We start from the raw sequence: 1,153,433 nt of genomic DNA on the forward strand, positions 1-1,153,433 counted from the left end.
CCAGCCACTTGTGGAGAAGAGGTACCCACAACCAGCTGCTCTGGGACAAAAGAAAGGCAGGTGCTTTGAAAGACTTCCCAACAGTGAGAGGGCTGCTAAAGGGGAAAGTAGTATGCAGAGCTCACTGCTGAGGAGAAAGGACAGGTGGACAAACTCATCCCAGCACACACAACCCAGCAGGTTGGGAACTTTCAGGAGCTCAAACAACCTGGCTGGCAACACAGCCTTCAGCCCCCCACAGCAATACGCAGCCTACTGTTCCATATTCCTGACTGGCAACAGCTTGCAAACATGCTGCCCCCACCATCATGCCAGGCCAGCTAGAGGGCAGCCCCAGATAATGCAGCTAAGAGGACATATCCAAGAGGATGCTCCATGAACGCTCAGCTCACTGCCCTGGAAGTGAAGGCAGGCACTGTGGCCGGGAAGCAGAAAAGAGCTCTTTCCTCGCAGCAGGCACTGGCACTGCACAACTGTGACTCCCACCATCACTCCAGGTGCTGGGTATCTCCAGAGAGTAGAGCTTCTGAGCACTAGGGGGCATCACCTACACAAATAAATTATTCCACACTATTCCACATGATTATGAAAAGGCAGAAAAACCTTGTACAATTCAAAATCACTCAAACACCTGAAAGAGGGTTCAGTGAAACTGAAATCACCAATCTTCCTGGTAAAAATTTCAAAATAAAAATCATAAACATGCTCATGAAGCTACAGAAAAATATTCAAGACCTCAGGGAGTAATTCAAGAAAGAGATAGAAACTTTGAAAGATACAGCACCTGAAATGAAACATACAATGGAGGGATTTAAAAGCAGATTAGATGAGGTACAGGAGATGGAAACTGAAATAGAAATTAGGAAACAGGAATAAAAAGAAGCTGAGGCACAAAGAGAAAAAGGATCTGTAGGAATGAAAGAATAATAAGACAACTCGGTGACCAATTCAAAAAGAAAAATATTCACATTATAGGGGTACCAGAAGAAAAAAAGAAAGAAAAAGTGATAGAAAGTGTCTTTGAAGAAATAATAGCTGAAAATTTCCCCAAATCAGGGGAAGGAAATAGTCTCTTGGTTCATGGAACTACACAGATCTCCCAACACAAGGGACCCAAGGAAGACAAAACCAAGATATATAATAATAAAAATGGAAAAGATCTAGGACAAAGACAGAATATAAAAAGCAGCCAGAGAGAGAAAAAAGATCACATACAACGGAGAACCCATGAGGCAATCATCAGACTTCTCAGCAGAAAACTTACAGGCCAGAAGAGACTGGCATGATATATTCACTGCAATGAAACAGAAAGGCCTCGAACGAAGAATACTCTACCGAGTAAGATTACCATTTAAATTTGAAGGGGGGATTAAACAATTTCCAGATAAGCAAAAGTTGAGGGAATTTACCTCCCACAAAACAACTTTACAATGTATTTTGGACGGACTGCTCTAGATGGAAGTGTTCCAAAGGCTAAATACCTGTAAAAAGAGAAAATAAAACCACAGTAAAGAAGCAGACCAAATAATTACTAAGCAAATGTAGAATTAAATCAGCTACCCACAAAGTCAGTGGTGGGATACACAAAAAGTACAGAATGTGCCACCTAACATATAAAGAGTGGAGGAAGAAGAAAAAGACGGGAGAAAAAAACAACCATTACATTGTATTTGTAATAGCATAATAAGTGAGTTAAGTTAGATAGACTATTAGATAATAAAGAAGCTGCCCTTGAACCTTTGGTAACCACAAGTCCAAAGCCTGCAATGACAATAAGTACATATCTATCGACAACCACCCTAAATGTAAACAGACTGAATCCACCAATCAAAAGACATACAGTTAGAGAATAGATGAAGAAGCAAGACTCATCAATACATTGCCTACAAGAGGCTCACTTCAAACCCAAACACATACACACACTAAAAGTGAAGATGGAAAAAGATAATTTATGCAAACTATAGGGAGAAAAAAGCAGGTGTTGCAGTACTTGCATCAGATAAAACAGAATTCAAACCAAAGAAAGTAACAAGAGACATAGAAGGACATTATATTATGATAACAGGGACATTCCAACAAGAGGATATAACCATTATAAATATCTATGCACCCAAATATGTGCAACAAATACTAACAGAATTAAAGGGGGAAATAGAATGAATGCATTCATTTTAGCAGTCTTCAATATGCCACTCACTCCAAAAGACAGATCAGCCAGTCAGAAAATAAGGAGTCAGAGGCAGTGACAAACACATAAGAACAGATGAACCTAACAGACATCTACAGAACACTCCACCCAAAACAAACAAGAAACAAATTCTTCTCAATTGCACATGGAACATTTTCCAGAATAGATCACATACAAGGTCACAAAAAGAGCCTCAATAAATTCAAAAAGATTGAAATTGTACCAATCAACTTCTCAGACCACAAAGGTATGAAACAAGAAATAAATTATGCAAAGGAAACAAAGAAGCCCACAAACACATGGAGGCTTAACAACAACATGGTCCTAAATAATAAATGGATCAATGACCAAATAAAAACAGAAATCCAGCAATATATGGAGACTAATGAAAACAATAACTCAACATCTCAAAATCTTTGGGACACAGAGAAAGCCTTGCTAAAAGGGAAGTATATTGCAGTAAAGGGTTACCTTATGAAAGAAGAACAATCCAATATGAACAGTTTAAACTAACAATTAATGAAACTATGGAAAGAAGAACAAATGAGGCCCTAAGTCAGTAGAAGGAGGGACATAATAAAGTTCAGAGAAGAAATCAATAAAATTAAGAAGAATAAAACAATATAAAGAATCAATGAAAGCAGGAGCTCGTTCTTCGAGAAAATAAACAAATTAGATAAACCCCAAGCCAGATATACCAAGAAAAAAAAGAGTGTACACACATAAACAGAATCAGAAGTGAGAAAGGAAAAATCACTGTAGACACCACAGAAATACAAAGAATTATTAGAGAATACTATGAAAAATTATATTCTAACAAACTGGATAACATAGAAGAAATGGACAACTTTCTAGAAAAATACAATGTCCCAAGACAGACCCAGGATGAAACAGAATATCTGAACAGACCAATTACCAGCAATGAAATTGAACTGGTAATCAAAAAATTACCTAAGAAAAAAATTCCTTGACCAGATGACTTCACTGCTGAATTTTATCAAACATTTAGTGAAGACCTAATGCCCATCCTCCTTAAAGTTTTTTGAAAAGTAGAAGAGGAGGGAATATCTCTAAACTCATTCTATGAGGCCAGCATCACTCTAATACCAAAACCAGGCAAAGACACCACAAAAAAAGAAAATTACAGATCAATATCTCTGCTGAACATAGATGAAAAAATACTCAACAAAACAGTAGCAAACTAAGTTCTAAAATACCTCAAAATGATCATCCATCATGGTCAAGTGGGATTTCTTCCAGGAATGCAAGGATGGTGCAATATTTGAAAATCCATCAACATCATCCACCACATCAACAAAAAGAAGGACTAAAACCACATTATCATCTCCATAGATGCTGAAAAGGCATTCAACAAAATTCAACATCCATTCATGATAAAAATGGTATATCAACAAAATGGGTATAGAGGGCAAATACCTCAACATAATAAAGGCCATATATGACAAACCTGCAGCCAACATCATACTTAGCAGTGAAAAGCTGAAAGCTTTTCCACTAAGATCAGGAACAAGACAAGGGTGCCCATGCTCCATAATTATTTTCAACATAAAATAAATACGGATGTCCTAGCCATGCCAGTCAGACAACAGAAAGAAATAAAAGGCATCCAGCTTGGTAAGGAACAAGTTAAACTGTCACCGTTGGCAGATGACATGACATTGTACATAAAAAAACCCTAAAGAATCCACCCCTAAACTACTAGAACTAATTACTGGATTCAGCCAAGTTGCAGTATAGAAAATTAACACACAGAAACCTGTGGCATTCCCATATACTAATGATGAACTAGCTGAAAGAGAAATCAGCAAAATGATTCCATTTACAACTGCATAAAAAAGAATAAAATACCTAGGAATAAACCTAACCAAGGAAGTGAAAGACTTATACCCTGAAAACTACAAGACACTCATGAGATAAATTAAAGAAGACATCAATAAATGGAAATACATCCCATGCTCATGGATAGGAAGAATTAATATTGTCAAAATGGCCAGCCTGCCTAAAGCAATCTACAGATGCAATGCAATACCTATCAAAATACTGACAGCATTCTTTAACTAACTAGAGCAAATAATTCTAAAATTCATATGGAACCACAAAATACCCCAAATAATCAAAGCAATCCTGAGAAGAAGGATAAAGCTGTGGGGATTATGCTCCCTGACTTCAAGCTCTACTATAAAACCACAGTAATGAACACAATTTGGTACTGGCATGGGAACAGACCCACAGATCAATGGATAGAATAGAGAGTCCAGATGTAAACCCACACATATATGGCCAATTAATATACAATAAAGGAGCCATGGATATACAATGGGGAAATGACAGCCTCTTCAACGACTGGTGTTGGCAAAACTGAACAGCTACATGCAAGAGAATGAAACTGGATTATTGTCTAACCCCATACACAAAAGTAATCTCAAAATGGATCAAGGTCCTGAATGTAAGTCATGAAACCATAAAACTCTTGGAAGAAAATATAGGCAAAAGTCTTCGGAATCTAAACATGAGCAACTTTTTCCTGAACACATCTCCTCAGGCAAGGGAAACAAAAGCAAAAATGAACAAGTGGGACTACATCAAACTAAGAAGCTTCTGTACATTAAAGGACACAATGAGCAGAAGAAAGAGGCTTCCTACAGTATGGGAGAATCGTAAAGAACATATCTGATAAGGGGTCAACATCCAAATTATATAAATAACTCACATGCCTCAACACCCAAAAATCAAACAACCCTTTTAAAATCAAATAACCCTATTAAAAAATGGGGGGAACATGTGAGCTGACACTCTCCAAAGAAGAAGTTCAGATGGCCAACAGGCACATGAAAAGATGCTCCATATTGCTAATCATCAGTGAAATGCAAATTAAAACCACAATGAGATATCACCTCATACCAGTTAGGATGGCCAACATTGAAAAGCTAGGAACAGCAAATGCTGGTGAGGATGTAGAGAAAGGGGAACCCTCCTACACTGCTGGTAGAAATGTAAAGTAGTTCAACCATTGTAGAAAGCAGTATGGAGGTTCCTCAAAAAACTAAAAATAGAAATACCATTTGACCCAGGAATTCCACTCCTAGGAATTTACCCAAAGAATACAGGATCCCATTTCAAAAAGACATATGCACCCCTATGTTTATCACAGCACTATTTACAATAGCCAATACATGGAAGCAACCTAAGTGTCCATCAGTAGATGAATGGATTTAGAAGATGTACATAGACAGAATAAAATATTATTCAGCCATAAGAAGAAAACAAATCCTACCATTTGCAACAACATGGATGGAGCTAGAGGGTATTATGCTCAGCGAATTATAAGCCAGGTGGAGAAAGACAAGTGCCAAATGATTTCACTCATTTGTGGAGTATAACAACAGAGCCTAAACTGAAGGAACAAAACAGCAGCAGACTCACAGACTCCAAGAAGGGAAGAGCAGTTACCAAAGGGAAATTGTGTGGGGAGGGAGGGCAGGAAGAGAAGAAGGGGATTAAGGGATATTATGATTAGCATACATAATGTAGGTGGGGCATGGGGAAGGCTGTATAGCACAGAGAAGACAAGTAATGACTTCATAGCATCTTAATATGCTGATCAGCAGTGACTGTAATGTGGTATGTGGGGGCACTTGATAATATGAGTGAATGTAGTAACCACAACGTTGCTCATGTGAAACCTTCATAAGATTATACATCAATGATACCTTAATAAAAAAGTAAATTAAAATAAGAATACATAACCCAGGTTGAATCCCTGAAAAAGAGTTATCTAATTTTAATGATTATGCCAAGTAAGATTCTAAAAGCATATCTCATTTTATTTTCCAGAAATATTACACTGCTGATCAAGGGATTAGTAGAGCATCATATCATGAACATAATGCTCTCCTTCATGACATGTTATAGAAAAGGTACAGAAATATTAAGTATATTAAACATCCATCAATATTAATGGCTAGATAATGTTAGGTTATCAATGAACTCTGGCTCCAAATTGAATAATTTCTGTCTTCGAAATTTTTAAATTCATTTTTCCTGCTAACCAGTGTTATAATAGAACACTTATATATTTTTTGTCTTTGGAAAAATGTGTACTCCTATAAAAACCTGGAGAATAAGTAAATGTGTCTTTTCTAAAATAAAATGCATCTGGTAGTTTTTAAGGATAAAGTAATTAATTTGTATCTCATATTTCTTGGTAGCTGAAAGGAAAATGCCAAGACTCTTAGAACATTGGCTCATTTGTATGTAAGAGTGAATTTCCCAATGAAATTGATACAACCCTTAACAGATTTTTTTTCTGAACCTTCTGTTCTTTGCCAAATATCTTTATGCTCATGGCAATACTCTAAAGCCTTAATACAATTAAGAAGACAACTTAAAATTTTCTTCTGAATTTACAATCTACTACAGTGTATCAATTCAAATTTAAAAGTTCCTAGGCCAAGTAGTCCTTACTTGTGGTAAATTACATAAATGCAAATAATATGAAGATTATACATTAACACAGATTGAATAAAATTTAGTCAGCACTAATTATTATAATCTAACAAGAACATCAGAAGGAGCATAAGTTTCCCAAGACAATAAACAAAACCATTCTTAGATTTATGGGCTTGATGTGATTAGTAATACACACAAGTACAAAAAATTCCTGGTACCAGTAGGAGAAATACTTCTATTTTCCCAGGGTTATTCCACAGCACAAGAAGATCTTATACACGGTCCCTTAGAGCTCCATAAACTCCCCCTCTTTCAATACAAAATTTCACCATTTGAATTTTAGGAATGTCTATTTTGCATCAAAGAGAGAGGAAAGATGTATTCATTCAGTCAGCCATTCAAGAAATAGTTTTAGTGCATCTACTATGACAGGAAATAGACAAATATATATGTAGTTATTTAGTAAATTAAAAGTTGGTAGATGGTATGCAAAAGGATAAAGAAAAGAAATAAGAAGTGATATAGTGGAGAAAGTGGAGGGGTTGCCTCACAGCCAGAATGCTTCATGGGGCATACAGTCAGGGATAGGATGATCTAAAATTCTAGGAATTCTAGACTTCTTTCAGGGACTAATATAAACAGGACAGAGGATATCATGGGATTCATTCAGAGAGTGTCAGAACACATAATAGAGATGAAGTTGGGACACTGAGGGGTCCAGAAGGGTGGTCGGTCAATGTCCTGTCCCCTGCCCTGCCCCACTGCTTCAGTCTTGCCAATGATTTCTGGGAAAGAAGGAAATCTTATCCTGCACTAATGGAGCTCTGGAACTCCCTCTTGACACTTCCTGAATGCAATGTACAGAATTTCACATGATAAAATAGAACATGTGTTTTTTTAACATCTTAGAAATAGCCAACAATCTATTCAATGAAAACCAAAGGAAATATTTCTGTAACTATAAATAAAGCCTCACACACACTATTTGAGAGATTGCAAATGTTAGTGGCACAATGACAGACTATTGATGGAATTCTTATCTTGAAAAACTGTCTAAGTTCATGGGGCTAGAAACTGCAGATAGAATTTACTTCATGTCTTATAGATATTTTGTTGGATAGCACCATATAAAGCAAAGTACAGTAACATGTTTGGTTCACATTTATTCTTGAGTTTCTACAATATTTTACTGTCCACCAACATAAAATCAAGTAATCTGAGACATTGGAAAGACTTTATTGTGGTATCTTCAGTAACTTTTATATACTGTTTCCTTTCATAATTTGCGATGCAATAATGATTTTTGTTATAAATTTCTTTATAAATATTCTTACTGATGGATGATGCATGTATTTAAGCATCAATAGACAAGTAAAGTTATCCACGGGTGACTAACAACCTTGAATAAACACCACTTCACTCGGTTGCTATCCATAGTACCTAAGAAATGCAATTACATGCTGGGACCTATTATCCCAATTAATGGACTGTTTTATATTCACTGTGCATTATATTTGAAACACTTTAGAGGCCTGGCCTTCACTTAGCTACAGGCAAAGTAAAATTTATAACAAATAAGCAAGAAAAGGCTTTCATTTACTTACCAAGATATGTAGCGTGTAATTATACTTTAAGCATAACTAGGCAGGGCTCAAAAATGCCCTTTGATTTAAACCACAATAAAAGTATATTTTTAAAACCATAACAAATATAACTTTGTAATGAACAAGCATTGTGGATTGCTGCAGCACTTGAGGTTTCATTATCAAGTATGTCTATCTTTCCCTTCTTGTAATGATGTGGCCAAAGGTTAAACTTGATTATTATTTATTATATTCAGAGAGACTCATTATTCCAGACATATGAACTAAAATTTAGAGTAGCAGTACATGGAGGTCTTCCAATAGCTGGATAGATGAACAAATAAAAGTAGTCTGCTAAGAAGTACACAAACCCTTGTTGTGTTGCTGCTTTGTAAAATGTCAGCCTGAGGCTACGTGTTACCACAACGGCATTTGACCACTGAAGTTTAACTCTACTCCCTCTGGTGGTTTCCAAAGCTGTATTACCAAAGCTATAAAATAAAACACAGTTGTAATTCTTCTCCTTATTGTAAGAAGCATTGATCGCCACTGATTGTATATTATAGCAAAGGGGCAGTCTATTACATAAATTTATTGCATTTTCTTCCTGATAATTACTGGAAGTTATTGAACAAGGCAGGGAGTTATAGCCAGTAAGTTCCTGCTCTAGCTGAGGAAGCAAATCTACAGATATTTAGTGGATCTTAACAGCTGTAAACAAAACATCCTCTTTACAGTGTTCTAGAAATTTAAAATTTACAGTACCTTTGAGGTTAAGAATTATACTCTCAATACCAAAAGTTTAGAATTGAAATATGAACTGCAGCAAAATATCATACTAACTGTATCATATTTGTTTTATGAAACTGCTTGGACACACTTAAAATGTCAAAAGTCAAACCATGTGGACTTGTTATTTCACTTCTGTTAATTTTCATTTAAATTCTTCATTATAGTGAGCATTTCAACTTTCATCATACTTATTTTTGCACTTGAAATTATCGTTATTTATGTATCTAAATGTATCCTTCCTTAATAGAAAAACTGTCCAATAATAAAAAATATAGCCAAATTTAACCTCAAGTTCACTGAAAAAAAAGATACAAGCTAAAATACAATACTTAATTTCTTTCTGCAAAATACACAACAAAAAAGGGGCAAACATAAGAAATCAGGAGACGTTTTAGTAAATAAATAAGCTATACTAAGTCTGAAGTAAGATTATATTTGTACAGCAGTAAACAGTATACAGATTGGGAGTCAGCCAGCACTATTTACTATCTTATCTATATATTCTAAAATCACTAGCATGGATGACCCTTCTCTTTAATGGAGAATTAACTATTATAAGACCAACACTCCTACAAATAACAGCTTGGGAGGGGAAAATGCCTGAAGACACTAAAAAGCAAGCAGAATCCAGCAGATACTTCAGGGACATTCCACTTGGAAGAAAGAAAGAGCAATGGTTGAATTTCCATATTTTAGAGTTTTTTGCCTGAAGGCAGGCTCTAGGCAGTCTCACCTGAGCTAGATAAAACTGAATAGAAAACCCAAAACCACATTGACTTGAAACAAAAAGGGGATTTAGGAGCAATGATAGCAGCTGGAAAGTGAAGCAGGATCTCATAAAGAGGAGCTGAAGAGGGGGGGCCCTAAACTCAAAGTGTAAGATCTTTCTGTATATCTACCTGACTTCTGAATTATGAAAGTGTGGGACAGATTGTAAGCACCCCAGCTATGGCTAAAAGAACTAAAGAGATTTCAGCTCCAGGTCACCACAGAGGAGACAAGAGTTAAGGGTATGAAACCAGCAAAGTTAACTGCCTGTTAGAACAAAAATAACAAATTCAGTACCAATATAACAGAATTCAAATTTCTGGATTGTATCATTTATAAGGTCCAGTATATAATCTAAGACAACTAGACATAAAGAAGCAGGAAATGTAACCCATATTCAAATGAAAAGGGAATCAATGAACACTATATCAAAATGACCCAGATGTTGGAATTAGCACAGAAGAATTCGTAAGTAACTATTTTAACTGTGCGCAAAAACAAAGGAAGCTATGCTTATAAGAAATCACATAAGAGAAGATCTCAGCAAAGCAACAGAATTATTTTTAGAAGCCAAAGGGAAATTGAAAAAAGAACACATTTCTGAAAAATTCATTTGGTGGATTTATTATTAGATGGGATATGCAGAAGAAATGAACATGCAAATAGATCAGTAGAAATTATCCAAACTGAAAACAGAGAGAAAAATGAGTAGAATCTCAACCTGAGGGTTAATATAAAAAAGTTAAACATGCATGTAAATGGGTACCAGAAGGAGAAGAAAGAGAAAAAATGGGTTAGGAAGTCAAACATTTGAAGACAAAAATAACTAAAATTTTCTCAACTTTGGTGAAAAACATAAATGTAAATACTCACAAATTCAGCAAACCTCACACAAATTAATACAAGAAAAACCATACCAAGGCATATCATGTCATTTTGCTAAAAAGCAGGTGTAAAAAGAAAATCCTGGGAACCAAAGAAAAATGATAAATTATATATAGAGGAACAGTTATACAAACTATTCCTAATTTTTCATGAGAAATAATGAAGCCAGAAGATAGTATAATAACATTTTGAGATTAAAAATAAATCTACCTTGTAAAGAAAATTCTTCAGGTTGAAGGGAATAGATACCAGACAGAAATTTAAATCTTCAAAAGTAATAGAGAGCACCAGAAAGGAAAATATATGAATAAATGTAAAAGATTGTTTTTACCTCTTAATTATTTTAAAATCTATATGACTGTTTAAAACAAAATTGTAGTATTATACTGTGGGATTTGTAACATATATAGATGTAATACATATGATAACCATAGCACAAAGGGTTACTACAACTAAATAGTAAATTAAGCCTGGTTTCAGGGTGTAAGGCTAATGCACAAAAATCAGTTTCATTTTTACAGACTAGTAGAATTTAGAAAATTAAAAATTTTTAAAGCAATCTCATTCAGTCATAAAACACTTTTGGAAAAAATTGAACAAAAGATGCAAAACCTCTGTGTTGAAACTATAAAACATTGCTTAGAGAAATTAATGAATCTTTAAAAACAGATAGATGTACTACGCTCATGGATTGGAAAGACAACATATTCTTTAACATGCCAAGTCCTCCAAAGTTTTATATATATTTATATATATATATACACACACAAATATCTATAATTAAACATATAATTATAGTTTTATATATACTTATATATTTTATGTATATTATATCTATATACATAAGACTGAAGTCATATATACAACTCTGTATCTCACTATATATAATATATATCCATACATCATCTATTTGTTTATATACATATATATGTATGTATCATCTCATATCTCTGTCTCTGTCTCTGTCTCTCTTTCTCTTTCTTTCTTGCATAACCCCAGGCCTTTTGTAGACTTTGATAAGTTGATTCTAAAATTTATGTGAAGTTACAAAAGATCTAGAATATCTAAAATAATCTTGCAAAAGAATAAAATTGGAAGACTTATACTACCTGATTTCAATATTTATTATAAAACTACAGGAATCAAGACAATATGGTATTGGAAAATGATAGACAAATATATGGAGAGAACAGAATAGAGGGCCCAGAAATAGACCCACATTATGTGGTCTATTGATTTTTGACAAAAGCACTGAAACAATCCAATAAATGTTGCTAGAACAACCTATCCCACATCACACACAAAAATTAAGATGGGCCATAGCCCCACTGTAAAAAACAAAACTATAAAGTTTCTAGTAGAAAACATAAAAGAAAATTTTTGTGACTTGGGGCTTAGCAAGGTTTTTTTTAGACATGACACAAAAGTCAGTAATGATAAAAGAAAACTGATTAATTTGCCTTCATTTAAAGTAAAACCTCTGCTCACTGATAGTCACAATTTAGGAAATGAGTGGTGAAACACAAGCTGGTAAAAAATATTTGCAAAGCAGTTTGATAAAAGATCATCCAGAATATATAAAATCCTATAACTCAATAATAAAAGGCAAAAAGCATTTTCAAAAGGCAAAAGACTTGAACTGACATTTTACCAAGGAAGATGTGCAAATAGTCAATAAGAACATGAAACAATGCTCAACATCATCAACCATTAAGCAAATGCAAGTTGAGCCACAATGATACACCATTACACACCCTCCAGAATAGTTACAATTGAAAGACTGATATCACATGTTGACAATGATGTAAAGTAATAAGAACCCTCATACATTGATGTTAGGTATGTAGATGATAATAACGACTTTGAAAAAGCATTGGGAAGTTTCTTATAAAAGTAAACTTACACTTACACTATCACCCAGCATTTACTCCTAGATATAAAAGAAATGAAAGTATACGTTCACAAAAAGACTTATAAGAAAATGTTCAAAGCAGGTTTATTCATTGTAACTAAAATCTGTCATCAATTCAGGTATTTAGATGGTGGAATATGGGTACTCACTGCATAATTCTTGTAGTGTTCTGTATGTTTGAAATTTTTGTATAAAGTGTTGAAAAAATATATGGTTGAAGAGACTCGATGTTTTAGTTATCTATTACTAATTAAGAAACTATCCCAGAACTTGGTAGTTTGAAATGACGACCATTTTATTTTACCTCACAACTTGGGGAGTCAGGAATACAGAGAGGGTTTGGCTTGACAGTTCTTCTATTCCACATGTTGTTGACTGGGATCACTATGTAAAATTCAGTAAGCAGCTGGACTGATCTGGAGGGTAAAAGAGGGTTTCACTCATATGCCTGGTGCCTTGGCAGGAATGGCTGGAAGGCTGGGAATAGCTGGGTCCCTCTTCCTTTCTATGTTTCCAAGGCTCTCCCATTGGTCTTTCCAGCCATATAGTTGGACTTCTTACATGACAATTCAGGGTCCTGAGAAATGATCCTGGGAGCTCTATAAACCAGCCCAGATTTAAGGAAAGAATGTCAAATAATTTGTAGCTACCTTTAATCTGACAAATTTAGCATAAGTATTTAAATGGAAGCAATGTTGGTATTTACATTTTTGAACTACTTAATACATTTTCACTGACTGCCCATTATAAATGGTCAGAATTTAGTGACACATGGTTTGAAAACGTGGATGTTACCCTCAATGAGCTCACAGTTTAAGTTGATGAGGGGGCCGAGAAATATAAATTTACAATATAATTACTTTAATAGAGGTATGTACAGGGCAGCTGAGAACATAGAAGTGAGGGAGTTAGAGAAATTTTCCTAGAAGAGAGAAAGACTCAGATGACCCTAAGAAGAGTAGTGCAAATCTGTCAGACAGACAAAAACAAGATGGAATTCCATAGAGAAGGGAAAAGCGCTAACTTGGAAATCCTTTCCTGCCCTCTTTATCCTCCACCTAGATAGTTCCTTCCACTACCCTCTTTGTGTTCTACTATACCTATAGGTATTTCTATCATAGCGCTTAGATCATCCACTGTATTTATTTACCTCCTCAGAGCAAAAGCCCCTTGATAGCAGAGAAGATGACTTACTTATTTCTGTATCTTTGATGAGTGAATAAAAGAGCTCAATTAATAAATTTTTATGAAAGAAAAGAAGAATAATCTGCTAAAAGTTCCTCTGAATTATTCTGGGGTCCAACTTGTGGGAATACTTTAGCATGCAATTTCATAAATTTGTCAAGCTTGTGACTGGCACAGAGCTAGAAACTTGCAGTCTACCTCTAAGTGGGAACAGAGATGCATTTTAGTATTATAAAAGTGCCTATGTAAATAGAGCCAAAGGGGAAGAGGTTTCGTTTGGAGCTCTACTCCTTATATGGGCACTTTCTCTTCACCATTCATAAAAACATGAAAATTAAGTTGTTAGAAACACTTCTATAAATGAAAGAGTAAATGCAAATATAAAGCAAATGTTAAAGTAACTAAATGATAACATTAATTCCAATATGATAACATCATTTCCATTATAGTAAGGAGGGACACTAAGAACTAAGCAAAGCCCTATGTCTTTATAAAAAAAAATTATCAAATAAAAAGCTAACAAATGTCCTTACAGCTGAGGTAAAAAAAAAAAGAAAAAGAAAAAGCTTTTTTCCCTCTGATCCTCTGGTTTGAAGAACAAAGTCAGAGAATGAAAAACCTTTTCAAAGTTCCCCAGTGAAACAGCCAAGAGCAGAGAGTCCTTTTCTCAACAGAGGCTTGATCAGATGCTTTCATATTAGATTGCCACATTGAGTAGGACAGCCTTAGCCATTTCCCTGTCTTGTCAACAACGTCAAAACCTATGACAGACCCTTCGCTCTCTTCACAAAGTTTCAGCTTTGCTTGATATCAAAGACCTAGTATTAAATTATTACTAAAGAGAGAAAAATGATCACTACTTTGCTCAGGATGTTTCATCAAGGCTATTCTGATGATTCTGATTATGGGAAGAGCCCAGATTGAGAAAGCAAGTGTGCATTTCATACTGTAGTTAAGAAACTCTGTTGGCCACTGATAGCATTTAATGCTGTAATAAACAAGGAGACCTGTGATGGGCAAGTAAGAATTGTGGTAAACAAAAGAAAAATAAATATAAACATAATTCATAAGTTTATAATTGCTCTCTGTTTAATGAGCCCCAATTTCTTCTTTAGCTATGGGTCTTCCATTTCTCTTTCTCCCCTATGTATACAATTTACATGCACACTTCCCCTAGCTACGAATATTTCTTTTATATTGACACAATTGCATTTTCATACGAATGAACATTTATCTATATAACACACAAGCTTAGGACTAAAACTGAAGAAAAACAGAAAAGAATTTTGATGGTTTTCCAAATTTATTTTGTCTATAATGGAAATTATTAAAATTGTTTATGCATGGCAAGCTTCCCTAAACGTTGTTTGCTAAACAAATATGTATGCCATTTTTACTTTATGCTTATTGACACATCATATTACTTTGGAGAAGATAAAGGATTTATCTCTAGCAGAAATCCATTATTGCCATAATATTTCACAAGTGACTTGCCAATTTCCTCCATTATCATAAAATCCAAATCATCACTGATGATCACCGAAGTCAGAAGTAAAGACAGAATAAAAGGCACCATATTAAAGGAAAATTTAAAACTATTCATCATTATCCCAGTGTGACTTTTTAAATATAAACTTTAGATAAAATATTTAGAATTGTGCCCTTTTAATCTTTGTTTTTAAATAAAAAGGGCCTATAACACTTTAAGATCTTGTATCTCCAAAAATCTTTCCTCTCCAATTATTTACATTTATTTTCTGCTCAATGCATATTTTGTTATTTATCAGATACAAGAGATTACTGTTACTTATATGAGACAACTAGAGTCCCTATAATGCAGCAGGCACTTTTAATTGTTTTATATAATAATACTAACAATAACATTAATAGTGCCAGATAACATTTAACAAGTGCTTACTGTATGTTAGGTATTATTCTCAGTACTTACATTCATTTAATTATAACAGCCCTATGAGATACCATAATCATTACAATTTTACAGATAAAGATACTGAAGTAACTCATGACACCAAAAGCATGAGCAACAAAAAACCCACTTTTGTTCTTTAAAGGACATCATCAAGAAAGTAAAAAGATAACCAACAATATGGGAGAAACTATTTGCATATCTGTATGGGACTTGTAGCTTGAATATATAAGGAATACTTACAATTCAATAATAACTCAATTAAAAAATGGGGGAAGATTTTGAACAGACATTTCTCTAAGGAAGACATAAAAATAACATCATTAGTCATCATGGAAATCAACTCAAAACCACAATGAAATACCATTTCATATCTATTAGAACGGCTAGAATAAAAGAAGTCAGATAAAAAGTGTTAATAAGGTTGTAGAAAATTAAAAGCCTCATGTACTTCTGGTGTATCATGTAAAATGGTGCAGTTACTTTGGAAAACAGTCTGGCAGTTCCTCAAATAATTTAATATAAAGTTATTATATGACCCAGCAATTTTACTCCCTAGGTATATACCCAAGAGAAATGAAAGAGTATGTCCACAAAAAGTTGTATACAAATGTTTATACATGTATTATTCAAAATTGCCAAACGATGTAAGCAACCATAGTGTTCATCATCTAACAAATGTATCAATAATATCTAATATAGCCACACAATGGAATATTACTCAGACATAAAAGGAATGAAGTTATGATCCATACTAAAACATGGATCTTGAAAACATTATGCTAAATAAAAGAAGTCAGTCACAAAATACCACATATTATATGATTTCATTCATATGAAATGTCCAGAACAGAGAAGTCTACAGAGACAGGGAATGACGAGATGATAACTAGAAGTTATGGGAGTTTCTTTTTGTGGCAATGAAAATGTTCTAAAATTTGCTATGGTGTGGCTGCACATATCCATGAATATATACTAAAAACAACTGAACAGTAAACCTTAAATGGGTGAATTGTATGATATGAATTATATTTCAATAAAAGTTGTTTTTTAAAAAGATTAACTTCTTCATTATTTCACATCTGGTAAGTGACAAGACTGGAATTCAAACTCATGCGGTTGGGTCCCTGAGTTCAAACTTTTAACCATTATACCCTTAGCCTCTCATGCATTTTCTTTGGTCTAATCTTTATAATAACCCAGAGATGTGGGTTAAATTCATGGTATAGATAAATGACCAATGGATACATATAGACATGGTCTTTACCATTAGGAAACTTCTAATCTAGCATGAAGATACATGTATAAAGAAAAGTAAGTATAATAGAAGGCAAAATAAAATGATTATTGTAATAGAGGTATGGAATGTTGATATAAAGTGCAGAGAAGAAGTCAAAGCATTTGTTGTATAAAACTGTGGCTGCAGAACATTCAAAAAACTTAGTCCATAAAGCACTATTACTTTGAAGTGACCAAAATGGACTTAAAGACATAACATTTTTAAAAACTACTCAAAAACCTTCCTTACTCTTGCTGTCTCACTCAGAGATCATCACATCTCCTATAGAATGAAATTCAAACTTCCTTCCAATGATACTTAGGGTTAGTCATCATATTGTCTTAAATGAACCTCCTACCTTCATACATGCTATGCTCTAGGCACATAGTAAGCAGTCTTTCCGGCCTTATCCTTTCTGTCATGATTCTAGTACGGAATACCCATTTCTCTCTTCTCTTTTAATCAAAAAGGCTATCTTCGTGGCTTAACTGAAATTTCACCCCTTCCACAAAGCTTTTCCCATTCACTTGGTATTAATCATTCAAAACTCTGCACTCTACATCACCTTTTTGTACCGCCATTATAAAATTTACTTCAACCTATTTTATTCCATCTGGTATTATACTTAGTTTTTTAAACAAGTGTCTCCTCCTCAACCCCCACTACATTACACAGTCTGACTGTGTCTCATATGTCTTTCCATGCTTTCTAGAACTTTAAACATCATAAATGTTCGTTGGATGGATGCTTGCCAGTTCTCAGTAGCAATTCTACATTGTTACCTCTAATTCTCTTATTCTTATTTAGATATTAGTGTCAAAAGCCTGTTAAAGACTTCATTATCAAATTGTCACTTGCAACATTTAGCTTATACATGAACTTGCCTCTAGATCAAGTGCCTTGAGGACTCAACTTTTTATTTTGCTTTGTATCACTAATATTGTGCCTGGTATACATTAGGCCTATAGCAAAGTGTTATTGAATGAATGGACAAATATCCAGACAAGACTGTTTCTCCTGGTGATATGAAAGAGGCACACATTATCATAGGGATCATATCTGAACAATATAAATAACAGACATAGCTTAAAAATTGCATAAGTGATGATCAGTACTTAATGGTGCAAATATTGCTTTGCCATTCTATCATTTCTCTTAAATTGTGTTGCCAAGAATTAGTTTCAGGACATTTATTATCACAGCTGTTTCTTAGATAACTCAAGAGTCTGGTTATAAAAGGGAATTCACATAAAAACACTTAAATGTATGTCATGTCAGAAAATAAAGTGTCACCATGAATGCTATAATTAAAGCTAAAAAGGCAACATATGTATGTAATTGTAAGGCTTTTATTTTTCACAGAAAGGTTTATGAAGGTAAGTTTTCATGGTTGTTCTTAGCCTAACTATCCATTTTATTTTAGAAAGTTTTGAAAAAATGTGTTACTGTTTTGTGATGATTTTGACCTAAAATAAATATTCTAGTCACTCAGAAATTATTTATATGACTTTCTCACTAAATGATTCAAAACAATTTTGTTTTAAAATGTCAAACTTGTCATGTGTTCAGTACTCAATGGTGATGGGTAACATTGCTATAATCAAGTGAATTTGATTTTCCAAACTGAAAAAAATATTCATGGAAATTTTAAGGAGCATATTTAAAATAGTATGCACTACAGGGATTTCTATTTCACTACAAAAGAGACAAGCCTGATGTTTGCTGTATTCTCTGCAGTTGTAGATATTAAAGGTCCTGGTAGCCAGAGAGAGATTGGGTGAGAGAGATTCAGCTATCTTTTTATTTTAAACTGCTGGTGTTCTAAGAGCATTTATATGACAGAAACATTCTTCACTTATTTAAAGAGTCAGGAAGAAGAAATAATGCTCCATCCCACTAATTGATCCATGCAAGCCTCATTTTATTGTTGCTATTATGAATAATAATAAAAACATGACATGAGATCTTCCCTCTTCAATTTGTAAGCATAAAATACAGTATTATTAACTGTAAGCAGTGTTGTACAGCATATCTCTAGAATTTTTCATTTTGCATGACTGAAAGTTTATACTCATTGAAAAATACTTCCCATTTCATCCTCCCCCAAATCACTAACAACCACCATTCCACTTTCTGCTTCAATGAGTTTAACTACTTTAGATACCTTATTTAAATGGAATCATGCAATATTTGTCCTTCTGTGACTAGCTTATTTCACTTAGTAAAATGTCCTTGAGGTTCATCCGTGCTGTAGCATATGACAAAATTTCCTTCCTTTTTAAGGCTGAATAATATTCTGTGATATGTATGTACCACATTTTCTTTATTCATGTTGATGATATTTAGGTTGTTTCCTCCTCTTGGCTATTGTGAATACTACTGTACAATGAACATGGGAGTGCAAATAACTCCTCAAGATTCCTATTTCAATTTTTTAAAAATACCCAGGAATGGAATAATTGCTGGCTAACGTGGTAGTTGTTTTTAATTTTTTTGAGGAAACTCCATACTATTTTCCACAGCAACTGCACCATTTTACATCCCCTCCAACAGTATACAAGAGTTCCAATTTCTCCACATCCTCACCAACATCTGTTATTTTTTTATAATGGCCATTCTAATAGGTATGACTCAATAATATTACTTTGATTTGCATTTCCCTGATGATTTGTGATGTTGTGCATCCTTTTATATGTCTGCTAGTTATTTGTGTCTCTTCTTTAGAGAAGTGTATATTGAAGTTTTTTTGCCCATTTTTTAATCAGGTTGTGTCTATGCTATTGAGTTGTAGGGGTTCCCTATATATTTCAGATATTAACCCCTTACCAAATATGTTTTGCAAATATTTTCTCCCATTCATAGGCTGCCTTTTACACTGTTTATTGTTTCTTTGTCTCTGCAGAAGCTTTTTAATTTGATAGAGTCCCACTCGTTTATTTTTGCTCTTGTCACTTGTGAATTTTGGTGTCATAATCAAGTAAACATGACAAGACCCATGTCATAAAGTTTTCCCCCATGTTTTCTTCTAGGAGTTCTACAGCTTCACATCTTACATTTAAGTCTTTAGTCCATTTCAAATTGACTTTTGTGTATAGTGTAAGATAAGGAGCCAATTTCATTCTTTTATATGTGGATATCTAGTTTTTCTAGCCCCATTTGTTGAAGAGACTTATCTTTCCCCACTGTGTATTCTTAGCAACCTTCTTGAAGATGATTCGATGCTATTTGTTTGGCTTTATTTCTAGGCTCTATATTTTGTTCCACTGGTCTGTATGTCTGTCTTTCTGTCAATGCCTTTCTATCTTAATTACTGTACCTTTCTAATATATTTTGAAATCAGGGTGTATGAGACCTCCAGCTTTGCTCTTATTTCTCAGGATTGATTTGACTACTCAGAATTCTTTGTGGTTCCCTATGTATTTTAGGATTATTTTCTCTCTTTCTGTAAAAAGGCCATTGGGATTTGATAGGGAATGCATTGATCTATAGATCTACTTGGATATTATGGGCATTTTGACAATATTAACTTTCTAATCCATGAACACATGATGTATTCCCACTTTTGCCTGCTTTAATTTCTGTTATCAATATTTTAGTTTTCAGTATTTTATTCTTTTTGATACCACTGTAAATTAGATTTTCTTAACTTCCTATTCTGTTCATTGTCAGTGTATAGAAGCACAACTAATTTTTATGTTGATTTTATATCATGTAACTTTACTAAATTTATTAGTTATAACATTTGTTGGTAGAATCTAGGGATTTCTACATACAAGATCATGTCATCTATGAGGAGATATAATTTTACTATTTCTTTTGCAATTTGGAAAACTGGAAATAACTTTCTTTCTTGCCTAATTGTTCTGGCTAAGATGTCTAGTACTGTAATGAATCAAAGTAGTGAGACTGAGTATTCTTGCCTTGTTCTTGATATTAGATGAAAAGTTTTCAGTTTTTCACCATTGAGCATGATGTTAGCTATATGGGGTCTTCATATATGGCCTTTGTTATGATGAGGCAATTTCCTTCCATTCCTAGTTTGTTGAATGTTTTTGTCTTGAAAGGGTTTTGAATGTCAAATGCCTTTTTTGCATGTGTTTTGATTATCATGTAATTGTAATGCTTCGTTCTGTTAATGTGGTATATCACCTTCATGGATGCTTTGTATTCTTTCATGAGATCTTCAGCCACAAGAGATGACAGAAGAGAGGCACAGGAAAAGAAAATGTATTATGCTGACAGGTCCACAGGTTCTAGAAAGACACATTCACTACATTCCACAAGGAAACACATAGGGCAAGCAACAAGGGAACAGGCTCAGCCAAGCAGGTAGGAGCTGAGAGAAAGAGCTAGAACTCATGCACAAATACCTTTACTGGGGGTCTGAATGGAGTACACAAGCAAAAGTTACACGGTGATGTTAGTGATATGTTTGAATTTTACTAAGTCACAGTCAGAGGAGGACAAAAAGTGGATCTTGTGGCAGAGGCCAGCATTATCACACTGGTGCACATGGTCACCTGTATAGGGTACTATTCCCCACAGCCTGGTTCTGGGGATATTGAGACAGAAGGAAATTATGAAGTTTTAAAATTTACTATAAAATGTCTTTGTGTATATTAAACCATCATTACCATCACAGGGGTAAATCCCACTTGGTCATGTATGATCCTTTTAATGTACTGTTGAATTCAGTTTGCTAATATTTTGTTGAGAACTATTGAATCTATGTTCATAAGGGATACTGGCCTGCAATATTTTCTTAGTGTTTTTTTTTCCCTAGCTTTGGTAGCAGGGTTATACTGGCCTCATAAAATGTGTTTGGAAGTATTCCTTCCTCTTCACTTTTTTGGAAGAGTTTGAGAAGGACTGGCATGAATTCATCTTTAAATGTTTGATAGAATTCATTCACCAGTGAAGCCATCTGGTACTGACATTTTAGGGGTTTTGTGGTTGGAAGATATTTGATTACTGATTCAATCTCCTCACTAGTTTTACAAAGGTTCAAATTTTCTATTTCTTCATGATTCAATCTTGGTAAGTTGTATGTTTCTAGGAATTTTTCCATTTCTCCTAGGTTGTCCCGTTTTTTGGTGTATAATTGTTCATCACAATCTCTTTTAATGCTTTTTATCTCTGTGGCATCAATAGTACTGTCTTTTTTTATTTCTGGTTTTGAGTTTTCTCTTGTTTTTCTTAGTCTGATTAGTGTCAATTTTATTTTTGAAAAAAGAATCAATTTTTAAAATTTTTTCTATTGTTTTTCTATTCTCTGTTTATTTCTGCTCTGCTCTCTCTAATATGTCTTTTCTTTTGCCAGCTTTGGGCTTAGTTTGTTCTTTTTCTTCTAGTTCCCTGAGGTGTAGAGTAAGGTTGAGATTTTTCTTCTTTTCTATTGTAGCGTATATCACTATAAACTTACTGTTACATTATCACTTATGCTGTAGCCCATAAGATTTGATATGTTGTTTTTTTATTTCATGTATCCCAAGAAATTTTCTAATTTTCCTTTTGATTTCTTCTTTGACCTATTGGTTGTTCAAGAGTGTCATTTTAAATTTTCACTATTCCTGAATTTTTCAGTTTTTCTTATGCTATTAATTTCTAGTTTTAATTCCATTATAGTTATAAAAGGTAGTTGGTATGATTTCAATCTTCTTAAATTTTTTAAGACTTGTTTTGTGATATGTGGTTTATCCTGGAGAAATGTTCTATGTGCGTTTGAGAGTGTGTATTCTGCTGTTGGGTGGAATTTTCATTATGTTTATTAGGTCTATTTTGGTCTTTAGTATTGTTCAGTCTAGTGTGTCCTTATTGACCATCTGTATGTTCTATCCATTATGAAAGGGGAGTATTGAAATCTTCTATTATTGTGTTGTTGTCTATTTCTCCCTTCAGTTCTGTTAATGTTCACTTAGTATAGTTCAGGACTCTGATGTTGAGTGCATATATATATATATATGTATATATATATACATATATTTATTATATCTTTCTGGTGAATTGACCCTTTTTCATTATGTAATATCCTTATCTCTTGAAGTGGTTTTTGACTTAAAGTCTCTTTAGTTTGATATAAGTGTGGCCACCTCTGCTCTCTTTTGGTTGCCATATTCATGGAATACCATTTTCCATCCTTTTCACTTTCAACTATGGATGTTCTTAAATCTAAATTGAGTGTCCTGTAGACAATATAAAGTCGGATCTTGTTTTTTATTCATTCAGCCACTCCATGTCTTTTGACTATGGAGTTTTATCTATTCACATCTAAAGTAATTATTGACAGAGGACTATTTACTGTTACTACTTACTACTGCCATTTTGTTGTGTTCTGTCATTCTTGTCATCGTTTTGTCTGTCTTCCTCTCTTGCTGGTCTTTCTTTGCATTTCATTGATTTTTTTTGTAGTGACATTTCTTATTCCTTTCTTTCTTTTATGTATTTTCTATAGGTATTTTCTTTGTGGTTATCATAGGGGTTAAATAAAACATCTTATAGTTATGTTAATTACAATCTATTTAAGTCAATAACAATTTAAATTCAACTGTATACACAAATTCTACTTTTATTTCTCCTCTCCAACATTTTGTTAGCAATGTCACAAATTATACCTTTTTATATTGTGTATAAACATGTTATAGTTAATTTTTATATTTTTAACTTCTATGACAAAATTGTTTTACACACCACTGTTACAATATTATATTTGTCTATATTTGTATGCTGCATTTGTCTATATATTTACATTTACCAGTGAGCTTTGTACTTTCATATGCTTTTGTGTTGCTGTCTAGCATATTTTTATTCCAACTTGAATGACTCTTTACCATTTTTTGTAAGGCAGTTCTAGTGGTGATGAACTCTCTCAGCTCTTGTTTGCGAATGTCTTTATCTCTCCTGCATTTTTAAAACATTTTGCCAAATATAATATTCTTTGTTGACAGGTATTTTTCTTTTAGTACTTTGAAAATATATATCATCCTACTCCCTTCTGGCCTGCCAGGTTTTTGCTGAGAAATCCACTGATAGTCTTATGGGGATTCCCTTTACATGATAAGTCACTTTTCACTTGCTGTTTGTAAACCTCGCTGTCTTTGTATTTTGATACTGCAATTATAATGTGTTTCAGTGTGCTCATTTTTTTAAGGTATTCTTGAATCTAAATGTCCATTTCCTTCCCTAGATTTGAGAGGTTTTCAGCTGTTCTTTAATTAAGCTTTCTACTCCTTCTCTCTCTCTTGTCCTTCTGGGACTTCTATAATGTGGTGTCTTATAATTCTCTTAGGCTTTCTTCACTTTTTTTTAACTTTTTTGCTGACTGGATAATTTCAAATGACTTGTCTTCAAGTTCACTGATTCTTTCTTCTGCTTAATAAACTCAGTTCCTGAACCCCTCTAGTGAAATGCTCAGTACGTTATTGCATTCTTAACTCCAAAATATTTTGGTTCTTCTGGATATTTCTATTTCTTTGTTGAAATTCTTATTTTTTTCATGCAGTGTTACCCTGTCGATAATGTACATCTTCATGATGGCTATTTTTACCTTTTTGTAGGTAATTCATATACCTCTGTTTCTTCAGAGCTAGTTTTTGGAAATTGATTTTGTTCTTTTGTTTGGACAATTTTTCCCTGTTTGTGTTCCTTGAAACTTTGTGTGTTAGTATCCATGCCTTTGAAAATACAGCCACTTCTCACAGAATTTACAGACTTTGTACAGGAAAAGACCTTCATCAATAATCTTGGTTTGAGATTCTAAGGACCTCTTAAAATCTTTCCTGTGGATGTGTCTTCTCTAGCCTTATATGTATAGATTCCTCATTAGAGAGATTTGCTCTTTTCTTTTTTTAGAAGCGTGTAAATCTCCTGCTCTTTCTGATGGCTGTCTGCTGTAATGTAGCTCCTTTGGACCATGTATCAGCAATACACCATCCACCTCTTTTTTGTTCTCAGTGGCTCTCAGGCATCTAGAGTATACAAGACCCATCTATATCGTGAGTTGGTTAAGACAGAAACCAGTTGCTTGTGCAGCTCTCTAAAATGTTAGAACATTGTATAGTTTCTCCACTCTTCTCTTTCCCACCCTGAGGAAAGGCCACTGAACTATACTATCCTCTGTCTGAGCCCTACTGTTAGATGCATGTTCTACTCTTATCTTTCCCCCTAAGGGAACGGATGTTGAACTGTATCAGCCTTCACTGTAGTGCAGGTCCTCTGGAGCAGCAGCATGCTGGCCAGACTTTTTTTTTTTTTTTTGGTCTCAAGGCCCTCAATGCAACTAAAGCATGACAGATCCCATTAGTGCTCCAAGACAGGTTAGACAAAAGGCATTTGCTTGGGCAGCTCCCTAAAATGTCAGAATGTTCAACATGTGGTCCAGTCTCCTCTTTTCTTCCCCAGGAAGAAGCCAGGAGTGGGAGTTTCTCCCCAATGGTATGAGACTGTGCCACAAAGAGAGAGTGTGGTGAGAATATGCCATGAATTTTCCTACTCACTTCAATACAGCCGGTTTTGCCCTCGCCTGAGTGCAGGAGCCTCTTAATTGGTTTCTGATTTCTCACAAAGGGAATTGGTATGTGTATTTTTGAAGTGGTGTCTCTGAAAGGAAGAAGGGTCTGGTGCTTACTATTCTGCTGTCATGCTGATGTTACTTCCATTCAAGTCCCATCTTGACCGGGAGGATATAGACAGAATTATCTGACAATATTATTTTACTTCCAGTGGAATTTAAAGAGATTTCAAAGTACTATGTTAAATTAGATTTTTCTAGGATCAAAATGCTAATTTGTCATATACTTTTCAACAGAAATCAATCAGTGCACCTAAACTTTGCCTTTCTATTTTAACCAACCAACTTCACTATAGAATGTCCTAGCTATATATCCTTTAATTTCATTCTAGTTTAATAATTTATTTAACCATTCATTCATCCATCCATCCATTAATTAATTTATTCTGCAATTTAGTTAGGGGCTTAGGAGGAACCCAGATCCAAATCAACTCACCAGCTGTTTTTATTCAAGTGTTGTTCAAATACAGCCACACGTATTGTTACTATCTAGGCCTGCTTTCATGGTACAATGGCAGAGCTGAGTAGCTGTTACCAAGACTGAATGGCCTGCAAAAGCTATAATATTTGCTATCTGGTCCTTTATAGAAAAACTTTGCCTACCCCTCTTCTACACAAAAGTTAATTCTCTTTATTAGCTTGGATAGACTTACTTCTCTATATAAAATAGTGGTATTTCTAAATGTTTGCGTTCAAATTATATTTTCGTAAATAGGAACCCCATCTCTAACTTCTGTCATCCATGAAGGAATCCCTTTGTAGTACAAATAGTGCATTGCCCATGTTCTACTGGATTTAAATTCAAATTAACTTTTTTATAGTAGCTACCAGATATGGCGGCTTGGTGTGCCAGCAGAATTGAATCAACCAGCATTTTGTTCTTAAAAACAGAAAATACATCTTTTATAATCCACTATTAAAAATTTCTGTTTTGAAAATAGAATATACATAGAAATAACATACACCAGAAGCTGAGATTGTTAACTATGACTGTGTACTTTTAAATAGTAGAATATTTAGTGTTCATTTGAAACCTGATTGTGATTATGTCTTAATTTCCTGCCCTATTTCTTTTAAACATATTTTTTATATAACAGGATATTTTAAACTAAGTTACAATTTTACCTTTATTTAGAATATATTTGCACACAGAGTGTAGTTTATGCATATATTTTTTGTAACTACTAGTCAGTACACTATTTCTAATGTGTGTATTATTTTATTATTTTACCTAAGAACCTTCCAAAATCATTCTATAGCTATATCATTTTTTAATTTTCTAAAGTGCAGTCATTTTAAGTGAAGATATCCTTATGAGTTATAAAATGCATTTTATTCAGTTGTGTGTATATTTTAAATAGAAGAGATAATTTCAATAACCAAACAAGATGTTATTCAGCAGTGACTGTAGTAGAAATCATTTGACATATTTCTTTATCCATTTTCTGGTCCTCTGGTTAGAATGGGGAAAAAAACAGAATTCAATATTTCTCAGAACTTACACATCATTACAGATTTATAAATAAATATCCAACCTTTATGTTAACAAAATTAATCAGCTTCTTTTGATTTTTATTAAAGTAATTAGCTCATAGAATAAGTTGTCTCCATGATTTAAAAACACATAATTAGTATTCCAAATGAAAGATAAGTATTCTAGGATTTAAAAATGTGTGATGATGATTAACAATCTCAGCTTCTGGTATACAATGCTTATCTGTATATCCTAATTTCAAAACATAGAATATGTCATTTTTTCTTTACCTTTCCCAACACCCTGTTTACCTGAATATGTCAATTTTAATAGCTAATTTTAAAATACATATTTTATCCTTTAAAAGAGCGAATTCTTCTTCGATATCATTTTCCTGGCACACCAAGCCACCTCTAGCTGTGTGCTGCTATAAAGTATTTCTCTTTTTAGTATCCTAAGCCTCCAGAATGTGTCATTACACTAAAACATATATTCTTTTTGCTTAAATAAAGGGTGGATGCTTCCAATCTTCCCATTTCTTTAGTTTGCCAAGCAAAATAATAAAGTAGACTCAAGTGACCATGGAAATCTTTTATTTTAAAAAGGAATGTTTCTTTGATAGAGTTTTTGTGTACTTTGGCAATGATTCTCATGAACAAAGGCTATCAGTAGCAAACCATTAATTTAGTGCCTATTCTGCTTTTATCAAGCTCAGCTAATTCAGGTAAGTACAAGGGTTGGTCTCAATCTGAAGCTATTGAACCTACTTAAGAAATTATTATGAGAGTAAGTCAAAAGTTGTCTACTTTTTAAGATGGTTCATTCATCATTTTCATTCTAACATCACAAGATTTAACTTGCTTTAATTTAAGCAATCAATAAATAATAATGAGGGCCTCTCTATATATTATGTAAAAGATATTGTATTGGCCACTACTGGTCATAGATAAATAAAAAGCAATCTCTGCTGTCAATTAACTTGACTTTTAGAAAATGATGAAGGGCAAATGTACAAACAGCTCTAATATAAGGCAAATCATACCACCAGCCATTTGAGTGGTACAGAGTACTCGAGGGGTTCAGAGAAGGAAGAAAAAGCATCTGACTGAAGAATCCAGAGACATTTTATGATTGAGGTATTTTTAAGAATAAGCCCTATCTCATTAACATTATAATTAAATAATGTGTTACAGAAATAGACATTTAATGTCTGTTTCCCTAAGTAAAATTTAAATTTCATGAGGGCTGTGTTCATATCTGTCTTGTACCTAGCACAGTGCCTACAACATAGTAGGCATTCAGTAAATGTTCGATGAATGATATATAATTTAAAAGACAAATAATAAGATTAAAGTAATATGATACATTCTAGTGATATTAGAAGGAATTAATGGAACTTTACATAATTATTGAAGGGAATTTTCTTTAAGAGAAACCATATAATAGGGGGAGCCTAAGCTCTAGAGCCAGACTGCCTGGGCTTAAATCCTGACTCTCATTTACAAGCTGTATGACTTTAAGAGAGTTATCTAATTTCTCTGTGCCTGTGTTTCTTCAAATGTAAAATGAGAATACTAGTCGTACAGACCCCCATGTCTGTTGTGAGATTAAATGAGCTAATACCAGTATAACACCTATAAGAGGGCCTGGCATATAAGCACTCTATAAATGTGAATTGTTTTTATTACTGCTGCTGTTACTAATAACCACTACCACTATTAAGCACATAAACTGTTCTTAAGGGTCAAGGATCCAAAGATGGACAATGTGGCTCTACGTTTTCCTAAAAAACAGACAAGGAAGCAAGTTATTAGAATAAATATTAATTTATTTTTTGAATGACTAAAGGAGAGGATATTCATATTCATCATTTTGATTAATACAATCTTGCCATATATGCCATACACAGATCAACAATCTTCAAAGACTTTAGCTCTAATAAAATATGCTTGATACTGAAAATAAAAACACATAGTTTACCTCTTCTTTGACAGTTCAAAAGCAGCCCTATATTTTCTATTTTTTCAGGGTCATAATTCAATGATCAGATATCAAGTATGGAAACACCTGTTAATAGATATTCTGGTTGTTCAAAACTAGAGGAAACTAAAATTGATATTTATACAAAGATAATCTGTTGTAGAAATAATTTATTATCAATCTATTATTTGAATACATAGTTAATTCTTAAAATGCTAGTGATTAAGTCTACTCACCTTGGGTATAACTAACTTGAACCTGAATGAACTGAAAAAAAACTGGTGTAATGGATAAATATTACATTATTTTACAAAGCTAACACTAAAGAGACTTCAGGGAGAGCTATAATTATTAAATTGCATTTAATGAAACTATTATAAATAAATGGGATTATTTGTCAAAAGCATTATATATCCATTGTTATTCCTTTACTCATTTCAGGAGAGAGAAAAAATGAAACACTATATAGCATATGTTTGTATGTAGTATGTGTGTGTGCATGTATATATATATATGTGTGTGTGTGTGTGTGTATGACATAATATGGAAATAAAGACTTACATGCTCTTTATTCTTGACCTTGTTCTTTTAAAACTAATAAATGGAAATTCATCCCATTATTTGACAAGAAATTAAGACTATATTCAAGATTTTAGTTAGTTGAGCACATGCGTTTATCTGCTTTCAGTTATTCCTTCCAACACAAGACTTTAAGCTTTTTATCAGTAAACCCGGTCACAAAATCCTACCACTGTCAGGGAAAAACACAGTGTTCTTCTGCACTGAAAGAAAGCTAAAAACATTGGCAGGAAGAAAAAGAAATCCTAGCACACCACATTATAGAATTTGGAACACTTCCTTATGACACACGTTTCTTTATTGATTCTATTATGGAAATAAAGTAGCAAGCCTTGTGTTGCCTTTTGGATAAAAACATTGAAATAGCCGAGGAAATGTGGCCTCAGGAGAAAATAAAGTGGTCTGTTTAATAATTCCACTCCATATCCAGGAACCTCTTGATTATTTATTGGAATAGGAGACTTAGATTGGCTGCTTCTGTTGGGGATCTTGGGATCTTGGAACATTTGGTCACTGACTGGGGCAAACAGAGGGAAATAAGCCAAAAGGAGAAAGAGGTTACCATGCTCAGAAAATCTGTCTAGCTCTAAATTCAGGCTGTTCTCCCAATTTGGTGTGGAAATTCACTAACCACATATTTATTTTTTTACTTCTGATTTTGAAATAATTTTAGACTTACAGGAAAGTTGCAAAAACTGTACATAGTTCTATGTAATGAATTTGCCCAGCTTGCTAATATCTTAAATATTAAAATTAACAAAAAACTAAGAAATTAACTTTGATACACTACTATTAGCTGAACTACAAAAACTGAATTTCACATTGTTCCAATAATGCCATTTTAAATCTTTTAATTTAAAATCTTGTAACTGTGGCAAAATACACATAATATAAAATTTATCATCTTAACCACAATGATGTGCAGAGGTATTAAATATATTCCCATTGTATAACCAAACTCCAGAACTTCTTCATCTTGTAAAACTGAAACTCTTTACTAATTATAAACCACATCTCCCATATCTCTTTTTCCCCAGCCTCTGGCAACCACCATTCCTTCTTTTCCTGAGTTGTCTACTCTAGATATCTTATATAAATGGAGTAATACAGAATTAGTTTTTTATGATTGGCTTATTTCACTTAGCTTAGTGTAGTCAGGGTTCATCCACATTTTAGCATGTAGCAGAATTTTCTTTCTTTTTGGGGCTAAATAATACCCAATTGATGTATATACTACATTTTGTTTATTCCTTCATCCATCAATGGACATTTAGATTGCTTCAACCTTTTGGATATTGTGCAGAATGCTATGAGGATAGATGTGCAAATATCTCTTTGAGACTCTGTTTTCAATTCTTTTGGAACAGTACCCAAAGTTGAATTGCTCTATTTTTATTAATTTTTTATTGTGAAGTATAATACCCCTAGCAAAGAGTGCACAAAATAGAAATGAACTCAGATGACATTTTCACAAAGTGAACATTTATGTAACTCCTACCCAGTCAAGACCACTGTCCCAAAACACTCTCCAAATCTTATTCCACCCCAAACACTACTCTTGCATTCTTCTCTGAATTCAACCATTCTAATTCCTAACCATTATAGTTCAGATTTGCCTATTTTGGGACTTTTAATAAAGTGACTCAAACAATCTATATTCTTTTGTGCCTGACATTTCATTCATACATATTTTTTTAAGATTCACCTGTGTGATTGCTTACATGTACATGTAATTCATTCATTTTCATTATTACATACTATTGATTGCGTGACTACAACAAAATTTCTTCGTCCATTCTACTCTTGATGGACATTTGGATTCTTTTGAGTTTAGGGATATACCTAGTAATGCTGCTATGAACATTTGTATATATCCTTCTTGGTGCAAATGTAGACATATTTCTTTAGGGTACTTACCCAATAATGAAAACCTTGGGTTATATAAATGAGTATGTACAAATTTAGGTATACTGCCAAACTATTTTCCAAAGGGTTTGTACCCATTTACAGTTCAATAAGCAGAGTACTAGTTGCTCCACATTCTTGCCAATATTTGGTATTTTTCATCATTTTCATTTTAATCATTCTGGTGGTAAAATCTTGTGGTGCCTTCAATTTTCATTTTCCTAATTAATAATACAGAACAGTACATTTGCATATTTTTAGGGCTATTACATACATTTTTTTGTATTTTTTCTTTATTTTGGTATCCTTAATATAAAACCACATGAGCAACATTGTGGTTACTAGATTCCCCCATTATCAACTCCCCACCACATACCCCATTACAGTCACTGTCCATCAGCATAGTAAGATGCTATAGAATCACTACTTGTCTTCTCTGTGCTATACTGCCTTCCCCATGCCCCTCACCCTACATTATGTTTGCTAATCATAATGCTCCTTATTCCCCTTCTCCCTCCCTTACTACCCACCCTCCCCAGTCCCTTTCCCTTCAGTAACTGTTAGTCCCTTCCTGGGTTCTGCGAGCCTGCTGCTGTTTCGTTCCTTCAGTTTTGCTTTCTTCTTATGCTCCACAGATGAGTGAAATCATTGGTACTTGTCTTTCTCTGCCTGGCTTATTTCACTGAGCATTAAGTTTTAAGAATCTTTATATATTCTGAATACAAATCCCTTCTCAGATAAATCATGAGCTCCATCCATGTTGTTGCAAATGGTAGGATTTGTTTTCTTCTTATGGCTGAATAATATTCCATTGTGTATATGTACCACCTCTTCTTTAACCACTCATCTACTGATGGACACCTAGGTTGCTTCCATTTCTTGGCTATTGTAAATAGTGATGCAATAAACATAGGGGAGCATATGTCTTTTTCAAACTGGGCTCCTGCATTCTTAGGGTGAATTCGTAGGGGTAGAATTCCTGGATCAAATGGTATTTCTATTTTGAATTTTTTGAGGAACCTCTATACTGCTTTCCACAATGGTTGAACTAATTTACATTCCCACCAGCAGTGTAGGAGGGTTCCCCTTTCTCCACATCCTAACCAGCATTTGTTGTTCCTTGTCTTTTTGACATTGGCCATCCTAACTGGTCTGAGGTGATATCTCATTGTGGTTTTTTTTTTTGCATTTCCCTGATAATTAGCAGTGTGGAGCATCTTTTCATGTGTCTGTTAACCATCTGAATTTCTTCTTTGGAAAAGTGTCTCTTCAGATCCTGTGCCCATTTTTTAATAGTGTTATTTGCTTTTTGGGTGTTGAGGCTCGTGATTTCTTTATATATTTTGGATGTTAACCCCTTATCAGATCTGTCATTTACAAATATATTCTCCCATACTGTAGGATGCCTTTTTGTTCTACTGATGATGTCTTTTGCTGTACAGAAGCTTTTTAGCCATTTACAGATTTTTATTAATCATTTGGATGACTTCTATGTGAAGTTCTAGTTTAAATCCCCACGTATTTTTTTAGGTTGTTTATATTTTTCTTATTATGTACACAAGTTCTTTATATGTTCTGGACAGAAGCCTTTTGTCAGTTATGTGTGTTATAAATGACTTTTTTCCACTGTCTGTCATGACTATTTATTAATGGGTATATTTATCAACCTTTTCTTTTATATTAGTGCTTTTCAATCCTCTCTAATAAATCGTCTCATACTTGAAGTTCCTTACTCTTGTGTTATCCCATAAACATTTTACTGTTTTGCCTTTGATTTTTAGATGTGGAATTTGATTTTGCATATGGTGTGAAGGACCAAGTTTACTTTATTTTCCATACAAATGTCCAATTGACCCAGCAACAGTTACTGAAATGATTATCTTTTCCTCACTGTTCTACACATCTCCTTTGTCCACATAAATGCAAGTTTGTTTTTTACTCTATTCTCTTTCTTTTGCCTATTTGTCCAACATAGTGCCAATACTATACTATTTTCATTATTGTAGCTTTAAAAGAGACACTGATGTCAAGTAGATCAAGTCCACTGAACTTCTTCAACACTGTTGTGCTATTCTTGGCCCTTACTATTTCAATATAAATCTTAGAGTTCATCACGTTCCACTAAAATATATGTTATTATTTAATTGGAATTGCATTAACTATTTTTTAATTATATTTTTTATTGATCCATAATGCACATCATAAAAGTCACCATTTTAAGGTGTACACTTTAGTGATTTTTAGTAACTCATAAATGTTGCACAACTACCATCACTATTTAATTCCAGAATATTTTTATCACCCCAAACTGAAACTTCACATTTATAGTCATTTCCAATTCTCTCTCTCCCAACTACCTAGCAGCTAATCTACTTTCTGTATTTATGGATTTGCCTATTCTGGATGCCATATAAGTAGAATCATATATTTATCCTTTTGTGGCTGGCTTTATTCACTTAACATGTTTTCCAAGGTTGATCCATCTTGTAGTATGTATGTAGTATGTATGTATTTCATCCCTTTTTATGGCTAACTAACATCCTGTTCTTTGTATATATAACATTCTGTCTACCCATTCATCAACTGATGGACAGTAGGTTGTTTCCACATTTTGGCTATTATGAATAATGTTGCTACAATATTCATGTAAAACTTTGTGTGTGGACATAATGACTTCATTTCTCTTGCGTATATAACTAGAAGTGGAATTGTTGGATCACAGAGGGTAACTCTATGTTAACCTTTAAGAAACTGTCAGACTATTTTCCATAGACCTGCATCACCTTCCATTTCCACCAGCAATGTATGAGGGCTAAACTTCTGCCACATCCTCACAAACACTTCTTACCTTTCTTTTTTTTTTTTAAATCTAGATTCCCCTTAACAGCTAATGATGGTGCACATCTTTTCACATGTTTATTGGCCATTTGTATATCTTCTTTGGAGAAAAATCTATCTGGATTCTTTGTCCATTTTATAATTGTGTTGCTTATATTTTTGTGGTTAAGTTTTAAGAATCTTTATATATTCTGGATACAAATCCCTTCTCAGATAAATCATGAGCAAGTATTTGCCCCCATTCTGTAGGTTGTCTTCACTTTGTAGATAATGTCCTTTGAAGCACACAAATTTTTAACCTTTTTTTTTTCTTTTGTTGATTGTACCTTTGATGTTGTAACTAAAAAACTGAGAGCCAATCCATGCTCATGAATATTTACCTCTTTTTCTTCCTAATAATTTTATAGTTTCACCTCTTGCATTTAGGTCTACATTGAGTTAGCTTATATCTATGGTATAAGATATGAGTCAAAATTCATTCTTACGCATGTGGATATCAACTTGTCCCAGCATCATTTGTTGAGAAGACAATTCTTACCCCATTTAATGATCTCTGTACACTTGTCAAAAATCAATTGATCATAAATGTATGGGTTTATTTACAGATGCTCAATTCCATTTATCTATATGTCTACCCTTCTGCTAGTAACAACTTAAGTTTGCAGTAAATTTTGAAATTGGAAAGTGTGAATCCTTAAACTTAGCTCTTTTTTGGTTTTTGGCAAAATTTTTCTGACTATTCAGGACCCCTTGCATTTCCATTTGAATTTTAAGATCAGCTTGTTCATTTCTGCAAATCATTGACTCCTCAGATTAATTTTAGGAGTATTTGCACATTTAAAATATTCAGTCTTCCAGTCCATGAACATAATGTATTACTTCCTTTTCCTCTGTTGGCTTCTCAGATTTTCTCTCTCCTGTTGCTTTTGAGCAGTTTTAAGAACTGCCTGAGTGTGCATTTGTCAGGGTCTTCCAAAAAAAGAGTATATAAACACACATATAGATATATTTTAAATAGCTATGTATGTCTATATCTAGGTATATGTCTATCTACATAGAGATGGACAGAGACAGAAAGAAAGAGAGAAAGGAGAGAGATTTATTTTATGGAATTGGCTCATGTGATTACAGAGGCTGATAAGTCTGAAATCTTCAGGGCTGGCTAGCCGGCTAGAAATTCCAGGAAGTGTATGTATGACATTGTTGCCTGGGGTATGAAGGCTTAGAAACTCAGGCAAAATTTCCTTGCTGTGGTCTGAAGGCAGAATTCCTTCCTCTTCAGAAGACTTCAGTCTTTGCTCGTAAGGCCCTCAGTTGATTGAATGAGACCCACCCACATTATGAAATATAATCTGCTTTACTCAAAGTCTACTTATTTAAACGTTAATCATATCTAAAAAATACCTTCACAGCAACATTTAGACTGATTTTTGGCAAAATAACTGGATGCTATAGGCTAGCCAAGTTGACATACAAAATTTACCATTACATTGTAAATGTCTCTTATTTTGTTTGGCATTTCACTGGGCTTTTAAAATCTATGACTTGATGCTTTTCATGAGTTTTTGAAAATCCTCAGCTTATTACTGCTTCAAAAATTGCTTCTGCTTCACTTTCTTTCTCAGTATAAAACTATGTGTGAATTTCTATATCTCTTATGCCCCTTATATTCTTTCTGTGTGTTTTTAAAGTTATTTTGACTCTCTGTTCTTCAATCTAAATATTTACTCTAACATAGTCCATTTTTCAAAGCACTCTTCAGCCGAGTTTATTCTCTTAAACCTATACATTGAGTTCTTAATTTTGTTCACTGTATCTTTCAATTTTAAAATTTTTATTTGTTTCTCTTTCATAGTTTCTACTTTTTTATTCATGTTTTCTGTTTATACGCCTTGATCTTAAGAGGCAGTTATTTTTTATGTGTATTTTATTGAAATACAGTTGATATACAATGTTACAATGGTTTCAAGTATACAACACAGTGGTTCAACAGTTACCTGTATTACTAAATCCTCACCTTAACTAGTGCAGTTATAGTTACTATCTGTCAACATAGGAAGATGTTACAGAATCACTGGCTATATTCTCCATTCTGTACTATATCCCCATGACCAACTTATATTATAATTGAGAATTTTGTGCCTCTTTATCCCCCTCACCCTCCAATGCTTCTCCCATGGTAACCACGAGTCACTTCTCAATCTATGAGTCTACCGCTGTTTGTTCATTTTGTTTTGCTGTGTTTTTTGATTCCACATATAAGTGAAATCCTTTGGTATTTGTCTTTCTCTGCCCGGCTTATTTCATTTAGCATAATACCTTCTAGGTCCATCCATTGTTGTTGCAAATGACAGGATTTCTTCCTTTTTTAGGAATGAATTATATTCCATTGTATATATGTACCACATCTTCTTTATCCATTAATATGCAGTTAATTTAAAATTTGGCTTTCATAATCCTATGGTAGAATTTTCTGTGTATCTTTGTTGTGTATTGTTCTTTTTGCTCATTTGTTTGGTTTTGGTCACTTTGTCTCATTGTCTTCATGTTCCCGGTTTTTATGGAGGGATGGCTGTTGTATATTAACATCATAAAAATATTTTGAGGCCTGAGATGATGTGGTCTTCCTCCATAGAGGTTTGCATTTGCTTCTAGGAAAAGGGTTAGGATATTAATAATGCAAATCAATGTAATCCAATTGTAGATTTTGAAATTATTTGAAGCATACCTTTAGTCCCTGAGAATGCCAGAGTATTTGTGACTCACCCTTAACCTAAATTATAATCCTAAATCTAAACCCAAAGCATAAAGGCTTTGTAAACACAAGGCTTCCCCCCTTAGTGAACTCTAGATAGTCCTATACACTGTGCTCAGCTTCTCCAGCTCTCGACAGCCTCTTCAAATATCAGCAGATATCCCTCGGAGAAGAGCTGCCCCAAAGCAGAACTGATTTGCGTGTTTCCTTGTCCTCCCCAGTTTCTGACTCAATAATCCTTCAATGCCAGCCAGCTTTCTTATGTCTTCAAATAGATTTTTAAAAATACTTTGTTCAGGTGTTCTACTTGTTCTCAGTAGAAGAGTTTATCAGCATTACTTAGTCTGCCACAGGAAGTGGAAGTTTTCCTGAAAATAACTTTAATTTAAAATTTCAAACTTCTTCCAACCACTGTTTTGGAACTTATCTTCTCCTTTCCCTGCCCTAAAGTTCAAATGTTACCCAAAAATAGGCCAAGAGGGAAAAATAATGCACAACCTGGATAAGGCCTCTGAACTATCAAGAACTGAATAGTTTTACATTAATAACATGTACATTAATATAAACACAAATTATTTCTGAAACTGTTCTATTCCCAAACTTTTTGATTAGTCCTTCCTTTCCCCTCAATCTAAATGCCATTTCTGTCATATACTGATTTCTTATTTTTGTGTAGTTTGTTCTACTGGTTCATTCCTCTTCTCTCCTCCCCTGTCTCCACCCCAAAATCACACTTTTTGTTTGTACCTTTATAATATGCCTAAGAAACCGTTGGTTAAAATGGATCCTTCTTTTTCCTCAAATTGTTTTGATAATACTTCACCATTTTTTTCCATGGATCTGTGAAAACACTAGTTGTCATTTGGAGTGTAATTATGCTGAATTTGTTTGTAAGTAAATTTTACAAGAATTGATACCTTGACAATATTGAATCCTTGCCTTCCACCATTTGCATATATTTAATTTATACTATACTTTAGACACTTACTAAAGTTATAAATATCATTTCCTCCAATTAGGTCTTACACATCATTTGTTAGATTAATAACTAGTAATTTTTTTGAGAATATGATCTTTTTCATTTCAGTTGCATTTTCTAGTTGCTGATGCTGGGTCTAGGATCACTACTGGCTCTTATATATATTGACATTAGGTCCAACAATATTGCTGATGGGTTTCAATATTCCGCCTGAATATTTGCTTAGATTTTATACCTAGATACTTAAATCATCGTTGAATGAAAACAATTTTTGTTCCCTTCTATATTTGCCTTTTCATTTTGCACTTGGTAGAACCACTACTGCAATGTTGAAAAGATGAAAAATGTACCTAATAGTTTACTATGGTGTCTAAACTGGTTTTTGGTAGACACCATTGATGGGATTAAAGAAGTTTATAGTTTTCTATGATTAAATATTAATTTTATTAAAAGTTTTTTCTGTATTAAGATGATAGTATTTTATTTCTCTTAACTTCTATTAATTTTATTTTATTAATAGATCTTCTAATATCAAACCATTCTTAATTTCAAAAATAAAACACACCTGAGTTACTTTTTTAAAACATGTTGCTGGATACTGTTTGTGAATGCACTGCTCAATAGTTTTGCATCTGTGTTTCTGATATTGGCGAATTACTGTCCTTTACTATTCCTACCAATACTGTACATCAGAGTTAAAAAATTCTCAAAAAATGAAGAGAAACACTCTCTTTCTATTCTCTGGAACTGTCTGAATAAGGAAAGGAATTATCCTTACCTGGAGGGTTTGCAAAACATATCTTTTTATACCCTCTGGATTTAGTACTTTGAGGAAGGAGGAACTTCATAATATGAATTCAGCATATTTAATGTTTGTAGGACTATTCTAAATAACTAATTAAGTAAATTGATCTAATTTTTCTTAATACATACTTACTTGGAAAGTTTCTCATTCCATCTTATTTTTCTCATTTAGAGGAATATAGTTATTCATAATATTCTGTTCTAACTTCAAAAGTTCCTATCCAAGCAATACAATCCAAGCCTGTTTTTCATGCTAATACTATTGAATTGTGCCTCTGTTTAACAGTATTGCTAGAAGTTCCCTAATAATTATTTCAATATTTAGTATTTGAGTTTATCCTATTGTTCTTTCTTCGAATTAATATCTGCTTTTCTACATATGATATTCTTTCATTCTTTTTTTTTTTTTTGGCCTAATCTAACATTCTAACTTTTCACAGTGAATGCTTGCCTCAATAATTTTCAATCTTTCTTCTGTACAAATACATTCATTTTAGGCTTTATATGCTCTTCTAAATACTGCTTTCTCTGCATTCTACAAGTTTTGATTTCTAGTAGTTCACTGTTCTTCAATTATAAGTACTTAATAATCTCCACTATAATATCTTATTTGGATCTCTGCTTGTTCAGAAATTTCTTCATTTAGGTGTTTCTAATTCCCACATATGGCAGTGGCACGTGCAAGCTTTATATGGGTGACACACTGACAGGCTTGCTTGCATGCATGCAGGGGAGTCCCTCACAGCATGAGACTGCCCAAAGACTTTGGTACTGGTATGTGGCTACCATCCAGAAGGGGATGAAGGCAAGGGAACTCCACGAGTAGGGGGATCAGATATGGGGCTCATGTGTCTAGGTGATGTGCCTCAGCAGCACTGCAGGAAGTTCTTGGGTCAGAGAGCTCCAAAGGGCAACAGTGGCTAGGAGTCTTCATAGCTGGAAGGTTTATCTTGTCTATGGCTAACACATGTCTTGCAGTTTCACAATGTATGCAAAGCTGGCAGACTCTAAATGGCTAAAAATCTGCTTATTTGCAGTAGGTTTAAAACAATCTGATGGGTAAGATTTTGAGTTTCATGCCAGAGGACATTTGGGCTAATGGATCTCAGCCTGCTGTTTAGGAATAAACAACCTAGGGGCCAACCTACAGAGGCATCTTTGGTTCATTTATATAACAAGTAAAAAAAAGGGCATGTGCACTAGTTCAACACCATGTTGCCTGAACTGCTGTACTTAGCATTTTACCAGTGGCACATCATGCTGAAAATAGTTTATATTTCAAGTATAGTGGGCTAATTCTTAAGGAACTCTTTTAAGCTCTAGTAATTTTCACAATGAAAGGTAATTGATGAGTATGTGGCTGGCTATGGCAAGAACTGATCTTCTTATATGAGCCAAAGGCATTGAAATATAAGATGTTCAAAGGGAATGAAACTTGGAGCTACATCATCTGATCCAATGTTTTATCGTAAAGATGAAGATGTTGAGTAGCGCAAACACTAAATGAACTATTTACAGTCAAATAACTAATTTGCTCAGAGAACCACAATTAGAATCCAGATCTCTTGGTTCTTAGTCTAGTACTTTTCCCAGTGTACCATAACAGACCTATTGGTCATTTCAACAGGTGTTTTTGCAAATACAAACAAGTTTCTGCTTGCTCCTTAACCCAAGAGAGGGTGTATATGACATATGAGAGGTATACATAGTAGATTTTATTTGCTGTGCTCATTATGGTTTTGTGCTTCAGACAAAGTATATTAAAATAGGGAGCATTTACCATGTACTCTTATTACTAACTCTTGTGACCCAGTCTGTTAAACATGTTAGCCTTTGTGGAAGTGTGTTTGTTTACTGTCTTAATTTACGAAATTGAAATCGGAAAGGCTTCAATGTTCATTTCAAGTTGAGGCATGTTTTCCTCTTCAAATAATGAGTGACATCTTTAAAGCTAATTTTGGTTTCCTCTAATTAAAAATAAAAAACCTAGTACACAGCAAGCACAAAATTGACATCTATATGCAGATATGAGAAAAGCAAGAGAATCTGCTATGAAAGGTGAGTATTTCAGAAATATTTGGAGTATTCATATTTCAAAGTAAGTTATGCTGATAACCTGTCAATCTTGGAACACAGATCATCTGTAACTAAAGCACATCACCTGAGTCGTGTTAATTTTATAGAATAAGATATTCTCCTTCTAGTTTATTAGTTTTTATGTTTAGTACAAAGTGCTCGCTAAGAAAAGTAACACTGATGACCAGACAACAGCATTTCATAAAAGTCTGGCATTAATCAGTGTGCTCAAATCCAAGGAGCTATTATTTTAGCCACATTTAAATCCTGATTGCATTTTATTCTGCCTTGGCAATGCTCACAATCTCATCTTCATTAGAATGTATTTTAAGCTTTCACATGCTGGCATGGCCATTATTTGTATCCTGATCTGTGAGCAGTAAATCATGTGGAAGATGCCTAGATGCAGAGTTCCAGGCTCCAAAATTCACCTTCTTTTTCTTTTTGTTTTGTTCTTAGTGCTTCTCAAAGACTGAAAGGAGGTTTGGAATATAATTATCTCTGGAAACGAAGCACATTAACTGGAGAATCTCAGATCCCTACCATTTTCAAAGAAATTTAAAGATGTCTGCCCAGTTCCTCTAGTACCTTCACTCTAGTGAGTAAACATAAAGAAGATTGAGTGTATCCAGGTATCCTGGTCCGTGTCAGAACTCTGAAGAATTACTTCAAAATGCTTTGGATAATTGGAGCAAAAAGCCTGGTGTCCTGAAGCTCTTCCCACACCACTTGCACATTTCTGTCCCTGCTCTGCAGCCTCCTTTAATGTACTCAGAAGGGCCTCAAGCCCTCACACTTGTTACGTTCCTCTTAGCAGTGTGAAGCTCTAATAGGAGAAAGCTATTTATGATGAATTTTCCAGTAATTGTGAGTTAGGTCCAGTTTGGCATCCAGACCTGACTTTCCATAACATGTACCCTTTTACTCTGCTTGCCAGCCAGGGCTTATCTATGTCATATTTGATAGGGACTGTTGCACATCATGTTAAAAATAACAGCATTCTGTATCAAGTATTCTTGAATTTGGACCCTACCTGCCCACCTTATGAGCTCATGATCTAAGGCAGTGGTTCTCAACAGGAGGTAATTTTATATCCTGTTCTGCCATACTTAGAATATTTGGCAATGTCTAGAGATATCTGTTATCGTAGCTAGCGAGGGCAACTGGCATCTGCCAGGTAGAGAGCAGGAATATTGTCAAACACGGACATGCACAGGACATATTGTCAAACACGGACATGCACAAGACAGCCCCATAAAACAAAGAATTGTCTTGGTCAAAATGTCAATAACGCCCAGGTTGAGAAACTCTACTATAAGGCAAATTATTTAACCTTTTTGAGCTTCCTCATATTTAAAATGGAAATACAGTCAACTCTCAATTATATGGGTCAAACTTACTTTTGGGGCATTAATTTTGATTAGGGCTCTGTGAGTGACCCAAGATGTACACACAAGTGGTGGGGGATGCTAATTTTGCCTCTGGAAGTATAGAAGCAGAGGAGGCGAACAGCAGCCCTGTGGCTGAAGCCCGGTTAGAGGCAGAGGGGCCACAATTACTCTGGCTAGGCCTCTCCATCTTGACACCAGTCCACAGTTTCATCAGAACTATTTAAGTCTGGCTAATGTCAGAAAACAAGAGAGTAAGTTCCTGGTAGCTTTAGTTCCTAGGTCCTTCTGGAGATAGTGCCCCCTCCTTCCTTACTGTGTTTCCCATTAGTGACTCTAATGGCTAGGATTTCAGACCAAGTAGGAAGGAACACTATGAAAGTACATTATAAGGAACAGATTTCTCCCAGTTGGTCCCTTCAGTATTTCACATAGCATACTGTGGAGGCAGCTAGCTATTCTTCTGAAACAAAAAATACCTCGTAGGTAAGTATGTAGCACATTTACAATAACTAAGAGTTATTTAGCACTATGTGCAAGACACCATACCCTCTAAATGCTTTACATTATTTACTCATTTTAATCCTCACACAAACCCTGTGAAGGAGCCACTAATATCTCCTTTTTATAGATGAGGAAATTTGGGCACTGAGAGGCTAAATAACTTGCTCAAATTTACACAGCTAACAAAGTGGGAGGGCCAAGATTCGAGCCCGAGATGTCTGGCTCCAGAGTCTCCAGAGTTTGTGCTATTAACCACTATATACACAAAGTTTAAAAGAAGGAATGCAGAAGGGACTTGAAATATAATCTGTATTTCAGAGGAGAAATCATCCTAGAGAGGCAATTGGAGTTCTATGAATTGGGTGAGAAGAAAGGTACAGTTCAAATGCATTTAAAAAATGTCAGATTTTAAAGTGGAAGTTAATGCAGCATCGTGGAATATACATGGGCTTTGAAGTCAGAAGGACTGTGGGCCTAAGTGCAGGTTTTTTAGAAAAAGTAACTTAGTGACCTTGGGCAGATTATTATAGTCTGAGATCCTCACATAATTAACCAAATTTGAAAAATGACATAAACAGTCCCTGGTACGTAATAAGCACCTTAAAAGTGTTAGGTTGCATCCTTGCCCCTAACATTCCAGGTATGTCTTTCTATACCTAAAGGAGACTAGACCAATAAATGTTCTCCTTAGAGTGCCCTAATCGACAAAGAGCCATATTCTAGACCACACAGAGGAGACAGTGGCCTAGACAATAAGGAGGGCTGTAAATCTTTACTGTGCTTAGACTGGGAATGTATCTCTGCTACCTTTGAGTATATGTCTCCTTACCTCAAGAATACAGATAACATGGCAGACCCACTATCATCAGAGATTCCACCTTAGAACAGTCACAGACTATTAGTGGATCAGAAAAAGCAATTCCGTAGTCAGCAAATAAAAAGTTTTAATAAAATAGAATAGACAAATTTAGAAAACCCAGCAATGAGGGCAAATATTGTATTGTAAAATATTTGTTTTGACATTATGTATACACATATGCACATATGATTATATACAAATGCTTCTATACTTATGTGTGTAGATATATATACAATACATTTATGTTTATTAATATATATATATACCTATATGCACATACATATATAAATAGGCCTTCATGTAAAATTCATTTATGTTATGATTAAAACCTGAAAAGCACTATATTAGAGTTTGGGATTAGGGCCAAACTCAAATTGAATTCTAAGGTGACTAGCCAACAATGGGGGAGGGTGATCTGTAACCATGAAAACACAAGTAAGCTCATCAGTAAAAAGGATCATATAGTTTTGCATGGTGTCCTACTTGCCTATCACAGTACTCTCAATAGAGTAAGCAGTCAGTAATACTGGTTCATTTGATTTCATGAAGCAATGCAGTAACAGGTGAAACACCACCTAGAGGCTTTCAGAACCAATGTCCTAAAGCCAAAGAACTTTAATGCTGGCTCAACAAATTTTGCAAAACAAGAGTAAAAAAAAAAACCCCAAACCCTCCATTTTCATTTTCATTTTCTCTTCTAGAAGCGTCAATAATTAGTAGACCAAGGATATACCCCAAAATAGTGACTCTAAGATATTAGATTTTTGCAGATTTCAACAGGATAGAGAAATGTGGGCCAGATGGTACTGAAATTAAAGGAATGTATAACTAGTTCAATAACTAAAACAAAGGATGCAAATTATCAGAATAATGTCAATCTGAAATGGAATAATGTTAACCTAAAAGATCAGAGATCTCCAACAACATGCCAAAGAAGTTCTCTGGCCTCTGGCCTGTTTAATAACTTGGCTAATGAGTTCTCTGAAAATACGAATGGTGTATCTAGCAAATTGGCAGGTGCCACAAATCTAGATGGAGGAGAAAATGCTTTCGATGACAAAAACAGGATCACTGTGGATTATCACAGGGTTGCAAATGAAAGGTGAAATCTAACAAGATGAATTATACTTACCCCTGTAAGTATAATGTCCTGGATTTGGATTCAAAAACCCATACACAAGTACAGCATGGGAAAAACATGACTTAGCAACAATATATATTTTAAAAAGAAAAGAAAAAGACTTAGATATTTTAAAGTGAATACAAAATGAATTTCCTTTCAAAAAGTGGATTGCAATTTAGAGTATAGTAATAGAAGCATGTTCTTTTAAATACGGGAGTCAATAATCTTGTTCAGATCACACCTGAGTATAGTGTTCACTTCTGAGAGCCATATTTTAAGAATTTGTTTATGTGAAAACAGTCAAACTGATGACAGAACTTGAAACCATTTTATATGAAGACTAAGTAATGTTTCATTTGAAAAATAAAAATCAACAGAAGGATACTAAATTACTTTTGTGAACTCCCAAAAGAAGAAATTGGGACTGACCACATGTCAGCTTTCAGCTCAGGATAAGGAAAAACTTTGCTGCCTCCTGAGGTTATAAATTCCTGGATGGAATGAGAGAGTAAAGTATTCACTTGGAAACCAATCACTTTGCAGGAATGTTGCAAAGAGGATTAACATATTGGAATTTCTGATGTCCAATGACTTTTAAGATCCTTTCCAACTTTCAAAGTAAATAATTTTAAAATAAATACTGTATACGTTATACATCATTTTGTGACCATAGGATTGCCCCTAAGTAAAAATAATAGGATATAATATTAAAACTTCACAGGGTTGCAAATCCTTACTTAAACCTTTTACAAGGTACATATTAGCTGACATTGCTCTGGCACAAAGCAAATTTCAAACTTATGGTAGAAATATATATTTTAAAAAGACAAGCATAATAAACTCCATGACAAACTTCAGGTTGTTAGATGAAAATTAATATATCTTTCTGATAGCTAACAAAATTTCAAATGAATATTTTTGAAATATCTGAATAGTTGTTCTTACACTTTATTAAAAAAACCTAAGGTACAGCAGTTTTTTTTCACTTTTTATTTTGTTGTTGGGTAAATAGAACCTGAATCCCCAAATGCAGACTGATTGGCTGGGAGCAAATTTGAGTTGGCTGCAGACATCCAGATGTTCTATTCATTCGGTAGCTGGCAAACAGCACAATTAGTTCAAACACTGCCCACTTTGGCAAACTGCTTTTTTAATTGTAAAGAAAAATCCCCTTAGGAACATTCCTAATAAGATAACAGTCTTTAGATTATTCAATCACTAGAACAATCTAGTAACAATATGTAACAATAGAACAACAGAAACAATATGTAAATCATTAAAAAGTTGGATTACCAAAGCATAGCTGAATTTTTACCATTTGTTTACAAATTCCCCTGAACAGGCTCTTTCTTGCCAGTTTTCTGTTTTGGAAGGGCACTCGTCAAACGGTTTTAAAAAGCACCCCACATAAAATGACTCGTTCCACTAATCATGTCACCAATGGCATTAATCACTATTACATGCCTAAGCATGTTTACCACTGCTTCTGGAAACCAACTATACAGCCACTGGGCAGTAAGGGATCCTTTAATGTATCATGGCATAGTTTGGTATAGCAAAGCATATCAAAACATATGATCATCATGAAACACAGATATTTAAAATATTACTTGACCAAAATGGGAATTTTATCCACATGAATGTGCATATTTATAAATAAATCAATGATTTCCAGGAATGATGTGCTTTGTGCAGTTTAAAGCCTCAGCTATAAACACCACAAGTTAACTGAAAATGGTAGCAATGAGTAAAAACAAATAGTCCAACATATATATATATTTACCTTATCTTGATCATCTTATGCATGTTTGCATTTGATTATTTTAAAGGTTACAAAAAAAGTAGTCCTACAACATATACCTTCTCTCATGCTATAGAGGATAAACATAGCTGCAAATATCCCTTCAGTCACTTTCTCATCATTATTATTGGGTGCTATTAATTTTACTTTGATCTTATAACATCTCGCAGAATATTACATGTGCAAACAACAGGGATCAAGAAAACAATGGATGTTATATGCACATTTGTAAAATGCCACAGCAGATAAAGTCATTTGTTTATTTGGTCACCTTTTCTCTGGCCAGGAAACACTATGACTTTAAGCTTCAGAGAAAAATTGGTCTCTCATCTATTTTACACACATGAGAGATCACAGACACACAATTACAAATTACTTTAATCAAACATAAACCATTCAATGTGTAAAACCCAACTGCAGGCAGAAGAAAAGGTGAGTTACTCACTCCAGTCTAATAATGTATACTGTATCTTTCTTTTTAAAGTGTGAAGTATAATATAGGGCTGTGTTGTGAATATACTTTATCCAAATAACAACGTTTTTCTTTTCATATTGTCGTAGCTCAAAGCAGCCTTATACAGCACTCCATTTTTCCCAGGGATGGAATGCGATTATATGTGAATTATTCTTTGCTAGCATTTTAGCTGGTCATGTAACCCATTATTATAAAGAAATCAAATCAATATGCTAACTTTGTTTTTCTTATAAAGCCAAAAGGATGTCCGATTTGAATCACTGTTAAGTCGTCATTTTTTTCAGAGAATGCTCAGAGCTTATCCTTCACTCTCCGTGTTCCTCATTACAAATCTTACTCCTAACAAATCAGGGGAAAACTGGTTTCTCAGTGCAGACTTGGAATATCCAGGGGAATGATAAACTCCAAAAGTAATAGCTGAAAGTCTTATAGGCATGTAAGACATTTGTGTGTATGGTTTTTATAAGAATCAGCTTATTTCAAAGTTCTGTTGCTATGTATCCCTCATAAGAGGTTAGGAAAGATTTCTGTATTTTCACAATAAATTTTTATTCATTCTAAGTCCTGTAATTAGTTTTCCAGTGAAACCGATGATCAACTTATTCAGCAATGAAAAACAGTGTTGTGGTGCATGGTCAATGAATACAGAATATGACTTTGTATTCAACAAAAGGTAAGTTAAGAACTCAATGCACATATCAAAATTAATGTGGGGCATTCATAAATACAGCAGTTTGATCTTTTAACTTTTCAAATAGTTTCATAGTTAATTTTGATTTTATATCTATACATATATATGTGTGTGCATGTGTGTGTATGTATCATGCACATTGCAAAATTTTAAAAGAACAGTAACATTTTAAAGAAAGTACCTCTTGAAATCCCTCCACCAGAGATCACAACATTTAATATTTTGTTCACTTTCTCTTTATATTTCTATATATCCACATATATACATTTAAAATATCTTTTAAAAGAAATTACAGAAGAAAACTAAAGTAATAACAGTGAGCTAGCAGGAAGCCTCCTGATTTTAAGCCTGAGGGAAATGTACTGTATCAGTACGTGTGGCAGGCAGCTTCCAACACAGCCCCTAATGATCCCTGTCTCCTGGAATTCACAGCCTTGTGTAATCCCCTCTCCTCCATTGTGGGCTGGACCTAATGACTTGCTTTTAACAAACAGAATACACCAAAAGTGATGAGGTGTCACTTCTGTAGCTAGGTTACAAAACATTGTGACTTCCATCTTTCTAGCACCCTGTCTTGCCAATGAGTTTCAGCCCTGGGCAAGTTCGCTATGGATTCAATGTGACCGAAGAAATTGACAGCAAAACGTTCTTGGGGTGAAAGGGTTATACCCAACTTTATTTCCACGGTGGCAGGTCAGTCACTAGAATCCCGTCCACTCAGAGCGAGTCTGCATGGGCCCCTCTGTCTGCATGGCCGTCCTCTGGGCCTCTCTGTCCACACAGCCATTCTCTGGGCCTCTCTGCACAGCTGTCCCACACAGCCATACTCTGGGCCTCTGTCCTCTGTCCTCTGCTCTCCTGCAGCCTTGCAGCCCTGCCATGGTATTGCACGCAGAGCACTGGGCGGAGCTCTTTATATAGAGTCAACAGCCATGTATTGCCCACAGATGTGCAGTGAGCTAGTCAACCAGGGCCAGGTGAAAATCCTGGCCACAGGAACTGTGCCTCTCTCTCTCATTCTTGCTCTTTCTCAGCGTTTGCTCTGATAAAGCAAGCTGGAGAACTTCACATTGCAAGGGACCGAGGATGGCCTCCAGCCAACCACCAGCAAGAAACTGAGGCACTCATGCCAATTTCCCTTGAAGAACTGAATCCTGCTGCATTAGTTTTCCATTGCTGCAGTAACAAATTATCACAAACTTCATAGTTTAAAACAACACAAATCTATTATCTTACAGTTCTGGAATTCAGATGTTTGAAATTAACTCATTGGGCCAACTCACTGGAAATCAGAAGTTTGAAATTAACTTACTGGGGTAAAATCAAGCATAAGCAATGCTGCCTTCCTTTCTGGAGGTTCTAGAAATAATCTGTTTCCCTGCCTTTTCCAGCTTCTAAAGGCTGCCCACATTCCTTGGCTCACATGCCACCCCTTCTATCTTCAAAGCCAGCAATAGCCAGCTAAGTCTTTCTCACACTGCATCATCCTCACACTGATTCCTCTTTTGCCTCCCACTTCTCTTTAATGCCCCATGATTACACTGGGCTCACCCAAATGATCTAGGATGACCTCCCTCTTTTAAGGTTGGCTCATTAGCCACCTTAATTCCATCTGCAATTTTAATTCCCTTCTGCCATGTAACACAACATGTTCATGTGTTACAGAGATTAGGACACAGACCTCTTTAGGGAACCATTATTCTGCCTACCACATCTGCCAATAATCAGGTAAGTGACCTTAGAAGTGGGTCCTTCCACAGTGGAGCCTTCATATGAGCCCCTTAGCCCTGATTGATACCTTGATCGGAGGCTTGTAAGAGACTCTGAAGCAGAGGACCCAGCTTAACGACGTCTGGATTCCTGACCCACAGAAACAATGAGATAAAAAAGGTACCTTGCTATAAACTGCCAAATTCTGGGTAATCTGTTACATAGCAATAGGTAACCATACAGGACTCAAAACTAAATTATTGTTTTTATTTGCACATCTTCCCTAGATTTTATTTTGGCAACTATTTAATTAAAAATAAATGTATTCCACTGATTTCAAGTTGTGGAAATTACAGGTTACATTTAAGTTACCCTAACCAATCGCTAAAATGATCAATTATGATAGTGCCTATAATGAAAAGCTCCAATTTGCTACACTCACAGTAACTCTATTATAACAATACAAATCACTATTCTTTTAGCTACAGACCAATCTTCTAAATATGATTACAGTATAGGAAGATGATCAGTAAAAAGAAAAGGCATGGTAGCCCAGCTACACCACAATGCTTGTAATTGTGAAGTAATTGTGGTGCACTCAACTGAAATTTTAGCTGCTGGAATCAAATTAATGTGTTATTAGTTACATTTTTTTCTTCTTCAGGAATTAAGGATGCTTTCTCTTCTTTGTAAAATAAGGAGCACCAAGAGATGAAAGTATTGTAAAAACTGAAGAGCTGATTTATTTCTTAAAGCTTTTGGTATCTTCAGTGGGTTACATCTATGCTAATTGATCTGTAACTGATTCATTCAATTAAACCATGGAAATAATGGGTGAAGCCAATTGCCCTAGAAAGAATAGAATTTAAGACTTTATTTCTTCAGCACTATGTTCCCATCAGCTAAATGAACACTTTAAAAAAGTCATTATGAATATTATAGGGAGCTTCATCTCTCACTAGTAAGAAAATTTTAAATTGTATACTTCCAAAAGTAAACAAGTGGGACTATCTCAAACTGAAAAGTTTCTGCACAGCAAAGGAAACCATCAACAAAACAAAATGACAACCTACTGAATGGGAGAAGATATTTGTAAATGATATAACAGATGAAGGACTAATATCCAAAATATATAGGAAAGTCATGCAACTCAATGCCAAAAAAAAACACAATAATCCAGTTAAAAAATGGGCAGAGGACCTGTATAGACACTTTTCCAAAGAAGGCATACAGGTGGCCAACAGACATGAAAAGATGCTCAACATCACTAATCATCAGGGAAATGCAAATCAAAACCACAATGCGGTATCATCTCCCACATCAGAATGACTAATACCAACAAAAAAAGAAACAGGAAGTGTTGGAAAGAATGTGGAGAAAAGGAAACCTTCCTACCCTGTTATTGGGAATGTAAACTGGTGCAGACACTATGGAAAATTGTATGGAGGTTCCTCAAAAAATAAAAAATAGAACTACCATATGACCCAGCAATTCTACTTCTGCAAATTTACCTAAAGAAAACAAAATCACTAGTTCAAAAAAATATATGCATGCTTATGTCTATTGCAGCATTACTTTCAATAGCCAAGATATGGAAGCAACCTAAGTGTCCATCAAAAGGTGAATGGATAAAGACACACACACACACACACACACACACACACACACACACACACACAGAATATTACTCAGCCATAAAAAATGAATGAAATCTTGCCATTTGTGACAATATGGATGGATCTAACGGGTATTATGGTATGTTAAATAAGTCAGAGAAAGACAAATATGATATTTTATTTCCATGTGTAATCTAAAAAAAACAAATAAACAAAACATAAATATAGACTCATGAATACAGAGAACAAACTGGTGGCTGCTATAGGGGCGGATGGGTGCAGGTGACAGGTCAAACAAGTGAAGGGAATAAAAAGGTACGAACTTCCAATTATAAAATAAGTCACAGAGATGAAAGTATAGCATAGTGAATATAATCAATAATATTGTAATATCTTTGTGTGGTGACAGAGGGTAAGTACACTTATTATGGTAAGCATTTTGTGATGTATATAATTGTCCAATCAGTATGTTATACACCTGAAACCAATATAATATTGTATATCAACTATACTTCAATAAAAATAAAATAAAAATGTAAATTTCATATGCTTGCATTTTATTTGGTAACTATTCAGACATTGCCCTGTCAATGAGTATCAGTTGGGCTTCATTGTTTCTTCGAAGGAAAAAAATAATATTAATTATTTTATAAACCAAAGCTGGTACTGTTATGTTTTCATTTATTACTACATTTAATCCTCACAACATCCCAATTCAGTAGGTATTATTATTTCCATGTTATAGATGGGAAAACCCTGGCATGGAAAGGATAAACAACTTGCTTAGTATCACACAGCTAGCAATTACCAGTGCTAGGATTCAAAACCAGTTTACTCCCTATACTAAAAGAGTTCCAAGAGATATGATAGTCTTAATTGTTCTTAAATTCAGATATCTAAGTAGAAAAACCTACCTTTCAGGAGTCTTATGGGTTAAATTGTGTCCTTTAAATATTGACATGCAGAAATTCTAAATTTCAGCACTTCAGAGTGTGAACTTACTGAAAAATTAGGTCATATCACATGTAATTAGTTAAGGTGAGGTCATTGGGGTGGACCCTAATCCAGTATGACTGGTGTCCATATAAAAGAGGAAATATGAGCACAGAGACAGACACACACACAGGGGGAAGATAATTTGAGGAGATACTGGTAGAAAATGGCCATCTACGAGGCTAGAACAGATCCTTCCCTCATATCCCAACTCTGCTAATACCTTGATTTTGGACTTCTAGCCTCCAGAACTGCAAGAAAGCAAGCTGCTTTTCTTTGAAGGGCACACAAAAACAACAGACTGAGCTTTGAGATGTTAGAAAAGCTCTGTGAACCATTGCCTACTTCTGAAATTTCAGGACAACTAATTTCACCTAAAAATGAGTAACAGAAAATGATAGAAGAAAAATCCCAAAGTTATAAAGGAAAAGTATAATAAGGAACAGAATGCCATCTCTTCACTCAGCTTTGAGGAGCTCTGGTTGCAGTTCTGGGGGTTCATAAGACCTGGATGATCCAACCCCTTCAACCTAACCACATATCCCTTGCACCCATTCTAGTTGCACTTGCTTTTCTACAATTAGTCTTCTGTGTTTTCCAGTCAGAACGTGTATTTTGGTTCGTAGAGTATTTTAGAGGTTTCCTATTTTTTGCTCTATTGGATGATCATTTCCCTACGCTTACTCCATCACAGATCGCTTGGGTCTTGCAGCTGGGATTTGCCCCAAGCCTCTTGTACTTAGGGTCCATGAGGATATTTTATCATTTACATTTCTGCAGATGCCGTCCATGGATTAACTGATTAGTTAATTAATTAATATATTACATGTGCAGTTCGCTCACCCATTCTAGGCTCCGCGGTCCCACCCTGCACAGCCTCTGGGCCAGAGCCCAGTCCGACACCTGGCCTCGGCCCCTGGGGTGAGGCGTAGCACACCTAGGGAGGGATGAAGTTGGATTGGGATTTGCTTGAAATGTAGCCTCAGCCAGACTCCTTAGATATGAGTCTGGAAATTTGGCCACTCACACGTTTCTCATCTCAGGACCACCCTGCGAGCCACCGTAGAAGTCCTGAGATCACGCAAGATCAAACTTCCTTTGGGAAGTGGCGGCGGCTTCTGCCACCTAATTCCACTGTCCTCTGTGCTGTTTGTGACGTTCAGAGCAACCCAGCCTATCCTTCCCCTGCACCTCCATCCAGATCTGCATTTATACCCCTACGCATATTGGAACCCACAAAGCAGACCCTGCGGGCTCCAACTGCACCCTCTGTGCCTTCCGGGAAAAACCCACACTCACCCATCGGAACCAGGCCCCAGCTGGCCTGGCCCATAGGCTTAACACGTGGTGCTCAGATGTGGAGATCATTTCCTAATGGAAGCTCCTGGGCAAAGGGCCCAGCTCTCCCGTCACAGCAGGCTGGCAGTTGGGCTGGTTCAGAAGGAGAAATCAGTGTCCTGAGGAGAGGCTGGACGTACAAGCAGCCATGGTGTCTTGGAATGACTTCTAGACAGGTTGCTACTACAAGAAGGAACAACTGACCCCAAAGATATGCATTGGAACGGTGTGATTGGGTTGCTTCAGCCTTAGACCTTGGCAAATATCAGATTGGGGCCCCAGGGCTCCACACTGAAGGCCGAATTGCTGCTCTGGGTCCGTCTGTCTCCTGGAAGACCTGGAATGCACTTTCTGTACTTGAGCAATTCACTCCCATTCTGGTCTCAGCTGCTCCGTGCACATCCTCTGGGCCAAAGCCTGGTCCCTGACACCTGGCTACGGGTCTCTGGGAAGAGGTGAAGCTGCACTGTGACTCTGGATGGGGGGAGGAGAGGTGGCATTGACAAGGATTGCAGTTTGCTCAGTAGGTGGTGTGAGCCAGACTCCTTACAGATGAGTCTAAGACAAGAGCCCACCAGCACCTAGGGCACTAAGGTGTAAAAGAAAACAAAATTAATATATTAATTTAAAGTAACGCTATAGGTATAAAGTTTCAGTTATGAAAGATGAAGAAATTCTAGAGATCTACTCTACAACATTGTGTTTATTAACAATGTAGTTAAATTTTATAGTTAAAATTTATGGAGGGTAGATCTCGTTTTTCTACCACAATAAAAAAATAAGACTGTAAAATATATACCTTCCATGTAAAGAATGTTTTTAAAAATTTTATTCTTATCTCTGTGTATGTACATGTATGGAATTAAATACATAAAAATATAAACAGTGGTACCTCTCCCTTGTGGTGGGATTATGGTTAAATCTTTTTTCTTTTTCTGTGTTTTCTAATTTTTCTAAGGTGATATTAAGCTGCATTTGTTATCAGAGATGTACTCAGAAAATTGATTTATTTTGCTTCAGATCTCCTTGGTTCCTCTTTCATTTTTGAAGTCAAAGAGGACTGGACCCATCAGAAAACAAAGCTTCTGAATCCAGGATCAGAAATCTCCTTCGTTTGAAGCATGCTTTTATCCCCAAAATAACCAATTTGAGTATTTTGTGTGTTTTTTACTGCTTTCACCATTCCAGTCCCTTGGTCTTTACCAGGTACAATTCTCTCATCCCTAAGGGATGTTGAGGAATGCTGAGCCCTCTGTTCCTGTCCTTTGTGCCACCAAGGCTACTGCCTCCTCTTACCTACCACAGGAACTTTCTCCATACCCTGCACCTGTGGATATGTTAGCCACAGATGCTCCCACAGGAAGTACTCTTATTTGAGCATTTAATCAAACTGTTTTTCTGATTATGCTTTTGATAGTGGGAGTAGGAGGTTAAATGATAGGTGGTATACTGATTGTGGAAATGGCAATGGGAGTATGAAGCTACTGGTCATGCATACAGTCCAGTAGCAGATATGAAGGAATGGGCAAGGAGGTAGTGTAGAGAATATTGCTATGATCTTCTACTTTCTACACAGAATTTTTCCTGTCTTGCTCTACAGCTCCCACAGGATCTAAAAGGCCTCTCCGCACCTCCCCTGTACTCTCCTGCTTAGAGAAATACCCATATCCCTTCTCCATCACCACTACCTCAAGTGCCTGCAAGGCAGCAGTATCAGGCATCTTTACGCTTTCTATCACGATTTGTACTCCTCTGTTGCACCAGCATTGAATTTAGACCCAGCAAGAAAAATATCCACATATGACCATCTTCCTAAATGTGCAAGTCATTAGGATCCACAAAAATACCATACGATTGGGTGAATTATGCCAAACGGGAGACAAGGACTTGGAGAACAGAGAAATGAAGGAGAATACTGCTTATGATACCTAAGCCCTATTTGCTTCCTGCCAGAGTGGAAGGAAGAAGAAAGGCTAGGGAGAAAGCAAGGCTCCAGAGGATTATGGCTACACTGTGCATGAAGGGGGGCTGGACACTAGGCATCAGGACCTCCAACACTGACAGACACATTCAACCCCCACTGGTCTTGGAGAAACAGAGAAACCCACCTTCATGGGGCTATGTGGACATGGAGCAGTAAGACTACCAGGGACGATCACAGTGGACTGAAATCCCCATAGGGTGAAGCCCCTCACCCCTGCCATTCTTGTATAACTCACAGGAAGAGGGAGGGCCCTGTAGTAATGAGATTCAATATTCCTTCTCCTCAGTGGGATGGAGAGAAGAAGCAGATTTAAGCTGCCACCTCTAACCAATCTGCCCCAAGATACTCATCACGCAGAAGACACAGCAGGTGAGCACACACTCTTTATTAATGGTTATGGCCAGAAAAGCCGACAAACGTTGAGCTTGGTGAGCTGGGATCTCTCAGGGGGGCACTCAAGGACTGTTTTTCTTCAGAATGGAGACCATCTAACTCCATCCCCCCACTCCCCCTGCCTCAGAGGAGTGGAGAGCTCAGAGAATACACCCAGGGGATGAGAAGGGCCCAGGGGCATTCACAAGGGGACCTGTTCCAGTCCAGTTGGTCCACCGGAGAGAAGCACCATCTGCAGAGCATTGTCTGTCACTGGAATCCATTTTGTTCTCCAGCCTCTGTGGCAGGAAAGGGGCTTGAACTGGTGGTGGCCCAAGGCTGAGGGCTCACTCCCCGAAACACTGCCCTTTTAAACAGTCACCCAGTGGTCTTTCAGGCAACCAGGACAATCACTGTCCCTCTCAAAGGAGGAAGTCAGCAGAGTATCACAAAAGTCCTGCCTGTACTCGTATGTGCCACTTTCTCAAACTTGGCTACTGCTCACTTGTCTTATCCGGACCAACTAGATAAGCAGTTTGGTCACTCAAGTCCTTTTGATGTAACCCCCAACAACAGCAAAAATAACTGGATGTTATTTCAGTTGGGTTTCCCCAAAGACCGCACTACATGCAAGGCAAAGGCCTCCTGATATAATTTGTATCCTAAATTAGGCTCTTTCCTGTTACCTGACCAAACTCACCAAAGCAGGTTATGATGTGTGCACCAGATGTTAACATGGAAGTGTAGCTCCCAACACAATTAATTAAATTTGTCGTATTTGCTCTTCATCTATAGAATTTAACACCATATCTCCCCCAGTTCTTCCAAATTAATTCCCTGTCCCAACAGAGAAATTAAATTCTAACCAAATCGTTCTACCCTCCTTCCCCCCTAGTGATTGCCAAAGCAGCTCTTTCACCCTAACTTCTCTCTCTCTCTCCTCGGCTCAGCCAGTGCGGGTCTCACTGAGGTGCGGGTCAGTATGAATCAAGGGTGATTTCTTTTAAGCTCTTGGGAGGTCTAATGGGACAGGTTCAGGTTCTTAGGCAACAAACAAGTTCTGTGGGGCTGAGAGATAGAAAACCAGGCCCTCAGCTATAAAACTTAAAAACAGGAAGCAAATATGAACACTGCAGTAGGAACAATAGCAGTGTCAAGGAAAAGCAGTGCCCTAAAATTCAATATAGTTTACAACTCTAAATATGCATGGCTGCTCCCAGCCAAGGACATGGCATTTGCAGGAAAAGGAGGTTAATAAGAAAACAAACAAGTGAACAAAAAAAAAGAAAGTCTTCATGACTTCAGCTCCTCCAGGGTGTCAACCAGTCAGCATCAGCCATCTGGAATCCACCACCTGCAAACTTAAATACAGTAAGGAGAAATCCTTTATTTAGAAAGTATGATACTCAAAAGTAGTCTATCTTTGTTAAAATAAGTGTATAAAATAAGAATATAAATATGTATATATTTGTACCCAGAATAATAAGTGGTTAAGTTAGGTAATGGAATAAGGGATTAATTTTCTCTTTGATAATTTTGATTTTCAAATTTTTGTGTGAAGTGAGTTACTTTTTGATTAGAAGAGGTCTTAGGAAATTAGTTTTCTTGGGAATGTTTCCATTCTTCCTTACCTTTTAGAAATTAGTGAGTTTCTCCAGGGTCTAGGCCTCTACTTCTTCCAACTACCATACAGACTTTCTTGCATTTATAGCAGGATTTACGCCATGAGAAATTAATTGCTTTACACCATAAGCAGTCCCAGTTCCCTGGACTGCTGCCTGGGACCAAGTTCTCCTGGTACTGGGAATCTGAGGCTTTTTTCCCTTTTAGTTGCTTGGCCTTTTGCCTCTGAGGCTGCTTATTCTCTGTTTTTTTTCTCCCAACAAGGGTCTTGCTGCCTGGCATGAGAATGATTTCCTGGGGCCTCTCTGGACTTTCTTGGCTGTGGCTCTCACTGTTACCCAGGGGTAACTTCTCCATGGGCATTGCTAGACATTCCTCTGGCCAGAACTTTCTTCCAGAGGGACTACCACTTGGGGCCTCTCTAGATCTTTCTGGTTGTGGCTTTTTATGTCCTCGGGGCAAGTAACCCATTGGGGACCACACAGGACCTTCCTCTTGACTGTGGCTTCTGTTGTTCCCCAGGGCATGTGCCCCCTGGAGGGTATCAGGATATTGCTCCTGGCCACAGTAGCTCTGCTCACACAGTGGGGGGGCCTTCTCCTCCTGGGTCCCCACTGCACAGATACCTAAAGAGAGCATCTGAGGTACAACTGCTGTGGTTGCGGTTGTGGTTAACGCTGCAGCACTGGTTACGGTGGCGGCTGTGGTTACAGTTGTAGTTGTGGCTGCAGTTGTGGTTGCAGCTGTGGCTATGGCTGCGGTTTCAGTTGCTGTTTCTACTTCCGTGACTATTGAGGGTAGTAGAGGTGTCGAGTATGACACTCCCATTGGGAATGATGCATGGACTGGGAATGTATACGGCACAAGCATTGGCAGAGAGGTTTGCATGGCCTAGGCCCAGGGGTCTGGGGCTCCTGGCATATAAATCACAGCTCCTGAGGCTGCCATCTGGGCCTTGAAATGCTGCATGCCCTGTGCCCCCGAATGCTGCATGCCCTGTGCCCCCATAGCAACCACCTTGCCCTGCTCCTGCACAACCATGGGCCATGCTGTGGCTCCCAGCTGTTCGGCTCCTCCCACAGGCACAACCTCCTGAGGCAATATATTGACCTGGGCCCACACAGTCTCCTGCGTAACACTTCACGCACATCCATTACCTGCTGCAGGGTGGACCACACACATCGTAGCTGCACAGCAGTCTGATGATGCTCCTTACGTAACCACTGCAACTCGGACACCAGGGCCCAGGTGGCCTCCTCGCGCTCTTCTACCTGCCCTTGCAGCTGCTGGACTTGGTGTGCATGTTGCTTGTGCTGCTTCACACACACACGTATACTTAAGGCCAGCACGCTCCAGGCATGGGTCCTCTTCATGGCATAGGACACCTGTGGGTCATTTATGATGGCCAGAAGCTAGTCCTCCACCTCATTCCAGGACCGCGAGCGAAAGGTCACGTAGAAATCTGGACCGCCCCTATTCACGAGGACTTCATTGTTGATAAATCTGATCAAGTCAGCGTGACGGAACCCGCTAACAGGGTCATTAATGTCAGCCAACATGGTCGCCATGCCTAGTCAACCAACCACTTCACAGGCAATGCCGCCCCTACTGCCACTGGTAAAGGCTGCAGCCGCCAACAGTTCTGCCCCTCACCTCCCTGCTCAGTCCTACTTCAGTCCTTGCTCAGTTTTGGCCTCCTCTGTAGCCCCTCTCCTCACTGACAACCTCATTTTCCTCACAAACAGCAAAAGCAGCTTCCCTTACCACACCACCGCCACTGGAAAATGGTGCCGTGCCTCCAGGAAACGCTGAGTCAAGTACACCGCAAAGCCTGCTGGGACCCTCCATCTTCAGCAGAGCTCCTCTGCAGGGAGAATAGGCAAGCTGCATGCACGGGGTGCCACAATGAGGCCAGAGAGGAAGGGGGAGCAATGGATCCCTTCTAGACTTAATATTGCCCACCCACAGACCCAGGGGCTGGGATGGCTTTCAAACATGCACACAGACACACGTGCTCCTGGTCTAAAGGGAAGGGTGGGTCAGAGGGGATCAATGAACTAATGGGAGAGAGCTGAGGTGGAGGAGACTGGAGTTGCAGAACCTAACGTTCAGGGAGGTAAACAGCGTGCAAACCCGGGGTCTATGTAAACCCAGAAAGGGGACAGGACAGTGTTGAGAAAGACCTGAGAGAGAAGAATATGCTTAAACTACTGCTGTGGGGAAGTGGGTGAGGCTGCAAGTTGGGGCATCAGTGGGAACCAGGTGAAGGAGAGTAGAGTATGTCACATCAAAATATGCCACTTTATCATATTATTTTGAATTAAAGTAGCTTAAGAAAACAGCTGATACAAGACCACCTTGACCCTTCTTTGTTCCCCTGAAAACAGGAAATAAGTCTGCCGTGTGATTGATACCCTCCCTGTACCAGGAGGGTTGAAGGCAACTCTAGCACCAGAAATAAGGGATTTACGGCTGAGAATGCTGTATAAATAAACTTTGTTAGTTCACTAATTTACTACCCCAAACTCAAACGTCTTTGTCTTGTCAATTATTCACAAGTTTATTGTTTTTCTCTCTCTAAAAGGTACAAAAGCTGCCCTGTTTTGGTCATTTTTTTGTCTCATGTTTTTATGGGGCCCCTGTGTGTATGAAATTAAGTTTGTTTTTTCCTGTTAATCTGTCTTATGTCTATTAAGCCAGGCAAAGAACCTAGAAAGGAAAAGTTTTCCACTAGTACAGTTTTGGATCCCAGTGTGGGGCCCTTCCCTGGCTGGACATTGCTCACTGTGGGGCTGCTACAACTGAAGGACCCCAAGATTTCTGACAAGAGTAGGCAGAAGGTAAGAATTCTTTCTTCAGTCTCCTGGATCTCTGCCTCCAGGGACTGGGGGACGTGAGTGGTGAGAGGTATTTTCTTTTTCTAAATTTAAGCAGGAGAAAATATTTGTGGGAACTAGTTCCTTGGGTATAGCAACTCTGGTAATGATTTGTTAGAAGTACTCTTATTTTCTATTGATCTCTTTCCTCCTAGAAATGGTCAGTGTTTTCTTTCATCTCTGTCTTTTCTGTCATTTGTCAGAAGGAAGAAAACCATAGGGTAAAATTCAAGCATATGTCCTATAAGCTTGTTCAAACTGGCCCCACAGACTGATGAGTTCATAATTCTCACCAGACGGGTGTCTGTTTAGATAGTCTTTGCCTTGGATCCCCTATGTAAAAAGCAGGTGAAGTTTTCCTTCCATCTTGTTCTATGTCCTCAGATCTTGGCATTGTGACCACTGAGAATATTCTCTCCTGTCTCTGCCAGCCAGAAGGTGCAAGTACTGACTAGCTTCTGATGGCCAGCCAAATAGGCTGGAAATCTGAGACAAAAAGTCACACACAGCATTCTCTTTGTCCAACTGTGCCAGCTCTCATGGAGTTTGTCATAAGGTGTCCCAGCTGATAAGGAGCCTTTGTTGTCTAAACTTCTAGTGTCTTATTACTGCTGGAAAAGTCTCATTCCAGTAGTTCCAGCCAAGTGTCAGAGATTAGCAAGTGTGTGACTGGAGGCTCCTCACATTCTCATGGGAAACCAGAGACACTGTTGTCACTATACTGTTCTTTTTTTTATTGAAGTATAATTGAAGTTCAACATCCTCTTAGTTTCAGGTGTATATCACAGTGATTCAGTATTTCTGTACATTACACCATCAAACCACTTGTGACAATTAAGATTTTTGCTTTCTTAGGCTAACTGTGGAATGAACTTTCTGGATGTTGTGAAAGCTGCATCTTTTGTACTCTTTTGTGATGTCTCTCATGTCCATGATTAAGCCATAAAAAGGCTTATTGAACCAGAATGAGATATCACCTCACACCAGTTAGGATGCCACCATCCAAAATACAAACAACAACAAATGTTGCCAAGGATGTGGAGAAAGGGGAACCCTCCTGCACTGCTGTGGGAATGTAAATTAGTTCAACCATTGTGGAAAGCAGTATGGAGGTTCCTCAAAAAACTCAAAACAGACTTACCATTTGACCCAGGAATTCCACTCCTAGGAATTTACCCTAAGAATGCAGCAGCCCAATTTGAAAAAGACATATGCACCCCTATGTTTATTGCAGCACTATTTACAATAGCCAAGAAATGGAAGCAACCTAAGTGTCCATCAGTAATGAATGGATAAAGAAGAGGTGGTACATGTACACAATGGAATATTATTCAGCCATAAGAAGAAAACAAATCCTACCATTTGCAACAACATGGATGGAACTAGAGGGTATTATGCTCAGTGAAATAAGACAGGCAGAGGAAGACAAGTATCCAATTATTTCACTCATCTGTGGAGTATAAAAACAAAGCAAAAACTGAAGGAACAAAACAGCAGCAGACTCACAGAACCCAAGAATGGACTAACAGTTACCAAAGGGAAAGGGACTGGGGAGGGTGGGTGGGAAGGGAGGGATAAGGGGAAAAAGGAGTATTACAATTAGCACACATAATGTAGGGGGTGGGGCATGGGGAAGGCAGTGCAACACAGAGAAGACAAGTAGTGACTGTAGCATCTTACTATGCTGATGAACTGTGACTATAATGGGGTATGTGGGGGGGACTTGATAATGGGGGGAGTCTAGCAACCATAATGTTGCTCATGTAATTGTACATTAATGATACCAAAATTTTTTTAAAAGGCTTATTGGTCTGAGTTTCTGTATTGAAATTATTGTAAGATCCCACTCATCAATGGCCAGACAATGGGTCCTTTGAGATGGAAAAACTTATATACTTGAAAAAAAAAATGTTCAAGGTTCTGTTTCTTAATTGTCTTGTTGGTACCTATGGAAAGACCAATTAAAAAGTGGATCAAAGGAGTATAATGACTAGCCTTAGGGACTCCCTTAAGAAGATGAAAGAGCATAAATTAGAACAAAAATTTAAGTCCCCATCCAACTGAATTTGCCTTCTTAAAATCCAGCCCCAATTCCTCAGCAAATTCCCTTAGCTCCTAAAATACTTCTGCCTTACCCAGAAAATCTCTAAACATCCAGCTGCCTGTTTTAACTTCCCTTTCCCTACAAGACTTACCAAGAACATTCTGGCCTGATATCCAGGCCCAGGATATACAGATTACTTATGTAAATTCTAAAAGCCAGGAATTCAATTTAGCAGAAGTACCAGGACAAGTAGTAGAGCTCATTTTGCTCTATTCCTTACAACTCCTACTTTCCAGGGTTTAATAACCAGGCTCTGCCAGCTTTGGGCCTTCCTACACAATGTCCTTTGCAGCTGTATCTAGAACCCACTTTGCCCACTGCAAAGAATTCATGGACCCTGAACAGTAACAGATCCACTAAATTATAAAGACTTTTCACCTCCACTTTCAGAATATCCTACCAAATTTAGAGATATTAGAAAGAATAATGGCCATTCACAATGTCACTCACAGGCACCTTGACTGGCAGCTGATGTGTGTTCTGTATTATACTGTAATTAGCAGACAAGCCAGATGGATCTCTCTTTAAAAAAAAAAAAAAACGTTCATAGAGATATAGTTGACCAGGATTTCTCCCAGGCCCTCCTAAGGAATGTCCAGGAGGTGACTCAGATGGAGGCCAATGTTCAGGGGCTAATAGGAACAATAGTACAGGCTTTTCTACCTAAGGTAAATTGGTCCAAGATTAAATTATGAACTCAGAAAAAAGGAGAGCATTTGAAGACCTTTGATGAACACCTTACACAGACTTTTTAAAGGCATACTGCACTAAACACTGAATCTCCAGACATACATATCTTTTGATTTCCATCCTAGCTGGAAATCTTCTCCCTAATAATTGACATTAAAAAACAAAAGAGCCAGGTATTTTACCAGCAAAATGAATTTATTTAGCAATAGCAGAGGAATTACAATTTGGGACATACAAAATATGGCAAGCCATAGGCAAGTCCAGAAAACAGAGGAGAGGGGCTTACTTTCATAAGGGAAAGGGGAATACTCGCGGAGGCAGTTTTGATGAGTTTTCATTGGTTGGGCTGTTGCTGGGTTAGAAGAAACTTTCCTTCTTCCTGCTATGGTGTGTAAAGTAAGCCTCATCCTCTTGGGGAATGTGGGGTATGCAGCTCTAGAAGTAATTCAAAGTCTGCCTAACTTTTCCAATCCCCAATCTCCCCTATTCATTACAAAATGCTTGTAGATATTGAAAAATCTACAAATGAAGGAAATTCTTAAATAGTTATTACCCTAGACTTTTGATAATAGAGAAATATACCCCAAAACTCCTAGGAGAAACCATACATTCTCTGTCTCTTAAAGATGTAGATTTTACTATGTAAGATGCAAGTATTTGAAATGTAAACACCCCAGGAGTTAAAATGTAAATATTCTGGACTTACTAGTCAAATAAGCACATGTTATCTCTGTTACAAAATTTGTCAACAAGAAAAATAATTTTAAATGATGACTGTTTTAATGTCATGAATATTCATGAGTGATCTAAATATGATTGTTAAAAACAAGTAATTTAAAATAGCTGTAATGAGATAAAAGTCTGTAAGTAAAGTTTTCAAAAATAATGATTTTTATAATATGTCTATCTAAATAGTTTCCAACATCTTTTTGGTAACTTGAAACCTTAACATTCTGATAAAGTAATTTAAATGATAGATATGCATTGATACCTAGATCATTTCCAAATAAGATAAAATACTGAACGTAGATTTATCCATTTTTGGATTCTTATTACAGAGAAACTAAAGATATGTGGATCTGTCTATAAATAATGCCCTGTGCCCATTGAAAAATTGTATAATAAAAAAGCGAAGCATATGTTTCTAGAAATTATGAAATATATTCATAAATTTGTCAATATAAAGAATGTTGATATAACAGTTCACAATTGCTTACTTCTTAGTTTTTACTAGAAACTAAAGTTTCAAAGGGTTAAAAATTCTAATTAATAATTCATTGATTAATTATTTAAGTTAATAAGTGTAATAAAAAACTACCAGAAATGGTAAGGGAAACATCTCTATGCAAAGAGAGTAGAATGTATTTTTGGATAATAAAAGGTATGAGGTATGGAGATGTTTTATTAAAGGAAAAAGTAATTTTTTCTAAAGTAAAACATCTGGTTATTTCTGAATGAGAAAGAAGAGAATGAAGTAAACAAGGAGTAAAGAGAGGTTTTCCTTACCTTTTAATTAATCTGCCTAGAAAAAAAAGATTACATGCTTTATTAAAGAAATTTACTGTGCTTCACACTGTCTTCACAGGTCTTTACTTAAAATTGAGTCTTCTCCAAATACCATATGATTTCACTTATATGTAGAATCTAAAAACAAAATAAAACAAAATGAACAAAACAGCAATAAACTCATAGACACGGAGAAGTGATTGGTGGTTACTGTGGGGGAGGGGTTAGGGTGGGTGAGAGAAGTAGATGAAGGGAATAAAGAGGCACAAAATCTCAATCATAATATAAATTAGTCACAGGGATGAAAGTAAAGCATAGAAAATATAGTCAATAGTTCTGTAATACCTTTCTATGTTGACAGTAACTACACTAGTTGGGGTAAGCATTTAATAATGTATATAACTGTCAAATCACTATGTTGTATGCTTGAAACAAAAATAATATTGTATATAAACTATACTTCAATAAAATGTTTTTTTTAATGTTTAAACACCGAGTCTTCTCAATATTAAAAGAACTTGAGTTTTGCTCATAACAATGTAAACTATGTCTGCTTTTAAATTGTTTGTCACTTTGGTTAAATGGATAAGTATCATTTCACAGTGACTTATAATCCTGTTTAATCAAGTGTTTTTAAACCTTTTGATATTTTTGACAGACTTCACCCAAATAAAATTCTAAATGATTTATTTTTTACCTCAAACTAAGTTTGGGATTTTTCAGAGGGTCTTGGAACATTTCAAAAGATTTGTTCTTTCTTCTTATAAAAAGAGATGTTAAACATACTAGGCTTATTTGATATGTTAACATACATGGATAGTATTGTCAAATAATAAGTGATGTTTTACCTTTTTAGATTACATTTGTATGTGTATATGTTATTAATATAAGTGGTCTAAAAATTGTATAAAATTCCTAAAAATATGACATGTAATGTTAGTCATAACTCCATTTATCATCTTAAAACATGTGTCACAGAAATAGCAAAATTTCCTTGTCAATTGCATCATGAGCTCTCATCAGATCTTTAGCCATGGCCATTTTTAAATCTTTTGCCATTTTAGACAGTTACTGTTTTACTCTGATGCTTTTGCAAAAATGTTCCTGCAAAAGTGTTTCATTTTCCAGGAGACTCATGGAAAGGACTCTAACAAGTACAGATTTCTGATGACTCATATAATACCACTAAACTGGGTAATATTGCAGAACTCTAACAGAGAAACTGATGGCCTCATAAAACTACTGACAAAAGATAAAGACAAGAATTAATTACCTGAGCTCAAAAGAAGTGATAAGGACAATCATAATTTTTATGACTTTTTGTTTGAAGTATTGTTGATTCTTTAATGCTCTTTTCTTCCAGATTTAAGGAAACTTTTTTCTCATTTCCCTTAAGCTTAGTAAAGTATACCTTAGGGAGCAAAGATGAAACAATTAGTTTTCTCCCTATCTGATCCCAACCAGAATTTAGAAACTCTTAGTGACTATTCTTATTTTCATGGCAATATAATTATTTGTATAAATTGAATAATAATCTGTTTTCCTTGTAACAGGAAAAAATAGGAAACATTGATTATATTACCAAGACTTTGACTGGAATTTCATATTTGTAAGAGATGTACATAGAATCATATATGAACAGACAACTTTAAGGAACTAAGACTGACTTTATGGAGTCAGTAAGACCCACTGGGAAGACAGCCTGGTACTTGCTTACAAGTAAGGAAGATCATTTCCTGGCAGGCTTAGGAACCTCAAGATGTTTGGGAGACCTCAAGAAAGGAGGAATTAACCCAAACTTATAGGTATTGCAGATCTGATGGTGAGTCCTTGGCTTGGCTTGGCTTCCTAACCTCAAGAGTTCAATCTGAGATTCCTTATGAAAAATGCCAGAAAAGCTGGCATAAAAGAGCCTATATGATCAACCACTATTCCTGCTGTACTTTTAAAAATAATCAGGCCAAGTTTAATGAGACTAGACTTATTTCACTAACAAATTAGTCTCACGTTATCTCTAATAGAAGTGGGATTGATTGTAGAGAGAAAAATTATTTCAGTAAAATCTATAACATACCTTTGTGGATATTAGACTTTAGTCCTATTAATTGTCTGTGAGGTTTTGTTATCTACCTATAAATGATTAGATCCTAAATTCTTTTAGTTTCCTCCAATATATGACCACACCTCTCCAAACTAATATTTCTAGTTATTCTCCCACCCTTCTGACTTGGAATCATTGAGAAATAAAACTGACCTTTCCCAGAGCCATGCAAGCTAAAGCTGGACAACTTGATACAAACTTCAGAAAAATCACAACCCCTCATGTATGGACAGTCTTCATGCCTATTTCTATGTGGGCCCCTCAGAAATAGTACCAGAAAAATTCAAACTACAAACCAGAAAAATCTAACATATTACCACTGGCTGCCCTCACTCCATCTGAAAATGTTTTGAGCCTGACATCTACAAATCTTGACTGGCTTCCCTCAAGACACAGACTGTGTTTATAACCTGCTCCAAACATCAGCTATTGCTTTACTTTTGTCTCCATAGACCTGCCTCTTATTAAATACCTTATACAGATATTTGCACCATGTAAGCCTAACTTTGAGAGCCTACCCCCAACACTGCCTTCTGAAATGAGACACAACTGTTTATCTGAACTGACCTATTTCGAAGACTAAGAGACTAGTTCAGGTAAATGATGGAGCAATCTAACAACTCAACTTCTGAATTGTGAAACTTAAATTGCAAAGGCAGGACCAAAGGAGAGCAGAATATGCCACCCAAAACATGACACTTTGGCATATTGATTATCTTGAATTAAAGTTACTTAAGAAACAGCTGGTGCAAGAAAGACATTTTGATTCTCCTTTGCATCCTGAAGCTGATAAATAAATCTCCCATGTGAAAGGTACCTTCCCTGTGCCAAGAGGGTAGAAGGCATCCTTACTACCAGAAATAGGGGATTTATGATCAAGAAGACTATGAAAACAAACTTTGTTACTTCTTCACTAATTTTGTACCCCAAACCTTAACTTCTTTATCTTTTCAATTCTCTAAATGGTATTAAAGCTGCTTGTCTTGGTCACTTCCCATATATATGAAGCTAAATTTGTTTTACATCTGTTTATCTCTCTTATATCAATTATTAGTTCAGCCAAAGAACCCAGAAGGGAAGAAAGGAAATGTTTTCCACCCCCTACACAGGCTCAATTTTGTACCCTGTACATGAGTAAAGGGAGGGCCTGGCAGCTGTGGGGAATTGCAAAGCTCAAACCATTGGTGAAGGCTGGTAGGCTCTAGAAAGAGGATTGCTATGATAACTGAGTGAATAAAAAGGAAAGGGAAGACAGACTAAGATGTTCTGGGACAATAGGGAGCTCTCAAGAACAGGAGGCCACAGTGAGGATGAGCGACCTGATTCAGTGAAGAGGAGGGAAGGACATTTCAGATTCCTGCATTGCAAAAAGGAGTACACTGATGTATAAAGAGACAGTGTTTGCAAATACGTATAGGAGAAATGAATCTTAGTGAAGATACTGGATCTCAGTATTTCCAGGAGTTTCCAGAGGATACCACAAGCCAGTCATGTAAAGCAGTCTTCGATCATGGACTGGGAGGAAGGGAGCTGCCCTTTGCTCAAATTCTTCTCTTATCTCTTGTTGTCATACTGTCCTCAAACCTCCTGCATAGTTCCCACCTCACTTGCTCTCACAGAAGAATTTCCTCTTCTCAACTTTAAAGCTAAATCCTTGACCCATGATTTGGATCCCAGCCTCTCCTATCTCCTCAAGGAGTTCAATGAGTTGTAATCTCTCCACTCTCTTCTTTATTTCAGCCTCTCTCAGTACTAGCTCCTTCCCCTTCATGGTATGGGGTATGTCCAAGCTTCTTCCATGCTTTATAATATTCTTATCTACACTTCCTGCACCTTAATTTTCACCCATAAAACTACCTAAAATATTTGAAGGGCACAACCAGTGATTCTCTTCCCTTGGAAATAATCCAAATTTCTTTTAACTTGATCTTTCTATGCCCTTTGACTCTGTTGATGGATTCCACTTTGAAATTTAACCCTCTCTTTTCTTCTGTGATGCCAAACTCTATTGATTTTTCTCCTGTCTTTATGGTTGCTCCTTCCTAGTTTCTTTCTGCTGTCTTCTATGTTTCTGTTCACCCCTTAAATAATGGTATCTCCCAAGTTTTGTCCTCAGACCCCTTATTTTTTTCAGACACCCTTCCTCAGTGCAGACACTCTCTCTATGTTACCCTATCTATTGTTCTCAACTACCATCATTAATTGCTAAAGACTCCCAAAACTTTATATCCAGCTCTGCTCCATGTCCCAAACTTCAGACTCACCTAACCAACAACTTCTAGAAGCCTTCACCTGATCTAGAAGATCACCTTCTAGAAGATCTTCCATAGGCATCTTATACTCCACAAGTCCTAGACTCATCAACAGTACTTCAGACAAATGGTTTGCCAAATTTCCTAACATTTCTGAGGATCCACTTCTTCAGAGTTGTTGCAAGGATGAAATGAGAACATATATTTATAAAGTAATTGACACTTTCATCATATCATCCTCATTACTATTGAATAAGTCTTCATGCAGAAGGTGGAACTTTATCTCGGATTTGAACAATGGGTAGAATTTAGATGAAGACAGTGAAGGAGCAGACAAACCTGAAATTGACAAGATGTTTCTCTGTAATTTAGCAATCAACTGCTTGGCCAAGTTTTGTACCAGGTCACCTATTCTGCCACATCCAGTTGAATTATATTGTTGAATTCACATAACAATTGCCTCTTGTGTTTCACTCCTTATGTTTTTAGAAGCTGGCATCTGGTTCCTACCTACCTGCCTTCTACATTTCAGCTATTTCCATGGATGCTCTTTGCTAGAGCTACACATATGATAACCACCATGGAGGTACCATGTTTGTACTGGCATTTGTGATATTTCCAGGATCTATGTTTCCTTCTGGATGCTGAAGGCATCATCTGCCACTGACCAGAAACAAAATGTATACTGTATATGGACGTAGAAACAATAGAGTTGTTGAGGAGTAGGACAACACTTGGAATATACAGAAAAATGAAAACACATACTAAAAGGGTATAATTATGGGGGTAAATAATTTTATATATAATTATCAAATTTTCTTAGGTCAGTAATAGAAAAAAAAATGGAAAATTCTGATATGACCCTGAAATATTAAAAAGCTACTTTCAATGTGTTTATCTAACACTATATGTAGATAACCAGGTAGGTAATAGTTTTTTCTAAAAATAAAATGATTTCATGCTTGGACCAGTTCAACTTGCCAAGTGTTGAGTAAATATTTAAGTAGCAGTGCTGTTTTACTAGCTTTATAAAAAAGCATTTGGGTATAAGAGGCACAATCATCAATATTACCTGCTCTAATTTCCAAATTGGCACTAATAATTGTTGCATATTAAATGAAGATAGAAGTAATTCCATTTAAGCTAAAACTAAAATTGTTCACTGATGATCTTTTCAATAGTCTTTTGCATATTTATGTTATATACAATAATAATGCTGCTAATAAAAATTTCTTTTCTGATCTTTCTATACAGTAATAAATAATAGATAACTTTTTAGTATTTACTATGTGTTGTTTGCTATGCATACTTTGTGTGCTCTATCATATGCCATCATCGTCACAACCATGTGAGTTAAATAACAGTATTACCTCCATTTTTTGAGTCAGTAAATTGGAGCTTAAGAAAGCTAAATAAATTTACAAGGACACACAGCTAGTACATGGAGAAGTCAGAACTAATACAGTGATCTGAGTACAAAACCCATGCTCTTAACAGTACACTCTACTTCCTGCAATAACACATTTCCCCAGAACTCTGAGACCCAAATGAATCAAATCAACATGGGATAGATGTGATAGTACATGTGCAAAGGTTATACAAAAAGAGAAAATGTATTTCAGTCCAAAAGCAAGAACAAAGCTTGCTTACAACCCATTAGGAGGCCTAAACATATTTTTGAAATCAGTCAGATGGAGAAGAATGAACAATTTGAAACAGGAAAGCAGGAATCAGAGTATAAAGAGAAATTGACTTAAAACCTGTCCAATGTAGAGGGTGTTCTAACCAATAGGTAGGAATATTTCAGTCCCCTTGCCTGATTTATCACTGTACTGGAGCCAAGTATCAGACCACAAGAGTTCCATGACAAAGGTCTATGAAAATCATCTAAACAATTCCAGTTGTTCTTCTTACATGTTTACCTATCACCTGTTGATAATATTTGGACTTCCAATATAACTTACAACTATGGAGAAGACTATCAACCTAAGTGTTACAGTCTGCTTGATGGTTATACGCATCATTGTAAACAAATAAACCAGCACTCAGATTTTAAACATTTATTCCTTTTGAATTAAACTAATGCAATCTTGTCTTTGAGAAATTGGCAACATTTGGGTCCCTGACATATTGAGCATCTGAACTGCAAAGCTTAGAATCATATCCTAGAATAAGGTATCCCCACAAAGGTACATCCATCCTAGGTGACAACTCTATGCCATGATTCATATAGACACAGGTTCACCTACTTGATCTAGACTGATCAAGATAATCATAATTTCAGGGAGAATCAGATATATGGAGCCATTTGTCATGTTTCCCATTGTCTGAAAGCCCTAGAAAATAGTTGAAATTACAATTAGTAGGGTCCAAGATGGCAGAAAAGGAAGACCATGAACTTGCCTCCTCTCTCACACTGACTCTACACCCACATGAAAAGCAATTTCTCCTGAGGAAGAACTGAGGGATGAGTGGACAGCTTCTATAAAAAAAATGATAGAGGGACCACATAGAGAATGGTAGGAGGGACAGATACATGGTAATGATGGGAGTTCTACCCCCAACATGGTGACCTACTGTAGGAAGGGATATCGCTGAGAGGCCCACATGCAGACTCACCCATCCTGGGGCAAAGCAAAAAGACAGTGGGAAACCAAACTACAGACAGTGAAGGAAATCCATTTACTAGCCCAAGAGAGTCCACCAACCAGTTAGGGAACTTCTAGAACACTGGGTTTGGAGGCACTGGAAAGTGCCATTGCTTATATTCCCCCTCCACCTTGATAGTATAGAAAAGAACAAGGTTCAGCCCCGCTAGCTGGCCTGCTAGGGCCACCAGAGTTAGCTTCAAACCCATATCCCACACTGGCTCCAGCCATCCCCTCAAGCCCATGCTTGCCCAAGTCCAGCCATACCACCAAGGTGGCCCTGGCATGGAAAGTTCCAGGAATACTCCCACCAGATCTACACATAAAGCCAGGATTACCCTAGTTCAATGCCTACCAGGACACCCCTTTTCCATGCCCACTCCAGCTTCAGCTGTCCTGCCAAGGTGGCCCAGGTGCAGTGCACCCCAGGACATCCCTAGCCCACACTGATTCCAACTCCAGTTACACAACAGGGTAGCCCTAGCCCAAAGTGCCCCCAGGAGACCCCAAGCCCTCACCACTCCAGCTCCAGATGCCCTGGCAGGATGGACATGACACAGAGTGACCCAAGACCCCCTGACCTATTTCTACTCCAGCTCCAGCTATTCTACCAGGGTGGCACATAACATGGGCCCTCTTGTCAGAGCAGCTGCAGCTTAGTGTATCCTGACACCCCCAGCCCACACCCTCTCCAGCTCCAGCCAGCCAGACAAAGCCACCAGGCACACGCAGTCTACATAGGACATGTTCCTATGCAAGTCTACTCCTTCAAGAGCAGGAGAGGTAACTGTTCCTCATAATTCAAAGGAACAACACAGAAAGCCCAACTCAGTGTGGAGAAAGAGGCATATGTTCCAAATCAAAAAAGATAAAAACCCAGAAAAAAATAATGAAATAGAGATAAGTAATTTACCTCATAGAGTTCAAAATAATGGTTATAAAGATGCTCGTTGAACTCAGAAGAATGGAGGGACACAGTGAGAACTTCAACAAAGAGAAAACAAGAAAGTACTAAACACAAATCATAGAGATGAAGAACGAAATAAGTGAACTGAAAAGTAAACTAGAGGAAATCAACAGCAGATTAGATGAAGTGAAGAAAGAAGAATGGATCAATGATCTGGAAGACAGAATAGTGGAAATCACCCAATCAGAACAAAAAAGTGTAGAAAGAATTTTTTAAATGAGAATAGGGTACCGTAGAGACAACATCAAGCATGCTGATATTTGCATTATAGGGTTCTTTAAAGGAGAAGAAAGAGAAAGCAGCAGAAAACTTATCTGAGGAAATAATTTTCCTAAACTGAAAAATTTCCTAATCTGTGGAAAGAAACAGGCATGCACATCCAAGAAGCATAGAGAATCTCAAACAAGATAAACTAAAGAGAACCACACCAAGACATAATTAAAATGGCAAAAGTTAAATTTAAGAGAAAATCTTAAGGGTAGCAAGAGAAAAACAAATAGCCACAAGGCCAGAAGGAAATGGCAACATGCTAAAAGGAAAAAGTTTACAACCAAGAATATTCTACCTATCAAGGATATCATTTAGAATTGAAGACAGATGAAGAGTTCCTCAGATAAGGAGAAGTTAGAGGAGTAAACACCACTAAACTGTCCTTACAAGAAATGTAAAATGCTAAAGGGTCTTCTTTAAGCAGAAAAGAAAACACTGTAAGTTGAAATAAGAAAATATGTGAAAGAAAAAATCACTGGTAAAAGCAAATATATAGTACAGGCAGTAAATTGGCCACTTAAGAAGTTAGTATGAAGATTAAAAGACAAAAAGTATAAAATCAACTATAACTACAATAAATAGTTAAGGGATACACAGGATTAAAAAGATGTAAAATAAGACTTCAAAAACATAAAACATTGAGGGAGAGTAAAATATAGTGCTTTTAGAATGTGTCTGAACTTAAGCAACTATCAGCTTAAAATAGGTCAATATATATGAACCTTGCTAACCAAAAACCAAAAACCTAAAATAGACACATAACAAATAACGAGGAAAGAACCCAAACATAACACTAAAGCAAGCCATCCAACCATAAGGGAAGACACCAAGAAAATAAGAAAGGAACAGAGAATTACAAAAACATCCATAAAACAATTAACAAAATTGCAATAAATATATACCTATCAATAATTGCCTTAAATGTAAATGGACTAAATATTTGATCAAAAGACAAAAGGTGGCTAAATGGATATAAAAAGCAAGACCAATCTATGTTGCTTATAAGAGACTCACTTCAGGAATAAAAATACATACAGACTGAAAGTAAAGAGATGGAAAAAGATATTCCATGCAAAAGGAAATGAATATAAAGCTGATGTGGTACTACTCATCTCAGAAAAAATAGATTTTAAAATCAAGACTAACAAAAGACAATGAAGGGCATTATATAATGATAAAGGGGTCAATCCAGGAAGATGATATATTCATAAATATTTATTCACTCAACATAGCAGCACAAAAATTTATAAAAGCAAATATACAGATATAAAGGAAGAAATCAACAGTAATACAATACAGTAGGGGACTTTAACACCTCACATCAGTGGATAGATCATCCAGACAGCAAATTAATAAGAAAACACTGGACTTAAATGACACATTAGACCAGATGGACTTAATATATAGAGAACATTTCATCCAAAACTACTGAATACACGTTCTTTTTCAAGTGCTTATGGAACATTCTCCAGAATAGATCACATGTTAGACCAGAAAAATAACTCAATAAATTCGAGAAGATTGAAATCATGTCAAGCACATTTTTTTAACCACAACAGTATGAAAGTAGAAGTTCCAAAAAGAAAACTGGAAAACACACAAACACACGGCAACTAAACAACATGCTCTTATAGAACCAATGGGTTGATGAAGAAATCAAAGAAGAAATTTAAAAAAATAAACCTTGAAACAAATGAAAATGGAAATACAACTTTCCAAACTGTATAGGATGCAGCAAAAGCAGTTCTAAGAAGGAAGTTCATAGTGATACAGGAATACCTCAGGAAACAAGAAAAATTCCAAATAAACCATAAAGCCTTACACCTAAGGGAACTACAAAAAGTGAACAAAGTCCAAATTTAGTAAAAAGAAATAATAAAGACCAAGGCAAAAATAAATGAAAGAGACTAAAGAAATATAGAAATACAGATGAAAGTAAATCTGGTTCTTTGAAAAAAATTTTAAAAATTGACAAACCTCTAGCCAGACTCATGAAGAAAAAAAAGAGAGGGCACAAAGAAACAAAATGAGAAATGAAAAAAAAAGTTACAACTGACACCACAGAAATACAAAGGATCATTAGAGATTACTATGGACCATTATACATCAACAAACTGGAAAACCTAGAAGAAATTGATTAATTCCTGGAAACACATAACCTTCCAAGACTGAATCACAAAGAAAGATAACATCTCAATAGACCAATTAGAAGTCATCAAATTTAATCAGTAATTTAAAAACTCCTAATAAACAAATCTCCAAAACCAGAAGTCTTCACAGGTAAATTCTACTAAAAATTTAAAGAAGTTGGTACTTACCCTCAAATTTACTTCAAAAAACTGAAGAGGAAGAAATGCTTCCCAACTCATTTTACAATGCAAACGTTACTATGATACCAAAACCAAAGACACCACAAAAAAAGAAAATTACAGGCCAATATCACTGATAACAAAGATGTAAAAATATTAGCAAACCAAATGCAAAAATACTTCAAAAGCATCATCCATCATGACCAAGTGGGATTTATTCCAGGGATGAAGGATGGTATAATATTTGTGAATCATATTAGCAAATTGAATTCAACAATATATTAAAAGGAACATATACCATGATCAAGTGGGGTTTAGTTTTAGTATGCAAAGATGTTTTAATATCCACAAAACAACTAATGAGATATACCACATTAAGAAAACAGAGGATAAAATCATATAATTGTGTAAATGGATGCAGAAAAAGCATCCAACAAAATCCATTTATGAAAAAACTCTCAATAAAGTGGGTATAGAAGGAAGTTAATTCAACATAATAAAGGCCATATATGACAAACCCACAGCTAACATCATACTTAATGATAAAAACCTGAAAGCTTTTCTTCAAAAATCAGGAAAAAGACAGACACCACTCTTGCCACAAGTTCTAGCCACTGCAGCTAGGCAAGAAAAGGAAATAAAAGGGATCTAAATTGGAAAGGAAGCATTAAAACTGTCATTATTTGCAGATTACAATATTATATATAAAAAACCCTAAGACTCCACCTAAAAACTATTAGAACTAATGAATTCAGTAAAGTCACAGAATATAAAATTAACATACAGAAATTGGTTGCATTTCTGTACACTAATAGTGAGCTACCACAAAGAGAAATTAAGAAAATAATCCCATTTTCAACAGCATTAAAACAATAAAATACCTAGGAATAAATTTAACCATCGGAGATAAAAGACCTGTAATCAGAAAACTATAAGACACTGATGACAGAAATTGAAGGTGATGCAAATAAATGGAAAGACATTCCATGCTGACGCATTGGAAGAATTAATATTGTTAAAATGTCCAGACTACCCAAAGCAATTTACAGGTTCACAATACCTATCAAAGTATCAACATTTTTCACAGAACTAGAACACAGAATCCTAAGTGGGTATGGAAACACAAAAGACCCCAAAGAGCCAAAGCAATCCTGAGAAAGAAGAACAAAGCTGGAGGTATCATGCTCCCTGAGTTCAAGCTATACTACAAAGCTATAGTAATCAAAACAGTATGGTTCTAGCATGAAAACAGACACATAGGTCAAAGGAAAAGAATAGAGGGCCCAGAAAAAAAAACACATTTATATGGTCAATTAATATATATATTGGGGGGTCAAATAATATATATACAAAAATGTATAATGGGGAAAAGACAGTCTCTTTAATAAATTATGTTGGGAAACCTGGACAGCTACATACAAAGAATGAAACTAGACCAGTATCTTACACAATACACAAAAATAAATTCAAAGTCGATTAAAGACTTGAATGTAAAAACTGAAACTATAAAAGTCCTAGAAGAAAACATAGGCAGTAAACTCTTTGACATCTGTCTTAGCAATATTTTTTTGACCAGTGTCCTCAGGAAAGGGCATTAAAAGCTAAAATAAATAGGATTACATCAAACTAAAAAAGTACTTGCACAGCAAAGAAAATCATCAACAAAATGAAAAGGCAACCTAATGAATGGGAGAAAATATGTGCAAATCACACATCCAATAAGGTGTTAATAGCCAAAATATATAAAGAACATACAAATTAATAACAAAAACAGAAATCCATTAAAAAATAAGCAAGGGACTTGAATACACATTTTTCCAAAGAAGACATACCTTTCACCAGCAGGCACATGAAGAGATGTTCAACATCACTAATCATCAGGGTAATGCAAATCCAAGCCACAATGAGATATCATCTCATACCGAATAGATTGTCTGTTATCAAAAGGACAAAAATAACAAGTGTTTGTGAGGATATGGAAAGAGGACTCTTATACACTGTTGATGGGACTGTAAATTGGTAAAGCCACTATGGAAAACATTAGGGATGTTCCTCAAAAAATTAAAAGTAAAACTACCATATGATCCAGCAATTCCACTTCTGGTTATTTATCCAAGAAAACAAAAACACCAATCTAAAAAGATATATACTCCTATGTTTACTGAAGCATTATTTACAATAGCCAAGATATGGAAGCAACATAAGTGTCCACCCATTGATAGATGAATGGACAAAGAAGTGGCATATATACTATATTATATTATATTATAGTATTTATATATACACAATAGAAATTACTTGGGCATAATAAAGAATGAAATATTGACACTTGTGACAACATGGATAGACCTAGAGTGTATTATGCTAAATTAAATAAGTCTGACAGAAAAAGACAAATACCACATGGTTTCACTTCCATGTGGAATATAAAAAACAGAACAAATGAACAAACAAATAGGAACAAATTCATAGATACAGGAAACAATCTGTTGGTTACCAAAGTGGGGAGAATGTGGGAGACAGGCAAAATAGGTAAAGAAGATTAAGAGGCACAAACTTCCAGTTATAAAATAAGTAAGTCATGGAGATGTAACGTACACACAGGGAATATTGGCAACAATATTGCAATAACTTTGTATGGTGATAGATGGTAACAAGACTTATCATGGGGATCATTTCATGATAAATAAAATTATCAAATCACTATGAAGTATACCTGAAACTAATAGGCTATTGTATTTTACTTTAGTAAAAAATAAATTACATTTTTTTAAATTTCAAATAATAGCATTTGTAAAAATAAACAAATAAAAGTTTGGTTACATGCTATAGTAACTGCCAACATTTGACTAAAGCAACACTGCTTCCTAATGTTCTACTTCAAGAACTGACCTTCTATAGCTAATGAGAATTCCAATTAATTTTAGATGGCTCTAATAGAATACTATTGTTTTTGATATACCAATTTGGGTCAGCATTGTTCATATTTATAGTGGCGAGCTTAGTGTATTATATCTCCCAGGAGAGTTCTATCCCACTCTACCCCTGTGGACTTGATTCTGTTGTTTTTCTCTCAATATTCTTTGTCAGAAAGCTAAAAATGTTGCATTACCCTTCTCAGATTGCATTTTAGGTTCACAGGAAAATTAGGATGCAGTCATATGTTCCCACCCCTGCTCTTACAGTTGTATGTCAGTAGAGCAAATAAACCCAGGAGTGACAGTAATTCATTTGGAATAAATCCAGACCACATTACAAATGGTCCTGTGGAGGAATGCTATGATAAAAACATAAATGACTTCTGTGTCTATCCACTTCACAGATCAATAAGTACCATGGATCTGCAATTCACAAAATTGTTTTTTAAATTTTAAAAGTTTTTTCAGTCTGAATCATGTCTTGGAAGTTAGAAATTCTAATGCTCTTCTACCTGCCCTATGTAAAAGAAAAAGACAGCAGCATCTTTTTATTAGTCTTAAATATTGTCTTCTTAGTTTCCTACTCAATCATCAATTGCCTGGATTCTGGGTCTTATACCCACTACCCTATCATAACTGATCTTGCTAACGTCACAAATGGTTTCCTAATTGTAAGATGCAAGGGAGATTTTTCAACCCTTATTTTACTAGACCTCTTTACTATATTTGTTAATGACAACTCCCTCTTTCCTGCAATTCCTAACTCTTGACCAACAGGACACCAAATTCTCCAACTATTTTTTTTTCTTTTGTGGGTTCCTATTCTTGCAGCTGCTCAGCAAATATTGATGTTTCCCAGAGTCTGTATCATTCTTATCTTCTCCCTTTACACTTTTCCCCAGACGATCAAATTCACGCTCAAGTTCTCAAATATTATCTATATACTCATAACTCCTATATCTATATCTCTGACCTATATCACTCATTTAGGCTTAAGATTTAAGTACTAAACTGCATGTTAAAAGTCTTATAGAAACCTTAATATCACACCTGAACTTATCCTTAAATCCCATATCACATTCTCTCCTCCAACTATAATTATTTGGTATCTATTGTCATCATCTACTCAATCACTAAAACTAGAACTTTTAAAGTCCTAGATTCCTCTCCCTCTTTCCCTCCTCCTATAACCAATTGGTGGCTTTGTCCTTACACCTTGGGTCTGTCATCACTATAACATCCACACTACCATTACCTAAGGCAACACAACCTGTTATATACTCCCCTTCCAGTACTCTTCCAAAAAACTTCAGGCCAACCTATTTAAAATTTTACGTATAAACACCATGCTTAAAAATCACTCAGTGCCACATTTCCTACACAATAATGCCCAGACTTCTTAATTTGCTATTTAAGTTCTTCATGATTGTCCCTATCGGTCTTGCACCCATTTTCTTATCCAGTGCTTCATTCAAGCAATGCTGAGCTGCTTATAGTCCCTCACACATGCCTTCTTGCTTCTCATGCATTTCCTTTGTTTCTGCTGTCTTCTCTGCCTTGTTCTGAACACTCTTCACTTGTTTAACTTTTAATCACATTTTAATGTTCAAAATAGGTATCACCTTATCCAGAAAGCTTGCCTGACATCCCCACATCAGGTTTTTTCCCACTATCCTATGAACTATTTTATTTTATTTGTCTTTGTGTCTCCAGCATCTAGCATGGTACCTGTTATACAATGTATGTCTATCGAATGAAGGAATCCCAAAGGGTAACCCCCAGCTATTAAATATGGAGACTTAAGGAACAGATCTAAACCCATCCGTTCCCTTACAATGTCTAACCTTCAGCTTCCATCTTCTTTAATTATAGAAGCACACTCTTTATAGTCTACTCTTGAAGATCTTCCTCCTCAGTTATTCTGACTACTTGTCATTTATATTTAGAACTTCTCCAGTTCAAATACATGTAGATGTGGGAGCAAATCTTTTTTTTCATACAAAGTAGAATATTGTATTTTTTTATTTTTAATATCCACCATGGTTGTGCTCATAATATTCTTGATCTTTTGGCCACAGCAACCTAAGTAGATGCCTTCAGGATATTTATGCACTCAAGAAACATTTAATGAGTGCCTATTTTGTGCCAAGACTTAATGATTAGCATAACAAACAATAACAACTAAAAACAAGGTCCCCACTCTCATGGAGCCTGCATCTTGTTTTAGGGGTAGGAGGAGTCAACACAGACAGTGAAAACATAAGTAAGGAATAAACAGTAAAATATACATAGCAAGTGCTATAGAGAAAATAAAACAGATGAATGTGATGAGCATAATTAGGTGCCCAGAGAGGCTACTTTAGACAGACTCCCAACTCTTTTCTAAACATGTAACTGATAACTAGGAACCCATTAGCCAATGAACATCATTTGGACTATTTCCCTCCAATGCATGCTGTGTACCACACTAACTCTCACCACTTTCCTGCCCAGTCGCCTTTACAAGTCATACCTACTTTCTTTAATCAGTATGCCATATCTTCCAATTCTTTTGAGTCAGGGAAATGTCATAAGTGGTTCCACAGAGTCACTGGCTAGATTTACCTCTTTGCATTGCAGAGAATTAGTCCAGACCCAGAGAATGGCTTTTCCTTTTTTACAACCTCCAACTTAGCATCTGACTACATAAAAGACTTTGATGTTAACTGCCAACTTGGCAAACGTATTGTGGACTTATTCTTCCACATAGTTCTAGTCAACAAACATGTAACATATATTATATTATAAATTTATGAAAAATAAGGTTAGTCTCAGCATTTATATCTATGAGACATCCTAGTTTCCACTTGTCTACTCAGAGAAGTACATGCTTGGCGTCAGTGTGTCTCTGTAGTACCTTTCTCCTCATGTGCTCAGTAACTCCCTTCAAAGTGACAAAACTTTGGTTTCTTTACCTCAAAAGGTATTGGGTGATGTTGGCGATAGAAATGAAGAAGAAAATGAGAAGACTCAGGAAAGTGATGGCTCTTAGCCAGCAAAACATAACTTTTATGTAGGAAATTACAGTGATAATAGTGATATTTACAATATAGAGAATTTCCAAAAGTCTCTGGATATGTCCTTTGTGAACATTAAGAGTCTATAGCAGTGTTCCCTAAAATTGTCTGGGCATCAAAATTACCTGGATCACATTCAAAAGATACAGATTATCAGGCTCCTTCCTCTGAAGATTATCATTTATGAGGTAAGCTGAGGACAAAGTATCTGTATCTTTAACAGTTGCACTAGATGAATATAATGATCTGACAGGACTGGGAAACACTGGTCTATATTACTTCCCTCATAGGATAAAGAACTTATGCAAATGGATTGTAAAAGTTTTCACAAATAGGAAGTTAATACATGTTTTTATCCTTTTCCCTTTCTTCCTTGTTTTTATGGCCCTTTTATGAAATTGTGATATTTAAGGAAGTTTGACTTCTAAAGCTCTGTGTGAAAGGGAAATCAAATTCTTACTATTATTCTGGTGTTTTCCCACAATTTTGCCATATAATTCCAATAGGTTTTACTCACCCAAATGCCATATCACCTATCATGTCAAACATTCTTGGTAGCTGAAGTTTATTTAAGCACTTTGTCTAGGCCATTCATCAGTGTTATTTTACATTTATCATGTTTTCCATTTAAGCAGCTTTCAAATCTCAATATTTTTCTTAGGCTGAGAGTAATGATGATTTTTATCCAATTTGTCATAACTTGGGAAGAATAGATTGGTATTACTATGATAGTATTGTAATCAGAACAATCATAGAACTAATTAAGGGCAGAAATAAAACTGGAAAAAATTTCTGAATTCTCATTTCAGTACTCTTTCCACTACACTACACTGCATCTCAGTATGTATCAATGTAAATTACTATAAATGCGAATTTCATAATAATAAACAGATTGTTAGCTATTATTCTAGAACATCTTTACTCTGATGTTCTATAAACCATTTGTACTCAAACTGAATAATAATTGGAGTAAATGTTAATTTAATTATTGAATTATCAAATAGAATTAGTGGCATTGTTATTCATTTCTAACCCTTTTACCCTTTTACATAGCAGAACATATGTCATGTTTAACCATAAGGGGGAAAAACATTCTCAAATGCATTCATTCCTGTTGACCTAAGTTTCTCAGAAACTACATCATTAGGAAAACTTCCAGTAAGAGCTTTTTAAATGTGCTGCATCACCTAATATGACTCAACAGAAGTTTATGAACTAATCATAGGTTATCTCTGCACTTATATTCTCCCTTACATTGTTAGTGTCCCATGGTTCTGTCTGTCCTGTTATCCCAAACTAGATGATCAGCTCCTAGAGAGCAGAAACTATATGGTAAATCTGTTTTTTTACACAGAACCTAATAAATTGCCATTAAATGCATGCTATTTGGTTGATCACTTCAGTATCATGAAGCCCAAGGGGACCTCCTGGGAGCATCTAACTTCTTCCTACCTTCCTAAAACTAAAACTAGGTAAATGACTAAACCATATTTCACATACACTGGCCGTCTCCAAGTGGAATCTAGCCTTCATAAAATAGTTGTCACCAGATTTTTTTAAAAAACGGCTCAATAGTCCTCCAGCCACACCTCTCTTCAGTTTGTTATCTGTTTGTTATCTGCCTGTTATAAAGTGCCCACTAATGCCATTGGCTTCATGGAAATCTCTAGAGATAAAGATTTTAAATATAAAAACCCTCACACAGATGATCAAGAGGGCTTGTTGGGTAACTCCTCAAACATCTTCGCTTTTAGCCCTTGCTTTCCTCTTTTGAACTTCTCAGTGATCAGAGACTAGACAAAATACTTCACATCGCAAATCTTATGCTGGAAGATCAGGACTAGGCCACCCATTAGCCGTCGATTCTTCAGGAATAATAAGATTCATTTGTTTCACTTTTCTTCACAAGTCTAGTTTATCTATCTTTCATTCTATCTCCCTGCCACCAATCTCACCCTCTCTAATCCCTACCACCACCAGTGATTTGAAGCAAATGTAAACAGAACCCTGTTAATTCCCCTACCTTAAGCTCTTCCCTGGTTCCTATAGGATATATTTGAATCTCATTAGCATGGTATACAAGTCCCTGAGGACCTAACTTCTTTCAAATTCTTCCACGTAAACTCTTGCTACTTCCCATTTTGCATTCTATGCTCCAGCAACTCCTTACCTGCATTTCCCCACCGTTTACTGGGAAGGTGATCAACCAAATGCCTGTGGTCGAGATGCCCTCCTTACTTGAGATAACCTTCCCAAGTTGTCTCCTACACCTTATTCATTAAGGTTCCAGCTCTCCACTGTTAGTCCACTCATTCTCTACTGATGTCCACAGTGAAGTGTGCACACTGGTGGCAATACACAAAATGATGCATTGGAGTGTGGAAAATATTAGAACTTTTATGTGTATATTTTCTTACCTCATCTTTTTAATATTTCCATTTTGGTGGTATCTGTAGTAAAATATTGATAAAATATATACACATACAATTAAGCTAACACCCACACATGCATAGAGGCCAAACATTTTTATGGATGAAATACATTGCCAATACAATTTGGAGTCTATTGCTTTTCTCCTTTCACTTTTCATGATTTCTCTAAATGATAGTGTCCAGTCCTGTGGCATCAATTAACATGTAAATAAAAATGTCTCCCAATTCTAAATTTTCCACCTAAACTACTCCTAATCTTCACATTTAAATTTCTAGCCAGCTGCTGAATATTTCCATCTATGTTCTGGAGTTATTTCTAAGTCAATTTGTCTAAATTGGAACAAATTATTTTTTCTTCCCTATTACTCCAATCTATTTTTCATCATGTTTCCTGCTTTATTTGATTATAACATTTTCTAAGCTAGAAACTTATGACTTTATTGACTCTGTAGGGGCCAAGGGTAGGCCCCCTCCAAGTGTGCCACTATGGCAGGCAGATTATGTCAGAGCTGAAAATAATTAAGGCCCAAAAGACTCAGAACAAAACTTGACCTTTCCCCCTAACTGCATAAAAAGGATTTAGGTGGAGTAACTGCTCCAAGAGGAAAGCTATCACCACAGATAACTATATTATTACATGAACTAGATGTAGACAGGGAAGAACATGGCTAGGTCTGTTAAAATTTCTCTCTACATACCATTGTTTCTGTGTGGCCCAGAAAGCATTTGTTTACCAAACATTTATTCTTTCACTTCCCTGTGAATTACTCCCTTTCCCTTTGAAGTCCCAAACTCCTAACCCCTTTTCCTTGGTTCAGGATGATATATGTATCTCCTTGTCCCTGACATCTTTGGGATCTCATGCCTATGGTTCCCTCTATGTACATAATTAGAGGGTTTTTTTCTCCTGTTAATCTCTCATGTCAATTTGATTTTTAAACCAGTTAGAAGAACCTTGAAAGGTAGATGAAATTTTTTCTTCCCCAATAACTCCTCCTTAATTTCATTCAAATATATTTCTTATTGTATATACCTACAACCGTCTTTATTTGAATCTTTCAGTTTATCACACTGGACTGTTGCAAGTCTCCTAACTAGTTTCTCTACCTCCAGTTCTATCTCCTTTCAGTTCCTCCTTCGCCTACTTAAAGGATGCTTATAGATTACAAATGAGATTAGTCATTTTTCCTTCTTAAAACTGTTTGTCAGTCATCACTGACTTCAGGATAAAATGCATGGTATTTTAACGTGGGCTGGAAGGCATGGAAGGCCCTTAATGATGATAGGGCCCCAGCTATCTCTCTAGTGTCATCTAACCTAGCCCTCTCACAAGATGTAGACAACAACTTGCTGTTTTCCTAGTGCATCATGCCTCATTGCTCAGTGCATTGACTCGTGTCATTTTTTTGTCTAGTGTCCTCTTCCCTTAGAGTCCTTGCAAGACTCAGTTGGAGAATAATCACTTAAATTCAATTTAATTCTAATTTAAATTCCTCCTCTAGAAATCTTTTGCAGATAGCAATTTCTTCCAAGATTGATTTTGTCCATCAATTGTTAACAAAGAAATGATTAATTGTTAATTCTCCAGGTGCACTGTTCTCTTGTGTGTGGAGTGTGGGTAGAGATTATTTTTAAATGATTTGGTTTGAAGTTGTTCTATGAAAAATCTCCAAGTTATCCATATATCATTAAAAATTCAAAGGAAATTCACCATGTAAGAATTTGTTCGTTATGCTTCAGAAGATTGGAGACTGATGAGAATTGGGCTTGAGATGGATTAATGATTATGCATTGAGCATTGACCCCCCTATACAGAATTTTATTGTTGTTAACAACCATTTGATCAATAAATATGAGAGATGCCCTCTCAAAAAAAAAAAAAGTTATCTTTACCTGTTAGGCCATCTCCAGTTTAGGTGGGCAGTCACCCTGATTTAACTGGCAAGGTGGCTATCATAAGGAAGGCTGTTTTTCTTCAGTGTAGCAGGGTCACCTGCAGGTTCCTCCTATAGATGGTCTTTACATAGTCAAGAAGCACCAGCAGGATCTCTCTCTGCAACTCCACCCTATTTTGCTCCAGAGATAGAAGATGCTAGGGCTTTTCTCCTGGGGACTGCTCCACATGCCAACCAGAGACAGTCTTCCCACACGTCAGACCAGTCACATATTGGCTGGCCTTCCCAGAAACTCTATCTGCTCTTCTCAGCACTTTAACTCTCAGAATCTACTCGGTATCTCTGGCATATGGGCAGCAGAAGTGGGAAATCAAAACAACCTCTTCCGTCTTTCTTTTTAGTGTTGTTTTTTCCCCACTAAACTGGAAGTTCTTGATTCTTTTTGTGCTATAGACCCCCTCTGATGGTATGGTGAAGCTTATGAACTTCTCAAAATAATGCTTTTAGAAAAATAAAATACACAGGATTACAAAGAAACTAAATATATTGAAGTAAGAGTTATCAGACTACTTGAAAATTGTGACATGGTAAAATACATGTTCATTAAGTAACAAGATCTATTAACAGGCTTAATAATTATGCTAGACATAAAAATAGATATGAGCAGAGTGGAGACAGAATAAAGCCAGTAAAGCCAACTAAATGGGAGTCAAAGAGTTAACCAGGTAAAATCAGAAAGCCAGAAAGAACTCATAGAGTTGACGAGTTAATTAGTTGAAGCTCCAAAGGCCAGGAGTAACTTAGAATGTCCAGATATTCCCCAGATAAATAAAAGTATCCAAGTGCAGCCCACATCTTCATTGTTATCAATTAGATAATGCCATTGCAAAATCTGCAAATCCTGCAAAAAGTCCCACCCTATTCTTTAACTTAAACCTTATGCTGTTTTTTCCTCCTCCTCCAGCTCCTTAATAAAGTTTGTAACCAGGGCAGGAGGCAGACGTCCAAAGTGTAAATAAACCTATGTTGACAAAGAATGCTGGGATCTGGACCAAAACAGTCATCTAAATAATTCTATTCTTAAAACAAAACTTCAAATGAATTATGAATCATCTGTATACATAATACCTTATGCTGATCCTTCCCCAAAAAGCCCTATAAAGCCACAGAACCCATACCCTTAAGTGCACCTCCTTTCTGAGTTGCCCACACTCACCTTTCTTCAAGTATGTCCCTCTCTGTGTCCTCCTTCAGATAAGTAGGGAGGGGCCACTGAGAGCTCTGATCTGGGGCTTGCAAGTTCCTGTCACTGAGTGACCCAGAAGGAACTGCAGCTAGATGACCATGCTCCTTTGCAGCCTGCCTAAAAATCTCCTTTCTTTCTTTTGGGAAGTTCTCAGAACAGAGTCCATCCAGTACTCTGTGGCTCCCCCAAAACCTGGGGTGATAGGGACTTGGTTCCCACACCATGCAGATTCAACTGAACACTGTATCCCAAGTGACACTGGCTTTAGGAGTTGGCAGGGGATCTGCCCTAGGCAGAGTAGGAGTTCAATGGGCTTTCCTTTCCTCCCTCTGTTTTTCTTTCCTTTCTGCTTTATTCAAGTAAACCTGCCCTTGTCTGCCTTGACTCTGGCCTGCTCCTCCCTTGGAGTGCATTCAAATAAAACCTTAACTCTGCTTCACTACATTGTCTGCCCTTCAATTCTTTGTTGTGGCAGGGACAAGAACAGAGGAGAGCAAATGCAACCCCCAACAATTATTCTAATTTTGAAGTCCAAAGTAATGTTCAAAAATGTTATTTTGAGATATCTGAAAGAGCTATAATGTGATTGCTATTGATGAAAAAGTCATGGGTATTGTTAGTACTACTTGTGGGAAGGGTTTGTTGTTTTTTGAACCTACATTGAAGGAAGTGCTACTTTTAAGTAATCAAGTAGTGGAAATAAAGAAGTAATTATTTCCCCACAAAAATTCACAGACACCAGATATTTGAACCTACACAAATGATAAAATTATGTAGAACTAACCACACATGCACACACACATACACAAACACAAACACACATTTATAAAACTGCAGAAATCTGAATGGGATCAGTAGATTATATAAATATTAATAGCCTAACTGTGATATTATGCTATAGTTTTGCAAGATATTGCCTTTGGGAGAAAGAAACTTGACAACAGGGTTCATAGGATCTCTCTATATTTCACAACTGCATGTGAGTCTACAATGACCTTACAATTTTCCATTGTAAAATTCAAACTTCATGTTAAGAACACCTGCACCATCAAAATCTTGATGTATTGTTTCCCAAAGTATTCTTGAAGATATGTTCTAAGGCATGTGAAAGGTAGTGAGAAATCGAGAAACATTTTTTAAAAAGCCCTAACTCAGATTTATTCGAGAGCATTTGCCCAGAAAACCTTACTTTATGGAATATTGAGTATCTGAAATCGACTTGAATTACACAAACCCCACTTTGAATGTACTGCCTTTATTCATCACAGGATCATATCAGCTCTTATCACAATAGCCTATGAAAAGCATTCAAGATAGCATTTGAATTAAGATATTGGAGCAGATTGTTATCACTGTTCTTTCATCATTATTTTTGAGCAACATGGTTTACTTTGGGGTGGTGTCTGTTTGAAAGGATAAGGCAACCAGGTGGAAAGGCTATGTGGGTGTACTGTAACACTTTCACACTCATTATTTTCCCTTGCAATTCAGTGAGCTGTACTGAATTTAAAATAAATCTGTCAACAAACAAAGAAAAAGAAAAAATTAGAAAGTTCTGAGGGACAGAAGAATCAATTTAAGGGAACATAGCAAAAAAATTAAAAAATAAAAATATACTTACCATGAGACATGTACAGAACTCTCTTCACAAATTTATGCACCTAAACTCACATTTGAAGAAATTAAGGCCTGCTCTTCTTTATATCCTTAGAGAAGGTACTTCTAGGTTGAGTTTTGTTCAGTATATCAGTATTTTTTTAAATCTTTCTGAAGATATCTGAAGGGCTACTATTGGGGGTTGCATTTATTCTCCTTGTTTCTTGTCCCCACCGCAATAAAGAATTAAAGGGCAGAGATACAGTAGTGAAGAAGAGTTAAGGTTTTGTTTGAAAACACAGGAAGAGCAAGTCAGAGTCAAGGTAGACAAGGGCAGGTTTACTTGAACAAAGTAGAGAGGAAAGTAAAACAGAGGGGGGAAAGGGAAGCTCATTGAACTCCGACTCTGCATAGGGCAGATCCCCTGCCAACTCCTAAAGCCAGTGTCACTTGGGATACAGTGTTCAGTTGAATCTGCGTGGTGTGGGAACCAAGTCCCTATCACCCCAGGTTTTGGGGGAGCCTCAGAGCACTGGATGGAGTGAGATTATGTTCTGAGAACTTCCCAAAGGTGAAGAAAAGAGATTTTCAGGCAGGCTACTAAAGAGCATGATCGTACAGCTGCACTCTTGTCATGTTCAAATCAGAGCTCTCAGAAGCCCCTCCCTACTTATCTGAAGTAGGACCCAGAGAGGGACACACCTGAAGAAAAGCCAATCTCAGAGAGGAGGCATGTTTAAGGATTTAGGATCTGGGGTTTTATAGGGTATTTTGAGTAAAGGTCAGCATAAGGCATGATGTATACAGGTGGTTCATAATCCCTTTGAAGTTTGTCCTAAGAATAGGGTTACTTAGGTGACTGTGTTGGTTTGTGACTTCAGCATTCTTGGTCCATGTAGGTTTCTTTATACTTTGGAGGTCTGTCTCCTGCCCTGGTTACAAAGTAAGTTGATTAAGGGGCTGGAGGAAGAGGGAAAAACAGCATATAGGTAAATTTAAAGAATAAACTGGGCCTTTTTTGCAGGCTAAGTAGATTTAACAATGGCATGATCAAATTGATACAATGAAGACATGGGTTGCACTTGGATACTTTTGTTTATCTGGGGAATATCCTGACATTCGAAGTTACTTCTGGCCTTTGGAACTTCAACTAATTAACTCATCAACTCTGTGAGTCCTTTCTTTCCCTCCAGTTTTGCCTGGTTAACTCTTTGACTCCCATTCAGTGGGCTTTACTGCCTTTATCCTCTCTCCACCCCACTCATATCTATTTTTTTGCCTAATAGTACTACTTTTGAATAATTATAAGTTGCATTCAACTTAATGCAGCACAATGTGGTGAAAAGAGCACTTGGCTTGGAAACCTGCTGTCTTGCCAATGGGTTTCAGCCCCAGGCAAGTTCACTATGTATTCAGTGAGATTGAGGAATGACAATGGTGGCAGGTCAATCACTAGAATCCCATCCACTCAGAGCAAGTCTGCATGCAACAAGCGGGTCTCTGCCTCTGGGCCTCTCTACTCCTGCAGCCATCTCAGTGTCTGTCCTTGGCACTACCACCACTCCAGCCTCTGCTCTCCTGCAGCCTTGCAGCCATGCAACAGCCCTGCCACCATGTCGCCCAGAGCACTGAGCAGAGCTCTTTATATAGAGTCAATAACGACGTATTGCCCACCAGTGTGTAGTGAGCTAGCCGACTAGGGCCAGGTGAGAATCCTGGCCATAGGAACCTTCAGTTTACCCACACTTGCAATGAAGATGCCAGTCACAATTATGCCATTCACTGTGTGACCTTAGGCAAGTCATTTTGCTTGCCTTAGACTTCTGTATGTGGTTTGTTGCCTCCATTCATAACTGGAAGAAAATAAAGTTTAGACTAGCTGATCTTAAAGGAAACTTTTAGTTATATAGACGCAATTGTCTTGAGCTACTATATGCAACATGCATTATGCTCAAATTAAAAGTGTAATTGCCAACATTTAATGGATCTTACTATGCATCAATTTTTTGTGTGTTTTACATATACTATTTACTTGGATCCACATGAACCCCTATTACATAAATATTACTATTATTACTATTTTATAATAGATGAAAAAACAGACTAGAGAGGCCAAGTAACTTGCCCAATGTCTTGCAACTAATGAGTGAAAGAGCAAAAATTTGAATCTAGATAGTCTGACTTCAGAGGCTCTGAGATTAACTAAGATATTAAAGGGGAGCAAAATTTGCCTCCCCAAAACATGACTCTTTGGCATAAGGATTATTTTAAGTTGGTTATTTTTAAGAAACAGCAGATACAGGAGAAGCTCTGAAAACCAAGTAGAAGTTACCTTTCTGTAAGGGACATTTATGTGCATAAAGGAAATCTCCACTTGTATGTGTATCTCCCTCCACGTCACAATTGGCTTGGAAACTTGCTGTCTTGCCAATGGGTTTGTTGCAGGAAGAGGATGACTACATCTTTAGAACATATTGGTAGAGAAGGCAATGACCTAAATCTTCATAAAAATTATACCCCTGTTTACTGTGCTTTTCCTGATAGCCTTCCATAACTGGCTCATCCACCTCTCTACATCTTTTGTCTTTAGCTGGAGATGTATTTAAGGTGGTGGCTTGGGCCGTGTTGGGGAGTTACTCAGTTTTCCTAGATCTCTCCCATGTATACAGAAGATATACATGCTATTAAACTTCTGTTTGTTTTTCTCCTGTTAATATATCTTTGATTATGGTGGGTGGTGGAAGGTATCTCAACTAAGAACCTGGAAGGGTAAAGGGAAAATTCTTTTTCCTCTCTTTACAGAATGAAACTGAAGAAATAAATGCCCATGCAAAGTGAGGAAGATGGGACCAAAAAAAGAAAAAAACAAAAAAGAAAGTGCTGTAACTTAAATAGTTGCATATTCCATATGTATGTCAAGAACTTAAGTGGTATTACACAGATGGAACAATGTGAAACACTTAGGAAGCTGTTTTGCTGTTCTGAAAGTTATCCAATAAAAGAAAGACAATAATAAAAAATAAAGCTTTCGTGGTCCCAAATCCTCATTCCCTAGACTTATTTCTGCACTCAAGAATATAGATTAATGTGTTGTTGTAACAGTTTATGGATATAGTGTTTTCCTTTTAGTGTATTCTGTTTGTACCATGTAAAATAAAGTGTGTGTGCTCCATAGATAAAGAATGCTAGCCTGTGTGCACATAAGAAATCTTAATAGTTTCCAGTTTGTTGAAGAATAGTTGTATAATAAAGAATTTGGCTGGCCTTTGTTCTGTTTCTGGGAGTAACTTCTAAATTATTGGAATTTCTCAAATGATGAGTATCCTTGTTATTCATGATATGCTCTGATAGTTCATGTTCATGAGCTGAGTCATGGTTTGCTCCTGTATAGTTTAAGCTAACTGAGATGACTTAGGGTAGGAGCTGGCTGTGACAGAAGGACCAATTTAGGGGATTAGATGGTGTGGGCTTTGAGCCATGTAACCTCTGATTAGGGAAGGGAAGCTGGAGATTGAGCTCCATCACCTGGCCAGTGGTTCTTCTGGGGATTGAGTTTACTCTCCTCGGTTCTTGCCCCCACCACAACAAAGAATTGAAGGGTAGACAACAGTAATGAAGCAGAGTTAAGGTTTTATTTGAATGCACTCCAAGGGAGGAGCAGGCCAGAGTCAAGGCAGATAAGGGCAGGTTTACTTGAATAAAGCAGAGAGGAAAGAAAAACAGAGGGAAGAAAGGGAAGTTCATTGAACTCCTACTCTGCATAGGGCACATTCTCTGCCAATTCCTAAAGCCAATGTCACCTGGCATCCAGTGTCTGCTTGAATCTGCACGGTGTGAGAATTAAGTCTTTACCACCAGTATTTGAGGGAGCTGCAGAGTACTGGATGGAGTGAAATTACGTTCTGAGGACTTCCCAAAAGAAAGATTTTCAGGCAGGCTATTAAGGAGCATGATGGTATAGCTGCAGTCTTGTCAAGCTCAAATCAGCTCTCAGAAGCCCCTCCCTACTTATCTGAAGTAGGACAGAGAAATAGTGAAGACTTGTGCTTAAGTCTGGAAAATGGAATGAAATAACAAAGTAACAAAGACACCACTGGAAGAGTGCAGTCCCAATACTTAAGTTGAGCAGTGAGAAGTTTTTATTTAAGGCTAAAAGTGCACAATCGAAGAAAGGGGAGTGTGGGCCACCTCAGAGAAATACCCAGAGCAGGATTTAGGGTCTGGGGTTTTTACAGCTTTTTGGGTAGACGTCAGCATAAAGCATAATGTATATAGGTGATTTATAATTCCTTTGAAGTTTTGCCTTAGGAATAGGGTTATTTAGGTGAATGTGTTGGTCCAGATCCCAGCATTCTTTGTCCACATAGGTTTATTTATACTTCCAAGGTCTGTTTCCTACCCTGGTTACAAAGTTACTTGATTAAGAGGCAGGAAGAAGAGGAAAAAACAGCCACGTAGGTTAAGTTGAAGAATAGGCTGGGCCTTTTAGCAGGCTAAGTAGATTTTACAATGAAGACATGGGCTGTACTTGGATACTTTTGTTTATCTGGGAAACTTCCAAATATTATAAGTTACTCCTGGCCTTTGAAACTTCAGCTAATTAACTCATTAATTCTGTGAATCTTTTCTGGCTCTCTAGTTTTATCTGGTTAACTCTTTGACTCCCATTTATTGGGCTTTCCTGGCTTTATTTTCTCTCCACCCTGCTCATGTCTATTTTGTTGCCTAACTAACTGTTCAATCAATCCTGCCTATATAATCATATTAAAATAAAAATTCTGGACAGTGAAGTTCAGGTGAGCTTCCCTGGTTAACAGTAATACTCTTTGCACATTGTCACATATCAGTATGCCAGGAAGGTAATGCATCCTGAGTCCACTGGGAGAGAATACTGGAAGCTTCACACTTGGGACCCTCCCAATTTTGCTATATGCATCTCTTCTTTTGGCTGGTCTTGAATTGTATCCTTTTTTCTGTTATAAAATTGTAATCATAATTATAGCACTTTCCTGAGTTTTGTGAGTCATTCTAATGAATTCATTGAACCTGATAGGGTAGTAGGAAATCCTGAAATTTATTATAGCCAGTTGGGCAGAAATGTGCATGGTCTCAGAATCCACAATCAGGTGGTTGATGTCTGAAGTGAGAGCAGTCTGGGGAGGATTGTGCCCTTAACCTGGGAAGCTTGGCCTAACACCAGGTGTTTAGCATCAGGAGTTGTTGTAATAATACAGTTAGAACTAACTTCAAATATGACATAAGAAATGTTTAAGAGCAGTTGACCACTGCAAATTTTCATAATGCAGCAGGATTATACAAACAACTCTTCATATAATACATATTTAATTTTTTTCAACACCATAAATCATAACAATGTTGGACTCTGAAAGAACACTTCTATGATCAGTCATTAAACCAAACTCATAATCTATAATATCACACATTTCAGTGCACAAAACTGAACTTCTTGGGTAAACCAAGACATTCACTATTTCTTTTTCTTTAATAAAATCAAAGCTTTTAAACCAAGATATTTTCTTCACACTAGATAAACTGATTATATCCATCAGTCTTAAATCAGCATTAGGTAATTTGCAAACAAAACTTTCTCTTTCACTGAGTCTAAATCCAGACTTTCATATTCTATCTCTGTTCTTCAACTTCAACCTACAGTAGCATCAATATAGTTAGGAAAAAATCTTACTGTGTAATATGCAGTTAATAGTGTTGAATTTTTTCAGTAACATTACAGTTCTACAACTTTGACCAGTGATACTGAAACTTGTTATCAAAACAAAAGAAAGCCATTTGGTTTGCTGACTGTAACGGATTTCCTATATTCAGGTTAAAGAAAACACATCCCATTAAGTGAAAGATGGTAGAGTAAAATAAGGAATGTAGTAAATAAGGAATTAATTGAACTCATTCCCAACATTTAGACGGTGGTCAATTTGTTCAGTGTTACTGAAGGAAGCTAAGATTGCCCAATGTGGTTTTCGAACTAAGTGAAGGATTATTGACCGGTACTACTTCGTTCAGTTTCCCAATCCTCATGATAAAGAGCAGTTTTAGATTCAGTGCTTCACTCATCTTTTCAATAAATGTATATTGATTACTTGTTATGTACCTAGCACTATGTTAGACACAAGGAAAACAGAAATGAAAGAAAACAAACTTATATCCTGCCCTTAGAGGAAGAGCCTGCCCAAGAGCCTAAGGAGCTCTTGTGTAATGGAAGAAACAACCAAGAGAACAACTGTGATAAATTCTGTGAAAGTCATAGTGATACTCAGTGTTTTACTGGAGTACTTCTGCCTGGAAGTGTCAGAAACAGTTTCACAGAGGAGATGAAGGGCTTAGGCCCAACCTTCAAGCTGCAGTTTAAAAACAAGTCAAGGCAAGGAAGGGAGGTTGAGGCATAGAATAGACACATGGAGGCAGGGTGACCATACATCTTACTTTTGCCAAATTTGAGGGGACACAGGGCTTCCAGTACTAAAACCAGGAAAGTCCCAGGCAAACTAGGATGAGTTGGTCAAATTTCAAGGACATTGTATTCTTTTAGTGGATCAGGGCCAGCATTTCTAAAAAGAAGAGTGCCTCACACGTAGCAAGTTTGAGCAGTGTTTCATGACAGCTTTGTTTCACAGATGTGGCATTTGTGTATGTGTGTGTGCACATGTATATAAGTAAATCTAGGAATTTTTCATGTCTTTCTTCTCAAAATTTTTTAGCACTTTTGAACAACTTTTCAGAGAATAAACAATGGTTTTTTCTTCCCCAGTGAGCAATCTTGCTAGCAAGATAGCATGAGCAGACCTGTGTAGTAAAGGGGTACTGATCTCAGAAGGGGACCCACACTTCATTTAATTTTCTGCTGTCACCATCATGAAATTCTTGATACTTTTGCCTTTGAGTTTGTGTTTTTCAGGTCAAATCTAATGGCACAATGGAGTATGGGAATAAGCAGAAGAGATATGCCTGGTGACAGCATGCATACCACAAGCTTAGGCTCAGGAGTCAGTGAGCACTGAACTTGGATGCCTTAGACCCACTTACTAGCTTAGGGCAGTTTGGAGTTTTGCAGAGCCCTAAGGGAGTGATGAGACCAAGACCTCTACCCAGGTAGGCTGTAGTGATGGCACAAGCAGTAGAAGCAGAAGCAGGGGTGACATCCTGTTCTTGCAGCATCTATATAAATATTAAATGTCTCAGCAGAAGCTGTAGAAGCTCAGGCACTAAACTTTGTTAGTTAATTATTACAAAATAAAAGCATACACATGGACACTGCAATAAAACATATGAAGGAATTATTACAATTTTTAAAGCGCTTAGAATTTCTGAATTTGAAAAATTGCTGCAACACTGCAAAATCCACAGACTTAGTAATAGAAATTAAATTTAAAGAACAGCATTTTCATTTGACACTTACCATGAATCAATTAATGGGGAAGAGAAATTTTAAATTAATTTCCTTATAATTGAAGATAAAGCGATAGAATGCATAAACAGGCATGTTGAATTAGATACAAATTATGAAAACACAGTTTCTTCTACAACCTTAAGCTACAAAATGTCCTACAAGTTAGAAAATGTCAGGAAACATTAAGATGTCATCATATAAACTTACATTTAAAATTAAATTCAGACTTCCATGAAACATATTTCTATAAAGAGTTAAATCTTTTTCAGAAAATTGTTCTGCATAAAAGATCAGTTTTAGAGATACTCAAATTTGTATTTAGAACCAAGTTATCAGAAATTATCCCAATGTTGTCGTGGCCTATGTAATACTCTTAAAAGTTGCATCAGCAGAAAAATTATCAAGAATCATTTGCAGTCTTGCATTTGCCAAGAGTAACTGCTGTCATTTTCAACTACAGCAATTACAATTAAAGTGGCTAAAACTATACATGTTAATGACCTAATAAATGAATACAGGAATTTAAAGAAAGTGAGCCAGAAAAATATTTTGATGGATCTATATATCACATTAATAAAGTGTTATCACTTATTATATTATATAAAATTAATACATCAAAAATATTATTTGTTTGCAATCTGCAAGGTTGTGTTGTTAGTCACATTTTGCTATTACCCATATTATGTTTCATAAATGATAAAATATTTTAAAGAAAAAGTTTTATATTTTACAAACTGTCTACACATTTTCCTTGGTTTTTGAATGAGGGACCCCACATCTTCATTTTGCACTAGGCCTTGCAAATTATGTAGCCCACTCTTATTGCAAGTACTACCATAGAGTAAGAGAAAGAGAGAGAATCAGCTTTCCTAGAAAGAAAGTTGTATTTTTAATAAATATAGTATTAAACAAATGAAGCTACGGTACTGTAGTAATTACTGCCTCTGTATGCGCAGGGTATTTCCCCACACCTATTTCTTGTAAAAGTGAGTGAGCATGTGACTCAGGCCCGGAGCATCATAGCAACCCAACTGTATGACCCTAGTGATTGGCCCAGCATGAGCAGGCAATCCTTGCATACAATTAAGAGTCCTTCGTCAGAATTTTTCAGCTGAAAGTCGTAATGAAGTGTCTCTCTTACCTCTAGACAAGGAACTGTAAGGATATCACAGAACTATAAGGATCTGGCCATAGGGGTGCCAGAGGCAATTTTCTCTATCAAGTAAAGAAGCCTGAGAAGAAACTAGTACTCAAAGGAGCCAGTGAGAGAAAGGGGAGGGGAAAAAAGAGACCCAAGGCATTGAGATGCCCCTACTTTACATACCTGAGATTCTTAGAGCTGCCCTACCCTTGAATTTTTTTTTTTCTTTCCTGATTCAGAGTTACCCTATAGGCTTTCAATACATTCATTTCCCCCTTAAACTAGTTGGAGTTTGATTTCAATCTCCTCTAACCAAAATAAAGCAGACTAATAGATGGATAACAACTTTATATGATCAAAAGTATAATGCTAATCTTGGTAAAATATTTTTTATATGTAAAATACGTGCAGTGCTCATTTGACATTCGCAGCAATTCTGTGAGCAAGGTAAAATAAGTATTAATACTGGTGTGTCTTTCATACATTCATTGGAAAGCTTCATGAGGGAAAATATCTGTATCTTTGTCAAGTTTTATAATCATCCAGCAACCAACTATATTTTAGAAATAATAAAACTGAGTTGCAGGGGATATGATTGTCCTAAGGTTCTACAAATGGTAAGTGGCTGTTCAACAACTCATTCCCCTTGATATCTAGCATTTTCTTTCTTATGACAGGCCTTGTATCTAGCATTGGAGATATAAAGGTGAGCAAGATTCTAGTCCCTACTCGCAAAGAGTTCTGAGTCTAGTGCAATGGTTCACAAAGTCTTACTCCTGAATTCTCATAGGCCCCATTAGATTCTGTTGAAATGACTGGCCTAATGGTAGGTTTTATTAACTGTATTTACAAAAGAGGGCCTTGAAGTGCACCTTGTTGATATATTTCATCATATTTTAATTTCTATCAAATGAATAATTTCCTGGATAAAAACCCCTTCCGTGGGAAATTCGCCATATCCAGTGCAGTAGTAAAACCTGGCCCTTGATGGACACTTAATTAACCAGTTCACATCCTGCACTCCCCACCCCCTCCTCTAATAGTCTTTCTCAGACCTGATAGAGTATTTAAAACATTGAGATACCAAGACAAATAGAACTTGGTCCAGTCTTAGTTCTGCCACTAATGAGCTCTGTTACTACTACAAAGTTTCATAATCTTTTTGTGCTTTACTCTCCTTATCTGTAGTGTGGGGATAATGAACAGTACTTATCTCACAGGATTACATTAGAGGACTAAGTGTAGTGTTGCAAAGTAAAGCACTTGGCCTATATGTCACAATGTAGCATATTTTAAATTAGGGTTTTTTTCCCCCTAATTCTAAGTTAAAATAAAGTATAAGAAGTATGGGTGGGTGATTAAATAACCCAAATAGCATGATCTATAGTAAATAAAAGCATGAACAATGCTATGACAGTGCACTTTCATAATAAAATAAATAAGAAGGGCATACAGATGACATTTCTTACGACTTTACTACTAAATATCCTTACTTACTTTTTTTTGGTATCATTAATATACAATCACATGAGCAACATTGTGTTTACTAGATTCCCCCCATTATCAAGTCCCCACCTTATACCCCATTACAGTCACTGTCCATCAGTGTAGTAAGATGCTATAGAGTCACTACTGGTCTTCTCTGTGCTATACTGCATTCCCCATGCCCCCCCTTATGTTATGTGTGCTAATTGTAATGCCCCTCTTTCCCCTTATCCCTCCCTTCCCACCCATCCTCCCCAGTCCCTTTCCCTTTGGTAACTGTTAGTTCATTCTTGCATTCTGTGAGTATGCTGCTGTTTTGTTCCTTCAGTTTTTGCTTTGTTCTTATACTCCACATATGAGTGAAATCATTTGGTACTTGTCTTTCTCTGCCTGGCTTATTTCACTGAGCGTAATATCCTCTAGCTCCATCCATGTTATTGCAAATGGTAGGATTTGTTTTCTTCTTATGGATGAATAACATTCCATTGTGTATATGTACCACATCTTCTTTATTCATTCATCTACTGATGGACACTTAGGCTGCTTCCATTTCTTGGCTATTTTAAATAGTGCTACGATAAACATAGGGGTGCATATGTCTTTTTGAATCTGAGAACTTGTTTTCTTTGGGTAAATTCCTAGGAGTGAAGTTTCTGGGTCAAATGATATTTCTATTTTTAGTTTTTTTAGGAACCTCCATACTGCTTTCCACAATGGTTGAACTACTTTACATTCCCACCAGCAGTGTAGGGGGGTTCCCCTTTCTCCACATCCTCACCAACATTTGTTGTTCTTAGTCTTTTCTATGTTGGCCATCCTAAGTGGTGTGAGGTGATATCTCATTGTGGTTTTAATTTGCATTTCTCTGATGATTTAATGATGTGGAGCATCTTTTCATGTGCCCATTGGCCATCTGAATTTCTTCTTTGGAGAAGTGTCTGTTCAGATCTTCTGCCCATTTTTTAAGTGGGTTATTTGCGTTTTGTTTGTTGAGGCACATGAGCTCTTTATATATTTTGGATGTCAATCCCTTATGGGATATGTCATTTATGAATATATTCTCCCATACTGTAGGATGCCTTTTTGTTCTACTGATGGTATCCTTTGCTGTACAGAAGCCTTTCAGTTTGATATAGTCCCTCTTATTCATTTTTGCTTTTGTTTCCCTTGCCTGGGGAGACATGTTCATGAAAAAGTTGCTCATGTTTTTATTCAAGAGATTTTTGCCTATGTTTTCTTCTAAGAGTTTTACAGTTTCATGACTTGCATTCAGGTCTTTGATCCATTTCAAGTTTATCTTTACTTACTTCTGCTTTGACATTAATACTGATACCACAACCATATTAGTTTCGAGCATTTGGTTTATGAAATGTACATGGTTCATAGATTTATCAAACTTAAAATGCATTACAAAGTAACCTGTTTATTCTATAGTTGAGGTTGACAAGACATACCCTTTGCAACATCCTTTTATTCTCCCATTTACTTACATTTGGAGAATAACACTAGCAAAAGTTCTTTTGGGGACTAATATTACTTAAGTCTGACTGTGAATTTAGAAGTATTAAATGTATTAATTTAAGTATCTTGTTAATTTGTTGTAATTACCTTAACTTTTTTCTAATTTTCAAGAGATTTGAATAGCTAAGTAGGATGCATTGATTAAAATTCTAAATTGACAAAGGCTATTAATTTTAGAAGCATAAATGTTATGCAGAATATGGTGTCACACAAAGACTTATTTATTTCACTCTGGGTAATCCACTAGGGCAATCAACATGAATGCACATCAGGGACCAACTTCAGCCCTGTAATATTTTTCTTTGGGGAGAAATAAAGAGCTGCCTTTAGGTGCTGCAAATTTCAGGTACTCTTCATCAGTGCTTTGAATAGTTGCTCAGTTTTACTAATTTTATTTAATGTCAACAACTATTCTGAATATTTTGGCCTGTATTGGGGAGAAAAAAATCTTTCTCTACTCTCCAGAGGTTCTTCTGGACTGTCTAGGAATTAAATTGACTTGAGACAGATTAACAGTAGAAAATCAAATTTAATTTGTATTAATTGTCAGAACCCCACATACATGAGAGGTTGAAAGACAGAAAGGTAAAATGAAGTATATATGCCATCCTGAGCCAAGGTGATAGGGGCCTTACTTCAAAGAGGAGGGTAACTGACAGGACAATAAGAAGAGGTAGTTAGACGTTTTCCCTGACATGCAGATGGGTCACTCAGATAAAATTTATTCCTGGTAATAATAACGGTTTTTCTGGAAAAGACACCCAATTTAGATTCTTCTAGGTAATAAGGGAAGAAGCAAAAGTTTCTCTTGAGCTTGCAGGGTCTTCATTACCTTCAGCTCAAAATAGTCTATACGCCAAAGTGGCACATTTTGGGAGATTGCTGCTGAATCCTTTCACTTGTTAAAGACTTCTTTTGTTTCATATTATATGCTTAGTATAAATCAGGAGTTTTCCAACTGCAGCCCATGGTGCCAAACCAGCCTGCAATCTAATTTTGTAAATAATTTTTTTGGAACTCATCCACTCATGCCCAATCGTTTATGTACTGGCTGCTTCTTTGGCTTTACAATGGCAGAATTATAACAGAGACAAGAGGACCCTTTACAGAAAAGATTTGCTCACCTCTGGTCTAAATCATTGAAGCCATTGCATCATTTCTCTAATCTCTTGAATCTGTCCCACTTCACCGAGCTTCACTAAACCAAGTTTGATTTGGAAGCTCCCTTTAATTATGATAGCATATTTTCACTGTCTTTTCTCAAATTCCTTTAGATTTAGTACAGACCCATTGGTCACATCTAATATATGTCATATTTCCACTTAAAGTTTTCCAAACTTCTTTTAAATAATTTTAGCAATCTACTTTTAATCCTTACCAACCTAAACCCCTCATACATGACACTTATGATCCCCTCTTACCAAGAAAGAAGCCCTCTTTCATTTCTTGGCCCTGATATATGATAAAATTCTATTTCTCGTATCTTTCTGTAGTCTTCTGTAGCTCATCTTCCTTTCACCCTCTGTGAATGTTCTGCTGGCCATCTTCTGGTCTCATGCCGTGTATAGTCTTAAAAACTCATTCTCATTACTTTAACCATCACATCTATGAATGCTGGCTCCAAGGAACACCACCAACAGAAATCTGTTGATCAAACAAAGCTGAATGCATTCCTTGTTGTACTAAGGGAAAATTCCACCTTGATGGGTTCTTAGTAGTATCTTGAAATGGGGAGTCAAAGGTAGATACTTAAAAAGTTTGAGGGTTTCATAGCAGGCATCCGATTGGAATTGGACAAAATTTATGATACAGATCTTTAGACTGGTGAATACAGTAAGGCAAGAGTTGGAAGTAAGTCTTATTGAGTTGGTAAGTGAGCAATTTGCCAACTGAGTGCTCTATCAATCTGAGAATGGGGATATTTACCCTGATGAAAAACCTTTTGGCTTGAGAAGAACTGCTAGTTGAGCCAGCTTATTGTTTAGACATATAACTTCTCAGAAAGTTCCTGAAACAAACAATAAAGTTCTTTGCTACTTAATTTTCCTAGGAAAGAATTTCCTGGAATAGTTATATTAATATTGACAACCTTACTTCTTAAGTTTATTAAGCAAATGCTTGCAGGAAGTTTGTTCTCATTTCTATTGCAATAATTTTCAAACAGCATCTACTAAACACAGTCCCATTTACTCTGGCTCTACTATACCAGCTCCTGTTTCTAGTTTCCATTTAATTGATGGTGCTAATATGTTTCAGGAATCTCAGGTTTGAAGCCTAAGCACTGTATCTAATTCCTCTTTCAAAATGGCTCTGAATGATTCAGGAGCTGAATTTGCCATCCCAAAATATGCATTTTGTGTGCAAGAATTACCTTGAGCTTGTTGTTTTTAAGTAACAGCAGACAGAGGAGAAGCTTTGACAGCCAAGTAGATGTTACCCTTTTGTCAGGGACATTTCTTTTATAAGGGAAATCTCCATTTGTAAGGGTGTCTCCTTCTATTTAACAGGAAGAGAAGGATGACTAATTCTTTAGAAACACTTAACAGTGGAAGAGGCAATGACCTAAATCTTGGCAACCCATTTAGATATAAAAGAGGTCCTTTTCTTGATCCTCAAATCCACCTTGGAAGAAAGACTCATTTAAAACAAACGCAGCTGCGTTTGTTTTATGGCATTTATATGCCATTTATCCTAAATGGCAGGATGTGGAAGCCTTGTAGTCATACCAAGTGGTAAGATTTTCAGTGAAGGTAAGGTGCAGTGTCGATGAGCTTCAGACAAAGAGCACTGTGCCTAAGACATAGACTTCTGGGCTTGCCAGTTTCTAACATCTCATTCATATAAAGAAGGTTTGGCCTCTTGGACAATTTCTAACCAATCACATACCTTAACACTGTTATATTTTCCAATCAAAATTTATTTTTAACGTTCCCTGTGCAAATAGGCCAACCCTAAGGTGATGGTTTCATTTAAGATACTTCACCTGTTAATTAGCTAGCCCCCAAGTGTTGCTTCAGATAAAGACACTTCATGTCATAATTAGTCACCCCTTGGATTTTAACTAGAGTTAACTTTTTCTTCTTTTTCATCACACTTCTCATACAGTCCTGAAGTTTTTAAAATAAATTCCCACTCAGACAATACAACTCAGTGATTCCTGCAGGCCCAAATATGCAGAAGAGTCAACAAATCTCTCCTCAACCTCTCTAACCTGGCTGCCAGACTGTGGGAGAGCTACCTTTCACAGACAAGTGGGGGTGGACCCAGCTTGACTCTTATACCCTTCAGTGTATAATTATTTATGGCCAATGCCCCTGATTTAGGGTGGGGACATGGGACACGCATCATGATTCACTCTTCCTATGATGAAAAATGCCAAGATATAAACAGTATAGTAAGAACAAGAGGAACCCCATCTTAAGGCTGATTCCATTTTAAAAACCAGGGAAGTAAGATTCCTAACGTATTTAGGAATCAGCCAACAACCTATCTTAGGGCAGGGGAAGCAGTCCTAAATGACATGCCCCCACTGCTTGAGGGTAACCATGGTCTTGGAGAAGAACAGGATCAATAAATCCCTTGTGTCAAGTTTATCTTACAGAATTATCTAGAGGACTGGCTATAGATAAGGACAAAGTATCTTCATTGGAGAGAGACATCATGAGTCCACATGTCAAGCCTACACCCCCCCTCACCCCACTGCCCTTTGCCCCATTCTGAAAGCCTTAAAGGACAGAATCCCCAGCCTTTCAGTGTGCCTCTTTCTCTGAGGATGCCTGCACTTTTTCTTTCTTTAAGTGTGTACCTTTAAATAAAGCTTTCTCACTTCTCAAATTATTGCATTTTATCTCATTGCTATTTCATTTTATTTCAAAGTCTTCACTCTGTCTCCACTTTACTCCTGATAAGTAGGGAGTGACTGCTGAGAGCTCTGATTTGGGCCTGCAAGTTCCCATCAGCTGGATGATATGGATGAACTGCAGCTGCACCATCTGCTCTTAGTAGCCTGCCTGAAAATCTCCTTTCTTTGGGAAGTTCTCAGAACATAATCTCACTCTATCCCATGCTCCACAGCTCCCCCAAATCCTGGGGTGGTAGGGGCTTAGTTCCCATGCTGTGCAGATCCAAGCAGACATAGGATGCTGGGTGACCCTGGCTTTAGGAGTTGGCAAGGAAATCTGCCCTAGGCCAAGAAGGAGTTCAGTGAACTTACCCTCTGCACATTGCTGTTCTCTGCTGCCTACAAGGAAGCTGCCATCCCCTGCTAACTCTCGCTTTAATGAATTCCTAGGTTACCTAAACTCGTTCAAACTCCTCGAGAATTCTTTCTCATTCAGAGTCAAGAAATGGGGTTGAGGTTTCACCTGGTGTGCAGGGAGATACCTCCCAGACACAGCCGCTTGGCAACACCCCTACTAGAATTCCAAATGCAGTACCATTGTCTCTTTCTCTGAAATATCATAGCACTTCTGGATGTCTTATAAGATACTTAAGGCAGGGTCTGGTTTGTCTTGATTTCTTCTCTATTCATGGTTCATAGAACAGTTTCTGATGAATGAATGTGCCAATGAATGAACACATTAATGAATGAGCTGAGTGATCCCAGAGTATTTCTGAATCTCTCTGAACCTCTGAAGTTTCCTTACACAGAAAGTAGAAATAATATTACCTACTTTATACTACTAATTTGATATCCTTGATTCAAGAGTACAAAGTGCTACCACATTAATTTTCTTAAAACACCATTTTATACAACCCTACCACTGACTGCACTTATGATATTGTTGTGTAATATTATTTCTTTCCTTGTCTGATTTTCCCTCTGGGTTGTGCATTTCTTGAAGGCTGAGACTTGACATTTTAAACTGTATCCTCAGATCTAGCACTGTGAAAAGCACATAGGAAGCCTTGATGAAAGTTTGTTGAATGAATAAATCTACCAGAGTCATTGAAATTATTGAAATGAAACAAACCATAAGTGCCCTCAAATATCTGAGTATCAAATTTAATATTATCCTGACTTTCAAAGTTTGCCCACTCTGAAGATTTCCACTTTATTATTAAATTATATTATGTAAAAAGTTTTTCATAGTAAATGAATTCCTGGAAGTAAGTTAACTGAGCCAGTTGATTCGTGGTTGTGTGTACAAAGGCAAATGAAATAGGAAGTTGAGTAATTGCTCTGTCAATTTAGTTAATATTAACAACCACTCAGGAGCACCCAGACAATTCGCCTTTCACTTAAGTAGTACAGATAATGGTCTCAAACCTAAAAAGAATTTGTTCCCCACATGACATAAAACTGGTTTCTGTGAAATGGAAAGTTAAAACTCATACAAAAATACTAGTACAAGGCTACTAGTTCTGTAAGAATCAGAAGTAAATAGTTTTAAAGTAGATTTCCCTATAAAACACCTACATGGCACAGACTTTGAGGAGAACACCACTGGGGCTATATAGCTTTCAAGAAAGGGTATCAAGGAGTTGAAATTTTTATTCCACCATAAATTCATTATTTACAATTGCACACTAACAAACATACTTAACCCTTATTTAGAAACATTTGTCCTACAAGAAAAAGGATAAAATTACTAGAGCCTTGACATTTCCAATTATTTTGGCATTACTCTAAAATAACAAGAGAACTTTAAATTACGCATTCTGAGTTTGTTAAATATAAAAAGGCATTTGAAAAGAAACAGTTATATGTCCATGTATACTTGAAAATTCAAATCATTTTCTCTCCATTCTTGTTTTCATATTATTTTTTGCTCAAAATATGAAAATTATTCCAAGGGGTTTAATATATTTTATTCTATTTTATTTTGTTTTATTAAGGTATCATTGATATACAATCTTATAAAGGTTTCTCATGAACATTGTTGTTATTACATTCTTGCATGTTATCAAGTCCCCCCACACTCCATGGCAGTCACTGTCCATCAGTATAGTCAGATGCTACAGAATCACTACTTGTATTCTCTCTACTGTACTGCCTGCCCCATGACCACCCTACATTATGTGTGCTAATCATAATGCCCCTTAATCCCCTTATGCCTCCCTCCAACCCACCCTCCCTACCCCCTTCTCTTTGGTAACACCTAGTCCCTTCTTGGACTTTGTGAGTCTGCTGCTGTTTTGTTCCTTCAGTTTTGCTTTGTTGTTATACTCCACAAATGAGGGAAATCATTTGATATTTCTCTTTCTCTGCCTGACTTATTTCACTGAGCATAATACTTTCTAGCTCCATCTATCTTGTTACAAATGGTAGGATTTATTTATTTCTTATGGCTGAATAACATTCCGTTGTGTATATGTACCACCTCTTCTTTATCCATTCATCTACTGATGAACACTTAGGTTACTTCCATTTCTTGGCTATTGCAAATAGTGCTGTGATAAACATAGGGGTGCATATGTCTTTTTAAAACTGGGCTGCTGCATTCTTAGGGTAAATTCCTAGGAGTGGAATTCCTAGGTCAAACTGTATTTCTATTTTTAGTTTTTTAGGAATCTCCATACTGCTTTCCACAATGGTTGAACAATTTTACATTCCCACAAGCAGTGTAAGAAGGTTCCCCTTTCTCCACATCCTCGCCAATTTTGTTGTTGTTTGTCTTTGTTTTCTTTTTTTGGTATCATTAATATACACTAACAACATTGTGGTTACTAGATTCCCACCATTATCAAGTCCCCACCACATACCCCATAACAGTCACTGTCCATTGTGTAGTAAGATGCTATAGAATCACTACTTGTCTTCTCTGTGCTATACAGCCTTCCCCGTGCACACCCCCTACATTATGTGTGCTAATCATAATTCCCCCTTTTCCCCTTATCCCTCCCTTCCCACCCATCCTCCCCAGTCCCTTTCCTTTTGGTAACTGTTAGTTCATTCTTGCATTCTGTGAGTCTGCTGCTGTTTTGTTCCTTCAGTTTTTGCTTTATTCTTATACTCCACATATGAGTGAAATCATTTGATACTTGTCTTTCTCTGCCTGGCTTATTTCACTGAGCAAAATAACCTCTAGCTTCATCCATGTTATTGCAAATATTAGGATTTGTTTCTTTCTTATGGCTGAATAACATTCAATTGTGTATATGTACCACATCTTCTTTGTCCATTCATCTACTGATGGACATTTAGGTTGCTTCCATTTCTTGGCTATTGTAAATAGCACTGTGAAAAACATAGGGGTGCATGTGTCTTTTTGAATCAGGGATCTTGTTTTCTTTGGGTAAATTCTTAGGAGTGGAATTCCTGGGTCAAATGGTATTTCTATTTTTAGTTTTTTGAGGAACCTACATGCTGCTTTCCACAATGGCTGAACTAACATACATTCCCAAAAGCAGTGTAGGAGGGATGCCCTTTCTCCACATCCTCACCAGCATTTGTTGTTCCTTGTATTTTTTACATTGGCTATCCTAACTGGTGTGAGGTGATATCTCATTGTGGTTTTAATTTGCATTTCTCTGATGATTAATGATGTGGAGCATCTTTTCAAGTGCCTGTTGGCCATCTGAATTTCTTCTTTGGAGAAGTGTCTGTTCAGATCTTCTGCCCATTTTTTAAGTGGGTTATTTGCTTTTTGTTTGTTGAGGCACATGAGCTCTTTATATATTTTGGATGTCAATCCCTTATTGGATATGTCATTTATGAATATATTCTCCCATACTGTAGGATGCCTTTTTGTTCTACTGATGGTATCCTTTGCTGTACAGAAGCCTTTCAGTTTGATATAGTCCCACTTATTTATTTTTGCTTTTGTTTCCCTTGCCTGGGGAGACATGTTTATGAAAAAGTTGCTCATGTTTTTATTCAAGAGATTTTTGCCTGTTTTCTTCTAAGAGTTTTACAGTTTCATGACTTACGTTCAGGTCAAATACCTCAAGCTCCCATTCTCTCTATTGTGAAAGTTTGTCACCACATCCCAGCCTCCAATATTTCCAATGGTTTCTTAAATGTGATATGAAAAGCTCAAACAACCAAAGGAAAAATAGGTAAATTGAACTTTAGCAAATTTTAAAATGTTTGTGATTCAAAGGACACCATCAAGAAAATAAAGAGATCACCCACAGAATGGGACAGAACATTTGCAAATACTGTGTTTGGTAAGGGTCCAGAATCCAGAGTATATAAAAATTCTTACAACTCAACAACAGAAAGACAAATCTCCTAAATAAAAATGGTAAAAAGATCTGAATAGACATTTCTCCAAAGAAGATATACAATGGCCAGTAAGCATATGAAATAATATTAAGCATTATTAGTCATTAAGGAATTACAAATCAAAACCACAAAGAAATACCATTTTATATGCACAAGAATGGTTGTAATGAAAAAGATAGACAAAAACAAGTGTCGATCAGAATATGGAAATACTGGAATCCTTATACACTGCTGGTAGTAAGGTAAAATGGCATATCCACTTCAAAAAACAGTTTTGCAGTTCCCTAATAAATTACACATATGATTTCTCTATGACCCAGAAATTCCACTCTAAGGGCTACCCAAAATAACCAAAAACAGATGTTCAAACAAAAACTTGTAAGTAAATATTCATAGTGATGCTGACAATAGCCAAAAGGCAGAAAGAACCCAAATTTCCATCAACTGATGAGTGGATAAACACAGGGTGGAATATGCATAAATGGAATATTACTCATCCATGAGCAAAATGAAGTACTGATTAATGCTACAATATGGATGAAAAATGTCATACTAGATGGAAGAAGCCAGACACAGAAGACCACATATTGTGTGATTCCATTTAAATGAAATGTCGAGAATAAGCCAATCCATAGGGACAGAAAGTGGATTAGTGGTTGCTAGAAACTGGGGGCATTAAGAGTGACTACTAATGGATATGAGTTCCTCTTTGAAGTGATGAAAATGTTCTGGAATTAGATAATGGTGAATGACACATAACTTTGAGGTTATTCTGAAAAAAAACACTGAGCTGTATACTTTAAAATGGTAGTTTTCATAGTATGTGAATTGTATCTCAATAAAATTTTTATTTAATAGTTATTTAAGTATATTATTACATAAAATAATTGTACCTGGGCATGCCACATGAAAATTAATAAAAACACATAAAAATATTAAAATGATTTTATCAGACCATAAGGCACATCTTTGCAGGTGTGTTTTGAGGGAAAGTATTTGCTAATATGAGAGCAAATATCAAAGTATTTTCCCTTCTTTGTTCCACATTTTATCATTTGTAATTTATTTTATTATTTATTCATCATTTAGCTGGAAATGCTTTCAGCTCTACCTCACCAAAGTCTCTGACCAACAGTGGCTTAAATATAGAATTTAATTATATTTCATAATGAAAAGTCTGGAATCAGACTGTCTCAGACTTGGTTTGGGAGTTCAGAATTGGTTTTGGGAGTTGTAAGTCATGTTTATCTCACAACACAGCTCCAATTTTGCAACTTCATGTTGTAGGCATAGAAGGTGATAAAATCATTGCTGGAAGCCACTCCTACCCTGGAAACACTATTAATCACTATGACATAAAAGTGACTGTGAACCTCATAGACAAATTCTACTAAAGCCAAATTAGATAATCTCCAACTTGACCTACTCTTAGTCAGATCCCTCTTGTGCCTGTAGCTACTCTGATCCCAATATGTACAAAGCAAAGGGAGTGGGGAGAAAAAGGTGAAATGTGCAGATGGCTTTGGAACTGGTTAATGGTGGAGACCAGAAGAGTTTTGAAGTACATGTTAGAAAAAGCCCAGACTGCACTGAAGGAACTGTTGGCAAAAATACGGATGTTAAAGGCAACTCTGGTGACGACTCAGAAAGAAAACAGGAGAGTTATAGAGAAAGCTTCTATAATATTAGATATACATATATCATCATGAACAGAATATTGGTAGAAATATGAAGGCTAAAGGTGTTTCTGTTGAGGTCTTAGGTAGAAATGAGGAACATGCTACTAAAAATCAGAGAAAAGGAGATCCTTGTTACGACATGACAGAGAACGTGGCCAAATTGTGTTCTAGTGTTTTGTGGAAATCAGAACTTTTAAGGGATGATATCGGAATATTTAGTTAAGGAGATTTGTAAGCAATGGCTTGGTTTCCCTTTGCTTCTTTTAGTATAGGGCATAGCTTGGTTTCCCTTTGCTGCTTGTAGTAAAATACAAAAGAAGAGAGATAAATTGAGGAAGGAATTGTTAAGCACAAAGGAACCTGAACTTGAAGACTTGGAAAATTCTCAGCCTTTCTATACTGCAAAAAACTATTATGGAGAGAATATTGACGTGTAGCTGGACAACCATTTGCTAAAGAGCTTATGGCATATGACTTAAGCATCCAATCAACCATTTCAGCAGAAACCAGGTATAGGGATGAGGTTATACCAGTAGAAACAATGCCAGATAAGAAGACTGAGGGATGATTAAAGATGGTGGTGTGAGAGGTGAGACAGTGGCTTCCTCCTAAAACTGCATATAATACAAAAATATAATTAATACAACTAATCCTGAAAGTGCAGCAGGAAAGAGGACTGCGCTAGACTGCATACACCTGGATAAAAGCACAGACCTCACAGAACAGGGTAATGTACCAAAGCTGTGGCCCAGCAGGACCCAAGCCCTTCCCCCACCCCAGCTCACTGACTGGAGGAAGAGAAGCAGAGCAGGGAGGGAGTGGAGGCCTGGGACTGCTGAATACCTAACTCTGGAGATCTGCTCTGGGAGCACAAATCTATATTTCATAGTGCTTTCATGATACTCTCATGACTGGGGGATTGGAAAGCTAAGACAGGCAGAATTCCTGGAGACACTAAGATTCCAGCCACTTGTGGAAAGCATGGATCCATATCTGGCTGCTCTGAAACAAAAGAAAAGCAGGCAGTCTGAGAGACTTCCTAACAAGGAAGCCCTTAGCAAGAGGGTTACCAAAGGGGCAAGGATTACACAGAGCTTACTGCTCAGGAGAAAGGACAGGTGGACAAAATTTTCCGGGTGCACTCAGCACAACAGGTTGGGAGCTTTCACAATTTCCAGGTGCTCCAGCTCTCTTGCTGACTACACAACTCCAAGCACCTGCTCCTTGATAGGCAGCCTACTGAGCCTTTCTCTCAGCCAGCCCCACCTGGCTCGAAAACCGGCAAGCCTTGCCCTGGTGTTAGGCCAGCCAGAGGGAAGAGCTGTCTACAGCAACTAGAAACACAAAGCATAGACACCTATACCTGTGTGCTTGGTCTACTGGTTCAGGCAGTGGAGACAGACACAGCAGCCGGGAAGCAGGAAACAGCACTTTCCTCCCCCCAGGCACCAATACCACTCCCCTGCAACCCCTGACATCGCTTCAGGGGCTGAGCACCTCCAGACACTAGAGCTTCTGGACACTGGAGGGTGCCATACACAAATATGAAATGCCAAAGGAACCTGGTCCAGGGTAAAATTATTAATACAACTCCCGAGAAAGATTTAAATGACATGGACCTCATGACTCTTCCTGAAAGGGAGTTCAAAATAAAAAAACATGCTCATGGAGGTACGGAAAGACATTCAAGAACTCAGGAATGAATTCTGGTTGGAGATCCAATCGTTGAAGAGCACAATGGAGGGTATTAAAAGCAGCTTGGATATGGTGGAGGAGATGATAAATGAAATAGAAGCTAGAGAAGAGGAATACTAAGAAGCTGAGGCACAGAGAGAAAAACCGATCTCTAAGAATGAAAGAATATTGAGAGAACTGTGTGACCAATCCAAACACAAATATATTCACATTATAGGGGTAGCTGAAGAAGAAGAGAGAGGAAAAGGGGTAGAAAGTGTCTTTGAGGAGGTAATTGCTGAAAAATTCCCCAATATGGGAAAGGAGATAGTCTCTCAGGCCATGGAGATCTACAGATCTCCCAACACAAGGGACCCAAGGAAGGCAACACAAAGACATATAGTAATAAAAATGGCAAAGATAAAGGATGAGGACAGACTATTAAAAACAGCCAGAGAGAGAAATAGGATCACATACAAAGGAAAGCCCATCAGGCTAACATCAGACTTCTCAGCAGAAACCTTACAGGCCAGAAGGGAGTGGCATGATGTATTTAATGCCATGAAGCAGAAGGGCCTGGAACCAAGATTTCTTTATCCAGCAAGGTTATCATTTAAATTTGAAGGAGGGATTGAACAATTTCCAGATAAGCAAAAGCTGAGAGAATTTACCTCCCACAATCCATGTATACAGTATATTTTGGAGGGACTGCTATAGATGGAAGTGTTCCTAAGGTTGAGTAGCTGTCACCAGAGGAAATAAAACCACAGTAAAGAAAGTAGAACAGCTAATTACTAAGCAAATGCAAAATTTAATTAACTATCCCCAAAGTCAATCAAGGGATAGACAAAGAATACAGAATATGATACCTAATATATAAAGAATGGAGGAAGAAGAAAAAGGAGGAGAAAAAGAAAAGAACCTTTAGATTGTGCTTGTAACAGCGTATTAAGTGAGTTAAGTTAGACTCTTAGATACTAAGGAAGTTAACCTTGAACCTTTGGTAACCATGAATCTAAAGCCTGCAATGGCAATAAGTACATACCTCTCGATAATCTCCCTCAATATAAATGGACTGAATCCACCAATCAAAAGACATAGAGTCACTGAATGGATAAAAAAACAAGACCTATCTGTATGCTGCCTACGAGAGACTCACCTCAAACCCAAAGACATGCACAGACTAAAAGTGAAGGGATGGAAAAAGATATTTCCTGCAACTAATAGAGAGAAAAAAGCATGAGTTGCAGTACTTGTGTCAGAAAAAATAGACTTCAAAACAAAGAAAGTCACAAGAGACAAAGAAGGATATTACATAATGATAAAGGGGTCAATCCAAAAAGAAGATATAACTGTTACAAATATCTATGTGCCCAACACAGGATCATCTACATATGTGAAACAAATGCTAATAGAATTAAAGGGGGAAATAAAATGCAATGTATTCATTTTAGAAGACATCAACACAGCACTCACTCCAAAGAACAGATCAACCAGACACAAAATAAGTAAAGAGACAGAGGCACTGAACAACATATTAGAACAGATGGACCTAACAAACATCTACAGAACTCTATACCCAAAAGCAGCAGAATACACATTCTTCTCAAGTGCACATGGAACATTTTCAAGAATAGATCATATACTAGGTCACAAAAAGAGAGTCAGTACATTCAAAAAGATTGAAATTGTACCAACAAGTTTCTCAGACCACAAAGGTATGAAACTAGAAATAAATTACGCAAAGAAAATGAAAAATCCCACAAACACAACATGCTCATAAATAACCAATGGATCAATGAACAAATAAAAACATAGATCTAGCAATATATGGAGACAAATGACAGCAATAATTCAACACCGCAAAACCTGTGAGACACAGCCAAGGCCATGCTAAGAGGAAAGTATATTGCAATACAGGCCTACCTCAAGAAAGAAGAAAAATTCCATATAAGCAGTCTAAACTCACAATTAATAAAACTAGAAAAAGAACAACAAATGAGGCCCAAACTCAGTAGAAGGAGGGACATAATAAAGATTAGAGCAGAAATAAATAAAATTGAGAAGAATAAAACAATGGAAAGAATCAATGAAAGCAAGAGCTGGTTCTTCGAGAAAATAAACAAAATAGTTAAACCCTTAACCAGACTTAACAAGAAAAAAAGAGTGTACACACATAATCAGAATCAGAAATGAGAAAGGAAAAATCATTACAGACACCACAGAAATATAAAGAATTATTAGAGAACACTATGAAAAATTATATGCTAACAAACTGGATAACCTAGAAGAAATGGACAACATTCTAAAAAAATACAACCTTCCAAGGCTGACCAAGGAAAAAACAGAAAATCTGAACACACCTATTACCAGCAACGAAATTGAACTGGTAATCAAAAACCTACCTAAGAACAAAACTCCTGGACCAGATGGCTTCACTACTGAATTTTATTAAACATTTAGTCAGGACCTAATACCCGTTCTCCTTAAAGTTTTCCAAAAAATAGAAGAGGAGGGAATAATTCCAAACACATTCTATGAGGCCAGCATCACTCTAATACCAAAACCAGGCAAAGACACCACAAAAAAAAAAAAAAAATTACAGACCAATATCCCTGACAAACATAGTTGCAAAAATACTCAACAAAATATTAGCAAACTGAACTCAAAAATACATCAAAAAGATCATGTCATGATCAAGTAGGATTTATTCCACAAATGCAAGGATGGTACAACATTCGAAAATCCATCAACATCATCCACCACATCAACAAAAAGGACAAAAGCCACATGATCATCTCCATAGATGCTGAAAAAGCATTTGACAAAATTCAACATCCATTCATGATAAAAATTCAACAAAATGAGTATAGAGGGCAAGTACCACAACATAATAAAGCCCATATATGACAAACCCACAGCCAACATTATACTTAACAGCGAGAAGCTGAAAGCTTTTCCTTTAAGATTGGGAACAAGACAAGGATGCCCACTGCCCCCACTTCTATTCAACATAGTACTGGAGGTCCTAGCCATGGCAATCAGACAACACAAAGAAATAACAGGCATCCAGATTGGTAAAGATGGAGTTAAACTGTCCTGTTGCAGATGACATGATATTGTACATAGAAAAAACCTAAAGAATCCACTCCAAAACACTAGATCTAATACCTGAATTCAGCAAAGTTACAGGATACAAAATTAATAGAAATCTGTGGCATTTCTATACACTAACAATGAACTAGCAGAGAGAGAAATCAGGAAAACAATTCCATTCACAATTGCATCAAAAAGAATAAAATACCTAGGAATAAACCTAACCAAGAAAGTGAAAGACCTAAACTCTGAAAACTAAAAGACACTCATGAGAGAAATTAAAGAAGATACCAATAAATGGAAACACATCCTGTGCTCAGTGATAGGAAGAATTAGTATTGTCAAAATGGCCATCCTGTCTAAAGCAATCTATAGATTCAATGCAATTCCTATCAAAATACCAACAGCATTCTTCAATGAACTAGAGAAAATCATCCTAATATTCATATGGAACCACAAAACTTCTCAAATAGCCAAAACTATCCTGAGAAGGAAGAATAGAGCAGGGGGAATTATGCTCCCCAATTTCAAGCTCTACTACAAAGCCACAGTAATCAAGACAATTTGGTACTGGCACAAGAACAGAGCCATGGACCAATGGAACAGACTAGAGAGGCCTGATATAAACCCAACCATATATGGTCAATTAATATATGATACAGGAGCCATGGACATACAGTGAGGAAATGACAGCCTCTTCAACAGCTGGTATTGGCAAAACTGGACAGCTACATGCAAGAGAATGAAACTGGATTATTGTCTAACCCCATACACAAATGTAAACTCAAAATGGATTAAAGACTTGAATGTAAGTCATGAAACCATAAAACTCTTAGAAGACAACATAGACAAACATCTCCTGAATATAAGCATGAGCAACTTCTTCCTAAACCCATCTCCTCGAGAAAGGGAAACAAAAGCAAAAATGAACTCATGGGACTACATCAAACTAAAGTTTTTGTACAGCAAAGGACATCATCATCAAAAAGAAAAGGCATCCTACAGTATGGGAGAATATGTTTGTAAATGAAATATCCGACAAGGGGTTAACACCCAAAATATATAAAGAAATTACACTCCTCAACACCCAAAAAGCAAATAACCAGATTAACAAATGGGCAGAGGATATGAAAAGACAGTTGTCCAAAGAAGAAATTCAGATGGCCAACAGACACATGAAAAGATGCTCCACATCACTAATCATCAGGGAAATGCAAATTAAAACCACAAAGAGATATCACTTCATACCTGTAAGGATGTCCAGCATGGAAAAGACTAAGAACAATAAATGCTGGTGAGGTTGCGGAGAAAGGGGTATCCTCCTATGCTGCTGGTGGGAATGTTAGCTAGTTCAACCATTGTGGAAAGCAATATGGAGGTTCCTCAAAAAACTAAAAATAGAAATACCTTTTGACCTGGGAATCCCACTCCTTGGAATTTACCCAAAGAATGCAACTTCTGAGATTCAAAAAGACATATGCACCCCTGTTTATTGCAGCACTTTTTACAATAGCCAAGGTATGGAAGCAACCTAAGTGTCCACCAGAAGATGAATGGATAAAGAAGATGTGGTACATATATAAAATGGAATAGTGTTCATTCATAAGTAAGAAACAAATCCTACCATTTGCAACAACATGGACATTATGCTCAGTGAAATAAGCCAGGAGGAGGAAGACAAATGCCAAATGATTTCCCTCATTTGTGGAGTATAACAATGAAGAAAACTGAAGGAACAAAATGGCAGCAGACTCACAGACTCCAAGAATGAACTAGTGGTTACCAAAGGGGAGGGGCATGGGAGAGCGGTTGGGGAGGGAGAAGGGGATTGAGGGGTATTATGTTTTGTGCACATCGTGTGGGGGATCAAGGGGAGAACAGTGTATTACAGAGGAGGCACATAGTGGATCTCTGGCATCTTGCTGCACTGATGGACAGTGACTGCATTGGGGTATGGGTGGGCACTTGATAATATGGGTAAATGTAGTAACCACATTGTTTTTTCATGTGAAACCTTCATAAGAGTGTATATCAATCGTACCTTAATAAAAAATTTTAAAAAAAGAAAAAAAAAGAAACATTGCCAGTTTGGCCTGAAGGGGGCAAAGATGGGATAAATGAAGGAAGGCTGTCAGGCTTCTGGGATTCCACAGGATGGACCAATAGAGCTATCTGTCTGTGAACCTGCTTTTACCTTCAAGTAAAGGGGAGAATGAACCTGAAGGTGGGTCAGTGGTCAGAAGGGCTGCCACTGTTACCATAGGCCCAAGGAGCACAAGCCCCGGGGACAGAGCCCTCCCCTTCTCAAGAAGACACGGAAAGCCAAAGGGCCGAGCCACCTTTGTGGCTGTCACACTGGTGGATCAAGAGCATAGAGCATCAAGTCAAAGGTTTCAGACTTGCTTGGGACCATGATCCCTTTCTTGTATTTTATTTATTCCTTGTGGTATAGGAATGTCTATCCTATGCCTGTCCTACTACTGTATTTTAGAAGCACATAATTTGTCTGGTTTCATAGGCTCCAAGCTGGAAAGCAATTTTGCCTCAGAATGAAGCAGACCTGGAGTCTCACCTGTATCTGATTTAGATGACATTTAGATAAGACTTTGGAAGTAGAGTTGATGTTGGAATGGATTAAGACTTTTCTGGCTGTTGGGATGGGGTGAATACAATTTGCATGTGGCAAAAACACGACTTCTGGGGGCCAGAGAGCAGAATATTACAGGCTGAATTTTGTCCCCCCTAAATTCAAATGTTTAAGTCCTGATCCCTAGTAACTAAAAATGTGACAGTATTTGAAGATAACCTCTTTTATCTTTGAAAGAAGTAATTAAGTAAAAATGAAGTGGAATGGTAACCAAATTTGATGTGATTGGTATCTTTATAAAGAGACGAAAACAAAGACCCTATGTGAAAACACAAGGAGAAGATGACCGTCTTCAAGGCAAAGAGAGGCCTCAGATGAAACCAACCTGTTTTGATCTTAGACTTCTATCTACAGAATTGTGAGAAAATAAACTTCTGTTAAGTCAGCATTACTTTGTTATGACAACCCCAGGGAACTAATACCTTCTCCCTTAAGACCTTGCAAGGGACACATTATACTAAGGGTCTCTGAAGCTTAAGTTTCATTAGCTTCATGATATATCCATCTCTGTACCTTATAATGTATCACTTAATTTGGTTTTATCCTGTATCATTCATTCATCATTCTATCCAGTTCTGTTGGAAGTGACTTGAGGACACAGACAGTTTTCTGAGTCTTCAACATCCACCCCATTCATGTCTTGCCCTTTTTCTGTCCAGAGATAGAATTGAATACAGTAGGTATCTACCAGATAACTTTTATTAATTTATTTTTCACACCTATATGTAATCTCAACTGGAGTTTTAAAAGTTTATTAAGCAGTTCATTTGCTATGTCCCCAAGATTAACTTCTCTCTGAGTCATGGTTATTGTTGCAGTACAGATTTTCAAGTAATACTTTTGTCGAAAACCAGTATAATATTTTAGTATACTAGTAAATACTATCATAGGCTGAAATTATAATATACAGAATGCTTAATTCCAGGTATCAAATATTCATTAATAACTAACAATAAGAAAACTTATTTATATCTAGGAAGCATATAAATGTCATGAAAAGAGAACTTCAGTAAGTGGTCAAATGAGTGTAGAGAATCATTAACTTCATGTTTGTTGAGGCAAAAACCTACTTAAATTAATAAATTGTTAATAGAGTTTTGCAAAAGTTTACACCTACTCCACCTCCTTTTTGGAATCATGATCTGAAAACTATTTTTATATATGCACCATCCTAGTTTCACTTTTTCATATTTTATGATTTTGGTGAGTGTGTGTAAATAAAGATTGAATTTAAAAAGTAAACTAATGCCAGTTTAAATCTAAAAGGAACTACAAACATCCTAAATCCTGTCTATTTATAATGTATTGCTTCAGATTCTGTCCTTTTTATTGATGGATTCTTAAAATTGGCTTGACTTCTATTTGCTGTTCTTAAAAATTACTATTGATTTAATTTTTTCCTGGTTAATAATTTAATAGGCTCTACTCTCCAAATTCAATAAAAGAAAACATCTAGGGCTGAAAAACACAATTATTATTATTTTCATAATGATGTATTTCACTACACTGATTGTTTCCTCAGTGTTGTCTTGAAAATGGAATTAAGGATATCTGAATCCATACTAAAATTTTGACTTCTCAAGGCAAGCCCCAGAAAGACTCTCCTATTGATAAATAAATAAGTAAATAGAATCCCACAACTGAGCAAGCCAATCTATTTCTTCAGAAACCGAACCTTTGTTTTACCTGTCAGTCATATGGGAAAAATGCTGGACATGGCCCCGGTGACAGAGTAATAAAATGCTACTAGGTCTCATCCAGAAGGAGGAATAAAAATTTAAGTAAGTCCTATATCATCAAAGGTATTACAATGTAAAGAAAAATTATAACCATATTATAATGTAAGAAAAAAGATGTTAAATTGGATTTTAAAAAATCATAAAGTAGAATGAAAGGTACAATGAACTTAATGTACAATGTACAGTGTATTTTAGTCGATGGGAAGCAGACTATTTAAGTTTTATCTGTGCAAACCCAGTCTCCTTTCCAGTCCTTGGTCAATGTTTTTGTATGTGACAAATATCAAAGTTCATGGGCATCTCAACAAAATGGTTATGGTGCTAAGAGCTGCTTGCTTGTTTAGCCAACAGCAAATTACAGTTGATGGTTTCAGCTAATAACTGTACAAAGCAACAAAATCTTACTTCTGTTTAACCTGCCATGCTGAAGGCTAAAATATGTCTTATAAAGGACTTCTGCCTTGATTAGCAACATCAACATATAAAAGGGTAGATAATGAATGCATTTTCTAAGTTGGGCTCCATGATGTGATATGCTAAAATAATAAATTATACTTGCATAGAGTCTTAAGACAAACAAAATAGATGTTCTACCCTAGTTTGGTTATTGACTATGATTCCATTAAATAAATATTTTTCCTGACTTTAAAACTAATAGATGCTCCTCATAGAAAATTGAGAAAATGGAAGAGTTTAAAGCTAATACTCTATATACAGCCTACTTTCTATTTTTTCTCTCATACTTTGCATATCATGTCTTTTCCCAAGTACTTTATAATTCTTTGTAAACATCATTTTTAAAGTTTCATTTCAATGGTAACTTAAAATAATAGACTAAATGAAAAGTTATACTCCAAAATATATTAGACATATTTAACACTGAATATACCATGTTGAGATAGAATATATGTAACCAGAGACTGTTATTTGTTGCTGATTGGATAATACTACATTTTGAAACAACTATCTTTTCCAGTGTTCATTTAAATAAATGTGTCTAAAGCATAGAAGGAAATCATGTCATTAATACTTCCTCAGAAGGACTTTTTAAAATTCAGACTTCCCCTAATTGATAATTATAGCCTCTAGTAAAATTGATGTAAACATACAATATTTCAAACACTCAGCCACGTGACTTTTTAGCATCTTAAATTACATCTTCCCTAATTAAGGAACTCACTAAGCTAAAGTTTCAGGTAACATATATATTCCCAGCACTTCACTGAACTTAAGTCCGTTACTTAGTTTTATTTTAGTCAGTGTCTATTCTGGGATGTTCCAGACCATTTTTTTTCAAATGTTATGGGAAAGGCTATAACAAATTAGTGAACTGTCTGTCCATGAACTTGTCCAAAGTCTTTACCAATAATTAAGAAAAATACAGTACTTTGCTCTTGATGTAGTTTGCTTAGAACAGAGAATAGTCAGAATCTTGAGCTTATTTTTAACAAAACAATGGCTAAAGAGAGAGAGAACAGGTGGCTTCAAGAGAAAAAGAATTTTAACTTGGGAAAGTGACTAAATCTTTCTAAATCCATAAATAGTATCCATTCCTCCAGTTGTTCAATTCTTAATATTTAAATGCTTTTGGCTATAAAAATATTACATCTAATAATTTTGAAGTTTGCCTTCAGTAATTCATTTTTTATTTAAAAATGTCTTAATACCATGAATGTCATTATGAATTATGAAACTTTTCTACATTTACTTTTATTTGGTGCCAAGGGCTGTGAGGACAAGATTTTAGTGAAATAAAGGCTAATAATCACTTCACTTTAAACTTAATTATTTTTCTTTATTTATTTTTTCTTTTTTTATTAGCTAATCATAATTGAATGCCCTTTAAATCAGGACACCAATGACACTTTGTTTCCAATTAACAGTAAAAACCTTCTTTGATCCTTTGACTTTCTTATGAGATGAATTTATATTTTCCAGACTAACATGCATGACAACATAATTCTCTATACTCATTAATATTCAACTTTGCTGCTTTAATGAGAGAAACCAGGAGAGATGTAATGTCATCTGCTTATCTCAGGCATTGGTAACTTTTGCTAATATAAAGAGACCAAAACTGCTTTTGAAAAATAATAGCCAACATTAACTGAGCACTTTCTGTACATCAGACACTAAGTGCTGAATGTCTATTAATTCATTTAATACTCAAAACAGTCTTAAGAGGTAGGAACTATTGAATAGTGAACAGAAATAAATATGCCTAACCTACTTTTAGTTTAGTCTTTTATTTATTCGATGGTTCTTGGTTACCATTAAAATGAAACTCAAAGAGAACAAACTGATGATTGCCAGAGGGCAGGGGGTTTGGAGGGGAATGGACAAAACAGGTGAAGGGGACTAAGAGGTACAGTCTTCCAGTTACAAAATAAGTAAAGTAACTCATGGAATGTTGTGGCTCTGGGAGTAATGGGGGTTCTCCACCTGGGACAAGTTCTCTATGAATTTGCTGAAACTGAAGTAAGACAAGAGGAAGGGCAGGTTGGGTTAAAAGGGGTTTATTTCTCACAGCTTTCTTGGGTTCATTAGCCAGGCCCCCTGCCATTGATCCCCTCCAGCCAGTGGCATGTGCTCTCCTCTCCCCCACCCCGCCCCTTCCAGGAGGAACTCCATGGGCAGGTTAACTGATTACATGCCAGGAATGGAGGGGAGGAGAGAATGGCTATTTTCTCTCCACCCTTTGCCCCAGATCTACCGAAGGCTCTGCCATGGTAAACATCTACTGGCATATAAATGGGCTAAGGCAGGTGGGAGATTCAGGAAATTCTATTTACCCGACAAATGTCATGTACATACAGCATTGGTAACATCATCAATAATGTTGTATGAACTTTATATGATCAACTTTGTATCAACTTTCCTATGCCAGAGGGTAACTAGACTTATGTGGTGACCATTTTTGAATGTATGTATAAATATGAAATCACCATGTTGTATATAAAAAACTGATAAATATTGTACCTTAATTATTCTTTAATAAAAAAAGAAACTCCAAAAATGATGACTAAAGCAAACATATAATGACATGGAAAAGTGCATGTGATTTAATGCTTGAATTCTACATATAGTGTTATGCCAACTCTGTTATATATATGTATATATTATATATATATATGATTATTCATGTGTATATATGGAAAGAAGGTTCACCAATATTCTTCCCTTTAGCTAATGGAATTTCAGGTGATTTTCATTTTCTTCTTTATACATTCTGTATGATTTTAACCCAGACAGCACCCACAAATTTAGTCTGACAATAAAATATTAACAAAATCACAAGAAGGATGTAGACTGGACTAATCAAAAAGTATGTCATATGTTAGTTATTAATACACCAAAGCAGAAGAACTAGTTTATAAGAATTGTTGATCCAGTTTCAGCTAATATTCTGGTGATCTGGGAGATATATCTGGTTCATAGTAAAATATGCAGCAGGCAACTCAAGCATTTTACTTTATTTTAATGAGCCAAATGATCATACATGTATTCTGATCGATTTCTATTCTTCTAAAATTAGATTGAATTATCCAATGTTAAGGATACAAAATAGAATCCAAAAGTACTTTTTAACTTTGTACTATGTAAATCCTAAGAAACCCACTTAATTCTGAGCTGTACTTAAAAAGATTTGAATGAAGTATAATGAATTTGAAAGGTTATTGTATTTTTGTAAGAATTTGAACAATCACTAAAAATATTAGTTCGAAAATATTTGTATGTACAGTAAAGGCAACATATTTAAGTTGACATAGAAAGCTGCCTAGATTATGCATATCAGAATTATGTATTTACTTAAGGATGCAGAATCCTGGAAGCCCCTTCCAAACTAATGGCAAAAATCTCTTGGAGTGGGGACCATGTTAGCACACTGAAGTCTGATAATCACTGCCCTAGAGGTAAGATTTAGTCTCTAACAATGAGATACTGTTTATATTCACAGTACAGAACCATAATGGAGGACGCAGTTTCCTGCAAAACTCAAAATTAAGGATGCAATTTTCTCTGAAAAACACAGTACTGAGGACAAATGCTTCCATGTATACCTTTCCTGGTAACTAAGACTAACGTATCATGAATCTTGTTGATTTAAGAATTTCCTGGGAAGATTTTAAAACCACAGATTCTCATTTTCCACCCCACATCTACCACATCAGATCTCTGGGGACAGGACCTGGGAATCTAATTGTTTAAGCTTTCCAGGGGATTTTGATGATCAACTATGTTTGGAAACCACTGATCTAGACCACATGGTAGGCCAATGATTTCATACTGAACTACTTTTCCTGTCTACCTAAAAGCTCATCTCTCTAGGCCCCTGAGTCTGCTATAGAATGAAACTGAATGCTTTTTAGTTTGTTTTGTTTTTGAGGAAATTGATCAAAATGCTCTTCACCTATGACATCTTGTAGAAACTTGCTCGGGGGTGTACCTATGTATCATTAGCTCCACTGACACTGATTTCTGTTAATTGCACTGGGCAAGTAAACTGTAGCCCACTGTTTGACTAAGCATGAATGGCTAACACGAGTGAGCAACGGTAAGTAGCTTATACGTGCATAAAACCAAAAGATTGAAAACAAAAACTTAAATTGATTAAATTAATTTCCCACCCAATTGAGAGGTGGGATTGAGGCTCATGAACCTTAATTATAATCAAATGTCCTGTGTTTTTTTGTTTTTGTTTTTCGCTGATAGATGAAATCATGAAAACTGGCAGTTCCTTCAAATTAGGGAAGTATAAAAGCAAGTACACAAGAAACCTTTTAATAAATATGCCTAACCTCTGTCTGGCTCTTTATGGTTTTCAAAAATCTTTCACATGCATTACTTTATTTTATTTAACCCTCGGGGGAATTGTGTGGGGTAGGAATGGTTGATATTAGCTTTCCGATTTTACAGATGTGCAAGTTAAGGTCTAGATCTTGAGTACTTAATGTGTAGTGTCATCTAAGCTAGTATAATCATAGAACCTACCCAGAAACCAAGGTCTTCTATGTCTTAGTGTTTCTCCCCAATGGCATGATGTGACCTCCTTCATTAAACCCATTCAAAGTGGCAAAAACTGCACAGATAGATTTTTTTCTCTTTTAGAGGAAAGAAAAAGGGAAGAAAAATGTCTTTAATTGCAGGTTGGTTTTTTTTTAATGAACTCCACCTTCACTGAATGCTGCCTTATTAGAGCAACTCTTTTTCAGAAGGGTTTATTTAGTTCAACCCCCTTGCAGATAATGCAGTCACTTAAGCTACAAATCAAAGTGAGCAACAGTTCCACACTAGTGTATTCATGGTATTAAAATAGGCAATAATCTTCATCGAGAAACAGAGTCTTAAACCCCTAATACGTTACTTCATAAAAACATAAAAACATGGAATGCTGTGTCAAACTGCTCCAGAGAGTCCCATTAACAGGCAGCCAACAAAAAGAAACCAAACTGTCATGACTGTATTAAGGGCATGATTATAAGGAAAACAAACATCAGTACTCAGATGGAAACTTTTGGAAGAAAAGAAGATTGTTTAAGATGTTATTAAATAAGGAATTGAAAAGTTAGGTCATACTGACCTCATCGAGATATTATTAAGTTACTGACAAAAACACAAAACAAAAACAGAAAAAATGATAGGATTTTGGGAAAAAACCTAGGTCAGAACAGTGACGTAGAATGTAACTAATTGTTTTTACTTTGGGAGGTATCCCTTTAGATTCTGCCTGTTTTGTGACAGTTTACAGTGACACTGAATACGCAAATACAGATCAACCTTTTCAGACCAAAGGAGACTTCTTGATATCACGTGAAATGGCACATTGGTACGAATTAAAGAAGTTCATCCCATTTAAATCAAGGACTTCCACTGGACCTTAAAACATCATTTCAGTTGCTGAAGAACAAGTTCTTTATCTCATTCTATAACTGTCATCTCTTAGCTCAGCAGAGGTTTCAAAGTAGAGGAGCTAGATCTTAACAAAAAAGTGTAAGCAGTTTTTGAACCTTATCTGCAAACCTTTTCTTGATCAAAGCTGACTTTATCCAAACCAGATTTTTGTACAGTATTTATATGTGCCCAGAGGGTAATACGCACTATAAACTCAATGAATAAAATAAAATACATTGGGCATATTCTCTCCTGTGCCTAAGTCTCTCCCTGGGAAGTGAGCAAGGTGGTTAAAGAGGTGCATTAATGATTTTAGGCTACTTACTGCATAGCTGCTAGAAGGGGTTAGTACCTTAGTGGGCTCCCGAACCCGCTAACTTACTCCCAAGGAGAGATTTACTCAGAATATTAACTTCCAAATTACATAAAAAGCTTGCTTGATCAAGTGCTAATAGTAAAAAGGGAAGTGTATTTCTAGATATGGAGGGCATAGGGTCAGCATGACATAACTTTTAGCCTAGTTGGAAAAAATTGCTCCAGAAACTGTGGTGGGCCAGGCTTCCCAAGGGAAGAAATGAGAGCTAAACTCCCTGGAAAAAGTGAGTGTTCTTATTTTCTTGCACAGGAAGCATTATTTAATAGCCCAGCAAAGCACAGTTCCCCCTTGCACTGTCATATGGTTATATAAGAAAAAATCAACTATAACAAGGATACCAACTACTGATCTGGGAGAAGTGTGTGTGTGTGTGTCTGTGTGTGTGTGGTTATATATAGAGAGAGAGACACACACACACACATACATCTTCCTAGATCAGTATTTAGTATCCAGTATGTGGTACCTTTGTTGTGTTTGATTTTCAATTGTTATTATATATTTATAGTATAGTATTAAAATGAAAATACTGTGTTTTTAAGTGGATTTTGTTGTTTTTCCCTTGATTTTTTTCTTATTGAAATAGCAATATGTCTTCTATTTAGAAAAATAACCAAGCAAAAGGAAAAATAGTAACTCCTCAAGTCCTGCCACCTAGAAACAACCAGTATTAACTCTTACTGCCCTTCCATTCACATTACAGTGTAGGTAGAAATATTTTGTTAAAAATATAACTTTTGATACTAATTGCTATGACTGAATCATTTCCTCTACCTCAGTAAATCAAATGGTTTTACATGTTAGTTCTCCCTCATATACCAAGATCATCTCTCTTCTTTGATATATATGGAGAGCGGTGCATATAAATGTTCAGGTGGGCATTAATGTATACATATAATCCTATTATTTTATATCTGAGATGCATAGTTAATCTGGTATTCAAAGATTTTCTTTAATTCTATCAATTAATTGATGGATGATTTCTAAGACAGACCCATCTTATCTGAAATATAATAGTGCTTATAACAGTGTCTTTCACAAGAGTTAGGATTCAGTGTTCACTGTGGATTGACATTTGAATTAGGATTTTATCGTTTATGTTTAAAGAATTCAAAAAGGAGGAAAGAAAGAAAAAAAAGAAGTATTTTTTTACCTCTAACATGAGGAAATCCTTATTATTTAGAATTTATAATAATATACCTGTGGCAAAATATAACCTGACTTATTTACTACATAAAACAATTGTGAGAACTAGACATGACACATCAAAGCAGTGGGCATCTGACTAAAATCTGAAAAAGACACAGTCGAGTGGAAATGCCTGTATATGTTTAATTAAAGGTAGAAAAATAACTTAGGCATTGGTGTTCAATAGAAAAAAATACACTTAAAGTACTGTGTTCTATAAAGAGAATTTGAGTATGCACCAATATGCATGCATTATTATTTTTTATTTACTAAGTAAGAAAACTAAATTCTATGGAACCTATTCTTCCACTGAGGCATGAAGAAATTATATAGGGAAGTAACTCTAAAATGAATCAATGAAAGAGTAAGCCACTTAGCATTTTACAATTCTCTTTATTCATTCATCCCATTTCCCACATGAATATGCCCCAAACCTCAGAACCAGAATCTATAAAATTACAACCTACGGTAACATGCACTTTCCAGGAAAGCTCTATATGCTAGCACTCTGTGTATCTAGATATGCTTATCTTTGAGATTTTGGAATATTTAAAATGCATTATGCTTATAAAGCATCCTGTTTGAGATACCCACACTGAGAACAATGTTTTAAGACAATACTTGCCCTGCACTCTATTTTCTTCAGTTATAAGCCACATTCTTCCCCATAGTATTTTGCAGGGCTTTTACTGGCAAAGAATTTCTCACTGCTTTCATTATTTCAGATATTGGTTTACAGGAAATTCATACACCCTTGGAAAGTTCTGGGAAAGGATAGCACACATTTGTTCAACTCTTTTTTTAATTAAATATGTGTTCATGATATCAAGCAAGTTCAACATGTTGCATACAAAACACTGCTCCAAGTTGAAAGGTGTTACAAGGATGTGGGAATGCAGCTAATAAAAACATTTATAAAATCACAAATGTCAGGTGAACTGTCAAGATTTTATTATTGATCCTTTGCATAGCAGAGCAAACAAAAACATTTAGATAAATCTATAATCATAAAGTATAAAACTGTTTCATCAAGGTTCTTTAACACAAAAGATCCTTAGAAATTCCCAATGGAGATAAAAATCAGCAACACAGGACCAGGGGGATCTGAAGAGGTTAAGGTGCCTAGCCTCAGGCTCCTAAAAGAAATTATACTCATCTAAGATAGAACTTTTGCCCTATCATTATCAGAAGCATTAACAACTCATTCATCTGCAAATCCCTAATTCGGAATTTCGGATGATCAAAATGGGTTTGGGACTGAAGTTTGCCTTTGTAATACCTGTGAAAGAAAGATTTTCTATGCAATTAAGGGTCTGAATCGAATAGCAGAGGAAATGTTCAATTTGATAAGCAAGCCCTCCTTAAAAACTACTTTGTTTTATTTCTCATCATAACAGCACTGTGGAAAACTTGGGAAAAAAATACAAGGCAGAAAGAGAAAAATCAGAATCAAAATTTTCCATAATCCAATAACTCAGAGACACCCATAATTAATATTTTAGACAACAGGGGTTAGCAAACCTTTCCTGTAAAAGGCCAAATAACAAATATTTTAGTCTTTGTGAGCCACATAAGTTTTCTGCCACTGACCAGTTTTTGTTTTTGTTTTGTTTTCAGCAACCCTTTTAAAATGTAAAAACTCTTTTTTAGGTAGTGCAGAAACAGATCCTAGACTGGATCCAGGCCACGGGCTGTAGTTCATCAACCCCTTTCTAGTCTATATCCCTAAAAGTCATTTTATTAAGAATTATTATTTTTTGTATAAAATATTTTAAATAATCAAAAATAATATTTACAGTATTAATATTTTTATATTACCAATTTTCAATATTACATTTTGTCATATTTTATTTTAATTCTTCCTTCAAAAACAACTCAGTATCACACATACATCTAACATCTCACTCCTTCTAAAAACTTCTGGAGGTTTCTTTATCCTGAAGTTACATATGCATTATTCCTGCATATGATTATTAGGCTTTTACTATTTATATATGTGCCTAAAATGATGTTGTTTTGTGTGATTTTTAAATTTACACAAAACAATTGTATTATAGGGACCTTGTGTTTTACATTCAACTTTATGTTTTGAGATGTCTCCAAGTGTTCTTCCCTTTATTTAAGTCCCCTTGGTAATGCTATGTGCATATGTACAAGTTGTTATAAGTCATTCTAGCTTATTTGAGAGAGCTTGTATTTGGCAATATTCTGTTAACAATTAGAGTTCCTTACTGAATGCATTAACCTCACATCTTATATATCATAGTTTAGAGCTGAGGGGACTAAGAGACTATCTTACCCAAATCCCTCATATTGCAAATGAGTAAACAGGCCCAATGATAGTCACTGGCATGTCCAAGATCATACAGCAAATTTGTATCATATTCAGAACTAGAACCTACTCTTCATACGTGCCACTTCTTAAAATCAATAAAGCTATTACTGCCCATGTGCTCCCAAGACCCTACTAAACCTTGCATTATAATCAGAGCACAATAACAGTAACAAAATATTTCTCTGGTATTACTGGAACTTGCTCCAATGCAGTGAGTCCCTGAGGACCATCTCATGTGAATTTGAACGTGTGCATTGCTTGATTATCACATGGTGTCAACCATGTTCCTGTCAGATGTCCTCTAGACTGCAGTCCTCTAGAGGGCAATCTTCTTGGATATGGGCTTCCATTTTCTTCCCCTGGCTGCTGTAAATGATAGCCCTCACCTACCATTACCAGTACTCGAATGGATGATCCCCGATTTGGCTTCCTCTGTACGCCCTTTGGAGGCCAGTGTGCTTTGCTGTGCAGGGGGCTGTGCACATTTTACATGGTAGCAGTGCCCACGATTGAAGAACATGGCTATCACATTACTTGTTCTATTTAAGACCTAAGGAAATTTAGTGAGACAGAGTTTTAAGAATTTATTGCAACTCTTCTCATTAGGACTCTGGCACAAGAACATGAGGACTGGACAGCAGGACAAATAAAAGGGACAAAATCACTCTACGTGAACTACGAAATATGAAACTGAGTGCTGCCCCTTGAATAACGCTTATTTGCCACAATTTTCTCCATGTTAATGATGAGCCCCACCCCATTCCAGTCCTGGGGGTGGAGGGTGGGGGGTGGTCCATGATCCTTCATGAAAATAGTTTCCTTGCAAATCTATTCCACTAACCCTTCAGATACACCCAGATAGTGTAGCTCCTAGGATGATCAGTCTATTTCCCCAGCTAAGATTTCCTGATACCCTACATTTTAAAATTCTATAGAATGAATTTTTAAATTTATTCCAGCCTTTTCTATATCCTTCTTATTCTGGTATTAAAGATTTATAAGAGCAAATTTTCTTCCTCTAATCCAAGCACTGCAAATTTTCTTTCCTCCAGCTTTACTGAGGTATCATTGACATATAACATTGTATAAGTTAAGGTGCACAATGTGGTGATTTGATGCACATATATATTGTGAAAGGTTTACTACAATTAGATTAGTTTACTCCCTTACATGGCACAAGGGACTCTGCAGATTTGATTCAGGCTAAGAACCCTGAGATGGGAGATTATCCTGGGTTATCTGGGTGGGCCCAGAGTAATCACAAGGGTCCTCAAAGGTGTAGAAATTTTCCAGGATGCAGTGAGATGGAGATGTGCCAACCAAAGAATTGTCACCTAGATGTGGCGTTGCTTACTTTAAAGATAGAAAAACGAGCCATGCAGGCAGTCTCTAGAGGTTGGAAAAGGGAAGGAAATGAATCCTCACCTAGAGTCTCCAGAGAGGAATGCAGCCCTGCTAATGTTTTGAGTTTATCCCAGTGAGACCTGTGTTGCACTTCTGACCCATAGAACTATAAGGTAAGACATTTATATTGCTTAAGCCATTACACAAACTTGTTATGGCATCTGTTATAGCAGCAAGAGTGAACCAATCCACTTAACAACCCATTTATAGACTATGTTTATTTATAACCTGCTTATAACCTTTTATATAACCTCTTTTATATAGCCTAAAAGACTATGTAGCATAGAAAGATGCATAACATAAAACAAGACAGTATAAATAATGTGTAACAAGACAAAATAAATGAAGTGTAGGCACAAAAGGGGAAAAAGGCAAATCAAGAATAGCAACATGAAATGAAAGTTAAGAAAGAGGTTAATACAAAAATGCATACTGTAAATACATACACTATAGGAGAGCTCTAGCTTTCTAGTAGTCAATATAAAGAAGGAAATCTGATCAATCATAATGCAAGTTATCATAACATTCATTTTATAACAATGGAACATTTGCTCAGAAGTTCAATTTCATTTGAGACTTATCAGATGGGAAGTTACCTTGAGAGACTTTATATTATGCAGTGATAATGTCCCCATGAAAATCCATATGATAGGCACCAAGTCTAACTATGCTAAATTATACCATTAGTGCTATATTTTGATGAATACAATTTGGCTTACAATTTGCCCGAAACAGCTTAACAATGATCCAAGTCACAAATCTCCCCAAGCTTTCTTTCTAATACTTGAATCACTTTAGAATTCTAATTCCTAAAAATCAAGGAATTTTAGAGCTTGATGTTAAATATCATCTGATTTGACTCTATACCTCTACAGAGGAAGGGCTGGAGACTCAGGGTGACATATCCAGAATCACACCACAAATCCCTGTTGGAGCTGAGAATAGAATGCAAGTGTTTCCACACGTGTTGGTTCCTCCCAAATCCCTCTATAAACTTCCTTAAAAATGAGGCACACTTTCTTTAAATGAAGGCATAACTTCCTTATTTTGACATATCCTTCATCATAATTCCAAAGAGTACATTGTCTTCCTCCAATCTAAGCACTGAATTCTTGACTCATAGGCAACACAAATACTACCTCTGGCACTTTTGGGACAGGCAGTTAATTGGGGAATGAATTCTGTTCTTTTAGTAGAGTTAGTTGCTTCCCGTAGCTGGATTCCTTTCTTCTCCTTGGAACTGAATTTCTTTCTCCCTGTATACTTTTAAAAGTAGAAAATTCAGTGTAATACAGGTAGAGGAGGCTCTTAGCAGAGGAATAAAAAAGGAAAGATGGGTCAACACTAAAGAAACATTAGCTACTTAGAATTTGTTGAGAAAAATGCCTTTTAGGTCAGAAGAACCATAGTGCAGCTTCATTTAGTCACACAATTCTGTCTCAAATCTTCCTGGTAAGATAGTGACAATAACAGATTGGGTTCCACCAGAATTCAGAAAGATCTTTTGATCTTATCTCACATATTATTTCCCATCTGAATGCACAGGTCCATCCTTTCAAAGACAAGAAGAGCTTAATACATGGTAGAGAAAAATGATTGACAGAGCAACAAAAGAATTTAAAGAGTTGCTATTAATTTATATTACTGAATCTCATACGATTATTTTTCTTATGGTATTTGATGGATAAAAATTCATTTTTATTGAATATTTAAATTCTGGTTGTACATTGTCTATTACAATATTGTAAACCATTGGGATTTTTAAATGTTGGGTATTGATAAATAAAAGTTAGGAATAAAGTATCTTTTAAAATAAGGAGCTATGTTTTTATACTTAGGGAATTTCTATTCTTTGTAACTAAAACAATACATTCCACTGTTTAACATTTTAGAATCAGAAACATTGTATCAGCCATGCAGATGGGGAAAGCACTAGACTTTACAATGAAATTTCAAAAGAGAAAGTAGTTACCAAAGAGAGCTGTAGGGATGAATGCACACAAAAGGGACGGAAATGCCAGATCAGAATTGACAGATTGTTGAGAATAAAAATGAGCAACAGCAATAAGGCAATATTCTTTTTCAATACTTTTGCAAGGCATATTTGTACTTATGGACTACGACGTGTTTTCAATAAATACTTAGTCAATTTCTAAGCGTGTCAAGTACCAAAGAACCTAGAAACTAGAGTCCTATTTAGGGTGAGATGACTGTCACAAAGCAGGTCAAATAAATCTATGGAAGAGTAGGATACTTGGCAAAATTTACAGGTACCCAAGGTGCAGTGTCTTTTCAAGAGAAAAGTGGGGGAAAGGATGTAGATTCTCTCTAGCCAACTCAAACAATTAGCCTTCTGAGGATATCCTGCCTTGTTTCTTACCAGATAACTAAAGTTCTCTTCTATTATCTTTTGTTTTTTGGCCAAAGGTTCTCAGTCCTGTCCTGAAGGACTTACCTCTTTTTGTTTTCTTGGTTTGTTAAGAAGCTCTGAATGGGATCTGGGGATCCTGCAGGGGTATGTGGATAGTTTCAGACAGATGGTTCTTAAACTCCCTGAAACTGTCTGCAAAAGGTATGGGAATGTACATTTCTCTGGGAAAGTGGTCTATAGCTTTTATCAGACTCTTGAAGGAATATATTACCCTCAAAACTTAAACATCTTTGATTAATTGAGTGTCCATATATATCCAGTGACTTGTTCTTGGCTTTAAAGATCTAAAAGCATAGAATAATGATGATTATATTATTTACAATGCCTTATATACACATTATATATCTTACAAACTACTTTCATACAAGAGTTTGTCCTGAAAGAGCTTTTATCTCAGTTGGGTCAAAAACATACACCTCAGTTGTTTAATAGATATTTATTAAGTTTCTACTATGTGCCATGTTTTGTTCTAAGCACTTGAGAAACACCAGTCAAAAAAACAAAGATCTGTATCCTGGAAGATCATCTTGCCTTTTGTGTTTAATAAATGTAAAACATATGAGTTTGAAAGCAATATGTACTCTAATGCAAAGTGAATGGCCAAATGCGTACAGGTTACAGAGTAAAAATCTTCTACTTAAAGCTCTGCTCTTAAAAAGAGCACTGTACTATATATCAGAAATTCCTGTCTTGCACACAGCTTCTTACTTTCAAATAATGTTAAGGAATTGAGTTAGAAAACTGCCTGATCCTAAATCCTAGATTAGCCTTAATAAATTTGAATTTTTTTTATTATGCATCTTCTCTTTCACGTCATTTATAGAAACATCTGGTGTATTTCAACACAAAGCCTAGAGGTAAAAGTGATGATGATTTATTTTTTTCTTGCCTCTTTCCTAGAATAATACATTATTTCATAGTGGTACAAACTTAGACCATGTCTATTGTGGTCTATCTCTTTCTCTTTCAGCTTTATGCCCTGCTGGCACTTGCCTCATACAAGTAATAAACAAAGCAATATTATTTTTTCCTTCTAATTAATAAGAAGGTAGCAATTTATTTTTAGGAGCACAGAAAATAGAATAAGTTGTGAATAATACCAAGAAAAAAAATAATTCATTGGCAAAGTCTTAAAAATATGGATGGTGATGCATATTAAACCATGGAGATGAAAGAAATTTTAGTCAAACATTAATTATTCAATATGTAGTTTCTGTGTTCTTAAAAGAAATTCATGCTTAGAAGGAAAAAACTGATATGGTAAAATATTATGATATGTTTAATTATAAAAATAATATTACTAAATATGCTTCCAAGTGGACTTCCTATCTCTTAGTCTGGACTAGTTAGTTGGTATAGATAAGATAGAGTATGGAAATAGCAGTTTGTTCCTTTTCTAGGGTGTTTGGTAATCAGAGAGAAAATCTCTTTTTCCTTGTCACAGGCTTTACCCCTTACAGGCACTGTGCAAATGCTTGTACTTAGGGGGCTGTGGAGGGCTCAAAACAGTATTCCCTTTTCTATGAGAGAAACAACACTTCTGATAAATGAGCCACAAATACCAGCCTCATATACAAAGGACAGTATGTATTGTCTTTGAATCATGCTCATGACTTTGATATTGCCAGAACCCTGACCATTTTAATTTTTCCCACCCACCCAGCTCTCTTCTACATAGAGTATGTATTCTTTTATCCCTGAATTGTCAATTCCTGATATTGCAGAAGGTGTTAATCTTTTCTCTAAGGGTCAGACTGGGTTCTGGTAAATCATAAAACTGATGTTCTGGGAAGGCTTGCTGTAATTGCTGTTCTAACAGAGTTCTTTGTGCCTTTGTATCTAAGGAGGGAAGGAAATTTTTTCCCTTTGCTAATTGTCTTTTCTTCTCCTTAGAGTGCCAATTTCATTTAGTGGGACTATTTTAAAATTCTTGTTCAGAAAATGATTTCTGTCATTCTTTATAATATCTAATTCTTATGGGGCTCATTATATGGGTTCTCCAGTGCCGCTTTCTGTCTGTGTGACACACAAACAACATTTTCTCTTCTCCATTTCACATCCACAATCATTCTACTTTTGCTTTAATCCCCATCACTTTATCTGTTGTTACCTTTAGGTCTATCATGAAATCACTTTAAATCCAATAAATAAAAACTTATTTTTAAAGTGCTCCGTTCTCAGAGTTAGAGGAAAACTATTACTAAGCAAGTGGCTCTCAGAACCTGCTCATGCAGCCTTGAGGCACCTCAGTCTCAATACACCAGAAGAGACAGAGGTAAGAGCCCCCAGTCAGTGCTTCACATGAGTTCACCACCAGACTCAGCGGTCACTCTGGCTCCTCTCCAGCTGCTCAGGTTCATGGGGCAGTCAGCTCAGGCTGCCATAACACAACGCCACAGACTGGGTGACTTAAATAACAAAAATATATTTTCTCACAATCTGGAGTCTGAGTCCAAGATCAAGGTAACAGCAGTGTTGATTCCTATGAAGAGCTCTCTTTCTGGCTTGTAGGTGGCAACTTTCTCCCCATGTTCTCATGTGGCCCTTCCTCTGTGCAGAGATTGAGATCTTTGGTATCTTATTCTTTTTTCTAAAAGGCCGCCAGTTCTATCATATAAGGGCCCGACTTATGGCAGTCTTTAATCATAATTACCTCCTTAAAGGCCTATCTCCAAGTAGAGTTGCAATGGGTTTAAGGGCTTCCACTAATAAAGTTTGGTCCATAAAAGTACTACTGTCCTCTATCCTTAAACTATTCTGAGGATTCATTTCCAATCTGCCGCCCCCAAAGTATAACTTGTTTGGCATACCTCTTGAGTGACTGTCTTGCCAATGGGCTTCTGCCCCAGACAAGTTCACTATGGATTCAATATGACCAAAGAAATGACAGAAGAACATTCTTGGGATGAAAGGGCTTATACCCAACTTTATTCCCATGGTGGCAGGTCAGTCACTAGAAACCCATCCACTCAGAGTGAGTCTGCATGGCATGCAGCAAGCTGGTCTCTGCCTCTGGGCCTCAGTGCCCCTGTGGCCATCTCATTTCTGCTCTCCTGTAACCTTGCAGCCATGCCACCGTGCAGCCCAGATTACCAGGCGGAGCTCTCTGTATAGAGTCAGTAACACATATTGCACATACATGTGTAGTGAGCTAGCTAACCAGGGCCAGGTGAGAATCCTGGCCACAGGAAACTTCACTCTATCCACAGTGACCTTAACTGTATTTGACTTTTCACCCAGTTGTCTCTGTATTCCTGGTTCTTGGTTCCTTTGCCTCCATGTTTCAGATGCTATTTCTATAGATCTGTATATTTAGACTACTCAATGAGTTGTCTCCATAGCTCTTTCCTCAGAAGAGAATCTTTCCTAAGAAATGATGGAGTGATCTTCATTTGATGGTAACATTCTATTGAATTGCCTTAGACATTGGAGAACCTCTCCTACTACTTACCTCCTACACACCTACCCACTCCCACACAGACACACAGCCTGCTTCTCCTTATCCAGGCTACAATCAGTTGCTGTAACACTTAACTCCAGTCAGCAGGTCCTGCCCTATCATGCCTAACTTCTTAGAATACCATATAACAAACCATATACCCTCTAATTTTATTTGTTTTTAATAATAACCAAAGTACCACTGCCATTCAGTGGTGACCCATAAAAATTACAAGTTCAGGTTTTAGAAGGATAAAATAAAGTTATTTTTAACATTGAACCTGAACTTGAAGAGCTGAAGTCAATATCTGACAATGCTATGATGAGATTGCTTTATTAATTGACTTGCTAATGTCATTTATTAAATTTTAACATGTCATTGTGCCCACCTCCCATCAATTATGTTTTCTTTATATTGAGCCATATATATCAGATGATACATCTTCACACTGTGAACTCATATAACAAAAGAATGTCTCTTTGGTTTTGTGATGCAGTTTCTTCCATAATAGTTTTGAACTCTCTTCACTATCAAGTTTTATGAAAGTTCCAGGTAAATGGCTTAAATTTCTAAGGGGTAAAAGGGTAGGCTGGGTAAAGGATAGAAAATATTTCTAGTGAGAAAAAGAATTCTCTGAAGAACTTTGTACATCAGTGAATCCCAAAGAGAGAATTGAAACTGATGTCTCTGGGGCAAAACAGCTCATATAGCCATAGGCAAAATTCTACCAACCTATCTGAGTACATCTAGCTTATGAGAGACTACGTGGATTGAGATTCTTCTGTATTCCCAAATGTGCTTAACTTAGATTTCTATATCCTTTGTGCTTTCAGTGGAAATGCTCCAGACAGAACTGCAGTGATTTAAAAATAGATAACCTGCCACACTTTGCTTTCCATATTTTGGTGGTAACTGACTGAAGACTACTTGAGGGGTTCAAATTCCAAAATATCTTAAACCTGCATTGAAAGCAAACACATAAAAATCTATGAGCTCTGTATGTATATTGCTAAGGGGCAACTCCTGAAAACTGGAATTTCATATGTGTCTGTCACAAAATCCAGAAAAAACATCAGTGATTGCTGCTTCAGTGTCTAAATGATTGCTAATGATTAAGGATGAAAAAAATTTATCTTCAGAATTATTATTTCTTTATAGCATATTATTCTTTAATTGGAAAGATTTTTAAGATTACACCTATGTTACAAGAACATCACTTTGCCAAACCCTTTTTTGTATGATTATTTTCTTTTTTCAATGTTTTCCACATTGGTTATCAAAGTAATACATACTCATTTTGTAAATTTAGTAAAAAAATGTATAAGGAAAATGAAATGGTCTTTTCATAAACCTGCCATCTTGAAATGAGCACGAACATTTCAACAAACATTTTCTAAATATTTCTATAAATTTATGTTGTTGAAATATATGAGTTTTGTATCACTTTAACTTACATTTATACTAGTATCTTCTTACATCATTAAAAAGGTTTTTTAAATATGATATTAAATGACTATGTAATATTCTATCATTCAGACATTCCACAGATTTTTAAGCATCCTTTAATGTTGAGAATTTAGGTTGCTTTTCATTTTTCATTATTATAAATAACACTGAATAAACATCTTGACACTAAAATTTCTGTACAGTTTTCTCATTATTTCACTAGGATAAATTCCTAGGTGTGGGACTATTGGATGAATAAAAATTAATGCTGAAATTGCTAATCGCTTTGGGCTTACAAATACCTCTGAGAAGCTGATATAAATTTTACCCTCCTTCCAGAAAATGGTGATATTATATTGTTACATTTACATAATAAGCATAGTATAATTTTTTTCTCTTTCACTCATGAAAACACAAATTCTGAAAATAAAATGAAAAGCAAATTTAATTTTTCTTAAAAGTAAATTTTCAGTGAGAATGTTTTTGTTTCCAATAAGAGTTTAAAATTTAGATAACAGAATATGCAATTTGAGTCACCAAATGATTTTTGATAAGCAGAACTTCTAAAAACTCTGACTCACAAAAGTATGTAGAGTAACAAGTTGAATCACTTAGCTTTGCCAGATTAAAGTAAATTTGTGTAAAAGAGCATCATAATCTTCCAAGATTCTTCCAACTGAAATTATGTCCCAACATGTTCTGTGTTTTCAAGTGAGTAAAGCCATCTTTTGTCTGAATTTACTTTGTTGATGCTGTCCATTTTCTAAGGGGAGGGCTGATAAATCAATGCTTCAATTTCAACACTATCTGAAAAGAAATTTTAAAAGAATTTGGTAATGGTTTTAGGTATGCACAATTTTCTGCCTGTAGAAAAAGTAACCAAGCTTTGTAATCTTGGCTTCACCCAGCAGAAGGAATCTGTACAAGTTTACAAAAGTTTTTAGAGTTGCTTCCTTCCAATCCCTTCTTCCAGAATAGCAAGTTTGGAGAAAAAAAAAAAAAAAACAACAACAAAACTTGTAAATTTTTTTCACGGCAACTGTACAGAAAATGGAAATTTTTGACCAGGATACTCACCTGGCTTTGATATCACCCATTGTATACCTGAAAGAGCCTGTTTGTATAACTATGGAGTGTTTACAGGGGACAGAGTAGCTGGTTAGTTACAGGAGTACTGGCCCAGGGGACGGGTGGAGAGGATTAATACCCATTTTGCCCTCTCTTCTGTTCTGGGGATATTATTTGTGGGTGTCTGCCGGTCACCACAGGGACCCGCCCACAGAATTTCTCCCTGTGCTATGGGTGGGGAAGGTGAGAGCAGTAGGAGTGAGAGAGCAGAGAGCTTGGAGGGCAGAGAAGGGAAGCCTGGAGGGAGAACTAGGAGAGAATGGAGGCTGGTGGAGGGAAGCTGTGGAGCCCCTGTGCTAGGAGAGGATTAAGCCTGTGCTAGGGAACAAGAGGGAGCAGCGCTAGAGCCAGGAAAGACTGAGGCCTGCTGCCGTGAGAATAAATGTGGCATTAACTCCTTCTAAAACCCCCAACTTCTTTCCCTAGTCTTTATTCGGTCTCACTAAATTCATAAAGAACTTACACCGGCCAGGGAACCCCCTTCTCCTGGAGCAACAGCAACTATAATGGTGATTGCAGGAACTGGAATAAAAAGATTGCTTTTAACCGTATGGTCAAAAATCATCAAATAAGCCAAACCATTGTTCCATAAGTAAGAAATAACTAACTAAATAAACAAATAAATAAATAAATGTAACTTCTTCATATATTTCAATCAAGTACTTTAGTCAAGGACTTGTTTTTTAGATAGCCAGTAAAATTCTATGTAGTCAAAAGTTTCAAATCCGTTTGCATTTCTTCACAAAGCCTCTTGAAAAAAAAGTGATTCAAGGTTCAGGCTTTCAGGAAATTGACAAATTCCATAATACCATAGGTCTAGTAGAAAAAGGACAGAAGGGGACAAGTCTGGTGCCAATCTATGGGGCACTACAAAGGTACCAATTCAGCTTGTCTGTGACAGAGTATTTAGAGACTGGGCTTGCTATAGAGTGAATGTGTCCTTCCAAAATTCATTTGCTGAAATTCAATCTCTGATGTGATGGTATTTGAAGGTGGGGCCACTGGGAGGTGATTAGGTCATGAGAGCAAAGCCCTTATAAATGGGATTAGTGCCCTTATGAAAGCCATCCCAGAGAGTTTCCTTTCCCCTTCTGCCACATGGGGGCGCAGTGAGAAGATGTCCATCGGTGAATCAGGTAGCAGGCTCTCACCAGACACCCAAACCTCATCAGACATAGAATTTGCCAGTGGCTTGATCTTGACTTTCCAGTCTCTAAAATTGTGAGAAATAAATTTCTGTTGCTTATAAATCACCCAGTCTATGGTACCTTGGAAAACCAACTATATGGTCAAGCACTGCAGATACTCTGTCTAAAAGACTACCAAGAGTTTTTTCCCTATTAGTTTTGCTTGGCAGATAACTTTTCAACAACATTAGAGTTTCTAAAAAGTGCTCACAAAACAGGAATTCTTTTATGGCATTAGCTTACATAGAACATATAAATACTAGATGTAGTCTACACTGAGAGATGTAAGTGGTGCTATCCAATTCCAGTTCTTGCTGGAGGCAAATGTTTTAGCTGCCTATTTCTCCATGTTGCAATTCAAAATATTAGAAGAAAAGTCATCAATTATGGAGTCCATGGATTTGAAAGAAGCACTGTCTGTATTTTCTGTTTCCTCTAAGTCACAATCCAGTTCAACATTTTCTAGAGCACGTGGCTTCACCAAATCCCTCAACATACATGTGGCTTCTTTTGGCTGGTAATGTAATAAGCCATCTTATAGGAAAATTCTAGAAAAACTTTTGTGTTGAGGCATATTCAAGTCTTGGTTATTTCCTTGTCTTTTCAATTGAGCTATCTTTTTAAAAATCATCATTGGCTTCTAGTTTCTGTTGGCAAAATATTTCACATATAGGAAGCATTATAGCTTTGTGTCACATAATGAAAGTGAAACCGAAGTATATCTTAAGTATTTTAATACATCATTTTAATTTTTTTGCATTTTTCTACTTAAGCTTAAGCAGATATAAACTGTCAGTATGTCTTTTGTTGTAAACTAAGTTTTCTTTAATTTGAAACAACATTAAATTATATGAAAAGTCATAACATTGTAATATTACCTGATAGAGACATTTCATTCCACCCCATGGTTAATAACATAATTTGGAGAAAATATAGCAATACAGTTTTCAATATGAAGGGAAAATAGATATACACACACACAGGTAAGTATACACATCTATTGACATACAGATATATTTCATGCCTCATCACGCTTAATAAGATAATTTGAATGCAATTTTTTTTCAGTTTCTAAAGTAATGGGAAAAACATTGAGGTGACATGGATATTTATACATTTATGTTCATGTATGCATGTGTGTGTGTATATGTGCCTGTGTGTGGACTCACATATAATTTCACCCAGTTAACAGTTAATGATAACAGCTATGTAGCTGAATAGCTCCCATGAGTATGACTACATAACAGAGATCACAAAATATGAGTGTTCCTAGTGAGAACCTAGACTCATTACCTAAATTTCAATTATATTCAGTAGACCCTATGAATTCAGAGGATGAGTAATCCTGTCTATAAATATTTCCATCAAAAATAAATTATGGATGTACAGATATGCTCCTTCAGATTCCACTCGCTACAGCCATGTAACCTTAGAAGTGTCACAGTGTTTATATTTTATCATGTCCAGCATTGAAAGGAAATCAATGTATACTTATACATTGTTGGGCTTTCTTACTTTGCAAGTTTTCTAACTTAAGCTAGGTTCACTGTAAACAAAAGTAATCATCCACGATCATAAATAGCTGGATACATTTTCTTTTATTTTTAACATGGGAAATAATTCTAGATGTCATAATGTGGCAGTAATAAGGATCATATACTGATGGTGCTCATTTAGCATGCCATGCCATCTACATTAATCAGAATAGGCTAGGTTGATGTTGCAGTAATAAACTAACACAGAAACTGTTTAGGTTTCATTCCCCAGAATTCCATGTGAGTGACAGCATTTCTCCAGGACACTTTTCCACCATGTCACAGTGATTCCTATAATGATTAGACTCCTGCAATAATTTGACTTGACCATTTTAATAGAAGTTTCAACAACTGCCAAAGTGACAGCTGAAGAATTATACACTATGCCAAAAGTGTTTCAACCCAGAAATAACACATACCTGATCAGCTCTTTGACCAGAAATAAGAACATGACTCCACCTACATGTGAGTCTAGTATAGGATAGTCTTGAAATGACTCAGAGGAGAATAGAACTGGATATTGATGAGCAGGAATAATGTCTACTACACCATTTTAGACTCACTTAGAATAAAGAAATACCTTAATAGTATTCTTCCAAGAAGTAGGAAAGACACCAAAGATATAGTGACATCTTTTGGATTCTAGTTAAGGACTCTTGATTTACTTCCTAAATGTTATGAATCCAATTTCACTCAACTGATTCCAGAAAGAAGCAGAATCATTTAATGGATTTACCATATGTGGGGAAGTTGGGGTTCCTATGGCCAGGATCCTCATTGAACTTAAACCACCTAATGATGTAACTGGCCTGCTGCTAGGCTACCGCTTCCACACCTTTAGGCAATAAGCTATTATTGTGCTATATAGAGAGCTCGGCCCAGTGTTCTGGGTGGAGGTAGAGATGCTAGTGCTCGACCTACTGCAGGGAGAACAAGCCGGGTAATAAACCCTTTCACCCCAAAGAACGTTTTGCTATCAGTTTGCTTTGTCACACTGAATCCGTAGTGAACTTGCCCAGGGCTGAAACCCATTAGCAAGACACCATGAATTTTGTGTTCAATTCTCAACACCATTTACTAACTCTGAGAGCTTGTGTTCTTGGACAAATAACTTAATATCTTTAATCTTTGATTTTTCTCATCCTTACATGATGATAATGCCCAGTTCCCATGGTAGTTTTGAAGAGTAAGGAGAAAATATGGAAAATGAACTAGCACTATCTCTGGCACACACCAGATTCTTAATATTAGTTTCTTTCTCTATTTCCTCTTCCTTCTTCCCATCACCTTTCTAAATATTAGCACTTTCCAAGGAAAAGAAAGAACTCTTGTGGTTATGAGATTGAACTCTGAGAATACAGAGCTTGCACCTTACCTGCCACTCATTAGTGTACAATCTTGGGAAAATTATTTAAATCTCCTTGAGCTTCAATGTCCTTGTCTTACCAATGGGTTTCAGCCCCGGGCAAGTTCACTATGGATTCAGTGTGACCAAAGAAAATGACAGCAAAACGTTCTTGGGGTGAAAGGGTTATACCCAACTTTATTTCTAGGTGTCAGGTTAGTCACTGAAATCCCATTCACTCAGAACGAATCTGCATGCAGCAAGCCAGTCTCTGCCTCTGGGCTCCTCCGTTTGCACAGCCATCCTCTGGGCCTCTGTCCTCAGCACTGCTACCACTCCAGCCTCTGCTCTGCTCTGCTCTCCTGCAGCCTTGCAGCCCTGCCACCGTGTTATGCCCAGAGCACTGGGCAGAGATCTTTATATAGAGTCAACAGCCATGTATTGCTTACAGGTGTGCAGTGAGCTAGTCAACCAGGGCCAGGTGAGCATCCTGACCACAGGAACTCTCATTTTATCCACAGTCCTCATCTGTAAGATAAGACTAAATATAGTACATCTCTCATACGATTTTTGGAAGGATTAAATTATATAATGTGTATAGAATATGTAAGAGATTTCTCAGTACAGGTTAGCAGTTATTATTATTATCATTATTAACATTGCAAAATGTTTGCAGATTCATGTTAGAAGTTGGGCCTGTTTAAGCCAAACTTTGGAGAATGCATTAATAAAATTTAATCCACGGACCAGTAGAATTAGCATGAATTAGGAGCTTGTTACAAATGCAGACCTGAGTCCCTGCTCCAAACTTGCAAAATCAGAATCTATAGTTAACAAGATTTGCAGGTGATTCCTATACACACTGAAGTGTGAGAAGCACTCCCCTAATATGCGGGGTGGTTGAGTGTTTTCATGTGATGTGCATATTATCAGAGTGGTGACAAATAAGACAACATCCAAGAAGATAAGACAGTGTTTTGGAAAGGACATCATATTGGGAGTCAGAAAATCAATGTTTAAATTCTGACTCTTCCACTGACAAGCTGATTCACCTTATACAAGTCATTTAATTCATTTTAGTGCTTTCCCTCATTTATAAAATGAAAAAGTTAAGCCCTACCTATGGTTCTTAATCAGGAAGATGCATCAGAATTAGTAAAGGGAGTTATTACAAAATATCTGACCAGCCAGGGACACATGAAGATTCTGATTCATTAGGTCTATTGTGGCGTCAAAACTAGGGGCAGCTGCCTTGGTATGGAAACAGTGGAAGAGCAATAAACTATAGAGGAGACACCTGTAAGATTGCCTCAGAGAGGAGCAGAGTGGGGGAACCTGGAAGCCAACATGCATTATACAGCAGATGTTAACACGTATTCTGGTGCAAGGACAAAATCCTATGAATGGGACAGTCTGGAGAGCTGCTATGATCAGTGTCTTTGTGGATGTGGATAAAATGAGAGTTCCTGTGGCCAAATTTCTCACCTGGTCATGGCTGACTGGCTCACTGCACACCTGTGGGAAATACGTGGCTGTTGACACTATAAAAATAGCTCCGCCCAGTGCTGTGGGCACGACGTGGTGGCAGGGCTGCAAGGCTGCAGGAGAGCAGAGCAGAGGCTGGAGTGGTGGCAGTGCCAAGGACAGAGGCCCAGAGGATGGCTGTGCAGGACGACTGTGCAGACAGAGGGGCCCAGAGGCAGAGACCGGCTTGCTGCATACAGATTTGCTCTCAGTGAATGGGATTTTAGTGACTGACCTGCCCCCTGGAAATAAAGTTGGGTATAACCCTTTCACCCCAAGAACGTTTTGCTGTCATTTTCTTTGGTCACACTAAATCCATAGTGAACTTGCCCCAGGCTGAAACCTATTGGCAAGACAGTGGGAATCAAAGAAATTATGTGGGGAAAGTGTTTAGCATAGAGTCTGACCCAAAATAGACTCAATACATTTTCCTTCTCTTTCATATTTCTCTCCTAAAGAAATTCCCAATTGATTTCAGACAGATCTGATTTCTGAATGGTACACTCTACTCCAAATTTTAGGTGCAACAAACCAGATATTCGTAAAAACAAACAAAAACACCTGGTAAGTAATTTTGGCAAATAGAACAATAAACACAAAGTCTCACTTTTTTAAGCAATAGAGTTTTGATGTTACAATACCAAGACTGCAGACCAGCCATATACTCTGATGGGGCCAGTGCAAAACGAAAATGTGGGGATGCCTTTATCAAAAAGTACTAAGAATTTTAAATCAAGTGTAAAAATCAAATGAATAATCATATCTGACTTGATTGTTTATAGTTCATGATGCGTGATCAAAACCAAAAGTTTCTGTGATATGACTGCCCTTGCACTGTTCACCATGTAGAACTTATTCACTATGTAAGAACTTGTTCACCATGTAAGAACTTGTTTGTAATGCTTCAGAAGATTGGAAACTGTTGAGAATTAGGCTTGGTGTTGATTAATGATTGTGCATTGAGTCCCCTATACAGAATTTTACTGTTGTTAACAACCATTTGATCAATAAATATGAGAGATGCCCTCTCAAAAAAAAAAATAATAATAATACATTGAAAGCACCATAAAAAAAAGTACTAAGAATTTCACAACAGTGACGGTAGATCATTAAACTAAGTGTAGGTCCCTTCTGCACACTGGACCCTGTGTTGAATGCTATGGGGAAGTCGGCATTCCTATGGCCAGGAACATCACTGAACTTAAACCACTTGATGATGTAACTGGCCTGTTGCTGGGCTACTGCTTCCACACCCATAGGCAATGAGCTATTATTGTATTATATAGAGAGCTCGGCCCAGTGCTCTGGGCAGGGGCAGAGACAACAAACAGTGCTAGACCTACCACCGGGAGATAATAAACCCTTTCACCCCAAAGAAACGTTCTACTGTCATTTCTTTGGTCACACTTAATCCATAGAGATCTTGCTGGGAGCTGAAACTCATTGGCAAGACAATGCACAGGTCACATGCCCTACAGGACTATAGGAACCCCGGCCTTAAAGTCTGAAGGCCTGGAAAATATGCTAGATTGGCAACTTTTTCACTGGTTGATCTGAAGCCCGTCACTTCATTTCTCTGGGCCTTAATTTCCACACCAGGAAAAGTAGTTCTGATATTCCATGAATTGAAGGCATGCATTGTAATTTCATAGAAAACACATTGCTTAATTTTTCATTTCATTCAAAAAATTTTTAAATGCCCTTGGGACCCTGAATTCATTCACATTTTTGTTCCCCCCTCTGACCTTTTATTCAATTTCTGCTACTCACCATAGAAGCAAGGTAATATGGGGGTAATGTAACTAACAAAAAGATAAGTATTTTCTCCAATATCAGAGAATCCATATTTTCAGGAAATAGCGGTAATTGGAGTAGCCATGCAAGTAGTTGCAACACTCCACTGAGGGAAGGATACAGATTTGCATAGAAAAACAGTTGAGATAAACTCCAAGGTCTGATGGTAATATGCATGCATTATTTCTCATCTCAATTATCTGAGGTATTTAGTCTTACTATCAGCTTTGTTCCCATTATATTCAGTTCACTATACAGTAAAACAGTGACTCCTTCAAAAATACAAGGCTATGCAAATTTTTATCCTCCTCCTTGTTATCAAAGACCTTCACTCCATAGACTAATCAAAGAGGAGAATTTGGAAAAACACCAGTGAGACACAAGCTTAGCATGTGTGACCAACATTAACTCAAAATTACTAGAAGGGAGACAGGAGAGAAATAAATTCATCCATACCTCCTGCAAGGAATTTAAAAAATGAGCAAAAAGCTTAATTTAAAAAAATCGAGTCAAAAAGACTATTTGAACAAAGACAGCACTTGAACAAGATGAAACAGAATATGCCAGACAGAATAGAAATGGTATCCACTGGAAAGCTGATGTTCCCCAAAGAAAGAAACTTCCCAGAAATTAAAAACAAAGATAAAGGCAAAAAGAATCAAAGGACACATTAAGAATATTAAATTCTACTAAGTGAACAAAGTGCTTGATTCATAAACAAGCGCAGTAAGGAAGCTGTCTACCACATATTGTGTTCTGCCTGAAAATGCAGGCAGAGTGCAAACAGGCATGCATGGCCACACAGAGACCAACACCTTACTGTGATGTTGTCTTTGGTGATCATTGCATGGCACCACATTGTAAATGAAATGGTCTCACCATGGGCTTGCTATGAAATGAATTGTGTTCCCCCCAAAATTATATGTGTAGGCCCTAATCCCCAATGTGATGGTTTTTGAAGATGGGCCTTTGGAGGTCATTAGATTTAGATGAGATCATGAGGGTGGAGGCTCCATAACTGTGATTATAAGCACACATCAAGGACACATCAAGAAGGCACCAAGGGCAAGCTGGAAGAGGGCCCTCACCCAACACCCGTACTGCCAGCACCTTGAGATGGGCCTCCCAGCCTCCAGAATGGTGAGAAATAAATGTACATGGTTTAACCTCCCCAGTCCCTGGCATTTGTCATAGCATCCAGAGCTGATGAAGACAGGGGTTCTTTTCATATTCTCAGAAATAACATCCACCCTCTGGCCATGGAAGTCAGGAGACATCAAGATTGAACTAACTTGAGCTGCTCTGTATGGTTTCTACAAGTTTTGCTGAATAGCATTACTTTTTATGTTTGCTTCTATTTATCAAATATTTATTGATCACTGAGTATCTTCCAGGCTCTATGCTAAATGTGGAGGATAGAGAGATAAATTAGTTTTATGGTCCTTGTCTTAAAGTGCCTATGCAATAGGCCAATTACATCATCAATTAGTTTAGGGTCAGGTGAAGATCCTGGCCACAGGAACTTCCTTTTTCCCTTCATCACTACAACATCCACAGCTTCTAGTATGACACAGTAGTTGTTTAGTTAATTAATTCATATTCGTTCTTTCACTTAGTCATCAATTCAAGAAATTTTAAGAGCCATGCACTGTTCTAGGCACTGGAAATGCAATGGTGAACAAGACAGATATTGTCTTTGCCCTCAGGGTTATAGAATAACTAGACATGATAAATTTCTAAGTCTAAGATTTTACTTAGAGTATACAACAATGGCTCTTTCTGTCTACATATATATTACAGGCAAAGGTGTTCTTACAGACTTGTTATAAAATAACTTAAATCACACTGAAGACATGCTTAGTTTTCCTGTTAAGAGGAAGAATTTAATTTAAAAAATCTACAAGGAAGTAATGTGAATTAAATCATTCTTCTGCAATGAATTATTTTTTGAGTGAGCAACTTTGGAGAATGCTCACATCAATATAGTTTATTGGGTCCTGTGAATGTGGAAGAGCAAATTGACTGGATTATGTTAGAAAAATAAGGGCACTACTTCCCCACTTCTTGATAAACTCTAAAATACACATCCCTTATTTAAAGATGAGCAAAGGGACAGATAGTTTCCAAGTCATCCAGCATTTAAATGGATCAATCTCACTGAAAACCATTGAGATTCAAAGATATTAAATGTTAAAGCAAGCATATTGTTGAATGCAAAGCTTACAGTAACAGATCTGTAGCAATACATTAAGACTTCTTTGACACATTGCTTTTCAGTAGATGCCCTTTTCTGGAGACCACTTAACTCTGTCCATTTAACAATCCATTCTTTGCCTTTTGCTTTTGAAAGTGCAGTGACATTTGCCCTCCTTATTTCTGTAAGCAGTGTCATAAAGCTTAATTTCAATCACAAGGTTCAGCAGCTCAGAAAATTTGTACCCTTCCATTCCTCTTGTGATGAAAAGAAATATGTTTTTTTCTATCAGAGAAAGGGGTAATGAGGTAAAGATTTAGTGTTTCTGATTATGAATGGTTTCTGCAGTTAATTAACTTAAGTCTTTTTAAAAAGTGTTTTGGGCTATATGTTGCAGATATAATTGATGTTGATGTAGGTATATTTTTGAGATTATGTCAATTTTAGGTAAAATTTTATCATTGGCTAATTAGTATTAACAAAATATGGGTGCTACCTCCTCATTTTACCATAATTCATGTTAATTTCAAGCACAATGATGTTTTTGTTTTAGTTAAATATTATAAATGGATCATTAGTGTTTATTATCCTTCATCCTTATATTTTTCTTTTCCCATACAAATGGAAAAATGTATTTAAGGAGTGAACAAGTTCAAATGAAAATTGAACACCCTTTGTATCAGTTTCCTATAGCTGTTGTAACAAATAACTGCAAGCTTGATGACTTAAAACAGCACACATTTGTTGTCTTACAGTTTGGGAGGCTAGAGTTGTGCAGAGTGTCACTGGGCCTAAATGAAGGTGTTGGCAGACCCATGCTACCTCTACAGGCTCTTGTAGAGAATCCAATCCTTGCCTCTTCCAGCTCCTGATGGTTGCCCACATTCTTTGGCTTGTGGCCTCCTCACTCTAATCTCTCCCTCCATGGTCATACTGCCTTCTCCTCTTTGGTGTGTCTAATTTTCCTCCGCCTCCCTCTTATCAGGCTACATTTAGGGTCTACATAGATAATCCAGTGTGGTCTCTTCAGATCAAGATTCTTAAGCATGCCTGTAAAGTTCTTTTTTGCCTGGAAAATTCACAGGTTCCATGGATTGACATGGATATATCTTTTGGGAGGCCATTATTCAGCCTACCACACCATCCTGAAGTACATCCAGGCCCATATTATGACTTCCATGGGCTCTAGACACTTTTATCTTTGTGGCCCTTTCCTCCAAAAAGAAATAAAAAATTATATTTTGACTATAGTGATATAAAGATAAATATTTATGTACTCATCATTATTAATATATATGAATCATTATTATATTCTTTTCTTCTGATATTAAAATAAATGGAAATTAAAACATTTTTGTGGCCCTCTAAAAGTGTTGTGGGCCCTGGGCTGTATGCCTAATGAAAGTCAGCCCAGCATATAGAAAACACATAAAGTCTCTGAATCTCAGCAGCTGATAACATTTTCAAAGTACACAAGCTCAGGAAAGAATTATAACATAGACACAGGTTTCTTAATTGCACTTGGGTTTTCAATGTCCACTGGATTTCTGCTCTAGTTTAGGTAAGTGCTCCATTTTCTAAGCTCTATCATTTGTCTATCATGTAATCTGTAAAAAGGGAAAGACAAGATATTTATAAGAAGGTCTATTTCTTTAATACCTCACTGACAGAAAAATAATGTCCAAGATCTTTTAAAATGTGACAAAAAATGGTCTCATTCTGTGTCATCTTACTACTGCAGATTCTCTGTACAACAACACATAGCCCATTACATATGTTTCCTTTTTAATTTTTAAAGGTTGGGTATAAGAAACAAGTAACACTAATAATATTGAAATAAATCACAGGTTCATTGTGACCTGATTGGACATCACCCAATTCATGCCTTGTCCAAATTAGGTTTCTCAACAATAATGTTGTTCTACTGTCAAATGGTTCATAATTGTTAACACGGTTCATTTGTGGTGTGCAGAACTGCATTTCCTTTGGCAATACAAGGAGAGTGAGAAATCATACAAATTTTTATTTTTAGTGTGTTATGAAAAATTATGTTAATCAAAGAAATCACAGCTTGGATATCTAACAGCAAATCAAAGTTTGTTTTTTTTCCTTTGGTACGAAAATGCTTTTATTATTGTACACTGCTTTTCAAACTAGGAATTTAACAACCGTACATCTTCTAACAAGTAAACTTTGTTTCACAAACTCAGTTCATTAGTTTTAATAAACTCTTCTGGTTTACATGATGCAACAGATGATATTTTATATTACATTTTATTACCTCCAGGACAGTTTTAGCTACACCTAAACTAAAATGTATGATTGCTGTATTTATTCATTGCTTTCTTTGGAAGAACAGAATGAATATTTATATATGAAAAGAATATATGAATATATTTTAAAATACACTTACTAAAGACTATTCCTATGTTTACTGTCAAATTGAATTAAATGGTTATGTTATTGTATGGTATACAACATTTTCAGTCTCACATTGTTGTGAAGTCAGTAATAGTAACAATAGATAAAGTTTTGGCTTTACATGTATTATTCATTGCTCAAAACAGACATTTGAAACAGGTTTATTATTTCATTTTATAGGTGAAGACCCTGATACACAGAGCAGTTAAATAATTTGTCCAAGATCACAGAGCTAGTAAGCAATGAGGTTGAGATTTAAACCTTAGCCACATCTGTCTGGCTACAGAGCCTATACACTTAGTCACCATATTATACTGGCTCCATATAGACTATTTTTCCATGTACAATATCTGAATACTCTACTTTTTGATGACTGCAAAGTACAATCAAATTCAGTTAGTAAGATACATGTATGCCATGAATCAAATGCAGATTATACTCAGAAAGTTAAGTAGAGTTTGCACTGGATAATGTGCATCCAGGCTAGTGGACTAGAGAATGGGATTACAAATGTCAAAGGTTTGGTGTCCTTGTGGATGAAGCTGTTAGTTTTACTCTGTTACAAAGTTAACAGATTTGACCAGTAATCCCAGTCAGTTTCATAAATATATGGAAGGCACGAAGAGGATTTGAGCTGAGGAAATGAATAACTCATGACAAATCTGTTGTTTCTACTGAAAAGGAAACCAATCAGAGTAAGTCAGAGACTAAGAGAAAGTCCCACTGAGGAGGGAACAGCAGGGCCACATTATATACAAAGGACAACATTAAAACACAGAGCACTTATTGGCTTTAACTGAAAGGACTTTGCGATGGTGCATTGCTGATTTAAAGACTGAGTTATTTCTGTTACTACGTGATGCCAGAAGAAGTAAAATAATAATAATAATATATGTATGAATGTTCACAAAACTTACTTCCTCATGCTGCCCAATTCACAGATCATTTTGATACCACAGAATCTAGGACTTGGGAGGGATTGTAGGAGTTCCCCAGCACAGTTGGTGAGCAGTGCAGTTTCCCTCTATGCTTCACCTGGTAGGTGGACACCCAGACTCTACTTAACTCTGCCAGTGATAAGCAGCATGAAAAGTAGTCATCCATTATTGTACAGTAATAATTTTTACATTTTGTCATCTTACCAGACTGTCTATACTTCCATTTATTAGGCCTAGTTGGCTTTTTGAAGAGGACAGAATTAGACTTAATCTGTTCCTCACATGACAGTATTTTAAGGTAGCAATTATCTTTTTCTCTTCCTTTGACTAATCACTATAGATTCTTTTAAGCATTCTTCACATGAAATATTTTTGTAAAATGAACATTCAACTCTTACTTTATTAGCTAATTTGTTGTACGTTGAAGATCACAAGATGAACTTTGTAAATTTTAAGTGAGGAATGAGTCACTTGTTTCCTATCTGCAACTGTCCTTCAATTTTGAAGTTATCTGTTCTTTTCCTGAAGCACATCTCATGAGAGCAACATCTTCCTCTAATATTTCACTATGCCTGTTCTTAAGCAATCTGAAAGGGAATGCCTTTGCCAAAACCGTTGTTTGATTCAGAGGCACTTGAACTTGTTGTATCTGATCATACATCCATACAGTTTAAAAGGCTTTCTTTCCATTTCATGGGCACGCTTTCTTTTGACAATATTTATATTGGCCTTTTGCCTGTCCTATCAGTTTTATCCATGTACTGGCATCAGTCACAGTCCTTAGGATGTCATAAATGAGAGGATATTTTTTCCACTGTGTGACTTCGCCAAGACAAGGTGGGGAGCAGGCATGAGAGCCAAGCATTCAAAAGTTAACGAGAGCCTATGTTTTATCCCTTTCCATCTTTCTCATATACACATTAATACCTCAACAACCTGACCCAACATTCTATTCAGAAACCTGAAGCCATTAAGTGTTAATTTGTCTCTACTCTTTTCATCACATATGCTTTTTCAAACTCTCAAGCCTCTATTGCCTTGAATATCCTCCTTCCTCCCATTTCTCCAGTGGGAATAGGGTACCCCCTCCATCCTTCCAAAGTCTTCCTTCTTTACAATGCTTTCCACTGTGCCAGTCTGTTTCATGATAATCAGTCTAGCTCTTCTTTTCATGAAACATAGCCTTTGCTCTCTCTCAAGGACAAAGAAGTTTCCTTCCAGAAATCTCCAGGAGAAAAACTCCTCCTCATTATACTTTGGGTAAGAGGAGAGGAGAGGGTGTTCCTGGGAATAAATACTAGCTAACTCGCCTTTACTGCTTTCAAAGCCTCATTTGCATACGGATGCTTTTTCTGGGGTAGAAGACAGTTATATTTGGAAGCTAAGAGGAAACAAAAATTTATAAGATTGATGTCAGAATCTATTGCCACCTGCTACTGCCTGTCCTGATTTTTAGAGTATATCCACCCATTGTCTTCATTTCTGCTTCCTTGCCTCCCTTTGGTAAACTGTCCTAGACTACAACCAGGGTTTTGTCCAACAATGGCAAGTGTTCTCACTAAGGTCCTCAGTGTCTCATGGTTGGCAAATCCACTGGATACATTTATTTGACATACCAACCAAAGACTGTCAGCCATTCTTAAGTGATTTCTTAGTTTGTCTCCCATAATACTCTTTTTCTCTAGGTTGTCCTTCGATCTCTTCAACTCCTCTGACTATCCCTTACACATTGATGTTCCTCCAAATTCTGTCCTAGGATCTCTGCTGATTTTACTTTATACCCTCTCTTTGGAAACAAAATCATTCTTCTCATCTCACTCCATTAACCACCATAACCCTGATCCTGGACCTGTCTAATTCTTTCTGGTCCTTCAAGGTTCAGTCCAGGAATCTTTCCTCTGAGGGGTCTTGCTTGATTCATTTCTCTCCTGCTTCTTAGAACCTCCCACACTTCTTCACTTTTAGAAAATATATTTATTATATCTTTCCTTTGCCTTAATTTTCCGAATGTTACTTTCCTTAAGCCTATGGTATATTGGCCATCTACTTTGTTTCTTGTTTATTACAGGTTTAAAAGGGGTCATCCTCTGCATACTTCTATTGCTATCATCTCCTCAATCAGTTCTATATTGTTAGTAAATATAAAACCCAAAGCAATGTTCCCCATTGGTGCATTCTCTTTCCTTTGAAGAATTAAATTGTCAGCAACATTAAGGCAAGAACATGCAAGTGTTTCTTCCTTTAGCAGAAAGAATTCTAAGTATGTACATAGGTGAAGTTTTTATCCCTATAGTGGCTTGCCTATGTAAGAATTGGGGTATTTTAAAACAGGTATCTGCCATATCCTTTATTTGGGTAATGTATATATGCCTTAAGAATCATACAATTTCTCTCTCCTCCTTTAAGCTGATAGAGTATCCTCATCACATTTCTACACTAAGATTCTTGGATTTTCATATAGGTGCCCATTTTAATGAACTGTCATTCTACAATCCTTATTTTTTTATTTCCATCATTGTATTCCAATTATGAATCACATTTACAGCAGGAAGCATTCTAAGATGGCCCCAAAGATTCCCTCACTCTGATGTATAGGCTTTGTATAAGCTCTGACTCTTACATGAATATGATGAAATAGCACACCTGTGATTAGGTCACTAATCAGTTGACTGAGTTAATCGAAAGGCAGTGGGCCTGGCATAATTAGGTCAGCTCTTTTTTTTGATACATAGTTGATATACAATATTATATTGGTTTCCAGTATATACATAGTGATTCAACAGTTATATACATGATTAAGTCCTCACCCCAACTAGTGTACTTACTGTCTATCAACACAGAAAGATGTTATATAACTATTGACTATATTCTCTATGCTGTACTTTCATCCTTGTGACCAATTTATATTATGATTGAGATTTTGTGCCTCTTTATCCCCTTCACCTATTCCCCAACCCCTCCCCCATGGTATCCACTAGTCATTTCTCAGTTTCTGGGAGTCTACTGCTATTTTGTTCATTCTGATTTTAGATTCCACATGTAAGTGAAATCATACAGTATTAGTTTTTCTCCACCTGGCTTATTTCACTTAGCATAATAGCCTCTGGGTCCATCCATGTTGTCACAAATTGCAGGATTTCTTTCTTTTTATGGCCAAATAATATTCCATTATGCATATGTACCACATCATCTTTATCCATTCATCTATTGATGGACACTTTGGTTGCCTCCATATCTTGGCCATTGTAAATAATGTGGAAATAAACATAAGGGTATATATATCTTTTCAAATCAGAGATTTTGTTTTCTACAGGTAAATTCCTAGAAGTAGAGTTACTGGGTCATATGGTATTTTTATTTTTTAGTTTTTTGAGGAACCACCATACTGCTTTCCATAGTGGCAGGTCAGCTCTTTAAAAGAAGATGAAGAGTCAGAGAGACACTTCTGCTGGGTTGGAAAAAAAGCAAACACCCATGTTATGAACTGCCTATGGAAATCACGTAACAAGGAAATGTGGGCAGCCTTGAGGACATCATAGAGGTCCTTAGCCAAAAGCCATTAAGAAAATGGGAATGTCAGGCATAAAACTGAAGGAACTAAATTCTGCCAATGGCCAATGGGCTTTTATTTTAGGCCCTAGGAAATGCACTTTCTCCACTGTTCTGAGCCTATTACTACTATAGTTTAACAGTGTTTCCCAAATTTCCCTGATGAAAATCACTGAGGTACTTGATAAAAATGAACAAAACAATTTACCCAACCCCACCCCACACCCACGGAAAGAATCTTCAGGAGGAGGGGCTAAGTTACCTGTTTTGTCAATAATTCCTTCTAGTGAACCTTACGCAGGAAATTGGGGAAATTCTGGTTTATACCAAGGTTCAGAAAACCAACTGACCTTATTTGACGCCAGCTCTGGAACCACCTGATAAATCACTATCTTTTCAATGTTACCAAAATCATGATCTTCAACTGGAAAAAATGAAAATTCCACTTGTGTCCCAACTCCTTCTATTTCCTACTCTGAATTGAAAACTTACTGGAGATTTATTATTGTTTAGTTCTGGTGATAAAACATATTCTCCAGTGCCTTACTAGGTTTGGACTGTCTCCTCTTCAGCCTATTTGTGAGGGAGGTATTCTCTCCCTAGGATTATGGTGATGGCTGAGCACATGACACCCAACACTGGACAGATGAGAAAAGCAGCAGTTTATTAACTAACACTCACAGTCTGGGGGAGGAGGACACCGCATGCCATGCATGCCACACTGAGTGGGGGAGGGGGTGTGCTCAGGAAGCAGAGAAGAAGCAGGGGCTGTAGGAAGCAGACTTTGTAGTGTCTGTAGGGTGGGGTGACCCTTGGTGCCCTCAGGAGAATGTGACTGATTTGTTTGAATAATTCCGCAGGCTAACGGAGAACTGAGACTGGCTACTCTGGAAAGGAGGAACTATGCCTGTCTCCTTGATAAGGAGGGTTAATAGACTAGGGGACCTTGTCCACGGCAGCAGAGTGAGGATGAATATGTATGGTTAGGCTATTTGAGGCTGTCTGGGTTCCACCAGAGGCCAAGGTAGCACATAACTTGGGGTCTTTATTTTAGGCCTTATATCACACACCAGCTCTGATGAACAGTGGCAGGCAAGCCCCTGAGCATATTCTGAATATGTGTACTGGGAAGATAGCTTATGCGCCACTTAACCATGCTGGATGAGTGAATCTTTAGTATATATTTACATGTAGCCGTTTTTTTATTTGTGGTATTTATAATCATAAATCAGGTTCCTGGATTCGCAGCTGAATGCATGTCATGCATTTGTTTCCTGTTAAAATATCAAATTTTCAAGATTATTAATAGACGAGGGATATTGAACTATGTTATTATGAAGTTAGTTTAAGTCTGCTTTCAAGGTAACTCATTTCAATTGTGTTTAAAATATCTTCCAGAATGGAAACATTCAGAAGAACATCATGCTGTAAATCAAATAAATGTGTGAGTCCTTTTTATTTCTAGGAAGCTGTTAAAGGATATATTTGTTTAGATTAACCCCTGGCTTCAACTTCAGAAACAAAGAGCACAGAGCCATTAGGGCTACTGTTTTGTTTTTCTAATAAGAAGAAAACCGACAATTCTTTCTATATGAAAAAAAACAATTCAGTCAGAAAACTTTTCTCACCTGTTATATCACTGGGAAAACTTTTTCAAACCTGACACATATACCCTCTTTTCATCCCTTCTGTCCCACCATATGATATTGCTCCTGGTAGAGAATCATTGCCGTAGCCTGCAGTATACCCAGGAGTGTGACTGTAGGCAAGGAAGTTGATAACCATTGTCCAGCAGTCTAATATTTTCCTTCCTTCCCCTTCCACTTACCTCCTCTTTTTTCCCCCTCTTTCAAACCTTACTACTGTTGTCAAGTTAACTGAAACTTTGAGAAGGACTTCAGCTACATGTTATCAAGAGAGGCTGTAAGATAAACAGGTCTTTAAGCCAAAGTCCTCATGGCCCAGAGATGCAAGAAGCTTCAAAGTCTGAAGTCTTAGAGCTGTAGGACTCTCTAGGGTGGATATAATTCAAAAGCATAATTCAGGGTGATCTAGTGAGTAGTCTAATCAAAATAATCAAAGTGAGGATTGAGAACAGGGTTAGATTGAAGTGTTATTTATGATAAAGATTTCTGGAATGTTCTGGGTATTTCTTCCTAAAAAACTTGCTTCATAAGCATAATCTTTAAATATTTTATTTTAAAAGCATATTGACATGTAACATAAAAAAGAAAAATAAAGGTTTATCTATGTAAGACTCAGTCCAAACCTGTAATTTACTTCTGTGTATTGGGCTATTTGAGGCTCTCCGGTTTCACCAGATGTCAAGGCAGCACATAATTTGGAGTCTTAATTTTAGGCCTTACACCACACCACAGCTCCGATGAACAGTGGCAGTCAAGTCCTTTGTATTCCTATCCATAGTAACTTTGCTAACTGGGGGTAGTGATCATATCTGCAATAACAGCAACTAGATGAAAAAAATCAACTTCAGTGAGCTGAACTTGCAAATCTCAACTTACGCAGTAATTGCAAGCATCAGGTATATCAATGTAATAGTTGCAAATGTGAAACATGATCTAGTTTAAATCATAATTAATCAGAGATGGGCAATGGTTTAGAAATGTAATGTTTCTGTTTTAAAGATGTTAAAATTCATTACTATATTAGCTTCATGTTTTTAAAACTTTTTGGACACTGGGTTTAGGCCCAGAGGAATTTCAAAAACCAAAATTGACAATACATACTTAACTATCACAACCACGTGGTTATTATGCTTAGCTGCTATAGTCTTATCCAATAACTCCACAATCTAGGAACTTCTGTGCATATTGAGATTCCTATGGAAGTTACAGCATTAATGAAATTGAGTTTTAAATTTCCCTAGGCTCAACCTAGACATTAAGAATATAAATGTAAATTAACAGAGAGGAACTAGCAGCCATGAATACTAACACTCAAATCACATTCATTTTCATTTAAATTTTACGCAGACATCAGGGAAACAATTTCTATTCCTTTCCTCCGAATAAATTATATTAATAATTTTGGCAGTCTTCCTGTGAAGGAACAATATGTAACATCTTTACATTACTTAGAAACCAGGCATACCGAACACTAGCAGTTAATAGATCATATTTGCTTTGCTTGTGGGACAATTTTAGAGCATGAACCTAAATAGGCTACACTAGCATTTCAGGAGATTCTAAAGTTTAAAAGTATGAGTTGAATACGCTTAATAACCAATAGCCTGTTAATGGTATATAGTACTACCAAGTATAATAAAAGAAAACATAAATAGGTAAAATAACAAAAACCCTGCAGAAAGATATAACTCGTAGCCCCTTCCATCTTTCTAAATTGTGCCATAATTAGAGGGCTTTGTGTCTCTCACATGACTTTACTTGTCCTTTTTTCTTCTTCCTTTCCTTCAGAGGTGGTGGAGAAAAGGAGCAGGGCAAAGAGTAAAAACTACTAGTTGTTTAATGTTTGGTTTACTTGACATTCGCTAAAGGAAGGAGTCTCCTGAATGTGGAAGGACAAGTCCAAGTAGTCTGGAGCTCTGGGGTAGAAAGCAGGATACCAAGGTCAGTCCCTGCTGAGGAGCTAAAGTGAAAGTTGTCCAATGAGTGGCTCTATTCCAAGGTTGTTTATTTGAAACGTGTATTTATTCAGTTAGGTATGGTTAGGTAGGACAATGAAAGTAAGAAGCTTAGCTTACGTGTCCTAGCTCTTAGGCCCTTCACTCAAGATAAGGATTTCATCCTCCTCTATGCCTCATGGGGACTTGCTAACTAATTTCTCTGTGAATTTTTTATATGGACTCTCTTTTCTGACAGAAAGTTATTCCTTGGTGTTACAGATAATTTTCCACTGGGAAATACACTCTAAAATTTAAAATTTTTATCTAACAATAATCCAAGGTCATAATCCATTATCCACAGTATTCCTGACAGATAGGTGGGATCATTATTTTTTAAAAAAAACTGTGGAGCAGAAAAATCTTCTTGAAAGTTCTTATAGGTGAAAAACATACAAAAATATTCCTTTTTTTCCAACCAAAAAAATAAAGAAAGAAAGAAGAAAATTGAGAGGAAAGAGAATGCCACGCTGGAGTGATGTCAAAATATACTACAAATCAATGTTAATATAGCATGATATTAGTTGAGGGAAAGTCATTCAAGTCAGTGGAACAAAACTGAGAATTTTAAAAAAGATCTATAAAAGTATGTTAATTCAATTTATAAAAAACTTCAGATTACTGGAAAAGGATGGATCTATTATAAAAGGTTTTGGGACGAGTGGCCAATCAAATTGAGGGAAAAAATAGGCTATACCTTAATAGAAACCAGTAACAAAAAATAAATTTTTAGAGTTATGATTTTTAAAACATACTGAAAATAACAGAATAAAAGAATGCCTACTGTAAGAAACTGTGAATGGTAGTTTTCCTAACAAAATGTGAGACTCAGATGCCATGAACAAAAAGGCTGACAGATTTGACAACATCAAGTGATAGACTGAGAGAAGATATCGGCAACATATACAACAAAAAAGTAACATATAGAATATATCAGAATTCCAACAAATCCATGAGCAAAAAGGAAAACTGTCCATTAGAAAAATGAGAAAATGACACAGGCACTTTACAAAAAGAATAATAAAAGGCAATAACCATATGAAAAAAGTCATACCTTATGAGCAATCAAGCCAATGTATATTAAAGCATCAGTGAGATATTTTTGTTCATCAAATTAAAATGTGTTATGGTGTACAATGTTGTTGAATACAGGGAAAATGGACACTTTCATGCACTCCTGCTACAGCCTTTTTGAAGGGATTATTTGGCAGTAAATTGCTCACTCTTTAATCCATGAAATCCACTCTAGAAATCTAGTCTAAGGAAATTCTCATAGGCAGGTGCAGGGACTTAAAATGGAAAAAATGAATTCAAGCATGTTTATTGTAGCAGTATTTGTGAAAGAAAATCATTGGAAACTTGAGTGTCCATCAATAGAAAATGGTTAAGTAATTGTAGTATATCCATGAAATGAAATACTATGTAGCTGTTACAAAAATGAGGTAGATCTGTAGGTACCTACCTATCACTTTGTTATATTTTTAAGTAGAAAAAGCAAGTTTAAGAATCCTGCATATAATGTGATCTAATGCTGGTAAGGGAAAGGCATATGAACATATCTGTAAACATACATATGTAGAACTAGGACTAAGGAAACACACACCAAATTGCTGACAGTGAGGGTGGGAACAAGACTAAGGAGAGATATAGCAGAGTAGTTAAGAGCACAGGCTCTGCAGTCAGAGAAGTTGGTGGCTCTGCCACCTCTTAGGTATGTAACCTTAACAAGTTTCTAAACCTCCCCATGCCTCAGTTTCTGTATATACAACAGTGGTGCTATTGCTTATCTCAAAGACTTGTGAAGGCTGAATGAGGCAATATATGTAAAACACTTCAATAAAGCTTGCCACATGGTATAAGGTGACTGTATAAGAGTTTGCTATATTCTATTCCTTAAATATTTCGCAATGAAAATGAATTCATGGATTTCCTGTGGAACAATAAAGAAAAAAGCAAGAGAAACAAAAATGAGAATGCGGCCAAAATGCTTCCAAATAAAGAAGAGAAAAGGAAAAAGTAGTATCACCTACATTGTATCTACACTGTAATCTCAGCTATGACACAACCCAGTAGAACATTGAATTTATAATAATTCATATCTTAAATTGTGCCTTTGATACAAAGAAAAGCTTGGCCACTCTATTTTGTAGCTCTTCTTAGCAATAGATGAACAGTCTATTTCTAAGGTCCTGTGATTTTCTTTGAACAGCTGAACACAGCAGAGGTAACATCACATGTATTATGGAGCCCAGGCCTTTCTGGGCGTTGTGTCTTCTACCTATGCCGTGGTGGGATGCTGCCCTGACACCAGTATATGAGGCAGCTAATGTAGCCTACCTGAGAATGAGAGATCATGTGCAGAAGAACTAATAATTGAGACATCCAGACAACGCCCAGCACCTATTGCCAGATACGTGATTGAAGCCACCTCACACCTTCCAGCCCTGCCAACCCTCCAGCTGAATGCAGCTGCATGAATATGTCAAGGAAAAAGCAGCGGAGTAAGGTTGTAGTTAACCCAGAGAATCATGAGAAATGATAAATCGCTGTTGTTTTAAGCCACAAAGTTTTAAGGTCCTTTGTTATACAACAATAGTTAACTGATACAGAGGATATTAGGTTTCATGGGCACAAGCCACATGGAGGGAAAGGTCCAGACACCTCAGTAGTTGCAGCCCCAGCTGAATCACACTAGACATGTGAGTAAGAAAGGCAGTGTGGAATGAACCTAATCCTAGGCGACTGTTAACTGACTGCAGCTAGTTGAGTGAGCACAAACAGGACCAGCAGAAAAAATTCCCATCTAAGCCACAAAATTGTGAGAAATAGTCAAATAATGTTTTCAGCTATGAAGTTTTGGGGTAATTTGTTACATAGCAGTAGAGAATTGACACTGTATCCAAGAAGTCTAATTTACCACACACGTAGACAGAATCTCTTTCAAACACAATATTACCTCTTAGACATTCTCATGGCGAGGACCAAGTAAGGATGGTGGTAAATCAAGGCATCAGATCTTAAAGAAAGTTTCCTGTGGGACATAAGAAACTTGAAAATTCTAATTAAACTTGATCAAATACAACATATACTTCTCTTAATTCTTCTCATTTTCTGATCCATTGTTTTAGAAATAGTTGTTAAATTAAAAACTTGTCCCCAGTTATTTCTAGAGGGCCTACTATATATAACCAAGATATGTAGAAGGATATTTCCCTGCCCTCAAAGAAATAAAAGTACAGTAGGAGAAATTAGCATCTCAATAAAAGTAACACAACGGAGAATGGGAGAAGCAGTGAGAAAGGAAAAGTGGTTTAGTAGTTCAGAGGACAGAAAGCATCTAAGGATGGAAAGTCACAGAGGGCTTCCTGGAAAAGGTAGTAATGGATATAAGTCTGATAAATATGAATTGACAGCGAGGCATGGAGAAGGAAGGGCATCCTGGGCACATACAGGAGCATTTCAAACAATAGAGTTTGTAGGCTTTGTTTACAAAAGCGTTTGAACAAAAGGATAGACTGTCCCCACTTTAACTAAGTGTCCATCTGATGGCCTGTGGGATAAACTGTACTTCATACAATCTTGAGACAGACAGAGAGGTCTGCAGCCTCTGAAACTTCAACCAAGGTCTCAGGTATCCTAGAAAATGAACCTGCTTTGTGGTTGTAGGTGACTCCTGCCTATGCAAGTCCTGTGATTGGAATTCCTTTGGTGATAAAGTGGTCCCAGAGGATTCTGCATTATTAAAATGATTATTACTAAAAAAGTGTGTTTATAGCAAATCTTGAGATAAATAGAATCATACATTTAAAACAGAAAGCAAGAATAGATGTAGGACTTGTAAGGAAGATTAGTTCTACATTTATATCTTCAATAATAGCTTTCTGATTATGAATGAATATGTATTTAGTATGGAAAATAAAATATAGAAAATACAGAAAATTAAAATCACTAGAAATCCCACGAATCACTATGAATATTATGATTTATCTTTCATAGTCCTTTCTCTATGCATCTATTCATAAATATTTTAGTTTTAGTCAATTCATATAAACATGAGATGATATGCTTTTGTAATCTCCCATTTTTCCTATTTAAAAATATATTGGGGAACAGTTCAGTTTTAAGCAAGTTGACTTTGAGGTAATTGTGAAATATGATGGGGGAAATATGCAGCCAGCTGTTAGAGAATGGAGCCCAGGAGGAATGTGGGGACAGGGAATATCACCTGGAAGATATTAGACCAAAAGTAATTATGGAAACCTGGAAATGGGGTGAGGTCGTGCACACTTTTTCAAAGTGTGAGTTACTGGGTTAAGAAAGCAATTGATTTGGTTGGAGTAGGATAAATAATTTGAAAACGCATCACATAGTAGTTGTAAGTAATCAGTCCGGATTGCAATGCAAAAATCAATTTCTTATTGTGAATCTAAGGACCGAACCTTTAGCAGCAGTAAAAGACACTGATAGGAGGGAAACCACAATCAGTTTTAAGAAAAGAAGATCAATGGTTAGTATTAGATTCTGGACCCCTTTACACTTCCCAAAATTTTTGAAGATCCCCAAAGCACTGTTGTCCTTGTGGATTATCTCTATTGGTATTTATGTATCAGAAATTAAAACAGACAGAAACTAAATATTTATGTATTGATGCACTTAACAGTAAAAAACTCATTACATGTTAACATAAATAAGATTTTCATGAAAAAATACTATATTTTTCCAAACAAAAAAATACTGAGAAGAGTTGCATTGTTATATTTAATGTCTGGCTTAACAGAACACAGCTAAATTCTCCTATGTGCTTTTGCATTCAATTGATATACATTTGTTAAGAGACTGTGAGTGAAAGGCAAATAATGTCTTAGTATTATTATGAAAATAATTTTGAGTATATAGATACCCAAAAAGTCACTAAGGAACCCCCCAGGAGTCTCTGGACCACAGACAGGTCAGGAAGAATAAGGATAGAAGGTGTGTAATCTGAGAATTGGCAAATACAAGGATTTGATTGACCCAGGTAAAGATTCACTGAACTGTAAATCAGATCCTATCCATTGTCCTTAGGGCAAAATCCCAAATCCTTATCAAGACCTCTAAACCCTTTTGTGATTTGGTTCCTTTCTTCCTCTCCTGCCTCATCTATGTCACTCCCCGCACCCGGCTTCCACCACACTTCAGATGCATGGGCTGCCCTGGCTTCCTTGACGCTGCCAAGCTATTTCTCATGTCAAATACCATAGCTTCTTTTCTCTGTGCCTGGAATGCTAACCATCACACATTTTCCAGGACTCAGATTAGCAGCCACTGCCTCAGGGAAGCCCTACCTAGCCACTCCAATCCCAGTCTACACGAGTCTCCTCTGTTGTTCCCCTGCTAATACTGCCTTTTTTTCAGGCAGGAACAGGTATGTTTTGTTTACCATGCTCTTGGCAGTATTTAGCACTGAATAGGCACATAGCAGGTATTTTATAATTCTTCGCTTAATGAAAGTATGAATGAGAGAACGAAGATACATATGGGGATCCTGTTTCCTTAGTCTGAGAAGAAATTATTCATGTTTATTGCATTACATGGAAAATGATATCCTAGTTCCCAATTTTCATATACAATGCATTTAAAATCAGTTTATGATAGACTCTCCTAATAATTGTTAGCATCTAATAGCAATTGTTAACGTATGTGGCTATAAAAGTCTTCTTACGGCCATTATTAAGCATGCGTTTTAGAAGCACTAAATGCTTTAGTTATTTCAATTCAAAATAATAGTTACCCGTAAGTCAATCATGATAATAATTCACTTAAAAGGTTATGATTATGAGGTCACAAAGTTAGAGAGAAGTTCAGGTGCATTTAAATGCCAGCAGAACAATCCTAATTGTTCAATACTCTTTTCTTTTTAAGTTCTTTTTCAGGAGTGCAATTTCAACTCTCAAACAGAAATCGTGGTACATTCTGAAATCAATATTTCCCCTTTTCAACAACTGCGATAGTTAAAAAATGCCAAAAAGTAATACTCTTAAAAGTATTTCCAATAAAAAGACAAACACTTGCATAAAGCCAGCTTCAGATCTGCAAGGGGAGGCACTATTTTATCTTTGAGGGTACAAATTATTATTATTGCCATATTTTTATGTATATGCATATTAAGTATAAGTAAATTTCATATAAATTAAAGACCAAGGTGCCATTCTTTTAAATGTCTATAATTTTAAATTTAGGCAATTATTGGAATCTATTATAGCAATAACACAAATGGATTGCCACTGCATCCTACTGAGAAGCCTTGGTTTTACAAGGTTATGATTAACCTGTATGAGAGATACACTTTATTGTGAGTAAGGTGCATTGATGGAGCCTTTCCAATGAGATATTGTGTACCAATGTATACTGCCATGAACAGGGCTTGCTATGTGGAATACAAAGTGACTTGGTAAAGCCCAAAGTTAAAAAAAAAAAAAGCGTGTGTGTGTGTGATTTGTTTCCCCTTGGAAGTCTAACCAGAAAAGTGGATCCACAGGATCTATTTGTACATTAAACAGGAAGAGGTAAAGCGAAGACCTTAACTGACTTGTCAGTTGTTCTCCTGAGCCTTGCTTGGGTGTGTGAAAAATAACGTGTCAGACTCTGTTCTGAACAGATGGAGGCAGAATCCTGGCCACCAACTGTTCACATCCAGGCTTAAGCAAACTTCCTCCAATGTGGCTGCTTTTCCCAAAGGGACCCACAGAGGGCCAGAAATGGGCACTCTCTAGCTGCAAGCTGGTGAATGCAATTTTACAGCTCTTGTTTATGGAAACTGAGTAGAAAATTATTATGCTACCTTTCCTGCTTCCAAACACTGTAGTCAAAAGTTAAAGTGCCAGCACCATTCATAGTCTCCCGTAGCTGATCTCTAGATGACATTGTTTTCAGTTGCAATAGGAAATAATGGTTCACCAAAACAAATACATATTAAAAGTGTGTCTTTGAAAATCTCTTCCCATTACACAAGCAACCAAACAAAACTCCTTCATTTCAGATGGTTCACATTGATTTTCTTTATGTAATTGTTATTGACTTTACTCTTCTAATATTATTGTACTTACACTCTTACTTATGAGGGTACTTAGAAACAAGATTGAAATGTGATATTTCCCATTATGCATTTTTTGCAGAGAATGCAACCTACGGATTAAACAAATATGTTTTTTAAAAAATCAAGGCGAGAACACCTAAATATCGTTCTCTAAGACTGAATTGTTCTAGGTATGTGGTAACAGCCACTCAATGTAGGATTGTTGATTAGTGAATTGCTCACAAATTTTGGAACATTTCTTAGCTTCTTTGAATTTCAATTTCTTTACCTATTCCCAGAGCTGGCACAATTCTTGGAACATAGTAGATGCTTCATAATCATTTGCTGAATTTTTATGTAATTACATTAGTTCTGGAGTAACTGTATAAGGCTATATGCATGCATGTGTATGGTCTTTCTTAATGAAAATACACATCTGTTAAATTCCTAGCAAATTATTTGAATAGTATAATCTAGACAACTAACTGCCCTATACAGATGATTGTATGCTCCATTACAATTGGTTATATTTTCCTTTACATTGGCCATTCTGAAACTGGCAATTTAGTGTGCCTTCTTCCTGATAGCCGCATTTGAAATAGAAATTCTTGGTCCCATGAGCAAAATGACTGGAAAATTCTGCAACTTCCTGTTGCTTAAATGTGTCTAGGGAAATCTCTAAAGTTGAATAAGTGCTTTAGGAAATCCACCTACACTGTCAGGCTATGGACCTCCAGAAACAGTAAATCAGTTGTTCGGAAAGAGAAAAAAGTGACAGAGCTCTCTGTACTTTGGAATTAGAAAGGGAAACAGTATTTTGAAGGAACTAAAAGGAGACAGCTGCGGAGCAAATGAATTAAGGACTCCAGGGAGCTGTGGAAGAGGGATAAGGAAAATGAGAGGGAAGAATGTGAGGGAAAATATATAAAGAGGAGGCTGCAGAGGAGAGAGTTTTTAAAAAATGATTAAACAGACTGTTGAATTGCCAGGAGAGAAGCAAGCTGAGTTTCCTTTCATGAACTCCCTAGGCATCAACTGTCCCTTCCTCCCTGTGTCTTCAGAAAGCCTAACAAAGAGACAGTGACTTTAAGTGAGATGATCATGGTTATAAATTCTGGAGTCCATTCCCATGGCTCTTCTGGTTTGCCCATGTCCCATTCTGCCCGAATTCCCTTTTCATAATGAGGAGCTCTTTCAGTAATCGTTGGTTACACAATTTCCTTATACTCAGTGTGTTTCGAGTCACTGGAGAAGTGACTGGCCGAATGTTTCTTTTTCGTGCTTCCAGAACCCTTAGGTGGGAATTAAGGAGGTATCTTGAAAGTCTTTTCCCTGCAGCTCAGGCTCAGGGTTCTGGGAGGTCTTAATGAGGAACCGATATATATATATATCTTTTTGTTTTGTTTCAGAAGAGGGTAGTGAGTTTTAGGAAGGTTCGTTTACATACTGATGGCAAGACACAGATTTTATAGCCATCCCTTCCCCACTGCTTTTTCAACAGCCCAAAAGAGATAGTTCTGAAAGCAGTTGCTATTCCCCTACAGAGTAGGATTGTCATCTTTTCTTTGTTGGCGGAGCGGTCGGCTCGGGGCGGGGGTTGGGGGGGTGGGGTGATGATGAGCGGCAGAGAGCCAAACGATTCCTGCCCGGAGCTGAAGGCGGTGTTGGAAAAGGGACGATGGGAATAAAGGTGCTCTTGATTCCCCGATTCTTCCCGAGAGTGCTCAGCTCAGTATATGTCCTCCCCTCCGTGGTGTGAGGGGCTTGCAAGGCTCCCTCCTTGCAAAATACCTTATCAAAAGCCAGGGAGATGGGAACACAAGGTTCCGAGATCTCCCCCTGGCGTCGCCCTATACTACCTTCCTTTCGGAAACCGAATTCGGTGCCCGACTCTGGAGAGCAGAGACTCTACAGCCCGGAAACCGTCCTCACGCAGCTGCCACCACACAGGGTGGAGAACAGCTGGAAGCTTTGGTGCGCGCCCACCGCGCCGGGAGCAACTCTTCCCGGTAATTGGCGCCAGCCAAGGCTCCAAATGTGCCTTATTGCAACCCCTAGCGGGCTCTCAACTCAGCAATAGCTTCTCGCTTATTTTGTCCCTGCACTTGCGGAGAAAAATTACAAACGTGCGTGCACACATACACATTCACACACGCCCTTCTTTCTTCACTCAAGAAAACCATCAATAAACGTCTCCTCCCAAAGAAGATTCGAGTCTTCGCGCTCTCAGTTCTTTACCAAGAGGCCAGTCGCCCCCGCGAACAAACGCGGGGCTCTCTCGGCTGCTCTGCGCGCCCCCTACCTCCCTACGGCGAGGGTGGCGTTCGGGGTAAAGGGGTCTAGGAGTACGCACGACTCCGGGTTCCCCAGCTGATGCAGCTCCCCCAGCTTGGCACTTGGTATCTCCCACGGTCTTGCTCCCGCTGGGAAACCGGGAAGGAGAAGACGACTGTGGGCGTCGCCGCTGTCCTTCCCGGAACCGGCGCCAAACTCCTATCGGGGGACCAACGCCTCCCCACTTCACACTCACATCTGGCCCAGCCGTGCAGATGCTGGTGGCTGGAGCGTTCCTCCACGCGAGGCGCCCAAGTTCTGAGCATGCCCAGTAGGCTCTTAAGGCTCCCGAAGCGAGTTTCTCCACACGCAGATTCCGCTTTTCCGCTTTTTCGAGGAAGCTGAAAAGGGTGGGAAGGGAGGGATCCTGGGTTTGGGGCAGCGCGCTGGGATCCTTCGGGTACGTGTCCTCTGGCCCAGCTGGGTGAGGGGCGGAGCCGGTTGGGGAGCCCAGGGACCTGGGCGGCCCGGCAGGGCCAGAGCGGAGCGCTGGGCCCCCCTCCAGGGGGACACTGTCAGTGCTGACCGCCAGGAGGCTGCGTGTGGTCGGCCTTGGCGCGCTGGGGTCACACTGTCAGCCGGAGGCGGCCTACGGTGCTCTCACACTGACGGACCCAAGAGATCCTGCCGGTCACTTAAGCACTGCACTAACAGGCTTAGCTTTTTTTCTGGGAGGCGGGGGTGAGGGGAAGAGGAGAAAGTCAATTTCTCTCTTTCTGTCTCGCTTTTTTCTTTTCTTTTCTGCCAAAGTTATACTGGCAAGAGACTTCGCATTCGCATTCTTTCTAAGTCGGTCGTTTACTTGGAGGCTAAAACACATGGAAGCAGTGATTCTGCTCCTCTGTGTGTGTGTGTCTGTCTGTCTGTCTGTGTCTGTGTGTACTCGTGTTTGTGCATGTTATGACTATGAAACACTGTCCCAGGTTGATCTTGGGAATGACAAACACTGCTATGAACCCCTCCCCACCACCTCACCTAACCGTCGGGAAAAAAATAATAAAAGCTGGTCCTTAGAGTCCCTTGGCCAGGAATTCATTGTGGTACGAATCTAAATTTTGTTGAGCCGTATTTCCTTCCTCCGCTCGCATCCCCAGTTTTCTCCTTGCCTCTCTCCACCCTCTAGCACCCTGATCTTTCTCATCTCGACTTCCCTTCCTCTGCCCGCTACCTGCTCCTTCAGCCCTCCTCCTGCTCCTGCTCCTCCTCCCTCCCCCCTTCTCAGCTGCGGCTAAAACCTGGAGTCTTGGGGAAAAGGGGAAAAAAAAAAAAACCCTCGGCTGTGGAGCTGTCAAACCGGGCATGCTCAGTAGACAGGGCAGGTTTTTTGGTCTCGAGTAGCGGAGAAACATTTTTTGCACCACAGCGACCAGCCTTAGAGCGCGGCGGCGGCGGCCAAGGCAACATCAGCGTAGCCAGCAGCCGTGCAGACGCCCAGTACCCGGCAGCGCGGAGGGCTCCGGCTTAGCCCGGAGTTCACCTCCGAGTGCCCCGGGGGCTGAGCTCACCCCTTGTGCTTGCACACACACGCACACTCGTTCACGGACACATACGCGTACACACTCTCGCACTCACAGACGACCCCGGGCAGAAGCACCCTCTTGGCAGCGATCGTCCGCTGGCGCGGCAGTAGCCAGGTTCGGTCCCTGCCCCCGGCGGCTGCCGACTGAGAGCACCGCCACCGCCAGCCAGAGGAAAGCGATGCGGGGGCCCGAGCGGCAGCTCCAACAGTAATGTGGATTTACAGTCGTTTCCCGCAGGAACCGGCTGAGACGCCCGAAGTCCCAGGCACCAGCAGCTCCCGGCGGGGCTGAGCACCTGGCGAGGGGGCGGAGGACCGCACCTGGAGACGCCACCGAAACTTGTGCTTGGACTAGGTAGGTACGTTTCTCCCGGCCCCCACCTCCTTCCCTCTGGTTCGCACCCCCCACCCCAACCTCTCACCCTGAGGACTCCGGGCAAACTTCACCCCGAGGCTGCAGGCGGCGGATGGCGGCTCTTGGCCGTGAGCGGCGGGCTGCGCCCGCTCTAGGACACCTGCCCGAGGTGGCAGGACCTCGGCTCCTTCTTCTCAGGGTCTCCGCCGGCCCTGGGCTGTGGACCACCTCGGGGCAGGTGGGAGGTCGGCGTTGTTTGCAGTTCAAGCTTCCAGTGTGCCCTGGGGGCGCTGCTTTCGAGGGCTCCCTGGGCTTCTCAGGCGACACTTTTTTTTGTCAGCCAACTCCTCGGGTTCTAAAAGGGGGCTCTCGCCCCGGCTTGTGCACAGAGCCCCAGTGCTCTAACAAGTGGACCTAGAAGCGGGGAAGGGGTCCTTGGTCGGAGAAGAGATAAGAGGACCCCTCTTCTCGCATAGCTCCCACCTGGAACGCCCACCCGGGTCCCCCTCCTGCCATCTCTCTGAAAGAAGATGCCCAGGGGCTAGGACTCACTTTAGTACCTGTTTGCTTTAGAATTTCTCGTGGAACCTCACTCGGACAGCGGGGATTCCGGGAGGAACTCCAGGACCTCCTTCTAACCGACGTCGTCTGGGGCCCCACCCGATGCTTCTTCCCTATACCCCAATCTTGTCAAAGGAGACAGTCATTACGCAGCCATCGGTGCTCTGGGAGCCGTCGATGTTGGCTTTAACCACGAGTTCAGCGGCGCGGGTTTGTGTATTTGGCATTTTGTCCTGAGAGGTGGTCCCGGGAACCTAGCAGCGGCCAGCACATCTGCTGAGCGCCTAGTACCCTTTAAGCATGCCAGAGGAAGTGTAACCTCACTTTCTTCCACTCCACAACGGGCGAATTGCCAATTCAGTTCTAGGATACTTTTCCTAGAGGTGGAGAAGGGGAGACTGTTAGCGTGACTTGGTGAGTGAATGTGTTTGCAGTCGGGAGGGTATTTAAACATTTCAGCAAACCTAGTGCAGCCGGTTGTTTACAATTGCGAAGACCAGACGATCTCACTCCACTAGTAGATGTCGTCTCGACATCTATTTCGCCACCGGGAGAGCAGGGGCGGGGACGGGGGCTGGTTTGCAGCTAGTGCCTGCCGTTGGTAGCTTCGGTTTTAGCAGATCTGCGTCCCTGCTACTGGTGATATGCTAATGTGAGTAGAAAAACTCTTACATCTTCAATATGAAACAACTGGTAAGGAGACACCCTGAACTTTCCAGTTTTTTTTTTCTGGCATGTTAATCAGGAGGTGTATTTGAGGTGGCCCAAAGGAGTACAAAAAGAAGTTCCTGGTGCCATAGAGGGGAAATTAGCCATTCGGTTCCAGAAACCAAAAGGAAACGAACACCCCAGTGGACTCTAATAGATACTGTTAGATTAGCATTTAATTGATCGCGTTTGTGGTAAAGGTCATAGACAGATTCCTTGAATTTTTGATTGTTGTTCTATGATTGTAATTAACTAGTACAGTGTGAGTATCAATCGCTACTCTTAACCTGTGTAGAGAAGACATTGCAAATGTCTGCTCTATTATTATCTTTTGGCTGAAATATCCTGGTCCATCTTCTTAGTCCAAAGATTCTCAGTTTGAAGCATAGGGTGCTCCAATGCTTCCAAGAACGGGTACAGTCTAAGAAGGAGAGGCTTTTTAAAAAATTATTGAAAGGAGACCCACAGCTTTACATTCTGTTCCATGATTACCAAGCATTTGCTTGTTTGCTCACCACCCCCACCCCACCCCCATAGCTGCAATGTGGGGGGGAAAAAAGAATTTTCATAAGGTGTAACATGATCCTTTAGGTCAGTAATTGGAAAAGCAGAATCCCAGTTTTTTCCATTTTTGTCCAAGTTCATAAGACTCTTTTTTGGAGATGTGTGAAATAATTTACTACCACAAATTTTTTTTGGGGGGGGTATAGTTAAAAGCTTTCAAGCGTGCCAAAGTAATGTTGGAACCTTTTCATGATAAAAGAAGAAAGTCACAGGATGCACTTGAAAAGGGGTTTGGGTAATTTCTCAAATTAATCTGTGCCCTCAATGTTATTTAAAAAGTTTTCAGATTGTTTCTCATGCTGTTTTTGAAAAACAGGTGTTTCTGGAAAACAACTCTTTAAAGAAATGTTAGTATTTGCATAACAAAACGAATAGAGTCTACTCCACAGACACGATGCCACACACTTAGTAAAAAATAAGTATTTTTTGAATACATGATTTAGTGTTTAGTTCTAGGTCCCAATTATGAGTTAAGAACAGTCATGTCATTTGACAAAATATACAATGGGGCTGATAGAAAGAAAGCTTCATAGAGTCATTGTGCTGTAAGGTGATTGAGGCTCCAAGTATTCAAACATATAGATGTGCTAAAAAAAAAAAAAAAAGTAAAATCAGATTATATGTAATTACCATTTCATTCAAAAGCCTTAATTGGAAGTCTGAATACTCTAAAAGTCTCAGTGTTTTAATTCAGCTGTCATATGTGTAAATAACACTGACATGATCATAGCTTCCTGATCTTTCTGATGCAGCTAATGCAGAGATTCTTGCTGAGGCAGAACTGCCCAACATTCAAGTTTATTCTGTACAACTTTAAATTGTCAAGCTGCATAATATGCTTTTGGTATGTTGCCTCTGAAGACAGAAGGCTTAGTGGTACTTTATTTTCTGTGACACCCTAAAAAAAACTTGGAAGTGGTAAGAAGGCTCAGTATTAATTACCTAACAACATTTTTTTCCATTCTATGTTAGACATAGCAAATTAGAATACATGTAATTTTTGCTTAAAGCTTGCTCTTTCTGAAAGGCCATCAGTTTCAGCTTTAAGCAGAGGTATCAAGTGCTTGGTATAGATTATGGTTAATAAATTCCCTAAGGTTTCCCAAACAAGTGATTGACTTATTTATTTATTTACCTGCTTACTTACTTATCTGAGGTCAAAAGAAGACCAGTACTTTGAATACTTGATTCAATGATTACTTATTTTTAATGAAAGCAAATTTTCTTATAGTACTCACATACTTGTTCTCTCTTTCACACACACACACACACACACACACACACACACACATTTAGAAGCAATCTTATGAGTATGCCATTTGTTGGACATAAAAATATATACAGTAATTTTATTAAATTATATGTATATATTTCTTCAAATTCCTGTCAACTTACCCTCAGAAGTAGTAATCTGTACATACTTAATAAAAGCTTCCCATCATTTACCATTTGGAAGAAAGGTTTGAACTGGATTACTACACAACTACAGACATTAAATAATGAAGAATATTTTAAGGGATAATATTTGGGGATTCCGATCAACAGCATACTGTATATATCCATAGCTGGAAATGTAGTTGCTGATTATAAAAAATTAAAAGGAGTCAGATTTCAGAACTGTTCCCATAACTGCTTTAAATTATTTGCAGATTCTGAGTATTAGACTAAATCACTATTTTGGATGGACATTTACCATAATTTTTCCGTTCCTTAAAAGGTAAAACATTCTGAATTTTGGCTTAATGTATTATTTCTATTCCTTCTGTTTCCCATTGGTTTTTAAATAACTGAGCAAAGTAAATGTTAAATAGAACCAGCTAGAACTGTGCTTAGTTTGAGTGAGTGAATGCTATAAAAGGTTTCACACAGCTTTTGATTATTCCTAACAACCTTGATGGTCCAAACATAGGTGTCTCTTCGGTATGTGGTGCTCCATTATGACAATTTATATAATGTATAGAAATTCTGTAGTTTGCTAGGTGTACTATGGTACAATGTAGCAAGTCCAACAAAGCTGCTTACACTGCGAACCCATGGAAAATAAGGCTCAGGAAATTGGAATATGATGGCATAAACTGAAAATTATTGTATAACAAATATCAATTGCATTGCTAATGTTTCTGAATGTAATCAAGAAAAAGTAGTTTTAATTGGAGATAGTAAACATTTTTACAGTTGATGCTGGATCTCTAATATTTTAAGAATAATTATTTTGAATCTGATAAATAAATTCTGTTAAATTCTTACATAATTTTAGGACTCATTTCTAAACCTGAAGTATAATCTTGGATAATTTACAACTAAAAAAAGACCCTGACTTTTACTTCCTGTCCAAGCTTCCACTTTAGGTAAACAATAGCATATGGTGAAACATGCATATATGCCAACTAACCACTACCTCTTGGATGATGTTTTCAATGTGATGTAATGATTCTGAAATACTGGGTTCTCCATTCCCACCTACTCTAATTGTATGAGTGGAGAATTTTATAGGAAAATGGACACAGGAAAATGTGTTAATCTTTTTTCAGATCAGTGGCTCACCCCCTGTGAGGCTCTTACTCAGAGCCTTCATATCTGTGTTTATGGTAGGTATGTGCAAAGATTCATTTTTTTTTCCTGGGTACTTATGACAGGTCTCTGTGGCTGTGTCTCAGTGAAAAGTTCCGTCAACCATCCAGCTGTTTGAGATGATGCAAGCAAACATCTGGCTAGTTGAGAGAATTTTTTACTTAGTCTCTGGATGTTTTGGAGTCATTTAACAGGCTGATAAATCTTAATATCTATATCAAAAGAGAAAAACAAAAGTAAAAATACACATAGAAGACCTTAAACACCTCTTGGGTTACTGTAAAATACAGAATGTTAAATGAACTAAATGCCATCCTAAACCTACAGCCTTCTATGGAATACATAAGGAGATGTTGCTTGCATCCCTCAGTTATTACAAAAACAGAAACACACTGGCCTTTTCAAAGAGCCAGGAAATTAAAAACTTAAACTTCAATTCTGCCTCCCCTCTCCACCCCCAGTACTGATTCATCAGTTTAAAGAAATTGACTTAAAGAGTTTGATATGTTGGCTTCTTACAATTTCCTGCACCTCATTTTCCACCAATTCTTCTACTGCCATGGAAACTAGACGGGACAGACAGCTGGGAGTCACTAATTCAGGATGGGAACCTGCTTGTTAATTTAATTTCATGCCAGCCTGTTGGTCCCTGAGAGTAACTGTAAAAAGCTGGGGAATTGAATTTGCGAGCAATAAATGGTTCAGCAGAACAAAAATCAGTGCCATCTCGGTCATTTTCCTGAAGATCTTATTGCTACCCTCTTTATCCATACTCCAGCAGTTCTTTAAAAATAATCACAGAAACAGGTTTGATCTGTGCGTTCCTATTGGTATTTATGTATGCTACAGAGCATTTTGTTCTATGAGGACATTCACAGCTATAAAATAGTTTCATAATAACTATTTCATTGAAAAAAGTATGTTCTTTCAAATTTTGATTTTGTAGACTTTGAAGAAGCCTAGTTAACAATCACAGTGAAGTTAAATATAAATAGTATTTGAATTTTCCAGTAGGATTGGTTATTTTTCCTTTTCAAATATAAAAATAATTTTATTAAAATATCTGTGCCCACTTTTTATTTTATTACAGAAGCCACATGGATTTGAATACATTTATCTGAAATCTGTGAAACACTCATTTTACCCATCACCATAAAGCATACTGATTGTTTTAATTTTAATTGACTAAGTTGTCAGTTGATAAGTAGTCAACAATGAGGCAATTGCCTTTTAATGTTTCTCATATTCTGTTGTAACATTTTTGTGGCTGCTTATGATTTACAAAATTGAATTTTGGAATCACAAACCTAGTATGAGCTGAACTGCAATCCATGTAAAGCCTTTTGCAATATTATCAGCTATGGATCCTGATAAACTAGTATTTTTTTTTCTGTGAATTTATAGCTGTACCCAAATTTCTATATTATGGCTCAGAAAGAGTGGTTCCCAATGAGGATTTTGGTAATGACAAAAAGAATGGAGATCTAAGTCTATATCTATATCTGTATCTGTAGTTCACAGGTATTTTTGTTTAAAGTGACTAGAATTTCAAAAGATAAATATCCCAGACAGAATTATTAATGGTAGAATGAAGTAGTGACTTACAAATTTAGAAAAAATAATATTTGCATTTCTGCATTTTAGCAAATGTTGGCAATATCAGTATCTAGTTGTTGGGTATTAAATTGCATATCTTTTGTTAAGTGGTATATTTTTGTTACTTGAACTATATCTGTGTGATACTACAGTATCTGAGTAAAACATGAAAAATTCAATCATCATCATTAAACATGTAATGTACACTTCTTCTTAGTATCTACCTGTTTTGTGTCTTCTGTGTCATGTCTATTTCTTGTAGCCTTTCAGCAGATGCTTGGCATTTGGATGTTACACCAGTCAATCATCTGGATGGTTCCAAATACCCGATCAATGAATTTTGACTGTTCATCCAAATGATGTTCTGGAGTTATAGGCTCAGTTTCCCTTTTTAAATTACTGTATATTTTTCAAAAATTTTTCCTACTTAGATAATAGGTATTGTAAATATTCAGGATGCTGATGCATGTTTTGTGTGTGTGTGTGTGTGTGTGTGTGTGTGTATAAAATTTTCAGTACAATCCCTATATGGTTATATCAAAAGAAATCCATCTTCATTTTAATGTTTGGAATTACAGTTGAGTAGTTTTCAGCTACCCAGATGAATGAGGGTTTCTAAAGCAGCCAAAATAAAAGTACATTGATGTCAGTTTGCATACTTCAGGGGAAATCTAGTCACTGGCTAAGGTCAAGGAGAAAATTTCCCCATTGAGTGGTTTTTCATAATTGGTGGATTGTAAGTATTTATATTACTTTTAATGCCTCTGTCTGGTTTAGACACCTGTCAAAGAGAAGGTGCCAGATTAGATGGACAAGTGGTTAGATATTACAACCCGTATGTCCCAGCTGTATACAGACATTTTGAGAGAACTCTTCAGTGGTTCCGAGAAATTAGAAAAAGATACTGCAGATGGACTATCTCAATAATCCAGTTTTTTTTTCAGGTACATTTAAAATTAAATGTCCTAAGAGATGATTAATTCAGGAAAGTTATTGATAATGAACTCATCTTATGCTACACATCCTTTGCACCTATGATGATGCCTTATTAAAGGTGTCTCAATCTTGCTAATTACCACCTGTGTTTAAATATAGAGGTGTATAAATATACTACTACCACACAGTGACTGGAAGCCTTCTAAATCTGAAATGTTCCTAGCTAACTCAATTCCTATCAGCAAGATGTCTCTGATGAACGTTTTGAATTTATACTCTACGCATTACCCCCCTTTAGCATTAATGATTTTCTTTTTTTAAAGCTGCTCTGCTTAATTGCAAGCATTTGAGTGATATTGATGCGTGATCTCCTGCTCTATTCACTAGCCCCCAAGTATGCTTGTGTTTATGTATGTGGGGATGGAATTTTTTTCTAAAAGAACATTAAAAAGTATATGTACATTTTTAGCATGGAATTTGCAAGCCTCGTTTACAGAAACATACATCACCTATTTACTTACTCTATGCTCAAAATGAATATATTTTTGTGATTGTGACTCATGATATGTTTAGAGCTTTAAGTAACGTAGGGAGGCATGGACAGCATTGCTAAGCAAGTCAAACAAGAAACTCTTTTTGAAAGGATAGTATTAATTTCACTAATGAGATCTAGCGGCCTCTGAGGAAGAAGACTATTCAGTTGATTGGCCAATTGATACCTTCATCTAAGTCTATTGCTTAGACTTGAGAAAACTCTTATCTTCCCCCCTCAGTCCTTTCCTTTCTTTCTCTTTTTCTTTCTTTCAACAATTTCCAAGAATTGAGATAATATATAGGTCTAAGAGAAAGGGAGTTCTGGAACATTCACTGAAGTACTGGTAGTGATTTATCTTTCTTTTCTTTTTCTACATCTGACCAATTCTTTATGTATATCCTAGAGAATTATAACTATAATGTGAAATATTATTCTTTATATTGTTCTTGGCTCATACAATCTTTCAGTCATCTTGGGTAGGAGCTAAAATAACATACCAACATCCTGGATTGGTATTCTTTATTACAGATTTATCCTGTGTATGTATCCATATGTTGTTAGTGCATTTGTGATTTATCTTTCGTGGTTAGTGTAATAAAATGTCAACACTTAGGTGTGACACCATTTATTTTTGGTTTAGAATCCATGAAGTGTTAACACAAGGGTGCTATATTTTTTTTCATTGTTTTGTTCTTTTACCCTATTTGAGATATTGCCTTGATGAAACGTTGGACAACTTGTGAAAGTGAGGTAATTTTAATGTAAACAGTTAGAATTCAGTGCAAGGAAAATATTTTAAGGGTAATCTAATATGAAATAAAGAAAATTTTAACAATATATTTCTGTAAAACATAGATTAAACATGTTTAAGAAAATGTGTAAAACAGCAGTAGGTGTAATGGGAGAGCACTGGTCTCAGACATTTAGCGAAATACTTGGGACTGCATTTTTTTTGAAAAGGCACAAAAAGGATCAAATTTTACACAGAGCTCTGGGACAGTGAGTCTTGAAGTCTCAAGTTTTTTCCACACTGTTCAAACCTCATGGACTGGCCTATTCTTTTACTGAAGATTTCAGTATTACATGATTTTACTTATACATCATAAAGCAATCTTCATGATGAAAAACCTTCATGTGTTCTTTCATTCATTCATTAAAATGTTTTAAATGCCTCTGTTTACCTAGTGATACAAAGACATTAAAAAACTTACCATCTAGGGAGGGAGACAGACATATAAACATTTCTTTTCATGTAACAGATGATCTAGAAGAGGAATAATTCAAATGCTCTGAAAGCACAAAGGTATATAGGGTTTTATAAAGGATATGTCATTTCAATTGGCATTTAAAGAACAGTTGGGAATTTTTTAGTCAGAGAATATGGAGAACCATATTACACATGGGGCAAAGGATTGAAAAGGCACAAGGCTAATTTAGCAATGGAGAATACCAACCCAGGATAAGAGTGCCATTTTATTTCCTATCCAGATCTGGGGAACAGAGGTCAGAGATTGTCTTATTTTATTTCCTTCTATGTGCCTGACACACAAAAGGTGCTTAGTACATATTTGTTGAATGAATGAATGAATGTGTTAGATTTTCCTGCATGAAAAATAGTGTTTTTTTCTGATGTTTATCCAAAATCATGCAATGTACTACATTGTAGCAGAATCTACTGAATTAGAAGAAGACCTTTAAAGTGAAGGTGGTGGGTATGTGTCACCAACTTTGAGTTTTAGACAGATGGCATCTGCATGAAGAATGGATTATAGTGGATTAAGAGTAGTAGCAGTGAGACCAATTAAAAGGCTGTGTTGCAACTGTGAACAATTATGAGGGTATGAGCCAGGGTACTCACAGCAAAGATGGAGAGGAGGGGAAAAATTTGAGAGCCATTCTTAAGGTAAGCATCAATGGGTCTTAGAAATTGAATACATTTAGAAGGTGAGGGAGAGAGAGAGACTCTGAGCCTTTTGGCTTGGGTAGTTAGGTAATGCCATTAAGCAACAATGGGAGTATAGAAGAAAAAGTTATTTTGGATGGGGATAATGAGGTCAGGTTCGAATTTAGTTAATGTGAGTCACCATCTAGACATGCAGATGTAGATGGTTTGTGATAGCTGTAATTTACAGACCTGAAGATCACATCTGGAGGTAAAGATTTGTGTGTCATCCGTCAATGTCATAGTTAAAATCATAGGAATAGGTGAATTCTCCTGGGGATTATGTAGAGAGTAAGGAGAGAAGCAAGAATGATACCTTGAGAAACACTCAAGAGGTTGGTGAAATAAGAAGAGCCTTCAAGAGAGATCAAGTCAGAATATGATTGGAGAAATAGGAGGCAAACCAGAAAATAATTAAATCGAAGCTAAGGGAGAAAAGGATTTTATAATGCTGTCTGGGCATGAAAAGATTATTCATACAAGGAATTAAAAATGGCCGCTAAATGGGGGAAAAAAGCTCAATCTTTAATAATCAAAATAAATGCAAACTAGAAACAATATAAACAAGGGTTTTTTGGTTGGTTTTGTTAAGATAATGCTCCGTGCAATTGTTCAAGTCCCAAACCTTAGTCTTTCTTGATTCCTCTTGTTTTACACCTGACATCCCACCAGTTAACAAATGTTGCTGACTCTATTTTCAAACTATGTTCTTTGCCTGAATCATTTTCTTGCCATTTATCACTAACACTTAGACCAATCACCATCATCTCTCATCTAGACAACTGAAATAGCCACCTAATTGATGTCCCTATGTACATTTTTTACCTCATATAGTTTTCCATACAGCAACCAGGATGATCCTTTTAAAACTTAAATAAGACCTTGTGACGTGCCCACTTTCTGCCCTCTAATGGCTGGCTTCTTATCACATTTAAAATTAAATATTAAAAATAATTTAAAAATCTTTAGCAACACTTACAAGGCCCCATGAATTGGTCCCTGACTATTTGCTGGGCCACACATCTTACTATTCTCCCCACCAAATCTTGCTCAGACATTCTAGGCACATTGCCCTCCATTTTGTTGCTTAAACATACCATGCATTTTTGTTTCTCAGGACCTTTGCAGTTGCTATTTCCTCTTCCTGAAATAAATTTTCTCCAAGATTCCTATAGGCATACTTTCTCACTTCATTCATATCTGTGATCAAATGTTCCTTAACTGTAGAGGCCTTCCTTGGTTGACCTAGGCAATGAGCCCTATTGTGATTCTTCATTTTGTATGTATTATCTACTTCTATTTTTCTTCATATTACTCATCACTACCTGGTATCACATTGTATTTTTGTTTATCATTTATCAAATCTATTAGCAGATTAGTTCCATGAGTGTGTGGACTTTTGTCTGTTTGTTCACTACTGCTTCCATATCACCTAGCACAGGGCCTGATACATAGCAGGTTTTTAATAAGTATTGGTCAAATGAATGCATAATAAGAACATGATGAAACGTTAGCTGGTTGGTATAGATTTGGCAATTTGCAACAAAAGCCTTAAAAAGGCTCATACCAGTTGACCTAGTAATTCTACTTTTGGGAATTTGTCTTAAATAAATAATGTAAAGTACAGGAAAAGTTTTATTTGCAAAGATTTTCACCAAGCATTACTCATAATAGTGGAAAAAATGAAGGAAACTAAATGTTCAACAAGGTACTTGTTAAGTGATTTATGGTATATGTAGACAATGTAATAATTTATGGCTATTAATGGTGATGTTTATAAATATTTTATGATAAAAGGAATATATTTAAGTTATGAAGTAATAAAGCAGAATACAAAATTATATATGTCCAATATGTAAGAAGGAAAAACAGACTGGAAAAAGATGCACAGAAGTGCTAAAACAGATGATCACTTTTTGGGGGCAGTGAGTAATAGGTGATTTTTTTTTCTTTATACCTTCAGTCTTTTCCAAATTTTCTGTAAGTCTATGTAGCTTTCATTATGGAAAAAATATATTTACAAAGCAAAGAAAAAATCCAATGAAATAAATATTTCTACCTTTGAAGTGAAGTTTAGGTAGTAAATACCATGGAGGATAAACCTCCTCATGAGAGATGGTGCTGGAGAGAGAAGCATATACCAGTTGTAACTGGGGCCAACTGTTCTCTGGCTGTTTTGTTTTCAAGAGGTCTACAGACAGGGAAGATAATTGGGATCCACTGAACCAATCTAGCCTTCACACAGTGGAGAACCAAGGAAGCCAGAGTTTCTCCTGTCAGAATTGGAACAGGATATTCAAGGGAGATTATGCAAGTCAAGTCTTCTTCATATTGCTGTGCAAAGCACTAGCAATTTGCTTCATGTAAAACAGGAGTGATTACTCACTATATTTCTTTATGTCATGTACAGAAATTAAGTGAAGTTAGACTATAGATTACTTGGCTTTTCAGCCACAGTCCCCCTAATGGAAAAGAAGAAAAATACGACTGACAAGCTTTGGCAGGTCTCATCATTAGAAATGCCCAAATTGCCAAAAAAAAAAAAAAAAAAAAAAAGAGGCAGCTGCAGCCAGTAATGTAAACCTAGAGGTTCTCTAGGCTCTGAGGAAGAAGGTGACAGTCTGGAGTATTGCAGCATTAATTGTCTGAGAGCACTGATCACTGCAATGGGGAAACTGTCCCTGTTATTAGCACAATTATTTTCTACAAGGTCTTTGAGTAAACGTCTCATTAGAAAAATAGCATCTGGGCTTTCAAAGCATGTAGAGCAATATGTAAAGACATACTCATCAGCAAAATAAAGTGTGACCTATATGCAGCCCAAAGTCCCTTGAAAATAGAAAAAGTGTTAATATAGGTGTTAAAGTTACAGTTAGTATATAATTGAGTCATTTTTGAAAAACAGGTAAAAAAAAGGTTAAGGAAACAGGTAAAAACAGATTTAAAAAATCCCATTTCCCAAATGGACAGAAATCATGCTTTTTTAAATCCATCTGAGAAATATGCCTATCCATTCACACATATATGCATATTTGTATATATGCATATTCATATACATATGTGTATTTTTTGAACCAGACTTTTAGACTTTTCTTCTGCTCACCTCCTATGCATTTCATCTGCATAGTCCATCTCAGATGGCAGTTTCATTTTAGGAGGTTGAGAAGTGAAAGATGTAGAATATTATTCTCTATGTAGGACCAAACAAGAGGCAGTGGCACTAATTAAAGTCTGGATGAGATGATCTCTTAAGGAGCTGTTCAGATTTGGATTTAGGACTCTGCTTGCAGGCTCCAGTCTGTCTCCAAATCCAATAGTCAGTTCTGTGAGATGCATTTCTAACAGTTGTGCCTCCTGCTGTTTTTTGCCTCTGGTATGCATTATTTGGTTCTGTTCAAGGATGGTCCTATTAAACACTTTTTTTTCCTGAAAGGGTAGCTAGCCCACACACAGTATTAAGACAATCCACAGTTTCTTTTTTGTTTATGAATTCTTGAATGGAATAAAGAGGTAAAAGGTGAGGGCAGTGGTACATGTTGGGAACTGGTAAGTGATGGCAAGTAACCTGGGGTATCTTATATACAGATCAACGTATGAACTTGGTCTTCTCTAATCATAAATGGGCAAGATAGACTTCTAAAGCCTTCAGTTTGCAGGCAGCTAAGGAGTGAGCAGAGAACTGTATCATTTTAAAGCCCTCTTGCTTCCCAGTTCTCTGTGTATCTCACTAAGGCAAAATGCTGCATATAGGACAGTGTATTTGTTACAGCATTTTTGCTAGCTTCCTTGCAGAATCAGCCTGATGGGTGTGAAGCCAGTTTCTACAGACTTGCTCTGGATATGTGGCAGAAGAGCCAGAAATATGTTTTGTAATCTAGATCTAAGTGTTTTCTGAAATGTCTTCCCTTGAAAGATTCTAACATAGCACTCTTATGGAACCCCATGAACACTTGAGCAGAACTATATCTTTTTTAGAGAAACATTAACAGTAATAAAAAATGCACATTGGAATTAGATTGCAACTAATCAAGAGTACAACTTCAGTTCATTGTGAATGATTTATATATAGTGTATTGGATATGGATATCATTAGTAATAATATAATATTCTATTATCATTACAAGGTCACCTTGGTGATCTTTGTCAAAGGTGACAATGATGTTATTGACCTACATTTTAAAAAATTGCATTTAGATATTATCTTCTGTCTTGATTTACTGTGCAAAAATTTTAAGTTGTTTGCCCTTACTACTGAGATTTTGCCTCAAATATTAAAAAAATAGGTTTTGGGATTACTTGATTGATAACTTGGGACCATAAGGTTAATTAAGTGCCAATCGTAAAATATTGGAAGTTTAAACTTCTTGTTTTCCTTTTTTCTTTTGCTTTAATTAACTGCACTGCCTTTTCTAAAATGGATTTTTGAAGAATTTAAAACATAGCTCTTTAATATAGTCATTATAGAAAAATTAGAAAGGATACGTACACAGAAAGAAGAAAATCATATGTTTTACATACATATGTATCTTTTTCTAAGCTGGACTCACATTGTAAATACTTTATAATGTGCTTTTTTGTTTATCAGTGTATTGTTAATGTATTTCTATGCTAATAAAATATATATCTGTGCATACATACATGTATATATAGAGACAGAGACCCAGAGAGGTGAAAAAACAACCAAATATGTAAAGAAAAATATTTATGATTCTCCCCTCCCCCAACTCATCTATAGAGTATGATTTAAAAGCAGCAAATTAAAAACAGAGGTAGAAATTAATGTGAAATGACAATGAATATCTTAACAGTCCTGTATTATTTCTAATGACTATTTAGTAATCCATCATATGGTTGTTTCTTAATTTATTTACCAAACTCTAGTTATTGGGCATTTAGGTAATTCCCAATATTTATTATTATTAAAAAATAATGAAAAAATTCTTATACATACGTCTTTGCATACATCTGTCATAATTGCCTCATAAATGTGTAATTGTAGAATAAGCCAAATGAGAGTGCATTTTTAAGGCTCTGGTACCTATTGACAGGTTGCCTTCCATAAATATTGTACCAATTTACACTACTGAAGGATTTTTTAAAGTTCGTATGTTAAACAGCATATTGGGTACTATCCAAATCGGAGGGAGAAGTTCATCTTTCAAGTAGAGTAAAATAGTCGGGATCCTTTAGAGGGCACTGTTCCTGCCCTGTTGCCCAGTGCCATATGGAAACATATAGTCAATTTTATAACTGTTGAATAAAGGAAGTCCTGTGGGACATTAGAAAGATGACTAAACCAAAACAGAACACGGATTCTAGTCCTGGCTCTGCCACTAACCATATATGTGACTTTGCGCAAACCATTTAACCTCTTTGGGCCTGTTTTCTAATCTTGTAACAGTTATTTTGAGGATTAAATGAAATTTGTATATGAAAGTTTGTTGTAAACTGTAAAGGATTATTTTAATATAAGAATTACAATTACTATAAACTGCTTACATTGGTGAAAACTCATTGAAGTTGTAGGTATTTCATTTCAAAATGAGTAACATATTGAACAAAAATTATGTAGTGATAAGTTGGGACTGTCTTGGATGAGAACTCCATGGCCCTCTAGGTCTACTCATCTCTAATTAAGAAATTCTTCATTAGCAGCATAGTTAATATAATTGTTTTAAGTTTCAAGCAGACCTTTTAAGAAACTGATCCATTTATCCCATTGAATTGCAAAATGAAGTCTTACAACCCCCACACTTGCCATCACCCCAACCCCACATGTGTCTTTTCCTTTCCCTCATATAAAGACTGTTTTGGACCTGCTTGTATATATGTTTGAAGGATAATTTGGCCTAATTTGTTTACAGGAATTACAAGGGTGACCTTTATTCAGCTATCTCCTTTCTGGTTCCCACAACTTCTGGAACTATCAAGGTATGTGCATTCTACACTGAAATTACTTTGGGAATTGAACACATAGCTATATAATGTGAAAAGAGTGGAATGTTCCACTGATATAATCAGTTATATTTATTGAGTGCCATGTAAATGAAATGCATTGTTTTAAACTTTGAAAAACCTATTTGGTCATCATATAGATGAGCATGTGTATGTACTCCATAATTGTCAGAAAGTCTTTGCCAAACCAAATATGCAAGCTGTCTTAATGTGTTTGAATGATTCTGTGACCTTTTTTACATGCAGCTACTAAAACCAAGAGACTCCTGGACTAATGGGAATATTTGAAAAGTATGAGGGAACAGTCATGGCCAGTGAGGATATTTGCAGAACCACTTAATAGTTCTCACTGACTGTAAATAAACATGGCATTTCTCCATATCAATGGAAAAAAAGTTCCACTCAGATAATTTTCCTAACAAAAACAAACATTTGTCTCCTGAAATAACTATTTTAATTTTTTAAGAAAGTTTCAAGTAAAATATCTATTGAAACGATATTGCATTAATTAATTTTTCCTTCCCATCCTCCATTCTTTTCATCTATTCATCAGTCAATCTGTATGCTCAATAAGCAATAATTGAGCAGCTACTGGGCAAAAGTTATTGTGCCTTTTCCTTTGGTAAATGTGCCAATACAGATAGAATTTACCTGAAATATTGAGAAAGTGATTAGAATATGTGAGAAAATGCAGCAAGATGGGGGACACTATCAGATTAATCAAACTATTCAGTTACCTAAATGACTTCTTCCCTTGTTCTTCCTCCTTATGAAAAAAAATATTGGCCAGTGTTAAGTACTTAGTAAGCAGGGAATAGAAAACATTGATTTTTTTTTCCCCCTTCAGTACCTCTAGCTGGCAGTGCTATGCATTATTATTCAAATATGAATTCTCATGCGTGTAAAAATTCAAAAGGATGATCTGAATTTGTGGTTAAGTCCTTGGAATCACTTGATACTCTCTTTAAAGTACGTAAAAGAGTGAAATGACATAAAAAAATGAAATCCTTAAACTCTTGAAACTTCCATTGCCTTTTGAAAAATACAGTACAAGTACATCAGGGCTTTGTGTGTTTTTTTTAATTGGTTCCAGTTTATTGAGATTAGTCCGTAATGGGAATTTAAAATGGATTTGTCAGTTCTAACTATGCATATTATTTTGTTTGCCATTCTCTTCTAAAGGTACTGCCATTAAAGGAATACTATTGCCAAAAAGTTCAGATCACTATAGGGAAAAAAACAACTAAGATCAGAAAACAAAATGATTAAAAAAAGAAATTTACTGGGGAAAGAAGCTGAGATTTTTGCATATTATATCATTTATGAAAATGATTTTCTTAATTTGGGAATTGTGAGTATGCCAATTGCATAATATTAACTGAAAGGTATTTTTTCATACTAAGAACGTTTAAATGTGTGAATAGTCTTCCTAACTTAATGTGAATGAATAGATCTGAATGGAGGAAAAATGCCTAATAGGCCAAAAGGATGCACACTTATGAAAATAATTGGCACTAAGTATTTTAAAGGTTCAGAGAGCAGCTAGTTTTCCTCTTGGACAGATACAACAAGGTACAATAGAAAAGCCCTTGTGCGTCAATCAGAACATCCGGGCTCTACTTCCAGTCATGGTGTAGTGATATGGCCCTCCTCCTGTCAGTACTCCATGCTGAGCCTTGGTTTTCTCATCTCTGTAATAAAAACTTTGGGCTGGATAGCTTCTGCTTTCTTCTGCTCAGTCTCTGATTTTTAGAAAATTAAGGACTCTTCAAGTATTCAAAATGAAATCGAGATTGGCCATATACACACCAGTTAGTAAAAAAGATTATTACTTGTATAAGTGATTTACTGCATTGGTAATAGGGCATTTATTTATTTTTCATCTTAATGTAATTGTGTATCCTAACATGACTACCTGCCCTCCTCCCCCTGCACACCAGGACTGGCATTACAGTAAATAGATGCAAGTAAAAGTTTAGTCAGTAGTCTCATTTTTCTCCTTGATAAAATGCTTAACTTTGGGATGCTGCTAGGCTGCCTCTCTGTCAGTCTCTTGAAGTTCAGCAAAACTGTATGTTTTTTCCCTCTTGCGAGGTGGTCATTCAAGGTCAGGCATCTCTCTAACTTGGAACCAGCCAAGTGCATAATCCGATGACTTCAGACTCCAATGCTTTCAATCTGGCACCCTTCATGAGCATTGAGTTCATATTAAAGCATTTAAAATATATTCTCCTTCATCTACATATCACAGCAATAACAACCTGGGCACAGGACAGTGCCTGGGAGCAAATAACCCTTGGAGTTAATGATCTGAGGGGCAGCTGAAGGACCATTGACTCTTCCCAGTCAGCCTTTCATCCCTATAAAATGCCTATTCCTAAAATGCCAGGCCTTCAATAATTTTTCTGTCTCACATCAGATTAAGTAGTGGCCATAAATAATAGCATTTAATACATAATAATGAGATGTGGTAATGCAGTAAAATATCAACAATTCTAGTACTATATAAAGATGGCTATTCTGATCAAACCAAAAGAAGGGGCGGTAAATGAAGTTCATGAATCATAATATTTTAGAAGTGACTTTCCTCTTATTGATTTGAAATGAAATATAAGTAAGGTGAATTCATATACTTTAGGGGAGCAGTTCCCTTTCCTTTGATCCTTATTCCACTGAGGAATGATCCATTTTAGAAATAATAGAGAAGCACCCCTGACATCTGTTTTAAATGGATTTTTAAAATAGTGTATGTTCAGCTTCCCTCTCCCTTTTTAGCACTAGATTCAGCTTTCAAGGTATGTATAGCTCTAAACTAAGTAACAAATACAGCTCTACAAATGTTTTTCTCCAGAAGAAGCATTTTTCATTTACTTATTATGGTGAAAAACAATACATTTCTACAATGAGCCATGCTAGGTGCTGGGGAAACAAATATCAGTGAGGGACATGGTCCCCAATCACAAGCTCATGGCAGACAGGTGAGGATTGTGTATATACAGAGAAATAAAATAATCAAGTGTTGTAGTGGAAATGCATATGAATTTATTTGCTCATGGCATTCATATTATTATTCTAAATACAAAAAGATTCACATATCAGAACCTACTCAGTAGGGCAATGAGATAGATAATCTGAAATAGCCTCCCATGCCCCCCAAAATCTATAGGAATGACTGGTCACAGTAGGCAGAATATCCTTCCAAAGATGTCCATGTCCTAAGCCCTGGCACCTGTGAATATGTTGCATCATATGGAAAGGGGGAATTAAGATTGCAGATGGAATTAAGGTTGTTATTCAGCTGACCTTAAGATGGTGAGATAATCCTGGTTAACTGGCTGAACTCAATGTAATCACAAGCGTCCTTAACAGTGGAAGGAGGCGGAAGAGAGAGAACCAGAGAGATGGCAGCATGAGAGCTCGGCCTGACATTGCTGGCTTTGAAAACAGCCACCAGCCAAGGAATGGGGGTAGCTTCTAGAAGCTGGAAAGGGTAAGGAAAAGGATTATCTCTTAGAGCCTCTAGAAAAGAATGTAGGCCTGTCAACATGTACTTTGATTTTACGCATCAAGACCCATTTCAAACTTCTGATTTCCAGAACGTAGGATAAGTCCATGTTGTTTTATGCCACTAAGTCTGTAGTATTTTATTACAGTGGCAAGAGAGAACTAGTGCAGAGGTGCCCAGTACAGAAAATTCAGGGAGCAGTATCTAGTTGTTAGCAGTTGTGATTGCTGAAAGGTATAGTTTATGCTGGTCTTGGTGCACAGGGATATTCATCTAGGGACCATTTTCCATGGCTATCCGCATCAGTCCCTTCCAGTACAAGTACAACCATTTGTGAGATCCCTGAAGTGCCTGACTATTCTCTGTTGCTCCTACCCCCAGTCTCGGGGAGAAAGTAGCCCACTTTCCCTTGTCTTCTATGGACCACTTGGGTCCTCTTACTCCCATCCCCTTTCCCCCATTTTTCTGCCTGGATGGCCAGGATGCAAGGTTTGTGGATAGGTGAAAAGTGGAAAATTATCTTTTTTTCATGTGGCATCTACAGCAGTGAGAATGATATAGGCACTACTCCCCTAATAAATTATCCTATCCTGGCATGTGTTTTATGATAAGCATCAGTTAGGAATTGAGTATAATATGAAATAAGAATCCCAAGCTAATGGCCTACTGCTCAGGAGCAGTCCTCAGAAATGTTTTGTTTGCAACCCAGGGGTCTTCTTTTCCTCTCTTCCCTCCTCTCCCCACTCTCTTCTTTCTCTAATGCTTATAGCTTGAGAGTATGCTCTTCAGTTCCTTAGTGTCTGCTACCCCCTATTGTTTTACTCCTTGCTTACTTGACTTGTGTGTGTTGTGTGGCTAGTCCCTGTGCTGATAAGGTTAAGTACATACACTTTGAGGTTTAAAGAGATGAGATAATCCAATTTTGCCACATACTAGCTGTACAACTTGGGCAAATAGATTACATATAATCTTTCTAAACAGTCCTCTCATCTCTACAATGGGGATAATAATTCTACTTCATACCTGACATATAAAGCAATTTGCACAATGTCTGGCATACAACATAATACCTGTGCAATAAATACTAACTACCCCTCCCACTACTGTTATTGCCACTGTGAGGCCACAAATCAATTCCATCTAGTAGTGGAATGAGAAGCAGCATCCTAAAAGGCTTCATGGAGAATATAATGCTAATAAGACTAGGACCATTCTGCAAGTGTGGACCCGTAGAGGGTAGGAAACAGCAATTTGGTATTACTTGATGAACAAATGGTGTTGAAGGGCAGGTGTTCCAAGCAAAAGAAGGGGTGGCACAGAAACATCAAATAGCTTGGTCTCCTAGGGGAATTGCAATAATTTTGTACAGCAAAAGGGTGATGTGGAAGGTAGGCCTGAGAAGAGCTCATGAGGCTGGAGAGCCAAATGAAAAGGGACTTCTAGGTCTCAAGGGCATCTCCTTTTTCTTGTAGGTCAGTGGTTCTCTCATGCTACTTGTGAAATTTGAAGTTTCATGGATTACCCACTGAGCCTCTGTCTTGCCTGAAGAAAACCCTTGAAACAGATTAACCTAGGAATATGATTTAAAAACCACTTGTATAGGCATGGAGGAACTAAGGAAGGGTTTTAATAGTCACATTTGTGGTATAAAGGATTCACCCTGGAGGCAGCAATACTGGAGGCCAAGAAACCAGTTAGGAGACTACTGCTGTAGGCCTGATGAGAGATGATGAGGGTCAGGTGGCAATTGACAATGGGAACCATGAGAAAGGGATAGATTTATACAGTGGTTCTCAAATTTGAGTGTGTAGCAGAATTACTCAGAGGGCTTGTTAAATTGCAGATTGTCAATCCCTATCCCTGAGTTTCTCTTTCAGCTGGGTCTGAGGTGGGGCCCAAGAATATGCATTTCTAACAATTTCCCTGGGGATGCTGATACCACTGGTCCAGGGACTACACATTGAGAACCATGACATTTAAGATACACTGTGTAGAAATGACATGCATGGGCCTTTCATTAGATACAGGAGGTAAAGGAAAGGTTTCTGGCTTGGGAGGCTGGGCAGATGGTGAAACCGTACAGTGTTACTGCAAGTTTAAGCTGAGTTGAAAAACAATTTTCATGATCCTATCTGGCAAGGGAAGGTCAGATAAAAATCTTTGACTTATAATCAGATCCTGCGCCCTCTTCTGAATATCCTGACCCTGTGCTTTTTACCAGTTTCTCAACACCCCTCCCTCTCTCTCACCCCATCCAGATTCCTTGACCTTGGTACCATTCGCTTTCATGAAGTGAGAATACAGGTTGGGGGTGGGTAGGATAATGAGTTCCATTTTATACCTGCTGAGTTTGAGGAGCCTATGGAACATTTAAATGGGATAATCTCAGAAAAATAATTTAGGCTTTAGTTTTTGTTTGTTAGTTGATGTAAGCAGAGTTTGTCTCCTTATTTCATTTTGGTCACCATCTCTTCTTTAAGCAAAATAGGAATAGTCAAGCTATAGGTGCAGATATAGTTTGAGGTTTCATCTGGTGACTTCCTATATATTTGCAGTCAATCCTTTAAGGATTTCTTGAGTGTTAAATTTGCTCATGGCTGACAGTCATCCTTTTTATAGTATAGATCAGTGAATCCAAAACATGTTCATTTTTAAATTCCCCTTGAACATTCCTGTGACCTAGCTTTCTCTATGTTACCACTTCACCAAAAAGGGAAATCAAAGTGTGGCAGAATATCCATGCTGTTAAGCAGGGGAGGAGAGTAAGAGAATATCATGTAGGTTGCCTCTTTTTCTTCTTTTTTCTTTTTTTTGTGTGTGGCCTATTTCAGTAATGGTCAGATTTTTCACCAAAGCAACAAGGTCTCTCTCTAAGGTTAACAATAGGAAAAGAAAAGATCTTACAGTAGCATTAAATACCTACATGCAATGGTGAGGTGAGGAATAAAACAAAGCCTACGAACAGTGGAAATGGACACTAAGCAAGAGGAATTAAACTGATAGACTTGATTTTATTGAAGTTATGTGGGTGAGTCAAACTTTTCTGGCACACGGTATAGCCTTAAGGATTAGATACATAGATACATAGATAGATAGATAGATAGATAGATAGATAGATAGATAGATAGATAGATAATAGATAGATAGATAGATAGATAGATAGATAGATAGATAGATAGATAGATAGAGATTCTCAGTTTGGTTGCCAGTTTATAGTTCCATGAAACTGTAGAATCCTCTTAATGTGGGGGCAGAAATATGGTGAGATGGTCACTTAAAACCATTCTTTCATAAAATTTCTTAAAAAGATACATTTAACTGTGCTGTCATTCTCCTTTGGAGTCCACTCATCTTAGTGACTAATTACCTGCATTTTGTGGATAGGACAGCGACTCATATACTTCTATTCACAAGGCACATAATGAGCCTTAACATGTAGATTCAATTCATTTTCTTTTATCATTTAGCTTTGATCTTTTAAGAAAAATGGAAGCATTGCTCAGTTGGTACTCATTCTCCCACCCTAGGGGGAAAAAAAAACGCACAGGAAAGACAGTCATAAAGCTGAAAACAAAGCCTTAAGTTTTTGCTAAGTGTTCATACATAAGCCACAATCTGAAATGCATCTATGTTTGCTAACAGGAAGTCCAACATTGGATGTTTAGGGATCAGAGTTCGTAGAAATGGCTTTTGTGTTTTCTGGAAAATCTTTCTGAGCAGACCTTCCTTAGGAGGGTTATTTCAACTGCATGATATTGCTAACCTGACAGCTGAATGCAGCCAAGTGTGTTTTGGGCGAGGCAAAGTCCAGCCCTCCAACTCACCTTAATAAATTTGAAATCACTATTTCTTCAGCCTAACATACTTTCGAAGTATATTGAGAATCACTATATATTATTTAGAAGAAAAGATAAAGAAAAATAAAAAAACAATGAGAAAAATTCTGAAATAACTATAAAGAGGCAATGTAATCCCATGCTATGTGGCACACTATCTGAAGTATCAGGGTCTGATCTATGGGATAGACATTGCATTGGTGACCTTCAGATATTGTCCTACTTTCACTAGATGTCTGACAAATGTCAGATGAAACTATTCAAATTATATGATTTTAAATGTCTCTTTTCTGAGAACATATCAGCTACCAATTTTGCCCCAGACTGATCTGTACCATTGCATGTGAATTTTAATTTTAAAAGATGCATTTTAAAAGTGACTTGGCATTCTGTAACATCTTTTTACATTGATAGATAGTACCTGCACTAGAGGGGGTGAGGTAATAATATGGGTAACTGTTCAACCACTGTAATACATTTGAAACTGACATAAGATCGTGTATCAGTGATACCTAAAAAAGAGGTAACAATTAGAAAAACAAAGTTACTTGGTTATCACTGAGTGTAATAGATGACTGATTTTCTTCTCATTTGCAAAATTCTTTGGTTAAATTGAATGGGTATAATTCAGAGTATATAATGCAAATCACCCATGATAAGATCATATCAACAATAAAGATTTTCAATGCCCTTCTTCATAGTCTTTAATTTTACACGTATTTGTTCAAAAACATCTTGACTGATGCACAACTATTTTGGGTACTGTGTATGAACGCAAAATGGAAGACACACTTAGGTGTATGCCCCACCGATCTGAGCTTACACTCACATCCTGTATGAGGTGAGTGCCACCCATGAGGACTGATTTGCACCAAGCTTATAGTTTTAACCATAAGAGAGAACATGAAGTTAATTCATTTTAATTGTCGACAGTAGTTTAAGGAGGCAGAGGAAGCTGCTCCAAGAAACTGTTCCATAATTCTAAGAAAGGCCAACTTCCAGTTAAGTACATTTTTTTCTTCAATATTTTATTAAGGTATGATTTATATACACTCTTATGAAGGTTTCACTGAAAAAACAATGTGGTTACTACATTCATCCATATTATCAAGTGTCCACCCATACCCCAATGCAGTCACTGTCCATCAGTGCAGCAAGATGCCACTGTGTGCCTTCTCTATGCTACACTGTTCTCTCTGTGATCCCCCACACCATGTGTACTAAACATATTACCCGTGCATCCCCTTCTCCCTCCCTACCCACCCGTGCTCCCACACCCCTCTGCTTTGGTAACCACTAGTTCATTCTTGGAGTCTCTGAGTCTGCTGCCATTTTGTTCCTTCAGTTTTGCTTCATTGTTATACTCCACAAATGAGGGAAATGACTTGGCATTTGTCTTTCTCCACTTGACTTATTTCACTGAGCATAATCTCCTCCAGCTCCATCGATGTTGTTGCAAATTGTAGGATTTGTTTCTTTCTTATGGCCGAATAGTATTCCATTGTGTATATGTACCACATCTTCTTTATCCATTCATCTACTGAAGGACAGTTAGGTTGCTTCCACATCTTGGCTATTGTAAAAAGCGCTGCGATAAACATAGGGTTGCATATGTCTTTCTCAACCTGGACTCCTGCATTCTTTGGGTAAATTCCTAGAAGTGGAATTCCTGGCTCAAATGGTATTTCTATTTTGAGCTTTTTGAGGAACCTCCATACTGCTTTCCACAATGGTTGAGCTAATTTACATTCCCACCAGCAGTGTAGGAGGTTCCCCTTTCTCCGCATCCTCGCCAGCATTTGTTGCTCACTTTTCGATGCTGGCCATCCTTACTGGTGTGAGGTGATATCTCATTGTGGTTTTAATTTGCATTTCCCTGATGATTAGTGATGAGGAGCATCTTTTCATGTGTCTGTTGGCCATCTGAATTTCTTCTTTGGAGAACTGTCTCTTCATATCCTCTGCCCATTTTTGAATTGGGTTATTTGCTTTCTGGGTGTTGAGGAATGTACATTCTTTATATATTTTGGATGTTAACCCCTTGTCGGATATGTCATTTACCAGTTAAGTACATTTTTGTAAGTCATTTTGTCATGTGGTAAACAGAATGATCATTCCATCAGACAGATGAAATATTCATTAGAAGGTGAAATAAGGAAATCATAGTATGACTAAAGAATAAGGAGGGAGGGAGCAGCCTGTCAAGAATCTTCTGACCCCAAGAAAAAGAAATCAGAATTGCCATAGAGAAGGACCACAAAATGCAAACTTTTTAAAAGGTTATTTCCATAAAGTCTGAAGAAATCTTGGCCTCCATTAAGATTTCTGTCCCCGAGAGCCTAAACTGTAAGTAAGGTATCTGCTTTGTCTGCAGAATAAAAAAGGAGATCTTTGCTTAATCATTATCCTGGGAGCTGAACATCCTGCTGCCTTTGAATAAAAATGCCTACTTCATTACTGATGGGAACACAGAGTTCAGTGCACCCAGTGATTTACAGTGGAGCTAACTGACAGGACTACCTTATAAACGAATGGGCAGTTAGAAGAATACCAGTTGTTAATGTGTTTACTATGAAATGAAGTATGTAATGCCCACAAATTCTCAAAAAATTTACCAAAGGAGTGCTGTCGACATTAAGAAAGTTCTATTATACAGTTAGGTAAAATGGCATATAGTGATGTAGAAAACAGATTTCTGATGTGTCAACAATACCATCAGGTTTTTTACTCTAGTGAAATCTCTCAAAATGATGGGAAAGGTTGAGCTAGGAAATCACAGAGTTGCTGAGGACCTCGAGACATCATTTGCTCTAGGCTTCTGCCTTCAAGCAGGTGAATGTATGCACAAAGGGTCAGAGAGTCGTGGTGTCAGCGTTATGAGTGCAGAATTCTTTAGTTAACAAATAGAGCATTTATGTGTCTCACACTGTTCAAAGCACTTTACACATACTAACTGGGTGGATTTATCATGGTGTCATGGTGCTGCTTTTCCCCTCCTTTGACTCTTTCTTTTTCTTTCCTCTTACTTTTTTCTCTATACACCCTTTCCTGTTTACCTTTTCCACTACTTGTTTTGACATTGGCCGTCCTTTCCACTGTTCCAGGGTTGTCAGGATCCTCCAGTACAATGAGGTTACTGAAATCTAGGGTCTTTTTATTTTTTCTCGTGGTTTTTAAGAATGTCATGAATTTATGTCAAGTTTCTTATAAAAATAAAAACATTTTATTATTTTGTCTTCATCACTGTGATTTGTCATTTTATGATGGAAGGAAATAAAATGGGCCTAGAACAATTTGATATTCACAAAGCATTGAGAGTTACTTCCAGTGTCTTAAGATCATTTTTTAAATGATAAAATGTTTGAGTAAGACTAGAATTGGAAAGGGACTGCATATAGACTAGTCCTTAAATAATAATTTCCCTTTAAAAATTTCCAGTTTGCCTAACCACATGAGAATCTTTCCTTTTGTTCCCATCCTTGACATTTGGCAAAAGAGGGTGAATATGCTTTTGTCATTTAAAATTTTCTCTTTTCATTCTTGAGTTTGTGTTTTTTCTTTTATAAACTTCATAGGTCTTTATAAATGATTTCTCTCCTTTTTCTTTCACTTTTCAGTCAAGGATGTAGAAAATCCTGTGTAACTGACATACTTGAAATTTAAATAATAGAAAATTCACTTTTTAACCTACTTTTTAAAAAATTATGTACACTTTTCTATGTGTTGCTTATTGATCAATGTGTGTGTGTGTCTGTGAGATCTATCAAGTTATGAACAATTGTTTTATGTCGGGAACTTTTCAATTCTTTTTATACTTGTTATCTCATTTAATCTTCACAATACCTTTATGAAACCTGTATTATTTTCATCTCTAATTTTAAAGTTTAGAAGACTGAGGCCAAGCAAAGTTAAGTAATTTGGCTGAGGTTACATAAAAGTAAGTGGTATGGCCAGTATTCAAATAGGGTGTAGGCTCCTATTTTCTCTTTTTTTTAAGATTATTTATTTATTTATTTTTATTAAGATATCATTGATATACACTCTAATGAAGGTTTCCCATGAAAAACATTGTGGTTACTACATTCACCCACATGATCAACTCCCCCCCAATACCCCATTGAAGTCACTGTCCATCAACGGAGCAAGATGCTACAGAGTCACTGCTTGTCCTCTCTGTGCTACACTGTCTTCCCAGTGATCCTCCACACACCATGTGTACTAGTCATAATACCCCTCAGTCGCCTTCTACCTCCCACCCCACCAACCCTCCCCGACCCATCCCCTTTGGTAACTTCTTGGAGTCCCTTCTTGGAGTCTGTGAGTCTGCTGCTGTTTTGTTCCTTCAGTTTTTGCTTTGTTCTTATACTACACAGATGAGTGAAATCACTTGGTACTTGTCTTTCTCCGCCTGGCTTATTTCACTGAGCATAATACCTTCTACTCCATCCATGTTGTTGCAAATGGTCGGATTTTTTCTCTTCTTATGGCTGAATAATATCCCATTGTGTATATGTGTCACATCTTCTTTATCTATTCATCTACTGATGGGCACTTAGGTTGCTTCCATATCTTGGCTATTGTAAATAGTGCTGCGATAAATGCAGGGGTGCATATGTCTTTTTGAAACTGGGCTCCTGCATTTTTAGGGTAAATTCCTAGGAGTGGAATTCCTGGGTCAAATGGTATTTCAATTTTTAGCTTTTTAAGGAACCTCCATATTGCTTTCCACAATGATTGAACTAGCTTACCTTCCCACCAGCAGTGTAGGAGGGTTCCCCTTTCTCTGCATCCTTCCCAGCATTTGTTGTTCTTAGTCTTTTTGATGCTGGACATCCTAACTGACATGAGGTGATACATCATTGTGGTTTTAATTTGCATTTCCCTGATAATTAGCGATGTGGAGCATCTTTCCATGTGCCTGTTGGTCATCTGAATTTCTTCTTTGGAAAATTGTTCAGATCCTTCGCCCATTTTTCAATCAGGTTATTTGCTATTTGGTTGTTGAGGCATGTGAGTTCTTTATATATTTTGGATGTTAACCCTTTGTCAGATATGTCATTTACAAATACATTCTCCCATACTGTAGGATGACTTTTTGTTCTACTCATGGTGTCCTTTGCCATACAGAAGCTTTTTAGTTTGATGTTGTCCCACTTGTTCATTTTTGCTTTTGTTTCCCTTGCCCAAGGAGATGAGTTCAGAAAAAAGTTGCTCATGTTTATATTCAAGAAATTTTGGCCTCTGTTTTCTCTAAGAGTTTTATGGTTTCATGACTTACATTCAGGTCTTTGATACATTTCGAGTTTACTTTCGCTTATGGACTTAGACAGTAATCCAGTTTCATTCTCTTACATGTAGCTGTCCAGTTTTGCCAACACCAGCTGTTGAAGAGGCTGTCATTTCCCCATTGTATGTCCATGGCTCCTTTATCATATATTAATTGGCCACATATGTGTTGGTTTATATCTGGGCTGTCTATTCTATTCCATTGATCTGTGGGTCTGTTCTTGTGCCAGTACCAAATTGTCTTGATTATTGTGGCATTGTAGTAGAAAACCTATTTTCTTATATCTCCATTTGTAACTAAATCCATTAAGAGAAGAATTTTGGTTTTTAAACGTCCTGCTTTTCTTATTTGGGTGCCCAAATTTAGAATTTCTAACTTAAGGTATCTGAATCTTGGACTGGATCTTTTGATACAGCAGAAGAACCTGCACAGAGAGTCCTCTTGTTGTGAAATACTTCAAGTAAAGATCCTAATGTGACCCCTCTAAAGTATGATTTTAGTAGTTATATTCTGAAATAATCTTAAAATGCTCACAGTAACTAAAGTAGATGGATAGATAGGAGAGTAAGCAGCTATCCCCTAATCCTTCATGTACCTAGATCATCATTCTGAGAAGTTTTCTTATCTTTGTCAGATATCAAAGTGTTGTTCATTCCCCATGTATGTTTCTTTCCTTGAGTAAAGAAAACAGAGATTTCTTCCTGGATCATTTTCTGTTTCCTGTACACAAACTATGAGTATATTCAAGATCCATTATTTGTTTTTCTCTCTCTATCTTTTCTTCCTTGGGAATTCCTTCTACCTTTATGACTCCAGCTGTTGTTTCTTGCACTATGGCCCCATTATCTCCAACTTCTGGTCATTGTGTATACTTGGATATTCTGCAGTTTTCTGAGACTCATCGTGTTTCCAAAGGAGAGTACATCATGTTTCCAAGGCTGGATCTCTTGACTACCTTCTCAGTTTCTGTCAGTGTACTATCATTCTTATGGCTGCCTGGGCTTAAATCTCTGAGATTTTCTTTGTCCCCTTCTTGTACTTTACTTCCATATATAATTAGTCATTATGTCCCATTGGTGCTTCATAATGTTTGTCACTTCCCTCCTTTCTTTTCTGGACCATTGCCATGAGCCTCACCTCTAGTTTAGACAGTTTAACATCTTGCTTATTAATCCCCTACTAAAACTTCATATATTTCCTTGTCCCTAGCAGGAACTCAGTGTATTTGGTTTTGTGATTGACTGAGGTTACCTCCTACCTGCAAAAACAATTAGCAAGTCACTTTTGGAACTAGATTTTTTAAGTCCATGTGTGTTTTTCTTGCATGTGTGTGATATCCTTATTGTAGCCAGGTGTATATATTTTATCAGGGTCAGTATTATATATTTGTCTTTTGTGAGCTACTAGGAAAAAGGGATTTAGGTTGATCCTGAATTAATGAGTTCCAGTGCAGTAGAAGGACGATCAGTACACTTTATCCAGTGAGGGTGATTTTATAAGCTCCATGATGATGGGCAGTATATAGATTTTATTCACTGTCAGAACCCTAGCACCTTGCTCTGTACCTAGCAGCTAGTAGGTATTAACAAGTATGCATTGGATGAATTAATGGATAAATGCCAATGATAGTGATAACTATGCTGTCTCAAGACAGGAAAACAAAAGTCTACTGATGACTTGCCTCATTCACTCTAATATATTAGCCTGTGGGGAATGTACCCAACATACTGAGATTTTTCCACATAGTCATATATTTAAGGCAATAATTGAATCTTTGAGTAAAATTTATGTCCATGCTAAATTATGCTTCTTGTGGGATAGCATGGCATGATTCTACTTGGGCACTACAAATTATATTGATGGGGTGAAATGTGTTTTCATGTCTGTTTGTAAAATGTGGAATATTATTGAATTACTTTAAGTGTCATGTTGAGATGAGTTTAGGTTGGTTTCTTTGGGTTTGACACATTTCAGTCTGTCATCCTGTCCTTAGAGATGTTGAAAATTAAATGGGGATCCTTAAATAATTTAATTTATAAGCTTGCTTAGAGCTGTGTGGTTTATCAAGCCAGATGTCAGTAGCCTCACTTTCTTGCAGCTCAGATGTTGCCAGAACATAAATTAAAATTGTTTCTGCATGTCAGGGATTAGCATACAAAAAAAGAAGAAACTTCTTTTGATAGCCAATCTCCGTGTAGGCTGCACTAGGCAGTCCATTTCTTTTTTTTAACCATCGCCTAATTTTGAAAAAAGAAAAAAGAGTGTAATTCATTCATAAAACAAGCTCAGTTATATTTCTGGGGAAATCTGTTGCCTGTGTATGTGATAACTTCACTCACATCTCTGTAACAGAGAAAGTCTGCAACAGAGATGTTACTTTAGTTTCACGCCTCCCTCACCCCAGGAGCTGTTGTTGAAATACAATAGATTTACTCATGTTTTTATGGTTACACTGTCAGCATTTTCAGTTTCCCTTTTAAAAACTGGTCTAGACAGTGTTTTAACAGGGTGTTTTTCCTAGTGAGAAAGTACGCATCTGAGCTATCCTTGCCCCTCATATATAGAAAACAAGCAGCCTCCGTGTAACTTAAGCAAGGGTACAGGAGATGACTTGAGGTGATAGAAACAGCAAAGTCTTTCCTGGCCCTGCAGCATAGCCACCGCGGGACCTGGGGTAAGTCAGTTGTTCTGTCTGGGCTATTTCTTCTCATGTAATATGAGGAGTTTAGGCTGAATAATCTCTCAGTTTCTATGCCTACTCTAGAATTCTTTGAGAAGTTAAAGTCTTAGCCTTTATTTCAGATCTTTTTGCATTATTAAATTCTCTCCATACTTTAAGGTCCAATGAAATATTCCAAGCTGCATGACTGTAATGTGACTTTCCTATTTTTTGAATTCCTACAGCAGTTACATAGTCTGGATGCAGAATTTTCCATGTTTGTAGAGTCATATTTTGTTATATAAATCTTTTTTGTGCTTTAAAGTTATTACCCCCCAACTATATTGCAAGAATCTTGAACATAAGAACTAAGTTGTCTAACTCTCCTATTTCCTTTATTAATTCTGTTACATTATGAAGTCCATAAAATTATTAACTGCTTTGGATGAAATGCAAATCACTTAACCACCCGGATTGAAAGAACTGGAATATGAATAAAGGTAGCCTCTTTTCTCCCTGAGAATGATTCATTGATTTGGTAGCATTATAAAAAGGGTATAGAGGCCCCCTGAAATTACTGCTCTAGAGGCCTTAAATGGAAATAATATTCTAATCAAAAAGAATATTTTCTCGGTCTTTAGATCTGGGGATTTCATTTGTGAGAAATAAGTCCCTGTTTGGCAGGAAAGAGATATTTTGATAATTTTTCTTTTTTGGACCTCTAGCGTCAATTTTCTAATCCAATCCAGCCAACATAAATTGAGCTCACACTATGTGTCATGTACCATGATAGACACTGTGATGGGTTGGAGGAAGATTGGTACATGCAAAGATTCAAAGGACATAATTTTTTCCCTCAAGCATTCACAGTGTAGAAGTTGAGGTATAATCAGCATTAAAACAAACACTCCTACAATATAATGTAAGAAAAACAGTAATAAAGGTATATATGAAGTGATTTGGAATCACAGACAAGGAAGCTTCTTACTGTGCCTCATGTTTTATGTTTGGGAATATACTACAGAAAGGTGACATTTATGTAGACTTTAGACAATGGCTAGGAACTTGGCTGTTAGAAAAGGTAGGGAAGTGAATCTGAGGTGGATATATTAAAACAAGCAAAAGCATAAAGGCATGCAGTCTCTAGTATGTCTACAGGATTATCTGATATGGCTGAATTGTAGGATGTTTGTGGAAAAGCATTTTAAAAGAAAGGAATGGAATAGCAGGCCAGTTTCCTAGCTTAGCAGTGATTTTTCAAGTTCACTTAATTCCCTAGAGGGTATACATCCTGGGCCTTTTCTAAAAGTAATGAAGGCTATGGGGTAGGGTAACAGTATACAAGAGGAACTTGTGAATATGTACTCCTTTCTGCCATGAAATTCTCAGAATCAGCTTCTTCAATTGTCCTGTGTATTTAAGACAGTCATTTTTTGTCCTTTTCTCTTGCATGTGTGTATTAGGAGTGATGAGATTATCTTAATTCATTCTATGACTAATTAAAATAGAAAAAACCCTAAGTTATTCATCTGAAACTGAAATCTTTCAACTCATAGGAGCAGGCAGCAGAACAGAAGGCCAATACTATATTGCATTCAAGCTCCAGTGCCAGAAATTTCTGCAAGTTTGGAAGGGGGACCTTGCTTTCCTGTGTTACTTTTTCAAGCCTCACCAGTGAATTTCTCCTATTCCTTCAGGCAACCAGGGAATTTACATTTACCCTCTTCCTTTTCTGTCTACTCCCTGGAAAACACAAAGCCTTCTGGGAAAGGAATCTGACAAACTTAGTCAACTGGAGCCCTGAGCGAATTAAGGCTCTGGGGGTTGGCCTCCCAGTGGTGGTGGTTACACTTTTAACAAGGGGGTAAAGGCCTTGCTTAACTTAAATAAAAGACTTTAGAACTCCCTGGTAGCTACTCCCTCAGCCCTGAACACAAGCTACTGGTAACACTTGATGTTCTTTTCTGCTGTTCAAAATCACTAATGTACTTGAAGTTTGTTATTTTTCACAACTGAAATGAGACTACATAGCTAGATTTTTATAATAAAAACAGTATGAGGGATTTGATTCTCCAGGCAATTTCTCACACTTACTGTTTCCTCATACAGTAATGAATAAACAATATTTTAGCGAGAGGAAAAAAGCTTTGAGAGTGAAAGACAAAAATAAGACTGACCGAAGAAATGCCTTTTGGAGCCTTGGGGTCTTTCCTATGGGAACTGAATTTCTGTGTCTCCTGCAGGTTGTTGAGTTTAAGAAACTGATTTTTGATTGGCAAGGAGAGTGTTAAGATTTTGAATAGAATCTTAGCTATTAAAATAACTGTTTTACGTAAGTGAATTAGCATGGGCTCAGGATGTTTAGTTTGGAGATAAAACTAAATCTATTAAAACTATCTGAGGGTCAGATTACTTCTCCGTTCCTTTAAAAGCAAAGCCAGAGCCTGACTGAGAAGCAAATTAAGAAAGAGGAAAATAATTCTGATTTATACCAGCCATGTGTGGCCACCATAACCAGTTTGTTAGTCAGTTCATTGTAATTGGATTTCTGAATTATTTTTCTTCATCCTACATTACTGCCATCTTTAAAAGGAATGTGGCCGTTTTTCAGTTTCATGCATTAATAAGTAGGTATACAACTCCTACTGTTTTACATGTGTGTCTAATTTTTGCCACTCTGCTGAAAAATATGTGACAAAATACCAGTCAGTATATTGCGTTTTACTTCCTTAGAAGAAAACTGTTTCAGCAGGAGGTACAGCATAATATCTAGTGCTCATAAGGAGAAGTGATGTATTTTAGCTGGCAGGTATACCTGTGGTGTATTTGCCTGGGTACTAGAGACAGAGAGAGGCCAAACAAAAGATGTGTCTTCCTCCCTCAAAGTGCTTGTGCTCTAGGATGAGAAACATGATCTTTACACATGCAGAATGTAGTGTTTCTGATGGCTCTTTAACAAATTACCACAAACTGGGTGGCTTGAAACAACACTGATGTATTATCTCAGAATTTCTACAAGTTAGAAGTCTGGGCATGACTTAGATGATTTCTGTGCTCAGAGTCTCACAAAGCTGCAGTCAAGGTGTTAGCTGGGCTCTTTCTCATCTGAAGGCTAGACTGGGGAAGAACCCACTTCCAACTCCCTAGGTTGTTGGTAGAAGTAATTACTTTGTGACTGAAGAATTCATGGTTCTTCAAAGCCAGCCATGGCGAGAAAGAGAGTCTCTGCTCCTTCAAATCTCTAACTTCAGAGATGGCCTTAGCCCTCTTTAAAAAAGGGGTCCTTCTGACTATGCCAGGCCCACACAGGATAATCTCCCTTTTTTAATTTTTTTATTTTGGTATCATTAATCTACAATTACATGAGCAACACTGTGGTTACTAGACTCCCCCTATTATCAAGTCCCCACCACATACCCCATTACAGTCACTGTCCATCAGCGTAGGAAGATGCTATAGAATCACTATTTGTTTTATGTGTTTTACTGCCTTCCCTGTGCCCCCCACTACATTATGTCTGCTAATAGTAATGCCCCCTTTTTTCCCTTATCCCTTCCTTCCCACCCATCCTCCCCAGTCCCTTTCCCTTTGGTAACTGTTAGTCCATTCTTGGGTTCTGTGAGTCTGCTGCTGTTTGTTCCTTCAGTTTTTGCTTTGTTCTTATACTCCACAGATGAGTGAAATCATGTGATACTTGTCTTTTCTGCCAGGATTATTTCACTGAGCATAATACCCTCTAGCTCCATCCATGTTGTTGCAAATGTTAGGATTTGTTTTCTTCTTATCTCCACCCATTTTTTAATCGGGTTATTTGCTTTTTGGGTGTTGAGGCATGTGAATTCTTTATATATTTTGGCTGTTAACCCCTTGTCAGAGATGTCATTTACAAATATATTCTCCCATACTGTAGGATGCCTTTTTGTTCTGCTGATAGTGTCCTTTGCTGTACAGAAGCATTTTAGCATGATGTAGTCCCATTTGTTCCTTTTTGATTTTGTTTCACTTGCCTGAGGAGATGCATTCAGGAAAAAGTTGCTCATGTTTATATTCAAGAGATTTTTGCATATATGTTTTTTTCTAAGAGTTTTATGGTTTCATGACTTACATTCAGGTCTCTGATCCATTTTGAATTTACTTTTGTGTATGGGGTTAGACAGTGATCCAGTTTCATTCTCTTGCATGTAGCTGTCCAATTTTGCCAATACCAGCTGTTGAAAAGGCTGTCATTTCCCCATTGTATATCCATGGCTTCTTTGTCATATATTAATTGACCATATATGTTTGGGTTAATATCTGGACTCTCTATTCTGTTCCACTGGTCTGTGGGTCTGTTCTTGTACCAGTACCAAATTGTCTTGATTACTGTGGCTTTGTAGTAGAGCTTGAAGTTGCAAAGCGACATCCTCCCTGCTTTATTCTTCCTTCTCAAGATTGCTTTGGCTATTCAGGGTCTTTTGTGGTTCTATATGAATTTCAGAACTATTTGTTCCAATTCATTGAAGAATGCTGTTGGTATTTTGATAGGGATTGCATTGAATCTGTACATTGCTTTGGGCAGGATGGCCATTTTGACAATATTAATTCTTCCTAGCCAAGAGCATGGGATGAGTTTCCATTTGTTAGTGTTCTCTTTAATTTCTCTAAGTAGTGTCTTATAGTTTTCAGGGTATAGGTCTTTCACTTCCTTGGTTAGGTGTATTCCTAGGTATTTTAATCTTTTTGATGCAGTTGTGAATATAATTGTTTTTATGATTTCTCTTTCTTCTAGTTCATCATTAGTGTATAGGAAAGCCACAGATTTCTGTGTATTAATTTTGTATCCTCCAACTTTGCTGAATTCAGATATTAGTTCTAGTAGTTTTGGAGTGGAGTCTTTAGGGTTTTTATGTACAATGTCATGTCATCTGCAAATAGTGACATTTTGACTTCTTCTTTGCCAATCTGGATGCCTTTTATTTCTTTGTGTTGTCTGATTGCCATGGCTGGGACCTCTAGTACTATGTTGAATAACAGTGGGGACAGTGGGCATCCCTGTCTTGTTACTGATTTTAGGTGAAAAGCTTTTCAGCTTCTCACTGTTAAGTATAATATTGACTGTGGGTTTGTCATATATGGCCTTTATTATGTTGAGGTACTTGTCCTCTATACCCATTTGGTTGAGAGTTTTTATCATGAATGGATGTTGAATTTTGTTGATTGCTTTTTCAGCATCTATGGAGATGATCATCTGCATCCCACAGGCATTTGGGCTTTATGCTGTTGTTGTCATTTGTCTCCATATATTGCTTGATCTCTGTTTTAATTTTGTCCTTGATCCATTGATTAGTTAGGAGCATGTTGTTAAGCCTCCATGTGTTTGTAAGCCTTTTTGTTTTCTTTGTACAGTTTATTTTTAGTTTTATAATAACCTTTGTGATCTGAGAAGTTGGTTGGTAGAATTTCAATCTTTTTGAATTTACTGAGGCTCTTTTTGTGGCCTAGTATGTGGTCTATTCTGGATAATGTTCCATGTGCACTTGAGAAGAATGTGTATCCTGCTGCTTTTGGGTGTAGAGTTCTGTAGATGTCTGTTAGGTCCATCTGTTCTAATGTGTTGTTCAGTGCCTCTGTTTCCTTACTTATTTTCTGTCTGGTTGATCTGTCCTTTGGAGTGAGTGGTGTGTTGAAGTCTCCTAAAATGAATGCATTGCAGTCTATTTCCTCCTTTAATTGTGTGAGTATTTGTTTCACATATGTCTGTGTTCCTATGTTGGGTGCATATATATTTATAATGGTTATATCCTCTTGTTGGACTGCCTCCTTTATCATTATGTGATATCCTTCTTTATCTCTTGTTACTTTCTTTGTTTTGAATTCTATTTTGTCTGATACAAGTACTGCAATACCTGCTTTTTTCTCCCTATTGTTTGCATGAAGTATCTTTTTCCATCCCTTGACTTTTAGTCTGTGTATATTTTTGGATTTGAGGTGAGTCTCTTGTAAGCAGTATGTAAATGGGTCTTGCTTTTTTATCCATTCTATTACTCTGTGCCTTTTGATTGGTACATTCAGTCCACTTACATTTAGAATCATTACTGATAAATATGTACTTACTGCTATTGCAGGCTTTGGTTTCATGGTTACCAAAGGTTCAAGGGTAGCTTCTTTACTATATAACCTTCTAACATAACTCTCGTATTGAGATATTATGAACAGAGTCTGATGATTCTTTATTTCTCTCCCTTATTATTCTTCCTCCTCCATTCTTCATATGTTAGGTGTTTTATTCAGTACTCTTTTATGTTTCCTTTGAGTGCTTTTGTGGGTAGCTGATTTTATTTTTTGCCTTTAGTTAGTATTTGGTTGGTCTGCTTTTTGGTGTGATTTTATTTTCTCTGGTGACATCTTTTTAGCCTTAAGATTGCTTCCATCTAGAGCAGTCCCTTTAAAATATCCTGTAGAGCTGGTTTGTGGGAGGCAAATTCTCTCAACTCTTCTTGTCTGGAAATTGTTTAATCCCTCCTTCTAATTTTAAATAAAATCTTGCTGGATACAGTATTCTTGGTTCAAGGCCCTTCTGTTTCATTGCATATAATATATCATGCCATTCTCTTCTGGCCTGTAAGCTTTCTGTTAAGAAGTCTGATGACAACCTGATGGGTTTTCCTTTATAGGTGATCTTTTTTCTCTCTCTGGCCGCCTTCCATACTCTGTCCTTGTCTTTGATCTTTGCCATTTTAATTATTATATGTCTTGGTGTTGTCCTCCTTGGGTTCCTTGTGTTGGTAGATCTGTGGGCTTCCATGGTCTGAGAGTCTATTTCCTTCCCCAGCTTGGGGAAATTTTAAGCAGGTATTTCTTCAAAGACACTTTCTATCCCTTTATCTCTCTCTTCTTCTTCTGGTACCTGTATAGTGCGAATATTGTTCTGTTTGGATTGGTCACACAGTTCTCTTAATATTCTTTCATGCGTAGAGATCCTTTTGTCTCTCACTGCCTCAGCTTCTCTGTATTCCTGCTCTCTGATTTATATTCCATTAACAGTCTCTTGCACCTCATCCTGTCTGCTCTTAAGACCTTCTATTGATTGTTTCATTTCTCTTATCTCCCTCCAGACTTCATCCCTTAGCTCTTGCATCTTTCTCTACAGGTCCATTAGCATGGTTATGACCTTCATTTTGAATTATTTTTCAGAAAGATTGGTTATATCTATCTCACCAGGCCCTCTCTCTGGGGTTGTCTGAGTGATTTTTGGCTGGACCAGATTCTTCTGCCTTTTCATGGTGATAGAAGCGGTTGCAGACAGGTGGTGCATGTGTCAGCTCAGAGAACAAACTCTGGGATAATCTCCTGAGCTGCTGTGGGTGGGGAGGCCTTCAGGATAGCCTAGGGCACTGCGGGGGGTCGCCGACACGCCGGGTGTGTTCTCCTGTGAGAACGGCACCCCTTCATGACTTCTGGACCTTGCTCTGGCTTCCGCTACATGTGCCATTTGCCCACACACTGGGAGCAGTCTTTGGGATAATCTCCTGAGCTGCAATGAGTGAGGTGTCCCTCAGGATACAGTAGCACACTGTGGGGGGTGGCAGACATGCCTGGTGTGTTTTCCTGCAAGAATGGCGCACCTTCATGACTTCCGGACCTTGCCCCGGCTTTCTCTGTCTGCGCTGGGCTGCTGCACACCAGCAGCAACCTCTGGGTCTGTCCCAGTTAGCTGCATGCTTGGAAAAGACTGTGTGGTTGCTGTGGCTGGGGTTGTTCTCTGGCTGCTCTGCAGCTATGGTGGTTCAGCCAGTTTGCTTGCAGAGCCAGCCAGGGGGAATTAATGGCAGGCTGCTTATCACCGTGAGGGGCTTCAGGGCTGCATTAACCCCAGGGGGTTAGGGTGCCTGAAGTTCCCTAAGATTCCCAGCCTGCTCGGCTGAGTGTGCTGGGACAATTTTGTCCAGCTGTTAAGCCCTTATCCCTTTAAGACTTTTAAAAAACACCCACTTTTCTTTTGTCACAGGGGAGCCAGCTGTGGGGACCTGCTCACTGTCTCTGTCTTGGATTTTACTTTTCCTTTTCTCTAATATCTGGTACACCATGCGATGTGTGTCTGTGCTACCAGTGCAGATTACTAGGGCTGGTTATTTAGCAGTCCTGTGCTTCTACAACCTCCTCATTCTGATTCTTTTCCTCCCGCTGGTGAGCTGGGGTTGGGGGAGTGCTTGGGTCCTGCCGGGTCACGGCTTTGTATCTTACCCTTTTCATGATTTGCTGAGTTCTCGCAGATGTAGGTGTAGCCTGGCTGCTGTACTGTATCTTCTGGTCTCTCTTTTAGGAATAGTTGTATTTGTTGTATTTTCAAAAATATATATGGTTTTGGGAGGAGATTTCTGCCACCCTACTCATGCCGCCATCTTGAGCCCCTCCCGGGTTATCTCTCTTGATTAAAATAAAGCCAACTCATTTAGGGGCCCTAATTGCACCTGAAAAATCCCCTTGCCTTTTCTATATATTTTTATTCTTCCCAGACTCAAGAGGGAGGGGTTACATAGGGACCTGATTTATTGGGTGTTACAGGGGGATGTGTTTTGCCATGTTCACAAACACTAAATACAAGCACTGACAATACCAGTACTGTGGTACAGAAAACAAATTCAAGTGGAAAGGATGCATAGGGACTGAAAGAACACAGACTAAAGGGTGATCCCTGCCTGGGAGTGACTCATTATTCAGCAACAGCTTACTGTGCACTTACCATGAACTAGGCCCCACATTAAGCTCTGAGGTTGAAGTAAATTCTAAATGACATGTTCCTTAGGTTACTTCAGAAGACATACAATGTTCAATTCCAGAAGACTCCAGAACGCTATTGCATGTATTTGTCTGAAGAACAGATACCAAAGAAAGAGATGATAACAGATATGTTTATTTACAGCCATGAGTTCCTTATATCTTGCTGTGGGGGTACAATTTATACACACACATGCACACATAAACACAGCATGTCTACAAAGCAATGTAAGTGAGTTTGATTGAATGTAACAATCTGCAAATATATCTCCTGACACAGAATTGTGAATGCTTTATTCTGGCCTCTTTATTTACTTTGTGAGGCAGGTAGAAAATTATAATATCATGGCTAGGGTTTGGAGATCTCACAATTGAGTCTACTTACATAATGTATGTGGTGGCGAAGATGTTTCTCCAATCAGTGCATTTAATGTATCACTTACTGTTTGTCTGAATCTTTTTCTATTTATCACCTGACTTGATCTGAACACCAGCCCTATCACGGAGCAAAGTTCTATTCCCACTTAACAGAGGAATTCTTTGCCCAGAGTTACATAAGCATGAGAGTGGAAAACAAGGACTAAAACTTATGTCTTTTCATTCCAAATCCAGACTTTTGTAGGAAGTAGGACAGAGGAAGAAATGATATAGAAAATCAAAGTGTCCAGCTTCTCCAGTTCTGCCTTGTAATATAAGATTTTCCCTTTTATTCTGTATTTGGTAGGCCATTTTCTTTCTTGTTTATTTTTAAGCCCCAAATCATAAACACTGGAGTTCTTTATGGAGTCACAGTATTTATACTCAAGAGTTTATGAAAACGACAGTTGTCCCTAAAAAGTATCCTTGGACTCACCTAAAGGGACCACTTCCTATGAATAGGTTCTCCATGGCCTGTAAGTTTCTTGATCTCTCTACTGAGAGTGCAAACAAGCTTACTATTTTCACAATGATTGTAATGATGTGAACGAAACTGAAATTGCCAAGTCATTTCATATAAGCTATTGCACAACTGACAGGTACAATAATAAATTTCAGGATACTGCTATCTGCTTGTTCCAATGCACTTTGGGATATTTACGGATCATCCAATTTTGCCCTAGATTTAATGCACTTACTATTATTCAGGCTACTTTAGTCTAAATATTTAGTCACTTTTTCATTTTGTGTTCTTACTGTCTGTATCCAGGCTTTACATTTTATACTGCTTGGTCACCTAAAGCTGCTATGTCCTATGGGTGCAGCACTCTGTTGGGCACTAAATCCTGAGAGAAATGGGCATTTGCTTCCTACAAGTGCCTTGCAAGTTAATTGCAAAGGCCCTCTCAGCAGTCTGTTGCAATGTTTGTTTTCTGCAGGTGAAACTCAAAGATTAAACAACACTGTCATATCTGCCAGAAGCTAACAGCCTCAAACCAAACTAGTTATGGGGATTTAGTTACGCAAAGTGGAATTTATGATTCCATAGTCATTTAGATACCACCTAATATGCAATTTCTCTGTCTTCAATTATCTCTATCTCATTTCAGAAACACTGTAAAGATAAACCTACCCTCACATCCAGCCATTCTTGGTAGCCTCTTTCTCCAAAAATCTCTTTATAAGATTAAATTTGAATTTTTCTAGTATCTCAATATTTAATAAGTTACAGCATAAACATCATGAGCCTATCATTTTTACACTCTAGGTACATTCGACTAGTAACCTGGATCCTTGAATTTTAATTGCCAACTTTGTTACTAACTAGTTGTATGACATTGAGAAAGTCATATAACCTCTTTAGGTGTTGGTTTTCTAATTTATTCCCAAAGGCTATTGTGATGAAAAATCAAGATAGTGTCTACAAAAAAATATAGAAAATGAAGGGCAGTGGACAGAGTAGGTGTTAATAATAGCAAATGTTGGCAACTTGGTTGGCATTGCTATTTGAATTCATCATATGGTTAAAACTGTTGTAAATGCTTGTTCACTCTGTAGTGTGAATATGGGCAGTCTTAAATTAGCATTGGTTTCATTTGGACATAATGTTGTTTCATAGTTATGATGTTTTATAGTTATCAGATGTAAATGAAGAGTGCCAGGTTTTCCAAAGAGCCATAATAATATCTTTTATACATAAGGCATTATATGTTATTAGATTCTACTTCCTAACAAGTAGAGTATAAAATGAGGAACAGATACCAATTTGTTCTTCTTGCAATACTATTATGCATTCATATGTATTTTCAAAATGTGCTCTCCCTCAGTACATATCACATGTGCAAAACTTGAGTGCCATTGGCATCCAATCATTTCAGTTCTCCTTTACTAAGATTATTTTTCTCCCTCATGGTAAGAATTGTGGCTCTTGAAGCACCCAGAAAGTAATTCAGGCAAATCATCATGGCTGAAAAATGTGATTACTTTATTAGTTTATGGCAGTGATAAAATATATGATGAACAGGGAGAAAACAGAATGTTTCCCAAATAAATGTCTATGTAATTTTCACCACCTGAGTTCTCTGTTGAAGACAAGTTATGGAGTTAGAATAATGCTCTCCTTAAATGGCAGGCCTGGTGGCACCAGTCTTTCAAAAGTTGAGCAGAGAAGCAGCTCAGCTTTTGTCTTCCTACTGTCATTAAAAGCATTTCTGCTTCTATTCCCCCTCCCTGTATCCATGGGAGTCTCATGATATCAAGGAACATTACCTGTCATTGTGATGCCTTTATGATGCAGGTGTGTAAGGTTTTCTTTTTCCACTTTTTATTTCATGCAGTGTAGTGAAGTCAATTTAGGTTTCCTATGGAGAGGTTATCTTAAAAATGAAATACTGTTTCAGATCTGCATACATATTTCTCTACGTTAGTGTCTAATGCTTTTGTTTTGAGCCATGGATATATTGGCTATTAATAGAGCCAGAGAATATGGCAAAAATCCAACTTCCTCCACATTTCTGTTTAATATGCAAAACCGATCCTTCTCCATTCTGTTCTTTCCCGCCTTCTCCTCCTATGTCTCTTCCATCCTCATAATGGTGTTAAGAATTGGTATAATTTCATTAACTAGAGGTTATGCAAATTAATATAGAAGGTTTCTTTTGATGGCCTAGATAATGTGAATGAGAATCATTTTCTCACTGTAAACTAATTTGTAATGACACACAATCAATGTCATTTGTGTCACTGACAGCTTTTTGTGCCAGCTTTAGCAACCCTTGCCCTACTGAATTGAGTTTTTTTTTTTTTAGTTTAAACATGATAGTCAGTCATGAATACCTTTTTGGTATAAATTCAATAGAGGAGGTAGTTGGTATTGGAAGTAAGCCAAACTCCTTTTCCAGAAACTTTTTTTTTTTAATTTTATTTTTTTATTTTTTTGAGAGGGCATCTCTCATATTTATTGATCAAATGGTTGTTAACAACAATAAAATTCAGTATAGGGGGGTCAATGCTCAATGTACAGTCATTAATCCATCTCAAGCCTAATTCTCGTCAGTCTCCAATCTTCTTCCAGAAACTTTTTATACTTAGATGCAATGCAGGTTGACTTTGCTCCGTTATGTCTTCAGTGACAGAACAACGCTTACAACTATGATATACTTTTACAAATTAACATTGATTCAGTGGAGAATTAAAGATACACAGGAAAGGAGCTTTTCACTGTTATTTACTCAGTGAAGTATACTTTGGAAGGCTGTTATCACACCTTAGTGCATTCTTAGTCCAGTGGAAGAAGTCAGTGTGGCAGGTTTACAAGTGTTCGCAAGTGTTCATAGAGTGTCTCCTATGTGCTAGCTACTCTGTTAGGTACTCTGCCAGGTACATAGCAATAATTTTGACATTTCAACTGTTAACTTTATGTTCTTTCTATTTTAAGTGCAATACAAATTCAGAGAAGATAAACCGTACAGATTGTAGTATTTATGGCTCCCTTTGTAGAGGAGTTGAGACACTGGGACTTGAGGAAAATCTACAGTATGGAGAGATTGGAAAAGGGAGTGAAAATATTGCACTTGGACAGAATGACACAATCAAAGGCTCAGACTTTATTTCATAGGCAAGAAAAATTATTTGAGGATTTTGAGCAGGTATGTGATCTGATAAAATGGTATTATGGGAGGGATTGAAAGTAGCATGAGAGGATGGGGGTTTATCATTTAGAAGGGTATCATAATAAGCTATGTCTATATATTACTTAATCAAATGGCCAGTTCAGGCTTTGTGTACACACATGACTGAAATCAAGGAAGTAGTCTGGAAATGAACTGACTTGAAAGTGTTGTGAAAACAACCAGTTTGATTGAATTCAGTTGTTTTTCTCCAAATCAACTCATTATTATAGAAGCACTATGTGTTAATTACACGCAGAAAAAAAAATCACTTAAGCTTGTTGTTTCATGGCTTACAGGCACACTGGCTTGTAGATTACCTAAAAATTTGGCTTTTCAGCCGGAAGTTTCAGTGTTGTGTCAATACAGCCGTTTAAGAGTTGCATAGATATTGGCAGGCAGTACTAGGATATGTTAGAATTACTAGGTGTTAGAAAATAGACTTAAGTTATCACCCATAGCAAAACAAATCCTTGAGCAAAGAAGTGACAGAAACCCATATGGTATACTTATTAAATTGTTTTCAGGGGGTTAGAATTTATTCACTTATAAATTAAAATTTACAGAATAGGGAATGGATGAGAAGAAAAAGTGACCAAAAGGCAAAGTATATATCATATTTAAAATCATTTACATTGAAGAAAATGCTATTTTTAGGAAATGGGCTTTTCTAAGGAGAAGGAGTTCATTTATCAAAACCATATTCCAAGGGATTAGTACCAGGCTAAACATCAATCAGAGGACATGAATTTTTTTAATATACAATTTCTTTTACTAAGGTATTATTGATATACATGCTTATCAAGGTTTCACATGAAAAACAATGTGGTTACTACATTCACCCATATGATCAAGTCCCCCCCATAACCCATTGCAGTCACTGTCCATCAGTGTAATAAGATGTCACAGAGTCACTACTTGTTTTCTCTGTGCTACACTGTCTTCCCCTTGACCCCACCACCACACCATGTGTACTAGTAATCATACCCCTCAATCCCCTTCTCCCTCCCTCACCACCCTCACTCCCCCACCCGACCCCTTTGGTAACCACTAGTCCCTTCTTGGATTCTGTGAGTCTGATGCTATTTTCTTCCTTCAGTTATGCTTCATTGTTATACTCCACAAATGAGGGAAATCATTTGGTACTTGTCTTTCTCTGCCTGGCTTATTTCACTGAACATAATACCCTCTAGCTCCACCCATGTGTTGCAAATGGTAGGATTTGTTTTCTTCTTATGTCTGAATAACATTCCATTGTGTATATGTACCACCACTTCTTTATGCATTCATCTACTGATGGACACTTATTAGGTTGCTTCCATTTCTTGGCTATTGAAGTAGTGCTGTGATTAACATAGGGGTGCATGTGTCTTTTTCAATCTGGGATCCTGCATTCTTAGGGAAAATTCAGAGAAGTGGAATTCCTGGGTCAAATGGTATTTCTATTTTGAGTTTTTTGAGGAACCTCCATACTGCTTTCCACAATGGTTGAACTAATTTACATTCCCACCAGCAGTGTAAGAGGGTTCCCCTTTCTCCACATCCTCACCAGCATTTGTTGTTGTTTCTATTTTGGATGTTGGCCATTCTAACTGGTGTGAAGTGATATCTCATTGTGGTTTTAATTTGCATTTCTCTGATGATTAGCGATATGGTGCATCTTTTCACATGCCTGTTGGCCCTCTGAATTTCTTCTTTGGAGAAGTGTCTGTTCATATCCTCCACTGATTTTTAATCAGCTTATTTGCTTTTTCAGTGTTGAGGCATGTGAGGTCTTTATATAATTTGGATGTTACTCCCTTGTCGAATATGTCATTTACAAATATATTCTCCCATACTGTAGGATGCCTTTTTGTTCTGTTGATGGTGTCCTTTGCTGTACAGAAGCTTTTTAGCATGATGTCCTCTCATTTGTTCAATTTTTCTTTTGTTTCCCTTGCCTGAGGAGATGCATTCAGGAAAAAGTTGCTCATGTTTATATTCAAGAGATGTTTGCCTATGTTTTCTACTATGAATTTTATGGTTTCATGACTTACATTCAGGTCTTTGATACATTTAGAGTTTACTTTTGTACCTGGAGTTAGACAGTAATCCAGTTTCATTCTCTTGCATGTAACTGCCCAGTTTTGACAACACCAGTTGTTGAAGAGGCTGTCATTTCCCCACTGTATGTCCATGGCTCCTTTATCATATATTAACTGACCATATATTATTGGGTTTATATCTGGGCTCTCTAGTCTGTTCCATTGGTCTATGGGTCTGTTCTTGTGCCAGTACCAAATTGTCTTGATTACTGTGGCTTTGTAGGAGAGCTTGAAGTCCAGGAGAGCAATGCCCCCCACTTTATTCATCCTTCTCAGGATTTCTTTGGCTATTCAGGGTCTTTTGTGGTTCTATATGAATTTTAGAACTATTTGCTCTAGTTTGTTGAAGAATGATGTTGGTATTTTGATAGGGATTGCATTGAATCTGTATATTGCTATAGGCAAGATGGCCATTTTGACAATATTAATTCTTCCTAGCCAAGAGCATGGGATGTGTTTCCATTTTTTGGTATCTTCTTTAAATTCTCTCATGAGTGTCTTGTGTTTTCAGAGTATAGGTCTTTCACTTCCTTCGTTAGGTTTATTCCTAGGTATTTTATTCTTTTTGATGCAATTGTGAATGTAATTGTTTTTCTGATTTCTCTTTCTGCTAGTTTATCATAAGTGTATAGGAATGCAACAGATTTCTGTGTATTAATTTTGTATCCTGCAACTTTTCTGAATTCAGGTACTAGATCTTGTAGTTTTGGAATGGATTCCTTAGGGTATTTTACATACAATATCATGTCATATGTAAATAACAACAGTTTAACTTCTTCCTTCCCAGTCTGGATGCCTTTTATTTCTTTGTGTTGTCTAATTGCCATGACTAGGACCTCCAAAACTATGCTGAATAAAAGTAGGGACAGTGGGCATTCTTGTCTTGTTCCTGATCTTAAAGGAAAAGCTTTCAGTTTCTCACTATTGTGTATAATGTTGGCTGTGGGTGTGTCATATATGGCCTTTATTATGTTGAGGTACTTGCCCTCTATACCCATGTTGTTGAGAGTTTTTATCATGAATGGTTGTTGAATTTTGTCAAATGCTTTTTCAGTGTCTATGGAGATGATCATGTGTTTTTTGTCTTTCTTTTTGTTGATGTGGTGGATGATGTTGATGGATTTTCAAATGTTGTACCATCCTTGCGTCACTGGAATAAATCTTACTTGATCATGATGGATGATTTTTTTAATGTATTTTTGAATTCAGTTTGCTAATATTTTGTTGAGTATTTTTGCATCTATGTTCATCAGGGATACTGGTCTGTAATTTTCTTTTTTTGTGGTGTCTTTGCCTGGTTTTGCTATTAGAGTGATGCTGGCCTCATAGAATGAGTTTGGGAGTACTCCTTCCTCTTCTACTTTTTGGAAAACTTTATGGAGGATGGGTATTAGGTTTTCACTATATGTTTGATAAAATTCAGCCTGAAGCCATCTGTTACAGGAGTTTTGTTCTTAGGTAGTTTTTTGATTACCAGTTCAATTTCCTTCCTTGTAATTGGTCTATTCAGATTTTATGTTTCTTCCTGGGTCACCCTTGGAGGGTTGTATTTTTCTAGAAAGTTGTCCATTTCTTCTACATTATCCAGTTTGCTCGCATATAATTTTTCATAGTACTCCCTAATAATTCTTTGTATTCCTGTAGTGTCTGTAGTGATTTTTCCTTTCTCATTTCTGATTCTGTTTGTGTGTGTAGACTCTTTTTTCTTGGTACGTCTGGCTAGGGGTTTATCTGTTTTGTTAATTTTCTTGAAGAACCAACTCTTGCTTTCTTTGATTCTTTATATTTTTTTATACTTCATGATTTTATTTATGTCTGCTCTCATCATGGTTATGTCCTTTCTTCTAGTGACTTTGGGGCTCATTTGTTCTTCTTTTTCTAGTTTCTTTAATTGTGAGTTTATACTGTTCATATGGAATAGTTCTTTCCTGAGGTAGGCCTGTACTGCAATATACTTCCCTCTTAGCATGGCCTTCACTGCATCCCACAGATTTTGTGGTATTGAATTATTGTTTTCATATATGTCCATATATTGCTTGATCTCTGTTTTTATTTGGTCATTGATCCATTGGTTATTTAGGAGTATGTTGTGAAACCTCCATGTGTTTGTGGGATTTTTCATTTCCTTGGTGTAATTTATTTCTAGTTTCATACCTTTGTCATCTGAGAAGCTGATTGTTATAATTTCAATATTTTTTAATTTACTGAAGCTCTTCTTGTGGCCTAGTATGTGGTCTATTCTTGAAAATGTTCCATGTGCACTTTAGAAGAATGTGTATCCTGCTGCTTTAGGGTGGAGTGTTCTGCAGATGTCTATTAAGTCCATCTGTTCTAATGTGTTGTTTAGTGCCTCTGTCACCTTACTTATTTTCTGTCTGGTTGATCTGTCCTTTGGAGTGAGTGGCATGTTGAAGTCTCCTAGAATGAATGCATTGCATTCTATTTCCCCCTTCAATTCTCTTAGTACTTTTTTCACATATGTATGTGATCCTGTTTCAGGTGCATAGATATTTACAATGGTTATATCCTCTTGTTGGACTGACCCCTTTTTCATTATGTCTGTATTTGTCTCTTGTGACTTTCTTTGTTTTGAAGTCTATTTTGTCTGATACAAGTACTGCAATTCCTGCTTTTTTCTTCCTGTTAGTTGCATGAAATATCTTTTTCCATCCTTTCACTTTTAGTCTGTGTATGTCTTTGTGTTTGAAGCAAGTCTCTTGTAGGCAGCAAATAGACAGTTTTTATTTATTATCCATTCAGTGACTCTATGTCTTTTGATTGGTGCATTCAGAACATTTACATTTATGGTGATTATCAATAGGTATGTACTTATTGCCATTGCACACTTTAGATTTGTGATTACCAAAGGTTCAAAGTTAAGTTCCTTACTATCTTATAGTCTAAGTAAACTCAATTAGCATGCTATTACAAACAAAATCTAAAGGTTCTTTTTTTTTCCTCCTTTATCTTCCTCCTCTATTCTTTATATATTAGGTATCATATTCTATACCCTTTGTCTATCCCTTGATTGACCTCGGGGGTAGTTGGTTTAATTTTGCATTTGCTTAGTAATTCATTGTTCTACTTTCTTTTCTGTGGCTTTATTTCCTTTGGTGACAACTATTCAGCCTTAGGAACACTTCCATCTGTAGCATTCCCTCCAAAATACACTGTAGAGATGGTTTGGGGGAGGTAAGTTCTCTCTGTTTTTGCTTATCTGGAAATTATTTAATCCCTCCTTCATATTTAAATGATAATATTGCCAGATAGAGTATTCTTGGTTCTATGCCCTTCTGCTTTATTGCATTAAATATATTATGCCACTCCTTTCTGGTCTGTAAGGTTTCTGCTGAGAAGTCTGCTGATAGCCTGGTGGGTTTTCCTTTGTATGTGATCTTTTTTCTCTCTCTGGCTGCTTTTAATACTCTGTCTTTATCCTTGATCTTTGCCATTTAGTTATTATGTCTTGGTGTTGTCTTCTTTGGGTCCCTTGTGTTGGGCGTTCTGTCCACCTCCATGGCCTGAGAGACAATCTCCTTCCTCATATTGGGGAAATTTTCAGCAAATACCTCCTCAAAGACACTTTCTATCCCTTTTTCTCTCTCTTCTTCTTCTGGTACCCTTATAATGCAAATATTGTTCTGTTCACATTGGTCACTGATTTCTCTCCATATTCTTTCATTCCTAGAGATCCCTTTTTCTCTCTGATTCTCAGCTTCTTTGTATTCCTCTTCTCTAATTACTATTCCATTTACCATCTCCTCCACTGTATCTAATCTGCTTTTAAATCCCTCCATTCTATGTTTTATTTCTGATGCTATATTTCATAATGATTGAATCTCCAACCTAAATTCGTCCCTGAGTTCTTGAATATTTTTTGTACCTCCATGAGCATGTTTATGATTTTTATTTTGAAATGTCTTTAGGGAAGATTGATGAGTTCAGTTTCACTTGGCCCTTTTTCTGGTGTTTGTGTGATTCTGGTTTGAACCAGGATCCTTTGATGCTTCATATTTGTGTGTGGCTCCCTCTAGTGCCCAAAAGCTCTACTCTCTGGAGCTGCCCTGCCTCTGGAGCTATGTTGGAGGTCACAGAGGAGTGGCGCTGATGCCTGGGTGGAGGAAAGAGTTGTTTCCTGCTTCCCGGCTGTTCTGTCTGTATCCACTGCCAGCACCAGTGGGCCAAGTACACAGGTGTAAGCCTCTATGGTCTGCATTTGTAGCTGCCATAGGCAGGACTTCCCTCTGGCTGGCCTGCCACCAGGGCAGGGGCTGCCAGTTTGCAAGCCATGTGCATGCCAGGTGGGAGGAAGGTGCAACAGGCTGCATATCACTGTGTGGGGCCTTGGAACTCTGTAGCCAGCCAGGGGGATGGAGCACCTCAAGTTCCTGACAGTTCTCAACCTGCTGGGCATAGTGTGCCTGGACAATTTTGTCCACCTGTCCTTTCTTCTGAGCAGCAAGCTCTGTGCAGTCCTTGCTCCTTTAGCAGCCCTCTCCCTGTTACTAAGTCTCTCAGACTGCCCACCCAGATCAGCCTTAAATGAATCCCTGTTTGCTACAAGCAGCTAGAATCTCAGTCTCTCCAGGTATTCTGCCTGTCTTAGCTTTTCAACCCCACTAATCACCAGAGCACCATTTAATGTAGGTTTATGCTCCCAGAGCAGATCTCCAGAGCTAGGTGTTCAGCAGTCCCAGCCCTTCACTCCCTCCCCACTCCATTTCTATTCCTCCCAACAGTGAGCTGGGGTGGTGGAAAGGCTTGGGTCCCACCGGATCATGGCTTTGGTATGTTACCCTGTTCCATGAGGTCTCCTCTTTTCTCCAGGTGTATGCAGTCTGGTGCAGTCTTCTCTCCAGTTGCTATTTCAGGATTAGTTGTATTAATTTTATTTTCATATTATATGTGGTTTTGGGAGGAGGCCTCTGTCTTGCCTCTCACGTTTCCATCTTCAATCCTGTATCCGACATGAATATTTTTTAAACCCTTATTTTCTCAGATCTTAATATGACTTCCAACTTACTTTTCCCAAAGGAGCACCAACACTCTATCCTTCATTATATCCTGGGACATCTTTATTTTTGCTTCTCTCATAAGCAACCTAAATATAAAAATTATATCAATCTCCCTTGAACATCAGCTATTGGTGCTTTCTAGATGGCTATTATGATGACAACTGTGGCAATATTACTCACTGGCTAATGACACCCAACCTAGGGTAAGTGGAGCAATATGAGGCAAGAAAGTCCCTTTGAAAAAAAAATCCGTGGCAGTTCTTACCCAGTGACCACATACCACCACCACCAATTTCTTTCCAGCTTCCAATTTATAACTATATCAGTAATACAGTATCCATAGAGACTAGAGACAGGCATACTAGTTAAGAAGCCATTGACACAGCCCAGAAAATAGTTGATGGTGGTCTGAATTAAAGTAGTGGCAATGGAAGTAGTAAGAGATAGACATATGGTACCAACATTATAACAGTTGTATTTTCAAACTTTGGTAACTCTGGGAGGAGAGAATATTAAGATAGAGGGAAACAAGAATGATTCCAAAGTTTCAGTCTCAAGCAAATGGGAGTGTGGTACTGTTAAATGAAATTTGATATTCAGGAAATGGCATAGATTTGTGATGGGGAAAGATGTTCCATTCTGCATATGTTGTCTCTGAGGTGTCCAAGGGGGTGATAGTCAATTGACTCTTGGGATTATGAGATTAGTATTTAAGTAAGAGATTGGGGCTGGAGATGTGGATGTGAGGGTCATCAGTATATTCAGAATTTAGGTGTTCCTTGAAGCTGTGGCAATAGACACAATTGCCCATGGAGAGAATGTAGAGAGCAAACAAAATAAAACAAAATAAAGTGGACTGAGAAGAAGACCTGAGGTGCTGGTAGAGGAGGAATAGCCAATGAAAGAGTTAGTGAAGGGTAGGGAGAGAGAATGAGAACTAGGGTAATGCAGTGTTTTGGATTCTAAAGGAAATGAGGGAATCAAGAGATGTGAGGTCACCACTATCAAATGTTACAGAAAAGTTGAAGAGGCTGAACATTTCAAAAAAGGCACCTGACACTTAGACACTTTGGTGACCTTTATTTAAAGAGAAATTCCAGTGGAGTGGAAAGAGCAGATAACAGTTTACAATGAGTTAATGAGGAAGCAGAAGTAGTAAATGCATGCTAGGTCTCACCATTAGTGATAGGAACTATGGTAATAAAAAGAAATATGAAAATTGCCTTAAGTTTATGGATTTTAATTTTGATGATGCACAAATGCTTCATTAAGTTGTATCCACAGCCCATACGTTTATGCCCCATGAATCCAGTATAGCACTGTGAAATTCTGTCAGCAGCCATTATCATTTTCATGGCCCAAATAGGGAGCAACAGAAGTGGAGTCAAAGAAGCCTTTCTCTTACTGAGTTGTTTTCTAAGTTCCTCTGAGTCTCCACAGTGCCTGGCACATAGTAGGCACTTAAGAACTGTTAGTTGAATCAAATACCTTGAGAATCTCTATTTTAACACACTTGCCTCATAAATAGACAACCAAATTAAAACTTTTCCAGTGCCCACATATGGTACCATGCCTTTTGGGAAAGGAGAAGTTGAAATTTTAATTCATCAGTGCCAATGTTTGGCACTGGGCTTGTGGTAAAATACCCCCAGTTTCTTTGTTTTTCAAAGCAATTTTTATAAGTAAGGACTTCATATATATTAGCAAATGATCTTAACAGAAACTTCCAGAAATTCCTCATCTAAATACACATGCACACACGTACGCTGCCTTAAAGTCTATTGTGAAAATAAGCATTTTCGGTCTAGAACAGAGAATGATTTAAAGTTTTGTTTCATTAAACATTTACCTAATTGGTTTATCATTCAGACTTAAGCATCTGCATCACATCTACTTGACTTGGTTGTTGTGATTAGAAATACTTGTTAATATACAAAATTATAAACATTTGTAGTGCATAAACTTCATACCACCAGTGTTTTTGCATCTTTTTATCATATTAAGATTTTTCACATCAGTTTATAAACATGGAAGAACTTTTTGGGAGTTAGAGAGAAACTTAGGAAATTATGTGTTCATTCTCCAAAAAGTCTACTAGTGACTTAAATAATTATTTCTGATAATGGGGCACAAGGGCTCATGGTAAAATAGGGCTAATGACCTCATAAGGACTTTTTAAACTTTTAACTTTACAGGATTATTTAATCACTTCAAGTCATTTTGGTATAAGATGGAATATGAACAAATAAATTTTATTATGTAGGATGTTCTTGACTGCAAATTTTAAAAAATGCAACTCAGAGTGACATTAACAATAAAGAGATTTGTTATCTTACATAACAAGAACTCTTAAGGTAAGGTTGATCACTTCTGTGGCTTAAAGACATCATTTTATTTCCTGTTCTTCCATCCACAGTATGTAGGGTAGCATGTTTCTCATAATATCAGTATGGCTGCCAACAGTTCCAGGCATCATATCCTCATACAACAATGCAGAAAGTGACAGAAAAACAAATTATTTGTTTCTTGTAACTTTAACTGCTAAGAAATCTTTCTCATCTTTCGTCCCTTCAAGAATCCTTACCCTTACACTCCATTGGCCAAAACAGGACACATGAATCTTCCTTAGCCAAAGAGAATGGAATTATAATCCACTTACACTAATCAAGATTGACACTTTGTGATGGAGTCTGGGTTTGGGCCTGGGCCTGGGCCTGATGTTACAGCTGGTACTAGAGCTAGGGCTGTGGATAGATTTTTTAACAGCTTTACTGAAATGCAACTCACATACAATAAAATTCATGCATTTAATATCTAAAACTCAGTGTCTTTCAGTCTGTTCACAGAGTTGTGCAACCATCAAACCACAGTCAGTTTTGAAACATTTTTGTCACCCCCAAAGGGAATCTTATACCTTTTAAGTAGTCACTTTTTATTACCCCTTCTCCCTAGCCCCCAGCAACCACTACTCCACTTTCTGTCTCTATGTATTTGCCTATTCTGAATACTTCATATAAAGGAAATCATATATTATGTGACCTTTTATGACTGGTTTCTTTCACTTAGCATCATGTTTTAAAATTTATCCACATTATAGCATATATCAGCATTTCATCTCTATTTATGACCAAATAATATTCTATTTTATATATACACCACATTTTGCTTATCCATTTATCAGTTGGTGGACATTTGGGTTTTTTCTACCTTTTGGCTATTGTGAAAATGCTACTGTGAACATTCATATACTAGTATGCATGTGAACATTTATTTTCACTTGTTAGATATATATATATATACATGTACCTAATAGTGACATTGCTGGGTCATATAGTAACTATGTTTGACTTTTTGAGGAACTACCAAACCCTTTTCCACAATGGTTGGGCAATTTTTCCCAAATTCTTCACATCCTCTATAATACTTATAATTATGTATTTTTTATTATAATTTTCCTAGTGGGTGTGAAGTGGCATCTCACTGTGGTTTTGTAGTCTTCCTTAAAGCATATGGACAAGGAGAAGAACAAGGATACCTGAGTAAATCTGGGATCATGTTAATAAGTAAGAAAGGAGAGGGAATTGGCTTATATAGACCAATAATAGATTCTGATCACAAATAAATTTAAAAAATATTACTTAAACTAATTAGATGGCTTTATTCATTTTATTTCAATTTTACATTTCTTATGTTTTTTTTGAATTCTCAGAATTTCTCATTTCTGAGTTACTGACTCAAGATTCAGTATAATAAGCAAACATGTCTGGATATATCATCACTTCTATAATTAAATAAAACATAAAAAATATAACTCTTTAAATTAATTTGGGATGATGTATTAATTACCACAATAGATATGGATTGTACAACAGATGATCAATGTTACATCAAATTTCAGAAGACCACAGTATTTGCCAGGCCCATTTATTTAGTCAAGACTGGAGTTGGGTTGGGTGAAAAAACACTTTCACAATTTTAAAAACATTTTTTAGAAACATGAACCTGCACATAAGGAGACTTATTTAGGAAATGGGTGTGTGAGTGCTGTAAATCCATAAGCCAAAGCTAAATTCAATTTGAGAGTTTCAAGGTGCTAGCATGAGAACTTATGGGCTTTAAAACCAAAAGAGAGTCTACAGCTTCTTTCTTGTGATTAACAATAATATGCCCATAGTGCTTTGTGTGGACCTGCCTGATCATTCGTAGGTCATTGTACCCAGTTTCTTTTTTGACTGGACTTGGTTTCCTACTGCCCTTTTTGGATCTCAAAATCTCACCTCTTCATGTGCTCATTGGCCGTTTGTGCTTTTGCACTCCTACACAGCTTTGATCTCTAGAAGCTGCCTCCAACTCTCCTTGTTTAAGTACATTTTTTTTGCAATCAGATCTGCTATTTGCCTATGCAACAACCAGTTCCTCATCCTTTGTTAACATAACATCAGATTTTTTTCACGTATCCTAGAATCGTAGTCATAATCATACTTAATATTAAATAAATGGAAGGGAACTTGGAAGTCATTTAGCCCTCATTTTCTAACTGGAAACTGCCTTCAAGTCTATATCCTCCAGTTGGGCCTGGCACCTCAAACACTGACCTCCATTAATTCTCACATATACAAATGCGTAGTGGTTCCTTGACGCTGGTCTGAGCAGCAGTGGAGGTGATTTTGCCTACTAACACCACATGGGCTCTTGTTCTCTTAGAAACCTATTAAATCAGAAGCTCTAGGAACAGAACCCAAAATTGGTACTTTATGAGCTCCCCAAAATGATATAAAATATGTATCTGGAGCTGACAGCTGCTGGCTAGTCTAACTTCCAAAAACCTTGCTTTGAGAACTATGGATGTTAATGCCATAAAGAGCTAGGCTTGGGTACAACCCTAAGTTTTTCTGGTTGATATGTAGACAGCTATGACCCTTCATCCCTGCTCAAGATACCTTGCCAAAGGCCATTTCGACTGCTAAGACCATAATTCATCCAGTTTGGTATTTTCCATGAATTTTAAGAATATATTTTATCTGTGTCAGGACGTAGGTAATAATATATCCAAAAAATATTCTTTCCCCTCTATAAATTCCATGTCTTCATTTTTGGCTTAGGGATGTGTGTCTTAGAAAGTTCAATTGCTTCACATTGATGTGGTATGTACTACATACACTGGGTTTAAAAGATGGATTTTAGGAATACTAAAGCATATTGAATATTCTGCTCATTTACCTTTTATCAGCTAGTGCATTGATTCAAATGATGACACTCCTCCCCTGGTTTAGTAAGATTATTGCTCTGATATATGTTCACGGGAAGTGTTCTGGGGAACATATTTAGGCATTTCCAAGTTTTCTACTGTGAGTTGTACCCTAATTAGCTCTGAATAACATATGGTTGTATTTTTATACCAAGGTTTTGGACTCCTTTCACTTTAGAAATGCATTCCAAACATGGCCATCAGTGTTGAATTCATAATGCAAAGTTATCTGGAAATCACGGCATGTTAGTTGGTTAACCAAATAGACTTGTTGGGAGGTCAGCCATTCTTGGAAATTGCTCCCAGAGAAACCAATCATCATCAAGTTTTATTACATGTGCATGGTATAAAGTGCTTCAAAATCTGTAACAGCGATGAAAACATGGTATCAGTTGATGAGTACAGCATTACATGTAATGTATAAATGTCTGTATGCCTGCAGCCTGTGCTGAGCACTTGGATTGTGACCTCATGTTGGTATTTATATTTTCAAGCTGTATTGCATATTGGGGTGATTGCTGTGACAAGCTAGTTAAACAGAAGCAGAGAATTTTCCCAGAGTTTCTAATATAAGGCAAACAGCCTATTGTCTACATGTATGACGATGAACCATTTCCTAAGTGATGAAGTAAAAAGGAACATCAGTGGTTCTCAACTCTGGCTGCATATTGAATCACCTAGGGAGATTTTATTAAAAAATAACGACACCTAGTCTCTACTTGCCCAGATTCTCATTTAATCTGGAGTGGGATCCAGGTGTTCATATTTTTTTAAGTGCCCCAGGTGATTTGAATGTGTAACCAAAGTTGAGAATTATTGGACTTGACTGTATTGCCTTGTGAGGCTAGGCCAGTGCCTGACCACCACAGTTCAATAGCTGTTTGTTTCACTCAGTGTTACCAGTGCTAGAGTTAGTACAAAGCTGATCATTTAGATTCAGGTTTCTCAGGCATTTAAATAGCAATATTCACTAAATGTTTAGAGTAATCAGAGGGATGGGTACAAAGAATATGATCTTACAAAAGCCCTCATTAGGAGGGTTTCTTGACCAAAGATGCAAAAGTATCAAGACAAAAATAAGCAGGCTCTGACCTCAAGGTGTAATCTGCAGAGACTCTGCTAATTTCCCATGTTCTCCTCCTTGTGTGGTATCTTTCCTGCTCTTAAGTGCCTAAAGAAATGTGGACAAATACTGTTTCAGGTGGGTATGTTTTTTCTTGTCATAACAATGTGAAAAGAAGGAAGGCAAAAATATGGTGAATGAACAGAGTTAAGAGAGCACTGTGGAATTTTTAAGATAGCTCCCAAATCTGTTAGTGCAGCGGTGTTTCTGGGTTATGTTCTTGTGGTAACTTCCTACTTTGAGATCCTAGCTTACTATTAATTGCATGTCAAAAACTTTTCCAAACAAATTTTCAAACTAGATTCCATATCTTATTCTTTCTCATAACTTCATTGACTTCAGAGTCTTATCCCAAATCCCAGGGTTATGACTCCAATTTAAATATGTAAATTTAAGAAATGTAATGCCAGTGCCCTTTCTTTTTAGTGTAGATTGGCTCCAAAAATGCCAGCATAGCTGGGATTTGATAATTACATACTGTGGCCTATAGTAAATCTAGTTGAGTAGTGAATCAGGTAACATTTAACTAATTGATTGTATTTTCTTTTTATTAATTCCATGTTTGCAATTGAGTTGAGTTATGTATAAAGCAGTAAAAACATCCTACTGTTCTTTAAAAATGGTGTTATATTTTATCACACAGTGTCTTAAGTATACTAATGTTTAAGGAGATGATGTGAGGCTTAAAATATACTTTAACTTGTGGAAAAAATACCTCTCAGCAATAGTCGATGCCACATACATGTAGTGAAAATGACAATTAACCCATCTATTAAGTGTGGAGACAGATGTCGTATGTAAAAGATTTCTATGTCATTGCAGGGAGCTGTGTGTGTGCATTATTCATCTCTGCTCAAGCACTACATTCAAATCCTTTCCAAGTGTTCCTTTTTGAAGCACTTTCATGCTGAATTGCTGTCTGTGAATTTGTGCTTTACGTTTAACACCCAATTTGACTTTTCACAGACTTGCACTAGCAAAATAGGGTAGAAACTAAGGGTCAAAGAAGAGCTTAATCTGAAAATCCCAGCTTTATGTAGATACAGTTGGTATAAGAGGACTCCAGTGAGGAAGTGCTCTGTGAAAATGAAAGCTCTACAAATGTTAGATGGGATTATTGTTCTCAAATTTGCTTGGCATTAAAACACTCTCTGTTTTGCTGATTAGTAAACTTTCTCTAATTACCTATCAAGAAAATGGAAAAAAAAATAACCTTCAATGCTGTTTTAGTCATCGCACCTGAAGAATTTAAACCTGTCAGAATTTCTTTCTTATTTTCTTTTTTCTTTTTTTACTCAGGGGATTAATTCCGCTTACATCTAAGAGTGGGAAAGACCTTTTTCTTACAGGGTTGGACAACTGTAGAAAGGCCTGTAATTCATGCAGAAAGTGTTTCTGGAAATTGCATTTGAACAGAACCTCCTGCCCCCTGGTCGTACACCCCAAGGGCATTCTAACAGTTGAAACTCATGGAGAGAGCTCTGCTTGCTTTACCTTTTCTGTGTTAAAAGAGAACACTGGGTGGCAGTCCTTCTTAAATGCCAAATTTCCTTGATTTAGCTCTTTCTTGGGGGAAACAAAAGAGTTTCCCTCAAGCTTTTCTTGGGCTCCTGACAGATTCCTTTCCCCTTTATGTGTTAACTGAATTACTAAAACATTCCCTCCAGTGAGGCAACAGCAGCTGGGGGACTCTAGCCTTATGATTGCTTTTTCATTTGAGACTCAGCTTGTTCAGGAAGAAATTGTTTCTTTGGGATTTTAAGACACCCCTCCATTCTTTGTATTATCACTCACTTAATTGTTCTCTATTCCATCTCTCCTCTCTGTTTTCTCAAGCAGCTCTTCTCGGTGAGTGTGATTTGGATTAAGCTTATACTGTCTTCTTCAGTAGCATCTTGACCATATCACACCTCTTGAATCCAGAAGGTGTTTTTGGTTGGCAATAATCTTGGTCTTCACAAACTTCCTTCTTTGTAACATCATTGTTGGCACGAACTTTTCAGACTGATCTGGCTGTTTGTGTTCCTCTAGCTCTCCTCTTAGAAATTTCCTTATGGTATAATGGCTCCTAAGTTGTACTGGAAAGCTTTCTATGAATACCACTGTTGTTCCAGGAGGAGGGGGTTCTCTGCTGCAGGCAAGTTCACTATGAATTCGCTGAGACCAAATAACAACAATGGAACATCGCAGGTAAAAAGGGACTCATACCAATATTTACTCTCAGAGCAGTAGGTACAGTGCTAGATTCCACCCCCACCCCCCACCCCAGGCCCCCACCGTACCGTCTCAGTCTCTGGCCCAGGCTCCAGTCTCTGCTCCAGGTGTTGCCTCCACTGGTGGCTCCATTTCTGCTCCCTCCTGCTTGCCTCTGCCATTCCCTCTTGGCTCTCTGCCTCCTAGCACGGGGCTCCATGGCTTCTCTCTGGTGACTGGTAGACATTGGGCCCAATTATGTTCTGGGCTTGTGTATTTCCTCTCCACCCCTCCCTCAGTATCTGTAACTGACAGTTTGCTCTGGGTAGAGCTCTATCAGCCCTCAACAGCATACTGCCAGTGGGCATCCAAGCAGGCTTCTGTATGAATACAATGGGTGATAGTTAAATCAGGGTGAGAATTCTGGCCATAAAATTTCCATTTTCCCTATATTCTGAATACCATGAATGGAGAATCTAACTACATCTCTTATTTTTGACCAAATGAACAGAAGTCATCATTTTTCTAAAATGCATGTTCTCTTCTTGCACTGCAGTTAAGTAGTCTTCCACACTTGTGACCTTTTCTCTTCAACCACATCTGCATTGTGTGGAAGAGAAAAAATAATTTTCCTTCCACCCATCTAGGTTCTTGGCTGAGACCCTCTTGTAAAAAAAGACAAATTAATAGGAGAAAAACAAAGAGAAACTTAGTAACATGTACATGTTGTGCATACATGGGAGATGCACAGGAAAACTGAGTAACTTCCTGAAATGGCCCAAGCTCACACCTTAAAATCCATCTCCAGGTAAAGACAAAGAAGATGTTGGGGTGGGAGGTACAGTAATGGGAGGCTATAAGGAAAAGCACACTGGAAAAGGGGGTGGTTGTTATGCAGATTTAAGTCCTTGCTTTCTCTGTTGAGGAGAGTTTCTAGAGATTAGAGTCATCCTTCTCTTCCTGGTACAGATACTGGTGACACTCTTAAAAATGGCCATTTCCTTGGAAATGTAAATGTTTCTTACAAAAGGGTAACTTCTACTCGTTTTCAGTGCTTTTCCTATGTCTGCTGTTTCTTAAATGTTATTAGCCTAAAATAATCTTTATGCCAAAGAGGCAAACTTTGGGAGGCAATATTCTGGTCCCTTTCAGTTGATCAAGTCATGTCTTACCTTCTAAAACCCACACACATTCAGACACACATTCCTCTGCACATTCACACTACTTCTTACTCTTAACTGCCTTCCATGGTATACACTGCCCTACTAGATGAATACTCGGAGTTGCTTTAGCACAATGCTTTCTAGGAAATCCTGTAAATTAAAAGTAAAATAAACTTCTAGGTAACAGTATCTTTTAATATGTTCTATACAGTGCTTGGATATGGGATCCAAGATGATATTCTTTATAACAAATTTCAGGCTACGTTAGCTTTAGTTGTGGGGTCTCAGTGTATTCATTTAGGCCAGGGTTTCTCCACAAAGGCACTATGGACATTTGGGGTTGGGTTCACTGTAAGGGGAGGTCATGTGCACTGCAGGATGTTTGTCAGCATGCCTGGCCTCTACCTACTGCATGCCAGTAGCATCCTCCCCATCAACTGTGACAATCAAAAATACCTCGACATTGTCAGATGTCCCTGGGTGGGCTAGGAACAAAATCGCTCCCAGATGATAACTTACTGGATTAGAGTATGTGGGACCTGGTGTTTCACTGAAAAAGATACAATCATTTTCAATATGAACCATATACACAATTTTCAATTAATGCCAGTTATACTATTTGGTCCCTTTGTGACCCTTGTGACCTTCAATATACTTCCTATATTTGAAGAGTTAAAAATAGCCTCATCTGCCTTCTGTGATTGTGACATGGTTATCCAAGTAATTTATAATATCGTTACCCAAGCCCCATTTTCAAGTACTTCCTCTTACAAAGCAATAATCTATAATATACCACAAACAGTTCATTTGTGTCGTGTTCTGCATTGGTCTCTGAGTGTGTTATGCTGACTTGCCATTATTTTTAAAGTAGTTGATGCTAAACTATTTTGGATAAATACTTTCACTGCTTTGTAACTTTGCTGGAAAGATTAAAGATACTTTATTTTAATATTTTGGGGGATTTCTTTTCTACTAAGGATTTTTAGCTGGTATTGCTTTTTAAGATACATTTTGATGATTTATTTGTCAAGTTTACCCTTTCAGCATAGTGCTGCTATAAGCTAGAGATGCATCATACATTTTCAAGACCGGCCGACCCACTAGAATTTCGATTTTTTTCGCCTCACATTCACAGGAATTTTATACAGACAGATTTCCTATTTAAAGATAACTTTGATTTTGTATAAACTTAACTGTGCCGTTTAAGTAATAAATATTGGTGCATGAACTGGTTTGACTTTCTGCTGAGAACTGCTAAAAGCCTTTTAATAGAAAACAATAGGGAATGTCAAACACTGAATCACAATCTCACTGAAGCAATTTTTCTTAGAAAGACTTCCATCACACAGAAGTTTTATCCTTGCTCAAATTTTGCCAGAAATTATGTCCAGTTAAAATCTATTGTGGCGCTTTGTGCAGCTTGTTTGTATGAATGTATATATGTTCATATGAATAAAAAACTTTTAATATCTTGCTAGCTTTTGACTTATTTAATTTCTATCTATAAATATATTTAGAGACAAAATGAGACTATGACTTCATTTTAGATTAAGTGTTCACCAGGAGATGTGATGTAGTAGCCACATGCATGTTTAATAGTATATAATTGGTTGCCTTGAAGCAAATAAGCTAGAATTCCCCCAAATGAGCCTCTTATTTTCCCTCTCTCTTCTTGCCAGTCTGTGGCCCCTAAACCAGGCCAGCTGTCTCACTACAGATACCTTGTCACCACTACAGAAAATTTGCTAGAATGATATAAATTACTAGGTTTATTTATTTTTGTATTTTTCAAACGAATATGCTCTCTGGGAGTTTTGACTAGGCCTTCATTTTTGTAATCACATAGTTCTATTTAGAACAGTTGAGAAGGGGAAGTAGAAATGAAAACCAAGTTATAACACAAATTTCCTGTTTTATTTTCATGTAAACACAGCCTGGGTATGTGAAATGTGAGAAGTCCCCCTTCCCAGCTAACCACCAGTTTGGACTTTTCTTTATCTTCTTCCCTCCTTCCTAGTCTCCCTTCTTACCTCTTTTCCTTCCTTTCTTTTCTGATAGAAATGTTTAGTTGGTGATGGTCCTCACACATACTAAAAACATGTTTCAATGATGAAATAATAATCTAATTAGGCTAAAAAATGTCACCTGTGTTGGAATCTAGAGGAGGTGGGTCCTAAGATACCTAAAAGATGTAAGAGATGGTTAGATTATGTCTTAAATTCCCTCATTGCACTCTCTTAGTTCAGTGCCTCACATATGGAAGGTACTTAATCTTACTTTTTTCTCTGATCAAAGTATCCTTACATTAGAAGTGAAGAGTGATCCTGTTTTTTCCTATTTTTAATTTTTTCAATGATCACAGTTACTTCCTTTTCCCAGATGGGTACAGAAAATGCTTTTTTAACAACATTACCATACCATATGATGAGGTCCATGACACTTGAAGTATTGTAATTTATCCTTTGTTGCATGGAAGTTATTTTTCTAATAATGAAATATATTCATTCATTTACTACCTACAAGTTCACTGAGAACTAAATATTTACTATACACCATGCTAGGCACTGGGGATGCAAATGGATGAGAAGTCATTCTCGTCTGCAGGAACTATCTAGTGGAAGAGAAGCAGACACAAATAACTATGGTCTTGTGGAGCAAGGGCTATAATATAGATCTGTACAATATGCCATGGCAAACATTTGATTTTATTAATGGAGACACACAGTGGGCTATAGAGGGAGAATGTAACATTTAAGCTGGTCTTACAAATGGTTAGGAGTTACCAGTTAAAGAAGTCAGAGTGTATATTGAGGGTGAGGAGTGGGGTGGGGTGGGATCCATTCCAAGCTGCTGGAAGAGCATGACCTAAGGCATGGAAGTATATAACTTGTTTGACATGTGTGTCACATGTTCCAGTGTGGTTGGAGAATAAGTTGTATTTGGACAACTTAAAGTATATAATACTAGATGAAACTTTGAATGCCAATTAGTGAATTTAGACTTTATCCTGGAGGTAAAAAGAGCCACTGAAGTGTTTAAGCAGGGTTCTGGCATGAATTGGTTTCCATATTCTCTGGAGAGAACTTTGGTAGCAGTATGAATTTGAGGATGAATTAGAGGAAGAGGATATGGGATACGAAGGAACCAGTTAGGTGTTTACTATTATCCAGGTAAAAAATAGTAAGTGCTTGACTTAGGACATGGGCAGTGTAAATGGAAAGGAAGAAATATTTTGTAGGTATGATAAACAGAACTTAGTAACCAGTTGTGTATGGGGCATAAGGAGCAATAGATAGGAAGGGTCCCAAGGCTTCAGCTACCACGTAGGGGAATACAGGAGGAAGAGGAGAAGTAGTTTTGATTAGGAAAAGTGATGTTGAACATATGTATTAAAAGATTTTTGTAGAACAGTAGGCATTCAGAACTATGCAACTGGAGCCCAATAATTCAGAGCTGGAGACATAGATCTGAGCGTCATCATCATATATGGGGTAGTTAAACCATGACCTGAGTGAAAATGAGAGCATATAGAATGAGAAGAGAACAGGGGAAGAGGATGTACTCAGGGAAAAGATAGGTTTTAAAGAGCTGGTAGAGAAAAGGACCAAGTAATTGGATTGGAGTTGTAGTAATTAGACTAGAGGAGAACTAGGACACGGTGCTCTTGAGGAACTGAAAGAATGAGAAGGAACAAAAGGAAGGAGAAGAGAGAACTTAAGAAAGGGAGAAAGATTGAGAGACTGAGAGATTAAGAAAGAGGCTGAATGATGGAGAGAGCAAGAGAGATTGACAAGGGAGAGAGAGAGAGAAAGAGTGAGAGACAGAATTTTGAGAGGGAATAGAATTGACAGCAAATTTTCAGAAGAGATAGTACAAGGGAGGTGAAAGTAGAAGAAGAAATGAAGATTCTTGGAAAATTGGGAGGACATTTCTTCCTTTGATGCAGATGAGAAAGGGGTAAGAACAGATGAACATATATTTTGAAGGTATAGGTAAGGAAAGTTGAGAGTGCAGACCGATTGCTTTTGATTTCTCTAAGAATACAACTCATCCATGACCAAGAGAGTGAAGTAGAACTGAGTGGAACTGAGTAGGACTGAGTGAAGTAGGACTGTATAGTTCATCCTTAAATTCAAAGTATTTAAAGTATATAATACTAGAAAAACAGGAGATACACACACACATATATATATTAATATTTATTATATATGTAGTATATATTTTATTATATAGTTTTTCTTTCAGTCTATTTCAAACAAGAAAAGCTTGAAAAAATTTGATGAATCTGCGGGGGAACTAATCAGCAAGAAGATGTGGGTTTTCTCTTGCTTTCTGCTGCCTATGAGCAGGAAGAGAGAAAAAAAAAGGAGGGATGGAAGCAGGGCTGTGAATTGGCTGGTCTCATGTGGTAACAGGTTAGGGGTACAGAGGACCTATGATCACTGATGAAGGTCAGGTACACATGTAAGGGGAGTTAGGAAGGGGCTGATAAACTTAGAGACAACGAATGTGAAGAATGTGATCGGAAGTTTCATTGAGGTTGAAGAACAGATTAAGTGGGAGTGAAGAAGTCTATTTTAAAGTCTAATTATAAGGTTAGAGTTTTGAAGATTTGAACAGAATGTCTATTAGGGCTCAACTAATTTTTATAACTAAAAAGTAATGTTGAGTAAAACATAAAAAGAATCTTTAAACTCCTGTGAAGCATGTGCATGTGATTAAAGCTGTGGACGCTTATGGGAGTAAGATCAGAAAAACTGAGCTGGAAATGAAATGCTGTGTGTATATGTGTGTGTGTGTGTGTGTGTATGGGTGTATAGATATGAGCTAGGACATGGAAGTACATGACTTGTTTGACATGTATGTTGTATGTTCCACTGTGGCTGTAGCATAAGTTTTACTGGGACAATTTAAAGTATATAATACTAGAAAAATAGGAGATACACACACACATATTGTGTATATATTAATATTTATTATATATGTAGTATATATTTTATTAGATAGTTTTTCTTTCAGCCTATTTGAAACAAGAAAAGCTTGAAAAATTTTGATGAATCTGCATTTAAATCAAAAGGAAAAGATTGGACCTGAGGGAGCTAATAGAAATTTTTAGGGGCTATGGTCAAATTGTTGGCATGTGGGCTTAGACTTCGAAGTGACTTTAATATATTGAAGAAACGGTTAGAAATCAACCAGATTCAATTAGGGCATGTTATGGGGTACTTGGGAGGCAAAAACAAATCATGGGTGAGGAAGGCCTGGCTTGCTAATCATGAGCCCTTTAACTGTTTGTTTCATGTCTCACTAAATTTGTGTTGCATTAGCTTAAAAGGTGGATAAAAACTTGTTAATAGAGAAAAACTGCCCATTAAATCCACCCTTCACTCTTTTTACCCTTAATGCCCTCTCTCTCCTCCCTCTCCAGTGGGTCCCTAGTTATGGATGGTTTTACCTCAGAAGTACTTTCTTGAATAGGTCTTTATACCTCTGTGTTGATGTGTTGACCTTGTGTTTGCATGACATTCACATACCTTGCCTAGTAAATTTTGTTGGTCATTTGTGCCAATTAAAAGGTAATACACTGGGTGTAATAGCATCTTCTGAAAAGGGACAGAGTTCTAGTTAGTTTTGCTGTCATAGCGCCCTGACTCAATGTGGTTTCTATGATTAAGAATGTTAGAAAGCTTTCTACCTTTATCTTGCATCTACCTACCACTTCAGCATTTTATTAAAAATAATAACAATAATAATAAGGGAGAAATGTGGGATTCACATATAAATCAAGTATAAAAATCAAATGAATATTCATATTTGACCTGATTGTTTATAGTTCATAATGTGTGATCAAAACCGAAAGTTTCTGTAATGACTGCCCTTGCACTGTTCACCATGTAAGAACTTATTCACTATGTAAGAATTTGTTCACCATGTAAGAACTTGTTCATTATGCTTCAGAAGATTGGAGACTGTTGAGAACTAGGCTTAGGGTTGATTAATGATTGTGCATTGAGTCCCCTATACAGAATTTTATTGTTGTTAACAACCATTTGATCAATAAATATGAGAGATGCCTTCTCAAAAAAAAAAGAAAAAAAGAATGTTAGAAAGCAAGTTGTGAAGATTTAGCTTTGTCCTGTGCCAGTGAACCCAACCTTGATCAAGCCAAACTCGAATTCTCAGCTCCCAGAGGGCATTTGTTCTCACTGATTTCTGCTTGATTTCCTTTAGTTGAAGTGAAATGGATGAAGAATTTTAATTTGTCTTTTTTGCATTCAAATCTAAAAAGTCATTGGGTGTTAGTTGAAAATTTATGAAGTGACAGTCTTGCTAATAAAGATAAATGAGATGGCTTGTTTTATTAATATTAATGTTGCACATAATGTAGCTTTGCTAAGTACATATAGGGTTACATTTTGCAAATTTTGCAAACTAAGAATCTATAGCAATTGTAGAGCTTAAGTCCAGACTGTCATTTTTGGGTACATTTTAGTTGTTGGTAAATTATAAAAATTGGAGAATCACTTGGATTTATTTGAATATTTGTGAGGAGATGCAGTTATAGCCTTATTGACTTCCAGTATTTTCAGTGATGTCTCAGTCATCACACTTGCAAAGATGAGGATGCATGTAAAACATATAGTTCCTGGTAACTGAGAAGCAGAAACCTCTATGATCTAATACAAGTCAGGTCCATCACTATGAACTCCATAGGAGAGCCAGATGTTCTGGCTGCAGTGAAATGCTTGTAGTCTCAAAGAAGGAATCCCACCCAGATTTTCTGTGGGAGATGGGGATTAAATTAATAGGGGGTAATGGAAAATGGGGGAGAAGGACTTGTACCTGTCTGCATTTCACTCACTCATTCAATGCTTACTGAGTACATATTACGTACTGGTCTCATGCTAGTGCTGTGAAGAAGACAGATAACGTCGTTGCCCTTGTGGATATTTATCATTTTACTTCTCAGATGTGGTGCTCATGTGCTTCTGTGGTGTTATGAGTTGTTTGGAGAATTTGACTGGGTGTTCCTGGTCAAAGTCCTAACTTAGTAAAGACAATTAAGATGAGGTGGAGAGAAGGGAGGAGAACTGTAGCTGAACAAAATTGATGTGAACAGCTTAGCTGTTCTCCCCTCACCTCTTTCCCTTTTGAGTGTCTGCCTAACTTTCACAATGGATTAGCAACTGTGATACGTTCTATAGGCAATACATGACTCCATTTCAATTGTTTCATGATCATTTTGGGAAATAACAAGGATTAGAAGCCCAGTATTGGCAGCACAGGAGGTAGGGGTGACATTTATTGACCATATTTTTTCTCTTTTTAGTTTTATAGCATAACCTGTGATTACAAGTGTAACTATTATTCAGTGTTTTAATTTTATATTATTCCAGAACAAGTATTAATGTTCTGAGAGAGGAACACAATGTAAAAATTGAGCCACATTTTTGCATTTATTGGAAGGCTACTTTTCCTAACTTGTAAAGGACCCAGGATTATTGATACAATGCTCATGAATTTGACCAAACATCATCGTCAGAATGATCCTCAGACCTTGTGTGCATTTGGATTTAGTAACACACCATTCTGCACTTCCATGGGCAAAAAAAATATTTAAAAACCATTGTTTTGAGGAATTTAGTTATTGCTTGCTTTCTTAAAAAAAGGATTTTCATTATGATTCAATATTGCCCTGTGTCAAGGGGACACCAGAAATACCCATGAAAAATAAAAATCTATGAATTATCCAGATGTTTTTAAAACATCTAGGTGTTTAATTTCATGGTATAGGAAAGTTAAACTCTCGATTGGCTATTTTTCTGACAAATAAAATACCTGGAATTGATATTTTAGAAAACAAAGGGAGAAAAAGTAAATGCTATGTTAGTCTCTTTTCCAAGAAGACTTGTGGCTTTTTTTCTAGTTTCTTTCTTCACGGGATTAATCATCCTAGTATTGGAAACATTCTTGTTTCACCATCTAGACTGTTATGTGCCTTTGTATAGAAAACAATTAATTCTTCTTTGACAGAACTCATTTCTAATACCCCTATGTTAGCATGTAGTTATTTTTGTGATTGGTACTTTAAAGGAAAGTTACAAATAGTTGTTCTACTTTTACCTAGTAGCTAACATTAGTTTCCATGGCAGAAGACTTTTAAGTTATTGTCAGTCTTGACAATATAGAAATAAGATCAGCTTTGCTCAAGAAAGTTTTCATTTAGGTTAATAATATTAGAGTACAATACCAGCTGAATCTTTATATCAGGAAATCTTGTATGCTTTGATATCATTACACATTCAAGAATAACAACTGTTCCTTAAAATAAAATTTGAGGGACTTGGTTCAAGGCTGAATAAAAAAATATATTGGAAAACCGTGTATAGTGGAGATATATATTCTTGCTCTTTTGGGAACCCATTTATCTCTGATTCTGAGACTAATCATACTATTAATAGTCATACACACTATGCACAACTTGAAAAACAATTTTGTTCATTTCCAGAAGGACCCTCTGAGACAGTTCCTCTTCTCTTGGCTGAAAAACACTCACTTTGACTTCATCTCTTTATGAGATTATTAAATATCTCTCTACATTATTATGTATCTCATGATGGTGCTTCACACTTAACAGTCTTTATTGTTCATATTCCTTTGTCTCATTTTTTCTCTATGGTAGACCCTGTAGATTAAGTATATACTGATCACTAACATGTTCTCTGGGTAACACCAGTTTGAGGGCCTACATCTTCATTAGGTCTTACATACCACTGGTCTGGTGAATCCAAACCCCCACTGCTACTTCCTTTGGAGAAGTTCACTCTTGACTGTTTATGAGCAGTATACACCTACGACAATACACTGAAGATTGGTTATATTTTCACATGGCAGTTCTGATTGGGGGTAAGAATGACCTTGAAGCTGTATGGTTATAGCTATAGTAGAGGAGGTGACTAACAGTATGGAAGAGTCAGGCCCAAGTAGAGTTACAGCCCAGGCCTGGCTGTCCATGCCACAAGGAAAAGAGGCCATGTGGTATAACAGTGGGATTTTGCAGGTTTTTTTCTTAGTGAAGTACAACCATCTTTTAAAGTAAAATCCTATGTGGAACCCCAATAGCTAAACTAATTAAGAAAATGGAATTGCCTAGATTAGAGAGAGGGGTTAGGCCCAGTCTCTCATCTGCTCTGCTTTCTACTTGGCCCCCTGGTCACCCCATACCATGACCCTTAAAGAATCTCTTTGGAGTTCTAGAGCTCTGAGGACTGAAATTAAAAAACACTGGGGTAATAATAAATTTTCTTAAAATCATTGATCATTGACTTGGGGATGTTTTTAAAACATTTTTTACATTTCAGAATTGGGGCGTCAGCTACTTAGGAAAGTCACATCAGTTCACATAAAAATCATAGTCCTACTATGCAAACTGGAATCAAGAAGAATTGAGAACCTGTCCATTCTTACCGTCTTAACAAAAGATTATCCAAACACAAAACGAGATGACATTTCAAGTAATGTGAAACCCCATCCCCAAATCCACTCTGCTGAAAGGAGGGGAACTAATATTTGTTAAGCATCTACTACCTGCCAAATGCCCTGCCATATGCATTATTTTCTCTAATTTAATTCCCACAACAACCCTGGGAGATAGAGACTATTCCTATTTTACCAATAATGAACATTTGGCTTGTAAAGATAAAGAAACTTACCTAATGTCACATAGCTAGGAATTAGAGTATCTGGATTCTGAAGTCTGATCTGGCTGGTTTAAATGCCCATACTTTTCCCCTAGTGTTATGCTACCTTCCCGATAATGTAATGATGGGAGGCCAGGATCACACGATAGGTGAATACAAGAGAGTTCTGGAAAATCTGCATAGAGATGCCTTAGACCACAAATGCAGTTTTTTTTTCATTTGCTACCTATGTACTACTTTGTTTTGGCCTCTTCCTTGTATTTGCAATATAATTAGTATATTCTTCCTTCACAACCCTCTTCTTCCATGCCTCTCCATTCCTTTCTCCATCCCCTTCTTTCTCTACTGACACCTTCACAGCTGCATGGTCTTGGGAGGGCTGAGCCCCTTCTCTTCTTATCAAGGTCCTGTTTGGTTGCAAAAGATGGAAACTCATTAAGATAGTAAGGTGGGAAGGCTATTGAAAGAAGATCTCTCTCACAGAATACAATGGTAAGATGTGACTACTGTATCAGAAATTGTATCATTTCTCTATCAGTGTATTGTTTTTCTTATGTCTGCTTCTTTCTTAGGGCTTCTCTTTGAACATCTGCCTTTTCTACCTTCCCACCTCTGTTCCCCTTAATTGACTTCCTCTACTAAGTTATCTTGAGAATTGCTCAATGTGGAGGTCCAGGCCCTAACTCAGCATGAGCTTTCAGATCTAGTATGTCAATCTTTCTGCTACATCTCTAGGTTTAAGTTCCTGATAGCATATGATTGGCTCAGCCTGGTCATGATATAGGCCCTCCTTCTTGCATAAGTGTATAACTCTGGTCCACTCAGCTGTACTGGTGTGGTAGGTCACTGGTTCAAATATGGCCCCTTCAGTAGAGACTACAGGTAGGGTCTGAACCCAAAGACATGTCAAGTATACTTTCCTTTATACTGGCCTTTGCTTTCTAGTCTAATTACTCTAGGAGGGACCCTTGTGGTAGCAGAACTTTCTCCTACAAAGAAGGTCAGGTTGTTCACTTAGGATTTGTGGTGGGAGACATATTTATTAGCTCAATCAGTCCTGGGCATCCTAGAGTGTAGCAGAAAGCTCATGGAATGAATAAGATGTACCAAATGCTTTGTTTCTAATGGGTTCATCCATACTGGGAAGAAGTACCTATGATGCTGCTACCATTTAAGGCATGGTAATAAGCTATAAGATTGCTCAAAGAACATCCTCAAGCAGCCCTGTTATATTGTGATGTGCGTGTGTGTTGAGGATGCAGAATTGCTGTGAATCTGGGGTAGTGCTTGCATTACAGGTTGATAAAGTTATATCAAACTTTGGCTTTAGGAATTACGATTTGAGTAGATAAGAGTCATGGTATACAAGGACTTGATTAAGAGAAGCCCAGGTGCACGAGTCTAGTCTTGATGTATGTAACATGTGAGGTTACAACTCTTTAATTTTCTAAAAAAACCCAAAAAGGCTTCCCTGGTACTCCTCAGCCATCTTTCATTAGGACCATTTAACTAAGGAAGTGTTAATAAAACAAATTTCAACTGAGTGAGTTTTAAAGGTCTTATTGGCTTTATTCAGTGATTCATGAATTGGGCAGCATCCCATCTAGCACATAGAAAGGAGCTCCATGGAGCTGTACAAAATTAAAGACTTTTATAGGCAGCAGGGAGTGGGACAAAGAAGTTACACTGCAAGAAGTGGTTGGCTGTGGCAAGGTTGCCTTCCTTTAGCAGTCAGCAGGAGTCCAACAGGAAGATTACTGCACGGGTGCTGACCAGGTGATTCCAGATTGGCTTGTTTAGGATTCCATTCCTGGGAGAGACTGACTCGGTAATTAGGCATTAAATCTTGGTTTGGTGGAGCTTAGCATAAGTGACTCCATTTTGGGCCTGTTGTCTCTTTTTTAGCAGAAGTGCAGAGGACAGTCATAATCAATGAGTCCTCAAACCTGGAAGCCTATGCTTTCAGGTTTGAGAGTTTTTTCAGGGAATGGTTTGCCTCTAGATAGCACCTCTTACATTCCACACAATCTCCAGCAGGTTTAGTGGTAGCTTAGGGAGGCTTGCCACTCTGGTTGCTCAAGTTTTCCTACCTCAGGGCCTTCATATATGGTGACTTCCTTAAGCTTCATGGATGATGACTTCACTTCAGGTAGGCCCTCCCTGACCATCCTACCTAAAACAGGCCTCCTCATCCCTCCTACTCTCTCACTTTATGCTCTGTTTTATTTCCTACATTTTAATTATCACAATCTGGAATTATTGTCTTTAATCGTTTTAAGCTTTAGAATGTCTTCTTCATCAGACTGTAAGCTGGGAGAGGGTAAGGACCACCCGTATATCAGTCACGGTTGGCATCCCTAGTGCTTTATACAGTGCCTAGCACATAAAAGGTGCTCAGTAAGTATTTGATGGATAGATGGATGAAGAAAGCAGTCAAACACTGTCATCCTTGATTACAGAAGAGCTACATAAGCTACATGTGAAAAACATATTTCACTTTAAAAAATCATATTAAGAAACCTATTGGCGCACTGGCTATGTCTCTTATGCCCACTTGGTTAGTGTGAGTATCGTCTATGGAGAAAGGGATGAAGGATTTTTGCAAATCACATTTCAGATGCAAAGTCTCTACACCTACCTTTTGAAAATAGTATTTGTCAAAGTTTAAGATACATACAGAAAAGTGCCCTTATTATAAGTGTGCAGGCTGATGATTTTTTCCTACCCTGAACATACTGTTGTAGCCAGCACATAGAACAAGAAACTGAACATCCCCCATACCCCGGAATCTCCCTTCTTGCCTGCTGCCTGTCACTGTCCCTTCAAGGTTAACCACCATCTTGTCTTCAAACAGCACACATTAGTTCTGCCCACTGTTACTTTGTATAAATGGAATCATAGTTTGTACTCTTTCAATGTTATGTCTGTGAGATTCATCCATCAGTCATATAGTTGCATGTCCACACTTAATGCTTTTAAACAAGTGGAAATGAATCCCAAGACACAATGAGAGGCCAGGGTAATGGGAGAAGCAGGTTAGTCCTGTAGAGTGAAGATTGGAGATTTATGTGCTGAAGCAAGCCATGTTCTATTAAATTCATTTTCCTTTTTTGCTTCCTCTAGCCTTGCTTCCCAAATCTTAAACATGTAGCTTACAAATATCTGCCCTTGGGAAAAAATACTGATCCACTGAAAATCCATCTATGCTTCTGCAAAAAATTAAAAAATAAAAAATCATTTGAGCCAGCCTCTCTCCCTGAGGTGTGTCAGTAGTACCATTTCTTTATACAAGGGGCAGCATTTAATTATTGATTCTTAATACATATGTCCTGAAGGTGTTTATTAAACTGAGTTTAGGGACATTGTTCTTTCCATCTCAATGCATGAGGTTATGGGAAGACCTACAGGAGGAGGGGTGAAGAAAAAACTGATTAAGTCTCTGGACTTTACACAGAGGCAGATAAAAATAGGATACTATGTGTGATTTAAAACTGGCAAGACCGGCCTTCAGTATGAAGAAATCTCTTTGAGTTATTAATCATGAGTTTTATATTTTTGTGACAGTGAAAAGTAGAAGCTTTAATTAAACACACCTTAACAACCTTCCCTCAGAAAATCTCTTTTTAAAAATAAATGTGGCATCAAATAATCTATGGAAGGTGTGGAGTAACTCTTCTAGAGTCCTATATAATGAGAAAGCACTCTGACAGAGAAGGTTGCCAAGTACTTGCACAAATTACTAAAAGAAGGCTGGGGAATCGATGGCCATCTGTTCAGCATGGTTTTCATGCAAGCGTGTCTGGAGCCAGGGGGCTGGTTGACATAATCTTAGAAGGAAAAGACCTTTTTGTTTTTCATTTGATGATTATTAGGCTTCTTCAAGCCTAAGAAATGTCTTAAAACTTAAGAAATGTAATAAGGTGTTCCTTTGGCTCATGCAGTATGTCTGTCTGTCTCTCAGACATTCTCACACTTTGTGCCAGAGACCACTTGGAGGCAAAAGACGCCATTTATTTCACTCCTTCCACTCTTCATACCGCACATTAAGGAAAAAAGTATTGTGCTGTTGCTTAGGTAAAGAGCTATTATTTACTGGGTCTCATTTTAAAATGTTTTTATTGCTTTTTAAAATGGTCAAAATGACACTTTTAAAACCCACAATTTTGTGTGACCTGCATATTGAACCAGCCCAGACACCACTTGAAAGGTCTTTGCAGGCTCCCATGGCTCCATACACAATAATAATCAATACCACTTAGACTACTTATTGGGTACATACTAGATGCCAGGAACCAGTAGGCACTTTACACATATTATCTCATCTAATTCTCTCAATGATCTGATAAGACAGGTATCATTATCACCCCACTTATAAATGAGGGAAGTATGTCTTGGCCAAGTCAGATAACTAGCCCTTGGTTACATAGCTAGCTTTCTCAAGCACTGAATTATGAACTCAGGTCTGTCTGATTCCAACGGCCACATTTCATTTCTACTATACTTCCTAATACTTTGAGAACTATGGCCTGTTTAAAATAAGACTCTGAAACAAATGTAACTTCTGATTTAGATATATTTCGAGGTTCAATTGATTTGTTTCCTAGTTATTAGTTATTTTTGACTTATTAATACATTTGGGTTTTAGAATTGCATAGGCCTAGGTTTGAACCCTGCCTTTTCCACTTGTCACCTATGTGACCTGTGGCAAGTTACTCAACCTCTTTGGACTTCAGGTTCTTCGGTGAAATAGATCAAATAATAGAGCCAACTTCACAGAGCTGTTTTAAGGGTTAAAGGAGATGAGGCAAGTGAAAGCATACATCAAAATAATAAAGAGCACATAGTAAGTGTTCAGGAAATACTAATAGCATTGATACTAGAATGGGTTTTGAACTTAAAGGACACTGGCAGTCTCTCCTCCCCTGGTCAATATTAAACTTGTTTGCCTCCCTCAGAAGCCTTTCCAGTTTTATCAGGGCCAAAAAATGTTTCCTGTCATCCACAGTTTAGGTTCACCAATTGAATGGAGGCTGTCATTACAAAAGAATCTTGTTTCTCAAACTTAGATTTTTAAGCAGCCTGTCTTCCCATACCTAAGATCCAAAGAAAAACCAGAAAAATATAAACTAACCCCAATTAAATTAAATTATATGTATCCTAGAATCTCAAATCTCTAAAATGCTATAGCAGCAGGATTTGTGCCTATTTACCTAACTCTATGATTCTCATGTATTCCAAACCAAAGATTAGGAGACATGGTCTGAAAAAGTTTTTCTCTTTTAGATTTGTAGTCTGATTTATAGGATAAGATTTAAGGAGGCATAAAAATTAAATTGCATTTAGGTATACATTTTATGAATCACTTTTATGGAGAAGAATATAGGAATTCCATAGAATTGAACTCCCTCAAAGATCAGGGTCATGTGCTAGTCCACACTCTTCTTTTGAGTAAAAGGCTGCCGGCAATCTTTGCAATATCCTTGAAAAGTACCAAGGTGTAGAAGGTCATTAGCATCCATCACAATGCTAATAACTTCATTGCAGAATTTCCTTTGGTTTCTGTTGTATAGCTTTACTCATGGAACTCTTATTAATGCAATGCTAAGCTTACAGAAACATGTGCTTTTTCTAATTTTTGGTGTCAGTATAAGTGATGCATATTCAGAGAAAGAAAAAAGATAATTAGCCCCAGGGTTTGATAGACATCATTTAGTAGTCGTCCAGTTAATCTAAAATCCTGCATATAACCAATTACCATTGTAATGAGAACTTTAAATTTTAAACTTCCTATCCAATTTCTTTCAATCACTGCCACAAAACATTTGAGAGCCAACAATGCCGAGTTACTTTATAGGCCTGTGTTAGAAATGGCCAGATCCCCAGGAAGCTAAAACACAGATCATGCATGTAGAACGATCTTATTACTCTTGAGCATTTTGTAATATAGGCTTTGAGGAAAGTTGTATTAAGAAGGGAAATCCAGCAACTTTTAGTGATAAAAATCCTTTTGTAGCCATGTTCATAGAATACCCACCCAATGCCATTTTTTTTCTCCTGATCTTTTGAAAGAAATTGTACTATCTGAAGTGAATCTAGATAAAGAATGTTGAAGATAGTGGGTTTAAGATTCTTGTTTGGTTTCTTCAGGTCTGTGTGGCTTTTGCTATTCAGGGCCTTTTCTTCTTCTCTTCCCCCATCCACTTTCCTCTTCTACCTGTTCGTAAACAGACTGCCCAGTTAGGTGAGGGTGATTCATTTCTGCTAGTGGTGAAAAGGCATTTTCATCCACCAACTGATGTAGTATTAATCTGCTAGGCCTTCATAAATTTCATTGTTAAGGGACTTAATTTGTTTCCATTATGAGAACTTTTGAGCACATCAGTTATCATAATCAAAAAGCACTTAGCTGCATGTGTGCTATGCCAAGAGAATTACAGAGACACATATTCTGCCCTCTGAGTGTTCAAGTTTAAGAGTAAGTGCCAGGTTTTGTAGATCACTTTGTGGAAGGACAAGATGATGCATGACCTTGGCAGCAAACTTGGGGTCAGGGTGTGTAGCTCTGGGAGTAAGGGGATTCCCCTCATGGGACAAATTTCCTATTAATCTGGTGAAACCAAAGGCGCACAAGGGAAAGGGTAGGTTGGGAGAAAGACATTTATTTCTTACAGCTTGCTCGGGATCACTAACCAGTCCTGGCTCCATCTGTCTCCTCCAGCTGCAGCTCACACTCTCCTCCCTGCCCACCCTTCTGGGAGGAACTTCTTGTACGGTGCCATGGTGACTGACTGGTGCCAGACCAACTAGGTACCAGAAACGAAGGGAAGGAGAGAATGGCCATTTTCTCCCCACCCCTTGCCCTGGATCAACTGCAGGGCTCTGCAGTGGTAAACACCTATTGATATGTAAATGGACTAAGGCTAGGCTGAAGATTCTGGAAATTCTGCCATTACCTGATATAGGGTATCAGTCCAAACCAAAGAACCTGTGTCACTGTTGGGAATTTCAGGGGGAGCTGGGAGGCAATATGAGAAGTCCAGCTATGATAGGAACACAAACAGAAGCCTAGTTAGTTTGTGCCAATTGGAGAAGTGTATCCAGAGAATCAAGCAGAGCAAGAGGGTACAGGCAGAAGTGCAGTCCAAGCCTATAGGCAAGCTGGTCAGGATTCATGTCAGGCCAGAAGAACTAGAGTTTTGGCTCAAAGTCAAAATAAATAGGCATGTCCACTTACTAACACAGCCGTGGTGGGAATCTATAATCTTTCCCTTGTCCTGTGTACAACAACCTTTCTGATGTATTTTCTTTAGGAATACTGGTTTGGGCTACTTCTTCAGGTGAGCCAGGCTGCTACAGATGTTGGATTTGCAACACAAACTGAGATCCTGGAGTGGGCTCTTGTTGTTTTACCTTTGCAACCACATTAATATGAATAAGCATTCATTTGAAGGTCAAATGATATCTAGTATCTCAGGGTTGCTGTGTAACTGGACCTTTTCACAGGATTCCCTCTTTCTTGGCAATGAAATACAGAATGTAGACTGACTCCCATCAAAGAAGCCTTTAACATTTAGAACTGAGGAAACCAATTGGCACCTGAATAGAATTTTTTTTTCAATCTCCTAATTCTTAAGGGCAATAGATTTCACAGAAAGGGATCTTACACTGTAAATTCCCTATGATCTGTGAATCTAAGTACCAAATTCATCCCTGTCTTAAAGATTTTTTAAATGTTTATTTTTAATTTTTCTTGAGGAAAAGTAGTCATCCCTTTAGTTGCAGGACTTCACCTTGGACCTCTCGTCATCATTTAGTTTGATGTATATTGGACACTAAACGGTTTCGACTCAGACAATGATACTATTTCTGCAGTGTCACTGTGATTTGATAAACAGATACTAGTGCCCTTTCTGGAATAAAGGCAAACAGAAGCCCTTGGGTGAGTGAAAAGGGAGGAGGCAAGGACTTTAACAGATGCTTAACAAGCTACTAATCACTCTTGATGGCTTTATGCCCCTGTGCATATAATAAGGATTATCCTGATCTTGGAGCAATGAGCCAGAGAGTATCTTTTGGAACCCTGAGGGCAGGGGTGAGGTGGCGGGGGAGATTGTTCTAAAGAACTTGGTGGCAATCAGTTCAAGAAAGTTAGGGCTCCCCTGGAATCTGACAAAGATAAGTTCTCTGTGTTACCCAAAGAATTGATCAGTCTCCTAGGTTCCTAAGAAAGGGAAAGGGAGAAATGGGAGAGAAAGGCACCCAGCGTTTGTGTATTTGGTCCTCAATAACATTATGAGGAAGTATATATTATCTTTGTTTTACAGTTGAGTAAACTGAAGCTCAGAGAGGCTAAGTAACTCATTTAAGCATTGTAAGAATTAGGGCTCTGGAGGTGGAGGAAGCTGAGTTTGAATTCTGGCTTTGGCTAATTTCTAGCAGTATGACCTTGGGGTCCATACTTAAACTCCCTGTGCCTTGGCTTTACCATCTATAAAAGAAAGATAATAATAGTACCTTTTATCAAAGGATTTTTATGGATATTTAATGACAAAATGTGTATAATCACTTAACACTGTCCCATATTCTTAATAAGTGCTCAAAAAGAATATCTATTTGTAGCCATTATCATCATCACCACCCCACCACTGCCACCACCCAAACATGTAAGGAATCGAAGTTCATGCTGTTTCCACACCATATGCCTCCAAGTGGTGGTAAGAAGAGCCAGGGAAAGTCAATGGATACAAGTAGAAGATGAAAAGATAAGTCAGTAAGAAAAAGAAAGGGCAAAATTTAGGATAAAGGGAACTTTATGCTAAGAAGTGGTCACTAGAAGGCCACTGGCTAGCAATTGTGTCAGGTGCCATGCTCAGTATGTCCTACAGTAGAACAACCCTTCCTTTATGAAGCCCTAAATTCTCTAGATTATGAAGAAAAAAAATCCATGGGTTTAATGAATAAAATTGATCAACAGGCCTTCATTAAGCTGAGAAACAACTATGGAAAATTCATCTACTAGATCTGGTCCCAACTGAAAGGAGGCCATGCACATGCAATGAAGAACCATCATCAGCCCAACGTGTTTAACCGTCCTAATGACTGAACTGAATGAGCTCCATGATCTGTCAGATACAAGGAATGGTCATTAATTAATTAATTAATGAATTAGTTAGTTAAATTTTTGGAGCTCCCAAAGTCATGGATTTTTTTTTGTGTGTGTGTGCGTACCAGGAATTACTCAGATTATGGAAAAGCTGTGTGAAACTGTTACTATGTTGGGCCATTTTAATTCAATTTAAAATTATTTGCATGAACTTTGATGTTGCTTCTTATGGATATTCATCAGAGCAGCACTCAAAAAAGTCATGAACTATGTGTGGTCCTTGGAAGAAGAAAAATTTTATATGTCTAGCTGTGAAGGAAAGCTAACTTCTTGTAAGCCAGATAGAGGTAAATTAACCTGAAGAGTTCATCTTCCCTGTGATTGGTGGTGTGACCTTCATTTTAATATAAACATGAGAATAAATAGGATCCTTTTTACTTGTTCCTCTAGTAATTGATCACCACTTTTACTAATTCACTCTCAGTCTCTACCCCATTCTCCAAGGGGGGACCAGCCAGATGTCTTCTACCTGAGAAATCCCTGGTTCCAAACTTGAGTGACTTCCATGTGTATTGACGTTGGACAATAGCTGATGAAGATTTAACCCTTTTTGGCCAGGTGGGACTTTTAAGTTCTGGGTAGAAAATTCCTACATTCTGAGACTTGGACTTTTGACCTGGTGGAGCAGCTACCTTAAACCAAAGTAGTATTGTCTTTATTCACTAGGTGGCAGGAGCTCCTTAGTATAAATGTGAGGGATTTCTATATGCACGTTCGGACCAATGCATCAGTAAAGCTGTCATTTTAGACAAAGAAGAATCCATGAAAATGAGAGCCCATGCAATATTAAAGCAGAGCCTATGAAGAAAGAAATCCTTTTGTGTTAAACACAACAGTCTAGGATTTAATAATAGTAATACCAGGTTATTGTTTCTTTGCATAATGCCATTTTGAAGAAATTCCAGTAAAAAGTTAACCAAAATGGAGGGAATTAATACAAGTATTTAATCCTATGTGTTTTGCTCTTTGAAAGTTTACTTCCTGCAGATCTCTGCTGAAATGTCATTTTATCAGTGGGACCTTAACTCCTCATGCACTTTAACTCCCCATGTTGCTTTGTTTTTCTCCACAGCACCTATTGTGTTTTGACATACTTCCTTTTTTACTTGCTTATTCATTTACTGTATGTCTTCCCTACCTCCTCTTGAATGAAAGCTCCTTGTGGGTAGGGACTTTGTTTTATTCACTGTTGCATTCCCAGTACCCAGAATAGTGACTGGTACATAATGGGCACTCAATATATGTTTATTGAATGAATGAATGAATGAATGACAACAAGCGAATGTAAAGTCATGCTGATTTTAAAGTTGAATTTAAAATGATCTTTTTAGAAAAATAATTTCAATTAAATATGATCGAAGTAAACATTTTATAGTATATGTGTTTTAATTTTATTTTTCTATAATAAAAAATATAAAATACTATCATCTGAGGGGACTAGTCTTCATGTTAACACTTGATGGCATCTAAGGTAATGAATTTTTAAGTAATTATGCCAAATTTGTTAACTGTTCTCATATCATTAATCAAGATAATGAACCTTGTCATAGATAACACTATGATTTACTAGCCTTTTACTCTTTGATTTCAGTTTTTATTTGTTTTGAGCAATTGTGCACTATTTTAGAAAAAAGAAGGATTAAAATGGTGAGACAAGTGAATTTAGAGGATGTGTGTATTGTTATTTTTTACATAGTCAAACTTCCTCTGCAAGTATATCTTCAAAGTTTTTCTTGTGGTAAAGGGAGTCGGGGCCTGAGCACTTAAAGACTTGGGTTGAGTTCTCTTGACTTTGCTATTTACCATCTAGATGACAAAGCACTGAGTATTTCCAAGCCTCAAATTCCTTGTATATCAACTTGGGATAATAACTTCTGCCCTGCCGTTCATAGGATTATTGATAATATATCAGAAATTCCTGTGAAATGTTTTACTCAACTATAGGAAGTTTTGTGATACTAGTAAGTAATTTCATTTGTCAAGAGATTTTGCCTTTAGAATTAGTGGGGTTTGCTTTTTTTTTTTTTTTTTTTTTTACAAATGTGCAATATTCTCATCTGATTCTTTAGAATAAAATAAAAGTGAGTTGGGGAGGATGTTCATGTTAAAAGAAATTTAGTAACAAAGAAGGTGTTGTAGACCAGGCCTACTTTGTTAAGGAAGGAAGTGGTCATTACTGTCAGCTCGTTTTTCAGTCAGATAAGGAAAGTTGGACTTGTCTTTTCAGTGGTCATTGCTTTCAGTAGTGTGGTTCTGGGAACTAAATTTCAGAGGTTCAAAGAAAAGGTGGAAATAGAGAAATGAATGGAAAGCACTTGATTATGTGGTTTGATGGTATACAAAATGTGGGACTTGCTGGTGAGCCTGGGATAACCTTGACACTGGATGATTGAAATGGGGGAAGGGAGCTTCTAATCCCATATAATGAAGGGTGGTCTGTGAAGAGAGATCAAGTCAAGTCGCTAGTATCTAAAATACCATGTGTGTGTTTGTGAACCCCTCTAAGGCAGGGTGGAGAAGGATAATGTAAGCATAAAGGGGAGCCAGTGTGAGAGGCCTAAGAGACAAGGTTCTCAGTAAAAGCAGCAGGTGATAAGGTTATTAGCCTAAAGCTAAAAAACTGAAGGAGAACCTCAGGGTGTAGCTGGTGATATCATAGAGTTTTAAGATCCACAACAGCACGTGGTGAGCTGTTGCTTTTATGTGAGTCTAGTGCATTTTGCAAGATTATGGGCATCTCTTCAAATTGCTAAACCAAGGTAGATAGGCAGCAGGGATGAAGAGAAGTTTCAGTTTCATCCCATCTTGATCTTAGAAATTTTTTCTAATGGCAAAGGGCTAGTGTACATGACAGTGACTAACTTTGAAAGGTATCTCAAGTTTCCTGTGGCATATTCAGCATAGATGGTCCTTACTGAAATTTCTCTTCAATAGTACAAAATCTTTCAAATACTGTTTCTAATACCTTCATGTAGTACTTTGGATATGCGCAGGCTGCCATAACAAAATACCATATGTCTTGCCAATGGGTTTCAGCCCCAGAGTAGTTCACTATGGATTCAATGAGACCAAAGAAATGACAGTGGAACGTTCTTGTGAAAGGGTTTATACCTACTTGATTCCCATGGGTGCAGGTCAATCACTAGAATCCCGTCCCCTCAGAGCAAGTCTGCATGCAGCAAGCGGGTCTCCGCCTCTGGGCCCCTCTGCCCCCACAGCCCTCTCAGTCTGTTCTCGGCACAGCGACCACTCCAGTCTCTGCTCTCCTGCAACCTTGCATCCATGCCACCATGTTGCCCAGAGCACCGGGTGGAGCTCTTTATATAGAGTCAGTAACGATGCATTGCCCACATGTGTGCAGTGAGCTAGCTGAGCAGGGCCAGGTGAGAATACTGGCCATATGAACCTTCCCTTTATCCACACCATAGACTGGGTAACTTAAACAACATGAACTTATTTTCTCACAATTCTGGAGGCTAGAAGTCTAAGATCAGGGTTCTGGCTCATTCAGTTTCTGGTGAGAACTTTTCCTGGCTTGCATGTGGCTACCATCTCGTTGTGTAGTCACTTGATCTCTTCTTTGTGTGCATGTGAGGCAGGGCTAGCTCTCTGGTGTCTCTTTTGATAAGGATGCCAGTCCTATGGGATCAGCCTCTCTCTTATGACTTCATTTAACCTTAATTACTTCCTTAGAGGCCTGTGGATAAAGGTTCCTGTGGCCAGGATCCTCATCTTTGGACCTAAACTACTTGATGATGTAACTGGCCTGCTGCTGGGCTACTGCTTCCACATCTGTAGGCAGTAAGCTAGTATTGACTGAGTCACTATATAAAGAGCTCGCCTAGTGCTCTGGCAGAGGCAGAGACGAAGGAGGATTACAGATCTGCAGACTGTTGGAGGCAGAGGTAATTCTAGTGCTCAACCTATCACGAGGAGAACAAGCCGGGTAATAAACCCTTTCACCCCAAGAACATTCCATTGTCATTCCTCATTCTCACTGAATCCACAATGAACTTGCCTGAGGCTGAAACCCATTGGCAAGGCAAGGCCCCATCTCCATATGCAGTCACATTGGGGGTTTGAGTTTCAACATAATAATTTGGGAGGGACACAAACATTCTGTCCATAACCCCAACGGCATGATCACAATAATATTTATAATAACTAACTTTTACTGAATACTTTTTTGGGTTAGTGCCAGGTACTGTTATAGGTACTTTGAATGAATTATCTCATTGTATTAGTCAAATATTTTGGTGACTAATCACAACAAATGCTTATTTGCCATTCACATCACTATCCCTGAGCGTCAGTGAGAGTGTAGCTCTTTTCCATGTAATTATTGAAGGCCCAGGCTTTTCCCATCTTGTGGCTGTGGCCTCCTTCAAGTCCTAAGAGTCTCATCATGTAGCCAGTGGATGATGAAAAAGAGTGTGGAACTGCATAAGGCAGCTTTTTATAGTCTGTGCCTGAAGGTGGGACATGACCACCTTTCATTAGCAGGAACTTAATCACATGGCGTTACCTAAAGGCTGGGAAATGCAGGCCACCTGTGTGTTGAGGACGAGGCGAACCAGGAAATGCGGATATTGGTGAGCTTCAGCAGCCTCTAGCACACTCATTGAATCTTCGTGGAAACCCACCAAGGTGGGTACCATCATTGCCCCAATTTTACCAGTGAAGAAAGGGTGAGTCATTTGGTCAAAGTAACACAACTAGTAAATTGAAGCTGAACTCAGTCTAGCTTCACAGGTTTTCTTTTAACCACTGTGCTGTCCTTTCTGAACCTAGGGATAAGAATATTACTTCATTATTATAGTGAGTGTATGAAGTGTTTGAACCATCCCTCAAAGATGTTTTAGCAAAGGACTATGTTTAGCTAAGTAATAGATCAAACAGTTTGTTTCATTTTAACCTGTCTTGTTGCTAAGGGAAGGAAGGAAGGACGGAAGGACAGGAGGAAGGAGGGAGGGAGAATGAGCATAAAAAGCTTTTTGTGGAGGTGTTGGAGGTTGTTATATTCAACCTTACCTGTACTAGTTCCTGCTAGCTTATTCACCATTAGGGTTTTTTTCCCTCGTTGGCAAAAATTATGGAGATATTTTGAATGTGTTTATGGTATGATTGCGATGTCTAAGTATATGGAGTGTTTTGTTTGTCCCTGCGTAACAACCTCTTCACAAAGGAAGTTGTACTACACAGAGACAACCACGTTAAACTCATCTCAGAATTTAAATACATTTGTCCACATTGAGCACAAATTGTAAGGTGAGGGCCTAGGATATTGCTTCCCATGGAGCAAGGGCGTTTCTGCCATGTTCCAGGATAGGAGGGATAGGAGATCCCCATTCCCTTTTATCTAAGTTAGTACAGTGCCACTCGTTATTTGGTTCGGGGTGACCTTAGAGCCACCTGGATTTGGCTTCCTTTGCATTGTACCACATCAAATGGTGTGCAGGTTGGTTTGCAATATTCAATAAACATGTATTTTTTTCCATTCTTACACATGGTAGCTGAGAGTTCATTTTCTTTTGATAGATAATACAATACTATCCTAATTCTAGCTAAATTGCACTAACTACAGAATATGAAATTCTAAGTTTCTAAAAGTAATTTTCCTACCATTCAGATGGCATGTTTCTTAAAATGCCAACATATCTTAAAGACAATTTAATTCAGCCTTCTTGAGGCACAAGAAGGAAGTATTTCTCTAGCAAAGCTGTTCTTCTACCATATTAAGTGAAATTTCTCCAATACTATAATAGTCCTGGTAGCTTTTGAAGGTGGTGGGGGACAAACTGTTTAGACAGAGTGTGAAAGAGCTTAAATGTTTCCTTCCTATAACAAGGAGAATAGCACTCTGGGATGTTTTCATCTTAAAATAAATTTGTGCTCTCTTGTTGTCTGTAAAGAGGCAAGGAAGTACACTGGACTGGTCTGTTACGTTATTAAAAACCATGTCAAGATTTCTGCCCATGCATATATATGTGGTCAAATGAGAGTTCAAAGACAATGACAGTAGAACATTAGGCTTTCATCTGGTGCTGTTAATAGGAACAGTAATATGGACCAGGCCTGTCTTCCCAATTCTGAAACACACTATAATCTGAGGAAACATTGAAATCAGACTTGTAGAACTGAATTAGAGACATGTGGGTATTAAAACACTCCATCCAACCCATTTCCACATGTACCATCTGTTGTTTCCAGATGTACTGCTTCCTAGAGGCGGTATTCATGGGCATGGTATTATAACACCAACAAATCGACATTCCTAGTTCTGGGACTTAATTCCCAGAAACGCCAGTTTTCATTGGCTGCACTTCAGGGAATTGGACTCCTCTGTGGCTAGGGACATGCCATTACAACCATGGTAACGGAAATAGACCAATTCCAAGTTTATAAGGCATCAGGGAGCCTTCAAGTTGGGAGCAGTACAAAGTTTCTCTTATGTGCCTGTAACTCAAGGTAAGTTGAGCAACACTATTCATGCTCCCTGCGCCCCCACCTTGGTGATTAGACATGCCCAGCTCATTGTAGATAAGGAGTTAGAGGTATCTCTTCTATGTGAAGTTTGATAAGGGAAGTTATAAAATGGTCCAAAGACGCTGCAGTGTATGCTTAAAGCCTCATAGATAGTCCAGCACCTTAATCTGGTGCTGTATGTAAAGCAATGGGCTGTCACCTCCCTCAAGACCACTGCTTGCCTCATTAATACCACTGGAACAAATTATCACTTCACAGCCCAGAAATCTTCTATAGCAGTTGTGGTGATTGATGTAACAAGGCTAAAAAATAATGATGAAATGCATGTTCCAGAAGACAGATTCAAATGGCAGGAGCTTCAAAGGCAATTAAATGTGACACAGGAGTCTTCCTGGAATAAAGTATTTTCAAATAAATGGTAAGATAAGTGCGATAATCTCCTAGACTCACATTACACATAAATTAGTTTGCTTTGAATAATTATTTCTGAAGGTTTACTGTGCATTGAAGTCAAAGTTTGCAAACAGCCAGTTTGGGCCATTTAAAAAACATGTATTTTGGTTTAAGATGGGGGGAAAAAAAGCAGTGCTTTGGGACTGGCATATATGCTCAGGATGGGATTTATTTATTTGTAGCCATAGCATTTGAATGACATCTTCTGATACGCTTTAAAGTTTCCTGTTGGTTGGGAAGTAAAGAGTCTGACTACAGATGTCAAGTTTAACTGCCTTCCTCCAAAGTGAGTCAAACTGTTCTTATGATGTATTGATTCTCTACCACTAAGTTACTAACTATGCTGTGGGAGGAACCTGCCTGCTCAGGAGAGTGCAGCTGTATGTTAGACAGACATATCAAGGTCATTGCGAAGGGGAAATCTAAGACCTGTGAATAACTGGATAGCTGGGCAGTGTTAAAGCACTCTGGCATCTAAAGGCTTGGAAAAGGTAAACCTCACGCGGTCATTTTGCATCTGTAAGTGCTACTCCCTTGTTTTCTTGAAATTTGAACGTAGGACAGATAGAAATACTGTCTCAGGTGTAGCAAGAGAAAGCCATTTTTATAGGGATTCTCCGCTAAAAGGTTAATTACTTGTAGGACTGGACTTCCAAAGAGATTTAATAATAAATTCTAAATAGTAATTCTCAAAAATCATGTTTTTTTGCATTAGGTATAAAATCTGGGGCTATACTGGATATTTGTTTAAAGTTATTTCTTCACTAACCTACTCTTAGTCAGACCTGATGAGATCATCTGTCGATTTCTTGGCAGGATCAGAGGAACACATTTATTAAGGTTGATGATATGTCAGTCTCACCCAGAATTATCTAGGTATGATACAATGCAATTCAACAACCATTCATCACATGTTAATGACCAGTTTGATATTTATTTTTTATAATATCTTGACCACCCTTTACAGAGACATAATCGAGTGATTCAGAAATTTGTTTCTAATTGTACGTGCTATCATTAACACCGTTGTTTACCCTGAGGGGCTTGAAGTGTCTTTTTGCAAGAAAAATTAAGAACTATTTTGACCCAATTCTTTAAAATAAGTAACACTTTTATGCCGTGTGGACACTGGTTAATATGTAGAACACAGAAATATTCACCAACTGTCAAAAGAGGCTGAGAAATTATTTATTTGCACTCTAAGTTGCCTCCAATTCACTAGGTTAAACAAAGAGACATATACATGAATCAAGTGATTTGTTTTTTTTAAATGGCTTTAACAAATTGCATTAACCTCTTAAAAACTTAGAGCTAGGACTTGGGAAATTCTGCCTTTTACTTTTACTAACCTGGCTTGTTAACTGGTCAGAAATACTGAAAATACATACTTACGTATCACAGAAAACACATATGACTAATATGACAGCTGCTAGAAATAGAAAAAGCTATAAAATGACTGTACTTTTATGACACATTTAGAGACTTGTAATAAAGTTCCCTCCTAATTTCATTCTCTCATCACAGCACCCAAGTGATTTGTGTAATTATTATTTTATCTATCTTTTTAAACAATGGAAAAGTCAGAAGATGAACCTAATGACCCAGCATTCATTTTTATTATTACCATCCTTCAACTACGTGCACACTCATGGTCATTTTTAAGAAAACCATGGTATTTTTAGTCTTATGCAAAAAGCATGTCACTAAATTCTCATATCTTCTGAGCAATTGACAAGGAATAGCTAGAGTGTATTTTTTACACTAACTGATTTTACACACTGTTGAGAATTGGTCGCTTATATGGGGTAGTTAAATCAAAACACACAGATAAGCCTTTTTGACGGAGTACTTGGAACCACCCAACTCCAAATTAGATATGTAATATTTCAAGAAAAGAAGTATGCATACATGCATTGAGTGCCTTCTATGGGCCAAACACTGTCACATGTAGACTTATTTAATAGCATCTTCACAACAACATTGTGTGGTAGTTATTTTTAACCCTATTTTTATGGAAGAAGAAACCCAACCTCAGAGACATTTCTCCAGTGACACAACACTAGCTACTCAGTGGCACAGCCAATATTCATATGTATATCTGCCTGGTTCTAACTACTACATTACATATCTTTTAAGTAAATGTGAAGAATATGTTTGATAATAATGGCTAAATCAAAATACATTGGAGTAAATCTATGTAATACTGCTCATCAAGGTAAAAGTATGTGTTTAGTTTGTTAAACTGCTTTATCCAAGAATCTGGAATAAATTACATGCATGAATGATACCAGCATTTACAGAATTACATTTATTATATTAATGCTGTTTTATAAATTATGGTAATGATTTACATCTAGGAACAGTTTACACAATATTTAGTGGAAAAAACAAAGTTAAGTGATTTACACCTACACGCATCATACAATTAAAGCTGGAATTTCTATTTTCCACAACCTGGTATATAAAATAAGGCAACTACCAATAGTGAAGAATTACATTGCTTCAGATTTGAACTAAACCTATTGCTAGGTATGAGGACTGTTAAAGATATTCTGGTGCAAATTACTATTTAAAAAGAGGGTTTAAATTAAATATGTTCAGCTCTATAATACACTTTTGGCTTTAGGTTGTAATATGATCAATTATTTCACTGTGATTTAATATTGACATACTTCTGCTGAAGAAAATACCCAATTACTATGGAGAGCAAACTGTATGATTGTACATGTGTAGAAATCTTACAATATAATTAATTGCATTCCTGTTATTTTTTCTACTAATCATCTATGAATGTTTAAGACTTTTTATTTTCTTCACTTTCAATCCAATTGACAGCTTTCTTCTGCAGGATTCCAGAAAGAAGAGGTCCACCCTAGAAATGACTGTATTGTTAATTAGAAATAGTAATTATTGCAGAAAATATAGCAGAATAAGTTCCTATTTTTTCACCAATAAGTCAATGCTAAATACCTATGATAACTCTTTAAGTCCATATGACCCTGTAGTTCTATAACATCTCTGAGCCCAAAGCTTTCTTATCTACGAAATGGGATAATAACTACTCTGAGTTGCTATGGTAATTACATAATACAGTATTTGGAAAGGGTAATGAACAGTGCCTGGCAATGAGTAGCTATCTAATTGTTACTGAATCAATTAATGTATTGTGCACATAATTCAGCATTTTGAATTATGGTTTAGGAACATCTTATAATCTGATGCAGAAATTGATTTTAAAAATGAATGAAATCTCAAGGACAGTGCAGCTGCTTATCAGATCCCTTTGATAGCTTCCCTAACATGGATCAAATTGATACAGACCTCTCAGGATCATGCCTCCTTTGCCACATCTTACCCTACACTCTCCCTCTTGTGTTTCACTAGCTTCCCTCTCAAAGCAGAGCGTTTTGATACGGCTTTGCTTGACATGACAGTTTTTATGGAGGCCTACTGACATAACCACATCCAAATAATCCTTTCAAACATCAAGTCCTTGTTTTATTTTCTTCCAAGGATTTTAGATCCTATGAGACATGTCTGATTCTAGTTCTATCACTAAACTACCACCCACACTACATGATTCTTTCTTGACTTACTTTATTCACATTTGAATGGACTTTTTTCATTAAAATGTATTGCTTTTATAGTCATAAAAATCACAACTATTCAAAAATTCATGCAATTGAGTTAACCTCCAAGGGGAGAGGTGATTTTGTCTCTCCCTCCAACCATCATTGTAAAAGGGTACTGCCGCATAATATACGTATATCACTGTGGAAATCGTTAGAGGAATTATTCTCATACCTCATTAACAGTGTCTTACAGAGTCATTAACAAAATAAAGAAAACTACTAAAAACAAGTAGCCACTTAAAAAATATTTTCTACTGGAAAACAAGGCAAAATACGATTACAGTGCTAAAGCTGTGCATCACTAGAAATTAAATAAATGTTACCATTGTAACTAGGAGGTCAGAAAATTTGAAATGGTGACAATTCAACAACCAATATGAATTATGACTGATACTCCTTTCTGAGAAAGGCTTATGTAATAAGCATGTGGCTCCTAGTTTTATACTGTGTGGATGCCATATGGTGCCTAATCCCGACCTCATCTTTTACCCCATTTCTGAGCTTATCATCTCACACTGTCCCAGCATATAGATCAAGGATGGAGTGAGGTTCAAAGATAGGATGAGGATTATTGCTTCACATACCACTTCAGTTAAAATAATCTGAGCATTTAATTATTTTGTTGTTTAAACCTTGTCACATCATCAAAATACCAAGAACACTCTTCCTTTCTTTTCTTTTCTTTCTTTTTTCTTTCCTTTCCTTACCTTTCCTTTCCTTTCCTTTACTTTTCTTTTCTTTTCTTTTCTTTTCTTTTCTTTTTTCTTTTCTTTTCTTTCTTTTTTTCTTTTATTTTTTATTTTTTTATTTTGGTATCATTAATCTACAATTACATGAGCAACATTGTGGTTACTAGACTCCCCCTATTACTAAGTCCCCACCACATATCCCATTACAGTCACTGTCCATCATCATAGTAAGATGCTATAGTCACTACTTGTCTTCTCTGTACTACACTACCTTCCCTGTGACTCCCGCCCTACATTTTATGTGTGCTGATCATAATACCTTTTAATTCCCCTCTTCCTTTCTTTTCTATATTCGTGTTTCCTCTCTCCATCAAAATACCAAGTGGTAGATAGTTGTGCTCCAGTGCAGGGTTCTATGTCTGCATGTGTGTCTATTGGTGGATGGGATGGGGTATAGCATGTTATATGCTGTTGGCATAAGAGGCTGGGTATCATCTTACTTGTTTTGTATTTTTTCCATTTTGATTCCTTACTTCTGTGTCATGAAACAAGTAAGAATTCTAAAATTTTATAATAAAAGTACTAGAAGTCATTGCTAAACAATAAAGCAAAGCTATTTTAAAATGTGCTTTCAAACTGAAAGTTAGTCCCTATTCAAAGATGATGTTTTGGAAAATGCAGTGGAAAGGCCAGAACAATCTGCAAAAGATACAATTTACTCCTGTTATTATGAGATAGAAGTGACAGATTTGAAGACATATTTGCATGCAAAAACAAGCCCTATTTTTGTAAGCAACCTACCTGACTATAGTTATATGGTAATAGACAAAGATTTGAGTGAGTTAGGTTGATAATAGAAAACACTACTGTGGAATAAGATGGTGATAAACTCTATAAGGCCATGTTAGCCATGGCATGTCTCTGAACAGGCAGATGTTAAAATAGTGTCAATAATTATGCATTTGTTGAGCAATTATGAGCAGTGTGTTTTTATAATATAATGGATGAAGCAGTCTAGAGGGCATTGTATAACATGCCAACATACAGCAGATTGTACAGGACAGATTTTAAAATGTTGCTTGGCAGATATTTAAATATTGTTAGTTTATAGAACTGATATAATCTGGGTTAATCCAGAAAAGGTCTCTGAACCACTTGAACCTTAAGATGAAATTTCTAGAAAAGGGTTTTTACTCAGCCTTATTTTTGAATTAAAGGAATTGAAGACTGCTCAAGGAAACTTGCAATATTTATATTATTTTCTAAGCCTAGAGAGGGAGGGTCCTGTCATAAGAAGAAGTTCATGAAGAAAGACTGATGGAGGCTCTGGTTTGGTTTAGTACATGCTGATTTTATGGTATCAGAATGTCATTGACCAGTACTATAAAAGACTATTACATATTCCTTACACAATTAGAAGATGGCAGCCATTCATTTCCATTTTGATCATCTTCCTTTTTTGCTAGGATATTTGTAGCTTATAAAATAGGATAACCTGATTAAATTTAGTCCATTGAATCACAAGGAATTCTAGATTATTTCCTTTTTAATTCCAGGAGAACTTAAGCCATCTGTTGCCTCAAAGCAGAGATTTAGTAATCAGGCACATCAGAAAGAAGATATTTGTCTGGGGATGCTATTAATTAACAAACTTGGAAAGCATTCTGCATTTCTTACCTTAAAGTCAAAGCACCCCTAACAAGTATATTGGACAATTAGATGAGAAAACCTGTCTTGGGTCAGATGCTCTTTATGTTCTGCTTTGGATAGTGCAGAAGAAAATGTGAATAGAAAGTGCTGGATCCAGTACCATGCAGGAAAATATCAGTAACTGACAAGAACTGTTGATGGTGAGACCCAAATAAGAAAACCCCAATGTTTCTAAACAAGTATCATGATATATTTACATAATCCTTTTTCACTTAAAGGAGCTCTCCTGAAGTTCCTTCTAATTAACTCCTAAATTTAAATTATAAAATTTGAGTAGCAAATTTTGAGGGAACCAGAAAACATTTCATTGCTTCTTTCAAAATCAAATTTGTTTAGGTTATAATTATACCTAAACATAACTACTGTACAGTACAATTCATCCATTTTAAGTGCATACATTGATGAATTTTGACATATATATGTGCATAGGATCACCACTGCTGCTCAGGACTTAGGATGTTTTTGTCACCTTTTCAAACAGATACTCTTTTGCCCTTTCCCAGTCAGTTCTCCCAGTCTCAGAGATGCACCAATCTGCTTTCTGTCACTATAGATTAGATTTGTCTTTTCCAAAATTTCATATTAATGGAATCATACAGTATTTACTCTTTTATGTATGACTTTTTTCCACTTAGAATAAGCACTTGTTTTTTTGTTTGTTTGATTTTGTTTTTTAATCTTTATTGCAGTATAATTGACAAATAAAAAATTGTATATATTTAAGGTGTACAACTTAATGTCTTGACATTGTATACGTGTATACATTGTAAAATAAAATAGTCACCCAGATCAAGCTATTTAACCTATCCATCACCTCACATAGTTACCATTTTTTCTTCTCTTTTATTTTTTGTGCCAAGAACACAACATCTAACCTCTAAGCAAATTTCAAGTAAATAATACAATATTTTAAACTATCTTCACATTGTTGTATATTAAATCTCCAGTTGTTCATCTTGCATAACTGAAACTTTGTATACCTTGAGCAACATCACCCATTTCTTCCTCCGCCAATCCTCTGGGCACCACCATTCTACTCTCTGCTTCTGTGAATTCGACTATTTTAGATTCCACATGTAAGTGAGATTATGCAGTATTTGTCTTTCTGTATCTGGCTTATTTTACTTAACTGAAGGTCCTCCAGGTTCATCCATCTTGTTGCAAGTAGTAGAATTTTCTTCTTTTTGGAGGCAGAATAATATTCCACTGTATATATATATCACATTTTCTGTATCCATTCCTCCATCAACAAACACCTAAGTTGTTCCCGTGTCTTGGAATAGTATGAATAATGCTGCAGTGAACATGAGAGTGCAGATACCTCTTTTGTGATACTGATTTCTTTCCTTTGGATTTATACCCAGAAGTGAGATTGCTGGATCATAAGGTAGTGCTATTTTTTAATTTTTTGAGAAACCTGTATACTATTTTCCATAAAGTTTATACCAATTTACATTCCCACCAGTAGTGTACAAGCATTCCCTTTTCTCCACATCCTCACCAACACCTGTTATTTCTTGTCTTTTGGATAGTGTCTCTTCTGACTGGTGTGATGTGATCTCTCATTGTTTTTTGATCTGTGTTTCCCTGATGATTAGTGATGTTGAGCACCTTTTCATATACCCATTGGCCATTTGTATGTCTTTTTTGGACAAATGATTATTCAGGTTCTTTTCCCATTTTTTAGTCAGGTTATTTGTTTGTTTGCTATTGATTTGTATGAGTTCCTTATATATTCTGGATATTAACTCCGTATCAGATAAATGGTTGGCAAATCATTTCTCCCATTCTGTGTATTACCTTTTCATTTTGTTGAAATCTGTCCTCAAATGATTCCAGTGTACATTAGTTAGGTTGAGAATACCCAATCTAGACTTTGACATCATTCAGACCTGCATTTGAATCCCAGCTCTTTCATTTACTACCATTTTACTTTTGGCAAGTTATTTAATCTCTCTAAATCATTGCTTCCTCAATTCAGAGTTAACAAGAATACTTTATGGATATGATTATTGGTAGGATTGAATGACATAATGTATGTAAAGTGCTTTTACAACAGTGATTGCCACATAGGTTCCCACAAATGTTTGTCTCCTCCTCCTTCCCTTCTGTCCCTCTAAGAATTGGCTTTATTCTTCAGTAAATTCCTTATGTCCCATCTTTCCCCAGTGCTAGTTATCCTACATGCTGTAGCCATAGGAATCCCCTACATGTACCTTTTGAATCATGCTGTGCCTTGCCAAAAAATCTCCAATAGTACTCTATTATCTACTGGGTGAAGTTCAAAGTTCTTGGCCCAATATTTAGGGTCCCTCACAATCTGACCCCAGTTATTTCCTCCCTGCCACTCCACATGGACATTTCATTCAAGGTCAGTGAGACACCAGTGTTTCTCTAGGAGGTCGGAGGCCTTGTTGTTTAAAGATGGGAAGTTTGATATTGTAGGGGAGGCCAGTGGTGGGATAATGGAGGTTCTGATAGCATTTCAGACAGGGAAGGGCAGGACCAGAGGAAAAACTATTTTTCCTCCTCCCACTAAAATATCCTTTCATGAAGTATCCCTGGGTTATCTTAGCCAGGAAGGTTACTTTAAAAGACTAGTTACTGATCACCAACTGTGCAAGATATTACCTTAGGCTTGAAGACTACAGTAACCCTCTCCTCAATGAGTTCATCACAAATAATAGGAGACAGACATGAAACCAAATAATTTTAAAAACTGTAATATGATGTGATTGACACTGCCCTTTAGGTGTATATGCATATGGGTATGTGTGTGAGTGTGTGTGTCCTGTAGAAACACAGAGGGAAGTATGACAAATTGATGTAAGTAATCACTCACTAAGAAGTAACATTTCAGTGTGAACTTTTGAGTAACATTTGAGGTATGTAAAATTTCAATGTGAGCAAGAGCATTGAGTAATGGTAAGACAGAGCACATTTGCTAAGAGGGAACAGGTGGCACAGAAGATAGATGTGAAATGGTTTGATGTGTTCAGGGAATCACACAAAGTCTAATGAGGCTTCAGTGTAGAGTTGGGGTGGGGTGGGAGTGGGAAATAATGAGAAATGAGTTTCTGAAGGTAGCTGGGAGCCAGTTTGTGGATTATATTACAACAGTAATTGCCATTATAATTTATTGAACACCTACTATGTGCCAGGCCCTGTGTAAAATGCTGTACATGCATTACCTTTTTCAAAGATTTCTGTCAGCCATATGAGGCATAAAGAATATTATTATCCCCATTTTATAGATTAGGAAACTGAGACAGAGATCAGTAGTTCAAAGTCACCAACTAGAAATGGCAGAGCCAAGACTCAAACCTAGGTTTGTATGAGCACTAGAGTCCACAAACATGAGTGAAGGAGGTCGTGATGGTAGTGAGGTGGATATAGAGAAAAGTGAGTAGCCTCTAAGGCATCCTGTGAGGTAGAAAGATAATATTAATGTGGCTTGGCAACTGGTTTAGTGTTGAGGCATAAAGGTAGAGTGAGGCATGGGAGATAACTCTAAGGTTTCTAGCTCAGGAGATATAGTTTTGAGGATGTGGTAAACCCTTTAGCAGAGATGGAGAATTTAGGAGGGAGAGGAGCAGTGGGGGGTATTAATGAATTTGGGTTTGTGTGTTTCATAAACTTCAAGATCTTCCAGTGGACTGAAGGTAGTCGCTAGCCAGTTATAAATAACAGGTTGAGAGATCAGGACTGGGCATAGAGATCCAGAGCCATCAGCATAGTGGCCGTAATAGGAGGTTTAATAATGGATAAAATTACTCAGGGGGATTGTGTAAAGGTAAAAGAGAAGAGCAACCAAGGTGGAATATTCTTTCCTTTGAAGTTTTTAACATTTTCCTTGCTAAAATAGCATAGTCTTCCTACTGTTAATGTAGTTTTCTGTTTCTTTTTTTTTTTTAACTTCTCTGATGTCTCTTGGATTATCAGCTACTTGAGGACAGAGACCTCTCTGAAGAATTTATACATTTACCAACATTTAGCAGAGATCTTCGTGCACAGTGTGAGTTCATTATACTGGATTGTCCTAAACCATGGAATTATGTTAGGGATGAGACTCAGAGACCATTAATGAGAGCCTTTGGGCTGTCAACTAGGAGCCAGTGTGAGCTGAGCATCAAAGCAATGAAGGTGAGGACACAGTGTGTACTGCTTTAGTCTTACCAGGGGTTGGGCTGTTCCCCTCATTTAAAGATGGAAATGTAGTCACGTCCAAAAGCATACATTCTGTGTCTTATTAGGTAAATATCCTCAGGCTTGGTGTTTCATAGAATTTAGTGAGGGCAGAGAAAATTACTCCAACTTGAGCTTTCACATTCTGAAGAAAACTTCTGATTGTAGTAAATGATAAGCTGAGTTTTTCATGTGTTTTAAAATTTAGGAATAATATTTCAACTATGCATCACAATACAGCTGTTTAAATGAACTAGTCACTGATTATTGTGGCATTTGAGAAGGCACAGGGCACATAATAAAAGCCAACTAGTGTTATTTCATTGTTGCTGAAAGACAAAATCGATACTTGATTATTCTGAATTAGTATATCCAGCCATGCAAATCTTTAACCTCAGATTAAATAAAAGTAGGACCATGACCCAACGTACATTTATGGCAAAATTTATAAAGAGAATTAACTAATTCAGAGCCCATTTGTAAAACATGGAGATGCACTGCTGCCCAGGCTAGTTTTCTGACTAATTCTGTCTAACATAGTTGCATAATTATGACAAGGAGAATTTCAACTAATTGGCATTTCTGAGGTCCATTCCCTTTTCCCTATCTCTATTACCCATTGTATAAATCCACTCATAAATGAAGTCTTCCTACCCCCAGTGACAGTTTGTGTCACAGTAAAGGCTGTTTCCTCTGTTAATAGTCCATATAGCTCTAAAAATTGCTATTTCTTATATTCCTAAATATTCGTGAAAGTGTACACAATTTAACAGTTATGTACTGAAGGCCTGCTATGTGTTAGGTAGTATAGTAGTATACTAGGCATTGAAGCTGTAGTGGTGAGCAAAGCAGTCAAGGAGCCTGTCGATACATTCTATAATAGAAGAGACAGATAATATACAAACAAATACATAAGTAAACTAGATAATTTCAGATAGTGATTAGTGCCATGTAGACATTAAAACAGGATAATGAGATAGAGTGATTTGGTGGTAGAGGTAGTAGAAAGCTGAGAAACATTAACTAAGATTGTTACCAGAGAAGGCCTCCCTAGAGGAAGTGACCTTAGACCTGAAAGCTGAGTGATAGGAAGGACTCAGCCAAGCAAAGACATTCGAGAAGAGGGTCCCAGACAGAAGGAACGGCAGGTGCTAAGACTCAGAGCTGAGAATCAGTTGGCAGGACTAAAGAACAGAAAGAAGGCCAGTGTGTGTGGAGTGGAGTGGAGTGTCTGGGGAGGGGCTGAGTATATGAAATGAAGTTGAAGAAGCAGGCAGAGTCTGGGCCCCTTGAGGCCTCATGGACCATGGTGCACAATCTGGATTGGATTCCAGGGACAATAGGAAGTCCAGTCGGGTTTACCACTCTGATTTCTGAACTTTGCCTTTGGGCCCCTTGTTTCCTCATGCCCTCTCTTTTCCTACAATGAATGATGCCTGTGTTTCATGGTCTCAGAGAACGATTTGCTCTCTGCTGGTTGAGAATCATCCATTCTGTGCTGTCACTGCTCCTCCCCAGTTTCACCTCTCCCTGCCCGGGTTCTGGGCATTCCTCATTGTTCTCAGCAGACGGGCACCCCCACAACTGGGGCAACCCCACAACTGGGGCATCAGGTAGGGAAAGGACTCCCCCGATGTGGAAGCAGCACGTGCCTTCCTGGAGTCGATGGAGGCAGTTGTGTGCAGCAGCACCCCTAAGATAGATGGGTGAAGGTGCAGCTGCTGAGGTGGGGGTGTGTCTAAATGCCAGGCAGGGAAAGGTCCCCAGGAAGGTATCCATCTCAGAGGGAATTCATGGAGACACCCTACTGTAGCACCAATTTCAGCATGTGCTTCAGGAAGAGATGTCAGGATGATGGAAGCTTTTGATGTCTGATAAGGAATTTTGAAAAAGGTGAGTTAGAGATCTGGAATTTTTCCATGTGCCCAAGGGACAGAGACTATGTGTGGTGGCTCTGAGTCCTTAGAAGGGCAGTCTCTAGTGCAGTGTGGATAATGTTTTGGGTTCCACCAGAGTGGGGGTAACACTGCCTATAGAACTCGCTAGTTCCCCTTTCTCAGATACTGTGTGCACCAGACTGCCTTCTTATTGCCATAAATAACCTCTTCTATTTGTACTATGCTTATAAATCTTGCCATATTTATCATCTAATTTAGTCCTTAAACCAACCCTATGAGGTAGGTTTTATTCTATGTCAAAGATCACGAAACTAGGACCCATATAAATACCCCCAGAAAAATATCAGTCTTTACATAAAATGTATGGAAATGAATGAATGTGGCGAAAATCTTGAAAATAGAGCCAAAAGGATTTTTTCATGGATTACATATGGAAGATAAATAACAGAAGCACCTTTGTCATTGCTACAGATAGAAAAATTCCATTAGTTAAGTTTCATCTATAGTTGTCAGAAGCAGCTATTAATTCTTCCAACACATTGTTGTGTTGGGGTTTCTAAAAACTAAGATCAAAACTTTTAGAAAGGTTTTTTTCTTTCTTTATTTTTTCTTTCTAATTATTTCATCCTTAGGGTAGCTCTAGATTAAGTCATGCAATTGTGAATACTGTTTGCTGATATTAAGTACTCTGTTTAATTATGTAAAACTTTCATTTTTTTTCACATGAGGAGACTGCTTCCTTTGGTGGGTCAGGAGATATGGCTGGGGATGGAAGGAGCTGGACTTTTAAAGTGGAGAAGATGCTCTTACTAATGAAAAGTAGGTTCCAGCTATACAGAGACAGATGGGATCCAAGGAGGTGGGGAATTTTGTGAAGGAAATATGACAGTGTCTTAAATGGAAGGATGAAATTAGAGATAGATCTCGGTTTCCCTAGGCTTTTGCAATCAGTGATGTGCTACACATAAATCACTTACTTTTCACAGGGTTGTTGGTCTTCAGGAAAAGGTTTGAAGTAACTGGAAAGGAGGAATTGAACTTAGATTTATATGTGCCAGGAACTGTGGCAAGACTTTTCTGAATATTATCCCATCCACATTCCACAAAAACACTGGGAGGAAGTATTAAGCCCTTTTCACAGATGACAGGAGGCCACTGACCCTTAAAGAGGTTAAGTAACTTGCTCAAGTGACAAAGCTAGTAAGCGGCAGGTTCAAGATTCAAACCCATGTGACTCCACAGCCTACCTTCTCTTTTCACTACAGCCCTTGTGGTGACATGAATGAACTGCCTTAATTAGAACTGCTGATTTATTCATGTTTTTAAATGTGCATCATAACCAAGCTTCTGACTGTAGTTAAGGTTTAATTTTACATTAAGCAAGCAAGATTGACCTCCCTAATTTTGGAAATCAGATGGCTGAGTTATGGAAAGATGCTCCATTGAAGCACTTTATATGACCCTTGATTTTGCTGTCAAGTTTAGGAGAGCAGTCTCCCTTAATATCATGGTTTTTGGCTATTTGATTAGCTTCTTCTTGGGATTTTCAAAATATCTAAAGGATGTTAATGAAAACAGAGCTCTAAAAAAATGTGATGTGAAAAAATCACCCTAAGGGCCGAAGAGAACTCAAAACCCTAGCCAGCATGGGAAGCAGGGCACCTGATTACGTACCGAGGTACCATTAAGACCTGCAGTGCTAGCTTCAAGTGAGAGCAAAATGGGACTAGAAACATTCACAACTTTCATGATGAATTTATATTATTGAAACCAGATTAACTTAGGGTACCATGTTATAGTACCTATGTCAAGAAGAAAATTACTAGAGCTGGGAGAATCTAGGAAAAACCAGTAAGAGCTGAAAAGGGAAATGCTTATAATTGGATTTTTTAAAATTAAGAGCATATAAATTCACACACATACCTACCTTTTGCATTAAAGCTGTAAAAATGTTTGATTACAAAGGAAAATATATTTTCAATGTCAAGTCTGTTACCTCAACAGAAATAATTTATTCAGAGTCAAAACGTGGAATTTAAAAACCATTTCAGATTAGAATTATTTTCATTGTAGACATTTGTGAGTTTGTTTCTTATATTTCAGCAGAATTTTCCTCACTATTTTGGCTTAAGTTTCCATCTCCAGGACACAATCTTGCAAGATCACCTCTCACCCTATCTGGGTACTGAGATGGGACATTATGAACCTGATCTGACAACTTAATAAGATGTAATAAGACCTGAAATAGGGGCAGTGCCCTCTCAACTGAGAAGATCTAGATAGGTACAGATCTTTTCAAGGGTATGTCTAACTGAATTCCCTTTAAGACTTCCCTTTAAATCATTAAATGTCTTTTCCTGTTTCAAACTAGGATATGATCAGTTGGAATATTGGCTAAGAACAGGTCATTAGCGAAAACTCCAATGAAGACAACTGGCTTTGGGTTTGATTTTCCTGTTTTTGCGGTTAGCTTAGCACCAGATGGTGCCCTAGTGAGTTTTGTATAAATAATACGATCATAGGGTTGAGTGATTCTCTACCAGTCACAGTCTCAAGCAGAAAAATAGCACTTGTCTTTCCACCAAGCCCATGTAGATTCTCTTATTGCTGCATTCTTATGCAGCTCTAAGCTTTACGTTGTTGTTATGGTTGATGGGTTTTTTCCCTCTTTCTTTATTGGGCAGCAAGTAGCCAGATTCTCACTGTGACCCAGAGGGAAAGGCTACTTGATTTGAGGATCTTTAGCTGATACATCCATCCACTGCAGAGAGGAGGAGAGGCAGAGAAGCATAAATCTCTGCATTCCCTCTCTTGTTCCTGAAAGGGAATAGTGGCCCCCACACTCCCTTGGCAGTTGGTGCACATTAGGGGGTAATGGAACTGGCTTTGCTTACAGAAGTCCTGTAGCAACCCCTTATAGGCTTTCAAGGTCCTGCTCAAGTGCCAGCTCCAGCCCATGATGCTCAGTGATCTTTCCTTTTCCTCTGGGTTTGTGTGACAGTTGCAGTTTACACCTAACGTCTAGCTCTTATTATGTACTGTTTGCTATTATACTTTTCCTGAGCCTCCCCTTTGGATATAAGTCTTGTCTCACAAGGATTCTAAGTTGCTCAAGCCTATTTTTTTTATAACCTGAGCTACTTAACACAGATTTGGGCATTTAATAACTGTCGGTGACTTGATAACAAATATGTGGGTCACAGCTCCCACACACTGGAGCACAGTTTTAATGATCAGCACCCCGTGCAGTGAACAGAGTTCATCCGTTGTGACACAAAGAATTCTCATCTCTTAAGCATTGTAAAGAAAAAGTGAAAAGCTTCCCTTGCTCTTCCCTTTCTATTTACTGTCCTGAGGGTTTGACCCATATGGTAGCAAACCACAGAAAAAGTGATGTAGCACATTGAGGGAAGATAGGCAGAATCACTAAGAACCTTTCTTCTTTTGAAAGCAGCCTCGGTTTTTACTATAGAAGCACCAATAGCCATACAATGTATCCAACCTTCCCATAGACCTACAATAAATCTGACCCACTCAAGTGTTTCTGAGCAAGCTTGGGGCTCCATTCCCAAGGGATTGTAACTTCCTATTCATTAGATGTTTTGGGTGACTACAAAAAAGTCATTAGGCTAGTCATATGAGGTCATTTCAGCCAGTAATCTGTTAAATATATTCAAATGACTCATTTCACATATTTCTCAAAATATTTCATGGTCTTAAGCAGAGTTCTCAAAGTGTGTCCTGTGGAATATTAGTATTCCATGAGATAGGAATTGACACTTCTTGAAAAAATATTGGTTGTTTGGTTGTTCAGAAAAATGTTATATGTTCTGTTTGCTTCTTGGAGCATCACATAGCATATTAAAAGGCTCCAAGGGGGTCCTGCAGCAGAAAGATCTGGTTAATTTGTTTAACTTGGCATGTAGAAAGCATATTTGACCTTAGGAAGAAAAATAATATTTAGTGAGTATTCTGTGCCAGGTATATAATAGCTTATCAAATTTTCATAATGAGGCTTTAAATTACATATTATTGTCTATATTTAAAGATGGAGGAATTAGGTTCTACGATATGAAAAGGTTTGTTACAGGCCACACAGTGACAGAGTGTTATGTAGTGAGTTCTCATGTTGTCTCTGACACCAGTTAGCTAGTATGACCATGTTGGACAAGTAAGTCAATCTTGTCTTAGTTTCCTTATCTATGAGTCATGTTAAAGTCATAAGGTTGGTTTGAAGATGAAAGGAGTCGCATTTGTTACCATATTTTGAAAAAAAAGTGCCGCACCAATCATATTTGTACTGTACTAAAATAGGAAGAGGGAGAAGAGAGCAACAACTAGCTCCAGGAAACATGTTCACTCTTAATGTGTAATGCTAAGTGCTATACTTTTAAGAGCAAAAGCAAAAAAAAGAAAGTTGTAGCTGTACCAAAAGCTCATCAGAACATATACATTTTCATGTATAAGTACTGAATTGTGGGGACAGTCAGACTCTCAGACTCACGGATTGACCAAATTGGGTAATGTACGACATTAAGGCACCCAGTGGTACTGTCCTGAAATGTTAAGACTAGAAATACGTTATGACTAGACACTGGAGCATTGATCCTTAACTGCAGCTTTCCTTGCTTCTATGGCTTTATGCCAGAAGCTGAGCTTCTTTCAATTTATTTTTGTATCATTCATTAAGTAGGCATTCTGTAAACCACTTGTGGCTATGCCTCACTCCACCGGTTCCACCATATGGTATCTAATTCTTAGGACTCCATTGTCTGTCTGAGTGTCAAATTTGCCATATGAGGTAAAACCATTTCTATTTGGCCCCTTTGCAAGCTTAATTTTGAGTGATTTTGAAGTAGGTGCATTTCCCTCCTCATTTTTGTGAGTCTTTTTAAAATTGTTCTACCTGTAAATTCTATAAGTAACACAATGTATACTGTAACACACAGTTCCAGTTCTTTCTAAACCTATTCTACATATTGACCTGTATATGGTGACAGGCTCATGACAAAGGGGAAGAGGACTGCTAATAAGACGTCTATCTTGCCAAATCGGAAACTGATTTCCTCGTTACCTAAGTTGAACTGAATCCCATTTTCAATCTAGAAGTAATTACCAAGGCAGTGCACAACTGAACGGGAGGCAGACTGTATTTTGCATTCTGCATCCCTGAACTATCATTAGCTGATATCATAAATATTGATATATAGTGTAATACTCCACCAAGTTTATTCAAAGAATAATTTAGAAATTCATAGTGGCTTTATCATCCAGGGTTCTACCATTCTCAAAAGTGTGATGAGTGTTTCCGTGGTTTTCCTGGATTTTGTATTTATGAGTTGTTTATGGCTCTGACATTATTTTATGACAGAATTCATTAACCTTTAAAAAGTTTCTGATATGGTTAGGCACTATTGTCACCTCCGGTTTCTAGACACACAGAATGCATCCTAAAAAGAGAAGGTGGAAACTGATAGCATTCAGATTCGCTGGAAGCTGCTTTCTTTGGTCATTAGGTCTCTGAGGTGTAGTCCTAGATGTACTGGAGAGGGCACAATTGCCTTTGATGTGATGACATTCCAGTTCTTTTGTTAGAGCCCCAAATTACAAGCTTCATTCTCTGATAACTGATTTCTTGAAAGGTGTACACCCATATCTATAAGAAAGAAAGAAGAGAAATAATGCCACTGTTAAAGAATGGTTTCAATATATAAAAAGGGTACCTACCTGTAATCTGTGTATAACCTAAACAAGTTAATACTCTGACAAAAGGATTTCTCTAAAGGCAACTCCATGGGTAGATGAATGCTACAGTCTGGGTTCTGTTCAACAAAGCTTACGGAACTAAATAGGATGGACAATAAAAAACAGACAGGCATAAAAACAAAAACCTCTTCCACTCCTTTCTAAATACTTTGGTCTTTATATAGCACATAAGATGAAGCAAATATCAGAAGTACTTCTTAACACTTACTAAATCCTGAGCCTTCTGCAGTGACTTAGGAAGGACTGAGGCTGAAGTTAGATCTGCTTTTATATTGATTCTGGCCTAAAATAAATGTTTATGTCCTTGAAATAATTCGCTGGTGGTAGTTTATTCATTATTTCCTTTATATATTACATAGGAAGTCCTTTGGTCTCCTTTAAGTTCTGGATGGGCTAATTAGCCACTTTGTAAACCAATATAGTACAGTATTTCATCAGGATAAATTAATTTATGGTCTTGCATTGAAATGTAATTAAAATGTTGTTGCAACTAGTTTTTACTCCCTAATCAGCAATTGCTGTTATCTGTACATGAATTGGATGGTAAATTTCATTAGCTTGTTTTCCTGGGCAAAAGATAGTGTCTAATCACAGTCTCTGATCCACAGAGCTGCAGAGTAAACACTTGACTTGAGCTTGCTAAGTGAAAGTTGTCCACACCCCTCTTGAAAAATATAAGGATAAAGATGCTCTTTTTTGTTTGGACAATATGTTTTTCATTTCCTCAATGTTGTCTTTGTGCTTGACAATACCTACCATATAAACTTGAAGAGAAATAAGGCTATTAATTTTGCTGCAGATTAAGCCAACGTTCACTTACTTTTTTCTTATATAAGTGCCAAGCACAATTGCAATCAGTCCATCAGTTTATCTGTCAATGCTATTTAAAAGTAAATTTTAACACCAAAGTTCATCTATTCACTCATTTATTCTGTCACTCAACAAATACTTAGGTCTGGCTACACTGTTCAGTGTATTGTGCTAAATAGATCCTATGATGTTTTTGGCAAACATAGAATATTTCTTAGGTTTAAAATTCGAAGTTAAGTCACATTGAAATTTTAAAATACCATGTTTTTAGCAGAATGAGGCCATGTTGGTAACAATTTTATCAGTAACCATAATGCATTTTCACAACTTTAATATTTAGTAACTAATTGTGTAAAGAGCAACATATTTTCTGAATTAGTGACTTTTTGGAATTCTAAATTGCTTGACTGGTGGCCCTTTAAGAAAACACTGGCAGACTCTTCTGTAATAATGGTCTGTGCAATCATGTGATTCATATTGCTAAACTTTTTTCCTGGGAAGACATATTACCTCAGGATCAAAATAAGAAATATTGTACTAGGCTTGTGTCACAGACCTCAATTTTAACACATTAGTAAATCTGAATGAATTAAAAATCAGTGGGGCTTTTGAGTTGTGAGAAGGTTATTTAAAATTTTTGGTAACACCTTAGGTGAGATTTTTCAAAATGCTCGGTGTTGCTATACAACATTGCTTGAATTCATGGAAATGAGGTTTTGTGATTGTTTCTACAAACGCATGCATGCACACACACACACACACACACACACACATTAATTGAAACCTCAGTTGAGAAAAGAAAGTTGGACTTAGTCAAATCTAGTAGACAAACATAGTTAATGAATCTGCTTGTCAATCAAGGTATCCCTTCCTAATTAGTTAGGAGATAGGTCAGCAAAATACTCTGGAGTTGGAGCTAGTTTACATTATCCTGAAAGGAATAAAGAAAGAACAGAAAGCACACTCTCACCTAAACTTGTTCTCAGATATCAGGGTACAACTACCATTCAGGAGGAGAAGCCCAGGCTTCAGTAGGTAAGTCTGAGTGGGTATCCAGCCTCCTAACAGGAGAGTAGTAATGGTGGTTGGTGAGCATGGAGGCCCCACAGCGCTGGGGCCTGGGGCTGCACGCTTCTGTGGTGGCTAAGCGTTCAAAACAGGGTGCCACTCTTTGACTAGCTTCACTGTATCTTACTAGGTTCTTGTTTTCACACTGCTATATCTAGCATCTTTCACCGAAGGTTTAATAATCCTTCAGCCAATGTTCTACCATTAAAATCGTTGGAAAGACAGCCCTTTGGAAGCACGTACTTGTTAGAGGAACTGTTTCCCATCGCTCTGCTACAGTGGTAGTTCTCTAGAGTAGTTTCCCTCACTAAATACTCTGCTCCATGTGTCAGGAAATTAGGGCTGTTTATTTGATCTAGTCAATCAAGTATCAGAGACTCCTAGAGAAGGAGGAAACTATTGTTATTTAGGCCAACATTCATCTGATGTTTGGATCTCTCCTGTTTTTAAGAAGAGTCTCACTTACAAGGAACTCATTATCCCTGAGATAGTCCTCATTCAGTGTTTCCTCAGTGGTGTTGTCTCTAACGCCAGTCCCAGGGGGTACTTTACAAAGAGAAGTGTTCTGTGGTCAAAAAGTCTGAGAAGCAGTAGTTACCATTTAGGCACTGAGTATTCCTACAGAAAAATTGCTTAAATTATCTTGGGGTTTCCCTCAACTGGTATGGTCACAAAACCTGTTTCTCTCACATAACAACATGTTTTAATGTCCCATTCCACAGAAAAGACTTCAGTATGTTTTTTGAGATAATACATGTTTATTGAAGGAGCTTGAAATTGCACTGGCTTTTTGGATTCATATCAAGCTGACCTTTGACTCTTTGAGTCTTATTCTTTAGCGCAACTTGCTGTTTAGCCACATCTTCATGTTTCACTGTGATTGGCTTTTGGACTCAAGTATTGGTCTCCTTTTTTACATTTCATCTTGTTGGATCCACCTCACCTCTGCAGCCTGCCATTTTGGATCCTGACTGTGTCATTCTGTACATTCATCAGTAGCCTGAGATCTGTGCTATTCACTGATGGCATGAGGATGCCATTACAACTTTATTCAGTTTGATTAGAAATGGTGAACAGGACTGGGCAAGGTTGGTATCATTCTGTAAACCATCATCCTTTGGTGCCAATCACTAATCTCCCAAGTTAATAACAAATCCTTCAGAAGAGTTTCCAATAACCCATGCCTCTAGTCTTTGCGGTTTGCAAACCTTTTTTTTTTCAAGAGGCAAATCATCTTTTCTAATTTTTATCTCCCCCAATTTTTCCAAAGCAAAACTGGTAATAATTTTGTTTCAAAATACACTGGTGCATCAACTTCATAAAACTGATGCTCCCTCTTTTGAAGTAGTAATGATGGTCAAAATGTTGCTTTATATTTTGCAGAAAATATTTCTGGGATGTCTTGTAATACCCATGGTGTCTTTTTGGGCCTAGATAATTTAGTTTGTGTAGTTTCAGGATATTTGTATTAGAATTTCCTAATAGTCCCTTGAAATTGTATGCACTAATTAATGTAGTTTGTAAAATGATACATACTTTTGAATGTGTGGGAGGGAAGGCTTTCAAATGCAGAATTTTAATATAATCCTGTTTAAACATTATTTTACTTAAAAGATATGTATTAATTAATTTTTCTTATAACTTCCTGCTTGGGATGGTCTATTGTTAATTACTCTCTGTGCAAAGCAGAAAAAAAAAATCCAGTGTGTTTCCCAAACTTGCCCCAAACATCCTATTTTAATGTAGTTTATTTATATTACGTGAGTATATTTACAAAGGTTCAGCCCCAAAATATTTCCACTAAATTGAATCATGGAGAGTTTTTGCTTTGTTTGCATATCATTACAGTAGTATTGTTGAGATTTTTAATCTACATTTCAATGTCAGGGCATCTTTAAATTTTCATTGTTAGGATCAGCTTAGAAAGGAGTATATCAGAAGCAGTAGAGAGCTCAAGTTCTGTAGCTTAAGAGATGGTGTGTTTATAACTGATGCCATGTGATTACCTTGATTAAGTAATTCAGTGTATCTAAAACTCAGTTCCTCATTTATAAAATGGTGATGGGGATGATGATTATACCTACCTCATAGGATTGCTTTAAAGATTATATGAGGGCTATTCAAATAAAATACCACATTGTCTTACACACATTGAGAACTGGGTAAGTGATATCAGTCTCTTACATTTCATCTATAAGCAAAACCCTTAAAATGTCCAGAAAATGTTGGCATATTATAAGTCAAACTTTTATTTGCACAGGGCTCTGAAAATCAAAACATTGTATTTCTCAAAAGTCTTCAATTTTCATGATGAGTATGGATTATATTATCTGATTCACAGTCATACGACATGACAGCATATTTGAAATTCACACTGTTTCAGACTATCTAAATCATATAGCTACGATCCAGTAGTACCCCAAACGTATATCAGTCTAGCACTTACCACAGTGCACTCCAGTGTATATTGTACGTAGGATAGGGTATACTGCCCTTGCATGGCCCAGACATGTTCCAAGCAGCCTGTACAAAAAACAAAATAAAACAGCACTCCCTTTCCCTTGGGCCTCTATTCTGAATTTGTCTGGGTATTTTTCATTTCTTAAGAACAGCTTAAGTTACAAAAATACACTGGGTTTTGCAGTGGCTCAGAGCAAAATGCATTTGGGTGGAGTATATCCCAGTTTGATATTAAAGGAACAATGAGGTTTAACGATGATGCTGTAAGGACCCAGGTGAAGAGACCAGCCAACAGCTGGAGTCCTCTGAAGTGCCAGTCCAGAGAATAAAACCCACAGATGCTCTCAGGCAGTCTGCAGGGCCTCAGGGATGTGTGTGTAACTTGTTTGCTGCACAAGAATGCCCTACTGAAGGGACCTAAGTTTGGGCTGAAATATAGTATGCACTCCACTCACTGTGGGTCCTTTGCAGTTGTTATGAGATGGCACCCTGTGGAAATTCTTCCAACCAGCAGGGGTGTCTTGTTCTATTTGGCACAAAGGTACTTCACAGAGGGTACAGATCTAGCAATCAGTCTCCACTCAGCCTTGGGTTCTGCTGCCATGTGTCTTCTGAGAACCTTGAAGGGACAGAACTCTTTTATAGATAATTTGCCCTGTGGTAGGGACTGAGAAAGCATAACCTGGTCCCTCTCAGAACAATGCTCTGGGTTTCTTCAATATCGTAATGATTAAGGAAAATATACATATGGTCATTCAGATGACCAAATATGTATTTCCTGATATATATTTATTTCTGATATATATTTGGTCTTTATCCAAGGTTTCCTAGCTCACAGCTCCCAAAATTCTTGGAATTTTCTGTGATAAGATCCATAAAGGTGTTTTTTGTTGTGTTATTAATGAGGTGACTTTTGGAAAGCTCTTCAATAACCTAAGGCTGGGGGCTGGTTGTCAGGGAGCCGACTGTATGATCAGAGGGTGGAACTTTCAGTGCCCACCCCCAAGCTCTAAGGAGGGGAAAGGAGTTGAAAGTTGACTTAATCACCAGTGACCAATGATTTAGTCAATCATGACTATGTAATGAAGCCTCCATAAAATTTTTTTTAAAAGCAGTGATCAGAGAGGTTCTGGGTTGGTGAACTTGTGGAAACTTGGGGAGAGTGGCCACTCAGAGAAGGCCTAGAAGCCCCGCACCCTTTCCCCATACCTTGTCCTATGCTTCTCTCTATCTGTCAATTCCTGACTTATATCCTTTTATAATAAACCAGCAACCTAGTAAGTAAAATATTTCTCAGGTAATAGCCTGGACTTGTGACTGGCATCTGAAGTTTGGGGTAAGGGGGAGTCTTGTGGGATGAGCGCTTAGCCTGTGGGATCTGATGCTATCTTCTGGTAGATAGTGTCAGAATTGATTATAGGACACCAAGTCGGTTTCCCTAGGATTGCTTGTTGATGTGGGGACCCCCGCCCCACCCCATATTGGAAATTGTGTCTCAGAACACCAAGAATTCCACAATGTTGCTACAAGTGATACGAGGATCACCTTAGTCATAAAATAGAAAGAACTGAGACTTTAGCCTGAAAGCTCAAGATCTGAATCCTAATTTCAACACTTACTGACTTTATGACCTTGGTCAGCTTAAGGGAAAATGTGGGATATACAATACATCATCAGATTGACTATAACATTTTAAATACTCATATGATGTGATTTTTACTAATTGTCAATGAAATTTGATACGTAAGTAGAAAGAAATGAATGATTTTTGAGACAAAGAAATGACTCTGTTGTTTTGAAGCAAAATAATCATCCTGCCTACAATATTTACTATAGGTAAAAATTTACCTCTGGTCCACACAGACTTATAGAATATATTCTTACAAATGGATGAAATCTGGAATTTAGAGAACCATCTCTTCTATAATGATTGCCTCTGAGATTTGGAGGCAGTGACTCCTCATGTGGTAATCTGGCCCACTGGGGTTTGAGCGGTAGAGGGGAGATGCCTCACACACTGTATTTTGAATAGCTTGAAATTTGAGAGCAACAAACCAGACAGATGATAGAAATCAATCGTGGCAGTGTCCATTGTGCCAGCCTTACAAGTGTATTTCAGAAATTAATAGGTGGTCTGCAAGAATCCTATTCTGCTAACAAAAGGTTTTTTTTATTTGCTTTAATTTTCCAAGTAGAAATAGACATGTGGGGAAGATCCCTTTGTGTATAGAATATATTTACAGTAGTAATATCCCAGGATTGTTATTTACACAGGAATGGAAAAAACTAATGGGAAGTTCTAGGTAGATTTGTTGTTAAAATATGCAGTATATATATAGATTCTGCAGTTGTCAGTCAGGCACAAATTGATTTACAGGAATCCTGAAGTGTAATTTAAGTATATATAACAACAAAATCAAACTCTAGTAATATCCTTATAATCCTTACTAGGTGCAGGAATATGGAAAGAAGCCCTTCAGAAAATGATTTCCTTTCATGTAAATATTTTCAGAAACAACTTTGAATCATACACAACATTCTGTGTGTTGTTTGTTAGTTGCTTTTATAATCTGATCTGTGATTCACATATTTAATCTGTTCCACATCTGTTCCTCATTATTTGCTAGTGGTGCTTTGGGTCAGAACCCAAATGAATCTGTGGTTTCCCTGGTTCAGAAATTCCTACTTCTCTGGAGCACTTCACTTCCATATTAGAGCAGCGAATTAAGCTTTATCTCCAAATCAGTTTTTCTAGCACCCACATTCCTTGAAATCACATCTGCTGTTGGATTTTACTTTCCTGAAGAATGTTGTCTTTATATGATTTCTTTAATGTGTCTTTGTTTTTTGTTGTTGTCGCTTTCATTAACATTTTTTGGGGAAACGTTGTTAGTTCTCTAACTTTTTTTGGCTGCTATAAAGTGTAAATTGCCTTAACTGTAAACTAACAAAATCTTATAATGCATAAAATACTTATTCAAGTTTAGTATGGCCTTCCCCCTTTCTTTTCTTGATTGAATAGCTTCCTTCTGTTACAATCCTTAGATTGACAAGCTAGTTAAGCAGGGAGTGTGTTTGGTAGATTGTTTGAGTTGTCACATTCTAGACAGTTTTGCTTTAATTAAAAGAAATTTATATGCAAGGGTGGGACATGAGTTTAGCAGTTGGTAGAGATTATTTGGAAATTTCTTTTCTACTTCCATGGAAGTATCTTTCTGTTCAAAATATCAGATCACATTGGCAGATATTGGTGTGAATCTATCCCAAGCCAAAACAAAAAGTGTTTTAACCATCCATTGTCCTAATTACTTAAAAATCATCCATTTCTCCCCTTAAAAATACTATTCATGGTTTAAATTATGGCTCTACAATTGGTGAAAAGCACACTTTCCCTTCTGTATTATTTCAGTTTATATGTTAAGTTCCCTAGCTGATAGATTTGGAGTTTATGAACCTATATTGCGCATGAACACTGGACTAGTCCTCCGGATCCCTGAATGGACTTCTTGGTACTCTGCCTACCTGGGGGCAGGTCTCTGGCTACCTGTCCTGTACTCCACCATTGGTCAATTCTCCTGACACGCTGGTGTCATTTGCTTGGCACACTCAACCTATCTGGTCTTCTGTTAATTAACTATACTACAATTTAAGGTTTCCAATCTTAGCTGAGCCCTCAGCATTTCTTTATAAGACAATCTTTGTATCTCTCTGCAGTAAGCTTCTTTTTCCGCTCTGTTCAATAGCTTTCTCCAGCCATGTCTGCCTCCCTCACAGTAGATGATCAGGCCTTCTAATCTTATTGGGAAAATGGAGTTCATCAAGCATGAACTCTCTCAACTTTTCTCATCTCCATCTTCAAAATATTGTCAAGCATTTTTTACTCTTTCCCCTTGTTTTTGAGTAACAAGCCTGTTTTGCCAATATTATTTTGTCTGTCGTTTTGCTTTCTACTTTCTCGCTGTAAACCCGTAATTCAGGCTGCCATCATCTGTCATCTTCTAACTACCATTGTCTCCAGGTTTATTCCCCAACATGCCAATCCATTCTCCATAGTATAACCAAAGCAATTTACTATTCTAAGCATGTCACTCCCCTATTTCCAGTTCTTCATTCCTTAAAGATTTTAATCTAAAAATATTTAACATAGTGAACAAAATCTTCCCTAATCTGGCATATTATAATCCCACTTTCCACTATTCCCTTTGCTGGATTCATAGTCACTGTTTCCTGACCACATGATGCAAGTTTTTATTTCTGTACTTTGTCCATGTATCTGTCTTTGTTCCCTTTACCTAGGATGTCTTACCCACTTTCTGGATACAGTGAGCTCCTACTCATCCTACAAGACCTACTTGAAATATTGTCTCCATGTGAAGCCTTTTCCAGCCCACCCCTAGGCAGCAATAATTCCTATATATTTCCATGGCTCTCTTTGCATACTTCTACTATAGTATCTCCACATTGCCTTCCAATTATCAGTTTATGTGCCTTTCTATCCTTACTACTCTTGTGAGCATTGTGTCTTAATCATTTTTGTTTTTTAAGCTTTCAGTGTAGTGTTTGACATGCAGCAGACACTCCATATTGTTGAATGACAAGTAGCACAGGTTTCACTTTGGATAGTCAGGCATAACTTGAAGCCTCAAAATCCAGACACTTGACAAGATAAACAGCATTACAACAAAACTGGCAAAAATCAAAGAGGGAGATGACATGGATAGTGGCAGAGATAATTACTGGGTCTTTGCAGTGGTGGTGGGAAAGTAGGAGAGTCAGGGCTAGAAAGAGAAGTAGAGAGGCAGAAGGAGTGGCTGACAGTGATGGGTCCCTTCTCCATCCCATGGCCTTGACACACACCTTCAGATTTTCTATCTGATACCACCCATAATCCTCTCACATAAATATAGGAAGTCAGTATCTTCTATTTTTCTCCAGTACTTTCCCAAAGGGCCATGTTAACCAGTCATCTGTGTTCCTGAATGCCCTTCCCTATACTCCTCCATGGCAGAAACACTAACGGGAGGATGGTTCAGTTTACTCCCTTCCTTAACAACTACCATCCTCAGACTCCTCCCATTTGGCTCTATCCCATACATCATGACAGGTATTTTTATTTAGCTCTGTCTCAAAAAGATCTAAATAGATCTACCTGCTCACAAGAGGCAGACATAACTTTAAATTATGAGTTTCTAAACCAAATACTTTGAAAGACTGCCTCATTTATCGATTTGTTCATTAGTTCAGCAAGATTATGAATGCCTACTGTCTGTCAGACCATAGAGAACTCAGAATAATGTTCATCATGCCGTCTGGGGATGGTATATTCTCCTATATTAATTGAAATGATGCATTCCGCCTGCTTTTTAATTTGTAGCTCGTTTTTTGGAGTTTAGTTACCAGTCGCATATAAGGATAAATAAAGTTAGATGGTATTAATCAATAATCTTAAACCCAACAATCTTAAAATGATCTGATTGCAAGTAGCTCCAGAAAAATTTTGACAAAATAGGGTCTTACAAAATAACTGGTTTTGGCAACCACTTTGGTAAAACCGTGACAGAGGGATCTTTAACTATGAGAATGACTCTGAAAATTTAATGACCATCCTCTGGACGTCCTTATAAGAGACCAAAACCCCACTAAAATGTTATAGACAATCATAGACTTGGATCAGTTAATTTTTTTGAGGTCTTTTGAGCTCCTAAGATTGTGTAGTTAGAATCTATGCTTGATATCACAGATTCAAGGATAAATTTCTGTTCAGCTCTTTGATCCTTTTTGGCATCCTGTTTAAAAAATTGAACTAAAGTGAGCAGTCTTTGGGTTAATTTGGAATATAGCAAGTCCTCTTTACATCACTTGTGGGCTAATCTGGAATACAGCTAGTTGTCTTTACATCACTGGTGTTGGGAAAAGAACAGTGTTATATCAAGATTTTACTATATGTAGGCATTTTTTAAATTAAGGTATCATTGATAAACAATCTTATGAAGGTTTCACATGAGCAACATTGTGGTTACTACATTCACTCTTATTAACAAGTCCCCCAAACTCCATTGCAGTCACTGTCCATCAGAGTAGTAAGATGCTATAGAGTCACTTATATGTAAGTAGTTTTGAAGCTATGATTTGACTCATGGTATATATTATTTCCTATTGTAATGACCTATGTTGTAACATTGACATTATCAACATTTAGATAAAATGGATTTGATGTTAGGAAATCTTGTCTGGTGTTTGTCTTTATACCCATTTTCCTCCAAGAGATCAATTTTTCCTCTTCTTTCACTGTAATCCTCTAATTTTTCTGACCTCTTTGCTCTTTTTAAAAATAAGCTAAAGATTAATAAACTATTTTTAGAACCGTTTTAGGTTTACAGAAAAATTAAGCAGATAGTATAGAGATTTGCCATTATCATCTCCCTCTATACCCCCAGCAGAGAGTTTCCCCTATTATTATTCTGGCACATTTGCTACAGTTAATGAACAAATACTGATTTGTTATTACTAACCAAATTCCATGGTTTATTCAGATTTCCTTCATTTTTACCTGATGTCCTCTTTCTGTTCCAGGACCCCATCTAGATTACTATATTACAGTTAATTGTCATCCCTCCCTAGGGGCTCCTTTTAGCTGTGACAGTTTCTCAGATTCTTTGTTTTTGATGACTTTGGCAGTTTTGAGGAGTACAGGTCAGACATTTTTGTAGAATGGACTTCTAATGGAATATGGCTATGGTTTTCTCATGATTAGACTACAGTTGTGGGGTTTGAGGAGAAAGATCATAGATACAAATAAAATGCCATTTTTTTCACAAAAATATTAAGTGTAAATATTAGTAACAAGACTTACCTCTGTTGATATTGGTCATGAATCACCTGAGATAGTGTTTGTTAGGTTTCTCCACTGTAAGCTTATTCTCTCCACCCCCACCCCCCACTTTATGCAGTGTCCTCTTTGGAAGGAAGTCATTTTATGTGCAGCCCACATTTAATGATCTAGGAGTTGGACTCTACCTCCTTGAAGGCAGAATATCTACATAAATTATTTGGGATACTGCATGCACAGTATATTTCTCTCTTATCCCCCATTCGTTTATTTATTCAATCATTTATATCAGAATGGACTCACAGATATTTATTTTATACTTTGAGTTATAATCCAATACACTTTAGTCTGTTGCTCAAATTGTTCCACCTTTATCCATTAGGAGATCTTCCACTTGGTTCCTGTGTCCCTTTGACATACCCCCATCAACATAGGGTATTTTTTCCAGCATATACTTACTTTTTGGAGCAACAGGATGCCCCTGTTTTTCATTTCCATTTCATTTTGTGTATCTCCCTCTTTGCTTTTAATGTCATTGATCTTTGTAGAAGCTGCTAGAAGATCACAGATGACCAGAAAAAGTTGACTAATGGTTGAGAAAAATATCTTTACTATCTCTTATCTGTGACTTCAGATTGTAGTTAACCAGAATTCTTCTTGTGCTTTTACATTGATTCCCCCCAAATTTAACTGTTTTTCTATACTAGAAAACTGAAATTTGTGGGAGATGACTTTAATAGATTTACAAAGCCTTCTATGGATTTTAGATTCACTGAATTAACCTTGGTCTTTAGAAGAAAGTAGCTGATATGTTTGTGCCCAGACATCATAGACATTAGTTATAATTCATGCATTAGAAGAGAATGCTTTTCTATATAAAATATTGAAAATATTATTTATTGTTTAAATAACTGAAAAAACTATGTAAATTATGTCCTAATAGTAACTTAAAGGGAGGCAATGGACATTGAATAAAATAAAGCCAATAATATTAAGAAAAAAAGACCCTTAGTCAGTTTACATATACTTTCTGTGTACACAAATGTTGTCACACCTAAGTGACATCAGAGGTGCTCATGATACTATGAATCTTTTCTTGTAAGGTCTGTTAGCATTTTCATTATAAGCCTACTTTTCAAGGGCATATAACATCTCCTCTAAAATTTCATTTAGAATTTAAACTTGCCAAACACAATTGCACACAGTGAAACTATTTTAGGGGAAAATTTAATCAGAGTCATTGTTTTTGTACCAGTGCTTCGACTTGTGTGATAGCTACTTTCTTTCTTCCTGTGTCTTGATAAATGGTTTCTCATTCATCTGAGAATGATGACAGTTGAATGAGAACATGGCCTTAAATTCTCTGAGTTTGATGGGTAGTGTATAATATCGTAACTCTTTGATTCTACAGCAGGCAACTTCCAGCAGAGAATACGTGTCCTAAATGGCAGTAAGTGTTCTTTTTTTAAATGGCCTATTAATGCACTCCTGATGGTTGTGCTGTGTACTTCTCTGTTGATGTACCAGCAATAAGTAGTTAGAAATTACAAATATGAAAAAAGAGTTTATTGGAAATACTTAAAAACTAGTATCTTCAAATTCTAAGAACAACTTTAACAAGAAAAATATAAGGCCTATATTTTCTCCAAAACCACCAAATTTTCTGGAGAAATATAAAGTAAAATTTGAATAAATGGAGAGGTGCACCATGTTCTTGGCTGGGATTTCTGAATGTTTAAAATATATAAATTTTTCCAATGTAATTGATTTATAGGTTTATTGGTATAGGAAATTCAAAATTAATTTATAGGTTTCATATAAATTCAACAAAAATTTCTTTTTGGTTTTCAGACAGTGACTCTAGGTTCATTTTGGAAAAATAAGCATATTGTCATAGTTAAAACATGTTTTAAAAACATAGGTAAGCAATATTAAAATGTGTCACAGAATTATAAAAATTACTAGGATGGTAAGGTTGTAAGAATGGAGACTTGGATAAAATGAACTAACTGGCCTTGAAAAATAGTATTTTTATGGTTTAAAAAGCCCATTATAAACAATGGGGAAAAGGATCATTCAATAAATAGTCCTTGGAAAATATGCTGTTTGGAAGGCTAGGGAATTTGCCGTTAAATCTCAGGTTAGAGCCTCACTTCACACTATATGCCTAAATACATTTTTGAAACATTTAAGAGTTAAATGTTTGAAAAGTTTAAAAATAGAAACAAATAGAGTTGAAGAGTTAGCTGATTTTGTGATGGGAAGAAATCACAAAAGGGTGATGGGTTTAAATCTATAACATCCATTATTTTTTCTTAAAATGATCATTAACAGAATGAAAAGGCAAATCATGAACATGAAAAATATACACAGTGTATATAAGAAAGGCCTAAAGTCTCTTCTATATAAATATCTCTTATAAATCAATAAGAAAATGATGAACACCCACCCCTATAGGACAATGGCAAAGAAATGAATGGAAATAAAAGGAATGCACATAGACAATAAACATTTGGAAAATAACAAATACAAATAAAAAGCATATTTACTATTGCCAATCATATTAATAGAGTTTAGAAATAATACTAAATTCTTCTAAAGGTGGCATGAGATAGGCACTTTGGTCGATTTTTACAGGAGTGTAAATTTGTATAATCTTACTGGGAAGCAGGTGTCAATATGTACAAAGAACCTTAAAAGTTATTAAGCTTTAACACAAGAATTTTGTATCTAGAACACAATCAAGAGAAAATAACCAGGATGTGGACAAATATATGCAGAGAAAATCATTTTATTATTATTACTAATGATGAAAGACTGGAAAAAATCTCTATGCCAACAACATGGAATCATTAGAAACATTATGGTACATCTATGATGATAGGATAATGTACAGGCATTTATAAGCATATTGTAGACATGATTTCAGTTGTCATTTGAGTAGGTAACTTTTTTATTCTGCACATTTTATCCTTGAGCCTGATCAAATTAAAGTAGATTAGTATTTGAACCAAGGAAAGTTTGCAGAATTCCTAAAATTCTACACAGTCACTATTCACGGGTTTCCAGTTGGATTTTTTGGCCTGGTTAGGATGGTGCTTTTCTGTAAATAAAACTTGCAACTTGCTTGGATGACCTAACCCTGAAAAAACTGCAGAAACTATGTCCTCGTGAAGAACTCAGCTTCTGCTCCCAAGTAGGCACATTGAAAGACTGACCATTAACTTTCATATAACTGTCTCCTCTCTTCTGCTGGGTCGCCAAGCTCTCCTGGTTGTTCACCCATATTTCTAATTGTTCCCTTGCCATCCCCTTCATATGACTAGGGGATGTACCATGTAGGTGGTTCAAACACCTCTCTGTCATTCAATGTCTGTGCTTTAGGTTAAGACCCTTAATCCATCATGAAATAGAATGATGAGCATGGGATTTGGGGTCAGACAGGCCCCAGCTTTGCTACCAGTTAGTGACTTTGGACAAATGACTTAACCTCTCTGAGCCTCAGTTGTGGATTAAGAGATAAAATGTATATGAAACTCTTAGTTTTATATGCCTGGGGTATAGAAGACAATTAAAATGGTGGCAATTATTATTACTATTAGAGACTGCAGGAGACCAATGAATTTCTAAAGAACATACTGATGATTTTAAGGAAAGGTATATTATTGTTACCACTCACAGCTAATGCTACCAGAAGGACAGAATCTTAGCTGAGCTGCCAATCTAAGTACTTAAGATATAAAGGAAAGAAGTAGCTCTTAGGAAATGCTCTAAGCAAGTGGCACTTAGACACCATGCTTCACCAGGATGTTGACAAATACATGCAAGGATAAGCATTTTGTTATTATTACTGATGACGAAAGAGTGGAAAATATCTAAATGCCAACAAGGTGAAAACATTAAAAATATTATGGTATATTTACTATGCAGTCTCCATCCCCAGCACATAGCCCAGGTTCCAAAGCCAGACAGACATGGCTTTGTATTTACCACCTTTAGCTATGTGACTTAGGCAGTATACTCTTTCTGAGTCCCAGTTTTCTCATCTGTAAAACAGGGAAGAAAAGTACTGACCTCCTATGGTAGATGGGAGGATTAAAGTGATAATGTATAGAAACTATCTAGCAAGATGCCTGGTATATAATAGATACTGAATAAATGCTAGCTTATGATAATCCTGATTCTGATTTTAATTAAGGTTGACAGTCTTCTACAGCTGAACTCATATTGATTTCCATCAGGTTGCTATTTCCCCCCAGCAAAGAAATGGGGTTCATGAGGCTCATAGGGAGGTAAGCCATGTCGGTGCTTAGTAAATATGTCTGTTTTTGTACTTCTGTGATTTTCTTTTGAATTTCACCCTTTAATTTTTCATTGCTTATTGTTCAGGATCTTTTCATATGTTCCCCCTCCGCTGTCTTCTATTTTCTTTAACTGGTCATCTTATCTCTACAGCAGTGCCTCTCAAACTTCAATGTGCATGGGAGTCACCAGGAGATCTTGTTACAGTACAAACCCCCCATTCAGAAGGTCTGGGATGGTGCTTGAGATTCTGCATTTCTAACAAGTTTCCAGATGATGCTGATGCTGGTGCTACTTTCCATGACCCAAATTTTATGTAGCATTGAGCTAGGAAACCTATCTGGAAAACACTAGGAAACATAGTAGAGCTGGGGTAATCAGTGATCTGAGTCTCAGCTAGGAGAGGCAAGCCAGCCACGATCACGCCTATTTCTCACCTCAGCCTTAAGTGGTTCTTTTAGGTTACAGCTGGTATAAAGAGATGGTATGGAGGTGGCAAATGGGGTTACAGAAAACAGGAATGCTGTACATGATCCCGTACAGCCTTAAGCCTTCATGCTGTCCTGAAACAGATGTGTGTACAGCTGTCTCCTACAAAGAGAGCTTCTGAGAAAAGTCTCCATAGAACAATATATCTTACTTTAATCATTTTCCTCTTTATGATGTTTTCTCTTCTCAATCCCATGAAAAAGCACATAATGGGATTTGATTGTAGCCTGTTTGAATGGATAGGACAATGGAGAAATAATGTCAAGAAAGTGTTCCCACAACTAAAAGAAGTTTATCTGAGAAGTGTTTGTGGCAGAACACAGCAACCATTAGCAGTGAAATTTGGGCAAGATGAAAAATCATTCAATATTATTGCATATTGTTTATCAGAAATACTTGAAATATATAGAAAGATTTTCATTATGATTACTGAGATAAAAATGTGGCTTTCAACTATATTGTCCCAATTTGACCAACATATTTTATTGCAAAAACAGTCCTTCCTCAAGAAAGGCCTCTGATAAAATGGGGATTGAAATAGGCAGTATATTCAGATGCTACTGAATATCCTCAGATATCTTGCTTTTCAGCAAGTAAAACAGAAACTGATGGTGACATCATTCCTGGTTTGTGGGCCGTTTCAACGTGACCCACCCTTTTAATGAATGAAATGTTGAGTCTTATTCCGTTATTTTAGATGCATTTATTATCTTTGCATATTGTTCAATCTTTCTTTGTTGTTTAAGATCATTCAGTTTTCAACTCACAACTCTAAGTATTTTTTCTGTACCTGGTCGAATGATGTTAGAGGCAGCAGAGTGAGGTTTAAGAGCATGGACTATAGAGATACGTTTGAATCCTGCCCCTGCCACTTATTACCTGTGTGACTTTGGAGAACTAACTTAAGCTCCTGGTGTTAGTTTCTTCATCTCTAAAATGGGACTGATAACAGGCCTTAATTGATAGAGTTTTTGTGGGTAATGAGTTAACACATGTAAAAAAACAGCCAAAACTGTGACCAGCATAGTTTTGAACACTTACTAAGCATTCAACATATTTTGGATAATCTTATGATGTTACCTGATAAACCATTTCATGTTGATGCTTTTCATGTTTTATCTCAGCCAGACTACAAACACATTTTAAGTAAAGGGGCAAACACTTTTATTTTCTACTTATTTCCTTCAATGCATTACTATTTCTGTATGTTTGTCATCATCATTCTAGATTTTGGTTTGCAGGTGAAACTTCCAGGAGGTGCATTATAAATTTAAAAAATGACAACTGCAATTAGGAAACACTGCCATCAATAAACAATAGGTAATGAGGTGGGGTAAATGGAAAGCACATATTTTCTCACTAACAATTTGGACTAATTATAGTAAACCCATTTATCAAGTATGTCAAGTAGACACTTTATGTCATCTCTTTTATTCTTTACAATAATTCTATGAATTGGAGAACTGAAGCTCATAGAGGTTTAGCAATCAGTTTCAGGTCACTCACCTAGGATGCAAACTGATTACTCTGTAATTGCAAGCACTCATTGCCTCATCCCTTTTGTAAAAATCTGAAAAATGATTCTTGGCTAAAAAAGCTAAATGGAGTGCACGTAGCAGTTCTGCTTCTCACTAAACACATGACAACTTGGAACTCAGAACCCATGTTTGTACAGGAAGATGAAGACGTTCTAAATCTAAAGCTTTGTAAACGACTTCATCCTCTGCCATTTGCCTGCCAGGCTGCTGCTCCTGTATCCAGAACCACACGAGCTGATCATTTCTTCCAAATTCCCTGGTTATTGCCAACCCAAGACTGCACATCCCCTGTTATCATGTCCCAGGGTTTGTCCTCCCTTTCTTTGTAGGTATAAGTCATGATAGTGCATTTCTGATTTTCCATTCAGTGAGAATAACCTAAATAGGAAAACACTGTATTTCTCCATCTGTTTCAACACTTGGGCTAGCTATCACTTTTTAATTAGTAAGTACTACTCTGAGGCAGTGGTCCAGAACATAAAGAGAATGATCAATATTGCTGGTTCAGGTCCAGATGTGCTATAATGAGCTTCTTGGACATAAACAGGATTACTTCAGTTGAGTTATAGTCCTGGTATTGGAAGATTATTAAACCACTAATAATCTCCTACTTCTGCTTTGCCTGAGGGTAATCAGTTCAAGGGATTTTTCCTTCTGTCCTGATCACTTCTGTTTCCTACTATTCTTATGGAGTATGGGTTGGATGGGGACCTGGTCAAGGCTAGGAGTAGAGATGGCACTAGATCATAAAGGAGGAGGATCTGTGAATGTATTCTCTTATTTCCAAGAGTCCCTAGTATGAGAATATATTTTGCCTTAAATTGATTCAGTCACCTGAATAATATGTGTCTTTAAGGTTTTGATTACAGTTCCCTCATCATTTTCTTTTCTTTCAATTTGAGTATCATTTGCAAACCAGGAAATGTTTCCAATATCCTCATCCAAATAATTACATTCGTATAAAAAATCTGTTAATGAAACATTAGAGCTAAGGGCTTAATTGCTGAAAAATCAACTCTCAGAGCTAGAAAATTCAGTTAAGGTTCCATGGCAACAAGATCTATTATTAACTGTATAAATGTTATCTAATAACATTTTGTAATTAACATGCTATTTTAGGTACTTTCAGGACTATATATAAGGTAAGGTGCTGTTTAAAAATAAAATGCTCTCTGCTTAAATACTTCCTCTTCATGAATATTATGGAAAACTTCCTTTTCCTACCAATTATTTTATTCCTTATCGAATTTTATGCTCATTTTTCTTTCCATTAATGAGAAAACACTCTATTTTTTTTTGAAATATGGTGGCATTTAATGTCCATGAGTCATACTTCTGTCTCACTTTCTTCTAAAGAAAAAACTAGCAGAAAAGGAAAATGCAAACACAAAGTTAATGAAGTAGGAAAGGTGCTAAAGGGTGTATCCTGAGAAGGGAATTTAGGAGAGCAGAATGTCCTTTGAAGGAAAGAGTTCTAGACGTGAAAAGATATTTTTGAAAATATAAAGTATGGTAAAGGCGACACAGATGTCTCAAGTTGAATGAAAGATAGTACATACTTAGTTGCCACAAAAAGGTGAAAACTGACACAAATGAAAGTGAGTGCGGGAAGATGGTAAGAGTGAGTAAAATAAACCCAGTGTTAATATCAAGGTAAAAATGATTGAATGTTGGAACTACTGAAGGTCTGACTGAGAACTTCATAGTAAGTTAAGCATACTGAAAGTAAATAGCAAACATACTGAAAGATGATTCAGGAGTGGAACACTCTGCTGAGATTTTCTCATTCAAACAATGCCCCTGCTACATCTGGCAAAATGGCCCAAGGCTGAACCAAAAGGCATAGTATTTTCCCATGAGAAGCTTTTTATCAATTGGGGAAGACAAGATCTAACATATTTACATTAACACCTAGAGGACAAGTCCAAATTCAGGTGAAACATAAGGAGCTAAAAGACTACATGGTATAGACTATATACATGTTGCTGGACCAACTCCAAGTGAAGTTAGATTTTTAGGAGGTGACGTGACTCTAAAAAGTGATGCTACTTTTCTGCTGCTGATGCTATATTGATACTAAAGGAAAAGACTGAAATTGACCTTAATAAGAATATATATTTAGGTTAATAATAAGAAATAACTTTCATTAATTAAAAAAATTGAGCTCTTTTTCCAGTCTTTTTGGGGACTGAGTAGAAGTCAAAGGAAATACAGTACATACTTCTTGCTCTATATAAGCTTATGCTTTAGTTGTAGATGTAAGGTACCAATTTTGAGGTGTAAGACGTAGATAAGGGAGTTGATACATACTAAAGGGGAGGTGTAAGCAGGAAATCAAATGAGCATTCTGGTGGGATCTCAGAAAAGAGAGCTCTGAAGATTAGTGACCACATGGTGATGTGGACATATGGTAAATTATGGAGTCAGATAGACTGAGTTCAAATGTAGGCTCTGATACTTACCAGGTTTGCACCTTTCCTGAGCCTCTGTTTTCTTTGTCTGTAAAACTAGGGATATAATTCCTAACTTGCAGGAACCTGCTAAGATTGTCAATAATAGATACAAGGGTATGGGGCTTCTTTTTGGGGTAGTGAAAATGTTCAAAAATTAATTATGGTGATGGTTGCACAACCCTGTGAATGTACTAAAATCCACTGAATTGTCCACTTTAAGTGGGTGAATTATGATATATACCTGTTACCAAAAAAAGTTAAACATAAATTTACCTTTTGAAAAAGTTTACCTTATTATCCAACCATTGTACTCTTGGGCATATACACAAGAATAATAAAAGCATATGTTAACATGAAAACTTATATATGAATGTTCATAACAGTATTATCCCTAATAGCTAAAGGGCAGATACACACCCAAATGTTCATCATCTGGTGTCTGGGTGAGTAAAATGTGGTACATCCATATACTGGAATATTATTCAGCCATAAAAAGAGATGAAGTTCTGGTACATGCTGCAACATAGATAAATCTCAAAAACATTATGCTAAATGAAAGAATCCAGATACAAAAGACCACATATTGCATGATTCCATTCATACATAATGATCTAAAAGGCAAATCTAAAGAGGCAAATGATAAATAGCCAGTTGCCAAGGGCTAGAGGTGAGAACAGGGAGTGACTGAAAATGGGCACAAGGGATGTTTTAGGGTGATGTAAATATTTGAAAATTGGTTTGTGGGGATGGTTGCATAACTCAGTAGGTTAACTAAAAATCATTGAATTCTAAACAGGTGTATTTTATGGTATGTAAATTATATCTCAATAATACTATTATGGGTTCAAAGTGTCAAGTAATACATGATTAATAAATGGTAGCTTTTATTGTTGAAGCCTTCAGGGAAGGTCTTCTGAAGAAAGGGGACCTTTTATGGTGTGTAAGGGATAAGGTTTAACTGGATGCTCAGGAAGGGAGGAGGGAAATATAGGGAAATAATGAGCAGTGGCCTGTAGTGAGAATAGGCCTAGTGTAGTTAGTGTTGCTATAGAGTTAACTAGAGTAGGGAGTCTATACTAGGAGATATTGGTAGATAAGGAACTGTTCGAATCAGACCTGAGACTGAAAAAGAACTGTAGTGCCTAACCAACAGATACCATTGATAAGTAGATAGAAATGAAGTGGCTCAAATGGTAGAGGCTCCAGGTGATAGAGAAAGTTTATCAGTGGGATGATACTGATCCAAAATATTTAGAGGCTGAGTCACAAAGAGCTTAGATGATAGGATGTGATATGGTGGTGTGATGTGGTATGGTATGATAGGTGCCTAAGCAGTAACTTACATAAGACCAATTTTGTGTCTGAGCCAGAATAGCCAACCTGAAGAGCCAGGTCCAGAATAACTAGCTGGGGAGCAGGTAAGGTAAAGATAGTGTTGTGGAGACATACAGGTAAAAAATAAAAGTCGGGGATGGGGTTAAGTAGGGTAAGCCAGCTGGCTATCTTCTGTCTTCTCTCTGACTGCTCATGGAATCACATAAGCACTGACTAAACTCCCTTCTAGTCTTATGAGTTATTTAAGTAAGCAACCCTGTCAACATTATGCCCTCCAACTTTCCAACAAATTCAGTAAGGTGGCTGGGGGAGACATCTCTGAATGTCTTCTTGAGGTGGTCTAGAATTTTAAAGATTTCTCAACCAACTTGAAGCAAATCCTTAAGGTATTTAATCTAAGTGATGTGATAAGATCACGACCTTTTCAGAAATGCCTTTGATGTCAATCCTAATTTCACTAAATTTTACCTGACAGGGTGAGAATGAAACAGTATGAGCTAGTTTGTCAAGCATCTCAGTAATCTGTTGTGGCAATAATCTGCTACAACTCAGATTTGCAGTGATGGGGTCTGGTGAGTGATGTTCCTTGACTTGGAAGGAACTTATTAAGTGTTTGGCCATTGATTAATGAAATAAAAATGCACTAGGTAGACCTTGAAGTGATAAACTGAACAGGAACCTTGGCAGCCATTAGTCCCTCCTGTCCACTAACCATACTGTGATTTATTTTGAAAATGATGACTGCTCATTTTCTTACCCATATACCTACAATGACTCAGAAAAACCAGCATTGACAAGCAACAGATACAGAAATGAAAAATAGTGCAGTTAACTCATTTTGAGTTTTAATCACCATTATAAAAATGAAAAAAGAAGTGCCATAAAGGATTAGAGTTGTGAAAGCCCATTTTTCCTCAAACGGCCTTTCTGATGTGTAAATTAAAAAACTGTGCTATCATTTTTGATAATATAAACATAAAAGATTGAGGAAATTGAAATTGCATTTTTATTTTTTCAGGTATACTTTATGATTGGCCATAAGAGCAAAATAAGTATGTGATATTTTTTAGCTGATCATCCATTAAGTTTTAGAATGCTTTTAGTCTCTTCTTCATCAATGTATCCCATTTTCCCAAACATAGAAACTATAGTTCACAAACCAAAGAAATGGGATTATTTTTGTTTTTATTGCTTCTCTTAATATTTTCATAAGTTATATGGTTTCTTTCTGTTAAAATTTTCCTCCATGTCCACATAGATTATTGAGTGCTTGAAGGATTGACAGCGTATAGCATACTAATTTTCTTGCCCTCTGCTTTGTGCCTCAGTGTGATGTAAGAGATTAGATCTGCAGTATTTGATACTTCTATAGACTAGCAGCTTATGAATCCCTATTGAGGCTTTGCAATGAGTAACTTTATTTTTATTATCCAGTTTAGATTTTAGCTTGTCATTCTATACTATAGTCTTCAGAGCTTCTTTCTAGAGATATCTCTCCATATGATCATAAGGTAAATGACCCCCAAACGTCCCCCTTTATTATAAAAAGACCTTACATCACACTAAGAGTATAACATCACATTCAAATTGTTCAGAACCAAGTGAGATAGGAAACTAAGGTGGCATGGAAAATTCCATGAGACATGGAAGCTTTACCAGTGTTGCCTTGCAATTTCTTCGGAGGGCTTCTAAAGGTTTTGTTCATTACATCCCCTCAAAACATTGAATACTACAGCCCCAAATCTTGCTTCATGCCAGTCTCTGTGTAAACAATTCATTTACCAAGAATTATGAAATTTCTTAAATATGAAGTGAAGTTATTAGTTTGATAACAAAGCAACTCTTCATGATGCCCAACAGATACTCTTAGAAATTACTGACAAATAACAGTAGATGGCAATTCCTGCATTGCTGCCACTGATAGGTAAATCTATGCTATATTATTCCAACTTTTATTGTATCTTCAAACATCATCAGATTGGTTTTTGAGGAGCCGGGATATAAAATAAAAACACAAGATACCTTTCTAATAAAGGAGAGGAAAACCAACCTTCTTTGTGCCTGAGAATTCTAGTGTGAAAGGACATTTCTGAGCCACTTCTTGTCTTAGCACAAAAAATACATATCTGTTTACAACTTTAAAAAATGCAGAGCCAGCGACTTCCCTGGCCCGTGGATACGCTGACCGGTGAACCTCGCCCGGGATTGCACTAATAAATTTTTTTGGGCTCCTTTAAAAAAAAAAAAAAAAAAAAAAAAAAAAAATGCAGAGCCAGTTTATTGTAGAAGAAAAATCACACGACTGAGGAAAAGAAAAGCCTGTTTGAGTCTTGCCTCTGTCACTAACAAGCTGTATGACCTTTCATAAGTCACTTAAATTCTCTACACCTTAGTTTCCACCTTGGTAAAATTATATGGTTAAATTAGATGACCTTCAAATCTTTTGGTTTTTATATCCTATAGTCTAGTATGATGAATACCCATAATACCATATGTACCATGTTTATAATTATGTACCTTATTTGTTTGACCTGACAGCAGCATATGACTACAGAATTAGCAACTTTTTGAACATAAAAAGAGAGATAATGTGGCTACTAAGGCAGACTAAATAATAAATACATATGTATTATTAATTCACCCAAAAAATTTAGTGAACACCTAAGTGCCCACATTAGTGGCAGGTATAGAGGTGAAAATGAAATATTCCCTTTCCTTTCATATATGATAGGGATGGACATGGTTCTGTAACATAGAAAAATCTTGACGAACTGCATGCTTAGGGAAGGAGATGTTAATTGAGGCTTTTAAAAAATTAAGTAGCACAGCTATCTTTTATTTCAGTCTTTGGGGTTCAAATGTTTTATGAAACTGTAGTCCATTTTACTACCTTAATAAGTAAAGTTTAGTGAATATAGTTGAGTTTTACTTTAGTATTTGGAATATTGTTTCAGGGTCTTTAAGTTCTTCATTCTGAAATTAGTTCTTATTTTACAGGAAGAGTAGGACTGTGTGATGAATTTATATTGGACTAGACCACTTCTTGGGAGCTGAGTTTATTTTTCTCAGCAAATTTCAGATATCTGCTTGCTTAGTCACCATGTTTCTTTTTCTCATAAAAGTTGAGTATAGAGCATGAAATAAAATGTATCATTAGTTGGGCTTTAGTTAATTAACGTTTTACTGTACATACAATCCTAATTAGTAATAGGGATCTGCTTGCCTTTTTGGGAGTATGCTCAGGGTTTGGTGCCAGATTTGGTTAGGGACATGGGTTGACTACATGATAGTATCCAGAAGAGATCAACCAGAAAGCTGGAGGTAAAGCATGCTGTGATTCCTATTTTTCCCAGCTTTATTGAGATACAATTGACACATAATACTGCCTAAGTTTAAGATATATTTTGCAAAATGGATAAAGGACATTAAAGTGCTTGGGGTGAAGGAAGAAGAGCAGGATATATCGATATATCTATCTTCCATCTTTTTGAAGAGCTCTCTTTTGGAAGAGTGAGTAGAATCCCCCTTGGAAAGGATCTGAAAGGTTGTCTATCCAATACTAACCTTTATATATATAATATTTGAATCCCTTCTACAGCATTTCATTAGGTGGCTGAGAACATCTGGAGAACTTCTGAAGCAGCCCATTCCCCCATGACTGCTCCTGTTAGCTTTACTTCATACTGAGCTCAGACAGGTCTAACCACTGGTTTGAGCCATGCAGAATACATCTAAATCCTTCCCATACCATACCCCCTCAGATAATTGAAAGCAGGTAAGCATGTCCTCCTACTGGATCTAATTTTTGCTCTCCCAGATCTTAACAAGTAGACTTGTTCTCCAAAAGGTGAAGCTAGCACCAAGAACAGTCCCCTGCTTAAAAACTGCTGTTGGCTCTCTGTTGCCCACAAGATACTGGCCCTAATTGTGGCATTTAAGGCTCTGCCTACTTTTGGCCTTAATTATCATTATTTCTCACATGTAGGTTATGCTCCAACCTCTCTGGACCTTTCTCTGTTTCATTACAAGTTATGTACTTGTCTCCATTCATGCTTTTGCTGTTGCTTTCCCTTTTCTGGAATAGCCTTCTTTCCCTTCTGAGACCAATGAACTTTCAAGTACTTGTTCAAGGCCCTGGTCAATGTCTACTCTTTTGTCAAATCTTCCACACTCCTGTTCATACTCACCTCCTTCCCTCAGAAAACTAAAACCTAGTAGGGTTTTATACTCATCACCCATATCTCTTTTAGATCATTTATAATATTTTATCATGTTTAGGCTTTATGTATTTGCCCAGCTAGAATATGAACTCTTGAGGTTAAATACCATGTCTTCTTCCTATTTCTTTCCTCTAGATTGAATGTATTTGAAAAAATTCATGTATGAATGATATATAAAGTAGTATTTTATTTCGTTGGTCATAAACTTCATTCATCAATTTCATGGGATGTTACCTAATTTTACCTTTCTGAAATGTGATTCATTCAATCCCTAACTTCGTTTGTTAGATTTCCACCATATACCTTTCTTCTGAGCCTTTGTTTTTCCAGATAAAAGAAGCTTAAGACCTTTTGTCTGTTCTTTATTCCATTAATTAAGTGTTTTTCTGTATCTTTCCCATATCAATCATGGAGCAGAACACTGAACAGGTTCTAATGGGGGAGAGGGGGAATGGGGATTTACATGGAAAGTGATAGCACCAATCATCCTAGGTAAAAATCCTGAATGCTGTTAGACTACCATCACCACTTCTTTTCATTCTAGCTTGCTTCCCCCAGGACAGCTTCTAATTCTCACTGAATCACATAGCACTTGTGTTTATTTCCAAGTCAGTGGCTTATTATGACTTTGTCTTTCTTTGCTCAGTAATGCAAATCAGAGGGTGTTTTCCTTAAAATAATGTGCATTTTAGCAATTGGAACTAAAATGTTAGTTCTTGCTCTTCCTTTGCACATGTCTCTTCTAAAGCATTACAGGTCAATTCTGAAGCAGCTTTTCACTAGAATTTATTTATAGCAAGTTAACAGGACATTTCAAAATCAACTTTTATTCTCTCCAAAAAGGACAAGAAGGATGAGGAGGAAAAGAATAAAGGGTTGAACGGGAGCGTGAAATCAGTTTCCTTAGGTAGAAGTTTGAAAACAATACATCCTTATGCAGCAAAAACAAAAAACAAAAAACAAAACAAAAACAAAAACAACCACTTAGAGAACCCATTTCACACTTCAGCATTAAGAAAGTTATGGCTTGCTACCTAGTTCAGACATGAGAGGTTTGTCTGCCTCACCACCAGTCTTTGAATAAGCATTCCTTGTGAAGACTGAACTTGAGTTACTGAAAGCCCAGATAAGTAGTACAATAGATCAAGCGGAACCCAAGCAGTGATGAGCAGAGAGGAATGCTTTTCAAAATAGAGGGGAGCTATAGGACAAGCTTTCATCAGAAAAACTGTATATTTCCCCCTCCCTGTCAATAAGTCACATTTCAGAAGCTTTCCCCTAGAGTCTCTAGCAAAATGTCCCTTACCTAGAAGGCCACAATATAATAAACTGAAATCTCTTTGAACACCAATGTTATTTTGGGAATAAATAGTCTAAAATGCTTGGGAAGTACTCATGTCCCTGGAGCTTTGATGAGATTGGATTTTTACTAAGACCCTTTGACTTGGATTTTAAGGAACCTTAACCCTTTCTTTGGGGCTGTTGAGGCAAGAATGAGCTGTTAACATTTGCTGTGCACCTCTGCAAACCAATGTACTGTTACGATGAGAAGTGAGCATTGATTCTCTGAGCTGCCATTTCTGTTTCTGAGAAAAACTACATTCAAAAGTCACTGAAAGTGTAGCATTTATGCCTTAAATTCTGCATCTATAAATACTATGTGGTTGGGCCTTTTACTTTTTCCTTATGCCAGATACTTCCACTTTTAAATAAATGGCATATTTAGGCTCAAATATGAATCAAAACCTAGAAGTCATTCTGAATTGAAGGAACCCCACTCAGGGAGATTCATAGCAGAGGGTCCCAGGCTCACTGCTCTTCTGTGGTCTTAAAGGGCCTCTGATCTTCTCTCCCAAGCACTGCATTTTAGCTACAAGTTGTTTTTTTGCTTAATCTAGCATTTGCTGTGCTAGGAGGCAGCTCTTTAAAGAAGGATTGTGTGAAACTGGGCTAACATTTTTTTTTAAGAAATGTACTTAAGTTTAAACAAACTAACCAAACACCAAACAAGAGATCATTTAAAGGAATTAGAACTTGAAATAGAACTGTGTTTGTCTGAATCTCTCCATTTAAAGTTCTTACTGTTCTCTGAACTGAATATGTAGCATGGTAATATGTCATTCAGTTTAATTCATTAAGTCAAATAATGGCTTATTTTCATGCTTTGTTACTGACTTTGAAAAAACCCCACAAAATATTATTGAAAAATTAACACAATAGCGATAGAATTATAGTATACTTTCAGTCTGAAAGTGGTTTTAGAGACCATTTAATCTGGCTGCCTCTTTTCTCAGATGACAGAATTGAGACCCAGAGAAAATGGACTAATGCAGGCCTTATATAATCTTTGTGCTTGCTCAGTTCAGTGATCTTTCCAATACTACAAGATGTTCCCTATGCAGTCAACTCTTTGGGGAGTGTAACTTGAAGAGAACAGTAATGAAGGGCATTAAAAATTGCCACTAATTTTCTGCCTCCCTTCATTAGTATAAGTAACTAGGCTCAGACTCAGGCTTATTGGGGAGAGGGACTCTGGGCTAGAAGCCAGTAGTAGATGGAATTGGGGAACATAGTCCCAGACCATATGAGTTTCAGAGAAAAGCTGACCCAGAAAAAAAATGTATCTATGGAATACCCTTAATCCTATAGCAACCCTACATTCCTTGGTTCCCAAGTCCTACCAGTGTGCCCTCTTTAGTCATAGACTTAGGCTTGGGAGAATCCTTATACATAATTCATCTTTTCCTGTTTGAATCCTTCCCACAACATTCTGGATAAGTGGCCATTAAACACGTGCAGGGATGACACATCTTTATGCCATTTAACTATCCTAGTTACTTTCTTCTCAACAGGCTCCATTTGACCCATGACCTTTTTACGGTGAGGAGCCCATAGTTGATTAAAACACTCTAGGGACAGTTTGGGTAGGCCAGATCACATCAAGAATACCATATTTTTCTTTCTAGAGTCTACGTTTCCATTCATGCACCCTATGTTCACACCAACCACATTATCTTGCCAACTCATTGTACTTACAGGCAACTAGAACCTCTTAGTCTTTATATACATGTTATTTTAAAGCCAATTTCCTCCCATGATATACTTACATAGTAGACATATTTTTAATGCAAATGCAGGATTTTATATATCTGTCTATAAAATTAGGACATGATACATTTGCTCATAGTTCCATCCTGGCATGAATCTGGGTCATCATGATTGTATCATTCAACAGGTTAGCTATTCTAACTAGTTCTGTGTCATTTCAAATTATTTCCTCACCCATGTTGTGCATAAAAATGTTTAGTAGGATGAGGGAAAGAAGATAACTAGAGACAGATTAGCCAAACTGAACACTGGCATGGTTGTTTATCATTTGTGTGTCAACTTAGTTGCACCATCGTTTATCTCATATATTGCTTAAACTCTCCCAATAGTATATCATGAAAGACTTTGCAAATTGCTTTGCTGTATATGAAGCGCTTACTTCTGCCCATTTCCCTGTCAGCCTGCTAGTAAAGAACATGAAGTTAGTCTGTCAGGACACATTTGGAGTATGCCTGTGTTGACTGTTGGTACTGGCTGCTTTCTAGTCTCAGTGCTAAGTCAGTACTCTTAGAAAGCTTTCACAAAGGCTGAGAAAGTTAAGTGTTTTTAACCCTATCTTCACATAAAGCCTGAACTTCAATTTATTCTTCCTAATGATTCTGTTATTCTTTCTAGTCCTAAAAATAGGTCTCTTTGACAGAAAAGACATTTACAGAATAGGGATTATCTACTTATTGATTCCAGGATTTGTTTGACAACTATCATCATTACACCGCTGACTCTAGCAGTGTTCATCGTCACTCATTTTTAATCCTGCCCTAGATCTGCCTCCAGATCCTCCACTCCTGAACGTTAGGACTTCCACATCTTTCACAAGTTGTGTTAGGTTTAGTGAGTTGAACCCTACTCTTGGTTGTATGCTACTATTTTCATCTTTTAGTATCACTTTTTAAAGAAATCTGACTGTTTCAAAAAGTTCCCAGTTGTACCCATATCGTAATCTTATGGAAATTTCCCCCTTATCTCCTGTGAATATTATGAGGATAATGATGATGAAGGTTGTGAAAATGACAATGACGTAACAAAACTATTCTAAAGAGCTAACAGGTCTTAAACACTTACTGTGAGCCAGGAACTATTCTGTCTTAGTCCATTCAGGCTGCTCTAACAAAGGACCATAGCTCAGGTGGCTTAGAAATAACAGAAACATATTTTTTACATTTCTGGGGTCTGAGAAGTCCCATACCAAGGCACCAGAATATTTGGGTTCTGCTAACAGCCTGCTTCTTGCTGTGTCTCAGATGGCAGAGGGGGCAAGAGAGTTCTCTGGGGTCTCTTATATGGGCACTAATCCTATTTCATGAGGGTTCCACCCAAACGATCTAATCTCCCAAAGACCCCACCTCCTAACATTGTTACTTTGAGGGTTAGGATTTCAACATAGGAGTTTTGGGAGGACACAATTAATCTATACATATTCAGAGTGCTTTTCCTATGTCAACTCTTAAATTTTACAACAGCCCTTTGAGATAGATTCTATTATCTCTGTTTTGCATATGATCATATGAGGGCATAGAGAGGTTAAGTAGCTTTTCCCAAATCCCATGGTTAGTAAGTCTCAGAGCTGGAAGCCTCGCATTCTGATTTTATAGCCTAGGATTTAAACCTTTCCTCTGTGGTTTGAGAACATAGGTCAGACACTGAAAGACTGAATTGTTAAGAGAATCATGGTGCAGTCTCCAAACATCGTATAGGCAAACTTATGGAGTATACAGAATTAGTTATTGGCATGCCTCATCTCCTCTCCTGCACATTTAACTACCTTTATTGCTTCTTGTTGCCAACCTTTAGGTTTCCTGTACTTGTAAGCTATCCTTAGCACTTCAGCTAAACTGTAGAGTTCCTAGAGAGTATGGTTTATGTTATAGCACTTCTTTGTTTCGCACATACTGTAGCCAAGCACAATGTTGAATATGGGCTGTATGTGAAGTCCCTGTGGAATTATATAAGTGGAAAACTTTGGAATTCATTGCTTTAAAAAGATGAGTTTTTTTCTTCAAGAGGAGGTATGTGTGTACACACACATTCAGGAGCTCAAACACATTCTCAGATCAATTGTGCATAGTGAGGGGAGACCATGATACCTGGCATAGGGCATTGCTCATGACTATCTGTTAAATGAATAAATGATTGAGGCAGAAAGAGTTTCCCTGGATCAAGATCAATACCAATTGTCCCCATGCCTTATTTCTGCAAAATATATGCTCTTTTGAACCAGTAACTAATTGACATGGTGTGCTAAAGCCTTTTATTCAGATCTGAATCATAGCAATTATGCCAGCAGTTTACAGTACTATTTCATTACAAGTTCTATTAAAACGTGAGTGTGGATCTGTATGGGAAGTATGTGTGTGTGTGTGTGTGTGTGTGTGTGTGTGTGTGTGTGTGTGTGTGTGTGTATGTAAGTGTATAATATCCAAGGAGAGTTAAGGATATTGTGTTTTTTCTTTGGGTAAACAGATCAACTCTTAGTGTCTTTCAGCTAAGTGAATACAGTTTATTACCTTAGTATCTGGGTAAATCTTGAGGTGCAAATTGACTCAGACCTATTCAAATTTAATATCAGACTTTAGACAAATCCTTTCATAACAAAAAATAAATGGAGAACATATGATGGCTTAGGTCTTTTATATATAATTATATGGTTCCCAGAGGGGAGCTATAATTGAATTATAAGCTACCTCATGAGTATTCTAGCTGGTGTTTAGAGAACCGCGAAGCAAAGCTGAGCAATTTTTTTCACCAGCTAGAATGTGAACAAGACACCCTATAATTCAATTATAACTAGCCTCCGGGAACCATATAATTATATTATAAAGTAGTTTAGGCAAACTTGGAAACCAAATATTTTTCAACACATTATATATGTTTAGATGATATATAATAATTTTACTGTACATGTCACCTTTCCTAATCACACAGGTATGGGGACATTTTTTGTGACCTTATTCCCATGTACATTTCAAAACTTTTAGAATAAGTTATCATCCAGTAAGTCCTTTGCTTACTCTCCTATGATTGTAGGGCTGTCTGTACATACATATACATCACTTGACCTGTATGGTCCTCAATTTTCCTACCTATAAAATGATGGGATTTGATTTAGATGATCTGTAAAGTACTAACAGCAGCACTCAGTCTTGTATTGGTTAGAGTTCTTCAGAAAAGCTGAACCAATAGGATCCATCAGTCTCTCTATTTATCTATCTATGATGCATGCTGCAGACTGGCAGGCTGGAGACCCAAGGAAGAGATAATGTTACAGCTTGAGTCAGAAGGCAGTCTGGAAACAGAATTCCTTCTTCCTTAGGGCACCTCAGTCTTTTCTCTTAAGACATTCAACTGATTAGATGAGGCCCACTCACATTATGGAAGATAATCTGCTTTACTCAAAGTCTGCTGATTTAAATGTTAATCACATCCAAAAAAAAAAAGTTCTCAGCAACATCTAGACTGGTATTTCACTAATAAGTGAGTACCATGGCCTAGGCATGCACATAAAATCAACTATCACAAGTCTGTAGAACTAGAGAATTTGTACTATTCAGGGTTCACTTATATTTTGGGAACATGTATGTAAATTGGGAAGGTGAAACTTTACCTTTGAAGCTTTGGTATGATTCAATAATGTCATGAACACAATATATTAAAGTAGATGTTTTTATTTGTAACAAACTTGTCCTAAGAAATTTACTTTCAGATAAGGAAAGTGTCATGTTTTTAATTTTTTTTCTTATTTTGTTCATTGAAATATAATTGATACACAATATTATATTGGTTTAAGGTATACAACATAGTGATTTGACAGTTATATATATTTCTAAATTCACACCACAATAAGTGTAGTTGCCATCTGTCAAAATACTAAGATACTGTATTATTGACTTAATTTCCTATGCTGTTCTTTCATCCCTGTGACTAATGTATTATAACTGGATGTCTGTACCTCTTTATCCCCTTCACCTAGTTCACCCCCTCTACCCACCATGGCAAACCAATAGTCCATTCTCTGTGTTTATGAATGTACTTCTGTTTTGTTTATTTATTTGGTTTATTTTTTTAGATTGAACATATAAGTGAAATCATATGGTATTTGTCTTTCACTGTCTAATTTATTTCACTTAGCATAATACCCTCTAGGTCTATCATGTTGTTGCAAATGACAAGGTTTCATTCATTTTTTATAGCTGAGTAGTATTTCATTGTATATATGTACCACATCTTCTTTATCCATTCCTCTATAGATGGACACTTAGGTTGCTTCCATATCTTAGCTATTGTAAGTAATGCTGTGATAAACATAGGGGTGTGTATATCTTTTTGAACAGTAACTTTGTTTTCTTTAGGTAAATTTCCAGAAATGGAATTGCTAGATTGTATGGTAGCTCTATTTTCAGTTTTATGAGAGACATTCCTACTGTTTTCCATAGTGGCTGCAGAGATTTACATTACCACCAACAGTCTACAAGGGTTCTCCTTTCTCCACATTCTTGCCAACCCTTGATATTTCTTGTCTTAATTGATATTAGCCACTCTGACTGGTGTGAGGTGATATCCCACTGTGGTTTTGATTTGTATTTCCCTGATGACATTGAGCGTCTTTTCGAAAATGACATATTTAAATCTATTTTCTATTGAAGACTTCCTCAAAGTTTTCATTCTATTAATAACTGATAGTATAATAACTGTCCATAGAAAACCCACCCTATCTACTTTTCTACCATCTTACCATCTTACAGAGATTTCCTCTAAGAAACTGATAGTTGTGGAAGCTAAAATAAACTTTAAAATTTGAACTACTTTTTGTTATAAACTAATGCTCATGCTCATAGCAGTACTATTCATAATAGCTAAAAAATAGAAACAGCCCAAATGGCCATCAGTTGGTCAAGGATAAACAAAATGTAGTGTATTCATACAATGGAATATTATTCAGTCATAAAAGTGAATGAGGTTCTGATTCATGCTGCTGTAATGATGAACATTATCCTAAGTGAAATAAGACAGTCACAAAAGGCCACATGTTGTATGATTCCATGTATATGAAGTATCATGAACAGGTAAATCCATAGAGCAGAAAGTAGATTGGTAGTTATTAGGGACTGAGGGGGAAACTGTGAAATAGGTATAGGGTTTCTTTTTTGATGTAATGAAAATACTTGTAACTCAATTGTGATGGTTGTACAACCCTATGACTATGCTAAAACATTAAATTGTATGTATTAAAAATAGGTGAATTGTATGGTATGTGAAATGTATTTAAAAAAAGCTGTTAAAATGTAATGTACACATAGGAAAAGATTCAATGTTGAGTTTATTTTGGGAGGTTAAAGTCTTCCTCTCTCCCAACCCTCTCTGCACTCACCTCCAACCCACTCCCTACTAGTAACTTCTGTTAATGTGTATTCCAAACACTGTTAAGTCCATTGCTTTTTCAGTCAGTGATGTTTTGTATTGGCATATATAATCTTTGACATTCTTTTGAACAATTGTCTAGTACACATTCATGTGGCTACATGAGAATCTACTTAAACATTTCCCTCTTGAGGAATTCTTATTTCTTTCCAGTGCTTGCAAAAATGCTGCATAGACATTCTTTCATATCTTACGTAGTCACAAGACAGTGCAGAAATATATTTGTAGGATATATTTTCAGATATGAAATTGTCTAGTCAAAAGGAATGTGCATTTTAGATTTTGATAGGTATTGATTGCTCCATTGCCCTATGAAATAATTGGACCAATTTAGACTATCATTGACAGAACTTGGGAGTGCTGGTTTCTTCAGACTAACACTGGATATTATCAAACTCACTCATCTTTGTCAATATGATGGGTAAAAATAATCGCATTTCAATTTTTAATTGTGAAGAAAGTTGAACATCTTATAGCTTGTTATATGTATTTTTTTCCGTAAATTTGCTGTGTGCTTTCTTCACATTTCCATCAGGTCATTGGTCTTTTTTGTTATTGATTTGTAAGAGCTCTCAAACGTTAAGGAAATTAGCCCCTTGTCTGTCATAAATGCTGCCAAGATTCCCTTCTTTTTTATTTGTCTTTATTTTGTGTTTGTGGTACTCGTTGGATGGATGCTTTTTGAAAGTGTTCATTTTGTTACTTTCAAATAGATTGGAATCTACAATGAAAAACATAACCCAAACTGAAATCACACCTTTATATGACTTAGTTTTTTTAATGAGGCTATTAAACCCCCTCTGGAGGAAACCCTCAAATTACCAATGGTGTCAATACCCCACTTCACAGACCTTTGTTCTCATGGATATTGGATCTCCCTTTATTCTCATTCTGAAGTTTGCTTTTAGATAAGGGCATTTTTGGTTGTTTATTTTTTAATTGGTCACAGATTGATCAATAAAAACATGATAACATTGAACAGATTTCAGCTCTTTTCTCCTTTGCCAGGGCATTCTCACTTCACTCAATACAACAGCTGCCACAGTGCCTACATTATTTGCTAATTTAACTCTATTACTCCTTTCTCACATACCACATAAGAGTCTTTATAACACAGGATTTTAACAGGGAGACAAAAAGTCACATAAAATAGTTTAACATAGAAAATGCAGTTAAAAACATGAAAGAGCTGACAGTAGGGTGTTAGCTGATGGGACTACTTTTCTTTTTCCTTCCCTTCCTCCTCCCTCCACCTTTCCCTCATTTCTAGTTTAGTTCTTTTTTTCATCTTTGAATGTGTTCTCTCCTTCCTCTCTCTTTCTTTGCATTCTCCCTTCCTACCCCCTCCCCCTTGTTTTGAAAGTAGGACACATTCACAGTAAAATTTGTATGTGTGTATGTATATAGGTGGACAGATATAGATATGGATATAGACACAGCATTACAAACAAGGTATATGAAGTAACACTTCACTTACCCTTCCAACTCCATTCACACGCCACAGAAGATACCAATTTTCTCTTTTCTATGGAAAAAGAAATGTGTGTGCAGTATATTATTTTGCAAGGACACATGCATACAACTGAGTGTCATACCTTTAGGAATAATCATCTCAAGCTCTACCCTGATTCCCATGAAAACTGTGTTAGGGTTTCTTTTTTGGCTATTGCTTTTAGTCCTTGGGAATTACCACAAAATGTTCTCTGGTAGAATTAAGTTATCTCTGAAGATGAATTTTGTATTTGGCAACAACCAAATGCTATTTGGAGCCACGTCTGTTGAATATGAGTGTTGAAAGTATGTAGTATGACCTTTGATCAAAAATTCTAGAATAGTAAAGTGGATTTTTTTAAGGAGATCGTAAACAAGCATCATCAATGAGGAATTCTAAAAATGTCTTAAATAATGACAGTGCTGTTTGTATGTTTACGGCAGCACAAGGTGACAGAATCAACAAAGGCTGTATGAATTCTGCTGTGCTAGTTTTTGGATGTCAGAGTTCTGCTTACAAAATTTGCCTTAGTTCCCTTTCTTAAGAGCCAAGAAGCCTCATTCTAGCTCAGCACTGTGGTAGAACAGAACAGACTTGGGCTTCTGCCAGTAGCCCTGAGGGGTATCATGACTATGTCTGACACAGGGAAGAGCCCTCTGGATTTTTTTTTTTTGGCGGTCTTTAATAACTTGATGTACAATGGTTCTTTCTTTTAAAAAAAAACTATTTTTTTAAAAGTCGGATTACTGTCTGTTTCTGGGCCAGATATGTTGTCTCAGTTCATCTTAGATTCATTTCTCATCTCTTCAGAAAAGCAAGGTATACATCTTATGACATTCTCTGTCATCATTTACCATGAGACACTTTTTTTAACTTTTAAAAAGCTGTCACTTGAAGAAATCATTATTATGTCCTAATGTTCAAGAATTCCTTGCTTAAAGGCAGCTCCTATTTACATTGGCTTTGATGGTTAGTGTAGAAGCTTAGACTTTCAATTAATGAAGGGTATAATAATACTTTAGGGTAAATCCAGCCTAGTTTGGGTAAAAATTGTGGCACAAATAATTTTTTTTTCATTCTTTAATGTGCAAATGCTAGATGCAACAGAACTAGGAAGAACATTGCACTGTGATTATAAAGAGGATTTGTGGTACTCTGTGTGGGTCATGAAAGAAAGTCATTATACAAGCTATTCGTAAGAAGTGAGCCTTGGTTTCTAAATACGATAGGGTAGGTACAAGGACGCTAATGATTTGGACTCTTAATAAGAATCCTGACTTTTAGAGTGAAGAATAGTGCTCTAAATTAACTGCATAGTTCCTTCAACATTTTTTCAGATAAAAAGTGATGGGGCAATCCTATGTTCATTAACTGCTTTAAATACCTAACTGTTCAAGTGTACAATGAAGCCCTTTGTCAGGCAGCCCTGCATCTTGTTAAATAAGGACATCTATGCTCCTATTCACTGGTTTGGTCCTTCTTGGAGTGTGGCCTGTCATTGTAACTGAATGGGTAAAATCTGGGTGGAAGTGTCTTCAAATGATTTTCTTGAGTTTACATTGACAAAATGTCATCCTTCATTTGAAAAGCATGTGTTGAATACCTACTCTGTGCCAGTCACTATGGTAGGTATTAGTGGTCGTTATTAGGAATATAGAAATAAAGAAGATGGCATCAGCCCTTGAGGAACTGATAGTCTGAGGCTGGAAGTTGGAGTAAGGGGGAGATCTGATAATGGGGCAATAAAATATAAAAGGTACTGGGAAATCAGTATCTTCATGGCACTGACTGACTACTATACTAAAGGCTTTCTCAACCTTCTCCTCCATTAAAACAATGAATAAAAGGCAAACTGGAGTTCAAATCTCAGCACTGCCACTTGGTAGCTACAAAACCTGCTGTAAGTTCTCCAAATTCCATGAGCCTCTGTTTTCTCTTTGTCAAGTTGAGATAGTAATAATTACCTTATGGAATTTGGGTGAGTTTTATAATATACACATATAGTAGAGTCAATAAATGGCAATTAGTAATCATGATTATTAATGCATAATTTGCTGATATGGACGGCATGATGTGTGACTGAGTTCTTTTTTTTCTTTTCTGAAACAAGGCTTTTCCAATTTAAAAAGTGACAAACGTTAGAAAAGAAAATGACTGTATTTTCCCAAAGCCCTACAAGTACTTGTAGATCACGCCAAGCCTGCTTTTATGGTATTGCATTTTGTATCTGTCCAGCATGGCATGCATATTATGCTTGCCTTAAACACAATAATTTTATTTGCCACTTAACTTCTGTCTCACACATTTTTCCTTCATATTTGCCTTGTAAGGGTCATGCCAAGAAAACCTATGCACAGAAAAATATTATCCTCCCCTCCTTCACATGTCTCCTTTCTATTCACGGATATTGTCCCTGTCAAACTGAAGCCTTAAAATTGGACTCTCTTTAGGACATGAACAGCCAGCATTGACTAAAGAAACAAAAATACTTCAACCTGACTTATGGCAGAAACTTCGATGTGCTGTTTTCCTGTCTCTGTCCTTTATGATGCTGGTTTCAAGCCTTCTCTGCTTAATGTTAAAATATTTAATCATTGGGAAAAATCATCCAAATGAGTTGGCCATTTATAGACATATTTTTTTTAACTGACTGCACTTCTGGAGCTTTTTGACTTTATGATATGTTGATACAGACTTAAATGTATCTTTCAAATGAGATAATATTTGCTTTGGAGAAGGAGTGTCAACTTAATCACATTTTTTTGGTTAACTGACTATTAAGTCTAAATTCATTTTTAGTTTATTACTAGTTAAAAACCCAGTAAGCAATTTTATTTCCTTGGTAAATCCAATAAGGATGTGGATAGCAAATTGCATATGTGTATATTAAGAAGTATGTGTCTATCATGTGCCAGCTATTGTGGTATGTACTAAGATGTTCCATCTTTCCCACATCTTGAAGAAAGGCTACAACATAAACAGAAACTTACTCTAGAAATTTGTGTGCTATGATAGAAGTGTGAAGTGAGAGAATAGGGCAGTTAACTTTCATTCATTCACTTAAGAAATATTTCTTGAGCACCTACTCTATGCTAGTTAACTAGGCAAAGCACTAGGTATTTTGCAATGAAATAGACTCAGTCTTTGCTTTTATGGAATTTAAAGTTGAGACAGACAAGAAATAGCTATAAAATGTACATTGTGATAACTCTGCTGACAGATAATTACCAAATGCCTTGGTAACTGTATCAGGGGCCCTAAACCTTCTGGTAGACAGGGGAAGCTTTCCTAGGTAAGTGACATTGAAGTTGAAGGGTGATAGAAGGGCAGCAGTGACCAATGCACAGAAAGTAGAACAGCAATTTGTTGCATTAGAACAATAGTTCTCAACTGGGGGTGATTCTGCCCCTCAGGGGACATTTGGATACTCCTAGAGATATATTTGATTGTCACAACTTGGGGGAAAGTGTTAATAGCATTCATTCAGTGGACAGAGGCCAAGGATGCTGCTAAGTATTTAACAGTGCACAGGGCACCTCTCCAAAGAATTATCCAGCCTCAAGTGTCAATAGTGCTGAGGCTGAGAACCCTTGCATTAGATTCCAGAAGAAGTGAAGGTCAGGGTACTGGGAAAAAGTTCAGAAATGGCATGAAAGAAACCTGTGTTCAATTCCACATACTTTATTGAGTACTTATTATGTACTAGGTATGGCAGGATGAGACATCATTCCTCTCCTCAATGAAATAATCTAGTAGGGAAAATGTAGGTAAACTCCAGAAATAATGCAAGTAATACAAATAACCATACTGTACTAAGGAAGCATTGAGAAGGGATGCCTAACCCATTTGAAGAGGTCAGGAAAAGCTTTCTTATAGATTTTAACTTGCATAGATTTTAAATTGTGAATGGGAATGAATCTTTCTGAAACTTTTGGAATCATTGATGACAGAGAGTTAGAAATGCACTGTGGAGAGTTGGAAATGGCCTAGGTAGAAAAAATAAGGTTTGAGGACACAAAGCAAGAGAACGGCCTTCCATAGCCAGCGAGCAGACTCATCTCAGTGGGTCCTGGAACAGAAATACAATTGGAGACTCAGGCCTGCATTCTGACCCCCTTCATTACTATTCCCAGCGTTGTATAGACCATTTGGAATTGTGGGGCACAGCATAGTCTGGATGAAGGGAAAGAGCAGGCTTGGTGTGTGTATCATTGCCTGTCTCTGGAAAATTCTCATTCTGTTGGCAGGGGCGCATCTACATAAGAACCAAATCAGGATCCTCTAGCTTGGGGTCCAGGGCAGGGCTGTCAGCAGCTCCAAACCAGGAAAGGGAGGTTTGGAGGCAGATGAGTAGATAAAAGTCAGGGCAGAGAAAACACTCACAGATTAATTTTATGTAATTGATATAAGTCTGGATTTAGGATAGCTTCAGGATGGTAAACACAAGACACCCTTAGCAAGGACATCTTTTTCTGAGGCCCCAACCTCTGAGACATCTGTCTCCATCAGAAGCTTCTTGTATATCTCCTGCTGGTGAAGGAATCAGTGCATAAGGATAAGCAGGTAAGTGCATATTTATTCAAAATCAGTAAAAAATTTGGGTATCCAATATTAACTCTTCCCAAATGTTCTTTTTGACTGTACAGGACTGTAGCTAGGAATGGTATGGGAGACTAAGTTGATTTTTATCTTGACCATTGGGCCTATGTGACTACATTTTGATATTCATTTAATTACCTTGTTGTAAAACTATTAAATTTTTTTTATATCTATACTTTTTTATTAAGGTATCATTGATATACAATCACATGAGCAACATTGTGCTTACTAGATTCCCCCCATTATCAAGTCCCCACCACATACCTCATTACAATCACTGTCCATCAGCGTAGTAAGATGCTATAGAGTCACTATTTGTCTTCTCTGTGCTATACTTCCTTCCCCATGGCACCCCATATACTATGTGTGCTAATCATAACGCCCTTTTTAATCCCCTTCTCTCTCCCTTCCCACTCACCCTCTCCAGTTCCTTTCCGTTTGGTAACTGTTAGTCCATTCTTGGGTTCTGTGATTCTGCTGCTGTTTTGTTCCTTCAATTTTTGCTTTGTTCTTATACTCCACACATGAGTGAAATCATTTGGTACGTGTCTTTCTCCACCTGGCTTATTTCACTGAGCATAATACCCTCTAGCTCCATCCATGTTGTTGCAAATGGTAGGATTTGTTTTCTTTTTATGGCTGAATAATATTCCATTGTGTATGTGTACCACATCTTCTTTATCCCTTCATCTACTGATGGACACCTAGGTTGCTTCCATTTCTTGACTTTTGTAAATAGTGCTACAATTAGCATAGGGGCGCATATGTCTTTTTCAAACTGGCTGCTGCATTCTTAGGGTAAATTCCTAGGATTGGAATTCCTGGGTCAAATGGTATTTCTATTTTTAGTTTTTTGAGGAACCTCAATATTGCTTTCCACAATGGTTGAACCAGTTTACATTCCCACCAGCAGTGTAGGAGGGTTCCCCTTTCTCTGCATCCTCACCAGCATTTGTTGCTCCTAGTCTATTGGATGGTGGCCATCCTAACTGGTGTGAGGTGATATCTCATTGTGGTTTTAATTTGCATTTCCCTGATAATTAGTGATGTGGAGCATCTTTTCATGTGCCTGTTGGCCATCTGAATTTCTTCTTTGGAGGATTGTCTGTTCATATCCTGTGCTCATTTTTTAATTGGGTTATTTGCTTTTGGGTTTTAAGGCATGTGAGGTCTTTATATATTTTGGATGTTAACCTCTTGCCAGATGTGTCATTTACAGGTAAATTCTCCCATACTGTAGGGTGCCTTTTTGTTCTGCTGCTGGTGTCCTTTGCTATACAGAAGCTTTTTAGTTTGATGTAGTCCCATTTGTTCATTTTTGCTGAACATGGGCAATTTACTTAACTTTTCTGAGTCTTGATTCTTTCATCTGGAAAATGGGGATCATTTGAAAAGTAAATCATAAAAAGGTAATACATAAAAAGCTCTTAGAGCACTGCTGGGCACAATGAAAGTGTCATTTAAGCACTTAATATTCTCCAAAGTAATGGCTTACAGAGCCCAAACCTATAGAGTAGGCAAAAGAAGAGGTGCTCTGGGTGCATTGGAGAGGGTGGCAGAAGTGACAGTGCAGGCCAGCCACATGGCACCCTGCAGCCACTATCAGTGTGGACCCCATTTCATTTTCCTCCAGTAAAGGCAGCCTGGGAAGACCTTGAAAACCCAGCAATAATTTGGAAACCACTGATCTAAGCCAACCACCTATTTTTGCAAATGGGAAAATGGCTTTTGGTGTATTAACTCATTTAAGCCTCACGAAATTTCATATTTTTCAAAGATAGGGTTCAATAACATGCTTAAGGTCAAGCTGTTAGTAAACTGTAGAGGTAGGTTTTGAACCCATGCAGAAAAGCTAGTCAAAATATGGATATTTTTTGCATGTTGGCTCCCACATCTGCCAACAGCAAACAACATGGTAACCTTCCTTCAGGATGGTAAGATGACTCTGTCAACCATGGATTAGATATTTGCTTTGGCAGTCATCTCTTACCTGTGTTTAATCTCAGTTGAATTAGAGCATAGTAAATTAGAATATGGTAAATTTTCAATGTTAGCTATTATTTTCTTCCCCAAGATTTTCACAGTCACCTTCTACTGGTTTTTATAGTAGGCTTAGCAACTATTATGTCAACATACCACCTTAAAATTTTTTTTTGGAAAATGTGTTTGGGGGGACAACCATTTCTCTGCTTCTGCTTTCTGTTGGCATAGCCAAAACGTTTGTATTGTGTTCATAAAAATATTTGGTGCTGATGATTAAAGGGAGTGGAGGTCATGTTATCTGTTTTATTTGAAGATCTGTCCATTGGGTTGTAGTTTTGCATATTTTAACATTATTGGTCTTCATGTGCAAAATGAATTCATTACCCCTTTCGCATTGTTATTAGTTATTAGTTATTAGTTATTAGTGTGTTATTAGTGTGTCTTTAAAGGAGGTAAGAAATCTGGGTGCTTCCTTTGATGAGATGTTTGGAAATACATGGTTGTGTGGCACTATGGTAGGAGTCGAGCTTGCTCCTGCAGGAAGGCAAGGAAGGTTTTGGTGACAGGTTTGGGCTCTCTCCAGTGTAAAGTGTCTTCAGTTAAAACCGAATACATTAAATTTCTCTGCTGCATCCAATTACTGTGGTAATTGAAAAAGACAGCATTCCACTTTAATTATGTGTTCTTGTTTCTGCGTTTCTTTTAATTTATGGAACGATGAAAAGTGAAGCAATGCAAAAAACAACCATTCGAAGAGCCATTTGGTACCTTTGCTGTTTGACCCTGTCCCCTTGAGATGTCCAGATTTTCTGTAATTTTGGTCTGTTTCCGTAAGCATGGTTTGTTAGCTTCACTGGTTATTTTCAACAGCACATTAAATGTCCCCTGACACTCTGCTTTTTGGCTGACATTTGTTATTGTTTCTGCTGTCACTTTTAAGATTCTGTCCTTTTCCAGCTGTTGAGTTCTGGAGTACTCTGCCTGTTTCTTAAATCAGAATCATGTAGAAATTACGAGGAAACATGAATGTGGATGTGATTGTGTCAGTATGTCGAATGAGCACTTACTTCCTACAGTTAGAGTCATCCTCCTCCTCCTCATAAGAATAATAAAAAGCAAGAGGAGGGAGGCCGAGGAGGGGGAAGGGGAGGTCACCATCAAGCAAGTGAGGTGACAATCCCGTAGAATGAGAAAAATATTTGCAAGCCATGTATCTAAGGAACTTGCATCCAGAATCTATAAAGAACTCTTATAAATGAGTAATATAAAAATAAATAACCCAATTTAAAAATGGACAGACATCAGCAAGACAGTGTACTAGAAGGCATCACAGTCTCATGCACCCCTCAGGAACAAACATTTGACAGCCCTCCACAGACAACAGCAGTTTGTGAGAGCCTTGAGCTCCAGGTAGGAGACTGTGAAACCATGGTGGAATCCAAGACTGAGGAGAGCCATTTTGAGAAGTCAGGAGGTGGCAGATTCCCCAACCATGGTCTTGCAGAAACAGTGCTGTTCCCTTGTGGACTCAGCTATAGCCCTGTTTGGCTTTGGTCCTGCCCCCAGCACCATCTGCCAAAGAACTGGGCAGGAGTCTTGCCTGCCCATGCCCCATATAACAGGCCTGCTGAACTTAATCCTGGCCATGGACCACAAAGTGGCTGGGACCCAGCATCAGCTCCTGTTAGCTGCCAGTCCTGCCTGCCTAAGAACAGGGCAGGAGACATGTCTGGCTGTGCCCCTGAGACAGGCCTTCTGACCTTGGTCCTCCTGCAAATCCTGAAATGGCCCTATAACTTGTTTCCACCTGTTCTCAGCCATGGTTTGGCAATATTCCTGCCTGCCCAGGGACCATGTGGGACTCATACCCTTCCATGACTCTGAAGCAGGTCCTGTGGCATCAGTCTAACTGCAGATCTAAAAATGGCTCTGTAACTCAGCTTAAGCCCCTTTCAGCCACAAGCCAGGAAGACTACTACCCACCCAGGAACATACTAGGAAACATGCCCATGTGGAGGTAGGCCCACTGATTTTGGTCCTAATGTGGTCCTTGAAGCAGCTCCATATGCTGGCTCCAGCCCCTTACAGCTGTGGCCCAGGAATGGTCCTGCCTGTCCAGGACCAGAGGGAGGTATGCCAGACTGTGCCTTCTGCGGCAGGGCTGCTGACATCAGTCCAACTGCAGGACCTTAAGGAGCCCTGTGATGCAACTCTTCTCTACTAGGCCACACTCTGTGGGCAGTCCTGCCTAACCAGGAGCCTGGCAGAAAGCATGCCCATTTGTACCCCTGGAGGCAGGTCTGGAATCCTTGGTTCCAACTGTGGACCCTGAGGCATCCCTGTTGCTCAGTTTCAGCCCCTCTCAGCCATAGTCTGAGGCCAATCCCACCTGCCCCAGGACCCACCCACTGACCTGTTGGGAGCCTTCCCAGGGTCTTAGAGAATGCTACAACTATCTGCACACCCAGTAACAGACCTGCCATCTGCAGACACTGAAAAGAACCCATGTCACATTGCCAGCCCTAGTGACCAAGGTCCTGGAGGCAGTCCTGTCCACCCAGGGACTAGACAGAATCCACATCCAGCTGATACCCTGTTAACAGGCCTGTTGACCACTTGGTCCACTGCAGACCCAACAGCACTCACATGACCTAGCTCCATATGGCTTGACTGTGATCCTGGAGACAATACTGTCAGACTAGGGACCCCACAGGACTTTACCAGCCAAAACTACTCTTTAAAGACTTGAAGAGGTGTTTGCTCCTTCAAATGCACAAACACCAGTGCAAGGCTACATGAGTCATGGCTAATCAGGCAAACATGACAAGGCTTCAGTAACTGACCCCCAAATAATGGAGATCTATAAACTGTCTGACAAGGAATTCATATCATCTTTGTAAAAAAGCTCAATGAAATGCAAGAGAACACAGATTGACAACTGAAAAAAAAAATCAGGAGAAGTGTGCATTAAAAAAATGAGAAGTTTAATAAAGAAATAGCAACCATAAAAGAGCCAAAAAGAAATTCTGGAGCTGAAAAATTCAACAGCTTCAACAGCAGGCTCAGTGATGCAGGAAGAAGAATCACCAAACTCAAAGGGAAGTCATTTGAAACTGGCCAATTAGAGGAACAAAAAGAAAAAAAAGAATGAAAACCATATGTATATGGTCAGCTAATCTTTGACATGGGTGTCAAAAATAAAGATGTGCAATGGAGAATGGACAGTCTCTTCAATAAATGGCGTTGGGAAAATTGGATATTCACATGCAAGAGAATAAAATTAGATCCTCATCTTATACCATACACAAAAATTAACTTGAAATAGATTAAAGACTCAAGTGTAAGACTGGAAACGGTATAACTTCTTAAAGAAACATAGGGTAGAATCTTCTTAATACAGACCTTGGCAATGATTTTTTTGAATGTATAATGCTTTTGGATATGACACCATGAGCACAGGCAACAAAAGCAAAAATAAAAGTGTGTAACTACATCAAAACTAAGAAGCTCTGTGCAGCAAAGGTAACAATCTACAAAATGAAAAGGCAACCTAGGGAATGGAAGAAAATATTTGCAAACCATTTATCTGATAAGGGGCTAATATCCAAAATATATAAGAATCTCCTGCAACTTAATAGCAAAAAAACAAATAACTCTATTTTAAAAGTGGGCAAATGACCTGAATAGACATTTTCCCAAACCACCATAAGAGATCACCTCATACCTGTTAGAATGGCTATTATAAAAAATACAAGAGATAACACTTATTAGTGAGGGTGTGGAGAAAATGGTACCCTTGTGCTCTGCTGGTGGGAGTGTAAACTGGTACAGCCATTATGGAAAACAGTATGGAGGTTCCTCAAAAAATAAAAAATAAAACTATGACATATTCCACTTCTGGGTATTCAAAAAAAAGGAAAACATTAATTTGAAAATATACTTTCACTCCCACATTCATTACAGCATTATTTACAATAACCAAGACATGGAAACAACTTAAGTGTCCACCGATAGATGGATAAAGAAAATGTGATCTGTGTGCATATATATATGTGGTGTGAGTATACATATATATATATACATCTTTACATATAATGGAAGATTATTCAGCATTAAAAAGAATGAAATCTTGCCATTTGTGACAACATGGATAGAGTTCGACAGCATTGCACTAAGTGAAATAAGTAAGGAAAACACAAATATCATATGATCTCACTTATGTGTGGAATCTAAAAAAAAGAAGTCATAGGTACAGAGAATAAATTGGTGGATGCCAAAAGGTGGAAGGTGTGGGGTGAGCAAACAGGTGAAGGGGGGTCAAAAGGTACAAACTTCTAGTTGTAAAATAAATAAGTCATTGGGATGTAATGTACAGCATGGTGACTATAGTTAATGTTGTATTACATATATGAAAGTTGCTGAGAGCAAATTTTAAAAGTTCTTATCACAAGAAATTTTTGTAATTATGTATGTGATGGATGTTAATGAGACTTATTGTTGTGATCATTTTGCAATAATACAAATAAATCAATACATTGTGCATCTGGAACTAAGATATTATATGTCAATTACACTTCAATTAAAAAAATAAGATATAAGTAGATACTTTCCCCTTTCATAATTTAAAAAGATGCTTTCATTTACTTTTATATTATATCAGTTGTGAACATTTAAAATATTGTCATTTTATCCTGCACACATATGTTGAACATCAAGACCTTTTATAATAATATGGAATGGCGAGTAGGAAGGTAAACTGGAATTTTGATTTCCCTTCTTGATAAAAACCAAACAGAGAACATGTGTCCATTTTACTCTAGTACTCATACCAGCTCATGACAGCAAAAAGTAGAAATCCCCAGAATGTTCATCATGTGATGAATGGATAAACAAAATGTGAAATGTCATTATGAGGGATTATTATTATTCAGCTCTAAAAAGGAATGAAGTTCTGGAACATGCTATAACTTGGATAAACTTTGAGAGTATTATGCTAATTGGAAAAACCATACACAAAAAGCCACATATTGTATGATTCCATTTATATGAAATGTCCAGAATTGCCAAATCCATAGAGATGGAAAGTAGATTAGTGGCTGCAACTGAAGAGAGAGGGGATTAGGAGTGACTGCTAATGAGTATGGGGTTTTTGGGGGGTGCTGGGAATATTCTGGATTTAGATGGTGGTGATGATTCCACAAGTATGTGGTTATACTAAAAACCATTGAATTGTACACTTTAAAAGGGTGAATCTCATAGTATATAAATTAGATCTCAATAAAGCTGTTATTTTTTTTAAAGAAGGAGAATAATAGCCAACATTGGGCACTTTTTGGATTCCAAGCATCAGGCTAAGAACTTTTCCACACACTACGATATTTAATGTTCACAACTATGTGTGCATAGGTACTGTATCATTTCCTCCATTTTACAGATGTGAAAATTGAAGCTTAGTCATGATATTCAAGTTACTTTGTAGTTTGCCCAAGGTTCCAGATGCTAAAGAATCCAAGAATCCAATTTAGAATCTCAATAGCTATCCTGCGCTCTTGACTACTACAGTTTCTTCCTGCCTACATTTCTTTATAATAGCTTTAAGGTGTAATTAACACACCATGTAATTCATTCATTGAAATGAACCACCCAGTCAATGTTATTGTTGTTGTTGTTGTCTTAGCATATTCACAGATATATATATATGCAGCTATCACAGTGGTCACTTATAGGACATTTTCACCATCTTATGAGTCCCTCCACCATAAGTAACCACTAACCTATTACTGTGGTGGCCCATGAATACTGCCAGCATTAGCCATTTCCATCATTGTATTAATATGTTAAAATTTGTGCTAGTTGATGTAAATACAGCCAAGGACTTATGAGATAGCAGGTTTCCTTTTAAAAATGGGTTGGAAACGTCCATTGTTAGAAAAGAGAGTAACTGAATATGATTTAAATGAACTGAAAGCAAAGGAGGGGCATTACAGGTCTTGATTTGCCCTGTTTCTGGAATTACCTGCATGTTTTACTGAGGAGGTTCTACTCTAAAGGAAGGGGGAAAGAGAAAGGAAATCTTGACTGCAGAAAGTATATTTTGCTTCGAGAAAGAATACAGAGATGGTCAGGAACTTTCTTTGCCTTTGAAATTGGCACAATGCCCTCTAGCTAAATGGTTTTGTTAAGTGGCTTTGCTAGAAACCTTTCCTACCCTACTTGTCCTGAAGCTACTGCTTTTCCTCCTGACCCTCTTGACTTCAGTTTGCGTATACGTCTTCCAGTTAACAAGTAATTTGGGTGAGTGTCAAAAGGTAACTAGTGTCTCCTGGGTTACAATTAACCTAAAAATTAAAAGGTGGAGTTTAAAATCCTCATTAAGTATAACAAAAACATAAAAGGGAGTTTCTGAATTGGAGTTGGATTTAGAAACTCACCTTCGCATAATGAAGCTAACTATACTTGACTATGAACCAAGCTAGGTATTTGAGAGAGGATATATCTTTGAGGAAGGATATTTATTTTGAGAGAGGGTAGATAGTATAGTTTAGTGGCGATTAGTGCTTTAGGCAAAATGAGTAGAAAGAAATTCTTTCTAGGAGCCTTTTTCTGTGATCCCACTCACAGTGTACATACTAATGCCCTTAATTTTAGTTGCTACTAATTTCTGAACTATGCTAATGAGTGTTACATTATTTGGATTAAGAGTTAATGTTTTCTCATTTATCCTGGCCAGATATTTGGCCACATCCTATTTCCTGAGAAATTGTCTTGATTTATTTTTAAAGGTACCATAATAAAAACAGCTGGGGTCTCTAAAAATGATTTATAATGAACTCTTACAGCTTAGTAGTAAATTCTAACTGATCTGTGTTACTCAGAATGGGTGCCTATAGCTTGTCAACACTGAGCTAAAACTGGGAAACAAAATTGTTATTGTTCTTATTATATACACCTTAAGCACCCATTTTGTGATTGGTATACTCATAGCATGATGAATGCTTAAAATATTGAGTATTTCAGATATGTCAATGTTTATTTTTAAATAATTCTAAAAATTGATTCTAAAACCATAAGGTTCTTACTCCAAAATAGCATTTAGAATCCCATTTTATGGAAGTCAGTTTGTGATCTGTAGAAGCAGAAGTACATAAATATCATAGTCATCTACTGAACAGGAAACATTTCAGAGGGATTGAAAAACATCACTGCTTTTTTGCAATATTTAAAACTGAATTCCCACAGATGGGTATCGCTTCTCTGGGGTATTTCTATTAAGTGATGCTTGGATAGTAATAAGACTCATTTACCTATTTAAATGTATTCCTCTTACCACATTCCCCAACACACACACACACACACACACACACTTGCATGAGCAAATATGGTGTGGGTTCCATTGTCTTAACATTCTCAGTTGCCTGGCTTTTAGGGAAGTTAATTTGGGGGCATGGAAGGATTTAGAGGTGAAATGAAGATGACTTCACTGACCCACACTCAGCAGGACATGTCCCTTGAGTTTAGAAATACAGATGGCTTTGCCAGGTCCTCCGTAACCTGTGGCACACATTTCTGCGGCAGCTGGTTGGGGTTAGGCTTTCTTCTGATCCATGGAATAGAGAAAAGATACCTGGCCCATCTGAAGATCAAACCCCCACCTCCGCCTCATTAGTGCTGGGCTTCAACCAACAGATACAGAATGACAAAAGGAACAAATAGCAAAGGGCAACTAGGAATTTTGTGGCTCTATGACAGAGATACAGTGCCAGTGTCCAGGGCATTTTCTTCTTCATTAGGAATGCCTCTGAAGGCTCACACACTTCACTTCTTCCAAAAGCCATTTAAGATATCTCAAGTTGTAAGGTTACCACTGGATTCAAACAGACTGGAGGTTTTATGACTGAGGTCAAGAAAAGATTTAGTTGGTGTGAGAACATGAGCAAGCTTGACTCTTTAAAATAAGTGCATACAGATAAAAATAACACCTTCTAAAAGGGTAGTGTTTTTGTACTTATTTTCTTCATCCATCAGTGCATCTGTAAAAAGTAAGCACATTTGGTTACATTGTGGACCTCCTCTCAATTTAGTTTATATCACCAGAAATTAATTGGCAGTATTTAGAATTTGCTTTTTGTTCCTGTTTTTAGTAGTACTCCTCCAATATTTGTTTTTATCCAAATGACCTCCAAATCAGGAGTGCAAATATAAGAACTGGTTGCTCTGCTTCTTCAGGAGAAAAAAAAATGTTTCTTCAGAATAAAAAAATGTTTCTAGTGTTTATAAATGAAAAATGGTATAATAATGTATATGGAGGGTTTTTTTAGTTTAAATTATATTGAAATCGATTGATAAAACTGTTTTGGCTTAAGCTGAATTGAATGAGTCATTGATGTGCTCTAACCTTTTACAATAAATGAAGAATCTGGCAGTAGAAAACAATCTGAAGCTGACGGGTGATGATAATTCACTGCCTTGTCTCTTGGGAAGCGACTATTTTCTAGTTGCACTGAAGTCACAATAATGGTCAGAATTTCCATTGACAAGGGTTGTGCCTAACTGGCTTAGTCATTAAGGAATGTGGGTTTTCTGAATCCTGAATGTAGATTTCATAATTTCCCTGCATTTAATACTGATCAGCTATAACCTCAGGTAGTAAAGCATTCAGGAGTAAAGGAAAGTGGAAAAACAAACAGGTTTCTGACACCCCACATGGATATATGCATAGGACTGGAATATGGCCACAAAACCAGAGACTGCTATATAGCTAGAGATTAAGTAAAATATTAGTTTTAAGTCTATGTCAGAAATAAATTTATAAAACCCAATCATTAAGAAATCAATCACTAGTAGAATACTAACACTAGTGTTAAGATAATTTTAAAAGTAGTTGTCATATTGTTTAACAAATTTGAAATTATACAAGATTGGGTAGTATGCTAGCTTTCTATTCCCCCAAAGGGTTCAGGTGCCATTTAATATAAAAGATCCTTGTATGAGGACTTGGATTTAATGGAAAGATGTGAATGTTTCCTAGGCTGATAATACGTCACAACCTGGGATTTATATAGTCTCCATTGTGGTTAGTGGTGGATACTTAAGCTAGAGATGTATTTCTATTTTAATTTGGGCTTATTAATGAAGATTCCATATGATATGATGACTTTATAATTTTTAAATCTCTGTAATTTGATAGATACCTACTTACCTCTAAAGATGAAGGTCAAATTAACCTGTTCCTAAACTTTCTACAGATATGATTTTCTTGCCTGTAATACCCTAATTTGTATAGTATGCTGACCAACCAGTTGTTAATCTCTAGACCTGTACCTGACTTTTGACACCTATCATCCCTCCAGATGTTTCTTAAAGGTTAGTGTCTAGTCAGGGTCCTGAACTTTGTTTACCTAATGATATCTCTTCTAATTGGTCAATCATACTTCTTTTACCAGGCCCATTTGGAATATATTATAGAAGAGGAGGGATTTCAGATCAGTGCCCTCTCCCCTGGTACCTACATATTTTTCTTTTCTTTGCTCCCCAAACAGCTCTGACCTACCCTACTATGGGAATTGCATGCCAAATTGCAGTTAACTGTGTTGACATATTTTGTCTGATTAGTTTATCTGGTCATTTTTCTGGTTTCTCATTTAACAGCAAAGTTGTACAAGGAAGGTTAAGTTTTAGGTTGGCTCAGGAGTGAGAGGAGAAAGTCTGAAAATGATATTATTGTCCATTTTGCTATTAAATGAGAAGATCATGTAAAATTACTGGCGTTACCTGCTAAGATAAACAAGGAGAAAGGTGCAGAAGTAGGGAAACAGGACTTAGAAGGAACAGCAGGTCTATGAAGATCAACATCACCTACTTACTGTTCTGCCTGAGCCTAACTCAAACATCTAGAAGTAACTTGGCTCATTACTGCCATTCGCGTCAAGGTATATTGCCCTTTGAAACTTAAACTGTGTCTAATTCCATAATGTAGAGAAATTAATGAACAACCTCAGCCTTCAAGTATTCTTTTCTCTAAGAGCACTGAAGTCATACTTAAAGCTGTTGAAAAGAAAGTGCCTATTAGTTGAAGTACAGGATGTGTCCAGATATGAGAGGTTTTATTATCCTGTGAAAAGTACAATGAATAAGATAATCTTTAAAAGTCATTAAAGCACACACATTCTACTTAACCCGCTATATTTACATTAGCTTTGCCAGCATTAACCCATGTGGTTATAGCCTCTTCAGTTTTTTTCTTCTACTCTTTTTCCCTTTTATCCTTCTTACTTTTCCTACATGCTTCCTTCAGATGTTCTCAACACTGCCAAGCTAAAGAAATGTATTCTCTTAGGTGCCATTTGAGGGATGCCATGAGATTTCCTTGCTTAAGAATGACTCCCCCACTGTCCTGCACCTAGTGCCTGGAATTCCCAGCATTTTGGTTATGGTTTGTGGCTAAGGTACTAGCCTCAAAAATAAAACATAAACAAGGCTCTGTAAGGATAGTATGTATGTCCAAAGCAAGAACATCCACATTTATTCCTGAGAAGGCAAAGGAAAGACAAAATGTTCCATTTCCTTAAGACCTATACAGAGTTGAAGGATCTTTGAGGTCATCCCCAGTTTTTAATTCAAGTTGGATTTATTTTTGTTTCTTTTTTGTTTTGTTTTAGAATCCTTTCATTAAATGATATTTGATATGAAGTTTCATGAATAAAATAGATGAGTGCGAGAATATTAGGGCTCACCTTCTCTGCTGGTTATCAGTTTTATGGAAGCTTGGTGGTTCCATGGAGTTTAAAATGAACTCACAGTCCCAGAGCTCTTTTATTGAGAAAACATTACTAGGAGCAAAATCTTCTGATTCCTAATCCTGTACTTGCCATCCGCTGAACAGTCCCGGTGATTACTCTGTCCTTGCACTCACCCAAATTTCTTCTACTCTGTGGAAACCCTTTTATTAACATGCTACAAAAATAATACTGCCTTAGTACTAAAGAGTTAAATGGCAACCATAGAGAAAATTATCCAAAGGGAAAGGAAGGGTGATTCTGAAACAGAAACCTTCCTGGCAGGGTCTACAGTTTCTAAGAAAATCTCTGAAATACAGTTGACTATGAAGACTGGGTAAAGGTGCTGTACGTATTATTGGTAATTTTTATTGTTTTAATGACTCCTCATTTGACATTTAAGCAATATCCAAGTAAAGTGGCCTTTAATAGAAAGGGGAATGAATTGTAGGTCACGATTCTCCCAACTCCAGAAGATTACTTGTGGAAAACAAATAGCAATATCTGGTGAAAACCAGTTTACTGAGGTCATGAGCCTAAATTTTATTGCAAAACTCCAAATGATGAATAGCATCAATTTTTTTCCTTCAGGTCAGATTTTTAACATCAGAGGACAGGATGTAATATACGGTAAAATAGATGTAATCAGTGAATCCAAGTAGAACATTTAGTGTGCAGCGAAACACTGGATTCAAATGGAATCTCATTAATCAGAATATGCTAATTAAGAGGACAGTTGATATCACAACATGCAGCTAGTGATGTCTTAAAGTATTGTAACTGATGCGAGTTGCCTGTATTGAGCACTTGAAAGGGTTTTTGCAATGGATGGACTTTTTCAATTTCCCAGTTTGTGGGACCTGCAGTGTGAGTATTAGAGAGGTCCAGACCATGAGACAGAGAAAGAAATATAGTATCATAACATTTTATGGTCCTAACTATCATAGAGTTCCAATTATTTGATCTTTGTTGTCCTAAGCTTCTACAGCTTTTCCTTCCTTCTCTTTCTGGAAGACATGCAGGCAGGTGAAGATCCAGATTTTGTTGGGGCCTGAGGTTTATACAACTTGGGGGCCCCTCTTCAAAAAAAGAATACAAGATCACAAATGCAAAATTTGGTATGAAAGTGAATATTGAGAAGGGGCCTATGCAAATGAAGTGCCCTGAGGCTTAAGCTTCAAGGTAAATTCACTCAGGCATGCAGAACACACCCCTAAATAATTTAGTAGTTGATCAGTGAAGGAGAGGGAAATTCTTCAAAAGCGGCAACCCTTTGATATTGGAAGGGTTTTTGATATGTTAATGACATGTATAAATACAAGTGATAAGATCGCAATCATTTGGTCAAAGACAGAATTATAATGCACAGTTTGATAAGATGAGATCTAAATGAGATCAATTAAACTTTGATAGGGCTGTGACAATCTGGAATGTCTTTACACAGTGCATCTTGAGGAATTTAGTTGCTATTATTTTAAATCACTAATAGTACATTTTATACCAATGAAAGGGGAATTAGCAAGAAATACACTCAGTCTGATCAAGGTTAATAAGAAAAGCTCAACATTTTCATAAATGCCCTCTTAGACAGATGGTCTTGTGTAACATGTAAAATGAAATCTAGGATTAAAATAATGATTCATTTTTAAATCTGTGATATAAACTATAATTTAATCTAGAATTGCTATACTTTTAGGCATCTGATTTGATTGGGTAGTTCATGAAATAATAGCATCTAGTTATCTTCAGACTCACTAAGAACTTTTGTGCACACACTTTTTATCCATCAGTTTCAGGTTTAACTATGTCTGTTTTTAATTCATTGGAAGCTTAATTTAAGGCCTGTGTCATGACTAGCAAAAATTAGAATGTATACTGATTGCTACTAATGGTGGATGAACACAATTAACTCATGCTTTTGGGACCAGCCGTATAGCTTAGGGAAGCATTTGGCTACCTGAGTGGTACTATTTGAAGGGCACTACAGGATCTGTTTGCAAGAGTGTCTCCCCGCTCTGTCTTGCACGGGTGCTGCAAATTTTCACTATTTTGGTTTTGGTTTGGGGTCAAAAATCTGCTAGAAAAACAGCTGGCCTCATCTGATAGCTATCCATGCCAAATATAAAAAACTGACAAAGGCTTGATTATAAATCTGCTTAAGGTATATAGTCAGGAGGAAGACGATGAGTGTTAGTGGAATGCATTCATAGGCACACAACTTGAATGCAGGGATAGTACAAGTGTGATACATTGGCTTATTAGAAAAGAGATCTTAGTTCTACCCCTTCCTGACTTGGATATTAGGTATGACTTCAGCAAAGTTCTGAATTCTGTAAGCAGTCCCTCTCTGCACATGTAGGAATTGGTTCCTCCCTATAGCAAAAGTCTGTTTATTTACATACATGGAGAGCATCAACTTTTTTTCTCACTTAGCCTTCTGGAACATTAACCCAGAGTTCTTTAAACTGAGGTCTGTAAGCCACTGATGATCCTAGCAGTCATCATTTGCTGCTGTACTACTACATTCATATTCCCTTTCCCTTTTTTACCATTTGCTTTTGGCAAAGAGGTCTAGTTCAATTACAATTGTATTGTGAGATGAAAAAAAAATGGAAAAATGGAAACTTTATCGGCTGCCTTAAAATTTTAACTTGAAAATTGCCTACAGTAGAATGTGTGGCGTAATTCGAAACAGGTGTGTGTGGCCATGTGCCTGTGACATCTATTGCATATAGTTGCATGTGGCCCTCAGAAAGAAAATATAGTAGAGGTCTCAGTTTAAATAGCAGAGTGTGTCATTTGCCAATAATAGCTGTTAAAAGCAATAAGGTGATTTTATAAAGCAAATATATTTATGTAGCACTTACTAGGAGTTGGCACTGTTTGAGTGCTTTAAGATTTACCTATTTAATCTTGATAGCACATCAGTGAGGTTTGGCACTATTATCTCCATTTTACAGATGATAGAATTGAGACACAGAGATGCTAAGTAACCTGCCTAAGATCACAGAGCTCCAAGTGGCAGATGGGAGAGTTCAACTGTCTGATGCCAGAGTCATAATGAATAAAGTAGGCATAATAAGGAAAAGCAAAGGAAAGCTAAACTATCAAAGGGCATAGAAACATCTCTGTAAGTAGCCAAGCAAGGCTATTTCACACCTAGAAAAATGTACTCTAAAGCATATATAGTTATGAAGAGCCACTTACAGTGATAATCTACAACAGCAGCTAGAATGAGACAAAGGAAATGTGAGACAAACATGGCTGGGCAAAACTGAAAAACAGGACCATGAGGTTCTATTGTCTTACTGGCTCGGCTTGCTGCCCTGGGAAAACGATCACAGCCCTTGCAGAAGTACCCCTGTGAATGTGGCGGTCCATATGCCACTGTGAAACAGATTAAGTCTTTCCCCATTTGATTCTTTGGATGGCATGTGGAATACAAGGTACCTGATCACAGAAGCCTGGGAAAACGTAGTGCACAGTACTAAGAACATTCCAAGGCCCAGAAAGACTAATTTATGAGGACAAATTAGAAGGATCAGTTATGTACAGCTTGGCTAAGTAATGACTAATGAGAAAAATGAGGACTGTCTGTAAGTATCTGAAGAACAAAAATACCAAGGAAAAGGGATTTACTTGGTTGGGTATGAATAGATGAAACTAGAAACTGGTTGAAATTACAAAAAGGATCATTTTGGCATAATAATTATAAAACTTCTTGACAGGTGATATCTAATATACTGTAAAATAAACTCAGAAAATAAAAAAGGGCCCAGTGTAGCCTTTAAAAATATCAGCAGCGTTTATGGGAAGGTGCTGTGATGTATGTTAAGAAGTATGGTCTAGGTTAATAAATGCTGTGGTTCTCCAGTAGGATATCCCTTAGAGTTGGGAGAGTCACTGCCCATCCTGCCCAGAACAGCACAAATTCAGGTTGTTATGTTTGACATCCTGTTGCCATGTGGCATGCCCAGTAGTTTCTGTGCCTGGTTCTCTGGATAGATGTCACTACAGGAAGAGAGGAGACACAAAGTGAGAATCAAAACCTGTTCTCTTGAGGGAGGAAGTATTGTTTCCCACAGAGACCAGATGCTGGAGCCCAGGAGATTAGACATTGCAAATTGGGCATTTTACTTCATCTAATAGGTGTTCACTTACTATTCATGGAATGAATAAACAGATGGATGAATAAACCTTACTGATCTATAAAATATGGTTAGCAACAAATAGATCCCCATTAGCTGTATTTTAAAAATTAACGAATGTATGTGAAGCCTGACGAAAGGTACATACTCCATAAATGGAAGCTAGTATTATCTGGTGCTCAGCGAACTGGTACAGAATGATGTTTAAACGCTTACTTTGATGACTCCCTGTACTTGCACCTGGGATTTTACCCACCTCAGTAGGAGGGTGTTGACAGAGGTCATAATACTTAAACATAATGCTTCAAGCTGAGGGAAGCCAGGACTGCGGAATGAATCGCTACTGAAGCATTTGCTTCTGGATCCAAATTACGTCATTCTGTACAGAGTGGAAGCCTGCTGATACCACGGAAAAGGAAAATAAATCACCGTGTTTCACAACATTATTCTGATAAAAGAAATTAAGATTATTTTATACTGTAGGTAGCCAAAGCATTTTCCTATCTTTTTGATGCTCTGTCACAAGAGACCATCCAGGTTCATTAAATCGAATGTCCCAGCTGGCCATGGAGATATTCCCATAGACACTCTAAGTGTCGGTGGGCATTGCTATACAGGTATTCCCACTTTTCAAAAGTTGGTGTTACACCGCTTTATTTTTTTTTTTTCTTTTTACTGCCTTATAAATAGGAAGTAGTATAAGAAAAAGAACAATTTAATGATGAAATCCAGTACATCTAGATTAATATTTAACAATCACAACTTTCAGTGAGAACACTCTGCCTACATTTTATATATATGCATATATGCAAAATCATTGTATGTGCATAAATGGGTTTTTATTCTTTATTTAAAAACTTTTTTCTCTTTTTTTTTTTTTTGAGAGGGCATCTCTCATATTTATTGATCAAATGTTTGTTAACAACAATAAAATTCAGTATAGGGGGGTCAATGCTCAATGTACAATCATTAATCCATCTCAAGCGTAATTCTCGTCAGTCTCCAATCTTCTGAAGCATAACGAAGAAGTTCTTACATGGTGAACGAATTCTTACATAGTGAATAAATTCTTACATGGTGAACAGTACAAGGGCATTCATCACAGAAACTTTCGGTTTTGATCACGCATTATGAACTATAAACAATCAGGTCAAATATGAATATTTGTTTGATTTTTGTACTTGATTTATATGTTGATCCCACATTTCTCCCTCTATTATTATTATTATTATTTTTATTTTTAATAAAATGCTGAAGTGGTAGGTAGATGCAAGATAAAGGTAGAAAACATAGTTTAGTGCTGTAAGAGGGCAAATGTAGATGATCAGATGATCAGATGTGTTCCTATGGACTAAGTATTAATCCAAGCTAGACAAGGGCAGCAAGACATCCACGGATGCAGAAGATTTCTCTCAAAGCAGGGGGGATGAGGTTCTGAGCCTCAGCTCTGTTGATCCCCAAATTCTCGCCTGATGGCCCCCCTGCGACTGTGCCTGTCTTAGGTTGTTCCTCCCTTGAGGAATCTTACCCGTCTCTGACTAACCAGTCATCTTCTGGGGCCATACAGGGAAATGTAAAGTTGGTAAGTGAGAGAGAAGCCATATTGTTTGAAAAGGTTAGCTTTTTACTTCTTTTCAGATTTATGCCCTGTGGCTTCTATGCCCAGCACTTGTCTCGAGGTATCTTTACCACCTGGAGGAATTATGATACTCAGTAAATTCGATATGAGGCACGAATTCTATTTAAGGGTTGTAATTAGGAAGGAAGAAGAAAAGCTATAGATGTAGCATATGGAAGGAAACATGGGAGGATTGATTATTTCTTTGACATATCTTCTTGCAGAGTACCTTAAGTATGTATAGGTTTTAAACTACTAACTAATTTGCACACACATATTAACATAATAGGAATACGGTGACATAAACAAAGCAAATCTATAATTACCATCCATCTCCAGTGAAGCCAAGAAAACCATTTAGGCACCCTAGGCATTTGTGAAAATTTATCTATGATATGATGGATATGGTCCAACTGTACTTGAACAATCAGACAAATTAAAGCAGCCCATTTCTGGGATCTGTTCACATCCCATATGTTCTTTTAACCATAGATAGTCTATAGTCATGAGATTTTGGAGTGCTACAACTTGCACCCCTCCCAACTCCTGGTTGAGTTCCAACAGTACAGATCCGGTCAAATTCATTGTCTCACTGTATGCACATGCCAGCCTAGACATCTCCCTCCTCATTCTTATGGCAAGTCAAGGAGACGGTGGGCTGGATGCAGCCACAACCGCAGCATCATCCGGATCCCTGTGGAGGCTTTTTGATGATCATCCCCCGGCACAAGTCCTCCAGAGAGTGCTGATGCCGGAAGCTCCTCCTCATATTGTACCTTAGTTCATTTTCTGGGTATCCAAGCTAGGCCTTGATCTTCTGCATAGAAACAAACAGACCCTTTGCCCACACTTTGACATGCCCTCTATACCACTGTGCAGAACTCATTGGAGGTCAGCACACAGTAACTGCTTTTTTTTTTTTTTAATTAAGAGAAAGGAATATTATCAGAAAAGAGCACCTCCATAGCTGATCATCTGACACCCTTTAAGTGATCAACATTAAGGATATTTAAAGCATGCGTTGATCTTTGACTTACCAATAGTTTTATCCTATCAAGGAGTAATCCCCCTTTTCTTTCTTTCTTTCTTTCTTTTTTTTTAAATTTTTAATCTACACTTAGATTAAATCTACACTTAGAAGAATACTATGTTTACTATGCTCTCCCCTATATCAGGTCCCCCCTAACAACCACATTACGGTTACTGTCCATCAGCTTAGCAAAATGTTGTAGAGTCACTACTTGTCCTCTGTGTTGTGCAGCCCACCCTCCCCTTTCTCCCTCCCCCCCATGCATGCTAGTCTTAATACCCCCCTTCTTCTTCCCCCCCCTTATCCCTCCCTGCCCACCCATCCTCCCCAGTTCCTTTCCCTTTGGTACCTGTTAGTCCATTTTTGGGTTCTGTAATTCTGCTGCTCTTTTGTTCCTTCAGTTTTTCCTTTGTTCTTATACTCCTCAGATTAGTGAAATCATTTGGTATTTCTCTTTCTCTGCTTGGCTTATTTCACTGAGCATAATACTCTCCAGCTCCATCCATGTTGCTGCAAATGGTTGGATTTTTCCACTTCTTATAGCTGAGTAGTATTCCATTGTGTATATGCACCACATCTTCTTTATCCATTCATCTACCGATGGACATTTAGGTTGCTTCCAATTCTTGGCTATTGTAAATAGTGCTGCGATAAACATAGGGGTGCATCTGTCTTTCTCAAACTTGATTGCTGCGTTCTTAGGGTAAATTCCTAGGAGTGGAATTACTGGGTCAAATGGTAGGTCTGTTTTGAGCATTTTGATGAACCTCCATACTGCTTTCCACAATGGTTAAACTAATTTACATTCCCACCAGTAGTGTAGGAGGGTTCCCCTTTCTCCACAGCCTCGCCAACATTTGTTGTTGTTTGTCTTTTGGATGGCAGCTGTCCTTACTGGTGTGAGGTGATACCTCATTGTAGTTTTAATTTGCATTTCTCTGATAATTAGCGATGCGGAGCATCTTTTCATGTGTCTCTTGGCCATCTGTATTTCTTTTTTGGAGAACTGTCTGTTCAGTTCCTCTGCCCATTTTTTAATTGGGTTATTTGTGTTTTGTTTGTTGAGACGTGTGAGCTCTTTATATATTCTGGACGTCAAGCCTTTATCGGATCTGTCATTTGCAAATATATTCTCCCATACTGTAGGGTTCCTTTTTGTTCTACTGATGGTGTCTTTCCCTGTACAGAAGATTTTCAGCTTAATGTAGTCCCACTTGCTCATTTTTGCTGTTGTTTTCCTTGCCCGGGGAGATATGTTCAAGAAGAGGTAACTCATGTTTATGTCTAAGAGGTTTTTGCCTATGTTTTTTTCCAAGAGTTTAATAGTTTCATGACTTACATTCAGGTCTTTGATCCATTTTGAGTTTACCTTTGTATATGGGGTTAGACAATGGTCCAATTTCATTCTCCTACATGTAGCTGTCCAGTTTTGCCAGCACCATCTGTTGAAGAGACTGTCATTTTGCCATTGTATGTCCATGGCTCCTTTATCAAATATTAATTGACCATATATGTTTGGGTTAATTTCTGGAGTATCTAATCTGTTCCACTGGTCTATGGCTCTGTTCTTGTGCCAGTACCAAATTGTCTTGATTACTATGGCTTTGTAGTAGAGCTTGAAGTTGGAGAGTGAGATCCCCCCTACTTTATTCTTCTTTTTCAGGATTGCTTTGGCTATTCGGGGTCTTTGGTGTTTCCATATGAATTTTTGAATTATTTGTTCCAATTCATTAAAGAATGTTGCTGGTAATTTGAGAGGGATTGCATCAAATCTGTATATTGCTTTGGGCAGGATGGCCATTTTGACGATATTAATTCTTCCTAGCCATGAGCATGGGATGAGTTTCCATTTATTAGTGTCCCCTTTAATTTCTCTTAAGAGTGACTTGTAGTTTTCAGAGTGTAAGTCTTTCACTTCTTTGGTTAGGTTTATTCCTAGGTATTTTATTCTTTTTGATGCAATGGTGAATGGAATTGTTTTCTTGATTTCTCTTTCTATTGATTCATTGTTAGTGTATAGGAAAGCTACAGATTTCTGTGTGTTAATTTTGTATCCTGCAACTTTGCTGTATTCCGATATCAGTTCTAGTAGTTTTGGAGTGGAGTCTTTAGGGTTTTTTATGTACAGTATCATATCATCTGCAAATAGTGACAGTTTAACTTCTTCTTTACCAATCTGGATTCCTTGTATTTCTTTGTTTTGTCTGATTGCCGTGGCTAGGACCTCCAGTACTATGTTAAATAACAGTGAGGAGAGTGGGCATCCCTGTCTGGTTCCCGATCTCAGAGGAAATGCTTTCAGCTTCTCGCTGTTCAGTATAATGCTGGCTGTGGGTTTATCATATATGGCCTTTATTATGTTGAGGTGCTTGCCCTCTATTCCCATTTTGCTGAGAGTTTTTATCATGAATGGATGTTGAATTTTGTCAAATGCTTTTTCAGCATCTATGGAGATGATCATGTGGTTTTTGTCTTTCTTTTTGTTGATGTGGTGGATGATGTTGATGGATTTTCGAATGTTGTACCATCCTTGCATCCCTGGGATGAACCCCACTTGGTCATGGTGTATGATCCTTTTGATATACTGTTGAATTCTGTTTGCTAATATTTTATTGAGTATTTTTGCATCTCCATTCATCAGAGATATTGGTCTGTAATTTTCTTTTTTGGTGGGGTCTTTGCCTGGTTTTGGTATTAGGGTGATGTTGGCTTCATAGAATGAGTTTGGGAGTATTCCCTCTTCTTCTATTTTTTGGAACACTTTAAGGAGAATGGGTATTATGTCTTCTCTGTGTGTCTGATAAAATTCTGAGGTAAATCCGTCCGGCCCCGGGGTTTTGTTCTTGGGTAGTTTTTTGATTACTGTTTCAATTTCTTTGCTCATAATTGGTTTGTTTAACTTTTGTGTTTCTTCCTTGGTCAGTCTTGGGAGGTTGTATTTTTCTAGGAAGTTGTCCATTTCTTCTAGGTGTTCCAGCTTGTTGGCATATAGGTTTTCATAGTAGTCTTTAATAATTCTTTGTATTTCTGTGGAGTCTGTCGTGATTTTTCCATTCTCATTTCTGATTATGTTGATTTGTGTTAATTCTCTTTTTCTCTTAATAAGTTGGGCTAGAGGCTTATCTATTTTGTTTATTTTCTCGAAGAACCAGCTCTTGGTTTCGTTGATTTTTGCTATTGTTTTATTCTTCTCAATTTTGTTTATTTCTTCTCTGATCTTTATTATGTCCCTCCTTCTGCTGACTTTAGGCCTCATTTGTTCTTCTTTTTCCAGTTTTGATAATTGTGATGTTAGACTATTCATTTGGGATTGTTCTTCCTTCTTCAAGTGTGCCTGGATTGCTATATACTTTCCTCTTAAGACTGCTTTCACTGCATCCCACAGAAGTTGGGGCTTAGTGTTGTTGTTGTCATTTGTTTCTATATATTTCTTGATCTCTATTTTGATTTGTTCATTGATCCATTGATTATTTAGTAGCATGTTGTTAAGCCTCCATGTGTTTGTGAGCCTTTTTGTTTTCTTTGTAGAATTTATTTCTACTTTTATACCTTTGTAGTCTGAAAAATTGGTTGGTAGAATTTCAATATTTTGGAATTTACTGAGGCTCTTTTTGTGAGCTAGTATGTGGTCTATTCTGGAGAATGTTCCATGTGCACTTGAGAAGAATGTATATCCTGTTGCTTTTGGATGTAGAGTTCTATAGATGTCTATTAGGTCCATCTGTTCTAGTGTGTTGTTCAGTGCCTGTGTGTCTTTACTTATTTTCTGCCCGTACACCGCTTTACTTTTATGAAAGACCTACACTAGTACCTGTTTTCACTAGCCAGAAAGAAATCTCAAGAGGATTTCCACTTTCACGAAAAAAGGCGAAAAGTGACAACAGCGTTCAGCATTGGTTTTAATGCAAGCCTTTAAAAAGGAGGCGTGAACCCAGAGCAGTGAGAGGGGAGCTGCCAAGTTCCATCCCCAGAAACTGTGCTCAGCATCTCAGCCTCAAGCCGCCTGAGCTTTGAAATGTGTCCGTGAGAAGTTGTGCTTTATCTAGATTTCTTTTGTGCATCCGTTAGCAAGATGTGTCCTAAGGTATCAGAAAAGTGTAAGAGAGGCTCTTTTTTGGGTCTGGGAACCCTCAAAAAGGTTTCCATATAAATTCGTGGTAATTGCTTCTTCCCTATACGCCGTTAAGGTTTACAAAAGGTTTCATAGGAATGCTCTACTTTCAGGTAGCTGGGGAGAGCTGTCCAGGTGAATAGAAATGTATTGTGTCCTAATCTCTCCCCAGCACCCTGTATTATAGTTGAAATCTATGTCGTCTTTGTCTTTCCGGTTCCCCTTTACAGTTCTTTGTACATTTTTACACCTTAACTCACAAGCATTTCTAACTTAAGTATGTTTTAATTCTCAGATGTTTAAAATCAACACAAGTATGTTGCAAAACCATGATGCTTTATTTAGGGTGAAAATCATTTTTTTTAAAGATACACCAGTGGAGCCTTCAACAAACGCATCCTTAAAATGAGTATAACAAAAGCAGTACCAAGCCCAAGTTACACTCAAAGATAAATCAGGGGTCAATAAAAAATTTTGACTAAGTGCCTACTTGTGTATGATGTTGCTAAGACTTAAAAGAATACATTTGCATTTACTTAGTGAAGATTAAAGGCATCTCTGTTTGTGGAATGTCAATTAATAAGGACCTGCCATCTTAAAGTGAGCCCGCATTTTAATTGTTGGTGTGGAATTTTAATAATGATCCAATTGTCCTTGTAACCGGATTACTAGCCCTTCATCTCCAGAGTAGCCTGAGAGATAATACATAAAATAGTTCTGCAGTATTTTTTATAAATTAATCCATTGAGAGTGACATGCTATTGTTTCTAACAACACACCTTCTCCATTCACAAGGGATAGGCCCTGAGACCTTCTTGACACCCCACATCCTCAAATATCACTCTGGCATATAATTTCCCTCATAAAATGCAGTAAAGTATAACTGAAAAATTTAGCAGACCCTTTTCGAACCATTAATGATTCTATAAATACAAGACTAAAGTCATTTACAAAGCCATTCTCTGGCTAAAACTAGTACTTTCTTTTCACTGCCAGTATTAGCACTATCAGTTGTTTTTCTTTTCAGGGCCATGTTTCAAGAACTAAAGTTAACTTTTATCACTTCAGTAGAGTTGCTGCATATACCCCAACACACAGAGAAGGGCACAGAGTTTAGATGCTGAGCAGTTGGCCAGCTCACCCACTAGCTATACCAGCTTCAGTATACCAGCTCTCAGTACCAGAGATCCAAATTCATGTGTCAGCAACATTACAAGTTACTACACGTCGTGGACTCAAGGAGTCACTTCATTGGAGTTGAAAGTGCAAATGTTAAACCCATAAATTCCCATGGTCTGCTATACTTACCAGTTTCATGGGCTTGGAAGTTGCTTTTCACTGGTAGTTATAGCAGAGTATCAAAAGCACCTGAGTTTTATTTTTTTTCCTTGGTCTTTCATTTGTAATTACATATTTTTTATATTAATACTGTTTTTATTTTTTTATTGGAATATAGTTGATATACAATATTGGTTTCAGATGTACAACACAGTGATTTGATAATTATATACACTCCTAAATGCTCAACACAGTAAGTGTAGTCCCCTGTTACCATACTGAGATAATACATTATTGGTTCTCCTCTCTGTGTTGTATTTCCATTCCTATGACTAATTTATTTTATACTTTGAAGTTTGTACCTCTTTATCCCCTTCACCTGTTTCACCCAACCCCCATCCTCCTCCCTATGGTACCCAATAGTCTCTTGTCAATATTTATGGGTGCATTTTTTTTAAATCCCACATGTAAGTGAAATCATATGGTATTTGTCTTTCCCTGTCTAACTTTTAAGTTAGCACAGTACCCTCCACATCCATTCATTGTCAAAAAAGTCAATGGTTCCTTTTTCATGGCTCAGTAATATTCCATTACCTGTATGTACCACTTCTTCCTTATCTGCTCACCCATTAATGGGCACTTGGGTTTCTTCTGTATCTTGGCTATTGAACATAATGCCACAGTGAAATAGGTGTGCACATATCTTTTCCTATTAGTGAAATACTCTTTATTTTTTATTTTTTATTAAGAGATCATTGATAGACACTCTTGTGAAGGTTTCACAAGAAAAATGATGTGGTTATTACATTCACCCGTATTATCAAGTCACCCTGCAAATCCCATTGCAGTCACTGTCCATCAGTGTAGTAAAATACCACAGAGTTCTTCTCTGAGCTACACTGTCTTCCCCATTGTGATATATTTTTTAATTAAGCTATCATTGATACAGAGTCTTGTGAAGGTTTCACATGAGCAACATTGTGGTTTCAACATTCACCCATATTATCAACACACCCCATTGCAGTCACTGCCTATCAGTGTAGTAAGATGCTATAGAGTCACTACTTGTCTTCTCTGTGCTGTACTGCCTTCCCCATGACCCCCTATATTATGTGTGCTAATCATAATGCCCCTTAATCCCCTTCTCCCTCTCTCCCTCCCCACCCACCCTCCCCAGCCCTTTCCCTTTGGTAACCTCTAGTCCCTTCTTGGAGTCTGAAAAGCACCTGAGTCTTAATGGGCTCTTGGTGCTGTTAGCAACTCTTTAAAGAAATCTAGAAGAATGTGTTATGTGACAAGTACTAAAGACCAACACTGGCCTGTATACTGCTATCATGCTCACTTCTTGATACTCCCAAATATAGTATACTGTTTCTACTAAATTTTATTTTACTATTAAGAATTTAGAAAGCATTCTGTTTATCTGAAAATTAGATGCTAAATAGTCGTACATATAAGCACTACCTATCTACTATACCCAAAAACTGCTTGGCACTATAGTGAATAAAATATTAACATAAAAGCTTTCATTTATTGGTCACTCACCATATGTCAGACATTAAGTAATCCCTTTACATGCGTTATCCTGCTACTCCTAATGGTGAGCCTATGAGGAAATCTCCTTGCCTTTAGGGAGTCTGTAATATTTTGAAGGAAATGGTAAGTCACAAGTGCTACATATGGTTAGTTCCTTAGGATGGCCTGAGAGGCATACTGGGTTTTACCCCAAAATATTCTAGAAGTCCAACATCCAGCTTTTTAAGTCAACTGTGTTTTCTCTTTTCACAAACCGACCAACTTCAAATTTCTGTTAATTCAAGTAGATAACTCTGAAGTTTATCTACCTTTGTATATCTACTTTTAAAGGATTTGTCAAGAATATTAAGATATTATAGTAAAGACTTAATCTTCACTGAACCAATACACTTTGGTGCTTTTTATTCCAAAGATTTCCATTGCACATAACAGGATCTATACTTTGTATTAAAGTAGATCATACAATCCTGTTGGACTGGTGGTAGTCTGTGAGTCTACTGTAATCCTGCCACAGGTCTTTGATCAAAATTTTCATTATTTTCCTTGGGAGCTGCAAGCATGAGACAGTTCCAAGCTTGTTCCTTTAGAGCAAGTTCAACTTACAGAGTTAGAATTTGTTGATCAGTGCAGATTGATGCCAATTCTTGCAAATGACAACTTTTGGTCTCCTGCGTCCTCTGGTGTATAGTTAACTAAGAACAGTATAACATAGAAAATCCTGCAAAACCAAACAGATTGCAGAAGTCTAGCATCTCGGATGGTATGTAGATTTGTTGCTTTTCCTGGAGGACTCTTCTTATCTGTGAAGCAGTGAGGCAGATAAATCAAGTCGTCTAAGTAATACATTGTCTAGGGAGTCAAGAGCTTTGACTTTTAGTCTAGGCCTTGGCACAGACTATGTGACTTCCACCAAGTTACTTTATCTCTGGGGGTCATGGTTTCTACAGCTATTAAATGGGATGATGATGTCTATCTCATAGTGCTATTATAAGGTTAAATGAAAAAAAATGTGTTCCCTTCAGAAGAAAGGCACAATACACATCCAAAGTCATGTTGTAAGATATGCACACATGTGTTTTTTCATTGTTGACATGTATAATATTTGTCATTTTATTTAACTTTGCAGCTCAACAAGAGGTATAAATGAATAAAATTTGGTTATAAACAGAGGGAGAATATTGTGCAGATGAGCTGAGTAATGTTTTCTTCTGCAGTGTAGGCAGTTTATGATTGTTACAGTCAGGAAAAGGGTATAAAAAAGGAAAGAAAATCTGCAGTTATTCAGCACCAATCTATATAAGGCAAATTGTTCTATAGCAAACTCCTGGTTCAAGAGAAGGAATTGTGGCTTCAATGCTTTACCAACCCTTTTTTGTTCCCTGTCCCCTACTACTTACTGCCAGAGGCCTACTTTTTTCACTCCAAAATGTCAGAGCTAGCCCTAAGGAGGTTTAGTAGGCTCTATTGTCATAGCTTTGTCTTCTTCATTGATTTCAAAATGCAGCGAGGGTAACATGATGGCTATCGAATTATCCCTCCCCTGGATGATATAGTATACATTGAACTTTAGGGTTTTTAAAAAAAATATGTCTGAAGTCAGTAGATATTTACCTAGTACTTCCATGTTATCTGGATAAGTATTCGATACCACAAGAGACTGATAGAATATAACCAATGTGTTCCTGACACGAAAGAGTTTACAGGTTGAGATAAAACATTTTTATGCATGACACTTAATGCCATCTTACCTTTGAACAAATAAGCTCATTGAGGCCACAGACTATGTCTGATTCATCTTGGGGTCTTCTCAACTCACATTCTGGGAGAGAGAACTCTTCATGTTATGGGACTGCCCCACGCTTTGCATGGTAATTATTATCCCTGGCCCCTATATACTAAATGGTAGTGGCATCTCTCCGTCACTGTAACAACCAAAACCACTCCCACACTTTTCAAAATTTGGGACTACCATTCCTCCAACTGAGAGTCACTGTTTTATAGCCTCATAGATGTTACCTTGCACATGATAGGAACTCTGTTAATACTTTCTGAAGGAAGGGAGTCATAAGACACACCACTGAGGAATAATTCAGCAGAGCACAGTCACATGTAAGCATCTTTGAAACAGAATACTAGTACATTAGGGTGCTGGGAAATGAGACTGGGTTATGTTGCGCTGTGTGAATTATTATTTTTGGCTGTGCCTTAAAGGAGAGGTAGGCCTTCAAAACTGAATGGGAGAGGAGCAACCTCTGTAAGAGTAACAGAATTAAATAAAAACAGGTTTTGGAAGGAACCATGCTTATTGGGTTAGAAGACTTGCAGGGCAGTATAAAGAATGTTGGGCTATGGAGGAGTGGACAGACTGTAGACAAATGCAGAGTCTCAACTTGATCTTGTAATCAATAGATTGCTCCCAAAAGTTTTTTGTACAAGGTTATAACAAGATGGAAGTCTTACTTTATGAGGATGAATTTGGTATTTGAATATATGTTGGATATAAGAAGGCACATACGAGAGACTGGTGACTAGTTAGGAAGTTATTACTACAGTCTACTTGAACAATATGTCATTCCCTCTTCTTTTATTATTTGTTTTCCCATCCACAGTTTTCTTGCATTGTTTCTTCCTCTCTTTTCAGGTAGTGGAATATTATTTTGACAACAAAATTTGTTAATGTTTTCTTCCATTTCTCCTTACCCTTCTAGTACCAATGGGATACATTCTATTACTTTTATAATTTAAAAAAATCTTTACTTTTATCTTCCATCCCTTATTTCACAATTTAAAAGCCTTAAACTTAAGGTACTGGAAGATGGAAACAAGAATGAACTCAGTGATCAATCTGCTCTGCTCCTAGGTGAAATGGGAGAATAAGAGGAAACATTTAACTCTAAATCTGAAGGTTCTTAAATATGAATGGATGAAGTTCACAGAGGAGCAATGCCTTCTAGTTTCTGAAAAGAAAAACTTGATCATGAATGGGATTATATTAACTCCTGTTTTTTTTTTTTGCAGATTATTCATTTGTTAATATTTTAAAATGTCAGTTGGAACCGGGTTAGAACAAGGAATGATGTATGTCCTTCTCAGAGTAATTGTTATTTACTTAAGATAACCAGAAAAGGGATAATATAGTTAATATAGCAACATAATATGTCAACAACTCATTAATTTACATTAATTCATAAAACAATTCAAATTAATATACTAATTCAAGATTCCTAGGCTGGTTATTTAAACTTTTAAAGGAATCCATTTCCAAAACATATTTTTACTGAAGCACCTATTTACATAAAATCAATATACTAGTTTCAAATCGTTTTTATCTACTCATTAAATGTCCTAAGGGACCACCACTAGTAATACTTAGCAGTTAGCAAGAATCATTGTACACAAATTAATGAAATTATTGCATTAATTAAAATATTTTAAAATTTAGACCTTTAAAAAAATTCACAATTTTTCTCATGCAACTAAGGTTTTACTCTCTGTATTATATATGTTTTAACCTATAACATTAGGCAGAATGACAGACTGTTTAGGTAGATAGAAATGAACTTTTGGTATTTGTCATACATAGTTTGAAAGAGCATTCTGGGGAAAAGGAAAGGTAAGGTTAAACATTCTTCATGAACAAGTGACTTTCTTATGCTATAGGAAGCCATTCTGGTAGCTCTAAACTAGAGAAAATAGATTAGTGGCTTTTTACCTTGATTATTAAATTTCCTTTGACATCTTTTTGAACTGAAGTCTTTTGATAGGCCAACCAAAGAACCGAGTAAATACATTTATGGAGCAAAGTAAACAATGTAGTTAAGAATGAGAAATGTATTTTTCCTATAAGTAAGTCTATTTGAGTTTCAGGAGTTTTTTCATGCCAACCTTCTTTGAATTTCTCAAGATTTAAATTTGGTAACATTTAGCCATTTGTGATTCTGTTTTGAAGAGAAGGAAAAAAGGCCTCATACTGCCTGTGAACTCCTTCAAACATTAATTTGATTAATCAAATGATATGCCACATAAATATATTTAAAATGCCTCGAAATATGTATTAAATAAAAAATAGCAATACATTGTAGATAGTCACTTACCAACTTGAATCCCTTAGAAAATACAGATAACACAGACAGAATTCTCAAGCAAATCTCTTTCTTTTAGTTGTGCCAGTAAGTGGGCCAGGATATATGATCTCTAATCCTATTTCAAATATACACCATGGCCAAAGTCTCCCTGATTAGTAACCTTGGTTCTAAATTCGGATCGGTGCCCTACCCTGGTGAACTGGGTTGGACTATGTGTCAATTGCAAGGACCCTTTTTGCCTCAGCTGTGGACTGACTACAGGGATACGCAACACCACTTGTTTCCTCTTGGCTTTAAAAAGAGGCCTGTGGCAAACTTGGGTCTGTGTTCGTTGAGGAAGGACTCCCTGGCTCTTCTTATTACATGGACTGCATGAGTTCCAAAAAAAAAAAAAAGAGCAGAGCAGTATTATACCTTTAAGGTTTGCTAAGTTACCTTAAGTATAGGAGAAGAACATGGACTTTGTAATCATTACCAACCTAAATTCGAATCCCAGGTCTGACAAACGTGAACTTGGCCATATGACCCCAGCAAATTGCTAGACCACCCTGAATCTAGGTCCCCCATCTGTAAAATGGCCAAAAGCATACCTACAACCTGCTAGGACATTTTGATTTTAAAGGGCAGCAAGACATGAGAAGAGATGGGGGATCTTCTTCTGGATATTGGAAGAGTTGAAATGATATACACGGATCCTACGAAACAGTGGTTAATACCTGTTGTTGAGATTTAGCCTGAGGATAAACAAGAACTCGATTTAACATCTGGTTTATGAATAAATTTAAGGAAAATCAAATAGGACATAGACCAGGATAAATGCAAGACTTCAAGGGAAAGGAACCATGTTGCTTTCCAGAAGAAGGGTAAAGGACCTACCTTAAGTTCAGTGTCGGGCAGCTTGAAGACCAGTCTGACTCAAGTGCCATCATTATTCAGTATGCACCAAGCAGGATCAGTAGTGCTCAAGGTAGCCCCAGAGTAGAAATTCAGACTATTTCAGGTCCAGCATGAATGAAAAGGGGAACTATACCAGGAAAACAGGAGTGATGCCTTTTATCTAAGGCCAATAGGCTACAAAGCCCTTCTGCATCCATTAAGTCGGTTAATTCTCACTACAACTCTATGAGATAGGCATGACAGCTATTTTCATCTGTGTTTTTAAAGAACCTTTTTAATAGATTAGAAGCAGGTTTGGGAGAAGCAGGAAAAGAAAAGGATAAAAGACCAAGCCAGGTCCACTCCTAACATTTGCCAGGCCTCAGGGTATGAGTGCACATATATGGTGGTTGATTTATTATATGACAAAAAATGTAAAAGCTATATATTAAATTGACACACTTTCAAATAAAGTGTACTATACCATCCTACCTTGACAAATATACCTTCATAAGAACCTAGAGGGCCATGTTCAAATTTGGTAAACTTGGATACCTCTCAGTGTCCTAACATCTGTATAGTTGACATCCCAGCCAATGTATGAACTCTGACCACATCTCCTGCCAAGAGCCACGTCTTTACCCTGTTGAACCTGGGGAAGTGTACATAGAAGTCGTGTCGGCCCTTAGGTGTAAGGATCTGTGGCAAAAGCCCTTACAAATCTTGGAAATGGGTTGAGCTATTTGGGTGAGCACCTGGAGCATGGCTTCTCCCCTCCTACCTTCCTCCCTCTCCCTCACTCCCACTCCCTCTCTCTCAATTGTCTTCTATATGTGAATTGTAGGTAATCATTCTGTAAGATTTTGACATCTAAAGCCAAACATCATTAAAAGGAATCTGTAACTTAGCAGCAATTCGTAAGAAATTTTGAAATTTCCACTCAGTTCACAATTGTAAGTTCCTTTGGTTTCTCTTCTAACTGCTACAGTTTCTTGAGGTAGGGGGTGGCATTAAGGTACATTAATATATATTTAAATCAGTTTCTCTGGCCATTTATATCAGTTGATATTAATAGAATTTAATATCTTTGGAGTTAATACTTGGCAGTCTTTAGTGGCGTGTGAAGTCAGCATATAGCTGCTAAATGCCAACTTTAATACCTCAGTCAAAACTTTTAATTCTGGATAAGTTTATTCTGGGTTTTTAACGCTAGGCTGGTTCCTAAACTGGAAAGAAATTTTCAGGGACCTTTGATGAAACAGTTTTTATTTTGCTCTAAGTATTTTTTTTATTAGTGATGAAATATGTCAAATGTGCTGAGATTTCACAGAGCAAATATTCACATGCCCATCACTCTTTTGCTCAGCTGAAATCTAACATGTTACCGTATTCTTCAGGAATTAAAACATTTCAGACAAAATTGAAACTTATGTTCCCCACCCCCTATCCCATTTCCTTACCTCTCAAATATAATTCTCAGATGTGACTGGTATCCTGAATTTGATATTTATCATTCCCATGTATGCTTTCTTTTTTTTACAACATCCACATAGGTTTTCATTAAATACATATCCTCCATGGTTCTTTTGTCACTTAACATTGTTTCTGTGATTTCACTATGCTGGTATGTAAGGCTCTGTTTCCTTCTGGTGATTTATAAAGTGGATGAATATGCTAAACCTCCCTTGTTAATAGACATTTAGACTGTTTCTAAAATTTAATTTTAAAAATAGTGCTGCTGAAAATATTCTTGTGTGTATTTTTGTATGTGAGAGTATTTTAGAGTATGCACCTAGAAATGGGATTTCTGATTCAAAAACATGAATATCCTCAACTTTACTACATATTGCCAAATTTCTCTCCAAAGCGCATGAGATGAGACTCCCACCATCAGTACATGAAATTCCTTATTTTCCTTATACTTACCAACATCTGTTATTGTGAAATTTTTGCCCATCTGCATGCATATTATGAGTCCTCACTGATTTAAATTACATGCCACTGACTGCTTATGAGATAAAGGGCTTTTTCATATGTCTACTGTCCATTCTAGTTTTCTTGTCTGAGAATTGCCTGTTGATATCACTTGTTCTCTTTTCTACATTTGGTTTAGTTGAGTTAAAAAAAAATAAGTCCTAGATACTAATCTTCATAAATGTCTTCTCCAAGTCTGTGACTTGTTTTTTCAGTTCATTTCTTGTGTCTTTGATTGACTGGCATTGCATCAAATTTATAGATAATTGGAATACAATTCATGTCTTTATGATATTGAGTCATCCAATTCATGAACATATTTAATTTCTCCATTCATTATCATCTTTTATGTCCTTCAACAATTTTTGCAGCTTACTCCATAAAAGTTTTTGTACAGCTTTTGCTAGATTTATTCTTAGGTTCTTTTTAGCTTTTAATAGTATAAATAGGATCTTACTTTTTCTTCTATTGAATTATCTAATTGGTTATTACTTGTATAAGGTATTTGCTATTGATTTTAGCTTATTGATTTTGTTTCCAGCAGCCTTGCTTAACTTAGTTCTGATAGTGTATACTCACTCTTGGATTTTTCTGTATAGACAGTTATATTTGCAAATAATAACAGTTTTGTCTCATCGAATCCATTTTTATACCTGATTTATTTTCCTTGTTTCATTGCATTGTCTAAAACCTTCACTGAAATGTTAAATAGAAGTGGTAAGAGTGGGTATCTTTGTTGTGACTTTAATGGGAACATTGTTAAAATCACACCATTGCTTATGATGTTTATTCTAGGCTTTTAACAGATACCCTCTAAGAAGTCAAGAGACTACTGCTGTAATCCTAATTTGCTGTATAAAAATAGACTTTAAACGTGAATAGATGGTGATTTTTGTGTAATGTTATTTCTTCATTGCTTCAGCCCGCATATGTTTTTGTTTCTTTATTTTGTTAATTGAGCTAATTCCATTAATTAATTTTTCTAATGTTCAACCAGCTCTTCTTTTCTTGGGTAAACTCAGCTTGGACGTGATATATTATCTTTTTTACACATTCCTGGATTTGGTTTGCTATTCTTCGAAGCATTTTTGCTTAAGTAAGATCAGTTTGTAATTCTCCTTTTTCAAACTGCCCTTGTCAAGCTTTTGTATCATGAATGAGTTGGATAGTTTTCACTCTTTTTTTAGTCTCCGAAACAGTTTATATAGACAGAGGTTATCTATTCCTTAAAAGTCTGATAAATTTTGCATTTTAAATTATGTGAGCCTCTTGTATCTTAAAGTGGGAGACTTTGATTACATATTCTGTTCCTTTAATGGTTATTGTTTATTTTTATTTTTTATTTCTTCCTTAGAGTGTTTTAGCAATTTTATTTTCCTAAAAATATTCCTTTTATCTAATTTTTTGAATGTATTGCTTGGAGATGTTTATAGTTAAACTGTACATTTTTGTCTTTTATGTATCTGTATTTTCTGTTTTTGATTTTAGTTTTTTGCCTTTTCTCCTTTTCTATCAGTTTTTCCAAAGGACTTCATTTTGTTTTTTTTTTATTGTTGTTTTTTTTAAAGAACAATCTTTCAGGTTTTTTGTTCCCTTTTCTGCTTTCTTTTTCTATTACAATAATTTCTGTCCTTATTTTTATTTTCCCTTCCTTTTACTTTCTCTAAATTTAGTCTGAGGTTTTATAACTTCTTGAAATAAATATTTAACTCACTTATTTTTCCACCTTTCTTGTTAATTAATAAAGGTATTTAGTGCTGTCTGTTTCCTTTGCTGTATACCTTTAGGTGTATACCACAAATGTTGATATGTGGTACTTTTTGCTGTCTCTAATTTCTAAATATATATATTGTAAATTTCCATTATGATTTCATCTTTAAGTCATTAGGTATTCAGCATTGCTGTTAAAATTCCCATACATCTAGGGATTGGGGACTCTCATTTTAGTGTTGATTTCTTAGTGCTCATCATTGTGTTTTAAAGCTCTCAATAATCTGTCCCTGAGCCAGCTCAGTACTGGAGTGTGAGCTGGTGCCTTACTCTTTCCTCTCCCTAGGGCAACAGTTTCTTATAATCTGTAACCCTGTACAGAAGGCCTTGCCTGCCTTAGAGCACTTTTATTACTCACATCCCCGTGGAACTGAAGTCTTGGGTAGTACTACATATTTCTGGACTCAGACCCCACTACATCATTTGCTTCACACTACTTGGCAGTTTCTCTTCTGTTCCTCATCCAAGATGTTAATCTTGTCTTTGAATCCAGCCAATTTGTTTTGTTTCCTTTCCTCTTTTTCTGAATAATCTATCATTTATATGTATTTAGAGTAGAGGTACTTTGACTCCCATTATTTTTCATAGTGCTAAAGCATTTGCTCCTCTGTGAAGGTGAAGAACTGATGTAACATTCTCACTTTTCACTCCCACTCCCCAAATAATAGTATGTGTACTTATGGTCTCAACCAGTCTTTTATTTTGACTTAACACCTCTCTTCATGCAATATTGAAAATTCCTCTTTGCTTTATGCAGCATAGTACTTACAGGAACTTTGCCCTTCATTTTTTGGATCTTTCAGAAGTGATTATTCCCAAATAAAATAATAATTTTGCTTGCGTTGAATAATCTCAATATAGCATTTCATAAATTTCAACTTTTTAGTATAAAAGTGAAAGTCAGTTTCAAAAACTGCCTCTTGATAACTAGCTCACTCAAATAACAGTATATCATAAGGCCAAACAGAATTGATTAGGAATTGGCAGGACTCTGCATTCTCAGGACTTACCAGGAGATTGAGTGAAAGCTAATCACTTCACTATAAAAACAGCTAAAAATGTAAAGATCCCCTCTGCATTTGATAAAGCATATTGATAGTAATGAGGTAACAATAATAAAGCTAATTAACTCCATTATTCTAGGTATATTTTAATGGGTAGTGAGAAGATAGGGCTTGGCTTAAGGGATGCATTAAAGAATGCATCTTCTCTACCAGTGACCATGACTAAGAATAGTGGCTATATGCTTTATAGCGAACCATCCTGGAGCATTATTTATACCATGATGTATCCACTAACTTTATTTTAGATTCTTCTCTCCTTATTCATGAAGTACAAGCCACTCATATATGCACGTCATCAAAATCATCATCCAGTGTTACTTTTCTGGAGCATTATCCACTCCAGAAGCTTAACCTTCTAGGTTGACAAAGAGCCGTGACACACTGGTCAGTCTTTGAAATATAACGTCATTCCATGTTCATGTCTAAAACTTAGCCAAATAGTGAATTCTACAGCTTGATACTTGCAACTTTCAGAACTGATGTGGCTCAAAACTTAGTGGACTACCTTGTTCCTTTAATCCTGCATATTATTTCTATACATTCCACATGCAGACTGTATGATTTATAATAAATCGACATTAGAAAGGGTGATAACACAAGAAAGAAGGTTATAAAATTAAGTTGTATTTCTTAGGGAACCCTCAGAGAATATATATACATTTAACATAGACCTAAGTTTCTCAGGTATAAAATCAGTTGTATTTTAACTCATACCTTGGAGGGATAAATGGTCTAATGTTTTAGTAGGAACTGCTGAGCTCTAAATTAATCAGGCCCCATGATGCTTGGTATGCTAAACAGAAAATTTTAAAAGTAATCTTGTAGTCATAGAAATGCCCTCAGAAAGGTTCACTAAATATATATGAGACTGGGGCTTTTAGAGCACTGAGCTAATACTGAAGTTCCTAAGACCAAGGATCAAACTCTATTTACAGCAATAATTTTGCTCCTTACTCCTCCTATCATAATGCACCTGAATCTCTGAGGAGTTAACCAAATACTAGATCATAGATTTTGTACATTTTGACCTGGACATCTTCATGTTGTTTTCAGTCTAATTTTACTGAACCCTGAACACCACTTTTCCTTTTTTATTTCTCCTGCAGTTTTAGTTTCTTTGAAAAATCCTTATGGGTCTTTCAGGTGCTGAGTGTAGAGTCACTAACCTCTAAAGCAAGGCCTTTTTCCTTGTGGAGCAACTTATTTGACCTGTGGGGGTGAGGCACATATTAATATTTGAATGGGGGGGCTTGATGTGACATGCAAGTTAGCAACATTCATTTCTAGCCCAATTGGCTCTCAACAAATAATTTGCTGAATGAACAAATGGCCATAAATTTTTCTAGAAGTCAATACAGGTTCCTCAACTTTTTAGTGCTATATCTGTCATCATCAGGAAAAAAGGATAATACTTTCTGCCATGTACAAGTGTCATGGGACAACTTAAAGCAGGGGCTGGCAAACTACTATCCTCAGCCAAGTGCAGCCTGCTTCCTGTTTTTGTATGGCTCGTGAACTAAGAATGAATGTTATATTTTTGAATGGTGGAAACAAAATCAAAATAAGGGTAATATTTTGTGACATGTGAAAATTATATGAAATTCCAGTTTCTGTGCCTATAAACAAAGCTTTATTGAAACACAGCCACATTCATTTATTTACATACTGTTTTGCACTACAAGGGAAGAGCTGTATAGTTATGACAGAATCTAAATGAACTGTAAAGCCTAGTAAATTTACTGTCTGGCTCTGTACAGAAAAAAAGAGTGTTTGCCAACCCCTGACTTATAGGACTGATGAAATGGTTTTCATAAAGAAACCTACTAGGGGAAAAACAGTGCTAATAAGCACAAAAGTGTTATGACTATTTCATTTCTAAATCTGTTGCTATTATTTCTGAGCTATTTGCTTGCAGGCCTTATAATGGTAACAGGTGCTAATGCACAAGAATAGAACAATAACTCCTACCATAATTGTCCACATTCATAGAAAACTGCAGGTATAGCTGCAGCCAGATGTTTAAAGAATGGGAACTGAAATGAAAATGTAAAAGTCTTTACTGGGAAAAAAGGGATAAGTGATGCAGGAATTGTACCTAAGACCTGGTAAGAAGCACAGGCAAAAGAATTATTTGTTTTTAATTCATGTCTATAATCCCTGGGATGGATTTTTAATAGACAGCCTCACAAAAAGCTCAAGAAATTATACATGACCATAAAACAGTTTTCTCTTCTAAGGCAAAAGCTTACTTTCCTTGAAATTTACATAGCGTCAATCACTTCAAGTACAGTTACCTTTTATTTTATTAACAATGAACTCTGTAGAAAAATTTGGCTGTTTATTTAAATAATAATATAAAGTTGGTGAGATGTTTATATCCCTATGGGGTAAGTATGTAGAGTCTTAATTCAGTGGCAGAGGGGAAAAAAGAATGCAGTATCAAAATTTGAATAATATAAGGAAAATTGAGCAGATTTTAGAACTAGAGTCATTTTTTAAGGCTAAAAGCTTAAAACATGGGCTATCTTAAAACAGCACAAATGGAAGTGAAATTTAACTAATGGAGTTCATTTAACTAATGTAGACAATAAAACCAGATATTTCACTTCCCAAATGGGATTACATTTTGGCAGTTACCTAGTTAATTTGATTCATGGGGATTTGTAAATTGGATCATTCAGAGTCCAGAGTGAAATGGTGATTTAAATGCAGCCCAATGGCCTCTGGAGAAATAATCAATTCCTTAGAATTCATCTGAAGAATTAAGTTTTATCCTAATTACTCACCTGGAGAATTAACTTGAATTTTGAAGCGTTTGACTAGGATGAAAATAAACCTGGACCTTTCATTTACAGAAAATCTCCAGGGAACAACTTTGGAAAAAGTTGAGCCCAGTAATGACAGGCCTGAAGCCTACTTTTCTTGATCGAAAAAAAAGAAAGAAAAAAAGATCAATTATATCGCTTCGTGGAGTTAGCAGATACATTCGCTTGTTTATTTAGTAAATAAGCAGTCCGTCTATGTGCCAAGTACTTGGGTAACCACTGGGAATACAGTGAACATGTTGGACAAGACAAATAGGATCTCTGCCTTCCTGGGGCTCCCATACTTGTGGGGGAAGATGGATGATACTTATGTTTTAAAAAATTAATTTCAGGTAGTAACATATTCCCTGTAATAAAATAAAACAAGGTAACTTGATAGAGACTGAGAACAGAGGCACTATTCTAGCTAGTATGGCTAGGGACTGCCTCCCAGAGGAGGTAGCTTTTGAGCTGAGACCTGAATGATGAGAGGGGGTCAGCTGTGAGGAGTTATTAGAGAAGATACATGGAAATATGTGAAATTAACCTCAGCGTGGAGGCAGATTTCATTCCACAGACTATTTGGTTTTGCTTAACATTGAAACCCAACCTGTGCTTTCCAGTCAATACACGGAAACACTTTTGAGGGATAATTATGATATGGATTTATTAGTGTCATTATTCTTGTTATATTTATCATTTTATAGCTTTTAAAAGTTAAGAGAGGTTTGCACACATACCATTCCATTTGAACCTTATACAGTGTGGGTACTAATCATATCCTCATTCTGTAGAAAAGAAGACTTGGGATTCAGGGAGATCAAGTAGCCTGCTCAAAACTGCTCTGAGAACACTTTAGTAATGTGGAGATGAGGCCTTGAAGCCATACTTTTTGTTCCAAATTTCCAAATTGTTCATTTTACTACACCATTCTACCGTAAGCTATACTTGTAATTATAAGAGTCTGAATACTAATTAATATCCACAGCAGACAAATTCTGCCTGATAAAGTAAAATCCTTCATATGTGCTACTTTAGGCAGAGTCATCAGAACAAAATTTTCCATCTGAAAATTTATGATGGTTTATGATCAAAATAGAGGATATGGTTGATTTTATATACTATCACACATGATTACTCATATTTAGTTTTTTTGCTTCCTCTTTTCAGAGTAACTCAGTGTGTGTAAATATAAATGTTATTGTTTAATTTTAAAAGGGGATTGCTGTTTGAACATAAAATTAGAGTGTAAGTTTGTGATTCGGTGGGGGTTTGGTTTATTTTTTGTTGTGGTTTGGTTTGGTTTTTGAGCCGTGGCACTAAAGCTCAAATGCCTATCTTCCCTGGCCTGGGTTTGTGGGTTACTCATTGACTTTATGTTCATAGTAAAGTAGTGCACATTGTCTTATGTGCAAAACACATTTGGCTATGGTTGACGGGATTTTCATTTTCCATTCACAGAAATAAAGCATTTACAATATAACACAAGCCTCAGCATAACGAAGTCAGCAATTTATGAGAGGCGCACAGCTCTGCTTACCTTTCATTTGTCAAAGGATGATGGGAAACATCTATATTGCTTGTTCAATCTGTTAATTGTATGTTTTCGTCCAAGCTGAACTGACAAGCACAGATCTGTCCACTCGTATTAGTCTGTAGAGAGGTACTTGTCAATGAGGCCGATAAACTGCTTTATATGTGACCTATAACTGAAGTAATTCTTAATGAAACAATGTTCCATAGGTTATCTACACATTAACATTACATTCGTGACACATTCTGAGGAATAGGAGACAAACTTCAGAGACTGCAGCTTCATTATCTCTAAAGTTTGTACTGAAGTTAATTTTAGATAAGTTAATACTAACTTTTGAGGAAGGAGCTAGGACATTTACCATTGAAAATACTATGCTTGTAATTTTTTCTTAATTAAGGTATCATTGATATATAATCTTATAAAGGTTTCACATGAGCAACATCATTCACCCTTATTATCAAGTCCCCGCCATAGCCCATTGAAGTCACTGTCCATCTCTGTAGTAAGATGCCAGTCACTGCTTGTCTTCTCTGTGCAATACTGTCTTCCCCATGATCCCCCACACAACATGTATGCCAATCATAATACCCCTTAAGCCCCTTCTCCCTCCTTCTCCCCCACCCTTGCCCACCCATCCCCCTTGGCAACCACTAGTCCCTTCTTGGAGTCTGTGCGTTTGCTGCTGTTTTGTTCCTTCAGTTTTGCTTCGCTGTTATACTCCACAAATGAGAGAAATCATTTGGTACTTGTCTTTCTCTGCCTGGCTTATGTCACTGAGCACAATACCCTCTAGTTCCATCCATGTTGTTGCAAACAGTAGGATTTGTTTTCTTCTTATGGCTGAGTAATATTCCATTGTGTATATGTACCACCTCTTCTTTATCCATTCATCTACTGATGGACACTTCTTGGCTATTGTAAATAGTGCTGCAATAAACATAGGGGTGTATATGTCTTTTTGCATCTGAGAACTTGTTTTCTTTAGGTAAATTCCTAGGAGTGGAATTTCTGGGTCAAATGGTATTTCTATTTTGATTTTTTTGAGGGACCTCCATTATGCTTTCCACAATGGTTGAACTAGTTTGCATTCCCAATAGCAGGGTAGGAGGGTTCCCCTTTCTCCGCATCATTGCCAGCATTTGTTGCTCCTAGTCTTTTGGATGTTGGCCATCCTAACCTGTGTGAGGTGATATCTCACTGTGGTTTTAATTTGCATTTCCCTAATAATTAGTGATATGGAGCATCTTTTCATATGTCTCTGGGACATCTGAATTTCTGCTATTGTTTCCCTTGCCTGAAGAGATGTATTCAGAAAAAAATTGCTCATATTTATATTCAAGATATTTTTGCCTATGTTTTCTTCTAAGAGTTTTAGGGTTTCATGACTTACATTCAGGTCTTCGATCCATTTCAAGTTTACTTTTGTGTATGGAGTTAGACAATGATCCAGTTTTATTCTCTTGCATGTAGCTGTCCAGTTTTGCCAACAACAGTTGTTGAAGAGGCTGTCATTTCCCCATTGTATATTCATGGCTCCTTTATCATATATTAATTGACCATATATGCTTGGATTTATATCTGGGCTCTCTATTCTGTTCCATTGATCTATGGGTCTGTTCTTGTACCAATATCAAATTGTTTTGATTACTGTGGCTTTGTAGTAGAGCTTGAAGTCGGGGAGCATTATCCCCCCAGCTTTATACTGCCTTCTCAGGATTGCTTTGGCTATTCCGGATCTTTTGTGGTTCCATATGAATTTTAGAACTATTTGTTCTAGCTGATTGAAGAATGCTGTTGGTATTATGATAGGAATTGCTTTGAATCTGTAGAGTGCTTTAGGCAGGATGGCCATTTCAACAATATTAATTCTTCCTATCCATAAACATGGGATGTATTTATATTTATTGTTGTCTTCTTTAATGTGTGTCATGAGTGTTGTAGTTTTCAGGGTGTAGGTCTTTCACCTCCTTGGTTAGGTTTATTCCTAGGTATTTTATTCTTTTTGATGCAAATGTGAATGGAATTGTTTTCCTTATTTCTCTTTGTGCTAGTTCATCATTAGTATATAGGAAGGTAACAGATTTCTGTGTTTTAATTTTGTATCCTACAACTTTGCTGCATTCAGTTATTAGACCTAGTAGTTTTGTGGTGGATTCTTTAGGGTATTTTATGTACAATATCATATCATCTGCAAACAGTGACAGTTTAAGTTATTCCATATGAAACTGAATGCCTTTTAGTTCTTTGTGGTGTCTGAATGCCATGACTGGGACCTCCAGAACTATGTTGAATGAAAGTGGGGAGAGTGGGCATCCTTGTATTGTTCCCGATCTTAAAGGAAAAGCTTTCAGCTTTTTGATGTTAAGTATGATGTTGGATGTGAGTTTTTCATATATGGCCTTAGTTATGTTGAGGTGCATGCCCTCTATACCCATTTTGTTGAGAGTTTTTATTGTGAATGGATGTTGAATTTTGTTGAATCATTTTTCAGCATCTGTGGAGATGATCATGTGATTTTTGTCCTACTTTTTTGTTGATGTGGTGGATGATGTTGATGGATTTTCTAATATTGTACCATCCTTGCATCCCTGGAATAAATCCTACTTGATCATGATGGATGATCTTTTTGATATATTTTTGAATTCAGTTTGCTAATATTATGTTGAGTATTATTGCATCTGTGTTCATCAGGGGTATTGGTATATAATTTTCTTTTTTTGTGGTGTCTTTACCTGGTTTTGGTATTAGAATGTTGCTGCCCTCAGAGAATGAGTTTGGAAGTATTCCCTCCTCTTCTACTTTTTGGAAAACTTTAAGGAGGATGGGTATTAGGTCTTCTCTAAATGTTTGGTAAAATTCAGTGGTGAAGCCATCTGGTCCAGGAATTTTGTTCTTAGGTAGTATTTTGATTACCAATTCAATTTCATTGCTGGTAATTGGTCTATTCAGATATTCTATTTCTTCCAGGGTCACTCTTGGAAGGTTGTTATTTTATATAAAGTTGTCCATTTCTTCTAGGTTACCCAATTTCTTAGCACATAATTTTTCATAGTATTCTCTAATAATTCTTTATATTCCTGTGCTGTCCATAGTGATGTTTCTTTTTTCACTTCTGATTTTGTTTGTGTGTAGACTCTCTTTTTTTCTTGATAAATCTGACTAGGGGTTTATCTATTTTGCTTATTTTCTTGAAGAACCAGCTCCTCCTTTCACTGATTCTTTTGTTTTATTCATTTCAATTTTATTCATTTCTGCTCTAATCTTTATTATGTGCCTTCTTCTGACTTTGGGACTCATTTGTTCTTCTTTTTCTAATTTCATTAATTGTGAGTTTAGACTGTTCATTTGGATTTTTCTTCTTTCCTTCAGTAAGCCTGTATTGCAATATACTTCTCTTTTAGCACGGCCTTTGCTGTGTCCCACAGTTTTTGTGGTGTTGAGTTGTTTCCATTTGTCTCCAAAGATTGCTTGATATCTGTTTTTATTTGGTCATTGATCCACTGATTGTTTGGAAGCATGTTTTTAAACTTTCATGTGTTTGTGGGCTTTTTTGTTTTCTTTGCACAATTTATTTCTACTTACATACTTTTGTGGTCTGGGGAGCTGGTTGGTATAATTTCAATCCTTCTGAATTCACTGAGGCTATTTTTGTGGCCTAGTATATGGTCTGTTCTGGAAAATGTTCCATGTGCACTTGAGAAGAATGTGTATCCTGCTGCTTTTGGGTGGAGTGTTATGTAGATGTCTGTTAAGTCCATTTGTTCTAATGTGTTGTTCAGTGCTTCTGTGTCCTTACTTATTTTCTTTCTGGTTGATCTGTCCTTTGAAGTGAGTGGTGTGTTGAAGTCTCCTAGAATGAATGCATTACATTCTATTTCCCCCTTTAATTCTGTTAGTGTTTGCTTCACATATGTGGGTGCTCCTGTGTTGGGTGCATAGGTATTTATAATGGTTATATCCTCTTGTTGGACTGACCCCTTTATCATTATGTAATGTCTTTCTTTGTCTCTTGTTACTTTCTTTTTTTTGAAGTCTGTTTTTTCTGTTACAGTACTACAACTCCTGCTTTTTTCTCCCTATCATTTCTATGAAATATTTTTTTCCATCCTTTCACTTTTAGTCTGTGTATGTCTTTAGGATTGAAGTGAGTCTCTTATAGGGAGCATATGGATGGGTCTTGCTTTTTTTATCAATTCAGTAACTCTATGTCTTTTTATTCATGCATTCAGTCCATTTAATCAGTCCAATTAATATTTAGGGTGATTATCAGTAAATATGTAATTATTGCTATTGCAGGCTTTAAATTAGTGGTTACCAAAGGTTCAAAGCTAGCTTCTTTACTATCTAACAGTCTAAGTTAACACACTTAGTATGCTATTTCAGACAAAATCTAAAGGTTCTTTTTTTTCCTCCCTTCTTTTTCTTCCTTCTCCACTCTTTATATATTAGGGGTCATATTCTGTACTCTATGTTTCCTTTGATTGACTTTGTGGATAGTTGATTTAATTTTGCATTTTCTTAGTAATTAATTAGTCTACTTCCTTCACTGTGGCTTTTTTAAATCTGGTAACAGCTATTTAGCCTTAGGAGCACTTCCATATATAGCAGTCCCTCCAAAATACACTGTAAAGACAGTTTGAGGGAAGTGAATTCCCTCAACTTTTGCTTATTTGGAAATTGTTTAATCCCTGCTTCAAATTTAAATGATAATCTTCTTGGGCAGAGTATTCTTAGGTTATGCCTATCTGCTTCATTGCATTGAATATATCATGCCACTCCCTTCTTGCCTGTAAGGTTTCTGCTGATAAGTCTGATGATAGCCTGATGGGTTTTCCTTTGTGTGTGATCTTTTTTCTCTCTCTGGCTGATTTTAATACTCTGTCCTTGTCCTTGATCTTTGCCATTTTAATTATTATTTGTCATGGTGTGGTCTTCCTTGGGTCCCTTGTATTGGGAGATTTGTGCACTTTCATGGCCTGAGAAACTATTTCCCTCCCCAGATTATGGACGTTTTCAGCAATTATTTCCACAGACACTTTCTATCCCTTTTTCTTTCTCTTATTCTTCTGGTACCCCTATAATGCATATATTGTTTCATTTGGTTTGGTTGCATTGTTCTCTTAATATTCTTTCATTCCTAGAGATCCTTTTTTCTCTGTGCCTCAACTTCTTTGCCTTCCAGTTCTCTAATTTCTATTTTATTTACCATCTCCTCTACATCATCTAATCTGCTTTTAAGTCCCTCCATTGTATATTTCATTTTGGTTACTGTATTTTCAGTTTCTGTATCCTTCTTGAATTCCTCCCTGAGGTCTTGAATACATTTCTGTAGCTCCTTTAGCATGTTTATGATTTTTATTTTGAAATCTTTATCAGGGAGTTTGGTGATTTCAGTTTCACTTGTCTGTCTTTTTCGTGTTTTGGGGATTTTAGTTTGTACCAGAATTTTTTGCCGTTTTACATTTGTAATGAATAATATGGAATAATAGCTTTATGTAGGTGTTGCCATCTAGTGCCCAGAAGCTCTACTCTCTTGAGCTGCTCATCACCTGGAGGGATGGTAGGGGTCATGGGCGAGCAGCGCTGGTGCCTGCTGGGAGGAATGAGCTCTTTCCTGATTCCCAGCTGCAGTGCCTGCCTCCACTGCCAGGGCCAGTGGGTGGAGCATTTAGGGAGGAGCCTCTGCATTAGGCCCCTGTACCTGCTGTAGGTAGGGCCACCCTTTGGTGACCTGGTGCAATGGCAGGGGCAGCAGCTTTGTGAACCAATGCAGTCTGGGAGGAAGGAACAACAGGCTGCATATTGCAGTGGGGCACCTCAGAGGGCTTTGCCAGCCAGAGGGGTGGTGTGCCCGAAGCTCCTGAAAGTTCCCAACCTGCTGGACTGAGTGTGCCGGGATGGTTTTGTCCACCTGTCCTTTCTCCTGAGTAGCAAGCTCTGTGTAATCCTTGCCCCTTTAGCAGCCCTCTCACTGTTGGGGAGTCTTTCAAAGTGGGACAAAGTCTTTCTTTTGTCCCAGAGTGGCCAGTTGTGGTTACCTGTTCTCCACACATGGCTGGAATCTCAGTCTTTCTGAGTATTCCACCTGTCTTTGCTTTCCAACCCCACTTATCTCCAGAGCACCATGTAGGTTCTTGCTTTCAGAGCAGATGTCCAGGGCTGGGTGTTCAGCAGTCCTAGGCCTCCACCCCCTCCCCTCTCCATTTCTCTTCTTCCTCTGGTGAGCTGGGGTGGGGGAAGGGCTTGAGTCCACCCAGATCATGGCTTTGGTACTTTACCCTTTTCCTTGAGGTCTGCTGTTTTCTCCTGGTGTAGGCAGTCTGCTGTAGCCTTCTTTGCTGTTGCTCTTTCAGCATTAGATGTATTTGCTATATCTTCATATTATATGTTGTTTTGGGAGGAGATTTTTGTCTCACTTCTCAGGCCACATCTTTAGGCCCTCTCTGTGCTTGTAATTTTTAAATCACTTGTACTTTTACAGAGAATTTGGGGAACTTTGGGTAAGTAACATAGTGAGTTTGAGAGATTTTTCTCCCCAAATAAGTTGTGAAAAATCATTTCAAAATCCAGATTGTAACATATTTGACTTAGAGGCATAGTGGACTATGAGCCCCTTGAAAGGAGTATCTCAACTGCTGAGCTCTGGATCTAACATATAAAGGATGCTCAGTAATCAATTGATGAGTAAATCACCAGTCTAACTTACTCATTTTACTCTTATTGAACCTGAGGCCCAAAGAAGTGAAATGCCTTTTCAATGACAACCCCACAAGTTAATGGTAGAAGAGGAAACAGAACTCTGGTCTTTTGAATGACAGTCCACTCACTGCCTTTTCCTCTACAGCACCATGTTTCTTCTGATTTACTTACCTTGCTTCCTCAATCCTAATTTTCAATGAACTGGGATGAGTGTGCGAATGGTTCTTTAAACTGTGTCCCAATAGAAGGCTGCACTTTCCAAACAAAGGGTAGGCACATTCATATACATAAATATATACAGTGTATCAAACATTTCAGGTTCATAATGATTCTTTTATAAGGGATCAGTTTTTATTTGGTGCATCTAACATAGGTTTGAGTTTCAGCAGTGACAGCTGCAACTTGTGTGCAGCACAGACTTTTCTCATTAAAGAGCTATTGGGCAATGTTGGGAGCAGAACATTTTCTGAATAAATGATCAAGTTGAATTGCTTGCTCTGATACATTGCATATATGCTGCTATGATATGTTGCATAATCCATTGGGAAGTGTTATGTTATTGATGGACTGGAGGAAAGGTTTCCAATGAGATACAAGATGCCCAGTTAAATTTTAACTTCAGATAAACAATTACTATTTCTTTTTAGTGTATGTCCCAAATGGGATTTATTTGCTAAATCTGGCAATCCTAAATTATCCATCATGCACAAACTCCCAAGGATGTCTCAGTTTGCTGTCAGCCTGCTCTGCGTTGCTTGGTTTTAATAGTTGCAGAGAGTTCTTTGCCTACCATCCTCTTTACTGTGTGTTAGTGACTCTGCAGAGCATTGCTGTGGTCCAGGAGCTAATGCTGACAATTTACATGACCTCTTAGCAGATTAGTGATCCAGGCAAAACAGAAACCTCTCCCCAGAGCCTTTTGGAAGTTGGGACTAAACCTTTGAAACTATCTTTTGACCTATGCAAACACCTATCTCCACATAAAAACTTATGTCACTGAACACCACTGAGTGTTATTTTCTGTAGATTCTTTTATGAAAATATTTTCTTTTGCATTTTACAAATATAAAATTATATTATGATAGTAAGTACGCTTTTCATGTTACACTCCATATAACATTGCTCTAGAGATTTTGAAATTCACCCCTAGAGAACAAAGCCCCCAAGTGGAATCAGTGGTCTATAAGAAGCCAGAACTAATCAGTGAAAGGTCAAGAGTCAAACTACCCATTTAAAATGTTCTCTTAATTTTTTCTAAATCAGCGTTTCTCAAAGAATAATTTTAACAAAGGCTAAACAATAATATATAATTATTTTAACATATATTAGGAAATATGGTTTTCTATTCTGTTGTAAAGATAGAACGCTTCAGTTTGGAAGCCATTGGTTCATATAAAAGTAAAGAAATAGTTTGTCTTTTAAAAAATTCTGTTACCTTACACTTTTTCCCCTTAAATTGACCATCTGTTTGGGCCTCTTGTAGGTAAGCAAAAGACTGGTGCCTTTAAAGATGGCAGGTCACATACAAATGTGAAAAGCCTTTTATTGTTAACAACTGTAACATTATAATGCCTTGTGCTTGTTCTCATTTATCTTTCAACACAGGGCTATGATTATATCATTCACATTTTGCGGATGAAGAAGCTAAAGCTCAGAGTACCTGGTTTGACTAATCTTTATTATAAACCATAGCTTGTTTTTTATTTCTATTGAATTAGTTTTAAAAATTACATTATTGCACATTTCTGTGCTTCAAGTGTCTATTGATACATGAACTATTCAGTTTAAAGGAGGAAGTTTTTATGAGAAGATAATATCTAGGCAATTACAGCCCTAGGAGAGAAGCTGAGAGGTATGTATTAATTTTCCTTATAGATATTTGATTTATTTTCAACCAAATGATAGGTTTAGCATCATGCAAAGATGTAATACCAATGCTTTGTGTTGTATCATCCGCTTGTGGATTAAGCTTGCTGAGCTGCTGTAGCAGCTCTGGGTTCACACACTTAATCTGGTCAGGCTCTTGCCTGTCGATTAACGAGGACTTCCTGATTTTTTTCCAATTGGAGAGTGCCGTGACTCAGAAATCTTTACCTCCTGATTTCATCAACCTAAAGTAAATACCAAAGTTAAACTGATTTCTGAGTTTATCATATAATATCACTCAAGTGTAGACCTTCATTTATCACTGTGGCATATCCTGGCCTCCTAAATAAAGGAAAACACGAATTACCAAGTGAAATTTTTTGGTGGAAAGGTATGAAAACACCATTTTGCTAATTAATTAGACATCCAATATTAGTTCTTCATGCTAACAAAAGACAGAAATGAATGAATCATCAGGATCTTAGTGGTTACTCTAATATGAATTATGTATTTTAAGGTTATTGCAGATTAAAGTATTAAGCACTGATCACTATTAAAATTAAACACTAAGATATTTATCAGGCTTACTTGAAAATGCATAGCCTATCTTGAAGCAAAATTTCTACAGCAATAAAATTTAGATAATGTCTAAAATCCTAACCTAAAGCAACCATTTTGTAGTTATTCTTCGTTTATGACTACCCACCCCCATTGTGTAGATGTCTTGACTTTTGAGACAACCAGCTTCTTCTTTTCTGTTTATCATCACAGAACATCTAAACTAGTTACTAGCTACTTTGGAAATGAGGACAATGAGGTGAAAGGAAATTTGTAATTTCATAGAAGGTTTTCTAAAGCTTCTTCCTCAGCCAGACCTAGACAGAATTGTAGATACTGAATGTTTTGGGGCTCTGTCTCCCTGATGAAAAAAATATTCATAGGGAAAGTGAAATATTGTCCATTAACTAGGTAGTTGAGGATACAATACCCAATTTTTAGATATTTTGAAAATATCTGGTTGATTATTTTCACTTGTAAGTCAGATTCTTGACAACTTTGTCTACCTAGCCATCTTGTTTTATTTACAGAAAGCTAAAATACCTGATAGTGAATCAACTAGACACCAAATGGCCTCACCTAATACCCATGAATTGTTTTGATCTCATGCACACCCATCTTTGTTCTTGTGCTGTATGTTTTAATGCTTCCTGCCTTTAGCCTTCATTTAAATTGATTTTAGGCAGTGTTAACAAGGTATAATTCATGTTAAATATAATACTCACTTGATTTAAAGTGTTTTTCTACAAATATAATTATTATACTATTCTGTGAATATTTAAGTCACTTTCAATTGACTATAATGAGATTATAAAGATATATAGCAAAGAGAATACTTTAATTAAATTATTACAACCTTAAAAAACTGTCTCTGGATATAATGATGTGATTATTGCAATTATATGATGCTTTTATTTTAAAGTACAGTTATAAATATATTTAATTTGAAAATCTAATACTTTAAAGTTGTAAGGAGCCAATTCACTTCTTCATGGGCAGTTTCATTTTAATATTTGAAAGTGGACAGAAATCTGTTTTTAGTTTCTATCACTGGACTATTACAGCATTTTTCCTTGAAAGTTTTCTTGAACATGTAAAGCAAACCCTGGATTCTCCTAGTCAGGCACTTTTTCTAAAGATGCCCCTTAAACATCAAAAACAACACATACACACAGAAAAAAATGACAACAAAAAGTTTGTTGTTTAAAGCAATGGAGACATAGTGCATGCTTATTGTAGCATCATCTTGGAGCTTCCCAATGTATATTAGTTTAATAGAGGCTCTAAAAAGTTCTGTGATGAAGAAGCCTGTTTATTTAACCCAGAATTTCCCAAACGTTTTTGACCATAGAACTCTTTCTGTGGGCATATGTAAAAACACCTGTTAGCATCCTAAAGAATGAGTATTAGGTGGAACATACTTTGGCTAATGCTAGCCTAGTCTATTTCACTATTCTTTTGGACTGAATTTTGAACAGCAACTTAGTTTCCTTGAAAGAGCATAGAGTTCAAAGGCAGGAAACTTTCATTACCACATTCCTAGTGGCTAGCAAGCTGTCTTGACACAGAAAAGGGATACATCATTTTCTATTCTGTTGCCAACTTGCTCTGGTATCTTGGGCCAGTCTGTTGAATATTTGATTCTTAAATTTTTTTGTCTTAAAAAAACGATCACTTGCCCCACATACTTAATAGATGTTGAGAAAATAATAGAAATTAAAATAAGTTGAAAATAAACATACAATATAAAAGGTTATGTTCTTTTTATATACAGAAATATTTAGGAGAGAAATATATCTGGGATTCATTTTAAAGTATCCCAGCTAAAAAAATAAATGAAGGACATTTAGCAAAATGTTCATATTATTCAATCTAGGTGACAGAGGTGATAGGAATGTGGGTGTTTACTATTCTGTTTTTATGTATGTTTGAAAATTTTGAATACAAATTTTGATTAAAATAAAGTAGGATGAATTTTGAAAATAGGAAGTTTCGAAAATCCAAAAAAAAAACGGTATGCTTTTTGTTTATAAAGCTGCAATCACTAATTCAGACATGTTTGCACGATTTTACAGAACAGGGTATGCAGTTGGTCCTTCTGTAAGCAAGGGCAGATATTTGTTGAACTGTCAAGTCTGGTTAGGGTAGTCACATCAAAATTTTTCTCTATATAAAACCAACTGACTAAAATAAGATTTGAACTAAAAACTTTTGGCTCATTGTGACCACGCATTAGCAAGTAATTCTCAAACTGTGTTCCTTGAACCAGCAGCATTGACATTGCCTGGGAACTTACCCCAAATGTAAACCCATATAGGTCCTATCCCAGACTTCCGTAATCAGAAACCCTGGGTGTGGAGTCTAGAAACTGGTGTAGTAACAAGTGCCCCACATCGTTTTGATGCACACTCAGGTTTTAAAAATCAGGGCCCTAACCTATTGTGGTAATCTACATAGACTGAAGGGCAATGTGAAAATTCCATTTCTATCTTCAACATTGTGCATACTCTCTCTTAACTCTAGTAGCAGGTATTCATCAGTTAACGTGCTGCTACTCCATCTTTAGAGCATTGTTTACACAGGTTGAGTAGATTGCCTTAAGCACTGAGAATGCATCTACTATTTCAATGACCTGTGAACCTTGCTGCATGCCGCAGTGGTCCCATCCACACAAGGCATGCTTACGGGGTGCAATGAGAACCTTTCATTGGTCAGGTGTATTTAGACATATCATTCTAGTTATTGTTGATGGCTTATTATTTTTGTTTTTGTGAACAAGGATATCCTCTGCTTATCTGTGTGGTGGTGGATGGCAGTGTATCTCCATGCCTACAGCATACATAAAAGCACATACGTTACTGGATTATAGAGGTAGAGCTCAATTGCTACTTAACTAGGTCACTGAAGTGGAAACGTCCCTCTCAGTTTTGGTAGAAAGCCAAAGGAACCCACGGTCATCAGGCTGAGGCTTCCAAAAGTTATAAAATGGCCCAAACTCTTCTTGAAGCTTTATGATAGAGGTTGCTAACATGTTATACCTTGAAAATAAAATCCTAAATCAAGCTTTTTTGGAGGAATTCATAAAGCTTTGTATTCCACTATTAATTTGTTGAATTAGAGAAGGGGAGAATTATTTCTATACAGGGGGAGATTGAGGAAATGTGAGTTTGAAAACTTTTCTCTAATTTGCATACTTTGCATTATATATGTATTGTAAATGCAAAGCAATATAGCCCTCTATTCTTACATTTTTTAATGAGGAAGGCCATTTTGTTCATTATATTTCATGTTTTATGCTACCATTTGGCAAAAGTTCTTCTTCAAGGTTCACGAAAACACAGGATCAGGCATAGCATCACAGGTGATTTCTTTAAACCCTCTGCCCATTTTGGTTTCCCTGTCAAAAGGTGGCAGAAGTTTTCACCTTCATAGAGACCATGGCCATTTCTAATCATGACAGCTGTAGTGTGAGATCTACTAGCACTGTCCTGCTGGCAAATCAAGGGCATGTTCTCACTTTATATACTGAATCAGTATTGCAAAAAGTTTTACCACTTACAATTTTTCCTTCCCCACCTACTTTTAATTTATTCAGTTCTAGGGCAATTAGGACTGTGAAAAATTCCCAGTGCAATTTATCAAATCTCTTGCAACAGTCAAGAGTTAAGTCAATTTGTGAAGGAGTGAGTTGCAGGAACCAGAGGGCCTTTTAATTAGTTAATAGAATCACATGGGTTTGTAGAAGAGGGACCCATTTTCTAGGTCTTTATCTGGCAGCTGCTATAACAAAATCTAGTAAGGAGGAAAAAGTGAGAGGGCCAGTCTTGCGGAAGTGGTCCATTGTCTTCTTTTGCTTGATTCTCATATAAATCTGTAGGAAACATTTGAACTGAAACCCATTTAGAAAGGGCTTCATTTTGTGAGTCAATGTATAGCAATACATGTTGAGGCTATTTTTTAGCTTTATTGAGGCATAATTAACAAAATTATATATATAATTAAGGTGTGAATTTGTGATTTGATATACATTGAGAAATGATTACCACAGTCAAACTAATAACACATCCATCATCTCACATAGTTACCTTGTTTGTGCAGTAAGAACACTTAAGATTTATTCTTAGGAAATTTCAGGTATACCATAGAGTATTGTTAACCTTTGTCACCATGCTATACATTCAGTCTCCAGAATTTATTCATCTTGTAACTGAAATTTTGTACCCTATGACCAACATCTCCCCCATTTCCCCCAACCCCAGCCCTTGGCCACCACTATTCTTTTGATATTTGTGACTCTGGCAGGAACCCAGGCTTTCAGTGTAGGACAGATTAAAGGCAAGTTTGTGATGAACAGGGACAAGGTTCAGGAGGTTCCAGGGGTACCAGGACACTTTTGAGCTTTGGCTTAAGCAGGAGAGGATGCTCAAACAGGAGAGGATAAAGAAACTTAAAAGAACAGGTGTGACTGAGGGCCTTTATGTACACAACCCAACAACTCTCTTGTTGGCCCCTGGCATCCTCCCCTTACAGTATTAAAAAAATTCACCAAGTTCAAACCTCAATTAAACAAATATTTATTGAACATCTTGTTCTCTAAAGAAGGAGACAGACAATATATATAATTACAATGTAAGGTGATAGGCACAATGGTAGTGCAAGGACAGTGTGCTCTAGAAGCCCAGGTGAGAAGCATTATGTAGTTTAAGCCCTTATCCATTCACTAAACAAATATTTACTGGGCACCTACTATGTTCTGGGCACTAGATGCTGAGAATGCAGTGGTGAGTAAAAGAGAATTGACCCTTGCTTTCCAGGGGCTTATAGTCTGGGAGAGAAGAAAACTACACAGCTATACTTCCCAGGTGTGATCAGTTTAGTTATTCTGGCATCATAGATACCTTCCTAATAGGAAGTAAAGCTTCATCTTTTGACCTGTATTGGTTGTGTTGTGTGTGTGCATGTAAAATCTCTCTAGACAGAGGTAGAAGTGAAAGTACAGGTAGAGGTAGAGATAGATGTATATATACACAAAGTTAGACAGGGTGAGTAATGCACACTGTTGTAACAAACAACCCTCAAATCACAGTGGTTAAACACAATAGCAGTTTAGTTTTTGTGAACTTCATAGTCCAATATGGATTGATGGGGGTCAGTGTTTACAGATTCCACTCTATGCACCCATGCCTCTCATTTTGGTACATAGCCTTTTCCTATCCTGCATTGTTTTTTATCCTTGCTTGGACATACCTTATCCCCCTAAGTATGTTTCTAGCCTTCTTTAGAATCTTAGACCTCTGTGTTTCCCCAGGGCTTGTCATATGTTTGTTGAAGATAATTTTCTAGATGTGTGAATATTATTAAATCACATAATGGAGAAGGTTCAAAGTGAGTTAAATCATAGGTGGTTAAAGCAAGGAAAAGAATTTGGAGATCGTTTAGTCCCAACTACCTCATTTTACAGATGAGGAAACTGAGAAACTGAAAAATAATCTGAAAACTATTCTTTCTCTCATGGAATCTCACCCAACATAGTCAGCCAAGTGGAAGCCCTGTGTCATATAGAAAGGGCATTGTGGGACCAGAGGATATAATCAACTATGATGTTCCCTGCTTCCTATTACCTTGCAAGGTAGACCAGAGTAGTGTTGCAGTGAATCCACATTATTCAGTGTTTCTGGTGTTTGGACCCTCTCCCTCATTCCATAAACTGATATGTACAAGGATCCTTTCAAATATATAGCAGGATTTATAAAGAAATGAAGTTAAGCCAAAAAATAAACATAAAAACAAGGTCATGCATACAGTTAAGGGATGTCTGGAGTACACGTTCTTAGGATACTGGGCAAATCTTTGGCAGGCTAGTTGTAATCAAAGTCTCCTCTGGAAGTTAATCAAGACACTAATTTGAATCGAAACAAGTGGGGGAAAAAATGAACTCATCTGACTGCAGTAAATTGAATTCCAGAGGAGTCACACTCTGGTTGTGATTAGAAACCTTTGGAAGTCTCAAAATCTCGAAGCAAACCTCAACCTCATAGAGTTCAAGCAGCTCAAGATGAGTTTGGGAAAGGTTTTATTTCAGACTATACCTCTCAGAAGACTGGGGTTGCTAGACAGTCAAAAACCATGTCATTGCAATGAATACAATATGTACGTAGTCATTACTTATTTTACATGAAAAACAGACTCAAACTGGGTTTAGAATTTCCCATACAATTTATCACTTGCTGCAATAAAAGAGACTTATTATTTTAATATTAAGGCAAACAGTTTTCTGTTTGTGCCAGAATTCTACTTGATGTATATTAACATATCTCCTTCTGTATTTGTCACATTTGCATTTTGGAAATATGATGCTTTTAAAGGAGTTCTGGAAACATAAATCCCACAAAACAATATAATTTCTTCTGTTCATTTACTAGTTTTTCTATCCTGACATAAATGAAAAGATGGCCCCAGTGTTCAGAGACTTCTGTTATTCTCAACCATGAATTTCAGATGAACTTTCAAGTTTCAACATTTTCCTTCCTCTAGGTCAGATAGTATTTTCAATTATTAAAACCATAATCTTGAAGACAAGCATACTTTTTGTAGCTTACTTGTAAATTTGTAACTTTAATGACTTAGTTTATGCTGAACATGAATAATAAACTATCACCTATTAAACCTGGAGAGCACCAGAAGTTACTAATATGATTTACAATGCACTGCAAAATGGGATTCATTATTATCTTGCATTTTAAAGATTTGCAGTAGAGTAGTGTAAACAAGTATTTACTTTAATTAAGGAAATAGTAAGGATTTTTTAGGGCTGTATTTCATATAGAAAATAATTATCTAATAACCAGAAAGCTCATAGTTGCTAAAAAGAATTCTCTACTTTTACTGAATTCTACCAGAAAATCTGTTCTTCCTTTTGAAAGACAGTAAGGCATTTTCTAAAAGCTGATACACACGCTACTGATGGCCCCTTTCAGTTCTTGACAGCTCACCCTGTCTTTAAAGCAAGGTCAGTGGGAGGGCCTTTACTCAAGGAAAAGAGAATTTGAAGTATCCATGTTACTTTTCTTTTCTTAAATTACCTTTGTAGAGCAAGACATTTATTAGTGGGCCTTGACAGATCCTTGAGACTTACAAAACCGCAGGCGGAGTGATAATAGGCTAACTTTAGATCATGCTCAAACTCCTCAGGGACTATCCTTTCGGCAACGCCCTCCCCCCACCTCCCGCCCCATAATCTGGGCCCACCATGCTATGTCTGTCTGTCTCTGTGTGTTCTCTAATTTTAACATCTGCTTTTGTTCATGTTTGGTTTAAAAATGGGTTTTAGAGGGGCTGCTATTCCATATGAATTTGAATCTTTTTTGAGAGCACTTGTATTAGCTAATCAAGTCAAATTCCTCTAACCTACATGGAAGATCTTTTCTCTTACTTACTAAAATTTAACTCATTCCTCAAGCCCAGGTCATCCCTATTTCTTTCCATGAAGCCCTTGACAACTAATCTAGTTCATGCTGATCTTCACATAATTTAAACACCCGTAATACTTCGAATGTGTCTGTGCTTGGATATCTCATACGTAGGCATATTATTCTCTAGTGGCTTACATAAAATATGTAATGTACAGGTATAACCTTAATTTTAATATAAACAACATTTATATTTTAATAGAAAAAGACTAGAACCAGAGTTTATATAGTTATGACATTTTCTTCTAGGGAAGTTATTACTGATTTTAGAGATACTGCCACTGCCCCAGAATTTTGGGGAAAATGCTTTCAGAGAAAAATTCCATCCCATTTCTTCATGTAATATCATGATCTTGTCTCCAAATGAAATTATCCAGCTTGATAACTCACTTGATTTGACAGACTTTATTCCAACTTATTTTTTTATGTATTTATGAAATTTAAATTTAACCTCAAAGATAGATTTCCACTAGTGAATAGGGTAAGAGTGTGTTTCAGGTTTAGAACCCAATCAGAAAAGAAGAATTTAGGAAATGTTTGCAGCAGTGTAGTAAGTGCATGGCTCCCTAAGGTGGCCACTTTGAATGAGACAATCCTCATTTGTTTGCATAAATTCTACTATATTGTTAAAAATAAATCCATGATTGCTGTGTTCTCAGGAGGCATATAGTAAAGTGTATATTCAAGTGTATATCCAAGTCTTATTGCCTCAACCATAATGTAACCTCATGCCTCAATCAGGCATTTAACCTCAGGAAAGTTACTTAAATTCTCTGTATCTCATTTTTCCCATCAGTCAAATGGTAATAATAGGGCCTGTCTCATAGGATGCTATGAAAACTAGATGAGGATTCATCAAAGCATTTACACATCAAGGTTGCCATGCAGTAAATACTCAGTAAATGTTAGCTGCTATTGTTTTTATTATTATCATTGGTTCTCTGGAAACCCTTGTTTGTGTCTACCCTCTTTTCTCAAATCCTGTGGTCAATTTCATAATTTGCACCCCAGTCGTCTTGTATTGACTGACCATGCACAACACTCCTGCTGAAAATCATTTTTATCTGTTTCTGAGCTTACTCCTTTCCTTGGAACCTCTTAGTGGCGTCCTACTTAATTCTGTTCCAACTTCAAACCCCTTGAAGCCAGTTTCAATGCTTATATCCTATTAAACTCATTGAAGTCAGAGACTATACTTCTTTCTGGTATCTAGTACCATGTAAATTACATTAATAAATAAGAATAATACCATAATGAGCTACATTGCAGAACTAGCAGCAACCTGAAAGGCACTTATGGGAAATACTTTTGGGAAATCTAATTTTTTTTCTAAAATGAAACTCTCCAGTTTGAAGCCACAAAGTGATTGGCCATAATGCAGAATCACACATGAAGCAATTGAAAAACTCACCCCTTCTAAAACGAGCATGGACAGCTGATGCTGTTAATGAACAAACTCAGGGATCACTGGCTTGACCTTGTACATAGATGAAAACAGAGTGGGTTAGGAGATGGAGGCTTTCCAGAGTGGTTTAAAAAATGGTCAGAGGTTGTTCTACTTGAATAACTTTCCTATCCAGGTTGAAAATGGGACAAGGGAGCAATCAGATCTAAAGCAGAAAATTACAGCCCAATTTGTGTTCAGGTCTCCCCTGTTCTCCTTTTGGTGTCCAGAGCCACTGCCTCACACCTGGCACTAAATGTACCAGGGAATACGAGACTTTGGCATTTGACAGAGCATATTGTCAAAGTTCTTATCTTTCACTTGACCCAAATTAATGGAAGCATTCATGATGACAGTGCACTAGTAATGTTAAAGCACATTAAACTGAGACCTTTTGTCTCTGCAGAATAATGTTCTGTTTTGAGATTTCTCATTACACAAAGTAATGAAACAGCCAAATCACTATGTACATCTGTGTTTGTTGATACTTGACATTTGGTTTTAAAGTGAGATTTAGGAGGACCCTTATTTAATTTGGGCTGGACTCTTCTGTGATCCAATTTATTTGCTGCCATTTGGATTTCATTTCTATACTTGAGCATCCAGTTGCCCCAGCATAAAATTAATAGGCCTTCTTCCTTTGGTTAATTCACCTTGAAGAGTTAGAATTAACCATATCTCAGGGCCGTAGACAAAGGTCATTCTCAACTAAAGCTGTGCTTTGGAGAGCTTTTGGGATACAGTTGCAATTGCCATTGGCTCAAAATCAAACTCCTTAAACTAGCATTTGAGGCCTTCCATAATCTGGCCCTAGTTTGCCTTATCTTTTCATAAAATCCCTTGCACATTCCCTGCACAAGGTAGTGGCTTAATAAATCAGTTATGTTTTCTTTCTCCCTGCTTTTCTTGTTGCACTTTAATCAACCTGATGTGTTCATATGACTCTGCTTTTCAAACTATCCATCCTTTGAAGTCCACTGAAATCCCACCCTTTCTTTAAAGTTTTCCTTATCATATAGTCCCCATTACTTTCTCTCTTTTCTTTAATTACTTTGAGGCTAGGTGCTAGATGCTGGTGGCTAGCTGATAAATGTTTCATATAGGTAGACCTTTTCAACAAGATTATAATGGCCAAATGGGAAAGGACCACATCTTACTCATTTATATATCCTCCAAAGTGCCCAGCACAGTGCCAAGCTTATAAACAACACTTACTGACTATGATCAAGTGATTGATTGGCCTACTATATTTTTGAAATTGTTTGTTTGATGAGTCTGTAGTGCTCACCATAAGGGAGATTCTGAGAATTTCATGAGGAATGAAACATGGGGTTGAATTTCATTTGAAAGTGCAATTATGTTGTTCTGGAAGGATAAAAGTGTTTTTTTGTTGTTATTATTTGCCTTTTAGCTGTAATGGAATCAGTAAATCTCCTTCTGATTTAACATGGAATCAGGTGGTAAGCTGCTGTTAGGTTTCTAATCCTGAAATCCACAAAATAAAATTGGACTTTCAACTGGAATATCTATTTTTAGGAGTGCTATATTAGACATATGTTTTCATATAGACTACTCAGAACCCAAGTACATCTGTAAGATAGTTGCTACCACAGAGTAGCCTGAATAAATTAGGTTTTTGTGTCACTAAACTATATTCAGGGACTTAAGAGTGTTTGCAGAAAGCTAGGTCAAAAAGTTAATATGAAGAAGGATTAAAGAATTTGAAAGATCAGGCACTTATTAGATGATTATAGTACTTAAGGATTATAACTTGGATTTTCTAAGGAATCTGCACAATTCTCAAATTTCACTATTAAAAGCCCACTTGCTAGTTTAAAATAAAAACATTCTGTAAGTAGTTTATCCAGAAGAGCATTTCATAAATTTTCTTTATTACTTCATTAGCTTTAAAAGTAAAAGAATGCACATATTTCAGTTCTGTTTTTTTAAGGAAGAACAGTGTTCTATTTTTTTCCTTCCAAATAAGCAACAACTTAGTCTGTGAAAGGTTGTTTATGATGTTTCTATAAAAACATTATGCAATTTAAAGAAAAATGAAATTCAAAAGCACAGGTCCACAAATGGAAAGAATTGGGAAAAAATTTTTGAAAGGAACTTAAATACTTGTAATAATACTACATGTTTTCCTTTTATGGTTAATGCTCAAATACTTCCTTTTAAAATTCATATATATACTGCTTTGATAATAACATCATCATACCCACCTTCTTTAAGACATGTGATTTATTGTTCTAGTAGTGGGGCTGAGTTGCTGATGCATTCATACACTCCTCTTGGTGAAAAATGTCATGCATACATGTAGCAGCTGGCAGAAGTTAGACGGTTAGTTTGTAGCCAAGAAACAGAAAAATGTTAAATATCCCAGTCCTGTGTTGTTGGCCTACATAGAAGCAGCATTGTGCCATGGAGAGTTCTGAACTAGGATGGAAACTTGGATTCTAACTCTGAACTTCTGGAAACTCATGCATTAATTTATTCAATTAATATTTATTGAGCTAAGGATGAGCCACTGGGCTACAGTAGAATAAAGTAGACAGGATCCCTACTCTGATGGAACTTACAGTCCGGTGGTAAAGACAGAGATTTTAAAAATAATCCCCATATAAACTATTAAAACTGTACTTGTGATAAGTACATGGAAGGAAAGATACAGTTTTATAAAAAAGCATATTATAGGGAAATTTGAACTAGTCAGAAAATAGAACAGGTTTCCCTGAGGAAGTGATGATTAATGCCTGAAGACACAAACTAAGCAATAGTGGAGGGAGGGAAGATCATTCTACACATTGGAAAAGCATGTGCAAAGGCCCTGTGGTATGAGGGAGCTTGGGAAGTCTATGGGACTTGAAAGCAACAGAGGGAGTGAGGATGCAGGTGGTACAAGATAAGGCTGCAGAAGTCCAGAGGAATTGGATAGTATAGGGCCTTCTGGGTCACACAAGAGTTCTGTTGTTTATACTAAGATCATCGGGAAGCCTTTGAAGAGTTTTAGGCAGTGGTTGTACGTGACTTAACTTGCACTTTGAAAAGATGGCCTGAGTACAACTAGAAGAGCAAATCAGAATGGCACCAGAAGGGAATAAGAGAGATCACTTAGGAAATTGTTGCAGTGGTCCAGGAGAGTGATGATGGAAGCTTGGACTAGGATGGAGAGAAGTGGAAAGATTCAGTAGGAAGGATGTGAAATTAGAAGAGCTTAGATTGGAACTAGGGATGATGAGGAGGGTGCTGTCAAGGATGACCCATAGATTTCAGGTTTGTATAACTAGGTAGATGATGTGTCATCCCTTGAAGTGGGGAACACTATAGAAGAACTGTGATTATCGGGGGTGGGGGGCAGAAGGGTACCAAAGACCATGAATTTTTTATTAGATATATTGAGTTTGAGTCATTCAATCTGTTTGGGCCTCAATTTCATAATCTATAAAATAAGGGTAATGAATCATTGAGGTCCTCTAAAGCAGAGGTCAGCAAATATTTTTAGTAAAGGGCCAGATAGCATTTTTGGCTTTGGTGGAACCTGTGGTCTCTGTTGCAATTACTCCACTTGCTGTTGTAGCCAGATTAAAGTATTATACTTCAGTTATCATTTATAGCAATCCTTAGACCATGTCAACACAAACCTGCCAACTGATTTGGTCAACTGTAGGAAATAATCAGTCGATTCAATGAAGAACTGATTATGTCATGAGTTATTGGAGCAAATCAGTAAAATTAGTTGATTCAGTAGACTTAAATAGATATAACTATATGTATTATAAATACAACAGACCCTGCTGCTAGCCTAAGGGTTGACATCAGGAGAGTATGGATTACGTACCAATGCAAAAATGAAACAAAGCAAATCAGAACAATCATCATGAAATCAGGGCTATCCTAGACACTCTGAGTGGAAGGTACTGTTTTTGCTGATGTTGCTTTCTGTTGGAGTCATTGCTGTTGCCGTTGCTTCTGTCTGGAAGCTTCAGATGTGTCTAGTGAGCCAGCCCAGCAATGGAGAAGCTATGTGTGTGTACATGTGCACATTTAGGAAAATGAAAGTATATGATGGATATTATATTATTATATGCTTTTTTTAACTTAATAAAATTTTTGGAAATTTGTTAATTTTATTAACTTTTTGTTGAAAATATGCTTATTCTTAACTTTGCAGATTGTATTTAATTCTCATATGACTTTGTCCTTGCCACTCAGTGTTTTTCTGAAGGCGCTTCTGCTCTTCTTCAATTGGTATATGTTTTGTCTATAGCTGCTGCTCAATAAATGTTTGTGCTGGGCATGGGATAGAAGCATCATATAATGTACTTCCAAAGTTCAGTAAATTTAGGTTTTGAATAAGATAGTATTGTTTGTGAAATATTTTTTCTACTCTTCACCATTAACAGGGATGATAAGGGTTAACCATGTTTGGACATGACATATATAGTGGGCATGCAAGATGAGGTTTCTGAGTATATGGACTACAGCAATTGGGTAAATAATTGACTATCTCAGGAAAAAGTAAGAATTTTAATTGAATCATGCTCATAATTCATCCATATGAAATACTAGTTCATTTCCATTCTTTGCAGCTTGTTATGAATGACTATAAGAAAGCTAAGCCTAAAGCCAAAGATATTTTTCATAAAATTCTTTCAGTTTGAGACAGGTAGGTTGAGATTTCCATGATTTATTTAATGAGATACTCTTTTGCTCTTGCTATATTATTGTTATTTAATATTTATTGAACACTATAGATTGAGGTGGTTGAAAGGGGAAGAGAAGGGAGTTTGTCAAGTCTTAGTTTATACCCGCTATGAGAAAAAACTTTGCTGTTGCATTGACTCAAAGCCACTGGCTCTGCCTGTCATGACGGGAACATGACCAGCAGTGATGTAGCCCAAATTAGAGTGGCCAAAATCCAGAAGCCATGTGGATGGAGGGGGGCTAGACAGAGCATTGCAAACATTCAGGAAGGTCTTGGCTGTAGGAAATAAATGGAAGGAAGTCTAGACACGTAGGTTAATTGTCTTCAGGGAAGCTGAACAGTAAAATAAAAAACCTAATAAGCAGGTTGAACTTGCATCACGTAAGGCCAATGGCAACTATTTAGGTATTCTGGCAGTCAATAAACATTAGGTCTAACTCTACTGGTTGATGATGGGGCCTGAGATTTTCAGCCAAGTTTCCATTCCCTGGAAGGCCTGGAGTGAAGGCACTCCTCACACTTGGGGCCACTGAAGTTTTCGGCAAGGAAGTTGTGAGGAGGCAAGCACTTTGCTTCATGAATTAAAATTCTCTCTTACACACACACACACACACACACACACACACACACACACACACACACACACATTCTTGCAATTGTGTGGATCCACAAGAAGAGATCTGAGCTGGCCTTAAGTGTACATAACCCTCTCTTTGGGGAGATGTGCTCTCCCCTAACCCTAGCCACCTCCTGCTATGACTGACCTGAAATTCCTCTACTAGCCACTCCTTTGGGAAGAAAAATAGATGGTTGCTACATAGTCACTTTGAGGAAAACATATACCAGATATTTCAGGGAAACGCTGAAGGAGTAGGAAGTGTTGCTTTGTCCAGGGCTAGTACTGTACAAAATTCCTAAGTAGGGGTGAAATTCATCTTTGTGTCTGTCTCACCTCACCAGTCATATCCTTCTCCCCAATATGACAAGTCTACCAATTTATGTTCAAATTCCTTTGCCCAACAACAAAACTCCTAATCATAGACCTTCAGTCTACCTTTCTAGTCTTCTCTCTCCCTGCTTTCCTATACTGTCTCTCCACTGTAGACAAATAGGCCTACTCAGTATTCTGTGAATAACATCAGCATATTGCCACAACCATGCCCTGGCTCATGCTCTCCCCTCCGCCTAGAAACCCATCTGAGGGCTTCCATCTTTGCCTCTTGAAACCACCATTTTACTTATCCACATTACAATTCTTGCATTTACTATGTGATTGTCAAGTTACTTCACCTTCTCTGAACATCAGTTTGCTCACTTATAAATGGGAGTAATAGACCCTTCTTTGTAGGGGGGTTGTGAGAATCGAATGAAATAATGAATAAAGAGTGCATAGCGCAGTGCCTGACACATAGGAGATGTTCAGTATGTAATATCTCAAATTAGTTTTATGATGATATCTTAAATATGCTATCTCTTTCATGAAATCCCTTCATGATTTTTTTGTGTGCTTTGAACCTATTTCAACATTCCCTTTTACATCTAGAAATTCTTTCTTAGTTAACCATCTCTCAATGATAATAGATTATTGTGATATTGTGATTCATAATAAGAAATATCTATTAGGTCTTTCTCCACTGTTCCAGGCACACAGCTCCTAAAATCCTTGGATTTCCTAAGTGATGAGAGCAATAAAGGTATCTCTTGTGAAGAAGGTGATTTTTGGACTTCACCCGAGGTTAGGGCTGGTTGGTTGCCAGGAGAACCAACCATGTAATGAGTTGGAACTTTGAATCCCACCCCACCTTCCTGGGAGAAAGGGGGTCTGGAAATTGAGTTCAGTTTCCAATGGCAAATGACTTAATCAATCATGCCTATGTAAAGGAGCCTCCATAAAATCCCAAAAGGAAGGGGCTCAGAGAGCTTCCAGGTTGGTGAACATGTGGAGGTGCTGAAAGTGAGGCATGCCTGGGCAGAGTATGGAAGCTCCATGCCCTTTCCTCATCCTTGCCCTATGCGTGTCTCCATCTGACTGTTCCTTAGCTACCTCCTTTTATAATAAACTGATGATCTAATCTAGTAAGTAAAATGTTTCTCTGACTTCTGTGAGCTGCTGTAGCAAATTAATTGAACCCAAGGAAGGAAGGGGTCATTGGAACCTTGCCAGATGGTCAGATTCACAGATAACAACCTGGACTTGTTATCTGGAGTTGGGGTGGACAGTCTTGTAGAACTGAACCCTTAATGTGTGGGATTGGATGCTCATTAGAATTTAACTGAATTGTAGGACACCCAACTGGTGTTCCTAGAATTGCTTGTTGGTGTGAGGAACCCTCTATACACATTGAAATCAGTACGAGAACCAACTTAATCGCACCACCATTTTTTTTTTTTGGAGTTCTTATTTCATGCTGGGCACTATATTAAGCACTTAAAATTTATTATCACATCCATTTCTTATCACAGTTCACGAGAGAGGCACATTCCCTCTCCAGACACCAAATTCTTCTCCATGTCTGTGAGCAAGGTTAAAAATGAATTTACTCTTCTTTCTAGCCTTAACGACTAGCACAGTGGCTGTGGTCTTATAGGTGCTCAATGGAAGATTACTGGTTGAGTAGATGCTGATGAAAGCCTCCAACCATGGTAGTAGCTACCAAGGCTTGAACTCCTGAGCACATCCCTAGCTCCACCCACATTAAATTGTATCTTTCCTACATTAGATACCCTCAGGGCTTTTATTTCTGCTAGACAGTTGATAAATTAATCCTGATAGGATGATAGCAGCAGATAATTACTGTGAGTATGTTAATGTGTCACCCCTCCTACACAGCTTATTTGCATTTTAATGGAGCAATTCTGGAGATAATCCCTTAAGGCAAAGGAATGAATCTTGAGGGTGAGAAAGCCAGAAAATCAGTGGCCAAGCTGCCTTTGTAGGGGTGGGGAGGAAGGTGGTGACGTATTTATTTCAGAAGTGACACCATATAGACAGCTGCCTACTCCTCCTATGTGTTGTGCCAGCTCTGCTGATTAATTTTTAAAAGCCAGAACTATTATCTATTGCTGTCCTTCCTTAATTTTATATTATATTAGTTGATTCTCTAGAGCAAAACCTCAAGCCGTTTTGGGCAAAGACGAATAGCTAAGCCTAATAAGATGCCTGGTGCTGTGAGATTAGATTAATTAACTAGGATGTGCATTGAAGTTGTTTTCAAGATAAAATTTGTCTGAAATATATTCTTATGAAATGTTTGTTTGTAGTGCCTACAATATGCCACATTGAATGTAATTCTCTTGATACTGAGAAAGGGAGTGTGTGGTGGGACATTTCAGAAGAGGAGAAAAAAATATCTCACTCTGTACCCTTCTGTAGTTCAGAAGGCCTCAGTTTAACTCACCCTGGTATATTCCATTTTGGTCAATTAAATCTTTTACAAGGTCTAAAAGTACATTATCGTGGATTTTTAAAAGTTTTAGTAATTTTACCTTTTTAAGACATATGCACATAGTCAGCTTTAACACATAAATGGTTCATTGTAAGGTTGAAGGAGCTAGATTATTTTCAAGTAACAAGATGATGTCATTTACCATGGAAAATGAATTAAACCTCTGCAAATGGCTTATTGCCCTGGAGTGAATGCTTAAGATGGTCATTTATTCAACATATGTTTGATGAACACCAACAATGTACCAGGAACTATGAAAGGCACATTGGGAATATTCCAGATCTGGGGTTTCAGTCTTTTTTTTCCTGCATACTTCTTTCAGAAACTACTTCATTGGGTTCTATTGAACTACTTATCTTTTCTTGCACTAATACCATACTTTCTTATTATCATTTTGTACTTAAGTTTTAAAACCAAGTCACATAACTCCTTCAGCATTGTTCCTTTTGAAGATTATTTTGGCTATTCTGACTCCTGTGGTTTTCTATCTAAATTTTAGAATCAGCTGGTGAGTTTCTACTAAAAAAAAAAAGGCCTTCTGTTATTTTGATTGAGAAGGCAGTTTGGGGAGAATCGATATCTTAATGATATATATCCATGAACATAGTATATTCCTCCATTTTTCTAGATCTTGTTAAATTTCTTTTAGTACAGTTTCATAGTTTTAAGCAGAGGGATCTTGTACATTTTTGTTAAATATTTTTCTTAAATGTTCTGGGTTTTTTTGATGGCTATAGTGATTATCATTTTAAATTTAATTTCCCATTTGTTTATTTCTAGTATGTAGAAATATAACTGATTTTTTATATATTGATCATTAATCCTGTGACTTGCCTAAATCCAATTCTTAGTTTCTAGTACCTAACATGTCAACACCTTAGAGTTGGTTCTCTATGTAGATAGCCATGTAATTTGCAAATAAAAGCTGTTTTATTTCCTTTAAAATATGAATACATTTTATTTCTTTTGCTTACCTTATTGTGTGGTTTAGGTCCTCTACTACACTAGAAGTGATGAAACTAGACAAACTTTCCTTGTTCCTGATCTTAGGAAAAAAGGTTTTAGTTTTTCACTCTTAAGTATGATGTTAACTATAATGTTTTTTAAATAAATACCCTTTACAGGTTGAAGATGTTCCCTTTTATTCAAAGTTTGCTGAAAGTTTTTTTAAAATCATAAATGGGTGTTGAATTTTGTCATATTTTTCTGTACTTATTGAAGTGATCATAGGAATTTTATATTTTATCCACTCAATAGTGTGAATAATGTTGACTGATTTTTTTTATAGACTCAATTTTGCAATTTTTATTTTAAAATTCTTAGAAAATGAATCCATATGGTGCCATAGAGGAACTCCAACTAGAGAGGGACATAACAGGCTCAGCAGGCTGTGCTACTGAGTCACTTTGGCCAGATCCTTTTACCCCTCATGGCCTCAGTTTCCCCATCTATGACATATGCTCTTATGCATAGCAGTTCTTTATTGCACTTACTCTATGCCAAGGACTGTGCTACGCGCTTGTCATGCATGATTGCAATTGGTCCTCCCACAACAGCATGAAGGGGATACTTTCTCATTCCCAATTTACAGAGGAAGAAGCTGAGGCTCAGAGGTCACCAGCCTGGTAAGTTAGACTATCTGGCACTATGCCACACTGTTCCCTGTGATTTAAAAGGAAAGACATTCTGACATATTGGGAAGAAGTAACTGTGAACAAAAGATAAATGACTGGCAGAATAGTCACACACAAAAAAAAATACCAAGTACTGATGAGAATGTGGAGCAACCAGCTCTCATACGTTGCTCGTGGGAGTGTATATGGGTACAAACAAACTGTTTGGCATTTTTTTACTAAAGTGGATATATGCATAACTTATGATCAACCAGTTCCAACTCTAGAGAGATACCGGATGGAAATGCATACATCTATTCACCATAAAACATCTATAAGAATGTTAATAGCTGCACTTTTCAAAATAGCCCCTAACTAGAAACTACCCAAATGCTCACTTACTGTAGAATGGGTAAGTTGTAGCATACTCACATAATGAAAAGTCTTACATGGTGAAAATGAACACATCACTATTACAAGCAACAAATAAGTTGTAGGCAACCTATTTTGCTCACAAACATTGTTGAGCAAAAGGAGCCAGACAAAATACTGTATGATTCCTCATAAAGTACAAAACAGGCAAAACTAGTCTATTCTGGGATTATTGCTTCTGGGATGCTGAAAATTTTCTATTTATTTATTTTTTTTTGAGAGGACATCTCTCATATTTATTGATCAAATGGTTGTTAACAACAATAAAATTCTGTATAGGGGAGTCAATGCTCAATGCACAATCATTAATCCAACCCCAGCCTAATTCTCGTCAGTCTCCAATCTTCTGAAGCATAACGAACAAGTTCTTACATGGTGAACAAATTCTTACATAGTGAATAAGTTCTTACATGGTGAACAGTACAAGGGCTGTCATCGCAAAAACTTTCGGTTTTGATCACACATTATGAACTATAAACAATCAGGTCAAATATGAATATTCATTTGATTTTTATACTTGATTTATATGTGAATCCCACATTTCTCCCTTTATTATTATTATTATTTTTTTTTTTTTAATAAAATGCTGAAGTGGTAGGTAGATGCAAGATAAAAGTAGAAAATATAGTTTAGTGTTGTAAGAGAGCAAATGTAGATGATCAGGTGTGTGTGTTGATTGATTTTTTAATGCTGTACCAACCTTACATCCTTGAGATAAACCCTACATGGTTATGATTTATTATCCTTCTTTATATATTGCCTGATTACATTTGATAATATTGTATTTATGATTTTGTGTCTTTGTTAATGACAGATATTGGTGTATACGTTTTTTCTTGCAATGTCTTGTCAGGTTTGGGTATTGGGGTTATACTAGCCTATTAAAATGTATTGGGAATATTTCCTTCTCTTTTATCTGAATTTGTTTGAGACCATTATTTATTTTTTACATGTTTGATAGAATTCAGCAGTAAAACCATCTGGGTCAAAAGTTTTCCTTTAGATTTGGTTTGAAATCTACAAGTACAGTGTTTTTAATACATATGGGGGTAGTTAGATTTTCTATTGCTTCTTGTGTAACTTTTTTCAATTTTGAAAGGAATTTCCCCCATTTCATCTGTTATCTTGAATTTATTGTGATAAAGTTGTCCCTAAAATTCCTTTATTATCCTTTTTAATTTCTATAGGATCTGTAGTGATGTCTCTGCCTGTATTCCTGATATGACTTCCACTTTATTTGGTGTCTGGTAGTTAGAAATAGATCAATCCAGAATAATGTGTAATTATGAATTTCCCTCCTTTTAGGTTCCATAGCCAGTGCTTCTAAGTCTCCAGGCACTTATTTCTCCTCTCTTCTATAATCCACTGCTCCTTCCCTCCCAGACTACTGCAGTTATCCAGAAAAGCCTTTTTTTATCTGATAAAGTACTACTCTTTTTTTCCAGGAAATTTTTAAGCAATAAGAAACAATTGAATATCTTGAGCCAATCAAACCTGACTCCCCAAATAGCTACTAACCTTTGAACCTTGCTACAGTATTTTCAGATTATTTGGAGAACCAAGAATCTGGTGTTAGTGTAAATGATTGAATAATCATCCAGAATTCATGGTTCTAGAGGTATTCTTTTAAAATCCTGGGGAGTGAAACATTAAAGTAGTCAGGAACTATAAAATCTAAGCTGAGAATTAGATAAACTTTTTTGAAGACAGTCACATATCATCTTTTAAAATTAAAGATTATATACATGTGTGTATATATATGTGTGTGCGTGCATGTACTGCAGAGTATGTGGACAATATCATCCACAGTTTCCACATTTTAATGCATTTTCATTTGGTCTTTTATAGGTATTTCCATTTGGTCCTTTTTATGCACTTACTTGTTCTGACTTAGTTATCAACAATAGCGTATATTTATTTTACCTTCATTTAACATTACATCATAAACATGTTTTCAAGTCTACATAGTTTTCTTTCTTTCTTGCCTTCAGTTGTAATTATGGCATAATAGTAAATCAAGTGACTATACCAAAATAAAACTACTTCACTTTGACTCATTGGATTTCCTCCTCCCAGGATTTCTATTCTCTAAGCAATGCTGAGATGAGCATCTTCATATATATAACTTTTCCCAATGTTTTACATTTTCTAAGTAGTGTAAGTTCATAGAGCTGACATTATAATCAGGTATTAAATAGGAAAGCCAGAGGATTTTTAAAAAATTTGACTAACTGCAGAGACTTTGTGATCATAACTTCCTGTTGGAATTCCTTGCATGTCAAGGATGGGTGACTACTATTGTTAACGTGGGATCTCAACTTGGCGTACTAAAAATAGGAATTCTTGAGAGTGAAAAGTAAGGCGTAGTGTAGCAGAAACATAAGAAAACTTTAAGTCTTTCAAGATCATGGGTTTATTAGGAACTCAGGTCTCCGGGAAGACAGTAGTGAAGGAATGGTGGGGTAGGGTGTGCAGTTACTTCCTCTGAAGAGTGAGAAGACATGGAGCAGCTTCAGATGTCCCTCTGCTGAGACACATCCACTGGGAAGGCCCTTGTTTCATAGAAAAGTCATTTAAATATTGTCAGTAAGAACTCAAAGCTGCAAAGAGTATGATTGCTTCTCAGGCTGCTGGGCATCATACTATCTTGTATTCAGAGGGAAGCATGCCAATATTTCATAGGAGATTGCCTCAAAGAGAGTGTTGTATGATCAAGTAAACCCTGGGACAGCGGCCTTTGAGCTGGAAAGAATCAAGGACGCTTTCCAATTTTTCCTCAGCATTAGGTTTAAGTATTATATGAAAGCAACAACTGCATTTCATTTCTTAATTATGAGGAGAGAGATGTCCCTGACCGTCACGCTGAAGAAATTCAGAAGTATATGCTATGATGCCATTCAGCTAGCTTTTCCCAACAAAATTGGCACAGCACAATTTTTCATTTTCACTGACTGTAAGGTCTTAGGATCAGGGAAGAGGGAATACAAGAAATAGAACATAAAAGAATTCCTTATTTAACATACATCTGATTTTATGTTGAGCTATTATTAGTATTATTATTTCAAAAAATATAGTAAGTATCACCTCTCTTTGTGTTTCCCTGTGTAGGCCAGCTTGGGATCTAACTTCTGTCCTGTCAGTTAGAGACTACAAACTTTTACCTACCAGCTCTCCCCCCAACCCCCACCACTGCCCCAAATGGCACTGCCACTCAGTACACTTGATGTGCCACATTTAAATATCAATGTTCTGAAATGATGTGTGAGTTGTGATGTTTTGTAGGAATGTCAGGGTTGCTGACTTGTCAACCTCATTGTGCTGTGCTCCAGTGACTGCCTCCCAAACATTAATTACATTGCACAGAGACCATGTCTGTTGCTTTTAGGTTTTCTCCTCTTAAACTGTGAACTTTAAATTGCTTTAAAATTTAAATGCAGGAAGTCAGTGTTGATAATATTCTCCTGTTAAACACAATTAGAAGTCTGGGCTATATATTATATAAAACATTGATGGCATTGCCAAAATATAACCCACCCATACATAGCTCATTTGCTGTGACAAATAGTTTGTAAGTGATTACAGCTCATGCCACATTTGTCAACCTATGTGTATTCTGATGTCAAGATACCTTAGAGGTATAAATGATTACTTATCCCTAAGCATAGTGGATGTCACCCATGTGTTAGTCACACTTGCTCATGAGTAAATGCTTTAAGGTGACACTGCATCAAAGAAAGTTATAGTGGGCCTCGAGGGTGATTCAGAGTCCATGCCTTGATTGTAGTGTTTTTATAATTTCAGCATGATTGAAGAATCACATGCCTTACTTAATTGAATAATATGCATTATACCACTTGCAAGGAATGAGAATTTAGAAAGCTATATTAAATGCAAAAGTATAATGAATGGACTATGGTCTTTCTTTGAATATTCAGAAGGCATTTCCAGTTTATGCTGTTCTTCAGGGTCATCATTAGAAATATCTATTACAGTGCTGGCTGAAGCCCCAATCGATAGAGATTTCTTGCCGACAAAATGCGAGGACACAGAGAGTTGACTGTAATTCACATGCTTTGTTGAAGACCAAGGGGTGGGAGTCAGTTACTGTGGGCATTTTTAATCTTAGCTATTTGAAACAAACACCAAATGAGACTCACTGAAAAGAAAAAAAACAACCAAAAATTCCTTTTCAGTAGCTTGAGGCCAATAGCATCCCCAGGACTCCTACAACATTGGCAGAGGAAGAAAAGAGCCCTAGCTTTGTATCACTGAATTCTATTAGAGGAATTTTAAATAAGCACATGAATACTACAATTCATAGGAAGTTCCAAATTCTTAACCTATTCGGCAGTGTTAATTCATATGTTCAAGCAACCAGTGATGTAACACTGAGTCCCTCTGAGGCTGTGGAGGGGAAAAACATCCATCATTGCTAGTTTCTATCTAGGGTTAAACTCAATTCTCCTTAATATTAAATCCACAGAGAGCATTCCGTGAGGATGTAGGCCAGCTCATCTTTACCCTGAGGCTTGAAGATTCAGGTCTGGCTAGAGAACTCAGTCCCATAAAATCAGTGGTTGCTGGAATACTTTGACTTTGAAGTCACAAAGGAAAACACTCTCCATTCACAAATCTCTTCCGTAGCATTCTACTATGGGACCTACATTTCAAAATAGAAATTAATACCTTTAGTCAAAGATTCTGAATTTCCAAATGACTTCTGTAAAAATTAACTTCTTCTGGGAGGGATATCCCATTTAATTCTGATTAGTCATTAATCACTTTGAATAAATTGTTGACGGGTAGACATCTGTAGAAGACAAGAGAGAAAGGGGTATATAGATAAAGTAACCTTTGATGAAGGAGAAGAAGAGGGATAGCTTTGGAGTAGGAATGAAGGAAAGGCGCTATAGTAGGTTCCTTTATTCAGTCTGGGAGCAGCAAAAAGCCACTCGCATTTTGAAGAAGTAAGGGAAAGGGATTTCCTGTGTGTGTGCATATGTATATGATTCCTAGAGAAGGCAGTGATTTCAGAGAAAAAGTTTACCTACTGATTGTGATCTATGAGAATTGGTAAATTACTATTGAAGAGCATTGTTGTTCTTTAATTTTTATTATTGGAAATAATAAATTTCCCTTTTTGATGTGATTTTTGTGTCTCTCTGTTAAATCTTCCTGTCATTCTTGCATATACCATCCCCTTATCAAAATTGTGCTCCATTTTAAGTAGTCTGACTCACTGAGGTCCTGTTCTATGTTGCTTAAGTTTGGGTTGGTGACTTTATTAACCAAATCTGCTTATTTATGTTTCATGAAATAAGATGTGTCTATATACATGTATATTTCAAGCAGTGTGTTAGACGTATTACTTGCTTCATAGATACATGGAATTAAGTAGGTTACTAAACTTCTCTAAGCCTCTGTTTTCTTACTTTAATTAGGAAGGTTAAGTTGATGATGATATTAGTGAACCAATGAGGAAGGGTGCTTATTGTGTGTCCCACTCTAGAATAGGAATTTCATGTATATTATTTTGAAATAGAAGTGGTATTCTTTTCCTTATTATTTTATTGTGTGTTCATTGTAAGAAAAAAATATGACAATAAAAAGCAAAAAGAAACATTTGCCATTAGTACTGTCATCTAATAATCAACCAAAGAATTCTACCGTCTATCCATTGTTGATACCTTGATGATGTATATACTTTCAAACTTTTTCCTACAAAATATATCCAGCAGGTGTTTTTGTTAATTCAACATTGTAAGGTAGATGACGGTTACTGCAGTTTTATAGGTGAGCAGACATGAAGTTAAGTGAGTGGAAGAGCTGGTAGTAGAACTCAGGTCTGTCTGACTCAAAAACTTTCTCTAATATGCTGCTTCTCATTCTACTGCAATAGAGGTATTTGAGAATGCATACCCCTCCCTTTAGCAAGCTAGACATCTGCACCTAGAATGAACTCTGAAATATTTCATTTCTTTACCTATACAAACCAAGTTCCCAGTGAGGAGTCATCAGCATGTAAGACAAGGCTTACTAAATGAAAAAGATTGACCATAACAGTTACAGGACCAAGTCATCCAAAGTGACAGTGATATTTCTGGAAAAGAACCCTGTCTCACCCAGTGAACCCCTCCACTAAAACATAAGGTCTTGTTCCTAAGTTGGTATTTTCCCTGAGCATTTGTAGGTTCTTAAAGCAGAGCAAAAATTTCCTGCTCTTAAAAATCTGCAGAGATATCTTCAAATTCCATGGCACCCTGCTCTCCAGCATCTGCCTTCCCTGGTAGAGATTGCAACAATTAGATTATTTGTATTAAACTAAGGTCTACCTGGGTGTTTACAAGGCCCCAGGGCAGGAAGGGCAAAGATACTGCTCTGTATCTAAGGAGTGTTTAGCTACTTTGGCCCTGTACTTTCAGTATTATTAGTCTCTTAACGTTTATTTTCTTTCCCGGGGGTTATTTTCATTCTCTGAAATTAAAAATCCTTATTCTCTAGCCAGAGGTAAACCTAAGACTCACTTGTATCCTCACTTTCCCTGGGCTGATGGGGAATCCAGATGAGAATCTAGAGTCATTGTGCATAGTGGATAATATGGGTAGTTGTACCCACAAATGGGTCAAGCATATTGCATTCAGTGTTCCATCAAGTCATGCCAAATCCATGTTCTCATGGGTTTAGATTTCAAAAGAAAGGGCTAGAAGGTTGTGCATTTCCTGGCATGGGGTATACCTCTTAGTGAAATGAAAGACACTTTGCAGACCAAAAGCTGGCATGAACCATACCTTTGATTTCATCAGCAAGCATGCCATATGTCACGAAATTCTACTGCTTCCTCCCTGTTATTTCATCTGAGTGCCTCTTTCCTACACATGGCTCCGAGTTGTAGTTAAGTAAAATGGATAGAGCAGTTAACTGATGTAAGTAACTTGAATTCAATTGGGCCTAAATTGGTTGTTTGCTAAATTAATAGTGTTCTGAGTTTGGTACTCTTTATGGGAGGCAAGATGTCACAGTGAAAAGAGCACCAGGTTTTCACCCAAGGTCTGCTATTGCCTTGCTATGTTTTGCAAATATCTGAGGCTCTGTTTTCTCATATGAAAGTGGGAGTAATAATATTCTCCTGATGTGCCATGTCAGGGGTGGAAACATATGAATTACAATATTGTAATGTGAAATGCAAAAGTTTGAAAACATCTAAAATGCTTTGCAACGTGTGAGGTACTATTAATTTGTACCTTCTAATGAATGGCCAAATAGGCACACATCTATATGAACATGGATCAGAAGAACAGAAAGGAAAGCAAAAATTTCAAGTTTTCCAGATAAAATTTGTCATTGTTACTTTTCTGATGAAAAGTAATACGTCCTCAATGTAGAGAATAGGGAAACTATAAAGAAAATAAAAATCATTCCTGATTACACAACAGAGATAATTGCTATTATAACTTTGATATATTTCAGTTTTTAAATGTTTTTCAAATAATTGGCAATAAACCTCTATGAAGGGTACTGTTTTTCTGATTAAAAGTCTATAGAAGTTACAGAGAATTTAATAGAAAGTTTAAGTTCTCCATAATCACCTCCTCTTCCCATGAAACTAGTTTTAACAACTTTCCCCTGTTAATTTCAGTTTTTGTATCTTTTTTTCCCACTTAACATTGTATTATAGTGTTTCCCCAAATTGTTAAAAATTTTCCAAAATCGTTTTATTTTAACTTCTTATCTTCTAAAATTTTAAACTATACAGAAGTAGAGAGCATGATTGAAGGAACCCAACACTTAAGCCATCATATCACTACACAATCGTTTTCAGCTAATGGGCAATCTTGCTTCATCTACAATGCACCCACTTCCCTCTCTAGCCTCCCTAGATTTTTTGAAGTAAGCCCAAGATATCATACAATTTCATCCATAAAACTTCAGTATATAATGTCAAGATATGAAGTCTCTTCTTTAACCTGTCCATAATTCCATATTGCACTTAAAAATAGATAATAAATCTGTAATATAATCAGATATGCTTTACATTTTCAAATTTCCCAGACTCATAAATCTATGTGTAGTTTTTTCATTTCTTTGTTCAAATGAGAATCTTAATAATATGTACACATTATAATTTATATATATGTCTCTTAAATCTTTTAATCCCTATATTTCCCTTACCTCTTTTTTTTTTTGCTTGCAATTTGTTGAAGAAACTGGATTATTTTCCCTATAGGGTTTCTCACACTCTTGATTTTGCTATTTGCATCCCCATCGCATTACTTGTTTTTTTTCTATGTGTCCAGTACATCCTATAAGTTGGATATTAGATCTAGATTAGTACTGCTTAATAAAAATGTAATGCAGGACACATATGTACTTTTTAAAAAAATCTGGGAGCCACATTAAAAAAGAAAAACTAGGTGAAATTAATTTTAATAATATATTTTACTTAACCTAGTATATCCAAATATTATCATATCAATATATAATCAACATAAAACTATTTTTGAGATATTTTACATTGTTTTTCTTATTAAGTCTTTGAAATACTAAGCATAAAAACCCACCTTAATTCGTAATGTGCAGCATTTCTATAACGTCCTTCCATTAAAAGGTCAGTAATTTGGGTAGCATTTCTGGCTATAGTTTAGTAAAGATCTACAACTCTACTTCCCAAAATCAACTATAAACTATAAAGCTCAACAAGTTGACAAAAGCAACTCTTTAAGCACCCTGGAAATAAGCCAAAGGCCTACGAAGATCCCAGAAGAACTTATACTTAAATAAACTATTGGACTCTGGGTAATAAAAGTAGGAATCCATGGTGTTTTGTCCTGGGCCAGCTCATGCTCCTCCCCCTCCAACACACAGATTGGCCGATGCCCATGGTGAGGCAGGCTGTAAGAACTGTGGCTGCACTGGCATGGTTGAAGATGGTTCACTTGATATGCAGAGATGCCTGATGCCCATGTCCAGTGACATTGTTGGTAGAAGTGACAGTGTTGGTGGAGATGGACCAGTGGTGAGGGCCAACTGTTCTGCCAGCCTAAGGCTGTAGAAAGCTTATTCCTGTCTGACATTGTCCATATGTGCAGCAGACAATGGAGACTTGAGCGGGCTCAAGCAGACACACATTGTTAGTCAATCCTGAGGCAGCTCACAGAGGAGATCAGAAAAGGCCCAATGGAAATAAAAGTGGCAAACTTGAAAATGGCATGAACTTTCAGTGTGCTGCCTTTCCCACACACAGGTCTACTGGCAGAAGATAGAACCCTTACAGGCCCAAGGTAGTTGAGCACAGCATCTGTGCAATCATTGACCAAAAAGCTACAGGGACACAGATTCACCCTTAGGAAACTAAGCTTAAACAAATAATATAACAAAGATACTAGATAAATCAGCAGCCATGCATCATTGGGTAGCATATTTCACAGATTTAGCCCGGGCAGGTTACTAAAGAAAGAAAAACTCCCCTAGGGGAAGAAATGGAATCCAGTTTTTCTACAATATGTTATCCAAAATGTTCAGTTTCCAACAAAAAAAAATATGAAATATGCAAAGAAATAGGAGAGCATGACCTATACACAGTAAGGAAAAAGATCAGTCAACATAAACTGCCTCTGAGCTTCTCCAGATGTTGCAATTACCAGACAATTCTTCAAAGTAGCTATTATAAATATGTTCAAACAAGTAATGGAAACCGTGTATAAAGACTTAGTGGAAAGTATGACAAAAATGAATAAATGAGTGATTTTTAAGAAGGAAGTAGAAGTTATAAAAAGAACCAAATGGAAATTTTGTGATTGAAAAGTACAATAATTGAAATGAAAAACTCAGTAGAGGAACTCAAAAGCAGATTCAAGATGGGAAAGGAACAATCAGTTAAAGAGTGAACTATAGAAACTATCCAGTGTATAGAACAGAAAAAAGTTCAAAGAAAAATGAGCGTAGCCTCAGGGACCTAATGGGGCAACGTCAAGAATACCAGCACATACGTAATATGAATCCCAGAAGGAGAGGCAAAAAGGAAAGGGGCAAAACATCCTTAACAAAATACTTGCAAATTTGACACAATGTGTAACAAGGATTGTATCCAGAAATAAAAAGGACACGAAATATTGATACATTCTACAACATGGATGAGCGAGAGCATTATGAAAGTGTTGTGAAAGAAGCCAGATGCAAAAGACCATATATTGTATGATTCCACTTACAGAAATTGAGCCGAATAGGCAGATCCATGGGGAGAGAGAGTGTATTAGTAGCTGCAAGAGGCTGAGGGGAGGTTGAGTCGGGAGTGACTGCTTAATGGATGTGGGGATTATTTTTAGAGTGATGGAAATGTTTTAAAACTGGATGGTGATGATGGGTTCACAACTCTGTAAATGTATCCCCAAATCATGGAACTTTACATTTAAAATGGATGAATTGTTTTTTATATAAATATACCTGAGTAAAGCTGTTTTTTTTAAAAAAGGAAACAAACCAACACCAAAAACAAAGCAAGAAGATCAGTAACATTGACTCCCTGAATAATATTTTTTCAGAACAATAGATAACCTAGGATTGATACATTTACAGTTATGAAAGTCATTAATTAACAATTGCAACTGTATAAATTGTTTTACAGTTTACATGGTGCTTTCATATGTATTACTTTGGCAGAATCATCTGCCACCACTCAGAGAGGAAGAGCATTTAGCCTTCATGACAAAAGAGGAAAGGAGGTTAGCTGATCTACCCGATGTCATACAGTAAGTGACACAAGATGGGCCCAAACTCAGACTCCGCGACTCCAAGTTCAGTGCCCTTCTTACTGTATTATACCAACCCTACGTTCTGTGGTGGCAACCTACTTGTAATTAGATTGTATTACTCCCTGTAGGTAAATTTAGAAACTTAGATATTAGAAGAGGGAACGATAAAGGCGAAAATTACAGTTCAGTCTGTGCTAACTTCTTATGGAGTATTTGTTGGCAGGGAAGCCGAGGAAATCTACCAAATTGCCTGCTTGTGCCCTGGAAGGGTGCAGAAATCTGTATCAAACTGGTTATATGGACCCACCAACACCAAGTCAACTCTAGCCCTCCTTAATCCTATGTGTATAGTAAATGTAAAATGTGGTAGGCAGGGACCATTGTAGTGTAGACTGACACCTGATAATGTTGCATAGCAATCATGTTTTTATAGTTTCACTGGTTTCATTCATGGCATCTCAGTGCCTTCCACTCATATCTGTTTCCTCTTTGCTGGGCATCTTTATGTCATCCTTGACCAAGAAGCTTATTCTCTTTGTTACATAAAGTATTGCTTTCAGATGCTCAGCAGGATCTGGAGTTACTTAGTCTCAGCCTAAAATTTTGCTTGAGTTTCTTACTCTAGTTGCAGCAGTTTCCTTTTTCAATGAAACCTCTGATCCTCATATAGCAAAGAGATTGAGTACAGACTCTGGAGCTGGACCTTTTAGATGTGAATTCTACCTCCACTAGCTGTGTGATCTTAGAAAATTGCTTAACCTTTCTATGCCTGTTTCTTTTTTTAAAAAAATTTTATTAAGGTATCATTAATATATACTCTTATGAAGATTTCACATGAAAAACATTGTGGTTACTACATTCACCGATGTTATCCAGATCCCCCCCCATATCCCATTGCACTCACTGCCCATCAGTGTAGTAAGATGCCGGTGCCACAGAGTCACTATTTGCCTTCCTGTGCTACACTGTCTTCCCCATGATCCTCCCCACAACATGTGTACTAATCATAATACCCCTCAATCCCCTTCTCCCTCCCTCACCACCCACGCTCCCCCACCCCTCCCCTTTGGTAACCGCTAGACCCTTCTTGGAGTCTGTGAGTCTGCTGCTGTTTTGTTCCTTCAGTTTTGCTTCGTTGTTACACTCCACAAATGAGGGAAATCATTTGGTACTTGTCTTTCTCTGCCTGGCTTGTTTCACTGAGCATAATACCCTCTAGCTCCATCCATGTTGTTGTAAATGGTAGGAATTATTTTCTTCTTATGTCTGTGCCTGTTTCTTTATCTGTAAAAATGAAGAAAACATATCTCATGAAATTTGTGAGGATGAAATACAATCATGGATGAAAATTGCTTAAAAGAGTGCCTAGATTTATTTCTAGTCCTTTTGACTTCTGATAATAGTAAGTATTATTTAAGTAAGTTGACAATTGAACTTCTACTATGGGCTTTCCTTTGGTACTTATTTTTTAAAACTTTCAATCATACTGTTTTATTAAAGTATCATTGGTATACAATCTTATGTTGGTTTCAGATATACAACACAGTGGTTCAGCAGTTACCCATATTATTAAATCCTCACCCCCACTAGTACAGTTACTATCTGTTAACACAGAAAGATATTACAGAATCATTGATGATATTCTCCATGCTGTACCACTATCCCCATGACCAACTTACACTGTGACTGCAAATTTCAATCATACTCTTTTCATGTAATTAGCTCTACTAGCCTATGAGGTTCATAGGATTAATGATATTAGGTATTTCCCCACATTTTAGATAAGGAAATGGTGGCACACTGCTTTGTCATAAAGCTGGGTCTAGAACCTTTATTTTGGGGTTCTCTCATAGGGCTCTTTCTACTATAGCCTGCTGCCTTTGACATACAGTAGACCCCTTTATCCTCGGTTTCACATTTCGCAGTTTCAATTACCTGCAGCAGTCAACTTCAGGCTGGTCTGGAAGCAGATGATCCTCCTCCTTCTGACCTATAATCTAAAGGTCAGTAGTAGCCTAACACTACACCCCAATGACTGCATCATTCACCTCACTTTATCTCATCGCCTGGGTATTTTGCCTACATCACAAGAAGGGTGAGACCAGTAAGATACTGTGAGAGTGAGCACATTCACATAACTTTTGTTACAGTGTATTTGTTATAATTGTTCTATTTTATTATTAGCTATTGTGTTACTGTGCCTAACTTATAAATCAAACTTTGTCATATATATGTATAAGAGAAAACATAGTATACAGAGAGTTCGGTGCTATCCACAGTTTCAGACATCTACTGGGGGTTTTGGAATTTAGCCCCCACCAATAAGGGGGGACTACTGTAGATAGCATTTGCCCAGAGGAGCAAAATACTGGATGCAAACATTGGCAATCATTATTAACTCCCGTATCCACCTCTACAATTAAGTCACTAAAAGGTCTACATCTTTGTAGCATATGCTATGTTAATTTGATTAGCTCCTTTTCCATCTAATATTTAACATAATTGAAAATGAGGTTCAAGTAGTAAGCAGTGAAAATGCTTCTGCTCCCAATTGTTAAACATAAAATTTGAGAGGGTTACTGATAAAGTGCAAATTTCTCTGAACTAATGCAGAAGATGGATGGCAATCAAGAGCTATGATTAATACTTGCTCTTTGAAAACTATGGATGAAAACAGTGTCTCTGGTTATTCAATACCATACTTAAAGCCTATTACTTTTCAAGATACTATATTAAATTTGATGCTACATTTTGGATAAGTGTGTTAATGCTAAAATTACTATGAAATTTATAAAACCCCACTGGATTTCATTGTAAGAAAGATGAATTGAATATGATTGTTTACTTGGGGAAATAAGCAGCTATTGTTCTTCTCCAAAGACTAAAAAAGCTTTTATAAATTAAGTTACCTACAATTTTCTCAAAGATTGTTCCATATACTAGGTGTTTAGCCTATTTACATGATCCTCCACAAAGGATACTAAGAAGTTGTAAGAAAAGATAATTTGAAATTACTTTAGGAAGTTGTTGCTGGAGATAGATGTTGCTGCAACTCAGAGTTGTATTATTATTTTCAAATTACTATACGAGAGAGATATACTAGGTATTTACACAATAAAAAAAAACCTGCCTCAGTAAATTTGAAATATGAACCAGAGATTCTGGCCCCCATTTTGGCTAATGCACTAAACTGTTGCTATTTATCTAATGGGATATTATGAAATACAAAACAAATCTTCAAAATCATGATATGTATAGTTTCAGTCCCTAAGAACTTTGTCCAAACTGGTATGTGTGTGTGGTGGGGGGGAGGGTGCACGTGTTGTGTGTGGTGTATGGGGGAGTTTTGGAGTCCAGATTTCTGAAGCTGCAATGGAGAGTAATGAGAGTAAATGTCCAAAATAATTTGTCTTGAGTTCTTGATGCTGATTTTTCTTTTAAAAACATTTTCTATATTGTCATTTCTTTGTGGAGCCTGGTGACACCACTACCTTTCTGTTCATGAATTCTCTTCCTCCCCTTGTCTCATGTGATCTAGCATCAGTGTCTATTAAAATGTTTGGAGTTTTTACCCAAAAATAATGAGAAAAAATGAAGATACAAGCAGCCAAAAAACAGCTTCAATAGAAAGAGAAGTGAAATTAATTAATCATTACTATTTAGTTGCAGAATTCAGCGACTTTCATTTTTCTTTTTCAAAATGCTCTAAAGAGCCTGCCGAGGTACCATGAGGACATTGCCTGCAGCTGTTCTCACAACTGAGATCAGTGTTGAAGAAATATTTTTCCAGGGGGGACCTTTCATCTTTCCATTGTAAGATTTTAAAAACGCTAATAGAACAATTATCTTAAACAAACACATGTGAGTCAATGTGGTAAATAGAATTTCATTTCAACTCTTGAGTGTTATCTTTTCAATATAATAGGATATGTATGTAAGCACAAGAGCAGTCTACTTTGAACGCCATCATTTCCTGGATATGAAGCCCTATAAGCAGTACATAGCATTCTCAGCCTATCTCCTGAAAAATGATGATTGATCTCTCTTTTTATTGACTAAAATGTTATGGCTGTATCCATTAGACACTGAAATAACTGGCCAGTTCCATAACAAAATGAAACTAGTGCCTTAGGCTTTATGTACCTATCTAGGCTCTCATTACACCAGATTGATGCTTTTTTAAAAAAGTAATAGAATTCAGTCAAACTACAATTTAGTTTGTGAATAACTAAGGGAAGTCAAATAGCTACTAAGTAATTAGATACTAATGCATTATTTTCAGAAAAATTCTTGGTTTACCAAGTTTGTCGTATTTTTCTGAAACAACTGACTTATGTCCAGCCAGTGATCATGATTTCCTCTTAGTATAATGTTCATTCCTCTAAAAAGGACAAAAGTAAAAAAGGCAGAAGAAGACTATGAAAGAGAGTTTCAGAAAATATTGATAATGGGTTATTTGTTATATTGCACAAATATAGTTTAATTTTTTAAAACCATACTAAGGTCCACAGTAAATAAATGCACAAAAGCCATAAACAGTTTACAAGTGAGGAAACAGAACTAGCGAACACATGCAGAAAAAGTATTCTGCCTCACTAATAATCATCACGGAAATGCAAACCGGAAGAAGATTCCTTTAATTTACTTCTTTCCAATAGACATTAAAAAATAATGCTCAAAGTTGGCAAGGGTGCAATGAGAGGAAGGTGTTCACACACATTGCTAATGGCAGTGTAAGTCATTGCAATCCCCCAAAGGCACAAATATGTTCAAACCTTTTAGCTCATTAATTCAACTTCTTGGAATCTGCCCTAAGGAAATAAGAAAAACATTGAAAATGCTCATGTTATCATTATATGACTTCAAGTTAAAATACTTGTAAATGAAGAGGGAAGAAGGGTAATGCCCAACAGTAGGGGAGTGGGAATGTAAAGTCTGGTACAGCTACTCTACACTGCTATTAAAAATGATGGTTATAGAAATTGTGTAGGAACTTGCAAAAATATCTAGAGTGCAGCAAGCAACTGAAAAAGTGTTTGTGTCTATGAGGACTGGAAGGAATTGGACCAGAATGGCAGCAGTCACTCTCATAGGCTGGTGGGTTTATAGGAGAGATATCTCAATTTTGTAAAGATTCAAGTGATTATGTTACTGTTATAGCTTCCTCCTACCCCCCAACAACAGTTCACCTTTTAAGTGTTTCCTTAAAAATAAAAAATGATAAGAGAAGAGTCAGCCTAGAGTTCACATTCCATTTAGGGGCTACTTAGGTTTAGTGTTTTCTGCATTAATGTAAAAAGTCTTTATTGAGGAAAAATTATTGTAATAATTCCAAAGACTACTATTCCCCTTTGTTAACAATTCTTCACGTACTGGGTGGCTTCCTTTCCTCTGTTCTACTCTGAAGGCCTGTTCTCCTTGGGCAATGTCCTATATACCCTTTCATTTTTTTTCTGGAGTAGAGTGAGCCTTTTTGTTAAAGGCTGCAACCTATTAACAGCTGCTGTGAGTAGAGGCGGCCTATTTTCCATTTTGAGAGGGCAGTATATATGATTAAGAATGAGAAATGGAAAGAAAATAATAGGGTAGAGGAAGAAAGGTTATCTCCAGAGATATATATACAAGCCCACTGATTCAAAAGTAGTATTTTAGTAAAACTTCTCTATAACAGGTTGGAATGTGTGTGAAAGGCTGCAGAGAGGGAGAATTAGAGAAATGAAAGGAGAGGAGGGGAGGGGAAATGATATGGGATAATCAAATCTCCTTATTACATTATAGAGAAACTAGAGGCCCTGAGAGAGGGCAGGTGATGTACCTTAGGCCACTCTGGGAGTACTCTTCAGAAAGAGGGTGCAGAATAGTCATTAAGAGTGGCCTTTGGAGACAAATTATATGACTTGAAATCTCAGCTCTACATTTTGCTAGGTGTGTGCCCTTGGGCAAGTTCCTTAACTGCTCTGGTTCTTGGTTTTCTTTACCTATAAAACAGGGATAAAAATAGAACCTACGTTGTAGGTGCAATAAGCATTAAAGGAGTGAATATGTGAAAAGCACTTAAAACAGTGGCGTGTAGGCCTGATACCTGACAGCTACCATAGGAGAATTGCTGTGCTTTCAAACTTTGTTAGATTTCAAGTACTAATCTTTCTCTTAATGTCTTCCCACCTTTTTACTTTGAAGAAGTAAACTATTTGTGAGTGAAGTCAAGCTCTGCCTCTCAGGCTTTGGTGAATATCACAGTTACACATTTTCACAGCTCTAGGTTGTCTGTGTGTAAAGAGAGCTGGAAAGTATCTTCTGCCATCTGGTCCCACTGACAGAAAATTTAAGACAGGAAGTTGTAGTTGAGGGTCAGGGAGCAGGGAAGGATTATTTTCTTTTGGTTTATACCAATTTGCAGTTTAAAGGAAGATTGCTTCCGAGGACCCTCAATAACCTTGAATAGATGTGACATCCCTAGCTGATTCACAGCTGTGATTAGAACTTCAAGAATGGTTCAGAATGACTCTGGGACTATTTCTTTCTCTCTCTCTCTCTCTCTCTCTCTCTCTCTCTCTCTCTCTCTCTCTCTCTCTCTTCTTTCTCTTCCTTTCCTCCTCTCTCTTTCGCTCCTTCCATCCTTCCCTCTCTCTCCTCTCATTCACTTACTCAGGAGTTTTCATGTGGCAAATACACCAAAGGAAGAGAGAATATCTAGATTTCTATACATAAAAATAAGGGTGATTTTAACATGATAAATGCTACTTGCCAAAACACAGCATTAGGCATGAGAAGTGAGATGTTTTTCATTTTTAAATTTAACTTGTTAGGTTTGGGTGGTGTTAAGATAAGTGTAAATTCATAACCAACTGAAGCTTAAGAGCGAGTGTTATTTTGACCGTACTGCTGCTGTGCTAATTCCAGTCAGAGCGAACCAAACTTGACTGAAAGAACAAGTGAGAGATGGGAGAGTGCTCTACAAAATAAAATATTTATCTTTGTATTACAACACGAAGCACTTTATTAACTTGTTCTTAATTATAAGGTCCTTGATTTGTATTTCTGCATTAGCAATGTCCTTCTCTGGAAAATAGTTTGGACCCCCACTCAGGAAGCTTCCATTCTTTAATGAACAAAGAACTGTATGTGTTGGTTGCAATGAAGTTATGTGAATTTTATTGATGTTTTCTTCTCTGGGTGAAAGTCCAATCCTCAGCTGGAAAGATGCATCTCAGGTAATCTGCTACTGGTACATTTCTCACTTTGCACTGTTTATATAGCAAAGTCAGGGCATAAAATCTAGACAACTGTCCACCTTCTGAAGAATGCACTATGGGAACCTAAGTAGAAAGAGATTAAAATTGGCCTTATAACATAGAGGCTCAATGGAATTTCAGTGGTCATGGTGAAGGTATTGGTGATGAACAAATAAGCTAAGTCTAATACAGTCCTTTCCCGATATCTTCATCTTTGGTGCTCAAACATTATTTTGTCTTTCTTTGTAAGAGTTGTTTCATTCTACTTTGTAGTAGACTTATGACTCTCATTGGACTGTGAGTTCTGTGGGGGCACAGATTATGGCCTGTTCATCTCCACATCCTCTCTAACCCCTCTTGTGAATGCTGGGCAATATTTTATTCAACTCATTCAGCAACTATTGATCCAAGTGTCTACTATAGGCCAGACATTGCTTATTCTGAGGACATAGCAATGAATGGAACAGTAAAAATACCTACCTTCCTGGAGCTTACATTTTAGCAGGGAGAGACAAGAGGACAGACAATCAACAAATAATACACTATATCAGTCAATAAGTAGACTATATCGTATGTCATTTGGTGATAAATGCTATGAAAGACAGGAATGAGGCTGAGAAGTGACAGTCTTTGGTGGTTTACAATGCATGGTTGCAAAGGCCCTGAGGTGGAAACATACCTGGCATTTTCAGAAACGGCAAGAAGGCTAGTGCATCTAGAGTCCATGAGGTAGGGGGAAATACCAGAGGATGAGTTTGGAGCGTCAGGGTAGGGAGAGGTGGATGTTGCAGGAGCTTTATAGGTCATTCTAAGGATTTTAGTTTTTGTTTAGAAGGAAATAGGACACCATTTGTGCTTCTGAAGAGAGAACCAACACAGCATGACAGATTTCAAAAGCATCATTCTAGCTACAGCATGGGGAATGTGCTCTAAGGAAGCAATGGTATAAGCAGCAGATCAATTAGGAAGCTACTGCAATAATCCAGGTGGGAGATGATGGCTTGAACCACTGTGGTAGTGGAAAAGTAGAGAGATGTCAGTGCATTCTGAATCTATTTCAAAGGTAGCATCAACAGCATTTACTGAAGGATCACATGTGGAATGTGAAAGACAGGACTCAAGGATGTCTTTAAGGTTGTGGCCTGAGCAAACAGAAGAATGGAGTTGCCAATTAACCTGATGGAGAAGGCTATGAGAGGAGGAGGTTTGGGAAGGGGTGGGAATCAGAGCTCAGTTTGAACATAGTAAGTTTGAGATGCCTTTTAGATATCCACATAGAGATATTAAGTAGGCATATTCAATTTCTGTAGCTCAGAGGAGAGAGCTATGCTGGAGCTGTAAATTGGAGAGTGTATACACAGTATGTGAAGCCACAAGATGATGTAAGATTAGATTGTTGTTGAATCAGCAGGATATATTCATTTATAATGATTTGCTTTCTCTCCAGATATTAGTATCTCACCTCTGATATTAATACAGACCAAACTAAGTGTCTCTGTATACCATTATGAAATTTGTAGGTTCTAAAACTAAGTAAATAGTTTCTACTGTATGTGCCTAGGGTAGTGTTAAGTCGTATGAGGGATATAAAGAAATCTAAGACTCAAACTCTGCCTTCAAGGACCTTAACATTTGGATAGGAAAAGAAGATGTTGACTTGTGAAACTTTATTCACACTATAAAGCGTTACATACCATTGAATGCATAACAGTCAATCCATAAGCTTTATTGATGGATATGTGTTTTATGTGTTTGCTATACATGAAATAGAAATTCCAAAAAGTGAAACACTGCACATGACAGAGAAGCCACCATTTAGATGTCTGTAGATTTCTTTGAAAATACTTATAGTGAAGAGCTGAAGAAAAAAATAAAGGATGGTTTCAAACTAGGTTTTAAACACTGTATGAAAGGTCCAACTTGCAAAGTTGCAGCATTTGATGAAAATGATGATAAAATAATGTAAAGAATGAAAATAAGTACATTTTACAAGGCTTTAAACTTTTCAGAGGACTTTGACATCTCGGATGGCATTTGATCTTCTGAAACACTCTGTGCTAAGGCAGATAATGCCTCTACTGGAACTAAGAGCCTTAGTGTCTCCTAGCTCAGCATTCTGCATGGAAAGGAGGTTCTTTCAGTGATTTATCATGAAGTTTAAAATTCCTCTTTCTAAACCCGATTTAGATCCTGCTGTTCCTATACAAGTACACTCACTGAAGTGTTGTTTACATCCTCTCAGTAATATGAAGAGCCAAAATTTACCACTATCTAACTCATTAGAAATGCTCTGCAAGCCTGAGGCTCAAAAGCCACAATATGAACACAAAGAGCTCAGTCCCCCTCAAGGACACTTTATTTCATGAGCTTTTCTCACCCAGAATCCTTCCCTTCCTCAGAGCACCTTTCTTACATGCAATATTAAAACAGAGGCAAGAATGTGTTCTTTCTGAATGTAGTTCTCTTACCAGTTTTCATTTCAAATGTGAGCTGTGCTAGGTTAATATTTGTGCTCCTGGCCACTTTCAAATCTTACAATGTATTTTAATCTAACCACTGACTCTAACATTGAAAACACACACATGCCATAGAACAATATTGTACTTTATTTGCATTCCAATACAAATATTTTGGAAGGCTGTCCCTCTTTTACCTTGAGTATATTCAGATGCTGCAACTGCCAGCCTCATCCTAAATGCTTGGCAATGTATGCATGTAACACAGAGCATTATTATTGCCTCCGGCTAGCTTTCTGCCATCTAGGTTGTCTTGTGCTTCACTCCTTTGATAGTATTATCAGAACCAATTGTGAATCTGCCCGATGCATTTCCTTGCAAGAGGACAAATCTAAGAAGGCTTGTGTTTTTCCCTCTCCTCCAGGACTGCTTGTATTAAAGGAGCTCCTTCCTCTTCTTTTCATGAAACTGAGCTTGATTAATCAGTGATGGAGCAAACGGACTGCAAACCCTACCAGCCTCTGTCAAAAGTCAAGCATGAAATGGATCTAGCTTATACCAGTTCTTCTGACGAGAGTGAAGATGGAAGAAAACCAAGGCAGTCATACAACTCCAGAGAAACTCTGCATGAGTATACCCAAGAGCTGAGGATGAATTACAATAGCCAGAGTAGGAAGAGGAAGGAAGTAGAGAAGTCTACTCAAGGTATGTTCTTACTGGATTTTTATGACTAATGTAGTCTCTCATTAGGAAATGCTGTGTGTGTAAACTTTCATTTCAAAAACGAATTTGCTGATGTTAACTGGTTAATAATCTGCACTGCATACATATGCTTAGTGAATCTGTTTCATATGTCAATCCAGCTGAGGTTGTAGGTTACATGTGCCTTTTGTGGATTATGCATGCCTCTTATCAGAGCATTCGCAATTTGTCTAATCCTACAAATAGCCATTTACAGATGGAAGGATAAATAATTTATAGTAAAATGGAAAGTAAACAACTAAGTGCTTTTCAAACCATTGCCTATATGGGAAAAACATCTCAAATAAATATCTGGCTTCTAAAAGAGCTCTTGAAAGGTTGGGGGAGACCACCATACAAGGGTCCAGAAAGTCTATCAACAAGATACCAAAACGTTGTTCATCAGAGTCCTAAGAGAAAGTAAGAGTTTGTTGGGACCCCTCCTACTGCAACCATAATGCAGAGCAGATCCTTTGGACAAAAAAAAAAAAAAAGAAAGAAAGATTTGATTATCTAGATTAGTGATTCTTGAAGTAGGGAGCTTGGACCAGCAGATTCTCAGGCCCCACCCAGACCATGTAAAAGGCAAATGAAAACTCCTACATTCTAATTAGTATTGTATTCCTGCATTAGTAAAACTTGAAATTGAGCCAAAGATTGAAGATATTCATAAATACACATTAAATGTTTAGGATATTAACCATATTACTCATTTTTTAGCTCTTAACATAATTGGTAAAAGTTTTATATCTGCCTTTTCAAGTAATTTATTTTAACCTCTATTTTTTCAGCTAAAGACAATGTAAATTTATTATAAAATAATTTTATTCTTCTAAACTGGCAATTGGAAAATGTTTTCCGATGGGAATTTGTTTGACTCTATTATGCTATAAGAGGTATGTAGTTCCCATTAAAATATTTCTCTGTAAGGTTGTCTTAATGGAATATAAACTTACAGTTTTGAGCTGTGGATTGTAAGATTGGAGTGTAGAGTGCTTGACCTAATACGATGTGAATTTAAATAAGAATGTACTTTTAGTAATGGTTTATTCTAAAAATATCAGTGATTTTGTACTAAGTCAGTATGAAGAACTAGACAACCTCATACTTTGAGCATTATGATCAAAACTAATTTGGGGATAAATGAAGTTTGTCTTCTATGATTTCAGCCTAACTTCCTTTAAATGATCTATTATTACTCAATAACCTTTTAATTAGCATTTACCATGTGTCAAGCCTTGAGTCAGAGGCTGGGGATGGAGATGACTATGATAGTTTCTGCTCATAGGAAACTCATAATGTGTTGGAGAAAATAGACATTAAGCAAATCATTTCAATTAAATGTAGTAAATGCTTATACATACAAATAAAATGCTATGGAAGTACACAGGGGAGTCAGGATCCATGGAAAGGTGATATTTGATCTCAGTCTCAAAATATGAATAACAGTTTACTAGGAGAAGGACATTCCTGGAGGGCAGATTAGCAGGTTCAGAAGCATAAAGCTGTGAAAAGGCCTGGAATGGTGAAAATTTCAATATGGCTCAAGTAAGGTACATTAAAGCCACATCACAAAGTCTTACATGCCCAATTTTTAGGAGTTCCTTTTTGTCTTTAAGCATTAAAAAAAAAGCTTTTAAGTGATGGATAATTTCATGAGGAATTACAATTTTTAGGATAAAAAGTGAAGAAAAGAATTATAGTTGTATAGGCAGCAGTATGGAAGATTGATTGCAACTGGGAAAAATTGGATGCAGGCAATCTGTGAGCAACTTAATTAGCCCCAGCTAAGAATGGTGATGGAAGTCTGAACACTGACTATTGTCAGTGGAGATGAAGAGACATATTCAAGACATATTAGTATGGTAGAGTTGATGGGACATGGTAATTGATTATTTGTCGAGTGTGAAATAGACAACAGTCAAGATTTCAAGTCTGGGAAACTGAGAAGATGGGGATCCACTTACGACAAGAAGGAAAATAGGAGGCATGGGTTTGGAAGGGAAGAGAATGAATTTCTTTCTGGACATGTTCAGCTGAAGATGCTTAGGTGACATCCATGTGGATTTTGCCATCAGGCAGTTGGAAATTTATGTCTGGAATCCAGGAAAGACTTTGGAATCCAGGAATCCAAAAGTCCAGACTGTTGATAGAAGTAGATTTAAGTTCATCAGTGTCTTTTAGTAGGAGATGCTTGGGGATGGAAGAGGTTACCCAGGGAGAATGTGTAGAGTGAGACTAGAAAAAGACCAAGGAAAAAAACCTGAATCTATCATTCATTCACCAACAGAAACACATTTTCAACCTATTTAACCTTTTAGCTAGCACCATCCTTCAGCACACTGACTTATATAAACTAAAGTATAAAGATCCAGGAGGTAAAAGCCTGTAAACTCAGCTTCTTGTCTGCCACTGACTCACTGATCTTTAGAGACACCTAGAAGGGAAAATATGTACCTTTCTGGGGCAGAAATGAATTATCTTATATTAAGCACAGCTGTGAGCCCAATTATCATCTCTATTGTGAGGTCTAGAGTACTCTTTGTTGTTTTACTCCATGTATTAGTAGAGGAAAAGAATTTTCACAAATAATTTAGTCTTGCATCAACCTAGCTAGAGCTGAGCCTGACTCACATTTTTAAGGAATAAAATCATCAAAAAATCATTAAGTTTTAATTCAAGAAGGAGGAAAGCAAACATAATTTTGATTGAGCACCTGCTGTAGTTCCAGACACTATGCTAGATGCTTTTAAGCTTATTGGCTGTGCAGCCTTAAGAAAGTTATTGGAACTCTCTGAGCCTATTTCTCATCTGCAAAGTTGACTTTATCATCATCACCAACACCACCATAATCACAATAATAAAAATAGAAGTAACAACAACAATAATAATAGAAAATCTTGAATAGTACCTACTCTGTTGCAGGCCTCTTGCTAGGTGCTTTACATTTGCTCCCCATAAACACCTTATGAGGTATAAGATATTAGCCCCAGTTTACAGATGAGATAGCTGAGGTTTGGAGAGAAATAACTTGCCAGAGTTTCTGCAGCTAAGAAGTGGTGAGAATTGGGTTTGGAAATTACATCTATGGCTCCAAACTTCTATTGTGCACTTTGCTATACTGCCTCCCATACTTACATCAAGAGGTTGTGATAAGGATTCATTGTGATCTCAAGTGTGAAAGTGTTTGGGAACTCAATAAAGGTTAGTTTCCCTTAATTTCCTTCCCCAACAACCTTGCCAGCCTCTTTATGTTCCAGTGACCAGGGGTTTACAAAGAGATTTACAAAACCTTTCCATTCTGATTATCTTTAGAAAAGGACAGATGATATGTAATTTATAACGAAATATTCCTGAGTCTGTCTGTTTCAACTTTTTAGGGAAGTTACTGTGTTATCCAGTTCAGGGCCTATTTTGGGGAAATACTAGTAGGAGGAAATACTTGATCCCATCTGCAAATATCTTCATATTCTTTATTTGCCCAGAAAGCATTCTTCCCCACCTGCCCCACCCCCAACTATATGCAGAGTACTGGATTCTAAAGTGGATTTTCTTATTTTCCAAAAGATTTTGAATTAAGGGGTGGACACTGATCTAATATTATTCATAACTAACAGAATGAATGAGCCCTAGGCAAACTTAGTTTATGTGATATTTGGCAGATCAAATACCCAGAGTAGATTTCCTGGAGGCACACAGGCTAGCAATTGTTCTCAAGCAGCCTCACTTCCAAGAGAGGCATCAATTGACTAAGAAATTAGTACTAAGACAAATGAAAATATAAGTATATGGATATATAAACCAAGGATAATAATTTCAGTTATGAGAATTGTCCGATAATCTTTATGATAGATGAGTTTTGAATATAACCATTTTACTGAGAAATAATTACAAATGAAAAGTCACCCATGCATCATAAAAAAGAAGTAGGGTGATGACCTATTACAATTCCCACAAGATCATTGACTCCTGGCATACTATAGCGGACACAAATATTCCGTTTCTCATTTCTTAACCTGCTCTTTTGTGGCCTCCCTTTTCCCTAATACAGTTTTTGGTGGGTTGGTTGGTTGGTTTCCTGTTTATATGTTACAACCTAAGTTTAAATCTCACATTATCGCCATCTGGCGGAAAAAATTTAAAACTGCCAATTTCTATTGACTAAGATTACATAAATCCAGGCTTATCTGTCATCCCCCGTCCCTCCATCCACCCACCCATCCATCCATCCATTTTTTTTTCATTCACTCATTTATGCATCAAACATTCATTTACTGTCAACTCTGTTCCAGATACTTTGCTGGGTGGGACAAAGTTCTTCCCAAAATAAATGAACACAAGTATTATTTCCCCTTCTTGCCCCAGGCTAATAAACCACTTTATCCCACAAGCAGCATTGCCACTTGTGGGTTCAAGGAGTAGACAGAAGCCAGGATTTGAAAAGCATTATTTCCCAATTCTTATTTCAAGCAGCTAGTAGTAGTATAAACTATTGTTTGCTTAAATCTTAATAGTTACTACAAAAATCTTGAAAGAACTCTTAGTCTCAGGATCTGAATTTCCATAAAGATCACAGATGGCATGTATGATACGACATAGCAAGGCCTATAAAATGAAGTTTTCAGCGGCATTTGATCACCTGTAATGAATTTTCTGCTGTGAACATGTTATGCTTCTAGTTGTCAGAAGTTTCTAGTATAAGAATCTATAATGATTGCCCAGAAAGAACCTAGATTATAAGAGAAAACCAAGTTATTTGGCAACAAGCCCAGCTGGCTCATCTCTTTCAGCCAGTATCGTTTGTTTATGAAAATGTATTCAATAAACATTTGCTTATATAGTAATCTAATATTGGGATGGAATGTCCATGGCACTTGTGCCACTGCTCCCTCCACCTGTCCCATGGCAGACATCCCTAATCAAATCATGGTGCGCTTGCTTGTTGAGGCCAGCTGAAGCCTCACAGCCTCATCAACGCAGCACTACTGCAAGCTTTGCCAATCAATTAGAGTTGGCGAGAGATGAAACCTATTTCCTATCTGTGGTCTGCTTATCTGTGCCAAGTTCTGTGTTAAACTCCGAAGATATATAGATGAATAAGAAAAAGTCTTTGCCCTCAAATAATTCAGAGTACAGTTGGGATGGCAAATATAAACCAGCAACAGTGATGCAGTATGACTGATGTTATTATAGTGATATGTATAAGGTACTGTGGGACTCTAGAAGCTAGAATCATGTACTCTGCTTAGGGAATGATAATGATTAGAAGAGAACTATCTAAGATTTATTAAGCACCAGACACTGAGTAAGGCACTTCAGATGGATTATGTTATTTAATCTTTCCTATAATGCTATAAGGTTGGAATTATTATTATTCCCATTTTACAGATAAGTAAAGCTAAAGCAAAGCACAGAGGTGTTAAGTAACTTGCCCAATATCGCAGAAGTAGTAAATAATAGTACTTGAGATTGGAAGCCAGGCAGTCTGACTTGAGAACCCACCGCCATAACTACTATGCAGAGAGATAGGCAGCTCTAAATTCAGATCCCGAGTTCAAGGAAATGGTGTGCATGCACACATGGTGCATCCATGCACATGTGTGTGTGTGCATTTGGGATCATCTATAAATAGATGGTTCCTGAAGCAGTGGGAGTAGATCATCCAGTGAGAATACATACAGTTAGAAATAGAGCCAAATATGATATGCTGAGAAACACCTGAATTTAAAATAGTGGGAAGAAGAAAAGGGGTGGTCTTGAGATGTCAGAGAATAATCAAAAGGAAGAGGTATCACATGAACCAAGGGAGGGGACTTTTCAGCAGGAAAATGTGACTAATATTGTCAGTCACTTCAGAATCAACAAGTAGAATGAAAATTGACAAAAGGCAGTAAAACAGGCAGTTTAGAAGGTCCTTGCTGACTTTAGACCAGAGATTCTTCACCTGGGCTGGACATTAAAATAACCTGGGGAGTTTTACAAATCCCAGTTCCAAGACTGCTCCTCAGACCAATTAAATCAGAATTTCCAGGGTGGGACCCAGATATTTTTTTCAAACTCCACAGGGGATTCCAGTGTGCATCCAAGAGGGAGATCCACTGCCTTAGAGTAAATTGTTTCAGTAATAATAGAGAAGATGCCAAATCACAAAGATTCAAAGAGTAAATGTAATGACTGGAATAAGGCTCTATTGGAGAATGTTTCAGGGTCTCAGGGAGAAGGAATGGCTTTGAAAGGGTTCAGTGCTTCCTCTGGGAGAGGAAGTAAGTTCTGAAATGGAGTGGCAATACTTGAAGTTCATGTCCTGATGATCTCAATTGTCTTGGGTAAAGAAGAGACAAGGTTATCTGCTGAAAGGGTGGATCGAGTCCAGAGTGTCAGATGAGTGATGAGAGAGGTTTTTGACTAGGTCAGGGTGGAGTTGTACATACATATCTGGAGCTAGAGAGATGCAGGATTGAAGATGGCTATGTGGGAATATTAATCACAATGTGTCAAGTACTCCACTGAATGGGTTCACATGTAGTTTTTATTTAGTCCTTATCATAACTCTATGATGTAGAGATCATCATTAGGATGCCTATTTTACAGAGTTACAAAGCTTGAATAAATAGCAGAGCTAACATATAAATCCATGACTGACTAAAGCCTATATTCTTCCCAGTACACTATTAGGTACAGCTCTAGTAGATGATGTCCACACTGTGCTATAAGTTTTAAATATTCACTCTCATTTTGGAAAAATGTTTTCCAAACAGTGTTGAATGCCAAACTGAAGTTGGAAATTCTTTATTTTGGAAGTGCCACTCTGTAATCAATTTAAGGAATATAGGATACATACTTCATGTGTTACAGTTTCTTCTAATAAGAGGGGAACTCCAGCCTGTCCCTATTGTTACCAGTGATCTTTGTAAAACACAAATCAGATCATACTATTTTTCTAAAAATCTTTCAGTCTCCTAATTCTCAGAGTAATACTTCTTCACCGTTGGGGACCGAAAAGTGGACACTATAAATGCTCTGAGAAGCTCATCAAAGCTCTGAATCTTCTTTTCAGAAAAAAACACCTGTACACAGACTGTCTGCCATACATTTCAAGGGGTTCAGGAAGCCCTTGAAGTCCCTCTACATCCATGGACCCTGGGCTAAGATTCTCTGAAAAGGGAATTTCCTGTCCCTTTAGCTAATGCAACTTAAATTTTCCAAGATTTAGCACCAGAAAGAGAAGCTACAAGGAGAAGCTGTTGGTGGGGACTGCCAATAGTAAACTCAGCCCCTGAATTTCAGCTTGCTGTAGTATTATGTCACCTTGATTTACTATTATCATCACCATCTAGGAAGCTTTCCACTCTACTAAATCCACAGATGGTCTAGATTTTGTCTCCAACAAGGGAGTCAATATTTCCCGATACAGACATGTGTACAATATACCCTAAATACAAATGATGTTTTCAAGTTATGCTGATGTGTGCATAAATATATATTGTATAGGTAAGTTTGGACCCAGTTTTGGTGAAGGGAGGCGAGCAAGATAGGTGGAAAAAAGGAGGAGGAGTTACAGTGGTGCAGTATAGAAGTTTCATCTTCATGCATCCTTCTGAATGTTATCATTCCTGTAAAACATGCCTTTTCCTTTTGCTCAGTTAGCTATGACTATAGGTAGCCACAGTCAATCACAATTCGTCACTTCTCTAGATACCAATTCATTGTCAAATGGTAAGATTCACCTAGTACGGCTAAATCTGATAAAAATAATTTTCTATATAGATTCTTAAACTGACTTTATGAAACAATACACAGTGACCTCTAATTATAGGCATATTACACAAGTGTGGTTTGACCTTTGACCGTCTCTCTCTTGTTAGGCATTCTTCATCCAGGAATAGCTCGCTCAGTTTCCCAGTTCCTCTGCCTTACCGCTGCTGAGGCTACATGGCCTTTTGCTCTCAGTCTGAAAATATCTCTTGCCTCTGCACGTGCGTTCCATTTCTACTGTCTATCCCTGATCCTACCTTTGCTTAATACTGTTTAACCCTGTAATGCTTCTTCCTAAATCTAGATTACTGCCCCACAGTATGGAGAATGATTCTGGTGTTCTCCTCTTAAATAACTCTTTACTCAGTAGAATTATGAGGCTTTTCCTTTGAGGATCTACACAATTTCTGAAAGAGAAGACTGGCTCCCTGGCCAAGTGTCACATGGATGACTGTGCCCTGGGAAACAAAGCAACTATCTTCTTTTAGGTATATCATTTGGTAGCTCCCTTTGAATTGCTTCAGCTCCAGGGCAGGAGCAAAGGGAATGTATAGCCCTGGGAATGTGAAGACTGGGGAAAAAAGCTTTGTTCTTTTCCTTTTAACTCTTCAGGCCTCACTTATTACATGGTTGACACAAAGACCAGACAAGGGTAAATCAGATCACTTGAATGACAAACACAATATATAACGTGGCTGAAGCAGAGAGACTAGTGAAGACTGATGAGAAAGGGGAGTTGATGAAATGTAAGAGGACACAGTTCCTAAACCTAAGAAGTGGAGTGAGGGGGCATAGATTTGGTTCAATAGATAATAGGGAAACTCTGCGACATCTTGAAGGGTTTTAGTTCATAGACTTAAGATTATATCTGTGTTACATGTTGATTCTCTCTTATTACAAAGATTTGAGCAAGATTCAGAATTGGCATTTCAAAAAAGAGCTTTATATTCATGTGAAAAGTCAAAAGCAGTTTTAAATATCTGTAGAAGCATGACTATGAGGTATGCCAGACGTGTCTTGTCAGGAAATTGTCCTGTCAGAAAACTGTTATTCTGCCTTTTTTGGTCATCTGTGATGCAGAACTAGCTCCATATACAAATAAGTTCTATTTATTTTCAGCACTTTTCTTTCTCATTATAATTCTGAAAGGGTCTAGAGGTGACAGAAGATAAATCTTGAATCCCCTGAAACCTTGGAAATATTCTCATTTTGAAGCCTTTATACCCCAAACTGAGGATTCTGCTGTCCTGTCTGCATAAACTGAACCATATGCAGTGCTATTTTGGTGCCAATCATTCCTGTAACACATGATTTAATTTTATTACTCTTGAGTCTTTAACTGTTTGAGCAAATGACCCTTTGTGTCTTTTATGTCATGTAAAAAAGCAGTTAGAAATGAGCTCAAAGGCACAAAAAAAATTAATAAGGACACACCCAAATCTTTCATAGAATTCAAAGGTTTGAGTTAAGATTCATTTCTCTATCTTCAATGGAGACATTTACAAGGCTTCACTAATAAAGTCCAATTATGTCTCCTCATTAATGGTTTAAGTCCAGAGTTTCAAGAACACTTTAAAAAATTATCACATTGACATACAACCTAGCTGAATGCTAATGTGTCTCAAATTAATCAATAAATATGGCCCAAAATCACCTTCACTAATTGGAAAAAAAGGAATTGGTAGTTTGGAAAAGTGGGAGAGTCACAAGAAATGCAGGATTTTATTGTATGTTTTAAATGTATTCATACACATTTGTATGTCACATATTTTGTGATCACCATCATTTATATAAGCAATTTATATTTTATAACTTTATATTTATATATATTTAGTTACATAATTCAAAGAAATAATGAGGTAGATCAATTTTTAACACAATTGCTCTCTCATTTTTTTTCTATTGATTGCATTCTCTTAAGACATACTTGTATATAATAATGGAGAGGAGAAATAGATGAGAAGCTATATAGAAAAGTATCTAAAATTCATACACGGATGCTTATGCCTCCTGCTTCTCCTGTAACTTCTCACCTAACTGTTCTAAGGCCCAGGTATGGCTGGTAAGTGTTAGTGGCTGGCAAGCTCTGTGTTTCTCAGTTGTTTCCCTCAGACTACCTCTTGTCCTCTTGCATATATACCAATAATTTCTGAAGTGTCCTAACTGTAACACACAGCCAAGGCCAATCCTTCTGCATGTTCTTTCCAATCCACACTGTGACTGGCAAGGCCAGTGTACCTGGTCAATGGACCATGGGGCATATATGATCAATCTGACTTAAAAGTACAGTTGGACTGGTTATGCCATCTTTCTACCACCATGCTTCAGGAATTAACTTTAGAGCCTGGGACAATATTTAACATATAATAGATCTTCAATGAATATTTATTGAACAAATGAGTTCATTAAATGTAAAGCACTTAGCATTCTCTTCCAGTAAATTAAATTTGTCAGAGGCACAAATCAGAAGATTGGCCAGCTTGATTGCTATATGTCTTTTTTAGTTTTCATAGAAAAGCATTTGATGATTTTTGTATATGATGCTTTGTCTGAATGGTTTGTAGTCTTTGCCATACCATGGAAAAGATGTTTAGATAAAAATGATTGTGAAATTCAAATGTCAGTTCAAAACCTTTTGCTGTGAACAACAGTTAGCCTAAAATTCACTGACAAAAAGCTTTCTAAAATGTATGAGGCTCCTTCTTTCCACGCCTTAGTTTGTAGAGTTCAATTTAGATGTGGAATTGGCTTTAGACTTTATGTATATTCAGGAGGGTATTATTCTGGTAAGTTACTTCCACTTGTATGGTACTAGACTGTAGATGTAGAAGCCATTGAAACATAGCTTCGTGTAGTTGTAAAGAACCTGAAAGCTTGGAGGTGGTTTTATGTTTTATTTGTCTTGTTCTTATCAATGCCAACTGCCATTAGTGCATGGAAAAGGAGATACTCCAATGAAATGAGGCTCCCTATTATTTAGGTTTTTGTTAATTGTGGTTATACTGTACTAATCAGATTATCTAAAAATGTATATTTGCAACTGGTATTTGCACTTACCTATGCATTGTGGGATTGAAATTTACATTTCAATATAATGTTTGGAGCCTATTTTGTTAGAATCCTGCCTTCATAAGAATGCCATGAAGGGCAGTCATCCTGGGATTTGCAATCTTACAGGATGTCTAGATTGAACAAGAGTGCCATCAGGAAGTTACTTTTCAACAGCTAAACAGACTCTCATAAATCATTCTCTTGGTAAAACACTTGAACTTTTGCTAAAATAATGCTTAAAAAATAGAAGCTCTAAAAGGAACACAATTAAACAGTTTTTATTACTCAGGTTTCGAACCAAAGTTCAAAGCAGTTAAAATTGAATCAGAAGGCTGCCGAGGACCTTCAGAGAACATGCCTTCAGGCAGGACCACACTAAACCTACCCCTCTACAAATTACAGGAAATTTGGTTCTATTTCGATCCTATCACCAAGCTCTCGTGATAGTGTGGTGTGTTGATAAATTGCTATATGTTCACATAGCAATTCTAATTTTTCATGCTGTATACCCGTAAGTCTCACCAAAGTTCAACTCAGTAATCGTTTTCCAGATGAAGCATTCCGTAAGTATCTGTTGATGACTAATTTTGAAGGCATCGAGAAATTTCTATCATTTTTTAGTGTTTGACAATGTTTATTTTACTGTTAAGTCTATTTCACGAAAATTCCACGTTAGCATTTTAAGCCCTCTCCCTTTGTCCTGTCCTTGGAGATCATGGAGTATAACCAGACACCAGTCACCAATAACTGGACACTTTCACATAGTGCAGTACTTGCTCATAGTCAGCCAGGCATTTAACACATATTTATAAACTGAATCAACAAACTGAGTATCTTTGATGTATTTGTGGATGAATTATTCAGGCTGGTAGAATAGAAAGAATCCCGAACTTCAAATTGCTTTTTTACTTAAAACCTAGCACAGTATCTTCACAGCGGAAGTGGTTAGGAAGTCCTGCCGGAAGGAATGAATGAATGGAATTGAAGGAAGGAAGCCTTGGGCACCCCTCCCTCTGCAGTCCTCTGAGGTGGGTCCTCACACCACACAACCTGCCTCAATCCTGACACTCCCCGGAGGCCACGGTTTCTCCATCAGTCACTCTCTCAGACCTACTATTCACTGCCCCACATGCGACTAACCTCAGTCTCCACGGCAGCACTCAAACTCCTTATCCTTCTGTTAAAAACCGGCAAACCCCAATAAAACAAAAATCCTGCTCCTTTGTGGTACACGCCATCCAGCTTTACCACTTACCCAACCTTACAGGTGCAGTCCCTCATTTCTGTAAGGTTTGGGGACCTGATGAAATTCTTCCAGTTGATTCCAAATGTTGGTATAACCCTGGGTTCATTTGCATCAGCTTTCATTTGTGACTGAAGCACTGTTATAAACCTGCTCTCCTCCTCTCTTCACCTGGCTAGGTCCTTCTCTGCCTTTGAGTCTCTATCTAGACACTGCCCTCGGATCACATGCAGTCCTGGCTGGATGCCCCTCCTGTAAAAGCCTACGGGTCTCTGCACATACTCCTGCCACAGCACCAATCACCCTTAATTGTAATTGCCTTTTAACTTGTTTATTTCTCCGATTAAACTGTCAACTTCTTGAGGGCAAGGACTGTGTCTTTCTTACTCTTGTAAACTCTGCCGCATAGTAAGTGATCAAAAATGTGTTTTCTTTTAGTAAGATAACTTTTACAAGGTTTTGTGTCTTCTTATGTAAAGTGGAGATAATATTTCCTTACTGTGGTGCAGAGGATCAGCTGAGATTGCATGCATAAATCATTTTGAAAACTGCTGGGACACAAATATTATTCCCAATTGTCAAATCCTTTCACAGTGCCTTCAACTCACAGAATGCCAATTATAGCCATTTTCAGAGAGTGATTTCCTGCCCATTCTTAGGATCTAGGAAATGGTGTCACTGGAAATAACGTGAAAATGAACAAAGTGGAACTTTATGCATGGAAATAAGGATGCATCCTATGTCCATACCAGCTGGTCTGATTTCACTGAAGATTGTAAATTCCCATGCACTTGTTCTATGGCTTAACTGTATGGATGAGCAAGGGTGGAAAGAAGCTTAACAAACTTTTTAGCCCCGTTGTGGGGACAATAGTTGTCAGACCTCCAATTAAACTGCGGTGAAATACCAGAGAATGGTTTTCATCTGAAATATTTTTTGAGAATGGCTGTGATAAGAATGATATGATTAATGCCAGATAATAAAATTTTAAATCCTAAAAGAGCATTGATGAAAATCAGGTTCCTAACATCCATCTTTTTCAGTATTGTAGGCATGCATATTAACCAATTGGATTAGAAGTCTTAATCTGCTATAATCTGCCCAAAGCATTGTGGCTTTTGTTATACTGTAGGTCTCTGAAAATCCCATCAAAAGTAGTTTAGCATTAGAATGTGTACTCCCTCTAATACTTGCTGATGGCATTGACTTCAAGGATGCAGTTTTAGTGACCCTTCAACAGCAGATGAGTCTTATCATGTCAGATTCTTCATCACCTATTGCCTTCATGCCACAGCATTTGAAAGGTTTTATGATCCAACTTGAATTCAGTTACTGTCATTTCACACCTTTATTTATTCAAAATTCTCTTCATGTTAATGGTTCTGTTATGTTGGGAATGCTCAAGAACTATTAAAAAATTGAACAAATTAATCTGTACACTTTCCTTCATTGGTAGGATATAGGAGGCACATTCCATTGGTGCTGTACTTTGAATAAATGGAAATATTGCTCTCTGGTTTGTTACCCTGACGGCCTTCCTAACTAAGCATCCACTGGATTATTTTACAATTGAGCCTACTGAGAGTGAGAATGGGAGTTTCTAATCTTCTAGGGGAATTTTTTTTCTTCTTTGAAAGGTTATGATAACTAGAATTCGTAGCTCATAAAAAGCTCAAATCAATATTGCCATTGACTTAATCCACATAAGAGGCTTAACTTCATAGGTGACTTCTGAACAGCTGAAACAAAACAAAAATCAGTCTCTGGTGAGTTCCCAAGTTTAAAATAAAGTTGAAAGCTTTTGCAGAGAAATGCTTCTAAACCAACAAAGACAGCAGGGTGGGACCTTGCAAACAATTGTATTTCAGCAAATAAATCCTCATTCTTTCCCATTTTCAAGAATAGTAAGAGCTAATATTTATTATGTGTCTGACACTGTGCTGAGCATGATCTCATTTAACCTTTAAAACAACCCTATGACATTCAGACACACTTATAATCCCCAGTTTACAGGTGATAGAACTGAGACTTACAGAGAGGTTTAATTTTCCCAAGATGACATATCTAGTAAGTGGCCCAGTTGAGACTTGAACATGGCTGCTGGACACTAAAGGTCATGCTCTTAATCAGTACACTATGGATATAAAATGTCATTCTTCAAATATAATAGTTGATGTTCAAAAGTGTCTGTAATAGAAGGCAGTGCTCCTTACCTACAATTAGAAATATCGGTATGGTTTTCCTAGGAAAAAGGCAATCTCCTGAGCGTTGTACACTTAAATATTAGGAATCCACTGTGATTAGTATCAGGCCAATAGCATTTGCAAGATGTCTCTGTGAGACTAAACTATATGTCATGGCTATAGGATAGTGTTCTTCTCTTTGTAAAGATAGATATCTAGGATGAAGATGAAATTCTTGACCTAATTCTCTCTACCATCATCCACTGACTACCTAAATTAACTGAGCCAGAGGTAATTCACTCATTGATAACCAACTTATTCCAAGGCCTTCAGTTTAACAGCCTCTCTTCTTCTGAAATTCATACTATTCAACTTTTGTTTTCTCCTTCCTTCTACTGCGTTAAGTGGTCTGTCAATCTTCAGACTATTGACAGACATTTTTCAGTGTTGATTGTTGCATCGTGGTCGTCTTTATTTTGTCCTCTACTAATATCTACAGGAAATCCAACATTTAGGTCACCAACTTTTCTAATGTCTAAGCCTCAGGGTTCCTTGACATCCTTAGCAAATGCTCTTGTCAAGATCACGAGGCCTCCATGTTGTTAAATTCAGTGGTTAATTCTTAATTCTCATCTTGACCTTTCCAGCAGCATCCAACGCCATTAATCACTCCTTCCTCTTCACTTTATTTGCAGGATATCACGTTCTTATTCTCCTCCCGTCCTACTGATCATTCCTTCTGAGTCATGCTATGATTCTCTGTTGGATTCCCTCATCTTCCCAGCCATGCAACATTCTCTTTGGTGCACCCATTGCCTTGGTCATGTCCCATCTCATGATGTTACTACCATTCATATGCCAAAAACAATGTCCAACTCCACGTGGTACAACTCTCTCCTCAAATTCAGATTCATATATCCAGCTGGCTATTTTTCTTCTCCACTTGGGTGGCTAATAAGTATCTCAAACCTAACATATCTGTATCGGATACTTCTTGTTCTTCACCTCATTCTCTCATCCCATCTTTTGTATTCCAGCTGTTGCTGTAGCTACCAGCTGCATGCATATGCACACTAACCACACTTCTCAGGTGCACTGAGTATCTCTCATTTCCTGCCCTTTCTACTGTCTCTGGGTGGCATACCTGTAGCAACTCACTCAACCATTCTGAGGCATGAACGCGAAAGCGTTAATACACCATGGGACAACACTTGACCTATGAGAGAAAGAGAGAAAGCCAGTCATGGATGCCTCCTTCTTCTGAGTTTAAGCAATCTTCCAGGCATTTTACAAGCTCTTCTGGGGAACCCCTATAAGATTAAACTTCAGTTGCCCATAGCTGTAACCAGCTCAAAAACTCACCCTTGGATTGACTTTCCTTACTTCTCTATTTCACCTTTACTGGTCTTCCATTCCTGTTTTGGAGGTCACTTCCCAAAGTTCACTCCCTGCACACAGTCCTTTGTCTCAGGTTCTGCTTTCTAGCAAACCTGAGACAATATTCAAAACCAGACTCTTGATTCTGCCTCCAAAATTTGCTCACCTTTCAACTTTCTCCATCTCAGATTATGGCAACTATTCATTCCAGGTCCTCTTATCAAAAACTTTGGTGTGACCCCTGACCTCATCCATTTTGTCAGCAAACCTTGTCATCTCTACCATCAAAATATATTCAGAATCTGACTAATTCTTCCCACTTCCTCTGCTACTACACTGGTCTAAGCCATAATTTCTCATTTTGATTTTTATAGTAGTCTTCACACCTATCTAACTCCTTCTGCCCTTGTACCCCTACAATTTATTCTGCATACAGTAGCCAGAATGATACTTTTAAAACCTGAGGCAGACCATGCTCACTCCCCAGTCAGAACCTGCAGTGGCTTCCATCTCACTCAGAACCCCAGGAGTGTACATAATATGGTCCTCCTTTCCATTTATGACCTCATCTTACTACTAGCTTCTTCATTTGTCCAACTAAAGTCACATTGGCCTCCATGATGTTTCTCAAATGATACAGCCATATTTCTGCCCCAGGGCCTTTGCAGTTGCTATTCTTGCTGCCCAGAGAGTTCTTTCCATTGATATCTACCAGGCTTGGTTTCTCACCTGATGCAGGTCCTTATTCAAATATCACCTTCTCAATGAGGCAGTTCCTGACCATGCTACTGAAAGTTACAATGCTCCCCCACATACTCCTTTTCTGTTTTCTGTTTTGTCCAAACTGGGACATTTTTGAGAGTGAAAGGGTATACTAAGAATAATCACACTAGGACCATAGGTATAAATCAGGACTGTCTAAGACCTCTGAGTCATTTTGGTCACCTTACTTATTACCATCTGATATACTATTTTACTTATTTTATTCATACTTTATTTGTTTATGTTTACCATGTATATTATACTTACTATACTATGACATGTATTTATTAGTAGTTATTACTATATTTTTATTCTCCTTATTTATTTTTCATCTACCCCACTAGAATTAGGTTCTCTGAGAGCAGGGACTTTTTTCTGTTCACTGAATTCCAGTTCTTACAACAGTGCCTGGAACATATTAAGCAACCGATAAATATTTATTAAATTAATGAAAGCCCACTAGAAAAGTGTCTGGCAAGTAATTAGCTCTCAGTAAATATTAGTTACTATTATCAATGCTTATTATTACTTATCATCAGACAGAAGTGATTGCTTTTAGCTCTGACTGAGAATAGTGTTTCTTGGGTAGCATTACTCTACTTACTCCTCAGTAGTACTTTCATGGGCCACCTGTATAGAGATGCTTGCAATTGCCAAATAATTATCATTGAATTGGTCTGCTTTCCTCCAGTTTTTTTAATCAAGATGCCTAATAGTTGGGTGACTTACATTCCTTTGTGATTCATGACATACTGATGAATTGCTCTTTGTACATCAGGGCAGATAAAAACATTAGCTGGTAAAACCTTGTATGAAGTTCCCATTTTAATACATTGGATTAATTTATTTTAAGTCCAGTTGTGAACATTTAAAAAAATGCTTAAACTTCTAATTGTCATAACAAGTAGCATATCTCCTGTATACTTTATCCAGTTGGAGAATGTGGCCAAAAATATCTTAGAAGAGTGATTTTGAGTTCTTTCAGTAGAATTCTAGAAATGCAAATTCAGATAATTGTAATGATCAATCATTTGCTGGTATGTTAATTTCTTAATGCATTCAATTTATCAGCAGCAGGTTTTTCCTAATTCTAAAGAAGCAACGCTTAATTCTCTTTTTACTGATTAATTGTGGAGAATTATACTTCTGGCAGTTGACAAAGGGACTTAACATGGCTTGCTTCAACACCATTCAAGACATAGGTAAATAATAAAAGTAAACAATTCATGAGAAGTGGAAACATAATTAACAGCAATCTTATGAATGTCTGTCTCCTCTTGCAAAAACCCTAAGCAATGTATAATTCCAAATGCTCCTTCAACATTTAAAAATTGACAGTAGCCAATTAGATAATGCAATTGGGCAAGCATTTATGGAGCATTTACTGTTCTGAGAATTTCCTTTTGGTCACAGACATAAGTTAAATACAACAGCATCTGTTTGTAAAGCTGGTGTTTGGAAGCATAACCCGTGGCTTTTTTATTTTGGCTTTTGTCTTACTGAACCTTTGTATTTAAAGGTGTAGGATTTTCTCTCCAGTACATCTATAGCCTTATAATTATGGGCTGTGTTATACCAGGATTGTGCTTTATTGAGACAGAATGGATGCACTGAAAGTTCACTTGGTAAGTTTTTTCGTTTTAATACTGAATTCCATGATGAGAAGCCTTGTCTTCTAACCTTTTGTGCAGATAGTGTCTCTTATTCCCATTTGCCCCCTTTTGGATTGCCTCTACTATATTGTCTACGAGAAAGATCACATCACTGGGTCAAGACTTGTACTTTCAATTTTGCTTCATTCACTCACTGAATGACCTTAGGTCTTCTTTTAACTGCCTTTACTAGTATATTAATAGTCACCTGGGGTCTTGTGGCACAGTTAATCAAAGTCCTAAAAATAGTTGAAAATGTACGGCCCTCCCTTCTGCCTCTAGAGAGAATCTTTGAACGGAGGAAGAAAAGTAAAATGGAAAGGGAGATTTGCTAAGATAATCAACAGTACCTCTGTGTGATGATTTCCTTTTTGGCACTGGCCTGTCTGATCTTCCTTAGTCTCCTAAAACTAAAATGCTCATTTCTGAGATTCTTCTTTATAATTCCTCATTTGACCTTAGAAAATGACAAGACTGACATCTATTTGAAATAAAAATAATAAAACTGGTGATATTTCTTTATGATACCTGTGTTGAGGTATAAGAGTACAGAAATGACTTCCAATGTATGCTAATCATATAATACTGGGTTTGATCTGCATGTAGATACGGCTCAGAAGAAGTGATTGAACTCTAGCAACATCCAAATGCTAACAAGAAGTCACGTAAGAATTTAATTCTCCTCTAAATTACATTACCATATCATCTTTTTCTCTAGTTTTTACCTCTCTGTCCAGTGCTATTACCAGGATTCAGTCACTTCTAGTTGCTATTAATAAACTTCTTCCTTACATAATTAATTATGGCCATATCAAAATAACTTTGAAAAATTCAAAGGTGTATTTTTGAACTATTCATCGTGAACCCAATGGGAAAAATGTTACAGTCTTCAAAGTGGGCTTTGGTGTGCTTTAAATACATTCCTTTACATTGGAAAAGATTTCATAACTTTTGGGGATTTTGTTAGTGATGTGGTGACACACTAGAAGAGTAAAAAGGGAGACTGAAAAGTTACCAGTTAGGAAGACATTCCATACCAGTAATGTAGAGAAAGAGATGGTGATGGGTTTAACTTAGGCATTGAATGTCTGAATAAAGAAAAGGAGACATACATGAGAAAGAAATTAGAATTGGTAGGATTTAGTGGCTGACTGAAGTTGAGAAAAGAGTGAAGGTTTCCCTCTTTGGTAAGTCAGTGAAGAGGGGTGCTAACAATCAAGGTAGGGAAGTAAGAAACACAGTTTTAGGGGAAAAAAATGTTCTCTTTTGACCATGACTTTTCAGGGACTCTAGATTTTCCGAGTAGAAATACCTAATATGAAGTTAGATATATAAACTTGGAGTAGTGGTGCTATACTATGGATGTGGGGGTTGTTGATGAATAACTGATATATGAAATTAGATGGGATCACACAGGAAGAGCACATATAGTGAACAAAACACAGAAAAATGAAGGTAGTGGACAAAATCGTGGTATACACCAACATTTGAAGGACTGGCAGGAAAAGAAGCCCAGAAAAATGTTGAGTAGTTAAAGAACTAGATGGAGAATCAAGAAAAGTAGTATTACAGAAGTCAAGAAATAATAAGGAATCTAGAAAGAGGGGGATAACAGAATCATATCTGAAGAAAGGTCTAGTAAAGATTCTAAAATCTTTACCAGATTTGGCAGTTAGGAGTTCATTGCTGACTTCACCAGGAGAGTTTTTAATATAATATTAGAGGCAAAAGACAGATTCCAGTGGGTTGAGGAATAAGTGGAAAGGAAAAAAGTGGAAACATTAAATATTCATTTTTAATACGGTTTGCTGAGGAGGAAGAGGATAGTCGAGGAAAGGGGCAACAGGTTCGAAGGAATTTTTGTTTTCTTCTTTATTTGTTTTATGGATAAAAATACTTGAGCGCATAAATTGGCCTAGCCCTATACCTCCCACAGTGATAATGAAAAAATATTTGAAGTATGAATGAATGAATACAGAATCTGAGAAAAGGACTAATGAAGAAGGAGAATTGTAAAGTAATAGGAAAGAGAGATAATATCTGACAGAGCCAGGTCCTGGAGAAAGCCTAAAGGAATGGGACCTAGAATACAGATTGAAGCTTTAGTCTCTGAAACATGAGAGAAGCAGGGATAATTGAAGGAGTTCATGATGTCTCATAACTGTTTTCTGTGTTAATTAGAAAAAAATTTCATTTGCCAAGATTCAGTAAGAGAAGGTTGTGAGTAGAGTAAGAAATATTAGCAGAGTGAACAATTAAGAGAGAGAGAAGACTAGGAACAAATATAGTAAGTGGTATTAGGGTTGCAAGGAAGGTTAATGTGTCAGTTAGGATATTGGTTGTAACTCACAGAAAGTCAACTCAAACTTAACTTGAGCAAAAATGGAGAATTTTTTGGTTCAGAGAATTTTAGGAAAGGAAGTTTCAAATAGAAAGCTTCAGAAGGGCAGGGGTGTGACTGACATCAGAAACAACCATATCTAATGAATCAGTTATTATCAGCATAGTCTCTGTGTCTTTCTTGTGGTGTTTATATTTAAGCTTCATTTTCTTTTATGCACACAGGCTTTCTCCACAGTGACAAATGTGACTGGTAAGGGTTTATGAGCTTCTCTTCTGACAGTTCTGGACACCCTGATAAAGAAGGAGTCTATTCTATGGGCTCCAAGTCATAAACTGCTAAGCAAGGACTCTGATTATTTCTGTGTGGTTCAGTTGTCCATTCCTGGATCCTTTAGTCATGACCAAGAGTAGGATCTGTGATGTACCTTGACTGATAAAGCTCAGGTCAGGTGCTCATATATGAACTGATCAACTGTGGCAATTCATGACATCATTCAACAAATATTTATTGGGTGCTTACAGTGTACCGGGTCTTATTGTGGGTGTTGGTGACACAGTGGCAAAAGACTCAGACATGGTCCCTACTTTGGGGGCCTTACATTCTAGTAAAGGAAATTGATAATAAAACAAAATGTTTCTGGCTAGTGATATATTCTCTGAAGTACAGTAGCCTTATAAGAAAGAGTAACTGATGGTAGGGTGTACTTCAGACTAGATGATCAAGAAAGTATGGATAGCTGACATCTAGATAATAAGAAGAAGCCAGCTATTTGAAAAGCTTGGTAATGATTATTTGAGCAGAGAACAAGTACGAAACCCTGAGTAAGGAATGAGCTTAGCATAGTAAATTAACACAAAAAAGGCCACTGTGACTGGATCTTGTGAATGAAGGGGAGATTGTGTGAGATGAGGTCAGAGAAGTGAACAATAGCCAGATCCCTACAGGACCCTGTAGGCCACAATCAGGAATGGCCTGTGTGGTTGGTCCTGTGAAACCAAATGGTGGTTCTTGTAATAGCCATTTGGATGGAGGGCAATAGTCCTAGAAAAGGGATACTAAGCACAGTAATATGAGTGCCCTTATCAGCCCATAGGCAGGAACAGTAGAAAATAAAACCTCTTTCAGAATTGACAGGTCAAATGAAAAGATCGGGGAGAAGGGAGAAGTAGTGCTTCTGGAAGACTAGTTGAAATGACTAATCCTGGATTCAGGGCCTCCAGAGCAAAGATCTGAAGTTAGGAGTGGCTGATAGACTGGGAGACTAGAAAGAGGTCATCAGCCTTGTGGTCTTTGTCAAAGCTGAACAGTAGGTTTTATTGCCATGAGGCTGTCCAATAGAATAGGTAGAAAAGTAGGATACCATTTTCAGAGTGTGATTTCCTAGTCAAAGGTGTTGGAACACTCTTCCTCATTCTGATGAATATTTGCTTTTATATATTTACTTATATCCAGCCTAAGTTCATGAATATCTTGTTAATATACCTAGTTTCTAGGAACTTGCTGATGTGAGTTCAAAATACCCTCTCTTTCCTCCCCTCCCTTTTAAAATTGTGATCTTTTCCATTATTAAACATTGGCTTTTTTCCCAGGGATGGCACTGAAGAAGAAAATCAATGACATATCTAGCCAGCTGCCTTGCACTGAATGGGCATTCAAATAGACTCCAAGGGCCAAGTGCAGATGGTGATTTATTGTGCATACAACTTCTCCAGAATGCCTTCATTTGAGCACTGGTGTATATACAATTACTTACCAGAATGCTGCAGTTTTACAATTTAGCCAGGGATCTGTGGAAAGATTATGTTCACTAAGAAATCCACAAATGTAGTTTCCAACCTTTGCAGTAATTCTACAAACTCTCAGTAGTCTTCTGCAGGAAGAAAAGAGATTACAAAAATAGCTCTTCCATTTTACCATATTTCTCACTATTTTCATCCTTATGCAATTCCTATTTCAGATCCAACTCAAATTTATTAAACCATGTGCCTCTCCTGACATGTAAGTAGATGGAGTTGCTAAAGGCAAATCATTTATTGTGGCTATTGTGAAACCCTAAATTGTGGTAGTCATCTACACGTATCAGAAGCTTGCTCTTTGAAAGATCATTTCTAGGCAATGTTTATGTGATACTGAAACAGCCAATTGAAATTTGAACAGTTTCAATAAACCAGATCCTTGACATCTCATAGGCAGAAAAAACAAGGGCACCTCTACTAAAGTCCCTTTTCTTATTGAAAATGGCTTGAATTACCATAATTTGTCCTTATAATTTCAACTTCAGCTGAAATTGTAAGGGTATTATTATGTTTAGGAGGTTAATTTCCAAATCTTGCTTTTTCTCTCTGGGCAAATAGTACCTCATTGCTGTGCTATTTTGGGGATGGCACGTGTGTCCATGCATTTATGGGTTTACATTGTATTTGTGTTTTATATTATGGAGATCAGGTTGTTTACAAGTGGAATTAAATTCTGTTTTTCTTTGTACCAATGAATATGGAGTTATATCACAATGTATTTTCTTTAATATTTTGGCTAAATTTCAATGAAAAAAGTTAATCATTTTAATGGCAATACTTCAGACCACTCTTTAATGCAGACAATACACAGTCAAGATTCATAGGAGCTATAAATAAAAATAAGCTGTAATAGTATTGATGAAAATCAGCTCAGCAAATGAAAATAAGGAAGTTCAATAACAAATAATATACTGCAGTGACATATCCCATTGAGTTGCAGTATGGGGTGGTATGACTAATAGCCCTTCAAATTATTTCTGTACCTTATTATATAATCAGCATCTTGGATGACAAGCTACTAGAAGGGATAAACAAACTTAGTTGTATGGTGCTTAGTCTAGTATCCGCCCCCAGTTGAATGTGAATATGTGTCTGATGCTGCATAGTACTGATTGCACCCACCATCATGTGATTATACCCATCATCATTGACTACCTTTCCAATTCTCTTTAGGATTTTTCTTCTTATCTATATTTTTCTCTGTCCTTTCTCAAGAACTTTTCCCATTTGAATCTTAGTGTAAGTTTCGTAATGGAAGAGCTCATGGTCTGCATGTGTTAATACAGGGAGAAGCACTGACATGAGCATCATTTGTTCACTGAGCATTGCAATAGGCACTCTTGGAACCATAAAAAATAAAATAAAGTCTATGGATGCTACTCTCCATGTATGGAGCCTAGACAAGACGAATGAGCACATACCTCTGTAGAGTTTAAAGGCACTTAAATATAACATCAGAAAAATAAAAACAAACTGAGAGTCCCATTGTATTTTAAATTGGATCCACCCATTTATGATAACAGTATCTCTATATATAGATTATCATAGTCACTATTGATTCCATATTACTATGTCATTTGTTGAATGAATGAATGAATAATTGGGTGAATGTTTTCAGTGGTTCTTGCCAGTGTTTATGGGTGAGGTATGGTGAATAACTGCCAAATAGTTATATGACATTTTAAAAACTGTGACCAGACACTGAAAATCTATTTATTAAAAGTGCTGACCCCCCCTTGACAGTGTCACTATTGTTTGTACTCTCAGTCAGTTGCTATCATGCTTTTGCTTAGCATTACATTCCAGAAATATTTATATAGACAGAACACCTATTATGTGCTAAGCAATGTAATATGTACTGAGTATTGTGGAAAATGAAACAAATATAGACCCTGCCTGCATTGAGCATGTATTAGTGGAGATAGACAGTAAACAATGCTATGAAGGTAACCAACAGAGTCTGTTTTTAGAAGATGGCAGTATAAGTCTAGGGCTATATGTTGTGTGTTCAGGGAAAGCCTTACTAAAGAATTAATCTTTAAACTGAGATAAGAAGGGTAGGAAAGGTCCAGGCATTTGAAGACCTAGAGACAAAGCACTCCTAGCAGGGGGAACAGCATATGTGAAGCCTTTAAGGCATGAAAGTATTTGGTGTGTTTCAGTAACTTTAAGGAGACCAATGTGACTGTAATGCAGAGAGGGATGGGAAACGTTCTCCTTCATAAAGCTGAAAATAGGAACACACCAGACCTAGGACTCTGTTGGCAATCCTCTTTCTCTTAAGGGTAATGGGAAAATGTCAATGGGTTTTAACCAGGGGTATGAGTGGTGTTTACGTGTTTAAAAGATTATTTTGGCTGCTGTTTGAATAGTGAATAGAGAATACAAAGAAATAAGAGTAATCAAGTATAAAGTTATTGCAGAGGTCCAAGCAAGAGGTGAAGCTAGAGGGAAGAGGACAAAATTGAGATATATTTTAGAGGTAGAACCTATAAGACTTTCTGTTCCAGGTTATATTTGAGTGGGAAGGAAGAGAGAGGAATCAAGAATGAGTCAGGTTTCTAGCTGGAATGATTGATGTGGGGAAGATTAAGAAATGAACGTGTTTCAGGTTATAAATCAAGAATCCTGTTTTAAATATTTTTATTTTGAGATATGCACTAGATATGTAGGAATATAAATAGGTGGTTTCATTTACTAGCCAATGATCTTGCAAGATCAGAAGTTCCTACCATGGAAATAAGTGACTAGAGTGGTGGTTTGCCTGTCATGCTTTTATTAATTCAACAAACATCTATTGAATCTTTGCTGTGTGGCAAGTATTGTGCTAAGCACTAGGAATACAAGGTCATAGTCACTGCTGATAAGAAGCTTATTATAATCTAATGAGGAGACTGAAAAAACATGGATAATTTAAAATCCAGTGTGATAAGAACAGTAGGAGGAACATCTAATTCAAATAGGGAGTTGGAAGGGTCAGGGAAGGATTCTTAGAAGATATGACATCTGAGTTAAGTTCAAAAGTAATATCTAGCCAGGCACAGACGAGCAAAAGGCATTACAGATTATTTTTATTAGAAAAAATTTGTCTCAGTAACAGATTTAAGACAAATCAGAAGAGGAACATTTTAATATTTTTCTGATCACAGACTATTTGTATGGCATACAGTATGATTATTGACTGTCTATTATATCAGAATCGGAACTAGAAGACCTGTTGGGACATCATCTAGTAAGAATGGTCCTTGACTAAATGATGTTTCAACTTAACAGTTTTTCAACTTTATGATGATGTGAAAGCCATACACATTCTGTGGAAACCATACTTCGGATTTTGAATTTGGATCTTTCCCGGGCTTGCAGCATGTGGGATGATGCCCTGTCATGGTGCTGACCAGCAGCAATGAGCCACAGCTCCCAGACAGCCACTCTGGCACAAGGGTGAACACCCGGTACACTTCCAAGTGTTCTGTACCTGACCATTCTGTTTTTCATTTTCAGTATTTAATATAGTACATGAGATATTCAACACTTCATTCTAAAATAGGCTTTGTGTTAGATGATTGTACCCAGCTGTAGGCTAATGGAAGTGTGCTCAGCACATTCAGGGTAGGCTAGACTAAGCTATGATGTCTGGGAGGTCAGGTGTATTAATTTCCTTTTTGACTTAACAATGTTTTCAACTTAGGATGGGTTTATCAGGATATAGCTCCACTGTAGGTCCCAGAAGATCTATATAGTTTTAGGATGGGGAATTAGACTCAGAGATGGATGACCCATCCAGATAATTCTGCTGTCACTTTTTCATGTTCAGATATTGTAAGTACACTATGAATGCATAGTCTATGTGGTGCCCCAAAGCATTAATTCAATACTCTGAGTTATCCACCTGTTTAAGAGAGCATTTTATCCCCAGAGATATTGCATTACACTTGATTCTGCTCAGTTGTTATTTCCCCCTTCATTCACAATGGAATAATGTGAGGCAATCCTTCAATAACTGGTATCTGTAATTAAACAGCCTGTTTAATATTATAAGGTGACATTCAGTATATAATCTTTCAAAAGAAGATTGTGGTCATGTTCCCTTACTTTCTAAGTCCTCATTTTCTGCCACTGAACATACCAGTGTTTTGGGGGAAAGATGAAAGAGTTGACTATTTGAAGTTCAATTATTGGTTGTCTCATAGCTCTTTGTTTCTAATGCTCCTATCCCTCGCCAGACTGACACTCTGTTCACTTACACCATTGATTTCCTACATGTTCTGTCACTGTTGCTTCTAGCATTATACTCACTGGAAAAAGCAGGTCCTCACAAAATATAGGCAGGAAGCAAAACGGAATACAAAAGCAAAGAATGACACCATTTCTCTTTCTTCCCTTCCGCACAATACCAAATTCAGTAAATGAATGGAAAATTTTAGCAAAGAGAGCAAATTATGCCTCAACAATAACAGCAGTGCATTCAAAATCAAAGGAAAGAAACACACAGTGCTTGTTCATTAAGCCAGTTGAGAAGAAGCTCATCTGAATGCTTGATTATATGAGTAAGAATTACAATTTTATTACTCTAAACCATAAAGCATTTGGCACTTTTGTGTAAATCAAGTCCATGCACTCTCTTTGGGGGACAGTTGTAGTAATATCTGACAAAAATGAAATGGAATCACCTTAAATCTCTATCAGTAGGAACTGGCTAAAAAAAAAAAAATTCTTCCATATAATGGAATACTATGCAGCTATTAAAAAGGATGTAGACAGATATATCCCCAAGGTATTATATTTTTATCGAAATATAGTATAGTCTCTGTCAAAAACTTCCAAATTCCAGTTAGAATCTATTAAACATATGCACATATGCACAAATGCACACACATCACACTTTGATCCACATATACAAAGATGCATATATACACATACAGAATTACAAGTATATATATGCATAAGATATGCAAATGTTTTTTATTGTTATGCCTGGAGAGTAGCACCTACAGACAGGGATACAAAGAAGTATCCCTTCTCATCCTATATATCCTTTCTATATTTTTCAAAATGTTTACCATTTGCAAGTATTTTTTTATAACAAAAAAAATGAGATAATGTGAAAATATTTACATGGAAAATAAATTGTACAAAATAGTATACACAGTATTATGTAGCTATATAAAAATTATGAAGTAAAATATGCCAAAATGATTTTGAAATTCAGAGAAAGTTAAACTGGATAAATAACACATGGCCAAACAGAGATTCTTCAGTGTCTGCTTTAATGAACAGATAAGAATGATTACCAATTATTGGAATGCAAATGCATGCTTTCAAAATACTTTTTAAAAGCTTATTTTGAATAGCTTAAGCTTTTGCTCTCTACATTTTAATTTGTTTTTCACTAATAGTAAATATCTCACGAAGCCTGTTGGAATTTTAACAAATTCTGGATTTGTAGAGAATTTTAAACATCTTTGTGAAATCAACAGTGGACAATAGTTAATCCCTCTTTTAAAGTACTCTTTGAAATACTGAATTAAATCTCATCTGTAGGTTAAGAAATCACTCAAGATGGTTGTATTCACTGTATTCACCTTCATGAGTCTTTAGATTTATTTATCCTTTTTGTAATAATGGACATGTTCAATTTGGTGAACAAAATCTCAGAAGTCTGCTTTGTTGAAAGAGGGCCCTCCAAACTGGTTTGCATATGCCTTTTTCCATCTGGCTTCTGGCCTTTGATTAACACCTTCATGAGAGTGTGGATAACCGAAAAGAAGGGTGAAATACTAATTGGTTATTACTACTGCATCCAGGATAAAAATCTGGGAGGAGGGCTTCTTGAAAACCAGAGATTAATTTTCTCTGCTGCTACTGCATGGATTATTAAGAGTTGGAACAAGAGAGTTGGAGGATTTGGTTTTAAGATTTCTCTGGGGATTATTTTTAAATAGAATTTGGTTGATTTGAATGTGAATTCACCAAGTGTAGTGATTTAGGGAAGCTGTTCAGAGGTACCTAATGAGATTTCTTTTTACTTTAGTACTGATAGTGATCTTAAGCCTACGTATGCAGAGATGCCTAAAATTTAATTAAAGTAAGTATTTTTAAATTTATTTTTCTGTTTGCATTATATGCAAATTTATAGAAAGTCCACATGAATTGTGGTGATTTATTTACTTTTAATCTCTAGGGAATTTAATTTCCATATTATTAAGAATATCTATACAGATTCTTATACTCACGGGTAAACATAGTAACTGACTCATGCAAAAAGTCATATTTGGAATCTGATATTTCCCTTACATTTTAGTTACATACTTTCTTTCTGGGATTCTTTCTTGCATTTACAGATCCTATCAATCCCTCAAGGCCTAACTCAAGTCTCCCCTCTTTGATAAAGTCTTCCTCCCCAACTTCTGCATATATTGCTCACTGCCTTCAATGGACTCCTAAGGTTTTTATTGTCTGACATTCAGTCTTGCAGTTGACTATTTACTGGCTTAAGCATTGATTGTAAAGTCTGTATCCCCAGTGAAATGGTGAAATCCTTAAGGGACTGCAAATACTTTTAATTGTATCGATATAGAAGTCTCTTGAATTCCTTCCAACACCTAACAGAGTACCACGTAGGTGCTCAGAAATATTGGATTTTTTTGGTCTATTTTTGGGGCTCTACACAAGTTACATTTAAAATTCCTTCTATCTCACTATTGCCATTGCCTCAATTAGTTCTATCCCTTACTATATCATTTTTTTTATAAGGCAGGCCAAAATATTGCCACTGATATTGAACTCTAGTTTGGCTTATCTGCTGGCAGCAGGCTTTCCTGTAGGGCATTGTGAGCGTTTACAAAGCTAGTATAGCTAATCTATTACAGAGCTATCTTGCCCTTTTGGTCTGATTTATTTTCATGGGGCTGCAATATTCTCTGGGTGACTGTGAAAGCTCAGGATTCGACTTTTGCAAGCATCAGTGACCAAGTAGTAACTTTGTGGAACAAGAAATCATCTCGTGACCATCTACACTTAAAGGCCAAACAGAACACTTCCTGTGATGATGAAGGGTGTTTTGGTAGGTGTATGCTGGGGAAAAGGGGGCATGGGGACAGTATCTTCTCTCCCTTTGTTCCCACAATCTCTGTTTACCCTGCTCATCCCACTAGGCCTCACGCCACTAGAGATTCAATACCTTTAAGTAATATTTTAATATAGCATATAATAATTTATCTTCTTTCCCCAGTGTAGACCATAGAAAATGTTTGTCTCCCTCCTCTGCTCAGGTCTTTAAGGATTTCCTTCTATCTTCTAGAAAACCAACTTGAGAGACTATGAAATTGGAGAGACTTGCATGGAATCTGATGTGGTGACTCTACAGCCAATTCTGCCAAGGAAATAACTCCAGAGGATTCAGGGGCAGTATTTAAGGGTTGCAAGAGACATCCTATCCTGCTCTTGGGCTTCTTTGGCTATTTTGACCTCAGGGTTCCTTTCCCTGAAAAGAACAGGTGTGCCTGACAGCAGGTGTGTTTGTTCTACTTTTCCTATGGCAGCTGTCACTCCCCAGGTAACTCCCTTTTCCAGGTGGTGAATTCTTACAAGCCATCATCTTCTTTCCTGGCTACTATTACTTTAAAAAAAGCGTTTGGCTGTCAACCTTCCCTCATTGGACTTTAGATTCAGCTGGAGTGCTATTGTTGTCCTTGTTGATTTTCTTTGCTTTTGTATTTTGGGTTGATTTTTTTTAAAGGGAAAATATATCTTTAGGTGGATTCTATTTACAATTCAGACAAACTTAATGTTTTCCTCTTCAAAGCCTCCATGAGTCTGCAGCCCTCTTTGATTTGAATTGAGTTTTGAAGGCTTCTTCTGTGACAGCTCTGGGTTTCTCCATTTTTGCATTTGCTAGTATATCTTAGGGTCTGTCCTCAGTCAAGACACCTGCTGCTGGGACTGCCAGTCACCACATGCTTGGCTTTCATCCTCCCTCATTTCTATTCTTAGTGTGTACATCTCATAACTCTAAAGGACTATTTGATGCCCCAGTGTTTTAATACCTACATGATTAAAGCAGCTGAGAGAATTAGCACATGCCCAAAGCCTAAGGAAAATTCCAGTCCAAAAGAAATTGTATCTCAGACCAAAATCATTTTTAATAAACTCTGCTGCTCAATCTTACCTGTTCCTCTGTAGGGTTCCCTCTGGCATTTTGTAGGTATTTCAGAAATCGGCTTGAAAAGGGTACTTTCAGGCATGTGTTTGGCTCTCAGTATAATAGCATTTACTGAGCTCCAACAGTGTACAGGACCCTTATAGTGGTCTCATAGTAAAATACAAAAGAAGCGAGCATGCCATTCTAATACTCAAGGAATCAAGTGACTGGAACTTAAGATGAACTGAGGGAGACAAAATGCATGAAAATTAAAGACTTAGGTGCATTTTGAAGGCATCAGATGAATAAAGGTGACATGTAGGGGCATAAAGTGAATGTGTGATCACAATTGAAAGGAGGTAGATATCTTCAGGGAGAGTCACAGAGGAATAAACAGTGTGGCTGCAAGAGCTTTTCTCCTGAGGGTTCTGAGGGTTTTTGGGAAGGCAATGCACAGTATAGAAAAGAAGTTTGTGTTCTGATAGTTATATGACAATAATAATAACCGCTATTTATTGAATTTTTACTCTGTGTTAAGGTAAAATGAATTGAAGAATAAGGGAACAGCAAAATATAAGGTTTAAAGCAATTCATTTTTTTTACTGAAGAATTGTTGATATACAATCTTATGTTGGTTTCAAATGTACAACACAGTGGTTCAACAGTTACCCACATTATAAAATCCTCACCTCCTCTAATGCAGTTACTATCAGTGTAGAAAGATGTTACAGAATCATTGAATATATTCTCCATGCTGTACTGCCATCCCTGTGACCAAGTTATATTGTGATTGCAAATTATTGTGTCCTTTTATCCCTTCCCCCTCCCCACCCACCTTCCCCAACCCCTCTCCCTCAGTAACCACTAGTCCCTTCTCAGAGTCTTTGAGTCTACTGCTGTTTTGTTCCTTCTGTTTTGTAAAGCAATACATTCTTGAAGTCTGAAGTGCATGACCATGGGTTATGGCACAGCTAGAGAGGTAGGTGACATGCATGTCTGTGTTTGTGTGTGTGTGTGTGTGTGTGTGTGTGTGTGTGTGTGTGTGTGTGTGTGTGTGAGAGAGAGAGAGAGAGAGAGAGAGAGAGAGAGAGAGAGAGAGAGAGAGAGAGACTGAGATAGGGAAAGAGACAGAGAGATAAAACATACAAAATGAGACAGAGACAAAGTTAGAGAAACAAAGAGAAACCTTGGAGAATAGGGCAGGGTCTGGGAATTAGAGGCTACAGTGTACAGTAGTTTTCCCTTACTGGCAGTATAGCTTTCCGTGGTTTCAGTTAACCTGTGGTCAACCGTGTTCCAGAAACAGATGATCTTCCTTCTGACATGATATCAGGGGTCAATAGTAGCCTAAGGCTAAATCACAATGCCTGCATCATTCCCCTCACTTCATCTCAACACATCGGTAGTTTATTATCTCACATCATCACAAGAAGGGTGAGTACAGTACGCTAAGATATTTTGAGAGAGAGGGAGCACACTCAGATAACTTTCATTACACTATATTGTTGTAATTGTTCTATTCTGTTGTTCATCTCGTACTGTGACTAATTTATGCATTAAACTTCATTATAGGTAGGTATGTTTGTATAGGCAAAACCATAGTATATATAGGGGTCAGTATTTTCTACAGTTTCAGGCATCCAGTCAGGGTCTTAGAATGTATCCCTGGTGGAAGATGGGTGACTCTTGTAGGTGAACAGTAAGTTCAGTGAGGAAAGGAGTACAAGAAAAGAAGAGGCTGTATATAAAGAGAAGGATTCATAGTTCTAGATCTTGGAATTAAATTATTTACCTACTGAATGGATTTTCCCCAGAAACCTTGGACTTATTTTGCTCATGCATAATAAAATAGAATATCTAAATTTGAAAATAGAGTTTTCACAGAAAGTAAAGTGTTTCTTTAAAATGCTAAATTCTTGACTTCAAGAGTATGTCCAATTTTTCCACATATTTGTAATCCATGATAATTCTAGGGCATAGCTTATTGGAAATTAGAATGCCAAAACCATGTCAGAAAACTATGTAAGTAGAGATTTACAGTGAATTATTTAAGAGACCCACATCATCACATTAGTACAAGGCTTAGCTATATTATGACAGTGGAAAACCTAGTATAAGAGCCTCCTGGAGCACCAGGTACTATGCCTGAGGTCCCTTTCCTGCAGCTGAATTCTCTAGTGGCATTTATCATAATTTATGCCAGAGGATTCTTTTTCTATAGACATAATCTCTGGCAGGAATTTCACAGCCTCTGTTGACCGATGTGTATATAGGCCCAGGCTGCTAGACAACACCAACAATCAGCAGTCAGCAAATACTTATTATGTCTTGACCATGTGCCTAACACAAGCTAGAAACAAAGGGGGATATAAGAAAAATGATGCATAAACAATCCCCTCCAATACTTTACCATCTAGTTTGAGCCACAGGGCTGACATACTTAAAGTAACTAAAATAGTGCAAAGGCTATATTCAGCCAAAGCCATGTTGTCAGGGGGTGGGGTGAGAATTTTAGTAGTTTAGAAGAGGGAGAATCAATTAGAGCAACAGTTTGGGGAAATCTTCATAAAGGAATTGGAAAGTGTCCTACAATTCAAAAGAGGTAAAATTTAAAGAGATAGAAAAAAAGGAAATAATTTACATTGAGAATAATTCAAAGGAAGGCAAAGAAGAAACCTGGTATTTTTATAGTACAGAAAGGAGAACAGCTTGACTGGAATGGAAAACATATTTGAGATAAATAGAAAATAATTTAGGTAGGGCCAGGTTACCAAAGGACCTTGAAAACCAGGTCAGATATTTTGATTTCAATATACTGAGCAATGGGGACCACTGATATTTGCAAGATAGGAGTACAGCATGATCATTAAGGGAGCATTTTAAGAAGGTGAGTATGATATTGATATACAGGGCAGATTAGAGAGTGGAGAGAAAGGTGCTACAAATATTACCACAGCTATAGAAAAAGCACATACTTGACTTTAGTCTCATCCTTGAAGTCATGCAGGCCATTCCGAAGAAAGTCCTAGATTCCATTGTTAGAGGGACCATGCACTTGCCTCAGTGGAGAAAATCTCTAGCTCTCAGTATTGATTTGGTTTCTACAGATGTTCTTTTAGGAATTAGCGTTCCTTTTTATTAGAGCAATCCTTCAAATTTTCTCCATCTGGGGCTGACGGACTAGCTTGGCAGCTCCTATTGTAGGGAAGGTGGAGCATGTAAGAGCGATGGAGTTTTTTGTTTTAGGAGAAACAATATGTTTTAAGAGGAAAACATAGCAAAGCAAAATAATTTAGGTGGCTGACCCAAAACCCAGGATGTAGCTGAAGGTAGTAGAAGGGCAAACAAGTGAATCCCAAATACAAACTAGAAGACGAAGCTGGGTGATATAGAGAACTCGGGGCATTAATCAAATGTCACTGCAATTATGCATAAGCATTGAGACAGTTGTAATTTCAGTTTTGATTCATGCACTTGGGTATTTCCCTGCCAAACTTTTTAAGTGTAAAGTTGGTTAGATTTATATCATCATCAAAGGCGAATTTATTGCTAGATTTGAGGGGGGATATATTTTTCTTAAAAAAAAATTGGTGATGAGGACACAGGAAAGTTACTTCTCCAAAGAAAACCTCTTAAGGATAATCAAGATGAGAATGGGTTAATTAAATGGTACTGAAAGGAAAAGAAAGTCAAGTATATTTTTACTGATTTGTCTTTTGCCTTCCTCAATTCTATCCCTATAGCATGATTTCTTCCCTTTAGACCGATGGTTTTCCATCCGGGCTATAGATTAGGATCTCTGCGGGAACTTTCAAAGACTCAGATGCCCAAACTTCACTCTAGATTAACTCAAGCTTTCGTATTTTCCAAAACTCTCCAAGGGATTCTAATAGGTAGCCAGATTTGGAAGCAGGATATTAGATTAGCAACAGCATCTTTCCCTCTGCCTTCCTTATATACTCCCTTAAGGCATAACACTTTTTGCAAGGGACGTACATTTTAACTAAACTAAAAACGAATATTACAATGATGACTGAAAGCTCTTGAGGGCATATGCTTGGTTTGTTCATGTTTATATCATGGGCTTTTGTCACTAAAGTTTGTTAAATTAATATTAAGTTAGAGGTGTTCAGGGTGAGTGGGAACCTAGGACACGTGAGTTTTTATGTAAGGGATGAGGGGAAGGAAAAAATCCAGATTTTAGGGTACAGCAGTGGTGGCTATAGAGGAAAAGTCTTGGGTAGATCCTATGGATATAAAATACTACTTTAGAACTGTACTCTGCTGCTAGATCTTTTGGTTATTCATAATGTTTAGGTAAGTCACTTGTCACTGGACGTCTCTGATCATTGTTAAAATGAGGAAAATATTTCCAGCCCCATCTACTTCACAGGGTTGCTGTGAGACTCAACTGAAGTTTATAGCAATGAGTATTCATTTGACAGTATTTTAAAGTACAATATCCTAGATATATGTAAAATTGTTATTATAATTCATGAAACCAGTGAATAGACTTTTGTCAGAATGAAAGTCCTAGAAGAATCAATAGAGCACTGTAAGTGCCTTTAACCATGAAATTCAGTAGAGGTATGAGGAATAGACTGCCTTTGAAAGGCTTCTTCCCTCAAAGATTGCATTCTCTATAAATCTGAAAGATGACTATGTCCATGGTGGACATTGCACAATTTTGCAGGTTTCAATAATACAATGGAAATAATCCTACGGAAGAAACTTGATAGGAATTCAAGTTTCATGTACAGTATTAACTGACTTTATGAACTTGAGCAACATACAAATGTATATACTCTCATTTATTGATTCATTAAAGGGAAGGAATCAGGGTATTATCATTTGTTAAAATCATTAATTCATCTATTTAGCATATATGTATCAAACACCTATTATGTACCAGGTAGAATTTTTAGAACTGGGAATAGAGTAGTGAAAAAAAATTAATGTATTTCCTACTTTCATGAAACTTACTTTCTAGTAGGAGGTGGGGAATAATGTAATTCCAGCTACAGAAAATTTCCATGGAAAAAAAATAAAGCAAGGTAGGGACACAGAACAATTAATGGGGCTAAAACGGTGAATGTTTTCTATTTGTCAAGATCCACTTTGGGCACTCCCCATATGTTATTTTTATTTGATAGTCATGAGCACCCTATGCAATAGGTATTATGTTCATTTCTTTTACTAAAGTCTAGTTGATATACAATCTTGGTTTCAAGTGTATAATACAGTGGTTTAATAGTTATTCATGTTATTAAATCTTTACCCCAACTAGTGTAGTTACTATCTGTTCACACAGGAAGATGTTACAGAATCATTGGCTATATTCTCCATGCTGTACTACCATCCCCTTGATCAACTTACATTATGATTGAGAATTTTTGTGCCCTTTTATCCCCCTCACCTTCTCCACCATCCATCCCAAACCCTCTGCCATAGTAACCACCATTCACCTCTCAGTGTCTATGGGTCTACTGCTATTTTGTTCATTTTGCTTTGTTTTGTTTTAGATTCCACAAATAAGTGAAATTGTATGGTATTTGTCTTTCTCCACCTGGCTTATTCACTTAGCATAATACCCTTTAGGTCCATCCATGTTATTGCAAATGGCAGGATTTATTTCATTTTTATGGCTGAATAGTATTCTACTGTGTATATGTACCACATCTTTATTCATTCATCTACTGATAGACACTTTGGTCACTTCCATGTCTTGGATATTGTAAATAATGCAGCAATAAGCATAGGGGTGCATTTATCTTTTTGTTTCAGGGATTTTGTTATCTTTGGGTAAATTCCTAGAAGTGGAATTACTGGGTTGTATGATATTTCTATTTTTAGTTTTTTGAGGAACTTATCTTCATTTTAAGGAAGGAAAACTAAGACTTACGAGTTTAAGAAGCTTGCTTATGTTTATATAGTGAGTATGTAATAAAGTTAGAGTTGAAACTGCAATCTGCCTGAGTTCAAATCGTATGCGCTTTCTACTGCATGTGACCAAGCACTTATGTGACTTAATCTGTGTCCATATTCCTTTCTGCTAAGCAAGAATGTTGGACTTTATCAGAAATTTACATCTGGCAGGCCATGCAGCCTATATGACTTGCAGACATGTGTTTTAGATAATGACCTCTTTAATTGAACTACTTGTCAGCATTTAAAAGTAAGAGACTTTATATAAAATTATTGATTTCCAACTTTTTTTAAAGTGTTGGAAAATTTAGTACCCCTGGGCCTGCATTCCCACACATCAGAACCAGCTGACAGTAAGCAATAGCACCTTTTAGAGACAGAGCATGTTCTCTGTTTCTCCACCATCTCCACCAATCCATATGGTCATACCTGACCCACTCCACTTACATTACTTACCTGGCCCGTGCAGGTATTTCAGTTTGTGACTTACTAGACCCCACAGTCTGAAAAGCCCCTTTCAATTCCAAAGTTATGATCCAGTGCTGAAAATTCAGTTATAAGCTTTATATTTTTCCTTTTAGCTTTTAACTATTTATTTCACAACCTTAGCTGTATTTCCGTGAATTTTCTTCCTTTGTTCCTTGCTTTGATTTTTTTATGGTTTAGCAACCATGTAAATAACAATCAAAACTGCACAGTAACTCCTTTATTTTTCCATTTAAAATATGATCCAGTGAGTCCTTATGAAGAAAAAAATGTGAAACATGCTAAACACGTTAAAAGTCTCAAGTGTGTGTATAAAATATAAACAGCGTAATTAACAAGTAATTCATAATGGTAGTTAAATTCTGCCAATGTGGAAGCATGCAAAACAGTTTAGAAGTCCATGTTTTAGTTATGTCTATAATTCACCACAGCCTTTAAAATCCAAATAATTTATTAAGCTAATATTGGTTAGAAGAGGAAGTCCAGTGATAATACTGAAGGGGGTGCAGGAAATTATCTCTTTCATGAAAATCATTCAAAGTATAATTATTCTTAAGTACAGCATTATTAAAATGTATTTCTATAATATAAAAGTTTTTATTGGTATTCTGTGATATAAGGTGCCCTTCTACAGCATTATGTTAAATTCTTTTTCTCTCCATATTTATATATTTTATAGCATTTATTTTATAGAGGTAAACAATGCAGTCTCTGCTTGACTTAGAGTGAATTACAGTTGTTTAGTGGTGTCTTGTCAGCTCATAGGCCCAATTATCTGCCCATGTGGGTGCCTTCAAGCTGCCCTGAAGCACAGTGGCCTCTATGGCCAGGATATCCAGCTTGTTTGGTGGTTCATACTCCGGAGATACTTGTTTGATTTCACACAGGTATAGTAGGATCCCACTTGCATAGTGCAAGGTGAAGTATAACGTGGACTCCCCTTTCCTCACCCCAGCCACGAATGCCTTCCCATATAGCTTGCCACAGTGCCTGGCATTCCCAGCCTGGGAGCATCATTTCTTTGGGTGAGTTATTGTCTCCTTGGGGAAAGTAAAACCACTTAGAAAAGGTTAAGCCATTGTCCCTTGTATAAGTAGCAATGGGTTCATTAACAGTATGAAATTGTTCACTGGTTTGCATACCAAAGTATCATGGAGCATAGAGCAGGTCCCTGGGGCAACAGGGCACAGAACAGGTAACTCTTAAGTGGGGAGATAGAATAGTTGGGTCCAAATATAAGGCATGCACCAGGAAGATCATGCCAGAGATGGAGCTCTTTGGTGGAGAACCATGGACAGTACACACTTGGCTGGGGCAGAGTTGGGAATAAAGGAAAGAGACAATAAAAATGGGGAGGTCAAAATGAAATAAGGTTAAATTGCACCTACTTCCTCCATTCCCTCCCTGGTGCTAACGCTCATGTTATCTGTTGGTTGTAAATTAAAAATACATTAAGCCTTCAATTAATATGAGAACTTGAGGAATGGGATGCTTTAAGAGAAAGCTTTTGTTAATTTAGATTGAAATATACTATAAAATAAAGATACTGATGATGTTGCAAATTGCTGTAAAAGGACAGATAAGGGAGGGAAAGCCAATTTAAAAATTAAATAAGAAAATGGAAAGAAGAATAAATAACACAGGAGAATATTAATGTCCTTATTTAATTTCTGAATTGACTTTTCCCCATTATCCATCCCCTCTCCTACTCCCAGTAATTTGGAAGCATACTATTATCTGTGTTTTACAGTATTATATGAGTTTTCTATTGCTGCTGTAATAAATTACCACAAACTTAGTAGCTTAGAACAACACAAATTTGTTATCTTAGTGTTCTGGAAGTCAGAAGTTTGAATGAGTTTCACTTTGCTGAAGTCGAGGTGTCTGCAAGGCCGGGTTACTTCCTGAAGCCTCTAGGGGAGAGTCTGTTTCCTTGCCTTCTCTGGCTTCTAGAGGCTGTCCACATTTGTTAGCTCATGGCACCTCCCTCCATCTTCAAAGCCAATAATGCTACATATCTTTGACCTTTATTCCCACATCATATCTCCCTCTTATTCCTCTTCTGCCTCCCTTTTCTACTTTCAAGGACCTTTATGATTACATTGGGTGCACTCAGATAATCTCAGAGTATTCTCCTATCTTAAAGTTAATTGATTAGCAACCTTAATTCCATATACAATCTCGATTCCCCTTTGCCATGGAACCTAACCATTCACAGATTCTGGGGATTAGCACATGGACATCTTATATAAGCCATTATTCTGCCTCCACAAACAAAATTAACAGAAATTATTATACTATGATTAAGACATTGTTTGTCACAATAATATAAACAGGTTGACACCTTTTGTTCCCCAACAAAAACACACAAATTTATAAATTTTAGCCAAGTACACCACTAAGAGAGAAACATTATACAAAATCATTAAAATGTTTCAAAGTAAAGGAATGGACAAAAATGTGCAAGAAAACTTTCAATAAGTAGAGTAAAAATGCTAATATCAGATAAAGTGGCATTTATGGCCAAAAGCATTAAAATTAAGCCTACATGTACTCATTCACTCAACAAATACTTGTTGTATGTAACTATTTGGAATAAAACCTATGACAGTTGTGGGATATAATTCTCTCAGAATTTGAACACTAAGAAGGCAAAAAAATAACAATATAATGGATTTAAACAATATAATTAAGAAACTTGACCTAATATTTTGACAAATGCATAGAATGATAGACTCTAATGCAAAAGAAAACACACTCCTATCTTGTGTTTGGACCATTTGTAAAACTGATCATGTGCTTTGCCACAAAAAAACTTTATTTTAATAACCTCCCAAGTGGAGAACTGACAAGTCACATTCTCCGATGAGAATTTTATATAGCTGGAAATCAACAATAAACATTTGACAAAAAATAAACTGAAAAAAATTTTGGAGCCATAAAATAATTTTCATGAATAATTTTTTAGATCAAAGAGGAAATTAAACACAAATTTTAAGTTATTTAAAAATAAACAAAATAGATTATTTCATAAAAAACCTAGGGATGTAGCTAAAAACAACAAAAAGGAAAACTTATAGTATTAAATGGATTTAAAGAAATAATTAAAAAGTCATCCAACTCAGGGGAAACAAAAAAAGAAAAATATGTATCACACGAAAGTAGTCACACAAAACTAATAAATATTTAAGATAAAATTACAGTATTTAAATGGGGACTTAACAAAGCCAAAAGCTGGTTCTACAAAAAGATGTATAGAAGAGGGATTCTTTATTCTACAGTTAAACATAGACTAATAAAGTTCCTGAACTCCAAGGATAAAGAGAATATCTTGCAGGCCTCCTGGCATAAAAACCAAGTTATCTACAGTGAAAAAAGTTAATACCACTGGGATTGGTTTTCTCATCTATACCATGGGAGCTTGAAGAAAATAGAACAGCATCTAGAATTTTGCAGGAGGAAAGGACTGCAATCCAAGCATCTTCTTACCCAATCAGAATATCAGTCACCTGTTTGAGTCAGAAAAACATATTTGAGGACATGCAAGAATTCAGAGACTATATCACTCTTGCACACCACTGACAAAAATATTTGAGAAAATACTTTAACAATCAATAAATGAATCAGAGCAGAGACCTCAAAGTGAGGAGATAAATAAGAGAAGAAACAGTGAGAACCAATGAACCTGGCTCCCTGGAAAAATAATTAAATCCAATGGAAAGGCAGATTGCTTAAGATAAAGTAACAAGCTAGGATTCTTTAAACAGAAAAGATATTTTATAAGGGTTATTTATAAGGGAAATAAAATAACATTCCAGAACAGACCATCCAAAAGAAATAAAAAGCAAGATATGTATCTAGTTTTAAATTTTCTAGAAGCCAAATTTTGTAAAGTAAAAAAGAAATCGATGAAATTTATTTAATAATATATTTTATTTTATTCAATATAACTAAAATATTATCATTTCAATGTGTAATCAATATAAAAATTATTAATGAAATAGTTTGCTTTCTTTTTTCATGCTAATAAGTCTTAGAAATCCCACATGTATTTTATACCTATAGTGCATCAATTCAGACTAACCACATTTCAAGTGCTAGGTAGTCACATGTGGCTAGTGGCTACTATATTGGACAATGCACACCTGTAACTAAAAATATTAAGCCATCTCAGCAAAGCACAGGAGTTGGGAGTGAGAGGAAGGGGTGAAGTAACAGCATTCAGAAGATCTCATGAGATCAGGAAGATAAGGAAGAAGGAAATGAATGTAATATTGTTTATAGGGTTAACATTAATAATGAAAGAAACAACCTGGCTGTCTAGCAATAGGTTATTAGTTAAATGATTAATGGCACTCTCATGACATTGAGTATTCCCAGATATTGAAAGAATGAGAGGCATACCTTATCCTAGAAGAACATCCATGTTATATCAGTAAGTAAAATAAATGTAGTGCAATGCACAAAAGATACCATTTTCATAAAAATAAGAAGAAAGTCTCTTTATATGTGTCTATATATTTGGACATTTTTTATGGACCAGTAAAAGATAAGGGAAGATTCTTTAAATGAGTATCAGTTGCCTTAGGACGGGCTTGGAGGAGGCAGAGGAGTTATTAATTCATTTTGTCTTTATGAGCATCTGTATTGTTTTAATTGTTACAATGAGGAATTTTGGGCCAATTTTTAAAACAGCTTATATAGTATAAATGAGACTGATAAAGAAAGAGAATAAACAGCAATAGCTCTTGGTGAGTGGAAAGGACATGATCTCTCTTGATGGACTCAGACAAAACCTAAGTTGATAGCATTATTAAATCATTAATAAAGGGGGTATGGGACTGAAGGAAAATAAAGGTGAGGTTTTTTTTAAAAATGATCCTGTTATATAATAGGCCTTCCTAAGTGAAGCATGAAACCCAGAAAAAAATTGACAGCTTTAATAACATAAAAATTTAACACCTGTAAATAATAGTAAGGGAGGAGCAATAGGCTGAGTTATAGTATTTGGTAAAATGCAATGGAATATACAAAGGAAAGAATTACATGTTACCAATAAGCATATGAAAAGACATTCAAATAAAAATACTATAAATACATATAAAATTAAATGCAAATAAAAATGAAGTAACATTTTCACCTTCTAATTTGGCAAAAGGAACAAAAATATGATTGATAACATCCACTGGTGGCAAGCACATAAGGAAGTGGGCACTTGGGTACACTATTGGTGGGAATATGAATTAGAACAATCTTTTGTAGCATAATTTGCAGGATCTAACAAACCTTTAAAAGCACATACACTGTAGATGAATGGATAAAGAAGATGTGGTACATATATACAATGGAATACTATACAGCCATAAGAAAGAAACAAATCCTAACATTTGCAACAACATGGATGGAGCTGGAGGACATTATGCTCAGTGAAATAAGCCAGGCAGAGAAAGACAAATGCCAAATGATTTCCCTCATTTGTGGAGTATAACAATGAGGCAAAACTGAAGGAACAAAATGACAGCAGACTCACAGACTCCAAGAATGAACTAGTGGTTACCAAAGGGGAGGGGTGTGGGAGGGTGGGTGGGGAGGGAGGGAGAAGGGGACTGAGGAGTATTATGTTTAGTACGCATGGTGTCAGGGATCATGGGGAGACCAGTGTATCACAGAGAAGGGACATAGTGGATCTCTGGCAACTTGCTGCATTGGGGTGTGGGTGGGTACTTGATAATATGGGTAAATGTAGTAACCACATTGTTTTTTCATGTGAAACCTTCATAAGAGTGTATATCAATCATATCTTAATAAAAAATTTTTAAAAAAAGCACGTACACTGTATCCCAGCAATCAGACTTTCAGGAATTTATCCTACAAAAGAATAGCAAGATGGTCACTGAACTTTGCTTGTCATAGTAAATTCTTGGAAACAAGCTAAATATGCAGTGTCAGTTAATAAATTATGATATTTTCAGGCAACAGAATTCCTTGTAGATGCTAAAAAGAATGAAGTTGATTTACATATTCTGGTGTGGAAAAATGTCCAATAAATAGTATTGAGAGTTAAGAGGGACAAGTTGCAGAACAATATGTATAATATGTGTTATATCTTATTTTATTATAATATATATTCTACTTGTAAAAGAAATTCTGTTTACTCATGTGTGTTGGTATGTATGTTTTCTGCATTTTTCAAATAACACATAAAATCAATAAAAGTATAGTAAGATTTCAGTCAACATGATGCTTGGAGAATGAGGAATTCAGGTTAGTCCATATTTTTGGTTGATCCAGAGTTAACCATAATTTTTTTTTATTTTAGCCTTCAAGTGCTGAAAAATCTTTCTAAAATGACTCCTTTTCTACTTGTGTGACATTTAGGGGACATTTCTGAACCTTCATTCTGTGGCTGTCAATCTCTAGTGATTCATGTTCATCACTCTTAATACCAGTTCTCTTGGCCTGAAACCCTCATAATAGTGGCACTTGCTACATTTGTAGAGCCAGGATTTAAATCTACATCTCTGATACCAAAATTTTTTTCACTACAGAAAATCCTCTGGTAGGTCCTCTTACAGTTTAAACCCCTAAAATGAAAGTCTTTATTTCTCATTTCCTTCTTCTTCCTCTTAGTGGAAGGCTAAAGGGAAAAGGTCATAGTTGGAAATTTTGTTCTGTTGAGTTTCTAGTTAAGTTTCTATGTATTTACCACCCAGCTTAAAAAATAGAACATTACTAATACCTTCTTGGCTCCCCTGTATGATCCTTCCACATTCCAACTCTTTCCCCCATTCCCCTATGAGATAGTCATTATCCTGAAATGTATTTATCATTCCCTTGCTTTTCTTTATACTTTTGTCATACAAATCCCTAAACAATATATTATTTGGGTTTACATGTCCACATACATTCAAAAATGTAATCATATGTATTTTTCTGGGACTTCTTTTTCTGTGCTCAATATTACATCAGTGAGATTCATCCATGTCAGTATGTGTAGACCTTTTATTTTCAAGGTTATATAGTATTCCTTTGTGTGGCTATACCATTATTTATTTATCCTGTAATCTCCCATTGAAGAATTTCATGAAACAGCTTTAAATAAGCTATAGTATCATGGATGCCACAAACTATTGGTTACCTGCAGATAAGACATTGTTATCTGCTCAGTCTCGTAGTGGAAGAAGTAGACAAACCAAAGAACTAGAACAAGGCATTTAATAATGAGCATCAAAATAAAAGTCTAAATAGAAGACTGAGGAAGTATGGGGGAGGGCTAAACTGACTGGTTAAAACCAAGCTTTGAAAAGAGGTTATTTGATCTGAGCCTTGAAAAATTATTAGAACTTTCAAGAAACAGATATAGAGAGGTTGAACTTCCTATGCAAAAGAATCACTTGAGCACAAAAATGGGAATGTAAGGGCAATATTCAAATAACGAATAGCTGGAGTTGTAGGTGCTTGAATGTTTGGCTTGCTCAGGCTAGGCAAGGACAGATTTTAGAGTCAAACAGATCTGTGATCAAATTATAGGTCCAATTTTTTTTTTGAGAGGGCATCTCTCATATTTATTGATCAAATGGTTGTTAACAACAATAAAATTCAGTATAGGGGGGTCAATGCTCAATGCACAATCATTAATCCATCTCAAGCCTAATTCTCGTCAGTCTCCAATCTTCTGAAGCATAACGAACAAGTTCTTACATGGTGAACGAATTCTTACATAGTGAATAAATTCTTACATGGTGAACAGTACAAGGGCAGTCATCACAGAAACTTTCGGTTTTGATCACGCATTATGAACTATAAACAATCAGGTCAAATATGAATATTCGTTTGATTTTTATACTTGATTTATATGTTGATCCCACATTTCTCCCTTTATTGTTATTATTTTTATTTTTAATAAAATGCTGAAGTGGTAGGTAGATGCAAGACACAGGTAGAAAACATAGTTTAGTGCTGTAAGAGGGCAAATGTAGATGATCAGGTGTGTGCCTATGGACTAAGTATTAATAAAAGCTAGACAAGGGCAGCAAAACATCCATGGATGCAGAAGATTTCTCTCAAAGCAGGGGGGATGAGGTTCTGAGCCTCACCTCTGTTGATCCACAATTTCTCACCTGATGGCCCCCCTGTGACTGTGCCTGTCTTAGGTTGTTCCTCCCTTGAGGAATCTTACCCGTCTCTGGCTAACCAGCCATCTTCCGGGGCCATACAGGGAAATGTAAAGTTGGTAAGTGAGAGAGAAGCCATATTGTTTGAAAAGGTTAGCTTTTTACTTCTTTGCAGATTTATGCCCTGTGGCTTCTATGCCCAGCATTTGTCTTGAGGTGTCTTTACCACCTGGAGGAATTATGATACTCGGTAAATTCGATATGAGGCACGAATTCTATTGAAGGGTTGTAATTAGGAAGGAAGAAGAAAAGCTATAGAGGTAGCATGTGGAAGAAAACATGGGAGGATTGATTATTTCTTTGACATATCTTCTTGTAGAGTACCTTAAGTATGTATAGGTTTTAAACTACTAACTAATTTGCACACACATATTAACATAATAGGAATACGGTGACATAAACAAAGCAAATCTATAATTACCATCTATCTCCAGTGAAGCCAAGAAAACCATTTAGGCACCCTAGGCATTTGTGAAAATTTGTCTATGATATGATGGATATTGTCCTACTGTACTTGAACAGTCTGAGAAAAATCAGACAAATTAAAGCAGCCCATTTCTGGGATCTGTTCACATTCCATATGTTCTTTTAACCGTAGATAGTCTATAGTCATAAGATTTTGGAGTGCTACAACTTGCACCCCTCCCAACTCCTGGTTGAATTCCAACAGTACAGATCCAGTCAAATTCGATGTCTCACTGTATGCACATGCCAGCCTAGACATCTCCCTCCTCATTCCAATGGCAAGTCCAGAAAACGGTGGGGTGGACGCAGCCACAACCGCAGCATCGCCCGGATCCCTGTGGAGGCTTTTTGATGATCATCCCCTGGCATGAGTCCTCCAGAGAGTGCTGATGCCGGAAGCTCCTCCTCATATCGTATCTTAGTTCATTTTCTGGGTATCCAAGCTAGGCCTTGATCTTCTGCATAGAAACAAACAGACCCTTTCCCCACAGTTTGACATGCCCTCTATACCACTGTGCAGAACTCATTGGAGGTCAGCACACAGGAACTGCTTTTTTTTTTTTATTAAGAGAAAGGAATATTATCAGAAAAGAGTACCTCCATAGCTGATCATCTGACACCCTTTAAGTGATCAACATTAAGGATATTTAAAGCATGCGTTGATCTTTGATTTACCAATAGTTTTAAGTTTTAACCTATCAAGGAGTAAACCCCCTTTTCTTTCTTTCTTTCTTTTTTTTTTTTAATCTTTAATCTACAATTACATGAAGAATACTATGTTTACTATGCTCTCCCCTATATCAGGTCCCCCCTAACAACCACATTACGGTTACTGTCCATCAGCTTAGCAAAATGTTGTAGAATCCCTACTTCTCCTCTCTGTGTTATGCAGCCCACCCTCCCCTTTCTCCCTCCCCCCATGCATGCTAATCTTAATACCCCCCTTCTTCTTCCCCCACCCTTATCCCTCCCTGCCCACCCATCCTCCCCAGTTCCTTTCCCTTTGGTACCTGTTAGACCATTTTTGGGTTCTGTAATTCCGCTGCTGTTTTGTTCCTTCAGTTTTTCCTTTGTTCTTATACTCCTCAGATGAGTGAAATCATTTGGTATTTCTCTTTCTATGCTTGGCTCATTTCACTGAGCATAATACTCTCCAGCTCCATTCATGTTGCTGCAAATGGTTGGATTTTTCCACTTCTTATGGCTGAGTAGTATTCCATTGTGTATATGTGCCACACTTCTTTATCCATTCATCTACCGATGGACATTTAGGTTGCTTCCAATTCTTGGCTATTGTAAATAGTGCTGCGATAAACATAGGGGTGCATCTGTCTTTCTCAAACTTGATTGCTGCGTTCTTAGGGTAAATTCCTAGGAGTGGAATGCTTGGGACAAATGGTAGGTCTGTTTTGAGCATTTTGATGAACCTCCATACTGCTTTCCACAATGGTTGAACTAATTTACATTCCCACCAGCATTGTAGGAGGGTTCCCCTTTCTCCACAGCCTCACCAATACCTGCTGCTGTCTGTCTTTTGGATGGCAGCTATACTTACTGGTGTGAGGTGATACCTCATTGTAGTTTTAATTTGCATTTCTCTGATAATTAGCAATGTGGAGCATCTTTTCATGTGTCTGTTGGCCATCTGTACTTCTTTTTTAGAGAACTGTCTGTTCAGTTCCTCTGCCCATTTTTTAACTGGGTTATTTGTTTTTTGTTTGTTGAGGCATGTGAGCTCTTTATATATTCTGGACGTCAAGCCTTTATCAGATCTGTCATTTTCAAATATATTCTCCCATACTGTAGGGTTCCTTTTTGTTCTATTGATGGTGTCTTTCGCTGTACAGAAGCTTTTCAGCTTAATGTAGTCCCACTTGCTCATTTTGTTTTCCTTGCCCGGGGAGATATGTTCAAGAAGAGGTCACTCATGTTTATGTCTAAGAGGTTTTTGCCTATGTTTTTTTCCAAGAGTTTAATGGTTTCATGACTTACATTCAGGTCTTTGATCCATTTTGAGTTTACCTTTGTATATGGGGTTAGACAATGGTCCAGTTTCATTCTCCTACACGTAGCTGTCCAGTTTTGCCAACACCATCTGTTGAAGAGATTGTCATTTCCCCATTGTATGTCCATGGCTCCTTTATCAAATACTAATTGACCATAATTGTTTGGGTTAATTTCTGGAGTCTTTAATCTGTTCCACTGGTCTGTGGCTCTGTTCTTGTGCCAGTACCAAATTGTCTTCGTTACTATGGCTTTGTAGTAGAGCTTCAAGTTGGGGAGTGACATCCCCCCTACTTTATTCTTCTTTTTCAGGATTGCTTTGGCTATTCGGGGTCTGTGGTGTTTCCATATGAATTTTTGAATTATTTGTTCCAATTCATTGAAGAATGTTGCTGGTAATTTGAGAGGGATTGCATCAAATCTGTATATTGCTTTGGGCAGGATGGCCATTTTGACGATATTAATTCTTCCTAGCCATGAGCATGGGATGAGTTTCCATTTATTAGTGTCCCCTTTAATTTCTCTTAAGAGTGACTTGTAGTTTTCAGAGTATAAGTCTTTCACTTCTTTGGTTAGGTTTATTCCTAGGTATTTTATTCTTTTTGATGCAATGGTGAATGGAATTGTTTTCCTGATTTCTCTTTCTATTGATTCATTGTTAGTGTATAGGAAAGCTACAGATTACTCTGTGTTAATTTTGTATCCTGCAACTTTGCTCTATTCCGATATCAGTTCTAGTAGTTTTGGAGTGGAATCTTTAGGGTTTTTTATGTACAGTATCATATCATCTGCAAATAGTGACAGTTTAACTCCTTCTTTACCAATCTGGATTCCTTGTATTTCTTTGTTTTGTCTGATTGCCATGGCTAGGACCTCCAGTACTATGTTAAATAACAGTGGGGAGAGTGGGCAACCCTGTCTAGTTCCCGATCTCAGAGGAAATGCTTTCAGCTTCTCACTGTTCAGTATAATGCTGCCTGTGGGTTTACCATATATGGCCTTTATTATGTTGAGGTACTTGCCGTCTATTCCCATTTTGCTGAGAGTTTTTATCATGAATGGAAGTTGAATTTTGTCAAATGCTTTTTCAGCATCTATGGAGATGGTCATGTGGTTTTTGTCTTTCTTTTTGTTGATGTGGTGGATGATGTTGATGGATTTTCGAATGTTGTACCATCCTTCCATCCCTGGATGAACCCCACTTGGTCATGGTGTATGATCCTTTTGATATACTGTTGAATTCTGTTTGCTAATATTTTATTGAATATTTTTGCATCTACATTCATCATGGCTATTGATCTGTAATTTTCTTTTTTGGTGGGGTCTTTGCCTGGTTTTGGTATTAGGGTGATGTTGGCTTCATAGAATGAGTTTGGGAGTATTCCCTCTTCTTCTATTTTGTGGAACACTTTAAGGAGAATGGGTATTATGTCTTCTCTGTGTGTCTGATAAAATTCCGAGGTAAATCCGTCCGGCCCCAGGGTTTTGTTCTTGGGTAGTTTTTTAATTACCGTTTCAATTTCTTTGCTCGTAATTGGTTTGTTTAACTTTTGTGTTTCTTCCTTGGTCAGTCTTGGGAGGTTGTATTTTCCTAGGAAGTTGTCCATTTCTTCTAGGTTTTCCAGCTTGTTGGCATATAGGTTTTCATAGTAGTCTTTAATAATTCTTTGTATTTCTGTGGAGTCTGTCGTGATTTTTCCATTCTCATTTCTGATTATGTTCATTTGTGTTGATTCTCTTTTTCTCTTAATAAGTTGGGCTAGAGGCTTATCTATTTTGTTTATTTTCTCAAAGAACCAGCTCTTGGTTTTGTCGATTTTTGCTATTGTTTTATTCTTCTCAATTTTATTTCTTCTCTGATCTTTATTATGTCCCTCCTTCTGCTGACTTTAGGCCTCATTTGTTCTTCTTTTTCCAGTTTCGATAATTGTGATGTTAGACTATTCATTTGGGATTGTTCTTCCTTCTTCAAGTGTGCCTGGATTGCTATATACTTTCCTCTTAAGACTGCTTTCGCTGCGTCCCACAGAAGTTGGGGCTTTGTGTTGTTGTTGTCATTTGTTTCTATATATTCCTTGATCTCTATTTTGATTTGTTCATTCATCCATTGATTATATAGTAGCATGTTGTTAAGCCTCCATATGTTTGTGAGCATTTTTGTTTTCTTTGTAGAATTTATTTCTACTTTTATACCTTTGTGGTCTGAAAAATTGGTTGGTAGAATTTCAATATTTTGGAGTTTACTGAGGCTCTTTTTGTGAGCTAGTATGTGGTCTATTCTGGAGAATGTTCCATGTGCACTTGAGAAGAATGTATATCCTGTTGCTTTTGGATGTAGAGTTCTATAGATGTCTATTAGGTCCATCTGTTCTAGTGTGTTGTTCAGTGCCTGTGTGTCCTTACTTATTTTCTGCCCAGTGGATCTATCCTTTGTGGTGAGTGGTGTGTTGAAGTCTCCTACAATGAATGCATTACAGTCTATTTCACTCTTTATTTCTGTTAGTATTTGTTTCACATATGCTGGTGCTCCTGTATTGGGTGCATATATATTTAGAATGGTTATATCCTCTTGTTGGACTGAGCCCTTTATCATTATGTAGTATCCTTCTTTATCTCTTGTTACTTTCTTTGTTTTGAAGTCTATTTTGTCTGATATTAGTACTGTAACCCCTGCTTTCTTCTCACTGTTGTTTGCCTGAAATATGTTTTTCCATCCCTTGACTTTTAGTCTATGCCTGTCTTTGGGTTTAAGGTGAGTTTCTTGTAAGCAGCATATAGATGGGTCTTGCTTTTTTATACATTCTATTACTCTGTGTCTTTTGATTGGTGCATTAAGTCCAGTTACATTTAGGGTGACTATTGAGAGATATGTACTTATTGTCATTGCAGGCTTTAGATTCGTGGTTACCAAAGGTTCAAGGTTAGCTTCTTTAGTATCTTACTGCCTAACTTAGCTCACTTATTGAGCTGTTATAGACACTGTCTGGAGATTCTTTTCTTCTCTCCCTTCTTATTCCTCCTCCCTTCTTCATATGTTGTGTGTTTTGTTCTGTGCTCTTTTTAGGGGTGCTCCCATCTAGAGCAGTCCCTGTAGGATGCCCTGTAGAGGTGGTTTGTGGGAAGCAAAATCCCTCAGCTTTTGCTTGTCTGGGAATTGTTTAATCCCACCATCATATTTAAATGATAGTCGTGCTGGATACAGTATCCTTGGTTCAAGGCCCATCTGTTTCATTGCATTAAGTATATCATGCCATTCTCTTCTGGCCTGTAGGGTTTCTGTTGAGAAGTCTGATGTTAGCCTGAATGGTTTTCCTTTATAGGTGACCTTTTTCTCTCTAGCTGCCTTTAAAACTCTTTCTTTTTCCTTGATCCTTGCCATTTTAATTACTATGTGTCTTGGTGTTGTCCTCCTTGGATCCTTTCTGTTGGGGGTTCTGTATATTTTTGTGGTCTGTTTGATTATTTCCTCCCCCAGTTTGGGGAAGTTTTCAGCAATTATTTCTTCAAAGAGACTTTCTATCCCTTTTCCTCTTTCTTCTTCTTCTGGTACCCCTATAATACGAACATTATTCCTTCTGGCTTGGTCACATAGTTCTCTTTGTGTTGTTTCATTCCTGGAGATCCTTTTATCTCTCTCTATGTCAGCTTCTATACGTTCCTGTTCTCTGGCTTCTATTTCTTCAATGGCCTCTTGCATCTTATCCATTCTGCTTATAAATCCTTCCAGGGATTGTTTCACTTCTTTGATCTCCTTCCTGACATCTGTGATCTCCCTCCGGCCTTCATCTCATTGCTCTTGCATTTTTCTCTGCATCTCATCCCATTGCTCTTGCATTTTTCTCTGCATCTCTGTCAGCATGTTCATGATTTTTATTTTGAATTCTTTTTCAGGAGGACTGGTTAGGTCTGTCTCCTCAGGTGTTGTCTCTGTGATCTTTGTCTGCCTGTAGTTTTGCCTTTTCATGGTGATAGAGATAGTTTGCAGAGCTGGTACAAGTGACTGCTGGAAGAGCTTCCCTTCTTTTTGGTTTGTGGCCTTCCTCTCCTGGGAGAATAGCGACCTCTAGTGGCTTATGCTTGTCGGCTCTGCACAGGCAGGGCTTCTGCTATCTGCCCGTTTGCTATGGAGTTTATCTCCGCTGTTACTGTGGGGGTCGCCTGGCTGGGGCTGCTCCTCCAAAGTGGTGGAGCCCCATTGGAGGGGCAGCGGCCGGGAGGCTATTTATCTCTGTAAGGGGCCTCTGTGCTCCCTGTTGCCCAGGGGGTTAGAGTGCCCAGAGATCCCCAGATTCCCTGCCTCTGGTCTAAGTGTCCTGTCCTGCCCCTTGAAGACTTCCAAAAAGCACTCTCCAAACCAAAACAACAACAGCCACAATGAGAGAGGGAACAGAAAAAAACAAAACAAAAAAAAAAACAGGAAAAAAACACACGATTTTTTTTTTTTCCTCAGGCGCCGGTCCCAGGCACCTGCTCAGTGGTCCTGCTGCCCTGCCTCCCTAGCACCGGGGTCCCTGTCCCTTCAAGGCTTCCAAAAAGCACCCGCCCACCGGTCCCGCAGGGAAAAACGCGCGATATTCTTTGTCTTCAGGCGCCGGTCCCAGGCACCCGCTCACCGGTCCTGCTGCTCTGCCTCCCTAGCACCGGGGTCCCTGTCCCTTTAAGGCTTCCAAAAAGCACTCACCAAAAAGAGAAAAATAAAGGGGAAAAATGCGCGATTTCCTCCGTCCTCAGGCGCCAGTCTCAGGCACCCACACACCGGTCCCACAGGGAAAAACACGCAATATTCTTTGTCCTCAGGCGCCGGTCCCAGTCACCCGCTTACCGGTCCTGCTGCTCTGCCTTCCTAGCACCGGGGTCCCTGTCCCTTTAAGGCTTCCAAAAAGCACTCACCAAAAAGAGAAAAAAAAAGGGGAAAAACATGCGATTTTTTCCGTCCTCAGGTGCCGGTCTCAGGCACCTGCCCTCCGGTCCCGCAGAGAAAAACATGGGATATTCTTTGTCCTCAGGTGCTGGTCCCAGGCACCTGCTCACCGGTCCCGCCGCCCTGCCTCCCTAGCACCGGGGTCCCTGTCCCTTTAAGGCTTCCAAAAAGCACTCGCCAAAAAGAGAAAGATAGAAAAAAAAAAAGGGGGGAAATACGCGCGATTTCCTCCCTCCTCAGGTGCCGGTCTCAGGCACCTGCCCACCGGTCTCGCAGGGAAAAACGCGTGATACTCTTTGTCCTCAGGCGCCGGTCCCAAGCACCCGCTCACCGGTCCTGCTGCTCTGCCTCCCTAGCACCGGGGTCCCTGTCCCTTTAAGGCTTCCAAAAAGCACTTGCCAAAAAGAGAAAAAAAAAGGGGAAAAACGCGCGATTTCCTCCGTCCTCAGGCGCCGGTCTCAGGCACCCGCCCCCAGGTCCCGTAGGGAAAAACGCATGATAATCTTTGTCCTCAGGCGCCGTTCCCAGGCACCCGCCCACCGGTCCCGCCACCTTGCCTCCCTAGCAACAGGGTCTCTGTCCCCTTAAGGCTTCCAAAAAGCACTCGCCAAAAAAAAAACCGCTCCGGTTTCTTTCCACCCGCTGTGAGCCGGGGGGAGGGGCGCTCGGGTCCCGCCGGGCTGGGGCTTGTATCTTACCCCTTTCGCAAGGTGCTGCGTTCTTGCAGGTGTGGATGTGGACTGGATGTTGTCCTGTGTCCTCTGGTCTCTATTTTAGGAAGAGTTTTCTTTGTTATATTTTCATAGTTCTATGTGTTTTTGGGAGGAGATTTCCACTGCTCTACTCACGCCGCCATCCTGGCTCCACTTCCTCTATAGGTCCAATTTTTTATTGTTAATGTTACTTAATTTGGCCCTGTTCTCACATCTGTAAAATAATGTTAATGCCTACCTCTAAGAGTCACTGTGATTGCATTTTGAAGTGGGAAATAGATGGAAAGCTCTTAGCACAGTGTCTGGCACAAAGCAGATACTTACTGAATGTCAGTTCCCTACTCTTACTTGACATTGACTTGAGTGAGGCCTCTTTTGCTTTTGTTTCATAGGAAATTGAATGGCTAGGCAATGTGTATTTTCTCTTGGAATTTCTCTTCAGGCTCAGAACCCCACCATGACACTTCTCCTTGCATCTGTTAGAATTGGCTACTCTCTGACTCAACTTTTTAGCATCTTCATTGAGTTGTCTTCTTCTTAATTCTTATATGCTTCGATTCCCATACTTCAGAGACAGCCAAGCTCAGGATATGACGCTCAGGCTGAGAAGTCTGGATAGAAAGAAAGAAGAATGTAGATAAGGTTTCTATTAACCTGAGCTGAGAAACCAGCATCAAAAATAGGCTTTAAAATTGAGTTTTAGTCTTACAAACTAGGGGTTCCCTTTCTGTTTCACTACTAGGAGCTGATGTCACATTGTAGAGAGTTCTGAGCCTGTACCATGGAACAGTGTTGAACAAATTATGACCAAACAACTTTATTTTGCTTGATGAAGGTGAGAAAGCTAGATGAGCCAGTGGATGTACTAGGAAGAAGCAGAGAGTGACTGAGTTAGACAGAGGTGTCCGGAGTTGAATCATATCACAAGACAGCAAAGGGAGTGACTAGCTAGCAAGACAAGCACATAAACAGGGCATATTGGACTTGAAGAAGTAAGACGATTAAAAATCTACAGGAGGAGGAGGCGGAGCCAAGATGGCGGCGTGAGTAGGACAGTGGGAATCTCTTCCCAAAAACATATATATTATTGAAAATACAACAAATACAACTAATCCTAAAAGAGAGACCAGAAGACACAGGACAATAGCCAGGCTACATCCACACATGCGAGAGCCCAGCGCCTGATGAAAGGGGTAAGATACAAGCCCTGGCCCGGCAGGACCCGAGCGCCCCTCACCCCAGCTCCTGGCAGGAGGAGAGGAGTCGGAGCAGGGAAGGAGAAGGAGCCCAGGACTGCTAAACACCCAGCCCTAGCCATCCGCACCAGAGCGCAGACACAGTGCATGCGTGGAGGGCTGGAAACTAGGGAAACAGGGCAGCAAGACCTCAGAGTGGGTCCCGAAGCTGATGTCCCTGTGACAAAGAAAAGCGAGTGCTTTTTGAAAGTCTTAAAGGGACAGGAATGCAACAGCTGGATGGAGACAACCCAGGTCACAGTCCAGAAGCTGGAAATTCCAGGGAAACCCAGGTGCACTAACCCCCTGGGCAACAGCTCTGAGACCCCTCATGGAGGTAAATAGCCAAACAGCCCCCTGTCCATTACCACTCTAGGGCCCTGACAAAGCAGAGAAACAGCCTGAGGATTGCCACACCCTCAGCAAGGGAGCTTCCTCCATACTGGCCGGGCAAGACACAAAGACACAGTCTACATGCAATTGCCCAACACAAGCCACTAGGGGTCGCATTTGTCCCAGTAAAGAAAGGCCAGTAGCAAGAGGAAAGTTTGGCTCTCCCAACTGACAGTCAATAGCACCTATCAACATGAAAAGGCAAAAAAAATTTGATACAGAAAAGACTAACCCAGACAGATTCGGCATCTGCTACATCTTCCCCTGAGAAGGAACCTGGGGAGATAGATTTAACCAGTCTTCCTGAAAAATAATTCAAAACAAAAGTGATAACCATACTGATGGACTTGCAGAGAAATATGCAAGAACTAAGGAAGGAGAATACAGAAATAAAACAAGCTCTGGAAGGACTTCAAAACAGAATGGATGAGATGCAAGAATCAATTAATGGACTAGAAAACAGAGAACAGGAATGCAGAGAAGCTGATGCAGAGAGAGATAAAAGGATCTCCAGGAATGAAAGAATTCTAAGAGAGCTGAGTGACCAATCAAAACGGAACAATATCCGCATTATAGGGGTACCAGAAGAAGAAGAGAGAGAAAAAGGGATAGAAAGTGTCTTTGAAGAAATAATTGCTGAAAACTTCCCCAAACTAGGGGAAGAAATGGCCTCTCAGACCACAGAGGTGCACAGAACTCCCATGACAAGGGATCCAAGGAGAGCAACACCAAGACATAATAATTAAAATGGCAAAGATCAAAGACAAGGACAAAGTATTAAAGGCAGCCAGAGAGAAAAAAAAAGGTCACCAACAAAGGAAAACCCATCAGGCTATCATCAGACTTCTCAACAGAAACCCTACAGGCCAGAAGAGAATGGCATGATAGACTTAATGCAATGAAACAGAAGGGCCTCGAACCAAGACTACTGTATCGAGCACGATTATCATTTAAATATGAAGGAGGGATTAAACAATTCCCAGACAAGCAAAAGTTGAGGGAATTTGCCTCCCACAAACCACCTCTACAGGGCATCTTACAGGGACTGATCTAGATGGGAGCACTCCTAAAAAGAGCACAGAACAAAATACCCAACATATGAAGAAGGGAGGAAGAGGAATAAGAAGGGAGAGAAATAAAGAATCATCAGACCGTGTTTATAATAGCTCAACAAGTGAGTTACGTTAGACAGTAAGATAGTAAAGAAGCTAACCCTGAACCTTTGGTAACCACAAACTTAAAGTCTGCAATGACAATAAGTACATACCTTTCAATAATCACCCTAAATGTAGATGGACTGAATGCACCAATCAAAAGACACAGAGTAATAGAATGGATAAAAAAGCAAGATCCATCCATTTGCTGCTTACAAGAGACACACCTCAAACCCAAAGACATGCACAGACTTAAAGTCAAGGGATGGAAAAAGATATTTCATGCAAACAACAGAGAGAAAAGAGCAGGTGTTGGAATACTAGTATTAAACAAAACAGACTTCAATATAAAGAAAGTAACAAAAGATAAAGAAGGATATTACATAATGATAAAGGGCTCAGTCCAACAAGAGGATATAACCATTATAAATATATATGCACCCAATATAGGAGCACCAACATATCTGAAACAAATACTAATAGAACTAAAGGAGGAAATAGATTGCAATGCATTCATTCTAGGAGACTTCAACACACCACTCACTCCAAAGGACAGATCCACCAGACAGAAAATAAGTATGGACACTGAGGCACTGAACAACACACTAGAACAAATGGACCTAATAGACATCTACAGAACTCTACATCCAAAAGCAACAGGATACACATTCTTCTCAAGTACACACGGAACATTCTCCAGAATAGACCACATACTAGGCCACAAAAAGAGCCTCAGTAAATTCCAAAAGATTGAAATCCTACAAACCAACTTTTCAGACCACAAAGGCATAAAACTAGAAATAAACTGTACAAAGAAAGCAAAAAGGCTCACAAACACATGGAGGCTTAACAACACGCTCCTAAATAATCAATGGAACAATGACCAAATCAAAATGGAGATCCAGCAATATATGGAAACAAACGACAACAACAACACAAAGCCCCAACTACTGTGGAATACAGTGAAAGCAGTCTTAAGAGGAAAGTATATAGCAATCCAGGCATATTTCAAGAAGGAAGAACAATCCCAAATGAATAGTCTAATGTCACAATTATCAAAATTGGAAAAAGAAATGAGGCCTAAGGTCAGCAGAAGGAGGGACATAATAAAGATCAGAGAAGAAATAAATAAAATTGATAAGAATAAAACAATAGCAAAAATCAATGAAACCAAGAGCTGGTTTTTCGAGAAAATAAACAAAATAGATAAGCCTCTAGCCAGACTTATTAAGAGGAAAAGAGAGTCAACACAAATCAACAGAATCAGAAATGAGAAAGGAAAAATCATGACAGACCCCACAGAAACACAAAGAATTATTAGAGCATACTATGAAAACCTATATGCTAACAAGCTGGGAAACTTAGGAGAAATGGACAACTTCGTAGAAAAATACAACCTTCCAAGACTGACCCAGAAAGAAATAGAAAATCTAAACAGACAAATTACCAGCAACAAAATTGAAGCAGTAATCAAAAAACTACCAAAGAACAAAAACCCCGAGCCAGATGGATTCACCTCAGAATTTTATCAGACATACAGGGAAGATATAATATCCATTCTCCTTAAAGTTTTCCAAAAAATAGAAGAGGAGGGAATACTCCCAAACTCATTCTATGAAGCCAACATCACCCTAATACCAAAACCAGGCAAAGACCCCACCAAAAAAGAAAACTACATACCAATATACCTGATGAACGTAGATGCAAAAATACTCAACAAAATATTAGCAAAACGAATTCAAAAATACATCAAAAGGATCGTACACCATGACCAAGTGGGATTCATCCCAGGGATGCAAGGATGGTACAACATTCGAAAGTCCGTCAACATCATCCACCACATCAACAAAAAGAAAGACAAAAACCACATGATCATCTCCATAGATGCTGAAAAAGCATTTGACAAAATTCAACAACCATTCATGATAAAAACTCTCAGAAAAATGGGAATAGAGGGCAAGTACCTCAACATATTAAAGGCCATATATGATAAACCCACAGCCAGCATTATACTGAACAGCGAGAAGCTGAAAGCTTTTCCTCTGAGATCGGGAACTAGACAGGGTTGCCCACTCTCCCCACTGTTATTTAACACAGTACTGGAGGTCCTAGCCATGCCAATCAAACAAAACAAAGAAATACAAGAAATCCAGATTGGTAAAGAAGAAGTCAAGCTGTCACTATTTGCAGATGACATGATACTATACATAAAAAACCCTAAAGACTTCACCCCAAAACTACTAGAACTGATATCAGAATACAGTAAAGTTGCAGGATACAAAATTAACACAGAGAAATCTGTAGCTTTCCTATACACTAACAATGAACCAATAGAAAGAGAAATCAGGAAAACAATTCCATTCACAACTGCATCAAAAAGAATAAAATACCTAGGAATAAACCTAACCAAAGAAGTGAAAGACCTATACTCTGAAAACTACAAGTCACTCTTCAGAGAAATTAAAGGGGACACTAACAAATGGAAACTCATCCCATGCTCATGGCTAGGAAGAATTAATATCGTCAAAATGGCCATCCTGCCCAAAGCAATATACAGATTTGATGCAATCCCTATCAAATTACCAGCAACATTCTTCAATGAACTGGAACAAATAATTCAAAAATTCATATGGAAACACCAAAGACCTCAAATATCCAAAGCAATCCTGAGAAAGAAGAATAAAGTAGGGGGGATCTCACTCCCCAACTTCAAGGTCTACTATAAAGCCATAGTAATCAAGCAATTTGGTACTGGCACAAGAACAGAGCCACAGACCAGTGGAACAGACTAGAGACTCCAGACATTAACCCAAACATATATGGTCAATTAATATTTGGTAAAGGAGCCATGGACATACAAAGGCAAAATGACAGTCTCTTCAACAGATGGTGCTGGCAAAACTGGACCATTGTCTAACCCCATATACAAAAGTAAATTCAAAATGGATCAAAGACCTGAGTGTAAGTCATGAAACCATTAAACTCTTGGAAAAAAACATAGGCAAAAACCTCTTAGACATAAACATCAGTGACCTCTTCTTGAACATATCTCCCCGGGCAAGGAAAACAACAGCAAAAATGAACAAGTGGGACTATATTAAGCTGAAAAACTTCTGTACATCTAAAGACACCATCAATAGATCAAAAAGGAACCCTACAGTATGGGAGAATATATTTGTAAATGACAGATCCGATAAAGGCTTGATGTCCAGAATATATAAAGCGCTCACAAGCCTCAACAAACAAAAAACAAATAACCCAATTAAAAAATGGGCAGAGGAACTGAACAGACAGTTCTCTAAAAATGAAATACAGATGGCCAACAGACACATGAAAAGATGCTCCACATCGCTAATTATCAGAGAAATGCAAATTAAAACTACAATGAGGTATCACCTCACACCAGTAAGGATGGCTGCCATCCAAAAGACAAACAACAAGAAATGTTGGCGAGGCTGTGGAGAAAGGGGAACCCTCCTACACTGCTGGTGGGAATGTAAAGTAGTTCAACCATTGTGGAAAGCAGTATGGAGGTTCCTCAAAATGCTCAAAACAGACTTACCATTTGACCCAGGAATTCCACTCCTAGGAATTTACCCTAAGAACGCAGCAATCAAGTTTGAAAAAGACAGATGCACCCCTATGTTTATCGCAGCACTATTTACAATAGCCAAGAATTGGAAGCAATGTAAATGCCCATCAGTAGATGAATGGATAAAGAAGATGTGGTACATATACACAATGGAATATTACTCAGCCAAAGAAGAGAGCAAATCCTACCATTTGCAGCAACATGGATGGAGCTGGAGGGTATTATACTCAGTGAAATAAGCCAAGCGGAGAAAGAGAAATACCAAATGATTTCACTCATCTGTGGAGTATAAGAACAAAGGAAAAACTGAAGAAACAAAACAGCAGCAGAATCACAGAACCCAAGAATGGACTAACAGGTACCAAAGGGAAAGGGACTGGGGAGGATGGGTAGGTAGGGAGGGATAAGGGGGAAAGAAGAAGGGGGGGTATTAAGATTGGCATGCATAATGGGGGTGGGGGGAGAAAGGGGAGGGCTGTACAACACAGAGAAGATGAGTAGTGATTCTAAACCATATTGCTATGCTGATGGACAGTAACTGTAAAGGGGTTTATAGGGGGGACCTGGCATAGGGGAGAGCCTAGTAAACCTAATATTCTTCATGTAAGTGTAGATTAATGATAAAAAAAAAATGCAGGTCCTGTGTGGTGACCTCCAATGAGTTCTACACAATGATATAAAGGGCATATTAAAGTGTGGGCAAAGGGTCTGTTTGTGTTTATACAGAAGATCAAAGCCTATTTGGGCTACCCAGAAAATGAACTAAGATATGATATGAAGAAGAACTTCCAACATCAGCACTCTCTGGAAGAGTCATACCAGAAGACGATCATCAAAAAACCTCAACAAAGATACAGGTGCTGCTACATTTGTAGCTGCATTCATCCCACCGGTTCCTGGACTTGCCATGGGAATGAAGAAGGAGATATCTAAGCTGGCCTGTGCATACAGTAAAACAACAAATTTGACCGAATCCATACTGTAGGAACTCAACCAAGAATTAGGAGAAGTGCAAGTTGCAGTGCTCCAAAATCGTGCGATTATAGACTTTCTACTGTTAAAAGAACATATGGGTTGTGAACATTTCCCAGGAATGTGTTGTTTTAATTTGTCTGATTTTTCTCAAACTATTCAAATTCAGTTAGACAATATCCATCATATCATTGATAAGTTTTCATAAATGCCTAGGGTACCTAACTGGTTTTCTTGGTTTCACTGGATATGGCTGGTAATTGTAGGTCTGCTTTTGTTATGTAGCTGTATTCCTATTATGTTAATGTGTGTGTGCAATTTAATTAGTAGTTTAAAACCTATACATGCTTATGTTACTCTACAAGAAGATATGTCAAAGAAATAATCAATCTTCCCATGTTTTCTTCCATCTGCTACTTCTATAGCTTTTCTTCTTCCTTCCTAATTACAACCCTTCAATAGAATTCGTGCCTCATATCGAATATACCGAGTATCATAATTCCTCCAGGTGGTAAAGATACCTCGAGACAAGTGCTGGGCATAGAAGCCACAGGGCATAAATCTGCAAAGAAGTAAAAAGCTAACCTTCTCAAACAATATTGCTTCTCTCTCACTTACCAACTTTGCATTTCCCTGTATGGCCCTGGAAGATGACTGGTTAGCCAGAGACGGGTAAGATTCCTCAAGGGAGGAACAACCTAAGACAGGCACAGTCGCAGGGGGGCCATCAGGTGAGAAACTGGGGATCAACGGAGGTGAGGCTTAGAACCTCACCCCCCCTGTTTTGAAGAAATCTTCTGCATCCGTGGATGTTTTATTGCCTTTGTCTAGCTTGGATTAACACGTAGTCTACAGGCACACACCTGATCATCTACATTTGCTCTCTTACAACACTGAACTATGTTTTCTACCTTTATCTTGCATCTACCTACCACTTCAGCATTTTATTAAAAATAATAATAATAATAATAAGGGAGAAATGTGGGATTCACATATAAATCAAGTATAAAAATCAAACCAATATTCATATTTGACCTGATTGTTTATAGTTTATAATGCGTGATCAAAACCGAAAGTTTCTGTGATAACTACCTTTGTACTGTTCACCATGTAAGAACTTATTCACTATGTAAGAATTTGTTCACCATATAAGAATTTGTTCATTACGCTTGAGAAGATTGGAGACTGACGAGAATTAGGCTTGGGGTTGATTAATGATTGTGCATTGAGCATTGAGTCCCCTATACAGAATTTTATTGTTGCTAACAACCATTTGATCAATAAATATGAGAGATGTCCTCTCAAAAAAAAATGAGAATGTTCTAAACACATTTGCAATTTTCATTTAAAATATAGTAGGCATCTTTCCATTGAAACAAATTGTAACTCCACATTAGCTTTGGGAAGTGGAATTTCATATGACTTCAATTATCTTTTCACTTTCTTGTGAACAAGTTAGAAATTAGAAAAGTAATAAATAATGTTTTTAAGTGGTAAAAAAAAATCTACAGGAGGACTCTATCACAACTTAATTCAATAGAGAGTTATCAAGCAGTGCTTATGGACCAGGCTGTCCTGTTGGTCGTGGGGATGTATGGGTGATTATACCAAATTACAGTTTAAAATCCATGTCAAGAAATTTCCAAGAAGGCTGTGTAGGGTTAGGGAATGAGGTACAAACATCCTTTAGCAAAGACTTGCTCGTAAAGATATTTTCTAAATCCAAGTCCAGGCTACCTCCTCTGATTTCAGGAGGTATTCAGGACTCTGATTGCAGTAATGGAAACCCAACTCCAACTAGCTTAGAAAAAAAGAAAAAAGTTTTGGCTTGTATATAACCAGTCAACAGGGTGGACATGGTCTTAGGGAGAGCTGGAACTCAGGCTGGGACCATGGACTTGCACACTGTCAAGATTCCATCTTAAGCCTGGCACTCTTGGCGTGTCAGCTTCATTATGATTGGCATGTCACCTTGGAAATCTGGCTGCTGCTGACTTCTCTGGGCAGTCTTCCTTCTAGTCTACCTTGCTAACTGGAAGGAAAGATCCTTGTCTGCTTATTTTCAGTAAACATTTAAAAAACAGAGAACCTGAAGATATACCTGGCCTACCCTAGCATAGGTCGCATACCAATATCTGAACCAATCCCTGTGGACAGGTTGGTAAGGCATTATGAATGGCCCACAGTGAATCAGATGTCCATGCCTTGACCAGTCATCCTGACTAGGACTGCAGCAAAGGAAGGAACTTCTTTTCAGATCCCAAGTCTAAAGTGAGGATGAAAAGAATGATCTTTTTAAAGAGATGAAATTACAGTGTAGATATGCCACTGAAGGAATCACTGTGAGCCAGTCTTTCAAACAAATGGCAGTTCTATTGGTCAGGTACCCCTCCAAACACAGATGGTCTAGAGAAACTGAACGTAGGAACAGGTATGTGGAAGCAGTAGGCAGAAATGGAATCTATATAGCAATTATGATAGTAGCAGATAATGGCAGGCAGTTCTGAACCACTTCAAAGCCTTTAGTTGTTCTCTATTGCCTATAGAATAAATCCTGAAATACTTCTCTTATCAGTTAATATCTTTCCCAGTCTTCCTTCCCAATATCATCTTCCTTTTCACCCTCTATATGAAGATTCTAATCCAGCCAGAGTAATATCTACTGAACAAGGAACCCTGTGCTGAAGCTACCCTCATGCTATCATCAGTCCTCAAGATTGGGCATCCTCTTTCCTCTCCGGGTGCTTGGGCTGCTGTATTTGCTCAGAATGCTTTCCCAATGCACTCCTTTAGTCACCAGATATACTTTGATGCTTCTATGTGTAAAGAGTTGTTTTGGATACTGGCTATGCATGATGATCAACACAGAAATGGTCCTTGCCCTCAAGGAATTGACATTCTGGTCATGTTAGACAATTGTTACATAACTATGTAAATAATCCTAAAATTATAATTGTGATAAGGGCTATGGAGAAGGAAGGGTCTAATCTGGTCTGGAGGGCCAAGGAAGTGAGCTGAAATCAGAAAGATAAGAAGGAATTCGTGAAATAAAGAGACGGGAGGGGGCAGGAAGGAGAAGCAGGAACAATATGTATAAATGTCATGAGGGGAAAAGGAGGCTGATGCGTTGGGGAAACTGGAGAAGTTCAGTGTTGCTGGAGCAAGAGAGTAAGAGGCCAGAGAAGTAGACAGGAAGCCAGATCACATAGAACTTTGTATAGCATATTAAGGAGTTTGGTATTTTTCCTAAATATGACAGGAAAATATTGGAAAGGTGATGTGATTAGCTTTATTATACCTTTGGTGGCTATGAAGAGAATGGCTTAGAGGCTAACAAGATGAGAAGCAAGGAGACCATTAGGTCACTGCAGTCATGTAGCCAAAATGATTGAAAGTGTAAGAGGAAAGAACTAGATAGGTTCAAGGTATAATTGGGTGATAAAAATGACAGGACTTGAAGTGTTGGATATGGGAGGATGACTCCTAGGTTTCTGGATTGTGCAAATGAGTAGATTCAGGGTCCATTCACTGGAAGATGATAGCAAGAGGGGGATCATATGAGGAGGAAATGATAGTTGTATTAGCTTTGGACATTTTCTTTTTATTTGAGGTGCCCTTCAAATAACTAAATTAAATGACAGATGAACAAGATACTGAGTGAGCACAGTATCAGGGTCTAAACTCTCCCTCTGTTCATTCAAACCCCATCCATTCATTAAATCCTGCCTTAACCTGCCACCGCCAGGAGATGCTACTGCCCCACTTTTTCCACACTGATCTTCTTCTCATCTGTGCTCTATCCTAGGGCTTCTTGCCTGACCCACTCATCGGGCTCCAGCCACATACTCTACCATGTGTATGTTAATATGCCTTGTTTCTACAATTAGAAATTGAGATTTTTGATACCAGGGACCATGTGAGAGTAGGCTCTCTCTCACTACATCCACCAGTTATACATAATAGTAAGAGTTCATTTTACCGGTATGTGAATGCTCAGCCTTTCTGCTAAACAGTAGTTAGAAGCAAAAGGTGTTATATATAGACAACTGGGACTTGAATTTTGGCTTCACCTCTTACTGGCAATGGTGGCTATAGTCAAGTGTTTTAACCTCTTTGTCATACTTTGCCCAGTTGTTGATTCAGGATAACACTAATACCTGCCTCAGAGAGTTATGTGAGTATTAAATGCATAATGTATGCAAAGTGCATAGTGCAGTGTTTGGCACATAGCAGGCATTAGAATTACTGATCATTGTTGCTATTACTATTATTCTTTATTATTTTGGTAGGGATCAGAAGGTACCATAATTTAATATGACATCCAGTGGCAAGGAGAGGTGGCAATTAGCAAATACAAAATTTGGCAGAAGCGTATGCTTGTTTCTCCATGCTTTTTTCTATAGAGAGGGCCTGCTTCAGAGGTCAACCATCAATTTGTCCTCTTTATCCCTGGCTGGAGCTTGTCCTCTGGTTTTAGAGAACATTCTAGTGGAGCCAGTCTCTTGAGTTTCACAAAACATAAATTAAGGTGTGACCGAAGAATCACAATGTGTGAATTGTGTGCGCATGTGGATATCTGCACATACATAGGTACCTATGAATTATTTTCATTAGGAAGACCCATTGTCCATGGTGTATTGATGATGATGTTGCTGACAAGTAAAAAGAAACCACTCATTTTAGAGAAGAGACATACATTACCTCTTCAAACTAGCAGGGGGGTGATTTTAGTAAATTACTTCTTGCAGTTTCTTTAATGGCACCCTAATCACCCCACACTAAAGTATCTCTGAACGCTAAGTAGTTTTCTGTCACCTCTCCAAAAGAACTAGGATATTTCTTTTACAACATGAAAAGTCTTGGGAGAAAGTGTAGAATTATTTTTCTCTATTTATATGAATGCCATATTTATTGATAGAATCACATTGAGAACATATATGTGGAGAAGAGATGTAAGTTACTACTTCTACTTATAAAAATCCAGTATCTCTTTTAAATGAATAGTAGTACCAAGAAAAAAAGTTATGATAAATGTCTTTCCAGCTTTTACATACCAACAAATCCAATTTTATACTTAAATTATTCTACTAATTCTTATTGTTAAGGGCATTTCTATTGAAATGTGGCCTTAAAATCTAGTGGTATTTTTAATATACTGGTTGATAATATGTATTTCAATTTCATAGATGAATAATTAGAATTCAAAGTGGCCTTACCAGTTAGCTTCCTTTTCGTACCTCTCCTAAGGTCCATTTGAATTTTAGGTAGGTTAAGAAATAAAACTGATTTCCTAGATGAATGAAAGTTATCCTTCTATAATTTTAGCCTAATGTTAAATTAAACAGTTCATAAATGGACTGTTTTAAATAACCCTGCCCAGACTTGAAATTCTTAGAGCAAATATTATTTGGCATTTATATGGCACAGCCTATCCAGACTGGACTTTTATTTATTGATTATATATCATGAAGTAGAACAGTGATATGCTTATAATTTTATAAATAAACTGTGGAGGAATTCAATTTTTCTCTCCCTCTTCACTACCAAGTCCCAATCACTAAAGGCTGCCCTCCCCTTCCATCCCAAGCCCACAAGATTATCTTATGCTATCAAGTATTTAACCAAAAATCTTTTTGGAAGCAAAATGAATACTCAGAGCAGGAACAAATGCAACCTAACTCAGCACAGCTTCCCAGAGTCCTCAACTTCCTTACTGCAGGATGTTCAGAAGACACTGTTTTCACAAAGTAAGTTTCAGTTGTTATAAAGAGCTCAATTCCTGTGTGTCGTTGCTTTTATATGCTCAGGGTTGAGGGGAGCCTCTGGAAAGACCATTAGTTAATACCCAGATGAAGTACATAGACAATAACACACAGATTAATATACAGATGAAAATCTGTGTGGTTCTGGGACTGAATTTGGTCAGAACAACATTATTACAGATTTATTCCAGTATGAGTTCCATGACAGCAGAGATCTTTGTTTTGGTCATTGCTTTTTCTCTAGTACCTGGAACAATGCCTGCTGCATTATGTGGTTCACAAATATTTGCTTAAAGAATGAATTTCCTTATATCCTGGAGTAAAACTCAGAGCTCTGAAATTTCCAAGCTGCTTTGTAGATTTCTGAAAAGTTCTCAAGATGTGGTTATTTGTGTAAAGATGAATAGTTCTGGAGTCCTTCATGTATAAGAAAGAACATTAGGCAGCATGGGGTATAACTGGGGACAGGGACAGCCCGATTCTTTAGCATGGTATAATAAGGCCCTTTGTAAACTGGCTCCACTAGCCATACACCTGTAGTGTGAGCACAGAAAATTAGTTGCTATTCTTCACCATTCCCTTGAACATATCTTTGCCTTTGAACAGGTGCTTCTTTCTGCTAGAATTACTTTTATCACCTTTTCAACCTGCCAGAGGCATATTCATTCTTTAAAATGCAACTCGAAGTATCATCTCTTCTCTGAAGCCATTCTCAATCTTCCAGGCAGGATGAGTCCCTCAGTTCCCTTGGACTCCACAGCCCTTTATGCATAAATTTGTCATGGCACTTACCTCCTTGTCCCGTCATCATTTGCATGTCTGCACTAGCTTGTCAGCCCTTCAGGGGCAGAGGATACTTCTTTTCTCCTTCTTTCTCATCTGCCTGGATCCTATCACAGTATGTATCACACAGTAGGTGCTTCATAACTGCTTACTGAATAACTTTTGAACTGAGCACACAAAAACTAAGGATGGAAGTACTCTATTGAAATAATAATAAATAATAGACAATTTGCATGACTTTGAGAAGAGCAAGTCTACTAACCCTAGCTTAGATTGATCAGATTTGCTAGCACAGTGCTGTACTCTGAGATTCAAACTGGCCACAAAGAGGAACACTTGAACAAGAAAGGGGGAATAAACAAATGGAGGTAGGGGTTCTAGATGAGGAAATGACACCATAAAAATAATGGCTGCTGAATATGGAGTGGGAGAGGCTTAAGAACAAGTGGATGGCATTATGCTCAGTGAAATAAGTCAGACAGAGAAAGACAAGTACCAAATGATTTCCCTCATTTGTGGAGTATAACAACGAAGCAAAACTGAAGGAACAAAGCAGCAGCAGACTCTCAGACTCAAAGACTCCAAGGGACTAGTGGTTACCAAAGGGGAGGGGTGGGGGAGGGGGTGGGGGAGGGGGGGAGAAGGGGATTGTGGGGTATCATGATTAGCGCACATGGTGTGTATAGGGTCACGGGGAAGACAGTGTAGCTCAGAGAAGACAAGTAGTGACTCTGTGGCATCTTACTACACTGATGGACAGTGACTGCAATGGGGTATGGGGGGGAGTCAATAATAAGGGTGAAGGTAATAACCACATTGTTTTTCTCATGAAACCTTCATAAGAGTGTATATCAATGATACCTTAATAAAAAAAAAAAAAGAACATGTAGATGGACAGAAGGAACAGAGCTATCTTAGAATCACATCTAGGACAAACCTTGAAACCAGTGAAAAAACCAGTCACTATGGTAAAAGTGAAAATGTTTTGTCAATATAGCATCAAATCACTGTGTAGCTGTTTGGGGTAGTTTTTTTTCTTCCCTGGAAGGTGATGATTTGGGACCGGATAGAGTCAACTGTTGAGGCATTGTGTAGACTTGTATTACATCTATTCTGTATATCATTAATGTCCTTGGGCAATCCTCAGAGATTGTTTGACCTGAATATCATTCCAAAATCTGTAAAAGGAACACAATTGCATTCATGTATGTAGGCTGTCCATTGTTTTCTAAGTCCTGAAATGTGCATTTTCTTGTTTGGGTTAAGTGTTCAAGGCGATGTTAATAAGGAATTGGGCCACGTAAGTTTCCAATTCAAAAGCATCAATGCCGTTGTTGCTGTTTGTATTTGCTTTCTAACTTTAAAGGTTCTATAAAATGCATTTCATAGAAATTGCCTGCAGGGTTAGCACTAAATGATAGCTAAAGAGAAGCATGCCTTTATCTAATTCATACCTCCTTGATAGATTTAAAGAAAGATCTTCCTCAACATTTAATCAGAAACTATAGAATATTTTCAACTGAAAGTCTTCCTCTGAATGTTGTGGTGCAGGTAAAATTCTTAATGGAAAACAGATTTAGTCTCAATCCATTTAGCCTGAGATGATAATGCTACCTTGTAAACAGGAAATACCCCCAATTTTGATCTGATTGTCTCTTTTGGCTGGGTGATAATGTGCTGAAGTGATGCTCCAACATACAGTTTCCAATGAATAATATTCCTTTCATATTTGTTAATGTTGTTAAATAATTTCAAAACTCTCCTCAAGGCAGCTGCTCTGAGCTAGGGAGCTAAACACAAGAGAGGCCAAAATTTTCTTTTATTTGTCCACCTGTAGACACAGATGCTGTTTGTGTGTGTTGTCTAGAATCACAGAATGTGCTCTGAAATATCATTGTTATTTTCAGTGAATCAAAGTGACATGATGCTGGTGAAGTGAATCCGTAAGAAAATACTTCAAAAGGAGGTATAAGAATACATAAAGCTCATACAAGAGCAATGAACTAATATATGCATACTTTAAAGGTCTCTTTTTTTATACTGTCAGTGGCAAAGGAAATGCCTATTGTCTCCCAGCTGCCATATCCCTCAAAGTATTTTGGCAGCTGGCTATGAAAATCCAGATGGAAACAGCAGCAAGCTCAATGAAACCTGGGAAGTGAGAAGCAGGAAGTTCCAGCATCAGCCACATGCACATTGAATGAATGAGGAGAAGTAGGCTGTGAATTTGCACTCCTTATAACTTCATATGCTGTATAAGATGATCAGGACTCGGTGCTAAAATTGTTCTGAGTTAGCTTTGCCACTTGGTATCTATATGGTCTTGGACAATTTACTTAATCTCTCTTCAAGTCTGTTGCTTTATTTGAAAAATAGGGATTATGATAATCTTTCTCACAGGGCACACTGTGAAGAAATAAAACAACGTATGTTTTAGGGCCTGGTACATAGAAAACACTAAATTCACATTTGGATGCACTTTTTTTTTTATGTAAAACACATGTTCTTTGATGATAGCTTCACCTCCAATCCTTGTAACCTAAGACTGGAGAATGTGTGCTTTGAAATCAGAACTACTAGTCCAAGTGTTTAAGTCTAAAACCTTGTGTTTTGTCAGTTACCAGTGAATTCCCTGGCAATTTAGGTAAATTAGTTTTACAATTTCCACAGCAAATAGAGAATGGTCTTTCTTTCTAAATATGTTTGTACTCATAGGCCTGTAAGGTAAACACAACTCTCAAAAATAATTCTATCCATTTAGATCAACTATACTTCAAAATGAGGTCAAGACTGGCTCTGATTACTAGAGTGTTTGACGACTATGCTGCTGTTTCTGTATAATAACCCATTCTGCTGTTGACTATATATACACTGTGCTACTAAAGAGCTCTTGTAGAAATTAGTGGTAAACAAATGGGACATTACTGACCTCCCATGGTTGAGAGGTAGATTTGAGGGTTGTTTGAAGAGTAGGGCTGCCTTTGTACAGAGTTAAGCATATCCTTTCATCTAGTCTTCTTTGAAACAAATGGCATGCATTAGGCCAGAATGATTAGCCAGGATTATGAGAGAAATCTGTAGCTATAGAATAAAACAAAGACAACTCCCTTCTTAAGGTTGCATTCCTAAGGGAAAGGTAAATGTGTGTCACCAGTATTGAAACTACCTGATCTGTCACAGTACTTTATCACTGAGCCCAGATTGGCCCATGAATCCTTCCTGCCACATTAGGATCAAACCTAACTTGTTGATATGTTTACTTCAGTCTGTAATGATCTAAGCATTCAGGAATTTCAGTGTGCAGAACCGTAGCCCTTCTGATTCCTCTGGAGTAAAGGCAAAATGGCAGACAAGTCAAGAGAAATTCATCTGTTAGTTCCCTCATTCATGGATTTGTGAACACAGATTGGTTTTTCAGTCTCATCAGTCATTACTTTGTTTCCTTGCACCCTGTGGTGTTTAACTGACACATTTAAATTAGGCAAATAAAGCAGTCTTGTCTTCTCAATTCTAAAAATTTGTTAATGTACAATAAACTGTACATATTTATAGTGTGTGATTTGACAAATTTTAAACAAATGTGTAGACCCATGAAAATATCTTCACGATGAACATGTCTGTCACCTCCGAAAGTTTCCTCTTGCCCCTTTGTAATGCTTTTCTTTCTACCACTCTATACCTACCCCACTTCCAGGCAACCACTGATGTGCTTTCTGTCAGTGTAGATTAGTTTGCACTTTCTAGAGTTTTGCATAAATGGAAGCATACAGTATGTAGACTTTTTGGCTGGCTTTTTTTTAACTCAGCATAATTTTATATTTATCCATGTAATTGTAGGTATCAATAATTCATTCCTTTTTATGACTCAGTAGAATTCCATTATATGGATGTCAGGGTTTGCATTCATTCACCTGTTGATGGTTATTTGAGTTGTTTCCAACTTTTGACTATTATATATAAAGCTGCTATGAACATTCATGCTCAAATCTTCGTGTGGACATGATTTCGTTTCTCTTGGGTACGTATTGAGGGATGTGATAGCTAGATCACATGGTAGGTTTGTGTTTGACTCTCTAAGACATGAAGGTCTAATTAGCCCTGGAGCAAATGTTGCCCCCAGCCCCCCTAACAAATCTTAGTAGCAAGATCCAAAGGGATAAAACTATTGCTGAGTATTGACTACATGTCAGAACAAAGTTCAGTAATATATACAGATGGTTCCAGACTTATGGTAGTTTGACTTAAGGTTTTTCACCTACAACGGTGCAAAATCATTTGCATTCAATGGAAACCATACTTCGGATTTTGGATTTGGATCTTTTCCTGGGCTAGCAATATACAGTATGAGGCCCTCTCATGATGCTGGATAGCGGCAGTAAGCTTCAGCTCCCAGTCAGGCACATGATCACAAGGGTGAACAGCTGATACATTTTGAACCATTATGCACCCATACAACCATTCTTTTTTTCACTTTCAATACATTATTCAATAAGTCAGATGCAATATTCAACACTTTGCAATAAAATAGGCTTTGTGCTTGATAATTTTGCCCAACTGCAAACTAATGTATGTGTTCCAAGCAAGTTTAAGGTGTGCTAGACTAAGCTATAATGTTTGGTAAGTTAGGTGTATTAAATGCATTTCGACTTATGCTATTTCCAACTTATGATGGATTTGTTAAGATGTCACCCCATCCAAAGATGAGGAAGATCTGTACAGGAATACAAAAACCTTTCTGCATACTCTACTTAATGCCCACGAATTAGGAGGTTTTGCCCTCTGGCTGTTGAGAACAAGGACTCTTTCCAGCCCTGTTTCAGATTTAAAGTTGTTTCCTTTAATCCTTTCAGGTGGTTTTTTTCTCCAGTCTCAGGTGGTTTTCTTGCACACATGTGCTCTTCAGGACTCCAGTGAATATCCAGGGGGACCCTCTGCAGGTCTCTGGAGTTCTCTCTTTATGCAGCTGTCTCCTTTTTGGTACTCAGTACTGCAAACTCTATCTTGACTTTCCCAGACTACCAGGTCAGTCTCCTCAACTCAGCCTGCCAGGCTTCAGCCATGTCCTCTCTCCCTGTGCTAAGGCCTGGAAACTCTTTGCAGACACTAAGCTGGGGTAGTCATAGGGCTGATCTTATTTGTTTCCCATATCGTGGATCGCTGTCTTTGGTTGTCCAATGTCTGAAAACTGTTGTTTCATGTATTTTGTCTGGCTTAGTTGTTCTTGTCTCAGGCAGGAGAATAAATTTGGTCCCTGTCACCCTATCTTGACTGCAAGTGGAAGTCTTCTCTAGAATTTAATATTTTCCTATAAACAGAATTCAGAACTCCCCTGATTGAGTGTACTAACAGTTCTTTCCACAACGTTTGTCCATTTGGATAGTTTCTTCTTTCTATCCCTGTAAAAAGAAAAGCATTCTCTGAGTTCATGAAAACACAGCCTGTCAAAGGAGCCACCTACTCAACTCTAGGACACTCTACACATTTGCCAAGATGGTCATTTCTATCTGGGATATGGAATGACACTGATGGCTGAGCAGGACAAAAGAAGTTTCCATTCAAGCCATTTGCAAGATTGTCTTTTACCAAGGTTTTGTGACTGGCTTTAGTGAAAAGCTCGCAGCTCTATTCTCTAGGGTATATTTTGAAGAATTTTAATAGGGAATCATTTCCCAATATATTAAAGTAGAGTGAGGACAGCTTTTTTTTTTGTGAGACTATTTCAATCAGAAGATGATACAGAGAACTCATTCTCCAGTAGTCTAATATTGTTATAAATTGTTTTTTCCTGCATCTGTAGCCAGTGAGTGGGCTGCTGTCTTTCTCTTTTCGACAAATTTATCAAAATAACAATTTTTCAATTTGCATTAGTAGGCATTGTTTTATGTTTAACCAAACCATCTCATATGTATCAGAATTCTATTCAAGAATTTAACCCTTTCAGGAGTGGCCTCATACTAACTACTGACTTTAAAACTTTGGTATTTAACCATCATTCCTTGTCTAGAATAATTCTAGGGCCTGAGGGAATGGCAATATCACCTTACTTTATTTAGTATCTTCATAGATCATGTAACACCTTTGCAGAAATTATCTCATTTGATATTTGAGAGATACTAAAAGTTTAGAGAACGCTGTAGGATCTGGAGGTCTGATTCAGGAGATTATACAGATGATACACATATAGAAAAAAGAGAAATAGGCAATCAGATATAAAATTGCATAGTAAAGATTAGAAATGCTATAGAGAGGAGTAAGATTTTGGGGGAGTTGGAAGAGGAAAGTTGGAGAATACTTTGTGAAGGCACTGGCACAGGCTGGATATTAGGAATTAGATTAGCGAAAGATCAAAGAGAGGGATTCCAGGTGGTTTGCATAACATGTCCAAAGATACAGAGTCAAAAAGAAATAGGACATCTTTGAGAAATGGTAGGAAGAATCCCCTAATGGAGCAGAACATAGTTTATTCAATAGTTTTTTGTGGCTACTGACTCTGGTACACAGTTCCATCTTGGCATCTTTACTCACATATCAGAAAATAAATGCTTACAGATTAGTGTAGAATGTTACAGAAGTCACATTGTTTGCCTTTGTAAGTATGTGTCTGAAGCACTCAAAAGTGTTTTTAGTGGTCATTTTTAGCTCTTTGGCTCACTGGTCTCACTTCTCTCGATGGAATTGTGCTGCAGGTTAATGCAGTTTAAAATTAACATGCATACACACCCCCACACACACATTAAACAGTTTCACATGCTTAGTGAACATAATGAAAATACAGAAGTATACTTGGAAGACCATAGTGGTCAAAAAGGATTCAGCCTCCAAAGTGTTATGAAGAGCCAGAAAATTGCACCAACACAGGTAAGAAATGAGAAATTTTTAGGGCCATTGAGCACCATGCATTTCCAGTGTTCAGTAGCCCTGAAAATTTCTCATTTAGGCTAGGAAGTGTCTGTCTCATTGGAAATGTTGAAATAAAGGGAACTCGTTCAGGTTCTCATTGATCTAAATTTCTCTTGACATCCAGGACCTCCCACCATCTTTTCTAGTCCCTGATTCTTTTTCCAGACTCTTGTAATGAAGGCTGTAGGGCAGGCATCACCTTTCTCACTGTAGCCGTAACTGCTGTCTGAGTTAGCTTCAGAGCAAGTTCTCCCATTTTATGTGAGGACCGTCTAAATGGGGCCCTGCACTAAGGTGAATATTAGTTCCAGGAAATAGAAGTTGCTTATTTCCACATCAAATGTCCTTCCTTCTCGGATTGCTGAAGGATATTTTCATCTCTTTCTAAATACAACTGGAGTCCCTTTTGATTTTCTCCCAGGTTCCTACTTCATCTCCCTTCCTTTCAACTTTATGCTATAATTCTGTGTCCTTCTCTGGTTTGAGCCATTTTTACAGCTCTGCAATGCACTGTACTGCTGAGAGCATCCTTTTTGACATTAACATGGTCTGTTAACTAAGTTCTGTGATGGCTCCAGTTAGCCAATATTGGTCACCAAGCATGAATGTTTATACTTCAGGCTTTTAGCTCTGCCCAGATTCTTTGCTGTGCTTTTCACTATACTGACATATGGAGGAATCTTGAAAATTAAATAAGGCATAATTGGTAGGTCCTCAGTACCAGGTAATGGGTGCATTTGGAACTCTGAGGCGGGAGATTGAGTTGCGGAAGCATAGTCCTTTTTTTTAAGTCCTCTGATAACCACAGGCTCCAGACTTGCATGTGGGAGCACTCCATCTCTCACTCCTGTGCCCTTGAAAAGGCTGATAAGCCCTCAGCAGTAAACAAAAGGTCAGGTCTGGGTGGTGTGCCTTTATTACTTTGTCATCATTTGGACCATTTGAAAAGGCTGTCTGTGGAACTTGCCAAAGGACATGACATGGTCCTGGTAACTCACTCTGCTCAATGCCTAATACAGTACTGTGGATTTGATAAAGCATTTCCATGAAGTCAGAGAAGAGGAAATTAAATTGGGCTAATTTTCTAAGACTAAGAGAATCAGAGAAGTCTTATTTTGTTTTCTTGACTAGAAATTGAGTGGGTGTTCAGCAGAGCTGTGTTTAGGTAAACTTACATGAGCTGATTTGTTTGACAATTTGATACCTTTTTCTTTTCAAAGCCCCCAAACTGAGAAATACAAAATGGTACCCAGTAGCAAAAATTATTTGTCTCCTTTCTGGTGTTGTTTATTTCTTTCTTTCTTTGTATTTCTTGCTTGAGTAATGAATAATTAGAGGGTCAGTAATATTTTTTAATTGTGTGAATTTTTATTCATTATGCCATAGAGTACTGTTTGCAATAGCCATGTTTATAAACTGATAATTGCATATTTGACGAGTAACTATTTACTCAGTTGATGTTTTTTTACAGTATATATTTTACATACTCTATCTAGCAATAATCTTGCAACTCACAATGGATACCTAGGCTGTATCCATACTTAAATATAGCAAAACTTGTATTTAGCTAACATGCATGATTATCTTTCACAATAAAAGAATGAATAGCACCTTGATTCATAAAATTGCTAATCTTTTCCCATTTGAAAATATTAATCATTCCACGTTTTGCCAAAACAGCCTCAAGTCAACATTACAGAATTTTAGAACAAGTGAGTTACCTAGAGATTTTACAAATGAGGAAACTGAGGCTTCAAGATGTTAGGTGACTTACCTAAAAACCGCATGGCTAATTAAAACACCTGCTTTTGTATGTAATTCATAAGGCTTGTTATGAGTCACAGTAATTAAAATTAATAATTGAATCCCCTCCCCCTCTTCCTTATTTTGGAAATGGACTATACTCTTTAGAGGTTATATCCCGAATCACTCAGGCCATGGCTAAGATTAATCATGCTTTTTGACCTCCAATTATGTATTTTGAATGTGGTGCCTTAAAACTCCCTTTTTAGAGGAAGTATAGAGGGGTACTGACTGTTAAGAAAAATGAAGTCTTAAGCTTATCAGAAACTCAGAAATGGCATTTCTAGAAAAATGCTGATATAGATAACCACTACTTTCCCTTTCAAGTTTTGATAAATGGTTTCTCAAGGTTGAACACCTGAAGATCAATCCCTAGATTCAGAGAGAAAATACAGATCATTTTATTTAGTACTTTATGGCATTTTTAAATGATTAATTTATAAGCATTAATAGAGACCTAAAGTGATCCTTCAGCCCAAATTCGCTCAATTTAGTCACATGATCCCCAACTATAGAATGTTCCCTTTGCTGCTGAAAGCTAATGAGTGATGAGTTTCATCCTTAGTTTTCCCCCTAAAATTGGCATTCCACTGTTATGTTTCTAGGAAAAAAGTGTTCCCTCGAACATCACTGACTTCAAGTTAGCCTTGATTGCCTCTTGACTCAAATATAAGCAAGATAGTGTTTTGACTACCTTTTCATTCACGTTACATGTACTTTCTTCTACTAGGAGGAAAAGAGCAGGGCCTCCTTCTAGCTCAGAGACCCTTGGCTCCACCTATGAAAATTGACTGATTCTCCAGACTCCTCCCTGTCTTATTATCTGGTGGTATACAATCCACTAAAACATATTATAGAGGTATAATTGAAGTACAATAAACTGCATATGCTTAAAGGGTATATCCAAAAGGGTATATTAGATACACCATAATCAAGATAACAGACATTTAGATCATCCTAAAAATGTCCTTGTTTCCCTCTGTTCTCCATTTTTCCCTCCTCTCTTCCTCAGGCAACCACTGATCTGTTTTCTGTCACTATAGGTTGGTTTGCATTTTCTAGAATTTTACTTAAATGGGAGCATACAATATGTAAACACTCTGTTGGTCTTCTTTCACTCAGCATAATTATTTTGTGGTCCATGCATCTTGTAACATGTATCAATAGTTCACTTATTTTTTAGGACTGAGTGGTATTCCACTATGTGTATATAACTACCATAGGTGGTTCATCCTTTCAATTATTCATGGACATTTGGGTTGTTTCTACTTTTTAGCTGTTTTGAACAAAGCTTATGAACAACCTTGTACAGAATTTTGTGTGGACAGAAGTTTCCATTTCTTAGGGATAAATGTCCAGGAGTGCATTGCTCTCCTGTTAAGTACAGCTTTCCTGTTTAGGAAACTGCCAAACTATTTCCCAAAGTGGTTGTACCATTTGACTTTCTCACCAACAGTGTATATAGTTTTTCCATATCCTTGTCAACACTTGGTGTGGTCAAAAGCTTTTTAGCCATTGAGGTAGGTTTGTAGTGTATCTCACTGTGGTTTTAGTTTACATTTTCCTGATAACTGATGATGTTGAGCAGCTTTTTATTTGCTTATTGGTCTTTCCTGTGTCATTTTTTTGTGAAGTGTGGCTTCAAATCTTTTGCCTATTTAAAAAATTTTTTCTGAACTCTTTATTAATATGCTCTGATTTTGTCTCTTACAATGTTGTAAAATAGGTTTTCCTTACAATAAAAATTAAATACATGTTTGTGAGGCCCCCAATACATCATTCACTTGACAACATCTGTATCTGCTTATTCCTGAAATGTAGTTTCTCATGGCATCAATCTATCCATTTTAATCTTAGATATCCTCAGATTGTACTTACATTTCTTTTGTGGCTGGCTTTTTGGTAATAATGGATCTATAATAAATCTAGTTGAGATTTATCTTCTCTAGGGAATACGTAATATTTTAGGTAACAAGGTTATATGTACAAGGCTAAAAACAACCACTTAAGGTGCATTGTAAGTGCTTTATAGAAAATACATCCTATGGGAATTTTGAACACTATTAACACTTTTGTGTATTTAAGGAAATAATTTATAAATGGTAACATTGATTTCAAAAAGAGGAAAGTGGGGCAGTTCAGTGAATATCACTTACTGTGAATAAGAGAAACCTTTCTTTTCTTTCCTTTTTTTGCTTTAGCATTAAAAAAGAAAAGAAAAACTGATGGCTTACTTGGATTGTTCCTTTTTCTAATTATATATTGACAAGGAAATATATTTTTATCTGGCTGTATTTAATTAGAGAATTTGTGGTTTAGTCTTTGTATTCAAATCAGAGTATGGTTCCAGTAGAAAGTAGTCTCATGCAATTTTTTTTTCATATTAGAACAGATATCACATATCCTTGAAAGGGAACAAATCCATGTTTAAATTTCCTTTTGCACGAGAAGCAAATCTCTATCAAAGAGGGATTCTGCTTACATCTGTCAGTGATCTTTTTTTTTAACTTTAGGATTTCATTATGCAGGATGACAAATTGGTTGTGTATTTAAGTTTATTTGCTCATCCTTTTCCAATGAATGTCTTTACTATGACTCAGAAGCTCATATTAAAATCTTGGAAAGTCACATCTCCTATGCCATTGTGTGCGTGAAAATAAATGCAAGTCTGTGCTTTTGAAAGTAAATTCCCTAATTAGTGCCCTGAATCCATGGAAAAGAAATGGGAGCACCTCACAGCAGTTCAGTTCAAACATTTTCTTACTTATATCTCCAAACAGAATTAGAGCTGGTTGCTGCAGTGTCTTTGGTAATGCCACAGTAAGAGTCTCTTCCTTCCTCTCCCCTTTTCCTGGCTTTCCCACTGACGTCAGGGAAATCTCTAGGCAAGTAGTTTTCAAAGTGTGGTCCCTTGACCAGTAGTAGCATAGGCCTTAGCCTGGGAATTTGTTAGAAATGCAGATTCTCCAGACCTACTTCACACCTGCTGAATCAGAAAGTGAACCTGGGGAGCAGGCACAGCAATCTGCATTTCAACAAGCCTTAGGGGATCCTGAAGCATGCTGAAATTTGGGAATCACTGGCCCAGGGGAATAAAAGAAATTGTGAATACAGGCCTATATAAAATGATTTTCTTACAGCTTCAAGCTGACAGGTCATTACCAGGTTGCTGTAGCAACAATGGCACAAAAGGACTAGATAATGAAACATAGTGAAATTAAGAGGCATGAATATTAACTGATCCCAATATTCTAGACCACTAAGATTTATACTGGGCAAAATGGATTTTTACTTTTAGCCTTATGTCAGAGAGAAGCACGGTTTCATAAGGTTTTATATCTGACAAGTGGAAACCATGTTTATTTTTTAGACATCACTCCTTTGGAATTTAGACAAATTTTTATAGAAAAATTACTCTTAGAATTTTGTAAAAAAATTATATCTTTAAGAATTACTCGTAAAGACATTGATGATAGAAATCAGAAGTAAGGTTCTCATCAGTGACTTATGACTCTGAAAGAATTAATTTGTAATTGAATTTTCCTAATACATTATAGTAGCTTTATTTGCCTACAATATTTATTTCACAGAACAGTGCTAGGCACCTAATAACTCTTAAATCAGCATTAAGATTTGATTTGTTAAACCCTTGTTTGGCAATTATATGTCACAAAAATAGCTATTTTTAGAAATATGTTCATATTCTGCACTCTTCTTTCTAGTATATGGTCTATCTAAATTCTAGCACTTTCTATATTCAAATAATTGAATTTGTTTGCATTGTATTGATATGTGCTAAGGATTAGATGCACTCAGTTGAGCTTTTTCCTGGCCAACTGACATACCCTGTCTCTGATGTCAGTCTGAGAAAATCCTACATAGTGTACAACATCCCCGGATTACCTTATCTGAGTATAACACGGACATGTCAGATGATATATCTTGGCATGTGGTCATTTTTCATTAACTTATTAAGGACTGTTAAAGCACTTTTCCCCTTTTTGACACCTTGCCATAATTGAATGCAAAACTGACTGTAAGACTGAATGCCTGATATTCATGCAGTAATTTGAGAGGGCTTCATTGGCATCTAGGAAAAACCAAGCCCAAATGGGTATTTTAGGAAAAAGTGCTCTGTTGCTATCTGACATGGGCTATGGACAAATGACATCTACCCCTGGATTTTATTTTCCTCAACTGTAAAAAAGAGGGGATTTGTCACATCATCTCTAAGATCCTAAATATTTTATGATTCTGAGCCTTGGGAGGGAAAGAGGGAAAACCTAAACCATGAAGCACTGCTGAGGTGCAATGTATGATGGGATATTTTTTAGGTATTTGTTGAAAGAGTGAACGTAACAGTATAGTTAGCAGAAAGTAGGCCTCAAACTCCTTTAGAGACAATGCGAAATAATGATATTAAGTTCTCATAATTTTAGTCGTTAGACTAATGGTATTTTATGAAAAATACTTCAAAAAAGTGTATTTAAATTTAATGTTTTTCCCTCAGAGTTTCACCTTGAATTATTTATTCTTAACTCTAATGTGTATGAAATAACTTAGAAAAGCCAATAATTTTAATACTTTAAGCATAGATGTGCTCTACAGATCATATATATTCTTCCTAGAAGACAAATATCTTTTAAAGGACAGCTCTCTACACTTTATACTCCTCTATACTCACTTATTTCATTACATTTTGTGCAACCTAAAATTGTAGCTATAAAGCTATTTTGGGCATACTTCTTCCAGAATCTTGTAAGAATCAACAGGAGTATAATTTTAAGCTACAGAAGTGCAATATAAGCACAGAATAAATTTAAAAAACCAGGATTCTAACTTTGCAAAAACACATAATTACTAGCATTGGGGGGAGGGGGTGTAAGGACAACAAGTAGAATTTTGTCACGTATTTCTTCATACTTCTAACCTTTTTTCGGAACTTTGTTTCTTCACAGAGATGGAGTTCTGTGAAACTCCTCACACTCTGTGCTCTGGCTACCAGACGGATATGCACAGTGTTTCTCGGCACGGCTACCAGCTAGAGATGGGATCTGACGTGGACACGGAGACAGAAGGCGCTGCCTCACCTGACCACGCGCTGAGAATGTGGATAAGGGGGATGAAATCAGAGCATAGTTCCTGTTTGTCCAGCCGGGCCAACTCCGCATTGTCCTTGACTGACACTGATCACGAACGGAAGTCTGATGGGGAGAATGGTAATAGAACTATCTGTACTGCTTCAGTAAGACCCAGAGAGAATGCAGTTTTTAGCCTTTGATTTGTTTTCCTTCCCTATAACCACCTGTCTTTTGTTGAGTATGCAGAATGGACATGCAAGTTGGCAGAGTCCCATGGACAAGGCATGGGCCTAAATATCTGGCAAACAGAAATATTTATTTACAATGATAGGCAAAATACTTTTTTATTTCTAGTGATCCCTCAAGGGAAATGATCTCGTATAGTCAGCAATATTGTGCATGTCTGATTTATGACTCACCTTTTATGCTCATCTTTATTTTCCAGGGCAATACCAGTGGTGTTTTTTATAGAAAGTACTCATTTGATGTATTTTGACTTTATATCAATATGTGAACAATGAGATGAACTAATGTATAGCAAGTATATTATGTAAGTGCTTTCTATTTTGATTCAGATTAATCTGTCAAGTGTACAGACAGATTCAAATTAACCAGGTTAGACTGAAATGATTACAAAAAAACCAGAAGGTAAATGAGCACCAGCCATTTGTCAGACAATAAGCAATAACAGTAGTATCATTAATTTGTAATTATATATTATTTTCTTACAACTTTTAGAAATAGGAAAGTTTTGTCTTTTTGATTTGTTGAGAAGAATGTAATTTATTTCTGCTCTTCTGTCCCTACAAAAGAACAAAATCCTTTCACAGAAAGCAAATTAATGCTTATTAAAACCATTAATCTAGTCGCTCCATCATTCTGTTTGTCTAAATTTCATTATGTCCCTTCCCCATGACTGCAAGGCCTGGTCTGTCAGCATTGGCTAATTAGTATTTGCTCAGGTGGCAGACAGGTAGCCAGAAAAGTCCTGTACCTACAGCTTTTTCTATTCTATCCTCCTTTGCCTCCTCCAGCCCATAGGAGACACTGGCCACAAGGATATAATCAGGAATGACTGTTTGCCTACATGTTAGACTATCATTTCCTAAATGAAAGGGCCAGTACAAGTACACTTTGTAATATCACGAAGAATCCTTGAGGTCTGGATTTTTTAAATTTTCATGTATGTACTGCTGAGTTTGGCCAAGAGTGTAGGAGGTGAAGTATTGAAATGAGAACGGACCACATTTGATCTAGATATGCATATTCATGTTGGTGAAAGAGCATTAGGATGGAAGTTAGAAGACCTTGGAATGGTCTTTACAGTTTTCTGGGCTTCAACTGTCAATCAGGAAAAATAATGATCACCTTTCTGTGAAATGGAGTGGTAGATGATCTCTTCTATTGCCAAGACTTTTTGTTCACTCTCATCTCACCCCTGACATAGGAAGTTATATCCCATTCATTGGGTTGAAACATTAAAATAAAAGAAAGACATTTCTGGCTGGGTCAAATAGTATTTCTATTTTTAGTTTTTTGAGGAACCTCCATACTGCTTTCCACAGTGGTTGTACCAATTTACATTCCCACCAGCAGTGTAGGAGGGTTCCCCTTTCTCCACATCCTTGCTAACATTTGTTGTTGTTTGTCTTTTGGATGTTGGCGATCCTTACTGGTGTGGGGTGATATCTCATTGTGGTTTTAATTTGCATTTCTCTGATGATTAGGGATGTGGAGCATCTTTTCATGTGCCTGTTGGCCATCTGAATTTCTTCTTTGGAGAAGTGTCTATTCATATCCTCCACCCACTTTTAATCGGGTTATTTGCTTTTTGGGTGTTAAGGCATGTGAATTCTTTATATATTTTGGATGTTAACCCCTTATCAGGCAAGTCATTTATGAGTATATTCTCCCGTACTGTAGGATGCCTTTTTGTTCTTCTGATGGTGTCCTTTACTGTACAAAAGCTTTTTACTTTGATGTAGTCCCACTTGTTCATTTTTTATTTTGTATGCCTTGCCTGAGGAAATGTGTTCAGTGGACTTGCAGACACTGAGAAGGGGCTAGTGGTTACCAAAGGGGAGGGGTTGCGGAGGGTGTGTGGGGAAGAAGAAGGGAATTAAGGGGCACTGTAATTCACAGTCAAAATATAGGTAGGTCATGGGAAAGGCAGTACAGCATGTCGTAGACAATTAATGACTCTGTAACATCTTACTACACTGATAGACAGTGACTGCAATGAAGGGGGTGAGGACTTGATAATATGGGTGATTGTTGAAACCACTTGTTGTTTATATGAAACCATCATAAGATTATGTATCAATGATACTTTAATAAATTAACAACACAACAAAAAAGACATTTCCCCATGGGCTCCACCATTCTTCTGCTCCTGCAAGACCCCAGGCATGAGGTTTCTTTTGGAATGATGAAACCATTCTGGACTTAGATGGTGGTGATGGTTGCACGACCCTGAAAATACTAAAAACCACTGAATTGTATACTCTAAGAGGCTGAACATTATGATATGGGAATCACATTTCATTGAATCTGTTATTTAAAAAGTGCTACTGGGTGAAGGGTAAGGGGGGAACACTGAGGAATCCTATATAACTTGGACAATGATTAATCACTAAAATGTTTGATGTTACAGGTTTTAAATTCTCTCCTGTTTGTTGTGAGATGGAAGTTCAAGCTGGGTCTACTCAAGGCAAGTGTTTCCAAATATTTGACTACAAATTATTTTTACCTCACCCCATCTGACACCAGTCCCTCAAAGTGGAACCCCATCCTTCTGAGAAACAATACATAGGCCTGGTTTATTAACTGCCAATTAGTTCATTGACTGTTTATTGGTTTGCTTTCCTCTGAAAACTTCATATGTGTATATGTTGTTGGTGAAGAGGAAGTAAGGGGAGAGCTGGGGAGGACAAGATTTAAGGCAGGATAGAGAAATATTGATTTAGCATTGGGGCAGAGATTTAAATCAGGTTGGGTTGGGTCTGGCCTCATGACTTCCTACATTATTTATCCTTTTTGCATGACTCTAGCCATTAATTTGCTTCAGATTCTGTCATAACTTTACAATACCTCCTAGCAAATGGCCTTGGTCTTTTCCATCAGATGCCCTGGGTTGGCCTTAGAATCACACTATATCTGTATCATTAATTTTAAATAACACCTTTGAATACACGAAATGTTGTTTGTTCTTTTCTGAAGACCTGCATTTATACTGTGTCGTTCCTCAGTGAGGAGATGGTGGTGTCCTTTTACTTTTGCCTTTGGTGTGCTTATTGGGCTTTGCCCCTCTGCAGAGGGCTACTGAAATTGGATGAAAGTCAAACACTCTGTGGGTTGGGGATGCTGACCACAGGACAATGACTCAAAATTGAGAGGGGACTGGAAAAAGGGATCAGGGGGGAGATGTAGCAGCATCAGCTTTATCAAAATGTACATTATCCTCCCCCACCCCCCAGCATGAGAACTGCCTACCTTGGAGAGCCACTGTATTTCATTAATGTGCCATATCCCATGGAAGTGTGAGGGATTTTCAGGAATATCTGAGGCTTTTCTGTTTCATTTTTTCAGTCAGATCAACCATCTACCTTGATCATGTAACACTTTTTACTGAGACAGAGCTAGAAGACTCAGGAGTAAAGAACACGCATCCCTTCTTTTCCTTATAGGTTTATCTTCCTTTTGGTCTATTTTAGAAACTGGATAGAGTACCACAAAATTGAGCTGAGCTGCCAAGGAAAACTTATGATCCAATCTGCTAAAAACTAGTCCTTAACTGCAAGCTTTTGTTGGCCCAACATGGATGATTTAGCCAACATGGCCCTCCAAGAATGATTTCAACTTTTGAGAGGCAGTACAGCATAGTAATGAAAAGTTTGTAGTGCAAAGCCAGGCAGCCTAGGTTTAAATCCCAGCTGTGTGATCTTGCAAAAGTTACATAAAGTTTCTGTGCCTAAATTTCATTGTCTATTAAACAAGGATAATATTAGTATCTACCTCCAGGATTTTGTGATGATTGAATGAATGAGTGTAAATAAATATTTCAAATAGTACTTATAACATGTAAGTACAATATGAATGTTCACTATTATTACTAATCAGCACTTCACAATTTCTAAACACACTTTTAATATCTTTATCTCATTTCATTCTCATGGCTACACTGTGAAATAGGCTCTGTTGTTGTCCACATTTTGCATAGGAGGAAGAATTAAAACAGCAATTCAGAAACCAGTTAACTGAATGAAATTGTTTTCCAAATAGCCATTTTTTTCTTCCCTTGGGTCACATACAAATATGAGACATGAAGTTGAACAACTTTGCTCAGAATCCTGTAAGTCTTACTGTGACTCTATACTAATTTTCAGTAAGGAGTACACAATTTAGAACCTCATTTGTGACCTATAGTAAGAGTTCACCAATTTGGATTATTCCATAAATTTTCTCTGTGTTAAGCAGGTCTAACCTGCCTTCAGCCTTTCCATAGATTCTCACAGAGGAGGTTTGAGTTGAGATGAGAGTATAAATGTTTTTTCAAAAATCATGTTAATTTGAAGAAGTAAGTTTTGTCAATGCATTAAGGTTGATGTTTGTGTGCATATGTTGCTATTTATTTCCCATTGATCTCAACCATTCATGAAAGCAGGCCTAGCAGGGCATCTAGTTCATTAATTTGAGTTTATATATATTACATTCAAAAAAATGAAATGGCTTAAAATTCTTAGGATTTATATATTTACTACCTCATACTTCATGCCACTCTACCCCTGTGCCTGGTTAATGTCAATGACATTTGATTTTGTTTCTGTCTTCTTATACATTCTGTATTTTAGGTTATTGACAAGCAATGGGCACAGTATCATTGACCAGCTTAGGATGATTTAAGCCTCACCCCTGTAAATGTGGGAGAAAAGTGAAGATGGAGGAAATTATTAATTTGTGTGAGTTGTTCAACTGAGAAAGATTCTGAGATGTGATTTCAAAGATGCTTTCAATTCCATCCATCCTAGGAAACTGTGGCTTTGGTTTTCTATTTACATTTCCAAAATCATGTCTATATGGACTTGTTTCTTTCACTTCATTAACTGGTCAAGTCTTTCAAAATACTTATTTTTTTTCTCATTTTCAGAAACTCTATTTGGTTGCCCTTAATTGTATTTAAGTCTCTGATATGCAGTAACACATGAAGGATTAAAATAAATCACCCTCACTTTCAACAAGGGGAACTGGAACTTAGAAGCTTTTGAAGCATAGGGAAGGGAGCATCAAGTAATAGAAGGGAATCTGGATTTCTTGGCTTTCAGAGAGCAGTCAGGACATTAATGCACTTTGTTTCCATTCTCTCCAATTTGTCCTCAGTAAATCCTTTGTTGTCTATTGATGCTTAATGGTCTATTAGGAAAAAATGCATATTTACTCAAGTTAGCTTCATTCTGAGGCCTGTGAGCAGGACACATTAAATCAATGCTTTATTTATTTTATCCCTTCTCCACTCCCATTTCACCTTGCTACCAACATTGCTACTCATGAAGGCTGATACTTGAGTTGTGTGTTTCTGTCCTCATAATGGATTTTAGTAAGTAGTGAACAAGAAGCTAATGCAATCAGGGCCTGGTTTATTCATTTTGTTTTAGCTTCAGTACTTAGTCACTGAGTCTGGAGCACAGGAGGCACTAAATACATGAGAAATTTGTATTGCTCTTGAGGGGAAAAATTAGAACTGAGAGATAATGTTGTTTTTGTAGAACTCTGATCTTGCAAGGATAGAAATACTATAGTGGGTCAAACTTCTGGTCACCTAACATACAACTCTGCCTCTGACAGGTAATCCAAAGGGCATTTCTTAGAAGGATTTGGCAGTCCGACTCAAGCACCAACCTCAGTGATTAGGCTATCCCTCATGATTACATTTGACTATACATTAAACTAGCAGAAACAACTGTATCAGCAGTTGGAATATCAATTTCCAAGAATGTGTTTTTCACAGATGGCCTAAATGAAACAGTTGGATTATAAAGAGTGAAAATAAATCAAATTGCTTATCAAGAAGCTAAATGGGGTGAAATAGGCTTAAAAAAGCATTTGTAACCTTTAACTAATAGGGAATACAGATGGTCCCTGACTTAGGATGGTTCAACTTATGATTTTTGACTTTATAATGGTGCAAAAGCCCTATGCATTCAGTGAAAACTGAACTTTGAATTTTGAATTGTGGTCTTTTCCTGAGCTAGTGATGATGCTGGGCAGTAGCAGTGAACCACAGTTCCCAGTCAGCCACACAATGAGGAAGGCAGGCCCCTGCCACATTTACAATCACTCTGTACCCAACCATTATTTTTCAGTTTCAAGACAGTATTCAATATATGACATGAGATATTCAACACTTTGCTATAAAACAGGTTTTGTGTTAGATGCTTTTGCTCGGCTTTAGGCTAAAGTAGGTATTCCAAGCACATTTAAGGTAGGCTAAGCTGTGATGTATGATAGGTTAGATGTGTTAAATACCTTTCAATTTATGATAGGTTTATTGGGACATAACCCCATCCTAAATTGAGGAACACTTGCAAATTGCAATTACTTATAGCTATACTTTTGTTTATAATGATATTTCTGTGTAAGCAGTATTTATTGAGCATCTACTCTTTTCCAGGCTCTGTACTGGAGACTGGGGAGATATAAAAGATAACCAGTACACAATCCCCAACCTCAAGAAATTTATACTATAATGACAAAGATTAATGCTCTAAAACAAAACAAAGTTAGTATTGTTTATTATTAATTATTGCTATTGCAGTTAACAGAAACCAACTTGAACTAGCTTAAACAATAAAAACGAATTTATTAAAAGGTCACAAGAATGCTTCATAGGACCAGGACAGAAGTGTGGCTAGACTACAAGGGACTAGATCAGAAAAACTGCCCAGACTTTGCCTCTTGCTTCCGAACCTATTTCCTTCAGTCCTGTCTCTGAATATTGACTGTCTCTAAATCTCCATCCACAAGCCAGGCATAAAACCTCCTACAGTTTATATTTCATTGCTCAAGAATTTGAGATTAACTCGATATTTTTCAGTGCCATTTCTAAATTCCAAGGAGATAGAATTAATTTTTCCAGTTTGAGTCAGATGTCCACCACTGGTCCCATCAGTTACAACCAGGGAGTAAGGTCGGTAACATAAATGTTGCTTTTTGGGAACTCACCCACTGGACTCTTGGAGCAGTTCTCAATGCGGGGCAGTCAAAGTTAAGTGGGTATATTACCCAAAGAAGTCTACTAAAGAGGATAAACAGGTAATTTTATTATAATTTAGTTAGTACCATGATAAAGGTATATGTTGCTTGCAATGAGAATTTGAGGGATATGAAACCACTTATCAAAGTAAAAATGGTTATGTTAATGCAATCTGAATAAATAATGTTCCCTATACAGTTAGTGGTTAAGAAGAGGGACTGAGGTGTAAGATGCACTAGGTTTATGCCCCAATTCTGCCAATTACCTGCTGTGTGTCCTTGGAGAAGTAACTAAAGCTCTCCAAGACTCACTTTCCTTGTCTGGCAAATGGAGACATTACCTATTTCACTTTTTTTGTGTGTGAGAATTAAATGAGAAAATGGATATACAGCACTTCACAGTGTGCCTGCTATATATTAAATGCTCAATAAATGTTAGTTGTGCTTGTTATCTGTTACTCAGCAAGAATTTATTATGCATGTATTGTGGTAGGCACTACACAGTGAGGTCTCTTAGCAAAGATTAGCCAGACATGCCATGTGGCTTCTGAAACATCTGGTGTCCCAGGACACTCTAGCCTAGCAGAGTCCAGCTTACTTTCTCCTCATTTCAAACTGGGTAAAATTCCTTGTAGTTCTCTTACCTTAAATAATATATTATTCCAGTAGCCAACAATTTTGTTCTGCTAAGTGTAGAAGACTGTGAGAGGAAATTCAATGAAGCACTTCAGACCTGGCTGGGGGTTAGCTTGTACTATTTTATTTCCTGTTGTCATTGTAGTAGCCCCTTACAGTAGAGCTGGGATTTCAACTACTCAGAAGCCCTGTTGATTTCCATGACTGTTGGGCAGCTGAGCTCCCTGTGTACTATTTAGGAACTTTACAGGTAAGGGATTATCTGATGTAATCCCATAATAGCCCAAAAATCCATTAGCAGTATTCCCTATTGTTTCTGTACTGCATACCACAGAAACCTGGTAATATACCATGTGCTACCAATAAACACTATCACATCATAGCCATGCATATGTCATTCTCAAACCCTAAATTGCTTCCTTGGAACAGCAGGTGTTGTGAAAAAAAAGCTAGCCTAACACCTGGGTTTCTTGCATGACATGTAATAGTTATGCCCAAATGAGGAGTTATTCCTTCTGCTATTTGATCACGTGGGGCCATTCATGTGCATTTAATGGAGAGAATTTGTTCATTTCTTTTCCATTTCTTTTCCTTTGCTTTTTGTTTTCCCCTGGTAATGTCAGTTATACAGGACACTTCCACAGCAATGGTAACAGTTCCTCAGGAACCATCTGAATGTCGAAGGAAGTGTGTGAAACAATGCAATGACTTGGTGATAGCTTTGGCAGGAGCCCTGCCATATAACTGATATCCTAATGGCTCTGTTGGACCCATTAGGCATGTATAAGACACTGCCGTTGACTTTGTAATGGCTCCTTTGGAGATGTTAACCTGATCAGAGGAAGTGTGTAAGTCACTGGGATTACTTTGTGTGTGGGTGAGACACTTCTGTGGTGGCTGTGATATCCTTACAATTGATAACAGTTTTGATAATATTGAAATTCAAGCCATTATAAGTTACATATAACAAGCTCATATTTTCTTTTTTAGTAGGTAATTTTAACTAGTGCTTTTTTTACTATTAAAGTAATATCAGCTGATGGCTTAAATATTAAAACAGTAAAAACAAGTTTAAAATAAAAAATCCTTCTCTCTATACTTCAGGTACCACTCATGAGAGGTACCCAGTGTTAACAGTGTATTATGTATCATTCCACAAAGGTTCTGTACATGTACAAATGGGATAGCATATTACAGAAAGTCTGACAAAATGTTTCTAGTTAATACTGTATCTTGGACATTTCCCTATATTTGTAGTACAGATCTGCTTCATTTTTTAAACGGCTATATAGTGTTCTGTTTCTATATGCATCATTTCCTATTTCATCTGTCCCCTGTTTGTGGACATCTAAGTTTCCAGTGCTTTGTTATTTAAAAAGGTACTGCATTTACCAATCTTGTACACAGCTTTTTGCACACTTGTTGATAATTTCCTAGAAGTAAAAATGTGGGCCAAAGATATCTGTGCATATAACATTTTTTATAGATATTACCAAGTTTCCCCCTTAAACAATTTATCTTCTTACTAATGCTATATACTACTATTAAACATGTTTTCCCATATCATTATCAATACAGGCAATGATGAAAAAGATTTCTAATATTCAATTGGCTAGATGAAATAAGGTATCTTTTTGTGCTATTATTTTCAATTTTTTCATGAGTGAGCTTGAGCATCTTTTTTATGTTAATGGACAATTTGCATTTCTTTTTCTCTGAATTGCCTGTTACATCTATTTTTCTATTTGAATTTTCATACTTACTAATTTTCAAGAGCACTTCGTATATTAAAGTTAAAAATCCTGGGTCTCATATGTTCATTTTTTCTAGTTTGTCATTTGCCATTTGAGATAGGTTCATAGGATGTATCTGAGCATGTGTGAATGCAAAGCTTCATGTTTTTAAGTGGTCACTCTCAACCATCTATACTTTATGGATAATGTAAGTATATGGAAATAATAGATCAGTAAATATATAGATGGGTAATATGCAGATAAGTAGATAAAGATATAATTGCCAACAATATTATAATGTCCCCAATTCTGAAAGTAAGCTGCTAAAAAATTATCCTAATTTTAAATTAGAATATAAATGTCTACATACAAATTATAAATCTAAATGTGTAATAAGCATACATGTAGTATGCATCATGGATGTATTTACATGAAATCACAGTTGAATGTAGAAGAAGTTAAATACAGTATAAGTAATGTACACATTTAAATAAATTAGAATGATTTAAGTTAGTCTTCCTAATTGATCTTGGCATATTGTTTCATTGCTTACTTTTTTAGTACATTAGTGTGGAAGAGGCCAAAATGAGTTAATGTGCTTACAGAGAAAGCTTATCAATAGATTTTTTAAGAGTTTAAAATATGTAAGAAAATATATGGCTGAGCCTTTATTCCCTGAAAATAAAATGATAGTCCTGTTGTTTGAGTTTGAAAATGCTGCTTCGGTTGCCATAGTGAGGACACATGCTTTTGGTTGCTCTTCTCTGGGTTTGGGAATGGGTTCATGTTAAGCCATTCATGTTTCCTTGCACTATCTTTTCTTTAGCTATTGATAGATATTTGTGAGATTGCTGGTCAGAATTAATTCCTTTCCTGTGTGTGTGAAGGGGAAGTCAGATTAGCCTGCAATTTATATGCATGCAGTTGCATTTTTATTTTTTCATATGTCCTCATTGATAACTTTTTGGAGTAGTAACTTTAGAGAAAAGGGAAATAACACTGGCTATTTCAGAAGTGAGTTAACAGTCCTTTAGTGAGTTTTTTCGTTATAAAAATAATACCTTTTAGTCAAAAGAAAATTGGGACCTTACTGAAAATCAGGAAAAAGACAACCTTAAGGTTCCTTCCCAATAAAATATCAGTCACATTTTTTTGTGAATTAGCATCCCTTCTCTTATTCCATTCACCATGTTATTCTATAAGAATCCATACAACCTGATATTTCACTTGAATTAAAATGTAAGCATGTTCCATGTTACCAAATATTAATTAAATAGTATTTTTAAATATTAGTTAAGTAGATGTAACGTAATTTAATTAACTATACCCTATTTTGGATATTAACACTTCCAGCATTTCTAGTGTAAAAATGCTACAATAGACATCTTTGTGATCAAAGATTTTGTACATTTCTGACCAAATCTTCCTTACAATAGATTTTTATAATAAAATTACTGAGTTCAATAATGTTTACATTAAGGTTAAAGATACATATTATCAGATTGTTTCTGAATTCATACTTCCACATTAGCAAAGCATGAGAGTGACCATTTCAGTATTTCCTCGCTGGTACTAGATGATTTAATTTAAAATATTTTTTGATAATTTTTCAATGAAATGCAAATAATATATAACTATAAGTTTAAAATTACATTTCATTTATTGATTCTGGAACTGAACCTTTATCATCTTTTTTTACCGATGACATTTATTCATTTGTTAATTGAACTGATTTTTTAAAATATACTGTACATATACACAATGGAATGTTATTCAGCCTAAAAAAGAAAGAAATCCTGCCATTTGCAACAACATGGATGGGCCTAGAGGGTATCACAACAAGTGAAATAAGTCAGGCAAAGAAAGACAAATACCATATGATTTCACTTATTTGTGGAATCTAAAAACAAAACAAAACAAATGAAAAAAACAACAGTAGACTCATAGACACTGAGAAGTGACTGGTGGGTACTATGGGGGAGGGGTTGGAGTATGTGGGTGGGGAGGATGAGGAGGATAAAACAGGCACAAAAATTCTCAATCAAATATAAGTTGGTCAAGGGGATGATAGTACAGCATGGAGAATATAGCCAATAGATTCTGTAACATCTTCCTATGTTGACAGATAGTAACTGTACTAGTTGGAGTGAGGACTTAATAATATATGTAACTGTTGAATCACTGTATTCTATCCTTGAAACCAATATAATACTTAAATTTTTTTAAATCTTCAAAAAATCTAGGATTAATGAATAAATCTAAGAGCCAATTCTTGGAGGGAGGAAGGGACATTAAAACAGATAATCAAGGAAAGGAGGGAAGATAAGAAATAAATATGTCACATTAACTACAGATAAAGAGGAAATTGACTCATAAGAGATTACTTTGTGCACCTCTCTTAAGATGCGCTTGAAAACCTGGGTGGAATGGATAATTTTATAGGAAAAATATAAATGAGCAAAACTGATCTCAGAAGATAGAAAAAAATCTAAACTTTCTAATTTATATAATAGACATAAAATTGCCAAAGAACCACCCAAACCAAAAAAAGTAGCAGAATTAGACAGTTCCATAGCCAAAATCGGCCAAACCTTTAAGGAACACATTATTTCAAGGCTATTTAAATGTTTTTGATCATAACAAAACTGACAGTTTGCAAATCTTTTAAAAAATTTTTTGGAAGCAAAAATAAACATACAGATCTAAAATAGAAAAAGAAATCACAAAATAAACCTACAAACCAATTATACTTGTGAATACTGTTGCAAAATTCTTAAAACAAAATACTGGCAAACAAGGTTCCAATAATATAGTAAAAGAATAATACACTACAACTAAGTACACTTCATACTAGGAATGCAAGGATGGTTCAGTATTAGGAATTCTGTTTTTCTAATTTACCATTTAAATAGATAAATAAGGACAAACCATATGAAAAATTTGTATAGATGCTAAAAAGGCAAATGATAAAACCCAAACTTGTTTTTAACACATAGTATTCATTCTCTGTCAGACATTATTCTAAGTAATTTACAGGTGTTAATGAGTTTAATTCTCACAACTACTCTGTAACTCAGGTGCTAATAATATCCCAGTTTACAAATGTGGCAACTGAGGCACAATTAGAATAAGTTGTCATTTAGCTAGTAAGTAACAAAGTCTAATTCCAAACGCTTGCATTTATCCACTATACTATACTGTCAATCATCAATTTTTGAGAGAAACTCAAATATATATAAAAAATAAATATTTCCTTAGTATAAGATCATGTAAAATAAAAAAACATAATCCAGTTTATTCTAAGTGAGGAAGTACTAGAAGGATTTCTATTAGAATCAAGAACAAAAATAAAAATGTCCACTTTCACCAACTACTTTAAACTTATTATGCAGGTAGCAATTGTTACCATTAAAAAAGAAACATAAATAAGAGGAATAAAGTTAGAGGCAATGAGGTAAATTATAATTTGCAGGTTATATAATTGTACATCTAAAAACACCTAAGAAAACCAAAAATAGATAATACAAATAATAACAATTCAGCAAGCTAATTTGGTACCACATTAACAAACCAAATAAATAGTTTTCCTCCATACAAACCACAACCAATTAGAAAATATAGTTGAATAAATTATTACTTTCACAGTAGCAACAACAATCAAAATGCCTAGGAACAAGCTAGCAAAAAGAGCAAGACACACACATAATATTTAGACACACACTATAATGCTATTGAGGATCATCGAAGAAAATATAAATAAATGGAAAACCATATCCTGTTCTTGTATAAGTCTCATCATAAAATTCTCCCTAAATTAATCTGTAACTTAAACATTTCTCCAATAAAAATATCAATTGGCCTTGTAAAAACCTGACTTACTGGCTCTAATGTTCAGATGGAAAAAAGCAAACATGTAATAACACCTTGAAAATATTTGGAAAAAAATTGTTATGATAGTAAGTTTGCCAGATATTAAAATATGTTTAAGTTCATTTTAATTAAGCTAGCATAGTGCTAGTATATGAATAAACAAAGTGTAAGAGTGGAAGAGGAAGCCTGGAAAAGGACCCAAATAGAAATGGGGATATAGTTTATGATAATGATATCATTTCAGATTTATAAGGAAAACATGACTTGTTTTAAAAAGGTGTTCAGACAACTGTGTGGCCATCTAGAAAACAATAAAATTGGTTCTCTACCTCATCCTCTATACCATAAGAAATTCTAGATAAGTCAAAATTTAAATGTGAAAATAAGTACTAAGAAGAAATATGGGAGAATTATTTCCCAACCTTAGAGAAGGAAAAGCTTTTCTAGATACAGCACACAAAAATAGAAGCCATAAATAAAAATCTTATATTGTATTTGTAGCATCCAGAGACAAAGGGTTAAATTCTTCTGTAATGAATAGTCAATCAGAGTAAAGTCCAAACAATCGGGTACCAAAAAAATGGATATAGGCCATAGAAAAGGAAATAAGAATGATTCAGGAACATATGGAAAATGTTAACCTCACTTTTAAGAGAAATGTGTAATAGAATGGCAAGTTATTTATCACCTATCACACTGGCAATAATAAATATTTGATAATACATTTTGTTGACAAATGGGTATGAAATGTTGGTTATAGGAGTAAATGCGTAGTCTATATGAAAAGAAATTTGTCACTCTCTAGCAAAAAATACACCTCATTTGACTTAGCAACTCCACTGCTCAGAATTTATCCTACAGGTACTCATTGAGTATGCAGTGTTAGGTATGAGGATGTTCACAGTAGCACTGTTTGAAATATCAAAAAATTAGGGGTATCAATCAACTTGTTCAATAGGGGACTACTTGAATAATTTATGGTACAGTCTCATGCAGTGGAATATTCTGCAGTCTTACAAAGAATGAGATAGACAGCTGACCCTTGAACAACATGGGAGTTAGGAGTGCTAACCTCCATGCAGTCAAAAATCTATGTATAACTTTTGACTCCCCAGAAACTTAACTACAAATAGCCTACTGTTGACCAGAAACCTTACTGATAATATAAACAGTTGATTAACACCTATTTTATGTTACGTATATTATATACTGTATTATTACAAAAAAGTAAGCTAAATAAAATGTTTTTTCAAACTGTCACAAATCTCCAAAAATGTTTCCAATATATGTAGGAAATAATCCATGTGTAAGTGGACCTGCACAATTCAGTTCCATGTTGTTCAAGAGTCAATTGTACATGGTAGACGGAAAAGTGGAATTGTTTCGGGGGAATTGCACAGGGGGATTTCAACTCCACTGACACTGTATTTATTTCTTTATTTATAATATTTATGTGCCCTCTTATGAATGGCTGACATATTTTAAAGTGAGCTTAACACAAACAAAATGAGAAAACTCTGTATGTATCGGAGTGACCAATCTTCAACACAGATCGTTAAAGAAAAGCCACAGGGTATGAGTCATTGTGCATAGTAGTGGCTTTTTTGTCTGTGACTCAGAGTAAGAAATATATTTTACATTGTGACCTAGTTCACAGTGAATCTATAAATAAAAATAAAAACCAGAAACAAAAATTTCAGGAGATAATACCTACCCTTAATATAAACAACACACTCTGACATTTTCTATTCTATCTTATTTCATATCTTTGTAATGTTAAGTTGTGATTCAGTAAATTTATTTCATAACCCACTAGTAGGTCACAACCTGCTGTTTAAAAACCATGATGGCCAGCACACTTGGTATAAATGCTTGTATACGCATTGAATTTCTCTGGGAGTATTCACAATAAATAGATAATTCTGTTTGCATTTGTGGAGCTGAACTGAGTGACTGTGGGAGACAGGCTGGAGGGAGATTTCTTTTCCTCTGTGCTCTTTTGTACCTTTAGAGTTTTGTACCATGTGTTATTAAAATTTTCAATTTACATAATTAAAATGTAAATAAAATGAAAGTGATATCACAGAGGAATGAATCCAGCTCACTTGCTTTGTAGACCACTTTTTAAATAAGCAATAATTGCTGTTTACCAAGCTTTTTTCAATGCTTTACAAAAGAAATGAAAAAAAAAAACAAACCCTTCCCTGAGAAAAAAATAGGAAAAGCGCAGGATCACAAAATACTCCCTTCATGGCAATCACCAGGTTTAACTCTTAATTTATTTCTGTAACATAGCTTTTTTGCTGTGTGTTTCTTCTAAAAGCAAGAAACAAATCTATTAGACTGAGGGTAATATTTTGCTCTTTACGTTACTATCAAGTCACCTACTCATTCTGATATTGTCACGAAACTAGATCCCCACGTGTGGAGGAAACAGGTTCTTTTGTTTGCTGGAAAAAGCTGTGTTTGGAGATAAAGTTTCTGTCTTATAGAGGAAGCAAAGCAGGAAAGTATTGCTATCCAAAGGACCAGCAGTTTTTTTTCAAAGTTGTCTGCCAAGATTAGCAGTTCTAAAACAAAGACAGCTACAAATTTCAAACCTTTCATGTAAGGTATATGCCACGCTATTTTCCTTTGAAATCAAAAGCATATATTTGTCATTTAACAATTTTAGCAGTGTACACTTAACTGTGTTTCCATGAACAAATGACTACTATTATCTTAAGTGGTTGATTTTATGTAGAATTTTCTTATTTGCCAAAGTCTGATGTTTAACTTTCTGTGTTCAATTTTATGGCTATCACCTGCAAAATTTATGCTTAAATAATTTTCATTTATTTTGATGTTTGTAACTGCATAACTAGTTTTTTTCTGAGATAACTTATCCTTTGTTGTCATTGTTCCTTGGCAAGTTTGTATTTGCTGAAATAATTCTCCAGCTAAAGACAATGTGTGGCCTATACAAGTCTGCTGTGAAAAGGTTTAATGACTTTTATTAGGAGAAAATTGACAACTTTCCCTTCTACTACATGTTTGATAAATGTGAGTTACCACTGCTAAACAAGGACCAAACAAAAGATGTATAAAGCTAAGGTAGTGTTCCACTCCTGATGAATACGTGATTTCTCTCTGCTTTCTTCGCATGGCTTCTGGGTTGCCACACTCTCAGTTTTCCTCTTTTCTCCATGGTCACTTCTTCACTGTCTTATTTGCTGATGCTTCCTCTTCTCGGTGATCTTTCAATATTGGAGTGTCCCAGTGCTCAGTCTTTGTCCTAGAGTCTTCTTCATTTACACTCACTCAGATAGTGATCGCATATGGTGTTGAGGCTTCAAATACCATCTCATATACTGATAAATCCCAAATTTATATCTCAGCCAAGACCTCTCTTCCAACGTCCATTTTCAACTACTTACTTGATCATTTCACTTGGATGTCTCAGGGGCATCTTCAATTTCACCTGTCCAAAATGGAGCTCCTCATCTTTCCTCTACCTCGAACTTGCTCTATTTGCAGACTTGCCCATTTCAGTTGATGGAAACTCCATCCCATCACTTACTTGCTCAGGCCAAAAACCTGGAGTCATCCTGGAAGCTCGTTCACTCTGGTATCTTACATGCACTCTATCAGCAAGCACAGCTGCTTTAGTACCGACTCCACTGCTGTCACTCATCTCCAAGCCACCAGCATCTCACCTGGATTAATTCAGAAGCCTCCTAACAGTTCTACCTGCTTCCCGGAGTGATCCTTTTAAAATATAAGTCTATTCTGCTGAAAATATGCAGTGACTTCTCATTTCACTCGGAGTGAAATATTTGCAGTGGTCTAAAAGCCCTCCATGATATCTCTCTGACCTCGCCTCCCTCTACATCTCTCCTTGTTAGCACTGCTGCAGCCACACTGGCGTCTTTGTCAATCTCCAGAAAAACTTCAGCACGCTTCTGCTGTAGAGACTTTGCTCTAGCTGATTCCTCTGCTCGGGACTCTCTTCTTCCAGATATTGCCTGTTTAACCCTCATACTTCCTCTAGCTTTTGTTCAGATCTCTCTTTCTCAGTGAGGCCTACTTTGACCCATACTATGTAATGCAACTTTCACCCCCAGCCCCGAACTCCCAACACCTTTGACCTTGCTCTACCTTTTCTTTATTTCCACAGCATGTATCATCATCCATGCAGTGTATTTATATATGCGATTATTGTTTATTGTCTTTTCTCCCTATCAGAACTGTAAGTTCCACAAAGGCTGGGGTCCTTGTCTGATTTGTTCACTGAAGTATTTAAGGCTCCCATAGTAGTTTTAACCACTTAGTTAGGTATTCAACAGGTAGTTTTGAATGAGTAAATTAATACAGACATGTAATTCTTGGTATATATTTTTTGGCTGTATCTTTACACTGAACTGAGTAACTGTTTAGCTCTTGCAAAATTGATTTTTAGGGCTTTGTCTATATGTGTAAACCAATTAGGCTTCTGAATGACTTGCTCAATCAGTTCAATAAAGTCAGTAGTTTGTAAACCCCTATATTAACAGTTGAATCAGTCAGACCTGTTTTCTGGTTTCCTGGATTGGTTTAGTTTCAGTTTGTGATGATGCTACTGGTTTTTATAGGTAAAAGATTCAAGCTAATTAGCACATGGAAAAACAACTGCAATTGATATGCCAAATCAATGCATGTAGACATAACTACATTCAATCACAATCAGATTATAAATCAAATGAGGGTTGTAGGAGAACTTTGTAGTCAGCATGGTTCATTTTAAGACTAATAATTGCAAATGCCAATTGAGTGAGTGCCCATAGATAAATAAATAAGCACATACATGTATCTTTTCGAGTGATTTATGAAAATAAGCAAGTCAATCAAAATTGTCAAATAGGTTTGATTCATTTAAGACCTCGCCTAAATTGATATGTAGTCTGGCTGAATTGCCTGGTCTTTCACTGGAAACTATTGAATATTTTTTTTATGAAGGCACAACCATATTTATCAAATAACACATCAACTGATTTTTAAAAAAGCATTCCAAATGAAATTGATCTAACAATCTAGTCAAAATTGTCAAAAAATGTGAGTCTATTGGGTAGTCAAGTCTAAAGTAAACTTAGGCTAAGAAAGTATAAGAAGATGTCAAAGTGAGATTTTACTAATCTGGAGTCATGTCAGACTTTGAAGAAATGTCTGTAAACGTTGAAAAAAGAATGAGCAATAAAAGTTCCACATTTCAGCCTTGAACGAGTCATAAACCCGTCAACCCATGACATTTTCACCAGTCCTCCCATACTTTCTGGTGTCAAAACAATGCCATAGCTGATACTGAGGTACCTTGGGAAGCAAAAACAAGACAGAAAAGAACAAAACAGAACAACCGCAAAAATGGAAGAAAGGGAAGGAAAGGAAATACACAGTAGTAGCTTCATGGATTCAGTACTTGATATATGTACATTTTTTACTTGCCCTCAACATATGGATATAAATTAACCTTTTGCTGCCTTTGTTTTAGTCCTGAATCCATAAGATGCCTTCTATTAATTAATATAACTTGCAAGGGAGCAGTAGGATTTAGAAGGTAATTTTACCTTTTCCCTCAAGTGTACTTTTGTCCCTCGCTGTGTCATTTGTACAGCAAACTAATGCCATAATTTTTATCAGCTTCAGCCAGAAGAAGGTTTATCAAGATGTTTCTGTTTTACTTTTTGTTTCTAAGCAGCTGCCTAGAACTAGTCATGAGTTACAAAATTGGGCAGTCATTTGGAACTTTTTTATCCCATTTTCCTAAGAACCATAATTTGATAAAAAAGAAATTAGCCAAAGGCAAATCTCCTAGAAAAGTGGTTTTCTCTGATAATAGTTTGCCTCCAATGAAGATGTTGGTCTTTACTCACAAGAACTAGGAAGAATAATTTGGACGTATTTTCCTGTACCTTATACTTTGGACTTGTGAGACATAAAATAAAGAAATATCTTGCTTTCCAACAAGTTAGGTTTCAGTTGTTACAGATTGAATTAGTGTAAATAAAATAGAAAGAAAAGCCCTAGCAAATCAATACTGCATTGGTAGTAAACTGGAAAATACTGACAAATTATCCTTTTAGGCCTTAGCGAGGTTTAATCTAAACATCGTTTTCTCCTGACAGTATGGGAGAGAAGAGGGTAATTTATTACACAGTCCTGATATGGATGAGAAAAGACTGCTGCTTGTTCTTCACGGTTCTGGCACTTTCCGTCTCCATGCCAGTTCAATTTTTGTTTTGCTCCAGAAAAACATTCTCCAATAATATGTTTATAGGTCTTGTAACTCTAACGTGTAGCACTGCTGCCTTATCACGGGACTTTTGAGGACTTGCTAGCTTGTCTAAGAATATGGATTTTTAAGTGCTGTGTTGAGACTCAAGTGTCTCTTATTACATGTGTGAAGCATGTTCTCAAAGTGTTATAGGAGCACATTTCATAGTTTGACCTGCTGTGTGAAATCAGAATATAAAATCATATTTTAAAATGTCTGGCCACATAATGTGAAAAGTTACTCTGCCCCCAAGTTTATGATTTTTATAACTTGGGATTTTTGCTTATTGGGTTTATTTAAGGTGGGCCTGGCTTCCAGTTTGATTAAAACCACCCATTTACAGGAAGGGGAAATTTGTGTTTCTTGAAGGAAAAAATATTTAGTATTGTTTCTTTCTAATTTCTTAGGATTTTTAATTGTTTCATCATACAATTCTTACTCTATGTGATAGGTGCTAGGTACAAATACATGAAATGTGTAGCAGAAAAATTAGGTCAGCAATTTGCTCATCTTTTTCTATTAAATAAATTAGTTGTGTTAAGTGTCACAGTTTCCAACATGAATATGATAAAATAACATTTTTAATTAACCCGAGAGGGATATGGACATAAGAAAACTAAATTCTTGCTCCAAGCAGGATCATTTCTCAAAATACTGCATTATGAACAATATTGAAATAACTGGTTACATTTATCCCATGTATTTTGTAAAACTTAGTCTTACCATATTAACATTACACCCCAAAAGTATTATTAAATAAAGAAATGAACCTCAAACTTTTTACACATTTTTGGGATACTATGTATATTAAATAGTCATAAGTGCTTTCTTACATAACGTCCCCATACCAAATTGAAGCCTTAATATTGCTTAACTAGATTCCAGAAATATTTAAATTCCCACTTATCTCCAGCCAAAAGATTAAATAATTAAGGTAGAAATGCTGAACATGTTTACAAAAAGAGGAATTTTAGTAAGAACCTCAGGTAAATTTAGTTTTATCACTTCAGAAGGGAAATAAACTTCTGTAAAACATTTTCCAAAAGAAAAAGATGTATTATAGATATATGATTAGACTATTAAGTATAAATGTAGCAATCTTAACTACTATAGACCAAACTATTTTTGACAAATTTCCCTATATAATTAACAGCATGTTGCATATACCAGTGAGTTAAAAAGAGAAAAGAATCAGTTTAATGCCTTAAACATAATTAACTACAATTTATGAATTTGCTTAAGATATTATATGAAACATTACCATTTTGTAAGACTTTAAATTATTAAACATTTAACAATTCCCTTGGGGAACAAAGCACTGTTGCAGGAGTGATATGAAGAGATGTGGGGAGAGAGATAAGTATTAAAAACAAATGTGGTCACAGAGGCCTTCTATTTAGCAGCTCACTTACTTAGGCCCAAAGGTGCTGATAAAAGTAATTCTGATAACATTATTAGCCTATCTCTATACAACTAGGCCAATTGACCAGAATAAGATCAATATTTTTTCCCAATTGTCAAGAAAGCCAATCACCACAGGTTTGATTGGATCACTGCATGGCTGATCCAATTCATTAGTTAAGATTACTGAAAGAAACCACACTTGGAGAAACTCAAATACAAGTTGGTAGGCAAGTCCCAAGTAGTGGAATAGTTCTATAAGAGCAAGCTCATCAAATTTTTTCTGCAAGTCATTATTTATGTCCAGAATTGGTTCAGTGAATAAAGTCATTTGAAGGGTCTGGAGGATATAAGTAGAAAAAAAATCCTTTTTAAAATTTAAAGTGAAAACATTTGTTAGCATTTATTAAAGTCTGTTTCAACACTAGAATTTATTTATTCAGCAAGCATTTTTCAAGAACCTACCATGCACAAAGGACTGGGGGCCCAGAAATAAATAGACATTTTCCCTGACCTTGAGAAGTTCACAATAAGTGGGCAGGGTGGCAGAGCAGACAAATAAATAAATTATTATGGTATAATATGATAAGTTTTATAATAAAGATATATGAAAAATGCATACAATGAAAGCATGTAGAATGAAATAAACTGGGAAAATCAGGGAAGGCCTCACCTAGAAGATGATATTTGAAGTATGAATACAGATTTACCAGGCAGAAAAGAAAAGGAAGGGCATTTGCGGCAGAGTGAACAGAATGTGCATAAACACACAGGCATTAGAAGGCATGGCATATTCTAGAACTTGCAAGTAATTAATGAGTCTAGCTCAGTGATAGCATGTTAACAGAGACAGATAAATGGTTATACTTCAAGATTATTTGGAGCCAATTTCCAAGAGCCTCACATGTCATGCTAAAGAGTGTGGATATTTTTCTACTGAAAATGTGGAGCTACCGATTTATTTGTCAATGTGATAAGACTTGCCCTTTAGAAAAACAACTCTTACGGCATTGCAGCATATGGATTGGAATTCATTCACTAATTTGGCAGTATTTATTGAACACCTACTATTTGTCAAGCAAGTGGTGGAGATAAAAAGACCAATAAATCACAACATCTGCCCTAGAAAACACAGACTGGTAGAAAGACAGACATGCAGACAATCATAATTTGGTATAATATGTCCTATGTTAAACTATGTCCAAAATAGAGTGACAACACAGAGAAAAGAGTTCCTAAGTTATCTTGAGAAAGTCAGGTAAAGCTTCATAGAGTATGTGACAGTTGGGCTAAGACTTAAAAGGTAAGTATAGGAATTTGTAACATGGGTGGAGAAGACATTTTGGCATAAGGAAAATCTGGAGGTGACTTACAGATTTACAATATCAGAGTAAAGTTGACCCTGCCTTTCTCTTCTCTGAAATTACCAGATATAACAAGGAGAATGAAAAACAGAATAACTGTGTCTGAACTACAGCAAATGGATAAAGGCTGCCAAGTGCTTTAATGATCAAGTTGTGTAGGAAGATGCCTAGAGATGACTAGTTATCACACAAAGTAGAGCATATTTCCCCAAAGTAATCAGCTCACATTGTCAAATAAACCAACAATCCTTTATTTAGAAAAATGAGAATATGGTCTATAGAATGCTAGTGTAGCTTCAATGGGCCAACAGGAGTTCATGTCTGAACAAGGAAACACATACATACATCACCTTTGCAATAATCATTTTGAGGAATGATAGAGGAGGGAGATTAAATTTTGAATAGTCCTACAGTTTCCACTCAATATTCATTAACTGGAGATAAATAAAAGCTGAAACAACTCTTTCTCCCTCTCTCATACACACACACACACACACACACACACACACACACACACACACAAACCATATCCGAGGAGCTTCACTCTGAACCAGGGAGAATTTCTGTTAGTCAAGAATAGGGTGTTGGCCTGTTGAACCTACTACTAATAGATGGTGTCTAGGAAGAATTAACCTTAGTTCAAGTGAACCAAAACAATCTATATAAAGGAACTAAAAGAAAAACAAGGAAATGAAAAGGGGAAACAAATGGCAGATAAGCACTCACCAGAGAAATGTTACCCCCAAACAGAAAAAGTTTGGAACAAAACATATTGCCATGAAACAACATGGAATATAAATCAGAGAGCTCTAAAGTCAGTAATAAAGTGAGAATGAAGCAACATAAAGGAATAAAATGTGAGACAGTAGAGCTCAGGAAAGTCACAAAAGAGAAAAAAAGTCATGAAAATGAAGCAAACATTTGAAACAACACAAAGAGCATATACTGCCAAAACTATAGTAAGACAGATTGAAGAACAGAGAAAAGTAAGGGAAATTAATGAAATAAACATGGGTTTAAAGAAAGAGAAAAAGTCAAATCTATGTAAGATGGCCAAAGGAGATCCAATCTAAGTGCAAATGTTATTCCCAAAGAAGAGAACCAAACAGAAGAAACAAAAAATATGCAAAGATATAATTCAAGAAAACAGTCTAGAAATTAAATAATTGAATTTATAGGTTGAAAAAGCACAGCACATTCCAGGAAACATGTTAAAAGGATCATCAACATTGCATTGCAGTCTAGTAAAGTGACTGGATTTCAACAATCTAGCTATCCAGGCAGTACAATTAAGTATATATTGGCTGTCCTGAGACTACTTCATAATAACCTTCAACACTAGAAGACAGTGAATCAGTGCCTACAAATTTCTTGGGGTAAAAAATAGAATCCATGAAATGTGAGGCAAGCAAGGTGCATAGAATATTTTATATATTAAATATTTTATATATAAATATGTGTATATTTTATGAATTTATAACTACAAAGGTAATCATTAGTGTATTAGAACTAAAAACAATACAAAACTTCTGCATTATCAGAAGAAAGAGGCACACATAATACACAAAGAGAAAGCATGTACCGTAACAAGAGAAAAAAGCAATAAAATATGTAGAACACATAAAATATGATACACTTAAGCACAAAAAGCAGCTATATTAATAATTGTTAATGAGTTAACCACACTGTGACAGAGACAGATGGTTTTGCTTCAAAATCTATTATTACCCTTTTTACTTAATAATGAACTACAGATATAGTTGGGCTTCTGACAATCAGCATAGATAAACTTTAATTTTCCAGGGACATTTACATCTAGATTTGGTCATGTGACTAAGTTCTGTCCAGTGGCATATACGAGGAAAATATGTGTACAAATTCTAGGAAACATCTGTATAGACAATGGGCATTTTCCTCTCTTCCTCTTTATTCCCTTCCACTGACTGAAATATAGTTATGCATGGTGCTGTCTCAGTCATTTTGGGACCACAGATGGAAACTATGTGTTGAGGGTGGGAGAACAATAAAATGGAAGGAACCCAAGTCACAAATGATTTAATGACTGTGAAGCTGCCATATCAACTCTGAACCACCTATCCATATATTTACATGAGAGAGAAATAAACTTCTATCTTGTTTAAGAAACAAACTTCTTTCCCTTAGAGCTGAATTTAATCCTAGTACACTCATCTACTATAAGAAAGAAATTCTCAGACTACATCACAAACATATCAAATATCTGGTAGACAGAATTCTAAGATGGACTCTATGCTTGCCACTCCCTGATGTTTCTCCTATGATTATGTTAGGTTACATGGAAAAAGTCATTTTGTGGATATAATTAAGGTGACCTTAATTTTTCAACCTATAAATTCAATTATTTAATTTCTAGATTTTGTACCAATCACAAATCAGTTGACTTTAAGATTGGGAGATTACTCCAGGAAGGCCTATCCCAACTGCATGAGTCCTTTAAAACCACTGATTAGAGAAGGTAGCTGAAGGAAAAGTCAGAGAGATTTGAAGAGTAAGAGATTCAATATGAAAAAGGTTCTCAGTTGCTGAGAGGGAGAAGGCCATAGACTAAAGACCTAAGAGTGGTCTCCAGGGGCTGAGAGGGATGACTGGCTGACAGAAAGCAATAAAATGGGGGACCTTTTATAAATAAAATGGCCTACAACCACAAGGAACTGAATTCTGCCAACAAAAGAAATGAGCTTGGTTGAGGATCCTCAGGTCCAGATGAGAATACAGCCTAGTCTACACCTTGATTTTAGCCCTACACAATTTCCTGCTATTGTCCCTATTTTCTATACCTTGAACCATTAAACTATATTACCTTTTCCTATTGTCTCTTTTTTTCAGGCTCTGAACCCTAAAGTGTCATCCCTTATATCTAGTAAGTTTTATGCATTACACTTTTGAAATTCTAGTCATATCCATCCACAGTCTTCTCTCTATGACCACCAACATAGTCCAGACCTTTATCACCTTGTGACTCAATGACTTTAACAACATCATAATGGACTCCCCTATCATGCATTCTCTCCCTCTTCCATCCCATGGCCTATTCTATATTTAACTTATGTTGTTTAATGCTGTTTTTATCACATCATTTATTTATTCTAAAACCTTCCTTTACTTCCTAATTTCTCTTATAATAAGTTTAAATTTTTTCCTGGCATTTAGAAATCTATAATCTGATTCTTCTTCATCTCTCCAACTTAATTTATCCAATGTGTGAATTCCTTTATAGTCAGTTCCATTCTTGACTTCACTTAGGTTGTTCTCCTGAGAACAGGCTCTAATCTTTTCTTTACTTAACCATATCCTATCTCTTCTTCAAAGTGTTATTTCATATGTGGGGGCATAAGGAGTCTGCTTGCTATGTATTCCAGCCTACACTGACCTCTTTTTTTAACCCCTGCAGTACTCATATTTCTTACTATATCTAATTGTTTTCTTACCTCTTATTATACCTATACCATCTTTCTTTATTCTTTTTATGTGCATGTATGGGCATGTATTTTCATATCTCACCATCTAGTCTATAAGCTCCTTGAGAACAAGAATGCCTTGTACTTCTTTGACAGTACTTAGCACAATGCTTTGTCTAATGTAGACATGCAGTATAGTTCCTCATTGATTTCAGGCAGTGAGACTAGTCAGTAATGCATTTGTTAAGTCAAAAGGCCCCTGATAAAAAAAAAAAACCTCAGAAAACAAAAATGGCCTCTTATCAATGCCTCTTCAAATCAGAGAGTAACTGCCTTTTCTACCTGTCCTGTAAATATATATATTTAATGAACAGTTACTAACCTAAATACATTACATAAACTATGCTCTTACGTCCCTGATTTGTTTAGTTTTTCCCTATTCCCCATTTGTTTCCATATTGATCCAATTGTAAACTGAGAGTGTCACCTCCGATTTTGCTGAGTTAATTTTTAATACATTGCTACAACAATTCTATATGTTGTAATTACTACATGGTGGGGGTTTTGCACTTGAACTGAGCTGATAAAATGATAGACAGTGAAGGCTACTGTAGCAGGATTTATTCAAGTAAATTGTGCTTTTTCTTGGGGTTTCTAGCAAGTCTTATTCTCCTTACAGCAAGCATCTTGTATTTTTCTTTATTTTCTCATATAAGTGTGTGTGCCCACACTTATGCATTAGCAACAACATAAAGGAACATAATATCAGTTAGTGCCCTTTGATTTGAGAGTATCAAATTACCCAATTAAATCTGGCCTAAAGACAAGGTGAATGTTTGACTCCAGGTGTATTATTGTCTTCAGGTATGGCTTGGTCATGGGTCAATTTATGTCACCAATATACAGTTTATCTCTCTTGGCTGAGGTCGACTTTCTGGGTGTTAGCTACATGGTCAGGCTATGTAATGATGACATAAACTCTTCTAGTGGGGGAAGAAAACCTTCCTTTTTCCCAGAAACTCTAGGAAATGCCTGAGTGCTTCTCATTCCGTTCAGTTTACTCATTTGCCTGACACTGAACCAATCATCATGGACAGAGGAGTGAGATTTGCTGATTGTTTAGGCGCATTAAAGACTCACCTGTGGAGTTGAGAAAGGTATCAAATTCACTCAGAACATGAGAGTTGGAGAGGAGTAATTTACAAAAAAGGTATAAGGTACCCCCTACTCATTAGCTATCAACCCCCTACCCCTAATCCTGTATCTCCCAACCCAATGAAATCACTAACCTACTTGCTGTCTCTATAGAGTTGCCTATTCTGGACTTTTCATACAAATGGAATCATACAATATGTGGCATTTTGTGCCTGGCTTCTTTTACTTAGTGCGTTTCCAGGGTGTGTCCATGGCATAACATGCATCAGAATTTCATCCTTTTAATTGCCAAATAATGAGCCATTGTATAGATCCAGCACATTGTGTTTATCCAGTCATCAGTTGATGGACATTTGGGTTCTTTCTGCTTTTGCCCTTCTGTTTTCACAGGGAGTTTTCTCTTCTTTTATGTTTTCATTGTTCCATCTTGCTGATGTTTTTTTATCATATTGGAGATTCATATGCATCTCTATATCATTTCTCCCAGTGGAGAATTATTTGTTCTCCTGAGAATGAGATCAGTGTGGTTTTCCCTCAGATGAAAATAATCTTGTTTTATCTCTGGTCATGGGTAAAGCTTTTCTCTACTCTCTGTAAGATGTAGAGGAAGCTCCTAAAATAGTAACCAGCAAACTTTTTTGGCAGTGATCCACAATAAAAAATACATTTTCCACTGTAACCCAACATGCACATAATATATGTATATATATTACACGAAAGTTTCTCAAAACACTACATACAGCGCACTATGATATCCTATTCTTTTCTATTCCATTCTACTCTACCCTACCCTACCCTATCATTTTCAACTCTCTTCTATTGTTTTCAACACACCTTTTAAACATACAGTGATTTCACAATCCATTAATGGTTCACTCCCTCATGTTTTAAAAACTATCTGGAAGGATCCTTTCTCATCTTTCTGAATTGATGGCTAAAGAATTATTTTGATTGTCTGAAACCCATCAAATGTTGATGGATAATATAAAGCCCCTATATTGACACCTCTGTTTTAAACCTACTGACTTTGAGAAGCAAAAGAGTAATTACTGGCATAATGTAAAATGTTGGGAACAACTAGAGTAACTGTGATATATATGTATAATTCCTTTCTCTTGGGAATTAAGTTCCCTGTTAGACCCATAATATTTCTTTTGTACCAAATCTAATATTTACCATTTAAATGTTATTACCATGGCAAGCTCTCTATGGACCTTGTCATCTGTGCTTTAAAGGATGCCTTAAGGTGACAAAGTATCTCTGGGGAGATGAGTCCAAAGAAATCATAAGCAAAATGTTCCATATGGAAACTGTAATAACCTGAAACACTGTTCAGACTCTTTTCTCATATGACCTGCTCTACTAAATTTGGCTGTAACAGCTTAGGTTCTAGAAGGAAAGATAATTGCCAGTCAGAATTGAAATGGCAGTGAGTAAAATGTATCTTTAGGATACAATATAGATAATACATAATAGCAACCTATTTATTTATTTATTTATTTATTTATTTTTTGAGAGGGCATCTCTCATATTTATTGATCAAACGGTTGTTAGCAACAATAAAATTCTGTATAGGGGGGTCAATGCTCAATGCACAGTCATTAATCCATCTCAAGCCTAGTTCTCTTCAGTCTCCAATCTTCTGAAGCATAACGAACAAGTTCTTACATGGTGAACGAATTCTTACATAGTGAATAAGTTCTTACATGGTGAACAGTACAAGGGCATTCATCACAGAAACTTTCGGTTTTGATCACGCATTATGAACTATAAACAATCAGGTCAAATATGAGTATTCATTTGATTTTTATACTTGATTTATATGTGGATCCCACATTTCTCCCTTTATTATTATTATTATTTTTATTTTTAATAAACTGCTGAAGTGGTAGGTAGATGCAAGATAAAGGTAGAAAACAGTTTAGTGTTGTAAGAGAGCAATTGTAGATGATCAGGTGTGTGCCTGTAGACTATGTGCTAATCCGAGCTAGACAAGGGCAATAAAACATCCATGGATGCAGAAGCTTTCTCGCAACACGGGGGGGGGGGGGGGGGTGAGGTTCTAAGCTTCACCACTGTTGTTCCCCAATTTCTCACCTGATGGCCCCCCTGCGACTGTGCCTGTCTTAGGTTGTTCCTCCCTTGAGGAATCTTACCCGTCTCTGGCTAACCAGCCATCTTCCGGGGCCATACAGGGAAATGTAAAGTTGGTAAGTGAGAGAGAAGCCATATTGTTTGAAAAGGTTAGCTTTTTACTTCTTTGCAGATTTATGCCCTGTGGCTTCTATGCCCAGCACTTGTCTCGAGGTATCTTTACCACCTGGAGGAATTATGATACTCGGTAAATTCGATATGAGGCATGACTTCTATTGAAGGGCTGTAATTAAGAAGGAAGAAGAAAAGCTATAGAGGTAGCATGTGGAAGAAAACATGGGAGGATTGATTATTTCTTTGACATATCTTCTTGTAGAGTAACTTAAGTATGTATAGGTTTTAAACTACTAACTAACTTGCGCACACATATTAACATAATAATAGCAACCTACTTTTAAAAAAACTTACCACCTTACATAATACCCCTTCATAGTTCCTCAATAGAAGGACACTCTTATTTTTTCCTATGATGACTTTATTGCTGATTTTATTTCTTCCCCCCAACACACCTCTCCCCATACACATATAATGTGGAAAAACTCCTCCAAAGTACCTCCCTACCCACTATACACTAATCTTCCTCTCCCCTTGTCTTTATTTCCCCTTACTCTCAGAGTCCTTTTTTCCCTCTTGTACCTGTGACTGCCATTCCCAAGAGAATCCAAAATGTAAAATTGACAGAAAACACAATCTGGGTTACAGGGAAGGGCAAAAACTTTCAACTTCCCTTTTTCCTCTTTACCTGTCACCCTGATCTTTGAGAGAACTTAATTTTTGGTTACAAAATTCAAATTGAGAAGTAACCATGCACAATGAAGGGCTCAAAGAATCCTCAAAAGGAAGAAAGTAAAGATATTAGGACTCTCCTGGCTATTGCACATCCCTCATTGTGCTTATTCAAACTTGATCCTTTTTTAAATCTGTATTTCCAGCATGGTTCATCAGAGCTCCATCAAACATTCCATTTTAGTCTTTTTTTTTTGCATAGAGTTATTATTTCCATGGATGGGGATTACACACAAAACAGCACATTTAAGTCATGCCTCATAATGGCTAGAAAAGATAGTTTTGTATATATACTTTCTAAGTGATGGGTATGCCCAAATCCGGTAAGACCAGACAGAAGACATAGATGAAAGTTTAGTATATGCTTCTATGGTTAAGGCTTATCCTGACTTCAGTTAAGAACTGTGACTTATCAAGGCAAATAAAAGAAAATTTGGGTTCCAGTTATCAAATAAATAGATATAAGAAAAGTGTCACAGATCTGTGAAATAGCAAATACACTTTATCTGAGGGCAGTAATGACTTTAATTAAACCAGAACATCTCAAAATAACCATTATGAACATTATAAAAGTTAGATAGACTGTGAAGTGGACTTGAACTGATGGGGTTTCTTTTTCTTTAAGGATATTGGATAATACGGAGTCCTCTAGTATAAAATATTCTTTACATGTCCATTTGCAAAAAAGATCATTTTTAAACCAAATCAATTTATATTTTTCTATTATCCTACCAGGCAGAGTTTAATACAGTATAGCTGGACTGTGTTATCTTTTATTGAATAAGTTTATCCTACTTGCCCACAGTTAATGCATTTTACTACTTTAAAAGTCATTATTTAAACTTAAATGCGTTTTCCACTATTTTGCCTAACACTAGTTTAGAGTATCTATTTAGTTGAAGTATGTCTCTAGATTTTGAGATTCCTTCCCCACATAGTATTTACCAAACATATTTTCTGTTGCTCTACTGCAGTAAGTTTTTTTATAGTTGGGCTTCTAATGTTTTTTGGACCATGAGAATGTTAGTACATGCACTGTATTTATACTCCTACTTATTTTGGATTTGGACTGGTAAATATACTTTTTTGATAGAAAAAAAATCTGTTTGAAATAGTCTGTCTCTATTTTTTAATGGATAACTCAGCTGAAACCCTAAATTCATTGTTCTTTGACCTTCTTCAGGCCACTGATCATTGCCTGCACTCTGCTTTAAGTCACTTCTACTTCTTCACTCTCACTCAATCACCTCTGGTATCAGGAACTCTAGGCCCTCACAACTCCCTAGCTACCTATCTACACCTCAGACCTTCTCACACTGGCTTTCTTACTAAACCTATGGCTTTTTAACAACAAATTCATTGACCTTTTTGCGTTGTACCACTTGCCAGTCCTCAACCTTGGATCACTTTCACTTGAGACTTTCTTTCTTCTTTCTCCTATTATGCTGATCATAGCCAAAGAAAATCACATACTTGATTGGTTGGTACCACTCCAGATTTCTAATATCCAGCCTTAGCCAAGTCCTTAAGACTACCCCTGTACTTTTGTCCCTACATCAGCTCCCTGTCTAAGTACTCCATTTTTACTGCTCTGCTGCCATTTTCTTTGAACTACTTGCTTTACCCACAGGCCCACAGAAAGAAAATGTCACTTCCTACCTCATAGAGAAAATAGAGGCCTTCATGAGTTTCCCTCAACTTCCTACCACCCCCTTTAACACCCATATTTATGCTAGTTCTACTGGAATTTTCAAAGTTAGAAGTAGCCGTCCCCTTTTTCAATGTCAACTCTTCTGTGCTTTCAATCCCATGTATTCCTCGCCTCTTTTGAAGCTTAAGCCTTTAGTTCTCTCTCACTTGCATTATTACTTTCTCCATTGTCATGTAAATACTTCCTTCTTTACCATTCTGTCCTCAGTCTTCAGGGATTTCTCCTCAATTTTTTTCAGGTCTTTACTTAAATATGACCTACTCTGTGACGTGACCTGACAACACTATCTAAAACTGCACCTTCAGGTACCTTACCCACATGTATACTCCCTATCCTTCTCTGTTTTAGTTTTCCCTTTAGCCCTTGTCACTGTCTAAGATACTTCTACTTATTTGTCTAATTTTTTTATCTGCTTTCCCCACCAGAATATAAACTCCATAGTGCAGGGATTTTAGTAAGAGCAAAAGAAGTATTTACTGAATAAAGTGAAAAAACTGATTTGACTTCAGTTTCTGCTACTTGTTTACAGTCATAAAGATCATTATTGACATTTTGATGAAATCCTCATTTTAATTCTCATCTTGAACTTTCAGTAGAAATTAGTACTGTTGTCCAATTGTTCCTCTGAAAAATGACTTCACCAGGTTCTCTAAAGTTTTTAGACTCTTTCACTTCATCATTCTGCCCTTTAAAGTTATCAGTGTTGCCCAGAGGTCTGTCCTTGGACCTTTACTTTTCTTTTTTATACTCTCTAAGACATGCCATCCATATCCATGATTTTAAACACTATCAGGTGGATTCCCAGTCTTGAGCTCAGGTCCCCCATTTTCTCCAAAACTATTTTAACTCCTATTGGGCATCATTAGGATGGTCCACATGTTCTTCAAACTCAACACAACCAATTCATTATCTCCTTCCTTTCTTCCTAAACGCCTTGTTTTAATTAATGGCATCAACATCTATCCGGTCTTTCAAGGGCTGTACATTTTTAGTTTATTCTAGGTTCCTTCTTCTCCCCAACCTCCAATTCTGCTCCAAATTATAACAACTGTACTTCTTTCTACATAACAACATTCCTAACATATCCTCTTTTTTCCATCTCTAACACCTCTGCCTTAGTTCAAGACTCATAATTTTTCACACATAATATAGCAGTAGTCACCCAACTGACCCTTCTACTTTCAGGCCTGCCTTTATCCAGTCCAGTATTTACAGTCACCAGAAATAAATTTCCCAATGCAAATCTTCCCATGCTACTCCCCTCTTGAAACATTCAGTGACTATCTATTACATTATGAGATAAAGTCTTATATTCCATAAAGTCTAGCTTCAACCTACCTCTCCAACTCTGAAATTCTACAGCCATACTCATTCATTTACTTTTCCTTCAAGTACACCAAGCATTTTCACAATGCTGCACATACAGTTCCTTTTACCTGGAATGTCAATTTCTTTCCCCTCCATCTGGCAAACTTCTAAGTACTATTTCAATAGCCACTTTAGATACCAGTTCCTGTGCAGATCTTCTCCAAGTCTCACAAAGAAGGTCACTTTGCTCTCTGACCTTATAGCATTCTGTATCTTACATGTCTATTAAAAAACATGTTTACATTTGTGTTTTAGAAATTTGCTTTGATGCTTGTCTCTCTCATTGGATTCTGAGCTCCCAGTTCCCAAGTAATTAAGGTAGTCCAGCTGAGGACATAGAATATGTACTTAAAAGATTAAATAGTGTAAGTTATCATATGAGGGAAATAGACTAAGCATAGAAAAATGGGAGCAATCAGAGTTGGTTTGACTGGTCAGGGAGGACTTCACAGAGGAAGTGGGTCTTGAAGGTTGAATAGGTTTTGAATAAATCAAGAGGCAAGGACCTAGTATTTCACTTAGAGATTATACTCTGAGCCAGTATGAGAAGATTGAATTGAAGCAGAAAGGTCAAGTAGAAGAGTATTGAGGTATATTGGGATGGAGAGATTTGAACTTGATTGTGGGCTGCCTGAATATGATGAATTTATTATTATGTTGTGCTTATGTGTGCAAAGACACAGGCATAACACTTAGATGCAAGACATATGTGACCTGACATCACCCCTTTACTACCCATTCTTGTCCCCAAATGACTGTGTCTAAACCAAACATTTTCTGAAGTCCTCAGAGAATCTGATTATCTATCCTCTTGCATTATCCTGTATTATTCAAAGCTGTCCTCCTGGGCTCTATGAAGTTCATTTTGACCTTGGTCTGTGATCTCAGGGGCCAAGTTATATATTGTGCTGATTCTGAAAGGAAAGCAGAAAGGAGAGAGAAAGTCATATGTGGGATAAAACGGGGATCACAGGGACAATTTTCTTGATATGGCAACAATTTTTGGCTGATAAGGTGAAGAGGCAATAAACGCAGCAGTGCATATGGTTCTGCAGTTTAAACAGCAAATTGGAGCCATAGCACTAGACGTCCCTCTTGCTCTCTAGTTGTTTCTTTATTCAGAAGTCTAAGTTAATTAAACTTGGCTCTCCTAGTGTTTGAATGCCAATTCTAAATGCCTGTGGTGAGAAAATCACAACCTATAAAGTCAGTCAAAATGCACATTCTAGAAAAGTCATAACAATTGGTAGTAATATTTCCTATGTCCTTTTGTCCTACTGTTCCTGCTTTTCTCTGTACTACTTTTTCTAATTATTATCTGTTGAGATTAGTGGTTTGCCCTTTGCTTTCTGGCATGGCACATTGTACAAATGCTTTGTGGTAGGGCTTTAATTTGTTCATGATGACACTCTTTCAGCCTTTGCCCATGGGAAAAATAAAATTGAGTCATTCTTCCTCCAGCCTTCTTCAGCTACATATCCTGTCAGTATGATGTTTATCTCAACTTGCCTATTGATGATTACATTGATTGTGTCATATTCTAGTATGCAGCTCTGTGCTTCTGGCCTTTTACTTTTGTAGGGTTTACTTCCTTGAAAAGAATGCTGTATGAAGTTAAACAGTCAGTGATCTCCTGATAGCAACTCCCCCTGACATGGGTTACCAGCCATAACTGTGTTTGGTGTAACTGCAAGAGGAAATTTTGTGAATGGCAGAATATATAAAGCTGTGCAGTAATAAGCCATATTGTAGCCAGGATCTGCTGTGATAACTCTGAGTTTTTACTTTCATTACTGCAAACAAGTGCTAGAAAATGTAACAGATTTGGGGGAAGAGAAATAGGATTAGATCTACTACATTTTGGTGGATAGCCAGACTACTAACTTCTTTTAATCACTGATTTTTAAGGTATTTTCTGGAAGCAAGTTTTTAACTATTGGATCATCTGTTGATTTTTCATTCTTTTTTAATGCCTGTTAAACACAGGTTTCAGGTATGAATCTTGGCTTAGCTACCTACTAGCTATGCCACCTTGGGCAAATTTTGTAACCTCTTGAAGTCACAATATCCTTATCTATGGCCACTTCACAAGAGTAATGTGAGGATTTTGTAAGACAAGGGATATAAATGCATGTTAGTACCTAACATACAGAAAGTGATTTTGAAAGTTTAAGTGTATGCATTTGTTAGTGGCTCAGTGGGAGAGAGTTAGTAGACAAAATAGCAGATTCAGTGCATTCTCTTGTCTTCTACTGGTTAGTATGGCATCAGATTGCAGAACAAGATAATTGTATTAGTTTTCCATTGCTGTATAACAAATGAGCACAAACTTAAGGACTTACAACAACAAATAGTTATCTCACAGTTACTATGACTTAGGATTCTGGGCACATCCAACTGGATTCTCTGTTCAGGGGCTCACCAGGCTGAAATCATGACATGAGTTGGAACTAAGGTTTCATCTGAGGATCATCTTCTGAGCTCACGTGGCTGTTGGCAGAATTCAGTTCCTCCAGTTTAGGACTAAGTCTCGTGTTCTCTGAAACTGTCAGCCAGTGGTCACTCTCAACTGCTAGAGGCTACACCTAGCCCCTTCCATAGGCCCACTCACAGTACAGCAGCTTCTTCAAAGTGAGAGGGGTAGGGGGTGGAATTCAACCACATGCTAGTAGAACGAATCTTGTATGTATAAGTGGTAACAATTATAGGGGTGATTGCCCATCATCTTTACCACATTCTATTCATTAGAAGCAAGTCACAGGTCATGCCTACACTCAAAGGAGGGGGTGGCTTATATAGGGGCATGAACATAGGGGACCCTCTAGGGTTGGTGGGCCACAGTACTCAAAGAAATATTACATAGTTAACTGGCCCAAAACCCAAGAGAAATAATGGGTGGGTCCCTTAATAATACTTTAATCTGCTTGATGAGAACTAATAGCAAATGCCTCTCATTTCTTTTTCCTGGGTGTACGATTTCTTGAAACTAATGTTTTGAAGATTATTGCACTAGCATTCACTTCCAAAACTATTATTTATGCAAACTACATATAATTATATGCTTATTATAAAAATAAAATAAACCATATAAAAGTATAAAATTGAAAAGTCCTTATTCTTCATTTCCACCCTGTCCCAAACTATTCTCCTGTCCAGAGGTGCTCAATGATCTTAGTTTGGTAGGTGTCCTTCTGTTATACTCTTAAAAACCTAAATGGGGTCATGCTATGCGTGTCATTCTATGACTTGCTTTTTCAAAAAAACCTTTCCTAACAATGCACATTGGAGATGTTTATATGTCAGCAGGTCTATATAGATATGCCTCTGCTGTTTGCTATTCCTTTATATATATGGGCAGTTAGGCCACTTCCAGTTTTTTACTTTTATGAGCAACACTACAGAGAATTCCATGTACATACATGTTTGTGCCCCTGTGGAATTATCCTGTAGAAATAGATGCCCTAGGAGTATAATTGATGAGTCAAAGGGTATACCCATTTACCATTTTGGTAGGAAAATAAATGAGATATCTGATATTTATATACTGCTAAAATGTCCTCCAAAATGACAACATATGTTTACAGTCATACCAACAGTGTGTAAGTGAGAGTGCCCCTTTTCACAGAAGAGTTTTTTCCAAAATCAGTAATAATTATTTTTAGCAACTCCATAGGGGGAGCACTAGAAGTTGGTGAGTGTGGGAATGAGTAGGAGTGGGAAGGCCCTGGAAACTAGGGGCAAGGGCAATGCCCACTTGGCTGGCCACAGAAAATTTAGGTACACTAACAGTTTTTGAAAACTACTTCCAAGGCTGTATTATATCAAGAGATGCCATCTCTCCTGGTATATAAAATTAGAGTACTTAATCTAATTTAGCCCACATTACATACACATCTCTCTTTCTCTCTCCCTCTCTCTCTCTCTCTCTCTCTCTACACACACACACACACACACACACACACACACACACACACACACACACATATATGGGGAGAGGAGAGGGAGAGAGAATGAGAAAGGCTCATTTAGAGAGTGAACATTTGGCAAGTACAAAATATCATGGAATATTCGTAATGCATGTCATTAACTCAAAAGCTCTAAGAATTCTTCAAAATCATTTTCAAATCACCTGTGATTAGATGATTAGAGACCTCTTAAAACAAGTAAAATACTTTTGTAAACTAGGTTACCTATCAAAGTACTAAAAAGCCTGCTGAGAGCTATCATGTGAAAATGTCACAATGCATACACCCCCCAAAAAAGAAATACAATTGCCTTGATAATATATAATAATGCCAAAAAAGGTGTTGTATGATGGCATTCTGGGGCTGCATAGAGATTTTTCAATTTGCTGATTATAAAGCCTACTCAGAATCTCAAGGCTCATTCCAAAGCATTGTGGTTTTTTGAGAACTGCATTTCTTCACTCTTCGAAAAGTAATTATTAATGCTGCAGAAATACTCAATTTTATCCAATTTCTAACAGCTACATTCTGATAACTGCTCGCACATAGTTTTTCTGTTTTGAATGAGAACATATAAGAGGACTACAACAGGCCAATTAACCTTCTTTCTCCATGCTTTCTGTTTTGCACACACACACTTTCAATTAATTACATCTACAATTTGTGGCTCAATCATATAAAGTGGTAATCTTGGCTTAGTCCAGTTGGTTTAATCACCCTGAATTACGTGTCCGATACAGAAGTGATAGACACAAAACATTGCCATTGCTGAAAGTTGCTGACTACAAGACAGCATTGGCGGAGAGTGTTTTGAAAGATTTGAAGATACTGTGTATATGAGCAATCTCTAAAGAAATGAATGATTAAACAAGATTTATACCATTTCTTAAGTTTAGAAATAAATGATTATTGCAAATATATTCTAAAGCCCTAGTTTTGTGCTATGCAGTGAAAAGAAAAATAGCCAATCTGTTTTGGAAATGCTGCTTATAGCCCGTTCTTGGTAATTGATGACACACGTCAATGTATAAAAGGCTCTGAGACATCCTATAATAAAGAAACCTATACAGATGTGCTTAACACAAAGTTCCCCACGTTTATTTGTATTAAAAACTCTTTTCTCTTAAAACACTCACTAGCATTCCCATATATTAAGAATTACTGATATAAGAGATATCATTCTAGTATCAGCATTATTTAGCTGTAAAATATTTATTTCTACATTTTTACCATTTGCTAGTTTCATGCCTTTCCTTTTGATTAATTTGATGGAAATTTTAATTCCTCTTAAAAATACAAATATGGCTCCAAATGCTAAGATAATATATTTGGCTGGCAAATTGATGGCCGCTTTTGTTTATAAAATTTATCATAAAAGACTTATTAAATAAGATTATTGAATTAGGCATACAATGGGGAAAACAATGATTCCGGATAACCACACCCCTCATTCCCAAGATTATTTGATTGGTGTTTAATAAAAAGTGCATCCCTCAGAAGAAGGCATTTGATAAACTCTCATCTTATAATTAATTTATTTTTCCTATTATCATGGTAGACTTTGCTTATGAAAAATAATCTAAGGGCACCTCAGGAATTATTAGATAAAAAAGGAGTGCTGGGTCACCTTCATCCAAGCGATGAACTGATACCTGTGATTGAAAATTGTAGTCAACTTAAAACAAAACAAAATAAAAAAGGAAATTACTGTCAAATGAAAGTGTAGCTTTGGAAGCTGAACCCTTATAAATTGTGTTGACGGGGAACCTGCACCTGAGCCACAGTGAATCATTCCACTTGGATTATATTTAATGGCAATTGGAAATATCCTGGTTCCTTATGCTTTTATTGTATAGCACTTTTTTTGGTGGTTCATCGCAGAAAGTCAAGTTTATTGGGAAATAAATTTTCCGTGTTTCATATGTTGCCTTTAAAGAAACAGTGGTCACCACCTGCCGCTTGACATCCACGGATGTCGTTTTTCTTCCCAATCAAAAGAAGCAGGTCAGCAATTTTCTAGCAAGATGAAAGTAATAAAGGTTACTCTTTTCCCTGCACTATGTCATGGGCAAGGCTTAACACCTAGTACTATTTGGGGCACATATCTTCGTAACTTCCCTCCAACTACTCTACTCCCCCCAAGAAGAAAAAATATTTATGCAATTGTCACAACACCTGAAATTCCATATTACTCTCTCCTTTGGGTCTGAATAAATTAAGTATATTTTCTGTGAAGGCTACATTTTGGCCAAGTGCTTATTTGTGCAAAACTTTTCACTTTGCCTTTGTATAACCTGTTCTCTGTGTGTGGAACATTCTCCTCCTCTCTCTCCTCACCATCCCTACTCCCCCATCTTCTTCCCAGCCTACCAGACTCTTACACATCCTTACATCTAAACTCAGATGCCACTTTCTCCAAGAGAATTCCCCTACCCACTCCCGTACACACTTAATCACACCCTGTAATTTCCCCAACTAGTGAAATGGGAAAGAAGTGTCAGTCCCAGTGTTTTGAAAATGAGACAATTTAATTTTTAATTTTTAGAATAATTGAATGTGTTTATTTTATTTTTAAATCCCTCTAGGGATCCAGTGGTTCTCTAGCTATAACAGGCCTACTAGTCACCTGGGGTGCTTATTATACATGCAGATTTCTAGACTATAGCCCCAGAGATTATGTATTATGTAGTCTGCGATGGCTCCATGAATCTGCAGCTTTAACACGCTGCATGGCTGAGTCTGGTGCAGGTGGTCCATGGACCTCATTTTGAAAAACAGTGGGAGGTCGGAAGTGATAAGGAGAGAGAATGCAATGTAAGTGTATTAAAACAAACACCATCTGCATGGAACCAATTGTAGATACTTCCCTAAAAGTACACCACCAAATGGCACAGTTTGTTTTCAAGGGACCAGGTGAAGAACATATTTTACCTCCAATACAACTTTTAGTCATGTTCACCAAAGTTCCATGGTCAGTGACCTAATTTTTCAATATGAAATATTAGTTCAGTGGAAGAGCCTGTGGTTAAAAGCCTTGGCTACCATTAGCTATCAGAGCATATATAGCCTTTTACTGGAAGCACTCAAAACATAGTAGAAAATGATCACCCTCCCCCTCTACCACTACCACCCCATTCAACCACATAGTCCATCAAGACAGAGAGACTGTTGCTGGGAGCGCTGAAGGCAATGTTGCAGAAGGGGAACTTTCTCTGAATAATCCATTGTAGATCTACAGACTACAGCCCATGAATTTATATGAACTCAAGAATACTTGCCTGGCTACACATTCCTGAACTGAGTAATTAGATCCATTGGAAATGATAATCTGGACTGCACCTGTACAGTAGTCTGTGTGTATAAATAGTAAAGTATTTCTAGATTTATACACCCTTGAAAATTGCCTTCTACTTGGCTAGACAATCCAGTGCCATAAACTCTAGCTGCAGCAATAAAGGAGTTCTGCCCATGTCTAAGTAAGGGTTCTACAGAGCACCAAACTCGAGAAAGATAGATCTGTTTCATGATCTGTACATCTAGAGAAGATGGTGAAGAAAGCCACTGGTGCATAATGGGGTTCCCCTGTGAACAGAACACAGAAACAAGGAAGTTAATAAAGTTCTTGATTCCACTCTGGCTTCTAATGATAATGAATCATTGCATGCATCTGTTCATTGCATTCCAATGCCACCCCAGGAGAAGAGGTACATAAAACATGAAACTTCAAGGAAGTTAAAGAAGAACACAAAATGAAGAAAATACACTAAGGAAAGTAGGCATCTCAGTGAATGGAGCTGCAAGCACCAAATAGTGTGGCTTAGGAGGTAGGAAAGTCCAGCTGGGATCTGCATCATGACTCACATGAATTATAAAGAAGAAACAGAATTAAGTTCTGACCCTTCCTTAAAACAAAAGCAGTATTTACTGAAAGAAAAATGCTTGGGATATCTACATTTGCTCCCAATGGGCTGCCACAGTACTTTATGAAATATGGGGAAAATAAATTGATCAGCTTCCGGTCAAGTTCATGCATTGTTCAAATTAGCTGATGAATCACTAAGGAGGGGTTGTGAGGTGAGAAGCTGGTCTCTAAAATGGGAGAGGTTGTGTTAGGTAGGAGTGGAAGGCATATGAATCAGCTGTAGTTAATATACTTCTAGGCTCTAAAGTGGCAAATAGCACATTCATTGGACTCCCAAGTACTAAAGGTGTAAATGGCGGTAAGAGCAAGGGGTTCAGAGGAATAGAATGCTGGAAAATCAGCTCAGGGAGTTAATGAACTTGGCATAGGTCTGGAAGAGTGGAAGATAATGTATCTTGAATAAACACTGTTTCCTTTTGTGAGTTAAGCAGTATTTAATGGGAACAAGTTTTGTTCACTACAAGTAATAGAAACATTGTTACCTATCTAAATCTAATGTGGCTGGTATGCTAATAGGAATACCTAATATACAATCACTTCTTGTTACTGCTTGCATTTGAGCTTGGGTAAGGCAAAAATGGAACCGTGAATGGCAGCACTGAGGCTTCCACTACTACAGGTACATTCATGCTTGATGAAAGGACCTGAGGTTTTCGAGAAGAGGTGGGACTGTGCAGGCAGTGGCCTCATTTGATCCTAGGAAACCTGAATAGAATGACTGGCAGTAATTGTGTCAAGGAATTCTGTGTAGTTTGATTGAATCAAAAAAAAACCTATTTGGTTTCTTCTGCAAGAACATAATCTCCTTGTTGTCTGACTTTCAAACTAGAAATCCCTTAATAATTAGCATGAAAATGAAACCAATGTGCTGTGGACTGAATTTTAGCTCCCCAAGTTCATATATTGAAGCCCTAACCCCAATGGGATGGTATTGGAGATGGGGGGCCTTTGGGAAGTAATTGGGTTTAAATGAGATCATGAGGGTGGGGCCCTCATGGTGGGATTAGTGCCCTCACAAAAGGAGACAAAGAGATCTTGCTCTTTCTCTCTCTGTTATGTGAGGACATGAGAGAAGGTGGCCATCTACAAACCAGAAAGAGAGTCCTCACCAGAATTCAAGCATACTGACACCCTTACCTCAGATTTTTAACTTCCAGAACTATGAGAAAATAAATTCCTGTTGTATAAACCACCCAGTCGATGGTATTTTGTTGTGGCATCCTGAGCTAAGACAGTGTGGTTGTCATTCACCTTCCAACTTGGTTTCCTTTTCGTAAGAAGGGCATCAGCAAAGGAATCTGCTGCTTGTGAATTTAAAAAGAGGGGTGATGTTTGCATATTAACCTTAATTATTTCAAACCAATGAGTTTATCCCATTTGTCTAGTCATTTAGCAAAACCCTGAGGAATTCTGTCAGGCCGAGGGGATTGATTGATTTCACAAATATTTATTAAGCACATACTTTGCATCAGAAGGTGCACTAGGCATGGGGTCATGGCATATGAAGTTCTAAGCAGTAGACTGAGAGCATGGAAATCCCACAGGGTGACAAAGAAATATCAGAAGACACATGGAAAACTGAGAGGGAGGGAGGATAAACACCTGCGCTGTGATTTTTATCTACACCCAGCTCTGATAACACTACAAATAAGTAAAATGCTGCAAACTTTGAAATATTTCTAGGGAATCAAATTGCCTTTCAAGAGGCCAACTATTTAGTGGCAAATACATCTTGCTGTTAAAAAACAGACCACAAATAAGCTGAATTAGAGTGGTTATGCATGAGAAATAGTTATTCAACATATTCCTGGTCCTGGAGGCTTTGTTTACAGATCTTCAGGAGTTTATATAATGCTCTGCAGGGCCTCCACTTCTGTTAAGATGATGCAGGCATCCCATGTCATCTTGTTCAGTAAGCGGATGGTGGTTTGAGGGCATCTGAGGTGATAAAAGACATAGTAGGTCTGGACCACAGTAAAAGAACCAGTAGGTGGCATGTTGATTCCATGTGTACAGAATCCTCTCCAAAGTCGTTCCTTTTTTTTTTGTATCATTCTCATAAAGAGGCAGCCAGTTTGCTCACCTGCTAGCCGAGAGGGGTCACAACCTGTGCTCTACATGCAGAGCTTTTGAGAAGCTCCAGGTTCCTGGGAATGATGCAGAAGCAATTGCGCAGGATTGGTGTTCTCTGGGCTGAGCTAAGCCACTCTTTCCTAATAACAGGGGGTACATGTTGTGTACTGAGGAAGTCTTTCTGCCTTTACAGGAGTCCTTGCTTTCATTTACAGCATACAAGCCCCCCAAGTACTGGAGCTACATTCAGTTTTTAGTTTAAATTCTCTTGCTTGTCTTTTTGCTCCCCTGTTTTCCTTTTCTTTCGTTAAGCAAAGGGACAAAAGATGGTGTGTTTACTTAAGTGTGTGCTTTCCATTGAGATAGAAAGGCATGGGGGAAAAATATTTCTCCACCCAACTGAGAGTAATGTTTAGAGACAGCTAACTATTTTCTTTCTTTCCATTTTTCTTTTTTTGCCTGTCAGTTTACCAAAAGTATCTAGTTACATGGAAGGCTTTATTCTTCTGAGCCCTCAGGTACAAATTCTCTAGAAGTAATTTCAGGCATAGAAATATCTTATCCGTGGTGACTATGTCCCTATTTTGATCAAGAAAAAAATGTAAGTCACCTTGAAATAAGCATGACAAGTCATATTCTAACTTCATTCCTGTTCTGCTAGGGAAAATGAATAGAAATGTAAATGGCATGTTAACTTTGCTGTAATATATTAATGCCTAAGTAAAATGAAAATATGTTTGTGTGTGTGTGTATCAAAATACCTGCAGATAGATATCATATATATATATTTATCTCTGGGTATTTTATTTTAGCAAATTCCTTTAGTATTGAGCACCTAGACCTTCATTTGAGGTGTTCTAATAGGCAATTACATACATACATACATACATTAGTACATATTTTAAGCATGATCTGATGAACCTAAGGAAAACAGAATGGCATCTTTTTGGAACACAAGGCATTTCAGAGATATTGTGCTACAGGTATTGGCAGATTTGTGTGGTTTTTAAGCTCTAGGCAGACTCTCTTTATCTTTTGCACATTTATCCACAAATGTTCATCCAAGGGGTTAGTTTTAAGCTATTTCTAAAGTTTACCATCTAACATAATTTGTACATGTAAAGATACCTGAACAGTCATTCTGGGAGTTAAATAAATGTCTGATTTTTTTTCCCATGCTTCTGCCATATTTATTACTAAGCCTCATCATGAAATGAATAGCTAATGCTCAGAGCTAGGTGATGATTAATCTGGAAATTTAATAAATGCTTTATAATAATATTATGTTTTTGAAATAGTATGAAGCAGATCAATCCTGAGGCTCTCTCAAGAGAGTTTAGTTGATGGAGATACCAAAAGAACTTACAAAGGTGGCTAATGCCTGTATGGGAATCTTGTGCCATACATTCCAATGAGATCATTATCATAAGGTTATTGGGTAGCACCTTGCATTTATCTAATGGTGGGCATCCATGAAAAGAAGTATATTTTAAAAGTAGTGTCTGGTGGTCGATATTATTATCTTCATTTGAAAGATGGAAGAACAGAGGTCCAAAGAGGTCAAGCCACATGTCCAAATTATAAGAAGTCATTGCCAGAGATTGAATTCTCAAGGCTCCAATCCTGTACTCTATCCACTCCTGTCACTCAGCTATGAAGCCATCGAGGATTTACTATAAGCAGAACTAAAAACAGCAGGACCTCCTCCACTTGTGATGTACTGAAGAGATACGGTCCAATCACTTGACAGAATGGATTGAGGTTGATTTCATCTGGAGGACATGGGCCAGATGATTTAAAAGGACGTTTTTTTTTTGCCCATGCCTAAAATGACCATTGAAGAGCTTCACTTAGAAAAAATGCTGTGAAGATAATGTTTCACTGATTTCCTTGTTTTGAATATGATACCCTTTTATGACTCACTGATAAACAATTTCATTGGATGGACAGAGCTGAGGATGTCACTTCTGTCTAATCAGAACTTTCCATCATCCCTTTATACACTGAGGCAGTCCATCTTCTGTCCCAGTCTTTTATGAACATACCCACACACCCCATGAGAGAAACACACACAAACACTGACTTAATTTTTCTGTATGAAACCTTCAAATATACCCAGAAAAGTGCAGAAAATATAACATTTATGTGCCTACAACCAAAATTAAACCTATAATAATATCTTGCCACATTTGTCTCATTGTGCTCTTTCTTTTTAAAGAAATGAAATGGTAATGACCTGTATTAAAAGCTTCACCTCCTCCTTTCCTTCCCACAGTTAGCCACTCTCCTGAAATTGGTTTATAGCATTTCATGAATGTTTCCATAATTTTACTGTATCTGTAAGTACCCATCACTAAAACATACTAAAGCTGTTTTTGTCCCTAAAATTTGCATAAATATTGTACATGCTTTGCAAATTGATTTTTTTCAAACAGCTTTGTTTTTGAGATTTTTCTGTGTTGATAATATTCCATTTTACAAAATAAACCAGAGTTTATCCATTTCCTCTACTAGTGGATGCTGAAATTAACTTTTTTTTTTTTTACCCCCATGGACAGGTCTTTGGTGAACTTTCTTATGCCTATCCCCTGGAGTACACCTATAAGAGTTTTCTAGGATAGATGCCCCGAAGTGGAATTTGGTTTTCATCTTCAGATTCACTAGACATTCCAAGTTGCCTCAAAGTAATTTTACCTGCTTTCACTCCTACAAGAGATACATGGCTTCTCCTCATATCCTCACTAACACCTGGTATTATCAGACTTACTAATTTTTCCCATCTAATGGATAAAACAGAATCTTGTTACTGGTGGGGTTGAGTATTGTTTCATAGTTATTGGCCACTGGAGTTTCTTCCTCTGTGTGAATTGCCTCAGTTTGCCTTGTCCTCTTCTTGTTTTTCTTTCGCACTGTTAATGTTTTTCTCATTGATTTGTAGGAATTCTTTATATATTCTGGATACTGATCCTTTGTTAGTTATATACTTTGAAAATATTTCCTCAGTCTCCGGCTTGTCTTTTCACTTTGTTTATGGTTTTCCAACCTTTTCCAGTCTTTTTCTTTTATTTTAATTTTCAAGCAGAAAACAAACAAATGATGAAAGTTTAAGTTCATACCCTAAGAATAGACAGGTGACTTCTGTAAGTACAATTGTTTTGATCTTCCTTTCCTCCATATAACTTCCAAGCCTATTAAAAATCCAGCCCAAATTCTAAAAAGATCACTACATCTCTGTGATTGCAAAGCAAAATAAGATTAATTTTGGATTGTACTGATATGGTACAAATGTATTTCTTTTCCTCTTGGTCTTTCTGCTTCAGCACAAAAGCTAATTGCTTATGCATTTACCAGGCTCATCTGCCCAGTTGAAGGAAGAATCTCTCTAGCTAGAGAACTGCTCTTCTTCACAAATTTGACGAGCTGGTATACCTGGGGGACATGTCTGAAGTCTCTCTGCTCATGTTTTATCCTGTTTGATTTCATTTTCTATGAGTGTGAGCAATGTATTTTCTGTTTGTGAATAAGATTAGGAAGCATAGTTTTCCAATGCACATCTGTAAAATAAAAAATGTTTGGCAATACATATTTGGTTTTTTACACCTAACTAGGCAGCAGTTCACGTCTGTCTCTGCAATGTTACAAAACTCTTTCTACCTGTTTTTTTCCTGTCTAATCTATAATTAAAATAACACTGTGTTTAAAATGTTTTTTTCATTGTCATCATCCTTGTGAGTTTCAGCAATTCCTTTCTTTTATCCCAGAGGCCCAGTAGACATTTTAGTTGGGGAATAGGCCATGTAACATTCACTCAGATATGATTGTTGAAGGTTTCTCAATGGATGGTAATATGATACGTTTAGATGCAGTGTTTATATGGTTTGAACATGACCTATTTTACACGTCACTGACTTTCACCAAGCAGAGAACATGTCTGCCTTTGTTTGCTACGCCGATGGAGCAATGTTCACCTCTTTAGACATGATTGCCTTGAAGTGAAGGAAGCAGTTTTTTCCAACTCTGTTTTATAGAAGCCTCTGTCACTGAACCAACTGATCAGCACATGATAGACTAAGATCTGTGTGTTGTAGTTGGATGGCAAAACCTGAGCCTCAAACGAGAATGTAGATTATAGCAGACTGAGGCAGATGAGCAGGCCAGGAGCATTACTTGACTAACAGCACAAGTCATGGGGTTGACCAACTGGACTCTAAGTAGAGTAAGAGTCCAAATCCAGAAAAGAGAGCTTGGATCCCAAACAAATACTGTAAGAGTGACAAAGAGCCAAACTCAGAAAGCCAAAGCAGTAAGAGTGAAGCAGAAGTAAAGTAATGGCAAACCAAGAGACAGTGCGGAGACTGTGTGTTTTCTTAAGCAAGCCGTTTTATTTCTCTGAATGTCAACTTCATCATCTTTGAGGATTTGATTATTGACAAGGCTCTTCTACCATTAGCATGTTTTCATTCTGATTCTAGGATGTGAGCCTACACAGAGGACTAATGCTAAGTCCAGATATCAGGACACGATCTACTTTTGTGAGAGGGGCAGATCAATAGGCAAATAAGATGTTGGTATAGGATATTTAGGTGGTTGTACTGCATTTCAAGTCTTCATAAATTTTTTTTCTGGAGTCTGGATATACAAGAGGTAAAAAGTACAAGTAAGATATTTCTCTTCTGAAAAAGAATCAAAACTTTGTTATGCTTATGTAAAGAGAAAGGATGGTGGTAAGACTGGTAACAAGCATTCTAGTAAGGAGTAGGAGAAGGAGGAGAAAGAAAGTTCTTGAAATAAGGGAGCTGTGAGAGAGGTTTAGAAGCTAACAGCAAAAGAGGGTAGTATATGACCTGGAGGAAAAAGATAGATGGTACTTTAAAGGGAGAGCAGGGAACTTATTTTTCTGCATAATCAGGAATATACTTATCCATGCATACATGTACTATTCTATAGAAAATACTGGTGTGGGCATAAGATGATCCAACCTATTTTATACAATTCATCATATCAAATTATGTTGAGCGTGGTTTAATGGCATGTCATGGAATTGTACTTTTAAAAATGTAAAATGTTCATCTGTTCATTTCTTAAGCCACTATCACTAAACCACCTGTATGGTCCACAGAAAATCATTTTATTGGCAGAGTCATCATGAGCCTTTCCAGGGTCCACACTATATAGACAATTTCATCCCCTCAAAAAGCATGCCTATTATGGAAGCAACAGCTATGCTTCTTTCCTATGTCCTTGAAGCAACTTTGAATGAATGGCTAAGTGGGGTGAATCCCCTGAGGAGTGATATTCCAGTGATCATTTCTCACTTGTGGAGCCCCATTTTCACTGTTATTTCTTTAATTTTCATATTTCCTAGTACCTTGCATTATTGATGAAGGTAACTCTGTGCCAACTCTTAGTGACCAGATAAGCTGAAAACAAATCAGTGACCTCTTAGAAGCTAATGTGGGGGATGTGTCCTATTGCTCCCAATAGGATGGAAAATATTAACACTCAGGGTAAGAGGTTAATAAAAACTTGAGTCGAATGTTGTAATGAATTCATTCATAGAGCAGAAATGTATTTTAACATTTGGTAATATATATAAAACATTTATAAATATCAACTAATGTATATTTAATGGACATAGCAAGAATTCTACTGCCTAATATCCAAACATTATATTTCATAATTATGATCTGCTCACTGGGTAACATTTCACAAATGAGAGGTCATGACTGGGAAAACAATTTCTAGAAGCATAAGCCCCAAATGTACTTTTTATAGCATTTTAGCAAATCATATTACTGTATTTACCCATGTTCCTCTCTATCCCTTAATTTTGAAAAGGAAGGAGCCTTTATTATTGTTTTAAGTCAAAAGATATTTACTGAGCACCACTATGTGCTGAGGAATCTTAAAGGACACACAGGAGTTTACTAGGTCACCAAATGGAATTAACTTTTTCAGGCAGTGGGAATCACATATACAAAAACTGAGAGGCATTAGGGCATGGAATTATCAGAGAAACTAAAGCCAGCTTAGTTTGCCCAGAGCAAAAGGTACCTGTGGGGAGGTGAAGCTAGACAGGTGGACAGGGACTACTTTACCAAGGGTCTTCGTGCCATCTGTGCAATTTGAACTTCATTGTAAAGGCAGTGGGGAGCACGCAAGTGACATGATTGCATTTACATTTCAGGAAGCTAAATCTAGCCGCAGCTAGAAATAAAGATTGAATGGTTAAATCTGGAGACAAGAAGCCAAATAAGGAATTATTTCATTAATCAAAATGAGAAATAATGATTTGGACTAAAGCTGAGGAAGATGCAACAAAGCAACAGAAAATGCAAGATGGTGTGAACATGGGCTTTGGAGTCTGTCAAATGTAACTTTTAATTCTGTTCAGCCTATGTTTATAAGTTCGCCTTTCTCTTTTATAAACCTACCAATTTAACTTACAATGTGTCCTTACTTTTTAGCTGTTGGCTCTTGCTAGTTTCCACCTATTGAGCCTGCAGGGATGGGGCTCAGTGCCTAGTGTGAGTGTGAGTGCTTAATAAATGGTTAATGTTACTTACTATGTGGATGGTGTGATCTACAGGACTTGGGGACCAGTTGTATGTAGGGATTGAGAGAAAGAACATAATATATAATAACTCCTAAACTTTCCCCTCAGTAAAATTGGTAGTCAGTGGCAGGCAAAGGCCCTGAGAAGTTGAAGAGTAGTATAAATGATTATTTCTCAGTAATAAGAGGAAAAGTGTGCAATCCTATTTATACATTTATATTTGGGGATATGGTTTTTAAAAAGGCTGCCACATATGTGTAGTGGCTGGTTGATTATGGGTAGAAAACTAGGAACAGAATGAAAAGCTAGATAGATGAGACATCTAGAGGTAAAGAGTTACTCTTCATAAGTTTTAACTGAAAGCTGATGGGTGGTTTTAAGGATGTTAAGTAATATAATAAAAAATGAGAAATATCGTGGGTTATAGAATCATAGAATTCTAAAGCCGAATGGACTGAAGGGTCCATCTAGTTCAATTGCCTGGCCTATGATTCCAAGAACCCACTAAGCACATAAACATTTCTATACAAAAGCTCCCTGTGGTTCATTCAACTCACTATCTCCCTGGGTAGAGCCTTTTTGGAAAGGATGATGGTGATTTTCCATACAATGCTTCTCCAGGACTTGAGTGATCATTTGATAACCATTCATAGATCCAGCATTGCAAAGTGTTGGTAAAAGCCTCTTGACCTGATTCAGCCTATGTTTTAGAAGTTCGCCTTTCTCTTTTATAAACCTACCAATTTAACTTACTGATGTGTACCTACCTTTTAGCTGTTCACTCTTGCTAATTTCCACCTATTAGTACAGGACATGTAATTTCCATTGAACTTTCTTTCAATTTGATTTTATTAGTAGTATTATTTTTTGCTATTTGCCATAAAAGATGTGCTTTGGTGGCCAGAACACATTTAGCTAAATTTTGGATTTTTTGCCTACTACATTTAGTAGTGATGAATAATAACAACAACCTCATAGCAATAATAAACGATGTGTTTATTATATACTTACTATCTGCCAGACACCACTTTATGTGCTTTACATATATGAACTCCTGTAATCCTTATGTGAAGTAGATACTCTAATTATTTCCATTTTACAGTAGAGGAAATCAACACCAGAGAGCTTAAGTAGTTTGTCCAAGATCACACAGCTAGTAACTTGCAGAGCCTGTATCCAAACACAGACAGTGGCAGTGTGATTCCACAGCCAGGCTCTTAACCCTCATCATAATTATAACTCCCTTAATAATAATTATTTCTCTCATTTTGCTTCTGTTCAAGTCTTCATCTGGACAGTTACTTGTGTTCTGACAATTTCCTTAAGATGCATCTGTTTTCATTTGTTCTAATTTTGTTTAAGTTTATTATGAATATATGCCCAGGGCAATAGCAAGGGTTGGGTTGCATTAAAAGCAAAGAGAGGGGGAATAAACAAATAAATAAGACCTCCCCCCAACTTCTTGTTGGATCTCCAGGGGCTCTTGGATGTGATAAAGCAAAACACTGTTAAAAATTCATACTAGTAACTTGCACTGTATATTATGCATGGCAACTAAACTTTTTAGTGTCTTGGCAAAGCCCTGGGGCAGCAGAGAAGTACCTCGGAGCACAGAAAGTGCATTTGCAATGGTAATGAGAAGTGAGTTGTGTGACAAAGTGCTAGTCAGTGAAATATTTCTCTAAGATGAACATATATTTGGCAAGGATGGAAAGTCATTGATGCTGCCATACCATGACCTATTTTAATGTTTTCTTCCCCCCACCACCACACTATGCTTAGATGACTTCACAGAGGGCACAGTTTTCACCATGCCATGAATACCAATGCATTTGAAACTTGATGTTAGCATCATGCATTGTTACTTCTCAGAATGGCAACTTTGGGTTTTATTGTTTTAAATCAGTAACAGATCCTAAATTAAAGTACTTCCAAGGTGTAGAACCTTTGAAATACTACTCTATTCTAAAGAAAATTCCAAGGTTCTTCATCCTGCTTTAACAGGGTATATGAACTTGCTTTTTCACTGGCCTGTTGGATAAACAGTGAGTGAAGTTCCTTACATAACGTATTTTTGTTGGTGCAAAGTTCATTCAAGCCTCAGCCTTCTGGTTGCTGATGAATAAAATATGATAATGAAGAAGCAGCGGCTTCCAAATTTGCAAGAGTCATTGGGTATCATTTCTTATTACACACATATACACTTCAATATTCAGTGTGGCCTGTGGGATACTGTACAATGAGCTGCCTTAAATCAGTTGGAACTTCCAGATGGTCCAGGTTTTTGTTCAGAACTTTTGAGTAAGGGATTGGCGAGGAGAGGCTTTCTAGGGAAGCTCTTAGTTCCAGGCTCTAAGAAGAAATTTGAGAGAGGAGGGAAGGCACACTGCAGTGGATTGTGAACTCTAAAGGAACAATTTCCAGAGAGAGGGCCCTCAGGGGACAGAGATTGAAGTTGGGTAAGTGTTGTGTTGGGAACAAGGCAAAAGGGCAAGAGACACACAGAGCTTCAAAAATTGTCCTTCAGTAAGGACACTATGGACAGGCCCCACGCTTAATTATCACAGCCCATTACCCCCAGGAGCTCCAGCGAGAACACTGAAAACCTTAGAACACAAACAAATAAAACCAGTATGGACCTCTAGTTTCTTTTGCCATATATGTGATGTTCTTCGGTCCCTTTAAGAAGGCTGTGGAGTTCTGTGTCCCAACTTTGTAACAAGCCTGTGTGTTTAAGAAGTTAGAGTGGTTGTGGATAGGAACAACAGCCTGTGTAGAAAACCCCTTGAACTGTTTCTTCCTTATTCAAGGACCATGGCCTTCATCAAGCTGGGACCAAATGAGGTCAGATGAATGTGAGTACTCAGCCTTCCCTAGCATCCGAGTCAACACTCGCAGGTATTCCTTGCAGTGTGCAGGATCACAGCCTCTCCCTGCCTGAGTCTCTCCAGTTATGTCTAAGATGACCCAGTATCTCACATGTTCAAAGCCAGTCCTTTCAGTTTTCTGCTCTGGCCTCACTGTTGCTTTGCACAACTGGTGGTGCACTTTGCCCACGGAGAGTTTCCCTTTCAGGGCTTTCAATGCTGCCTACCCTTCAGTGCACCAAACTCGACTGCTGCCCCTCAGTCCTCACCGTGTTGCCAGGGCCATACTATCTCCCATGCAGAAATGGGCCAGCTGCCCCCTCCCCTGCTCTGTGTCAGTTTTTGTCACCCAGTCCCTGAAGCAGCACCCCTGATGCTCAGTCGTTCGTGAACAAAGCTCCTTCAGGTTTTGTCAGCAGCCCTCATTAGCATCGGGCTCACGGAGCCAGGCAGAGGAAATGCCCTGTGTCAGGCCATCTGCATTTCTCCATCTCTTGCCCTCAGATAGCCCTCATCACAAATTTCCATAGGACACACACACATACTCAAAGGTCTCTGGCACCCTCCCTATCCAATTCACTAATGCAAAAAAACCCCCCTGGGAATTGTTATATGTCCCCATGCTCACTTGGTTTATGCTAAAGTAGGACCACTTAACTTCCTTAATTTGGGATTCCCATTGCCAGGGATACTGGATTCTGCCCCGCTCCCCGCCCCCCACTGCCCGCCTCCCCAGGTTTTCTATGCTATCTGAAGAAACACAAGGAGTGAGTATTTAAGAAGAGGTTTTTGCTTTTGTTTGGTTTAGTTTTTTAGAGGTGGAATAGAGGTAGAGTTTGTGATGAATACTGATGACAGATGATAACATAATGAACTATGTAACAGCTATCATACAACTGTGAGCCCAGGCAGTCCCAGCTTCTCCATTCCAGAGGGAGAACGCTTCCAGGCAACAGCAAAGATGTCCAAACTGAGCAATTTTTACCCTCCTTTTGAATCTCTTACCCACTAGCTTTTGTTGCCTTGGACCTTTTTAAAGTAGAGGCCACTAGTCTTGGATATGATGCCCCTGAGACTAGGAATATGCTGGTTTGAAGAATGTAATGTCTGCGAGGACACAGACGGTGTCTCCTGTGTATCTTTCCATCATCCAGCATGAGTGTACTCTCAATGAATATTAAACAATAAGGTGTGACCCTCTTAACCATAAGAGATGATTCCTCGTTTCCAGATGATGTGCCCTGGGGACAAAGAATGCTTCCTTCATTTTCCATGGCTGTCAGACTGGCATCTTTCATCACCACTAAATTCCCTTTTAAGTAGTGGAAGGCCTCACACAGTTTTCACAGGAAATCTCTCAGCACCTCTAGCTATTTGTTGAAAAGAAAACAACTCTTTTTTTTTTCCAGATACATCTTGCAGAAAACCATTTCCCAAATAAAATACAAAAATGTGGTATCATCTTTAACGGAAAAAAAATAAGCCCCTGAATCATAGTGCCAGTTTCATGTTTTCCTTAATGTTGCAAAGGTGATTATTTTTGTCATAATCTTCTCCTGGCTGTTAGCCCAGGATGGCAAGCCGCTCAGTGCCTTGTTACATCAAAGAGAGGGGAGACTTTCTGGAAGCCATTTTTTCAGAGAATGTGTGCATATGCGTGTGGGAAGAGTGTGGGTAGAATCCTCAGGACAAAAATTTCCCATCTACTACTTACGTAATAATTCATGAAAAAATGGGATTCTATCTCTTGATTATTAATTCAAGCCCAGGAAATACAATCATCAATATTGTTTCCAAACAACATATAAATATCATGGTTTGTTTTTAAGCCACCACGCAACTTACACTCATGTTGCGTACAGTGGCTTCTTCCTTCCTTCCTTTCTTTCTTCTTAGCTGGGAGTCTGTGTGGGTTCAATAACGAGAGGAATAGGTGCATGTAGGAGTTAGGGCTTTTCCCTCAGCCTCTGTGATAATCATTATTCTTTACATCTTTTGGGTCTATTCATATGCATATAGTTATTTAAGAAACAGTTTATTTGAAAAGGGTCTAATTGACAGGAGCGGCCATTGCTGTCATGCTGAAGTCCTGCTGACAAAGCCAAGGTTGGCAGAGAAACAAATAAAAGCAACTGATAACTGTCAGAAGTGAGTTGTAGTAAAACATATTGTTTGTTTAATGTTGATGAAAGGGCAGGTGGAAAGTACATCAAATTCTCTTCTCAGAGAGTTCTTGACTCATAAATTGCAAATGCTCACCAGAAATTAAATTTATGTCTTATTTAGTCATGGCTAAAGCACTACAATAGCAAGGGTACTAGGAGTGAAGCATGTAGCAGGCATGGCTCCTATTCCACTCTTGCTCCTAGCGGATCTGAGAATGAGGAAATAGAGTTTCAAAGATGATACTCTAATGTATCCTTCTGCCATTGTATATACTTAGATTGTAATATCAGAGCAGAAGGACTGTGGTGTTCCAGAAAAACCCTAGGGTAAGTAGAGTCGCTGTTTGGCCTGAAAATATTGTGGAAGAAATGTACATAAATGGTTGTTAATCAAAACCTATTTTTCAATTGATTTTATTCAAAATCTGAGATCTGTTACCTCCCATTCTGACTGCTCTTAGATTGGCCATGCCTCTTAATGTTGTGTCATAAGTTTTAATTTCTTCTTTCTTTATGTCATCTGACAGTACTAGCTAGCCCTGGGGCCCTTTATATTTTAAGGATCACCTTCTTTTGAAATACGTACATGTAAAGCAAAGGATTGACTTGCAAAGTGATTTGCGATCATTTACCTGTTTTTGCTTGTCCTTTAAGACTCTGTTTAACTATATGGACTTTGCCTAAAGGAGGAAAATATGTGAATAGTTAGCTCAGCCCCAGAATATTTTAAATTGCATGTTATTTTTTTTTTAATGCAGTGAGGCTATGAAATTCTGACTTGCCCTTATAACCACGCTCTTCGTGAGATAATAAGGGTGCACACATGCTGCTTATCTGATTGACACTTCTTTCAGAAGCAGGAGATAGTTTTATTGACTTTGGTGTAAATCCCATAGTCAGGGCTTCCTTCATATAAAAAATAATAATGCGAACCTTGGCTGTTGGGAAGGTTACAGACTTTGGACCTAAGCCAAAGATCTGAGTTTTATTTGGGGCTCCCAAGCATAATTTTACACAAGAATTCCTCAGATTCACTTCACAACAAAATAATTGCATTTTCACTCCCTCCCAGGTTTAGCGTGCAGGGCCCCTTTGCTATATGGGGCTGCTTAGGCAGTAGCCGCACTTCTATATTGAGTACCTGTGAACTCCTCAGCCAGAAAAGTGAAAGTCATCCAGATGGGCTTGATAAAAAACAGAAAAATCCACCTAAAAGTTTTTAGCAAATTCATCTTTCTTGCTTTGCTTTACTCTTACAAAGAGTCTGCAGTCTGGAGAGAAGTGACAAGTTTTTGCTATTGGAAACATCTGTTTTTCTTGTTGAAGCACGGCTAATGTAAGAAACAACCACAGGATGTGGCAGTGGACAAAAATGTGACCTTCACAAATATTGGTCCTGTCACTAAAACTTAAGAGTCCAAATTTGAGATGCCAACTGACTAAGAAAACTTTTGTTCTGATTTTGGAGAAAATAGGTGATCATTGTGGAAAATTTGGAAGGCACAGAGCAGTAAATTTCAAAGATATGGAAAAGTTATAAAAATGCAAGGGGGGAAACTTTATTCACTCACAACCTTTCTTGCAGGTTTCTCATTTTTTAATGTGGATCACAGTATTTACATAATGTTATATCTTGTCTTTTGTTTAACACTTGACATGTAAAAGTTATAATACCAGTAAGCAGCTGTTTGGAGATCATTTGAATGGTTCATCATGTTCCGTAATATTCTTTATTTTATTTTATTTTATTTTATTTTATTTTATTTTATTTTATTTTATTTTTTATTGAAGTATAGTTGATATACAGTATTATATTTAACTATAGGTTCTTACTGTGTAATATTCTTAAATATTCCCTTGATGCTGGATATTTAGGGTGCAAAAATTATCCAGGTTTTTGGCATTCTGAATAATTCTACAGTGACTACTTTTGTGCATGAATCTTAGCCTACATTTCAGATTGTCTCCTTAGGAAAGCTTCCAGCAATAACATAATAAGTCAAACAGAATGAACATTTTTTTTTAACTCTAGAAAATACTTTTTATTTAAATGCATCTCAAACCTAAAACTGTAATGTTAATTTTATTTGTTTCTGTTTATCTGTGATTTTCTATTGTTTTCTTTATACATTTGTGTTTTATTTTTGAATTTTAAATAACTACCAATTTTCTTAGCTTGAAATATTTATCTTTTTTTTTTTTGAGAGGGCATCTCTCATATTTATTGATCAAATGGTTGTTAACAACAATAAAACAGAATGAACATTTTTAAGAGTTCTACTATTATGGTTTCCAATGAATTTCCAGAAAAACTTAACTAATTTATATTATAACCCATATGGAGGAGCTGTCTTACTACTCACTTTCCCCAGCACTGAGTTTTAGTATTTTTTAATCTGTTAATTTTGTTGGTCTGGGTGGTTTTGTGTTTTAATTACCATTTCTGCCTTCAGTTAATTTTCAAACTAATGGAAATGGGATGAAAAACCGGAAGGCCAGAATCTGCACCATAGGCTCTTCCTCAGAAGACAAGATGCTTTATGTACTGATGTGTATTTGAAATAATATAAAAAGCATATCATGCACACATATTTTATATCGGTTAGCGGCAAAGAATGGTTACTTGGGGACTAGAAAAGCTCAAAGGGAAAACACTTGCATAATTCATACTTGATTCTTTTAATTTTTTCTTTAATTTGAAGAGTTTATTTGAACAAAAATCTATTGGAATGGGGCAGTGTCAAATCAGGTGTGGTTAGGAGTGGTGCTCCCCCTTTAAAATTTTTAATCATGGACATTATAACCCATGGACTTCAAAGTAAAAATATACAGAAGCAGCAAACCTGAATTGTTTGGATGTTTTTGGACTGATATTTTCTTCCCAGTTTTCCACCTAAAAAGGGTCAAAGAAAGTCAACTCATGTATGAAAGAGAAACTCGTCATTTTCCACTTGTAGAATATCATTCAATCCAAAACCAATCTATAGCATAATATTTTCCTTACTTTCCTGTATCTCATCATCTTTGCATTTCATCATTTTTGCTTCAGTGGAAGTAAACGTTTGTAATAGAAAGAAATCTCTGTCCTTTAAATTTTATTTTTGGTAAGGCAAAGGTTGGCATGTGAAATTAGTTCTAGAAATCCCCAGTTGGAAAAGATGCTGCCCTTAGAAGACCTTAAGGTATGACAAAATAAGAAGTAATATGGCACCCTAGTAATATTACACATTAAATGGATTGTGTGTTTAATTTTTGAAGTTACATCCCACTACTGTTTTATCCGGACATGATAAAAACAACCTGGCAGTGGTTAAGAGCATGGAGTTTGAAAACAAACAGACTCATTTCAAATTCTGGTGCTGCCCCTTACCAGCTCTGTGATCTTCGACAGTTCAAGTTCTTGGAAACTAACTTTTCTTTTCTATAAAATGGATAGTCCCTCCAAGTCTGGGTATGGAGATTACCAGATTCATGGGAATCATATGCACACACTTTTCATTGCAGGCTACCCGGGTAAAGGCATGGGCGCAGCACTCCCTCTTACGTGTTTGGTTCTTCCTTCTGTCAGGTGGCTACTAACCACACTTAATGGTACATTTCTTTTGTGCCCCTCTATGAAGTGCATGAAAAAAAGTCTGAAGTAAATATAGCAACTAAGAAATCCTGACAGGTACAGAGAGCTGTACGTCTGGGACATTTGGTTCATTTAACTTTAAACAGCTGAGCTAAAGAAGCAGTAAAAAATGTTTCAAGAAAAACTTGGACAGAAAGTCAATTCCTTATAAAATATCTTGTTAAATAATTGCTAACTGTTTTTACTTCTACATTTTGTGCACATACGCATAAATGAAATAAATGTGAAAGAAAGAATGGACACAAAGACAGGAGGGAAGTCCTGTAATGGAGATCTGATTAAATAAATTAGGACACACACACACACACACACACACACACACACACACACACACACATATATTTTCCTGATATGTTAAGAAGAAAAAGCTGATTATGAAGCAGTGTCTATGTAATAATGACAATTTCTTAGAAACTTCATTGTGTATGTTTCAAATCACCTGGAAGAGTGTCCACTAAATTGTTTATGATGGTTATCTCTGGGCGATAAGTACATGAATCCTGTTACTTTTGTAAATTTAAAATGTTATCTTCAGGGAAAACAAACTCTATAAGGATAGTATATTCATATAGTAGCCTTTTGGGCTTACAGAAGAAAAACTATATTTTAGTGTTTCAAGCTTTTGTCTTTTAATTTTCCCCTTTGCCTGGCACAAGGAATTAAGAAATGTTATTGAATAATGATATATCAAAGTATAAAGAAGAAAAAAGTTTGTTAAAGCAAAGTTTGGTTTGCTCAAAGCTTCCTATTTTACAGTGATTTAAAACGGTAGGGGGAAAAAAAACAATAAATCTCAGCCCAGGAGCTCATGTGCAAATTAGTAAGCATATTTGTTTGTTTCTAAGTCACTTTGAAAATTTCAGCAAATTTCCATTTTACTAATACCTATGGCTCTTTAGTACCAAGCCTTTGTGAGAGGACAGAAGTTACCAAGGAGCACTTTCCACCAGCCATCACCTGATGGTGAGAGCAAACCCTGTAAAGTTAACTACCATGCATTCCTCTCCTGTACCTTCTTTGGTGCATGAAGTGCAGGAATCAGAAGGCAGCATAAGTTATAGGTAAAAGTTGTTTTGGGGTCTGCTTGTTATTGATTCTGGGACATAGAGGATTTTCTGTTCCTGTTGCCCATGACAAATGTGTACTTGTTCTAGGCTTATTCTGCTACAGCAGTAGATGATAGACAAACAGCATGAAGCTCGAATGTTTCAGTCCTTCATTCAGTCAATAAGCACTTCTTGAGAAAGGCATACTCCTGGCACTTTAGAGGTTACAGAGGAGAACAAGATATGAACTCTCTCCCGTAGAGTTTGCTCTGGTAGAAAAGGTAAGACATACATGAACAGAGATTACTTTCTGAGGCTAGTAAACAAGAAGTCCCGTTAGAGAGGGACAAACAAGGTTGTGTTCAGCTGGTGAAAGCTTGGACAAAAATTGGGAAAGGATTTGTGAAGCTGCATTTCAGTTACCACCTAAAGTATGGGAGTGGGCGGCATTGTGGCACAAGCAGAGGTATGCAATGGATACAGGTAAGCAATTCGCTCTTTAAACAGTTTTACTTGTATAATAAGTATTTGTTACATTTGTTAGGGTAAAGGGCTTAGTCGCTGTAGTAAAATGACCCAGCTATGAAAATCATTGCACTCTCCTTGGCTGCACAGTCATACAGGGACCCAAGTTTATCTCTTCATGTTATTCCATCACCCCCAGGGTCACTGTTACTGTCTAGGTGATTGAAACTCTCCCTAGCACATCCTAACTCCAGCAGATAGCAAGGGAAAGAGTGGGGAAATACACTTGCCATGTGTTAAGCTTCCATTAATGAGCACAGAGTCATCTAGCTGAACTGGGGCTGACAAATGTGGTCTCTGGCTGGGGAGTCATGTGATTTCTGTAACTGTTACTAAGGAAGGAAGGAAAACAGATTTGGGTGGTTCATTAATAGTCGCTGCCACAGCTATCATTCTGTTGTCCAGTATATTATTATCACCATGCTAGCCAGTAATCTGAGATGGCTGGTCCATCTCCTTAAGCAGTTAATATTCTCCTGTACAAGTGGCTTAAACCCAAGGTGTTCTTGTCACTATCACTACAGAATAGAATCCAAATCATTCCCAAAGCCTAGCCTAAGCTCTCACTGAATAAATTTCCTTAACTGCTTAAATCTCATGTTTTTGCCACCAAGTATCCCAGGCTGTGAAGAAATGGATAATAAAAGAGTGAATTACAGAACTAGTGCATATCCACCAGCACTGAACTCCCTACTCTTTTGATGAATACATTTCATAATAGAGTGACAAGGAAGATTGGTGGAAATGTTTTCTTCTGAGCCAGATTCTTCTCTTTTACCTTTTAAAAATCGTTTACAGGAAACAAATCTTCAGCAGATCCTTTTAGAAATTTCAAATAATCTCCTTTTTTGTGAAATATTTTGTAGTCAATTAAATGGTTAATAATCAACACAATGGGAAGTTTATAGCTTTCATAATAGCACTTTCTAATTGTTCTAATGAGAACCGTCTTGGATAAGGAGTGGTATATCATCTTAGCTAAGCTTGGGAATTACACCAATCGGGGATTTTGAGTGCTGTGCAAAATGTCTATTTTTAAGCAACTTTTCCTTCCGTATCCTGTTGACAAAATGATTTATTTGTGACTCAGAAAGGGAAAGACAAGCCACCTGTCTGTAGTGATCACTTGTCTTATGGAATCTTAATTGCAATGCTAATCCAGTGTTGGAGTTAGTGAGACACTCAACCAAATGATAAGTACAAGATACTGATAAATGACAAATAAGGGAAGTATTTAGTAAGTCATTGGTGAATCTGTTTTAATGTGTTGATAAATTTGAAAATTAGGAGAAAAAAATTAGAGCATACTTAGGAAATTTTATAAAATAACTGCTGTGAACCAGATATTATGCTTGCGTTGTGGAAGGTTACATAAGGAAGAGTGAACTCAGCTTTGGTTGATCTTTGCCTTTATCAAAAAAGACACCTTATAGTTACATAGCATACACTTACTCAAAAGAAAGAAGACAACATATACTTACTTAAAAGGTGAAGCAGTACTGACAAGGCAACATATTAAGTACAGGTTATGCCAGAAGACAAGAACTGGCCTTTAAGGCAGCAGTTGTGGCTTTCACGATATCCACCAACTAGATACATGACCCTGAGCAAATTTGTCCTTTCTAAACCTTAGTTTCCCCACCTGAGATATGAGGGGTTTCATTAAATGGGCTTTGATCCCAAAGAGATTGTGGGTTATTTGGATTATGTAGCTATGTATACAATTAATATAAACTACCTGCTAATATTGAGAGACTATAACGCACTATGGAAATACAATACAAATGTGAGAATTTCATGAGATTTAATGGAGAAAGGTTACTTACGATTCTTGAGTGATTGTTTTCAAGGACCTTCAAGGAGCTTTCTAACACTGGAACTTAGGATACTGATGCACAAAAAGTGAGATCTCTTTTGTTCTCTCTAAAATCCCTAGATGATCTAAATTGGATATTATTTTCACATCTGTATCTCTACTCATCAGATACATTGGAGAGAACCCAAATGGAACAAATAAAAAATGAACATCTACATGTGTTGGTGTGGGCCAGGGTGGGGAGTTCTTTGACTTTGGGTCAGATTAATAACTTTAATTTACATAATCATATAAGGCAAGACATGAAAATAACGTATGACTTCTTGAAAAGTGTAAATAAAAGCCACGCAGAAAGGAATGAGTGTTCTGAGAAAGGAAGAACAGAAATGAAAATGCTGGGCTGCATGCCAGAAAAGTGATATCAGGACAGAACACTAGAACAAAAATATATTGGCTGATATATGAAAAAGGAATGGGGTTGGACTATTTTAAATTCATATGGCCCAATAGCAATCAGGTTAATTAAAAAACTTGAAGGTTGAGAACTTCATGGTCCTTGTGCATGAGAAGGGGCTAAGGTTAGCAATAATGAAGGAAGGGGAAGAATTTTCTTACAATTATATAGGCCAGAAACATTTTCCCCTACTCTCAAGCATTATTTTCTCTTGCCTGTTGCATGAAGAAGAGTGTGTATTGGTAAAGTTTCAGTTACATCACTCTGTCATAAAGAAAGAATTGGAGCTTGATTCTCTAGATGTTAAACCACTGAGAACATATGATGTAGTATCAGTTCTAGATTTTGGTCTACACTCTGCCAATGACATCAATGCCATATCAGTGACTTTAGCCAAATCACTAACCCAACGTATGTTAAGTTTTCTGATATAACCAATGGGAGCTACCACTTCATGGAGTTGAATGTCATACGAACTAAATACAGGGTAAATCACTTTGAGATTTTTAAGATGCTATAAAAATTTACCAATTTCCTATAGCTTCTGCTTTGCTGTCTTTTTTTTATTTCAGTTGATGTGGTTCATAAGACTGTGCAATAAAAATATTTTAAAATTTAGTATTGGTTAAAGCACCTGTAAGTTTTGAGATTCAGATGAATTTTTCAAATTATTTTCATGTAGACCCTTCTTGACTGCCGTTAATAATAATAATCCATAGCCTGATTTATCTGAGAGGGGGCACTGAAATTTGTGATCAGACTGTTTAAACTTTGTTGCATTATATTAAATTTGTAGTCCCCTAGAATCATGTTATCCTTATTTTATTTTGTCCAAAACTGGCCTGGGGTGCATATCCTTGCAATAACCTTACGCTGGGATTACTGTACTTGCTCCGAGGCACACTCTGTAGTTTTTCTTTAATGTTTAAAGTATTCTTATGCAACCTGACAGCTTTGTGCTCTGGACTGACCTGAGCCAATTTGATCATGCAGAACTCTTAGGTTTTTGTTTTTTTTTAAATAAGTAACAATAGCCACTGAAGAACTCTTAAGACATTTGAGTGTTACTCTCTCCAAAACCTCACTTGCAGATTATAATAAAAGCAAATCTCAAGCTAAATCTTGCCATACACGCATTTATTATTTAAACATTTATTAGTAAGTCAGCATACTAAACAGTTCATTCAACCTGTTCTGTATGCTCAAGAAAATCCTACTTTACTATCCTTCAAGTACTCTAGAGACTTTCAAGAGAAAACTTCACTAAGAGAAACCTAAAAGTATTAATAGGCTAATCCCATCATATATTAGGGACTCCGAATAAGTGAGAGAGGGTGATTGCAACCAGTGCATTAAGTTCAGAGATGGCACATCCTTGGTTGTTGGTTGGTTGAGAAATGAATGGCAATGATAAAAATAAATAAATAACAGTAAAAGTAGCAACCACATCAGCACACCACAGCATGTACATCCTGAAAAGGTAAATTTCATGAGAGCAGACACTGCATTTTACTCAGCATTCTATCTCCAGCCACTAGAATTGTACCTAGAATGTAGCATGAACATTGTTGCCTGAACCAATGGACAACAGTAACAACAAACAATTTGAGTAACTGAGGGGTTGGGCACTGTTCAAAGCTTTCGGTGCATTATCATATTTACTCCCTGTATAAACCCGTGACAAAGACAGGGTAAATGGAGTAAAGCTTTTACTATTGTAAGTGCTCAGGAAATGAAATAGATTAATTACTTGAATTTCCTGGCTTACACAGCATTACACTTTGATTCTTTTTTATTTTAACCCTTTTAATTGCAAAATTAAAAAAAAATCCGTGACTTTTCCTACCTCAGTAAATAGAATCTAGAGGACATGCTTGAATTTTTGGTTCACTGATTGAAGATTGTGTCAGGGTCCCAGGAGCAACTCCAGGCTTCAGTTGTTTTATGCAGAATCATATAAATGGAGGTATAATGCATTAGATTAAATGCATAAGTAATCTCATAACATTTTCTAGAAGTCATTTTTTCTTTTTTCCTTCTGGAGGTGTGGATGGGGTTGTGTTGTTAAAGGCTCAATATGAGTTAGTTTTCCTCTCCCAGTTCTCTCACTCACCCTTACATATTTCAGAGAGGCACTGGAGCACAGTGGGGAGCGTGAAAACACTACATTAGAATCCTAGTGCTGTCATTTAACTGCTGTGTCATTTAGACACATTTCTTAACATCCCAGAGCCTTATTCCTCTTCTGTGAAATGGGTAGGACCCCTGTTACTATAAGGTTGACTGTGAAGATTGAATGAGGTAGTGTATGTAAAGCTCCTCTCATGTAGCTGCTGCTGCTGTGAGACTCTCATGGGATGTGAAGGCAACCTAAAAAATATAATTTGCTTTAGAAACACATGAAGTATGATGCACAGGTAAGAGAATATTCTTTGAAAATTGGCAACTTTTGTGTGGAATGTGCACAGATGATTCATTGCAAAAGTACTTTGTTCCATTTATAACAAAGGACAATGATAAAATACTAATCCCAAAAAACTAAACCAATTTTTGAAGTTTTACAGCAAAGGATCCATTTTATAAATTCTGTATAGTGAAGTATATTAATTCTGAAACTAGTAATTATGATTATGAGTACAGTGGTTAGGTTCAATCCCATTGTTCTGTTTAAGTTGTGGATTGATAAGCAAATTTGGACTTGAAGTGAGGAGGCAGAGAACATAAAATACTTCTGAGAAACCAAAGTGTTTTCAAACACTTTATAAGCACTCATTTACATATAAATAACTTGCATGCAAATTGTGAGTCATTCTTCTATATTTCCAAAAGCAAGTGCTTAGGGCTGTTTCTTTAGCCAATCTTGAACTATTGAATATACTTTGAATATGGTGTGTGTACACATACATGGATGTACGTATGCATACACACATGTACACATGCACACATGAAGAATTTATGTTTTCATGACCTATAGTTCTTATGAGTTTTTTGCAAGTTGCTCTGAAAGGTTATTTTGTTGTATTTTGTTTCATCACCACCCATTTTATCATTTCCTCTATTTCCTGTGATGGTGATGTAATTACCATTTTATGCCCAGTGATTGATTTTTTGTATGACGAGGTGTATGACTTTCATCTTTGTAATCATCTCTTGATATATTTACAGATAGACTAATTTCCAAAATACTCAGAAACAAAAACATGTTCCATTCATTTCAAATGTTAGACCCAATTCTTCTTCATTAACACATCTTTACAATATTTTAAAATCCCTATGTTGAAATATACTTAACCCCTCAGTAAACTAATTTACTTTAAAATTGCTTAAAATTTGAAACAAACACCACTTTTAGTACGTAGGAATCCTTCTCTAGGCTATTTTACTTCCTTTTGTTTCATTCAAGTGTTTCTATTCTATCTAATGTTCAAATAACTATTTGCCAAGTCTCTTCAGATTGTTTCATGGAACAATTCTGTTTTGTTGAGCAATTCACAATGTCTTAAATCAGTTTTATTTCCCCCGAGTACAGTGTTTAGATAGAATTTTCTTTATTCACCTAAACTACTTCTTTTTTAATTAACAGAGAATCTTTTATTATTGAAAATTATCTCTAAAGTATTAAATGCTATGTACATACTGATGGTATTTTAAAGAAAAAAATAGAATCTGTTTTGCTTCTGCCCATAACTTTTCTGGCAGCTATTTCAAAGAACAATAGTCATTTAAATTGTAATATTGTCTGCTGTTTCGCAAAGTCCCAATTAGAGGATTATAATTTACTATATAATGGAATCACTGTTGGAATTAAAATCTTTGACTTTAACAGGGTAACTCTCAATTGTGTTTTGGTTTTTGGTAACTTTCTTTAATGCATGCATTGTTTCATGCCACCAAATTGAAAATTGTCTTTATGAACATTGAAGAACACTATAAATTACATTGTTTTGTTTTATTGATTTATTTTCAATTGGGCTACAGCATATGATTTGATGGAAGATAAGTAGAGAGCAAGCCTTTTATTTTATGCACACTGGCTCCTTGGAGTGTATAAATAACCATTTCTAAAACCCTGAGCTGACTCTGACAGAGCCCGTGGTATTGATGTAGTAGCCTGCCAGCCAGCTACAGTCATGCGTAGCCTCTTGAACTCCTCATTAGGAAATAATGAGAAAACAGTCATAAATACATTCAATTGATTATGCATTACTACTGATGCTTGCATTCCTGTTCAGTACTAGTTAGGCCTACTCTAGAGTTTTAATTAATGGTTTCCTGAACTAGCTGATGGAAACATTAGGTATACACCATCAAGACAGAAATAACTTGTTTGCTTGATTTAGTGAAAATGTTCAATCCTGTTCAGACTTGGTTACTACAATACTAACACTGGAAGTCACTTTCAGTGTCAGCTTGTACCCATAGGATTCAGTTAAATAAGACTGGTCAGAAACTGAAATCACTCCTGGCCGCCGGGACCAATCACATCCTGCCTATCCTCCTTCCTTTATCACACCTCTTTCTGTTGGCCCTACTTCTATTAGTCAAGAGCTAACCAGGAAAAGAGAAATGGAAATTAAAATAGAAAGATGTAATATTGGAACTTGGTTACACAGGTCACAGAGGAACTAAAAGGCTGAATTTGAAACATTCAGGCCACCCAACTATAAGCAACAGCAAAAAGCCACCACCACCTCATCAATTTGGTGACATCTTTTCTCCCTTAAATTTATAAAATAGGGAATTTGGTCATAAAAAATGAAAGAACTTAGTAAAGGCACTTCCCTTATTATTTAATGTTTGTTCTCATTGTTTTATAGACAAGGCCAATCAATATGTCATTCTCTACAAGAATTTAAAAAATTGTCCTTCTGACATATTAGCTTCTTTATTATATATTATATATTAATCTATATTAAGATCTCTCATGGGATTTTTTTTCTTTTGAAATTTGAAAGTTCAATTGGGAAAAAAATGATATTTAAAAAGTGCTTCAGTGGGCTGTAAGTACAAAAATAAATACTGTGCTTGAAGATACAGAATAAAAAAAGGTAGAGATCTCATTCATATTTTTTGGGTTGATTACATGTTGAAATGTTAATCTTGTGGATATGTTGGGTTAAATAAAATAAATTTAAAAAAAAGAAAAGCCACCACCACCTCTAGGGTGAAGGGACAAGGGAATAATCAGCTGATGTGGAAACCTAGGGACAGAGGAGGAGAAGCATGAAATATGGGTCTGAGAGCAAAGAGACCCCAAAGAAGCACAGCTGCAGTGGGCTGTGGGAAGGAAAATGAGGAGAGAACAAAAGGATGAAGGTGATTTGAAGCTCTGGAGAAGTGAGTAAGCCATGTTAATGACAGCACTAACAGTGACAATGGTGGTGGTGATGAAAACAGCAGCTTGCGTTGTGGAGCACTGTGTGGGACATTGTCTCAAGCATGTTAGACATTGTGTCCACTTTATCCAACAGCCTGATGAGATAAGCACTACTTTTATCTCCATTGTACAGCTGAAGCTGGGGTACAGAAAGGTTGCTTGGCATGCCCAAGATCACATAGCCAAGATTCCGACCTAGGCAATCTGACTCCAGAAGTGGGTCTCTTAACCTCTACCCTACAACTACCTCTCAAACTAAAAACATGTTTCCCTCTTAGGCACTCCGTTCTCCAGCCATCTACACAACTGATCAGGTCCTGAGTTCATTTGATGGCACTATATACTAATTCTCATTTCTCATGCAGTACAGCTTTTGTTAAAACACTTCCTTTTTAGAAATTGATGGTATTTTTTAAAGCATATGAAATTGCTCTTTTGTGTGTTTTTTGGCAATTTCTTATAGTTCAAACTAATGCAGGAGGTATCCAGTAAAGGTATCTCCTATAGCCATGCATTTCTTTGAAATCAACCACTCCTACCAGTTTCTTAGGTATCATTCTAAGGATATTACATAAAAATACAATCATATATGCAACTATATTTCCTCTTTTGACACAAATAGAAGCACACTATACTACGCACTCTTCTACATCATGTGTTTTATCATTTAACAGAGTATCTTAAAGATCATTATTACAAAGAGCTGCTGGGTTTCCAGTTGCACAGATGTACTATAATGTATGTACCAATACTGATTTAAGCTACTTTCAGTTAAGTTCATTTTATTCATTTAGTACTACAAAAACATGCTATGGTTAATATTTTTATTTACATCATTTTATACATGTAAATTACTGGAAGTAGAATTTCTATTCTGAAGTAATTGTGCATTTTTAATTATGAAAAATTTTGAAAATATTTGTCAAATATTGTCAAATTGCCAACACTAGGAATTGGACCAATTGGAATTCCCATCAGCAATGTATGAGAGTGCCTGTTTCCTCAAACACTTGCATACACAGGGTGTCATCAAACTTCTTGAATTCTACCAATCCGATAGAGTCAAAATTCAATATTACTCTATTTCCATTTTGCATTTTTTTCACTGTGGTCCTTCTTTCTGATTGGCGGAAAGAAATTGGAAGTCTTTTCCCAAAATGATTTATAAAAAGTTTTCAAGTTTTATGATGCTGATACTATCACTAATCCTAATGACAAAGTCATGACATTTGTTTGGTAGACTTTGGAGTTGGATGTACCCATAGAAATATAAAATAACACCTTAACATTTAGCAATGACTGCCATCACCTATTTCTTTTCATTCTAGCCAAACATGAGTATTTTTTTTAAATCATTGATAATGATACATTAGATGCTATCTTAGCTGCTTTTGACTTTTGAAATGCCATTTAGAGCACTATTACATACTAAGGGTATTTGATAACAAATTATTTAAATGTTCATTAGTTATTAGCACAAATAATTTCATTTGCATTTTCTTAGTGCCAAGCTACATTTAGTCTGCTTTATGTCCATGATGTCCCAAATATCTCCCCTAACCATTCATTTCATTATTCATTCATTATATTAATCAAAATGATTTTATTGAGCCCTTAATATACAGTCACTGTGCCAAGGGCTGGAGATACAGCTCCACTGAGGTGCTTATGTTCTGGCTTATTTATGGAAGTTGCCTTCTTTATCACCATCACACTCCACTTCTTGTGTAAAATACTGACTCCAGTCCTCTCACCTCTTCTTACCTTGTTAACCCCTGAAAAACTGGTATGTACGAAACTCATTTGATTTGAAAATCTACCTCATCAAGTCCAAACTCTTCTTCTTTCAAGCTTTCAAGGTTAGAAATATCATCTGGCACTTCCGTGTGTATCTGTTTGATGTTATTTTCTGTGACTCCTCAACATATTTGCTCTTATAATCATCCCCTCTGCACAACATACTTCAAAATCAGTCTTGCCAGGATTCAGGCTGCTAGCGTATTTCCTGGCATATAGAAGACATTAATTTATTTTCTCCCTTCCCTCACTCTGCATGGTTTTCCATGAAGTCTTCCCTGAATGCCCTCTATCCTTTGAACCACAGATACTCCCTATGTCACAGAAACCAATGCTATCTTGCAATGATATTGTTTGTAATTTTTTTCTCCCTAACTAGATTAAAACATCTTTAAGTGAAACTTTTCTCCTTGTGCATCCATTACCCCACCACCACCCGAAGATAACAGGCACTTGATAAATACTTGGTGGTTGGTTTTTCTGTATTTGAAAATAGTATGGCAGTGTCCAACTTTCTTCTATTGGTAAAATATAAGTCTAGGAACACATATAATTTGATGATCTAATACTGCTTTTTTCATTTGTTGTGCTCCCTACTAATGTCTTTCAGCTTACAGATGACTGAATATAAAAATTTAGCAAGAACCATCACAAAATCCTTGTTATGAGAAGTCACTTTTCAATACCTCTTAATTGGTTTTAGGATTGTAGGGGGAAATGGAATCAAAACTGTAGTGATTTAAAATATAGGATAGAGAGACCAGGAAATCAACATATTTAATTATAGATTTTGAATGACTTCAAAGGAAACTCAGTTTTTTTCAAGAGATTAAGCCAGGAACTGGGCCCTTATTACAGAAGGCCACTTGGGCCTCCATTTAACCAGTTTCTGGCACATTCATTGACAGGAATAATTTAATGATTGTGAATAATCACCAAGTGCAGGAAATAAGGTCCTCTTTGAATCATAATGCTTTTAAACATGAAAAATATTATGGATTTGTTTGAGAATGGTGAAATGTGTGAACTAATTTCATATTGTCCTACCAATTATAAATGTGTTATTTCTGGCAAGCCAAGTCTCTTTAAAATTGCACATGCTTAGTTCATTGCCAGGGAGGTGAGAGAAAAACATTGTCAGCCTCTTTATACCCAGCTGGGGCCAGGTGTTGTTCATTAACATGTAAATAGTGCAATTACTGCCAATTAAGATTTTTTAACCATTAAAGTCTATGGGAACAGTTGTATCACCTATACAAATTTTAAAAATATATACATCTTAGTGCTTTAGGTTCCTACAAGGCATGTAATATAAATTGTATTCTTATATACACAGTTAGCCAAGTTGCTATTCCTTTGCAGAATGTCATGTATGTGATTAGACCAGAAAGTAAAAGTACATTGGCTGAGTTAATGATCAGCCAAATATTAAGATTTTATTATGGGTTATATTGATTGTCAGGTTATAGTGATTTGTCCTCCAGGTATGTTTATTGAGCTCCTACTGTGTGTAAGGAACCATGTTAGGTGCTGTCAACTAGAAAAAAAAAGGCAAAACCATAAAGCAATGAATTGTGTTTATTTGGGTCTTAGGAATTGCAATCTGGGAGACACAGATTTAGGTAGCAACCCAACTTGTGCTCTGAATTGCTGACAAAGGTTAGGGTTTTTAAAGGCAAACCGCAGGCAGTTAATTCATTAACATAAATTGTTTTGACTGTTTTGTGATTGGAGCTGGCAGAGAAGTTTGTACATTATTCAGTTTCTGCTTGGTTACTATGGCTGGAGTCAGGCAAGTGTCCACGTAAGTCCACAACAAATGGTGGTCTCATGAACGAAGTTTGGCATTCTTCTGAGATATGAGATTGCTGACCTGTGAAGACCCCATTTCCTTAATGGCTTCCCAGCTCCATTGTACTTGTTTCCCTGAGCCATGCTGACTACATTTTGATTTTAGTTTGTCATATTTCACAGTGCAAATGATTCAATGATGAACAAGGCAGAGATGGTCTCTGCCCCAGGGAGCTTACAGTCTAGTTGGGCTCCACAAATAAAAACACACAAATAAGTCAATATTGTTATAAGCACTCATGTGAAATGAAAGGGTGCCATTAGAAAACCTGATGGGATGGGGTAAATTGAATTTGGGTAGTTAGGACACTATCAATGAATAAGCAACATTTCAGCTGAAACCCCACGGATAAGCAGGTGAAATCCTAGTGAAGAGAGTGAAAACGAGCATGCCAGTATGAGAAAACAGTGTTTAGGAAGGCCTTGCAGCAGGAAAGAGCTTGATGTCTTCAAAGAATTGACAAAAAAATATACACACACTTCAAGACAGTGGTTGCCTCTGGGGAGCAAGAGAGCAGAACAGAATTTAGGAGAGGTGAGAATGGGACTTCAAGAATAACTGTAGTGTTTTAATTCTTTAATAAGAGAGATGAAGCAACTATGATAAAAGGTTAACATTTGTTAATTTCCCATGGTGGATTTATGGATGTTTGTTATATTGCTCTCAGTACTTTTCTGTGTGATTAAAATATCTGATCTCTGAAAGAAAACAGCAAACAAGAAGAACATGGAATTGAAAATTTTTTCAGTGGCATAAATTCGGTCTAATTTGTTGTAACATAGAATTAAAACTTTTTATCAATGTTTGCCTAAATCTAGTCTTTAGAAAAATACTCTTTATTACACTTGAGGGTACTCAAAATCCTCAGCCTGTACTGATACTTATTAGTGAGACCTATTATCTATTCCAGTATCTATTGATGACATGAATACTATGATATCAACAAATATTACATGGCAACCAGCACATCTTTTTGCTGCACCCTACCTTGAAGTACAATAATTTGTTTTTACAGTAATAAGTCCACTTGGGGCTAAAACAGAGCGACTTAAAAAGATACCTACATTGCTAACTTCTTCAGGTAACCAAATCCCTTCATTAAAAATAACTAAATAAACCCATCCTGCATCAAATGCTATTATCCCTGAGCTAGCTCAGTTACAATGCTAACATTTTAATTATATTTCCAGAGAAAAATAAGTCATGCCACCCTCTCTGGAAACTGCAGTTGAGTAAATAGGGGGCCCCTGAAAGAAAGTTCTTGAATTGCAGTATTTTAAACCCTCTGCCTCATCAAGGTAATTTTATACATGGATTGACAAATCCCTAGGAATACCTAGTGACTGAAAAGCTGGGGAGGAAAGGATCCTATAAGTCATCTTAGGCAGTCCCCCCAAATTCTCAGAATAATCAGCTGGAGGTTGCCCTTGTTTATCTGTTCACCTGAGTGAAGACAGGGAGCCAGACCCATCCAGTTCAGTCACATTAGTGCTAAATTTCAGTTCAACAAATATTTGAGTCATTACCTTATATGAGGCATTTCATGGGCTACAAAACTGAATAAGATACAACATGAATACACAAAGAGTTTACAGTCTACCTGTGGAGATGAAATAAAAATTATAATTTATTTTTTAATAGGAATCAGAATAGGAGTGGGGGACATGGTGAAGTTGCCAGGGAATGGGAAATGATTATGTCTTTCAAGTCCTAGGTAAAATGATTCAAATTAGACTGATGCCCCTCATTCTCATTGAAGACAAGCTAGTAGAAATGTAGAAATAGTTGTTGTAGTCAAACGTCTGTTTTAAACACCAAAGCAAAATTAGTTGTGTGTGATCATCTCTCATAATCCAAACTGTTTTTTTTCATAAAAAGTCCAGTTTTAACAATGAATGTCAAGGTCCCTAAATTATAAATACTACAGTTGAAGCTTAAATAGGTAAGGTTGTATTTGGCACTCCAGAAGATATATGTTGGTATATTATATAGAAATTGTATTCCATCTTATAAACTGTATCTTCTATATTTAGTATAATAATAAGCTCTCCCCAGCAGAGCACAATATTCTTGAAATCTAATGCTTGACGCTGATCCCAAGATAGTGGTACTCAAGGTACTTGTTTTAGAAAGAAGAAAACAGAAAGATTATCCTGTGTTTTCAAGTTGAGAGGCCCTAATTTTATAAATTGACTTGGGTAGAAAAGTGCATAAAATATAATGCAAAGGTCATAGGGGCCTGTTGTCTCTTCCAAAATAGTGATCCCTGGTGGAACAGCAGTGCACTGCGTATTGCCATGTGCCGCAAAATGAAAATGTGTTATACCACCGTTCATAAGTCAGACCTGCTGAACCGAAATAAGCACAGATGTACTTCAAATTAATATTTAATCTGATACCAAAAGCACTTAAAGGAGTTAGGGATGTGAGTTCCTCATGAGAAATGACTTCTTTCTTACAGAGAGCAATTATGGTACCACAAGATAACACAAATAAAGATTGTCATATTCTCCTTAAGCTTAAGTGGTAAGTCCGGAGGTGAAAGTATATTGTTGGTTCTTTTTGAATTTTCTAAATATTTCTTTAAAAAAAAAAGAAGAAAAATTCTTTTTGAATGTCATGGCATGGATCAAAACTAATAAAGCTAACAAAGTGACTTGGATGGAGAGACCATCTCAATCCTTGAAAGTAGATGATACTGACTTTTAATTGACATCATTAGAATATTAGTAGAATAAAATAGAACGAAGTAAAAGGAAAGTACCTAAATCAATTCTAATTTTAATTTACAAGTCTAACTTCTTCCGGGTGCTTTTTGAGGTCATCTTTAAAAACAAATCCCCAAAATAAGTTTGAGTCCAGAGCCATCCATGCCTCTCATTTTAAACCCAGTTTTATTCCAAGCTTTGGCCTATGAAAGATTTTAGCATCATATTATGTACTGAGTACTCAGAAACTACCACCTTAGGTTAAAGTGACATTTCATTTCCTAGGGTGTTTTTTTAATTATCTGTAAAGTAAATGAATAAATCTACTATTTCAATAAGAGGTTTAAAGCAAAGATATTTTGTGAGTATAATAGGTCTTAACTGGAACACATTGTATACAACGAAAAGCGGGCAGTATTACACTATACTGTTGATGGTGGAGTTCTTGTTCACAAAGCCGAAGAATGAGCTTCACAAACACGCAAGGTACAGGCGTTTATTTAGAGATAAAGTGAGAGGACAGAGCTCCCAGCTCACGCCAGGAGGGGACAAGAGAGTACATGCTTGGCTCATTGTCTAGGGTTTTTATGTACGGTTGAGAATTTTCAGGAATGAGGGTAAAGGGTTGGGAGTGCAGACCTGTAAGACCGCCAGCCCTGTCCTCAAGGTGGGCTGAGCTGTTGTCTGTTTGCTTGGGTTGTTTATAGTTGCGATTGCTTACCAAAGCAGTCTTTTGCCTAGGTTGCAGATTACGATTAGAGAAGGGAAAATAGCACATAGTTACAATTAAAATAAACTGGGCCTTTTAGCAGGATAAGGTAAATTTTACATTGTCATGATGTAATTGATACAATAAAGTGATGGTTTGTGCTGAGATACCCTTCTTTATCTGCAGAACACTCAAACATTCCAGGCCAAGTTGCTCCTGGCCTTTTGAGCTTTAAGTGATTTTACTGAAGAATGTCTATATTCCTAGTCATGTATACAAATCTTTACCCTAGAGAATTAGTGTGACTCTGACTTTGCATAATGCTTAACACAGAGTTTTGATAGGGACTTCTTTGCATATTGTTACATTGTTCTGACTGTAATTGCTCTGCTTTTTCTCCGGAGGCCCTCACCCTACTCTGCCTAATCCCATGGTCCCTGTCTCACTATCATGTTTAACTCTAAAATGTTAGCACCTTCTGAAGGATAGTTAGCTTTTATATGAAAAGAATGCCACCGTGGATGTGGTATTGAGCTATTTTTAGGTGATGAGTTAGTCTCACACATTTTGGTAATTAGAAGCTATCTACATCTTTTAATTTTAGAGGAGATAAAAAACATTCCTTCCCTATCATTCATTCAAAGAGTATTGAAAAGTACTGCTTACTCACACTTTCAGTATATATTTGGTGAGTACCTATTACAACCTGATGCTGGAGATACAACATTGAACACTGCTGCTTTTGGAGCTCACATTGTAGTGGGGAAAAGGGGAAAATCAAGTAAAACACAGAGAAAATATTGAATTAAAGAGAGAAATACTTTGAAGGAAATATACAAGATGTGAGCCACTGATGGAGTGGAAGAATCTTTAAAGCATAAGTGAAAGACTTGTGGTGGGAAAAGTTGACCATGTCTAGGAACTGGGAGAAGACCAGGGTGACAAAAATGTGGTGGACTAAGATGAAAACAGCTCAACAGGAAACTAACCTAAAGAGAGGTCAGGTCATGTAAGTCCCTGGAGGCCAAGATAATGAGTTTAAATGTATTCTTAAGTGTAATGGGAAGGTACTGAAGGATTTAAACACAGGAGGGGAATACCCATTTTTTTTTTAAGGATTACTCTAGAGCTGATTACTGTACAGGATGTAGATAAAAGGGGGTAAAACTGGAAGTTGGGGGCGAGGCATGAGATTATTGCAGTTATTCAGGTGAGAGATGACAATAGTTTGGAATACGAAACAAAGAGAAGTGGAGAGATGCGAGATATATTTCTGAAGGAAGCCAATAGAATTTGGTGATGAATTGGATATAGGAGATATAGAAGAAGGAAAAATCCGAGATGATTCTATTTTCTTGCTTGAGCAATAGGGTACTTTGTCATGTCACCTAGGTGAGCTGAGGAAAGCAATGTAGTGAGAGCAAGGGAATCAAGAATGACATTTTAGGTATGTTAAATGCATGTCTATGAGATATCCACATTATATATTGAATTTCAGTTGTATGTAGAAACCTAGATTCCAGGAGCTCTGGAGTTAGCCATCAGCTAACTGGGTGGAGTCAGCCCTTGATAGCCCCTGAATACTTACTCCTTTGGATTCAGGCATTGACGACTGCTCAAAATATCAGCACTCCCTCCACGGTAGTTCATCATTCTAAATGCTGTCTCCTGACACTAACTTAAAAGAATGTGCCACAGTATAAATGAGTTTTGATGGATACAGAAGATTTTTAAAAGGTCTGGATTAGACAGTTTTACTTAAGAGTACAGATTTGGGTGAGATTTCACAGCCCAAGGGGAAGGGGCCTCTGGGGAGGAAGATAAAGGAAAGAGAGGTTAAAGAAAGAAGGAAGAAAGTGCTCCAAAAGAAACTCTGAGTCATTTCACAACACTGCATAAACAAGGCCTGCAACTAAATGTTTATCTGTAAATTATTCTGAGTTCTTTTTTATTTAGGAAGAATTACAAAATTTAGTAAGCACTTTAGTGTTCTATGTACTCCTTTAGTTCTCTCCAGGAAGCTATGGGATATTGACTTTTGACCCCATTCACAGATGAGGAAACAAATGGGCAGAGAGGTTCAGTAATGCCTAAGTTAACAGAGGTATTAAGTAGTGTTCCGGGTTTGAATCTTAGTAGTCTGTTTTCCGAACCCCAGGTCTTATCACTACACTATACATTTAAGTTTGGATGTAATATAAAATGTGATTGTAAATGGCTTTTTGTCTTGCTAATAACTAGGTCTTTTCATGTGACTACCATTGTGTAGCTCCAGGGGGAAGTGATGTTCCCTGCTGGGAGCGAATAAACCTAGATTGGGAGAAACTCGTTATTGCTCACGGTGAGGCCTGGCTCCATTTGTCCCCTCTGGCTGCCACTTTCACCCTCTGTCTCTGCAGTCATGGCCCGTGCTGGCCTCTCCACCCACCCCTTCCAGGAGAAACTCCCCAGGTGGATCCCTGGCGACTGACAAGTGCCAGACCAATTAAGCAACGGAGGGGAGGAGAGAACAGCCTCTCCACCCTTTGCCCCAGAGGCTGCAAGAAGCTGCAGAGGTATATGTAAATGAGCTAAGGCCCGGTGAGAGATTCTGGAAATACTGCAGTTTACCTCACACATTGACATCTCAATATTATTTTTTATTCTATATGCGCCACATGTTTTATGGCATGGAGAGTAATTGTGATGATGGTTCTGTAATATTAAGATGTCTGCTTCCTGGTCTATATATTCTGTGATTTTTATTTTATTTTCCTTTCTTCTCATATTTCTTAGCTCTTGCTCTTTAAAAACAGTGACAGAGCAGTATGTGCTGGTCATTATAAAAACCACTACCCAATTCTGCAACTGTGTTATAATGACCATAATTTATTGATGAAGTCTACCATCTCAAACTCTTCATCCATATTTCCTCCCATAGGGAGAAGACTATAAAATTACTTTCTTGCCTGGCACATTTAAGTCCAGAAACCTGGATCTAACTATGATTGTGGTGAACAACTTCAGCAGTTGTGCCAGATTCTAAACCATTTTACCCCACAGAGAAAAATGAAGTACATTAATTGGCTAGTCTGTGCATAATAATATTTATTTATTTAATGATAACGTTTTAACTTAGTTTATCCATATGTTAAAGCCCATGTTTAGAAACCAGTCCATTTTCTAGCTAATATTCAAGAAATGCCCAGAGAAAAGTTTGATTGACTGAAATCTGTAAAACAAAACAAAAATTTTCTTCTATTGAATTTAAAATAGTATGTTAATGACTTGCCATTCTTGTAACCTCACAATATTAAAACTCACTGAAACTTTATCGTCAATTGCTTTTCATTAGTAAACCCTAAAGAAACTTTTTTTTTTCCTTATGCCTAGGTCCCATCTGCCGCTGTGCTCACGCGCTTGCCCTTTTCATTTTGTAAATGGTCTATTTTCCTTTTAACAAACATGTCTCCTGTTGTCATAGAAAATATGTAACAGAGTTTGCTCTTACACTGTGGCTGAGAATTGGCATAAATTTATGACTCTAAAGAGTTTATTACTGAGAAAGCCTGTCCCTTAGAGTTATAGATGGATCTTTGCAAGAAGAATCAGAAAATTTTCTCTCTTCTAATCACCAGTATTTCGGTTGAAGGTGGGTTTAGAAGTAATTTCTGTGTCAGTGACATGTTTTTCTAATGTAATGACCAAGTAATACACATAATCTAAAAACAATTTACAGGTACTGGATGCTTACAGACTATAAAGACTCTGGACATCCACCTACAGCATATCTAGCACACAATTTTTGTTCAGCACTTAGTAGGAAAAGAAAATGCAAATTCTTTTAAAGACAAAAATGTATCAGGAAATGTTGGGGAAAGGAGGGAGTATGGGATTGAGGGGAGGGGATTAGACTACTTGAGTTATTGAAATGATTTAGGCTGGCAAGTTTCTAGAAGAACTCCCAATTTCCCTCTGAGATAATTCAGTCCTCCCAAAGATAGGTCAGGTGTTTCCCAGAGAGAGGAAATATTGTACTATCTGAAAGAAATAAAATCTTTGTCTGGATCCATCCTTCACAGGGAGGTTAACATCTCCCTGAAGGCTCTCTATCACCTCAGAGACACAGTGTGGTGTGTCTGGGGAGTATATTTTACAAACACACACACACACAATCATTCTCCCTTCCTCCCTCCCTCTCTCTCTCTTTCTCTCTCTCTCTCTCTCTCTCTCTCTCTCTCTCTCTCTCTCTCTCTCAATCTCTCTCACACACACACACATACACACACACACCACTAAAATAAGACAGATCAATAAAGACTACCTATTGTCACTTTCTGACCAAAGTGTGCCAATCCCATTGCTTTCATAATGGAGAAATTAATATATCCTGTCAGGGCCACATGATATGAATAGTGAAATTCTGTGAAGTGACTGCATATAGAAGAGTCGGGAAATCCACTTTGATCTACATTTTTGATGTTTGATAATTGCACTTATTATCGGGTCCTTTATGCTCTTTTTCTTTGACACGAGATCCATTATCAGTGACAGCATGAGTGTGAGTACTGGTTTGATTTGAAAAACTACTTAAGATGAGGTAATGGAAAAGAAGCTTTTCTTTTGTCCATGAATATTAAGAGAATGGGAGAAAATTAAGTCTCATCATACAGTGCTTCACTTGAATTACTTCTCTTTTATGTGTGGTATTGTTTGAGTGCCTTATGAAGTTACTTTTTTAAAGAATTTGTTCTATAATGAAATATTTTGTACATACAGAGACTGTTATTGGCTTTGATGCTTTCATTCTGTAAGAAAGCATTGAGTGAAAAGATAAGGAAATGATAATCACAAAGAATAGGACAGGTCACATCGCCAGCTGTCATGTAGCCAACATTTGCACCTTCAGAAAACATTGTAAGTAGAATGCATAGGCCTATGTGGATAGGATAGGACTAAAAACAGAGCACAAACTTGTATTTATAGCAAGAGGGATAATTGGTAAATTCATTAATTAGGATTCTTTCTGTATCTATTAATTTATTAATGTTAATAACTGTGGATAAAATTGCAATATTTCCAGAATCTCTTGCCAGGTCTTGTTCATGTCCATATCAATAGGTGTTTCCAAGGGTGGAGAGAAGTAGTCCATCTCCATATCAGTAGGTGATTACAAGGGTGGGGGGACCAAGGGTATAACTGGACAGGAGAAGTTTGGTGGCATCCCCTTTTTGCAGCCAGGTGGTGAGAGACACGGGTGAGCAGAAGTGGATGACTGCCTGTAAACAATAAATGGGTTTCTCCTACGTTATTTCTCCCTTTGACTGATTTTGGTTTCAAAGATAACTTGCCCTGGGCTGGAAGAAAGATTTTCCCTAGTTACAATAAAAGTTACCTTGGTACAAGTCAGTACTGGCAGTTAATATGTGACAGTGTATTTGAACTTTTCTGCTTGCCTAAATTTCATAAGGGCCAAGGCTAATTTAGGATATTAATGTGGAAACTTACACATTAACAAATTAGTATCATCACAGAGCAGCCTAAAGTAAAATGCTGATTCATTCATTTACTTAATATTTCTATTACAGGTATTACCTACTGTTTGGTCTTTGGCTGTCAATGTTACATATATAAATAAATATGATATAAATAATTCATAGTTGAATGGTAAAACCCTTAAACTCTTTTTAACCAAAACTAAATACTATTCCTATAGTTTTGTTTTTATAGGGGCAAAGAAGTTTTCCCTTCTTCCCTTATAGGTTCTTTGGCTGGTCTATAATTAAATAGATATAAGACAGGTTAACAGAAGAAAAACAGAAGTTTAATAACATGTATATGTTCTGTATATGTGGGAGATACCCAGGAAAACTGAGTAATAACTCCCTGAAATGGTCCAAGCCATCACCTTAAAACCCTCTCCAGCTAAACACAAAAGAAGATGTTGGGGGCAGGGAATCAGGTATGGGAGGTTATCAGGAAAAGCACAGTAAACAAGGATAAGGTTGTTATAAGGATTTAATTCCTTGCCTTCTCCATTGGTAATTTTCAAAAGATTTAGAGTCACCCTTCTATTTCTGGTACAGGGATAGACTCACCTCTACAAATGGAGATTTCCCTTATAAATATAAAAGTCTCTTTCAAAAGGGTAACTTCTACTTGGTGTTCAGAGCTTTCTCAGGAGTCTGCTGGGTTTTTTTTTTAAATAACCAGCTCAAAATAATCCTCATGCCAAAGGGGCATATTTTAGGAAATTCTGCTCCCCCTCAAGGTCATTTTTTCATATAATTTCAGAAAATAATAGAAAAGCTTATATCATGGACAGAGCTCCTTTGGCCCCATATAGACAAAGTCTTATGCTGTTATTTGAATATGATCTCTAGGGACAAGAGAGAACCTTTGTCCTTATTGGTGACCCTCCAATACTTTTTTGGGAATTGGTGACTCCAATACTTTTTTGATGGAGGTTGACCCCATACCAAGCAATGAATATCTGTATACATCAAGAGTATCTCTAAATTCAGGGCCTGAAGTCAAAGGATTAAAAGAAATTGGAAAGGGGTCAAAAGCAAACTTAACCTCATCTCAAATTCTACATATAGCCAGTATCATCAAGACAAGATTTGCAAGAGGGTAGGTAACCTTTCCCAAAGTTTGTGAATTCCTTTAACTGAATCAATTCAATGTGGTAAAAATACACATAAAATGTTTATAGAGAGACATTAATTGTTAGTAAGATTACACTTCCCCAATATTTTCACAGAATATTAACTTTGATGCCTGATCAATACCATAGATGATGACCTCAGATATTTCAGTTCCAACTAATATGCATCTGCTTTTGTATAGAGGTATTAGCAATTAACCTCTATTAAAAAGTTTGCTTTTAGCCCCTTTCCAATTAACTGTAATGAAATGCCACATAATACTTTAAAATTGAGAGTTGGGTGGATAACAACATTTCCACTTAAAGATAGAGTAAGGTATTAAATGAAATTACTGATGTTTTCATGAACACCAAGAAGAAAGTATAGAAGTCTGTGAGTACAGAACTATTAGTCTATTTTGAATTGAGACTCAGTGTCACATTTTCATACTGAGTTACATTATTTTTAAAATAATGGAAATTAGTCTCTCCATCATGTATTTTCATTGAGTTGTTAGGCCATGTTCATTCCATTGCTTTGTCCTTTTGATTTGCTTTTTGCATTACCATGGACAGAAAGGGGAAGGGCAAGCATTCTGAAATAACTTGCTTTGTGCATATAAACAGTGGCTCAAATGAAAAACTAGCAAGTTGTTGAACCATAGCATTGCTTTCCATATTAAAACTCAGCTACTGGAGCAACAAGCTTCCACTAGTTTTTTATTTCTGTTTTGTAACAATAGTGCATATATATATTTCTTTTAAGTTTTGTCATTTGGATATAGTTGACTTCCAGAAATATTCAAATTTTGGGGTAGGGTTCATTTAAGAATTTCATGAGTATTTGAGAAAATGATTTAAATGTTGAAGGATGGTCCACTAAATCCTTTGAAGTTGACCATGCAGTCCTCCTGCATACCATAAATTTAAATTTGTGTGGGTAAGACTTAAAGGTGGTAATATATAGGAATAAATGCTTTATTTTGCAGAAGGATTCATTACAAATTCATTTTGAATTGTTTAAAATATAATTTAACAGATCACCAGTTATATATGTACATTTGCCAGAGCATGTGTGTTGGATACAGAAGAGATATATTTAAAAACTCAATAATAGAAGCAAATACCCTTTATTAATTTGTCTTCCTGTACAAATACCAAGTGCTTCCCACTTTGAAAATGCAGAGTTAAGGTATAGAATATAAAGCCTGCTTTTTTTCTTGCTTCCAAATAAGATAACATCATAGTAAATATATATTATGCTTTGTATTTAACATTTTTACAACATACGTTTTCCAGATTTACCTGGAAGTTCCCCAGTACATTTGTATATATGTACATGATTTTTATATTCAAGAGTAACATTTTTCTATTACACTAATAATAAAATACATGAGCCATATATAGTTCCTAGTTAAGACAAATGTATGAAGCTACCATAAGATGTTCCAAATATTCATAGACTATTCAAAACTAGGGTAACCACTGAAAAAACAAAATTCAACCGAGTAAATTTGAAGATCTAATTGACTTTATTCAGTGATTCATGAATTGGACAGTTTTGCATCTACCAAGTAGAAGGGAGCTTCAAAGAGCTGTACAAAATGGGAGGCTTGTAGGTAGAAAGGGGCAGGGACCAGGAAAGAGCACATTACCTCACTATTACTTGCCAGGAAATTTCAGACTGACTGGTTGATTGCATTTCTGGAGGAGGTTGAAACTTAGTTTGGTAATAAGTTTTAGTTTGGTGATGTGGGCTTAGCACAGTGACTCCATTTTTGTCCTGTTGTTTCTTTTCTAACAATTCCTCCCCCTTTTTGATCAGACTCTTAGCTTAACTGAGATGTGGTCAAAATTTAAGGCATTAGTACCAATTTCAGCAACTGCTTTGTAATTCAAACATATTTTATTGATCTGTGTAATATTCAAAAGTTAAAACATTTTTTGCTGAATCTCTGTAGCATTCACAGGTTACAACTTTAGGCTCACAATTTTTAAGTCAGTCATATTCTTCATTCCTTTTGATGTTCCAGTTTTAGGTAGATCATTTACTTGGTGGTTAGCAGCTATCAATATGCATTTAAAGCTTTTGAGAGAAAACAATGCACCATGGAGATTACTATGATTATTATAAGAAGGATAATTCCCAGTGTCTTGAGTGTACTTTGGAGCCATGGTGCCCAAGACCCAAACCATTCAAAATCAAACAGGGCAAGGAAAGACCCTGCTGAAGGAGTCACCTTCAGCCTTGTGGCTTAATCAGTGATCTTCTGTAGCTGAATTTCAATTTCTCCAGAAATGTTAATCCAGATGCAGCATGTGGTGGTGACAATGACACAGACCCCTCCTTGATCAGCTAAAATATAATCTATACCTATTCTGTTATCAAGAAAAACTTTGACCAGAGAGTCTAAGGATTTTGGGGGTTGAGGGAAAGACATTGTTTTGGCAGCAGATTCTGCAATATTTTGAAAAGTTAAGGAGAGGTTCCTTATCATATTCTCATTTACATTTACTTCTAACCAGAGAAGTAGGGCCCATACCAAAGGAAACAAATCCTGATTATAGATGCCTCCTGGTAATTTCCATTTGAATCTGTGACTCAGTACTGGAAAGTTGAAAGCCATGGAGGTTAGTAAAATTTCAAGGATCTATAGATTGCACAGGCAGTTTTTATTCTGATTACCTTTGTAGGCTTTTCTCTGCATAGAGCCTGTTTGTAAATTTCCCCAGGTTTGGGGTTGTAAACCAGAGATAGGGAAACATCTGGGTAGTGAGAAGGACCCAGAATAGTCCCTTCCAAGTAGATTCAAGGACAGTCATAGTTCTTAGTGATTCCAATCAGAAAAATTGGAAACATTAGTTTGGAGAGGTGTAGCCAGATAGTGGACGTAACTAGAAGAATTCAGGATCCAGTGCACTTAATAGGTGTATAACGAAACCTCAGAGACAATTAACAGGATTTAACAGGATTAGAAGTTGGTATCTACAAAGGTGCAAACATAAGTTTTCTCTCTACAACTGTCCCTTCTTTTTTCCAAGGATAATCACAGTAAAACTAATTTGTTTGCATTAGACTTGGCCTGATTATTTATACAAGGGCAGCAAGAATAGTGATTGGCCATATAAGTGATTTTTTTTTTTTGAAGACTGCTTTGCTTGGAACCTTATAATCAAGTTATCAGGTCGATTTTTTCCAAGGGGCTTTATTGGCTCCATAAAGTCAACCTTACTTTCTTAAAGCTGTCTGTTCACATCTGAGTCTATGTACATCTCTCAAATATGGCATTCCAATCAAACTTTGGTAATATAAACAAAGTTTCCAATTGTGTCCTGTTAAAAGGAGAGCAGATTCTTATTGAACTTATATAAAACAACTAAGTATTATATCATGAAAAAAAAAATACTCAAGAGTTTCCAAATTCTGGAGGGATCAGGTAAGCAAAAAAAGTAAATGTTTCATCTTAGTTTTCAGAGTTACACTTTACTAAATCATTTTAAAGTCATAGATAGCCTAAGAGAAAAAGTTTCCTCAAATCTGGAAAAATCAAATGTTAATAAATAAGCAGTGTTTCAAACAAGTAGTCATAAAAATTATAGTCATCCTCAGTTCATTCAGTCCCATATTATTAATTCTTGCTCTACTTGAATCCAGTTTTTCCATGAATTCTGGTAATTCTTACCCAGTTCAGTTTTATGATCTTAACATTATCAAAAACCTGTACTAGTCAAAAGTTCTTTCCTTGAATCTCCTTGAAGATGAACTACTTGTATTGTACACTTTTGCAAAGCAGAGTAAAACAAAAACTGTAAATGACAAAAGACCTTAAAATACCCTTGTTAAAGATCTGATGAGAGCTCATTGTAATGGAATTGACAAGGAAATTTGGTTATTTCTGTGACACACAACATTTCAAGACAATAACTGGAATTATGACTGAATGTCTCATGTCAAATTTTTAGAAGTTTTATACAATTTCTGGAAGACTTAGAGTAATAACATATATACATTCAGGGATATCCATAAAGAAAGTTAAGCATCCCTTATTTGGCAACACTTCCTATGTTATTTAGCATGTCAAATACACCTAATTAATTTAACAGTATCCCTTTTATAAGGATAGAGAAAAAAATCTATTGAGATGTTCCAGGAGTACTCTGAAAAATCCCAAAGTTAGTTCAATGTCAAAAACACTTCATTTAGAATTTGATTTTTGGAGGTTTGTAAAAAACATAAAAAGATTTTAAAAACTTAGTCAAATAGGGTCATAGGTCACTGTGAAACACTACTTAGTGATCCATATAACCATGGTGACATTTGAAGACTTAGCAGGCAAATACAGAAAGGTAAATAGTTGTACCATTTATTATTAAGAGCAGACCAATAATCTAAGAAAACTCCTTTTAGCAGATGAGAGAAAAGTAAGGTTTAGTTTTACATAAGTGCACTGTTGATATGGAAGCTCACTTTAAAAACACTTATAACAAAATTCATTCAATCTTATTCATGTTAACCACACACAAAATTCCTTTCATAAGATTCTTATTTTTACATAGTTTCTACAATTTTGTGCTATATTTTTGTATTCTGAAATAACCAGCCTCTCTTTAGCCAAAGTTACTTTCTTCCCTGAACAAAAATGCATTTCCATTTCTCATACCTTCTTTTACTGAAAACACATATCCTACTTTCCTTGCACATAGGGATGTTCCTCATTATTTCTAGTAGTTTTAGTTATATATCAGAAATATTAACCCTTAAAAACCTTAATTTCTAGTGAAAATAAGAAAGTAAATAATTATGAACCATCTTTCACATTAACATTCAGGGGCTTCACAAATTTATAAATTATATATTTGGAGAAATGCAGACTTTCTCACAGTAAATTCAAAATGGCACAAAATGTGCATACTAATAGACCCAAATAGCTTTAATTCCCCTCTGTAAAAGAAAGCAAAAAGTAAATAAACCTATGTTCAACAATTAATATTTCAGCATTTTATCTTACTTGGAAATGATCTATTCATTTCCAATGAATGGATCCAAATGGATTCCAAATGAATGGATATTCAATGAATCTAACTTAACTCATCACTTAACAGAAAAACTTTAAGGTTCAGGTTCCCAAAGATTTGGAGAAACTATTTAAAAATTTCACCTAAAAGCTTTTTATCCTATTTACATCTATTTAGTTTACTTGTTCTTGACAATTATATTACCTACAAAATTTTTATTAGACATTAAATAATGTTAGTTATCAACCTAAGTAAATTTTCTGGCTGACAAATTTTATAACAGAGATAGCATAAATTTCTAGAATAAATTAGAATAAAGTTTTATATTTAGCTCTGGTAACTCTAAAGACATATCTATTTTAATTAAACCAACAAACTTTAAATTAGCTTTAGTACTGAATATTTTCCTAGATCACATAAACCTGAAATTCACTTGGTTTAGTTTCTGTTATATTTCTGAGAATTTTATTTGTATAAGGACTTAATTTCTTTATGCCAATTAAATAGAGCTCTTTTACATCTTAATTTTGACAATACTATCTGGAGGTAGAAAAATATCACACATCTACAACACACACGTATGTCTACAAGACACACATGAACATACAGACAACTGCAAAGAGACCTCATAGCTTCCATTTTAAAATTTTAACCATGAGATGGGTATTTGTGAAGAAATATTTAAGGTTTTTTTTTTTCTATCTAAGCTTCAAATAATCTTTTCCCCTTTGTTTTCCTTCTGATAAAAATTACCTCCCTGAGTTTGTACTTTAAAGAGATGGCCTGGATTTATATCTCAAAGGCACAGGGATAGAATGCAAGTTCTTCCAAGGAGGACTTTGTTTCCTAAGGCCAGAAGTTTTATAATACTTATAAGCTTTTTGAGATAAATAGGGGAGTTTTCAGAATTGGCAAAAATGAATGGGTGGACTTTGCACTGCCTCTAGAGATATATTCCTAGCTTTACAAAATCTGTAAGATAACGACAGTTGCTCTCAATTCCTTAAAGAATTGGGATGCAGCCTAAATGACGTCAGGTTGATTCACCCATCCAACTACATTATCCTTGATTTGCTTCTTTTTTTTAGGGAGAAGATTTCTAACTGAGGTGGAAATAAAAGGATTTCTGTTTTGAGTTTGTAGCTGTTTTAGTAAATCCTTCCAGAAAGGCTTTAGAAGGTTTTTCTTTCCCAATGGGTACTTAGCTTTATTTTAGCTTCAGGAAGGAGACCTAAAATAAATTCCTATCAGGCTCTGAATATCAGCTTCCAAATTCTAACCACAGACCTACCTAAGAATCTTTTTAAATATCTTGTCAGTTCTCTCTTGGGACAAGCAGTAAATATTCCTGGAAATATTGAGTAATCCCTTAGACTTAAGAGGCATTCCCAAGAGGGTGTAAAAGATAATTTATTTTCCTCTCTTTATGGGGTACACCAGAGATCCAGGGAGCTGACTCAGGTAAGAATTCTCACCTTTAGCCAGCTTCTGCCAATTTTTCCATGATCCCACCTGTAGGCTCCAAGTGGGGTTTAAAGTAGAGGGTATAGCTTCTCCATCTACCAGAATTTGGTAAAGTTTTTCATTAATTTTAATTTTAGTTTCCTCTTGGCTGTTTAAGGGAATAATATAGCAGTTTACCAGAAAATCCTTCAGAGTCTTGTCAACTCTGGGAGGGGCCTGTAGAGGGGCCATCCTTCAAGGGTAGATATAGGATATCAGTAAGGCCACTAACTTGGCAGACTTTTGTTTATGGTTGTGTAGTCTCTTCAGAGTGGAAAGAGAATTCAGACAGAGGACTGCTAGAATGAGTACTCAAATAAAGGAGGATAGAGGGAAGCGGTAGGCATTACATTAGTATCACAGTCTTTTGTTTTAGGTTACTTTTACGCCTTAATTTTTATTAGCCTTTTGAAATGGATCTTTTAATGAAGCTCTTTTGAAATTTTTGAAGCCTTTTGGAAGTTTCTGCATACCAATTAAAATACGTATCCCATTTGGTTTGTTTAATTCAGGAACGCTTATCTTCAAGTGCACTTATTAAAAGAATGATCTTATCTAATTGGAATGTTCCCCATAATGGCCATTGTAATTCGAGGTTGTTTTTAGTAAGATTTTGCCATTTTTGTAGCTTCTGGGACCATAGTTTTTAGTATAAAATAAACAGGTGTGCTGGAAGGTGGTGTGCTTAACTCTGTAATTTAAAGATCCCATTTTTGTTATTGTTAACTTATTAATTAGCTAAGGATTTGGGTCTCTTTGAGCCAAACTAATACCTAAAAGAGATATGTCACTGGGTCAGGAATTATGTGGTGTTTTACAGTGTACCTTGTTGCACAGAAATTTTCTTGAAGTTGATGGAGATCTAGTGTCAATCTTTTGTGACCACTTGTAACAACAGGAGTCTGAGCTGAGTTAGGTGGCAAGCATTCTAACAGTTTTTAAACGGTCAAGCTGTGCCCACCAAATTTGTGGCTTTTTTTTTTCCTTCTGAGATTCCCATTAGCAATAGCCTTTATTAAAAATTTTGTTAACCTAAGGCCTCATACTGGATCCGCTCCAGCTTAATTCTGACCCAGTCTGATCTGGGCCCAGTCTGCTTCTTAAGTTAAACCAAGTCGTCTCCAGCTGGTAACTGCCATCAGTTCCAAGTAGAATCTAAATATTGGGTAAAGAACAGAGCCAACAAGTGGAGACTACAGAATAGGGCTCCACATAAAAGGGGAACTGTGAACTGCCACTAGCAGTGCCCATGTGGATCTTGGGACAGAATCAAAGGCTGGGATTTCTAAACAAATTGGTAACTGTAGAAAGCCAATTAGATTGGGAGCTTGATGGAGAGAGAGAGAAGAGATCAGATCCAAGAGGAACTTACCTGTGGCCCAAAGAAATAGTGAGGAAGACAGTGAACTCAACGAGTTTTTGGAGTATCACACCTGTGTTTCTCCTTGCTCCCAAATGCTGTCAGAAGTTCCTTCCAAATCCCATCACTGCCACCAAATCTGTTAAAAAGCAAAATTCAACTGAGTAAATTTGAAGATCTAATTGGCCTTATTCAATGATTCATAAATTGGGAAATTTCCCATCTAGCAGATAGAAAGGCGCTCCAAAGGGCTACAAGACTTTTATTGACAGAAGGGGACAGGGACAAGGAAAGAGCAGATTACCTCACTACTGCTGGCCAGGAAATTCCAGACTGATTGGTTGATTGCATTTCTGGGGGAGGCTGAAGTGGTGATTAAGTTGATATTTTCTGTTTGGTGATGTGGGTTTAGAAGAAGTGACTCTATTTTGGCCTTGTTTCTTTTTTTAACAACACTGATGAACAAAGTACAATGTTTGTGAATAATTTTAAATGTCACCTACTTGGATATTGACTATACAGAATGAAAAGATAGAACTATTATCTAGAAAGATTGGGTTGCAAATCTGGGCCTCTTGGAGGAGATACTGTTCCGTTCCACATCTGGATCTTCAAGTCCATTCTATTTTTTACAGATCTAGAGTTATTTGATCACCAGGGGTCTGTCTTACCTTAGCCAAACTCATCAGAGGCTGACGTTTAAACCAGTAGGTCAACTGACTCATTTAAAATATGAAATACAACTTCTAAGTAGGTTTAAGATATTCTTGTCAGTGGTCTAAGCATTAATTTCCTGTAGGGAAGCTACATGGGAAATAAATTATAACCAGAAGTTTTCTTGACAACAATTAGACATGAGAAAAAAGACTTAGATCAAACTCTGAATATCCCAATATGGGATATGCCTAATCTAACACCAAATATTCAGGCTCCTGAACCAGGGGACCCCTTTAACTAGACAGCATGAATAAGGGGGACAATGTTAAATTCTTTCTATGATTCCCCTTTTCTATGTCTCATGTTTCCGATAGCACATTCTTTCTTCATAAAAACAACTTTAACTATTAACATGTCAATTTAATCACATCTGTGTCTTCCTAAAATATTTGACTTCTCATTTATGGAATATTTTTTAGGATGGGTTCCTTCTACAATTAAACTATCTCATTCATTTCATTTGTACTAATGATCTTTACTTTTAAATGTGGGAAGATGCCTTATAATGTACATATTGCTTCCAATTCTCAGTCTCAAACCATTGCCACATCCAGCACTTCAATAGGTGAATGACCAAATACTAGAAATCTACCTAGGCGTATAATTGAGACTCTTTTGATGGCAAGTAACAGAGACAGAAACAAAAAATGTAGAACAAATTGAATTTATTGTAAGAATATAGGTTTGTATCAGAGAACCAAAGGACAGAAATCATTATAAATTCTAATGAGGGACTGAAACCAGGAATTAGAAAGAAATCAGTAATTCCCAGAGTCTCAATATCTCTGTGTATTTTTCTCTACATACTTGTTTTCTTCTCTTTGCAGATGAGCTCTGTTTGCTTACCTATATACATGGGTGGAAAGGTCACGCCCTGTTTTTGAATTGACATAACATGACTTTGACTGAGACTGACTAAGGCTTTGTTCCAATTATAAATCCCAGGAGAGATCATCTAATTAAGTTTTGGATCGAGGGCCCACTTCCAGAATATTTAGCTCCCAGGATATTTGAGGAAGAATCATATAACCGCCTGGGAACCTTCTCTCTGTGAGTGTTGTGTGGTTTTCAGAGAAAGGGGAAGGTGAATTAAGCATATCCCCCAAATTGACTGTTGTATATGAAGAGGCTAAAGAGAAGTAGCATGTTCTATTCTTGGATTTTCTTACCTTTGTTTATATTTTCTATTTCTCTGATGAGATTTCCTTTCTTTCCGTTTATTGTGAGCATATCTTCCTTCATATCCATGAGCATAGTTACAATAGCTACTTTGAAATCTTTGTCTGATAATTCCAACATCTGAGTTATCTTAGGGTGAGTCTCTGTAAGGTCCTCTTTTTTTCTCTTGAGAATGAGTCACATTTTCCTCTTTTATCATCTATTGAATAGTTTTGGATTATATCTTGGACATCGTGGAGACTCTGGCTCTGTTATATTCCTCTAAAGAATTTTGATTTTTCTTTCTTTTTTATCTTTAGCAAACAATTCAATTTTTTAGACTCAAACAGCAAACTCTGCCTCTTGGGCTGCAGCTCCAGTCTCAGTTCAGGTATTTCATTCTGAGTTGGAGTCTGCCCTACGCATGCACGGTTCCAGGGTCAGCCAGAGATCTGGTCAGCATTCATGCACAGAATGTGAGGTGCAACCTCTCTTTTTGGGGTGATTCCTCCTTGACTTTCCAGTGGCTGTAATTGCCTGAACTCTGTCCTCTGGCTCTTTGAACCAGAGATATAAAGAAGTTTCTGTCAAGGTTTTGCCACCTTGCATAGCCCTGATACCTTCCACCCTCTGGTTAAAAATAAAACAAAAACATACAAACTGGAAACTCACTCATGCCTTCACATCTTCTAAGTGTTGTTTCTCCACCAGAACCTGCTTCCTTTTGCTCACTCTCCAGTACCTCCTGGTCATTGATTCTTTTTCTTATTTTCTCCAGTGCTTAGTATCTGCAGGAAGGTAGGGTATGGCAGAAGTTTACTCAGTTGTACCCTTTTCTTCACTTGTTAGACGACTCTTACTGCTCTTTATGATAAGTTTAAAAATTTTTGTTTTCTAAGTTAATGTAACACATGCTTGCTATAAAAATAGTATAATAAAAATAGCTAGCATCTATAGAACACTTAATATGTGCTTGGCCATGTTCTAGGCATTTTATGTATAATGGCTAGTTCCTAAAATCAAGAACTGCAAAATTATGTAAAGTACATTTAAAATTTCTACCTTTCCTATCATTCTACAACCTGACAGATGAGTATTCTTCCTGATATTTTTTACACAAGTGAGACCATACAATATATCACCTTCCTGTGATATGCTTTTCTTACACAGTATATCATACATGTCTTTCCAAGTCCTTTTCAATCTTGAATTAGCTAAAATAAATTTGCTACTAGTACAACAAACTATTACTACTCTTGCAACACACACACACACACACGCACACACACACTTACAAACCAGGTACTTTCATAGAGACAGTTGTATGGTCATTTTTATGAATGAATTTTTATGGTTAGGGTAGCTATACCTAACTAATTCCCCCCTCCCTTAGGTGGTTAAACCATGCCCATACCTAGTGTCAAGATATTAAAATCTAGACTTTACTATAAAACTAGCTGTATTCTACATTTTAATGACTTGACTAAAATAAGGTCAGTTAGTTAAGTCTACATAACCATTATGAGGGTAAAAATGAAACAATCTATATGAAAAATATTTTGAAAAGTTTAAGTTGCAGGGTAAATCCAAATAATATCAATTCAGCCTACATGTCTTGAGAGAATACTATTTATGAGTCCATGCTAATTGCTGTGTATTATAAAAATGAATGAGATGCAATCCCTGTCCTCAAGGTGAGAGCAACCTAGTTTTCAAAATAGACACATGAGCAGCTGCTCTGTATTTCAACTTAGAAATACAGTTAATGCTATGATACATAATTTTTAAATGCATTTTGGGAGTGGCAATGGGAAGGCAATTGATTCTGACAAAGAGGAACAGAGATGTCTTAGAAATGATGATGTGTGAATTGAATCATGAATAATTGAAAGAATGTCAGGTATGGGGCAGAAGAAAGAGAATGGATTCTAAGATGAAGTAACAGCCTGAATGTAGGCATGAAAGTGCTTTTTTTCTTCTGAAAATGCTAATTAATTAATAGTGGTTGAAGCATAGGGTATGGCATATGACCACCGGAGAGTGGGAGTTAAGGACTGCAAGTAGAATGAGACTAATAGAATGATTCACATTTAGATTATGAAGGGGCCTTATATGTGTCATTCTAAGGAATTTGAATGAAGTCTGATAGCCTATGGGTAAAAGATTTTGACTAATCCTAGAGGAACAGCATGGTGCATTAGTTAAGACAATGCCAGCTTCTGTTACAAAATATCTAAAAATGTACAATGGTTCGAAAATGGTAATTTCTTTCCTGGTCACCTAATGCAACCTGAGAATTCCTGCTTGGTAGGCTGTTCTCTCAAGTTTGACCCAGATCTCAGTGTCTTTCTACCCTATGGCTCCACTGTCTTCTACGTATGACTTGAAAAGTTTCCATGTTTGTCTGCATTAGGCTAGAAGAAGGGAGAAGAACAAATAAGATCATGAATGGGAGTTTTTTAGGGATGAGACCTGTACATGCTACTCAACACTTCTATTTTCTAGACTTAGTCACGTGTCTAGACCTATCTGCAAAAAAGGCTGGGAAATGTGGTCTTACTGTGTTCATTGGAAGAAGAGGGAAAGGATTTAATGAACAGGTAGGTAGTCTTTGCCAGACATAGTCAAATTTAGTTTTTAGAAAGCATGTATTGGTGTTAGTGTTGATGATGGATTGGGGGGCGGGGGATACTAAAGGCAAGAAGAGCAGATAAGAGGCTGTTGCAGTATTTCAAGTGAGACACAGTGAGCCCCCAAAGGAAATGCCTAAGTCACTTGCAGCAGGGGTAAAACAGGATGCATTGTAGAGGCAGGATTATTAGGTAACTGAAAATTTGGGGTTGGGGAGGTTGTTGACATGATCAACTAGATGAATGGTAAAGTCTCTATTTCATGTTAATAATACCCTTCAAAAGGAAAAGGTTGCTCTCTTAGACTCATACTTATTGACTGCTTAGTGGGTCAGAGTCCTTTACTAAGAACTATCAGAAAACAGAGTAGAAATATTTGATACGGTCTTTCCATCAAGGAGTTTTTAATCTATCTGGGGAAGCAGAATACACCCAAAGAACAACTTGAGAATTTTATATATGTATCAGTACATATATTAATTAACCACAAACTGAATCCAGAATACCAGAGATATTCAGGAGACTGTTGTGATCAGGAGCACATGGCATTATTTGGACTAAGTTTGGAGTTTAGATTTTATTCCTTCATGTAGCAAACATGAATGAAGTGTATGGTGTGCTTGATAACTGTATTGTCTGTCTCAAAGAGGGCTCAATTATTATTTGTTGAATGAAATATTAGTTGTTTAATGCCACAAAGAAACACAGCCCTTGCTTTTCAGTAACTTATTGGAAATAATAATAGGTTCAGGTAAAAGGTACCTTATTCCAAAATCAGTGTAACAGGTGCCAAGATAGAATGGTCTAGTTGGGTCAAAAAGGAAAGAGGATTCAGGAAAATGTTCTAAAGGAGGAGGTCCTTGAGCTTCTCTTGGGATGAAAGGTGAAAAATGAGGGAAGAAAGGCATTTCCAATGCAGAGGCAAAGGGAAGAAATGACAAGTGAGTTGGCAGGAAGTAAAGTGTAGTGTCCCCTGAGGGTAGGAACCAGATTGTGTTAATATCTGTATAACCTCTTGCCTACCATAGTACTTGGCCCTTCTCACATGTTCAGAAATGTTTGATTCTATCCCGTATGCATTCTCATAGTCCTTGCTGCGGTCTCTAGCTTACTCCTCTCCAACTTCAGACATCTAATTAATTAACAGAGGTGGTAAAATAATGATTTTTCCATCAGTAGTTGAAGGCTCTGCTTGTCCCTGCTGGTGAACTCACTTTGAATTCCCCTAAGGCTACAAAGTCATTTGCAGGTATATGTGGTTGCTTTAAATCACACTTGCAAAGCATCACGATAAAAGCCATCTGAGTTCCAATTTCTGTTCAAAGTGAGATGCCTTACTGAAATAACAGTATCACCAAATACCATCTTGAATTCAAAATCAGAGGGAGGCAACAAATACAATTTTGTGTGATGTGAATCACTTAACAGCTTGAATTTCTCTTAATATAGCAGAACTACATTTCTTAAAAGCTAACAACCATATTTTCTTAGTGAAATTTACTATTTGAAGTCTGTAAGTGCACTTTGGTCCTTGAAGGGTAATAATTTTAACCTGAAAGATTTTGGAATAAGGTAATAAGTGAAGAAATGAACACTTGGGCAAAGAGTTTGAAAATGGCATGTATTTCATAGGAATTTTTGTATCTGTCCTCATTTGTGTGTTTCCTACTAATGAGTATCTTAAAATAAAAGTAAGGTTGGGTGAATATTTGAGGTCAGACAGACAAGTTCAGATTCTAGATTTGCCATTTACCAACAGGGTGGCCTCTCTGAGTCTTGGTTTCTTTGTCTGTGTCTTAATCCATTTGGGCTGCTGTGACAACATACCATAGACTGGATGGCTTATATACAACACAAGTTGATTTCTCATAGTTCTGGAGGCTGGAAAGTACAAGCAGGTACAGTGTCTGGTGACAGTCCACCTACTGGTTTATAAATGGTATCTTTCCACTGTGTCCTCATATGGTAGACAGGGCAAGGGAGTTCTCTAGGGTCTCTTTTATAAGGGCCCTGATCCCATTCATGAGGGCTCTACCTTTTTGACCTAATTACCTCCCAAAGGCCCTCCCTACCTCTAAATACCATCACATTGGGGGTTGCACATGAATTTTTCACAAAGTGCATGGGAATTTTGGGGAAATGCAAGGATTCCATCTATAGTAATCTGTAAAGTGGGGCTAGTGACAACTACCCTCTTGGAGGATTTTTGTGAGAATTAGAGATTATATTCTAGGAATTAAGTATGAGGAGGTCTTTAAAGAATGGAACCTTCTACTATCACCTGTGTTGTAGGCATGTCTCAATGAAAGTCATATTTCCTGGGGTTGTGGGGAGAGTACGTTTGGAACTTTCCTCTGCATAAAGGAATTTTAAAACTTTTCTCCTTTGCACCAAGATATTATGTGCAACTTCTATGTATACAAAAGGTAAAAGTGAATGTGGGGGCCCCAAAGCTCCAACCCCCATTGTAGTCCCTAAGACAGTTTCCTGTAACACGATTTAAAAAACGTTACCTCCATGGCACACTATTAAAAGTCCTGGGGAACTTTCAAACATGACATGGAAAATAATAGCAAGATGATTAGGAAAACACTGTATAGTTTCTGGTAGACCACTATATGATCTAAATACTTATTCTATGTTCTGTATGATAAACTCCCTGCAGTAAGGACCTAGGAGAAAATTGTGCACTATGCCTACTGAGCTAGCATTTCAAAAGAAATGCATGCCAATGGATGTCCTTTGAATAGAGAAGTATAATCTTTTCATGGTTTCCTGTCTTTCCTGAAGTCTTGCCAAGGAGGTTAGCGACAACCTGTGCCCACAATTATGAGGACAGAATTAATTCCCTCAGATAATGAGAGTCCACTACTAGACCAAAAGGCTTTTTATTTTTTAATGTGAATAGGAATGACAAGACAAGTGTCTTTCCTCAGGACACTTCATTACAATCCATCAGAAAATTACTGTGAAATACTGCTTGTTAGAATAAGACCCTGTATAGCAATCTTCCAGAAAACTGTTTTAATAAGTCTTTAGATTTTCCATATCCTCAAGGATCCACAGAGTTCCCGGTGTGAATGGCACATCCGGCGATGGAGCACTTTTGTGTAGTGTGCAATCTGCATGCCATTATACAGTGACCCTGCTGATATCCGTATTTTTTAATGAAGATGAATTGTTTGGGTAATTAAAAGTGGCAGCTAATTAAAAATATAATTTTCACTTATATTTTTTTCACAGAATCTTTAGGAATTGAGTTCAAATAAAGCAATAAAACCACATCATTTCTTGAATTTCAAGGGCTTTTCTCTGTAGGTAGATAAAATAGCAGAAATTCAGCTGTCAACAAAATTATAAGCAGATTAGGTGCTATCTATGAATTTACATGTAAGATTTGTAATAATCTTCCTGGAGGTGATTGAGTTGAATATAATTTACTCACATTGACAGATGAAACTCTTTCTTTTACTTTTTTATGGCCTAAAACTTAATATTGAAAATACAAATGCATCCCCTTGACTCTCAAGTTAAAGTACCTTTAGCATACTGAAAAACCAAGGAAACATTTCTTTCAGTCCTCAAAAGCACATTTTTAACAAAAGTTCCACTCATTGGAACAGAAGTAGTTTGCAGTTCAAGAAAACGGTTAAATAATCCTGGTAGTAAACTCCATTTTATGAAATGAATCCACTGGGTAATAAAAACCAAACCAATACAACAGGGGTCAGCAAACCATGGCTTGTGGGCCAATCTGGCCCACCGCCTGTTTTCATAAATGAAGTTTTATTGGAACATAGCCACACTCATTCATTTGCATATTGTCTATGGCTGCTTTGACACTACACCCATAGAATCAAATACCTGGGCAGAGAACATCTGACCCGCAACGTCTAAACTATTTACTTTCTGGTCCTTCACAAAAAAGTTTGCTGACTCATGCAATATTAAATTATTACAACAAAATATTAAATTATAATTTAATATTGAAATATTTTTGAAATAACATATTTCAATATTAAATTATATGGTTGTGTGAAAAAAATTCGTAAAGATAAAGAAGAATACTCCACACCACTTTACCTTAAATATTAGTTGTTATCAGGAAAGATACTGGAAATTAAATAGAATACTTAACCCTCCCTGTTGTACAACTCCAGTGCACCCAGACAAAAGATCACAAAATGGTATCAAACACCAACACTGTTATCAAGCCATCCCATAGAGGGAGCTGTTACGACTTTCATTTGAGGGAGAAGCAGAGTTGCTTCTGGAATACAGGAGTTCAGCATCAGGAAAACATGACCACAAGAAGTGGTGCTCAGACTTTATTTACAGAACCCTTTCTTCAAACAGAATTTCAAGGGGAAGCCAAAGGTATGAAAAACAAAAAAGTGAAGGTAATGATGAAGCTCAGGTAGATGAGTGTTGAAGTTCTCCTCTGTGGGGAGGAGCTGTATATTTCTAATTAGCAGTGTATTACTAGAAGTGAATCAGAGAGGTTACTCAAAGAGTAGAATATTTATGTGTCCAGCCAATCTAATTTCCAGCATGTCCTGATATGTTTCTTATGCTCTGTGGCTATCTCCCACTTATTTTGTCCTTTATTTTCCTGTTATGAAATATGTGTGACATACTGAAAACAGTTGTGTTTAATATTGACTCACCAAATTTTGTAAAGCTCTAAATATAATAAATTTGCCCAAAAACAAATATTTTTGGTTTTTCCACCAGTATTCATGGGAAAAGGTTATTACTTCCTTGAGAGAAACAGTATTGCTTTACATTCTGTTCATAATATTTATAAGGTCATCTCTGTTTAATGGATTAAACTAATACTGTTAAACAATGAATAAAATTAAAATAATGGGTATAACTTACTGAATGCTAACTATGTGCCAGGCACTGTTCTCAATACTTTTTGTGGATTAATTCATTAATCTTTACATAATCTGTGCGGTAGAATCTGTTATTATCTTCATTTTAAATTGAAGAAACTGAAGCACAGAGTAGTGAACATACTCGAGGCTGTCTAGCTAGTGAGTAGCACAGCTGGGATTAGGGCTTTGAACACTGACTAGTGTTCTTTCACTCATTCTCTCATAGTCACTACTTTGTGATTTTTATCTTTTAGTACCCTCTAAAGAATTTTATTCTTTTTCTCTCTCTACTAGTAATTATTCATTTTAGTTCTGTGATTTTAGTAGAAACCTTAAATTTTTATCCTTGTTTGGCTTGAAGTCTTAAACAAATCAATTTCTCTACCCTATTCCTAAACAATAGATGGAGCTTAGAATGCCTTCATTTGGTTCACCCTCTCTTTGCTTTCATGAAACTAGTATCTAGTATTTTGGCTCCACCTTCTTCACACACCAAAATTATTTATTACAATATTTTCTACATTCAGTGTTCATTGAGATTTACTCATGTGTTTACCAATTGCTTTACTCACCACTCCCTCTTGCAGCTCAGTCCTTCCTTCTAGATTCAGTTTTATGCTTCCTGAAGTGTACCCTCTCATAGTTCTTAAAACAAAGGTATGTTGGTGGCAAATTCTCCTTCTCTGTAGGAAATTGCCTTCATTTCAACCTTAGTCTTGACTAACAAATTTGATAGATATAGAATCCAATGCTGTCAGTTTTCTCTAAGCATTTTGAAAATATTGCTTCATGAACTATCAGTTAGGTTCCTTCCTGGTACAAGGAATATACCAGGAATATCCAATATAATTGCTTAAACAATAGGGATATGTGTTTTCCTCTCATAACAAGCAATCCAGACCTAGGCAGCACAAGTGTTGATTAACTGAACAGCTCAATATATCAGAGCACCGGACCAGCTTCTCTGTGACTCTTCTGGCTTTTCTGTTATAGTTGCTAAATGGCTAACAACCCCAAATATCATGTCCTTAAAATGACGATGTCCAAAGGCTGGAAAGAAAAACAGATTTCTTCTTGTTTTTCTCTCTGTATATCAGATAGGATAATCTTTGCCAGAAGCCTCTAACCCAGTCACTGGTAAAGGAGAATGAAATGCTCTAGGTGCTTAAATCAGTAATGGAGCTCAGAGTGGGGCACATCTTTCATGCCTGGCCCACTAAGGGTTCTGTTGGCACTGCAAAAGAGATTAATGGGAATTGGGTAGGCAAACAACAGTGCTTACCACACACTATCTTACAGCTCCCGTGGTGCAGTTGAGAAATCTGCTGTCTGTCTAATTAATTATAGTTGACTGTGGGTAATCTTTCTATCAGTTGTTTTGAGGCTTTTTCTTTCCCTTTGATGTGGTAATCCACATCATTCAAGAAGCAGATGTCAAAATGGGATTCAATGGGTAAGGTTTTTTTGGAAAACTCTTTGAAGGGTAAAGGAAAGGGAGCAGAAGACAGGGAGGATCTTCAGAGCAAGATAATATGATCTGAAACCTGTTGCGGAGGAGAAATTCAGAAGGAAGAGTTTTCAGACTACAATGGAGATCCAGGAAAGTTTTCTCCAGGCTGATGGGGAGTCCTAGAACCAAACTAATTACTGGAGGAGTCCCCCATCTCTTGCAGGAATGACCTGTATTAGTCCCAAAGCATGCTCTGTCACTGGTTAGGAGTGGTAGACCACAGGAAGTCTGGTCTCAGGAGGAACCTAGCACTGGATTCAGAAAAGCAGGACCCAGAACCATTAGTCAATTATGCACTCATAGCACATCTGAGTGGTGCATTTTCATGACAGTTTCAGATGTTCTTCAGGTGTGGGTTTACTTTTATTTATCCTGCTTGGGGGTTGTGCTTCCTGAATCAAGAATATTCTCACAATCTGAGATTCTTTAATCCATCTTAGAAAATTCTCAGTTGTCATTGCTTCTTCCCATTTTTTTATTCTCTGCTTCTAGAATGATAACTAGATCTATATTTATGATATCATTCTATCTTCTGTGTCCCTTACCTTTCTTTTATATTTTCCATCTCTTCATCTGTTTGCATTGCATTCTGTAATTTCCTCAGATATACATTCAAGTTCACTAATTCTTGCTTTACTTGTACCTTACTTGCTGTTTGAACTGCCTTCATCTTTTATCTTCCACTGAGGTTTACATTTTGATACTACATTTTTCAATTTTAGAATTCCTATTAGTTCTTTTTAAAATCTACATATTTTTTTCCCACCAATCAGGTTTTGTTATGTTTTCTATTCTTCCTTTAGCCATTTTAAACAAGTGCTTTTTTTGTAGTCTCTAAATAATAGCACTATGATCTGAAATTGTTGGGGATCTGATGTTATAGTTTGTTGAGTCTGTTGGATTTTGTTTAAGGTGGACGGGTCCCTCATATACGTTTTACCTTTGGATTGTGATCTCATTTGCAATTGTCTCTGCCAGGGCTTCCAGATAATTCTATACTAATGTCTCATATTGGTAGGTGCTAGATCACACAGAAAGTGTAAACTCTAAATTCATGCATGCTAATAGGCCTATGCTTATGAATTCTTAGAAATGATTTTTCTACTATTTTCACACAGAGCCCAGTCCAAGACAAACAAGATTCTTTCTTGTCCCTTGTATACCAGTAGGCAGATTTTTTTCTAATGTACCCTTTTTTGAAGTGTAGCATTCTGAAGGTCCATATATGGACAACATATCTGGATACCATTTGTAACCCCCTGCCTTATGAAGACCCAGAGCCTCATCTCCTGCCTGTCTCATCTTAGCCTTAAAACCTGTCTTTACGTTACCCATTTGCAGGGAAGCTGCAGTATCAACTCCTGGACATGCCACTCTTGTTTAGCATGCCATTCTGCCTTGGTTTTGGCTTCTGGTTGGTTTTATTTTTCACTTCTTCTGAGTGCCATTCTTCATTGAAAAGGATATGTGTAATGTTTATCCAGCATTTCTAGGTGTTTTGTAGTGTAAAAGTTTTTAGGTTTTCTTGCCTACTATTATCTGCAGAAGCTAAATTAATTCCTGCTCTTTACAATCACCCTGTAGTTTGCGTTCTAAGCATCACACTTTGCTTGCTATCAGTATTCCTCTTTATAGTTGGAGAAGTCATAAGGTTAGCAAAAATCTTGACACCTCCAACTTCAAAGAAAACTGTGGTGTTTCCAAGGCTACTAGAAGAGGTCAGACATGCGAGGCAGAGAGATGCTGGAACATGTTCTGTCCTAGCTTACCACTGTGTCACTGAAGCAGAGGACTTCTCTAGAGAGCATATCAGAAGCAAAGGCACATCGCTTCTTTTTTCACATGTACTTTTCAAGGAAATTGCTCTAAACATTACCTGTTTTCTACCGTCTACTAAGAAACAGTGAGAAAATAAGCTGTGGTGACCCAGCTGGCTAGGTGTATATGTTATAAAGTTTTATTTTATCAATAAAGACTCACTTTTCTGAAAAAGGTGTGTGTTCCTGAGTCCTGTAAAAGCTGGATGAAAAGAAGTCAGCAGCTAGATTATTACCACAAAAGCAAGGTCCGATCTAGTGGCAAATATTCATGCAAACTCAGGTCTACATAATTCACAGCAATAAAAATAGGATTTTTTGGCATACTTGACAGACAATGACATCAGCCTTTCCAATGTAAGCTTTTTAATTTAAAAGAATCTCCTTTAAAGTATGTTGTAATATCACTTTAGAGTTCCTATAAAAGAGACTTCAAATTGTTATCTACCAAATAACTATTCTAAGTTAGAGACTGGCTATTTTAAATGTTTACACCTTTTATATGCCATTTTAGTGACCAATTTGTGGTTAATTTAATATAGCAAAGTCTCATAATTTTAAACCTTATTATCATATTAACAGGTCTGAACTGAAACTTGTCCTGAACTATCCCATGAAAAAGGTACTATGAAGATTGTAGAGAGGTTCTTTCACCTATTTAAGACCACAGACTATTTTTAAGCACATTAAAAGCAATGAAAATAATATAAACAACCTTATTATTGTTTATATTTAAATCGGTGGCCCTAAGGGCCTCTTTGTGGGACATCAGTAGTAGTAACATTCATGTAGTGCACTTGAAAGTAAGTATTACATACTTACATTTTAAATATGATTTGGACCACACAATTAATAAAACTTGACTCTTTGAGTTAAGCTGAATTAATAAAGTTTAAAACATATGTCTACCTATTTTCTTAATTGTAAATATTTTGTGTGCTGAAGGAAAGCACAATTTCTTTGTCTAAAGCTGTTTTCTTAAGGAATCATTACATTTTCATGACTCACACCTTTGGATTCTGTTTTTACTTACAATTCCAAATCAAGCTGGTCATGTTTCTTTTCTATTGCAGGCAATTCTTTGCCCCATTCATTTTGAGGATGTGGTCAGAGACAGGGGTGTGAGTGGATAATATTCAATCCAAACAACATGACTACACATAATTTAAAGCATTCACTGCATTTCAAACTGACATTTAAGGATTGCTCTGGACTAATTTATCCTGCCCTCTTCAGCCTACGTATTTCTTCTGTGCATAATTCCTTCTTGAAGTTAATGGGAATTTGGCATGTGGCAGGAGTACATGTCTCATGAAATGGGAACCTGGGACCTGTCACTTAATAAGAAATCTGCTTCTCCCTTAATTGGTCTGTCTCCCTAATATCTTTTACTATACTATAGCAGTGTAGGCAGGCCTTCAAGTCCAATGTGAAATGAAACTATTTTAAAATGCAAAGTGTATTTGGGTTACCATGAGCAGAAGGCAAGTAGTATGATCTACTGAACTGAAGATGGAAGGATTTTGAAATGTTAAGCTTACTGAACATAGCATAAAAGCAAAACTTTCTATGTCGTGCCTTATAAACATTTTCATCATAGCCCATATTTTCACTTAGCCGTACCAGTAAACTCTAGAAAACATGTTAATTATGCAATGAACTTTAGGAGTAGGACTTTAATTCAAAGGGAAAGTCATTTTTCTAGTTGGTCTTCGGTGCTATGCACACTGCACTGGAACTTAGCCTTTACCTTAATATCTGCATTTTCTACATTTCTGTTATGCAGATAAGTATTTCTTATCAGTAGAACAATAAGAGTAATAATTCTTAGCATTCAAAACATCCTCAAATAGTTATTAATAACTTGCCAACACATTAAATACACTAATATTTAATCCATGCAAGGGAATACTGTGCAGTTTAAAAGAAAAAAAATAACAAGATTTCTATGCACTGATGTGGAGCAATCTCAAGATGTATTTTTAAGTGAAAAAAGCAAGGTGTAAAAATGTGTAAAAAAACACACATTTTTACACCTTATGATATTTTAAAAAATACTTGCATGAAGTTTTTACCCAAAGTTAAAAGAAATTCTCCTTAGCATAGAAGTAAATTTGGGTGTTTAAAAGGTAATGTATATCCAGTGTGCACCTATCTGCCTACAAAAACTCATTATAACTATTGTTTTATTTGGAGGAAATTTTAGCTGAAACAGAAGACTCTAGAGTAGCAATAAATATTCTTATCAATCAGACACAATTCCAATCCTTAAGAAGCTGACTTATATATACCCACATTATGCTGTCACCCATTTATGTGCAAAACATAGTACACCATATATATATATATGGTGTACTATATTCTGCACATGGAAAGGGGCGAAATAATATATATTCATATGTTGCCTATTGGCATGAAGGAAATACTAGAAAGAGGAATAAGAATTTGGTAAAATGGTTACAGAAATTGGAGGTGGAGTGGGGTGGAGGGGGAAGAAAAGAAAATGAAATTTCTCAGTGTATACCTCTCTATACAGGTTTATGTTGGTCGGTTGGTTTATAGTTTTGAAACATGTTAATTTAATAAAGTAGAGAGAAAAGGGATTTTCCAGTAGAGAAAAGACTTTTTACCCTCTGGTTCTCCAGGAATATATAAGTTTACATGTTGGACTCGATTTGTTCTTGGCTCTGCCACTAATTAACTATATGACCTTAAGCGAGTCACTTAAGTCGTCTGGACTTCAGTGTTGTAAAATAAGGAAATCTGAATAGGTGGTTTCTGAGGTTCCTTCCAACTCTAATGTTCTATGACATGTACATGGGTGACAGCATAATATGGATATATATAAATCAGCTTCTTAAAGACTGAAATTATGTCTGAGAAGAATATTTATTGCTATTCTAGAGTTTTCTGTGTCAGCTAAAATTTCCTCCAAATAAAACAATAGTTAAAATGGGTTTTTGTAGGCAGATAGGTGCACACTGGATATACATTTCCTTTTAAACACCCAAATTTACTTCTATGCTAAGGAGAATTTTTTTTAGCTTTTGGTAAAAACTTTAGACAAGTATTTTTTTAAGATACCAGCAGTATACTAACACAGATGAACTCAAAACATTGACTTTAATTGCCAATCAGTATTTTGATAAGCTTCTGAGTCTTTATTAAATATGTGTTCGTGTTTGATATCCATTCTGTTTAAGCTTCAATTATTTAATTACAGGTCTTGATATGAAACTAATCATGCATATATCCATACGAAGCTAGCATACTGACAGGATAAAATCATTAAACCGTCATTACTGTAAACTGACGTTGGCCTGAAATTTTTGCAGTTAACAGGGGAGTTGATGCTTGATGAACAATCCAATTAAAACTGGCAACAAAAGACCTAAAATGTCAGCCAAATTGCTTTTTAATAGTCAATGCAGCCGTCACAAAACATAAACATTAAAGTCCCCATAGAAGCATAAAGCTTCATGGTGAAACAATTCTAGAAAATGAATAATAATTACAGCATCTTGAGGATTCTTTTAATAGATGTGCACTCATTAAAAATATTTTGTTGGTTGGAATCAGATGACGAAGTGTGTTTCACTGAATACTTCCTTATATTTGTTATAGTAATAGTTTTATTTAATATTAGATAGGTATCATTTCTATTATTATACAGAAAAGTTACTTAAGAGACATTTTGATAACCCAGAAGACAAGGTTCTGAAAAAAGAAGTAAGCAAAATATATAACATGGCCTGCTAACATCTCAAATATAAGACAATAATGAATCCTCAGTTACACTGCAGTGTAAGAGAAAAGGCAAGGAAGTCGGTTGTGACTTCCACAAGCCACGTGAAAGCAAAATAGCCAACAGCTAGACTCCGAGGCTCTGGGTGTGCAATGTTCAGTATGTGACTGATTAATCACCTACATGTTTCCTATCATCTACCAGTTTGATTTTTAACTGAGGACACAAATGCAAATATATTACTGAGTTTTTCACTTTTGGTTCAGAGATTTCCCACGTGGAGGCCAAAGAGTCAGACTGCCTGGTATGTTATGCGTAATGCAACTTCTTCCTTTGTCATCCTTGCCATGATTTTCAATAAACAGTGAAAAACAATGTGAGGTTTTTGTCTTAATGGCACTATAACGAAGGAGAAAACATCAAGTGGCTCCTAAGGGAAATGTTTAAAACATCATGGTTTTAATAATATATTCATTTATTTTCCCAATAAACATTTGTTGAACACTTATTATGTGTCAAAATGGCATTGTCCACTCTGGTAATCTGGAGATGAGTAAGATTTGGATACCATCCTAAGCATACTATTTAATTGAAAGTTAAACATGTAAACATTCAACTGTAATATGAGGGAGAAATGTGTGAAGAAATCAAATCAAGAAAATAAGAAATACTTGTCTTCCAGATTCAAATGAGTGTTAGAATTCCTTGGCCTACCATATATTTTTTGAAAATATTTTGTAGAACAGATACACAGTAGAGCCCTCAAACAGATGGTGTCTTAATACACTTATGTATTAGAATACCTGTCAATTAAATATTGCCTTCCTCTACAATCATAGAGTGTGATTTATGTGCTATGAAGGATAAATTGATGTTCATACTTCTCCAGCTGCGGTTCCTCTGTTTTATCTGTTCAAGAAGTTAGGGCTGTGCTTTCAGAACAATTAAAAAAAAATATCTCAGAGGAGTGATAGACACATTGGGACTTCAAACTCTATTAGCTGAAACTGAGAAGAAAAGCCTATAGGAATATATGAAACTTTAAGGCACCATATCACAAAATATTAGATGACCCCACTGTCAATAAAAAATTGCTTATCTTTAATTTTTTTTCTTAATATAGTGATGAGTAAAATTCTAACATGTAGGCTATCTCTCTAAACCCACCAGCTCAGCGTGTGAGAAAGTAGAAGTGCTTGTAGAAGTGGTCTATATCATGCATGTAATCAGATAAAATGATGTCAGCAATTTGATTAAGTGTTGGCTTGAACAGACCAGATTAGCCAGATCTTTTGCAAGTGACTGGACCACAGAATAATAGATATAAGTATAATTTTCTACTCCTAAATTAAAATTTTAGTATGCAGGCCTTTTGAGAAAAGAACAGTGATGATGTTGTGAAAAAGAGTAGATAGATATATATATACATGAATAAAAATTCTTATGACTTCACATAAATTGCCTTATGTGTGCTTTATGTTTTCCAATGTCCATTTAAACTCAATAATATATCTCAAAGACTTAGCAAAGAATTGGGTGCCTATTATCACCAAGACATTGTATTGGACACTAAGGATTTGAAGATGATTAAGATATAGACTTCATCCTCAAGCACCTCCCTGCCTAGCTGGAAAACTCACACAAAGAAATAATTACAATAACGTTCTGAGTTCCCTGATAGATAATAAATTACATGAGAACACAGGAGAAGGGATGGATGAAGGCATCACAGAGCAGGTAACATTGCCTAGAGGACTTGTATTCACCTCTAAGACCCAGCTCCAACGAGGAAGGTGGGAGGCAAGGGCATTAACAAAGGAAACATACCGGGTACTATAGAGATGTGCAAGTACATGGCCTCTGGGAAGGGGAGGGACAGGAGATAAAGCTGTTGACGCTTATCTACCCGAATAAGGATTTGGTACTATATCTTATTGGCAATGAAGAGCCAGCACCTTGATTGTAATGAAGAAAACAGTTGTGGATTCCTTTATTTTGAATATTCATTGGTAATACATATAATTATGTCAGTAGTTAATAAATTCCAGAGCTATCAGATACCCTTATTTTGCTAAGAATAAAACATTTGAATTCTAGACCTGTCATCTATAGTCAGTATTTCCTACTTTCCCCTGGGCATATTTAAGTCAGGTAAAGCTTTTTAAAGATGATCTCTTTACAAAGCAGGATTAACAATTTTTTTCCATTAAAGTCAGAATAACATCAGTATCACAACTACATAGAAAGCCTAAATTTTTAAATATAATATTCACGTAGAACTCTTAAAAGAGGTCAAGCAATGAAACTACCCTATATAATTAATATCTAACTCAAGCATTGCCAGAAAATATATTTTTATTATCTGAAATTATTTTAATGTTAAAACCAATTATATGGGAGACTTTTGGCATCATAAGTTACTTTTGAGCCACTTGATTAAATAGGTGACATGGTGTATAGATCAGTGACTTTCAATTTATTTTTCTCACCATTTCCAACAGTGAGAAGTATATTTTACATAAAAATAGACACATGAAACAGTTCTTACCTTTACTAAATAAATTCTTAATTTTTACTAAGAAATGCAACCAGAGTTGATCCTCCATGATGTATTCTATTCTATTTCATTTTTTAAATGCTGATCAAAAATTGGTTTCAAAACTCATCAATTGGTCATAGCCATAAGCTTTAAAAACATTGTTATACATAGAATAGTTGAAAGCTGGATGCAAAGTCAAAAGGCTACTGGATCCGAAGTTGAAAGATTTGGGTTCTTTTCCTAGATTTTCTTCACTACTTATTATCTCTGTGACCTTGGTAAAGTCAGTTAAATTGCCCATTTTTGATATACAAAGTGAAGATGATGCTTTCCCTGTCTATCTCACTCAGACTTCTGTTGTAAAGAACAAATGAGAAAACATATTTCAAAGTGCTTTGCAAACCATAAAACACTGTGTAGGTATAAGGAGGTGATATCCGTAAAATGAGACTATACTTCATTGTTATGTATTTCATGTGACTTTGGTGAACCTTTTAATCCTTCAAATTCATTCTTGAAAAAGAATTTCCTTGAGGGCATCTAGTCACAGCAGACAGATCTGAAAATAAGGCTGATAAAGTGTTTCCCATTCTGAATAAGAGACAACAGTGTCACTTAGTACAAGTAAGCTTACATTTTTGGCCTCTCTGAAGGGAATCTGATACAGATCACCACCCTTTAAACTAAGAAGATGCTTGTTAAAATAATGGGAGGAATGCATGGTTTCATATTATGTAATTTGCTTATATGACACATCTTTTATGATACATGGCACTGCTGCTAAAGTTAGCCTTTGGCAAAGATGTGTCATAAACACGTTTGCAGAACTCTAATAGGAAGAAATCTATAACAGTAAAGAGGGAGACAGGCAAGCCATTCATTTGAAAAAACAGTGTTTAATAAAATATTATTATGAACTACCTGTGTTCAGTTTTTGCCTTGCTCAAAATAACCTGAAATTCAATATGATTTGATGATGACTTGCGCAGTTTTCTCCATTCTTCCAGCAAGCATTTTCTGAGCACTGACTCTGTGCCACACTGCAGGTGCTGTGCGAGTCATAAAAAAGAAGCCATGGTCCCTGCCTTTGAATTTAAGCCCTGTTGTTAGGGAAGGTAGAACAAATATTTAAATACGAGGTAAGATATCAAACCGTTTTGGTTGTTTGAAGGAGAAACTTAGCCGAGGTCCGGTGACTTATTGTAAGCACCCGGGATCTAGAAACTTCAGCAGTACAGGTTTGTGAATATTCAACCTTGGGTCCTGCTAGCCATATGACACACTGACTGGCCTCATGGCTGCTGTTTTCGGTGACCATCTGCTTCTCTTCCCGCCACCACTTAGCTTCATATGTCTTACGAGGTACTGCGGGCGTACAAGGAATGCAGTGCTGTAGGGAGGTCAGAAGAGAAAAATAGTGTTTGTGTATTTAGAGTCCAGGGAATGCTGAATGAAAGGAATAACTTCACTATGGGGCCTTGGAGTAGGAGAGGAATGTAGCCAGAATATGGAATGACAGGACCTTCAAAGTGGAAAGTCAAGTATGAAAATAGACGTTCAGAGAGGGAAAGCACCAACTGTGTCTGCTGAATGGCAAAGGAAGTATGGAAAGGGAGACTGGGACCAAACCATGCCCTTTTAACCTCCCCAATATATTTTTTAAACTGTTGAATAGAATTATAATTAATCTGTGTATGCACATTGAATATATAATAATAGTATGTAATAGATGCAGTATAAAATAATACATAAAATAATATATAACTTCTTATATGTACTAATATATATTATATATAATTAGTGTTCCAATTTAAGAAACAGTTCAAACAAAGCATACCTCAAAAATGTCTTCCACTGGCCTTTGTTTCCACTTATTTTCCAGAAACTGGAACACATTTATCACTCCATTGACAGGCTTATCTAGTGAGGTATGGCACTAGCATTGTGTGGATTAATAAAATATGAAATTCCCCATCTTTGGAATTCACCATTTAGTTGCAGGACAAGACAGATAAGCACAAGTACAAACATAAAGTTATCAGCAGCAGGTGGTTGTATACAGCTGTCACCAAGCACTTGCATAATCCCTAACTACTATACCCACGTGCTACCCAATTCCCTTCTTAGCTTTGTTGCCCCTTGTTTCAGTTCCCTTCCTCCTCGGTATGCTCCACAGTAGCACCGGGAGACACCTAACTGGTTCTCAAATTGAAATATCTAGTCTTGGGTTTAAGGGCCAACTACAAATTGCTGCCACCCCCATACTCATGTGACTGTATTCAGTTCCTCTTTCTACCTCACCACGCTCTCCTTTCCAGGGTGGCAAACTGATTTGTCATTGGGAAATACTGTCTTTTGAGGATCTCGGCGTCTTAATAGAAGGCAGAAGAGCAAACAGTGAATCACTGATAAAATTTGATTACCTTTGATAAAGTAACATGACTAAGGGCTTAAAACATAAATTCCTTGGTAAATGTTGGGTCAAAGCTTAAGCAAACCCTGCAAATACTATTTATGTGTTAAATAATCACAATGTGCCAGCAAAAGTCTTTTTTTCTTACTAATTCTGCAGGAAATAGAGGCTAATTCATTCAAGGTGACATGATTATAATAGGATTCAAAGTCTTAGTCTGTTCCAGAATAGAAAGGTATCTATTTGGTACTTTTGAATGCCTTCCACAAAGAGAAGGCCACATCCAAGAATACTGTAAATTAATCCCAATCCCAGGAGATACCTCTATGCCTGTTACCTAATTCAACTACCACCATGGCACTGATCACTGTGTAAAGCACACTCATAAAAAGCTCTAGAAAGAAATAGAGATGTGTCCTCACGTGAAACCCAGAATATCGGTGGAGTGATTATATAGAGATTGATGGTGTGGCAGTTTGTAGTGGCAGCCCTAGTGAGAATAGCAGACAGGCTTCTAGGGAGACAAAGAACCTTGTGACTGACTATTTTTGCTTTGTGAAGTGTGCATGTGTGTCTGTTTGCTTGATAATAAAATTATGCTTTCTTATGTACTCTGAAGATTCAACATGTAATTTTTTTGCACTGAATTTCTTTGTAGAATCTTGGATTAAGAATATTTATAAGGTAGGAAAACATGATCCTGCTAATTCAGTATAAAACATTATAATAGATTCATAGTAGAAGTAATTTGCAAGAATAAGAAAATATTTCCAAAATGAATGGAGTTGGCACCTGAAAAATGGGACTACAACTAAGGTCATGTAATATGCTTTAATTGCATACATGTCTGTTCTCCATGCCCTGACCTCCTCCCCACCCCACCCCACTATAAGCTTTTGAGGGCAGTGACATTTACTTTCACCATTGTATCTTGGGTACAGAACACGCCTAACACTTCATAAGTAGTTTATAAATGCTTGTTTAGAGAATTAAATAACCAGTTTTGGAGCAGGGAAGGTATTAAATCAGCATTAGCACGTCTGCTGAGTTTTGTACCGTCTCTAATTCCATTATTTGCTTCTGCCCCCTTACCATTGTCATATGTCATTCACTAAGCCACCAACGAACTCTGATCCCTTTCAGTCGGGCCATTTCCCTTCGTTGTGTTTCATTCAACTTTTCTGTGAAACTGAATAGACCAGTCTGTTCTTTCTTTTTTAACTCTGCCACTGTTCACTATTTCATGCTCCTTTACTCAGTTGTGCTCATATGTATGTGCTTTCCCTTCCTTCCTGTCACTTGCATGACCTTCTTCTCTCATAACCACCGCTTTTTCTTGTGGTGATTTTGCAGGCCAAAGCATATGTCAGGGGAAAGGGAGAAAAGGTTTAATGGAAGATCCATATCTGTAATCTTTGAATGAGGTTAATAAAGAGTACAAAAGGATGTCTTTTGCCCTTCTTAGGTCAACCTAAAAGACATATGATGCTGACTATTTGGCATAAAGACGGTAACTGATTACAATGTAGTTTGCATATGTATCTTCACAATGACTAGGGATGTTGAGCATCTTTTCACATGATTGTTGGTCATTTTATATCTTTGGAGAAATGTTTTCTCAAGTACTTTGCCTATTTTTTAATCAGGTTATTTTGTTGTGGAATTTTAGGAGTTCTTTATATATTCTGGACATTAACCCCTTATGAGATATATGGTTGGAGAATATTTTCTCCTGTTCCATAGGTTACCTTTTCACTCTGGGTTGCTTTCTTTGCTGCACAAAATGAACAATGATTTAAAATGTCATTTTGGAAAATTTCTGTTGTTCAAATGCTTTTTACTCACTAGCCTTATGTATAAACAAACTTTCATTGCAATGTTTAGAGCACGAGGTGTTTGTTTTTGTTTGCTTACATTTTAGGTCTTTCCAATGTAGGTGCTATACAAATTACATTAGAATGTTTGTGTTATGAAGAATATAGTGATTGGTGCATAATACGTTACTGAAATCCATAAAATATAAAATAGCATTTAATTTACTTAAAAAAAAAACAGCTCTGCTATCCCTGAGACCTTTTTAGACTTTAGATTTGGCATGTCCATGAAGCAGTATACTCTGGATTTTTATAAGATAGCCAACCATTGGAGCTGTTCTATTGAGTGGTATAGTAGTGGTACTGTTTTTAGAGCTGCTACTGAAATTACCATAACCTAAGCCATCTCATCACTATTCATTATTGTAGCTCTAACATGTATCTAGTAAAGGAAAGTGTCTACACACAATTCATAGTTTAAGGAAATCAATTTTTAATAGCATTTATTTGAAACCAATTTGGTATTTTCTGTAAGTAGATGGTCATCATGAATGCCAGTTGTATAAACTAAGAATTTATTTTATAGCTATAGTATTTCATTAGAAAATATGGTTAGGCTTTAATATACAGACAGAAAAATAGCATAAATAAGTCACTGAGTTATCTTTTTAAAGCAAGTCCATTAAGCAATCTCTTCAATATTTTCAGGATTAACTTGGGATGAAAAGTTATAACAACTAAGTTAAAGACTGTTCATAAGAATCACATAAATTTTATAGGTACTACTGAAATGGAGATATTTGCTACTGATAATTAAAAGGAAGCATTAATGATGTGTGTGTTGGCATACCAAATCGAGTTAATAGAGTAACCCATTACATAGATTTCATTGTAACTTGTTACATAGCTAATTCAGTCATGGAGTTCTATCTTCAGTGGTTGCAATAAATATAAATGTCAAGTGTGATAGCAGGACTGGTGGTGTGGTTTGCTTTGAATCCCAGTAAGGATGGCTAAGTGGCAGCAAATGGAGTCAGTTCAGTGCTGTTGTACCCAAGGCCAGGAGTAGGTTCTTCATTTGTCTTAGCCTCACATTCTCCATCTCTAGAATGGGCACAATGTGTGACTTTGCAATGTGTTTTCTTCAAATAAGTGGGAATTATTCATTTCCTCAGAAGACTTTCAAAAATCCCACATTCTTAACAACCTCTTTTTCCCACATAGCCTGCTTTCACAGCTTACTAATTATGTGAACAAGAAGGTACGATAACAGAGTATAGAGGGCCCAGAGTAATAACCCTAAGAAGCAACAGTAAATGAAGCTGATGATATCGCGACAGTGAATGTGTGTAGATGAGGTTGTGTTTTCATGGTACCAATAAACTGACTAAAATTCTTTTAAGTGAGTTATTTCATTTGGATTATAAAAAGCCCCTAGTATTATATAGTCTCCACCCCCAAAAAAGTCATGTGTTTTAATGACATATCCACAGCCATAGTCTCCATGACGACAAGACACTGTGAAAATAATTCTGGGCAGAAGGCAGGAAGAAGTCATAACATCTGAGTAGCCATGCCTCTCCCCATCTTGAGATGCTGTTCCTAGAGATAAAAGGGATGTGTTTTACTTTTCTTGTTATTTCACAGGTACACACCTTATCGAGCAATAGAAGAACTACAGTAACCAGCCCCCCACCCATCTGCTGTTTTGCTTTCTGCAGTTTCAGTTATGCGTGAGCAACCAAGGTCTGAGAGCAAATGGTCCTCCTCCTGACATATCACCAGAGGGGTAGTGGTAGCCTAACACTGCATCACAGTGCCCATGTCATTCACCGCAGTCCATCTCATCACGTAGGCATTTTACTGACTCACATCATCACAGGACAAAGGATGAGTACAGTACAACAGTTTTTTTGAGAGGGAGATCACATTCACACAAGTTTTATTACAGTATATCATTGTAATTGTTCTATTTTATTATAGCTATTTATCTATTATTCTACCTTGTTTAAAAATTAAACTTTATCACAGGTATGTATGTGTAGGAAAAAAACAGTATCTGTAGGTTTCAGTACCATCTGCAGTTTCAGGCATTCACAGAGGGTCTTGGAGCACATCCCTGCAGCTAAGGTGGGGACTACTGTTCTAGCAGCAGCAGCAACCAATGTGAAGACCTGTCAGTTTTCATTGAATTATTTGAAAGAAAGCTGTTTTCTTAATCTAAATTCATAATAACAATTACAACTAATTTTAGACTGAGTTTGTAACATCTACCAGACCCTATACTAAGTACTTGGCATGTGGTCCTGGTCCAATGCCCATGCTCTTTACACACACTCTAGACTATTATTAATATGCAATGCTTTAACAAATATGTTTGGATACACTCTAAGGCAAGTTATCTGCCCCAAATCAGTTGATACACAGTTACTTAACTGATCAAATGTCATTAGTTTATAAAGCAGATGTTGTACTCCATACCAATAAGACAAAGTTCCTGTATATTTATTCACTATGAAAGTTATACCCATGGAGCGCTGCACTTCTAAGTAGTAGTCATAGTTTGTTTTATGGCATTTTGGCATATAATACTTTCAGATGTCTCTGAATATTCCTGAGCCTTTAACCACCTATACACAGCCCTTCCCTCATGGGGTTTTATGTACTTTGAGGGAATTCTTTGAAAGGCAGTTTCGCTTGCAGCTCAGCCCAGTGAATAAAGCATCAGATAATACCTGTGAAGGTCTCTGAGACATGCAGATGAAAGGTCCTTCCTAAATACAAAGCACTAATGTTGTATTCATGAAAATGGTTTCTCTTCACATCCTTTGCTCTAATGTGAAAGTCCCGAGGTGTTATTGCAATAGGTATTTTAGAAATGCGTGTAAACCCCCAAATCATGTAGCATAGGGGAAAATGCAAGTGAATACATTCAGAACACTTAAATGAAAATCATGAAATAGACTCTGTTATTTGAAGTAAGAGGGACTGAGAACATAATAGAAACCCAGTCAATAGAGAGTGTTTGGTGTAGCTTGGAGGAAGAGGAAAGAATAGGAGTCAACTGTTCTTACATTGTCTCATGACTTCAATAATAGCTTCTTCTGCTGGGAAGAAAATAAGAAATGTGTGAAAATTATAAAATGTTTTTTTAACTGTAATGGAGAAATTTTAAATATCTTGGAATCATATAGGTTTTCTCTTAGGTTACATACTAGATGACACCTGAATTTTACAAATTTTGTTGGGTTCATTAACTGATCATTCATTTAATAGTATGATTAAGTGGTAACAATGCGCTGGGTACTCTACTAAGTATTTTATATATATGACCTCACTTAATTTTCACAAAATCATTAAGAGACGTTTATTACTATCCCTGTCTTACAGATAAGGAAACACAGAAATAAAAAGCTTTGATTGTTCAACATCAGATTGATAGTAAAGAGCAGAGCTGCAATTTAAACCCAGATTGATCTGATCTTAATGTCTGTAAAGTAACCACTGCGTCATTAGGAAATGTCACAGTGCACTTGCTAATTTAAACAAGTTACATGCAAATAACTTCACTAAATCAGTAGATTAGGAGTAGAGAAGGTACTCTATACTTGATCCACCTTATTAAAAATAAACAAATGAGACCAGCACACTCTCTTCTTTGTCTTCCACTTCTGAAGTCAAGGAGTTCCATAACTAATTAGGTTTACTTTCTCCTCTGCTTTGGCTTCTCCATCATTTCTTTTGAATGTTATAAGCTGTAAAAACATATTAATAAACTATGAGTCCTACTTTAAAGAAAAGTATAATTCAGAACTGGGTCACACTTGACTTTTTATGCTGCGCACTTCTATACCTTGACCTGTGACTGCCTTTTTATTATTACTACTACAAGGCCCTGTGTTAGACGATGGCCAGACTTGCCCATGGAAATGCCCCAAATGAGAATAAGTGGGAAACACGTGGGCCCTGTGTCCTGTGTACAGGTAAAGGGAAATTGCCCAAGTGCTGCCATAGCAAGAATTTGAAGATCAGGGAACTGGACATTAAGCTTGCATGATATGATTTCTTGAGTAACAGAATTATGCTTTACATAAGCTTTTTCCAAATGTTAATGAGGCTAGGAGTACAAAAGTCAACAATCCCAACCCACACTACTATGTTCTTTCACCCTTTTAGACATCTCTGTGCCATCTACCATCCCTACCAAATTAAGGCTTATCATCCTGAGGTAGAAGGGAGGCAAAACAGAGCCATATATACATACATGCCTACATCCTAATTTTATGTCCTTTGCAGCTCTCATTTGCAGTTGGGGAGTAAACCAAAGTAAAAAGAAACTTGAATCAAATCCAGGTTGTTATCACACCCCTTCATGAACCCAGATCACACTCTTTGGTCTGGTGCAGACCCCCAGTATTAATGCACAGGAAGGAGCTTCCATATTCTCATTCATTGAGCCCAAGCCCTACAAAAGGTATCTGAAAACTGCTTCACATAAGCAATGTGAGTTTAATCCTCTGTCCCTCTCAGCATCTCTTTTATCATATATAAAATGTGTCCCCTGAGAACCATTTGAAAAAAGTTATTTAAATGACCTTAACTAAGAATTAAGTTGCTTAAAATAACTTTCTTAAAGGTAACAGTTATGAATAACTACCCATGAAATATTTTCTTAGTTTCTAGGATTGCCATTTATATTTATGACTGCAGTCTCATATGTTCATAGTTTCCTCAACACACATTCTCACTTTTTCTTCTGTGTGTGCAAGCTGACTTTCTTCCCCTTGAGATGAGCTAATTATTCAGCTTTCCTAAGGCATCTATATGTTAAATCTCAGTGGGTAGGGGTAGGCAGGAACCTGTCTGAATCCATGATTTATTCAGTCTATTCTAATATTATTAGTAGTAGATTCCACTAATTTGCCTATTTTGATGGACATTTCACTTGATTCTCTGGCAGACACATCTATATCAATATATATTTCCTAATTGAGCTGCCTTCTCATGACTTCATTAGCCATCTTCCAGTTAATAAAGTCTCAAGTGCAATCAATAGGTAATTTGAGGACATGTGTGAAAACATGCCATTACAGAAGAATTTGTCAGGTAACTTTTTTGTATTCTGGGTGATGTTCATCCAGAATGTTGCATTTTGTTTGGGGAACCATAAAGACCTAGTTAAATTGGAGAGAGTCCCTGGAGAGAAGCACTAATGTAATTGAGGGAATGAATCAGATTTTTAAGGAAAAATAAAATGAGTTAAATATGCATAGCTTAGCATAAGCAAACTTCATAAGGCACGCTTCAAAATATGTCTTCATATTGGCACCTGTGCAAAAAATAGCTCTACTTACCATCTCACTAGAATAACACCTTGAAAAACAAGAAAATGAAAATTTGTAATAATGAGAGAATTAATCAATGAACAGTTCAGGCAGAAAACTTCAGATACAAGCTGTGCCCACACAATGCCAAAACAGCTGGTAAGAATGTGAAGAATTCAATCAAATAAGATATTTGGCATCATAAAACACTCTCCCACCATAGCTGCTATAATTGTTGCTATTTTTTTAATAAAATAAACTTAATTGAATTCAAACTTTAAATTTCTGAATTCATTCAAATTAATTAAATTTGCAGATAAACAAGCTTTCAAACTTGTATTGAACAAAATTATGGACTAAGTGTGTGGGAGATATAAAGATGATTCAGACTTAAATCCTGATATAAGGCAAGTGGGTGCATAGCTTGAATGCAAGAGGGGAAATAAAACTTACATTCCCCTTTCTACAGAGCTTTCACTTCCCAGCTCATAACTCTTAGGAGATTCCATCAGTAACCCAAAATGTATCAAGCAAAAAGGTCGATAGCAGCCTCTAATATTCTGACCATCAGCCATTAAGATCACAATTCTCAATATTTTTTGTCTCCAACACATTTAAATAACATGTACATGAGTGAAACCCTTCCATGAGCATACCAAGATTTTTTTCCCTAATTCCCCCCATTTTTTCTCTTTTTTGAAGAAAGAATAACCAAACTTTTATCATCCCCATGGTATGTACAGAATCATGTCACGTGCATGTGGATGAAAATCAGCTACCAAAATAAATCATCTGTGAGTTTTAGTCCTCACAAAACATTGGTGTGTTTGCATCCTGTACTGAACTGCTGAACTAGAGCAATGGGCCAAACCATGGGTGAAATTTGATCACCTAGAACTTGTGAATACTGCTGGTAACAGTGCCATCTCTTCCCACTGTCCCACTGGGGCTGTGTCCCTGATCAGTCCCCATTCACAGATGCTAGAACTCCTCTCCACTATCCACTGGGTATCCATGGGGCCCCTTTGTTCCTAAAGATATGCTGGGGTGGGGGAGGAACTACAGAATAGAGGGGAACTTTCTCTCCAAATAGCCAGACAATGTTGGTTAGATAGTGGTCTTAGTAATCAGTATGTCTTCTTCAGTCTTTATTTGAAAAGAAAAGTTTGGGGTGGAGAGGCTGAAACCTTCCCCAGCTTCCCTAGTTCTCCATGCTTTGTTTTTGTCCTCTAGGATGTTTTGTCTTTTGTTTTTTTGTTTTTTATTACTCTTAATATAGCTTTTACCCATTACTTAACATATTTTGAAAAACGTTTTTCCTAGAGCTTTGGACACAGTCACAGTGTTTTCTTGATTTGTGTTCCAAACATTCAGAGTTCCATTTTCATAAATAACATCAGAATGATTATCATCCATTACTTTTTGAACAAATATAGGGTGACCGTTTGTAATAATCTAATAAAAAAGAGTCTCTGAAAATGAAAACTTTGTAAAATTCTGGAATCTCTGTTATTAGCTAATTTATTAAATGATTCACTGTCAATTAATTCATAACCCTCCATTACCTACTTGCAAATAAATAATGAACTTGGGGATTGAAAATAATTGAAATACCTACATATGACTTTAGTTTGAGTGTAAACTAAATATGAACTTTTAAGGATCATTACTTTTTTATATTTTCTTTTTGATATACTTCACTGCCTAATAATGGAAATCACAGCATCACTGTCAGCATAAGATAAAACAGGGCAATTATCTATTTCATGTTTCATGGTACATAATGGATAATAGAGTTTCCTTCAAGATCATAGTGAAAGGGGTTTTGTCCAACCACTTATTTTAATTGTTAATTGATGCCATATATTAATATTTAGAAATGAGCATTTAAAATACAAAATTGTGCCATGAAGTAGAGCTCTTTACCATTCTACTTAGAAAAATGAACAGGTAACAAACGTATTGGCTTCATTTATCTTTTTCTTTTTTTAGCATTTCCAAGCTACTCTGAAAATATAAGCAAAGATGCATCCATCATGTATTTTCACAACCAAGAAAATTAAGGGGTTTGAACACTTCAGTAATTTAAACAAAAGAGGATTCACCCAGTCCTTTCTTCTTTTCTTGGTTGTAAAGTCTTGATTTGTTTGCCCTAATGTATGCCAGAGAGTTGATTGAGACTACAAACCAGCCACTTACTGGCAGGAATATTGGCTATGATGCCTACGATTCACTAATTGCACTATGTAAAGCCAATACAATACACAGCACGGTTGGACTCGCCCTTTAAGAGAGACAGGAGATTTGGGTTGGAGGAGGCAGCCTGGAGGATGTTTGACTTGTTGTACAACACATGCTTGTACAATACATTGGAGAACAGGAAAAGGGATTACTGACACCTAGAAAATAGAAAGTTTAAACTTTCTGGAGATAGACCAGCACATCCTTTGAAAATAAGCTTCAGTTGAAGAAGAGACTGAAGGGCACATACGAGTTTCAGCACAAACTTGTCAAAAGATTGTTGGTGCTTCAATGCTGACCTTTATTTCTTTCTAGTGGTTGTAACAAAGATCAACTTAAGTGGTGAAAATTAATACAGCATATTGTCTTACTTGCTGGCTGGGCGAAAGGACCTTTCAAAGTCCTCAAAGGGATGTACTTTACCATCTCAAAGTTAGTAGTACATGGTTGTAGCAGGTCTGGGGAGCCATGCAGAGTGCAGTAATCCACAGCCAGATTGAAGTCATGCAAAATGGAAAACAGTATTTATTGTTACTCTCCTGCTAGAGTTTCTGTGTCTCTTCTGCAGTCATCTGTGTGCTTTATTGCAAAGTCCCCTGTTTCTCTCTCCTGCCTTTCTTTTGTTATATGTCTCGCTCATACATACACACAAATATCCATTAAACATTAGTTATTTAGTAGACTATTTCTGTTCTCAATCTAGTGGTTTATTTAACTAATGAATCTGTTTTTATTAAAGGCCGCTGGTACATTAATATTAAAGCAGTATTATTTGAACCAGTAAAGTGATAAGGTTTACTTGTTTACTCAAGTTTCTTCTGGAAACCAATTTTCTTACCTTCATATTCTTTGAGCCTCTACTAATATTTATAAGATTGAGAACAGAAATGTCCACAGCCAGAACACTTCAGACTAATTTGATGATCATTGGGCACTATCAGCTTAGTGCATGTTAGCTATAGCATGCAGATTTATAAACTACCTCCTCATGGGCTGCAAGAGCTTCTTGTGACAAGGAAAGTACTATAAAGTAGTAATAGACATTTAGAATGAGTAGTAATATTTAATATTAATAATAATAAACCTCTCCTCTTCCTTTTAAACCTCTTTCTTTGTATCCCCTCCCCTGCCTAGGAGGGAGAACAGCTGAGAAAAGCAACCCAAGGAACCAAAGGCCTATAACTGGCCTTGAAAGACTTGATGTAAATAGTATGGCAATAACCCTTGGTGCCCTGATGTTCTTTGCTCATGTAGATTACTTAAGTCTTCATACGCATTAATTAATATTGCCTCGCAAGAGTTCAGAGAGGTCATTAAATACTCATACAGGCCCATAATCCCTCATTCAAAATCTTTGGGGTCCACTTATTTCAAAATTTCAAAATTTTCAGTTTTTACAAAGGTAATGAATGAACATACTGTATAGTATGTAACATCCAAATTGGAATGTGGGCCAGTGCCCCTTAATAAAATGCATCAGTATTTCTACAGCTGAATGTATGAACATGCACTAAATGAAATAAATAAAGAACATGAATATCCTCATATCAGCTCAGGTCAGGTTTCACCACCATATGAATTAGAAAAACAAAACACACTATTTTGGGGAATTTTTCAATTCCAGAGTTGCAGACAAAGTATTATAGTGCTATATCCCTCTTCGGCCAATGGGGGAACGAAACCAGGAAGTGTAGACATTGTTCTGACTCCCTGTGACCTTTTTCTAGAGGTCTAACAATATGTCTGCCCCTTTTGGCAACATACACTGCATAGTAATTTTGGAAGAAAACATGTTTTGGTGTTCATTGTCACAGTGTCCTACAGAAAAAAATTATCAAGTACACAGATCTGGGGAAAATAAGGCATGCATTTACTTCAGTCACATTTTTCTGGAAAAATTATCTATTTGGCATTGTTTATTAATAATGTATTAACAGCAATATTTATTTTTAACACAAAACCATTTTGCATGCACACTCAGTCCTGCTACAGCACCTGTTTTAAAAACATTAATTTGTTCCCAAGCTATTGGTGTATTTGAGAACAATCCGAGCATATGACAAGCTTCGTGTTTGCATATGTGTGATTCCATCTGTTAAAAATACTAGGCCAATGCAGAAATCTGCATAAAGCAGAACAAGCCATGTAGGAATATCCAAAAGGCATACATGCATGCATCTGAAACACATCCGTGATCTACCTTAGTTCACCACATGTGTTAGGGGCCTTGCCTGTCCATATTTGGTGTTAGAACTTTCTGTCTGATTCAGAAAACCCTTCTTCTACCACTTCACGATAACTCATTTGTTGCTACTCTTCTGATCCCCACTTTTCCAGGCAAACTTTAGATCTGTGCCCCAACCCCATTTTCCCCATAAGCCCTTTGCCCATGCGTGGTTTTGCATAGTGCAGTGAATTTTCTCCACCAAGAGATTTTCTTATCAAGTTATTTTAAGACCTCAGACCTGAAATTGGCTTCTATCCAAGTATATTATGTGAATTAGACCTTTCCATCTGAAAGCTTAATTTACTTTCAGAAACTTTTATTCATGTGTCTGGATATCCACATTTGCCTAATCACTGCTCTCCCCTTCTCCCTTGTGTCTCTCTCTTAGACACAGAAATGTATGGTTGCCACATAGATTTGGAAGAGAGTGCATGTGACTCTTAATCCCTCGGAATTGGTGTTCTAGCACTCCTGACACTGAACCCTAATGTATTTTTTATTACTGTTTAATGTTGGGAAATCCCATTTCATGGAGCCCAAGGATTAAATTACTTCATTTGGGAAAGAACAAGTGCATTCCCCATCTTTTTCCTGAGGTGAAAACAAGAATGGGGCTGCAATCATCTGCATTTCATAAGGATTGAAGGTCTGGCTATATTCCACTCATTGCAACAGTCCAATATTGTGAAAGCTTTTAAAGACAATATTAACAAGTAGGGAAACCTCTGCATACTTAAAACTTGGAAACAAAAATGCACAGTAAAATAGATATTAATCAAAGCATGTACATGCACACATACACACACACACACACACACACCCCACATCAAAATGACTATACAAAGCAGTTCTACCAGCAGTAGAAATGGTATAATATGTTATAATAATACCATGATTGTACTTTTCAATGAAGTAGCATTTTTATCATTGTTCATAATAATAAGGGAGTTACAAAGATTTTGAGGAAATCCAGCAAGCGGTAGATCCAGATGATAATGAGTGATTGTTTCTTTTGAACAATGCTACTGAATAGAGACTTTCTTCCTTTTGAACAACCGTTCTGACAGAAACACCTACTGATTAATCTAATAGACATCACCTGTGTCATTTAGCAATGTTCTGAACCCAAGATGGAAAGTTGATTCCTTCTCTTCTGCTAACCCTGGACTCCCATCCTTTGCTTCCCTGCATCAAGTTCGTGGATTTAGATGGCAAATCTGTAGAGGGTGTCACTGCTGCTCTTTTCACATTCTGGAGAGGCATGGTTTAATCACCCTCTTCAGGGTATCATTGTCTCTTCCCGTGGCTCTGGGAAAGATATCACTGAATCTCCAAGTGGGACAGCTACTGCTCTGTGAACTATCAAATACATATCCAGTGGCTACATCAGAATGAAAGAGCCCAGGGGTCACTGAGGGTGGTTTGCTAGGTCCCATAGAAGAGTGAAATGTTTTTCTATCAATAAAAGCTTTTAGCAATCTTACTCTGTACCTAACACAGTGCTCAATGCTACATGACATACAAGAAAAGTAAAAGATGATCTTGTTCTAGGAAATATGTAGTCTATTTTGGGAGAAAAGACAAAAACATGGGATAGCAAGGGAATGCTGTAATATTGTAAACTCAGGTGTCAACTTTATAAGAATAATAAGTGTGGACGTCAAAGAAGAGAGTCATATTTATTTTCAAAAATAGTGTACAGACAAAGTACAGGGCTGGGAATCATCAGACATAGGCAGGAAGATTCACACAAGTTGAATGACTTTGAACAAGTCAGTACACCTCCCTGAGCCTTGGGTTCTTCATCTGTAAAATGGAGAGGGGAAGAGGGATAGCTGGACTAGTTCATCCCTGTGGTCATTTCTAGTTGTAAAGTTTCATACTTCTATGATATTCAATAAATAGTGATGAGACAGTGAATGGAGTACTGGCCAAGGAGTCAGATGTGGGTTCTAGCTTTGGCCATGCCACTGACTTGCCAAGTGGCCCTGGACAAGCAATACCCTGGACATCAGTTTTCTCATCTGCAAAATGAGAGGGTCTCCAGGGTCCTTTGAGTTCCAGCATTCTGTGCTTCTCTGAGTCCCAAGGATGGAGACCCTGCTTCTGGTTACAGTTATGAGTATGTGCCCAGAGGTTTAAAAACATTATTGGGATGTTAAGTACTTGTGATGATTTTTTTTTAGAGGATGTGGGATTTGGACTGGGCCTGGAATAATGGGGTTGCTTTTGAAAATTCACACAGCATTTTACTTTCTTAAATGTACAAGGGCAGCTGACTATTCTAAAGAAATTCTTTGTATAAAATGAATGATCACCACTCCTTTCTCTATCTATCTGTTTTACAATTCCATTTTTCACATAGCAAGTTTATTTAAAGAGAGAGCCATCTATACTAGAAACTACAGCCAAGAATTTGTCATGCTCTTGGGGCAGTAGTATCATTTTTAAATATGAAAACCATGCCAGTGTCTTCAAAATTCCAGTTTGAGGTGGAAGGATTTAAAGCAGTGATTTTTTTTTTCTGTGATCAGCCACTGCAAAGTGAGTCTCAGCACAGACCAGCTGAGCCCTTTGCTCGGCATTGAAAGCCTCTGGCATTTTTCTGCTTTTCATCTCTCAGTCATTTGGGAGGTGGGACAAAGCCATGCTGTCTACAAAGTTTATCCAGAACGTGCTGGTGTTACAAGAGATCACTTGACATCTATTATGTTTCTCCTGTGGAAGAGAGGTGGTTATCAGCTACAATAGTGATTTCTTTTCAAAGGGGTTTAATTGGGCTATTTCTCAGGGGCCAAATTCTAACTCACTGCCTATATGCATGCTGCCAGGAAAACAGTGGAAAAATACCAAACGGTAGTCTTGAGGACCGCTGTCCCAGGCTGCTCCCTCTGCAAACAGGCGGAAAAAATGGTTTCCATTCTGCCTGAGCTGCTGCTAACATGGCAGAGCTCCTAGAAAGGTGGCAAAAGGGGGGAGAGATGTAGCCTGTGCTTTGCATGGCCATGGAAATACCTATAATACCCTGAACAAACTCCTTTCAGCCTACCTTTTACAAGCAGCACTCTGCGTTGGGGGAGAGATTAGTTTCACACAGTTGAGTTACACACTTGTGAGCTGATTTTCTGAAGTATGGATTTGCTTCTTTGTTTGCGACTTGCCTCTTGCCTGAGGTAAGCCAGAAGGTGGCCTGTTACTTTTATCTAAAGCGTTGAATGATTTTCTTTGCAACAAATTTGTGCCTTTCACTGGCATTTTCCGAAGTGAGACTTCTGCAACTGATGGAAATCAGCTCACTTCTGTTCTGTAACTTAGTGTCTTGTTGATGATTTATTTGTTCAGCAGCAGAAACTATGACAAATTGTGTGAGGCGGCCTCATTTACTTTTTAGCTGCTAGAACCCTGAAGAATTTACATGTAAATGCAACTGTGAATGTTTTACATTTCATAAGCGTGCTGCATGTGTTTTTGTAAGTTAAATGACATTTTTTACAGAGAGACTGAACTTAAAGCTCCCCCTCTACCCCCCCTGGTTATATTATTCTCAAATCCTGGTAAGTCTGACATGCTGTGTTTTCCTGACTGCCAAGTGGGAAAGTAAGTCTCTATTTTGTGTTTTTCTTTTCTTCTCTTCAGACATGCAGAGCAGCCCCCACAACCAGTTCACCTTCAGACCCCTCCCACCGCCGCCACCACCTCCGCATGCCTGCACTTGTGCCAGGAAGCCACCCCCTGCAGCAGACTCTCTTCAGAGGAGGTCAATGACTACCCGTAGCCAGCCCAGCCCGGCTGCTCCGGCTCCCCCAACCGGTACACAGGATTCGGTTCATCTGCATAACAGCTGGGTCTTGAATAGCAACATACCACTGGAGACCAGGTACTTGAGCTGTTCTGGATCCCACTAAACTTAAGTGTTGACAGAGGATGATTCCACTAAGAGCAGAAACTCATTTCACCCTAGCCATCTGCAGAGACACAGAAATGCACACAGAGATACACACCCAGATGCATGGGTGAAAGGGCAGTCCCCTCCATAAGCACACACAGACACACACATCTGGAGCCAGGCATGCCCGCTGGCACAGACCAAAGCAGATGCATGTGAAAAGATGAAACCCCAGAAGCATAAACGCCCCACTGGCAGACACCCACCAAAACACATGAAAAGAAGCAATTATCTAAACTATTGCTGCATCCTTGAAGGAAAAGGCAGTTGTCCCTTGTTTTAAGAAACTGCAATAGTACAGAAAAATCCAAACATAATTGGAGGAACAGCAATGGTCTGCACTTTTTATTTATTGTAGATCCTTTGAAAAAAAAGTAAATTGCCTTCAAACATTTTCAAAAAAGATTTGTTTCATGAATTGTAACTCCATGTGTAATTTTAAAAATTTGATTCTCTTTAGGATAAAGCTTGGTCTTTTGGGCAAAAAAGTTTGCCTCTATTTTTCTCTCAGTTCATTTATTCAGATTTCTAGATTCACTCTGCAAATCTTTGTCATGTGATTACAGTTTACTCCTCCACAGCTCTATATCCCTTGATCATAATAGACTTTAGCACTAGATGCTATTAGCTGAGAAATTATTCATCATTTCTAGTCACTCTCTCTTAAATCAAAAATTACAACTTTCTATCAACATAGGAAAAAATACCTAATGAAACATAGTTTTTTGTTATCTTTTAAATTCAAGAACTTCTCCTTGTCTTCTATATGCTTTATTTAGATCTACCACCAAAGCTCTTTCTAAATGCATTTGTATGTAAACAATGGGTATATCACTTGATAAGCAATGCCTGGTGTCAACTCTGATCAGTTTCTATCCCAATATCTGGGCATTGGAGTAGAAAGGGGAGAACTAATAAACCTACATTATAAGACTGGTTATTTTTTTCCTTAGCAGCGTATTAAGTTAAATGCCAGCCAAAGCATTAGACAATATGTCACCACCAACAAACCGAAAGCACTGTTCCCCAAATCCAGGAAACTGTATCATCCATCACTTATTAGATTAAATGCTTTCATAGACTGCGATTTCTGATATCTCCGAAAAGAAAATGTAGCAGTCAGTACCTATGGTGAAGATAACCCAATTAGGACTATACTAGTAATGGTGTTTATGTATTTCATGTATTCTATATTTTTTTCAATTGAATGAGGGAGGTGAATGAAGTGGAAGAGGCAGAGAACAATGTATATCTTCAAGGAGTTTTCCCTAACAGTGGCGATTTACTTGTTCTTTAATTCCCTTTGCAAGGCTTAGTAATAGAGAGCTAAAAAAACAGTGGGGCAATCTGGTTATCTAGCAATCCTGACAAGCAAATACACTCATTTCCTCTAAGAAGCCAAATAACAGGAAATCTGGAAGGGGGGTGGGGAACAGACTCAGGCAAATGGAGAGAGAAAACTATTCTTATTTGAAATGTACATCTAGGCATGTTTGTACAAACTGCACCCACGGACCTTCTGTATCTATGCAAGGAATGTATTAATTGGTCTCAGTTTCATAAGACGCAGAGAAGAACATAAGTTTTCATGAGAGACTGTGCAGAGAGTACCTTTTTAGTACAGTTGAGAATATATTCAGCATCACAAAAATGAATTTTTTAAAAACCTAGAAACCCTATCAGCCTGATCAGCTAGGATTTTCCAAATATGTCCTTTAAAATGTTTTACTTCACATGTAGTCAATAAAAGGTTACCACTGTGGGTGCCCTGGGGCTTACTCATGAGCTGTGTAACATAACCTCTCTGCACCTCAGCTTCCTCATCCGTAAACATGAATATAAAAATGCCCATCTCAACACATTGTTAGCAAGAGCAAGTTAGTAAGGTAGAAAGTACCCGATACGTTGCAGAGCATTATACATGTCAAAGGTGACATTGTTATCTCTACTAAGTGGCCACCTGCCTCTGCTTAAATATCTCCAAAATAGGTAATTCCCTCATTCCTAAGGTATTCCATTCCATCTCAAACTACTAGGAAGTTCTTATTTAACCAAAATCTTCCATCTCTTAACTCTGCCCATTTTTCCCAGATCTAGTTCCAGGGTCTCAAAATAAATAAAGTTCCTCTCATGTATGACAGCTCTTCACTGTTCCTGGTTTTTGTCTTTCTGACCTAATTGTTTTCCCAGTTCCTTCACCTGTTCCTCACATTAGCTGATTTCAAATCCTCCATCCTGGTCTCTTTCTTTCTAACATACTCCAGTTTGTCCAAACTGTTCTTCCAGTGTTATGATGGCCAAGGCTGAATGCAAGTATGGGTTCTCATTAGGCTCTTCGGTTGCAAGGGGCAGAGGTCATCCAGGTTGCCTCGAGTAACTGAGAACATCTTTTAAAGTACATAGTAACTCCCCCATCCATGTTTTGCTTTCTGTGGTTTCAGTTACCTGCAGCCAAATGCAGTCTGGAAGCAAATGATCAACCTTCCTTCCAATGTAGAGTCAAGGAGGTCAACAGTAGCCTAAGGCTACATCACAATCTCGACGTCATTCACTTCTCTTCATCTCGTTATGTGGGCATTTTATCAGTTCATATCACAAGAAGGAGTACAGTACAATAAGAGATTTTAAGAAAGAGACAACATTCACATAACTTTTATTACAGTATATTGTTATAATTATTCTATTCATTATTAGATTGTTGTTAACCTCTTACTGTGCCTAACTTATAAATTAAACTTTATCATAGGTATGTATAGGAAAAACAATGTGTGTGTAGAGTTTGGTACCAACCGTGGTTTCAGGCATCACTGGGGTCTTGGAATGTACACCCCATGGATAAGAGGGACTGCTGTATTCTCTCAGTCAGGTAAGGCTATGGAGAGAGAAAGGTCATGTGATGTAAAAGGCAACAGCATGGTCACCTATGGCTGCCCCTTAAGCAAGGGCTGGGAGCAGATCTGATGTACCTTAGGTGGAACTCTCAGCAAGCACCTTGATTGAGTCATTCAGTAATCTGAGCTATGAAACACAGGTGAGCAGATGAGACACTGCTTTAAGCAGTAAACAGATTTCTCCCACTCTATATCTCCCTTTGGTGGATTTTGGCTTCAAAGGTTATTTTCCCCAAACTGGGAATATATTTTTCCCCGTAAGTTACACAGGGAAGTAATTGGCAGGACCATTGAACTCAAAATCTGTCTTCATGGGCACGACACTTGGGTGGGCTGCTCCTAAAGATGTTGGGGAGATACCAACCATCACTTGTCTCTTATTCTAAGCACGTATTTCTGTTAATACTATCTACTCCAGTATCAGCTTTTTTGGTGTCCACATAACACCACTGATGCACATTGATAGCACTTTGTAATTCAACTCTTAAAACCTTTTTAACAAGTTCTGAGGCTGAACCACATTTCTTTTATTCTATAATTATATAGTAGGAGCTTCTTTTAATTATGTGTTTGGGTTGGGGTATGAAGGTGCAAATACATTTAAAGCTGTGATTTGGCCTATTTTGATTTCATCTTGTTAGCCTGGGGAGATAGAGCTGAATTCTAATTTTGCCACATGAAGTATTTGTATTGTCTTGCTCTCATAATTCTGTCATCTGTAAGTTTATTAGTATACTTTCCTCATGTTTATGTTAGGTCATTAATAAAGATATTACATAGGACAAGATCAAGGTCAAAGTTCTGTGGCATGCCACTGGAAACTTGCCTGCACGTTGACATTTATCCATCAGGCAACATTCTTTAATGAGCATGCAATCCACATTTCTCCATCTTGCTCACAGGCACATTATGAGAGACCTTGCCAAGTGCCTTGCTGATATCCAGATACAGTATGTCTACATTTTTACTGATCTGCCAACCCAATAACCATGTCAAAAATAGAAATGAATTGAGAGTTGTCTAACATGACTTGTTTCTTAGAGAATTTACACTGCCTTCTGATGGTTACTACTTGTTTTCTAAGTGCTAACAAATCAACCTTGTAGTAACCTGTTCTCGAATTTTGTACTCAATCAACATAATGTTCCTTGGCCTAGTCTCAGGAGCTAATGTGTTCCCTATCCCTTTTGAAAACCAAAGCCAGTATTTGCTGTCTGCAGTCTTTTGACCCATTTCACCCATTCCACAGTCTTGGAATTTCAGCAAATATGGCTAGTCAGTCCAATCCACAAGACCTGTCATCACTCTGGGATATAATATTAATGCATTTAGAACAGTTGAGTGCTTTCTTATGAACTCTTTGCCTATCTTAGGCTTCAATTTATGGTTATTGATATTAATTTTACCCTTTTAAGTATATAATCATTCTTTTTCAAAATGAAAATAAGTCATTGAGAAGGCTTCCCTGATCTTGGTGATCTAATAACATTGCATGAGTGGTATGTCTATCCTATCCTTCATCATCTTCTTGCTCTAAACATATTTAAAAAGAAAAAATCCCTCCTGTCATCTTGAGCAATTTTTTTTTGAGCTTAAGTCTCACTGGGGGTATGAACTTCCTTGGCATTATTTTCATCAAACCCTCTTATATTTACTTATCATTGATTTTCATCCTTTTATCTCATCATGTGTTCTCTAGGAATCTAACTGAGTGAAGAGCCCCCAGTACAGCACACTAGTTTCACTAGGCAGCAAACCTTCCCAGTGCTTACTTTATCGCCTTTCTTTAGAGAGTCTTGGGACATGCAGTCATACTTACTTCACTTTAGAGAACTGCCCTCTGAAACTCTAAGATTCTTGCTTCATAATATACCATGGACTCTAAGCAAAAATGGTTTGCTTTCTCCAAAGGTTCTTTATCAACCTTCAACGAACCAGTTACTTTTTTTTTTTTTTTTTTTAGTTCATGAGAGAAGCCAGCCTCTTAATGATTTTCTTCTAGGAGGATGGAGTTGTCAACGATGGAGGCTGGGGACTTGTATATTTGCCTTGAGTTAAATAATATGTCTAGCAGCTATCTATGGAGTTGAAATTACTGATGTTTACTATGCTTTACTCTTAGGACACTTTTGTGGTCTGTGTTGGAAATGAGCATCCATTTCTTCCATCTGGCCAAGTGAATTATTATAGACTCCCTTATCCATCATTTATTAGCTGTAGGAACTTAGGCATATTACTTAACATTGCCATGCCTCAGTTTTCTCATCTGTAAAGGAAAGATGATAATAACATCTATTCCTGGGCTACTATGAGGATTAAATGAGTTGACAGCTTGCAGTATACTTAGAGCAGCCAGGCACATAGTAAGCACTTGATAAATGTTAGAATAATAATGGCAATAATCATACACAAGAAGTGACTCTACTTTTTGTCTTTTACTATTTCTATCTTTGTCTAATTAAGGACTAATTAAGGATGTTTCTACCCTTCTATTCATGATTTCCCCCATGAAAACACATACAACATCATTTCACTTCCTCTCTTAGCATGCTTTTCAATAGAGTATTCTCTTGCACCACTCTCTTAGTTCATTTAAACTGCTGTAACAAAAATTCCATAGCCTGGGTTGCTTAAACAACAAACATTTATTTTTCACAGTTTTGGAGACTGGGAAATCCAAAATCAAGGCACCAGCAAAGTCTACATCTGGGGAGAGCCTGCTTCCTAGTTCATAGACTGCTGTCTTCTCCCTGTGTCCTCACATAGTAGAAGGGGTGTGGGAGCTCCTTGGGGTTTCCTTTATAAGGGCATCAGTCCCATTCATGAGGGCTCCACCCCCATGACCAGATCACCTCCCAAAGGTTCCACCACCCGAATACCATCACAATGGGAATTAGGTTTCAACACATGAATTTCGGGGGAGAAACATTCAATTTATAATAACCACCAAATTCCAGTCCTAGAACTGTTCCCTCCCCTAGGATGTGATGGCACATATCTGTGAGGCTTCGTCAGACTGCCCTGTGATAAATCTTCAAAACAGCTTTTGGATTGTTACCTGCCTTCTTGTCATTCACAGAAACCCTCACTACCCAGTACATTCAGGATTATGTCCTGCCCGGAGCCCTCCTTTGCTCAGACATCAGCCTTTCCGGCTCCTCCTCCAAGCTTTTTCTCAGATTACCTTTTTCGGGGTGGGGTATGGAGAGCATCTTCCACAGCCTGGAAAGATGCACACACTGTCAAAGATGGAAAGTCTGGGTGATATGCATAAGTGTATGGTGCTCAAACAGCCCTGAACTAAGCTAATTATATGGTTGTGAATTTAGACACATTCCTAAATTTCCATGGGCCTGAATTTCCCTATCCATTATGTGGAGAAAATGACAGATCTTACCTTGTGGGGCTGTTTTGAGAACTGAATGAAATCATATATGTAAAATATCTGCTTAGAGCTGGGCACATAGGAAGTATGCAGTAAATATTATTATTTTTAATATAAGAGCTAGCACTGACCTGCTGTCAAGGAGAAGAATTCAGTCACTACAGATCAGAGAGCCTGCTGTAATCTGTTTAAACATTCAATATTCACACAGTCTGTGGATTATTGAGCATGCCCTGCGCAGTGAGGTACGCAGCAAGCATTTACTGAGTATTCACCATGCACTGCAACTGCTATGAGGATCAAGAGCCTCTGTACTCAAGAACTTATGGCCTAGTGCTAGTAGTAATAATACAGTAGTACTAGTAGCTTAAAATGTAGCATTGCTACATGCTGAACACTGTTCTAAACCCTTACAAACCAATTGCTTTGATCCTTATAGTAACTCTCTCTGGTAGGTACTATCAGTGTCATCATCCTCAGTTGAGAGATGAGGAAACTGAGGGACAGAGGGGGTAAGGAACTTTGAAAAATCCCACAGGTAGGAAGTAGTTGATCTAGGTCAGATTTTGAACCCAGGCTGTAGATCCAGGGTCTTCACATTCAACCACCTTACATAGTAGGGAAGGCAAAGCAAAATAAATGACAGTACCAGGATAAGTGCTTTATTAAATTTCAGTAATTCCAAGGTAGGAACACTTGGAGGTGATAGGTCTAAGCCAGATAGGAATCATGATGGCAGACGAAGTGTTGAAGTAGTTGGAAAAGAGAAAATGGACATTTCCCTGAGAAAACGGCCTAAAAATAATTTTGATCTAAAATTAAGAGAAAGCATTAGGTGAAAAATGGAAGAAAGGACATTCTGGGGAGAGCATATTTCACTCAATGTGCATAGTTACCAGTTACCCATTTCAGTAATATTAGGCATTATTTTTCTTACTCTTCCTCTCCCTTTTCTTCCATTTGCCATTTAAACCCTCTTTATTAGATTGGCTATTCTGTGAGCAAATACGTTCCTTGTAATACAACTAAGACATACTCATTCTGGAACCAATTGCCCATAATTTTTAAGCCATGAGTCAGGAATCTGAATTTCATTCTGAAGTCCTGCTGTTAAATTGCCATATTCTCCTTCTTTATCCAGGATCCATCTTTAGATATACTAGAGTTTGCAGATCCTCTTATTCTGTGATTCTTCTTTTTTAAAAATTTTTAGGAAAAATAATTTTTTGATGTAGTTTCCAGAAAGTATTTCTTCTCTCCTGTGGGATAAGCCTCAGTCCCAAAGCTATGAGGTAGGCTTGGTGTTAAGTGTTGTGCCTTTTTCATAAAAGCTATATGAATAGTTAAGAGTTTGCATTATAGAAACCAACAGATCAACAGATGTGGGTTTGAGGTTCACTTCTACTCCTTACTATCTATATGTGCTTGGGAGAATTATTGAACCTTTCTGAACCTCAGTTTCCTGACCTTAAAAATGGGTTAATAGCACTCATATTATTAGGTTGTTACAGGGATTATTTTGGACCTCACATCCAATTTACTTCTCAGAATCTGGACTTACTGCTTTCCTCGCTGTATTGGTCTCTCCAGCCTACCTGCGTACTTTGTGTGTGAGTAGACTGCTCTGCCTTTCACACCATGTTTAGTGGAGTAGTGCTCATTTCTACCTGGAAGTCAAACAGCCTTCTCCCTACAGAGCACTGGGGGACAGTTCTCTTGACTTCTCCACCTCTTCATCCAGATCCACCTTGAAGTAGAGTTACAGCCATTTTTTGTTTCCCTTATCTCTCTTTGTTGTTCCGCAGTTCAAACTCCTGACTCAAACTGTACTTGATACTCTTGCTCATCGGGAATTTTTGGCCAAGTGTTGGCTCTAGACCCTAACCTTGCTTGACCTGCTCTCACTGATGATGATGGACATTAAGCACGATCTTTTCACCAAAATGAATCTTACTTAAAGATTTTTCTGTGATAGTCAATACTAGTGAGGACTCGGATTTGATATTGACATAACCACTTTAACTCACAAAGACAGATTGGACTTGTGTGGAGAAGTCATGCCTGGCCAGAAGAGTGGGTAATAACTCTCTTTATTGTTAGAGTATTTTGACAGATAGCTGCAGCTTGATATGAGGCTAACTGCCTCTGCTAGCTTTAGACCAATGTGACAATTAAGTGGTGTCAAAAGGGTTGTTTTTATGAAAGAAGACCCAGGGCCATTGCTGGAGGAGATGTTGGCAAAGAATGTAAAAAGAAATGAAATCTATATGACCAGTGCTTTTTACCAGAGCTTCTAAAACTAGTATCTATTTGGGGGAAATAAGAAGAAATGTTTGTAAGTAGTGACGGTAGTTATTTAAATATCTATGGAGTAATACTCTTTAAATATTAACCCATAAGTATAAGTTCTCCAGTGGTAGTTTTATATATATAGTACTACTAAAATCTATGTAACATTTATAAGTAGTCTTTTTTCTTTAGGACATTTGCAATGGGAAAATAGATGAGAGACATAATTTTTTACTTCAATAATGACTAGAGAAAAAAAAAGCTCAGAATGTACGTAGTCAGTGCTAAGATCCAACAATATCTCATGCTTTAATCCTTTAACAGCACTGGGGTTAGCAAAATCTATCTGCAGCCACCAGATTTAAAGATTCTTTTTAAGACAGGAAAAGACTTTGTAGAACTAATCTATGACCTATAAATCCTGTTTACTACAGATGAACAGGAATCAACCAAGCTTTTCAGCCTACACTAAATGATGGATGTGGAATACGTTAAATTTACATGAAGGAGAATTCTGTAGCCTTAAAAATATATTTTACATATTGGGAGTAAAAATATATCTATAATAGTCTATTGTGCTTAGGGAGTAAAGAGTACTATTTTGGAGATTATCGTGATAATTTCTTGTCACTTTGATGGTGGTATTATTTTTAAAAAAGCTTTTGAGTTGACTATTTTCAGCCACATTTCAAAATAAAAGTCATAGGCAGACATAATGTTTCATTTTCTAAGGAAAGGAAATTTCTCCATAGGTGAGATGAAATCTGGTTTTAATATGGAGATTTATTTAGCAATCCAAATGTGAATCTAAACAGATGTCTCAGAGAATTTTTAAAAATAAGTTGATGGATGAACTGTATGAGTACGACAAACAAAAGTTAAATTTTAGAGGAATCTCTGAACCAACCTTTTTGCTCTCTCTCCTCATATACACTTCCCTACCCTGGCTTATGTATCTAAAACAGAAATATCTGACTTTGATCAGGAGAGAAACTAGTTCTTAACAACTTCACTGACTATAAAAGTACTTATCGCATTAATCATAATAAATATTTTCATTGCCATGTCAAGTTAGTAGACACTTGTCTATTATATTTTACTGAAAGTATGAAATATATTTGAAGTAGCAAAAAATAATTTTCCTGTCAGTCTCCTTATTTTCCACAGAGGGGTGTGTGTATGTGTGTGTGTGCATGTGTGTATTGAAGACATTCTACTAAACATCTCCCTTTGGGAGAATCCAGCTGGTTCTTTATTAATTCCACAACACAAAAATGTTCATAACTTTAAAAGCAAAAGGTAACATCAGGTTAAGTCTTGAGGTCTTTGAACTGTCTGCAGGAATTGTGAAAGTGTGGTACTGTGTATTCCATTTAAAGAAAAGGAAAGCTCCAAAAGAGTGCCCCCTCTGGTGAACAGATAAGCAATAAACAGTAACATCTGCTACCATTCTGTTCATTTCTTTGGGTAGATATCGGAGTGTCTAAGAATGTGTATAATGTGAATATTTTAAAGGAAAAGCAGTTCATTATAAATACTCTGGTGAATTAATTTTGCCATCCACAATCTTTAACAAATGTTGACAAATATTTGTTCAGTGCCCGCCATGTACTAGTACACTGTTTCACATATAACAGCCACTGGGGCTACAACAGAGAACAAAACACACAAAATCTCTGCCTTTATGGAGCTTATATTTTAGTGGAGACAGTCTTTGCCCTAATATGTTCATCAAATGGAGACTAATAATACTGTAGACTTATTGACTGGCTAGATGTAGTATGGGGGAAGGGAGAGAGGAGTCAAGATACCTCTTAGAAGTCTTCCTTTACCTGCCTTAACTTCCCCACAGCAAGTTATCATAGAATTTCCCCATATCTATGGTCTCATACCATCCTAAACGTATGTCTATGAAGACCTCATTGCATTGTATATTATTGTATATTTCCACCGCAAATATTTTATTTACTTCTCTTTATTCCCTGTTGCAACTTGAGTAAAGGACTCTGTCTCCTTTTTGTACTTTGATTCCTCAGTGCTTGGCTCACATAGTTCAATAAAATTTCTGTAGGTATATGGACAGACAGACAGGGAGGAGGGAATAACAGATGGAGTAGATTTCTGAAATCAGAAATAGTTGGTAGAAGCAGGCAGTGAGTTTTATTTTAGAAATATTGAATCATCTATGTGTGATATCTAGTTTGAAATGTCCAATATCTAATAAGTACTTTAAAATATGAATTTGAGGCCCAAGAGAAGAAGAAAGAAAGATTTTTTTTCTCAGCACTTACCAAATGCTTACTATGTGCCAAACATTGTACCAAGACATTATCACATTTATTCCAACTTATAATTTTTAAAATTGAGACTTAGAGGTTGAACAATATGCTACAACTTAGTATGTAATGGAGCCAGTTAGTGTGTAATGGAGCCAGTTCAAACCCTCTTCTGTCTGATTTCAGAGCTCATGATAGAGACAAATAATTAAGGATTTCATAGGTAGATTTAATAATTGAATTTCCATGAATGAGGGAGGAAATATTGAAAAACCTAGACAGAGGGTTTAGTGCAAGAAGAAGACAATAAACCAAATCATGGGAACACTTATGTCTTCGTTGATCATGAAGGAGAAAAAGCCAGCCCAGGTGATTAAGAGGTAATCATACAGGAGAACAAATAAGAGCAGAGAGAAAATTTCAAGGAGACAGTGATCATTTTCAAATGCCTCAGAGGAGTCAAGCAGTATGTGGATAAGAAGAGACCATTGATTCTGTCAATTATAAACTTCTTGATTTTTAAGCAACTAATTTCAGTGTAGTCATGAGATTGAAACTAGACTGCAATGAGTTTGAAGAATTGGTAAGAGGTAAGAAAATGGAATCGGAAGGTAGACTAGACAGACTACTCTTTTGAAATGGAATAATAGATTGAGAGGAAGTTGAATCAAAGCAAAACTTTCATATAAACTGGAAAGAGGAAAGGGGTGAGGGCTACATTTATTGTGGACATACACAGTAGTCACCAAGATGGTAATGTGGTTGATAGAAAGAAACTGACAGACCAAGTAGAGATCAAGTTTCCAGAATGGTAAGGAATATGAAAACTTGCAGGGATGGTCACATAATGCTGAAGAAAGCAGCATGATCCCACACAGTGGGACAGTATGGCCTCCCAGTTTGCCATGTCTCAACAAGGACATACCAGTTAATGATGACACCGTGTTTGGGGAATAATAAATCCCTTACATGCAAGAAGTTTGCCTTTGCTATTCTCATACTAGAGGGGGTATTATTTAAAGTTGGCTCTCAAATAGAAGTTGTATTTCCAAGGGGAAGCAGCTACCATTGACCAACCCAAGATTATAATCTAGATTTCCCATCTCCATCTGGCATACACAAAACACCAGGCAGTCTCCTATTACTAATGAAGATACTAAATACTGGCATATGTACACATAGGGCTTTCACTGACAATATAAAAGCCAACTTACGACTGTTTCCAAAATATCAAATACAACATATAGACACCAATATCATTGATTCTGTCCTTTTGTGGCATATTAGTCTCCTAAGTAAATTGATTTTCTTCTAGAAGAAAATATTCACAATCTGCTATTTCACCCACTTTTCAACCAAAAAAAAAAATTAACTGTGACAGTCTAATCTTTCAAATTTTGTTATTTTCCATAATGAATAGTATTATTAACTTAAATAATTTTATTATCTAAGTTATCAATACAGCCAGTTGCTTTTTAGTAAATACACTTGTAACTATTATTTTGTTATATTCCAGACTCAAGTTTTAGATAATATATTGTCTATATGTACATGTATGTGTTGTGCACATGTAGACATATAAGCACATGTAGGTATGCAATGTATAATTTTCTATTATCGAAAGTTCTTTCACTTATTATCTCATTTTGAACTCTAACCAACCCTGGGAGGTAAACATAATAGAGGCTATGCCCACTTTAGAGATAGGGAAACTGGACCCTAGGAAATTTTACTGGTGTGTCCTTATAGAAATTTAGAGCAAGAGTTGGTACAAGAATGCAAGTCTCCACGCAACTAAGCCAATGTTCTTTGCATTATAACATTTTATCTCTGGAATATAAAGAACTCTAAGTCATTCCTTTTTGTCTTTTGGTGAATATTAATTGTTCAATTGAATTACCCTGCCTGGAGACACAATGTAGGTTTTATTCAATTTATATTAAAATCTTGATGAACCTAAATGCTCAGGAAAAGGGGGTTCTGGTTAATTGGATTTGGTGGTCAGCTTAAGGTAAAATAGAACTTTTTAAAAATTGTATTCTTGTTGGAAATCATGCTTCAATATAAATCTACTTTCTACTTTAACCCAAATAATCATAATTTAATCTTTTGTAATTGAAAATCTTACAGTAGGAGCTGTCATTTTTACAGTGATTTTTTATTGTATAGCACTCTGCATATAAAGGATATTGTAGAGTGAGAAAATGCCCAGTGGTCCCAGGATATCCTTTCCAAATTTAGGGTGGCCTCTTGTGAGTAGTTGAAAGAGCACTGGGTTTAGAGTTAGAAATCTTGAGTGCAGGTCCAAATCTGCCACTAAAATAGCTGTGTGACCTTGATAATGTCTCTTTCTACCTCTCAACCTCATTTTCCTCAACAGTCTGATGGGGGAATAAAGTTAAATGATATTTGAGATCCTTTCTGGCTTTACTCTCTGTTTTTCTGTGGCTTACCTTCTTGTCATTTGCTCCTCTGCTGAAAGAATCCTGCTCAATTGAGCTTTTCTAGTTAGTTGGATTCTAATTAATTGCAAAATTACCAATTCTAGGTGAAGTCCCTAAACAAGTCAGATAAACTTAAGTTGAATAAGTCATGATTCCTTCAGAATTTCCAGTAGCCAAGGAGTAAATGAGGAAGACACTGCACATTCCTGTCTGTCAGGGGGTAACTATGATGCCAGTCAAGTATATAAGAAGGCAATCTTTAAGCCAGTCTATAAATATGTTTTTCCTGATACACAAAAGGTACTCAATAAAAGTTTGTTAAATAAAGGAATTGAAGAACAAACCCTTCATAGAGACAGGATTCAAAATGCAAAACCTTGTATAGAAACATACCTTGTCTTGGGTCATACTGTGAAGCTGAAGTAGTTTCAATGTTCTCTTTCATATTGTCATTCCCTGTCTAATTATGAAATAAATATAACTTCATTTTATGTTTCTTATTCAAAGATAAAAATACAACCTGGATTAAGTTAAAGTTCCAATGAGCCATTTCTATACTGCATCCTGTAAATCCATGATCACCTTTTTCCTTAGTATTAATAATGATGCAAGGAGAAAATAAGTTCAAATTTAATATTATATTTACCAAATGTATACTTAGAGGTCAAAGAAGTGCATAAAATCACTATACTCTCAAAGTTGACCTTACCTTGCTTATCTCCTTGTGCTATCCCTGAACAATTAAAGCAAACCAATGCATTTCTTCTTTGCACCCTGGAATGCACACAGCAGGGAACCAAGGAGAGAACATTTCTGTGGAAGGCAGGTCTGCTTCCTGAAAACTGTTCTGTGCTCAAGTGGGATTAGTTACTGAGCTTTAGAGCATGGCATAAAGTGGGGAATTTGACTGTTTCTTAGATGGCCTACCCTCAGGGGAGTTAATTTTCAATTGCTGGGATTATTATATATTCTGCATATTTTAATCAGTATTTCAGGTTTTGGATTTATGCTTTGTTACAGGTTCATGAGGGGTGCAACTTGAAAAGCAATTTTAAAAATTGAAAGTAGAAAATATTTTCTCTTCTCCCTGTTTTACAAAGATTGTCTTTATGGTCAGCAAGGGTAAATGTTTGATGATGAGTGGGTTGTATATGCTCTCTGGCCCCAGGGGTCTGGATATTTGTTTGGATAACAGACCAATCCCAAGGGCAAACAGCCTCAAGGGAGGAACAGCTGTGAGTTTAAGCAGAAGGTAAGATCATGCATGCCATGCAGGAAAATCTTTTTCAGAAAGTCTTAAAGGGTGACAGATTCCCTCCCATAGGGATGCTGAACACTTCATAACTGCATGTTCCAATTGGAGGAATAGTTTTAGACCAAGGTTGTTCAGCCTCGCCATTACTGACATTTCAGGTTGGGTAATTCATTGTCTGGTGGATAGTCCCGCACAGTAGAGGATGTTTATAGCAGCATCCCTGGTCTCTACCCAGTAGATGCCAGTAGTGCCCTCCCCTTAGTTGTGCCAATCAAAAATGTCCCCAGACATTACCAAATGTCTCCTGGGTGTCAGTTTCTCCCCAGCTGAGAAACACTCTTACATTAACGGTGAGGCAAAATCTATTGTTTCCTTACCTGCTCACTTTACTCAACCCCTCTTCAGATGCTTGCAGTTTCTTTGTCCCTACCCACCTTCATTTCACAGACCTTTCTTCTGAACCTTTGTCCAAGGGTTTATTTAATTCTCCAGTCTATAGGGTAATTTGGGTTGGAAACCACTGCTATAGACTGAATCTCCCCGAAATTCCTATGTTGAAAACCGAATGACCAAAGGCAATGGTATCAGGAGGAGCCTTTGGTGGGTGGTTAGGTTGTGAGAGTGGATCCCTCATGGATGACATTAGTGCCCTTATAAAAGAGACCTCAGATTGCTCCCTAGCCTGTTCCAACCTCTGAGGACATAGCAGGAAGTTGGCAGTGTGCAACCTGGAAGAGGCCCTTCACCAGAACCCTCCTGTGCTGGCATCCTCACCTTGGATTTTCAGCCTCTAGAACTGCAGGAGACATATTCCCATTGTTTATAAGCCACCAGTTTGTGGTATTTTGTTATAGAAGCCTTAATGGACTAAAACAACCGCTCAGTTAAATCCATTCAGCTCTAAGCTCCCCACCCCCTGCCAACTGGTTTCCCTTTAATACAGTGGCAGCTCCTCATATAATTGTATCTCCAATTAACTTGTCATATCCTGCTTTTCTATGCAAGAGTCTTAAGCAAGAGAAACAGTTTCCACACATTGAAAGAATACCAGTTTGTGCATGTACCTAATTGGCTTGTTTTCTGGGAACACAAAAAGCTGGAAAAATACAGTATCTCACTGTTGACTATTTAGATCAGATCTAGAACCCCTAAAGCAGCTAACAATCTGCTCCCCTTGCATATATAGCCATTATCTATTGATATATCTATCTCTACCTATCTATAAAATTTCCTTTCTCTTCCCCCACACTCTTCCTTTTTTAGATCTACACTACTCTTGGGAATTTCTTAGCTCTTCTGATATTGTTCTTTACTAAAAAGCTTACAAGAACACAGGAGCCTGAAAGTAAATCGCACATTTGGGAAACCACACATGGCATAGGCTGGCCAGAGCTTACGGAGCAGTAGAGACAATGGTAGTGAGGCAGAGAGGCCAGATCATGAAGGATCTTTGAAGTAGTACACCTTCATTTCAAAAACAGGAAACCACGAATAGCTACAAATTCCATCACCCAAAGATAGTTACTATTAAGACTTCCATGTATTTTCTCCTGGATCAGACCTCTGTGGAGAAGGGACTTGTTATTCTGTTTGTTTTCGTTTGTGTGCGGGAGGGGGCAGTACACGGTTGTGGTTGTACTGTATGTATAAATCCTGGGTGTTTTTTTCCCCAACGAGGAAAATTGCTTATTACCTCAGAAATTATCTGGTTAACGGGAACAGAAATGTTTTAGAACTAAATCAAGTAAAAAGGAGGTTTTTAAAAAAATGATACAGAATAATCTTACAAGGAAAGGAAAGGGCAATGAGTACAGCCAGGCCTAATGAGAGAGGGAACTCTCTCTATTGTTCTGTTTCTTTCTGGAATCACATGAAGTCTCATCTCTGCTTCTCTCTGCACATATGCTCTATTCCACACAAAGTGGAGTCACATGTTTATTCCCATTTAAAATGGTGCCTGTTGGGAAGTGAACTACTGAAAACTATGGAGTGGCATTCTACTATTCCTTCATGGAGAAGATGTATAAAATCATAAGAGGATTGAAAATATCACCCACCAATAGCTTTCCAAATTTTTTCTAGTTTGAAAGGATTACAACTTCCACACTGTATCTCAGGACCTACATAATTACTAAGTATAAAGAGAATGAAAAATTGGTAAGCTTAGTTATCTAGGTAAATAACTTTTATGTGTTGGCCTGAGACTTATATAGGAAGGAACATTTGCATTAATAGAAAATATTAATTTGATATTTACACTTCAGCTGATGTAGGGTTTTTAATGTCAAATTTTTATTAAAGTTACCTCTACAAAGCATGGATCTACCTTGTAGAAAGAGAATGAGTGGGTGACATCAAAGGGCATTATTATTAGGAAATAAAGGATAATTGTTTATTATAATTTATTTTGGATCTACTAAAGCTACTGGGTCAAACATTGTATAATATGTAGTATTGTCTTTCTCTAGCATTTCTATATCTACACCAGCACTCCCAGCTCCAACTTATCTCTGAATATCCTGTTTTAGAAAGATGTTTAATTTATGTAGGAAAGTCTGATATACTACTGGATGAAAAAGGTTCTGATGTCCCCCATATTCTAAACAGGGACATGTGACAATTATCCATGTACCCTCATGATATCATTTTGTCATTTCTGTAACTTTAAGAGTCGAAAGAAATATTTCCATAAAAACCTATTTTAAAAACCTATTTAGTGGAATACTAAGCTTATATATATATATTCATTCTGAAAAGAGAAATGCCAGATAATCGTGTGAATTGAGATTTTATTACCTCAGTGATTAACATTATGAGGGATAACAGTGACATGATGAGTTAATGTGTGCACAGTGGTTAAGTAAATGGATTTTATTGTTCATGCATTAATTTAAAAATATTTATTGAGCATCTGTTGTTTGAAAGCACCAGTCTAGATGTGGGATCCTACTGTTATGTAGCTTACCATCTAGTAACCAGCAAAACTGAAGTAGATTTGCAACTCTATCACCAGTTCTGTGGCCTTGGGAAATTCATTTCATCTTAATAACTGATCCTCATCCCCCTCAACTGTGAAATGTAGATAGTATCATCTACCTTATAGGGTCATTGTGAGGATTCCGTGAGAAAAAAACCACAGTATTTTAACAGAATGCCTGGAACATAGTAAATGTTCAGCAAATGGTCATTGCTGTTGCCATTATCATTACCATTAACAGTGATTATTTCTAATTATTAGTATTTTTATAACAGTAATTCTTTCATTACCCAACTGTCTCACAGAAAGAGATGAAATGTGAATCAACTTTTTCTTTGACTTATTTATTTCCTTTAGGTTATGTGAAAATGAAATGAAAGCTTGTAGTCGTCCTTTTACATTCAATAAACCAAGAGATAATTGCTCACAAATGACTTGTTTTAGAGTCCCCAAGCCTCACTCATTCTGCACAGTGAATCAAGAGCCTTTTAGAAGAAGCAGAGGCATCATACAAATCAATATATATTCATTAACTACCTTTGAAGTATGAGACAACGTACCTAGAAATTAAGAGTTGGTCCCTGCCTTCAAGGAATATACAATCCAGATAGGGCAGATACTACTTCTGATTAAAAGAAGAGAGGGAAAAATAGCCACAGAAAGTATTTTTAAAGAGCTTTCCCATTAACTACTAACTACCCCAATTGCAAAATCACAAGAATAACAATCGAGACCATAGAGAGTATTGCAATTCAAGAATACATTGTGGAACCAAAGCTTAAGCCTAGAAAAATTAAAGGTTAGACAAACATCCTGAAATTCTTTTTTAAAACTCTTAAAAATTATGAACAACGTAAAGAGAGTATAGACTTTTCATGAATACTTAGCACAGCAGGTTTGGAGGAGATGTATGACAGGAGTGCCTTAAAATTTAGAAAATAAAAAACACAAGGAAAAATAAAATGAAATTTAGCTAGTAGCAAAGTACAATTTGTTACCCCAGGAAGTTGTTCTAGAACAGGTTAGATAAATATTCTTCTTCGGGGTATTAATCCTAAAAAGGATTACCAGGAATGGGCTATTAAGGAAAAACTAGAAGATGTGCAGGTTGATATCTTGGCCAGTAACCACACTTTGCTGCAAAACAATACTAGGTATTCTTGTCAGGGAAGAAAATGGGACTGACCCAGGAGGGCATTTTCTTTTATATTTTTCATGTTTTTGGAAGCATAAGAATAAATACCTAAGAATAGACATTTCTCAAAGAAGATAGAAAAACAGCCAACAAGCATATGAAATGATGCTCAGCATCACCAATCATGAGAGAAATGCAAATCAGAGCCACAGTGCGATGTTACCTCACACCCATTAGAATGGCTTCCATAAAAAAATTAATAGAAAATAATAAGTGTTAGGAAGGATCTAGGGAAATTGGAACTCTTTGCACTGTTGATGGGATTGCAAAATGGCACAATTGCTATGGAACACAGTATGGAAGTCACTCAAAAAATTTAGAAATAGAGCTACTGTATGATCCAGCAGTTCTTCTCCTGGGTATACAGTTGACCCTTGAACAAAGCAGAGGTTAAGGGTACCAACCACACCCCCCATGCACAGTTGAAAACCAATGTATAATATTTGCCTCAAAACTTAACTATGCTTTATGCTCCCACTTTTTTTTTCTATGCTCCTACTTTTTTCAAGGACTATGAAAACACATTTAGGTGGTAGTTTCACTTTCCATAAATGGACTGCAAAGCCTATGACAATACACAGCATTTACATGGCCGTTTTTCATGACACACATCAAAGGATAGATCACTTTCAGCCTATTTTTGACTGAGAGCCTTACTGATAACATACACAGTCAATTACCACATATTTTTTGTGTTGTATGTATTATATAGTGTGTTCTTGCAATAAAGTAAGCTAGAGAAAAGAAATGTTTTTTCAAATTGCTGCAAATCTCCAAAAATTCTTCTAAAATAGTTATTGAAAAAAATCTGCATATAAGTGGACCCATGCAGTTCAAACCTGTGCTGTTCAAGGGTCAACTATATATTTCAAAATAATTGAAAGCAGGATTTCAAAAAGATGTTTGCATACCCATGTTCATAGTAACATTATTCACAATAGCCAAAGGGGTAGGAGACCAAATGTCTAACCACAGATGAATGGATGGAAAAAATGTGGTGTATACATGCAGTGGAATACTATTCAGCCTTGCAACAGAAGGAAATCTTACCACATGCTACACATGATGAACCTTCAGGACATGATGTTAAGGGAACTCAACCAGTCACAAAAAGGCAAATACTGTATGATACCACTTAGAGGAGGTATCTAAACTGGTCAAATTAATAGACACAGAAAGCAGAGTGGTGGTTACCAGGGGCTAGAGGGATGGGGGAAAGGGGAGTTGTTTAATTAATGAGTATAGAGTTTCAGATTTGCATGATGAAAGAGTTCTGGAGACCTGTTTCACAACAATGAGAGTATAGTTAACACTGTTGAACTATACACTTAAAAGTGGTTAGGATGGTAAATTTTATATTTTGTGGTTCTTTATCACAACAAAAAATGTGTTTAATAAATTTTTAAAAATAAGAATAAATACCCAAATTTTACTATCCTATCTGAATGTGATTTGGCCCTAATAACTTGGCTCAAGTCCTTTTCATTGCAGTCTTTTTTTTTATTTTTTTAAATCAACCTCGGCATCTAACTGAAAGTAAATTGAATTCCTTCCTCTGGGTATAAAACTGAGTCAAATGCTTATAGCTAAGGGAATACAGGTTTAGATATTTGTCTCATAAGTATGTTTACAAGATGTAAAAGAAAAAACTCATTGGTTATTTATGCATCTGTTGTTAGAAAGCTATAGATTTTTGTCTATTTCCTATAGAATTTTAAGGGCCACATTAAATCACATAATTTAGTGCTAACAGATACCCTCAGAATTATGTAGCATGAGGGGTTTAAAAAGAGAGAGTACATTTTCCCCTTTTTTATAGATGATTTTAAAATCCTTACAGGAGCATTTATTATATTCCCATTTACCACCACTGGGTCTCATCAGTCTTGAAGATATTTTTTTTCAATTTCCTTATATGCCCATTTCCTTTTGGCAATATCTTGCTTTTCCTTTTTAAATTTGAACTTGAATATTAAAACAGATGCAAAGAAGAGTACTACTTACACATAAACTCTTGAACTGCATTTTTATCATTTGTTCTGTGGAAAAAACCCAATTGTATGAAATTGATAGCAACATTTTAGTATATCCTCAGGTCCTCAGGGAAAAGCAATGTGCTTAGACAGATGATCTGATTTTATGAGCACATAGCGAAAGTCTAGCACTGCGCATTTGTCTTTATGCTCCTACTTTTTTCAAGGACTATGAAAACACATTTAGGTGGTACTTTCACTTTCCAACAATGGACTGCAAAACCTATGACAATACATACCATTTGCATGGCTGTTTTTCATGACGCACATTAAAGGGTAGATCACTTTCAGCATGGAATCTTAATCTCAGCTTGTTAATAAGAAAACAGGAACCTTAGCACGTGAACTCCTTTTATTACCTGCTCTCACTGAGGACTGTGATTTGGATTCTGCTCAAATATGAATTAGTTTAAATGTTGCTCTGCTGCGACTGTTGAATGTATTCATTATGCTGTAATATTTTACTTATGAAACTGCATTTGGAAATCCTTTGGTGTATATCAGGATAAAATTACAGTGCTCAGGGATATTGATTATTGCTTGTAATTGCCATCATAATAGCCAACAATTCTCTGTCTTTCTTTATCTTTCTTCTACCTCCTAATGATATACCAAACCAAATCAATATCTAACATATGGGCCACTTACATTGTCTCAAAAATCCAATTGTTTTTCTTCATAAATATGCAGAGGATCGAAGGTTATATCTCCAAATATTGAGAGAAAAAAAGAGCCCCATACTTCTGGGCTTCTCTTTTATCCCAGAAGAACATATCAGAATGTTGCTGTATAGGATCAGTTATACATGACATTTTGTCACCTCCAGAATAACCAGGGGGCAGTGGTGGGGAGGTCGGGAGGTCGGGAGGTGGGGAGGCTACTCTGCTCTTCTGTCTCTAAAGTCTCACTACACTTCTTGCTCACTAGTAAATTGGATGGCCAGGTGGAAGACATAGGCTGGGAGAGTTAAGCAGACACTAAAGAAGAAATCCACTTCCTTATGACATGGAGGAGATTATTTCAGGGACTAAAGGGAAAGCACAATCAAAAGGAAGGAGTGTGGCTGTGAGTCACTTTTTTCAGTAAAATGTATTTATTCTTACTCCCACTATATGTTGTTTCTCCAGTTTGAGAATAATACATTAGGTGCCTTCAGATGCAGCAATATCTTTATATTCTTAACAAGTAAAGGGTAGCTTCTTTGTAAGGCTGCACATTCATCCAAAATAGTTAAGACAATCTGTAAAACTTACTATAATAACATGTGACATACAGACAAATAGACATGCATTATATAGTATTATTTGAACAGATTAGTAAATTAACTCGGGAGATTAGAACCTGGTAATCCAGTGAAGACTGGTTGGCAGGTAGCATAGGGTAATGGAAACACACAACCTTGGAAGTCTCCAATTCCAATTCATTCATGCCGTTAACTACCTATGTTACTCGTAGGTAGTCCACTTGCATTCTCTGGGCCTGCAAAATAGGGGTGTTGGGCTACTAGATAATTTCTGAGATCCCTTCCAACTCTGTGATTCTGTAGCCATCATTCTCACATATTTGTCATTCGTCCCAAAGGGAATGGGGTAAAAGCGTGGCTCAACCTAATGTCATCCACAGGTCAAGATCAGCACAAAGCATGTTTCTTCTGTGCCTTCAAAGGCCTGGATTCAAATTTTAATGAGTCTACTAACTGCACAACCCTAATACAGTGTACTGTAATGTTGTGGTTAAGAGCAATGGCTCTGGAGCCAGACTACTTGGTTTCAAAACTCAGCTTCACCAATCACTAGCTGTGGGTCTGTGGACAAGTTACTTAACCTCACTGTGCAATTGTTTTCTCATCTCTAAATGGAGATACTTGCTGTAATGTGGTTGTTGTCAAGATTAAATGATATATTTTATGAATTATTTAGAACAATGCCTGGCACAACTAAGCACTTGAAGAATGTTACCTCTCATTATTGTAACTACTCTTATCTCCATTTTACTGCTACTAAACCTCTTCTAGTTTCTGTTTCCTCATCTAGAAGATTAGAATAATAGTACCAACCTCACAGACATGTAAGCATCAAAATATTGCATATAAAGTGCCTCCTCTGGTTTCTGTCCTTTCAAGGTGCTCAGTAAATCATGTTCACATAAACAGAACCAATTATGCATATGATCGGTGTTAGCCAGTGCATTTTTTCCACTCACTCCACCCCCAATTTCTTTGATACTAGTTACAAAAGCAATACAAGCTTAAGGCAGAGAACTTCAAAAACTAACCCTATTATTCAAAAGTAACAAAAATTACTATTTTTCCATGAATACATATAGATAGATACATATATATATATAGATTGTATCCTCTTACCCATACTGTTTTGAAGCCTCCCTTTTTTCACTTGGTGATATCTGTAAAAAAATTTTTCTGGTGAATAGATATTCTTTCACAACAGAATTTGTAATGGTTGTATAGTATTCTACTATGCATTTGTAAAATAATTTACTTAGCCAAATACCTATTATTGAGCACTCGAGTGTTTATTTTTTCGCTATTATAAATAACACTGCAGCAAATGAATTCTTATATACATTGTCATACACATCATTTCCTAAGGATACATTCCTATAGGCATAATTATTGGGCAAAGAATATGCACATTTAAAGTCTTTGGATACATAATGCCAAACTGGCCTCCAGGAAGGCTTATGCATCTGCCCTCCCCTCAGCAACCCTGCCCTCTAAATAATCTTTACCCTCCTGTTACTAAAGCAGAACTTTGGTATGTGGGTATAATGGATAGGTAGATAAATATGTGGGTATTTTTAATTAACTGGCATGTAGACAGTTGTTTTTTCCTTTAAATACATATGCTTTTGATCTTTAAAAATGGAAGCTGGAAGCAGTCTTAAAATAATCTTAATGATTTATGCATTTGGGCATATGTCATATGTGTAAAGGGATGTTGGCTCTTTGCTTAGTGGGGGGGTTTGTGTTGTAGTACATTAAAATGAAGCACCAGAATGGGTTTTGTTTAGCAGCACATTTTACTGCCCCAGGCGGTGCAACAGAGCGGTTAAAATTAGGGACTTTGGAGCCAGAATGACCTGGGTTCCTATTCTAGCTCTGTCATTCACTTACTAGGTGAATTTAGGCAAGTTATTTAACCTCTTTAGACTTCCATTTCCTTAAATGAACAATGAGGGTAATAATATAGCCTTCATATAAGTGAAGACTAACTGAGATAATGAGTGTTTAGCACGACGTGAGGCACTTAACGCTCAGTAAGTGTAAAGTATATGCACAGAAAGCATACTTTCATTTATTTGTGTCTGGCAACTCCTTCCATGTAAATAAATTACTACTGTTTATGAAATATCCATCTAACAATAGTCATGAGCAGCCAATAATCATCCTATAGTAATTCAAGTATGACAGCATCATGAAGTGCTAGGACAGGCAAAAGTAAAATACATGGTAGAAAAAAATGTGAACTAGTGGTGCCTCTACGGGGTGGGGATAGGGACAGAAAGGCAGGAAGGAACATGCTGACATGATAGGAATGTGCTGTAGCTTGATCAGGGTTTGGGTTGCACTGGTGATTGCCTTTGTCAAAGCTCAGCAAATATACACTTAAAATTGGTGCATTGCATCATGTATAATTTTTTATTGAAATATATTTACATATAACATTGTTTAAGGTGTATAACATGTTGATCTGATACATTTGTATATTGTGAAATGGTTACCATTGTAGCATTAGCTCACACGTCTGTCAGATCACATAACTATCCATTTCTTTTTTTGTGGTGGGAATAATCAAGATCTACTCTCTAAGCACGTTTGAGGTTTATAATACATTGTTATTGTCTATAGTCATTAGATCTCCAGGACTTACTTATCTACTAGTTGTAAGTTTGTACCCTTAAGCAACACCTATCTATGTCCCATCCCTTCAGCCCCTGGTAACCTATTCTACTCTCTGTTTTTAGGAGTTCATGCATAGACCTTGAGGACATTATGCTAAGTGATCTAAGTCAGAGATAGACAAATACTATATGGTATCACTTGTATGTGGAATTTTAAAATGTCTAACTCATTATTCATACATTTTCCATTGAAAATCTGTAAAAATGATTGAACTCTAGATAATAATATGTAAGTTGAAATATGCAAAGGGAAATGTACTGTATGCGACTAACTCTAGAATGTTTACAAACTAAGATGGACTGATGGATAAAGGCAGGAATGGAGAGAGTGATAAATATGTGATTACGTACAGTCAAATGTTAACTATAGAATCTAGTTGGTGAGCACATGTGTGTTTATTATGAAATTCAACTTGGCTGTCCATTGACAAATTTTATAATAAAATATTGGGTAAAAATATGTCTGGTGAAAGTCACTGAATAAACTACTGGTTTCTAGGACGTTTCCATTACCAGAATCCCTTATGTCATTTCTCTTTCTGTTTTGCCATCAGCTCTTGAGTAATCATATTTAACAAAAGGGAGCAGTATAGTGAATGACATCAAATGTGGAATGTGAATGCTCTGAGTTTGAGAACTTCACTAGTCAGCCAGTCAGGGACTTTCTTCCTCTTAAGATCTAAATGAGGAAAAAAAAAGGGAGACCAGCAAGGGCAACTTGGAGTTAAAGCTCAGGTATCTGAAAGTTTCGTTGAGACCCTCCCAGTTCCCCAGAGCTTGGTCAATGCATGATTGTATGGATTAAAGGAGTTTGTATTTTTGAAGCCACTGGCTTTGGTTTTTATAGCCCCAACTTGTGTCTCCTTTCCGCAGGCATTTCCTGTTTAAACATGGATCTGGTTCGTCAGCCATCTTCAGTGCGGCCAGTCAGAACTACCCTCTGACGTCCAACACCGTGTACTCGCCCCCTCCCAGGCCGCTTCCTCGGAGCACCTTTTCCAGACCTGCGTTTACTTTTAACAAACCATACAGGTGCTGCAACTGGAAGTGCACGGCTTTGAGCGCCACTGCAATCACAGTGACTTTGGCCTTGTTGCTAGCCTATGTGATCGGTAAGTCCTTTTCCCCATGCTTCAGTTTTCTTCTTAATCAAAGTCTTGTTTTGCTTGTGGTGGTGGTGGTGGTGGGTTGGGTTGTGGGGGGTTCTCTCTGAAATCTGGGACCTACAAATTTGAACCAAGGCTTAGTATTATAAATAACAAATGGATCTCCAATTAGTTAGTTTTTTGTTGTTTTTTTTTTGCACTTCTTAACTTTAAATACTGCTGAGGAGAGTAAGGAATGTTCTTTGAGGAGAAATATTTATACTAGTAGCATAGCCTTATTGATTGCAATTACTGTAGTTAACCATTTTCCTTTCAATTAAAAGGTTGTTATGGTTTTCTCATTAGAAGTCATAAGTACCAATCTACAATAGCTTCTTAAATTACAGTTAAACAATAATACTGCTACTGAATTTTCAGGTAGCAATTTCATTAAAGTAGTAGTTATTAGGAAGCTATCAGAAAATCCAGCATGTAATTTCTTCCCAAGAATTCAGAGTTTTACTAAAACTCTGAGACTGAACAAAAAATGTGTTCTTATTTTCGCAAGGTAAGTGACTGCAAAATTGGCTGGATACTGTTGGGGAGGTGTAACACAGTTATAAGGCACTCTTTCCACTTTTAAGAAAAATATTGTTGTTCTTGAGTCACCTTGATTAAAGTCACCCTCACTTGATAGCAAATTGTATTGATTTTTCTGGATGGCATTTTATTTTGACTGAACATTAATTTCCTTGCTTGAGTGGTTCTGCAGTCTAAAATGTAAATTAACTGAAGAAACATGTATTTTGGGGAACCACTACTCCTAGAATAAATAGAACATCATGGTAGGAAAAAAATTCTTTCCAGGTATATCACTAGTAACTTTTTTAGGGGTTTAACCAGATTTCCTGATTGGAAGCAGAATTATCCACAAAGGTGAAGTGAATATGATTCTGAGAGTTAGATCAAAAGGAATTAGGATGCCTTATAATTATAAATAATAAAGGAAATTTTGTTGATTCTGTTTTATTCAAAATATTAAAATAAGAAAGTTCACATAACCAGTTTTTTCATAGGAGTCACAGAATGGGATGGTAAGTAAACATATTTTGTAGGGAAGGCACTGATAATGTCAGCATATACAATCATAGCCTACATTTATGATCATGATTTTGTCTTATAGTTTCATTGAATAATCTGAATATATTTGAACAATGCTTCTATTAAATGTGAATAATACTACCCTCTAATCTCAAAACTGTGTCTTTTATCTCAGATATGTCAGGATAACCCATCATGTGTGTTTACTTGCTTTGTAATAACCTGTAATGAGAAACAATGCTAAAGGAATGAAGGTGGGGGGTGAGAATACTGTAATACCAACATGATTTTCATATGAAATCATTTAAAACAAGGAGTAATTTGAGAAGTATAAATACATTAGAAGCCCTTTAAAATGTTCTTGTTCCATTATAAGACAAACTCTTATCTTATGGGTTATCTTCTAATAACTTTTACTATATAGAAAGATAATATTTTAGATATAAGACTTAACCTGTGGTATAAACAAACTCAGGTAATAGCAAGCTCTTTATTAATAGGTTTTTACTGTGTTTCTATTTAATTTTATTATGATGACCACTCTTGCATCAAAAAATGCAGTATATACTCTGAGACTTGTTTAATTCGATTATATATTTATTTGTTTCACACATGAAAGAACATTTCAGTCATTTCAAGGACTGCCTTTTTTATAAGGTAAAAAATAACATAAACTTGACATGACAATAAGACATTATAGTATAATAGTTATGAGCATGGATATTCAGACCTCTGCCCTTTATTAGGCACGTTACCTTGGGCAAATTAATTAACCTTTTAAGGCCTTCAATTCCTCTTCTGTAAAATGGGTCTAAAACAGTACCTGTAACGTAGGGTTTTTATGAAAATTAAATGAGTTAATATAGTAAAGGACGTGGAGTAGTGACTACAATATAGTATGTTTTATAAATGTTGTTGCCATTAGTGTCTTTATAATTATGATTCACTCTCAAAATTGACTGGTTCTCAGAATTAACCATTTTGTTCATGGCTGTATCCCAGCACCAAGAACAGTGCCTGGCACATAGCAACCCTGTTGTTAAAACTTTGTTGAAAACAATGAATTACGCTAAGCACTTTACTTGCATTAGCTCATTTAATTCCCGCAACAGTCCATAAGGGTAGGTATGGTATCAGTATTATGTAGAGTTTACAAATGAGTACAGTGAGGCACAGCAAACATAGGAGGTCACATTGAGATTAAGAGGGTATATTACTAAGAAGTGGGGATCTTTAAGCCAGAGCAGACAGACTCCAGAACACATGGTCTTAAGCACTAGGCCTTGCTGCCTCCCAGCACTACAGTAACCTGTGCAGTTCATTTGCTCCTTGGTTTACTATATAAATCTATCAGACAACTTTTTTTCTTATTAAATTACAAATTTAATTCAGTTTACCCAGTCACCCATTGCAATGGGGAATGCAACTAAAATTTGTTGAGAGGTATCTGTTGAAATCATTTACTGTGAGGTGTTTAAGATGCGGATATATCAGGCTAAATGCTGGCAGGGTATGGTGAATGGGCTCTAAATGAGATGTTAGTGGCAAATGCTGTAACTTTGTTCTGAGTTCTGTCCTGAATTAGACATTATGTAACTGGATAAATCAGCTAAAATCTCTTCCTCGATTTACCCCATCTGTGCCATATTGCTGACCACCTCGGGAGGGTAGAGGAAGAATTCATAAACAGGCATTCAGGTGAAAGATGTCACATAAGTACTGTAACACACAAGATGATTTTTCAGTGGCTTTCTGTGGCTGAAATAAAAATGTATTATATTTCAAAATATGAAATTATTTCACCCTCAACTCTTGCTGAGTCTGTAAGAGTCATCGTTTTTTTTTCAATCCCCCTTTGCACTTGCTGTATAACCCAAGTAAAATCTTTCACTGAAACTATTTACTGCTTCTGTTTCCTGTGCAAATTTCTTTCTGCTGTTTCATTTTCCTCTATTATGCATTATACATAACCTTTTGATACTAATGGCTGTATGCTGTGCTACCCTCAGTCCACTAGGGGAAATCCACACATCGATATCAATGGGACATCAATAGACATTCTATGCATTATGACTCTGTAAGTAGTCATTAGAAAGCAGTGGAAATCCAGCATGTGAGAAGTCAGAGCTGCGTTGTCCAGGCAACCAGCCCCATCCCCACACCTACTCATTCTACCTTTTGGGTCAAGCAGAGAATAATTCCTTTGAAGAAGTTTTGAGGTCATCAAATTTGGTGAAGGGAGGCATGAGAAGCTCCTGATTATATGAAGATATCATGGAATGGCTATTGTCATCACTTCCCCATAAATCTGTAATAGTTTCCATCTGAATCAAAAAATATGTCCTTATGTTTCTTCCTCTCTGATATTTTGGCATCAGTGATGTATTAGTGCCAGTCAGCAGCACGTTTGCTTGAATTTACAAATAAGCCATATGAAGTAGTAGTCAGGAAAACAGATGACCATATGCAAGGCGTCAAGAGAAGGCGAGGTTAAGGTACTTCATCAATGGTTGTGAAGGGCACAAACACGGCTTCTCTGGTAATCTTTGATGTTTTGATCAAGTTTCTCCACAGTCAGCAGTTTCTGTGAGGCAACAGAAACTCACAGAAATACATTGTGCCTGCGGTCAAATGGGCTGTTGCATTGAATGAGTTGGGGAGTAGGGATTTCTGGCTCTCAAACCCAATATCATCAGTTAATGACATCGATGTTCCTTGTCTTTTGCCATGAAATTAGTAGCAATTCATACCACCTTCAGGGGATGCAGGCAGTGGCCATACTCTACAGATGAAAAAATTTAAGTCCATAAATCTCTTTGCCATGACGTACTGTAGACCCTGCACATAGAAAGTTTACCAGAATGGATATTAGTAGAGACAGGAGAGAGAGACTGTTGAGCCCAATTCTCTGATCAAAACTTTAGGGATGAAACTATTCAAGAGAGCAAAGGGCCTACTCCACCTTGCTCTCTGCACCACAACTGAGTAACACTGATTTCTGTGTTTTCTTCTGCCTCGTTTTTACTAGTCCAAATTGCCCTACCTCCTGGGGCTGTTGTTATGGTGCATTGAGCAAGCGCTGAAAATAACAGAAAGAGAGGAGTGGAGTGTGTTCATTTTGCCTTCCTCACAAAGAAGGTGCAAATACCTCACAATACAGGGAAGAAGTAAAATAGAATGTGGCAAATTTTGATTTTGAAAACTTCCAGAACTGGTATTTTTTTTTAATGGAGAGAATAGACATGGAGTTTTTTACCCCATTAAATCTAAATACATAATATCACTTCCCACAAAGTTTACTAAATGTAGATAAACATGCTTACCAGAAAATTCTCTTTCACTTACCAGCAACTTCATTATGCCTCTATGCCTGTTTCCTTATCTATGAAGTGGGAATATTGAGAATGCTTTCCTCATGGATTTTCTTTTTAATTAAATGAAATAAAGCATGTAAAACACCCAGGACATTGCTTAGCAGATCTAAAGATTAATGATTATTATTAGTGGAACGGGATTATTATTAGGATTATTAATTTGAGCTGAGGTAAGCATAATGAGCATATAATTTATCCTAATATGAACTATTTTTGTCTCCCTTCTTGCCAAAGTTATCTAAAACAGGTTTTTCAGAGCTGGAATGTCTGTTTCACAAAAATTCTTTAATGAGTTGATTCCTTCTGCCCCCTCTAAAATATCTATATTTTGCCTTTATTTTACTAATTTTCCTTTTCCTTGGTGTTTTGACCCTTCAAATTATTTTCTATTTCTATCTGGAGGCCATATCTAGGTTGGAACACATTTTCATTAAAATGCATTATACCTTATAACATTCAAGAAATGACTAGCACAAAATGCTAAAAAGCATTTTACTTTATCCTGTAGGATTGATAAAAAAAATTATCAATCCTTTTGATGTCATGTTTAATACTTATTACTACTCTCAGTTCACTGTCATGGACCCATTTATGATAATGATGGTAGTTTCTGAGTTAGCATTGACTTTGCCTCCTACCCATGAATCTACCAACTTACCTGCAGTCTCTCTAAGCAGGGATCTGGAAAATGGTGGTATAACTTCAGTCTAATTATAAACCTGCCATCCATGCATTTATCAGAACTCTTCTTTAAAAAAGATTTATATTCTTATTTGATATCACCTTTGGTGTAATATATTCCATAAGTTTTATCCCCACTATGTGAAGTGGCACTTATACCTGTCATAAATAAAAGTATAAATTCAGCCCTAATTCAGCATACCAAAATGACAGGAAGAATCTGTGTCACATACGACTAACTTGCAGAACCTTAGCGCCTATGGCTCAAACTGAAGGCATCTCAGTGAAAGGCAAATATCGTACTTATTCTTTCCTTGGAACTTGAGCACGCTGTGGATTTAAGACATAGAGTGAGAGAATTTCTTAGGTGAATGAGTAGTGGCTACTAAACATACTGTCTTGCCTCAAGAGATTATTGTGTTGTCTCAAGGAAAGGCAGTCATCCTACAAAGTACTTCCCACACAGCGCGTTCTTAGCCTGGGTGGGGAAATTTAAATGAGGCTTTGTGAAATAGATCAAGATCCACTGTAAGGCATAGTAAAAGAGCACTGGACAGCATGTTGGTAATTTTGGAACTTTGCATGCTAAAGAAGTTTTAGAAGATCAAGAATCAATCTTGCAAATTCAGAAAAAATTTCTCAAGATATCTCTGATGTCAAAGTAAATAGTTTGAATTCTGTTGCATAAAAGAGATTTCACTCCTGTTTAACTTAGTTTCTCCCCACCCAAATTATATATACATATGTATATATATATATATATGTTACGTGAATATTTTTAGACCCACATTGCCTAAGTCGTTAAGCTATACTTACTCTGAAGTGAATAAGAATAAACTAAATTAGAGCAGTGGCTTTGAAACAGATGGTGGGTTAACCCATTTTAGACTTCATAGATCTTACTGAATTTTCATGTAGAACAGCCAGAGGGGGGAGGGCCAGTATCACCAACAGAATATCTGATTCATCACAGTCAAAACTACGAGGTGGCATATTACAGGGTGGAGACACATTCATTTGAGGCTTAGCAATATTCCCTTTACAGAGATGTGGAAAAACATAATACGTTTTATTAAATACAAATATATTGGATAATCTGAGGAAGTACAAATGCAGGCTATGGGAGGGTAGCTGGAAATGAAGATAACAAGCAGGAGCAGATCATGAGAGGCATTTTAAGCCATGGTAAGGAGCTTGTCATTTATTTGAAGAGCAAATGGGGAGTTTTTTCATTAGGGCAAGAAAATTATTTGCTCAGATTTACATATAGAAAAATCACTCAAATGGCAGTGGAAGTTGGAATTGGCAGGCAGGATGATGGGGGTTGTGAAATGAAGTCATGCTGACAAATTAGGAGGCTGTGATTATAATCCAGATGAGTGATCGTGAGAGCATAAACTTCTGGGAATGGAGAAGGAGAAGATGGAATCAAAAAGTATTTAGAAGATAAAACACTCTGGACTTAGTGCGTGATTAAACATGGCAGGAAATTGAAGAATTGTCTGGCTTAGTAATGCTGTTGTTGGCCAAGCTAGAATAGAAAAGGAAGAAGTTTAAGGGGGAGAAACAGAGAGACAGGTCCAGGTACCTAGTACATCGTTAAATATACAGCACTGAAATTCTAGAGGTATCTACTTATGAGGGCTCCCAAACCATGTGAGTAGAACAAGGCAAGAAGAGCACAAATGCTGGAACTTTGGGGAATACTAATATTCAAGAAGCCGAAGCACAAATTATCTGGTAAGCAAACTAAGAAGAAACAACTAGAGAGGTTGGAAGAAATGTTATTGGTGGCAATAGAACAGTGCTCCTCCGTGTGTGGTCTGGAGACCACTAGGGACCCCAAGACCAGTCAGAGCACCCAAAGGGTGAAACTGTTTTCATAATACCCAAAGACATTATTTAACTTTGTCACTGTAATTCTCTCACGAGTATACAGTGGAGTTTTCTAGAGGCCACATGATATGTGATATCAGAAGAAATTCCGTGCAAAAGCAGAATCAAAGAGTGCTGAGAATCCAGCTGTCTTTGATTAAGCCAGATGTTAAAGAGATTTTCAAGATGTAAAGCAGTGTCACTAATTTTTTTTTGGTTTTGTAATTTATATGCTTATATGCTACCCTCTGACTGCCTCATCTTAGCCATTGAGCTTGCTCATGGCCATAACTCCCCTACAACACCATCACTATCTCTGGGTCATGCTTAAAGTAGAGCATTATATAGGATCCTCTAGTATAGGCAAGACCTGTGTGGAATTCCAGATCACAGGATGGCTCTCCAAGAGCTCCTTCCTTGAGGCTCCTGTTGATCTCTGGGGTAATTATGAACAAGTCAGAGGGTCCAAGATGACCCGCTGTAATTTTTCAGCTAATCAAAACCCCATCATAGCATTGCCCATCTAGTTAATGTAAATCTTATTTCACAGTATATTACAGTTAACTTATAGACTGAGGTTTTATCAGGACAGTTTCTAAACAAAGGCCTCATAATATCTGATTATCAAGTTGAATTGGCAACAGGAAATGTGTAACTAGAAGAAAAGACCTATGATATGGTGCTTAAAAAAAAAAACTCTTGATTCCATTTCATGTCTTTTACGTTAAATGAGCTTTGTGTCCCAAACAAATGATCAGGAAACCAACAGCTAACATGTGTACAGAGAACATCAGGGAAGGTTGTTGAGTTCTCAGATAAACTAGTTGTAGCTGTGGCCAAAAATGAATACAAATGTGATTCTGACAGCAAGATGTCTGTGCTGTTCTAGCACCTGGTACAGAAGAGGTAGATTTTGCTTTTGACATTTGTAGGTTTCACCAAATCAACCAGTCCATTGTTTATGTTGTAAACAACCTTATTTCAACCTTAACTCAGTTTTGTCCTTTGCTCACTGAGGGAAGTACCTAGATTTCCTTATGATCTTGAATTTTATTTTAATTAAACACAGATAGTAAATGCTACCCCTTAGTGTCTTTCTTATATGCCATATCTCCAAATACTTTGCAGAATTAACTAACAAAATTATAGCACTAAATGAAAATAATATTAGAGAGAGTAGATAAATGAGATTTTGGATTTTACTCATAACAAGCAACCAAACTAATACTAGTGCATAGGAGCACAGTGCATAGGAGAGAGATGCCAGCTATCAAGAAATTAGGAACAAGTATACTTTGCTGTAAAAGAAAGTGGAAATCTTTGAAATGGAATAGTTTTGTTCAAGATCACGCGCTACCTCTAGACATAGAATCCTGATGAACTCCACATCCTCTGAAGCTATCAAATAGTTCAGTAGTTTCCCCACCACCTAGCAGAGAGCCAAGAAGTTTTTTATATCTTTGACCTTGGCAGTAAAGCCAGCTCAGTCAATCCACTAAGTAGTTGAAGGGTCTCATGGCTTTTGAACCAATTTGAATCATTTGGATTTCTGGAGGTGAAAATTTTCATTCCTGTGGGAAAATGCAGTAAATGCTACCCCAGGTTATACTCGTATATGCCCAAGGATTAACATATATGATATTGCAGAGATGGCACAAGTTAAGATTTACCAACATAGAAGGCTGTGGGAGTATCTGAAAACCAGATGGTACAAATAGATCCTTTCTTTGTCGTGCCTAAAACACAGTCTGTTCCCAAATTGAACAAAACCCAAACAAACCATTAGTATCTTTGGTTTCTTTTCCTGTCTGCTGTATGTTTGTGATTTGGTTTTCCTGACCAAATCCTGCCTTTGGATTAGCCAGCATAACTCTTCTGGCTGATAGGCATCAATCTAATCTTCTGAATCAGTGGAATATAAAATGTAGAGATAAGACCCCCATCAATAAAGGAGTTTTTTAATTTTTTAAAATTTAAAAATAAGATTCAATAGACAATCAAAATTAAATATATAAATATACTTTCAAAAAATGATAAAATGAGGAGTTTATAGAGTCCAGTGATAGGTGTGTCTTTTGGCCCAAAAGAAGCAGAAATAATTATTAGCATATATAACAAACTGATAAATAAAGTCTTATTTTTATATAAACTCACAGTGCATGTGTCTTTTGTGACTTGAGTAGGTAGAAAAGAAACAAAAATATTTCGATTACTCACTGACCATTTCAGAAACATTCCTGCTAATATCACCAAGATTAGCAGAAGACAGAGTAGTTAACTGAGAATGGTATATCTCTGACACTAATGTCTTCACTTCTCTGCCCAGACCCATGGAAGATATAAATAATCAGATACAACAGTCTTTGCTGCTTAGCCTAGATTCTGCAATTATAGTTTATCCAGAAGCTGAAATAGATTTGCCATCACTACTTTAAGCCAAAGAAATGAGATACTTGTTATGGATTTACTATTAGAAATTTAGGAGGAGGAATTATGTAAAGGGCAGGAAACACACCTGAAAACAAAACACAATTACCCTATTAGTAAATCTGACCCTGGTGAGAGTCACAAATGGTAGCCCTAAGCCTGGCCAGCCATCTAGATGCATGGAATTAAACATAAAGAATCCTGGGCAGGTAAAATTATAACAGTTCTCCATTATTAGAGAATCATTAGAGCCCTGTAGATACTGGGTACACAGTGTTCAGGTGTCTGTGTCTGCATATGTGTTATATAAATGTAAAAATAGATATAAATAGTAAGTTCTGAGTTCCTGTAGAATAACATTGGCTCCTTAAATCCAAATCTCTCCACACCTTTCCTCCAAAAAGAAATTCAAGTCAACAAGTAGAGCAAATAAAACCACACAAAAGCCACTTGAGTAGCAAAACTAGGAGATAGATCATTCCACACACTTCAGATTACACATAAATAAAGAAATAAGCACCCAAAGGAAGTAGAGCTAGGTGTATAGCCTATGCGAGGGCCAAGAGTTAGACAAAGACTAAATAGAAAAGAATATATGAGAGCTGGGGCCTAGCAATGGCTGATGTAATAATAAAACTCCTATTATAAAGAAGTCCGATGCTTGCTGGACAGCTACTGAGAACAGATCTCAGACCAGATATTTGAAAATATTGGCTACTGAAAATTGAAAGGGTTGTGCTTTAAAGCACACAGAACTAGAGTTGGTAGACTTGGTAAGGCACAAGTTCTGAAGGTAGTGGGTGCACTGACTTAGAAGGAATGTCCCTTGGAGTCTTGATGGTGATGGGAAAGAAGGGAGCAAGAGGAAAAATTGCAAGATCTGCAGAAATGAAAGTGAATTACAAAATTATGAGATATCCTAAACTCCCTATCCAAAAGCCACCACTGCTTAAAAATACTGGACTTTAATAACAACTATAAGAAACATAGTAACCTGGGAAGCCACCCAGAACTCCTATCTGCATCCAACTCTCCTTGCTGATCCAAGAAAATAAAATATTTCAGAATGAACATAAAAAGACAGACAACATCCACACAAAGTTCTATGAAAAGAAAACAGAAAATAAGAATCATTTCAGCTGATGAAAAACCTCTCCAAATACCCACCCTCAAAGCAGAAGAAAACTTCAACAAAAACACTCACTTAAGTATCCTTACACAAACATTTGAAGATATGAAAAAGACAGTCAAATGATAAATTTTAAAACTCAGAACAAAATGTGTGAAAGAAAGATGCAAAATGAGGGTTCTCTGAATTCAGGAAATAAATTTAAGAAAAAGACAAGACTACATGAATGGTGACCAAGAAAGAAAAGATTTGAAAATATAATGAGATGCAATGATGAAGGACACTAGAATAGTGAAGACAATGAAATAAAAAGGTAAAAGAGATCAGAGAAAATCATTGATATAGAAGATCAGCAAAGAAATCCAGAGTACAAATAACTGTAGTTTCCAATGGAGAAAAATAAACAACGGAATAGAATATTTAAAACTATAATCAGAGAAAATTTTCCAGAAATAGAAGACCTGATTGCAAATATTGAAGGGAAAAAGTGAAAGGACCTTGTAATGCTGATTCAAAACAGTTAATTCCAAGTTGCATTTCAGTAAAAATAGTAGACTTTAATGATAAGGAAAAAATAATAATAAAAAATGTAATGGTCACTGAAGCAGGAAGGGTCATTTACAAAGGAAAGAAAAATCAGGTTGGCATCATCTAAAGTGGCATCTTGACAACAGACAGAGAATAGACAAAGTGAAGTAAAGTAGAGCAACATTTTCAAATAACTCAACAAAGGAAGAGTGTGGCAAGGCCTTTATTCAAACAAGTCATCTTTCAATTATTAAGGGCATAGAAAAACAGTTTTAAACATTCAAGAATGCAGAGAATACTGTACTCAAGTCCTCATAGACTTGGAGTCAGCAAACTTTCTGTAAATGACTAGATAGTAAATATTTTAAGCTTTGTACACCATAAAATCTGTCACAACTCTTCAACTTATAACCAAAAGCAGCCATAGACAATATGTAAATAAATGACTGCGACTATGTTCCAATAAAATTTTATTTATGGACACTGAACTTTGAATTTCATAAAATTTTCATGTGTCCTGAAGTACTGTTATTCTTTTGACTTTTTTTTCAATTGTCTAAAAATGTAAAAGCCATTCTTAACTCATAGGTCATACAAAACAGGCAGTGGCCAGTTGGGCCAAGGGTTATAGTCTGTTGACTTACAATTTAGAGAATAAGCTTTATCCAACTAAGTGATGTTGAGGGAAACTTTGGCAAAAGGACTCTGGTGAGCTTTAGATCTACTTAATTGTAGATTTAAGATTAAAACAAAGGTAGAGACAAAGGTGGGAAAATAGTACATGAAAATAGTATGTAAATGTCATGTATTTTGACAAAGTAGTAATACTGCAGCTAAAACTGAGAGGAGAGAAGGAAAGGGGAAAATAAAATAAACTCACTGATTGCCACATAGAGGGTCAAAAAATAAAATTTCAAGCTGACAAGCCAAACAGTAGATCAAGCAAGCAGAAGAGAATCAAGGGTGTTATAAAAGCAATGGAAGGAAAATATAAATCTTCTAAAATACCCCAAAAAAATTTTAAACCAAAGAAAACAAACTACATAAAGAAATATAATGAAATTAACATGATACTGTAAATATAACACAAAATAATATGCAAGAGCTGAGACTAGACATACTTGTCACATCAATAAATGTAAATGGATTTAACTCACCTATTAAAAGGAAGACATTATCAAAATAGCTCACAAAGCCATACCTAAGTCTATACTGTTTCCAAGAGACACACCTGAAATAATAGGAGCCAGAAGTGGCCAAAAATTAAAGGGTAGGCAAAGGTAAATAGAAGCAGCAAGAAAGCAAAGCTTATTATCTTCATATCAGGCAAAGTAGAACTCAGAGTAAACACAATTGAACACAACAAACGGGATACTCTATGAAAAGCAATGACTATCTAGGCACAAATAACCTAATAATCACCTTTATAAAGCAGAAACTACAAGAAAGGCAACAAGAAATAAACAAAAAACAACTAGTAATATGAAATCTTAACCCACCACTCTCTGTTAAAGACAGGTCCCAGGGACAGAAACTTAGTATTTAGAAGACCTAAAAAGCAAATCAATCAGATGCTATGGCTACATATTGAACTTAACACCCTGATAATAGAGAATATACCTTCTTCTCAAAGTGCTTACAGAACATTCACAAAATGTGATCATAAAGTAAGTCTGAATAGCAGTCTCAATGAGTTTCAAAAAGTAGAAATAATACAAACCTCATTCCCAGATCACAGTGAAATGAAATGAGAGATTAATGAGAACATTTTTAAGAGAAAAGCCCTTCCACCTGAAAATTTTTTAAATTTTAAACAAATCTTGTGTGAAAGGGGAAATAAAACCTAAAATTACAAAATTTCCTAAGAAATAATAACAAACATGCCATATGTCAAGATTTATAGGATGCAGCTGAGTCATTTATAAGAGGAAAATTCATATCAATAAAAAGAAAAGTATGACTGTAAAGCTTAAAAAGCAATAAAATAGAAGCACAAGAAAGAAATAATAAAGTAGACATGAATGAGGTAGAGTACAGAAATAATAGAAAAACAAAGTGTTAAAAATCAACAAATAGGCAGACTACAGTGTACCTTAAACCAAGAGAAAAGGATTAAACCTATGCAAAATAAGAAATGAGGGACAGTCACCATTGAAACGGGAGGAAATTTTAAAAACTGGTAAGTGGCTACTTCGCATGCACCTCCGTCACGGGGGTCGTTTCATTTCATATACCTGTCAGCAATATGTGAAAATGCTCCTGTGTCGATTAGTCTACCAGCAGGCACCGTAAGCTTTTAAATCGTGAGGCCAGAAAGGGCATCCCAGTATAGTTTTATTTTATATTGCTCTCATTATGAGTGAAGCTGAAAATATCTTTTCATACACTTAAGGATCTTTTCTGTGAACTGTATGTTCTTGTCTGTTGTCCATTTTTCTACTGGTTTTTTAGGCCCTCTTGGTCTCAGATTTTAAGAGTTCTTTCTGTATTAGGAAGATTCCCCCTTTTGAATACAGAAGTCTGTACACCCTCAGAAGGACATAGTCTAAACAAAAAAACAAACTTTGAACTTTGCTTAGTAGGTTTAGTTCTGGTGGTGGCATGGGTGTAGTAATGTTGATCCCACTTTGTGTGTTTTGTAAGATAAGCAAACGAGAAAATACCTTGATGGTATTGAGAACAGGGTTCACTGTGTGAAAAAGAAAGTAAGGATATGAAATGGGGGAGCAGAAGAACTCTGTGGTATTAGAGTAGGGATGTAGATATGAACTCATTGTTTTTAGAATGCATGTATGTGTACAGGTATATGTATGTGTGCATATATATACATATATGTATATATATACATGTACACATACATGTTAACAAGCAGGTGATAAAATCTTAAAGTTTTGTTCTATGTGTGTATATCCTTCTGTCCTCTTACAGGACTTAACAATGACACCTCATTAAGAATGAACATATTTATATCCAAACTTTGGTTTCTAAATACTTTTTTCCCTGAAAGCTCTATGAGGAGATGGCTGTTTCTAAGGTCTGTGGCAGAGAAAGAAATGCAAGGTAAATGTGAGACATCTTGCGTTAGAAAGCAAGGAAGTGATCACATGTCAAACTGAGACAGAAGACAGTCAGAAGGGGCTCCCGCTGGCAAAATTCGTGCATCAGAAAGAACAATGATGGTAATGGGTTATAAAATAAACAACTACAAAAAAGTGCCTGTGAGTCTATTGTAATACAAAAAAAAAGTGGTTATTTAATTTCTAGAAATAGACATGAATTGTACCTTAACTCTCATAGGTCCCTTTATGCATAGTCATACTATCTTTCAAATTAGGTATTATTATTATTTGAAGGAACTGACACTCAGAAGGGGTAAGCAGTTGCCCCGAATTGTACTGCTGGTTAGTGGGAGAGCCATCACTCTTCATGTCTGTTTAACTTTTCAACAATACCCTGTGCCCTCCCTTATTACACTAAGTGGCCTCTAAAACTGAGCTCATTCAATAAATGCTGCTTACAACTGCTTTGTGAACAACTTTCTCGATTTCTTAATATTTTTCTACAACATTATTTTTAATGGCAACATCATCTTCTATTGTGTAGATACAGTCATTGATTTAACCAATCCCTGTCGGTTGGACATTGAAGTACATTTTACCATCTTGCTAATATATATAACCTCATGTTGAGCATGATTGGTTTTTTTCAATTTATCAACTAGTGTATTTTCCATAAATGACAGAATTTGTTGTGAATATAGCTGAATTTGTTCTATAGCTGAAGTGGCACTGTATCCATAGACAAGTGTACATGCCCACAAGCCTCAAAATCATACCACAGCAGTATTGAGCATGGTTGTTTTTAAATATGTTCGAACCTTTTCTTAGTATGGATTTCTAAATGTGGAATTCTGGATCAAATGCTTAAAAACCTTTCCAACACTGTATACATATTGCCAGTTTGTCCAAACGTTTTGTAACACTGTACACTCCTTGCAACAGGACGTGACAGTGCTCATATCTCTGAACCCTTGAAAACTTTTGACATCATCACTTACAAAAAAGAAAAGAAAAATGCCGTTTTGCTAGGCAAAATGATATTTTAGTGTTTTAACTTGTTGCATTCATACATCACCACTATGGCTGGACATTTGAAACTGTCACTGCTCCCTTGGATTTCTTCTTTTGCAAATTGCTTATCAGTGACGCCTTTTGCCCATGTTTCTCCTAGAGGGTTCAGTGGATATTTATTGATTTGTAAGAATTTTTATGTATTAAGAATTTTAACATAAACCACATATTTTAATATTGGATAATAAAGAATCAAAATTAACAGCTTTAAAACATGGGGAAAAAATAAAAACTGAGAGACTGCCATATTCTTTTTGCATATCTCCTGACATTCTGGCAAGGTATTTAAGGAAATATTTTAAAAAATTTAGACCCTTTTTTAGAGATTATATGAAGTTCAGTTAACTTAAGCACAGTCTATCTTTTCTTTAAAACACAACTTGAAACTGTTTCAAAAACAGAAAACACGCCTTTGGACAACAAAGTGATTAATTTTAACGGAAGTGTTCAAAAGGTTGAGAGAAAAAAAGAGAAGAGATTCTGAAACCAGTAGAAAATATATGGCATATACATGACTTCAGTTTCATGTGACCCACTAATCCAATAAAATAAAGAGTCCATGTGAAAAATTATTCTACTGATAGTCATGTATTTTGAATTGATGTAGGGTTATTATAGAGCTTCCAGTGCTCTCCTATGCACTCACCTGAGATGAGTGGACAAAATTAGTTTCAATAATCAGTCTGTGGGCAAACAGCCGAGTTTTCCTCTATGCAAAAGCAACTGGTCGGCATAAAAACTTAACCTATAACATTGGCCTCATTAGCCCAGTATTCCAGCCAGATCACTTCAGTGCTAAATGTCATCAAATAGAGGAAACAGACCACATCGTCTCACAGTCCTGAATAAGAGGGAAGCTAGTCTCTGTGTGTCCTAGGGTGAAACACTTTCTCTCTCCAGCCTGTAGTTTGCTCTTCGGTGAAATGAGGAGATTGAACCAAGTGGTTGATCTGTGGTCTTTTCTTTTTCCCAAATAAGTTTTTAATGTTAGAACATTTTTAGATTTACAGAAAAGGTGGGAAGACAGTACAGAGATTTCCCATATGCCCCTCATCTGATTTCTGCTATTTTTAACGTCCTAGAACACCATGGTGCATTTGTCACACCTAAGAAACCAACATTGGTAACTCCTATTAACTGAACTTGGCACTGGATCTGTATTTCACCAGTTCCTCCCCACGTCCTTTTTCTGTTCAGGATCCCATGCAGGATAGGCTATTACGTAAAATGTCATATCTCCCCAGCCTCTTCTAGTATGTGACAGTTTCCTGTCTTAGATGACCTTGACAACTTTGAGTGGCATTAGTCTGGTTTTTCTCAGATAGTCTTTCATTTTGAGTTTTGCTTATGTTCTCATGTTTAGACTGGAGTTACGGGTTTGGAGGCAGAAGGCCACAGAAGAGCCATTACCATCACATCAAGCATTCATGCTATCATGTACATGCTGTCACCGATGAGGTTAACATGATTACTCAGCTGAGGCAGTGTTTGCCAGGTTTCTCCACTGTAAAAACACTGGCTCCCCCTTTTCTAAACCATGCCCTACTAGTCTGTCCTCTTTTTGAGTCCTAAAATACCATGATTTATTCCCTTACCCACACAGATCAATTCACTAGAGTTGAATACATCACCCAGGAATGCATACTTGTGCTGGGTAACTCAGCTGAAAATTTTCTTGGGACCCATTTCATACTATACAGCTCTGTGAGAATTCTGTTATGTGTCATAAAATGAGACTCTAATGGCTTTCTGCTAATCTTTGTAGAAAGTGCACGCTACTGAGAAATAATGTCAATTTTACAAATTTTAGGGATGTTCTAACTTCCAGAAACCTTATACCAAGATAACCCCAAATCTACAACTTCCCAACCCCATGATCGTGATAATGGAGTTAAGGAAGTGAGTACCTGGGGGACATTGGCGGGGATAAGGAGAAAAATGAATGTCTGTTCTAAATTAAGTCAAGGATTTGGAATTAGGAAATTAGGTGAGGTTTGGGGTTTCTTTTTGTTTTATTCTGCCATACTGTGTGAAGATGGCAGCTGAAGTTCTCTGAAGACCCGAGTCCCTCTACATTGCCCTCTCTAGTAAAACACAGCTAGGCAAACCTCCTCTAGGGCAGGAAAGCAGAGGATGCCATGGGCAATGACCATTTCTGCCTTTCTCCACTTCCAAGCTGGTTTTTGGAAAGGCTAGCTTAAGAGGAGAGTTAACAAGGCTTATCAATAATGGTTGACATTATTGAGTATTTATTATGTGCCACGCATTTTTCTAGGTACCTAACATGTACTGACTTACAAGGTCCTCAAAAGAATCCTATGAGGAAGATGCTATCATTCTGCACATTTTATGGTGAGGAGACTGAGACACAGAGATTAAGTACTTTGCCCAAGGTCACTGCTACTAACTGTAGCAGAACTAGGATTTGAGACAAGACTCCTTGGCTCCAGAGTCCCTAGTCTTTCACTAGAACTAGTTACAGAGCCTCCCTTCCCCAAGTTTCCTTTGTTTTAGAGATCTCTAGTTGATTTAGATAATTGACCATTTGGCCAGTTGTTTTTCCGATCCTGTGCTTGAATTCCTGCTCTTATCTTTTAAATTCATCAATAAGGCATACACCATGAAACCTTAGATGCCCCACCCATAACCCCAGTAAAAACAGAACCCCAACCCCCATCTGTCCCCTCTCTCTCTGTCTTTCTCCACAACCTCTGTGGCCGCAGTCATGCCATTTAACCTGCAGGCTCTTAACTACCATGTGACAACTGCCTCCCTTTAGATAGAGTGGCAGCTCCAGGAGGGCAGGCGTTCTTGTAACCAAGCCATTACTCTTTTACCCTCAGGCCTAAGACAGTGTCTAATACATATTAATCAGCCAACCAATAATAAGAGCACCAAAGGAGGAGAAGGTGTGGGGATGCTGGTAATGAATCAAGCCCAAACACTGGTGATTCTCCCACAGGAATGCTGTCGTGGGGCCACCTCAGACAACCCAGAACTAACTGCATCACTGTAATCTCTGCCTCATTCTCTGTAGCTCCCCATCCGATCAAACCTCCTAAGGCAGCAAAGAAGGCCCAGTACCTACCCAGCTGTATTTTCTACCACTCATCCATTTTCCATCTTCTCTTTTTTATCTCCTGACTCCCAATTTCATATAAGCCCTGCTCTGTCATGGTAACTGTGAATAATCCAGTAATGGGAAAGCTTTCTAAAATCTCAAAATCTGAAAGTTACAGAAGAACACATACCATGCATCTATGACTAAGACAACATGATGCTAAATCAGAAAAGTGAATTTCAAAGCATCAGCTACCAGGGGCTGATGTCATAAATCAGTGACTACATTTTCAGTTTTAAAATTTAAATACATAATAGGGCTAACGAAAGGAGGAAAGAGCTTCTGTTCAGGTCTATTTCTCATTTTCCATAGTCACCAGTTTTATTTGGATCCTTTTAAAAGAGAGTGGATATTATTACCAATAAGCATTCAAACCAGGAAAGAGGGTGAGAGACTGTTTAGGAATCTAAAAGACTTCCATATCAATAAGGAACTAATAGGCAGTGATTTGGACTATAGTGAAAGAGGGAATTCATTGACCAGAAAATGAAGCAAAATGGGGAAGAAAAAGGAAATTGTTAAGAAAAATGAAAAGTGCTGATTCCTGGCTAAATTGATATTTTTGCTGCATTCTTCATTAAGATGGGGTGTGGGTTTTTTTTGGAAAAAATGTATCCCAACATTATGCTGCTTATTCCTCTTGACTTCACAAAGCAAATAATAATACAAAAGTAAGGAAGATTTGAGTTATGAAGATCACTTATGGTGCTGTGACTTGAGATGAAAACACTAAATAATTGTGTCTGTCTGATAAGGAATACACAGATGGGCCCGTTATGCAACTGCAAATGGAGATCATATATTAAACCTGTGATAAGACACCCAAATAGACGTGTTATTTATAAATATTGCTGCAGCCGTGGAATGGAAAATATAAAATACATAGTAAATGAAAGTTTTAAGATAATATAATATAGAACTGGGATATTAAAATGATTTATTACCTTGATAGAATCTTTTCTAGCCTCAATATTGGATAATACCAAGGCTGTGCTAAGGGGGAGAAAAACACTATGCTACAATGGAGAAAAATGTTCAAATTCAAATATGTGGAGCAACAAGAAAGGTGTCGTGGCTGCCTCTGTTGTCCTGTCTCAATCTTTTCTTTAGTTGACATGTTATTTTACCATTTCACTGTGACGGACTTGCAAAATGTGTTATGTAAATGTGTTCAAGTTAAAATGTTTGTTTTTGTTTTTTTTTGCTTCATTTTTTTTAATTAGTGAAGTTCTTTCTTTCAAAGGAAATTCTACCCATAGCCAATACAACCACTTTTCAGGCTCTCAAAGCCATACTGACTCCATTCAAATTACTTTGAAAGGGAACATTTAAGTGTGTTTTATTTATGTTCATGATGTAGTACAAGCACAGATAATGTTTTTAGCAGAAAATGTATATGTATAACCCTAGAAAAAAAGAGAAAACTTGAATGAAACTGCTGAGGCAAAAGTAAGATACCATAAATAAACACGCATTACTTCCTTTATTTAGTTCTTGAAAAATGCTTCTCTGAACACTAATGGTTTTCAATCCTGCGTGTAATCTGGTTATTACCAGGATAAAACCGAGATCTGAAGGTAATTTATCAAAGGGCTGTAGTTCACTCGTATACCAATCTGATGTTTAATATAATGAAAATGGGATTTATTTTAAGATGGAAAGATAGCCTGGTTTCTGTAATGTTAGCAGTCACTGCATTTAATTCAAGTAGCATTTATTTTTGCAGTGATATTCCTTATTGTGGACCCATCTAGCTTCATCCGATGTCCACTGAAGTACCGGGTCTGGTGTGATTGCTTCCTATAGGACTTAACTTGAAAGCCTGAAGTCATCAGGGGTTACCATCTGGGTAATGTACTCGGTATACTTTTCAGGAAGGGACCTGTCCGACATAAAAGTAGATCTGTGCCTTTGACAAGCTTTGCAAGTAAAGTACAAAAGCAGTAGCATTCCTTAGCCTGAAGGCACATGAAGCAAGATCTGTAAGGGAACTGGTGGGGGAAAAAAAAATCACTGACAAAGAGGAATAACAAATTTTCTTGAAAAATATCACATATGCTTTTGTCTTGGCATGATTTAAAGCTGATGGCATCATCTGTAATGCGCAGGATTGAATTTCTGAGACAGTTCAAACTTGATAAACAGGTTTATTTATAATTAGAAAATAGCACCAAAACTTCTCGCAACAAATAAATACAGCATCCTTAGCTGCCCATGTGTGCATTTGGAGATGCAAGATGAATTCCTTGAAAGCAAAGTTGTATTTGCCTTACAAATATTGCAATTTCAAGGTTTACTTGTGTTTTTATTGTCAAATCCCTCTTACCTTGTTACTATTAAGCAGATCTGAATATTATGTATTTGAATACTATGTGTAAGAGAGTGGACACAAAACATCAAAAGATACAGACTAAGATGGAAGGCTTCATGTCTCCCAATACTAGCATTATAAAGATATTCTAATAAATTTAACTGCCTGAAAAGAATTTTTCCTATTTAGATATTTTTCTTATTTAGATATTTTACAGAAAATTTTTTAGGCCAATAGATTTCTAACTATATCTTTGGAGCTTTTGAGCAAGGCTTTTGGACCCCCCGCCCAATCCCTTTCAATCAAAAGAATTCTGTTTTATCTGCCTTATGTGTTTAGGGATTATTCATATTTAATTGCTAGATTGTTCTGCTGCTTTAAAAATGTTCTGTTAAGCTCTATTTTTAGACAAAAATACCAATAAAAGATAGAATAAAACAACACATCTATCCACTCAGCTTTAAAAAAGGTTTGTTGAACACCTAGTACTTTTTTATTGTTTAACATATATGAATATATTATCATTGTAAAGATTCTAACAATACTATGAAAATGTTGAAGATCCCCCTGTTCCCCACTCTAAAGGTCAATAGTTTGGTATTAATCCTTCCAGTTCTCTGTCTATGTATTTACATGTATAGATACATATTTTTTTCTTTTTTTTTTTACTTAAATAGGATTATCAAATAAGCATTGTTCTACAGTCTTTTTTACACAAAACTTCAGAGCATTTTTTCATGTCAATACATATGGGTCATCCAGTGGTGTGCTGATAAACGTTTAACAGCCAGCTCTCTGGGCAAAAATCGCCTTGATTCCCACCATTTGCTGACTCCTGAAGTGTTAATACACTCACCATGGACGATTTCAACCACCAACATGAAATCACTGAAGGTGGATTTGGGAAGATATGTGCATAGTTGGTGCTTGAAAACTAGTACAAGCTGCATCAACGCACGACTGCATCAGTCCTTTTCCCCTTTGTTTAGCATTTTCTTTTTAAATAAATTTAGACTAACAGAAACAGAATTAAAAATGTAGCACAGGATTCCTGTATACCTGTCACTCAAATTCCACCGATATTAACATCTTGCATAATCACAGCATAATTGTTAAAAGTAAGAAATTAACATTAGCATGACTCAGAGTTTAGTTGGGATTTCTCCAGTTTTCCCATTACTTCTTTTTTTTCTGTTCTAGGATCCTATCTAGGATCCCTGATTGAATTTATTTGTCATGTCTCCCTAGTTTCCTCCAATCAGAGAGTTTCTCAATATCAGTCTTATTACTTCTTACATAGGATTTCATAGTGTGGGTGTACCACTCCCCAATACATGGATATACTGGTGTTCTATATTTTTTTTTACTATATTAACAAAGTCATTATGTTAACAATGCTATATTGAATTTCCTCGTACATGCACTTTTATGTGATTATTGCCTTAGTACAGATTCCTAGAAGTAGAATTCCTTGGTCAAGGAATATTCTCAACCTAAATATTGATAGGTATCACAAAATTGCTTTCCAAAGCCACTTTACCACTTTACAGTCCTATCAGCAGTGTGTAACGGGAGTATTTCCTGCCTAATAGGCACTGAGTTAGGTGCCAGGATAAAAAGATGAAGAAGACGTGATGCCTGCCCTTTGAGTGATTGATAATGATGGAACAAATATTTAAATAGATATGTTAAATTTAACATGGTAGGTTCTGTGGTAGGGTGTTGAAAGAGAAGCACCATATCTCTTTGTGAAATATTCTAGATAGTCAAGATCTGCACTGTCCAATAGAAATATAATGCAAATCACAAATGTAATTTAAAATTTCCTAGTAGCCACATTAAAAGGGGTTTTAAAAAAGTACAGAAACAGAATTAATTTAAATAAAATGTTCATTTAATTGAACATATGTCCAGAATATCATTTCAACATGTAATCAATATAAAAATTACTAATCGAATATTTAACATTCTTTCTTTTATACTGAGTTTCTGATTCTGACTAGCCACATTTCAAGTACTTGATAGACACACGGCAAGCAGCTGCCATATTGGACAGTACATACCTACAGCATTCATTCAGCATGTTTTTCCTACATCTACTTGTGAAACATTCCTATGGTTTCTCTCTAATAAGTGAATATTTGCCTTTTGAAGGGGAATTGAATGGGGAAGCAATATCAGTTATAAATAATACTAGAGACCATCAAGCTTACTTAAGAGAAACAGACCAATATCCTAACAGAGTATGCAGAGAAATACCTGCAGAGAAACTTGGAAGTAGCAGCCTATAGAAATAATCCATGTTAAGAAGAGCTCCTTCTCATGAAATCAGCCTGCCTTGAGATGCTTGATTGAGTTTGGCAATTGGAGACAGTGAGATACTCCATTTGTTACTTAACTTTGTAATAAATTTATAATTTCAGAGCATAGCTCTTTGCAATTGAATAAAACAAGAAGGATAATAATTATAAAATGTACAGGGCTCGGCACTAGGGAACATTTGTTAGGAGGGCATTAGGGACTGCCATTCTTAATCAGCTGAAAAGGCATTACTCCTGGAATACCTAAATAGGCATACACATTCTGTCCAACCATTAAATTTCAGTGAAGTGCAAATCATGGGACTAATACTCCCTGAGAGATCTCAGTAATGTCCATCTCTGCTCATTAAGGATGTACATTTTTATGTGTATCTTTTGGAAAACTAAATTTGACTTTGGAGTCAGGGGTACTTATATATTGGATCCACTAACTATAACCAATAATGCTCATTTGGAGGTAAATGTTTTGGTGTGATTTTAGTTTTATCACTTCCCATTCACTTGTAAGGTTTATTGGTGAGCAGTTTGTGAAGTTGGTTAGAGCACAGCAGTAACAGGATTGTAGAGCCAACCCTTCTGTTATGAGTTTGTCTACCACTCTTCTCCTTCCTACTGAGCTCCGGTCACACTGGGCTCTTTAGTGTTCTCACACATTCCATACAAGACTTCAGGGTCTTGTGTCATTGCTGTTCTTTCCTCAAACTGAATATTCATAGGGTTTCCTTCTTTCAAATCTTCGTTCAAATATTACCTCCTCCAAGAGGCCTTTTCTGTCTACTCTTATTTTTTTCTTCATAGCATTTATAACTATCTGACATTATTTCATTTATTTGTTTCTTTGTTTCCATATGACTCTATTATGTGAATTATATGTTTATCCATTGTCTGCCTGTCTTAACCTACTACTCTTTCATATGAGTTCTGGGAAAGTAGAGATTTTTATTTTATTTTATTCACTGCTGTAAACTTAGAAAAACAGTGTCTGGCACAAAGTAGACACTCAAAAAATATTTGTTGAATCCCTATATGAATATAACTTAATACTGCCCTGTTTGTTCATGCCCCTAATTTATCCAGTTGGCTCGTATGTTTATACTTGTTCTGGGGGACTAAAGAGTGTGGCTATTAACACATAGTATAGATCTGGATGGAGATCCTTTAAAAGTTCAGGACTCTGTACGTTCTTCATCCTACATCCAAGGCTGATATGCAACCAGCATGTCCTAGTTACGCTATATCGGTTGTTTATATCTGATTTCCATATGAGTCAGCTGGTGTTTATGCTCTTGTGGCTGTTTAATATTTTTATTACCTTTTATTCCCAGCATTCCCAGTGTGCCCAGCATATGCTTTGAAAATATTTGTTGACTGAATCAATAAATACATCCCCATGGTAGAAGTACTGCCAATATCTTTCTAGTGGTGTGTTGGTACTTTCCAATGGTCAACATAATTTTACTGATTGGTGTTAGTGTGAACAAAATATTATTTATTTCTAATAGAACTCAAGCCCTGGAGTTAGTTACCTCAGTCTACCCTGCACATAACTTTTGACTTTCTTTCACAACTCAGCGTATGAAAGTTCTGGAAAAGACCAGTAGCCTTGCCGTGGTCCCCACAGTCTATAGCAAATAAGTTAACTTTCATTATACATTCATAGAAATATACATTACAGTTTGTTGCCTGGAAAAGACATAGAAAACTCAAGCAACTGTAAAGCTTCACCACCCTCAAAGGGTTTTCTACTAAATGTGCCCTCACTCTTCTTTAGCTCTTGATTGGCTAGAAGCAGTCCATTCCATTTGATGGTGAAAAATTAATCCTTGCCTTGTTATTTTGAAATGATTCTCAGTACATGCAATGTCTGTCTCATTTTTGAGTGCCCTCAGGAAACTGGCTTAACTTAATGTATATGAAATATCCCCCTTGGTCTTCAAAATGAGAACTGCTTGCCTTTTGTCCTTATGGCCGGTCTAATTTCACAAAAGCAACTGAACCAAGGGAGTCAAACCCATTCTCAGTATAGCTTTTAATGTTCATCATATTCAAATTATTTGTGAGACAGAGTAGACCAAATTCTCTATGAAACTGATAAACACCTTTAACTGGAGCAAGTATGCACCAACTAAACCAACCATATGAGTCTTTTGGCAAGGAAATCTCAGAGATGTCACTAATACAGCTTTATTAGCATGCCATACTGTACTTTACTCAGTATCATATGAGTTTCAATTGTTTCCAATAATTGCAAGAGAAGTTCGTCAGGCAGCACTGGCCTTAATCCAAAGAAAATGGTAGAAACTAATTAAATGCTTGGACGTTTTAAGGGTAAATTAGAAGGTAGGTGTTAGAAATCGCTTTAGCTCCAACTGAAAGTGGATGAATGATTTTTAAATAGGCTATCTGGCTAGCTTTCCTGTTCTTGGTCGCAATCCATATACTATATATGAGTAGCAGACATAAAATTAGCCCCTTTCAGTCTGCTTAGGAAAGAAAGAAAAAAATATGAGATGACTTATAAATGATCCACTTTTTTCCCCCTTTTGTTAAGATTTGGTTAAAGTTTCAAGTTGCAATGAGAAAACAAATATAAGGATTTCTCCAGCTTCTGTCATAGGTCCTTCCTCCTAACATTCTCTTCCTTCACTCTCACAGCTTCAACTGTTGCCTCTACGCATATGTGATTCTGAGTCTGGTTCTAATCTTTATAATTCTCCAGAACTTCAAACCTCCAAACATCCTGTGCTGAATATGACTATTGGGATAGCTCATCAGTTCCACCCTGCCCCAAACCAACTAGTCATCATTCAACAAACACGTATGCAGCACCAGCTATTTGTAGCTTAGTGCTGGGCTAACTACAGAATTCCCTAACTCTATTCATGGTTCCCCATGATTTCAGTAGTCAGACTCTCAACCTTAACCGCTTTGAATTCCTCTCTTTCCCTCACTTCTTCCTATGCCAGCCCCCTCACATCTACATATGTGCACAGGCATGCAGGCACACACACATGCACACACACACAGAGGGCCTGTTGCCAAATCCTGAGATGACATTTACACAATTTCTCCTTAAGAAATTGACTTCATTTAGTATAGCATGGAGAAGGCAAGTAATGACTCTATAGCATCTTGCTACGCTGATGGACAGTGATTACAATGGGACCAGCGGCAGGGGGCCTGATAATATGGGTGAATGTTGAAACCACAATGTTGCTCATGTGAAACCTTCATAAGATTGTATATCAATGATAGCTTAATTAAAAATAAAAAAATAAATAAGAAATTGCCTTCATTGCATTCCCACTCCTACCACCCTAATTGAAACACTCATTATTTCTCACCTAGATTATTGCAGTACCATCCCAATTTGTGTCCTTTCCAAATTTTTAGGCCTCCAACTCATCCTTTCTGATACTACTGCAGGGTTTATCTTTCTACAAAGGGTGTCCTGAGATTGTTTGTTTGCCTAAAAACCATCAGTTCTCCCCATTGCTATCAAATTAATCTTCCTAAAGAACACTAATCATGTCACACACATCTGCTCAGAAAATAAAATGGTTCGCTATTGCCTAAGAAATTGAACCCAAACATCTAAGTGTGGCATTCAGTGTCCTCAAAAATATGCCCCTAATTTGCCCTTCCAGCCTTAACTTCCAGTAACGTCTATACATACATGAACTCAACCAACCCCAGCATCTCCCTCTGCCTCAAATGCACCCTATGCTTCACAAAGTCATATTTTGTTTGACCTGCTCCCTTGCGCCCACCCATTGCTGTCACCTGTCACAGCCCTACACATCCTTTCAAGATCCATCTCTAATCCTACCTATTCATTAAAGCATCCCTGATAAGCCAAGCCAATTTTAATCTATTGTTCCTTTAAACAGTTTATTTTTAAACAAAAATTTATTTTCCCAAGTTCGTGAACATCATACATGTTCTATGTAAAAACCATAGACATTACAGAAGTCATAAAGAAGAAAATTGAAACTCTCCATAAGCCCCCTATACTGTTAATGTGTTGCTATACTTCCTCCCAGCCCTTTCTCACTCTCACACACACACACACACACACACACACACACACACATGCATACTATAGATCACACTATTCATACTGTTTAGTGGATGGATGTTTTTCATTTGATACATCACCAATATTTCCATGCCATTTCATAGTCTTCTGCAACACGATTTAATAGCCATGTAATCTTGTATTATTTATAATATCATTGGTTATTTCATTAATCTCCTTTTGATGAATATTTAGATTAATCATAACTTTCCACTGGTTTTTAAATATTACAATGGATGGCCTTGCAGTTTGGTACACATTCATTAATTCATAGAAATTGAATTGTTGGCTCACAGGGTAAGCCAAATTTAACTTTTTTGGTAAATTGTGCCACATTGCCCTCCACAAAGGTGACTTTTTTTATACTCTCATGGAGAGTGTATGAGAATGCCCATCTTCCTGCACATTGATCAACACTGGTATGTCTTGAGTCTTCTGACAGCAATTTGAACCTGTATCATTCTGCATTATATTATAGTTATGTTATACTTGTATAACTTCCAGCTCCTACCCTATATAGCCATCTATACCTTATACATACTACACATTCAGGAAATACGTGCTGAATCGAATTGAATCAAAGCCATAGAGAAGGTCTCCCTAGTTCTTAAAATAGCCTGTCCACCATTACTCTACAGTTTGCTGATGCAAACTAGTGTTATACGAAGGGAAATGGAAAAGGAAAGGGTCACAGCACTGAGGAGCAGAGTCCAGTCCCATTTAGTGGCTTAATCAGTACTCCAACTTCTAATACTACCATTGGGATAGCTTCAGCCTCAAAATTTTAACAACTACTTAGAAGAGCAACTACATGTATGATGTAGGTATGAACTCCAGGTTGCTTGGCCTAACTAAAAGAAAACTGGTCCTGACATTGTTAGGTGCATAGGGACAGCCGGTTTAGAGACCTTCTCAGTGAGTCTGGAATAAGTTCATGTATGGCTTGTTTTCTTGCAGCAGTACATTTGTTCGGCCTGACTTGGCAGTTGCAACCAGTTGAAGGACAGCTCTATGAAAATGGAGTTAGCAAAGGGAACAGAGGCACCGAATCCATGGATACTACTTACTCTCCAATTGGAGGAAAAGTTTCCGATAAATCAGAGAAAAAAGGTACAGTGGTCAAAATGATTGATTGATTATTGATAACTTTTCTTCAAAGTTGGTCAGTAGAACCAAATCCAGGATGGTTTCACCTCACATTAAATTTCATGATCACTTGAAAGGAGTATCTGTGTGGACAGAATAAATGCATGTAAATGTCTTGTGAAAGGAAATGTTCCTTTCTCTCATGCCTTGAATATAAACCAATTAAACTTTTCAAATATGTAGACAATTTTGAAAATAGATAAATATTTACAGCATGGAGGCATGGAGGTTTCAGTACAATGGAAATTGCATTTCACATATAACTACCCTGAAGCAACATGGGATTTTGATTAAGTTTCTTGTGTCCAAGCCCAGCATTTATATATAACATTTACAAAGGGTATATGGAAATTTCTTCAGTTTATAATAAGAAGAGACCTTTTATGTTTAATATAAGGATGAATGTTTATGTCAAAGTCGGGGAACATGAATTCTTCCTTGCTGGGGAAAAGAAAAAAAGCTCTTTGAGCACTGAATTGTTAAACTTAACCAACATAAGCTTGAACTATCCAACTTACTTACAATAAATGTCCCAGTACCAACACTCCCAGCATCTTTTTCAATTGAATCATCTCAGTCTTAATATGCAAATAGTGACAATGGCTGGAAGTTTGTATTATGATTTGTCTTGAAATAGGATTCAGCACAGGGGGACTCAAGCCATGTAAACTTTCAGGATGTCAATTCTAAAAGTAGAAATTAAAAATAAAATGTATAGCCCACACTATTCCAAATATTTTCAGATGAAATAAAGCAGATGAGTGAGTAAATGACCCATACCCTACCCTCAAGAAGCTTACAGTTATATAGGGGTGGTAAGACAGTTATATCTTTGTTCATTTGCTGCAAACAAGGTATATATATATATATGTTTTATAGTTCTTTGTGTTTACTCCTCTTTACTTCTGTTTTTAGTGTTTTGGGGCAGGTTATTTCTGGATTTTGTTCTGTTTTGCTTGTTTGCTTTTGAAAAAGTAACTTTGCTTTGGCCTATGCTTCAGTAAAAAATTAATGCTTAGGGTTCAGGAAAACATTATGGTTTGATTGAGCTTTTTATTCATGATGCAGTTTGCTTGATATCCTCATTCAGAAATACTGTTTCTAGCCTGGGCTGACCTTTCCCGGCAATTTCGTTGTTGCTGTTGATAGAGGCTGAGGGTAGTACAGGAGTCAGAGATGTCAGAGAAAAGGATCTCAATACACTCAGACTTGGACTTTTACTCTCTTACCTTCTCTCCTACTATTTGATTCCTTTATAACTGCAAGTGCCAAAGCCACCATTTGGTATCATGCCTAGGTGTTTCTGCCATTCAGACTGGAAATCCTTCATGACTTATCTGTTTGAGGAAACTGAAACATGCAAGACAGCAGAGGGTTATCACCTCATTGTTGTAAGAGCATATGCTTTTTTAAATTCTAGTTCAGATCTCTATAATATCTTTCCACAAAATTGATGATGATGACTGACATTTATTAAATAATTACCAGGTGACAAGATTTGCTCCAAGCATCTAACGTGTATTATATCATGAAGGTAACATCATAGTCTTTATTTTCCAAATAAGAAACAGACACACAGAGAGGTTAAGTAACTTGCCCAAGGTCACAGAGGTAGAAACTTGTTTGATTTCAGAGCTTTGTCTATTAACTTTTACACTATCCTGAAATTCACACATGAAACATATACGAAAACCACAAAAGATACTTTACATAATGAGAGCAAAGCCCCAGAGTCTATTCGTGATAGATTTTAGAAAAATTCTGTACACCTGTGTTTTGATGTGCTGTACCAAGTTTCATGAATGAAAAATATTCTTGTTTCTGCTCAGTTAGAATAAGCAGGCCAGACCAATTTCACTTTAATACTTTATTAAGAAAAGTCATTAAGGGTTGATGCCATATATACCAAGTTGTTATCTTAAACTGACTTTCTATGTAAGTCTAAATAAAACCCTAACTGTAACTGCACATCATAGTCCTGCTATTTTAGGTCTTTACAGCATATTACTTATCAAGTAAAAACACAGGTCCTCTTTTATAATGCCATGTGTATACTAAACCAAACCGTGCAGAAGATGTAATATAGTATAAGGATATTTTCAAATGGGCAGCTGTATCCTTTTATGATTTTCTAGACATCACACACCCCATAACTATAGTAGTAGAAGCTTGCCTTAATGAGGCTGTATGCATTGAAATTCAAAACTGAAAACCAGATCATTCTTTCTACATTGTTTTCCTTCCTCTCCTAGAGGATTGGACATTGTAGCACTGTGGTTAGTCTGGACCTGAGTCAGACATATGGGGCTTTGAATATTGACTGTGTCATTTACAGGCGCTCTAACCTCAGACAATTACTTGATACGACCTTGCTGTACCAGAGTTTTCATCTCCAATGTAAGGATGATAATAATAGTACCTGTTTCCTATGGTGATTTTGACAAGTGATACAATGCGTGTTAAGCATACATAGCGCAGTGGCTACCACAGTGTTTAATTTAGCAGTAACTGTGACTGGGCCAAATGATTCGAAAATTACCTTGAGTTTAATGACATCCCATTAGGTACTTATACATCCTACTTTAACACTGGTATCAACTTTAACACAAATGATGGCCTTCTTGAGATTTAGATGTTTTCTCTCTTTAAAGTTTGATCTTTCTTTACTTAACAATTTAACATCTATTATTTTTTTAATTATCACCTCTGTCATCAAAGTGATGGATAAGTAGAATGGCACTTTAAAAAAAATCAAATTCTACTGGAATTGGTTCCCTATTAACAGTGGTTATATGTATCTGCTTCTCATTAGGAAATTAAAGAATTTTCTCACCACTTAGTTTTCTAAATGAAAGAGATAAAGAATGTTTGATTATAGACATTGGTATACCAAAATTTTCTTTTTGAAATTTATTTGAATGATTTGAATTCAATTTCAAGAAGAAGATAGGACTCATATCCTTGTGTTGGAATCTTCCTGAAAAACCAATTGTCAATTGTTCAACAAACCTTTATAAAATTGAAAGCAGTGTACTAAAACATAAAATGACCACTACTGCCTTAGAAGCTTACACACTAGTCATGACTCTTTGCCTTTAACCAGTAAACATGTTACAACTACTTTAAACAGAGCAGTGGATATGAAAAAATAAAACATGTATCCCAGACCTGAGTCATGTAATGTCCATAAATTGAAATTTTTTTCAATTACAATGTATTTTAGCAATAATTACAAAAATAATTACAATGTAATTTATCAACATATATAGCATGTTAAAATCTTAAAAGATTATCAAATCCAACATCCTTATTTAAAGATGAGGAAACTGAGGTCTGGAACGGTCAGGAACATACAGAGAGAACTGGGACTAGAACCCAGGACTCCTGATAAACCTCTTCTGTTTTCTCATCTCTTATTGTACTAATGTAACACAAACTAAATATATAAATTGCTGAAGAGGTTTTCTAAGGAAATATCAAAGACTAAAACCAAACAGGTAAAGAAACTCAGCTTATTCAGGCTCTTGCACTGGGGGAAGCACCTTAGACAGGAAAGAAGTGTCTGCGCAAAGCAGATTTGCCTTAAGACTTTTATAAGAGCAGTAGGTAAATTACACATGGGATGATTTACAGCTGGGATTGTCTTGTGCTCAGGGGAAGTCTCAGTAAGTCAGCTGAACAGGAAATGTTTATCTCTGTGATTAGCTAGTTGAAGGGGAACAAATAGTTCTAATCCTCAGCTTATTATTTATGAGACAAAGAATGGGTGATTGGAGGGTCTGTGTCTCGTCTTTCAGCAGGTTATGGCAAAAGGAAAAAGGTCTCTATTTGGCCTTGTTATAGGTAAACAAGGAAGTCCTATATCATTCTTATGGGAGTCATGAGAAAGAATGCACACAGAGAGCCTTATCTAAAAAGTCTTATGGGAAAGGGTTCTTTAATTTGGTTATTTGGAGGTTTTGTTTGTCTTGAAGTAAGCTGTTTCCTAAAATATAACAGGGTGAGAGGATTCAGAAAATAAAAGGTTCAGAGTGGGGCGGGATTTCTTAACCAACATCGTTTTCCAGGAGCGTAGGGCCCAGGGAAAGTCCAACATTGTCAGGAGCGCGATCTGAACGCGGAGGAAGCTATTTCGTTACCAGCTGGAGGCCAAAATAGAGCTTGGGAACAAGAAGGGTGAGTGGAGAGACAGAGAGCTAAGGAAGACTAAAGACAGCTTTTATCCCCTTTACGATTTTTAAAGGCTGGCCTTGGGGGAAAGTGGCTCTTCTTTTAAATTCATCCTGCAAGACCTACCTCCACTAAGTTAAAGAAAACAATAACATCTTCTAGTCAGTATGTGCTAAATATATGACCATGTAAACAACATATAGATGATTGATATGACACAATTTATAGCCTGCTGTGTGGCTGCTTTAGCCAAGACTGGAGACTACAGCTTCACCTCTCTGGGCTCCAGTTTTTTCTTTGAAAAATTAAGGAAATTGGCTTTGTAGGGGAGGAAAAATAATCATCTCTCCACCGTTCTAGGTTCTTGACTGACTGAGCCTCCCTCCTCCCCCCACATTATAAAAAGAGAGATTAATAGGAAAACAACCCAATTTAATAACATGTATACCTCCTGTATACATGGAAGAGACCCAGGAAAATTGAGGAGCTCCCGGAAATAGCCCAAGCCATCACCTTAAATACAGTGTCCAGCTAAAGACAAAAGAAGTTGTTCGGGACTGGGAGCCAGTTATGGGAGGTTGTCATGAAAAACATAGCAAACAAGGGTACGGTAGGTTGTTGTTCAGATGTAGGTCATTACCTTCTCTGCTGATTAGAGTTCCTAGAGATTCAGTCCTTCTCTTCCTGGTACAGCCAGGAAGGCACCCTTACAAATGATTTCCCTTGGAGTTAATGTCTCTTACAAAAGGTAACGTACTAGGTTTTCTGAGTTTCTCCCCATGTCTGCTGTTTCTTAAAAATAATCAGCCTGAAACAGTTCTTATGCCAAAGAGGCATACTTTGGGGTGGCCCCTTCTGCTCCCCTTCAGCTTGCAACCCTTTGGGGAGGAGGGAGGGAGGGAGGGTAGTGGGCAGTGCACTTTTTGCAAATTAAATCTTACCCAGAAATTTCAAATGTAAATCAGATAAAAGCCACATTTCTCCAGATAAAATGGGGGAGGAGAACAGCTTCCTGTCTTCCTCCTACGCCCTTCCCCTTTCCTTTCTTTGTCCTCCAGTCTCTTGCCAGCTGCTAGGGCTTTGACAAACATGGGGTGAGGCTCAGTAGGACCAACTGAGCTCTCAGGTCCCTTCCAGCCATGTAGGTTATGAGTCAGTGAATTCGAATTTGTAGTTAAGGAAGAACAATTAGCCATTCCAAGTAAAAGCAGACCTGTTTTTGCAAAAGGGGTGTATACTCCTGGAAAGTGTCTGCAAAATTGGTAAATCACATTTGCCATTTAAAGTCCTTGCAGAGAATTCTGTTGTAATTCAATTAATTTCCAGTGCTCTGCCTTACAAGTTCGGGTTTTTGACATGTATGTAACAATGACAGTCTGCATTTAGAGGGCATTTACAATTTCAAAATACTTTAATGTCTTTTATCCACATAACTGTTTTATGTTGTAGCAGCTATTGTTACCCTTGTTTCACAGTTGGAAGGAAAACAAAATTAGGTTAAGTGGCTTGCCTTGCATGTTAGACACAGCTACGGGCAGGGCTGAGATGACCATCCAGCCTCTCCTTACTGTTTGCTCAGTACCCTTCTTTGGACCCTTTCATTCTTTTTAAAAAATTTTTCTCAAGGCCCATTGTTTAACAGCTGTCTTGATTAAAGATCTCAATGCGTATGGTCAAATGTATACCCCTTCCCTCAGAGTACTTTGTAAACCTTACATTTCATATCAAAGATCTACTTTCAGCAAGTACTCTCCCACTCTCAAAGCAGAACACACACACACTCTCTCTCTCTGTGTCTCTCTTTCTCTCTCTCTCTCTCTCTCTCTCTGTCTCTGTCTCTCTGTCTCTCTGTCTCTCTCTCTCTCTCTCTCTCTCTCAAGTGCCCTTGGGAATTGAATGTTAAACAGCAGAAAATGTACCTTTCTTGACCTCCTTTCATTGTAAACCTAACCAGAGGGGGTGTGTGTGTGCGTGTTTGAATTTTGTTCTTGTTTTTGTTTTTACCTGTGGCTATTTACATGGGAGGCAATTTATACACTGACACTTATGCAATTGTGCACCTTGACTAATGGGTTGAAATCTAAATTTACTTACAGTTTCACTGATGTTTATTTCTCAGACCCAGTCAGTAGGTAAAGGTTTATTTTGTGGTACCAAAGTACAGAACTTCACCAACCCCACCCAGGTAATCACGGTGCATTCAGATGGAACACAGGCCTGCAGTGTACTTCTGTGGTTCTTCACTATTGGTTCATAGGACATGTGGATATTAAAATGCACTCAGCTGCCCTTTGAGTCAACCCTTAGTTTCAGTATCTTTTACTTAAAGGATATTAGAGCTCAGGATATTGTAGTAGAATTGGGAATAATTCATATAAGCACAACAAACCACATGAATAAAATAGTAGTAATGTACTAACAAAGACAACAATGTTGGGAGCATAACATTATTATTTTTAAAGATTGATGGCAAATTACAGTAAATGTTTCCTATAATGCTATATAGATGTTTCTCTAACACAAGGTTTCAGGGGGCCCAGCCAGAGTGCTGGAGCTTGTTTTCAACTATATTAAATCACTTTATCAATATACTTCAGTTTTAACAAAAGCTTTTCTAAAGCATAGTGGAGACCTGACTTTTAAAACAGATTTATGGAAAGGGTTCACTATGCTAAAAGGCAAACTTATTTATGGTATAAAAAATTCATGTTAAATGTTCTTGGTCATATATGTTTAATGTTTTATTCCTGTTTCATTTTAATCCTCATTTTACTTTTTTTTAAACTAATACACACATTTCCTGTGATGCCAAATAGAATGTGTCTCTCTTGTCCCTCTAGCCCAGAAGTTATTTCTGACAGGGGCACTAAGTGGCATGCTATAGGATGGCATGTTTATCCCCTTAGAGTAGTCCTTCAAAGCCTAGGGGACCTTCTCATAATATCCTTATAAAATCTTAGTTTTTTGAAGAACCAGTCCATTGTAGAAATTTATCAGCCACGTGTAGATCTAATTCTGTTGAGTATCCATTTATATCTTTCAGCCTGTATTATTGTTGGAGGAAGTTCAAACACTTACTAGCTTTCTCTTGAAGTCAAAGGTAACTCTAGTGTGTTAAATTTACTTCTGAAATTAAAGTCCTAGAGTTCCAGGATTTAATGCACAAGTCTGCCTTTCCCCCATGTATAACCTTGGCAATCCCATAGATAATAATTACATTTCCTTTCTTAGCCTTCACCTTTCTAATATGAAGACCATTTGGTTTTACTTTTTGTTCTCTTCTTGTAGCTTCTATTTTCCCTTATTCATTTTAAGTTGCCTTTTCCTATTTCTGTTGTGTATCCTTCCAAAGGTATCTGGATCAGAACTCTACCCAGGTATCATCTTCCCATTGCCAGTGGGTTCAGAGAAGAGGAAGAATAAAAGTAAAAAGTTAGATTGTCAGAGAAATGATTCTTGACTGCCTCATTTTCTCCATTAAAATAATATCAAGGAAAGGGAATTGAAATCTTACTATTCAGAAACATAGACATTCATCATTTTTAATGCTATATGAGTCAAGGTGCTATTTTAAGTAAACTAAGTACTGTGCAGAGTTAACAAATGAAGCAGAAGACATAGTGTTTGTCCTCAAGAAAGATCCTGTTAAATAGAAGAACTGGAAGAAATGTGCACACTTACACATGAGGCCAAGTAACATGCAACCCACTGTTGTGCAGAAATAGAATCAGATTCTTAGGTGATGAAGAGGCTTAAAAGATGAAAACATGATTGTTATTATAGAAATAGTTTGAGCTGGGCCTTGAGAAACAAGAAAAATCAATCCTAGTTGACCTTAAGGAGTGCACATTTAGGAGAATGGGATCACAGAGTAGTAAGGGGGAAATGCAGATGGTAATGGCCTGAATGGTAAATGGATAACAATGAAGACAGAAGCCGCAGATGAAGACAGTTTGGCAAGTAAAGGAAGGAGATAAATAGCATGATAACTCGATGAAGGGGCAGTTGGGTCATTTTATTCTTTTTTTTTTTAAAGAGAGGTTTGTGCTTGTTTGAAGACAAAGAATAAGAAACCATAGAGAGGGTGACATTGAGGACGGTAGTAAGAAAGGAGATCACGAAGGGTCCAAAGTCTCTCTGCAGAAGAGAAGAGGAAGGAGGACCCTCAGAGATAGACTGGGACACCAAATTGTATGGCACATGGAGTACAAAACAGGCATTTTGATATTGCAGGACAAAGAGGTAGGAGTTCAAAAAGAGAACACAATAAATTTTCTGTAGGCAGTACCCTCTATTATGATTATTGTTACTATTGTTATTGTTCCCATTACTGTCTGTAATGAGTTTTGTTTGTGAGGAGAAGTTTTAATTTGATATTATTAATGATTTTCTGGGTTCCTGAAAGAAATCAAAGGCTGTAGCAGTTTGACAAACCATGAGAACTGATGTCTGTGCTGCTTGCTTCTCTTTCCCAAAGCCTGGCCCAAGAAGCTATGCAACCCCCTCGTTATTCTCAACTATGGGATACATGGGTCATAATATAATTGTCTTTATTAAATGCCCAGGTCAAGAATTCAGACAGACATGACTGCTGTGTCCTCTGGGGACTTATTTTCTAAGACACAAAAGGGGAAGCTGGATAAATTGTATTATGACCAGCCCCGCTGCCTCCACCCCAAAGTCCAGAAGGATGTGATCATAATAACCTATATGTAACAAACATCTAGCATTGTATAAAATATAGAAAATAGGCATCCTGCTGTGCACTACCAATCACACATTCTAAAAGTTCTGACCAGGAGGCCAGTTCAGCTCCTAGGGTGCTGATGACCTACTAAAAGCACTTGGGAACACATCAAAACTCTTAGGACAGAGCATGATAGTTCATGTGTATGCATGTGTATAGGTTCTGCATGTCCATTTATAAGTTCTAGCCATATTTTTTTGTAACAGCTTCTTTGAAGTATAATTTACATAGTGCATAGTTTACCAATTCAAAGTGTGCAATTCAGTGATTCTCAGTATATTCAGAGTTGTGTAATCATCACCACTATGTAATTGTAGAACAGCTTCATCTCATCAGAAAGAAACCTCATAGGCACTGGTAGTCACTCCATATCCCCACCTCTCCATGGCCCCTGGCAACCAGAAATCTACTTTCTTCTGTCCCTATCGATTTGCCTATTTGTACATTTCACATAAATGGAATCATACAATGTGTAGCCTTTTGTGTGTGGCTTCTTTCACTTAATATAACTTTTGTAAGGTTTGTCCATGTTGTAGTATGTACCAATATTTCATTCCTTTTCAAGGCTGAGTAATTCTCCGTTATATAAGTATACTATATTTCATTTGCCCATTCATCAGTTGATGGATCTTTTGTGGATTTACAGTTTTTGGCTACTATGAATAATGCTGCTATGAACACTCATGTACAAGTTTTTGTTAGAAAACCTGTTTTCAGTTCTTCAGGGTGTATAACAAGGAGTGGAATGGCTGAGTTATATGGTAATTCTGTGTTTAACTTTAAGAAACTGCCAAACTGTTTTCTAAAGACACTGCACCACTTTACATTCCCACTAGCACTGAGTAAGGGCACCAATTTCTCTGCATTCTTGCTAACATTGATTTATTGTCTGTAGTTTTTATTTAGCCATACTACTGGGCACGAAATGGTGCCTCATGGTGGTTTTAATTTAAATGCCCTTGATGACCAATGATGTTGAACCTCTTTTCCTGTGCTGGGCCATTTGTATATATTCTTTGGAGAAATGTCTACTCAGATCCTTTGCCCCAGTTTTCAACTGAGTTGTCTTTTTATTATTGAGTTGTAAGACTTTTTAATGTATTCTAGATATAAGTCCCTTATGCAATATTTGATTTGCAAATATTTTTTCCTATCCTGTAGCCTGTCTATTCATTTTCTTGATTGTGTCCTTTGAAGCACAAAAGTTTTTAATTTTGATGAAGCCAGAGTTGTTTTTTATTTTGTTGTATGTACTTTTAATGTCATATCTAAGAGACTATTGCCAAATCCAAAGTCACAAAGACTTATGCCTATGTTTTCATCTGAGGATTTTATAGCTTTAATTCTTAGATTTAGTATTCGGTCCATTTTGAGTTAATTTTTGTATATGGTATAAGTAAGCAGTTTAGCTTCACTCTTTTGTACATGGATATCCAGTTTATCCAGCAGTACTTGTTAAAACAGTTATTCTTTCCTCCATTGAATTGTCTTGGTGCCCCTGTTGAAATTCAATTGACCATAAATGGAATGTTTGATTTCTTGACTCTCAGTTCTATTCCATTGACTGTATCTGTCATAATAACAGTACCACACTGTCTTGATTGCTGCACCTTTGTAATAAGTTTTGAAATATGAAAGTGTGAGGCCTCCAACATATTTTTTTAAGGTTTTTTTTAGTTATTCTGGGTCCCTTGCACTTCCATATGAATTTTAGTTCAGCTTGTCTATTTCCGGAAAAATTGGAGCTGGAATTGTGATAGGGATTGGTTTTACTCTGCAGATCATCTTGGAAGGTAGTGCCTTATGAACAATAGTAAATCTTTTGATCCATGAACATGGAATCTTTCCATTTATTTAGGTCTTTAATTTCTTTCAATACCGTTTTGTATTTCTCAGTGTACAAGTCTTGCAACTTCTTTTGTTAAATTTATTCCTAAGTTTTTTATTCTTTTTAATGATACTATAAATGGAAATTGTTTCCTTTATGTCACTTTTGGATTTTTCATTGCATATACCCATATTTATTCATTAGCATTTGAATTCTTTTTGCAAATGGCAGTATTGTTTTCTTTTAAGAAGGTATTTTATTCCGTGTTGACCCATGACTGAGTAAATGTTTGAATATGTAACAATGTGATAACAAATTTGAGTTTTGTACCGATTCCAGTTTTCACCAAAGAAATTCAAAAAGTTGACTACTTCATGTACCACTGCTTATCAGCATACTGAAATTCTATAAACAAAGTTTATATTTCACCAGGTGGGACTGTATATCAAATCAGGAAAGGCTTCAATTTGGAAACTAATTTTTGTGAATACTACTCAATGGTCAAAAGACCACATCCAAAGAACCGTGAAACTCTAAAGATTTTAGGGAAAGTAGAAGTTCTTGCAATGAAGTAATAACTGTCTTTTAAATGCTGTATGTTCAACAAACAGATATACAGAGTCAAAATGCAATTCAAAATTAGTCCTTTAATTAAGGGTAAGATTTTCCCAATGCCATTTCATTTCTGTCTGAAAAAATTGATGTAATACCAGATAAGCTGGAATCTGAAGTCTTTCAATATCTGGCCATAACTGTTTATAATTATACAGTAATGTATTTCTCATGTGTAAGAATAGTTAATGGACTTTTCTACACAATCAGCTATTATCAGTGTCAGTAAGACAGAGGTATTTATTTCTAACCATATTTTATTCACAGTTAATTCCCAAAGGTCTCTGTGTGTTGATGATTTCATTTCTTCCTCCCACCAAACCTTGTACTAAAATGTCAAAATAAATTATCAACACTATTAAATAAATTGTATCAGTATCACTATTTTATTAATTCATCCAAATAGTACTTACCAAGGGCCTACTATGTACAAGGTTCATTCTCCCTTTTCTTTCTCCTGCCTACTCCTGGGTCATATAATTGATATAAAAAGCATGTATAACACACAATCTGGAAAATCTGTCCCTGAGGAATCAAAAGTTGAGTATTTATTTTTCTTCAAGAGTTCATATGAGGAAAATTTTACAAGGCACCATAGATAGAAAGGGTAGCCTTTCACTATCCTCTTTTCATCTCTTTACAGTTTTTGATCACAGGGAATAAGGGTTGATTTCACCTCCCCATTTTGCTCCAAGCACTGATACTGTAAATTTCACAAAGACTTGTTACTGTGAAATAATTATTACATTTGAAGGAACAAAAAGAAGATGGTACTTAAATCATAAGACACACACTAGGACTAATTCAGGTGAAAGACCATGCCAAAGCCATTTGATTATGTCTTTTGAAGAGTTTGAACATGCTGTAGGATGAGGTGAAAGGCAAATATGATCTTAGGGCATATTTCTTGTTCATCTTTTTGGACAACATTCCCTTTGGTTAAAGCAGTACCTTCTTAGCTTAAATTGTTTTTATGGAATTTGCAGATGTCTTTAAAAGACTATTTTGATTGCTGCTATGGACAACACCATAGCCTTTAACCTAGTCATTTTTACACAAGGATCTGGTAGTGGAATCTTTTTAATGACCATGGATCAATATTTCTACTAATGTTCCATTGAGTTTTGCACAGAATCACTGAATGCAGTCTAGCTATATTAAGTATAAAAAACAAATACATAGATATGTCCGGAATATAGTTATTTACTCTCTATCTTATAAAGAAAGGTTAGTAATAATCATGTTATTGGCATCCAGGTATGTCTGAGACTAGATATAATCAAGCCTTGGTTTAGTCGATACAGCCACTGACAACAATGTCTGTTACCAATTCAGGCTTCTATGTTTACCTTCTAGATAACTTGACCTTTTCCTTTTGAACTAAACAACCACAAGTTGGTTTGCTGTCCTTCAACACAGCCTTAATTGCCATTGGTTTTTCCCCGCTCAGCAGTTGATGCCTGTGTTGCAACCTATAAACAGAGCATTTAGCTCAAACTAAGTTGGTGGATATTGGTGAGAGTGTGATAAATACAAGACTGTACACTTTGATATGCTGTGTGGCTCCCTGCACTTCATCTTGGATTTACAAGGAAGTGTTCTGTTCCTGGAGAATATGGTCTTCCTGGGCCTTCTGGTGTGCTTCAGTAAAAGACGTGATGAAGTGACAATTACAGCATGAATATTGCAAGAACTATACTGTTGTGCTGTATTTTAACTCTGCTGCTGACAATTTGCAAATGAAGGGTCAGAGTCAATAAGTCTGGCCACAGTGATTCCACTCACCTGTATTGGCACAGAATTTGTTCATGAAATCACATTACATCTAGTTTTTCTGCATGTCATTTCTTTCTCTTTAGTTTCCCCCTTTGAGCTAGCTACATTAAGAAAAATAATGAAATAATGAATTAACTAATAATCTCTACGTTGTAATCCATAACCAATTTTTAGAGATGATAAAATGGAGCAGACTTCACTGATGTAGATGGCTCACATGGAGACATCTTCTTTTCTGACGCATTAAGCTCGAAAAAGTTAGAGGCTGAGAAATTTTCCATCTGCAGCTGCAACTAGCTTGCTTGGCTATTTGTATTAAATTATAGTCTGCTGTTCATACATGTTGTCATGTCTCTTCACCTACCTTGTTTTAACTATGATACATGTTCTCAGAGGGTAAAGACCATCTCTTTTTAAAATCATTTTTATTAATGACATATGTGTATGCTTCAGGTATTTAGTAAATGCTGATAAACCGGGAAACTACAACACAACTTCATGAATTTCTTTTGATTTAGTGAGTAACATTTAGGTAGCCTCATTATGCACTATATGATGCTATAAAGTGCAGAAAGAAGAGATGGTGTAGCATTTGGTAAGGCTCGTATATAAAGGTTAATGTCCATCAGCCAGTTTTGCCCTAATTTTTTTAAATGACAATGCCTGTATGCATTAAAGGCTGTTTCTAGCACCTTTAAAATAGTGTTTGCTGAAATTAAAACATTTTGAATTGTTTTATATTTATAATATTGTTTGCATGACCAAATAAGGTGTTTTAAGAAGAGATAAAAGCCCTGAGTGAGGGTGGCAGTTGGGCAAACTGAACATTAAGTGGAAGACACAAGTGTCCACATAGACATGGTCTGTGAATTGCCTGCTCAAATGAAGACATGTGTCAGCTCCAGGACCTTAGGAGTTAAATGTATAATCAACCCTTTGGGAACCAGACTGTTCTGTCTCACACAGAAAAAATAACTTTTAGTGAAAGTGAAAAATAAGGTCCTTAGTTGGTCATTTATCATCTCAAAGGGCATATTTTATTATAAATGTCAATTCCACAAAATTATGTGTCCTGTAATACATAATTATGTTCAAAATTGCATTTGAAATCTATTATTAACAGTTAACAGTGAACATTCTTAAAATAGTTATTACTCTTGGCCTTAACACAAAAAGCAATAATGGAGGTATTTTAGGAAGTTAAAAGCTGCAAGGCATTGGCCTTTGAATAAAGTCACGGCAGGTGTGTTTCTTAATGGGCTGTTAATTTTGTAGCCAGTGAACACAAAGGACAGAGACCATGTGTGTTTTGAAACTGTGTTTGGTGTGGAGAAGGAGTTGATGGCTGAAAAATATAAAGGCAGTGTGAAATTAGGCCAAATTGAACATTCTCTCCTGAGGTGTAATCTTTCTTGCTTACTACCAAGCAAACTAATTCTTACCCCTCATCTTCCATTCCTTCCCTCCTCATCACCACTTAACAGGGAATTCCACAGAAACGTATATTAAACTAACACACCAGAAAGAAGTAGAAACTATGGTAATAAATAATAAAGATCTGACTATCCGAACTTGACATCCCCCCACTCAAACCAGCTCCTTCTAAGTTTCTTGGTTTGGGGACTCGTACCAGGTCACTCAGACTCGCAGTCATAGGCCAATCTTGATCCCTCTCTTAGCCACCACACCAAGTGTTCAGGTTTCCTAAGACCCTTGCTTCTCAGTGTGTGGGCTGTGGGCCTTGCACCATTGTCTTCTTCCTTCTTTCCTCTTTCTTACCTTTTCCTCCCAGGGAAATAACTTTCCTATTATGAATAACTCTCCTTATATTTTAGATATATCTTTTCTAAATTATGTAATTAGATTTTACTGTTTATATCAGAACGATGACTCGTACCTTTTAAAGCAAGCATTTAGTTCATTGCCATTTGTTTTTTTAATTAGAGCTACAGGTATATGAAATTTATCTCCCATCTTCTTTTATGTTTTCTAATTGACCCATTTTATCTAGTCTGTGTCTTCCCCTCTTTCCTTTCATTTAGAGAAATTATTTTTATCTAGTTCAAAACCACTCTTTTGTTTTTTAGCGTTCATACTTGAAATTACAATAAGATTTAAAAAATTTACAGTAATCTGAAGTTAATTGATATTTATATCATTCTTCAAGATAATACGGTTTTATACTCCCTAGGTAATATGTGATTGAGTTTTTTAAGCTTTATTGAAGAATTGACAAATACACATATATTTGAAGTACAGAATGTGATGATTTGATATGATACACATTGGAGAATGATTACCAAGATCAAGATAATTATCATTTCCCTTCACCTCACATAGTTAACACAGTTAGCTCTGCCGTGTGTGTGTGTGTGTGTGTGTGTGTATGATGAGAATGCTGAAGAGCTACCCCCAGCAGCTCCCATGCATATTATTAATTATAATCACCATGCTCTGGATTAGAACCTCAGGACTTCTTATTGCTGAAAATTTGCACCCTTTGACTTACACCATCTCATGTGTCCCTCTCACCAGCCCTGGCAACCACCATTCTAGTCTCTGTTTTATGAAATCACCTTTTGTTGTGTTTTGTTTTGTTTTTGTCTTGTTTTGTTTAGATTCCTCATGTAAGTGATACCATGCAGTTTTGGGCTTTCTCTGGCTTATTTCACTTTAGCATAATGTCATCCAGATTCATCCACATTGTTGCAAATGGCAAAAGATTTCCTCCTTTTGTAGATTTGTATATCCATGTATCCACGTATCCCCATTTTCTTTACCCCTTCATCTGTTGAAGGACACATAGGTCATTTCCACATCTGGCTATGGTGAATAATGCTGCAGTGAGCATGGGTGCACAGATAGGTTTATGGGATCCTGATTCAGTTCCTTCAGATATATAGCCAGAAAGGGGATTGCTAGATCATATGGTGTTTCTATTTTTAATTTTTGAGGAACCATCACACTGTTTCCTAAAATGGCCGTACCATTTTGAGTTCCCACCAGCAGTGTATGAAGGGTTCCCTTTTCTCCACATCCTTGCCAACATTTGTTATCTCTTGTCTTGTTGATAAGAGCCAGCCTAACAGGTATGAAATGATATCTCATTCTGGTTTTGATTTGCATTTCCCTGATGATTAGGGATGTGGAGCATATTTTCATACATCTTTTGGCCATTTGTATGTCTTCTTTAGAAAAATGTCTATTTGGGTCCTTTGCCCTTTTTAATCGGATTCTTTGGGGTGTTTTTTGCTATTGAGTTACATGAGTTTTAAAAAATTTTTTGGATATTAACCCCTTACCAGATATATGGTTTGGGAATATTTTCTCTCATTCTAGAGGTTGCCTTTTCAATTTATTGATTCTTTCCTTTGCTGTGCAGAAGTTCTTTGGTTCGATGTAGCCCCACTTGTTTCTTTTATAATAGATTAGAATGCACTTTTTCTGCATGAGCTGTTGGGCATACCCTAAATTTAGATCTTCATATCATTTCATTTGAATTATTGCCCCATAATTCCTATATCATTCTTGTGTCTCCCTTCTCTAAATCATTCTACCTTCTGCCTCAAAATTAGCCTTTCTAATATCCCCAAATCTCTCCCCTTTTCTTAAAAACCTTTTATGGCTTTCCATTCTTTACTAAGTGAGCCTTTTAGGACTGGCACTATAGGATATGGTCCTATAGAACATCAAGGTCCTATAGAATATGATGCCATCCTTTCCCTCCAACCCTATCTCCAACTGCTCCTCTAAATATGCACACACCCTACACCTTAGCTTTATAGTTTCCCTTCTCTTTGTTTTGGTTCAAGCTGTTCCTTCCATGTAGGACACCTTCCCAACAACTCTGTTGGAATCCTCTCCCTCCTTTAAGGTCCATCTTCAATACCACTTCTCATAAATGCCCTTTTCTGATTCATTCATTCATTCAGAATAAATATGTACTAATCACATACTACTTGCCTACATTCTTTTATGAACAAAGCAGCCACAGTCTCATGGGCTTATATTCTATTGGGAGAAAACAGGCAATAAACAATAAATAAGTAAAACATCTGATATATTAGGTGGTGATTAAGTGCTAAGGAGAAGAATAGAGAAGATAAAGGGGCTAAAGACAGCTAGGAATGAGGAGCATCCTCCAACCAAATGCTTTTCCCTCCTTTGAAAAGCACTAATTTTCCTTTACAAGGTGGTTATTTGTATACTTGTCCTATTTTCTCTTTTACATTCAAAGCTCTTTGAAAGCAAGAACTACATTTTACTCATCTTTGTATCCCTTGCAGCTACCCAGATAGCACTTAGTAAATAATGGTTAAAAATGAATCAAATGATGGAAATAAATGTAATAGCAGTTTAAGAGAATGGGGAGACCAATGTAGTGGTGTGTTAGGGAAGGTTCCTGGGAAGATACTTAATTTGGATAAAGCCTTGATTGATGGGTGGGGTGGGGAGGAACAAAGAGCTTACTTAGTAAATTGTTTTGATCTATGTGTTCTTGAGAAACCAAAAATCATGGCTTTGTAAATTAATATTATGTGTAATTTTCTTTACCTTTAAAACCAGTGTTTCAGAAGGGACGGGCAATAGACACCGGAGAAGTTGACATTGGTGCACAGGTCATGCAGACCATTCCACCTGGCTTATTCTGGCGCTTCCAGATTACTATCCACCATCCTATATATCTGAAATTCAACATTTCTTTAGCCAAGGACTCTCTGCTGGGAATTTATGGCAGAAGAAACATTCCACCTACACACACTCAGGTATTTGATATGCTAGGTATTTCTTGACCCTTTGAGAGTAGAGGGTGGTGGGATGAATAGTTCAGGGTTTGTGACTTGCAGAGTAGGTTGGAGTTAAAGGTGAGGGTAGTCTTTGTAATGAGCAAATACCCAAAATAATCACATTCAAGCACATGAAAAAAATAACATCGAGAAATATGGAATAGCAGTTAGCAGAGCAGATTGAGAAAAGGAAGTTTAAGAAATATTCTTGCAGCTTGACTTCTGGTTTCCTGGGACAGGATGATCATGAGCCTTCCCAGCCCCCTCATCTTACTTATTTTTGTGCCCACACCCCTTCAGTCTTCCATACACCATGACCCCTTGTCCCAGTGAAGGAATGCTGGGAAATCAATAAGGGAAATGAGAGAAAAAGGCAAGTTTTGTCTTGCAGATAGAAATGTTTCCTTGCTCTTGTTAGTAATGACTTAGTGGTATACAAAACCCTCCTATAAACCTTAGCCACCTCATTTCTCTCATTTTCATTCCCTTCTCTCTTCCCTTCATGAACCCATTTGGGGCCCTGCTTCATCTAAAAAGTAGCATAAGGGACCATAACTACCTGGGGTTTGCTTTTTTTTCCCCAAAAGCTATGACTTTAGTCCAAACCTCACTTTCTGGGTCAGAATAGGCAGGGAATTAGAATGTCACTAAATGTGACTCTTAAAAAGAAAATGTCCAAGGAAGTATGTATCATGTGCTTGTTCACCTATTAAGGAAGAAAAGGAGGGGGATCCTTTGAATTTTTAAATATGCTACCACAAAGGTAGTATCATGATAAATGCACTCAAATTGTTGACTATTCATTTATCTGTGTTAAAAACCATAGAACTTTTTGTCAACAAGGTCGTGGTAACATTTCTGTTGGAAATGTGTGGTTTCCAGTATCTTCTCCCTGATATTTTAGTAAAATATCAAGATTCTCTTGCATAATAGTAAACAAGATTTGTTTCTATTTCTTGGTTTCCTTATTTTTAAACAAAAATTTTGAATACTCAGATTGAAAGGTTTATAACAATTATCCAGCAGGGTTATTTCAGAATGGATAATATACCTAAGAATGAATAACTTCATCTTCTGCTTCCTACACCTCCAAAAAAAAGAAGTATGAAACAGGGCAAGTGAAATTAGAGATGTTTGTCAATGTAGAAGTGAAAGTAGTGGCTCATATTTGATGTTTGTGTTTGTTCCAGTTTGATTTTGTAAAACTAATGGATGGAAAACAGCTGGTTAAGCAGGACTCCAAGGGCTCTGACGACAGCCAGCACTCCCCTCGGAACCTGATCCTAACCTCATTGCAAGAGACAGGTTTCATAGAATACATGGACCAAGGCCCTTGGTATCTGGCATTTTACAATGATGGAAAAAAGATGGAGCAAGTATTTGTGTTAACTACAGCAATTGGTAAGCTGCCTTGGCTATTATTTTGAATTGACGGTGTCACTTTAGAAAGACACAATCGGTGAGTAAAGCGATACGAACACTGTTTAAGCTTCTTGCTCACTCTGCCTTCAAGTCATTTTTCACAAAATGTCACTCTGAGAAAGGCTTATATTGTTGTGGTCATTCATGTCATGAAATGCTGATTAAGATTTTTTAAATGCTCCTTTATTTGCTGCTATTGTAGGATACTTGCCCACCCATCGTTCTGTTTCCAACAACAGTAATTACCTGGATAATATTATTACCAAGGCTGCATAGATGAACAACTTTAGCAAAGAAGGGAATAAGCAAGAGAAGCTCTATTAATTCAAGACCTATTAGAAAAGAAAGTGCAACTAAATAACTTTTGAAATGGAAAAACTAGCACCAGTTCAATTCTTTAGAACAACTGATTCTGGAACCATTAAGCTTTCAAAATACAACCTAAGAGTTATTTAGAGAAGAGTCTTAAAGGTAGCAATGGGCCATTCAAAGCCCTTTCTTTTAGAATTTTTTAGTTTTAAAAAATGATCACAATGGCTCTTTCAGTGTTCTCAGGGTCTTTTAAAACATGTTCTCTTTTGTACAATACCTACACACACTGTTACTCACTTCCACCCTTGTTAATCAGAAACACCTCACTCCTGTCATTTTTTTTTTTTTGGTGGTGAATTTTTTCCCCATGACCCTTTATGTGAATTTTAAAGCTGAGCTCTTTAGCAATTTTAGAGCTCTGCAGGTAAACAACCCACAGACAGAGTATTCTATTGGTGAATTTTCCTAAAACACATGTCTTTTAAAAGACGGGAAAATATTTTACAGCTGTCAGTTTTCTGTGCAACTCTCACCACTTTATCCTTTAGTTAACCTGTTCAACCATATGTTTACAAAGCTGTGTAGACTGTTAATAGATATACCATCTGTTCTTTATAACAATTATGTTCTATTTTTACTTCATGCTGAAGACCTTGTCAGTACAAAACAGTATTCCAGTCATAAGATTATCAAAAACTTTCTTCTAAAGTACTCAGAAATGCAGTAGAAATGCACCAATGATTTTTTCTTCTAGAGAAAAACTCCACTGACCTTTCATGTTCAAATGACAAAGAATTTGTTAAATTAGAAAAAACAATTGATGTTGTTTAGGCCATGACGCTGTTTAGGGACTCACAGACTCAGTAGGACAGATTCAATGGGTACGGTAGCACCATTCTTGAAATTTTTCTATGAGGGCCCCATTTGGGTAATGCAGATGCCAACAAGTTATGAGAGGTTGAGTTTCTCCTAAGAAATTGAGCAATTAGAAGACCTAAAATGTTTTTGGTTTTCTCTTCCTGTCATCCTTACCCCTAAGCTCAAGTTAAAACACTCAACAAATTATTAACCTTTCAAAAATCAATAGACCCAGAAATGTGATTTGAGATTTTTTCCTGTCCCTTACTTCCTCCCAAAAAGAATTTAACCTTTGAGATATAATTCCTATTATCCAGACATGAGACTGTTAGTTTATGCAATAACATACTTACTTTTTGCCTTATACGAGTCAGTTTCTTTACTTTTCTGTTGTCTTTTTAACATTAGAAGCAACAGAAACATTTCTCCTACAATTCCAGTTAAAGAGAATCGAAGTAAATTTCTGAAAAAAAATCAAAGTTATATGTTATTTACTCTAAATTCTCCCCACTAATTTCTTAATGTTTTTATAATTTATCTTAATCGTAGTAAAAAGAGACTGATATGTTTGATTAAACAAATTAAGGTATGAATTTAACTGTTCTAAAAGCTTATTGTCTATTTTATGATAATGTTAGAATCAGATGATAGATCTTAACTATATTCGGCCTGCTACCAATAAGAATGAAGACAGTACTAATGACCAACTCTCACTGAATGACTAATGTAGGCTAGCCACTGCTGTATGTTAATATATATTGTTTTGCCGCAGTATGGACAGAGTTGTCAATATCCCCCAATCTCAGCTAACCTTTTCTGTAACATGATAACACATACCATTTCTGGAGACAACTTGGCCCTAAGCACAGCACTAGATGCTTTACATCCACTTTTCTTCTTTGATTCTCATCACAACCCTGATAGAATAGGTATAGTGATATTTATATTATAAATAAGGAAACAGAGAGGCTTGGAATGAGTAAATAATTTGGTAAAGTCTCACTGCCAGAAAGTGGCAAAACTGAGATTTCAGACACCTGGTATGCCTGATTCCAAAGCCAATGCTCTTCAGACAGTACTCATTCCCTATGATTATTCACTGCCTTTAGTGTCTCCCATGAGAAAACCTGCCAGGAGCAAATTCCATCATCAGTGCGATGCACATCCCAGGAGGCTTTGGAGTCTAGCCTAAGAATGGTTTTAAGCAGAGAAGTCTGACATGAGTCTCAACTCTAACGAACTGGAGTCGAGGCAGTGATTCTGAAGTAGGATTAAAAAGAAAGAAAGCAAAGCTTCCTGGAGGCCAACATAAATAGGAAAACACATTCTTTCTCATCACTAGTTATTTATGTTTCTGCTGTAGCCATCATCTTCCTGGAGTCTCTAAGCTGTCCCAGTGTCTCTTTGACACCCAGTGGAGGTGGCAGCTTCCAAAACCTCCTATATATTGCCTTCTCTTCTCATTTGCATTGCTCATGTTAAGCTCTGTGCAGCAGTGCGGACCCAGGGACAGCTTTTAAATTATGTCAATAAAATGTAGGGATTTTTATTTGTTTTGATAGCAAACTTTATTAAACATTTCTTCTACAATAGCTACATTCCCACCAGGCTGCTTCCATAAAGTCGTCAATAGGAGCTGGTGTGAAATTAAATTCAACTATCTTTACCTTGGAAAGCTTCCTCCATGGCTTCTTATTAACCATCCAGGGCAAGGGAAATCCAAATGTAGATTTAAGAACTGCCACTACAGTTTGGTACAAGAAAGCTCAAGAAGTAGAAAATAGAGAAATAATTGTGCCATCTTTGAATGAAAAAGAAAAAAGACTCATTGTGCCTCTTACAATGACCCTTTAAATAAATCAATGATTTTCTGAAAATAACTAATGTTTTAATGTATTAGAAGTGGTTAGTTCTTTGTCAAATACCACATTCCTGCCAGCCCAATTGTACTTGAGCAAATGCCATGTTTCAATTTCTTAACTCACTCAGTCTTCTAATATAGGAATCAGAATAGTCCATCACAAATGTGCAAAAAAGCTATCTGATATGTTCACATGGGCTAAGATGAAGAATCTCTGACTGATAATAGGGTGACTATCCACACAGCCACTGGATTCCTTTTCAGCTGAGAATCCCCAACAAGGACTAGACACTACTTTCTTCCTCTTGCTTTTATTCTACTCAAGGCAGAACTGCAAGTCTAGAACAGAAGTTCTCTAACTATGGAAGTTTACTAGTTGAGGCATTGCTTCTCAATGCTTTAATGCTTTGAGCATCTTCAGAGTTCCCTGAGCTGTTTGTTAAAATGGAGATTGCAGGGCTGAATCCCTCAAGAGACAGATTCAGGAGATTGGAGTGAAGCCCAGGCATCTGTATTTTAAGTGCCTCAGGTGGTCCTACTGAAACATGTGGTCAAAAGGCCTCAACTGCAGAAATACTGTTTTTTGGCCCTCATTATAAATTCTCAGGGCTCAGTGGGAGATGCCAAGGCCACATACTAGAATATGTCCTTCTAACTTCAAATAGCTTATCCAAGTGGAACTAGATGAAGTAGGTAATTTGGATTGCAAAGGAAAAACTGGTACGTATGAGAAGTATGAGTTTAATGGACTAGAACATAAAACTCAGAATCTAAGAGTACTAAGTATGAAAACCTTACAGAAAAGAGTAATGAGAAGATAATAGGAAAAAAACCTGCAAGAGTAAAGCATACACAGTATAATATAGTTCATGGACTTGGACTTTGATGTTGCTGTCCTCCAATACAATTTTAAACTAGAAACAGTTTGTAATATCATTGTCAGGGACTGACTTTTGTATGACTATATACCTTTTCAGTTAAGTTACTTACAAGAAACATAAAAGCTCATGTTTATGTCCCCAGAACTACCTATGGGCATCTTCAGAGCCTTCTTAATTCCCCTGAGACCTGATCTTCTCTAAGAATGGTTTGAAGGGAGATGAGTGGCAGAGAACTAATAAGCATTTACGGTGCAGAAAGCGTTTCTCAGCAAAATGCTTACGTTCTAACGCTTTTAGTGATGGTGAATTTAATATGAACACTTACTTTAAAAGCGTTCCATTGTCAATTACTAATGAAAATGAAATACTGATTATCATATTTAAGCTGTCAAGATAGTAGATTAAATATTTTAAGGTGCTTGAGAAGAAATTTTTGTTTGCTACAATCTAAATTTGAAAAATAAACAATAGGCTTAGTCTTCTGGGCTGCATTTTTAAGCCTGTTTTAGTTTTGAGAAATGTCCTAGTACATTGAGAAATAGTCCTAGTACATTTTTAGCTTTGTCATGAGTGTCTCATAAGAATGTGATTCATCTAGACTTTTATGCAGTTTAGAGTTGAGCTTGGTTTTCAGTTTCACTCTTGAATAGCCAATTCAGCAAATCCAGGTGCCTTTTAATAATTTGGTACTGCATGTGACATCTTATAGAAATCTTTGGTACCCGATTTTAAATAGTAAGTGCTCTGCAGACAGTAGAAGGCAAGATTGTTATAGGTCCAGAGTTCTTGGCAATTAAAAAAAAAATAAGAACTTTACAGCTCAGAAGTTTACCCATTTTTTTCTTTTTCTTTCTATTAATAGAAATAATGGATGACTGTTCGACCAATTGCAATGGAAATGGAGAGTGTATCTCCGGCCATTGTCATTGTTTCCCAGGATTCCTTGGGCCTGACTGTGCTAGAGGTAATGTTGTTTTGTTTCCTGATTGATTAGGAGAAGAGATGTCATTTGAGAATTCAGAATTAGTAGCAGTAGCAGAAGGAAGAGGAGGACAGTAACAGCAGCAACAATAGCAGCAATAGCTTTGTGGTGCTTCTAATTTCTACTATTATCCCAGTTTTATGGGCAAAGAAACAACCTCAGAGATGTGAGATAATGTAGTCAAGGTTATGGAACAGCTGGAATTTGTACAGATCATATGGCCCAACCTCTACATGAGACTTATATTTCCTTCATAAACTAATTCATAGCACACGGACTTTAAGAGTGGGCACAGTGGGTAACTGCTTATGCACACCAGTGTAAACTGGAAGGAGTAGGCAATCGCCAAACAGGTAAGTTGCCTAGAAAGTAAAGACTGGGAAGTCAGAAGTCAAACTTGGCAAACTTTATTGTTTCCCAGACTTTCCCACTTTAATTCTTGAAAAGCTGTAAGTAAATCACACTGTGTTTTTCCATAGGCTTACAGTTATAGTACTTTAGAGATGTTTTCTGCTCATTTTCAGTGTATTCTTCAAGTTCTAGCCCTGCTAATACTTCAGTCTCAGGTTGCTCAGCCACTCAGTTTCTTTAGCTTAAATTCTGTTCAACAGAGAATGCTACAGCACTTGCTAGATTCCCAGTTCCATGATAGATCTTGAGGTAGTGAGGCTTATGTTGCAGATGATGGCTGGTATTAAAAAATAAATAAGACAGATAGTACAGGTCCTACCCTCATATACCTTTTCAGTGAAGTTACTTACAGGTCCTACCCTATATACCCTCATGGAGCCTGTAGTTTTAACTGGGATACAACAGTGATAAAGTAGAGGAAGTGTTCTAATAAAGGACCGTGCCATGTGTGATGGGAGCAGACATCTGTTCGGCATCAGTAATGTACAACTTTCTAGAGATAACATTTTATAATATGAATGACTCCCAGTGTATTAGTTTTTTAAATTTTAGGGTTGTTCTTCCTAATAGTAACATATATCTACTTGAAAAACCAAAGCCCTAGAGAGAAGACCCCTACCTTAAAATAAGATGGTGATGAAAATAACAATAATTACTGTCTAAGAGGATGCTGGAATCAAAAGCAAACACTTGAAATAATTTCTCCACTCGAGATATTTTTATAATTTATCTCTTCCCCAGTCCCATAAGAGGAAAATTCTGTGTGTAATCACAAACATGTTCCTATTTAATAGAAGCTAAGACAGAAATAGTAGAATTTTTTGCCTTAAATATTATACAAGAATCAATGGAGAATTGCTCTTTGGAGATTTTAAAAAGCATTATAAGAACATTACAAGTTGATTTTCCAACATTCAGATTCATGCCCTGTGCTGTGTGGCGGGAATGGAGAATACGAGAAAGGGCACTGTGTCTGCCGAAATGGCTGGAAGGGGCCAGAATGCGACGTTCCCGAAGAGCAATGTATTGACCCAACGTGCTTTGGCCATGGCACCTGCATCATGGGCGTCTGCATCTGTGTGCCAGGATACAAAGGAGAAATATGCGAGGAAGGTCAGAGGACCATTTTAATCTATTGCTTCAGGCTTTTTTCTCACTGTGTTGTCCAGCGTATCATTCTATGCTTCTGGTAGAGATGCAAGTGGTCTTTGCAAATCATAGATATTCAGCATGCCCTTGGTGCTTGAAACAGGGGACTAGAGTCAAGGATGTTTATGTTTCTTCGGACAGTCTAATATTAACTTGAGGCTAACTACGTGACACTTGCAGAGCAGTAATGAAAAATGGCATTTCCCCCCTCATTTCTAATGCTTCTTTATGACTGGAGAAATTCCATATTGATTATTTTAGTGTTAGTTCATATGCCTTCATTATTACAGAGTGCACTAGGCTACATCTTACTTTAAAGCACATAATAAAAATAATAATATATGCACATTTAGAACCATTTCGTGAATGTTTTCTTTGGGAGTGATTTGTAATCACCATTATTATTATTGCTTTATATTATTTATTTTTACACACCTCATGCTAAAACTTGACCTCTATGCCTAAGGAAGCCAACTTACCTCTCATGAATTTCAAGGCACTGCCTTTATATTAAAATTCACCCCAAAGGAGCTTTAGCCATTATACACATACACACACAACATATTTTTAAATGGCAGTCATTCTATCATTTAAAGACAAACATAGGAAAATAATAAGTTTACTAGTAATCAAACCTTTTTCATGCCACATTTCTCAAATAAGTCTGATTTCTGAAATAATATTAAACCATTACCATGGGAGATGGTCTCATCATAACTGTTGTTCAAGAAAGAGGCTGTTGAAAATGCACTATAATTGCTTTTTAAAGATGACTTATTAAGACTTCTAAAGGGTTTAATCTCATTCTGCTCCATGAGCAACCAAGAGTTTAGTTGCCCACCTCCTATTAGCAATAGTAGAATTTTGGTGTGAAGATTGTTCCAGTGATGGCTCCAGGCCTAGACAGGGCACCAGAGTTCCTGAGTTACTTTTGGAAATTGTTTTTATGTCAACCCGACCCCAGTCATTCTATTTAAGTTGTAAATTCAGATGCTATACAGATACACATACATATACCAAAACAGTGGTAATCACAACATCTACAATTTGCAATGAAAAATATTTAACCTAGTTAATTTAGACCATTGCAATTTAAAATTTGTGAGCAATTGCAAAAGGACCTAGCTTAAATTTGCCTTCTAGGGGTCTCTAAGAAAATTGGTAGAATAACCAAGATAACAAGGAAAAAGGCCTACCATATTTAATGGTATACATTTTTCAGATATAATAGAAAATGTGTTTTAAGCCAAGCATCACAGACCAGGAGCCCACAGGCTGAACTAGACATATGGATTGATTTTGTTTGGTTCACAAACTGGTGATGGTATGGTGGTGTTTTTGTTGTTTAATGTGACTTATTTGCCACAATTTAAAACTAGAGAAGTGTCATTTAGAAAGATCTCTATTTCTTGCATTTTTTGAGCAACTAGAAAGTCTGATAACCCTGGCCCCACATTCCTACGCTGTGACAGCTGGAGCCAAATCACGGCAGCTCCTTTTCAACTGGACACTTGCTGTCAGTTCACTCCCAATATACTCTGTTTTCTTACATCCAGCCCATCTCATTTATGTCTGCTACCTGCCTGGCCACCATATGACTTTGTGCCTCTGATTGAAGTATGACTCACCTATTCATTGAAGGTGGACTTTTAATAAAAAAACCCTATTAAGTTGAATGTCAATTTGCTTATTAAAATTATTGTTGTCTTTTAGCATAACAAAATGGCCTCCTTCTAAAACAAGATTCTGTACTTTTAACTTGCCTTCTCCCTCTAAATAACAAACTAAATCAAATTAGATGTACCTTCTGGAATTTATTGCTGATTAGCTCAGGTATGAAAACAATGTGTTAATGACCCTGAGATCAGGGGCTAATTATAATGGCAATAACACTAATTATAATAATGCTTAGTTAGACTTACTCTGTTCCATGACCACAAGCCACGTCTTAAAACGAGGCCGGTTTTGCAAATGAAGGCAGGTTATATCATTCTGTTTCCATTGCTGGGAAAGTAATTAAAAGCATACATCCTTATTGGTAAGATTTTTTTTAGTTGCACCTGATATGTGTGTTTCAAAGACTACAAATTTGGAAATCAATCTTCCCATTTCTCATGGAACAGTCACTCAGTAAAAGGACAAAGCAGTTTTCCCCAAGGCAGGCATATGGGTCTACTTCTACAATAGCTTATACATTTGTAAGTATGTGTATAAAATTTGCAGGTTCACAGAATCAGAGACAAAGAGAATTGGATCTGTGGTAGTCCAAAACATTGATAACTATATCACAGTGTCCTGATGTGAGAAGCCACAAAGAAAAAGAAAAATTTTAATTAGGCTTAAAAGGTTGCATTTTCAGTGCTTCTAAGGAATCAATGAGATAGTATAATACATTGATTATATTGTGTGATTTCATACAACAGCAGTCACCTCATCCACAACCTTGAATAATCTAACCTTAAAAACATATTACATATATATAAACCCTGCTGGACACATCAGGTGAAAGCCATTTCTCAGAGCTACAATTCCAGTTTCAGAAAAGACAAGAATGACTTGGTAAAAACTCTTGGGCTTTTTTACAAAGCTAAGAATTCCTTCCTATTCAAGGCCCACACTGGTCCACGCATTCATTCGTGTGGGAGTACTACACACTGCTCACAGGTTCACACAACATATGTGTGTGTTTCCTTCTTCTAAATTTAGGATGCAACCTTTATGAGACCCTAGTATATTTTTAAGTGTTAATAACCTTCTGGGTTTGAACACAGCTTTTGCATAAGTCATTTTAATGCCCGATTAAAACAAGATTAATGATTTAATATTAAGAAGTCAATATGAGTATAGGTTTCATTATCCTAAGGTGTACTGGCCACACCTGTTCCATTTTAACCTTCTTCTTCTCTTTTGGGCCATCAGAGGACTGCTTAGACCCGATGTGTTCCAGCCATGGCATCTGTGTAAAAGGAGAATGTCACTGTTCTACTGGCTGGGGAGGAGTCAACTGTGAAACTCCACTTCCTATATGTCAAGAGCAGTGCTCAGGACACGGGACTTTTCTTCTGGACACTGGAGTGTGCAGCTGTGATCCCAAGTGGACTGGATCTGACTGCTCAGCAGGTAGGCACATTGGCGTTATCGTTATCTTCTCCTCCTTCCCCCACTCCCAGGTTCTCACTGGTCTTTCCCTTAAGGTAATACTAAAGCCTGATCTGCATGTCTTCATGGGTCATAAAGGGCTTCCCAATTTCCTAGGCTAGTATCTCACTGGATTTTTCATGTAAAACACACTGCTTATTTTTTGGCCATATTTTTCATTGCCAGAGTTCTATGCTTGAACCACTGTCCCCATTCTGTATTCTCTTGTAGTTAGTTCACCCTTTTCTGTCGCCTACTATCCATTATATGGACTACTTCAGATCTAGATCTCTCCCAAACTTGAATAATTCTTCATTTCTAACCTTCTGCTGAATATTTCCATTGGGTGTCTCATCACTTAAAAACACACCTGAGCCTCGGAACTCCACTCTATTTACATACTGTCATAGGGCTGCCCAATTACTCTTCCCACAACTCCGCTTTCCTTTTGCTATCCCCCACCATGACATCATCCACAGTTCTCCATTGTCTATAGGTAAACTTCAGATGGCCTCCCTCATCTGTTATTAAAAGCCCACTACAAACTATTCCAAATCTCTATCTCCAGCTTATCTTCTACTTCTGCTTCCTACATAAATCCTTCCTCCTGCCAAAGTAATCTGTATGCTCTCCTTTACCCCCAAAATATTATATATTCACCCTTGCTCCATGTCCTTTCCTCAGCATGGAATGCTGTTACCTTCTCACCTATGAAAATCCAACTCATCTACCAAGACCAACTACAGTTTTAGTCATTCTATAAAACTTTTTCTGATCCCATCAACAGGATCCTCTGAAATCCAACCATACTCACTGCTAGAGAGTAAAAAGGACATTGTGATGTAGGTATTTGTGCACATGACTTGTTTTTCCACCTACAGTAAAAATAATGGGTCATTCCTTATATTTTATTTTTTCTTATCCTTAGGCCATGTGCTCATTAAATGAATAAGACTGATAAATAATAACTCCTACAAAGCCTCTGCTTTTGTTAAATTTTGTTGAGGATGTAAAATGACATGTGATAAGCAGGAAGGACAGGTCCTCTGTGAGACTTTTTATGCCACTGAATTAGTTTAGGAGCCACAAAAAATCTGCAATCCTATGCTATAAAGAAACAGAAGAATCCCTCTGTTGAGAGAATTAATTCTCATATAATACTTTGCTGTACAAAATATTGTTGCCTCACATAGAAGTAATATGGGAGAGAAGACTGCATTTTGCAATTCACAATGATTAAAATGCTAAAGACAATGTAGTAATAACTAAAATGCAAATCTTAAGAATCATTTACACATTTAGCAAATATATGCATGTGTGGCATAGCGCTCAGTGATGGGCATATAGTGGTGAATAAGATGAATGTGGTCCTTGCACAAAGGAGCTTATAGTCTAGTGGAGGAGACGCACTGAGCAAGTTAGAAGAGGGTTTAGAAAGGGAAGTAGCTGGGTATTATTAGACTGTGTAGTATGGCTCTAACCTGATTATTAACTTATTTACTAAATGTTATTTAACACCTTCCATTCTTCCATGTGTCAGATATATTATCATGGCCTAGAACCTCAAGTTTCAAATTATAATATTCATATTGGTATTAATATTAGAGCATGCACTTGCAGAACAATTATTATGTATTAGACACTATTCTAAGTGGTATATACATATTCACTTAATCTTCATGATGACTGTGTGAGATGGATACCCCATTTTACAGATGAGGAAACTGTGGCCCAGAGAGGTTAAATAACTTGCTCTAAGTCACACATATAACAGGTATCAGAGTCAGAATTTGACTAAAATATTCTGGCTTCACATTCCATCCATTTAACCACTATACTGTACTGTCCTAGGGGCCCATCACCAAACTCACCATGTTTAAAAAAGTATCATTGTTGGACTCTGTCCTGGCCCTGTGCCACAAGATACAAAGAAGGAGCAGCTTGTTTTTTCTATGAGAAGAGGCCCTACAGTCAGGCAAGACTTTGGAGAAGTCTTAACACTTGAATGAACACTAGAAAGATGGTCACATGTTCATCAGGCAGACAAGAGAGGAAAGAACATTCCAAGCAGATGGAGTAACTTAAATAAATAGAGATATGAATCCAAATGATCCATTTGGGGACTTGCAAATCATCAGATATAACTGCAGCCTAGGAATCCAGGAGATAAAATCAGAGAGATTGGCAGGGATCAGAGCACAGGAAACTGGATTTATATACCATGCTAAGGAATTTGCATTTCTTCTTGATACAATAGGAAGCTGCTTAGTGGTTTAAAACAATTGCATTTTAGATGTACCACTCTGCCAGCAACTGAGAGGAGTGATTGGAGGGAATGGTACAGGAACATCCGAGACAAAGGCAGCGTGGTTATTGGAGTAGGCCAGGAGTGAGATGGCGGGGAGGGCCTGAACTGAACCTGTATCTGTAAGAGTGGCAAGGTGGGGACAGAGCAGAGAGGAGTTACAATGGGAGCTGAACAAGCGAGGAGCCGGGGATAGGCCCTTCAGGTAACTGGGTAAAAGGAAGTGCTACCAGCTAAAGAGAAAAAGCCAAGTTGAAAAAGCCAGTTTCGTGAAGAAGGGCAGACATGGTGAGCTCAGTTGTGGATGTGCTGAGTTGGCGGTGTCTGCACAAGATTCAGGGGGATATAGTCAGTGAGGGATTGATAGTCAAGAATGAAATTTATATAAGTGAGAATCCTGAACCAAAGACAAATATCTGGGATATAGGTCAGACCTTATGAATGCACATTATTGTCCAAGAAGAGTATGGAAAATGAGAATGGAGAAAGTCAGAACCCTAGAGAACACCAATATTTAGTATATTTACCATGGAAGTGTTCTTAAATTGAGTCGAAAACACGCCTATTTCTGTGTCTATATATGACTTAGTAAACACTTCTTGGTTGAATAGTATTTCTGTATCATACAGTCTCTCCCTCAGGCTACTCACTCCCCTTATGTGGCCTTCCTGATGCCTCAGAATTGGGTAAAATTCCTGGTAATATACTACTCACCAGTTACAAAAATTCAAATATTTGTATTTCCAGTGAATTGACATTAAATTCAATTACTGAGAGTTTTTCTTCCCCAGCCCACTCTTCCAACCTAATAGGCACAGACATGCACCAGTCCTGCTGGCAAAGAAGAAAATTGTGCAGAAGAGGGGGAAAAGGCTAATTATGAACATGCCTCTACACCCATCCTCCTTCCCTCTTTTCCAGATGAAGTTCCCTAAACCCTACCATAATCCTCCCTCACCTCAAACTACCCTTACTGACCGAAAAAAAAATCAAATGAGGAGAAAAAAATGAGAGCTCCATAGAAGATTCAGTCTGGAAGAAAGTGTAGAGATAGCTGGTTTGATGTTTCCCAAACATAGTGGCCCCTAGTCTGCCTGCCTCACCATCCCTAAGGCTTCTAACACTCACCGACGCACAGAGAGGTTAAGCAGTTTGCTCCTAGGAGTGTGAGTCTACCTCCTAATTTAATTATTCATTTACCAAACATTTATTGAGCTCCTATAATGTCCGCATCAGAATGCAAAGCAGTTGGATACTTTATATGAAGCACATATAAAGTTGGGGAGACAAATGTGAACAGAGATGTAAAATATCTTTCACTAAGTGCCATGCCAAGAGAGAAATGCCATGGTTAAGGTGTATTTAACCATTCCTTATCTGAAGGCCTAGGAGGTGGTCACAGAAGACTTCACAGGTCATGAAGGGGCCTATATACCACACCTAGGAGTTTGGATGTGATCCTGAAGACAATGGGAAAGCCACTGAAGGGGTTTAAGGAAGTTAATATCATAAGCATGTTTGTATTTTAGGAAGATCACTCTGACAATAGTTTAGAGAACGCAGTAAAAATGATGAAAACTTGATATATGGGAATTTAAGCACAGATGGAAGGAAGGGACAGACTGGAGAGAGTCTAGGAAATAGTACTTGGTTACTGTATAAGAGTAAGGGGAGGTGGGAATTTTCACTGACTCAGCAATTTCTACATTGGGAGACTGAATGCATGGTAACACCACTAGTGGAAATATGAAATGTTCACATAATAAAGCAAATTTCACTGAGCACCTACTGTGTGCTACATGCTGGGCTCTTGGAATAACATTGGTGAGGAAGACCCAGATTCCTGTGCTAGTGGAGCTTGCAGTCTGGATGGAGAAACAGGCAATAAACAACATCCAAGAACATACAAATTTTTGAAACAGAAGGAAACTGAGGGCCAGAGAGGTTAAATAACTTGTGCAAGACCATATACCTGGCTAGTTAGAAACCAGCAAATAGAAACCAGGTCTGTTGATTTCATTCCATATTTAGTATTCCTTTCAGCCCTTTACCTTTACCCCTACCAAAGGAAGAAGGAAGAGTTAGACAAGGAGCAGGGCCTCAGGTGAACAGGGTAGGCTACTGAAAGGGGAAAGTTCAAGGAGATGAAGGGCATCAAATATGAAGTGCATGAATGATGCATTTTTGTCCAGAGATCCTGGACTGAAGTCATATTTATCCATTCTGGACCCAGTAGAAAAAGAAGCATTTCTTGCTGAAAGAAGCAAAAGGGTGAACAGATATGACCCAAAATGCAGCAGCCTCCCGAGCAAAAGGCTTCCAAATTGAAAAAATAAGGGAATGAAATGCCTTCCAAATCTCCAGTGTCATGGTAGGAGTAGTCCTTCTGTGATTTTTAAGCTCCATAAAGGTTGTTCCCACAGAGCATATTTAACCATCGAGATGATCTCACTGTGCGGACTTAATTGAGTGCGCTTAGTACAGGAAGCAATTTAACATCTGATTCTTATAATGGATCATGTCATTTCAAAGGTGGATATGCTCTTTGCCATTGATCCTTTTCTTCCTCTAAGCACAGAAGCTTAGCTGTTAGCATGTTAACTGTGCTGCTCTGCTACCAACGGGACAGCAATGAATGGTTTACTGGTTATTTTCAGTCTGTTTTCTAGGTACATTGAGTGTTGTGAGTGGCGCTGAATTGATATACTTACTACAGGTTCTTTAACCTGACGGCCTCATGGTACTTCACAAACGTTGATTCATTAGTCTTTAAAAACCTCAAGGGGGACACAATAGAAGGGTGTTACAACGTGGTTTAGATTTGGATATACCACAGGTCAAATCATGCTCCCATAAAATACAACTCCTTGCCATGAAATCTCAATAATAACATTTAGCCCATACTAAATATATGCGCCCTAACCTCTAATATAAACATTGCAAAATACATCCGCTGTATTTCTTTTATACAATATGGCTTCTCTTGGTCACTTAGTATTTGAGGGGGAGCATTAAAGCAGAGTTTAGAGCTTTATATTCCTCTCTTCTTCATGAAACTTCCTCTGAGCCACTCTGTCTATTGTTACTTGCATATAACTGACAGCAAAATTCATAGAAGGTAAGCATTCACACAGGACAACTCTTGCCCTTCTCTACTGTAATCCCTTCTTATTATTATACTGTATCTTAGAAATGGATTGATCAGAGAAATATGGAACATTAGGCCCTGACATATTTCTGAACATACTCTTTGCTATGCCACAGAAATCATATGGTTTACAATCCTTGATGCCCCATCAAACCAGGGTTAGTTCCTGAAGATCCCATAAGCTTTATTATAAGGATATTTGTTTTCAGGCTATCCTATAGCATGTGGCCATCTTGTCCATTAGAGGGATGACTGTGTGTGTGTGTGCATTCACAGCACAGTGACCTTGAGTAACTCACTTAATTTCTTGAAGTCTCAGCTGCCTCATTTTTGAAATGGTAAAATATTAATCAAACAGCCCTTAAGGCCCCTTCTAACACTGAGATCTGTGATTCTTGATCCTGTATATTGAGCTGTTGACACTGATTATGAATGGTTCGTGGATACAGTCCATAAATTCTCTTAACTCCATATTGTTTATAGTGAGAAAATATTAATTGTAAATAGTTTTGTTTTCATTATAAAGACATCCACACTTTGATATATAACCATGTCATTTGAGAATTTACCTCTATTTATAGAGATATATATGCACACACACATAAACATGTGTGTGTATATATATATCTTCATTATAACAGTGTCTCGTTATGTTTTTAAGTGTTCCCTAAAGGATGGTGATATGCATCTACTAATATAACAGATAATTAGAGGAGGAAGTTCTAAGAGGCTCATATAATTATTGTTGCTAGGGAAACTTTCCTTGATTATACAAGTACCATGTGCTTTAATAACATTATTAGTTTTCCCCTTTATTGAAAATACTAATAATCAAAAGATTTTCATCTGATGCTACATGTCTATCACATACAATGCATTACTTTCCTGCAATTTCCAGGTATATTGATTAAGCCATTTGAAATGAGTAGTGTATACACTGTATTTTTCCTACAGCCATTACAGTAACAGCAGAGTCAGACATGCCATTTGATAGAAAAAGGTTTGTTCAAAATGTAATGCATGTGCTCCTGGCACAACTATGTAGCCATTCATCATGCCATTGAAGAGAAAAGTCTACTCATATATAGAGTAACTGTAATTTAGCATCTTCAATAGAAAAGAGATAATTAATGTCACCAGATTAGGAACCTAGGATGGCAGGTACTTTTTCCTATTCCATTCTGGACCTAACACCTGAATGTCTTAGGAACAGGAGCTGAGTTCTCAGAAGAAATGTTTACGTTACTTAGCAGACCATATCATGATGTTACAAATTCCCTGGACTTAAGAAAAGCTTAAATATAGGCAACTAATCACTGAAACATGATGAGAGATTTTATAGCACTTTTTAGGGTACACAGACACAAGGCTTATGGATAATTCCTATGTAGGCTTAATTATCTTTAACTTGCTAGTCTAAGTATGAAAACATCTGATCGAATTTATTTTAATGTAATTATTTTTCTGCTCAGTAAAACATAAAGGATAAACCTTAAGGTGACTCTGATTTGATTGATTTAATAAAACAAACCCTGCTTGAAACATAGTGGCTACACCATTAACACTACAGTAAGGCCAAAGTGTTAACTCTGGATTATTGAATCAGCAAGTGAAGTTGATTGGTGGCACTAGAAATACAACTCCAAAGCATCCTTAGGAGAATTTCAAGTCAAGTGAAGTGTGTAAGACTGAATCCAAAGAAATATCTTGGACAGTAGGTGTGGAATGGGGGAAAAAATCATACTGTGATCATGATTTCCTAGCAACACATCCTACTCAGAGATGGTTTGTCACCCCTGAAGCCTATTTTTTTGTCCCAAGTGAAAATAGAAGTCGAACCCCAAAACATTCTCAGATTAAAAAGTCCCTTATCTTCATAAAAGAGAGTTCATTTAATGGCCATAAGTGTATGTACAGCAAGGTGAACCCAAAGCACATCAACTATCAAATGTTTTCAAAATACGTCTTTTACATTTTCTCCTGAGACAAAAAATACCGCACCTGTTATGCTATCGTTAGCAGGCAACAATGCAAAAATCCAGTGAAACTTTTGACAGTTTGACAAGTTTGAACTAACAGACAAATTTGCAGCTGCCTTTCTGTAAATCTGAGCTAACCCTACTGACTGTTCCATGACATTAAAGCTTTACATTTGTTTTTCAAACCAGGAACGTATATTTAAATAAGGTGGCAATTGTGAGGCAAGAAAAGCATCAGATGTGTGCTTTTCTCCATGATTAAAGTACAGTTAACAGTAGAGAATACATTTGGATGGACCAACAGGAGCTGCCAAAGAAAGCAGGAGAATTTTGTGCTTCACTATTAAGTGCACCCCTCTTATTTACTCCACTCCTATTCTGAGCCCCATGTCTGTTTGCTATTTCATGTTTTTTCTCAATTCATGTGTATGTGAAGTGAAAATGAGCCCAGAAAATGGTGTACCTGAAAGGTGTATTGGGCCCTATAGGTGAGATCCTGTAGGAAAGTGACTTCCTGGGTCCCTACCTCCGCAGTGTGACCTTCTGCCGTGGCGCTCCTCTGATGGGAGACAGACGAAGAAAGGCTTTATAGTGGAGATGGCTGAGAGAGGTTGAAGGAAGCTGGAATTCAACTGTGTGAAATTGGTGGCCAGGACACAGGGACAGATCAGAATAAGTCGTCCAAATTCTGCATACCAAAATCAGATGATTGGGTGTATTAAAGAGACCCTATGTATCTCTCACAAATAAATTGAGTGATATTTTCATTCCTGTAATAAAACTATCCTGCGGATTAAAGATGGCAGCATGAGAGGTAAGACAGAGGCTTCCTCCTAAAACTGCATATAATACAAAAATATAATTAATACAACTAACCCTGAGAAAGCAACAGGAAAGAGGACTGCGCCTGATTGCCTACACCTGGAGAAAAGAGCAGACCTCACGGAACAGGGTAATGTACCAAAGCTGTGGCCAGGTGGGACCCAAGCACTTCCCCCACCCAAGCTCACTGGCAGGAGGAAGAGAAACAGAGCGGGGAGGGAGTGGAGGCCTGGGACTGCGGAATACCTAACTCCAGAGATCTGCTCTGAGAGCTCAAACCTACATTTCATGGTGCTTTCATGATACTCTCATGATTACAGGGTTGGAAAGCTAAGACAGGCAGAATTCCTGGGGAGACTGAGATTCTAGCAGCTTGTGGAAAGCAGGGATCCAGATCTGGCTGCTCTGGGACAAAAGCTTATACCTCTGTGCTTGGCCCACTGGTTCAGGCAATGGAGACAGACAAGTAGCCGGGAAGCAGGAAACAGCTCTTTCCTCCCCCCAGGCACCAATACCGCTTCCCTGCAACCCATGACATTGCTTCAGGGGCTAAGCAGCTCCAAAGAAGAGCTTCTGGACACTAGAGGGTGCCATATACAAATATGAAACACCAAAGGAACCTGGTCCACAGTAAAATTATTGATACAACTCCCAAGAAAGATTTAAATGACATGGACCTCATGACTCTTTCTGAAAAGGAATTAAAAATAAAAAACATGCTCATGGGGGTACAGAAAGATATTCAAGAACTCAGGAATGAATTCCTGTTGGAGATCCAATCGTTGAAGAGCACAATGGAGGGTACTAAAAGCAGATTGGATATGGTGGAGGAGACGATAAATGAAATAGAAACTAGAGAAGAGGAATACAAAGAAGTTGAGGCACAGAGAGAAGAAAGGATCTCTAAGAATGAAAGAATATTGAGGGAACTCTGTGACCAATCCAAACACAACTATATTCACTATATAGGGGCAGCAGAAGAAGAATAGAGAGAAAAGGGGATAGAAAGTGTATTTGAGGAGATAATTGCTGAAAAATTCCCCAATCTGGGGAAGGAGATAGTCTCTCAGGCCATGGAGATCTACAGATCTCCCAACACAAGGGACCCAAGGAAGACAACACCAAGACATATAGTAATTAAAATGGTGAAGATCAAGGATAAGGACAGACTAGTAAAAGCAGCCAGAGAAAGAAATAAGATCACATACAAAGGAAAGCCCATCAGGCTAACATCAGACTTCTCAGCAGAAACCTTACAGGCCAGAAGGGAGTGGCATGATGTATTTAATGCAATGAAGCAGAAGGGCCTGGCCTGGAACCAAGATTACTTTATCTGGCAAGATTATCATTTAAATTTGAAGGAGGGATTGAACAATTCCCAGATAAGCAAAAGCTGAGACAATTTACCTCCCACAAACTATCTCTGCTGGACTGATATAGATGGAAGTGTTCCTAAGGGTTAATAGCTGTCACCAGAGGTAATAAAACCACAGTGAAGAAAGCAGAACAGCTAATTACTAAGCAAATGCAAAATTAAATTAACTATCCCCAAAGTCAATCAAGGGATAGACAAACAGTACAGAATATAATACCTAATATATAAAGAATGGAGGAGGAAGAAAAAGGAGGAGAAAAAGTAAAGAACCTTTAGATTGTGTTTGTAATAGCATATTAGGTGAGTTAAGTTAGACTCTTAGATAGTAAGAAAGTTAACCTTGAACCTTTGGTAACCATGAATCTAAAGTCTGCGATGGCAATAAGTACATACCTATCGATAATCACCCTAAATGTAAATGGTCTGAATGCACCAATCAAAAGACACAGAGTCACTGAATGGATAAAAAAACAAGACCCATATATATGCTGCCTACAAGAGACTCACTTTAAACCCAAAGACATACACACTCTAAAAGTGAAGGGATGGAAAAAGATATTGCATGCAACTAATAGAAAAAAGCGGGAGTTGTAGTACTTGTATCAGACAAAATAGATACCAAAACAAAGAAAGTCACAAGAGACAAAGAAGGACATTACATAATGATAAAGGGGTCAATCCAACAAGAAGATATAACCATTATAAATATCTATGCTTCCAACACAGGAACACCTACATATGTGAAACAAATACAAACAGAATTAAAAGGGGAAATAAAATGCAATGCATTCATTCTAGGAGACTTCAACACTCCACTCACTCTGAAGGACACATCAACCAGACAGAAAATAAATAAGGACACAGAGGCACTGAACAACACATTAAAACAGATGGACCTAACAGACATCTACAGAACTCTATATCCAAAAGCAATAGAATACACATTCTCCTCAAGTGCACATGGAACATTTTCAAGAATAGATCATATACTAGGCCACAAAAAGAGCCTCAGTAAATTCAAAAAGATTGAAATTGTACCAACCAGTTTCTCAGACTACAAGGGTATGAAACTAGAAATAAATTATGCAAAGAAAATGAAAAATCCCATAAAAACATGGAGGCTTCACAACATGCTCCTAAATAACCAATGAATCAATGACCAAATAAAAACAGAGATCAAGCTATATATGGAGACAAATGACAACAATAATTCCACACCGTAAAATCTGTGGGACGCAGCCAAGGCCATGCTAAAAGGAAAGTATCTTGCAATACAGGCCTACCTCAAGAAAGAAGAACAATCCCATATAAGCAGTCTAAACTCATAATTAATGAAACTAGAAATAGAACAACAAATGAGGCCAAAGTCAGAAGAAGGAGGGACATAATAAAGATTAGAGCAGAAATAAATAAAATTGACAGGAATAAAACACTAGAAAGAATCAATGAAAGCAAGAGCTGGTTCTTTGAGAAAATAAACAAAATAGATAAACCCCTAGCTAGACTTATCAGGAAAAAAAGAGAGTCTACTCACACAAACAGAATCAGAAATGAGAAAGGAAAATTCACTATGGATACCACAGAAATACAAAGAAATTATTAGAGAATACTATGAAAAATTATACGCTAACAAACTGGATAACCTAGAAGAAAAAGACAACTTTCTAGAAGAATACAACTTTCCAAGGCTGACAAAGGAAGAAACAGAAAATCTGAACAGACCAACTACCAGCAAAGAAATTGAACTGGTAATCAAAAAACTACCTAAGAACAAAACCCCTAGACTAGAAGGCTTCACCACTGAATTTTATCAAACATTTAGTGAAGACCTAATACCCATCCTCCTTAAAGTTTTGCAGAGTAGAAGAGGGAATAGTTCCAAACACATTCTATGAATACAGCATCATCACTCTAATTCCAAAACCAGGCAAAGACACCACAAAAAAAGAAAATTACAGACCAATATCCCTGATGAACATAGATGCAAAAATACTCAACAAAATATTAGCAAACCGAATTCAAAAATACATCAAAAAGATCATCCATCATGATCAAGTAGGATTTATTCCAGGGATACAAGGATGGTACAACTTTCAAAAATCCATCAGCATCATCCACCACATCAACAAAAACAAGGACAAAAACCACATGATCATTTCCATAGATGCTGAAAAGGCATTTGAAAAATTCAACATCCATTCATGATAACTCTCAACAAAATGTGTATAGAAGGCAAGTACCTCAATGTAATAAAGGCCGTATATGACAAACCCACAGCCAACATCATACTTAACAGCAAGAAGCTGAAAGCTTTTCCTTTAAGATCAGGAACAAGACAAGGATGCCCACTTTCCTCACTTCTATTCAACATAGTACTGGAGGTCCTGGCCATGGCAATCAGTCAACACAAAGAAATCAAAGGCATCCAGATTGGCAAGGAAGAAGTTAAACTGTCCCTTTTTTGCAGATGACATGCTATTGTACATAAAAAAAACCCTAAAGAATCCACTCCAAAACTACTAGATCTAATATCTAAATTCAGCAAAGTTACAGGATACAAAATTAATACACAGAAATCTGTGGCATTCCTATACACTAACAATGAACTAGCAGAGAGAGAAATCAGGAAAACAGCTCCATTCACAATTGCATCAAAAAGAATAAAATACCTAGGAATAAACCTAACCAAGGAGGTGAAAGACCTATACTCTGAAAATTACAAGACACTTATGAGAGAAATTAAAGAAGACATCAATAAATGGAAATCTATCCAATGTTCATAAATAGGAAGAATTAATATTGTCAAAATGGCATCCTGCCTAAAGCAATCTACAGGTTCAATGCAATCCCTATCAAAATACCAACAGCATTCTTCAACGAACTGGAACAAATAGTTCTAAAATTCATATGGAACCAAAAAAGACCCCGAATAGTCAAAGCAAACCTAAGAAGGGAGAATAAAGCAGGGGAGATCTTGCTCCCCAACTTCAAGCTCTACTACAAAGCCATAGTAATCAAGACAATTTGGTACTGGCACAAGAACAGACCCATAGACCAGTGGAACAGACTAGAGAGCCGTGATATAACCCCAACCATATATGGTCAATTAATATATGATAAAGGAGCCATGGACATACAATAGGGAAATGACAGCCTCTTCAACAGCTGGTGTTGGCAAAACTGGACAGCTACATGCAAGAGAATGTAACTGTATTATTGTTTAACACCATACACAAAAGTGAACTCGAAATGGATCAAAGACTTGAATGTAAGTCATGAAACCATAAAACTCTTAAAAAACAACATAATAGGCAAACATCTCCTGAATATAAGCATGAGCAACTTCTTCCTGAACCCATCTCCCCGAGAAAGGGAAACAGAAGCAAAAATGAACTCATAGCACTCCATCAAACTAAAAAGATTCTGTACAGCAAAGGACACCATCAACAGAACAAAAAGGCATCCTACAGTATGGGAGAATATATTTGTAAATGACATATCTGACAAGGGGTTAACATCCAAAATTTATAAAGAATTTATATGCCTCAACACCCAAAAAGCAAATAACTCGATGAAAAAATGGGCAGAGGATATGAAGAGACAATTCTCCAAAGAAGAAATTCAGATGGCCAACAGACACATGAAAAGATTCTCTTCATCACTAATCATCAGGGAAATTCAAATTGAAACCACAATGAGATATCACCTCACACCAGTAAGGATGGCCAACATTGAAAAGACAGAACAACAAATGCTGGCGAGGATGCGAAGAAAGGGGAACCCTCCTACACTGCTGGTGGGAATGTAAGCTAGTTCAACCATTGTGGAAAGCAATATGGAGGTTCCTCAAAAAACTAAAAATAGAAATACCATTTAACCCGGAAATCCCACTCCTTGTAATTTATCGAAAGAATACAAGTTCTCAGATTCAAAAAGACATATGCACCCCTATGTTTATCGAAGCACTTTTTACAATAGCCAAGATATGGAAGCAACCTAAGTCTCCATCAGTAAATGAATGGATAAAGAATATGTGGTTCATATACACAATGGAATACTATTCGGCCATAAGAAAAAAACAAATCCTGCCATTTTCAACAACATGGATGGAGCTGGAGGATATTATGCTCAGTGAAATAAGCCAGGCAGAGAAAGACAAATGCCAAATGATTTCCCTCATTTGTGGAGTATAACAATGAAGCAAAACTGAAGGAACAAAATAGCAGCAGACTAAGAGACTCCAAGAAGGGACTAGTGGTTACCAAAGGGGAGGGGTGTGGGAGGATAGGTGGGGAGGGAGGGCGAAGGGGATGGAGGAGTATTATGTTTAGTACACATGGTGTGGGGGATCACAGGGAGAACAGTGTAGCACAGAGAAGGCACATACTGGATCTGTGGCATCTTACTACACTGATGGACAGTGACTGCATTGGGGTATGGGTGGGGACTTGACAATATGGGTAAATGTAGTAACCACGTTGTTTTTTCATGTGAAATCTTCATAAGAGTGTATATCAATGAGACCTTAATTTAAAAAAACTATCCTACATTTATCTGATGGTTTTAACTTTTTTCTTCAAATACTTACCTACCCATTTTGTTCATTCCATCATTACGGTAATAATCCAGGGTCATTATTAGATTTTGGATTGCATATTGAGCTTTGGTGACACAAAATATCTGCAAGGCTGTTATAGATATTTGATTTACATGTATTCTTCTGATTCATTGGAAAGAAGAGGGGTAGGAAGGACAGAGGTTAGTTCATCAACGAATAAGTACAATACATTTGCACCTAGACAAATAGTAGGGTGGAGCTCATAGAAATTCTGAATGAGTACTTGGGTCTGCTATAAAGAACTTAACTTGTACCCAGACTTCCAAATTCCTAGTAACCTAGAAAAATGGTTCCTGTTACTCTTATAATGTCTAGAAGGTGTAAGTAGGGGAGATAATAGTTTCCTCATTTTGTAGTTGAAGAAACTAATTTGCTTTGAGAGCCAGGGTGACTTACATTATTGTGTATGTGTCAGAGTTCAGGCTGGCCATAGAATTCACAGCCCAATGGCCTCTCTAAATAAAGATCAGTGTGGATTAATTTTCTTTTATTCTGTTTGTGACTTGCTAAGCTTCTTGAATATAAGGACCCATGTCTTCCATAAATCATAGAAAATGTTCAGTCATTATTTCTTTGACTCTTGATTTTCCCATATTCTCTATTACCTCCTTTTAGAAATAGACTGTCCTACTATGGCCTCATGTCTTTTACTTCTTTTTCCTATTTTCCATTTCTTTGTTTCTCTGTTATAGGTAATTTCTTCAGATTTGTCTACTGGCTCACTAAATACCTCTTCAGTTGGGTTTCTTATATCTATCTAACTCTTCCACTGAATTTTTGATTTTAGTGATTACTTTTTATTTCTAAAATTTTAATTTATCTTTTTTTCAAATATGCCTCATTAGTTTTTGGTAATTTCTTGCTCCTTGATCCTGTTTTCGGTTATTCTCTTTTCTTTAACGTATCACACATAGTTATTCTATATGGTGTATCTGATAAATACAGGATATTAAATCTTTGTGGGTCTGGAACTTTGGTTTATTGTTTCTATCAACTCTTGCATATGATTGCTTTCTTTCTTGTCTCTGTTATTTTGTAATGTGGGTTCTAATAGTTGAAATTCTCTCTAAGTCTTGTGTGAAGAAACTATTTCTCTTGGGAGGATTTACATTTGTTTCTGTCAGGAACCTGTCTGTACTACAGATCAGGGTAAACTTTAAACCTCTCAGGTTACAGTTTTTTGGACCACACAAGCAGTATAAATTCAGGCCCCAAACCCACATAAAACTTGGCTAGTGGCCAGGAAGTCTCAGAGGAGGGTTGTTATATAACATCTTCAGACCCAAGCCTGAGACAGATCATTTTCTTCTAGCCTGTCTTCGCAAGGCACATTTTCTTCTAGATTGGTTTTAAATACAGATCCTGATCTTGCACAGGCCTAAGGTTTAGCAGTTTGTCCCCTCATTCTAGACCCTCCGAAAATTCTAGGTGACCCGGATCCGGATCAGCAGATGCCGCCAGTGTCCCGGCAAGCTCTGACTCTCTGTGAATATTGGGCAAATCAACCACTGTGGGTCTCAGTACATACATTTGCAAAATGTGCTTTCCAGCTAAATTCACATTTAAATTTATTTTTACTAATTAACATTTTTTCACTCTAAATGGAGAAAATATTTTAAGTTCCACTTGAATCAAGAATTCTTTCTACTAAGTATGGATAAACACATTAGTCCAGCAATCCTAAAAGAGTTTTTTCCATGCTAGCAAATGTTTCAGTTAATGTGCTTTAGAAGAATGTCCTGAGAAATATTGTTCAAAAGAGATTTCTAAAACCATAGCAGTCAAAGTTAACAGGAGTCAAGAGCAAACAGTTTTAACAATCAAAAGCTTCCCACACTTCTTTACTAAGTCCATTCATTTTTTAAATTGAATTTGGTATGACAAGCAATGAAAGTTAAAGCACTGTAAATACTGTTGGCTACTTTCTTTTCCAACAGGCTTCCCTTTGTTCATTTCTTCTTTGACAGATTTACCGGCATAATCATGGAATATCAGCACTAAATTAGATCTTTGAGATCACCTAGTTCTACCCCCTCCTTTTAAAGATGAGGAAACAGAGGCCCAGAAAGGTTGAATGACTTGTATAAGGTCATGCAGCTAATTAGGAATATAGTTAATATGAGAGATGAGTCTTGGTATTTCTGGTTTAGACCTTTTGTCCAATGTACCATTCAGAGAGACTTGCTCCAATTCAACAGATGTTACCTTTCCATGGTCAGCACTTTTGTTGAATCTCTAGAAAATTGGCAATGAGCATATACAGGGCCGGATCCCAGCATGTCTTCCTTAACTGTCAGAATGTTATAAAAATTGTCAGAGGTTAGCATAGAAAAATTCAGCAGAAATGAACCCAAATTCCAGCTCTGCTTCTAAGTAACTGTGTGACTTTTGGGTGACTTGGTTTCTCTGAGCCCTTCTTAGAAAATGGGGAAATAATTCTTACTTTGTATGGTAGTTGTAAGGGTTAAATGAGATAATGTATGTGAAATACCCAGCATAGTGCTTCTCCCATAGTAGACACTGAATTATAATAATAAATAGTAGTTATTATTATTATATTTCAATTCTCATTGTAAAGACACATTTCAAGGACAACTATCCTGTAAGTTGAAGATAAATTAGTAGCTGTCTCAAAGAAATTTGTTTTTGGACACTGTAAAGCTGAATTAATTTAAAGGAGTAAGAAAATTTTTGCTACTCTAAAGCCATTATATTCTTTTGTGCCTACCCAAATCATATTTCCTATGTTTGTAGAAGAGATGTTTTATTGAAAAGTTAGCCAAAAAAATAGTTATTCTGTGTCTTTACTCCCTTTAAGTCCTGCTATTTATTATTAAGTTAAATTCAAGGAAAATTTGTATTCCTGGTATGTCAGCTAAAATTAGAACTCAGTGACAGGAAATACCTCCCCCAACGGGGGGAGAAAAGAGAGGATTAAACAAGCTAAAAGTGTGAGCTTCTCCCGCACAAAGGAAATCTAGAGGTAGGCAATCAAAGGCTTGGATGGTGACTCCAGAAAAACAGCTTCTTCTAGCTTACACCTCTGCTATCCCTAGGATGAGACCCTTATCTGCATAGAACGCAATGGCAGCCAGTGCTCCAGCCACCACATCTTTATTTCAGGCAAGATGAAAGAATGGGTGTGTGTGTAGAGAGGGGTGGTGTCCCCTTTCTTTTAAGAAGAATCATTGAAAGTATTGGTGGAGACACTAAATTTATATCTCATTGACCAGTAAGTCATGTGACCATACCTAGGTTCAAGAATCTGAGCAATGTAATCTTAACGAAGCACAGCTAAATAACCTCATATTTCAGTGTAGTTTTCTAGCTTCCAAGTGGCACACAGGGTAAATTATCAGTTCTATGTCCTCAACATAAAGGCAGGATGATGGCAGCCCAGGATCACCAAGCTGTCAGATGTCATCTGAGCCATCATCGTCTTGTTCTCCAAATTCATACATGTGTACCTGCCAGAGCCTGACCTCTTTATGGAATGGAATAACCCAATTCAGCTATTTTCACAGATCCTATTAAATCTGAGTTTTCACTGAGCAATAAGCTTTTAATAACCAGAACTTGACTTTGTCCAACATTCTTGTGAAACCAGATACTAGGACAGTAGAGACCAAAAGTATATCCACTTTAATTATCATCACTCCATTCATAATGACAGATGTCCCTTACTTGAGACACATGAGGGGAGGGTTGAAAGGGTTTGGGGAGCTCAATGGATTACTGTTTGAGTGTGAAAACCTCTCAGTGCGTCTCAATCCTCTCAGCCGCCTTACAATGTCAGCCCAAACATAAATGTAAAAAAGCTCCAGAACACCTATACTAACAGTTAAAATAGTTAAGAAATGATTTAACTACTACCTTTTTCATAATATCCACCTTCAAAATGGAGAGGAGAAGCTAATCCTAGTCAGTGTTCCTACACAGCAAATAAAATCTATAATGTTGGCCTCCAGGCTACATACAAAGTTTCTTGTAGATTTATCCCACATCCTACCCTTCAATACCAGCAGGTATGGTGCATAAATACATGTTTTATATGTGAAGAAATTTCCTTTTGGGTTAATACGTCTCTCTAAAAATATATATCTCTCTCCAAGATTGGTTCATGTTGAGAAGCGACCCACATAGTCCCTGAAGACTTCTGGTAGGAAGCAATAGGATCCACCACCGTCCTCGAATTCAGCTCCTAAGATATGATTAACTCTGCCATAAGGAGCAGAGAATGGATAAAAGTTTAAAGATGATTTTAAAAGGACCATGTATCCAAGCAAACTGTGTGCACCTTGGCAGGAGATAGACAAGGGGAGAGAGAGGCAGATCATTTCTACATTGCCAGGGAACTGAATCAGGACTAGAAGGAAGATATTCTTGTTATGTATTAGACATTCAATAGCAATTCACCTTACCTTTGCCAAGTTTTCTAGTTGTTACTGCTTCTTAACTCATTGGAGAAGGAAAGAGGCAAAACTCTTGTACATGCGAAGATACCTGTGTTAAAAACAAGGTCTGACAAACATGCTAATACCAATCAGAAAAGGTAATGCAACAACAGGTTCTCTACCTGTGGAATTCCAGCCTGGGATGTTCCAGAAAAATCTTACTCACGGAAAGAACCCTTTGGTGGCTCTAAGAAATCTATTTTATATAAATAATACACCTAATATAATTAATGTAGCATATTGTCTGTGAAGCTTCCTCTGCCATTGGCACTAGCTCACCCTAATCTGGCAAACAAAACCTTTGGTTGCAGAGTTTGCAGACCCCTTTTTCCAGGAATGTATTGGACATGCCTTTTCTGTACTATGGTGGGATTTATTAATGACTACAATGATGATTATAGTAATGATGATGATATTACACTTATCGAACACTTACTGTGTATGTGCTTTACAAATATTATCCATTTAATCTTCATGACAAGTCATTATTTCCAAAGTATTTTCTATACAACTGTTTTCTGCAAGATGTTATAGACAAACAAAAAACATTCTCTGGTGAAAAAATAAAGGAAGAAATATTGCATGTGTTAGCTGCCACTTGGAAATTCACAAATTCTCATATTACATGTTCTAAAATATCCCTGCATAAGGAAAGCTTTCTACCAGAGCTTCCCACAAAACTTCAATCAAGAAGCCCAGGTTTTGCTTAACATTTCTTCATATTTTATGGAGATAGCAGTGTTCTTTGGAACATAGTCTGGGGAAAGGTGCTATAATGTGCAATGGTCGTTTTATATATGAGGAAATGAAAACTTACAGAAATTCAGCAGCTTGCCTCAGATCACATAGCCTGTAGGAGGCAGGACCTTTGAAAGCTAGGTCTATTGTTTGCCAAAGCCTATACTCATTGTTAATTCTTACAAGTCAGATAATCAGTGTCATGTATTAATTATTATGTTCGGGGTGCTTTATGTATATTGTTTCTCATCCTTGTAACAATCCTGCTGTGAGAATACTGTTATCCCCATATTATAAAGGAAGAAACTGAGGCTCGATTAGATCCATGACTTACCCACACTTTGCCAGACCAAGAAGATTATACAGGGCTGTCAGCAGGGGTGTAGAGCTGGCTGGTTCTGATTATGTAGCCTTAAAGCAAAGTAACTAACTTTTAGCCTTAAAGCTAAAAAGTAACTAACTTTTGAAGCTTCAGTGTCCTTATCTGTGAAATGGACGTAATATCTCTAGCACATGATAGTTATTCAGTACCTAGTTTCTATTACACAGGCAGTCATAAGTTTAACCAAGCCAGTACACTTTAAAATAAATGCATAGTGAGGCTTAACATTGGAAGTATGGTTCATGAATTTATTCATTGCCTCTAAGGTAGATACGAACTTGATATCAATCAGGTTTTTAGGCATCATTAGAAAAGGCAATTGAAGGCCAGGGAGTAGCAGGCAGCCAAATAAACCCCATGCCCAGTGAGGGAAGATATAAATTCTGTAAAGGTCATACTTTCAGATTCAGTCAATAGGTTCAGCACAGCATAGTGCAAAGAACACGGTTTAGAGTCAGACAGACCTGAATGTGATGCCAGCCTCACTCCTAATTTGCCACATGACCTTAAGCAGCTCAGTTAACTTCTCTGAGCCACAGCACATCATCTGAAAAATGGAATTAATACTACCTTTCAAAGTCGTGGTAAAGATTAAATGAGATAATGTATGTAAAGATTCTGGCACTCCTTACGTGGTAGCTTTGGCCTTTAGGGCTTTGCCTTCTATCTCCCAGAGAGCAGCATGCTCTAATCAACAAAAGGGAAATGTCAGCCTGGCCCCAGAATGTGCCTGGTGCTGTCTGCAACTTTAAGGCGGTCAGGGCTGGAAAAGGATGTTAATTACAATCTTTTAAATATTAATCCCAAAGTCTCCTCAATCGCTATGAGAGTGACATGTGTCACTGTAAATGAGGAATCCTGAGAGAATAAAGTAATCAAAAAAATTTTTAAGCAGTGGGGAAGAAAGATTTCCCAACTTTGGCAGCTGATTTACATCTATTAAACTGATACAACCAGGTGCAAAATACTGGGGCAAAATTTGAATACCGCTATTTTTTCATTGCACATTTCAAGCAAGGTATAAGTTGTGTGCATTTTTATGCAAATATCTTATAGATGTGTTATAGGTGTAGTGGGAGGGAGCATTTCTCCCATTCTATGCTAAGGCTAGTAAAATAATTCTGGAGTACACTCTAATGACTGACTAAATAAAGATGCATGTAGCATTTAATCTCCAAACATGTACGTAAACCAGAAGGTCACACACTTGCAACACTCACACAAGCACATTACCACACGTGCAGTCACACAAATGCACAAGTATGCCCACACTACACAGTCATGCACATATACACAATCCACACACTCATGCATACCCATGTACTCAACATTCTGGCACACTCACATAATCACATATATATGCATATACACTATTGCATACTCATGCATGCACTCAAACACATGCTTGCCTGCTCATGCACACCCATGCAAACTTGCACACATTCACATGCTCATACATTGCTGTACTTACACACACAATGAGTTTGTGTCCTTTTATAAAGAACATTGTCATTAGTTTGAATTCTAAGCTTATTTTATATGCCCATTGAACATAAGATTTTATTTACTTAGGTTACATTCTACATCAGAGAGGGTAGAGAATTTTAAAGGCTGTAAATTATAGTCATACCCTTTTAAAATTAACTCTCTCTCTCATTCTGTCTCCAAATACAGAACATCTTTAAAACTGAAGTGCTTTGGGGGAAAAAATGTAAAATTTTGTAATAGTTGTAAATTGGTATGTGCACCATAGAGTAATTTAAAATCATTAGAATGATGCATTTTTTAAAGTAAGTGCTTTGAAAAAATGACTGAAGTAATATCACAGTGTATTAATGGAGCTCGAGACATCTTAAATTGATTTTGAAATTAAACATCAGAAACTGCAACTTGAAAAAAATAATTAGGGTAAACCATTAGATAGCAATCAAAAAGAAAAAACCTCTTGAAATTTAGGAAATTGCAAATTAAGGGTGTCAGTCATCCTGATTTGGCAAGGGTGAGAACTGTCAATGAAAAGAAAACAAGTGCCTACTTAAAATATCCTTGAAAACTGAGCTGTGCCCAAGGTTTTCCACTCTGTTTTGGTTTCTGGTGTGGGGCTTTCTTCTGCTTGTATTACATATCAATGTGAGAGCTTCATTCAGCAAAGGACCTGCAAGCCTTGTATCAGTGGGAGTCTTGATCCTGTGAGCCTTTTGCAAGGGAAGCTCATGACATTAAACTAGAGAAAATGGTCAGGCGATTCATCTCCTCTTTCCTCACCCCGAATATTAGACTGAGCTGCATGAAATAGCTAATATTCCACCTATAAATGTGACCCTTCCATATGATTCAACCTAGTATTTTTAATACAACTAGATTTGGGAGGAAAGGGAGTTTAATTATCTGAGACGTAGTCTTCTTGTTCAGATCCCAGCAGTATATGAAAATCAAAGTGACCGAAAAATCATTTCTGAGAATGTAGCGAGTTGCTTAATTGCTATTAGCTCACTCATTTAAAAAAAATTGGAATAAAATCGACTTGCCATACATAATTCAAAAGTTAGTCAGATAAAATTAAATAGCAGGTATATTTTTAAACAGTCCAAATTAAAATACAAATAAACTTAAGTGTATCCTCACCTGTCCGGATCTTTCACTTTTCCAGACTATTCTTAGCTGAAAGCTAGCTTGCATGAAAGGTTTCTCCATTTTTAGTATCAGGGCTAAATACCTAATAATTCGAAATATCTCCATGCTTCTTATAACATTGATTGTTTGCTACCCCTGCATAAGAGGGATTAAAGAAATCTTTTTCAACATTCTCTGAATTTCTGTATTATATGGATTGAACCCAGTCTCTGTCAATACAGGTACCTGTAATTTTGTTCTACTCTTCTTCTCTTTGGGTCTCTGGCAACTCGTCTTCAAATGGAGAGATAAGACACAATCTACCTTCTAGGTAACTCCTATTATTTATTCTTCAGGGACATCCTGGTGATATTTTGTACTTTGGTTGTGACTTTAATCATTTATAATAGTTATTTCCATAAGATAAGAAGAATGATTTCAGCCCTGAAAAGAACTTTACTTGAGCTCTGTGTAAGAGACCAGACATATATTAAGCACCTACTATGTGCTAGATATAATGTGTTACAAACAGGATAGTAATCCAAACGGTATTTCTAGACAGGAATGTGGAAAGTGTGCCAGGCTACTTATAGCACTTATTCAAATAAACAAGTTATTCAAAATAAGAAGAAATCAACCACAACTTAAATGTTCAATAGTATCAGAATGGTTAGGCCAAACAGACTGTATTTTGTATTTTGGAGTATTATATTGCCATTACAGTGTTTACAAAGAATTTTCATGTTATACAAGAAAGTTCTTAAGATACAGGAAGTTCAAATTAAGCTAGAAAGTATGTTTCTCATATATCAACAAAGTGCATAAAGTACAGAATAGATGCAAAAATCCCCAAATATTGACAGTGTTTTTGCTAGGTTGGGGATGCCTTTTTCTTCCTTACTACTCTCTGTATCAGAGATCAGGATTTAGGAATATATGAGGCAATTATAGAATGTGCAATTCACGAGTAATCAGGGAAATGCTGATTAAAAAGAGATTTCTTTTTTCACTTCATATTGACATATTGGTCAAGAGTGTCAGGAAACAAGTGTTCTCTTACTCTGCTCGTGGGTATCTTACTTGGTACAGCCTTTTGTCAGTATCTATCAAAATTTTAAGTGCACATGGTCTTCACCCCAGTGATTCTATTTTGAACAGATATCCTAGACAAATGCTTGCACATGTGCACAAAGAAGCATCATTTATAGTAGAAAAAAGTTTATAAATTATCTTGATGTCCACTTGTAAAGAATTAAAATATGGGATATGCAGACTCTGGTATGCTATATAGCAAAGAATGGGTTAGTTCTAAATGGACTTAACAATATGTCTTGGAAATATTTCCCAGTTCTAGAAAAATGTGTACAGTATTAAACTATTTAGGTTAAAATATACATAAGAAGTCATGTATCTCTATTACATGTATTAATTTAATGCATAGAAAGATGTTTTATCAGAGTTATTGTGGTTACCCTCATGAGAAGACAGTATGACTGGAAGCTCAAGATGGATTATTGTTATATCTTTATCTGTAGCCAAAGGTTTTACAATGAGAATATATTCCTTAATGATTTGTAATAGCATGTAATTAAAGAAAAACATTAATAAAAATTAGGAAATAGGCATATAATATAGAAGTAGAGGCAATTGTTTAAAATAAATGTTTGTGGCATTTGACAAGGAAAAAAAGACCAGGAAGATGAGGTTAAAGCCAAAAAAGATGGTGGCAACATGGGCTGCAGGGGGAGACAGAAAGCATAATGAAAGAAATCATGGTTACAAAGGGAAAAAAATAAAATTCTCAACACTCAGTAACAAAATGTGAAGAAAACTGTAAAACTCTACTGAGTAATGAGCAAGGACTTGCCCCACCAGATGTCAAAATGTGTTACAAACCTTAAGTGAATTAAACAAGTTAGTGTTGATGCTTGAATATACAAATCATGGAATAGGATAAAAAGGCCAGATGGCAACTGAGTGCACATAAGAATTTGGAGTATGATAAATCAATAAGGGTAGGATGGATAAACCAATATATTTCAAAAGGTTTGACCCCAGCTTAAGCAGCATGAAACTAACCACATCCCTCCGAGTGAGTAGAAGAATGATGAGGGGAATGGGAAAAATCACAGAATTCACCAGAGAATTCCACAAGATAAAGAAGTTTGAATGCCACTGGTTTAAATATCCTGGGTTTTCATGGTTCCTAGGTTCTACATTTTTACTTACAGTTGTTGCTTTCCTGTGATGGTATAAGAAGGGAGAAGGCAAGTTCTTCAGAATGAGTATGTTTGTGAATGGAGTCCAGGTACTATTTTCCCGTAATATTTAACCTTCCCTTCATTTCATTAAAGCCCTCTTGCCTCTTCTGGTGAAGCTATAAAGAACGCTTTGTTGTCCAGGAATCTCAGTATTTTTTATAGACTCTAAAAGAGTTTGGGGGTGGTGGTGGGGTGGAATAACTGGTGAACTAATTTCATTTCTGGGAAAAAAAATCATCGTAATAACGGAAGAAAAGCTTAATTCAAGTCCCTGAGGAATTTAAAGTAAAAATCATAGGGCAGCAAGATGGAAACCCCTTGGTTTTTGGAACCCAGCCAAGCTGAACCAGAAGGGCCTAATGCAGTCATTCATTGATTTGAGAGAGAGGATATGTCAAAGGTATTAGAGTTACAATGAGGCAACCTACAAGGCAGAGGCTAGCCTGCCAGCCTCTACTTGATTGTTTGCTGCTTGATATTACTGGCAGGAGGGTCAGAAATATTGCCTCTTCCCTGCCCCCTTTCCTTTCTGTGTTATCCAGTCAATTCTCAATTCCCGCTGCTTCAGATCCAGCTCCCTTAAAAACAAACCTTCTCCAAAAGCCTGCCTACCTTTATTACACACATACCATTTTCCTCATACTTGACGCTGCTCAATCTAGTCAGGTGTGAAAATTAGGGAGGGACTATTAGAAATTCCTTAGTATCCTTTTGCCTCAAGCCACCCTTGTCACTCCTATTTAGTGACACCTATTCAGTGATACCTCTTAGGGCATATGACAAGATACTGAGCACCTTAATTTCTGCACAAAAGAAGGAAACCTAATTAACGACATCAGTAGTACTGACATTCAGGACTTTGGCATATGATCAAAAGGAAGTCTAAAAATTATGAGAATAGCCTAAGACTAATGACTGAACTCCGTGTACTGGGGAGTGTCTGAGGACTCCTGCAGATCACTTTCCCTGGTTAGATGCTTGTGTTCTTAGAACCAGAGCCAAAAATAGGAAGAACTCTCAGTATGGTGGAGTCTCCTTCCATCAGATACAAACATCCTGGGCAGGGAGTTTTCTCTTCTTTGAATTTCTATGTAAGCTATTCCACTGATTCATTCTCTAGATATTTACCAAATACTCTGTGCCAGGTGCTATGCTTACATGACGCAGATACAATAGTGAAAAAATCCCAACCCCTTTGCTCCCATCATAGAACTCACACACAAGGAAGGTTCTAAACATAGAGACCATGCATTCTATTTCTAATATTGCACCCTCACAAAGAACAAAGACTCACACCCTTGTTTAGTACGGTTCTTAAAGCTCTGCAAAGGAACAGACTCTACAGCCGTATTTCTTAAACTTGTGTGTGTATCAGAAATAACTGGCGTGCTTAAGAAACATAAAGTTCAGCCCCCACCACAGATTCTATTATGGGAAGTCTAGGATGGGGATCAGCTATCAACGTGTTTAACAAGCTTCCCAAATGACTGTGATACAGGTGCCACAAGGACAATACGTTGAGAACACTGCCTCCACTCTTGCTTATAGCTCATTGGTATCTCCCAAATTTTAATGTAAGGCAATGAACTTTCTTCAGTCTTCTCTGGATGCAAAAGAGATGCTTAGCATCTTCTTCATATAAGTCTGGACACAGCCTGGAATTGATCTTTTGTGGTTTATCTGGGGCTTTTCGCCATATTAATAGCCAGTTGCTGTACAATTGATCAGAACAGATGTGTGGTCAATTCAACCATGGAGATGGCCATCAAAATAACTAAATTGATGGTGCCATGCTAACATTTAGGCATGTCCAAGGTCTTGCAAGTCACAGCAAAGACACTTCTGTTATTCTTAATCATGGTGACCAAGGTTAAAGAAGAATACTCTAAGTAATTTCCATTGAAACAGTTTAGTTTTATGATCTACCAGTGTCTGTCCAGATCTGAGTATTAGCAATGTATGACTACAGTGTAATGACCACAAGGAATATTTATGTCCTCATCCCTAAAGGAGCATAATAATACCAACTTATTTGAGAAATAAATCACATAACATGTAACATGTAACATAACATGTAAAAATGATTATTACATGGCTCTAGTAGGTACTCAATAAATATCTTCTCCCTACAAAATAATCCAGACTTCAAAGAAGTTCATCCATATTAAAAAGCCATTAAATAGTTTTGATAATAGTATATATGCTACTACTAAAAAATAAATAAATAAAAGGAGTTACTATGAGAAAACACTTAGGTAATTCATGAATTACCATTCTCTTTCTACTTTACTTCCTAGAACTTGTCAGTTCTTATAAGAAGTTTTGCCTAAAAATCATGCTACTATACCTTTCTGTGGCATTGCACTTTTCAAAGCTCTTCCCCAAACATTATTACATTTGATATTTGCCGCAATCCTGCGAGGAAATGATATCATTACCATTAGACAGATGACGAAACCAAAGCCCAGAGAAAACAGTGATTTTCTCACATTCTCCAAATTCATGAAATGCCTACATTAAATACTAACTTTCTTGAGTAAGTACAGGTCTCCTGGGACAGGCTATTTAATAACTGAGATGATGTTTGAGTATCAACGAAGTATGTTGGAATTTCAACAGTCTCTCAATTCAGGGTTTAGAAACCAAAACAGTTTCATGCAGAAACACCTCTGATCTAGGCATGAAATGCCACCTCAACTGACATTTACTCAGCTGCTTTGCTTGTCCTTCTATACCCAAAGCTACACATTTTGTAAAGGAAGCATAAATCTCTATATTATCATCAAACTACATGGCTGGCTTCTTCCTTTTGTGGAAGAAACAGGAATTAAAAATGTTGTAGAGGCTTCTAGGCATAACAACAGATAGTTATAGCTATTGGCATGATATTAAATCTTGGGACTGTTCCTAGCAAAGAGACCCTATTTTGCTCTTGGAAATACCTTTATCATAACTTCCCAGATATGGGGCATTTGGCTAAGCAAACTGGGACACACACAAAAGAAATTACCAACTCAGTGCCCAGATTTAATAGATTTAGATCCTGAGCCATTGGTTTTGACCATCTCATACCTCAATTCTTATTTTTTCCTTTCAACTTCTTTAATTATGATATTTAAACCCCTTCTACATTTATACTTCAAATCCCCTTCAGTTTGAGAAGGGTTTAATTCCTCATACCCTCTGTCCTTGGTTCTGCCTTCTAATTACTCTTCCCATACTTCTAAAGTACTGTCTGGGTAACCTCCCTTCTAGCTTGAATAAACCCTGGCTCCTTTCCTCCCGTCTATCTTCCCATGTGCAGCTACTCTATTTCAGTCTAGTCGTGTTTTATATGCATGACCTAGAAGTAGAAGAGTTGGAGATTGTTTTCATGGACCAGCAAGCACAACATGGAGCTTCTTGGAAAGTAGATATATTAACCTTTTAGGTGCAACAATCTATACCATTGCTAATTTTCTAAATTACCTTGAGATTCCATACAGTGGACTGTTGAGAATCTTATGTGAGGACTGCATTTTTACAAGCATACAGGGCAGACAGGGCCACCCCTAATGTTTGTGCTAACATTTATGGAGCCTAGAGCATAACAAATGGAGACCCCCTGTCTGTGTCTAGACCCCCTTCTCCTCCCAGCCCTTACTCTGTTCCACACCATGAAGGTCTTCACACAGATGTACCTGGATACACCAACCAAGCTCTATCCACATACCATATCCTGCCACCCACAGAAAACTATTGTCCTTTGGCCATCCCTCAAGCTTAGGGAGGCCTATGTTGGCAGCATATCCCATACCAGGCAGAGTCCCACATAGGCCTGCAAGTAGGCTCAAGTCATTTGGACAGGGAATTCTGGGCTTCCAGCTGAAGAGGGAGTGGTCTAGTGGACAGCTAGAGATGTAAATGCCAGGTAGGCATTCACCTTTGGCCCAGTGAACTTCTTGCCCCAAGGAAGGAGTGTGGCTGTAGGAAGGCCAGGTGGGGCCATTTAAAGTGGGCTCAAAAGAAACCCTAGTGGCCCAGGTCGAAGGATGTAACTAGGCTCAGAAATAATAGTGTCTCAGATCTTTTAGTATTGTTAAGGCCCAACCATCTAGTGCTACCAAAAATACTTTGAAGAAAAGATTCTCATGATATTATTAGGTGAGATATTATTAGGCAGTGAAAGGAATAAAATAGAGGATGAGATGGGCAGATTTAAAGGTTTCAAGAATAATTTGAAGAATGAAGTTCTTTATGACCATCTGACCTCTGTTCCAGCTGGTTCACCCAGTTCCCATTGTCTCTTAATTTGGTGCCTGAGTTCTATCCGAATTTTCAAGGACACTTGGGTTTTTTTTAATGGTTTTTTGAAACAAGGATTCTACTCCATTCTTCCTTTGTTTTATTTTCAGAATAAGTTTGACATACATATCATTAAAATCAAGCACACTGGGATCAGCAGGTGTCACTTTCCTGGATTTTCTGGACCTCATTTCCTGTCCTGGTCATTTCTGTTTTTTCCTTATTATGCCTCAAGCCTGGGAAACAAGGAAAGTTTAAGTTGATGTACATGACTTGAGACATTATGATAATGGATCAGAAAGTGCTTTGTAAAGGGTAAAGCTCTGTACAAATGTCCGTTGTTGATCATCTCAGCAGGCAGTATCTTTTTGTAGCAACCTTATTTCAAATAATACCTCTAACTCAACACTGAAAGGTAACTTTGAACTAGAACCTTCACTCAACTTTAGAGAATATAGAAGGGAAAGGAAGGTAACATCCAGTCAATAGGATGGAATGTGGCTTTTCTTTTCTTTACTGCTCTGGAAAGAAAATAGATTAGTAAATTGATTTACTCATCTCCACTATGATCAACTACATATGCATTGTATGTGAAAAGTCTTTGCATTCATATGTGAACCCAAAATTGACATGGAATGTGCTTTGGGAGAAAGAGAGATAGAGATAGGAAGACAAGACAAACAAGCCTACAGATGAACAAACAGTGGGAGAGGGAGAGGGAGGCAGGAAGGGAGAAAGAGAAGAAAGAATATTCAGATGAATAGGTCGTGCCTTTCTCTACCCCTCCCCAACTTGGAAAATATAGGCCTCAAACAAAAATTTCTTTATTCTGTATATAGTTATGTAATCAGTTGTCATTTCCAATGCAAAGCACAGTAAGAAATCTCTTCTCCCTTGGGCATTTGCTCTCAGATGGAAAATGTTGGTGTGCTTATCACATAGTTGAGATGGATGACACCGCTGGAGGGAGGAGAATTCTGGGTTTAATTCCTAGGAAAAACATTGCCACATATGTTTGTAGCACAGAATATTGTTTAAACCTAGGAGGTTTCAACCTTTTTATTCTACCTAATCTACCTGAGAGCTGCGGCAGTGCTCCCACTCCCAGTAAGGGGGGCTGTTTACAGTATATTCTTAATCAGGGGTAGTTATCAGAATGGGTGTGGTAGAGTGTGTATAGCTTGAAAAAGCTCCCCCAGGAGGTTTGACGTGCCTCCCCCTGTGTGTACACACACACACACACACACACACACACACACACACACACACACACACCTTCCTTGACATCACTCTTCCAACCATTTTTATTCTATGCCTAAATAAGTCTCCCTGAAATATACATACATTTTGATTTTTGTCTTGATTGAAACTGTTCTTCATAAAAACTAGTGACACTGAATGACCTTTCTCATATATTCAAAACAATCATTTTCCTTCCAGCCACAATCCAATAAAAGAAGTTTTGTTTTCTGAACAAATCATATTTTAAAATTCAGCAAGGATGAAAACTTACAGGCATATTATATTAAAACATTTACTCTTGTATGCAAGGCAAGTTGCTTAGTGGTAAGAGGCAGCTGCAGAGTTCAAAATGAATCTGAAAATGTGTACCTCCTTTAGAAATTAGTTTCTAAGCCATGCTGTGCACTTGAGACTTAGCATTCATTATGGGTAACATTATGTGCACCTAATACATTGTGACATTAAAAGTCACAATATTCTTGAGGATTTTCTGTATCACAGTGGGAGAACCAAAGTCTAGTGGGTAGAACAAGAGACAAACAATGGACCATTCTGTGATCTGTTCCCCATCCTAGCTTCCATTTAATCTCATGACCCTGAAAGAGACTATTGGTCTTCTTATCTTTAATTTAAAAAATACTTATTCTGTATGTCTGCTTTCTGTGTATATTGGGGCAGTGATTTTGAATCGTGTTTGCTAAATCCTGAGGTTCCTTAAAGATACTTTAGTATCTTCTAAAGAAGCAAGGGGAAGTTAAGTGGATTTGGATCTCCACCATTTTCTATCTGTTTTATATAAACAGGGGTTCTAAGTAAGATTTCCTTTGAGATTCCAAGTGTTTTGTCCTATGGGGCACAGGGCCGCTTTGTTACATGTGATCATATGACTTGCTTTGGCCCACGAAATGTGAGCAGATGTTATGTGTAACATTTCTAAGTGGAACCATTCAAGAGCCACCACACAATTAATTCTACATGTTCTTTTGGACCCTAAAAGAACCTTGAAGATCCTAAAAGCCTCATGTTGATTGGCAGGGTTCTAAATGGCGATCAGAGCATCACCTACTGACCTGCCTTGGATATGCAGCCTGAATGAGAAGTCAGCTTCTGATGTTTCAAACCACTGAGATCTGGACTCACTTGTTATCTAATCTAACCTATACTGACTAGCACAAGTGTCCTTTCAAAACCACTGCTATAATGGCAAGAGCTAAATGTCAAGTGTCCCAGGTCTCATTCCAGCTCTGCTGCTGACCAGATCTGTGCCTTTAGTTAAGTCACTCATTTCTTTGAGCCTCAATTTCCTCTTGTTTGAGAGGCAGAAATAAGCTACATGCTTCATAGCATGTTTTGAAGATAAAATGATATATTTGATACAAAAGGGTAACTGTATTATTTTATAAACTATAACCAACTTCAATGTTTGCAAATCAAGTATAATGCTGAAAATTTCTAGAAAGGTGAAGGACAAAAGACCAAGTTCCTAAATGTTTTCTCCCAAGAGCCTACATACCTCCCTGGTAGAAAGGATCTGTGTGAAGGCGGTATCACCCATTTTCCCAGCCACTGGTGTTCCTAAGTCAGGCTGATTCATTTCACTAAGGACCCACAAAAAAATATTTCCTGTTGAGATTTGACTACACATACTTAGTAGGAAGACACGCAAGACTTTATAATCAGACAAGGTAAATAGCAATAAACTTTGCAAAGCTTGTTAGAGACCAGAAGACTGCAGTGAAATTCATAGCTCTGTACTATGACAATTACGACAATACAGATTCCAAAGGTGGGGCAATTTGGACATCTGAAGTGCGTATTCCTCTTACAGTGACTTCATATGTTCAAATGTAAAGAGGGAATACCTACTCTAAACCCATAAATTTGTATGTCATGAAAGACAATCTTTTCCCCAATTCATTTCTGAAATATTAGCTCCTATTATTGTACTGCAACAGAAGCAGATGATATTTTGAGCTTATACACTGTCAGCTTACTGAAGGGGTTTAAAGCAACACAATCAAACTGTGCTATAAGATTTTGGACAAATTATTCTTGGCCTCTGTTTCCCAATTAACAAAACAAAAATAGCTCTCCATCTCTTCCCTAATGGGGTGATTAGGTGCCCATGTTAACACGGGCTAGTAAATTAGAAAGCATTATGAGAAAAGCCCCTGCTTATAACTTGATTACAGGAAATATTGATTATTATCTTCTGATTATCCACAGTGGTCACAACATGGTATTTACTGGCATTATCTTTATTGCCTAGACTTCCCTTGGGTGATTCCAGGGTAAAATCTATATCTGAATTTTTAATATCTGCCTCATATGGTGACTGTATATTTATGGTCATAGCCATATGTTTCCCTTGACTTCATGCTTCTTTGCCTGTAGGCATCAATCTTCTATTCAAGGATCATAGTCCTGAGGGACAATGTTGCTTTTTTCTGTCCTCTAGCTGAATTATTTCCCCCAGTTTCAACCCCTGTGTGTTCCTGCACTGTAGTTTTCCAGTACACTTAACTCCAGGGAAGGCAGCCAGGGGTTATATGAACCTGAGACAGAGGCAAGTCTGGGTTATATCTTTTGATGAATTTCATTTCCCCACTCCAAGTCTACTAGAAATGACGAAACACAGTTCCTTTGGTTTTGTGACAGTTTTGATTATACATGTTAAAAGGCTTGTTGGCTGCAATTTGAACCCCTGGCAACAACTATCTTATAATTTCACTTGTAGCATACCTTGCTCAAAACTAAATGTTTTAGATACCTGGAAGAGAAGAAATAACAGCACTAGGCCAAGGATCTGCAAATCTATCTCCTTTAAAAGCTTAATTTTTAAAAAGTTGATCTTGGCTTAGGAGACTTTTATTTCTTCAACGACTATGTCAGTCTAATTTTCCACCCTATCAGATTAAGCTTTTTTTCATTTATTGTGAACGATTTCCCACAGTATCCTTATTTGATCTGCCAACTTGTACGATCTATGGGCCTTCAGGGGATACGGGGAAGGCAAGTTCTACTATTCAGAAAGCCCTTGTGTGTTGGCCACAGCATAATTGTATTTCTGCTTTACACCTATATCATGGTTGGGTAAACAAAGTTATACCCAATGGTGAATGAGTAATCCTTTTCAGCAGTATCAATTTCCAGAGCTTTGGCCCCATGAAATGAAATATCTGTTAGTATGTTTACCATTACTAGTCCAACTCATAAGATTGTATTGATTAGATTTTTGCACTGCAAAAATACCATTTTAAACCCAGTGAAATCAATAGGGGTGTGTATTTTTTATATACAAATTGGATTTAGCTCAAAAAGAATATTCTTCATTGGAGCAGAAATAAATCTGGAAAGAAACTCTGATGAAGCACCCTGCAATGAAAAAAGTAGTTTACCCTCCTGGTGCTTTAGCCCTTTTAGCCTATTAATCTGAGCTCAGTCCTCACTGTCTGAATGTAGATTTCTTTTCTGCTCAAAGCAGATCAATGTTTGCACAAATTAGGACTTGAGATAGCATCATCAGCGTGCAAATGCCTTCTTTAGATTTAAATGACACAATAACGTTCCATTCAGCTCTGGGAAGCAGCACAAACTGAAGCACAGAACAGCCAGTGAGGCTCCTGATGGCAATGCGCTTACTGTAAAGCACAGAAGCTCTTTTTCTTGGAGCACTTAACGCTTCAGAAACATCCCACCAGATGGGGTAGGATTATTTCCAGAAAGCAATTAAGGCAGTTACTGGACCGGTGGTAAGGCATCACTGTGAGTAAGCAAATAGCAAAGTTGCAACCCCTCAACTTGTACTAGTTTTCATTTGATTTGGTTAAAGCTGTAGTTCACAGATAATGAATATGGCTTTGGAAAGCTGAAAAGTGATGTATATTAACTGTGAATGTGGACTTCCCACGCATGAGGAAGACTGCAGCTTATTCCCAAAATAATTTTATAAGCACTCAACTAAATCTAAAGACAGTGTTCCTTGGTTCCCTTATAATACTAACAAGAGCACTTTACTAATAAAATCCCAGGGCACCTGTTCCTGGGCTCCTCACACAGGAAGTGTTCACTGAAGGTTAGTTGACTGACTTCTCACTGTATCAACTGATTCACACATATACATTATCTTCTCCATACCTGCTATTCCCGTGGTGTTCCCCAACTCAGGAAATGCAATTCCACTTTTCCAGTTGCTCAGGCCAGAAATTTTGGAGTCATCATTATCTCTCACATCCATATCCACTCCATCAGCAAATCTTATTAGCTCCATTCTCAAAATATATCCAGCAAAAGACTACTGCTCACCAGCTACATGGCCACTCTCCTGGTCCCATGCTACCAGCATCTCTTTCCTGGATTATTGCAGTGGCCTCCTAACTGGTCTCTCTGTGTCCCCCTTGTCCCTCTAGAGGTTATTCTTAACACAGCAACAAAAGTGATCCTCTGTAAGTCAGGTCATGACCCTCCTTTGCTCAGAACTTTTCCATGTCTTCCCATTCCACTCAAGACTAAAGGCTTCCTTCCTTGCCATGACCTGCAAGGCCCACGGTCTGTTTCCTCCCAGTCCCATGACCTCTCTCATCCTATCTCCTCCTACCCTCTGTCTCTCTCATTTACTCAGCTCTAGCTGCCTATTTGGGCTCTGGCCTCCTTGTTATTCCTCAACACTCTGAACATGGTTCCACTTCAGGACGTTTCTAGTTGCTATTCCTTCATTTATTTATTGTCTGCCGCATCCACACCCTCATCCCACACACATGCACATCAGAATATAAGCTCCACAAGGTAGAAATTATCTGTTTTGATCTCTGCTGTGTCTCCAGTGCCTAGAATAGTACCTAGAACATCTAAGTTCCCAACCAATATTTGTTATCAAATAAATCTACCAGAGTACCATAATGCCCACTGTTCTGTCTCATTCCCTCTTGTTTCCTTCTTCCTTCTCTCCTCCTCTTCCTCGTCCTCCTCTTCTTCATCACATGTATTACTTATTGAAGACCTGTTGCTGGGTGCTGTGGGCAGATACTGTTTTATCTCTCTTAATCATATAAGAACTCTATAAGATATATATTAGCCTCATGTTAATAAACAAGGAGATTAAAGCCCAAAGGGTAATATAATTTGCTCAAGATGACTCAAATAGTATGTCAGATCTATGAATTAAACCCTAGTCTGTCTGATTCCTAAACTCATGTTCTTTCTACTCCTGCAGACCTAGTGATTTCTTCAGCTTATCTTCCTGTCCTTTGTCCCTCTGCTACTCTCCTTCTAGCAACTAGAGCATTCACAAAATCCAAGAATGCTGAATCCAGACAAAATATTAGATATTAGATCATCTAATAATCTTGCTTCCTCCCCTTCCTTTCCTACTTTCCACCATTTTGCCATTGGTGAAACTAAAGCTTAGAAGTATTAAGACTTGTCTGAGGTCATAGATAGTAAGTGACAAAATGTGGACTAGAACCTTTGTATTCCCAATCTTGTCATCACAGTAGAATACCTACACATCTTTTAACAGTCAACAGGACAGCATGAGGTTGCTGAGAAAGGATTCAGATTAAGAGTGTGATAAGGTTCTTAAAGAAAGAAAAGAGAGCTGGAAGAATGCCTGCTCTCTCCACACCAAATCAGTGGTTCTAAAATATTAGAATGCATGAAAATTATCTAGAATATTATTAAAAGACAAATTCCTAGGTCCCTTCCCCACACTTTGATTCAGTAAATCAGACTGGGGCCCAACAATCTACATACTTAAAACTGGATCCCCAGCGGCTGGTCTCTGGGCAATACTATGCTAAACCCATATAATCCAAACATACCAGGTTTATGGTGACAGCACATAGTCTTGTTGCAAAGGTTCCATAGAAATTGTTTTTTAACAAAAACAACATCACATTGTTTCACTTAGAAAGCTTGGAGAAAATCAAATTGTCATTTCAATACTGAAAATAGCTTAGAGTGGTTTATAAATGTGAGGCTTTAATAAACATTGCCACAATAAGAATTCAACTTTTCAAGTCAGCAAAAGTAACATAAGATGAGGAAAAAGTCTGCCTAGTTTAATATATGATGACAAAAATGTGTATGCTAATTAAAAGCCTCTCACTTAATGGGAACTGTGCATTTATTAATGATGCATGACATTGGCATTCCAGTGTAACAGTAGATCATGTTCCATGTTATCCAATACATTGTATTACAGTAAATACCCCAAGGATTAATAATGTTTCATTATAGGAAAATCGAGTTTTAAATCATTATTAGGTTACTGGACAAGTGACATCAGTCCTCAGAGGGTGAAAACACAGACAACTCTGAAAAAGCAAACATTACCCAAGATGAAATTGGCAAAGCAAAATCAGAAGGGGGTTTGTAAATGTTACATAGCTGTGCTTTCAACATTGGCAAAAGATACTGGAGATTAGAAAATGGAATGTGCTCCCCAAACTCACCAACAATTTTCTTGCCCCCTAACTCCGTAGATAGCAGAAGGTCCTCAGTCACAGCTGGAGTTGTTTGAGGAATAGACCAAAGAAGAAAAAAGTTGTTTTGTGTGTGATTTTTTAAGTAAAACTTCCTGTTGGACCTGAGAAAGAACAGAACTGTTTTTCTACACGTAAAGCCACCTCGTCAAAAGTAGTGAAATTCACCCCTTCTATTATCTTTACCAAAAGAAAAGCCCATCTAGTATGGAGACAGTGGCACTGAACTTGAGGGAATACTTGGAAAACTCATACTCTAAATATTAAAGGCCAGTTTTCTAAAATGCAGACTCCTTTTTGCTTGGACTCAAATAGATTTTTCCAAGAAAATCCTGAACCTGACATTTTGACTTCACAGTAGTTCCAGAGTCTCTGTCCTTGGGGCTTTTTTTTTTATGAGCTCCATGAGGGGAACCTACTATTGATCCTAAATGGTTTGTCATATTTGCTCTGGATCTAGAGGTGTTCTTCAGAAGTAGAAAAGGCATAAAGGGCAGGGATAGGAAAGGGAAATAATATGTGCCAGTGAGTGTTGTACTAAGTACTTTCATAAATGTCATCCATTTAAAACAACCCTTTTAAGTAGACATTTTTATTTCACTTCACAGATTAGGAAATTAAAGTTAATTATATCATCAGGTCCACATAGCCACTAATGGCAGATCCAGGATTCAAATCCATGTCTGTTAATCATGCAAGTCTATGCAATGACTGTATATCAAGAATACTTTGGTTGTTGTTTGAATTTTCAAAGTGTTTTCAGATATTTACACTGTATTTTCAATGTTCCCGTGTGTTAGGGTGGATGATAGCATACTCCTTTTCTAAAAGAAGACAGAGATTCAGAAAGACTAAACCACAAATCCAGGTTCCTGTGGGTAATAACTAGTAGATCTGCGACTCCCAGTTGGGTGTCTTGATTCTACCCTACACATCGATGACTTTGTACCTGAAGATGAGTTTCTGCCACCACAACTTCACACTGATCATTTGGGGCATTTTTATTTAGAAAAGTAAAGAACCCTGTCCCTCAAAGGAGCAAAATTTTAGGAAAAAAGCAATGAGGTAGCCAACAGTTTAAGACATCTCATACATGAGAGATATTACAAATGTGGGATTGAAGCTACTACACTTTAGTACTCTTTTACATCACTGTTAGCTTCTAAAGTAAAAATATAATTAAGAGATAATGCCAAGGGAATGGAAGGTGTATAAGTAGAAGAATTTCCTATGACAGCCAAGCAATCCAAATGTCAACGCAGAGCAGAGTGCCTTCATTTTTGAGGAGGAACTGCTGATTTTGAGATGGCACCATATTACTATGTCTTTTTCCCATTATGTTGAATGATTTATGTAGATTAAATAAATTTACAATAGAAGTTAGTGCAAAGGTGTGAGAATAAAGGAGGAATATAGTCAAATTAAAGGGTGAAATGTTATTGTGATAATGTAATGATTTTATTAAAGTGCCATTTGCATATATTACAGAGCAAATAGCTTAAATAAAAAAAAGAAAAATCAGACATTTTTATTAGAATAACATCCCAATTTAATGCCTGCTGGGGCAAGTTTGGTGTTGTAGAAATTATCATTTTTCTGCTTTACTCAACTTTGGTCTCTCGGAGTAAGTGACAAGAGATGTCTTGAGAAGTTTTCCATTTCACTGTGATGTACACTTGTACCTATCATACAGCATTGCACTGTCTGGATTTAGATTGTACTTCAAAACAAAATTCTCTTTATTGCCCAGCTGCTGTGGGGCATCCAAAGTACTCTTGAGTGCAGTCCAGCAGAGGAGTCAAATGGGCCGCAGAGTCAGACTGTGGCTTCAAACCCTGCCGTGCTGCCGAGTAGCTACATGACCTTAGGCACATTGCTACACACCTCAGTTCCCTCATCTGTAGAGTGGGGTTAGCAGGTATCTATCCTAGAGCTGTTGTGAGGACTAAGGGAAGGCATTCATTTAAATTATTTAGCGTAGGGCCTAGTATCTAAAATTCCCATTAAATGTTAGCAGTGGCTACTATCATTGTAATTGCTTAATGCCAAAAGATCTACAGGTTGAGAATGCACGAAGTGGAACCATTCTTTGTTTACACAACAATAAAAATTTATTCTCTCACAGTTCTAGAGGTTGGAAGTCTGAAATAAAGCATTAACAGGGAGGCCCTCCATCTGGAGGCTCTAGAGGAGAATCTTTTCTTGCTTCTTCCAGCTCCTGGTGGCTATCCACATTCTTTGGTTTATGACTACGTAACTCCAATCAATGCCTCCATCTCCACATGGCCTTCTCCTCTTCTCTTCTCCTTTTATGTCTCTTATAAGGACATTTATCATTGAATTTAGGGCCACTGGGTTAATCCAGGAACGATCTAGATCTCATCTCCAAATCTTTAACTTAATTACATCTTCGAAGTCCCTTTCCTATATAAGGTCGCATTCACAGGTTCCAGGGGTTATGACAAGGGCATATCATTTAGCCCACAGCACTCAGTAAAACATTCTTAGTATGATTTCCTCTGTTTTCATCTCCTCTTAGATTGACACATCCGGGGAAAAGATTTGTCTTATTCCATTTGGGCTGCAATAACAAAATTCCACAGACTAGGTAGCTTACAAACAACAGAAATTTACTGTTTATATTCCTGGAGGCTAGCAAGTCCAAGGTCAAGGCACCAGCAGATTCAGTGTTTGGTGAGACACCCAGTTCCTGGTTCATAGACAGGGCCAGCCTCCTTACTGTGTCATCACACAGCAGAAGGGGTAAGGGAACACTCTAGGGTCTTTGATAAGGGCAGTGGTCCCATTCATGAGAGCTCTGCCCTCATGACCTAACCCCCTCCCAAAGGGCCCACCTCATAATACCATCACACTGGGGATTCGGATTTCAACATAGGAATTTGTGGGGTTCACGAGGACAAACATTGAATCTATAGCAGAGTTGTATCATTTTAGCTCAGATTTTGCTGTGTTGAAAGCATGATCTCATCAAAATTGTGAAAATAGTGAAGTTTCTTATCTGTGCCCTATAACCTCCCCTAGGTTCCTGCCTTCCCCTTTATGGCTCTTCTGCCCTTGTTCCTCTCCTCTGTACACAGCACCCTCATTCTGCCTAAGGATCCCCCTACCCTCCCACCCAAGTCTTCCTTATCCTGGGCAGTATCTCAAACTCTGAAGTTACTTTTCTCCTTTCAACTTGCCAATAGTCTTACTATCATTTATTTTAACAATGCTTCTGTTAGCGAATTCTCCCAAAATTCTGGTGAGGAAAATAATATAGACATTATAATTAAAATTTGTGAGAAAACTGAAACACTGGCTAAGGGTTCTTTTCACTCAACTGGTCAATGAGTTTTGAACTCCATTTTTTGGCAACAGAAACTTCCAGTTAAATCTTCAGAACCGCAATACGCAAAGCAGACATAAGTGGAACTGCTCATGAGGACACGGAAACATCCGAATTGTAACAGGATAATACCTTTGCTGCTGAGATTTCAGGCACTGTGGCCCATCTGTCCTGTGACTCCAGAATCAACATATTTAACCCATTTCTAATGTTGCTGAACAGATAGGACCTTCTCAACATAAAATCTGTAATTATATGCTAGTGCTTTAAAGTTCTGATTAATGATTCCAAGCAATAAGCAAACTAGAGAACATTATTGTAATTTATTGAGAAGGGGAAGATTTTCGGCTTGGAGTGTATTCAACTTTGGATTTATTCTGACACTTCAGAAGTTTACTAAGTTACAGTTTCAATGGGGTTTTTTTTTCCATCAGTAAAAGGTTATAGAATTTCTAAATACATATATGTTTATAGGAATTCATTTAAGGGAGAATATAGAAAAAACTTATTTCTCCCTAGTTCCAATACAAATATCATTCTAATCTCTCCTACAAACACCCTAAAATCCCCTGCCCCATTGGGCCTCTCTGGCAACACTTGAATAATGAATAATGTCAACCGTTAGCCTTTTCTCTGTGTGTACCCAGCAACCAAACTCTGTTGGAGAAAAATCATGGTTTGGATAGATACTGGTACCAAGAAATATTCATGTTCACTGGCCTTACCTGGGCCCTTAACCCCGCCCAACAATATTGCTGTCTTCCTCGTGTTACGTCATTCTGTCATCCTCCACAATTACTTTTTCAGAATGCCTCTACTTTTCTCAAACTTCCAACTTCCCCACTGTTCATTCATTCACAGTAAATAACTGACCTTGCCTCCTGCTTCACAGAGAAAATAACCATCAAATGAGAACACCATCGATTTCCTGCCATCAGATCTAAAATCAGATTGTGTCTGTGTCCCTGCCCTATTTCTTCCTCCTGCTACCATGCAGGAGGTGTCCTGCCAAAGGTCAGTTCCTCCACTTGCACTCTACATCCCACCCTCCCTCATTTTCTCTCACATGTAAGCTTAACTCCAAAGTATCTACTAGATCTTTCTCAAACACTCTTAAACATGATCTTGTCTCTCTTACTTGAAAAACGAGATTCTTTTTGAATCCCACATTCTCTGCTAGGTAGCTAAGTATCTCTTGCCTTTCTTTAATGCTTCAACTTCATTTCTCCACCTCTGTACCTTCCATCATCTTTGCATTTTGAGATAACCGCAAGCTTACAGAAAAGTGTAAGTACAGTATAAAGGGTTTTCTCCTGAAACATTTAAGAATAAGTTATTGACCTGTTTCCCCCAAATCCTTCATTGTGTATTTCCTAATGAGGGTACTTGTCTACATAACTACAATATAGCCATCAAAATCAGGAAATTATCATTCATATGTTACTGTCATCTAATGCTCAGACCCTATTCATGTTTTGCCAGTTAACTTAATAATGCCCCTAAGAGCAAAACGATCTAGTTCAAAATCAGGCATTGCATTTCTGTTGTCATGTCCCTTTATTCTCCTTCAGCTTGGAATAGTGCCTCAATCTTTCCCTGATGCCCACGACTGACATTCATGAAGATTGTATGTCATTTAGTTTGTAGAATTCATCTCAATTTTAGGTATTCTGAAATTTCCTCACAATTAAATTTAGGTTATGCATCTTTGACAAGCATATCACAGAATTAATGCTGTGTTTTCATTGTATCTCATCAGGTGGTGTCCATTATTCATTTGTCTCACTACTGGGGAAGTTAACTTTGAATGCGTGATTAAGATAGGCTCTGTAAGGCATCTCCACTGTACTCTCCCCCTCTCCACTCATAATTAATAAGTGTTTTGTGGAGAGATAGCTTGAAGCTATGTAAATGCTTCACTACTCATCACAGTTTCAATTTATTCATTCATTTATTTGTATCTGTTTGAACTCATGGTTTCCCATATAATTCAATGGATTATATTTGATACTCAAATCATTTCATTTTGGCCAGCCAGTGATAGCTCTTTCAAGCTGGCTTTTGTGTCCTTTTCACATGTCCTCATCATTCTCTGAGCACTTCTTTACTTTCTGACACAACAAAATATTCCCACTTCATTTCATAAGTTCCCTGTCCTATCCCTGTAATGGTATTTGGTGTAATGGTATTTAGAAAGCAAGTTCTGGACACAAATTCATTGCTATTAGGATTCTATTAGGATTTGCTATTCCTAGGCCCTTGCAGTGAAGAGGCTAGGTAATACACACATATATTTAATGCATAATGTACTCATGGATACCTATATTAATTTATCTGTCTATCCATCTGTATAAAACATAAATTCACATTAATATCTCCAATTCCAATTCAAACTACAAGGTTCATTCTAGTTTTCTCCCTAATTTCATATTTGTAACTCTCTTCTCTGATAGAGCTTATCCTTAATCCCCTTATCCTTAATGTATGTACTCTCCTCACTTGTCAACCTATTCCAGTCTGGCCTCTACCCACCCGTCACTCCACCAGAACAGCTGTTACCATTATCAGTGATCATCATTTTACTAAATATAGTGAACACTTTTGAATCTTATCTTACTTGACCTTTAGTAGCATTTGGCATAACTAACTGCTCCATATTTATGGAAAACTCTTCTGTTGTTCCTCTGATACTGTCTTTCTCTGATTTCTTCCTATGTCAATGGCAAATCCCTGTCACTCCTTTGCTGGATCTTCCTCATCTACTTGACTTTTAAATGTTGAAGCTCCCCACTCTTAGGCCCCATTCATTTCTTATCTTCATCTACATTCACTCCCTTGGCTTCAGTTACTGTTTTTACTGGTGACTCACAAGTTCAGTCTCTAGTCTTGGCCTATCTTCTTAATTCCAGACCCATAGATCCATCTGCCTACTCGACATCTTGGATTCCTCACAGGCATCTCAAGGTAACATGCCTGAAGCTGAACTCAAGATTTCACCCCCTAAAACCTGATCTTTCTCCATTATTCCCTATATCAATAAAAATAGCATGACTACCCACACAGTTGCCCATACCAAACCTAGATGTCATTTGTGGCACCTCCGTATCTTTTACCACTGTTTTATCTTATCAGTCACCAAGTCTTGTTGCTCCTACCTCCTAAAAACATTTTGATTATATCCATTTCTGTCTCCATTGAGTCCACCCAAGCCCTAATGACCATTGTCTCTCATCTGGACTCCTATAATAGTTACCTAAATGATCTCCTTGAATCTCCTCTCCTTCCTTCCACCCTATTCTCTATGTTATATCCAAGGAGACCTTTCAATTGCAAATCTGATCTTCATCTCTCCCTTACTACCTTTCAACATTTTTCCAATGCTACTACAATAAAGTTCAAAGTTTTTAACAAATTTTATAAGGCCCTGAAGTCTCTGACCTCTGTCTGTTTCTCCAATCTCATCTCATGGCATTCTACCCTTCTCTCTCTTACTCTACTTCAGACACATATTATCCATTTCATCTGCCTGACCACCACACACATATACCCACACATCTTACAGGTTTCAACTTAAAGGCCAATGCCTGAAAAGGTCAGAATCCTGACCCTCTCAAATTAAATCAGGTCACCCTGTTATACTCTCTCATTGTACTTTGTATTATCCCTCTGTACTACTTATCATAATTTGTGGCTCCATATTTCCCTGAGTATTTATGCAATAGATATTATGCTCACAAACGCAGGGGTCATATCTGTCTTTGTTGTATTTCCACCAGTTAACACAAGGCTTAACTCATGGTGCACACTCAGTTGATATTTATGAGATGGATGAATGGATGAAAAGTTGAAAGGAAGTATAAAAGGAAGGAATGCTGACCCTCACGATGACAGATATTTGGGTAAAAGATAAACATTTCAGTCAAACATTTATATACATCCCCAAATCACATATTTTAGGTTTATCTAAGTATAGGCAAGCTGTGTCTTTTAAGTCAGGCTAAGAGCAAATCTGATTGGCTGGCTTCTAGTCATTTCACGGTGTGTCATTCACAACCACTGTGATTTTTAAATCTTTTCTGAACTCAGTTGCTCAAAAATGAAATTGGATTGTATCCGGGACACAGCAGGAAGGTAATTTAAAGAGCCCATGAACATTGTTGAAATTATCATGCAAGCTTATTAAACGCAATGTATATTTAAATTGAAAAAACTTTCTTTATTAAACCTAGATAGATGAATTTTTACAGCTTCCAGCACTAAAATATATTAGATTTGAGAGTCAGGTTAGATTAATTTCTAATCTTTATGGAAATCATTTTTATTAAAAAGTGGAAAGTTAAGAATTTGACAGTTACAGGGTTTGGATAATTCTAAAAGGGTCATCATTTAAATATGCAGGGAAAGTAAAATCAGAGTGCTTTCATGATAAAGATGATTTGTTTATTTTATATGCTCATTTTTAAAAGCTGTTTAATATTTAGGCTTGTTAAGGAAAATCTGAAATGTGGTTGAATATATTAAAACCTATATAAGACTTTAGACTTTCATTTCTTTTTATAAGAGCCAACCTAATAAATCTCAGCCTGGGCTTAGATGCTAAAATGAAAAAGATTAAGGGGATATTTTCACTTATAATGTAAGTGATCAAAATGTTTGATTTTTTAGTTGAGAATACATTCTGTAGTTTTCAAGTCAGACAATATTTTCTACTTTTGTAAAAGAATATTTCACACTATTGTAATTTATTAGATGAACATTTATATTTCATATTGTTTCAATTTAAAGAATACTTTTGGTTTCTTGGGGTGATTGACTTGGAGGTGCATAAAACATTATTTTCCCCCAGGGAATGGCTGGCAATAGAGTGGGAGGAACCTGCCTCTCTCCTTTGAATTTGGGTTGCTCTTGGTTTTCTTAAAAATTGGAAACCAAACCTCAAAGGAATATAACACTTTCCTCCTCCAAAGAAGCAAGGGCCTTTGCCTAGTGTGTTTTTGGGTAGTTTGCAAGTGGCTGGATGATTATAAGTTATGAGGACTGATTTTTTTAAGTCTCAGCAAGAGTTAACGATCCTCACATTGTAGGTTTTTCAAATCAATGATTGTATAAAAGGAAGTCCTCACTAAATGAAGAAAGAATGAAAAGAGAGATTCCGAGTTTACTTTTGAGGGCTACCAGAGAAATTTAGGAAAGGAGTTTACCCAGCCCCCGTGAGAAAAGGCAGTCCCTGCTCATAACCACTAGTTTTATTTTGTACTTTGAGTTAATCTTGGCCAAGTGCCTAAGAATTAACATGATCCCCTTTCCTCCCATCTTTTTGTACCCACAACAGCACCAAGCATGGAGCTTGCAGTGTGCCAGCTTAGTAAATAGCTATCATTCTGCATCTCGTGCCAACATTTAAATTCAACACATCCAAAACCAAACACAGCTCTCATCCCATCCATCACTGCCTTTTCCAGCCCTCCTGATTTCCCTCCATGGTGCCAACATTTTTCTAGTCACGCAGACTGAAAATTTCAGTCAGATACTTTTATGTTCATCAGTAAGTTATTTACTGAACATATATTAAGGTCCTACGATACCCTGAACTACAATGAGGTACTCAATAAATGTTTACTGAATGAATTAATGAAAGAATTTGGATTTAGATTTCTAGGCTAAGGATTTTGGACATTGTGTACATTAGGAAACTATGAAATATTTTTACACATTTTGTGTGACCAGAACTGTGCTTAGTCTAGAGCAGAGTAACCAAAATGTAATATGAGGAACATTCGAAGGACCCAGGGATAGTTAGAAGAAAAACTTTGAGAGCAAATAGCTTTTTTCAATTATCTGAGGAACTGACCAGTGGAAGACAGAGTATGTCAAGTTCTGAAAAATCAGAAGAAGAGAAATAAAACAAATTGGTGAAAGAAAGAGGACAGCAGATTTCAGCTCAAATCAAATTACTTTCTTATATGGCTGCATAAAAATAGCATTGGAATTGACTGGTTTTGTGAAGTAATAGCTAAACTTTGGGGAAAATATCAGAAAGGTAGAGGTTTGTGTGTCAAAGAGAGGGGTTGAACTAGATGAATTTTACAGTTCTCCAAGTCCTAAGATTCTATTATTCTAGATTATAACTAGCTGTGGTGTGTTCAAAGAGAGAACAGGGTATTTGAGAAACCAGTAACAGGGTTTTTGTGAGACTCAAGACAAACGATGATGAAGACCCTGGTAAGTGCATTGGAAACAGAGATAATCATAAAGTTCACACTTGCATAGTACTTGTTATGTTATGTACCCAGCACTGTTGTAAGCACTTTACATATGTTTATTCATTTGATCCTTATAACAACCCCATTTTATAGGTGGCAAACCAAAGCACAGAAAGATTTAGTGAATGGCCCAAGGTCACCTAGTTAATCCATAGCTAAGCTTGTATTCCAGCCCAGATAATTAGGTCTCAGAGTCCAGACTCTGAACTGCTATGCTACGCTAGCTCTCCAGAGAGAGAGAAACAGAAGTGGATTTGGAAACAGAAACAAGACCTGGAAAGATATCAGCATAAGGGAAAAAGGAGATGAAAACATAATGCCAAGATTCCTAGTATGGGAAACCAGGAACATAATCATGATATCAACAAAAATAGTGAAATCACGCTAAAAAACTGGCTTATGCATAAAGATGAAAAGGAACGTTATAAACATATTGAGTGTAAGGTACTTAGTAATCTAGCCAGGTAGAAATATGTAACATGATATTTGTGAACTTGAAAGAAAGTCAAGGTCATTAATGTTGCCTAAATGTAGCTAAATTAATATACTACCTGCCCATGGCTTTCCTACAGTACAGTGTGACCTCACTGAAATGTTGATATTGTGGGACAAGGGTAAACATGAAGTCAAATTCTTTATTCCATTTTAGTCCTTACAAGAATGGATATGGCAGCCTCAGGGAACATATATAATATGCCCTTTAAAAGTTCAGATGACACTAATAACCATATAGCCTTTTAAACATTTTGTTGATTGCCATAGAGTAAAATTAGAGATTAAAAAACAATGTATTAAGTGACACCAAGTTGTGCATTCATCATAATATGTAAGGACATTTATATGCCTTTGTCTTCCTCATGCAGAGGATTTTGTTGACTCTGGAATCTTTACATTTCTCTTCTCCTTGTCATATTTATTTATAGAGGTAAAAATAAACTGTGGATCCATGGTCTGCTGGGCAATGATGGCAGCTTTGTAAATATGTATGCTGCCCTTCCCCAGGTCTTTGACAGAAAGCTGCTTTCCATGCCTCTGTAATGCCTTGAACACACCTTGTGCATTAGGGATGTAAGAGCTTACTATGGTTGCAGATGCCGCCTGGTAACTGCTAGCATTGTCTCTCTCGTGGACCCCAATTAGACTTCATTTTCTAAAGCTGAGAGCCCTTAGCAAGAGTGTTGAAAGGGGAGAAAACAACTCTGTAAGCTCTTTTTCATTCAGAGTAAATTTCTTAGTCTGCATGAAGAGTCCTTTCCACAACCAGCTTTGGCTTCACCAATGAAGTATGAGATATGTTTGGGAGCTTAAATGTGTCTTTGAAGACCTCTCAGTCTATTGGTTGTTGAGCTTCCGGGAATGTGGACCAGACCGTGCTTATTGTCTTAGGAAAACACACCGTGCAGGAGTTCTAGATGTGCATCTAGGAGATTAATGACATTCATTTTGGGGAGAAGAGAGGAGGTAGTGTCAAAATTATTTTCAGGAAGGAAAAACAGGTCTAATATCAAAGAAGGAAGGAAAAATTCTCCTAGTGCAATTTTAACATGATGTCAAATCATGTGAAAAAGAGTGCTAAACTTTGTATATAAAAAACAGCTTCCTAACTTGCCAATAAATACTTCTTAAGTAGCCATTCTGTGCCAGGATGGAGTAATAATTGTTCTAGTAGTTGTTGTATGTAGTTTTATAAGTACGAGCACTGTTTTATTGAGGCCAAGGATATGATTCTTGATGAACCATATACCTTGATGAGGCAGTCAGGCTTGCCCTTTTAGGTAGTCACAGACAGCAGACAGGTAACAATGATCGTAAGAAAGTCTAAGTAAAAAGCCATGGATGAAACAACACAAATGTTTCCTCAGCTGAACATTTCAGTTCAGAGTGCATGGACTTCTACTAATGATAGGTTGGGGGCTTCCAAAGTTAGTATTTTCTCCTTAAGGGTAATGGCTTTACCCTGACAATCTGGTACCCACTGGGACAAGTGAAAAGCATTGTGAGATAGTTATCTAGAATTCAACATTGTCTCGCAATTGGGAATACTGTTGGCTAGGCGAGTGTGTTGGGTTTATAATGAGAAGACTAAGACTCCCAGTCTTGCATTTGATGGCCACAAATAAGTTGAGGTTCACCTCAGCCTCTGTGCTTCCAGCTTCTCATGACTGAGCTAAGCAGAATATGATCTCTAAAGTTATGGGAGAATATTTTATTTGGCCAAAAAGGAAACAAGATTTATTCCAAAGTGAAGATTCTAGATATTGAAAAATGTCAGCTGAATATTTTATTGAATCCAAAAGTTGTAAGCCGGGCATGATTTTTTCTGTCTTGTCAGGCTTTTCAGATTTACCAAAGAACAGTTCACCATTTTATAAAAGAAACCCAAAGCCACATGACAACCATAATCCATGAAACATTAAGCTTAAAGTCAAATCAATTCTTGATCTTCAAATACTAGATTCCTTCAGATTTTTGTTCTTATCCATCAAGAACCAGAGACTCACCTCAAGATTTGTATAGGCTGGAGTGTTTTGTTGTTTACTGCTCCTTGTATATTGCTGTTTGTACAGAAAGTGCCAGCTGACACTAAGATAATAACACATAAAATATTCTTAAGATTACTAAAATATATTGAAGCCCATTATAATGCCGGGACTGAAGGACAAGTGTTATACTTATATCATAGGCCTTCTGTGTTAAAATGACAGGCACGCTATTACATTTCAAACACAAAAACATGTGATGTATAACCCACAGTAAAACCAAATTTTTGTCATAGGAAGGTACTTGTAAAGATCTGGCAGTGGTAGTATTGAAGTTAACTCTGTGCAGTAAAATAGATAAATTATCAACTAGTATTTTTCCAAGTGCTTTTGAGAGAAATAGACACCAAAAAGTGTATGTGTGCATGCATGCATGCATGAGCATGTGTTCTATAAATGAGTCCCATTCTTAAGCAGAACGTCAACCACTGAGGAATGGAGACAGCTGAAAGTAGTAAAATAAAAAATGATTCAAATATTTGAAAAAGCCATACCAAGTACACAAACTTTTGTTCTAATAATATTTATTATTCTTGGTTGATTCATTCCTTGATTTTAGTAAAGAGCCTGGTGTACTGTCAAAACTTTTCCAGCCCTAAAGCTGCTTGAGTTGGCAATGACCACACTTACCAAATCAACTTTTTTTCCTAACTCTTATTTCCCACAGTAATCACCAAAATGATGAGAAAATCCTCATAGTTTCCCCAACAGAAATTGTATTATTGTCTGTGAAAGAGAAGCTCTCTATTATTCAGGTTCATTCATTCCCAATTCTTTGTTTTCCTTATGCTCCCAGCCTGATTTCCTTTGATCTTTAACTGAATTTACTAGATGCTGGGCAAATGGGCATGTAATAATTTCTTTGCTTTTATGAATTGTTACATCAAAGGTGCCCTTTCCTTGTTTAGAACGTCATGTTGTATTATTGAAAATGTTACAGGAATGTATATTTTAGAACCTAACTGATATCCAGATAATATTTTGGGGTGCCCAATATTATCATTATCTAATATGAAACACAGCCAAAGTGCCAAGGACAACAGAATTTACTGGGAACTTTTGTCTAAAAAGTAAATCTTAGAGAAATAGTTCAGAGGGAGGCTCTGAAGGATTTATTGTTTAATCAAATTGTTCTTTGTCAGCATGCAACAAAGAAGAGTTCCAGTTGTATCCTAGTTCAATTTATACAAGTGTTGTTCATTGTTGACATGCATAAAGAAACTCATTAAAAATGAAATGTCTCAATAGAACTTTAAAGTGTCTGCCTATATTTTTCACATTCTTTTCCAATGCATTTGCAGAGAAGAATGTTTATATTTTAGAATTCTTTTGTCATATTTTGTAGCTTGTAATGTTAATGTATTTTCAACCAGATAGAAAATATTACACACAGAATAGAACTATTCATGAGACAAATATATTAGAGCAAATATCATTTCTATCATGTTTATAGATTATACAATTGGCACCATCTGTTTTCTGTTAGTCCTTCCCCCACATGCACCCCAGTGTTGATTATAAAAAGACTGGGCTTGAAAAATATCTTAGAATCAGTCCACAAACTCCATGTGGAACAGGATACTAGTGCAGCAATGTCGGTACAGCTCAAAATGAGGAATGCTTACTGTTTAAGATCTGCTTCTCCATTTGTAGTAATTTATTTCTTAGAGGATTCCTGTACTCATGAGGGTATTGCTTCCCACCTGGATTCTTATGATGATGAAACTGTAAATCAAAGTAGTGGTTGTGACTTGTGTCCAAGGAGGGCTTTGTATTGAGGAGAGCGAGAGTTAGGTTCAAGTCCTGTCTCCACTTCTTTATTCAGTAGAGCAGTCTCCAAAGACAGTTGTTTCTTACTGATTCTTTCATTTTTTTTTTGTGAATTAATATTAAATATTGCAGGCATATAAAATAAAATAATGATCAACTCTAAACCTACAACTTAGCTTTAAAAACTAACAAATGTAAATGAAGTCCCTGTATATCCCTTTCTGATTCCATTCCTCTTCCTTCTTTGCAGCAGAAACAACTATCCTAAATTTAATCATCCCTGTACATATTTTTAGGCTTTTACAAATATGTATATACCTTTAAAAATATATTGTTCTGTGGGTTTAAATTTCATATGAATAATTTGCTTTCTTCCTTCATCATTATGTTTATAAGTTTTATCCATTTTGACGCACATAGCTCTATTTTATGCAAGTTGTCTTCTGTATTTTTTTACACTGTATGACTACACCAGAATTTATGTATCCATTTTCCTATGAATGCACATGTACGTTAGAACACACCCACATCAATGAATATGCTTCTTCAAAATGTTCTTGGATATTCTTAGTCTTTTCTGTTCCATATGGATTTTAGGATCAGGTTTTCAAGCTCAATGAAAAATGTTGTTGGGATATTGACCGGAATTATATTGAATTTACTGAACTAACAGAGGAAAATTGACATCCTAATGATACTGAGGCTTGTGAGCCATGAACACAGTACATCTCTCCACTGATAGAGAGTTTGTATGGTTTTGATTCAAAAAGTTTTAAAATATTATATGAAAGAATGTTGAATTTTTTGCTGGGTTTAATATTATGAATGAGATTTTTTAGATTTACATGTCCTAATTTGGCTGCTTCTGATACACAGGTTTAATATTGATTGTTTTCTGTTGATCTTGTATCCAACAACTTTGCTATCCTCTCTTCTAGTTTTCATAGTTTACCTATATATTCAATTTTGTCTCTTCCTTTCCAGGTATTACACATTTTATATTTTTGGTTGCCATACTGTAACAGCTAAGATCTCCAGTATAGCATTGAATTATTAGCAGTAGTTAATTTAGTACCATGGTCCCCACTTGTCCATGGAGAATATGTTCCAAGACCCCAGGTGGTTGCCTGAAACCATGGATAATACCAAACCCTATATTATATTATGTTTTTTCCCCTACACAAATACCTATGATAAAGTTTCATATATACATTAGGCAGTGTAAGAAATTAACTACAGCAACTAATAGTAAAATAGAACAATTATATCAAATATACTGTAATAAAAGTTATGTGAATGTGGATTCACTCTGTCTCAAAATATCTGATTGTGCTGTACTCGCCCTTCTTCTTGTGATGATGTGAGACAATAAAATGCCCACGTGATGAGATGAAGTGAGGTGAATGATGCAGCCGTGCTTAGCATTAGGCTGCTACTGACCCTCTGATGATAACGTCAGGAGGATCACTGCTTCCAGACCACAGTTGGCCATGGGTAACTGAAACTGTGGAGAGTGAAACCGCAGATAATGGGGGATGACTGTATCTCTGACTTTAAGGTTAATATCTCTATTATTTTATTACTAAGTATGATGCTTACTTCAAGATTTTAGTAAATCACCTTTATCATATTCAGTAACTTCCCTTCCAGTCTTATTTTGCTAAGAGAGGCTACCATAAATAGAAACTGAATTTATATAATGCTTTCTATATAAAATCAGATGATAATTTTTCTTAAATCTACTATGAAGTGAGATAAAAGTGAACTGGATTATTTCAATGATGAATTACATTGATTTTCAAAAGTTAAACCATACTAGCATTCATGCCTACTTGGTTATAATTTGTGTGTGTGTGTGTGTGTGTGTGTGTGTGTGTGTGTGTGCGTGCACTGTTGTTTTGATTCCCAAATCTTCTATTGGAGATTTTTGCAGCCATGTTTATGAGATTCACCTATAAAAAAGTCCCTTCTCTTTTTCTTACCCTTTTTGGAACTAGATTATAGTCGTCTCATAAAATGATTAAGGAAGCCTTCTCTTCCTATTCTCTGGTCTAGTTTAAAACAAAGGTTATCCATTCCTTGGAAGTTTGGCAAAATACACTTGTAAAACCATCAGGTCATTTTCGTCTTGAATGTGTAAACAGGCTTTCTATTTCTTCTCAAGTCCATTTTTATTCTTGAAAAATGTCTACATCATCCAAGGTTTCAAACTTCCTGGCATAAAATTATTCATAACACCCTCTCATTTATTTTTAGACTTTAATCTTTAATGTTTATTTGTATAATTTCCTTTTTACTTTTCTTGTTCTACCTTGCCAGAGGTTCCTCCATTTTATTAATCATGTCAAAGACATATATTTTGATTTTGTTGATCCTCTCTATTGTTTGTTTTTTATTTCATTAACTCCTGCCCTTACCTTTATTGTTTGCTTCCTTCTATTTATATGCAGTCCTTTTTCTAACTCCCTGAGTTGGACACTCTGTTCATTAATTTTCAATTGTTCTTTTCTGCCAAATGTTGTAATGATGTAAATTTCCTATACTGACTAAACTGCATCCACAAGATTTTATAAATAGTATTTTCATTGTTAGTCAATTCCTAATTTCCAGTATACTTTTTATGTAACACATGAATTATTTTTAAGTGTATTTTTAAAGAACACTTTTCTGTGTTTTTTCTTTTGCTTTTTGCTTACTGATTTCTAGTTGTAGTGCAGTTTGCAGAAACAACATGACGTATAGGACGTAAAATCTTTGCCATTTATGGAGCCTTGTCCTGTGAACTAATATTTGGCCATTTTGTGGATATTCTGTGTGTGCTTGAACAGAATATGTATTATATAGTCATAGCTTTTGGGTTCTACATCTGTCCATTATATTGAAGTTGTTAATTGTGTCATTCAAATGTTGGACATCATCACTAATTTTTTATCTTATTACTTTACTACTGATTGTGAAGTTTACCATTTGTCCTTTTATCAGCCTGTCAGTTTTTGCTTTGTATAGCTTGAAGCTGTATTTTCTTACAAGGTCTGGATTATTACATCTTTCTGCTGAATTATTCCTTTTATCATTATATAATGATTCTCTTTATACAGAAAATGCTTTTTGCCTTGAAATCTGTTTTGTCTGATAATATTATAGCTACACCAAATTTCTCTTGGTTGATTCTTTTCTAGAATGCCTTTTTCCTTTTATTACTAACTTTCCTGTATTTGTATGTTTCAGCACATCTCTCTTATTAACAGAAAGAGCATAACTAGATCTCCTTTTTCAGTCAGTCCCACAGTCTCTCTTTTAAATTGCAAGTTCAATTTGTTTTTACCTACTGGGATCCCTGATATGTTTGCATTTATATCCTATAATCTTCTTTTATGTCTCCCTATTTACAATATTAATTTTTTCTTTGACTTTTCTCCTTTCTGCTTTTTATTTGATTGACTGAATTATCTTCATTCTTTTTCTCCCTCTTCTTGTTAGGAAGTTATATATTCTGTTTCTGTTCTTTTGGTCATTATGTTGAATTTTTAATATTTTATTAAAACATAACACACATACAGAAAAGTACAAAAGTCCTAAGTGTACAGCTTAGTGAATTACCCATGTATGAAATACTAGTTAACCACAACCCAACTCAAAATAAGAAAACTACCCTCAGAAGCCTTCTTTGTGCCCCTTCCCAGTTATTACTTCTCCCTTCTTCCCCAAAGCAACTATCCTGACTTCTAATACTTGCCTGCCTTCTGGAAATGTTATTAATGGAATCTTGCAGTATATATGATTTTACATCTGATCTTTTTCATTCAACATTACTGGAGGGGTATTCATCCATGTTATGGCACATTGCTATAATGCATCCATTTTCATTGTGGTATACTATTTCTTTGCAAGATTGCCACAATTAATTATTCTATTGCTGATGGATATTTGAGGTATTCCCATATTTTGGCTAATACACATAATTCTTCTGTAAACACTTCCTTACATATCTTTTGGTGAACACTGAGAAGTGGGATCCTTGAGCCACGAGGTGTATGTATGTATCAAACTCGAACTGGCAGCATCAAAATTTTCCAAAGTGATTGTACCAATTCATGGAATCACCTAAGTATATCAGATTTTCTATTATTTCACATTGTTACCAACAGTTACTACATCAGTCTTTTACATTTTAACTATTCTTGTGGGTATGCAGTGGTATTTCATTGTTATTTTTATTGTTATTTTGTGTCTCCCTAATAAGTGACGATGCTAAGCTTGTTTACATATGCTTTTATATGTTTGGATATCCTTTTTTTTTTAATTGCATGTCCTCTTTTATAAAGTACCTCTTCAGGTCTTTTGCCCATTTTTCTATTGGGTCATATATCTTTTTATTATCAACTTGAAGAAGTTCTTTGTCTATTCTAAATTCAATCTCTTTTTCACCTACATATGCTGTGAGTATATTCTACCACTTATAACATATCTTTTCTTTGTCTTTTGGTGACAAGAAGTTTTTAACTTCGATATAGTTCAATTCATTAATTTTTGCTTTTATGGCATTTTGTGTACTGTTTAAGAAACTTTTTCCTACCCTAAGATCATGAAATTGTTTTCTTATGTTGTATTCTAGAAACTTCGTCAGTTTATCTTTACTACATTCTATCTAGAATTGATTTTGTATATGGAGATAGAGATGAATTTCTTTCTAATGGCTATTCTATTTCCTAAAACCATTTAATTTAAAACAGTAGTCATTTCCCAGTTGCCTGCAGTCCCTACTTCAATATAAATCAAGTATCCTTATAAGTTTTAGGATTCTATTCACTCTCATTGGTCTATTTGCCATTGTGCCAATACACACAGTCTAAATTTACATAGCTTTACAATAAGTCTTGCTATTAGCTAAAATACATCTTCTCATCTTATTCTGCTTCTTTAGCTGATCAACATTTACACACATGTACAAACACCAACACACACAAAGTGCTGAAATATCAAGGGTTGCATTGAATCTACAAAACAATTTGGGGAAAACTGGCATCTTTAGTTTGAGTTGCTGAGTTTGTGAACATGATACAGCTTTCCATTTATCCAGGTCCTCTCTAATTTCTCTAATAAAGTTTTCTAGTTTTTCAGTGTAGGTCTTGCAAACATTGTGTTAAATATATTTCTTGATATATAACATTACAATGCTATTATAAATGGCATTTAAAACTTTTCTCATTGTTTGCTGTTGATACAAAGAAATAACTTTGTATTATATGTTAGCCTTGTATCCAGACATCTTACTAAATTTACATATTATTTCTAATCATTTCTCTACATAGATTCTTTTTGTAGTTTATACATGTACAATCATACTATCTTTGAATAATGATGGTTTTATTTACTCCTTTTCAAGTTGTATACATTCTGTTTTTCTTTCACTTACATTATTTTACTGACTAGGACCTTTAGAATATTGCATAGAAGTGATGATCACAGGCATCTTTTCTGAGTCTCTGTAAGTATTTATCATGAATAGGTGTTTAGTATTTTATCAAATACTTATTATGTATCTGTTGAGATGATTATATGATTTTTCTTTTATTCCATATATGTGATGAATTACATTGATTGACTTTCAAATGTTAAAAAACAATCTTGCATTCCTAAAATAAGCACAAATTGGTCATTACATATTTCATGTTATGTAATACTAGATTAGCTATGTTAATATTTTGTTTACTATTTTTCATCCATATCCATGAGAGAGATTGCCCTGTATTTTTTCTTATAATATCCCTGTCAGAATTTTATGTCAAGGTTATGCTGGCTTCATAAAACACATTGCAAAGTGTTTCCTCTTTTTCTATTCTTTAGAAAAGTCTACACAAGACTGGCAGTTCTTATTCCTTAAAAGTTTGGTATATGTACAAGTGAAATCAGCTGAGACTGACTTTCTTTGTAGGAATATTTTTCATTATGGATTAAGGTTCTTTATAGAAATTATTCAGTTTCCATTTTTTCTTGTGTGCATTACTGTAAGTTGTGTTTTTCTAGGAATTTGTCCATTTCATTGAAGTTTCCTAGTGTGTTGAAAAAAAGTTATTTGTAGTATTTTCTCATAATGTTTTATGTCTGTAGGATCAACAACAATGTCATCTTTTTCATTCTTGATATTGGTTATTTGTCTTCTGTATTTTCTTCTTGATTAATCCCCATCAGGGGTTTATCAACTTTATTGGTCTGTATAAATAATCAAGCATATGGCCTTTGTTGATCCTTTCTATTGTATGTTTGTTCCTATTTAATTAATTTCAGCTCTTATAATTATGACTTTCTTCCTTCTACCCTCTTTGAGTTTACTTTGCTCTTCTTTTTTCTAATTTCTTAGAATGGATGTTTGGGTCATTGTTTGTAGTCGGTTTTCCTTTTTACCTTGTAAATTTTCCTCTATACACAGATTGAATTATATTACACAAATTTTGATGTATAATACTGTCATCTTCATTCAATTCAAAATATTTTCTAATTTCCATGATGATTTCTTCCTTACGCCATAGTTTGTTCAGAAGTGTATTTCTGAATTTCCAAACTTACGTGAATTTTATATCTTCTCTTACTGATTTGAAGTTAATTCCATAGCAGACGGAAAGCATGCTATAATTTAGATACTTTGAAGTGTGTTGAGACTTGCTTTATATCCAGCATGTGGTCAATATTCATAAATGTTCCATGTGCACTTGAAAATTATGTGCATTTTGTAGTCATTTACTGCAGTACTCAGTATGTGTCAATTAGATCAAATTTGTTAATCATGTTGCTCAAATATTTCATATATTTCTGATTTGTTGTCTGCTTATTCCATCAGCTAATGAGAAAGTGGGGCATTAAAGTCTCTGACTGTGATTGGGAATTTGTCTCTCTTTTTTGGTTCCTTCAATTTTGCTTCATATATTTGGCTTGATGTTTTCTTCAGTATTGGAAATTCCTTAGCCATTATCTAGTCAAGTATTTTTTTCTCCCCCCGCAAAACTGACAAACGCTCTGTCCAGCCTCTGAGTGTTCTAATTGCCTCTACCAGAACTGACAGACGCTTCTAGAAGGAAAGGCATCCATAAATGTCAGACTCACCTCTCTGGGTTTTCTTTTTCTCTTGAACTCCAGTAATGTCCAACAGATTTTTAAATATATTCTGTCTGGATTTTCTAGTTCTCATCAGAAGAGAATAGTAAAAATTACTTAGGCCACAATTACTACAAACAGAATTCCACCTCTAAATTTTTATTTGATTCCTTGACAAAGTATCTCTTACCTAACTCCTGACTAGTACAAGACTTTAGAAATATTTCACTCAGAGCACTTGATTGTCCATATTACTATTAGGTAGTATATTATTTCATTATTTTTTCTAACCTCCAAATTTAGTAGTAGTAGTAGTATATAGTTCATTCTTCCTTGACATGTCTGTGAGCTAGTGGATAGAGTTTGTTAGTTCCCATCTCACCTTGCAGCCTTTTAAGGGTCTTTGCTTTCTACAGAAGTTTCAGTCCAACTCCCCATCTTTAATGGTCTAAAGACTTCATCTCTTTCCCTCTGTGGGCATAAATACCCAAGCCCCTACTCACTACTGGGTATAATCACCCCTCAAGTCAACCAGAGGGTTGACGTATATGCTTACTTCCTTGGCTGTTAGCATCCTCTTTGCTTCTGACATTTGAGAATTTCTCTTCCTTTTGAGCTAAGACATGCATTTTTTTAAATTATTGCATTATATCTGACATTTCTAAGGATTTATATTGAGGTGGTTTAAGGATAGCCTCGTCTGCCATTTTGCTGATGCCGTTCATCTAGTTCTATTACTTTTCAGGAAATCCCCAGACTGATATATTCCTCTATGCCTAAAATGTATAGTTGTATAAAGCAATATGTTGCAACATATTTGCTTCTAGTTGTTTCAGTTAGCTCTGATTTGACTGGCTTTGACCAGTTTAGCACCTTAATTTCAGAGAGACCCTTTCAGTTCAGCTTTTAATGTCTTGGTCACCAATTTCGTATCTCCAGCCCTGGCCTTCCAAATTCATATATCCTACTGCTTAATTGACATCTTCACTTGGCTATCTGTATGCTATCTCCAAGTTAATCTGCTCTTTTACACTTATTTTTCCCTCAACCTTTCCCATTTCATTAATGGCAGCAATATCCATCCACTTGTTTAAGCCAAAACTTTTATTTTTCCCTTTCCTTCATTCCCCGCATCCACTCTTGAGGAAATCCTATTGGTTCTACCTCCGAAATAGATCTCAAACCTGTCCAATGGCCCTGTAAGGTGTAATTATTATTCCTTCCATTGGATAATTACACAAGCAGAGATTAAGAAAGCATGTTAATAATTTGCCTAAAAGTACACAGCTTTTACACAGAGGAATCAATATTTCACAGCCACTACCCCTTCTATCATAACTTGACTGTCAAAAAATACATGTGAAAGAATTAGCGAACAAATTGATCTAGACAGTAATAAAATCAATAACCACACCTTAATCAGAAGAATATTCTCACTTACTGAAAAAATAACTCTGCTATCTATAGAGTAAAAACCTTTGTTACATATAAAGAGCTTTGTTCCATGTAGTATAGGGTAATACTGATATCATCACATGTTAGTACCTCTTAATATATAAAAGCAGTTTCAGGTTTTGAGACTATGAAAGACAATTTGGCTTCCAGAATACCCTTTTTCCTTCAAGGAAATATGGTAAATTGTATCCAAAACCTATTACATTCTTTCTCTATAGGCATTCTTTCTATTTTTATCCCCTTTCTCTTCCTCCAGCAAGAGTATTCGATCAAGAAAAGGTTTATCAAACTTTTATTTTGGCTTCTCCACTATCATAATTTTATGAATATTCAATGTTTATTAACAAAAAGTCAAGGGGACAGAGGAGAGAACCTCAGAAGAGTCAGTATATACTTGATTATATTGACTAAATATTGAGTATTGAGTGACATTTCAAGATATGAAGACTGTTACCATCATAGGCAGCTTTGCCTTTTGTATATTATGAATTTTACTAGAAAGTTATCTTACCAATTATAAAACCTCTCTTCCTGAATGAAGTTAGGGCACTATTTTACTGTGTGTGTGTGTGTGTGTGTGTGTGTGTGTGTGTGTGTGTGTGTGTGTTTTCCCCAGTGATTTCTCAGAGCATCATAAAATCCCTGCAGCATTATTTGTGATCTTAATAAATGTTTACTCAATTTTTAGAGAGACCCACTTAACATTAATTTGGCATTGGCTTCATTTCTAAGCCTTGAATGCCATTATCATTTTATGGACTTCTCAAAATCAGTTTGACTTAGAGATTATTTTATATTTAGAGACAACTATCTTTTTTACAGAGTTCCTTGTACATCCACTCAAATGCTAGAGATCTTTGTGCCATTTCATTTATGTATTTAAGATACAAGTATCGACTGGGATTTTTGGTAATTCTAATGTTTCTTGGAAAGAGTACACTCTGGTTTCTCTGGTTTTAATAAAATAAGTAAATATACCTTCTTTGAATTCCCCACAGAGCTCTGTACCATGGAGTGTGGCAGCCATGGAGTCTGCTCACGGGGAATTTGCCAGTGCGAGGAAGGCTGGGTAGGACCAACATGTGAAGAACGCTCCTGCCATTCTCACTGTGCCGAGCATGGCCAATGCAAAGATGGGAAATGTGAGTGTAGCCCTGGATGGGAGGGCGACCACTGCACAATTGGTAAGTACCACCATACTTTGAACTAAGTAAATTGTATTAATTGAAGTAAAAGCAGTCTAGCAAGTCATTCACCAGGCTCTTCATAGAACTTGAGGTTAGAGGAAGAGGAGAGAAGTGGGAGGGTTCACCTAAGTTTGAAGGTTTTAACTGGAAGGTTTTAACTGGAAGGTTTTAAAAGTAAGATACCTTTTTTGTTGGTATCTTACTTCTTGTGTCATTTCCTTCCTTATTACTTCAGTATTGCTTACATTTTCTGCTTTAAAGAGCTTTGAGCTACTCAAAGATGATACTTTGGAATAAACTGCGGTTAGTTAATAAGACAAGTGCTTTTGTTGGGAAGGTAACATTCACTGCCCATTTTTCCTTTTGAAAGGGATAGGTTATTTCACTTGAAAGTACTTAGAGGCAATTTCATTAAATGGGAATACTTTAACAGGGGCCATTCAGTATCATTAGGGGCTGTCTAATGTATATGAGGAAGACGCTTCTGACCTACCATCAGACAACATCTGTGTTGAATTGTTTATGGGGTAGTATAAAGAGTTTGTATCCAGGCGCTCACCCTCTCTCATCCCTTGTTACCAATTTCACAAATTTTCAGGATGTTGCATGGGTAAACAGTCTGTGGGTATGAGAGAAACTATGTAATAATTAATCTAGCACATGGTCTTTACACTATTAAAAAACACTAATAATAGCAAAGGCTTCAGTTTTTAAGTACTTAATTTTCTGAAAAATAATCAAAGCCCTTGAGACATATGCATATCTGCCACAGAGGTTCCCTGTGTACACAGCGGGACGACTATGATTCCCACTGTTCAGCTGAGGAAATTAGGTCACTGTGTTCCAGGGGCATTCCAGGAGCACACAGGAAATGCACGCCTAGCAAAGGCAAACATGGGCCTCTGGACACCCAATTCATTGTTTGTGGGCCTTTTCCTCCCACTTGATTGTACTACAGCTTTCATTTTCAGGTGACAGTATTTTGTTTTAATAATGGTTGGATCCTGCCAAAGTAATGTATAATATATATAATGTATATAACATATAATCTTAATAAACTGCATTACTACTCTACTAAAGGTACAGTAAGTCTTGTTCTGTGACTGTGGAAAATATTTAAGATTCATTAAAAAGGTGGTGAGGGGTGAGATTCAGATGCAGCTTAAGGAATTACATTCCTGCACTACAGTAAGTTTATTGCCTTCACATAAGAGGATTTAAATATTGTGATGATTACCAAAGGTGGTTACTCCAGAACTCCCTTCTAGAGATATTACTAATAAGAAGTTCAAGCTCATGCTCTGGCATGGAAGTTATTACTGAAATAACTATAAAAATGCAGTTCTTAGACTTTTAATGAAATATGACACTTTTTTAGGAAGCCTAATAGAGTTTCTTGCAGAAAAGCCATTAATATCCTTCCCACAGAACATATTATTCACAAACTACACAGGCCCGTGTACTAACTTGTGAGCTGCGGGCATTTCAGCAGTTAGTTTGCTGTTCTCCTCCCAGGCAACAGATGCTAAACCATTAGTACATGTTGTATGGCTTTGGTCTCCCAGAAACTCACTCAATCATTCTTTTCCCCCCTTTTTAGCTCACTACTTAGATGCTGTCCGAGGTAAGATTTTTCTCACTAGTTGTGTAAGAGAAAAATATTGTAAATGGAAAATATGCATGTGGGAAAGGAAGGGTCAGTGGGGTTTTCTTTTCTTTCCTTTTCCTTTTGGCAATCTGAAGTGTGATATTGTCAGGTTTATGCTATAATAGTTGGGCTAAAAAGCAATTTGTTTTTCCAACATCAAAGTGTCATTTTTGGCCGTAGTGTGTAATGGATTGATAAGTGGTTTTAAGAACTATTTGTCTTTGTCTTTCTGTTGAGTTTTACACATTTGTTTGTGTGCCTGTGTGTGTAACAGAGACAGGTAATTATTAAATGAATGCATTTAGGTAGATAGCAGAACGTTTCCTTTAGCACAACAATATAGCTCTAAGTCCATGTATAGTTTCCTTCTTACAAGGTCAGAGTTATTCCCCAATAAATATCCCATCATCTGTCCCCGCAGGGAACTGCCTTTGATAGAGATAGTAAGGGTTTTTCTGTCAGATATTCTGGTACTTTCTCTACTTCAGCCTCAGGTTGAATATGTTCCAAATTATTCCTAATTTCTCTTTATCCATTGTATACCCATGAGAAGGGACTAGATTAAGTCCTTTCTTAAACCCATATATATATATGTATATATTCATCCTATACCACTTCTTGAGGAATATATATATATATATTCATACACATATATATAATCTTTTTCTAACAGCCATCTGTCATTTTACTTTAAAATTTTTTTCTTCCCCTGGTATGTTAATAGTTGCTTAGAACACCATTTGGAAGGAACACTGGGTCACATCTACAGATTCAAAAAAAAAAACATTCTGTTTTTTTATACTTCTGGAATTCTGTTTCTAAGACAGAAAATGAAAAAAAAAATGTTGCTTGGACTGCCTCCAGTAAAATCCAGATCTGATCCTGGATTTGCTACTTGGAGAATTTCCAGAACCTATATGCCATTATCACTGTCTCTGTTCCAGTCTGCTCACTGAGCACTTGGCACATGTACAATTGCCCTTTGGAATAGCCTAACTCTGAACTACTGGTAAAGAGTAGGGCATCCCTGAAGAATTAAAAGTGTAAATAGGAACCATTGTCAGTGTTTGTGGTTTATGAATAGATAGAAGTCATCTAAGTGTAACAATTCCCTCTTGACTATGCCTACCAGTTATTCTCAAGAATTTTGAAAGTCTGAATTTGGCATGTGTTAATCCCATAAACATTGGTTGAGCACTTACCGCAGGCATAATATTATGCTAGCTTCTGGGAGAGATGGTAAATAAGTAAAAAATTCAATCCTTAGTCCTCAGATCAATAATCATCTTGAAGAGAGAGGCTGAAGAGATGACAAGCAATTGCAGCACACTTCTAAGGCACTATATGGGCAAACACTTAATGGCGAGGTCTAGACTGTATACCAACATCCCTAATTCCTGAAGCAGTATGTCACAAAGGAGGAATCAGCACAGACCAGAAGTAGTTAGGGAAAGTTTCTCTTCATAGTACCTGCTGTCTTTTCCCAACTTATTGCCCATAACTAGACACAATATCACCCATCCAGTTTTGATTGAGATGAGATCATTTTGCGAAAAGAAACAAAAACCTCTCTTGTCCTCATCATGGTTTTCCTCCTACATGAACCAGGGGTTGGGAATTGGGGTTAGCCTTAATCATGCTTAATTGGCTCTATAACGAAAAGCAAGCTGAGTAAAGGGGTAACAAATTCCCTGGGAAGGTTTCGTAAGCAAGCAAGCTCTTCTTCCATTTATTCGACACCTCATCTGGGTGGAGCCCAGATGATTACATGCTTCCCTATAGGCAGATACAGGATTGTTGTTCAATCCCTTTCTGATGGCTCCATGATTGTTGCATTGTGCTGCCTTTTCAGATGGCTGCCCAGGGCTCTGCTTTGGAAATGGGCGATGTACCCTGGATCAAAATGGCTGGCACTGTGTGTGTCAGGTGGGTTGGAGTGGGACAGGCTGCAATGTTGTCATGGAAATGCTTTGTGGAGATAACTTGGACAATGATGGAGGTGAGTCATTTCTAAAGTGTTTGACCCAAGAGTGAAAATGAATAATCCTTAGTACAAATGATACTGAGTTGTGTAAGTTCATACTATTTTTTGAATCTCAGTTTATTGAATATTTATTATGATCAGGCACTGCTCCAAACTCTTTGCATGCATTGTATCTCAATTAATTCTCACTGCAAAGCTATGACATATGGGTATGATTTTCCCTATTTATAGATGAACAACTAATGCTTGGAGTTAGGATGGGAGGTGACTTTTCCAAGGTCACACAGCTAGAAAGGGACAGAACCAAGGTTCCAATTTAGGGCTATATGACTTCAGAGTCAATTTTCTTAACTACTATAACCATGCTGCTTCCCATAACCATGACATTTATTACTCCAAATTAAATCAGTGTACTTCTGTCCAAACTGTCAGATGCTAGTGTAGCTTACACTAAAGACATTGAGTTTTCTTTGTTCTTAGTTATTTAGAGCTCCCTCTTGTGTCTCTACCTTTTAGTGACATTTTATATCTTTCAAATGACACAGCATCAAGACAATTCACAGTAGAATTTTTTATATTTAATTCAAGAGCTGCACATGAAGTTTAAAAAGCTAAATGTGGCTCCAAGGTCTCAGGGTTACCACTTCTATTTCAGTCAAGCAAGCAAAAACATCTAATACATTGTTCAATAAGGCCTCAAAACAGCCCCAAACTCCTCTAAATGAGCCTAAAACAACAAATCCTCACTTTCCTTTTACTTTCTACTTAGGGAAACATGAAAGTAACAAAAAAGTTTTCTTTCTAATTTCTGTATACTGGCTTAAAATGAAGTTGACTATTAAATGTGACTCCTCAGGTTTTTATATCTGCTAAGACAATGATATGCCTTTCATTTGAATCCAAACACACGGCTTAAATCAATAAAGTAGCAATCATAGTTTAGAACCAAATTGAAATAAGAGTTTCCTCCTTTTCTTATTCTGGCCAGCAGTTTATCTTTAAAAATTATAAGACTTTTTACGAATTTTACATTGAAGCAACTTTGTGATTAAGAGCACAGGGCTCTGAAGTTAGACTCTAGGTCCAGATACTAGCTCTGCTATATGCTTACTGGTCGTATGATATTTGGGGAAAGTTTCTTGATAGCTCTGTGTCTGAATCTCCTTATCTCTAAAGTGGGACTGACAATAATATTACTAATAGGATTGTTAGATATATTAAATGAGATCATTCATATGAACTACTTAAAAGATGATAAACTACGTATCTTACCCTGTACCCCCTCTAACACACACATACACATACAATAAACTTAGGATAACAGACCATTTTCTGAAAAGACTGTTTACTACCTATCTAAGTTGAAATTTTTGTTTGGGAAGCCAGAGTGAGATTTTCAACTAAATGGTATACTAATCAACTATTTACTTGACTTTTATGGCCCTCCAAAACTCATCTTCACCTTCTTTTATGTCCTTGTCATTATATGCCCCTTTACCCATCATTCTCTGCCCATCATTTAAGTCCTAGCTCAAGCCATATCTCCCATGAAACCTCTGACATCCCTTGCCTCAGTGTCCCATGGTACTTACCATAGGCACCACACAATCAAGCACTTAATTATATTGTCTGTATGGTTTTCTTGTTACATGTTAAGCATGATGCAGAGTCTGTATTTATGTGCCCAGTCACTACATAGAATCACTAATAATATTAGCTCACTTGTATTCAGGATTTACTGTGTATAAGGCAGTATGCTCAGTCATCTACATGAATTATTTCATTTAATCTCCATGAGGTAGAAACTACTATTAACACTTCTTTACAAATTAGGAAACTGAGGCACAGAGAAGTTAAATAAGTTGCTTAAAATCATATACCAAGGAACTGATAGAGCCGGGGTGTAAACCTAGGTAGTTTGAAGTAGTAATAGAGATTTCTCAGGTGATATATTGATTAAAAGGCTTATGCTCGGAAGATACATTAATAACCTATCTGATTATAGTTTCTAACTCAGAATTGAGCCAAAATAGGTTTACTGCCTTAGTAAAGTACAGCTTGCTAAAAATAATTGAATATTTAATTATCAAGCATTTTTTATGGCCTCAAGGTCACCTCAAGGCAGCCAGGAATATTTAGTGAATGGATCAATTAAATATTAATGGATTATCAATTCTTAATATCTGTGGTATATATAGATACAGAAGGTATAGAAGATTTTTCTAAATGTGTATTGACCTCTGAACATTCTTTTAGAACTGTGTGTCTATGTGGGAATCAAAATTCAAAGACCCTGATATGAATTCAGTATATTTTTATGATTGTTTTCTTAGGCAGTAGAGGGAAAGACTCATTGAGAGTTCCAATTACTGATTTTTTCCTTTAGTAGGATTGAGATGATATTGATTATAAATATAGATTCAGTTCTACTTTGAGATGGAAAGATGGGTTAAATAACCGATGAAAGCCCCATGACTAAGATTTTGGATAATAATTCCATTTTTATACTATATAAGGGTTATCCCATTAAACTTCTTTCATTTGGTGGCTCAGCTTTTCAACTATCCAAAATGCCTAGATTCATTTAGTTGAATATGATAAATGATTAACATTTGCATACTTGTTCATATATGTGTGTATGTCTGTGTATATTTTAATTAAATCAGAAAGTGCCAATTGAAAGACCACTTTTGAAAAAAAAAGTGGTCCCAATTTTTAGAATGTAATTCTTAAGAAATCTTCCCAATCAAAAAAAAAATCACTTTCAAGCAGTTGCTTCAAGTGGCTGCTACCTGATTACTCCATATTACAGATGATACTTAAAGAACGGTGGGATTTTTTTGCATTCTGATCAGTTTTGAATACTCATTAGTATTGCTGCTACTTCCTACAGCTCTGACTTTAGTTACACTCTGATTCAATGCATTGTGACTCTTAATAACTAATTGGGCTGCACTGAATGTGTGGGTGACACAGCTGGTCTAGGAACTACCTAAGAGCTTCTTGAACAGTAAAAACAGAACAGAGAACAAAGAACCTTTGGATTTTTTTCTGAACATGCTAAAAAAGCAAAGCTATCTTATGCCCTGTGTAGATAAGAACTAATTACTATAGAAATCACAAACCTATCAAATGTCTTGACTCATTTATGACTTTAGTCAACAAGCACCTACCATGTATACAGCCCTGTGCGTGGAAGAGGAGACTTACCATTATCATGAACACATTTTCTCATGTTAATCTTGTGTTCTGATTTGGAGTTTGGAAAATATGATCATCATACATTACATGTACATATGAACTGACATGAGAAAAGAAATGTAGACATCATATTAAATGACTCAGAATAACTAAAACAAAGAATAGTGAGAGCAAGCTAGAACTATCAGAAGGTACAAAATATTTTAAGGTTACAATAATTAAAACAAAGTGGTACTAAAGTAAAAGCAGACAGATCAGTACACTGAATAAAAGCTCTGAAACATACCCCAGTATGAATAAAAATTTAGTATATTTTAAAACCAGCATAAAAATCATTGGGGAAAAGCGGTATCATTAAATAAATGGTGCTGAGACAACTATTAAGAAGACTTAGATTTTCAATTCATACCGTATTCCAAAAGAATAAGATAAATAACGGCACTCAAGCTGATTAATGAGTTAAAAGTAAAAGAAAACTCAAGTACAATTAGAAGAAAATATAGTTGACATCTCAAGATGAGAAAGGACTTCTTAAAACATAAAAGCCAGGAAAGAAAACACAATAAGAAACAAACAGTAATAAATTGGGCTTCGTAAAAATGTCAAACTTCATGTGGTTTGGCTTAGTTTATAGGTCATCTGACATCTACCTAGTTGGAGATACCATAATCTTCACTGCCTGATAGGGTAGCCACTGGCTACATGTGACTATTTGAATTCAACTTAGGTAACATTAAAAATTCCATTTCTTCTTAGTTGTTCTAGCCACACCTCAGATACTCAGTAAACACAAGAGTCTGGTGACTCCTGTATTAGTGCAGATCTAGAGCACGCCCGTCATCAGAGAAAGTTCTATTAAATAGCACTGATCCAGATGTTTGATACAAATGGTTACCTCCAAGCCATACATTTCATAATGGGTACACAGTCTTCCATTCATTCATTACTACTTTGTGCCAATTATTGTGCTTGGCACTGGGGAGAAAATGACAAATAAAATAAGTTTCTGCCCTCATGGAGTTTATGATCTTGACAGGAAAACAGATATTAAATAAGAAACCACAAAAATAACTATATATTTATAACTGTGGCTGGAATACAGTATGTCGGAGAGCCATTGGTGGGAGGTAAGAACATAAAGGCAGGCACTGGCCAGATCACACAGAGCAGCACGGATTTTATAAGATCTTCAGCTTTCACACAAAGATTACATTTTATTAACTCTAGTTAAAGGAGGAAGGAAAGTGGTTTTTGATGCTGTGGAAAGATTGTCAAGGAGGTTCAAATGATGTAGAATAAGCATCTTTTCTGCTGATCTTTTAAGTATTTATCACATGTTTGTCCAAGCTTTCCTTGTACAAACTCTTTCAATGGTCTGTATTCACATTCATTGGTAAAATCAATAAGTTAATTGCCTAAAAGAGAATGATCTTCCAGGAATTATTCTTCATAATGAGTCACCATTCATTAAGAACAGTAGCTATTTGCAAGCCTAGTTTATGATATAGCATTTCTAGATCTAGAAATCAGTATCACGGATGAATTATGAACACATATAAGCTCATGGATCAATAAGCCTTATGTTTTGAATGTCACCAGCATGCTGCCGTGTTTAATAAATAGGAAAATGAAATAGAAGGAGCAATGAATTGATAGCATTTGCTTTCTTTGAGGGCCAGATACCCGCTCCATGTTTACTTTTAAGATTTGCCTGGGACAAAAGACCTATCATCAGAAAGCATATTCCTAATTATTCTCTTCTGACCATACCCCTCTCTTGTCCAAGCAACTCAATTATTCAAGGATCATCACTAAGTTATGTGAACCTAGACTACCAAGTGATTCCAGATACAAGTGGAAGTTATGAAATCTAAACTCTGTAACTCAGTTAACCGCTCTATGACTGGATCTGCCACATTGTCTGTCAACTAAGGCTAGTAATACTTGACACCTGCCTACTTTGCAGTGGTGAAAATGAATGAGACAATGTTTGAAATACAGTAATTTAAAGTGGGTAGTGAAGGTGTGGTATCAATCAAGAATCAACCTATTTTGATGCATTAGTTGAATGTTTATTAATCCCTAGGTAAATTTACAGATGTCATAGAAATAGGACTTTTAGGACATCCATTTATTCATTTAATAAACATTTATCGAATGCTTACTTTGAGCCAGGCACTGTTCTAGTCATTGAGGAAATGGCAATGAATAAAAAAGACTAACTCCTTGCTTCCATGGACCTCACATTCTAAGTGTGAGAGAGAGACAATAAACCAAAATTTTTAAAAAATAGTGTGATAGAAGATGGTAAAGGTGATGGAGAAATTTTTTTTAAGCAGGAAAAAAAGGATAGGGAATATAGAATGGAGTGGAATTTTAAATAAGTTGGTCAGAGAAAGCCTTACTGAGAAGGTGGCATTTGAGTAAAGAATTAAAGGAGGTTATGGGTGAGCCAGGTTGATATTGGAGAGAACATTCCAGACATAGGAATAGTGGAGAAGGGGGTTGCAGGATAACAGGAAGCAAGGTCAGAGATATGTAAGAGAGACCGCAAAGAACTAGACCTTGAAGAAGTAAGTCATTGTCAGGACACAGGTTTTTACTCTGAACAGTATGGGAAGCCACTGATGGCAGGTGGAGACCAGGAGGACATGAACATTAGTGTCATAAAAACAATTTACTTTTCTGACCCAGAAGAAGTAAATTGTGTGAGGTTAGCACAACAACAATGATTTCAGCAGGTCAAATCCTGAGTACCCTTGAGCCTCTCCCATATTTTTTTATTGCTACAGCAAGATGCTAAGGTGAAAGTCAGCCTGAATAAATGAAAAAAAAAAAGAATTACAGAATATTTCTAAAGTAAATACAGTCATAGTAACTTCTGTGAATATAATAGCAACAACTAAGCTAACAGGGGTGCCTTGTAGGGGGCCTGCCTTAGTAAAAACTGATGAGTGATTTATAATTAATTCCTTGTCTCTGGGTTACTAAAATGCCTAAGAGTCTATGTAACTGAGTCACTGGAATGATTAGCCCTTCAGTTTCTTTTTCACTATTTATTTGCCTGGGAGACGCTCTATTCTGTAGATGCTGGAAAGGTTAAGCTTCAATCCAGCCCCTGCCCAAATGATAACAGATTCTGAATTTGTGAAATTCAATGAATAAAGATTTACTGTAGCATTAGTGTCTGTCTGGAGCCACATAGGATCCTACCTCTCTGACAAATGAACACATTCCAGCGAACTGAATATGATACACAGAAGTTAATTGCCCTCTGGCCAGTGATAAGGCAACTCCAATAGAAGTGAGCCTGAAACACTTTAAGCCGCCACAGCAGACAGTCGTCATCACCCCTAAGGGTCTATCCCTAGACTCTTTGCAGTCTGTACAGTCTAGAATTTAGTTCCTGACAACAGCTAACATTTATGAAGAATGCTAGCTCTGTACTAAGCACTGTGTTAAATTGTAGTTCGTATAGCATGTGATCCTTACAACAACTCTATAGGGTAAGTACTTTTATCATCCCCACCTCATAGATGAGGAAACTGTGAGTCCAAGAGAGAAACTGATTCGTCCAGGATCATAGATTACAAGTGGTGAAGTTAAGATTAGAGACAAAGTCGTCTGGTTCTTTGACCTTAACCACTTCATGTTTTCTACATACCCACATTAGTCAGGCACTTGGATGTCTTACAACCAAGGTCAGTAGTAGTAATACTGCTTAGATGATGATGCTGAACATGTGATTTGTAGTCAGAACAGTGGGGGTTAATATGGCTCCGTATTTCTTCCAACTGTACAGCCACATTTGCCTCCCCTCCTTTATTTGTAAAATGGAGCTGAGACCATCTAAAAGGGCTGTTGCAGGGATTAGTTGAAATCATACATGTGGAAGTACCTAGTGCCATACCTGGCAAATATTAACTAATCAGTGCATGTTTCACAATTCTTTTGGATACCCTATCATGAACTAGCTGTCCATTTTTATCAAGGTGATCATATAAGTGATGTCCCTAAAAGGATATTATCCTTGTTAATTCATTTTACAGAAAATGTGGGCTTTCCCTCTACCGTTCATATTCCCTTATCCAATCCTTCTTCCAACAGGGGGCATGCATCTAGTAGGTAAAAGTTTAATAGTGAATGACTTGATCACATACCAAAAAAATCAGTGTGCTTGATCTTCATCAGCCCCAGTTGAGCCGACTGTCATAGTCCCTAACTGGCTGGCAAAGCTAGGATCAGCGAATGCTGTGTTTAGTCCTTCAAGACAATTTAACCTCCCTCTTTTTTTTTTGCCAGCTTTTATTTTTATTCCTTTAAGGGGAACAGGCTCTAAAAGTAAAGTAAGTTAACATTTGATATGTCCATATCTGACACCCTGAGCCTGGCTGTCAGGAGAGTGCCACAGCTTCCAAATCAGAACAATAAAAGAACCGTTAATAGCCAAGAAAAAAAAAGAGAAGAAAAAAAAGAAACCCACACATGCAGTGTGACTGTCATTTGCACTTCTTTGCAACAGTCTAGACATACTGTATGGGGTGTTATCCAATGTGATAATTGGGAAGTAGATGTCTGCCCATGTACTGGGATTACCTATGAATTATAATTTGGGGTTTGCATGCCATTATTGGTTGGCTTGCCTGCCACCTTTCCAGATTCAACAGAAGTCTTGCTGCTCTGTCAGAAAACAGAGGTCTTAGAGGGTCAGCCCTGTATAATAGGCAATTACTAAATATGAAACATTCACCTAGAATTTATAGCACCTAACTAGATAAGAATGTGAGTACCAATTCTGAACTGGCTCTGTGTTTAGTTTGAGAATCCAGTTTTGAAGATCATTTGGGCATTACTATTTATTTAAAACCTGTTTCTTTTCAAAAATAAGTTAGAATTATGTGGTTGACAGGTTGAAACCTGTGAATGCCCAATCTGATTATTACCAATTGAAAGATAAAGGTGACTGCCCATTTGAAAAGCAGTTTTTCATTGTTTAGTATATTATGCACCAATTCCAGACATCAGAGAACTCTTTTAATCAGCCTGATATTTTTGCCAGCTTTTCAGTGCATCCAGATGTTTAATTAGCAGAGTAAAGAGATAATGTGCTAATAGGAGTCTGAGAACAATGTATCGAAGAGAGAGGCGGTAGCGGCATCTAAAATCTATAGAAAATCTGTTAATGTAATTTGCTGAATGAGGGGGAAAGAGGAGCAGAAGGGGACTTCTTACTGAAACGAATCCACACTTAGAAGTTAGTCATCAGTGAAGAAGAAAGATGACAGAGAAGTAGAAATCAGGGGCAAAAATACCCTGAACAAACAGGGAAGGCAAGAAAAAATCACATACATTTTAAATCAAAGTACTGTCTATGGAATAGGGACTTTGAAAGGAACTCATGTAGGGAAAAATATTTCCTGGGTACCCTAGGGCTACTGTTCAAATGCCCGCCCTCTTGGTGTTCCTGGCTCTCACTGCCCCGAGCCATGGCACAGCCCCCTCCAGCTCAGTGGGAGCAGCCACATGAGGGAGAGCAAGCCGGGGGGGCTGCGTGAAACCAGTGCTGGTAGCTTTCATCATCAGCCTAAGGAGCTGGTGATCCATCTGAACCTACCAATTCCACCACAAGCCGCAAAGATTAGCATCTTTATATTTACCCTTGTTAAACATCTTAATTAGAACCCTTTGTCTGCTTTAAGACCTTGGAAGGACTTGAATTTTTTTTGCTTGTTGGATGTGGAATGAAACGTCCATATGCTCAGATAATCACTCCAACCCCTTCTCTTTGCATGTAACTCTTATTATAACACTTACTGCATTTTTAACTAGTGTAAGAGTCAGCTGGTTTGTGCACCTTTTTCTCTCACTAAGCTTTGAGCTCCTAGAAACAGGAAAAGGGTCTTTTTATCTCCTTACTTCCCCAAGCATGTAACAGAGCATTTTGCACCTACTAGATTCTAGGAGGTCTCCCCTCCTTCTCAAACCCTTGCATGCCAGACTTTATGTGATTTTTTTTTTTTACTGGCCCAACCATACTTTCAACAGATTAGAGTAAATGGTGAAGGCCTAGGAAATGAAAGAAAGCAACTCAAGACATTCACATACCTGAGGTTTATTAGTAGGTGCATCAAATAACTGCTATTAGGAACAAAGTAAGCTCTAGTTACTTTTACAAATTCCTATTTAAAAAAAGAGGTTCTGAAACTTTAGTGTGCTTCAGAAACCCAGATTAAGTATGCATAATCCAAGAATATGCATATTTAGTAAGTTCCCCAGGCAATTGACTATACATCTAAAAATCACTGCCCTGCCATAGACACTTTGTCACCATGAGGACACCAACCTCTATTTGGAGAATTACCACTAGACAAGAAAATTGGGAGATTCTTAAAAAAATACAGATTGAGGTCAGCAAGCATTTGCTAATTGTGTGCTCATAAATGTACATGATATGAGAGAGTCAAAAGAATGAGAAGAGATCATTGCTATCCTGGAGGAATGGTATTGCTGAGGAAGAAGGAAACTTCCAAACAGAGTGCTACCTCCCCAGATACTCTATCCAAATGCTAAACACTGTAGTACAGCCCGCCAATGCTAGGGAAGTCAGGAAAGAAAGATTTATGAATGAAATACCTTGACTTTCACGGATGTGCCGTACAAACTCAAGATGAGTGATAGATAATTCATGAGAAACATGAATTTCATAGACTCTAAACTCAAAACGTGGACAGTTACCTTTAGCTGTGTTCTATATGTTTCTCCATTTGTGCATATTTTAAACTATGTTGTTTCTTTTGAAACTAAATTTCAAAATTGGGCTTGTTTTTTTTCCAGACGGTTTGACAGACTGTGTGGACCCTGACTGTTGTCAACAAAGCAGCTGTTATGTAAGTCCTCTCTGTCAGGGCTCTCCAGACCCTCTTGACCTCATTCAGCAAAGCCAACCCCTCTTCTCTCAGCACACTTCAAGACTCTTCTATGATCGAATCAAATTCCTCATCGGCAAGGACAGTACTCACGTCATTCCTCCAGAGATCTCATTTGACAGCAGGTATATATGTATTTATTTTAGTCCTTAATGAACAGGTGGCATGTTTTTCCTAACTGAAAGGAAAGTGTCTTCTAAAGATCAGGTTACTTCCCAGTCCACATGGTCTACAGTGATTTCTTTTTTAAGCAGTCTCAGGAATACCCAAGACCATACTGAAAAGTTAAGGGACAAAACTCATTTCTGGAGATTATCATAAAAGATACTTATATAAATATGAATGCATATGTGTGTATACATATATATATATACACACACACATATATATGATGCATATTATTTTTTAATGAAGTATAGCTAGGGCTTTTAATGACAGAAATAGGATGGAAATGTAATTTGAAAATTTTTTGTTTAACTTCTGGATTGATCCCTTGAAAAATTCTTGAGTTTCAAAAGCTACATTTTATGTTTTATTACACAATGTAAAAAATTTTCTATATGAAAGCTTTGGGTAAATTTGATGCCCTAATGTAAAATGCAAGACTTGTGAAAATCTACCCTCTGGGAAAGCAACAGCATGAATGATCACCGAAGACCTGAGACCAAAGTCCAACTCATTAGGTGAAGAAATTATTTAAAATTAACTTACTTAAAGTTTAATTACATGATTTTGTTCATTTGCTCATTGTTACTCTTTGATTCATCTTCAGCAATGCTTTATCTTACAAATTAGCAATAGATATAAGTAAGCACTGAAGTCAACATTTCTGGTCTCTTAAAAATGTCCTCCTGTGTTCATCCTGCAAGTGGATCTTTCACTAGCTTCTAGACTATTGTAAATAGGAATTTAAAGAACCCATGGAAGTATTTGTTCAGAACTCCTGTCTACATCCCACCCCTCTCAGCTGCTTCCTGGTGGATGTTACCAGTTCCTAAAGAAAGCTCAGGAGATTATATTGATATCAGTGACGATCTGAGAAAATTACAACTCAGTTTTGACCTAAATACAGCAGAAAAGGAAAAAAAAAAGATGCTCATGGAAATTTAAAGCACTCGGCATCCTTCCCATGGGGTGTATACTAGAACTGTTGTTGAAACTTAAAACTTTCTCATTCTTTTTATTATTGTGTGATTCTGACCATTCAAAGTCCCTGACAGAAACCCAAACCCAAATGCCAGTGCATCACCAGAAAGGCCTTTTCTGCCAGGGGAACCTAATCAACGTTTGCCTTCTTCCAGGAGGCTCAGTCATCCCCATTGTGAAGTGCTTCCCCCAGTTCAGGCACAAGTCTAGGGTACCTTTCAGATGGGCTATAGTCAAAAGAATGGTTTAGATAGTGGAGACTTACTTCTTGTACACCAGAGGAACAAAAACCACGAAAAGTAGCCATAAGACTCAGTTGCCTATTTAAGGTTGATCAACTCTAGCTTTCTCCAGGCTCAGGGAAAAGCCAGTCCAAACAAAAACCAAAGAAATAACAACCTCCATGACATGGAGGTAAATTAAGTGACTCACTGAACTCAAGGAAAGGGAGGAAGTCAGGACCTGGGAGAGAAAGGAGACCATTGTCTCCTATCTCATTGTGACCCAGAGCAGGGCATTTGAGCAATAAACTTAGGAAAGTAAGGGGAAATTTCAACTCCAGCAGCTCAGCTTCGTGCTTCAGCAGTACTTGCCAGCCACTCACAGAGTGAACAAACCTATACTCAGGGTGATTAATGCCCTTCTCCTCCCCCTGGTTTGATGGAGTTTTCCTCATTCTTTTGCAAAGTGCTCCAAGTTAGCATTTTGCTCTGCAAGTCACTTTTGAATTCACAATGGTGATGGGTCTCCTTTATGCAGTGATCTCAGCTGTTACAGGCATATCTAAGCTAAGCTGTCAGAAAAGGTGCAAGCCTTTTCCAAGGAAATAGTTGAGGACAAGCAATCTAACTCCATTTCCTCTAAAAGACCAACACATTAAGAGTATTACTGGGTATCTCTGGGTAAAGTAATCCAACTCTGATCACCTATATAAATCATAGCTATAAGCTCTTACCTCTAGATAGTACTCTCCAGTGTGAAAAGGTCTCAAACATAGATTATTTCATTTTATCTTCATTATCCCTGTGAAGTATGTATTTATATTGGGGTGTTTTATGTATGAGGAAAACTGAGGTTCAGAGAGATTAAATAAATTGCCCAACTCACACAGCCAACACGCTTGTCATGTAGCAACTCTTATAACTGCTCTGTTACACCCCAGCGGCCCCATTTCAATGTGTCCTTAAACCTGGTGACTTAGGACTAATTTGTACTAGATGAATGGCAGCTGGGTCAAGATGAGAACCATAGGAACCAAGGGATGTTTAAAAATCCAGTTCAACTGAATATATTTCAATGATGTTACTTACAAACTTCAAGCCAGTGCTAATAAACTTCCTCTTAATAGAAGAATACAATCCAATGACTGGCAAATGGGCCTTTTGCTATATGAGCACTTATTATGTGTCAGATCTCATACTAAGCTTTTATGTGTGTTATCTCATTTAATCCTTACAAAACCCCTCTAGAGTAGGTACTCTTATCCCCCTTTTCAGGTGAGGAAACTAGAACTGAGATGTCAAATACTTGCTCAATGTCACGACCAATGAGTGTCAGAGCCAGGATTTGAACACAAGCAGACTGGTACTGAGGGCCAGACCTCTAAACCACTAGCTGAGCCACTTTGACTACTTATAAAGCTGGGCTAGGTGACCCGGGAAGACTCATGGCCCTTATACATCCCCGACTGTGGGGTTGCTGTCCTCAGACAAATGAAGCACACTTACTTGCCGTAATGAGGTGAACCACTCTGCTTTTTTGTTTCTGCCACATAATTGAGAGAGCTGGGTAGGCAGATGAAGACAGTGTTGTCAAGTGGCTTGTTTGCCTCCCGGCAAAATGTGACCCACACAGATGACTTGCTGCTGAGTGTTACCACCATCAGAAGCCTTTGGAGCTAAACACAGTGACATACAGGTGACTATCTATTGCAGGGACACATAGGTTAAACATCTCTTCATCCTTGTGCATCCAAGTGAGACTAGCCTTTCTTGTTCTCAGTTTGCTGCACTGGCATGTGAGAAAATGTGTACCTCCTGTGCCCACAGCAGAGTCTCTAGTAAGTCCAACCCAGTTACCATGTGTTGCTAAGTACATTTTACCCTGTAGCCTGAGAGTCTTTCTTTTTTTTTCAATCTACTCCAAACACGACTACAAAGCGAACCACATTTTCTACATGCCCTGTATGACTTATTACTTTGTAATAATGTAAATAGGTGAACAGAAGCATTATTGATCTTCAGTGTCTAAGCATTTAATCACTATTAATAATGTAAAAGGTTTTTATAAATATGTAAAAACAAGAGTACATTAAACTAAACGACAGCAGTAATTTGCAAAGCCAGACATTTCACTCGCCATCACTAATGGAGAAGTGCATTTAAAAAACAAAAGCTTACCAGGGTTAGTACAACTACTGACAGCACCTCTGGCCACTCTCATTTGCGTGTTTTGTAGCCATGACAGGCTGAGCCACACATCAATCCACATCAGGCGTCTGTATCAGAGGTTGTTTAATACCAACCCACAGATGTATTTTGTTTGGCCCAATAGAGATTGGGAGATCTGATATAAAAATCAGAATGTCTCCCTTCTGTAGAAAATTTATGAAGTTTGGCACCTTTGGGACATGGGCATGGCATAGGCAGCCTGGAGCTGAGGGGCAGCTGCACCTCTGGATGGGATGGGATATGCCTCTCTAGCTCACCATTCACTGTTTCCCTTACACCTGGCTCACTGCTGTCATGACTCAATGTCATGTCATTTCAGTGTCATGCCTGGCCCTGCTGGCATTTGTGTTTGCAATATCTGGACTACACAGCTTCTCAAAGTTTTCCTTGGAAAGATCCCAAGTGTTTATCTTTTTCTTTCTGATCTATTTCCCTGAGAGTCTTTAAAAATCCAATTTTATCACTTTACTGAATTTTTGAACCTTTACTATGTTGGTTTAAAAAGAGAAAAAGTGTGAGTGACCATAAATAGAAATCACACTAATGGAACAGTATTTCCACCCTTCGTTCCCTGGGGTACCTGTGTACACCTCGTGAGTTAGCTGACGTACACTCTGCCCCACACCTTCTGCTAATAAACTCCCCTGGGCCATTGGATTCTTATGTGTGCTGTCATATATCCTACCCATCATGACATCAGGTAATTCAGGTTTACACAACAGTAGAAGCAAAATGTCCACTTTCAATGAGAAGGATGTGTACGTTGAGAGGAATTTTATTACTATGTTTATCACTTAGAGTAAGTTTTAAGAATAACTTCAACATCTAAAAATTCAGGTGCAATTGTGGCAGCCCCCTGTGTCCACCCCGGGTGGAATGTCTACCTTTAGTTGAAAAGTTCTAGAGTTGGGTCCAAACTTGTTATGGCACTAAGAATAACAGCACTGTTACCCTGCTTTAAAATGAAGAGGTTAAACAAGCTGATAGCTTTCTTCTAGTTTCTATGAAGTGGCTGTGCTTCAGTTTCTTGCTCCACACTGGGATATACAATACTAGTTCTGAATTGTTCTAATTGCTAAGTCTTAAATTCCATGAGGACAAGGACCAAGTGTAATGCGTTCTCTCCTTGTTTTGATCATCTATGGCTGTACAGCAAACGACTCCAAAGCATATTGGATTACAACAATTTTTATAATTATAGTTTATGATTCTGTGGGTCGAATAGTCAGACAGGGTATGGCCAGGATGGCTTGCCTTTTCTCCGTGAGATTTGGGCTCTCAGCTGAAATAACTCAAGTACCCGGGGGGCTGCAACAGCTGGACAGCAAGCAGGATTTTTTTTCCATACAGCATCTCTACTTGCTCTTCCTGTTGGTGTAGCCGGCAGCCTTCGGTGTGTCAGAGTTCTGTGGTGCCTCAGGGCTCTAAAAGGGGGTGTTCCAAGAGACAGGAAAGGGAAGATGCCAGTCTCTTAAAGCCTGGGTTCAGAAATTGTGACAGTGTCACCTGTGTCATATACTGGTAGTCAAAGCGGTCACAGATACAAAGGGAGAGATGTAGACACCCCCCTTGAAGAGAAAAATATCACAGCATTTGTGCCCATCTTTAATCTACCATCCCACTGTACCCCCAGATCCTAACACAGTACCTGGCGGAGAGTACGTAAAAAATGAGTGAATGAGTGAGTGGCTCAGTTATAGTGATACTGAAGGGCTCTTTGCATATTTGCTAATAATGAAAAACTCATTTGGATTGCTTAGAACATACAAATGGTATTAGGACCTCAAATAAGTCAATTCCCAAATGTAGAACCAGCCTACGGATAAGATTGCCTTTCTCCAAACAGCACAGGAACAAAGTCATAAAAGATGAAGTGATTATATAACAGTAGCAAAGTAATTCTTCTTCTTTTTTTTTCTTTAACTTACAAGACATTCCCCCACTGTCAGAGTCTGGCTGTAACTGACATCATTTATAACTCTGTGTAAGTATCTAAGTACTTTGTGTAAGTATCCCTTTGCCTTCTATGGGCTAGATAATCAGAATTTAGAACCAAGAAAAAATAAGAAAATAAGGAACGATTTTGGGGAAGGCAGCAGGAAAACTGCTGTTACCCAGTTCCCAGGGGTATGGGTCATTATTCTGTCTCATGAGAAAACCAAAGGACCCCAGAACAAATTGAAGTACCACAAATGCCTTGAGCATGGCATTCTTGGCAAACTCTTTACTCACCCAAGACCCCCTCTTCTTTACTGTACCCCACTTCAATAAAAAAATCTTGATTCATGCTCCTAATGATTCATGATACCTGGAAATAGCCACAATTAGTTATCATAACTTGTTGAGTAAAACATGCTTTACTGCACTTAGTTGAGCTGGGAATTTATGTATTTGAAATCCTGTGAATGGCAAAATGAGTTATTGAATCAGGATTGTGGTTAAGCAGAAGGTTGCAGGAAGAAGCTGATTGCAGCAGATGCTGCTGATCTTGAATATAGAGTAGACATAAGAACTGTATTTGATAGATACTAATTACTGTTGTTTTAAAATATGTACTGTATTGAACTATTAGTATTTTCAGAGTAACTGAGGACTTTCACTTCCTCTAGAAGAAATACCGAAGTCCTCTGCTGTCCCTAAGGTAATAGAGTATCTTGATATTGACTCATTTTTTTAAAGTGATGAATATGTATTCACTCATTTCTTCACCAAATATTTCTTGAGTACCCACTCCATGCCAGGAACTGTGTGGATAAAGGAAAATGTAAGAAACAGAGTCCCCATGCTCATTTTGGCAGCACCTATGCTAAAATTGGCATGATACAGAGATTAGCATGGCCCCTGCGCAAGGATGACATGCAAATTCATGAAATGTTCCATATTAAGAAAGAGAGAGAGAAAGATGGAGGGAGGGAGGAAGGAAGGGAGTCCCCTTATTTACAGGACTCCCCTTATATTCCAGTGGTGGAGGCAGTCAAACCATCAAGTAAAAATACATAAATAATTAAATTAATTACAAATTGCAGTAAGTTCTATTCATTACAGAACATCAGGTTTCTAAGGGAGCTTAGACTTCATCCATTCAGGGATCTCAAATTCCACTGCTTTGATGGGGCAGACATGTGACCTAACTGGATATAAAACAAGAGATATTCAAGCAAAGGAGACAGAGTCATTAAACAATTACAGAAGTGAGACTGACCTGGAAGTTGTCAAAATAACTCTGAGATGGGACTAATTGACTCAGGTGAGCAAGGAGAGCTGCTGAAAGTGACACACACAGGAGACTGTTGATGACTTGCAAGAAAAACACAAAGCTTATTTGGACAGTGAGCAGCTTAACTATTTGCAAGAAGCTTCATCCTTTGACATCTGGGGCTATAAATAATTTTTTCCTACAATTTAAAATGTTTTATTAAATAGATGAATTCAAGAGAAGAAACTAAACCATTGCAAACATTCCCATTTTCCACAATGAAAAAATTCCCATTAAAGACACTTTGGCATCATTTATCAGGATGGATCCTACAAGATCCTACAATTTCTTTCAAGATAATCCACACTGGGGAAGATGAACAATTTCACTCTTGAGATTGATGAACATTACAGTATTTACTTGATTCATTCATTCATTCATTCATTCACTAAGAGGCACTGGCCTAGGCCCTGGGCTACAGCAGGCAAAGTGCTCTCCCCATGTCTAGTAAGGAAGCCTGCTGGTGATGAAAAAGGCAAATGTTAGGTAGGTGTGAGTACTGCCAAGTGAGATAAAGAAAGATTAGGGGCAGAAAGGGACCATTCTAGATAGAGTGGTCCAGGAAAGCCTCTCTGGGGAGGTGACATGCAGCAGAGACCTTGGAGAATTCATCTATATGTTAGATGATCTTGGCATGAATGTTACCTGCCACCTAGACCCTTATGCAATAGATAGTCACACAAGCCAGAGCCAGGTAGTGACTTTTAGGGACCCCTGAATCAAGATTCTGCAGTGTTGTGTGCAATGGAAAGGTAAAACAAACCGTTCTCTAGGAATTACTACATATTTTACGGGTACCAGGATGGAGCACCTATCTTCTAGGAGTACACCAAGAAAATCTGAATACCTCAGACAAACCAAATAGCCTCTAGAAAAGAAATCAGCAATAGCCCTACACCATTTGGTCATGAAAAGAAAAAAAACAAAGAGCAGATCTTCATCAGTGTTGAACCTAAGAGCAATCAAATATATAGAAACCACTTCCTGATTTGGAATTATGAAAGAGGTAAGAAAAGCTTATATTTTAGAATATTTATAAGGAAATACAGTGTTATTACAGCATTCAAGCATTCATGGAATTAACATTTACAGTTTAGTCTATATACAGGTAACCCCCAGAAGGTCTATAATATAATCAATCTTTTGTAATTTTTCTGATTTAAATTTAAATTTAAATCCATATGCTTTGTGTTCCACTTTTCATGAATCTGTTACTTAGGGACCTCCAAGTCTATCTGCAAATGGCAGATTTTTGTGTAATTTTAATCTAGGAACATGAAAAGCATTATTCCAGGTACACACTGGGGGTTGATAAACACACAGTGCAACAATTGCTGAATAAATTGAATAAACAAGAGGCTGGGGAAGCTGTTTCTAAGGCATCAGCATCCAAAAATCTGTCTTGTGTTCACCTTTCTTTCTAAAGAGAGGCACTGCACCTGATCTGCCCACATTTGGAAAAGGAATCCAAGTGTAGTTTAGCTCAGCCATGGTTCCTTGTTATTCTATTCGTCTTAGCATGTTGCTTTTCCTGAGCAATCTCCTCTGCTTATCACTTCTGCAGTTGTTGTCCTAAGTGGGAAGTAAGATTGTTGCTACTTGCTAATAAAGCACCCTGATCTCCTTTATATGAAAGGTGTTACGTGTGTGAAGATGGGATCTCCTGATTTTCAGACAACTATTTTGTCTAATGCTTAAGTTCAGGAAACACATGTTCAAGACACATTATAAAAATTACAAAGTGCCGAAGGTTCCAAGATTTGTAATGCTGACTAGCTCCTGAAATCAACAGTCAGCACCTAAAGGTACCAAAAAGAAAGAATGTGTGACTTTCACTTCTTTGCAAATGCTCTTGGGCAAAGAAGACAAAAAAAAAATCAGAGTGCAAATCTTCAAAAAGCTGTTCAATTCATGATTTGTGATATGTTGAAACTCAGATATTTGGAGATGCTTAATAATTGGGATTAGTAATACCAGTAGCTATCTACAGCTTATCTCAATGTGAATAGGTATTTTCTAATATTTTATCTATATTGCAGCTTAATTAGGATCAAAGTTTGAAAGGCTCAAATCCTTGTTACCTTCTTCTTAGTCGTACTATTTGCAGTGTCTCTAGTTAGTTCTATCATCTAAATTTGTCTCTAGAGAGGGTAGAGTAAATGCATCTTTGGGGAGAAAGAATGAGTGACATGTCTCTACTATACATCTGCACATGGGAAGTGCTCAGCTCTTCATAAATATCTACAGGTAATGATGTGCTATGGATAGCTCCTTCTTCATAGGTGAACACTGTCTTTTCATTTGGAGCCACGTTTTTTAACATCTTAACATTGGTATGCAGTACAGTTTAGAGTCCTTTAGTACCCAGACTGAAAGATCTTCACCACTCTACCACTTCATAGCTGTGTTACCTTGAGCATTTGTTTTTAACTTGTCAGAATCTGTTTCTTCATTTTTAAAACAGGGCTAACAGTTGTACCTATTCAGGTTATATCCATATTCAGTGAGGTAAGATAGGGAAAGTGCCTGACATAGTACCTGATTCATAGTAAGTACTTAATAAATATTTTATTTAGACAAATATATATATTCACATATACTGTATATATTTAACAGCATACATAATAAAATATAATTTGAAAGGTGCAGTTCAAAAGGCAATCAGTTTACTAGGCTGTTTTATTATTCTGGCATCTTTGTGAGGTAATTGAGGAATTGAGGATAGGACAGGGAAGAGCTATTATCTCACTTTCCATAAGGAACAAATAAGGCCAAGAGTAATTCCATTTGTTAAGGAAAACTCACAGCAGTGTTACTAGGAAGCCAGAGATAGAACTAATATAGACAGAGATAGACCACACCTCTTCCCTCATGAAGGGAAGAGCAATCCTTGGCCAGGGTATATTCAACAAGAGAGACTTTCCCTATATTTAGTGACTACCCATTAGTCAAAGGGCAAATTCACAGCAAAGTGACAGGTAAGGTTAATGAAGTTAATAAAACCCTACAAGGCTGATTACAAAGACAAAGCATTTGAGTAATAAGTAAAACAGGCAAACAACAAACAAAGACAAACCAAAAAAGCAAAAACTTGAGACTATTCAAGAGTTGCAAGGGCTTCCAGAACAAATATTTCAGGATTCAAATTCTGGACAAAAATAATCATGTGTGTAAATGAAGAAAACTGGCCCTCACACAGTCCTGAGAACGTGACTGTCATCCGTTTTCTTATTGCTTCAAAACACTTGATCTTTTTCCCATTACTTTGGGGATCTCAGGCATCCCAAGCAAGCCTACTTTTGACAAGCAATTACCAGGGCAGATGGGAAAATAGCCACCCTACCTCAGGGTGAGTGCCCCCATTTTGTTTTACTTGAAACATCGCTAGCCATGAAGAAAATAATTCTGCTTAAAAAGCTATCTGCATTTTCAATAGCACCACCTTTCTCAGAGTCCTAGAATGTTGATGGGTAATGCTTCCAGCTTCTTTTAATGTTACCCATTCAGTAAGTATTATTTATTTGGGCTAGTGACAAACTGAGTCAGATTAAAATTCAGCCTGCTCTATTTAAGTAAAAACTAATGAGATTTCATTGGGTTTGCATATGAACATTCACTGTGTTGGCATTTTTAGAATAGGAAAACAGGTTTATTCTGTAACAGTAAATGTTTTCATGGTGCTGTACCAGTTTAGATAACATATAGCAAGAAACTAACATGTGTTATGTGGAAATCCCCAAAATATCTGAATATTAGCAGCCTCAGATGTATTTAAATTATGAAATACCACATCATGATTATATGGTAATGTATAAAGGAATAAGGGGATTAGTGTTCATATATTAAGCATTTGAGGGGGACTGTTCGTTCATTCTTCCCAATCACATGGCTACTAATTCCCTGAAGCAGTCAATTATCAAACAAAATTCTCATGATAAGAAAGTCATAATGCACAATCTAGAATGCTGGCTTCTAATACATGAACTGTAAGGCATCTGTCACGCGGGAACCTCAAAGTAGTCTCTGAAACCCTTGAAGCATGTGGGTAGGTTGCAAGGATCTTACAACTTCATATAAAAATATTTCAGTTGAAATTCTATGAAGTTTTCTTGAGCATGTGTTGTGTACACCAATCACTGGGAAAGACAGAGAGAGGAAAATCACACGGCACTTGCCCTGGATTGACTATCTAGTAAGAAAGACTGGCAGATATATAACTCTTATTCAAGACAGGCTATGTCAAGTGCAATAACATGGATATGAGTACTGTCTCATGAGAATTAATAGGCATGGGGAAGAAATTGACACTTATCTGGGACAGATTAATCAGGTTAAAACACGTTTTTCCATTTCATAATCTCTGGCTTTGAAGGGACCCTAGAGGTCATTTTGTAGTCCAAGCACCACTTTGTCATGACAGTTTCAATGTGACTCCCCAAACTAGAGTTTTGCAAAGCCTTTTCCAGAGGTTTGTATGAAAGAGTTAAAAATTCATGCCTCACAGATTACATAATGGTAAGACTGTGAACCAGTTGGTGACTTGCCCACCTTGATATGGCTTAAGCCCCCTACCTCCCTCCTCAGGAGTTCATACACCTTCACTGGCTGAGTATGTACTGGCCTTGCCTTCTCTAAAGTGGTGGTTCTCAAAGTTGGGTCTTTACACCAACAGCTTCAGCATCACTTGGGAACTTGTTAGAAATGCAAATTCTCAGGCCCCACTCCAGACCCGTTAATCAGAAATTCCGGGGATGGGGCCCAGCAGTCTGTTTTAACAAGCCCTCCAGGTAATTCTGGTACATGATCAAATTTGAGAACCACTGTTTTACAATACAAGAGAAAACTCTTTCAGAAAGGACTGACAACCGATGATACCACAGTCCCCAAATTAAACTTTGAGATCCTTTATTCATTGCCTGCCGGCAGCAGATAAGAACTCATCCTAAATCCTTTGTCCCAATCACTCGGAGATATTTGCATTCCAATAAAGTCCCCCGCCCCGCACCAAGCAGCAGAGCCTAGAGATGACAGGAGCGCCCTCGAAACACACCTCCTAGAAGCAGGCTTCTGACCCTTGAAGACTCGAACCAAAGGACAGCTCATAGAGGAATTTACAGGGCAGGATTCCAACAACAGTGAGCGGATGATTCACATGGCCTCTCCCTGCCCAGCCCTTCTCAGTGCTATCGCTTGACCAGAGCTGTCAGCTATGAAAAGGATTTCATCTGTTCCTAAGGAGAAACAACCTAACCTGCCCACCTGCTGCTCGATACCCTGCTGGCCAGGCCCTTGATTTTGAAGTTACCCTTCAAAGGTTGCTCAGGCTCATATTAGTAAAAAAAGCAAAGAGTTCTACCTTCCCTAGCCCTGAGCTTCATTTTCCTTAGGAAATATTTTAGTCAGAAATACAGCGCAGTAAATTGCGTTTTCCTTCAGCAATTTGGTTTTCAGCCTTGTTTTTCAAACCAACTTTTGTGCTTGAGGTTTTTGCCTGGGGTGTTGAATGAATATTGGAAATTTGACACCGAAGACAAAAGAGGACAAATAAGGGAAGAGGAGAAAAGAACCAAGAGTTTATTGAAGGCTAAGGATAATTTGACTGTGCCATGAAAATGGCAAATACAGAATTAAATCTTTTGCATCAGAACGGTCTAACAAGCAGCTTGCTAGTTAAATAAAGCTCTTGGTAAAGTGTATTCTGATTTGCATTTCCTAAGAAGCCCTGTTCTTCAGTCCAAGCTCCAAACAGCTAGACAATTCAGCATTTAGTTAAAGGAAGAAGCAATTCCTTTGGGGTTGCGGCTTTAGCACAGTGACAGCAGGTAGACAGCTTGGCAACAGCCTATATTCCCTAGAGAACAGAAAGAGATACTTGGAGAAGTGATCTTCCCCATACCTGTTTTTAAAGTCACATCGGACATGTCCATCTAAGGTCCAGTTATCTTGCTCTAATCCATGATGGCAGAGAGAGGCTCTTGTGTTTCAAGACTCAGGGAAACAGAGTAAACCACCCGTCTGTGGTTCAGAGCAGGAGAGCCCCCAGCAGAGATGGAAGGCAGCGCGGTACCTGCCATTGGGAATGCACGGAACACAAAGGACGTCCACACTGGTCACCTACACCTGCTGGACCCGGGTGCAGGGCCAGCTTCCTGACAGGGCAGACAGGAGCTTCTGTTACCCAGTTTGAAAGATCAGAAGAGTTCCTTCCACGTGTTACTTGATTTTAAAACTTTCAGAGAAAGACAGGTCCTGGAAGAATTAGGACTTACCTTGAAGGTAGTTTTGATGTAGCCACAGTTAAGAGCTCAACATGTTTCCCCAAGACAGGCCCAGGTCAAGCCAAGTATGACTGCCTCCTTTAGATAGTGATTTGAAGAAGCCAGAGACTCTGTGGGAAAGGAAACAGGGAGGCTTCACAATTGGAATGACAGAGAGCACAGAAAGTGGGATTGTGGTACTACCAAAGACAGACCCCCACCATCCGTACCTCACTACCTCAGCAAGGATCTAACCTGGGAAAAAGATGAATTCTACAGGCTGCCTTGGATGTAAGAAGCCTAATCTGAACAGATTATATAAATGGGGGAGAAACTTCATTTTAGTGGCTGTGCAAATCAGGAAAAATAAAGCAGACACAAGGCTACCATCCACAATTATTTTAAAAATTGCATTTAGAAGTTAAGCGTATACACAGTGGCAATTGAGCTGAACAAAGTAGCACAATACACCATACTTGCCCAGAATATATATGAAGGCTCCCTGAGGGCCATCTGGAGCTAGAGTTGCCTGGGGAAGTGAGTAGACTCCAGAGCTTGCTTTTTGAAATGGAGAATCTGCCTGATAAAATATTTTCCCTAGATTTCTGCATGCGGTGCCAATCAAGATTATTGCAAATTTAAAAAGAATGCTTTAATAGTATTCTGAAACTCAGACAACTTACCCTGATGCAGGATGACTGATGTTGGTCAAAGATTATAATAAGTACTAGTAATACAGGAATAAAAGGAGCTAAAAGTTATTCTTGTGAAAAATGGATGACATGGAGTGTGTAAATAATGGAAGCAAATGCAGCAAGATACAGGGAATCTTAGAACATTTAAAGTCTAATACATTACAAAGAGAGTTCAATGCTGATAAATGTAGAATAATAAGTTTTATGGGGCTTTATCATATGCTGTAAGATGGTGTGGATCATAAAATATGAGAAATAAAAAAGGAGGGTAGTTGAAAGACAAGTCCACACATTATTTATGAATGATGAAGAGTGAAATGAATGAGAAGAACAGGTAGACAATGTCTTGAATAATGATGACTTTGATGAGTCGTTATCACACAAGTCTGTGTGCTTCATAAAATATGAGGAATATTAAAGAGCAGAAGAGCCAAAAGACAAGTCTACTCAGAATGAGATACAGAATGAAGGAAGAGAGGAATGCAAGAGAAATGTACGGAATAATGATGACTTTTATGAGACTTTCACTCACCAGCCTGGATCCTTCATAAATATAAGCTGTGTAGAGAATAAAAGAGCAGCGAAGAGAAGAGACAGGTCTGTGTCTGTCATAAAATATGAGCAAATAATGCCAGCTAGGCTTGACAAAATAAAAACAAAAATAATTGAGCCTAGTACAGCTGTGGGGAGCCACAACATCTAGATTAATGTGAATAAATAAAATGAGTGAGTGTAGAATTGTCTTGCCAAAAGGGAACCAGCGACCACCTAGGTAGGCATTATTTGTTATAAAGGCCACCTTGTTGACTGGTAGAGCCCTGCTTGGCAAGTTAGTAATTACCCCCCACCACATCCCCCAAAAAGCCATCAGCACTTAGGGCTCTGGAAGTAATGTTTCACTGATTGTCAGGTGGTTTGGCCTCACTAACACCCAGTCTGTTCTCAGCCCTTTTGGCGCCAATCCCTATACAATTTGCAGGAGATTTTCTCAGCTTGTTTCTATTTAATCTATACGCAGCTTGTCAAATTTTGCTTTGTAAAGTCCTTCAAAAGGTTACTGTATAAAACTAGAGACATCCTTTTATTTCCATTTCTTGTTACATTGGACTTAGAGCCTGGGATCAGATCTGTCAGGATTAGTTCAAAACCCAGAACTCGGTGACTTTCAAATATATGTTTTCTCTACTAGAACAAATGGGATTTCAAAATCTCCCCAAAAGTTACTGGGGGAATCAGACAAGGCAAAGCAAGTGCCAAGATGCAATTTGCATGCCCTTCAGAACTATGATTTACGAAACTCATAAAATGCATAGCTTGTTGGAAAGAAGGAAGCCACTAATCTATGTCACAACTGGGAGTGTTGATCTGAAAGCACAACATACAAAAACACTAACAGCAAGTCATACTAGTTCAGCTTTGTGTAATACTTAATGGCTTATAGTTTATGTTGGGAAAAGGCCTTAAGTAACACAGGAGAAATCCTACTAGCATAACATATCCAGTACCCCTGATTGCAATAAAATTTAGTAGTGAAGTTTATGGGCTATAACACATAAAACAAACTTTGGCCAGTAACCAACTTTTGCTTTTTCAGAGATTTTTTTTTCCCTCCCTTGAATGATATGTGTGGCCATGAGCCTTGACATACATTATCTGGACTTGTTGATTGTGTTCAAAGAACGTATGATACCAGGGTGGAATTATTATGGTTACTTTGGAAAGTCATGCTCGCCCAGATAACCTGGCCCCTTTTAATGCAAGATTGAGCTTCACTGCATACCCTTAATCCCACTTGCTAAAAATAAAATGACATTGAGTATATATGTTAATAAGAAAAAGCTGGCATATGTAAACAAACAAACAAAAAAATGACATTGATGCCCTGGGAAAAAACTATTGCCTTGCCCAAACTTCCTCAACCTTACCAGCTATAAAATGCATGTTCTGGAGCTCAGGGCTGTCAAGACTAGGATTGGACTCTGGAGAAAAAACTGCCCCTACCCCACCCCCCAAATTGACAGACCAGCGAAAAATCTTTGCTTGGAATTTGCCCCCGGGCCCTCTTCTTAACTGCCTGCCAAACTACCGGAATTTGTTAGAACTTGTCAGGTGGGCTAGAGCTGAGAGTATACATATTTTAGTGGGCTACATCCCTGGGAGACAGCCCTGTTTAGGGGCTAGTCTAATGGAATCCCATACTTTGGCAAGGATGAAACTCATTTGTTTAAAGGGAAAATCTCCTGAAATATTTTATTTCAATTAGGCAAGAAGCAGGGTACTATAGTCAGGGACCATGTCTCTTTTGCAGACTTTAACTCTTAAAATTTATCCGACTGAGTCTGCTTTTTTTGTTGGTTTATTTTTCCAGAAAAGTCAATTTGACAATATGTATCAAGAGTCTTGTAAATGTTCACACCTATGTATGCAACTGCACAGAAAATACACTCAACACAATGATATTGCTGATTACCTCTGGGGAGCAGAGCAGGAACTGGGAGGGAGGTGGTCAGCAGTGATGTTAGTCAGATATACAATATGTTTATTTATTAACTAATGTAGTTTTAATTTTAGTAGGAAAAATATCCTTCCACAACTAGGACTGTCTCCCAAGGAAATAATAAGAACTTCAATGCAGAAAAAAAATGGAAACAACTAAATGCCCTAATGTAAGGAATGGATTAAATAAGTTAAGGAACACTATTTTAAGGCTGTATTATTTAATAACAAAATGATATTTTAAGGAACTTCTAAGTACACTGGACAATTAAGATAACACATACCCTTCTCAGAATGTTAGTGGTTACTACCTGGTTGGTGAAATTACTGTTTTCTTTGTTACACTTGACTTCTTTTCCAAAATTTCTCCAACTTGGCTTCAAGAATCTAGTTTCAACATGCTTTTATATTTACCTTTGATCTTGTGTTACAGGCGTGCTTGTGTGATTCGAGGCCAAGTGGTTGCCATAGATGGAACCCCTCTAGTAGGGGTGAATGTTAGTTTCTTGCACCACAGTGATTATGGGTTTACCATCAGCCGCCAAGATGGAAGGTAAGTCAACATTGCTTCTGATCATTGTAGGGACCAAATATTGACTTCTAGCCATGAGTCAAACCAGGGCTTGGCCGATACAGTGTTTGTATCAGCTGTATGTACCACCTTCATTCTAGCTGTATCTAGAAAAGTCCTTGTTGATATTTATTTCCTCTCTTCTAAATCAAACCAAATTTCTCTTCTAACCCTGCACTGCTACTCTCAAGTCCTCTTGAAACCCTGGCCATGTGGAAAGCTTTCTAGCCTCTAATTCCATTTATAAATCCAGTTTCAAAATTCAGTAGATGGTGCAGGTATTAAAGAGGGAGCCACGGAACACTTAGGCTGTTCTTCCATGACAGCCTCAAAATATTTCAGAAATGAAGGTATCCAAAAATGTAATTCATCCAAAAGTTACAGAATCCAACCACATTGACTTTTTTAAAATGTGCCCTCCCTACACTACTTATTTCATTAGTGGCTGCAGTGGATTGACAAGAATGCCAGCCTACCCAATTCCCATATATAACCACAGTGATTTAACCTTCAGCCATAACCACCAGGCTGCTCTCTGAGGGTTTCTCAAGGTCCCGTGAGACCTGGGAAGCAAGGCCCCTAAGTAAAATCTTTTCATCCTGGAAAAGGATTTGCTCACAAAAATATTTTTGTTGCTGTCATTTGGATAGACATTTGTTCAGCATTTTTGAGTCAATAGGCCTGTGTGTCCAACTTAAAGGTACCTATTTGTGACTTGTCAGGAACATTGTAATAATCACCTTGCGGGCTAGTCTCCAGGTGGCTACACTTAAAATGAACTACTCATAGCAAGCTGCTTCAGTACTCACATAAAAGGACCTATTGGCTGAGAGCCTTATCACAGTATGAGGGACTATCCCATTTCAAGAACCTACAGCCAAACCTTATTAGCCCTAACCACCTGAGAATTGTTCATTGTTCAACTTGGGCAATGCTGAACTTACTATTTAACCGTGTGTCAAGAAAATGCTTATAAAAATTAGTTAAAGATGATACTTAACCTACTTAAGAAAACAAACTGTTTTTAGGACTTTAGTGAATCATACAAATTCTTTGTATGTAAATTATATTGCTAATTATTAGCCAGCCATCTATTCATTATAACAAGCTTAGGAAAATGACCCTGGACGCAGGTAGTCTGAATATAAATATAAACACACACCCATATCTTGCTTATATATATATATATATAATATATATATATACCTATACATATACCTATACATATAAGCAATAAAAACTATATTTCCTTTCAAATACTCCATAATTGGAGCTATTAATTCAGATGGACCTTTCTTCCAATTTGATTGAGTGATGGAATTTTGGCAGTTAGCTCATGAGTCACTGGTACACAAAACTGGCCACTCTCTTGCCAGCATGTTAAACTATGTGCTGGATATTGATAAATGAATTATTTCTTTAAACAGGATATGCACTCAGGGACATTTGACTTCTCAGGGAAATCTGATGGGCCCTTAGTGTCTTTAGTTTGTGTACAAAGGTTTCAGTGAATTATTTAGTATTCACAAATGAACCTAAAACAATCTTGATATCTAAAAAGTCTACAAATTGTTTCCAGTTTACAGAAAATATTAGAGATAATTTTTATTGTTATTTTTATGTTTTAAATTTTAATTAAAATGCCAAGACCCTCTTCTGCCCAGGTCACTGTGAAAACTAGGTTTCTGTAGATGACAGAGACAACCAGAGTCCCTTGCAGCAATTACTCTCCCCTCAGGCTCCACAAAGTGTGTAAGTTCACAATATGCACCCCAAACGCCAACCAGACAGTCCCCCTGTCATCTCTTGGACATAAAGTGACAGTGTGATGGGAGCTGACAATTATATGTCTCTGCTTATTGCTACCTTAGATTGAGTAAATACATTTCAAAAGTAGAATATCATAGAGAAACTATACCTGAAGGCCAAGGATTATAGAAAGGCTGAGACTGGCTTTTAGATACCTAGTAGACAGAGTGTGATATGTAGAATGCTCTAAGGGCCCTCTGTCTTCAAATCTCAGTCGCAATAGTCCACCACGCCTGTAGTTCCCACCACTGGTATCACTGCTTTGGGATAAGCTACTGACTCTCTCAAAGTCCCTGTTCACTGCAAATACATTATGTGCGAAGTAGAACTAATGACTCCCATTGCCATGCATTTGCACAAGTTAATTGATGACTTTTCCTAGAGAACCAAGAAGCGTCTAGGTCATGAGACCAAAGTGATATATAACAAACAGAAGGACGGGCGTGGAGGACAGGCCTCCCTCGGAGAAACTTCAGGTTTGCTCTTAGACCTTTCAACTAATTGGATGAGGCCTTCCTACATTATCAAGAGTAATCTCCTTTACTTAAAATCAGCAATTGTAGATATTAACAACATCTACAGAATGCCTCCACTGTCATACCTAGATTAGTGTTTGATTGAAGAACTGGGTACTGCAGCCCAGCCAAGTCATCACATAAAACTAACCTTCACAGGAAGCCTAGGGGACATTCCCAGGAGAACTGAAAAATCAGTATCTGCTTACAGAGACAATCAAAATCTGGCCTGGAGTTCATCTGAACTATAAGAGAAAACATCTATAAATGTAATAGGGCAATGGATCTGATTTGAGAAGAAAGTTAACATTTGTTGAGTCCCTACTATCTGCTTAACCTTTAAGTCTATCTCATTTACTCATTTACAGTAGTAGCTGAGTGATAGGTCACATTAGTCCCATTTTTCTAAGGAGGAAACAGAAGCTCATGGAGGTTAAATAACTTAAATAACTGGCACAAAGACAAAAAGACATGGCAGAGCTGGGATTTCAACCCAGGTATGTGTGAAGGCAAAAATCTCATTCTTTCTACAACACAAGAAGCCTGCCATGCCTGCTGAGTCTTTCTAGAAGTAAAGAATAATTCCCAGGTATATATGTTCTTCTTTGGATAGTTTATTTTGTTTTTGTTTTTCCTTTGTTTTTGTTTTCAAATAAATAAGCACTTCCATTTTAAGGAGTCGAGCTCAGGTTTGGGAGAAGCAACACCTTAAACTTGCCCAAGGACACAGAGTTAAATCAACATAGAATGGGAACGAGAGGAAAGATCTCTTGACAAGTACCATAGGATTTTCTTTTACTGTACTTGCCTTAAACTGCTCCTGTATTATGAATTCAGCTTCTCTGTGTTAAATCATAAGCCGTTTGGGTTTTCTTTTTTTACTTCAAACCTAGATTATTTTCCATAGCTACTGTAGTTCTTCAAATCCTCTTTTTGGAAGCTGCCTTAATATTACAGCTATTTGACTGACAAAGCAACAATAAAAAATACAGTATTACCCATCCCTTGTTACTGTCCATTTATCTTTATCTAGGAGATTTCTGCAACAAGACATGATTGGTAATACTATAATAAATATAATAAATGTCATATGAAGGGAGCAGTGCTATATCCATAATTAAGTCTGATTCCCTACCGGGGCATTTTATCATTGAAAAAGTGTTTTACAAAAGGATCTTTTTTAATGTAGGGAATTGCTTACATCTCTCTCCTGTTGATTCAAGTTGCTTTGAATATTAAGGAGAATCATACTGCCCTTTACCCATTTTTACAATATAATGATAATAATTTATCATTATCTTATTTTTATATCTGTGCTTTTTTGAATGATTTCAAAGTGCATTATCTCAAAGACGTTATTATGCTTAAAGAGAAGTAAGGTAGAACCATCTAGTGCTGAATGAACTGAAATCTGAGTCTGTTATGCTTCCATGCAAGAGTCATGTCAGAGACCACATCAAGTGATGGGCAGATTTAGCTTACAGGAGAGGCAGTCTTGCTAGTCAGAGATATGAAAGGAGTTGTCAGCAGAAATGGACAAGGTCCACTACAGGCTGTCGTATAAAAGGAAACCAAGAGGCATTCTAGAGGGAACCAGAATCCTAAATCTAGAGTTCAAATAGAATCAGGAGTCAGAGGTAACCAGATATGGAGGGTCTGGGCATTATAATGTTCAAGGGGATTTCACAGAACAGTTTTCCTCTGCTGGTATCTTTCTCCAGATGTCACCTCGAAGACACCATCAAATTTCATATACTAATGTCTGTAACCCTAAGCAAGATATTTAACCTTTTGACAGCTTCGTATTCTTGAGTTACATTATAGGAATTTTGAGGATGAATAAACAATGCTCTATATTAAAGATGCTTCTGAATGTTAAATGGTCATCTTTCTGTTATCTCTAGCACAAGGGGGAACCAGTGATGTCAGATCTAGCTTTGTAGAAATATACGCAGTGATTGTGCTTAAGATGGTATTAAAATTGGTTACAAATTCTAGGTGACTATCAACTGGCAATATGGAATTTTTTCTCAGAAGTCTACTAGATAGTGAAAAGAAGTCATCAATGGAATGAATATTTAGCTAGAGGGAACTTTTAAAATAGAGAATACAAATGGAAATAATAGTAGAATCCCAAAAGAAGGAAAGGGCACTAAAATTTTATTTTGTTTGTTCATTTGTTTGAAAGTGTCCTATATTTTTCCTGCTCAGCTTTGACCTCGTAGCCATTGGCGGTATTTCTGTCATCTTAATCTTTGACCGATCACCTTTCCTGTCTGAGAAGAGGACACTCTGGTTGCCTTGGAATCAATTTACTGTGGTGGAGAAAGTAACCATGCAGAGAGTTGTATCAGACCCACCATCCTGCGATATCTCCAACTTCGTCAGTCCAAACCCGATTGTGCTTCCTTCACCACTCACATCATTTGGAGGGTCCTGTCCGGAGAGGGGAACTATTGTTCCTGAGCTGCAGGTGGGTACATTGGCCTTTGAATGCACAAGTCATAGTATCATGGGGTGGTCGACAGCTCATAATGGCTGGATTCCTTTTCCTGGTATTCCTGCCAGCCCTATAATGTTCTGCCCTTCATTTGTCAAGAGAAGCCTTCAAATGTAATCTCTCTGGCACACATTTGTCAGGTGACTACCCAAGGCTACAGGGTGCTATCTATGGTCATGAAAGAAAGCAAGATGAGCTAGCTGTCATAAGAATTAAACCCAAAACCTTGACCAAGAGAACACTGTGCTCTAAAGAACAAAAATAGCTGGCTCAATAGTGGTAACAGTATAGTCAGTGAGGTGGGACCATTTGTGGTTCTAAAATTAAAGCTCCTTATGAAATCTAGTTTTTTGCTATTGTCTAGTTTGTACCCATTGTCATCGTTCTTAGAAGTCATGACAACTCCTCTTGTTTATCTGTGTTGGTGAAGGTAGTTTTCAAGCCTGTGGGTTTTATTTAAAGCTTTGCTTTTGAGTGTTCAAGCTTTAGAGTCAGAGGAAGACATATTTTTGAATCTTAATATTTTAGGATTTCTGAGAATTTTTCTTTACTGAGCATTCAGTGTTTTCATTTCAATATTAAACCATTCAAATGTCCACAGGACAATGCATTCACCACATTATAGAAACATTTAATGATAGTTAAATGCAGAAGCTACCACAATCAAGTCATAAGTCATGCAGATCTAGAATTTGAGAAGTATATTCAAGAAGAGATAAATTGACGTTCCAAGATCAAATTGGCTTTTCCATCTTCCCACCTTTCCCACCAGCTATTAGCAGTGCCCAGAGCATACCATTTATGAAAGGCTCATAAAAAAAATAGTGTTCTACAGAAAAAGGAGTCCAGTGAGGTGCCTCTCCCATCCTGTCCATTGTTTTCCCTTAGAAAGGAAAAAAAAAAGCAAGACAGGATTTAATGAGCACATTTGACTGATACACCAGTCCCTTCACAGATGTCATTAGGAAGTTTGCGTCTCTTTCAACACAAAAGTTTCCAAACTGATCTAAGATTGCATGTTTCCTTAGGGAAATGAAACAGTAAGGTGGTAAGTGTCATGCATCCTTTACTATTGTACTTCTGCCACGAAGGGGCAGTTCTGGTATCAAAAAGCTAATGTAAAGGAAGAAAATACAGGTGAGGAGTAGACAAAAGGGAAGAGAAGAATCACCTGAAATCCTGGACAATAGGAGATTCCACCGTGTGCTAGCAGTGGAAAGGGAAGAGGATAAGGTTCTGAACTAAAAATGAATGAGGAAAAAAATATCTGTAGTACCCATGTCACCTTAGATGTATGGGATAGGCTCTTTCTTCAGCTCTCTTTTAAAAGGTGAAAGTCACGGAGCACAAGATTAGTGTTAGTGGCCACTTTTGCTTGTTTAACTCCATCTGTGCTAATAAATAATAACAATTAGTTAAAGAAGCCAAGTAGCATTTTTATTCTGGGACCAACATTCAGTATAAAATTTGCAGAGGAATTAATGGAATTATTTGCTTCTCAGTCACAGATGCCAATGTGAAAAAACTTATTCTCAGTGATTCGTACATCCAGGCACAGAGAAATATGTAAGCAAAATCTGATTAAAAATTTGACCCTCGAGGTCATTCCAAAGCTCCAAAGAAGATGAGTTTGATGGCATCAGTAAAGATTAATTCTAGGGAAACCACAATCTCTGTCATAAAATATCACTTGCTGGGACTGCTTCCGGAGTCCTTGCTTTTAGAGAGCCTGGCCTGAATAAGGATCACTGCAGTGGTTTTGTGATATATGACTTAACACACCAAACAAGATTTTGTGCATGTTTATATAAGAAGACTGCCTAACGGAGCCCAGAGCACTGAAGTGCTTGACATTCAGCAGTGTGATCTTTTCCAACTCCTCCTGAGCAAGTTTTGGAACAGTGTTGAAAACTGCAGTTGTTCTTTTCCCAGTGTTTCCTGGCAGGGAAAAAAGAAGAGTAGTCCTCAGGGTTGGCTGGACGTCTTGTCCCCATGCAGATTCAGTGCAGAATTTGAAACCTACGATCACACAATGCTACAAAGCTTCTTGCCCTGACATCCGTAGATCCCTTTAAACTCTCTCCTCTCACATGTTTCTAAGACAACAAAGCATGCAGTATTTTTGTCTACCTATAAGCACAGATAAAAGCCAACTTGACTTTTTTTCTTTTAGGTTGTACAGGAGGAGATCCCCATTCCTTCCAGCTTTGTAAGGCTGAGCTACCTGAGCAGCCGCACCCCTGGGTATAAAACCCTGCTCCGGGTCATTCTGACACACTCAGCCACTCCCGTGGGAATGATCAAAGTACACCTCACAGTAGCCATAGAAGGGCGACTCATGCAGAAGTGGTTTCCTGCTGCAGTTAATCTCATCTACACATTTGCTTGGAACAAGACCGACATCTATGGACAGAAGGTTTGGGGCCTGGCGGAGGCTTTGGGTATGTTGAACTAATACTACATAAATAGCAGCATTATGTTCAGAAAACAGAAAGTACTATTTGCATATTAAATTGGACTTGGCCTATTGGTGGGTTTTCTTCTACTTAAAGGATCTAAGGCTTTTTTTCATTTACACACTCCCTCTGAGACTGTTAAAAGTCCCCTTTGGACACAGTTTTCTTTCAAAATGATTTTAGTTCCCATTTCATGATGGCTGCATACCAGTACAATCACACACTCTCTGACTTGTAACTGTCTCCAGAGCTGAATATTGCCTTCTAACTGTGACCTTTGGCATGGTGTTCTTTAGGCCATGTTTTGGGGTTTGACATTTGGATTGTCATTTCCACTTAGAAACTACAAAATTTTAGCTTATAGGCATCTCTTTTATGTCTAAGTGGATGAGACTCCATTAACTTGTGACTTTGGTAAGTTAAATTTAAAAAATCATCCCTCCTTCCTAGTCTTTTTGATTTTCTGTTATTGCAAGACTTTAAAACCTAGAATCTTATAGATGGCAGGGACCTTCAGAGGTCCTTTGGGCCTATGGTTTTCAGATATTTAAGTCTCTCAGACAGGTGACATTTTTAAAAAATGAGACTGACACAGATCTGCCAATTTTTTGTTTTGCCAAGTAAGAATATTTCTAAAAGAAAAAACCCCACTACAGTCTACTTGCCATAATTTCATAAGGCGGGGCAGGAGAGGATACCTTAACACTAAAAAAGGAGCAGTCTGTCTGAAGGAAATGACAGTAAGTAGTCTAATACTGATGCTCAGACAGACACCAATGCCTTTATTTCTCTCACTCTATAGAAGACAGTGAAAACTTCCTAAGGGACCTGATACAAGTCTATGGAACCACAGTTGGGAGCCATTAATTCTTGTGCCCTCAGGCAGTATCTCATGGAAACCACCCATGGGCAGATGAGAAGACTATTTTTAAAGTTCTCCAGAAGAGATGTTTTCATATCCTCCCTTGGAAGTGTCTATCATGGCACAACTCCCATATAACTGACCTACATTTTTTAGACTACAATGTGTCAACTTCCTCTCTTTCTTTCCAGAGGAAAAAATATATAGGAAAAACAAAAAGACTGATGACTCTTCTTTGCCCCAGAGACCCTCATATGTTTAAATAACCCATCTCTGTTGGACTTTATTAGAATACAAGAAACAGAGAGTGGTTCAGTTTTCCTCAGTGAGCAGGGAGTTACTGTAAAGACATGGGCGTGTGAGGAAGAGCAAGAAAAAGCAGCAGTGGCCTCACGGGCAGGCCTCCCCAAGCTGCAGGCTTGCTTGGGATATACTATAGTTCTAGAAAGCCAGCATCTGCTCTGTCAACGTGGCAGCAGCACCAGTCAGCCCCTCACAGCAAGCTGCACTGCTTTCCACAGTGATGACTTGGCTGCACTGCTGACTGAGCTCATCAGTTCTCCTGCCATACTAACTGCCCTCCTTTTCTCACCGTTCTTCAAAGCCCATGGTCTGGTGACTTGCTCTCTATCTTGCATTCATAGTCCATCTAGAGGGAATATCAGGTTGTGCCAGCCACATAGTGGAGAGCACCCCTGTAAGGCAAAGCCGTGCCCTTAGGATAACTACCACCCAGGTTGCTGGCCAGTCTCTGGAGTCCTGCTCAATCCCTATTCCAGTGAGTGTAGTGGTTAAGGGAACAGCTCTGGAGCCAGACGCCCTCCCTGGGTTCAGATCATCCCTTCATTGGGTAAATTACTCAATCTCCAAGTGTCACAGTTTCTCCTTCTATAAAATGGGTATCATAAAGAGAATGTTACGCATAGGTTATTATGATATGAGTATTAAATGATATGAGCAATGTAAAATGCTTCACACATGGTGAGCACTCCACAGAAGTTCGTCACTGGTATTGCTTTTTTAGTTTTGCTGTGGCCAGGGCATTGGGATCACAAGGTATACACTGTGAAACCTGTGCAAGTGTTTGCTGCCTCGGCTTCTCTCAGAAGGGAGCCATGGGTCCGGCAGGCAGGCACTCTGTTATTCTACAGTTGCTCTCCCTGACACACACACAAACTCTTCTCTGCCCTCCTCTATGCTCTTGAGAGGCTGGCGTCTGTGGACTGTACTGCCTGGAACACCTTCGCTCTCTGGCTCCCCATTTGATTTAGTCAGTGTGTGGCACCATCCGGGGACTACAGGGTGTAAGGAGAAGGAGCCTGGGGCGTTTGCCCCTGTCCTGTCTCACTGCAGTCTGGCAGGACTCCATTAGAAGATGACAGCTTCCATCCAGAAGCCCCTCCTCCAAATGCCCACACCCTCTCTAGTTTTCTGTATCATATCATAGTTCCCTCCCTTTGCCACTGCAAACCCAGAAGGCTTCCCTTTTCAGTGTTGCCAGTCCCTGAGTAGGTCTCCCTTAACCCTGCTCACACCTCTGTAGAGTCCCTTCATTCAACTCTCAGCAGGAAGCACTTGCGAGGTGACATCGGATTCTTGCTTGGAGACCCTGACTGATATACTGAACACCTTACATTCTCCTCTCCAGTATGTTATCCTATAGCCTTTGCTTCACTAGAATAATCCAAAATCCCTCCAACTTTCCTCCATAGGGATTTCTGTTTTTAATCCCTTATGACCCTTCCCAGCACCCTTGCTGGGTTGTTGGTTGTTGTGGGGAAGGGGTCTGCCTTTTGTTTTTTGTTTTTGTTTACTTTTTTCTCAAGTTGTGACACTGAACAATTTACCCAGTTCTTTCATGAAGAGCTGATCAGGATAATGTCTAGCAGTCATTTCTTGCTAGGGTTCACATAACTGTAGTCCAGCCTTACTTTTTTAAATAGCAGTATTATTAGATATAATTCACATATCATAAAGTTCACCCATGTAAAATATACAATTCAGTGGTTTTTAGTATTTTCACAAGGTTGTGCAACCATTACCAATATGTAATTCCAGAACATTTTCACCATCACCCCACAAACTTGCCCATACACACTAGCAATCACTCTCTACTCCATCCTACCCTCCAGGCCCTGGCAACTACCAGTCTCCTTTCTGTCTCTGTGGATTTACCTATTTGGATATTTCAAACATCTAGATTCATATAATGTGTGGTCTTTTGTATCTGGCTTCTTTAACTTGTAATAATGTTTCCAGAGCTCATCAGTTTCATAACAGCATGTATAAGCATATCATTCCATTTTATGAGTGAATAATATTCCATTATATGGCTAGATATGAATAGACCATATTTTGTTTGTCCATTCATCAACTGATATAGACATTTGGGTTGTTTCTACCTTTTGGGTATTATGAATAGTGCTGCTACGAACATTCATGTACAAGTATTGTTTGAATACTAGTTGTGAGTTCTTTTGGGACTACACCTAGGAGCAGAATTATTAGGTTTTATGGTAATTCTGTGTTTGACTTGAAGAACCACCAAACTGTTTTACACAATGTCTATACCATTTTATTGACCTTACTTTATGCATAAAATTTCTTACATCTCTTCCTTTTAAGTATCTCCAGTGCTAAGAATTTCAAAATTTTCATCCTTGCTATAGTTAAGCACTCAGAATGACTGAGCTTCTAACATGTGCATGGATTATTGAATAAACAAGTAAAACACAAAACAAGGCAAAGGCACTCTAGTATATACACCAGGAATGAAGCGGATCCATTCCTATTGTTTGCCTGTGGGTGTTGGTTTACTTCCTATTGCGTTTCCTAATTACATTCCTGGTCAAAACTTCTTCAAGCATTCTGACTATAAAATGGTCTTAATTAAAATACTAAAATATATGTTATTGGTTCCTTTTTAAGGCTAACAACAATAATAAAAGAAAGAGACAATTGACCCACTCAAAAATAACCAAAGAGGGAGGGGAAAATGCTCCTCATGGTATTTTATGTGCACTTAAGAGACATATTTTTTAGGTTAGAGAAAGAAAATTGGCAAAGATCCCAAGGAAAACAGCCAAAAATAATTTCCAGTGTGGTACCTAAGATAGAATATGGATTATCTACCTTGTAGGAAATGTCCCTGATAACTTAATCATGGTTAAAGGTATTTTATTTACTACCTAGTCTCTATTTCCATCTCTTTGGAGACTAAGAAAGAGAATTGTCTTGATAGTGGTAAAGCATTAGAACAGGTGACAGAATGAAGTTGGAGAATCTGCTTATCTGAAGGTGGATTGTGAGCCCTTAAGAACACAACAGACAATGAATAGTGCAGGTGATAAAAGACAAACGGATCAAGTATGTTACCATTGAGCTCATACCTTAATAGATATGATTTAACCTAAACAAACGAAGAGGAAAACATTTAGTTGTACTCCTGGCCATATTATAAAATCACTTAACTGATATGAGAATAAACAGACTAAAGTGTAACAGATAGTAACAAGGGTGCTATATATTAATTACCCTTCTCAGATTTGTTTTGGATTCAGAAATCCTAGTAGACTGCCTTTGGGAGACAGAATAATAGCCATCACCACCCCATCCCCCAAAGATGTCCGTCCCTGGAACCTGTAACTATATCATGTTACGTGGCCAAAGAAAATTAAGATTGCAGTTGGAATTAAGGTTGCTAATCCACTGATCTTAAGATGGATGAATATCCTGGATTATCCCGGTGGGCCCACTGTTATCACAAGGGTCCCTAAAATGAAACAGGGATGTGGAGGGGAGGTCAGAGTTAGAGGAAGATACAACTATAGAAGAAAGGCACAGCAAGATGCAACATTGCTAGCTTTGAAGAAGGGGGAAAGGAGCAGCCAAGAACGAAATGATGTGGTGGCCTCTAGGATCTGAAAAGGGCAAGGCACTGGACTCTGCCTTCTAGCCTCCGGAAAGAACTCATCCTGCTGACACGGTGATTTTAGCTCAGTGAGATCCATTGCAGATTTCTTACCTCCTTAACTGTAAGATGACATCTGTCTTGTTTGAAGCCTTTAAGTTTGTAGTAATTTGTTAAACAGCAATAGGGAACAGACTTTGACCAATATTCACACAGTCCCAGTTTTTGCAAGGATTTTGCTTAAAACTATATGGCAAGGAAGGTCTGCCATCTTCTTCTTCCCATGCCAGTTAATTACAAACCTCTGTCCCACCCATTTCTGGGTGATGGAAAAAGGAGATTAGATTTAAATAACCTGAGTTTGAAGTAACAGTGAATACCTAAATTGAAATGCCCACTTAGTTAGAAATGAGGGACCCTTATTTCCTACATAGCTCCGCTGTGGAGAATTGGTGTGACTTCCAAGGGCTAAAGTGTCATAGAAGAAGAATTAAGTGTTGAGAGGACAGCCAAAGTGAGAAACAGAGTGCTTGAGATCCTAGGGTATCCCAACATTTTTTGTAATGAAACACTTTGCAACTAGAGGGATAATACCACAGTGAATAAACTAACCAACAGAAGTTGTGTGAACTACTTCCTTGGACAAGTATCAATGGCAACTGATAAGATTGATTAATCCAAGTACAATATTGATCAACTGAAAGGAAAAGGAAAATCACCCCCAGGGTTGCAGTACAAAAACCAGAATCACTAGTTCATCCAGCTTAAAGATCTTGTTGTCTGATACACAGACAAGACATCTTGACTCTGCTAAAAACTCCATGTGCGCATTTAAAATAATTTGGCCCTAGTACTTTGTTCTCTGGTTCTAAATATGGTATGCTATGTGGAAATCATTGTATATTATTTCGTTTCTTTCCCAACTCTGCCACTTGCAAAACAATGTAAAAAAAAACCATCACTGTTAAGTTCGCAGTGCTGTTAAAATTCTACAGACAGCTTATATAATTTGACAAACTGGCTTGTTCAGGGGCTCTGATCTGCATCCATTATATGAATTTTGTCAAAATGATTCCCTATGTCCGCCTCTGTGTGCATACATTATCAATATGTAATAATGCACTCTGCCTGGTCTTTATTTTAATTAAATTAAATTGCAGCAGTTTGGAGTCCTGGAAATTCAGGAAATCAGCCATCGCTTTTTAGTAGCACTGCTATAAACAATTCTATTTTTCTTCAAGGTTATTGGCAACAACAATTGCATAATTATTTAGTACAGTAGTTTGGCAAGAAAGAGTGGTGTTTTCAGGGGCAGCTAGACTTCCTAAGGGTTCACGACGCATAGGAGTCTGTCTAAATCGTGTTAGAGAGAAACAGGGGAACATTAATAGTAATAGGTGCTAAGCTACGGTTGCTTTGTGCACACAAAACAGCCCCGAGAATGATGCTTTAGTGTTCATAAATTTCCCTTCAGTACAGCCTGAGCAAGCTGGGCAGCCACAAAAATAGCATCCACTGAATATTTTAATAATAAATGGGTAGTGCTTTAGAATTTGCAAAGTACTTTCACTTACATTATCTCATTTTAATCCTTATAACGTTCTTGCCCAGTAGGCATGGCATGATTAATATGATTGTCATTTTTCAGAGGGGGAAACTGAGGTTCAGAAAGAGCAAGTAACTTGCCTGAAGTTCTGCACAGAGCAGGGATTCAAACTCAGGTTTCCCAGTCCTGAGTTCTGTATGCCTTTCTCTGCTGCCTCTCCACTAAATTGACCAGCCCACCTTACCGAGCACCCAATTCAACGCCCCAGTGGCTTCCTGTCAAAGAAGCTAGCAGAGATAATAATCTTTCATCATTTCTCTCCACTCATGAATTCATAATCGTTAACTGAGAGCAGGGCTCTTTTATCCATTCAGCTTTATAGGCATAGCACCAAGGATATGAGTTTTTTAAGGACCCGCAAAAATGTTTGCAACCTGAAAAATAAGTTTATTGACACCAAAATATGAAAAGAAAGCCAGAAAATCAACATTATTAAGTGTTTAAATAAATGTCTGCAAAATGGAGCGTTACGTCAGCCTGTCAACTGCAGTTTACTTTTCACACTTATATATGAAACATGTTCAATATGGGTTGTGGGGGTGTATCCATTTTAATATGTCCAGTAAGATGTGAGATAGGCTGTCCAAAACTAAGAGTGGCTAGAGCCTACGAGGGTTTTTAAATGATCCTGGTACTCTGCTAAACAAGTGGCCTGTGCCCATTTCAAATTGCTAGTCACACCCATTGCTAGACTGTGAAATCCGTTTGGTGAGTCAACCACTGTTTTGCTTTGTTTTGTTTTTAATGGAATGAAATGAAATAGGACAAAAGTGAACAGAATAGAAAATATTGGGATGTAAAGCTATTAACAGAATATTGTTTTGGAAAACTTTGTTTCAGTTATATGTGTGTGTAACCTCCCATGTGTATCCTGGGTCACAATTAAATGACTTTCAGAGAAGAATTTAAAAGCCAATGGGAAGATGACATAGTCAAGAGACAGGAAAACTAAATGATTTACCAAACTATATGACTTATTTTCCAAGTCAGCATTTATGACTGTTACTGCCTCTCAGTCCCCTCTACCAACCCATATCAGGGCATTGTGGGGATATTGCTTCCAGATTGGGGGACCGTGTAATTTATCATTCAAACCAAGATAATTTTGAGAGTAAAAGGGAAATGCTGTTAATAATTACAGCAAGATATAATTACAACCATGTAACTGGGTACTGATTTTCGCCAACCAGGTTACATAGTACTTCTATTTTAAGGCTATCCCTAGCTTCCAATCCTTATCTCTTTAATTCAGAGCAAATAAAAGGTTATTTATTTAGCACTTTAAATTTTGTGTGCCTTTCTCTTAATAGCTGTAATCTAACATAGTGGGAAAAAGTACTTGCTTATGAGTCCCTGGGTTTGAGGTCTGCTTCTGCCATTTACTAGCCAGATGACCTTGGACTAGTCACTATACCTCTCTGAGTCAATCATCTTAGCCATCAAATGGCAGTAAATATATCTTCCTCGTGAGTTTTTGTGAGCATTCAAATTAGGTAATACACACAAAAATGCATTTAACTGTTAGGTGTTTCGCAAATGTAAGGCAATCATGTTTTTGTGGTAATTATTAAGGAGGCCATGGATGAAAGTTCCAGAAGATAGATAATCCTTAAGGATATGGCCTTGCTCATGTGACCAATGATCTTGCCCTGTGTAACATCCACTGTATGTGCAGTTTTTAGCAGATTGCCTGCTTGACACACAGAGCAGCTCAGTGAATGCTTGCTGAGTCCTTAAACAACAGCACCTTTCTTTCCGTTACAATATTGTCTCTGTTTGACTCAATCACATCATTTCAAAGGATAGCCAGTCCATTTCAAGGTGAATCTACTTCCTAAAATCTCACCAAAGAAAAATGCCTAAATGTGGCTAGAAGAGAATGATCTTTTGTTTGGTTTTGTACTGGGAGGAGGAAGGAATTGTTCTTCACTTGTGTTTGATGCACTAGAGAGAAAGTCACTCTGTAGCCCCCGTGACCTTATTTCAATCGCCCAAGGATAATAAGCCTCAAAACTTTGCACACATACTGTTTTGTCTGCCTAGAGTGCTGTTCCCTATACTTTATGAGATAAAGCCCTTCTGCGTAAGGAGGCTTTTCCTTACGTCCCCATTTCAACTTAAATTCCCTTGTTACACTCTAATACCCTGCATTTCCCCATCATTACACTGCTCGCAATGTGTGTGTGTGGGGTGGGGGGTTGTGTGTGGGGGGTGACCTGGTTTCTCATTATATTTGTTCACCACTCTAGAATGTACACTCCCATGGCAGGTGGGAGGTGCTGGCTTGTTCTGTCTTGTTCATCCTCATATCCCCAGTGCCTGACAACAGGAGGTACCCATTAAATACTACCGATTTGTTCAGTGAGTGAACCAACAAATGAAAAAGGACAGAGGCTGATGCTGACCCCTTAGCCTTGCCTATATAATGGGATGTGGGTCTGCCATGGGAGAGGAGGGCAGAGCCCCAGGACATAAAGACACTCACCAATATGACTGTGAGCCAGGACATCACCTTGCCTTCGGTGGCACATAGGTCATCGGATTGGCTTTTATGCAATGAGGCTCAGACAAAGCACCCAGAGAAAAAATAAATCTCCTATTAGGTTTCAGTATACAGGACCTCTTGGGGGAAGTGCTGAGTGGCCACCAGACCCCTAGATGGTTGGTACTTTTCCCACCTGTTGTTTCTCTTCATCCGATGACCTCACTTTCTGCACTATCGTGTTTAAACCTTATTTCGGTACACTGGGATGGTACCGAGCCTAAGTAAAGTGTTACCAAAACAAATCCAATGATTCATTAAAAAGATCATACATCATCACCAAATAGTTTATTTAGGACTGCAAAGATGGTTCAATGTGAGGAAATCTATTGCTATAATTTACCACCTTAGTAGGGTAAAAGAGAAAACTGTGTGAATATCTCTCTAAGTACTGGAAAGGCGCCTGATGAAAATTCATCCCCTGATTCTGACACTCTCGGTAAGCCAGGAATAATAGATAAAGAAAGCATTCCGGGCCACTGGGCAATGTGTCAAACTGACAAACCTCTGGGGTCATCGTATCCTATGATAAATCACTAGAGAATGGAAAAGGCAGAAGTTCTGGGAGCAGGTACCTGTTCTCAGTAGGCAGCATTTTATCGAAGTAGTTGTAGTCCGTTGTTTTCATGGCCTCATTTGGTTCCTTGGGTCTCTGTCTGTTGTTGCTGTGGTTATTGTTTTGCATTAACTACCATTTTGAAAGAATGGGAACTATGTACTCTTCTATTTAAAGATTCCTTTTGGATAAGATTTTGATCTTTTTGTCAGTTACCTTTTAAATGTTATGAGATTATTTTTCTGTGTTTGTTGAATTGATGAAGTAACACGTAAACTTCTCACAGTCACTATCAGACCACTCTTAATTATATATTGCCTTCATAAATGCAACCATTATGAATTCTGAAGCCTTAGCCTGACGCTGTTGAAAATCATCTGCTTAATCATGTTGTATTTTGCACATCAGCTTCATTGCATGGCGTCTTTACCTTGGCTCCCTAATGTCAATCTCCTATCCCAGCCCTTATAGACAAATGTGACAATCAGTAAATTCGGCATCAGGGGCACTGTGGCCCTAAGCCTTCTTGCAATCCCCACATCATACAAATGCTGCTGCTCTGGTAAGTAGAATGGGCATTTAGTTATTTTTCCAATGTCAAATAGCTTTGGGGGAGCAAGCTGCAGTCTTCATACCCCAGTGTACTACAGTTTTCTTTATCAGCAAGTGTACTGTCTATATGGTGACTAACTGAAGTGAGAGGTGCAATCCTGTGACCAAAGGACAGAGCCCTCTGCAAAACTACCAAGCCTGTCCTGACAATGACTCTTGGTTAAAGAGTATCCCATTAATACCTCTGTGTGGAGGTAAAGGAGGCAATAGAGGAAGGCAGAAACCCAGATGGAATTCAGAGGGTCACAGGGGAGGCAGTCACACAGTTCAGAGAAAGTATTCTGCCATATTAATGGCTCTTTCTCAACTACCTTCCCAGGATAATCACACCAGCATGGAACCACTCTACCAGCCCCTGGGAAATGTAGTTCCCCTTCCCCACCTATCTCTATTCACTGCAGACTAGTCTGTCTTCTGCAGCACCTCTGAAATGTTAAGGAATAATTTTTTTCCTTCCCACACACTGTTGTTCCAAGTCCCCACTCCAGAGCACCAGAGGCTGAATCCACAGCCTATACTGTGCTGATCAGGTGTGGTACGTTGATGATCAGGTGTGATAGGCAACAGGCTGCCTGGGAAATGGTAGTGGTCTCCTCTGCTTATTTAACTGAGACTCAGTTGTCACAGTCCCAGGCAGAGTGTAATGTCAGGGCTGAGCATTTGCAGTGCTAGCCCCTGAGTAGCCCTTTTTCCCCCACACTTAATTCTCTGGAAACAAGTAGGCCTGTAGTACATTACTGTCTGCTTTCGTGAAAGGAAGTCTAGGATTGGCTGCTGCTGTATTTGCCAGTTCCGTGTGTGTTTGGAGAGCAGCTCAGCTCTGTGGAGTGAAACGTCTGCCTTCCCATAAGCTGACTGCAAGTTCCAGGATGATGTTAAAGTGGGCTGCTGTCAGAAAGAAACCTTGCCTTGTTACTCGGAGCAAGGAGCCACATACAAAAATACATCGACACACAGCCATTCTCATTAAAGTCAGTTGGAATTTTGGACAAGTCTTAAGTATAAATTATGACTTTATTGGCTTGTAAATCTTTCTCCAGAGAAAGTGAATGTAATAAAAATTAGAGGGAACTTATGAAGTGGTTGCCTTGTTGCTATATGCTATGACTAGGGGGAAAAGTCATATAATTGTGGGCTTTGCAGCCAATGCACTTTTTTGTTGTGGACTGGAGAGCAATTCAGAGAGCAGATAGGAGGAGGTGAAAAGAGAAGGTCTCATTACCATTGCACTGAGAACTCTTAAATTGATACTTTATATAAGCACTTCCTGCCACAGAGTTGGGGGATCTTTTAACTGTTACTGAGAGGGAAAAAACAGGCTCTAATCCACCATCAGAGGTCACCAGGGCACACTACTTATTTGCAAAACTGTATAATCACCTTCCGGAGAAGGGATTCTAGGGGGAGCTCACCAGGCTTACAGTCTACATAAAGGCATATCCTGGCAATGGTACGGAGGGAGATGATGGCTTTAAGAGACCTTATAATCACTATCATCTTGATTACTCATTAATTGAGACTTTTAAATGTTGGCAAGAGAAGCAGAAACTGTGTTATTCCACCCACCCACATGACCCGAAGTGTGCTTTTCACCGCCTGATTTTTCTAACATGAGATATAGAATCCCCTTTGGTTTTGGGGTTTGATTCCCAACTTGAACTGATTGAGTACAGTTGTGAAAGAACACACTTTGGAATCATAGAGTATTAGTGCTAAAGGGGCATTATAAGAATTATCTGGTACAGAGGTCTTTGATCTGAGATCATTATTTGGACTTTAGGAGGCCAGTGAACCCCCTAAAATTACATACCAAATTCCGTGGGCATAGGCATTTTTCTAGGAAGAAGATCTATAACTTTTATCAAATTCATAATAAAAAGTTCCCTGACCCAAAAGGGTCTATTTGGGTCTCAATTCTAGTCCATCTGTCCCTCCACCCCACCCCCACTTTATTACCAATGAAGAACATGACTCTCAAAGATGGAGAATAATTTGCCTGATACCACACAGCTAGTTAATGGCAGGCCCAAGAACAGAAGACTTTTCTGACCCTAGGTCTAAAACCCCCTCTTTCTACAATACCAGGGTTTTTTCAGCAAGTGCGGGGCCTATGGTAAGATAGAAAGGAGATTGTGGTGCAGCAAGGACTTGTGCCATGAGTGTCATGTGAACTGCATTACCTTTGAGATCACTGAAATTCTGTGTTTCCATCAACCTTAATAGAGAATAGCACTGATACCCATGACCCCAAACTAATTTCCATTTGGAAATTATTTCCATTTTATGATTATTCTTCCCTACTCCCCATTGATCTCCCTTGCTAATAATGCTTGGTTAGAGCTAATGCTAAAATGAGTTTGTATTCCATGAGTCTTTGGCAGCTGATGGCAGGGTGGAGGGCGTCCCCATCAGGAGCAGCTATATAATTTGCAGGGCCCAGTGTTAAATGAAAATATAGAGCCTCTTGTTAAAAAATGATTAAGAATTTCAAGACAGTGACAGCAGAGCATTAAAACGAAGTGTGGGGCCCTTCTAAGCATGGGCCCCCGTGTGACTGCACAGGCCACACACCCTTAAGGATGGCCCTGATTCCTATTAAAGCTTCGGTAGCACAGGAGACAAAGAGAAGCCAGCCTGTGATTTAAAATTGGCCACAGATGATCCACAAAGTTATAGAGTTGTATATTCATAATCATAAGAACTTTTTGGCTTCTCGGTGCATGTGCACTCACACACACACAAGCACATAAATCAGTTTGACTACAATTGCCATCGTTTCCCTTCACCCAATGCCAAAATCCTAAAACAGTTTTCTTTAATTTTTCATCACAGGACTTTTTGTACTGGCATTGTTTAAGCACATGTTTTCATTACCAGTTTTCAGAACCAAATGGCAAAAGAAGAGATGAGTTCTCCGGGGCCATCTAAAGAGTCAGGTAGAGGCAGGTACCCAAAAGTATTGGCAGATGACTCACTGGGGATATTTTCAGCTGCCAGAAAGGGGGAAAGCAGTTTTGGGGTGTGCAGTATAATGAGCCAGTCCTCTCAGGCTTGGAACGTTATCAGGACAGAAAACATTGTAGATTCCAGGACCAGAAATCTGGGGTCCCAATAAGTAAGCAGGCTTACCAACTGAGAAAATGGCTGGTACCTGGTGCATTTGAGCTATACATATTGCAGCAGAGCAGGGGCACCCACCACCGCACTCTGCACTTCCCATTTTAGTGGCATACCAGGGTTCCAAGTTTAATGCACAACATCTGTGCTTTGTAAGAGTTGAAGCCAAATGTTGGGTGATGTCCCATTGGTTAGCTAAACACAGAAACCAAAATATAATGTTCACAAGGTGGAATTTGCACTTGCAGTGCTGTAAGCAAACTTAAGACTTCTCAGCAAACTGAAGGCTGGTTAGCACAGAAAATATAAATTGGGCAAATCGATTTTTCTTAGTCTCATGTGTAGTCAGTTGTCGTATAAGTGACCCCGTACTCCAAAGCCAGCTTCCTAAGTGCATTTTGCACTCTGGAGAGAGAAGAAACCAGCCGTCCCTGCACTTATCCTACAAAGGTAAAGAAAGAAATTCTATCACCACAGCTTAAGCCGTTGGAGAGCTTATTTCTTCAGCTTTATAACACAGCCTCCAACTGAAAAGCCTACACTAAAGCTGAATGTCCATAAACAGATGGTTCATACCTAATGACACCACTCATTCCCTCACTCATTCATGTCTTTCCCTAATATGCACTGACAGATTACATTTGGATACCCAGTGCCAGGCTAGGTGCTATCCTGTATGTTCCGGGTGAAAGGCCTTTGCAGTCCAATTTCAACACAAATCAGAATTCAGTAGCAAATGTAGCATCCACAGAATCATCGAGCAGTGTAAAAGTGAAGCTAATGCTTGCACATTTTCTAATGTGTTATTAACTCTTTGTTTACAGTATCTGTGGGATACGAATATGAAACATGCCCTGACTTTATTCTTTGGGAGAAGAGGACAGTCATCTTACAAGGTTTTGAGATGGATGCTTCTAACCTAGGAGGCTGGTCACTGAATAAGCATCATGTTTTGAATCCTCAAAGTGGTAAGTCGCTTTTTGAATATTTGTTATTACTGTTTTCCTAATGCACTAGGTAGATAGATAGCTATGTATATCATACTTATTCATTGCAGAAATTTTGGAAAAGTACAAGGAAAAAACTACCTATAAGTCCACTACCTAGAGATGACCATGTTAGTATATTTCTTTTTAAATACAGTAATCTGATTTCAAATTAGTGCTAGTGTTAGACCCAAATCAGAATTCAATAGCAAATGCAATATCCACAGAATTATCAACCAGTATGAAAATGAAGCAGGTTAGACCTCCTGATCACAAAGTTAAATGAAGCTGGGTTTTAAGAATCATCTACCATTATTGCTCTGTTGCAGTGATTAACCAGTTTATCTGACATTGTAACTAAGTTTTAAAAAGTGGAATAGTAATTGCCATATTTTATATAATCCAAGACACCATCAATTAAAAGTACACCTCTATTTTATGGACAATGCTACCAATTAAACTATGACACACATTGATTGTAAGATCCATACTTATTTCAGAGATGTTAAAATGTGAAGCAATATGTGTGCCTTAGAATTGAAGAATCGTCTACCCACGTGATGAAATTTTCAAAGGGCTTCAGTGAACTCTGTCCCATTTTAAGCACAACCCTGTAATGTTAACCCCATTTAAAAGACCAAGGATCAGAGGCTTAGATAGTTATGTAAGTTTGACGATGTTGTACAGTTAGTAAGTGTCTAGAGCTCTTTCTCTCCACCACAGTTGTTTATCCACATAAACGAGTAAGAAGCTAGGAATAGAGTAAAGGGACAGTTAAGGTAAAAGAGGAGAAGAGGTAGGAGGAAGACGTTAATGAACGAATCTGGGGAAAGAGTGCAGCCTGGACTTGACTTAGCTTTAAGTCTCCAAAGTCTTGAATTTAGGAAAAAAAGAAGAGGCAGTGAGAATCAAGGCCCTCTCACCTTCAATCTTTGCCTTCTTTTGACCACTTCTGTTGTCACTTCCTCCTAGTTTATAATTTAAATGTCAAATAAAGGGATCACATGTGGCCCTTGAGCCCATGTGTCTCTCAGACAGACTGATTTTGCTACCTTGGTTATAAACGCTTCATCCAAGTTCCCCCACTTCCTTCTGCATGGTACTGGAAAACCCATCATTGGTATTTCCATCCAGCTTTCATTAGAACATCCACTGGCAAGTTTTCACTATAAAATCATACCCCTTATCCTCTGAGGCAGATTCTGTGCATCCTTTAATAGAACACATACTTTGGGTTTTTTCTGTAGGACTGGGAGTGTGAATGTGTTGAGGCAGCCACACTCTTCCATCCAGGCATCCTTGAGTCCATCCTGCCTTCGTGAAACAGCTGGCTAAGGTCGCATTCTCTGACCAAGGCTAAGAGATCCATTTTATAATCACACCTATGGTCTTACTTCATTGCACCATAGTTGAATCAGCCAAGCCAACTAGCCACACAGGCTGGGAAATTTTGATTGGCAAAGAAAGCTAACCAGGTTTGTTTCCACCGTGGACTGAGACTAACTGCCATAGTTCCATAGTGTGGGATCCTAAAGGTGAATGAGTCCATTGCTGTATGCCCCCGTTATACCTCCTTCTACTCTTTCAAGGAATAGAAATTCCATTTCAAATTGTCTATTTTTTTAAGAGCCAAGATTCAGGTGCTGATATAAAATGTCAACTTTTTTTTCTGTTGTCAAAAGGAGAATCACAGTTTTAAAAGTACAAAAACGAAAGGGCAGATGCCACTTATTAAATTATTAGGTTTTTTGTTTTGATTTGAAAGAGTTTGACATTTTAAGCAGCCGTTTCTTTTCCACTCACTTTTATTGGCTTATATGGATTGTCTCTTTCAAATGCCTGTCATTGACATTAAACACAAAGTGGGAAATGACCTCAATCGAGCCAGCCCCCAGCTGTGTGTTCCCAGTCCTGTATCCTCTTACCATTTGCTTCACACAGGCTTAAAAATTCAGAACAGAGGGGAGCCATTCAGAAAGTTGGCTTTGGAGACCCCCCGATTTCTACAAATGTCTTCTCTCCACCCATAATTGGACAATAATTCATTTTTAGGCAATAGGTACCAAGCTATGTCTAAGACTCTTTCTAACAGCTTTATTGAAGTATAATTTATACACCATAAAATTCACCCAGTTGAAGTGTGCACATCAGTGGATTTTAGTAAATTGTGTCGGTGTGCAACCATCACCACTACACAGTTTTAGAATATTTTTATCACTCTCAAAAGATCCCTTGTGCTTACCCCAGCCCCACTCAATCTGCTTTCTGTCTCTTTGTTAGAAATTTATTCTGAGAAGGAAACCCTACTTACATGGGTTTTTTTTAGGTGTGATTGACATAAATAAAGTGTATAGCTTGTTAATTTCACACAGGTGAAATCATCGCCACAGTCAAGCTACTGACTTTGTCCATCACTCTTTTTAAAGAAACAAGTTGTTTTTTTTTTTAAAGGAACATTTGTTCAGGTTATCGTCTCGTTTGTAGGCACATTGTATTTCTAGCCAAGAACTTGTCGCACTTTCCAGGAAACCAATCTGAAGCCAGCTCTGTCACTGCCTTTCAGCCTGACCTTGGACACGAACTCCTCTCTTGGGAGGTTTTCAGAGTCGAAATCTCACCCACAAAGGCAGTTTTAGAAGCAGGAATGATAAGTGTGAAGGAGTAGCTTTGGGAAGACCAATTTAGAAAGCAATGCTCTTTTCCCCTCAGGTCAGACAGTCTTTTCTGACTGATTAAGGCAAAGAGACATCTTTCCAAATTTCCCTGCTCCACTTCTTTCTGGAAAACGCCTAACTCTTTAGGTACCCCACTTTCGTGATCTGAGACAGATAGCAGATTAGAAACACGAATCTGTCTTCCTCCAATTTCCTCTCACTGGTTAAAAAGGCACCTGCAATTAGATTGGATATCTGCTGCCATTCAATTCTTCCATTTTTCTTTGGCTCCAAAATCATTATGCAGTGGGTACTTTCTAGTAAGCAGTGTTTTCAGACTGTTCGTCATTTAAGTTGCAGCAATTGTATTTACCTGATGACTAACCACTGGTGGTAGAGACTTGTTTCTAAATATTATGCCTGATATATATAGAGAGAGCACCAGAAATTTGTGTTTTTCAAGATCATGCCTTCCAATTATATCTGCTTAGTTGACAATGAGAGTGCATATTCATTCATTTTAAGATAAATCAGCTCTTTAAAATTATGAGAAATAAAAATGTGTACATGAACCGTCTATTACAAGGTTAAGCTGTTTGTTGTAACATATTGTTATAGGGAACCTGTCCCCCAGGGTGTCTTGCCACTTGAGTGTTAAAAATTATTAGAAAGAGCAATCCAGGGTGCTAATTGGGTATTGTCATCTGTCTGAAAATGGTTGGAGAATTTGCTTTAACTTAGCCTCCAAAAGAGGCCAATAGTTTGTGGACAGATGGTTTTACGGGGAGGGGAAGTATATTTCCATTGATCATACTGGCATATCTCCCAGTTTGTGCTTCTATCCTCTCAGTCAAGTCCTAAGAGAAATATGTATTGTGTCCCTTGTTGTTCACAACTCTGAAAAATGGTTTTTTCTTTGTAATCAGCATAAAGCACCACCCACTGGCTTCCAAGGGGAATTTTTATTTCAGACTTATTTATAAGCTTCAAAATAAGTTCTGAGCAAGGTAGCAGGAAGGGATGAGTAGTGTGTTTAAAAGTATGTTTAACTTATTACACAACAGACTTGGCTTTTTGGCAGAGAAACAGAAAACTAAGAAACAGAAAATGTGTAGTAAATCCCCCATTCAGTGGGGTTTCTTTGTTAACTATAAACAAGACACCCAATCCCTAGCAGGAAGTTGGCCTCCTTATAAATAATGTGTGTTATCCTACGATCATTTGATTCTGTTTCCAAAATGAGCATGTGTGGCAGAATAAACTGGAAGCGAGGCAGCAGTAATTGATCAAGATTTCCAGAAACATAAACAAAATAATTTTCAAAGCAACCTTTTGCAGAAGAATTGGTGTTAAATCATTGTTGCTAGATGGTATGCCTTGGTTCTATGTAATGGAAGGTTAAACAGATTCTTGAAACAACAAAAACACCCTTCAAAATGATCTATTTTTCCAGGGCAATACAAAAGGGGTTTGCCCATTTTTGTTTTGATTGCTTCAACTTTAAACAGGAATGGTAATTTCAGTACACAGGCACTTTAGTACCTTGCATCGAAGCGAGACATCAATTGTTGAGATGTAATCAGAAAGTACATTGCCTTATGTTTTATTTCCTTTAATCATTCTTCTTCTTTGATGGAGTGCTGAGCTTTCTAATAGAAAAGGGGAGTTTTAGAATTGCAGGCCTAGAAGAATGGTTTAGAATAGCCATCTTTAGTTTTTAAATTGCCAGGAGCCAGGTAATAACATGTCATTTTGAAGGTAATTGTTAACTATACTGTTATATTGATATTAAAAACATGGAGATCTACCTGTGAAAAGAGATGTTAATAGCAAATCTTGTATTTCCAAGCCAATAATCGGAAATATTTTTGAATGATAGACCTTAGAGTGAATGTGTGAAATGCTAGCAAGCTAAACATTTGGTTTCCTCATTTATTAGAGAACATGTCAGAGTCTCATTGGTAGGATATTCTGTTAGTGATTGTCAGGAGATTTCTTTGACGATGCTGTGCAACTGTCAATCCAGTTCTCATTCACTTCCTCCCAATTCAGTTAAATTACAGTGTTGATCACACTGTAGCTACGTGTTTTTTGGGAAATGAAATTTAGTCCTATTAATCTTACTTAATTAACTATTCTAAATCGTAAGAATGCTTTTTACTGCCTAATAAAGTTATTAATAAAATTAATAAGAAAGTAGTGATTGCCAAGATATCTCATGGTTCTGCAGTAAAAGAGCAATTTGTTGGGGCTGAAACTCGTATCTGCTCCTGCAGATCATATGTTGATAAAAAGGCCAGAAATCACCTTCGGAGGGAAAGCAAAACTACTTAGATTTGAAATCGAAAGGCTATATGATGTATGGGATTTCTGTTTCCTGGAAGACCCCCCCCTTCTAAGTACATATTTGATGCCATGATACTGTGCGTGTTTTACCCTCTTATCTGACTTTGCCAGCAATGTTCCTATTTCAAGGTGATCAGTAATTTTTGTTGTAGCACTATGGGACTAAAAGTTGGAAGAAAACTGAGGAAGACACTTCAGGAAGTGCTTAGAGAGTCACAGGCAGTTTGGGTAGATAGACAGCAGGGGTCGTGGGAGGAAAAAATGAGAGTGCACAGGATGACTGTACATTGGCACGCCTTCTCACAGCATGGATGTTTTACCTGCCCAGTCTCACTCTGGGCAAACTGGAGCACAGCAGTCCTTGTTCCTTGGACTTTCTGCCCAGGCTCAGCAGGTTTGCAAAATCACTGGGGTTTGGACGAGGAAACTACGAGAGACTTAAAGCTGTTTTCAACATTTACTGAGCACTTATAATGATTTGGCCACAGAAATTGGCACTAAAATGCATAAGGAGTAAAGCAGTAGTGATAGGAATTGAGTTGACGAAACCAGTTCAGATATTTTAGGAGTTAGACTCGGTGGGGTTTTAGTAATAAATTAGGTTTAGAGAGTGAGAAGAAGAGGCACAGTGATGCCCACATTTCCAGCTTGGGTAAATAACATGCATGTTGACAGGGCTTGTAAGAGGAGTAAGGAGCACAGGCAGAAGAGCAGGGTTTGCTGGGGGTGCAGGAAGACAATGAGTTCAAGTTGAAACTGATTGACTTTGAGGTGTGTGTGGGATATCCAAGTAAAGCAACCTAGTAGGAAATTGCATGTCAGGGGAGAAGTCTGGACAGGAGAAAGTTTCAGAATGCAGAGATGGAAGTTAAAGCTGTGAGAAGGGATGAGACTGCCCAAAGAAAATGGCTGCACAGTATTTTCCAGCATTTTCAGAAGACAGTATCTCTATTTCCTGCACTGATGATAGTGAGATATGGTCCAAAAGAGTGGAAAATTCAAGTCTCTTTCTTTTATCTTTGAAATGCATACTAGCACTATGATTCTTTTCTTTTCACAGAAATAGATTACCTTCCTGCTGGTGTTTTACTAAGGTTAATATTAAAATTGACTGATACTCCCTTTTCAGGAAGCAGTTGTAGAGTAATGGTAATTTGAAGTCAGACAAGTGTGTGTCAGGCATCAGGAGAGTCAGCCAGAGATGAAAAATTAGCCACAGAAGCGAAGAGGAGATCATTTAGAGTTAGTTATCAAATGCTTTATTGGAGCACATAGAATCAGCATGAAAGTGACCAGGTATATTGCCCCCTTTTGCAGATGGGCAAACTGAGGCAAAGCGCTCACTGTGTTACCTGTTTGGTGTGGCTATGCAGTTAAACCAAAACCAAGGGCAGTGTGCTTCATTCTTAAGTTCTCTGATGCCAGGCCCAAGCTCCTTCCTGCTTTGAACAAGGAGACAGAAATTAAAATGTCACTGTGTGGTAATGTCTTTTTAATTCTCTCTTTTTTTCTGGGATCTAGGAATTATACATAAAGGGAATGGAGAAAATATGTTCATTTCCCAGCAGCCCCCAGTCATAGCAACCATGATGGGTAACGGACACCAACGGAGTGTCGCCTGCACCAACTGCAATGGCCCCGCCCGCAACAACAAACTCTTCGCTCCTGTTGCTTTAGCTGCAGGCCCCGACGGTAGCGTGTATGTTGGCGACTTCAATTTTGTAAGGCGAATATTTCCCTCGGGAAACTCCGTTAGTATTTTGGAATTAAGGTAAGGCTCCTCTAATCTCTGTTTGCTGAACGGATAAGGTAACAGCAAGAATGAGATAATACAAAGAGACAAAGCATGGTACAAGTAGCAGAAAATACACTTGCCCACATTGTAGCACAGAGCTCAGATGCAGGCGTAGGGACAAAGGATATATGTTGTCAACAGGCCCACCTCTGCCACTTGAAGGAACCTTTGAGCACTGCTTTGGAGAATCAGGAAGTGTTGACATCCCTGTACGTGTGGCCTTCCCTGTGTGCACTGCCATCACTGACATGGATCTCAATACTTCCAAGTGCTCAGGTAAGTCACTCGGCCCCTGCTGGCCACTCGGAAAACTGATCAGAAAGATCTATTCCATTCTAACAGGTAGAGTTATTGCCAGATGCAAAAGGCTAAACTTTTTTTTTTCTCCAGGCTCAATCTTTTGAAGTGGTAACTTCATAAAAAAGAAAATGGAAGTCTGTGTTTGCATGGCATGATAAGGAAGAAAGAACTAGTTTTTTACTCTTAAAAGCTCTATCCTACAGGGGAAAAGAATGATTAAAGCATTCCTCTTCAGATTTTTTCCTTCTGTTCTAGGAATTTTGTTGAGCATACAATTTTGACACCTTTAGAAAGGAACTCATACTTTTTGGTATATTTCATCTTCTGAAATTATACAAAGATTATAACTAAATGAGTGATGGTTTCATCGGCTTTATCTCTCCCTTTCTGATGCTCTAAGGTACAAATATATGCCCATTAAGGCCACTCAACATACATGAAAAGTCTTGGGTCACTTTCACTGAACACTTATATGTTCACACAAGCCTGGAAATTTGAATGCATAAAGACATTCCTTGACATTTTTCAGATTCTTATGCTTGCTTTGGAATCTACCTCACTTTTCTCAGACTGTTAATCCTTTACACCTAGCTGGGGAAACCTAGTCCCAAGCCCCAATCCATTTTTCACATTAATTCACTCCAGTTTTAATACATTTCTTAATTATAATTCCAAATGCTGTCACAGAGAAGAAAGCTGTTAAGTCCCTTGGCTAATAAAAAAATAGACTGTAAAATTAAGATTTTATAAAGATAAAGCACATCTAGAGAGTCTAGACGGGTACTAATTCATACCACCCTGCCCTCATCAAGTGTTCATGTAGCTCAGGATGTCACACCTCACAGGGACTTGTCATTTCCAGCAGTATTTCTCTTTGGGCACCTACTTAGTGGAAAGTCAACAAGGAGGGCCAAGACAGGGGCATGCCTGGATTTGGAAGTGACTTAAGCAACCTTCTGCATTGTTTTCAAAATCCTAGGGATGTTCTGTCTACGTGCATCTGAACATGGATGCAGCATTGAACAACAATTCCTTCATCATCTGAATGTTTCATCAGGCAGATAGTGGCTGTCAGATAGAGACCTTGTTTGGCTGAAACCTTGCCTATAGCTAACCCTGTAAAGCTAACTCCTCAAAGGAAAAGCCATAGTGTTATCTTTAAGACCCCAAAAATATATGTAAGATAGTAATATTACTATAAAGAAAACCTAGCTAAGTTTAGTCCTTTCCTTTATAGTGTAAATGCAAATTTACCTAAGGTGGAGCAGTTGTCGTTCATTTATGAGATTCTATTTTGATGAAGAATCCTTAACAGTTGACAAATTTTGCATTTTAGTCCGAACTACCTTATGACCTTCAACACAAAGTTATTTGAAGAATAAACTAGAATAACTCAGACCCTAATTGCAAAGCAATTTCTCCATATAAATAAAAATTCATTTCTGACAGCTTGAAGTATTGTCCAATCCCTCTGCTGGTTCTTACTCCACAACAGTTCTCTCCCATTGTCATGGCTCCTCAAAGACACAGGCATGCACACACCCAGGCTCTCTCACATGGGCTGAGCCTCCTTTGCTGACATCCTTTAAAGCAGTTCTTCTTAACATTGTTTTTAAATTCTCAGACCCCTTTGATACTCTGTTGAAGTCCATGGGCCCTCTCCCCAGAAAGAAATACCTTCACACAAAATTGTACATGTGATTTCAGGGGCCACATATTTTCCCTCTCTCACTACATCCCCTGCCCTCCAGCAACCTACCCCTGTGGATGAAGCCCTTTCATAGACTCATGGTTAAGATTCCCTGCATTAGGTACAAGGAGAAAAAAAAATTTTCTTCCTTCTCTACTCTAACTCTCCTGTGATTGACCATCAGAGAAATAACCTGATGGAATATACATGATCATTTTGACCTAATTGACAGGCGACTCCCTAACTACTTGACTATAGTCAGAATCATCAAACCAGTTTATGTTAGCAAATAGTATCTGTCATGTTTACTCAGAAAGTAATAGAGTTCTTATTAGATGCACTTTTTTTCAAAGTATCTATCTTGATCAGGAGCCTATATACTGTGTACATTGTCTCCTTCACATATAATGGTGAATTTATATATTTACTTTGTAACTTTTCCAGATTTAAACTTCTTGGAAGAAATAAGTAGGTATAATAAGGCTTTGCTATCTTAAGAACCATAGTATTCATTGAATTCTACTGTATGTAGATAGAAACCTCATTTTGTACCATTTTTTGGTTGAAATCCATTAATTTAATTGCACACACAAACGCACACACACACACACACACACACTCCAGTGCATATTAGTCATTTTCTTTGGTTGAGTCATCTGTTTCCTTGGAAACAGAGACTAATACAGTCATTATGTTATTGCTTGCATTTAAAACTGTGAATGGAAGAGCAACATTGTCAATAGGTTATTACAGAAAGGGATTCTACATTTTCACTCTCTGTCAGGTTATTCATTACATAACTTAATTACTCTCTTCTTTACTTACCTATCTATACAACTGATTTCAAGTTACTATTGGAGCATCCTCTTACATGTCTTAAACAGTTCAACTTGCTTTATGATCCACAGATGTGTAGTTCTGAGCCCAAAGTTTGATGACATTTTGAGAGGACAGCCTGCTCCTAATGGATGCCCTTTGAGATTTCCTTCTTATCCATCCTCTTGTTCCACATTGGGCCACACTGAACAATTCCACATGCTCCTTGGCATTTCAAAAATTGGAAAACTATATTTTTCTTACCTCAACTCTACTGATCCAAACTGCGCCCAACTGAGTTTCTTTCATCTGATATCAAAAATAATTTCATTTTCATTGCTTTCAAGTCATTTATTTCCTCTAGCTGGTCCCCCATTGGCTAAACGGAGAGGGTAAGGAAAAGTCAGTTACATTATTATCATTAACAGTATACCAAGAGCAACAATATTATTTCATGTTATTTAAGTATATAGTACCCTTTGCCTGTTTACTGCAGATTTCATCCTCACATACGCATCTGCCTTCCAGTGGGAAATTGAGGTAATATAATAAAGAAGGGAAGTTTATAAGATCATACAATTAAGCCTAGGGGATAGTTTAGGTCTAGGTGTGTATGGGTTTGCTTCTTGTGTGAAAATTTTAGACACACACACATACATATTTCGATAACACAAAAGTGATATCACAGATTCATGAGCTTAGCATTAGAAGAGTTGATGGAGGTATCTGGTGTAACATAGTTGCCAACTACATCCCTGACAGTTGATCATCTCTACTTTGTCTGATCCCCTTGAATAACAGGAAACTTAAATACCTCTCTAGAACAGCCCATTGCACCTTCAGAGTGCTCTGTTGGAAAATTCTTCCTTATACTGAACCAAAATCTGCCTTCATGAAACATCCACTCAGTAATAGTAAATGTTAGCATCTTGAAGCAGCACAGAACCCACTTTTCACAAGTGTGAGGACAAATATCATAGGTTCCTGAGCTTTCTCTTCTTTGGTCTAAACATCCCCAAGTCCTTCAACTCTTTCTCATCAATTATGACCTTATTTCTTTTTATTCTGATTTTCAGTTTTCTAAGAATTTTCAGTTTTCTAAGACTAACAGGGGTAATTGTGTAAGTAAAAACAAGAGATACCATATCAAGTGCTCTGCAAGAACTCAAATATGAATATCCCCTTGCTTCTTCTCATCTTCTAATTTCACAAATCTTTTAGAAAGCCTATTAAGCATAACTGGAAATGATTTATTCTTTATAGAAACTTCATGCTGTTCTTGTTCAAGATGCTGTTATGCTCCAGATATTTATTCTGTTCTTCCTTTAAAAATGAAAGAAAAAAAAATAAGAGCCTGGCAAATGCTTCTTGGTACCTTGAGTAATTTGGACTTGACAAATGTCAATGTGATATGAAAATTTCCCTTGAGATTTTACTGTTTCTTTTACACTAATTAATATTTCCTACATTATTCCCAGGACTCAATTCCTGTCATTGACTGAGGATTGAGTAGAACTGGAATAGTACCCATTTAGGGGCAGTTAGCCTGCTGAGGGGCAATAGAACTTGTAGAGTACTCTGCTGAAGGCACAAATAGAACCTGGACTTTGAGAGTTCTGAAAATATCTGAGAAATGACCAAGAGCCGTCCTCTTGTCAGCAGCACTGGAGCTATAAATAGAGAAACACTACCTATAGATGAATAAGGTGGTTATCTCCCCAGTTTGATTTCATATATTAGCAGTGGCACTCACAGGCTCCATCCACCTCACCCAAAAACATCTTCACTGGCCTTCCATAGTGTCCCAAATCTCCACTCTAAGAAAAATTCTTTCTTCTTTGAAGAAAGAGTACCATGGAAAAACGAGCAGGAAGGGAAGTCCATTCTACGACATCACGTGTTTCTGGCTAGGTATAAAGAAGGAAGCTGAGAACAGCATGAAGAACAAATAAGGTGTGGCAGCTACCAAAGAGCCAGCCAGGCACTCACATGATGCCACGTCACTAGCCATCAATTCCAAAGTTGGCATATCCTCTTCCTCCATCTCCCACCTCACAAAAGCATAAAAAGAATAAGTCAAGCATTATGCTAAATAAAAGAAGCCAGACACAAAAAGATATGTGTTGTATGGCTTCATTTATATAAACTATCCAGAATACGCAAATCCATAGAGACAGACAGCGGATGAGTGGTTGACTAGGATTGAAGGACGGGGGGAATGGGGACTGACTACTAATGGGTATGGAGTTTCTTCATGAAATGCTGAAAATGTTCTAGAATTGGATGTTAGTGATGGTTGCACAACCTCCAAATGTCCTGAAAACTGCTGAATTGTACTTTTTAGAAGGGTGAATTTTATGGCATGTGAATTATATCTCAATAAATTTTTTTAATTAAAAAAGAATAGATGGGCCTTTTAATCATCTTGATCCTGAGAAAAATCAAAGATCAACTTGAAGACCCTAGCATCAGGAGCATTGCCTGCTCTTTAAAGATTTGCAGTTCCACCCCTTCCTCCTCCTCACACATGTCAAGCTTCAAGTCAGTCAGTTGCCAGGTGGCGATGGCCACTGATGGGCCCAGGCACTTGTGAAGAGCTCACACACTGGCACCTCAACATGTAGTCGGTTGCTAGCTAGACAAAAGACAAACTTTGGTCATGGCTGATTTCTAAGTCCTCAACTAAAAGTAACCCTGAGACAGAACAAGGTCAAACACTGGAAATAAATTCCATCATTTTCACTTCCTCCCTCTGTGACATTAATGGAGCTGTTCAGTATTATACAGGACATCTTTCCAAATTCACAGTGACATTATTGTCAGGATCAGAAGCAGCTGCAGGCAAGTCAAACCATGCCCCTCCCCACCCTGGGCCATCATTAAAGAAGTTCAAAACCCTTTGTAGCCAAACAAACAGTTCTGTACAATGAGAATCTGCTGTAGATGAAACCATGTTTCAAGGAGATCCTTCTAGTATTTTCACAACTAACCTTCCTTTAGGATGATCAACCATGTAACAGCAACTAAAGCAAGCCTCAGGCACAGGTATCTGGTAATTTAAAGACCACAAAAAGAAGCAAGCATCTAGAGGCAGTCTCAAAGAGGTTCAAATGACCAAGGCTAGGTTTCTAATTGAGCTCACTGTCCTGACCTTTTCACCTTTTGTCAGAACCAACCCTTTTGAGGCAGGCCAAGGAAATGGAAAAACCAGTGGATCCTGACCTGTGGCCCAACTAGTAAAATCCCACAAAGGTTCTCCTTAAGAAGAGTTGAATCAGTAGCAGGAGAGAGCTTCAAATGAAATCATTTTGTACTTTTTCTTCCTTCCTGACATTCTGAAGAATAAGAATATTTTCTCATTTAGATAAAAAGATTTGTTATCTTCATGCTTTTCAAAATGACATAAAGGGCCAGGTTTAAAAGGATTTTAAAATTAAAATGACTGTATTTCACAGATGATTATAGCCCTTTAATTCTGAGCAGACTTGACCCAAACTCAGGCCTGTACACAGACTGTGCCCCCTTTGTGAGAAACCCTATGCCAGGTCCCTAATGCCAGGCACATTCTGTCAGGACCTAAGAGAAAACCTTTTTACCTTCGATTTATTAAGGTTTTTAACATTGCTAAGTAATGTGCTAATGTGCACAAAGATGTCCCTGTCTTGTCTCCAAGATCATGTAAGTAGCTTAGGGCTGGATTTGGGATGCCTGTTGCCCACTAGACTTGATTAATGCAGAATGATTTTGCATTTTGTTAAGGTGGCTTTCAAAACAGAGTCGAGAATGGTCAGACCCTTTGCAGTGGCTACTTCTTCAAACCCTAGCCCAGTGGTTCTTAAACCTTATTCTGCATCAGAATCACCAGCTGAGTTTGTAAAAATGAACTTTCCAAGCCCCACTCCCACCTCAAGATTCTGAATCAGTACAACTGGGCAATGCCCCAGGGAATTGTACATGTGTAAGAACCCAAGTGATTCTGAGGAAGATGGTCCAGAGAGAACTTTTCGAAAAAAACTGCCTTACAGCTCTGCCCACCCACTGAGCTGGATATTCAATTGCCTTGACACTGTCATGGGAGGATAAGCCAGAAGGGACTGGGTCCACTTGGGCTTGCACGTCTAAGTGATCCTCATGGAGTTGCTCTAATAGTCACAAGCTGAGTTAGGAATAGGTGTGCCTGGTGAGATTTGGCTTGTTGAATGATACTGATGACTCTCTATTTGCTTTTACTTGCTACTCATGGATTCCTTGTGCACCTAGAAACAGAGATACCAGACATAGGTAAGCAAATCACACGGGCAGCTGCCTCATAAGAAGCCACCTCTTAATAATGTACCAACAGGGAAATTTTACTTCTTAAGTAATGTTAAAGACATAATGTGAAAGTGAATTTAGGAGTTACAACTCAGGTAAGTGTTTCCAAAAGAACGGCCCCGCTAAGTGGAGGATCAGATGGCATCAAAAAGAAAACAATATACATGGAAGCTGGCAGTTCAGCGCTTCATGGGAAAGCACAGCCTTAAGTCTCATTAAGTTTTCCTTAGGTGTGATCACAAATGAGTCTGTAAGTTCAAACAGATGTGATGTTTTCAAATTGCAGGTGAAGAGAGAGGTAGTACAACAAAATCTTCCTAGATCCAGAAATATGATCTAGGATCTAGCTGATGAGTACATTAAGAGCCAGTGACCCTGATGGCCTTCTTGAAGAAGATTTTTCCTTTTTCCTTTTATGTGACCTTATGGTTTACTATTTCTTCCCTCCAAAAAGAAAAAACAGGAAAACTTTTAACTGACCATTTACTGACAATGACACATAGTTCTGAAATTAATCACAATGAGTATTTCTATTCAATTTGTTTATGCATTACACTTGTCAAAACTGTTCTAAATTACCTGGAATTGCAAAGGAGAAAATTGAATTTGTTCACTTCCGAATGCCAATGGTCATCAAAATGGCACTGATGCGGTTTTTAATTTGGATTTCATTTGGGAGATGCCACTTCTAAATGCCAGTACACACGATCAGCCTTGCTACTTTGGCATAACTGATTCCTTAAGCAAATTAAGTTGGTTGTCAAATTGCTTACTGGTAAAGTGTTGCACAGTATTAATTATAAGCATTAATTGCCCGTTTAACAATCTATGTGATTTTAACTAGCATGAATGAACTGATCTTTGCTAAGTTGAAGGGCATTGCTTAAATGTAAAACTAACCAGGAGGTGACAAGAAGTCTAACACTGAAGTTATAAAAGAAATCTTCACATATCTCAAATTGCAATGTGCATTTGGACACAAGGGATTAGAACAAATTGGAATGTAGTCCAGTGGCTTTTCTTTCTCAGGTATGGCATGTTTTCAGAAAGTAGAAAGAAACCAATCTCAAAAGAGCCAAAGTGCACTTGGAAAATGGCATGAAATGGTCAGAAATCAGAAATTACTTATCAGTATAGAAGACCTTCCTGACTGGTGGCTGTCAAGAAAATAACATTAATCAGATTTGAATTTGGTGTCTTTGGCTCTTCCATTTTCTAAAGGCCGGTGCACGAACAGCCTAGCTGATCACAGTGGGATGTGTTGCTCAGTTAGAAGAAGGCAGGAACAGTGATTTTTTTTTTTCTTGGCCACCTTCAGAACAAGAGTATTCTGCAGGTATTTTGCACAGTCACATGTGATCTAATCTAATCGTAGTCCAGGCATGGGCTTGTTAGTGACCCTGAGCAAGCTCTCTATGTGTCTGGGTTTCCCCAGCTGAGATTTGAGGAGAATGATAATTCTAACCTCCCTCAGAAGCACATTGGGGATATTCAATAATAAATGAATGTAATGCATTCCAAAGTGCTTTTGTGCGAATAACATTTCTCTTGAAAAAAATAGCCTATGGACTTTTCCTAAACAAAATGTGATTAATCTGGCTAAGTTGAAACTTCCACAAACTGGCTACTAAGCTATTGGATGTTGTTTCAGGGGTTTGTGACCTCTTCTTTATTCTAGAAAGATTTAAGGGCACTGGAGAAATTTTCTTCTGAAGGCAAAAATTCAAAAATATGTGAAAACTTTTACTCACACCCCTATTTAAGCAGTCTTGCTACAAAGATGCCTTGTCTGATATGACTGCCAGATCAATTCTGGAGTCTGTTGGGGCCCTTTACGGTTTATTTACAGCAGCTGTCATGGTGGTTCCAGGGTGGAAGATGTCCCTGGAATCTACCGGATTTTCTTATTTGATGAAGGTAAGTAGAAAAAAATCAAGTATTCCAATTGGATCTGGTTTTTTTCTGATTAAAACTATAAACTGGGTCTCAAATCAGTATTTGCCAGCCTTTACTATACCAGAAGTAAATATGCTTAGGGGGCAAACACAATTACAAATACCGTCAGGAACAGGCCAGTCTTTAAGCGCATCTCATTCTGATAATTTTCCTCTCCCTTCCATTTTGCTTGGCTAAGCATCCAAGTTAGTTTTGTGGCCTGCAGTTCAGATTAGTTCAGCATTTACTGAACATCAACCCTGTCAGACAGACACTCTGTTGGCACTGAGGGTAGAGATGAATGTGATTCCTGCCTACAAAGAGTTCACAGTATAGTTGGAGAGAGAGATGTGTGAAAAATAAATAATGCTTACATCCTGCACTCAGATCTTGGTTTTTAAAACCATTCTCCAAAAAAGGTACCAGAGGTCCATGGAGAAATGGCTCATTCTAGTACTGGCACAGGGATGACACACAATGAGCCTGGAGAGCATCTTGTAGTTCCAGAAAGAAAGACCTCAAAAAACAAAACACTCCACATTGATGAGTCTATGCCAGGGGGGCACATAGCCAACAAAAGAGCCCCCAATGAATATAGCTAAAACAACTTGAGCAACAGAATTAAGTAGTGTTGGATTTTAATGCACTATATAAAACAAAAATCCATGAGTCCATACTGATATAAATAAATGATTGAATTTATAAATAAATGGAGAAGAGATAACACTCTCATGCAGAAGGATTCCAAACAACTTCTGTAGATACTCCATGTTCAACAAGATGGAGTATAACTCCCTTCTCCTTTAATGTTGCCTTTGTGGAGCAACTTCCTTCCAAAGAGTACAATATGGAAAGTGGAAGAGAAAGAGTAGTTTTACAGTGGAGAAACATGACAAACACTACCTCAGCCATGCAGTCAAGGTCAACATCAACAGTGATAAGTCACATCGATAGTATGCTCCCTTGATTTGATTTAATGAGAATGGCACCTGACCCCTGTGGTCTTCTTCCTGCAAACCTATACCCCTGTCTAACTATGAGGAAAAACATCAGACACTTCCCAGTAGAGCGCATTCTACAGAATACCTGACCAATACTCCTTACAACTGTTAAGGTCATCAGAAACAAGGAAAGTCTGAGAAACTGTTACAGCCTAGAGGAGCCTACGGAGACATAAGGACTAAATATAATTTGGCATCCTAGATGGAATCCTGGAATGGAAAAAGGACATCAGATAAACTAAGGAAATCGGAATAAAGTGTGGACTTTAGTTAATCATTTTTTTAAATAATGCTGATGCAGTGTGATAGGTGCTGTTAGGTAATGTGTTCTGGCTCATCTCTCTCCCTCTCTACTTCTCTGGTTGCGACACATGGATTTATGCCAGTCATAACCTGTTTACCAATCTAACTCCTCCACTAGACTATGGGGCACGCAAGTAGGTCTTCAGACCATGGCACAGTTTCTAGGCACATTATTTTCACTTTAATACTTTTTAATGAATTAATGAACAAACACACAGTACAGAAATGGTACCAACAAGGAGTTCAGGGAGACATGGAAGGTCCTTAGACTAATGACAGTGGACATTAAAGAGAAGTAGGCAGATTGTTTTCTGGATATAGGGAATGATGGGAAGAAGGAGGCATAAAGGATGACCTCTGGTTTCTGGCTTAGTTACGTGGGTTTGAGGCAGAGTTCTGGGCAGCGAACCACATTAAAGATAAGGAAGACAAGGTTGCTGTCCTCCAGGTCTCATGGTTTATTGGGGGATACAAATACAAAAAATATATATGATATGTAATTGCCAAAATAAAGGCAAGCATAGTGCAAATAACCAAGCCTGGAGATTTCAGGAAGACTTTCTTCAGGAAATGATGGCCTGAGTAAAGCCTTAGAAGGCATGTGAGAATTTATAAAGTGAAGAAAGGCTTTTGTAATACAAGGAATGTTTAAGGGCTTTAGAGTTTTTAAAGATGGGAGCCTAATGATCAGAAAAACCCTGGAGGCAGTGTGAGGAAAAATGGATTTAAGATTTCAAAAGCACCTCCTATGGTCAGGAGTATAGAAAATATTCCAGTCTACAGATAATGAGAATAGAGCTAATGCAATGGCAGGAGGAGGAGAAGAGAATGGTTCTGAAAGGTAGTTTTCAGGCACAATTGCATATATAGAGAGAAATGGAGGGAATAAGGGTTAGACTTGCACATTTGGGGTTTCAGTGATGTCAGTAGTACATGAACCTTAAGTTCAATCAAAATAGCCCTAAAACCAAAGTTACTGCAGCCATCAAAACAATGAAATTAGGAAAAACCAAAATTAATGAATAAATTCAAGTCATGTGTGCAGATAAAAATAACTTGTACAAGAGATCCCACCGGCATATGTAATTGAAGAGTTTCAGGAATACCAACATCCAATCCAGGTAACTCCAATGTCACCTTTAGAAGGTATGGCTGATTGTGATTATAACCAAAAAAAGGCCAAATATAATCAGTTCTATTATGTCTTGAAAGAAGGAAAAATGGATTAGGGAAGTGTAGTGTTCCACTAAACAAAAAGGAAGCTTCCAGAGAAAAACTCTGGCAATGTATCTCCAGCACAGTCCATCTTTGTACATGACTTTGAATTTACAATAGGACCTGGGAGGATGGTAATGGCCCCCAAGTGAGGCAGGAAGCCAAGAAGAGAAGTAGGCTTTTGAAGGCTGGGAAAGGCAGGAAGAGAACAACTTCCCTTTTGGGGTTTGTTGAGTTTGAGGTGACTGTGAGACATCCAGGTAGGCATCTAGTAGGTAGTTGGAGAACTGGGCACAAAAGGTATGTATGAGAAAAATGATCTCCAGGGATTTTCTCTCTTCTGCTTCTCTCTCTACCCCCAAATATATGTTATGAAAATATTACCATCACTACAGGTTAGCAGTACCCATTGGACTTTTTAAAATACCCAGACCCACTACTAGAAAAACAACCAAGTATGCATCTCCTTGGTACATAATAAGGAAGATACATTAATTCTTTCTTTTAAGAGAATTTTCCACTTGTGACAGAAGGCAGACATAGCGCATAATGAACAAATAGCTTTGAATAACTTTACTTTTCTCTTCTTTAGCACAAGTCCTGCTCACAAATACTATCTGGCTATGGACCCTATGTCCGAATCACTGTATCTATCAGACACCAATACTCGAAAAATCTACAAGTTGAAATCTCTTATGGAGACAAAAGATCTGTCCAAGAATTTTGAAGTGGTGGCGGGAACAGGTGATCAGTGCCTTCCATTTGACCAGAGTCACTGTGGAGATGGTGGGAAAGCATCGGAAGCTTCACTGAACAGCCCTCGAGGTAAAAAAAAAAAAAATCCTTTGGTCATCTAAAGATTTCATTTGACTTTACAAAATCCTAAGACTCTTGCCACACTGTAGTCCATCTATCTCAATATGCCGCTGACAGACATTGTCTCTGAAGTCTATCCCAGAAGATAGGCACAGTCAGGATTAGTTTTTAGCCAAAATGTATTCGTATAGTCATAACTTTTTAAAATACTGAAATGCTCTTCCCTGGTTAATAAATAATTATTGCCCAGTGCCGTCTGCATGCCTCCCTGACATCCCAGCCTCTCCCCAGGGACCACTTCCTGGAAACCCCCACAGTCCAACAGTTAAAGAGTTAACTCCTGGCCCAGCAAAGAGCCTCAAGGACACAGGCTTTAGCACCATGGCCTGCACTCATTGGTATCAGGTCTTGTCCCATCTTCTACCACTGTTAATTATGGTGAATATCTCAGACTCAAGATATTCCTGGCTTTTGCTTACCAACCAATCTTTAATGAACCTTTCTTCCATTGATTTATCTAAATCATTCTTAGAGCTATTTACATTTTCAATGTATATCACCCCAAGATAAAAAATTCCTTTTTCTTTACCATCTAAGGAAACTCAGCCTTACTTTTATTTAGCCTCAATTTACTTCTCAATCTTTAAAAGCCAAATCTCTATTCTATTGCCTGGGATTGGTGATTAAGTCTGACTTCTCCCAATCAACTTCATGATCATATTGATTGGGCCATATTCCCATGTTAGGTCAGTAAGCTGAAGGATAGTCAACTTTAAAGTCTGTCATTAGACATCATCCTTAATAATTTAATCATTCTTCTCTGTTCCTTCTCTAAGATGTGTGTGTTGTGTACTTTTATTTTTTTTATTAAGTAATCATTTTCATGGGTTTTAAGACAGCAATGTGGTCTTTTTAAACTATTGCACAAATAAAACATATTTGTTGCAGAAAGATTAGAAAAGTGAGAATGCCAAAAATATTTTTAAAGCCACCTATAATCCCAGAAAACCGCTGTTAACGTTTTAGTGTATATCCTTCTAGACCTTTTTCTATGCATATCATATTTTATTCTCAACTAATGGAATCATATTATAGAATGCTATTCTCTAATCTGCTTTTCACATTTGATGTATTATGAACATCTTTCTATGCCAAAAAGATGTAGTGAGTTCAATGTGTTTAATGTACTTAATGTGTCAGATGGTCACTTATTATTTCAAATATTAAGAAGTTACTCTTTAGGCATTTGACATTTGCCACATAGGAATTAAATTCCAACTACAATCCAAGTTTAAAGTCTTCCCTTTCTTCAAGGCCATATTCAAGTCCTATGTCTTTTATGAAACCCCTCTGGCTAACCCAGCCCATTAAATCTGACTTTCCTTAACAGTGTCTACCCTACCCAATTACCACTTGATTATGTATTTTCCTTCTTTTACTTTCCAGTTCTTCCATGAATGGGAGTTTTTTATTACCCAAGTAAGCTGCTTGAGCTGAGAAACAACATCTAATATTTCTTTTACTCTTCCCCACCCCTCCCCAGCAATATCTTGCACAGTGTGGGATCCACTTGCATGCTTATTATGTAATTGATCAATTAGGTAATTCTTATCTATACCAAGTATTCCTAAAAGGGACTTCAGTGCTTAAAAAGGATGACATTTTTTTCCCTTAGGGAACATAAGCCCCCCACGTATCATCAAAGAGTCTTTTTTTTAATTTCTTCTCTTGTGCCAGCTCTTGTTCCTTACACATAGTAGGTCCACAATAAATATTTGATGAGTGAGTACATAACTCAAGTGCAACATAGAATTAACTCCTTTTACAAGGAAATACATCAGGCTGGGTTCCACCTTTTACACAGGTTTGAAACTCTTGCAGGTATTATAATGATTTCTGCATAAGAAATAGGAAGGAATCAAGCTTGTATTGTGCCTGAAATTGACATCTTCCTGAGTTGCTGCTGGTAAAAAAACCAGTCATCTCACCTACCACATTCAACCTGCCACATAAAGGATGAATATCTCGGCTTTTCAAAATAGACCAAATAATTGGTTCACTGCAGCTTTTTTATTTTTCTTGGAAAGCAGCAATAATAAGAGTCTTGATGAAAAGGATTTACATGAACTCTTGAAGCGTCAGTAATGAGAGTGCCGAAATTTATCTATCTATTAAAGTTAATATTAAACTAAGTATTTCTTCTTGTCATAGCTAGTAGTGCATTTTCCTTTGGCTTGATTTACTCATCTTTTTATCCAAGAGTTCCCTTTACAATAATCCAGTACTCTTTATTCATCCCAAAGCAGTAAGGGACCCTACGAACATCTGGCCCAGGCTTTGGAGAGCTGAATGTCTAATCTGTCCAAGACATCTTTCACATAATGCACTGAAACTGATGTTGGCAACATCTGCTCTGATTCAGGGAGTGAATGAGGATGTTTAAAGGAAGGGAATGTGTGGCTCACACTAAGTAGGCAACACATCTCCTTCAACCATTTTAACAGTGTTTGAAGACCCTGTTAGTGATCTTTAACATCACTCAGATGGCAGAACCTAAGTCCAGACATCAATTGCTCTTGAAAATGCTTATCAGAACCCTTCAAAGTCTAGCTAGGGCCCCTGTCTCCATGCTGAACATAGACAGCACTCACCCTTGGCAGTGAATCAGAAGTAAGATTCTCATTATATGGAATGCTGCGGGACAATTTCATAGACTTCCATAAAAGGAAAAATCATGCAAGAAGTCATTAAAGCATGGTGTGCAAGTTCAGAGGACAGTATTGCTAATTGCTAATGATATATTTGACATTCTCCTGCAGGTTCTTTTTCTCTCAAGAAAGCCCAATTTGTTTGTTTTTTGCTTTACAATGAACGTGCTCGTCAGCTCTTTCTTCTTTCTCCCTTAGAAGACAGCAAATGTTTAATGGATTTCTTTAAGGAGGGGTTTGATTTTTCTCTCCACCTAGAAGCTAATAAAGAAAAGCTGTAGACCAGTAGAAAATGGAAATGTACATCTAGGGAGTACCATTTCTAGGTTAGAAGGAGAGCTTGCTCTAAGACCTTAACAAGAAGCATATTGCAATTATAGGAAGGCTCTGCAACATGTCCTTAATTATGCAAGGTAAGTCAGATAAATGTTAATCTGCAAAACAGCTAATTTATTTTCTGAATCTATTCTAAAAATAGGATGAAATAAAGTTTGCTTTTGAGATCATTGATACTAAAGTCAGAATAAATTATCAAATGGGATTAAAACCCAATCAGCAAAAGGTAAAAGGTCAGAAGCCATGGGATTTTTGTTTGCGAAATGGCAGAAAATTGTGACAAATGCCAGGTTAGGAAGCCTAGACATTCTTGTTCAATCCATGTAATGCCGGAGTTTCTTTGAATGACCCTGCATAAGTCACTGTACGTCACTGTGGTTTCATTTCCCTGAACACTGAAATAGATGTCATGAGGCTATTGATGAGTTTTGTTACATTGGGCAAGTCATTTAAATACCGTGTCCTCAGATTTTTCAATTGTAAATTTAAGGGCTTAGGATGCTCTCCCTCCCAGCTCTACTGTATTAAGATAGCCATAGCTATATGTTATTGCTGTGCTAGATATTTTACACACAGCTTCTCTAATCTTCACAACAATGCACCAAGTTAAGACTACTCTCCCCCACTGTATAGATGAGGAGACAGAGACTCGGATAGGTTAAGAATTTAACAAAGTTCACACACTTTACAGAAAACTGTAAATTACTGGAATTCAAACCAAGTCGGCCTCACTCCAAAGCCCATGATGCAAAAAGAAAAGGACCCCGATGCCTTCCTGATCCTGCACTGCCTGCCTTTTAGCTAAATCCATGAGTTCTGTTGGCTTCTCTGGGAGGGTAGGAAATACTAGAAATTGTTTTGCAATCTAATGATGTGAATTCAATGGGAACAAAATATTTTTATTTGCAAGATAAATGACTTTTCGTCTAGTTTCCTTTTCCTTTTCCTATTAAGACTACTTCTCTTACTTTTCTAACCTAGTAGTGGACCCATAATGTACTACATAGCATGTACATAGTCTGTAAATATGTACAGTATTCAAAGAAATAATGTATTCAAAATATGTAAGTATTCAAATAAATCTCCAGGGAATGTCACATCTCCAGAAGATTCTGAAATTAGGAGCTTCACTAACCTTTTCTTAAGGGGTGAAGGCAGGAGACCTTAACTGTATTAAATTTCTTGACTACAATTGGTAACTACAGATTTTGTTTAAAGGAAAAATGAGAGTGTCCCTGAATAGAATTCCTTATAAGATAGCCCTGGGGTACTTCTTCTGGGGAGAAGTCTTTATTTGATCCAGTTTTATGCACTTTGATTTGAATCCCAATAAAGAGAAACATTTGCCATTTTACTCATCAATACTTCAATGTAATGGGGCAAGGAAAAAAGTTTAGCAAAGAGGTTGATGGTGTGCTAATCCCTGGCATTGTATATGAGTTTGAATTGACTTTGAAAGATGCTTTTAAAACATGCATGGATGATGTAGTTGAAACTTAGGTTCCATTTATTATTTTTACTGCAACTTTCTTTAATTCTACAGAGAGCTCAAACTAATGAGTCATGTAATAGATGACCAAGTACTTAAGCAGAATGTGAAATGGTACTAGGTGGGGATATAAAATACAATTTGTGACAAGCTGAATACATTTATTTTTTTAACTAGATACAGAGGATAAAGGAGTGACTGGACAAGATGAAATTAATCAATGACTTCATTTGGTTCTCTCAGACCTCACCAAAGATTATATCTCTATTTTCATGTGTCTTTAAGTAACCTGAGCTCAGAACTCAGCAGGACTTAGCCAACCCCCAGACAAGTACAAAAAGCTCCAGAGCCATTCATTCCCTAGGAGAGAAATGATCCTTAAATCTTGACAGCTTCCAAAAGTGTTGTTAGAGCATTCACGACACTAATCATACTTGAGTCACTTTAACTTTATTGGCAATTAAGAAAGCTGGGTATAATAAAGTCTAGACAAAAACAATCTGTTTCTGTCCCTCCCCAGATCTGTCTGAAGTGCATCCTGAAGCTTTACTGATTCCCTTGGTATCTACATGCTATTCTAAAAGGCTAAGTTTGGGGTTAATGGAAAGATGCTAAAACTATTAAGTGGCATCTTGCCGATTCCCTGGTGTCTATGAAGAAGAGAGTATAGTGGAAGCAGGTGCAAGAATGTTCTTTTGGTTCTCCCATGCAGTGAGGAGCAGTAGGGCTTTTCCTAAATTCCTTGAGTGCATGATCCATGACAGTGACATAGCCATTTGGATTGACACTAGGGCTGGGCCTCACCAAAAAAGCAGGCAAGCCACCCCATGAGTAAAATGAATGGTGTATTTAGGACATGAGAAATAAATCAGTATTCTTAAAGTAAAAATATTCGAGGGCAGTAGGAGGAGCAGGGGCAGGAATAGGGAGTTTGGATTTTATCATACAGGGGATTTGAAGCAGGAGAGTGATGTAATCATGCAGTGCGTACCTTTCCATAGATTATTTGGTGATAGGGTAGTAAATGCACTGCAGTGAGACAGGGGCAAAGAAATTATAGGGACTTGTAATATTTATTTAACCAATACTTATCTATTATTTATAGTTCCTGTGTTTATGTAGGTAGGAATGGAAGGGAATCTGATGATAGAGACAAGAAAAAAAGTCTTCAGAAGGAAAGGAAGTGAACAAAGAGAGCTTGGTATCCAGGAAGCCAAGGAAGTGGTTTCAAGAAGGTGTGGAAAACAGTACCAAATGTCACACACTTGTAGCCATTGGATTCGGCAATGAGGAGCTCATTGGTGACCCTGCCATTGGTGGTTTGAATGGTGGTAGAGGTGGAAGCCAGATTTCAGTCATCTGATAAGCTAGTAAGAGGAGAGAGTAAATAGCAATAGTGAGGGTCACTCTTCCAAGAAGCTTAGATGTGAGAGTGAGAGCCGCAACTAGGGAGAGGAGCTCTAGGTAGGCATTTCCATAGGAGACATGGTGTTGGAGATAGTTAAAGGGAAGGAATACAGAAGACAGAATAAATGATGAAATCAGGTCTGGAGGAAACTTGGAGGGAGTAGGCCTTGGAGGGGAAACTGGAGAGATCATCCTAAGATGATGGTGGCATAAGGATGAAGGTAAATTTGCAAGGTAGAGGGAGCTAGAAGATGGATGGTACTCCATTCTTACAGCTTCAACGTTCTCAGAGAAGTGGATAAAAATGAGGAAGTAAGGTTAGGCTTTGAGGTATACGGGAAAGATTTGGAAGAGCCACTTAGTAAAGAAGGCTTTCTGAGTAGACCAACATTGTGCCACCCATGGCCAAATTCCCAGCTCAGCTTCAGGGCATTTCCTGTGAGAATTTCCCTCCCACATCCTTGTCCTGGAATCAGAAACATCTTAAGAAAAATCTGTTTGATAAAAATCTTAAGATTCAGGCAAAATATTTGTTCTTTATAATTCTGTATCCCATGCTATTTCCACTTCTGGAGATTTCTTTCCTAAACGAAGTAATGGTCTCTCAGTGTATGATAGCTACACCAGGGGACTTAGCGCCAGCTATGCAACCAGAATGAGAGCTTAACCTACTCGGAGGTCGTCTAACCCATCTGCTTATGATGATCAAAAGATTTGACCTGTACAGGCACACCTCATTTTATAGCGCTTCAGTTTATTGTGCTTTGCAGATACGGCCTTTTTCACAAACTGAGGGTTTGTGGCAACCCTGCACACAACAGGTCTGTTGGTGCTACTTTTCCAACAGCATTTGCTCGCTTCATGTCTCTAGGTCACACTTTGGTAATTCTTGCAATATTTAAAAATTTTCATCATTATTATATTTGTTATGATGATGTGTGGTCAGTGATCTTTGATGTTACTATTAATAGTTTTGGGGCACCAGGAACCACACCCATGTAAGAGTGAATTTAATCAGTAAATGTGGTGTGTGCTCTCACTGCTCCACCCACCAGCCATTCCCCCATTGTCTCTCCCTCTCCTTGTTCCTACCTTTTCATTAGACACACCAGTATTGAAATGAAGCCAGTTAATAACCTTTCAATGGCCCCTTAAGTGTTCGAGTGAAAGGAAGAGTCGCACGTCTCTCGCTTTAAATCCAAAGCTAGAAACGATTAAGCTTAGTGAGGAAGGCATGTTGAAAACAGAGAGAGGTTGAAAGCTGGGCCTCATGCACCAAACATTGGCCAAACTGTGAATGCAAAGGAAAAGTTCTTGGAGGAAATTAAGAGTGATACTTCAGTGAACCCATGAATGATAACGGCCTTATTGCTGACATGGAGAAAGTTGTAGTGCTCTGGACAGAAGATCAAACCAGTCACAACATCCCCCCAAGCCAAAGCTTCATCCAGAGCAAGGCCCTAACTCTCTTCAATTCTGAGAAGGTAAGAAGAGGTGAGGAAGCTGCAGAAGAAAAGTTGGACACTAGCAGAGGTTGGTTCATGAGGTTTAAGGAAAGAAGCCAACTCAGTAACATAGGAGGGCAAGGTGAGGCAGCAAGTGCTGATGGAGAAGCTGCAGCAAGTTATTCAGAAGATCTGGCTGAGATTATTAATGAAGGCAGTTACACTAAAAAACAAATTTTCATTGTAAATGAAATAGCCTTCTATTGGAAGAAGATGCCACCTGGGACTTTCATAGCTAGAAAGAAGTCAATGCCTGGCTTCAAAGCTTCAAAGGGCAGGCTGACTCTCTTGTTAAGGGCTAATGCAGCTGGTGACTTTAAGTTGAAGCCAGTGCTCACTGACCATTCTGAAAATCCTGGAACCCTTAAGAATTATACTAAATCTACTCTGTGCTCTGTAAATGAAGCATCAACTTTCAAGTCTTCTTATTTAAGAAATACATTTTGTAAGGCTACAGCTGCCATGGATACTGATTCTTCTGATGGATCTGTGCAAAGTCAATTGAAAACCTTCTGGAAAGAGTTCACCATTCTAGATTCCATTAAGAGCATTCGTGAGTCATGGGAAGAAGTCAAAATATTGACATAAATAGGAGTTTGCAAGACGTTGATTCCAACCCTCATGGATGACTTTAAGGGGTTCAAGACTTCAGTGGAGGAAGGAACTGCAGATATGGTGGAAATAGCAAGAGAACTAGGATTAGAAATGGAGCCCAAAGATGGGACTGAATTGCTGCATCTTATGATCACGAAAGGATGAGTCGTTGCTTCTTATGGGTGATTTCTTGAGATGGAATCTACTCGTGGTGACGATGCTCTGAAAATTGTTGAAGTGACAACAAAGGATTTAGGATATTACATACACTTAGTTAATAAAGCAGTGGCAGGATTGAGAGGATTGACTCCAATTTTGAAAGAAGTTCTACTGAGGGTAGAATGCTATCAAATTGTTCATGAAAGGAAGAGTCAATTGACATGGCAAGGTACACTGCTGTCTTCTTTTAAGAAATTGTCACAGCCACCCCACACTTTAGCAACCAGCATCATGATCAGTCAGCAGCCATCATCATCAAGGCAAGACCCTCTACCACCAGCAAAAAGATTACAAGTGGTTAGCATTTTTTAGCAATGAAGTGTTTAATTAGGGCATGTACATTTTTTTAGATCTAATGCTATTGCACACTTAGACTATAGTTTAGTGTAAACATAGCTTTTATATGCACTGGGAAACCAAAAAATTCATTTGACCCACTTTATTGCAATATTTGCTTTATTGAGGTGTCTGAAACTGAATGCGCAATATCTCCAAAGTCTGCCTGTGTTATGTCAGCAGCTGGAAACTGAGAAACTTTCTGCCTTTTCTGTGACAATCCTAAAGCCCTAAGCTACTGGTAGAACAGTTAGACAAAACAAAAGCACTTACATCTAGCCTTGAGTAATTGGTCCAGGTAATATCCATGGTTAATACAGAGAAACCTCCATTAAGTTGATTCAAGTTTTATGAAGATCCGAATGCATTATTTAATGACTTTTTCTTCTACATTTATTTTAATTTTAATGTATGCATAAAATTCTAGCAAACACAAAAATAGTATTTTGGAGGCCAAATACCATGAAAGATAGATTCCCAAGTCCTGGAGTCAAACAGAAAAGGATACAAAGACTCTAGAGGCAAATCCATATCCACCACTCATTACATGTGTGACCTTGAGTAAGTCACCTAACTTCCCTGAGCCTTAGCTTCTTCCTCTGTGAAGTTAGAATACTTGTAATTGTGCCTGCACAGAGAGTTCAGTTATACATGTAAAGTGCTGTGCCCAGCATGTCGTGTATACACAAGAAATGCTACCTGCCATTATAATCAGGCTTGCTGTTTGGTTGCTAATAATAATACTAGTAATTTAATAGTGACTCAGACATGGAATAAGTTACTTTGGAAGGAAGAAAGTTCCACGCCCTTGCAAGTGCACCTGAGACTTGATAATTTATAGGGAGGAATGTTGCCACAAAAGAAGCAAGAGTCCAGGTAGGGTGGGATTCAGGTATTGTATGTGAATTGACTAGTTGATCCCTCATAACCCTGAGATGCAATAAAGTCTAGCATGAGTTCCTTGTACATATTGTTTTTGAGGGATTCCCCAAGGCCCACCTAACCAAAATAATTCCCTTAGCAGCATACCATTTCACCATTAAATTCAATCCATAAAAGATGACTGGTTAGCCAGAGACGGGTAAGATTCCTCAAGGGAGGAACAACCTAAGACAGGCACAGTCGCAGGGGGGCCATCAGGTGAGAAATTGGGGATCAACAGTGGTGAGTCTTAGAACCTCACCCCCCCTGTTTTGAGAGAAATCTTCTGCATCCGTGGACGTTTTAAGGCCCTTGTCTAGCTTGGATTAACACATAGTCTACAGGCACACACCTGATCATCTACAATTGCTCTCTTACAACACTAAACTATGTTTTCTACCTTTATCTTGCATCTACCTACCACTTCAGCAGTTTATTAAAAATAAAAATAAAAATAATAATAAAGGGAGAAATGTGGGATCCACATATAAATCAAATATAAAAATCAAACGAATATTCATATTTGACCTGATTGTTTATAATTCATAATGCGTGATCAAAACCGAAAGTTTCTGTGATGAATGCCCTTGTACTGTTCACCATGTAAGAACTTATTCACTATGTAAGAATTCGTTCACCATGTAAGAACTTGTTCGTTATGCTTCAGAAGATTGGAGACTGACGAGAATTAGGCTTGAGATGGATTAATGATCGTGCATTGAGCATTGACCCCCCTATACAGAATTTTATTGTTGTTAACAACCATTTCATCAATAAATATGAGAGATGCCCTCTCAAAAAAAAATTTAATCCATAAAAGCCTTCTTCCTATGTGGAGGTCAATGTTTAGAGCAGGATATTGCCTGGGAGAGCAAAACAATTACTCATCAGAACACCTGATGGGGGTCTTGAGGGCATGGAGCACAGGATGGATGTGCTTGAATAGATAAAATCCCCTAAGGCGGACAAGCCCAGGTGGGAGCTACTCCAAGGAGTATGGGGAAGTGTGGTATTGGGAACTAAGTATCAGACAGAATAGCAGCAAAGTGGGGGGATCTGGGGGAATAACAATGATCTACTTCTCTACAGTATTGTCTAGAATGAAATGTATACCCCTACTTATCAAGACAGACAGTATAGAAATCAGATTCTTCCCCTTTTATTTCAGCTTACTAGCCAAAATAAGTTTGCTTTCCTATCTCAGCTCCTCAGTCACGTCTTTCTTCTGTCCACTTAAGAATCACCTCAGCTGATAAGAACTCCCTCCCCACCAAACAAAAATGACAGAGATCACACACTAACAGACTGCAAATCACTTAAATCATATTTTGAGTGGTGTATTATGGTAACCTATAAATAACTAATTGCGTAAAATTGCTTTAGTAGTTTCTAGATGGCAGCTTTAATTAAAAGCACCAGAGACATTTAGAAGTTTAGAAATGGATGGCATGTAATTTGCCCTTTTACCAACCATAAAATGGTAATTAAGGAATTTGATTCACTTCTTCCTATTAAAACTTTTATGAGAATAGCAAGTTCCTTCTAAATACAGTTTCTCTTCAGCAGAAGGTAGTACGTTTGCTTTATCAGTCTTCTCCAGCAGGGTAAGATGTTTTAATGTACAAATTACTCAGAAGTTAATTAGGGAATTCCTTTCTATGCAAAAATGTTTGTTTTCAAGGTTCTAAAACCCAAACCTGTATTAGAGCAAAACTCTGATCATGGCCCCCATATTGCTCCACCATCAGTACAAGATGGCCAGTAATTTCAAGTTTACCAAATGCATGGAGCTGACTGTAAAATGAAAGAAATGAGGAAGCCCTTTCACTGGTGGGTCTAGCATGCTCTGCTGATTCCTGAAGGACTCTGAAATCCACAGTGTGTTGACCAGCCTTTCGAGGAGTTATCAGAACATGTTTTTAGCAGATGAAGAGTGTAAAACTCAAAGAACATGCAACAAAACCAGATTATCTCTGGAAATCCATGATTTTAACATCATCACAGGCTAGAACACAGCTGGAAATGGAGCCAGAAAGCCCATTTTTATTTTGTAACTGATCAACTGATTTCATTTTTTGGCCACTTCAGCCAGGGTTACAGAGGCACATACAGTGCATTTAGACCATTAGTGCTTTGAAGGCACTGATGACCTAAGTTACAAGCACCTAAGAAAGACAGCTGGTAAGGTCTTTTTTTTAGGTCAAGCAGATTCTCTAAAGTTATCTGAGCTGATGAATCTAAGCAGCAAACAGGTAAAGTGAGGGATATTTGAAATATCTCCTCTTCCTTCCCTCTTTCAATGACCCCAGTGGCTAATTGTAAGCCCCTTACTCAGGTCCTCAGCCTATCTTCCCTAGATAGAAATGCACCCTTTCCTCTTCCCTCTCTCCTAATCAGGACTGGGTGAGCATACAATGGTACTCTAAAAGGGGATGGGACAGTGGAAGGAATATTTTATCACTGACCTTGTTTAGAAGTTCCAGTGAATGGTGATAGTGTTTACTATTCATCAGTTTTATTATTATTTGTCATATTTCTACCAAAAATGCTTTCCTCCTCCTCTCAGCACCCACAACAGACCTCTCTCACAGTCTCCAAACTTTGGCACACCCTTGTAGAGATAAAGAAAATACTCACAAAATGATATTCCGTGAAAAGTTCAGGCTGCAAAACTGTACATACACATGCTGCTACATAGGTCCAGGTACAGGGCTAGTGTGTGCACACAGAGGGAAAAGTCCAAGAGGAATATTATCTAAATGTGAGCAATTGCTGCTTAAGGAATGTTGAGAGCTTTGATTTTCTTCTCTCTTATTTTCTGAGTATTTATCATCGTTGTAAGTCAACAAAAGACAAAACATGTTATTTAAACACACACACACACACACACACAGTCCTGTCCTATGTCCAGTCACTGAGGACTCAGGTTTCTTTGCTTTCATAGATAACAGCTCTGCAGAAGGGGCATCATAGCATTACCGGTTGACAATGGGCTGCTCCCCTGTGGGCCTGTTACTGGAGATTGCTAAAGGGCAATACCATAAGACAGGGAAGAAACTTCAACGGAAGACGTGGAAGGCATCCTGGCAGGCCAGTAAGAAAAAATATTTGAATTATATTTGTTATTTTTTAAAGAAAGAGGAGTATAAAGAATACAACCTAAAATGGCCCATAATCTCTCCATCTATGTGAGTCCCATAGATACTGAAACATAAATACATAAAAGTGATGTATGTCTGTGGTATGAAAATTTGAACTCTTTAGGAAGGTACAAAAACAAAATTCCAGTCTTCCTCACCACAAACACATACACACTCTCTTCTTAAAAGTAACCAGTGTTAACAGTTTCTTGTGTTTCCTTTGAAACCTTCATATATATTTTTCATGCACATAAAAGGAATCATACCATATAGGTTACTCTTCACCCTGCTTCTTTCATTTAATAATATATCTTGAAGATCTTACCCTAAAGCATGTATGTGTTTTTTAAGAGAGCTATGGTATAACAACATATGGAGATACCATAATTTACTAAGCCATTTCCCCCCAAAATTGAATACATTTACACCAACAGTGTTTAAAACTGCCCATTTTACCATACCCTCAAATGTATGCCTATCTGATCCATGGAAAATGGTATCTTGTAGCTTGTAGCTATTGACCTTCCTGTTTTGTAAATTAGAAGCATCCCTTTGTCTCACATATGTTGCAAATATTTCCAAGTTTGTCATTTCTCTGGTTTTTTTTAGCCAAATAGATGTTTTCTATTTTATATGGTAAGATTTAGAAAGATATTTCCTCAAGGTCTCTGTAAAGTTTGTGTCCTTCTAGAAGAGTCTTCCTGTAGTAAAGATATTTTCAAGGCAGATGGGCAGGCCTTTCAGTTACCCTTAAGTCATACCATGTGTCTTGTCCAGTTGGGCTCCATGAAATTTTGGGACTTAGAAAGTTTTTGCAGTAGGTAGATCCAAAGACTTTGTAACCAGGCAAATAAAACTGAGTCCAAACTTATTACTAAGATCTCCAAGCCACTGTTTTCTCATCTGTAAAATGGAGATAGTGTACTACCTTCCAAATAGGGTTCTAGAAGATGAAATGACACAATATGGATTAAGGCAGTACCTGGCACAGATCAAGTTCTGAATAGAGTATGATGATGAGAATAAAGACAAGTAAGTTTTAAAACTAATAACTGTTATCAACTGGATCATTTTCAATATTAGCATTCAAGGTTAGTAATAAATATTTTGTTTTCAAAATTGTTCAAATATATTCAAATTTTCTTGTCAAATTTCATTGATTTTATATACACAGCCCTATTTTAATTGTTTGCTTGCAAAATGCATTGTCTAGCTAAAGGGAACAAATTTCACCCATGCATTTAAAGTGCTTCATGACAGGTACTGGTGAGAGCTTGGCTGAAGAAAATTGTGCAGAAAGTCACAAGTACATATATACAAAAGGTGACATGCACTAGGATGTCATCACAGAAAAAGAAAACATGGAAACAATCTAATAATCCATCAATAGGGATTTAGTCAAATGATTGAACATTATACAGCAATAAAATGAATTAACTTGATCAACCTGTAATAGCATTAACAGTCACAAGCATAAGATTGCATGAATAAAAAATTTGCAAAAGAATATGTAGTGTGATATGAGCATATTTGGCAAACATGTAAACTTGATGGTGAAATACATAAAACATAAAATGTACCATCTTAACCATTTTTAAGTGTACAAGTCTGAGGCATTAAGTACATTCACACTGGTGTACAATCATCGCCACCATCCATCCCCTACATAAATTTTTGAAGCACAAAAATATTGCTCTATATAGTTTTCTGGATATGTACATATGCAGATAATACATAAAAACATGCATGGGAGCAATAATGCACTAATGAAGGGGAGTGGGTACCTCTGGGGAGAGAAGGGGAAGGGTAAAAGGGATAAGGACATAGGGCTTTGGCTGTCACTATAACATTTGCTCTCTTTTTTAGGAGAGATGTGTAAAGGAAATGCTAACATCTATTAAATTTGGGTGGTAGATGCTTGGCACTGTGTAATATTATATACTGAGTTGTCTACCATTTGAGATATTTCATAATTTAAAAAAATGCTAAGTCAGAAGTATGGTTTAGAAAGCAACTTGCAAACATATCTGAGAATCCCATTTTTAAAAGTGGTATTTTGTTTGTTTTTAGAAAACCATTCACTCATCCTGAGATTATATTCAAAATACTTAGCTATTTATAAGGCTCAGGTACCAGCAAATCAGAACACATGCCAGTCTTGGCTCTGAAGTAGGGTCTTTAAGGCCCCCTGCACTGCCCAGATTGGATCTGAGGCTCTGCCGTTATTTGGCAGAGCTCACCACCACCTTTAGTATACATCTGTAAGTGGAGGCTCCTAATGGCTGACAGTCAACTTCCTCAATATTCCAGAGCCTCAGTATAAAGAGTCACCTTTATTGTTGACCCAAGAAAGTCACTGTTTGCTTGGGAGTGAGTCCTGGCCCATTTAAAGTTTCTCCCTGAGGAATCAAAAGCTTAATAACTCAAATGTGAGGTTATCTTCAAGCCCCAAATATCAAAACATAGCCTGGAAGCCCCAATGTTATTTGCTCTATTTTTCTGCCAGTTTCATTTACTAGCTATTCCATTTGGGTTTTTCAAAAAGCTTGTTCGACTGTGTAATAGGTTTTTGGGAAAAGGAAGGTAGGTGGGTGCCCCATTTTACCAGTAATTACTCAGAAAAGAAAGCTGCTTACAATGGTATTTTCCCTTAGAGGGCAGGAATCATTCCTCATTTTGAAAGGCATCTCTAACCCAAGGAAATTGAAGCTGCAGTAATGGATTGATAGGTCAGCTTTGTCCCTCCCAGAGCCAGCACCCATCGGAATGGCTTCTGCCAAGACTACCTACCTATTTTGGTTTCAATAACCTTTTCTCTGTTCTCTTGTACAAAGCAAAATCAAAACTAGGCAGGCTACTGCCCCAGCCCTGTGTTATGACTTGGGCGTCCCTCAAAAGGTGCCTTCCCACCTTTCCCAGAGTGGTAAAATTGGGGACAGTCCTTGGAAGAGTGGTCTGAGTAAGGGCTAGTTTTAAGTCTTCTGATTTTAGCCAGTTAGGCTTAAATTTTTTGAGAAATCACAGATCAACACAGCATCCTCAAAATCTTTCTTTTAGCTGTATTTCTTCTTACAAATGCCAGGCAATATTTTATTTCCTATGTATAACTGGTCTAGTTTTAACATCATGACTTTACTCAAATAATCTATGTGAATATTTTAAAAATTAGCCAATTAACAAATGACTAAAACCCCTGCCTCCTGAACTGGCCCTAAATTGATGTCTTCCTAGTTCCTGGAAATGCTAGATGTTTGAACAGTTGAATTAAGGAACCATTGCAGTTGCAAAAATGGTATCTGACAGTATTTTTAAATGCCTGTTTCCTTTCGTTTTATCTCCTTTATTATGTAATTAATTAATTAATAACACTGGTTGTTATTAATTTGTCTTTCCTAATTGTTCAAACTGTCCTGTTTCTAATATACACTTTGGTCATTTATTCTGTAAACATATAAAACACTCCCAAATGGCTATAAAATATGCAAAACACTCACCAAACACTGCAGCAATCTCTTGTTACAAAAAGACCTCCTGTTTATCAAACAGGTATCTAGAGATGCCATCATCGTGACGACTTTCAACATACTTAGCAGGTGTCAATTTGGCACTAGCGTCAATGACCCACTCTACTATTGATAAGGTTCCCACTGGTTTTAGCTACTCTGTCAGATCCACATCATGCTCCCAGTATATCTTGTTAGGAAAAGCATGTTCCCTGCCCATGAGTGGAATCTGATCTAGTTGGGAGACAAAAGAGGAATCAGAGGAGAATGTAATCCAGCATTAGGTTGTGTGATATGAACTGTAAACATTTCAGGGGTTCAGAGAATGAGATCTGGTTGGGATTTGGGGAAGAGGCAAAGGTTTAAAAGGTTTAAAAATTGTATTCACGCCGTGTTAGTTACCCTGCCTTACCTCTTACAGATAGATGACTGTCTACCACTTCTGACTTTGTGAACTTCTCTTCTAGAGCTAGCTTCAATAATCAAGATGTACATGTGTTGCAAGAATTGCAAATGGGCCTTCTGTGTTGTTTTTGAATGGGTCCTATGGGTCAATAATTATCCTACAGAAATTTTAATTCTTCTTGAGGTAGCCCATTTTTGTGAATAGTAAGCACTGTCAGGCTTAATTCCTGATATCCTGCTTTTATTGAGTATTCAGGTCAAGGTGTTCAACTTACTTTGCTTTTTTATTAGAATCTCCTGGTTGTTCACATACTTTGAGAGAGACTTATTTTCCCTGGAGTGTACCAACTGCAATTAGTTTTTGCTGGTCCATGGGCAATAAATGAACTTTCCTTCCTTTGGCTAATTGTTCACATAAGGTTCTCGTGAGACAGTTTGTTTCCTTAGGATGGCAGAGGCAGTTCTTCAAAATATATCTGAGTAGGTCCTAGATATAGTTGCTTGATGTTTGAAGAAGCTTTTTAAGGAGGGGGGATATAAAATATTCAGCTCACATTTAGTAAACCTCATTTATCTTAGCCCATATGTACTGAGTCCTCTTAAATCTTACCCACAGACATCTTTTGAGGAAGAACTCTCGCACAAAAACAAAGCAAGAAATATGCATTTTGACTTGAACTAGAACCATCTACCTACCCAGTCTCTCATATACACACGCACACACAAACATACTCCTACCTCTGTGAAGCAAGGAAAAACAACTCATAACCTTCACTAGCATCTGGCATCTCTGTTAAATATTGAGATACCACCAATCCTGACCTAGCAATTTCCTGACCCAATTGCACAGCATGAAGCTTCATTTATCTGAGTCTCTGGATGAAAACTTAGCCATCTTATAAAAGCCTGAAGGCTTTTACACCAATAGTTCAATAGCGCAGTATTTCCCCTAAGCTAACAAAATTGTTTTCAACCACTGCCTTGTCTATGGCAAATCTAACATAGGGCCCTCTGCTACTGACTAGGGTTATGCAATGCTTTATGAACTGAAATCTTCACTATGTCTGTCCAACATTGAATAGCCTACAAAGTTGAGGCAGGGACTATGTGGAAATCCTTGATTATGATTCTAGGCTTCAGAAAAAATTATAGCAATTACTGAGCCATGAGGACACCACTTAGCACCACCATAATACTTCATCCTCTTCAAAGTGTTTTCATTTCATTGGTTTTTCATTTCCCCTGTGTAGTAGGTAAGGTATGGGTTAGGAAAATCAAGGCACTGAATAGTTAAATGCCTTACCCAAAGTCCTACAGCTAATCTGTAACAAAAGTCTGCCTGAAACCCAGATCCCCTAATGTCACCCTGGAGCCAATTATCTTTTGCTTTCCCTTATGTGGTCCACAGTGAAGCAAATAAAGGCAAAATCTTGAGGTATTTCTGATTCCTTAGAGCTCCTACGGTTGGAAGACATCACAAGATCATAACACAAAGCTGTGTTGACAGAGCAAAGAAGGTCTGGGGGAAGCCTGAGCTATGCAGTGTAACTACCTACATAAATCAAATTCATTTGCAGTTCATTTGATCCATGATCTTTACTGTGTTTGCTCCTTTTTCCCCAGACTCTAATCATCACTAAGTGATAGAGGACTGTACTCCTCTTAAATTTCTTTAGAGAATGAAATTACCATTCCCTCCTTTCTTAACTCATTCTTAGAGATATTTACATGCAGCCCTTGACCTCATGGCATGCTTTAATTGATTCATGTTGGTTATGCTCCAATATACAGAGAGTCTCCAACTTACGATGGTTCGACTTAGGGTTTTTTGATTTTATGATGGTGAAAAAGCCATATGCACTCGGTAGAAACCGTACTTTGAATTTAGAGTTTGGACCTTTCCCAGGGCTAGTGATATGCAGTAGGATGCTTTCTTGTGATGCTGGGCAGGGCAGTGAGCCACAGCTCCCAGGAAGCCACACCATCAGAAGGGTGAATACCCAATACACTTATAAACATTCTGTACCCACCAGCCATTCTGTTTTTCACTTTCAGTACACTATTCAATAGATTATATGAGATATTCAGAACCTTATTCTAAAATGGGCTTTGTGTTAGATGATTTTTTTACCCAACCATATACTAATATGTGTTCTGAGCACATTACAGTAGGCTAGGACTAAGCTATGATCTTTAATAAGTTAGATATATTAAGTGCATTTCAACTTATGATGGGTTTATCAGGATGTCACCCCATTGTAAGTCAATGAAGATCTGAAAATGTGCGGCGATTAAGTCTATAATTCATCAAGGTTTATTGAACATTTGTGTCCAAGTCTACTGGATTGGTTGAAATACAAAAGTAAAGCATAAAATCCACTTCTTGCCCTTAAGAAGCTTATTACCTGGACAGAACATGATAGGAGAGTTGACATTTTTTTAAAAAAACAGCTTCTGTAGGTTAGAAAACACAGACCAGAATGAACTGGATTTTCAGAGACAGCTTCCTGGAAGAGAAACAGCTTGTAGAAGCCTAGAGAGATGAATAGGATTTGAGCTGGTAAATGTACTAGGCCAAGCTATCAACTATATGGAAACACACACACACACACACCATCCCAATAGCCTAACAAAGTAGCACTTTATTTCTTGTTTGCTTCACAGTCCAATATGGGTTGCCTGAGGGATGGGAGGAATCCTTGCTCTAAGCAGAGGATCAGAGAACCAGGCTCCTCCCATCTACTGGCTTCTCAGTCACTTAGACCTTGGAGTCCTTCACTGGATACTCTGCATCCACCAGACTACAGGGGGAAGGGAGTACTCCATAGAGGAACACAACAGAGGTTTATTAGGGGCCAGGCCTAGAAATAACATACATCACTTCTGCCCATACCTAACTGCAGAGGAGGGTGGGAAATGTAATCTAGCTCTATGCTCAGAAAGAAAAATAGATAGGATGACCTGAATCCATTGCATTGTCTCTGTGATACTAAAGAGTGAGGACTTTCTGAAGAATGAGGAGGAGAAGGGTAGCAGAGCAAACTTGAGTTCAGCTTGTACTCTGACTTTTCTCATTTGATTTAACTAAATTTGATGAACTTGTCACAAATTCTGAGCTCTGATCTTGGTGGAAACAAAAGTTCTGCGTTCTAAGCTAGTACTTTATCATCAGCCATCCAGGCATTTCATTTTCCAGTGACGAGAATCACTAGATTTGATTATCTTTGGTTTCACAGTGCTTAAACCAAGAGATAATTTTTTTTAATGGACTATTTTTTGGAGCAGTTTTAGGTTCACAGAAAAATTGAGCAGAATCTTTATATACTGAAACTACTCTGTGTGATACTTCAATGGTAGATATGTTATTTACATTACACATTTGTCCAAACCCATACAATGTCCAACACCAAGAATAAACCCTAAGGTAAGCTGTGGACTTTGAGCAATTATGATGTCTGAATGTAGGTTCATCACTTGTAACAAATGTACCACTGTGGAGGGGGAGGTTGTTAGTGGGGGAGGCTCTGTGTCTGGGGTGGCAGGGAGCATATCGAAATCTCTGTATGAAGACATAACTTTTAATAGTAGTGCTACACTGGTTACTAGATTTATTCTAAATTCATGGGTCTTTGCTCACAGCAGCCTCTTCACTGACTACATTCCTCCTGATTATCCTCTAGCAAATATTATAAATTGACAACTCAGGGAGTAAATCCAGTTCAAAGATGTAATTCATTGGGCCCACATTGTGTCTTTATTTAAGAAAAAACATTGAATGCATTTAGGTGGGACATGCTCTCTTTAGTTAACCTTAGCTTCCCCTAGAACCTGTACACTTTAACACCTAGCTTAGTGTACAAATTTATATCACCTGTCTGACCTGATAACATACAAGTTTGTGGCCCTTGTTCCTGGGGCCTCCTTTTTTATGTGGTAGATCATATGACAATGGTCAAGTTATAAAATCCCCATTACGCAGCTTTGTGGGAATGAAGCCACAGAATATCTTTGGAGAATAATTCTGAAAAGGTGTAAGAGATCTACTGGAACATAAGGGCTCTTAACAATTTTTTGAGAGCAGTCATGGGTCACTTTGATAACCTAACAAAAGCAATGAACCATCTCCTCATGACAAGTCCATACACAAAACATTTTGCACATAATTTCATAGAGTTTCTGGACCCTCTAAAACCATCTGTACACCACTCCTGTGGTAAAGTGATTAATAGCCCCATTCAGGCTACATAGGATAATGAGTAAGAAATTGGACATTGAACTCAGCCAAACATGAGCTAAAACCAGCATTTTCTAGGTAGTAACCTGGAGTTAGTTATGTGACCTCTGAATCTCTATTTCCTCACCTTAAAAAAATGACATTAATAATACCCACTCCACAAGGCTACTGTGAGGATTAAATGAGAAAATGTATGTAAAGAATCCAGCACAGTTCCTGGAGTATCACAATAGTCTCAGCAAATGAAAATGGTTATTATTTAGTGGTATTAGTCATCCTTCATGGGTTTTCAGTGATGCTTACCTGGATTTCACACAAGACTCATCAGGAATTCAACATGATTCTTCAAATTTCTGCTTACGTGTCCCTTACTCTGAAGAATCACATATGACCTTCATTTCTCCAGCCCGTCCTCCAAAGCTGCTCCTATAACACCTGGACTTGCTCCAAACTAGTGTTTATCTCAAGGCAAGGTAGTTGCCTGGTTATTTGTCCATCTCCTCCACCAGTACCTGAGCTTTATTTTATACTGCTCTGCTATCCTCCCAGTGCCTAGTACAGCACCTGACACATGACAGATACAAAACAAATCTTGAATATATTCATAAATAAGGAAGAAAATAGCTTCCCCAGTAAGCTTTTAGAAAAATAGTGGTTGGTGAATCATTTGCTCTGCCTTGTCCTGAAGGTTAGAGCTTTGAGAGGATCAGAAAGAGCTGATGAGAAGACAAATGCTAAAAATTGGCATTTCCTGTTATTCTCTCAATCAGAATTCTATTTTTATTGAAATATAGTTAATATACAATATTATATTGGCTTCAGGTGTACAGCATATTGATTCAACAAATACATACAAAATGCTCACCGCAATAAGTATAGTTACCATCTATTGCCAATACAAAGGCATGACAATAATATTGACTACACTCCTTCTGCTGTATTTTTATCCCCGTGACTAATTTATTTTATAATTGCAAGTTTGCATTTCATTATTCCCCTCACCTACTTTGCTCATCCCCCACCCCCCTTCCCTATGGCAACCACCAGACTGTTCTCTGTGTTTATGAGCCTATTTCTGTTTTGTTTTTTAGATTCCACATATAAGTAAATCATATGGCATCTTTCTCTGTCTTACTTCACTTTGCATGATACCCTCTATGTCCATCCATGTCACAAGTGGCAAGATTTCATTCTGTTTTTATGGCTGAGTAACATTCCCTTGTATGTACCACATGATCTTTATCCATTCATCTATTGATGGACACTTAGGTTGCTTCCATATCTTGGCTATTGTAAATAATGCTGCAATAAACATAGGGGTGCATATATCTTTTCGCACTAGTGATTTTGTTTTCTTCAGATAAATTCCCAGGAGTGGAATTGCTGAGTCATATGGTGTTTCTATTTTAGTTTGAGAAGCCTCCATACTGCTTGTCACAGTGGCTGCACCAATTTACATTTCCCCCAACAGCGTAGGAGGGTTCCCTTTTCACCAACACTTGTTAGCTCTTGCTTCTTTTTGTACTAGCCATTCTGCCTGCTCTGCGGAGACACCTCATTGTGGTTTTGCTTTGCATTTCCCTGATGATTAGTGGTGTTGAGCGTCTTTTTATGTATCTGTCTACAGGCCATCTGTATGCCTTCTTTGGAAAAATGTCTCTTCAGGTCCTCTGCCCATTTTAAGTTGTTAAGTTGTATGAGCTCTTTATGTATTTTGGATATTAGCCCCTTATCAGATATATCATTTGCAAATATATTCTCCCATTCAGTAGGTTGCTTTTTCATTTTGTTGATGGTTTCCTTTGTTGTGAAGAAGCCTTTTATCTTCTTAAATAACAGCATTAGTAATTTTTTTCTGGTTGTCTCCCCAGGCAAGGGAAATAAAAGCAAAAGTAAGCAAGTGGTACTCAATCAGAATTCTTGGTTAACTAACCCACAAATCTGTTGTCCCTCATGAGGTCTCTGAAGCCCTTTAAAGTACCTTCTGAGTCATGAAAGAAAGGATATTCCAGTCAGTAGAATATTAGTTTGAATGCTTATCATTTTTAATTTGTATTTAAGTTCTTTAGAAACTGACCTGTACTGTGTAGAATATACTGTAACTTTATTATTAAAATAAATGTTTAAATCAATCAATACTTAATAAAGGTATTATTAAACAGAGTAGCTGATTAAATAACTCACACCATTCACTAGTCATATAATATTACAGTGAGTTTATGAAAGTTTCTTATTGAAGAAGTTCTGCTCTTCCTGTTAACCACACAATGAAATCATTTCAGCAGGTCATTAAACTCTGCCTCCTTCCAAACCTAGGGACATACAGGTATTTGTAACCTCTCCAAATTCTAGAAGCTCCATTTAGTGGCTCCCTAGCAAGAGAACTTAACAGGCTTGTTGTGCAGAAGTAACTTGGCCTTTTCTGATCCCAGTGGGTACTTGAGTGAATACTATTCAGGTTGGATGGAGAATGTACTTCTCTGCTTAGTGGGGAATTTCCATGTAGACCAACATATGATACCAATTTTCAGAGAATTGAAACACACATAAACAAAGCAAAACATTTGAATCTCTTTGATTTGAAGGGTACTTTGTGATCCATGGCTAATATCAGTTACACAACTCAGCAGTCTTCAGTATTGGGATTGAGCTGATACTGTATTGTGCTTAGGACATTCCCTGAAAGTTTATTTTAACCATTTATCTCTGTATCATAAAGTTAAAGAGCAGATTGTGGCAGAAAAAAAAAACAGTATTTCAGTTTTCTAGTTGCTAGAGCTGTAGATGGAGAGAATTTTATGACTACTTTCCAAAGCTTATATTCTGAAAGAAAGTTCATTTTTAATATAGAAATAATATAAATGTAGGTGGCCTCAACAGCTGGAATTTTTTATAAATTAAATACAGAGATTCCTTCTGCCAACATTTGAAATTGGCATTCTGCACAGCCAACAACTCTGATCTTTGCTATTATCTAATTTGGGATTTTTAGCTACTATTTCCAGGCTATTAATGTGCACATCTGGACTCCCAGTAATCCCACATCAGGGTGCCCCTGCTGCTTCAGTAATGACTGGCATGGTCCTCTTCCCCAACAGGTGATACATTTATTAGTAACTATCCAGGCTGCCCCAGCTTTAGGCAATTGTCTTCGTAAGAATTATAGTATTTATTCATTGGAGGATAATAAGACAAGGGAAGAAGTCAAATAATTTCACCCGTAATTTGCAGCTGTTTCATACAGAGCTATGCTTCACAGAAAAAAGAGCATGCAGTTCAGATATTATATAATGTCTCCTACTTTGCATAAGACATTGTGAATAATTTTTTTTACAAGATGCACTTTATTTATGAGCAGCTCCGTCCATAGAAAGAGCTTGTTAGGGCTTAACATTGATGAATAGAGACAGAACTATTCACACTTCCAGGTTATGGTCTGTGTCTGTCAGGCCTTTCATTATATGCACTAATTTACAAGGATTTATTTATTTTCTCACAAATGTAAATATGTGCTCCAAGAGAAACATGCTGGCTGGGCATCTGAACCCAATGTTTTCCTTGGTGGAGGTCGGGCATTGTGGGGGCTCAAGCTGTCGTGTGGTGTTCTTCCCACCTCCACCCCCACCCACCCTGTATTACTGCCTAACCTTGTGGCAATATCAGAGATCTATATATTTTTTTGCTTGCTCTAAAAATGAATACTGGTTAAAATTTTAAATGCTGGAAGTGTTTTTCTTGACATGCACTTTAATTCCTTTCTTACCCAAAGATTGTGCCTTCAGTTGTGTTTTAAGTAGTAATGAAAACACTGTCAGTAAGCCAATCAAGGGACGTGGCCATCAGAACAAATTATGCCCACAGCATTTGAGTACCAAATTTTGGAAACCTGAGTAGAATATCAACATATGAAAGTCAATTGAATCTGCAGATCTTGCTAACCCCAGACGGCTTTATGTGATCTGAAATCACTTACATCCTCATCTCTGAAGAATAAAGCTTAAAATATACAGGGCATGTGCCACCTCCTCCCACTCAGTGTAACAAACAGTTATAGATATATACTGCATCATCAACATCCCTGAACTATAGTAATTTGCCAATAATTCTCTTTTTCCTGCCTGGGACTGGGGCTTCCAATTTGGTTTTTAACCTCAGTGAAAATTAAATACCCCAGCCTCACCAGTGAAGAATTTGTAAAACTAGTTGTTTGGGTAATTCGTGTAGTGTGGGGGGTGGGGGGTGGGAGGGGGGAGACAGGAGTTGGTTGGTTGGTTGGTTCAGGAAAATGAGAAGAAATGAAAACATGTTCATATAAAATATGCCTAGATGCATTAATAAAGCATCTCTCACACAGTCCCTCAAAGCACTTTCAACAATTTCTTTTCAACTCCAAACACAAGTATAAAACCTAAACAAACTTAATTAAAGAAGCTCAAGAAAAAGGAGAATTTTGGAATTTGGACCAGGATAAACAAAACTGCTACACAAATATATGGAGGGAGAATACCCTACAAACTGTTGGCCAAATGAAGCTCTAAGGTCAACAGTGAGTATTTAATAACCCTTAACTGTGGAATCCAGCTAACATGAACAGAGAGAGGAATTTAGTGTTTAGAAGTTCACAGAAATTAAAAGTGAGAAAACCACATAAAGTCCAGGATTATCTTCCCCAGATCAGTACCTGATGGGGTACTGATGGGGCAATTGTCTCACCCTCTGATGGGGATGGGGAGTGTAGTAGTCAAGGAATAGAATTGTCCTCCCGGGTGTCAGCATAAAGATATAAGGACCTCCCCAAATACATTAGTTGCTGTAGGAATCCTTTTATTTCTCTATACCTTTTGGGAACCTGCTCCAATTTTCAGGGGATTCAATCTTCTAAGTTTACTACCTCCCACTTAGAATAACGCGTTCAGAGTATTCCTCTTCGTTCCAGTTTCTGTGTCCTGGGATTCTTTGTCCTGTGGCCCTCACACGACTTGGCACAGTGACGTTCAATATGTGTTTGGTAAATGATTCATGATTTCATACACATCAAGCTTATCTACTCTAGCCTTTCTTTCTCCAGACTTGAGTCCTGACCTTTCAATCCACCCTCTTATGACAGCCAGAGTTTAAATTTCACACTCAGTGATATTTAATACAGAAGTCATAGAAGGTGATCCCAATGCACAGGCTTGCCACAGGCCAGACCAAATACTAGGCATTCAAGAAACTGGTTTGCCAAAACACAAAGACAAAAGCAGGGGTACCCCTTGGTTCATCTTCAGTCCCGATGCTCTGGAAATGAAAAAGAAATGTTCATGTGCTATCATCCTTTAACCTGCCGGATCTTATGGCTTTTTTAAAAACCTCCTTAGAGATCTCTAAAAATGAGAAAGGGACTCATTGACATGGAAATCCCCTTGTTTGGACAGCCTTGTTTCCTTGGAGAACTCACCAAAACATAGATGCCTTTAGCCTTTAGGCATTCAGGGAAAGTTAAAATGAATCCGTAACTTTTATAGATGTTAAGAATTAATACTTCATGAGGAACATCAGGATTAATCAAAGTTCGCCATAAAGCTGAGTCTTAATATTAACCTCCTGCCAACAAATTAGATTGTCTAAAAGCAGTTTATTAAGTTGGGTTTATAAACTGTCTTTAAGTGAGTTAACTCTTTGCCAGGAAAATTTGTGTGTGTGTTGTGTGTGTGTGTGTGTGTGTACACAAGATCAAAATATGCTTGTTATCACAGATGTTCCTAACTTGAATATACATTCTGAGTTTCACAAGGTCTGAATAAAGGAGATATGGGAAAAGAATAAATTGTAGACTGGTTTTAAAGTAATGCCATGTGATTATTTTCAAGAGCACTGTCAAAAGCACCAAGGGAAGCAGGAGTTGAGCCATAAGGTCTTTATACATGTCTGACACTTTCTAAATGTATTGTTTCATATGATACTTAGAGCAACCTAGGTATAGAGTTACCAACTCATACCAGTTTGCCCAGGACTGTCCCATGTTAAAACTGAGCCTTGCCTCAGTCCCAGGCAAACCAGGACTGTTGGTCTCCTTTGTTAGGTAAGGCAGTAAATGGTTTACTGAGAAAAATTTCCAGCATGGGGAATGGGATTCCCCCACACCACCAAAAAGTAATTCTCGGCCACCAGCTGGGTGTCCTACAATTTAACTCAATTCTAATACCGTCTACCCAGAGAAAGCATCGGATGCCACAGGTTGAAGGCTCAATCCTACAAGGCCACACACCCACCCTGACTTCAGATGCCAGTGGCAATTCCAGGTTGTCAGCCTGCACTTCTGCTGACCCATTATTGGAGTGACCCCCCCTCCTTGGGTTCGACTGATTTGCTAGATTGACTCACAGAACTTAGAAAATTTTAGTCACTAGATCTCCAGTTTATTAAAGAAGGGTATAACCCGGGAACAGCCAGATGGAAGAGATACATAGGGCACATTATGGGGACAGGGCATGAAGCCTCCATGCCTTCTCTGAGTGTGCCATTCTCCCCACATCTCCACATGCTCACCAACCCATCCTTCTGGGTTTCTCTGGAGGCTTTATTACATAAGCACGATTGATTTAATCATTGGTCATGGGTGATGGAACTCAGCCTCCAGCCCCTCTCCCCTCCTGAGAGGTCGGTGGAGGTGGGACTGAAAGTTCCCGCTCTCTAATGCTGTGGTGGGTTCTCCTGGCAACCAGCCCCATCCCTGGTGCTGACCAAAGGCGCTTTATTAACCTAACAAGAGACCTTGATCTCTCTGTCACTTAGGAAATGCCGAGAGTTTTAGCAGCTCTGTGCTAGAAACAAGGACAAAGACCAAATATATATTATCTTATTATAAATCACATCACAGATGGATAATCTTTTCCATATTTTACCAAAGGCGAGGCTGAAGATTGGGAAGACGAATGACTCAATCAAAGGCACACATCACTTGTATGTGGTGGATTCCATATTAGAACCCAAGCCTTCTAACTGCTATTATGTATTTCCCAAGAAACCAGGCTCTAATTAACACGTGGATAAAAACTGTGAGAACTTTATTGGCTCTTATTTTTTCTAGAAGCTTACCGATTCCCTTTGTGATACCATAATTTTTCTCTCCATCCCCTCTCTTATTAGACAGTACAGAGAAAAAAGTCAGCTCAGTTTATCAGAATTCTTGCAAACTCTCTGTTAACAGTGTGAATTGATGAAAATGATGTTAGTGCTTTCCAAGTCACTTACTTCCAAGGCAGCTGGGAACATAAGCAGTGGCACATGCATCTGCACTCTGGAAGAAATGTGACCGACACTGCCTCCCCTGTCTTTTCCCATTCATCTTAAAGAGGAGTTTTGTTTCTGACTGTGGGGCAAGCAAGTATCAATGGGGTAGCAATGTAAAACTGGACAACACAAAATTATTAGACTGCCTTTAGTTCTGCATGGTACATTTTGTCATTTCTTCTCAATACACAAAGAGGTGAATATGTGTCAGAACAAACCTCTCCCATTACTGTCCTGTCTGTGCTGAGCAAAATTGAGTCCATATGTCTTTAAAATGCCTTTCCATTTCTATGGCCTCTTTCAAAATACTGACAGTGGTGCAGATGTGGCCCACTAGACTACTAATGTTCATTTGCTCTTTCCCAACAGGCATCACAGTTGATAGGCATGGATTCGTTTACTTTGTGGATGGGACTATGATTCGGAGAATTGATGAGAATGCTGTGATCACAACCGTAATCGGCTCAAACGGTCTCACTTCCACACAGCCACTGAGCTGTGACTCCGGAATGGACATCACTCAGGTATGCATCACTGGTTTTCAAATGTTACCACCATTTGGCATCATGGAAATGGATAACATTTGTCTCACCCAGAAATGAGGTCGAAAGGAAACCTGGTGTATCTGTTATAACACCAAATAGCAGAAGTTTCTCTTTAGGTAAGTAATGTTTTTCCTCTTCAGGAACACTCAGTTGGGAAGAAATGGTAAGCTGAGAGTAATGCTAGATGGAATGAAAGTCTCTCAAATTTGAATCAATAAGAGGGAAAGGCCAATCTCATTCACTGACTACTTTCCAAGATACGTACTTCTATTATTTTAAATAATCCAGTAACTCACATTTGGGAAAGTACTGACTACTAAAGTCTTTATAAATCTTTTTTAATGAATATATGTACGTGGCTTGTTATTCATGTGTATGTAAATAGCTACATCTAGGATGTTTGAAAGTTTTCTTAAGTAAAAGCAACATTCCCTCTGAAATCAATTGTACATTTATGTCGGAAAGCTTTTTGTCAGTAGGAATAAAAGGGAAAATTCATCGTAACTCTCATCTGAGTCCAAAATTCTACAAAATCAGGACTTTCCTACCACAATTCTACAAAATCAGGATTCATCATGTAGAGAGGTTGTAGAAACATACAACACAGTCTCACCACCCTGTGGATGCCTTTCTAAGTCTGCAGACAGAAGGGGTTGGTGTGTAAAATGAGGGAAATAGACTAGACAGTCTACAAAGGGACTTTCAAGCTCTAATAGTCCATGGATATGTGGCTCTGAAAAAGTGGGTTTTCCGATAATCTTTTCAAATGAATTAGAGTAGAAGTTGAGTTTTAGGATTGATTAGTATATCACAGAGGATGATTTTGACCACAAGTAATCAAACACATATCTAACAGCAGTTTAAATGATAAGATCTCATTTTCTCACATAGTGAGATGACCAAAAGTTGGCAACGATGTCAGATTTCCTTTTTGTGTCGTGTTGCCGTTACTGGCAAAGGGGAAATGGGATCTCCAAAATGGATTTAGCCCCTCTGGAACTGAGTCACCTTCCCTGAGCATGTTGCTCCCTAATATTTGAACCCAAATCGGGGGTCTGTTGGAAGGAAATGAAGGGTTGCTGTTGGATAGACAATCAGCGACAGCCTCCACTTAAGATATTCCCGATGCTGCATTCTTTATACCAACCTGAAACCTAAGATAACAAATAAAGGGAAGTGAACACATCACCCAGAAACCTTGCTTTAGTCATTAGGTCTAAAATCCCCTCTCATCTCCATCCTCCAAGCAGACACATCTCTATAAAACACTAGAAATGTGCATATTGGGGGGTTTCTTATTCTCTAGGTGCCCCTGCCTAACCCCAGAAACTCAGGGGAAAAAAGCCAATTGAAGTCAACCACAAAAAAAATGTGAATTGGCAGACCTGGAAAACTAAAAAAAATAAAAGAACCATTCTTAAGAGAAATTTGAGTGGATCAGGCTATCAGGTCCTAGAGCAACCTACCTCCATGATGCAAAGTCCTGCATTAGGCAAGGAAAAGGAGCTTTATTTATGACAGCTAAGAAGGGTGTGAATGTGTTTATGGAGGAGGGGGACAAAAGAGAGAAGGATCACATATATGATTCACTTGTGGGATATTTATAAACTTCAAATAGGACACTTAGTATTGCAGTCAACTCTAAACAACTTATCTGTTTCTGTGTGGAAAAGTTATGCTCAAAAAAGAATTCTTTATCTAAATAGAGCAATCATGATCCTCATTGCCATGAGAAGGGTTCTTTTTCACATGACACTTTGCAAGCCATAACTGCCACCATAAAATCTACCTCATCCCTTTCAGGTTGGGACACAGAGTGCAGCCCATTGAAAAGGAGCCTTGGTAACCAGGAGACAGAATCACATTTTCCCTGTGGCATTTCATTCCAAGCCTCAGTTTCCCTAATGCACCCCCACCACCACCACCACCTTCCCTTTTCCTTTACAGAACTTCAGCTTTAGGAAAACAATAGCGTTTTGGGTTTTTTCATTTTGGAGGGGGGTAGTTAGAAACCAACAGGACTGATTGGGAAAGAAAGGTGGTTTCCCATCCAAATCATTTGACAGCTATCTGCTGCTATCCTTCATTCCTTGTTCTTTGCTTAAAGCACCCTAAAGAGAATTTGAAGTAGTCCTCTTAGGCTAGCACACAATAATGAGTCCATACTGATCTCTACCTCAGTATCCAGATATGACCCCCTACCTTCTCTAGGAGCTTGCTTCTCATGGCCCCTTTCCCTCAGTCTGGAATTACCTCTGCTGCTCCAAATCCCATTCCCCACCTCCTTCCCACCTCACCTCTTCTGTGGGATTCTTCCTTAGTGGCTCTAATCCTCACCCTTGTCTCATTCCCTTACTGAAAAGTAAGATCACCACATGAGTACATAATCTGTTCTTTGTTCCAAACCGTATCTAACTAGTCTCCCAAGGTAGACTATGTGTTCTTTGGACATGCATAGTAAGTGCTCAGCAGGCAGTTAATGTATATACTAATACCCAAGGACACTATAGTGCAAAGAGTATAGCAGTGTTAGAGACATAACCAGGGACAATAGGGTGAATGACCTTACAAGCATGACAAAGTTTCAGTTTTATCCAGTGGACAGTGGGAAGCCAATAATCACATAAGCATGGACATTCATTTCTAAAAGAGGATTCTAGCTGCTGTGTAGAGAACTGAGTGGAGGGAAACAGTGTTAGAGGCAGGGAGACCCCTTAAATAGCTGTTGAAGTAATACAGGTGTGACAGGGACAAAACATATCAATATATTAATGATCAGTACCTTTTTAAGAGACTTCCATACAAAGTAAATCTCTTCTCAATATTTTTTTGAATGTTCGAATGATATTTCTTTGGGACACTACTCTGAGATGGCACTGGCCATGAAGTTGCTCAGCTTTATGCAGGTTACACAGACAAGCCATGGTAATGGCCATGCCTAAAGTATCACCAGGATGGATGGAGAAAGCTAGACAGGTTAGTGAAATAATTGGAGCTAAAATCAAAGAACTTGCCTGACTTAATTTTGGAGTTAAGGAAGTATGTGTATGATGGTACCATTCACTGAGATACAGAATACAAGAGGAGGAAAAGCAGGCTCGGGGGGAGGTTGGTTGGCGGGTTCAGTTTGGGGCATGCTGACTTTGAGGTGCTGATGCGCATCCAGGTACATAGATCTGGCAGGCAATTGGATATACATCTGAGGCTCAAGGCCTGATATGGACATTAGATTTGAGATTGTCAATTCAGACACATGGTAACAGCAAAGAGGGGAGTGGACAAGATCTTCTAGGGTGGGTACATACCACACAAGAAAAAAAAAAGAGAGAGAAGGCTTAAGGCCAAGCTCCCAGGATATCAATATCCAAGAGAAGGCTGAGGAATGGGAGCCCACAAAGGAGACTGAGGAGACCTGACAGGCAGGAGTCCGTGTGGTCAGACAGCCCAAAGGAAACAAGCTTTCAAAAGAAAAGGAATAGTTAAGACCAAATGCTGCTTAGAGATCATGTAACATAAGGTTTTTTTTAAGAAGCTACTTGGTTTGACAGCATTCGTGACTCTGGTAAGAGTGCCTTTGGTAGAGGGCTAATTAACTGGAGTCAGATGGCAGTGGTAGAGTGGAAGGTGAAGAAACGGAGAAAGTGAAAATAGATGATTCTTGAGATGTTTGGCTGGGAAGGGGAAGCTTTGACATTGAAGCAAATCGGCTCCCGGGTGTGTGCATATCAGCCCCCAGGTGTGGCACAGGTGGGCAACAGTTGGGGGACCCTGACTAAAATCAGATGGGTGGGTGGATAGGTATCTACCAGGAGGAAGCCAGTGAGTGGCCCAGCTTCCTAGATGCACAGCCTCTATGGCCGGAGATTCCCTTGTCTGTTTAGACAACTGTGGCTGACTGGGGACCTATGTTTCCCATGACTTTACTTATGAACATGGGCTGTCTTCAGCTAGAGGTAAGACAGCTGAGTGGGGAGCTTCATAACACCTTCCAAGAGCAAAGCCCCAGCTGTTTACAGTAGTGCTTACAGCGGTGCACCTGCACTTACACCATGCTCAGTTTCATATTTCAGTAAATCAAAATATATCAATGGGTGAGGGGAGAGACAAATGTCTAAATGAGAGCACACAGATTCTGCTGACTGGAACAGACAAGGGAGAAAATAGAGGCCTGTGTTGCAGTATGAAGGTTTGAATCAGATCTTATGAAGAGCTTACTGATTCTAAGGGTATGTGGCAGGCTCATACATTATCAAAAAATCTTACAGAGTTCCCACTTCTTGAAACTTTTAAGGCAAATGTTGAATAGCAATAATCTGTGAATGCTTGAAATACAGGCCTCTCTGGAATCGGGAAGATAGATCCACTATTTTCTCAAGGTCCCTTCCAACTCTATAAAGGTTTCTCAACAAAAATACAACCCAGTTCCTAAAGTTTCTTGCTGCTTTCCCTGCATTTCAACACCAGAAGGACCCCATCAAGGGAAGACTCATCCATGCTAGCACAGGACCTTCGGAAGCTGGGAATTGATGCAGAGAACAGTCCTCTCTCTCTGACTGGCTTTTGTCTTCCGCACTTTTCGGAGGCAAACCTGAGCCCCAGGAAGAATCAATCCTCTGTAGCCTGCCCTAATCTCCAGGAGATCTTGATGTTCTCCTGATCATTCTAGTAATAACTGCTAGCACATATTGAGGCCTTACTATGTGCCAAGAACTATGCTAATCACCTTATTCACACTGTTCCATTTTATCTCCACAACCCACCACCCTTGAAAGGTAGGTATTATTATCCCCACCTAGAGAGGAGAAAGCTGGTAGTCAGAAGGATTATGTATTGAGCTGTGACCAGAGAGTTATTAAGTGATCCAGCCAAGATTCAAGCACAAGCTTTCTGACTGCTTAGTGTACATTTTTCTAACATCTACATTTTCGGTGACAACTGGATATCATTGTATTTAGCGGGTGACAAATGTCACTTGGTTAAGGAATATGCTATTTATTCACAGAATGTGTTTAGTGGCACTTAGGAAATAGTTTAATAAAATCTAATCATCTCAAGAAATGAAATTTGCTTTGACAATAAAATCAACCATTTGTTCAAAATCAATATCATTTTTTGATTTACCGAAATGTGAAACTGAACTCTCAGTATAAACTCTGAAGCATAACTGCCCTTTGTAAGCACTGCTATAAACAACCAGGCCTTTCACTTCAGGAGATGAGTTGATTATGAAGAGATTGGGCTCTTTATTTCCACTGCTGCTTCTGAATCATCCAGTCCTGGTAACTCACTTCCCTCTCATGCCTGACTGGAATGGAACTGGGAGTTGGACCCAGTCTCTTGGTGCAATAATAAATTTGAGCGTTGATTCACTCCTTGGAGCCAGACTAATGCTCTCCCAAGAATCAGCCCAAAAGCATACCCACAAGCACCGTGGATCTTTTGTGGGCACAGGTAATCCAGTTGACCCACTGGCCATAAGGCACACACTTTGAGGTGTTTGTCCAGGTATCTGATACATAATCAGTCCTGCACAAATGCTTGTTGGATCATCTGTGTACTCCCCAGGGGGTCCCACAAGCACCCTTTTGTCAATAAGCCTAACAGGTGGAGGGACACATCATCCATGGTTGTGAAGGAGGGACAGTAACTGGTTCTTTGGAGAAGGAAATTTTGGCCCTATGTATGTAATCTACTGAGCTAGTCTACTGGGAACCTTACTCCTCTCCCCAGTCATCTAATGCTGGGCTTCCCTCCAGAATATTCTCACCATGTAGTAACAGTCCAACCTCTTCTCAAATGCCTCTTGTAATAGGGGACTCACTGCCTCCTCAAGGCAGCTCCTTCCATCTTTGAATGTCTCTGACTAATGGAAAGTTCTTCTGGGATCCCTTTAACTTTAACTTTTAATCTTAACTTTCACCATCTAGTTTTACCACAACTTTTTAGGCCCTATGCTATGAGTTTAATCTGTTTTCTCTGAAATAAATAGATTAGTAATCCAAGCAATATATTGAGTATTTGCATTTTATCTTATTTAATCCTCATGACAATCTTTCAAAGTAAGGATTATGTTCCCCTATTCTTAGTAAACATGACAAACAAGGTTTGGAGGAGTTGATAATTTAGTCAAGCTCACAGAACCAGTAAGCGGCAGAGGTGAAATTTGAACCAGGTCGACCTGATGTGAAAGTCCACATTCTTTTCACCAAATTATTATATCAAACTGCCTCCTCCAGAGAACAGCCTTCTCACTATATTTGAACAATTCTCTCAGGCCTCCTAAATTAGATCCCCAATTCATTTAACTGCACCTCACCTGACATGGTGTTGAGATCCTTCACCATTGTCCTCACTCTTCTCTGAACGGGTTCTCCTTTATCTATACCTCTTTGAAAGTGAGGCTTCTAGAGATGAATAAAATAATCCAAGTGTGCTCTAACTCAGAGGTGGAATGGGGACTAGCACAACCTTCCTTCTGTATTCTGTTTCTGATCATTTTATCTGGTGGTTTTCAAAAGGATTTTGCCAAAGTACATTTACTTCAAACAAAATAATTCCCCATTTATAAAAGTGATGCAAAGAGCAGAATCAAACAAGTAGTATGTAGAATCTTCCCTATTCAGGCTCACTCCTACCAAATGACAGTTCGCATGGAAACCCCCAAGGCACTTTTGCAGAATGCTAAGTAAATAAAGAGCACAGATTAAGAAACCACAGCTAAAGTTGAATTGGATTTTGGATACTTTGGACATATGATGTAATTACAGAGGACTAAAAATTCATGTGTCTCTTGTCCACATCTCCTCATCTTGTACTTGCACAGCTGGCTATTGGCATCATAATACAGGATCTTACATTAGTCTGTATTCAATTCCATCTCATTAGATTTAGTCCAAATCTTGGTATTCTTCTGCTATTATCCAATATCTTCACTATCCTTCCCAGCCCTGTGTCACCTATGGATTTGATGAATGCCTTCTAGGGCTTTATCCATGATAAAAGTGATAGAGATAGATAGATAGATAGATAGATAGATAGATAGATAGATAGATAGATAGATAGATAGATGATAGAGATAGATGATAGATACATAGATACATAGATACATAGATGATAGATAGATAGATAGATGATAGATAGACTAAGATGAAATCATGGCACCACAGCACTTATTATCTGCTCAATTATGAGCCCTCCTGTTTGAACTATTACCTATGGGTTGTGATTTCATAGTGGATCAGGAAATCAATATAATGGCCTATGGGCAGCTTTAACACAAAAAGAACAAAAAAATCATAGTGTGTCAGTAAGGGTAAGTAAGTACTGTTTCATGAAATTTTTATTTCAATTGTGTGTCTTAGATAATGGTATAAAACATAGATCTTACTGATGGTTAAAGTCAAAACAAGTTTGAAAGACACTATGCTTACCTATATGTCCAACTTATCTACAAAGAAACCTTACCAGGTTGGTAATTGTTTAAAAGTAAAGAAGAAACCCTTGGCATAATTTGTTCCCAGTCATCGTATCCATAAACCTCAGTTCCTCCTCTAAGAACTAGGAAACAACTGTTATTATATAATAGTAACACATTCCAGGATCTTTTCCTAATCAACATCAGGGTCCCCCCCTTGCAGTTTGTGGAACATCTTCTGATTCTCCCTGAAGTTAGAACTATGTTTAACCATCTCTAATCTTCAACACACCTTCTGCTGCCCACTATTTGTCAACAATCACAAAGAATTTGTTCTAAACACACGCTTGTGAGTTCTGTCTAAGAGGTCATTCTTCCTGGCCAAGAAAACTTGAATTCAGTTTACAGAAGCTAGGTGCTGTTCTACAGCCCCTCCACCCATCTTGGATTTCAGCAACTTTGAAGTCATGTTCTTTGTGGTCATTCTTCTTAACAAAGAAAACAAAACTTTCCTCTCTCTCACCCATCAGCACTATACCACCTACCCCCAAACAGTAGACCTCTGCTTCCCTGGTTATCTTCCATTCTCTGTATAACTAAAACAGCCATTTTCTGTTTTCCTTAAAATTTTTTTCAAGCTTCAGATAAACTAACCAAATAAAAGGGGAAATACAAAGTGTCCTTCTCAAAATCTACATGTCAATTCAACATTAGACAATACATTCAGCATTTTCTGTTGTTTTGAAAAGACATATATAATAACATCCAGGCATGAAAAGTTACAGCAATCGGGAGAAAAAAGGAAAGAAAAACCAGTAATTTTACAACAGAAAAGACACCTTCTTAAGCCCTTTCCTAATGCCTCATTGTCTCTTATTCTCTCCCCTGCCAACCGTTTCATGACTACAGAATGCCCTCTCTCACCCTGAATGATATGGATGATATTGAAACTCAAGTTCTTCAGGGGTTACTTGCCTTTCTTTGAGCACTTCCATCTCTCTCCATGCACACACTGAAAGAGAACAGAATTAGATCTTTCGAATGAAGGCCATTATAAGTGAAATTCCCTGCAGGGACAGACTTCTGAATTTTGCGATGCTCTGTAGGGAATCAAGAAAATCTGAATTATAATAAGTTTGCTTGAATAAAAGGATCTCTCGGGGGTGAGGGGGTGGGGGAAGAAAGTTTATTTTAAAAGTTCTTGCCACCGGAGATGAAAATCTCAACACCTCTGCCCCCACCACATCCTCCCAATGCTTCAATAAATATGGAAACAACTTCACTGTCAAAGCAAAGAAAAGGTTTGTGGCCACATTCCAGGTAACTCAGACAGAGGGATATGTGGTAGAAGGATGAAATGATTTGCAGGTAAACAGCAAAGAGAGAAGATGAAAGCACAGTATCTGAAATATCTGTAAACACGTGTCTCTATCAGGCCAGTAGACAGCAGACACAGCAAGGAGGGAGTAAACAGAGGTGACCAAAGGAATAGGAGATGATTAGGGAATGGAGAATGGCTCAAACATCAGATTAATGAGGCCCATGAAGCAGTAAAACGAAACTAAAAAAGGTTATTTGTCAGCCCTTGTATCAACCATTTGTTTTATCCTATTTGGTCATGGTTAGTTTAACCAACTGAATCAACCACTTCTATAGTGATCACCAACTAGTGGATTGGTGGCATTAAAATTGATACCAGGGTAAAGAAAGTTTGTTTCATAGAAGGAAATCTTGTCACATGTTACAACATGGATTAACTTTGAGGGCTTTATGCAAAGTAAAGTAAGCCAGTCACAGAAAGATAAGTAATGTATGTTTCCAGTCACATGAAGTCTCTAAAGTCAAACTCATTTGGAAAGGTGATTACCAAGAGGAGGAGAGAGAGGAAATTAGTGTTTCAGTGGTATAAAGTTTCAGTGTTACAAGATGAAAAAGCTCTAGAGATCAGTTGCACAATATGAATATAATAACACTACTGAACTGTACACTTAAATATTGTTAAGATAGTAAATTTAATATCCTGGGTTTTTTTATCACAATAATAATAAACTCATACCAAGCAAACCTCCAGTGGACTTTCCCATCTTCTTTGACTGTTCCCATGCCTGGCCACCATCAGTAGTGCAGCAGTCCAGCCCCTCAGCAATGGGTTGTTGCAACATTCCGAACGTGAGCATCCTAAATCAGCAATGTTCTGCTCTATTCATTTGATCCACATGCACTCAGTCAATCCACATAAGTCACAGCCAGTCCCTTCCGCTGATCCAAAGGTTTATAATCTCAATGTAGAAATGGGGTAGGGGAAATGCTGGTCTCTACCAGATAAAGAGGGAACTCAGTCTACATGAACCATGGAAGGAGGCACTGCAAACTTAGCTATGCTCTTCACAAAGACCACAATATATCAATAACCTTAAATATGAAGGTATTTAAATCACAAAAAGATGCCTATTGAACGGAAGTGAGCAAACTTCCTAACAGACATGTTTATAAGCTTTGAACAATTATTGATTTCTTCAGGACTGGGGCATATTTTACCAAAATTCTCCAGACAATTACTTAATCACCTACTTCCTTTGAACCAAGATAGCATGTCTAGTAGAAAGAATATAGATAATCCTGCATGTGGGTCCAGATTTTGCCATTTTTAGCAGTGTGACTCCAAGCAAGTTACGTAAGGTACCAGTGTTTGAGCTTCCTCAGTAGTAAAAGGGAGGATAAAAACACATATTGCCCCCTAAGGCTGTTATGATAGTGAAACAGGAGAACAAATATGAAAGAACTTTGTTTTTTGAAAGGCTCTTGCAACTGTAAGTTGTTAGTGTTGATCAGAACTGAAGAGCAAAGTCACGTGACAAGTACCCTTGGCTTTTATGTGTTCATTTGTGACACCGGTTAGGTGGGTGGTGTATGGAAAGAAGGTGAAACAAACCTCAATCTATATAGCGATCCAATTATGCTGTCATGGAACATGTGATGGCAGTTGATGTTCAGATTCTGATTTGACAACAGCACCAAGAACCATAAGAAAAGTTTTCTTTAGGAGCCCCTAGTGGCTGTCCACGTCACTCACCTGCAAGTGAGTGATCTGTTGGAGTTTATGGTGGAAAGTTATATAATAATAATACTAAAATAAACACTACTTTTAGTTGTGTTTCTGTATTTTAGAAAAAGAACCTCTATCTTCGGATCATTATTTCTGTTCTCTGAAATCTGATAAAATAGAAAAAAATTAAATCACTTTGGTCTACTTCTTGACCCAAAAGAGGTTTCTCTGTAATTTCAGATTCAGCGCTACACATGGAAAACAGACACTAGAATTTTAGAACTGGGTAATTATTCCTCCTTATGAAAGCTAATTCAAGAAATGACCCAATTGTCGTGTCCTTGCTTTTTTTAATGTGAAAAGCCTTGAACAAGTATGAACTGTTTTACAAATATAAGGGGTGATGTAAGATGTTAATTGGCATCTTGAGGAAATATTTTCTGTTGATTCATCATACACTTGCTAAAATGGGAGGACACAAGAACAAAATAAGTCTGCAAGGTGCTTATCCTGATTTTGTAATATCTGCATTTGTCAGTCTCTAGTTTAAATGCATTCCTGGATAATGCTATTTATGGCTCATTTAGTCCAAACCTACTCTGTCAAATGCAGGAAAACACTTTCTGAAACTGCAAAGGAAAGGCAAACTTTTCTCTAATCCTTTAATAGAGGTTGCAAGAGACAAAGTCAGGCCCCCCAAGTAGACTCTCCTTCATAGTTTTACCAGTTAAAAAGTCAATAAAACATACTGGAAGGAACACAGACTACCTGGGTTTGAATTTCAGATCCACCACTTGCTAGATCTGTCCCTGGGGAAAATGCCTTAATCTGTAAGTGGGGATGATAATGTTACCTTCCTCTATAGGGAAGTTGTGAGGATTAAATGAGATAATACTTGTAAATCACTTAGCAAAGTGCCTGGGTCATAAGTGCTCAATAAAGTAGTAGTAGTAGTAGTAGTAGTAGTAGTAGTAGTAGTAGTAGTAGTAGTAGTAGTGGTAGTGGAGTGATAGTGGTTGTGGTAGTAGTAGTAGTAGTAGTAGTAGTGGTAGTGGAGTGATAGTGGTTGTGGTAGTAGTAGTAGTAGTAGTAGTAGTAGTAGTAGTAGTAGTAGTAGCAGCAGCAGCAACAGTAATAGTATTTGACCTTCGCATGCCAGAACAGAAAATTGAGCTGATACCTTACAGAACCAAGACAGAAAGGACCAAGAGCTTTGGAACTGCCCTAGAAATTGTGTAATCTTCCTTTCTGTCCTTTGTACATCAGAGTACCTTTTGCTGAGAGACATGTGGATGAGGCTGGTAGGCTGTAACAAGCATGTGCTCCAGAGATTGCTCTTAACCTGGTGTGACCTTCACAGAATGTTTCATCTGCCTAATGCTGATATGAAGCTCTAACTAGATCACTTGTAGGATGTTCACTATAGTCTTTGAATGGTACCCCAAATTCTTCATTTTCTTCTTTCAAGAAATGCCATGCTGACTCTGGAGCTAAGGCTGGAAGGTAATGTGAGTTTCATACATCTGTGATTTTGAAATATATAGATTTTAGATCATCTTCCATCTCTTTGAAATCAAGAGGTAAAAGAACAGCACATTCAGTGGGTGACCTACAGCCATCCCAGCTGGGTCTGTTTCACCAAAAACTAAATACAAGAGTAAATAAGACGACAGAGCTTATCTAGGTCAATATGAAGAATATGAGTCTCCCAAGACAAAGCAAAAAGGCTCCAAGCTAAGTGGGAAATCAAAAAGAAAGAAGTTAAGAGGCTACATATTGATAAGAAGGAAACAGTATCCTAGGATTTTTGAAGCAAGATTTAGTCTATGGGTTGCTTTGTCCACCGAACACCACTTCTGTTTGTAATAGGATATTTGGGTTCCAAGTATGTCACTCAGTTTTTAAAATTCTAATTTATGAAAACCCAAATTTAATGAAGTGATAAACTGGGAAAAGCATTCCAATAAGATGATCCAAAGAGTTCCTTTAAGTATCATTTCCCTTCTCCAGATTCATTTAAACTTTTTTGTAAACTGTAATTTGCAGGCCTGCATCTCTTAGGTAAAATCACAATCAGGGAATAATAACCTATTATCAGAGATATTTGCAGTGCTCCCCCCAAAGTGACAGCTCAGGTTGATTATATAAGAAGAAGTAGAGAACAGCAGGCCAACAACTTCAACTCCAGCACATCCAAATTCTGCTGAAATGTCTGCACACAAGCAAATAGCCAGAGTTGTCAGTGGCCTTAAAATAAAAGTCAAGTACCATGCTCAGTGCTATATCAAAAACATAATTTATCACATAAATAAAACTCTCTCAGCAGTGTCCTCTTTCCACACAAAGGACAATGGCATGTTAGCTCTTATTAAAACTATTAAGCACCAGAGGAAAAGCATCTTCAAAGTTCACAGAGAGTCACAAGATGCAAGGCTTGCAAACTACTTTTGAACCACTCAGTCTTCCACACATTTTGCTCGGCAGACACCATGACCTGAAGTAAACCTGGAACTCTCTAAGATACAGAAATATCTGGTTGGTAAATTCAGTGCTTACTATCTAGGGCTTATACAGCCAACATCCTGGGTTTAGTCCCCGTGCAAGCCAGTTAGCCTAATTATATTTCAGACTATAGCTTTAAACATCACCCCATTCTCTTTACCTACGGGAGGGGAAAGTGCATGAATCAGTGCTGACCCATCTTATTAAAGGGACACACTATTGAGAGAGATAGTTCTGTTGGCAGTCATCAGGAATATCATCTTTTCATGCAAAAGTTAATACCTTTGGAAAAGTGAACTGAGAGACATAATTTACCAAGAGTCTCCCTCTGTTGAGAGATATCTATCTTGAGATACATAAGAGAAGGTGTTCATTTGGTCCACCTCAGCATGCACTTCCAACTCTGAATCAAAAAGAAGATTCTGAAGGAGCAATCCCAGTGTCTGACAAAGAGACTAGTAAGAGGGAACAAAAAAGCTGTTTAGTAGTCAATACCTATTATATTATGATTTTAAGTAATTTCTAAGCACATAGGAAATGTCATGGGCCAAGTTTCTGAATCATTCAGTACAGAATGAATTCTTTCCCCAAAAGACATGTGGGAGAGTGGCATGAAATGATGAAATCATCCTCAAAAATCACAAGAATGAGAAGTTTCTAGAGAGTAATGACTCTCCATGCCATGATGGCTGCTAGAGTCACTCAGCTATGCTTACAATTGGGATGAAACATTAATTGGAGTGGACTCTTTGCCACAGAAGACTTCATCATTCTGGAATCCATAAGAAGCTGTTATTGGGAGACCTCAACCAGAGCAGCCCAGTGTGTTGGTGAGGGAGTCTGACTCCCTTCTTGTTGAAGCTCAGGTAGTCAGTATTCATCACCATTTTTTGCTTTTGTTCAGGCTCAAGTCCTTAGCCTGCTTGCTTCTTTATATGAATCTGTCCACATGGTAAGTGATCAGGTGGCCAGTCTCCAGAGTTCTGGAAGTATGAAGACTGCGCTAGGCCATCTGTTGAGTGCATGCTGTTATATATTACACACAGGCAAGTGGTGGGCAAAACCCAGGAGCTCACTGGAGGCCTAATGAAAATAGGACCAGTTAAATCTTTCCCCTAAATGTTCATTAGGCCATCTGCTCTTATTAGTGTCCTTATCATTTGGAAACATTACAGAGTTAAGAGAGACAATCTGTAGAATTCTCGTCTAACTTGAAATGAACTTTGGAGTAGAGCAATCATGAATTGTGATATTTTTCTTCCCATTCAGAACCCTACCCCTTATATCATACCATCTCCATGGTGAAATCTCTTTAATAGGTCCTTCCTGAAATACTATGCTGGAAAGAAGGGTTAGCAGTAGCTACAGAAATGAAAACATAATCACAGAGTGGCTGATCAATGAAATCAGACCATTTCATAAAAGCTGTGCAGTCATACTGCTGGCCTATAAATTCCTTTAGGTGCCAAAGGGAATTGGAAGCTTGGTCTAGCCAGTGGAGCCAATGCTATAATATTAACAACCTGCAACAGACAAGTTTCTACAACTTCCCAGCAGGAAAATCTCTGCAGAATGATTCCAGGGACTTGTGCTAAGTCCCTGGCTCCTATGCAGACAGAGCCTGGGCTCTCAGGAGGACAAGAGCCTCACGTCCCACTGCATGAAAACCGACAGGGGGCCTCTCCTTACTTAGACTTTGTGGTCTCTTCACCTGGCCTCACGTTTGAGTTAATGTTACATTGAGTTATTCTCTAGTTGTCTCCTCTTCTGTATGTGTATCTCCCACAGTGAGGGGTATACAGGAGATATTTAATAAATACACATAAAATGAAACTGAAATAGAGACTCAAAAGGAAAAAAAAGCAAAATCTTCATGTTCCTCGCCCAACCTGCAGCAGTGCCGAAAGGGTTAAGTTCTCTGACTCTAATGATAAAACCCAAGATTCAGGGAGATACAAATAGTCAATTGGCAAGTAGCATCTTGTACAATATGTTCTTCTTACAATAACAATCAAATTTACAAACAAATTAGCTGTGGAGTCTGAAGGACATTCTGTAGTTTTCACACTGGGCCTTCATCTCCTGCTGATAGATGACTTTGACTGTAAATTGAAAACTGGAAGTGGTTAAACATTCTGTGTATTCACAAGTGCCATTTCCAAAATTGAGGCTTCAGAGAGAAGATGCAAGAAAGGGTCGACGGAAACTCAGAGCAATTATGCCTGTTATTAAGATGAGGTAGTGGCAATTACACAGCAGATTCAGCGAGAGTGTGTACGTGCTGATTGCTCCGAGGGAGCCTGTAAGAACAAACTCATATAGCACCCATCAGGCCTTGGCTCTCTGGAGGAAGTCAAGATTTTCAGCTACTCTGTCACTGTGCTTTTGGACAGAGCCTATGGCTTCCAGCAATCATCTTGGAAGTGATACATGCTTTTTTTCTTAATGAGCTTGAATGAAACTCTTATGTAACAGAATGGCTTCATTCACTGTTTCTGCCCCCTAGAATAAACATCCTTAAACTTTTTGGTGTCAGAACCCCTTTACACCCCTAAAAATTGTTGGGGACCTCAAAGAGCTTTTATGTACTTTGGGTTTATCTATCAATATTTACCTTATTAGAGATTCAGGTTTTATCTGTCAATATTTACCTATTAGAGATTAAAAGTGAGAATTGTTTTTAAATACCAAGATATACCAGCCTCAAGAACCCTCTGGAAAACTCCACTGCACACTCATGAGAAAGTATAAAAGGCAAATAGTATTACTTTTAAAATAGTTTTGACCTCATGGACTTCCTTGAAAGAGTCTCAGGGATCCTCAAAGTCCATGGACCATAATGGGAATACCATATTTCCTCAGTTCTAAGACATCACGGATCATAAGACATACCATCAAATTTGGTAACTTTGGATGGTGGGGAGATATGATCCATTAAATGTACACATTGATTATAAGACACATCCTCACTTCAGAAAAATTGAAGTATGTAGAGACAGTGAAATGCACTCCTTAAGAGGAAATAATATGGCACTTCCCACTAACCTCAGTGGATCTCTGGAAACCTGATTTACTTACTCAAACATGTTGATGAAAAATAGTTTTTCTTAGAACCTATTTGCATTTTTTAATTTTTTAAGTGCTTTCATGGATTCAAAATGTTACAATGAGGCACCAATGTTTTTACTCAACAAACATTTGCCAACTATAATACCAGATATTGGGAATATGAAAATGAATGAGACCTCCTCCCTGCCTTCGAGGATTCACAGACCTAATAGATGTCCTAGGCAGACAAATAAGTATTTGCAGTATAATGGAGAAACATTGAATCTGCATGAGTCATAGAGCTGGAAGAGCAGCTTGAAGCACCTGAAGTGAGAGCACTGGGTATTCAAGGATGCTGAGGTTAATCACTAAGCTGAAGCAATTAGCCATTCTCTTAACAAAGGGCTGCCCTAGTGGGCTCTGTCACATGTGTCAGTCACTTTTACACATTAATTTATTTCAATTTAATTTAATTTTGCAAACACCAGTGATCTATCCGGAGATATAAAACTAGAAATTTATTAGACCAGTTTGACCATAATGGTGCAGTCAGCAGCACCAGTTAAGAGTAACTTCTGAACAGAACATTTTCTTCATTGTGATTAGATTCAGCTCAGAATAAGGAACCACCCCTGTCCCCCCTGAGGCAAAACAAATGATGTAAGCATGTGAACAGCCATGCTAGATGTCTGGTCCAGGACTGGGATAACAGCTCTATGAGGTCGTCTGGGACCCAGGCTCCTGGTATTTGTACCCTGCCATCCTAGCACACAGCTGGCGTTTTCATGGCCATCTCATAGTCTAAGATGTCTGCTACAATTCTTATCATTATATTCATATTGCAGAAAGAAGGAAGGGCAAAAAGAGGCTCCTTCCAGTTGGTCCAGCTGTCCTTAAGCAGCCTTTCAAAACATTAGTTTAAAAGTGCAGATGATTCTACACTTCCTCACATGTCTTCCTGCCTTGAACTTCATCACATGGCTACAGATAATTGCAAAAAAGGCTGAACTGTCTTCTATTCTAGATGGAAGTGTGCCCAGATGGAAAAACTGGGGATTTACTACAAAGGAGGCAAGAGTGAATGGATGATAGGGTAGGCCTATGACTAGTAGTCTCTGCCACAGTCATCTCAGCAAAGTGGAAATTACTAGAAGATGAAATACCCCAAGACTACCCCTTGGGTTGTTTTTATTTTGTTTCACTTTTCGCTTTGCTTTGCTTTGCTTTATTCCTCCACTTCCAAAATGTTTTAAGAACATCACGGTAGAGGCAACGTAACCTGTAGGCTCTGCAGGAGAATGATTCTAAGATCAGTCCAATTATAGCTCTGGATTAGATTGACCCTGGCTATTCATCTGCAATAAATAATGTGACTTTGGTGTCTGTTCTTCTGACTGGGCAGTCATGAACACAGACCATGCTGATGCATTGGACCAGAGGTTGAGAAGTTCCTCCAACTCCCCAGCCATTATGCAAAAGAACACAAGAGTGTGGACCTGAGATAATGGGAAATAATTTGCCAGTTGACAAGTCTATGTAATCCTGGCATATTTCATCTTCTATATAATTTCTACTTTTTAAAAGCAAGATCAATAGAGGCCATCGCTCTCAAAGGTGTCATCATGCTTCCCAACTGCACAAAACCAAAGTTTGTCCAGGTGGCTTTTTCCCTCTTTTATAAATTTGAAGAAGCTCAGAGAATATCAGTGTCAAGAAATGAGAAGGCCTTTTGGAAACTGACAAAAAGTGGTGCTAACAACCTGGAGTTGTCAGCTTTCAGAAGCATGGGAAAATCTAACGTGGAGCTGGCAGAACACCTGGCTTCAGTCTCGTCACTGTATCTTCCCCAGGGCTGCCGTACTACAGAAGAGATAATCATATACTTCCTGGAAATTCCTCCTGAAGAGGCCTCAGAGATAAAAAATCAAACAGAGTCATTTTTCATATGAGCCATAAGGCTGGAAATGTAAAAGAGAGAGATTATAAATGTCATGTTCGGGATGGGGAGACAGGCCTTTTGGGAAACAACTGGTTTCTTCAGCACAGGTGACCTTTGGGAAAAGAAGTTACTAGCACTTGGTGGCAATTGTGAAATACTGTAGTAGTCATGATATGTTTTTGAGGTTCTTCCATGAAAGCTAATTTCTTAAAATGGGTGGAATGGAACAGAAATAATCTACTGTTGGCAACCCCTTGCACATACTGGAAAATAAAGAAAATGTCAGCAAAAGACTGTAACCTCTGTGAGGGCCGGATCTAGTCTATCTTGGTTAGAGCTGACTCCCTAGTGCTTAACATAGTGCCTAAAGTGGGACAAATACACATTAATTGGCAGAAGAAAGGAAATAATTAAAATAGCATGTTTTGCGATTGGATTTGTACCAACAGTAGTGTTACAAATAACAGTGGGGAATCCAAACAATAAGCTAAAATATTAGCCATGAAATTGGCTGACAAATGGATGTGAAATGATATATCCCACTAGAAAGCCAAATACTGCTTGGAGTTCACGTAGCTTAGGATTCTCAAGGAATGGACTAGATGAACAAGGAGGGAATGGCTGGTGACACAGAGGAAGGGAGACCTGGAAAGAGCATGAGCATATGATTGTACTTAAGAGTCCCTGAGACAGCCAAGGGAGAGAACAGTGTCATAATCAACGTCCAGAAGAAATACAAGCATGTTCCATTAAAAAAAAATTGCTAGCCTTTACAGAGCGCTTTCTGTGGACCAGGCACTGTGCTGTGTGCTTTACGTAGATTTTTTTCCCATATAATTCCCTCATAAATTTTTAAGAAGATATTATTACTATGCCCAATTTCTAAATGAGGAAACTGAGGCTCAGAGGAATTAACTGATTTCCTCCAAGGTCACAGAGCTAGCAAATAACAGACAGAATTTTGAACCTCTGGAGCCTGAGCTCCTAACCACCTCCTTCTACTACATTTGAGACTTTTCCTAGGGAAAGAGTACCTAGCTTTCAACAGATCCTCAAAGGGCTTTGTAAATCAAAAAAAAAAAAATCATGAGAAGCAGTGTTTCAGACTCTAAGCACCATGAAGGCAGGGTCTCTGTGTCTGGATCAGCCCTCAGATACTTGTCAGATGGGTGGACAGAAGGCTATATTAATGCATGAATATACTGGTGACTAGTTGGCCTCCGCATTGGTTCTCCTGCATTAGTCTAGACTCCTTGCATCCATCCAACCCTTCAAACTGCAGCCTAAGTGATCCTTCTAAAAATACAAATCTGACTATGTCAGCCCCCAACTTTAAAGATCTTCAATGACTCCTCAACACCCACATTTGAATTCTTAAGTCCTTAACATACTCAGCCCTCCAAGACTTACTCCCATGGTTCCCACGAAGGGACAGTTTTGACCCTCAGGGAACATATGGCAATATTGCATGACATGTTTGGCTGTCACACTTGGGAGGGAAGCGCTACTGGCATCTAGGGAACAAAGAGCCAGAATCGCTGCTAAACATCTTACTATGCACAGGATGCCCCCAGGACAAAGAATTATCTGGCCCCAAGTGACAACAAGTGCCTCAGTGGAGAAACTTAAGCCCAGTCCTTGGCAAACATTTAAGCTTCCTTTACCACTACTAGCTTCCCTGTTCCTGCCCTATGCTCTAGTAATCGCAAGCTGTACATAGGTCCCTCCCTCTTCCCACCTTGCTGCTTCTCATTACTATTGCTTCATCTTTCAAAATTACTTTCACATTTCTCTGGTAGGCATGCAGGCAGACCTCAGAGACATCATGGGTTCAGTTCCAGACCACAGCAATAAAGCAAATATCCCAATAAAGTGGGTCATATGAATTTTTTTGGTTTCCCAGTGCATATAAAAGTTATGTTTACACTCTACTATAGTCTAAGTGTGAAATAGCACTGTCTAAAAAGCAATTACTTAATTAAAAATATGTTATTGCTAAAAAAGTCAACCATCATCTGAGCTTTCAGTGAGTAGAAATCACAGATCATCATGATATAATAATGAAAAAGCTTGAAATATTGAGAGTTACCAAAATGTGACAGACACATGAAGTAAGCAAATGCTGTTGGTAAAATGGTGCCAATAGACTTGCTCGATGCAGGGTTGCCACAAACCAATTTGTGAGAAAATGCAGTATCTGTGAAAGCAAATAAAACAAGGTATGCCTGTATTGCCTCAGATTCTCTCCTCTGTGTTCCCCTGTCACCTCGGGTATATGTTGATCATCATGGCACTTGACCACATTATATTGAAATGGTCTATTTCTATAGGCCTTTCCCCACATGACTGTGAACCAATCAGGGGCAGAGAGGTATCTTATTTACCTTTATAACAGGGCCTGGCACAGAGTAGGCACACACAAAGCATTGAACTGAAAGATAACAGAAAAATTAATCACTCAACTCCAAATGAGCTTTGACCTTCTGAGCCAAAGAGCACCACCTGTAGGGTGATTCGACTGAGGTAAAGGGGAGGCCAGACTTGGTGAGGAGAGTGGGAAAAGACATCCACTCTTCTCGATGAGGAATCAGATGGCATGGGGGCTAAGAACACACATCTGAAAATGGGTATATTAAGAATTTCTTTCTCAAATGATTGCCCTAAGCATATAAAATAATAATCTGACTAAAGAGCCAAACACCCAGAAGAATTCAATAAGCGGTAGTTACTTTTATTAAAGACTCAGATGAGTGGGCCTATAATTTTATAGATGTTATTGATTGGGATCAGTTCAAAGGAAGGGGCTACACCTATTTGCATTTTAAAAGTAGGTCAAGTGAAAGAAAAATATTAAGTCAACAGCAGTGCAAGTGGTATACAGGTAAGGCAAAGTTCATGGAGATGTTATATGAACAACTGAAGTCTGGGAAACAGAGATGAAAGAGAACTACTTTGAATGGGAACTGGACTAGATTCCTTCTAGCTCTAAAGGTCTATGACTTTGAAACCATTATTAATATTAATTCACTTACCACCCCTTACTATGTCTAGGCACTGGCCTAGTACCTTATATCTCTGTCTCATTTAAGGCATGCAATAACCCTAAAAGGCAGATAGACTATCTTTAGCTTATTTTCCTTGTTACAGATGACTCACAGAGACTAACAGAGGATACCTCATTTGCCTAGGGTTTCACCCTAGTACAGAAAGGATCCGGTTTTCAAAGTCTTAGAAAAACTCAAGCATACAAACTATGTCTACAATGTGGGATTAAGAGGAATTTTCTAGTTTAGTCGAATCAAGGGCTCATCTTTAGATGTTGCTTTTACACATGGATTTTCCCCTATAGGATTCTGCTGCTTTATAAACTGCTACTTAGGTCAAAAGTAGCTGGGTCTTGAAACCTACCATGGGACTGGCTGGCCTGAGAGTCAAGTCCTTTCAAGGCAAATTTTTGATTAGCAGAGGAAGACAGTGCTGTCAAAGCTCGACATCCGACCAAGAGCTCCTGTCTGCTCAGTGTTATTTCTCAAGGAAGGTTGTTGGGAGATCAGCCCATTCCATCACCTGGCAGCTACACCAGTGACCTTTCATGCCAGTTTAGCATAAATTTATTTTGACATTTCCAACAAATTAATGTATTTTTACAAAGCAGGGCAACAATCACAAATTAGGCCAAATGGTTTGCCTGTAGGCCCAGTCACTGGACAGAGATTCCAGAGTTTCACAGTTGCTCTTACATCTCTTTTTGCTCCAAAAAGAAATGTTTATTTTCCCCCAGAATCCACTTGGACACATGGCATAAGCCCTCAGGGGTTAACCTTAGCTCCACCTCAGTAGCATATAATTCTGGGTCCTCTCTGCAACCAGTGGATGTCAATTCTGACTGCCAGAATCAACTCAAATGCTCCATTCCTTACATTAGATTGTGTGTTATGGGAATGAATGCCTTGGTAATGAATATAGTGTTTCTAGTGTGTGGGTCTACAGAACCAGTTCCTGGAAAAATTACCTGGAAATGGAAGTATTTAACCTGAGAAGGATCTAAAAGGAACTGACAACCTAAGAGTGGTGAGAAGGCCCCGTTTCTGAAACGGCAGACCCTAGACTGCTAAGTAGCCACCCATGTTTCATCCGCACAGATTTCCCAGACAAGCTGCCCGGCCAAATCAAATGGGAATGAAAGGGCCTCTGCATAGCTAGTGCGGAAAGTGTCTCAGAAGCACAAAGGCCACTTGAGTCAAGGAAACTGCCCGAGGGTGACTTATTTGATGGAAAAGAAAACAAACAGACACAATAGCTGGTTTATTTTGGAGGCAATATTAAATCTAATAAACGTGCCGCCAACACTAGTCACGTAAATCAGTTTGGGTGAGTTGGAGAATTTAATGGCTTATCTTCCAACTACCAGCCTTTATCTCAGAGGCAGCCTTGGCAGCAGAGAAGAGAGCCCCAAACATGTCCTTCCCTGACTCTTGCCAGGTGTGTGCCACCCCAGGCCTCTGCCCTGGCCCCAGCTCTCACAGTGGGGATAATTAGAACGTCATTTCTGCCAGCTTTATTTTTTCTGGGTCACTGACATCAGACTTGATCAAAATAGGCATTTGTACTGTAATAAATTCATTTCCTCTTCCTCAGCCAGCCACAGATTATTTCCGGGGGGACCATGCAGCACAGGACCAGGACACACACAGCTTCTGTAGAAGCGCAATCATGTGAGCAGAGGTCCGAAGTGGGGGCACATGGTGGTGGAGGAGTGGCGCCACTGCCACAGCATGTGCTCGCTCACCCTCCTGGTGGCAGGCCATGACATGCAGAGCCTCAGACGGACGTGCTGGGGAACACATCACAGCAAACTGCTCTGGTGTTTAATGTTCATCCAATGGCCTCAGTCTGAAAGGCTCTGTAGAACATGCATAACACAAGCTCAGCTTTACACTCCATTAGCATTCAAATTCCTAGCTGCCCAGAGGCATATGGTACTGACCAGAGAAGGCCAGCCTGTGTGGAGGCTGAGGGCACATGGAGACATGGGGACAGAATGAGGTGGCCAGGTGTCTGGAAGAGACACTCAGAGACAGGGCAAGGAGCCCCAAGTGGTACAAGAGGTGGGGTCAAAGACAACCTTTGTCTTTACAGCATTTCCATTTACCTTCCATTTAGAGACAGAAGTTGAGGGAAGGCCTTATCTCAGACTTGCCTTTGTCCACTTCGTTACTGACTGAGTGTAAAGCCTCTTTCAGCTAAGGAAGAGTGGGCCTCCCAGTGCAGCAAGAGTCTGCGTCTTGTTCTCAGGCTTTCAGATTCAATGAGAAAAACAAATCTTTCCTTGGGCTTTCCTCGAGGCAAAAGAAGACTAACTCCATAAATGTGACTATTTTGTAATGTCCCCCCAGGAAGGGGACAGGGTTTTCTGTCCTTGTCTAGCCTAAGAGAAGAGAAGTGAAGTACAGAATAAATGAGTGGTGGGGTGGAGGGTGCATGTAACACAGTCATCTAAGAAGGGCCCAGTGATAAATAGCAGCTATCAAGAAATGTCAAGGCAGGCATTGGGCTAACACCCATGTCCAGAAAGGAAGTAGAGTGGAGCCATGTTTGGTTGGCCTGTGTGTCCCCAGTGCCTAACACAACACTTGGCATAAGCTACACCAGACACACACACACATACACACACACACCAGTCCTTTTGCCTCTAGCTCCTTCACGTGTCTCAAATCCATCTACTTCTCTCCATCCTCACTGTTACTATTGTAATTCATGCTACCATCTTCCCTTGCCTGGGCCACTCCAGGAGCCTCCTATCAGCCTGCCTCAATAGCAGCCAGTGTGATCCCTGTGGACCCAAATATGACTACGTCACACCCCTACTTAAAGACCTTCAGTGGTTTCCCACAACCATCAGAGTAAAGCTGGACATGTAGAACCCTCCACTACCTGATGTTTTAGTCAACTAAGGCTCCCATAACACAATACTACAGGCTTGGTAGCTTTAACAAGAGAAATGTATTTTTGCACAGTTCTGGTGGCGAGAAGTTCAAGAGCAAGGTGTTGGAGAATTAGTTTCTCCTGAGGCCTCTTTCCTTGGCTTGCAGATGGCCACCCTCACACTGTGTCTTCACATGGCCTTTTTCTCTGTGCATACACATTCTTGGTGTCTCTTCCTCTTCTTATCAGGACATTAGTCCTGTTGGATTAGAGCCCGACCCTTATGACTTCATTTAACCTTAGTTACTTCTTTAAAGGCCCTATTGCCAAATACAGTCATATTAGGGGTGAGGACTTCAACATATGACTTTAGGGGAGAGACAGTTCAGTCCATAATACCCAGCCACTGTCTACCTCCTGATTCTCATTACTCACCACTCCCATACACTCAGCCTGTAGTAGCCTTACAGAATTGTTTCGTATAACTTGGGTGGGCCATACTGTCTCTAATTTCTGGACCTTCAGCCAAGCTATTCCTTCTACCTGGATTGCCTTCAACTCTGTTTCCCTGCCCATCTCATTTTCACCCCATTCCTCTCTTACTGGTCATTTGAGGCCTTGCTGAGGTACTACTTTCTCTTGGAAAACCCTTCCTCCTGACTCCTAGTCTGAGTGCAGTGCCCTCAGACCCTCTCTGCAACCTCTTTCTCATAATATGGAGAGTAATTGTCTAATGCTTCCTCCAAGGGCTCTGCTAGACCATGAGTCATCTGAGGGCTGAGGCTGTGTCATAGAAATTTTTTGAATCCCCAAAGCCTAGCACAAGGCTTAGCCCAGAGAATGTACTCAACAAACATTCAATGAAAGAACAAATCAATCTGTTTCTTTATTGAGAAAAGGGAGATATGGAGGGAACCAGGTCAAACTAAATGGCAGTACATTACAACTTAGGATTCCAAATCACCAGCTGGTGAATTGCCCCTGAGCATTCCACAAGATGGATGCTAGGTCTCTGCTAATAGAAGGTCCTATGCCAAAAGGTTGGTGTTAGAGTAAAATCTAGTTTCTCTGGCACTCTTTTCCAGAAGCCTCTATGACTTTGTTTTTCCATGCATCTATAGAACAGCAAGAGAGATTTGCCTATCATACTGACATAGAAGCCCTAGAGCAGCAGTCCTCAAACTTTAATACGCATCAGAATCACATGAAAGGCTTGTTAAAACACAGATGGCTGGGACACTCCATCCCCAGAGTTTCTGATTCCATAGATCTAGGTTGGGGCCTGAGAATTTGCATTTCTAACGAGTTCCCAGCAAATGTTGTTGCTGTAGTCCAGAGACCACACACTGAAAAGCACTGCTCTAGAAGATCCTTCTGGAATTATTAAAAACAAATTTACACTATACTGAAATGGTATGAATGATAATATGTTTACCAGAACATTTGATCAACCATCCTCCCCCAGCTTTGCCTGAAAACACCAAACATTGCTGACATTCATGAGATGGGGAACCAATCAGCCAATTTTTCTTTTAAGGCAAAACTGCCCTGAAAAGACATTGCAACCTAATGGTGTGTGTTCTGTTCTTTTTGCAGGTGCGATTAGAGTGGCCAACAGACCTTGCAGTCAATCCCATGGACAATTCATTGTATGTCTTGGATAACAACATTGTGCTGCAAATTTCTGAGAACAGGCGCGTGCGGATCATTGCAGGGCGCCCCATTCACTGCCAAGTGCCAGGCATCGATCACTTCTTGGTCAGCAAGGTGGCAATTCACTCCACTTTGGAGTCAGCTAGGGCCATCAGCATCTCCCACAGCGGGTTACTCTTCATAGCTGAAACAGACGAGAGGAAAGTAAACCGCATTCAGCAAGTTACCACCAATGGCGAGATCTCCATCATAGCTGGTGCCCCCACTGACTGTGACTGCAAAATTGATCCCAACTGTGACTGCTTCTCAGGTATGACCTTTTTGGCAATTCACCAGTCACCCTCTCTGTTTTCAAAAGAAAAACGTGCATCAGAAAAGGCAAAAGGAAAGCAAAAATTGTTACTCGTGAACATTGCAGTGAGCAAGTGGAAAAAGCAATGAGCTGGGGTCACACAGCATAGAATCTGCCTGTTAGTCTGCAGCTGACTCACTGGGTGGCCCTAGGAAAGCCACAAAACCTCTTCATGACTTGCTTACTTCATCTGCCAGAGAAATCACTGGTCTCAGTTATATCACATTGCTGGATTGATGATCAACTGGTATAATAAAGATGATACTCTAGGAAGTTAAGATCACTGTACAAACATAAAATCATGACATCATTTATACTTTGAAGAAAGAGAAACTAGGTAAAACCTGCATTCACTGATTTACTGAAGGAAAAAATTACTTCTTCTAAGTGACTGGCTTCTAGATCAACAGTGTGTGCTATTTGAAACTCAAGGGACAAGGGTAGACTGCTTTGGGGATACATGGGCAAACTTAAATCCCACAATGGAAAGTTCTCAGAACATTACTCTGCCACTTACATTGTTTTAAAAAAATCCAAACCTTTCTCTATAACCAGCAGTGCCCTTTACTTACAAATGAAATTTTTTTTAAAAAAAAGAGCCTTTTCCCCAAAACATGGAGTGGATATTCCAGATAGGAGGCTGTCCTCTAAATGTCAGTACATACATTTACTGCTGGGATGTGGAAATCCACCATGCTCCATGCAGCCCTATTAAACTGCTCATCCAGGCTCAGATGGTTCTCTCTCTTAACCTTTGCCTTTGTTTGGGCCAGAAAAGTCAAGAGTGAGCAACTTAGTCGATAGGACTTATGATCAACATTTCCAATGTTTTCCTGGACAATTAGTTTTATAGGTATTTTGCTAATTTATATCTTTCATTCAAGGCAAATCTAATGTTTATTCCAGTTGTCAAATTTGATGTTCTGAATCATTGTGCACTTACAGGCTTAGTGTACTCTGACAATGTGACAATGGGACTTCACCGAAGAAAAGTCCTCTAGGCACAGTAGGATTGGAAAGTCCTGAGGTAGATCCTACAAGCACTAAGAGGCATAAATAAGTCTCATGGACTTCCAGCCAAAGTTTCTGTGGCTGTCATTATTTGCTGGTTTTCCATCTTGCAACACAACAGATACTGAACAGCAGGATTGAGGATTTCACAAAATTTCTATGAACTGAGACAACTGCATCTTACTGCTCATCTTCAGGGGTACTGACTCAAGACTTTATAATAAGCTTCAAATTTGTCAAGGGGGGGCCATGCAGAAAATGTTGCGTCACTGATTATTTCCTTTAAAATGCTTCTTGATGAACAGTGAATCCCGTATATGGTGTGTTCCTATAAATGCTTGTGGTGACAGTTACTCAAATCGAGGTCTTTTCCCCACAGGTGATGGTGGCTATGCTAAAGACGCAAAGATGAAAGCTCCTTCCTCCTTAGCAGTGTCGCCTGATGGTACTCTTTATGTGGCAGATCTTGGGAATGTTCGCATCCGTACCATTAGCAGAAACCAAGCCCACCTGAATGACATGAACCTTTATGAGATTGCTTCGCCTGCTGATCAGGAAATCTACCAGTTCACCGTCAATGGAACCCACCTGCACACCTTGAACTTGATAACAAGGGACTATGTGTATAATTTCACCTACAATGCTGAGGGTGACTTGGGCGCAATTACCAGCAGCAATGGCAATTCTGTGCACATTCGCCGGGATGCAGGTGGGACACCCCTTTGGCTGGTGGTGCCTGGCGGGCAGGTGTACTGGCTGACCATAAGCAGCAATGGGGTCCTGAAAAGAGTATCAGCCCAAGGCTATAATCTGGCCTTGATGACCTATCCAGGAAACACGGGGCTTCTGGCTACCAAAAGTAATGAAAATGGATGGACAACCGTTTATGAGTAAGTGTCTCATTCTCAGCACAGGCTTTGTTAGGATTTTTATTTAAGACTGTGTTATAGTGGGAAAATGGCCGAGTAATTGCTGGGTGTTGCATGCTATTTTCTCCTAACAGCCACAACAAAAAAATAAAAAGTCAAGGAGAGAATTGTATCCAACTCCTAGGGCTCAGACCCATTTCTACAGAGCAGTTTTGCCAAGCATAATTATAAAAACATAGACCGAGTGAAGAATCAAGTGTGGCACTGCAGGAGACAGGAATGAGGTAGAAACCCATGTACTCAAGAAATTGACAGCATAGCTGGGAAAACAAGGTAAAATTTCATTTAAAAAACATGATGAAGAAACTAGTTCTGTTGCAAGTCTTCCTCTATTTTTTGAAAAATTTTTCTTACATCTTAATAAGAATAATAAAAGCCACTGTTCACTGAAGGTTTACTATGAGCCAGGTACTAAGCTAGGTGATTTACAAATACGTAATTTTATTTGGTCTCCAAAATGTGGATGAGGAAACTGAAGCACAGGGTGGTTAACTTGTCCTGATTCATACGCATGTCCGGGATTCAAACTCCAACAATCAGACGCAAGAGCCCACATTTTTTAATATACTACCCTTAAAGATAAAGTTTCTAGTGAGAATCTTTTTTAAAAATTCATGCAAGACCACACTAAAGCTGGAATTAGACAAACAAGTATTTCAGAAGCTAATGGTTGAGTTCAGTCAAGCAAGGAATGACTAAAGTATGAACTAGTTTTCAAACTAACTAGTTGAGCCATTCACTTATTTATCAATTCACCACATTGTATACACTTTAAATATATACCATTTATTTGTCAAGTATGCCCCAGTAAAGCTAGAGGAAAAAAATACAAAATAACCAGTTAATTTATTTATTCAACAAATATTTACTGAGCACCCACTGTATGCCACACAGTGCTCTAGTGCTAGGGATACAGCCATGAACAAAAGAGATAAAATCCCTACCCTCATAGAGCTTACGTTGTATGGAGGGAAACTAGTAAAATGCACAGAACTTCAGATGGTGATGAGTTTTATGGAGAAAATAAAGCAGCAAGGAGGTCAAGAGCGTGGGACAGAAGGGGTTTTCATTGTGTGGTGGGTGGTCAGGGAAGGCTTCACTAAGAAGGTGACATTTGAATTAATACCTGCAGGAGGTGAGGGAGTGAGCCAGGTAAACCTCTTGGGGGAAAGAAGAGAAAGAACATTCCAGGCAGAGCAAACAGCAAGTGGAAAGACCCTGCAGCAGGGGTAAAACTGAAGTGTTAAAGGAATAGTAGTAAGGCAGCTGCTGTGACTGGAACTGAGTGAATGAATGTAGTGGGAGGATGAAATCAGTGAAGAGCCCAGGCTAGTTCATGTAGGGCCTTGTAGGCCTCTTTAAAAGACTTTGACTTTGACTCTGAGTAAGAGGTTTTGAGTAAAGAGGTAACATAATCCAACTTGTATTTTCAAAGAATCACTCTATATTAAAAACAGACTGCATGGTGGAAGCAAGGGAACCCAGTGGTGGAGAGCCGAGGGGTTTGTGATAATTCAGGCAAAAGATGGCAACTCAGGCCAGGGAGTGGGGGCAATAAGAAGTGGTAAAATTCTGAATATGTTCTGACAGTAGAACTTTCAGGACTTACTGACAGATTGGATGTGGGGTGTGGGAGAAAGAGGATTTAAAGTGACTCCAAAGTTTTGGCCTCAGCAACTGGACATTGGACTTACCATTTACCACAATGGGGAAGACCATGCAAGAAGTACCTTATACTGCATAGGAGACCAGGAGTTCAGTTTGGGATGTGATCAGTTTAGCTAGACATCTGAGTGAAAATATCAAGTAGGCAATTGTATATATGAGTCTGGAATTGAGGGGAGGGGCTGGAGATTTGAAGCTTGGAGATCCAAATTTGGTATCCATGAGTGTTTAGATTGTATTTAAAGCCATGAAATGAGATGTGATCTCCACAGAAGTGAGTGATGAAAGTCCAGTGAAGTAGGAGGGAATCCAGGAGAGTGGTGTGTCCTGGAAGCCACGTAAAACAGAAAGAAGTGATCAGTTGTGTCAAATACTTCTGATAAGTCTAGTAAGATAAGGACTAAAAGTGGACCCATCTAACACTATGGAAATCATCATTTACCCAGAGAATGCTGTGGTGCAGCAGGGGACAAAAGCCTGAGCAGAGTGGGTTTAAGGGAGAATGGCTGCACACATGTTCATCACAGTACTATTCATAATAGCCAAGAAGTGTAAAGAACACATGTCCATCAAGTCATGAATAGACAAACACTGGGGTATATCCATACCATGGAATATTGTTCATCCATTAAAAGGGATGAAGTTCTGTTGCATGCTACATGGATGAACCTCAAAAGCATGATGGTAAGTGAAAGAAGCCGGACACAAAAGGGCACATGCTTATATGAAATGTCCAGAAAAGGCAAATTCGCAGAGACAGAACGTACATTGCTGGTTGCGCCAAACTAGGGAAATGAGTGAAAGAGTGTGGGCCTTATTTTGGGGGGTGTTGGAAATGTTCTAGAAGCGGTAGCAATGGTTGTACACACTGTGAATGTACTGAAAGTCGCTGAATTGTATACTTGAAAATGGTGACTTTTATGGTATGTGAATTATATCTCAATAATAGAATAATAAAAAGGGAGTGACTGGGAAAAGAGAGATTGGAGACTGTGAGTAAACAACTCTTCAGAGGAGCTTTGCTATAAAGAGAAGCAGAGAAATTGGAACTGGAGGGAGAACGGAGTAAACAGAAGTCGTTTCTTTTTTAATGAGAGAAATACCAGTGTATTTGTATGTTGATAAAAATGATCCAGTGCAGAGGGAAAGCTTGGCAATGCCAGATACTGAAGAGAACGTTGTAGTCAGATCACTAGTGTGCATGGCTTCCCCTGGGGATGTGTCAATGCAGGCACTGTGTGGCATGAAGGATGCTGACGGTAAGTGGAGTTCAGGTCTGTTAGCAGGATGTGGTTGGCAGTGAGTAAAAAAGGTATCAACTAACATCATTGTTGAATAATTGATCTCAGGCCGCTACAAGATGAGAAATATAGGTTTTCACCTGGCGTAATATCATGGAATTTTATAGCCACCAAGAGACTTTAGAGGCCATTATACAAATAAGGAAACTGAGGCCCAGAATATGGAAGTAACTTGCTATTCACAGTGCTAGTTGGCTGGGTCTTGAGTCGGGTCTTTGAGCTGCTAGCCTTATAGGAAAAGGAGGAGGATTTGGGATTACAACAGTGACCATGGGAAGTTTGGGGAGTTAGAAGGTTTCTGCTGCAGTAGCAGGAAATGAGATAGAAGGGGAGGCTGAATATCCATTTCTTCCTTCTTCTGCCTTCTGAACTCCAGCTAGGATTAGGTTGAAACCCTCTTGACCAAACAGCATCTGGACAGTGGAGAAGAGTCCTCTTCCTCCTGAAGCAATCCATTCTGGTGCTCTGCAGCAATCCCCAGTAAGACACTGGCTTTGTCCCTTCTTACCTGTATACAGAAATGAGCTATTTCCCAACCTAGGTCATGTGGCTAATCCTTCCAACAGTCTTCTCTGTGCATGATCTGACATCTTTCACTTTTATCCCCCAGTGATTTGACCAGTTTTGAACACTCCCTTGAGTTTTTTCTTGTCCTTCTGAAGCTGGGGAATACACTCCACTCCTGTTCAGAGCCTTGCTAGGGTCAATAAAGGGCAGCCATGCCACTGCTAACAGGCCTTCTCAAAAGAACTCAAGCATTTCTCTGAGGTGAGGATGCTGCCTTCTGTGGCCAAAAAGGACCAAGTATTGATCAAGGTGGAGGTAGAAATTCTGTTCTGACATGAGCAACAGAGAAGCAGAAACAGAAGTAAAATTTGGCAGGATGGAAGACTGCTAACTAAAGGTAGCTAAGCCAAAATTCCATCCAACTCTCAATTATCTGTGGCAATGGGGAAGAGAAATGACACAGATGTCCCTGAATCGTGGATAATACAAATGGGATTTTAAAGTACACTTTGTGTGGTGGTAGTATGTGGGCTGCTGTTTAGTGTGATGTTGTTTAAATAGTTCACTGATTTTCATAATTCCGGTTGACTTGGATCAGGACCAAAAGTACACACCCCAACTATTAGTACTTGATGCTTGACTGCTCCTAAGTGTACTGAGTGTCAGAGAGAAGCTGGCCACAGAGAAATGGCTAGCAGGGAGGTGACTGTCAAGGCAGGACTTCTGGCCAAATGAGGCAGGGGTTCTGGCCCAAAGGACTGGCGGGGTCCTAATTTCAATGATCCTGCCACAGGGGAGGTCCAAGGGCAGGCAGGGTCCAGCAACTCATTTAGCAGGCAAGCCTTCTTTGCCCACGAGGCTGCAAGAGTAGTCAGGATGCCCTTGCTTGTCTCCCAGACATTACCCTGGCAAAAGCTTCAGTTGTACTCAACTGAAAAGGTCCCAGACTGAGGCCAAAGTGTCAGTGTGTCTGCTGCCTATCCGGGCTGAGCTGACAGCTCCTCAGCCCCTTGCCCTTTGTGGGGAGCCCTCCACTTGAAGGAGACTGTGTGTTCACATGATTTCTTGAGCCCTGGTTTTCTGTATTCTCTGTTTCTGGACTTGATTAGCATATCCCTCCTCCAAACAAAAACCATCCACTGACAGGTTGGGAAAACCCTCATAACAGCTCTGGGTGCCTTCTAGGCTATTTTGCAAAATGTTCGGTTTTATGGAAGTTGGATAATGAGGGATTTTCCCTTCTCCCTAAATAGAAGTGGGGAGAGGGGGCAAAGTAAACAAGCCATGTTTCTGGGTGAGATATTTGCCTGGGCCTGGGATATGATTCCCATGTAGAGCTGGTTATGTAAATGAATAGCTAATCTAAACACATCAAAATGTTTCCAATGCTTTGTAGACTGTCAGAGTAGGGAGGAAACTAAGCTGTCAAGTGGTCCAGCCCCCTGCCCCCAGCCAGGCTAAGGATTTCAATTAAATAAGAGCATAGACCTGTCAACTGTTCCTTTAGGTCTCCAGAGATAGACTCAACACTTTTGCTCGGTCACCTCTCGGTGTGCTTTACACTCTTGATCAGGATCAAGGATGGGCAGACAGAATTATCATGGGTCATCCCAGGGAGACCTGCAGGAGAGAAAGGGAGTGAGCAGAAGGAAGACAGGCATGGCCAGGAGAAGCGTTCAGAGGCTGGGAGGGAAGATTAGCTGCACTGCACAGGACATCTGTGTAAGCTGAGTCTAGCCTCCCAACACCACCATAAAAGGCTCTGTCTGTTCTCAAACCACACTGACTCTCAGATCCACCCATCCTTTCCACTGCCACTGGCAGCATCCCGTTTCACTCACTCGACGAGCATATGTAGTGAGAATCCATGTCAGATGCCAAGAATATGGAGATGAATAAGACTCTGCACCTTCCCTCTAAAGATCTGAGTTTATAACCTAGTCCAGAAAATCAAGTCCCAATGACAAGAAATCACAATACATTTAATAAAGGCAAGAAGGCATCATCTTCTCTTATACAAACTGAGGTTTCAGCCTCCCAACAGGTCTCCCTGCCCCATATCTTCCTTTCCAAGATTCATTGCCACCAAGACACACGTGTAATCATACTATTCCCTCCAAAAAGTTTTCTCTGCCTCTATATTCTCTACTGACTACATGCTTTCCTCCAGAGCCTGGTACCACACTTCCCCCATACTCTGGTTCCAACATGCCTCTCTAGCTGTATCTCCCACTACCCTCCAAGGGGACCTTCTGCTCCAGCAAGCCAGTTCTCCCAATGGACATCCCATCCACCTCTCTGCTTTTCTTCATGCCATTGCCTCTCTTTAGAATGCCTTCCCGCCTCCCCAGCCTCCATCTATCAAGGGATTGACCTCTGCCTGCCTTCCAGGATTCAAATACCAGCTCCTTTTCTTCTGCTGCTTAGTCCAGCTGGATATGACTCCCACTTCCTCTGATCTTCTACAACTTCTTGTTTGCAGAAGTACATGGCAACATTCTGGCATTAGAGTCAGTTGTGTGCATATCTTATTTGCCCCACTAGACTTTGGATTTTATTCAGCACTGTTCCCCCAGTACCTAGCACATGACTGATATTTATTGAATAAAGGATAAGCAAAGATAGAAGAGCATCATGGACTTGGAGTTGAAACATAGGAAGCCAAACAAGGTTATTGGTTTAGGAAAGGGAATCCAGTATTTCCCAGAGAATGCTATTAACATTGGTCGGGCTTCTGGCATGAGAGGATGTAGTGTGTGTGTTTCCATTTAAAAGATACATAATGAACTTTCCTTCTACAGTCTTCCATATTTTCTTAAAAGCAAAGTAAAGGAGCTTCTAGTTTTTACTCTGCATGGCTTAGCTCTGGCTTAATTGTCCTCAAAGGAAAGGGCAGGCTATCTCTTACAAAGTATCAGATCAAATATATTTTTAATAATGTGCAAATATCATCTCCCTGGTAAACTGTATGCTCCTCACACAGCCTATCATGGCACTGAGCCAAAAGGTAGTTACTCAATACTTCATTGGTCAGTTGTCCTATGGGACCCTCATAGTGGAAGTCTGTAAAATCAGGACAGGAAGGGACAATCTGATGGCACATCTACTCTTACCAAACCCACTTCTGATGACTATGAAATCAGCAGTCATTGCCTGATCACACCATTCACCAACCAAAATTTGCAGGCCAGATTAAGCGAGTTGCTCCTCTTTTTGGAGGTAGTAGGGGGGATGAGGGGGTTGCCACCATGGTGTGGCCTGAGGGGATCAGTTACAGCATACTGACTTGTACTGTGCACCAAAGGAGGTAGACACCAAAGGGACACGCACAGCACAAGAGATTTTGATTAAACTTATTTCTTTGACATTCAGTCTGGAAACATGCATTCCCCCATGATGGAGGGAAATAAAGCTCAGGCAAGCCAGAGGAAGTCAAAGGCTCCCTTTATTTCTTATCCACTTTTGAGCAATCTTCCCAAAGTTGTGGGAATTAAATCCACTGATGAGTACATCTGCCTGTCACTTCTGCTTTGGAAATGACCCCACCAAAGAGGTGGGCCTGTGTGTTTAGACAGAGGGCCATGTAAATGAGCACACGTGACACCACACTGCAGATGCCACCAAATGTGATTGCTTTGACTGTGACTAGCAGAATTGGGGTCCAGGAGTGTGTTGGGGGGTTGAGTGTTTTTGGTTTGGGGGCATTTCCTTCATTGTTATTGATATGATTGACATACAGCACTGTATAAGTTTATGCAGCGTAATTACTTGACTTACAGGTAGCATTGTGAAGTGTTACCACAGTAAGTTTAGTGAACATCCATCATCTCATGTAGATACAAAAAATGGTTTTCCTTCTGATAAGAACTTTTAGGATTTACTCTCATAACAACTTTCTGTATACCATACAGCTGTGTTAGCGATAGTTCTCATGTTGTACATTACATCCCAGGTTCTTATTTATTTTAAAACTGGAAGTTTGTACCTTTTGACCACCTTCCTTCGATTCCCCCACCCACCTTATGTCTGGTAATCACAAATTTGGTCTCTTTTTCTATGAGTCTGGTGTGTGTGGTTTTTTTATATTCTACTTAGATATAAGTGAGATCATACACTATTTGTCTTTCTCTGTCTGACTTATTTCACTCAGCATAAGGCCCTTGAGGTAGAGTGCTTTGTTTATGATAGAGTTAAAATCAAACGTATGCTTTCAAATAAGGATGCCTATCCAACCACAGAAAGGAAATCAGGAGATAGAACTTTCTAGCTACCCAGCAACTGGGCAGGACAATGGTAAATTCTACCTGATCCGCAACACCATTGCCTCACCAGAAAAGGACCAGGCAGTCGATCCCAGCTAGATCTGAGTAATTAGTCTTATCCAGAACTGTTTAGCTTCCCTCTCCAAATGTACTCCTGCCAATCTGGGGAGTGGGGATGGGAACAGAAGATGCAGGAACATGGCTGCGATATTGGGAATGAGCTTTTAAACGTATGATCTCAGACCAAAGGCATCAGTGACTGAGCTCAAAAGGAGTTTGAGGGTGGGGGTTTAGGCCACTGCTCAGTTTGTTGGAATTTGGGGCCCTGTACCCACGACCAGGGCTGGCTCTGTTGGCATCTGATCTTGTCCTTTGTCCCGAGGAGTGGACACAACCACTGCCCTCACCTTGAGATGAAGTCTTCCTTCGAAACAAGGGGCTATGTGACTGGGAAAGAAGGAAATGGCCAAGCTGGAAAGCCCACTGGGAACCTGCATGCATCCTAGGTCTGATTTCCTGGCAGAAGGATGATGTGTGACCTTGCCAAGGGTTGAGGAAACCCCTTAGAAATCAGGCAAGGGAAACCAATGAAGCAGAGCTGCTGGCAATGGCTGTGAAACATAGAGGAGCGGGCTGTGTAATCCAGACTGGGAGGCCACAGGCTCCCTGGCGAGGAAGGCCCGCAGCAGCTGCTGTCTGTCTGCGACCTGGAAACTCCTCCTGGTGCCTTCGGGTAATCAAGGCTGGGCATTGTTTTCCTCTCCCGGAATGAAGACTAAGCAGACAAGGTTGTAGCTGTGCTGGGCATTTAAGTGCTTCAAGGCCCCTTTCTCAGCAAGTGTCTGCTTTTTGCAGCCCCAGAGCCCCAGAGCAGGCCGTGGACAAACAGGCTGAGCAGGGAGCAGAATTTTGCCATTAATCCCATACATAAATAGTACGTTCTGGCCTTTCCTTGACAATGAGGCCTTAGCCACACAGGACCAACAGGCCAACAACCATTTTGACTGAAATTCTTTTAAACAAAGGGCACACAGCTAATTAAAGAACTATAGCTTGGCAGATCTATGGTGTCAAATAACCTATTTGATTATTTTTATTGTGTACATGACTGTTTAAACTGATAGCATGCATGTGTGCACACACACACTCATATACACGTAGAACTGAACTTGAGAAGCATTGTGTATAGCCTCAAGTTCAGTTCTGTGTGATAAAACAAGGTCCAGCCCCTCTTCCCAAGCCTAGCAAAGACTGGTCTAGTTTTTATAATTTGAGCCACTATCCAGGCTGATTTCTTTAAAATCTAGTAAGTTAATGTTAAATCATTATGCCATTTTGCATAATTGTTGTCGGAAGAGGTAGTAGAGCCAGACTCCTCCTCCACTGTGTCCGGGCTGTATCCTGCTCACTTTGGGTAAAAAGAATAGAATTGTTTAACATTTTAAAAGCAAATAAAAGTGCTTAAATATTTTGTAATTTGCAACTTGAAAAGAAAACAGTAATGGGTTTCCAAGTGCATGTCTTTACTTTTAATGAAGTGTTTATTTTTCATGGTTCTATTGGCAATAAAAGAACAGCTCCACATCAAAAGCCTTCAGGGAAGCACTTCCCATTCGGAGGACAGTGAGATTGACAATCATTCTGATTTTTTTAAAAAAAGTAAACTCACTAGACTTTATTTCCAGATATAGGTTATTGCCTATTATCCCAGGTAATTATTTTTTTTTTTTGTCTCTTACTCATATAGGCAAATTACAACACATTACTATGCTGTAAAAAGAGGAAAAAAATTAAGTGACACTGGAGATCAGGGGCTCCAGAATGTTTTAATGAACATGTTTCCATTATCCTCTGTGCTTGTTCATTTTGTTGGAAGAATGATTCATTCATTTCAAATTTGGCAACTTAAACAGCAGCAAATATAATTTCCCTATCACAATGCAAAATCAGTTTATTGGCCTTCTTAGGCTTCTGGGACCATTTGTATGTCTTTTTCCTTTGCCAACAGCACCCTCTGCTGGTTTTTTGTATCCATTGCATCTAATGGGATCAACCCAAATTGCAAACGGAGGCCTCCCTGCAACACTGCACGCAGCAGGACATGATTCATAAATCAGTTTTCCACCCTGGTGATTCATTACCAGGTATATTTTTTTTATAAAAAAGCACAGCTCAAGGAAGTCATCAAGAATTCAGAAGCTGCAAAAAAATACCTTCATTTGATTAATCATGTCCCTGACCTTTTTCTTCTTACTGAACAAGGTTAATAAAACTTGTTATCACTCAAAGTTAAACTGTATTAGCTGCCAAGTGATTTGTATTTTGCAAAGGCCTGTTATCACTACCAAGAGGCTTCAAAGTTGGGATTGGTTACATTCCTCAGGTATGACCCCGAGGGACATCTGACCAATGCCACATTTCCCACTGGAGAGGTCAGCAGCTTCCACAGTGACCTGGAGAAGCTGACAAAAGTAGAACTAGATACTTCCACCCGTGAAAATGTCCTCATGTCAACCAACTTGACAGCAACTAGTACCATATATATTTTAAAACAAGGTAAGACTATTTCCAACTTCGCCTATCATAGCCCCTATCTTAACTTCTACTGTTAAACCTCTTAACACCGTTAATAAGTAGAATTCACTTCTGACTAAGAAAATGGCTACTTCTCCCTGTTTGCCAGCTATGGAGGTGAAACCCAAACACCATCACACCTTTTACAAAGCTTTTACAAATCACAATGCAACTCAGGACCACAGCTCTGTGGGAGTTCTGAGGTTAAATCCCCACCAAATCTGCTCTCCCATCAAATGGCTTCCCAACACCCAGCTGTTCATAAAGCTCTTTTAAGCTCAGATTGGGTTATATTAAGGAAATGAAGTCTGAGCCCCATCTGAGGTTACCATTCTAGATCAATGCTGACGTGGGTGAATAAAAGGGATGAATTAGGGTACACACAGAGTAAGAATATAAGAGAATTAAAAGCTCATTCCATACAAAGAGAGGAAAGTAACAAAGAATGGAAGAAAAAGAAAGAAAAGGAGGGAGGAAGGAAGGGTGGGTTTGGAAGGAATGTCTTAGAAACTAGAGGGGATCTGGACACAGAGAAATTGTTCCTTGTCTGCCCCATCATTAAGGGCTCATTCTGTTATTAGGTTGTGGTCCAGACACACACCTGCCCGACATTCAGATCCACTCTAAAGGGTGGCAGCCTTTGTCAACATTATCATTTTGTGGGTACAGCGGCTGTGCTGGTGTCCCCAGCTGCTAAGGAATGTGGGTTGAACTTTATCCTCTTCACCTTCCAGCTCCCAGTGTGTGAAACTGAGGAGGTGGATCCACCAAGTCAGAAAGGGAGTTTGTGAGGGTGTTTTTTTTTTTTAATGAAAAAGAAAAAACAAAATGGCCTGCAGGATTAGACAGGAGTCTTTTATCCAAGAAACAAGACACCCCAGCTGTGAAAGTAACAAGACCCAAATAGAAGACCCAGGTGAGCGTGCCTGCCTGGCAGAGCGGTACTCTAGCCCAGAAGGCAGTGACGTCCACAGTGTCCCCTCTGCTCCTCCTTTCCCAAACCTGCCGCCTCAAGCTAAACTTGCCTGTTCTCTGCCTCCTGCCCTGCCCTGTCTTCCCCTCTTCCTCCTTTGTTCCTCTGTCTACAGAAAATACCCAAAGTACCTATCGGGTGAGTCCAGACGGCTCCCTACGGGTCACCTTTGCCAGCGGGATGGAGATCAGCCTCAGCTCTGAGCCCCACATCCTGGCTGGTGCTGTCAACCCCACCCTGGGCAAATGCAACATCTCGCTGCCGGGAGAGCACAACGCAAACCTCATCGAGTGGCGGCAGCGGAAGGAGCAAAGCAAAGGCAGCGTTTCAGCATTTGAACGGAGACTGAGGGTAAGGCCTGACTTTATACAGGATCTAGAACTTTTGGGTCATGTTTGAAAACCACAGAGCTTCCCTCATCTGAACTCCCATTTTTCCAAACCTTTTCTAGGTGACTAACTACCTTATGTGATAATACTAATTCAAGAGTGGGTGCTAATGGCTGATAATGGTTTGGTATCTTTAAATGAACATCCTAATAGGAGCTTTCTTTGTCATTAGCTAGTTAAAAGGGCTCTAACAGTAACAGGCCCCTGCTTCTAGGTACTTTCTATTTTATTGGGAAAGACCAGGCAGGCATACACAAAAGGATGTGAGATATAAGGCAACATTTGGACAAAGGCAAGCTGAAAGGAAAATCTGTGAATGATATCATTGCCATTGAAAACATATTAAGGGCCGAGGTAAAAGGACTAGTACTGAGATTGGGCTAGTGGTACTCAAAGAGGGCTGCCCAGAGGAAACTGCAGATTTGGGAGTTTTCAAGAACTTACCACACACAGTTCAACACAGTTAACCAGAATCTCTCTAATTTGCCTTTCTGGCAGCATACGAACCCTATGAACACCACAGCCCTCTGTCTGCCTGTCTCGTCGTAAACATTAACTGATGTTAGGATGTTGTGACCAACTTCCCAAATATAGTAACATTCACTATCAGTCCCAGAGCCACTGCCAGCCTCAGGGAAACAATCACACACTATTGAGGCCAGACTTTTGAGCAGCTGTGTCATGCCTGGGGTACCTAGAATGCTTGCATTTTCTGCACTCAAGGTAAAATTCAGTGAAAATTTGGTAACCTTTAGGCTGTGGAAATGCAATGCCAGACAACCTCCCCCAGTACCAGCCAGAAGCAGTCAAACCAGTCCTATGGCATGATAGGGACAAAGTAATCCACAAGAGTGCTCACTTTCCAATCAGGTCTATTGGTGACACACAGACACAGACTTCAGTGAGTGTGTTTTGTAACAGCCACAAAGTTGTCTTCATGTATATTTGTATGTTCTGATTCTACTGACCGGTCTCTAACAGAATATTGACCAGATATGCCACTGAACTGAGAAGACCAGTCCAAATAGTCAAACTTCTCCGTGTGGGTAGCAGTGAACATTTCTATCAGAGTTCTTCTACATGTGGGATCTCCTGGGTAGAACCCTGGATGGGGAAGTTAGATGGCCTCGCTTTGATACCCAGTTGCATAACAGGCTTAAGAAATACCTTTGTTTTCTTCACCTGTGAAATAAAGATATTCTATGAGGGAAAAGTAAGGATTATCTGCATATGGCTTATCAACCTCATGGATTCACCACAGAAAAATTGTGTGGAATAAGTGATCTCTTAGTGCCTCCCCTAGCTTATAGCCTCCACAAAACATTACATACCATATCATAAACTATGTGCCTTTGGAATTTTCCACTTTCTAGGATGACCCACCCTATGTTCTCTCTTCCATACGCATGGATAATGGACAGAAACTGTAAACTGTACTTTATACTTCATGTACCAAACCATCCTTAATGTTGAGAAGCTAATGGTCATAAAACATTTGGGGGCTCTTAAGTGTTAAGGAGTGGCATAAGTGTTATTTAGTTAATACTATTTATAATTGACCCATTTCCCATCCTGTGCTGAAGTTGAGCAGATTTGTAGAATGGCTTATAAGGGCAACATATTCAGGGCCTTCTCCTCTCTGTGACTTCTTAGGTACTTCCGGAGGTCCTAGCACTGGAGAATGGAGCCCCTTAGTGGCTATGTAAATAATACTTTACATATATTTAGGGCCTTAGAGTTAACAAAATGCTTCCATAGCCAGGTTTTATTTGATAACCACAACCATCAATTGTTGGTATTCCCAATTTACAGATAAGCAGACTAAGGCCCAGAGAGGTTAAGCGATTTGCCCGAAGTCAAAGAGCTATTATGGATTGGAGCCAGCACTAAAACGCAGGTCTTTGCCTAGCACGGCACTCTTCCCACTGCATCATTCTGTGCTGCCTTGTTCCTTAAAATAATTCATCTATAAATCACTGCCCCACTCAGTGGAACCCCCTTGGCAGAGCCTGACTCTTCATTTCAATGCTGACAAAAGGAGACAAATAATCGACTCTAATGTACTGGCAAGTGTGGGTGGTGTGGGACAACTGGCTGGCCTCCAGGCGGGGAAAGTGTGGAGGATGCAAGAGGGGGTAGGAGGCTGTTTAACTGGTTAATTCTTACCTGCTCTCCCCGACCTTAAGTATTTGTGTTTATACTCCTGCTTTGGTTTCCCTAGAGAAGGTACATCCAATTTAATGGAATGAATATATTCCAGAAAGGTAGATGTGAATCCAGTTTTGACAAGGTAAATTCTCTTTTCCTCCTGACTTTCCTCCTTCAGAGGTGGTGGTTTCCCTTCACTTCTGGTAGCTTTCAAGGGGCAAGCCGATAACACCTGAGATGTAACTTTCTTCCTGGGCTGAACAGGCAGTGACCCATTTGTAAGGATACATGTAAAGAATAAGCGTCTCTGCTCCCCCAAGTACCTTGAGACCTGGGACTGAATAATTAATTTCTCCTGGTGGAGCATCCATTCCCGAGAGGAGGCAAGTCGGGGTACCAGAGCTCCTGGGACAGAATATCAGGTTCAGATAGTCACGAAACATAGAATGCCCTGCTGTACCATGTGAAACAGGGCTCCTCTTTGAAAAATCACACAAAGGTGTGATTATAATTTTTAAATATGCCTGGGCAGCAGGATATAAAACACTAATTGTTCACACACGAAATGACAGGTTCATTTAAAGGCCTATTTGGTTAAGATAACGGATGTTCCAAAAAAGTCCTTAGGACATCTACTCCAGACCTTCTAGGTGGAAGCAAAAAACAGAGAAGGAAAGACCTCTCTTAGAGATAAAGCAACAAGAGTGCTTTTCTGCAATGTTTAGTGATTTTTTTTTCATACCAAGTTAGGGTCCCCCTTCAAGGTAAGGGAGGCAAACTGCTGGGACACATGATAATCCTGCTCAGCCTAAGCAGGCAGGGGATTTGTTACCCCTGTGCCATCCAGCATCAGCTCCAGCAAGTGAAATAAAGCATATCGACATCCTAAAATTTCATTTATTTTAAAAATCCATTTCCCCCAACCTGAGTTGTGTTTGAATCATCTTCCTTGCAAAATACTTTTACGTCCAGTCCATGTATCTTCTCATCTGCTGCATCAATCTGTCCCCATAAATGCATTTCCCTGGACAATAGAGAAATTAGAGTGCAGATTACAACAGAGGCAGTTGTAAAAGAATTGGACATTCACCAAAAGCAAACTGGTTTAAGAGCTTCATCCAGATTGCACCTTGCTGTGTCTATGGATAATAATGCCGTTATATGAGACATCCCAGCGTCAGATCCCAGAGCTCTTTACAAGATTTCAAAGACTGAGATGTGAGGTTACAGCAAAACCCCAGAACTGCCGCCTCCTTTATTAAAAGAAAAAAAAATCCAGGAAGCTTAGCACTTCAAACCAAAGTCATAAAATCAAGTAAGATGATCATGTGTTTACAAGAAAATGAAGCAAAGAATAATCTAAAACCCTCCCAATTGATTTTTTTTTCTCTGCCCTCAAAGATAACTGAGAACGGGGTAGATTGTTTTTTAAATGCAACATGTGAATGTTCATATGTGACCTGAGCTCTGAAAGGGAAAACAATCCCAGCTGAAACACAGGGTCCTCAGTTGACAAACGATGGGGAATTTGGGAGGCAGCCAAGAGAGTTTAGCATCTCTCCGTTCTCAGAAAACACCTTCGCTGAAAGGGCATGCAGCTGCAGGCTGCTCAGGGTTGGAGTTCATGTTTGCTTCACACTATTTCAACTTCCTTCTCCCCAGGTTTGCTGGAGGAATTCATTTTGTGAAAATTTAGATAAGGAGCCTGCTTTCAGGTAGATGACTCTATTTTAAAAATATATCTGTGGTTCTCAGTCCCAATAATATTGCATCTATCCCTAAGGAGTCACCTGGAGACAGATTTCAGGCATTGAGGCCACTGGGCAGTGTGGGTTTTGGGGTGAGGGGATTTGAAGGGCCTTCAAATCATAGAAGCTACTATATCTGTTACTCTTGCATCAGCTCCACTAAGATAACTAGAAAGAATTATTTCACACACTATTTCACATGTATATAAGCATTAATATTTTGGTATAAAAAATTTAATGTTTATTATACGGTTACACAGTTGAATTCACCAACAGGAAAGTATTTAAACAAGAGCAAATTACTATAGTGCAAAATGTGTCCAAGTTAAATAATATGGTAGAAGTGAAGTGAGAGGAATAGGTAAGATTTTGAGGAAGACTGGTATGCTCAATAATTTTGCACCACTTTTCCCACCTATCAAATGAGGTATATGGGCTATGCAATCTCTATTATTAGTGGTATTATTACCATTAAATCATAATTACAGCAGCTAACATTCACTGAGGTCTTACTATGTGAATTGCCGTATTAACTCATTCACTGCTCATAATACTTGGTCAGGTGGGCTCCATTATCATCACTGACATCTTAGAGATGAAGAAACTGAGGCCCAGAGAGGTTGCACACACAGCTAGTAAGTGATGATACCAGGATTTGAACCCCATCAGTCCAGCTCAATAACCACATCCTAAGATCTCTCCTGACACTAAGATTTTGTGGGCTGGCAAGCAAAGAGAGTGTCTTGATAGTAAAACAAGAAAGAAAAGGTAAAAGGAAACTTCAGATGGAGTAGTGGAGGTTAACGCTAACACTGGACATACGTCCTGTTCATTTACAGACAAGCCTAAGTAGGTTTGGATGGTCAGCCTAGCAATATCAATAAAAAAAATTCAGCCTTCTCCTCCTTCTGATGAAAGGAAATCAACTGCCGTGATCATAGCTTAGCGTTCAGCCCCTTTTGTGTGCGTTGTGTGTGTGTGTGTGTGTGTGTGTGTGTGTGTGTGTGTGTTCACAGCTGACCCTTGAACAACATGGGTTTGAACTGCATGGGGCCACTTTTACGTGGATTTTTTCCAATAAATATATTGGAAAACTTTTTAGAGATTTGTAGCAATTTGAAAAAACATTTTCTTTTCCCTAGCTTGCTTCACTGTAAGAATTCAGTATACAAACATGTACCATACAAAATATGCGTTGATCAACTCTTTGTTATCAGTAAGGCTTCCAGTCAACAGTAGGCTATTAGTAGTTACATTTTGGGGGAATCAAAGGTTATACACAGATTTTCAACTGTGTAGGGGGTTGGCATCCTTAACTCCTGCATTGTTCAAGGGTCAACTGGATTTTCTCTTAAGCTATTAAAACACAAACTCCTAGGAAAGAGCAAGAAAAGGATGTGAGCAGAGGCAACAGACACTTCTTTGGAGTTTCTGCTTGTACCCCCCCTTCATGGGTGCTTTAATTTCTGCTGGCAACCCAATCCATGGCTCCCCAGGGCACTCTTCCTGCTTTCCTTGCTGGTCCAAGTATGAACAAAAAGCAGGCCTTCTTCTTTTCCTTAGCACAGCTGAAAAAAACATAAGGGAAACCAAAACCAAAGGATAAATTCAATTGTAGATACTTCTTCCCCTATTAAAAATAATTACCAAGTCCAGCTTTCTTACTCCAACATACAGCTCATCAGTTGCCAAACTCAAAGGTCTTGTTCAAAAGTGTGTATAGTTCAATTAGTTGAGACCCAATTCCAATGTGTGTGTTAGGGCAGAGGGGTGTCCCCACACAGCACCACCTAATTCTCCAGACACCAACTGGGTGTCCTCCAATTCAACTCAATTCTGACACTACCGACTAGGAGATAACATCAGATCACACAGGTTAACAGCTCAGTCCTACAAGACTGCCCCACTTGAAGACAATGGCAACCCCAGGTTTTTACTTGTGCTTGTGACCAGCTGGCTATAAAGACCCCCTAGTTCCCAAGACCCCCTCCTTGGGTTTGATTAATTTGCTAGAGTGATTCACAGAACTCAAAGAAACATTTCACCTAGTAGATTGCCAGTTTATTATAAAATGATGTAGTTCAGGTACGGCCAGATGGAAGAGATGTATAGGGCAAGGTATGTGGGAAAGGGTGAGGAGCTTCTATGCCCTCTCCAGGCTCACTGTTCTCCCATGACCTCCCCATGTTCACCAACTTGGAAGCTCCCCAAACCTCATCCTTTTGAGTTTTTATGGAGGCTTCATTTAATAGTCATGATTGATTAAATCATTGGCCATTGGCTATTAACTCAACTTCCAGACCCACTCCCCTCCCTGGAAGTTAGGGGATGGATGTTGAAAGTGCCACCACTCTAATCACATGATTTGTTCCCCTGACAGCCAGCCCCATCCTTAGGTTACCTAAGGGCTTTCCAAACATCACCTTATTAACATAACACCTTTATTGCTCTTATCACAGGAAATTCCAAGGGTTTTAGGTCTGTGCCAGGAACGGGATGGAAGACCAAATATGTACTTCTTATTATAAATCACTTATCACACCTTCCAAACCTGACTGAAATTCGTGTTTCAGCAGTGTCTGAATATCGGAGTGCATTATCAAGAAACAGAAAAGCATGGTTGCCAAATTCTAGGCAGGCAGAGAAAGAACACTAGGCAGAATTTTCCTCTGCTTGCTTTGTACCAGTTTTTAACAGTGATCCGTGCTTGTGTAGCTGTAATGACTTTATTAAGAAATGTGTTCTTGAGTAGTAAACTTAATCTATCAGACAAATAAAACCACAAATTTAGTTGAACTGGAGATCACTTGTTACTTTGGCTCTTTAACTATCATTATAACATAAATTGTAACAGTTACAACCGTCTCTGGGAGTACATGGATATTTTATAGCTATTGTAAATGAGTGGTATTACAGTCGGAGATATGTGGCTATAAAACCACAGGAAAGGTAGTTGAAGAAAGAACACCTGGTTTCATATAGGTTTCTAAGCCCTGCATATCAAAAGACAGAATATATGTGCTTCTCTATCACCTTTTAGGTGATAACAGCAGGTTACGTATATTTATGCACTACAACACTGTGTGCATTGGCTACAGATGGCTTAAAGAGTCATGACTCCCAATCTGTGGCTCTGTTACCTGAATTAAACCTACCCCTGAGACTAACAGCACTTCTTCCCAAATAATTTGAGTATCTGATCACTAGTCTTCTGGATAGGTTTCATGGCATGCAACGCTTGATAGGTTCTTTTTCACAGAATCTCAAAATTAAGGGCAAATATCATCAGCCTCATAAAAAAACAGGCAAATCTCATGAGTAGTCAATTCATAGAAGACATACATGTGGCCACTAGATATTAAAAAGAGTTTAGTCTCACTAGTAATCAAATGCAAATTTAGACCACAGTAACATACCATTTTCCCAATCTCCTATTGGGAAAAGTTTGCTAACAGTGATAATACTTGATGCTGGTAAGGATGGAATGAGATGGGCTTTCCCACTAGTTAATGGCAGCATAAATATGTACAACCTTTGCACACTATAAAGGCATATCTCAAGTTGCATCAGGAATTTTACCCAGTAAATTCATTCATAGGGTTCTGTATTAAGGATATTTGCCAAATGTTCAACAAAATATGAAAGGAAAATAAAAAACAAAAATTCTAATTTCCATCAATAGGAGAAAGGATAAATAATTATCATGTAGGAGGATATTATACAACCATTAAAATCTACATTTTAAGAATACTTGACAACATGAGGAATGCTCAAGATAAAACATTAGCTGAAAAAGTAAGACATAAAACTTTAAGTACAATCCTAGTTGTATTCTTTCAATGTACAAATATAGATTATGCAAAGAAGTAGGATAAATGGAATTAAATGCAGCAAACTATTAGCAATGATTTGCATTGGAGGGTGGGATTACAGGTAATAATTTTGTTTGTGTACTTCTATGTTTTCCAATTCTTCTGCAATGAAAAAATATCTTTCAGACTGGAGAGTCAGAGGTGTTGAGGAGGTTATTTTAAAGAGCAAAGTGAGCAAAGGAAGAATGCAATCTAAAATGAAAAAATTGGCTTTTATAATGGTAAGGGTAGAAAACTTTTCGCTTTGCCCTTTCTAGGTTTTTTTGGCTGCTCTAATAACTAAATTGATATGAAACAGATTAACAGGAGGAAAACACATTTAATTCCATACATACAGGAACTCCAAAGATATGAGACTTAAGGACAAGCTGGGCAATTGAGGCCTATATGCCATCCTGAGTTAGGAAATGAGATAGAGAGAGACCTAGGGTTTCAGAAGGGAAGAGGGTAGTTCACAGTTCAATAAGGAGAGCAGATGTTTGGGAATTCGATGCTGCTTTGCCATACAGATAGGCCTTTCAGATAAAGAATGATTTTTGGTAATTGCTCTCTTTCTGGGCCACACCCCCTATTTAAATTATTTTAGAAAGTCAAGGGAGAGGTAAAGGTTTTTCTTGAGCCTGCTGGTGGTTCTTGATTACCTTCAGCTCAAAGTAATCCACATGCCAAACTGGCACATTTTGGGGTGGCATATTCTGCTCCCTTCACAGTCATCCAGGCTACTAAGATAAAAACTCATTCTGGACTTACATGTGGAACCTTAAAAAAAAATTCATAAATACTGAGAATAGATTGGTGGTTGCCCTGTGGGGAAGGGGTGGCAGCAAGGTACAAATGAGTAAGTGTGGTCAAAAGCTATAAACTCCCAGTTATAAAATTACTAAATAAGTCATGGAAATATAATGTATAGCATGTTGCCTATAGTTAATAACTAGATGTTAACTAGACTTATTGTGATAATTTCATAATATATACAAATATTAAATCATGTCACACATGTGAAACTAATGTAATGTTACATGTCAATTGTATCTCAATTAAAATTTTTTTTAAATCTTAATTAGAAAATACCTCTTTTTGAACTGGGATTTTGAAATTGGACTCTTGAGACCCCTAGAGGTTTCATGATTGGGTTTCAAAACCCGCATTGAAATTTTATTTAAAAAGTTGATGCATGTGCTTACATGCATTTTTCTGGGGACACAGTGCATAGCTTTTGGCTGTTTAAAGGAATCCTTGACCACAAAAGTTCAAAAGTGAACATAAAGTTTGGTTGAATAGCTGGTGAGTCAGTTTAGTCCAACTATGATTAGTGTAGTCAAACCCTAATGTTTAGTCCAACTGCTGGGAAGGAATTTGGTTCAATAACACAGGGAAGTCAGATAGACTGAAACATGAAACCAAAGCCAGGAAAGCAAAGCAAGTTTTATTACACTCTGTAATAGAGTGGGTCTGCCTAAGTTAGACAGGCCATGACTGCTTACTATGAGGCTTCTTTATGGTGTTTTTGGCAGGGCAGAGAAGTCCTTGACTGACAATCCTTGGCCTTGGAGGCCTGATCTAATCCGTGAAATGAAGACATGGGCTGTGCTCTGATGTTTGCTGGGCCTGTGCTCTGAAGTTTCTCTTTAGCTGGGGAGTTGTTTTACATCTGGGTAATGTCTGGACATTCCAAGTCACTCCTGGCCCTTGAAACTTCACCTAATTAACTCTGAGTCCTTTCTGGCTCTCTGGTTTTATCTGATTAGCTCTTTGAGTCCTTTACTTTCTTTCCACCCTGTTCATGACTATGTTTCTACCTAACACAAGTATGTTTAGTCCACATAGTTTAGTCCAGCTATGATTAATGTAGTTAAACCCTAATGTAGTTAAACCCCTACCTCATTAACCAGGTATTTAACATTCTGTTCCAGATCATGTTGACAATTACTGCAGATAGAAATTAGTATACCAAGCCACAATCATCTTGGACTCTGACACATGGGCCCATTCAAAGGCCTAACTCAAATGAGAAAAATAATCATTATATTCTAAAAATAACAATTACTAATATTTTTATACTTCACCAGGTACCTATATATGTAATCTTTAATTCTTAGCACAACTAACTCTGTGGTATAAAGTGATAATATCACTCCAGTTTCACAGATCAGAAAACTAATGTCCTGATAGAAGAAATAACTGCACAGACAAGCAGCTAATTAAATGTCTCCTGACTCCCAGGCCACTGCTGTTAACATTTATCAAAGTCTCTCCTTTTCCATTTGAAGGGGAGCAGAATTTGCCATCCCCAAAATATGCCTCTTTGCATAAAGATTATTTTAGGCCAATTTTTTTTAAGAAACTGCAAACATAGTAGAAGCTCTGAAAACTAAGTAGAGGTTATCCTTTTGTATGAGATATTTACCTGTATACGGCAACTCTCAATTTCTAAGAGTGTCTCCCTCTCTGCATCAGGAAGAGGAAGACACTAAATCTCTAGAAACTCTTATCAATGGATAAGGCAAGGACTTAAATCTGCATAACAGCCTTACCTTTGTTTACTGTGCTTTGCTTGATAGTCTCCCATAAATGCACCCCAACCCCCAACATCTTTTGTCTTTAGCTGAAGGTGGATCTAAGGTGGCTTCGTGGTTGTGAATGCGCTAGATGCAGGGAACTGAGGCAGCGCTTAAAATATATTTCATATCTCTGTTTTGTAGGCCCATAACAGAAACCTGCTCTCCATAGATTTTGATCATATAACTCGCACAGGGAAGATCTATGACGACCACCGGAAATTCACCCTTCGAATTCTTTATGACCAGACCGGACGACCTGTTCTGTGGTCTCCTGTAAGCCGATATAATGAAGTGAACATCACATATTCACCTTCAGGATTGGTGACATTTATTCAAAGAGGGACATGGAATGAAAAAATGGAATATGATCAGAGTGGAAAAATAATATCAAGAACATGGGCTGATGGGAAAATTTGGAGCTATACCTACTTAGAAAAGGTAAGTATGTGCAGAAAATAAACTAGTTCTGAGTTTCTGATGAAAATATTGAAAGTGGCCCTAATTTCCCCACCTTGGTAGATCCTGCAGGAAAAAAGTCTGTGTTCTGGCTCTTCTGCTCTGTAGTAGTAAATAACAAAAATATATATATATTGTATCTCTAAGGATAAGCTGTTTTTTAGCTGAAAGCTTTCACCAAACCCACACTTTGCCAGGAACTCTTTCAGACCAAAGTCAGGATAATGGCTTAGCTTTCTCCTCATTTGAGCATATTTGTTCACAGTCTTGAAAAGATATCTTTATTACTATGAAAGCTCATACTGAGGCAAAATTGGTAGAAAATTATAAAATTGTGTGTTAATGTATCTCAGCTCTGTAAAAGAGCCTCTTACACAGAGGATAAGGAATTCTAATTTTGGAAGGATAGTGAAGTCTTTTAGTATACATTTGAGTACTAATTTTCACAAGTAATTGGTTTAAGGGAATGGTGGCAGTGGAGCCTCATTGGTGATGGTCATTTGTGCACTGTGAGTCTCCAGTAGCATCTGTAATGGGGGCTCATGGCCTCTATCTGGTAGGAATAGATAATGGATTTTAGTCCCGCCACTGGAATCCCTTCTCAAACATCCTTACGGGTTCTGGCCGGCTCAGTAGCAGAGGGCAATAAGAGAAATTGATCTCTATATGAACTCAATTTCTGATGTCCTGAGATAGCGTCTCTTGTTTCCCAAGCCTATTCATTCAACTGATTTCATCAATCCTTAATTAATTTATGGAAAAACCAAAAAATGCTTTCCTTTGAGGATTCAAAGGTAACAGTGCAAGGTAACCCCTAGAAGTTCTTAGAAAAGCCATAGGCACTCACAGCTCCCATGGCAAAATTTCACTATTTGCACCCAATGATGCCAAGTCTTTCTGATATACTCCCCAAAATGAATGTTTTTTGAAAAAAAAAGTGTGTGTCAGTGGTTGTATGTCATCATAAAACTATTGTACTATTTCCCAAAATCAGTATCTAGGGAATTTGCCAAGTTAGAAATGCCTAGGAGATAAAGCAGAATTCCACTTAGGAGCCAGGTAAAGGAAGGAGTCCTCTGCTGTATATACCCCATGACTATTGCTGCTGAAAAATGGATCAAATCAATAATCTGTACTCTGCACTGGGAATGACTGAATCTTGTAGAGTGGATCTTTCTTATTTTAAATTTTGATAAGAATGATTAGTTGTATGATTTTGCCAATCATTCGTGTCAATGTCCACAGAGTGCTAGCCTTGTTATAAAATTAACTGAATCCAAATATTTAGTGGTATATTTACATAGGCAAGGTATATAATGATGACCTTTATATATATAAGATGCCATTGATTATTAGCAGAATATAGCCTGATTTGTGTTTCCAGGAATGAGGATGGATATGCACTGATCCTTGCAGGATCCATGAGTCATGTATGTGGCTAATGAAAAAGCCAACAACCCTCCTTAAGAGTATGCAAGGGTTTGAACTGATAACCCTGACCTCTTTAGCATCATCGTCTGGCCACTGTGCCTATAGACAGTTGCATCTGGGTCTCCTAAGACTTTCCCTTCAGGCTGTCTAAACAATAACAAAAGAGCCTATTGAAAAATTCCAGCCCTGCCTGCAGTTTTTCAGCCTCTTCTCTGACACAAATGAAGCAATTTTATTATTTCACTTTTCTGAATTAGCTGATTATATCATCAAACCTACTTGAGCAAAAAATCACGTGAAGCAAACTTCACATAAGTTCTCTGCTACAGAACCTTAGTTGGCAGTAATTCTTTGAAAACAAAATAAAAACTCTATGAGGCTTGTCAGTGTCTATGATGGACAGATATGAGACCTCATTGACCCACAATAATGTATGGATAAAAGCCCCAGTGACTTACAAAGACTAATTTATTGGCCAGTGAGACAAGCCAAATCACTTGTGCGTTTTAGTTGACTTTTGCCCCTTTTTTGATTTCACATTTAATTTGTTATCTAATTAAAAGCTAGTCCTTGCCTTAAGCAATCCTATTATGTGCAAAATTCAGAACCTACAAAATACTAATTATGGAATGGATCTTTACTTTCCAGAAATCTTTTATCATGAGATTGATTGTATTAACATTATTACAACCAGCAATAATAACTAATTCACTGAATAGATGTGATGATTAAATGAAATAATATATGACACCCAGCACATCCAGTCTTCAATAGGAGTTAGTTGCTTTTCATTTAAATAGTGCATTGCAATACTAATTTTCAAGTTGACAACTTAAATGCTAGCACTTGCTGCTACATGAAGATAAATTAAAACAGGGAAGAACAGAAGGAAGGAAACTAGAGCATCTTTGAAATTGTGATTCTAGAAAAAAGAAACAGGGAAAGAATATTGAATTAACGAAAATCCAGCTTACATGTAACTTTTCCAGAGAAGTGAGGAGGTTTTGTATCTCCCTGTGCTTTTTCAGTCCTCTTTTGAACATGACCTTTGGTAGCACATTCTTTCACTGTGTCCTAGGGCAGAGCAAGGACAAAGAGGCTAGCTCTTTGTACTATATTTCAAATTAAGAATTCTCAGACTTTAAAATGTACACCTCTTTTTATACCTCAAATACTTCTGGAGCTACCTCTTGTAAATTTGCTTGCCACCTCTATACCATGATATATTAAAAAGCAACAGCAGATAGTTCAGCTAAGCAGCAGAAATTTTATAAAAATTGTTTGACTTCCTCTAGAGTAAGTGAATGTTACCCATATCATTTTCATGCACAATGGTTTGTAGCCACTAGGAGAAAAATAATTATTTAGGTAATAGCTGTGGTTGCTTAAATGATCTCTTCTCTATTAAAAAAAATCAATTATTGTTTCTTAAATTTTCTCTATGTGGTCATTAATTTTCTATCTTGATTTATGAGACTTCTCTGAGTTAATTATATTGAAGACTTGTGAGGCTAAAATTTTGTATTACAGTAAATGTAAATCTTCCAGTTTCCTAAAATCATTCTTAAGAACTTCATTTTTTAAATGCATTTAAATATATGTTATAACCATTTAATAGGATGCTTTAGTCTGATACAGTTACACAAAATTGCCTCTTTGGGGCTGAAATTTTAAAGGCTGCCTGGCGGGAGAAGGCAACCTTTTTAGCTTGAGCTCCAGGTGGCCCCACACTGCCATCTGGTGGTCATTCAAATGCCTTAACGTTTCAAATTTCTACCATCTCATCTCTGTTCTTGTTCAAATGAGTATACAGGCACGATTGTTCTTTGTTTCTTCTTCTTCACAATGATCTCTTTTAGTATCTCACAATAAATTTAAAAAAAATAAAAAGCCTTCCACTCTATTGTTTGGGCTAATAAGAAATGGCCTTTTATCCTGTAGTGGCACTGTGGGCACTGGGTGGACTATAAGGATTGTTTTTGAACAAACTGATAACAATGCCACCCAAAGGGAAAAAGCAGCCAACTGAGAGCTAAATGGTATTCTGGCAACACAACGGTTACATTCACGATATTTCTAATGACGTCATCCACATTCTTGCCATTGGCAAGAAGCTTTAAAAACAGATCAGGGAGCTATGGAGACAGCGCAGCATCGGCACCACCTAGGAATAGGGTCAGGCAGTGGTTTACTGCAGCGTGGAGGAGGAGAGCAGGGCAGAGAACACAATGGCTATTGTGCTATAAATGTTTGGCAGGCTGGCACAGCAACTGGAAAAGGCATGGTCCAGGCAGGCTGGTACTGGACAATGTGTGGGAGCCATATGGTGATTGTCCCTGGCCCGCGTCACAGGTGACAGATGTCATTTGTTCATGGCAAATTGACAGAAGAGAGTGGAAAGGGCCTGATAAATCTGACTTTCAGCCTAGCAGCAAAGCGAAGTCATTTTCTACCAGGACCTCCCCCTACACACCGCTCTCCCCTGCCACCAACCCCGGGTTCTGCTGGGTTCTGCCTTGGGGGAGGAAGCCGCCCTCCCTTCATGTCCTCATGCTCTCACAGGAGTGCCAAGTCTCCTGCCTCTTGTTCAGCAGGGTTTTGGGAACTGCGGATTGTGCACAGGTGATGGGGTGACAGGGTTTCCACACGCAGCTCTGTATCCCCAGGCAGAGTGCTTGGTGGAAAAGACTGGAAGGATGAGTGAACAAAGCAAATAACTGCTGACGTTGACTTCACAGTCCTGACATGCAATTCAAAATCAATAATTCTCAGAAGGGCAGGGAGGACATGCAGTTTCAAGAAACATATTCACTTTTAGAATATAGTTTCATATTTAGAAGATTTAAATGCATTGTATACGTTTATGTAATTCATATTCAAAAATATATAACTTATATTTTAAAAATGAAAAGATTCCTATTGTTTCCAAAACACAAACTTCAAAAAATAAAGATCAAATAAATCCTTTTAGTTGATAAGGTAGTTCTCAAGAAGGAAGAGGGAAAGCTCCCTTAGGGAGTTGTTTCAGAGTCTCCAGTGATGAACAATTGTTACTTTTATCAAAAGATGAGATTTCAATGCTTTTCAGTTGGAAATAGGATTGAGTCTCCCTAGAACAGTGCTCCTTTTCTGTGTATATTTAAAATTAAAATAAGATAAACCAATATCAGTGAAATACCTAATTACCTGCAAGTCATTATACCTCAACAAATAACTTTCTGAAATACCACATTAGCAGAAAAGGGTTTTCACAGAATTCTTCACTTTTAATTGCATGTTTTCCCTGATAAAATTTAAAACATGAATTGCAAAGCAATAACAATATTATTTCATATATAAATTTTCAGAAGGACATCCACTACTATATGAAGTCAAATACTTTTGGTGACTATAACTTAATATGAGGCATGCCCCGCCCTTCATTTACCTCACTCCAATCAAAATCCACACTGAAGCAACAGTAACCTTGCTGTAATAAAATTTAATTGTTTCTCCCAACTCTACAAGCACCCTGTCCTTCAACTTGCTTTCAGTGGTCCCTGTTGCCAACATGTTTAAGTCCAAACTCCTTAGCTTGGCTTAGAAAGCCCAACATGATCTGGACCCAACCTACCTAAGTGGCCTCATCTCCTGCCATTGACCACCCCACCCCCTGCAACAGGCCCATGCTCTGGCCATACAAAATTCTTCTCATTCTCTGAAAAAGCCAGGTGTGTTCTCTTTCTTATCCAGACCCTCACAATGCTGTGTTCTTGTCAAGAGGACTCTTCCCCTACATGGTCCCCCTCACTTCCTTGCTTTCACCTGGCTAACCCTTTGTCATGCTTTAGGTCTCAACTCGGGTGTCACTTTCTCCAGGAAGCCTTTCCTGTCCTCTTAAGTCTGGGTTAGCGGTTCATTCCCCCACCTCCCATAAGCACCCCATGCCTCCCCTGTCAGAGCACAAGTCACACTGTACTGTGATCGCTTAGCTACTTGTCTTTCTGCTCCATTAAACTGTAAGTCCCATAAGGATAGACCCCATTATTGCCCACTACTGTATGCACTAGGGTCCACCACAGTGCCTGGCACATAATGGGTGCTTGAGAAATTTGTGTTGAATGGACAAACATGTATTTTCTTGAATCTCCTCAACTTTAGTAATACGTCTTCATGCTGTTTTGCCTTTGTCTCATTTCAGTCTGTGATGCTTCTGTTACATAGCCAGCGGCGTTACATCTTTGAGTATGATCAGTCGGATTGTCTGCTCTCAGTCACCATGCCTAGTATGGTGCGCCACAGCTTACAAACCATGCTTTCAGTGGGCTACTACCGGAACATCTACACCCCGCCAGACAGTAGCGCTTCTTTTATCCAAGACTACAGTCGGGATGGCCGACTGCGGCAGACCCTGCATCTGGGGACAGGGCGCAGAGTTTTATACAAGTACACCAAGCAAGCAAGGCTGTCTGAGATTCTCTATGATACCACTCAGGTCACATTAACATATGAAGAGTCTTCTGGAATGATTAAGACAATACACCTGATGCATGATGGCTTCATTTGCACAATCAGATACCGGCAAACAGGTCAGTTGTGAAAGGTGGTGATGCATACAACCACATCAGTGCTTTCTCAGGACATTTTTGCTGGCCACAGTCTGGGACAGAAGTGTTAACCTACAGATGTTCATTCCAACACACTTTCACTTCAGTTACCAAATTATCTTCTGCTGAAAATTAAAAGCATATTATAGGTGACATGGAAGCTGATTCTTAAAAACATACAGCGCATTTCTCTTTCTCTCAGCTCCCAAACAAGTTAAGATCTAAGTACCTAGGCTAACCACATACCCGTTCCTCCTCACCACCAAATCTTCCCAAAGATGCCAACTGCAAGATACAAGTCTCAGTAATGGAGATAAAGCCCTGTGTAACCTCTATAAGCCTCAGGGGGTGACAAAATATCTTCAAAAGTCAGAACTTTTGAAGTATTCATCAGTCAGAACTGATGAATGTATTGCATCCTTTGGGTATATCAAATGCCCAAATCCAGTTACTTGAAGGCTGAGCTTTGTTAAAACCTGACCCTCCACCCTCTGACTTTGCAGCACAGGGTAAATGAATTAAAAGTATTTTTGTCAGTGATTATAACAAGAAAGTATGTTTATAATAACAGTTTCATCACCCCAAACTACCAGATGGGTTATTACATATGTAGTTTCTATAACTAAATTCCTCAATTACTACAATATACAGGATTTTTCTTCAAATTTAATAACCACAACTATGAAAATGTATGTCTATGAGATGATATGCCCAGGAATTAGGTGTCTGCAGTCAATTTCTAATGTTTTATTTTGAAGGTAAAAGCATCAATACTAAAGAAAATAACACTAGGCCATTCTGGCTGTTCAACATTAAGCATCTAGCTTTGTTCTCATTATTTTATTTTGATTCCTTTAGGACCACTTATTGGACGCCAGATTTTCAGATTCAGTGAGGAAGGGCTTGTGAATGCTCGGTTTGACTACAGCTACAACAACTTCCGCGTCACCAGCATGCAAGCTGTGATAAATGAAACCCCTTTGCCCATAGATCTGTACCGCTATGTTGATGTCTCTGGCAGAACAGAGCAGTTTGGAAAATTCAGTGTAATTAATTACGATCTAAATCAGGTCATCACTACGACAGTGATGAAGCACACCAAGATCTTCAGCGCCAACGGACAAGTTATTGAAGTCCAGTATGAAATCCTCAAGGCAATTGCCTATTGGATGACTATCCAATATGATAACATGGGCCGCATGGTAATTTGTGATATACGAGTTGGAGTAGATGCCAATATAACAAGATACTTCTATGAGTACGATGCTGATGGGCAACTTCAAACTGTGTCTGTAAATGATAAAACCCAGTGGCGTTACAGTTATGACCTGAATGGAAACATCAACCTCTTAAGCCACGGGAATACTGCTCGACTGACTCCTCTCCGATATGACCTCCGAGACCGCATCACCAGACTAGGAGAAATTCAGTACAAAATGGATGAAGATGGCTTTCTGAGGCAGAGGGGAAATGACGTATTTGAGTATAACTCTAATGGTCTGCTGCAGAAAGCCTACAACAAAGCTTCAGGCTGGACTGTGCAGTATCACTATGATGGGCTTGGGCGACGTGTCGCCAGTAAGTCCAGCATAGGGCAGCACCTCCAGTTCTTTTATGCAGACCTTGCCAACCCCGTCAGAGTTACTCATTTGTACAACCACACGAGCTCAGAGATTACATCCCTGTATTATGATCTCCAAGGTCACCTTATTGCCATGGAGCTAAGCAGTGGTGAAGAATATTACGTAGCCTGTGATAATACAGGCACCCCACTAGCTGTGTTCAGCAGTCGAGGTCAGGTGATCAAAGAAATACTGTACACACCTTATGGAGATATCTATCATGACACTTACCCTGACTTCCAGGTCATCATTGGTTTTCACGGCGGACTCTATGATTTCCTTACGAAATTAGTGCACCTGGGGCAAAGGGATTATGATGTTGTTGCTGGTAGGTGGACGACGCCTAATCATCACGTATGGAAACAGTTGAACCTCTTTCCTAAACCATTCAACCTCTACTCCTTTGAAAATAACTACCCCGTTGGCAAAATTCAAGATGTTGCCAAGTATACCACAGGTATTTGAACGGTGTAAAATTTTACGCTAAACCAGAAATAACTCGGTAGTGTTTATCACATAATCTCAATGCCTTTGTAAATACGCTTCCTCTTCCTGCCAGTTAGCCCACAAGTTATTGTGCAGTCACTCTCTTCCTTAGTCTTCTAGAGTGAGCAGATCTGTGCGAGTGGGCATAAAACATGAGGCTTTTGCATCCCAGTACATTTGTTCTTTCCTTTTGAGCTTCCTGTTTGTAGTTTTCACCCTTAAAAGCTCATATGAATAGTTTCATTAAAAAGAAAAACTCTCAGGATTATGTTGCACCAAGTAAACCTAATCTCACAGTCATGTGACCTTAGTACCACTACCGCACTAGGAGTGCAGTAAATGGAACCTATCTGATTATCCATGGATCAAAATGTTACCCTGTAGAGAGAGGACCATATATTTTAAAGTGGGTGATAGATAGAAGGAGGAGTTTTATCCCTAAAAGTGGGTGATAGATAGAAGGAGGAGTTTTATCCCTAACTTCCCATTGGCTAAATATATTGAAGGCAGGAGATGCATCTTTCAAGCTTCTCACAAAGGTTTTAAAGTAAAGGCTTTTAAAATTGTGTTCTTTTGTATTTTATTTCTCACAGACATTGGAAGTTGGTTGGAGCTATTTGGTTTCCAGTTACACAATGTTCTACCTGGATTTCCCAAACCAGAATTAGAAAATTTGGAATTAACTTATGAGCTTCTACAACTTCAGACAAAAACTCAAGAGTGGGATCCTGGAAAGGTTAGTAAAAGTTTTACCATTTCTATTTAGCTGAAAAAACAGCACAGCATCCAACGCCATGAAATGGTGTTACCATGTATTTGCTTACTTATTTTTGAGTCATCTGGAATATTCCCTAAAATGGCCATGATTCACACAGAGGTAGAAGAAAGCTTCCATGAGGAAATGATTGAGAAATTCAAGTTTTTGGAAAAGAAAAGATTAACATGTGACTTGATGACTGCTGTGGTAGCCAAACAAGAGGAAAGAGGAACTGAAATTTAAAAATTCTGAAATGGGCTACTAAGGGCAGTTAAGGGTTCTGTGTCAGAAAAGTGGTCAGCAAGAGGCATAAAACATCCGATTTCCAACTGCCAGACAATTTCGGGCATAGTGCATTAAGACGCACAGGCATAACAAATTATTCTGATAAGGAAAAAGCATATAAGAGCAATGAAGCAAAAGTAATAAATATCACAGGGATGAAGTCTCTGGAAAACAAGGAACACCAAAACTTTCAAGGTTCATTCATAATTTCATCAGGAGTATGAGGTACAAATGAAAACAAGAAGAAACTTTTTCTTTCCATTGAGAATGGGAATCTCTGTTTGCCAAAAAAAAAATGGTGTTAAAAAAATGAAACAAATTCAGGTGGCAAGGCTTGAAGTTTAAGTGTAAAAAAATTTAAGGGAAAGAGATTCTAAGTATGTACTGTGGGTTTATCTCCTTCTGTATAGACATATAATATGTAACTGCTTTTTGTAATTAAGCCTTAAAAAACTTGAGCAAAATGTTGAAAATTGTTGAAGCTTTATATGGATACTTGGATGTTCATTTGTCTCTTCTCTTTATTTCTTAGTAGGTTTGAAATTGTCCATAATAAGATGGATTTTTCAAGTCCACATAAAAAGACCAGTGAACTTGCCAATTTGCCATTGTTACGTATAAGGTCATAAGCTGCTTGATAGCAAGAACAATGCCTTATGCCATATCTTGATCCCTCACTGTGGCTAGTGTATCATTCTATATACAGTAATAAACAGCTAGTCAGTGTTAGTTAAACTGGTGAAAATGAAATGTCTTTGTTTTGGAGGAACTGGACCCACTTAACTTGAAGTGCCTTCTAGCTCTGAGATTCTATGATATCAATTTGAACATATTTCCTCATGTTTAACATACCAAACTATCATGAGATATATGCCAGGTGATCAAATCATCTGTTAGTCTTTTCTTTTCCAAATTTGCAATAAAGAGATTCCAAATTTGGCTTGTTTTTAAATCACTCACCAGCAAATGAAAGAGAGAAGGAACCAACTTTGCAAGCCTTTGCTTTCCACCATCACCAAGCACATGATAGGTGTCTAATTCTGTACTGCATTTGCCCTGTGCTTTTCTTCTTTCCTAGACTATTCTGGGTATTCAGTGTGAGCTCCAGAAACAGCTCAGAAATTTCATTTCCTTGGACCAACTTCCTATGACTCCCCGATACAATGACGGACGGTGCCTTGAAGGAGGACAGCAACCCAGGTTTGCTGCCGTCCCCTCTGTTTTTGGAAAAGGTATCAAATTTGCCATCAAGGATGGCATAGTAACAGCTGATATTATAGGAGTAGCTAATGAAGATAGCAGGCGGCTTGCTGCCATTCTCAATAATGCTCATTACCTGGAAAACCTACATTTTACCATAGAGGGGAGGGATACTCACTACTTCATTAAGCTTGGGTCTCTGGAAGAAGACCTGGTGCTCATCGGTAACACTGGGGGGAGGCGGATTCTGGAGAATGGTGTCAATGTCACTGTGTCCCAGATGACTTCTGTGTTGAGTGGAAGGACTAGACGGTTTGCCGATATCCAGCTCCAGCATGGGGCTCTGTGCTTCAACATCCGGTATGGGACAACTGTCGAAGAAGAAAAGAATCACGTGTTGGAGGTTGCCAGACAGCGTGCGGTGGCCCAGGCCTGGACTAAGGAACAAAGAAGGCTGCAGGAAGGGGAAGAGGGTATTAGAGCCTGGACAGAGGGGGAAAGGCAGCAGCTGTTGAGCACTGGGAGGGTACAAGGTTATGATGGCTATTTTGTTTTGTCGGTTGAGCAGTACTTAGAACTTTCTGACAGTGCCAACAATATTCACTTTATGAGACAGAGCGAAATAGGCAGGAGGTAACGAAAAAAATCTCTGCCTTTGCGTCACCAAAGACTGCCTGTTTTTAAAACACAAAACGGTTTATTGTATTGGTTTTCTAGATCAGAACTCGTTATATGTAAATATGGAGGAGAAACATATCCAACTGCCTTTCAAAGTGACGGAAGATGGTATTTTAATATTGTTCGTTTAAACTCTTTAAGAAATGATGGAGATTTTTAGTTCTTGTGTGGCAGTATTCAAAATAACACAAGTGAAACTCAAGACAGCTAGAAAAGAGTTTAGAATGCACCACTTTAAATCTGTCGAGCCATGCATATGTTCAGATGTACAGGAAGAACCCAAGTTTCTGTATCTCTGTTGTGACACAAAGTTTCATGTTTAACTATTGGCAGAACTTGCAGGCTATTTCAAAAGGGGGTGCAATACTTGCATTTTGAAAAACTGCCAGCCCTTGCCCATTTTCAGGATCTGTTCTAGGAAATTTAAAAAGAAGTGTAAAATGTCCTCAGCCACAGTCTCCTAGAGTCAGGACCCACTCGCCCTTTCTCCCTGATTATTCCTCCTTGCTTGTTCAAGTAAATGCCATGTTGTTGTGCTGTGTTGTGGTGTGTGGTGGCTGGGTTCTGTCTACCACGCCTCCCTGGGGCTGCGGTAACCAGGCTGAATCACCCCCCTTTGCTTGTGTGTACATGACACCGAGGCAGCTGGCCAGTGGAACTTCTCCCACCCAACCCATTTGGACATTTTTTACCAAATTGTCTAGTTGTACTGGTGTCATGTAAACACAGCTTTTATTAACCTGGGTAGGAATTTCTCATTTATATATAAGGTGTGTTCTGGTCATAGTTTCACATCAGTGATTCAGTATTTATACACTAATCCAGTGGTTTTGTGCACATGAAAGGTAATTTACTACAAATGATTCTGATACAAAAAAAAAAAAAAGAGCGTTAGCAGGCATACATGCCTGGGACGCCAACAAATACATTCACTACTACAGCAGAAATTGATGAGAGCCTTATGGTCTTTAAAAAATAGACCTGAAAGTACCAAAGGGAAGACCAAACCAATCTTCACAGTAGTTGCCCCAACATTGCTGCGGCCCACCCAGATTTCTCTTCCAAATGTGCAATTCGGTATTGAACATCTATCTCCCAGCCATAGTCAGGAAATTTAAATAAGTGAATCCCTTTCCAAACTAAAACATCTCAACAAATTCTAGGGAAGCAGGCTATTTTTTACTAAAACAATGTATACGGTTAGTTATTTTAGTTCTCTGTCTTAACCCATTTGATTATTCATCTTTCCTGCCTAGGAAAAATACCTGTTTTCCAGGAATGGTTATTTTTGTTCTCTGATCATTTAAAATTTGGGGGGAAAAAAAAGAGACCAGGATTAGTGTTACTATCAACTGCAGTTTCTCAATCTCTATGACTCCTGTAGTAAAGGGAGCCCCTTGGTGAACTGGGAGATTTGTGCCCAGTGACAGAGACAGTTTGTAAAATGCTGGGTAATTTTAAGTTACCACAAATGAAAATACATGACAGCACAATGTGGCCTGGAGAAAATTCCCCTGAGCCAGTTTCAGCATTTGCATCACCGAGTCTGGACATTTGCTATGTCTGAAGGAGAATTTATGATGGAATGTTACACTTTGGACTCTTTCCAGCTACTACCTACATGCAGTGTGGGGTCATTGCCTTGCTTGTGATAACAGTTTCTTTGAAAATATGCAAAGTCAGAATCCAGACTCATGTTAAGGTTTTTAAAGAGTCTGGCTCCTGACCACACAAAGTGGAGTAAGGGAAAGGTAAGGACTTACAGAGAGTAGGGGAGGATGTATCGAGACATTTCATTTTCAAAACCTTCAGGCTGGGACTCCCACATTCTGACACACATATTCTGAGAGAGACTTCATGATGAACTCGTCTCTCGCTTTAACTGGAAGCATACCAGCTCAAGAGATTGCTAATTCAGACTGCAATCATATTACTGGTTTGTTTGCTTGTTTTCCTGAATCAGGCCTGTGTTAGTGGTACAGTATTTATTCCAGATGGGATTCTAAAATTAATGACAAACTTGTTGAAAATTTGAATACCTCCACACCAGCCTAAAAATGGACCTTAAGTTCCTAGAACCTCTGATGTTCTTTTAAATCAATGGAAAATTAATTTGTAAACTGTATATAGAGAGTGCATTCATAAATGTGATGATGTATTTTATCACTAATCCAAGATGTCAATATTAGAGTCTATTTTGCTTATATTTTAAGTGATTATTATACTTTCTTGCAATTCACTGATGAGATGTATCATGTTCAAACTGCTTTAAATATCCATTAGAAACAAATATTTGAAGCTTTGACTTAAGGGTAATTACCTTGACTGTGCATTTCTAGTTTGTAATACATATTTATTTCGTTTGTGCCTTTAGTTTCTTAAAGTTATATTTGTATTATATTCAGGAAATGCACTTTTTATCATTTACAGCTGTGATTTTAATACTGCCTTGAACCATTACTATTCTCTGTACCACTTCCAAAGTTTCTCGGAGGAAAGAGAAAAACCCAAAAGGTTAGCACTAATGAACAGTAAATCTAAGAGAAACATTTTGGCATTTAATAATATGAACATGGAGATATTGAGTACATCGCTGCCTATTCAGCTGAATACAAAGGATGTCTTCACTGACTTGTAGTTCTGAAGTTTAAATAAATGCAAGAACAATTCGTTTTCATTTCCTGATGAAAGCAAAAGCATTTTAAAGAAAAATCTGTGAATTTCTCATAACCAGAAAACAGGCAGCTGACACTGCACAGCCACACAACCTTGCAAATGAGTTAGAGAGCCCCAGTAGTTGGGCTCTCCACTGAAGAACATTCTGGGCTAGAGGCAGGGAATACTTCGTGGTTGTTTCTTTTTCCTAATTAGGCCCATTTCATTTGTGCTTTTTTGTTGTGTTTTGTTATTACTTTTGCACTACAATCTAGAGATCCAAATGAGCTGAAAAGTTCAGTGTAACAGACATTAAAATACATTTATTTTTAAATGTCATTCTAATCATTATTGAGTAGAAGCATGACTCATGAAGGAGAGGGAAATAAAGCCCAATTCATACTGATTTTTAGCAAAACACTCACCATAGTAAATAGGCATATGTTTTATTTTTAACCCAGCAAAATAATGTATAAAACAAGTGTGTCCCTTACAGTCAATTTATCTAGATCTATAATATATAGACTATATATATAATATAATACAATGTATACAACATAGCCAAATGTATGAAAACTTGACAGTGTATAAATTGGAATTCACATGCTAACTACATAGAAAGGTATAAAATTAAATTATAATTTTCCTAAGATTTTTATTTTCTATCATTGTTGATGCCATTTCAAGCATTCTATGATGGTATTTCTGCTGGGTTTTTTTTCTTTCCTTTTTTGAAAATATATTTTTAACTGGACCAGGTTCCACTGTACTATCACCTGAGAGAGTCACAGCAAAGTTTTTGCATTTATAAAGATGTTCGTGTAACGGCAACTGTAATGGAATTCAGTGGTAATGGAAGCAAAAGTACAGTAATCAAGTATTGAAAGAAACTGTTGAAGAGATTGGAGTGTAGTATAGCTTGTGAGAAAACAGAAGGCCACAGATTGGATGCAACATTCTTGTTTGCTTAGAGGAAATCACATACACATAGCTGACCTGAGTAATACTTATGATCTCAGATGGCTCTTCCACAGTCTTCTGAAAGGTTCTTTATCCTGCAAAAAGCAAAAAAAAAAAAACAAAAAAAGCAAAAAAAAAAAAAAAAACCCCAGAAAATAACAAACAACGACAAAGAATTCAACCACAAAATAGTGACTGTCATTTCAGTGTGTCCTTCATGTGAAAGCTATTAAGGACCAAATATACAACTGTGTGTAAGAAGAAATTACTTCCTAAACAGTAACTGAAAATAGTTAGAGTTAAACTTGCTGTGGATTTTGTCTTGGCAGTTGTCATCTTATATTATTTGTCAAAGGAAATGTGTTTGGCAGTTAAAAATCTTTCCTTAGATTTAGTGGTGGACTTTAACCTCTTAAATAAATGTTAGTATATCAGATTGTGTCCTTGAAAAATATTTTACTTGTATGAATCATGACAATGTCTAAATCTTTATTCTGGCAAAAGCATCAGTAAGAGAGAAGGCAAAACAGAGAACTATCGCCTTTACGTCAGATAAATATTCTTTTTAGCTGCTTACTCTCTCATGAAAAGTGAAGATGTTTACAGTGTATGCCAAGATTTTCAGTTTCTATATAACAACAGTTAGAGGTTCTAATCATACTGAAAATTGTGTTATAATGGCCTGAGCCATGTTGCTAGGAAACAATAGGTTCCAATTTTGTATTCCTGCTCTCACTCCTGTGCTGAAAGTGACTGGATACTGTACAGGTTCCTGTTCTCTGGCTGCAGTTAAATGGTCTTTTGCATTTTGCTCTGGCTTTCAGGCCAGAAGCATGCATTTTTCTACAAGAGCATCACAACAACATGCTGTAAATATTTCAAGTTAAACATTATGTGTCGATCGATATTTGAAAGAAAAAGTACTTTGAATATTTCATTTTTAAAAAATAAAATTGCAAATGAGCACTGTGTCCCATTTTATTCATGCGCCAAACTGCATTCTCAAGTCAGTCTGGTCACCTGAGATATGAAAAGTGGATCTCTCATAGGGAACAATAAAAGCTCATCATCTTGAAAACGGAAGTGCAGAAATCAAAAAGGCACTAATCCTAAGCAGCTGTCTGTCTTTTCATTTTTATTCTTCATACAAATAGGATCTCTGACACAAATGACCGTTTAATAAAAAAGAAGAGTAGCTGTTGCAAGTTTAAATGCCTCTAGACTATGGCTTTTTAAAAAGGTTTCTCTCTCCTGTTGATGCTTTTCTCAGCAACAGAAAGAAAATAAAGAGTTGCAAAACAGGGGTGGCTGAGAGCTAGGAGAGCAAGGCACCCAAATGCATGGGCAAAAATGACTGGGGGTGGAGGAGAGGCAATCAGGAAAAACAAAACAACAGCCCTCCCAAGGCCTCATGACCTGGGTAATTTTAATGGCCATTTGGCACTTAAGTTTCACAAGACATTTTCAAGTGATATTGGGAAAGCTGGCCAACAGACCTTCCAAAATCCAACTTGATACTAATGGGGCACCTATAGTCCAGTTTGTTACTGAAACTTGCTTGGAATCATGGAATTTACACAACTCTAAAATGCTCAGCTGCCTTTTTAGTCACTGATCTATACAGTCTTCCCCTCTATCTGCATTTTGCTTTCTGGGGTTTCAGTTAGCTGTGGTTAACCGGGGCCCAGAAGCAGATAATCCTCCTTTTGACATATCGCCAGAAGCTCAACACATCACAATGCCTACGTCATTCACTTCATCTCATGATGTAGGCATCATCACAAGAAAGGTGAATACAGTACAGTGAGATATTTTGAGAGAGGGAGAGACCACATTCACATAACCTTTATTACAGTATGTTTGTTAAATTGTTCTATTAGCTGCTGTTGTTGTTAATCCCTTATGGTGCCTAATTTATACATTAAACTTTATCAGGTATGTATGTATAGGAAAAAACATAGTATATGTAGGGTTCAGTCCTATTTGTGGTTCCCGGCATCCACTGGGGGTCTTGGAACATATCCTCTGTGGATAAGGGGGGACTACTGTACACAGATACAGTGAAGAGAGTCATGGCACAGAAGACAATCCTGATCGTTTCAGCACAACCAGTCAGCAAAAAGCAGTAGGAGGTAGAGGGGTATGGAAAGGAATATTAGTGTCACCTGGAGATTTTTTTTTCAAAATATGCACCCCACCCCACCCTAAGAGCACAAAAAGGCAAGAGTTCCTCCACTGAGAGAATTACTAAATGAGAGAAGAGATTTCTCCACATTCCTTCCCTATCCATCCTTACTTTTACAGGTCTTTGAATATCAGTGCTATTTCAGCATTAGTAACACTATTACCTTAAATTTATATAATTTTAGTACCTCAATAACCCTGTGAGGTGAGCAAGACTTCACTGTTCCTACTTGGCAAATGCAATAATAGCAATAGACTGACTTACCTAAGGTCTCAGGGATAATCAGTGACAAAGCTGAAAAGCAAATTCAGGTCTCTTATGATGTGGATGATGTCTCCCCAGTCAGGTTTGTTAGATCTTTCTACATAAAAATATCCACTTAAAAGGCAGATGATGTAGTGATGAAAATCCAGCCAGTGACCCCCAAATTATGAAAGTGTCCAAATTGGGTAGTTTAACTTCACCCCTAGCTGCAAACTGCAGAATAATGGCATCCCATTTACTGCAAGGGCGAACATCGGCAACAAAGTAGAATTTACAGCCCACTAACAGGGAGACTATGTATCTTGCAATCTTGAAATCCTCAAGGGCAAATCTGGGTTTTATTATTAATAGACTTTGGATTCTGAACTCAATAAAGTAAATCAAATAAAACATAAGCTGATGTCTAAACATGCCTAATAGATTTTAAAGCTGTTTCTCATATTTTTAATTCTGTTTCCATTCTATCACAAATAATATCTTAAATCCAACCCTCTATTTATAGCAGACTTCATAGGAGCCCCCTTCTCTGTGGACTTATTGTACCTATGTAGTACCACAAAGTTTCCCTGCCTGTAACAGCCAAACCGACTACCTAAGCTTGTCTCCCTACTGACCTTATCTCGTAAGAACAAAGTTCAGAGGAAATGAATATTTGATAAACTGTCATGTTCCCTGTGGGCTTGCTGACACATTTTTTCTGAGGAAAAGTGTACACTTGGAAATATATGTGCATTTTTCTATCTTGACTCAGCATCTTACAGGTATATGTTCGCATGGCAGTATTTTACATATGACAAGGATATGACCTTTCTGTAAAGTCACAAGCTATTATGCAGTGGGAAATAGCAAGGATTTTCATGCTGTGAAAAAGTAAAAGACACTTGATGAATGAAGGGCCAGCAAAAGAAGACAGTGGGTAGGCCCACTGACCGGGAATTATGACAATAGCAAAATGAAGAAAAGCACTTACCTTTTTCAGGGAATTTGTCCAATAAGATAAGTAAGATGGCCCTCATCAATGCTTTAATAGTTAATAGCACCTATCTCCAAATACTTTTAAGGAATATTTTAAGACAAATTTGGTAAGTAAACTTTAAAATACTTTATTAAAATATGAAAGACCATTGATTCAAAAAAGCTTTTTCAAGAAAGGCTCTGGTAAAAGAATATACAAACATAATTCATATATTTGGGATTTTTTCAGAATGAACAAATTAGAGTAATTAGGTACACCCTGTTAAAATTTAAAACCAAGCTACAAGTAATTAAAAATTATCCAAACAGATGGCATTTTATTTTGAAAGTCAGCTCTCCAAATTCCACAAGTTAAAGTGGTGACTTTATTTTTATAAATAGTAAATGGCCCCAATGCATTATTGTGGCTATACTCCACCTTCATACTCCCATAGCATCCATGTTAAATGCTCAGAAATCAGATCTTGCCAGCACAGAGTAGCTCTGTCTGTAGGTAGTTCACTAGTTATTAAGTAAGCTCACCCCAACTCCTCATGTACAACCCAGAATTCCAATTTATTAGTCTACAGTGAAACTTAGCCCTTTCCTAGGGACCATGGACCAGTCTATTTGTGTTGCCTCCTTCTCCTCTAAAGACAGATCTGCCTACACATTGGGAACCTCAGTTAACATCTGCTTATGACTTTTATTGTTATTTTTGTCTTCTCATTGTTCATTTCTTTTATGGTCCTTTATTGCTCTTGTTTTCTTGTCCAACTAGACAGTGAGCTGCCTGAGCACAGGAACCCAGTGTTTTTACTTCTCAATCCCAGTGCTCATTGTTTGTTAAATGAATTAATTTTATGAGCCCGGAAGCAATTTGGCACATAATCAAATCACAAGAGTCATAAAAAGATAAATGTGAAAAGATACAAATACCTGTCACTGTGTCCAGTCTTGGCTCTCACTTTGGTTGCAATCACTTGCAATTGTTAAAAGTTAACTGGAAAGCCATAAACTTTCCAGTGGTCTTTGTGGGGCTACCTAACTGGGAGGCTGCTTGTCAATCAGCTACTCATGCCCAGGGCTGAGAGCTCCTGCTGCTGCTGTCCTTCAAAAGGAGGTTTCACATGGAGTAGAAACAACTGGAGTAGAGGTAGGAAAGTCCACTTCATTGGATTTATCATATGATTTCAAATCCTATATCATCAAATATAATATACCTGTACAGCATGTTTTCAATTATGGGATTTTTAAAACTCCAGATTGGTCTATGGATTTTACTATCCAACATCAGAACACTAGGCAAGAAGGTTTCTCTCAGAATTAAACAGAAATTCTTCACTATTTATCTAGTACTTCTTTTAGCACACATTGTACAGCTTCATAAAGCCCCAAAGAGCCTACAATAGCATAGCTAGTAGAGAGAATAATACCTAATGTAGAACTGCACGTGACAAAGATTAGGGGCACAAACCAGCTTCCTGCCACATAACCAAGGAAGACAGTCTCAAATCAGTAGCCATCAGTATTTCACTGAAAATGGAGCTTTTGAGAAAAATGGAGGATCATTTTTATATTTGGCAAGAATTGACACTGATCTTTTATAAAGTATTATTATGTTTTAAATGGTTTCCCATTCGTAAATATAGTAACTGAAAATAATCTGAAAATTATTATTCTTTCCCAATCCTCATGTCAAAGCTCTTCATATCCAATGAAGTCTATTTCAGCTTTCACATTATGCAAGATGCTTACATTACAGGACTATGATGGTTTTAGAAATACATCTGTAGCGCACTGAACTGTATTATCTACAATATATAAAACCTAGCATATATTTAAATTATTGAAAATAAAGTAGTAGGTGTTTTATTTTTCTTCAGGGTACTTTCAGGAAGACATCAGGATCTTCTCCCTAAAGAGAAATAATAACAAAAGTCATAAAAAGATAAACTTACAGTCATTAAAGTTACAGGTTAACTCCAATTTATAATCATTAAGTTTCCAACTGCATAAAGCTCACATAGATATAACCCAGTGAAACAGCTCAAGGAACTAGTATTTAAAACTGAGCTGTGAAAAATAGAACACTGAGCAGAAAGGAACAATTAGCCAATTTGTAAATTGGAGTTCTATGTACATTTCTATTATAAAGGCTAACTATTCATTAATTTAATTCACCACTTGAGTGTAATTGTCATTTTATGCCCGAGCCTGACCTGGGTCACTGTCAAAAAGAGATATAATGACTCTTTTTTATTATAAATATTTATTGTTTCAATCAAGGCATATACTTTTACTCCAAACAAATGATTAACCCCTTTCAATAGTTGAGTAAACAATCATGTAACCGAGAGCTGCAGACATTCACTAATACTTGCTCATTGGCTTGACACATACACTAAAATAGCTTTGGTTAGGAGACATAACAATTTGTGCCCGTGGAATAATGAAGTCTGTGAATTTAATTTCCTTTGCTATAATAAAATTTCATTAGTTCAAGCATCACAAATTCAGAAATCAAGATCTCGTGGGCCAGGCTCACATTAGCCTTCCCATCCCTGAAGGGAAAACACAGTTTGCTAAGCAAAGGTAAAGGACAGCCCAGGTGTTCTGTGAATTGTCTCACCTTGCAAATTACTTGTGTCTGAATTAGTGAAGTGAAATGGTAAAGGGGGCTGGAAAGCACAAGACAGGGCAAGAGAGGTTGAAATGGTGTGGGCTTAAAGAATTTCTAAAATATTTTTGCAGTTTTATTAAAACTTGATAGTATAGCATGTTGAAATAGTGTTGTCTGGCAGCTGTGTCTGGGGAGGTCTGTCCCTGCACACTAGATGAAACCTCAACCTGAGAAAGAATTCTTGACCAGACCATATGAATGTAGGTAATGAAGGAGTTCATTAAAGCAAGAGCAGCAGCGAATGGCAGCAGCCATGCAGGCAACAGAGAGCAAGGAAGAACAGAGGGAGGAAAGGAAAGCTCATTGAACTCCTGCTCAGCATAGCACAGATCCCTTGCCAACTCCTGAAGCCAGGGTCACCTGGTGTCCAGTGCCTGCTTGATCTGCACAGCATGGGAACCCCTACCACCACAGGGTTTGGGGTAGCTGCAGAGCGCTGAATGGAGTGAGTTTATGTTCTGAGAACTTCCCAAAGCAAAGAAAGGAGATTTTCAGTCAGGCTACTAAAGAGCACGATCATACAGCTGCAGGTGACAGGAACTTGCAAGGCCCATATCAGAGATCTCAGTAGCCCCTCCCTACTTGTCTGAAGTAGGGCAGAGAGACTGAAGACTTGTGCTTAATTTTAGAAAATTGAATGAAATAGTGAAATAGCAAAGACACTTACCACTACAAGAGCGCATAGACAAAATGCAGTAAGTTGACCAGTGAGAAGTCTTTATTGAAGGCAAAGTACACACTCGAAGAAAGGGGAGTACAGGAAACCTCAGAGAGGAGGCACACTTAAAGACTTAGGATTCTGTCTTTTAAGGATTTCAAGAATGGGGCAAAGGTTGGGGTGGGGGGTTGTTGGGCATAGGCTTGACATGGGGGGTCTCATGATATCTATCTCTGGTGAGGAACATTATGTCACCATCCATAGTCTGTCCTGTGGATATCTGTAAGATAAACTTAACACAAGGAATTTCTTGGTCCTGTTCTTCTCCAAGACAGTGGTTACCCTCAAGCAGTGGGGACATATCATTTAGGACTGCGTCCCCTGCCTTAAGATAGGGTAGGTTATTGGCTGATTACCATAAAATATGTTAGGAATCTTACCTCCCAACTCCCTAGTTTTTAAAATGGAATCTTAGTGTTAAGATGGGGTCCCTCCTGTTCTTACTACACTATTTATATCTCAGCATTTTTCATCATAGGCAGGAAAATTAATTATGATACTTGCCCCATGTCCCTGCCCTATTTCAACAGCATGAGAATAACCCCTTCTCACTTGATTTGTTGGCTACATCTACTTTCCCATTTCATTGTTCCTTACAGAACTTCCTATAACTATATGTTTAAGAATAGGTTGACTCATAACCCTAAGCTTCCAAACCTTGTCAAAAATTAACAGTAAATCATACCTGTAGTGGTACCTTGTGTACTTCTAACTGAGGACTTCTCAACTGGATACTGCAGAGGTATTACAATACCTTGATCTGGCTTCTGAAATGCTGAAATGAGATTTTTTATTTTCCGGAAAAATCTTTTATGTACTCCAGGTGCTGTCTGGAAAATAAAAAGCCAAGCAAATTATTCACCTACCTCCTAATGGTACAGAAAGGCCCACAGAATATTCGAGGGTGCTTAAAGAAGTAACATTTCTGTAACTTGTTCAAATATTTGAAAACATAAGGAAGAGGGAAAAACAACATTTCCAGAAGAGCTTACTTTGGTTGGCTGAATTTCCCTGCGAGAGGAGCTAATGAGCTGTCATTTCATTTCTCCCAAGGGTGGTATTAGTTTGTACAAGCTCTCGCTTATCATCCTGCCCTTCCTCCTTGCTACCCACCATACATGCTGAACCTCTAAGGGTATATAGGTCATTACCCACAATGAATGCCCCCATAGAGAGGATGCAGTGAAACACAGAAAAAACATAGATCCGACAGGTCATTAATAAAAAGCCTGAAGAACAACAACAAAAACAAAACCCAACAACAACCCATTCTCCTTGTCATCATTCCATGATATAAAATGCTACACAGGAAATTAAAAATTGACCTTTACCATGCACACAACACATGGCTAGTCAATCCTCACACCCTTGCCTCACATATGTTCCACCTCATCCTTCACATTAAATTTTTTCCTCAAGAAACTTCCCTATCCTCCCCCAAATTGCTCTGTCCATCAAAACTTCACTGTGACAAGGTTTTCTATGACACGAAAATGAGAGACTAGATAAGGTCACCTTTATTTGCTTGTTTTTGAAGAAATGATTACTTGCAGGTGACTATTAAAATGTATTCCTTTCCTGACATCAGTTCTTTTGCAAAGACATGGTTTGAAACCAACAATTTCCTGCAAAGGCTTATGAGCCAAGCTTCAGGCATCAGCTCAAAACTGTCATTTTACATGAAATAAAATAGGATTGCCATAAGCAACTGAACCAAGGTTCTTTAGAAAGCTGTTTTTCAGCTATTCCATTTGGAAGAGTTTGGAGGTGGGAGCTGTTTGTTTGTTTAGCATTTAATGAGTAAACATGAAGACTGCTTCCAGCTAGACTAAAAGCTGAAGATAGCACACTGTAGTAACTCTCAATCATTTCCTACATTAGGGTAAGTAATTTTTCACTGAAAGCACTGAAAAAGTTCTTTTGAGCTTTAGATTAGTGTCCACTCACAGCTTGGAGCCTCAGTAGAGGTGGAACACTCCCCCACTCAGCTCCACCCCTATGGTCAAAACACCTTCCCCGAACTCTATTGAGACCTCACCCAAAATAACATGGCCTCTCTTACAGGTGTCCCAATAGTTCTTTGGCTCCAAGATATAATCTCATACTGTAAAAGCAGGTCAAAGGCACAAAATACCCCCTCATAACTTCCTTACAGCACCTCTTTATTTTCAAAGCACCTTCCCACCTCATGCCCCGACTATTTCCTCACAGATAGGCAGTGATTGACTGGTTGGGTTATTCCCATTTGACAGAGAAGAAAATGGAAACACACAGGGATAATTCAGCTTGTCTAACATCACACAGATAACAAGAAGCAATGAATTGGCTCTAGATTCCAGGACCCAGTCTCTTGCCTTTCAGGCCACTATTCACAGTTGAATTCCCCAACAGAGAAGACTAGACTAAACAGGCTCTACTGAGGTCAGAGTCACCAACCAGAAGAGAAACTATACACTCCTCCAGTGTGGAAAGATTTCAAACCACACATCTTTTTAGCTGTTCTTGTGGCTTGTAAAACCATTTATCAAGAGAAGCATCTTTTTATGGGGACTTACATGCAGTTAACACTTGATTATCCACACTAACAGAGAGGAATAATGGCATTGAATGTATAAAAGCAATTTGAATTTGGGATGCAATGTTTCATTGGCAAATAACTAGCCTAATTTATGGTGCTTTGCTTAGGTTAATAAGTAAAATTATTTAGCATCCACTGATCTACTGATGATCAAATATCCAGAAGAACCCAGAGGCATTGAAATCAGCAGGGGGAAGTTAATATACTTCTACAATGTACTGATGACATTGCACCTATTAATAAATGAGAGTTGACTGTTTGTAGGCAACTTAGTGTGAGTCACATGAAGTAAGTTAATACCTAAGTGTCTGTCAAAACTAGAAATTCACATATTTGTCTTTCATAATTCAGTGGATCCAGGGTTCAATTTCATTCCATTCTTTGAAACAAATCTCAGACTTGCTTAGATTTCTAGCACAATCTTTGCACAGAGGATGGAGTGCTACTGCCATGATTTTTCCTCCAGTGTGGCAAACTAAAGCATTATTCCAAAAAGCTGTATAAATATCTGTCATTTACCCAATTTTGAAAATACATTTACCACAAGAATTGTACCACTGACAACTCCCATCTTTCGCTGAACTCAGCTATTGTTCAAATTTGCACATTTCCCATACTGTCATCTCTTAGTTATCCATGGAAACATGTTTTGGATCACAGCTGGTCTTCAATATGCTCTAGAGAAATTTCTTCCAGTCAGGTGATATATGCTCTGAGAATACACGCTAGTTTAATATTCCCTTAGCAAGAACCAGACTAAGGAAAATTTAGTAGACAGAAAAAAATGCAATAGGCATTTCAAAAATAAACCTAAAGCGTTTTTGAAAACTGTTTTCCCTTTGGAAAAAACATGCCAATCTTCTGCTCTCCTCGTGCAGATAATCACAGTGTTATTATATAAACAAGGTCACACCAAACAACAGCATGGGAGGGCATTCATGTTCAATAAGCTCTCTCTTCCTTAACATGATCACAAGCATGTAACAATCTGCCGATGATGTTATACTTGAAACTGAAGAAAACAAGCTTAAAGACAAGGTTAGCTAAACCCTAATAATTGAAGAACCCTTCCATAAAGGATATTTTTCACCAGCTGGAGGCTACTTCTCTGGGAGAAAGGCTATATATACAAATACATATGTATATATCATACAGAATTATTCTTCATTTAAATAAAATTTAATTTCTTATTCAATCATCTCTGCAGTGATACAGATATTTTTTAAATGAACAGGTATAAATAGTTTTGATTAGAAATGGTACTGCTTTTCCTCTAATTAGTATCACATATTAATTATCCTGATATAAATCAAGAACATGTATGAAAACTTGCATTAATTCATCTCAGTAGTTCAAAACATTTGCAATCTGCAATGTGTGCTTTCTAGTTTCCTGATGAATTTGTAAAGGTTGGAGCTATTTAATTTTTTTTTAAGTTCAGACTTTTAAGTTCCTTAAATGCATAAATTGAGTTATTAATAGAGGTTGATATTAGCATTTATATTTTCAAACAGCTCATAATGAAGGCTTTCGTGATATAGACAGTTTTAAAGGAACAGAAATCAGAGAAAGCATTTGAGGTCAAAGTTTCAGTTGCAGAGACTTCTACATTGGTAAGATGTGACATAAATACCCTGGTATGTGGAAATAGACTCACTCCACAGGCATTTCTTGCAATGGCACAGACTTTCAAATGTTTTCAAAGCCATCAGAACCCATTTTTCTAAGAAAATCTTACTCAGAGCCCCAGTTGACAATCAGAATAAATGGTAACTACTCAGATTAAAGACGAATTGGGGATCTGAAAGTAGTCCTACTTGTGTCCTCCTCTCCCTCTGTATCCCCCAGGCAACCCCAAGGTACCCAGATAAAAGGACCTTGGGATTTTGCAGAGCATAGCTGAAGAATCACTAGTGCTCCCTGTATCTCTATTCCACCTATCCATGTCCTTTCCACATGGCTCAGCTGGGAGTCTTCCACACACAGAAGAGCCCTGGTTACCCTATACCTGAAAAATTCTCCCTTCTTTGAACTCCTATACTAGATAACATAGCACTTGACTCTATGCAAACATATTGTTCAACAATTCGGGCAAGTGCAAACATTGAGGGCTTACTGCGTTACCAGAGCCTGTGGCCAAGAGCTTTCTTTATATGCACTATCTCATTTAATCTTCAAAATGAACCCCATGAGTAAGGGACTATTTTTAGGCTCCTTTTACTGATGAAGAAACTAGTTCAAAGAAAAGTTAAGTAACCTGCCAAAGGTCATAGAACTCTCAGGGAGGAGGGGAGACCAGACCTGGAACCCAGGTCCACCTGACAGCAAACTCCAGGCTCTCACACTGCTGCCCAGTTCATGTTGTATCTCCCCAGGGGTATTAGAGACTCTAAAAACAGGAGTTGTGTTGTTTAATCCCCCATGGAGCGAACACTCATGTTAGTACCATTTGGGAAATAATTGCTGATTTAATTATTTTATATATTTTTATATGCTTTCTACAGTTTCTCGTAGGCACTCAAAGTGTGACACAATCCTTCAACTGTTTTGTCTTTCTCCCAAAGTGAGACCCTGCCATGCAATGGTTGCTGAACAGAACTGGGACCAAAATTCTCTAAACACTTCTTAATGAACCATGAATAATTTTCAATTGCAGCTTTAGTAATTTGAATCTGATGAATATTTGGGGAACGTAGGATTTGACAGCTCTTTTATGAAACCAGCCTAAATTTCAAACACCTCCCTGATACCCCCAGAAGCAAAAATAAATAAAAGAGCTATACCTCAGCACTCCAAGAACCTGTTTCTGTCTGGGACACTCGGTATGTATAAATGTAACCTTGATACCTGTGAAAGAATAAATTTCCATTACTGAAAAATTCCAAAAGAACCATGGACACTCTACATTTGAGCTGGTGTATTACATATAAATGTTACATATAGAGGGATGCACGTATGTGGTGCTCATGCATTCACAGGAAGAAAAGCCTGAGGAATCTAACTTGCTTGCATATGATACCTGGCTAATCATAGTTTCCAGTAAGCCTTCTTTATCTTTTCTTTTTTTTTTAATGTGGGAGCTCATACTCCTAAGCCTTTGTCTGGTTGAGAGACTGTTTAGACAGAAAGAAACTAGAGACTTGTTGTAATTGGCAAAAATAATGAATTATTAAATAGATTTAACAAAGTGTAGTCATATTATTTTTAAGTATATACAGAGCCTGAAGGTGAAAACATTTCACTGGGATAAGGCACTATCGGGTCTACTTAAATTAATAGTAATAATCATATTCATTATAAATATAACAAACATACTACATATTTCTATACCATTGCTATGTTACTTTAAAGTAGATTGTATTATAATACAGTGGTAATAGTAATTTGAATTAAAAAGTAGTCTTCCCAAAGAACTTGAAAGCCGCCTGGCTTTTTGGATGTTGTAAACTTTCTCCCCCATTACCCAGTGTGTATGCCCAGTATATCTATATAGTTGATTTCTATGACGTGCCAAGAATTTTGCATGGTCTATTAGTTTGCATGGGTTGCCCTAGCAAAATTCCATACACTGGGTGCCTTAAACAAAAGAAATGTATTTTCTCACCATTCTGGAGGCTGCAAGTCCAACAACAAGGCACCAGAAACATAGGTTTCATTCAGAGGCCTCTTCTCTTGGCTTATAAGCAGCCACCTTCTCGCTGTGTGTGCACATGACCTTTTCTTTATGTGTGCGCAGAGAGAGACACCTCTCTCTTCTTCATATAAGGCCACCAGTCCTTCTGGATTATGGCCCTGCCCTTACAGCCTTATTTAACCTTAATTACATCCTAAAGCTCCATCTCCAAACAGGCACGCTGGGGGTTAGGGCTTCAACACAGGATCTTGACAGGACCACAGTTCAGTCCATAGTACACGCCTTATCTCTTCTGGACCCCACATCAATCCTATGGGCTTCATATTGTGAAATTCATTTTCTAGATGAGGAAAGTGAGACTTTTGAGAAGTTAAGTAACCAAAGCCACGCTAGAGGTCAAGTAGTGAAGATGGTATTTGAATCAGGCCTATTGGGCTCTTGATCCCCAAACTATAATGGATATAGATTACTTATTATATTTTAGGATATATGGTAATGTTACTTAATTTGCCTAACAAACTTTTACTTCATAGACAAGTAAGGTTAAACTTTATTTTGAATCATTTCAAATAATGAATTTGAACCCGGATCAACAGAGCTTTATTTAACGTGTTTTCTGATTTGTTATTCTTAGGCACAAGTTTGGGTCAATATAGATCTTTGCTTAGAATACATGCTAAACTCTGATAAAAATAAATGTGTTTAAACTTAAAAGAACAGATGGTTCTGAAGCATTCTAAACAGAGGGTCATCTTTGAGTAACTGACCTCATTTACCATTAACCCCCTTTAGAACTAAAAGTCTTTAAATATGTAGATTAAATTACTATATCTTTACTCAGTATCTATCAGTACCGATTACCTAAAGGACCAAAAAAAAAAAAAAATACTTCTAAAACACTGAGGTTTATTCAATTTTTGAAACCAAAAAAAAAGGTCGATTTAATTGCTGGTGTGATTACAGGAAATGTTTCATTTTTGTTGCAAACGTTTGCCATAATATTTAGATCATATATAAACTCGCTTGATATATGCAGATATAATATGCTAAATAAATATAAAATATTACATTGTTAGTCTTTTGTTATTTTAAGCCATCAAAATCTACCTCAAAGGCCACTGATTTCAGTAAGTACTCCACAGGGAACAAGGCAAGAGCTTTGATTCCCATTTTTCACCATGTGTACTTAAAATGTAAAGCTTTAAGTGATATTCTTAAAGTCACACAGAAAAATGGAAACAGAAGAATGAAAATAGCATAGGTCTTCAGTTCCATTTTCCCTATGGGAAGCAATTAACAGCAATAATTCAGTATCACTAAAGGTGATGTGTGGAAATACGTTATTTAAAATCTCAGCAACGATTCAAGCAAAATTGTAAACAACCGGTTTTCCATGTTCTAAAACAGTGGGTCTCTAAAAAATACAAAGACTCTATCTCCCTACTATCATTTAGTCAAAATAAATGTCTGTTTTGAAAATTGTCTCCTAACGACTCTGATCTTATCTCACTTTCAGTTAAGCAGCAGGAACCTTAGTACCACTTCAAAAGTCCTTACCTCCTTCAGGCTCTGAACAACCTGGTGTCAGTGGCACACAAAACTTCTCATGATTAACCCAACTAATATTAACAATGTGCCACTCCCTCACTCCTCAAATTTCTGAATGAGCAAAATCATTTCACCCCACAAATAAGCCAGCACTTCATCTCTTCCACTTTCAAATCACTTAAATAACTGATCAAGGATCCCCTGTAGTCAACTCTTGTTCTCATGTGTCATGGATGGAAGAGATCGAAAACAGTGCGATTCAAATTCCCTTCCCACAATAGTAACATCAGCATCATTTTAGAGCTTGTTAGAAATGCAGACTCTCAGGCCCCACCCCAGAACTGCTGAATCAGAATCTGTGTTTTAACAAGTTCTCCAGGTGATTTGCAAGAACATTAAATCTACAGAAGGACTGCTTAAAATGTAGAGAATGCTTCTGTGCCCCCTCCCCCAGAGTCAGTCTATGCTTTAAGAATGCAATTTTATTTAAATAAAAGCAGAAACTTTTTCAGTTGTTTCAATCTTCCTAGAGCAGTGTTTCTGAATCATTTTACTCCCCCTTCCCCAGCAAGATTTCATAGTGTTGTTTTCTGTAGCTTGTATTATGAAATAATAATTTTATAATATAAAATTAAACTAAAACGTTGACTGTGGTTTTTCAAACTACACATACTCTCTCCCTGTCCACTGAAAAATCACTGTTCTAGGAAATAAATTGGCGAGACAGAACAAGAGCTACAAAACTGTGCATATTTTTGACCTCACGACCTTGGGTATCATCATACATTCCAAGGAATCAAGAGGAAAAGGCAATTTAACAAAGATTTTCATAGGAGTTCTAGTTTAATAGTGAAAAAAAATGGAATTAACCTAAGTACCCCTATTTAAGAAATGTTACTCAAAATAAGGAAATAATAATTGAAAGAAAGTTTCAAAACTATACCAAAATGCATAGGCATTAGAGTCCTGTATTTTTCAAAAACTGTCAATATAAAATGATGGTAAGTGAAAAAAGTGGACACATGGTGATGTCACTATGATTATGAGTGTTCAAAACTATGTATGTATATAAATTAGAAGCAAATTAAACTCAAATAAATACATCATGCATATTAATGTTCCCTATAAAGTTATGCAAATAATGACTTTTTTTAAAGAAAACAAAGCAAAATTACTATTTGGTGCTTTTCAAATTTAGACTAAGCAAATCACAAATCAGAAAAAATAATTCATTTTTTAGAACTATTTTTTCTTTTAGGATTATCGTTCCTCTGACTCTTTCCATTAATACAACCAAGAATGTAATATAATTTTAACTTCTTTCCTCCAACAAACCTTTCATCAGACTTATTGATAAGCCTGGAATTTAAAAGTTATCATGAAAAATAAATCTCAAAAATGAATAATTGGTACAAAACAGTAGAGGTTTTATGTTGCCATTAATTTTAACTAATATTTTGCATTTTAATGACTATAAATATGCATTGATTCAGTCTCTGCTAATATAAAATCTGTCTTTATTTTTTCAAAAGTGGTCCCAACCTTTAAAAAAGTGTTCTGATTAGAAATGAACAAGAAAACAACCTGACTTATTTCTTATTTTCCCAATGGGTCAGTGTTGGGGACAGATCTTGGTTTAGAACTACAAAACCACATCAATTCCTTCTTTATACCACTTCAAGGACTACACAGAAGAAAAAGTTAAGCTCCATCTGATTTCATGACACTGCAAATAAAGCAAGGTAGTGTCCATGCTGTCTATGTCTATATAAACTAGTATTTTGTGCAAAATTCCAGGCACAATTATAACGTGACTGGCTTTTTAACAAATATTTCAGAATTTTTATACCAAGAATGGCACCCTATACAAAGTGATCACTATTGAGACTACACTCAGATTCGAGATGTTCCCAAATTTCCTATGGCCCAATCTTCATTCTTTCAGACTGAACTTGAATTTTCAGAACCATCAAAAGTCATTCAGCTTCAAGTTTGATGGTAAAACTATGTAATACCAATTTTGATGAGTCACTACAATAAATATAATCCCCTCCATTGCCACATAACATTTTATTTATGTACTCTTATGATGGTCTAACTTCATGTTGCAATTACTTACAGATCTTTTATTTATATTAACAAATACCTACTACATGCTAACTTGATAGATATTAACTCATGTAATAATCCCCATAACGTGCCTATAGGGTAAGGACTATTATTATCACCATCTCCCTTTTCACAGATAAGGAACCTGAAACAGAGAGTTAAGTAACTCGCCCAAGGTAAAACTGCTTGTTAATGGTCAGATCTGGAATGCACAGCCCCAGGGTCTGACTGGAAGATCTGGGCTCACAACCATTTTCTACGCTGCCCCTCTCTTATATCAGAGGGAAGGAATTAACAGATTGGTCTTAAGGTGATTCCAAAAGCACCATCCTCAAAAAGGGAGAAAATCAGCTCAGTTTTAGGGTTGGAGTTGTCCACTGAGGGGAGGCGTGAGGGAAGGACTGAAACTGGAAGAGGCCAATAGAGGAGAGCCCAAAAGAGGTCAACCCAGATTTCCCCTTCACTTAAGCAAATGACAACAGACTAATCTTGGTACTTCAGTTTTACATTGTCAACCATAGTCAGCACATGATTTACTGACCTCTCATTGTCCATTTAGTGGTTTATGTGCTGCAACTTTAATCCTAGAGGCTGGCCTTCAGTCTTCTTCTGCCATGAATAGATTGAACTTAGAAAATCCAAAATAATTCTGGTGGCCCAAACTATCAAGAAGATAAATATGGCACCAACACACGCATCCAAATGTATTCCAAAAGTAATTGTAAATGATGTTATATTTTCCTATTCTTTTGAGTTGTTTGCCACACTGTTCCCCTCTATTACAACTGATAAGCTGGAATTTCATTTCATCATTGCTCCTTCCCACATTTCTCCAGTTCAACTTTATTCCCAGTCATTCTTTAAATCTTAAAGGACAAAAAGGTTATTATCCTTTTATCTAAAGACATATGTGTCAAAGGACTTCATTATGTGTCCTTGAGGCTTAAGAATATAATAGCATTTCTTCTTCCAAATCTTCCATCAGATAAATAGCAAACAAAGTCAGATATGCACAGAAGGATGCTAATTATGGAAACAAACTATTTCTTCAAACGAATTATTTTAAATATTTTAAATTGGTTTTTCTCTCATCCCCATCAAACTATCCCAGTGGACACTTAGGACTTTCCCAATCAATGGCTGTCTACATTGAGGGTGAGAAGGGAAGAAATGTGAGAGCTCATATGTACCTCATGACAAGAAACTTAATATGCCTAGAAAAAAAATGTAATAAAAACTATTTGCATTAATAAAAGCATTTAGTATACTGGATAAATACAAGAAAAATACATAAGTCAGTAGCTTTCCTAAGCAACAGAAAATGTGGTGGAAAAAGATTCCATTTACAATAGAAATAAATCGACACACAAGTCATATACATGATAACTAGAAATAAACTTAAAAAATGTGCAAAACCTATATGAAAAAGTTACAGAACTCTGTTGATGGATATAAATGAAAAAATTAATAAATGGAGAGAAATATCTGGTTTTTGGATGGGAAGACTAAATTGTTTAAAGATGACAATACTTCCTTAACTTATTAATAAGTTTAATGTGATCCCAATGGGATTTCTTTAATTTAACAAAATTATTCTAGGTTTCATCATGAAGAACCAACAGGAAAAAATCACAAAGAATTATTTTAATGCATCAAAACATTATCATACTATAATGCCAGTAGTACAAGAACAAATAGATCAATTGATCCAAATAAATAGTTGTGAAACAATAACTATTATATGTAAGAATTTAATATATGGCTAATAAATCAATGGGAAATAGAAATTCTATTTATAAATTTTACTAGGGCAATTATTAGCTATTTTGCAACCAAATCAAGTTAGATCCTTTCTACATCAAAATAAAATTCCAAATGGAATCAAAGAATTAAATGTAAACTAACTAAACCATAAATTTAAACCTAAAACTGAAGTGAAATTTTATGATATCCCTGTTGGGAAAAGAACTTTCTAAGCTAAGAAGCAAAGGAAGAAATCAAATACAAAGAAACTGAGTTACGGATTTGCCTACTAAAAATGTTAATTTTTGTGTGTCAAAGAAAAATAATGGCAAACGCCAAACTGAGAAATGATACTTGCAACAGATCAAGGATTAATATATAATATTTATTATATATTAGTATATAATCTTAACCCATAATGTGCTAAGAAAAATAATAAGATCCAAATGATTAAATGGCAATACAGTACAGAGCCAATTCAGGAATGAGGAACTACAACAGCTTATCAACCATAAGACACTCAACTGCTAGCCAAAGAAATATGAAATTGTGAGAAACCAAATTCCAAGAAGAATTTTTGTTAAGAAAGTTCTAGCGTTGTTGAGGTGAAATGGATACTCTTGTGCATTACTGGAGCATATATATAAAATGGAATAACCATTTAGGAAAAAAATATTTGGTGATCACATATGCATCAGTATTCCTAAACTGACCTAGAAAATTGTACATCTTGAAATTCATTGTAAGGAAGTAATCATAAAAACAAGGAAATATTTTTGGATTGAAATATGAACCGTGATGGAATTTATTAGTGCAAAAAATTGGAATGATTCAAATGTCTAAAAATAGATGACTGATTAAGGAAAATATAGTATATTCACTGGTTGAACTACCACACAGCTATTAAAAATAATGTTTTAAATTTTTTGTAAGAATATTATTTATGAATGGGGTTTTTTATGTTAACTGGAATATGCAACAAAATCAATATTCTAAGAGCACGTGTGTTCACAAAGTAATTTTATTAAAATATAGAAGAAAATCCACTTAATTTTCACAAGTAATTGCCTTTAGGTTATAAAACTATAGATAATTTTCCAAATTTTCTACAATATGAATAGGAACTATTTTGAATAGACTTGTTATACAAAATCTAGATTTGTTTATTGAAAATTAATTGAAAGGAAAACTTCTTACTTTAAACAAAGGTGAGCAATTCTATAAGTGGAAAACTTCTTTACTGCTTTATGAGATTCCATTTTCCAAAACTGAACAGAGGAAAAGGCCATATCTAAAGGCCATGACTGGGGGTTCAGAACTGGGGAAAGGAGCAAGCATAGTTTGAAAGTATACTTTAGAGTTTGAAAGGCATATCTAATGTGTTATTTCTACAATAAAAATACAGAAAGTAAAGCTCGACCAAATCTTCTTGGATAATGGAAATGAACAAAAACTAGAATGAGAAACCATTCTGAGTAAACCCTCCAATCAATGCATGTTTGCTGGCTACACCTTGTTGTTCATGTGTATATAATATCACTTACAATGTTATTTCTGCTGCATATCATAAGCATATGCATTTTGGTTTAAAGTATGTGGCTTATTTGAAAATAAATTTGCTTTTGTTGCTACAGTGCAGTACTAAAAAGGGGGAATGAAATGTTTTTGTTTATGAAAATTGACTCCTGGATCAAAAAGGTTGAGAAACTCTCATTAAGAGGTAATGTATCCTGTGTCTTCCCTCTGCAACAGAGTCTGGCAACTACCCTCTAAGACTTGGTGGTCCCAATGTGCCATCAAAAGACATGCTACGATGATTCCCAATTTGCCTACTATTTTCTGCCACTTCATAAGGAGGTTTTCAAGGAAAACTAAGAGTCATAAAAACTGCATTTATGCAAGATACACTTTGGGTGAAAACTTAAATTTTTGAGAATCTCCCTACATGGATTCCGTATATGGTCTGGCCAGATGGACAAAAAGCTAAAGTTGTCCTTGCTTGCATAGTTTACCAATGGCAATCTTATGCAGAAGGTAGGGCCCACATTACTATTCTTATTTTACAAATATGGAAACCGAGACCCAGAAAAGTTGGGTGACTTCCTTGAGTCCACACCCTGGCCTTCTGATTTCAAGTCCAAAGTTCTCTGCAGTAAAGAGCAGAATTTGCCTGGACAGTTTACTTGTTAATTCAAAACTATTAATTGAGTGCCTACTGTGTGCTTCGTAATGTACCTCAAAATTCCTATTATGTGACAGGCTGTGCTCCTGGTACAAGAGACCATGTCCCTGCCTCCACTGAGATTACATTTTTGCTGGAGAAGGCAGCAGTAAATAAGTAAACGAGCAAATGTCAAATAGTTTAAGCTCCTTGAAGAAAAATAAAGTGAGAGTGACATAGAAAAGTCACTGACTTATTTCAGGTAGGGTAATCAAGAAAATTCTCCTTGAGGAAAAAGGTAGACAATAAATGCAAAGATCCTAAGCGGGGAGCATGGTTGGCAAGCTTGAGAAACACAAGAGGCCAAAGCGGCTGAAGCCTTATCTGTGTCTTGCCACACACTGTCCCCTCTCACTCCTCTGCCTGGGCTTCTTTCGAACCTTATTTTTTTACCTCTACCTTAAGGGGGCCATTACCTCCTTTATCAGCTCCCATAGAGAAGCCCTTTGCACTTGCCCACTCACTCCTTCCCCTTCTTTTTATAAGAAAAGAGCCTAAGAATACTAGTTGGTTTTCACTGATCTTCCCAGTTTCCACTTGGAAAAAATAATAATATAAGCAAATCATAAAGGGCTGAGCCCAAGAGATTCCATAGCTTCTACATATCTCCCGTGGAGCCTTTATAATAAGTGTATTTAACTGGCTTAAGAGTTGCCACAAACATGGCTTGACCACTAAAAAAAAAATTCAGTCAACAATGAAAGTGCTCTAACACCTGCCTCACTATAATATTTCCCCACAGAACCAAAAAGTACTTTAAAATCTTGCAGTGTATCGTTATGTACCGAAATTACTACCAAGCATTTTCCCTTATTTTCTTTCTGTCTAGAACCTACTGGGCAGAGCTAGTGTTTTCATGGGTGTTTATATCCTGCTGACAAAACAAGATTGAGCTAGGTCCTTCCTTAGAAATGCCCCATGGTACTGAAAGGAATCTTTTGAAAAAGGATACAGTAATACATTTACTGAACATTTCTTATGTGTCAGATCCTGTGCTGAATTTGCCTGCATTATGGCATTTGATCCTCACAGTCCTATGTGGTAGGTAGCAATATTACACTCATTTTATGGACAAGCAAACTGAGGGACTGAGAGGTTAACTTGCCAGCATCAGACTAGCATAGGATTAGGTCTCAGATCTGCCTGAGTCTAGAGGCCTGGTGCAAAGATGAGGGTGAATGTGATTCAAACTGAGGCATTAGACTAAGACATGTGTAGGTAAAGGGCAAAGCTGAATCATAGCAAGGGGGTTTTCCCTTCATGCCCTTTATGACTTTGCCAGTCCTAGCTTTTATCAGGAAGAATCCTATTTCTAAAAACCCCTGCCCCCACACACAACTCTAAAGGAAGCTAAATAAGCAGATCCAGAGAGGCAGTTTTACTTACAGACGTCCCCTGCAGTATCCTGACTTAACTAAGCATTGAGCTATTCAAGTAATGGCTTCAGTTTTTCAGTCATCTTCTCCCTGAGTTTGATGACCTTCCTCTGTGATGACACTTCCAAATCCATTTAAAGAGACCTGGAGAGAGGCCTTTCCTATTCTCAGGAGTTAGTGGCCCCAAATCCAGCCAGTCCATCATCCCAGAGCTCCACCCTGCTGGCCTCTATTAGAGGTCCAAACAGAAGTCACGAGCCTGGGTCTTTCTCTGAGCAAAGGTAAAGTCTAGGCTGCGTTTCCCCACCCAAAAGGGCATTCTCTACAGCTGCCTGCAAAGACCCTGGTGAGGCCCCTCTGGAGAGCGGGACCCAGGGAGTGAAGGGCCTAGGTCTAAGCACGGTCCACCATGGCCTGGGGCTGGCCCTGAGGAAGCCTTGGGGGCTGTGGATGGGCAGAGGAGGAGGCCCCACCAGCTCCTGCTGCCCACGCGTTGCCTGGTTCCCACCAGTCGTGCCCACCCACTGTGCCCTCCATGGGCCCTGGGCCCCTCCGCGGTCGCCACCTACTCACAGCACACACAGGCAGTACGTGCCCGGGATGCTCTCGCTGTCCCTCAGCAAATAGCTGCCGTCCAGCCCCGTGGCGAGCAAGAGCTTCTCCCCTGTCTCCCGGCTGATTTTGCCATGATACACAGCCACTGCGTCCATGGCCTTGGGGATTCTTGAGCGGGCGGAGGCCTGGGACTGTAGGAGATGCAGCCGCTGCTGCAGCCCGGGGCACGAGTCAACCACCTGACTCCCAGTTCAGCCAGCTGTGCAGAAAAGAGAGAGGAGCGCCCGAACAACAGGATGTTGTCTACCTGCCTTAAAACCTCCTTCTCACACTTCAGTTAAAACCAGCTCAGCAATTTAGCAGCTTGGTTATATTGCCATGGGGTTCAATACCTGTCCCTGCCCTCCCCACTCCACTCCCCCCAACTCCACAACACAGGGTTCACACAGAGAGGGGAGGGCAGTCGGAAGAAGGTCCCAGCAAGATTTGGGCTGCACTACCAACGCAGACACTTGCATACAGACAGGAATGCTTGGTAATGCTTCTGTTCTTGCAGTTTTTCCCAGGGCCACAAGGGATGACTTAGCTTAATTTATCCCCAAAGGGGTTCATGATAGACGCCAGCTGTACGTGGCCTTCATGTGGAGCAGAAACATACTGACGGCATGAAAGGATCACAAGCTCTGAGACCCAAATGCAGACACTGTCAGCACTATCGGTGGGCAGCCATGACTGATCAGAGCCAGCAGGCCCCTGCCAAATCTGGAGTGGTAGGTGAATAATAAATTTGGGGCAAATGCCTCCTCTCCCTCTTCCTCCTAGTCATCTTCAGCATTCTTGATCTTGAGCAAATACTGACTTTTCCTACTTTCTTGCCTAAGATTTCAGAATGCTGAGAGAATGAATCATTTAATTGGTACTTTGTCTTTATGTGAACTTGTAGTTGATGTATAGTTCCCACCTTTCCGCATCTGGGGCATAAAACTCATTTTCAATTGCATTGCAAGTGTTAATAATTCTGTTGCAACTTTTATTCTCTGTTAATAGCAAATATGGTTTTTCTTCAGTTGATGCTAAACTTATCATTAATTTTTTAAAATCTTCCAACCTTCATTTCCTCCTCTGAAATAAAGCATTGCTTCTATCTCAAAATGTACTGTTAAATAATTTCCCAAACACTTACTCCTTTTTAGTAGAGTAAGACATTTTTTTAATGTTTGAAGCTGAATGCTTCTACATTTGCCCTTTTGATTATGTAAAATAGTTTTAAAATTAGAATTTAAATAGCTCAAGTTAGGTTGTCTGTTGTTTCTCTTTCACAACTTCAGCACCTAGTTCCTTGAGAACAAGGCAAGGCTGGGAGCTCATTAGGGAGAAAATTTTTAAATCCCCACATGGCCTACCAGTGGATAAGATCACAGAGCTGCCTTGCACCAAAGCCAGATATTTGCTCTCCACCTGCTAGTGTTGAACACAGTTCTCTGTGTTCACAGAACAATGCTAAGATTTCAGTTGCAGCTAGTGGTAACTCTCTTGACTGAAGCATGACTAACCATAGACTCTATTCACCTTAGAGGATAAGCATAAATATGAGCCTCCTCAGTCATTTGCAACACCAAGAATAAAAAATAAAATGGCATTCAAGATGATATTTGGGGATGGCTCTGGGGAACTGAGCCATGATTGTCTCATCATCTTGCTACCTCACTTGTTTATGGAGGCTCATGCTTTGGGCCAAGGAAGAAATTGATCGGGTAAGTGAAAGCATACACACCAATGTTCAGGACTTGAGAAGTTAACCACCCTGAAATCTTTATTATGAGCAGGCAAATGACTAGCCCCAGAGAAATCAATTACTGTGGAGGAATTTCAAAGGAGAGGATGAGGAAGGAGATCCATCCTCTCATTGAGTATATGGACAACCTGCCCAACTGTGAAGTGAACTGTGAGAACTTTCAGTGCCATGTAGGTAAAAACAAAACCCAAGCTTTTTTTTTCTCTCTGAACAACCCTGAACAAATCATCCACAAACTGAGGAACATAGCATCCTGGATCTGACAGCAAGAGTGTACCAGGCATTCTGCTTTTCATTCTCTATTTTGTTCTGCGCTGCTAAAATAGCATACCTGTCAAAGCAGCCAGGTACAAGGGGGTTCAGCACAACTAAAATCGCATAAAAAAAGAACAGATAAATTATAAGGTAATAGTACAACTCTCACATCCAGTACCTCATTGTCATCTCACAAGCAAGCTGACAGCTGAGCCAGCCCACCACTGCAGTGTTGATGAAAACTACTGACATCTTCACTCTAACGCTACACCAGCACTAAACCTGACTTTAGCAAATGCAAAACTTCGCACTGAGCTTGAGTATAGAGAAAGGGTTTGAAATGACTCTCTTCCTTTGTTCTCACCATACCCACAAGAGAGGAAAGGGGGAAAAAATGAAAGAGGGGAGCAACTGAGATAGTGGAGGCACCCACAGAGAAAGAGTCAGAAAGGGCCACAAATACAGGTATATTCCACTTAGAAGCAGAATTATCTGATTAATTGTGTATTTGCTGTTTTGCCAACTAGAATGGAGGGTCTACAATGGCAGAATTCTTTGTGCTTGTTCAACACTGTATCCTCAGTGTCTGGCACATATTAGATGCTAAATATATTTGTTGAGCGACTGAATAAATGAATGAAATTAGTGCTCTCAGGGAGACGAGAGAAAAAATACAAACACACAAATTTGCTTCGATGTGCGCCTGGCCTATATTTGCAACTGCAAGATGAATTGGAAGGGGGACTGGTCCAGCAATTATGTGAGTGGAAACTTATAGAAGGTTTATGGGAAAAGAATCTTTGAAAAGGAGTTTTAATGTGTGATCAAGATGGATAAGACTGCAATAAATTTAATTAAGTAAATGAGTAGTAATATAAAAAATAACAGTGGTACAACATTAGAATTTAGTTTTTCTGTTAAAAGGAAAAAATTTTCATAGGTTATTGGTGTGCTTTTAATAAGTAATTACGAACAGAATTTTTCTTTACCTTCAATGAAATCTGCCTAGAAAAACAAAGATTCTGTGTTTTATTTATCGGGTCTTTGATTACTTAGGAGAAAAAAAACCTGAGTCTTTCCAATATTAAAAGAACTAAGGCTTTTTACAACTATTTAGCTTTCTGTATTACCCGTGAAATCTTTGTCACTTTGGTTAAATGGGTAACTAAATATTGTTCCATAATGATTGAGGATTCTATTTAATTAAATGTCCAAGCCTTTTGATTTTTTTTTTTGACAAACTTCCCAAAGTCAAATTCTAAAATGAAATCTTTTGACCACAAACCAACTTGGAAATTGAAAAAGGCCCATGGAACATTTCAAAGGATTTGTTCTCCCCATAAAAGAGAGATATTAAACTAATTAGGCTTATTTGCTATGTTAAAATTACATGAGAAGCATTGTCAAATAAATGATGCTAAACCTTTTTTTATTATACTTGTGTATATATATATATATACAGTTAAAATAAGTATTCTAGAAATTTTATGAAACTCCTAGAAATCTGATCCGTCCTGACATATCATCACTTGTAATTCTAGTGATTATCTTGAAGTATTGTGTGTCACAGAAATCAAATTTTGTTGTCAAGTGCATTGTAATGAACTCTAATTAGATCTTCAACGCTGCCATTTTTAAGTCTTTTATCATTGACACACTTCTACTTTTACTCAGATGCTTTCACAAAAGTGTTCCTCAAAAATGTGTTTCATCTTCAGAGAGATTCATGGAAAGGACTTTTTAACAAATACAGGTTTCTTATTACCTTAAGATCATAAAGATTTCCAGAACTAATGGAAAAACTGGATTCAAGCAGAGCAAGAATCAATAATATGGGACTGAATGAACTGAAGAGAATGATTTTAATTTTTATGACCTTTTGTTTAAAACACTGCTGATTTTTTAAAACATTTTGCTGTTTCAGATTGAAGAAAATTTTTTTTTTTGCTAACTGACTTTGAAAAATTATACCTTTGTAAGCAGAACTGAGGCATTTATCTGTTTCCCCTACCTGAGTCCTCCAGAATTCAGCAACTTTCAGTTATATTTTCATGGCAATATGTTTATTTGCATAAGTTCAATAAGAATCTGGTCTCCCTGTAACAGGACACAATTGGAACCATTGGTTATATTACCAAGGCTTTGACTGAAATGTTGTATTTGAGATACACATGCACAGACTCAGATATGACCAGATAGCTTTAAGGAACAAAGGTTGACTTTACGGAAGCAATAAAATTCCTTGAGAATAAAACAGCATGGTACCTTATTTATAGGGTTCCCAGCAGACTTCCAAGTGGGAAGATCACTTTCTGGCAGGTGCAGAAACCTCAGGATATGGTCAGGGACCTCAAGAAGAGAGGAAGTAACCCGAATCTGTAGATATTGCAGGTGAAGTCTGATGGCAAGTATTCGGCTTGGCTGCTTAGCCTCGAGGGTCTATTAAAAGTTCAATCTGGAGACTCCTTATGAAAAGTTCCAGCAAAGCAGATTTAAAAGAGCCTCTATGATCAATCGCTACTCTTGCTGCATTTGTGTAAATAATTAGGGCAGGTCTGGGGTTTTTCTTTTTTTTTTTGGAACTATATTTATTTTGCCAACAAATTAGTCTTAACTTGGCTATTTTTGAAAATTGAGGATGATTTTAGAAAAAATGTATGTTTCAGTAACACACCTTTGTAGATTCTAAGTTCTGATACATTTTCACTGTAAACTGGACTAGATTCTGAATTCTTCTAGTTTCCTAGAAGCCAGTGTCTGTCTATAGCTCTCCAAAACAACATTTCCACTTTTTCTCCCACCCTTCTGACTTGGAATCATTGAGAACTAAAACTGCCCTTTCTCCTGAAGCCCTGAAAACTGAATATAAAATTGATGTAAACTTCAGAGAAATCGCCACAATAACTCATGTTTAGACAGTCTTCATGGCTGTTAGGATATGGGCCACTCAGAAACTTGGCCTGAGCACCTGAGGACATCATCAGAGACATTTAAACTACTAAAGATGCTTTGACCCTAACATCTAGAAACATCCTGAAATGAGTTTAACTGAACTTCCATATTGTCAGGACTAAGAGACTGCCTCAGTGAGATGAAACATACCAGCTCAATTTTTAATGTGTTAAATTTCCAGAGAAGTTTCAGAGGAGGGAATGTGGGAGCCAAGGGCAGGCGCCCCCAAAATGTGCTGCTTTGGCATATTGATTATTTTGAATGGATTATTATCTTAAGAAACAGACAGTGCAAAAACACGCTGACCCTCATTTGTCTCCAGAAAGCAAGAAATATATCTCCCAGGTGATAGGCACCCACCATGTACCAGGAGATAAAGGACATCCTTATCACCAGGGAGAAGGAATTCAGAGCCAAGAAAGCTGTATAAACAAACCTTGTTACCTTTAATTAATGTACTACCCCAGCCCAAATTCTGCTTAGAATCTCCTATTAACTAAAGCTCCCAAATGTAAGTTTTCTTTGTCCTGTCAATTCCTCACAGGTTTGTCGTTTCTTTGTCTAAAAAGTATAAAAACGGCCTGCTTTGGTCATTTCCTTGGGGCCCAATTTTATTCTTGGGCCTTCGTGTGCACATAATTAAACTTTTTCTGTCCTGTTCATCTGTCTCATATCAATTTAGTTCGTAGACCAGCTAGAAGACCCTTTGAGAGCAGAGGAAAAGTTTTCTTCCCCCAAACCCCTAAGACAACTTCCTGCTTTCATATTCTGTGCCTTAAACCAAAGCCAGACGTACTTGAGAGAGAAACAGGGGAAATGGACTGAGCTGTTTCCTCAGGTCTCACCCAATGGAAGAAAGATTTTTGTTCTTGTTGTTTCTAAGTGACCTAAGGAATAAAAATCATGAGGTGAAAGAAGGAAGCTTCACAGTTTAAAGCAAACTACAACCTTTTAAAATATAGATGCCATTTAAATCAAATATAAAAGCATTTACAAACTGTCAGCCAAGGTTGAAAGTGTCTTCTTATCTAAACTTGTCACCTCCTGAGGTCTCGAAGAGGTGACAGTATTTTGCATGTGGATGCCCTGTCTGAGGTGCTAATTGTCTTCAATTCAGATGCCCTAGGCTTTTCTCAAACCCAGGTAGATTAAAAGGACGATGCCAAAGGTGGCCAGTTTTATAGAGTGGATCTGACATTTCAAAATCTTTTTCTCTAACCTTTCAAAACTAACTTTGTTCTTCAACTAGCTCATCTATAGGTGTGAATTCTCCTGTGACAGTGTTATGATTTGGCACCTGCCATAAGTTTACACATTCTCTCTGCACTTACTAAAATTCACTTCCTTTACAAAAATGAGAAAAGAAAAAAATTAAAATGTCTTAAAAAGAGCACATCATTTTGAGAATATCTGGGTTTATCTAGGAGGCGAATTTCTTAATGCCCTCCTATAAGTGAGAAGCCAGAGACAGGGTTTTGGGGGTGTTTATTTAAGCCTATTTTAAATATGTTTATTCTTTCAACCAACATTTATGAGCATTTACTATATGACAGACATTATAGTAGGGATTTAGGTTAGAGAGAAGAGCTATGATAGAGGAAATGATGGGGTTTTAGAGGCACGGTAGTGGGACATCTAACTCAACTTATATTCTCAATTTGCACAGCCTACTTGAGACAGCAAGTTCTTTATCTTTCCATCTGCTATGTACGACTCCTTTTACTTGCTCTAGTTTCACCTCCTTCATGACTCAGAGGGTGCTCCCTAATTCTAGCTGAAACTGCCTGCTAATGAGGTCTTATTCTTGGAATAATAGCTAAGATTTGTTAACCACCTCCTACATCCCAGGCACACCCGCTAAGCACTTTGCATGTGTTTGCTCATTTATTTCTATCAACAACCCTGTGAAGCAAATAGTAGTATTATCATTTTACCAATGGGGAAACCAAAACTCAGAGAGCCTAAGTAGCCTTCTCAAGGTGACCCAGCTGGCTCAGAATTTGAACTCAGGCCGCTGACTTCAGCAACTGTGCAACTCACCACTACCCTTATCTGCCTTCCAGCATTAATTCTGAGGTCACTGCTCTGGTTTGGCTGGGCTTCAGACTCCTAGGCAGCAACTGTAATTCTGACTTTCAGAATATTCTTCTTACACTTCTCAAGTGCCAACCATTCCCCTGCCCTTTCTTGTAACAACATGTCTGTTTTGTCTGTTTATCTACAGGCCTTGGGAGATCAGCTACACTGTTTTTGCCTGGCCTCACTAGCTAGTAGTGTTTTGGAAGGCTCCTACACAGTCACGGTCTCTTCACCCAGGCTTACAGGTCTGGAATCTAAACCATCAGCTTCTATATCAAAGTAACAGAACACTGAGTAGTGTATTTTTTTTAAGTGATATGGGCATCTGCTATCCTGGGCAGACCTGGGTACACAGGTAAGGTCTTCATGCCCAATTCTCCTTTTTGTCCTTTTTCTAGACCAAATGAAGGCACTCCTCACCAGCTTTTGCTTATCTTTCCCTGTGAAGAGACAATGTATCTGGAACCAGAAGAGAAGAGATTTCTTTTTCCTAGTAGTCTGTGAACTCCTGGAAGCTAGGGGGACGTCCTCTTCCTCCCTGCACACCCAGATCCCAACACAGGACCTGCACCCAGTTAGCTCCTTTGCTTTCCCCTTCCTATTTCCCTTGGTAGAGAGAACACTCTGCAGAGTGTGTGGTTAGTTTATTTTTTACCTCAAGGAGTATATTATTTCTGACAGTGACTTCTTCCCCAGCCGTCATTTACCAACATCTATCCTGTGGGCTGCCTCAGTTGGGTTCGTAGAAACACCTCTTCAGCACCTGCTGGACAAATCCTCATGTAGTCCTCTTTGGAAGCTCAAAAATAAAGTGGAGCTTAATCTAAAAGGCTAAGGTCCACAGGACAGTCATTTTCTCTATACCTTTTTCTGGCCTGAACATTTTTAAAGAAACTTCTGATATTATGAATCATGGATGCCCACTTTGGACGACACACCACAAACCAAAAGTTGGCAAAAGAAGGAATGAAAAGAGCTATAAACTTCCCTAAGCAGCTTTGTAAATACAAACGAAATATTATAAGCCAGCAAACAGAACTGCTAATGGTGGTTTCTAAGGGCATTTTGTAGTTACAGATGCAACACTGGCATTATTTTCCTTTTCCTCCTCAGTAATCAATATTTCAGGGAAAAATGCTAGAAACATTGATCAGTGGGGAGTTCAATAGTATAAGTCTTTTACAAAACAGGTCATATATGTCCTGAAGTTTCAAAACTGCCTAGATAATGTCAGGAATCATAGTGATAAAGGTATGAAATTTTCAATATTTGCTCAGTCCATGTCTTTCCTGGAACCAACATGGTTCACTAAAATTATCAAAGTAAATATATATCAAGCAAAAAATAAATGACTTTAAATCTCCTGAAAGTTTTACTTACAGACCAAACCCTCAGAGAGCTCTTTGTCATCATTTCATAAGCACTGGTGTATTGTTTAATGCTGCCTACCACAAAAGTAATCACAGGTTTCTGCCTTGTGTGCAATTATTTTTATAATGTAATACAGAATGAAGAATGAAACCCCAAATAGTAGATAATAAACATAAAAGACAGAGAACTAGAGAATGTCACAAGTACAGCTGTAATACCACATGTTATTTCAAAGTAAAACAAAGTCAACCTTCCCAGCAACTTTTTCATCAACTGGGGGCACAATTTGAAAGCGTCTGGGTATGGCGGGAGCTTTGCAACCCAAACTTGTACATACTGAATTTGGATTCCTATAAAATACTTCAGCACTTACTAGCTTTTTAAAGAAACTGTTCCTAACTTGTGTTTCTAAAGCTCACCAAAGTTTAAGAAGTAGTATTGATGGATTCTGAGGTATCGTTAGTATTACAAAGAGCCTGGGAAAATGGTCCGTTTGCCTGTCTGTGTGTAGTAATAATCGTCATCATTGAATCCTCACAAAAATCCTAAACTTAAATGGCAAATGGTTGCTTTCAGTTGGAGTCACATCAACTTTTTGTGAGGGAACTTTATAGATACACAGGCTTTCTTAATTTTAAATAAGAAAATAATTATTTATTATAAAATGCGGCTTGATATATAGAATTTTTCAAAAACTGACATCATTAGGCCTGAAAATATGATGGAACAATTTATGAGAAGGCTGATAACTAGTGTTTGGTGTATATTTGTCTAGTTTCTTCTGACAGAACAGGGAATCAGAGAGGGCAATGATGATAACTTCCACAGAGGCGAACACAGCGCTCAGCACATAGGAAGCCTTCTCTACATGCATGCTGTTTGCTTGATCTATAAGGTAATACAAAGAAACTAGAGATTCCTATTGGCATTTCTTACCTCTAATACTGATGGTAGGGGGGATATGATGCTTTTCTACAATTGCTTTTTGCTTCAGAAGTTGGTCTAGATATGCCAGGATCTGACCCACTGGTGGGATTCTTATGTCCATTGAATAGAGTACTTCCAACAGTGAACCCAATAGGCAGTTGCACTCAAGGAATTGTATTAGGTGCCCTGTGGGTATTGCTCGCCAGGGCAGCAGCACTTCCTGAGCCTGCCTGTTTCAGTGTGGCCCTGAACACTGAAGTGCCGAAGAACAAACATGATCAATGAGAAAATCTGTTCAACAGCAACATCACCAGATCACAAGTCAGGATTGTTCTGTATCCTTGAGTTGATGTGCGCTTAGTGCCATGGATGTAGTCACTCCATCCACTGCACGCTACATAATAAGAATCCTCTGCTATTTAGTGCTGAGACTTTACAAAGCACGTGATAAGGAAATTGGATATTTCTTTGCCACTATCACAGATTTAGTAACATGATTTTTAAAAGATCAATTGCATTCTACATTTTGCAACATAAATTTGAAGCTTGAGGAATCCCCTTTCCCCGTACTTCTTTGCTGAAGAATATATATGCATATGTATTGGATTATTACAGCTGGCATCTTATCAACTGAAAACAAAACCTGAGTAATTCAGACAGACTTTAGATAACTGTCAAAATGGGCTCTATTTTAATAGTATTGAACTGGGCTATATATGAACTTTTCATAAGGCCGGTTTGCTAAATCAAATTGAAGTCACTCCCACTGCCTAAATTAAATCCCCCCTCCCTGCTTTACTTTTATTTTTATTTTTTTGCTGAAGTCCTGAGATAACTAGTGGTACTACTCACTGGCAGCCTTCATGGTTACATATCCTAAAACTTGATAAACTCTAAAAGAGCAGCTTCTTGACCACCAGACTGACACTATGCTTCAAAGTCTCTCCATGACAGTCACTTCATTGGTTTAGGCACTGATGATCCATGTTAACACACAAATGTATTACTTAGTAAGGGCAAAAGCTAAGGCACTGTGATATAATGGAAAGAGCACAGATATTAGAACCAGTAAAACTTCACTTTGAAACCAAGCTTCACCATGCCCAAATTTGGGTATTGCATCACCATATCTGTAAAATGGAAGTAATAGTACTCACTTTGAACAATTATTAACATGGGTACCCCTTATAACTTACAGTCACCAAAAGGGTAATGTATCAGAGTGCCTGGCACATAGTAAGCACTCAATGGTAACTCTTACCATCATTAATAATCCCTTGTTCCACAGCATCCAGAGCAGAACCCTGAAGGTAGGGAAAGGAAACAACCACTGTTTGGGGCCCAGAGAAGTTCAGTAACTTGTTCAAGGTCACAGAGTAGTGAATAGCTTAACAAGTCTCTGAAATCAGTCTAACTCCAAAGCTGAGGCTCTTGCCTCAGAAACCTGCTGCATTTTTTTCTTGTGTGCTCCCATCAGGAAGTCATGATTTGACAACCTCAGTGATTCAGGTTGCTTAGAAAAAGTCAGCCATGAAAGACTGGAATAATTTTAAACTACATAAAAGCTATGCACAGAGTGAGCCTGCTTTTGTGCAGGCCTAAAGGCATGCCAAGGAGCAGCAGAGTCTGCTGAAAACTGTAAGTGAAACACTGTAGTGAGGTCTAGAATGACCTGCTGGAACATCAAAATGGATTATGCTGGAAAATGCCCAAGTCTCCTCTGTGTCTCATCTTCCCAAAATTCCAGGGAGCTATCAGCGCACACAAGAGTACCACAAAACCAGCCCCCAACCCAGAAGACCTAGCTCTGAGTTAATGTCCCTGAAGGTGCTCCTTCTTCCCCAGCACTCTCTTCCCAAGCAACCAGGGCCTCCCGATAATCAGGACTCTGAGGGGAGAAAGCTGGTGGGGCAGGATCATTTCTTTCGTGGTCCCATCCCTGTCCCTTGTCCCTGTACCAAGCAGGCAGCCAGACTCCACCCCCGGCCCCTTTGCCTCAGGGAGCATTTATCCTGTTGGCAGACCACCTAAGCAAGCCTGGCTGTCTTCCAGAATCCTGAGCACCTTGATGGGATTATGCATAGGAGGGAGGGGACAGTGCCCTGGAGAAGCCACGTGCAGGAGGGAAACTTCTACTCAGAGACAAGGCTTCAGGGCAAAGGCTTCTAGGGGCACAGAGGAAGGCTGGGCTCCAGGCATTACAGCGCCCAGCCTGAACAGAAGCACCCTCTTGTCCTACGAGCTCAGGAGCAGCAGATGCCCACCTCCAAGGGACCATGTGGACATGGTCAGTGAGGGGCACTGGAAGGATCACAGTGGACTGAAGGCCCCAAAGAAACCCCTTCTCCCCACTACCCCATTCTTGGTAACTCGCAGGAAGACAGGGGGCCTGTAATAATGAGATTGAATGTTCCTTCTCCTCAGTGGGATGGAGGGAAGGTGCAGATTTAAGCTGCCACCTCTAACCAATCTGCCCCGAGATACTCATCACGCAGAAGACACAGCAGGTGAGCACACACTCTTTATTAACGGTTATGGTCAGTAAAGCCAACAAACGTTGAGTTTGGTGAGCTGGGATCTGGCGGGGGGACTCAAGGACTGTTTTTCTTTAGAATGGAGACCATCTAACTCCAGTCAGCATCAGCCATCCAGAATCCACCACCTGCAAACTTAAATACAATAAGGAGAAATCCCTTATTTAGAAAGTATGATACCCGAAAGTAGTCTTTGTTAAAATAAATATATAAAATAAGAATATAAATATGTTTGTATATATTTGTACTCAGAATGATAAAAAGTGGTTAAGTTGGGTAATGGGATAATGGATTATTTTCATTTTCTCTACATAATTTTGGTTTTCAAATTTTTTTGTGAAGTAAATGAATTTTTTATCAGAAGGGGGTCTCAGAAAATTGTTTTTTCTTTGGAATGTTTCCATTGTTACTTACCTTTTTAAAATTAGTGAGTTTTTCCAGGGTCCAGGCCTCCACTCTCAAATGGCCTACGGACTTTCCTGCATTTATAGCAGGCTTTACACCGTTGGCAGTCCCAGTTCCCTGGACTGCTGCCTGAGGCCAACTTCTCTTGGCACTGGGAATCTGAGGCTTTTTTCCCTTTTGGCTCATTCTGTCCCAGAGGCTGCTGATTCTTCTGGTTTTCTCTCATACCAAAGCTCCAGCTGTCCCCCAGGGAGGTCACCTGGGGCTTCTGTGGACCTTCTTCTTGGCTTTGGCTACTGCCCGCACCCAGGGTAATCATCTCCTGGGGGTTTTCTGTACCTGTCTCCAGGCTAACGCTCTCCATGAGGGGGGCCATTCCCTGGGACCTCTGTAGATTTTCATTGTAGCTAAGGTTTCTAATATTTTCCAGGGGGACTATATACTGGATGTTCCTACAACCTTCCTCCTGCATATAGCTCCTCTGGTAACACAATGGGGCAATCTCCTCCTGGAAGCCTTCTGAAGCCCTTGGGCCAGAGGGGGAGATCCCCAGAGGAGGCATCTGCAGTGGCCTTACTGCAGCTCTTGCTGGTGGTAGAGATGGCAAGAATGAGACTGCCACTGGGATCAGTGCATAGAATGGAACTGCATTTGGAACCCCCATTGGCAAAGGGGGTTGCATAGCCTGAGCCCAGGGATTCAGGGATCCTGGCACATTGAGAGCATCTGCTGGGGCTGGTATCTGGACCTCACTAAACAGCCTTGTGTGCATCCCCATAGCCATGGTATCTATCTGCTGCCCTGCAATCAGGGGCCCTGCTGTGGCCCCGAGCTGCTCAGGTGGAGACCCAGGCAATGTTTCATGGGTCAGTGGGGCAAACTGGGCTGACCTTTCTAACTGGAACAGCTGCCCACGAAGCACATCATGCACAAATAGCACTTTCTGCAGGGTGGCCCCTGTGCGGTTCAGCTGTGTGGTCATCTGGTCATGCTCTTCACGCAGCTGCTGCAGCTCAGAGGCCAGAACTAGGGCGGCTGCCTCACGCTCTTATACCTGCTCCCACAGCCACTGGACTAGGCGTGCCTGCTGCTCCTGCTGCCCAGAGGCCGCACGCACACCCAAAGCCAGTGCGCTCCAGGCACAGGACCTCTTAATGGTGCAAGGCAACTGCTGGTCAACTAGGATGGTCAGAAGCCGGTCCTCTACCTCTTTCCAGGGCTGCGAGCGGAAGGCCACATAGAAATCTTGGCCACCCCCATTCGTGAGGATTTCATTGTTGTTAAAACTGATTACTTCACTGTGACGGAACCCGCTGGCAGGGTCACGAAAGTCAACCGCCATGGCCCCCGTAGCCTAGTTAACCAGTCACCTCATGAGCGATGCCACCCCTGCCACCACTGGTAAAGGCTGCCGCAGCTAACAAATCCACCCCTCGGTCCTTCCCAAGTCCTGGTCTCCTCCATGGCCTCTTTCCACCCTCATTCTGTCGACTTACAGGACACAGACAGTAAAGTTCCTTGGGTCACCACACCAACGGCCACCGGGCAAGTGCGTAACACGTCACAGAGATGAGCTAAATGACGTATACCGCAAGGCCTGCTGAGACCTCCCTCCCTCCCTCCCTCATTTTCCTCACACACAGTAGCTTCCCTCACCACCGGGAAAGTGCGTGAAATGTCACAGAAATGAGCTGAGCGGCGTATACCACAAGGCCTGCTGGGACCCACCACCCAGCAGAGCCCCAGAGCACGGGGACAAACAGGCAAGATGGCTGTCGTGGGGACTGCAGTAAGCCTATAGAAGACCATTATTTCTAAGAACCTGGGAAGGACAGTACCCAGTATCCTGGAAAGAATTCCTAGCTGCGTGGTAGAGTTAACAGATATAGGTGCAGACCTACATCTTATCTCAGCTCCATGTCCCGAAACTCTCTAGTACTAATTCAAACCTCCAATATCATTAGTTACACACTGCATACTTCCCCCTTCATTCTGAACAGATGAACTTGGAGTCCCTATCATCAGGATAATCCAGTGATTGACCCATGAATTTTTCAAACTCTTCCTATAAATTCACTTTCATGTTTACCTGATCAACTCTGTTCTCAGAGGATTCTTTTTCTTAAACTAAATGTCCCTCTCCTGGGTGTTCCCTATAAGAATTGCTAATGGAGTCATTCAGGCTAGTTAAATGATAATTGGAATACACACAAAGAAATAAAGCGCATGCTCAACATAAATACAAAAGACAGTATTAATGTGTTATGTATCTCCTTTTTTGTAATACATGATTTAAAAGATGACTGCATAAAAGAATACAAAGCTGTCTTCATGAGCACACAGTATATAAAATTTTAATTTGTGGCAATAAACATAAGGGGGGCTGGAGTTATACAGGAGCAAAGACTTTGTATACTACTGAAAGTTTGTTTTAATCCAAAATATACTATTATAAATTAACATGTTAATTGTAATGCTCACAATATCCACTAAGAAAATAACCAAAAAATATAAAGAAAAGGAAATGAGAATGAAATCAAATGGTACACTCCAGAAAAAGAAATCAATGAAATGCAAAAGAAAGCAGTGATGAAGGAATTGGGGTGGAGTGTGGAAGATATAAGATGTGTTAGAAAACAAATAGCAAAATGTTAGAAGTCCTTCCTTATCAGCAATTATATTAAATACAAATAAACTCCAAATGACAAGTAAAGATTTGCAGAATGGACAATATTTTTTAAGTGATACAAATGTGTTGTCTGCAAGAGATTCATTTCAGATTCAAAGATGCAAATTGTTTGAAACTAAAAAGAAGGAAAAGGCTATTCCATGAAAACAGTAACCACTGAGAGCTAAAATGGCTTTCCAAGTATCAAAGTAAATTTTAAGGCAAAAATATGTTAAGATACCCAGATTCAAAAAGACATATGCACCCCTATGTTTATCGCAGCACTGTTTACAACAGCCAAGAAATGGAAGCAACCTAAGTGTCCATCAGTAGATGAGCAGATAAAGAAGATGTAGTACATACACACAATGGAATATTATTCAGCCGTAAGAAGAAAACAAATCCTACCAATTACAACATGGATGGAGGTAGCGGGTATTATGCTCCATGAAATAAGCCAGGTGGCAAAGACAAGCATCAAATGATTCCACTCATCTGTAGAGTATAAGAACAAAGCAAAAACTGAAGGAACAAAACAGCAGCAGAATCACAGAACCCAAGAATGTACTAACAGTTACCAAAGAGAAAGGGACTGGGGAGGATGGGAGGGAAGGGAAGGACAAGGGGGGAAAAAAAAGAAAGGGGGCATTACGATTAGCACACATACTGTAGAGGGTGGGGCATGGGGAAGGCAGTATAGCACAGAGAAGACAAGTAGTGATTCTATAGCATCTTACTATGCTGATGGACAGTGACTGTAATGGGGTATGTGGGGGGGACTTGATAATGGAGGGAATCTAGTAACCACAATGTTGTTTATGTAAGTGTATATTAATGATACCAAAAAAATAAATAAATAATAAATTTTAAAAAATGTTAAGATATAAAGGATGGTATTATATGTTAAAAAAGGGTCAATCCATCAAGAAGATATACCAATTACAAATACATATGTACCTAACAATGAAGTCTCAAAATGCATGCCATAAATAGAACTGAGGGGAGATAGAGGCTGTTCTACAGAAATAATTGGAGACTTCAACATTCCATTTCCAATAATTGATAGAAAGACTTGACAGAAGATTAATAAGAAAATACAAGACTTAAACAACACAATTCAACACTATAAACCAAAGAGACCTAAGAAACACTTATAGAACAGTCAACCCCAAAACAGCACACTACATATTCTTCTCAAGTACACATGAAACATTCTCCAGAACAGACCATATATTAGGCCACAAAAACTAGTCTTAATAAATTTATAAAGATGGAAATCATACCAAGTATTTCCTCCAACCACAACAGAATGAAATTGGTAATCAATAACATCAGGAAATTCACAAAATATACAAAAATGTGAAAATTAAATAACACTACTAAAAATTGGAATAAGAATTCTAATTAGGAAATTAGAAAATATGTTGAGATTAGTGAAAACAAAAATATCAAAGTAATGGGATTCAGTGAAGGCAATGCTCAGAGGGAAATTTATAGCTAAAAATGCCTACATTTAAAAAGATAGGTTAATAACCTAACTACCACTTTAAGGAACGAGGAAAAGAAGATAAAACTAAATCTAAAGCAAGCAGAATGATGGAAATGATAAAAATTAGAATGGAGATAAAATAGAGAATAGAAAAAAATTAATGAAACCAAAAGTTGGTTCTCTGGAAAGAGCAACAAAATTGACAAACTTTTAAATAAATTGTTCAAGAAGAAAAGAAGGATTGAAATTATAAAATCTGGAAAGAAAGCAGGATATTTACTACAAAACTTACAGAAATAAAAAGGATTATGAAAGTATATTATGAACAATTACATGCTAACAAATTAGACACCTAGATGAAATGGGTCCGTTTTTACATTTCTGAGTGGGGAGAAAAGGCTATTAGGGTTTTAATGCAGATTACATTGAATCTTTGGATCATTTTGGAGAGTACTACCATCTTAACAATATGTAATCTTCCAATTTGTGAACACAAGATGTCTTTCTACTTACTTAGGTTTTCTAAAACTACTCTCAGAAATGTTTGTAGTTTTCAGTGTGAGTCTCATACCTCTTTGGTTTAATTTATTCCTAAGTATTTTAGTCTTTTGATGCTATTGAAAATGTTAAACTTTATAGCAACTTCAAACTATTCCTAAATTAATGCAACAACACTTCATACATGCCAGGATGAATTAAAATAATAATTATTATTAAGTTTAAGATACTTTTGACCTTCAAGACCTTTATGGAATCAGTTTTCACTGTACGGAAACAAGAAGGTGATATGTAATGACCTATAAAGTGAGATCTTAAAAGTAACCTGAGTTACCATTCTTGATGAAACACTGATACTATCACAAATACCACCATACTTTACTTTGCAGGTGTGCAAGTTTGCAAAGTGTGAATATATGGTTATAAGAGAGTAGAACAATTCAATTGCATAAATTAATCAATCTGAGAAACCACATTAAAAACATAGCTAATTTTTACATGATTTTCAGTAAGTCCGTATACTTTCAATTTTAGTATAACCTCTGTCACAAAGCCTTCATAACAACTCTAAATGATAATCATTGATGATAAAGGAAGGAAAATAACATTTTGAAGTTCATCATATTAGTATGTATCTACGCTTGTGCAGATTTAATCTCCTAGGAATCAAAGGTAGTAAATAGAATAGAGAAAAGGCATATGCAGTAAATATAAGCTATATATGCTGAGTACTGGGAAACAGTTTTATACCATTTTAGGAAAATTTACACCTTTTATTACATGTGCTTTCTTTCCTTGTACTTTGCCCCCACAGTGACCTCTGCAGTACAGCTACCCAGCAGATGCCAAAAGAAAAGAAAGGAGGCACCTAGGCAGTTAATCTCAGAAGTACTAGAGTCATGTTCCCTGAATTTCTTTCACCACATGAACAGAATACACAGGTAGGAAGCCGCAGCAGCTGGTAAACATAACAAGTGTGAACATAGCTGTACATAATGTCACACTGTAAGTAAATACAACTTTTAATCAATTTTATCTGACCCATATTGACAATATGCATAATTATTGTGCATATAGTAAAATTAGCCATGACGAGTAAGCAGATCTCAAATTCATTTTATGCAAACTGGGGTTCTGTATTTCCTTTCTCCTTGTTCTCAGGTAACTATGTGCAAGTCACATCACTGTTGAACATTTGCACTGAAGTCATTCACGTTTCAAATCTTCCCATCCTCACTCTTGCCACCAGCACACTTACACACACAGTCTCTTACTCCTCACTCTTACACTCACATTCCAAGGTGGTCTGGAGAAGTCAAGGAATCAGCAACTCCCAGACATTGAGCTCTGGCCGACTAACTGGCTGGAAGTCATGCTTGGATCACCACACTTGGAGGGGAGAGCAGAACAGATAAGTTATCAGCCAAATGCCATGGTGTGAACAGAGGAATGGACTCTTGATCCCCAAGGATATGATAGTCTTAAGGTTGGGGCAGAAGCTAGGGGCCTGAAGCAGAAGGGGGAGGAACCAACTAGGTGGCATATCTGTGAGTAGCTATTTATCTCAGAACAAGTGTAGACTGACTGGTACAGAAAAACTGGGGACACACCCTTTGAGAAAAATCACCAGACTAAAAACAAAGAAATTGACAGGCCCTTTTGCCCTAGCAATTACTAGAAATAGCTTATCAGTAGTTTTGCCTCCAAAATACATCTGTAGTATTAACATAAATGCATTTATTCCAGAGTATACAATGAGGTTTTGGTCTCATGACAAGTAGACTTCTGAGGCACTGGATGCCTAAAGACCATAGGCTATAGCTGATAACTGAATAAAATGGAAGAGGTGAAGCCAACTTCGATTTTTCACTGGTGAAGGTAGTATGGAGAAGCCAAAGCCTCTTTTTGAAATGTCACTAAAGGTATCCCTGTGATCAGGTCACAGCCCTTTTGAGCCTTGCTGTGCAGACTGCATTTTGCTATTAGGAAGGAATGGGCAATAAGGAAAGCCAGTAGGACTTCATCCAAATCTTCTTAACTTGAAAAGAACAGGCCTATAAAGCCATTAAGGAAAGACATCAGTTATCCTTCCAGACTTGGCTTAAGTCTGAGAAGAGACTATGGTGACTTCTTCACCAACTCGGCCAAAGCCTGGGTCTCATATTCTACTACTGTCCTGCTCTTCCCCAGGCAGTGGCTAGGAAGACAGCAGCCCACTCTCTGGAAGTGTGGCCCTTTTCTCTAGAAATTTAGGATTGGAGCTTACAAGAACCCAGATCGTACAGTGTCTTGTGCCAAGTAAGGGCACTCATTACCTGGCAGCCTAATAACCACAAACTCATACCATCACTTCAGGCGAGACAGACCCTGTACCCACCAGAGCAACACAGTGAGAAGGCATTGCTGCAGCCCTGCTTACCCAGCCCAAGGGGCGCTAAGCACTGAGCCCTCACCAGAGGTGCTTCTCTTCTCAAGTGCCACATGTCATCTCTCTGGAATCCATCTTTTCCCATCTGCCCTTATTGACCCACAGATGAATGAATGCTTTTGACCTTTGCTTGCTGGTAATAATAACAGCTGTGATTTAGGAAGTGCTTATATAATGACTTTGCAGAAACTTACACATATTACCTCATTTCCTCCTCAAAACAACTCCATGAGTTATAGGTACAATATTTATCCCTGTTTACAGATGAAGAAACTGGGGCTCATAAGGGATAAGTAATTTGCCCAGGATCACACAGCCAGGAAGTGGTGGACTGAAAACTTGTGAACACTTTGCATAGCTGCTTTAAATCTTTTTATTTACAGAATTTAATGTTAGTGATACAACTAAAGCTCTCATCTAACACATTTTCACCCTCTCTCCCTCCCTCCTTCCCTCTCCAAAAATAATTCAAGGTTGATGTCTATCTTCTTGTGTATGCTTTTATAAATATAAATTTATCCATAAATAATATATAGTATTATCTCTGTGGTAAATAGTATCAACTTTTTTCAAACTCGCATTTTTCACTCTACATGTTGTTTTCTAGATCTTCTCATGTAGATAATTATAAATTCGTTCATTTATTTTAACTGCTGTTTAAGAGTTGACTCTATGAATGTGCATTTTCCAGTTTTTTCACAATTAGCAACAGTTGCAATTAACAACATTGTACATGTCTCCTGGTGTTCATCTGTGAATATACGCTAAGTGGAATTTTCCCTGTGAATGCGTTTCCAATTTTACTGTATATTGCTAAATTGTTCTCCAGAATGGTCTTACCAGTTGACACTTCTAATTATAAATAAAGAATTTCTATATTCTAGAACTTACTGAAAAGAATCATCAAGGAGTGTGGACAAAAATCTGACAACTTTAATTAATTTTTTCAGCTTATAAAGATATGGTCTTCAAGATTGAGTAGGAGCAAAATTTTCCTTGAGTCAGTTTTGATAAGTAATTTATTTCCCAGAATTTTCTAACTACATCTAATGTTTGTAATATAGTCATTTATAATACAGTCTTGCTATCTTGTTAATGTCTGCAGCATATGTAGAGGTACCACATTTTCATTTCAGATACTGGTTATTTAGACCTTTTCTTATTTTCTTGATCAGTCTTGCTAGTGATATGTCAATATTTTTTGGTGTAATTCATCTACAATTACATGAGGAACATTATGTTTACTAGACTCACCGGATCACCAAGTCCCCCCCAGAAACCCCATTACAGTCACTGTCCATCAGCGTAGTAACATGCTAAAGAATCACTACTTGTCTTCTCTGTGGTGCACAGCCCTCTGTGCCCCCACACACACATTATAAAGGCTAATCATAAGGGCCTCTTTCTTTTTCCCCCCTTATCCCTCCCTTCCCACCCATCCTCCCCAGTCCCTTTCCCTTTGATAACTGTTAGTCCATTCTTGGGTTCTGTGTTTCTGCTGCTGTTTTGTTCCTTCAGTTTTTTCTTTGTTCTTATACTCCACAGATGAGTGGAATCATTTGCTTGTCTCTCTCCATCTGGCTTATTTCACTGAGCATAATACCCTCTAGCTCCATCCATGTTGTTGCAAATGGTAGGATTTGTTTTCTTCTTATGGCTGAATGATATTCCATTGTGTATATGTACCACCAGTTCTTTATCCATTCATCTACTGATGGACACTTAGGTTGCTTCCATTTCTTGGCTATTGTAAATAGTGATGGGATAAACATAGAGGTGCATCTGTCTTTTTCAAACTGCACTTCTGCATTCTTAGGGTAAATTCCTAGGAGTGGAATTCCTGGATCAAATGGTATTTCTATTTTTAGTATTTTGAGGAACCTCCATACTGCTTTCCACAATGGTTGAACTAATTTACATTCCCACCAGCAGTGTGGGAGGGTTCCCCTTTCTCCACATCCTCACCAACATTTGTTGTTGTTTGTCTTTTGGATGATAGCCATCCTTACTGGTATGAGGTGATATCTCACTGCAGTTTTAATTTGCATTTCTCTGACGATTAGCGATGTGGAGCATATTTTCATGTGCCTGTTGGCCATCTGAATGTCTTCTTTGGAGAAGTGTCCCTTCAGATCCTCTGCCCATTTTTTAAATGGATTATTTGCTTTTTGGTTGTTGAGGTATATGAGCTCTTTATATATTTTGAGTGTCAACCCTTTATCAATCTGGCATTGATAAATATATAGTCCCATACTGTAGGATGCCTTTTGGTTCTATTGGTGGTGTCCTTTGCTGTACAGAAGCTTTTCAGCTTGATATAGTCCCACTTGTTCATTTTTGCTTTTCCCTTGCCCGGGAAGATATGTTCATGTAGAAGTTGCTCATATTTATGTCCCAGAGATTTTTGTCTATGTTTTTTTCTAAGAGTTCTATAGTTTCATGACTTACATTCAGGTCTTTGATCCATTTATAATTTACTTTTGTGTATGGGGTTAGACAGTGATCCAGTTTCATTCTCTTACATGTAGCTGTCCAGTTTTGCCAACACCAGCTGTTGAAGATGCTGTCATTTCCCCATTGTATGTCCAAGGCTCCTTTATCATATATTAATTGACCATATATGTTTGGGTTAATGTCTGGAGTCTCTATTCTGTGCCACTGGTCTGTGGCTCTGTTCTTGTGCCAGTACCAAATTATCTTAATTACTGTGGCTTTGTAGTAGAGCTTGAAGTTGGGAAGCGAGATCCCCCCTGCTTTATTCTACCTTCTCAGGATTGTTTTGGCTATTTGGGGTCTTTGGTGGTTCCATATGAATTTTAGAACTATTTGTTCCAGTTCATTGAAGAATGCTGTTGGTATTTTGGTAGGAATTGTATTGAATCTGTAGATTGCTTTGGGCAGGATGGCCATTTTAACAATATTAATTCTTCCTACCCAAGAGCATGGGATGAGTTTCCATTTGTTAGTGTCCTCTTTAATTTCTCTTCAGAGTGTCTTGTAGTTTTGAGGGTATAAGTCTTTCACTTCCTTGGTTAGGTTTATTCCTAGGTATTTTATTCTTTTTGATGCAACTGTGAATGGAATTATTTTCCTGATTTCTCTTACTGCTAGTTCATTGTTAGTGTATAGGAAAGCAACAGATTTCTGTGTATTAATTTTGTATCCAGCAACTTTGCTGAATTCAGATATTAGATCTAGTAGTTTTGGAGTGGGTTCTTTAGGGTTTTTTTTTTTTTTTTTTTTTTTTTTTTTTTTTTTTGAGAGGGCATCTCTCATATTTATTGATCAAATGGTTGTTAACAACAATAAAATTCAGTATAGGGGGGTCAATGCTCAATGTACAATCATTAATCCATCTCAAGCCTAATTCTCGTCAGTCTCCAATCTTCTGAAGCATAACGAACAAGTTCTTACATGGTGAACGAATTCTTACAGAGTGAATAAATTCTTACATGGTGAACAGTACAAGGGCAGTCATCACAGAAACTTTCGGTTTTGATCATGCAATATGACCTATAAACCATCAGGTCAAATATGAATATTCATTTGATTTTTGTACTTGATTTATATGTTGATCCCACATTTCTCCTATTATTATTATTATTTTTATTTTTAATAAAATGCTGAAGTGGTAGGTAGATGCAAGATAAAGGTAGAAAACATAGTTTAGTGCTGTAAGAAGGCAAATGTAGATGATCAGATGATCAGGTGTGTGCCTATGGACTAAGTATTAATCCAGGCTAGACAAGGGCAGCAAGACATCCACGGATGCAGAAGATTTCTCTCAAAGCAGGGGGGGTGAGGTTCTGAGCCTCACCTCTGTTGATCCCCAAATTCTCACCTGATGGCCCCCCTGCGACTGTGCCTGTCTTAGGTTGTTCCTCCTTTGAGGAATCTTACCCGTCTCTGGCTAACCAGTCATCTTCCGGGGCCATACAGGGAAATGTAAAGTTGGTAAGTGAGAGAGAAGCCATATTGTTTGCAAAGGTTAGCTTTTTACTTCTTTGCAGATTTATGCCCTGTGGCTTCTATGCCCAGCACTTGTCTCGAGGTATCTTTACCACCTGGAGGAATTATGATACTCGGTAAATTCGATATGAGGCACGAATTCTATTTAAAGTTTGTAATTAGGAAGGAAGAAGAAAAGCTATAGATGTAGCATATGAAGGAAACTTGGGAGGATTGATTATTTCTTTGACATATCTTCTTGTATAGTACCTTAAGTATGTATAGGTTTTAAACTACTAACTAATTTGCACACACATATTGACATAATAGGAATACGGTGACATAAACAAAGCAAATCTATAATCACCAGCCATCTCCAGTGAAGCCAAGAAAACCATTTAGGCACCCTAGGCATTTGTGAAAATTTATCTATGATATGATGGATATTTTCCAACTGTACTTGAACCATCAGACAAATTAAAGCAGCCCATTTCTGGGATCTGTTCACATCCCATATGTTCTTTTAACCATAGATAGTCTATAGTCATAAGATTTTGGGGTGCTACAACTTGCACCCCTCCCAACTCCTGGTTGAGTTCCAACAGTACAGATCCAGTCAAATTCGTTGTCTCACTGTATGCACATGCCAGCCTAGACATCTCCCTCCTCCTTCTCATGGCAAGTCCAGGAGATGGTGGGCTGGATGCAGCCACAACCGCAGCATCGTCCGGATCCCTGTGGAGGCTTTTTGATGATCATCCCCCGGCACGAGTCCTCCAGAGAGTGCTGATGCCGGAAGCTCCTCCTCATATCGTATCTTAGTTCATTTTCTGGGTATCCAAGCTAGGCCTTGATCTTCTGCGTAGAAACAAACAGACCCTTTGCCCACACTTTGACATGCCCTCTATACCACTGTGCAGAACTCATTGGAGGTCAGCACACAGTAACTGCTTTTTTTTTTTTTTTTTTAATTAAGAGAAAGGAATATTATCAGAAAAGAGTACCTCCATAGCTGATCATCTGACACCCTTTAAGTGATCAACATTAAGGATATTTAAAGCATGCGTTGATCTTTGATTTACCAATAGTTTTATCCTGTTAAGGAGTAATCCCCCTTTTCTTTCTTTCTTTCTTTTTTTTTTTTTTAAATTTTTAATCTACACTTACCTGAAGAATACTATGTTTACTATGCTCTCCCCTATATCAGGTCCCCCCTAACAACCACATTACGGTTACTGTCCATCAGCTTAGCAAAATGTTGTAGAGTCACTACTTGTCCTCTCTATGTTGTGCAGCCCACCCTCCCCTTTCTCCCTCCCCCCCATGCATGCTAATCTTAATACCCCCCTTCTTCTTCCCCCCCCTTATCCCTCCCTGCCCACCCATCCTCCCCAGTTCCTTTCCCTTTGGTACCTGTTAGTCCATTTTTGGGTTCTGTAATTCTGCTGCTGTTTTGTTCCTTCAGTTTTTCCTTTGTTCCTATACTCCTCAGATGAGTGAAATCATTTGGTATTTCTCTTTCTCCGCTTGGCTTATTTCACTGAGCATAATACTCTCCAGCTCCATCCATGTTGCTGCAAATGGTTGGATTTTTCCACTTCTTATGGCTGAGTAGTATTCCATTGTGTATATGTACCACATCTTCTTTATCCATTCATCTACAGATGGACATTTAGGTTGCTTCCAGTTCTTGGCTATTGTAAATAGTGCTGCGATAAACATAGGAGTGCATCTGTCTTTCTCAAACTTGATTGCTGCGTTCTTAGGGTAAATTCCTAGGAGTGGAATTCCTGGGTCAAATGGTAGGTCTGTTTTGAGCATTTTGATGCACCTCCATACTGCTTTCCACAATGGTTGAACTAATTTACATTCCCACCAGCAGTGTAGGAGGGTTCCCCTTTCTCCACAGCCTCGCCAACATTTGTTGTTGTTTGTCTTTTGGATGGCAGCTATCCTTACTGGTGTGAGGTGATACCTCATTGTAGTTTTAATTTGCATTTCTCTGATAATTAGCGATGTGGAGCATCTTTTCATGTGTCTCTTGGCCATCTGTATTTCTTTTTTGGAGAACTGTCTGTTCAGTTCCTCTGCCCATTTTTTAATTGGGTTATTTGTTTTTTGTTTGTTGAGGCGTGTGAGCTCTTTATATATTCTGGACGTCAAGCCTTTATCAGATCTGTCATTTTCAAATATATTCTCCCATACTGTAGGGTTCCTTTTTGTTCTATTGATGGTGTCTTTCGCTGTACAGAAGCTTTTCAGCTTAATGTAGTCCCACTTGCTCATTTTTGCTGTTGTTTTCCTTGCCCGGGGAGATATGTTCAAGAAGAGATCACTCATGTTTATGTCTAAGAGGTTTTTGCCTATGTTTTTTTCCAAGAGTTTAATGGTTTCGTGACTTACATTCAGGTCTTTGATCCATTTTGAGTTTACCTTTGTATATGGGGTTAGACAATGGTCCAGTTTCATTCTCCTACATGTAGCTGTCCAGTTTTGCCAGCACCATCTGTTGAAGAGACTGTCATTTTGCCATTGTATGTCCATGGCTCCTTTATCAAATATTAATTGACCATATATGTTTGGGTTAATTTCTGGGGTCTCTAATCTGTTCCACTGGTCTGTGGCTCTGTTCTTGTGCCAGTACCAAATTGTCTTGATTACTATGGCTTTGTAGTAGAGCTTGAAGTTGGGGAGTGAGATCCCCCCTACTTTATTCTTCTTTTTCAGGATTGCTTTGGCTATTCGGGGTCTTTGGTGTTTCCATATGAATTTTTGAATTATTTGTTCCAATTCATTGAAGAATGTTGCTGGTAATTTGAGAGGGATTGCATCAAATTTGTATATTGCTTTCGGCAGGATGGCCATTTTGACGATATTAATTCTTCCTAGCCATGAGCATGGGATGAGTTTCCATTTATTAGTGTCCCCTTTAATTTCTCTTAAGAGTGACTTGTAGTTTTCAGAGTATAAGTCTTTCACTTCCTTGGTTAGGTTTATTCCTAGGTATTTTATTCTTTTTGATGCAATGGTGAATGGAATTGTTTTCCTGATTTCTCTTTCTATTGATTCGTTGTTAGTGTATAGGAAAGCTACAGATTTCTGTGTGTTGATTTTGTATCCTGCAACTTTGCTGTATTCCGATATCAGTTCTAGTAGTTTTGGAGTGGAGTCTTTAGGGTTTTTTATGTACAGTATCATATCATCTGCAAATAGTGACAGTTTAACTTCTTCTTTACCAATCTGGATTCCTTGTATTTCTTTGTTTTGTCTGATTGCCGTGGCTAGGACCTCCAGTACTATGTTAAATAACAGTGGGGAGAGTGGGCATCCCTGTCTGGTTCCCGATCTCAGTGGAAATGCTTTCAGCTTCTCGCTGTTCAGTATAATGCTGGCTGTGGGTTTATCATATATGGCCTTTATTATGTTGAGGTACTTGCCCTCTATTCCCATTTTGCTGAGAGTTTTTATCATGAATGGATGTTGAATTTTGTCAAATGCTTTTTCAGCATCTATGGAGATGATCATGTGGTTTTTGTCTTTCTTTTTGTTGATGTGGTGGATGATGTTGATGGATTTTCGAATGTTGTACCATCCTTGCATCCCTGGGATGAACCCCACTTGGTCATGGTGTATGATCCTTTTGATATACTGTTGAATTCTGTTTGCTAATATTTTATTGAGTATTTTTGCATCTACGTTCATCAGGGATATTGGTCTGTAATTTTCTTTTTTGGTGGGGTCTTTGCCTGGTTTTGGTATTAGGGTGATGTTGGCTTCATAGAATGAGTTTGGGAGTATTCCCTCTTCTTCTATTTTGTGGAACACTTTAAGGAGAATGGGTATTATGTCTTCTCTGTGTGTCTGATAAAATTCCGAGGTAAATCCGTCCGGCCCCGGGGTTTTGTTCTTGGGTAGTTTTTTGATTACTGTTTCAATTTCTTTGCTTGTAATTGGTTTGTTTAACTTTTGTGTTTCTTCCTTGGTCAGTCTTGGGAGGTTGTATTTTTCTAGGAAGTTGTCCATTTCTTCTAGGTTTTCCAGCTTGTTGGCATATAGGTTTTCATAGTAGTCTTTAATAATTCTTTGTATTTCTGTGGAGTCTGTCGTGATTTTTCCATTCTCATTTCTGATTATGTTGATTTGTGTTGACTCTCTTTTTCTCTTAATAAGTTGGGCTAGAGGCTTATCTATTTTGTTTATTTTCTCAAAGAACCAGCTCTTGGTTTCGTTGATTTTTGCTATTGTTTTATTCTTCTCAATTTTGTTTATTTCTTCTCTGATCTTTATTATGTCCCTCCTTCTGCTGACTTTAGGCCTCATTTGTTCTTCTTTTTCCAGTTTTAATAATTGTGATGTTAGACTATTCATTTGGGATTGTTCTTCCTTCTTCAAGTGTGCCTGGATTGCTATATACTTTCCTCTTAAGACTGCTTTCGCTGCATCCCACAGAAGTTGGGGCTTAGTGTTGTTGTTGTCATTTGTTTCTATATATTCCTTGATCTCTATTTTGATTTGTTCATTGATCCATTGATTATTTAGTAGCATGTTGTTAAGCCTCCATGTGTTTGTGAGCCTTTTTGTTTTCTTTGTAGAATTTATTTCTACTTTCATACCTTTGTGGTCTGAAAAATTGGTTGGTAGAATTTCAATATTGTGGAATTTACTGAGGCTCTTTTTGTGAGCTAGTATGTGGTCTATTCTAGAGAATGTTCCATGTGCACTTGAGAAGAATGTATATCCTGTTGCTTTTGGATGTAAAGTTCTATAGATGTCTATTAGGTCCATCTGTTCTAGTGTGTTGTTCAGTGCCTGTGTGTCTTTACTTATTTTCTGCCCGGTGGATCTATCCTTTGGGGTGAGTGGTGTGTTGAAGTCTCCTACAATGAATGCATTGCAGTCTATTTCCCTCTTTAGTTCTGTTAGTATTTGCTTCACATATGCTGGTGCTCCTGTATTGGGTGCATATATATTTAGAATGGTTATATCCTCTTGTTGGACTAAGCCCTTTATCATTATGTAGTGGCCTTCTTTATCTCTTGTTACTTTCTTTGTTTTGAAGTCTATTTTGTCTGATATTAGTACTGCAACCCCTGCTTTCTTCTCACTGTTGTTTGCCTGAAATATGTTTTTCCATCCCTTGACTTTTAGTCTATGCTTATCTTTGGGTTTAAGGTGAGTTTCTTGTAAGCAGCATATAGATGGGTCTTGCTTTTTTATCCATTCTATTACTCTATGTCTTTTGATTGGTGCATTAAGTCCATTTACATTTAGGGTGACTATTGAAAGATATGTACTTATTGCCATTGCAGGCTTTAGATTCGTGGTTACCAAAGGTTCAAGGTTAGCTTCTTTAGTATCTTACTGCCTAACTTAGCTCGCTTATTGAGCTGTTATATACACTGTCTGGAGAGTCTTTTCTTCTCTCCCTTCTTATTCCTCCTCCTCCCTTCTTCATATGTTGTGTGTTTTGTTCTGTGCTCTTTTTAGGGGTGCTCCCATCTAGAGCAGTCCCTGTAGGATGCCCTGTAGAGGTGGTTTGTGGGAAGCAAATTCCCTCAGCTTTTGCTTGTCTGGGAATTGTTTGATCCCACCATCATATTTAAATGATAGTCGTGCTGGATACAGTATCCTTGGTTCAAGGCCCTTCTGTTTCATTGCATTAAGTATATCATGCCATTCTCTTCTGGCCTGTAGGGTTTCTGTTGAGAAGTCTGATGTTAGCCTGATTGGTTTTCCTTTATAGGTGACCTTTTTCTCTCTAGCTGCCTTTAAAACTCTTTCCTTGTCCTTGATCCTTGCCATTTTAATTATTATGTGTCTTGGTGTTGTCCTCCTTGGATCCTTTCTGTTGGGGGTTCTGTATAATTCCATGGTCTGTTCGATTATTTCCTCCCCCAGTTTGGGGAAGTTTTCAGCAATTATTTCTTCAAAGACCCTTTCTATCCCTTTTCCTCTTTCTTCCTCTTCTGGTATCCCTATAATACGAATGTTTTTCCTTTTGTATTGGTCACATATTTCTCTTAGTGTTGTTTCATTCCTGGAGATCCTTTTATCTCTCTCTATGTCAGCTTCTATACGTTCCTGTTCTCTGGCTTCTATTCCTTCAATGGCCTCTTGCATCTTATCCATTCTGCTTATAAATCCTTCCAGGGATTGTTTCACTTCTGTGATCTCTTTCCTGACATCTGTGATCTCCTTCCGGACTTCATCCCACTGCTCTTGCATTTTTCTCTGCATCTCATCCCACTGCTCTTGCATTTTTCTCTGCATCTCATCCCATTGCTCTTGCATTTTTTTCTGCATCTCTGTCAGCATGTTCATGATTTTTATTTTGAATTCTTTTTCAGGAGGACTAGTTAGGTCTGTCTCCTTCTCAGGTGTTGTCTCTGTGATCTTTGTCTGCCTGTAGTTTTGCCTTTTCATGGTGATAGAGATAGTCTGCAGAGCTGGTACAAGTGACCGCTGGAAGAGCTTCCCTTCTTGTTGGTTTGTAGCCTTTTCCTGGGAGAATAGCGACCTCTAGTGGCTTGTGCTGGGCAGCTGTGCGCAGACAGGGCTTCTGCTTCCTGCCCAGTTGCTTTGGGGTTTATCTCCACTGTTGCTGTGGGCTTGGCCTGGCTGGGGCTGTTCCTCCAAAATGGTGGAGCCCCGTTAGAGGGGGAGCAGCCAGGAGACTATTTATCTCCGTAAGGGGCCTCTGTGCTCCCTGCTGCCCAGGGGGTTAGAGTGCCCAGAGATCCCCAGATTCCCTGCTTCTGGTCTAAGTGACCTGTCCTGCCCCTTTAAGATTTCCAAAAAGCACTCTCCAAACCAAAACAACAACAGCAACAATGAGAGAGGGAACAGAAAGGAAAAAAAAAAGAAAAAACACGCGATTTTTTTTTTTTTTCCTCAGGTGCCGGTCCCAGGCACCCGCGCACTGGTCCTGCTGCCCTGTCTCCCTAGCACCAGGGTCCCTGTCCTTTCAAGGCTTCCAAAAAGCACCCACCCACCGGTCCCGCAGGGAAGGAACGCTCAATATTCTTTGTCCTCAGGCACTGGTCCCACGCACCCGCTCACCAGTCCTGCCGCCCTGCCTCCCTAGCACCGGGGTCCCTGTCCCTTCAAGGCTTCCAAAAAGCACTTGGCAAAAAGAGAGAAAAAAAAGGGGAAAAACGCGCGATTTCTTCCGTCCTCAGGTGCTGGTCTCAGGCACCCACCCACCGGTCCCACAGGGAAAAATGCGGGATATTCTTTGTCCTCAGGTGCCGGTCCCAGGCACCCGCTCACCAGTCCCGCCGCCCTGCCTCCCTAGCACCGGGGTCCCTGTCCCTTTTAGGCTTCCAAAAAGCACTCGCAGAAAAGAGAAAAAAAAAGGGGAAAAACGCGCGATTTCCTCTGTCCTCAAGTGCCGGTCTCAGGCACCCGCCCACCGGTCCCGCAGGGAAAAACGGGGGATATTCTTTGTCCTCAGGTGCCGGTCCCAGCCACCCGCTCACCAGACCCGCCACCGTGCCTCCCTAGCACTGGGGTCCCCGTCCCTTCAAGGCTTCCAAAAAGCGCTTGCCAAAAAGAGAAAAAAAAAAAGGGGAAAAACGCGCGACCTCCTCCGTCCTCAGGCACCGGTCTCAGGCACCCGCCCCCAGGTCTTGCAGGGAGAAACGCGGGATATTCTTTGTCCTCCGGCGCTGTTCCCAGGCACCTCCTCACCGGTCCCGCCACCCTGCCTCCCCAGCAACGGGGGCCCGTCCCTCTAAGGCTTCCAAAAAGCGCTCGCCAAAAAAAAAAACTGCTCCGGTTTCTCTCCACCCGCCGGGAGCCGGGGGGAGGGGCGCTCGGGTCCCGCCGGGCTGGGGCTTGTATCTTACCCCCTTCACAAGGCGCTGGGTTCTTGCAGGTGTGGATGTGGTCTGGATGTTGTCCTGTGTCCTGTGGTCTCTATTTTAGGAAGATTTTTCTTTGTTATATTTTCATAGCTCTATGTGTTTTTGGGAGGAGATTTCCACTGCTCTACTCACGCCGCCATCTTGGCTCCCGCCCTTCTTTAGGGTTTTTTAAGTACAGTATCATGTCATCTGCAAATAGGGACAGTTTGACTTCTTCCTTGCCAATCTGGATGCCTTTTATTTCTTTGTGTTGTCTGATTGCCATGGCTAGGACCTCCAGAACTACATTGAATAAAAGTGGAAAGAGCAGGCATCCTTGTCTTGTTCCCAATCTTAAAGGAAAGGCTTTCAGCTTCTTACTATTAAGTATGATGTTGGCTGTGGATTTGTCATATATGGCCTTTATTATGTTGAGGTATTGCCCTCTATACCCATTTTGTTGGGAGTTTTTATCATGAATGGATGTTGAATTTTGTCAAATGCTTTTTCAGCATCTATGGGGATGATCATGTGGTTTTTGTCCTTTTTGTTGATGTGGTGGTTGATGTTGATGGATTTTCTAATGTTGTACCATCCTTGCATCCCTGAGATGATTTCCACTTGGTCATGGTGTATGATCCTCTTGATGTATTTTTGAATTCGGTTTGCTAACATTTTGTTGAGTATTTTTGCATCTATGTTCATCAGAGATATTGCTCTGTAATTTTCTTTTTGGTGGGGTCTTTGCCTGGTTTTGGTGTTAGGGTGATGCTGGCTTCATAGAATGAGTTTGGAAGTATTCCCTCCTCTTCTATTTTTTGGAAAACTTTAAGGAGAATGGGTATTATGCCTTCTCTATATGTCTGATAAAATTCCACGGCAAATCCATCTGGCCCGGGAGGTTTGCTCTTGGGTAGTTTTTTGATTACCGATTTAATTTCGTTGCTGGTAATTGGTCTGTTTAGATGTTCTGTTTCTTCCTTAGTCAGTCTTGGAAGGTTGTATTTTTCTAGGAAGTCGTCCATTTCTTTGAGGTTTTCCAGCTTCTTAGCATATAGATTCTCATAGTATTCTCTAATGACTATTTGTATTTCTGTGGGGTCCGTTGTGATTTTTCCTTTCTTGTTTCTGATTCTGTTGATGTGTTAGATTCTCTTTTTCTCTTAATAAGTCTGGCTAGGGGTTGATCTATTTTGTTTATTTTCTCAAAGAACCAGCTCTTGGTTTCATTGATTTTTTTCTATTGTTTTATTCTTCTCAATTTTATTTATTTCTTCTCTGATCTTTATTATGTCCCTCCTTCTGCTGACACTTTGGGCCTCATTTGTTCTTCTTTTTCCAATTTCAATAATTATGACTTTAGACTATTCATTTGGGATTGTTCTTCCTTCTTAAATAGGCCTGGATTACTATATACTTCCCTCTTAAAACTGCTTTCACTGTGTCCCACAGAAGTTGGGGCTTTGTACTGTTGTTATCATTTGTGTCGATATATTGCTTGATCTCTATTTTCATTTGGTCATTGATCCATTGATTATTTAGGAGCATGTTGTTAAGCCTCCATGTGTTTGTGAGCCTTTTTGTTTTCTTTGTACAATTTATTTCTAGTTTTATATCTGTGGTCTGAGAAGTTGGTTGGTAGAATTTTAATCTTTTTGAATTTACTGAGGTTCATTTTGTGGCCTAGTATGTGGTCTATTCTGGAAAATGTTCCATGTCCACTTGAGAAGAATGTGTATCCTGCTGCTTTTGGGTGTAGAGTTATTTAAATGTCTATTAGGTCCGTCTGTTCTAGTGTGTTTTTCAGTGCCTCTGTGTCCTTACTTATTTTCTGTCTGGTGGATTTGTCCTTTGGAGTGAGTGGTGTGTTAAAGTCTCCTAAAATGAATGCATTGCATTCTATTTCCTCCTTTAATTCTGTTAGTATTTGTTTCACATATGTCGGTGCTCCTCTGTTGGGTGCATATATATTTACAATAGTTATATCCTCTTTTTGGGCTGACCCGTTTATCATTATGTAATGTCCTTCTTTATCTCTTGTTACTTTCTTTGTTTTGAAGTCTATTTTGTCTGATACTAGTACTACAATACCTGCTTTTTTCTCCCTATTGTTCGCATGACATATCTTTTTCCATCTCTTGACTTTTACTCTGTGTATGTCTTTGGGTTTGACGTGAGTCTCTTGTAAGCAGCATATAGATGGGTCTTGCTTTTTTATCCATTCTATTACTCTGTGTCTTTTGATTGGTGCATTCAGTCCATTTACATTCAGGGTGATTATTGAAAGATATATACTTATTACCATTCCATGCTTTAGATTTGTGGTTACCAAAGGTTCAAGGGTAGCTTCTTTACTATATAACTGTCTAACTTAACTTGCTTATTAAGCTATCATAAACACAGTCTGATTATTCTTTATTTCTCTCCCTTCTTATTCTTCCTCCTTCATTCTTTATATGTTAGGCATTTTATTCTGTGCTCTTCTGTGTTTCCTTTGACTGCTTTTGTGAAAAGCTGATTTTATTTTTTGCCTTTAGTTAGTATTTGGTTGGTCTGCTTTCTTTGTTGTGATTTTATTTTCTCTGGTGAATCTATTTTTCCTTAGGAGTGCTTCCATCTAGAGCATTCCCTTTAAAATATCCTGTAGAGGTGGTTTGTGGGAGGCAAATTCCCTCAACTTTTGCTTGTCTGGGAATTGTTTAATCCCTCCTTCATATTTAAATCATAATCATGCTGGATACAGTATTCTTGGTTCAAGGCCCTTCTGTTACATTGCATTAAATATATCATGCCATTCTCTTCTGGCCTGTAAGGTTTCTGTTGAGAAGTCTGGTGATAGCCTGATGGGTTTTCCTTTGTAGGTGACCTTTTTCCTCTCTCTGGCTGCCTTTAATACTCTGTTCTTGTCCTTGATCTTTGCCATTTTAATTATTATGTGTCTTGGTGTTGTCCTCCTTGGGTTCCTTGTGTTAGGAGTTCTGTGGGCTTCCGTGGTCTGAGACACTATTTTCTCCCCCAGTTTGGGGAAGTTTTCAGCAATTATTTCTTCAAAGACACTTTCTATCCCTTTTTCTCTCTTCTTCTTCTTCTGGTACCCCTATAATGCGAATATTGTTGCATTTGGATTGGTCACACAGTTTTCTTAATATTCTTTCATTCCTGGAGATCCTTTTATCTCTCTCTGCCTCAGCTTCTCTGTATTCCTGTTCTCTGATTTCTATTCCATTAATGGCCTCTTGCACCTCATCCAGTCTGCTCTTAATCCTTCCAGAGATTGTTTTATTTCTGTATTCTCCCTTCTAACTTGATCCTTTAGCTCTTCCATATTTCTCTGCAGGTCCAGCAGGATGGTTATGACCTTTATTTTGAATTCTTTTTCAGGAAGATTGGTTAAATCTATCTCCCCACTCCTTCTCAGAGGTTGTCTGGGTGATTCTGGACTGGATCAGATTCTTCTGCCTTTTCATGGCAATAGAGGTAGTCGTGGGCCATTGGTGCATGTGTCAGCTGGGAGAACAAAGTCCCTTCCCGCTTGCTGGTAGCCTTGCCCCCCTCGGAGCAGCTTCTGGTTTTATTTCCTGAACTGCCACTGGCGGGGCAGCTCGCGGGGCATCCCAGAGCCCTGTGGGGACAGGCAGGTGCACCAGGTGTGCTCTACTGTGAGAACAGCGACCTTGGCACCCTGTCCCTGCTTCCTCTGTCTGTGTGCACTGGCGGGGCCTCTGAGTCTGGCTCAGGTGGCTGCAGTGGAGTCTCTGGGTGGTTGCTGTGGGTGTGGCCACTCCCCTGCTATGGCGGGGCCACACTGGAGGGGGAAGGGATGGGAGGCTATTTATTGCCATGAGGGGCTTCAGAGCTGCGCTGCCTCCCAGGGGGCTGGAGCACCTGAATTTCCCTGGGATTCCCAGCTGCTGGGCTGAGTGTGCTGGGATGCTTCCATTCAGCTGTGAAGCCCCTGTCCCTTTAAGATTTTCAAAAAGCACTCACTTTTCTTTTGTCCCAGGGGCGCCAGCTGCAGGGATCCACTCACAGATTTTACTGTTCCATTTCCCTAATATCCAGCACACCACACAATGTGTGTCTGTGCTCCTGGTGTGGATGACTAGGGCTGGTTATTTAGCAGTCCTGGGCTTCCACTCCCTCCCCACTCTGACTCCTTTCCTCCCACCAGTGGGCTGGGGTTGGGGGAGTGCTTGCGTCCCACCAGGCCGCAGTTTGTATCTTACCCCCTTCATGAGGCGCTGAGTTCTCACATATGTAGATGTAGCCTGGCTGTTGTACTGTATCTTCTGGTCTCTCTTTTAGGAATAGTTGTATTTGTTGTATTTTCAAAAATATATATGGTTTTGGGAGGAGATTTCCACTGCCCTACTCATGCCGCTATCTTGGCTCCTCCTTCAGATTTGTGAATTTTAATCTTTTAAAGGGGCAACTTTTGTTATTATTACTCCACTCTTGTATTATTATGTATTCTAGTTCATTAATTTCAGTTCCTATTTATGACATTGAATGTTATCTGAGCCCTATGCTCTTACCCTTTTGTGCTCTGGCTAACTTTTAAAGGACCACCCTACCTTCACATACTCCAAGGGAAGACCTACCTCTACTCTTCCACAATGCTTCAGTGAGATCCATCTTCAGTAAGATTATTCCTCATGACTCCCATAAGATTAACCTATTTCCCCTCATTTACTTGCCTCTAAAAAATCCCAGACCCTCTTCCTTTTCTTTTTAAGTGATACTCACCTAATTGCAATAACCTCATAAGATCACCTCTTAATTGTTCAGGATATTTTGTCTTTAACATCATTATTATTTTCTTCTTTCTACAATCTTTGGACTATTTTTTTTTAACTTAACTCTTTAAATTTCAACCATTCTTCTCTTTAATATAAACATTTAATGCTATTACTTTCCCACCAGGTCCTACTTTAGCTACATCCCACAATTTTTGATCTGTTATATATTCATTGTCTTGAAGTTCAAAATATCTCCCAACTTCCATTATGACGTCCTTTTTGATCCAAGGATTATTTCAAAATTGTTTTCTTAATTTCCCACATATGGGGATTTTCTAGATACATTTTTATTACTGATATCTAATTTAATTGTATCAAGTTGGAAAATACATTCTTTATTATTTCAATTATATGAAATGTGTTAAGAATATTGTTATTGCATAGTTCATGGTCATATTTGATAAATGTTCCATGTGTACTTGAAAACAATTATATTCTTCAGTTTTTGATATAGTATTCTATATCTTTTCATTAGCTCAAATTTGGACATTGCTCAATTTGAACAAAATAACATAATATTGGATAACTCTGAGAATAAAATAAATATCCATGAGCCCATACTGATACAAATAAATGATTGAATAAATATACAAATGGGGAGAAGGGATAAATTACCCATGTAAAAGATTTTGAAATAAATTATGTAGATACTCCCAACTCCATGAGTGTGGGCTAGACTAATGGTGCAATTCCAAAGAATAGAGTATGGAAAATGGAAAATAGTAACTTGACAGTAGAAAAACCTAGAAGACACCACATTAACCAAGTGATCAGAGTTAGCATCACCAGTGATAAGTCATGTTGAAATCATATACCCACTGATATGATGCAATGAGATGGCTACTTCAGTCCTATGGTATTTCCAAAAACCCTTCACCCCAGAGAAACCATGAGATTTCAATCATGAAAAAAAATATCACAGCAAACAAACCCACATTGAGGGACATTCTACAAAATACCTGACCATTCAAAAGTTGTAAGGTCATGAAATACAAAGACTGACAGATTATGACATATTAGAGGAGACTAGGAGACATGACAACTAAATGCAATGTGGTATTCTAGATTGGACACTGAAGAAAAAGGACATTCATGGAAAAAGTGGTAAAATCTGAATAAATATTGCACACTAACAGTAAATGCATTGGTTAATTTCTTAATTTTTACAAATATACTGTGGTTACTTAAGATGTTCATATTAGTGGAAGCTTGGTGAAGATGATATGGGAGCCCTGTACTTCCTATCTTTGCAACTTTTCTATATTTTTAGTTATTCCAAAATTAAAATTTTATTAAAAACACATTTATTCACAGTAATGTTCAAATTTTAAAGAGTTTTTTCTGCCTATAATGTCAATTATTGAGAGAAGTATGCTGAAATCTATCACTAAGATTGTGGACTGAATTCTCCTTCTTACTCTCAATGTGTGCTTCAATATTTTGAGGCTATGTTATTAGGAACATAAACATTTTAAATTATTATATCTCTTGGTATTTATGTGTATGAAGGCTCCCTTTTCATCTTTAATAATAATTTTTATCTTAAATTCTCTATTATCTATTCATAATAGCTTCAATGCAATTTACCATTTTCCCTTCATTTTGACATGGTAATTCCTTACAGTGTTGTCAATTTCCAGTGCTTTTGAGAAGTTTCATTAATAATGTATTCCATATTTTTAGTTGTTTTCATGGAAGAATTAGTCTGAATAAACTGGCTCATCATTATCAGAAACCAGAATACCTAAAAGTGGGTTGAAATCAACACTTACTCATATTCTAACTCTTAGGGGAAAACAAAGCTATCCCAGACAAAGCAAGGGTGCCAATGAGAATTTATCCATACTCTTTGAGAACAAATACATCTGAACAAAGCTTTCCACATTAGGTATGACCAAGTTAGCCCTGAGAAAATGAAAAAAAAATGCCATGGAAAAAGAACCCAGGCTATAAAAGTAATAAATCTTAAATAACAGAGGTATATTTCTGACAAGATTTTTGTGCCATAAAAGAACTCAATAAGAATATTAATTTAATGAAGCACAATTAAGGACAAATTAAATAACCGAAAAAGTTGAAAAGGGACATTGGAGAACTAAGGAAAGAAACTGAGAAAAAAGCACCATAAAAGATCCATTAAATATATTCAAAATAACAAGGAACAGAATAGATATAACTGAAAATCAAATTAGTGGCATGAAGTAAAGGCTTAAGATAATCACAGGAAACAGAAAATAAAGACTATGAGATTAAAGCAATTAGAAAATAACATATATGGAGGACAAAAATGATCCAATACAAAGATGTTTGTTGTTTTTGAAATAGAAACTCCCATTCAAGGAACAGAGAAAGATTTGTCAGTGCCAAGGCAATTCAATGGGGAAAGAATGGTCTTTTCAACAAATGGTGCTGGAACAACTAAACACATGCCAAAGAATAAATTTGGACCCATAACTCACATCATATACAAAACCAAACTTGAAATGGATCAAAGACCTAAATGTAATAGTCAAAGCTGTAAAACCCATTCAAGGTCCATTGGAGTAGGTAAAGATATCACAACAAAACACAAAATGCTTTTCTCACAAAAGAAAATATTGATAAATTGTACTTTGTTCAAATTAAGAGCTTTTGTCCACCAAAAGAGAACATTAAGAAAAGGAAAAGAAAAGCCACTTGTAATACATGTATACAATGGACTCATAGACAGACTATAGAAAATACTATAAATCAATAAGAAAAGGACAACCCAATTTTTAAAGTAGCACTTCACAAAAAAGGATAGCCAAATGACCATCAAACACTGTGAAAATGTTTTTAACATCATTAGTCATCAAGGAAATACAAATATTAATATAGCTGAAACTTAAAAGGCTGATGATAGCAAGCATTTGCAAGGATGTCACACATTGCTTATGGGTGTGTAAATTACTTTCTGAAGTGCAGTCACTTCAGAAAACTCTTTGGTAATACCTCCTAAAGCTTAATACTAGCCTACTCTCTGACCTAGTAATTCTATTCCTAGACACATACCCAAGATAATTGAGTACATATGTCCTTCAGAAAATGCACAAAAATATTAATAGCAGCCTTATTTATAATAGCCACAAACTAGAAACAAGTCAAATGTTCATCAGTGGTAGAATGAATAAACTGTGGCATATTCATACAACAGAATATGAGCTACATCAATAAAAAAGAACCATCTACTGCCACACACAAAACATGGTTCAATTTCACAAGCAAAATGTTAAACAAAAGAAGCCAGAAATAAGAGTGCTTTCAGTATGATTCCATTTATATGAAGTTCAAAAACAGGCAAAATTAATACATGGTAATATGATGAAAAAAATGGCTACAAGTCTTAGTACAGCTTCTGCCATCAAGAGTTTTATTTCTCCATCCCTGGAATCTAGTATGGCCTTGTAACTTGCTTCGGTCAAAAGACTGCAGTGGGATGATATTGTACAAGTTCTGGGAAATTTGCTGTTGCCTTCTTGCTCCCCTGAGATACCCATGCAAAGAAGTACAGTCAAACCTCTTGGAAGATTAAATACCAGTTGAGAAGCCCAGCTGATAGCCTGCACCAACCAACAGACATATATATGAGACCATCTTAGACCATCCAGCAACAGACAAGCTGCCCAATGACTGTGACCATGGGTGAGACCAGCAGAATTGCCCAACTGAACTCAGCCTAAATTCCTGACTTACACAATTGTGAGCAAATAAAATGGTTATTTTAAGCCACCAAGTTTTGGAGTGGTTTGTAATAGATAACTGATACAGTGATACAAGTCAGAATACTGGTTACCTCTGAGGGATGGATATTGATTGAAGAGGAGCATTTGAGAACCTTCTACAGTGCTAGATATATTTTATACCTTGGTCTGAGTGGCAGTTATTCAGGTGTATATTTATACACTACCTGGGTGTATATTTATGTAAAAATCCATCAAGCTGTACACATAAGATTGGGGTACATTTTATATGTATGCTCCCATAATTTGTTTTTAAGGCAAGGGCCAGTTTAGTTTGGTTCTGAGTGTGGTAGGCAGAATAATGCCCCACAAAGATGTCCTAATTCTTGGATCCTGTGAATATGGTAGGTTACCTGGAAAGGGGCAATTAATGCTGATGAAATTAAGGTTGCTAATAAGCAGACAGGGAGATTAGCATGGATTATACAGGTGGGCCCAATGTCCTTAAAAGTGGAAGCAGGAAGCAGAAGAGTAGAATCAGAGGGAGATATGACTACAGAAGAAAGATCAGAAAAATGCAACATCTCTAGCTCTGAAGATGAAAGAAGGAAACCACAAGCTGAGGAATGCAGGTGGCCTCTAGAAGCTGGGAAAGGCAAGGAAATGGATCCTCCTTTAGTGTCTTCAGAAGGAGCTAGCCCTGCCAATACTTTGATTTTGGCCCAGGGAGATCCATTTCAAACTTATAATAAATTTGTGTCATTTTAAGCCACTAAGTTTGTGGTAATTTGTCACAGCAGCAACAGAAAATGAAGAAACTGACCTTGATCTCATTACAGCTCTTAGTGAATAGCAATTTCATTTCTTCACACCCAATTTCTTCCTCAGGTAGTAAGGCATCCCTCGAAGAGACAGGGCAAGAACAGTTCTTTCGTGCGTACTCAGAAAATCAAGACCACCATCAAGGGCTTGCTTCATGGGTATACAACCTGTGCAGTTGCACAGAACCTTATGCTTAGAAGGGCCCCACCCTTGCTGTCTCACCTGAGGGTTTCAGCCCTGGGCAGGTTCTCTATGAATTCAGTAAGACCAAGAAATGACAATCGAACATTTTGGGGGTAAAAGTGTTTATACTTGGCTTTATTCTCATGGTAGTAGGTCAAGCATTAGAATCACCTCTGATCCAGCAGTCTGCAGCTCTATAATTCACCTCCATCTCTGCCTCCACCCAGAGCACTGGGCGGAGCTCTTCATATAGTGACTCAGTCAATAACAGATTATTGCCAATGGGTGTGGGAGCTGTAGCCTAGCAGTAGGCCAATTACATCATCAAGTAGTTTAGTGTCAGGTGAGGATCCTGGCCATAGGAACTTGCATTGTCCCCAAACTTGGTTTAATGCTTTGCATTGCTGTTTTGAAATCTTAATAATATTTGAACAAGGGGCCTGGCATTTTCATTTTGCCCTGGGTGCTGCAAATAATAGTCATTCCTGCCACCAACCCCTTCATTCCTCTTTACTTAGCACCAGTGCCAGCCCACCAGACCAGCCTCTCTTTATATTATTGGTAACTATTTCATAGGCCCTATTATCCTTTCCTGGCATTAGGCCTTGGAAAGGGCCACTATCTGTACATTGACAGATTCCCCAACTCCAAATCTCATGACAAACGGGTGTACATATAAATCTCTTCCCTCTCTGGATTGCTCATGATGATTGGCCCAACCTTGTTCCTGACAGACTTTTGTACATCTATATTGTGAATATGTGAGTAACTGACATGGCCTCCCAAAGACCTGCCCCAGGATGCCCTTCTGACTGCCTGGGTGGAGAGTAATTGACAGCTCCTTTCTTTGAAGAAAAAAATATATAATTATCTTGGTGTCTTACCAATGGGTTTCAGCCCCAGGCAAGTTCGCTATGGATTCAACGTGAACAAAGAAATTGACAGCAAAACGTTCTTTGGGGTGAAAGGGTTTATCACCCGGCTTGTTCTCTCCGCAGTAGATCAAGCATTAGCATCTCCGCCTCCACCCAGAGCACTGGGCCAAGCTCTCTATATAGCACAATAGCTTATTGCCTAAAGGTGTGGAAGCGCAGCCTAGCAACAGGCCAGTTACATCATCAGGTGGTTTAAGTTCAGTGAGGATCCTGGCCATACAAACCGCAACTTCCCAACAGAATACTGAACACAAAGAGGAGGGCTCACTTGGTTTTTTATCTTTTATTTTAAGAAGTAATCATAAAAGTCCATATGATGGCTGTCACTCCCCAAACAAATAACTTTGGAACCCAACTTTCTGCAGGCCTCTCCAGCCTATGGATACTAGAGGCTCTGTTAAATGTAATCACTAAATTGTACAGGTTCTTCCAATCATTGCACCCAAAACCCCAACCTCTCCAGTTCAGGGTCCTGCAGAGTGTTTCTGGGTGTTCCTGGGGAGTAGATATCACCTGTGAGCACAAGCAACTCTAACCAGCTAATTGGCTACCATGTGGTTTATGCCTTTTCTGCTGTTTCCACTTCCCCTGCCCACTCTCTTTGCTAGGCATCATGGCATCAGCCAGGCACTGCTCTTTCCCCCCCTAGGCATCTCCTACCATCTCCTGCCAGGCTCCTCGCTGTCTCTCTGAAACTGGGCACTGGAATCTAGGGATGTCAAATTTGCATGATGCTCTGCTGACAGGTGAGGAAAAAGCCTGCTTCTGCTGAAAGGAGGAAGAGTGGGTAGTACAAGTGAACTAAAGCCCAACCATTCTTTTTTTTTTTTAATAAGTGTCTTGCCAGTGGGTTTCAGCCCCGGTCAAGTTCACTATGGATTCAGTGTGACCAAAGAAAATTGACAGCAGAATGATCTTTGGGGTGAAAGGGTTATACCCAACTTCATTTCCAGGTGACAGGTCAGTCACTAGAATCCCATTCACTCAGAGCGAGTTTGTATGCAGCAAGCCGGTCTCTACCTCTGGGCTCCTCCATCCGCACAGCCATCCTCCGGGCCTCTCTGCACAGTCATCCCACACAGCCATCCTCCGGGCCTCTGTCCTCAGCACTGCCACCACTCCAGCCTCTGCTCTGCTCTCCTGCAACCTTACAGCCCTGCCACCGTGTCATGCCCAGAGCACTGGGCAGAGCTCTTTATATAGAGTCAACAGCCATGTATTGCCCACAGGTGTGCAGTGAGCTAGTCAACCATGGCCAGGTAAGAATCCTGGCCATAGGAACTCTCATTTTATCCACAATAAGGGATTATCGATATACACTATTATGAAGGTTTCACATGAAAAACAACGTGGTTACTACATTCACCCATATTATCGAGTCCCTCTGTGGGGAAGTTGGGGTTTGTATGGCCAGGATCCTCACTGAACTTAAACCACCTGATGATGTAACTGGCCGGTTGCTAGGCTGCCGCTTCCACACCTTTAGGCAATAAACTATTATTGTGCTATATAGAGCGCTGGGCCCAGTGCTCTGGGTGGAGGCAGAGATGCTAGTGCTCGACCTACTGCCAGGAGAACAAGCCGGGTAATAAACCCTTTCACCCCAAAGAACGTTTTGCTGTCAATTTCTTTGGTCACATTGAATCCATAACGAACTTGCCCAGGGCTGAAACCCATTGGCAAGAACCCCTCCCATACCCTGTTGAAGTCATTGTCCATCAGTGTAGTAAGATGCCACAGAGTCCCTATTTGCCTTCTCTGTGCTACACTGTCTTCCCCGTGACCCCCCCCCTACACCATGTGTACTAATCATAATAACCCTCAATCCCCTTCTCCCTCCCTCCCTCCCCACCCACCCTTCCCCACCCCTCTCCTTTGGTAACCACTAGTCCCTTCCTGGAGTCTGTGAGTCTGCTGCTGTTTTGTTCCTGCAGTTTTTCGTTGTTATACTCCACAAATGAGGAAAATCACTTGGTACTTGTCTTTCTCAACCTGGTTTATTTCACTGAGCATAGTATCCCCCAGCTCCATCCATGTTGTTGCAGATGGTAGTATTTGTTTATTTCTTATTAAAGCCCAACCATTCTTACTGAGAGCATGCAGATATCACTCTCACCATAATCTACTAAAGGGGAGCAGAATTTATAGCCCCAAAATATGCCTCTTTCGGAGTAAGGATTATTTTTGGCCTTTTTTTTTTTTTTTTTTTTGAGAAGCAGCAAACACAGGAGAAGCTCTGAAAACTGAATGGAAGTTACCCTTTTGTAAAGGAAATCGTCATTAAGGGTGTCTCCTTCCCTATACCAGGAAAAGGGGGTGACTCAATCTCTAGGAACTCTCTTTTCAATGGAGAAGGTGAGCACAAAGCTGCAGAACAGCCTTACCCTTGTTTACTGTGCTTTTCCCAATAGTGTCCCATAACTGGCTCCTTCCAACCCCAACATCTCTTGGCTTTAGCTGGACATGGTATGTAACATGGGGGCTTTGGTCTCCTGGGTCTCTCATGGACATACGAGGTATACATGTTATTAAACTTCTGTTTGTTTTTCTCCTGTTAATCTGTCTTTTATTACAGGGGTTGGAGGGGGTTCTCAGCCAACAGCCTGAAAGGATAGAGGGAAAATTATTTTTTCCACTACTCAGTCTCACATATAAATGAACAGAGAGACAAATTTGAGTGATTCTTTTTTCCTGACACAGCAGTTCCTGACCTTTTTGTGTGCCATTAACCATTTTGGCAGACTGGTGAACTCTATGGATCCTTTCTCAGAATAATTGTTGAAAAACAAAATTCAACCAAGTAAATCTGAAGGTCTAATTGGCCTTATTTAATTGTTTGTGAATGAGGTAACATCCCATTCAGCAAGTGGAGAGATGCTCTGTGCAACTGTACAAAAGGGAAGGTTTTAATAGGAAAGAGGGTGGAGCAAATTTATTATTAGCAAAAGAAATGATTGTTTTAGGCAAGGTCACCCTCAGGAGGAAGAGCAGGGTTCTTATTACAAGACTGACTCATCTCCTGGGGGATAACAGAGGGCTCATGTGACAGATTACTTTATTAGTGTTGACCAGAAAATTCCTGGTTGATTGTCAAGACTACATTTCTGGGTGAGGTTGAAACTGCAATTAGGTTAGATATTAAGCCCCAGTTTAGTGACTTGGCCTACCATAACTGACTCCATTTCAGAACTGGTTTTCTTTTTAACTGTTCTTAAATGCATAAAATAAAACACATTGGATTACAAAGGAAACCAATTACATTGAAATTCAGTTATCAAATTATTTTTCACACAAATTTTATATGGTAATATATCTGCTTTTTGTTAACACATTAAATAAATTATATAGCAGCAAGTCTAACACAAAGTAGTACCTAAGTAAATAGAGTTTTGAGACATCTGAAAAAATTGCAATGTGATATAAAAATATCTGTGATTTCTATCCATGACAAAAATCAGATACTTCTGCTACCATTGTGGTTGGTTACCTATGTTTATAATTGGAGGGAAATGCTAAATTTCAAAGATGTAATTGTTTTCCCTTCCAACTTCACAGATTCCGGGAATTTTATTCATGAGCCCTAGGTTAAGAATCACTGCCTTAGAATGAGTTCTCTTTAAGGAGTCCTTACAGATGCTTCCGTTAAAAGACTGAAAGCTGCCTGTCCCTGTGGTTCATTGCATAAACTCAGGCAAATCCAAATCCCAGCCAGGACTCACACTGGGAACCCTACTACAGGGAGATAAAATGTTTTTAAAAATAGATGGATCTAGGCTCCTGCCAGTCGCTGCTAGCTGGGTGAGGAGTCCTGGCCTTGTATCCCTGTGTCTTCCTTCCATCCAGAATGTCCTCCACTCACCCTCCCCCTGTATTATGCGCTGTCTTCTCAAACGCGGAACAGGCTCCTCTGAAGGCATGGCCCGGGTGCCCGGTGCAGCTAAGGGCATGAGGCCCATCGGGTGGGGCCTAGACGCCCTGGCTCTGCCCCCCACTTGCGTCACAGAGGCCCTGAGCCTGGCCCCTCTCTTTCCTGGACTCCCTTGGCGGAGGCGGGCCTGCATGTGACTTCTGCCTCCCGCCCACGCCTTGCCTGGCACTCTCCCCAGCCCCTCTTTGCTCCGTTCGCTGCAGGCACGCGCCTCTCAGGGGTGGGGCCGGGATCCCAGCTCTGCTACCCTCAGCCCGCCTGCCCTCAGCTGTCGCTTGGGACCATGGCTTCCGAGGTGGTTTGGCACCAGCTCTTTCATTCTCATGTGCCAACAAAAATATCTGGTATGTCTGAACATGAACAGAGACAAAAAGAAAATACTCATTCTTTAGTATGTCTGGCCATGTTGGTTTTGAGAGTTTGCTTGATCGGTGGGTGAACAGATCCATTCAGCAAGGCTTCTGTTTTAATATTCTCTGCATGGGGGAGACTGGAATTGGAAAATCTACACTGATTGACACATTGTTTAATACTAATCTTGAAGACAAGGAATCCTCACATTCTAACCTATATGTTAGACTTAAAGCTCAGACATATGAACTTCAGGAAGTTATGTTCAGTTGAAACTGACCATTGTGAATACAGTGGGATTTAGTGACCAAATAAAGACGACAGCTACCAACCAACAAGTGACTACATAAATGCTGAGTTTGAGGCCTATCTCCAAGAGGAACTGAAGATTAAGCACACTCTCTTTAACTACCACAGGCCACTCTCTGAAGACACTGGATCTCTTAACCATGAAGAGCCTTGACAGCAAGGTGAACATTATACCCGTGATTGCCAAAAGCAATTTCTAAAACTGAATTACAGAGGTTTCAGATCAAGCTCATAAATGAATTGGTCAGCAATAGAGTCCAGATATACCAGTTCCCAACAGATGCTGAAACTTGCTAAAATCAATGCCACAATGAATGGACATTGCCATTTGCTGTAGTAGGAAGTATAGATGAGGTCAAAGTTGGAAGTAGGATGGTCAAAGCTCATCAGGACCCCTGGGGCATTGTACAAGTGGAGAACGAGGTGCACTGCAACTTTGTGAAGCTGCAGGAGATGCTCCTATGCACCAACCTGGAGGATGTGCAGGAGTAGAGGCACCTGTGCTGCTCTGAGCTGTACCAGTACTGCAAGCTGGGTGCCGTGGGCTTTGCCACTGTGGGTCCCAACATGCAGCTGCTCAGGCTTCAAGAGACCTAAGAAGCCAAAAGACATGAATTTTATAGAGAATGTCAGAGGAAGAAGAAATGAAGCAGATGCTTGTGCAGTGAGTAAAGGAGAAAGACGCCTGTTGAAAGAAGCTGAAAGAGAGCTACAGGACAAATTCAAGCATGTTAGGAGAGTTCACCAAGAAGAGAGAGTGAAGCTTGAAGAAAAAAAACTTTTGGAAGAAAAAATCATCGCTTTCTCTAAAAAGAAAGCTTCGTCCGAGATACACCAGAATCAGACCTGCATGGCGTCGGGCAGCAACCTGAAGAACAAGGACCTTAAGAACTCCAATTTTATGTAAAACAGAAGTTCCAGACCACAGATGGTCATCACAAGCAAAAGTTATTACAACGTTAGAAGTATGCTTTGATTTTTCTTGCTGTTTTTATTTACTGTATCACTTATTCTGTATCTGACAAGTGGTCATAGTTACTACCACTTGTGGAAGAATATTAAGTATCATGTCAATACATAAGCCAGAATGGCTCATATCAGTTATACATTCACTGTTGTTTAAGTGTCTCAGTTGCTGGTTTGCAGTGAATTTAGATTGTCTTCCCTGTTGCCCAGTTATGGTCACTTTGCAGTGCATGATAGCACAAAGTGTCAGTGATGTGGAAAATACAAGTCACTCAGGATGGTTATCTGATTGCTTTTATATGCAAGATGAACCTTTCTTTGATACATACTAAAGGTAATATTTTGGGGATATGTTTTACAATATATCATGCACCTGAAACTCTAACCTCTCAGTAGTTTTACAGAACTTTTTAATTTTTGATACAACTATCCAGTTGGTAAAATGATCGATCCTAAGCTTTTGTATCACATTATATAACATGATGGCCTTCCATGCATGCTTCAGTATGCCTTATTGTGGTTGGTGTATTGTGATGAAACAAAATATGTTTAAAATTAAGAACATCCAGGTGTATATTTTAAAAGATAGATGGATCTATTATTAGGATATTTCTAGATAATCAAGAGATCTCCTTGACTGGGTCAGTTTTAACCTGGCATTGCTTCCCACTCTCTACAATCCTCACCCATCCACCCACTGTGCTGTGGTAAGAGTGATATTCTAAAATGCAGAAATATGATCATGTCACTCCCCTGCTTAAAATACTAGGCTTTTCTGGCCCTCTGTCACTTTCAGAAAAAAAGACATTTCGTAAGCACATTCCTAGATGTTACTCCACCTCCCTCCGCTATCAACTGTAGTTTATACTACAGTGATTCAGCCCCACTAAACTCCATCTACACTTGCCCATATAGACCTCCTACTTTTGTACATGCTGTTCCTTTTGCCTGCAATGTCTTCCCACCCCATCCTTACCTGGCAAATTCCTTCTTGCTCTTTAAAATCCAACTCAAGCACTAACTCCTCTGAGAGAAGGTGCCAAGCCTTCCCTGGCCTCCCTGGGAAAAGTTTATTACTTTTCCTAGGTGATACCACTCCCTGAACCTTCACTATACATGTAGTGTGACACATATAAACTAGTTTATTGAATGAGCTAGACACTGTAGGGTGTAAGCAGAAAGCAATATAATTCTTTCACACCACAAGCTCTGTGGAATCATTTTCCCCACCGCTGCAGGAAATTTCAGACCAAGCTCATCCCTTTTTCAGTCACTCTTAGATATTAGAAAACAGTTTTGTTTTTTAGGCATTAAAAATTCCAGTCCAGTCTAATATAACACAGCTTCAATCTGTCACCTCTTCCCAAGCTTTTCCTGCCCCCAGGTTCAGTCTGAGTCAGTCGGGAAACTTGTAGTGGGGGAGGGGGAGGGAATGTGGTTGGCTTCCCCCCTCATCTATTTTCTCTTCTATCCCTCCTTCTATCCACGACTGCGCTGCCTCAGACAGGGGTTGAAGCACAGTAAGGAACTAGAAGGGAGAACCAAAACATGCTTCCCTTTACTGATACGATTGTAACCTGGCATCGGAGAGTGTCGCAGATGTCCCAAACTAATACTTTCTCTAGAAGGTTACTTGAAGCCCCCCTGTCACAGGAGATCTCTCACCTGTAGTTTCCTTGACCTGGGCAACAACAACTCTGCTTGACCTCTTTCAGCTCCTCTGTGTCCTGTGTTTCTATCAGTTCATTCCTCTGTCCTCTGTTGGGGTCACTTCACATCTCTGAGCTATTGTCTTGGGGAAAATCCCTTGTAAGATGACCCAACTCTAAATTCCTGCCATGGGGACTGATTCTCACCCCTGGGAAACAGACAACTTTGGTTTTGTTTCTATTTGGTGGAAGTATAGGTCCCTGCAGGTGGAGCCTTCTCTCTTTCCTCTCTTGTCACAAGGTTCTCTAGCCATAGCTCTCTCACTTTAAGACTTTGTTTTCAGATGTAAGTCAAATGCCAGGCTCTGCAAACACCAATCCCAGGGGAATATATGTCAAGCCCTTGGAGTGGTTCTCTTGTAGCCCCACTCCATGTAAGTGAGTGGGAAGGACTTTACTTCCCAAGGAGCAGGAGAAACACCAAGGCATGATCACAGCTCTTTTTAAAAGCATCCTCTCTACCACTTCACTCTCACTCAATCCCCTAGTTTATCTTTACATACCTTCAGGATAATAGGCTAAGGGGCTACTTATTTTGGAAGTCATCCTTTAGCAAATTCTATAAAGATGGTGTGTCACCTCTCTAGAATATGTGATCTCTTTATTTTCAGCTTTGGATTCTTGTCCAAAACTGAAACTAAAAAGGTCCATTTTAACATCTGTTGCCTAGGATTGTATCCACTACTATATAAGCTCCTTGACACCAGGAAATAAGTTTCACTCATTTTTATACACCTAGCAGCTAGCATAGGACCTGGTACAGAGAAGATGCTCAAAACCGTTTGCTGACTACAATTCGAGAAGTTAGACTAGGTACATGCATCACTCACAATCCTTCCTAGAGTCCATTAAAATAAAAGTAAAACAGTGCATAAAGGAATAAACTGCTAACAGGAAAAAGGATGAGATGAAGGTGAGAAGATTGTGAACAAAATAGATCTCAACACATTTCTGGGAGAAGGAAAGTCGATGTGAGCAAGTTGGCAGGTGAAACAGATGAAAGAAACCGCAGTCTACAATATGTTATGAGGAAGCTAAAGAGGAAATGGGAGCCAGCCTGCCTGGCAGAACCCTGGAACTACTCTGGGCTCTGAGTCAGCAAGTACAGAAGGGAACAGGAATGAGAAGTGAGGATTTAAATGGGACATTAATTGAAGATTTGTAAAACAGAACAGCTGCATCAGTCTCTATCACCACATTCCTTCCCAAATCCTTTGCCCAGAGTACCAGTTACTGGCCTTTGCCAACAAGCAAAAATACAAAAAAACAAAAAAAAACCTAGAAGGTTTTACATGAAAAAAACTGAATGCCATGGAGAAAGTTAAGATTTTTAGTCTTGATACTAGCTTCTCAGAGAAATAACCTTCTCACTGGACCTTTAGAAAACTCATAGCTAAACATCCAATTCCCAGCCTACCAACCTAGACACAGTAGGATGTATATAAAACAAAGTCTGAAACAACCAGCCACTGCTGCCATACCTCATAAAGACTTCCCTGTCAGAATTCCCAGTCAGCCATTAGAGAAGTGAACTACCTGGAAAATAGATGTGCTTTTCAAAGCAGCAAAGAGAAAACCCACATCAACTACCCAGTTATTTTTTTAAAAAAAAGAATGGACAAGACCATCAGTAGATGAATGGATAAAGAAGATGTGGTACATATACACAATGGAATATTATTCAGCCATAAGAAGGAAACAAACCCTACCATTTGCAACAACATGGATGGAGCTGGAGGGTATTATGCTCAGTGAAATAAGCCAGGCGGAGAAAGACAAATACCAAATGATTTCCCTCATTTGTGGAGTATAACAATTAAGCAAAACTGAAGGAACAAAATAGCAGCAGACTCACAGACCCCAAGAAGGGACTAGTGGTTACCAAAGGGGAGAGGTGTGGGAGGGTGAGTGGGGAGGGAGGGAGAAGAGGATTGAGGGCTATTATGATTGGTACACATGGTGTGTGGGAGGGTCACGGCAAAGAGAGTAGCACAGAGATGACAAGTAGTGACTCTGTGGTATCTTACTACACTGATGGACAGTGACTTCAGTGGGGTATGGGGGGGACTTGATCATATGGGTGAATGTAGTAACCACAATGTTTTTCATGTGAAACCTTCTTAAGAGTGTATGTATATCAAGGATACCTTAATAAAAAAAAAAGAAAGATAAGGCCTCAGAAGTTAGCAAAGGATAAACATGAATGAAGCCATGATAAAGACTTGAGATATACATTAAAAACAGTGAGGGAGCACTTGCAGGATTTTAAGAAGGGGATGATATTCATCAAAATTGTGCTTTAAATAGAGCTCTCTGGACTAATATGGAGAAGAGAGATAAGATCCTTGTATTCATGGAGCTTCTTATATTCTAGTGGGGATAAGCAACAAACTATCAACAAATAAATAAAAAGGAAAACTTAAAAGAAAATGGACAAGATAGTGAATCATCAAAAATGGCCGAGTAGGGAACTCCAGTGATCCATCACTCCACAAAAGCAACTAATGAGCTGGCAGAAACAGTCATAAACAACTTTTACAGAACTCTGGACTCTACCCAAAAACTTAAAACATCCAAGGAAGGCTTGGGAAAGAAAGAAGTGGCTGCTATGTGGTAAGAAAGAGGTATAGCATTTTAAATTATCCCCCAATCTCCAGAATGGCAGTGGCTCTGAGGATGGTAGCCCACACTCCTGGACCAGCTTGTCGGTACCAGAGGGAGCAACAGAACTTATTCTCAAAGACTGTGGTGCTCTATCTATCTGGTGGTCCCCTTAAGAATAGGCACAAGGACTTGCCATTGTTTCACATAACTCAGAGCATTTTCAGTACTAGGACAGTTTCTTAGTCAGCATTTACCAAAAACATTTAAAGGCACAAATATTGGCTGTTGCAGACTATGGCAAGGGACAACAATGGAGACAAGTAGTAAACAGACTGACACATATGGGAGGGAAGAGGTTATCAAAGGAGCTATGTGTGGGTATAATGGATTTTAAAAGCTCCCAGATATTCCATGGAATTGAGAAGGCCACACACATACCCAGGGCTGGATGCATGCACAGAAAAGGCCAGAGAAGACCAGAAGCTTTTACTTCTGGCTGACCTTTAGGCTCTGTATAAACATGAAGAGAAGGCTGAGGCAGAATTGCAAACAATGTGGCTAAGCTTTGAAGGCGTGCCCAAGACAAAGCCAATGTGTTAAGAATGGCAGTGGAATTTTTTTCTTTCTCTAGCCCCAGGCATTTAAGGAAACTGTCAAGACACTAGCCGACCACCAAGCTCATAGACCGTACATTTCATTAGCCACACACAACAAAGAATAGAGTCTTTACAGAAATGGTTTAGAAAAGTCACTAAACAAACAACTGTAACCCAGAACAAGTAGCAAAGGAAACCCATGGGGAGGGGGAAAAATCTGATCTCCACATGCACCACATTAATATTCAAAATGCCCCATTTTCAACAAAAATTTCCAGTGAATGCAAAGAAAACAGAAAGTATGGCCCATTCCCAGGAAAGATAAGGTCAACATAAATTGTCACTAAGGAAGCCCAGACATTGGACTTATTAAACAAAGAGTTTAAATCAAATGTCTTAAAAAACCAGCTAAAGAAAACTATAAACAGAGAACTAAAGGAAACCAAAAGAACACTGTATCATCAGAGAATATCCAATATAGCAAAAGAAATTATTTTTTGAAAAACAGAACTTCTGGAGCTTAAAAGTACAATAAAACAAAAAATTCACTAGAGCAATTCAACAGTAGATTTCAGCAAACAGAAGAACTAACAAGAGAATGTGAAGATAAGTCAATTGAAATGATTCACTTTGAGGAGCAGAAAGAAAAATGAATGAAGAAAAATGAACAGAGCCTAAGGGACACATAGGATACCATCAAGCATACCAACATAGGCATAATGAGAGTTCATGAAGGAAAGCAGAGAAAGGATGAACACAAAGAATACTTGAAGAAATAACAGCCCCCAGATTCCCAAATTGGATGAAATACATGAATCTAAACATTTCAGAAATATAACACTAAATAGGATAAACTCAGAGACTCACATCAAAACATAGTACAGTTAAATCATTGAAAGACAAAGAGAAAATCTTGAAATCAGAGAGAATGACTCATCATGTCAAGGGACCCTCATAAGATCAACAGCCAATTTCGTTTTAGAAACTATGGAGGACAGAAAGCAGTGCTATAAAATATTTAAAGTGCTAAAACAGAAAAACTTGTTAACCAAGAATTCTATATTGGCAAAACTATCAGTCAAAAATGAAGTCAAAATTAAGACATTTGCAAATGAACAAAAGCTGAAGGAGTTCACTACTATTACACTTGCCCTACAAGAAATACTAAAGGGAGTCCTGTAGACTGAAATGAAAGCATGCTGGACAGTAACTTGAAGCCCTATAAAGAAATAAAGAACACTGATAAATGTTCTTTACATACAGAGGTAAATATAAGATCCAGTATTTGGAGTTTGTAGCTCCTCTTTTTTCCTATATTAAAATACAAATGTATAAAACAAAAATTATATACCTATGTTAATATGCACACAACATATAAGATGTAATTTGTGACAATATCAACATAAAGCAAGAAGTACAAAGCTGTATAGGGTCAGAGTTTTATATGCAATTTTTATATACCATTGAAGCCAAATTAGTATTTATTCAAACTTGTTTGTTATACATTTAACATGGCAATTTTTATCCTCAGGGTAGCTGCTAAAAAAATAACAAAAATGTACAGAAAAAGAGACAAGAAAGAAATCAAAGTGGTACACCAAAAAATCAACTAAACACAAAAGAAGACAGTAATGGAAGAATTGAGGAACAAAAATCAATATAAGACATACAGAAAACAAATAGCAAAATGGCAGTTCTTTCTTATCAATAATTACATTAAATGTAAACAAAATAAACTCTGCAATCCAAAAAATAGAGATTAGCAGAATGGATAGAAACACATGGCCCAACTACATGCAGTCTATAAGAGACTTACTTTATATCCAAAGACATATTAGGTTGAAAGTCAAAGAATGGAAAAAAGATATTCCACACAAATAACAACCAAAAGAGAGCTGGGGTGGTTGTACAAATAGTCTTTATATAAAAAATTTTTGAGACAAATACGGCCTTTATACATTGATAAAATAAGCAATACATCAAGAAGCTATAACAAGTATAAAACATATACACCTAACATCAGAGCCCCAAAATATATGATACAAAAGTTAACAGGAATGAAATGGGGAGTACTCCTACAATAACAGTTGAAAACTGTAATATAGATATAACATGTAATCATGGATAAAACTAGACAAAAATCAATAAGGAAATAGAGGACAACACTATAAACCGAGACCTAACAGATGTATTTAGGATATTTCATATAAAAAGAACAGAATATATATTCTAAAGTGCACATAGAATACTCTCCCAGCTAAACCATATGGTAGGCCACAAAATAAATCCCAATAAATTTGATATGATTGAAATCATACAACGCATCTTTTCTGACCACAAAAGAACCTAAAAATCAATAAGAGAAGCACATACATGGAAATTAAACAATATACTATTAAATAACTTAAAGGTCAGAGAAGAAATCCCAAGGAAAATTAGAAAATATTTTAAGATGAGTGAAAATGAAAAACAACATAGTACAACTTAGAAGATGCAGTGAAAGCAGTACTCAGTAAGAAATTCATGTATGTAAACACCTACATTAAAACAGAAGGAAGTAGGAGGCTCAAGAGGGCACCGTGAGTAGAGCAGCAGAAATCTCCTCCCAAAACAAAATATATTTTTGAAAATACAACTATGCCTAAAAGAGAGACCAGAAGATACAGTACAACAGCCAGGCTACATCTATATCTGCAAGAACTCAGCATCTCACGAAAAGGGTAAGATACAAAGCCATGACCTGACAGGACCCGAGCACTCCCCCCACCCCAGCTCACTGGCGGGAGGAAAAGAATCAGAGTGGGGAGGGAGTGGAAGCACAGGACTGCTAAATAACCAGCCCTAGTAATCTGCACCAGGATCACAGATACACAACACATGGTGTACTGGATATTAGAGAAATGGAAGGGTAGGGTCCAAGACAGAGACTGCGAGTGGGTCCCCACAGCCATCACCCCTGGGACAAAAGAAAAGCAGGTGCATTTTGGAAGTCTTGGAGGGACAAGGGCTCAACAGCTGGACAAAATCATACCAGCACACTCAGCCCAGCATGCTAGGAACCTTGAGGAACTTCAGGGGCCCTAACCCCCTGGGGGGTAATGCAGCCCCAAAGCCCCTCATGGTGATAAGCAGCCGGCCATTCATTCCCCCTGACAGCACTGCAAGCAAACCAGCTGACCTGCCACAGGCAGAGCAGACAGAGAGCGGCCCCGCCCACAGCAACCACACAGAGTCTCCTCCCAGCATGCAGCTACCCAGGACAGACCCAGAGGCTGCTGTCAGTGCATAGCTGCCCAAAATAGAGGAAGCCAGAGAAAGGCACGAAGGGGCACCGTTCTCACAGGAGAACAAACCCTACGTGTCTGCCACTCCCCGCAGGAATCTGGACTATTCCAACGGCTGCCCCGCCCATGGCAGCTCAGGAGATTATCACAGAGACTGTTCCCTGTCTGCAGATAGTGGACACGGGTAGCAGAGAAGGGCAAGGCAACCAGCAGGCAGGAAGGGACTTTGCTCTCCGAGCTAACACACGCACCACCTGCCTATGACCACCTCTATCACCATGAAAAGGCGGAAGAACCTAGTCCAGGCAAAAACCACTCAGATAACCCCAGAGAGAGGGCTTGGTGAGATAGATATAACAAATCTTCCTGAAAAAGAATTCAAAATAAAAGTCATAACCATGTTGATGGAACTGCAGAGAAATATGCAAGAGATAAGGGATGAAGTCTGAATGGAGATACCAGAAATAAAACAATCAATAGAAGGTATTAAGAACAGACTGGACAAGGTGCAAGGGACTGTTAATGGAATAGAAATCAGAGAACAGGAATACAGAGAAGCTGTGGCAGGAGAGACAAAACAATCTGCAAGAATGAAAGAATATTAAGAGAACTGTGTGACCAATCCAAATGCAACAATATTTGCCCTATAGAGGTACCAGAAGAAGAAGAGAGAGATGAAGGGATAGAAAGTGTCTTTGAAGAAATAATTGGTGAAATGTCTCCAAGCTGGGGGACAAAATAGTCTCTCAGACCATGGAAGCTCACATATCTCCCAACAAAAGGGACCCAAGGAGGACAACACCAAGACACATAATAATTAAAATGGCAAAGATCAAGGATAAGGACAGACTACTAAAAACATCCAGAGAGAGAAATAAGATCACATACAAAGGAAAGCCCATCAGGCTATCATCAGACTTCTCAACAGAAACCTTACAGGCCAGAAGAGAATGGCATGATATATTTAATGCAATGAAACAGAAGGGCCTTGAACCAAGGATACTGTATCCAGCATGACTATCATTTAAATTTGAAGGATAGATTAAACAATTCCCAGACAAACAAAAGTTGAAGGAATTTGCCTCCCACAAACCACCACTACAGGATATTTTAAAGGGAATGCTCTAGATGGAAGCACTCCTAAGGCTAAATAGATGTCACTAAAGAAAATAAAATCACAGCAAAGAAAGCAGATCAACCAAATACTAAATAAAGGCTAAAAATGAAATCAACAATTCACAAAACCAGTCAAAGGAAACACAAAAGAGGACAGAATAAAACACCTAACATAAAAAGAATGGAGGAAGAATAAGAAGAGAGAGAAATAAAGAATCATCAGACTGTGTTTATAATAGCTTAATAAGAGAGTTAAGTTAGATGGTTAGATAGTAAAGAAGCTAACCTTGAACCTTTGGTAACCACGAATCCAGAGCCTGCAATGGCAACAACTACATATATTTTGATAATCACCCTGAATGTAAATGGACTGAATGCACCAATCAAAAGACACAGAGTAATAGAATGGATAAAAAAGCAAGACCAATCTATATGCTGCTTACAGGAGACTTACCTCAAACCCAAAGACATACGCAGATTAAAAGTGAAGGGATGGAAAAAGATGTTTCATGCAAACAATAGGGAGGAAAAAGCAGGTGTTGCAGTACTTGTATCAGACAAAATAGACTTCAAAACAAAGAAAGTAAAAAGAGAGGAAGAAGGGCATTACATAATGATAAAGGGGTCAGTCCAACAAGAGGATATAACTATTACAAATATATATACACCCAATACAGGAGCACCAGCATATGTGAAACAAATGCTAACAGAATTAAAGGAGGAAATAGAATGCAATGCATTCATTCTAGGAGACTTCAACACACCACTCACTCTGAAGAGAGATCCACCAGAAGAAAATAAGTATGGACACAGAGGCACTGAACAACACACTAGAACAGATGGACTTAACAGACATCTATAGAACTCTATACCCAAAAGCAGCAGGATACACATTCTTCTCAAGTGCACATGGAACATTTTCCAGAATAGACCACATACTAGGCCACAAAAAGAGCCTCAGTAAATTCAAAAAGATTGAAATTCTACCAACCAACTTCTCAGATCATAAAGGTATAAAACTAGAAATAAATTGTACAAAGAAAACAAAAAGGCTCACAAACACATGGAGGCTTAACAACATGCTCCTAAATAATCAATGGATCAATGACCAAATTAAAACAGAGATCAAGCAATATATGGAGACAAATGACAATGACAGCACAAAGCCCAAACATCTGTGAGATGCAGTGAAGGCAGTATTAAGAGGAAAGTATATAGCAATCCAGGCCTATTTAAAGAAGGAAGAACAATCCCAAATGAATAGTCTAAAGTCACAATGATTGAAACTGGAAAAAGAATAACAAATGAGGCCCACAGTCAGCAGAAGGAGGGACATAATAAGATCTGAGAAGAAATAAATAAAACTGAGAAGAATAAAATAGAAAAAAAATCAATGAAACCAAGAGCTAGTTCCTTGAGAAAATAAACAAAATAGATAAACCTCTAGCCAGACTTATTAAGAGAAAAAGAGAATGTACACATATAAACAGAATCAGAAATGAGAAAGGAAAAATCACAGTGGACCCCACAGAAATACAAAGAATTACTAGAGACTACTATGAGCATCTATATGCTAACAAGCTGGAAAACCTAGAAGAAATGGACAACTTCCTAGAAAAACACAACTTTCCAAGACTGACCAAGGAAGAAACAGAAAATCTAAACAGACCAATCACCAGCAACAAAATTGAATTGGTAATCAAAAAACTACCCAAGAACAAAACCCCTGGGACAGATGGATTCACTGCTGAATTTTACCAGACATATAGAGAAGACATAACACCCATTCTCCTTAAAGTTTTCCAAAAAATAAGAGGGAATACTTCCAAACTCATTCTATGAAGCCACCATCACTCTAATACCAAAACCAGGCAAAGACCCCGCCAAAACAGAAAATTACAGAGCAATATCCCTGATGAACATAGATGCAAAAATACTCAACAAAATATTAGCAAACTGAATTCAAAAACACATCAAAAAGATCATCCACCATGATCAAGTAGGATTTATTCCAGGGATGCAAGGATGGTACAATACTCAAAAATCCATCAACATCATCCACCACATCAACAAAAAGGACAAAAACCACATGATCATATCCATAGATGCTGAAAAAGCATTCAACAAAATTCAACATCCATTCATGACAAAAACTCTCAACAAAATGGGTAGAGGGCAAGTACCTCAACATAATTAAGGCCATATATGACAAACGAACAGCCAACATGACACTTAACAGCAAGAAGCTGAAAGCCTTTCACCTAAGATCAGGAACAAGACAGGGATGCCCACTCTCCCCACTGTTATTCAACATAGTACTGGAGATCCTAGCCACGAAAATGAGACAAAACAAAGAAATAAAAGGCATCCAGATTGGTAATGAAAAAGTCAAACTGTCCCTATTTGCAGATGACATGATACTGTACTTAAAAAACCCTAAAGACTCCACTCCAAAACTACTAGAACTAATATCTGAATTCACCAAGGCTGCAGCATACAAAATTAATACACAGAAATCTGTTGCTTTCCTATACACTAATGATGAACTAGCAGAAAGAGAAATCAGAAAAACAATTCCATTCACAATTGCATCATAAAGAATAAAATACCTAGGAATAAACCTAACCAAGGAAGTGAAATACCTATACCCTCAAAACTACAAGACACTCTTAAGAGAAATTAAAGAGGATGGTAACAAATGGAAATTCATCCCATGCTCTTGGCTAGGAAGAATTAATATTGTCAAAATGACCATCCTGCCTAAAGTGATCTACAGATTCAGTGCAATCCCTATCAAAGTCCCAACAGCATTCTTCAACGAACTGGAAAAAATAGGTCTAAAATTCATATGGAACCACAAAAGATGCCAAATAGCCAAAGCAATCCTGAGAAGGAAGAATAAAGCAGGGGGGATCTCACTTCCCAACTTCAAGCTCTACTACAACCCACAATAATCAAGAAAATTTGGTACTGGCACAAGAACAGATCCACAGATGGGTGGAACAAAATAGAGAGTCCACATATAAACCCAACCATATATGGTCAATTAATATATGATAAAGAATCCATGGACATACAATGGGGAAATGACAGCCTCTTCAACAGCTGGTGTTGGCAAAACTGGACAGCTACATGCAAGAGAATAAAACTGGATCATTGTCTAACCCCATACACAAAAGTAAATTCAAACTGGATCAAAGACCTGAATGTAAGTCATGGAACCATAAAACTCTTATAAAAAAACATAGGCAAAAATCTCTTGGACACAAACATGAACAACTTCTTCATGAACACATCTCCCCGGGCAAGGGAAACAAAAGCAAAAATGAACAAGTGGGACTATATCAAGCTGAAAAGCTTCTGTACAGCAAAGGACACCATCAATAAAACAAAAAGACATCCTACAGTATGGGAGAATATATTCATAAATGAAAGATCCGATAAAGGGTTGACATCCAAAATATATAAAGAGCTCATGCACCTCAACAAACAAAAAGAAAATAATCCAATTAAAAAATGGGCAGAGGAGCTGAACAGACACTTCTCCAAAGAAATTCAGATGGCCAACAGACACATGAAAAGATGCTCCACATCACTAATCATCAGAGAAATGCAAATTAAAACCACAATGAGATATCACCTCACACCAGTGAGGATGGCCACCGTCCAAAAGACAAACAACAACAAATGTTGGAGAGGATGTGGAGAAAGGGAACCCTCCCACACTGCTGGTGGGAATGTAAATTAGTTCAACCATTGTGGAAAGCAGTATGGAGTTTCCTCAAAATACTAAAAATAGAAATACCATTTGACCCAGGAATTCCACTCCTAGGAACTTACCCTAAGAATGCAGGATCCCAGTTTGGAAAAGACATATGCACCCCTATGTTTATCACAGCACTATTTCCAATAGCCAAGAAATGAAAGCAACCTAAGTGTCCATCAGTAGATGAATGGATAAAGAAGTGGTGGTACATATGCACAATGGAATATTATTCAGTCATAAGAAGAAAACAAATCCTACCATTTGCAACAACATGGATGGAGCTAGAGGGTATTATGCTCAGTGAAATAAGCCAGGTGGAGAAAGACAAGTACCAAATGATTTCACTCACCTGTGGAGTATAAGAACAAAGAAAAAACTGAAGGAACAAAACAGCAGCAGACTCATAGAACCCAAGAAATGGACTAACAGTTCCCAAAGGGAAAGGGACTGGGGAGGATGGGTAGGAAGGGAGGGATAAAGGGGGAAAAGGGACATTACGATGAGCGCACATAATGTAGTGGGGGGGACACGGGAAATGCAGTATACACAGAGAAGACAAGTAATGATTCTATAGCATCTTACTATACTGATGGACAGTGACTGCAATGGGGTATGTGGGGGGGACTTGATAATAGGGGGAGTCTAGTAAACATAATATTGTTCATGTAATTGTAGATTAATGATACCAAAATTTTAAAAAAACCCTTAGAAGCAGACAACTTTCTCTGGCTGGGGTCAGACAGGTGTGGCGGAATAAAAAGTTGGGGAGGTTTGATGTACGAGAAAGACTTGACCTGCTGTTGCTGGATGAGGCCACATGGCAAGCATGAGAAGTGGTGCAAGAAGTCTGGAAGGAGCAAGAACCAGCTCTCGGCAGACAACTGGCAAGAAAACTGGGACACTTGTCCTACAACCATAAGGAACTGAACCCAGTCATAACTGGAATGGGTTTGGAATCCAGTCCCTCTCCAGGAACTAAAGATGGGAATAAAGCCCTGCCGTCACTGGAATTGCAGCATTGTGACACTAAGTAGAGGATTCAGCTGAGCCATGCTGTGCCTGAACTTCTCACATATAGAACTGTGAGGTAATAAATGGGTGTTGTTTTAACCACCATATGGTGGTTGTTACAGCAGAAATAGAAAACTTATACAAAAGTGCAAACTGACCACTGCAAAGGCTTGTGGGCAATGTTACTTTAAGGAGTGTGTCCCAGGCAATAGGCAAAAGAAATAGCCAACTCTGCAGAGGGAAGTGGAGAAGGATCCTGGAGGAGGAGGGGTTTGAGGTAGGTTTTGAAGGAGCAGCTTCTTAGGTCAGATTCCTTCATAAGCAGACCCTGAGAAAAAGAGCTGAGGGGAAGTAGTCTTAGGTGTTAATCTCAAGAAATAGTAGAGAAGTCAGAAACTGAGACAGGACAAGGAAAGAGGTCAATAAAAATGAATTTTCCAGCAAGTTAACATTGTTGACAAATGGAGTTTAGTCCTTCTGAGGGACACTGGAAAACAGTGTAGAACATGCCTCAGAGCTACCATATTCAAGGGACAAGGGGATGGGGGATGATGAATCCCTGTCATCAGTGACTGAGAGCTTCTCTTGGGGCATTAATATCTTGGTATTTCTGCTTGTCATGGATGCAAAATATACAGATATTTCCAGATTGCAGACTCAACACTACTTCAGCATCATGGTTTTTTAGGCCTGATACTTAATGCATTAATAAAGAAGCATGTGTATCAAATAATTGTTATTGCTTAATATTTTGAGAAGGGCATTTCAATATAATTGGCTTCCTTTGTATCCCTATGTATCTTATTTTATGAATTTAAAAACACTATTGTAAGGAGGTCCACACATTTCACTAGGCAGCCAATGGGTCCATGGGGGAAAAAAAGGTATAAACAAGTATAATTGGACACCTTTTAGTTGCAGTTTTAGTTGGCTTTATGAATGTGGCTGTATTCTAGGGGCCGTGATCTAACTTGCAGTATTATACACATCTATCTAATAATAAATTCTGAGCAGATTTGTGTGCTGGGGTGATAAAAAAAAAAAAACAGAAGGAAGATCTCAATTAATAGCCTACCTTTCTACCAAAAGAGCAAACCAAACCCACAGCTACCAGAAGGAAAGGAATAATAAATTTTACAGCAGATACAAATGAAATAGAGAATATAAAACAATGGAATAAATCAATGAAATAAAAAGTTGGTTCTTTGAAAAGATCAACAAAGTAGATAAACCTTTAGCTAAACTAAGGAAAAAGAGAAAAGATGGAAGTTACTAAAATCAGAAATGAAAGGAAGGACATTACTACAAACCATACAGAAAAGATGCTCGACATCAATAGTCATTAGGGAAATGCAAATCAAAACCACAGATACCATTTCACATCTGCGAGGATGGCTACAATCAAAAAAGAGAAAATAACAAGTGCTGGTGAGGATATGGAGAAGTTAACACCCTCATATATTCCTGGTAAAAATGAAAATTGTGCAGCCACTGTAGAAAACAGTTTAGTGATTCCTCAATAATATACAATATATGATTGATTACTACATGACCCCACAATTCCCTGCTAGGAATATACCCAAGAGAACAGAGAACAGAAGTTCACACAGAAACTATAATGGATCTTCATAACAGCATTATTCATAGTAGCCAAAAGTGGCAATAACCTAAATGTCCACCAACTGATGAATGAATTAACAAGATGTGGAATAACCATATAACAGATTATTATTCAACCATAAAAAGGAATGAGTCCTGATATGTGCTACAACATGGGTGAACTTTGGAATCAAATGCTGAGAGAAAGAAGCCAGAAACATAAGGCCACATATTATATGATTCATTTATATGAAATACCTGGGATGGCTGAATCCATAGAGACTGAAAACAGATTAGTGTTTGTATGAGGCTTGGGGCAGGCGGAATTGTTTGTGACTGCTTAATGATATGAGGTTTCCTTTTGGGGTGAGAAAAATGTGTTCTAGAACTAGATAGGGGTGATAGTTGCACAACATTATAAATGTATTAAATATCAGTGGATTATATGTTCGAATGATAAATTTTATGTCATGTCTATTCTTACCACAATAAAAAAATGGGCAACTTAACCAGTTGATCAAAGCTCTCATTATCATGGATACAATATAGAAATGAAAATGGACAAAGTACAGCTATTCACAATCATTGGTGAATCTCACAAACATAAAGTTGATTAGAAGCCAAACATTCTGTATGATTTTATTTATATAAAGTCCAAGCATAAACAAAATAAGTTCAATGCTAGATATCAGGGCAGTGATTATTATGGAGGAAGATGAGAAGTGGTAATTGGGAGGAGATATGATGGAAACATTTGAGATGCTAATTATGTTCTATTTTTTGACCTGGTGATAGGTATGTGGGTACATCAACTTTGTGACAAATTAATGATCATTTTATGTGGTTTATATATATAATGGAATATTATTCAGCCAGAAAAAGAATGAAATCTTGCCATTTGCAAAAACATGGATGGATCTTGAGGCCATTATGACAAGTGACATAAGTCAGACAGAGAAAGACAAATACTCTATGATCCCACTTATATGTGGAATCTAAAAACAACAACAACAACTCGTAGATACAGAGAATAGATTGGTGGTTGCCAGGGGCAAGGGGTTGGGGGGGCAAAATGGGTGAAGGTGTTCAAAAGATGCCAATTTTCAGTTTTCAAATAAATAAGTCATACATGTGTTAGATAAGCTTCATTCAGGCATGAGTTATACTGCTATTGACTGAGTTCAATGTTAATGAATCAACAATATAAAAGAAAATATCTTTAAACAGAGATACACATAAAACAAGTTTAGGTATTGATCAGTTGATGAAAATATTGTGACCAGATGCTCACAAGAAACATAACCCTGTATTTCCCCAGGAGCAATGGTTCAGGATTCACTAATTCAGTATTGGCAGCAACTATACAGAGTATAAATATTGTGAATAAGGAGAATCAACTGTACTTTGGTATTTTCCTTCATAACATTGATCACAGATTATATGTATATGTGTGTAATTTTTTTAAATCCATTAAAAAAAGTCATGGGATATAATGTACAGCATGCTAACTATAGTTAGTACTCTATTGTATATTTGAATGTTGCTAAGAAAGTAAATCTTAAAAGTTCCCATCACAAGAAGAATAATTTGTAACTGTGTAGTGCTGGATGTTAACTAGACATACTGTGATCATTTTGCAACACATACAAATATCAAATCTTTATGGTATACACTTGAAACTAATATAATGTTATATGTCAATATCTCAATTTTGTAAAAAGCATTAAGTCAGAAAAGGCACAGAGGACTAAGAAACTGTCACAGATTAAAGGAGACAGAAGAGATTTAACAACTAAATATTTCCTGTGCTCCTGGATTATACTCTGGACCAGTATTATATTCTGGACGTTAGTGAGCGATGGATGAATTTGAATGAATTATGTTGATGAAGTTATTTTGTCAATATTAATTTCCTGATTTTTATTATTATAGTATCATTATGCAAGGCATTTACATATACATAAGAATTCTCTGTATTATTGTTACATTTTTTAAGTCAGAAATTTTTCAAAAAGAAGAGTTTTAAAATTTTTTAATTAAACAATATGAATGAGCAACCAAGAATCCACAGTGCCAGGTATCTAGGCTTCTTTTATCCTGCTTCATCTTCCCCAGGGTTTTTATCTCGTATGCATGTTCTAAGTTGGTGCACCATCTCACACATCTATGTTCCAGGACCAGCATGGAGGGGTTAAGGATGGAGGAAGGAAGGAAGAGTAAGAAGGGCACAATCTGGAAATTCCAGGTGTCACCTCCACTCATATCCCATTGGGTATAATGTAGTTATGTTGTAACAGCTACCTGGAAGGAAGGCCAGGAAATATCTTTATTTGCCCATCTGAAAATCAGGGAGATCATTAGTATTGTAGAAGGGGAGAATGGAAATTGAAGGGCAACTAGCAGTCTTGGTCACAGCCTGATCCAGAAAATAGTGGATTTATCTCAGGAAAGCAGGAAAGGGAAATTTAGCATTACAGCTGTGCAGCAGGCCTTGAGCAAAATCAGTCCAGATCAGAGCAGGGAAACAGGATCAACAAGAAGAAATGTGGCCTCAATTTGGTAAATGGTGTAATGAAAAATTTGAAGCAAAGCTCAGATATTAAAAAGTTAAATAGAATTAAAGTAACAATGCTAGTTTCTTGGTATTATAGAAAGTGACGTTTATGCAAAAAAAGGCTTCTATTACATGAGTTTCTTTAATTTCCATTTATTAAAGTTAGAAAATTTAAAACAGATTTTTCTGGAACTTTTCATTTTAATTTACAAATACTATTTTATTTATTAACCAGTCCAATTTATAACTAAATTAAATTCCCTTAAACATTTTAAACTGCATTTTTAAATATATTTAATTTTCGCTGGCAATACTTCAAATGTCCCCAGCAAGCAGCAAACAATTAAACAAGTTAATTAAACAGGTACTTACACAATTCTAGCAAATATAAGTAAAATGTTTACATATGGGTGACTCTTAGGTCTACAAAAACATTCTAATACTGATCTTCCCAACTTACAATGGGGTTGTGTCCCAACAAACCCATCAGAAGTTGAAAATACAATATAAGTTGAAAATTCATTTAATGCCCCTATCCTATGGAATATTACAGCTTAGTGTAGCCTACCTTAAATGTGCTCAGAACACTTACAGTAGTCCACAGTTGGGCCAAATAATCTAACACAAAGCCTATTTCAGAATGAAATGATGAATACCTCATGTAACTTACTGAAGAGTGTACCGAAAGTGAAAAACAGAATGGTTGTTAAGGGTACTGGTTATTTTTTACCTTTGTGATCAAGTGGCTGTTGGGGAGCTGCAGCTCTCTCTCCCACTCAGTATCACAGCAGCTGATGATATACATACTGTATATCACTAGCCCAGGGAAAGACCAAAAATTCAAAGTACAGTTTGAAATACAGTTTCTAGTGAGCGCATATCACTTTCACCCCATCATAAAGTAAAAAAATCATAAGTCAAACCATTGCAAGGTGGGGACGGTCTGTATTGCATTTTCTTACTGCATTCAAGTCAAAATCTTAAGTCTAAAACAAATTATTCATTTGGAATCATAAAGCTAATCTGACTGATACTTTTATATGTAAAATTCTCTTAAACACTACAAATGTTTAAAGTACAATATATACAAATTGCCTCTGTGATTACAAAAACACCATTTCTAAACTTACATGAAAGTATTGATATTATGATTTTCCTTTATTTCATGACTTCCATACTCAATTCGTAGTCTCCCCCAAGTTAAAAAGATACCTCCATTTGGAAGCAGTTATACCTTCCCCAAGCCAGAGTCACCATCACAGAGGTTTGCAGGTGATTACTGACCAGAGTGTCTGCCTAGCACTTGAGATTCTTATGTTTTCTGCAACATGAATGGACATACTGAGTGCTTTTTCCAATAGCCATTAATGCCAAGAGAAAACCTGTGTGCAGAATTTACAAAGGATGTGCTATCATAGCCCAAACACCCTGAATTTAATTTACTCATTACATAATTCCTCCTTCTCATTTGAGTCTGCACTTCCACATACAGATTGCTTCACTACTTGTCTGATTCTATCTTCTCATATTTTTGCCTCCCAACAGTGCTGTAACACTTTAGATATTTAACTGACAACAGATTGGATTTTGCATATTCTCCAAGGCTTCATTGGGCTCTTGGGTCACAATTTTAAAGTCATACTGATGACAGAAAGAAAAAGAAATAGAAACAGAGACAGAAAGGGAAAGGGAGGAAAGGAGGGAGGGAGGGTGGAAGGACATAAATAAAGGCAGTATAAAACACCAGAAAAAATGTTTAGATAAATAAGAAATTCATAATCCAAACATCAAGCAAACTAAAATAGTATGTTTTATTCAATCGATGAATTGCAAGAAAATACCATAAAATACCCCGACACTGAAAAATCCATTTCACCTTAATACTAGGATCCATAGAGGATGTGATGTAATTTTAGCATACCGATTGGCTTGCATTTCTTGGCCCAACATTACATGACTCAGCGTTGAACAATAATTATGTAAACATAATATATATGTGCTGTTTTACTTGGTTTTCTAATTTAAGAGTTGGCCCATGGGCAAGGCATGAAAGACTTGGTTGTATTTTTAGGATAGTATTAGGATTTAGTCAGGAATGCTGAACCATTATGAGAATGATGGACTAAGAGATTTGATATAGAAATACAACCTTACAGAATTGTGAGAGGTTGGGAAAGTAAGAATCAGAAAGAGTCAGAAGATCAGAGGAAAGTCACAAAATAGTCAATCATTTCCTAGTGCCAGAGTGGGAATTCAAAGGATTGTTGATGGAGGAGTCTATAGTAAGCTGTGTAATATACATGTGTAAAAGATATGTCTGTAAAACACATGTGTGTGCATGTGTATATGTAAACATTGTGAACATACACGTGTATTTTTTACATATTTTTACACATGTGTGTGCATACACATTGGGTGTATGTGTGTGTACACCATGGGCCATATTTATACTAAGACATTTTCATTGTTTTTCTGAATTCAATTTATCTGGTCTCTTGCATTTTACCTGGCAGCCCACAACCCTAGCCAGGGATTGCCTGGAGTCAGCCAGGCTGGTGTTGAGGAGCAAGAGCAGGACTCTGAGTCAGGGAACCAAGGACAGGCAGGAACTCGCAAGCACGTCTGCATCTGGCTCTCCCTGCATGTAACACTAGACTTCAGTGAACGAAAGAGCTGCTTGGTTTCTCCCTTCCAAATCTTTCACAAATTTCTCTTTTGGCCAACTCTAACCTGCTAACATAGAGGGAAGAGGATTCTGGAAAATATAGTTCCAGCTTTGCCAAACTGATAAAAATTACAAAGGATTGAAGTTCATCAAATATAGGAACTGTGCCACTGGGTAATCCAATAGTAAACGAGAGGAATTACTCTTTAGAAAACTATTCCAACCAATTAATCAAAATGAAAGTACAAATTTAAGTAGTCACCATTTCGCAACCTCCATGGCCTAACAGATATAAGCATTAAGCATCCACAGTTGTTAATATCAGAAAAAGAGAGACACCCAGACATGATATACCTCCCATAGTGTTGCCAACCGCCACCTATAGTTTTGCCAAAGGAATCAAACCTGAGTCTGGATCCATCTGCCAATTTGCCAGAATCACAGAGGACAGAGAAACACCGTGGACTCCAGCATGAGTGGGAAACCAGCAAAACCCAGACTCTGGGAAACTAATTTTATTCTCTGAGTTTATTGAGAGCTACACTGTAAAGAAAAGAGAGGATTAAGGGTGAACCTATGGATTAAAACAAACTTAATATATAAAATGTAGATATTTCAATGATAAAACTTTTAACCACAATGGTGCTCATGTGAAACCTGAGCATAAGTTGTATATCAATGATACCTTAATTTAAAAAAACTTTAAAAAAATGATAAAACTTTTATTTTAAAACACAAGAAAGTGATTAAAAGTCAGGGTAGTGGTTTCCTTGGATAGGAATGAGAGAATCCTGATTGGGTTGGGGAACGTGGAAGGGCTTCTGGGTTGGCTGGCAATGTTCTGTTTCTTGATCTGGGTGGTAGTCACCAAAAGGTAATCATTATAATAGTTCATTGATCTGTATATGTTTGCTCTGTTCATTCTCTGCATCTTTTGATATACGATAAAAATCTTTTTCAAAAAGCCATTTGGAGGAAACAGACTATTCGGGGGAAACTTTTGAAAATATCAATTATCTTGATAGCGATACCACAAAACAAAATAGGGTTCTATAAAAAGGGAACATTTGGAGAACAAAAAAGAAGGCTCTCAGAAATAAAAAATGGGAGAGTAGAAATAAAAAAAATAAGAAGAATAATTAAAATAAAGCTGGAAAATAAAGTTGACGAAATTAGAGCAATAGGACAAAAAGATTACTAAGTTTTGGCCAACGAGATATCAGTGGACTATTTCCTCTGTAAAGGAAACTGGGTGTCCTCGACTCCTCATTCCTTCTCCCCATAGCTGGAATGAAGGAGTCACGGTCATTATCCAGCCTGAACCATGTAGACAGGGACACCACCCTAGCACAAGGGTCAGCAAACTTATTCTGTAAAGAACTAAATCGTAAGTATTTCAGGCTTTGCGGGCAATATAGCCTCTGCCCCGCTCAACTCTGCTGTTGTAGCTCAAAGGCAGCCTCAGACAACATGGAAACAAATAGATATGGTTGTGTTCCAACATAAGTTTATTTATGGACACCAAAATCTGAGTTTCATATAATTTTCACATATCAAAAAATACTCTTTTGTTTTGCTTTGCTTTCAATCATTTAATAATATAAAAAGCACTCTTAGATCATGGCTATTAAAAAAAAGCAGTAGACGGCATTTAGCCTAGGACTATAGTTTGTAGCTCCCTGCCCAAGGGAATGTCAGAGCTTTGTGACAGGGGAACCTGGGCTTCTGGAACACCTCACAGAGCAGAGCCACCTATCTGAATTGGACTCTAGAATGCTACATGAGAGAAATATGTGTCTATTTCATTTGGGCCAATGTATTTATATATCTCTGTTATTCTGAGTTTAGTCTAAGCTCTAATTCAAGGTACTTGTGAATTCTCAGAGAAAGTGAAGTCAAATAATTATTAATAAGTTACTAAAGTGTTTGATGGGGAGCAGGGGGAGGGAGCACAACCTACAAGCTAGCAATTCCACTTATAGGTAAAAACCCTAGAGAATCTCTTGCATATGCACGTGACAAGACTAGCATAGGAATGTTCATTGCTGTGTTTCTTGTAATAACAAAATTTGGGAGCCACCTACATGACCATCAGCAGGAGAATGGGTGAATAAAGTGTGATATATTTACTCAGTTGAACACTACAGAGAAGTTAACATAAACTAGAGTTATACGTATCAACAGAAAATCTCACAAACCTAATAACAGAGCAAAAAGGCAAGTTGCAAAAGAATAACCACAAGATGATGCCGCTTGCATAGTTTTATAAAGGACAACTAATACTAAATATCACTTATGGATCTATGCACATAGTATGCACATTAAAAGCATATACATATGCATGGAAATGTTAAATCCTGTACCAAATTCAGGATAGTGATTATTACTGGGGAGGGAAGGAAGGAGGGAACTGGGACCCCATAAGGGTATATAAAAGGTAATTCAACTATATGTTTAAACATTTTGTTTATTTTTTTAAAATCAGAACAAAATCAAATGTTTGCTGAATGAATGTTGAATTCATGAATGTGTACATCAGATATCCTGGTATTTGGTATATTTTCAGTTTCATCACGAGATACAGATGTACAAAGATTTCATGGCTGGTTATTCAAGGCTAGCTAATAGAGCAGAAATAAATCCAGTCACTATCCTGTTTGTAAATCAAACAAGGTTTCTAGCCTGAATAGCCACAAACAATGAGCAGACATTTCTCCTACTAATAAGGTTTCCCAATGCAGTTAAATAATTAAAATATGTGATTTACATCAGATAGGCCTATAAAGGTTGTATCCAAATAGTAAGCACTATCATCAGGAAATAGTATATCAAATGGGGGAGCAGGTATTATTAGGGTCACATCTGTTCTGTGTGCAGTGCACTCTCTTGGTTTGTTTATGGTAACAATGGATGATGAATGATAAAGGATGTGGAAGAAATCCAAGCTAATGAAAATGGCAGTGAATGGAACAGAAAGGCAACTTCCTCTTGAACAAAAGCTAACTAATCAACAGCTGGATTTGCTCAGTGATGTCCAGGGCTTATAACTAAACATTTTAAGTTATTCTTTTCAACTTTACTTTTAACTTAAAATTCCTATAGGAAACAAGCCAAAAACATCCAGGAAAGTGGCCAGGCAACAAGAAAACGAATAGACAAACTGCAATATATTTATAAAATGACATACTACATGTCAATAAAAAGAATAAACTATTGATAGATGCAAGAACGTGAATGAATCTCAAAACCATGACGTGAGTGAAAGAAACCAGACATAGAAGGATACATACTATTTGATTACAATTAAATGATGTTCTACAATAAGCAAAACTAAACTACAGTCATATAAATCAGAACAGCAGCTGTGGGTTGGGAAGGATTTACTAGAAATAGCAAGAAAATGTTATTCATCTTAATTGGGGTAGTGGTTACACAGGTGTATACATTTATTTAAAACAACAAGAAAAATACCTCATTGACCTATACATTTAAACTATATGCATTTTACTTTATTTACTTCAATAAAGCTGATTATTAAAAATCCCTATAAGAAAAATAGCATTGTAATTATGAATCTGGAAACTCTGTAGTCCAAAGATCACTGGCATGGTTTTGTCTGGACTTGATTTTTTAACTGAATTATTTGCCAACATTTGGAAATTGACACTTGTGTGTGTGTGTGTGTGTGTGTGTGTGTGTGTGTGTGTGTCCAGCTTCTCCTGAGAAATCTTGAGATCTTGCAATATTGGACCAACATTTTTTTCATGACAGTATTTTCCTGGTGTATCTGCCTGGTTACACACAGCATGTACTCTCCATTCTCCACAGCTTCCACTTTGGGAATTGTCTTACACCAGACCAATTGTATTCTATCTGTATTATCTGTCTAGTCCCGTCCCTGAGGACATTTGAGTTAGGTACCTCTTCTTGAGCTCCATCCTACTCCCATTTCCCCATTGAAAAAATTGTTTTTTACAATGAGACTTTTTTTTTTTTGGTAACACGAGGTTTTCCAGGAATGGAACTAGTGAGTTATGGCAGAACAAATTACTGCAACAAATAGAAATAGGGAAACTGAGGAGAAGGAAATGGGAGTAAGGAAATTGGTGAGTTCAGTTGAACACAGTGAATTTTAGGTGTTAGAAGGATGCCTAACTGAAATGATTCACCAGTTGAAAATTCAAAACTGGGGTTTGGCAGTGGTCAAGCCTAGATTTGAAGTCCAAATTAACATTTCTTGAGTGTCTACCATGTGATAGTAACTATACTAGGAACTTTCACAGATGGTATCTGTATAGCTGAAGACACCACAGTGAATTCATTACTAAGTGTATAGAGAGAAAAGAGCAAAGGTTGAAGACAGGACTTCATGGAAGCAATGTTCAAATTTAAAGGGTTTTAGGAAAGATGAGAACTGAGGGAACATTATATAGGACTGGTTAGAGACAGAAGAGCAAGAAAAGGTAATGCACAGTACCAGAAGCCAAGAGAAAAGAGAACTTAAAGATATCAACAGTGTCAGTTATTACAGAGGAAGCATGGGAAACAAGAACGGAGCAAAGGTCATTTGGGCAATTAAAAGGTCAGGGGTGGACAAATGGTTTCCACAGAGTACTAGGAATGGAGGTAAGATTATAAGAGGTTATGGAATAATGGGATGGTAAATAAATAGGAGAAGTAAGTGAGAAGAGGAGGATGAACATAAAGAAATAAACCATCCTTATACCTGAAGTCCATCACCAAAGTTCCCTGGGCTATAGAATAGATCCTTTCTATATCCATCTCTTACATCTCAGCTCCAAGGAGCTGGCGATAGAATGGAGAGCAAATATAGATCCTGGTCACACCCTCTTAGAATTCACAGTCAATTAAAAAAGTATCAGGTAACAGTCACTTTGAAGGTGGGATAAAACAGAAATGCAAAAAAGGCTAACAAGAAAAGGAATAGAAATCAAAAGACAGTTATAAAATTTAGAAAGGACAAAAATGGAAACCTTCCCATTTATTTTCAAAGTAATCATAATCCTTATTCCAAGCTAATATAGTATAAGCACACGGTTTATTTCAAGAATAAAAGGACAGTTCAAGACAATGAAAGCTATCCATATTATTCATCACTCAGTGGAGGAAAGGAAAATATTGTTTATAAACACAAATGGCAAAAGTACCCTTGATTAAATTCAATTTTAAAAGACAGAATGAAAAAGTTATCTTAATAAACTTGAAATAAAAGGATCTTTCTTTATTGAGATAAAAATGTTTCTTAATCCAAATGCTAATCTTACTTAAGGGTTTATAACACTAGAAGCATCTCCTTTAAGGTTAGGGACAAAGGACAAAATAAGTATTCCTCCTACAAGCAGCATTTATGTACTTTTTCTAAAAGTACCATCAGTAAAACATGAAAAATGAATTAGAAACATAACTATTAGAAAGGGTACTTTCAACTCTTACAAATTATGTATTTGTTTTCCTAGAAATGCCAATAGAATCAATCAACTGAAAATCTAAAAGAACTAATAACTGATTGGGCACAAAATAAATATACAAAATCAATAGTTTTCCCATATAACAGCAATAACTTACAAGAAAATATAGTAGGAGGAAAAGACCGTGTTCACCTTATCAGTATATTATACAAAATAGAAATATTTTCACTAAGAAGTATACAAGACCTGTTTGAAGAAAACTACATGAATAAACTGAAAGATAAAAAGAAAAAGACTTGAATAAATGGAGAGACATACAAAACACCTGGATAATAAGAATAAGATCGATCATCATAAAGATGCCAGTTCTTCTCTAGTTATATCTGTAAGACAACTTCAGTCAAGTTGATACAGGAAAAATTCTTTAACTATTGGGAAAACAAAATTAAACTAAGAACATTTCTTGAGAGTTTATACCAGAATGAATTCCAGATGTATTCAAGAGTTAATTTCTTTAAAAAAAAAAAAAAACTAAAAGAACCTGAAAGAATATTTTAGGCAGATCATAAATATAAGATGAAATATAAAATCATTTGTTTTAATTAAACTAATTACCAATCTGGTCTCAGGATGATAAAGGACTTTCCCAGCATAAAAGCAATGAAAACAGTAACATAGGAAAGTATTTATAGTTCGTTAAATTTATAGTTAAGGCCTGTAATCTCATAAAAGAAGACAAAATGCAAGCAGGAAAAAATTTCAACAAATATGGTGAACAAAGTAGTCACACACAAAGGATTCTCAATGAACAAAGGACATAAACAGAGAAGTCACAAATTAGATAGACAAATGTTCACTAAGCATGGAAAATAATATTCACACTTATCAATAATCAAAGATCTACTGATCATATTAACATATGTTTTTTCTCCTATCAAATTGACAAATGTAAAAAGAAAAAGGTAATATTCAATACTGACAAGAGTTTTATGAGATAGTCTATCTCAGGCACTGCTAGTTGGAGTAGAATATGGTATAATTTCTGAAAAACAACTTGCCAGTATGTGTCAAGAAACTTAAAAACTGTTTCTCTTCTTTTACCCAGAAATTCCTTTTCCAAGAATCTATCTTAAGAAAGTGATCAGATAAATGGACAGATATTTATGTTTAAATTAGGATGACAATATAATTTTTCCTCCAAAGCAGGATATTTTTGTGAGTTCAATAGGACATTGTGAATTATACCAGGACAGCCAGAATTAACAAAGATGGGCCCAAGCAAACTGGGTAATATGGCCATAAATAGTTTAAAACCAGTGATTGCCACATTAGAAGAAGCCTAAAATGTACAAAGAAAGGGCAACAGTTAAATAATAGTACATCCCTATGATAGACTATTGTGTAGCTAATTAAAATGTGTCAAAACATTTAAATATTGTGTGTGTTTTGAAATTAGGATAGTAAACTATATATGGTACGAATCCAAAGTGGCTAACCATCCGTGTAGTGAACATTCACTGACTGCCTATGAAACATCCAATCCCCCCTCTGTCCCCTTCCTAAAAGCACCCAGATTTCCCACCTTGTAGCAGTATCTGTTCAGGGATGGGCAGGCAGTAAGCCTAAGGCCAGAGCCCATAGGAGCCACCTGGCCACAGTTTTGAGTTCATATTGACCCAATCAGAGAATTTAGAACTTTTGTTCAAAGTTTGCTATGACTCACCAGAAGCTAGGCTCCTTTCTCCCTCAAGATCTGAACCCTGAGGAAAGCTGGCACATTGAAGAGAGCAGCCAAGAGAAGTTCAGAGAAATTGAGTTGGAGTCTTGATCACACAATATTAGAAGGCTTCATCACCTCTGGATTTTTCAGTTAAAGGGAACCCAAAAAATACTCTTTATTTCTTAAACTGGTTTTAATGGTGTTTCTGTTGCTTGCAACCAAACAATCCAAAATGACACAATGTATAGATACATGCCAGTAGTACCAACCAGAACTGCACATTTAATTAACCTAGGGAGCTTCTAAAAATTTCTGGGCCTGAATCTCACACCCAGACATTCTGATTCAAATGTTCTGGCTGTGGGATCCTGGCACTGGTATTTCGGTATTTTTTTTAAACCTCCCTCTGGTGATTTTAATATGCCATAAAGGTTAAAGACCAGGAATATATTATATAATATATGTTAGGTGTACAAAAACGGTTGGAAGAAAAATACATCAAAAAGTTAAGAGTGATAATTCCTGGGCGTGAAGATCGCAGAATTTTTTGTGTTTTTTTTCTAACCAATGAAATAATTTTTTTAATGTATTTTGTTACAAAGTCTAACTCATTTTTGGGTTATGATTTATCACTTGGTGAAAGAATTTAAAAAGCATATGTTTTCCTTTACTGGTTTTAATTACAAAAGTAATAGGAGGTCAAAGAAAAATTCAAGGACAGACATGTAAAATACAAAAAGTGAAAACTACCTTAATAAAGCAAAAGTTCCCTCATTTCTTTTATACTTTCTTGTTGCCTACAATGAACAAATTTAACTTTTTTCTTGAGAAAGATTTTTAATAATGAAAACATCATATGGAAAATAAGTGGAACAATCCCAAATTTCTATATTAGAAACAATTCCCACTGACCTACCCAGTTTGAAGATTAAGAAGCCTAGGTTGTATTCAAGATGAGAAAACTCAGCTTCTTCAGTAGCATGTGCTAAGTGAGGACTGGAATCTCAATTGATCAAGAATATGAGTAAATCTTTGCTTATAACGATCCTGGGTCCATGGAAGGATCTCTTTTTTTTTAAAGTATGCTGTATAGAGCATACAATCTCTGCATGGCACATCTGTGGGCAGGTTTTACTTACAGTATTTGATTTTACACAGACGTTTACTAAAATAGGGCTTTCAATTACATGCAATTGTCATAGCAAGTAATAGTTTTCTTTACATCTAAATCCAAATGTCCATTATTGGTGTTCGATTCATTCCAGTGTTGTTTATTTGTAAAATATAAATTTACTTAGAAAACATAGAAAATGCATGTATATAAATTGACAAACAAATCACTTATAAAATTATGTATAAAATAGACATAAAATTTATAAGCCTACATTTATCCCTGTTGTATGAATATATAACTTTATAAATATGATTTGTAATATTATAAACAGAATTCGTTTATAAAATATTAATTTTATAAATATAAATATACTTTACAATATAGATACCATACAGAGTATCGATAGAATTTCTGAATATAATTTGTAAAATAAATTATTTTACAAATGGTTGATGGTAGAGGGAGAAAGGAGGCATTTTGAGGCATTTCTTTCTGGATTCCTGGGTTCCCATTTTGATCTCCAGACATCAAAGATTCAATCCCTAAAGAATGAATAGCTTCCTCATTGTGTATGCTTCAGGGAAGCAAGGGCCAGAGAAGCTCACAACTGTTTTAAAGCCATAGGAATTAGATTCATTCTTGGGACTAAATAACAGATGAATGGGCTACCGAGGCACCTGTTACTACATTTAACTGCTCTGTTCCTGCCACAGTTTAATAGTTGAGACTCTTTCAGCTGCAATAAAGGAAGTAGAAACAGTATATATCCAGTAGGATAATATATCATCCCTTCTCAGATTTTTAAGCTTATTTTGAGATACATTGTCCAAATGATCTGGCAATTGTTTTCATGGTGCACCCATGGAGTGAGACATGTTCTGGTGGCCTGTCAACAAAGTGTCAGGCCCTGTGAGAGATACTTGGGGATTATTTAGAGATTCTGTTCAGTTTGCTGGCGGGTTTTCTTACAAGTTTTTCTCTTTGATTGTAAAAGTTTGCTGCTGCTGAAGGCTTATCCAGGTTCACAAAACCATGCCACCAGCAGAGAAGATGCTTGAGTTACTATGCGTTCATTGGATTTATACAACAGTTATCAAGTTATTTACATGGGAGGCATAGAAAGGATGTATGGGCCAAAGCCCTGCTTTTCTCCACTTTCAGTTACAATTTGAACTGTCAGGTGTTTTTATCCACTCTAATTCTTATAGAATTGTCTTTTTTCCCCCCAAGAAATTTAAAATGTACATAAGACTTCAGAGGAAAACATAATAAGTACATGTATTTTCATTATACAGAACTGAGGATTGTTAATATTGGCATCAAGGCTTCAAGTTTTTACACACACCTACACCAACACACACAGAATGTTGCACTGTAGCCGACTCACACTTACTCTCAAGAACTGTTTGTTCAACTTTCGGCAATTTTGAGTTATTAAACCCCTGCTGGCTTGAAACTGGCCATGTTGGGAGTGGTACATCACAGAAAGCCACAAATACTATAAATCGGGGTTTGTTTGTGTTAATTCCTGTAGAGCCAGTTGTTTAACATCTATCAGCATATTACTGTTAAGGTATAAAAGAAAGAAAACTTTACAGGTAAATTTGACTCAGATGGGACCCATACTCCCAACCCCATTATTATTTCCCCCTTTTCAAAGGCAATGACATCATGAATTTGGTACACATTATTCCAGAACATCTTCTATACTTTAAATGTATTTATATGCATCCATAAACACCATATAGTTTTGGTATGTTTTAAAATGTATATATACATATACATATACTGCAACTTGTTTTTTCACCCAACATGTTACCACAAGTGGATCTTGATCATTTCTTTCATCTACCATTTAGAGGTCTATCATATGAATATACCTTATTTTATCTATCCATGCCTCTATTAATGGGCACCTAGGTGTCTCCAGTTTTCCACCATTGGAAATAATACTAGAATGAATGGTCCTTGTCTATATGTACACGACTTATCTAGACATATACCCAGAAGGATAATTGCTGGGTTGTATGAATGTTGTCAAGTTTATAAGATGTCATCAAATTCCCCTCTCAAGTGTGCAAAAGTAATTTATGCTCCTACTCAACAGGAGTGAATGAGAATTCTCTCTGCTCCGTGTTCTAGCCAACATTTGATACTATCAGACTTGATTTTTGTCAGTCTGATAGGTGTAAAATGACATGTCTCTGTGGTTAATTTTCACTCCCTTGATTAGTGAGGACCAGCATTTTTTTCCTAATGTTTATTAGCCATTCGTTCTACTCCATGAATTCCCTTTCCTTTGCTCATTTTTCTATTAGGGTTGTTTACCTTTTGCTTCTTGACTTACATGAGTTCTCAACATGCTCTGGATACTAAAATTTGTCTTTTCACCTTGTTTAAGGTAAGTTTTTATGGTCTGGTCTGCTTTGGCTTGGTGTTATTGGACAGAATGAGGGACAGGTGCATTGAGTGTCTATGAACTCTTTGAGGATGTGGTCTGTGGACCAAGTAGTCAGAGGATTTGTCTCACCTGCCCAGGGTGATGGCTGACCCAAAGGACATAGTTTCCAAGGCCACAAGTCCTGGCAGCAGATCTGGAAACTATAGACATACTATCCACTCCAACCAAACTGAAATTTTTTTCAATTGCTCCATATTGTCTTGCCTCTAGGCCTTTGCACATGCTTTTTCCTATGCCTGAAGTGCCCTTCAGTCTCTTGTCTGTGCCCCCAGAGCACCCTTTCCTTTCCCTTTCTTAGCACTTAGCACACTGCCCTGTGATAGCTTTGTTAGCTTATCTGTCTCCTCCTTTTGACAGTGAGCACTGTGAGAGAAGAGAAGGAGTTTTTCCTGCCTTTGTAGTCCCAGCACCTACCAGAAGGTTTGATGGCCATTGCTGAAAAATGTTTCTTTTAAAGTCTGTTGAATGAGTGAGTGAGTGAGTGAAGGAGTATGGTCACACAAGGGACATCTATACTGAGGCTCAGCTGGATGGGGAAGACAGACTCTGCCAAGCACAGAACACTGGCGCAAGGGTCTTGATGGAGAGAAGCACAGAGTGCTGGGAGCATGCAGAGGAGGGACACCTATTCCAGCCAGCGCCGGGAAGGAGATACATCTCTCAAAGATGGAAATAAGCCAAGAAGACATGATTATTTAATAATCAGCACCTTCATTAAAAGTGTAAACAGAATTCGCCCTAGCATTTCCAGGGGCTGCTATTTGGCTTTCTTACATTATGTCAATAAATGAGTTTGACCAGGTGTTTTCCTCCTTGGCTCAGGTTACAGCACCTCCCATCAGCGAATCGCCTGTGCTGGGGCCAAGCCAAGTGCCTTGGCTCTGCCCCTCAGATAACAGAGAAAACCCAAGGGTCCCCTATTGGCCCTCGCCTGCTCACTCCACTCTGCCTTCCCTCCTTCTAGCCACAAAATACCTCCCATCCCCACCACTGTCTTCATCCTTGCCCCAAACCTGGCCTCTCCCTCAAACTCTCTGCACTCCTTCCTGCCACCAAGACAAAATAAATGCCGTCATCCCACTGTCTGCTGCCATTCAGGGCTTCTGTAGTGCCAGAATGTGCTAGGCAACAGCTAGGCCCTGCAGACCGAAGAATGAGTAGTGCCAAATCCTTGCAGGGACGTAAAGCCTGGAGTGATCTAGAAACTGACAGAAAGCCAGGAAGACCAGAACTTAGTAAGTTGGGGTAGAGTGTTAAAAGATGAAGCTATAGAGATGGGCAAGAGAAAGCCACTGAGAGGTTTAAACAAGGAACGATAGGTTTTCTATGCGTTGTATTTTTGTTTGTTTTTGTTTTTACTTCCATGCCATCTGCCGGTTCTCACCATAGAGGTGGGGTTGAATAAAGTGTGTGGCCCAGCCTGTAGGGAGGATCTGCGCCCTTAGGGATCTGTGCACAGTTGGGGATTTCCAGGAGAAATCCATAGAGAAAACTTCTGGGGTCTCATGAAAGGGGGACTTCGGTCTAAGGAAAGCAGTGTAAGGAAGAGCAAGCCTGGGAGAGCCAGAACCATGTGCTCCAGCCCCAGTGGCACCCCTCTCCAGCCCTGGTTCACATTCTTGAGTCATGCTGCAACCTTTTTCAGTCTCCCCCACACTAATCAGCATCCAGGCATTAAGGCCCCCAGGAGCCAAAATGACATATGCAGATTGGAGCCAGCACAGTTTGTCTGTGACTTGCTGCCTGGGGCTCTGGTGCATGCACCTGCCTGGGAGCACTGCTCGCTCAGGGTAAGGGCCAGCCCACCCCTCTGGAGCTAGGAGCCCTTTCAATTACATATTACATCACGGCCACAGCTTTACAGCCTCCTCGGTCCTTTTCTTATTATTCAGACATCTGCTTCCTCCCCCTCCCCTTGTCTCCTTCTGGGATCCAGGAGCCCTCTTTGGCACATGGCTCCCTTCCTGAAAAAATCAATCCTTCTCACTCATTTTCCTGGAACTAAAGAAGAGTTGGGGGATCTGGCCCCCTCCCTTCAGGCTCTGCGTCCTCACCGTGAAGGCCTGTGACCCTGCAAAGATGCTGGAAACAGAGGGGGCTTCTCTTCTCTCAGGGACAAGGGACACTGCCAGAACTTCGCTTATGCTTCTTTTGTGCTCACAATGCCTGCTGTTTGCTTGGACACAAGGTTCCTTGCCCAGGGCCTGCTTTTTGATCTCTGATCTGTTTAGAGAGACAGAAGCATATGTCTCTGGTGGCTATGTTTTGCAGCCAGCTGAAGGCTCTACTAGACCAGGGCAGGCAGTCTGCTGTGAGGTGGAACACGCTGGGGGAACCGCCCAAAGAACCAACCCTCCTCTCAGACAGAACCAGAGCTCAGCTGGACCGGGAGGAAATGCGCCAGCAGACCTCCTCCCCAGAACAGACAAAAGGCAAAAACAATCACTTTATTCCTAACAGACAGCCTTCACTAGAATAACAAAGCTCACCCTATTTGCCAACGAAATGTAATATCCAAATAAAACAACGAAGGATGTTCTGCTATATTCCACTGTAGATCTCCTAGCATAAAAGGAATTCTGTTTTCATCAAGTGATTTTTTTTTAAGTCTGTGCATAGCCCCCTCCTTACTTTTCTAGATCCAATATGAAGTCAATGCTTTTCAATACTGCTTGAGAAAAACAAAGAGGAAGTCTAAGAACAGCAGTGGGTCAAGTATGCATTTGTTTGTGATTTCTGTGTATCTCAAATTCTACCTCACCTCTCCCTCTAATCTCCTGTAAAGAAAGATGGCATCAGAAGGAGGAAAACATATAATTCCATTTCCAAAGCATAAAGCCCCCTCAAAAGTCCCTCTCAGAAATGTGTCATGAAAGAGAAAAGTTATCAAAATTGTACTTTATTTTTTCAGCTTTATTGGGGTATAATTGACAAATAAAATTGTAAGATATTTAAACCGTGCCTAGTGATGACTTCATCTAGTTAATTAAGACATCCATCACCATACCATAGATATATGATATACATAAACATTGAAGCTCTACTCTCTTAGCAAATTTCAATAATGTAATAAAATGCTATCAACTATAGTCAGCATGCTATACAGTAGATCCAGACCTTATCTTGTAGCTGACAATTTGAACCCTATTACCAACCTCTCCCTATTTCTCCCACTGCCACCCCCAGCCCCTGGAAACCACTTTTCTATGCTGTTTCTATGAATTTGACTTTTTTTTTTAGATTCCCCATTAAAGTGATACCATGCAGTATTCACCATAGTTCCCCCTAAGAAACGTCACAAAAGAGAAAAAGTTACCAATATCATATTTTAAAGGAGTGGAGAGGGAGCCTTCAGTTTTAACCCTGAACTAGTTGGGTTTTTCATTTGCTTCCCTGTCCTCTCCAAATCCTCACTGGAAGAGGAACAACTCATTTCTCTGAATTCTCCTCCCGGGTCCAGGACATGCACTAAAGCACTTCATCATTTGACTAGTCACTTCCTTGCACCAGTTTGTCCCTCCCATGTGATTCTAACACTGGGTGTCATGACCTTCAGGCAGCCTTGAAGGTGAACCTTCTTTATACAGCATAGCCAGAGGCATGATAGCTTTTGATACAAACCTAATAACTAAAATAGATTCTAACTTACCCAATGAAGGGAGAAGGAGCATCACTGGCACAGCCAGAATTTGCCGGTCTTTATCTGGGATGGAGAATCCAAGAGAAGAGGAAGATGCTTTACTGTCTGTAGAAACCTGAAAGTAACAATTGCCACCACTTATTGAACACCTTCTATGTGTTGGCAACTTTGAAAACATTGTCCCATTGGGTTTTTAGAATAGTCTTGTGAAGAATTTGTGCTTTTAGTTCCCCATTTTACAGATGAGGGAACAGAAGGACCAAAACATCAAGTAATTCACTCAGGTCACATGTAGCTAGTTTAGAGAAGCAGGAACTGTGCTTTCTCAGCCTTTGGAGTCTCCAAGACCTACCTACCACCCAGCCCTGAAAGCCCCAGGTCCAATGATCCCTAGTTATAGCCAGCCTTGATTAATGCAGGAGAAGATAGGAGACTGGGGCCGCATCTGCTTCCCGCCCTCTCCCATGGTGCCACTGGGGCTCCTCAGACCCTCAGCACTCCATGAAACAGTTTCCAATGGCCAATTCTATTTCCTGCAGTCTGCTCACTTCTCCCTTGGTTGCGCCTCTATTGGGTCTGTTTGGAGTCCATCTTTTTTTAATGTATTAGGTTGAAAGTCATATAATATAAAATTAGCCATTTCAGAGTGAACAATTCAGTGGCATTTAGTGCATTCACAATGTTGTGCAACTACCTTCTCTCTGTAGTTCCAAAACATTTCCAGTACTCTGAAAGGAAACCCCATAGCCATTAAGCAGTTTGCCCCATCTCCTCAGCTCCTGGGAGCCACCAAGCTGATTTCTGTCTCTAGAGATTTATCTATTCCAGATATTTCTTATAAATGGAATCATATAATATGTGACTTTGTACCTGGCTTCTTTCACTTAGCATACTGTTCCTGAGATTCATCCACACTGTAGCATGTATCAGTACTTCATGCCTTTTTAGGAATGGATACTATTTCATCCTATGGCCTACCACATTTTGTTTATCCATTCATCCATTAATGGATTTCTGAGCTGGTCTCTCTTCTTGAGCCTCCTCCTGTGTACTCATGAAAGTCTGTGGATCTCATCTGTCAAGCATGTGGGGCAGAACCAGGAAATCTAAAAGGAACTAGAGTCAACTTAAGGGAACTCTGGTCCTGAAACTGTACCATCTTCTAACCCAGTGGTTCTCAAGTCGAGGCAACTTTGACCTCCCACCCCTGCCCCCAGAGACGTTTGGCAAGGTATGAAGACATTCTGACTTGTCGAAACTGGGGCGTACTAGTAGCATCTAGTGGGTTGAGGCCAAAAATGCTTTTAAACATTCTACAATTCAAAGGACAGAAGCCATAATAATGAATTATCTGACCCAAAATGTCAATAACACCACGGTTGAGAAACCCTGCCAATCTAATCTAAAAGGTCAGCCGAGTTGCCAAAGGTTCCAGAGAGATCTGATAAAATGAACAACTATTCCCAGGTCTGAGCACACTGACCATCCTGAAACTAAAGTTGTGTCTAAGACATTCAAGGACTCAACATAGACGACACGCATGTCCTGGACACCTATTTATGGGCCAGACTCTGGTCTGCCTCAAAGTATTCACAACTCCAGCTTCATATAAAACCACTCATTTAGATGACATATATTATACACAAGATGATATAAAACTAATACATTTGCTTTGCTGGGATGTGAGGTTTTTGAAACTAGCTTTTTTCAATTGTGGAAACACTGAAAAACTAGTGACTACATCTACAGTCCATCATGTGAGCATCATTTCAACACAGTGAACCATCTCATTTAACTTGGCATCCCTCTGCTGACCTGTTCACACTCCTGGGGTTTAATGGCCCAGGCCTCAGCTAAACATGTAAGAGATGTCACAATTTTAGACTAAGTGATTCTTTCATTTCTCTGAAAAAATTAGAAAAGCCATGCTTTCTTTCTTGCCTCTGCTTCTTCTTGTTGTGGTGGGTGTTTTGTGTGTTTCGAGTGTTTGTTTGTTTAACAGCAAAAAGGACAAATTCAGTGACAAGGAAGAACAAGGTGCTGTATGAAAAACCAAACTGTTAACACAGGACATGTCAAAACACCTCTCTCCTCTCCACCCACTGTGAAAGACAATTACATAAACTGGTCCCTAGGAAATAGGGTGTCAACATCTACCACCCTCCCTTTGCCCAGCCCATACCACACTGGTTAATGATTAAGAGGAAATCGTGCCTGTCTAGGCCATACCCTAAGTGTTATTGTAAAGCAGCCATTTGTGCCTATTGAGATTTGTATCACTTATTTTACTGCTGTCACAGGAGAGTAAAAATTAAATCATAATATCAAATATTTTCATAAAGGTTAGGTAGGCATGTTTGATTTCTTTATTGCTCTACTGAATGTCAGGGGCTAGAGCATTCATAGAGGACGGACAGGGAGGAATGCTGGTATTTATGAAACAAATGTCATTAAGTTTACCTTTGAGAAGGTGCATTCTTGACTTTACCTAGAAATTTCTGCACAAAGTAATTCCTATGATAAACTAGATTTTTCCACACCAAAAGATTGTTATACTCTACAAACCATGACAACAAATATATCTAAAACAAAGAAACAGGTATCTTCTGATCTAGGCATATATATAGGCAGGATTACAAAACCTCAGAAGGCTCCTGAAGACCTCTGGCTTGCTCACACAGTTGAGGATAGCAGAGAGGCCCTCAGTGAGAGTATGAAGTTTTTCTTCAGGGCCCATATCTCAGGTCTCTGTAGTCTTTGCCTCCAGAGGGAAGGGTGAAAGTCAGTGAAGAACCTGGCACAATGATAGAGCCAAAACACTTGGCAAGGCTGGTCACATGAGGTAAGGATGGAATCCCAGAGCGCCTTCAGCTAGAGTGTGGAGCCTCAAATGGAAGCAAATTTGGGGCATAGTATGCATGCATATCTTTATTATAGGACTTCTCAGCCCCTTTAACATCTAAGATGCACTGTGATCTCTAAGAAAGGGGAAAGTTTATTCTGGAAACATTTGACCATTTATCAATGCATAGTCACATCTTGTGGGACCCTATGGTTTCATCGAACATGGTTTGAGAAATGTTGCCACACAAATGTATATCCAGAAGTCAGCAAGGCATCTGATGAAGTTCTTATAATGTCCTTGTAAATAATACAAAGTAATGAGAACTGGATGAAAACACTACTGTAGGGCTGCCAGATAAAATGTAGGACACCAAATATTGCATGGGGCATACTTATGTTAAAAATATTCTTTATTTCTCTGAAATTCAAAATTCAGATTTAACTAGGCCTCCTGGGGTTTTCATTTGTTTTTGTTAAACCTGGCAACCCTACACTCCTGATGAGGTTCATGAGTCTCCCGACAATATATTTTTTTTACCTTCACAAGATATATTTTATTCTTAACCAGCAACCCATTGCTCTACCAAGAGGCACAGTCCCGAAAATGAGATCCTTCTCAACATATGAACATGCTCAACTGTTAATTTCCTGTATCTTCCATTCTCTGCCAGTCATCCCTTTCACCCTCTGAATGAAATAAAAATTCGACCTGTTCTCCTAAGCCCTTCAAGTTTCACATCCAACTTGAGAATTACTGAAGAGCCAGTTCTGTCTCTTTTGATTATATCATTTGTTTCCACATGAATCAGCAGATGTGGGTAGAGGTCAGTGAGCTTGACAAATTGTGGCTGAATCGGCTTTGTGGCTGTGTACTCTAGGAAGAAGGAACACTATGGCAGTCCTGTACTGTCTCCATCCTCAGTCATTCTTGAACAAATAGCACCTGATCACCTACAATGTACCAGACACCATGCTAAGCACTGGGTATATACAACAACTGAACAAGACAAGACGTGGTCCCTGCCTGCAGCAAGGTTATATTCTAATAAGGAGGAAAGAAGGGGAAAAAAACAAACAAGTGAATAAACTAGATTTTTTCAGATAGTGAGAAGTTACTATGAAGGAAGTTAGAAGAACAGGATACAGGGAGTAGGTGGTGGGGGCAATGCTGGTTATGTTGGATGGGATGGCCAGGGTAGGGCTCTTTAAAGAAGTAGTATGTATGCTGAGGAATGAGGGACTAGGAATTCAACATGCCAAGAGCCAAGGGAAGAGCAATCCAGGCAGAACACAGGCCACAGTGCTTGTTCCTAGAGTTAGTAATAGGACCAGTGCTGACATGGCCCGTTAAAAGGACCGCATAACCCCCAAGATGTCAGTCCTTGCCCCATGCTTGCTCTCTTCCCACTGAAGGATAGCTGAAGTAAGGGAAATAGTACCCAAAAAAAGGTCATGAAGGAACAGAGCAGCAAATGGCATTTCACCTCTATTGCCATTTAATGCAAGAGAAAACACAGAGGCAATAGCTGGAGAACAGTCCTTTAATCACACAGAGCCTTCGTTTGTAAGGAAGTTCTGAAAGTTCTCACCTAACACCTACTGTGCTCCTCCAGGTTCTCTCTCCCTGGCTCTTTCCTTAGGGAAAATATGCAGCAGTGGGTTTCTTTGGACACAGCACACAAACCAGATGATGTGGCACTGAGGAATGGAATGAAAATGATTCTCAAGTCATTTGGGGAAATCTCTTTAGACTGGGTAGCAAGCACAGCAACAGCAATTAGCATTCAAGTTGCTTTTTAAGCCCATCTTGGGTTTGCATGTATGTCATTTATTTTTAAATGACTCCCAAATTACCTGCTTTCTGAGGTGACAGAATGATCAACTGTTTTCTCATAGTTTGGTGTGGTTTACTATGAAGTTGCTAAAAGTGAAGGCGGCGGCCAACTGAAAACTTGAGTGTCAAATACCACAAGTAAGAGATGCAGACTGAGTAATGTAGGTTGTTTCAGAGTGGTATTTACAAAATGTAACACAGCGAATGTAGGCCAGATATGGAAAAGGAGAAACTGCAGTGTTTTCATGCTGTATGAAAAATGCACAATGTTACTTTGGCTTGCAGATATGGGGGAAAGGTGGTATTACTGCCAAAAGGTGCTTTTAGGTAAGTATCAAATAGACAAGGACAGACTGTGGGCTCTTCAGGAGCATGGCTGGGAGTTTTCCAAGAACCCTTTTGGTGCAACAGCAACTTAGTGAATTCACCATTGACTGACCCTCAGGCTCAGGATCCCAGGAGCCTTACTTTGCCAGCATACCCAGAGTAAATTCAGTTTCCCAAAAGTCTCACCTTTATGCATTAATTGGTGTTCACTAAAAGCCTGCTATGTGCCAAACCCTATGTTCTAGGCACTAAGATGTAAGGGTGAGCAATTCAGATATTAACAAATCCCTTCGAATGGGCTCATTCTTTCTTCAATTAGACCAGTACACTTACAACCTAAAGAGCTCTGATTTCACTGGTCTGTGAAGTTATGCACCTTTTTAATGACCAAATCTGAGCATTCATCCTACCTCACTGCAGAAAATCTGGTCTTTTACTAAATTCCTCTCCCCAGGAAATTTTGGAAGACCCTAAATATACTTACACATTCTTCCTCACATGGATCCTGCTATTCAGCACAGCAGGTATTTAGTAAATGAGTATTGTATGTATGAATGAATTTTGCTAATCCCTTCTGCTTATGCTTACAAAGCACTTTTCATAGTTCTCTCATCTAAAGCACTTACTATGTGCTGTGTAGGATCCATGGCACTTGGGGGATAACTCTCCCTGCCTTCAGGTGGGTCAAATCTCATTGTGGGAAACAAGCATACACAAATGACACTTAGCTAAGAATCCAAATGAACAATACAGGTAATGAGGATTGTAGAGAACTCAACAGGGCATTTATAATAGCTAGCTAAAACCTCACATTTTGGAACGGCCACTCCTAACCTAGCAAAAGGAAAAGAAAGGAATTTGAGTTGTGCCTTGTGCTTAGAGTCCAATGGTAAGACCCATCTGGCTGGAACAGGAGGCATGGTAGAAAGCGGATTTGGAGAAGTCAGATGGGGCCAGGTTAAACACAAGGCCCTCAGTGCCAGGTTCGGGAGGCTGGGCTTCACTGGCAGCCAGGGAGGAGTCATTTTTTAATGAGGTTTATAGAGAGAGAAGCATAATGATACTGCTAGCATTGTCCTATTAGGGTTGAAGGAGAGGACAGAGTCCAATATTTCACACTTCACTGATAAAAGACAAAAGTGATACCACTGACGGAAATGGGAAGATTTTTATTTTCCCCCTAAAGGGGTGAAAGTTGAATAAATATATTAAAAGAGTTGTTGCAACAAGATTTGAGATTAGGAAACATTCAGCACACCTTTCCAAAGTAAGTTATTTTAGGCAGGAGAAGGAAATAAACTGGCTGGAAGTCTCTAACGTTGGCTTGCACTGTATTCATAAATTGACCTTGATCTGATGTGCCTTTACCACTATTCTTTGCAGTTCAACAAGTACTGACTGAGCACCTAGTACATATTTCTCTCTCTGGTAGGCAGTGGGTACATAGGAAAGGAGCATAGAGCATCTAGCATCAAGCCATCATCTGGTGGATATTGCTGCTGTTACTGAGTACCTGCTGTATGCCAGATTCCTTGCTAAATGATTTCCATGAATTTCTATGAATTTAATCCTCTCAACCACCTGAGAAGCAGGTTTTAGTATCTTCAATTTGTGGATACAGAAACTAAGATTCAAAAAAAAGTAACCAAAAACAATTGACTTATTTGCCCTAGGTCAAAGAGTCAGCAAGCAACCAGCGGATGCAAGATTCAAATTCAGGTCTGATGCTCATGCTTTTACGTGCTAGTCCATTCTCCAGGGTGTACATGCATAAGACAAGGCACGATACCAGGTAATAGCACTCTACACTTCTCATTCCTCTTTGTGGTCTTGTGTGCATTCATGAGACTGGAGGCAGGTTCATAAGGGGATGAAACATGCTGTGGAGTATTATCTTGAGATGATTTTCTGAGGAATAAAGGTGGGTCAAGTTAAAATTTCAATCCCTCTATACCGTGATTCATTTTTCCCTCTCTGGTTATTGACCCACATTCACTCTCTAGTACCTTTCCAGCTCTACTCTTTCACCTTGACCCATCTTTAGATCTCCTAGGTATGTGGCCTTTCAGTGGTTTTTAACTTGAGCCAATGGTAAAACCTGTAATATCCATAGAAGTTGGGTGGGGGTTGGGGTGGCAGGTCCTTTACCTAAATATCAGTTCTCTCAGCCAGGTTCTTGATAAGAGCTGGGACAGACAATTCAAGGTTATGTTCTGTTCACTACCAAATATCTGGACAAAGTAAGTAGTCTGGTTCTGTGGCCTCCAAATTTAAAAAAAAAGGCACATATTCCAAATAAAAATAAATATAAATGTAATTATTTACAAATTACATACACATACTACAACTATACTAATATATTGTATATGTTATAATAGAAGCATACACAAAAATATGAATTTTAAAATGGTGAGAAAAGATCAAATCAGCAGTATTTAAAATAAGACTTTTTATTAATGGTACAAAAAATATTTTTGTTCTCACTTGAAAGTATTATTCAGTATAATTTAGTAAATGAGACTAACATAACTTAACATGGCTCCTTAATTTTTGAAATCTTATGATACATCCATTTGAAGGGCTGGTTCTAAATTTAGATTGATACTAGGTTTTAATGGAAATCTTGGTTGAAAAAGAGATGTCAGCGATACTTTGATCCAAACCAAAGTAGTATACCATTATCTATACTGAATATCATCATGAATGCATTTTTTTAAATTTCACCCTCCCATTATTCAAAGGTTTTTTTTTGTAACTTGCCTAGTAAATTTCTATATTTCCTGATGTCAATCAGCTATGCCTGCAAACTAATCAGCAGGTATGGTATCTTAATATTTTAAAGAAATGGGTTCAAATTTTACTAAAATTTTTCATTTGGAAAAGTTTTCAAGAGATTCGAAATTTTTGTTCCTATTTTTAAAAATTATTCAGATACCAGAGGTTTGTCTTAGGTGACAGAGCAACCAAACCACATAAAAGGTTGAAACATTTTCCAGTATCCATTTCGAATATGTACTTTTTTTAAAGCAGTTACTCTTCACCCATTAAAATTCACCTTGAAGAGGTAGATTAGTTTCTTTAAATATCTTCTGGGTATCATACTATTGCCAACTACTTAGCAAGTAAAAACAAATTTGGAATACTCATCTTTGTTTAAAAGAAAATACTATGCTGATGGACAGTGACTGCAATGGGATGTGGGGGGTGAATGTAGTAACCACAATGTTTTTCATGTGGAACTTTCATAAGAGTGTATATCAGTGATACCTTAATAAAAAAAGAAAGAAAGTAAAAAAAAGAATCACCTTGGGCAAATCAAAAATTAGAAAAAAAACAATAAGTAACCAACTGTACACAATTTTGGCAACCAATTGAATCATCTAATCAATTAGGCACTAAATAAATAAAGAAATAATAAAAACAAAATATATTTTTACCCCTGGCATTAATTTTAAAAAAAGAAAAGAGTGCAAGTTATCTCTAAGTTCAACAACTGTTAAAATCTTTTCCTCAATATAACTAGTGAACTGTGTGGGTGGTACAAAAGATTTCCATGGTCATTGTCCTTACAAAGTATTCAAAAGGTTCAATGATTTAAGATTATATAAGCCATACCCTTCTCCCTGCACGGGTAAACACAGTGTGTTGCAATACCCTGAAAACAAACCAAGTGAGACTGCTGCTGAAAACCACTCTGAACTGTGAGACACCCGTTGTTCCTTTAGATTGCTGATGGACCTATGTGCCATGTCGAACCCAGAGATCCAAATGAGCAGTACCAATCCAAACATTAAACATTAGTAAGGCTTAACTTCTTTTTTAGATAAAAAGTAGACATGAATCCTATTAAGAGGGACAAACTTCCAGTTACAAAATAAATAAGTCACAGGGATGAAAAGTACAACATAGGGAATATAGTCAATAATACTGTAGTGACTTGATATGGTGACAGATGGTAACTACACTTACTGTGGTGAGCATTTCGTAATGTTTATCATTGTCCAATCACTATGTTGTACACCTGAACCCAAGGTAATATTGGATGTCAATTATACTTCCATACATTATGTACATAAACACATTTAATAGTTTCCCCACACCCAAAGAGATCATCTTGCACACCCCTTGGGGGCCCATACATCCACCACTTTGGATGGCCTACCATGCTGGCCTAAGTTACTGATAAAGTACAAGCCATTAACTTTGAAACTAATGAGTAGGTAGATGGTCAGGAGAGCTTTTCATTAAGAGGCTTGAGAAGCTTACACAGTGTCCTCAAGCAGGGGAAGGCCATCCTTGGCCTGCTCAGAAGTAACCTGAAGGAGTAGCTAAGACAAAATAGGATCAGTGGTCAACTTAATACTATCAGATGCTAAAAGCAGTATTTTCAGTTCCATACTGCAAGGCATACCTGGGAAATTAATAGACTTCTGAGAAAAGCTAATGAAAAAGAAATTTCATATAAAATACAACACATCTAAAATATCATAATTAGTAATTACTAGGATTTCCACTGCTCTCTGTAGGCTCAAAACAGTCTGCTATTTCTTAACATGTTTAACTATCACAACAAGCCTATGATGTAAATATAGTCTCATCCCCAACTTTATAAGTGAGGAAAATGTGGCCCAGAGGGAAAACTTAACTTGCCCAAGGTCGCACACCTACAAAGTAGTGAAGCCAGGCTTAAGATCCAAGTGCTGTTGCTTTTCGTTTTGCTTACCGCCTAACATGGCACACAGCTCTGCCACCCTGGGACCAGCAACTCAGTTCCAACCCAAAGCTGATGACTTCCACTTCCGGCTCCTCTACTCCTCCTTGGATCCTTGCCTTCAGATCTTAAACCAAATGCCTTATCCTGGCTCCCTGACTTTCTGGACACTATTAGATGCCCTGAAAATAGGCACTTCATCGTCTGCATTTGTCAGTTCTGCAAAGACCAGGAGCGACTCTGGAAATGTACTTAGTGTTCAAACACCATTTGCGCGTTGGTATGTTTGCACCTACCATGCATGCATATGCTTATTCCTCCTACCAGACCATAAAGGGCTGTAAAGTGGCCTGTGGTCCATTCACCGAGGATATGCAACGGTTCCTCTTAGTTACCACCTGACAGCCCCGAGGACTGGGAATCAATGCACAGAGTAGGAACTACTATAAAGTTTTATCTACTATGACATATGTGGATAGAATAAAGGTGAAAATATTAAAATTCCTTTGGTTTTAGCACTTTGAAACTTAATGTAGCATCCTTCATAGAACTAATTTGATCTTTAAGGTGGCTTATTAATGGAAAAGAAAAATAGGATATTCTTAACGGAATAATTTCAGTACAGATGAAGGTCAGCCAGTATTCCCTTTGAAAAGTGTTAATACTACAGCATGGCACAAAGCATGGCACACATTAATGGATTTACCCAAATTTATTTTCATACATACACACAAATATACATATCTGAAAAGTAAACATATAAGAAAACCAGAGTAATTTTAATGGTTAGCGTTGCTATCAAGCATCATAGAAAGATAGAGGTTAACCTAGTGGTGTGAATCTGGGCAAATTAATTCTCAGTGTCAGTTTCCTAATCTTCAAAATGTAAAAATAATCATTTCTACCCCCATTGGATTATCAGGAGGACAAAATGAACTAAAACATGTAAAATCTTCAGCACACTGCCTGGCAATTAGTAAGCACTCAATAAATGTTAGCTTTTTTTTCTTTTAGAAATGATGATTATTACCTTTTATTATTATCATTATTATTTTAAGAGCAAGAAGCCTGAAGATTCATTTCTAGATGAATTGAGAAAAGCCTACATAGTCACTAGAGAAAGCTATGTAGCCCAGAGAAGACTTGAGGCTTGTGGTCAATAGTCCATGAAGGGATTTGATGAGGACAATGCTGAGAAGTTGTTCTCAAGGTAAATGAAACAGTGACCAAGGAGATTTAGAAAAAATTCAAGTAGGAGAGACATGATTGGGAATATATTCCTTTACTTCCCTAAAAATAGAACAGGCTACTGAGAAAGCTGGTGGGGTTCCCATTGCTGGATATCACCCTTAAGCTACAAAATACCCATTCATCCAGCAAAAAGCAGGTCTCAGGTCCCAAGAAGTCTATTTATGAATCTCCCATACATCACAGACCCACCAGCTGTAATGGGAAATCTCCATTATCAATCCATAGGGAAACCATGCCGGAACCCTGGCTTCTGCTTCTGACAAAGCCAGTTCACACACCCACAACGGTAGCTCTCTGTCCCAGCACCATCAAGAGCACAATCCCCAGGTATGCCTACCCAGTACCATTGTCACTTTCACATTTAAATGTCATCATCTGAAGAAATTAATGGGCACATTAAATTTTCCGCCTGCAAATGTGCAAATCCAATTTTTTCAGATGACTCAAGCTGAGAAATCTGAATTTTCCATCCAACATTGAACTCAGAAAAGCCAACACCACACCCACATGGGGTTTGGTTGATTTTCTTTATCCCAAACCAGTCTGAAAAGTGCATTTCTTTCTGAAACAAAAGGCTCAGTTGTAGAATTATCAAGATGAGATGGGATTGTGACAAAAAATTAACTACTCTATGTCAAAGAGGTGTCAATGAACGTGGCATTAATTCTGGGCCTAGATTTTAAGTCCTGCAATTCTCCTTCTCTGTAGGGCCAATGCTCCTATTTTCAGAGCACTTGACAAGCCTCTAGACTAATTGTGCTTGGACACTTCAAATAGTGGAGTCCAACATTTACTGGGACCTTGCCCATCTTCATAGCTTCTTACAATATATTTTTCCTTCGACTTCAAAAGAAAAAGGAGTTTTACATGTTTTCTCAGCTTAGTGAGGTTGGATGGATTGCTAAAAATAGCTTGGGAAGAGGACCCAAGAGGAAATTTTGTTTTGAGAAGTAAAATCAGGTTTCAAGATGCAAGGCAGGACCATACCTAGGGTGCAATCAGACAACTTTGCTTTCCATTTCATTTCATTTGCTTGGAAAGAGTTGGGTTTCTGGCTGTCATCACACACACCAGACAGTCCTGCTCCCAACCTACATATTTAGGTTATTTCTAGAGAAGTGACAACTTCTCTAACAACTAATCTCTCCATTTGCATCATGGGCTTCACACTCCCGGCTTTGCCCACACCCTCTGTGGGGACGGGCTGGAGGATGTTTAAGCAAACCCTTTGTGATGTTTAGGCCAAGGATACCTCAGAGGACCATCTTCTTGAGCTTAGCAAACTCTGTGGTCAACCAATACACTGGCTGATATTAGAGAAGCCCCACATTTTGGAGAGGAAACCATCACGGACACCAAACACACAGGCAGCGAGCTGAGACAGGCACATGTGTACTACACACTGCTATTCTAATCTGTATGGGGCCAGCTTTCTGCAAACACACTGACTCCCAGCATGCGTGCATGCACACACATATGCACGCATGCACACATATCCCCTATCCTGTGGGTCCTACTCTTCCCTCCAGTTTTGCTAGGCTAATTAGATAAACTGCTCTACAGCAAAGCTCTGATAACTGTTTGGAGTTTAATGTGTTGGTGTCCCTCCCCATCCAGCTCCCTATATTTAAAAGGGGGGCTCCAGAACATGTAATATTTTTTTTCTTGCTGGAATGGAAAGTCCAGGCCTTGGGGCCTGCCTGTAGGGAAAGAATTTGGCAAAGGAAGATCCTTTCCCCACACCCTACAAATCACGAGGCTTGGGTGACTGCCTACTCCCTCGACATAAAGCTGGCTCCAAGTCTAAAGACACACATATGGTGTCCAGCTGCCTCTCACTTCAGAGTCAGAGACTTGGCCTTCCTCTTGTCTTCCACAACCTACATTCCATCACCTCCTCATAGATCACTGATGGGAGCCATATGTTTAGAACTTAGATGCACTTTATTCACAATGGAAAATTCTAGTCAGACTTCTGCAATAGATAACTGGATGTCAGCTTTGTTAAATTTCTCTGGACACAGAGCAAAGCCATTTGGCAGTCATATTTCTCCGTATGTCTTATAAAAGTAAAATAATTTTTTGGACTTAAGTACACTTCCTTGACTGTAGATTCGGAAGACATTTGTAAATAGTCTCACAAGCATGTGATCCCTTTCATCTGTTTAGACTAATATATCACTTTCAGAGGTGAAACTTAACTCTTATATTTCTAAATACATTCCAATCTCTCCTCACATAGGAAGATATATACACATACAAGTAGTGTGTCATTTGGTTGCAGAAGCCTGTATTCTAGCCCAGACAGATGCCTCCCCATCTCCTGATCTGTGCCAATTTAGCACTTGCTTGTACAGTATCTTATATGGTCCTCTAATTGCTTCCGATATATTAAGCTGATCTTGCCAACCATATTGTAACATCTTTGAAGCCCTGGTCCACATATGATACTCCTTATACATCCTGTAGAACCGAGGCCAGTGGTGAGCATATGGTGGGAACTCTGAAGTGAATGGTTGAATTGAATTAATCTTCCTAATCCAGTGTCCTAAAATATTAAGGAGGACATTTTAAAATAAAACCAAGGCATATGGGTGGGAGAAGAGTATGGCTATAAAAGAATAGCACAAGGGAATTTTCTGGGGAGATGATTACATGAATCTATGTGTGTGTTAAAATTCATAAAACCATGCACTTCCCCAAAAGTCAATTTTACTGTAGATAATTTGAAAACATAAAACATTTAAATAAAAGCAAATAAATGAATACATTTTACTTTAAGCACAGTCCTTGTGCTAATCCTAAAACTTACTCTAATCCTTGTTTCCTCTACAGAATTGAGTGAAATGTTTCTTTCAAATCACTCTGAAACTCTTAGAATCAAGTTCCCCAAAACACCTTTCATAAATCAGCAACAATCATCATATAGATTTCAGATACCTCTGCTCTTTAATAAAGGCTATCTTCTGAATCATGCCAGAGGTTACAAGTTCCAGGTTGATCAAAAGAAACAGAAATCCTAAGAAGTCTATTGAATGACAGAACTTGGAGTAAAGCTATTCCAAATCCAGTTCTTTTTCATACCACAGAGGTTAAACAATACAGGATTCTTCTATTTATATGTTTATATCCTTACTCATGCCATAAAGGATTTGAGGCAACTTATAACAATACATATAACACATTACATATAAAAATCAAGACCAGGAGGGAAAAAAAAGCAATAAAGCCAGATGGAATAGTAGGACATAGATTTTCAAGCCATAGAGTCCTACATGGTTAATTAAGTTAGAACTGCAAATTTGTCTCTGAACATCCTGGCAATCAAAGCAAATGACCATTTACCAGATTTGCATGTCTATGAGGAATAAAGGCATACCAGTTCCTTGGCACAAGCAAAGCTTTTCCTAGCACTGAGTTCTAAATGTCTCACGTGGAGATGTCCTACAGAAGACACAAATAACACAGTGGATGAAGTTTTCAACAACAGCCTTATAATGTACTTAATTAGTTTTGAAGGATTTTAAAAAACGTTCCTGGGTCAAACAAACTGTGACTTCAGCAAATTAACTGCCACACTCAGAGGCTCAGTTTCCCCATCTATGAAAACAAGGCGTTGGATAAGCTGGCCTCGTAATTTCCTATCAGCACTGACATTCTTTGACTCTGTGATTAATAACATAAATTTTGTTTTATCACCAACTTATATGATCCTTCCCAACCTGTTTTCATTGTATATATGTATGTAGGTATGCTAGATAGTTCTTCAGTGGTCTAGGGAATTCAGTTTCTATTCCATATCCTCAAACAGAACCAACCTCAAATGTAAACATAACAGTTTGCAATCTGATACAGAAAAAGGCCTCCTCACAGCCTCCAAACAACAGCCTCAAAAAACAGGAAAACCTTCTCCACCGGTCCTGATGCCGGAAATTGGGCTATTACTTGGCCAAAGGGTAGGAGAAAGGAAGAAAAAATATTGACTACCCACTATGTGCTAGGTACTTTAACATGGATTTTATCTCATTCATTCTTTACAACAATCCTATGAATTAGGGATTATCCCCATTAAGAAACAAACCTGTAATGGATTTGTATTCTGTCAAGCTAGCTACACCGGAACTAGGGTCTCTGGAATCCTCTTCCCTATTCCAAGTAGTTCAGATTTAACATGGGCCATGAGAGACATTTTGCATGAAATTGTGGAAGTGCAGTAGCAGCCACCATTGTCTTGTGCCCGGATGGTGGGTGCAGGACACTGGGGGCTACTGCAGCTGAGGCATGTTGTCCTCTCTCCTGGGTCTGAACCCCAGCAACTGCTAAGCTCCTGCAGCTTCTCTGACTTGTTTAGCTCTGTAATGAAGCATACCACTTGCTTCTGCAGGATACCCCCATCTTTGAAGTTGGAGGTTTAGAAACTGTGAGAGATTGATGTGAATTCCAGGTTGTTCTCGTGCGTTCCAGCTGATCCTCATAAATTCTAGTTTGACCTTGCTCTCTCCTGCTTCCTGTTCATCTTCCCTGTCTGTTCTGCTGACTTCAAGCCCAGCACCAGATATAGAAGCAACAGCCTAATGTGAACTATTTAATCAGCTCCCACAAATGTTTAAGGTCAACCCCACCCATAATAAATCCTTCATTTTCTATCACTCATAACAGTTCTGCTTCTCTGATTCAACATGGACTGATACAAGGCTCAATGAAGTAAAGTTATTTGCCCAAGGTCACAAAGCTGGAGGCAGAGTTGTAAATCAAAATGGGTTTATCTGACTCCAAAGTTCATACATAATTCCCTAGGTAAGGAATTTCCTCTTACCTAAGCTCTGACGAGAACTAGCACAGATTTTCCCAGCAAGATAATAAGCAATTGTAGTAGGAACTCCAAGCTCCTCCCCTGCTTTATTTTCTGCCACTGAATTTATCACCATTTCACATATTATACATTGAACTATTATAGCTTGTTCATTGCCCCATCCACTAAAATATAAGCTCCATGAGGGCAGAAATGTGTATTTGTTTTGTTCACTGATGTATCTCCAGTACCTAGAAAAATATTTTGCACATAGCAGATGCTCAACAAATATATGTGGATGAATGACTTGAACTTTGTCATACCAGCCAACAGGGACAGCACTTTGGGGTAATAAGAAACACTAAAAGAATCCAAATTTAGTCAAGAAAAAGTTATTATAAATGTTCTGAGATTCAACCTCCCTTAAAACAAAAGCTAACGATGAGAACAAAGTGTTTTAATAGCATCAAGAATTCATCAACATAATGAAAAACCACCACCAATAACACAAAAACCTAAACAAATATATTGTCCATGGTAAACTGCTGTCCCCAACACTAGCTCAGCTGTACAGCATAGCTGCATTTTGAATATCCCTACCTGCAAGTCAGTCATTGTTGACTTCTGGCCATTACCTCCATAGGAAACAACACCTACAGGACAGTAGGAAAACGTGTAGACAGAAAGTCATAGACTATCACAAGTAGAAGTACTTAAAAGATAATCTTTCCTTTTATAGGTGAGGAAACTGAAGAGCAGAGAGAAGTGCACTAAGAGACTGTTAAATCTGAAGAGACTAAGGTCACACAGCTTGATCTGAGTCTCGGTCTCCTGCTACCTAGAATCAAATCTCTAATCTCTATTGTGACATCTCTAAGCAGTAAAAGGAGAATAATAGTAACTACCTCAGAGTTGACATTAAATGAAATAATACATGAAAAAAGCCTGGCACAGCGCCTGGCATGTAATATAACATGTTATTTACCTCTCCCTGTCAGACACCACACCCCATCAATATAAATCTTTCCTCTTCTCTCCTCATTGGTCCATATATACATACAATTCACACCATCTAAATAAGCTTTTCTACTAACTTTAACTATTTTTCACGATGACAGTTCAGAACCACTTTAAGAATCTAAGGAACCCCAATAACAATGCAGACTTCAGAAACAGGGACACTTATTTGCTGAAAAAAATAAGATTCAGAGTTGGGTTTTGTTAGCTAGCATATTCCAGTGGCACATTTAAAATTGAAATTGTTTACCAAAAGTGCATTTACTGACTACCATTTTGGGATGAGGACGAGTAGCAGAGTTCCAGGCACACCTGCATTCATTTCAAGCCATCTGAAAAATTCCTGACATCCTCATTCCCTCAGTGTAAGCTTGATGGTTCCCATACTATTATCTGCCCTCCAAAAGTTGATGAAAAGGAAAAGAAGCCACTTTTCAGGGGGGGTCTACTCTGAAACGGCTTTAGTAAAATCTACCAAATTTGGCATTTTTCTAGGAGATTCTTGAAGGCATAAATAAATTGAGAAGTGACAGAATGACTGGCAGGATTTGGGGGGAGTAATGCATTGCTAGCTATTTCCTCAAATCTCATTCTATACATGGCCACATCTTCTGCCACTTCTTAAAGCTAACTCTGTTGGGGTTAACTTGAAGATGTTACTAGAAAGCTGAATGTGCTCTCCACAGTCAGTGAAAAGTCTGTCAAGAAAACCATGGTGAGAACTGCTACCTGTCTTATATATCAAGGACAAAACTGAATTCATGTTCCTATTTCCAGTCATCAATCACTAGTACTCTGCCCTAGAAGACCATCCTTGCCCATGCCAATAAACGTAAGTGCATCTCCTCTGTGTATGCTCCTAGGGTCTTGTGACAGGCAAGAGGAACTAGAATCTGAGCAGGCACTGCTATACTCCAGTGGCAGAGCAGAAAAGAAAAAGGAAGTGAAGCTCAGGTCTAATTCCTGGTTCACTCCAGGACCACAAAGAGAAACTAAAGCCATCACTAGATCCTCCTAGACAGCCCCAGCAGAGACCACTGCTGTCAGTTCCTGAGTCTCTCTGCGGACTTGAGGCATGTATCTAAGAGGACCAAAGGCAGGTAATGAAGCCAGCAACCACATTCTACCTCTGAGCCAGCCTCCAACCATTATGAACATTTGTTGTTCATAGATTTCTTTAAAAGAATTCTTCACATGACCCAAAAAGTACCATAAATATATGCTTTTGGTCATGAAGTAATACTGAAGAGAGATAAAGAGTCTTAAAGAGCTGGGTGGAATCCAAGCTCTACCACTTATTAGCTGGGAATCCCTAAACAAATAACTTAACCACCCCAAATTTCAGTTTCTTCATCTATAGCATGGAGACAACTATACAACTACTTCATGGAATTGCTGTATTAAACAACATAATATATATGTCACAATGCCTGCCATTTACTTTATAATACTTCAGCATAGACAGTGTGATATTAGGTAGGTAACAGTGGGTTTTGGTTTTACTTCTAGGGTCAGTCCTCTGCCCTCATCAGGATACATGGATGGGGACAGGCAGCCAGAGTTATACCAGAAAGGACCACAATCCAGAGGTGATGACCGTGTACTTCTGCTACCTGTATCTCAGGCACAAAACCACCTATACTTTGCTAATTAGCATAAATGAATGTAAAAAATTGATTTTCATTGATGAAAAATAGTGGCTTATTAACTTGCATGATAAATATTTTAAAAGGGCTCCAACTGGTTTTAAGACTATATATTTTAGAGGCACTTCCACCCTTGCATGAACAGGATGTGAGAATCCAGGGAATCCTGTAGCCTGTCTGTACCCTTAGGGAAAGACTTGAAATTTAATACCTGCAGAGTCCTTCTCCAGCCACTGATTTAAAGAATTTTTCTTGTTTCTCTAATGTCTACTATAAGGCACAAAAATCCTGCTTCTGGGAGAGATATCAGTGAACATAGAGGAACAGGGAACTACAAGGCTTCTCCCTAAAAGCAACTAATGACCTGGCAAAAACTGCCAGATCAACTTTTGAAGAACTGTTGAATACAAACCAAAAACTGACAATAACCAGGGGAAGACTTGAAGAAAAAAGATGCTGCCTTGTGGTAATAGAGCACTGTGTTATTTTAAATTGCCCACCCATCACCCCACACACATCAGATTGGCAGTGGCTGTGCAAATCACAGCCTGTACTTCTGATGCAGATTGCTAGTACCAGAGGAAGCAATATGGACCATATTCTCACAAAATTGGATGTTGACCTGTCTGGCATTCCCCTCAATGACCAGAAAAAAGGCTACCCTTACCAGAGCAAAGGCTACACTTTGTTTTGCTCAACTCAGAGTTCCCTGTACTAGAGCAAAAGCATTCAAAAAGGAACAGATACTGGCTGCAGCAGTCTGAGGAAAAGAAAAACACTTGGAACAAGAAATAGACCAAGAATTCTTGGAAGGAAGAGGTTGGGAAAGGAACTACATGTGGGAATAGGGGATTCTAAAAGCTCCTGAGTATACCAGGGAATCGAAGGATGCCCATACATGTCCTGTGTGGGATGCATATTCAGAAAAGGCCTGAGAAGACCCTAAGCTTTAACCTCTGGCTAGCCTTCAAGCCTTATACAAGTAAGAAGTAAAGACTAAAAGTTGTAAATGACCTGGCTAAAGATTGAAGTATTAAAAGAGTACCCCAACATAGAACCAATCTGTTGGCTACAGACATTTAAGTAACTCAAAACACCAGCTGACCACAAAGCTAACAGAACAAAGACCTCAGGGCCACATATGACAAAGAATACAGACTTTACAAAAATAGTTTATAAAAGCCCACAGCAGGCAACATTTGAATATGTTAAAGTTGTATTGCTGGTTCTTTCCGGGACCACACATTTGACCACACTCCAGAGCCATACATTTGAATATGTTCAAATTCTAGGTAGGGTAGAAAATCTGATTTCCAGAATTGGCACACTATAATATTCAAAATACCTAATTTTCAACGAAAAATTACAAAGAATGCAAATATGCAAGAAAGTACGGCCCATCCACAGGGGAAAAAGTTAATTGAAAATGTTCCTTAGGAAGGAAGCCCAGGCATTGGACTTACTAGGTAAAGACTTTAAGAGAACTGTCAAATATGCTCAAAGATTTCAAGGAAACCATGAACAAAGAACTAAAGGAAACAAGTAGAACAATGTTTCAACAAATAAAGAGTATCAAATAAAGAAATTTTTTGAAAAAATAGAAACTGCAGTGAAAAATTCACAATAGGGGTTTAGCAGCTGATTGAGAATGCAGAAAAAAGAATCATCAGACAAAAGAATCAGCAAACTTAAAGATAGGCCAGTTGAGATTATTCGATCAGACTAGATAAAAGAACAGAAACAAATAAAGCCTAAGAGATCTGTGGAATACCATCCAGCATCACCAATGTATGCATAAACAGATTCCCAGGGGGAGAGGAGAGACAGCACAGAGCACAAAAAAATTGGAAGAAATAATGGCCAAATACTTCCAAAATCGGATGAAAAACATGAATCTGTATATCCAAGAAGCACAATAAACCCAGTCATGATAAATTCAAACATCTCCACACCAAGACATTTAATAGTCAAATTGTCAAAAGAGAAAGCAAGAAGCAGCTCATTGCATATGAGGGATCCTCAGTAAGATTAATAGCCAATTTATTTTAAAAAATCAAGAGCAAGTAGGATAGCATATTTAAAGTTTTGAAAGAAAAATAATGTAAACCAACAATTCTATGTGGAATGACCAAAAAATTAAGGCATTCCCAGATAAAAACAAAAACTAAGGTAGTTCATCACTAGTAGACCTGCCATACAAGAAATTTGAAAGGCAATTCTACAGGATGAAATGGAAGCACGCTAGACAATAACCCAAAGATATTTGAGGAAATGAAGCTCACTAGTAAAGGTAGCTACATAGGTAAGCATAACAGTGGTAGGTAATATTGTAAATAGCTTTGTAACTCTCCTTTTTTTGTCATTCTTTTGTGTCCCCACATGATTTAAAAGACAAATGCATAATAATTACAAAGTGCTGTTAATAGGCATACAATATAATAGGCATACATGTAATTTCTGAAAATAACACAAAGCAGAGCACAGAGCTATAAAGGAGCAGTTTTTGTATACTATTGAAACTAAATTGGTGTTAATTCAAACTTGATCGGTATAAAGTTGTCAATTATATTCTTCAGGATAATCACTAAAGAAAAAACTAAAAAATATGCAGGAAGAAAAACAAGAAGGGAATCAAAATAGTACACTAGGAAAAAAGTAATTGATTAATAATAAAGTCAGTAATGGAAGAACTGAGGAATGAAAAAGGTCTAATTCAACAACCAAAGGAAAACAAAATCCAATGAAAAAAAATGGGCAAAGGATCTGAATAGCCATTTCCTCAAAGATATACAAATGGACATCAAGCACATGAGATGCTCAACATCATTAATTAGGGAAATTAAAACCATATAAATTAAAATTAAAATTGACCATATAATATAAACCATATAAATTAAAACCATAGTGAGATACCACTTCATACCCACTAAGATGGTTATAATCAAAAAAAGAGAAAGAAAATAACAAGTGGTGTCAAGGATGTGGTGATGTGGGAACCCCCATACATTGCTAGTGGGAACGTAAAATGTTGCAGTCCAATGGAAAACTGTTTGGCAGTTCCTCAAATAGTTAAACACAGAATTACCATATGACCCAGTAATTCCACTCCTAAGTATATATCCCAAAGAATTGAAAACAGGGACTCAATCAAATGCTTGCACATGAATGTTCATAGCAGCAATATTCACAATAGCCAAATGTAGAAACAATCCAAATGACCATCAGTGGATAAAATAAATGTACTTTATCTATACAGTAAAATATTACTCAGCCATAAAAAGGAATGACATGCTATAACATGGATGAACTTGAAAACGTTATGCTAAGGAAAGAAGCCAGACACAAAAGGTCACATATTGTATGATTCCATTTTTATGAAATTTACAGAATAGATATACCCATGGAGACAATAAGTAGATTAGTGGTTGCCAGGGTCTGGGAATGTGGGAGAGAGAAGGCATATGGGGAATGACTACTTAATATGCATAGAATTTTCTGTGAGGGTGATGAAATGTTCTGGAATTAGATAGTGGTGATGCTTACACAACATTGTGAATGCACTACATGCCACCAAATTGTACACTTTAAAATAATTAATGGTTAACTTTATGCTATGTGAAATTTACCTCAATAAAAAGGATTTTTCAAAATCCTGCTTCTTAAATATGGTTATGTCTTTCTCCTGTGACCCTTCTAGGCATGTCATGGTCAAAGCCAAATGACAGATTGCTGGGATGTTATCAAGCTTACAGAACAGGTTGCATGAACCATTTTGTCTCTGCTGTTAATGAATGTTTAGTTAATAAATGTTAATGCATATGACAAAATTTAGTCCAAGATTTGCTTTCATATAGCCTCATAGGGAGATGATGAAAAAGTAAATAACCCTCTCACACATCTCAAACCAAACTTCTTTGATGGCTACAATTATATCCAAATATATAAGCACAGGTAAAATCAAATTGACCAAGGCCAGTTTACAATACATGGTAAGTGTTCAACAAATGTTAACTGCTATTGTTGAATTTCAAAATGAATTTAATTAATTAATTAAACCATATAAATTAAAACCATAGTGAGATACCACTTCATACCCACAAAGAGGGCTATAATCAAAAAAATAAAAAGAAAATAACAAGTGGTGGCAAATTATTGATTTTAATCAAAATGAATTAATTGTTATTGTTAAATTCCAAAATGACTCATTAACACGCCCAAGAAAAGTAGAAAGAAAGATGGGGGATTAAGAGAATTTCCAAATAAATCACATATGTATGACCAAAGTAACATCGTATGGAGCACAGGTTTCAGAAGCCGACCGCCACCACCACACAGACAAAACTACAAACCCTGCAAGAAAGAGCGTTGGGTAGCCATCAAATACCTTTAGACAATAATATAAATCTTATGCTTATTTCACAAAAGCAAATTTACCAACTCCCAGTGGTTAAAGAATGTTCCCTTGAAGCCAGACTGTGTTTAAACTCCATTTAAAATAACACTTCTTCACATTTGCTATGGCTTCTCACTTTCCTAAGCATGCTCACGCAGCTGGTCCTCTTACGCTTTCCACGTCAATGGGAGATAAGATAGAAATAATGCCTACCCTACCTAACATAAGGACACTGAGGCACAATGAAAGTGAGTAACTTGGCTACAGGTACACACAGACCCAGGTCTTCTAATTCTCTGCCTAGAGCTTTTTTCAACTCAATTTCCAGTTATGTACTTTCAGGCTCAAATGGGTTCCAGGCAAGAAGAGTATCACAACTGAGATTAAGAATAAACAATTAAACAAAAGAAACCAAATGGTGTTAAGCCACAGAGCAAAATACATGATACATTCTTCTCCAACAGTCACACATTTCTTTATCCCCATTTGCAGTATCATCTTGCAACAACCTTGGTAGCATTCAGAGCCAACAGCCCAATAGGAATTCAAACGAGAAAATCATACCACCCCCACTACAAAATCTCCCCACCTTACCAGAAGCCAGTGTTATTGGCCTTTAGTGATGTGATGGACAGGCCACTGAGTGCAAGGTCAGAACCACAGCAAGTCAGGCCTCCACTTTGTCCCAAGAGTGGAAGCAATGGAAGCCAGGATGGAGACTCTTCCATCCAAATATGACCACGTGGAACTCAGAGCCAGGAAACAAGCATGGCAGCTGCTGACTGGAAGAGGGCGGGGTAGCAAAAAGGAAGTAATTCTGCGTGGACATTCTTTCCCTTATTAAGCTGAAAGCCATTCTTGCCTCCCAGCTCCTACAGCACTTTTAATTTGTGCTGCTTAATACTTATAAAATTGGCAAGCACCTGTGGAATACATTCTATGTTAGCAACTGCAGTCCCTGCCCTTAAAAGAGCTTTACTATCAAGTTGGGGAGAAAAGATACTCATATCCATGAAACAGTGAGACCAAGGTACAGGACAGGAGATAATAAAAGGTTATATAGTAAAGAGTAGGCAACCTAAGAGGTCAGAAAAGAGGCAGGGAGAAAAGGAACTCATTTAATCTTCATAATAACCCTATGAGGTAAAAACTAGTAGTATTCCCACTTTACAGATGAGGAAACAGAAACTCAGAAAAGTTTTATGCAAATTGCCAAGGAAACACCGGTTGTAAGTGGCAGAGTCAGGAGTTCAACCAAGATCTGTCTGAATCCAAAAAGACTGGAGTCAACAGAGTGTTTCCTGGAGGAGCTAGGGTGTGCATGAGGTCTTTAAAAATGGAAAGGACTTGAAATCTGAAGGGCCTTGAAAACAGGTATGAATTTGGTAACCATCAAAAAGCATTGTGCAGAGCCACACATTGAGGGCAGGATGTTAGGAATAATAGTCTATAGTAATAGAAAGAATAATCTGAAAGAGTGAGAGACTGGACTCAGGAACCCAGCAAGGTGGCAGTTACAGAATGCAGGCATGCAGTGCTGTAGGGCAGCCTGAACCGGGACAGAAGGGTGCCCAGTGGAGTAGAATTAAAATATCTAAGGAGGAAAACACAGCGTGAGGCAACTTTAAAAATAGGGGCAAAGGAGATGGATAAGAAAAGATTCCAAGAGTTTGAGCTTTGAAATACCTAAGAATGCTTGGACCACATGATGGAAATGATGTCATCAGGAAGGGAAGTGGGCTGGAACACTTGGTTTGGCACAAGTTGAAATTGAGATGTGGATAAAAGAAATCCAAATAGAAATGAGACAGTTGAAGAAATAGGTCAGGAGCTCAGATGAGCTCAGAGCCAGAAATGTCAGTCTCCCCATAGAAATGCTAGTTGAAATCATGAGTGTGGATTAGTTACTGTGGCAGGATTTTTTATTTGCCTACCAAAAAGCTACTCCTCATTTCTTCCTTGGGTACAGAATCCCAGTTTTGTCCTATAGCAGACACTCATGTTCTCCAAGGACGCTGAGAGCTCTACTGCTCCAGAGGGGAAAATCAGAGGGACTAGTCTAGACCAGTGGTTCTTGACCTTGGTTGCATAGGGGAACCACCCAGAGAACTTTAAAAATGTTGATGTCTGGATCTCACAGAGATTCTGATTTAATTGCTCTAAGATATGCCTAGGCATGAACTTTTTAAAAGCCCTCTGGGTGATCCTCACTTGCAAACAAAGTTGAGATCCACTTATCTAAGCCAATCATGGCCATTCCATTCACCTTATCAGTAATTGATTTAGGTAATCCTAGCCAGTGAGTCCTGAAGGGAAGTTGGGTAGGGGCATGGGAGATAGGTTTTTCTTATTCATAAATGCTCTGCAGGAAACACCTTTTATTTAGATGATGATCATCATTTCTACATGTGATATGTGGAACTTCTGTGACCATCTCACAGTTCTGAAAGGGATCTGCCAAACATAGCAGATGAAAAGATGGAACATACCTGAGGTTCTTAAGCTACTGAATTGAGCAATTCTGGAACTTGCTTACCTTTCCATATCTTGTTATAAAAAATAATATTTGTCCTTATTGTTTAGCTCATCATGAGTTCTGTTACTTGCAGCTGAAAGCATCCTAAATGGAAACATACACAGATGCCTCTGCCATGGATCCCCACAAAAAGACTTCACATATATTTCATAGTAAACATTACACTATTTTGTATTCATTGATTTCCTGTCTACTTCCCTAGTGTTTGAATTCCCAGGATTGTGTCTAATACATTTGTGTCCCCAGAGTACAATATAGATCTTCAAACATAAATATTTAAGCATTAAAAAATGTTTGATGGATAGCACATAAAAGAGGAAAGTGTCAGTGACTGTGTCTTCAGGAGAATCCACAGTTAGGATGAAGAGAAAAGAGGGAACCAGGAAACAAAAGAGATGTGGTCAAAGGGATAGAAAGAAAAACCAGCATAGGGGTGGGTCATGTTAGCCCAAATATTTAAAAAGTTTAATAAGTTAAGGTAGTCAGTGTCAGTGGAAATGAGAAAAACATGGAAGGGAATTTAAAAAGCTATTGAGATTTGGTTAAAAAGAGATGCCTGGTCCGTGGATGTTTTGCTGCCCTTGTCTAGCTTGGATTAATACTTAGTCCATAGGCACACACCTGATCATCTACATTTGCCCTCTTACAGCACTAAACTATGTTTTCTTCCTTTATCTTGCATCTACCTACCACTTCAGCATTTTATTAAAAATAAAAATAATAATAATAATAAAGGGAGAAATGTGGGATCCACATATAAATCAAGTATAAAAATCAAACGAATATTCATATTTGACCTGATTGTTTATAGTTCATAATGCGTGATCAAAACCGAAAGTTTCTGTGATGACTGCCCTTGTACTGTTCACCATGTAAGAATTTATTCACTATGTAAGAATTCGTTCACCATGAAAGAACTTGTTCGTTATGCTTCAGAAGATTGGAGACTGACGAGAATTAGGCTTGAGATGGATTAATGATTGTACATTGAGCATTGACCCCCCTATACTGAATTTTATTGTTGTTAACAACCATTTGATCAATAAATATGAGAGATGCCCTCTCAAAAAAAAAAAAAAAAAAGAGATGCCTGGGAACCTCCAGTATATATTTTCCCAATCAGACCCTCAGCCTCAAGAGGAAGTATTTCTCAACAATCCCAGTTACTCTTCCTTTGCAATGGAATCTTCTGATATAATTGATGCTTAAGCTAAAATTACTATTCTTAGTGCAGCATTTAGTGGAGTCTCAGTAACTCCATCTTCAGTTTAGTTTCTGGTGACATCATCAGCTTTAGGGACCCCCATATCCAACAGAAACTAGATTGAAGTCAAGAGTTATTACCATCATCATGAAATATAGAAAACTACTGTTAAAGAAAGGAGAGATCAAATATACTCTGCAGGAAAGTGAAGATCTTAGGGTGTCAATTTCTTCAAACACAGCATAGCACCTGTCACAAATATGTAGGGTGACATAAAAAGGTCACCTGCTTGAAGCCTTACTTTCTTGCTCACAAGTCAACAGGGGGTTTCCCAGGGTGGTAAACACTCTCATTTAAGACATTATGGAGCCCCAGTTTCCATTTCAAGTGATAGTAGAGATAACCTATTGATTAAACAAGTAACTTTAGCCCATTGCCATGGAATTCTTCTGTATGATTTTGGTCTCTGAGAATGGTGTGTTTCTGGGAAGGAGCCTTGGGGAAAGTCCCCTTCTTCAGTGCATAAGCCCTTCCTCTTTTTCGATCCAGGAGCTTTTGCCACTGCCCCACCGGAAGAGAGCATTAGATCTTGCAGGTACTAAGTACCCTCTAAGAATTCTGTGAGATCTGTAGAAGCCCATTCTAACCTCTAAACAACTGAAAAATGTCAGGATCCCCCCAAATCCAGTGAAGTTTAGCCTCGGCATATTCTCAGAAGGGTCTGATTGCATTAGCATGCTTAAGACCATAGTTCAGTGTCATCGACTGTCCTGTGGTAGGTAAAATAATGATGCCTCCCCAAAAGATGTCCACATCCTAGTCCACAGAAACCATGAACATGTTACATTAAATGGCCAAAAGGACTTTGCGAATGTGATTGTTACGTATCTCAAGACAAGAAGATTATCCTGGATCGTCTGAGTAGGTCCAATGTATCACAGGAGTCCTTAGCAGAAGTATCACAGTCAGAAGAACATGTAACAACAGAGTTGAGAGGAGAGGAGTGGGAGGGAGATTTAAAGATGTGCACTGCTGGTTTTGAAGATGGAGATGGAACGTGCATGGTCTCTAGAAGCCGGAAGAAGGAAGCATTCTCCCTGACAGCCTCCAGAAGGAAGCCAGCCCTGCTGGCACCTTGATTTTAGAATCTCAGAGCTACAGCATTGTGAGAGAATAAATCTGTGTTGTTTTAAGCTTCTAAATTCATGTTAATTTGCTAAGCAACAACAGGAAACTAATATACTTGCTGTCATGACTTCTTTTGAAAAATACAGCTAAGTGATCAAATAAATTTGTGGTCTCTAGCCTTCTTTTGGAAATTCACAGTGCACACTGCTTCACAAAAGGCTCTGTGAAATCCTATGGAAAAGAAACCTATTTAAGTTTCACTCCATATTAACCAGGGAAAAAACTTTTTAGCTACAACCATCAATTATCATCCTGCAGAACAAGGTCCTTTCTCAGAACATTGGTTTGAGGTAATGCTGCTGATAACTCACTGCACAGTAATTTGACTGAAGCTGAAGATAGATGTGTTAACCAAAGGAGGGTTAGTGTGGCGATCTAGAAGGAGGTGAGTCAAAGAACAAGAAACTCTCAATGTGTTATTTGAACTAGTCCAGGAAAAGTCCATTCTGGCTTACAAATATGAGTATTTTGTCCCTGCTCTCTGATCTGTCCCTAGGGTGGGGCCATCGCAGGTGGTTAGCAGATGCCATTAAGATAATCGTAGGAAGTCCCCTAGTTCTCACTGCTTGCTCCTCAAAGAGCCTTCTGCTATCATTAAGCTTCCCTTTCAAGTTTAGCCTGACCAGCTGACATGCCATCTCCAGTCTGATTAAGCTATGTGTACCAGTGAAAATGAACGAATTGGAATTCGCTCTCCCTTCTAATTTACATTTGGTTAGCGTGAGTCCATCCCCAGGAGAATACTGACCTCTTTCTCAGACAAAATTCAGTTGCTGGGCTTAACCATACCCTATGCGATCCTGTGTAAATTGCCAGACAAGCAGACTTTCTTACTGAGCATGACTAGACATGAGCCAAGAAGGGCTACAGGGGCAGAGGACAAGCGGCAACTTTGGGCAACATAGGTCCAAATCCACGCTTTGAACCTATGCAATGAATGTAAGTGAGGCCACCACATCCGTTACCTGCACTGAGAAGGAGGAGGCCAAAGCACACATGAAGAATAGTCCCATGTACCAGTTGTGATCACTTAGTAGAAGCCAGGTGCACAGCTATTGACTTCCCAATGCTTCAATTCAAGGATTTTTCCCCTCTATTCCTTTATCCACGTGGTATAAGTGGGGGCTGCATGTTCCTACAATGCGACTGGCAGCCCTCTGTCCATAGTTTTATAAATCCCTCATTTTGAGTTACATTGAGTTAGCAGAAGTCATCCCCAGGAGACCGAGTTCAAGGATGGACACCTAATCCAAACTGAGCTAAGAAATTCCTTCCCAGGGGATTTTTGAATTAAGAGAGAGATCAGTTTCTTTCCCTGGATTGTCAGATCCATTAACATGTGAAACTTAGGTGGTATCAGCTACCACATTTTCCTCCATGTGGACTAGAAAGAGAAAGCAGATCTAATATAAGAGAGAGGAATGAAACACAGGTACAGAGGCAGAAGCAAGTGACAGAAGAGAACCCACACAGCACTGATCCCACGGTCCCTGTTCATGTCTGAAAATCACTTACATTCAGGAACTTGGGTTTTGGGTGACACTCCTAAATCTATACTTTTAAAAATTGCCCTTTTTGTTTAATCAGTAAGATTGGGATAACAACTCTACATTCTATGGTTGATTTAAAGGAGTCTGTAAATTTGTGTATTTATAAAGCATTTAGAACCCTACCTGGGATAATAGTAAATGTTAAACAAGGATTTATTTAAAAACTTTCCTGTCACTTGCAACCAAGAATGCCGTAACAACAGAAGGGTACAAAGGGCATGCCCAGGCTCAGTGGGAAAGAAGGCTATGACCAAATAAGTGTACCATGAGAACAAAAAGGGGAGGCAACTAGACATGTATATGTCACATGTAAGAAGTACTTCCCACTCATCAACTCAGGATACAGATTTTAACATTTCTTTCAACTAAAGTTTGAAGTATTAGTGACTGAGTTTTTATATACCCATGTTGAAAGGAAATTCAGCCTTTCTCTTGAGGTCCCTTCGAACACAGGGTATCACATATACCTCCTGAGACCACTATACGGCATTGGCTACAAGGCTGGCTTATGTCCCATAAGGACCATAGGACATGGTTGTCCCAGACAAATCTTTCAAGAGAAAGCAAGCTAGGGCTCTTGCAACTCTTTCATGCACATGTCTTTGCTTGTGGCTTAAACTTGTGTCCATGAGGGTCTGTGTTGAGACCGATTCTGGCATCAGTGGCTTCAAAGATTTGGCAGAAGTATCTCCTAATCCCCGTGCAGCACAAGACTCCCAGTGCAGAGGCCAGCCACCTGGCCTTGTCTCCTCTGCGCCCCACCCCCCCACCCCCCGCAAGAGGTCTGCAAAGCTTTCTCCTTGCTTATTGTCAACTTAGCAGCAAGAGCTTCATTCTTACTGGATCCATTTACAGAGGCTGTGCTGGAGCAGAGGTTCCTAAAGTGTGATCCCCAGACCAGCAACAGCATCACCTGGGAACTTGTTAGAAATGCACATTTTCAGGCCCTGCCTCAGACTTGCCGAATCAGAAACTCTGGGGATGGGGACCAGCAGTCTGGGTCCTAATCACCTCCAGGTGATTCTGATGCTGGCTCAACTGTGATAACCGCTGGCCTAGATATATTTAATCAATAAGCTCTGGGCTTTGTGCTGGGGAGGAGTGTCCAGAAGAAACAGAGAATGCAAGTTAAATTTGAATTTCAGATAAACACTAATTTTAGTGCAAGTGTGTCCAAACTATGGCACGGAATACATTTATTATTCATTTTATTAGGTATTTATAAAAGCCTTTGTTGTAAATCTGGAATTCAAAGTAACTAGCATCCTGTATTTTTATTTACTAAATCTGGCAACCCTGGTGGGGAGACTAGAGAGGATGATCGTGACACAAGCCGAGCCCTTGAAGGGGAGAAGCTGCCACCCCACAATATGCTTCTTCGGCATAAGGTTTATTTCAGGTTGATGATTTCTAAGAAACAGCAGGTACCGGGAGAGCACTGAGGACCTTTTCTATGAGAGAAAAGTTACCCTTTTCTATGAGACATTTATGTTTATAAGAGAAATCACCACTTCTAAGGGTGACTTCCTGTCTGTACCAGGAAGAGGATGACTGTAAACCTCTAGGAACTCTCATCGATGGACAAGGCAAGGACTTAATCTTCAAAACAGCCTTACCCCAGTTTACTGTGCTTTTCCTGATAGCCTCCCATAACTGGCTCCCCGCCACCCCCCCCTCAACATCTTTGTTTGGCTTTAGCCTGAGACGGTTTTTAAGATGGTGATTTCGGCCATTTGGGGAAGTTATGCAGTTTTCCTGGGTCTCTCTCATGTACACAAGACATATAAATATAAAGATGTTATTAAATATTTCTTTTTCCCTGTTAATCTGTCTTTTTATTATAGGGGATTCTCACCCAAGAACCGAGGATAGAGGGAAAACAATTTTTCTTCCCATACGCCCTCAACGGTCCCCCAGATCGGTTGAGTGTGCAAAGCTTTGACATGGATCGGATAGAGAACAATTACAAAGAGCATGTTCTTAAGAGTATAAAACATAGATGTCGGACATTCTAATCAAGGGGTAGGTGTGGGGGTCTGTAGGAGAAACCAGAAAAGAATTTAGGAATTGGATTGGAGTTCAGTTCAGACTCCACAGGTCCCAGCTGCTGTAGTTTCTGGCAATGAGACTTGCTTTTTTTGCCCCCCCCATCTCTGGCTAAACTCCTGCCTTGTACCCATAAGGCACCATTGTGTGAATTAGCAAAATATGCCCTTTTCTTGGGTTACCTGGGTGCCCAGCTTGGAGCATGGCTCCTGGGCTGACATGCAGCCCCCACTGGCCCCCTCACCCAGGCACAAGCTGCCTAGAGCCCTTTGTGGCAGCTCTGAGCCCACTGCCCTTGTGCTGGGTCTGCTTATTTGCCGGCTAACTTGGACCCATTCCAGTTGCTTACACTCTGTCTGCTTTGTTTCAGGGTCCTAGCCACCAGCTTGCGGGAAGCATACCCCCCACCACCCAAGGCTCGATTTTCTAAACCCGTGTTTGTCAAAAGCATCCGTGTGCAAATTTCTTTGTTCATAATGGTGGCATTCAAGTTGAATTGTGCATGAAATTGTCCTAAAGAAGCAGCTTCCTCTAAATAAAAGGGGGCAAAAGAAATTGAAGGATCTGATTAGTTAATAAGAATTCTGAGTAGTGAAATTCCAAATTAGCATAAAACAATTTCTGTTCAGAGCACGTGCAGCACCAGAGTAAGAGAATTCTTTTCTTCCTCTTTTTTTGTTAAGGCATTTTGTTCTAAAATAGTATGATCACAATAAGACATTCCAATGTGTGAATTATAGTATATTAAGTCATGACTAATTGCATTGATTTGCATTCCGGGTTTTTTAACATCTGTGTGGTAATTATCCTAATCCAATTTGTTATGCAGAATATAATCAATGTTATGTATGTTAGTGTTTAGGGCCCCGACACAATTTCCTGTAATAAAACAAAATGAAATACAAAGGTAGCTCAGGTGGAAAGACAGGCACATCTTTTACAGACATCAAGCTCCCTTTTTTGATCTCCAAAATTAGCTGGGGTGGGAGCAGCGGAGATCAAGCAAATTTAATTAGCATTTTAAAAGGAGGCCCAAGAAAAGAGAGAAAGAGAGAGGGTGCAGTGCTCCTGAGAATGAGCGAGAACAAGCTGTATTAAACCCTCAGGAAGAAGACTTTTTTCTAACAGGCTGTGGCTTTCAGAAGCTGCCAGAAATAATGCCCTGACCTCGCCTGATAATGAGCCAATGCAACCATGTTCTGCTGACATAGGGCTATTTCAGTAAGGGTTGCATCTTACCTGAGAGTTAGGGTTTAGCTTTAAACCTTTCATTTTTCTGTCCTTTTAGGAAAAAGAACTCTGCCTAATATCTCCCAGAAAGTCCTAGGAATCTGGGGCAGAAACAAAGTATCTGAGCCTCCTTTATACACAGAGAAAGCATGTATGTCTGTGTAATTGGTAGAGATACTACAAAACTTTGCCACTACCTCCAGACACACACACGCACGCACACAACCTTGCCTGCCTCTCACAGACATCTTGAGTCTCCTACTTCAGGACATCCAGTCCTTTAACTTGTGGATTATGTCCCCTTTGGAAAATGCCAGTCTGCCTCATCTAAAATACAAGCCTTAGCGAGCAGTACTTAACCAGCCGGTTTCAGAAAGGAAAGATGAGGGTACCAGGTGTCTGAGAGGCAACAGAAGCCCAGAAGAGGTTTTAAAAAGGCCTGAGAGGCAAAGGTGGCAGCTATTACCAACAATGTTCATGCACTTTGCATTTTGCTGAGTACACAAGTCCCAGCACCCTCCAAGGGTGGAAGGAACCCATGTCTATGGGGAAATGGAACAAAGCAGCCATGGGATCCCCCCAGCTTCCCCCTACCCCCATCCACCTCATTCCCACAAACCAGGTCCCATTCCCTTTCTCTCCCCCTCTTGGTCCATCCTTACTGTGAGCTCCTGGGTCCCCAACCCGGCTGATAATGAGAATCACCAGAAAACTTGTTAAATATATAGAGGCTTCATCCCCTCACCAGTTCAGCTACAGTAGGTATGGAGGTAAGACCCAGGCATAGGGGTTCTTAAAGGTGCTCCCAGGTGATTCAATGAACAGCTCCATTGGGCAACTACTGAAATGAGCTTAGGTGTCCCACTAGATGAGCCTGCATATGCAAAATTCACCCAGGCAAATGGCAGACACATGAGCAAAACTGTGCCCTAGCAGATTGGCCTGAAAAAGACTCTTCTGTTTAACCAAAATCTAGTCAGCCTCTTATAAGTCCTCACTTTAACTAGGCCCTGTCCTGGGCCTGCCTTTCACAAACAATCCTGCTAAGTCAGTTTAGCAAAAATGCCCCCACCAGAAATATGTCATCACACAAATTTTATCAAATTCCTCATCCTCCATCCTTAACTTCTAAGTCCTTGGCTTCCCTTTAGCAATAATCCTAAACTTTAGACAGTTTAGCAAGAATTCTCTCACCCTTGATGACTGTCTTAGTCAGCTTGGGCTGCTATAACAAACTACCACAGACTGGGTGGCTTGAAGCACATTTATATACTCACAGTTGTGGAGGCTGGGAAGTCCAAGATCAAGGTGCTGGCAGATTTAGTTCCTGGCAAGAACCCTTCTCCTGGCTTATGGAGGGGCCTCCTTCTCACTGTGTCCTCCCAAGGCCAGGGGACAGGACACCTATGTGCACTCTAGCCTCTCTTCCTCTTCCTATAGGGACACTAATCCCTTCATGGAGGCCTTGCCCTCACGACCTCATCTAAACCTAACCACCTCCCAAGGCCCCACCTCCAATTACCAGCCCACTGGGGGGTTCAGGCTTCAATATATGAAGGGGGGCGACACAAACATTCAGTCCATAAGGACATCTAATCAAGTTCCTCTTAGTAATTTTGCAAACACTGACCCTCTTACTCTGTTCCCTCACTATAAATCTCCACTTGGTCTTGTTTTCTTAGGGGTTGACTTCAGTCTCTCCCCTATTGCAATAGTCTTGAAGAAAGTTATCTTTACCATTTTATAAGTGTCAAAATGAATTTTCTTTAATGGGCCCTTAAGGGAAAAACTACCTCTGTCAGACACCAGGATTGCATTTAGCCAACTACTCTCTAGTTAAGTCCTGCTTCAGCCCATTAAACAGGCCCCCAGTGGCTCCACCCAGGTGTCTAATATATAAGCAGGAAAGATGCTAAGATCGGCAGTCCTTGATGGGAGTTTGTTGGCAATATCTATGAGCAAAGTTGTGAGATCCCCATCATTCAAACAAGCATTTACTGGGCCTGCAGTCTATGTCTTGCCCAGTTTTGACAACTGGGGAATAGGACTAGGCCCCTATACTGCCAGTGCGTTTCAGCCCTGGGCAAGTTCACTCTTACTTTGGTGAGACCGACTAATGACAATGGAATGTTCTTGGGGTGAAAAGATTTATGCCCAACTTTATTCCCACGGTGGCAGGTCATGAGCTAGAATCCCATCCACTCAGAGCGAGTCTGCACACAGCAAGCCGGTCTCTGCCTCTGGGCCTTCCTGCCCCTGGAGCTGTTTCAGTCTCTGTCCTCAGGGTGGCCACCACTCCAGGCTTTGCTCTCCAGCAGCCGTGCAGCCCAGAGCACTGGGCGGAGCTCTTTGAGTCAGTAATAACATATTGCCCACACATGTGCAGTGAGCGAGCCAACCAGGGTCAGGTGAGAATCCTGCCCGTAGGAACTTTCATTTTCTCTACAGTTCCTTTGCTCTCAAAACTCACAGAAAAGCAGGGAAGGCAGACAGGTAAACAGACAATTAAAATACACTTGAGGGCTGTGACCAGCTTATTGTAACCATTTGCTGGAAGATAAGGAGCCAGCTACTGTAGTTAATTGGCACAAAATCTTTATTGGAGCACATCTCTGAGGCGATCCCTTCACCTAGCTTACCCCTGCAGGGCTGCTCCTGCCTCCTGCTCATTGTGCTACAGCATCCCAGAACACACCTTTCCCCAGGTGTCCTTCTAACCCCCAGCACATAGACCCTTCCATGGCTAACCTCTGCCTGTAAGATATTTAGCCCATACTTGTTAACCTGCCATCTCAAGCACTCCATGGTCCTGAAAGGATTGCTTCATCTGCAGGAGCATCATCAGTGAGCAAGGCACGCTGGACATTAGCTAATGAAGTTAGAAGACAGGGCAGGGCAGGGCAGAACACTCCCTTCATTCCTGTGTCCACACTGGACCTTGGCCAGTGGCAAAAAAAGAAAAAGCCGGAGGGGCTTTCTGACTCCAGGGACCAAACTATGTACCCTCTCCCAAAGGCCCAACAAAAGAGACACAGAGTGAATTACTAGATGCTTCAAGATGCAGAAGGGCAGCCAGATATGTGGGATTCTAGTCGGGTACCACTCAAACACTACCTTGCAAAGAAACCTTGAGGTGTCTCTCAGCCCCCATCTCCTCATCATTAGAAAAATGGAGGTAATACTGCCATCCTCCTACCTCACAGACAACAGGTGAAAGCAAACAGAGACCAATGATTTGAAAATGCTTTGTAAGCTGCCGCAGGCCATTCAGGCAGAGGGCTCGTCATGACTGTTCTTATGCGCCCTGCAAGGCATATTGAAAAGGCCTTGTAACAACACGCATGAGAGCAACAGATTGCTCCCAGGAATAGGAACAAAGAGAGGGGACAACTCTGACTCAGACACAGGCTCTGCAAGTCCCCTCACCCAGGGGCTGGGTGCTTGGTGGGATAAGCAGCTCTGCTACCCCCCTCCCCCGCCCCCTGGCAAAATGGCAATAAAACACATGCTCTATCAGCCACAGGTGCCAAAACCTAACCACAGATGATCACTCAGTGACCTCCCTTTTCCTTTTGAAAGCTTGTCAGTATCAGTCTCGAAATCTTGGTCCTGGCATGGCCTGAAAAACATCTACTTAGGGGAGGCCCTGTGGGGCTGAAGAGTCTCTGCAGACCTTCCTTCCTTCCTGAATTTGAACCTGCAGACAGGGCCACACGCTGAAGAGAGAACTGACTGAAGTGTGTGGGCCTGTCTGCAACTTCTCAGCAAGTCCCCACCCATCAAAACATCCCCACCTTGCCCTCATCTCAGGGCCCTGGGAGCGGGAAATACAGCCAACACTCTACCCAACTGATGCTGACATGATGTGTGGGCCAAGAAGTCAACACACTCCCACTCAGAGGGGAAGGACGCATCACAGACTTCCCGCAAGGTCAGGAGGGAGATTTATTTTAGGGGTGGAGGGCCAGAGAGCCTTGTCAATTTCCCTATAGATAGCCACCTGCTTGTAAGGAGGCCCCTAGTTTGTTAGGCCTCTGAAACCCCACAAAAATCTCCTGTGGTAATCACTGTCAATCCCTTAGCTTTTGGTCCCAGCCCTGGGGAAGTTTGTGGTACTGCCTATAAATCAGCAGAGCAGAGGAGAACTCCTGCAGACTTCAATTCTATGACTCTTATTTGGAAGCTCCTTTATTTTTTTTTTCTGGAGAAGTTGCAAGGGGCTAACAGCCAGCGGCCTCTTGGCATCTTTCCTTTCCTTGCCATGGCTTGGGGCTTCCAGAAGGGGTCCACAGACTGAACGCAAAGTCCTCTGCAGAGTCTGTGGCTCTTCAAATATCAAAGCATCAGTAGGGACCTGAAGTCAGGTGGTATTTTGGGAGGGGATGGGTGTTAGAATAGGCATAGGTCAGAGTTTAAAGCCAGGTTTAAAAAGGGCTGCAGATGCTATGCTGTTCACCAATCAAGCTAAAAAAGGGCATGGGACAGAAAATTAGAAATGTAAGTAGAGACCAACTCAGGAACATAGGGAGATGTACTCAATTGGTCCTCTGAGAGGGCCGGCCCATCTAAATGCCTTTTAAATTATTCACAAAAGCACAGAATCTACCATAGTGCTCTACAATATGATTGTCTGTGATGATGGAAATGTTCTGTAAATGTACCATCCCATATGGTAGCCACTAGCTACACATGGCTATTAAGCACTTGAAATGTGGCTGGTGTGACTGAGCTTAATTTGTAATTTTATTTAATTGTAATTCACTTAAATTTAAATATAAATGGCCACACATGGCTAGCAGCTACCATATCAAGAGTTACCACACTCTCTGGGTTCAAATCCCAGCTCTGCCTCTTGTTGGCTGGGAGAATGGCAAATTACTTAACCTCTCTGTGGCTCAGTTTATTCATTTGTGAAAGGGGAAAAAGGGTTCTCACAGAACTTTTGTGGGGAGTATATGAGTTAATATGTAGAAAGTGATTAGAGAAGTGTCTGGTGCACAAGAAGGACTCTAATGTTTTTCCAGTTAGAGACACTCAGTAAGCAACATTCCCACAGCTACTATGAGGCCTCTGCAGAGGGAGAGAGAACCTTCATGGCTGCAGAGATAAGAGGTGGAAGTCTTGCAGTCTTCCTAAGCCAGATTTCAGAAGAGATGCAATTCAAATCATTGTCCTCCTTGTGAGAGGCTGCGAACAGTGTGTGTGTGGTAGGTGCCGAAGGAAGTAGCTCAACCTAGTCACTGCCTGCATCTTGCGCCTCATCACAAACACACCCAATACTCCTTGTCTTGCCAAGCACACCCAGCTGGAGGTTTGTGAGAGACTTTCTGCAAATAGATGTCACCATCCTTAGCAGTGGGAGAGACGGTGAGGTGTAGCCATGGGAATCTGAATTGGAATTCCAGCCTAGTCATTGATTTTCAGGGGAGATTAAGCAAAGGATTTACCTTCTCTGAGCCTCAGTTTCTCCATCTATAAAACGGGGACATATTTATTCCTATCTTCCAAGATCGGTATGATGATTGAAGGAAATAACACAAGCAAAGCACTTAGTACATGGCTGCTATTTGTATCCACACCTGCATGTTAGAATGAGAGCCAACCCAAGGTAAATAGGCGAGTGAAGTTATCTCACAACCTGTCAACTCTCTAAGCTTAGCAGGGGATAAAGAAGTCTACTTCCTATTGCCCAAAGAAGTGGAAATCGATTACAAAGCCAGGACTAAAACCCAATCCTAACGCCTCCTAGCCCAGGCCAGGCTGCACCCCAGAGTCCTTTCAAAGGGCCTGCTGGCTGCTAATTTCTGATATATAGAGTGTTTTTTTCCATCAATCGCTCTCAATGTAGGAAACAGAAGTGCAAGTTACTTCATTAAAAGCACTCACACATAACTGGATACATTTACATATTAAGCAGGCAACTGAGACCCTAATCTTTCTATTTTATGTACAGCTGTAATCATTACTCAGCATCAGAATGCTTGTTAAATACTCAGGGTGCAACAGAGAACTCTCAAACCTTTGCTAAGTACAGGTGACAATTTGATAGTGCTCCCACTCACAAGCTGGATGCAATTATCCCTTGCACCCTGGTGACCATGTGTGCAGGTGCCCCAAGTGCTCATTCAAGTTGACCCTAAGCGTAGACAGAAATATGACGGTGGGTCTCATGGGTCCCTGAGGCTTAGTGTGTCTGATTAAGTAACTCTTACAGACAGGGAGCAGGTCGCTGTTGTTTTGTGCATTGTGCTGCTGGTTTGGAAGTGAGGCAGAGAAGCGAGACAGAAAATTTCAGAGCTCTAAGCAGCAAAGGAACTATTTGAGGGTCCAGCGCCACCTGCAGTTGTGGGAAGAAAGATGGGTTGTGTGGCTTAGCGTAAAGGAAGGCAGAGTGCTTCAGGGAGACTTGGCCTTATAACCCTGTTGCCTCGGCCCAGCCCTAAATTCAGGCCCTCGACTTGAAAAACACCTCCAGTTCAAAGCCAAATCAATGTTAAACTGAAGACATGATAAGAAAACTACAGATAAATATCCTTAATGAACATAGACACACAAAAAAAATCCTGAAGAAAATACCAACAAATAGAATTCAGCAATACATAAAAAGGATAACACCTTATGACCAAGTAAGAGTTATCCCAGGAAAGTAAAACTGATTAAACATTTGAAAATCAATCAGTGTAATTTACTATATCAAGAGAATGAAAAATTTTTAAACTATATGATCACCTCATCTTATGCAGAAAAGGCATTTGACAAAATGCAGATCCTTTGCTAGTAAAAATTGTCAGGAAATCAGGACTAGAAGGGAACATCCTCAACCTGCTAAAGGGCATCTACAAAAAACCCATACCTAACATCACACTTAACGGTAAAAGATGGAAAGTTTTCTCCCTAAGATCAGAAACAAGACAAGGATGTCTGCTGTTGCCAGTTCTTTTCAACATTGTATGGGAGGTTCTAGCTAGGCAATTAAGCAAGGAAAAAGAAATAAAGGACATAAAGATTGAAAAGGAAGAAATAAAACTGTCTTTATTCACAGAGATTGTGATTATCTACCTAGAAAATCCTAAAGAGGGTACCAAAAAAACCACTAGAACTGATAAGAATTTAGCAAAGTCATAGGACACAAGGTCATTATACAAAAATCAGTTGTGTATCAACTGGAAATTGAAATTTAACAAATAGGACAATTCACATTAGCATAATACAAAGGAAATACTTAGGGGTAAATGTAACAAAACATGCAAGATTTGTATGCCGAAAACTACAAAATATTGATGAAATAAAGATGATTCAAATAAATGAAGAGGCATACTGTGTTCATGAATCAGAAGACTCAATAGGGTTAAGATGTCAATTCTCCCCGAATTGGGCTATAGATTGAACAGAAGCAATCATAATCCCAGCAGTCTTGTTTGTAGAAATTGACAAGCTAATTCTAAAATTTCTATGGAAAAACAAAGAACAATAAAAGAGCCAAAGCAATACTTTAAAAGAACAAATTTGGAGGACCTTTACTATCGGATTTCAAGACCTACTATGAATCTACAGTAAACAAAGCAGTGTGGTACAGACATAAAGCTAAACAGATAGATCAATAGAACAGAACAGAGAATCTACGAGTAAACCCACACATGCATGGTCAGTTGATTTTGAGAAAAGTGCAAAGACAATACAATGGAGAAAGAGTAGTCTTTTCAACAAATAGTAATGGGGCAATTTGATATCTATATGCAAAAAAATGAACCTCAACCCTTATCTCATTATCATATACAAAAATTAACTCAGAATGGATCATAGACATGAATGTAAAAGCTGAAACTATAAAACTTCTATAATAAACATAACAGAAAACTTCCTAAGCTCTGTCTAGGCAAACATTTCTTAGGTACAATCAAAGAAAGAATGAACAATAGACAAAAAAAAGTCAATAAATTGAACTTCATCAATATTACAAACTACTGCTCTTTCAAAGATAGAGTTAGAAAATGATAAGTGAGCCACAGACAGGGAGAAAATATTTGCAAAACACATATCTGATTAAGGGACATGTATCCAGACTACATAAAGAACTCAAAACTCAACCATAGAAAAACAAACAATCCAATTAAAAATGGAGCAAAAGATTTGAATAGACACTTCACCAAAGAAGAGATACAGAAAGCAATTTGGCGCACTGAAGGGGAGCAAAATATGCACCCCAAAATGTGCCACTTTGGTATGTGTATTCCTTTCAGCTAAAACAATCAAGACCCAGCAGACTCAGGAAAAAATTTTACCTCTCCCTTAACTTCCTAAAAGAATGCAGATGGGGGCATGTCTCAGAGAGAGTTATGAGCAGAGATAACTTTTATCTGAATGACTTATCTGTATAGCAGGGCAAACATCTAATTACCAAACAGCTGCTCTTCTTCTTGTCCTGTGACTCGCCCTCCTCCTCTTGGAAGCCCCAGGCCCCGTCCAGTTACAGCTCAGGATGACATATAAGCCTCAATTGTCTGACTATCTTAGAGCCTTTTGTGTCTTTATGGGGCTTCCATACATACAAAATTAAATTTGTTTTTCTCCTGTTAATCTGTCTTACTGCAATTTAATTATTAGGCCAGCCAAAGAACCTAGAAGGATAGAAGGAAAATTTTTCCACCCCAGCAAGACAAAGGGACACTTAACATCATTATTCATTAGGAAAATGCAAAGTCAAACTACAGTGAGATAAAATATACATCTATGAGAATCAATAAAATTAAAAAATAATCCTATCGAAGTATTAGCGAGGATACAGAGCAACTAGAACTTGATGCATTACTGGTGGGAATTCAAAATGGTACAGCCACTTTGGAAACAGTTTGGCATATTTTTTGTGTGTCTGTAACATTAGGTATATACTTACCCTATGACCCAACAATCCAACTCCTAGGTATTTACCTAAGAGAAATGAAAATATATGCTCACACAAAAACCCATACCTAAATATTCCTGGAAACTTTATTAATTGTCACTCAAAGCTGGAAACAACCCAAATGTCTATTAACTAACTGGTCAAGGTATAAAAAAATTATAGTTTATCCATACAGTGGAATATTACTTGGCAGTAAAAAAGAATGAACTAAAACACAAATGAATCTCAAAAGCATTATGCTACATAAAAGAAGTGAAACCCAAAAGACTACATATTACATGATTCTATTTTTTATATTCCATTTATATTTTTGTGTATTCCAGTTATATAACATTCTGGAAAAGGCAAATCTGCAGGCAAAGAAAATAGATCAGTGGTTGCCAAAGGTTGGTATAGGGGGGAAGGGATTGACTGCTGATGAGGAGGAAACATTCTCCTCTAACCTTCAAAGTTCTTCTGGCTGGTCTAAGAATTAAATTGACATGAGGCAGATTAACAGGAGAAAATCTGATTTCATACAATGGCAACTTCACATACATGAGAGGTTCAAAGACACAAAGGTAAAATGAGGCTTATATAATAACTATCCTGAGCTAAGGAATGAGATAGGGTCCTGGGGCTTCCAACGGGAGGAGGGCAATTCATGGGACAACAAGAAAAGCAGCTGTTTGGTAATTGGATGTTTGCCCTGCCGTACAAATGGGTCATTCAGATGAAATTATCTCTGGTCATTCTCTGAGCCAGGCTCCCTATTTACATTCTTTTATGTAGTTAAGGGAGAGAGAAAAGTTTTCTTGAGTCCACTGGGTCTTGATTGCCTTCAGACTGCCTTCAGCTCAAAATCATCCTCATGTCAAAGTGGCACATTTTGCTGTGGCCTGCCCTTGGCAAAGGGACACGAGAGAACTTTGTGGGGTAATGAAAATATTCTGTATCTTCATCATGTTGGTAGTGACACAACAGTATACATTTGTCAAAATTCATTGAACTGTACACTTTGAAAAGGAGAATTCTACCCTATGAAAATTATACCTCAATAACCCTGACTTTAAAAAACACAAATCAAACAAACGAGCCTATGGTAAAGAAGGTATCTACCAGGCTGGTTTCCTTAGCTTGTCTTCTTCCACTGAGGGAATGAATAGTTGCGGGCAGTGTCTCACATTCAGGAAAGACCTCCATCCTTGCCTTGCTGTCCAGAAGAGCAACCTTGGGAGGTGTGCCTTTCAGGTAACAGTTGGACAAATACAATTTCAGGAAGAATGGGGACAAGGAGAACTAGCACTACTTAGGAGTGTAGGGCACAGATTTGACATCAAAATCCTAGCTTTGCGCTATCCAAGGTGTGTGACTTTGGGTAAACCACTTAATGTCTCTGAGCCTCAGTTTCCTCATTTCTAAGACAGGTGCAATAATACCCAGTTATCTCCCAGAGTCCCTGAGAAGTTCAGATAAGCAAACCTAAGTGAAAGTGCCTGGCACATTTGTAGAGTGTAGTGATGCGAGATAACATAGGAAGTAATGTACATGAAAGTGCTTGATAAATGATAACTATTCTTATTCCTAAATCAAAAGATGATGTAGGGAAGGAGAGCAGTGTGGCTGGTAGTAAAGATCCGTGAGAGGTGTGGGTGCTTCCCACCTGTAACCACATCCAACACTCCTCTTGTGGCATTACCCATTCAGCGGTTGACCTACATTTGGAGTTTCCAGGAGAACCACAGTTCTAGTTCATCCCCTCAGGGGACCACATGGCAGAGTCGGGGACGTAAGAGAACTGTAGTTAGAGGACTCGTTCCTGGCCTCTCCCACCCCCACCCTCTTCATTTCTCTCCTTTCCTGTCTTCACCATCAGTGGGGATTTGTGCAGACTTCTTTCATATGAATCAAACAGAACTAGGAAAGTAAATCACCTGGGTAGGAAAAAGGGAAAAAGGCAACAGAAACCAACACCTTTGTACAGTACGTTTGAAGGCTGAATAAAAATGGTTGAGAGATCACCGCCGCTCCAGTTATCTGTGACACCCCTCCCCGCCCCGTCCTCTCCCCTCCTCCAGCTGCCCTCCCTTCTCCAGAGGTGGCTACGGTTGAAAAAACAACAGTCTCCCCGCTGATCAACTGGGGCTGAAAGGAAGGCAAATGAATTATTTCAGTTCAGGAGCGAGGGTGAGTGTGGGTTTTTCACCCCCCTCCCCTTTTAATTAATGAACAATCTGGCCCGCTGCTGCTCCTGTAGGTATGCAAAATAGCTTCTTCATTTGAAATCCCTGTCGTTGAATGTACTCCGTGGGGGCACAATCACATTGCCACCCCCTGTTTTGCATAAGAAACCACTGTTTCCAAGATAAGAATCTTCTCATTTAGCCCTCGTGAGCTCATCCTTTTTCCTGTGCATTGCGGCTCCCGCTCCTTTGAGTCGATACCCAAACAGTGTCTGCGTGCGCGCACTCGGGAACCCTCCGGCCCCCAGTCCCGGAAGACGGCAGGCTGTGGCTCCGGAAGCCTGCCTAGGCTGGCAACCCGAGGCCTTTTTAGGCCTCGCATGTCAAGATGGCAAGAAATAAGACGCTCAGAGACCTCTGAAAGCCTTCTACTGGCTTTAAATTAGCAAACCCTGGGAAAGAAACCTGAATGGCATGATGTGTGTGGCGAGGGGCGGGGGACAGACAGTGCCCTAGGATCAGGAACTTAAAGAGCCTGGGAAATCTAAGGACAGGAAGTAAGGCACGCACAAATGCACAAAGCTGCGCAACCACTCCTCCTCTGTCCTCGATCGTCAGACTGCATCCTGTCCCTGCCTTCTGCTTTGAAACAACCACGCCCACAGCAGAAACCACACAATGGCCCTGCACTCCAATAGAAACTGGAAGGAGCCTCAGACTCTACGGAATGCAAAGGCTACCCTCCTAATGTATGGAGGTAATTCGAAGCTGAGAGGGGAAGACAACTTGCCTTAATAACACTTGGATAGTTAGTTGATGAGGTGCTAGCACTCCAGGCTCACGCTGCTTATTCCACCGCACATGGCTGCCTCAAAGGGAATCAGTAACATTTGTGTACAAAGCACTGAGGAAAAAGACAAGATAGGAGATTAAATGAGATCAAGGTAAACTACAAAGCCTATACAAACAGTAGGGGTTTTATTATTAGCTTCCTCTTTGTAGGAGCTATTTTCAAAAGATCCAGGAGAACAGCAAAATTTCATCTTTACTGGCATGAAAGAATTCTGCAGAGAGCAGTGAGTTTCCAGACAAAATGTATGTAGTCACTTTACCTCAAGAAATGGGGCCACATGACTGCATCAACTCAGCACTAATGCTTTCACCTTTGGGGAGGAAATAATGCAGCACACAAGCTTTAATCAAACCATAGATAGATAACTGACCTGTATCCAGAAGGACGAGAGCTGCATCCACACACACCCCTCCTCACCCCCAAGAAATGGGGAAGACAAGCTCACAGCTTTAGAGAATAGGATGTTTCATCTCTGCAATTTGATCATAAACCCTTCAGGGCCATGCCCCTGTATCCTTGGTAAATTCTGGCCTGGAAGAGCTCACAGTAGGAGGCTCTCCTTACTGACTTGTTGGTTGACTAGAATGGACAAGACCTCCCAAGCTGACTTTGAAGTGTTCCCACCATTACTCCCTCCCCACCCCCGTTTGATGTACAGGAACCTTTATCACATTGCAGACAAACGGTAACTCTAGGGCCCTGAGAAAGCTCCAGGGAGTCCTGGTATATTTAGCCATTTATGGCCCTCCAGATGGAAAGGAGGCATTTTCCTCCTAGGCACCAGAAGAAGAAATGTTTCAATGCCACTGATGATCAGCGATGTGGATCAGAAATTGCCCATCCTTGATCTAAAAAGAGCACAATAGCAGAAAGCAGGAGACCTGGGGCCACATCCTAACTAGGCAGCTCACAAGTTGTGAGACTTTGGAAAATCCCCTCTCCTCTCTGGGCCTCAGTCTCCTCATCTGTAAAACGAGGCACTGACTAAACCAAGGGTTCCCAAACTGAACTTTGGGAGTCTAAAACATTTCAAATATGGGATTTGGGGAAAAGGATGGATATATAATAAAAGAGGTACCTGGTGGTAAAAAGACAAGGATAGGTACCTCCAGACAATAGAATATTATTCACCATTAAAAAGAAATGAGCCAACAAGAATGAAAAGGCATAGATGAGTGTATATTAAAGGTAAAAGAAGCCAAATGAAAAGGCTACATTGTGTATGATTCCAACTATAGTACATTCTGGAAAAGGCAATACTATGGAAACCATGAAAAGATCAGTGGTTCCTGGGAGAGGGTGGAGGGCAATACACAGAGCATGGATTTTTTTTATTAAGGTATCATTGATACACAGTCTTATGAAGGTTTCACATGAGCAACATTGTGGTTACTACAATCACACATATTATCAAGTTTCCCCCCCACCCCACTGTTGTCACTGTCCTTCAGCAGAGTAAGGTGCCACAGAGTCACTACTTGTCTTCTGAAAGAGGACTTTCAAGGCAGTGAAAATAGTCTGTATGATATTACAAAGATGGATATATGTCATTAACCCATAGAATGTACAACACCAGGAGTGAACCCAAAGGTAAAGTACAGACTCTGGGTGATAATGTGTTAATGTTAGTTCATTGACTGTAACAAATACCTCTGTGGTGGGAGATGTTGATGATAGGGAAGTTGTGCATGTGTAAGGGCCGGGGATATGTGGAAAATCTGTATTTTCCTCTCCGTTTTGTTGTAAAGCTAAAACTTCAAAAAAATGAAGTATTTTTTTTAAAAGACAAGAACCACTGGATTGGATGAATATCTCTAGTTATAATTTTTCATGATTCTATGAAATCCAATTTTTGTTCCCGGGCTCTGCTTTAAAAGGAACCAGGGTGTTTGTTATTTAAAACAACTCCACTGTAGTTAAGTCTGGCAGATCAAACACATGCACTTAGCTCCTTCCTGAGACCCCACAGAAAAGCAGCGAAGGAATTCAAAGACTGAACACCATGAGGACAAAGGAAACAGGAGAGGCTACAACAGGCAAGAGAGCACACGCTCACCCAGCCTCCACAAAATGTGGAAACTAGAACATGGATAAATGAGTAGTAACTGACTTAGCAGTCTAGAGAAAGCTGAAATTTCAGGAAGTTGTTTATACTACAAACCCCAAAAGGCTCAGGAATTGAAGGTTCCAGGTATCTCTGAGAGTGGGAATTTTAGTATGGAGCTGAAATCAGGGTGACTGATTGCACATTTTTATAAGGAACAGTAAGTGTCCAGATCCTTCCCTCCATCCTAGCAAAAGATATGGAACACTTAAAGCAAGCACAGCTGAGGGCCCGCTGAGATGCCACACTGAAAACAGGAATTAAGTTAAAGTCTGTATTCTGAATATTGAGACCTCCACTCCCCTTGCTGGGCTCAGTTCCAAAATACTGACAGCCAGGTTTATTCCAAGCAGAAGATTGGAAGCAGAAGATTGGAAAATTCTGCTCTGGGACACTGACTGAACAGAGAGAAATAAAACAGAGGTGAAACTGGAGAAGTAGGCAGGGTATTAAATTATGTAGGGTCTTGTAGGCCATATTAGGGTTCTGTAATTTTAGCCTAAGGGCCAGAAAGTCATCCAAGGGTTCTTTTTTAAATTTTTTATTAAGGTATGATTGATATACACTCTTATGAAGGTTTCACATGAAAAACAATGTGGTTACTACATTTACCCATATTATCAAGTCCCCACCCACACCCCAATGCAGTCACTGTCCATCAGTGTAGTAAGATGCCACAGATTCACTGTTTGCCTTCTCTGTGATACACTGTTTTCTCCATGACCACCCACACCATGTGTACTAAACATAATACCCTTCAGTCCCCTTCTCCCTCCCTCACCCCCCACCCTCCCCCACCCCTCCCCTTTGGTAACCACTAGTTCATTCATGGAGTCTGAGTCTGCTGCCATTTTGTTCCTTCAGTTTTCTTCATTGTTATACTCCACAAATGAGGAAAATCATATGGCATTTGTCCTTCTCCGCCTGGCTTATTTCACTGAGCATAATGTCCATGTTGTTGCAAATGGTAGGATTTGTTTCTTTCTTATGAATGAACACTGTTCCATTTTATATATGTACCACATCTTCTTTATCCATTCATCTACTGATGGACACTTAGGTTGCTTCCATATTTTCGCTATTGTAAATAGTGCTGCAATAAACAGGGGTACATATGTCTTTTTGAATCTCAGAAGTTGTATTCTTTGGGTAAATTCCAAGGAGTGGGATTCCTGGGTCAAAAGGTATTTCTATTTTTAGTTTTTTGAGGAACCTCCATATTGCTTTCCACAATGGTTGAACTAGCTTACATTCCCACCAGCAGTGTAGGAGGATACCCCTTTCTTTGCAACCTCACCAGCATTTGTTGTTCTTAGTCTTTTCAATGCTGGCCATCCTCACAGGTGTGAGGTGATATCTCTTTGTGGTTTTAATTTGCATTTCCCTGATGATTAGTGATGTGGAGCATCTTTTCATGTGTCTGTTGGCCATCTGAATTTCTTCTTTGGGGAACTGTCTCTTCATATCCTCTGCCCATTTGTTAATCGGGTTATTTGCTTTTAGGGTGTTGAGGCATGTAAGTTCTTTATATATTTTGGATGTTAACCCCTTGTTGGATATGTCATTTACAAATATATTCTCCCATACTATAGGATCCTTTTTCATTTTGTTGATGATGTCCTTAGCTGTACAAAAACTTTTTAGTTTGATGTAGTCCCATGAGTTCATTTTTGCTTTTGTTTCCCTTTCTTGAGGAGATGGGTTTAGGAAGAAGTTGCTCATGCTTATATTCAGGAGATGTTTGCCTATGTTGTCTTCTAAGAGTTTTATGGTTTCATGACTTACATTCAAGTCTTTACTCCATTTCGAGTTTACTTTTGTATATGGGGTTAAACAATAATCCAGTTTCATTCTCTTGCATGTAGCTGTCCAGTTTTGCCAATACCAGCTGTTGAAGAGGCTGTCATTTCCCCATTGTATGTCCATGGCTCCTGTATCATATATTAATTGACCATATATGGTTGGGTTTATATCAGGGCTCTCTAGTCTGTTCCATTGGTCTATGGCTCTGTTCTTGTGCCAGTACCAAATTGTCTTGATTACTGTGGCTTTGTAGTAAAGCTTGAAGTTGGGAAGTATAATTCCACCTGCTTTATTCTTCCTTCTCAGGACTGCTTTGGCTATTAAAGGTCTTTTGTGGTTCCGTATGAATTTTAGGATGATTTTCTCTAGTTCGTTGAAGAATGCTGTTGGTATTTTGATAGGAATTGCATTGAATCTATAGATTGCTTTAGGCAGGATGGCCATTTTGACAATATTAACTCTTGCTATCCATGAGCACAGGATGTGTTTCCATTTATTGGTATCTTCTTTAATTTCTCTCATGAGTGTCCTCTAGTTTTTAGAGTATAGGTCTTTCACTTCCTTGGTTAGGTTTATTCCTAGGTATTTTATTCTTTTTGATGCAATTGTGAATGGAATTGCTTTCCTGATTTCTCTCTCTGCTAGTTCATTGTTAGTGTATAGGAATAGCACAGATTTCTGTGTATTAACTTTGTATCCTGCAACTTTGCTGAAATCAGATATTAGATCTAGTAGTTTTGGAGTGAATTCTTTAGGGTTTTTATGTACAATATCATGTCATCTGCAAACAGGGACAGTTTGACTTCTTCCTTGCCAGTCTAGATGTCTTTTATTTCTTTGTGTTGTTTGTTTGCTGTGGCTAGGGCCTCCAGTACTATGATGAATAAAAGCAGGGAGAGTGGGCATCCTTGTCTTATTCCTGATCTTTGAGGAAAAGCTTTCAGCTCTTCACTGTTAAGTATGATGTTGGCTGTGGGTGTGTCATATATGGTCTTTATTATGTTGAGATACTTGCCCTCTATACCCATTTTGTTGAGAGTTTTTATCATGAATCAATGTTGAATTTTTTCAAAGCTTTTTTAGCATCTATGGAGATGATTATGTGGTTTTTGTCCTTCTTTTTGTTGATGTGGTGGATGATGTTGATGGATTTTCAAATGTTGTAACATCCTTGCATTCCTGGCATAAATCCTACTTGATCATGATGAATGATCTTTTGAATGTATTTTTGAATTTGGTTTGCTAATATTTTGTTGAGTATTTTTGCATCTATGTTCATCAGGGATATTGGTCTGTAATTTTTTTTTTTTTGTGGTGTCTTTGTCTGGTTTTGGTATTAGAGTGGTGCTGGCCTCATAGAATGAGTTTGGAAGTATTCCCTCCTCTTCCATTCTTTGGAAAACTTTAAGGAGAATGGGTATTAGGTCTTCACTAAATGTTTGATAAAATTCAGCAGTGAAGCCATCTGGTTCAGGGGTTTTGTTCTTAGGTAGGTTTTTGATTACCAGTTCAATTTCATTGCTGTTAATTGGTTTGTTCAGATTTTCTGTTTCTTCCTTGGCCATCCTTGGAAGGTTGTATTTTTCTAGAAAGTTGTCTATCTTCTCAGTTATCCAGTTTGTTAGCATATAATTTTTCATAGTATTCTCTAATAATTCTTTGTATTTCTGTGGTGTCTGTAGTGACTTTTCCTTTCTCATTTCTAATTCTGTTTATGTGAGTAGACTCTCTTTTTTTCCGTGATAAGTCTGGCTAGGGGTTTATCTATTTTGTTTATTTTCTCAAAAAACCAGCTCTTGCTTTCATTGATTCTATTGTTTTATTCTCCTCAATTTATTTATTTCCACTCTAATCTTTATTATGTCCATCCCTCTACCGACTTTGGGCTTCATTTATTGTTCTTTTTCTAGTTTCATTAATTGTGAGTTTAGACTGCTTATATGGGATTGTTCTTCTTTCTTGAGGCAGGCCTGTATTGCAATATACTTTCCTCTTAGCACAGCCTTGGCTGTGTCCCACAGATTTTGCGGTGTTAAATTATTGTTATCATTTGTCTCCATATATTGCTTGATCTCTGTTTTTATTTGGTCATTGATCCATTGGTTATTTAGGAGCATGTTGTGAAGCCTCCATGTCTTTATGGGGTTTTTCATTTTCTTTGTGTAATTTATTTCTAGTTTCATACCATCATAGTCTGAGAAACTGGTTGGTAAAATTTCAGTCTTTTTGAATTTACTGAGGCTCTTTTTGTGGACTAGTATATGATCTATTCTTGAAAAGGTTCCATGTGCTCTTGAGAACAATGTATATTCTGTTGCTTCTGGGTGTAGAGTTCTGTAGATGTCTGGTAGGTCCATCTGTTCTATTGTGTTGTTCAGTGCCTCTGTCTCCTTACTTCTCTTCTGTCTGGTTGGTCTGTCCTTCAGAGCGAGTGGAGTGTTGAAGTCTCCTAGAATAAATGCATTGCATTCTATTTCCCCTTTTAATTCTGTTAGTATTTCTTACACATATGTGGGTGATCCTGTGTTGGTAGCATAGATATTTATATGGTTATATCTTCTTGTTGGATTGACCCCTTTATCATTATGTAATGTCCTTCTTTGTCTCTTGTTACTTTCTTTGTTTTGAAGTCTATTTTGTCTGATATAAGTACTGTAACTACTGCTTTTTTCTCTCTGTTAGTTGCATGAGATATCTTTTTCCATCCCTTCACTTTTAGTCTGTGTATGTCTTTGAGTTTAAAGTGAGTTTCTTGTAGGCAGCATATAGATAGGTCTTGTTTTTTTTATCCCTTCAGTGACTCCATGTTTTTTGATTGGTGCATTCAGTCCATTTACATTTAGGGTGATTATCGATAGGTATGTACTTTTTGCCCTTGCAGGCTTTAGATTCGTGGTTACCAAAGATTCAAGGTTAACTTCCTTACTATCTAAGAGTCTAACTTAACTCACTTAATACGTTGTTACAAGCACAATCTAAAGGTTCTTTTCTTTTTCTCCTCCTTTTTCTTCTTCCTCCATTCTTTATATATTAGGTATCATATTCTGTATTCTTTGTCTATCCCTTGATTGACTTTGGGGATAGTTAATTTAATTTTGCATTTGCTTAGTAATTAGCTGTTCTACTTTCTTTACTGTGGTTTTATTACCTCTGGTGTCAGCTATTAAACCTTAGGAACACTTCCCTCTATAGCAGTCCCTCCAAAATACACTGTAGAGATGTTTTGTGGCAGGTAAATTCTCTCAGCTTTTGCTTATATGGAAATTGTTTAATCCCTCCTTCAACTTTAAATGATCATCTTGCTGGATAAAGTAATCTTGGTTCCAGGCCCTTCTGCTTCATGGCATTAAATACATCATGCCACTCCCTTCTGGCCTGTAAGGTTTCTGCTGAGAAGTCTGTTGTTAGCCTGATGGGCTTTCCTTTGTATGTGATCTTATTTCTCTCTCTGGCTGCTTTTAGTAGTCTGTCCTTATCCTTGATCTTTGCCAATTTTATTACTATACGTCTTGATGTTATCTTCCTTGGGTCCCTTGTGTTGGGAGATCTGTGGATCTCCATGGCTTGAGAAACTATCTCCTTCCCCAGATTGGGGAAGTTTTCAGCAATTACCTACTCAAAGACACTTTCTATCCCTTTTTCTCTCTCTTCTTCTTCGGTATTCCTGTAATGCAAATATTGTTCTGTTTGGATTGGTCACACAATTCTCTCAATATTCTTTCATTCTTAGAGATCATTTTTTCTCTCTGTGCCTCGACTTCTTTGTATTCCTCTTCTCTAATTTCTATTTCATTTATTGTCTCCTCCACCATATCCACCCTGCTTTTAATACCTTCCATTGTGCTCTTCAACAATTGAATCTCCCATCCAAGGGTTTTAAATAGGGGAACAACAAGATCAAGTTTACATTTTAAAAAGGTGATTAAAAAAGACTAGTGTGGATGTTCAAAGACAGAGGACTCTGGACCACATATTAGCCAGTTTTAATCATGTTAAAATACAATTGATTAGCTTCCCTTCCCATCTTCCCTTCCAAGCTTGGAGGAGCCAGTGCAATGTAGAGGGCTGCCTTGTGGAGACACATCAGTGGTACGCATGCATGTGCCTGAGGATGTAGAGTGTCAGGGAGGGGGACAGGAGGTACTAAAGGGAGGGATGTCAGTAGCATGCCCACTAGCACCCAAGAACATGGGATGGTAAGGGAGAGGATAGGGAAGCTGCACAGAGATATGTGGGGACCCAAAGACACAGGGTGCTGCAGCAGTGTAGGATGCCACATGGAAGCACATTGGCAATGTACCTCCTGATATCTGAGAATGCTGAGTGCTGGTGGCAGGCGGTAGGGGTGGCAGGTGGAGAAGAAAGCTAATGGCGTTGGGAGACTAGTTACATTAATTGAGCAAGGAAGTGCGGATTATACCAAATATAATAACAGCCATGTTTCTCACGGTTGCAGAGGACACAAAAGTCATGGAAAGGAGCAAGACCAGACTGAACCCTGAGATTCCTAGTTGAAATTTTGATATGACCCATGCTTCTTAAACATATATACTCTGATAAATGAAGAAATGGTTATAGATGTACGTGTGTATGTATATTTATGTGGATGTATTCTAGGCCCTTATAGACCAGCTCTGTCTACAAAAGGGGCTAGAAGCAATGATCACCCATTAGCATACCAAGTACCCAGAACATGGTTTCTATATACCACCCTCCACTAAAGGAAGTGCTTGAAAAATAATGGGAACATGTCAAAAGAGCACAGATACCACTTTGAAAGGGGTTCCCAATGGTCAAATCTGGGACATTTTGAGAATCAGAATAAATGATAGCAATGAATTACAACCACTAATAGAAAACAGGATCTACGAGTTCATATTGATATAAACAAATAAGCAAATAAATGGGGGATGGGATGAACTGTATTTTACAAATATATGTTATATGATATAGTTTATCTACATGCTGTTCTTACAATGTGATGGGAACAATTTTCTCATCGAGTAGTAAAGGCTATGTCTGTCCCCTCCCCTTGAACCTGGGTGTATATTTGTGACTGCCTCAATCAACAGAGTTCAATGAAAGTGAAGCTCTGTGACTTCTGAGGTTATATCAGAAAAGGGCCATGCACTTCCATCTCATTCTCTTAGCCTGCTGTTGAATTTCAGTCACAATGCTGGGATGAAGTCAAGCAGCCGAATGGACAGTACTTGTGTAGGGGTTCTGGCTGACAGCCCCAGCTGAGGGCCCAGCCAAAATCCAGCACCAACTTGTCAGCCATGTGAGTGAACCACTTGAAAGGGAAATCCCTCAGCTCCACTTGATGCAGCACCTTGCTCAGATGCAGATTCATATGCAAGATAAATGATTGTTGTTGTTTGAAGCCACTATGTTCAAGAATAGTTTGATACACAGCAATAGATAGCTGGAACAGAGGAGAATCCCTTCCCTTCCTTATAGGAGAATGTCAACTAATAAATGTAGACAAATTGATGGAAATAGAAAATCACTATTTGGCTACCATGACAGTAGTGGCTGATTTAGGAGGCAAAGGGAGCTGGAGGATTGATAAGGAACAGGATGTTGACATAATCTGGGAATATCTCCCCACAAAACACTCATTAATTACCATGACAAAGCAGTGGTATTTTTATGGTGGAGTAAAATGCAGGCACCAACATGACCAGGTGATCCAGGTCAACATTACCAGTGACAGGATGGGTGGGCCTTGTGTGCCCTCTGATGAGATGTGCTGAGAAGAGCACAGCATCATTTCTTTCCTGCCAAGAAAACATGGCTCTGTCTAGTGCCAAGTGAACAAAAATGTACAAGCAGTAGTTTCTAAAACTGCCAAGGACATGAAAGATGCGAAAAGATTCTTGGAACTATTTGAGATCAGAGGAGCCTGAAGACACATGTCAACTAAATGCAGCACATGTTCCTGGATGGAATCTTCCACCAGAAAGGAAAAACAAACCTTGTTGGGACAGTTGGCACAACTCCAATGAGATCCGGGCATTGGAGCGAGAGAAAGAGCAAGTGAGGGCAAATGCAGTGAAATGTTAACAGGTAGGGGACTAGGTGAAAGGGATATGGAAGTTCTCTGTATTGTCCTTGTCATTTTTCTATAGGCTGAATAATATTTCAAAATAAATTATTTTCTAAACAACACCATTGCTTATTTTACCAAACCATTTCAGATCAAAGGCTCATTGCTTCATTTCAACCACTCATCTAATTCTATCCTTCAGGGCAAAGAGGTAAAGATATGGCATGCATAACCCCAAACCACAGGTATGCAAATCACATTGCCAACCAGGCCCAGATTCATACTACTAATTCATCAACATTTCCATGCCTCGTGCTGCATCAGCTCTCTCAAGTCCAACCAAGACAGCAGGGTTTGTACACTTAACTCCTATGGCTGCAGGTGCTCATGGCACAAAACAACCCCCCCCACCCGATGTGATGCAGCAAAGAGGTACTCCTCCGTGGTCATAGTCACCTGTCATCTGTTAGTCTGTGGCAAAACTGTAACGTATCTCTTCAGTGTCCTTCCCATTCCTTTTCTGCACCACCCTTCCTTCTGTCACCTCATTCTCTGCTCCTGATCCCCTGGTGGCTAAGTGGGTAGTTTTGAGGCTTGCTCTCCTCAGTTAGCATCCTACACGGAGGGCCTCCCCTGTCTTTCCCCCAAAATGTCCTGCCCCTCAACCATGTAAGTTTCACAACAGGGATATCCAGATAGTAGTTAATTCTATGAAAGAAATTATGTTAACTATGAATAATTAAAGAACACAAATTAAATCACAATGTGGTAGTCTTTAATTTAAATAAGTGCCAGTTCTTCAAGGCAGCATGATGGTGTATATACAGAGAATCATGAAAATATTCACACCTTGGGTCATATATTTTGATATAATAATCCTACTTTTAAAACTTTTCCCAGAATGTAAACAAAAGATAAAATGAGTATTTACAATATTGAAAAGATGCACATAACATGAATGTGTGATAGTCATGCATTCTTTCCACAGATATTTACTGAGAACCTACTACAAACCACATATATAATAGAACAGAATAATGTTGAAGTGTTATGATAAAATGACACAATGAAATGTTACATAGCTTTTAAACTACCAAGTAGGAAAGTGTTCATGAAATAAAGTAAATTAGAACACAAACCTTATAGACACTATGTAAATCTATGTACAAATGGTAAATTATACTAATTCCAGAAACTTCATTAGATGTTTTAATATCTCATTTAAATGCACACAGAAACTCTAGTATTAATGCCCAAATGGTATAGATAAGGAAACTGAGGTTCTTAGTGATTCTAGAATGTTAGTTCCAAAAACTAATGTTTGATCTGTCTCATTTACTGCTGTATCCTCATGTCTAGAACAGTGCCTGGCATATAGCAGACACCCAATAGTTCTTGACTGCCTGAAGTGACTGAACCATGATCTGGCCCCAGTGCTCCTATCTGATACAATATCTTTACTCAAATAACTAGACCCACCGGGACCCCAGGGTCCGGGGTGAGGGGAAAGGGTTCAGAGATGAGTTTGGGTAACTCCTAGTTCTTCATTGTGCTGCAAAGGCCTCAGAGCCGCTCCTCTCCTTTTCCTTTCTCTTTTACTGCCTGCCCTCTGGTGGAGGTACAAATAAGCAGCAGGAGTCAAGGAAGAAGACCAGGATCATCACTGACTGGACACACGTCTATGTCTTAACCTACACGCCCTGGATATCCAGCTTTGCCTATTTCACAATGGTGTGGAAACAGCTACCCAGATTTTCACCAAATTTAGAGGCTAGCTTTGAGATGCAGTGACTTAGACTACCTTGTACTGGCAAAATTAACTTTGGGGACTCTATAGGGCACCTTGGCTATTTTTTTCCTTTCACAGCTATGTGGCTCTCATCTTAAAGATTTGTAAGAGGTAAGAAATGTACCATTTATGAATTTTGCTAATATTTCATGGATGAAGAGGACGTTCAAAAATTTCATTAAATCTTCAGAATTACTCATTTTCATTTTCATCTTTCTCTGAATGCAAAGAAGTTAAATGCCACAAAATTCACCTCAAAGATTTTGAATAAATATTAGTTCCACATCCCTAAGAATTTCATATGGGAATTTTTTAGAGAGATGGAAACCCAGTTTGAAAGGCACACCCAACTGAGGGCCAGTTGGAAAGACAGGCTCTTTCAAGGGCAAATGAAAGGGCCATGAGAGGCATGCTTGGTGCAAGACCAGGAGACTTGTGTTCTTTCACAAGCAGTTGAAACCAAAGTCCAGTTCAAAGAGGCATTTGGCTGCTGATCAGGAGATATGTGAGCTATGAATTCATATACTTCTGCTAGAGAAATTAGTGCTTTTAAATTTGAGCTCCAAATCAATTATGCCAAAGAATCTGCACCAGTTCTATGTCTGGAATCTGCAAGGAGCGCCTGAATGTTCCAATGAAAAGGTCACACTGAAGCCAATTACAAAGCCCCCAAAGTTGCTAAAACCAATATTAATGGAGCAGCCACCAGAATTCCAAGATCTTCAAGATAACATCAGAGCTTAACCTGTATATTTCAATGGGGTACGATACAGAGGAATCGATATTTAACTCCCCAAACGGCCCATTCCCTCAAACTACCCCTTTGCCTTTTAAATGCCTGAAATACTGAGTGAGTATCTTTTCCCCCCATGGCTATTAATAAAGCACAAGCTCAGATGCCTCAAATAATTGGCGTTGTTTTGTGATGGAGCTGCTTCTCATATAGGCGGCACTGCGTAATGTGTTCCTGAGTGGGTAGTGACAGGGGTCTACTCAAACGCGCTCCAGAATGTAACAGTACACATGACCTCTAAAGAAACATGCTATGAAGTTGAAAATTATTACAGCTGTGAATTAATTATTCCCGTTAAAGAAAATTATTACAATTCCAACACTCATGTTTTTATTGTTTCGATTAAGCTTTATTTAATGATAGTTAATTATTCTCCCATGAAGCACTGGGAGTTTCCTAGAGTCTTTTTCTTTCCTTATAATGGAGGCTTGTAGAGTTATCCCCCAGTTTTCTCTCTTACTGACAAAAAGAGATCAGCCTGTTAAGCACTTGGAAAGCTGTCCCCAATAACTAACAACAGTTCTTGGTAAATAATAAATGCATAATAAATACTTGATGAATGAATGGATGAATCGCCTTTATTTGAGTTAAGGTTATTATTATTATTATTATTTTTGTTTGTGAATAACAAAATCAAACTCTGGTTAACTTAGGAAAAAAAGGCATTTACTTAATGGATACAAGGGAGCAAACAGGTTTAAGAGAAGGTTGGGGAACCCAGCTCTTCAACAACCAGGGCAGAAACCAGGCAATTCCAGGTGGCAAGCAAGAACGGCTTAAAGATTCATCCACTCTCAATATGGTTCCACTCATGAATCAAATTCAAGAGGAAGCTCCTAATTGACCCAGCTTGGGTCCACATCACTCTGCTTGACCTAGGAGAGGGCAGGGTCTTAATATTCATGCCAGACTTTGTCCAGTATATATAGAGAGAATTTCTCAAAATGAAATTGGAATGCTATTGCCAAATGAAGGCAGAATGGATGCAGGAAGAGAAGGGAGGAAGAAAAAAGGAATGAAGTATTTTTCCTTTAAGTACTTAAGTATTGAGAAAGTACTTAAGTGGAAAGTAAATACTTAGTGGGAAAAATTACTATGCAATATTTTAAAGTATTGCCCTAGTGGTCTGGGCTTCTGGGACTGCCCACAGGGGACACGTCAGACTCTAGAACAGAGAAATTACATTCAAGGTGGGATTAAGGTGAGGGCGCCTTTGCTATTCACTGTTAATGTAATTGCAAGTAACTGAGAGGAGGTTTAGTCTGTTCAGAAAAGTTGATAAACTCTAAAGAGTGGGTAGGTAACACTGATCTACACCACATGCATCTCAGCAGAGATGCAGAGTAGACGAGAGGGTGCAATCTGAAGTAACTAGTCATAGTTTGTAACCCACTTAGCAATCGTTATTTAGCAAGACATAACCATCTTTGGGCTTCAACTTACCCATCAACTAAACTGGGTTAATTACACTTGCCTCACCCACTGTGTTGGTCAAGTTTCTCCAGAGACACAGAGCTAATAGAATGTGGAGTGGGGAAGGGAAGAAGAGAGGGATTTATTATAAGGAATTGGCTCATATGATTATGGAGGCTGAGAAGTCCCAAGATCTGCTGTTGGCCAGACAGAGACCCAGGAGAGCTGAAGGCGTAGTTCCAGCCTGAAGGTCAGCAGGCTCAAGGCCCAGGAAGAGCCAATATTTCAGTTTAAGTGCAAGGGCAGGAAAAACCAGATGTCCCAGTTCAAAGGCAGACAGGCAGGAGGAACTCCATCTTACAGGAGCGTCAGCCATTTTGTTCTATTCAAGCCTTCAACTATTGGATGAGGCCCACCCATATTAGGAAGGGCAATTTGTTTCTGGTTCTCTGGAGAACCGGAACTAATACAGATTTTAGTACCAAGAAGTGGTGTGCTCTTGTAACAACTACCCAAAAATGTGGAAGTGGCTTCAGAACTGGGTAATGGGAAGCAACTGGAAGAGTTTTGAGGTGCAGGCTAGAAAAAGCTCAGACTGACATAAAGGGACTAACGGAAGAAGTGTGAATGTTAAGGGCAATTCAGAGCTCAGAAAGAAAAAATAAAAAAGAGGAGAGCTTGAGAGAAAGCCTCTGTGTTCTTAGAGAATATGTAAGTTATCATGAATAGGATGTGGGTAGAAATATCAATATTAATGACCATTGTGCCAAGATCTCAGACAGAAATGAGGAACAGATTATTAGAAACTAGAAAAGAGACAATCCCTTTTACAAAGTGGCAAAGAATTTGGCTGAATTTTGTTCTAGTGTTTTGTGGACAATAAGACTTATCAACAATGAAATTGGATATTTAACTGAGGAGATCTAAGTAAAATATTAGAGGTATGGCCTGGGTCCTCCTGACTGCTTATCATAAAATGTGAGGGGAGAAAGATAAATTGAAGGACTTGTGAAGCAGAAAGGAAACAGAACTTGAGGGTTTGGAAAATCCTCACCCTGTCTACCTTGCAAAAAATGAGAGAGCATGTTCTGAGAACTTGAAGGGTGTGGCTGGACTATCACTCAGTGAAGAAGTTATGGGATTAAACAAGCAGAAACACTGCCAGTTCCCACTGAAGGAGGGGTGGGTACAACAAAATGAAAGAAGGCTGTAGGATTCTAAAGGATGGAGCCATAGAGTTATCTGGCTTTGAATATGTGTGTGTTATCCCTCAAGAGAAGAGAAGAATTAATTACAAAAGTGATTCAGAGATCATGATGGCCACCTGGCCCACCACAATTCCAGGGGACAAAATTGATTCCTCCTCAGTTTTTGAGGGTGGGCCCACCTCTAAACTTTCAACAGTCCAGGTTGCCACAGTCTGGATCCCTAGGGGCAGGGCTGCCCAGCAGAGCCTGAGGACAGGACCTCCTCTTAGAGAGGCACAGGGACTGAACCTCCAACCAGAAGGGCTTCAGGCACAAGAGCACTGACTAGGACCATGGGGAAAACACTGCGGCGCCCCTTCTGGAAGGTGGGGCATCAAGCCAAAGAGGATTTTTCTCAAACTTTAAGCTCTAATGGAATTCGCCTTGCTAGCTGTTGGACTTGTTTGAGACATGTCACCCCTTCTTTCTTTCCTATTTCTCCCTTTTGGAGTGGATATGTGCATCCTACACCTGTTTCACCAGTGTATTCTGGAAGCAGATAACTTGTCTGGTTTCAGAGCTTCACAGCTGGAGAGGAATTATGCCTCAGAAGTCTTACCCATGTCTGACAGAGATGAGATTTAGAGGAGACTATGGACTTTAGAGTTGATGTTGGAAGGAGTTAAGGCCTGTGGGGTGTTGGGGTGGAATGAATGTGTTTTGCATTCAAGGAGGACATGCATTCTGAGGAGCCAGGAATAGAGTATTATGAACTGAATATTTGTATCCCCCCTAATTTATATATTGAAGCCTTAACCTCCAGCATGGCTGTATTTGGAGGTGGGGTCTCTAAGGAAGTAATTAAGGTTAAAGAGGACATGAGGGTGGAGCCTTGATCTGATAGGATTAGTGTCCTTATAAGAAAGGACACCAGAGAGCTCTCTCTCCCTCCTCCTCCCTCTCTTTTTCTCTCCACGCACATTCCAAGGCCAGGTGAGCGACACAGCACGAAGGCAGCCATCTGCAACTCAAAGGGAGACTCAGCACTAGACAGTAACTCTGCTGGCACCTGGATCTTGGATATTCAGTTTCCATATCTGTGATAAAACAAACTTCTGTTGGTTGAGCCACCAAATCTATGGTATTTTGCTCTGGCAGGCCAAGCAGACAAATGCACCTGCCATAAAAAATTGTTGAGACAATAAAATAATTTAAGAGACACAAAAGTGTCTGGCGGGGAAAAATAGTTAAAATAATCACCTGGGTATAAATATCATTATTTTTGTGTGTCTTTAATCCAAATAGGCTATGCTGACCATCAATTTTTACACAGGCATCTCTGAAAGACCTAAGTGTGAAGGACTACATTTTAAATGTTATTATCAAACTATGTTCATGGAACATTCCAAATCAGTGGGGAAAGCATGAATTATTCAATGAATTATGTGGGACCATTTGGAAAAAAATGTTAAACTCCCACTTTATGTCAAACATATAAAAATTCCAGATGCTTTTCTTAGATGCTTTCTGAACTAATATATAAGATTAACCACTGAACTGATATATAAGATTAACCATTAAGTCTTATATATAACTAATATGCAAGAGTAAACCAATGCATTTGCAACAACATGGATGGAGCTAGAGGGTATTATGCTCAGTGAAATAAGCCAGGCAGAGAAAGACAAGTACCAAATGATTTCACTCATATGTGGAGTATAAGAACAAAAGAAAACTGAAGGAACAAAACAGCAGCAGAAGCATAGAACCCAAGAATGGACTAATAGTTACCAAAGGGAAAGGGATTGGGGAGGACGGGTGGGAAGGGAGGGATAAGGGTGGGAAAAAAGAAAAGGGGCATTATGATTAACATGTATAGTGTGGGGGGGCCACGGGGAGGGCTGTGCAACACAGAGAAGACAAGTAGTGATTTTACAGCATCTTACTATGTTGATGGACAGTGACTGTGAAGGGGTATGTGGGGGGGACTTGGTGAAGGGGGGAGCCTAGTAAACATAATGTCCTTCATGTAATTGTAGATTAATGATACCAAAATAAAATTAATGATAAAAAAAAGAGTAAACCAATGCTGGTTTACTCATTGACAAGTTAAATAAAATTTTTACATGTGTATGTTCTATATTTGAATGGGAGTATTGGTGTTTAACTATGACAGTTATACTTTCATTGTTCAGTAAGTTACATATAGTGGGTTTTATTTAAGAGGTGGTATCTTTATACAAACATTTAGCTTGTCTTTATGCAGCCAAAACTTCAAAGCCCCTTGGAAATGTGGTTGGGCTATTTACCTTTGTTGTAGTAATGATTGAAGTACGACTCTTTACCATTATGAAAACATGTAAGGAATACCTTATTAAAAAAGTTATTTTGGTGGGAAAAAAATTCCAGATGCTTTTTAAAAAACTCAACAGCTGGGCGGAGCCAGGATGGCGGCGTGAGTAGAGCAGTGGAAATCTCCTCCCAAAAACACATAGAGCTATGAAAATATAACAAAGAAAAATCTTCCTAAAATAGAGACCACAGGACACAGGACAACATCCAGACCACATCCACACCTGCAAGAACCCAGCGCCTTGCGAAGGGGGTAAGATACAAGCCCCGGCCCGGCGGGACCCGAGCGCCCCTCCCCCTGGCTCCCGGCGGGTGGAAAGAAACCGGAGCGGTTTTTTTTTTTGGCGAGCGCTTTTTGGAAGCCTTAAAGGGACGGGCCCCCGTTGCTAGGGAGGCAGGGTGGCGGGACCGGTGAGCAGGTGCCTGGAACCGGCGCCTGAGGACGAAGAATATCCCGCGTTTCTCCCTGCGGGACCGGCGGACGGATGGATGCCTGAGACCGGTGCCTGAGCACAGAGGAAATCGCGCGTTTTTCCCCTTTTTTTTTCTCTTTTTGGCGAGCGCTTTTTGGAAGCCTTAAAGGGACAGGGACCCCAGTGCTAGGGAGGCAGGGTGGCGGGACTGGTGAGCGGGTGCCTGGGACCGGCGCCTGAGGACAAAGAATATCCCACGTTTTTCCCTGTGGGACCGGTGGGCGGGTGCCTGAGACCGGCACTTGAGGACAGAGGAAATCGCGCGTTTTACCCCTTTTTTTTTTCTCTTTTCTGCGAGTGCTTTTTGGAAGCCTAAAAGGGACAGGGACCCCAGTGCTAGGGAGGCAGGGTGGCGGGACTGGTGAGCGGGTGCCTGGGACCAGTGCCTGAGGACAAAGAATATCGAGCGTTCCTTCCCTGCGGGACCGGTGGGTGGGTGCTTTTTGGAAGCCTTGAAAGGACAGGGACCTTGGTGCTAGGGAGACAGGGCAGCAGGACCAGTGAGCGGGTGCCTGGGACCGGCACCTGAGGACAAAAAAAAGAAAGAAAAAAAAATCGCTTGTTTTTTCCTTTTTTTTTTCTTTCTTTCTTTCTGTTCCCTCTCTCATTGTTGCTGTTGTTGTTTTGGTTTGGAGAGTGCTTTTTGGAAGTCTTAAAGGGGCAGGACAGGTCACTTAGACCAGAGGCAGGGAATCTGGGGATCTCTGGGCACTCTAACCCCCTGGGCAGCAGGGAGCACAGAGACCCCTTACGGAGATAAATAGCCTCCTGGCCGCTCCCCCTCCAACGGGGCTCCACCATTTTGGAGGAACAGCCCCAGCCAGGCCAAGCCCACAGCAACAGCGGAGATAAACCCCAAAGCAACTGGGCACGAAGCAGAAGCCCTGTCTGCGCACAGCTGCCCAGCACAAGCAACTAGAGGTCGCTATTCTCCCAGGAAAAGGCTACAAACCAACAAGAAGGGAAGCTCTTCTAGCGGTCACTTGTACCAGCTCTGCAAACTATCTCTATCACCATGAAAAGGCAAAACTACAGGCAGACAAAGATCACAGAGACAACACCTGAGAAGGAGACAGACCTAACTAGTCCTCCTGAAAAAGAATTCAAAATAAAAATCATGAACATGCTGACAGAGATGCAGAGAAAAATGCAAGAGCAATGGGATGAGATGCAGAGAAAAATGCAAGAGCAGTGGGATGAGATGCAGAGAAAAATGCAAGAGCAGTGGGATGAAGTCCGGAAGGAGATCACAGATGTCAGGAAAGAGATCACAGAAGTGAAACAGTCCCTGGAAGGATTTATAAGCAGAATGGATAAGATGCAAGAGGCCATTGAAGGAATAGAAGCCAGAGAACAGGAACGTATAGAAGCTGACATAGAGAGAGATAAAAGGATCTCCAGGAATGAAACAACACTAAGAGAAATATGTGACCAATACAAAAGGAATAACATTCGTATTATAGGGATACCAGAAGAGGAAGAAAGAGGAAAAGGGATAGAAAGTGTCTTTGAAGAAATAATTGCTGAAAACTTCCCCAAACTGGGGGAGTAAATAATCGAACAGACCATGGAATTACACAGAACCCCCAACAGAAAGGATCCAAGGAGGACAACACCAAGACACATAGTAATTAAAATGGCAAGGATCAAGGACAAGGAAAGAGTTTTAAAGGCAGCTAGAGAGAAAAAGGTCACCTATAAAGGAAAACGCATCAGGCTAACATCAGACTTCTCGACAGAAACCCTACAGGCCAGAAGAGAATGGCATGATATACTTAATGCAATGAAACAGAAGGGCCTTGAACCAAGGATACTGTATCCAGCACGACTATCATTTAAATATGATGGTGGGATTAAACAATTCCCAGACAAGCAAAAGCTGAGGGAATTTGCTTCCCACAAACCACCTCTACAGGGCATCCTACAGGGACTGCTCTAGATGGGAGCACCCCTAAAAAGAGCACAGAACAAAACACACAACATATGAAGAATGGAGGAGGAGGAATAAGAAGGGAGAGAAGAAAAGAATCTCCAGACAGTGTATATAACAGCTCAATAAGCGAGCTAAGTTAGGCAGTAAGATACTAAAGAAGGTAACCTTGAACCTTTGGTAACCATGAATCTAAAGCCTGAAATGGCAATAAGTACATATCTCTCAATAGTCACCCTAAATGTAAATGGACTTAATGCACCAATCAAAAGACATAGAGTAACAGAATGGATAAAAAAGCAAGACCCATCTATATGCTGCTTACAAGAAACTCACCTTAAACCCAAAGATAAGCATAGACTAAAAGTCAAGGGATGGAAAAACATATTTCAGGCAAACAACAGTGAGAAGAAAGCAGGGGTTGCAGTACTAATATCAGACAAAATAGACTTCAAAACAAAGAAAGTAACAAGAGATAAAGAAGGCCACTACATAATGATAAAGGGCTCAGTCCAACAAGAGGATATAACCATTCTAAATATATATGCACCCAATACAGGAGCACCAGCATATGTGAAGCAAATACTAACAGACCTAAGGAGGGAAATAGACTGCAATGCATTCATTGTAGGAGACTTCAACACACCACTCACCCCAAAGGATAGATCCACCGGGCAGAAAATAAGTAAAGACACACAGGCACTGAACAACACACTAGAACAGATGGACCTAATAGACATCTATAGAACTCTACATCCAAAAGCAACAGGATATACATTCTTCTCAAGTGCACATGGAACATTCTCCAGAATAGACCACATACTAGCTCACAAAAAGAGCCTCAGTAAATTCCAAAATATTGAAATTCTACCAACCAATTTTTCAGACCACAAAGGTATGAAAGTAGAAATAAATTCTACAAAGAAAACAAAAAGGCTCACAAACACATGGAGGCTTAACAACATGCTACTAAATAATCAATGGATCAATGAACAAATCAAAAGAGAGATCAAGGAATATATAGAAACAAATGACAACAACAACACTAAGCCCCAACTTCTGTGGGATGCAGCGAAAGCAGTCTTAAGAGGAAAGTATATAGCAATCCAGGCACACTTGAAGAAGGAAGAACAATCCCAAATGAATAGTCTAACATCACAATTATTAAAACTGGAAAAAGAAGAACAAAGGAGGCCTAAAGTCAGCAGAAGGAGGGACATAATAAAGATCAGAGAAGAAATAAACAAAATTGAGAAGAATAAAACAATAGCAAAAATCAACGAAACCAAGAGCTGGTTCTTTGAGAAAATAAACAAAATAGATAAGCCTCTAGCCCAACTTATTAAGAGAAAAAGAGAGTCAACACAAATCAACATAATCAGAAATGAGAATGGAAAAATCACGACAGACTCCACAGAAATACAAAGAATTATTAAAGACTACTATGAAAACCTATATGCCAACAAGCTGGAAAACCTAGAAGAAATGGACAACTTCCTAGAAAAATACAACCTCCCAAGACTGACCAAGGAAGAAACACAAAAGTTAAACAAACCAATTACAAGCAAAGAAATTGAAACAGTAATCAAAAAACTACCCAAGAACAAAACCCCGGGGCCGGACGGATTTACCTCGGAATTTTATCAGACACACAGAGAAGACATAATACCCATTCTCCTTAAAGTGTTCCACAAAATAGAAGAAGACAGAATACTCCCAAACTCATTCTATGAGGCCAACATCACCCTAATACCAAAACCAGGCAAAGACCCCACCAAAAAAGAAAATTACAGACCAATATCTCTGATGAATGTAGATGCAAAAATACTCAATAAAATATTAGCAAACAGAATTCAACAGTATATCAAAAGGACCATACACCATGACCAAGTGGGGTTCATCCCAGGGATGCAAGGATGGTACAACATTCGAAAATCCATCAACATCATCCACCACATCAACAAAAAGAAAGACAAAAACCACATGATCATCTCCATAGATGCTGAAAAAGCATTTGACAAAATTCAACATCCATTCATGATAAAAACTCTCAGCAAAATGGGAATAGAGGGCAAGTACCTCAACATAATAAAGGCCATATATGATAAACCCACAGCCAGCATTATACTGAACAGCGAGAAGCTGAAAGCATTTCCACTGAGATCGGGAACCAGACAGGGATGCCCACTCTCCCCACTGTTATTTAACATAGTACTGGAGGTCCTAGCCACGGCAATCAGACAAAACAAAGAAATACAAGGAATCCAGATTGGTAAAGAAGAAGTTAAACTGTCACTATTTGCAGATGATATGATACTGTACATAAAAAAACCTAAAGACTCCACTCCAAAACTACTAGAACTGACATCGGAATACAGCAAAGTTGCAGGATACAAAATTAACACACAGAAATCTGTAGCTTTCCTATACACTAACAACGAATCAATAGAAAGAGAAATCAGGAAAACAATTCCATTCACCATTGCATCAAAAAGAATAAAATACCTAGGAATAAACCTAACCAAAGAAGTGAAAGACTTATACTCTGAAAACTACAAGTCACTCTTAAGAGAAATTAAAGGGGACACTAATAGATGGAAACGCATCCCATGCTCGTGGCTAGGAAGAATTAATATCGTCAAAATAGCGATCCTGCCCAAAGCAATATACAGATTTGATGCAATCCCTCTCAAATTACCAGCAACATTCTTTGATGAATTGGAACAAATAATTCAAAAATTCATATGGAAACACCAAAGACCCCGAATAGCCAAAGCAATCCTGAAAAAGAAGAATAATGTAGGGGGGATCTCACTCCCCAACTTCAAGCTCTACTACAAAGTCATAGTAATCAAGACAATTTGGTACTGGCACAAGAACAGAGCCACAGACCAGTGGAACAGATTAGAGACCCCAGAAATTAACCCAAACATATATGGTCAATTAATATTTGATAAAGGAGCCATGGACATACAATGGCAAAATGACAGTCTCTTCAACAGATGGTGCTGGCAAAACTGGACAGCTACATGTAGGAGAATGAAACTGGACCATTGTCTAACCCCATATACAAAGGTAAACTCAAAATGGATCAAAGACCTGAATGTAAGTCATGAAACCATTAAACTCTTGGAAAAAAACATAGGCAAAAACCTCTTAGACATAAAAATGAGTGATCTCTTCTTGAACATATCTCCCCAGGCAAGGAAAACAACAGCAAAAATGAGCAAGTGGGACTACATTAAGCTGAAAAGCTTCTGTACAGTGAAAGACACCATCAATAGAACAAAAAGGAACCCTACAGTATGGGAGAATATATTTGAAAATGACAGATCCGATAAAGGCTTGATGTCCAGAATATATAAAGAGCTCACACGCCTCAACAAACAAAAAACAAATAACCCAATTAAAAAATGGGCAGAGGAACTGAACAGACAGTTCTCCAAAAAAGAAATACAGATGGCCAAGAGACACATGAAAAGATGCTCCACATCGCTAATGATCAGAGAAATGCAAATTAAAACAACACGAGATATCACCTCACACCAGTAAGCATTGCCAGCATCGAAAGGACTAAGAACAACAAATGCTAGCAAGGATGTGGAGAAAGGGGAACCCTCCTACCCTGCTGGTGGGAATGTAAATTAGTTCAACCATTGTGGAAAGCAGTATGGAGGTGCATCAAAATGCTCAAAACAGACCTACCATTTGACCCAGGAATTCCACTCCTAGGAATTTACCCTAAGAACGCAGCAATCAAGTTTGAGAAAGACAGATGCACTCCTATGTTTATCGCAGCACTATTTACAATAGCCAAGAATTGGAAGCAACCTAAATGTCCATCGGTAGATGAATGGATAAAGAAGATGTGGTACATATACACAATGGAATACTACTCAGCCATTAGAAGTGGAAAAATCCAACCATTTGCAGCAACATGGATGGAGCTGGAGAGTATTATGCTCAGTGAAATAAGCCAAGCGGAGAAAGAGAAATACCAAATGATTTCACTCATCTGAGGAGTATAGGAACAAAGGAAAAACTGAAGGAACAAAACAGCAGCAGAATTACAGAACCCAAAAATGGACTAACAGGTACCAAAGGGAAAGGAACTGGGGAGGATGGGTGGGCAGGGAGGGATAAGGGGGGGGAAGAACAAGGGGGGTATTAAGATTAGCATGCATGGGGGGAGGGAGAAAGGGGAGGGTGGGCTGCACAACACAGAGAGGACAAGTAGTGACTCTACAACATTTTGCTAAGCTGATGGACAGTAACCGTAATGTGGTTGTTAGGGGGGACCTGATATAGGGGAGAGCATAGTAAACATAGTATTCTTCATGTAAGTGTAGATTAAAAATTAAAAAAAAAAAAAGAAAGAAAGAAAGAAAGAAAAGGGGGATTACTCCTTAACAGGATAAAACTATTGGTAAATCAAAGATCAACGCATGCTTTAAATATCCTTAATGTTGATCACTTAAAGGGTGTCAGATGATCAGCTATGGAGGTACTCTTTTCTGATAATATTCCTTTCTCTTAATTAAAAAAAAAAAAAAGCAGTTACTGTGTGCTGACCTCCAATGAGTTCTGCACAGTGGTACAGAGGGCATGTCAAAGTGTGGGCAAAGGGTCTGTTTGTTTCTACGCAGAAGATCAAGGCCTAGCTTGGATACCCAGAAAATGAACTAAGATACGATATGAGGAGGAGCTTCCAGCATCAGCACTCTCTGGAGGACTTGTGCCGGGGGATGATCATCAAAAAGCCTCCACAGGGATCCGGATGATGCTGCGGTTGTGGCTGCATCCAGCCCACCGTCTCCTGGACTTGCCATAGGAATGAGGAGGGAGATGTCTAGGCTGGCATGTGCATACAGTGAGACAACGAATTTGACCGGATCTGTACTGTTGGAACTCAACCAGGAGTTGGGAGGGGTGCAAGTTGTAGCACTCCAAAATCTCATGACTATAGACTATCTATGGTTAAAAGAACATATGGGATGTGAACAGATCCCAGAAATGGGCTGCTTTAATTTGTCTGATGGTTCAAGTACAGTTGGACAATATCCATCATATCATAGATAAATTTTCACAAATGCCTAGGGTGCCTAAATGGTTTTCTTGGCTTCACTGGAGATGGATGGTAATTATAGATTTGCTTTGTTTATGTCACCGTATTCCTATTATGTTAATATGTGTGTGCAAATTAGTTAGTAGTTTAAAACCTATACATACTTAAGGTACTCTACAAGAAGATATGTCAAAGAAATAATCAATCCTCCCATGTTTCCTTCATATGCTACATCTATAGCTTTTCTTCTTCCTTCCTAATTACAACCCTTAAATAGAATTTGTGCCTCATATCGAATTTACCGAGTATCATAATTCCTCCAGGTGGTAAAGATACCTCGAGACAAGTGCTGGGCATAGAAGCCACAAGGCATAAATCTGCAAAGAAGTAAAAAGCTAACCTTTGCAAACAATATGGCTTCTCTCTCACTTACCAACTTTACATTTCCCTGTATGGCCCCGGAAGATGACTGGTTAGCCAGAGACGGGTAAGATTCCTCAAGGGAGGAACAACCTAAGACAGGCACAGTCGCAGGGGGGCCATCAGGTGAGAATTTGGGGATCAACAGAGGCGAGGCTCAGAACCTCACCCCCCCTGCTTTGAGAGAAATCTTCTGCATCCGTGGATGTCTTGCTGCCCTTGTCTAGCCTGGATTAATACTTAGTCCATAGGCACACACCTGATCATCTGATCATCTACATTTGCCCTCTTACAGCACTAAACTATGTTTTCTACCTTTATCTTGCATCTACCTACCACTTCAGCATTTTATTAAAAATAAAAATAATAATAATAATTGGAGAAATGTGGATCAACATATAAATCAAGTACAAAAATCAAACGAATATTCATATTTGACCTGATTGTTTATAGGTCATATTGCATGATCAAAACCGAAAGTTTCTGTGATGAATGCCCTTGTACTGTTCACCATGTAAGAATTTATTCACTATGTAAGAATTCGTTCACCATGTAAGAACTTGTTCGTTATGCTTCGGAAGATTGGAGACTGACGAGAATTAGGCTTGAGATGGATTAATGATTTTACATTGAGCGTTGACCCCCCTATACTGAATTTTATTGTTGTTAACAACCATTTGATCAATAAATATGAGAGATGCCCTCTCAAAAAAAAAAAAAAAACTCAACAGCATTAGAGGTAAATATTGAAAACATTTTTATAATCTTGGGGTGGAAAAAATCTTCATGAGTTTCAAATTCAGAAGCCATAATGGAAAAGATTAACACACCATATTGTGCAAAAATTTTCAGATTCTGTATGGCAAAAGATAACATAAACAAATTTAATGGACAAGCAACAGACTGGAAGAAAATATTTGCATCTTATAAAGCAAAGGATAAATATCCACCAAATATAACGAGTTTCCACAAATTAATAAAACACCAATGATTCAATGGAAATACAGCCAAAGGATATAAAAAGCCAGTTCTTTTGGTTAAAGCATTTTTAATGCATATATTAAGCAGTCATTTCCATTCTCCCCTCCCCAAAGCCCCTGGAGACCATTAATCTACATTCTATATAAATCTACATAAATCTACAATCTACATAAATCTATGGATTTGTGTATTCTGAACATTTCATGTAAATGGAATACAATATGTGACCTTTTGTATCTGGCTATTTTCATTTAGCAAAATATTTTTAAAGTTCATCCACATCATACCATGTATCAGTACATTATTTTATTATCTGTTGTATGGCTATGCCACATTTTTTAACCCATTCATAAGTTGATGGGCATTTGGGTTGTTTCCAGTTTTCAGGTACTATGAATAATGTTTGCACTCTCTCCTAATAACTATTGATGTTGAGCATTTGTTGATGTGCTTATTGGCCATTTGTATATATTTTTTGGAAAAATGTCTATTTCTCTGCCCATTTTAGTTGCATTGTTTTTCTTTTTGTTGTTGAGTTGTAAGAGTTTTTATGTACTCTGGATACTAGACCCCTATCAGATACATGATTTCCAAATATTTTCTCTCATTCTGTGATTTGTCTTTTCACTTTCTTGGTAGTATCCATTGAAGCACAGAAGTTTCTAATTTATATGAAGTCCAATTTATCAATTTTTTTTTCTTTTGTTGCTTGTGTTTTTGCCAGCATATCTAAATAGCTATTGCCCAATCCAAGGTCACAAAATTCACACCTATGTTTCTTAGGGTTTTATAGCTCTTACATTTAGTTCTTTAATCAATTGAAGTTAATTTTTGTATATGATATAAGGTAGGAATTGAAGGGCCCCCACTAGTAAGATGGCAAACTTCCAGCTTCTCTTCGGGGTCCTTGGTTCCCGCCGGCGCCACCTGAAGCCCAATCACCTCTCGCCCCCCTCCCAATCCCAGCACCTAGCCAATAGCCACCAGCCCCATAGAAGTAACACCACAATCACCCCATGCCCCTTCCTATATAACCCAGCACCTTTCCCTAATAAAGCGGATTTCTCTGGTGAATTGCTGCTGTGTGTCGCTCCTTTCCTTTCATTGGTGCCAAAACCCGGGAGATGGGACACCCCAACTGGGCCCCGTCTTCCCCCCGACATCAGCAGCAGCTTGCCCTCGTCCTCTTTTTCCAGCGCTGGCTCATCACACTCACCACTCCTCTCTGGCCTTTAGGTAAGTTTTCCCCCCAGAGTGGGCCACTCTTCCCCGAGCTATCGCAGTGCCACTGACCATGATCATCCGGCAAGGCCCTGACGCTCGGGGACGAGGAGGGAACTCTCCCCGCCTCAGGCCTTCACGGCTGCGGCGGACCCTCAGGCCCTCCTCCAACAGCCATAAATGAGGTGACTCCTTTGCGGATGAGAACGCTCCCTTTGTCCCCCCCCTCCTTCCATTCCGTCTGCCGAAATCCGTTCCGTCCGCCGAAAATTCCTAGTACTAGGTACCTCGTGACTCCAGCACTCTGCCTTCTTAGGGAAGTCTGGGTGATGACCCACACTTCCTAAGAAATTCCGACTCATATACGAGTTTCCACAGACCACCAAGGATCATCGGGGACGCCTTTTCTCTCCTTGTGGTCTGCTTCCAGTCCGAGGATCTCCGTTCATCTTCCCCTGTCTCCTCTGTCCTTTAGCCATGGGAGCCTCCTCATCCCTCCCTAAGGATTCACCTCTTGAATACCTGCTCAAGTATCTAGCCACCCTCTCCCTGACACCTGATATAAAACCAAAACTTCTCCGTAAATACTGCTTCCAAGATTGGCCGACATACCCCCTAGACAATAACAACCAGTGGCCTGCAGGGGGAACTCTTGATCCTAACATCACTCACTATCTCTTTAACTACTGCCAGCACCTGAAAAAATGGAAGGAGATTCCCTATATCGAAGCGTTCTGCCTCCTCCTTCCCCCACCCCCACCCAAGTTCTCTTAGCCTGCAAGCCGTCTCCCCCACAGAAGCCTCCCGTTTACTCCCTTCCCCTTCTTCTCCTACAACAGCCTTTCTCCCTTCCTCCCCCACCATCTCCTCTGCCTTTGTCCCCCATGGATTAAGCCTGAGCCTTTCAGCCCCCCTTTAACTAGGTCCCGGGGGCCTCCTCCGTCTTTGCCCTCATCACCTGTTTCTTCCCCATTGGGGACTGCCTTTGTCTTCTCACATGTTTGTAGGCAGAATGGCACCTTCCCCCATGTCTGAACGCAGCATGGGAAAGCACAAGCTTAAGAACAACTGGTGCAGTCCTTGGAAGTTATCTGTCCACAAAAACATATCTTGTCCTCGAAGACGAGCCAAGACTCCTCACTCTGAAAATAGGGAGACCTTGAAGATGTGTAGAAACACCGCCGCTGCTTCTAGCTATACCCTTCCCCCACTTGCCGATGTGGCAGGAATGGAGAACCAAAAACATTCTGTTTATGCATTCCATAAGCAACTAACTGGAGCCCTGCTGTAGCTCAGTTGGTAGAGCATAGGACTCTTAACCTCAGAGTCGTGAGTTCAAGCTGAACTGGAGCTGCTGAGGCAAGCAGGCGGGCTAGTGGCTGGTGACATGAAGGAGCGTCAGCCCTCCCCATCTGCCCAGCTAGCTCAGTCGGTAGAGCATGAGACTCTTACTCAGAGTCGTGAGTTCAAGCCCAACTGGAGCGGCAGAGGCAAGCAGCTGGGCTGCTGTCTGGTGATGCGTGGGAGCGTCAGCCCTCCCAATTCTTTTTATCTTTCTTTATTTTCTTCGCCCCCCCTTCCGCACTTCAGGACCTGCTTGACTAGGTGCAGCGGGACCGCATGACTCCCCCACAGACTGAGCCAGAACCCTTCAATCCCCCTCAGACTCGGTTCCGAGGGCCTCCCAAAATTATCGCACCCCCCTCCACGACGAAGCTTAGACAGACTCACTCAAGCCCTATTACAGTATACCAGCCTAGACCCAGAAATGCCTGACAGAAGACATGTCCTTATGACATACTTCCTAGCTCAAAGCTACCCCAACATTAAAGCTACACTCAAAAAGTTAGAACAGGGCTCCACTACCCCACAGACTGAGATCCTAACAGTGGCCTTTAAAGTCTTTCATAACCGGGAGGAGGAGAGAGAACGCCATAAACAAAAGGCTGATCAGGCCAATTTCCAAATGTTGGCCCAGCTGATAAAACCACAACCTGGGTGCCCTTCTACAAATAAGCCCCCCCTCTAGGAGCTTGTTTCAAGTGTGGACAAGTACGACATTGGTCAAGGGCATGCCCCTCCCCCAGATCTCCTACCACCCCATGCCCCAGATGCCACAAAAAGGGCCACTGGGGGGTCTGATTGCCCAGCCACCCAAAGGGGAGGCTGGACGAACAACCCCCATCCTAAGCCTGCCATAGTGGGGCTGGCAGAAGGAGATTGACGGGGCCCGGGGGCTTCTCGCCCAACCATTTCCATCACCAAACAGGAGCCCAGGGTTACTTTAACAGTAGATGGTCGCCCCATCTCCTTCCTCCTAGATACAGGAGCCACCTTCTCAGTCTTGCGAGAATACCGGGGCCCTACCACGCCTGCCATTACTCCTATAGTTGGGGTAGGAGGAAAACAGATTTTCCCATTAAACCCCTCCCCCTTTTATGCACAATCCAAGACAATCCCATACCTTTCTCCCACTCCTTCCTGGTTATGCCCCAGTGTCCTATCCCTTTACTAGGAAGGGACATCCTTTCCCTCCTCCATGTTTCCATAACCATATCCACTCCCACAGCCCCCAGTACTCCCTTTCTGATGGCCCTCATAGCCGATGACCCCCCTCTACCCAATGAAAGCTCCGGTTCCGCCCTCATACACCCTGTAAATCCCAAAGTTTGGGACATTACAAGCCCCTCCGTGGCCCTATGTCCCCCTGCCTCTATCAAATTACGTGACCCCTCTCAGTATATCTGTCAGGCCCAATACCCCCTAACCACTTCAGCCCTCATAGGCCTCCAACCCATCATTCAAGATCTCTTAAACAAACATTACCTCAGACCCACTCACTCCCCATTTAATACTCCCATATTAGCTGTTAAAAAAACCAATGGATCTTTCCGCCTTGTCCAAGACCTTCGCCTCATCAACATGGCCGTTGAACCTATCCATCCCTTAGTTCCAAATCCATACACCCTTTTATTGCATATCCTTGCCTCAGCATCCCACTTCTCAGTCATAGATCTCAAGGACACATTTTTTTTCTATCCCTCTGGACCCCTCCTCCCAAGATTTTTTTGCCTTCACCTGGCCCTACTTAACCTTCTAGCTTCCAGAGGTTACCGGGTATCCCCCATCAAAGCTCAAATATCTTCCCCTCCTGTCACTTACCTCAGATTCCTTCTATCTCAACAAAGAAAGTCCATTACCTTAGACAGAAAACGGCTCCTCTCTGACCTGCCCATCCCCAAAACCAAGACAGAAATCCTTTCCTTTCTAGGCCTGGCTGGGTATTTTAGAGCGTGGATCCCTAACTTCTCCCTGTTGGCAAGACCCCTATACGACCTCAGCAAGGGCCCCCCTGAAGAACCATTATCCTCCTCACCCCAACAAGCCCTTGTGGAAGCCCCAGCTCTCCATCTTCCTGATTTGTCGAAGCCCTTCTCATTATACATTCATGAGAAGTCCAGTCAAGCTCTAGGAGTCCTAGGCCAATATTATGGCCTATCCTTTGCCCCAGTAGCTTATCTCTCCAAGCAATTAGACCCCACAGTTCAGGGATGGGCCCCCTGCCTATGGGCATTAGCCGCTGGACAGCTCTTGCAGAAGGAAGCTCATAAACTAACATTCAGGGTGCCCCTTACCATTCTGTCCCCACATCACCTAAAAGATCTCTTAACCTACAAAAGTTTACAGACTCTCCCTCCCTCCAGACTCCTGACCTTACTGTCCTCTTTCCTCCAAAATCCCGTTCACCCCCTTTGCCATCCATACCCGAATCATGACTTTTTCCTCCTTTACTGCTCTCTTGCTTTTTTTCCTCATTCCTATTGTCTTCCCCGCCACCCCAGCCTCCTTTGTATGGCGATTCAAAGTCAGACAGACTTACACACAGCATCAAACAAAAGTTACTGCCCTCATTGCCACACCAGACTGCCCTCTGAAAAGCTGCTCTGAGCCTTTATACCTCCACTTTCCTCCCTCCACCGAAGTGTTCACTAGCAGCTACCCTTATTCTCCCTACCTCTGCTTCCTCTATGACCAAAAACAAGCCTATTGCAGGCGATGGCCAGACACCTACGGGAGATGTCCCTACTGGTCTTGCGCCATTCACTACATGGGTAACTCCCAGTACCCACAGTATTACTCCTCCAACCATTTCATGAAATATCCCAACGGCTCATTCTCCTTATCAATTCCAGATCCCTGGGACTCTCGATGAGCTGCCAAAGTCACAGCCTCAGTTTACTACGGGGGGTCCTCGACCCCCCACGGTACCCTTCATATCTCTCGAGAGTATGTTCCCTCTTGCTCCCAGATCTCTCAAGTTGCATCAGATATCAGACATTCCGAGAAAGTCATTATCCAAACTCTTGATGGCACCTCTTCATCTTCTTATTCCTCCTACTCTTGGTTACAGCTCATTCAAGACACCACCATCTTTCTCAACCACACCCTCAACACCGCCAATTGTTTCTTGTGCGCATCACTACAGCACCCACTGCTGGCCGCCGTGCCCCTCAATATTTCCAACTACTCTTTCCATGCAGAAGGACAACCCCTCCGTCCCCTGGCAGACATACCCCTATGGGAATCAGAATACGCAAATAATCTCACCATCCACCACTGTGTAGGCCCAACTCCACCCCCCTCCAGCACACTTCACTGCCTCTCTATCTACACCCCTACCTCCGGCTCTAAGACTTTTACGCAATCGTGACACTTCTTTTGGTGTAATGGCAGTCTTTTCAACTCACTGCCTCCCAACTCCGATACACCCTGCATTCTCGTCACCCTAATCCCACAGCTTACACTTTGCAGCATGGTAGAATTTCTTGAGCTCCAACCTCCCTTGCCTTCGCGCACAAAAAGGGTTGCTTTCCTTCCCATCATGGTCGGTATCTCTTTGACCACCTCAGCCATTGGGGCAGGGTTTTCGGGAGGAGCCTTGGGTCACTCTCTATGGGCATTTAGAGATCTCAACGCCAAACTTGAGGGAGCCCTGACATCCACTGCCGATTCCCTGGCCTCTCTCCAAAGACAGGTCACTTCGCTAGCTAAGGTGACCCTTCAAAACCGGCAGGCCTTAGATCTGCTTACAGCCGAGAAGGGCGGCACCTGCGTCTTCCTCCGGGAAGAGTGCTGCTATTACATCAACGAATCCGGCATTGTAGAAACTGACATCACCAAACTCACCGACCTTGCCTCCAGCCTCCACTCTGCTTCCAAATCCAACCTATTCTCTTCAATACTAACAAACGCCCTCCTCACCTGGGTCTGGCCCATTGCAGGCCCCATAATAATCATTCTTCTTGCCTGTCTCTTCTTACCCTGTATAATAAAGTTCATCAAATCCCAAGTTGGAAAACTCTCTAATCAAGCTTTCAACCAGCTTTTACTCAGGAACTACCAGCTTCTGGCCACAGAAGATCCCTCACCCTCATGTAACCTCCTCACCACATGCTGAGATGGACCCCTCTCTCTGCTGGAAACTGTTCCTGGAAACAATGGCCGCAGACACCTGGCTTCTGGCACCCATATCCTCTTGGCACCATTGGAATCAACAGGTCCTCGACCTATGGTTACAGGGAACCTTCATTGATTTCCAACCTGAAGAAGTCCACATCTACTCGTCCTTACTGTGGGGAGTCCTATCAACCCTTTCCTCCCAATCCTCAAGCCCTCACTCCCTTCTCCGCCCCCATTCAGCAGGAAGCAGTCAGAGAGAAAGCAATGTCCACAACCCCATAGAGGAGAAAGGGGGGAATGAAGGGCCCCCACCAGTAAGATGGCAAACTTCTGGCTTCTCTTCAGGGTCCTCGGTTCCCGCCGGTGCCACCTGAAGCCCAATCACCTCTCGCCCCCCTCCCAATCCCAGCACCTAGCCAATAGCCACCAGCCCCATAGAAGTAACACCACAATCACCCCATGCCCCTTCCTATATAACCCAGCACCTTTCCCTAATAAAGCGGATTTCTCCGGTGAATTGCTGCTGTGTGTCACTCCTTTCCTTTCAAGAATCCAACCTCATTCTTATGTGTATGAATATCCAGTTGTCCCAGCACCATTAATTGAAGACTATTTTTATTCTCCATTGATTGGTCTTAGCACCTTGTCAAAAATCACTTGGCCATAATGTATAGGTTTATTTCTGGATTCTCAATTCTATTCCTTGGGTGTCTATGTGTATACTTAGGTTAGTACCACATTATTATGATTGCTGTAGCTTTGTAGTAAGTTTTGAAATTGAAAAGTATAAGTTCTCCAAAACTATTCATTTTCAAGATTGTTTTGGCTATTTGAAGTCCCTTTCCATATGATTTTTAGGAGTGATTTTTCTACTTCTGCAGGAAAACACCATTGGAATTTTGACAGAGACAGCATTGAATCTGTAGATCACTTTGGGTAGTATTACATCTTACCAATATTAAATCTTCCAATCCAAAAGCACAGGATATCTTTCCACTCGGTCTTCTTGAATTTCTTTCAGCAACATTTTTTAGTTTTCAGTGTATCTTGAACCCCCTTGGTTAAATTTATTCCTAAGTATTTTATTATTTTGGATACTATTGAAAATTAAATTTTTTCCTTAATTTTCAGGTTGTCATTGCTAGTATATACAAATAAAACTGATTTTTGTATGTTGATCTTGTATCCTACAAATTTGCTGACATTTATTAGTTCTAATAGTTATTTTGTCGATTGCTTGGGGTTACCACACATAAGATCATATCATCTACAAATCAAGGTAATTGTACTTCTTCCTTTTCGATTTGGATGACTTTTTTCTTGACTAATTGCCCTGGCTAGAACTTCCAGGACAATGTTGAACAGCAGTGGAGAAGCAGACATCCTTGTCTTCTTCCTGATCTTAGGGGTCAAGTTTTCAATCTTTCACCTCTGCAAATAATGTTCGCTATAGGTTTTTCATTAATGGCCTTTATCATATTGAGAAAGTTCCTTTCCACTCCTAGGATTTTTCGTGTTTTTTTCTCAGGAAAGGATGTTCGATTTTATCAAATGCTTCTACTGTATCATGGAGATGAGTTTGTGGGATTTTATCCTAATTTCTATTAACATGAGAATACTAATTAGAGAATATTCTCTAATATGGTGTAGACATCTTTCACATGTCAAAACCACTCTTGCATACCTTGGATAAATCCCACTTGGCCATGGTGTAAAATCCTTTTAATATGCTGGAGGATTCAGCTTGCCAGTATTTTGTTGCTATTTGCCATTTGGCCTGAGCCTTCCCTGCCTGCTTGCACAGAGCCTGGAGGTGGGCCATAGGTGACAGCTGATGGCCTTTCCTGAGCATGTGCACAGCCTTGGGCCTGCATGTGTGACCTTCTTGATTCCCACTGATCTTTAGGAGCTTTGCAAAGCCCTTTCCCCCAAAGCATCGCATTTACCAACCTCTCCACCCAAGCTTTTCAGTTTGCCTCTACTGTTATCTCTTGCCTGAGGCAGCAGCAGCTGTAACCTTAGACTTTAAAGATTTTCAGCAAACAGCCCCACCTCATCCCTGGGAGAGTTCTAAGTTAGGTGAAATAAAGGGAAGCTCTGAGCTAATCCTCCAGGGAGATAGCAAACAGGCCAAAAAAGTAATCACAATTCATTGAGAATAAGGTCTATTCAACTCCTTCCAGCTCTGGGTGCTTGTACCACAGATGTGGGCTGTTGACGTCAAGGCTGCCGCCAAGCTTGGGGGTGAGCACTGGTACCAGGGCAAGTGTAAATGCCACGAAGCTCTCTTACCAAGACTCAGATATAATTTCTTGATTGTGCATTCCCCTGATTGTTGTAAGGATTTAATTCATTCCAGAATTCTGAAAAATTTTATTCTGACAGTTGTTGCCAGTTTGTTGCTTTTATGGAGAGATGGATTTCTAGAGTTCTCCATGCTGCCTTTTCATTGATGTTTTAGGTATTTCTTAAGATGAAAAATAGGTGAGCCGTTGTTACCTCACTAGTTATTAGAAGTGCTGATTAAAATGAGATTATTCTTGGTCTACCAGTAAACAAAGTCTAAAAAGATGGAGAATATCTAGTATCCACAATAATGTGTGAGGAAATACGCACACATGTCCTCTTGATGGAATATAAAGCGACAACTTTAAGTGTGTAATTGGTAAGGTCTCTCAGATTTTTCACTGTGCTCTCCATTTGACTCAGCAATTCCACTTTAAGAAATTTAACTAGGACACACACGAATGTTTAAAGACATATTTACAGGATTATTTTTGGAAGATTGCAATAGTGAAAATCTGAAGACAAGCAGGCGCTCAATAGGGGAGTGATTAAGTAAATTATGGCCCCAGAAAACCCTACAATATACACCCCGTGATAACAGAAATTCCAACATCATTGGCAATTGGCTTCTTTCTCTGTCCAGCTCTCAGATTGAGAGGGCTAATGTTCTTACCTTTTGCGGGGGTGGGGGGCAGGTTGGCATGGGTAGGGAAGAGCAAAGCTTCAGGCAGCCATGTAGAGGGGAGTGAGGAGTTGCAGATGATCCCTGTTCTCCATATTCTTCTGGTTCAGCCTCCTCAGATTCAGTCCCTGACAGCAAGTAATAAACCAAGATGTGTAGTACAGTCCCACTGAGCTAAGTGTGAGTGAGTGAGTGTGTGTGTGTGTGTGTGTGTGTACAGCATACATGTATATGCATTTATATATTATGTAAATGCATTTTAAAAGAACTGGATGGAAACACAGAAACTAATAACCATAGCTACCTCTGGAAGACAAATGAGGGAATGGGGGAGAGGTGAAGGTCTCACGTTTTACTATACGTAACTATTATTTGAACCTTTAGAAGAGAAGTGAATTCATCTCAGTAAAAAAAAAAAAAGTCATCTCAAGTGCTGGGCATAGAAGCCACAGGGCATAAATCTGCAAAGAAGTAAAAAGCTAACCTTTGCAAACAATATGGCTTCTCTCTCACTTACCAACTTTACATTTCCCTGTATGGCCCCGGAAGATGACTGGTTAGCCAGAGACGGGTAAGATTCCTCAAGGGAGGAACAACCTAAGACAGGCACAGTCACAGGGGGGCCATCAGGTGAGAAATCGGGGAACAACAGTGGTGAAGCTTAGAATCTCACCCACCCCTGTTTTGAGAGAAAGCTTCTGCATCCGTGGATGTTTTATTGCCCTTGTCTAGCTCGGATTAGCACATAGTCTACAGGCACACACCTGATCATCTACAATTGCTCTCTTACAACACTAAACTATGTTTTCTAACTTTATCTTGCATCTACCTACCACTTCAGCATTTTATTAAAAATAAAAATAATAATAATAATAAAGGGAGAAATGTGGGATCCACATATAAATCAAGTATAAAAATCAAACGAATATTCATATTTGACCTGATTGTTTATAGGTCATAATGCGTGATCAAAACCGAAAGTTTCTGTGATGAATGCCCTTGTACTGTTCACCATGTAAGAACTTATTCACTATGTAAGAACTTGTTCACCATGTAAGAACTTGTTCGTTATGCTTCAGAAGATTGGAGACTGACGAGAATTAGGCTTGAGATGGATTAATGATTGTGCATTGAGCATTGACCCCCTATACAGAATTTTGTTGTTGTTAACAACCATTTGATCAATAAATGAGAGATGCCCTCTCAAAAAAAAAAAAGTCATCTAATTAAAAACTTGTTCAAGGTAAGTTTTTAAACAACATTTAAACAAAGTGAGTGGCCCTTATTGGAGCTGCAGCGGCTGCCACGGAGCTGCTGTGGTCACAGAAGGGCCCAGCCGTTCTGTTTGCTGTAACTGGTCTGCAACATTTCAGGAAAAGACAGTTACCGCTGTACCTGCCATTGCTTAGGTAGGGACACAGCCCTTCATTTAAAATGACATGGTTCCAGAGGCCAGCAGAGGCATTCCGTTGACAGGGTCTTGCATATAGTTACCAGAATAAGGTTTTTAGAAGTGGCTTGTGAAGGCCAAGAACCAGGACGGAGGGGCAGACGGGAATGCCCTTGACATGCGTGCTGGGAAAATTCAGGGGCAGACGGCACAGATCTCGGCAGTGCTGTGGGTCATCGCCCTGAAAAACTTCAGGCATCCGTTCGAGGACCAAAGGCCTGTCAAACCTTTGATTCTGAAGATCAAAGGAGGGAACAATCAGATCATTCAGGACAATTGTGCTCTTGTCTCAGCTGTGCCATGCGAAGGTCCTCGGGTGACTGGAGCTGAGCTTTCCGTTGATGACAGCTCTGGGGCCATGACAGCAATGGAGCGCAACCGCCTGAGGCCCCGGTTATGCCAGGTTTCCTAGCAGCGTCTTATACTGAAGACACCAGCTTGCTGCTGGAGCTGAGCTTCGGTGTAAAGTCTGTTACCAGGAAAGCTGCCTTCATCTGTGATTATGGATGTATAGAGCTGGGGGAGAAACACTATAGGCGGAGGCAAGCGAAGACAACAGGCTATTTTAGGTGGAAACAGGGACCTCTGTATTTCTGCTGAAGCTGGTACCTGGCATATAAGTCAGCAATAACAGAATCAAAGTGAAGAAAAAACAAAAAAAGCAAATTGGGATGGGGGAATCAGTAGTAGCCCCATTCCCGTAGCAAGAACAAACAGTAAGAAAATGTAAGAGAATGCCAGGGTCCGCAGTGGATGTATTATGGATCACAACCTCTAGAGGTGAAGCTTGCTGCAGTTGATATAGTGAGTTAGTCCAGAGCTAGGTGTACAACGCAGGTTTCCTTAGTGCTGTAGGAAAACTGGGTTCCCCAGCCACAGGGAAAACTTGAAGTGACAGCAGGAGGCAATGAACCACTAAAGCTGAGAAATGTGCCAGAGGTCAGTCACAGCTTACCCAGTGAAAGTGAGAGAGAGAAGGCATGAGGCTTATTAGGAGACTACAGACTGTGTCAGGTTGAAGGTGTTCAGGAAGAGGCTGGAGCACTTTTGCCTTCTGTGAGGCCTCCAGTGCTGCTACCTGTCACTTAGAATTCCCCTAAAAGCTGTGTGACAATTAGAAAAGGAAATTAAGCACTTTATTGGTATCCGTGGAGTCCTTGACTTTAAGAGGCCCGTTGCCATGTTCAGCACTTAGAACAGCAGCAGTAACAAGCTGTTCTCTCTCTTCAAGGTATACTTTTTAATAATTGCTTTACTTGGAGAAGCTAGGAGAGAGGCAGCAGAAGCCAAGTCTGGCTACTCTGAGTAAAATAGGAACTTCCTGGAATGGTATGGTCAGGGGTACACTGGTCAGTGTCTAACAACCAGCTCTTCAGAACCAAAAAAAGTCTGATTTCCGGTGTTCATTTATTTCCATCAAATAAATAGTCCCACCATGGTCTATGGCAAGCTACCAGTGTGACATCATCTGGCTCACAGATTTCCTGGCAAGTTACCCATGGCCCACGGTGCTGACAGGGAGGGAGCTCACAGGATGAGAGGTGGCAGAAGAACCAGGCAGTTCCAGAGGGTCTCCACACACTGGGCAGGTCAACACCACATTAGCCTCTCGACACAGATCTCTACACCACCCCAACCGCCCTTACAGTTTTTATGCCTTTAGGGGGCAAGTCCCTCATTCCCCTCAATATCCACAAACTACGTAATCCAAAGTCAATGGCCATGGCCACCCAGTTACGGCTCCAATTACTTTTCCTTATGGGCCCCAGTTCATACTGGCAAGCCTCAAATTGCAAGGTCCCTTCCTGCTGGCTCCTCAACTACAGAAAACAAGTTTGTAACAAGAAATGGTGGCAACATCTGAATTCAGGGCTGCTTGTGTTTTTTGTTTTTTGTTTTTTTTGTCTTCTAAGAACTTTGTATTGTGGAAATTCACACATGCATTCTGAAATAGAGAGAGTAGCACAATGAACCCGCAATCTCAGTGATCATCAACCTATGGCCAATTTTGTTCCATCTATATTCTCATAGTTTGTTTTTAAGGAAGAAAAGCATCACAAGAAAGATCAGCAGAGTGGTCAAGACTGTTACTTTGAATTGGAATAACCTGGTAAAATAATAATACTTACAATTTTAAGACAAGCTATAGGTTAGGCACTTTACATTAATCATCTCATCAGATGGTCGCAATGGCCCTGCTAGATCGCAGGATTGCCTGTGTTTCAGATGAGGAAACTGAGGGCAGGGAAAGGTTAAAAACTTGCCCAAAGTCAAAAAGCAGTGGCAGACATAGAACTTAAACTTGAAAGCATATAAACTACCTTGTAGGCAAACTGTTGGCAGTGGTTGTCTGGGGATGGTGGCATTGTGGGATTTTATTCTCTTCTTCTGCTTCGTTTTTCCTTATTTCTCTTTAAGTAACATTCCTGGGCAGTGTGTCAGGGCAGATACACTGGTGGGGACCATGTGCTTCTTCCCAGGCACAACCGGTTTGTGATCAGTGCTTCCTCCGGAAGCAGCTGCGAGGAGACCCAGTTCAGCAAACTTCTGGGCTTCTGGGAGGCTTGTGAGGCTCAGGGTAGAAGTGAACCCAATAGTCATCATGGAACTATGGCTACCATGTTCCCAAATGTGGTCTGAGCTCACTAGACTGCATCCAGATGAGCAGAGCAGCCCAGCCAAAGGAGTAGCTGCTCGATGCCCCTGCACCACTCTGGGTGCAGGGGTGACCCCAAGGCCCAGAAGGCTGACCAGGAGAGTGGTCAGCACAGATCCCATGCTAAGGAGCTGATTCCTCAACACCTACTCTGTGCCAGATCTTAAGTTACAGTCCCTGCCCTCAAAATGCTGAGTCACGTGGCCCGTGGAGGCCCAGGAAGAGCTGAGGAAACTGGGGAGTATGTTCAGCCTGAAAAAGAGATGGTACCGTGGCTCTGGGGAAGGAAGAGGCTGAGCAGAGTCTGACACTTGCTTTAAACTCTTGCCTGTATATACAGAGGAATTGCCTTAGCCTATGTTATTCCAAAAGGCAGAATAATTCATACCTGGCGAGCACAGCAAATGCAGTCCACAAACATCACTGGGAAAGGCTATAATAGAGAATTCGCTAGGCCTCCTGCAATGGGAGAGAAATAATTGAGAAAAAGTGAACGTCTGCATTGAGCTGAAGGTACCAGGAATAAGCCTTGCAGGCAGGCATATGGCAAATATCTCTCTTTTGTCCACCTAGCATTCACCTCTCCTGCCCTTCATGTGATCCTGCTATACTGCCAATCACTAGCTGCCATCTCCTTAAATTCAAGGCTGGGTGAGTGACCCAAGCTAGACCCATTAGACTCCCTCTCCTAAGAATCTGGCTAAAGTGGAAATGCATATAAAGGCCAAAGGGGATGGGAGTTGTGTGACCCAGTGATAGAGTCCTAAAGAGGTGGCTCACGGGTTCCCACTCAGAAGCTTCTCTGGTTTCTATCCTCCCAGACCCTCGTGTGTGAGCTGAAGTGAGAATGTGGTGAGAGCAGCAGTGTACCTCACCCCACTCAGGTGATCAGAACTAGGTCCAGAGGTTAGGGCTGGCCCAGTACTGGGCTATAACCACTGACCTCCCTCTGGCCTGTGGTCAGGGTAGGATCTAGAGCCTGGAACAGAGTGGAGCTTGTAGCCCTGGATCCCTTAGTAAATGGTCTCAACTGGGTGAGTGCATCAGTCAGGGTTTAATTCAAGAAGCAGAACCACTAGGAGTGGCACCAGCCTCTAGTAGCCACTATATATACATATGGATTCTACATATATATAACCTATCTATCTATCTATATCTATCTATCTATGTATCTATGTATCTATCTATCTATCTATCTATCTATCTATCTATCTATATATATATATATGTATGTATATATAGGTTATATGGTCTTGTTACAGAGATTTGATATTACAGTTGACCTTTGAACAACATGGGAGTAGGGGCCCCGGCCCCACTATGCAGTCAAAAATCCATGTATATGTTTGACTCCCCAAAACTTTACTAATGGCCTACTGTTGACCAAAGCCCTACTGATAACATAAGCAGTCAGTTAACACATATTCTGTATATTATATGTATTATATACTATAGTCTTACAATAAAGTAAGCTGGAGAAAAGAATGTGTTTTTTTCAAATTGCTGCAAATCCCCCCAAAATTTTACAATATATTTATTGAAAAAAAAATCCACATTTTAGGTGGACCCATGCAGTTCAAGCCCATGATGTTCAAGAGTCAACTGTATACAATTTGGGGAGCTGGTTAAGCAGTCTCTGGGTCTCTAGAGGACTATCGTCTTCGTGTCTGATATTACAGCTTGAAGTTCTCGGGGCAGGCAAGATGGATGCAAAGTGCAGATGAGCAAGAACACACTGAAAACCATAAGCATAGAGCAATGTCAGACCTTGTCAGTTCTTGTACCCTCTGACTTTGACAGTATGGGTGTCCTGCGGAGCACATACACCTGTCAGAGGAGCTGGAAAAGCTGAAGAGAAATCCAGGGGCAGATGGAGCAGTTGCAGGCCCAGCCATTGCCTCATACTAACAAGGTAAGGCAAGAGATCAGCAATATGGATGAGCTACAAAATGGCTGCTGCTTTGGCACATGAAAAGATGCTCCACATCGCTAATTATCAAGGAAATGCAAATTAAAACCACAATGAGATATCACCTCACACCAGTTAGGATGGCCAACATCCAAAAGACAAACAACAACAAATGCTGGTGAGGATGTGGAGAAAGGGGAACCCTCCTACACTGCTGGTGGGAATGTAAATTAGTTCAACCATTGTGGAAAGCAGTATGGAGGTTCCTCAAAAAAGCTCAAAATAGAAATACCATTTGACACAGGAATTCCACTTCTAGGAATTTACCCTAAGAATGCAGGAGCCCAGTTTGAAAAAGACATATGCACCCCTATGTTTATTGCAGCACTATTTACAATAGCCAAGAAATGGAAGCAACCTAAGTGTCCATCAGTAGATGAATGGATAAAGAACTGGTGGTACATATACACAATGGAATATTATTCAGCCATAGGAAGAAAACAAATCCTACTATTTGCAACAACATGGTTGGAGCTGGAGGATATTAAGCTTAGTGAAATAAGCCAGGTGGAGAAAGACAAGTGCCAAATGATTTCCCTCCTTTGTGGAGTATAACAACAAAGCAAAACTGAAGAAACAAAACAGCAACAGACCCACAGAGTATGAGAAGGGACTAGTGGTTACCAAAGGGGAGGGGAGGGTTGGACCGTTGGGGAAGGAGGAAGAAGGGGATTGTGGGAAATCATGATTAGTGCACATGGTGTGTGTGGGGTCAAGGAAGACAGTGTAGCACAGAGAAGGCAAATAGGGACTCTGCGGGCAAAATTGTAACATTTCCAGGAAAAAAAAGGCTGCTGCTTCATCTCTGCCTTTCAAAACTCACATAAGAATCTCTCTTGTGGCTCATCCAGAAAAGGAAATTCTGAGAAATGCAGTTCAGCCTAGCCAAGTTGACTATTCAGAGAAAATAGAAGTAGAGGGTGGAATGGCAACTGGATAGTCTTAGACTTAATAGACAGAAGTTAGAGGAATAACTTCCAAACAGTTTGAGTTATCTAACAATCACATTCCTACGTCACACATCATACGTCAGGAAGCACCTCATCTCTGGATGTGTTCAAGCAGAGGTTTATGGCCAAACTGTGGAAAATCTTAAATCCCAGCCAGGATCCACACATTGTGTTTAGAACAGTCATTCTGGTAGATGAGTTGAAGGAAGCAAGACTAAAGAAAGGGAGGCTAGCTAGAAAGCTTTTTGGTAACATGGGGTAAAGGTCTTGAGAATTTGAACTAGGGCATAGAGGTGAAGATGGTGAGGGAGAATGGATCTGATAGGCAGGCAGAGCAGACTCCACAGGACTTGATTTGAGGTTGGACAGTGTATTCACTTCCTATTGCTACTGCAATGAACTACCACCAACTTAGTGCCTTAAAGCAAGAGAAATGTAGTCTCTTACACGTCTGGAGGCCCGAAGTTTAAAATGTATCTCACAGGACTAAAATCAAGGCATTGGCAGGGCTGGTTCTCCCTGGAGGTTCTGGGGGAGACACTGTCCCTTGCCCTGTTCAGCTTCTGGCTGCCAGCATCCCTTGCCCTGTAGCTGTGCCCCACTCTGCCGCCACAATCACACTGCCCTCTCCTCTTCTGTGTCAAGTGCCCCTCCGTCTTTCTCTTTTAAGGACACTTATGTTCACATCAGATTTACCAAGGCAATCCAAGACAATCTATCCATCTCAAGATTCTTAATCATATCTGCAAAGACTCTTTGCCATACAAGGTAACATTCACAGGTTCTGGGGATTAGGATGTGGCTATCTTGTGGGAAGCCATTATTCAGCTATCACAGATTGTAAAATGAAGGAAGACAGCTATAACTCTGTGGCCTAAAATCTGCATGGTTCAGACCATGATAGAAAAATTAACCAAAGAACATCAACATATAGACAAAACAGTTTGGGGGAGAAGAGTTTAGTTTGGGATATGAAGGGTAGTCGGGCCATCCATATGAAGAGGCCCAGAAGAAACTTGGAATGTTAGAGTTGGAAGCTTTGGAAAAGTATCCTGGCTGAAGATAAAGATTTGTGAGCATCTGCAGAGATATGACACAGGAAGAGTATAAACTCTTTGAAGGAAGGGATTAGATGCTCATAGTTGTGTCCTTGGGGCCTAGCATGGTATTTGGCACATAGTAGATGCTCAACGAACGTTGGTTGAATGAACAGATGAAAGTAAGACCCAACAGGAGAACAGCAGGGAAGGGTAGAGAGTATGAATGGGCAAGTGAGCTTTGGATGGAAGGAGAAAACTTTCTTCTTTGAAACAAGAGGTAATAAAATAGCGAAGTGGTGGCTATGCAAAATAACTCTAAAATGGATAGGATATAGCACAAGATCTCACTGTGGATAATCTTGGCATTATCAAAATGGAAGGTGAAGTCATTGGCGAGGAAAGTTACAGGGAGTGGGAATGAAGTTTAAGGAAAGTATACCATAAAATGTCAGAACTGAAAAGGACCTGGAGAGTATCTAGCCTATAACCCTCATTTTATAGACAGGGAAACTGATGGTTAGAGAAAAGAATGAATTTGCTCAGGCCACCAAGCCAAATAGAGTTTGGTTCAATTCACGCAACAAATATTTATTGAAAGCTGACTCTAGGCCAGGCCGACCCTATGCTAAATGTTGGAAGTAGAGTCGAGAGCCAGGCAGACATAGGCCCTGACCTCACTGAGTCTGTAGGTTGGTGGGAAGGGCCCAGAGGAAGCAGAGTGGTAAGGGCTCTGGTAGGAAAAGCTTAAACTGCCTAAGGGAGGAGGCATGAGGATTACCAAGAAATGAATAGCAAGATCAGGGAGCTGGAATACCAGCCCATCTGAGGGTAGACAGTGACTTGGCTGTTAACCCAGGTAGCAGTCTCATGACCTAAATGATATTTATAATTCCAGGGAGAAGCAAAGAAGGCAACTCCCAGGCCAGTGACTCTGGTTCCAGCATTCCTTTGGACTTGGCTCTTTTCTTCACATTCCCTGGGCAGACAAGAGGCCCAAGCGGAAGAGCACTTCAGTAAGTTGAGCCATCAACTGCAGGAGTAAATCTTATAAATTTGAACAAACAAATATGAGAAAAACTCAGAAGTTTTGTTCTACTTTTCCCAGGGTGCCCAGGATTAAAGAAGCTGGCAGGGCAGGGATTTGCTTCCTGAAGAAAGTAAGGTTTGCAAGGAGATTTGAATGAAGTCTGCAACAGGCAAGATTAACAGAGAGGACAGCCTGCTTTATTTCATTACATTAATGTGTCATCACAACTCTCTTAAGGCCACTTGTGCTAGAAGCCAATAACTTAACGCAATTATGTTTTGGACAAAAGAAAACTTAAAAAATAAAAGATATATATACCACTTTGGTAGCTTGAGGTAAGACAATTAAATTTCTATTACTTTTCTGATTAAATTATCATAGCCTTTCATCTCACTTAGCATTAGACTATGCTTCTTTGCTCTCTGGGGTGCTCCCCTCCACCAGAGTTCTGGAATCTCAAAGAACAAGAGTTCTGTGAATCTTTGGGGTGCATACTCATTTCAAAGAGTCAGTACTGGCTTCTCTTGCCTTGAGGAGAGAAAGCTGGAAGCCTACTCAGTCTACCTAGGAAATGTTTTCTTCAGCTGTTGCCACTGTTGCTACAACACGGCATTGTTAGGAGTCCAGCCGTCCCACCCGATCCCAGGGGCTGTGGTGGCCGAGGCGTGCACTGGCACAGAAGCTTCTCTGGGTATTGGGGGTGGTAACAGGAGTGTTATACTCAACTATGCACAGGTCACACGGCTCACAGGCCTGGGCCTCAAAGCCTGTCAAGCCTAGGCAGCTGCAAGCTACCCTCTGCACCCGGATAAAGAAATCAAACCACTCTGGACCTCTTCCTCTTGAGGAGACAAGTACAATTTCCCCAGGAAAAGGATGGGAATGCCAGAGGGACTGCAGAACAGATACTGGGGGGACTTTAGAGATAGAGGTTGAGAGAGAGGTTGCATACAGGTGGGACATCCCTCTTCTGAAGGCCCCAAATGGTGAGACTTCCTCCCATCCCTTGTGGAGTTCCAATGAAAGATTTAATACATAAAGCAGAGCTTCCCAGCCCAAGGGCCTTGACACACTGGGGTGCTGCCAAGGGACTACATGTGGGCAAGAATTATTGATCTTGGTACCAGGAGCAATTGGGTGGGGCCTAGGGGAGCCAGAGCCCCCAGGCCAGCTGCTACCAGCTGCTAGCAGCCCAGATGGGGTTTCTCTACAAGACAGAGCCTGTGGAACCAGAATGTCAAACCACAGTCATCAGGGGCAGTCAGCACTGGGGGCACTTCCGGCCCTCACTGCACCACTGCTTCATGCTGAACGTACCCAAGGAGGCCCCCACCACCAGCAGCACAACAACTTCAGCGAGGCTGGAGAGTAAGGAGGGGAACTTCCAGCAGTGGCACAGCTCCAGGTGCCACACTCAAATCCATGTCTTCACGTATGTCACATACTTAACATCTGTTTGATAGGCCCTTTCACTTTCATCTAAGTCAGCCACATGGTGACTGCAAATTTTAGCACCACCATTATTTTGAAACACTATGCTTGATGTGAAAAAGTTCAGTTGGCTTTAAATCCATTTGTGTCACAAAATGTTTCCTCATGGCATTTATCAATAACAGAAAGTGAAGAGCTGTTAGACTTTAAATATAACTTTAGCTGTTGTAAATTTTGGAATCATTGTAAAACCAGTTTTAAATTGTCTTTATCACCTACTTGTGGGAAGAAAGTTTCTTGTCAAGGGTGACCAGGAGGAAGTCAAAGAGTCATCATTAAATCTTCACAGGGAATGATGTGTAATCATTTCAAGCACAACACCTGATACAAAAAGTTATATTGAAGGAAGCAAGCTCAAGTTTTTCATTAAACATTTTTGGAAACATGTATAAGTTTAACATGAATATTTAGTACCTTTAATGTTTTATATCTATTTTTCTTATAATTATATGACACAAAAGACTAATGTTGACAGTGAGTCTCATATAGACACCCACACTCCCCTCCAGTTCACCCCAGCTGCCATACAAATCTTACCACTTTCCATTTGTGTCAAGATGCAAAAGATTTGGGAAATACTGAGATAAAATCACATTAATAATAATAATAATAAGACAGTCACTTTATTAATAAAGACCCATTTAGTAATAAGTGGCAGAAGCTCAACTAGAACTAACTGAAGCCAAATAAGCAGTCAGGGTAAGGAAGTAGATTTATTGACTCAAGAACCAACAGCGGATCCGTGGCGGGGGTGGAGCTGGCCTCAGCGATGTGTGGATAAAGGGACACAAACACCATTAGCTCCCTCTGACTTGCTATCTCTACATCTCCGTTTCTTGATTTCTTTTGCTGCTTCTCTTGGAATGTTTACTTTTCTACCTTCTGCTGTCAGACTTTCTGCATGATTCAGGGGAAGAAGGCTTTAAGCAGATCTGAGCTTATATCTTTATAGCATGTGTCCTATGTTAGTATGAAAAATTCTAGGGAAAGACTGACTAGCCCACTTTGGATCAGGTGGCCACCCCTTGACCAATGGTACAGGGTCTGTTAGCAGGAGTATAGTCACTGAGTGGATCATGACTCTGATAGTCCTTGAATTTTGGCTTCCTAAAATCTGCACTATAGTTCTGTGTACCTTTGGTCTGGATGAGACAGGCTTCTGAAAAGGAATGGTATCAAATTACAGATTACTTTCCAGGATTCCAGTCGTTACAGGGCTGAGAGGACACCAGTCTTTCTCAGGTCGATTATTAGGTAAGGCCACCAAATCGCCTTAGAGGGAAACCATAGATAGACAGATGGCAGATAATAGACTTCAAGATTAACATCTCTGAGGATCTGCTGGGGTAAAAACCCTCAAATTTCAGTGTCTTAAAGTGACAAATATTTATTTCTCACCCACCCATGCTTCCTGTTTGTCCTGAGTTGGTATGGGTCTCTGCTCATTATGATCACTCATGGACCCTACCTGATGGGAAGAGAAAGCTCCAAAGAGTCTACCATTGGTAACTAAGTGCTCTGGTTTAGAAGTAACATATCATTACTACTATCTTGGGCTGCTATAACAAAAGCCCATAGACTGTGTGGCTTAACATAAATTTTTTTTCACAATACTAGACACTGGGATGTCCAAGATCACAGTGCCAGTCAATCTGGTTCCTGGTGAGGGCCTTCTTCCTGGTATGCAGACAGCTGTCTTCTTCTTGTGCCTCACATGGCAGAGAGAGAGCATCTCACTTGTGTGTCTTCTTTTCTTCTTCTTCTTTTATTTATTTATTGTTATTCCTTACTATTTGTGTGTGTGTGTCTCTCTCTCTTTTTATAAGGGCACTAATCCCATTCATGAAGTCTCCACCTTCATGACATAATTATCTCCCCAAAACCCCACGTCCACATGGCATCACACTGGGGATTAGGGTTTCAGGATATGAATTTCGAGGAGACACAAATACTCAGTGTTGAACGCATCACACACCTTTGAAGTTTTGGTGTCCATTGCCTATCTCTTTGTTTCTAGGACACAACATACAAATTAACCCATGGGTTCTCTGGGATGAGCTATAAAAGGTCCATGGTTAGTCAAACCCAAGGAGAAAACTAAAAGCCACAGTGAAATCAAAACTGTGACATTAACTATGCAGAATAAGAAATTCACAAGGGAAGGCCAAGAGTAATCTCCCCCAGATGTAAAGCACCTCTTTTTCTTTTCAGAAGTGCTGGTGGGATTTTCCAATGTGACTCAGTAGTTACATTAAAATGAGTAACAAAGACCTGGGAAGAAACTTAATTCCTACAGTAGCGCTGTTATTACAATATCCCATATTAGTACATGGCAATGCTTTTACTCAAGAGGATGCCCCAAGCCTCTATAAAACAAGCGTAAGAGCACACTACTAGTATGGGTGTCTGCCAATGAGCCTCAACATTGTTAGCAACCAATGCGCAGCCAAAATTTACCACCCTCAGCAAGGCCAGCTAAACAAACCATTGGGTCTCCCTGCACACAAACTTTCAATCAGGCCCTGGGGCTGCTGCGTATCAACTTTAAGCACTGGGACAGCAAAGTTGGAGACCTTCAAAAGTGGTAGAAAACTTGGCACAAGTCCTCATAGAGTTTATATTCCACTTGAGAGAAACAAATGTGATATTAAGAAAACTTGTTATTACAAGTATGAAAAAAACAGCCTTCAACTACACAATACTTCTAACCCACCAGGAACATGAGCACCACCAGCACCCTACTAAACCATCTCCCAGGCCCTCAACATGGCTACTTTGCCTGAGTGTGATCTGGAAGATTGCACTGCATGCCTGGGGCAAATCAGACATGATTGGCTGGAGCTCCTTCCCAGAAAAAAACGGCAAGATCATTGGAGGCTGATGCCCCAGTAGAATCCTGACATGAGGAGACACAGAATGACATTCATTCATTCCTTACCCATTCGTTCACAAATGTTTATCAACACCCATTAACTGCTAAGCTGTGTGCTGGACATTGAACAAAACAGACATTGTCCCTGACCTTACGGAGCTCACATCCTGGTGAGAGAGACAAGATACCTTGATTACGATGCCATGAGGGCAGTACTCTGACAGAAGACTACAGGGAGCTCTGGGGGCACAGAGGGCGGCCCTCAGCACAACTCAAATGACTCAGGCAGAGATTCTGGTGACATCTAAACTGAAGCCTGATGGAGGAAGCCAGATGAATGAGGTGGAGAAAGAGTGCTCGGGGCCAAGCAAACAGTATGTGCAGAAGCACATTATGAAAGCCTCAGCTGAAGAACTAGAAAAAGACTGTAGAGCAGGATCTCTGAGTATGAGAGAGGAATGAGAGACTGATGGAAGGTGAAGCTAGAGAAATAGCCAGTCAATAACAAGTAACAGGCATTGGAGAGCCTTGCAAACTATGAATGAGTATTTGGACATGATCCTAACGGCAAGAGGAGTTTTAAGCAGGAGAAGGGCATCAACAGGTTTGCGTTTTAAAGAGATGGGCCTGGATGCATAGAGAAGGACTCATGGGAAGGCAAGAGTAAAGGAAGGGAGGCCAGTCAAAGGGTAGTGCTTGGTGGCCCAAGCAAGAAATGATGATGGCCTGGGAAAGGATAATAGATGTCATAGTGGAGACTGAGAAAAGTTGAAGAATTTGAGAGGTGTTTTGAAAGTAGACTTGACAGGATTCAGTCAATAGTTAGGTAAGAAGAGAGGAAGAAAGAGGGGTCATGGATACATTTCAGGTCTCTGGTTTGAGCAAAGACTGGTGACATTTACTGAAATGGGGGAGAGCGGGGGTGTTAAAAACAAAAGATCTGAATGGGGAAGATAGGGATCTGGGAATTATCAGCATAAGTGGTGACTGGAACCATAATCACAGATGAAATTACCTAGCCTTTCTGCTCAAAGTATGGCCCAGGAAACAGCAACCTGGGCATCAGTGGGGAGCTTGTTAGAAACCCAGAATCTCCAGCCTCACCCCAGACCTACTACATGCAAATCTCTCTTTTCACAAGCTCCCAGCGATCTGCATGCACATTGAATCCTGACAGGAGCTGCTCTTGGGGGCATGTACCTTTCTGCACCTGGACTTTGTGAAAGGTACTACCTGTGAGGCATTTTTTCTTCTCTCTCGAAGTTGTTTCTTTGCAGTAAACAAAAATTTGTAACGCAAACTGCTTTCACAAACTTATTCATGACAGGCATTACAAGAAGAGATGCAGAGACCATAGAATCACACTAAATCTGAAGCCTCACTAAGAAAGAGATGCATCTTGATGAAGAAATCAGCCCCCAAGATAGAGATACATGTCATATGACCTGCTAGTTAGGAATAGAAAGAAAGTTATAATTTCAGCCAACTGATAGATCCTTAGTCTTTCAATGGACACATTTTGTGACTCCACTTAAATGACTCTGATCAACACCCTTACAAATAGCCTTTTGAAGTGTCTTCACTGTGACATTTCACAGGCCCCTTCTCCCTACCAAGGATTCCCTACAAAAATTCTGAGTTCCTTCCCCTGGCTCTTACTGGAGCTGTCTCAGAGAACCTTGAGAGGATGCTGGACTAACAATGAATTGAATTTGTTTAATTTCATCAAAGCACAGTGATTAGTCACAGGGTTTTATTGGTACCTTCCGTAAATGGAAATTTAATAGATACAGTTTGTGTTAAGGTCCTCCATAGAAACAGAACAAGAGGATATGTGTGTGTGTGTGTGTGTGTTTGTGTGTGTATGTGTGTGTAGAGAAAGAGAGATTTCTTTTAAGGAACTGGCTTACATGATTGTGGAGGCTGGCAACTTTGAGATCTGTAAGGCTGGCTGACAGCCTGGAAATTTAGCTAAGAGCTGATGTTGCAGTCTTGAGTGTGAAATCTACAGAGCAGGCCAGCCGGCTGGAAACTCAACCGAATTTCTACATTACAATTTCAAGGCAGAATTCACTTGTTCTTGGGGAAACCTCAGTCTTTGCTCTTAAGGTCTTCAACTGATCAGCTGAAGCCTACCTACCCATGGAGAATAATCTCCTTTACTTAAAATCAACGGATTGTGGGATTCAAGATGGCGGATGAAGAATTCCTCCCAAAACCACAGATAGTATGAAAATGTAGTTAATTGATACAACTAACTCTAAAACAACAAGAAAGAAGGCTGAACGAGACTGCACACAGACCTCACGAACAGAGCAGACATCATGAAACAGGGTAACGTATGAAAGCCTTAATCAGGCGGGACCCAGGCTTCCCCCACCCCAGCTTACTGGTGGAAGGAAGAGAAACAAAGTGGGGGAGGGGGTGGAAGCCTGGGACTCCTGAACACCCAGCCCTGGAGGTCTGCTTTGGGAGCAGAAACCTACACTGTGTGGTGCTCTGGACGTTGGGGAGCTCAGACAGGTGGAGTACTTGAGAGAAGGATTGCGGCCATTTGTGGAGGATGGGATCCACACCCGTCTGCTCTGGAAGAATGGAAAGGCGGGTGGTCTGAGAGGCTTCCTAGCAGCTAGACGCCTGCTGAAGGCGCGGGGTTTGCACAGAGCTTGCTGCGCGGGGGAAGGGAGAGCTGGACAAGGTTGTCTGGGCACACTCTGCCCAGCTGGTTGGGAACTTTGAGGAGCTTCAGGTGCCCCATCCCCCTGGCTGCCTGCTCAGCTCCAAGGCCCCCACTGTGAAACGCAGCCTGCTGCACCTTCCTCCTAGCCTGCGGGCACTGGTTCACAAACCTGCAGTCACTGTGCTGGCATCAGGACAACCAGAGGGAGGCCTCGCCTACAACTAGAGATGCCAAGTACAAAGGCTTACACCTGTGTGCTCGGCCCACTGGCTCTGACACTGGAGACAGGCACCGCAGACAGGAATCAGGAAACAGATCTTTCTTCACCCCAGGCACCAGCTTCACTCCCCTATAACCCCCAACCTCACTCTAGGGGCTAAGCACCTCCAGAGACTGGAGCTTCTAGGCACTAGTGGGCACCACACAGAAATATGAAAGAACATGGTTCAGACCAAAATCTCACAAACCCCAGAAAAAGGGTCAAATGAAACTGAACTTACCAATCTGCCTGAAAGAAAGTTCAAAATAAAAATCATAAACATCCTTATGGAGGTACAGAAAAATATTCAAGAACTCAGGCACGAATTTAAGTCAGAGATTCAACCATTAAGAAATTCCATATCTGAAATGAAACATACAATGGAGGAATTTAAAAGCAGATTAGTTGTAGCAGAAGAGACAGTAAATGGAATAGAAATTAGAGAAGAGGAATACAAAGAAGCTGAGGCACAAAGAGAAAAAAGAATCTCTAAAAATGAAAGAATATTGAGAGAATTGTGTGATGAACCCAAACGGAACAATATTCATATTATATGGGTACCAGAAGAAGAAGAGAGAGAAAAAGGGACATAAAGTGTCATTGAGGAGGTAATTGCTGAAAACATCCCAAATCTGGGGAAGGAAATACTCTCTCAAGCCATGGAGTTGCACAGATCTCCCAACACAAGGGACCAAAGGAAGACAACATCAAGACATATAATAAATAAAATGGCAAAGATCAAGGATAACACAGACTTTTAAAAGCAGCTAGAGAGAGAGAAAAGATCACATATAAAGGAAAACCCATCAGGCTATCATCAGACTTTTCAACAGAAACCTTACAGGCCAGAAGGGAGTGGCAAAATATATTTAATGCAATGAAGCAGAAGGGCCTTGAACCAAGAATATTATACCTGGCAAGGTTATCATTTAAATTTGAAGGAGGGATTAAACAATGTTCAGATAAGAAAAAGTTGAGAGAATTTACCTCCCACAAACCACCTCTACAGTGCATTTTGAAGGGACTCCTATAGATGGAAGTGTTCCTAAGGCTAAATAGATGTCACCCAAGGGATAGACAAAGAGTAGAGAATATGATTCATAACATACAAAGAATGGTGGAGGAAGAAAAAGGAGGGAAAAAAAGAACTTTAGGTAGTGTTTGTAATAGCACACAAAGTGAGTTAAATTAGACTGTTAGATAGTAAGGGAATTACCCTTGAACTTTGGTGACCATGAATCTAAAGCCTGCAATGGCAATAAAGTACATACCTACTGATAATCACCCTAAATGTAAATAGTCTGAATGCACCAATCAAAAGATATAGAGTCACTGAATGGATTAAAAAACAAGACCCATCTATATGCTACCTACAAGAGACTCACTTCAAACCCAAAGACAAACACAGACTGAAAGTAAAGGGATGGAAAAAGATATTTCATGCAACTAACAGGGAGAAAAAAGCAGGAGTTACAGTACTTGTATCAGACAAAATAGACTTCAAAACAAAGAAAGTAACAAGAGACAAAGAAGTCCATTATATAATGATAAAGGGGTCAGTCCAACAAGAGGATATAACTGTTATAAATATCTATGCACCCAACACAGGATCACCTACATATGTAAAACAAATACTAACAGAAATAAAGGGGGAAATAGAATGCAATGCATTCATTTTAGGAGACTTCAACACACCACACACTCCAAAGGACAGATCAACCAGACAGAAAATAAGTAAAGAGACAGAGGTACTGAACAACATATTAGAATAGATGGACCTAAAGGACATCTACAGAACACTCCATCCAAAAGCAACAGGATACACATTCTTCTCAAGTGCACATGGAACATTTTCAAGAATAGATCATATACTAGGCCAAAAAAGAAACCTCAGTAAATTTAAAAAGACTGAAATTCTACCAAGCAGTTTCTCAAATAACAAAGGTATGAAACTAGAAATAAATTACACAAAGAAAATGAAAAAGCCCACAAACATATGGAGGCTTAATAACATGCTCCTAAATAATCAATAGATCAACTACCAAATAAAAACAGAGATCAAGCAATACATGCAGACAAATAACAACAATGATTAACAACATAAAATCTGTGGGACACAGTGAAGTCTGTGATAAGAGGGAAATATATTGCAATACAGGCCTACCTCAGGAAAGAAGAACAATCCCAAATGAACAGTCTAAAGTCACAATTAACGAAACTAGAAAAGGAAGAACAAATGAGGCCCAAAGTCACTAGAAGGGAGACATAATAAAGATTAAAGCAGAAATCAATAACATTGAGAAGAATAAAATAATAGAAAGAATTAATGAAAGCAGAAGCTGGTTCTTCAAGAAAACAAACCAAACAGATAAACCCCTAGCCAGACTTATCAAGAAAAAAAGAGAGTCTACACACATAAACAGAATCAGAAATGAGAAAGGAAAAATCCCTACAGACACCACGGAAATACAAAGAAATATGAGAGTATACTATGAAAAATTATATGGTAACAAACTGGATAACCTAGAAGAAATGGACAACTTTCTAGAAAAATACAACCTTCCAAGTTTTACCCGGAAAGAAACAGAAAATCTGAATAGACCAATTACCAGCAAAGAAATTGAATTGGTAATCAAAAACTATCTAAGAACAAAACCCCTGGACCAGATAGTTTCACTGCTGAATTTTTTCAAACATTTAGTGAACACCTAATATCCATTCTCCTTTAAGACATCCAAAAAGTAGAAGAGGAGGGAATACTTCCAAACTCATTCTATGAGGCCAGCATCACCCTAATACCAAGACCAGGCAAAGACACCACAGAAAAAGAAAATTACAGACCAATATCCCTGATGAACATAGATGCAATAATACTCAACAAAATATTAGCAAACCAAATTCAAAAACACATCAAAAAAATCATCCATCATGATCAGTAAGATTTATTCCAGGGATGCAAGGATGGTACAATACTCAAAAATCCATCAACATCATCCACCACATCAACAAAAAGAAGGACAAAAACCACATGATCATCTCCATAGATGCTGAAAAAGCATTCAACAAAATTCAACATCTATTCATGATAAAAACTCTCAACGGGTATAGAAGGCAAGTACCTCAACATAATAAAGGCCATATATGACAAACCCACTGCCAACATCATACTTAACAGCGAGAAGCTGAAAGCCTTTCCTTTAACATTGGGAACAAGACAAGGATGCCCGCTCTCTCCACTTTTATTCAACATAGTTCTGGAGGTCCTAGCCATGGCAATCAGACAACACAAAGAAATAAAATGCATCCATAATGGCAAGGAAGAAGTCAAACTCTTCCTGTTTGGAGATGACATGATATTGTACATAAAAAAACCCTAAAGAACCAACTCCAAAACTACTAGATCTAATATCTGAATTCAGCAAAGTTACTGGATACAAAATTAATACACAGAAATCTGTGGCATTCCTATACACTAATGATGAACTAGCAGAAAGAGAAATCAGGAAAACAATTCCATTCACAATTGCATCAAAAGAATAAAATACCTAGGAATAAACCTAACCAAGGAAGTGAAAGACATACACCCTGAAAACTATGGCACTCTTAAGAGAAATTAAAGAGGATACCAATAAATGGAAACTCATCCCATGCTCTTGGCTAGGAAGAATTAATATTGTCAAAATGGCCATCCTGCCTAAAGCAATCTACAGATTCAATGCAATCCCTATGAAAATACCAACAGCAATCTTCAATGAAGTGGAACAAAAAGTTCTAAAATTCATATGGAACCACAAAAGACCCTGAATGGCCAAAGCAATCCTGAGGAGGAAGAATAAAGCAGGGGGGATATCGTTTCCCAACTTCAAGGTCTACTACAAAGTCACAGTAATCAAGAAAATTTGGTACTGGCACAAGAACAGAGCCACAGACTAGTGGAATAGACAGTCCAGATATTTACCCAAACATATATGGTCAATTAATATATGATAAAGGAGCCATGGACATACAGTGGTGAAATGACAGCCTCTTCAACAGCTGGTGTTGGCAAAACTAGACAGCTGCATGCAAGAGAATGAAACTGGATCATTGTCTAATCCCATACACAAAAGTAAATTCGAAATGGATCAAAGACCTGAATGTAAGTCATGAAACCATAAAACTCCTAGAAAAAAACATAGGCAAATATCTCTTGGACATAAACATGAGCGACTTCTTCATGAACATATCTCCCCAGGCAAGGGAAACAAAAGCAAAAATGAACAAGTGGGACTACATCAAGCTGAGAAGCTTCTGTACAGCAAAGGACACCATCAATAGAACAAAAAGGCATCCTACAGTATGGGAAAATATATTCATAAATGACAGATCCGATAAAGGGTTGACATTCAAAATATATAAAGAGCTCACGCACCTCAACAAACAAAAGCAAATAATCCAATTACAAAATGGGCAGAAGATCTGAACAGACACTTCTCCAAATAAGAAATTCAGACAGCCAGCCCAGCAGACAGATGAAAAGATGCTCCACATTGCTAATCATCAGAGAAATGCCAATTAAAACCATAATGAGATATCACCTCACACCAGTAAGGATCACCACCATCCGAAAGACAAACAGCAACAAATGTTGGTGAGATAGTGGAGAAAGGGGAACCCTCCTACACTGCTGGTGGGAATGTAAATTAGTTCAACCATTGTGGAAAGCAGTATGGAGGTTCCTCAAAAAACTCAAACTAGAAATACCATTTGACCCAGGAATTCCACTCCTAGGAATTTACCCTAAGAATGGAGCAGCCCAGTTTGACAAAGACATATGCACCCCTATGTTTATTGCAGCACTATTTACAATAGCCAAGAAATGGAAGCAACATAAGTGTCCATCAGTAGATGAATGGATAAAGAACTGGTGGTACATATACACAATGGAATATTATTCAACCATAAGAAGAAAACAAATCCTACCATTTGCAACAACATGGATGGAGCTAGAGGGTGTTTTGCTCAGTGAAATAAGTCAGGCAGAGAAAGACAAGTATCAAATGATTTCACTCATCTGTGGGGTATAACAACAAGGGAAAATCTGAAGGAACAAAACAGCAGCAGACTCACAGAACCCAAAAATGGACTAACCATTACCAAAGGGAAACGGACTGGGGAGTGTGGGTGGGAAGGGGGATAAGGGGAAAAAAGGAGGCAAGTAGTGATTCTATAGCATCTTACTATGCTGATGGACAGTGAGTGTAATGGGGTATGTGGGGGGGACTTGGTGATGGGGAGAGTCTAGTAAACAATGTTCTTCATGTAATTTTAGATTAATGCTACCAAAATTAAAAAATAATAATAAAATGAAATAAATATAAGTGGAAGAGATGAGAAGTAGTGACTCTGTGGCACCTTACTACATTGATGGACTGTGACTTTAGTGGGCTATGGGGGGAGTTGATAATACGGGTGAATGTAATAACCACATTGTTTTTCATGTGAAACCTTCATAGGAGTGTATATCAATGATACCTTAATAAAAAATAATAAACTTTTTTAAAGATATAAGTGAAATTTCATAGATGATTTTGATATCTTGAGTCAATTACATTGCTCTATTGTCACATTTCTAGATCCACAATTTAAAGGTAAATTTTTCTCAAATCATTTTATAAACTGGCAAGGACTGGTTTCCATTCCTTCTAAGATATAGAAACACTCCATTCTGTCTCTCTCACTGTAAAACCTGGATAGGTTGCATGTAGCAGCTCTCTGACTACTTTTTAAAGTAAGTGGTAGCAGATATCTTGAAAAAGAAGAGAATAACTCAGAGTACCTCCAAACTGGCACCCCCTAAGCAACCCTGTGGTGGCAGAGACAGCAGGACAGACAGCACTAATAGCAGGAACTCACGGGGGCCTAAAACTGTGATGGAGGGTGTCTTGCCTGAGGGTTTCAGCCCTGGGCAAGTTCACTATGTATTATTCAATGGGACCAAGAAATGACAATGGAACATTCTTTGGGTAAAAGGGTTTATACCTGGCTTTATTCTCACGGCAGTAGGTCAAGCACTGGAATCATGTCTGCATCCAGCTATGTGCAGGACTGTAATACACCTCCATCTTGGCTTCAGCCAAGAGCACAGGGTGGAGCTCGTTATATAGTGACTCAGTCAATAATAGCTCATGGCCTATGGGTATGGAAGCAGTAGCTTAGCAGTAGGCCAATTACTTCATCAAGTAGTTTAGGGTCAGGTGAGGATCCTGGCTGTATGAACTTCTATTTCCCCACAAAGGGGAACCTGCCTTTTCAGGAAGAGGGGGCAAGCCATCATTGCTCTTTTCTCTTTCATTCCAGACATGGTTACAGTAACAAGCAGTACATGGCAGAACACAGTAAATAAAGTCCTAGCTTTTGGGCCAGAGTACTGAATAGGGGAGCCCCAGGAACCAGAAAGTACCAGGGAGATGGCAGAGAGGGATGAACTCAGGAAGATTACTCCATGAAGTGGTTTATGAACTCCTCATAGAATTGTACACCAAAAAGGTCAATTTTATTGTATGTTAAATTGAGAAATAGAATAAAAATAAGAAATATACAATTTTAAATAAAAATTAATCAAAAGAAAAAAACACCAAGGGCATAAAAGATATCAGAAACAAAAACATAAACAAGGGCAACAATCTTAAAACTGCATCTGAAAATATTCAGAAAGCAAGACTTCCAATTTCCAGTCCAGTTTGAAAGAAGCTTGTAAGTCACCACTAGGAGGGAAGAGAGTTATTTTTGCATATTTTATTTTACACATTTGGGCAAAGAATTGTGGAATTCAGGAAGAGGCTATACAGCTGTTGAAGATCTTGCTGAAAACGTTTGTAAAGTGTTTTGCCAACACTCATTCTTTAATTCACTTATTCTTTCACTTAAGAGATATTAGCTGAGCACCTATTATGTACTGGGCATTATGTAAGTTGCTGAGTTTATGACAAAGTTCAAAACAGTTTCTGACCTAAAGGATTTCAGAGATTACTAACAATACAGGTCTGGTTTCCAGTCCAGCAGTAAAAAGCTTGGAAAACACCTTTCCATGCTAACCAGTAAAAGGGTTAACAAACTGAAAAATCAACAACTCTTCTTAGATCTCTAAGAGCCATGAGGTCACAGGGCAAACCACTGCTCACAAAATGAGACCAACTGAATATAGAGAATCACAGTTACCACAGCAGAAACCTCTGTGGGAACCAGTGCTGGGGTAGGGAAACCTGAACTATAATAGACAAAATGCTAGAAGCTCAGTGTGGACAACCTCAAGAGTTGAAAACTCCAGGGGGATATAGCCATCAGAGACTCCCACCACATTTTTGTGGGTTTTACCTCTTTCTGCCAGGTTCTCACAGTGAGTATCAAGGAACAGAATGCTTCTGGCAAGGGGCAGGAAAAGGAACTATTTTGAAGTATTCCAGACTATTCTGTTCTTCTTAGCAAACTCTGCCCTCACGAGAAACTATTTAACCAAACCCTCATCTGCTAGGGTTTTATCAGAACTTAACTGACCTGGGGAAGGGAATTACTCAAATCCAACCAGTTCTAGCCTTACACCTGGGAGAAGGGAAATAGAAAACACCAGCCCACTCAAGGCATCATGTCCACCTAAGGGGAAAGAATACACTGAGTAGCATATGTGAAGCTCGCAGTCCAGAGGGACAGGCTCATTAAAATCTAATACCTGATATAGGCCTGATAGAGCACTCTATAGCACTATAGAATGCTTCCCATTCCTCCACACCTCATCACCACATCACTAGCAGCCTATGTACAGCAGTTGCTTTTACCACTACATTATGCTTGCCTATCAAGAAAAAATTACAAGACATACTAAAGGACAAAAAAGACAGCTTGAAGAAATAGAGCAAGAATCAGAACTAAACTCAGATATGGCAAGGATGTAGGAATTACCAGACCAGGAATTTAAAACAACTATGGTTAATATGCTGAGGGCTCTAATGGATAAAATAGACAATAGGGAACAAAAGATAGGCAAAGTAAATGAGAGATAGAAATTCTAAGAAAGAACCAAAAAGAAATTCTAGAAATCTAAAGTACTGTAACAAAAAGAAAGAATGCTTTTGGCCTTCTTATTGGTAGACTGGACATGGTTGGGGAAAGAATCACTGAGCTTGAGACTATCTCGGTAGAAACCTCCAAAACTGAAAAGCAAACAGAAAATGTCTATAAAAAAAAACCATGATATACAAGAACTATGGGGCAACTACAAAACTTCTAACATATGCATGACGGAAATAGAGAAGGAGAAGACAGAAAGGAATAGAAGAAATATTTGAAACAATCATTACTGAGAATTTCCCCAAATTAATGTCAGACACCAAACTACAGACACAGGAACATTAGAGAACGTCAACCAGGATAAACACCTGCCAAAAAACTACACGTAAGCATACTGTTTTCAAATTACAAAAAATTAAAGACAAAGAAAAGATCCTGAAAGAAATCAAAGGAAAAACTTCCCCTATAGAGGAACAAAAGTAAGGTTTATATCCAACTTCTCAGAAACCAGGCAAGAAGAGTGGAGTGAAATATTTAGTGTTGAGAGAAAAATACCACCAATCTAGATTCTGTATTTTGCAAAATAAGCTTTTAAAAGTGAAAAAGAAATAACTAAAAAGCTTTTGCACAGCAAAGAACACTATCAGCAGAACAAAAAGGCATCCTACAACACAGGAGAATATATTCATAAATGACTTACCCAATAAGGGGTTAACACCCCAAATATATAAAGAACTCACACGCCTCAGTACTCAAAAAACAAATATCCCAATTAAAAAATGGGCAGAGGATCTGAACAGACACTTCTCCAAAAAAGAAATTCGATTGGCCAACAGGCACATGAAAAGATGCTCCACATCGCTAATCATCAGAGAAACACAAATTAAAACCACAAAGAGGTATCATCTCACACAAGTTAGATGGCTAACATCTAAAAGACAAGAAACAACAAATGTTGGTGAGTAGCAGAGAAAGGGGAACCCTCTTACACTGTTGGTGGGAATGCAAATTAGTTCAACCATTGTGGAAAGCAGCATGGGGGTTCCTCAAAAAACTCAAAATAGAAATACCGTTTGACCCAGTAATTTCACTTCTACACATTTACTGGAAGAAAACAAGACCCCTGATTCAAAAGGACATATACACCACTATGTTTATTGCAGCACTATTTACAATAGCCAAGATATGGAAGCAACCTACGAGTCCAACAGTAGATGAATGGATAAAATAGAGGTGGTACATATACACAATGGAATATTATTCAGCCATAAGAAAACAAATCCTACCATTTGCAACAACATGGATGGAGCTAGAGGATATTATGCTCAGTGACACAAGGCAGATGGAGAAAGACAAGTACCAAATGATTTCACTCATTTGTGGAGTATAATGTCTTGCCAATGGGTTTCAGGCATAGGCAAGTTCGCTATGGATTCAATGTGAAATTGACAGCAAAACGTTCTTTGGGGTGAAAGGGTTTATTACCCAGCTTGTTCTCCTGGCGGTAGGTCGAGCACTAGCGTCTCTGCCTCTGCCCAGAGCACCGGGCCGAGCTCTCTATATAGCACAATAATAGCTTATTGCCTAAAGGTGTGGAAGTGGTAGCCTAGCAACAGGCCAGTTACATCACCAGGTGGTTTAAGTTCAGTGAGGATCCTGGTCATGGGAACCCAAACATCCCTACAATAACAACAAAGCAAAACCAAAGGAACAAAACAGTAGCAGACTCACTGTCTCCAAGAAGGGACTAGCAGTTACCAAAGGGGAGGGATTGGGAAGGGTGAGTAGGGAGGGAGGGAGAAGGGGATTGAGAGGAGTTATGATTGGTACACATGGTGTGGGAGGGTCATGGGGAAGACAGTGTATCACAGAGAAGACAAGTAATGACTCTATAGCATCTTACTACACTGATAGACAGTGACTGCAATGGGGTGGAGGGGGGCTTGAAAATATGGGTGAATGTGGAAACCACAATGTTCTTCATGTGAAACCTTCATAAGATTGTATATGAATGATACCTTAATTTAAAAAAATAAAGAATAAAAATAAAGTATAACTGATATGCTAAGAAAGGAGAGAAAATGGAATATAAATGCTCAATTAAACCACAAAAGGCATAAAAAGAGTTGAGACAAAAATAGGAACAAAGAACAAAGGAAAAACAGTAACAAATATAGTAGATGTTAATCCAATAATATCTATAATCATTTTGAACATAAATGGCTTAAATGCACCAATTAAAAGAAAGAGATTGTCACAGTGGATCAAAAATCAAGACCCAACTATATGTTATCTACAAGAAACTCACCTTAAATATAAAGACACATATAGATTGAAAGTAAGAGGATGGAGAAAGATATACCATGCTAACACTAATCAGAAGAAACCAGGAGTACCTATATTAATTTCGCACAGAATATACTTCAGACCAAGGTCAGTTATCAGGGATAAAGAGGGTCATTACATGGTGATAAATGGGTCAATCCTCCAAGAAGACATAACATTCCTTAATGTGTATGTGATTAACAATGGAGCATTAAACCATGTGAAGCAAAAATTTATGGAGCTACAAGGAGAAGATGAATCCACTATCATAGTTAGAGACTTCAACATCCCTGTATCAGATTCGGGTATTTCAGCTGATATCTCCACTGGCAGAACATCAGAAAGAACAAAGTTGAACTCAACAACACAAATTCCTGGACAGAATCACTTAATCCAACAACAGCAGAATACTCATTCTTCTAAAGGTCACATGGAACATTCACCAAGATGGACCACACTCTGGGTTTAAACCCACACATTAAGAAATTGAAAAGAATACAAATCATACAATGTTTGTTCTCATACCATAGTGGAATTAAACTAGAAATCAATAACAAAAAGCAGGAAAATCCCAAAATGCTTGGAGATTAAACTTTTCCAAATAACACATTGGTCAAAGAAGAAATCTCAAGAGAAATCTTAAAATATTTTGAACTTAATTAAACAAAAACACAACTTACCAATAATTTGTGGAATGCATTGAAAGCAATGCTTAGAGGGAAATTTATACCACTGACTGCATATATTAGAAAAGAAGAAAGATCTAAAAACCAATAACATAATCTTCCACTTTAGGAAACCAGAAAAAGAAAAGCAAATTATGTCCCAAGTAAGCTGAACAAAATAAATAATAAGAATTAGAGCAGAAATAGATGAAATTAAAAGCAGTAAATCAAAGGAAAAAAATCACTGAAACCAAAATCTGGTACTTTGAAAAGATCAATGAAAGTGATAAGCCTATGGCCAGGCTAATTAAGAAAAAAAGGGAGAAGACACAAACTACTAGTATCTGGAATGAAAGAAAGAACATCACTATATACCCCATAGACATTAAAATGATAATAAAGGCAGGATTGGATTAAAGATGGTGGCATGAGAGGTAAGACAGAGGCCTCCTCCTAAAACCATACATAATATGAAAATATAATTAATACAACTAATCCTGAAAGAACAACATGAAAGAAGGCTGCGCCAGACTGTATACACATGGAGAAAAGAACAGACCACCTGGAACAGGGTAACGTACCAAAGCCATGATCCAGTGGCACCCAAGCCCTTCCCCCACATGAGCTTACCAGTGGGAGGAAGAGAAACGGAGCAGGGAGGGAGTGGAGGCCAGGGACTGCCGGACACCTGGCTCTAGAGATCTTCTCTGGGAGCACAAACCTACATTGCATGGTGCTCTGGTGAGTAGTGGGGTTGGAAAGCCAAGACAGCTGGAATACCTGGAGGAACTGAGATTCCAGCTGCTTGTGGAAAACAGGGATCCATTTTCGGCTGCTCTGGGACAAAAGAAAGGCAGGCAGACTGAGAGACTTCCTAAAAGTGAAAGGGCTGCTAAAGTGGCAAAGACACCACAGAGCTTACTGCTCAGGAGAAAGGACAGGTAGACAAAATTGTCCAGGTGGGTGCAGTTTGCCCAGAAGATTGGGAACTTTCAGGAGCTTCAGGCATTCCATCCCCCAGGCAGGATATGCAGCCCCCAGGCCCCCATGATGATATGCAGCGTGCTGCACCTTCCTCCTGGCCAGCCTGCCCCTGGCTTACAAACCAGCAGCCCCTGCCCTAGCATCAGGCCAGCCAGAGGGAAGCCCTGCTTACAGCAACTACAATTGCATAGCAAAGAGGCTTACAACTGTGTGTTCGGCTCACTGGTTCTGGCAGTGGAGGCAGGCATAGCAGCTGGGAAGCAGAAAACAGCTCTTTCCTCCACCAGGTACAAACACCACACGCCTGTGACCCCCGACAAAGCTCCAGGGTCTGAGCAGCTCCAGACAGTAGAGCTTCTGGGCACTAGAGGGCACCACATACAAATATGAAATGTCAAAGGAACCTGGTCCAAACAAAAATCATACAAATACCAGAAAAAGAGTCAAATGAAACTGATCTCATTAATATTCCTGAAAGAGATTTCAAAATAAAAATCATAAACATGCTCATGCAGGTACAGAAAAATATTCAAGAACTCAGGAACAAATTCCGCTCAGGGTCCAATCATCAAGGAATACAATGGAGGGTTTAAAAAACAGACTAGATACAGTGGAGGAAACAATAAATGAAATAGAAATTAGAGAAGAGGAGTACAAAGAAGCTGAGGCACAGAGAGATAAAGGGATCTCTAAGAATGAAAGAATATTGAGATAGCTGTGTGACCAATAGAAATGGAACAATATTCACATTATAGTGGGTACCAGAAAAAGAAGAGAGAGAAAAAGGGAAAGAAAGTGTCTTTGAGGAGGCAATTGCTGAAAACTTCCCCAATCTGGGGAAGGAGATAGTCACTCAGGCCATGGAGGTACACAGATCTCCCAACACAAGGGACCCAAGGAAGACAACACCAAGACACATAATAATTAAAATGGCAAAGATGAAGGATAAGGACAGACTACTAAAAGCAGCCAGAGAGAGAAATAAGATCCCATACAAAGGAAAGCCCATCAGGCTATCATCAGACTTCTGTGCAGAAATCTTACAGGCCAGAAGGGAGTGGCATGATGTATTTAATGCAATGAAACAGAAGGGCCTGGAACCAAGATTACTTTATCCGGCAAGATGATCATTTAAAGTTGAAGGAGGGATTAAACAATTTCCAGATAAGCAAAAGCTGAGAGAATTTACCTCCCACAAACCATCTCTACAGTCTATTTTGGAGGGATTGCTATAGAAGAAAGTGTTCCTAAGGTTTAACAGCTATCACCAGATGTAATAAAACCACAGTAAAGAAAGTATAACAGCTAATTACTAAGCAAATGCAAAATTAATTTAACTATCCCCAAAGTCAATCAAGGGATAGACAAGGAGTACAGAATATGATACCTAATATATAAAGAATGGAGGAGGAAGAAAAAGGAGGAGGAAAAAAAAAAGAACCTTTAGATTGTCTTTGTAATAGCATATTAAGTGAGTTAAGTTAGACTCTTAGATAGTAAGGAAATTAACCTTGAACCTTTGGTAACCACGAATCTAAAGCCTGCAATGGCAATAAGTACATACCTACTGATAATCACCCTAAATGTAAATGGACTGAATGCACCAATCAAAAGACAGAGTGGCTGAATGGATAAAAAAGCAAGACCCATCTATATGCTGCCTACAAGAGACTCACTTTAAACCCAAAGACAAAGACAGACTAAAAGTGAAGGGATGGAAAAAGATATTTCATGCAACTAATAGGGAGAAAAAGGCAGGAGTTGCAGTACTTGTATCAGACAAAATAGACTTCAAAACAAAGAAAGTCACAAGAGACAAAGAAGAATATTATGTAATGATAAAAGGCGTCAAACAAACAAGAAGATAAAACCATTATAAATATCTATGCACCCAACAGAGGATCACCTACAGATGTGAAACAAATACTAACAGAATTAAAAGGGGAAATAAAATGCAACGGATTCATTCTAGGAGACTTCAACACTCCACTCACTCCACAGGACAGATCAACCAGACAGAAAATGAGCAAGGAGAAAGAGGCACTGAACAACACAGTAGAATAGATGAACCTAACAGGCATCTACAGAACTCTACACCCAAAAGCAGCAGGATACACATTCTTCTCAAGTGCACATGGAACATTTCAAGAATAGATCATATACTAGGCCACAAAAAGAGCCTCACTAAATTCAAAAATATTGAAATTGTACCAACCATCTTCTCAGATCACAAAGGTATGAAACCAGAAAGAAATTACACAAAGAAAATGAAAAATCCCAGAAACAAATGGAGGCTACAAAGCATGCTCCTCAATAACCAATGGATCAATGACCAAATAAAAACAAAGATCAAGCAATATATGGAGACAAATGACAACAGTAATTCAAAACTGTAAAACCTGGGGGAGGCAGTGAAGGCTGTGCTAAGAAGGAAGTACATTGCAATACAGGCCTATCTCAGGAAAGAAGAACGATCCCATATGAACAGTCTAAATTCACAACTAACAAAACTAGAAAAAGAAGAACAAATGAGGCCAAAATTCAATAGCAGGAGGGACATAATAAAGATTAGAGCAAAAATAAAACAAAATAGAGAAGAATAAAACAGTAGACAGAATCAATGAAAGCAAGAGCTGGTTCTTTGAGAAAATAAACATAATAGATAAACCCCTAGCCAGACTTATCAAGAAAAAAAGAGAGTCTACTCAGATAAACAGAATCAGAAATGAGAAAGAAAAATAACTATGGACATCACAGGAATACAAAGAATTATTGGAGAATACTATGAAAAATTACATGCTGACAAACTGGATAACCTAGAAGAAATGGAAAACTTTCTAGAAAAAGACAACCTTCCAAGGCTGACCCAGAATGAAGCAGAAAATATGAACAGAGATAATTACCAGCAATGAAATTGAATTGATAATCAAAAAACTACTTAAGAACAAAATCCCTGGACCAGATGGCTTCACTGCTGAATTTTTTCAAACATTTAGTGGAGACTTAATACCAATCCTCCTTAAAGTTTTCCAAAAAGCAGACAGGAGGGAATACTTCCAAACTCATTCTATGAGGCCAGCATCACCCTAATACCAAAACCAGGCAAAGACACTACAAAAAAAGAAAATTATAGAGCAATATCCCTGATGAACATAGATGCAAAAATACTCAATAAAATATTAGCAAACCAAATTCAAAAATATATCAAAAAGATCATTCATCATGATCAAGTAGGATTTATCCCAGGGATAGAATATTATAAAATCCATCATCATCATCCACCAAATCAACAAAAAGGACCAAAACCACATGATCATCTCCATAGTTGCCAAAAAAGCATTCAACAAAATTCAACATCTATTCATGATAAAAACTCTCAACAAAATGGGTATAGAGGGCAAGTACCTCAACACAAGAAAGGCCATATATGACAAACCCACAGCCAACATCATAACTTAACAGCAATAAGCTGAAAGCCTTTCCTTTACGATTGGGAACAAGACAAGGATGCCCACTCTATCCATATTTATTCAATATAGTTCTGGACATCCTCGCCACGCAATCAGACAACACAAGGAAATAAAAGGCATCCAGATTAGTAAAGAAGAAGTTATACTGTCACTGTTTGCCATGATATGATATTGTACATAAAAAACCCTAAAGAACCAACTCCAAAACTACTAGATCTAATATCTGAATTCAGCAAAGTTGCAGGATACAAAATTAATACACTGAAGTCTGTTGCATTCCTATACAATAACGATGAACTAGCAGAAAGAGAAATCAAGAAAACAATTCCATTCACAATTGTATCAAAAAGAATAAAATATCTAGGAATAAACCTAACCAAGGAAGTGAAAGACCTATACTCTGAAAACTACAAGACACTCATGAGAGAAATTAAAGAAGATACCAATAAATGGAAACACATCCCATGCTCATGGATACGAAGAATTAATATTGTCAAAATGACCATCCTACCTAAAGCAATCTACAGATTCAATGCAATCCCTATCAAAATACCTACAGCATTCTTCAATGAACAATAGTTCTAAAATTCATATGGAACCACAAAAGACCCCAAATAGCCAAAGCAATCCTGAGAAGGAAGAATAAAGCTGGGCGGATTATGCTCTTCAACTTCAAGCTCTACTACAAAGCCACAGTAATCAAGACAATTTGGTACTGGCACAACAGACCCATAGACCAATGGAAAAGACTAGAGAGCCCTGATATAAATCCAACCATATATAGTCAATTAATATATGATAAAGGAACCATGGACATATAATGGGGAAATCAGAGCCTCTTTAACAACTGGTGTTAGCAAAACTGGACAGCTGCATGCAAGAGAATGAAACTGGATTATTGTTTAACCCCATACACAAATGTAAACTAGAAATGGATCAAAGACCTGAATGTAAGTCATGAAAACATAAAACTCGGAGAACAGGCAAAAATCTCCTGACTATAAACATGGGCAACTTCTTGAACACATCTCCTCAAGCAAGGGAAACATAAGCAAAAGTGAACACATGGGACTACATCAAACTAAAGAGCTTCTGTATGGCAAAGGACACCATCAACAGAAAAAAAAGGCATCCTACACTATGGGAGAATATATTTGTAAACATATCCAACAAGGGGTTAACATCCAAAGTAAATAAAGAATTTACATGCCTCAACACACAAAAAGCAAATAACCCAATTAAAAAATGGGCAGAGGATATGAAGAGACAGTTCTCCAAAGAAGAAATTCAGGTGGCCAACAGGCCCATGAAAAGATGCTCCACATTGCTAATTATCAGGGAAATGTGAATAAAAACCACAATGAGATATCCACTCACACCAGTTAGGATGGCCAACATCCAAAAGACTAAGAACAACAAATGCTGGTGAGGAAGCAGAGAAAGGGGAACCCTCCTACACTGCTGGTGGGAATGTAAGCTAGTTCAACCATTCTGGAAAGCAATACGGAGGTTCCTCAATAACATAAAAATAGAAATACCATTTGACCAATGAATTCCACTATACCCAAATAATACAAGTTCTCAGATTCAAAAAGACATACGCAGACCTGTGTTTATCACAGCACTATTTACAATAACCAAGATAAGGAAGCAATCTAAGTGTCCATCAGTAAATGAATGGACAAAGAAGAAGTGGTATGTATATACAATGGAATACTATTCAGCCATAAGAAAGAAACAAATCATACCATTTGCAACAACATGGATGGAGCTGGAGGACATTATGCTCAGTGATATAAGCCAGGTGGAGAAAGACAAGTGCCAAATGATTTCCCTCATTTGTGGAGTATAACAACAAAGCAAAACTGAAAGAACAAAACAGCAGCAGACTCACAGACTCCATGAAGGGACTAGTAATTACCAAAGGGGAGGGGGGGTGGGGGGAGGGAGGAAGAAGGGGATAGAGGGGTTTTATGTTTAGTACATATGGTGTGGGGGGTTCACAAGGTAGACAGTATAGTACAGAGAAGGCAAATAGTGAATCTGTGGCATCTTCCTACACTGATGGACAGTGACTGCAATGGGGTATGGGGGATGATTCGATAATATGGGTGAATGTAGTAACTGCATTGTTTTTTCATGTGAAACGTTCATAAGAGTGTATAACAATAATACCTTAATAAAATATATAAATATATATATATATAATTCAAAAGAATAAAGAATAAAATGATAACAAAGGCATACTATCAACAACTCTATGCCCACAGGCCTAGATGAAATAGACCAATTCCTGGAAAGAAACCATCTGCTAAAACTCACACAAGATATAGACTATCTGAATAAGACTATTTACCTATGAAATTGAACTAATAATTAATAACCTTTCAAAACAGAAAGCAGCAGGCCCAGAAGTACCAACCATTTAAGGAAGAAATTATACCATACCAATTCTGAAGTATAATCTCCTTCAGAAAAATAGCAGATGAAATACTTCCTAACTCATTCTATGAGGCCAGCATTACCCTAATATTGCAACCAAAGCATTATAAGAAAATTACAGACTAGCATCTGTCATGAACATAGATCTAAAACTTTCCACCAAAATATTAGCAAATCTAATCCAACAATGCATAAAAAGAATTATATACCATGACCAAGTTGGATTTATTCCACTTATGCAAAGCTGCCTCAACATTCAAAAATCTATTATTTAATTCATTACATCAATGAGCTAAAGAAGAAAATCACATGATCAGAGCAATACGCAGAAAAAGCATTAGACAAAATCCAACACCCTTTTGTGATAAAAACTCTTGGTAAACTAAGAATAGAGGGAAACTTTCTCAACTTAAGAAAGAATAGCTACAATAAACCTTATGGCTAATGACATACTTAACAGTGGAAGTTTTAAGCTTTGCAAAGTCAAGATGTCCCCTTTCACCACTGCTTTGTAACATCATACTGGAAGTCCTAGCAAATGCAATGAGGACAAGAAAAGGAAAAAATAGGTATACATACTGTGAAGGCAGAAATAAAACTCTCTTTGTTTGCAGATGACATGATCGTCTATGTAGAAAATCTGAATAGAAAAAATCTTGGAACTATTAAGTGGGTATAACAAGGTTGCAGGATACAAAGTTAGTACACAAAAGTCAATTGCTTTCCTATTTATCAGCAATGAATGGGTGGAACTTGAAATTCAAAACACTACCATTTACATTAGCATAAAAAAAATGAAAAACATAGGTATAAATCTAACAAAATACATACAAGATCTATATGAAGAAAACTATAAAACTCTGATGAAATTAAAGAACTAAATAAATAAAAAGACATTCCATGTTCATGGATAGGAAGACTCAATATTGTCAAAATGTCAGTTCTTAGCAACTTGATCTGTAGATTCAACATAATCCCAATTAAAATCCTAGCAAGTTATTTTGTGAATACCAACAAACTGATTCTAAAATTTACATAGGGAGGGAAAGATCCAAAATAACCAACACAATATTGAAGAAGTACAAAGTTGGAGGACTGACACAACTTGACTTCAAGACTTACTAGAAGGCTACCATAATCAAGACAGTGTGGTGTTGGTGAAAGAATAGACAAATAGATCAATAGAACAGAATAAGGAGCCCAGAAATAGATCCACATAAACATAGTAAACTGATCTTTGACAAAGGAACAAAAGTAATACAATGGAGCAAAATAGTCTTTTAAACAAATGGTGCTGGAACAACTGGAGAACCACATACAAAAAAAAAGAATCTAGATACAGACCTTACACCTTTCAAAAATAAGCTCACAATGAATTACAGATCTAAACATAGAATGCAAAACTATAAAACTCCTATAAAATAACATAGGAGAAAATCTAGGTGATCTTGGATTTGAAGATGACTTTTTAGGTACTATACCAAAACTACAGTCCATTAAAGTAAGGATTAATAAACTGAACTTCATTAAAATTAAAATTTTCTTCTCTGCAAGACACTGTCAAGAAAATGAAAAGACAAACCACATATTGGGAAAAATATTTGCAAAAGACATATTTGCCAAAGGACTATTATTCAAAATACACAAAGAACACTTAAAACTAAGTAAGAAAACAACCTGAATTTTAAAATGGGCCAAAAACTTTAAGACACACCTCACAAAAGATATACAAATGGAAAATAAGTATATGAAAAGATGCTCCACCTCTTATGTCATCAGGGAAATGCAAATTAAAATAAAAATGAGATACCACTACACACTCATTAGAAGACCAGAATCCAGAGCACTGACAACCAACGCCAAGGTCTGACGAGGGTGTGGAGCAACAGGACCTCTCATTCACGGCTGGGTGGGAATGCAAAATGGTACAGCCACTTTGGAACACAGCTTGGTGGGTTTTTTTTATAAAATTAAACATACTCTTACCACAGTTCAGCACACTCCTTTGTGTGTATTCAAAGGAGGTGAAAATTTATGCCCATATAAAAACCTGCACATGGATGTTTATAACAGCTTATAATTTTTTAATAAAATTAAACATACTCTTACAATTCAGCACACTCCTTTGTGTGTACTCAAAGGAGGTGAAAATTTATGCCCACATAAAAACCTGCACATGGATGTTTATAACAGCTTTACTCATAATCACCAAAGCTTTAAGCAACAAGATGTCCTTTAATAGGTGAATGTATAAATAAACATACATTTAGACAATGGAATATTATTTAGCACTAAAAAGAAATGTACTATCAAGTCATGAAAACATATGGAGGATTCTTAAATGCATATCACTAAATGAGAGAAGCCAATCTGAAAAGGCTACATAGTACATGCTTTGAATTATTTGACATTATGCAAAAAGCAAAACTACGGAGACAGTCAAATGTTCAGTGGTTGTCAGAGGTTGTGGGGAGGGGACAGGGATGAACAGGAAGAGCACAGAAGATCTTCGGGCAGTGAGACTAGTCTGTATACTATAATTGTGGATACATGTCATTATACATTTGCCCAAACCCATAGAATATACAACACCAAGCATGAGCCCTAAGGTAAACTATGGCCTTTGGATGATAATGATATGTCATTGTAGGTTCATTGATGCTAACAAACGTACCACTGTGGTGTTGGGTGTGAATAAAGGGGGAAGTTATGGGTGTGAGAGGACAGGAGGCATATGAGAAATCTCTTACCTTCCACTAAATTTTGCTATTAACCTAAAACTAGTCTAAAAAATAAAGTCTATTTTAGATTCTGTACCATCACCATGCTGATGGACAGTGAACTCAGTGAAAGGGTTGAGGACTTGATAATATGGGTAAATATTGAACCACTGTGTTGTGTATCTGAAACCATCATAAGATTGTATATCAATGATACTTTAATAAAAAAATAAAGAGAAGGCAACCCCGAAAATTTTAAGTCTATTTCAAAATATATTTAGAAAACATTTTCTTCAAGCAGTACACAAAACTGAGAAATTAGCGTTCCTGCATTGTAATGCCAAAAATTTTAAATCTGAAAACCTTTTTAGAAAAAAAATCTAAATAATTTTTCAATAGAATTTTGGATTTACTCATATTCCAGAATGTTTTCCTCTGATAGTGTAATTTAGTTTTGGCCTTGGCTTCAGGTAAATACTGATTTTAACACTTGGCCATCTTAGCCAATTGCTTAAATGTGTACCCAGTGCACTTTTAGACACCAATTAAGCAAGAATAACAGAATCACTAGGATTATTTCATTTAATCTGTTGTAAATTTTCTGATTCATCCAACAGGCATATCTTCTAGCTCTTGTTCAATTTTAGGTGCACCTTCAAAACTTAAAATCACTTTGAAATAAGATTATTAATACTTTATCCATTCCCCCACACACAAGTTTTTATTAAAGACATGTTTTAAATCAACCCTGAGAAAATCAAAGTCATCATTTTTGGTAGACATTCCCCAACATTTATTGAGTTCAGAACTAATAATCCTAGTGAGTAAGACAATTCACTTGGCAACCTAGGCATACATTTTAGTACTAGTTTCCCTTTAGCGGTTGACTCATCAGGAAGTTACAGTATTCAAAGCTAAGTCTTTCCTGACATTCTTCTTCATGACTGAGACTTTTAGTTACTGCTTTGAATCTTTTCTAGCCTAAAATTACTATAGTACTGCTCTCTAGTTCAGAATTTTGGTGTTTGGTTCATCTGTGTGCTAAAGCAGATCACATCTTACTTTCTTGAGAGTTTTATTGGCCCTAACAGTGAGTATTCCCTTGGTCTGCCTCCATGCAGCAGGGCAGTGGGTTTCTATTCTGGGATGGGTTCTTGTTTGGCTCATTTTTCACTTGGGTTGACTTTTAAACCACATGGCTGTCTACTTTGACAAACACAGGATGGTTGCACTCTAAGGACACGTCAGACAACATACCCTCAGAACCACAGTTGCTCAGCTTATCAAAAGCTCAGCTGAGAGAAATCAAAGTAATGGAGGACTTCCTAAAGGCTATGAAGTCCCATTTCTCTAGTCTAAAATTTATCCCCGGATAAAAGTTATCCGTGAATACAAGGAAAGTGTAGCCCTGGACTGAATTGATTTGGCCCCTGCATAATTGTTTTTTTTAATTGAGGTATAATTCACATACCATAAAATTTACCTATTTAAAATGTACAATTCAATGTTTTTGAGTATATTCAGAGTTGTGAGACTCTCACCGCAGTTATTCTTTGGAACATTTTCATCACCCCTTCCTGCCTCAAAATAATTCCATACCCATTAGCTGTCCTCCTTTTTCCCCTCACCACCAACCTCATCCACTGGACACTACTAAACTCTTTTCTCTTATAGATTTGCTTTTTCAGAACATTTCATAAATGGAGTCATGCAATATGTGATGTTTTGAGACTGTAATCTTTCACTCAGCATAATCTTTTCAAGGCTCAACTATGTGTCAGTATATCGTTCCTTTTTTTATGGATGAATATTCCATTAATAGATACACCATTCTTATTCATCCATTCATCAGTTGATGGGACACTTCGGTTGTTTCTACTTTTTATCTATTGTGAATAATAATGCTGTGGTATTGTTTTTAATGATTTCACTTTGGCATTACCCTATAAGCCTACCCTGAGGGATATCATATAAAATACACAAGAAATGTGAGGTTTTACTTACTATCAGTTTATTCCTTCCATTGCCCAGGATCCTATTTATGAGATTCATAAGAGTTTTGCTTACTCTACAGAACTTGGGTTTAAATATATATATACTTATGGACACTGTGAATCTTGTAACCATATATATATATTTTTTTTACTTTTAGTGTTTACCTTTAGAAAGCTCAGAAACAAATTTATGGCAACTTCAAACAGGTATACCAGATGTCACATCTGACTTTCTTACTTTTAATTACCTCTTGTCCTGATTACTTTATTTTAATATTGCATTATCCTTTTCTGAATAAAATGGAGTATAAACATCAATGGCCATTTAGCCCACCTTACAAGTCATGTCTGAACAGAAAAAGGACCTTGAATATTGGGAGAAAGCAAACTAGAAGTCAGTTGGACAAAGCAGGATGATACACACTCCCTCTTGAATTTCAATGACTGCCTTCAAGGAAGAAGTGTTAAATTGTGAGTTACCAAGATACAAATTTAAAAATCCTTTTACCTTCATCCATATTTTCCAAAATGGGCTCCTAGAAATACTAAGAGTTTCTTCAATTTTCCAGCAAACAACAGATTTAAACTACTTATGGAACTCATTTGTTATTTTTATCCATTTTGCATATAGGGGTTCCATGTACTATTTCATTTTATAAAACAGTTCTATTGCTAAAATGTTTGAAAGCCCCTGAGTGAGGAAAACAAGAGACAGGTAGTCGGAAACTTGGGTTCGCCTTTAACCTGCTTTGTTATTCACTGGGCATGCTTTCCTTCCACGTAGGAGGAGGCCAGTTGGATTAGAAATTTTTGAAGTTCCTTCCAGTTCTGCTATTCTATGAAAAGTCACAAAATTAAATAGCTTTCTGAATGCAGCCAGACTACCAATTATTAACAAGACAAAATCTTATTTAAACAGATGACATGATCAAAGTTTGAGGAGTTCTGCCACTGGGGAAGAAAGTAAGCCAACAGTAGTGTTCCTGTTGCTGTTTTTGGTGAAGCCCTTTAATTACAACTGTGCATATTTTTTTAATGGTAAATTGTCTTCCAAAATGTATACTGTCTGTGTATGATCAGTTAACTACCTCAGAGTCATTATTTGGTACTAGGAAAAGGTTGTTAGCCTTCTCTGTTTCCACAGACCACCACCCCATAGCTTAGAAGCTAGGAATAAATGACTCTTTCCTCTATTTCTTTTTTCCACAACACTTCCCTCTCCTCATTCCTTAAGCATTTTGCTATGGATATTTTCAAACATAGAAGAAAGATTTCTGCAGTGAACACTCATATACACTCCATGTGGGGTCTACAACAAACTTTTTAACTGTACATATCTATCCATCTCATCCATGAATTAATCTTATTTCTCATGCATTTTGAAACAAGTTAAAGACAGCAGTATATCACACACCTACACACTTCAGTATAAATATTTACTAGTTAAATGTTTGTTTATGGCTCTTGTTATTAGGTAAAATCCAAATAATGTGAAATGAACAAATCTTGTCTAAGGGTTTGAGTCACGCACGACAAAACTTACCCATCACCATGTGAAGTTCACTTGGGTCACTTCCCAGTCACCTGTCCTCTGCACACTGGAGGCAAACACTGCTAGGATTTTTTCCACTATTCCTTTTCATTGCTGAATTGTATTCTCATGTATAACTTTGGTTTACTTATCTATTCTCCTGTTGATGTAACTTGGCCTATTTCAAGTTTGAGGCTGTTATCAATAAAGCTGCTATGCTGTGAACATTCTTCCACAAGTCTTTTTAGATATATGCTTTCACTTCTCTTGGATGAATACCTAAGAGTACAGCTACTAGATCATTGGGTATGTGTATTTCAATTTCCTAAGAAACTGCCTGGCCTTTTTCCAAAACAAAACATTACACATTCACATGCTCCACATACTTGCCAATATTTTGAGTCAGCCTTTTTTATTATAACATTCTGGTAGGTGTGTAGCAGTATCTCATTGTTATTTTAATTCATATACCCCTCATGACTAATATTACAGAACATGTTTCTCACAGGTTTATTTTGCATTCATCTATCTTACGTTGTGAAGCATGTGTTCAAGTCTTTTGCCCATTTTTATTGAGTGTCTATTTCATTTGTTGTCAGTTTTTTTATATATCCTCGATATCAGTCCTTTTACAGGTACATGTTTTGTGAGTATTTTCTCACAGCCTATGGTTTGCCTTTCTATTTTCTTGGTGGTGTCATATCATTAGCAGAAGTTTCAAATTTTGATGAAGTCTATTTTATCAATTTGTTCTTTGAGAGATACTGTTACCTATGTCCTAAGACACCTTTGTCTATTAGAAAGCTATAGGCCTATAATCTCATATTGATATTGTGCATAGTGTGAGATAGGGGTTAATTTTTTTTTCAGTATGGTTATCCAGTTGTTCCAACACCACTTATCCAACAAGGTAGCAGAATATAAAACTAAGATAGACAAATCAATAGCTTTCTTATACACACGCAATAATCAGAGAAGATAATGATGAAGAAAACCCTATTCAAATCTCAATAATGAAGATAAAATACTCAGAAATAAACTGAGAAAGAAACATGCAAAACCTATGTAAGGAAAACTTTAAAACATTCCTGAAAGACACAAAGATACCTGCTCTCCTCAAGTCAATTTTTAACCTTAACACAATCCAAATAAAATACTGACTTTTTTAATGTAGCCTGGGCGGTAACCTCACATGAACAGACAAACAAACCAGTGAAACACAATAGGAAGTCCAGAAATATAACCAAGTACATAGAGAAATTTAGTGTATGATAAAAGTGACATCTAAAATCAATGGGGCAAAGATGAACTTTTAATAAACAGTGCAGGATAGTCATTTGGAAAAAGACAAGATTAGATTCATACCTCACACTACTCGTAAGAATAAACTTCTTCATGGAAAACAAAAAAACACAGGCATTTACCATTTAAACAAGCATTTCCACTTCTAGGAATTTACCCTGAAGATACACATTCAACAATAAAAAAATACATATACACATGGTTATTCATTATAGCAATGTTTGTGAATACAAAACCCTGAAAACCACCTGAATGGTTTTCATAAACATAGGTGAGTGTTTAAACACAAACATAGGTGTTTAAACCATCGTATACACACTAATGGAGTATTCTGTAACTGCATGAGTGAATGAGAAAGAATCCATGAATGATATGGAGTTATTTCTGAGAAGCACTGTTTAATTAAAAAAGAAGAGTGCAAAAGAGCACTAAAGAAGGAAAAGTAAGAAAATACTGATCATATATCTGCTTATTTTGCCAAAGGAAACAGGAAATATAAACCAGAAACCAGAAGACTGGTTACCTATAAGGGCTGAGTAGGAACAAGATGGAAAGAATGGTGGAAGCAAATGAGAAAGAAGGAATTGAGGGCGACAGTGAGACCTCTCTGAGTATGTATTTCTGCTTTATTTTGCCTTTTGGAATCACGTTAATGTTTCATATATTCAACAACAAATGAAATCAATGAGGATTGACGAGAACCCCAAAATATAAAATAAACAGAGGCAAATAAACCTAACTGCATGTCAAATGAATATCGTAACACAACCGCATTGTGGTGGTAGTGGCAGGGGAGGGGGATGGCAAAACGTATATAGAGATACAGAAGTGTGCATATGTGGTGTGTATACATACATATATTTCCCACCTCTGTCCTCTAGGGAGGCCTCTACAAGCAATTACAACCCAATACTAATGTATGTGCATAGATCCCAGCCTATATCCTGGTTTCTAAATACCATTGTCCAATAAAAGGAACTGGGGTTTCTTAGAGAATGGCTGATTCCAAGGATGGGCAGAGAAAGTACAAAATGAGCCTGCAATATCTTGTGGTACCAAAAATTAATGAAATGATCAAAGAATGATGGGAATGCTGACGGACAGTGACTGTAATGGCGTATAGGGGGAATCTAGTAAAAACAATGTTCCTCATGTGATTGTATATTAATGATACCACAATAAAAAAAGAATGATGGCAACACATCAAGACACAGGAGCCAGCTTGAATGGACCCCCACCAGCCAAATCTGTGACAACTTAATGTTACCAGTGAATTATAACCATAAATTAAAACAAATATTCCCAAGACACTACTGATATAAATAAGTAGGAATAACTGATTCAGGCAAAAAAGTTGATGATGAGTTAGTTACATGATATCTCCATAGACTTAAAGTATATCCCCACAAGAGTTCTTTTTTTTTTAATTTTTTAATTTATTTTAAGGTATTATTGATATACACTCTTATGAAGGTTTCACATGAAAAAACAAGGCAGTTACTACATTTACCCATACAATCAAGTCCCCACCCATACCCCAATGCAGTCGCCATCCAGCAGTGTACCAAGATGCCAGATTCACGATGTGCCCTCTCTGTGCAACACTGTCTACCCCGCGATCCACCACACCATGTGCACTAAGTATAATACCCCTCAATTCCCCCCTACCACACCCCTCCCCCTGGTACCAACTAGTTCCTTCTTGGACTCTCTGAGTCTGCTATGTTGTTCTTTAAGTTTGGCTTCATTGTTATACTCCACAAACGAAGGAAATCATTTGGCACTTGTCTTTCTCCACCTGGCTTATTTCACTGAGCATAATGTCCTCCAGCTCCATCCATGTTGTGCAAATGGTAGGATTTGTTTCTTTCTTATGGCTGAATAGCATTCCATTGTGTAAATGTACCACATCTTCTTTATCCATTCACTTACTGATGGACACTTAGGTTGCTTCCGTATCTTGGCTATTGTAAATAGTGCTGCAATAAACAGGGGTGCATATGTCTTTTTGAATCTGAGTTGTATTCTTTCAGTGAATTCCAAGGAGTGGGATTCCTGGGTCAAAAGGTATTTCTATTTTTAATTTATTGAGGTACCACCATATTGCTTTCCACAACGGTTGATCTAGCTTACATTCCCACCAGCAGTGTAGGAGGGTTCCCCTTTCTCCGCATCCTTGCCAGCATTTGTTGTTCTTAGTCTTTTCAATGCTGGCCATCCTTACCGGTGTGAGGTGGTTATCTCATTGTGCTTTTAATTTGCATTTCCCTGATGACTAGTGATGTGGAGCATCTTTTCATGTGCCTGTTGGCCACCTGAATTTCTTCTTTGGAGAACTGTCTCTTCATATCCTCTGCCCATTTTTTAATTGGGTTATTTGCTTTTTGCGTGTTGAGGCATGTAAATTCTTTATTTACTTTGGATGTTAACCCCTTGTTGGATATGTTTACAAATATATTCTCCCATAGTGTAGGATGCCTTTTTTTTCTGTTGATGGTGTCCTTTGCCATACAGAAGCTCTTTAGTTTGATGTAGTCCCATGTGTTCACTTTTGCTTATGTTTCCCTTGCTTGAGGAGATGTGTTCAAGAAGAAGTTGTTCATGTTTATAGTCAGGAGATTTTTGCCTATTTCTTCTCAGTTTTATGGTTTCATGACTTACATTCAGGTCTTTGATCCATTTCTAGTTTACATTTGTGTATGGGGTTAAACAATAATCCAGTTTCATTCTCTTGCATGTAGCTGTCCAGTTTTGCCAACATCAGCTGTGGAAGAGGCTATCATTTCCCCATTGTGTGTCCATGGCTCCTTTACCATATACTAATTGACCATATATGGTTGGGTTTATATCAGGGCTCTCTAGTCTTTTCCATTGGTCTATGGATCTGTTCTTGTGCCAGTACCAAATTGTCTTGATTACTGTGGCTCTGTAGTAGAACTCGAAGTTGGGGAGCATAATCCACCCAGCTTTATTCTTCCTTCTCAGGATTGCTTTGGCTATTCAGGGTCTTTTGTGGTTCCATATGAATTTTACAATGATTTTCTCTAGTTCGTTGAAGAATGCTGCTTGTATTTTGATAGGAATTGCATTGAATCTATAGATTGCTTTAGGCAGGATGACCATTTTGACAATATTAATTCTTCCTATCCATGAGTACGGGATGTGTTTCCATTTATTGGTATCTTCTTTAATTTCTCTCATAAGCATCTTGTAGTTTTCAGAGTATAGGTCTTTCACTTCCTTGGTTTGGTTTATTCCTAGGTATATTACTCTTTTTGATGCAACTGTGAATGGAATTGTTTTCCTGATTTCTCTCTCTGCTAGTTCATTGTTAGTGTATAGGAATGCCACAGATTTCTGTGTATTAATTTTGTATCCTGCAACTTTGCTGAATTCAGATATTAGATCTAGTAGTTTTGGAGTTGGTTCTTTAGGGTTTTTTATGTACAATATTATGTCATCTGCAAACAGGAAGAGTTTGATTTTTTCCTTGCCAATCTGGATGCCTTTTATTTCTTTGTGTTGTCTGATTGCCGTGGCTAGGACCTCCAGAACTATGTTGAATAGAAGCAGAGTGGGCATCCTTGTCTTGTTCCCGATCTTAAAGGAAAAGCTTTCAGCTTCTCATTGTTCAGTATGATGTTGGCTGTAGCTTTGTCATATATGGCCTCTATTATGTTCATAGGTAGGGTGAACATATTATGTTCAAAGTAGGATAGGTACTTGCCCTCTATACCCATTTTGGTGAGTTTTTATCATGAATGGATGTTGAATTTTGTTGATTACTTTTTCAGCATCTATGGAGGTGATCATGTGGTTTTTGTCCTTTTTGTTGATGTGGTGGATGATGTTGATGGATTTTTGAGTATTGTACCATCCTTGCATCCCTGGAATAAATCTTACTTGATTATGATGATCTTTTTGATGTGTTTTTGAATTTGGTTTGCTAATATTTTGTTGAGTATTTTTGCATCTATGTTCATCAGGGATATTGGTCTGCAATTTTCTTTTTTTGTGGTGTCTTTGCCTGGTTTTGGTATTAGAGTGATGCTGGCCTCATAGAATGAGTTTGGAAGTATTCCCTCTTCTTCTCCTCAGAAAACTTGAAGGAGGTTATGTATTAGGTCTTCACTAAATGTTTGATAAAATTCAGTGGTGAAGCCATCTGGTACAGGCGTTTTGTTCTTGGGTAGTTTTTTGATGATCAGTTCAATTTCGTTGCTGGTGATTGGTCTATTCAGATTTTCTGTTTCTTCATGGGTCAGCCTTGGAAGGTTGTATTTTTCTAGAAAGCTGTCCATTTCTTCTAGATTATCCAGTCTGTTAGCATATAATTTTTCAAAGTATTTTCTAATGATTCTTTGTAATTCTGTGGTGTCTGTAGCAATTTTTCCTTTCTCACTTCTGATTCTGTTTATGTGAGTAGATTCTTTTTTCGTGATAAGTCTGGCTAAGGGTTTATCTATTTTGTTTATTTTCTCGAAGAACCAGCTCTTGCTTTGATTCTCTCTACTGTTTTATTCTTCTGGATTTTATTTCTGCTCTAATCTTTATTATGTCCCTCGTTCTTCTGTCTTAGGGCCTTCTTTGTTCTTCCTTTTCTAGTTTTGTTAATTGTGAGTTTAGTCTGCTCATATGGGATTGTTCTTCTTTCCTGAGGTAGGTCTGTATTGCAATATACTTTCCTCTCAGCTCCACCTTGGCTGCATCCCACAGATTTTTGTGGTATTGAATTATTGTTGTCATTTGTCTCCATATATTGCTTGATGTTTTTATTTGGACATTGATCCATTGGTTATTTAGGAGTATGTTGTGAAGCCGCCATGTGTTTCTGGGGCTTTTCATTTTCTTTGCATAATTTATTTCTCGTTTCATACTTTTGTAGTCTGAGAAACTGGTTGGTACAATTTCAATCTTTTTGAATTTACCAAGGTTCTTTTTATGGCCTAGTATATGATCTACTCTTGAAAATGTTTCATTTGCACTTGAGAAGAATGTACATTCTGCTGTTTTGGGGTATAGAGTTCTGTAGATGTCTGTTAGGTCCATCTGTTCTAATGTGTTGTTCAGTGCCTCTGTCTCCTTGTTTATTTTCTGTGTGGTTGATCTGTCCTTCAGAGCGAGTGGAGTGTTGAAGTCTCCTAGAATGAATGCATTGCACTCCATTTCCCCTTTTAGTTGTATTTGTTTCACATATGTAGGTGCTCCTGTGTTGGGCACATAGATATTTATACCGGTTATATATTCTTATTGGATTGACCCTTTTATCATTATGTTATGTCCTTTGTCTCTTGTGACTTTGTTTTGAAGTCTATTTTGTCTGATACAAGTACTCCAACTCCTGCCTTTTTCTCCCTATTAGTTGCATGAAATATCTTTTTCCATCCCTTCACTTTTAGTCTGTCTTTGTCTTTGGGTTTAAAGTGAGTCTCTTGTAGGACACTGGCCCCAAGAAAATTAGAATCAGATGTGAATCTGCCCAAACAGGTTTTGGCAGGCATGAAATTGAGTGGCATGCTCTGCTCCAAGCTTTTTCTTAACACGCCAACTAATCTTCCCTCAACTCACTACCAAAGCCATTTGCAAAGGAGGGGGAAGATGATTAAATTGGTTACCCCACTAACAAAAAAACCCAGAAAATCACTGGGAAGTTTCCATGTACTGTAAGCTAGGCTTTGACAGCTATGGAAGTTGGGAACTTAACACAGCAGTTTGAACTTCAATTACTGTTTCACAAGCTTTGGGAAAGCCACATGGGTTCTGTCCATTTCCTGAGAAATGGCTGCCAAAGAAAGGTATTCCCGTAACTCTACCAAAAGGGTCCAACTTTTAACCTGTCATTAATGGATTAGCCTGGGACTCTGAGAGACTGTGACTTGGAAGAAACTAGACTCTGTAGGTAGATGATTAGAGACCATAGATGATTAGAGAGTACTGGTAAGAAAATTTGGCAGAATGAAGGTCATCGGGATGTTGAAGTCTTAGTAGAGCAATAGGAATGAAGGTGTGATTAGAGAATTCAAGAGAATGGTAGAATTCATCCTGACAGCAAAAGGTGAGAAACAGGGAAGTGGCTAAAAGATAATTAATGGAATGGTTTTTTTCCCCTAGTTTTGAAGATGGGAGACGCATGTTGTTAGGAATGATCCAGTTGAGGGGAAAACTAATAATGCAGGGAGAGAGACAGAGGAATCCAGTATCTTACAAACATGGACAGCTTATCCATTCTAACAAAAGGAAACGCAATATACACAAATACATAGGCAAGTAGGTGGGTACATTGAGTGGCACAAAAATGAAACGGATGTGGTTAGAGCACCCACTGTGGAGTCAGATGACTTGAGTTCAAATCTAGATTCGATCACTTATGAGTTATGTGCCCTTCGGCAAGTGGATTTAACCCGCCCATCAGTCTCCTTACCTGTAAAATGTAGATAATATCAACTACATATTTGCATAAGAATTAACTACCAATGAAGCACTTCAAATAGTGTTTGGCATACAGCAAAAACCCAACACAATTGGCTATTCCTCAAAATTAGTTGTAATTTGCTCTAAGCACTGTAAAATTATTTAACAACTTGCCAAAGATTCACTAGAGGTAAGTTATCTTCACACCTATCCTCATAAATAAGGTAAATTAAAAAACAATTAAGTAAACTTACTGTTGCTGACCATCCATTTTAAGTTTGCACTACCAGTCCAAAACTGACTTCAGTTGAGGAACCTACTTTTCAGGAATTTACAACTCATTTTTAATACAACTACACAAGTTATAAACTGCAGAGAAAAGCATTTTTCTCAATGGAGTAAAACCTATTGTGGCTAAAACATACGTGTAAGTAAACAAATAAACTAATCACGACTCATGTAAAGGCACCCTACTACTACTACTACTTTGGGTATTTACCAATTCTGAGAACATTACATGTAACATTTAACTTACCAAAAATACCAGTGTGAATGCCATTTTTCACTCTTAAAGCTTACATTAGGTAATGAATGTCCAACTATCTTCCAGTCTTGTCCCACCCACCCCTAAATAGTTCTTATACCCATGATGCTCGTTTATGACGCCCACTTTGCCTGGAATTCTGAGTCTTGGTCATCCTTACCTGCCTTACACCTAGCCTAATTCTCGGCTTTTAAAATTCATCTCAGGCAGCAACTTTATTCTTAA

General features: G+C 37.9%; 3 protein-coding genes, 1 long non-coding RNA gene, 2 other non-coding genes and 1 pseudogene across 9 annotated transcripts; 4 read left to right on the forward strand and 3 right to left on the reverse strand.

The window, feature by feature from the left end:
- Positions 1-169,347: 169,347 nt before the first annotated feature.
- Positions 169,348-920,364, forward strand: TENM1 (teneurin transmembrane protein 1). Of its 3 annotated transcripts, none has more exons than XM_037015442.2 (34): positions 169,348-169,892; positions 185,166-185,232; positions 403,700-403,980; positions 484,560-484,820; positions 487,336-487,392; positions 610,453-610,693; positions 636,302-636,540; positions 664,547-664,699; positions 682,435-682,634; positions 683,846-684,056; positions 688,852-688,953; positions 690,301-690,495; positions 693,451-693,651; positions 753,837-754,022; positions 755,626-755,649; positions 757,526-757,672; positions 767,693-767,909; positions 784,518-784,637; positions 789,191-789,452; positions 791,653-791,920; positions 805,965-806,108; positions 812,648-812,897; positions 819,988-820,008; positions 825,088-825,320; positions 853,753-853,907; positions 879,399-879,765; positions 881,198-881,708; positions 891,866-892,038; positions 893,145-893,380; positions 903,889-904,185; positions 909,815-910,202; positions 911,079-912,299; positions 912,922-913,064; positions 914,449-920,364. In XM_037015442.2, the coding sequence occupies exons 3-34, from the start codon at positions 403,764-403,766 to the stop codon at positions 915,205-915,207; spliced, it is 8,199 nt and encodes a 2,732-aa protein (XP_036871337.1). In that variant the 5' UTR covers positions 169,348-169,892; positions 185,166-185,232; positions 403,700-403,763; the 3' UTR covers positions 915,208-920,364. The 3 variants fall into 3 exon arrangements, with proteins under 3 accessions (XP_036871337.1, XP_036871330.1, XP_036871341.1); XM_037015435.2 differs by having other exon boundaries at positions 169,348-169,888; XM_037015446.2 differs by having other exon boundaries at positions 169,348-169,888; positions 664,550-664,699.
- Positions 774,163-774,266, forward strand: LOC118972533 (U6 spliceosomal RNA). Its single transcript, XR_005061569.2, has one exon. It is a non-coding gene; the product is annotated as a U6 spliceosomal RNA (small nuclear RNA).
- Positions 896,456-922,230, reverse strand: LOC118971880 (uncharacterized). Of its 2 annotated transcripts, XR_012127268.1 has the most exons (5): positions 921,313-922,230; positions 918,900-918,958; positions 914,749-914,941; positions 906,609-906,708; positions 897,540-898,882 (listed from the first exon to the last, which is right to left on the reverse strand). It is a non-coding gene; the product is annotated as an uncharacterized lncRNA (long non-coding RNA). The 2 variants fall into 2 exon arrangements; XR_012127267.1 differs by lacking the exons at positions 897,540-898,882; positions 918,900-918,958 and adding an exon at positions 896,456-896,590 and having other exon boundaries at positions 921,313-922,221.
- Positions 922,231-922,399: 169 nt separating this feature from the next.
- SH2D1A (SH2 domain containing 1A) lies at positions 922,400-941,748 on the reverse strand. The gene is made up of 4 exons (XM_017645163.3): positions 941,450-941,748; positions 931,029-931,092; positions 926,353-926,497; positions 922,400-924,184 (listed from the first exon to the last, which is right to left on the reverse strand). The coding sequence occupies exons 1-4, from the start codon at positions 941,584-941,586 to the stop codon at positions 924,171-924,173; spliced, it is 360 nt and encodes a 119-aa protein (XP_017500652.1). The 5' UTR covers positions 941,587-941,748; the 3' UTR covers positions 922,400-924,170.
- A 12,020-nt stretch (positions 941,749-953,768) lies between these two features.
- TEX13D (TEX13 family member D) lies at positions 953,769-955,264 on the reverse strand. The gene has a single exon (XM_037018899.2). The coding sequence runs from the start codon at positions 954,729-954,731 to the stop codon at positions 953,769-953,771; it is 963 nt and encodes a 320-aa protein (XP_036874794.2). The 5' UTR covers positions 954,732-955,264.
- A 32,121-nt stretch (positions 955,265-987,385) lies between these two features.
- LOC108400070 (septin-10 pseudogene) lies at positions 987,386-988,589 on the forward strand (annotated as a pseudogene).
- A 117,065-nt stretch (positions 988,590-1,105,654) lies between these two features.
- LOC118972553 (small nucleolar RNA SNORA16B/SNORA16A family) lies at positions 1,105,655-1,105,765 on the forward strand. Its single transcript, XR_005061593.1, has one exon. It is a non-coding gene; the product is annotated as a small nucleolar RNA SNORA16B/SNORA16A family (small nucleolar RNA).
- Positions 1,105,766-1,153,433: the final 47,668 nt, after the last annotated feature.

Source organism: Manis javanica, chromosome X (assembly GCF_040802235.1).
Source record: "Manis javanica isolate MJ-LG chromosome X, MJ_LKY, whole genome shotgun sequence".
Lineage (NCBI taxonomy): Eukaryota > Metazoa > Chordata > Mammalia > Pholidota > Manidae > Manis > Manis javanica.

Bases quoted from the DNA above. Each gene is read 5' to 3' on its own strand.
- TENM1 (XM_037015442.2), top strand. From the start codon at position 403,764: ATGGAGCAAACGGACTGCAAACCCTACCAGCCTCTGTCAAAAGTCAAG. The intron at 757,673-767,692 runs GTGAGTCATTTC...TTTTTTTTCCAG, and splicing joins TAACTTGGACAATGATGGAG to ACGGTTTGACAGACTGTGTG. The intron at 912,300-912,921 runs GTATTTGAACGG...TATTTCTCACAG, and splicing joins TGTTGCCAAGTATACCACAG to ACATTGGAAGTTGGTTGGAG.
- SH2D1A (XM_017645163.3), bottom strand. From the start codon at position 941,586: ATGGACGCAGTGGCTGTGTATCATGGCAAAATCAGCCGGGAGACAGGG. The intron at 931,093-941,449 runs GTGAGTAGGTGG...ATTCTTTCACAG, and splicing joins ACGTACTGCCTGTGTGTGCT to GTATCAAGGTTACATTTATA. The intron at 926,498-931,028 runs GTATAGCTCTTT...TTTATTTTCCAG, and splicing joins CAGGTTCTTGGAGTGCTGAG to ACAGCACCTGGAGTACATAA.
- TEX13D (XM_037018899.2), bottom strand. From the start codon at position 954,731: ATGACCACACAGCTGAACCGCACAGGGGCCACCCTGCAGAAAGTGCTA.